The sequence below is a fragment of the Eubalaena glacialis genome, chromosome 9, assembly GCF_028564815.1.
Source record: "Eubalaena glacialis isolate mEubGla1 chromosome 9, mEubGla1.1.hap2.+ XY, whole genome shotgun sequence".
Classification (NCBI taxonomy): domain Eukaryota; kingdom Metazoa; phylum Chordata; class Mammalia; order Artiodactyla; family Balaenidae; genus Eubalaena; species Eubalaena glacialis.
This window is the reverse complement of record NC_083724.1, coordinates 83,732,290-84,682,726: the sequence shown is the minus strand read 5'-3', so window position 1 is coordinate 84,682,726 and position 950,437 is coordinate 83,732,290. Positions and strand designations below refer to the sequence as shown.

Here is a 950,437-nt window from a genome sequence, read left to right as displayed (position 1 = left end):
TCTGACTAGGTCTCATGGTAAACTCTAAGTTGTTTTCCTAGTCTATGTCAATAGTCTTATATCAATACCCATACCTGTCCCTGTGTTGTCCTATTTGATCAAGAGCTATCTTATCACACCATCAAAGAACTCTGTTTTTTACAAAGGAGTTTACTTATTCCTCAATAAACAGTTATGGTATGTCTTTTCTGTGCCACCCAGCCTAGATTTATTGGGGCAGTCAAGTTCCTGGCTCCAATTCAATTGGCAATTACAATCCATGCAAAGAACAGTGTTTAGAGCCATAAAACCCTTAAAGGTAAAAAGGTACAAGCATTCAATTATAACAGACCTCTACAGATACTTAACTAAAAGTTCCTCTAACTGAAGTAGCAACCCATTAATAAGTCAATTTAGTGGGTTGTGACGAGGACATTTCTAATGACATAGACTAGGCTATACTAGGATACAAAACATCAAAGTATATCACACATGTAAAGGTAATATTCTTTCATGAAGCTCTCTTTCATTATGGGGTGCACTGGATTGTGTTATGAAGGTATTTCTTATTGTGATTCACAAACAAGTTTGAGATCCACTGGCAAAGTACAATGTCTCAGTCATTTGCAGAAATCCTCTCTACAAGGGGATACAATTCTAAGTCGGCCTGAACACTTCCAGCAACCCTCCCTTATCAGCATGTTAGTAATAAGAACTTTACAAATTATATTAAAGTTAGTCATTAAACTGTCACCAACTCTTTGAGGGAAGTAATTCTCTTATTTGTCATGGTAACCTTGACATCTAACAGAATACCTTGCATGGAGCTCAATATATGTTGGTTGAATTAAAGTTAATCCATTTTGCACACCTCTAATTACTAGAAAGTTCCATTTTTATGGAAGTCTGTATCTGCATCCCTAATAATTTTCATCCATTGCTCCTTAGTTTTAACCTCTTAGCTGCAAAAGAAAAAACGATGAAATCCTTTCTCCATGTCACACCCCTTTCAGTATTCAAATGTAGTATTCATGTCCTTTTTAAACATCTCCAGGTTCTTTATCCATTTCTTATTACCTATTTCCAAGGGTTTCAACATCATGGTTGTGATCTTCAACGTCCATAGTTTATGACCAATATCCTTCTAGACCCATGCTGTCCAATATGGTAGCCAGTAGCCTGAGTGTTTGAGTACTTGAAATGTGGCCAGTCCAAAATGAAATGTGCTGTAAATGTAAAATACACACTTAAGAGTAAAGATTTAGTAAAAAAAAAAAAAAAGAAGAAGAAGAAAGAAAGAAAGAAAAGAAAAGAAAAAAAGGAAAAATATCTCATTAAAAAATTTTTATATTGATTGATTATATATTGAAATAATATTTTGAGGTTATTAGGTTACATAAAATATATCATTAATATATCTTTTATCTGTTTCTTTTTACTCTTTTGGTGTGGAAAATTTTATTTGCTTTTGTTTTTAAGTTATCAACTCAACATTTATCCTTCCTAAAAACCCCATTGCTGTTATCTTTGAATCAATGACCCAGATCATTGAGTTTTTTTGAGTCTTACAAAATCTTGAATCTTCCATCCAACAACCCCATTGTTCTTCCTATATTTTTTCACCTGCAGTTTTAATATATATGCTTTTCATGCATCCATTTAAATCACTGATAAAAATTATTCAACATGACAGGTCCAGACATTCAACTAGAGACATTATCTAGGCTGACATTCATTCCTTAACTAGTTAATTCATCTTTACACTGAGTGTGTCTATTTAACCAGCTAAGAATTCACCAAACTGAATTCCATGTGATGCCTCCCTTGACCCTTGGCCTGAGCCACCTATGTGCCACACACCCAATTGCATAAAGACCAAGCTAGTATTGCCCACTAGTAGTAGTTCTTTGTTTGGGGGATGAGGGTGGTGTTGTTTTGTTTGTGGTTTGGGGTTTTTTTTATTTTTCTTTTTTTTCAATCCCCTTGAACTCATCTCTCATGCCACCTCCAGATCTGTCCTCATTCTAACCTGATGTCAAACAAGTACTCATATGGCTTTTCGACCTATACCTCCATTTCTTCCTTTGGTTCCTTTTCATCCTTATACCCTATTTCTCCAATATTAAAATATCAGCTTCTTCAAATGAATTTGTCTTGACTGCCCTTTCAGTACTTGTGGCACTGGGTTGTCTTGGATAGTAATTCCTCCTTCATAGCTTAGGCTTGTGAAACCCAGCTATGGCACCTGGCCAGTTTTACAATCATTCCCTTTCCCCTGATGTGGAAAGACACATTTCTTCAAGAGAAGAAGAGTAGAGTAGACAAGGGAGGATTGGTCTGAGAAACAGAATGAACAGTAATTTAGGTACATTCTGGAACCCACTTTTGGTCCTTTTTGGATAACTGAGGCATTTTCTATTCTTTTCTTCAGTGTACCATCTCTCCCCAAGTATTATCATCTGTTGTTCCTTGATGACATAAATAAGCCCAGTAATGACCTTTATCATCTTTGCAGCTGTTTAAAATGTTACATTAAAAAATGTTATATCTCTTTCAGGTCTCACTTAGCTAAGATGTCAAATTCTTGTTAACCATATTACCTCTACCGTTTCCAATGCAGAGATCCTTTTTCTCACCAGAGGACACAGAATAAGAGGTGAATAATACTGTGTTGTTTCTATGATCTGTCTCACCATCTGCCCCAGCTCTGAGCTTGTCTCTTCGTTCTTCCTCTTCGTAGTCTAAGCCTGGTTCGGATAGTCCTTTTTTGTTGCTCTGTGTATTTTTTTACAACCTTAATGCATTCTGGGCTTCAAGTCCTTCTACTACTGTTCTCACAGATTTGTGAAGCTCTATTGTGTTCAAAACTTGGCTATATACCTCACCTTCCAATTTGTTTCACACCAAAATCCACAGCCTAGTTACCTAAGGTCTCATTTCTTCCTCATGGGGATCATTCATGCCTATGTGGTCAGACTTTTATATTTTAGGGCTTCCCTTCTCTCTCAAATTAATATTCTCTTATGGAGTCAGCTAGTCAAAGAATTTTATCTATTTTTCCTCAAAAAAAGAAAAGAAACAAAAAGAAAAATGTATTCTCTGAAGTCTAGGATACCTAACAGTCTTCTCAACAGCCCATACTTAGCCAGTATGATCTCTAGTGCTGCAACCAGGGCAATCTTGTGGGTTTCCATGGGCCTGTCATGAGTGTCCTTCCCTACCCATCCACTGAGTCCTGGGGACCCCTAGAATAGCCAAGCAACATTTCCTCAGGACCAGGACAATGGTATTATCCATGACTGAAGTAGAAGCATCCTAACAGAAAAGAGGAACAAGGGGGCAGAATCAGGCTGAACCAGGGTTGTCTGACACTCCTTTCCAATTAGAGATGCTCTTTGTGAGGCTCAAACTTTGTGCTGTGCTTTGTCTTAATAAGAGAGGCCCCTCATTCCTGTGCCCATGTCTTCTTTTCCAAAGTTGTAATTTCAAATAACAGAGATGGGAAACACCTGTGTTGAAAGCTTATATCCCTAAGGTTTTCCATTTCTGTAATAGGTAGGGTAGAAGTTAACCTGCTTTGATAAAGAGACCCCCGAATACAGTAGCTCAAACAAGTAGGAAATTTATTTCTTTCTCATGTCACAGTTCAGAAAGAATGCACATTCCAAGAAGGATTCGTGGACCTGTTCCATGGGGCTATCCACAGACTCAGGCTCCTTCTGTCTTGTTCCTCGGTCATTTTCCCAGGGTGTGTCCTCATATACTGATTCACCAGCCTGTAAGAAGGAAAGAGGACAGAAAATGGAGGGCAAATAACTTCCTTCTGAGGAAATGATGTGGAAGTTGTACATCACTTCCACTTACATTTCTCTGGTAAGAACTTAGCCAAATGGCCATTCTTTTACTGCAAAAGAGGTTGGGAAATATAGCCATTTAACTGCATCTGACCAAATGTTCTGAGAAATTTGAAGCAGGGGGTTCTATTACTCAGGAGAAGAAAAGGAGAATGGACACTGGGGGCCAATTAACAGCATTTACCATCATTTCCTAAACAGAACTTCAGTAAGATATTGTCTAGATTTTTCCTGACTACATAATCTTTAACTTAAAACAGAATTAAATGGATAATTTGAACTTCAGGTGACACCTTGACACATTCCCTTTCAGTCCCTGAAGAAAAACCATCTTTCTGCCACATTGCTCGCTCCAGCCAACTCTAAAAGTCAGCGTTTTACACAGGACTTCATTAATAAATATAAGCATAATACTGTGAGTGGCAAACACTACTGCCTTAATTTTCATTTCTGAGGATAGCTCTAAATTTTGACCATTATTTAAAAAAAAAAAAAATCTATAGGGAAAATAACTTGTTTGTGTCTGTTCTTTCCAGTAGCTTTAACAAAAGCTTTTTCCCCTTATCAAACAAACAAAAAAGAGTGAGCTGACATAGAAGAAGTCTATCCACAGCGTCTCACAATATTCTCACCTTTGCTATAGAAATCATTAGGCTTGAGTTTCGTTTCTCAACTCTGCCACGCAAGTAGCTTGCGTGGTGCTTTTGGGAAAATAATTTACCTATCCTAAGCCTCAAGTTTACCTATCTGTCAAATGAGTATGGCAGTTTGGAAGCTGGACTGTGGATTGTTTGATACCACTCCAGCTGAGAAGTACACTCCATATCCCCTCCCCTTGAATCTGGGCAGGCTTGTGACTGCCTCAACCAATATAAAGTAGGAAAGGAATCACTATGTGATTTCTGAGGCTAGGTAACCAAAGGAGATGCAGCTTCTGCTTCTTGCTATATAAGACTTGTTCTTGGAACCCCGAATCACCATGTAAGAAGCCCAACTACCCCGAGGCTACCTTGTTGGAAAGCATCTCAGTCGACAGTCCCAGCTACACTCAGCCTTCCAGACATACCTAGACCCCATCCAGACCCCATTCATAAAATCATAAAATGAACCCTCTTGGACACTCCAGACCAATCTGTCCACCAACTGAATGCCACTGAGTGAGTTATGTTGATGCCACTAGGAACAGAAGAATTAGCTGACTCTGCCTGAATTCCTGACCCACTGAACTGTGAAGCAGAGTAAAATGTTGTTGTTTTAAACCACTAAGTTTTGGGTAGTTTTGTTACACAGCAATGGATAACCGAAATCATAAGGAAGTAGATACCATCAATTGTCCCTTTCTGCACTGATATTCTAGGATTTTATAAGAAATGGAGGTATAGCTACCTTATTTTCACTGGGCACTAAATCTTCTCCATGTCTCTTATACTTCTCTTTGCAGATCCTTACCAGTATTTCGTAATTAATTAATTAGCCGTCCACCTGTAAAGTAACTGCTCTCCAGCAAACGGATAACTTCTGTAATGACACAAACAATAATATTTGGTTTTTGCTTGTGAAGGTGATATTTCCTATAACCTGGAACTTTTGAAGGCACTCTGAGACTTCCTTACAACCAGCAACATCTACAAGCCAGTGGAGAGCTACCCACATCAGTTCTCATACCCTGACTTCGAGGGAGATATTTGGGAATGGTGGTTCCTTAGCCATCAGAACTTCGATTCTCTTAATTGACAGACACTGCTTAGCACTGGAAATATAAAGAGAAATAAGACATAATCCCTGTCTTCTAAGCACTTTTAGTCCTATCGGAAGATGTACAAAGTAGATCTTTTCAATTTACATGATGTAAGACTGAAGGCATGTGCTGGGAGCTATAGGAAACAAAAGAGGAACAGAGATCTCCATCAGAGATGCAGGTAAGGTTTCAAGGAGGTGATGAAAAAATGACCCTTGAGCTGAGTCTTAAAGGATGCACTTGAATTCTCCAGGAGAAATGACCAGGAGGATGATGTGAGTAAGTGCAAGGAGGCCAGAAGCAGCATGGCCTGTGTGTGGAACCACAGGCTACTTGAGTGGTGGTCACTGCCTACACCTTTCCTCTACTCTACTCCCAAAATTAGCACCAACTGTCTATGCTGGCGTCTTGCCCCAAAATTAAACTCTAAGAGAACTTGGTGACTGCTTTCTTACCACTTCCTTTTGCTCTAATCAGAGTCTGTCCTATGACCGGTCCCCCCTCAGCAAAGCAGCAGCATCTCTGAAGGGTGTTTGGTGGTTCCTGCCAAGACCTGCATCGGACAGGCCCTGAAACTTTTGTTCTTCTTCTTTCCTTCTACTGAAAGACCCTAGCCCTTGGCTTTATAGGACCTTAGAACTATTCTATGCTAAGTCTGATGAATAGAAACCCTTACAGACACAAAGTCCGTATCATAATTGCACTTCTGAAGTCATCCCAGAAAAAAAAAAAAAAACAGATTTTTCTGTAGAACAAAATCCACCTCTTCTTGAGAGTCTGTTTTTCACTTATGTGGTAAAAGGACTTTCATATTGACTGACCTCATGCCTTATAATTACCTCTTTTCTGTCAGAAGTCTTGGAGATTCTGCAAGGCCCTTTATAGAAACTGCAGCTTTTGCCTTTCCTCTATTGCCCTTTGAAAGTTTCAGTATACCTTCTCTACTGTTGGAAGACTTCTCCTGTGCACAGGGTAAGATTTCTTGTGGATTAAGAGAGAGGGTCCTGGAGATGGGAGATGCTCTCCTGCCACCTATCTCTTCTTACCCTCACAAGTGAGCTGAGCAGAAGAGAAGATTCTGTCCCCAAAGGACAATTCAATTTCTGAGGGTAGATAAAGCTAATTCTGGGTTTTCTGTACTCCAGGATATTTCTAATGATCTTCACATAGTGTTATCAGATCCATAAAACACAACCAAAAACAAGCAATATTTTTTAACTTCAACTTGAAAAAATTTGTCACTTGGTACTTTTAGATTAAGAGGGGACATCTTGAGAGCCATCCCCAGTAATCTTACGACCCCAAAGATGTTATCGGCCACTGCCTTTTGTTGTTTCTACGGTGTCCTTTGAATTTTTTGTTCTCTAAATAACTGAAAAAGAATATTCAAAGAAAGATCACAAGATTATTTATAAAGCAAAAACATGTGCAGTTTTAAATTCTCAACTTGCCTTTCTGCACCTGCGACTCCACATTTAACAAACAGGGATAATGTTTTCACACATCTTCTATCTCACAGGACTCTTGGATGAGTAATTAGATATTGTATTTGAGTGTCTGAAACTTTAACTCTGAAACTTTCTTTATGTGATGGATATCACCTCCAAAAGTGATGGCATTGCTTTTATTAATCTCATTTTGTAAGTGAAGAAAGTCATACAATGGAGGCATCACATCACTTCATTGAAAGTTACTGAGGGGGTGAAAGTGTTGAGGTAGCCCACCCTTTGCAGGATGGAAGAAACAACAGTCATCAGAGAAGTTACCTCTCTGCCTCTAAGAGGGACTGCCCTGCAGCTGGCCATCATGAGAAGTGGCAAGGTACAGAATGATCTCGTCTCATCCCAGCAGCAGCAGCCTGTCAGCTTCCTTTGCTTTGGGGGTTTTGACACAGTTCTGGGCTGGCTGTAAGGACTGGGCTACCATACCACCTGGGCTATCTTGGCTGTCTCATTAGAGAATGCCAAAGAGCTTCTTGCTAAGATAGCCTTTCTTCCTTGTTCATCTTTTCATCCTGGGATATGATTTTCTTTGCAGAAAAGAGGGTGCCCCAGAGTAGTTAGTTTCCTCCTTCATTTTGGATTTCAGTGGCTACAGGAGAAAGAGAGGGTCTTTTACTCTTCTTTTTAATATTTGCCTATGAGTTTGCTAGATGTCTGCTTGCTAGAGTTTGACATAGCTCTTTGTATAAAGAAGATATTTCTCATTTTCTTATTTTCACAAGAACACTGAAAAGAGGTCATCATAGCCTAGCCCAAGACCCCCTCCATCCCAGAACCAGGGCTCTTTGCCTGCCACCCCCCAGCACATATGGTCTCTGCTTCCCCTACATCCCTTGACTTTATTAAGACCTTTGCTCTAGAACGGCCAAAACATGCACGTGGGACCCACGCCCACACGTATTTAGCAGAGACTCAAGACAAGGAATAGAGCCAAATTTTAAAACAAAGCAAAACACAGCACAGAAAACCTTGCATTTATTTCCATGTCTTTCCTTCCCTCATCATCCTTCTTGATTACTATTTATTTTTCAGTATTTCTCAGCAACACGAGCAGTTTTGTTTCTGCTCTGTTTCCTATCACTTTTCTCCAGACAGCCGCAGGAGTGAAGCAGACCTAAGACTGCCATCTTGTGCTCAAGACAGTTATCATTGTTTCTTTTGAAATCAAAAGTGATTTGTGGGATTTGAGAGAAAACCTTGGAGTCCAGGTCTGATGTTCTCTGACCTAAGTTTTCCCAGAAGCTTTTGAAATTTCCCATCCTTTGGCATTACTCTTTCTTGGCCTTCTCTCTCCAGGATGCCATGAGTCATCCTTTGGTTGAAAGCCTTTTTTTCCCAAATGACACCAAGTGTGCCTTAGAATAATTATAGCTGATATGCCACTACCTATGTTTTTATGACTGAGTTCAGTGGCTCAAGTTATGGGCCACTAAATGCTCAGGGGGCATTAAATAACTACAGCATGACAGGTAGTTTAAAACCAAAGACCTAGTGGGTATTCTCTATACCCTACCACCATCTCTACTTTGGAAACTGACCACACATAGGAAGTGTACTACATGTCTTGACCTTGGCAGGAGGTCCTGCAGGGCCAAGATCCCACAGGATCTAGGAACACCTAGATAGGCCACTCTCAGGTGACATTTTAGTGCCAATCACTGTAGAAAGTGGGCTTAAATCAATAAACTGGGAAAGACAGAGCAAAGGAGAGAGGTAGGGGAAATAGAACTAAAGGAAAGAACCGCAGGCCAAGAAGAGAAACCTAAAGTGATCACAAATGCAATGGGCTAAAGTGAGCGAAGAGAGCTCCGTACAGGAACAAGCACTGGACAGTTAAAACAATAATGCCAAGAAAAAAATAACTAGGGGAGGTGACACTGACAAGAGCTCACAGTGCCGGGGAGTCCACAGGGATTGTCATAAACTGGAAAGGGCATGTCCCAACCAAGGAACTCAACTCAAGGACACAGTTGTCAGGGAGTAATATGGCTCTACAATACTGAATCTTCTGATGTTTAAGGAGAATCCATAAATCTACATTTGCACATGAAATCTTCACAATTTTTTTAAGTTGGCTCAAATTTTTTTTAAAAACACCGATAGGACAAATATGTATGCAGGCCAGAATCGACCTGTGGCTGCTAGTTTAAGACCCTCCTCTATGCCTGACACAAAATTTTTATTGAAACATGGGTGCATAAATAGATATGATAGCTGTACCTCCATCCTGTCCCCCTGTCTCTCATTCAAGAAAGTTTGTGAAAACAGAAGTAAGGTAATATCATTGATGGTATGACTTACCTCATTTCTTTTCAAAAAACACTCACACAATTAAACATCTATAAAAAATAAAAATAAAAAAAAAAGTACCTTGACCTTAATGTCATTCCTTATACAAAAGTTTATTCAAAATGGATCATGGACTTAAATGTAAAACATAAAATTGTAAAACTGTTATTTAAAAAAGCATAGGAGAAAATGGTTGGGATCTAGGCCTAGGTGAAGAGTTCTTAGATTTGACATGAAAAATGTAATCCATAAGAAAAAAATTGATAAATTGGACTTAATCAAAATTAAAATTGTCTGTTCTGTCAAAGATCCTGTTAACAGGGTGAAAAGACAAATTACAGAGTGGAATATATATTTTCAAACCACATAGCTAACAAAAGGACTTATATCTAGATTACACAAAGAACTCTCAAAGCTCAGCATGAAAAAAGTATAGAATCCAATCAGAAAATCGGCCAAGACATGAACAGATATTTCACCAAAGAGGAAATAAAGATAGTAAATAAATACTCAGAAAAAGTTCAAAATCATTAACTATTAGGAAAATGCAAATTAAAACCACAATGGAAATATCATTACACACCTATCTGAATTGCTACAATAAAAAATAGTGATAACATTAAATACTGACAAGGTTCACTAATTAATTTTTGGTGGGAATATAAAATGGTACAACCATTCTGGAATATAGTTTGGCAGTTTGCTCTAAAACTAATAATGTACTTACCATATGACCCAGCAATTGCACTTTTGGGCATTTATCCCAGAGAAATTAAAACCTATGTTTACACAAAAACTTTTACATGAACATTAATAGCAGCTTTATTCATAATAGCCAAAAATCCCTTCAGTGAGTTAATTGTTGAAAAAACTGTGGTGTATGTACTCCATGGAATACTACTCAGCAATAAAAAAGAATAAACTATGGATACACACGACAACTTGGATGGACCTCAAGGGAATTTCACTGAGTGACAAAAAGTCAAACACTATATGATTCCATTTGTATAATATTCTCAAAATAACAAAATTGTAGAGATGGAGAACAGATTAGTGGTCGCCAAGTGTTAAAGATTGGCAGAGGGGAGAATGTTAAGGATTGGAGGGTGGGTGTAACTATAGGAGTGAGCATGAAGGATCCATGTGGTAATGGTACAGTTCTGCATCTTGATTATGAATGGCAGTTACACAGAGCTACGTGTGTGATATAATGCATGCAACAACAACACACACACACAACTGAGTACAGGTATAACTGGTGAAACCTGGCTCAGCTCTGTAGATTGTGCCAATGTCAGTGTCCTGGTTTTGATATAGTTCTATAGTTATACAAGATATAAACACTGGGCCGAGAGGAGGTAAGGAGGCTCATGGAACCTCCTTGTACATTTCTTTTCAATTTCCTCTGAGTCTGTAATTATTTCAAAATAAAAAGGTTTTAAAATTCACGAATTCTAGCACTTCAACTATAAATAATAATATATCATTTATGCTACACTCTGCAACAGAACATAGCACACTGTGCATCACTGCGCCTGAACTGAAAACCCAGGCCCTTCTCCTTCCCTCCAAAATGGATTGCACTTAGACGACCTCATACAGTGGCTTTCACAATTACTGACTAATCCAATGGCCTCAGAAGAAACTAAATCAAACATCCCAGGAACAAAAGTGTCTTTGTCATTCCCAAAAATCCCATCGATTCAGGGCTCTCCTTCATGTTAAGTGAACTGTGAGTCACCTGCCTTAGAGATTAGCTGATGAATAATGAATGCTCACAACGACAGCGGAGTGAGTGGCTCAGTGTATTAGCCAGGACAAGCTAAATGCTTTAAGAAACAACCCCCAATTCCAAGTGTTCTAACACAATGGAAGTTTATTTCTCACTATGCCAAGTCCAAAGCAGATATTCCTGATTGGATGAGTCTCCTCCCACAGTGACTCAGGGGATCCAGGCTCCTTCATGCTCATATACTCCATCTTCAATACCCACTTGCTCCGGCATCACCCAACTGCAGAGAGCAGGGCACAGGGAGTATACTAAGTGGACCAGGATGCTTTCTGTGTCACCCTGGAGCAGCAGGCATCACTTCCTCCAGCGCTACTCACATGACTCCATCTACAAGCAGGTGGGCTGGGGGATGCAGTTCAGCTGAGTGCCCAGGAAGAAGAAATGGGTTTGGTGAGCACACAGCAAGTCTCTGCTACACGAACCTTTGTAGAGGCCCTTTTCCTGAAAGTGGAAGTTAGCTGTTGAAGGACTAAAGAGGAGATGGCATAGGAGGCAACATGGGATTGAAGTAGCTGGAGTGTGGGACACAGAAGGTTCTATATGGAAGATCTATTTGCAGGGACTACCAGAAAACTATAACTTGTCAGCATTCGGAGGGATCCTGAAATTTCTACACGATTGAAAATTGCTCTCACAGCTGCGGTGGTGTGATCCCATATGTTTTGCCAGTTATTTTTCTTGTTACTTACACTGATAGTGTGCTGAAAATTATTCACTGCATGTAATAGTTATGCATTATAAATTATTCAGACCTCAATTCTCCCTTCCCATTTCTTAAAGGTGAAATAATTCACCAAATAGAGTCACAAAAAGAGGAAAACTTTCTCACTAAACTCCTCCCTTAAAAGAAGCTAAAGCTGAGTTAGAGCACGGAATGCCCATAGCTTACAGAAAATGCAATTTTCTAGACATCTTTCTTTGCTGTACAGGAAACTGCCAGAACTTACAAATAAGAAATTCAGTTACATCATGAGGAGAGTAGACCCAGTAACACATCTCTTCTTTGGCCACACCCCCCAACTGGACTAAATTTGGCCTCTCAATGGTACAGGTGGGTTATAAAAAGACTTAGTTATCATAACAATGCTCTGAATGTGAAGCAAACCCTCTAAATATTTATGAAATATCCATTTCTAGCCCAACATGGTTTATTTCTACCCAACATCCCCACTAAATACCCCACGGAAATGACCCTCTGGTTCTGAACTCCCCACAAAATCTTTGCACGCACCCACAGTGCAAATACTGCTCCCACCCGCTCCTGGCACAGGCTTCTGGAGTGGTCTCTTCTGCTAATGTTGTCACCATGAATCTGATTGTCTGAGGTAGAAATCTGAGTCATTCTTACATCCCTCTTTCTCTCTCACTAGCATAATGAGAAGATCAACAAGCTACTTGGAAGAAGATGCAAGTCACTTCTTTAAACCAAGCAGCCAAAACTTCATTGGAAGTGCTTTACCAAAGCCAAAACAACTACCATTTTTTGTATTCCCTTTACTAGGTGAAACAGAAAAATAATGAAAGCTAAGCTCCTACCAGATTTATTCACAAAATCAGCTGCCAGCATGGGTTGTTGGGTCACTTAGCCCTATCTTCGTTATCTACAGTAACCAACAGAGAATATGCAAGGAAGATTCATGTATGTTCCATTGGCTGTAAACTCTAGACCAGAGAGTGACTTCACGTACATTAGGAAGGTTTTGGTAACAGTGAATAAAATAACCAGGGCTCCAGTTAACTGGAATAATTCCTCTGATGTTACCATTCATGCAAGTTTTTACTGCATATTGGAGAATTTGGTCGTTTGGAGATTAGGAGCACAGTGGAAGGCATTTACCAAGGTGCCGTGGTACTAGAAACTCAAGTACAGAGGGAGGTTAGGTGCTCAGTGGTGATGGACACTCAAAAACAACTCTGGATGAAACTAGTAAAATAATGTAAAGAATTCAACTTGTGTGAGTTGAGCACCTCCTATATGTCAAGCATTTAGTCTTTACATAAAGCCTACCATATAGATATTTCTGTGTTCCTTTGACAGATAACGAAATGGAGGCTTTGATGTAACTTGACTAAAATCATACAGGCAATCGGGGTGGAACCAAAATTCACTTCTTAGATTCCAAAGCCCTTGCTCTCTTCTCTGAGCCGTACCACGTGTATACCCCTGTCATCAGCCCCATCTCATTTTTCATCCATGCTTTCTGAGGAAATGAGTTTCTCCATACGCTGGACCATCTTTTCATCTCAAACACACCTCATCCAATCTATCTTTCATCTCTAAGCTTTCTGTTAACCTCTCTCAGCAGAGCTTTTTCCATATGAACCCCACAGCTGCATGGTTTCACACCATTATTGAAACAGCTCCTAAAGTCACATTCACTGGACAACTCAAGCTCGTTTGAGCACAGAGTGCCTTTCACTACTCTTCTGACGTTCCCCCAAATCTCCAGCTCAATTTTAAAATCCATACTTTAAATATAAGCCCTTCTCTTAAAATACCACTTGTGTAAATAAGAGAAATTAATGTCACTCTCCCAAGGTGGGCAAAGAAAAACTTTCCAAAAAATGCCTAAGCACAGCATCAAAAGGTACTTACCTAGATGTAGCATTCTGGAAACAAGAGCAGGCAGACAGACAGAAGGTCAAAAATGACATGAAGTAAACAGAAATAAGATGGTTCTTTGCTAGGATATCACAGATAATGTGACACTCGGAAGACAGAAGTTAAAAAAGAGTAGCAGGCACTGAAAACAACAGCCAAAGCCACCAACTGGGAGGAGGATGGAGGTCTTGAAGTGTGGAGAGGTGGGGGTCATTCAATCGCCTCATTGGCTGTATCCTCCGTGCAGAAGGACCACAGTGCAGACATGCATTTTGGGGAGAGTGGATGAGTCAGTGGGCAGAGAGGACCTCTGAGAACCAAACTGAGATATGAAATGAATTTAACAAGGAACAGTAATAGAAAAAAGACTAATAAGATAGCACTGCAAGCAAAAGAAATAAGCTCCTGTCCTTCAGAAACTGAGAAACTGTTTTAAATATATGGCGTGGGGTGTAAACCAGATATCATTGATAGCTTCCACTGCAGGCAGCCAATATTCTCTGCTTGTAGCACAGTCTCCAGAAATTCGGGAAGTGAGTATACTCCCAAATTTGACTGTGTCCTCCTAAGAAGAGAAATAAGCACGCTGGTTGTGAGTGAGAAGCAAGGGTCTTACAAGAAGTAGATACTCAGGAGCTTTGCTTATTGTTTTCTCTGTGTGTTATATAGTCTTTCCCAGTCACTAAGCATTTGACCATGGTAAGAATACTTTCGATAGGAGTAAGATGCTGCCTCATGAAATTGAAGGAGTTTGTGAAAAATTATATCATGCATGTGCCAAGTCCAAACACATAGTCCTGACTTATTCCAAAAAGGCAGAGAAGGAATCTAGCTTGTAATAATTTGGCAGAAGCCAATAGAGGTTAGCACTGTGGTTGAAAATTGTTTAGATCCCTATTGCTCAAGAAAGCCATAAACAATTAGGTGATCACACAAGTCATGCTAAGTCAACAGGAGACAATCTCTTTGTCCTTTGTGAGTGCACATATGACATTCACCCAATGCACTTGGTCATTTCTAACATCTTATTGTGAGAGAGGTTGTCAGAATCACTGTTAACTTGCCACATGATTCACAGAACAAAAGTAAGACATCTGCCTGGGAAAGTCATATAGAAATCTGCTGAAAAGGTCTTCCCAATTATCTAAAATCAAATCTGGGGAATTCCTGTATAAAAACAGAAATAGAACTTCTCAAACTTCTCAGCTCAATGCTCAATAGTTGTGAGAATGTATGATTTTTTTTGTTTTGTTTTGGTTGTGGTTGTGTGTCCGTGTGTGTGTGTTCTTGGCATACTGACCTCAGCAGTGCAGTGCACATTAAAAAATAAAAATTCATCAATGTTATTGTGCAAAATCAATAATCGAAGTATCAATTCCAGTGGGTTTTCCAAACATATATGATGGGGTTAGACCAGGGGTGTGCAAACTTTTCCTGAAAGGGGCCAAGTAGTAAACACTTGAGGTTTTGAAGGCCATACAGCTTCTGTAGCACTCTTCTGCCACTGCAGTGTGAAAGCAGCCATAGACAATATATAAATGAATGAGGGTGGTTGTGTTCCCAAAAAAACTTTATTTGCTACAACAGGTGATGGGCAAGATTGGGTCCACAGACCCTAGTACACTGACCACTATGACAGATTAATCTCCTGTAAGAAGACACAGCTCTCTGCTGCTACTGCTGCTCAGGTTTTCCATTGGCTCACCCTCTGACAATTTCCTTGTTTAAGACACACACATAAAGTGTGACCTCTAGTTACCTCTATAAAGTATCTATCACATTTCATGCATTGCCAGGAGGGTTGATATTATGGTCAGCTCACTCAACCTCCATCCCGATGCTTTTCAGTATACCTTCCTTTACTGCAGGTGACCACAAGTAAACTCACTGACCAGACTCCCTTGCAGCTAGGGGACTGGAAGTGATTCTGTTGCTTCCTGACTATGGCAAATGTGGTAGCTCCCTTGGAAGCCTATGTCTGTGTGCGATTTGGGGAGTTGTTCCTGTAAGTTCAGGCCACAGCCTGTTCTCTGTAACTAATAGCTGTGACTAATACTAACACTATTACCAATACTATTCAATATTAGTGTTCATATTAAGAAGTTAATAGTAAGCCTTCTCCAAAAATTTTATTTATAAATATATATACAATGCTACTTATATAGTTATACATAAGATACACACACACACACACACAATTTCACTACATGTAACATGATCGGGACTTTAATGACAATAAATCTCCAAGATCAAAGGAAATGAAACAATGCACTTTGATATGTTGCTAAATTAAAACAACAATTTATAAATTTCTGAGATTATTTTTCAAATTGTGTATAATTTGAGAAGTGCTTCCCTGAAAAGGAATTTCTTTAAAATGAAAATGTCAGAAACAACAACATGTTAGCCATAAAATATCAGAAAGTTGCCATCACAGATAATAAAATGATAGGATGAATGAATAAAATGATTTTTAAACTGATTGTGAGTTTAAAAATCTCTAAGCAACTGGATGTTGTTGGGAGTGAGGCTGAATTTCTTAGTCTGATTGGTCCAGGGGATCCAGTATTTGTTAACATCTTCCTTTTAGGAAGATGTTAAAGACTAAAGGAATAGAGATTGTATCATGAAGAGCAATAGGTTTTTACTTTCCAATCTAATCAAAATGGTTCCAGAGACAAAAACAAGGCAATTTTACTCACCCAGACTGACTTATAACATTTACCAAAAGGAGGAAATTCTACCTACTTATTGATCATGAATTTTAATTTTCCTTTTATTAATATGGTTACATGATGCAATACCGAGCTCCACTCAATGGTGACCTTGTGCAGAATACACTGGAACATGCTAGAACCCTCTATTTGCCTCTATCAACTCTCCCCTTTGCTCCTGGGCACATTCCAGGCAAGGGAACATGATTCTGTGGCATGGGTGGTCTTTGCTTTTCTTTCTTTAATTAATCCTAAGCTTCACAGCCCAAAATATCTATTCCCAATGTGCCAGCCTCATCACCTCCTTTAACTCTTCATAACAGCCAGTTTCCTGTTTTCAGTAATTCCTAACAAAATGTCAGGAAAATTATTCCAGTGGATGTTAAAATGTTTACATTTTAATTTCCTGGTTTATAAAATATTTTAAATTGTAAGGGTGCAAACTCCAAGGAAACAAGAAATAATTAAATGGGGATCCTCTCTGAAGCCAAGCTACATATAATAACTAACCCTTATTGAGTACTTGCAAGGAGCCATTCACTGTCTCATTTAATCTTGACCCCAACTTAAAATAGAGACACTATTATTATCCCCATTTTACAAATAAGGAAACTGAGGCTCAGTGATATTAAATATCTTGGCAAAGCCACACACTTGGGAAGTGGCAGAGCCGGGACTCAACCCCTGGTCTGTCTGATTACAGTGACTGCTCTTAGTTACTGCCAGGGGCTCCTAACACCATTCTACAGCTGGGCCTGGCTGGTACAACGCTTTTGGCAGTCAGCAGTGCCAGAGCAAAATATATTCAATTTCTTGAAATCGTGAGATTATTTACTTCCTACATCTTTTGGTTTTGAAGTACCCCGTTTTTTATGTAATGGTGGTACCTTAGAGCATTAATGTTAGCTGTCCCCTCTCACATTACAGTCCATTGATTCGGGTTGTTCTAATGTCAGATCTCCTCCAAGCAGCAACTCAGGAATCCAGGTACTTCTATGGTGTGGATCCACCATCTTGGAATTCTTTACTTTAACCATGGGCATGAGAAATGGGAGAAAGAGTAGAAAAGGCATCCTGGCTCTTAATTGCCTTGTTCTGGAACTGAACCAAGTCACTTCTGCTTACATTCCATTGACCAGATCATAATCAAGTAGTTCTACCTAACTAGAGGAGAGACCGGGAAATAGTCTTCCTGTGTGCCCAGAAAGCAGAGGAGAATTGAACATTGGAGAACACTAGAAGCAGCTCCAAGAGATGGGAATAGTAGATAGTACATATTTTGTATCAATGTCTTTACTTAGCAAAGTCAACTGGTGGCAATTCTAGGTTGAAGTCCAAAATATTGTTATTATTCTTTTATTTCACTGGAATACAAATCTAAAGCTCTCTACTGTAACCCAACCTACATGGCAATGGTAGAAAAAAAAGTTCAGATTAATCATTTTTAAAATAACTAGACTTTAGCAAATTAGGAGGCAAATAATTTGACTGAAGCATAGCAAAAAAAAAAAAAAAAGCTTCTTTCTTACCCACAAATGAATTCTATAACAATATTATTAAAAGGACAGATTAGTACCAATTTCTACTAATATTTGTTTCTTTTTTTTTAACATCTTTATTGGAGTATAATTGCTTTACAATGGTGTGTTAGTTTCTGCTGCATAACAAAGTGAAACACCTATACATATACATACATCCCCATATCTCCTCCCTCTTGCATCTCCCTCCCACCCTCCCTATCCCACCCCTCTAGGCGGTCACAAAGCACCTAGTTGATCTCCCTGTGCTATGCAGCTGCTTCCCACTAGCTATCTATTTTACATTTGGTTGTGTATATATGTCCATGCCACTCTCTCACTTCGTCCCAGCTTACCATTCCCCCTCTCCGTGTCCTCAAGTCCATTCTCTATGCCTGCGTCTTTTTTCCTGTCCTGCCCCTAGGTTCTTCAGAACCTTTTTTTTTTTTTTTTTTAGATTCCATATATGTGTTAGCATACAGTATTTGTTTTTCTCCTTCTGACTTACTTCACTCTGTATGACAGTCTCTAGGTCCATCCACCTCACTACAAATAACTCAATTTCATTTCTTTTTATGGCTGAGTAATATTCCATTGTATATATGTGCCACATCTTCTTTATCCATTCATCTGTTGATGGACACTTAGGTTGCTTCCATGTCCTGGTTATTGTAAATAGAGTTGCAGTGAACATTGTGGTACATGACTCTTCTTCAATTATGGTTTTCTCAGGATATATGCCCAGTAGCGGGATTGCTGGGTCATATGGTAGCTCTATTTTTAGTTTTTTAAGGAACCTCCATATTGTTCTCCATAGTGGTTGTATCAATTTACATTCCCACAAACAGTGCAAGAGTGTTCCCTTTTCTCCATACCCTCTCCAGCATTTATTGTTTGTAGATTTTTTGATGATGGCCATTCTGACCAGTGTGAGGTGATACCTCATTGTGGTTTTGATTTGCATTTCTCTAATGATTAATGATGTTGAGCACCCTTTCATGTGTTTGTTGGCAATCTGTATGTCTTCTTTGGAGAAATGTCTATTTAGGTCTTCTGCCCATTTTTGGATTGGGTTGTTTGTTTTTTTGATACTGAGCTGCATGAGCTGCTTATATATTTTGGAGATTAATCCTTTGTCAGTTGCTTCATTTGCAAATATTTTCTCCCATTCTGAGGGTTGTCTTTTCATCTTGTATATGTTTTCCTTTGCTGTGCAAAAGTTTTTAAGTTTCATTAGGTCCCATTTTTTTATTTTTGTTTTTATTTCCATTTCTCTAGGAGGTGGGTCAAAAAGAATCTTGCTGTGATTTATGTCATACAGTGTTCTGCCTATGTTCTCCTCTAAAAGTTTTATAGTATCTGGCCTTACATTTAGGTCTTTAATCCATTTTGAGTTTATTTTTGTGTATGGTGTTAGGGAGTGTTCTAATTTCATTCTTTTACATGTAGCTATCCAGTTTTCCCAACACCACTTATTGAAGAGGCTGCCTTTTCTCCATTGTATATTCTTGCCTCCTTTATCAAAAATAAGGTGGTGTTCCATTGATCTATATTTCAGTTTCTGTGCCAGTACCATACTGTCTTGATTACTGTAGCTTTGTAGTATAGTCTGAAGTCCGGGAGCCTGATTCCTGCAGCTCCATTTTTCTTTCTCAAGGTTGCTTTGGCTATTTGGGGTCTTTTGTGTTCCCATACAAATTGTGAAATTTTTTGTTCTACTTCTGTGAAAAATGCCACTGGTACTTTGATAGGGATTGCATTGAATCTTTAGATTGCTTTGGGGAGTATAGTCATTTTCACAATGTTGATTCTTCCAATCCAAGAACATGGTATATCTCTCCATCTGTTTGTATCATCTTTAATTTCTTTCATCAGTGTCTTATAGTTTTCTGCATACAGGTCTTTTGTCTCCTTAGGTAGGTTTATTCCTAGGTATTTTATTCTTTTTGTTGCAGTGGTAAATGGGAGTGTTTCCTTAATTTCTCTTTCAGATTTTTCATCATTAGTGTATAGGAATGCAAGAGATTTCTGTGCATTAATTTTGTATTTCTGCTACTTTACCAAATTCACTGATTAGCTCTACTAGTTTTCTGGTAACATCTTTAGGATTCTCTGTGTATAGTATCATGTCATCTGCAAACAGTGACAGCTTTATTTCTTCTTTTCTGATTTGGATTCCTTTTATTTCTTTTTCTTCTCTTATTGCTGTGGCTAAAACTTCCAAAACTACGTTGAATAATAGTGGTGAGAGTGGACAACTTGGCTTGTTCCTGTTTCAGTTTCTCACCATTGAGAATGATGTTGGCTGTGGGTTTGTCATATATGGCCTTTATTATGTTGAGGTAACTTCCCTCTATGCCTACTTTCTGGAGGGTTTTTATCATAAATGGGTGTTGAATTTTGTCAAAAGCTTTTTCTGCATCTATTGAGGTGAACATATGGTTTTTCTCCTTCAATTTGTTAATATGGTTTATCACATTGATTGATTTGCATATTAATATTTGCTTCTTATCACACCTTCTGTACAACAGATTTCCAAATGTATCACAGACCCCATGTAAAGAATAGTAGGCAGTAATAAAAATAGTGGTTCAAATTATTAATAGCTTATTACGACTAATAAGTAAATTTCTGGATCTCCTGTTTAAAATAAAATACATCCATTAAGACCTTCAATGCAAGATTCAAAAATCTATATTTTTAAAACCTATATATTTAACTTACAGAATTAAAAGAATGGGTGTAATCATTTTCTTCGAAGAGATAATTCAGTCTTCCTTTTTAAAATATCTTAAGTAAATTGCATCATCGGCACACTAATTCAAGGTGATGCGAGGGAAACAAAATGTCCATAATCTGAAAGCAAAACAAACAAAAATTTAAATGCCTAAAATTGCAACGGCATTTTGAAAGCATTTTTTTTGGAGAGCAAGTCTTTGCTTTTGGATTAACCACTAATTACTGAATTTTAATGATGATTTCTGGAGCAAATTTTAAAATATTTATTGTGACTATTGAGAAAAAAAAGGGGGGGAAGCATCATGTTTCCTTGCTTCCTGGATATAAACACCAATTGATGTTTCTCAGCTCTGATGGCTGTGGAATTGCCCTCTGATCATGTACCACTTAAGTTCGGTACAAAAGTAGGCCAAGATGTAAATTATTGAATATTTTAAATAATCTTTCAGAGAAAGTGTTTGTTAAACTCAGAAACTCTGAGGGCTGAACACTTTGACAGTAATCTGCAAATCCACTAAACCCATCTGGTTTTGATTCCCTCATTCATTTGAGTCTACACTACAGTTTGAGATGATGTCATTTGTACCCAAAGTGATTTTTAAAACAATTGTCCTTAAGGGTTGATTCATTAAAATTCAGCAAACTTTACACACTGATGAAGTAAAATCACTAGAAAGGTTTGTATAACTTCTAAGGCAATGAATTTTAAACACATCTACTCTTGGGAGAAAATCTCCAGTTCCATGTTTACACACATAGATTTTTAAATAGCCCAATAAATAAAGACCCCAACTGAAACTCTTCTTAATTGCTCAGCTCCTTTTAAATCCTGCTTTGACATTCCATAAGTTAGATACTATAGGGCCATTTTGAAAAGGCACTGATAAGAGCCTCTAAGCTCCAGATTTCAACTTCCTAACCAACTATTTGGAACATGGGTCTCTCATCAGCACCTCATATTCAAGACAACAAAAACTGAACTCATCTTCTCCACAAAACCCACTCTGCCCAACTGTATCACTCAAGCCACCCAAGCTCAAAACTTTTAAGTCATTTTTGACACTTTTTTCTCTTCTCCCACCACATCTAAATAGTTGCCAATTCCTATTGATTGTTTCTTTGAAATAGCTCTTGAGATCTGCTTCTTTCTTTAGGGTCACTGTCATTACTCCAGTTCAAGTATTTATTACCTCAAACCTAAGATTACCAAAAGAACTACCTTACTATCATCACCTTCTCACCTATCTACTGACTCTGTTCTCATCTGTCACTCACCTATTTAAGAACGTTTCTTGGCTTCTCATTCCCAAACTCAACTTAGCCTCAAGATTCTCCATGATCTGATGCTAGCATCCTTCTACAGCTGTTTCCACCCTTCCTCTTCGAACACCCTCACGTAACCTCCAGCCAAAGTACCTTTCTTATTTCCCAAAAAGAGCCTCCAAGGTCCTTCCTCCTCAGCTTTGCTCATGCCAATCCTGACCATTTGGAGTACCCTTTCTTCTCCTTCATCTCCTCTCCTCCCTCTGCTATCAGTTATGAAACTTTGATCCTTAAAGATTCAACTCAGTGATGTTTCTGCATTAGGAACCACTGCAGGTTTTAACCTACTCGGTTTTAAATCTCCAATTCCTATTCGTCTTCTTATCCTCCACAACCCTTCCCCCAGTATGGAGGAACTCACTTCCTTGATGAGTAAATGCCCACTTAGCCTTCAAGTCCTACCTCAAATGTCACCTTCTCCTAGATGCCTTTCTTGACTCCCCAAAGAGTTACTTCCTGCACAATTTTCATGTCTCACTTGTGACTCTGATTCCCTACATTATCATTTTTTGCTTACATAGGTTTTATCCTACAGGAATGTAAGGACAACCATGTCTTATTCATTCTTTTTGATCTTTATGTGTTTCAAGCTTACCACAGGGCTTGCGTGACATGTAATACCCAGAAGCTGTAGTAGGTTTAGCTGTATTAGGACAGATTCCTGCAAGCTGGCCCATTAACCTGGTTTGACTGCTAGTAGTCTAATAGTCAGATAGGGTCCACCTAGGATCATAGTAAAAAACTGGCAACAATGGAAAGGTCCAAATCTGAGGATGGGTAAACAGACTATGCCATAACTACATGATACGTCGAATACAGCCTTTTAAAATTATGTTTATGAAAGTCTGAAATAACACAGAAAATTCTAATGTTGTGTTGGTCGGTCAGCAAATCTTTACTGTTAACCCAAAGTTTAAAATGTAGAATACAAATACATATATTATGACAAAAAATTATGTCAAACAAATATATGAGCTATTCTCAAGGAAAAAAATAAAATATCTCAAAATACAAATAACTGTGTATAAGTAGCACATAGTGTTTTTCCCCTCCTTCTACTCTTCCTTTTTTCCATGTCTTCTATAATGAATACATATTTTTTTTAATCTAAAAAGACAGTGTATTCTTAAAGCCTTTATAAACTATCATTTCTAATACTTCATAGTTTTTAGTTTACATTTTTGTACTTCAGGTTAAATTTTTATATTTCAGTTTTTGGTATAAAAGTTTTCCCTAAATTATTCCCTCCACCTCTCCCCTCAGGATCATATCAAAGATGTCTGAACGTAGCGAGCTGAGTCAGCCTTATTCGAAATGATTCATAGCTGTTCTGTCAGAGAAAGGATGTTTGTCAAAGGGTATGGAAGGGGCCAGCAACCTCTGCTGTTAGTATCCTTCCACTTCCATAGGACGAGCCAAGATTTATTACCTCAAACCTAAGATTACCAAAAGAACTACCTTACTATCACTACCTATCTTAAAGCAACATTCTTTGTTTTTTAACATTTTTTGGCCAAAAAAGAAAAAAAACTCAGATTCTTCCTCTTTCTTTCTCGCTGTTATTCTGTCCCTCCTTTTTCTTACTCTCTTTTCAAAAATAAACCTCGAAGCACCTAGAGTTTTTTCCGAGTTCAGCACAAGGTATAAATGACCGCTTTTCAGTTTTTCCAGACTAAAGAGAAAATCTTCACTCTTTGACTTCCAAATTTTTCTTTTGGGTACATTTTCCTATTTGAGATACCTGTTGGAGAGCATATCAAACCAATCCTCAAGGCATTCTCCTCCCTGGAGTTCATACTATAGAACTTGAATTCTGTGATTATAAAATTATTTTTCTTAGGGAAATGAATATCTTTGTTTCTGCCTTCCCATGTTTTTATTACTATTATTATTACCACATGTGTTAATTGTTTGGGGTTGAATCACATGCTGCTATTCAAGCACAAAGATGATACAGACTTACCGCTGAAATTACATTTCTAACAGAGTCAATCTTTCAGACTTGTGCTTATGACATGCTTTCTTCCCTGTCTTCTCTTTCGTATTAAAAATAAAACTCCAAACATGAATTTATAACTCCCTAATGATTTGACCAGCGAACCAACAGATTGTGTTGACAAACAGATTCACTAAGTCAATGAAATCCACAAGAATTAACTTTTAATTCATGGTCTTGGTTGTAAGTTGATACTAAACTATGAGAAGGAAAAATATTTTTTTGCTAGGGGCATAGTCAGACACTGCAAATCTACTTGTCTCTGAACCAAGTAAGCATTGCTGCAAAGACACCCTCACTCTTTAAATCTTCTAGAAAAGGTAGGGTCAGGAAAATGTTTTCTACTCCGGCAAAGTAGTTGATGGGCTCAGGAAAAGACTGGCTAGCATAGCATCAGGATTCAGGGGAAAATTCCAATCACTGGTCAAGAATGAGCAACATATTTTCCTGAACATTTTGCTGAAATTATTAAAGAAGAAGGTTGCTGTTCAAAACAGGTATTTATCTGCTAGAAGACAGGGAGCAAGGGGTCAGTGAGGATGAAGAGATAGCATCATGGAACCAGCCCTTACCTAACATCTGCCTTTAAGGACTTTTGAGGCTTTCATGTACACTGAATTCTTTTTAATAATTTCCCAGATAAGTGACCCTATTTTAACACTGTTCATAATTGGAGCAACAAAGAGTGCTGTGTGGAGTCTGAATTTCAATACCTGTAATTACTACTCTCAATAATTTTTTTCTTTGAAATAGAAGTTTTGCCCCAAGACTACTTAGGGATAGAGACAAAAGGCAAGTCTTTGAAAAAGTTTGTTTATCAGCCCAATTCTCATTTTCCCAGGGAAGAACAGCAAAGGGAAATGGTGAGAGGGGTGGAAACTGTATAGGATCTCACAGATTTTGTGGTAGGTCCAAGGGACTTCTCAGGACACACGAGCAGACAGAAAGAGGTGTTTCTCACTACATTCCAAGGTGAATGCCATCCATTTATAGTCCAAGGTGAGGCTGCTCCATTTGGAGGTGGCCAATTCAAGTTTCTCTTCATACTAACACACCAAAGGCTAATAGAGGCTAAAGCATTGGTCCCAGTGACAGCCTCGCCTACATTGGATCTGTCCCGTCCTCATTAGCAGTTGAGGCTTCCTTGCATAGCCTCTGGGACCCCTGTCTTGGTGGGTAGTTCTTACCTAATACCACAGATACTTCTTTTCCTGTGGACATGCTATATCTCCAACCAGCAGTAAACAAACCTAGTTCACTGAAGAGGCAGTTTATTGTTGTATTTACAAATATGGACTCTGAAACCAGACTCCCTGGGTTCAAATTCTGACTCTACTTCTTACTGAGTGACATGGGGAAGGTGGCTTAGCCACTCTGTGCCTTAGTTTTCTTATCTATGAAACGAGGATAATAATAATAACATCCTCAGAGGACTGTTGTAAGGATGCAAAGTGAATGAATGTAAAGTGTTTATGTATTTAAGTGTTTGCGATTGATATTTCCCAATACCTTCTCTGCAGTCATTTGGAGAAGTGCACAAAAGTAAACGAGTATATATTGTTAAAAATAAGTCAGCAGGCCCAAAATGGAGTCGCTTAGGCTAAGCCCCACATCACCAAACGGAGACTTAATTACAGTTTCAGTTCCCCCAGAAACAGAATCTTAAACCAGTCAATTGGGAATCACCTGATAAGCATTATTTTGTTGAAATATGCCTGATAAACCCCTGCCATCCCCTAAAAGGAAAGTAACCTTGCAGTAACTGAGCCGATTTTTTGCCTAATACAACTTCCTTTCTCTTGCTCCCCCTGCTTATGAAATTTCTTGCCTTGTACAGCCCTTCAGAGCTCATTCTATCTGCTAGATCAGATGCTGCCTGATTCATGAATCATTGTATTCAGACAATAAGATCTTTAAAATTTACTCAGCTGAATTTTGCTTTTTAACAATATCTATATATTCTAATATAAATAACTTTATTCTTTATGACTTTCACATGCAATAAGCCGCTTCTTAAACTAAATTTTCAAAATGTAGTTGAACCAGAGGCGAGATGGTTAGATGGAAAAGGTAAGTATTGCATGGAATACTTATGGAAAAGTATTGTAGCCCAGAGAAAGTTGAAGATTTCATCCAAACCACCTTTACCATAAATGCCTAAGCCTGCACATGACGAAGTGAAGGAGGCTCTGTGTAAGTGCAGGAATGCAGAGCTCAGACCCCCATTCAAGAAAGGACTGGCCCTGAGGCTTCCGGGAGCCCAAGCCTCCAAGTGTTAACTCTCGCAGGGCTCACCTCAGCTTTCCTGCCCAGGTCAGCCTCCTCCGGGGCAACCCCCAGACAATGACCACGCTGAACAGTGGTACAAGGGCTCAGTACAAGGCCCCAGTGAGGGACTTGTCTAAAGGGCATCCAGTTCTTCCCAGGGTGTTTTCATCGGGGTCTGATGGCTTCTTCCACCCAACCCTGCTTCCCCTCTTTTCCTTTCACAGATGTTACACCCCACAGACCGGCTGCAGTCCCAACTCTGTCCTGGCATCTGCTTTCCTGAGACCCAAACTCCCACGGTATTTTTTCTAAACTTCATTAGACCAATGGTATAAGAACCTCAACCAAGCTAGCGCCATGCAGAAAAATCTCCCCAAAGGAATTTTTTAGTGTTTCATTTTTTAGACATTTAAAATGTGCTCTAAGATTGACATATATACCCTAATTTGTATAAAATAGCTAACTAATAAGAACCTGCTGTATTTAAAAATAAAATAAAATAAAAATAAATAAATAAAATGTGCTCTAAGAAAGTAATTGTGTTCTTTATAAGAAACTTGAATATGACAGAAATTTATAATGTACAAAGCAAATATCTCCTGTAGCCCCAAATCTCTTAACCATCCTGTATTTTTACCTCCAGGCTTTCTTCATATGCACATGCTAATATGTCTGGTTGTTATTATATTGCAAAATAGAATCAGACTCTACTCTTTTGTAGTTTGCTTAAAAAAATACATGCTAGATACATCTATGTCTATACATATAGAGATACCTCACTTGATTACCATCTACATGAAATTCCATTATATGAATATTCTATATTTTTTTAAGCATTTCAACACAAATAGGCATTCGTGTTGTGTCCAGTTTTTCATGATTGCAACAGAGCTTTTGCACTGTTTAATTTGAGTTTATATATTGAAATGTCTGTGAAAGCATCTATATGAGTTTCATCTTCATTTATTTTTATCATCTATTTTGGAATCTTGGCTGCGGGGTAGTATAAAATGGGATTTCAGGGACTGAACGCACGTTTATAATTTTGGACCTTTATGTAGTAAAGGTCTGTGAATCATTTTCCACTAAGTGGGATTTTGCCCATAGTGGTGAGGGGTTCTCACTCCTGTCATATTTCTCTCACTTGCCTTGTGACCTTAAGAGCAGGAAAACGAGAGCTGGTGGGAGGGCGAGGGGTGGTAACTAGTAGGACAGACCCAGCCATTAGCCATGTCCATGGCTCCGCCCTTTTAGATTTTGAGGGCTTTGTGCTTACAAAGGGATCCTACAAATACCAGTGTGCAGTAACATTCTAGATTCTAATCTAGGTTCCAGATACTGTAACATTCTATACAGTGTCTACTGTAACATTCTAAAATGTACAATAAGTCCAAACATAGCCTACTCTTTTTCTAGAAAAGTACCCTTTTCTTGCCTTTAAGAACTTCTGTTGTATAGAAACCTCTTTTTGTCAAACTTTTAAAAAAGAAAACAATGACAAAAGATAAGGACGTTAAAGCTATAAGCCCAATCAATGTTTGCACCACTGCCAGCTGAGTCTGTTTGGCCGGTGGATCAAATGATTTTGCCAAGGTGAATTCACCCCGTCAGGCATTCCCCCATCTTTGAGACAGCTTACGAGCTGCTCTACAATTTCTGCCAGTGCTACCCTAGCAAAAATGTCGTTGGCTTACAAATGTCTGTGCATTTGTTTGGTTAAAAGACCCATATAACCTCTTGGAGGCAGCAGAAGAGGTCTCCCAGGTGAGCAAGAAGGGCTAAAAAGGCAAAACACATCATACAAATGCCAATAAACGGAGATCAGGATGTTGACAGAATATACGCATCAGCGACTCATAGACAGCCTAAATTTCCTTGAAAATAATGAGAAGCATTTAAATGTCTGCTTTTAAAAAATAAAATAAACCAGAATTTTTTTCTTTTAGTTTCTTTTTCCTACTTGAACCAGGAAAACAAGGATTGAGTTCCTAAATTTTTCAGTTTATATACCCATGAAGCCAAACAGTGAAGGTATAGATGAGGTGAAAAACTACACCTAAGGATTAGCTCTCAGCCCTTAATGTGCTAAGGGCTGTCTAAGGAGCTCACCAAAATGGCAAACTCTTTGATCCACTTGCCAGAATTCTGATTCAGTATATTGAAGGCAAGGCCCAGGAATCTGCATTTTAATAACTCCAGGTGATTCCCATACAGGCGACAGAGACACGACTCTTTGAACTGGCTGAACACTGGCCCAAAGCCTGCAAGACTTCTTTCTCTATTCATAGTCTGTTAGTGAGTTTCAACATAGCTTTGGACCAAGTCACATTCATCGTGTCCCAATTTCAGTCTATAAAGTGGGGATGGTCATATTTGCCACCTACCTCATTACCATCACATGTAAATTCATGAGATGATGCCTGTGAAGTCATTTAAATTCCTCAGTAGAAAGGCGCTATATTTCAAGTATTATCAAGTATTTATTTCCAGTATTACAGTGACACTTTGTTTTTTAGGGACCTACAAAAAGTGGTACCATTCCTGTTAAAATATGTTAATAAGACTACTACACTACAGGTTCAGTCAAATTACATAACTTGGACACGGAAGGGGAATGGGTTTCTGCCTCAACTTTGACTTAAAAACTCACTAACATCATGATCAATGTCATTTTTCAACTACAGACCATAATTTGACATTCCATGGTGTATCAGTCACAGTTCTACCAGAGAAACAGAACCAGTAGAAGATGCATCTCTATCTATATATACAAATACATATATACATATTCGTATATACCTATATGTATAATATGTATTTGTATATGTATATACGGCATATGTATATACAGATACATATGTTTATTTACACATACATTGGAGTTTGATTGAATATAATTAGGTGCTATAGTCTAGCCAAGCTGACACATAAAACTAGCCATCACACACAGCTTCATGGTATTTTTCAATGATTGCCAGTTGAGGAATTTACTGGGATGGAAATAAGTTCTATCTCTAGAACTTAATAATTGCACTGATGAAGTAAAAAACTTGCCTTCAATTAATTCTTTTTATTACAGTGTAGCTTGATAGGGCAAATAGGCTAATTATTAGATTTTTTCCTGTGCCTAAAAAGATCTTGTACCTATTTTCTAAGTTGTAACATGGCCTTTCTTAGTAAAGTCTTAATGTTTTATAAGAAAAGACATAAAGGTACCGAGCCTAGAGTAAATGACCGTTGTTTTTGCCTAGTTTGACCCCTTCTTCTGGTGCCAGCCCCTAGCTTTATCTATGGAATCATTTCTTCCCCATCTTTGATCCACCTCCTCTTCCAGGAGGAGGTCTGGCCATCAGATGACTGCCCACAGTGATGTGTTCAAGGATGAGCAGACGACTCAACCAGACTGATAGAGTCAGTCTTGGAATTCTTGCCGGTCCTGGTAGGAATGGGTTATGGTTATAAAGCTGGTAGAAACAGTCCCAGAACTGTTAGTGACTACCTTACCACAGTAGGAAGTAGCTGCCAGAGAAAGCAGAGCTGAAATGGAGAGAGAAAGATTCTGAAGTCGCTCAGATTTGGGGCTGTTTAGCCAATAATTCCCTCTCTATGCTTAAACCAATTTAAGTTATGTGCCTTGAACTTGTCACTAACAGCTTCTGACTACACTAGATACATTTCCCCCTCTTCACATTTAGGATGGTATTTGCCATGAGTTTGCTCTGCAGAGAACTAGATAGAGGAGCATTGCTTCCCCTCCCCACCCTTAGGCTTGTTGTTGGAGCCTGCAGTCTGATGTTCCCAGCACTGTGGCTCCTCAGGTGGCAGCCAAGGTCATCCCAGGTCATCTGCTAAACAAAGTGAGGGCACCACTGTCAAGGAGCACCGTCACTCCTGCTGGCATCTTCTCATGGGCAATCACTTCTGCTTGGAGCTCAAGGGAGGGCAGGCAACAATAATGTAGAAGGGTAATAACTTCCACAACTCGGATCAACCTCTGTTCACATCCGGGCCAGCACCAGCTGCCCCCAAAGTGGGGATAGAAGAGAAGGAAAGAGGAAGGTGGGAAGGAAAGGAGGAAGAGGGAGGAAGGGAAAGGAGGATGAAAATAAACTTTTGCCCAGCTCCCACTATGTGCCAGGCACTGTGCCAAATACTTTTCACATAACTCATCTCACTGGACCCTCACGATGATCTATGGAGTTCTGTGAAATAGTTCCATGAAGTGCTTATCACCATCTTCATTTTAATTGAGAAGAAAATAGATCCAGAGAGATTACCTGACTTGCCCAAGGCCACATACTTACACAGTCAGTGCAGAGCTGAAATTTAGACCTGTCTGATTCCAACATCTGTGTGTGTATGTGAGTATAACTTCCTGTCTTTGAGAACATCCTTATAAGGAACCCCAAAATATAAAAGAAGGGTGGTCCACCTGCTCATCCTTTTCTGCTTAGTTCCATGGAAGATCCTGTGGCCTCTCCTTGGAAAATGTGGGACTTCAAGAGCACAGACAGGTATGATGGAAAATCTTCTGGACCAGTCAGGACTCAGCTCAGACACCAGCTTTTCCTATGATGGAAGGGAGTAAGGAGGATGGAATAAACAAACAAAAAAAGGAGCTCCCAAGTCCCTGCAGTTCCAATACCTACACGGGTTAGACACACCATAGTGCTTAATAGATATTTGTTAAACAAATAAATGAATAACACCCAACTATTAATTAACTGATTATACTAAAGGTAAGGGGGAAATTTGGCTCCCTGGTTTTACTTCTCCTTGCAATAACAACTTCCCTCCCAATTCTTCACTGGATCATGTCTTCTAAGCTGAAGCTTTAGTGATGGTTTGTTGGCAGACTGCCTGAGAAGATAGGGTAGACACATTATCCACCACTTGATCTCTGGTCTTCGTATCAAAAGAAACGATGTGGAAGGTTTTTAGGATCACTGGCGGAATAAGAGGAGAGGGAGTGAAAGGAAACGTTGAATAAAAAGCAAGTTAAGAATGTACTTTTTTGCAATTCTAATGATGTCATCTATTATCCTGTTAAAAGAAAGTTCTCGAATGCTATTCAAGTTTATATAACCCCGAAAAAGATGTTTCAGAATGGCATCGTGTGCGTTCCAATACAAGAACAGGCCTGCTTTATGACAGCAAGATGGCCACCAACTGCCACAGGCTGACATCACGTCCCCTCCGGGCCCAACAGAAATAGAGCTTCTCTTCCCCAGAATTCCAGCACGAGGCCCATAGCAGCTTTAGTTGAAATACCAGTAATGTATAGAAAGATAGCAATAAAAGTAGAAGTAATCCAAGTATCTACTAAACAAGTGAATGAATACACTAGTTGTGGTATATCCATAAACTGAAACACTACTTAGCAATACATGAAATGACCTATTAAAATACACTACAACAAGGATGAATCTCAAAATAATCATTCTGAGTAAGAGAAAGCCAGACCAAAAAAGAAGAGTACATATTGTATGATTCCATTTATATAATATTACAGAAAATGTGTCTAATCCATAACAACAGAATACAGATCAAGGATTAGCTGGGGATGGGACTGGAAGGGGCTGGGGGTGTGTTGTGTGGGGAAAGTTGAGTGAGAAAGATTATAAAAGGCAGGAGAAACTTTTGCGGGTGGTGGATGTGTTCATTATCTTAATCATGATGATGGTTCCATAGCTGTATACATACGTGAAAACTTTTGATATTATATACTCTAAATATGTGCAGTTTACTGTATGTCAACTATCCCTCAAAAAAACTGTCTTCAAAAAACTAAAAGGTAAAACCAACCAAACAAACAAAAGAACAAGCCTGAACCTAGCATTTGTTGAGTTCCTCACGTGGGCCAGGCACTAAAGTGAAGAGCAGTTTCTTGTGCTCTGCATCCACTTACTATTATCTCCAGAAGGGTAAGCAACCTGATTTTGCTTCCAGGGAGACTCCACCCCTGACTCCAGCACACAGCTTATGCCTGGCCAATAAGAGCAAGCGTTTCTCCAGCCATGGTGATTGGTTGGAGCATGGGCATGTGACTCAGCCCAAGCCAATCAGAGCTAATCATAACTGATTCCCGTTAATCCCGAAGCCATTGCTTTCCAGTTGGGTTTGAATTTGAAAAGTTCTGGGGTGGGAACCATCTTGACCACACATGAAAGTGAGAATGAAAAGAAGAGAGAAAAACGGAACTGAAAAGTGGGGAAGCAACAACAAAATAAACAATACTGATCACTCCTTTTGGCTACGAATTCAGCCTGCGGTTTATCCTGTGGCTTTTCAGTTACAAAATCTCTCTTGCTTAAACCCAATTTAAGTTGGGTTTGCAGTCACTGACAGCTGAAAAAGTCCCAACTGGTACGGGCATTTTATATACTCCTCTTACTTGATGTCCCTAACAACTCAGTAAAGAAGGAATTATTATCCTGAATTCAAAATAAGAAAAACAAGGCTTAGAAAGATTAATTTCTTGTCCAAAGACACACAGAGAGTGTCAACTGTCATTTTGGAGAATGAGGATCATTTTTAATCTCTGTGACTATTTAAAATCATGCACAGGTTGCTGTCATAACCTAGAGTCTGTCATACGTAGTGAAGTAAGTCAGAAAGGGAAAAACAAATACCATATGCTAACACATATATATGGAAGCTAAAAAAAAAAAAAAAAGAAAAAATGGTTCTGATGAACCTAGGGGCAGGACAGGAATAAAGACGCAGATGTAGAGAATGGACTTGAGGACACGAGGTGGGGGAAGGGTAAGCTGGGACAAAGTGAGAGAGTGGCATGGACATATATACACTACCAAATGTAAAATAGATAGCTAGTGGGAAGCAGCTGCATAGCACAGGGAGATCAGCTCGGTGCTTTGTGACCACCTAGAGGGGTGGGATAGGGAGGGTGGGAGGGAGACGCAAGAGGGAGGGGATATGGGGATATATGTATATGTATAGCTGATTCACTTTGTTATACAGCAGAAACTAACACAACATTGTAAAGCAATTATACTCCAATAAAGGTGTTAAAAAAAGAAAAAATAACTATTAAAAAGAATAATCTGTTGAGAATCTGAGGATGGATAACTTGCCTTTTAGGTTTCTTCAACATCGTGTGCATGCACGTGCACACCAGCGAGCAAGCGTGTGTTTTTATTCAATGTCAAGAGATGGTCTGCATAACAGTTAAGAGCTTGGATTCTGGAGATAGAACTCCCCGGTTCAAATTTCAGCTCTTCCTATATTAACTGTGTGACCTTGGACAAATTAATCTCTCTGTGCCTCAGTTTCCTCATTTGAAAATTGGAATGAGGATAATGATAGCAATTGCCTTATGGGATTGTTGTATTAGGTGAGTTAACATATAAGAAGTGCTTAGAAGGTGTCAGGAAGGAGGAAATTTCCCCCACCCTTCTGGGTTCCTTTGGCTGATGTAATCATTAAATTGACACAAGAGAAATTAACAGGAAAAAAAAATTAATTCACACATACAGAGGTCTCATAGAAGTGGAACCCCCAAAGTGACCAAAGCAGGCTGTTTATATATCATTTTTAGACAAAGAAACAATTTTTCATGAATATTTAACAAAACAAAAGGGTTAGTGCTTGGGGTAGCAAACTAAGGAAGAAGTAACTAGATTTGTCTATTCAGCTTTCTTAGCCTTGAATTCCCTAACTCTGGTGAAAAAGATACTTTCTGTCTTCCTGATATAAGGAGGATACCTTCACATGGGAGATTTATTTCCTGCTTTCAGGGGAAAGAAGAGGGTGCCAGAATGAGTTTTTTTAAATATAATTTTTATTCCACTGGCCGTTTCTCAAGTAACTTTAATTCAAAGTAATCAATATGCCACTTTGGCATATTTTGGGGTGGCCTGTCCTGAGCCCAAAGTATCCAGCATATAGTCAGTGCTGCTATTACTATGGGTATAATTATATGTGATGTTACCCATATATCCCAAATTATAAAAATATGAATTACTTTTATTTCCTGTTTGTTTATGCTTCCCTAAAAATATATATTAAAGACAATCATATCTTCCCAAGCACAGTCTTTCAACAAAACCCTCATACAGCAAATACAGCAAGGCCAGAGCAGCAAAAAGTTGCCCAAGTTAGGAAAGACTCGCAGACTGTATTGTCATTATTCAAAAATTAGTAACCTTTTTACAAGTGCAGTATCAGCTTCCAAGCAGGAGTTGTTTCAGAGCCAAGTGACAAGAGATACCATTACATTCATGAGGAGGAAGTGGCCACTTCCTGGCCCAGAGGGGTAGCCGCAGTAAGATCCCTCACTATCAGCACAAGTAATTGCATAGCCTTCAGTGTAATTGCCATCTCATTGTATTTTGCAGTTTTCCTGTTCCTGACAGGTTCATGGACTTCAATTCCATTAACTCTTAGAATCCCCCTTAGTTTCTATCCTAGATACACTTAGCAGAGCTGGCTGGTCCAGAGAGGAGACCTGTTTGTTTTCAAAAAGCAAAGTGGGCTTTGTCCCAGAGCATCTATCTTGCCCCTACCATCTCGTTACCTTCACTCACTCTCCCTCCAGAGAAAAAGAAATGGAATCAGGCTTGCCAGCATCACCTAGACTCTTCTAGTATTCTGCTGTTACACAAGGGATAGGCCCCGCCAACCTCTTAATTTACACTATATGGGATGGAATAAGCAGGATGGAAACAGCAAAGGCACCTGGTAAAATGCAGACAGTGAGAAGTGGAAGTACCTTAGAAAAGTGCAAAGTCTTCCACTCTGCATCTCACAATGGGAAGGAGTCGACCAGGCAAAGAACACTGGGGAAAGTATCCAAGCAGGACGAGTGCTCCCACCATTGTCCAGACAGGATTTCTCTGGTTTGGTCTGCTAGCCCCCAAATGATCGAATCATGAAGTAGGCTTTGCTTTTCTCCACCTCACGCTATGTAAAGTCCGTTGAGAGTTATTTGGTATGGGACGGATCACTTGCAATTAGGTTTAGCTGCAAGTGATATAAAACCCACATTGACAATAGTTTGAATTAGCTAAAAGTACATTTTTCTTGTCTAAACCAAAGCAGTCCAGAACCAGTACTGCTCTCCATGAGGTCAAGGATCCAGGCTCACTCTCTTTGCTCCATCATGGTGCACCTCATGGTCCAAGATGGCTACTGGATTTCCAATCATTATTTAAATTTCAGTGACCTGAAAGGAGATAAGCCAGAAGAAGGGACAAAGATTGCATGCTAGCATTTTCACAAACCAATTTCCTGGAGCCTGTGCATGTCCTCTACCTAATCTTCCTTAATAACGTAGAGTTACCAGATACTGTAATGACTAGATATCAGGTCCAGTGGACCCTACACACAAACGCACGCATTATTACAGTCTAGATCCTGGTCCCCAGAGCAGGTAGAACCGGTGAGCATCATCTCTTACTGAGAGTGCTGCCTTAGCCAGACTTCCTGTCTGCAGTGCCAGACGTCTCACACACAGACCACCAGTTTCTCTAGAGCCTGTATTAAGGTTAGTATTTTCTGTTTCTCTCTCTCTCCCCGCTCCCCTCTTTCTCTCCCTCCCTCCCTCCCTCTCTATCTCCATCTCTATCTCTATTTCTATCTCTTTTTACTGTAAAATAGACTTGCTTTCACCTCAAAATTGATTTTGGATCATTGAAAAAACTTACTTTGAGTATTCTTTTGAGACTATTACCTTATCTTTCTAATATTAATATTAATATTTTAACATTACTGTCATTACATTCTTAAAATATAACCCTATCATCAAGAAACCAGGAGAAGAGTCCAAGATATTTAGACCATAAATCCATGACACAGACCTAAGCTTTCAGACTCAGACTTACCATAGATAACCTAACTGCTTTGGTTCCCTGTCTCCTTCCTGAATTTGCCAACCTGGAAGGTGATGAGGGGTCCAGCACTTTCTATCCCTCTATATCACTCTTGAATAAAAATATAAGGATCCCAACTATGTGGTTGGGCCTGGTGGACACTCCAGTGTGAAGTGGCTCTTCAGCAGATGAGTACTGTTTGCAGTGTGGTACAATGACTAGGAGAACAGGCTTTCTAGCCAGACGGCCTGAACTCCAAGCTCAGCTCTACAATTTATGGGGTGTGTGATCTGGGATAAATTACTGTCTGCCTCAGGTGAGTAGGATTCAACATATGTTTCATATCCCCCACCTCACAGGTGGTTTCTGAGATGATTCCATAGGTGTAAAATGCTTAGCAACAAGTACCAAACGGATAATGATGCTCTTAGTAAATGATTAGTTTACACATTAGAGGCTGCCTCTGTATTAAAAAGCAAGGTAGACAATACTTTTCCCTTTTAAGCATAATTAAAAGAATTCACTCATCAAATATTTATTGATAAAACATTGTAGCTTATCTCAGTTAAGCACTTTCACCTATAGTGGTAAAAAGGAGAGAGAAGAATAGAGAAAGGGAGGAAGGGAAAGAGGAAGAAAGAAGAAGGGAGGGAGTTAGGCAAGCGGAACATCTAACAGAAGTCCTCTGAACATGTACTTGGGGACCGAGACCATCACTGAGAACAAGGAGACAAGTCTCTTCCCAAATTTTTTTGTATTCCCACTCCCTCAGGTAGGCTATTCTCTGAAACTAAAGGCTGTGTGAGCATCCAGGCAGGGAGCAGGTGTTAATTTACACAGACTAATTAATAGCCATTAATAGGAGAGGGAGGGGCAAGATGGCGGAAGAGTAAGACGCGGAGATCACCTTCCTCCCCACAGATACATGAGAAATACATCTACACGTGGAACTGCTCCTACAGAACACCCACTGAACGCTGGCAGAAGACGTCAGACCTCCCAAAAGGCAAGAAAATCCCCACGTACTTGGGTAGGGCAAAAGAAAAAAGAAATAACAGAGACAAAAGAATAGGGACGGGACCTGCACCAGTGGGAGGGAGCTGTGAAGGAGGAAAGGTTTCCACACACTAGGAAGCCTCTTCGCGGGCAGAGACTGCGGGTGGCAGAGGGGGGAAGCTTCAGAGCCACGGAGGAGAGCGCAGCCACAGGGGTGCGGAGGGCAAAGCGGAGAGATTCCCGCACAGAGGATCGGCGCCGAGCAGCACTCACCAGCCCGAGAGGCTTGTCTGCTCAGCCGCTGGGGCGGGGGCTGGGAGCTGAGGCTCGGGCTTCGGTGCTAGCCGGGAGGGAGTCCGGGAAAAAGACTGCAGCTGCCGAAGAGGCAAGAGACTTTTTCTTGCCTCGTTGTTTTGCGGCGTGCAAGGAGGGGGGATTCAGAGCGCCGCCTAAACGAGCTCCAGAGACGGGCGCGAGCCGCGGCTATCAGCGCGGATCCCACAGCAACAGGGGCGCAGAGGGAAAAACGGAGAGATTCCCGCACAGAGGCTCGGCGCCGAGCAGCACTCACCAGCCCGAGAGGCTTGTCTGCTCACCCGCCGGGGCGGGCGGGGGCTGGGAGCTGAGGCTCGGGCTTCGGTCGGATCGCAGGGAGAGGACTGGGGTTGGCGGCGTGAACACAGCCTGAAGGGGCTAGCGCACCACAGCTAACAGGGAGGGAGCCCGAGAAAAAGTCTGCAGCTGCCGAAGAAGCAAGAGACTTTTTCTTGCCTCTTTGTTTCATGGCGTGCAAGGACAGGGGATTCAGAGCGCCGCTTAAACGAACTCCAGAGACGGGCGCGAGCCGCGGCTATCAGCGCGGACCCCAGAGACGGGCATGAGACGCTGAGGCTGCTGCTGCCGCCACCAAACAGCCTGTGGGCGAGCACAGGTCATTCTCCACACCGCCCCTCCCGGGAGCCTGTGCAGCCCGCCACGGCCAGGCTCCCGTAATCCGGGGACAACTTCCCCGGGAGAACGCACGGCGCGCGTCAGGCTGCTGCAACGTCACGCCGGCTTCTGCCGCCGCAGGCTCGCCCCGCCTCCTCCGTACCGCTCCCTCCCCCCGGCCTGACTGAGCCAGAGCCCCCGAATCAGCTGCTCCTTTAACCCCGTTCTGTCTGGGCGGGGAACAGACGCCCTCAGGGGACCTACATGCAGAGGCGGGTCCAAATCCAAAGCTGAACCCCGGGAGCTGTACGAACAAAGAAGAGAAAGGGAAATCTCTCCCAGCAGCCTCAGAAGCAGCGGATTAAAGCTCCACAAACAATTTGATGTGCCTGTATCTGTTGAATACCTGAATAGACAACGAATCATCCCAAATTTAGGAGGTGGACTTTGGGAGCAGGATATATTAACTTTTCCCCTTTTCCTTTTTTTTGTGAGTGTAGATGTGTATGCTTCTGGGTGAGATTTTGTCTGTATAGCTTTGCTCTCACCGTTAGTCCTAGGGTTAGGTCCGTCCGTTTTTTTTTTTTTTTTTTTTTTTTTTTGGCTTAAAAATTTTTTTTTCCCTAATAAATGTTTTCTTAATAATTTTTTCCTTATTTTCTATTTTTAAAAAAAATTTTTAATAAGTTTTTTCATATTTTTTATTTTAAAAAATTAAAAAATTTTTTTTCTTAATAAATTTTTTCTAAATAATTTTTTTCTTATTTTTAGTGTAAAAAATTAATAAATCTATTTTTAAAAATTAAAAAAATTTTTTTTCTTAATAAATTTACTCTTAATAATTTTTTTCTTATTTTTTATTATAATTGCTTTATTTTATTTTATTTTATCCTCTTTTTTTATTTCTTTCCATTTTTTCTCCCTTTTATTCTGAGCCGTGTGGATGAAAGGCTCTTGGTGCTCCAGCCAGGCATCAGGGCTGTGCCTCTGAGGTGGGAGAGCCAACTTCAGGACACTGGTCCACAAGAGACCTCCCAGCTCCACGTAATACCAAACGGTGAAAATCTCTCAGAGATCTCCATCTCAACATCAAGACCCAGCTTCACTCAACGACCAGCAAGCTACAGTGCTGGACACCCTATGCCACACAACTAGCAAGACAGGAACACAGCCCCATCCATTAACAGAGAGGCTGCCTAAAATCATAATAAGGCCACAGACACCCCAAAACACACCACCAGACGTGGACGAACCCACCAGAAAGACAACATCCAGCCTCATCCACCAGAACACAGGCACTAGTTCCCTCCACCAGGAAACCTACACAACCCACTGAACCAACCTTAGCCACTGGGGACGGATACCAAAAACAACGGGAACTACGAACCTGCAGCCTGTGAAAAGGAGACCCCAAACACAGTAAGATAAGCAAAATGAGAAGACAGAAAAACACACAGCAGATGAAGGAGCAGGGTCAAAACACACCAGACCTAACAAATGAAGAGGAAATAGGTAGTCTACCTGAAAAAGAATTCAGAATAATGATAGTAAGGATGATCCAAAGTCTTGGAAATAGAATAGACAAAATGCAAGAAACATTTAACAAGGACGTAGAAGAACTAAAGAGGAACCAAGAAACGATGACAAGCACAATAAATGAAATTAAAAATACTCTAGATGGGATCAATAGCAGAATAACTGAGGCAGAAGAACGGATAAGTGACCTAGAAGATAAAATGGTGGAAATAACTACTGCAGACCAGAATAAGAAAAAAGAATGAAAAGAACTGAGGACAGTCTCAGAGACCTCTGGGACAACATTAAACGCACCAACATTCGAATTATAGGGGTCCCAGAAGAAGAAGAGAAAAAGAAAGGGACTGAGAAAATATTTGAAGAGATTATAGTTGAAAACTTCCCTAATATGGGAAAGGAAATAGTTAATCAAGTCCTGGAAGCACAGAGAGTCCCATACAGGATAAATCCAAGGAGAAACACACCAAGACACATATTAATCAAACTATCAAAAATAAATATAAAGAAAACATATTAAAAGCAGCAAGGGAAAAACAACAGATAACACACAAGGGCATCCCCATAAGGTTAACAGCTGATCTTTCAGCAGAAACGCTGCAAGCCAGAAGGGAGTGGCAGGATATACTTAAAGTGATGAAGGAGAAAAACCTACAACCAAGATTACTCTACCCAGCAAGGATCTCATTCAGATTTGATGGAGAAATTAAAACCTTTACAGACAAGCAAAAGCTGAGAGAGTTCAGCACCACCAAACCAGCTTTACAACAAATGCTAAAGGAACTTCTCTAGGCAAGAAACACAAGAGAAGGAAAACACCTACAATAACAAACCCAAAACATTTCAGAAAATGGGAATAGGAACATACATATCGATAATTACCTTAAATGTAAATGGATTAAATGCTCCCACCAAAAGACACAGACTGGCTGAATGGATACAAAAACAAGACCCATATATATGCTGTCTACAAGAGACCCACTTCAGACCTAGAGACACATACAGACTGAAAGTGAGGGGATGGAAAAAGATATTCCATGCAAATGGAAATCAAAAGAAAGCTGGAGTAGCAATTCTCATATCAGACAAAATAGACTTTAAAATAAAGACAATTACAAGAGACAAAGACGGACACTATATAATGATCAAGGGATCGATCCAAGAGGAAGGTATAACAATTGTAAATATTTATGCACCCAACATAGGAGCACCTCAATACATAAGGCAAATACTAACAGCCATAAAAGGGGAAATCGACAGTAACACAGTCATAGTAGGGGACTTTAACACCCCACTTTCACCAATGGACAGATCATCCAAAATGAAAATAAATAAGGAAACACAAGCTTTAAATGATACATTAAACAAGATGGACTTAATTGATATTTATAGGACATTCCACCCAAAAACAACAGAATACACATTTTTCTCAAGTGCTCATGGAACATTCTCCAGGATAGATCATATCTTGGGTCACAAATCAAGCCTTGGTAAATTTAAAAAAATTGAAATCGTATCAAGTATCTTTTCCGACCACAACGCTATGAGACTAGATATCAATTACAGGAAAAGATCTGTAAAAAATACAAACACATGGAGGCTACACAATACACTACTTAATAACGAAGTGATCACTGAAGAAATCAAAGGGGAAATCAAAAAATACCTAGAAACAAATGACAATGGAGACACGACGATCCAAAACCTATGGGATGCAGCAAAAGCAGTTCTAAGAGGGAAGTTTATAGCAATACAAGCCTACATCAAGAAACAGGAAACATCTCGAATAAACAACCTAACCTTGCACCTAAAGCAATTAGAGAAAGAAGAACAAAAAAACCCCAAAGCTAGCAGAAGGAAAGAAATCATAAAGATCAGATCAGAAATAAATGAAAAAGAAATGAAGGAAACAATAGCAAAAATCAATGAAACTAAAAGCTGGTTCTTTGAGAAGATAAACAAAATTGATAAACCATTAGCCAGACTCATCAAGAGAAAAAAGGAGAAGACTCAAATTAATAGAATTAGAAATGAAAAAGGAGAAGTAACCACTGACACTGCAGAAATACAAACGATCATAAGAGATTACTACAAGCAACTCTATGCTAATAAAATGGACAACCTGGAAGAAATGGACAGATTCTTAGAAATGCACAACCTGCCGAGACTGAACCAGGAAGAAATAGAAAATATGAACAGACCAATCACAAGCACTGAAATTGAAACTGTGATTAAAAATCTTCCAACACACAAAAGCCCAGGACCAGATGGCTTCACAGGCGAATTCTATCAAACATTTAGAGAAGAGCTAACACCTATCCTTCTCAAACTCTTCCAAAATATTGCAGAGGGAGGAACACTCCCCAACTCATTCTACGAGGCCACCATCACCCTGATACCAAAACCAGGCAAAGATGTCACAAAGAAAGAAAACTACAGGCCAATATCACTGATGAACATAGATGCAAAAATCCTCAACAAAATACTAGCAAACAGAATCCAACAGCACATTAAAAGGATCATACACCATGATCAAGTGGGGTTTATTCCAGGAATGCAAGGATTCTTCAATATATGCAAATCAATCAACGTGATACATCATATTAACAAATTGAAGGAGAAAAACCATATGATCATCTCAATAGATGCAGAGAAAGCTTTCGACAAAATTCAACACCCATTTATGATAAAAGTCCTGCAGAAAGTAGGCATAGAGGGAACTTTCCTCAACATAATAAAGGCCGTATATGACAAACCCACAGCCAACATTGTCCTCAATGGTGAAAAACTGAAACCATTTCCACTAAGATCAGGAACAAGACAAGGTTGCCCACTCTCACCACTATTATTCAACATAGTTTTGGAAGTGTTAGCCACAGCAATCAGAGACGAAAAAGAAATAAAAGGAATCCAAATCGGAAAAGAAGAAGTAAAGCTGTCACTGTTTGCAGATGACATGATACTATACATAGATAATCCAAAAGATGCTACCAGAAAACTACTAGAGCTAATCAATGAATTTGGTAAAGTAGCAGGATACAAAATTAATGCACAGAAATCTCTTGCATTCCTGTATACTAATGATGAAAAATCTGAAAGTGAAATTAAGAAAACACTCCCGTTTACCATTGCAACAAAAAGAATAAAATACCTAGGAATAAACCTACCTAAGGAGACAAAAGACCTGTATGCAGAAAATTATAGGACACTGATGAAAGAAATTAAAGATGATACAAATAGATGGAGAGATATACCATGTTCTTGGATTGGAAGAATAAACATTGTGAAAATGACTCTGCTACCCAAAGCAATCTACAGATTCAATGCAATCCCTATCAAACTACCACTGACATTTTTCACAGAACTAGAACAAAAAATTTCACAATTTGTATGGAAACACAAAAGACCCCGAATAGCCAAAGCAATCTTGAGAACGAAAAATGGAGCTGGAGGAATCAGGCTCCCTGACTTCAGACTATATTACAAAGCTACAGTAATCAAGACAGTTTGGTACTGGCACAAAAACAGAAATATAGATCAATGGAACAGGATAGAAAGCCCAGAGATAAGCCCACGCACATATGGTCACCTTATCTTTGATAAAGGAGGCAAGCATATACAGTGGAGAAAAGACAGCCTCTTCAATAAGTGGTGCTGGGAAAATTAGACAGGTACATGTAAAAGTATGAAATTAGAACACTCCCTAACACCATACACAAAAATAAACTCAAAATGGATTAAAGACCTAAGTGTAAGGCCAGACACTATCAAACTCTTAGAGGAAAACATAGGCAGAACACTCTATGACATAAGTCACAGCAAGATCCTTTTTGACCCAGCTCCTAGAGAAATGGAAATAAAAACACAAATAAACAAATGGGACCTAATGAAACTTAAAAGCTTTTGCACAGCAAAGGAAACCATAAACAAGACCAAAAGACAACCCTCAGAATGGGAGAAAATATTTGCAAATGAAGCAACGGACAAAGGATTAATCTCCAAGATTTACAAGCAGCTCATGCAGCTCAATAACAAAAAAACAAACAACCCAATCCAAAAATGGGCAGAAGACCTAAATAGACATTTCTCCAAAGAAGAGATACAGATTGCCAACAGACACATGAAAGAATGCTCAACATCATTAATCATTAGAGAAATGCAAATCAAAACTACAATGAGGTATCATCTCACACCGGTCAGAATGGCCATCATCAAAAAATCTAGAAACAATAAATGCTGGAGAGGGTGTGGAGAAAAGGGAACACTCTTGCACTGTTGGTGGGAATGTAAATTGATACAGCCACTATGGAGAACAGTATGGAGGTTCCTTAAAAAAGTAAAAATAGAACTACCATATGACCCAGCAATCCCACTACTGGGCATATTCCCTGAGAAAACCATAATTCAGAAAGAGTCATGTACCAAAATATTCATTGCAGCTCTGTTTACAATAGCCAGGACATGGAAGCAACCTAGGTGTCCATCATCGGATGAATGGATAAAGAAGATGTGGCACATATATACAATGGAATATTACTCAGCCATAAAAAGAAATGAAATGGAGGTGTTTGTAATGAGGTGGATGGAGTTAGAGTCTGTCATACAGAGTGAAGTAAGTCAGAAAGAGAAAAACAAATACAGTATGCTAACACATATATATGGAATCTAAGGGAAAAAAAAAAAAAAGAGGTCATGAAGAACCTAGTGGCAAGATGGGAATAAAGACACAGACCTACTAGAGAATGGACTTGAGGATATGGGGAGGGGGAGGGGTGAGATGTGACAGGGTGAGAGAGTGTCATGGACATATATACACTACCAAATGTAAAATAGATAACTAGTGGGAAGCAGCCGCATAGCACAGGGAGATCAGCTCGGTGCTTTGTGACCACCTAGAGGGGTGGGATAGGGAGGGTGGGAGGGAGGGAGATGCAAGAGGGAAGAGATATGGCAACATATGTATATGTGTAACTGATTCACTTTGTTGTAAAGCAGAAGCTAGCACACCATTGTAAAGCAATTATACTTCAATAAAGATGTTTAAAAAAAAAAAATAGCCATTAATAGCACTTTAAAATCCAATAATCCAAGAAGGATGTTCTAACCATTCACACCAGAACCAGAATTCTGCATGAGGCTCTTCTTGTGTGGTAGCACACATCATCATCACCATCACCATCACCATCATCACCATCATCATTACCATCACCATCATCATCACCATCATCATCATCATCATCACCATCATCACCACAGCCATCAACATCATCGTCATCAAGTTTTCCTGTCTTATTACCAACACAAACATTTCCTGTCCAGCACTGGAGATTAAAAGATGAAATATCTGCTCTCTGGACCCAGAAGCCTATAGAATGGAAGGCAATGCTGTCTGGAACCGACCACAATGTAATGTGATGACAGCTATGTGAGGAAAATGAACTAAGCCCCATGAGAGAATGTGATTAATGGTCTGTTTTCTGCCTAAAATGGGCCCTTTTACCATCAAATATTGTTCAAGAGCAAAGGAAATTCACCAAACAAAACAGCAATGATGATACAAAACAAATGAAAACAACTAACCACAAAGGAATGTGCTTCCTAAAAAGTCTTGTAAAACTTCAGGAAAATGGCAGACTGAGGCTCTATAGAGTATATTCCCTTTCCTTGGTCTGGCTCCAAACACATAGTGGATAAAATATAACCATTAAAAAATTCTATTCTGATTTCAAATCAGGAACCAGGAAATAAAAGGAGAAATCAAAAGCTACAGAGCTAGATCCTACAGTTGATGCCATGGATGCCCAAAGAAGGGAGTTGCGGGTACTAGGGAAGATCCAGGAATTCTGAGGGGATAAGATATATGGCCTTGAGCCCTGGAAGGGCTATTTGCTTTGAGAAGAAGGGTCTAGAAAAAACCACTACAATTGTAGCAGGGAAGTGTTATCTCCACCCAAAGCTTTGGATGAATGGAACTAAAAATTACATGCCTGTGCCATGTGTGAGTTAGGGATCCTAAGTATATATCCTTTTCTGTATGGGCACCTTCATGGTGCCATGATGCCAGCTGCAGAGAAATGGTCCTAAGCAGGTAAAACCCATTGGACACCTGGTAGAAACAAACAAAAACCACTCTGTAGGGATGCTTCCACATTCCAGAAAGCAGAGACCCCTGTAGGAAAGAAAATAGCCCCCACTGAAGATGCACTCACAACCAGAAATGAAAAGCTTATAATAGGAAACTATCTCCCATGAGAGAGACCCCATAGATATAACACAAGAATACAATAAAATATTGGAAAGAGATTTTAAAAAGCAACAAAACAATACAAACAAAACTGTACACGCTAAGTTTATATGGCTGAATAAGCAAACGTATTTAATGTGACCGAATCTAAAAAGCCCTTCACCCAAGGACCACTCCCCCTCTAGGGTTTGAATTTCAACTTTTAGTAAATCATTCCTTCATATGAAATATTTTCTTCTTTCAGCCTGCCTTTTAAAAGATGCAAATACTCCTGGGAAAATTAATACAAGTTAGCGTTTCTCAAATTTCAGTGTTTATTGGAATCATCTGTGGAGTTCTTCCAAAATGAGCCCTACCCAGTGAAATTCTGGTTTAAGTGAATTTAGCATGGGACTTAGGAATCTGGATATTTAACTAGTGTCCCAAGTGATTGCCAGGGTACGGTGAGGATGGGTTTGAACTCCTGACCAAGTGGTCTACTGTAAAAACTGTTCAGGGGCTGGGAATCAGCTTGGTTGAGAACTTCTAGTTAAGAAATCTATATTTTGAATTAGAATAACTTTATGTATACAGAGCAATATATAGTCCATAGATATTCTTCTACATACACACCTTTTAAGTCATATTGACTTTATACTTTTAAGATTGGATTTTAGCATATGGTCATGGATATTGATAGTACAAGTGAAGAAGAAGGAAGAAGAGAGGAAGGGAGAGTTGCTAAGTCCAAAGCTAAGAATTAAGTAATAACAAGGAGGAATTGTTATCTCTATTATGTCTGCCTCAAATATAGCCTGGGGTGTCAGAGACATTTACTACTTGCCAGATATCCCTATGCTCTTCCTCATTTCCAAACCTCCCTGCAGGGGGTGTGGCCACGTGGCTAGCTCTGGCAGTGAGAAGCAGCGTATGTCACTTGCAGAATAAACCCATAAGAGTTGTGTGCAGCTCTCTGCCACTCCGTATCTCTCCCCCAAGCATAGAGGTCGACTGCCCAGGGAGGGTTGCCTGAACCCAATCAAGCTTGTGTGAGCCATAAATAAACCTTTTGGTGTTAAGTTTGCTGAAATTGAGGGGAGGGTGTGCTTGTTACCACAGCAAAGTCTAACCTAATGAGAAATGCCCAACCTAGTAGTTATAGATACAGTTCTTGTCTAGCACTCTGTTTTTCTATTTACTTTCTATCACTGATCCCAACATCTTTAAATTGCTAAAGATGAATAAAGATCTGAATAAACTCCAGGATATTACTTGTTCATCTTCTTTTCCTACTATCTAATCCTTTAGGCAGAGCTCCATGAAGCTATGCTGTGTGCGTGTGTGTATGTGTGTGTGTTAAGGTATTGTTTGTAGGAAACAAAAGATACTGATATTTCTGGTCCATGCCTGGGAAGAGTAATAACTGGCAATGCTCACATTTTACTGACCTCTTTAGAGCTAGTTTCCTTTTAGTGTAAAGAGAATAGCAGAACCAAGCAGATGTTCTGGCCACTCTGCAGCTGCTTGATTTACAATGTGACACCACATTTATGAAATCAGCTGGGGAACCCCATGGCATCCTAAGGTTTCAGGAAGGGAAATTCACGGTGTGAGTCAATCCAGGTTCCAATGTTGTCAAGTGCTCTGTGATGGGAAGTTGCTGTGAATTTCCCAAAGGACAGCCAAGGATGCTGGGGGAGGGCAAGAATGAACATAAAGCAGCCTGCTCCCTTCCTCGACAGGACCAGTGGGAGGGATAGCAGGAGGAGGAAGCATGGAGAGGGAATCCCAAGAAGAAAGGAAAGAAACCCCATTTTTCAAACTGATAACTTCCCCCAAGTTTGCTTCCCAACTCCTACTCCAGCATGAGGAGGATTAAGGAACCATCTCCACCACAGTGAGGGAACACCTGCCCGGGGTTCGTGAAGAAGTTTGCACCATTCTCTCCACACTCATCCTACTCTTGTTATGCTTAGAATAAAAAACGTGGTCTCTGTGGGCTGCAAAGAGGTCTGGTTTGGAGATTAGTGAGCCAAAGAGAACCAAATAAAGTTTGACAACATCAGGGTTGAGAAAGCTATCCTGAGGCAACACACTTAGTAATTTGCAATGATATTTCAGTGCAGGAACTTTCAAAGACACAATCTTAACAATCTATTGTTTTCCACTTCTAAGCGGAGTGCATAATAATTGCATTTTTTAAAATGTCTTTGAACTTCTCTCTTGCTTTTAAAAAAATTACAAAACCATGGGTCATGACTTTTGCCAGTCACCCTTGTGATAAAAACAAAACAAAATAAAACTCAATTGTCCCCTAGGCATTGCAACATTTGTTGAATAAATGAGTGGATGAATGGTCAAGAGGAGAAGGTAACTGTGGGAACAGTGGGAAATGCAGTTTTAGACATGTTGGGTTTAGGATGCTAATTGAAATATGTATGCTAGACTGCCAAATTTGACTACTTAAAAGTTTTAAATTCTGTATGACAAAGGACACCACAAATAAAATCGGAAGACAAGCAACACATTGGAGGAAAGTATGTACACGTACTAAATGAAAGATTACTATCCAAAATATATGTATTTCCTAAAAAAATCTATAAAAGGCCCATATCTCAATAGCTAAATGAGTGAAGGCTATGAACAGGCAATTTGCAGAAGAATTACAAATGTCAATAAACAGATGGTAAAATGTCAATAAAAAGATAGCAAACTGCATTAATAATAAAACAAATGCCCATGAACAACCAGATTTCAATTTTTGCCAATCAGTTTGGCAAAAAAAAAAAAAAAAAAAAAAATTGATGATTTCAAGTATTGAAGATGCTATAAAGAAACAAGCTTCTCATTCAATGTAGAAGTATACATTTTAAAGTCTTTTGTGTGTAGGGGGAAGCAATTTGGCAAGAGTTTCACAATTTTAAATATGTCTACACTTTCAGCAATTTCATTGCTATCAACCTATCCTAGAGAAAATGCACATGTGCCAAAGAGCATGAACTAAGATGTTTTTCGCTGCTTTGTTTATAATATTGAAAACTGGAAACAATCCAAACATCCATCAGCAGTGGAGTAATTACATATATTACGATATACCCATTTAAAGAAATTTCATACTGCTGTTTTAAAAAGAACGTAGTAGATTTTTACATGCTGATATGGGAAGATCTCCAAATCAAAAAGCAAGTCAATTGGTAAAGTATAGAACACATGAGTCCATTAAATTACATGGAAAGAGGACTGGAAATATATCCACCACGCTGTTCATGTTAGTTTCCTTTGGGGCGGGTGATGGTTATGGGAAAGGTGGAGGGGTTACTTTTACATTTTACTTCAACCGTTTCCATGTATTCTTTATCACAAGGAATTCTAGGAGACAGGAAATTGACGGAGTATAAGGCAAGACAATCCATTTGATTTTGTTGCTTAGGCAGAACAGTACAGTAGTTAAGATCATGGGCTCTAGAATCTTACTGCCCAGTTTCAAATCCTGTCCACCCTGCTCTACTTAATACTGTGTAAACTTTGGGCATGGTTCTTAATCCCTTGGACCTCTGCATCCTCATCTTTAAAGTGAGATTGGTAGATTTCACACAGGAGTGATACCGTACAGTATTTGTCCTTCTCTGTCTGACCTCTCACAAATACCGTAGGATATCACTTCTGTGTGGAATCTAAAAAGCTGAACTTGTGAAAACAGAGTAGAATGGTGGTCACCAGAGGCTAGGTAGGGGTGGGGAATTGAGGATATGCTGTTTAAAGGTACAAACTTGCAACTAGTAGATAAATAAGTCCTGGAGATCTAATGCACAGCATAGTGATTATAGTCAACAATACTGTATTATAAAGTTTACAGCTCCTAAGAGACTAGATCTTAATTGTTCCCACCACAAAAAAGAAATGAAAATTGTGTGATGTGATAGAGATGTTAGCTAAAGCTACAATGGAAATCATATTGCAATATATAAATGTATCAAATCAACACATCATACATCTTAAACTTACACAGTGTTATATGTCACTATCTCAATTAAAATAAATTTTAAAATTTATTTTTAAATTTATTTAAAATAAGTTATTTAAAATAATATTTATTTATTAAATTAAAAAAGTGAGATTGGTAGTGTTCCATATGTACTAGTGTTATTATTAATATTGCTTCTAGTGACAGCAGGTTAGGTTATATTTCGTTCTCTCAGTGTCCAATCACAATAATCAGTTAGCCAATAAATAACATTTACATAATAAAATATCATAAATTTTGATTATTTTTAATATTAAGAATGAACATGTGGGCAATGCACAGAACAATGAATCACATTTGTGGAGCAGAAAACAAATGTTATTAACATTAACACTATGAAAGTAATAGCTTTTAAAGTTGTATAAATAACAAAAAGAAGAATTAAAAGGTAAGAATAGCTTATTTTAAAAAACTGGAAAGGGAGGACTTAACATTTGTTAATTTGGGTTGATTTAGTTAAAATATTTCAAAATAGAGAATACTAGATCCTATCTAAAATTGGTAAGTGAAGAAACAGAGGTATATGCATTTTATTCAAAGTACGAAGCTAGACATCAGAAGCACTAAAAAATAAATGGTTCTAAGAATTTTCTTCAAGGAGAAGCATCAGGGGGCCTTTTATTTTGAAATTGATGTCTTCTCATGCAATTAGAATATTATAATGTAATGTATTGTTTTCATGATATTCAAACAATAGGAGGCTCTTACCATAACGAAGGCATGGTATGTGTGTTGATTGCGTAGAAATTCAATAGATGAGAGCGATACCCAAAATTCTGATGGCAGTTGTCACTAGGGAAGGAAAGTGATGGCTGAGGGACAGGAGTAAGGTGAGTACCTTTCACTGAATTCCTTTTGTAGCTTTTAAATTTTGTGCCATGTGCATGTATCACCTACCCCCAAAACAGTAATATAGTAAAATCTCTGCCTTTCCACAGCATGGCCCTGTCCAACCCTAAACTTCCATATAAAAGTATTACCAAGGCTTGTACCACTCTCCCAAGTTCCTGTGCTCGTACTCACTGCTCCTTCTCCATCAGCCTCACCTGAATCCTCACTCACAGCCACCTCCCGAATTCCAGGAAGAACAGGTGTACCACCCTATGGAGGGCTGTGAATTCACATTTAGACTGTCTAATTTTGCAAAAAAGTCACAAAACCATAAAAATAACTCACCTCCTACCATGTTTCGGCCATTCAACAACTGTGGATAGTAGAGAATAATGCAAAGCAATGTATGTGACTGGTGACAAGGTGAGAAAGCAGGATTTTGTGGGCTGGGGGCTGAACCATGGCTGGGGCCAGAGTTGCATGGATAACTCTCCAGCTTTGTCAAACATGTGTCTGTAGACAGGAAGACTGCAGTCACATGCAATCTAGCACGATTAATGACAACCATAATTTCCAAGTAATAATGAGCATAAATAGTATTTCAAGATAACTGTAACAAGTGTAATAATATTTGGAAGTATCATTGGTTTATTTTTTTGATGGCAAAGTCCCAGAGTCATAGGTTCTGCTAATATTAATGGAGTTTGTTGCTTACATTCATAATTGAAAAAATGCTGTGCTTCAGTTAGAGGTTAATGAAAATAAATATGTAATTGGTCCCATCTAAGATCACCTTGAATTTCATCTGTGGACCTGAGATGAAGACCCTGATCTAGGCCCATGCGTACTCAGAATTATGAATCCTGTTTAAGATGGACTGGTTTGTCTGCAGTAAGGCTTGAAGATTTAGACACATTTTGAGAGCAAACAGAATCCACATGTTAGGCTAGAGAGAATTCCATATTGACTCATAGTCAAGTACGTTAAAATCCAATAGAAGAAACCTGGACTTTTAAATGGATTACCTGGGATGTGTAGCATATCTCACAGTTTTGGGCAAATATAATTGTCCTCATTCACTTTACTTCCCCAGGCTGGTAAGAGATAATTACAGAAATCACAAGTTTTAGAGATATTTTGAGCTTTTGATGAAACTTTACTCCTTTAGCTGAATGGCCTGCTTTATGTTATGTGCACAGGAATGTCAATTAAAGTGCCAGTCTATATCAGTTTTAAAACACGGCCTTACATTTTTTGACATTCTTTCCATCAAGAACACCATCAAGTGGAGTTCTATGTCCCCTCCCCTTGAATCGAGATTGGCTTGTGACTGTTTTGACCAATAGTGTACTATAGAAGTGATGTCATGTGGCTTTCAAGGGTAAATCATAAAAAGTTATGGAACTTCTGCCTTGTTTGCTAAAAATACTCACTCTTGGAATCTTGACCCCCCACGTAAGAAGACTGAATATCCTGAGGCTGCCATGCTGTGTGGAAGCTCAAACCACATAAGGGGGAGACTTTCCTGGTGGTCCAGTGGTTAGGACTTCGCCTTCCAATGCAGGGGGTGTGGGTTCGATCCCTGATCAGGGAGCGAAGATCCCACATGCCTCGTGGCCAAAAAACCAAAACATAAAACAGAAGCAGTACTGTAACAAATTCAATAAAGACTTTAAAAATGGTCCCCATCCAAAAAATCTTAAAAAAGAAAAAACAAACACATAAGGAGGCTCTGGGTAGCACCCCAGTTGACAGTCCCAAATAGCCTAGGCTTCACATATGTGAGTGAAGGAACCATCAGATGATTCCATCTCCCAGCTATTTGAGTAGGTCCCCAGGTGTTCAAGCCTTCCCAGCTGAGTTCCCAGTCACAGAGAAGCAGAACCAAGTCATCCCTGCTACGCTTGCCTAAATTCCTGACCCATAGAACCCATGAGCATAATATCGATAAAATGATTGGGTGTTTTTATGTCATGAGGCTTCGAAGAATTCTGTTGCACAATCAAAGACAACAAAAAATAAAGTCCAGTATCTAACCAAGAGGAAGCTGGTGGAAAAGCTTAAGTGGTCAATATACAGATATAGTGACCAGATACAAATAGAAATTCAGCAGAGCCTCCCCAAACCAACCCTTTATATTCATTAAATTGTTGTTCTAAAGCAATGCATTAGCCACAGGCCAGGGGTCAAAAAACCAATTGGCACAAGCACTTATTATCGTATGTTACTTCTGAGCCAAGGCAGTGAAAAAGCTGACCCTTCTCCACCTTTTTTTTCCCACCCACCAGTTGCATACATAGGATTCCAAGGCTTAGATGGCTGAGCCATGAGATGGGTGGAGTCTGAATCCCTGAAAGATTGTGTGGAGGAAGGCTATCCACTCCCAGAGACACCCACATTGGATTGTTACATGGGTAAACTGATATATTTCTATATATCATTGCAGCACTGGAATGTCAGGGTTCATTTGTTACAGCATCTAGCATTTCCCTAACTGATACAGTAATGATAAATAGCAACTCATTCTTGACCTGCATGTCAAGAGAATGATAAGCAGTGGTAATGACTATAGAGAATCTAAAAACATCAGTCCCAACTCAACCCCAGCCAATTTCTGTCATGTGGAAATGTGAAATCTGTTACCAGATGTTCCTATCTATTTGAGAGAAGCTAGAAGGCATATTATTTACATGTAACCTTCTAATTTTTAGTGGTCTACTTCCTTTAAAAAAAAAACTCAGTGAAGCCAAGCAAAACACACCTTGAAGCCCATTTCATGACATTGTACCTCTCTGGGCTTTATACCGAGATTGGTGGGATCCCTTTATAATGTTGGTATTAGATGAATGGGCTAACTGTGTCATCAGACATTTAGCTCATCTGTCACATTGAAAATTAACTGTGTCATCAGACATTTAGCTCATCTGTCACATCTTCATCAGAGTTACAATCTCAGAACAGCTCATCTCTTCCTCAAAAAAGCCTTCCATTTCAACAGAATAAAGTTTTTTTTAGTTCAGCATTCAAGGCCCTCCACAATCTGGCTCTAGCCTAATCTCCCGCAGTATCTTTTTCCAGCTGCATCCTTTCCAGCTGCACCATTTTCATACTCTTTGCCCTTACCTGTAACTTCCGAACTCTGTGGTTTGCTCATGCTGTTCCATAGAACAATTCCACCTCACTGTTCAAGGATCAGCTACTGGACAACACAGGAAGGAGTAAGAAAGTTGTGAAATTAAAGAAACTTCAGCTAAAATCAGAGTCAGGACAGGCCTGTAGGGGGGGCTCTCACACCCCACTATGTATCTGTCAATTACTCCAAACAGGAAGAGACAAACGCCTACATCTCTGACAACAAGGTGCCCTTACTTTACTATCCAACAGGAAGAAGAAAACTCTCTGCCTCAGGACAGCCCAGCCAATCAGAGACTGTAGCAGCCCAACCAATGAGAAGTCTTTATACTTTGGATGCCAGCCTTCCTCCAATGGACCCTTTGGTTATCACAGCCCCTCCCAACTCCCCCCTTTTCCCTATAAAAGCAAGTTCTCCTTCCTGGTTCTCTGGATTTGCCTCTGATCCACCATAGTTTGCACATCTCAAGTTGCAATTCCTCTGCTATTCCCAAATAAACTCACTTTTGCTGGTAAAATACCTGGCTATCATGTTATTAAATTGACAAAACAAATCTGCCCTCAGAGTCTGTGACACTTGTTGAGTGGCCTTAGCCAAGTCACCTAAACCTCTCTAAGAGCCCATCAGAGAGGCTGAAAGTTCCAAGCTTCTTGTGGGCATACTTCATTTCCAACCTCATCTCTTTGCCATCCAAAGCTCCAGGGCATTTCCCACACAGCCATTTTGTTGAATGTTCTATACTAGAAAGATCATCCAGGACAGCTGGCACGCACGTAAACTGTAAAATCTGATGTGATCACTCAGTAAACTCCAAATATCTACACTACAGGGAAAACGATAATAAAGACGAATTTTGTGGCAACTCTTTCGTTCAGCTGTGCAGGTTTCCTGGCAGCAGGGCGTCACTAACGGAAACAAGGCTGAGCCATGGGGAGTCACACAGCTGGAGGACTCAATCGGGGAGTTTCACCTCTCTCTCTGAACCTAGTCTCAGAGCTCCTGGGCTTAGCATGAGCCACAGGCTCAAGTGGCCACTGCAGGGCATGAATCAGTCAAGCCTTGGACTGACCCAAACTTCAAGGGTGACTGTGACACATGTCTATTGCCCTGCCTTGGACTACTTGGGGCAAAGAGAATCATTAAAATAATGTTTAGCCCTCAGTCTCCCTGTGACATAATAAGAAATATATATACTTGGTCTCTGCCCCCAGTTCCAGAAACAGAGCTCCCAAATCTCTTGTAACTTCCTGAGTGATAAGGGTACTAGGAGCATCTTTTGTTCTAATAGTTAGTCTTCGACCCTGGTTTTTGACACAGAGCCCGTGTAATTTCCTGGGTGATAGGACCATCTTTTGTACTAGTGAGGTGACTCTTGGTGACTCCTGAATGGGGACTGATCACCAGAGAGACCAAGCATGAGCAGAAGCTTGGAACTTTCGGCCGCACCCTTCACATCCTCTTGGGAGGGGAGAAGGGCTGGAGATTGAGTTAATAATCAATCGTGCTTATGTGATGATGCCTCCATTAAAAAAATCTCTAAACTATAGGGTTCAGAGAGCTTCCGGGTTGGTGAACACATGGAGGTACTGAGAGGGTATGGAAGCTCTGTGCCCCTTCCCCATAAATTGCCCTATGTACTGTTTCATCTGGATGTTCTCCTGTATCCTTCGAAACATCCTTTATGATACAGGTAAATAAAGGTTCCCCTGAGTTTTGTGAGCAGTTCTAGCAAATTATTGTACCTGAGGGGAGGGTCGTGGGAACCCCCCGCTTTCGAACTGGTTGGTCAAAAGTACAAGTGACAACCTGGGACTTGCCATTGGCATCTGGAGCGGGGGCAGTCTTGTAGGGTCTGCACTAACTCTGGGCAGTTAGTGTCAGAATTGAGTTAAACTGTAGGACACCCAGTCAGAGTTCACAGAGAACTGGAGAGTTACTTGGTGTAGAAAAACCCACACATTTGGTGTCAGGAGTATTCACAGAGTAATAGAAAGTGTTTTTTTTTTCTTTTACTCCCCAAATCTACTTGCAAGGTTACCAACCCCTCCCATCCTGAGGAAAATGTCTGACATGGAAGGAGGAAAGGAAGGGAGGGAGGGAGAGTAACAGGGAGGGAAAAACGAAAGAGGGAATAGGGAGGAAGGACAGAATTTAGCTAACAGTGTGTACTTATAACCACCGCTGCTTGAATTGTAATCTGTTTTGTCCACCATTTGATGGGCTACAGCTAACTGCTACAGATTCTCACCCGGACTATAATATGCTTAATATATGCAGCCAAAAATGGCATTTTTAAAAATTTATTTTACTGAAGTATAGTTGATTTACAATGTTGTGTTAAATTCTACTGTGATTCAGTTCTACACACATATACGTTCTTTTTCATATTCTTTTCCATTGTGGTTTATCACAGTATATTGAATATAGTTCCCTGTGCTATACAGTAGGACTTTATTGTTTATCCATCCTATATATAATAGTTTGCATCTGCTAATCCCAAACTCCCAATTCACTAGTCCCCTACCACCCCACCCTCCAGCAACCACAGGTCTGTTCTTTATGTCTGCAAATCTGTTTCTGTTTTGTAGATAGGTTCATTTGTGTCATATTTTAGATTCCACAGATAAATGATATCATAAGGTATTTGTCTTTCTCTTTCTGACTTACTTCACTTAGTATGATAATCTCTAGGTCCATCCATGTTGCTGCAAATGGCATTATTTTATTCTTTTTTATGACTGAGTGGTATTCCACTGTGTGTGAGTATATATGTTATATAACATATATATATATATGTATGACATCTTCTTTATCCATTCATTTGTCAATGGACACTTAGGTTGTTTCCATGTCTTGGCTATTATAAATATTGCTGCAATGAACATTAGGGTGCATGTATATTTTCGAATTATGGTTCTCTCCAGATATATGCCCAGGAGTGGGATTGCAGGAACATATGGCAACTTTATTTTTAGTTTTTTGAGGAACCTCCATACTGTTTTCCATACTGGCTGCACCAATTTACATTCCCACCAACAGTATGTGAGGGTTCCCTTTTCTCCACACCATCTCCAGCATTTATTATTTGTAAACTTTTTTTTTTGATGGTGGCCATTCAGAGTCATGTGAGGTGGTACTTCATTGTAGTTTTGATTTGCATTTCTCTGATAATTAGTGATGTTGAGCATCTTTTCATGTGCCTGTTGGCCATCCGTATGTCTTCTTGGGAGAAATGTCTATGCAGGTCTTCTTCCCCCAAAATATGGCATTTTTAAAGTAGGGAAACTGACACCCTATGGTTATCAAGTTAAACACTCAACCCTAACATGTCTAAATGGCCTCATTAGAGTTCTGTAGGACCCTTATTTGAGGCCTGGCTTGGCTTTATAAAAATACATCTCTCCTAGCCGTAGCTCTGGTGGAGAGTAGAGAAATGCTCTTAGATGAAAGCCATGGTGTGAGCAGGTTGACCAGTGGGAGGAGGGTTTCACAAAGGCTTTAGAATTTTTTCTTAAATAGGGTTTTCAGTCTCTCAAACTTTGTCTAGTATGACATAGTATCTTCCCCTTCATTTAAACGCTTATTTTATTTTCAAAGGAAATTTAATTTAAACAATGTGTTATTATAATTAAATAAAGGACTCAACAATTCAGATACCAAAATTCTTGCTTGAAAATAAATCTTTCCTGGCTTCCAGGACTGCCAGGGAATTTTTAAAAGAACTGCAGCAGGTTCGAGCTAAGAGTTTTCACAGAGCCAGGGTAAGAAAATTAACCAGGATTTTATCATCTGAATATGTTGTGTGGAGCCTGAGGTGGATGAAACTCCTCTCCTTATCCTCATACATTCTTACTACTAGCATAGATGAAGCAGTGACATTCCGGAGAAAACTCAGAAGCCTCAGCAATCCTTGATTCATGGTGAGTCCACAGCACAGTGTATCACGTTTGTTAAAGAGCAGCCCACTGTTCTGTAAACCCCAACATGCAGTAAATGCCACATGAAAAATGTTGCGGGAGCTTCAGCTGTGTTAGTTTATTCACCAGCAATGCTTCCCAGTCACTCACAACCAAAATGATGGGTTGAGCGTTATTCTCCTGGAAAAATGTCAAGTTTTAAGTGGAAACACAGAACAGAATGAGGATGCTTACAGCAAATTGAAAAACAATGAAAACCATCTCAACAGCAAAGGATTGAATAACTTTTGGGGAGAAGACCAGACAAATTCCTTGACAGTGCACCAGGAAATTCCTGATTATTTTCTGGATTATGGCAACATTGCTCCCATGAATATGAGGCCATTTGCGATATGCTCAACCAAGGGCAAAGAATCCACACCAGTGTCTGATTCCAATTTGGTGTAAGAATCCAATGGGTCAGCCTCAGAGAAGGCCACCCCCCAAACACTGTCAAAGGTGAGGCAGATGGAGATATGGAGAGAGAGAAGGAAGCTAAGACCATAAGGGACTATGTTGAAAAACAAACCTAGTCCCCTTTCCTCCTTTGGATAACCACCTGGATGGCTAGGTGTCCTCTTCTGGATAAGGCCATGTCATTTCCCACCATGACACATAGTGCCACTCATTTTATTTCAGCTCAATACTAAAGATTTAGGAATTGATGAAAAGCTCGCTCGTAGGGCAAAGGACCAGGGTCCAACATCACCACTCCTCACTAATCAGGGAAGGTCTCATGTCCTGATGGCCCCAGAGGATGAGGGAGTGTGTGGAAGGGCAGTGAGTGTGGAGGGCAGGTAAGCTGTGATATAAAAAGTCATACCCCAGGAAGACCGTTCAAGGTCTTGGGCAAGAAAGCGAATCAAGCAAAGTTGTCAGTCTATAGCAGGGTGTGGAACCCAAATGAAAGTAAGGTAAACAACCTGTTCAGATGAGAGAGATGTGGGCAGACCAACAGGGACAGGTTATAATCTGAATGCTGTCTGCAAAAACATGGGTATTAATGGATGAAACAGGCTTAGTTAAAAGAGCTGTGTAGGAACAAAGATGCCCATATACTCAGCCTACAACTATAATCAGTAACATAAATTAAGCATTTACTGTGTGCCAGACACTTTTCTAAGGACTTTTTGTATATTATCTCATTTCATCCTCACAGCACATCTCCCTGAAGTAGGTACAATAATCATCATCCTCCTTTTTTACTGAGGAAATCAAGGCACAGAAGGGTTGAGTAATTTGCTAAGTCACTCTGCAAGCAAGTAGAAAAGCTGAGATTCAAACCCAGACAGTTTGGCTCCACTGTCTGTGAGCTGTAATAAACAAGCTGGTGGGGTCTTTAGGGTCTACTCCCCAGCAAGAGTCTGTATCCAGAACTCACTAGATATTCTGAGGCTCAAACAATACTCCCATGCATGGCAGGACTACTTTACAGGTGGGGTAACATTCAATCTTGAGAGTAGAACTCACCCTCTCTCCAGCACAGTAGACCCCAGAGCCCAAGAGACAAGCGGTGCCCAGGAACAGAGTCACCAGGAAGTTTCTATCCTGGAAGAATAGGAAGCTGCAACCATGGGTGGAAGGAACCCCATGTTCCCTCTTGGGCCCTACGGACCAAGATGTAAGCTCGTCATACTCATAATGTTTAGTAAAACCCAATTTTAGAGTCAGCATTAACTAGCAATTCTCAAAAGTTGAATGGAAGAGTTATTTAAGGCATTAAAAGATAAGTGGAAAAGTTGAGCATGAAAGTAAAGACATCTCATAAAATGGTTAATTAGAAAAGTATTTTAGGGGCTTCCCTGATGGTGCAGTGGTTAAGAATCTGCCTGCCAATGCAGGGGACACGGTTCGAGCCCTGGTCCGGGAAGATCCCACATGCTTGCAGAGTAACTAAGCCCATAAGTCACAACTACTGAGCTCGGTGCTCCAGAGCCCGCAAGCTACAACTACTGAGCTCGCGTGCTGCAACTACTGAAGCCTGCGTGCCTAGAGCCCGTGCTCCGCAACAAGAGAATCCACCGCAATGCGACGCCCACGTGCCGCAAGGAAGAGTAGCACCCGCTCGCAACAACTAGAGAAAGCCTATGCTCAACAACGAAGACCCAATGCAGCCAAAAATAAATAAGTAAATAAATAAATTTATCCAAAAAAAAAAGAAAAGTATTTTAAACACTGTGAATATTTACACTTTGAACATCCCAAATATTTGCATAACTTTATTCCAAGAGGAGCCTTAACAAGGGTTTTCAAATTTTCAGAGGCTATGAAAAGACTTGGATATTGTTTTCCATGTGCTTGTGTTTGAGCAGAGCTCAGGAATTGCCTGGCAAACCCAAAATGAGCCATATTTTCCCTCAGTAAATGTATCAGGATCTGCCCTCATTTCTGGACTAAATTCCCTACTCCTGCTTTTTTATCATACTCATTACCTCCTTTTCATCCCAGTGTGTACTGAGCCCCAAGTGGGCACTGCTTTAAGCGTCAAGGATACAAAGGACATCACACAAAACCCTCCACTCCTGAAGTTCGCATTCTAGTGGACAAGGCAGATATTAAACAAGTGAACATTTGGAAAATTTGCGGGTTGTGATTAACAGTGTGAGGGAAATACACAGGAGCATATGATGAACAATAAGAGAAGGAAAGCCTGCTTGAGGATGGATGACAAGGACAACTTCTCTGAGGGTGTGATATTTCAAACAAAACTAAGACCTGTTTTTTTTTAAGATAAACAAAATTGACAAAACTTTAGCTAGACTAACCAAGAAAAAAGAGTACTTAAATAAATAAAATCAGAAATGAAAGAGGAAACATTACAACTGATACCACAGAAATACAAAGGATCATAAGAAACTAGTATGAACCAGTTATATACTAAATTGGATAACGTAGGAGAAATATATAAAGCCCTAGAAATATACAACGAACCAAGACTGAATCAGGAAGAAATAGAAAATCTGAACAGACCAATAACAAGTAAGGAAACTGGATCAGTAATCAAAAACCTCTCAACAACAAAAAAGCTCAGGACCAGATGGTTGTTTTACTGGTGAATACTACCAAACATTTAAAGAATAATTAACAGCAATCCTTCTCAAACTCTTCCAAAAAATTGAAAAGGGGAACACTCTCAAATTCATTTTAGAAGGCCAGCATAACCCCGATACCAAAACCAGATAAAGACACCACAAGGTTAAAAAAACTACTGATTAATATCGCTGATGAATATAGATGCAAAAATTCTCAACAAAAGATATGCAAACTAAATTCAACAGCACAGCTAGAGTAATCAAAAGAGTATGGCACTGGCATAATAATAAGACACATAGACCCATGGAACAGAATTGAGAGCCCAGAAATAAGCCCTTGCATGTATGGTCAACTAATATTTGACAAGGGAGCCAAGAATACTCAATGGGAAAATCATAGTCTCCTCAATAAATGGTGTTGGAAAAACTGGATTCACATGCAGAAGAATAAAACTGGAACCGTATCTTACATTACTCACAAAATTACCTGGAAATTGATTAAAAACTTAAACATAAGAACTGAAACCATAAAACTCCTAGAAGAAAACATAGGGAAAAAGCTCCTTGACATAGACTTTGACAATGATTTTTTTGGATTTGACATCAAAAGCACAAGCCACAAAAGCAAAAATCAACAAGTAGGACTACATCAAACTAAAAACCTTCTGCACAGCAAAAGAAATGATCAACAAAATGAAAAGGCAACCTACAGAATGGGAGAAAATATTTGCAAATCATATACCTGATAAGGGATTAATTTTGAAAATATATAAGGAATCACAACTCAATAGCAAAAAATTAAATAATCTAATTTAAAAATGGGCGAAGAACCTAAACAGATATTTTTCCAAAGATGATATACAAATGGCCCACAGGTACATGAAAATGTATTCAACATGACTAATTATCAGGGACATCAGGGAAATGAAAATCAAAACCATATTGAGATATCATCTCACACTTGTTAGGCTGGCTAGAATCAAAAAGACAAGAAATAACAAGTGTTGGTGAGGATGTGAAGAAAAGGGAACCCTTGCGCAATGTTGGTGGAAATGTAAATTTGTACAGCCATTATGGAAAACAGCATAAAAGTTCCTCAAAAAATTAAAAATAGAACTACCAGAGGATCCAGCAATCCCATTTCTTGGTATGTATCCAAAGGAAATGAAAACAAGATCTTGAAGAGATATCTGCATTACCATGTTCATTGCAGCATTTTTCATAATAGCCAAGATACAGAAACAACCCAAGTGTCTGTCAGCAGATGAATGGATAAAGATGTGGTACATATCAATGAAATATTATTCAGCCCTGAGAAAGAAAGAAACCCTGCCATTTGTGACATGGATGGGCCTTAAAGGCATAATGCTAAGTGAAATAAGTCAGAGAAAGACAAATGCTGCATGATATCACTTATATGTGGAATCTAAAACAAAACCAAACTTATAGAAACAGAGAGTAGAACGGTAGTTGCCAGGGTTGGGAGGTGGGGTAAATGAGGAGACGTTGGTCAAAGGGTACAAACTGACAGTTATAAAATGAATAAGTTCTGAGATCTAATGTACAGCATTGTGACTATAGTTAATAATACTGTATTATGTATTTGAAAGTTGCTAAGAAAATAGATCTTAAATGTTCTCACCACAAGAAAGAAACGGTATGTGAGGAGATAGGGGTATCGGCTAACACTATGGTGGTAGTCATTTCTCAATAAGTAAGTGCATCAAATAGACACATTTTACACCTTAAACTTACGCAGTGCTGTATGTCAATTACATCTCAATAAAGCTGAGAGAAAAAAAGATTCTATTGTACAGAAAGTCAGAGAAGACCTAGAACTTGAGCTTTTCCTATTGCACCAGATTTAGAGCCTACTCATGATGATCCAGGTAAAACAATGTTTATGAATTTTTTATAGAAATTCTGCACCCCATTGCTGTCCCCTACCTACTCTTCAAAACTTATCACTTTTCCTCCAAATCTCCTATTTTGATACAAGTGGTCTATTTGGTACTCCCTATACATGTGACATCTATCCTTACTTCCTCCTCGCCTTCTCCCATGTGTTCTCGCCACCGGGATTGCTCTTCTCCCTTTCTTTGCCCAAGTCCAGCTGGTGTCATCTGTTGATGACATTTTCCCTGACTAGCTCTATCTACAAGTGACCTGTGAATACCTGCAACCCACAGTGCATGCATCACTCACTTGATGCCTGGTGTATATGGCCTTGACTGTGAGCTAACTTTTCAGTATTTATATCTATTCAAATAAGCCATGTACAACTTGAGGTCATGAGCTTCTTTGTACATGCCTTTGCTGACACCCAGTGACTAGCCAGGGGCCTCCATAGTCTCTTACAACATTTGGTCCACCATATTGCCTTTGGCAATTTACTTGACTTTCTCCTAAATAACTCTTGCATCCAATTAAGCATGAAGTCCTACTGTGTCAGATTTCTTTATATCTCTTTTATCTATACATCTCTTACTATCATCTCTTCCACCCCTACTTTAGTTCAACCGACCATTATTTCCCACTTCGATTAGTGGAATAACATCCCAACTGGTATGTCGGCCTCCATTATTGCCCCTACACACCACTCAACATGTAGGGCCAGAGTGGTCTCTCTAAACTGCATATTTGATTATGTCACTTCCCTGATGAAACTTCCTCTGTGCCTGTCCATTGCACTTAGCATGAAGACCAAAATTATCTCCTGGTTTCCAAGGCCCTGCCCGCTTCTCCCATTTTGGGCCACTCTTCTCCTGATACCAGCAAAAGTCTCTTCTGCTGCAAAACACTAATTTTGACCTGCACATGCCCTATCCATGTCTCCGTCACGTTTATTCCTGCTCACCCTTCAGAGCACAGCTAACAGGTCCTTCCTCAGAGAATGTGTTCCATCATATCCTCATCGCTTGTGGTCTTATCCTTTGTGCCTCTGACCTCAAGCATGAGTCTATAAATAATTATGCAATGTGTGATTTCATGTGAGTCTCCCTGACTACATCTATGTTCCGGAGAATAGAAACTTTTATTTTCTTGTTCACTCTTTTATCCTGAGCTCCTAGCTCAGTGCCTGGATTATAGTAAAACTTAAGAAATTCTTCTAAATGAACAAACAAATTCACAGTTTAAGTGTAAGCTCTTACAGGCATGAAGTATGTCTTATTTACTATTTTATCCCCTATACCTAGCATAAGGTCTTTCACATCACAGACCCCAAATACATATTTTTTGAATAAGTGGCTCTAACTCATAGTGTTAGCTTTGTATTTTACAAAAGTTGAACAATACGAAGAAAGTAGTAAGTACAGAGGTTTGAAAAAAGAAACTTAAATGATGGAATTTTTTTAAAAATTGACTTTCAGTGCTGATTTAGGTCAAGCACATAACGCATATTTACATATACTGCCTAGGGAGCTAAGGCCTGGATTTGCATGCGAAGCTATGATCTCCAGTTTACCAATCTTCAAATAAAATATGACTCTGACCTAAAGTTTAGACATCATCTATGAATACAAATAGGAGCAATTTCCTATGCTGAACATGGCTTAAAGGTCATTCACTGTTTGGTTGTTGAATTATGTGTTCTTACATTGTTGCACTTATAAAAATAAGCAGGACATTTGTTTTGAGTTATCAGAGAATTTGAATCTTGGCAGCTTCCACCTCTGCTGTATGCAGAGCCAGGGTCTCTCAGACATAAGCTACTCTCTTAGACATTTTCTAAAGCCGCATTAACTGCTTCAGGCAAGTCAGAAAATGTGCCAAGAACAAATGGAGATGCATCACTAAGGAACAGCCTGTGGCGGTGATAAACTTCCAAGACTAAACTCAAGCCTGCACCCCTCAAGAGGCGAAAGCTCTGGTGGGTACTGCTAACGTAGTAATGCTACTTTCCTTGTGAAACAAACCAACTGTGAGGCAGCAGTACAGACTGAAAGTTTCCAAAACTGCAGTTCTAATTTGCATGCTTAGCAATACAACATGTGTTGATAAAGAGACTGGTTTGCTAACGTTAAGTGTGAAAAAAAAAAAAAGGTCTTGTTGCCTGTTGCTTTAAAGTAGTGATTCATGAAATGTATTCCATGGAGCACTCACATAGGATGATAAAGAGGAAGGGTGTCCTCTAATCTCTCTTGGAGATTCACCATGCATGCAATCACATTAAAGGCCCTATAGTAAAGAAATCTGTTAAACCTGGCATTTCTCAAAATTAATTGGATATGGAGCCTTTTCCTATGTAACATCCTGTTATCATTTATCATTTTTTTGGCTGCCAGGCGTCTGAAGCACCTTCCTATGTTTCGGGAATTCCCAACTGTGTGAATCTTACTGGGAGGCAAGGCCCGTCTCTCACTACAGAAGGTGAAAAGGCAAACCCTCTCACCCTGCCTTACTTCGTGGAAACCAGGGCCAGCTGGCTGCTTTCCCTGGGAGTCTGACTCGGAGTAAGCGACAGAGGAGCAGGAGCAGTAATGACTCACTCTGGTGGCTCTGAGAGGCACAAGGTTCAAAGTTCAGAGCCACTGGTGAGGCAAGGAAAGTGTTACATCTGCAGGTGGCCGCAGTGTTGTCCCTGCCAGGCTGAACCGGTGGCATGATTTTGGTTGTGATTCTGGCCACCTACCCCTCCCTTGGCTCCTGACCATTTTCTCTACCTGCTCGTCAGTATTCCCATCATGACTGTGAATTCATGCAGTCATTCAATTCACCGTTCTTTTCTTATTTAAGTCGTCCAGGGTTAGCTTCTGTGACCTGTAAATGAGGATTTTGTTATTACTAGTCCTTTAACATCTGGCAGAGCGAGTATTTAGCAGAACTACTTTAGAACATGCTGCATTCATACGTGAGTTGGATGCTAAGACGAAAGTATAGTGAATCAGTGGGACTTTACTGCTTTGGTGACCAGACACACTAATACAGCTTCCAAAAGCAATTTACTACTAGGTATGCAGTTTATGAAAAATAAAAAGGTCTCAGAAATGATTTCATGTCTGAGCTCACTCCCAGATAATTTAAGAGGTCTCTAGTAGGCACCACCTAACTTCCTCTGATTTGACCATGACCCCTCCTCCCTGACCCTCCTCCACAACTCAGTTATCTGGTATTGACATTCCCTTTGTCCTTAAACATAGTCTACCCCCTCTATCTTGGTGCTAAGCAGTGTGAGTTTTGTTCTGATTATGTGGGTTGCAAAGCTAAAGAAATGATAATTGTGCAAGACAGAGATGTTTCAGCCAGCATAAGATTTTAAGCTGTTAAATCTTAAAAATGCGGAAATTTGAAAGAAAATATGTCAACGTTTTCTAGGAGCAAGAACCAAGTGCAAATGGGCCACCTGAGTAGCAATAGGAGTTGGCATCTCCAGTGTCTCTGGCAAGGGGCTGAGGGTTATAAGCATGCAGATAGCTACAAATGTTAGCACTGGAGAGGTATTTTTTCTCCTTTCCTGGTTGGCAAAAACAATCTCATATGTTTCTACCTAATAATGTCATATCATGAGGGTGGATATGACATATTTCTTCATAGTGTGGGTGACCTCAGGACCTCTGCTTAAAATACACCATCATCAAATCTGACGTTATGTTATTGTCTATTTTGTCACCTTGGTCTAGCATTTCACCTGTGATAATGGGCTGCTAATAGATGAAGTGGTATTTGATTTTCTGCTTGTAACTAAGGAAAACCTTGATTTCTGAGCGTAGCCTCTCTCGTAGGAACACACTGGGTAACTTCAGCTGATCCTACTTATCCCCCTACCCACACATCCTACTGGTTCTTATAAGAAAATAAGAAGTTCTATACTATGCCTTTTTAAAAGCTTTGACTAATACAAATGATTTCTAGTAAGTTCTTCATTTTTTACCTTGCACTCAAAATATATCCAGTCCAAGAATTTGGCGTATTTGGAGAGATGATACATTGAGACATTAACTAGGATGGTTTTTCCCTTTTCCCATCATCCATCCCTTGGGCTACAAACCTACACCTATCATTTTCCCAGGGAGCATGGGAGGAGAGTTTAGAGGGTCAGAAAGGAAATGGAGGGAGATGCAAGAGGGAAGAGATATGGGGACATATGTATATGTATAACTGATTCACTTTGTTATAAAGCAGAAACTAACACACCATTGTAAAGCAATTATACTCCAATAAAGATGTTAAGTAAATAAATAAATAAATAAATAAAAAAGAAAATAGATCAGAGGCATCCAATTCTTAAGTATAAACCTCAAAATCTAGGGGTTCAGGTATAAAAGAATAGAACTAAAAATGTGGTATGAGTGAGAACTGGAGTCTTCTCCCTTTCAACTACCCACCAAGGGTCTGACAAGCCCAAGGAAACAGCTCAGCAGGCCACTGGGCAGAAGTGGCCCATTCTAAGGAGCAGGTAACACAAGGTACATGTCAAGGGCTGGCAGCAGAGAACTTTACCAGATAGAGGCCAGGGAGTGACCTAATGACATTTGAGTAAACAGTCCCCTTCCTAAAGCTTGACACCAACCTGAGGAAAAATAAAGTTTATTTTTAAAAATGGGGGGAGGGGAATCCCAAAAGTAGCTAATTTTTTTAACCTGAAGTGATTGAGAAATTACAAAAGTTGACAGTTTACCTTCAAGTAATGAGATTCCATTTTTCTGTATCAGAAAAAATGGAAGCTCAAGAACACAAATTAAAATTTTATTACCAAGAAAAGACTCCATTATATACTGCTGAACTTGAGAATTGTGAAGTTTGTGTCCACTTCACTTAGATTTGCTTAAAGGACTCAGGTCTGAGTGCAATCCAATCGGAACTGGCCTTTCTTTTTTTTTTTTTTTTTTTTAAACATCTTTATTGGAGTATAATTGCTTTACAATGGTGTGTTAGTGTCTGCTTTATAACAAAGTGAATCAGTTATACATATACATATGTTCCCATATCTCTTCCCTCTTGCATCTCCCTCCCTCCCACCCTCCCTATCCCACCCCTCTAGGTGGTCACAAAGCACCGAGCTGATCTCCTTGTGCTATGTGGCTGCTTCCCACAAGCTATCTATTTTACATTTGGTAGTGTATATATGTCCATGCCACTCTCTCACCCTGTCACATCTTACCCCTCCCCCTCCCCATATCCTCAAGTCCATTCTCTAGTAGGTCTGTGTCTTTATTCCTGTCTTGCCACTAGGTTCTTCATGATCTTTTTTTTTTTTTTTCCTTAGATTCCATATATATGTGTTAGCACACTGTATTTGTTTTTCTCTTTCTGACTTACTTCACTCTGTATGACAGACTCTAACTTCATCCACCTCACTACAAATACCTCCATTTCATTTCTTTTTATGGCTGAGTAATATTCCATTGTATATATGTGCCACATCTTCTTTATCCATTCATCCGATGATGGACACCTAGGTTGCTTCCATGTCCTGGCTATTGTAAATAGAGCTGCAATGAACATTCTGGTACATGACTCTTTTTAAATTATGGTTTTCTCAGGGTATATGTCCAGTAGTGGGATTGCTGGGTCATATGGTAGTTCTATTTTTACTTTTTTAAGGAACCTCCATACTGTTCTCCATAGTGGCTGTATCAATTTACATTCCCACCAACAGTGCAAGAGTGTTCCCTTTTCTCCACACCCTCTCCAGCATTTATTGTTTCTAGATTTTTTGATGATGGCCATTCTGACCGGTGTGAGATGATATCTCATTGTAGTTTTGACTTGCATTTCTCTAATGATTAATGATGTTGAGCATTCTTTCATGTGTCTGTTGGCAATCTGTATATCTTCTTTGGAGAAATGTCTATTTAGGTGTTCTGCCCATTTTTGGACTGGGTTGTTTGTTTTTTTGTTATTGAGCTGCATGTGCTGCTTGTAAATCTTGGAGATTAATCCTTTGTCAGTTGCTTCATTTGCAAATATTTTCTCCCATTCTGAGGGTTGTCTTTTGGTCTTGTTTATGGTTTCCTTTGCTGTGCAAAAGCTTTTAAGTTTCATTAGGTCCCATTTGTTTATTTGTGTTTTTATTTCCATTTCTCTAGGAGCTGGGTCAAAAAGGATCTTGTTGTGATTTATGTCATAGAGTGTTCTGCCTATGTTTTCCTCTAAGAGTTTGATAGTGTCTGGCCTTACACTTAGGTCTTTAATCCATTTTGAGTTTATTTTTGTGTATGGTGTCAGGGAGTGTTCTAATTTCAAACTTTTACATGTACCTGTCCAGTTTTCCCAGCACCACTTATTGAAGAGGCTGTCTTTTCTCAACTGTATATGCTTGCCTCCTTTATCAAAGATAAGGTGACCATATGTGCATGGGTTTATCTCTGGGCTTTCTATCCTGTTCCATTGATCTATGTTTCTGTTTTTGTGCCAGTACCAAACTGTCTTGATTACTGTAGCTTTCTAATATAGTCTGAAGTCAGGGAGCCTGATTCCTCCAGCTCCGTTTTTCGTTCTCAAGATTGCTTTGGCTATTCGGGGTCTTTTGTGTTTCCATACAAATTGTGAAATTTTTTGTTCTAGTTCTGTGAAAAATGCCAGTGGTAGTTTGATAGGGATTGCATTGAATCTGTAGATTGCTTTGGGTAGTAGAGTCATTTTCACAATGTTGATTCTTCCAATTCAAGAACATGGTATATCTCTCCATCTATTTGTATCATCTTTTATTTCTTTCATCAGTGTCTTATAATTTTCTGCATACAGGTCTTTTGTCTCCTTAGGTAGTTTTATTCCTAGATATTTTATTCTTTTTGTTGCAGTGGTAAACGGGAGTGTTTTCTTAATTTCACTTTCAGATTTTTCATCATTACTATACAGGAATGCAAGAGATTTCTGTGCATTAATTTTGTATCCTGCTATTTTACCAAATTCATTGATTAGCTCTAGTAGTTTTGTGGTAGCATCTTTAGGATTCTCTATGTATAGTATCATGTCATCTGCAAACAGTGACAGCTTTACTTCTTCTTTTCCGATTTGGATTCCTTTTATTTCTTTTTCTTCTCTGATTGCTGTGGCTAACACTTCCAAAACTATGTTGAACAATAGTGGTGAGAGTGGTCAACCTTGTCTTGTTCCTGATCTTAGTGGAAATGGTTTCAGTTTTTCACCATTGAGGACAATGTTGGCTGTGGGTTTGTCATATATGGCCTTTATTATGTTGAGGAAAGTTCCCTCTATGCCTACTTTCTGCAGGGCTTTTATCATAAATGGGTGTTGAATTTTGTCGAAAGCTTTCTCTGCATCTATTGAGATGATCATATGGTTTTTCTCCTTCAATTTGTTAATATGACGTATCACGTTGATTGATTTGCGTATATTGAAGAATCCTTGCATTCCTGGAATAAACCCCACTTGATCATGGTGTATGATCCTTTTAATGTGCTGTTGGATTCTGTTTGCTAGTATTTTGTTGAGGATTTTTGCATCTATGTTCATCAGTGATATTGGCCTGTAGTTTTCTTTCTTTGTGACATCTTTGTCTGGTTTTGGTATCAGGGTGATGGTGGCCTCGTAGAATGAGCTTGGGAGTGTTCCTCCCTCTGCAATATTTTGGAAGAGTTTGAGAAGGATAGGTGTTAGCTCTTCTCTAAATGTTTGATAGAATTCGCCTGTGAAGCCATCTGGTCCTGGGCTTTTGTTTGTTGGAAAATTTTTAATCACAGTTTCAATTTCAGTGCTTGTGATTGGTCTGTTCATATTTTCTATTTCTTCCTGGTTCAGTCTCGGCAGGTTGTGCATTTCTAAGAATCTGTCCATTTCTTCCAGGTTGTCCATTTTATTGGCATAGAGTTGCTTGTAGTAATCTCTCATGATCGTTTGTATTTCTGCAGTGTCAGTGGTTACTTCTCCTTTTTCATTTCTAATTCTATTGATTTGAGTCTTCTCCCTTTTTCTCTTGATGAGTCTGGCTAATGGTTTATCAATTTTGTTTATCTTCTCAAAGAACCAGCTTTTAGTTTTATTGATCTTTGCTATTGTTTCCTTCATTTCTTTTTCATTTATTTCTGATCTGATCTTTATGATTTCTTTCCTTCTGCTAGCTTTGGTTTTTTTTTTGTTCTTCTTTCTCTAATTGCTTTAGGTGCAAGGTTAGGTTGTTTATTCGAGATGTTTCCTGTTTCTTGATGTAGGCTTGTATTGCTATAAACTTCCCTCTTAGCACTGCTTTTGCTGCATCCAATAGGTTTTGGGTCATCGTGTCTCCATTGTCATTTGTTTCTAGGTATTTTTTGATTTCCCCTTTGATTTCTTCAGTGATCACTTCGTTATTGAGTAGTGTATTGTGTAGCCTCCATGTGTTTGTATTTTTTACAGATCTTTTCCTGTAATTGATATCTAGTCTCATAGCGTTGTGGTCAGAAAAGATACTTGATACGATTTCAATTTTCTTAAATTTACCAAGGCTTGATTTGTGACCCAAGATAGGATCTATCCTGGAGAATGTTCCATGAGCACTTGAGAAGAATGTGTATTCTGTTGTTTTGGGTGGAATGTCCTGTAAATATCAATTAAGTCCATCTTGTTTAATGTATCATTTAAAGCTTGTGTTTCCTTATTTATTTTCATTTTGGATGATCTGTTCATTGGTGAAAGTGGGGTGTTAAAGTCCCCTACTATGATTGTGTTGCTGTCGATTTCCCCTTTTATGGCTGTTAGTATTTGCCTTATGTATTGAGGTGCTCCTATGTTGGGTGCATAAATATTTACAATTGTTATACCTTCCTCTTGGATCGATCCCTTGATCATTATATAGTGTCCTTCTTTGTCTCTTGTAATAGTCTTTATTTTAAAGTCTATTTTGTCTGATATGAGAATTGCTACTCCAGCTTTCTTTTGATTTCCATTTGCATGGAATATCTTTTTCCATCCCCTCACTTTCAGTCTGTATGTGTCTCTAGGTCTGAAGTGGGTCTCTTGTAGACAGCATATATATGGGTCTTGTTTTTGTATCCATTCAGCCAGTCTGTGTCTTTTGGTGGGAGCATTCAATCCATTTACATTTAAGGTAATTATTGATATGTATGTTCCTATTCCCATTTTCTTAAATGTTTTGGGTTTGTTATTGTAGGTGTTTTCCTTCTCTTGTGTTTCTTGCCTAGAGAAGTTCCTTTAGCATTTGTTGTAAAGCTGGTTTGGTGGTGCTGAACTCTCTCAGCTTTTGCTTGTCTGTAAAGGTTTTAATTTCTCCATCAAATCTGAATGAGATCCTTGCTGGGTAGAGTAATCTTGGTTGTAGGTTTTTCTCCTTCATCACTTTAAGTATATCCTGCCATTCCCTTCTGGCTTGCAGGGTTTCTGCTGAAAGATCAGCTGTTAACCTTATGGGGATTCCCTTGTGTGTTATTTGTTGTTTTTCCCTTGCTGCTTTTAATATGTTTTCTTTATATTTATTTTTGATAGTTTGATTAATATGTGTCTTGGCGTGTTTCTCCTTGGATGTATCCTGTATGGGACTCTCTGTGCTTCCAGGACTTGATTAACTATTTCCTTTCCCATATTAGGGAAGTTTTCAACTATAATCTCTTCAAATATTTTCTCAGTCCCTTTCTTTTTCTCTTCTTCTTCTGGGACCCCTATAATTCGAATGTTGGTGCGTTTAATGTTGTCCCAGAGGTCTCTGAGACTGTCCTCAGTTCTTTTCATTCTTTTTTCTTTATTCTGCTCTGCAGTAGTTATTTCCACCATTTTATCTTCCAGGTCACTTATCCGTTCTTCTGCCTCAGTTATTCTGCTATTGATCCCATCTAGAGTATTTTTAATTTCATTTATTGTGTTTTTCATCATTGCTTGGTTCCTCTTTAGTTCTTCTATGTCCTTGTTAAATGTTTCTTGCATTTTGTCTATTCTATTTCCAAGATTTTGGATCATCCTTACTATCATCATTCTGAATTCTTTTTCAGGTAGACTGCCTATTTCCTCTTCATTTGTTAGGTCTGGTGGGTTTTTATGTTGCTCCTTCATCTGCTGTGTGTTTTTCTGTCTTCTCATTTTGCTTATCTTACTGTGTTTGGGGTCTCCTTTTCACAGGCTGCAGGTTCGTAGTTCCCGTTGTTTTTGGTATCTGTCCCCAGTGGCTAAGGTTGGTTCAGTGGGTTGTGTAGGCTTCCTGGTGGAGGGGACTAGTGCCTGTGTTCTGGCGGATGAGACTGGATCTTGTCTTTCTGGTGGGCACGTCCATGTCTGGTGGTGTGTTTGGGGGTGTCTGTGGCCTTATTATGATTTTAGGCAGCCTCTCTGCTAATGGATGGGGCTGTGTTCCTGTCTTGCTAGTTGTTTGGCATAGGCTGTCCAGCACTGTAGCTTGCTGGTCGTTGAGTGAAGCTGGGTCTTGATGTTGAGATGGAGCTCTCTGAGAGATTTTCGCCGTTTGGTATTACGTGGAGCTGGGAGGTCTCTTGTGGACCAGTGTCCTGAAGTTGGCTCTCCCACCTCAGAGGCACAGCCCTGATGCCTGGCTGGAGCACCAAGAGCCTTTCATCCACACAGCTCAGAGTAAAAGGGAGAAAAAATAGAAAGAAAGAAAGAAAGAAAGAGGATAAAATAAAATAAAGCTATTATAAAGCAAAGCTATACAGACAAAATCTCACCCAGAAGCATACACATATACACTCAGAAAAAAAGGAAAAGGGGAAAAATTAATATATCCTGCTCCCAAAGTCCACCTCCTGAATTTGGGATGATTCGTTGTCTATTCAGGTATTCAACAGATGCAGGCACATCAAGTTGTTTGTGGAGTTTTAATCCGCTGCTTCTGAGGCTGCTGGGAGAGATGTCCCTTTCTCTTCTTTGTTCGCACAGCTCCCGGGGTTCAGCTTTGGATTTGGACCCGCCTCTGCGTGTAGGTCGCCTGAGGGCGTCTGTTCCCCGCCCAGACAGAACGGGGTTAAAGAAGCAGCTGCTTCGGGGGCTCTGGCTCACTCAGGCCGGGGGGAGGGAAGGATATGGATGCGGGGCGAGCCCGGTGGCAGAGGCCGGCGTGACGTTGCACCAGCCCGAGGCGTGCCGTGCGTTCTCCCGGGGAAGTTGTCCCCGGATCACGGGAGCCTGGCCGTGGCGGGCTGCACCGGCTCCCGGGAGGGGCGGTGTGGAGAGTGACCTGTGCTCGCACACAGGCTTCTCGGTGGCGGCAGCAGCAGCCTTAGTGTCTCATGCCCGTCTCTGGGGTCCGCGCTGATAGCCGCGGCTCGCGCCCCTCTCTGGAGCTTGTTTAGGCGGCGCTCTGAATCCCCTCTCCTCGCGCACCAGGAAACAAAGAGGCAAGAAAAAGTCTCTTGCCTCTTCGGCAGCTCCAGACCTTTTCCCGGACTCCCTCCCAGCTAGCTGTGGTGCGCCAGCCCCCTTTAGGCTGTGTTCACGCCGCCAACCCCAGTCCTGTCCCTGCGATCTGACCAAAGCCCGAGCCTCAGCTCCCAGCCCCCGCCCGCCCCGGCGGGTGAGCAGACAAGCCTCTCGGGCTGGTGAGTGCTGCTCGGCGCCGAGCCTCTGTGCGGGAATCTCTCCGCTTTGCCCTCCGCACCCCTGTGGCTGCGCTCTCCTCCGTGGCTCTGAAGCTTCCCCCCTCTGCCACCCGCAGTCTCCGCCCGCGAAGGGGCTTCCTAGTGTGTGAAAACCTTTCCTCCTTCACGGCTCCCTCCCACTGGTGCAGGTCCCATCCTTATTCTTTTGTTTCTTTTTTCTTTTGCCCTACCCAAGTACGTGGGGAGTTTCTTGCCTTTTGGGAGGTCTGACGTCTTCTGCCAGCGTTCAGTGGGTGTTCTGTAGGAGCAGTTCCACGTGTAGATGTATTTCTAATGTATCTGTGGGAAGGAAGGTGATCTCCGCGTCTTACTCTTCCGCCATCTTGCCCCGACCCTAGGTCTGTGTCTTTATTCCCGTCTTGCCACTAGGTTCTTCATGACCTTTTTTTTTTCCCTTAGAGTCCATATATATGTGTTAGCATACTGTATTTGTTTTTCTCTTTCTGACTTACTTCACTCTGTATGACAGACTCTAACTCCATCCACCTCACTACAAATACCTCCATTTCATTTCTTTTTATGGCTCAGTAATATTCCATTGTATATATGTGCCACATCTTCTTTATCCATTCATCTGATGATGGACACTTAGGTTGCTTCCATGTCCTGGCTATTGTAAATAGAGCTGCAATGAACATTTTGGTACATGACTCTTTTTGAATTATGGTTTTCTCAGGGTATATGCCCAGTAGTGGGATTGCTGGGTCATATGGTAGTTCTAATTTTAGTTTTTTAAGGAACCTCCTGAATTTCTCCAAGTCTTCAGAGATTGTTGAACTGGGAAGAGAAGGGAGATGGGAAAAGATGTGGAAGGAGGCAGCACCTGGAAAGGTTATGAGAAGTCCAAGTCAGAAATGAGGGAAGGAGGGAAAGGGGAAGGACGCAAAGAAAAATACTTCATCGTCTGTCTTCTCTGAAGTCCCGGCAGGGACAGATTCCCTTACTCATCATTTATGCAGGCTCAGGGCAGCGCAAGAAGGAAAGGTCAGGAGTTTGGGGCAAGTGGGAAGATGTCTGCAGATGATGTCGAAAAGATGGATTGGATGCAGGCTTGGCAGGAAACATCTAGCTTGGAAATAGTGATTTTTGAGAAATTCAAAAATAAAACACTTTCATGCATAATAGTATAAGAAATATATGCAGTGAAATGGGCAATGAAACCAACCTCCATACTCCTTTATACTTGAGCTGACAGAGTGATCTTATCACCTCCTTGCATCAGAAGTCTGATAGCTCATTCACTTCTGGTATTGTGGCCCAATTCCAGTACAGGTAATTATACTCTCTTACCTAACTCCTCCTGGAACATCTGTTAAGTATGTTTCCCATCCCTTCTGGCCCCTGGTTATCCCTTATTCCAAATCTCTGGTACCCAAGGGATGGTGAGCCATGGTAAGCAGTATTTGTCATATACCTTGAGATCTCTGAATGAGAAGTGCTGTAAAAGTGCAAACTGCAAGAACAGGCCAGCATTCCTCAAGCAGTCCAATTCATTTCCCCTTACATATATCTCTCCTCCTTATTTGCAAGTCTCTCACATTTATCTTGATCCTTTCCCACTTCCTTAACTGTAAGCATCTTGAGAAAAAGGAGAAGGTCTTCTCTTTCTTTGGTAGCTTCCAGCAAATTATAAATATACCACGAAGCTTGGTGACAGATTACTTAATCACTTGATCACAAAGCTGCAGCCGAGTCCTCTTAAGGCCTGTCAGAAACTCATACTCCAGAACCCCCCTCACCAAGTCTGCTTTACAACTTATCTAAACTAAAATAGCTGTTAAAAATCATTTTCCCTGTCTATCTGACATGAAAAAAAACTATACGGTAAAGAGGCAAATATGGAAAGGTGAATAAGGTGAGCAAGATATGGACGGGAGAGCCCATAAAAGGTGCCACTTAGTAGGTACTTATAAACATTCCTGAATGGGCATTTACACCCATGAATGAATGAAGCAATCAATCAATCGATTGAAGTTTAAACTTAGGGCCCTTTGTGGTTGCAGTGACAGATACTCAGTTAGATCAAGAGCATAGGAGAAAATGAGTTGGATCTCAGTTCAGAATCTAGGGAAAGTCATACCCCCACGCTACACTCAGGGCAGGTGTTTGCAGCTGGGCCTCAGGAGCGAAGGGAACCAAGCACACTCGGGCCATCTTTCAACTCTATTTGCCTCCACAGATCATTTTTTTTCTTTTGTTGACTCTCTAGACAAGGTCTCTAAGAGCTCCCAGATGTTATACCTACAGTTCACTCACGGTCTGGAGAGAGACAGATCCTAAAATGAGTCCCAAGTCCAAATGACCTAGGAAGGCCCTCCTTGGTCTGGCTAGGGTCAGGTGTCCACCCCAGGACCATAGGATGTCATCATCAGGAGAGTGTGAAGTGGGGAGATAGGCCGGGGGTGCTCTGGGGTGTGTAACCCCAAAGGTCAAGCAAAGAGCTAATAATGGACTAAATAGAGGCTATAAGACTATGTAGAATTGCGTGCAATCTAGCCTAAATATCGGGTCATGTCAGATGGAATAAAGAAATGTCAATGGCCTGACCTTGTCTCTGTCACCTCTAGAAAGCCACCCCTAATGCTAGATGGGGAGCACTGAGACCCCAGCCCACTCCCCAGCCACAGCCACCAGCAGCCTGTGTGGGATGCTGGAGGACCTCCAGCGCTCGCCTAAGGGCCTTCCCAGATGCTTGGGTTTGTGCTCATGCCTGGAAAATCCATCTGCCAGGCCTCATGCTTTTCAGCGTGAGATGAGGAGTGAAGGAGAGAAGAAAGGACAGACGCAGGGACATGGATGGGAGGACAGCGAAGGGGGGTGTGGTGTTGGCATGGAAGACAGAGAGGGTCAACTCGCTGCGGGCCCAGGAAAGATCACCTCTTTGGGTTCATTTTAGCCCTGTGGCTCCCAGACCTTCTTGGAACGTTGAAGCCCTGGTCCCAAGGCAGGCCACCCCGCCAGGAAGGAGGCAGTGAGATAACCAGGAAGGACCCGGCTTTTCACCCGGCTCTCAGCAAGTCACTTCCATCCTTAGCGTCAGCTCCCTGCTTTGTAAAACTGTGGGCTGGTCTGTGTGTTTACCGTGGTATCTTCTCTCTCCGCAGCTAGTGCTTTTATCCCTGTGATGACAGCCGACCTAGGCAGGGGGAAAGATCAATAAATTAACAGGTAGCATTGCAACAAGAGACAAGCAAGCTGGCAGGCAATCTTTTCAACATCTTTTGAAGTCCCATTAAAATCTACTCTGCTCCTGCCTCTGGCTAGCAAATTCTGACCCAATCTCACCATCATCCCATAACTGTGACTTTCTTACCTTGATAAGAGTCAAGAATTTTGAGGCCTTTACACAAACACTGCAATGATTTTGGTTTCATGAGCTGAAGTATAAAAGGCATTGGTCCCACGGTGATTAACTGGGGTTTTATAGGCAGTGTTTCAAACCAGTGCTGGGCAGCATGCCTTCAGTTACTGCAGTTATGATTTCATTAGCTTCTCTGATAAATAATGCAGTGACTTTAATGATGCATTTCCTCTTTAAAAAGAAAAGAACCCACAATGGAAACTCCATTTCATAAAGCAAGGAAGAACAATGACTTGTTTAATTTTTATTACTTTTAAATGAATCTGTAAGGGTTTAATAAGTGAAAACCACCTTCTGAGGAAAAAAAATTTAAAAAGGAAAGAAAAAGTTTAACCTGTTTAAAAGGTACAATCATTTCTGGGTGAGCGCAGGATGGATATAGGTCAAGAAGCAGAATGAAAGCCCCACCTTCCTCAACTGAGCACTTTCTAGATCACAAAAGGAAAATGGTCCTGCCAAATTAAAACCCTCCATAACAATAAAACCTGATTTAATGCAGTCATTATTTTTCCATTAAATCTGAATATCATCTAATACATGGATGTTATTTTAAACCTACCACACTAATGCAAATCCAGCATTACCTGTAAATCAGACCTAAAGTTTCCATCAGTTGTCATTATTGCTATTGACAATCTCAATACTTCATCCCCAAGGACACCATCCCCTCAACCCCTGACTCCAAAGATGGGGTAGGGAAAGAATAAAGGAGATGTATTTTAATTTCGAACAGGGAGCTGCTTACTGAAGTGTAGAGGTTGGGTCAGTAACACCCTGGAGGTCTCAGCTGAATTTGGTTCAACATGTAACCCTTGCTTCCCCAGACCACACTAGGCTGGCAAAAAATTCAAGGCTTGGGTTAGGAGCAACCAGGAAAAGAGGAAACTCTCTTAAGTTTTTAAAGCAGAGTGTATTGGTGACGCAGGGGATGGAAGAGAATGGAAGAGCTGAGAAGCCCAAGGGAGATGGTGGTGCGACCCAGAGATTGGGAAACACAGGGAGATGTTGCCACACCTTGGCTGGAGGGACCAGCTGAAGTGGTACCAGGACCCATGGGGAAGGGATGCTGAGAGCATTCTGGACCCACAGCAGGCCTAGAACGACACAGTGGGATTTGGAGCCATGGACTCAGAGGAGACATCACTGCTGCTGGATGCTGCCTGAGGCACACAGTGGGGGGAGATACGTTGGCTTCTCCCTTTTTTCTACCCTCCCATCTCCTGCCGGCACCTCCCATTGGCAAACCCAGCTAGAAGACAAGTGACCTCGGAGCCTGGGAAAGGCAGCCTCTGGACATCTGTCCTCTTGCGATGCAGAGCAATAGAAGGATGAGGAAAGAGTGGGAGGACAAACAGGCCCAGAGCTGGCAGAGGTTACAACTATATTAGTTTTTGAGGTCTGCCTCCCCGGGCTGGGCTGTTCCAACCCCTGCCTCCAACCCCACCACAGACCCCTGCTGAGAGCAGAAGTCTGAGGAGGGCTTTGCTCTGCAGTGTGATAGTTCTTTTAATCAATCTTAAATGACCAGAACTCCACGTGCAACAGTCCCTTCAACCCAGTCTGTGGGGTGGTGGGCATCACGGTCCACTCGCCAGCATCTAGCCCACCCTCTGTGGAGAAGACGTGAGGTCTGAGAGGGGTTATCTCCACCCCCAGCTCCATCACAGCGACTGGTTCAGAGATGGGCCCAGGCAGGTCAGAGCAAAGCATCACCCTCATCACAGAGACTGATCCAGAATGAACTGGTGTTCTAAGTGGACATTTATTTTGCAAATGGAGGAAAGAAAAGCTATGGATGAGGAAGCATGTGGCCCCAGGAACCAACCGATGTCAGAGACTTGGCTACCAGCCTGAGGACGACGCAGCCACCCCACCTCAGAACTTTACAATGACAGGAGACAACAAATTCTCTTATGGTTTAAACCATTTGAGTCTTCTGTTGCTTATAACAAGAGTCCTAACTGAGATAGGGAAACAGTCGTTTCTTCAAAGGTTTGGCACATGGTAGACGTGAATAAACCGGTGCTTGCTGTTGTTTTCTTATATAGCTATTGAGGATCATATACCAAGCTCCCTGGGAACTGGGGTGACGGCGGTCTGGCTCTCCCTGCACGACATCGTCTTACATGGGATTCCCAATACTTATGACCTGCACTAAACCTGTCTCCAACACAGGGCGCACATCCCACAAGTCCTCTCCACTGCAGGTGCGTTTCCTAACTTCCAACGGCCCCAGATTGCCACACCATGCCCGCTGCCTGCCACCTGAAGGATCTGAAGCCTCCACTCACCTTCTTTGTTCAAAGGGTTCTGAGCGTCTAATTGTTAACTGTTTCTCCTGGTGACAAGGGAGAAGTCATAAATCACAGCCTTTCTGGGTTAAAAAGATTGGGCTCACCCATGAATCTCCTCTTGTGGCATCCTTCCTATGAGTCAGGCACCCTGAAGGGTGCCAAGAATAAATTAGCCACAACCGGAAGTTGTAGGCAGAAGCTTTCCCATAACAGAAACTCATTTGCCTCGGCTTTCACAATCATAAGTAGAGGGCTCAGTGGCGGCCTTCAAGAGCATAAACTTGAGAAATAAACAGAAAATAGCTGAAAGAAAATTTTATTCGGATAGATGGCTTAAACGAGGCTGTGTTTCATTGAGTGTGAGAGATATAAGCAGGTGATAACCGATGACATCACGTGAATAAAATGTCTAGAGACAGGGTCTATTTGGATGTCATAGTGGATGCTTCTCTAGGGAAGTGGTTCCCAATTGGGGGGCAATTTGTTGGGGGACATTTGGCAATGTCTGGATACATTTATGGTTCTCACAACTGAGGCTGGGGGTATTACAGACATCTAGTGGGTAAAAGCCAGGAATGCCACTAAACATCCTACAACGCACAAGACAGAGAATTATGCACAACAAAGAATTATCCAGCTTACAATGTCCATAGTGTCAAGGTTAAGAAACCCTGCTCTATGGTTTAAAGCCATAAGTAAACACAGAAGAAAAACCAATCAGATTACCTTGTTCATTCCAATAGATTTTGGAGTACGCTTAATTTTGGCTTATTTTTGGTCGCAAGGTATAGGCAATCCTACAATTTTTTCCTTCCTTTCTATTTATTATACATTTAATTTCTTTATATTGCCATACTACTCTGGCTAGGTTATAGAGCACATTAGAGAAAAAAGTAACAATTGCTTACACCCTTTCTTCTTCCCTTCTTCACCGTTGAGTGTGAGATTTGTTGAAAGCTTTTTGTAGTTACCTATTATGAGGTAGAAAAGTTTCATTCTTTAGCTTGTTAAAGGTTTCTATCATGAATGGATGTTAAATTTTATCAAGTGTTTTTTTCTACATCCACAGAGATGATCAAATAGTTTTGCCCTTTCTGCTATTAATGTAGTGAATTACATTAATAAATTTTTAACATTAAACCAAACTTTCATGCCTATCATAGACTAAACTTGGTCATGAGATATTGTGTTTTTATGTATGTTGGATTCAGTTTGCTAGTATTTTGCAAAAGAATTTCAGTATCTGTATTCAGGAGTGAGAATAGCCTGTGCTTTTCCTTTCTTTTAATTACTTCTCTGATGTGGGATCAAAATTATGCTAGCCTCTTTAAATGAGTCGAGGAGTGCTCTCATTTCTATATTCTTTGGAAAAGTTCACATAAGATTGAAATTTTCCATTCCTCGAGTGTTAGGGAAAACTTCCCTGTATAATCATCTAGGCATGCTGCTTTCTTTAAAGTGAAGATTTTTAAACTCTCAGTTAATAGTTATAGGACTATTCCCATTTTCCATTCCTTCTTGAATTTTTTGCAATAAGTTACATATATGTTTTTAAGAATTTGTTCACGTCACCTAACTTTTTAACTTCTTTTGTCATAAAGTTGTCTCATAATAGTTTCTCATTATTTTTTAAATCTCTGACATACCTGTAATATCTTTTTTTTCATATTTTGTTGATTTAGCTTATTCCTTTCTTTCTTGTTCCTCTTGCTGAAGTTTTGTCAATCTTATTAGTATTTACAGAGAATCCTGTTTTGGCCTTCTTGATTCTGCCTGTCTGCCTGTGTTTTCAATTTATATTTCTACTGTCTTTGGGTTTATTCTATTATTCTTGTCCTAATTTCTTAAGCTGAATGCTTACCTCATTAATTTTTAGCCGTTTTTTCTTAAATGCAAATATATGGCTTTAAATTTACCTCCAAATCCTAGTTTAGCTGCATCTTATAAGCTTCAGTATTTTTACTAACGTTTTGTTCCATACACATTCTTACTTATATTATGATTCCTTTTTTACTCATGGGTTAATTAGTAATTTTTTTAATTCCACACTTATGAGTTTTCCTACCCATCTTTTTTGTGTATAAACAGATAACAAAAACATTTATTTTGTGGTCAGATAGCATGCTCTATATGTTGTCAGTCTTTTGAAATTTGTTAAGATGTGTTTTGTGGTCTATTAGGTGATTGTTTTTCACAGATTATTCATATGTGCATTTAAAAATGTGTGTTTGGGAGTTAATTATAAAATTTGATCAAGTTTAATTGTACTATTCAAACATTCTATATGTTTATTGACTTTTAAAAGATCCATTTTATTACTAACATTGGTGAGTGAAAATCTCCCACCATGATGATGAATTTATGTTTTACTCCTTGTACTTTTATCAGCTTTCACTTTAGATGTGTTGTGGCTATTTTACTAAAAGTATACAAGTTTTGAATTTTAAATCTCCTGTGAATTGAATCTTTTATATTTATGTAGTGACTCGTTTTATTCTGCTAAATATTGTTTTATTAATATAATTATGCCAGCTTTTTTCATTGCTACTTACTTGGTACATGTTTTTTCCATCTTTTTATTTTCAACATTCTTTGTCCCTATTTTTATGTTTTTATTTTTTATTTATTTTTTTTATTTTTAAAGTTAATTAATTAATTAATTAATTTTTTTAAAATATATATTTATTTTTGGCTGTGTTGGGTCTTCGTTTCTGTGCGAGGGCTTTCTCTAGTTGCGGCAAGTGGGGGCCACTCTTCATCGCGGTGCGCGGGCCTCTCACTATCGCGGCCTCCCTTGTTGCCGAGCACAGGCTCCAGACGCGCAGGCTCAGTAGTTGTGGCTCACGGGCCTAGTTGCTCCGCGGCATGTGGGATCTTCCCAGACCAGGGCTCGAACCCGTGTGCCCTGCATTGGCAGGCAGATTCTCAACCACTGCGCCACCAGGGAAGCCCTTTATGTTTTTATTAATAGCATAAAGATATTTAATTCAATCTGATAATCTTTATCTTTTATCAGATTGATTTTCCATTGACATTAACTGGATTACTAGTATTTGGATTTATTTCTATCATTTGGTTTTGTGCTGCCTGTTCTAATTTTTCTCTTTTTTTCCTCTGTTTCCTGTCTTGACCCTTTTTATATTGACTCCATTTTTATCTCATTTCAATTTTTTACTCTAGTAATTTGAAAATTATAAAAGATTTTTTTCTTTCTTTTCTGAGGGGAGGTGATTTCCCTAAAATTTTAACATGAAAATTTAACCTAAAAAATCCAAAATTGATCACTATGTTCACCTTTGTCACAAAGAATCCAAGAACTCCAGAATATCTTAACTTTAATCACCTTTACAATTGACTTATATGCCACTCTTAATCAGTGTTTATGTTCTATTATTTTAATCCACAAATCATCATGAGTGTTACCCAATCAATATGTGTTTATATTGACTTTTATATTTACCAGTTTATATGTTTTTCCTTCCTTCCTGCATCTCAGATCTTCTACCTGGGGTCATTTTCATTTTCCCTAAAATAGACATTTCCAAATTTTCTTTACAGACAGACATCTGTGGGTGGAAACTCAATTTTTGTTTATCTGAAACTAGCTTTCCTTAACTTTGAAAGACAGTTTCATTAGATATAGAATATAGAGAATAGACTGTCACTAGATATAGATTCAGCACTCACGAATATTATTTTATAGTCTATGACTTCTGTTTATGGAAGTCAGCTGTAAGTTGAATTGTCATTCTTTTGTAGCTGATTTTTCTTTTCTTTTCTTTGTCTTCTTTTGATTTTTTTCCTTGTTTCTGGTGTCCTTTCTGTTGTTTCTAGATATGGATTTTTCTTTATTTATCTGAATTCAGATTTACTGGGCTTCCTGAAACTGAGAATTGGTGCTTTCAATTCTCAAAGTACTGAGTATGGCTTTTTGGTTTTGAACGTTGAATCTATCTTATTCCCTCTCTTCTCTCCTTCTTGAATTCTCTTTAAACATAGCTTAGACCTGTTTCACGTTTTCCATTCCTTTCTCTTTTTTTTGCTGCATTCTATAGAATTCCTTCAGCTCTATTTCTGTTCACTTATTTTCTCTTCAGCTGTGTCTTATCTGATGTTTAAACCAGCCAATGCCTCTTACATATTAACTGTGCCTCTTACATATTAACTTACATATTTTTTTTCAGTCTTCGAAGTTTCAATTGGCTCATTTTATATCTGTTTACTGATATTAACAGTCTCTTTTTCCATAATATTTCTTTCTCTTTTTTAAACTTCTTTTCATTCGCTCTGACCTTATATTTTACTTCTCCCACTTGACTCTACCTCAGCCATCCTGACTCCCTTCTATTCCAAGTATACCCCCATCTCCAAATTTTTGATCTCTCTGTAGAATGTTTTCACTTGACTACAAGAAATATGCATGCCTTACCTCCTCACTTCCTTCAAGTTTTTATTTAAATGTCACCTTCCTTATACCCACTCCCTGCTTTATCTTCCTCTACAGCACCTCTTACCTTCAAAGACTATATAGTTGAGACATTTAACTTGAATGTGTATGATTAAAAGCAGAGATATTTTCTGGGTTTTTTCATTATTATATCTCCAGTACCTAAAATAGTACCTGACACTTAGTGGACGCAATAAGTATTTGTGAATAAATATTAAATACACTTACTTTTTCTGTTGTGTCTAATAATCTTGGTTCCTGCTTTTATTTATGATGTTTTGTTTCTTTGAACTCAAGTTCCTTGAATTTATATATGTGAATTCTTTGAGACCTGCTTTGAAGCTATGGTAGCCCAGAGATTTACATTTGCTTCTGCCAGGCATCTTGGATTACAATAAACTCATGGCTTTGCTTATATAATTTATTTGTTTGAAGTTTTTCAGACTGCATACAACATTGTTGCTAATTATATGTCAAAAACTATCAGAAATGCAAATAGTAGGGTACTTTAATGTACCTTTTCAGGGCACACCTTGAAAGCAAAAAATAAGTGAGTATATAGAGTAATTAGCACATACATAAGAACCCACATCCCTGAATAGAAAAAATATGCTTATTTGTATGCCCAAAATAAATCAAATACCTGACCATAAAGAAAATCTTCATAAATTTTAAAAAGTAAGAGTTATCGAGGTCACATGCACAATTGTAAGCTTGATAATAATAATAATAAGAAGAAGAAGAAGAAGAAGAAGAAGAATTTCAACTATTGTAAATTGAGAAACACTTGTATCCAATCCTTGTATCAAAGATGAATTAAAATTGATATTTAAAGCTATCTAGGAAGCCATTAAAATGAGACTACTTTAGAACAAAAATTTTGGGGACGCAGCAAAAGCTGTTCTTAGAAAAAGATTATAGCCTTAAATAGTTTCAGAGACTAAAATTAAAGATACTTAGGGTTCATCTTTTTTTTATATATATAAATTTATTTATTTATTTATTTATTTTTGACTGTGTTGGTTCTTCATTTCTGTGCGAGGGCTTTCTCCAGTTGTGGCGTGGGGGCCACTCTTCATCGCAGTGCGCGGGCCTCTCACTGTCGCGGCCTCTCGTTGCGGAGCACAGGCTCCAGACGCGCAGGCTCAGTAGTTGTGGTGCACGGGCTTAGTTGCTCCGCGGCATGTGGGATCTTCCCGGACCAGAGCTCGAACCCGCATCCCCTGCATTGGCAGGCAGACTCTCAGCCACTGCGCCACCAGGGAAGCCCCACTTAGGGTTCATCTTAATAAATTTTTTTTAAAAAGCAATACAATTAACTGGAACTAGAAAGAAAAAGAGAAAATATGAAAGTAAAGTGAAAAGAGAAATAAAACCACAATCTCATTTTTTGAAAAGACCAATAAAAAAGGTAAACCTTTCTCAGCCTGATTAGGGAAAGAGAGAAAAATTATTTAAAATTAGGGATGAGAAATGAGACATAACCACAGATACAGAAAAGACCAAAATAATCATAAGAGAATATTCTGTGAAAATTGATGGCAATGAGTTTGAAAAGTTAGATAAAACGGATAATTTCCTAGCAAAATTCCAATAAAAAAACTTGCTTAGAGCAATTACAATAGAGGAGCTGGAGCATGTGATTAAAGGTCTTCTTTCAGAATGCAACTTTCAACACAGGAAAACACAACAACTTCTAGGGCTGAAGAATGCATAGAGTCTTCTGGGCAATTCCAAAGTATACAGCTCCAGAAGAGTAGTGACCCCAACACTCTCCAGAAGAGTAGTGACCCCAACACTCTCCTCCTAAACACTGTGTAAATCCAATATTAGGATAATCGGGCCTAAGATTACAACATCACATTGAATCTTATTGGGAGCCCTGGATTCCAGAGGTAGCTTGGGGACAGGTTCAATGAAAGATGCTGAGAAGATAACAACCTATGAGGATGTTGAGTCCCTTTGGAATCAGTATGTTGGACAGGCTATAAATAAATTTCAGGTAAAAAGCTGTGCCCTCTTGGTTCCAATGCCTCAGTTGGAAATTCCAACAATTTCTCAAGACATGCAAATCATCAAATTCAGCTGTGTCAAAATCTGCAGGGCTTCCCTGGTGGCGCAGTGGTTGAGAATCTGCCTGCCAATGCAGGGGACACGGGTTTGAGCCCTGGTGTGGGAAGATCCCACATACCGCGGAGCAACTACGCCCGTGAGCCACAATTACTGAGCCTGCGCATCTGGAGCCTGTGCTCCGCAACAAGAGAGGCCGCGGTAGTGAGAGGCCCGCGCACCGCAATGAAGAGTGGTCCCCACTTGCCGCAACTAGAGAAAGCCCTCACACAGAAACGAAGACCCAACACAGCCATAAATTAATTAATTAATTAATTAATTAATTAATTAAAAAAAAAAAAAGATCTACTGCAAGTCGACTTGTCCACCATTAAAAAAAAAAAAATCTGCATTCCTGAGCTATTGTTGGTATTGGCCATTTCTTGGGAAAGTGTCAAAATCATGTTCATATGATTACTTCTCAGATGGAAACATTTTAAAACTTATGAAAAGGAGAAATTAATGAGAATGCAGTCTCCAAGGTCAGAGTCATGCACTTCAGTTGAAGTTTACCTCCTTCCAAAACACAAAAACTGATATTGAACCATAGTTTCTGGTGGGTGGCAGAGGCCATGAAAGGAGTAAATTAACCAGTATTTTATCAAAATGGGCTGCAGAGATTATATATGACAGGGTTTTGTTTTGTTTTTTTACCTATAGTCTCACCATTGAACCATGAAAGTTGCATGATTGTTTTTTGCAGCAGGGTGACAACCTGAAACAGAGAATCCAGCTAAGTGGTGCCTGGAGTCCTGACCCACAGAAACTGTGAGATAATAAATATATGGGTCAGTTTAAGCTACTAAATTTGTGGCAATTTGTTATGCAGCAATAGAAAACTAATACACACCCCTCTGACTCTCTCCTCACGCTCTTCTCACTGCCTATACAGCCTCCCACCTCTCCCATCCATCCTCCAGATAGATAATTCCTACTCATCTTTTCAGGCTCAATTTGAACATCCTCTCTTTCAAGAACACTTCTCTTCACTCACCCCTCCACCCCTGTTCTTAGGCTCCCTAATACCCATAGATACCTATTATTATACATTTATATTACATGTATATTTGAAGCTTCCTCATCTTATACGTCTGCCCGTTTGACTGGATGTGTGCACCTTTGAAGCAAAGGGGCATGTCTTCATCATTTTTAAATTCTCAGTGTCAAGCATGATGCCTGCCGCATAGTAAACACTCAATAAATGTTTGTGTGGTGGGTATGCACCTAAGTCCAAAAACTCCTTGTTTTACATGTCAGTGAAATTGTCAGCCTCAAGCCCCCTCTTCACCAGGCTGGCAGGAAACTTACCCTTAGTCCTTCTTTAGTTTACCTTCCCCCTTCCTGAAAGTCATCTAAAAATCCAAGATCTTACCCTGTGCCAAAGTATTATGGGTAGGAGTCTCCATCATCTGTCCACCCTGGTTGCTGCTGAGATATTCATTGTCTCTGTCTACAGTTCTTTTTTTTCTTTTTCCTTTTCTAAAGCTAATGCTGACTGGTTTAACTTCCACCCTCTGTGGGATACCTTTTATAAGCCCTCTTGATTTTAGAACACCTAAGGTGGACAGCTTTATGGGTGCTGCCAGCTTTGCATCTTGAGTCTCATCTCAAGGGCCTCCCTGCTTTTCTGCCTCCAGCCTTTCTCCTAAGCCCTGGAGGACCACTCAGCCTAGGCTCAGGCTCATCTCAGAAGTAGAGAGGAGTTAACACCCCCCTCGGAAACCCTCTGCCAATGGGTCACAGGAGTTGGTGGATAAATGTCCCAGCCTCCTGACATTCAGAAGGACAATTCCAAGGCACATTGTACACAGTTCCCCAGAGGCCCACAGGGGACTGAGCCTCGTTGCCCACAGTGGTGACCAACTTGACTGCACATTCTCTGTTGGCTTTCCCTCCTTCTCCATCTCACTCCTCACCCCCACACTTTGGCTTCTAGGAATCACTCCCAAATTAACTACCTTTCTTAGGCTCAGCTTTCAGGGGAAACTCAGACAACCCACTGCACCTTTTCTGCAGAAGGTTCTAATGAGGAGTGATAAACCCAAGAGGTAAGTTCTAGACTGAGCAGAATGGGGAGGTGAGGTAGGAATAGATGAACAAAATAAGAAAATTGGATGATCACCTACAGAGCTGCCCCAATGAAGGAGCTGAAACTGACCTGTAAAGTTTCATGTGTGCAATGTTTGGACCGAGTTCAAGAGGAGGAGCATGCTGTTTCCAGGATCAGGGTACTGACAGATCACTGCTCATGGGTGGATGGAAAGAGTGCTAGCTCAGGCTCTGACTGCTTAAGCAATGCAAATGCTGATGCACCAGCCACACTGTGACCTCATCCTCAGCCTCTCAAAGTGGGACAACAAGGGGAGAGGAGTGCTTAGACAGCTCTCTGGGAAGAGGAACGAAGCCAGCATAACCTGAGAGGTATAAGCAATGAGGCTGCTGGGAAAGATTAGAGCATCTAGAGCAAGTCAATGAGGTCACAGTCAAGGAAAGGGAGAGAAAGGAGCAATGAGGTCAGGCATTTCCAGAGCTCCTCTAAGGTGCTTGGCACTGGACTAAGAGCTAGACTTATATAACCAGGGTTTCCTTGGCCACACCAGTCCAGAATTAAATATGGGCATATATTGTTTCAAAATGTAGGTTTTATCATTATTCAGGTATGAGGAGGCCAAAATATTAGGAGACAACTGCTATTGAAAAGAGAGCTTGCTACTCACAGTTCCCAAGGGGAGGGGGCAGGCCATGCCATGCAGGGCCACATGGAGAAGCACCAGGATCAGTCAGGAGGGAGAAGGAGGGAGGGGAGATGGTGGGCAAGAGACTTTATTGTGCTTTCCATGGAAAGGAAAGGGAGAGGCAGGGTAAGCAGATTTAGATTAGCTAATCTGAAAAATTTCAGTGAGCTCTGGTATGGAGAGTCCATCCCAAGTTGTCTGGTATGATTAGGAATGATTAAGGCAGGGAGCTAGTTGCCTGAGTGTGACAGCCCTGTGAGAACCTGATGAAGGAGGTGCTTGGAGGATGGGCTTCAAATTGGCTAGTTTGCATATGAAAGGCACTCTTCCAGTGAGTTGTTTGCTCTCTCTGGGAATTAGATAATCCCAGGAGGGACAGTCTCTTCCAGTGTCAGCAAGCCCCAAGATGTCAAAGCATCAAAATAAAATGATATGCTCAATATACATATTAAGAGTAAGACTCTGCATTTCTAACCTGCTCTTGCCCCTACCTGCTACTGCAGGAGTTCCAGCCTCTACAAAGCCTTTCCCATTATTTTTGGCATGACCAGTGGGGATAAACCTGTGCTTGGCAAGAAGCCTGGGCATTCACTACATAGCAATTATTGTTTTCTTCTTCTCTTACTCTGAGACAATAAAAGTCTGTAAAGCTATGGGAAAGCAAGGGCACCACACTTGGCCATTGCTTCTGGAGTCTGTTGTCAAGCTGCCTCCCACCAGACGCTGTGGCTGGTCCTGCTGGGAACCAGTGCTTCTGTCTAGAGTTGCCATCTCTGGCATGCCTGCTAGGTATCACAGTTTTTACCAGAAACTACTTCTGCCTCCTCCATGGGTAGTAACACAACCCTTGGGAACACCAGGGACACCTCTGCTGGAGACAAGCCCCTACAACCCAGCACTGCTGCCGTTTCCACTGCCCCTGTGGTGGGTTGTCATCCTCAAGGCACCAAAGCCCAGCGGTGTTCAGATCAAAGGAGAAAGCACTCCTACCTCCATGTATTATTTTTACATTCAGTTGAGGTATAAGAAAAACAGGAGTGGCCAATATATATTAAGCATTCAACTTAAGTCAATGTGCTGGCCACATAATAATGGTCCCTCAAAGGTCATAATCTCCAGAACCTGTGAACATATTACCTTGCATAGCAAAAGAGACTTTGCAGATTTGATTAAATTAGGATCTTGAGATGGAGAGATTATGCAGGATTCTGTGGGTGGGCCCAATGTAATCAAAAGAGTGAAAGATGGAGGCAGGAGCATCAGAATCATAGATAGATCTGAAGATACTGCATTACTAGCTCTGAGGATAGAGGGAGGGACCACAAACCAAGGAATGAAGCCTGCTTTTAGAAGCTGGAAACGGCAGGGGAATGGATTCTCCCTCTGTCTCCAGAAGGAATGCAGCCCTGCTGATACCTTGATTTTAGATCAGTGAGACCCAGTTCAGACTTCTGACCTCCAGAATTGTAAGACACTAACTTTGTGTTGTTTTAAGCCATTAAGTTTGCAGGTGTTTGTTACAGCAACCATAGGAATCTAATACCGCCAAGTTCTGGGCCAAGTACTTTGCACGCGTTGTCTCAATCCTCCCAAGAACTCAATGAGGAGATAGCATGATTAGTACCACTCAATAAGTGTGGAAGCTAAGTCATGGGTATTTGGGTTAATTGCCCACAGTCTCACGCCTACTGAGTAGCAGGACCAGGCTCCACACCAAGGCCATCTTAATTCAGAGTCAGTGCACTTAACCAATTTGCAGCATGGCCTCCTGGACAGGCATGGCTTTGTGCTCAGTGTTTTGCAGCATTTTCAGTGAAATGGTAGTAGCTAGAGAATGACAGGGCCACACCTTTGCAGTCTCAAAGGATATGCCTTACCAAGACAGGGTAATAATCAGGGAATTCAGTCTTTCTCTGCTCCTCCTGGCCTGAGAATGTTCCGTTTCTAACCCTGTCCAGCCAGAACCCTCTAAAGAAAACTGGGCTGCCACTGCTATCCCTGGCCTTAGCCTTACCCGTCTGATCTTGACCAATCATGTGCAAGTATGTGGGATTCTTTACTAAGGAGTCTAATGGAGCTCAGTGTAGGAAAACAAACACTGAAGCTTTATTGAACTTGCCATTATTTTGGATCCCTCAGGGGAAGGTTTGGTAGCCTGAGACCTTCTAAAGGAACATGCCCAATGTTGGCACCTTCTTTCCTGATTTGTGCCAACCCCACATTCTTCTGTGAAGTCCCCTTTACCAAGTACCCCCAAGTCTGGGGTCCCACTTCCTTGGGATTCTCTGCCCCTCCTCATTTCTTCTTACTATCATCTTGCAAACTGCGTGTTGATGGGGTCTTTCTCTGCTCTGTCGCTCAATCTGGAGAGGACATCTGTGACCTCAGGCCATGGGGTGAGGACAAAAGTAGTGGATGCTGACTTTCAGTGTAGTTTCCCCACCAGTAAAGGCTGTATCTGATATCCTCATTCAGCTCACCAAGGGGAGCATAATTGTTCTCAGATTCAACACCATCTAGCCCAGTATGAGGAGAGCTCATTGTCCTAACAACAGGGCTGTGACTACTTGTGAATGAATGACCCTTTTCTCCTTGGCTGAGGATCATCTTGCTGTCTCAGGTCAGACTTAGAACCACCAGCCCAGCTGTCCTGGATCTCCCTTGGACAGCCTGGTGAAGCAACACTGGCTTTGATTCTATATGAAACGGGCAGGTGGGCTGCAGAAAGGAGGTTTTGCCATTCATCCTAACTCTTCCGTCCTCCAGCTTCCACTTCCAGGCTGGGCCAGGAGACAATTGGGCTGCAGATGCCATGCTGCTCTTAGGCCCGAAGTCCTGGGCCTAACTTGTCTGCCTGATTCTCCCTGACTTCAGGCTGCCTTCTCTCTAGGGATGCTCCTTATCTCCTCATGCAAAGAGATGACCAGAAGCCTTGAGCATATGAGTAAGTATCCAAAGTTTCTTGCAAAGGTCTTTGACACTTCTTGGAAGGTAGAAAAATGGACCTTTTGTTATGATTATTGCTGCTCTGGTGGCTGTTGTTTTTAACTGTGCTGATGGTTCTTTGGGGTTCTGTTCCTGGGGAGACTGAAGTTCATACACTAAGCAGCCCTGAGGGGTGTGAGTGTATGTATGGGTGTGACCTTCCTCCAAAGCCCCAAGAACTCTGTGAATCAGTCTTAACATTGACCGTTTGTCTAGACTGCCCAAATGGGGATCTGAAGCCCCATCAGGCCTCTCACCTGCCAAGCTTGCTCCTGAAGAAAGAGAAGCTGTTGTCCTAGCCAAGGCTCCCTCAAGTTCTGTGGAGACAACTTCAGAGCTCTTAAGGTGAGGAGGAGGAGGGCAGTAGATCTCTTTAGCTTACAGGCAATAGCCTGAGCTTGAGGCCACATGGGTTGACTGCATAGCCTTTTCCTCCACCATAGCTTCTTCCTCTCCCTGGGTCCTCAGACTCTCCTGAAGGGCTTCCTCCCTGAAAATTACCCAACCATCTCCCACTCACTCTGATCTGTACTCCCCAGCAGGGAAAGGGCAAACTGGGTGAAAGTCAGTTCCTGATCAGGGACATGGGATCCAAAAGGTGTGCCCCTCACCACCATCCCAGAACCTGAGTTCCAGTTGACATGAGTACCATGGCTGTGAACCAGGTGGGCAGGATGGAGACCAGGATGGTGGTAGAATAACAGGGGATGGTGGGCAGAAGCTATGCCAGACACTAAGTGCCAATACCAGGAGCAACTTCTTACACTCCAGCCTAAGCTGGGGAGAGTGAGTGGGTTTATTCTCACAGTTACTGGACTCAACCCCCAATGTCACCTCAGATACACCTAACTTACCTCAGATCCTACCCCCTAGCTTTGGACATGATTTTCTGGCTTTATTTGGCATCTGTCCTTGGCACGATTCTTATACACCACTGCCACAGTGGAAGACTGTATCAGTTTCCTGTGGCTGCTATAACAAATACCACGAACTTGGTGGCTTAAAACAGCACATGTTTATTCTCTTATAGCTCTGGAGGACAAAAGTCCAAAGCCAGTTTCACTGGGCAAGAGTCAAGGTGTCAGCAGGGTCATGCTTCCCCCAGAGGCTCTAGGGGAGAACCCATTTTTCTGCCTTTTCTAACTTCTGGTGGCTGCCAGCAGTCCTTGTGTTCCTTGGCTCATGGTCCCTTCCTCCGTCTTCAAAGCCAGTATGTAACATCCTCAAATCTGCTTCTGCCCTTATCACACTGCCCTCTTCCTCTTCTGTGTCAGATAGCCCTCTGCCTCCTTCTTATAAGAAGCCCATCCAGATAATCCAGGATAAGCTCCCCACCTCAGGATCCCTAACTTAATCATATCTGCACAGACCCTTTTTCCACATAAGGTAACATTCCCAGGATTCCAAGGCTTAGGATCTGGATATCTTTGGGGGCTTTACTCAGCCTACCACAGGGACATCCCAACCTCCTCTTCAGGCCTGGAGAGAATCAGACTCATGAGAGGACTGGCTAGTAAAGAAAAGGATTTAAATCGGGATCTTTTAGCCTCTGAAGCCCAGCTTTCCCCATGCCATCCTATTGCTCTCATGGAATACTTGTGAACTTCTGGATCTAGGAGTTTACAAATTTACCCTGGATCCCCCAGACACAAATAGATCCTGAGCTCCCGAGCCACTTAGAAGCAAGTGCCTGCGGCCTGAACTAAGGGTGACAGTGCCACTGCAATCCTTCCTGTGGCCGCAGCCCTCTGCCAGCTCCTGTGAAGCAAGCTAAGTCCTTCCAAACCTCAGACGGTCAGAGAACGGAGTGAAGTAGGGCGGAAGGAGGGTTTGCATGGTCAGCAGAGTTTTCTCATGGTTTTAAAAAACATCACTGGTGTCAGTTATCCTACGAGGAGTGGGTCAAGAGTATAGTTTTTATGGAGGCAAGAGAGCGTACTCATTATATTATAAAAATACCTGTGTTGGCTAAACGCTAAGTCAAATAATACCAAATAACACCGTAGCCATGGCTATGCCCCTTTTGTATGCCATCACATGTAAATCCTAATTTCATTAATCTCACATGCATTCTGTTTACCCCTTTAAGTTCTTCCCAGAGATGCAATCTCTCACCATCTGTGTGAACAAAGCAAATGCAAGTGACATCTCCCTCACAACCAGCTCTCAGCAAAGATAAATTTACATGTATTTCAGCAGCTTCTCCCTGCTGTAGTGGTTGTGCACAAAAGCAACACAGCTTGACTCATAAATGCCATCACCTAAGATGACTCTCCCAGCCAAGCAGAGAAATGTTGGCAATAAGATTCCACTCTGAGGGTTTTTTTTTTTTTTCATCAGACAGGTGTACTTTAGCATTCCTAAAAAACTGGCTATACTGTAAATTTTGTAAAGCAAATCTCATTTTAACATTGATTTCCATTATGTCAGAGACGTTCTCCCAAATCTTTTGCTCTTATTGCTTAGTTGTGATGACTGTGCAGCCAAGGAGAGAGGGGAGGAGAGAGCTTCTTAAGGGCCAGCTGTCTACCTGGAAAGGACGGTCTAACAAACAGGGAGCCTCAAGCTGCAGAATATTCCTGAATCTCTCCGGTGAAATGACCCAAGGCCCGTTCCAACTCACGCAACCTCCAGTTCCTCAGCTACCATGAATTTGATGGAGAGGCAAAAGGGGGCAGAGACATATCACAGAGAGATGCCAAATCAAGGCACATTTTTGCTTCAGCAGAGGTGCAGGAGCTGGGGGTGGCTCAGTGGGGCAGGAAGGGCACCCGTGGAGGTGACCTGGTTAGGTTGGGAAGGCAGAGGGGGTACAATGAAAGCTCTTAGACTCTGGTAACAGACTGGATAGAGGTCAAATGTAGGTTTCATTCAGGCCTGGCGTGCTCATCCTCAGGCAAGTCAGGTACAATTTCTGAGCCTGTCTCCCCATTGGTGAAAGAAGGATAGTAATACTTACCTGGCAGTCGGTGGTGAAAGTTAGACATAATCTGAAAAGGCCACATAATGAATGTTTTAAGCTTTGCAGGCCATATGGTCTCTGTCCCAGCAAATCAACTGTGCCCACATAGCGTGAAAACAGGCATAGACAATACATAATGTAGGTTGTGACTTGTGACTATGTTCCAATAAAACTTTATTTATAAAAATGGGAAGTGGGCTGGATTTGACCTGTGGACCATGGTGTGCCAGCCTCTCATCTAGAATGTGCCTGGTACACAGCCTGGTTGAGGTGCTGCTCCTGGGCCTGTTTGCTCTCAAATCCACTCACCATCCTTGTGTGCACCTCTTTGGACCACTCTGGGGAGTGACCTCTGCAAACTGTAATTCTTATCCTCCTTTGCCAGCTAGCTCCTGGATGGATTTGGCCAATGGGAGGAGTGGGTGGGAGTTTGGAGACGGGTTACTCTCTGTTTGGCCTGTGTGTCCGGCAGCATCTGTCCCACTAGACAGCTCGTCCCTCCACAGCCCTGGCTTCCAGCTCCTCAGCATCTGGGCAGCAGTGCCATGTCCTTGATTTTTCTTCCACCCACCTTGGCGTGGTCATGGCTAATCTCTAGTCTGCCTCACCATCCCCTGCTGGCTTTCTAGCTCTCCTGATCTTCTTGTAATTAGTTCAGTGACCTCTCCTGAACTATCTGGTTTGAACTCATTCGTTTTCCTGACCGGACTCTGACTAAAAGAGTTAGTTCTCCATAAATAGTTGATGTTCTTAATTTATTCATCTTAATACTTGGATATTTTTAATTTCACGAGGCAACATTTCTGCAGAATAAATTTCTGTAAATAGATTCTTACATAGTTCCTATAAGGAGAGATACAGAATTTTTGTCATTCAATCAACAAGCAACTGTGTGGCAGGCATGGTTCCAGGCCCTGGAAATATAACAGTGAACCCAAGGGTGTACAGCCTAATAAACTAGTTGATGACTTTTTCTGTCACTCAATCCAACTACTTCGTATTGCACACAAGGAAAAAAAGACCCCCAAAATAATCACAGCTAATGTGTATTGGGAATGTAATTTGTGGAAGGCTTTCATCTAAGCACTTTGCCTGAATTAACTTATTTAACACTCATGACAGCCCAGTGACATAGGCAGTATTGTTATTCCCATTTTAGGGATGCACAGAGAGGTAAAATAATTTATCCAAAAGCATTTAGCTAGCAAGTGATGGAGCTGGGATTTGAACCCAGGCAGTCTGGCTGCACATCTCAAGCTCCTAATCATATAATAGACTCCCTCCCTCCCAAGAGAGTGAAGGATGTGTTCAAGGCCATGGTTAGTGGCATAGTCAAGACTAGAACCAGGTACTTAATTTCTAAGTACATGTTCCAACCGTTAATGAATTGGCAGCCACTGCTATAATCATTAAGACAAGAGCCATCCCTCTAGAAGAAATAACAAAAAATCACTGTATGTCTCTTTATAGTCTTTAATATACTCCATAAAAGAATACAGAAGTCCATAAGGAATCTGCTGCACTGGCCATCAATAAACACTTTACAAAATGTCCAAAATCTAACAAACATTGGAAAACTCATAAAATCAGAATTTTGTATGTAAGAGATCATCTAGTTAAGTGGTTTTGAAATTGTTTAAACCTTGTAAGCCTTTCTTTAAATCAAAGCTTCTAGGGGATTCCAGTATGTAAAACAATTAACCCGTAAAAGTAGAACTGCCCCAGTTGGGATGGGTGAAAGATGCTAGAAGTTTCCTCTCCTTGCCTCTGTCTCCATTTTCCACAGCCCCTGAGCAGACTCCTAGGAGCCCAGTTCTAAACTAGTCAGTGCCAGTTCACCCCAGTCTCTCTAAACCCCTGAGTAGTGAGGGGACGTCCCCAAAATTATTTGGGGCAGTCACGACACAGTCAAGATCAGAGCCCAGGCTCTGAGTCCCTCACCAATGCTCTTTTCAACTTCACCACTCTATGCTCTTTTGTCTTGGTTTCTGGGAACCATGAGTATCTTTGCAGCAGGCAAATGTGTCTGTGTCTTTTGAGCTCATCCACGTGGGCAGCAATAAAAGAAGCCGGAATGGCCAGCAGGGGGAGGATAAACGAGCAAAGCCTCAGAGCAGGCCTAATTTCTGAGGCTGTAACCATCCCCAGCTACACTGTCAAGGCTGTACTGAGCCAAATGGAGAAGAAAACAGCTCTTTGATCTACTTGGGGGGAGCACTCGAAACCGCTCAGGAAGAAGCGTTTCCCAAGATATCAAAAGCCCGAGCTGCTGGGACTGCTGTGAGTTGGAGATGCGCATCTGCAGCCCCAGGCTTGCTGTTCCGCAGTTGTTTTTATGGCATAACAGTGGGTCTGCTGCAGCGCTGGAGCCCGGAATCAGAGAGGACCCTCGGGTTTCCATGCTGCAGTGGCTTTTACACATGATGTGTTTCTCTGAGTCTTTCCCTGATATAGCCAACAACCTCCAGCTGCCATTTAGACTTCATGGGGGTTCCCAGTTCTCAGCAGGGAGAAAGGAAAGCCCTGGAAACCCCCAGCTTTGAGACAGCTCTCTTAGCTTTGGAGACCAATGACCCAGAGACAAATCCTTGATGACTGAGCAGGGCGGGCTGGATAGAGGAATCAGGGTGGCAGACCGGGTCCCTACTGCCCCAGAGTTTTTGTTATCTGCCATACACGTTCCAGCCCAATGGCCAGAGCAAGGTCACTGAAGATCATTGTCATTGACCAAGGTGGTTTCACCTCCAAAATCACTGGCCAGGTTTCACATCTGCAGCTATGTATCAACTCTTTGTTCAGATTTCCCCTCCTTCTAAATAGACTATATTATCCAAATGTACTCTCTGCAGAACCAAACCTTTTCTCTGAATGATTTATGTTCTTTACCATTAAGGTCTGGTTGAAAACTCAGAAGTTTTGCTTGATTTACCATCAAACCAAGTCTTATAAAGACGTAAGGGACTGACAGTTTTCCATTTATGGATTAGATACTCATTCTCTCTGCCTTTTAACAGCTTTTCAATCTAACTTGTCATTCCAATGTTCTTCCCATTCCAAGATAACGCAAATTGGACACAGAGCGTGCACTTAGAGCTGCCCTTCCAGAAAGCCTGAGTACCTAATGGTTTGTGAGGTTATTGTTTGTTTTTTTTTTTTTCAAGTAAATTCTTTAAAAAATTCCAGTAAATTGGTTAAGTTCATGTCTTAAAGAAGAAAAAAAGGTCAATGTCTTTAATTGCTCTCTCTTCTCTTAGGGTGTCTTCCCATGGGAATGGGCTTCTTCAGACTTGGCTGAGGGTCCAACATGCTCTGCCTTCCTCTAATGTTCCAAGCTTTCCCTCTTCCTTTCTGTAGTCTCCAGCCTGACCTTGAAAACTTCATTCAGGAGCAATGACCAAGGCCCACAGTGCAGCAGGCTCTACCCTGCTCTGCTCTGGATGCATCAAGGTTCATCATTCAATTCCAGATTCTTCCCTTCTTAAAAAGGTGCAAAAATACTAGCAGTGGTCATCTCTAATTGGTAGGATTTGGGGAGATTTGAATTTTCTTCTCCTTTACCTATTTTTTCCTGTATCTCCCATGGAATAAAGGAATATTATCTTTACTTGTGTGATAATCATCTCCCTGCATACATCTCTAAGCAATAAATTTTTTAGTTTCAATTGTTTTCAAATTTCATATAAAAAGAATCATACATTTTTTACATTTGTAAGAGTTTATCAAATAAAGGACAAAATTGTGACGATGCAGAAGGAAGCTGTCTAGAACTATACTGTCCAATATAATAGCTGCCAACCACATGGGACTGTTGAATACTTGAAATGTGACCAGTCCAAATTGAGATGAACAGTAAGTGACAAATGCACACCAGATTTTGAAGACATACTTTAGTATGAGAAAAGGAATGTGAAACATCTCATTAATACTTTTATATTGATTACTTATTGAAATGTTAGTATTTTAAACATCTTGTTTTAAATAAAATATATTATCAAAATTAAGTTTACTTGTTTCTTTTTATTTTTTAAATGTAGCTACCAGAAGACTTTAAATTACACACGTGGCTTGCATTATATTTCTATTGGATGGCACCGGACTACAAGCTCTCTGAATGCCTGACATTCAAAATTCCCACAAAACAACAGTTCTAAACAGTTTTTGGTGCCTATTGGACACCTATCCCAAGCCACTCATTTTGTTGTTGTTGTTTTCTTTTTGACTTCTTCTTAGTCTAACTCCTTACAGTATAAAGCTCTTCCTGCACCCCCTGCCTTTCTCTCCTGCAGCTCCTCCACTCACCAACCAAAATGAACATTGTGCCAATTTCTCCATGCCCCGACAAGTGGTCAGTCAGTGCTGTCATCCTCCAATTCCTTTGACCTCCCCTTCTTTCTCCCAGCCACACCAGCCCTTCATTCCTACACTTGGGTCCTGCTCCCCACCCTCACCCCATCCTCTGATCCAAGACATCCCTTAGCTTTGGCTGACATGTGACTGATCATCATGGCCTAATTCCCAGCCACATCACCATTGCAAGATGACCTTCCTAGCTCCTAAAACTAAAAGGCTTTACATCTCTTTTTATATATATAATTGACATATAACATTATATTCGTTTCAGGTGTGTAACACAACAATTCGATATTTATTTATGTTGTGAAATGATCACTACTATAAATCGAGTTAACATCCATCACCACATTTTTTTCTTGTGATGAAAGCTTTGAAGATATACTCTCTTAGCAACTTGCAGATGTACAATACAGTATTTTTAACTATAGACACATCCCCAGGGCTCTTACAGCTGAAGTTTGTCCTTTTAACCCTCTTCACCCGTTTTACCCACCCCCACCTTTTTTAAGCCTTTTTTTAAGGCTTTACATTTTAAAACAAAACATCTCCTCATTATTTCTGCTCTACTGCAGGTTCTTTGAAGAGACAGGGCATCCATCGTGGTGATCCTGATGCCGTGATGTCATGATGTGATATACTGGAGAAGCACTGCATTTAGAACCCAAAGACCTCTCTCTGGTTATGCTTGTGCCTCTGAGCAACCTGCTTCTCCTCCTGGCAGCACAGATTCCTCCTCTGTGAAGGGAGACTTGTACGCAGTGGTTTCCAGGGTCCCCTCGGTGATAACATTCTACAGCAGGAAGTTCATCTTGGGGTTCCTCTTATCTAAGTCTCACTTTCCTTCTCTGCAAAAGCAGAACAATAGTGGTACTTACCTTGTCAATAATGCTAAGCACAGTGCTGGATACTTATTATTTCAGACAAGCATGCTGGTTTGTGCAAAGACCAGTAACAGCCCGTTGGGGAGTGTATTATGCTCATTTTAGTGTATACTTACACTCGGTAGTTATTACTTCAGAAAAGTGTGCTGAATTTATTTTTACTTCCTTGGATCAGGCCTCCTCTCAGTTTCCTCTCTTCCTGGCTGGTTCAGATCATTTTCCAACAGCAACGTGGATAGTGGAATCATCGCCCATGCACGACTCTTTTCAGCTCTCCTCCATCTCCCATTACTTCTCTGTCCAATATCCGTCCAGATGTTTTCTCATCAGACCCAACCTAAGTGAAAACAGAATCTTAAATCATCCTCTTGCTCACTTTGGAGACACTATCTCAACTTCTTCCTCCCTCAAGCTTGGAGTCCTATCATTGTTTGAGATCGTTTTTCACCTCATCAGAGACCCTATAACTGCACACGTGACTATTGAGCATTTTAAGTGTGGCTACTCCAAATTAAGATGTGCTGAAAGTTTAAAATATCCCCAGATTTTGAAGAGTGAGTGCAAAAATAAAAAAGGAATTAAAAACTTTTTATATTGATTACACATTGAACTGATAACATTTTAGATATATTAGGTTAGGTAAAAATATATTATGAAAATTAATTTCACCTGTTTATTTGACTTCTTTAATACAGCTATTGGAAAATTTTAAGTCACATGTACGATTTGCATTATATTTCTATTGGCTAGTTAGTGCTGCGTTTACAATGATCAGCTTCTACTGCTTACTGCTCTGGAGTAATAGCACAGAGCCGTCCTTGTAAACTACTGGACTGCAGTCAGTAAATGGAACAAATGGACATTTTGGGCGTAAGAATAAAGTGGCTTACTTTCTTCTTCCATTGTCTTTTTTTTGTTTGTTTGTTTGTTTGGCTGTGTTGGGTCTTCGTTTCTGTGCGAGGACTTTCTCTAGTTGCGGCAAGCGGGGGCCACTCTTCATGGCGGTGCGCGGGCCTCTCACCATCGCGGCCTCTCTTGTTGCGGAGCACAGGCTCCAGACGCGCAGGCTCAGTAGTTGTGGCTCACGGGCTTAGTTGCTCCGCGGCATGTGGGATCTTCCCGGACCAGGGCTCGAACCCGTGTCCCCTGCATTGGCAGGCAGATTCTCAACCACTGCGCCACCAGGGAAGCCCCTTCCATTGTCTTTTAACTCTCTCAGCAGGGTTAGGCTGGTTTTCCCCTGCCCCTCCATGAAAATCTGACTTCTGGTCACTCTTAAGTATTAGAAAATCTCAGAGTCATTTGAGTCATGAAACACATTCAATTCGTATTTAGAATTCCAAACTCACATACTAGCATCCAGCTTCATTTAAAGTTTGGAGGACTCACCCTTCCTTAGCTAGATCTGCTGTGGGGGGAAAAAAAAAAGCTGCAGTCAGTGAAAGAGGCAGGGCTGTCACATTCCTCTTTCTCTCCCAGTCACTCTTCCCCAGCTTGCTAACCCAGGCTTCCGATTCCTCCAGCAGTGGAGAGCAGGCAGGCAGGGAGGTGTGGTCCTGCTGAGAGCAGGCTGTGGGCTTTCCAGGCCCTGCTGGTGTTCCAAACTGGCTCTTCCTCTCACAGAGATTCCATGAGGTCTTTTGAAAGCTCCCTCGTTGCTGAGGACCATTCGCTCGAAATTCCCTTGGTGTGGTGGATGTGTTCTCCAACATTTTGCTTACTGTTTCCACAGCCTGGAGGACTCCAGCAATGCTTTGAAATTCTCTCTGATGAAGCTTCTTTACTCTTTTCTTTCAGTTTTTATTGAGTACAGTGTATGTATAAGTGGACCATGTGAAATGTCTCTTGGTGAGCAAACGTGTGTGACCATCACCTGAATCAACAGTCTTCACTTTTCTAATGGCTCCTCTAGACAAGGTCAACCCTTTCTGTGGTGTGGCCACATCAGGTCCTGGGGACGCTCATGCACCCTTTGCCTCCACAAATTCCGGGAGGACGTGCCCACAGCCAGAGCAGCCCCTCCTTCACTCCCACCACCAGAGCAGAAAGCAAGCTTTATGTTTTTTCAGGTGTGGATCATCCCCTTGTCCACCCAGCTGCTGGGACTGACGTCAAGCTCACTGAGTGGACTCAAAGCCCCTCCACTTGCTTTAGGGTGAAGGAGAGTCATCTTTACCCCTTGTCTTGGGGGGTGGGACTGGGACTTGTAGCACTCCCCAAAAATTTTCCTCCTTCATCATCACTCCAGGTGGGAGAGGGGGCGTTTGAACCGGTTCTCAGCTTCCTGCTTTGAATGTGTTCATCTTGATCTGGTGCCTCACTTGGTCTAAAAATCATATTCATTTTTGCATAGATCAGAGAGCTGTGAAGACCTTAAGATAACATGTCTCTGGTCTTGGCCCAGAGCATGAGACATGTCCAGATCAATCTTCTTGACTTTCCATGTCTTATGTGAATGAATATCACTGCTCCTAAAACTCAGGTCATCTTTTTCTTCACCAAATACGCGTTTTTCCAAGCAGATTCAGTTAAAACTCTACTGCCCCTAAAAGAACAGATACATGGGTATAGTTTATACAGTACTTTGAACTTGCAAGAAGTTTGGGTTTCTTTTTTACTGCTGAATCCCAATCATTGCAGTTTGATGTTTCTTTGCTTCTTACGCAAAATAAAAGGTCTCACAGTCATCTGCCTCTACCACTGACTTACATGTTTCTCTGAGGATGCCACCATCCTCAGCTTCTCAGGGCTGCTTCTCAGACAAGGCAATCCACAGATACAGCAGGATAGCTGAGAAAACAGTGAAAAGGCTGTTATGGGAGCAGACAGGATGTAGTGTTTGGCATCTGGTACAGGACAGAGAATGTGTTATGAGGCTGCTCAGCCTACTCAAGAATCCCACACATGTTTTCTGAAGTTCATCCCTGGATAATCCCACTGTAATAGGAAAAATGGTGGCCATCCTTGGTCTATTTCTACAGCTCAGTGCAAATGTCGACTGTGGAAAAGTCTACACAGGAGACTCTGTCCTCAGTCATGGACCCTGGCCAGAGAGCATGAAATGTGTGTGGTTAGTTCAAAAGGGACCAGAACAAAAAGTACTAAAGGGTCATATGACCCATTCTCTTGGTTGGGAAAACAATTCAGTAACAGTCCCACTGACAGTGGGGCATCTCGGGAGGGAACCATCCCATGCTGTGGGGAGGTGTCGCTGGTCCTACGTGGGACTTTTCAACCACGTTCACACACCTGGCTACTGGGTTTCATCAGATGCACCATCAGGAATATGAAAGGCCAGAAATATAATAGAAACCAAAGAGTTCCTGTAGTTGAGAGAGAGATGATGTCTGAAAAGCAGGGCAGAGTTGCTTCTTGTCTGGGTCAGTGGCTTACTATGTCGGACAGAAAAGGAAAATGTCTGTTACTATTTGTAGGACATAAAACAGGAGTAATAAAAGCTGTGTTCAGCACCAAAGGACCCATTGTTATAAAACACTACAAAATACCCGTGTTGGTTCTTAGAGTTTATAGAAGCTCCCCAGTGGAAGCTGTAGTTTTGCCCTTTATGTTTTTTTGACTCCAGATGCAGCTCCTAAACTCCTGCATGTTCGTCAGAGGAACAAGGAGAGGTCATTTTGCAGCATCTTGCCCTTTGAACCCAGATGGATAGCCTGTGTTTACCTTTGCACGCAGAAAACATCTTTGGAAATTTCTTCTTCCCACTCTGACTCTACTTGCCTAAATCAGTTTGTGTTCCATGAAGAGAAACTGGCAATGAATTCTTTAACAAAATAGGAGACCCTTCCAAAACACACACACACACACACACACACACACACACACGCACATGCACACACACACACTAGCCTTGCCCTAAAGCCCCCAGGGCAATATAGAACGTTGCCAAGCCCAACCAGCATCTGAGTAAGAGTCATTTTTTAATTAAAGAAACCCAATTTCATATTTCACACAATGATGTAATGGCAGATCCTTGTGGAAACTGTGTGACACACAGCAACACATGTGAAATGGAGGTAAAAGGAAAGATTAAATGAAAATACATATTTGAGCTGGTTATTAGGAACAGTAACATTTCCAGGAATGGGTCACTCGGGAAAGCAGTTGATTTGGCTGGGGATAAACAGTGCCTCCTAGGTGTGCCCTGAGAAGAAACGATCAGAACTTAATTTTAAATCTGAAGATTGTAATAAGAACTTGGTTATTTAAAGTCACTGCCAAAGAGAAGGGAGCAAGCATAAGCCAACCCCCAGAGGATGAATCGTGGAATGCTCATGCTGCCCTTGAGGTCAGAAGGAGGGGCAGAGATTAGTTCAATATGCTAAAGCTAATTTCTTCTGGTCTTTTCCCATGCTGTAGCAATAGGAACCCTCTGGTTACACAGTTCTCTGTCGCAACAATGAGTTTCTGAGATCGGCATTAATGTATGGGGCAGAGAGGAGAGAAAAGATTCATTCCATAGAGAGCTCTCTGCCAGATAAGGGTTTTGGTGAAATGTTTGTAATCCGATGCTTTTGGTCTTAATCTTCTCATTTATAGACTGATTTTACATTGCTGGACACTCACTATGTTCCTCCCAGACCAATGTTATTTTTGCAGAAGAATAAATACACGGTAGACATGACATGACAATTCTTTTTTTGCCCGGGCTGGAATCTAAAATTTGAAACAGCTGATATTCTCTTCCTTAAATAACTAAAACACAGATTTGGTAGTTTACCTTGGTGTTCTACCAAGAGTGTGCTCAAATGGGCATACTTGAACTGTGCAAAGGGGTAGGAATTGAATGGTTGGGTGGGCGGGGGGGAACAGCAGGATTGGGTGCAAGATGAGCCATTTCCTGAGGCTGTGCAGGGGAGGACAACTCAGGGCAGTGCTTGGAAATGAAGAATTTGCAGTTAACAGTCCCTCAGGTATAACCCTGAGATCAAGAGAAAGCTAATGAAAGAATGATTTTACTCTCTATGTCAGAATCAACCAAAATTAACTAGGCTCTTAATTTTACATATTAGCATAAAGTCTATAAATAGATTATGTCAGGTTTAAGCTTCCCAGAGATTAAAACTGACTGTATTAATCTTTCTTTAAAGCATCATTATGTTTCTCTGGAACACAAAAGCAAATGCTATGAGTCACAAAAGTATGCAATTTCAAGGTCAGTTGATAGTGTGTCACTCAAGGCTTCCCAGATACCAAATAAAAATTCCATTGCTTTGCGTGTGTGTCTTACTGTCTTGCTCCCCTTGCCTGACTACAACTCAATGACCTTCAAATGCAATATCTATTGTTGCAGTAACTTTCATCTTTACCTGAGTGAAGCAGAATCAATGCACTTGACCAGCAATTCCAATTAAGCCACTATAGACAATCCTGCTGAATCTGCAAGCTTTGGATTTATATTGAATTAATGAAAGCTGAAAGGGGTTCCCATATTACAGCCACACTTAATGCATCCTTGTCAAAAAGAAATGTAATTACAATATTACACACACATAGTAGGTTGATCAACTTATGCAAGGTGACAACTATGAATTGATCATGTTAGAGTGTCAATAAAAATCCCTGTAGCTATTACATAATGCGCCGCTTTTAGATTATTTAATTCCCTAGAGCCTGGATGGTTCAGATGATTAGTAAAGAGATACACATTTAGAGTCACTTATTTTCATGTCAATGGTTTGAATAGACTGGTAGGTAGTATCAAAGGCAACTGCTCCATATCAATTAGCTTTTATTGTTTAAACAAAACTCAGGTCTTAGTCTAACAATTTATTTCTATATGGGTAAATCCAAGAAAAAATATTTTTAAATATTTACAGTTAATCTTTGGAGTAAAAAAAAAAAATCCTGGGGGGAAAAAAAAAAAAGCAAGGGAATGGATAAGATGGCAAAGAAACATTTACATCTACTGTCTGGGGGCTCTGATTTAGGCATTAGACATGCCTTAAAGCATTAGCTTTGCCAATCACCTTTAATATTAGTTTTTGGCTTGCTAGATTAATTAGAAGAGAAAAAGAATCTAAGCTCTAAAATGTTTAAAAAAGAGAGAGAGAAAGGTGCATCTAGTTACCTAAGTACTATGATCAGTTAACCTCTGTAGTAATGTTGACATGATGGTTGGCAAACTTGACTATCTTTTTTCATCAACAATAGTATCAATAGTATTATGTTAATTTCTTATTTGAGATATTACAGAAAAGAAGTCCCTATTCCCCTTTGACCCCTACTAACAAAAAAAACCAAAAAACAAAAAACAAGGAAAAATAAGAAACACCACCACCCTGAACCAAAATTTATGACAAAGGGCTACTGAATGTACTGGAAATTGTGCCCAAGGAATGGAAGACTCCAAAAGAAAAAGTCTGAGCTCTGCAGACCTTGAGATAACATGTTCTCTAGACCAGATGGCCCACCAGAGGGGTCAACCCAGCTGCTTTGACTGGAGCAGCAAGGTCAGGGTGTGTGGGCTAGCCAGGTGAGCTTCCCACAGAGAGGCAGAGGACTTACTTTTGCAAGAAGTAGTCTGTCAGTGAGACTGGAACTCGAATAAACCTGGACAAAGCTTTGGTTACATGAAGATAAGTAAAATTTAAATTGCCAAAAAAGAACCTGTGTCCAAGGAGCCAGAGTGATTTCCCCCATCTGAAGGCAGAATCATACCAACCAGGCAGAGTGCTGTGACAAAGTAGTCAGAGGCAACGTAGTAATTGTTTCTGTTATCCCAGTTTATCTCTGCTTATCCCTACACTTTTGTTCTCCAAACAGCTAGTCCAGGTAAACTTCTACCATTCAATGATGGACACCAACATGGAATTTATACACATACTGCAAGAAACAAGGAAGAAAGAAACAAAACAAGTGAAGAATACACATCAGAAAATTATACACAAATCAGTTTGAGATTATAATCAAACATCTTCATGAAAATTAAAGAAAGCAAATGTGATATGACTTCAGAGGGAGAAAAAAAAACAGAAAGAAAAAAAATCAGGGCTCATAAGAGAAAAACATAAGAGAAAATGATTTGCTTTTTAAAGGACATGAAATGAAAGAAAATATAAACATAGCAAAAGTGAAAGTCCTATTAGAAATAGAAATTACTGGAAAAAAGTTAGAAACATATAGGAAATGCTTTAGAAAATTTGAGCATATTGAAAAGGAAAATAAATCATTTTTTTAAAAAAATGACTTAAGGGTAAATGTTAATTATGTAAGACAGTTAAAGGAGAGCAGCCACTGTATCTTGAAGAAGATAACCAAAAAGTAGCAGAAAAAAATTCAAACATAAAATAGAAGGCTCGTATAATTTAAATTAATTAATTAAACAGAATGAAGGACCATACTAAGTCCCAGGAAAATGATTTGATACAAATCAGTTCTGATAAACCTTTCTAGAAAAAAGTATATAACTTCAACCTCCTAAAAAAAGAACAAATAGTATCATTAGGAATGGTGGGGACTACTGAATCAATTTAAATATAAAAGTAAGTCTAAATATACTTGAAAATTATTGTTACATTTCACAATATTTAACATAATAAATTAACAAGAATGACAATGTAGAAATAATAATCTAATTAACAAAACAGGGAGAAAAGTTAGAAAAATGGTAGAAGGAAATATTCAAAGAAATAATGGTAGAAAATTTTCCAGGATTCAAGAAAAACATTCTCCCAAAATTGAAAGACCCTCTGAACCTCAAAGAGGATAAATAAACATAAAGTAGTCCTTACAGCAAAAGGGCAAGAATAGCCAAGACACTAGTAAAGAAAAATTAAGCTGGGGTGTTGGCCTTGCTAGATATAGTAATTTTTTAAAGTATGTTATTGACACTGAGATAGAAAAATAGCTAATGAAGCAGAAAAAAGAAACCATAAACAAATCAAGTATATATAGAAACTCGATATATGACAAACTGGTAAGCCATATCAATGGGAAAGTAGAGACTATTCAGTAAATGGTTTGGGGACAACTTTTTATTCATATGAAAAAAGTTAAAAATGGAGGCCTACCTCACATAATTTCCAACTATCAATCCCAGATGAGTAAATGTGAAAAGCAAAATTTTCAAACTTTCAAAAGTTGGTAAAGGACTTTGGCTTCAGCTCTGATGTGTCAAGACCTTAAAAGCCATCTCTCCTATCCTTACAACAAGAAAAAAGCTGAACAAAGTGAAAATCAACAACTTTTCTTGGAGCCATTAAAGAATTGAGATCACAGGTAAAACCACCACCTGAAATCAGGAGTGGCTGATGAACATAGAAAATCACAATTGAGATTAGTTTACCTGAAGCAGAAGTAGCTAGAGCCCTAAATTGATAGGAACACTGAAACAGTAACTTCGACAAATTGCTGGAGGCACAGTATAGAATAGCGTGAGAATGAGAAACTCCCAGGGGCTGCAGCCAGAGAGGGCACCACGCTTGCATGGGTTTTACCTCCAGAAACCCTTCCAGGGTTTCATAGTGAACAGCCAAGAAAAACCCTCCTTTCTGGCAGGGGGAGAGGACAGTAAGCATTTTGAAATATGCTCAAATATGCTCATTCTCCATTACAAAGGCTTATTCAAGAAATAAAAAGAGCCTAATCAGATGTGATAGAAGGGAAATTATTCAACTCTACCTCTTCTAGTCTTCCTGTCTCTCTTAAAAAGGAAAAAAACACAATGTTGAGAAACACTTGTGAAGGTCTTAACACAGGGACACAGGCCCACTAAAACACTGAGATATAGTCATAAGACTGTAGAACACTGCTCTTCATCCCACACCTGACCACCACATCAACAGGGCTCCAGTATAATAACAGTGGGTTACAGCTGAAAGAGCAACAAGACGCAAGCTCTATTTAAGAAGGAACTTTTAGGGAAACCCAAAGCCAACAGAGGAGATAAAAACAAAGACACCAAGGGAAATTGAAGCCTCCTAAAACCTACAGCTACAGCAAACATTAAATCCAGGACAACTTCTAGCCAGATTTACATAAAACCTCACACTAAAGGCCTATTTACCTCTGTTTCTATTACTCAGTTCATGACATCCAGCTTTCAACCAAAATTTACAAGGCACGCTAAAAGGCAAGAAAAAACACAGACTAAAGAAGCAAATCAAACATCAGAATGAGATTTAGATATGGCAGAGATTTTGGAATTATCAAACTAGGAATTTTTTAAAACTATGTTTAATATGTTAAGGGCTCTAATGGAAAAAGTTGACAATATGCAAAAACAGGTAATGTAAGCAGAGAGATGAAAACTCTAAGAAATAATTTTAAAGAAATGCTACAAATCAAAGCACTGAAACAGAAACGAAGGAAGTCTTTGATGGGCTCATTTGTAGACAGGACACAGCCCAAGGACAGAATCAGTGAGTCTGAAGATATGTCAATAGAAAATTCCCAAACTGAAATGCAAAGAAAAAGGAGAGCAAAAAAATAGAACAGACTATCCAAGAACTGTGGGACAATTTCAAAAGGAGAAACATATGTGATGGTGAACTATCAGAAGGAGAAAAAAGAGGTGACAGAACAGAAAAAAATATTTGAAATAATAATGGTTGAAAATTTTCCAAAATTAGTGAGACACAAAACCATAGATAAGAGAAACTCAAAAAACACCAAACAGGGGGTTTCCCTGGTGGCGCAGTGGTTGAGACTCTGCCTGCCAATGCAGGGGACATGGGTTCGAGCCCTCGTCTGGGAAGATCTCACATGCCACGGAGCGACTAGGCCCGTGAGCCACAATTGCTGAGCCTGCGCATCTGGAGCCTGTGCTCCGCAACAAGAGAAGGCCGCGATAGTGAGAGGCCCGCGCACCGCGATGAAGAGTGGCCCCCACTTGCCGCAACTAGAGAGAAAGCCCTCACACAGAAACGAAGACCCAACACAGCCATAAATAAATAAATAAATAAATAATTTTTAAAAAAAACACACAAAACAGGATAAATACCAAAAAAAAAACTACTACTGGGTATACTATATTTGAACTTCAGAAAATCAAAGACAAAGAGAAAATCTTGAAAGCAAACCAGAGAAAACACACACTGTACCTACAGAGGAACAAGAATAAAAATTATATCAGACTTCTCTTCAAAAACCATGCAAGCAAGAGAATAATGGAATAAAATATTTAGTGTTGAAAAAAACCCCACCAACATGAATTCTATATACAGTGAAAGTATCCTTCAAAAGTAAAGGAAAATGAAGAGTTTTTCAGCCAAATAAAAACAGGGACTCCATCACCAGCAAACCTGGTCTACAAGAAATGTTCCAAGTTCTTAAGGGAAAAGGAAAATTATATAGGTCAGAAACTCAGTTCTACATAAAGAAAGGAGAAGTGTCAAAAAAGAAATAAATGAAAGTAATAAAACGTTATATTTTTCATACTCTTAATTGATCTAATAGATGACAATTTGTTCAAAATAATAACAGCAATAGTATATTGGTTGATTATAGCTTATGGGTAAGTGAAATGAATGACAGAAATGTTATAAGGGATGAAAGAGGATAATTGGAGATACTCTGTTATAAGATATCTGTACCACCCATAAAGTGATATAGTGCTTTTTGAAAGTAGACTAAGATTAGTTGAAAATGTATATTAAAATTCTTGAAAAACTAATAACAAAAAATTTTAAGTATAATTCATATGCTAGAAAGGAGAGAAACTGGAATCATAAAATGTTCAATTAAAATCAGAGAAGGCAGAAAAAGAGTAAAATATTTAGAAAGAAAGAACATATACAATAAATAAAAAGTTATAAAACTTGAAGATATCAATCCATATATATATCAATAATCACTTTAAACATCAATGGTCTAGTGCCCTTCAGGTCTTGGAAGGTTTTTTTTTCATTTTTTTTTTTCAAATGAGGGACTCTGAACTTAAAGCTTTATTACCTTCATGGTAAATATACCTCTGTATTCTGTTTAAAAGCAAAACAAAAAGAAACTAATGCATAGAAAAAGACTGAAAGGAAATATCCTGAAAATATTGACAATGTGTTTAGGTGCCATAACTACGGGTAGATTTTATTTTTTTCTGTCTGCTTTTCTGTACTATCAAAATTTTCTTTAAATAATCATCTTTTGCTTTAGCATTATATTAGTTTAAGTGATATTTCTTCTGGCTTTAACTGTTCTATAGGCTGTAATCTTTTGATTTACTTTCTATCCAGCCCTTTGATAAGATGTTTCTAGGCTTGTGAATTGTTTCTTCACAAGTTATAACTGCTCAACCAAATCTTCTTTAAAACACTATGTAGATGCATATATAAAGTTGCAATGCTAACAACTTCATTGATAACAAATAACAAAGGAAAGAGTTAGCTGGCAGATAGCCATAATTCTTACAGATTATGAAACAAACATGTAGGCAAAACTTTCTCCTCTGGCATATAAGCAAAACGTTTTATAAGAGGCAAAAGTGCTCTCAATTTTTATTTAGTGAAACATAGTCATATTCATGTTAAACTACATTTGCCAAAGTGTTCATGGATAAACCCAAGAATAATTTTATTCAATCTTAGGATGAATTTCCTTGTGTGTTTTCCATTTAAGGAAGGCCTGTTGCTCAAACAGTGTAAAAATGCTGCACATTCCCATCATGAGTACAACAAAAAACCTAGAAGGGTCTGTATATGGTCACATTTTGTTGATGAATTTAGGGCAAATTTTCCAAACTGGAATTCCACAGAATATCCTTTCAAATGGTATTTAAAGATATGGGATGAAAAATGACTCTTCTAAAAATATTTGGTAACATTGGGTTAAGCAAATGCTGTGTGTGTGTGTGTGTGTGTGTGTGTGTGTGTGTCACTTTGTTAGTTGTTGCTTTTAACTACCATCCTACTGACTTTAATGGGTAATAAGTATTATAAATTGTCAAGAGAAAATAGAGTATGCTGCATTTTCCAAAACTTTTTTGATCATGGAGCACATTTTTCTTTCTTGAGCTATTAAAGTCACTAGATGAACATTTTGAGACCCATCATTTGGGAAAATGTTGACTTGGGTTCTGATGTTTGTTCCAATATGTGTGTCCTATGAAGTGTGATATATGGAATCAATGAAAATGGGAGTCATCTGTCAACATTGAAAACTAAACAAAAACATTGTTACTGGGGAAGTGGTTTACCTTTGCTTGAAGGTAAATTCCATATTTATATTTTTAGCATAATTCTATCTGGAACATTGCAACATAGGGGAAAAAATCACCCAGCCCCAGTATAGTCACTATGGAAACCTGTTTTTTTAAAAAGTGGGAGGAGGGAGAAGGAGAGAGATTGTGCAAAAGAATTATTAAAATATTCAAGATAAAATTGTACAACATGAGTTCACAAATGTATTCAGTTAAATGCATGTCTACCAGTTACCCACCTCTTTCAAGTAAAAGTGAAACATTCTAAAGGAAAGCAGGGGTGGGAAAAAGGATTTCACATCTACCTTTCTCCAAGTTTTTGCTAGAAATGTAAAATTCAATGAAGTAAATGATGTACTCCAAGTCTGCCACTTTAAGTAACACAAAATACTGTTGACAACAAAGCATTACACCAAATTACAAGACTGACTGTGTCACCAAATACATGAACCATAAGAATGGCACATACGTGGTTGACAGAGCAGTTCTGGAAAGGCAGATGAATACCAGGTGAAGGTAAGATAACCAAAATTCCCATGGAAAAAGGGTGCTGCACATAGGAAAGACGGAAAACATGCAAATACCCACAATAATCTCTTTGAAAACCACTTACAATTTTCTGAATTCAAGTTAGATATCCTCTTCAAGATAATATCCCTAGAGTAGGAACCGCTCATGGTTTTAGGCTGCAGATAAAAGAAATTGCAGTCAGGCTTTGTCATCTGCCCCTCAGATCTGCCCTCTGCTGCAGCTGTTGGCTGTCTGGGACAAGGCAATGCTCAGCACAGGACTTCCAAGTTTGGGGCCGTTGCCTGCTGGAAACTTTTTTGGACTGATTATTCTTTGAACTTTGAAAATCCAGTTTCAAAATTGTCACTAATAATTGGAATACAAATATCAATGTCCTATTTTATGTGCTATGCATACGATGTGACCCAGTGGTATGCTGGAGACAATTTTATATGTCTTTCTTCCCAACTTCATGTTCAGTGATATCAATACAGTGATAGCTTGAAACCTGCTGTAGTGGAAGTATCGACACTATAGACATTCGCAAATACTACATATCACGGCTTTTTCTTTTCAGAAAGTCAATTGTTTGACACTTGCCAGTACACCTCTGTTAATGCCTATTAGTGTTCTGCAATTCTCTTGATTATTGATTGTTACTATTAACCTTCATTAAAAGATGAGGCTTTTCTGATGCTTTTACCTAGATTCACATTTAGGGTATAAAAAGAGGGGGAAAAGTTGTGATAAAAGATCTGGGCTCCCCCCAACCGGTTTGCAAGGCAGAAATAAAGACACTGATGTAGAGAATAAACATATGGACACCAAGGAGGGAAAGCGTGGGGAGGGGTATGAACTGGGAGATTGGGATTGGCATATATACACTAATATGTATAAAATAGATAACTAATAAGAATCTGCTGTATAAAAAAAATAAATAAAATAAAATTCAAAAAAAGATCTGGGCTCCCTCCAGAGTCTTGCCTAAAACACAGAGTATAATCTACTGCAAGAAATATCAAACTAATCTGACCAGAGTCCAAATGCCAGGGGAATTCTGACTATCAGTACTCACACAGGAACAGGAAAAACTCTGCACTAATGTATAGCAACCAGGCTTTTTGGTAAGAATTCTGAAAGTACCATCCATAAGTTCTATCAACATGCTAATTGTAGTTTATAAGCACCAGCTATTAGTAACCCTTAATAATTCACTTGGCAAGTTTACTGTAAACAGAGCCATTGTATGGGGAGTTTTGGGTTCTACACTGCACAAAGGAATCTTTGCAGGGTTGAGCAGGGTCTGAAGTGCAGTCTGCCCTCCACCCTCAGGCTGCCGGGCTGCAGCCACCTGGGCACCTTGCAATTTTTACAAAGGTGTAGTATGTGCTAAGGACTACACTGATAGTAAATAACCCTTGGTCATACATAGGTAAAAATAAAGAACTAGAGAATTGGGAGTCTTTCACAGACAGGAAAAACAAACAACGAGATTTGCGCTTTTCAATCAGAAGGCTCCTCCTAAGACCAGGGCCTATTTAGGATACTTTAAAAATTATGCTAGAGAATTCCAGCCAGGACAACTCTGCAACTTCAAGTTCTGACCCACCCCTGCTACTCGGAATATATAACAGTGATAGATTTGTTTGTTAAGTAAGACAAAGAAGTCACAGCCAGACTCCAACACAAGACAAACATGTCTGTGGAGAAGAAACAGAAGACAAGTACAAACTGATGAGCAGAGATGGAGCCTTGGCAAAACAGTAAGCAAGATGGGGAGAGAGAAGTCCAAAGATTCATGGAGAGAGAGGTGAACCAAGGGTTGGACATCTGGATGGATGTGGGGATGGAGATGGTGCAAAAGGTAAAACCAAAACTCTAGAGAAAATAACAAGATGGGCCAACAGTCACTGAGTTGGTCCAGCACCCGGAGGTTCTGTGATCTCTGGCAGAGGGTAGAAACATGACAAGACTTGCCATAATGTTAGAAAGCTATATTGCTAAATATGTATGTTAAAATGTTAAGGGTGACCACTGAAAGGAGGGAAGTACAATCTTTAGCTTCCAAACCAGCAGATGAATGAAAAGGGAATACAGGAAAGTTTATCAGTCTGTCAGACATAGGGAAGGAACAAAGTAAAAGAATGTGAAAGGACATGAAATAAGGCAGCAAAAAGTAACTCCAGTTCAGCAGGGCTCACAATGCAACTCACTATTAAAAGACAGCATTTGCCTGAATGCGTTAAAAACAAAACTTCTGTGCTGGTTACAAAAGCATACCTGAAACAAAATTACAGAAAGGCATAAAATTAGGTGATAGACAGAAAAATATATATATCGTATAATATAAATGTAATACCTAAACATATATTTTATAATATAGGTATATGTTTTTTCTTTCTATCACCTCTTTTTATATCTATCTATAATGATAGGTAAGTGATAGATAATCAGGCAAATATCTAGCCAAAACAAAGCTGGTATATCAGTATTTGGATTAGATAAATAGAAGCTAAAGGAAAAATCATTAAGAGAGATCATTTGGAACCCTATATAATAGTGACTAGAACAATCTATCAGGAAAATACAAAAGTCATGAGTTTCTATACAACTAACAGCAGAGCCAAAATATATATATATGAAGCAAAACTAAGAGAATGGCAAAAAGAATTTGGCAAATAAATCATCACTGTGGGTGATTTGAACATCTTCTAACAGAAACTAATAGACCAAGCGGACCAAAGGTTAGTAAAGATATAGAAGATTTAAACAGCCAAGTTAACAAGCTTGATCTAATGGATATATGTAACCCAGAACCAGCAGAGAATATACAATCTCTTCAAGTAAACATGGAATATTTATAGAAACAGACCATGTGCTGGGTCACAGAGGAGGCCTCAACTAATCCAAAGAATAAGTATCACGTAGGCCATGTTCTCCAACAGTAAAGCAATTAAATTAGAGAGAAATAAAAAGATCCTTTTCAAAACGAGAAGAAACACTGCTAGAATAGGAAGAACAAATGGACCAAGAACCCAGAGAGATATGCATTTAAATCCCAGGTTCAACACGTGCCTGCTGACTGTCCTTGAAATAAGGCACAACCTCTCTGGGCCTTGGTTTCTGCACATGTCATATGGGTATAATAATACCTCTCTCACAAAATTCTTGTGCAGATTAAATGAGGAAGTATCTTAAAATCACCTAGCACAGTACCTGGCAGAAACTCAAATACTAGTTTTAGTCCTTTCACATAGTATGTGTTCAATAAAAATGGATTGAATTAATAGCTGCATAAATGAATACCAAGTAGAGATAAATACACATTCTTTTGCAAGTGGAATTTAGAATAAAATTTAATTAATCAACAAGGTCCTCTTTTAAACAGAGACAAGAAAAAATATGGCACATTCAATGTTTTTAATTATCCTCTGATTTGAAAAAGAAAGAAAAGATTTTGTCAGGACCTCTGGAAAATCTGATGCTGCATCCTGTTTGTCCCTCTCATGTTCATTTTTCTAATTGGTTCAGATCATGTGGTCACTTTATCCAAATAAAAAAAGGCTTTGCTTGTGAAAGAAGAGAAGCTTGGAGGACAACGTCTGATAGCTTACAGCCCACAGTTCAGAGAAAAGCAAGCCGCGGGCACCAGTTTTCAGAGGGAACCCAACTAAATTCAAAGAGCCTAAGTCAGCTAGATATAAGAGAGAGTTTCCTGACAAAAAGGGCTACCACTCCATCACATCAGGCAGGGATTTGTGTGATTTCCTTCCACGTTTGATGTTTCCAGATGTCCTGAACTTGGTACAGGCTGTGAGGCAAGCTGAGATCCACCCACCTTGTGGCCACGACAGTTAACGAGGTGGGTGCAGTGATGTGACACAGAGATACTCCCATCACTCTAATCCTCACATTGGCTGTCTCTCCTAGAAGGCTTTTCAACTTGTGTTGGGCCAGTTATTTGTTTGGTTGCTGCTTTTCTATGGGACTCAGAAAGAGAAAGCTTTTCTGCTCCTTTCATTTTTTCACTGGTGCCAAGAACTTGTCGATTTAGTTGTTAGATGGAGCATGATATTCCCAAGGCTTTGATCAAAGAAGAAAACTTTTCCAGATCTTAGATAAAGGTGGCATTGATGACAAAGCTGATAAGGCCATGATGGACAGTCCAAGAATTAAGCACTGCTACCAGGAAGACAGCTTGTGGTTCTTATGGAGCTTGACTTCAGTTTCACCTGAAAAGTATGTCTTGGTTTTTCTCTCCCCACTAAAAATACTAAACATTTCCAAAGCAAATATGGATTAATTAGTGAACAAATAATTTGACTAGCTAGGTCAGTTCTTTATGTCATATACCAAAATAATTTCCAGGTAGATTCAAAAATTTAAGGTAAAATTAATATAGGTGAATGCTTTTATAATCCTAATGTGGAAAATATCTTGAGATCAACTGTAGAAACTAAAGAGAAAAATTGACATATTCTAAATGTTTGTATGGTTAGAAACATCATAAATAAATTCAAAAGCAACACACAGGAAAAACAGCTTTATCATCTGTGATAAAGTTCATGTTCTTAATATATATATAAAAAACAGTTATAGCCAAAAAGAAAAGAAAAAGGGAAAATGGGCATGATCAGTCACTTCCCAAAGGAGAAAATACAAGTGACTAGTAAACAGACCTAAGAAAAGTGCAACTTTAGTAGTAAACAAGGAAATGCACATTAAAACAATGAAATACCATTTTATTGTTTTTACTTATTTTTTATTTTTTAGTTATTGCATTGGTAAAAATTCGAGTGAATACCCAATATTATTGAACCCATTGCTGCCAAGTATGTGGGGAAATAAACACTCTCTTACCAAAGCCAAGAATTAAAAAAAAAAAAAAAGTACAAATTTCGAGGGGTTGGGGGAGGGAGGGAAATGGAAATAGACATAATACATTAAAATCCTTAAAAATGGACACACTCTTTGATCAAAGAATTTTATTTCTAGGAATTTATTCTCAGGAAGTAATCAAAAAGAAGAAATTGATGTGCCTTTAATCATCCAGGCTTGTTTATTGTAGCAATAAAACAAATAATCAGTGTCATTCAATAGAGGAATGTTTAATTATGAAACATACACACAGTGAAGCAGTTTGTAATGATTAAAAATGAAGATGTGGAACTAGATCTATTGACATGCCAAAACGTCCACATTACATGAAGTGAAAAATGCAGGTAAACAAGATTGTATAGCCTGATCCATTTTCCCCCAACCTTTCATCTAGATATGTATATACGTATATAAAGACACAGGGAAAACTCCAAGAGGATAGAGAGTGAAATTTTCAAAGATGTTTCCTCTCATTGGTAGGATTTCAGGGAATTTTCACTTTCTTCTTTGGTTTTCTGTTATCTTTTTTTTTTTACAATAAACTTTTTTTTTTTTTTACTTTAGGGATCAGAAAACTCATAAGGTAATTCATACTGAGGAGAATAAAAAGAAGAAAGCCATAGTTTAATGAGGCAAAGAAATTCTAGTTTTGGAAACTTCCAGTTTTGCTACAGAATTTAAACAAATCATGAATTTTGTTTAACATCTCTTTGGGTGTCTCAGTGTAGCTCAAGAACTTTTTTCTCTTTTTCTTTTTCACTGAGCATCAACTCTGTGCAAACATCCAATAGACATCCTTTCATTCAGTCCCACTAACAACCATTAAAGCCGCTGTCAGCACTCCTGGTTCAACTCTAAGGAAGCACTCTGGGACCTGTACCCCGGCAGGTGGTGGAGGAATTCCAGAGAAGCATCATGATTTGGCTACCTTCTCTGGGAGAGATACCTGGTAGGAGGTTTATCAGACTTCTGTGTTCAAATCCAGCTCTGTCGCCATGGCTGCATCACCTCAGGCAAGTTATTTTGCCTCAGGTGGTTCCATTTCCTGACCTGTAAAATAAAGATGATGATTTGGGAGATTGGGATTGACACATATACACTAACATGTATAAAACAGATAACTAATAAGAACCTGCTGTATAAAAAAATAAACAATAAAATTCAAAAAAAATAGAAAAAAAATTTTTTTTAAATAAGAAAATAAAGATGATGAAAACAGTCCCTACCTTAAGAGCTTGTTGTCAAGGATGAGTATACGTAAGGCACTTAAAATAGTGCTTGGCTCTTGGAACTGTTCGGCGTTTGTTATTATTCAGCGCGTGGCTCACAGGTTCCCTGCTTCCAAAAGCAAGGATTGCATGAGGGCTTAGCAATGACTGTCTCCACCTACTAGTGTAGAATTATTGAAAAGACCTACTCTAAGGGAAAGTGCATGAGGGTGTGACTCGTGGGTCCCCACCTTTCCTCCTCTCAGCTAGTTGTGGGTTGTTGAGTCACATGCAGGGGACAAGGCTGATGCTCTAGTAGAGTCAGAACTCAGACCCACCTCCACCCAACTCCCCTACACCCACCGTTCGCTTTCTACTCTGGCTAATATCTAAAGGGGTAAACGTGTATTTATACTACTAGGCTTACCAGGTCAACGGAGATGAAAATGTACGTGCCCAGTGGCCTGTAGCATGCATCTGGTCCTGTGTGCATTTTTGTTCCTTGTGGCACCTTAATTTTTTATCTTGCAGAAGGCATCCTTGTGGAATTGCCAAACAAAAATATTTGCCTTCCAAAACGATGATAAAAGTGATAACGAGTGAATCTGCAAAAAGGGCCAAATTTTCTTTTAAAAATAAAAGCAACCCAGTATGTGCTGCCTGAAATTGCGAGAAACTTTAGGAACATGAAGCATGTAACGTCCTTTTAGAAACACTATCCCGAAATATTTTGCATATTCTGGCTTAGGCTTCAAAAGAGATTTTGATTCATGTTTCACGTTTTTAAAAAATTAGTACAACTTACTGATTGCCTGGGGTGCGGGGGGGGGTGGAATTCTAGTTTGCCTCAATTACACTGATGCCCAACAGTGTTTTTATGGACCTTGTTCTATCATCTAGTGACGGTAGCTTCTGAAACAACAACCGGGACATGCAGTTTGACAATCAGCAGTCTGTTTATGTGGGCAGAATAGTTAGCAAACCAGAAAATTCAGGACATATGCATGACATTAACTACATGTAATGAATGATTCGTGTGAATAATGTATGCATATATGGGATGGCTAGTGTCTTTCAACTGGTTAGTGTACATGAACAGTTTTTGAGAGGGTTAATTAATTCATGTCTTTCCAACTGCTTATTTAATTCATGTCAACTGTCTTCATTAGACCAGTTAACCTGACAAAATGATAGATTATCCTTACATTTGCTCTTCTCTAAGACAAATATAAAATTACTTTTTTTAAACCTTTTAAACCTGCTAAGAGACTTATGAGAACTATTATTAGAGGAAAATTGTATTAATTTGCTGTTGTTGATGGGAAAAATCACGATGACCCACAGACGTAGTTTGAAATCATACACACATTCTAACGCAAAATAAACATCATGGCTCATTTCTGTAAACAGGGGCGTATATTTGCAAAAGAGCAGGAAAACCCTGTCTAGATGTGAACTAGGATATAATACCTAAAAGTGCCTACAACATAGGGCTGTGGGTTCAATGAGTTTATGTTTGTGGTACGCTTAAAGCAGTGCCTGGCACATGGTAAATGCTGTATAAATGCCATTTACGGCACTGGCTTTTAAGATGGAATTAACTTTTCAAAAGTCTTTTGAAAAATCCCATCAGAGGTTTCAGCTAAAGTTTATTTTTTGATATGAGGTATTTTTTACTTTTTAATGTAAACTTTGTGGATTAATCATCATGAATTAAAACTCACAACCCATTTGTACTTATTTATGGTTGGTTTGGTTTTTTCCTGCAACCGTGTGGGTGATGGCCTGGAAACAAATCTTTGCCTAAACACGATCTGCTGTTCCCTCTTATTCTGGCCAATATGACCAGTCAGAACATGACAAATATGCATATACAGCTACACTGTGTTCCTAAATATGGACTCAGAGCAAACATGACAAACTATCTGAAACCTTGAATACGCAAAACATGTTAAATAAGTTTGGTTAATTACAATATAAACAGGCTCTCCATTGAACTGAATGAGTCATTGATTCTCCCAGAGGATCTGAATAAAGTTCAATGGAAATGAAGGGAAAACAAGGTATGTCTTTAGCTATTCAGGAAGCTGAGGTGGATGGGGCAACAGGGCAGGTAGAGTCAGCATATTTCGTGCTGAGAGAGAACTGTCTGAGCCTGCCTGATAAACACGCCTTCCAGAAAAGTCTATTCCATGAAGGCCTACAGAGTTTTATGGGAAAGGAATCCCATAAGACAACCTTGAGCTGGCAGAAAAGCCTAGCATTGTGTTACAAAGATGTGTCTCCAAACCTTAATCTGTGTCTGAATTTTATATGGGTGTGTGAGTGTGTGGGTGTGGAGCGAAAGTCAAAAAAAGTAAACTCCACAAATGCCATTCCACCAAGTGTGCCAAGACATTGAGACATGAGGCACACCACTTTGATACTCCCCTAACAAATTTAACCTAAGGAAGTCAGATCTTCTTTCCGTCCTCTCCACAGAATACCATTCAACTGAGTGTCTGTACCAGGAAGAGGGCTAGCTTCTGGGATAAGCAGGGGAGGAATCAGGTGGCAGCCTGGGATGTGCAGGGGCAGCACAGTTAGCAGGCCCAGACAAAGGGATCCAGAAGAAGTGGCTATAGCCAGCAAAGGGGCTCAGAAGACTGTGACCTGTGAAGACACAGGGGACATGGCCAGAAGCATCGTCAGGGGATGAAGATCCCGTGTCACCCAGAATAGCAATAGACAGTTGAGGGGTTCAGATGGCAGATCTGAGCAGGCAGAAGAAAGAAGCAGCCAACTTTAAGATAGGACAGTTGAAATTATTGAGTCTGAGGAGCAGAGAGAAAAAAGGATGAAGAAAAGTGAGCACTCATGTAATATACTAAATGCACAATATAACCTGCTCCTACATTTAAATATGTGCATATAAGTATTTTATGCAATAAATATGGCTTTGAAAATAAATAGAATTTTCAAAAATAAAATCATCAGTCTTTTTTTTTTTTTTTACAGAACATGTTGATAATGAATAACATTCTACAGATATATTTGTCCAGTGCCTACTATGTGTCAGATATTCTGCGTGCTTAGGGTGCAAAGGTGAACAGGTCAGGGAGACCAAATTCCAGTGAGTGGAGCCAGGGCAGCATCATGGGTGTATGAACTGGGCAGTCGCACACTGCACTCAGTTTATTGCCCTAGTGTTGCTGTACAGAAACTCTTATAATTTTTGAACAAGGGCCCTGCTTTCTTAATTTGCACTGACCCCTGTAAGTTATGTAGCCAGTTCTGAGGGGCACACAGATAACAGATGAAGAACGATGGTGCTGGCCTTCCCTGGTGGCACAGTGGTTAAGAATCCGCCTGCCAATGCAGGGGACACGGGTTCTATCCCTGGTCCAAGATGCCACATTCCGCGGAGCAACTAAGCCTGTGTGTCACAACTACTGAGCCTGCGCTCTAGAGCCCGCGAGCCACAACTAGAGAAAACCTGCGCGCAGCAGTGAAGACCCAATGCAGTCAAATATAAATATGTAAAAAAATTTTTTTTAATTAAAAGAGTGATGGTGCTAAGACAGACACTGGGAGCCCACCAGAGCAAGCAAGTGCCTGATCCAGCCTTAGGGACAGGGCTGGGCAGGGGGATAGGGTGAGACTCAGGATCAGAGATGATCTCCTGGAGCAAGTCACTGCTGAAGAGAAATAGAAATTAGCCCAAACTCTGTTCAGTTCTATTTATTGTGAAAATTAATACGTTTGGTAGTTTAGTTTTTTTAAGGTAAAACATACAACTATGCACATACGCATAATGCTGTTGAGAAAATTCCACACCTTTAAATTAAGGCTTCAGGGTCATTCTAGAGCATTTCCTATCAGGCCTATGAAAGGGTCATTGGCCTCAGTCTCTAGACCAGGGGTTGGAAACTTTCAATAAAGGGCCAAATAGTAAATGTTTTCAGCTTTGAAGACCATATGGTCTCTGTCACAACTATTCAATCTGCCACAGTAGTGCGAAAACAACCATAGGCTATGCTAAATGAAAAGGCATGGCTGTGACCCTAGGCTACAGAGAACAGCCTGCAGGCAGGGTGTTTGCTGCCTTGACTCCTGCTCTAGGACAGGTAACTTTGACTCTCATTTTCTATGATAAAGCCCCAGACTGGGTAAAGTTAGATGTTAACTTGTAGATCAGTCAATGATAATTGCTGTATGGCAGAGACCATAGTCTCACAATGTGCCACATATTGCCCTGCTGGACATCCTATCCCAGTGATCCTGTCCCACTCAGACATATGTACGATATGGAGATGAAAGAAAGAAAGAGAGAGAGAGAGAGGGAGGGAGGGAGGGAGGGAGGGAGGGAAGAGAGAAAGAAAGATCAAGATAGATATCAGTTTCTCATAGCTGTCTTTGTAGCTGCTTTGTTACCCTGCTGGTACCCTCATTGATTAGTTAAATCTTTTACATATGCTTACTATATATTTTTATAGCCACTGTGTTTTTAACTTTTTAATATTGTACTCTGTCAGCATATATGAAGAGAAGCATAGCCAGATACAGAATGAATGAAGAGTTTTTAACAGGCAACTTTGCAAATATGATTCCCGTAAAGTAACTGCAACTTGCCTCAGTAAGCCTGAATGAATCTACTCCAGTACAGAGACATCAGAATCTGCCTTATATTTCCATGCAAACCAGCTACAGGAAAGGGATCTGAAGAAGAATGCCTTTTTAACCAATATTAAGTGATCATCATTAAAATACCAACCAGGAGAGGAACCTTCATGTGAGGAAGGATCAGGACACTGGGTTCTCCCCATTACCGCCGCCCCCTCCCTGCAAAGTTCTGCTCCTTTGTCCGTCCCAACCCCCCTCCTCTAAGCCAGGAACATGGAAGGCCAAGGTCTCCCAGCCCGTGCACTGAATTCCTCCACATTCTCCTGACTTAGTAACCACAGAACCCTCCCTCCTTAATTCCATGAAGATGTAGTTAGAATTTTTCAAAGTAATGTTTACTTTAAAACCAAAGGAAAACAAAACATAAAAGGAGATCACCCACAGGGGATGCTGTCAGCCCAAACTCCTTAGACTATGGTCCACATCTTGTGGGTGACATAGCTCACATATAGCTACAAAGTGCCGGAAGCAAAAGAAGATCTCATGGTGTGAATGGCTACACTGGGTCAGTCTACTGGCTCATGTTTCTAATGACTTTCTACTATAAGAATAGAGTGAAGTGTGTGGATTTTAAAATCAGTATTCAGTTAAGCTAGGGGTATAAACTACTTTGGAAATGGAAGCAGAGCCAGGACTATAAAGGAGTTGGGAAGGGAACCCCTACTGACAACTTCCCAAATTCCTTTCCATTACTCTCCGACTATTAGCCAACAAAAATATACGTACTAGTTCACATTTGAACTCTATCAAAAAAGAGGAGTCTAATAGTAATTGAATTGGAAGGAAAGAATCTAAACAGTTGTTTGCAGCATATTCACTAATTACCTTCATTTTATATGTTTCCATAGCTTTCTGACATGATTGTTTTTAACCAATAAGTAAACAAAAATAAATGAAAACAGAAGAGATTTTGTAAAAGGGACAGAAGCACATTTGCATTTACTGTCACACATGGTACTTCCTGTGCGGATCTGTCTAAATCAGAAAAGGCATAACCATTGCTCTTTCCCTTTAAATCTCCCTCCTTCAAAGTCATCTCAACCATAAAGTGAGGCTGTCCATTCTTTCTTATTTTGCTCCAGATTTGTTACAACCCAGCTCACTTGCCCTACTTAAAATGCTTCTTGTCTGGGTGTTTTTACAAGCTTATCTTCTAGTTGTCCTCTTGAGCTGACAGCATGGTAATCAAGAATTTAGGATTAGTGACAAAAGACAGTTGAAAATGCAAAATTGCAGTATCCTAAGGGGAGAAAAGCTATATACACCTACCCTGATCGTTTGTTAAAATGCTATTTATCTTTGAAATAATTTCTTTTTTGAACAAGTTTATAATGTATTAGAAAGGTGTACATTTTAAAATGTATTTACATAGACATATGTTTACGTTACATATATATATATATATATATGTATATATATATATATATACACACACACATATATGAGTATGTATAATATAAAATTCAGTCCAGTACAGCACACCATTTGTTTCTCAATCTGAATGCTAACCATTGCTCTCAGCCAATGAAGTTACATGACACAGATCCTACTGAAGCTCTTGGCCAATGGTTGTTAGTGTCCCATACTGTGAGATCTCTCAGCCAGTGAGCACATGCTCTTGATATCCAGAGTTGTATGTGTTTTGTCCTATGTGCTGTTTACTTTCTTATCTCCCTTTCTTCCATTGATAAGTATTCTCCTGAGCAATTTCTATCCACTCTGGCTGATAGAAGTTATGCAAGTCATTCAAGATGTGAAAACTCAAATTTTATAGCAACTCAAAGAGTCTTCAAGAAAATGGTCAAGAAAACATTAGAAAACAGGGTTTCAAGACCCATCAAGGTCTTTTCAAGACTTACCTAGCCAAAACAAGGTTTAACTTTTCTTGTAAAAGCAAAGCCACAAAAGCCTGTAACAGATATGCCTTCCCAAGTCAGATATTCACAGTGCTGGATCAAAATAGGAACAAGTTTTTCCAGCTGGGGACTGCAAAAAAAGTAGCTGTGTAATTGCCTACTACAATTCTAATTTAAGAGACTGTGAGCGTGAAATCACAGAATTTTCCCTTGATCAGCTCAATCTGATTACCAAATCCTCCCGGCCATGCATGTTGTGCTCTGTGATCGCAACCACACCACTTATGCAGATGGCCCTGGGTAATATCTTTTTGACACGATGTGTGCACTGGGCTTGCTCACTGAGCTAATCAACAATTGTGTTTTCTTAATTTTTTGAATTTAATTAGACTTGGATTTCAGAGCACTGTTTCACTTTAGATATTTGCACATGCTAGCAGACCACCAAAACTAGAGAAGTAAATGTTACTTTTCCCCTTTCTGACATCTTATTTAGTGCCTTTTCCTTCTTGCCCTAAGTATAGTTAACACAGAAAAACATATATAAGTGTTAAAAATGCACCCCAAAAAATACTTAATAAAGAGCCAGTATTTGCCAAAGTTTTTTCTGTCCCCTTTTGATGAAGAAAACAAAACAATAAACACTTCTCATTTGCTTCTGGTTGGGAACAGGTCAGCCAGCTCAGCCTGGCTATTAAAAGATTAATTGAGTGGCCTGTTTGTTTAGACAGTCTCTCAAGGCCATTAACGACCTCACCTTTGAAAAATCCTTTTCTCTGACTTCACTGTGTGGGTCGCCTCTAAAGCACTGGACAGTCTTGAATCTCCTTTCTCACAGGCTTGCCTGACCCTGCAGTTTTCTGGTTCCCTTCCAACATCTCCGTCTGTTACTTCTGAGGTCTTCTTCATGAGATCCTCTTCTTCCACCACTAACTTAAATCTAAATACTCGCTGAAAGAGAATGTGTTAATGACCTGATCATTCACCACCCCCACCCTGTATTCATAGTCTTTGCCATGTGTCTTTGAAATTCTTCTCAGTGAAGAGGGAGGAGTACATTTCCCTTATCCTCAACATTGGATCCAGGCATGTGACTTGTTTGGATAAATTGAAGGTTAATGGACACGACATGGGACCCTTGGGTGATGGGCTTGCCTTCTGGTGCCTTGGCCTTTGCCATGAGAAGAACATGCCCAGGCCAACCCTGGTCCCAGAAGAGTCAACCTGCTGGTGCCAAGAGAAGGAGGAGAGACACTAGAAACAGAGCTCAGCCAGGGTCAGCTGCCCGCAGATCCATGGAAAACAAATGACTGCTGCCTTCGCCACTGGGTATTGAGATGGTTTGTTATGCAGCACTGTTGTGGGGATAGTCAACTGATAGACTCCATAAGATTCTTTTGTCCTCCATTACCAAACTTGGCTATTCCTGTTGGTCTAGGGGCTAAGCTGACCTATTAACTGATAATAGTAAATGATAATAATTAAATAATAAAATCCAATGATAATATAATTATTCAGCAAAAATAAATAATAATAAATGATTAGAGCTACCATTTGTAAAGCTCCTACTATGTTCAAAGGTCATGCTAAGAGCTTTCTAAGTGTTATGTGTGAAACTCATGAGTTTCCAGACATAGAAGATAGGATTATGCTTAATTATAAAAGCACAAACTGAGGCTCGGAGAGGTAAAGTGACTTGCCCAAGCCCTCAAAATGAGGACTGCTTCTCCCCTAGAGCTGTCAGAGAGAGTATGGCCCTGCCAACACCTTAATTTTGTACTTTAACCTCCAGAACTGAGACAATAAATTTCTGTTGCTTTAATTCACCTAGTTTATGATATTTTGTTACAGATTCTGCCAGGACCTCCTGATTCACCTATCAAACGCCCCCAGACTTGCCAACCTGAGCAATGGGCAGCTGAGGTATTTATTCCCTGGCCTCCTCTGCCGTTTAATTGAGGCCTGTGTATGGGAGCTCTGGTTTCTGAACACTTCAGGGCTGTGTTTTCATGTTGATTGGGCAAGCTGCCAAGACACCAGAGAAAGTCTGGGTTTGTGGTGGGACATTTCAAGCTTATCCAGAACTATCCACTGAAACTATGGATGAAATCAGAGATGGGCCAAGGGTATGTGATGCAGGACACAACATGTGAGTGCTTAATGCTGCTTGCTAAAAATCCACATACTATCCAACACACATACCCTGGCAATTGCTTGGAATTTGAGGTTCAGTTTTAAGTAACAACCCTAGCCTATTTTTAATCTGCTACCCCAAAACTATGTGTTTCTTGTTCAACAATTAGGCTCATAGAGTTGTTACCTAACATGACTATCTCATTGAAGGCTCAGGGCAAGGCTTGCCATGTAGCTAAGGGGAAAATTTGCTCTTAAGAGGATGGATATTACCAGCGTCAACCATTAAGCAGAAAACAGGGTATTCTGTGACCAGGAAAGGGTCACAGAGGCAGAAACTCTGGCTCTAGGCCACTGACAAATTGGAAGAAATTTGCCAGGTAGACCAGAAGGTCATTCTAAGTAAGGTTACATGGTGGTGAGAATTGCATTTCACTTCATAAAAAATCCTTTTTTATTGAAACTCTGTCAAAAATTTCAGTCTAAGAGAAGCCAAGATTTAAATCCATATTCCCTAATTACAAGTCCCATCCTCTTTTCCCTACTCCAGAATGAATTCCTCCACCTGTCAATGAGGGTTGAAAGAAGAATGTTTAGATTTCTCAAGGATAAATAGGCAGGGTTCAGCCCTCTGCTGTCTGCTATTGGCAGATGAAGGGCAGGGCAGGTTTCCAGCTGTACCAAAGGTTCTCCATGGAGGAGAAGGCACCTGAAGGAGAGGCAGGCTCCCAGTGACCAGGAGCAGAGCATGGACCAGATGAGTAGAAGTAGATGGACTTTTCTGGAGGCTCAATGTTGTCAGGTATCATGTCCTTGCCCCAGGTACCTTCTGATGGACTGTTCTTTCTCTGTTCTTCAAAGGAGGAATTTTACCTCTCTATCTCTCCTTCTCCCAGGTTTTGCAGCTCTCTGTGGATGTTTTTCCACTCAGAGGTTGTGATCCTTTTTTATCCCAACTCCACCCAACAAGATCCAGAGCTATTTATTTTTCTGGGTGTGTCCCGAACAGAAGCTTCTGAACTTTTGCTCACAGTTTGGATGTTTTGACAACCTTTCCTGCCAGTTAGTTTATCACAGAGGTTCTGTGTACTTTTCTCCTCCACATTGCCTGACACTTTCCCTCACCAAAACCTTGGGTGTTTTGAATGAGTCATGCAGCAAAATAGTTCAAATCAAGCACTGCAGCAACTTCCTTTGCTCAGCCATTCTCTGCTGAGTCCCCTGACTACTCTTTCAAAGATTTTCCTCCTTGTCATTTCCAGGAGAGCATTAACCAGTCTTTTGGAAGCCAGTCCAAATCTAAGGGTCCTAGGGTCCCGTGATGAGAAGGGCATTCTGTTTCATACAAAATTCTGGTTTATTGAAATTTTGTAACGGAATCTTCATCAATCTAAGAGCCATTGTGCACTGTCAATTTTCCTCCAGTCATGAGCACTTGTTCAGTCCTGTAGAAACAGATTGAAAGGAAATATCTTTCCCCAAGATTTTTGTATTTCTTAAGTGCAGCAGTAAATAGTTATTTTGGATCCCTCTGAAGCACTCTGTCTCAAGATCATCTCATGGTTGGCTCTTGTCATTCATCTCCCAATTCAGATACCACTTTCTCAGAGAGTTCGTCCCTGACCACCAATCAAATGGAGCCACCCCATCACTCTATCACATCACCTTGTTTTATTCTCTCCATAACATTTATCAAGTTCTGAAATTGATCCCATTTGTTATCTAGTAGGGCTTTGCTTCTATTTTTGTTTTGTCAGTCTCCATCTTCCATGGAACATAAACTCCATGAGAATAGGGACCAAGAACATAAACTCCATGAGAATAGGGACAAAGAACATACACTCCATGAGAATAGGGACCAAGAGAATAGGCTCTTTTCCCTTGTTGGAGGAGTCTCCAGGGCTGGTCCCCCATTATCAGTTTCCTTCCTTCTCCCTGTGTAGGAGTATATGTTCCCTCTCCAACTGAACTTTGGTGCAGCCATGTGATTGTTTTGGCCAGTGAAATGTGAAGCACGGTACTCTGTCTCTTTCTGGAGGAAGGTTTATGAACTACTTGCCGTGTAAAGATGAAGTGGTCATGGAAGCAAGCGTTGTGATGGTTCCTCCATCAGCCTAGGTTCCTGGCTGACAACAATGAACAGAGCCCCCATCTGGCCCTCACTGGACTAGTAGTGTAAATAAGAAATAAGCCTTTGCTGTGATAAGTCAATGAGATTTGGAAGTTGTTTGTTACCACATCGTACTCTAACAACTCTTCTGTGTTTGTTTCCTATTGTTGCTGTAACAAATTACCACACACTTAAGGGCATAAAATAACACAAATGTATCCTCTTGCAATACTGGAGGTCAGAAATCCAAAATGAATCTTGTGGGACTAAAATCAAGGTTAAGGCAGGATTGTGTTACTCTTAAAGTACTAAAGCAGAATCTGTTTCCTTGCTCTACCAGATTCTAGAGGCCACCTCCATTCCTTAGCTAGTGGACCCTCCCTTCATCTCCAAAGCACATCACTCCACCCTCTGCTTCCATCGTTACATCTCCCTTGTGGCTCTGACCCTCCTCCTTTCCTCTTATAAATACTCATGACTACATTGGGCCCACAAAGATAATCCAGAATAATCTCCCTATCTCAAGATCCTTAACTTAATCACACCTGAAAAGACACTTTTCCAAGTAAGGTAACATTTGTGTGTTGTGGGTTGAGGAGGGGATGTCATTATTCTATTTATCACACTGATTAATACAATAATGAATCCATCACACCTGGGATAGTACCCGCCCTACTAAGGTCACTCAGTTAATATTTGGGGAGTGAATAAATGAATGAACAGACCAGAATAGCATAGCATAGCATAGGAGAGCATAGCACAGCACACCATAACATAGAATACAATGTAAATAGATTTCTTTTTTAGTAAATAGTATTTGGAGTATAGCTACAGCTTTAAAAAGATGGGTCCTCATATGTCTTTTTATTTAAAGTTCACCATTTATTTGCCTAAAAATGTCATTGACAGAGTCTAACTTCAACTTTAAAAAGAAAATACTGGTTAAGATCAGCCAGGAACATTACTTTTCTAAGTTTTATTGTTGTTGTTCTGTGCAAGTTACTCAAACATTCTGTGCCTCAGTCCCCACAACTATAAAGAGAGGAGAGGTGTACATAGTACCTCATGCTGTTGCTGAGACAATTCCATAAATAATACATACAAAACCCTCTCATAAGGCTGAGCACAAAGCAGGCACTCTCTAAATGATAGCTTCCTTCTCCCCACCCCTCACCATCCACTTCCCACCCCCCTTACACCACAGAGAATTTTTGATACACTATTTGAAACTGCCCCTTCCCCAGCTGTCTACATCTGAGGAGCTATGGCTGTTCTCTGGAGGAATGAAACCTCTGTCCCTAACAAAAACTTGCATTCAAAAAGATACATGCACCCCAGTGTTCATAGCAGCACTGTTTACAATAGCCAAGACTGAAGCAACCTAAATGTCCATCAACAGATGAATGGATAAAGAAGATGCAGTACATATATACAATGGAATGTTACTCAGCCATAAAGAGAATGAAATAATGTCATTTGCAGCAACATGGATAAACCTAGAGATTATCACCCTAAGTGAAGTAAGTCAGACAGAGAAAAACAAATATCGTATGATATCACTTATATGTGTAATCTAAAAAATTGATACAAATGAACTTATTGACAAAACAGAAATAGACTCACAGACATAGAAAACAAACTTATGGTTACCAAAAGGGAAGGCAAGGAGGGATAAATTAGGAGCTGGGTACTAGCAGATACACACCACTGTACCTAAAATAGATAAACAACAAGGACCTACTGTATAGCACAGAAAACTATAGCTAATATGTTGTAATATTATATTATGTTGTAATTCTTTCCTATAATGGAAAGAATCTGAAAAAGAATTATATATATATATATATATATATATATATATATATATATATATGTATAACTGAACCACTTTGCTGTACACTTGAAACTAATACAACATTGTAGATCAACTATACTTCAATAAAAAGTTGTTTAAAAAAAAAATCTCTGGCCCTCTGTAAGCATGATTATCATCATCACAAATAATTCTTTTTTTGAGAATTTGTAGCAAGAACTGTTCTAAAGCACCCTATACCTAACTATTTTCTTAGTACTCACAACCCTGTGAAGTATGTATTATTATTATTTCCATTTTACAGATGAGAAGTTAAGGCTCAAAAGTCATACAGCAAAAGTTAGGTAGAAAGGTCAACTGACTTTGGAGTCTCCATTTCCAATGACCACGCTAAACCCAGTGTACCCACGACATTCTGGGGACCAGGGAAGATACCACCTTAGTAAGTCACAGAAGAATTAAAAGCCAGATTGAGTTAGTAGCCTGGGGCTGCTATGTCTGGCTTCTCCAGACAACTGGCCCTGCCAACTGGCCATGAACAAAGCAATGGGTGAAAGACCCACAAATAACATAGGGGTTGAAGTCAAATCAAGGGGGAAGAGTTTTCAGCATTAATGTGTCTTTTCCATTCATCCAGAGAACCTAATAAAGTAGCACTTAAGTACATTTCCTGAAAATCAGAAAAACAAGTTAGAAGAGAAACAAAACACCAAGTTGGAGCTTGAACCCAGCCTTCTGGGGCTAGACTAGTTATCCTGTGCTTTTGAACTTGGGTTCTGCTACATAAATCATATTTTCCAAGATGATTTCTTCTTGCTTTACCTCTTTTTTTTTTTTAATTTTTTGGCTGTGTTGGGTCTTCGTTGCTGAGCCTGCGCTTTCTCTAGTTGCGGTGAGCAGGGTCTACTCTTCGTTGTGGTGCACGGGCTTCTCATTGCAGTGGCTTCTCTTGTTGCAGAGCACGGGCTCTAGGTGCGTGGGCTTCAGTAGTTGTGGCTTGCAGGCTCTAGAGTGCAGGCTCAGTAGTTGTGGTGCACAGGCTTAGTTGCTCTGCGACATGTGGGATCTTCCTGGACCAGGGCTCGAATCCGTGTCCCTTGTGGTGGTGAGTGGATTCTCAACCACTGCACCACCAGGGAAACCTACCTTATATTCTTTAATAAAGTTATTTTAGATGATGTTTACCTGTCTTGGCTGACCTGAAGAATACAGAAGGAAAAGACAGGACCTATAAAGAGGGAATATGATTCATTGGAGGCTGAGTGTGGTGGTAGCAATAGGAATGGGAATGAGAGAAGTGAAGCTGGGGAGCAAATGCCAGCTTCCTGGAGCGACCACTTTCTGGGAGGTACCTTTCTGAAGCCCTTCTCAACAGAAACCATGGTCCAACTGGTGATGGTGGAAGATGGCTTGTTTGAACAAGGGCATGTCCCCTTATAACCTATTGTAGGCTACAGTTAATGGACACTCTCCTCTTGGTGGGTCTGTTCAGTAATAGTCTCCATAAGCCCATGTGGTTTCTGGCTAATGCTAGTGCCAGGAGCCTCTTAAATTTGTTGGTAACATAGGCATGGAAATAGTCACTGGCCAACTGCTCTAGCCAAGTAGCACTTAACACTGACAAGTAAAACAACAGCTGGTTTCATTTTGTGAGTTCCCAAAGTGCTTCCCAAGCATAATAGGCGATGAGTGTGGAAAATTGTAAATGCTCTATAATTATTTCAGCGCCATCCATTTGGGAGTGGCTCCATCATGAATTACAAACCCTTCAAAGACTAAGGACTGTACCCAGAAGCATAAAGACTCATAGATGCACTCTAACACACAGCCTGAGGAACAAGGACCTTTGGTGGCATCTTACTTGGATCACTCCTTGACTCCACATTCTGTCAGCACATTATGACCCTAAGCTGCCCTGCGGGCTCTTGCAAGTGTTTGCAGAAGTCATGCAAATGCTTTCTTGCTAATTGTTTCCAGTGATAAAGATGGCCACCCATTCTTTACTCTTCCTACCTTTGAGAGGTATCGTCCAATCCTCCTCCCCTTGAATCTTGGCTGACTTGCTTGACTAACAGGATGTGGTGGAAGTGATGCACTGGGAACTCTGAGACTAGATCACAAGAAGTTTTACAGTGTCCACCTGCATTTCTTGGAATACACTCTTGGGAGCCCCACCCCACCATGCCAATGGCCAACTACCCTGAGGCTGCCTTGCTGGAAAGACCACATGTAGGCACTCTGGTAGACAGTCCCAGTTGAATTCTACCTTCTAGATATGTCTGCCAGTGTGCCTGACTAGTGAGTGAAGCCTTCTTGGAGGCTCCAGACCAACCCATCACAAGCTGAATACCACAAAGTAACCTCACTGAATCACACATGGAGGTGGAAAATTACCCAGCCGTCCCCTGCCTTAATTCCTGACCCACAAAATCATGTGATATAATAAAATGGTTGCCCCTTAAGCTATTGAGTGTTAGGGTGGTTCACTACACAGCAATAAATAACCAGAACGACCATCTAATCAACTACAAATTCCTGGAAAATAATGGATTTTACTTTCTCTTAGTTTCATTTTAACTGTTCTTTCCCCACACTTAACTTCACTGTTATCCACCAAATACCTTGCTATGCATGAAAGATAAACCTAATCAAGTTTTCTGAACTAAGTGTATTTTAGTCTATCTCTTTCTGTTTTAATAAACATCTAGAAAGATCCCTCATTTTTACAGTGAACAGAATCATTTTTGGTATCAAAAAAACTCTGATTTAATTTGCCAATTCCCTGTGTATTTTAGAGATGATCAGTTTATGGGTTTAATATTTCCATTACCATCTTCATGATGACTTCCTGCAAAAAGGAAATGTGACTTTTATATATGCTCTACTTCGTTTACATTATTTGGGACCATGTGAAAGCCCAATCTGATAGCTGAACACAATACAATAATTGTAGAAATTAACAACAAAAAAATAGTGAATGTGGCCAAAGTAATGTCTGCTTTGGGGAATTTAATAAGATTTCCTTTGGGTCTAATATTTAGACCACTCCTCAGCATGTTGTAAGCACTCAATAAATGTTAGCAACTATTGATATTAAAGACATATATAATTTTCAAACCCAGCTTTAGCCCAGCAGGAGATAAGCTACTCTGCTGAGTTCAAAAACTCAGAGCCAAAATTCCAAGAAATGTGATGCTTTGCTAAGCCTGTGCGCCCTCATCAGAAAATAAGTAATGTTTCTGCTAGACTCTTTGAAATATTATAAATGATAGGAGTATCCACTTGTATGCCCCAACTAGGAATCACTAATATACTCTGTCCTTTACTTACAAATGAGGAAACCAAATTCCAAAGATAATATTGGAAATGCTTCCATGACTCTGTCTATTCATGCTGCCTCTCTTGAAACAAACCATAATGAACCGTTGTTTAGAACAAAGAAAGGGAAAGGGGGAAAAGTTCTCCTGAACTCGGCTGAACTCATCTGTCTTAGAGATGATGGCAGAACATTGGAATAGACTTTGTACTTGACTTTTACAATGTATCAGATTAAGAACTCAGAGTATATATATATATATTTTTTTTTTTTAAGATTTATTTATTATTTATTTATTTTTGGCCGCATCAGGTCTTAGTTGTGATACGCAGGATCTTCGTTGAGGCACGTGGGATCTTTCTTTGCAGCCTGCGGGCTTCTCTCTAGTTGTGACGTGCGGGTTTTCTCTTCTCTAGCTGTGGCGTGCAGGCTCCAGGGCGCTTGCGCCCCGTAGTTGTGGTGTGTGGGTTCCAGAGCGCGTGGGCTCTGTAGTTTGCGGCACACGGGCTCTGGTTGAGGCACGTGAGCTCAGTAGTTGTGGCACTCGGGCTTAGCTGTCCTGAGGCATGTGGGATCCCAGTTCCCCAACCAGGGATCGAACCTGCATCCCCTGCATTGTAAGGTGGATCCTTTACCACTGGACCACCAGGGAAGTTCCAGAGCATATTTTAGAAGCTATAGCAACCTTCTGTAAGATGTTTTTCCAGATGTGCCCTTAGACATCCAAAAACTACTTGAGACCTGGGTCTCCTATGAAAATCTTCTATTATAGGGAATGTAATTTATGAAAAGGAAATATTAACTGACATCTTGTACAGGTCATATCTTGGGCCCTAGATTTAGTCACCACACCAATCTATTTTTATCCTCTAACTACATTGTAGTATCCTAAAGCATTAAGATTTACAATCTTATTATTGTACACTCAAATGATATATTCCCAAATATGTAGGAGGTTTTTTCCCCAAATCATCCTAAGGGATGATTATAGTCCTTTTATTTTAGTCCTTATAAATTCTTTCATAGTGTGAGGGTACTCCTTTAGTTACCTTATTTTTTAGAGCCACATTAGCCTGAACAATTTCAATAAATGGTAGTTTAGCTGCTCAGAGAGATTACTTCATGAAACTTATTTTTTTTAAAAAAGGAGGGAAGGAAATATATTAATCAGTATAGGGTAGGCCATTCTGCTGTAACAAATTAATCCTGAAATCGCAGAGGCTTAAAACATAAAAATTTACTCATACAAAATTCAGTATGGGCCAGAGTTGACACTTCAAGAAGTTGTCTTTCAAGGGGTGGCTTACCTTTAATCTCTTAGTTCCACTCTCCAATACAAGACTTTCTTAGTTGCCAATACAGAGGACAGACAGAGTAGGAATGTCATGTAGGGGTTTCTCACTGCCCCAGGTAAAGTAATCCATGTGTTTCCACTCACATTTAACTGTCCAGACCTGCCCGACTACAAAGGGGTCAGTGAGGATGGTCTTGGTCTTCTATGTGCTCAGGGATATGAAAAGAAGATCTAGTGAATGCAATGCATTTTCTCTTTCACAGGAGGCAAAATCTTAATACATATTTAGTAATTATATGATCTCACAATCACAAGAGTTGAAGGGCATTATAAACAAGCTTTTTAAAAAAATCACCTTTAGGGCTTCCCTGGTGGCGCGGCGGTTGAGAATCTGCCTGCCAATGCAGGGGACACGGGTTCGAGCCATGATCTGGGAACATCCCACGTGCCGCGGAGCAGCTAAGCCCGTGAGCCACAATTACTGAGCCTGCGCGTCTGGAGCCTGTGCTCTGCAACAAGAGAGGCCGCGATAGTGAGAGGCCCGCGCACCGCGATGAAGAGTGGCCCCCGCTTGCCGCAACTAGAGAAAGCCCTCGCACAGAAACGAAGACCCAACACAGCCAAAAATAAATAAATAAATAAATAAATAAGCTCATTTGTATCACTAAAAAAAAAAAAAAATCACCTTTAAAAGCAATACTGGAGCAATACCCCAACTGGAACAACTGGATATTCATTTGAGAAAAAGAAATAATCTCAACCCTTTCCTTAAGACATACTTGGAAATTAATTTGATATGAGCCATAGATCTAAACTAAAAGCTAAAACTATAATAGTTCTAGAAGAAAACATAGGAGAAAATCTTCAAACTTAGGGTAGACAAAGATTTCTTGAATAATAAAAAGTATAAAACTTTTTTTTAAACTGGGTCACATTTAATTTATTTATTTTCTTTCTTTCTTTCTTTCTTTTTGGCCACATCATGCAGCTTGTGGCATCTTAGTACCCTGACCAGGGATTGAATCCAGGTCCATAGCAGTGAAAGCACAGAGTCCTAACCACTGGACCGCCAGGGAATTCCCCTCAAAGAGTAAAACTTTTGCTCTATGAGAGAAAATAAAAAGTCAAATCAGAGTCAAAGAAAATATTTACTATATCCATATTCAGTATATATATACAAATATTACAATTCATTAATAATAAGACACACAGTCTGATTTATTTTGATGGCAAAAGATTTGAACAAAAACTTTTAAAGAAGACATGACAATAGCCAATATAGGATGAAAAGATGTTCAACATCATTAGTCATGAGGGAAATGCAAATCAAAGCCCTCATGAAAACCTGAAACCATAAAACTCCTAAAAGAAAACAGGGGGAAGTGCTCCTTGACATTGGTCTTGGCAATAATATTTTTTAGATAGGACACCAAAATCACAGGCAACAAAAGCAAAAATAAACAAGTGAGACTACATCAAACTAAAAAACTCTACTCTGCAAAGGAAACAATCAATAAAATGAAAAGGCAACCTATAGAATAGGAGAAAATATTTGCAAATCATATATCTGATAAGGGGTTAATATCCAGAATATACCAATAACTCCTAAAACTCAAATAGCCAAAAAACAAATAACCTGATTTTTAAAATGAGCAAAAAATCTGAATAGACATTTTTCCAAAGAAGACATACAAATGGCCAACAGGCCAATGAAAAGGTGCTCAACATCACTAGTCATCAGGGAAACGCAAATCAAAACCAGAATGAAATATCACCTCACACCTGTTAGAATGACTATTATTAAAAAGACAACAGATAACAAACGTTGAGAAGGATGTGGAAAAAAAGAAACATTTGTACACTGTTGGTGGGAATGTAAATTGGTACAGTTATTATGGAAAACAGCATGGAGTTTTCTCAAAACATTAAAAATAGAATTACTGTATGACCCAGCAATCACACTTCTGGGCATATATACAAAAGAGATGAAAACAGGACCTTGAAGAGATATCTGAACTCCCATGTTCATTGCAGCATTATTCACACTACTGAAGATATGGAAACAACCAAAGTGTTGATTGACAGACGAATGGATAAAGAAAATGTGATACACACACACGCACACACACACACACAAATAGAATATTATCCAGCCATAAAAACAAAAAGAAATCCTGCCATTTGTGACAAAATGGATGAAACTGAAGGACATTATGCTGAGTGAAATAAGCCAGACACAAAATGACAAATATTGTTTGATCTCACTTGCATGTGGAATCTAATTGTGTCCAATTCACAGAAGCAGAAAGTAAAGTGGTAGTTTCCAGGGGCTCAGTGGTGGGGAAGGAAATGGAAAGATTTTGGTCAAAGGATACAAACTTTCAGTTATAAATATACAGCATGGTGACTATAGTTAATAATACAGTATTATATACTTGATATAGTTAATAATACAGTATTGCATACTTGAAATATGCTAAGAGAGAGATCTTAAGTGTTTTCACCATAAAGGAAACAAAAGGTAACCATGTGAGGTGGGGTGTGTTAATTAGCTTAACTATGATAATTATTTAATAATATACAGGTATATCAAATCATCACATTATACATCTTAAATATATACAATTTTGCCAGTTACACCACGAAAATTGGGAAAAATAAAAATTCATTCAAAAAAAGTCTAATGAGATACCACTGTACTCGGAAGGCTAAAATAAAAAACAATGATAATCCTAATTGCTGGTGAGGCTATGAAGCAACCAGATCTCTCATACATTGTTGATGGGAATGTAAAATGGTATAACTACTTTTAAAGGACAATTTGGCATGTTCTCATAAAGTTAAACATGTACTCCGTGTGACTCAACAACAAAACTCCTAGATATTTACTCAAGAAAAAAAATTTTTTCACAGAAATACTTGTATATGGATTGTTATAACAGCTTTCTTCATAACTCCCCAAACTGTAAACAACCCAAATTTCCATCTAAAGTAAATAGATAAATTTCACTTAATCCATACCAAGAAAAAAGAAAAGTACTGATACACAGCATGACTAGATTTAAAAATCATTGTGTTAAGAGAAAGAAGCCAGACACTAAGAAAACATACTCTATGATTCCATGTATATGTTATTCTAGAAAAGGAAATGCTAATTTGTAGTAACAGAAAGCAAACAGTGCCCTGGGATGGATGGAATGACCATAAAAGAGATTGAGGGAATTTCTGGGGATGATGAAAATTTTCTACTTCTTGATTGAGTCAGTGGTTACACAAGTGCTTGCATTTGTCAAAGCTCACCAAATTGTTTGTACACTTAAAGTGTCTGCATTCTATTTTGTATAAATTATACCTCAATACAGGTGATTTTTTAAAATACTATAAGTGATCGTATTTAGTGATCACAAATATATACTAGAAGGATGAATGGAAAAAAGTTTTAATATCATGAAAACTGCGCTTTGGCTTTAAGATAAAATTACCTGCGGCAACATTATAGATGATTTTCAAAAGTTCTTTCTCTAAACAACTTTAATAGAAATTAATATATCGTATTGCAAAAGCCATGTTAGTGGACCAAAATAAAATGGCTATTTTAAGGACAAAATCATTAATGTAATGACCTTGAATTAATGTAAATGGGGGAAATATTTCTAAATTAATATATAATTCTTAACACATGATGTGAAAATTTTATCAAATCGCTCAGAATCTCATCAGAAGACAGAAACTACTTGAATATTTAAAACAGAGAATATTTAATACTGGGATTGATTCACAGTGAAGGAAGCCCAGGACAAAAGGAGATGATGAGGCAAAAAGCAGACGAGAGGACGACAGGGAGTTGAGTTGTTTGCTTTTTCCCTGTCTTTGAATAACATTACAGAGCCCACAAAGAGGGCTCAGCCCTCGCTGACTTGGGGACAGAACAATTACTCAACTCGCCATGCTCACAGCACACACAACAGGAATCCAAAGGCAGAAACCAAAGATAAAGCTTGCGGACCATGAGGTGGTCCAGGCGGGAGTGAACAGCAGGTGTCAGCACCAGCAGGTCAGGCAGAATTCGAGTGAACGTGCCTCTGTGACAGCTGTCCTCCATCCTCAGGTTCTCCTGTGTGGACTCCTCATTATCAGGATAATCCTCTTAGAATGTTTCCCCTAGACCTTCGAGAAATAGTGCAGTCGGAATTATGTCACTGCTGTACCCAAAGATCTATGACAAAGTGAGCATTTCATTATTACAAGTCAAACACAGCATAGACACAAAAGCAGCCATAATTTTTTTTCAATTTTGCTGTTTATGCTAACATAGTTCATTATTCTATTTTTATTGTTCCAAACTGGCATAAAACAATGCAGATTACTCTTCGCTGAGCCCCAGCCCCACCTATAAAATAATGAGGTCTTCTTAGGCAACTTGGTAAAGTGGAAAGAGACTAGACCTATCAGAAGACTGGGGTTCTAGTTCTAATTCTGCCCCTAACAATCTTAGGCAAATCACTTAACCATCAGGGGTCAATTTTCTTATCTGCAAATGAGCTAGGTGGACTATTTCATCTTTCAGGGCCATTCCAGCTCTAACTGTCTGAAGTTTCTTCATCAGTGACCTTTGGTTTCTTTCACCACCACCCTCCGCTCTACGGGCATGTACTAGGTACTCGGGATGCGAGTGACCCAGACGAGTGGATGTGCTCTAGGAACCCCAGGTTGATGAGGGAGATAGAAATCCAGTGTGTGTGAGCCATATACATGTCTCATTGATAACAGAGGTGAATCCAGAGGGCCCCTGGTAGAAATTGACAGTTGGACATGATTTAGAAGAAAGTCAAGTGTTTATGGAAGCTTCAGGAATACATGTTGTCTTTTTATTGGTAGCCTTCAGAAGATTGCAGTTTTTAAGTGTAATTTTAGTGGAAGACACTTGAGGTGCTCAACATTATATACTTAATTAAATTTAGCTTCTATTGTAATTACTGGTTTTCAAGACTGCTAACTGGAAATCCACATCAGTAGTGGGTAAGTTAGGTTCTGACAGCCTAGAAACTCAAAATGTGTTAACAACGGGTAGTGATTTACAACCTTGACTGAACCTTAGAATTACCTGGGGAATTCTTTGACCATACCAAGGACTAGGCTCCACCCCCTGAGAGATTCTGATTTAAAAGATCTTGGGACCCAGGCACTGGTACTTTTTTAAAGCTCTCCATGTGATTCTAATGTACAGTCAAGATTGACTATCATTGAACTAGGAAAAGAACTGTTTTTTGATCAAAATTGTAGGTCAGTCATAGTGCAGGGTGAAGCAGGCTGTATTTTACCCATATTAGAAGCCTGAGTTGTTTGATTTCAAAGCTCTGATTCTCATAACACACAACTTTTAAACGAACCTAAGGCAGTAGATGGGAACCCAGCTGATTTCATGCAAGAGGTTGTTTTGCTGCCCAAACATATTCCCTGTGGGATTTCTTCAAGTAGGTAGCTCAAAGCTTTGCATTGAAATCACAATTCCATTTAGCCTAAACATTTATAATACATGCAATCTCAGCAAACTATTCTGTGAAGCTATTGGTACGCCTTTCATTTGTGTAGCACACTAAAAGAAAAATGGCTTGCTTTTGCAAATCACTCCCATATATGAGTTGAGGACAATTTCACCACCCCAGGGATGGATTAAATCCATCCTGTCCAGCTGGCAAGACTAGAAGGCCAACTGGGTAAGTAACTCAGCATCCCTAACACCAAGCACTAAACCAGCTAAAAGCGAGTGTGGCTAACACTTGCTAATGACCAAATCCAATTCATTTATCATGTGGACCATTGAAGTGCTGGGACCCCTCCAAACAACTCCCTTAAACCTTTCTAAGTTGTTAGGGGAAATTCTGCTTGTTAGAAATACAGAATGTCAACCCTTACTCCCAACCTACTAAATTATGTGAGATGAACTAAAATTGTCAGTGGATGAAAAACAGAAATGGATACAAGACAAATTAAGGAGGTAGAATTCACAAGATTTGGTTTTGATGGGATGTGGGAAAAGGTGACGTCAAAGATGATGCCTGGGTTACTGGCTTGGATGACCAGGTAATGGTCACTAAGACTGAGGACACTAGAGGGGGAACAGAGCTTCTCAAGAGTTCCTCTTCTGTCTCCACCTACTTTTTCCATCCCTTAAATGTGTTGATCCCTGGGATTCCTTTTTGACCTGCGTTGCTTCTCTTTTGACACACCTGCTCTCAAAGGCTTCATCCCTCCCCCACACACACATCAACAGCCTGCTCAAGGTCCCAAAGGCACATCAAACTCCGTTTATGATCTTTCTCTCAAAACCTACTCTACCTCAATTTTCCAGTTAATAGAATCCAACTTATCTACCTGTTGACTAAGAGGAATGACCAAAAAGTTTAGCCTCTCTCTTGAGACTCCACATGAAATCAATCACCAAGTCTTACTTTTCCATTGTCTAATATCTGCCCCCTTCTCCCACACCTCTCTGCTCTTATGTTAGTTCATTACTGCTCGCCTGAGCTGTCGACCTGAGTCCTTATGTTTTCCCCTATCACCACTCCTGTTAATCTACCTCTGACTGCCCCCACCATGCGCTACTACTACTACATTTAAAGAGCTATTTCTAAAACACAAATCTGGTCATGTCTTTCCCTGGTTTAATGTTCTTCAGTGGCTCCTTGGCATGCCAGGCAAGGCCTTCCATGGCGCCATCCCTGCCCACCTTTCCAACCTCATCTCCTGAGGTTTGCCCAACATATTTTGCATTCTTGTCTCATGCCAACTTTGCCACTCTGAATAAGAATATGGACTAAACAGTAATGTCAGGCATCCTATAATGCTTTTAATTCATTAGGGAGTGAATTTGTCTACAAATTCAAAGTCTCTTTTTGGGTCTCCAATGTATTCACCATTGAAGGGATGAAATTCTTCATCAGCAAAGGTTTGTTGAGTGCCTTTTCTTTGTACAGTGTTCTCTAGATGCTCTGGGCAGTTGACAAAATAAGATAAAGTTTTCTTATTTGAAGGCCCAGGAAGCACCCTTAACTTCTTATTCCTTAAACTCTCCTAGTCTACAGGTAGAAAGGACCATTGAATCTTATATTAGGAGCAATGTTTATCCATATGGTGTTAAGTAGTTCCTACTAAAGGCTCAGAAATAGCTACCATTTATTGAGTACCTGCCAGCTCATTTCCTCCTCACCTGGATCCCACAAGTTTGATATTATTATCCCTTTTTATCCAATAACATCTTTATTGGAGTATAATTGCTTTACATTGTTGTGTTAGTTTCTGCTGTAGAGCAAAGTGAATCAGCTATATGTATACTTATATCCCCATATCCCCTCCCTCTTGCATCTCCCTCCCACCTTCCCTATCCCACCCCTCTAGGTGGTCACAAAGCACCGAGCTGATCTCCCTGTGCTTTGCGACTGCTTCCCAATAGCTATCTATTTTACATTTGGTAGTGTATATATATCAATGCCACTCTCTCACTTTTTCCCAGCTTACCCTTCCCCGTTCCTGTGTCCTTAAGTCCATTCTCTACGTCTGCGTCTGTATTCTTGTCCTGCCCCTATGTTCTTCAGAGCCATTTTTTTTTAGATTCCATATATATGTGTTAGCATACAGTATTTGTTTTTCTCTTTCTGACTTACTTCACTCTGCATGACAGATTCTAGGTCCATCCACCTCACTACAAATAACTGAATTTCATTTCTTTTATGGCTGAGTAATATTCCATTGTATATGTGTACCACATCTTCTTTATCCATTCATCTGTTGATGGACACTTAGGTTGCTTCCATGTCCTGGCTATTGTAAATAGTGCTGCAACGAACATTGTGGTACATGACTCTTTTTGAGTTATGGTTTTCTCAGGGTATATGCCCAGTAGTGGGATTAAAGGAAACCATAAACAAGATGAAAAGACAACCCTCAGAATGGGAGAAAATATTTGCAAACAAAGTAACTGACAAAGGATTAATCTCCAAAATATACAAGCAGCTCATTCAGCTCAATTTTAAAAAAACAAACAACCCAATCCAAAAATGGGCAGAAGACCTAAATAGACATTTCTCCAAAGAAGATATACAGATTTCCAACAAACACATGAAAGGATGCTCAACATCACTAATCATTAGAGAAATGCAAATCAAAACTACAATGAGGTATCACTTCACACCGGTGAGAATGGCCATCATCAAAAAATCTACAATCAATAAATGCTGGAGAGGGTGTGGAGAAAAGGGAACCCTCCCACATTGTTGGTGGGAATGTAAATTGATACAGCCACCATGGAGAACAGTATGGAGGTTCCTTAAAAAACTAAAAATAGTATCCCTTTTGACAGATAAGGAACAGGGTTGCATTCATTTGATTTACACCCACTAGAGGCAATTGTAGACTCCACGAGGTCAATAAACATCATGCATTTAATTTATTCCTGGAACAAGGTGCTCAACCAAGTGTGTCTTAGATGAGCAAGTGAAGGAATGAAGCAAAGAGCTAGTGAGTGGTAGAGCTGGTATCAAGACCCAGATGATCTGACCACAGAGGGGCTGCTCTATCCTTGTAACAGTAAACCCAGCATAGGAGAACATCCAGCTGATGAGAGGCCTGACCAAGCTCCTTTAGATCCACTCTTTCTGGCCTTTCTGTATGTGGTTTGAAAAGAGTAGGGGAAAAAATACCTGACCAGTCTCATAATGGTGCTGAGAAGAGAATTTAAGAAACATTTTATGAAACCTTGTAACTAACACTATAAAATAATTAAATAAATATGATTCCTAATATCAGCATTTAAGGTTCATTGTTTCTTTATGGATGTTGAATATACATTCTTTTCTAGGATTAAGGGAACAAATGAGTGAAATCCCTTCTTCATTTTGCATCATTCTTACCGTCTCTTGTCGCCCTTACCATCAGGGTTGAAATGGAGATGTGAATGATTCTTATGTAACCTCCAGAGGGGTTTTTATGAGGTCACACAGATCCATACGTGTCTGATAGATTTACATCAAACACTCCTTGTAGGAAAAATACATTAACTAAAATGAGGTGTATTTGGTCCAGGTTTAGACATTGCCTATTAAACAAAATCTATTACACTGTCAAGGACACTAAATCATTTAATTCAACATTTTAAATGTGAGAAGTTAATGTTGGTGGGAGAGCTAAGCACATTATACATGTATCATCCTAAAGGCAGAGACATGAAAACGTCTAAACCATTAGCCACATAAAGTTTCACATGCTTTATTCTGGTAACCTTCAATCAGTTAAATTATGAGATGACAATTTAGAATAATTATCCCTGCAGTAGTCAAGTAGATGCAGAAACCCCAAGAAGTAGACAGCTTGACTCACTAATATTTCAGCTTACAGCCTGAGACTGTCTGAACAGTGACGGACTCACCAGTTTTACGTCCCTCTAATAACGTTTCATAAAATATCAAGGAAGACGGGACTTCCCTGGTGGCACAGTGGTTAAGAATCCACCTGCCAATGCAGGGGACACACGTTCGAGCCCTGGTCCAGGAAGATACCACGTGCCGCAGGGCAACTAAGCCCGTGCGCCACAACTACTGAGCCTGTGCTCTAGAGCCCGTGTGCCACAACTACTGAAGCCCGTGCGTCTAGAGCCCGTGCTCCGCAACAAGAGGAGCCACCGCAATGAGACGCCCGCGCACCGCAACGAAGAGTAGCCCCCGCTCGCCGCAACTAGAGAAAGCCCGCACGCAGCAACAGACCCAACGCAGCCAAAAATAAATAAATAAAAATTAAAAATAAATTTAAAATATATATATCAAAGACGAGTTTGTGGCAATGAGCAAAGAAAGATTTCAAGATCCTAATCCAAATCTATGCCCATCTAAAACAGGAAGTGAAAATACTCCAGAAATGATTTTTTTCTTGTTTAAATTCACACAGATGACATTAAATTCTTCATTTATTAAGTCATCCATTTACAAAACTATTCTGTAAACCCTAGCTTTAAAAAGACTTTGCAACTATTAAATATAGAACGGATAAACAAGGTCCTACCAAGTGGGGAAAGTGGGGCGGGGGGGCGGTGGTGGTGGGATGAATTGGGGGATTGGGACTGACATATATACACTAATATGTATAAAATAGATAACTAATAAGAACCTACTGTATAAAATATAATTTTAATTTAATTTAAAAATAAATAAATAAAAAATAAATTTTAAAAAAATGAAAGATCACTGCCAAAAATATTTATCTTACTAATGATTGCAGATAAACCATTATGGATTTTTTCATTAATTAAAAAAAAAACAAACAACAAGGTCCTACTGACAGCACAGGGAACTATATTCAATATCCTGTGATAAACCATAATGGAAAAGAATATGAAAAAGAATGTGTATATATATATATGTATAACTGAATCACTTTTCTGTACAGCAGAAATTAACACAACATTGTAAATCAACTATATTTCAATAAAATAAATTTTAAAAATAGAAAAAGACCTTGCATCTGTCAATTTCAAAAATATTTTTGAATTGCATTTTTAAGTATTTTTATGTTGATCAAAACTAGCTGATTCCTAACATATATGTCTTTGGATCATTACTTCCAAAGCTCTCCCTTCAAGGTCTGTCATGTTTATCCTTCTTTTTTTTCCATAATGACCACTACAGGTCATATCCAAATAGTGACCACTCAGTAAATATTTGTTGAATGAATGGATACATGAATGAACAAATGAAAGACTGGCAGGCCTCACAAAGATATCTGAACCAGACCACAGCAGTTTTACCAACTTTCCAGTCTTCCTCTGTTCTTGTTCATCGTATAGACTTGCCAAGTTAACCTTGTCCCAAACATCAATTTCTATGCATCAGCCTCTTGCCCAAGGACTACCACCTCTATGGTAATTGGTTTCATGATGAGACCCTGCCTCACTTAGTTCCAGCTGACTGGACTTGGCCCCTTTGCTCTCATTGGTCCCCTTCCTGGGAACGAGCTGTCTGCTCAGTTTCTGAGAGATCACAGGGCTTCCCAACATGTCAGAGCACAAATGCAGCCTTGGGGGCCCCCAATACACCAGGCCTCTCAGTCCAAAGGCCAACAGTGAGGTCCTGAAACAAACAGCTAGAAACATGCTGACACTGGATTAATGCAGCTGCGTTGAAGTGCTCAGGTTTTGTTAGTAATAAACATGAATCCAAGTTCTTCCCCAATTTTAATAAGCATAAGAATCACCTGGAGGTCTGAGAGCCTGCATTTCTAACAAACTCCCAGGTGACACTGATGCTGCTGGTCCGTGGACTACACTTTGAGTACCAGGGCTCCGGGGCAGGGGTCGTCAAACTTGGCAGCACACTGCAATTTTCTGGAGCGTCTTGCAAATGCTAATGCCTGAGCCAAGCCCAAAGATTCTGATTTGATTCGTCTGGGGTGCAGCCTAGACATCAAGACTTTTAAAGCCCCTCCAATTATTCTAGTGTGCAACCAAGGTCGAGAACTTTAGACCTTCTTCCTCAAACTGTTTTTTGCATTATTTCCCCCTGAAGGAGACTTTTTAGACATTTTTTCCCTAAATCTCCCTCATGAAAGTTTAATATCACAGGTATGTCATATACCAGTTTATGTATTCTCTGCATACCTGTGCTTTATACATAAGAAGAAGATTTTTCCATTCCCCAAGAAGCAATTTCATGCCTTTAGGGGTGAAATCACCCCCCATCAAGAAGGCAGGCTTTGGACTATGCCTAAAGACCTGGTTTTGTCCAAGCATCCGCATGTCAGTCTCCAAGACAAATCCCTCCAAACGGAAGCTCTCCATCTCAGGCACAAAGGGCCAGGCTGGAGAGAGACGACCGAAAGGCGATCAGATCAAGGTGCCCACACCCCTGCATCCTAGGCCATGGCGGGCTGCATGGCCTGAAACTCCCGTGTGCTTTCTACCACGTCTTTATCCTGCAGCCACAAAGGACAATATATGTCCTGCCCAGTTAAAATAAGTAAGCTACAGTGCTTGTCTATGTATCCCTACTCCTGTTCACAAGCCAAGCCTCCTTTTATATTGCCAAATAGCAACCAAAACATCTGCTTGGAAACGAACAGGCTCTCCATCACCACGTAAAGCAAAATGTCTTCAGCAGACTTTTTAATGAGTGTGCTAATTCCTAACACCAGCTCAAGTTACACCATAACTTGTCAAAATCATGTAGGAGGGGTGGGTCATAGCTATCAGGGGCAAACAGCAGTGCATTCTAAAGACAGAGGAAGCTAGACTCCAGTTCAGGTGTAAAGCCCTGGCTGTAGGGAAGGCAGATGGAAATGTGGTAACAGAAGGGGGAAGGGATGGGTTAAAAGAAAGGGAAGGAAAAGAAACTAACATTATTTCCTGCTTACTTTGTGCCAGGTGGTGGATGAACATTATTTCCTTGAATGTTCCCTCATGAGCCTAGGAGGTGGGTATCATCCTCCCATTCTACAGACAAGGGTCCAGGGATTGTGAAACTGCCCAAGGTCTACTCCTAGTAATTGGGGGAGCCAGCATTCAAATCCTTATCTGTCTGGCTCCAAATCCAGTGTTCTTTCTAGTCTACCATGCTGCTCTCCCAGCCCCATGACAATAACACAAAAATGAACCACTGTCACCACTAAAGACAGCCCTCCCTATTTTAAACCAGGAAGATCAGGATGACCTTGACATGACAGCAGGACTCTGAGTCCTGCAGCAGCTTCAGAGTATAAGTCCAAGGCTAAAATGGATATTCAAAATTGGCAAGGGCGCATCTGCAATCAGGACCCTCACAAAGCATGGATTCAAAGGTCTGAACCGCACTGAGGCACCTGAGGTCCTAAGGACCAGGCATAGAAGGAAGGGAAAAGCAGTGATAGGACAGGGCCAGTCTACAGCTAACCTTAAGTAGGGCGGAAAATAAGGGTCTTGAGTTTCCTAAGGACCCAAAGACACCAGAAACTATGGGGGAAAGAGGGGAGGGGTGGTGATGGTGGTAAGAATTCCAGGAAGTGGGGAAAGGACTAGAACATGGATGGCCCCAGAGCAGAACTAACTTACTTGCCCTGCAAAGACGAGGCCCTGAGCCGACAGCCCTCTGCTCTACCTGGGCTGTTCCAACCTCAATGCAGAGAAGATAGGAAGGAAAACAGAGTTGAGCAAACCCCCAGCAGTTTAAAAATGAGATCTGCTCCTCCAAGAAAGAAGAGTGATCTTCCCCATTCTCCACCCAGACCCAAATCATGGCCTCACATGCACACAAGGACACAGAACCAGTGATAAAGCTGACCATTAACATCTGCTTTCATCCAGGAGACAATCTCTTGCCCGCTCATTGGTTCCCTCTCTCTGTCTACACGGTGCAGCCTGAAACCCATCCAGTGCCATGACAGGCCACCCTTGAATTACAGGGCTGGCCCACACATCTCTCTACTGGAGTTACAGAGGAAATCCTGGGGGTGAACCATCTGTCTTACCATCACCAACTGTGCTACTGACCACAGCCCTCTCCCTTCCCAGCAACACCGAAGTATAAGGTCCGCTGTGAGGGAGACCACTTCCTGTGGACGTCCACATCAAGTTACTTTTCAGAATAACACATTTGTGGAAAAAGGGAAAACTCCTGAATAATATAATACATTGAAAGTCAAAAGTTCCCCAACAATTTCCACTCATAACCACCCAGAGCTAGAAATCACCAGGGATGTAAGAGCTGCTTCAGGCAGGGAAGAGACACAGGCCATAACATCTCACAGCCATAACAACCTTACCATGCCTGAAAGGCTAAGAATGCTTAGGAGGCCTATTGGAGGCCCTCACCATGGGACGAAAACTAAAGAACCAGCACATAAAAGTTATCTCCTCCAAGGAATTTGTTCAGATTATTGTCACAATATTTTTAAATGGCCGGACAGGCTAAGAGCAGATTTATCTCCAATGCCCCCCAGAGTCAGGTGTCTGGCACGTTCGTATCAGGTGAAACCTGTCCGTAGGGCAGAGAGAAGGGATCTGTCCCCATTTACAGGAATGAGGGAGAGAGCTTGTGCCCCCTTCCTCATCTTGTTACATGTTCCTAAATTTGTTTAGCTCCACAAACTAACCAGTTGGTTTCTACTCAACATGTTTATTAAAATATTGACTAAGAATTGGCAGTGTTGGGTAATGCTGGCCTGGCAGGAGATTCCCCACATGGTGTTTTGACAAGAGCAGTTCAAAGGGCCCCTCTGAACTGGCATCACAAAGCTTTGCATTCCCAGGAGTAGTGAAGCAGAAGTAGTTTATTTAACTCCCGGAGGCATACTTTACTTTGAATCTCTCACTAAATCTGACAAGAGGGTATCTGAACATTCTGATGGGAGACAGCCTGTCAGCAGAGACCCGTCTCTGTTTGGCATAAGCAGCGTTGTGCAGTGAGACCAAATTTGGGGGAGTTGCTCAGTGAGAGCCTTATGTCTTGGCAACAAAGATCAAGATCAACAACGTCTGGGCAGATCAAGAGAGTAGCAAATACCTGGAGTATGTACCGACTCCAAAATAAAAAAAAACAGGGAGGGAGGGAGAGAGAAAGAGGGAAAAAGGAAGGAAAGGAGGGAGGAAGAGAGAGAACGAGGAAAAAAATAAAAGAAAGAAGAAAGAAGTCCAATACATTCTTACTAGTCTGAACTCGTAGAGATTCCTCAGATTCACTGCTCAGTAAATTCACTGAGTAATTGTGCAAATTCCCTGGATAACTGTCAGATACTCTTCTTCTCCTTCTCCCAGCCCCCATGGAAAGGTTCATTAAATTAAAAGTGCAGTATTGGACACTATCATTTTTTGTAAAACAGCTGGACATAAGAATTTATAGTGTTTGCTTGTATTTTTATGGACACCGCCCCCCTTGCACCCAACCTGGAAATGCATACAAGTAACTGCAACAGTGGTTACCCTAGGGTGGGATGCAGGGCAACTGGGGTCGGGGTGGCGGTGAGACAAGGCTGGAAGGGAGATTCTTCCGCGGATACCTTTTTACGCTTTTTGATATTTGAACCATGTGAACGTGTTGCCCATATAAAAATTAAATGAAAGGATGGGAATATAAAAAAACAAATTATTTAAATAGCAGCCAGCAGAAGCCCCATGATAACATCAGATTAGGAAGAGGAGGAAAAGGGAATACTCAACGAGCATTCCCTCTTTCCTTCCACTCCCACCCCCTGCCTTTCCCCATCCCTCCCAGTCACACCTGGGGTTTGATCCTGCAAGCCACTGGGACATCTCAGGGCTCAGCAGAAGCTGAGACTGTGACAGCTGCCTGGTCCTTGGAGCAATAATAGGAAAGCCCCAAACTTGACCTGAAACCTAAAGCAAGCAAAGAAAGTCTGACTCAATCAAGACTAGGAATAGAAGCACGTGGCAGGGAGAGGTGCCTGAGGATCTGTGAAGAGCAGCAGTTAGAAGCGTGTGCTCTGTGGTCAGAAACCTCAGGGCGATGCTTCTCCTCGAGCCTCGGTTTCCTCCTCTGTGAAGCTGGCGTGGTGAAGAGCCAAAGACGGGATGCGTGCGCAGCCCCGCAGCCCTGGGCCCGGAGGAGCGCGGAGCTCAGGGTGTAGCAGTCACTGTTCCGCTCAACCACACCCTGAGACCGCTGCTCGTAGCAGCCTTCAGTCCTGAGCGTGGAGCAAAAGAGTGATCGGCGCAAGATCAGCAAACTCTCGAAGTGCTCACTGGACAATCGGAGATGATGAGTTTCTGCTCCTCAGAAGCAGCACAAGGGAGAGGCTTTGAAACCAGAAAGAAAGGCTTCCCTCCCAACCCCTTCTACGTAGTAACCATGAGCCTTCACACAAATTGCTTCATCCCTCCGCTCCCCAGTTTCTTCATCCGCTAAATAGGATGACCCCAGGATCTACCTTATGAGGACCGTACGTGTGTGATACAGCGCCTAGCACAGACTTGGCACCCTCAAAAAGGGAACTGTTCATTGAAGTGGGAAGGCGGGGGTGACAGGGACAGACCAGGATCCAAATGAATGAGTAACTTCTTCCACCCAAAATTGTGTGAGTGTTGCTGTTATTAATTTTGCATTTAGTTTTCTGCCTTAACACAGAAGCTAAGATTTCTTGTTTTCGTTGCTCTTACTTTTTGTTGTTCATTTGTTTGTTTTAGGCATAATATTTGGAATAATGCTGAAAAGAATGCCACAGGGCCAATGTTGAAGGAATCTTACTCACTTCGCCACGGCAAAAACACCGTTAACCATCAGCATTATTACTCCAAATCTGCAGGGACCTTAAGACACCTCGCACAGAGGGCCTATTATATTTGACACTTGGAGCAGACCACCTTTTCAACACCTGCTTCACCTCAACCAAATTATTTTCAGTTATACTCATGTTATATGAGTAATAACCATTTGTTCTTTAGCTATAAAACAATTTAAAAAGAAGAAGTTTCTATTTTAAGGATGTTATTCAAAATTTAGTAAAATATTTCATTTATGAACTAATATTTGCACTTACCAAATAAAAGTGTTACACTTTGCAATTACTGTTTTAAATTTTAAACACAAACTCTCCAGGTGGTCACACAGGTGACAGAATGAAAATAACTCAGGCCCTAGTCTTTGTCTTTATATTCACTGGGATATCATGGTTTATTTCAAATCTGCTATTTAAACACAGAATCTGCAGTATCATGGAGTTTGGAGGAGTGTACTCGGCCCAAAGCAAGGTTGAACAATTCTAGACCATTACACATTTTCTCTCAAAACTCAGAGGTCTGCTATATAACAGGGAGTTCACCAAGTTAACTTGCATGTAGAATACAGTCTTTATTAAGGAATAAGGAAATTTAATTTGAGGCTGACATATGTATTATTAAGTCTCAACAGCAATTTTAATAATTGTTTAGAATATAGGCAACAAAAAGATTTTTGGGCGTATGAGTATCTTATCACTGACATGGTTTAGAATTGCCCACACATGGTGATAATAAAAAGCAAACCAACTTTTAGTCGGTTTTATTGTTTTTAATCTCTTTACAGATATTGCTTCCACCCAGGGCAGGCCCCCCTGCATGGGGGCCTCTCATCAATCCAGCTGCCATGGTTCCAACTCCCAACCTTAGCACATTTAAAGTGGAGGTTCATGTTAATCAAAAAAACATCCGTTGACGTAGCTACTCCTGTAGTCCTCTTTTCATAATTCTTTTGTATGTCAGGCCATTTGGCCTTGAGATGGATTCATCTGTGGTCTAAGACATTTTTGTTGAAATTTGAAAACAAGAGGGTGTTACCAGGGGAAAGCTGGCTGGTTGGCTGGCAGCAGAGGCACTGGGAGGCAGGAGGCATTAGGTTGGTGAGTTTACCATGACTCAAGTTTGTTCCACAGCCTTGCCAGTCTGGAAACTGGGCTTTTCCACTATTCCCAGATGCTCCAGGCTTGAAAGCAATGAATAATACAGACTAGTTGTGTATTCATTGACAATGGGGAACACAGCATTCCCATGACTAGGGGCCTAACTCCTCCGTCTGGCTCATCCCTGTGGTGGACCTCTGTCACTGTTTCTGTTTTGGGGGACCTTGCCCCACATGAGTGGTGTCTCCCAAGGAAGAGTCAGAGAGCATGATTTCCTGACTCCCTCGACGCTAAGGGAAGCCATGTGACCTAGATTTTTCCAATCAGACACACCCACCTGAGATTTTGACCTAGCATTGGGCAAAATCAGAATTTTTTGAGGATGGTGTTGAAGGTGCTTTTAAGGCAGCAGTGGCCAATGAGTGGGTATCGGCTTTCCAGCACATCTTTGACCAGTGCTGGTGGCAGCAGTGAGATTGTCCCTGGAGCCATCCCACTGTGAGGTCTGCTTCAGGCCACAGAGCATCCAAGCATAACCCTCCAGCCCTCCTAGAGAGGATGTGAGCTGTCCAAAATCCTGTAATAAACTTCATTCCTGCTTCATTTAGCTGGAATGGGTTTTGTTATTTCCAGTATCCCAGGAAGCCACATTAGTAATTAGAAAGTTATATGGAGACCATGTAGTGTAGGTAGATATAACAAGGGATTTTTTTATGCAAGCCAATAACTTTATAGGAGAGCACATTTCCAGTATTTCACCCTGTCCCCCAAATAGGTATCCTACCCCTATAGTGATGGGCATGCATTGGCAGAATTTGCTTCTCTTAAATTCATTTTGTATGCTATAATAAATATGTTCTTTCTTGTACTGTATTAACATCACTGGTTAAATTACAAGTCTGAGAGCTATTCCCACAGGCTGACACAGCCTATTTCATTTTATTTAAGTGGTCTAATTTATTTCTACTTAATTTGGCAATCTTATTTCTAGACTCCCATGAGCTGGCTCCTCCCATTTAATTACATTTAATTAGTCTAATTTATTTCCATTTAATTAATCCACCTTATTTCTAGGTTATTGGTGGGCATCTCACTGATACCCTCATATCCACCTACAGTTGACATAGTTCTTAGAGTTTTTTTTTTTCTCAAGATTGTTAAAGATAAACTCATTGAACTCATTGCAGTGTGAATTAAGGACCCCATTCAAAGCAATCAAGTTCTTCATACTCACTTTCTACTGAACTTCACCACAAGCTGTTCAGTATTTTAGAAAATTCACTTTAAAGGCTGCCATTGTGTTTCAAAATAGCAGAACAAACCACAGATCAAATGTAAGGCTCAGTGACACCAGGTAAAAATTACTCATCCATTTCCAAAGTTGATGTGACATATACCTAAACATTAACTGATGAGAGGCTCTGCTGAGAAAAAAAAGCTCACAACTGGTCAATCAACTCCTATAACTCTTGGGTGATTTTCAGGCAGCCCCGGCAAAGGCAGAGGGATGAACAGTTGCCCCTTGATTTCCACAGATTCTAAAACTAGAATTCTATAAGATCAGACTCCTATGGGACCTCTAGAAGCCTGGATGTATTTAAATCATGTTTGCTATCTTATGACGAGTTATTGCCAGGCAAGGTAACTGTTGGCAATGTAGAATACTGATTTTCCAATATAGCTTTCCTGCCAATATTGTTTTGTTTGTTGTATTGTCTTTGTTCTATTTTAGCTTCATAAGGTGAACTAAAGTTTACCTAGAAAGATGCTTTTGATAAGTTCACTGCATTTAGAAGATTTGTCAGCTGTCAAAAGTTTTCCCTGGTCTTTCAAACATCCTGCTTTCCTTTTTTTTTTTTTTAGCTGATATGTGTATTTTACTTCAGGGTTTACAAGGTGCAAAGTGTTTTCACATTCTTTTTTTTTTTAACATCATTATTGGAGTGTAATTGCTTTACTTGCGTCTCCCTCCCACCTTCCCTACCCCACCCCTCTAGGTGGTCACAAAGCACTGAGCTGATCTCCCTGTGCTATGCAGCTGCCTCCCACTAGCTATCTATTTTACGTTTGGTAGTGTATATATGTCCATACCACTCTCTCACCCTGTCACATCTCACCCCTCCCCCTCCCCATATCCTCAAGTCCATTCTCTAGTAGGTCTGTGTCTTTATTCCCGTCTTGCCACTAGGTTCTTCATGACCTTTTTTTTTTTTTCCTTAGATTCCATATATATGTGTTAGCATACTGTATTTGTTTTTCTCTTTCTGACTTACTTCACTCTGTATGACAGACTCTAACTCCATCCACCTCACTACAAATATCTCGATTTCATTTCTTTTTATGGCTGAGTAATATTCCATTGTATATATGTGCCACATCTTCTTTATCTATTCATCCGATGATGGACACTTAGGTTGCTTCCATGTCCTGGCTATTGTAAATAGAGCTGCAATGAACATTTTGGTACATGACTCTTTTTGAATTATGGTTTTCTCAGCGTATATGCCCAGTAGTGGGATTGCTGGGTCATATGGTAGTTCTGCTTTACTTTTGACAAGAAAATATTCACTAAGCCATTTAAATCATACACCAAAAGTAAGCCAGAAGTTTTAAAGGGAATATTCTATACTGGGCCAGGATGAAACTTCCTTTAAAAAGAGAAAAATAATATACTTAGGCTGGAAATGAGTTTTTCTTTTACTCACTCCCAAGAAGGAAATTTTGAATGAAAATTAAATGTTCATTCAATTGTGACATGGCAGAATGTTAAAAAATGAAGTCCTCTAGACGTTATTTTTTCCTATCCTAGATCTCAAGAGATACTGATTTAAAATTTCAAACTCTTGAAATTGCAAACTAACGGCCCAGGAACCTTGCAGAAGACGGTGGTGTCCATCAGTTGATATCCTCATAGAAGCATGTTGTAGCCAAAAATGTCCCCAGGGCCGTTATCTTGTTCAGTGTCACACAAACTTCAGTTCTTCAGCTACCACTTCAGGACTTCTGTCATAGTGCGCACCATCTGCATTAGTATTTACTTTTTCTTTTACAATATCTTTCTTTAAACCAATGCTTTTTATATTAATGTAAACTTAACTTTGCTTTAAGCATTAATATCCATGAAGTCAAGGATTTGATGTGTGTGATAAAGTCTAGTTAGATGCTCACCAAGTTAATTTTCTCTTCTGGGTGACACGGGAAGACAACCCTTTCCAGCTGCCCTGCATTAGGTTGGCACCATGTAACTGGAGTCTGGCCAATGCAATCAGGGCGGAAGTAATACAAGTCTGGTCTCTAAAACATCCTGCAATTCTTCCTTGCCCTCATTCTGCCATCTGAATGACTAGAAACAATGAACTCTGAAATGGCAGCAACCAGTTCCCTAACTACTCAAAGGAGTGTTAGTCAGAAGATCATCCAGCTCTGCACCAGACTTTACACGAATAGCAAAAAAACTTTTGTGAAGCTGTCAAGATTTTGTAGTTGTGTTGAAGGGTCCTCAAGATCACCCTTGGATTCAGTGATTCTCTAGGACTCACAAAAGCTAGTACACTCACAATTACCATTTGTTACAGTGAAGGATAGAGATTTAAATCAGCAAGGGAAAAGGCACAAAGGGCAAGGTCCAGGAGAGACCAGGCACCAGCATCCACTTGTCCTCTCCCAGTGGAATCCTGTGAACAGTACTTAATTGTCCTGCAATGACATGTGACAACATGCATGAAGTATTGCCATCCAAGGAGTTCACCCAAATCTGGTATCCAGGGTTTTTATTGGGGGGAGAGGGGTCAATCACATAGGCATGGCTGAACTTAATTCCACACCCTGCAGAAATCAAACTTGTACTATGTGGCCCAAGACCCCCACCATGAATCACACTGTTAAACTTTCTGAAGTGACCCAAGGCCTCAGGTAAATAAAGACACTCTTAACAGGCAGATTGTTCCAAGGGCTTAGAGGTTATCTCCCAGGAGCTGGGCAAGGGCCAAACTTTTTTTGGAATGTTTAGGGTTTGGACCTCCCAGATTTGCTAAGTCAGTCTTTTACTGTGTAATATCCTACTTGTTACACAGCATGGCCTAAACTATCCTGACTAATATAATATATAAATTACAGATTTGTCTAATACATGTGAAAATACCCAAATGACAAAGAAATGTTGATCTATGTACTTTCTACATGTACTACACATACTATACTTTGAGAAACATTGATCTGGTCCAACCTCTCAGTTTAAAATGTGTGAAAAACCCCACTCTGCTGTTGCGCTTTCTTCAGAGGGAGGGACGTTGGTTGGGAGAGAGCATCGTTGGACAGAGTGGGGTCTGAGGCAGCAACTGTGTAAGGTAAGTTCTTCAGCAGCTTCTCTGGGCAGGACATCCAAAGACTACGATAGGATGTTTCCAGGAACTGTCCACTCCTTGCTCCCACCAATCCCTGGTCTCCAGATTGTTTAGATAAACTTGACGCACCCTTTCCCAAAAGATTTATTACAAAGGTTGTGATGGTTAATTTTATGTGTCAACTTGACTAGGCCTCGGGTGCCCAGATATTTGGCTAAACACTACTTATGGGTGTGTCTGGGAAGGTGTTTCTGAGATGAGATTAACATTTGAATCTGTAGGCTGAGTGATGCAGACTGCCCTCCCCAATGTGCATAGGCCTCATCCAATCTATTGAAGGCCTGAAGAGAATGAAAAGCTGAGTAAGAAAGTATTCTTTTTCTCCATGTAACTGTCTTTGAGCTGAGGCAGCCACCTTCTCCTGCCTTTGGACTCATCCTCCAAATGTAACTTACACCATCAGCTCTCTTAGTTCACAGGCCTTTGGACTCAGACTAGAGCTACAGCACTGGCTCGCCTGGGTGTCCAGCTCTCCAGTTTACTGACTGCAGATCTTGGACATTTCAGCCTCCATAATTAAATGAGCCAATTCCTTCTCGTTCATATATATATTATATTACATATTAAATATATATCTATCTCCTGTTGGTTCTTTTTTCTGGAGAACCCAGACTAACAGAAGGATATCTAGTAAACCAAGTCCTGACCAGGCCTCAACACTCAATCTTTCTCTCTTTTCCTCTATTTCTCTCACTCTCTCTCTTCCTCTCTCTCCCTCTCCACTTGTTTCTAGAATCTATTCAATACTTCATTACGATCTCTTTTATGAGGACCAGCTCACAGCATGACAGGGTGCAGAGAATGTGAGGGCAGGGTGCTGAGGCCATGACTCTGGCCTAACTCAAAGTGAGCTTACAAACACAGACTCCTTAACCTCCCAATTTACTCCATTTCTGTGTCTTATAATTAAAATCCAAGAGAGATGGCTTCCCTGGTGGCACAGTGGTTAAGAAACCGCCTGCCAGTGCAGGGGAAATGAGTTCGAGCCCTGGTCCGGGAAGATCCCACATACCGCGGAGCAACTAAGCCCGTGTGCCACAACTACTGAGCCTGCACTCTAGAGCCCGCGAGCCACACTACTGAAGTCTGTGCACCTAGAGCCCATGCTCCACAACAAGAGAAGACACCACAATGAGAAGCCCGCGCACCGCAACGAAGAGTAGCCCCAGCTCCCCACAACTAGAGAAAGCCCACACGCAGCAACGAAAACCCAACGCAGCCAAAAAAAATAAAATAAATTTTAAAAAAATAAAATAAAATAAATCCAAGAGAGATTGGTCCAGCTTGACCCAACTGGCTGTGACTACAGGATTGGCAGGGAAGGTGGTCAAATGACACTAACAAAGAGATGGAGCTCCTGGGAGAGGGGGGTGTGGAAAAGTGAATCCAGTACAATAGAGAACCATGAAATAATAGAACCAGTGATGAAACCCACCTTCCAAGAAAACTACAGATGTTCCTGGATGAGACTCTGGCCCTGCACTTGGAAATTTCATTTTATCTGAACTAACCTTTTCTTCAAAGTGTCAATCCAATTACTTGGGACAAATACCAGTAGCTCTCTGATACACCCATCAATCCTCAGAGGAGGTATCTGAAAGGGGGTCCAGGGGCTGAAAAGAGAAGCAGAGTCTGTTTCATGGGAGGTTCAGATGGCTGTTCTGTGTGGATCGCAGTTTAGAATTATAGTTCAATGGCTCCTGGATGAGATTAGTTCAAAAAGACTAGTGGGAGATCCCTGGTCTTCCCACTTTTCTGTGTTTGAGAGGCCTGTGAAGGACTATTATGGTTCTGCTACCAATTTTCCTTAAAGCCATTTTCATTTCTTAAATGCCAAGTGTGTATAAATTTAACAAGGACCAATAGCATCAGGCTTTTGTTTTTGTTTTATAATTCTAACTTGTTCCATTTCAAAGTTCCTGCGAAAGAGAACAAATTTGTGCAGACTCTCTCCTGGAAGCCAGTATGATACAGGTCCACAATTCCTTATCCAAAATTATGAAATCCCAAAGCTCTGTAAATCAGAAATTTCATAAGATAGGTACAAAATCATTTGGCAGCCAGAAAATGAGGCTATTTGTACTTTTATGTATCCTATTTAGTTTCAATGTTGATATGTTTCACTGCTAAAATATTACTGGGTTTGATGGGGTGCTACTCTAGACCCCACTGGGAGTATTAAGTGCTATAGGGGATGAGCATCTTATCCCCATTCTCTACCTTACTGAATTTCAAAACACATCTGGCTCCAAACCTTTTTGATAAGGAATGGTGGACTTGTTCAATAGAAAAATCAAGACTTTTGGCTCAGACAGACAGACCTGAATTTGAATCCCCTCTCTAGTTGTGTAGCAAGTGACTAAACTTCTCTGAACATCAGTTTCTTCCTCTGTAGAGTGCAGGTAACAATGGGAACTACCTCATGGAGGGTTGGGATGGGGGATACTTAGGATTCAATGAGACAAGTTGCATAAGGAGTTTGACACCCTCCTGGTACTGGTCCTTGCACAACAAAAGGTTCTTTTCTTCTCCTCATAAAACCCCCTCCCTTTCCTTAGAATCCAGGCACAATGCTATGAAAATCAAAACACAGAAAGTAGAGAAAAGAGATGTGACAAAGTGAGAGAGTGGCATGGACATATATACACTACCAAACGTAAAATAGATAGCTAGTGGGAAGCAGCCGAATAGCACAGGGAGATCAGCTCTGTGCTTTGTGACCAGCTAGAGGGGTGGGATAGGGAGGGTGGGAGGGAGGGACATGCAAGAGGGAAGAGCTATGGGAACATATGTATGTGTATAACTGATTCACTTTGTTATGAAGCAGAAACTAACACACCATTGTAAAGCAATTATACTCCAATAAAGATGTTAAAAAAAAAAAAGATACCAGATATCAAAGCCATAAAATAAAAAAAAAAATTTTTTTTAATTTAAAAAAAATTAAAAATCACTCTCAATACAAGGAGGATACAAAAGCGAAGACTGACAGGATAATTTGTCAGAAATGTCATCCTGCTAATAAAAAGTCAGGTGCTCAAATGGGGCTGTGAATGAACACCAATAATAACAAAGATCTCCCCTCGTATGTAGCTCTTTATGCTTCTCCGAGATTGATTTTTTTATGGCCTGTTAACTGATTCTAGCAATTGGTGCAATTATGTGGGCAGGTGGGTAATTTCCTTTCTCCATTGCTTCTGTCATCCCGGTAAGTGATTGGTTGTAAACAATGCCAGCGTTATTGACCATATCGACTTCCAGAATCCCACACTTTACTTATTATTTGCTCCCCTTTTGAGATGTATTCTTTATTTAAAGACTTCACCACTCTGCAGTCAACTGCAAAGACCATAAGGCATCAAGATATATTTTTCTTCATGTGAATGCAATGCGCATGAAAAGCACAGGAACATGTATATGGGTTCAAAGAACTTTGCTTAAACCTTAGAAGAAAGTCAGGAAGCAGTAGTATACAAAATTTTGACTTCTATTTTAACAATATTTTTAATAAATTGAAGTTGCAAGAAAGAGTATTTATGCTTTTAGTCCTCTCGAGTACAAACTATGATTGATTGCTACTTTCTTTTTTTTTTAATTTTATTTATTTATTTATGGCTGTGTTGGGTCTTTGTTTCTGTGCGAGGGCTTTCTCTAGTTGCGGCAAGTGGGGGCCACTCTTCATCGCAGTGCGCGGGCCTCTCACTATCGCGGCCTCTCTTGTTGCGGAGCACAGGCTCCAGATGCGCAGGCTCAGTAATTGTGGCTCACGGGCCTAGTTGCTCCGTGGCATGTGGGATCTTCCCAGACCAGGGCCCGAACCCGTGTCCCCTGCATTGGCAGGCAGAGTCTCAACCACTGCACCACCAGGGAAGCCCCTGATTGCTACTTTCTATTTGTAGTTCAAACACAGTGTGAGGGAGCCTCTCCAGCCCCCAGAAAGAGAGATAGGATCTGTTAGCCACACCTTCCATGGGCCCAGAATTGGGAAATGGCAACACATACGCACCAATTTTGCAAATCCCACTTCATATTTTCCAAGGTTTTCTCTCCATCCATCCACCCATGCCTTTTCTCTGTCAAGCAGTGAACTAACCTGTGGGTACACAGCTGAATAAGACAATCCCCAGTGGGTGAGACTGATGTGTTTATCCTTTAAGAGTTCATAATTAACTAAAATAATGTTTTCCTTTTATATTAAAAACCTCATCAGCATCACAGGAGCTCAAACCCTATCCTCTGAGCAGGGTGAGATCTGGTCCCTGGAGGTCTTTTTTTACTGAGAGAGTTAAGATAGGTGTGGTCTGCAGGGTTAGATGTAGAAGGTGGGACACAATGAACTCTGTGTAATAAAGAGATGGAAAGCATGAGGCTTCCCAGAGAAACTGGAGAATATGGAGACCAGCAAAACTGAGCTCTGAATGGAGGGAAATGCTGAGAACTGGAATAGCTAATGGCTGTGTGGGAAAGAGGAGTTTCCAGGGAGGGAGTCATGGCATCGAGAGTCAGAAAATGTCTCATGGGGAAAGTGGGCCTTTGACAATGGTTTGAAGAGGCTCCAGTTACTATTGTTGCATAATAAGGCACCCTAAAACTGAGTTGCTTAAAGCAACAATTGTTTTATTATTGCACACAGTTTGCGCGTGTCAGAAATACAGGAAGAACTTGGACAGAGGTTTTGGCTCAGGATCAGATGATGGTTGGAGCTGGAAGAATGTAGGTTGGGGGTGGGGGAGGGGCTGGGAGCAGCTGGAAAATGGCCCAGCATCTCTCTCTCTCTTCAGGTAGTCTTGGGGCTTCTGCATGTGGTCTCTCCACGTGGGCTAGTTTGAGCTTCCTCACAACGTGGCGGCTACAGGGCAGTTGGACTACTTATAAGGTAGTTCCAGGCTCCAGAGCAAGTCTACTGTTCCAGTGCACGATATGTAAGCAGCATTGCTTTTCATTACCTAACCTTGAAGTCATGCCACATCACTTTCACCATATTCCATTGTCATAAGCTTGCCTGGATTCAAGGGGAGTGGAATTAGACCTCACTGTGTGATGGGGGAGTAGCAGAGATCCAAAAAGCAAAAGGGATGGGAGCTATAGTTGTGGCCACCTTTGAAAAGTGCAATCTGTTCACAGTGATAGAGGTAGGGGGCTGAGAAATCTGTCCCCACCTGAATCCCTAAGTGTTAACTGCTACTACAACCAGCCAAAAAGTCCTCCTCTAATCCTACTGAATGAGAAATCGGAGAGAACCAATTAGCCACCACTTTCATTAGGTACCTGGTGCCACCTCAACAGACTGTCTCACCTTCCAGCACCTCTGAATCTTCACTGCCCACCTGTAGCCCAAGTTCTGCTCACCTTCCCCCTCTGCCCTGAGGCTAAAGTTGATGGCTCTTTGCTTACTGTCCTATTTTCCTAGGCTGCCATACCAAAACTGCAAATTGAGTGGCTTATAGCAATAAAAATTTATTCTCTCACGTGCCTGGAGGCCAGAGATCTGAAATCCAGGTGGTAGGCAGGGCCATACGCCCCCTGAAGCTTCCAGGGAAGAATCCCTCCATGCCTCTTCCTAGTTTCTGGTGGTTGTTGGAAATCCTTGACATTCTTGGCTTGTAGCAGCACCATTCCAGTCTCTGCCTCCGTCACTACATGTTCCTCTTCCCTCTTTTGTGTAAGGATATGAGTCACTAAATTAGAGGCCACATTCATCCAGTATGATCTCATCTTCACTTGATTCAACTGCAAAGACCCTATTTCTAAATAAGGTTACATTCACAGGTACCAGGGGTTAGGACTTGCACATAGCTTTTGGAGGGGACACCATTCGATCTACAGCACACCACTGTGCCATTAAAGTTCTCCAGTCACCTCAAGGCTTCAGGACTGTTCCTCCTTCCCAGCCTCAGCCCCCTCATGCCTTTGAAGCAAAGCCACCACATCCCCTCCCAGGGCACATCTTTTAGTCTTTTTAATGGAACTCTTAGTCACACAGTTTGGCAGGAATTCATCGATCTCTCTGCCGCTATCTCTACTCTATTCCAACCCCCTCTTGCAGCACTAGTGTGTGGCTTCACACATGGACACACACACGCAACAAAGCCACCTGATTCCTGACTGCAGAGAAGGGTGTTCACACACAGGGGATTATTGATTTTCTCTTCTCTCCGCTTTTCATTAGTGCCCACAATTTCTTTTGTCCTCACGGCTTCCTTTACCTCGTTTTCTTTAGAATGAGATTTGTTAGCAGAAGGATCTCACTGTTTTTCTTTGGTGCCCATGGAATACAACAGAGCTCTCTGGAACCCCAGATCGTCTTACATCTTCTTTAGGACTATCAGTCCAGAGGGCCCTATATGAGTCCAGAGATGTGCTATACAGACCTCTTCCTAACAGGCTTCTTCAATTTCAATAAGAGGTAGAACTCTGCAGCTGAAAGACTTAACCTGCATTTTTCAGGTTCCACCTGAGAAGGAAATGGGAACCCAGTGTGTGCAAGTCCTTGTGTGAATGAACGTGTGATTCACTACATTGTGAGAGACTAGGCTTTAAAGAGCCACATTCTGACCCTTTTATCTGGGGGACTCTGCCTGTCCCTTATCCTTTTCCCCTCTGAGACATGGATAAAATAAAAAAATCATCCACATGTCAACTTGTTCCCAATCATGATCAAACCACATGGTTCCATCAGAAGGGACTCAGCAATTCTTCTTAGACATATAGTGTGTTTTGTGTGTATGTGTGTGTTTATATTCATACACACATTATGGCTGATATCTTGAAATAAATCCATTACAGCACATTTTTTCTGCAAATGAAATGACTATATCATCCAAAATAGGTAAAAAGTAGTCTTCTTCGTGCGTGGAGAATTTTCTGCTTGCCTAGATATTCCTACACGGAGTAAAGAGTAAGGAGCCCTCCTTCCCTAACTTGGAAATTGAATTCAAATCATAATTGATCTAAATAGAAGTATATTAAAAAAAAAAAACCACTGTCAGAACAGAACACAGCCATAACAACAGGCCCCAACACCTCAGATTAAAAGAAAAGAGTGAGGCGGGAGAGGGGAGAGGGGGTTGGTCAGTAATGAAATCTTAGAACTAGGAGTGGTACTGTCACCCCGCCCACCGCAGTTCAGTTCTGTGCTGCGTTTTAGTTTACAGGTGGGCTGATCACTGTTACGAGCTCTGATGAAACCACAGGCCTCTGAGGCGTATTCCTGCTGGTTTGCCCTAGTCCATGTCCTCCCGTGACCTTCAGAGAGTCTGGCTTCTAAATTCACACAGAGGGAGAGAATAAGTGGGGCCTCCGAAAATAGATTTATCAGGCTTTTTTTTTTTTTTTTTTTTGGTTTGTGTATTTTGTTTTTAGGCAAAGCCACTGTGGCTTTCGAAATTCCTAAATGGGGATAGGTGGAATAAATATAATCCTACCCAAGTGGGAACTATTTCAAGCCCCCTTTCAAAGTCATCAAACCCAAATTACCTTCAAATGTGTTTTAATATTTAATTCATTGTATATGCTGTCAGGGAAAACAAGAGACCTACAATTCTGATCAGCTTCTCTCTAGGTTGCTGACATGTCACTTGATTTTTAAAAGAATTTCAATGGTTCTCCAGTTTTGAATGAGGCTATTGAAGGTCTTACGAGCATGTTTTTGCCCATATGTACTGTAACATACATATTCAATTACATACTGAGAAGTTGGACAAGCTTATGTTTAAGAGCTCAAGCCATGGAATCAGCCAGAATTGAATTCGAATTTCCATTCTGCCTCTTCATAGCTGTGTGAATTTTGGTGAATTTAACCTCTGTAAGATCAATTTCCTCAGTGGTAAGTAGGAATAAAAATGACTGCCTCCTATGGACAGTGTAAAAATTGAATGAGATAAAATGTGTCACTCGTATTAGTCAGCTGTGTAACAAACAACTCTAAAATCTTAGTGACCTACAGCCACGAAGGTGGAGTCCTGCTTCGTGCTCCATACCCAGCTCAGATTGGAGGGAGGGTGCCAGTCTACGCTGTCCTCACCCGAGTACCATGCTGACCAAGCTGCCATCGCCCAGAGCCTCACTCCTCAGCCCCGCTGGGAGAAGGGAGTTGTAAAATAGCACACTAGCTCTGAGAATCTTCCAGGAGGAAGTGACACACACAGCCCTTCTGTTCACATTTCACTGGCCAAGCCCGGGTCTGTGGCCACACCTATCTTCAGGGGAGAGAGGAAGTGCAATCCCACCGCGTTCAGGGAAGGAAGAAACTCAGAGTGGTACTGATGTCAGCCACACACAGAGCGCAGGTGGTGGTGATGCAGGATGTTTGCATCTTGTTGCTTTTCTCCTACAATTTTGACTCATCAGGTATCCTGACCCTGGAATCTCATCCAGGGAAAATGCTGGCTGGTGTTAATGACCGCAAACATGTTAATGCAGAATTTGTCTAAACCAATATGAGCCTCCTGCATGCCAAGCTCTCTTTGAAATACTGCAGACAAAGCCGTGAACCAAAGCCTTTGGAGCTGACATTCTGTTCAAGGAAGTAGACAAATAAATAGATATAATAATGTCAGGAAATAATAATTACTATGAGAAAACGGAAAGTAAGGTAAAGGGGTGGAGAGTGAGTGGAGTGACATTTGAGTAGCAGCCACCATGAAGTGACAGAGTGAGCTAGGTGATATCTGTGGGAAGAACATTTCAGGCAGAGGAAACACCAAGGCCCAAGGCCCGAGGAGCACATGCTTGGCACGTGGGAGGAGCGACAAGAAGGCCATTGTGGCTGGAACACACGGTGCTGGAGCTGGGCGGAGGAAATGAGGGCAGAGGGGCCAAGGGCCAGGCCACAGGGGTCAAGGCCAAGGCAAGGACTGGGGGCTCAAGCTGATGCCAGACACCACTGGAGCCTGCTGTACAGCAGGGAGGCCTGAATCACACCAACATTCATATCTTTTCATAAAGAGGTAGTTTCAGGAGTAAATTCCACTAAGTCAATTTAATTCCTTAATTAGTTAAATGATACCCAATCATTTTTTTTTTCCATTTTCATTTCTGTGTTAATAAACATATTTTCCAGGACTTCCCTGGTGGCACAGTGGTTAAGAATCCACCTGCCAATGCAGGGGACACAGGTCCAAGCCCTGGTCCGGGAAGATCCCACATGCCGCGGAGCAGCTAAGCCCGTGCGCCACAACTACTGAGCCTGTGCTCTAGAGCCCGTGAGCCACAACTACTGAGCCCATGTGCCACAACTACTGAAGCCCACGTGCCTAGAGCCAATGCTCCACAACAAGGGAAGCCACCGCAATGAGAAGCCTGCTGACCGCAATAAAGAGTAGCCCCCACTCGCCGCAACTAGAGAAAGCCCACGCACAGCAACAAAGACCCAACGCAGCCAAAAATAAATAAATAAGTAAATTTATTTAAAGAAATAAATAAGTAAATAAATATATTTTCCAGAAACAGACTCACAGACATAGAAAACAAAATTACGGTTACCAAAGGGGAGAGGCCTGGGGAGGGACAAATTAGGAGTATGAGATTAACAGGTACAAAAGACTATGCACAAAATAGATAAGCAGCAAGTATTTACTGTATAGCACAGAGAATTATACCCAATATCTTGTAATAAGCTATAATGATATGTAATCCACAAAAACACCTGAATTACTATGCTATACACCTGAAACTAACACAATATTTTAAATCAACCATACTTCAATCTTTACAAATAAATAAATAAATAAACTTGTTGCTATTGGGATTAATTCTTTTCCTTGTAAAATTTATAGCATAAATTGTTCATTGATTCATTTTATGGTTGTATCAAATTTTACAAAATCTAGCACCTGCCACTACCAGGTGTTTGTCATTGTTTTGTCTTATCTTTCTGAAAGCAATATTTTTGCCAAATCCAATTTTTCTAGCCCAGGCTTTTCAGATCTAAATTTTTTTCACAAATACTTGATTTTTCCATCGTAAATTTCAATCAAAAAATTCTGTGCAATTTTAACTATTGCCTTGTTTATTTTGTGTTGATTATTTCTAATTTCTACCCAGGCAAATTTTCCCCAGGTCCCTTTTTTGCAGTTTTCTATGTATCTACCGTGATGTAACTCTTCAGTCAGGGTTTTGTTAGGTGATTTGTTTTGTTTTGTTTTGCATTGCTTATATCTACCAGTAATATTATAAATTGGATAAAAAAGAAAGAAAAAAACAGTTTGTACTGGTTTCTGTTTAAATCTGCTCAGGTTGCTATGACAAAATACCACAGACAGGGTGTTTTATAAACAACAGAAATTTATACCTCACAGTTCTGGCTGGAAGTCCAAGATCAGGGTGGCAGCATGGTCAGGTTCTGGTGAGAGCCCTCTCCTGGGTTGCAGACTGCCAACTTCTCACTATGTCCTCACATGATGGAAGGGGCTAGGGAGCCCTCTGGAGCCTCTTTCATAAGGGCACTAAACCTATTCATGAGGGCTCCACCATCAGGACCTAATCACCTTCCAAACCCACCTCCAAATACCTTTGGGGGTTAGGATTTCAACATATGAATTTTAGAGGAAACAAACATTCAGACCATAGCAGTTTCTTAGAGCAGGGAGCGAAGTGTAAAATCTGGGTGCACCAAAAGATCAAAACAACAGAGCCAAAGCTTCCTGCTCTTACCACATACAAACTTCTCAAAAAGCAGTAGTCCTTATGTCCCCTGTTACAGATGAAGACTACATACTTGAATTCCCAGTTATGCACTCCCAAGTGAAGATTTATATTTACATTTTTATTGCAAAAGACAGGCATTATTAGCTCAAGTAGGATTCCATGCCTTCATTTTATACATCAATACAAAAAAAAGTATCTCTGAAAAGCAAGATGTAAATATCAAATTTACCTGTAGAACTTATTTGTACTCACAGATACAAATTATTTCACTTTTTGTTGATAGAAAACAGATAGCCTTATCAACCATAGCCCTAATTAAATTGCCCAGCATTCTTTCTTGATACAGAGTACAAGATTCTATCTTTATCCTGTGACCATCACATGGCTCTTCAGAGATGCCAAGAGATTTCTGAATCTATAGAGCTAGAAGCTGACTGACTGTGCTTCTTCTCCAGAAGTACAGGGGAGGAAAAACTAAAATTATTTAGCATTTGTCCAGGTGTTTTGTGTGTGTCAAATCTTCTACTCTTCAAAACATCCTTATAAGGCAAGAATTTCCTCCCCATTTTAAAGACAAAAAAACTGATGTTCTGAGAGATTAAATAACTTGCCCAAGGTCACACGACTGGTACATAAATGGCAGAGCCGAAAATAAAATCCAAAGGTCAACCTGCCTCTAGATTTTAATCTCATATAGCCCAGCTTCATAAAGATCTGTATTCCACAGCACCGGTGTTTTCAAGCACCAGAGGGTACCTTTTCCTCAGAGACTCTATAAGCATTTCCTCCTGCACGCTTTCGACCCCTACATCTCTCTCCCAACGTCAGGAAGAATTATTATGAAGAGACAATGCCCAGTTTTGAGCTAATGCAGGATACTCATGATCAACGATGGAAATCTGAGGTATGTCTCTCACAGTACTGTCCCAGGCAATGTAACCTTTACAAGCGTGTTCCACACACACTATTGTACTTTGCAGTGTGCAACTCTGAGTGTTGTATCCTGAGCCACCCTCTTCCGGCTTTGCATTTCAGGAAAATAAATCCTAATTTCTCTGGCTCTGTGACATATGTACCACATCACGCAAAGCCTCCTGTATCATCTGGCCTGTTATATACGTTACAACTCAAGTACACTCGCTTTGTCAAAGTAAGTCATTCCTTGGAAATGAACGGCAATAATTTTTAAAGTATATATAACAGGGAACCATTTTTTTTCATGACTCCTTATCCAACCAAAGATATCTATTTTAAACAGCCACTCAAAAACGTATTAATAATAAAGGCCGACAAATGTGCTTTCTCTGACTTTACCATCTGAAGAGCTCCCAGTTAATGGCAGTCACTGCTTTTCAGCCTTCCTCTCTGGTAGACAGTGCAACTGGCCTTAAAGGGCTGGACCTGACCTGTCTGATTTATTGTTATCATTGTATGCCGTCAGTTACTCATAAGCACTGCAAATGCTGAAACATTATGTGAATGGGAGCACTGTACTAAATTATAGATGGCCAGTGTGAATAAGTGTAATATATGAGGTCCCATCAGCACAATGTAGAGAGCAACCCTTCAAGTAAAAGTCTCTGCTTTAATGAGCACCAAAGGCCCATCCACATTAAGCATATGAACTCGAGAAAAATAAATCAGAGGATCACCATTTACGATCCAAAAGGGGTGCATCAAGTTCGGGAGGAGACTAATTGCTGAGTTAAGGAAGGAAAGTAGTTCAGCAAGTTAATAGCACAATACACCACGTAATACCTATCTAAACATCCTCAAGAAGGCTTTAGACCCATCTAAAAGCCCAATTCCAATAGAGTATATTAGGAATGAGTAAGCTAAAGAATAGTGTCTTGGGTGGATTCCCTAAGGCACAAAACTAAATTATTTCTCCAACCTGGAGTGGAATGAGGGAGGGGTGGGAAAGTGAAACGATTGGGAAAGCAATTCTGGGACCTCTTTGCACTGTGTGTATAAATCATTAAGCAGCAGACAAATGATTTAACACTAATACAAACAAGGGTTCCCAGAGAATTAAATTTCCCTTCCCACAAATGAGTCAGAATAAAAGTGAATTGGACACATCATCCTCTCACCAAATGCCAGGAAATATGGAGCCAGTATATAATACACCTTGTGGGGATTGATGTGATTGTATCTGAAACCGTCCATGGTCCCGTGAAGTTCCTCCATCCATGCAGGATCTATGCTAAGCAGATGAATGAAGTCAGTTCTCATCTAACACACACATGGAGTCCCCAAAGGCCAGTCCCACAACCTGGGGCTCACCATGAAGCTATTTAAAACATAGCAGAAGCAAAGGTGGAAGGTACCAACTGAGCTTTCTTAGGAAGGAGTGTTCTTTATTCTGAGATCATGCCCTTCCCGAAAACTGGCATAAAAATTCTTTTTCTTTTTAAAAAGATGACAATCATTTTGTAGTTATCAAGGTCCTTTTAGTCCAATGTTCTTAATTTGGCAAAGAAAAAAATTAACAACTCTATGTTGAACCCAGTTTCTTTTATTTACCAGTCCATAAAATCTAAAAATCATCATCTTATATTCTCAGGTAGCCCAACTTTATAAATCAACATATCCAGATAAAAGTCAAGGAATTCCTGGGACTTCCCTGGCAGTCCAGTGATTAAGACTCTGCACTTCCACTGCAGGGGAATGGGTTCGATCCCTGGTCAGGGAACTAAGATCCCACATGCTGCACGGTGCAGCCAAAAAAAAGTCAAGGAATTCCTGTTCTGCTTGTCTTGCTGCTTGAATGTGATTGGAGGGGAGAACCATAGAGTATAACCTAACTCAAGGGGCTGGTCCTGGCTTCCAGAACAATGAATCGTGTAAATGATTGTCTCTCAAGTGTTCACACTAAACCAAAGTTTGATCATCTGGAATTCTATGGTGGCCTATGCTTGGCTTCCACATGGCCTTGATGTCTCAGACAGCTGAGGATTCTTCCCATACTCTGGACTGACAGTTCCTTGACCTTCTTAAATTAATTTCTGTTCCACATCAGCTACCAATAATCAATGAACCTCATTTTCTCTTGTATGATGGAACTGCCCTTTCATTTGATCTTACAGCAGGGTGAGGGAAACCCAATAACTGAGAAGTGATGATTGAGCACAGCACCTCCCAAGGCTTGGTCAACAGAAGAGGCTTTGAAGTGAACCTCACATTCCAGAAGAATTTCTGATGGGTTTCTTGCATAATGTGGAGCCAGGGTTATGCTAGTAGGGGCCATGAGTCTCTCAAGCTCAGATCTACTGCATGGTGAGATAGCTGATTATTTTTAGAAACTTAAGGATGATCAAAGGAAAAAATTAAAAACAAACACAAAGATGAAAAAAAGTAATCTTCAAAACAGGAGCACAACCCATGCTAGGGGTCAAGGGGACTTCAAAGTCACAAGAGGAGCCTGCCATTGAGAATGTACCTGTCTTTACTCAGGTCATTCCTCTGCCTGGCTGCCCTCCTTACCCCACCCCATTGTCTAAGTTCAAATCCTCTCCATTCTCTAAGACTCAGTCAGGAATCTAACTGAGTTTCTTGCAATAAGCCTTGCTGCCCTTTGGTGATAAATTCTCTCTCCTTTCTCAGTGCAACCACAGCACTGAACTAGACCCCTCTTGCGAGAGTCATGCCTATCATTTCCTACTTTGTATTATTGGTTTTAAGCTAAGAGCACTATTTCTCTGACTATTTTGAAAGAATCTGAAGAGCAAATCCATGTTTGATTCATCTTTATATACAGTTAATATTTAATAATTACTTGCTGGATAGAAAAACAAACCAATGAATGAACATAAAATGGCATTTATTCACTTTAGATTTCCTGCAGTTCCACAGAGGCCTCTCTGCCACCCTAGATCAAATAAGTCAGTAAGACCTCAGGGAGCAGGGAAGCAGTCTGTAGACACGGTGAGGTGTTTGGCCATGAGTTTCAGCATTTTTAATTCTCTGCTGCTTTGTATTTCCTTACTTGGCACCGGTGGGTATCTGTGCCATGGCGGGGAAGACAAACACAACTCTCCAAGTTGTTGATGATGCTGGTAAGTGACAATTACAAGAATTCTACTTTTGGTTCCTATAGTTACTTCCGAGTTTTCGAAAAAAAAATCATCTCATTTGATTCTTACTAAGACTCTGTCGTGGGAGAGACAGAAGCAACACAGGAATACCTTCCTCATGGAGTTGATGGAAAAACTGAGATTCTCAGAGATGTGGTAACTCATCCAAAGTCACAGAGCTGCCCAGTGCCAAAGCAAGTTTCAAATTTGGTTCAGTCCTTTGGCAGAAAAAACACGCCTGGAGACACTCACCTGGTGGGGTCCACAAGATGAAGGAAACAATGTTGGAAAATGGCCTTTGAGAGAAGAAGTTAATCCACATGAAATAAACAAGAGCAGACAGTGTACATTCTCCCAAGGAAACACCAAAGCTCGCTAACAGGCCGATCACTGTAAGGAACCCAGGTGGTGCTTTTGAAGACTGTCAGCACGTCCTCACTGGTATTGATCCATAGGCTCAAGGCACTCGAAGTAGATGAAGCCAAACTTCAGTGTTACGGTTCATTCATTTATTCAACAAGCATGATTTGAGGGCTTATTCTACAAGGGGTTGAGATAAGTTTTGTTTCTGATTTCAAGGACTGCAAACTCTGGTAGAGAGACTTTAACGACTTATAAGAGAAGGAAACAGAGGTTTTGAAACTCAAACCTCTCAAGTCTACATAGTGGAGCCAGGATTGGAATATACATTTTCTGACCCTTAAGTCCTTGGTTTGCTCTCTGCTCTTACAGGAAGGGGGAACTGAGTCACGGTGAGGTTGACTTAAAATGCACTTTGGGTCACTGGAAGAGAAGAGCTAAGATTTGTAAGAGCTAAATCCCACATCTATGTTTTAGCCATTAGACAAGTCTCCCTCCGAGTGAAAGTGACAGCATTACTTCCCTTCCCTTTCCACCAAAAAGGCCAAAAGTTCAAAGTCTCGTCCTCTGGAGCCCCCTGTAACGGAGCAGCCCCCCTCGGCTCTCAGCAGGGCTCTCCTGGGGCTGGCCTATGCATTTGCATAGCAGATCACTCCAAACCAGAATCATACAAGTTCTTACCAACAGAGAGTTGCTTATTTGCCTCAAATTCAAATGACTAATTGTCTTTGGTCACATGCTTTGTGGTAGGAAAATGAATTTTGCCAGAGGTATGGTCATTAGCAAATAGCAAGACAAAAGGTGCCCAGTTCACAAATAATAACCTGTTTTTCACTCTGGGTCTGAAAGCTCTCCACCTGACTCTAGCTTGTAATGTACAATTTTTCTGCTCTCTGTGTTTCCCTGTAAGGGGGTGAGAATGGCATGTGTCTTGCTCACCATTGCGTCCCTCACATAGTGGCTGGCATGTAGCAGAAGCCCAATCAGTATTTGTTGGATATTTCATGTGCACACACGTGCATGAAAAAAAGGCTGCTATGTAACCTGCCACCCTTGCAATACTTACTCCTCATGGAAGGATTCGTCTGATTTCCAGGGAGATCCCCTAGGCTTGGGTTGGGGGGTGCAGAGGGTGGAGGCTGCTGGCTTCTCCATTCTCCCAGCAGTTCCAGTGATGATACACCTGGACGTTAGATACCTACGAGGACCTAAATATGCCCACCCACACGGATGAGGACATTTGTGTGCAACTGCTTCCTTTAAGAGACATTTGGGCAATTGAACCAATTGTAACAGCCACACACAGGCTGATCTTGGGCTACCTGGACACTGGGCAGCTTGCAGAAATCTGCTGCTTCAAGTCACCATGCTGGAAAAGTAGCAAATGGTTCTGCAAAGCCACCAAGACTGTCTGGCCCAGTGCTGTGACAGGGAACAGTGACAAGGAAGAAGGGGCACAGAGTCACCACCTATTGAGCATGTCACTGAGTGTTTTACATACATTGTCTCATCGTTATCCTCACATTAGAACTGAGAAAACAGCCTTCAAAGGTCAGGTAGCTTGCCCAAGCTTACTCAGCTCTCAAGGAGCAGAGCTGGGAGGCAAACTCAGGTTTGTTTGAAGCCAAACCCCATGTTCTCTCCACCCCTCCACTTGGTTTGCTGAAGGGCCCCTAGATTCCATACACAATTCTGTTCTTCCGTTTCTGAGAGCAGCATTTTGCCTGTACTTGAGCATGTGCACTCCTGTTCCAATGACAGCTCATTCGTCAGGTGAGTTTCTAGTAAAATAGGTCCCACGGAAGGCAGGCTCTCCCTTCAGTGTGAACATTTGCTCTCCCACTTTCTCCCTTCTTATTCTCTTTATCTTCCCTCTGACTTCCTGTCCTTTCTGCCTGTATCTTGGGCTTGCAATGACAGCCCTGTGACCCTCAAAGCTAAAACATATGCCAAGCCCTGGCGCTAAATAGTTTAATTTAATTAGGTCCTGGGATGGCCAAGTTCACTGCTGACATCATTTCTCAGAATCCAGCAGGGCCTAGCCCTTTTGCCTAAGGACACGGTGTTAGGGTCCAGAACCAGGAGCTGACCTTGCCCTCTAGAGGGCGAGGCTCCAGTGGGGCGGGCCCTCCACAGGTGCTAGAAGTCTTCTCCGGAAAGCTAAGTGTGCTATCTGGGTGCAGAGCTTCAGAGATGTGATAAAGCAGGAGGCATCATGTAGTTCTAGCCAAGGGAAAAGGTGTCCTATTGATGTGAACAGAGGACAATGGTTGGTTAGTGGGCAGAACTTAAAGACCAACCAGGAGGGGACTTCCCTGGTGGCGCAGTGGCTAAGAATCTGCCTGCCAATGCAGGGGACACGGGTTCAAGCCCTGGTCCCGGAAGATCCCACATGCCGCGGAGCAACTAAGCCCGTGTGCCACAACTACTAAGCCTGTGCTCTAGAGCCCACAAGCCACAACTACTGAAGCCCGTGCACTGCATCTACAGAAGCCTGCGTGCCGCAACAAGAGCTCTAGCCCATGCGCAGCAAGAGAAGGCACTGAAATGAGAAGCCCGCGCACCACAATGAAGAGTAGCCCCCGCTCGCCACAACTAGAGAAAGCCCGTGCACGGCAACGAAGACCCAACACAGCCAAAAATAAATTAATTAATTAATTAAAAAAAAAAAAAGAGACCAACCGGGAAGCTGCCTCAGGGACATCTGTCATTAAGCAGCAGGGACCCAGCCACTGGCCTGATGGTCAAAGCCAAGATCCCAGGTCCAAAAGGCTTGGCAGGAGCAAAGCAGAAGCCCAGGTGTGCAAGGGTTGGCATCTGGGCAAGTTAACAAAACCTGGACTTGGGCAAGAGGTTCAGGCATCAGAACTAGAGCTCAGGGTGGAGACCACATCTAGGGATAGAAGCTGATTGGGACACATCAACTAATTCTTCCAATTCTCTGACACCAACTCGGTGTCCTACAATTCAATTCAGTTGGAGTCAGCGTCAGACTCCACAGGTTAAGGGTTCAGTCCCACAAAACTGCCCTCGCGTTGAAAACCAGTCACAAGTATTGGGTCCCCAAGTAACCTGCACTTCTGTCTGACTTAGGTACAAAGTCAGGGGCTCCCACTATCTCCTCCCCCTCAGGTTTGATAATTTACTAGATGACTCACAGAACTCAAGAAAATGCTGTACTTACTATTACAGTTTATTACAAAACTACAAATGAACAGCCAGATAAAGAGGTACTAGGGTGAGGTCCAGAAGAGTCCGGAGCACAGGAGCCTCTGTCCCTGCAGAGGTGGGGAGCGCCACCCTCCCAGCAGATGGATATGTTCACCAACTCCAAAGTTCCTCGAACCCGATCATTAAAGGGTTTCTTGGAGGTTTCATTAGACAGCATTGCTGCTGCTGGTGACTAACTCAATCCCGGAGACTTGGAGATAAGGCTGAAAGTTTGAAGCTTCTAATCGCGGCTGGCTTCTCTGGCAATCAGCCCCCATCCTGAAGTGAGCAGCCCCTCAACCAAGAGTCATCTCGTTATCACTCTTATCACTCGGGAAGATTCCAAGGACTTTAGGAGTGGTGTGTCGGAAACAGGGAACAAAGACCAAACTTTTTAATTATACCACAGAGGCAAGTGTCCAGCTATCAGAATACAGGCCAGAGCCACACCGTTGGCAAGGATGACTTACAGCGAATCCCCCATAATGAGTAGAGCCTCAGAAATCCCTCCTGCTGAGAGTCAGAACCAGCTCTACGGAAAAGGACAGAGGTGAGCCTATAAATGTGAGACCCCAGACGATGTGGGAAAGAAAGATGCAGGAGCTTGACCAGCGATGAGAGACCAGGAAGAGGAATCTGGAAAAGTCCTCTGCTGCTTATATTATATTCTGAGCTCCTGCAAAGGCTTGATAGTCACCAAGGCTTCTCTGCTTTCCCCAGATACATTTTAAAAATCAACTGAAGAAAAAAGATTAACTCATAGAAACAGAGAGTAGAAAAGTGTTTGCCAAGGGCTGAGAGGGTGGGGAAAATAGAGAGAGGTTAGTAAAAGGGTACAAACTTTCAGCTATAAGATGAATTAGGTCTGAGGATCTAATGTATAACATAGTGACTATATTGATAACATGGTATTGTATAATTGAAATTTGCAAGAGAGTAGAACTTAAATGTTCCCACCAAGAGAGAAAGAAAGAGAGAGAGAGAGAGAAGGAAGGAAGGAAGGAAGGAAGGAGGGAGGGAGGGAGAAAGGGAGGAAAAGGAAGGAGGGGAGGGAGGAAGGAAGGAAGGAGGGAAGGAGGGAAGGAGTTGTGAGCCACAACTACTGAGCCTGTGCATCTGGAGCCTGTGCCCCGCGACAAGAGAGGCCGCGACAGTGAAAGGCCCGCGCACCGCAACTAGAGAAAGCCCTCGCACAGAAACGAAGACCCAACACAGACAAATAAAATTAATAAATAAAAATCCTTTAAAAAAAAAGAAGGTTATTTTTTTTCCTCCTCAAGTTTGGATTCCAGTTTACCAAGTGGTCAGCATTCTTCCCAGTCAGCCCTTTGAGTGCTTCATATTCTTTGTACTTGTTACAGAAAACCAGGACCTGTTGGGTCACTGCTGAGAACTTTCTGTCAATGGCGTTAGCACTCATATATAAAGAAATCCATTGCTTATGCATATTTTGATTCTCTTTTTTCCAAAAGTTAATTTTAAAAATGGTTTTAAAAACAGAAAGGTGAGTCCTTGAGTTTTCTTCTTCTCACAAGAGCCTCTAAGATTTTTTTTTTAATTATTTATTTATTTATTTATTTATGGCTGTGTTGGGTCTTCGTTTCTGTGTGAGGGCTTTCTCTAGTTGCAGCAAGTGGGGGCCACTCTTCATCGCGGTGCGCGGGCCTCTCACTATCGTGGCCTCTCTTGTTGCGGAGCACAGGCTCCAGACGCGCAGGCTCAGTAGTTGTGGCTCACGGGCCTAGTTGCTCCGCGGCATGTGGGATCTTCCCAGACCAGGGCTCGAACCCGTGTCCCCTGCATTGGCAGGCAGATTCTCAACCACTGTGCCACCAGGGAAGCCCCCCTCTAAGATTTTTTTTTTCTTTTTTTTTTTTTCACACACACTGTATTTTATTTTTACAAGAGATAAATAGACTGACACCAAGCATTGTACATGGATGACCACAACAAAAGCAACAATGATTGCAATTACCAAACATGAAACACACTCATACTATGTCATAATATTGACATTCAGTCCAGTAATCCTCCACTGCAACAGCTCCTTTACTTTGCAGTGAAAATTGATTTGTATATTCTTTGCCTCTGAGTTCTTGTGGGATTTTTTCTTTTTTTAAATTCAACCAGAAAGTCACAAAAATTATACTCATCCTCATCAGTTCACTCAGTCCCATGTAATTAATTTTTTTTTTTCATCTTGATCTTTTGTTAGCACTTTTATGAGCTCATCAGTTTTTCATTAGTGTTCTGAAAATGCTTATTCATTCAGTTCAGCAGTACAGTCAGGTACCAGAAACCTGTACTTGTCAGAGTCTTTTCCATGAATTTCCTGAAGATGAAACCCTTTTATAGGAACATATTTACAAAAGCATCAGAGTACACCCAGAACTGTCTGTAAATGACAAAAGACTTAAAAATGACCACAGTTAAAGATTGGATGAAAGTTCATAATAATGCAGTTGACAAGAAAATTAGTTATTTCTGAGATATACATTTTAAAGTAATAACTAGGATTATGACTTATAACATTATACCAGAACATATAAGATTTTTAGAAATTTCATGTAATGTCTGAAACATTTATATTAACATATTTCCATACAAATAACCCAATGAAAATTTAGTATTAGTTGTTTTGTTTGTTTGTTTATACTGCAGGTTCTTATTAGTCATCAATTTTATACACATCAGTGTATACATGTCAATCCCAATCGCCCAATTCAGCACACCACTATCCCCACCCCACCGCAGTTTTCCCCCCTTGGTGTCCATATGTCTGTTCTCTACATCTGTGTCTCAACTTCTGCCCTGCAAACCGGCTCATCTGTACCATTTTTCTAGGTTCCACATACATGCGTTAATATACGATATTTGTTTTTCTCTTTCTGACTTACTTCACTCTGTATGACAGTCTCTAGATTCATCCACGTCTCAACAAATGACTCAATTTCGTTCCTTTTTATGGCTGAGTAATATTCCATTGTATATATGTACCACAACTTATTTATCCATTCGTCTGTTGATGGGCATTTAGGTTGCTTCCATGACCTGGCTATTGTAAATAGTGCTGCAATGAACATTCGGGTGCATGTGTCTTTTTGAATTACAGTTTTCTCTGGGTATATGCCCAGTAGTGGGATTGCTGGGTCATATGGTAATTCTATTTTTAGTTTTTTAAGGAACCTCCATATTGTTCTCCATAGTGGCTGTATCAATTTACATTCCCACCAACAGTGCAAGAGGGTTCCCTTTTCTCCACACCCTCTCCAGCATTTGTTGTTTGTAGATTTTCTGATGATGCCCATTCTAACTGGTGTGAGGTGATACCTCATTGTAGTTTTGATTTGCATTTCTCTAATAATTAGTGATGTTGAGCATCTTTTCATGTGCTTCTTGGCCGTCTGTATGTCTTCTTTGGAGAAATGTCTATTTAGGTCTTCTGCCCATTTTTGGATTGGGGTGTTTGTTTCTTTAATATTGAGCTGAATGAGCTGTTTATATATTTTGGAGATTAATCCTTTGTCCGTTGATTCGTTTGCAAATATTTCCTCCCATTCTGAGGGTTGTCTTTTCGTCTTGTTTATGGTTTCCTTTGCTGTGCAAAAGCTTTGAAGTTTCATTAGGTCCCATTTGTTTCTTTTTGTTTTTATTTCCATTACTCTAGGAGGTGGATCAAAAAAGATCTTGCTGTGATTTATGTCAAAGAGTGTTCTTCCTATGTTTTCCTCTAAGAGTTTTATAGTGTCCAGTCTTACATTTAGGTCTGTAATCCATTTTGAGTTTATTTTTGTGTATGGTGTTAGGGAGTATTCTAATTTCATTCTTTTACATGTAGCTGTCCAGTTTTCCCAGCACCACTTATTGAAGAGACTGTCTTTTCTCCATCGTATATCTTTGCCTCCTTTGTCATAGATTAGTTGACCATAGGTGCGTGGGTTTATCTCTGGGCTTTCTATCTTGTTCCATTGATCTATGTTTCTGTTTTTGTGCCAGTACCATATTGTCTTGATTACTGTAGCTTTGTAGTATAGTCTGAAGTCAGGGAGTCTGATTCCTCCAGCTCCGTTTTTTTCCCTCAAGACTGCTTTGGCTATTCGGGGTCTTTTGTGTCTCCATACAAATTTTAAGATGATTTTTTCTAGCTCCGTAAAAAATGCCATTGGTAATTTGATAGGGATTGCATTGAATCTGTAGATTGCTTTGGGTAGTATAGTCGTTTTCACAATGGTGATTCTTCCAATCCAAGAACATGGTATATCTCTCCATCTGTTGGTATCATCTTTAATTTCTTTCATCAGTGTCTTATAGTTTTCTGCATACAGGTCTTTTGTCTCCCTAGGTAGGTTTATTCCTAGGTATTTTATTCTTTTTGTTGCAATGGTAAATGGGAGTGTTTCCATAATTTCTCTTTCAGATTTTTCATCATTAGTGTATAGGAATGCAAGAGATTTCTGTGCATTAATTTTGTATCCTGCAACTTTACCATATTCATTAATTAGCTCTAGCAGTTTTCTGGTGGCAGTTTTAGGATTCTCTATGTATAGTATCATGTCATCTGCAAACAGTGACAGTTTTACTTCTTCTTTTCCAATTTGTATTCCTTTTATTTCTTTTTCTTCTCTGATTGCCGTGGCTAGGACTTCCAGAACTATGTTGAATAATAGTGGTGAGAGTGGACATCCTTGTCTCGTTCCTGATCTTAGAGGAAATGCTTTCAGTTTTTCACCGTTGAGAATGATGTTTGCTGTGGGTTTGTCATATATGGCCTTTATTATGTTGAGGTAGGTTCCCTCTATGCCCACTTTCTGGAGAGTTTTTATCATAAATGGGTGTTGAATTTTGTCAAAAGCTTTCTCTGCATCTATTGAGATGATAATATGGTTTTTATTCTTCAATTTGTTAATATGGTGTATCACATTGATTGATTTGCGTATATTGAAGAATCCTTGCATCCCTGGGATAAATCCCTCTTGATCGTGGTGTATGATCCTTTTAATGTGTTGTTGGATTCTGTTTGCTAGTATTTTGTTGAGGATTTTTGCATCTATATTCATCAGTGATATTGGTCTGTAATTTTCTTTTTTTGTAGTGTCTTTGTCTGGTTTTGGTATCAGGGTGATGGTGGCCTCATAGAATGAGTTTGGGAGTGTTCCTTCCTCTGCAATTTTTTGGAAGAGTTTGAGAAGGATAGTTGTTAGCTCTTCTCTAAATGTTTGATAGAATTCACCTGTGAAGCCATCTGGTCCTGGACTTTTGTTTGTTGGAAGATTTTTAATCACAGTTTCAATTTCATTACTTGTGATTGGTCTGTTCATATTTTCTGCTTCTTCCTGGTTCAGTCTTGGAAGGTTATACCTTTCTAAGAATTTGTCCATTTCTTCCAGGTTGTCCATTTTATTGGCATAAAGTTGCTTGTAGTAGTCTCTTAGGATGCTTTGTATTTCTGCGGTGTCTGTTGTAACTTCTCCTTTTTCATTTCTGATTTTATTGATTTGAGTCCTCTCCCTCTTTTTCTTGATGAGTCTGGCTAATGGCTTATCAATTTTGTTTATCTTCTCAAAGAACCAGCTTTTAGTTTTATTGATCGTTGCTATTGTTTTCTTTGTTTCTATTTCATTTATTTCTGCTCTGATCTTTATGATTTCTTTCCTTCTGCTAACTTTGGGTTTTGTTTGTTCTTCTTTCTCTAGTTTCTTTAGGTGTAAGGTTAGATTGTTTACTTGAGATTTTTCTTGTTTCTTTAGGTAGGCTTGTATAGCTATAAACTTCCCTCTTAGAACTGCTTTTGCAGCATCCCATAGGTTTTGGGTTGTCGTGTTTTCATTGTCATTTGTCTCTAGGTATTTTTTGATTTCCTCTTTGATTTCTTCAGTAATCTCCTGGTTATTTAGTAACGTATTGTTTAGCCTCCATGTGTTTGTGTTTTTTATGCTTTTTCCCCTGTAATTCATTTCTAATCTCATAGCGTTGTGGTCAGAAAAGATGCTTGATATGATTTCAATTTTCTTAAATTTACTGAGGCTTGATTTGTGACCCAAGATGTGATCTATCCTGGAGAATGTTCCGTGCACACTTGAGAAGAACATGTAATCTGCTGTTTTTGGATGGAATGTCCTATAAATATCAATTAAATCTATCTGGTCTATTGTGTCATTTAAAGCTTCTGTTTCCTTATTTATTTTCATTTTGGATGATCTGTCCATTGGTGTAAGTGAGGTGTTAAAGTCCCCCACTCTTATTGTGTTACTATCAATTTCCTCTTTTATAGCTGTTAGCAATTGCCTTATGTAATGAGGTGCTCCTATGTTGGGTGCATATATATTTATAATTGTTATATCTTCTTCTTGGATTGATCCCTTGATCATTATGTAGTGTCCTTCCTTGTCTCTTGTAACATTCTTTATTTTAAAGTCTATTTTATCTGATATGAGTATAGCTACTCCAGCTTTCTTTTGATTTCCATTTGCATGGAATATCTTTTTCCATCCCCTCACTTTCAGTCTGTATGTGTCCCTAGGTCTAAAGTGGGTCTCTTGTAGACAGCATATATATGGGTCTTGTTTTTGTATCCATTCAGCAAGCCTGTGTCTTTTGGCTGGAGCATTTAATCCATTCACGTTTAAGGTAATTATCGATATGTATGTTCCTATTACCATTTTCTTAATTGTTTTGGGTTTGTTTTTGTAGGTCCTTTTCTTCTCTTGTGTTTCCCACTTAGAGAAGTTCCTTTAACATTTGTTGTAGAGCTGGTTTGGTGGTGCTGAATTCTCTTAGCTTTTGCTTGTCTGTAAAGCTTTTGATTTCTCCATCAAATCTAAATGAGATCCTTGCCGGGTAGAGTAATCTTGGTTGTAGGTTCTTCCTTTTCATCACTTGAAGTATATCATGCCACTCCCTTCTGGCTTGTAGAGTTTCTGCTGACAAATCAGCTGTTAACCTTATGGGAGTTCCCTTGTATGTTATTTGTCGTTTTTCCCTTGCTGCTTTCAATAATTTTTCTTTGTCTTTAATTTTTGCCACTTTGATTACTATGTGTCTCGGCGTGCTTCTCCTTGGGTTTATCCTGTATGGGACTCTCTGCGCTTCCTGGACTTGGGTGGCTATTTCCTTTCCCATGTTAGGGAAGTTTTCGACTATAATCTCTTCAAATATTTTCTCTGGTCCTTTCTCTCTCTCTTCTCCTTCTGGGACCCCTATAATGCGAATGTTGTTGCGTTTAATGTTGTCCCAGAGGTCTCTTAGGCTGTCTTCATTTCTTTTCATTCTTTTTTCTTTAGTCTGTTCCGCAGCAGTGAATTCCACCATTCTGTCTTCCAGGTCACTTATCCGTTCTTCTGCCTCAGTTATTCTACTATTGATTCCTTCTAGTGTAGTTTTCATTTCAGTTATTGTATTGGTCATCTCTGTTTGTTTGTTCTTTAATTCTTCTAGGTCTTTGTTAATCATTTCTTGCATCTTCTCAATCTTTGCCTCCATTCTTATTCCAAGGTCCTGGATCATCTTCACTATCATTATTCTGAATTCTTTTTCTGGAAGGTTGCCTATCTCCACTTCATTTAGTTGTTTTTCTGGGGTTTTTTCTTGTTCCTTCATCTGGTATATAGCCCTCTGCCTTTTCATCTTGTCTATCTTTCTGTAAATGTGGTTTCTGTTCCACAGGCTGCAGGACTGTAGTTTTTCTTGCTTCTGCTGTCTGCCCTCTGGTGGTTGAGGCTATCTAAGAGGCTTGATGGGAGGCTCTGGAGGTGGGTAGAGCTGACTGTTGCTGTGGCGGTCAGAGCGCCGTAAAACTTTAATCCACTTGACTGTTGCTGGGTGGGGCTGGGTTCCCTCCCTGTTGGTTGTTTTGCCTGAGGCAACCCAACACTGGAGCCTACCCGGGCTCTTTGGTGGGGCTAATGGCAGACTCTGGGAGGGCTCACGCCAAGGAGTACTTCCCAGAACCTCCGCTGCCAGTGTCCTTGTCCCCACGGTGAAACAGAGCCAGCCCCTGCCTCTGCAGGAGACCCCCCAACACCAGCAGTTATGTCTGGTTCAGTCTCCCCCAGGGTCACTGCTCCTTCCCCTGGGTCCCGATGCACACACTATTTTGTGTATGCCCTCCAAGAGTGGGTTCTCTGTTTCCCCCAGTCCTGTCGAAGTCCTGCAATCAATTCCCACTAGGCTTCAAAGTCTGATTCTCTATGAATTCCTCCTCCTGTTGCCGGACCCCCAGGTTGGGAAGCCTGACGTGGGGCTCAGAACTTTCACTCCAGTGGGTGAACTTCTGTGGTATAAGTGCTCGCCAGTCTGTGAGTCACCCACCCAGCAGTTATGGGATTTGATTTTACTCTGATTGCGCCCCTCCTACCGTCTCACTGTGGCTTCTCCTCTGTCCTTGGACGTGGGGTATCCTCCTTGGTGAAGTCCAGTGTCTTCCTGTCGATGATTGTTCAGCAGTTAGTTGTGATTCTGGTGCTCTCGCAAGAGGGAGTGAGAGCATGTCCTTCTACTCCGCCATCTTGGTTAATCCTCTACTCTAAGATTTTTTTTGAGGCCATCATTAGTATATTTTCAGTGGAGTCTCTAGTGATCTGCAATTTAATTCGGTTAAGGTAACATGGTTTTCCATGATCAATCACAATTCTGAGTTTGTTTAAAGATAGAATAAGAGGCTTCAATAATCATCATTATGAATACATATTTGGCCAAGGTGACTTTTTTCCATTGAACATAATTTTTAGAGGATGAAGTTCCCAGGAAAGAATGCATTTAAGACACTGACAACAAAATTTGTTCTTTATTCAGTGTTGCCTTTGCCTATTCAAAGAAAGAGATTCTTCCACCAACTACACTTTAAAAAAAAAGTGGCTAGAAAATTTAACATTGACGCAACATCCAAGCAAGTGACTTGTTTGTTTGAACAAGGTAGAGGTCAGCTTGAAAGTCCTCTCTCTCATGTGATCACGTGTGGTGAAGCCACAGAGTGGTCCTGGTCTATGGTGGATTAGAAATAGTAAAAATAACAATAGTAAAAGAAAGAAAGAAAAAGAAGAACTGATTCTTCACCATAGACAGTTTGAGAAGCACTGGCTTGCAAAGCTATTGGTTTGATGTCCGTACTCTGACACAGCTTGAGGCTTCCAGAATTTCAAACTACCTGAGTTAAACTTGCACAGAATTCCAAAAATAAAAAATAATTCAACGAAATATTTATTTCCAATGAAACTGAGAAGCTGAAATTTCTAAAACCGAAAGAGTAAAAAGAGATTCTGAGTTGCTCCAGTGTTTTCTTTATTTGTGGGAATTTTTAGAGAGTAAAGATACAGTTTTGTATTACACTGTATGTAAAATAAGGCAAAATAAGTTAAGTGTAGGGAAAAACAATGTATTTCCAAAGGAACTCATGGCAGCCTTGTTTATAATAGCGCAAGACTGGAAACAAACTAAATGCCATGAATGAGAGGCTAGTTAATTAGAGTGTGACACCATCATGCAACAAAATAGTTTATAGTTGTTAGAAAGATTGAGACATCTCTACATGTCCCAATATGTCAAGATTTTCAGGACATATTATCAAGTTAAAGAAAATAAAAAAGCAGGGGTGTAAAACAGCATACATGGTATGATACCTTTGTATAAAGGTAAGAACAATACATGCACACATGTACATTTAAATGCATGGATTACACTGGGAAGGAGAGAGGAGTTGCCTCCAGGGAAGTTAACTGGGAACCTGGTACAAAAGGAAAGAGAAGTTGTCTTTCTAACTTTTCACCTTTGCCCTTTTGTAACTCAAGTTTTGTTCTGTGTGCAAGAAATTTCTATTCCCAACAATATATTAAAATAATAATTAAAATATCAAAAACAGAAATTAGAAATAAATTACTCATGTTCAACCATCCCCAAAAACTGAAATGACATCTGCTCTTAAATCTCCCTGTGGGGTCTGGCACAGTGCCTTCCATTCATTATTTGTTAAATTGTTGAACTAAAAGTAATAGCTCATACAGAATTTAACATACCAAAAAAAAAAAAAATCATTCAATATTTATCCTTTAAACTTGATATGTTTTCAAATAACTAAATCATTTTAGCCAAAATGAACAAACTACATTATAGGAACAGATTAAACCTCTAAAGCTGCTAAAAGATTCTGGAATCAACTTTAGTATCAAAAGCTTCCTGCAGTGGGATAATTTACCCTGGTCAATTTAATCAGTAAGTTAAGAAAATCATGAATTTATAATTATATTGTAATTTGACTGGAGAAGATGGAAATTATATGTCATCCATGGGCTGCTCTCAATCTTTCATTAATTTACATGAATCCATAGATTCAGCAAGGCTATTCCATGTTTCTTTAGATTGAAGCTGAGAAAATAACATTGTTTTGAATGAAAATGAAGATAGCAGTAAGAAATAAAGGAAATAGTAGGGAATCAGGTATTAGGAGCTCTCTGAGGAAAGTGCAGGACTCTGCTATTCAGAATACAAGACAAAAAAGTAACATTGAAACTGTTATAGGCAACAAAATAAATATTAGCCTGAGCTTATTTCTCTATTATTTTCTTCCAGATATATAGCTTGGCACATCTGGTTACACGGTAACATCATGATCCCAGCTACATTTGTGTTTGTACTTTGGTGTTTATTCTAGTCAGTCTTCTCATATCCCTTAAAGAAGTTCATATCCTCTTTAGATATTCTCAAGATTCTCCTAAGACGTTCAATTTTTCTCCCAGCAAAATTGCTTACTTAACCAGTTGTTTCATTTAGGAAATAGTAGAAGTGTTCAGCAAAAGTCTTCATGCACTTCCCCACCTCCACTCCCAAATCCACATGTGTTGCCACGGGTCGTTCAATTCCCTTAACGAGGAAATGACATTGGGTCACTCTGAAAAGAATCAACTGAGGGTTCTGTTAATTTTTTAAAGTATTCCCCTTCACATAAAGAAAAGGTTTTAAAACAGACATAATAACCCTAAGCATGTAATGTCAACTCCACCACAAACACCTTAAGAGAAGCTCAACATTTTAATGGAGAAAAATTCACACTTGATTCAAGGAAACTCACTGTACTCCCTCACTGTCATCAGGAAAGCCCTTCCAACAGTAGAATCTTGCTCCAGGATCTCACTGATTATGTCATCTGCAATAGGAATATATACTAATCCCTCCAGGTCTCCCAATTCCCAGGGATCTAGGGAAGTGACAAAGATAAGGGGGAAAGAGCTCATTTCAAACATTAAAAAAAAAAATCCCTGAGGTTTATATGCATATAATCCATTCATAGCATCAATACCCTTGAGAACAAACCGACCCCAGGGGAAGGGTTTTTTACCCCCTTAACTTCTCACATGTACCTCCCATAGCTCAGGCTTTTGGATGCTCTTAATGATCATTTGAACTTGATTTCACTTACATAAAAATACCTGGTGTACCAGTTAGCTATTGCTGTGTAAAAAACTACCCTCAAAATTTAACAGCATCTGAGAAAGGAAAAATAAATACACAAGTGCTTCTTCAAGCCTCTACTTGTGTCACTTGTTTTGTACCATTGGCTAAAGTCATGTCACCAAAAACCCAGAGTCAGAGTAGAAGGCCACTACCAAAGGGCTTTGATATGGGGAGATGCAAAAAATTGGGTCCACCTATGCAATTAATCCACCATGCCTGGAGATAAGCAACGCAGGGTGGTATATTTAGAAAGCCCCCAAAATGACGCCAGCACTAAACCTTCTACTCCAATCACTTACCCTGACAGTGTGGGGTAAATTGCTGAGCTGACCAGGTGAGAACTAGGGTCAGCCTTGGCTTGTTTAGGTGCAGCATGACTGGCTGGGGTATAGAAGGGATGATTTCCTGCCACACCAAGGCTGGTAACTGGGCTCAAGGGGCAAGACTGTACCTCCCAGCAGTTGGAAAGAGATGTTCACTACTCAATCTAGGAAATAGTGAGGCAGATGAGAAGGAATGATATGCCCCAAGGGAGGACAGCCTGGGTGGTCAAGCTGGAAAGGGAGCCACAAGGACAGCTTTGAGTTCTGTATAATGTGGCGAAATTCAAATTCCTTCTAGTCCAGGGCCTAGGAAACCTGTCACGTTTCCCAAGCTGAGAGTGGCTGCAATGAATTGATTAAAGGCTTTATCTCTAGAAGCTGTACCACAGAAGGAACAGAGAAGTTGTACTTAATGAGCAAGTAACAGAGTCCCAAGGGTGGAAGAGCTTTTTACTGGTGATGATCGGACAGGGAAGAGGAGCTGCCTTGGCAAACAAAAGAGGAGATACAGGCACAATGATAGGCACATCCTGGCCAGGCAACAACAGCACAGAGCAGGGAAGGGATGGGATGAGGTGGACAAGAGGAGTGTGTGTGAGATGTCCCTATAGATTCCCTAAATAAGTTAGCTAGTGGGGAATGAGCTAGATAAAGGCCTCTCAAACAATTTGTATGGAAGAATGCTTTTCTTAAATTTCTAAACTGTTATGGACTCAGACTTTTATAAATAGTATAAAAAATAAATTCCTCCCCCAAAAAATTTTAAAAAGGCACAAATCCAAACAAAATGAAAGGTCAACTATTTTGTTACTAGATTCAACAAACATAAGATTGTTCTGTCAAATTATCAGAGTCTCTAAACACTCATTCTCAATTTCAGTGCTTGTGCCATCAGGGACTAGTAACAAACACCTCACCAACTGGCATAAGCCTGTGAACCACACTAAGGGTAGTGCTGAGCTAGACAGCTGTCAGCTTTTGTTTGATGATATAAAAACAAGAGCTACCAGGCTTGGAGCAACTACTATCCTCTAAGCTCTGCAGTCAGTACTTCACTTTTGCTATCTTCATTCTTTTGAAGTTATTCTCCCCATAAGGGAACCAAAGCCAGTGAGGCTACAGACTTGCTCTAGACTACAAAGAAAGTGTCCAAGGTGGGCTTTTGTTGATGGCCTGGTCCGTAGGGCTTGAATAAAGATGGCGAAGGATATAAGCACGTACAGTATTCTCCACTGTCTAAGACTCAAGGAGGTGCCAGGAAGGCTTCCAAAATACCTGAGTATGAATTGCCTTTGACATTGGCTCCTCTTTGTAGCTGCCATTTTTTCCTCCCTCTAAATGCATAGACTTGGAGTTTTGCCAGATTCATTACAATAATCATCTCGGCTCAGAAGCCATTCTGCTTTCTCTTTAATGTAGTTTCACCCAACAAATGCACACAAATCCCTCTGGTGCCCTCGAGTCTTAGGTCTTCCGGCTGGAATTGACTTTGTGACCTTCGAACCAGGTGCGGTTAGACATAAAGCCATCATATTAGGGCTTCATCCCAGCTGTGACAGGCTCCTGACACTAAGCTTTAAGTTTAGTGGAGGTATTTTTGCTGTGTTGGTTTTGTTTTCATTTGTCTCCTCAGCTGAATATGAGTGAGCTGGGTCTGATCAATTGCCTCACCCTGTCTACAGACTCGAGCTCTAGGATGCAGGGGAAGCATGCAGGCAAGGGCTGGGCCTTGGACTTCCCCAACCAGAACTGAGGACAGCAGAGCCCTCCCAGTCAGTCTGCCCTCTGGAGCAATCACAGCAGAAGGGGCTTGGCACCAAGCCACAGAGGAGAGTTTCCAGGGCTAGAGCCCAACACAAGATGAAGTAAAGGGAGGTTGGAATCACAGTTGGTGATTATATGGGTTGAGATGGACAAGAGCGGAGATGAGGCCATATCCTCTATGAGGCTTTCCATGACCCTCCATGCCAAGTGGACCCTCCTTCCTTTGTGTTACTACCAAAGCCTCAGAGTACGTTGCATATTCTTCTCATAGTGCAAGGCAATTATGTGTTTACATATTCAGCTCCCACATGAGGCTTTCACGTCCAGGGACTCTCACTCATTTGTGTATCCAGTACGATGCCTGGCAAGCTGTCGGCATTCAATAAGCTGGCTAAGGTGAACCAGTGCCAGTTGAGTCTCACAAACATTAACCAGGGAAGTCCTCTGGGCAAGATGAGCAAGAGTGCTGTGAAAATCCAAATTCCTTTTTAAGACCTGAAAGTAGAAATCAAGAGTTTAGAAAGCCTCTAAACTCTACACGTCAAAGCAATCTTGTCCCAGGAGTTCTTTTACAAGTTCAACAAAATAAACCAAAATCATGAATTTAAAAAAAAAAAAAAAAAAAAAGAGCCCCTGTCAATGTCATTGTCAAGGATCAAGCTTTCTTAGAAATGAAAAATGGGAGCTGGAAATTCCCAGGAGCACCAAGCCAGCCGGTCTAAATACAAATCAGGCTGCTTTCAAGAGCCATGTCATCCCTTTATTCAATTTAAAACACTTTTTTAAATTCTCGGCCCACAAAGACTGAATTCAGATATAAACACAAAATCTCACCACTCCTGGCAAGATTTAAAATTTAAGGAAGGAAAATTATTTTCAGATAAAGATAGCCACATAGGCAAGGAAAAACAAATGCTTTCAAAAATCTCAAGGGGTTTCAGCCTGGGACTGGCCATCTGCTTAGCCTATGACTTCCTGCCCAGTAACTCCACCATGCCTGAGCCAGAGCCTAGAGCTTCTGTGATGAAGAAACAAAGGAGAAATCTGGAAGCCCCAGCACCATCAGGAGCTGTGCCCAACGTCACTTCAACCAAATGTAAAATAGATAGCTAGTGGGAAGCAGCCGCATAGCACAGGGAGATCAGCTCGGTGCTTTGTGACCACCTAGAGGGGTGGGATAGGGAGGGTGGGAGGGAGGGAGACGCAAGAGGGAGGAGATATGGGGATATAAGTATACATATAGCTGATTCACTTTGTTATACAGCAGAAACTAACACAACAATGTAAAGCAATTATACTCCAATAAAGATGTTAAAAAAAAAAAGAAGAAGCAATAGGCCAATAGGTACACTGGTCGGCTTTATACTTGCTGTGGTGGGAGGGTGGATTGAGTGCATGGACAGCTCTTGTGAACCAGCGTGAACAACTCTGGGGGTATCTACTCAGCACTAGCCTATCTCTGCCCTGCTGAGAATTAACCCTCCCACGAGTGGACCCCATGACCACGTTAGGACTGTGTGACTCTACCACCCAGCCACAGTGAATGGGCTCAGGGCTGGGTACCTGGCCCAAGCTGGGTCTCTCCCAGGAATCTGGACCTGGAATCCAGTGCCGGTCAGTAAACACCTTTTTCTGCTTAAGTTGATGTGAAGGGGGTCTCTGTTACTTTCAACCAAAGGAAACTTGACCAAGTTCATCAATATATCTGCGGGGGTGTTCAATGGGCAAAAAGCAAACAGGCTCTCTGTGAGTGGAAGTGTCTTCAAATTGTTTTGGCAAAGGAAGCGATCCTAACATCTGGAATTTTTAGCAGAGACTTCTTTCCCCATTACTCCAAAAGGACTGAGTTAACAGAATTACAAAGACAACTCCCTCCAACAAGAGTCTTACAAGCAATAACAGCAATTAGTCTAGAAAAGTATAGGTTAAAATGCAAATTATATATATCTAAATGTATCTGAAGTGCCTAAAATAGGTATCAGATTTTTTTAACCTAACACTAAAGTCATATGAGCAATCATTAATTGGACTTACTGAAATGTATTGTCTGGCATTTTTTACACTCTTACCATTTCTTTTATTGTGATGCAGGAAACTTCACACCTACCTATAATTCTAGTTTATCTCATATATAATGAGAAAAGGCCAACATAACTTGAGCATCAGTATGTACTAATATTTCATTATCATTTTGCTTTAGTTTAGCTGGGGAAGAGATGGGTCTTGATAGTATCTATATATATGGTTGATTATGTAACCTGAAATTTATATCTTAGCATTTAAAAATGCTAAGTGTCTTTTTAGATCTCAATCTGCTTTTGGTTTTTGTTGTTGTGTCCTTTCCTGGACATTGGTCTTTCAGCTGGGATAGATTTGATTAGATGCTTCCTTCCATCTTTTGCTCACATGCTTTCCTCTGAGTAATGGCCACCCTGACCTCTTTAAAAGTCAAGATGAGCTCAATCTTTCTCAGGGGCCTCAGCTAAAAGTATGGATCTCTTATGTCAGCAAAAATTCACTCTCCCCCAAACGCCATATGGCTCTGCCCCATTTAAGCCATCATTAGGCCAACTAGATGTTGTATTCTTAACATCCTTAAGGAGAATGTACACGTGAAAAGTAAGGAGAGGGAATTGATATTGATATTGATTCTTGCTATTCTATTTTATAAAACATTCCTTGGGTTGCAAAAACACAGGCAGAAACTGGTTTCTATTCTAAAGATCACCAAATATACTCTTAATCCTAAAAATTTAACATTACACAGTAAGTATTATCTTTGTGTAGAGCTGCTACCGACCTGTGCTAAGTGCAAATTATTAGAAAAAGTGTCACTGTAGGCAGACACCACCCTTAGGTACTGAGCTTGGCCAGTAGCCCAGGGCCGGATTCCAGGCCCCGCACACCCTCTCAGCCACGTTATGGGGTAGATCAACAGTACAGTCACAGACACTCACCTGCCTTTGTGGTTGAGAAGCTGTCTTTACCTATTTTTCCAGCTATGCATTTGAGAGATGTGGTATAATAAAGGTGTACAATTTCTACTAACCTATGAACTTTTGAAAATGAAAAAGTTATGGAAAGTTATGGAAAACTTTGAGATCAACTTTAAAATTCTTTTCCAACAGACACCTGGGCATAAACATGGAAGAGAAATAAGCAAGAAGCTGTATTATTAGAAGTTCTATTTTCGGGGGGAAGCTGGATATACACACAGTGAAGTGAATAAAGTATATTAATCCTAAACCTATACCTTGATGATTTTCTACTGGTCCAGACACTCAATAACAATAGCTCAGTTCAAGATCTAGAACATTTCTAGCACCCCATAAGATTTCCTCTTGCCATTTCCCAGGAAATCGCTCCTGCCCACAGCAATCCCTTTCTGACCTCCATCACCTCCATTCACGTTTACCGTCCTTGGACTTGGTATAAATGGAATTACACAGTACCTACTATTTTATGTCTGGCCTCGTCCACTCAGCACCATGTCTGAGGGGTCCTTCCATGCAGTAGTGTGTATCAGTAGTGTGGTCTTTTTTGTTGCTGTGTAAAATTCCATCATATGACGGTGCCACAATTTATTAACTCTACTCTTGATGGATATTTGGGTTGTTTCTAATTTGGACCTATTATTAATATAAATTTAGTAGTTCCTTTGAATCTAAGGACTAGAAGTTCATATTTTTACTCAATGTTATCCCACAAAGAAACTTACGCAATGAAATAATAGTAAAATAGAGAAACGCAGAAAACTAAAATAAGGATAAAATATCAATGCCTTGGGCAGATAAGCCCAGTATGCAATCTGTCAGGTCTTTAGAGCTTCAGTAATTGCATTTCAAGTTAAACTCTGAGCTTCCTGGAAGCCTAAACAAAGAGGGAAATGTGGTGAATTACATAACATTTGTAATAGGAAAAAAGAATTAGTCAGGAGGAGCAAAACTTCTGTTGCCTCTAAGTTCCAAAGAAAGACCTTCACATGGAGCTTCGTGGTAGGAATTATTGAGACATGTAAAGACTAATGTCCTCAAGGTGACTCTATAAGAAATGTATGAACAGATTTTTAGATCACTATTTCTTTTTTTTTTATTAATTTTTATTGGAGTATAGTTGATTTACAATGTTGTTTTAGTTTCTGCTGTACAGCAAAGTGTCAGTTATACATATACATATAACAACTCTTTTTTAGATTCTTTTCCCATATAGGTCATTACAGAACATTGAGTAGCATTCCCTGTGCTATACAGTAGGTTCTTATTAGTAATCTATTTTATATATAGTAGTGTGTATATGTCAACCCCAATCTAGATCACTTTCTTTTAGTGCACATAAGACATGATCACAACTCAGCAGATTATTCAACAATATCATAGTACAGTGGCATTGTTCATGGGTGTGTATTTTTAAAGAGAGAAAAGTATATTAGAACATCATATATCCTAAGTCAGGGGTCAGCAAACACCAGCCCCCTGACCAAATGTGACTTGCCACTTGTCTTTGTAAATAGTTTTATTTATTCATTTACATACTCTCTGTGGCAATTTGCCTGAATAGTCAAATGGTTGCAACAAAGGCCATTTGACCTACGAAGCCTAAAATACTTACCATCTAACTCTTTACAGAAAATATTTGCCAACTCCTGCTGTGAATTAGCAATAGGATAGAATACCAGGTATTGTTTTCTTCTTGGTTATTGTTCATGCCTTTATATAGTCTCCTCCCCTTTGGTATGGGCAGGACCTGTGACTGGCTTCTAACCAATACAATATGGCAAAAATGAAGGAATTTTGCCAAATTGGTAGATTTTTATTTCATCAAAAGAAAGATTATCCTGGATGAGCCTGACTTAATCAAGTGAAAGTGCGAAAAAGAAGGACTGGTCTACCATCAGAGACTTCTCTTCCGTGATGGCTTGAAGAAGCAGCCTGCATGCTGCGAGGGGGCCTCTGGAGAGGGCCATGTGTCAGAGAGCTTTGGATGGCCTCTAGGAGCAGAGGGCCTCAGTCCTGCAACCCCAAGGAACTGAATTCTTCCAACAACCAGATGAGCTTAAAAGAGGACCCTGAGCACAGGGTAAGACCACAGCACTAGCCAACACCTTGACTAAAGCCTGGTGAGACCCTGAAGCAGAGGATCCATCTCAACCATGTCTGAATTCGACCTATGGAAATGGTGAGCTAACAAATACATGTTGTTTTAACCCACTAAGTTTGTAGTAAGTTGCTACACAGCAATAGAAAGCTAATACACTTACCTAGTCTCCCCAGTTTTTTCTACAGTACACATATGGTTTAAACTTGAGAGACAACCACAATTTTTATAAAGAGTTCTTATCATTTAGAAGTACACACTGAATTATCTAAGGATAAAATGATATGATGTCTGAGATTTGCTTAAAAAAATGGAGAGGGGACAACAGAATGATACAGATGAGATGAGATTGGCCATGTGTTCATAATTCTTGAAGCTAATTGATGGATTCATGGGGATTAATTACACTACTCCTTCCACTTTTGTGTATGTTTGAAATTTTCCATAATAAAAAAGTTTTTAAAAATTAGACTCATGCATACAGAATTAGCTTAAAGGATATTTATAGTTTCTGTTACAGGAAAACTAAACAATTTAAATGTCTACACAGGGAACTGGTTAAATTAATCACTATAGACATACAGTCTGTTTATATGTATCTTTAAAATTGATTGCATAGAATAATGATGCTGTTAACATTTTTCTGTGGTCTTAGAATTTGATATAAAATAAAATATTTGTAAGTAACAAAACAAAAACCACAAAGCTTATGTATTTTTTAAAAATCCATCTGAGAAAATTCTGCTCTGTCAGGCAGTGACTGAATTCAGTCTAAGTTCCCTGGTGGCTCCCCTTAGTGGAAGGATCATAGTGGGGGTGCCTGGAAGAAGGGGGAGCCTTGGAGCCACCCAGTGACCACCCCCTACCCATCACCAATCCCTCAGTCCTCTGCTGGATCACAGGCAACTTTAGGTGGCATGTTTGGCTGAGGGTCTCCAGTACCGCTATGAACAGACAGAGGCAAGGAAGAGGCTGGAGCCAAACAGCTAATTCAAAATTTCAGTACATCTTGAATAAACACAATCATGATTCTCAAGAAAGGTTTGAACTATGACCACTTTTAGGGACTTCCAATTTTTACTTCAGCCCATATGGCTTCTGATTCGTATTGTCACCAAGAGATTTCTCCATTTTCCTAAAAACCGTAAGTTCCTCAGTTCTGCCACGTCCTATTTCCCCCAGGTCCCTTGGTCAGTAAGATTAAGGGACAAGTTATACCCACACTACAATGACTCTTGGGTTCATTTTTTACAGTCACTATTCCAGATCACTTTAGGGCGAAATTTCAAAAGGCAATGAGAACATGGTAAACGTTCTGCCAAAATATGTGCAATCACAAAATGCCAGAGATGAAAGTGCCCTTATAAATCATTTAAAGTATCTTTATTTTACTAACCAAAAAAAAAAAAAGGAGAGAGAGAGACCCAAGACATAATGCAACAACAACCAAGGTCACAAGGACAGGCAGAATACCTGAAAGTTGATCCCAGATATGTGCTTTCCCACCAGTGCTGGGTTGCCCTCTTCGAGTCAGTCCTTTTCAATCTTAATGAGTAGCCCAAGTTCAGACTAATATGTAGACTTACAGAGCAGTAGCACAAGCCTGAAATATGGGTGGCCAGGGAGTATAGAAGGAAAGGAGACAGGGAAGAAGGGAGAGAGGAAGAACAGAAAAAGAGAGAAATCTAAATGGGCAATAGACAAATTAAAAGGTGTTCGAGGTTGTTAATCATCAGGTAACTGCAAATCAAAATCACAGTAAGTTACCACCACCCAACATATCAGGGAAGTTAAAATCAAAAAGACTGTACCAAATGTGGCAACTGGAACTCTCAGACATCACTTGTAGGGGTACAAGTGTGGTACATCATATGGTGAAACCACTTTGGAAAATGGTTTAGCAGTCTACTAAAATTAGATATACGCATACCTGGTGAGAAAGCAATTCCACTCCAAGGTGTTTTCCCAACAGAAACGCATATATATGTTCACCAAAAGAGATATACTAAAATGTTCATAGCAGCACTATTCTTAATAGGCAAAACTAGAAACTACCAAAATATCTAACAACAGCAGATGTATAAGTAATGTATTCTATCATTCATATGCAGAAATATGAATGAAGCACTGCCATAGGCAACAACATAGATGAGTCTCACAAAAAATGTTGAGTGAAAGAAGCCAGTCACAAAACAATATATTTCAATGTGTATAAGTTTCAGAAGGAGGCAAAGCTAATTAATGGGTGTGAGAAGTCAGGTTCATGATTATTTAGGGGGAGAAGAAAGTGGAAGTAATTGGAAGTGGTCATGAAGGCATTTTTGGAGGTGCTGGTAGAGATCTATATCTTTATCTTAGTGGTAATTTTATCAGAATTATTCACATTGTGATCATTTATTGTGCTATATACTTGTAGTTTGTGCACTTTCCTGAATATATACTAACTTTCAATAAAATAGTTTGTTTTATATACATTAAAATAAAGAAAGTGGAAGGAGCTGGTCTGGTAGAACTCTTCTAAGGATCTCAAGACTCTTGATCAATGCAACTTTCTTGAACTTCCTAACACCACTGAAGGACATTTTTTCATTGTGATCTCAAATGTCAGCTCCATTTCATAGCTATAAAAAGAGATGTCTAGTAGGTGGTAATACCAAGTAAAGATCATAGACATCATATTAGATCACTAATAATCTCAAAACAGCAGAAGGGAAAAAGGAACTGACATAATTAAACAACAGATATGTTACCAGTGATGTTCTCTATACTTGGTATGAGTTATCTCTAGAATTCTCTCAGTAACTCTTTGTTATAAGTATTATTATTAATTCCATTTTATAAAAGGAGGAACTAAGACTCAATGCACTTAAGCAATTTGCCCAAGGTTGCAAAGCTCCTAAAGAAGAGAACCTAGATTCAAATCCAGAATTTCTTGCTCCAAAATCCCAGAGTTGTTCCATCACAACCCACATGACCCTGAGCTATTAGTGCCTTTGACTTTTACCAATAAAACAACTTCATAAAACTTGTGTCCTTATAAATATCTCATATAAACAAAGTAGCCTGAGGTGATTTCCTAGGAATATTATTGCATTGTGGTTTGTTGCCATTTACAACCCAGAAAATGTCCCTTTACTCCTAATAAGAAAAAGAAAAAGGAGGTGCAGTTTCCCTGACTCCCAAATAATATTTAACTGCCCAGGACGTAGCCAGAGTACAGCCAAACCACTCCCACCACAGGGCCCCAGAAGCCCTTCTGCAAAAGGGTGGGAAGGGGGCTACCAAGACCAAGGTACTCTTTTAAAGCTTTTCTTATTGTAGCTGTTTTATCATTCATATACTTTTAATAGCATCTCAATGACTGTTTTACAGGCCTACTATAGCTTAAGGTAATGCTAAAGACATTACGAGTAGCTCCCTTTTAAATTTTTAACCAGAATAAAAGTTTACAAAAATCACATATGCTCCTGAAACCGTCAGATCCTGTATCCAAACAGAAACCTGGACAGTTTTACAAGGCAGCTTACGAATTTTATGAGGCCCCACCAGTACTTGATGTCCATTACAACTACAAAAACTAAAGTCTTGGTGACTATCTATAGCCAAGTATGTGATGTTTTCTGACTTAAAGGTCATTTTCAAGAAGGATTACAGAAGAAGATGAAGAAAGAAGACATTCTATTTTTCTCCTTTTCATTAGACAAGAAAACAAAACGTTTCCACACTTGGGGAGGGGAGACACTGAGAAGGAGGACACTAAAAGTTTCAACATTATGCAACCACTGAAGAATCAATTTAAACTACCCAACTTGATAATGCTTAGTTTAGAAGAGGTTAATGGTTGTCTTTTATTGAAGAGGAATGAGCTTTGTTAAATGTATCGATAGTGCAAATATTAATAATTGAAGCATAACTCTTTCCCACTGTCCCATTAGACTTACTGTATCATATACATGATGATGAATTTAATGCTTCTGCTTTTATATATAGGAGCCAATAGCAGAATCCCTCCCAAATCTAGATGGCTGGGTCCCTAAAAAGTCTTCCTGGCAGGAGAATTCCCAGCTGTAACAGTAACCTGACAAGAAAATCAGGGCTGAAGGAAAAGGTGGAGGGAATCTTTAATAAATATTTTTGTATTTACTAACAAACAATGATAAAGCCAGCACATTGCAGTCGATAATGACATTTTTACACACCTTAAATTAGTAATAGCCTCTATACAGTTACCCTTCATTGCCTTTCTCTTGATTCCATTAAGATATTCATTAAGATCTCCTTTCCTCAAGTTTCAAAGGGATGCTAGTGAATCCACTTTATCTTTACAGGTAAACTACAAGCTAAGAGGCGGCTTTTCTTGTCTTTCATTTTCCAGAGAAATGCCTTTCAACCATTCAGATTTCACAATTCAGAGCTGTGACTGCCGCCATCCCTCACCCCACCCAAATGACTTCCTGCCTTGGTCCCCCAGATGCAGGGATTCGTTTTCAGTAGAAAACATCTTATAATACCCGAATTGACTTGTGTGTCCCAGAATTATGGCCCTGATGTCAGTATACTCATTCCCCCTCCTGCCTCCTTGCTATACCAGAATAGTCCACCTTGAGACCTAGCTTTCCTTTCCCTCAGTCTCCTTCTGCCTCACTGCAAACACTCCGGCTTTACTTCCTGTGATGGTTAGTTTTACATGTCAACTTGGCTGGGCTATGGTACCCAGTTACTCATTTAAACACCAATCTAGGTGTTGCTGTGAAGGTGATTTTGTAGACATCTGTAATCAGTAGACTTAAGTAAAAAAGACCACCCACAATAATGTGGGTAGGCCTCATCCAATCAGTTGAAGGCCTTGAGAGTGAAAACTAAGGTTTCCCAGAGAAGAAGACATTACCATCAACTTCTGCCTGATCTTCCAGGCTGCTGGCCCGGACTGCAGATTTCAGATTTCAAACTTACCAGTCCTTACCCCACAACTGCATAAGCCAATTTGAGAAGGTTCCCAGGAAGAGAAATAGACAAAGACAGAGACAGAGAGACAGAGAAAGAGCAAACCGGTTCTATGTCTGGATAGCCCTGACTAATACACCGCCCTTCCTACCTTCTCTATTCCTACTACTGCTAATTATCTCAAAACAAAAGACTCACAACCACTCATCTTAGAAGTGGATCTCACAGTCATTCCATGGTAAATTTTACACACTGATATCTCATAGAAGTGGAACTTAAAGTTGTGTGAAGACAGCTATAATTTTCAAGGCAGCTTCTGAAAAAGATTCATCGCTTGGCCAAACTTTAGTCAGGCTCCTGAACCTTGTCCTGGGTCCATATGTGTACCTCCTTGTAAAAATCTAGTTTTAGAAAGAACCCTGCTAAAGAGTTTACCCAGGACCTCCCCCCACCCTCACTATCTGATCCCCCTCCACCATCCTCCAGGTGATGTCTGCTCACCCTGGCCTGTCTTCAGCAAAGAATACCGTTAGGTCAGTTTAGCCAGAATTCCCCTTACCCTTAATGTTTCCTCTTAGTATTCCATGCACTGACCTCCACCCTGCTCCTTAGCTATGAATTCCCACTTGTCCAGACTGTATTCAGAGTTGAGCCTAACGTCTCTCCCCGACTGTGAAATCCCATTGCAGTGGTCCCTGTACCTATTGCAATGGTCCTGAAGTAAGTCTGCCTTAACATCTTTAATAAGCATCATTATTTTTTTCTTTAATCGTTCCGGTTAGAAAAAAATTGCCCTGTCACTTGATTGTAAGCCAACATGGACTTGTGTTACTCAGTTTAGAAAGGGTGGCATTTCAGCCAGAAACTTGTTTTCTCCCTCCAAAGCCGAGCACATCTGGGGAACCCAAATCAGCTTCCTCAATCCAAAGAATCGTGGGAAACCCAGGCGCAGCTCCAGGACACACTGGGACAGGCCTGACTGCACCAGCACTAAGCTGGTGCTTCTGGATCTTCACCCCATACTCTTACATTTGCAACAGAACTAAGGACTCCTAAGGACCTTCTGCTAGGTGTCAGCCTAGGACCAGGTCAGACGTGTGGGGTTACTTCCCACGAGAATGACCAGTTGCCAAGCACATCTCCAACTTGCTCTCAGAAATCTGTATAACATGTGGCTGAATTTTCTCCCCTTTGAAGGGGAAAAAAAATTAAGATTTTTGAAATCTGAAACCCTACTCAGAAGTTAACATATATCCTGTAGGGAAGAAAGAAAATAACCCAGAAATCTCATACTGCTTGAGATTCAAGCATTTATCAAACAGTTATTTTTCTATTTCTAAGAAAGTCTTTTTTGAAAGAATTTTCAAAATTCTTAAGGCTGCTAATTGGAAGAAAAAGGACAACATAAAGCTTAGCTTATTTCCAACAGAAGAATGTCTACAAATAATCATTACTTCTGGGATGGGTGGTTATTGATTTGAAAACTCACCAATAAGAAATATAATGAGAGCACTCCACTTTCCACGTCACTTCTCAGGACTTATGACCAGAAATTGTCATTAGTGTCCTTCATGGGAAGAACCACTGGCCAACCCCAGTTGACTAAATGATCCTCTGTAGATCTGGACAAACTAAATCCTAGAGCCAGTGATCAATGAATAATGAAGGAAGATTTTTCTAAGTTCCTCAGGTCATTGGTGAGAACAAAATATCACAGAGAAACAGGGCAGAGGTATCCTGTAACCTCTCAGTCCCCTGAGGAAAAGACCATCTACACCAGTTACCAGCTGCCCCTTTACCAGGGTCCCGAAAGCACCCAAAACTCCAACACCATCCCACTTGAGGTCACTGACCTCTGCAGGCCTGGACAAATGGGGTTTCCTGCCCAGTGCTGATGTCATCCCTGGTGGGTGGGGAGGGCAGATCTTTACCCCACATCCTGTGACTACTGTGGTTCTATAGGAAAAGGAGACACAAGATTCCAACAGACACTGTCCTGCAGAGTGCTAAGCCTCAGGTCTCATGCTAAGCCTCAGGTCTCATGCTCCGTTTACCTCCTGATTCGTCAGCAACTGGAAGAATCTCAATTAGAAACAGCTGAAGAATCAAACTGTCTTGCATGAGGTTGAAGAAACCACCATGCAGGGATAAATGCAATCTCATGTTTGCAAAGCCCCGGGGTTTTGGCAACGCATGTAGAATGATTTATTTGAATAATTACTATGAGTGAAACATTATACTTTATTAGATAAACATGAATGAGTCAAGGTCCCCAACCTCAGGGGGCTTATATCTGATGGGGAAGGCTGGCAAGTTCAGAGGTAAAAAGTGGTGGGGGACATTTGCTTAATTGAGGAAGACAATCCTACAGAAACCCACAGGCGGAAACAATTAATTGCAACTAGGAAAATTGAAATAGGCTGTCTAATAAATTAACAGGAATTTGGGTGGTTTCCCCTAGAAGCTCAAAGGAAATTTAGGGGATACTTGGAATTAAGGGAAGAAAAAATATGGAGAGAAGTGACACAAAAGGGAGAATGACCCCCAGCAACATGGCAGCAGGCAGAGGCCCCTGGAAAAAGAAAAGACTTGTTCTGGGTTTATAGACTGAGCTGTCTTCCCCATCTATTTTTCTTAAGCCTTCAGTATAAGTCTGTAACACACAACAGTCCTCTATAGAGTGCTTGGGGACAAAAAAAAGAAAGTGACTGGGTCAATGCTTGGGATCAGCGAGACAAACAGAGCCCTTTCTCCTCCAAGATATATAAATGTTGGAAACTGTATTTGGAGGATTGTGCTTGAATATTAAAGAAACAGAGACCAGAGGACTTGGCAATATTTGGGTTTCACACATAAAAATGGTAAAGCAATAAATTTTAAAATGACAGCGGGAGTGTAAAGGAAGGAAATGACTATCACATTCTATGACCCTGAGCTAGTCCAATCGGTATTCACGTTTTCTCTCACTGTCCTGTTGTTAACTCATTCCGGTCCCTCGGACTAAAACATCTTCTTAAGGTGCATCCGAATGCTACCTCCTTCAGGAAGTCTCTCTGCCTCTTCCAGGCAGACTTAGGCACTCCTCCTAAGCTCTCATGCACTTACCTCAATTAATCCCATTCTCACTGGCTAAAAAATGCTTAGTCACTGGAAGGTCTCCCAATTAAACACAAAACTAGACTCAAGAATAGGAGCTGGGGTTTCCCTGGTGGCGCAGTGGTTAAGAATCCGCCTGCCAACGCAGGGGACACGGGTTCAAGCCCTGGTCCGGGAAGATCCCACATGCCGCGGAGCAACTAAGCCCGTGCACCACAACTACTGAGCCTGCGCTCTAGAGCCTGGGAGCCACAACTACTGAAGCCCGTGAGCCTAGAGCCCGTGCTCCGCAACAAGAGAAGCCACCGCAATGAGAAGCCCATGCACTACAACGAAGAGTAGCCCCCGCTCGCCACAAATAGACAAAGCCGGCGCACAGCAACGAAGACCCAACTCAGCCAAAAATAAATAAATAAAATAAATAACTAAAAATTTTTTTTTTATTTAAATTAAAAAAAAAGAATAGGCGCTGCATGTCTCTATCTGTGTGACCTCAATGTCCAACACAGCAGCTGGCCCATATTTGGTGCTTAATCAAAGTTTCCGAAAAAAGGAGACGAAAGAGGAAGATTTCAACTGGAATGTAAAGGATGGTTATGATGTGATTAAAAGGAAGGAGGGACATAAGAGAAATGGCCTGGTTAAACATGGTGGCCTGAATAAATGCATTTACCTCTGCTCTCTTCTGAAATGCCACTGAAATGCAAAAAATTTAAGGAATTCGAGGAATTTTTTTCACTATCAAGTCACAAGACCAATATTTTTGGGAAATGGGAAGTAGAGGAGGAGTTAATGTAGCTGTAAATGATGAAGACCAAGTGCCTAGAGAGGGAGACTCCTAAGAGCAGTAGAAATGCATGCCTGGGAGAGACTGGATACAGGCCCAACGAATCATGGGTCCGAAAACAGGGAAGTGGGTCAAACCTGAACACGAAGCTTCCAGAGCTACCATCCAATTCCGTCAGGGTACCACCATCTCCCACACTGGCAGGCCACTAGGGGATTGTTCTCTGGAGATTTTGAACGAGATTCTCTAGACCTTCAGTGGACGTGCTATATCCTTCTTTGATATACTGCATATTAAATATATGTGTACCGTATCCTTCCAGCTCCCTTATGCCAGGCCTGTCAACAACTCCGACCCCAGATCTTGAGGTTCCACCAGAGGAAAAGTCCAGTTTAGGGCCTGATAACCAGTATTGGTAAGTTGACTCTGCACACAGAACTTTTAATAAACTTTCTAGTGACTCATTATTAAATAAAAAGTTTTAAAAGCCGTTACTCTCACTTTATTTCCCCTTTAAATATAATCTAATTTATTTATACCCTGCAGGTGCCCAGTGTTAGTTTTAAAATGTAAAGACTATAGCCAAACAGAAAATGTCTAGAGGAAACCAGAGAAGCCAAATCCGAAACGATGTAGTGTGGGTCAAGCCCCCGCAGAGAGAAGCACAGAACTAGAGACCCAATTAGAGCAGAAGGGAGTCAGGTTTGCAATAGAGAGGCTATTGTAATTAAAAATCAGAGTTTACTTTCTAAAGAAGCTCAGATAACCCTTACAGATGTCAGAATGAGGCTGCATCAAAGATCTGTCCTCCTCTAATTCTTAATAAAATAAAATAGAAAAAATTAATAAAATAAAATAATTTTTTAATTAAAAATAAATTTTACCCAAATTCTAATCAAGGAAAGGTGATGTAACTTTTTGTCCTAAATTTCAAAAGTGGCAGCAAATGAAAGAAATGGGAGATTCTCAATAGACTTGGCAGTGGTGGGGGGGGGGGGGTCTCTTGGATAGATTGGGAAAAAAATTCCCAGTTCTCTACTTCCTCCCATTTATAGACTTTTCCATCCTTGTCCTTTGCCATGTGATGCTGCTGACTGCCCACTGGGGTTAGATTTGGCCAGAGGATATGTTAGCAGTCATGATGCAAACAGAGGCTTTAAATGTGCTTGTGTGACTCGACTTAGCTTTTTAGGCTGTGATCCCACCAGGTAGCAGCCCCCTTCCATCTTGCTCCCCAGAGTGAAGATACGGAGCATCTCTGAAGCAGACAGGGAGCATGGAGTCCAGTCAATGCAGCCAAACCCAGCCTAGATCAGACAAACCAGAGCTTACCGGCAGACTCCTGAGCGTGAAAATAAGCATTTGTTTTGTACGGCGCTGAGATGTTGCAGTTGTTTATTGCACAAGAAAAAACTATTATAGGCTCCTAACTTAATCCCCCTCTCTTAGAAACAATCCTAACGGATGAAGATGTGTAGACAAACTCCTCCAATGTGTACTGTATCCACGCTAATTTGGAGAGAAGCATATTGAGTAGATGTACAGGCAGCCCAGGAAAATGCAGGGAGGAAATCCTCCAGAGGAGAAACATTTACCTCCCATTACAAGAGGTCAGGATCTCAGAAGAGGCAAGAAAATCACCAGGGCTAAATTAAGGGAACTCTAAAGCCTGGGGCTTCCATGTTCCTTGGGAGTAGAATAGACGTAGGCAGAGTAGACCCTGGTGTAGGACAAGCCCAGGGCTCCAAGAAAGGACTCACTGCCCCAGCAGAACATTCCTCCACAGCCCCAGCCATACACCTGTGGACAAAGAATGCCACCTGCCACATCAGCAAACAACTGATGTTGCAGCCATCAAGTCATCAGCTACTACAGCTGCCCAGTTGGTGAGCCCTGAGGGAACTCAGGATGGAGACAAATAGGCTACTCACCACCAGGCCATCAGCCAATGTAGTTGCCCCCACGTGTGCACCCCAAGGGGATTCAGGATGGGAAAGCACAGGATACTGGCCTTAGACAGTTAAGGTGCATATCAAAGGAATGATGTCAATGAGCCCAGACTCTTTCATCTCCCCATACACAGAAAAGCACTAAATTCGTTAACTTGAGATGTCTGGTTTTCTTTAATTAACAGTAATCTTTTGATGTTCCGACTACCTGGGTTTTGTTGCAAAAACTCCTATGTATCCTGGTTCCTCCCTTACCTCCTCAGAGCATCCCTCAGAGCTGAGAGGCTGCCTGCCACCCACCTCCCCTCCCCAGGTTGAAGTCCTCGGAAAGTCCACAAATAAAACATAATTCTCAACTTTTAGGTTGCACATTTTTTTTCAGTTGACACACCTCCAACTTCACATGTCATGGTAATGTCAAAGTAACAAAAGTACATGGAAAACAATATTCAGTCTTCAGACTGCAAGTCAGAAAGACAAATAGGTCTTAGATAAATAGAGAGTTTGGGAGAAATCATGTATAATACATGATATGGACCAGAAAGTGGGCAGAGCTGTGCAAGCTGGATCAAGATCAAAAGAAATGGTGTGGCAGCCAAGCAAACACTAAAGCACAAGAAAAAACAAAGAAATTAAAAAAAGAGGGAGAAATAGAGAGAAGGAGGAAGGAAGAAAGGGAGAGGAGAGGCAAATAAAGGGTATAATCAGAAAGAAGGAAAGAGAATATAATCCACGGAAGACAAGACAAATTCCCTATGAGTGCTTCTTGCTACAAAAGAATATAAGAAAAACATGAATTCAGTAAAGCACTAATTCAAAGTGAAAATGAAGATGTAATGGAGTGAAATGAAAGGGAGATTGTGGAACTAAGGAAGCAAAGTAGGGATCAAAACAACATCATTATAGAAATAATAAGCAGAAACAGTGACTGACATGGAATTATTGGCATAGACTGACAAATTGCTGACATAGAATGAAGGCTTGGGTTAATCATAGTGTAGAAGGGTAGAAAGTTTTCCTCGACCCTCTTAGGTCCCTGGCTGGGTCTGAAAATTAAACTGACAAAGACAGATTAACAAGAGAAAAGCATACACGTTTTATTGAATTTTTACATGTACATGGGAGATTTCACAAGAGACCCAAAGAAATAGCCAAAGCCGGAAGCTTTTATACCTTCTAGACAAAGAAACAATACATTTGTGAAGAATTGACAAGAGAAAGGGATTTGAGCTAGGGGTAGTCTAACTAGGGCTAGTTAGTCCTTCTCTTGCTTAACTAGGAAGATAAAAGTTAGTTTACCAAGGTTTGTCTGCAGGATCCTCAGGTTGGTCTCTGGGCTAAGTGTCTGTCTCCAGTTAAAGGAGACTTTATTTCCCACCTTTAGGCAGAAAAGGGGAAGCTTCTTCTGCATTTACTACTTCTCGATTGCTCTCATCTCAAAATAATTTTTATGTCAAAGAGGCATATTTTGGGGTGACATATTCTGGTTTTCTTCAACACCAAATGAAAGCAAAAGTGTAAAAGCAATTGAGAGGATACACAGGAACAAAGACAATAATTGATGTCCATAAGATAAAGAACTCAATAAATGGAACAGAGAAGATAGTAAAAAACAAAATAGAATAAAATTTTCACAACACAAAAGAAGAACTAAACCTGAAGTTCAAAGGGGCACAAAACTGATAGGATACTGTGACATTCTCAAGAAGATATTAATGCCAACAGTAAAGAAGGATTCCTTCAGGCATGGGGAGGGAGAGACCCAAAGGGATGAGAACAAAGCTGTGCTCAGGCTTCCAAAGAACAATATTCAATGCCAGAAGCCAAGGAGCAATGCCTATAATATTCTCAGGCCTGGAGAGATTACCTCAAGTGTGACAGACACAGCCAAATAATCCTCCAGCATGAACACAGAGATATATGTTTTCCAACAGAAAATAACAGAAGAAATGTAGGACCCAAACAGCACTGCGGGGAGGAGAAAGTGGGATTCTGGACCACAAAATACAATCAGACAAAAGAGTGGAAAAGCTGTGATTTTAAAATTATACAACACTTGATAGAAAGTGTAACCCAGGAACTTTGCAACTAGACAATTTGCCCTTCAAGTATTATGCTAAGGGGTGAACTGGGGAATAAAATTCCTATAAGTTCTTCTTGAAAAATATTACTTATAGATAAATCCAACTCAATAAAAGAAGGAATAAAATTAAAAAAAAAAAAAAGACACAGACATGGAGAAACCTTGATCAAAAAAAAAAAATTACTGGTAAGCATTAGCCCATCTATTTAAACATCTAAGACTAAAGACCAAGGTAATTGTGGTTACAGAATAGGATGTAAATCATCAGCTATGACAATTGAAAACAATCAAATGAGTAATGAGAACTCAGAGGAGCAGGAGAAGTAGAAGAATGCACCTTTCCTCATGGGTCACAGTAGGGAGTCCACTGCTCCATCCAAAACGGAAAAATAAAATTTAAAAAAGCAAAAGGAGGGGGCTTCCCTGGTGGTGCAGTGGTTGAGAATCCACCTGCCGATGCAGGGGACACGGGTTCGAGCCCTGGTCTGGGAAGATCCCACATGCCGCGGAGCAGCTGGGCCCGTGAGCCACAACTACTGAGCCTGCGCGTCTGGAGCCTGTGCTCCGCAGCAAGAGAGGCCGCGATAGTGAGAGGCCCGCGCACCGCGATGAAGAGTGGCCCCCGATTGCCACAACTAGAGAAAGCCCTCGCACAGAAACGAAGACCCAACACAGCCAAAAATAAATAAATTAATTAATTAATTAAAAAAAAAAAAAGCAAAAGGATCCCCAACCTTTTCATCTTTTTTTTCCCCTTAATTTCAGAAGCACTATTTTAGGAACTATTATCGCATGTGGTGAAGAAACATGTGTCTGATGTTCAGCAGTTCCTGCAGTTTCCCTTCACTTCTTCTGTTAAATTCAAGTAAAATTGAACTGAATATGTTTTAAATATAGCTTTCATTTTTATGAAAGTGCTTTCATTTATATAAAATTAGTTCTCTCCCTTTTCCTCTATGGATATATTCACAAAGACACATGTGAGAAGGAAAAATTATATATATTTGGGAAGTGATGTGTACCTAATACAAATGAGGGTTATTCTAGATTAGGGATTAGCAAACCACAGCCTACAAGGCCAAATCTGGCCCTAAATAAAGTTTTATTGGAACATAGTCACACCTCTTCATTTACATGTTATCTATGGCTGCTTTTCTGCTACAAGGGCAGAATTCAGTTGTAATAACAGAGACCATTGGGCCTCCAAAAGTGAAAATATTTACCATCTAGACATCTGCAGAAAGTTTGGTGATCCCTGCATATAGATGGTGACATTTGGGGGTGTGAGGTGTCTTTTGGGTTTTTACCTTTTTTTTTTTTTAATAAATTTATTTATTTATTTTTGGCTGTGTTGGGTCTTCGTTTCTGTGCGAGGGCTCTCTCTAGTTGTGGCGAGCTGGGGCCACTCTTCACCGTGGTGCGCGGGCCTCTCACTGTCGCGGCCTCTCCCGTTGCAGAGCACAGGCTCCAGACGCGCAGGCTCAGTAGTTGTGGCTCACGGGCCCAGCTGCTCTGCGGCATGTGGGATCTTCCCAGACCAGGGCTTGAACCCGTGTCCCCTGCGTTGGCAGGTAGATTCTCAACCACTGCACCACCAGGGAAGCCCTACCTTTTTTGTTATTTGTTGTATTGCATAGAATTTTCAATAAGCATTGTAATTTTTAATAAACCAATGAAACTACTTTGTATTTAAAAAATAACACCCTTCACTTGTGAGGTTTAGGCTAAGTGACCTTCTGGCTCATCTGGAGCTCCATGCCCTTCTGTCTGAGAGGCTGGTGTTTCCACAGAGAAGACTGAACACACGGCTGGCTGTCAGCTATGGGAATCTGGGCCAGTCTGTCAGGTTCCCACCTGAAGAAGGCAGTTGTGAGACAGGAGGGGAGGGGGCAGGACACAACCTTTAAAAGAATGACATAGCCATTGAGGATATGACAAAAAGTGGTTAGAACTAACTAGATCCAAGATGGCAGAAGATTCAACCTCCAGTACACCTCATTATATGCTCGTTGTAATACATTAGCATATGCTAAATGACACACCCACAGGTATGATGACAGTTCCGAGGCCGACCATAAAAGGCCAAAATGTGGTCCAATTCCTGGAAATCCCCACCTCTCCTCCAAAATGGTTGGAATAATCCTCCCACTTGTTAGCCTATGAAATTACCCAGCCCATAAAAACTAACCACCCCATATTTCAGGGCCACTCTCGCCTTTTGAGATGGACTACATTCTGCCTATGAAATGTGTATCTCTCTAAATAAATCCACTTCTTACTTATCACTTTGTCTCTCACTGAATTCTTTCTGCGACGAGGCATAAAGAACTTGAGCTTCATTAAGTCCTGAGACCAGGTGGGCAATTTCAATTAAAAGACAGTGGGTTCAAGCCCCAGCCCATGGGTTCAAGTCCCAATCAGAGTTTTGTCTGGGTTCGAATCCCATCTGAGTTGTGCGGTTTCAGTTGTGTCACTGATTTTGGCAAACAATTTGAGAATACTGTCCAAATAATAAGAAGATGGATAGGGGAAGGCAGGGGAAGAGAAATTTTTTTTCTATTTAGCATTTGCCAAAATCACAGCCTTCAGCAAATATCACATAACTCATTAAAAAATTCCTCATTTACTGAAACTAAAATGGAAGTGGCCCAAGAACCAGAAGAAAAGCTAATCAATCCTTCTCATGTGTTTAAAATCTCTTTCTCAACTGCATGTTAAATTCCCCATGCCCAGATAAAGGCATTTTCTCAAGATTCAACTTATAAAATGTTTCAGAAGCCACACAATCCAAAGAAGGATGGTCAGAGTCTGTGAAATACCATCTGATTCACTTGTGAGGGAGAGAGGTTGTCAAACCAACAGCTGAGAGAAGAAAAAAGCTGCCCAGACGTGTCCATCACATTGAGCTTCGCCCTTCAGCCTCTGGGCCACCCTCTGCACAGAGCTTTTCCACCAGGAAAACCTCCCTGATGATTTAAGCAGCCAAAGCAATCCCAGTGCGGGACGTAGGCTTGTCCCCGTTCTGCATATCAGTTCACCCAGCATAAATTATTAATTAATTGCAGAGCATTCCAAGGGCATGGAGGCCTAATTCTGCAGGATGAGCTATCAACCACTGGAAACAAGGAGAAAAATTAAGACCTATGAATTACAGGTTTCATGATTCAAGATGTTTTCTGTCTTAAAATAATCAATAATGTTGATTTTATTCCCTCATTGAATAAATGTGCATATTCCCAGAACAGTAAATCTCCCCAACAGCAACCAGAATAAAAAGATCTCCAACAGAAACCTTCTGCTCCCTTGCTGATTAGAAAGCAACTTTATTTTTTTCAAGAAAAGAAAAAAATTTATATTAAGGATCATTTTTACTGGAAAGGGTAACTGATCAACTATATCTAAAAACAGAAACTGCAAAAATTTTTCCTCATACATCTTCAGGTTTCTTACACAACCAGAAAGTTTTAAAATCATTTTTTATAGGTAAAAATTGAATTAGTTGGATATGCAACACAAGTTGAAGTTGTCTAAGAAAAGTGCTTATAGGGCTTCCCTGGTGGCACAGTGGTTAAGAATCCACCTGTCAATGACATGAGTTCGAGCCCTGGTCCGGGAAGATCCCACATGCCGCTGAGCAACTAAGCCCATGCGCCACAACTACTGAGCCTGCACACTAGAGCCCGTGAGCCACAACTCCTGAAGCCCGTGCACCACAACTACTGAAGCTTGCGTGCCTAGAGCCCATGCTCCGCAAACAAGAGAAGCCACCACAATGAGAAGCCCGCGCACCGCAACAAAGAGTAGTCCCCGCTCACCACAACTAGAGAAAACCTGCAATGAAGATCCAACGCAGCCAAAAATAAATAAAATAAATAATTTTTTTTAAAGTGCTTATAAATTCTTGTCATGAAACAAAAAGCTAGAAGAGGGCTTCCCTGGTGGTGCAGTGGTTAAGAATCTGCCTTCCAATGCAAGGGACACAGGTTCGTGCCCTGGCCCAGGAAGATCCCACATGCCACGGAGCAACTAAGCCCGTGCACCACAACTACTGAGCATGAGCTCTAGAGCCCGCAAGCCACAACTACTGAGCCCACGTGCCACAACTACTGAAGCCTCTGCGCCTAGAGCCCATGCTCCGCAACAAGAGAAGCCACGACAATGAGAAGTCTGCGCACCTCAACGAAGAGTAGTCCCCACTCACCACAACTAGAGAAAGCCCGCACACAGCAATGAAGACCCAACACAGCCAAAAATAAATAAATAAATAAATAAATAAATTTATTAAAAAAAAAAAACTAGAAGATATTTCTTTTGGAGATTTTACAATTTTTTTCTCAAATTTTACAGTTCCTCCCTATCTTATTATCAGTCATCCAGATGCTCAATGAAATCTAGGATATTCTCCCAAATATGTAAAATTCTCCACCCTGTCTTGCCTCCACTAACCCATCCCCATTCCCCAAAGTCCCCTATCGAAAAAAATAAAAAGAAAAGACAAACATGACAATCTTTTTAAAGAAGAAAGAGAGGCAATGCAGATGTGTTTCAAAATGTCATCCTTCAACTGAACCACAAAAATGCTGAGGTCCAGTTGGGGATGCCAGCCTATCTACAGAGGTGTATTTCTCCATGAATACGCAGGACAATTGCTCTGCAAATCAGCCAAGACATTAAGAGCAATTCAAAAACAAACAGCTTGTTATTCTGGATCAGAAATCCAATCCTGGGGATGAGAAAAATGGGTGAAGGAGGTCAAAAGATATAAACTTCCAGTCATAAAGTAAATAAGTCCTAGAAATATAATGTACAGCATGGTGACTATAATTAACAATACTGTATTGCATATTAGAAAGTTGCTAAGAGAGTAGATTTTAAAAGTTATCATCACAAGAATAAAAATCTGTGACTACATAAGATGACAGATGTCAACTACACTTATTGTGGTGATCATTTCACAATGTATACAAATATGGAATCATTATGTTGTACACCTGAAACTAATATAATGTTATATGTCAATTATACCTCAATTTTAAAAAGAAAATAAAGAAATCTAATCACATTGCTAAAGCCCAGATATTCCATGGTCCACTCATCATTTAAGTCAAACTAAAACATTCCCAAAGGAAAAAAAACCAACTGAGAGAAAATGTTTGGGGTTTCAAGCCTAAGGAAGGAAGTTTTACATATCTAACTTTACTCTTTGCCTGTCTAGACATCTTCTTTTGTGTGCTGAACATTTTGAATGATATGTTGTAGAGACTCTGAATTTTGCTGTATTCCTCTAAGAAGTGTGACAATTTGTTCTCACAAGCAGTTAAATGCTAAGAGGTCATCTTGATCTTGTTCAGTCTTGGGTTTGGGCCTTTTTAAGGCAGGTCTATTTCATCTTTGCTGTCAATGCTATGGCATGCATGCCCCTTATTCCTAGGACACAGTCCTTTCTCCTGAGATGAGCCTTTCTGGGGACTCAAATAAGTGTTCAGCTCCACTTTAGCTGGATTAGAACTCCAACATCTCCCTAACACGTGCAACTTCTAAAATCACTGTTCACCTTTCAGTCCTCTAGAAGCTGTTCTCAATTGACTTTGTAGAGTCTCATTCAGTGCATATGTAGCTAAAGATTTGGCAAAGAACTTGAAGGGAGTCCCTAAACAGATTTCTGGGTCTGTTTCTCTTCAGCTGCCTCCTCTCTGGTACCCAAACCTGCAAGTTCCTCGGCCTTAGCAACTTTGACCTTCTGACTTTTCATCCTTCCCCCAGCCAGACTCCTTACAGTGTAGAAAATGCCTCAGGCGAAAAGTTGGCATGAAAGAGGAATTCACCTTGCATACTTCCCTTCTCTCAAGAGCTGCAGCCCTGTGACACTCACTGCCTGAGAATAGTTGCTCATATATTTTGCCCCATTTTATAGCTGTTAACAGTAAAAAAAATAAACCTATGACTCTGTCTTGGCAAGAACGGGAAGTTCGATGTATGTTAACATGCCAGTAATTTTCATTGTTCTAAGAATAACAAAGACCTCTAAGTTGAAGTCATCAACAATCAGGTTTTTGTTGTTGTTGTTGTTTTTAATTGAGGTATAGTTGATTTACAATGTTGTATTAATTTCAGTTGTAAAGTGATTCAGTTATACATACGTATATTTTTTTCCAGATTCTTTTCCCTTATTACATTCCCTAGTTGTCATTTAAGCTCCCTGAACCTCAGTTTTCAACTCAGTAAAATAAGCTAAGCTGCACGATCACTGATGTCTCTTCTGGCTCTAGCACTTTATGACCCTTCTACTTCCACTACGTACGCTGGCTTAATGAGATGCACTACTTCAGGGGATCAAACCAGCAGTTCTTTGCAAAGGAAAAGTCCTTTCTGAAGCTCTTAGCCCATAAGAAATTCGTTGGGCCTCCAAGCCCTCCAGCAGTCCTCTCCATGCTTGAACGATGGTGCAGAAGGGTCCAGGTCAGCACAGAGGGTGGGAATCTACAAGCACAGCGTGGTGGACCAAGTCAGACTTCAGAGCCCAACAGACCCAATTTCCAAGCTCCTATATAGAGAGGTCCTGTCACTTCACCTCTCTGAACCTGCTTCTTCATCTATGAAATGGCCAGAATAATGCTACCTTGCAGGGATATTTTGGAGATCAAATGAGCTAAGCTGCTGATGTATATGTTTGGGGGTAACCCAATGAAGACATTTTTCCTACTGATATTTAAAGATGCACAGAGACCTCTGAAAAATTGCAACTCATACATTAAGTTTTGAAATTCCTTCCCCACCAGCCCATCGGCACCATCTCCCTTGCATGACTGCCATTATCACTACCACTGCATGGAGGGGGCAGGAGCAGTAATCAGTGGTCAGTAGCACCCCCAAAGTGGTGTCTCATTGCCTATCCCCTTCCTTAGGAAGGAATCAGGTTTTTTTTTTTTCACTTTAAATGAAAAACAATTGGGAAGGCTTTGATCAATTAACATTATCTCAAGAAGGGAATGGAATACATTTTTTAGATTTTGAGAACTGCAAAGGAAAACCACCTCAACACCTGGTCTCCTCAATGTCTTTAACCACCTACCCAAAATATTCTCAGAACTACAGGGAGGCAGGGTTTCAGATCCTCGGGGGAGGTCCCATGAGCCATTCAGGGGTGTTCAGCCCTAGAGGAAAAGGACTGAGGACAGAGAACTGCTCCAGAGAAGCCACCAAGTGAGGCCCAGAGGGGGGAAAACCAGCCTTCCTCTGAAGGGCACCAACCTGCACTTGGCGATGGGGCAGGGGCCACACGGTCAAATGGATGGGGATAATCTGTGCTCAGCAGCGCCCCCAAGTGTCAAGAAATAGCCACTACAGAGAGCTGGCCAACACTAAGATTTTTTTCCCCCACTCGAAAATGGAAGTTTGTAGTAATTTCTTCTCAGACCACAAATGTTTCAAGAAGTTTATGGATGATCCAAAAAGGAGAGGAATCCCACGAATGTGATAATCAGCTTTCTGCCAATCTAGTGGCTGGACACCTGGGCCTATGTGTTCTGCATCAGCTCCCACCTACATATTACATGCATGCAGACCAGAAAAAGGGCTCATCACATGGTAGGTACTCAACAAATTCTTAATATCAACAAATGTGAGCTAAATTACATAAGGACAAAGGCATATATATATATATATATATATATATATATATATATATATATGATGGAGGCAGGACTTAGTCAAAATGATGTTCACTAAAATATAAGCTTCGTAAAGATAGAATGTTTCTCATTTTGTCCACTGCTGGATCCCCAGCATTTAGAACAGTGCCTGACATGTACAGATTAACAAATATTTATTGAATTTCATGTTAAACAAATGGAAGGGAAAGCAGGACTTCTTGTAAGTGTCAAACGACTATGTCCCAATCCCTTTACTGTCCGTTATATTTATCAGCAGCTTGAAAAAAGACTTAGAAAGCCCACTTACCAAATTAGCTGACATTAAGCTGGGAAAAATAGTTACTATGCTGAATAACTTGCATTAAAATACTGGGAAAAAAAGGACTCAAGCTAGAAAACTGGGCTGAAACCAACAAGATGAAATGTAATTCATACAGATTTCCACATACAGGCTGAAAAAGTCAAATGTACAATTTCAGGACAGAGAAGGCCTGGCTTCACAGAAGTCTCAGAGGAAAGGACTTAAGCAACAAGGCCTGTATTAGCAACATTTGACACTGTCACAACACTCATGCATGACAGATGGCCTCGTTGGAAGGGAGGGTCAAGAATAATGGTGAAGTGGTGGAGTAGTTCTATGGTGTCACGTATAGAATGTCACATTCATCTGGGGTATCACTTGGGTCCAGTGGGGTGGGCCCAGAGAGGAATGCATAAAATAGTGAGTGAGGAATCTTGAAAATGTATAATCTGAGGACAGTTAAAAATAAGAACAAGTGTTCGTTGCAGAAAAAAAAAGGCTCCTGGTGGGACAAGACTGTGTTTTCCAATACTGGTAGAACTGCCTTTGGTTCTGTGTATACCCAACAGACAAAACTAAGGCTAATAGATAGAAATTACAAGGCTTTAGAAGAGCTTCTCACAATCTAAAGCTGTTTGGAAATGGAATTAGCTGTCTTGGGAAGTTGTGGTTTCCAGTCATTGGAAGGAAAGAGAGGAGAATGAAGATTTGTATTTACTGAGCACGTGCTGCAAGTCAGGCACTGGACTAGAAGATTTGTGTGATCTCAGTTCTTCCCCACATTCATCCTGTGATATAAGCATTTATTATTGATATAGAATCCTTATATTCAAAACTACCCACCTGTAGATGGGTGGTTGATTGGAAAAAAAAAAAGCACAGAATCATAAAAGATGATACATACATAACTCAAATATTCAATTTCGACTTAATACATATGAATGTTCTTTCATTCCCCAGCTTTGGTGTTGACCCAAGGCCTTTCTCTGAAGATATATCTGCTGATTGGATCCACATGGTTTTCTCTCATATACTCCACCTATATGTAGTGATCATGATTTCCAGTTTCCATTTCTTTAAAGTGGAGCAAGAATTTAAACTCTCTTAAGAAGCAATCTAAATTGGAGACTTTTTCTAGGTTTTCCCCACACCTTGATACCTATCTCCCTTACACCTAATTCAAAAGCCAGTTTTTACTGCTGGAATCTAGCAATTCTACTCCTGGTTATACACCCAAAGGAAATAAAATCACTATCTTGAAGAGATCTGTGCACTCCCAAGTTCATTGCAGCATTATTTGCAATAGTCAAGACATGGAAACAACCTGTATCAATTGATAGATGAATAGGTAAAGAAAATGTGATATACATATCTTATGCTAAATGAAATAAGTCAGACAGAGGAAGAAATACTGTATGATATCACTTACCTGTGGAATCTAAAAAAGTCAAACTCACAGGCGCAGAGAGTATGTCAGTGGTTGCCAGAGGTTTGGGGCGGGGAAAATGGGGAGCTGTTGGTCTGAAGGGTACGAACTCCCAGTTATAAGATGAATACGTTCCAGGAATGTAATGCACAGCATGGTGACTATAGTTAACAATACTGTATTATATGTTTGAAAGTTAAGAGAGTAGACCTTAAAAGTTCTCACCATAAAAAAAAAATAAAAGTGTAACTATGTGAGGTGATATATGTTAACTAGATTTTGTGGTAATCATTTCACAACATATACATATATGAAATCATCACGTGTACCCCTTAAACTTACACAATGTTATTTGTCAATTCTATCTCAATAAAGCTAGGCGGGGGAAGCCAGTTTCTTATCAATTCACGCCAGAAAAGACAAAGCAATGGCAGGACCCCAGAAACTGGGTATTTAATTCATTTCCCCAGTGATCCAGGGGAAGCCATGAACTGAGGACCCTGGAACCTCAAAGGTGGACCAGCCCCGTAATCTCACCTAAGAGGAACTTGGCCTAGGAGGTTGCTGAAACTGCCCAAGGGCTTCAACGCTGCAGCTGCCCCTCACTTTTCACCACCTCGCCCTCTGCAAGTCTTGTGTGGAAGAAGTTCCCCCTTCCCCGCCCCGCCCCCGACCCCTCAGAAAGAAAGACCCTGGGGGCTCCAGCTGGTAAGTGAAAGAAAACGACAAGCTCTCCATCAAATCCAATCCCTTTCTTAGGTTCTGGGGTCTCGCCCCGTCCCCGGACACCCTTGCCTGATTGACACAACCTTGCTGTTTGCCTCTCCACCCTCACTCACATCCTGGTCTGCGTAAATCAACCCAGCTTCTCCCTCGGATTCTTTCGTGCAATACACCCCCTGCCTGTAGCTAAGGGGCTCTTAGCCAGGAGACGTTCTAATAGGAAAGAAGACAGGGAGGAGCCAGAGGATATCTGTTACAGCCATTATTTTCCACTCAGGATCTTATTTAGCATCTTCACTTGAGGGCCATAAATTGAACCTAGAGGGAGCTTCCCTGCCCCTCCCCCAGTGCGCAGTGGGGAGTTCATTAAAACGGAGACGGGTTACCTTGGGCCGATCCAAGGGAAACACTGTCACCACGTGGCCACTCCGGGTCATCACAGGCTGCCGCCGGCTGTCCCAGCGCCGCCTCCACCGGAGTGGGACCTAAACGGCAGGAAAAAACAGGTGGGCGCTCACATCACTTCCCTTCTTCTCTTTAAAAACTATTTCGTGTATAGTAATAGAAATACACTCACATGGCACAAAACTCATAAGGTACAAAAGCTCTACAATGTAAAGGCAATCCCCCCACCCTTGGACCCAGAGGCATTATTTAACTGAGCATTTCTTTGCGTAGCCGGCAGGAGGCGCTCTAAGCACACACGCAGGTACTCTCGTATCTGCACCAGTGCGAGGACGCTCGCCTATGGTGTTCGCTGCTGTATCCCTGGTGCGTGGCTGACACAACCAGTCTGTGCCTTGATCTTTTCACCTACTTTACCTCATGCACAGTCCCTTTCTCTTGTAAACTTCAAAATCCCATCTCTCACGAATACAGTAGGAGAAATCAGAGATAGTAGATAAGAGACATGATTTTAGCAGTGGTCTTGCCTGCCCACACAAAATCAACCCCGAACACTCACAGTGGAATAAGTCTTAGAAACCCCCAGTTCAACCTTCTCATTTTACAGATGAGAAGACAGAGAGGGGAAGGTGTCCTGGGCTCATGTAGATTGAGCTGAACGTTTAGTTAGAGGGTCTGTACCTTGTCTTTAACCCCATGCCTGCCAGCTCTCCAGCTTTGCCTCCTGCCCCCTGTCCTAAGGGGCCCTGCTCCCGAGTGCCCAGCGCTGACCTTCCTCCCAGCGTTTACCAGAAATCTGGGCTCATTCCACCTGAGACCTGCTGCTAAATTCGGCAACTCCAAGGACCCTCCCTGGTCCTGAACAGCCCTGAGCACCAGCCCATGGGGTAAGCCAAACAGAATGGGCCTCAGCTGCCCTCAGAGCCCAGGTGCAGAGTGAGAAATTTAGGCTGGACAGACCCAAAGAAGACTTTCTAATGGGCAAGATTGTTACAATCCAAAAATGAGTGGCCAAGGAAACTAACAGAATTTTTTCTGGAGATCTTTACAGTTGGATTAAGTTATTAAAAAATGGTGTGTATAATAATGAATCTATAATACCATAAAACACCAGATAAAACCTAATTAAAGAGCCAGAGGACTGCCTTGCATTTGAAATTCTCTTTCCAACATGCACTGACTGTATGCATTTTGCATAGTCAATATTTATCAATATTTAATTTTTTATTAATTCATATAAGGTGTGTATATTACACACCTACTTAGGTGAACTATATGTGCCACACTTTACACTGCCATTACCATGATGGTAACTTGAAGATTATCAGGCAAAATATTTGCATTTCTATTTCATGAGGAAAGGAACCCAAGTGTTGTTTTCCCCTTAATTGGTAGTTTCATAATTAATTGAGTGCATTGCAAGTTTTAACTTTTTGGCTCATTATATAATGGACCATTTTGAAATCGACCAAGGAATTATCCTTATTTTTAATAATCTGCAAATAGAAGTAATGCTAGTTGGCAGCATTTGATTTTAAGGACTCAGTCAATAATTGTGTTTTAGAATATGGAAAAGCCCAAACGTGTGCAGGAAGGATTCTAGGATCATGGAAGGTTAGAGCTGGTATCTGAGAGATGGAACCCTAGCAAGATGGGGGAACTGAGGCACAGTGACAGCCAGAGAGATTTGGGGGAAGTTCAACCTCTGCCTAGGCCAGTCTGGCTGTGACATGGGTACCTGGTAAGCTCCCAGTTCGAAACAGGGGCTTGTTTTACCAGCTTCCTGGCCTCCTATGTATAAGCAAACACCCCTAGGGCAACTCTGAGGGAGACCCTGTTCCTTCTCTGGGCATTTGAAGTGACCTTCCTCCCAGCTTCTCCCACCTCCCCCCACCCCACCTACCTCCCAGCTTTGACCACCAGCCCCCTCTCCTGGCAGTTTGTTTGCATCACTGTGAATAATTGGGAGCCTTAAATGCCAGCTGCTTCTAATCAGTGCCTGCATGACATGCATGGGTTTAGGGAAGCAACTGGCAAAGATGGGGCATGCTTTCTGTCACCAGAGCCAGAGTTAGCCAAGGCCCCCGCTTTCCCTGGAGGAACAGGTACTTAAAGGTACTAAGTCCTCCCCAAGGGCCCAGAATGGCAGCTGAGTGCACCTGAGACCCACTGATTTCAGGGAGCAGATCCCAGCTGCCCAAAGACTCTTGCCATGAGTGAGATGGCCAGCCGGGAGGTGGAAAACGGGAGAAAAGCAGAGAGAAAAGCGTACCGCTGAGCACGGGCCAGCACAGCATGAGGGTCTGCTCCGGGCCCTCCCTCTGGGAGATTGCGACTCTTCTCTGCACAAAAGTGACTTCTGCTCCAAAGTTGCGCATCCGAGGGCTGCAGTCTCCCTTTCTAAATTTGTCTACCAGGAAGAGACACTTTCTCCCAAAATTTACACACAGAGGCCAGCAGGGGCCCCACTCTGTCCTCCCTGAAGGCCCTGTGGGGAGCACGTTCCAGGACCAGCTGTGCAGGGTGAGAGGGTGGCTCCCCGACCTTCTTGCCAAGACAGGACAGGAGCCGAGTGGGAAACTGCACGGTGCACAGCCGTGACCTGGGGAAGCCCTACAGCATCCAGATGGACCATGTCATCACCTCGATCTGTGAGGTGAGCCAGGCAGGGCTGATTGCCCTGCTCTCAGGCTTCAACACCCAGGACTGAGCCCAGGAGAGGGTCAGCGAGCACCCCCAGGCCACAAATGCAGGTGGTTGGAGTGGGACTTGAACTCAAGGTTTTTACTTCCATACCTTCCATCCTCTGCTCCTCCAACAGGACTTCCTGACGTGGTGTGATGTCCCCAGGAGGGCTGTGAGATCTGCTTTGCAGACATGCTGTGGGTTGGAAATGCGAGAGAGGTGGAGGTCTCTGGCCTTGCTCCGCATTTTTACCCCATCCCCACAGTCTGTTGATGGTATCATCCACTGTCTGTGGATGGTATCTATCCACCTCCACTGCCATGGTCAAAGCTACCAACATCTCTTGCTTGAAAAACTGCAGCAACCTCTTCAGAAGTCAAATATGTATAAAAAATCACACGTGTTCTTGTTGCCTCACAGAGTCACAGTGAAGGTGAAATGAAATATTGGGCTGGCCAAAAAGTTCCTTCAGTTTTTAAGTAAAAATAAAAGACACGTTTTTCATTTTCACCAAGAACTTTATTGAACAACATATTCACCCTTTTGTTCCACTACCTTCGGCCATTTTTTAGGCAACTTCATAATTCCATCCTCCCAAAACTTTTTATCTTTTTGAGCAAAGAACTGTTCCAGGTGCCTTTTACAGTCTTCTAGGGAATTGAAACTTCTTCCATTAAGAGAATTTTGTAAAGACTAAAATAAATGGAAATCCGAAGGTGCAATGTCTGGTGAATACAGCGGATGAATCAGACCTTCCCAGCCAAGCTGTAACAGTTTTTGCCTGGTCATCAAAGAAACATGTGGTCTTGCGTTATCCTGATGGAAAATTATGCGTTTTCTGTCGACTAATTCTAGATGCTTTTCGTCAAGTGCTGCTTTCAGTTGGTCTAATAGGGAGCAGTATTTGTTGGAATTAATCGTTTGGTTTTCCGGAAGGAGCTCATAATAGAGATCTCCCTTCCAATCCCACCATATACACAACATCACCTTCTTTGGATGAAGACCGGCCTTTGGTGTGATTGGTGGTGGTTCATTTCGCTTGCCCCACGATCTCTTCCATTCCACATTGTTGTACAGTATCCACTTTTCATCGCCCATCACAATTCGTTTTAAAAACTGAACGTTTTCATTACATTTCAGTAGAGACTCATATGCAGAAATAGGGTCAAGAAGGTTTTTTTCACTTAAGTTATGTGGAACCCAAACATCAAAGTGATTCACATAACCAAGCTGGTGCAAATGATTTTCAGCACTTGATTTGGATATTTTGAGTATGTCGGCTCTCTCCCACATGGTATAACGTTGATTGTTCTCAATTAATGTCTCCATTTGATCGCTATCAACTTCAACTGGTCTACCTGACCGTGGGGCATCATCCAGCAAGAAATCTTCAGCACAAAACTTCGCAAACCACTTTTGAGGAGTTCAATCAATCACAGCACCTTCTCCATACACTGCACAAATCTTTTTTTTTTTTGCATTTCAGTTGCATTTTTACCTTTATTGAAATAATAAAGCATAGTATGCCGAAAATGTTGCTCTTTTTCTTCCATCTTCAATATTAAAATGGCTACACAAAAATTCACCAATTTTGATAAGTTTTTATTTTTTAATAAATTTATTGAGGGAGGGGCAAGATGGCGGAAGAGTAAGACGCGGAGATCACCTTCCTTCCCACAGATACATGAGAAATACATCTACACGTGGAACTGCTCCTACAGAACACCCACTGAACGCTGGCAGAAGACGTCAGACCTCCCAAAAGGCAAGAAAATCCCCACGTACTTGGGTAGGGCAAAAGAAAAAAGAAATAACAGAGACAAAAGAATAGGGACGGGACCTGCACCAGTGGGAGGGAGCTGTGAAGGAGGAAAGGTTTCCACACACTAGGAAGCCCCTTCGTGGGCAGAGACTGCGGGTAGCAGAGGGGGGAAGCTTCGGAGCCACGGAGGAGAGCGCAGCCACAGTGGTGCGGAGGGCAAAGCGGAGAGATTCCCGCACAGAGGAGCGGTGCCGACCAGCACTCACCAGCCCGAGAGGCTTGTCTGCTCAGCCACCGGGGCGGGGGGGGGGGGCTGGGAGCTGAGGCTCGGGCTTCGGTGCTAGCCGGGAGGGAGTCCGGGAAAAAGACTGCAGCTGCCGAAGAGGCAAGAGACTTTTTCTTGCCTCTTTGTTTCGCGGCGCGCAAGGAGAGGGGATTCAGAGCGCCGCCTAAACGAGCTCCAGAGACGGGCGCGAGCCGCGGCTATCAGCGCGGATCCCACAGCAACAGGGACGCAGAGGGAAAAACGGAGAGATTCCCGCACAGAGGCTCGGCGCCGAGCAGCACTCACCAGCCCGAGAGGCTTGTCTGCTCACCCGCCGGGGCGGGCGGGGGCTGGGAGCTGAGGCTCGGGCTTCGGTCGGATCGCAGGGAGAGGACTGGGGTTGGCGGCGTGAACACAGCCTGAAGGGGCTAGCCCACCACAGCTAACCGGAGGGAGCCCGAGAAAAAGTCTGCAGCTGCCGAAGAAGCAAGAGACTTTTTCTTGCCTCTTTGTTTCATGGCGCGCAAGGAGAGGGGATTCAGAGCGCCGCTTAAACAAACTCCAGAGACGGGCGTGAGCCGCGGCTATCAGCGCGGACCCCAGAGGCGGGCGCGAGCCGCGGCTATCAGCGCAGACCCCCAGAGACGGGTGCGAGCCGCAGCTATCAGCTCGGACCCCAGAGACAGGCGCGAGCCGCGGTTATCAGCGCGGACCCCAGAGACGGGCATGAGACGCTAAGGCTGCTGCTGCCGCCACCAAAAAGCCTGTGTGCGAGCACAGGTCACTCTCCACACCACCCCTCCCGGGAGCCAGTGCAGCCCGCCACGGCCAGGCTCCCGTGATCTGGGGACAACTTCCCCGGGAGAGCGCACGGCACGCCTCAGGCTGCTGCAACGTCACGCCAGCTTCTGCCGCCGCAGGCTCGCCCCGCCTCCTCCGTACCGCTCCCTCCCCCTCGCCTGACTGAGCCAGAGCCCCTGAATCAGCTGCTCCTTTAACCCCGTTCTGTCTGGGCGGGGAACAGACGCCCTCAGGCGACCTACATGCAGGGGCGGGTCCAAATCCAAAGCTGAACCCCGGGAGCTGTACGAACAAAGAAGAGAAAGGGAAATCTCTCCCAGCAGCCTCAGAAGCAGCGGATTAAAGCTCCACAAACAACTTGATGTGCCTGCATCTGTTGAATACCTGAATAGACAACGAATCATCCCAAATTTAGGAGGTGGACTTTGGGAGCAGGATATATTAATTTTTCCCCTTTTCCTTTTTTTGTGAGTGTATATGTGTATGCTTCTGGGTGAGATTTTGTCTGTATAGCTTTGCTCTCACCGTTAGTCCTAGGGTTAGGTCCGTCTGTTTTGTTTTTGTTTTTGTTTTTTACTTAAAAAAAATTTTTATTCCCGAATAAATGTTTTCTTAATAATTTTTTCCTTATTTTCTATTTTTAAAAAAAAAATTTTTTAATAAGTTTTTTCATATTTTTTATTTTAAAAAATTAAAAAATTTTTTTCTTAATAAATTTTTTTATTAATAATTTTTTTCTTATTTTTATTATAAAAAATAAATAAATCTATTTTGAAAAATTAAAAAAAATTCTTTTCTTAATAAATTTATTCTTAATAATTTTTTTCTTATTTTTTACTATAATAGCTTTATTTTATTTTATTTTATCCTCTTTCTTTCTTTCTTTCTATTTTTTCTCCCTTTTATTCTGAGCCGTGTGGATGAAAGGCTCTTGGTGCTCCAGCCAGGCATCAGGGCTGTGCCTCTGAGGTGGGAGAGCCAACTTCAGGACACTGGTCCACAAGAGACCTCCCAGCTCCACGTAATACCAAGCAGCGAAAATCTTTCAGAGATCTCCATCTCAACATCAAGACCCAGCTTCACTCAACGACCAGCAAGCTACAGTGCTGGACACCCTATGCCAAACAACTAGCAAGACAGGAACACAGCCCCATCCATTAACAGAGAGGCTGCCTAAAATCATAATAAGGCCACAGACACCCCAAAGTACACCACCAGACGTGGACGTGCCCACCAGAAAGACAAGATCCAACCTCATCCACCAGAACACAGGCACTAGTCCCCTCCACCAGGAAGCCTACACAACCCACGGAACCAACCTTAGCCACTGGGGACAGATACCAAAAACAACGGGAACTACGAACCTGCAGCCTGTGAAAAGGAGACCCCAAACACAGTAAGATAAGCAAAATGAGACGACAGAAAAACACACAGCAGATGAAGGAGCAGGGTCAAAACACACCAGACCTAACAAATGAAGAGGAAATAGGTAGTCTACCTGAAAAAGAATTCAGAATAATGATAGTAAGGATGATCCAAAATCTTGGAAATAGAATAGACAAAATGCAAGAAACATTTAACAAGGACGTAGAAGAACTAAAGAGGAACCAAGCAACGATGAAAAACACAATAAATGAAATTAAAAATACTCTAGATGGGATCAATAGCAGAATAACTGAGGCAGAAGAACAGATAAGTGACCTGGAAGATAAAATGGTGGAAATAACTACTGCAGACCAGAATAAAGAAAAAAGAATGAAAAGAACTGAGGACAGTCTCAGAGACCTCTGGGACAACATTAAACGCACCAACATTCAAATTATAGGGGTCCCAGAAGAAGAAGAGAAAAAGAAAGGGACTGAGAAAATATTTGAAGAGATTATAGTTGAAAACTTCCCTAATATGGGAAAGGAAATAGTTAATCAAGTCCTGGAAGCACAGAGAGTCCCATACAGGATAAATCCAAGGAGAAACACACCAAGACACATATTAATCAAACTATCCAAAATTAAATATAAAGAAAACATATTAAAAGCAGCAAGGGAAAAACAACAAATAACACACAAGGGAATCCCCATTAGGTTAACAGCTGACCTTTCAGCAGAAACTCTGCAAGCCAGAAGGGAATGGCAGGATATACTTAAAGTGATGAAGGAGAAAAACCTACAACCAAGGTTACTCTACCCAGCAAGGATCTCATTCAGATTTGATGGAGAAATTAAAACCTTTACAGACAAGCAAAAGCTGAGAGAGTTCAGCACCACCAAACCAGCTTTACAACAAATGCTAAAGGAACTTCTCTAGGCAAGAAACACAAGAGAAGGAAAACACCTACAATAACAAACCCAAAACATTTCAGAAAATGGGAATAGGAACATACATATCAATAATTACCTTAAATGTAAATGGATTAAATGCTCCCACCAAAAGACACAGACTGGCTGAATGGATACAAAAACAAGACCCATATATATGCTGTCTACAAGAGACCCACTTCAGACCTAGAGGCACATACAGACTGAAAGTGAGGGGATGGAAAAAGATATTCCATGCAAATGGAAATCAAAAGAAAGCTGGAGTAGCAATTCTCATATCAGACAAAATAGACTTTAAAATAAAGACTATTACAAGAGACAAAGAAGGACACTATATAATGATCAAGGGATCGATCCAAGAGGAAGGTATAACAATTGTAAATACTTATGCACCCAACATAGGAGCACCTCAATACATAAGGCAAATACTAACAGCCATAAAAGGGGAAATCGACAGCAACACAATCATAGTAGGGGACTTTAACACCCCACTTTCACCAATGGACAGATCATCCAAAATGAAAATAAATAAGGAAACACAAGCTTTAAATGATACATTAAACAAGAGGGACTTAATTGATATTTATAGGACATTCCACCCAAAAACAACAGAATACACATTTTTCTCAAGTGCTCATGGAACATTCTCCAGGATAGATCGTATCTTGGGTCACAAATCAAGCCTTGGTAAATTTAAGAAAATTGAAATCATATCAAGTATCTTTTCCGACCACAACGCTATGAGACTAGGTATCAATTACAGGAAAAGATCTGTAAAAAATACAAACACATGGAGGCTACACAATACACTACTTAATAACGAAGTGATCACTGAAGAAATCAAAGGGGAAATCAAAAAATACCTAGAAACAAATGACAATGGAGACACGACGACCCAAAACCTATGGGATGCAGCGAAAGCAGTGCTAAGAGGGAAGTTTATAGCAATACAAGCCTACCTAAAGAAACAGGAAACATCTCGAATAAACAACCTAACCTTGCACCTAAAGCAATTAGAGAAAGAAGAACAAAAAAACCCCAAGGCTAGCAGAAGGAAAGAAATCATAAAGATCAGATCAGAAATAAATGAAAAAGAAATGAAGGAAACAATAGCAAAAATCAATGAAACTAAAAGCTGGTTCTTTGAGAAGATAAACAAAATTGATAAACCATTAGCCAGACTCATCAAGAGAAAAAGGGAGAAGACTCAAATCAATAGAATCAGAAATGAAAAAGGAGAAGTAACCACTGACACTGCAGAAATATAAACGATCATGAGAGATTACTACAAGCAACTCTATGCCAATAAAATGGACAACCTGGAAGAAATGGACAGATTCTTAGAAATGCACAAACTGCCGAGACTGAACCAGGAAGAAATAGAAAATATGAACAGACCAATCACAAGCACTGAAATTGAAACTGTGATTAAAAATCTTCCAACACACAAAAGCCCAGGACCAGATGGCTTCACAGGCGAATTCTATCAAACATTTAGAGAAGAGCTAACACCTATCCTTCTCAAACTCTTCCAAAATATTGCAGAGGGAGGAACACTCCCCAACTCATTCTACGAGGCCACCATCACCCTGATACCAAAACCAGACAAAGATGTCACAAAGAAAGAAAACTACAGGCCAATATCACTGATGAACGTAGATGCAAAAATCCTCAACAAAATACTAGCAAACAGAATCCAACAGCACATTAAAAGGATCATACACCATGATCAAGTGGGGTTTATTCCAGGAATGCAAGGATTCTTCAATATACACAAATCAATCAACGTGATACATCATATTAACAAATTGAAGGAGAAAAACCATATGATCATCTCAATAGATGCAGAGAAAGCTTTCCACAAAATTCAACACCCATTTATGATAAAAGCCCTGCAGAAAGTAGGCATAGAGGGAACGTTCCTCAACATAATAAAGGCCATATATGACAAACCCAAGCCAACATTGTCCTCAATGGTGAAAAACTGAAACCATTTCCACTAAGATCAGGAACAAGACAAGGTTGCCCACTCTCACCACTATTATTCAACATAGTTTTGGAAGTGTTAGCCACAGCAATCAGAGAAGAAAAAGAAATAAAAGGAATCCAAATCGGAAAAGAAGAAGTAAAGCTGTCACTGTTTGCAGATGACATGATACTATACATAGAGAATCCTAAAGATGCTACCAGAAAACTACTAGAGCTGATCAACGAATTTGGTAAAGTAGCAGGATACAAAATTAATGCTAAGAAATCTCTTGCATTCCTATACACTAATGATGAAAAATCTGAAAGTGAAATTAAGAAAACACTCCTGTTTACCATTGCAACAAAAAGAATAAAATATCTAGGAATAAACCTACCTAAGGAGACAAAAGACCTGTATGCAGAAAATTATAAGACACTGATGAAAGAAATTAAAGATGATACAAATAGTTGGAGAGATATGCCATGTTCTTGGATTGGAAGAATCAACATTGTGAAAATGACTCTACTACCCAAAGCAATCTATAGATTCAATGCAATCCCTATCAAACTACCACTGGCATTTTTCACAGAACTAGAACAAAAAATTTCACAATTTGTATGGAAACACAAAAGACCCTGAATAGCCAAAACAATCTTGAGAACGAAAAATGGAGCTGGAGGGATCAGGCTCCCTGACTTCAGACTATATTACAAAGCTACAGTAATCAGAACAGTTTGGTACTGGCACTAAAACAGAAATATAGATCAATGGAACAGGATAGAAAGCCCAGAGATAAGCCCACGCACATATGGTCACCTTATCTTTGATAAAGGAGGCAAGCATATACAGTGGAGAAAAGACAGCCTCTTCAATAAGTGGTGCTGGGAAAACTGGACAGGTACATGTAAAAGTATGAACTTAGAATACTCCCTGACACCATACACAAAAATAAACTCAAAATGGATTAAAGACCTAACTGTAAGGCCAGACAGTATCAAATTCTTAGAGGAAAACATAGGCAGAACGCTCTATGACATAAATCACAGCAAGATCCTTTTTGACCCAGGTCCTAGAGAAATGGAAATAAAAACACAAATAAACAAATGGGACCTAATGAAACTTAAAAGCTTTTGCACAGCAAAGGAAACCATAAACAAGACCAAAAGACAACCCTCAGAATGGGAGAAAATATTTGCAAATGAAGCAACTGACAAAGGATTAATCTCCAAGATTTACAAGCAGCTCATGCAGCTCAATAACAAAAAAACAAACAACCCAATCCAAAAATGGGCAGAAGACCTAAATAGACATTTCTCCAAAGAAGATATACAGATTGCCAACAGACACATGAAAGAATGCTCAACATCATTAATCATTAGAGAAATGCAAATCAAAACCACAATGAGGTATCATCTCACACTGGTCAGAATGGCCATTATCAAAAAATCTAGAAACAATAAATGCTGGAGAGGGTGTGGAGAAAAGGGAACACTCTTGCACTGTTGGTGGGAATGTAAATTGATACAGCCACTATGGAGAACAGTAAGGAGGTTCCTTAAAAAACTAAAAATAGAACTACTATATGACCCAGCAATCCCACTACTGGGCATATACCCTGAGAAAACCATAATTCAAAAAGAGTCATGTACCAAAATGTTCATTGCAGCTCTGTTTACAATAGCCAGGACATGGAAGCAACCTAAGTGTCCATCATCGGATGAATGGATAAAGAAGATGTGGCACATATATACAATGGAATATTACTCAGCCATAAAAAGAACTGAAATGGAGGTATTTGTAATGAGGTGGATGGAGTTAGAGTCTGTCATACAGAGTGAAGTAAGTCAGAAAGAGAAAAACAAATACAGTATGCTAACACATATACATGGAATCTAAGGGGAAAAAAAAACGTCATGAAGAACCTAGTGGCAAGACGGGAATAAAGACACAGACCTACTAGAGAATGGACTTGAGGATATGGGGAGGGGGAGGGGTGAGATGTGACAGGGTGAGAGAGTGTCATGGACATATATACACTACCAAATGTAAAATAGATAGCTAGTGGGAAGCAGCCGCATAGCACAGGGAGATCAGCTCGGTGCTTTGTGACCACCTAGAGGGGTAGGATAGGGAGGGTGGGAGGGAGGGAGATGCAAGAGGGAAGAGATATGGGAACATATGTGTATGTATAACTGATTCACTTTGTTATAAAGCAGAAACTAACACACCATTGTAAAGCAATTATACTCCAATAAAGATGTTTAAAAAAAAAAAAAAAAGAACAGAGGGCACAAGTTTCAAACAGACCATGAATCAATCAATTATTCAACCAGAAAGGAGCAAGAGCGTGACTAGTGCAGCCAGCAGGGCGGATTGAATGACACTGAGGCACTTGGGAAAGGGTTTTTCCTTGAAGTTACAAGCTAACTCAAGGAATAGAAGACCAAGAAGGCAATCCCAGTTTCCTCAGACCAGCCCATTTGCTTTCTTACTACTTCTTTAGTCCTTCACACCCAGGCATCTTCCAAATGCTTTGTGTGTCCTCTACGAGATTCAATTTGAATCAGATCACTTGAATACATGGCATATGCTTGAGCATCTACTAAGCCCACCAGTTATGCATTTCCAGCACAAAATGGGAATTGAAACTGGATTTCCTACAATCAGTAGAAATGTTCTACAAGCAAAAGAAAATAGACAAGGGAAAAATTACAACTACTGCCTGGAGTCAAATGAAATAAAACCTTCCTGACGTCCTAGAAAGGAACATTTTCTAAGCCATCTAATGTAAAAAAGTAAAGTTATTCCTGCATGTTTATTATACTCACAACGATGCACCAAATTTGTCAGCACATTTTGTAAGCCTCCACCTACTGCCACTGAAAATGTATATTTTTCAGTTTAAGGCTCAGTACAGTCAATTCTTTTTATTTGGGATAGCTGTGTTTTATAAATTCATGGCAAAAACTGAATTAGCAAATACTGAACCACTGTTCCTAGGGGAGACCCGCAGGTCAGCTCCTGAGAAATTCTGATCACATTTTCATCAACCAACAATACACAACTTTGTTTTATATGTATTTCTGCTTAAAGACCCCTTATTTAATATATACTGTTGATTCGTTAATGCTGAATTTACAGCCAAAAGCACTATAACTCACGCCTGAAAGCAGCTTATCTAAGGCAGCACATCTTTTCTCTGTAAGACATGTCACAGCCTTCTTTGCCCTTGGGAACACTAGACAGCATTTCAGCACTATGCTTGAGGCCTATATTAAATAGCAAAGTCACCAACAAAGATGGGGAAAAAATGATTTTTGCATAAATATGCAAAAAAAGTGGCACTAAAAAGATTGGAAAAAGAACGCTTGCTCACAGTATGAGAGCTGTGTCATCTTGTCTGACACAAGAAGTGTCATCTTGTCTGACCTCAGCTGGGAACATGCAGTTGAAATTCTTCTCCAATTCACACACATCCACAAATGACTGCAAAAGCACAAAGAGTACTGATTTGGGGATTACAAGTAATTTTTTGCGAGTAGGTGAACTCGCAAATACAGAATCTGAGTAATGAGAATCAACTGTATTTCTGTCTTTAGCCCCTATTGCATAGATGATTATCAGAGCTGAGTTTGGGGAGTCCTCCAAATATATACAAACAGAACTTACACCAAATATGAGAACCTCTTCAATTCCATTCTGACTTTCTGCGTGCAGGAATCCAGTCCTCCTCTTGGCAGCCAGTCTTACCTACAATAAAAATCTTCCTCCTGGGACTTCCTTGGTGATGCAGTGGTTAAGAATCCACCTGCCGATGCAGGGGACACAGATTCGATCCCTGGTCTCGGATGATCCCAATGCCACGGAGCAACTAAGCCCGTGTGCCACAACTACTGAGCCTGCACTCTAGAGCCCACGGGCTGCAACTACTGAGCCCGCATGCTGCAACTACTGAAGCCCTCTCACCTGGAGCCCGTGCTCCGCAACAAGAGAAGCCACCGCAATGAGAAGCCCATGCACCGCAACGAAGAGTAGCCCTCGCTCGCCACAACTAGAGAAAGCCCGCACAGCAACAAAGACCCAATGCAGCTAAAAATAAATTAAAAAAAAAAAAAACTCCCTCACCTGGTAGGCCACTGAGCCTAGTGGTTAAAAAAAGTGGACTCTCAAGCCTGCCAACTGATTTTGTACCCCAGGCCCATCATTTATAAGGCTTGGCCTTTGGCAACTCAACCTCACTAATCCCTAATTTCCTTATCTTTAAAATGAGGATGGTAGGAGTATCTACCTATTGGGTTGCTGCAACACTTAAATGATACACTACATTTAAAGCGCTTAGCTCCATGCCTGGCATGTTCGATAGTCCTCAATGATCAGTGACTATTATATTGAGTTGAACAGAACACATTTCCCATCATAGTCACACAGAAGGCTATGAATGAAACACTACTTTCTTATATTTTTCAAAGCTGTGAGCTTCATTGCCAACACCGTGAGAGAGAAAATAAAAGTGTCCTTAAAAGAAGGATTCCCTCTTTAACTCTTCTAGTGGATTTAATCTCAGAAAAGGGAAAAAGCAAAAGTTCCATGGGGGGTCGCCAGTGTTTTTCCAGATCACAAGCTTTGCCTTGACAAATGATCTGCCTCCCTGTAAAGTGAAGTTTCCTCAGTTTCCTCATCTGTAAAGTGGAGGTTTAACCAATGATCTCCAAGGACCAATCCAGAACAGTAATGTTGCAGCCCAGCCTGACTTAGGACAACTTTTTTCCTTCTCTTACCCCAGTCTCTCTAAGATGCTCCAGCTAAAACAGTCTTCCCAATAACAAAATTAGAAACAAAATTTCATAAGATGATATTGTACCCTGAATTGCCCCTGATTTTCAGCCAGGAGCAATTCTGCCTCTGAGGAGACATACGGCAATGTCTGGAGACATTTCCGATTGTCACAAGGTGGGGACAGGGGAGGTGCAACTGGCATCTAGAAAGGAGAGGCCAGGGGGAATGCTGCCAACATTCTACAAGGCTCAGGACGGCCCTCACACCACAGAATTACCCAGCCCGAAACTCACTAGTGCTAAGGTTGAGAAAGTCTGGTTTCTCTTCAAGCACAATTCCCATGGATGATTTAATTGCCCTTGGCATTGAGATCCAGGGATGTGGGTGTAAAGGGATTACCTGCTTTGCATGGTGTTCTGGTCATGACCTGTGATTTCCTGCCAACACTGAGAGCATATGATCTGCAGCATTACTGGCTACTTGAAACCCCACACACTGCTTAATCCTGCCCTAAATCTATGTTCCAATGGCCTGACTTTTTCCTAATGTATTGATAAGATATGATTAAGCTATTTTTAAAACTTAACACTAGAAACACTTTGTGGATTTGGTTAAATTACAGACCTTTGACCACAGTGGAACTTTTCACATGGGATGACTTTTTCCTGATAAAGAATTAGCAGCTGCTGGGGGGGTGGGAATGTTGATGGCTGGAGAGGCTTTAAACTATGATTAACAGATTCTCACTCCATCGCACTTACTCTTTCTGACTTTGGAGAAAGCAGAACATACACACCTAATGATGCTTTCAGAATTCTTTTCAGCTGATTGCCTTTTTTCTACTCCCTAAGCCTGCTATTCTTCAGGACCTTACCAGAATCACGACGTGCTCTAAAACTATTTCCTGGATTGTTTTTGACCAGCTTCCAGGGAACACAGTCCGTTAACGCCCCACACAGAGCAACAACAAAAGACAGAGTTTGCTCTCAGACGTCACTCACGGCTTCAGCAAAGCACTTAAACCCATCAGGAAATCCCTCAAGGAGAAGAGACTTGACACCAAGGGGTGTGTGAAATAGTCTCTTCCGGTCCAGGCAGAGAGAATCTCGTGCAATTAGAAAAAAGGAGAGGTGATTCCAGTGTCCTTCCAGGTGGAATAACTCCATCAATTTCCCAGGAGGGTGTGACAACAGAGCACCTTAATTCCCTTCCTTAGACCTCGGCTAACAGCCCTGGTATCACAATTTTGGATCACGCTTTCCATTTTTTCATTTTGTACTGATCATCTCATCAGTAGCAGCTGCAGAGATTATTGCCCTTATCTCACAGAAAAGGAAAGTTGAAGTAAAAAGTTCAGTACCTTGCCCCAAGAGGTCACGTGATTAGTGGGGCACTAAAGCAAGGTCCCCCTCTCCTGGTTTGGAGATGTAAACTGAGAGGATCTCACAAACTTCCAAGAAAGAATTGTACCTCCTTTTCACTAACAAAAACATTTCTGATGGTATCTAATGGTAATGTCCTGTCTTCAGTGATAATATGGGCAAAGAAGAACTAATTCTTTTACAAGTTATTGAATTCTTAATCTTAAGATTTGCTAAACCTTACATGTAACCATGAGGGTAGAAGCTATAATACCCATTTTACAAGTGAGAAAACTGAGGTCTGGAGACAGGGTAGTGACCTGTCCAAGTCACATACCTGGGGATTCAGACCCAGATCTACCTGAGCCCAGAGCCCGGTCTCTTAACCTGTACACTGTACTGCCCGCCTCCCATTATTTTTGTAATTGAGTTATAACATCCATACAGTACACAAATTTTTACAGGTCACCACCACCCAGATCAAGGGACTGAATATTCCCATGACCCCAAAGCCCCCTTGGGCTTCCTCCCTGGATAGGTGCTCTCTTGACACTCTACTGTATTTTTTATCACACTTCAGGAGAGCTGGAAGGTGCCTGGGCAGACACAAAGTCTGCTTTAAGACCACATACTCCTTCAAGAAACCTCTACAGAAATGCCATGGCTGATCTTTTTGTCACAGCTATAGATGTGCCTGACTGTGGTCAAAACAACAAAAAATATACCCAGCATACGGTGCTTGAACACCTGAACATCCACATACAAAAAAAAAGGAATATAGTCTTCACAAAAATTAACTCAAAATAGATCACAGACGTAAATGTAAAACACAATACTATAAAACTCCTGCAAGATAACATAGGAGAAAATCTAGATGACCTTGGGTTTGGCAATGACTTTTTAGATACAACACCAAAGGCATGATCTATGAAAGAAAGAATTGATAAGTTGGACTTCATTAAAATTACATTTTTCTGCACTGTGACAGATTCTGTGAAAAGAATGAAAAGATAAGCCACAGACTGGAAGATAATATTTGCAAAAGACACATCTGATAAAGGACTATTATCTAAAATATTCAAAGAACTCAACAATAAGAAAACAACTGATTAAAAAATGGGCCAAAGACCTTAACTGATAAAGGACTATTATCTAAAATATTCAAAGAACTCAACAATAAGAAAAAACTGATTAAAAAATGGGCCAAAGACCTTAACAGACAACTCACCAAAGAGGACATATAGATGGCAAATAAGCATATGAAAAGATGCTCCACATCATAGGTCATCAGAGAAATGCATGTTAAAACAATGAGATACCACTAGACACCTATTAAAATGGTAAAAATTCAGAACACTGAAAACATCAAATATTGGTCAGACGTGGAGCAAGAGGAAATGCAAAATGATACAGCCACTTTGGCGATTTCTTACAAAACTAAACATATTCTTACCAAATGATCAAGTAATCATGCTCCTTGGTATTGATTCAATGGGGCTGCAAACTTATGTTGACATAAAAACCTGCACATGGATGTTTATAGCAGCTTTATTCTTTTTTTTTTTTTTCTTTTCTTTTGTTGGTTGCACCAGGTCTTGGTTGCGGCAGGCGGGCTCCTTAGTTGCGGCAGGCGGGCTCCTTAGTTGCAGCATGTGAACTCTTAGTTGCGGCATGCCTGTGGGATCTAGTTCCCTGACCAGGGATCGAACCAGGCCCCCTGCATTGGGAGGGCAGAGTCTTATCCACTGCGCCACCAGGGAAGTCCCTATAGCAACTTTATTGTTAACTTCCAAAACCTGGATACAGCCAAGATGTACTTTACTAGGTGAATGAACAAATAAATTTTAGTACATTCAGAAAATGGAATATTATTCAGCACTGAGAAGAAATGAGATATCAAGCCATGAAAAGACATGAAGGAACCTTAAATGCATATTACTAAGTGAAAGAAGCCAATCTGAGAAGACTATATACTGCATGAATACAATTATATGAACTCTAAAAGAGGCAAACTATGGAGCAGAAAAAGATCAGTGGTTGCCAGGGGCGAGTGGGGAGGAAGGAATGAACAGACAGAGCACAGAGGAATTTGAGGGCAGTGAAACTACTCTGTATGATACTATAATGACGGATGCATGTCAATATACATTTGTCCAAGCCCATAGAATGTACATCACCAAGAGTGAACCCTAATGTAAACTGTGGACTCTCGGTGATAATGCTGTGTCAGTGTGGGTTCATCAACTGTAATAAATGCACCACTCTGTTGGGGGATGTTGATAATGGGAGAGGCTGTGCATATGTCAAGGCAGGGGGCGTATGGGAAATCTCTGTTATTTTCCACTCAATTTTGCTATGAATGTAAAACTGCTCTAAAAAATAAAATCTATTTTTTTTTAAAAAGTCGCCTCCTCCCCAGGATATTCAGAAATTGTTGCCCTAGGGGTTCTCCCACCTCTCAACAAGGTCCCCTGTTACAGCCATGTTTGGAAACCACTGGTTTCTTGTGAACCGGCACCTGCCATTTAATGGCTCTGTGACCCTGTAATCTCAGGCAAATTCTTTCACCTCTGGTTTTAATGTATTACTCATAAATCACTACCTTATGGAATCCTGGGATGGATTAAATGAGGATTCAATGTAGAAAAAGTACTTAACCTATAATTCCTTTCCCTTTCCCTAAGGAGTTTGGGCTTTGGTCTCAGGACAATTTTAAGAATTTTAAGAAGGGGAGTGATGTGATTAGCTTAGTTTGGAAGTATCACTGATTTAAAAAAAAATCATTTAGTAGGCAATGTGGATATGGATGGATGGAGGAGGAGAGGGCAGGCTTGAGGGCCCGGGAAGTGGGCTGACAGTGTCTGATAGCTGCTCAGGGTGAGAGAAAGGATCTGAGAAAGCGGGGGACCGCTAGCCTTGACTCTTATCTTCCCTTCACAGCCAACATCTGCTCCAGCAGCAGGTCTTACCTTCGCCACCACAGAGTAACCAGACCCTCCAGCCTCTCTAACCTCTGCTGCTCCTGCTGCCATCCTACACTGCTCAGTCCCTAGTCCTGGACTTGTTATAATAGGCTCCCAGCATTTTTCCTGCTTCCAACTCCAATCCATTCTCTATAAAGCAGTCATCAATGTAAATCAAATCTCATCCACTCGCCACCTTAAAATCCTCTAGTAGGTTCCCATCGCACTGAATACAATAAAATTCTTTACCCTGGCTTTAGGATCTGGCCGATTTCCCCTCCCCCGCTGTGCTCCAGCCTTTCTATCTTCCATCAAGAGGGTCCGCACCTAGCTGTTTCCTCTTCCTGCAATGCTCTCCCTGCCCTGGCTAACCTCCACCTCATTCCTTCCCCCACCAGCCCACCCCACCCCCTCCACATTTGCCTGAGGACTCAATTCTGATCTGAGCCGCAATGTCACCTACTCAGAGAAGACGTCCCTTCCTATTTTAATTTTATACCTAAAAAGATCACCACCTGCTATTTTTCTTACTCATTTATTGGTTGATCATCGCATTTGCTATCTCTTCCTATTAAAATGTTGCCTCTCCAAGACCAGGAACTGCCTGTCTTATTCCTTACAGTACCTGGCCCATAATAGGTGTGAATGAATAAAAGATGGTTGAATGAATAAAATAAAATTATGTGAGGGTGGAGGAGGTGTTTGCAAAAATGTCTCTGATGATCCCACTCCAACAACTATTACTTTCATTGCACTGTTAACCATTGTTGTAGCATATAGTGTACTCTATTGGGTATCTCTTTTGTGTATCAGTCTTTCCCATTCTTTTTCAGCAAAGGAACCATTTTCTTATTTATCTTTGCATGCCCAACATCTTGCTCAGTATCTGACAGCCAGTAAGTGTTCAACAAGCATTTGTATAATGAATGAATGAATGAATACGTCTCAGCTGAGGTTTTACTTCTTATTGAGCCAACTTTTCATTCTCACAAAGTCACTTCCTGAATGATGCCTCCTGGCATTGATTTACATCCTCTCCCTTCTCAAACTTGTAATCAAGACATGCTCACGTTCGACATTCAACTGTCCTCATATTGGATGGGAAAGGAGATGCCCTTTAACCTCGGCTCCCCAAACTTCTCTCTTTTTCACCGCATAATTTCTCTGAAGTGGCTCACTTCCTCTCTCGTCCACTCTTGTCCAGTTTTACCTCCCCAGTTCTCCCCTATACACCCTCTGAGACAATACTAGGAATAGCCAGACCCAAGCTGATCAATTGTTAGAAATACACATTGCTGTGTCCACCTCAGATCTAATAGATTAGACTCTCTGGAGTTGAGGTCTGGAAATATGCATTTTTAACGTTCCAGATAATTCTGAAGGAAACCAGAATATGTCACCCTAAAATATCCCTCTTTGACATAAAAATTATTTTGAGCTGATAGCAATTAAGAAATAGTAAATGCAGAAAGGCTTCCCCTTTTCTGCCTAAAGGCAAGAAATAAATTCTCCTTTGACTGGAGACAAACACTTATCAGCCCAGAGACCAACCAGAAGGATCTGCAAACAAACCCTGTTAAACTAACTTTTATCTTCCTAGTTAAGCAAGAGAAGGACTAACTTACCCTAGCTGGACTACTCTCTTGTCCAAACTCCATTGTCAATTCTTCACAAATTTATTGTTTCCTGTCTAAAATGTATAAAAGCTTCCTGCTCTGATCACTTCTGTATGTCTTCATTCTTTTATGAACTTGTAAAAATTCAATAAAATTTGTATGCTTTTCTCCTGTTAATCTGTCTTTGTCGGTTTAATTTTCAGACCCAGCCAGGGACCCTAAGAGGCTTGAGGAAAACCTTTTCCTCCCCCACAATTCTCAAGCACACCAACATTTAAGACTGCTAGTAAGCTATTTTTGATTTTTTTAAATAGTTAATATTCTTGCAATGCACAAAAATCCAAAAATGCAATAGGATTTTGGCAGCTTGTTACAACTAACTGTAGAATTCCTACTAATTAATAAAATGACTAACAACCCAACAGAAAAAGGGGCAAGAGTCATGAACAGGCGTTTTTCAGAATTGCCAACAAGCATATGAAAAGATGCACTATCTTGACAAACTGAACACATATCAATCTCTTTCCTAAATATATATACCCTAACAGTTCATGAATCAGGCAGCACCTCATCTAGCAGATAGAAAGGAGCTTCAAAAAGCTCACAAAATGAAAGAGTTTTATAGGCAGAAGGGGGCAGGACAAGGAAGCTACTAGCAAAGAGTAGACTGTCTCAGGCAAGGTCACCTTCATTGAAGGTCATGTGTTTTTCCAGCACTGTGCACTAAATAAACAAAATTTTCCCCACTGATTTGATATGCCACCTTTTTGTGTAATAAATTCCTCTTTGTATCCGGGTCTGATGAATCCATTCATTCTCATCTGTGCTCAAAGGCAACCTGTAGCTTTGGAACGCAAAGCAAAAAAAATCTGCCCACTTTATTCTTCGTTAGCTCCTTCATGGCTTTGCTAAGACAACTAGTTACAACTAGCTAAGACAGCTAGTTTAGAAGTGTTTGTAACGTACATGTCCACCTAAAGATGGTCCATGAAGATCAGAAAGCCCTTTTCAGTTTGGGTTTCAATAATGTCCAGCACAGTGTTGGGGCTCAGGGTAGGCCACCCCAAAATATGTCTCAATGACATATTGATTATTTTGAATTAAAGTTACTTAAAAGATTGGTATAAATATACAATGGAATACTACTCAATCATAAAAAAGAGTGGAATTTTGCCATTTGCAGCAACATGGATGGACTTGGGGGGCATTATGCTAAGTGAAGTAAGTCAGACAAAGACAAATACTGTATGATATCACTTGTGTGTGGAATCTAAAAAATACAACAAACTAGTGGATATAACAAAAAAGAAGCAGACTCACAGATATAGAGAACAAACTAGTGGTTACCAGTGGGGAGGGGGAGAGAGGCAATACCGGGGTGGGTTGGGGGGTAGTGGGAGGTACAAACTATTGGGACAGGCTCAAGGATGTATTGTACTACACGGGGAATACAGCCAATATTTTGTAATAACTGTAAAAAAATAAAAATAAAATAACAAAAATAAAGTTACTTAAGAAACAGCTGATGCAAGAGAGACACTTTGACTCTCCTCTCTGCCCCCCTGAAAGCAGGAAATAAATCTCCATGTGAAAGGTGTCCTCCCTGCATCTGGAGGTAGAGGACACCCTTATCCCCAGAGATGGGAAATTCAGACTGGGAAGCTGCATAAACAAACCTGGCTACTTCTTTAATTTACTACCCCAAGCCCAAACTCTGTTTAGATTTTTCACTAATTAAGCACCCAAAGCCAAAGTGTCTTTGTCCTGTCAATTCCTCACAAATTTATTGCTTCTTTGTCTAAAAAGTACAAAAGCTGCCTGCTTTGGCCACTTCTTAGGTCCCATTTCCATGATACCTCCATGCAAATGAGTTAATATTTGTTTTCCTCCTGTTAATCTGTCTTGTGCCAATTTTATGATTAGTCCAGCCAGGAGATGACCAGAAGGGGGTAGAGGGGGAAATTTCCCCCTCCCCGACAGCAGCCTGATGTTGGATTAACAAAGCACATCATCTTCAGGCAGCCAATTTGCTGCAGTTTGCCAGCACGAGCAACATTTTCATCTGTAAATGGGGATTTTGATCTCAACTCCATGAGAACAGGACTTCAGGCAGCAAAGAACTTGGCTTTGAAGCCAATGTAAGAGGACCCTTTCCTAAGGCACCTCCACCCACGGCAGCGTTTCCTTCTTCCCTAACCTCAGAGCCAATCTGAAAACAATTTTCAGATTTTCTTGGCAAATTTTGCTTTCAATTCACTTCTCCCACAGTTCTAATTAAAATGTTCTTCTTCTCTCTCAGAGGATGTGAATAGCCTTGAGAATTCTAAGTGCGAAGGTTAGGCATTCTGAGTATCACTCCATCACCCAGTTAGTGCACCCCTGCTGTGTAAAAGGGGTTGAGCCAGGAATTATAAAGAATATAAAGACAAATGTGACCCTGTCCCATTCCTAAAGGAGACTACAGCCCACTGGGTAAACAAATAGCAATAGTACAGGTCATAACATGATCAGAACAATTCTTGCAAGGGTGAGGAGCTTGGCTGGTGAGTCTTTCTATATCAACTTGAGCATGCGACTTGGTCTTTCTGGGTCTCCCTTTTCTCATCAGAAAAACAGACTAAAACCCATATCGATCTCATATAAGTATGAGAGCACTTCTCTCAATGACAGAAATAAATGAAACATTCATGTAGAGAGTATGCTACAATGCCTGGTGCATGGTGGGCACTCGATACATGAACTGTTCTTATTTCCAAGAGCTATAGGAGTCCACTGAAGGGACCATTCATTACATCTTTGGCCTTTGAGAACAAATAGGTTTCACAAAATTGGAGGCTTAGCATTCAGGTAAAGGCTACCATCTGGAGACAGTACTGAGGCCAGTTAGGGGAATTCCAAGGTATCTAAACGGTGTGCACTGCTTTCTGAGATCAGTCTGCAAAGGCAGTAGAGGACAAGAGAAGACCAAGCAGAATGAAGTTAGTATTGAAAAAAAATGTTACTTGCCATTCCAGTTCTACAAGGATCAAGCCATTAGCCACCGCAGTCGCCCAGGACAGTGCGTTCTGAGGGGAATTCAGAATGAAAAAAAAAAAACAAAACAAAACAGGAAGAATTCTGTGCTTTAAATATACTGGTACCTAGATAGTTAAGATGCACATCTAAGGGAAAATTTCAAATGACCCCATTTTCTTGCATCTTCCCATACATAGAAAAGCACTAAAATGACTAACTTGAGATGTCTGGTTTTTGTAATAAGCAGTAATCTTTTGGTGCTTGACTACATGCTTTTGCTACACAGTAGCCTCTAGCCACCTGTGCCTTACTGACCCTTAAAATGTGGTTAACTTGCCCGAGGAAGTGAGTTTTTAATTGTATTTCACTTTCATTAATTTAAGTGTTTTTTAAAATGTTTATCTATTATTTATTTATTTATTTGTCTGTGCCGGGTCTTAGCTGTGGCACGCGGGATCTTTAGCTGTGACATGTGGGATCTAGTTCCCTAACCAGGGATCGAACCCAGGCTCCTGGCATTGGTAGCGCGGGGTCTTAACCACTGGACCACCAGGGAAGTCCCATCATTAATTTAAGTTTAAATCTAAATAGCCACATGTGACTAAAGGCTACCACATCGGACAGCACAGCTCTGGATTATTATCATACCTGCCTTGAGCACACCCTTCATGGAAGATGGTGGTCAGATCACCTAAAAGGAGAGAGCTGGGACTTCATCAAGATGCCAAAACAGGTTGTACGAACTGTGCTTATGGCAGCTTGCTAACAACTGCTCATTTTATAGATTGAGAGGAAGGGAGAAAAAACAAAAACAGAAAAACTTCAAATGGATCTGTTCAGAGCAGTTTTCTTTCACCTTTTTTAGAAATGGGCTTACTATTTGTTTTTTCTTTTTTTTAATGGTTGTCTTTTTTTTTTTTAATTTATTCGGCTGCTCCGGGTCTTAGTCGCAGCACGTGGGATCTTCGTTGCCGGGTGCAGGATCTTTAGTTGCGGCATGGGAACTCTTAGCTGTGGAATGTGGGATGTGGGATCTAGTTCCCCGACCAGGGGTCGAACCTGGGCCCCCGGCATTGGGAGCGCAGAGTCTTAGCCACTGAACCATCAAGGAAGTCCAGAAATGGGCTTACTATTTTAGCACTTGTTCGTCCACTCACTCCCCACACCATAATCAGAATTCTGCAGATTGTTTCTTACACACACACACAAAATGGAACAAAAGATGAACATAGACTTTTTTGAGATTTGTCAGACCTTTTACTTAGAGATGGACCTAAATCTTGTTTTATCTAGTCTTGCAAAAAGTCTGTGCTCCAAAGCAATGAAACTATGATCTAGCCTCTTACCTTTTATCAAAATAATCTTTCAGTAATATATTCAAATAATTGTGCCAGACAAACATAGGTATCAAAACAGTGTCTTTGATAAAGATTCTGACTCCTCCAGAGATAGAAACTGATGAATGGGTACATTTCCAGCAGTTGTCCTGGAACTTTGAAACAACAAATGGTTCTCAGGCAGAGAGGGAAGCAGGCCAATAGAACAATGAATCATGTCTAGGCAGGGATTATGACAATCCTCATAATGTAGATGAGACAAAATGAGGTCTAAAAAGGTTACACGACTTGTCCAGAACTGGAAAATCACATCTGTAAAATGGACTTGAACTGGGTCTTCTGACCCTAGACCCAGGGTTGTGGCTGCTTCTATTTTCAGGCATAGGATGGAAATAAGGGAATTTGTCTTTATGATTGGTTTTTTGGAATGTGTACTTTCCTGCATCCATGATAACTCAACTGAAATCACAGAAATCTAAAATGAGACATAACATCCAATTATGACATTTTATAAATGGGATTATGGTGACATACAAAGTATGAAAGGAGTACTGTGTTGATTCTATTACGATTAAACCATGAAAAAGTAATTTTTTAAAATCCTGGATGGTGCTAGTTTTCAAACTTTGATCTGTGCCAATCACTTGTGCCATTTATTTATCTATTTATTTATTTTTGCCCAAGCCACGCAGCTTGCGGGATCTTAGTTCCCTGACCCATGCCCTCAGCAGTGAAAACGTGGAGTCCTAACTACTGGACCGCCAGGGAATTCCCACTTGTGCCATTTATTTAAAACACGGTGGGGCATGGGTACCCTGACCACCCATTCTGACTCAGAATGTCTGGGGCAGGGCCCAGTCATCTTTTTTTTTTCTTCTTAACAAAACACACAATTCTAATGTAGCCCACAGTTTGAGAATTATTATTCATACACGGCATAGGGGACTGAGAAAGACTAGTAAGGTAGGAGGGAATCCAGGAGACTGACGAGTCACTGAAGCCAGAAGAAAGTGCTTCAGAAAGTGGAATGGAGGTTGGGAGGTGAAGAAGAGATACAGAGAAGTAGCCGCTGGCAACGTTCAGGTCGTGGGCATGCTGACAAGAGCAGCTTCAGATAAGTGAGGGCGTCAGAATGTGTTTGGCATGGGATGAGGAAGGAGAATGAGGGGAGATGGAGGAAGCAGAGTGACAACAGACAAATTTTGGGGGGAAGTTGAGCTGTGAAAGAGGCAGAGAAATAGGGCTGAAATAGAGATATCTGTACACACCCCCCATCCATATTCATTTCAGCATTATGCACAATAGCCAAGGCATGGAAACAACCTAAGTGTCATCTCTTCCTTTTGATAAGTTATTTAACCTCTCCTGCCTTGATGTCATCTACTGAGTAATAACTTTAAAGAAGTTGTTGTGAGAATTAAATTCGTGGTACTGAATGCCTGGCATAGAGTAAGTGGTCATTATTTCTGTATTCCCATACTTAGAAACCTTGCTTAGTATCTTGTTGGCGTTGAAAAAAATGAATGAATGAATGAACAAATGAACAGCAGGAATGGTCCAGTACAGTAGAGAGGAATCTAAACGTTGTACATAGCAAGTCCCTGGAGAGATGATAAGCAATGCAGATCCATGGGTCCTCCCCCAAAGACTTTTTCTTCTCTTGGTTTCTTGACTCCGCCCTCTCCGGGCTCCTCTCCTACCTCACTGCCTGCACCTTCTCAGTCTCTTGAGCAGTGGAGGCTTTGCTCAACCTCTTAAGCTCAGAATATCTCAGCAATTTGTCCTAGGAACCTTTTCTTCTTTGTCTTTATACTAGCTGATTTCACTGTGTTCTGCGGCTTTAAATACCATTCAAAGGATCCATGAACTTGGATGGGGGAAAATATCTTATTTTCACTAATCGCTAACTGAAATTGAGTATTTCATTCATGAATAAAGGGGTCTGAGTACAATAGTACTGCAGTACCTGTGGCTTTGTCACCAACAGAAATCAGAAACATTTTCATATTACATCACAATTTTTCCACATATCTAAAGATATCAATTCCTTTTTTATTACTTTGAGATTATGGTTGTTAATTTCTCAGATCTCAGATAATTAATTTAACAGATTTACCTTCTAGATCGGTTATTTAATGTATTAATACAGGAGCATATTATATTATGCTAGTGGTTTTACCAGACTGTCAAAGGGATGCACGGCATAAAAAGTTAATCACACCCGATTTAAATGAAGATAAGTCCTAAATTTCTACCTTCAACTTTGACTTTGCTCTAGCTCCAGCCTCATAGATTCAGTTCCACGTGGGTGTCAAGTAGGCCTCTCAATATGAACAATACAGAAACAGCTCTGTGGCTTCACACTTGCTCCTCTCCCAGTCTCCTCAGATCTCCTCCCACTTGTTAAAGCCCCAGTTTTCTTTCTTTTTTTTTTTTTTTGGCCTTGCAGGATCTCAGTTCCCGACCAGGAATGGAACCCGGGCCCCCGGCAATGAAAGCACCGAGTCCTAACCACTAGACAGCCAGGGAATTCCCCTAAAGCCCAAATTCTAACACCAAGTTACTGTACTCTACTTTCACTCACCTTCAGAACAGCATCTGAAATTCTCTAGTCAATAAGCTTTAGTAACACAAAAAACAGTAATAATCCGGATCTCCCCCAGAAAAAGGCAAATGGACTCTTTTTTTTTTTTTTTCAAATGGACTCTTATAATTGAAGAAAGGGGCATAATAGGATTGGAATGGCTAGCAAGAGCCTCTGCAGCAAATTTCCAAACCAGAAATTTCCCTTAGTAATTACAAGAGAGATTTTTTTCCCCCCCCCGAGCTGAAAATTTAGATGCTCCTATTGTCTATCCTTTTGAGGTCTACCCTAGGACCTAGGGTGGGACAGATCAGGGTGGGGCAGAGTGGAAGACAGAAACAGATCCTTTAAAATGGGTTTATCCTCGCCCAGCCAGCAGGACTCACAAGGCATTCTCCTTGGCGAGCTGGGGAGTGAAGCTGGCGTCTGGCCCTCCATCCGACACACCAGGGAAGAGACACCGGAGATCATTTGCGGTTCCCATGGTGGGTACAGAGAACAGAATTTCCTTTCCTGAAATGCTTTTATTTGTGTAACTCCAAAAGTGTGCAATGGCTAGTAATCTGAATTAGCCCTGTGACCCTACTTGCAGGTTTATTCTTTTTTTGTTTGTTTGTTTGCCCGTGCCTCGCGGCATGTGGGATCTTATTTCCTCAATCAGGGATCGAACCCGAGTCCCCTGCAGTGGAAGCGCAGAGTCCTAACCACTGGACCACCAGGGAATTCCCTGCAGGTTTATTCTTAAAGGTCAGTCTTGTTTGGGATTAGTTGTTGACAATCAGCTCATTTAACCAGTGTTTCTTGAGGGGAAGGAAACTAACATTTACTGAGTGTCTACTCTGTTCCAGGCACTGTGTCAGGGGTTTTAAGTGTGTCTTCCACTTAATCCTCATAATGATATGTCAGAGCTCTTGGGATTAACCTTGGACCATTTTCATCCTGTTCACTCTACATGTCTATACGTAGTCAACTCACATTTCTATCTCCAGCTTGACTTCTGAGGGCCACGATCTGAACTCACTCAAACTTCCTTCATCACTTCTCCACATCCACATGCTTAGATGCCCCATGAAAAATCTCAAATATTTCCAAGACTCTCCTGCCCATCCCAGCGCCCCCAAACCATTAAACTCTACGATTGTCTATCCCAGTAAATGACAGCGAAATCATCTTTAAGGCTCTATATTTTTTTTGAATTGCCACTACCCATACCTCCTCCTTTACTGAAAATCTCCCAGTGGCTTCCATAGCTCTTAGAATAGAATGCAGAGGCCTAAAGAGGACACCTCCAAGACTTTTGCTTTGTTTTCTGCCACTCTAGCCTCAAAGACCTTGCAGTTCTAGATTCCTTCCCAATCTAGGAACTTTATCTCCTCCCCCCCTAGAGATTTAACATGAGATTAGTCTTTAAGTTTTTTGCAATTTAATACATTAAAATGGGGCCTTTTTATTTATTCCTAGGCTCTATTATATGTTGTAGCTTTCAGCTTAGTCCCAAAGACATTTTAATTCAGGTACCCTGGTTTAAACCTTGAATACATGGTTTAAAACATGTATTCATATACATGCTTCCTCCCAAACACACCCCCAAATGGGATAATAGTACAAATATTGTTCTGCAACTCACTTTTTTTTTTTTTTTTTTTACATACTCTGCAGAATCTTTTATGTCAGTTCTTACAGACGTGGCTTATTCTAACTTCTATTTATTCTCTCACGGTATGAACGTACCATAATTCACCGTTTCCCCTATAAGCTGTTCTAATGTTTTTCTTTTATTAAGCCACCATGAATGTCTTTGACCATATGTCCCTGAGGATTTGTGTATTTCTGTAAGAAAGATTCTTACAAGTGGAATGTTGGATCATATGAAATGTGCCTTTTTAAATGTTTATCTGTTCTATCTGCCTGCCCCAAAGCAAAGTCTAGAGCTGGAAGAAGTATTAGAGGACATGTTGTCCATCATGCTTTGTAACAGGGAAGGAATCTTGAAACCAAAAGGTGACAAATGGAGATCAGAACAGGGTTAGGATGAGAGCACAGGCTAGGGATACTGATCTGGAAAGTGGCTCAAAAGGTGACGGGGGAGGTGGGGAGAGGTGGGGAGTGGGCTGGGAATCCAGAGAGAAAGGTGACATCTAGAGAAGCAGCCACCTCCACCCCGGGCGTGGGAGTGGGACAGGAGCACTTGGAATGAAGGCAATCAGGCTAGAGAGAGGGTCAAGGAAAGAGCGGCGTCATTAGCAGAGCCAGGGCCCAGAGAAATTAAGGAGAATGAGACCTAGGGATTTGGCCAGGAGGGTTTTTGGTAGAGGGGTCTGATCTGAATACTTATCAATGATGTGTTTGAGATTTTCAACATAGAAACAAGTACCGTTTATTGCCTGTGTACTCATAAAGCCCCCTAAGCCACCCGAGACAGAGGATGAGCGCCGCGGGTCACACAGCCGGCGAGGGCTTGAAGCCTGTTTCTACCCCGCAGGGTTCCCCTTGCCTCCTGCAACGCAGGAAACTGCCTGTCTCTTCTGAACCAGTTCCGATGATCTGAAGTCCAAACGGGTTGAGTCGGCAAGTCTTCCACCCCCCGCTTTGAGCCCCCAAAGCCCTATGGGGTGGCCTCACTTAACACCCAAGCCCCACCCACCCGGCCAGACCACGCCCAGCGGGACACGCCCACTCTGAACCACACCCGCAGCCTCCAACAGACCTGCGAGTCAGGCTCACCTAGAGCCCCTAACTGCTTCACTCGCTTGTGTCTAGTGCCTTGGTAGGCACTCTGCTTACTCAAAGGCGTGATGAATGACCTCTATAAGAATTATTAGAAAATGTCTTCTTTCTGGTTCATTATTTTTCACATTTATTCAAAAAACTCACTGAATTCTTAACAGCAAGAGACAGTACCACCTCCCACTGATGGAGAACTTACGGAGGTCTCTGCCTACTGCTAGGATCCTGAGGAGAAACATTTGAAAAGACAGCCTATGCGTCTAAGGATTTCAGAGACCGGCAGAGGAAATAAGGAAAGTAGATAATCACTACAAAGTGCATTTAGCTCTGGGTAAAATACCACTTTGCTAATCTTGTTTAATCCTCACAGCCACAAATAAATCTGAACATATAACAGAGGAATCCATGATACAAATGAAATTAAGTGGAGTGAACTCCACATGTGAGCTTTAAAATTCTCTATATAGCCCCTTCACTCCCCTTTAGCTTAGAATGATTTGGTTGCCCAGATCTCTGTGTCAAAACTTTCTTTTGCTCCTTCCATTGATCTTGCTTTGGTTCTCTATGCATGGAGTGAGTATGCTGCCTTGTGCAAATCATTTAAGGATGCAGAAACTCAATGCAGTATAAAATGAAAATGCAGTATAAGAGGGGTGTGAAAGTTGGAGGTGTGTACCTAGGTAGGTGTACCTGGGAGGTAGGTGGATCCCAGGAGCCTGGTCCATGTCACCTGGGGAAGCCAGGAAGGCATCACCAAGGAGGAGGCCCTTGAGGGGAGAGGCTTAAAGGGTGGGGTGAGCTTTGCTTGGTGGATTGTAAGTGGACAATAAAGGGGGACGTGAGGCTCTGGGGGTGATGTTCTATACAGAGAAATCACATGTGCAAAGCACTGTGGGAAAGTGTAGCCTGATCTCAAGGGATCTTTAGCGTGACCTCAAGGAGTTCAGCATGGCTGATCATATTGTTGTTGGTGGATGAAAGATAATGCCATCTGGTGGGTGAGGACCAAGACTTTACCTACCTGGCTTAGGTTTTTTGTTTTTTTCCATGAGCAATGGGGAACCACTGAAGAATAGTGAGCAGGGGAGTGACATGATGAAATGTCCACATGTGAAATACTTCTTGGGCAGTCACGTGAAGATAAACTAGAATAAGAACTATAGGTAAGAAGTTGGCAAGAAAACTATGGCTATGGTTTAAGTGAGAGGAGGTGAGTGTCTGAAGTGGGCAGGTATTGAAGGTGATTGAGTGTAAGATGTGAGAATAAATTAACAACCTAAACTCTCCCCCAAGTTTCCGACATGGGAAGCAGGGTGAATGGCAATGCCACATACAGATGAAAGAAAACAGGAATGGGAACCTGTTTGGGGGTTGATTTCAGGTTGGTCACACTGAGTTGGAAGTACCTGTGAGATAGCCAAGCGGAGATGTTTCCAAATATGGCTATGGAGCATCTGCTTTCTGCAAACTTGGACTTCATTGGCATCTTTTCCTCATATCCTCCTACTCTCTCTCCACTGGTTCTTATGGGGTCATGGATCTTTAAGAATAATGATGAAAGCTCAAGACGCTTTCTCCAGAAAAGTACATGTGCATAAGAAAAATCCTTCTGTGTTTCTCCTTGATTCTCACACTAGTACCACACTCATAAGAGTTCTGACACCAGATGTCAGATACCAGCTGTGTGTCCTACAATTTAACTCAATTCTGACACTATCTACCTGGAGACAGCATCAAATCCCACAGGTTAAGGGCTCAGTCCCACAAGACCGCCCCCCCCCTCCCATTTCAGATGCCAATCACAAGTCCAGGTTGTCACCTGTGCTTCTGACCAGCACAGGTTCCCACAGCACTTTCATCAGGTTGGATTAATTTGAAAATCCCAAGATTCTCCATGGCTTGGTCTTTCTTGTGACCAGCCTCCATCCAGAAGCCATCAAGGAGCCCACCCAGAGTTGCCTCAATAGAACAAAAGACTCTCTTCTTAGGAATTTACAAGAGTTTCAGGAGCTCTGTGCCAGGAAAGGGGAAGGAAGACCAAATACGTATGTCTTATTATAAATCATGATATCACAACATGCATGCAAAATGATTGGATGCCTTCGGGAGATTCCATTCATAGACCTTATCTGAGAAACTCTGTAAATCACATCCCTGTGTTAGAGTAGGAGGAAGCCCTAGGGACATTAACACCCCAAGGATGGGTGGAGGAAGCGGAGTGACAAAGGCAACTAAGAGGGAGTGACCGAGGGAAGAGGGGCACCAGGAAAGGGCAGCGGAAGTCCAGGGTAACTGCAACCAAGGAGGGCCGAGATTCAGCATCAGAATAAGGACTGCCCAGGATTTAGGGATTTGCAGCAAGGAGTCGCTGGTGACCTCAATGCATGAGGATCCTGTAATGTGATCAGGCACAAGATGAGGAGAAGTGACCTGCAGAGGAAGTGGATTTAGTGAGTGTAGCCCCTTCCCTCATTAAGGGTCTGTTCAGATCTGAGGTCATTATCCACAGATGGCACTGAGTGCCCTGCACACCTGAAATGCTTTCACCCGTGACAAATAACCAATATTTATTTAGGCAGTTCGAGTCTCTTGAGAAATGAAAGTCAGGTTTAAGAATAGAACACTTTGAAGAAAGAGTGAAGAGATCTGAGAAGGCAGTGAGTGGAGAAGAAAAATAAAATGTACGAAGAGACGTGAGTTACAAAGAGAATTGGTTGAGTTGGTCTATGTGGATTGTTGGAGGATGGAGGGCATGAAAAGTGCCCACCCAACTGGGAAGGTATCTTGAGATCATTTAATCAACAGATCAGTTTATTACAGTTTAACTTATTCCCAGGGTGGGATCGGGCAGACAATGATCCGGAAGCATTCACAGATGCACTCCACACCCCCAAGGGGCCGCTGGGACAATTTTATAGTTAACCCAGGTATGGGGGTACGTGCTTGGAAACAGGATGTGCATTCCTGAGTCAAGATGACTGATTGGGTAACTAGGCTCGTGGGCGCTGGGAATACGTCCGAGAAGGTCTTCATCATTGTCTGGGGACTAATAGAGCATAGAAGCCACCTGGTCCTGATAATTAGTAAACAATATCTATTATCTACCAAGCCACTGACGACAGAGAAGTGATTTACTGCACAGTACAGGCCTGGGTAGGGTCAGCAGAAGGACAGGAAGATCTGTATGGGCCCAAGATGGCGTCAGTTATGTTAACAGCCATACATGGGTTCACAAATTTTTTTCCTCTAAAGACTAAATTTTGAGTTATTTTTCTATTCTACATGTGAAGTCAGAAATTAATAAACTTGGGAAAAGTCATTTCACTTACAGGCAATACACAAATAAGATATAATTTTCTCTCAGCAAAGATAGCAGAAATGTGTTTGGTTTATAAACTAAAGGAGAAAAAACATCATTGCTCAACTTTAAAAATATACATGCATTTAAATAACCCACATCTGCAGTGAGGCTAATCCACTGCACATGTAGGTTATACCTGGAAAATGGATGAAAAGAACAGCAAGAAACAATTTTTTTTAAAAAAGAAAAAACCTTATTGTATAGAAGGGTGTGAAAACAGCCTTGTGCCTTGCTTCTTGGAATTAATGCTTCCTGTAGATAAATTACTAATTCTTCTTGGAACAGCATGGAAGGGTCCTTTTTTGCTGGATGTCACTGAGTGGACTCAAGCAAATGCTCTGAGCATCCATACTTCAGAGCTTCTCTCCACTTCTCGCTCATGATCTGGGTCCCCTGATGCACTCCAGATATCAGGCCCACTTCACGGAAGTCTACAGGCCTTAGCAGAACTTCCTGGATCAAGACTGCAAAGTTTCTCTGCATTTAGAAAATCCTATCCATCTTTTTTGTTGATTAATTTACAATTATTTATAACTACATTCTCAGTTATAATAACAGTAACAGCTAATGCTTCGGTAGTCCTGTGTGCCAACCATTAGCCGAAATGCTTTCCATACCAACTCACTCAATCTTATGAACATATGAAAAAAGAGAGGGTGGCTGAGTCGTTGCCCAGGATCGCACAGTTAATAAGTGACAGAGCTGGAAATGAGCCCAGGTAATCTGCTCTTAACCACTGCCACCTTGTGCTAATCAATATAGTCACCGCACAGGAAGCACAAGAGTAGAATAATAAACTACCATGTTCCCACCAGCCAGAATTGACAACTAACTTTCAATCCAATTTGCTCTACGACACTTCTTTGTTAAAGAATCCAAATAGTGCACACAGATAAACAATTCTGTCACCAAGGCCCCCGTTGGCCACTGAACCAGACTTCCTTGTCTTGCTCTGAAGAGGGAATCACTGTCACAAATTTAATTCCTATTCTTCCAGTCTGATCTGTAGTGATGCCACAGGAACTTTCAGGCAAACCAGTTCCCTCTATTATTACTTGATTGCTACCCATCTCCTGTTTAAGGAACTCTAGGCTGCAAAACCTCCCACCAAAAACATCCTGCACTTGTTTACTTTTGCTTGAATGACCATTCTTGCACCAGGGATTGAGACAAAGACTACACAGAAAGAACTACAAGGACCGATAAGGCTCCATCTGGAGAAGTTTTAATGCTGAGGCTGGGCTGTGTGCAGAATATTCAGATAGGACAGGAGAGAAGCAAAGGGTGCCTTTACAGAAATTTAAAGAGCTGGCCTTCTGTCTCTGCCCCCAAGGCAAAATTCTTGGCTTGGTCTCCAGGTCTTTCTCTTGCCTTCCAAGTCCCATAGAGCAAGACATGGATCTTTGTTTTGTTCACTGATGACTCCCAAGTGCCTAGAATAGTGCCTGGTTCATGACAGGCTCTCAGTAAATATTTGTTTGGGAGCTGAAGATGCCAAAAGCAGAAGGGGAACAGTGGGGAAAGCTCAAGTCTTCAAGGCAGACAGCCTAGATTGGGTCGTCTGGCTCCAGCAGGTTCCAGCTGTGTGACCCAGGGCACGGTGTTTAACTTCTGAGGCTCATCTGCTTTCATGGGTCTGGACAGGGAGGGCGCTCCATCGTGGTTCACTGGGGGGACAAAGCCTTTTACCAGGCAATTCTGCCTGGGGCACCCCTCGCCCTGTCTGTGCTGTCTGCCAAGGCTGTGCTAAGTCTCCACTCCCTGATCTCCTCCTCACCCCACTCCGGAAGACCAAGACCTCAGCATTGACAGGCTCCTTTGTGATCAGCTGCCCTCATTTAGGAGGAACAAAGAGAGGCAGGGCTTGGAATCTGAATTCCTACTCACTTCCCCTGACTACACAGCACAGGGAGAGTTATGGGGAAAACCCAGACTGCGACAGAGAGTGACACGCACTGCATGTACTTACGAAGCTCTTACTCAGCCTTGACGTTTCCCTGACTCAAAACAGTCTTGGATGGAGACAAATGAATATAGCCATTTTACAGGACCTGAGCCCCATATTTTATAAAAACAATCACTATACCAAGCTGATAACTTTGTAAGGATTCTTGAACAATTAAATCACTATTTGCCAAACATTAACGATGTGTGAGGCACTGTTGTAGGTGCTGGGAATGCATCAATGAACAAAACAAAGGTCTCTGCTGTCATGGAGCTTATGGTCTAACAGGCAAGCAGGCAATGTAGTCAATAAGTACATTGTACTGTTTTATTAGGGGACAGGGCTATGGAATTTTTATTCTGGACTAAGAATTATGATCATAACAAATTTAAAGGATTTAGTGAACAAGTATTTGGAAGGAGTAGAATCAGGGCAGCCCTCAGTTTTACTTTGGAAGATGTTAAGAAAAATAGGCCAGTGTCCTGCCCACTGACTGGGGGAAACATCACATTTTATCTTACATGCATTGTGTCCCAGGTTTTAGAACACAGTCATGCTGAATGATACCTTAATACCCTGTTTTGTATCATCTTTCTTCCCCATATGGCACACATTTAAGGTCCCCTCCACCATGCCCACCTCTCTTCCAGGCTCATGGTAAGGAAACTGAAGGTCAGAGCCCTTGAGTGACTGACTCACTCAGGTCCTGCAGGTGGCTTAACAATGGGAGAGTCTGGAACCTGGTTCCTGACACCTTGATGCGTTCTCATACTTAGCCTGCTGGAAGTCTAGAATCTCATGGGCTGGGCTGGGATGAGGACAGGAGAGGGGAGATTATATACAGCAATTACAGCTGTAGTATTTACTACTACAACAACAATAACAACAACAATAGCTAATTTATTGAGTCTTGAAAGTGCCAGGCCCTGGTCCAACAATTTCACAGATATTCTTATTTGGTCCTCACAAAACCCTAAGAGCTCTAGGAAACTGAGGCTCTGAGAGATTGCATACCCTGCTCAAGAGCCCAACATTGAAGAGGGGAAATACGGGTTAGAACAGGCAGTCTAACTTCAGAGCTCTTGAGAGAAAAGACACCAAGACTTCCATATGCAAAAACAGAAGTGATGTGTACTTCACATTGTCCCACGTCAGACGCTCATAATATCTGGTGGACCCACTGAAAACAAATTGCCCTTATGCATTGAAACTGGCCTGATCTCTTTATTCTGCTATTTCACTGTCCCCCATGCCAGTATGTCACCTGTGTGCCGTGACCTTGGTTCCATACGATATCCAGCACCCCACCAACTGTCCGCTCAGTTATTTAAGACCAGCTGATCATCTTTGCTCAAGAGGTCTCCAAATCATGCTTTTCAAATCCCGTCATTCCTTTTATATTTGCTGTTGGCATTATATAAAGCATAGCTTCTTATCAGCTGGAGCTATTTGGTTACCTTGAAATGCAGTTCCTGCTGGATGATGTAAATTTTCTCCTTAACTTTCACAGTAAGGGATTAAACCTGCTTAAGTGGTGATAAATATGAGGGGGTTTTTCTAGAGTTTTCTATTTTAAGAATGGTTATGGACGTATGAATTTTCCTAGACTCGATGTATTTCCGCTCTAAACATTGTTCTTTTTCATGTTAAAATCATCTTGACTTTGACTACTTTTGAAGCCCTTTTCAGATTATTCTTTTAGATACAACCTCCGGTTTAAAAATTTCCTTTTTGGAAGCAGTCATAGGTGCACCTATCTGGTTCCTTTCAGGGGGACGGTATTTAGAAGCCAAGAACCAGGCCTTTAGAGCCCCTGTATAGCTGTGCTGTCTCTGTGCTGCCTCCAGGCCAGGCCCTGTGCTGGCACAGGGGATTCTGTGGCACACAAGTCAGTCAGTGTCCTCAACTAGAGGAGGTCTGGCAAGAAGATCGGGTGGTCTGGGGCAGCAACCCTGAGAAGCTGAGAGCTGAACCATGAGAATGAACCAGTCCAGGGGCTACTCCAAGTTCAAGTGAAAATGCTCCGAGGCCAGAACAGAGTCCCGAGGTCCTGGAAGATTTGTGAGCAAGAGAGTAGAACAAAATGAGGGGAGGCCCAGGAGGTCTGCCTGGGTCCTCCTGTAACAGGACAATGACGAACAATATCTCAGTACGTGCAATCCTCACAAGAGGTCGCTGGGAATAGGATTTCTTTTTTTTGCTTTTAGTAACTAAAATTTGTACTGAGTGAATGAATGGAAGTTACCCAGAATGATTGGCTTTGATGAGTGTGAAATAATGCTAATGAACGCTAACAAAGCCAGTGATAAGTAACAAACCACATTGAACAGAAAAACTCAGAAACCAAGGTTTTCTTGCTTACTTTTACATAGTTTTGTGTGTTTGTGATTGTGATTGTTACATTGCATAAGTAGGACATAGTCCTTTCCTGCTCAGATTGTTTCCAGCACAGTAGATTGAGTAGAATTCAATATCAATATTATTTCCCAGCATTCACAAATAATACTGCAACTTCCAGGTGTTCCACCAACTGATGTAAGAGCCCTGACACTATCTCAAGCTTCTTCCAATACGTGAAATAACTAGATAGTGATGGGTGAGACTGAAAATGAGAGCTCAAGATGTGGTTTAAACATTTACTTTTAGACTTAGAGCAACTTTTAAGGACAACTTATAACTTTGGGGGTACATCCTTAAGTTTTTTAAATTCAGTGTCACTGACAATTACTTGGCATCTCTATAATTCTGAGTCACATAGCTTGACCTAGTAATGACAAATCTTACTGTTTTAGGGATATGTTATATAAGAGGAAACCCCTATACCAAAAACCTTAACCTTTTTAGGTAGCAGAATCTTTGTTGTTGTTATTAATAAATCCATCCCAACTCTGAACATAAATAATAAAATGTGTATGGAATCTGTATTTAACAACATGGGGGGAAATATATGGGATAATATATAGTTTCAGAGATGTAAAAAATATACATTAGGGTTTCTGGGGAATTCCCTGGCAGTCCAGTGGTTAGGACTCCGTGCTTTCACTGCCGAGGGTGCAGGTTCAATCCTGGTCAAGGAACTAAGATCCCGCAAGCCACTTGGCACAGCCAAATAAAGAAATAAAGAAATAAATTAGGGTTTCTGGGGCAGTGAGTGGGCAGGCTGGGGTTGGGGGGTGGGTGCTGAGTGCTCTGATGACACCTGGCTCTGTCTGCTGGCCGCAGCCCCACAGCTCTACTTCCTCAAAGGGGGATATGAGACCTTTTAATTGGAATATCCTGAGTGTTGCATGGACATAAAACCCATTTCACAAGAGAAGGTTGAAACTAAGAGTGCCCTCATTAGACCGAGTGAGAAACCAGTGCTCACCTCAGCTATAGACCAGATTCTGAGCAGGGCAGCCCTATTGCAATCCTTCTATTCCTCAACCTTGGTGACAGGAGATGCCAGGAGGAAAATGGTACCTACTGTGTATTCTGGGTCAGTGGCATTGAAAACGGTCATTTCCCCAGCTTGCTCTCCTATATGTGCCTGTCTCATCTCTTGTGACACTTGTTTTCTTCCCTGCCCCTGGGAGTAGTCTTCAAGATATTGACTTCTGAGGTTCGCAGATTTCACAATTTGATACTATTTTTTCTGTCTATAAGCCATTTCTCCTGGAGAAAAGACAATTTCTTAAAATCCATACGGATGTGAAGAAAAGCAGTACGTTATTGGTTGTTCTTTTTTACAGTGCGAAATAAAAAGAGAAAAAATATATATATATATATAAAAATTAACAATTTCCCTGCCCACACACATAACTGACAAGGAGGTTAAGTTTATAATTTGCATATATGAATAATTCACAAAACGTCTTTTTGTATCTTTCTACTTTGATATAATTTCAAACTTATAGAAAACTTTCAAGAATAACAAAAACTCTCATCATTTAATCAGATTCACCATTAACATAATGCCTCATTTGCTTTATTTATTCTCGCTCATCTCATATACATTTACATGCTGCTTTGTTTCTGAACCATTTGGGAATAAATACAGACATCATACTCCTTTATTCCTACATACTCCAGTGTCTATTTCATGAGGACATTCTCTTGCATAACAACAGTATCATTATCAAGATGAGGAAATTTAAGATTGATACATTACTATGACCAAAATTCAAATTTGGTCAATTGTCCCTACATTGTCCTATAAATTATAACAAACCTTTCCCTTGGTCCCGGATGATGTGTTGCATTTATCTGTCAAATATCTTTGGTATTCTGTAATCTGGAATGGTCCTCTGGCTTCTTTGTCTTTTATGAGCATAACAATTTTGAGGAATACAGGCCAGTTATTTTGTAAAACATCCCTCAGTTGGCCCTTACGTCTTTCTGATTAGACTCAGGTTATACATTTGGGACAATAATACCACAGAAATGATGTTGTGTCCTGCTCAGTGCATCTTATCAAGAGGCACAGAATGTCACTTTTCCCCATTTTTGCTGACCGTTTGGGTAAGGTGGTGTCTTCCAGTTTTCACCATTATAAAGTTCTCATATTCTTTTTCTTTGATTAATATGTAATTTGTGGCGAGACACTAAGAGACATGTAAATGTCCTTCTCATCAAATTCTGCCAGCCACTAGCTTTAGCATCCATTCATGATTCTTGCCATCATGGTAGCAAAATGGTGAAGAAAACATATTTGAGTTTTCTCTTTCTCATATTTCTCTCTTTCTCATATTTCTCTTTTCCAGAGATTGCAATATTCTTTTTCCAGTAGCAGCCTTATTTAGCTGACCATCCAAAACCACCCACCATTCCCTCACAAACTGTGTCTTGTTTTCTCACCTGTGAAAAGGGACAAAGAATGTTTCCCCTAGGTTGCCTTTTGGGGCAGCTGCTGGCAGGTTTGCCCTGGAATCTTGAGTGTATGTGTTCTTCCTACACAGCACCAGGCACTTACCATGTGGTACCGCATCAAACCCACCCAGCAGGCCTGTTATAAGGTAGGCACAACTATGAACCTCATTTTGCAGGTAACAACAGATGTTTAGAGAGGATACCTGTGAGTAACTTGCCTGAGGTTCCAGCTAGTTAGCTTTAGTAAGAGGCAGAGCCTGGGTTGGCAGCTAGACTGAGTCCAGAGCCTACATGCTTAACTGCTACCTTATACTCATCCAAAACAGACTCATGGCTTGCTCGTGGCAGGGCCAGGAGTAGGATGAGCTGGGCAAGGTGCCTGGGGTGCAAAATTTAAGAAGGCTCTCACTCTCAGGTCCTGACCCTGTGCCCGCGTGACACTGAGAGTGAGTGTCCCCTTAAAATGTGCACCCTAGGCTCACTTCGCCCTCCTCCCAGCCCTGGTTCTTGGGGAGGGCCGGCCAGTGGGAATTGGCCTCCCTCACAGTTCATTGTACAGCTCACACATATTCCTGGGATACCTGGGAAGGTAGGGATTTTCCAGTTTCTCCCTTTGGTCAATGGACAAGCTATTCAGCCTTGAGCCTGATCTGTTCTAAGCAATGCTAAGCACAGAGACCACGATGAGTACCATCCCTGCCCTCCTATAGCTTGCAGGTCCAAGCATTCACTTCCAGTGGAATCATTATGACGGATCAACACTTGGGCCTTCTTAAGAATCACCTCAATGTGCATTGGCACATTTTTTGAGGATTTCGAAGTACACAAATGGATTAAACTCTGCTGTCTTGACAACCTCATTGTTTTTCCATTTTATTAACCTTTTTGCATTTATCTTGGTTATGGTTTGCTTTCCGCACTGACGGAATGAATACTTTGGGGTATTAACTCAGTTGTGCTTCCCTTGGGCTTTATTTCCTTTCAGAACTTAGCTCTTGACAGGACCAGGTTTCAGAGGCATGGGCTCAAATTACAACGTTGCCACTTAGTAGCTATGTTCTTGGAAAAGTCAGTTTGTCCCCTGAGACTCAAGTGTTTCATTGGTCCACCAATGTGCCAAGATCATCTTTCCCAGGATTCTAAGTAAAGTGATACAGATGCCAAGTAATCTTAAATCACAGGTGCCATTACCCAGGCAGCAGATGCTGTGCCTGGCCTTTCCTAGTACCAACTGTATAGTGGGGGTGTTGAAAAGCAAAATCTAACTACAAAGGTGATTTTGTTGGAAAAACCTCCCTAAGTATTTTCTATTTCAAATACACATTATTACTTTTTTTCTTTATTGGATGATCTGAAAAATTCAGATTGGTTAATCAGATTAAGCTTTGCAGCCATCCCAGGATTACATTTTTGGTTTATTAAACTACTTCAAGATGTATTTAAAAAATGTTATTCTGTAGTACGTGAAATGTCCTTCCAGGGAGGACAGTGGGAGCAGAGAAAAATCATGAAACATATAATACATTGTTCTCAACATGGGACAATTTTTTAAAATTCATTTTACTCCTTTTGGAAACACTGTCACCAAAAGGAAAAGAATGACCTCACTATAGAACTACATGTATGAAGCAAGACCTACTGTCATGTATTTATAATTTTTTTACTTTCACGTTTTTAATAAATTTGAAGGGGGTGGGGAGGTTTTTTGTTTTTCATTAATGGGTTTGTATATATACAGCCCATGGGTTTTTGGTCTAAAAGTCAACTCTTAGGGAATGGAATAGGACATAGAAATCATTTGATTAAAAAGTCTAGTGATTTGGTTGCTACGCAATGGTTGCAAAGTTTAAAACTGAGTTTGAGGGACTCTGCAATGAAAATAGCTCAGACACACAGGAGTTAAGAGACAGTTTCTCAGGCCTTGGCTCAGTTACTCCTTACTAATAACGATTCTGCATGACTAGGGAATGATTTAATATGCAGTCTTGGAAAGTTGAAAGGTGATTTTCTGGTCACAATTTCTATTTCCAAATTGGGCAAAATGAGCCATCGCTTCTGCCAAGGTACCATCATTTCTAGTGATAGTCTCACGAACCAAGTTAGTTCCTGTGCTGCCAGGAAAGTCGGAATTTTCATTAGTTCTAAAAGCTCTTAACCATAGGTTTCAGATAGGTAGCATTTTAAGTTAAAACTTCTCTGGAAATGACCATCTTTTTTTGCATTTTAGTATCCAAGTTGTATGTGCAGTTTGCTCTAATTAGGTCTCAATTTTTCCTGTTAGCTGTTATTGCTGGAGAATGAAATGGGCAGGTCACTGTGTCTTTTAAGCAACGCTGTAGTGTGATCTTGCTTGCACCATGACCTGCTCTCAAACATGCTTGTATCTTTTCAAACATACTGTCTGTAGCCTAGGGGCAGAGAAAACATAGGATTGTTGCATTTTAAAAGGTTCATATAACAATATCTGCAAGAATGTCAGACATTTGAGTTACGTTTCTGCAATTACAACCATAAATACAAGAATGAAGGTTTTTCTTTTTCTCTGGAGAATAAGGATCCTCCTTAACCTTAAACTAGATTGAGTCCTAAGCAGCCATAGACAATACATAAATGAATGGGCATGTTTGTGTTCCCACAAAATTTCATTTATGGACACTGAAATTTGAATTTCATAGGGTTTACTTGTGTCATGAAGTATTCATCCTTTTGATTTTTTTCAACCATTTTAAAAGCTAGAAACCATTCTTAGCTCTGGGGCTGCATAAAAACAGGCAGCAGGCTGGGTTTAGCTCTTGAGCTGAGCTGTAGTTTGCTGTAGTAAGCGGCAGAGTCAGGATTTGAACCCAGGCAGTATGGGTCCAGTGAGCTCTTAACATATATATTATATATTATATTATATGTAATACATATATGTTAACATATATATATATTCAATATGATGATAATGATAGTAAATCACGTTCTTTATAGAAAATCTAGCAAAGGATGAAAGAGAAAATAGCAACCACCCATAAAACCACAACCCAGAAATAACCACTGGTAATATTTGATGTTTTCTTTCCATTCTTTTGTCTATTATACGCAGTATTCAGTTTATAAATTTTAGTTTTTCACTTATAAACATTTTTCACATTTCCACACAGGCCACACAATTATAATAATTAATGGATACGTGAGAGTTCATTTTAAATGTACTAGAGGAAATTGCTATTTTGAAAAAATCCTACAGCTAATAATTTCATAAAGCAAAGAATCTTTTGATTAAGTTGGTCACTTTTCATTTACCTGCCACATCTCTGCATTTCTAGGAGTTGGATTTTTTAAAAGCAACCTTGATTGCAGACAGTAGTAAAAAGGCTTTGGAATCCACCAGACCTGAATTTGACTTCTCACTGACCCTTTACTGGCCAAATAGCCCTGGGCAAACCGTCAGTTTCTGTTACTCTGAGGTGTTAATGGAGGTGATGTTCAGGGACACCTCAGTTTTCCCGTGTTCCGAAGAGAAACCGAGACCACTATATATAATGTCCCAAGCAGGGACCTAGCACAGAATCCTGGTCACTTGGTAGCAGCCAGTCCTTATGTTCTCTGCCACCAACCACTCCCAGTGCCCAGCACCAGCACAGGAAACAGATTCTTTCCCTCAAGACTGTAGAGAAAATGTCCTTTTCTGTTTTGAGCAGCACAGGAGTCTTCTTCCCGGAGTGAAAATGGGTCCGCAGGAATGAGGATTAATGAAGTAGGTGGACCTGATCTGGAAGTGCCCACCCCGCCCCTTGCCACTCCTGCCTCACCCCAACCAGGAGACTTTGATCGAAATTTCCAAACTGAAGCAGTGGCCAGGTTCCTACAATAGCAGGTGGCATCCTGACCTCAGCAGAGGCAGTGTTCTATTTCACAGGTACAGGGGATCTCCAGCCCAAACATCTGAAAAGAATTCGGAGCCCAGCCAAATCCATGAGCAGCAAAAACTCTCTGGAGCTGCAGAGGACGGCAGTCCTCACAGCCGAGGGCTGCAGCAACACTGGCTTTCAGGTGAGCAGACCTTTCATCTTGTTTAAGACCAAGTAAATGGAAGTAATGCTCTTTCCTTGCCTTTCTGGCAAGTTTCTTAACTACAGCAGAGGGATTATTGGAACACAATAAGATTTTTAATGGCACTCTTTAAGCCTTTTATTTTTCCTTCTTGGGTTCTTCTCAGGTTGACAAACCTGAAAAGTCTCTTAACCGAAACTGTTTTTGACTCTGCCACATAAAGACAATATTATCCTCTCCTACTTGTGTTTAGGGCTCATACGGCACAGATATAGTTTTTGTTTTTTTTTTTAATGTATTTATTTATTTATTTTTGGCTGCGTTGGGTCTTCATTGCGGTGCGCAGGCTTCTCCTTACGTTGGCTTCTCTTGTTGCAGAGCACGGGCTCTAGAGCGCAGGTTCAGTAGTTGTGGCGCACGGGCTTAGTTGCTCCATGGCATGTGGGATCTTCCCGGACTAGGGCTCGAACTCGTGTCCCCTGCATTGGCAAGCAGATTCTTAACCACTGCACCACCAGAGAAGTCCACAGATATAGTATTTACCTACAGACATTTTCCCAAAGAACTGGTGAGAGGGGAAGAATGGGGAAGAATCCAGATCCTGGATGTAGTTAGCACCTCAGGGTCCCTTTCTCTTAAACCAGGTCTCAGAGCCCCTGTCAGATGGTGGCCTGGGTACCTGCCCTGCTGCGGGGGGCAGTTACCCAAATCATCTCATGTCATCATCCAAAACTCACTGAGTGACTAACATTGCTTAGCCCAGGGCTAGGTGCCATAGAAGTCCTGTCACCATAAATCACCAGGCTTTTTTCTGACTGGGTCTGGGATGGGGATTTTTCAGGGCTGTACCCAAGTATACTTCTTTTCCTAACCTGACATTTAACATGGGAAGCTCACATGAGCAGGTGTCAGCAATCCCTTGGGCTTCAGCTTCAATAAACAGGCAAAACAAATGTTTAGGCACTAACAAAGAAAGGAACAAGGAAGGTAAAAAGGCTTTGACTCAAGTCCTGAGTCTTCTACTCACAAGTTATTGTAACTTCCTTGATCTTCGGTTTAGTTGTCTGTGCATGTGTCACAGTCATGCTCATCTCATAGATTATAAGTGTAGGGGAGGAAAAATCTTTCCCTCTACCTGCTAATGTTCAGTTCCTGAGGTCTGTGAATTAAACTGACAAATGGCAGATAAACAGGAGCAAAGGCATATTAATAAAAATATTAATTAATATTTTTAATTTTTTGTACACATAAAAGTCACAGAAAAGAAGGCTTCACAGAAAAGAAGGGAACATCCCAAAGAAGCAGTACGACTCAGAGGCTTATATACTATTTTAAAAAGGAGATAAATTGTGGAGAAGTGAGTAGACAAAGGAAAGAGTGGTTGGTCTCTTAGGGCCAATAAATTGTGGGAAAGTGATGAGGAAATATATGGAGGTAACTACTGGAAGATAAGGTTTGACCATGAGGTATCTCCTCGCCATCTCTGTCTCCAGTGACAATGGCTGTTCTCTGTCTGTTATGGGAGAGGGCAACACTCACACGAGGGAAAGTTATGCCCTGTTTTTAAGCAGATAGAGGAAGAGCAGAGATATCTTCTAAGAATTATTTTGAACTGAAGGCAAATGAGAAAAGTCAGACACAGAAAGAGCTCTCGGCTCTTCCTCTATCCGCTTAAATATGGCATATTTAAGCCAAAGTGGCATATTTGGGGTGGCATATCCTGATTGCCATCATAAGTGAGAAAAAAGCATAAAGCAGGGAGCCTTTTCTGATTCAAAAGAATGGAAGGGATGGAATGGGATAAAGGGTCAAAGTGAATATGGCAGCAAGAGAAAGGCATCTGCAATGGAGAAGGGTGCCTGTTGCCAGCAGCTGGCTGCCCGTGGTCAGTGAGCAAGACACAGAGCCCCCGAAAGCCGCCCTGTTTTCTATCCCTCACACTCTTCTCCCACAGCAGAGCATCTCCAGGCCTCAGGGTGCAGAGCCGTGCCTCTCAAACCCAGCAGAGTACCACACACCAGCACCAACAACCTCTGACCAGGTTATTCGTCCAGTGCTCCTCCTTCAACAAGAATTTCCAGAGACACGTATCTACTCAGCAAGATTGTTAACTGCCCCCTGGATGTGGCCACTGCTAGAGAGGGAGACAAGTTCAGGAAGGAATAATATGCTAATCTTGCATCACAGATGTTTGGAGAACATCAGTTAGGGCTTAAGGGTGGGCAGGGATTTCCCAGTTGAACAGGGAGGGGCGTCAGCAGAGCATCACAAATAAAGAGAACTGTCTGTACCCAGGCCCACGGGCCTGAAAGAGCCTGTGTGCTTGGGGTAGAGAAGATGCAGAGCTGGGGCTGGGGAGTAGGGAAAGGGGGCAGGCTGGCGTCAGATCACGTGGCCTAGGCATTTGAGAAGGAAGCAATCAAAATCTACACTCTTGGGAATTCCCTGGCGGTCCAGTGGTTAGGACTCCACACTTTCACTGCTGAGGGCCCAGCTTCAATCCCTGGTCGGGGAACTAAGATCCCACAAGCCACGCAGTGCAGCCAAAAAAAAAAAAAAAATCTACACTATCAAATCATTAAAGTACTCTACTAGCCCTGTTAAAGATGGACAAAAAATGGAAAGAGATTTGTGTGTGGTTGGGACACCAGTTAGGAGGTTAGCGTGATGATCAGAAGTAGGTTAGAGGCGGTGGAAACTGACGCTGGGAGAAAGTACTTGTGCTCATAAGAGGCCGCTGCAGTGGAACTGGGCAGAAGTCAGGGCGAGGAGTCAGAGCTGCGTTGCCTGCGAATATTTCCACGTCCTCCTCTGTAATATATGCGAAAAATATATGTAATACATGTTTTTTAAAATGCTGTCTTAGTTCACTCAGGCTGCTGTAACAAAATATCTCAGACTGGGTGGCTTATAAACAGAAACATATTTCTCACAGTTCTGGAGGCTGGGAGGTCCAAGATCACGGCATCAGCAAATTCTATGTCTGGTGAGGGCCCCGTCCTCACATGGCCAAAAATGCAAGGGAGCTCTCTGGGCTTCTGTTCGTTTGTTTGGTCACACTGCACAGCTTTGGATCTTAGTTCCCCGACCAGGAATTAAACCCGTGCCCTCAGCAGTGAAAGCATGGAGTCCTAACCACTGGACCACCAGGGAAGTCCCTCTGGGGTCTTTTTTATAAAGGCACTAAACCCATTCATGAAGGCCCTTCCCTCATGACTTAATCACTTCGCAAAGGCCCCACCTCCTAATACACCATGCGGGGCATGACATTTTCAAAACAGGAATTTGGCGGGGGGCGTGGTGTGTGGACACAAACATTCAGACCGTAGCAAGTGCCTAGCACAGTGTGAACATAGTAACAGTAGCTCTTGGTGCCAGGACAGGTTAAAGTCCACATTCCTAGCTTGAGATATCCACTTGGAAGTGATTCCCTTTACGTAGATAGGAAATCTAGGAATCGGGTTGGAGCAAGGAAAAGAATGACTTCATTTTGAGGCTGCCGGTTGAAATTAAGATGATGCCGAACATCCAGATACAGATGGAGATGGAGCAGGAAGCTTTAGGCACACAGTTTGGGGGCTGTTAGCACACAGGTGGCCAGGGTGTGGACAAGACCACGGGCAGGGAAACCTGGGAAGCACCAGTGTTTCAGGAGCAGCAAAGTCAGAGAAGTCAGAGGATGAAACAGAGAAGCCAGAGGGAGAGAGAGGATAGAACCAGAGGAGGGACGGTCTGGGGAAGCAGAGGGGAAAGAGAACCACAAGGTGAACAGCAAAGACCCCCCCTCCACAGAATGGAGGAGACACATTCATCTGATTCGCTAATTAGGATATTACTGGTGACCGGGGCTGAGGGCCGGGACAGTCTGTGTTATAAGTGGGAGTTAAGAGACTGGAGAAAATGAGGACAGAAAGGACATTCCTCTGGCAGAGAGGAGAGGAGAGAAGAGGGACCGGCTAGGGAGAGGCAAGATGGAAATTGTAGGCAGGGTTTTTCTTATCATTGTAAATTATCACATGCAGAAAAACACATAAAACCAAATAGACAACATATTATAAAGTGCCACCCAGGTCAAGAAATAGGACATTGCCATCCCTCAGCTCGGACACCCCTGCCCTGAACATTCTGTTCAACTGCCCCCCTCCCTCAGGGATAACGAGGTTCCCAACTTTGTGGTAATTACTTCCCCGTTTTGCCTTATGCCTTAACTTCTAATTATGAATCCTTAAACACTGCCTTTGCCTGTTTTTGAACTTTATATAAATAGAAAATTTCAAGAAAAATTATTTGCTTCTTTTAAAACATTTATATGGAATTAGGTAAGATGAATCATTTTGTATCTGGCTTCTTTTGCTCAGTTTTATATTACTAAGATTCAGCCATAGTATTGTGTGTAACCAGAGTTCATCCAATTTCCTTGATACACAGTATTCTCCGCCAACACTACACAATTTATCTATTTTACTTTCAGTGGACTTTGCCTCGTTAAGTTTGGAGCTTTGGGGAACTTCAAAATAACAAAGGCAGCTATGAATATCCTTGTACGTGTCTCCTGGTGAATAACACTTTTATTTTGGGGTTATACTTAGGAGTGGAATTACTAGGTCATTGGGAATACATATACACTTCCAACTTTGATAATAATGCCAGACTGGTTTCCTAAGTGGTTTTACTAGTTTATACTCCCATCCACAGAGTGTGAGTTCCTATTACTCCATAGCCTCACCAACATTTATCGGGTTTGTTAATTTCAGTGATTCTGTTCAATAGTCATATATTAGGGAGGTTTGATTTTAATTTTCCTGTGTTATTGGCCATTAGATGCCTACTTTATGAAATACTTGCTCAAGTCTCTTGTCTATTTTCTTTACTGGATTTTGTCTTTTCCCTATTGATTTGAAAGAGTTCTCTTTCAAAATGAAAGTCTTCTATCACTCTGAAGCTGTCTTTTGCTCTTTAACATTTTGATAAACAAAAGTTAATTATATTGCGGCCCCATTTATCAGGTGTTTGTTTTATATATTCTGTTTAAGAAATCACTTTCTACCCTGCAAGATCATGAAGATACCCTCTCATATTTTCTATAAGCTTGTTCTTGCTTTCTACATTGAGGCCTCTAGTCCCTCTGAAACTGATTTTTATGTATAGTGTAAGATGAGAGTTAAGTTTTCTGTGTTTCTACATGGACATTCAATTATTTCACCATCACTTTTAAAAAAAAAATCTTTTCTTCACTTGACAAATACCACAAATTCCAAGAGTCTATCTTTGGGGTAAGTTTTTTTAGAATAGGGCAACTGAAAGATTTTTTCTTCACACTCAAAGAAGGGGAAAGGTTCCAGAGAAAAGGAAGAGATGAAAATTGACAGCAGGAGAGGTGGGATAAAACTCAGAACTTCTAAGGGTGCAAATCCAGGCAAGTTTTTGAACGAACCCCTTTCCTGAAGGGTGTCCCTTAGAATCCCAGCACAAGTGTCCTCCTGCCCATGAGTAAACACTGATCTTGCCATGAGTGGCCATTAGAGGCACAGGGCCCATTCTTGCTCTGACATCAGTTGGGTAGGACCCACTTATGAACATCCTGAGACAGCCCTAGACTGGAATTGTGCCTCTACTCTACACATACACCGAGGAAGGCCGGCTCACTCCATGATTCACCTGGTGAGCCAGTCAGGTATGGAGAGATTGTTAAATGGAGTTCAAAATTTGGGAGGTCATATAAGTGTTGGAATGTTGGCATAGACTTTGAACCCAGATTCTTTGAATACATAAGTTCTGAGGTTGGAAGAGTACTGTTTCTTCAACACATTATCAGGGAGGTCAGCATGAATCACACTCAGATAACTGAGTATGTTTTCACATAGCTCAGGACAAGCTTGGCTAGAGCTATCTAGATGCTTTTTTTCCTCACAAGTAAATTAAGACACAGAAAATACATGACAATAGAGTTGCCATATGATCCTGCAATCCCACTCCTGGGTGTATATCTGGACATAAGTATAATTCAAAAAGATACATGTACCTCTATGTTCATAGCAGCACTATTTACAATAGCAAGACAGGGAAGCAGTCTAAATGTCCATCAACAGATGAATGGTAAAAAAGATGTGGTACATATATACAATGGAATATTACTCAGCCATAAAAAAGAAGGAAATAATGCCATTTGTAGCAACATAGATGGACCTAGAGATTATCATCCTAAGTGAAGTAAATCAGACAAAGACAAATATATGATATCACTTATATGTGGAATCTAAAACAAATGATACAAATGAACTTATTTACAAAACAGGAATAGACTCAGACATAAAAAACAAACTAATGAAGAAATGAAATTGAGTTATTTGTAATGAGGTGGATGGACCTAGAGTCTGTCATACAGGGTGAAGTAAGTCAGAAAGAGAAAAACAAATACCGTATACTAACACATATATATGGAATCTAAAAAAAAAAAAAAAAACACAAAGATTATGAAGAACCTAGGGGCAGGACAGGAATAAAAAGGCAGACGTAGAGAATGGACTTGAGGACATGGGGAGGGGGAAGGGTAAGCTGGGACAAAGTGAGAGAGTGGCATGGACATATACACTACCAAATGTAAAACAGATAGCTATTGGGAAGCAGCCGCATAGCACAGGGAGATCAGCTTGGTGCTTTGTGACCACCTAGAGGGGTGGGATAGGGAGGGTGGGAGGGAGATGCAAGAGGGAGGAGATATCGGGATATATGTATATGTATAGCTGATTCACTTTGTTATAAAGCAGAAACTAACAAACACACCATTGTAAAGCAATTATACTCCAATAAAGATGTTAAAAACAAAAAACAAAAAAAAACTTATGGTTACCAAAGGGGAAAAGGGCGGAGAGGGATGGATAAATTACGAGTTTGGGATTAACAGATACAGACTACTATATATAAAATAGATAAACGATAAGGACCTACTGTATAGCATGGGGAATTATATTCAATATCTTTTAATTATGTATAACAAAATAATCTGAAAAAGAATATATATACAGAACTGAATCACTTTGCTGTACACCTGAAACTAACAAAACGTTGTAAATCAACTATACTTTAATAAAAAAAACAAAAAATAATGTGGCAATTCTGGAAAACAGATACATCCCCGTTTCTCCAGGGTTTATTGTTGTTGCTGTTTGTTGCTGTTGTCATTATTGTTACTATTTGTTTCTTTAGTGAATTAACTGAAATAATTTTATGTAGTCTGCATTTATTGTCATGTGTGGCCACTAAAGTCTCTGCTCAGTTAGTTTAATGATTAGTTAAGGATCCGATATAAATTCCCAAGTGGCTGGAACCAATAAATCTCCCAGGCTTTGCTGAGGTCTCTGTGTGCCCGCTGGGGAGATTGCCTTCAGTGCTCAGGCAAGCTGGCTACAATTCTATGTTTACTTTACTCTCTGCTTCTGTTGAGTTTCAACACCAGCCAGAGATGAGAACTTTGATTTTTCTCAGGTCTTTCTCAAGCATGAACATGACTCTGGGCATGTCCCTGGGCTTCTAATTTCCCAGGAATATCAGAGCGTTTCAAAGTCCCTTATGGATATCTCATTCCCCAGCTTTTCCTTTACATTTTTGTTTATCTTGCTGTTTTCTCCAACTGTTATCACCACCTCAGGCAGCCACATGCCTTAAACGATTGCCCCCAGGGAAATAGCATCGGGTGAGCTCTAACTCAGATTAAATAAAGACACGCCTTGTGAGTGGTATCTTCTGAGGAACTGCAAAACAGGTCAAATAATGGCAGTTTTCTTGGAATTGGACTTTGGGAGAGTGACAACCCCACTTTGCCTCATTATTTACCCATTAATATGAGACAAGGCTCTCTGCACCATGAAAAAGTGTCACAGTCCAAAAGGGGCCAAGACAGGCATAACAGCTCCCCTTCTGGACCACCAAGTTACCTGATTTTGCTGACCTGCTCAGCTTTGGAAATGTACCAATCATTTTACCCTGTCAGTCATATCACTTTATAACTTTGCTAGCTTTTAAAGAGTTTTTGAAAGTATTTATTTATTTGGTTGCATCAGGTCTTAGTTGTGGCAGGCGGGCTCCTTAGTTGCGGCTCAAGAGCTCCTTAGTTGCAGTGCACCAGCTCCTTAGTTGCTGCTCGCCGGCTCCTAAGTTGTGGCATGTGAAATCTTAGTTGCGGCATGCATGCAGGATCTAGTTCCCGGACCAGGGATCAAACCCTGGTCCCCTGCATTGGGAGCGCAGAGTCTTAACAACTGCACAACCAGGGAAGCCCCAAGAATGTTTATTTTTCTAATTCTCATTACTGCATTCTGAGTTTCTCATCCACTCAAGTCCATTGGTTCTGGAACACTTACAAGGAGGAAGTTGGTTAGAGAGCACTGGTCTGACTTGTGCAGCCAGGGAGGTTTGAAACAAAGTAATTGCTTAATTACTTAATTGCTTAATTGAGGACTGGTCAGACCCAGACAGATGAAGCAGCTGGGGAGCAAAGGTCTAGGCACAGGGTATGTTGGAGCCAGCAAGGCAGGGCATAAAGTCAAGAAAAGATATTTCTAGGAGCCAGCAAATGTGAGGCTTTCTGTTGACCCACACAGCCGCTTCCTTGTTCCCCTGCAGAGCATGACGTCTTGAGGTCAGGGAAGAGGGAAGAAAGAAGTGCGAAAGGAAGAATTTAGAAAAGCACAGGTGGGAGGAAGAAGTAGTCTGCTGTGCTCCAAGCACTGACCACAGCGTATGTGGTTCCGACCTTGGCTGCAAATGGCAAGGGGCCTCTTGTTAAGGAGGAAGTGGGAGAGGGAGGAAAGGGGTGAGCTCCTGAAAAAAGCCAGACGGTTGGTGGGCGGGTGGGAAAGTGAGGGTGACAGCAGGGCACAGACACTGAGACTGAAAGCTACATACTAAGTCATTACGAGGAGGGCAAAACCCCTTGGGTTGAGGCTTCAGGCCAGGCTGCCAGGTCCGCCGTTTAGGCAAGTGACCTAACTTCTATACCTATTTCTTCATCCCAAAATAGGTACTAATACCCTGCATCATAAGACTTTTGGGAGATTAATGTAAAGCACTAGTACCTAGCAAGTGCTCAAGTATCAGCAACTATTATTTAAACCATTTACGTGGGGAGGCTATTTTGGTGCCCGCCAAACCAAATTTTGAACTCCAGGTGTGAAGTCTGTCTCTTCTCATAGCAAATACTGGACTCCACTGATAGAAAAACTGTGAGAGATGCCAACATGCAGATCTGAATTGTTACCATGTCAACTGAACATAAAACCTCATGTCCCTGAGGTCTCCAGCACACTGGAGAGCTCGGCCCTCAACATCTGTGTCTCTTCAAAGCACTGTAGAAAGTAATTTACAGATATTCTGGTTCATTTTGATTCATGTTCTATTTAATCAAATGAATTTCTTTTAAAATTTTTATACACTGTTAAGTTTATTCGATGTGTTTCTAGCACTTAATTACTTAATCAGCACTCCCTGGAAAGAAGTGCTTGATGACCAAGGTGACTTTAGAAATCACCAAAAAGCAAATTTTTTCCAACTGTGAGCAAATTCAAATGCCTATGACATAATGATGTGCAACTGACTGGTATAAAATACTCCAGTTCTAAGTAAGGATAATACTTAGAAAGAAATGACCGTAACTCCCCACAATAACATAAGAATCAGGTAGGCACTACTGACCCAGGCTTTATCCTGCAGGTGATTCAGGCTTTGGCATAAAACACACCTTTCTTCCCCACTCCCGCACCTCGTGGCTTGAGGGGTCTTAGTTCCCGGACCAGGGATCGAACCTGGGCCCCCTGTAGTGGAAGCTCAGAATCCTGGACCACCAGGGGATTCCCTAAAACACTCCTTTACATAAAGAGGGCTGGAGAGTGGCTGAAGCAGGAACCAAAAGTAGACTTGGAGTCAATTTCACTGAACTTGCAGGAAGGTCCCAAGTTGTAACACCCACTGTATAAACCAATGGTTGCAAACGCAAAGCAGGATTTTGACTAGCTCAGGGACTATTCAAGATAATACAAGATGAAGTTACAAGATGAAGGTGTCATTAATGATATCTGATGTCTCTTGACACCACCTGTATCTCTCCTTCCCTATTTCCCTTTTCTTCCTTCTTATTCTGTCTTACTCCAATAATAGACTTTAATAAAAGCTGAAGCCATGTTTTCTGCTCTTAATTTTAGAAATAAAATTAAGAAATAAATTTAAATATTAGAAATAAGTCTTTCAGTGACTATTCTGACTAAATTGCTTCACAGTCAAGTGTTATTACATCCTTCATAGCTTTTGTATATTATAAATATTAGAGTAAATTTCTTAATCTTTCGATCTTTGGCTGACAGTCAGGAGCCCTACAGAAAGAAGACCACCACCAGCCTTGTGGCCCATGGTGAAAGCATTTTTATAAACAAAACACAATCTACAGTCACCTCACCATCTGAATTTTGATCCCATCAGACAGACTGGAGATTTGCCTACTAAAACAAATCAGAGAAGGAAATGAGGGTAAGAAGAATCTTAATTTCAACTGAGAAATTCAAAGGGATTTTATCCTTGTTTATTAATTTTTTTCTCAACTGTAGGAAGATGTTTTGCTTATAAGAGCACCTCCGGTTCCCCTGTGACTAAATGGGTTGCATCTTTGGAATGTCAGACACAGCCAAGTTTACTCCAGTTAACACGTAGAAGTAGTACCTTGAACTTTTTAATAGTCCTTATACTGACTACAATTAATGATCAATTAAATAATTTATGGTTGACAGCTTTTCCCCTAAACTCCCTGAGAACAGGGACTGTAATGCAATGCCCTGTAACTAATACAGTTTCTACGCCATAGTAGGTGCACAGTAAGTATTTATTAAAGGAATGAATGAGAATGCTTGGGATGGAGCCCCAAGGAACTATATGTAACATTAAGGGTTGAGTGAAAAGGCTTATACGGTACAGGAAAAGGAGAAGGAGACATACAGATGGTAGGAAAGAACTAGCAAAATGTGATCACATGGTCCACTATGTATGATGAAAACTGGACTTAGGGGAATGGAAACCATCGATTACTTTAGCAAGGGTGATTTCCATAGTGTGGTAAGAATGAAAGCCATTTTGGCATGGGTTCAAGAGTGAATATGAGGCAAAAAATGGAACCAGTGTCTTGTCTGATCAGGCTGCTATAACAAAACACTACAGACTCAGTAGCTTAAAGACAACAGAAATTTATTTCTAGAGACCAGAAGTCTAAGATCAAGGTGTTAGCTCGGTCAGTGTTCTAGTGTGAGCCCTCTTCCTGGTTTAGAGCCAGCACCTTTGAAATCACCGTGTCCTCACATGGTAGAAGGGGCTAGGGATCTCTGTGGGCTCACTTTTATAAGGGCACTAATTATTCCCATTCATGAGTGCTTCACCCTCAAGACTTAAGCAACTCTCAAAGCCCCTACTTCCTAATACCATCATCTTTGGGGGTTAGAATTTCAACACAATGAATTTTGAGGGGACACAAACATTCAGACCGTAGCAACCAGTAAGTGCAGATAGAAAACTGTTTTTTGGGTTTTTTGTTTTTTGTTTTTTTTTTTAAATAAATACATATACTCAAGGATGCTTGCTCATTGCTTTGTTTCTTTTTTTTTTTTTAATTTTTGTTTATTTATTTATTTATTTTTGGCTGTGTTGGGTCTTCGTTTCTGTGCGAGGGCTTCCTCTAGCTGCGGCGAGCGGGGGCCACTCTTCATCGCGGTGCGCGGGCCTCTCACTATCGCGGCCTCTCTTGTTGCGGAGCACAGGCTCCAGACACGCAGGCTCAGTAGCTGTGGCTCACGGGCCTAGTTGCTCCGCGGCATGTGGGATCTTCCCAGACCAGGGCTCGAACCCGTGTCCCCTGCATTAGCAGGCAGATTCTCAACCACTGCGCCACCAGGGAAGCCCCTGTTTTTTGGGTTTTGTTTTAAATTTATTTTATTATTTTATTTTATTTATTTATTGTTTCTGGCTGTGTTGGGTCTTCGTTGCTGTGTGCGGGCTTTTCTCTGGTTGCGGTGAGCGGGGGCTACTCTTCATTGCGGTTCACCAGCTTCTCATTGCGGTGGCTTCTCTTGTTGCAGAGCATGGGCTCTAGGTGCACGGGCTTCAGTAGTTGTGGCTCGTGGGCTCAGTGGTTGTGGCTCACGGGCTCTAGAGCGCAGGCTCTGTAGTTGTGGCACACGGGCTTAGCTGCTCCGCGGCATGCGAGATCTTCCCGGACCAGGGATCAAACCCATATCCCCTGCACTGGCAGGCGGATTCTCAACCACTGCGCCACCAGGGAAGCCCAGAAAACTGGTTTTTAATGGGAGAAGAATTCTTGGCTTCACATATTAAAAAATTGATAAAGATGCAACTATTAGAAAATCAAGGGAAAAGAGGGTTGAGTAAGGTAGTGCATGGGAAAGCACAGAGCACTGTGCCTGGCCCAGAGAAAGAAGTCCAGATGTTGTCATATTATTGCTCTTAGGATTAGCTTCTCCATGCGTGTCTTGAGACCTCTCCCTCTCAAACGTATAGTAGAAGTTCTTGTGGGAGGGTCTTCAACTATTCAAACAACAGCCTAAGTCAAAGAAAAGCAAAAGAAACAATAACAGGAAATTGGAACCAGGCTGAAATAATCACGCATTATCAAGTGCAAATATGAAAAACTAAGATAAGAGTGAAAGACAACCCAGCAGGAGAAGGGCAGTGATGTCTTGGAGTGTACAATTCTACATTTATACGACTTTTAGCTAGTTCCAGGATCTGGAAACCACATGTGAAAAAAGGAAAACATATACATATGTGTTTTTGGAGAAATTTAACTCCACTATTGGTGATGACTTGGTTAGGGTGGTGACAGGTCGACCATCCCATTATAAAGTTACATTTCTCTCTTTCTAATTAGTAAGTGATCTGAGCAGTGATTCTTCAGGCTGTGTGAATATCCAGTTCCCCAGCACATTTCACCGCATGGTTTTTGCATCCATTGATGACCCTTTCCTGGATCAATTATTACTTTGGGAGTTGCAAAATGGTAACCTTCATTTCTTCAGTATTCCTTACCCCACATTGTTTTGAAAAGAATGCACTTCCCTTTTTTTGTCTTTCTCTCTTTTTGAGTATCGTTGTAGACTAACATTCCCTTTTATTCAATGTTTTATAATCAATTACCAACATTATTTGTTTCTTCCAAACTTTTTATGAAATTTTTCAAACATACAGAAAAGTTGAAAGAATTTCATAGTGAACGCATCACCCACATTCTACAATTTACATTTTACTATCCTTTATCACATATTTCTTCATTTATGCTGCCCTCTATCCATCCATCATTCCATCGTATTTTTTTTTTTTAATTTTATTTATTTATTTATTTATTTTGGGCTGTGTTGGGTCTTCGTTTCTGTGCGAGGGCTTTCTCTAGTTGTGGCGAGCGGGGGCCACTCTTCATCGCAGTGCGCGGGCCTCTCACTGTTGTGGCCTCTCTTGTTGCGGAGTACAGGCTCCAGACACGCAGGCTCAGTAGTTGTGGCTCACGGGCCTAGTTGCTCCGCGGCATGTGGGATCTTCCCAGACCAGGGCTCGAACCCGTGTCCCCTGCATTGGCAGGTGGATTCTTAACCACTGCGCCACCAGGGAAGCCCCCGTCGTATTTTTTGACATAAGTTGCAGTCATTATTCACATTTTTTACTTTTTGGTACTCTCAGTTTGTCCCAAATTTGGCCAGTGATCAGAGTATATTAAAATGAGGTCATGTTAATGGTTTTTACCAGGTTCCCACTTCCAGACTACCAGAATCAGAAGTGGGGCTGAGGGTTGGCCTTCATGGCACCTCTATCTTGCCGCATTAGTGGAATGGCCCAACCAAGTGGACATTGCATGCAACAACCAATCTCCAGCCTACCTGAGCTTGTCTGGTCTGGCACCAGAATTACATTGGAAGCTAATCTGCATTTCATCTTTTAAATATAACCCAGGACTCTGATCATTTCTGATAGAAAAAAAACAACCTCTTTTAGAAAAATAGTATGACATCAGCCTCGAACAATTAAGCAGGAAGCTTAACCATCACTCATTTTCTCTTTATTTCAAGAATCTATATGAACCAGATGCTAAGTCCTTTATTCTTGGGCATTATTTGACTTATCTGACTAGTAGATTTACTGGATGATAATATGGACAGAACCAGAAGTAAAACCAGGACCTCCAACGACAAATAAGAAAAAAAAAAAAAAGGTCCATATTCTCCTAGATGTATCCATTTATGGTGGCTTCATAAATAAGAGATACATCAGGTGGGGAGTGGGCAGGGAAACCTTTCCCATGGGCCTGAGGAGAAAGGGGCACATTCCACTCCACAGACCAAGAGGAGATTGAACTCCATGTTTGAAATGTATGTGACAGATGCAAAAGGACACTCACTACATTAAGCTATTAAGTACAAGTAGAAAAAAGAATTCGTATCTATTGCATAATTTACATCCATGGCATTGAAATTAAAGTGGTTATTTGAACTTGCCACTGGACCTTGCTGGGGGTTTTTTTCCTTGTTTTTTAAAGTGTTAATAAAGATGCATATATGTTATTCTATCAAAAATTAATTTTAATATTTTTTTAAATAAATTTATTTATTTATTTCTGGCTGTGTTGGGTCTTAGTTTCTGTGCGAGGGCTCTCTCCAGTTGCGGCAAGCAGGGGCCACTCTTCATCGCGGTGCGCGGGCCTCTCACTGTCGCGGCCTCTCTTGTTGCGGAGCACAGGCTCCAGACGTGCAGGCTCAGTAGTTGTGGCTCAGGGGCCCAGTTGCTCCGCGGCATGTGGGATCTTCCCCGACCAGGGCTCGAACCCGTGTCCCCTGCATTGGCAGGCAGATTCTCAACCACTGTGCCACCAGGGAAGCCCAATTTTAATATTTTAATAACTGTATTTCAATATAATTGGCTTCCTTTTAATCCTATATATTTAATTTTATGTATTTTAAAACACTCTGAAACGGGTGCATCAGCTCCACCAACTGCCCTGCTTCAGGACAGTTCCCAGAAGTTGCACATAGCTTCCATCACAGTGGCAGAACTTCATCATAACCACTGGGAGTTTAGGATATATGCCTTTTTCTGGGAAACCGTAGGCCCTGCTAAAATTCAGAGTTACATTTCTAAAGGAAATGGGGAAGAATAGATGTTGGGGACAACTAGCAGTCTTGGCCATAATATTATATTTTTTATTGGAGTCCAAGAGCTGTTAATTAGATTCCTATTTTTTGTTGTCATTTTGGTTTTCCTTTATCCTTACTTTCCCACTTGATTTGTCATAGACTGAAAGAGTTCTCTCAACCTCTTTCTAAATGTGTCTCTAGATTTTTCTCCCAGTTTCCCTTGTGAATCTATGCCACTTGTACATAGATAGCCATCCTTCAGAGAGTGAGATTGTACCCCGACCACTGGCTTCTTTTTGGACGTGGTAATGGAATTTTTTGTCCTCTCTTCAGCCTTGATTGATTAAGATGATGACCACTGCGTGTTTCACCTTTCTGAGTCATTTTCAGTATATGGTTGTGTTCTGTTATTCCATCTGATTCAATCAAATAGATTTGCTTGCCCTTAGCTTCTCTCATCATATTTGATGTGATTTTTTAAAAAAACTTTTCATTAGTTTGGTTATTTTTGTTTGGTTTCTTCTGAAGACATATTTTGTTTGTTTGTTTGTTTTAATGGCTCCTTTTATAACCAACTTAAGATTGTGAGTAATCACAAAATTTCTATATTTTCTACTTTCCATTATTTTATTTCCTTCTCTTCCATCACTTAATTTTAACTGACTGTATATCTTTTAGTGTTTACCTTTCTATCTTAAACACTGCTACTTACAATCTCTTCCAGCTCGCAGAAATTAAAAGTTGAGGAAACTGGCTTATTTATCCTACCATCAAAATTTTTGTTTCCTTCTCCTTCAAGTGGTGCTCTGATAATCTTTTCTACATTATCAGGGGTTGTAATGTTTATAATTTGTTCTGGAAATTTACTCCCTGGAGTTGTTTTGGATTTCGATTCATTAAAAAGATTCAAAACATGCTATCACTTCTTTTGCCAAAATTTCTCCATTTATCATTTGTTTGGCTGGTTCTTCCTCAAGGTGTTTCTTCAAGAAAGCTCACAGAAGTCATATTCCATGAGTACTTGCATGTTTAAATGTATTTTTTTCTAAATCCAACAAATAGAAACCTTCGTCTAATTTTTCTCCTTCAGGTACAGAATTCTTGACTCTTTCCACTTCTCCTTATGTCTCTATCCTTAGAGGTTCCTTTTGCCTCTGGCTCACGAAGATCACGAAGGAGAATGTCATCAGTGTTCTGTAGCCCTGACTCCTTGCAGCCAACTCAAAGCTCTGTTCACAGCATTCAGAGGTGACAGAGAATTGTGCCAGGGCAGTGTGACAATGAGTCCCAGCCTGGTCAGGTGGTTTCCTTGGCACCCGGTCTGTGAACCCACACAGGCTGGCAAGAAAAACAGGCATATTTCACGGAGGAGCAGTCCAGCCAGTGCCCATCACCCCACATTACGGATTACGTAAACCCAAGACTTGAGCCAGAGGTTACCTGCACCAAGAGGGTCAGAAGCAATAGGTAAAGATCGGAGGCTTCTGGAATACTGCCTTTGAAAATGCAACTGTTCCAAGGTAATGCTCATGCAACTTGAAAGAAAATTTTAGAAAGAAATGGCCTTAAAATATTTGACATTTGTAGAGTTTTAAAATAGATAGATAGATAGATGATAGTTAAGAGGGGGGAGGAATGATTGCAATTTGAAGAGATTAGATTCACAAAACAGATGTTGACTTTTACATGCCAACTTTCAACAAGAGGACGAAGTGGCAAAGAGGCGCCACCACCTTTGAGTGGCTGGGCCCCTGCCGCGGTAGGTGGGCCGCGTCACGCCACCTCCGGCTCGTAGCTTTGCCTCCCTCTCCTGTTCTGCCGCGGGCCCACGATACCGCAGTACCAGACACAGGAGGAATTCAGTCACGCAGCGGAGAAACTCTACCTCGCAGACCCTATGAAGGCACGTGTGGTTCTCAAATATAGGCATTCTGATGGGAGTTTGTGTATTAAAGTAACAGGTGATTTAGTTTGTTTGGTGTATAGAACAGACCAAGCTCAAGATGTAAGGAAGATTGAGAAATTCCACAGTCAACTAATGCGACTTATGGTGGCCAAGGAATCCCATCAGTGTTGCCATGGAAACGGACTGGTTTGAAATGAAGACTGTTTGTCATGTTCTTAGGAAGTAAATATCTTTTGAGTTTGAGAAAGTGTTGCGACAGAAAATACTTTATGTAACTAAGTGGGCTATTCAGAAGCCAAGAGATCATTTTTTGTACTTTGTTCTTTAATGTTTACTTTAGAGGGCTAGGAATGTAAATGCTTTCAGTTAGAAAGCCTTTATTTAGTTTTGGAAATGGAACAAGGAATGTCTCTATCTTGGAAACTTTTTGCAGATTGTTTGATGTTAGGCAAAATAAAAAATTACTCTCTGGTAAGTTTTTATCAGTAATTTGAAAATGAGATATCAAGAAAAGTCAATTCTTCCTTAAATTTAGTTAATCTGTCTTTAAAAGAAAATTAAATGTAACCGTTTTGCTGGATTGATATATTTCTTTTGGAGCATAAATTTTGTGCTGTTGATTACCAGCAAATACAAAATACGGTAACTGGAATTAACTGTGCACAGCAGTATAGCTGATTATATATGGTAGTGTAGTCTCAATTATATCTTAAAATAACTATGAAAACAAGTATGCTTTACCTTAAACTTTACAAATTTAAACTATATATTTTGTTTTGTTTTGTTTTATTTTTATAAATTTATTTATTTATTTTTGGCTGTGTTGGGTCTTCGTTGCTGCATGCGGGCTTTCTCTAGTTGCAGCGAGCAGGGGCTATTCTTCGTTGCCGTGAGAGGGCTTCTCATTGCAGGGGCTTCTCATTGAGGTTGCTTCTCTTGTAGCGGAGCCTGGGCTCTAGGCGTGCGGGCTTCAGTAGCTGTGGCACGCAGGCTCAGTAGTTATGGTGCGTGGGCTTAGTTGGTCCACGGCATGTGGGATCTTCCAGGACCAGGGCTCAAACCTGTGTCCCCTGCATTGGCAGGAGGATTCTTAACCACTGCGCCACCAGGGAAGTCCCTGGTTTTTTTTTTTTTAACATCTTTATTGGAGTATAATAGCTTTACAATGTTGTGTTAGTTTCTGCTGTATAAAAAAGTCAATTAGCTATACATAAACATATATCCTCATATCTCCTCCCTCTTGCATCTCCCTCCCACCCTCCCTATCCCACCCCTCTAGGTGGACACGAAGCACCGAGCTGATCTCCCTGTGCTATGTGGCTGCTTCCCACTAGCTATCTATTTTACATTTGGTAGTGTATATATATCCATGCCACTACATCTGCGTCTTTATTCCTGTCCTGCCCCTAGGTTCTTCAGAACCATTCTTTTTTTTTTTAGATTCCATAAACTCTATTTTTAAATATAAGGGATTCATCGTATCATTAACTTGTTGAGGAAAGTCTTACTTTGAATCTAATTTTCGGTGCTCAGAAACATCTGCCAATACTTTAAATGCATGAACAGAATGTTCACTAATGGATTGAAACAACTATATTACAGAAATATTTGCCACATATTTGCCATCTATATTTTCTCAGAAGGGCTAAGGATTATTTGAACTGTTAAATTTTTGCATACCTCTACGACACCCCAACACATTTCTCTCATTACTTAATCAAGGTGTTAAGCATGACTGACACAACTGTTCTCCATTAAACCAGAAATATGATATTATTTGATATTTATCTTATATTTATAACTTGAATTTTACCACCTAAATATAACGTTCACATGTTGATTCCTACATTAAAATATTTTTTGTTAGGAATTTGTGTGTTAACCAACGTTTTAACATGGAAAGTTCCGTTAGCCATATGAATTTTGGCATGTTTCAGAGAGATCAGTAAATAAAATATTACATGAATAAAAAAAAAAAAGAGGACAAATTGACTAAATGGCCCAGAGCAAGCAAGCAAGTAGCAAACTAAACCATAAAATTAACATAAAAGTCAATGAATACTTACTGTGTGTGGCACCAGACTGATCACACAGCCCCGCTAGGTAGGTAAAGAAAGCTGTGTTCCCATGTAATAGGGTATGAGGCCTCAAGAAAGTAAGGCTGGATTTGAACCCAGGTATGACCATGGAACCCAAGATTTTTATCATAATACAGCACCAATTCATACAGATAACTTACCAATATTCCAAGAAGCAGTCATCTAAGATTTATGTTAAGTCACTGCCTGTGATCTCTTTATATCGCATTTTGGAATTTTAAGTTATTATTTGAGGCCGTTGTTCTAGTCTAGTCCCATTCCATATTCAGAGAAATGGATACAGAAAGGTTAGATCACTTGAAGAAGCTCAGAAAAGCAACAGAAACTGGAGATGTATTACCAACACCTTCACTTAGACATTTAAGGCTTAGAATATTAAAACATAAGGTAACCTTCTTAAAGAAATAGAGAAAGTAGTTCCGTGCTAGTCCTGTACCACTTGTAGAGACACAGTTTTATCTGTTATTTTAAGTTTGAGAGCCCCTTTTCCATTCATTCAAAAACAGTCATTGAGCTCTTCTATGCCTGGCACTGTGCTGAGCACATAGTATTCAGCAGAGAACAGAGGACAAAGTATCTGCCTTCTCAACTTAGAGTCCAGGGGGTAAAATACAGATTTACACAGTCCCAAGTCCAAATGACATCACATTCCCATTCTTGTTGCTGGCCTTGGGACTTTGACATCCATGGCAACATTTAAGGCATGCCTTGGTCTCAGAACGCACCACACTGATTGCTTCTGTTACTGAATTAAACACAAGGCCTCCGTCTTGGGGTAGCCAAACCAAAGCCCCCTTGGCTCAGTCAGGGAGTTCTTTCCCACCTGGGCTCATGCTGCCAATAATGAAACTGAGTTTGGTGCAAGCCAGACGGGCTTTTATTCTATAGCCAGAGAATGGAGAAGGGGAACTCATGCTCTAAAGGCACCTTCTCCCCGGAGGGAGGGAGTAAGGGAATTCCAAGGGTTAGGAGGCAGACAGGTCATCAGGCTCTAGGAAAGGGTGGAGATGTCCAAGGGCAGCTGGGGCATGTGCAGTCTTCCACACTCCTTTGCACACGGCATGAATTGTGCCTTGCAGAGTACAAATCCCTGCTTCGGGCGGAGATCTTAGCATGGTAATGAAGCAAAGGTAACTCTTGATGCCTCCAGGTTTTATCTGTGCAGGCGCCTTCCTGTGGTCAAGTCAGAGCCAGCTCTGGGGGGTTGACCACTGCATATCTCTCAAAGCATGTATCTCTCACAGGACAGCTGCAAAGCATCTCTGCCAAACACCAGGTACTTTTGAAACAAACACAGAGATAGATCAGGCAAGTGTCCTTCAGCTCTCAGGAGATGGTATAGAAACACAGAGATAAATCAAGGCAAGAAAAGTGGTGACCTTTAGTCTACTTTGTCCACTATCTGGTTTTACTGTGGGCCTTTGTGGCAACCTGTTGATAAAACACAACTAGCCTGCATGGCTAAAAACCAGTTTCTATGCCTGGGGCCTGGGCTGCATAGCATGGATGACACTTCCAGGAAGTTTGCATTAAAAGTGCACAAAGATGTGAAAATAGATACACACACACATACATATGTAGAAAATTAAATAAACAACTTTTATCACCAATCTAATCTGTGCTGGCAGTATAAAGCCCTCCACCCAAGGTATATTATCCCCCTAGAACTCACCATGTAATGCCAAGCCCTAGAACGAATTAAAGAACTTCACAGCGACTTCTCGGGATCCTTGTCAACATCACTTTGCCACTGGGAAATGCCCATCCTTCATAAACCTATATGCTCCACATCCAACCAAAGGTTAGGATCAAAGTCTACTTGGGTGAAGGTTTCCGTTCTTGCCCCAGGTCTCAAAGCCCAGCTGTGCCCCCTCAACAAAGTCAGTCACCCAGTCAGAACACACGGGGCCAGAGCAGCTTCTATAAGGAAGGTGGAAAGAAAGGTCCCCCTGGCACAGTGATGCTGAGTCTCAGCAGAGAAACCGCGGCCGAGAAATGGAAGCCACGTTGTTCAATCAGGGCCACAATGGGAGGGAGAGACCAAGTGAGTGGAGCAGGCACAGTTAGAAGAAGAAAGAATGTCAAACTCATCATGGAGACATGACCTGCCCACAAATGCAGGAGTGCCCATTCATGTTATTTAAAGGGCACAGTTGACTTAGAACCAGTCTATGGGGTCAGAAGGCCACCGTGCTGGCGTGAGAAATGACCACCAGAACCTAAATAGAGTTTAAAAGTGGCCACAAGCCTTTCTGGAATCTTCAACACCTCTGTCATTTCTACTCTTGTCTAGAGTCCAAATCAGGCTTTCTTAATTGAAAAGGAATTCAATCTGTAGGTACACTACTATGTCTTTAGACATTCCCAAGGCCAAAGGGTCTTGGCCCAAGGGCCAAACTCTATGAGTACAATATGGCCTGCAGTTGGAAAGTCTGAGTTCAGATTCCATCTCATCTACTTCTGGTTGTGCAACCTGAGTCAAGTAATCTTCTTCTCTTTGCTTTAGTTTCCTCATCTATAAAAAGAGGGATCCTGGTACCCACCTCACAGGGCTCTTAGGATCAGATTTCTTTTTTTCTTTTTTTCTTTTTTGGCTGTGAGGGGTCTTCGTTGCTGCACGCGGGCTTTCCCTAGTTGCAGCAAGCAGGGGCTACTCTTTGTTGTGGTGCGCGGGCTTCTCATTGCGGTGGCTTCTCTTGTTGCGGAGCATGGGCTCTAGGCTCATGGGCTTCAGTAGTTGCAGCACTCGGGCCCTAGAGCACGTGGGCTTCAGTAGTTGTGGCATGTGGACTCAGTAGCTGCAGCGCACGGACTCTAGGGTGGGCGGGCTCAGTAGTTGTGGCGCACAGGCTTAGTTGCTCCACGGCATGTGGGATCTTCCCAGACCAGGGATCGAACCTGTGTCCCCCGCATTGGCAGGTGGATTCTTAACCACTGCACCACCAGGGAAGTCCGGGATCAAATACTGATACAAAACGTTGTAAAGGGTTTCATGATGTGTCTTGTACCTACTAAATATTATGTAAGTTTAGGTGCACATAAAAGCAAAAACCAAAAGTAATAAGGGAGAAGTTTGTTTCCTGCAGGTAAGTCAGGAGGTGGTAGTACAGAGCCAGAGTGGGAGCACAGTTCAAGGTTTTCAGGGGCCCAAACCCCCCGCCCCCTGGTTCACCATTTTGACATCACCAAGATGGGGCCCGTGTGTTCATGTCCCAGCTGGAACCATCCACACACCAGGCAGCAGGACAGAGGAGAAGATAGAAGGGACAAAGAGGACCTGCCAGCCATCTCTTAAGGAGCGACCCCAAGCTGCCCCACTAAGGGCTCCACTTCTATTTACATTTCATTGGCCAGAACCTAGTTAAAAGGGAAGCCTGGAATCATAGCCTTCATTCTGGGTGGCGATGTGTTCAGCTAGAATTCTATAGAAGGGGGCCCCCTCCACAAATAGATGGCAGGGGAGGGTGATTTCAGTTTTCAGAACTTCTATTTTCTAGAAGTTATATGGTTTAGAAACTGAATGAAAGGAAGAAATTAATTTAAAAGGCCTCTGTCCACCTGTACTCCCTGGAACAGCCACTGTAGATCTATAGTTGCTCGAACAGCATGGAAATGCAAGATCAGAAAGACAGGTAGGGGGCTTCCCTGGTGGCGCAGTGGTTAAGAATCCGCCTGCCAGTGCAGGGGACACGGGTTCAAGCCCTGGTCCGGGAAGATCCCACATGTCGCTGAACAACCAAGCCCGTGCACCACAACTACTGAGCCTGCGCTCTAGAGCCCGCGAGCCACAACTACTGAAACCCACGCACTTAGAGCCCCTGCTCCGCAACAAGAGAAGCCACCGCAATGAGAAGCCCGCGCACCGAAACGAAGAGTAGCCCCCGCTCGCCGCAACCAGAGAAAGCCCGCCCCCAGCAACGAAGACCCAACGCAGCCAAAAATAAATACATAAATAAATAAATTTATTTTTAAAAAAAAAGACAGGTAGGGAAAAAAACCCAGGCACCGTGTACTCCCGGCTCAAGGATCTGCCTCCAGAGGGAGCCCAGTCCAAGATTACCCGCTTAGGACACTCAGCCACTAACACTAAGTAGAGAAATTAAAAGTGGTGTGCTATAAATTGCTTAGAAATACTCATACACGACACCCACAATGTTGTTACCCATTCAGTGGACAGGTGTGCCCTCAGAATACAGTCATGGTTATAGGAGTCCAGTGTACTAAGGTATCTATTAATCTGACTTGCTAAATAGATGGAAAGAAACAATGGGCTAAGAAGTAATTATGGGCCACCTGTTATATAGCTCCCACGACTCCAGTTTAAAAAGAAGCAGAGATATAGGTGTTTTAAGGGTCATTTTTCAGGCACCAATTAACACCCACAAACACCCCAATTGTTTCTGTTGGAAATCCTCAGCCGGGAGATATAGTTCTTCTGAAAACACTAAAAAGCCCAAGCATGGGGGCTTCCCTGGTGGCGCAGTGGTTAAGAACCCGCCTGCCAATGCAGGGCACACGGGTTCAAGCCCTGGTCCAGGAAGATCCCACATGCCGCGGAGCAACTAAGCCCGTGCGCCACAACTACTGAGCCTGCGCTCTAGAGCCCCCGAGCCAGAACTACTGAGCCCACGAGCCGCAACTACTGAAGCCCACGTGCCTAGAACCCGTGCTCCACAACAAGAGAAGCCACCGCAGTGAGAAGCCCGCGCACAGCAACGAAGACCCAACGCAGCCGAAAATAAAAATAAATTAAATAAATAAATCAAAAAAAAAAAAAAAGCCAAGGCATGTAATCTAGCAGGGGTAAAACAATCCCATTAATGTTACAAATACATCCAGAAGTGCTCTTGTTGCCACTTATGCCCACTTTAACCCCAGCCCCACGCCAACCCCCCTCCCCTCCCCCTTCCTCTTTCATTAACTTTAAAAAGGACAGCTCCACCCTCTTGTTCCACAAGGAAGTTTCAGATTCTGCCACCAGGTGGCAGGAATAATCAGCACCAAGAAGCTGAAGCTCTTGGAACCAGAAAATGTCAGGATTCTGGAAGGGACCATGAGAACACGAAGTCGAAACTATGTTGTCTAGATGGGTGGACAGAGGGGTAGGAAGATATGACCTGCCCAGGGTCACATGTGTAATTAGGGACCTAAAGGACCAAGCCCCCTCCGTTACCTGTGTCCTGTTTTTCCACCAACTCTTGCTGGGTTTTATTTTTAACATTTTATTAAGCAAATTTTCAGCACCCATGAAAGTCGGAATAGTAAAAGGAGTCCCTAAGTGCCCATCAGCCAGCTTCAGCAATTAGCAACACTTTGTCATCTTTCCACACTATATATATTGTCCTCCACATACCGCTATATTTTGGTTTTTGGTTTTTTTTAAAATTTATATATTTACTTATTTATTTTTGGCTGCACTGGGTCTTCATTGCTGTGCACGGGCTTCCTCTAGTTGCGGCGAGCGGGGGCTACTCTTCTTTTCCGTGCACGGGCTTCTCATTGCGGTGGCTTCTCTTGTTCCAGAGCACAGGCTCTAGGCGCGCGGGCTTCAGTAGTTATGGCTCGTGGGCTTCAGTAGTTGTGGCTCACGGGCTCTAGAGCGCAGGCTCAGTAGTTGTGGCGCACGGGCTTAGCTGCTCCGTGGCATGTGGGATCTTCCCTGGACCAGGGCTCGAACCCGTACCCCCTGCATTGGCAGGCAGATTCTTAACCACTGTGCCACCAGGGAAACCCCATACCACTGTATTTTGATACCAAATATCCAGAGGTACTACACTGCACTAGATAATGCAACGTTAAAGTCACCTTGGTTCACTAATTCAACAAACAATCGTTAGTATCTGTCATATGCAAGGAACTGGGCTAAAGTAAGGTATGAGCACTTGTAACACAATAAAGCAGTTTGGCCACAAAACTTTTATGCATAAATCATATGTGTGCAGGAAGTTAGACTTTATTCACGTTTATACACTCTTGTGTTTCAGTAAATGGAACATGTAATACAAGTTGGAATTGCATTTTTTTCCCTAGATCTGTGGGGCCAGCCAGAGATCTAAATTTAAAATCAAACTCATACACTTGTTCCTTTTTCAAAGACATGGTTGCAGCCGACAGGGCTAGCAGGGAACATGTCCTGAAAAGATACAGGCACCTACCTGACACTGTTTATCTATCTGTTGCCTTACTTGGAATGAAGTACCATATAAAATGTCTCGTTGGGCTGAGATGGGAGAAAGATCGGACCCACCCAAAATAGGTAAAAGATAAATGAACCAGGTATTTGTCACATTTGGAAAAAGCGGTAGGGGGTCAGGATACCCATCCAAGAGCAAACCCTACTCAGTTTGTTAAAGTAAAATCAAAAAAAGTAAAAATAAAATTGGTCTCACAAAAGAAGCCATTTTTTTCTTATGCTCATTCCTACCAGAGAATGCTTTCAACGGAACAAAACACATTTTAACATCTCATAGATCCAACATCTAAGAATAAAATTATCCGGCCCATGGTTTACTATATTTTGTTTTGTTTTATAATATGAAAGTCTGTGTGATGTGTTGGAAAGGAGGTTGGAAACCAACATGCTTATCTCAGCTCTGCTTATTAGAAAGTTACATGGCCTAGACCCAGCAACTTTGTTCCGTTCTGTCTTCCTCAAGTTGGACCACACCAATCTTACCTATCACAACAACAAAAACCAAAATCATCCATGTTTCAAATATAAACAATGACCTTCAGTACAACACATGCATTTTTCAGGTCATCACAGTACTGGCTGAACCATGCTTTATCTTTAAATCTTGTCATATAAGGAACTGCTAATATTTTATAATTTTGCAGGCTAGCAGAGAGAATATGGCAAGCTCAGGGCAGGAGAACTTAGCCTGGGCTTGGAGAAAGTCACGTAGTTCTGTTTGGCTGGGTGTTCCTTCATGGTGCCTGCAAGGGGAGCAGAGTGAGGTAAATAAGCAGGATCGTGCAGCCCTGAACCATGCCAAGGAGTGTGCAACTGACTCTGCAGGCCAGGAGACTCATTTTATTACGGAGGAAGAGTAGCGAAGAAGGAATATAGACAGATCTGGGCGAAAGAAAGATCAGAAGCAGAAAACTGATCAAGAACATGTTTAATCAAAGAAGTGAAATAACGCAGAACATTTAGGCATTTGTTAGTCTTGTACTTAAAGCATTCATATCTTTAAGGAAAAAAATATAAGTGAAATATGTGATCCAAATTTTCAACTAAAACTTATTTTTGGTATCAGCCACCATATGTACTGTAAGATCATATTAGAAAACGGAAAGATTTAGGGATTTCCCTAGTGGTCTAGTGGTTAGGACTCCATGTTTCTGTTGCAAGGGGCACAGGTTAAATCCCTGGTCAGGGAACTAAGATCTCACAAGCCGCGCGGCCAAAAAAAAAGAAAACAAAAGGATTTACATTTCTAGATTGAGATAATTTTCTTCTTCCTTATGTGGCTTCTACAGACAGTAAATTGTCAAAAATTTTAAAAATCATCTGTGTTTCTTTACGTGCCAAGCTTCCCTGGTTCTTTCTTTAATCAGCTGACTCATCTAAACACCTCATCTTTGCCATCCCGTCCCTCAAAAGTCTTTGGGTATCATTCATTGAAAGAACATTTGTTTTGTGGCTCTGAAATGTTATTTTTGCAATCTGTATTTTTTCCTAGTATGATGACGACTGCTTTGAAAACCAGAACGCATCAGGAAATGACAACTCACTAAGGAGTAGAGTTGTACAAAACAGAGAGCAAGAAAATGGCAAACAGGTACGGCTGGAAAGCAGTGAGTTAATCTATCACCGTGTTAACTACTGTGCAACAGCTATGGGGACAGAAAGCATGGCACTCAACTGGCACTCAGAGGAATGAGTTAAATGGTAATTTGAGCGTGTAAGGCAGAGTCATGAGGAAAACACACATGCCCAAACAAAGATTTTGTGTTTATACAACTGTGCTCAGAGTTCTCTGATGGGGAGGGTACCCAGGCTTGCTCTGACACTTCACTATTACTATTAGATTCCAAACTCCATCCCAAGGCAGAAAGCACTGGCTTCAGCAGATAACATCTCAATTTTAAAGTAAATGAAGCAGAAAAGAGTAAGGTTCTAAGACATGGTTCTAAAACTGTGTGCATCACACCCTACGGTTCCTCAGCGACATCTAAGTGTACACAGCAAGCCGAGGTGCTCTGTGACAATGCCACCTCTTATTTCTTTTATTTATTGAATTCTGGTAGGATCTCATTTTTTTGTTTGTTTGCCTGAAAATATCTTTATTATGTGTTCCCTTTTGATGGATATTTTCACTGAGTATAGATTTATTTTTAATTAAAAAAAATTTTAATGAAGTAGAGTTGGTGTACAATATTACATAAGTTACAGGTGTAAGGATCTCATTTGAAGACAGCCTTCTGCTAAAAAGGGAGCAAATTGCCCACCTATATCACCCTTAAAAAAGTAATTTTGGGTGCATATTCTGGGGGGAGTTTGCTCATGATAAAAGAATAACTTATTTGAAGTAGAAAATTTGAAATATTATTGCAGCAAAATTTGGAAGACAAAAAATGACCTAATGACCTGTAGTTCCAGCAAAAAAAAAAAAATCAGTGCCTAACATATTAGAATATAGCTCACTTTAATACAAGTACATATACATCAATAGGCACATGTCACATATATTAGGATCATGCTTTCATATTATTGGGTCATTGTCTCTTTCATTTAATATATTGTAAAAAGTGTTCATATCACTAAGTAGTCTTCAACCAAAAAAAGAGAAAACAATACTTTTCACACAAAAACCTGCACATGGGTGCTTATAGCAGCTTGATTCATAATTGCCAAAACCTGGAAGCAACCAAGATGTCCTTCAGTAGGTGAATGGATAAATAAACTGTGGTCCATCCAGGCAATGAAATGTTATTCAGCACTAAAAACAAATGAGCTATCAAGACATGAAAAGACATGGGGGAGCATTACGTGTGTATTACTAAGTCACAGAAGCAATCTGAAAAGGCTGCATACTGTATGTATGGTCCCAGCTATATGACGTTCTGGAAAAGGCAAACTGTGGAGACAGTAAAAAGATCACTGGCTGCCAAGATGGGAGGGAGGGGTGAATAGGCACAGAGGAGTTTTAGGGCAGTGAAAACACTCTGTATGATACTATGACAGTTGATACATGTTATTAAATACTTGTCCAAACCCACAGAATATAGGACACCAAGAGTGAGCCTTAATGTAAACTACAAACTTTGTCAGTTCATCATTTGTAACAAACGTACCACTCTGGTGGGGAAGTCAATAATGGGGAAGGCTGCATGGGGTGAGGGGCGGGCGGAAAAGTATGGGAAATCTCTGTACCTTCCTCTCAATTTTGCTATGAACCTAAATAAAACCGCTCTTAAAAGTCTTTTTTTTAATTGTTCCACCAAAAAAAGTCAAAAACAAAAAATTAGGTATTATTGTAAACAGAAATATGAAGACTGAGGAGTAGCTACTAGATTTGACAACAATGGTCCTTAGGTGACCTTGGCAGGTGACCTTAGCAGAAGCCATCTCAGTAGACGCCTGGTCACAGTGGCTTGAAAAGTGAGCAGGATGTGAAGGAATGTCACCAAAAGTAAGGGCAATTCTTTCAAGTGGTTTGGCTGTGAAGGGAAGGAGGGAGGGTAGATGTCCCATGGTTGTAGGGTCAAGAAGGTTTTGTTGTTGTTTTGTTTTGTTTTAAAGATGGGAAAGGTTTAAAAACCAAAAAAGAAAACAATAGGAGTGCTAGACATTCCATATAGTAGGTAACTTGGGACAATTTCACTCTAAGAAAATAATAATTATGATCATTTAAATCAAAAATTTACCAAACTTTGACTATTGGCCAAGCTTGGTGTTAGGTGGGAAAAAATGAGAAAGGCAGACGCCTGACCTGTGCAGCTACAGCTTGGACTCAGCTGGTCTCTATTACAATCATCCCATCACCTTCCTTGTACCTGAGGCCCAGCCCACAACAGGAAGGCAGCCTAAGTCAGGAGTACAATGGGAGTTTGGTATCAAAGGACTATATGATCTTTGAGGATCCTTTCAGCTCTTTGGGGGGGTGGGGGGTGGGTTAAAGTAAAGAGAATTGAAGGTCTCATGGGATCTGACAAAAAACTAGAGCTGAGATTTGGCATTATACCTCTTAGAGCATGTTCAAAATTGCTCCACATCTGCCAGCTTCCTCCCAAGCTTCCCTTGCCTTTGCTTACAATAGCTGGACCAGTTTGAGACATTATTGCAAAATGATGAGACGCAGGAAATCCTCTCCACCATCACAAGAATAGGATGGGTCATGGATATTTCAAAGCTAAACAGTACCTGTAAAGATTGTCCATAAAAGATAGCCCAGGTATATACTTCACTCAGTCAGTTAGAGCAAGTGCTAGCTGAGTAAGGGAAATATTTCCCTTTAACCCAACTGATAGAAGAACCCTAGTTCCCAAGGGTAGTTTAACAGCTCTTGAAGATGCTGAGCTACTGTTCACATCTGCAGACCAAGCCTTGGGCTGCCAGGAAAATAAAACCAGCCTTGGTCTCAGTCCTTTGGAAAGTGGGGCTGGCAGAGTCTTACGGAAGATTTGTGCAGCCTCTGGTATTAACTTCATTTAGCACTTGCCTGAAAACAGAGCGGGAGTTGAATGTAGAGACAGGAACTAAACGCAGAGATATTAGCCCTCTCCTTGAAGAAATGGAGAAAATACCAATGGCTCCTTCTGAAGTAAAGGGAGAAATGTATGAACCTGGATTTTTTGTGACAAGGGGGAAAATGTCTGTGCATAGATAATTGGAGCCATCATCTTGCATAATAATTTAAAAGGACCTTCTGGGAAAATTTCCTTGCCAAAATTCTGAGCAAAAGAGATCAGAGTCCATTGTGCTCAGGATTCTCATCATTCCATCTCTGTTCCAATGTTTGATTTCGAGGGTGAAGAGCAAGTCACCATTGAGCAGGATTCTCCAAGAAATGATGAAGATGAGGAGGATGACCAAGAGACGCATCAAAAAGGGTACAGATTTAAACCATAGAAATAACCACACTTACCTCCTAAACACAGTGGTTTTGCCACTTTTTTAATTCTCATCTAATTTTTAACATTAATTATGATTTATCAGAGATGGTCACCACCAATCTCCCCTCCCTACTACCCACCCAACACCATTTTCAGAAAAATTAATGGAGCTCTAGAATAATCAACGTGGTAAATTCAAACTGCTAATGTCCTGGGAACCCAATATCCAGGACAATCTTCTAATTAAAGCTGTGAATCGCCAATTAATTGCTCCAGTCTATACAAAAGTAGTTAATTCATCTTCACAATGTTCAATCAATAAGCAATTGATTTCTAAAAATCCAATTCACTTTAAATCCCAACAAACTTGCTCTTACCTTGTCATATCATAATGTTCCGAGTCCTTATCACCCATTAGCAGGAGAGACAAATTATTATTTTTTTTTTTTTTGGATCAGAAAAATGAAGCTCAGAGAAGTGACTTAGTCAAGGTTAGTGGAACAAAGCTAATTTAAATTTCAGCTTCTGATTCCCAGTCCAAGATTGTCTGGTACTCTATCATAACACGAAAGTATTTGTAAATTTTCTAAATTCCTATTTAAATTTGGTGTAAATTCCTAAGTCTCTGAGGGACTTTATTTTTATGTATCAGAAGACAGAGTCAGTCAGAATTAGGATCAAAAACTCTTGTCACATATACATCATCAAGAATATTTGCCACCTTGGAAACCTGAACTTAGTTTCATCCCTTGTTTTACTTTATGAATCTCTGATCCTGGGGGCTGAGAGCTTCTCTTGGGTGGTCAGAGGTACTCAAGTTTCATCCATGTTAATGGATGGAAAACAACCACCAGGAGATTGGGAGTTGTTCAGCCTAGATAACCAAATGGCCAAAGCGACTATTTCTAGCTACAGTACTTCCTTTTATGAAGTGTCAAATTGCACTATACACATTCCTTGCAATTAAAAAATCTGATAAATTCAACTTAAAGTAGATGGATGTGCCCTATTACATGCTGCCCTCCAACGCTGCTACTTTATAACACTATATCCACAGCTGAGGATGATGCCTCAGCAGCCTTTCCTAAATTATACCATGAAAAATTTAGTCTTTACTATACTTATATTCCCTCAATATGTTCTAGAACAGTCTTTCTAATTCTCAGTACACATATTCACACACATACATAAGACAAAATTTTCATGAAATAATGCCTGTCGTCACTATGTATGATACCCTCTGAGATGTCCTATTCTTTTGTTTAAGGATGATCATCATGCACTGTGTGACTGACTTCGCAACCCACTAATGGGTCCCAACCCACAGCTATAAACTATTGTTCCAGAAAAGCAATACGCACTACCACTTCATTTAGCTAAGAATTTGACAAAGGCCTGTCAATCACAATGTCCAAGGTGCTGGTGTTGGGCTCACAGACACCTATTCTCCACGAAGTTACAGTCAGTTAAGGCTTCATAACAAAATACAATCAAAGGAGACAGTAGGAATAAGTCGCAGAGGAATGCCTCTGTTTGACGAAATGCAAGAAGGCTTTGTAGAAGCAAAGGGCTTGAGCTGTGCCCTGAAACGTGAAGGGGGCTGAGATTTGGACACAGGGGCATGACTGCTGGAGGGAAGGGAACTGGAGATGTTCACCAAGGGGACGGGAGCTCCCAGCGGGGGGCTGAGTCCTTTGAGATCCTGGGGATTGAGAATCTTCTATATAGGAGAAGGGGTTGTTTTAGAAATCCTGTCCAGTGGTCTGGAAGTGGTCATGATTAAATGTGTGAGTAAATTCCTTCCATTTGGTCTCAAGTGGGAGAATGAAGGCACATTGAGCAAAGAGACATGTGCAGGGAAGCCAGGTTTCAGAGCAAGTGGAGGGCCTAGGGGGGCAACCGGGAGCACCCAGGAGAAGGAAGGACAGTTGCTATGGATACAGGCCAGTGGCCTCTCCAGACTCCCTCACTGGTGGACACCATCCTCCCCAGAAGAAGTGATCAGATGCACACGTGGCTCACACACCACACACTGCCTTGTAACAAAGCTCTGGGCAGAAACAAAGACACCAACCATTCCAGAACGTTCTGAAAAAGCTATATGACAACCCATTGGTTAACAGCCCTCAAATCTCCGAAATTCTACTTTACATGTAAGCATCCTGTGAAGTCTGTCAGCCTCCCGCTAAACAGGGTGGTGACTGAGGACAGGGAATCTCCAGCTTGCTCACACTTTGGGAACCAGAAGGGAGAACCAGAAGGGATGAGAGTTCATTGGATTTTTCTGGGGGGCTGCGTTGGGTCTTCAATGCTGCGCGTGGGCTTTCTCTAGTTGCAGCGAACGGGGGCTACTCTTCGTTGAGGTGGCTTCTCTTGTTGCGGAGCATGGGCTCTACGCGCGAGGGCTTCAGTAGTTGTGGCATGCGGGCTCAGTAGTTGTGGCTCATGGGCTCTAGAGCGCAGGCTCAGTAGTTGTGGCGCATGGACTTAGTTGCTCCAAAGCATGTGGGATCTTCCCAGACTAGAGCTCGAACTCGTGTCCCCTGCATTGGCAGGTGGATTCTTAACCACTGCGCCACCAAGGAAGTCCCCACTGGATTTTTTTTTTTAAGTCAACATTTACATGACAGCTTACAAGCTAGTGGAGGCCCTCCTAGCACAGTGAGAAACACTCTCGTCCTATGGTTTATTCTTAGCTTCTGGTTAGTTAGCCTGTCCCCTGCTTTATTTCCAGGAGCATGTTTTCTGCATCTCTGTAATTCCTCAGGACTTTGGCACATCCATTCAGCAAAGGTTAGCAAGCCACGGCTGATTTTAGTCTAAAATGAAATGAGTTTCTTATTTCTATTTTGTAGGACACATACCTCATGAATGTGTTTGCCTGCTTGATTTACAAAGCCTTATCTAGCTTTAGCGTGCCAGGTTATGTCGTGTATGTGGTGTTTACCTCTGTCTGCCTTCTTGCTTTTGTGTTGTTACAGGTGCCTGGAAAGGAAGTGTGGTACAGTTTATGATTTTTGTAGGGAACACCAAAGAACCCTTAAGTCCATGACCTGGGGCATTTTAATAGCAGGTAAATAACAAAAGGGGATGGAATACCAATGTCTCTTTTCCAGGATCCCTCAAATATTAGTTTTCTGTAGAAAACAAATAAATCTTTCCCTTCCCCTTGACTTCCCTGAATCATCCAGAGAGGAGAGAATTTAACCAGGATGCCCTGAGTGGTGGGTCTCAGCTTGAGAAGCCCATGTAGATAGCTTCCCTGTCCTGTTTATGCAGCCAGCAGCTAATTTTTTAGGTCACCTACTCTCACTTTGTTATTGTGGTATAGATTTGAGGGTTGGATATTGCAAATTCAGGTAACTGGAAAACATGGTGATAATCACAAGGCAGAAACCTAATTGAAGGGGTGATATAAGTAATCAATCAGTGCTTTATATAAACACAACACGAGAAGGAGCCTAGGGTCATGTAGCCCACTCTTCTTACCTGAAAGCAGGACCAGACTGTCTTCACAAATGAGCAGGTGTCCTGTTTTGACTCCCTCCAAACAAAGGGCTCCAGGGCCCATTTCAAAGAACACTCCTGTCTATAAAATGTGAACCCTCCCACCCAAGTCCACAGACATTTATGCAAGACTGCTGCCCCCCCGGAGGTCCGTAGTTTCCCAGTGCTCACACAGCTAGAACAGGGAGCAAGCAGGATTGAAAACTTTCTTTGTACCGGCTCAGAGAGTATTTTGCAGACCATACTCAAAACCACACAGCTATGCCGTTGTAGCACAAAGTAAGCAGATGGTGTGGCTGTGTGCCAGGGCGACTTTATTTGTAGAATAAAAATACAAATATACAAATACAACTGTCCTTGCCACCTACAAAAACAAGTGGTAGGCCAAACTTAACCTGGAAACAAAGACTTGTTTGCTGACCTTTAATGGAAAACCGTGCTGTTCTTATCCTAGAATATCATCTTCAAAAGCCATCACCTTGGTCATCGCCCCACTTCTTTCCTTTAGAGATTATGTGGCACTTAGGGATTGTTGTTGTGACACACAGAGATTTTCCTACTCAAGCTTAGGCAAATCTGGGCTACAAACTAGAAGACTCAATACCTTTTTGCCAGTAGTTGCTTTAGTGCCTGGCCTTTCTCTGACGGAAGCTCACCTGCTGAGTCTGAATATCAGAAAAAGTAGTACTAAGCAAGAGCCCCAATGATCAAGCAACAAGATTCAAGAATTCAGAAGGTTCTTTGAGAAAAAAGACCTAGCACCCTGTCCTCCTAGCATTCTTGGTGAGACTGTTTAAAATTTTTTTTAAAACCCAAAATATAGTCCTTATAATCAGAGGCACCTATAGCTATATCAAGAGCACCCCTGCGTTCAATGGTTTCCTGATTGAACCTGCCCTTTGCTGAGCCAGATAAATGCTGGAGGCTGGTCTCCCGCTGATTTGGTGATGTTCACTGTCTGTATTTGCTTCCGACAGGTTACCTGGCTCTGGTGATTGCGGCCTGTGTGCTGAACTTTAACAGAGCCCTTCCTCTTTTCGTGATCACGGTGGTTGCCATCTTCTTTGTAATCTGGGATCACTTCATGGCCAAATATGACTCTCAAATCGCTCAGTTCCTCTCTCCTGGCCAAAGGCTTCTGGACAGCCACTGGTTCTGGCTGAAGTGGTAAATGCATTTAGTTCTCTTACTGAGGTTGAGAGTGACGTTAGTCTTTTCCAACACTGTTCCATAGATTTGTTCTGAAATTGCTTCCTCATTTATGGGATATTGAAGCTAGAAACAACCTAGGGAATAATCTGTTAAAAAAATGCCTTCATTTTACAAGCAGGACATCAAGGCCTAGATAAGGCAAGATGTGCTCAAATGTCCCTACAAACTGTCTTAATTTCAAGTGCCACTAAATGATAAAATGTTGTCCAAAAGTTGGGACGGTTCTGACTTGGAGAGGTGGCTTTCTGCTCTGGGCACGAATCTGGACTCTTTGGGAGGAAAGGTCTGTGAATTAGTAAAGCCAACTCTCTCTTATAGGACCCCCTGTCCTGCAAGTGACCATTCAGGGCTTTTCTTTCAGCCTCTCTCTGTGGGACCTCCTCTCTCTCCAGGTGGCCCTACAGGGTAGGACCCAGAACCCATTCTCCCCAGTGTGGCCCACATGGAATCTACCAGGAAAGTTCACACATTCTTGGCCTAATAAACCAGGGTTGTACAATCCCAACAGAGCAACCCTCTCTGGCTCTGCCATCCACTGATTCAGTGCTATCGTATGCCCACTAGATTCCCCAAGGAGTCAGAACCCAGGCTAAAGCCTGACTTAGCTCTCTGAGGCTTGGGTGAGGTCTCCAATGCAGAGGACACATTTCAAGCTCTCCCTTGAAGGGAAGAAGGTAACGCTTCCCCCGTCTCCCAAAATGAAGACGCCCAGCAGCTCTCGCAAAGAAATCATGGGACTTCCTCCCCAAGCATCGTTTCTCCTCTCTGACCCCTTTATATATCCTTGAACTGGCAAAGGGCCCAAGTGTTGTGGAGTAAAGGGACACATTGCTTCATTTTTTGACTATGTGCCTTTTTAGCTACACCCAAAAAGAGTCTCTTGCAATTTCTAGAAGCATAATTTCCTGGTACCAGGGTGTGTTACTCAATATTTTTTGTTTGTTAGTTGAAGCCTGTTTAAGATTTTAAAGTTAGCACAGCAAATGATGCCAAAGCCTCTTTCTTTGTTCTCTTAGGGTGATTTGGGGCTGCCTGATCCTGGGAGTTATTTTCTGGCTGGTCTTTGACACCGCCAAATTGGGCCAACAGCAGCTGGTGTCCTTCGGTGGACTCATAATGTACCTTATCCTGACATTTCTATTTTCCAAGCACCCAACCAAAGTAAGCATGAAATCGATCATTTCTTGGTCTTTTTCCCTCTTTTTTTTCCTCATGTGTAAATTGCTCAAAATAATGAGTATGAGAGAGTTGAACTGTTATTCAATATTTTTCTTACCTTGCTATGATATTTAAGTGGCTAAGGTGCCCTTTTCCTGAACGTTAATAGTACTGTTACTCTCTCATTTTTCATTCTCAGTAATTTTCCAGTTGCTCAACCAGTGAGATACTCTCTCCTGTCAAGTCCGATTTCTACTCATGTACCCCCTTCCCCCCCATCAAACACACATACAAAGAAAACTCATCCATTTTGATTCAGATTTCCCCAGACCAACAAATAATCTAATATTCTACCATTGGATTCTGCAGTTTATCAAATTTGTATTTGCCATTGAGGCTATTTTACTCCAAAAATTTGTCCTTAAGCAGTTTTGTTCACACAGAATTCAATGCTCACCCTTGTTCTGTCAGCCTGTAACCCAATAAATGGGCAAGAATTCTGAGATATCAAAACTTTCACATATGATTCATAATGGCAAACTCTGGAAGACTTTACTGGCTGAAAGGTTGATCCAAGAAAAGAGCATTAATCAAAAGCAAAGCCACCTGATACAATCCAAATTCTTTGCCCTGTGCAGGTGACCATCTCTGCTATTTTCTGTGCCTCCAATCCCATAGTTCTTTGCAGGCCACTCATCTCTACTCCAAAAATGAAAGCACTTGATTGTCCATTACCACTGCACTCCCTGGGTCTGCATTAGAGTTAATTGGTTCCTTTTACTGTGAAATGAGAGCCCCTCAACAGGGTGGAATTTCACTTACAAATTGTCAAATCAACAAACCTTGGACACACAGAGAAGTCATGTTCGGCCTTTCCATTTTCCAGATGGGGAAATAATTATATGTATCTAACATTTACAGCATGACCGGGAAGGCCAGATTCTTCCTCCTTTAATGGCCCTTCTAAGACTACTCTTTGTGTCTAAGTGATTTTATCGTGACAAAAGAGTTACATACGCTCCTGGGACTGAAGGCTTAATCTCAGGTTTATGAAGAGGGAACACAACCCTGCGATTTTTAGGTATGATTCTATGGAGGGATTCTCTGCTCACAACTGCTTTGGCCTCCGAAAGAAGGTGGATCACGGGCCACATCTGAGAAGCTTCCAAGGAAATAGTGATCCTCTGGGCATTTATGCTGAGTTCAGCATTCATTTTCTAATAACCTATATCTCTTCCTATTTCTGTATAGGTTTACTGGAGGCCTGTCTTTTGGGGTATTGGGTTACAGTTTCTTCTTGGGCTTTTGATACTAAGGACAGAACCTGGATTTATGGCTTTTGATTGGCTGGGGAAACAAGTTCAGGTAAGTTTGGTTCAAAAGAATGCCTTGCTTTTATAGTGCTTTTAACATTTGAATATAACCCTCAAGACATGTCAGAAATAGCTTTATTTGTCTGCATTAGTTGACCCAAATTTTAATTCCATAGCATGAATTAGACAAATAACTTTGTTTATGTTAATCCGTGTAGTTTATTAATATTCTGGTTGTCTCTTACCCATACCATCCACTACATCACTCCTCAATCCCATTTGACCCCTTCATCCTGCCTGAGGGGTGTCACTCTTCTAAGATGTTTCCCCCAACAGAGAAACAGGCTTCTTTGCATCTAGTGGTAACCAGTACCTCCCATGTACCATCTGTGGCTTCTGGAGCAAGTTACCACACCCAGCTTATTCTTTAGCACCCTAGAGTCAGAGTGAATGTCAGAAACACCAGGAAACCTGTATGAAGTTATAGTTCTAAGATATACTTCCAGGCCATCCACTGGAGGGGGAAAGTTGACAAAATCAACTCTCCAAGTCTATCCCACAAGTTTTCTGAGTCTCCACCCTCTGCAGAGCCGTAGGTCCTGTGGATGGTAACTACGTCTTTAGTGCTTGTAATGATCTGCTCTTTTCCTTTCTTTAACTCAGACGTTCCTGGAGTACACTAATGCTGGTGCTTCATTTGTCTTTGGTGAGAAATATGAAGACCACTTTTTTGCATTTAAGGTAAAGCCAAACACTTTTTTTCTATGTAGACACTTCCTTTTCAGTAACTTCTCAGTCTTTGTAGATGTTCAGATAGAACATAACTGATCAGAACCCAGGCATATACCTTCCAGGCATGTCATAGGGGCACAGCCCATCACTGGGTTTTCTCCTTTACCTGAAGTCAGTGGACTGAAAACATTTTATTTTTTTTACAGTAACATTAAGGGAAACATCTGGAGGAAGTCAGGAATACTGAAACACAGGCATACCTCAGAGATATTGCCAGTTCGGTTCCAGACCACCCCAATAAAATTAATACCGCAGTAAAGCCAGTCAAAAATTTTTTGGTTTCCCAGCTCATATAAGTTATGTTTATACTCTACTGTAGTCTAGTAAGTGTGCAATAGCAGTATGTCTGAAAAAAGTACATACGTTAATTAAAAAATACTTTACTGCTAAAAAAAATGCCAAAACAATTACAATAGTAACATCAAAGATCACTGATCACCATAACAAATATAATAATAATGAAGAAGTTTGAAATATTGTGAGAATTACCAAAATGTGACCCAGAGACACAAAGTGAGCAAACGCTGTTGGAAAAATGGCGCCTACAGACTTGCTCAATGAAGGTTTACCAAAATCCTTCAGTTTGTAAAAAACACAACCTCCGAGAAGAGCAATAAAGCAAAGCACAATAAAACAAGGTATGCCTGTACTTTTGGATGTCTTGTAGCATTTGCTGAGATAGTTATGAAAGATCATATGGGGGGGACTTGCCTGGTGGCACAGTGGTTAAGAATCCGCCTGCCAATGCAGGGGACACGGGTTCGAGCCCTGGTCCGGGAAGATCCCACATGCCATGGAGCAACTAAGCCTGTGTGCCACAACTACTGAGCCTGCGTGCCACAACTACTGAAGCCCGCACACCTGGAGCCCGTGCTCTGCAACAAGAGAAGCCACCGCAATGAGAAGCCCACACACCGCAACAAAGAGTAGCCCCCTCTCCCTGCAACTAGAGAAAGCCCGCGCACAGCAACAAGGACCCAACACAGCCAAAAATTAATTAATTAATTATTTAATTATTTAAAAAAAGATCATACAGGGTAATAGTATCTGAGATTTCAGGGAAAAGAACATTAGGTCCCTGGCAATGAATAGACATATGGCTGCTAATGCCTCCCCAGTCCAAGCTCAGTGACAGCCCTGCAGTCAGGAAACTCCTTAATCCCAGACAAACAGGGACAGCTGGTCACTCACATCAAGCTCTGTTCTTCCAGAGCCATCCCCTTGCTTAACCTTTCCCCTCTCTCCTTCAGCACAGCCTTCACCTCGGCAGGCCTGCAAGCTGGGCCTCCTCCCAACCAAAGGAGGGATGTTATTTTACAGGCGAAAGGCAACTTGGCAACTTGGCCCCATGCTCAGGCCTAATCGATTCTCTCCCAGGCCTCTCCCAGCCCCAGGAAGCTCACCTTCCTCTGGGAAGTCCCTGCAAATCCTTGTCGATGAGTCAGAAAGATGCATTTGGCTTTTCCTTCAGATTTCTTTTTTGTGGTGTGCTATTGTTCCTACACTTCTCCATTGTTTTCTCACTCGGGGACTCCAAATTTACCTCCAAATTACCTCGGCATCGGTTAGGCCAACTGCTATGCTGAATCTTTTTTTAAACTGCTGATTTGATACTTTGGTGCTGAGATAACTAAGCCATCTCTGAAAGGTCAAATGTTTACAAATTGAGATAGAAATATGCTCCTATCATGAATTGAATCCAGAATTACAAAAAATAATGTCACGGAGAAGGAGGAACTTGCTGCCCAGACTGCACCAGTGTCTTCAGACCTCCCCCCACCCTCTGCCCCCAGGGCAGTAGCCTCCATCCTTTCTGCCAAAGCAGATGCCTGTGGGAACACTGGGGAGATGAGCCTCTTTAACTCCCTGAAGCATTCAGGAAGGCTCTGCCTGCCCATTAAAGCCAATAAAATCACATAAGTGAGCGAGCTCTGAATAATGGCACAAAAAGTCTTTTAATATATATTATTAATAGATTTATCTAAATTAGATCCTGTACAAATTGTCCTTGGCCATTCTGTGTCTCTGGTGGCAGCTTGTCCCTGGCCATTTAGCTGGGAACAGAGGGGAAGGGGAACAATGGAGTAGGGGTGGGGAGGGACCCAGACCACAGCCCTGTGTGGTCTATGCAGGGTAGAAACTGTTCCCTGTAGACACACAGGCTGCATTGAAGGCATCCAAAGAGCATCAGGAAAATCGGATCTAGAAAAAGACAACCTTTGTTAACACAGAAGTAAACTAGTTTCCAGAGTTTAATCTTTGTATAGTGATTCAAAAATCTATAGGTAAAATAGTTATTATTCTAAAAGCTAAATCCATGAATGCTTGCTTTATACAAGGCATTGTTTAAGCACCTACTGTGTCACTACTGTGAATAAGGATCTGAGGTAGCTCACACTTAATCGTGACCCAGGTTACTTTCCTAATAAGTAGTGAAGCCCATGTCTGTTTAATATCAGAACAACAAGAATATCTGCCAGTGGCTTTCAGTTTCTTGATCTAATTATTACAAATTCCCCCCAAAACGTCATTCCTTCTCTTAGAAACTAAAGTAAGAAAAGCTCATCAAAGCAGGATTTTTTTTTTTTAAGTCAAGTTTCCTATGAAATAGACTCAAGCTTATCCAGCACAAATTAGAGTAAGAGACTGTAGATGGGGAAGTTGCCTGTTAAAAACATTGTTTAGTTCAAGAGGAGTTTCCAGTATTTTGATGACATTTCAGAGAGGGAAAAGGAGGCAGAAAGAAGGAGACTGATCTGAAAGCTACTAATACTGCTGGGGCCAATGTTAACCTGTGACCGCTCTTACCCACCACCACCCCCAGGTCCTGCCCATCGTGGTTTTCTTCAGCACTGTGATGTCCATGTTGTACTACCTTGGATTGATGCAGTGGATCATTAAAAAGGTACCAGGACTAGAAGGCCGTGGGTGACGGGTGTAGAGCTGATTATCGCAGGGACAAAGTCTTGAATGCCTTTTATCTGTGTTTTTCCAAAGTACCTTTCCCTTCGTACCAAGATCCATGCCCACCCCAAGTTATTAGATTTAAACCCAAAAATCCTACATGGGTCCGCAGAGGGAATTTTATCTCCAGGACTTCTAATAGGGCTGTGACTTGCAACACACTGAGCATCTTCAGGAAGCGGTTATTCCGTTAGCCAAAGAACTGACTCCAAGAGATGGGGACCTGATTGTCCCTTCATCTTGGCTATCTGCCCAAGGCTTACACAGAGTCACTGCTTATCCTCAGGTTATAACGAAAGTGGACCCTCCTGGTCTAGGAGTTGCTAGAGAATCAAAGCAAGAAGGGGAAGCTGATCTTTTCTCCTGAGGGATTTTTGTAAGCACACAAATTTTTTTTTTTTTAGGTCTGAAAAGTTAACCTCAGTTCTGCTGCCCCAGCAGCTGTCAGTCCTACATCATGTTAGATCACAAAACTCAGAAATTTGTAAGCTAGTTTGAATGCACATGAGAGCAAGGCAGTGTATACAGGGCTTGGGCACAGACACAGCCCTCTTTTGATCCCTGTAAATAAATAAAATGGAAAAAGAGAGAGAGAGCCAGAATACCAGCAGAATTAAAAGTTTCAGCAAGAGCACCAGGGCGCATAGTTTTCTGATTGTCAGTTTAAACATTCAGCATCCCTGTGTCCACATCGAAGCAGGAAGGAAGGAGAGAGGATGCAACAGGAAGTCCCCATTCTGAGGTGGGCACCACAGTCTCTGGTTGGAAGGACCACTACAGATTGGGACCATCAACCATGTTTGTTTGAGAGTTAAGTAGAAAAGGCCAAACCTCAACTACATCCCATTACTTATTAGCTGGGCAAACTTTGACAGAACAACTAAACTGTTCTGTGCCTTGGTTTCCTCTTCTGTAAAATGGGCCTAATTATAGGACCTCCCTCAAAGGCTTATTGTGAGGATTAAATGCATTACTCAGAACAATGGCTTAAAACAGTGCCTGGAATGCTGTGAAGACTGCCATGACTGTTAGCAATTATTACAACTTATTACTTGTATACAATAGATATTCAAAAAACTTTACTTGTATGAAATAGACATTTCAATAGACATTGTATAGTGTTCAAAGTATATACAATGACTCAGACTTACCACTCAAATAGGATTTGATCAGCCTGCACTATGGACTATATAAGGTATACTCAAGTTTAGTACAATTGTTGAAGGCCTCAGTATTTTCCTCCAGTTTAAAGATTTTTATCCCTACTTTGAAGTTCTGTGTATACAAATAGTTCTTTACTGACTTTATCCTTTTTTGCCTTTTAGGTTGGATGGGTAATGCTAGTGACTATGGGAACATCTCCTGTTGAATCTGTAGTTGCTTCTGGCAATATATTTGTTGGACAGGTAAGTTGTAATATCAAAAAACAAAACACTTGCTAAAATGGATACTCTTTCCAGAAAGAGAAATAAAAAAATATGACGGTGTTATTTCTTTTAGTGTAGAGGAAAGGGTGTCAAGATAATGAACGCTCAATATTGACAATGTCCAGATTCCAAGGAGACAGAACGGGAGAGAGAGAGCGAGAGAGCGCCCTTCTAAGAGTGTCAATGCACTAGTGTGGAATTTGGGTCCTTGAAAATTTATGGAGAGGAAGAAAGATTGAATCATTTTATCAAAGCATAGGGCTTCTCATGTATAGATTCTCAGTAAGTCCTTTCTGAATTAACTGAATTGTTGAGGTTTCTGGCCCACCCGTCAGAGGCTAGCAGCTCATCCACTCAAATGGAGTTCACCATTTATCTTGAAGCTGCAAACATGTAACAGGCAGCCTCACACTCTGTAGTATAATGCTTGTGGCAACGAAAGAGACCAAAAAGGTTTTCCACCAACACCATGCAGCCATATAAATACTTAAGCTCATTCTCAACTTATCTGAACAGTCTCTTTGCTGAACCTGAAGAAAAATGCTGTTGAGCAAAAGTATTTTCACCTTCCTTATCCATCACGTGGATAAATGCTCTTTTTTAAAAAAATTTTTATTTATTTACTTATTTATTTGGTTGCACCAGGTCTTAGTTGCTGCAGGAGGGCTCCTTAGTTGCGGCTCACCAGCTCCTTAGTTGTGACGCACGGGCTCCTTAGTTGTGACATGCAAACTCTTAGTTGCAGCATGCATGTGGGATCTAGTTCCCTGACCAGGGATCGAAACTGGGCCCCCTGCATTGAGAGTGTGGGGTCTTATCCACTGTGCCACCAGGGAAGTCCCGATAGATGCTCTTTTGCCCGAAGTCCATTTAAGCAAAGAAATATGTTGCCAAGTTCTGTCCCTCAAAATGGCAGCATTCCTAAGGGGTAGATAAGTAAGAAATGGTAATAATCATCCTCATCATTCAGGATATATGGCTTCAGGCAGAATGGAATCACACACCAAGGAAACCAAGTGTGAATACTTGCTAGCACGGCTGTGCAAAGAAATTGAACTCGAAGCAAAAATCAAGTCACCCAGAAAAACACATGGCTCCAGATCAGTAGGCTTATACAACTGCTCCAGGCAGGCTGAGCCTTACTGATTGGTAAGCCCAGCTTACTAGCCTGGAGCAAAGTCTTTAGAGTGGGGCCCATACTTCTTTCCCCAGGAGTTGAAATTGTTATAATTATAGCCATAAAATCTCTCAGGACTAATTAGGGCACCATCTTGAGTTGATTACTCCTACCTGCAGGGTAAGAGGGCTCATGTACTGAGTTTCTATTTGGTCCATAAATTGAAGCTCAACACACTCAATCTCATAGCACAATTAGAAATAATGAGGGGAAAATTGTAAAATTGCACACATGCTTCTGTGGTGCTCAACTTGATACTTAATATGCTAAAAGTACAGCTATTATTTATGGAGAGCCCATGCTGCAGGCCACCTGCCCTCCTTAATGGGACTCAAGCCTTTACAACTACACTCTAATTGATTCCTTTCCGTGCAAGGGGAAGAGGGGGGTCTCTGATTCTCAATTAGGAATGGGCCTGTGGGCACCGGTATACGTTATTGCTGGTATTTTTTCATACTTGTGTCTTGTTTCCCTATAGTATCAGCAAAGAGGTTTAGGGTCTGTTGAGATGAAGCTGGAAGATAGGAAGTCACAGAGGTTTGGGAATCACAGTTCCCAAGGCCAGGCCACTGGGCAGTTACTTGGCCCATGGTGCTCCAACCTTAGAAAACAGTACTAAGCCATCACAGTCCAATCCTAGGCTAGGTGAGAGCCTTATGTGAATTGGCCTTGCAAACTTCACACGTGACTCTGTATGCACACTGCCCTGGAGTCCAAAAGACCCAGACAATGATGGTGTGGGTTCTCAAACATGAGCACGCATCGGAACCACCAGGAAGCCTTGTTAAAACACTACTGCTGGACCCAGCCCCAGAGTTTCTGATTCAATAAATTTGAGAATTTGCATGTCAACCGAGTTCCTGAGTCAAGCTGATAGAGTTGGTCTGAAGTCCACTCTTAGAAATACTGCTGTAGAGAATGGAATTTTGAGTAAATTAGCATGTCCTCGTAAGGGAACGTTTAATCTGATCACTTTTTGTTTCCAGACAGAGTCTCCACTGCTGGTCCGACCATATTTACCATACGTCACCAAGTCTGAACTCCACGCAGTCATGGCCGCTGGGTTCTCTACCATTGCTGGAAGTGTCTTAGGCGCATACATTTCTTTTGGGGTAAGAATGTTTGGGGATTAATTTTTGGAAAAATTCAACCTCTTCTTCCTTTGCTATAGTTATTTCTGCTTTTTCCTTTACTATTGCTGCCAGATAAGAAGGGCAAAAGAGTGTTCTTTTTGCTGTCTAGTTGGTCACAGTTTCTTTGGCATTTGAATGGAGTGACCCCAAGGAGCCTTGGTGTTTCACTTTCATATCTCTGCCACCTAAATGTGAACTATATCCAACCATAGCAGAATGAAATCATATTATGAGGTTACTCTGGCTGAAAATTTTAATAAGTAAAAAAAAAAACTATTACTGACACTAGTTAAAGGCCATCTAGGTCAGTGGTCAGCAAACTATGGCCCATGGGCCAAATTTAGATCACTTCCTTTTTTTTGTAACTAAAGTTTGATTGGAAACCAGCTATCCTGTTCATTATCTAAGCAGCTTTTATGATACAGACTTGAGTAGTTGTGGCCCTAAAAGCCAAAACTATTCACCCTCTACAGAAAACATTTTCTGACTCCTGGCTTACAGCACTGATTCTCAAAACTTACTTCATGTTAGAATCACCTGGGAGCTTTTAAAAGCCCTAATACCCAGGCCCATACCCCAGAGTAATTCAACAGAATCTCTTGGGACGAGACCCAGGCATCAGTATTTCTTTTCAATCCTCAGGTTTCAATGTATAGCCCAGTTTGAGAGCAGGTGGTCTATGGGATGGCGCTGAAGAACGTTATGGTAACTGGTGCACATGCCCTGAGCACAGGGCTTATTTACAACCCCCAGTGGACAAATGGAATAACACAGCAGCTGTGTGGTCCAGGTGATGAGGAATTCTTACAAGATAGGCAAGTTTCATTCCAGGACTTCATCTGAGCCTCACAGAACGAATCAGTAGGAAGAGGGAAGAAAAAAAGGGTGAAGGAGGCCTCAGGAATACCAGTTTGACTGACTCCATAGATGGATTGCTGTAGGAATTCTACCTACAAAACTGTGCTGTGTGGAATGGGAGTGGGGAGGGAGGTGCAGATTCTATAATTCTGAAAATACAGGGAAGAGAATCCAGAAACAAGATAAGGATGTGGGAAGGGAAAGGGGAAGAGTTTAAGTAGACCTGCAAAGAGGAAAACAGAAATCGCTTACAGATTAAAGGGACTCTGGATAAACACATATTATGTAGGGGCACAAAGGACATCAGGAAAGCAAAAGGAAAATGGAGAGGGGTGTACCCATGCCTGCACCCCAGATACCCACCATCTAAACTGATGATGTAATGAAATAGCTTTAGAGACTATATGAACATTCAGAGGAACAACAGAGAGGTAGAGTTATCTTCTTTGAAAGTTTCTACAACACAGGATTAATTCTCTTCTGAAATGCTCAGATTGTGGTTTTGTGCTTCTCCCCGAGGATGTGGTCAACTGGTATAACTTCCTCCCTCCTCTCAAGGTGATACCCAGCGTGTGGCTCTTTGAGCTCTTCCAAGCCTCCAAAGAAACATTGATTTCTGGCATGTAATCAATGCCTGCCTTGTAAGGCATTTGAGCCATTCATTCGGAACACAACAGAAAAGCTAAATCTAAGTTGGTCTTCTTTCTCCTGAAATCACAGGTTTCGTCCTCTCACTTGTTAACTGCTTCAGTTATGTCTGCACCTGCGGCATTGGCTATTTCTAAGCTTTTTTGGCCTGAGACAGAAACACCTAAAATAACCCTCAAGAAAGCCATGAAAATGGAAAATGGGTAAGTGGGACACGTTCACCTAGTTATTAGTTATTGACTATACAAGCAGGAGGTTGGCAGGAGGGGAGGTTTTCTCCAGTCCAGATTCAAAGTACAGCAAGAATTTGATTATCAGAGAACACAGTGAATTAAAGTGAATTTAATTTCCCATGACTATGTAGACTTCACCCAAAATATCTTGTTTCAGTACTCGAGGAGATCTTTTCTAAATATCAATACCTAAATGTCAATACATTTCCTTGACTGTTCAGTGTAGATATTTCATTTAATTAATTTTTTTAGATTGAAGTAGAGTTGATTTTCAATATTATATTAGTTTTAGGTGAAGAGATATTTAATTTTAAATATAGCATAGGGTTCATTGGGCCATGATTTAAGACTGTTAGAAAGCCATAGGATCACCATTTCTGGAAGTTTCTTATATAATAGGGAAGATAAGTGTGATATCAGTATTCCTTTTTATTAAAAATTATTTATTTATTAAAATATTTCTTTCTTATTTATTTGGCTGCATTAAGTCTTAGTTGCGGTGCGAGAGCTCTTCGTTACAGCAGGCGGGCTTCTCTCTAGTTGTGGTGTGCGGGCTCAGTAGTTGAGGCACACGGGCTCTCTAGTTGTGGCACACAGTCTCTCTAGTTGTGATGCGTGGGCTCTAGAGCCTGCACGCTTAGTTGTCCCACGGCATGTGGGATCTTAGTTCCCCGACCAGAGATCGAACCCACGTCCCCTACATTGGAAGGCGGATTCTTAACCATTGGACCACCAGGGAAGTCCTGATATAGGTATTTCTAACCCCTCTTAGGTTCATTTACTTTTTGCCCTGTTCAAAAGAAAGAGAAGAGGGTGGAAAAAACTAAGGGATTTAGGGTATTCAAAAGTATGTCATTAAGTAACAGAATTCATCAACCAATATGTTTCTGAGATTCATCCCTTGTTTGTATGTAGAGAGAGTCATAACCATGAGTGAAAAAGCAAGTTGCCAAAGAACATATATGTAATATGTGGATTTCACTTATATAGTTAGCAAGTATGTAAACTGACACAATGTATTATGTAGGGATAAAGAAAATTGAAAAGAAAGGGAATCATAAGCAAATTCTAGTGGGCCAAGTACCTCTGAGATTAGAGAGAAGAAGATAAGATGAAGTTGGGGGCGCTCAAAGCTGATGTGACTCTCCATTTCTTAAATGAGGTGGTGGATACACAGGCCTTCCTTGAATTGCTAGTTCTTTTACTGTGAATATTTTATAAATATTCTCTGGAAGCTACTTTTAATTAAATATCATTGTTAAAACCTGTAATATTTTTATCCCAATTTTTTATTATAAACGCCTCCAAATTAAAAGAGTAGTATAACATTTAGACACTCGTATGCCCATCACCTACACTCAAAAATTATAAATCCCATCATGATTTCACGGAATTCAGGTGAGTATTTCAGCCAGGACATGGGTCTGAGAGTTTGTCTCTCCATTTGAATGCGCTCTGATTATGCCATTTCTACACCTGTGATGTCCATCCACTGATAATCCCTTCGTAATTCTGGAATTGCTATTTTTTGATAAAGTGATTCGAAGAATCTCCTAGAAGCCGCAACACAGGGAGCATCCTCATCCATTCCCCTGGTGGCAAACATCGCTGCGAATTTGATTGCCTTCCTGGCCCTGTTGTCTTTTGTGAATTCAGCCCTGTCCTGGTTTGGAAACATGTTTGACTACCCACAACTGAGTTTCGAGGTATGATTCTATCATGTTTTTCCTCCTTTTTGTTTCTGCCAATCTTTGTTTAAAAATAAAATAGGTTTGTGAACAGCCTTTCCTAACGCGTATAGTGCACTCTTATACAATGTACAAACTTATCATGAATCCCCCTATTGCCACCCTCCTTTTGCTGTCTCCTATCACCCTCCTTACCCCAACACAGAACCATTCTGTCCTGACCCCGTTCCCCAAAATCCAGGTTACTTCAAATGACCCAGTTTCAACCTTGACTCCTAATGGATATAGACAGGCTAGAGAATGCACAGGGATCTCTGTGCCTAAAGGACACACAGAGGGGGCGGGAACAATCTGGTCATGAGGGTGAGGCCGAAGAACCGGAAGCAAATCACTACTCTAATAAAGTATCCATTTTTGGTTTTTGTAGGTAATATGCTCCTACATCTTCATGCCCTTTTCCTTCATGATGGGAGTGGACTGGCAAGACAGCTTTATGGTTGCCAAACTCATAGGTTATAAGACATTCTTCAATGAATTTGTGGCTTATGAGAAACTCTCAAAATTGATCCATTTAAGGCAAGAGGGTGGACCCAAATTTGTGGATGGTGTGCAGCAATATATGTCGGTGAGTAAATTTTTTCCCCCAATATACTTCTTCGTCACACACATACATTCATCAAATAGCTGCTGGTGCCTCTGTGTGTCAGGCACCATGCCAGGCATTTGGGGTACATCAGAAGGAAACAGGCCAAAAATCTCTGACATCATAATGTACATAGTGACTGATAATTGTCAGTTGTGTTGAGTTAATCACAGTGTCTGTGTGCACACACGTGCGCGCGCGTGTGTGTGTGTGTGTACAGAAGGAAACGCAGCTAATCCTTACCACTGTGATCATTTACCTTTGAGCACTATCAATACAAACCCAGAGTCATATGAGCTGGGATTGGAATCAATCAACAGATATTTATGGAATGTCTTCTGTGAGCACTGTGCTATGTACGGAGGCCACGGTGTTGAATGAGTGATAAGGCCTCTGCTCTCATGGGGCTCATAGTCTAATGACCATGAAGGACTCTTCCTTCCTATTTAAGAAATTTTTTGAACTCTGAGAAACTGCCTAAGTGCCGCAAAGCGCCTGGACATCCAAAAGAAACAGTGAGACACAGTAACTACTCTCCAAGTGAATGAGGGAAGAGAAAAAGCTCAGGGCCTTTCAGACAACCACCCTATAATTATGTCAGGATTTCGGGTCCATAGCCTGCAAGGAGATGTGCATGTCTGCTTGGCCTTGAATGGGATGAGGGAACTTGGAGGAGGCCATTATTTAAGCCATATTTGCAGCTGAGTCTCTAACTTCTACTTTCCAGAAGAACAGAATTGTCACACATCGAAACTCTCAGGGAAATGGTGAACATTTCCGACCACCACCATGACTCATTAAAACAATCCATTTGGAATTAATGTCCTGGGCAAATATTTGGCTTTAAAAGGAACGGGGAGGGAAAGCATGCTGCCCTAGGTTCTAACTGAGACTGCCTGCCTCTGACCACCACCACCATCTCACCCAGCCTCCCAAACACCAAACATGCAAATTTTCCTCCCACGTGTCACACAAATATCACAGCAAACTCCAGGAGAGTACTGATTTGTATTTTATGGTCAGCGGCATTTTGACCCACACATCTGATATGAACAAGAGTTCTAGGTCAGTAGGTCTCCTGCGTCTCAAATGTTCATTCTTTAACTGACCACGCAATGGAACTTGGCCAAATGTCCTTATTGTTTGGGTGCCACCACAAACTAGCTTGCTTCCTTGCCAAAAGTAAAGAATAGGCTAAATTAAGTGAAATGTTTTCCATCCCCAACTGGCAGTTGCCTGGAGAACGTAGTTTTGCTAAAAGGAAGCTCTCAGTTCTGGTTGTGCTAAGCAGGTTTGTGAACAGGTTATTAAGAGGACAGAAATAGAACAGTAGAGCTGATTTAGGTTGGGAGTGAGCCCAACCAGAGGCAGACCCACAGAAGATATTTGGAGATATTAGCTCAATGGCTTCCGCTATTGTTGAGTCACAAAGGGGAAAACATTTTGTTTTTCCCAATTTGTTATTTCCAATCAACCAAATGGGGATGAGTTCCTACAATTTCTGTTCACCAACCAACAAGTGGTGGGAGTGTCCCACCATCTACTGGAAAAAGTACCACGTGACTAAAACATTTGATCTGGGTCCATGAGGCAAAAACCCAGTGTAATCCATTGCATTATGCCCACTGACAACCTCCATCTAAGCAGTCAGAATGTGTAGGTACAGATGGCCAACAGGCACATGGAAAGATGCTCAACATCACTAATTATTAGAGAAATGCAAATCAAAACTACAAGGTACCACCTCACACCAGTCAGAATGGCCATCATTAAAAAGTCTACAAATAATAAATGCTGGAGAGTGTGTGTAGAAAAGGTAACCCTCCTACACTCTTGGTGGGAATGTACTTTGGTGCAGCCACTATGGAAAACAGTATGGAGGTTCCTCAAAAAACTAAAAATAGAGTTTCCACATGATCCAGCAATCCCACTCCTGGGCATATATCTGGACAAAACTATAATATGAAAAGATACATGCACCCCAGTGTTCATAGCAGCACTATTTACAATAGCCAAGACATGGATGCAACCTAAATATCCATCGACAGATGAATGGATAAAGAAGATATGGTCTGTATACATAATGGAATACTACTCAGCCATAAAAAAGAATGAAATGATGCCATTTGCAGTGACATGGGTGGACCTAGAGATTATCATACTAAGTGAAGTAAGTCAGAAAGAGAAAGACAAATACCATATGATATCACTTATATTTAAGTGGAATCTAAAATATGACACAGATGAACTTATTTACGAAACAGAAACAGACTCACAGACATAGAAAACAAACTTATGGTTACCAACGGGGAAAGGAGGAGGGGGAAGGGATAAATTAGGAGTTTGGAATTAGCAGATACAAACTACTATATATAAAATTGATAAACAACAAGGTCCTACTGTATAGCACAGGGAACTATATTTAATACCCTGTAATAAACCATAATGGAAAAGTATATATATATATAACTGAATCACTTTGCTGTACAGCAGAAACTAACACAACGTTGTAAATCAACTATACTTCAATTAAAAGAATAAGAGAAAGGCGTATGTAGCATGTTGTCCCCAGAATGAGCTCTTTATCACTCCATCCTTTTCATCATTTTCTCCTTCTTAAAGATAATACTTTGCATGTTTGTTTGTTTACACATAAAACATACCATGGTACAGAATTCAAAAGGTACAAGAGGTGTGGAGGGAAAAGGAAGTCATCCTCCCTATTTCTCTGCCATTCAGCTCCTCTCCCCGTTCCACTTTATGCTCACTGTTGTCAGTGTTGCTCTTTGCTCTTGGTAACAGATCTTGGAGGCCATGCCGTATCAATGCCTGTGACACAGTATGAGCACATCATAACTTATTTTAACCAGTCCCTTGTTGATGAACACTGTTACCAATTTTTTGCTATTAGAAGTAATGCTACAATGACCATCCTTGTAGCACCTTTGCTCCTGTGCAAGGAGAGCTGGAAGATGTATTATGGATGGATTAGATTCCACTTAGATATAAGTGATATCATATGGTATTTGTCTTTCCATCACATAATCCTGCACATTTATGGGCAAGGGCAAAGTGGAATCATCCCAGCCTCCTTTTCCTCTTATCATAAAACCCTACATGGCCACATCTGTGTATCCCTTTCCCACAGATCCCCAGAAGGAGAAAGAGGAATCTCAAGCACTTTATGCCATCTCCCTCCTCACGGTCTCTTAATAAGCTTGCCTATTTTTGAAACCAACTGAACTAAATGAAAAGCACTAGACAGAGCAGGGGACAAAGATGATGAGCTTTTCCAGAAACAGCGGACTGCTCAAATACTTGAAATATTTTTTTCCTGCCCACTGTATGCACGCTGATTGAGAATATCAACAAAGGAGTTCTCAGAAATTATGAAAGAAAAGAGGAGACTTATAATCAACAAAAAAATTACCATGAAAAAAAAAAACTTACCATGAGCACTTGAGTCTTGAATGTGAGCTTTTAAAAATCCAGTTAGTGAAAGAAAAGAGAAAAGGTTTGTTCTGTGAACCAAATCATAGATTTTTCTCAGGATTTTGGCAAAGAAAATTATTGCCTCGGTTGTGTGGGTGCCTTTGCCAGATTGGCTCTGCCTCTGGTGAACAACCGAGCCTATTGAATCTTCCAAGCCTCCCATAATCAGCCCCTCAACCTGAGGAAGATTGTCTGGCCTGAGGAGCACCTCTTGCCTATTGGAATAGAGAAGGAGGGTCATGCTCACGCTTCCAAGAATTCACCTGCCATCTTCTTACTGCCCTGTGAAAGGACTATTCTCTCTCCCACTACCTAACATTCCTATGGTCTGGTCAGAGCTGAGGAACAAAGAAAGGCAAGCACACACCACAGTCAGCTGAAAGGATCCCCTCTGGTATCTGTGAGCTTCGTTTTTACTAAGATAATTCCTTTTCACTGAAGTATAATTTGCATACAAAAAAGGCCTATTTTTGGTGTACGTATGTTTTGATAAATCTGTCACCTGTGTAACCACGATCACAAACAATCAAGATATCACACATTTCCACTACACCTAGAAAACTTCCCTCATGGCCAGTTGTCAACACCACCCCATCCCACCCCAACCCAGTCCCAGGAAACCAGTGATCTTTCTCTTACTATAGATCACTTTTGCTTGTTCTAGAATTTCGTATAAATGGACTCACTTAGGATTCATGTTGTTGCATGTATTAGTTTTTTCCTTTCTACTGCAGAGTAGGATTCTTTTTTAATGCATATCCACACTTTATTTATCCATTCGCCAATTGAACGGCATTTGAGTTGTTTCCAGCTTGGGGCTATTGTGAATAAAGCTGTTATAAATATTCACGTACAGTCTTCTTGAAGACACATGTTTTTATTTCTCCTGGGAACATTCCTAGGAGTGGCATTACTGGGTCGTACAGGCTGTTATGTTAATTTGATAAGAAACTGCCAAGTATGTTTGTATTTTACAAACAGGCTGTGTCAGTTTACATTCCCACCAACAATGTACAAGAGTTCCAATTGCTCAACATCCTTGCCAACATTGGGTGTTGTCCATCTTTTTTAGCCATTTTAGTGGATGTGTAGTAAGCTCATTGTTTTAACTTAATTTGCATTTTCCTGGTGACTAATGATGTCAAACATCTTCTCATGTGCTTATTTTGGCCATTTGTGTATCTTTCATGAAATCTCTTTATGTTTTTTATTGGGTGCTTGTCTTCTTAATGAGTTATAACTGTTCTTTATACATTCTGAATAAGTCCTTTGTCAAATAAATGTAATGTGAGTATTTTCTGGGACCAATTTTGTATTGTCAGCAGCTAGTACTATGCCTGACACAATATAGCAAGTGGCCAGGTCATACTGAATATTAGAAGTTATCATCGAGCAGAAAATAGCATTTGTAGAGGCCAACACTACCAACTCCAAGAACTTCATGGAGAGTCTCTGAATCCACACAGCCCCTTTCCCTCCCAGAAAATTCAAGGGGAGGACTTCCCTTGTGGTGCAGTGGTTAAGAATCTGCCTGCCAATGCAGGGAACACGGGTTCAATCCCTGGTCCAGGAAGATCCCACATGCCACAGAACAACTAAGCCCGTGTGCCACAACTACTGAGCCTGCATGCCGCAACTACTGAAGCCCGCGCGCCTAGAGCCCATGCTCCACGACAAGAGACGCCACCACAATGAGAAGCCCACGCACCACAACGAAGAGTAGCCCCCACTTGCTACAACTAGAGAAAGCCCACAGGTAGCAACGAAGACCCCTCACAGCCAAAAAAAAAGAAAAAAAATTCAAGGGGAGATGGAAAAAAGAGACCAGGAAGCAACAGGTGTTTGACACCATACACTGTACATTTATTTGTCAATATTGATTCCATAGTCGGAATAGGAAGCTCAGTTAGGATATCAGATATACTCAGCTGGGTCACATCACGTATACATCTGTGTGTTTATGCTTATTTCTAGATGCGTGCTGAGACAATTGCCACTTATGCTCTCTGTGGCTTTGCCAATTTCGGTTCCCTAGGAATAGTGATCGGCGGACTCAGTAAGTGAAAAGAATACTCTCCAACAACAGATATGATATAAACATGCTTCCAATCTCCATGTTGCTCTGTAACATTATTTGTGTCTGAAAAAAAGAGCCTTGCAACAGCAGTAAGTTCTTTCGGGTCTATTTTTTACCCCTGCTCTGCAATGTAGTTTTTCCCATGTCTATTCAAGCTAATGTCGGGAAAAATTTGCTCAAATGTACAGGTGTTACTCCACTCAAAGATGACAAATAGATTACACTTTGTATGCCAATTCCAGTAGATTTATAATGACCAGCTGGAGAAGGATTCTGAGGGCCAGTGGAAATTCAATGGGAAAATGCCGTGATTAATTAATTCTATGCCACCATGGGGAAAGGAGATGGTGACAGATGAGTTGCAGATATTTGGAATCCTTCCTTGAAACCCATTTGCCTTGTCATGCCCTCATGAACATACTGTGAGTTCTCCTACACCAGAGAAACTTCTCTGGACGTGGAGCTCATCACTAAGCTCTTGAATCTTGAATTCTCCAGCTCAGTTTAAAAAAAGAAAAGTCAACGGACCTGAGACTCCAGCCCCAGAACAATTCTCAAAGGCTGGGAATTTGGAATTCTAATCAATAGGCTCAACATTAACCTGCCATGCTTGCTTCCACATTTCCCAGCATCCATAGCTCCTTCCAGAAAGCGTGACATCGCCGCAGGAGCAATGAGAGCTCTGATTGCGGGGACCATCGCCTGCTTCATGACAGCCTGCATCGCAGGTACTGCATTGCGTCCTCTGTGTCCGGTCTCCCTGTGCTCAGAGGATGGCAGCTTTGGGGGGACGGTGCCTCTGCAGAGAGCTGAGAGGCAGAGCTGCCGTTAAGCAGATTGTGAAGTGAAATGTGTGGAGCATGGTGGAGAAGCCAAGAATAGAAGGAGAGTTCAGTGACTTCATTAATTAAATAAACAGCACTCTGTTCCACTTCCAGGCATGCTTAGCAGCACTCCTGTGGACAACTGTCATCACATTTTGGAGAATGCCTTCAACTCCAGCTTGGTTAGAAACACAACCGATGTAGTATCTTGTTGCCAGAGTCTATTGAACAGGTATTGTATTCTTGATGATAACTTCTTTATATCCATCATTAATAATAAAAATAGACCAAAAGACCCCAACCACTTATTTTTGTAACTTCATAACTCTTAATATAAGAACTTGTCTGGCAGTTCTAACCACCTTTCATCTTGACTAACTAAGACTAGAAACCATAGCACTAACCAGTGCTGCTCCAACATTTTAATATGCCCCCAGCTGTGTATTAGGTGCTTTGTATGAATTAGCTCACTTAAACCTTGCAGCCGCTGTATAAGTTAGGCACTACCGCTTTTTTAAGCATTAGATAAAATCTGGGCTTGGGGAGGCAACGTCACTTACCCAAGCAAAATGAGTGCAAGCAAGATCAAGATAGAAAGACCCAAGAAAATTTGGGTCTTCCTGCCCATAGAGCCCATGCCCTAGTAGTTACTAGGTACTGCCTCCCTTTCAAGGGTATCAAGCAATGCAGGCTTCCCTGACAACACGATGATGGTGATGCTACAGTGGATGAGGGGCCATCAGTGACCCATGCCAGCCACCCCCACTCCGTACAGTCTCTATCTTCAAAAGCAGTATCACCACTCCATCTGCCCTTCTTAATGTGCACGTGTTTTTATAAGGATTGCTTCTATCCTTTATTCTTTTACTCTAGAGGAAATAAGGTGAGTCTTTCAGGCCAAACAGGATTTAAGAGTCAAAACTACTTCTCTGGTGCCTCTGTCCTTAACCCACCCTAACTGGAATGTGAGGCAGGATATCAGCTTCTCGCCCTATGCAATCTCTAATGTGTCATCTTCTCCTCATCTACTGTTTCTGTTTTCTAAGGCTCAACTAACTGTTTTATTCTACTTTTCACCAGCACTGTTGCCAACGGTCCCGGTGACGTCATCCCAGCAGGAAACCATAGCCTGTATTCTTTGAAACACTGCTGCAATTTGTTGAATCCACCAACACTAAACTGCAGTTGGATTCCTTTTTGAGTTCAGACACTTCTCCAACAGAAAAAATGTGAAGAAGGTTTTGGAATACCTTGAGTAATTTATTTGTGTTTTCATTTTTGTTCAGGCACAAGAGTAATTTTTTTTAATCCGTGTGTAAATAGTTGACTTGTGTTTGTGTGTGTGTGTGTGTGGTGATGGTGGTGATGATGAAGTAGGGACCTAAATGCCCAAAGGACTCTTTATCTCCAAAGTACAATATACTAGGATATTTCTAATTATTGATCATTTGTATCATATTTTTCTTGGAACTTACTGTGCCCTTTCAGTATTTAGACTTTATTTTAGAAAAAATATATTTACGTGTCTTTTCCCTCTGTTCTCTATGTTCTGGTGTCAGCCTTCATAAAAGCCTATGGAATAGTGTGTCAGGGATGCCAATTATTCATATGCTGGTTCTCCTTTGTTTGCTATGGCTATTATTTTTCTTTCTCACTCTTTTTTCTCTTTGTAACTGTTTGCACTTTTCTATTCTATTTTATTCCTGAGAGTTAATTAAATTTCTTCCTTTTCAAATTCAAAAATTAATATTCACTTCTAATAAAAGTGGCAATTTTACACACACACACACACAATTTTCTCTCCACCCTGTTCACCCCAGCTCTCTTTCCAGTACCACACCCTGAGATTATTGTTAATGGTCTAGTACATGCATCTTTCTCTAAACATATAAAAATGTGGCAGATTTGTTGTTTCTACACAAGTAGAATGAATCTATTTACATATCACCTTCATCTTCTTTTCACTTGGAGTGTGTGTGATTTTACATAAAAGAGATAATATACACTCTGGGGGAGGGAGGGAGTTAGAGGTTTTATTTTCTTTCTACTTGTTTCCTTCTTCCTCTCCCCTGCCCCATCACATCCAGGTAACCCAAGTTAAATAACCCGATGCATCATTTTCTGTACCTTTTTTATGTTCTGGTCATATTTTATAAACATATCCATCTACTGAGGATTGGAATGGTAGTTTTACAATACTGGTATTACTCACATTTTTATGTGGTTTACTTTTCTTCTATAACAATACTTTGTAGATATTCTAGTCCACTGGCAAACTTTAACTATTCTTTTCAAAGGCTTCATTATAGTCCATGACATATTATATATATGTATACTAGTCACTACTCTATGGACAAGCATTCACTTTGTTTTCAGTTTTTTGTTTTTGTTTTTGTTTGGTGTTTTTTGGTTTGGTTTGGTTTGGTTTTTTTGTTTTGTTTTGTTTTTGTTTGTTTGGCTACTTTGAACTGTGCTTGTCAGTTTATGTACCAGTGCTTTCATTTCCTATAGCAGTGTTATCTGATCAAAATATAATGCAAGTTGCATATAATTTGACATTTTTTAGTAACCACATTGAAAAAGTAAAAAGAAACTGGTAAAATTAACTTTAACAATATATTATTATTATTATTATATATTAGTAATACATTTTTTCAATGAGATATTTTATATTCTTTTTATTGTATTAAATCTTTAAAAAATCTAGTGTATATTTTATACTTAGAGCTTATCTTGAGAAACTAAATTTTCATTGGCAAGGCAATCTGTAATTAGATCTCATAAAATTTACAATTGAAAAATAAATTTGCATACCCAGGTTGTTCCAGATAATACCTAAAAGTTTTCCAATAACTGAAATTAGTATCAGTTTTAAAATTTTAGTTCCTCAGTTCCATATATGAAATAGCTCCATATTTCAAATATTCATGATTAACATAATGGACAATGAAATTTTACAGGATGATTTCCTACATGAATTGAAGTGTGTGTATATATTTGGTATTAATATATGTTGCCAGACTGCTTCTTAGAGAAATATGTTGTCTTAATTTTCATCTGCTTTGCAATATAAATTTTCTGATGTGTTTTATTCATCTACTTCTGTGAGTATGTGTGATATTTCCTTTTAAATACTATATGTTCAGATAAGTTGCATGCTGATTTCTATTTTAATGTTGTTTCTTTTTTAATGTTTGAGGGAGGGAGATACTATTCCTGAGCCATATTATGGGAAAGGATAGTAAGGGTAGGATCAGGCAAATCAGCTGGTGAGCACTTGAGGCTCGTTGCCTCCAGAAACCTTATCAATCCCCTGTGAACATTGTGAGTGGCTCTGGGCTGGCTGGAAGTTTCCCTTTTCCCAGTGAAGCCAGTCGATGGAGGGTTTTGGTGGACGGTGATGTCTTCACTCTTCTTTGGCAGACGTAGAAGTTGGAGGGCTCTTTGTTCCTCACAGTTTATCCTTCACCCAGCCATAGTCTTCTAAGATGTCAAAGATGGAGTGTCTGTGTGTTTCCTGTGTGTTTCCTCGGTTGTCACCTGAGGTCACTTAGTGCTGACAGCATGTTGCTATCAGTCTGTGCACCCTGACCTTGTTTCAAGCCAAGGCTGTGAAATCTACTTTGAAGAATTCTGTGATGTCTTGTCTGTCTATGAAATCTGAAGTCCCTAGCCGTCTTTCTGAGTCTATCTTTCACACTGACACAGTTTTCACTAATCTGAAAGTCCTTTTTTATTTTATTTTATTTTTTAAACATCTTTATTGCAGTATAATTGCTGTACAATGGTGTGTTAATTTCTGCTTTATAACAAAGTGAATCAGCTATACATATACATATATCCCCATATCCCCTCCCTCTTGCGTCTCCCTCCCACCCTCCCTATCCCACCCCTCTAGGTGGTCACAAAGCACCAAACTGATCTCCCTGTGCTATGCAGCTGCTTCCCACTAGCTATCTATTTTACATTTGGTAGTATATATTAGTCCATGCCACTCTCTCACTTCATCCCAGCTTACCCTTCCCCCTCCCCGTGTCCTCAAGTCCATTCTCTACATCTGCATCTTTATTCCTGTCCTGCCCCTAGGTTCTTCAGAACCATTTTTTGAAAGCCCTTTTTTTTTTTTTTTTTTTTTTTTAAATTTATTTATTTATTTATTTAGGCTGCGTTGGGTCTTCGTTGCTGCGCGCGGGCTTTCTCTAGTTGTGGCGAGCGGGGGCTACTCTTCGTTGCGGTGGCTTCTCGTTGCGGAGCACAGGCTCTAGACATGTGGGCTTCAGTAGTTGCAGCACGTGGGCTCAGTAGTTGTGGCTCACGGGTTCCAGAGCACAGGCTCAGTAGTTGTGGCACACGGGCTTAGTTGTTCCACGGCATGTGGGATCTTCCCGGACCAGGGCTCGAACCCGTGTCCCCTGCATTGGCAGGCGGATTCTTAACCACTGTGCCACCAGGGAAGTCCCTTGAAAGCCCTTTTTTAAATACAGTTATGAGTCCAGTTATGAATGTTTCCTAATTTCAATAAAGATGGAAGTTTGCTTTCCGGCTTTTTATCCTCCTTGTTATTTTCCATTGGTTTGCAAAAGGGGAGGGGGTCAGAAATGGCATTTCTCTCTCCAATCCAGAAGCTATAGTTATAAACAAATTCTCTGACCTTACAGAAGACTTAGGGTCTCAGCCAAAAATAGTTGGAGTCATGGAATATGGAAATTTTTCTTTGATTTTTCTTTCTACTGGTAAAATAGAACATCCAAGCAATTAGGTCTGAGTGAGAAGGTCTCTGTAACTACACAGATTACTAACATGCATCATTTTGAACATGCTCCCACCTAATTGCTTTCATGTTTCTGTGGTTTAGTTAGGCTGGTAGGCCATCGTGAAGAGCTTAAGATGTGCACCTGCCCAGTGAGGCTGACTTCCAATTACAGAACAATTCCAAAATCGGGCATGATTATAAAGAAGGTATTGAAGGACACAGTGTGCCAGGAAGGATTAAACTACTCTGAATGTACTGGAGCAGGGGAAGCGGAGGCGATCATTCACATTTTAAAGAGGCAGGAGCACAGGATTAAAGAAATCCTTGGTACATGTGCACCATATGGGGCTAATGAACCACATGGTCCTAAGAAAAGCTACCTTTTTACAACCTGTTACTTAATAAAAGCAACTTTGTTTTAAGCTGAAGCAGGAAGAAAAGTGTACACACTTGTCCATTCTTTTTCTGGATCACAAGCTTATGATGATGAGTGTATTTTCCTTTTTATTACAAAGGCAATGTGATTGCCCCTGGATGTAGAGGGAGTTCTTTCTACTCTGGTCTTTAGTAGACTACATGGCATTTCTATTTCAAGAGACTTTAGAAAGTAAATGATGGATCTGCACCAAGCCAGTTCCTCTACTCACTATGCCTTTTGCAAAATAGGAAGACAGTGACTGATACAAGGGGTACAGCCTATAGCCATGGAATAGAGAAAAGCACTCAAATGACAATCTTGAAATTTAGTCCTCTGGCGACTGAAGACCAACCACTTTATTTTTTCTTACTTTCTTTCTTTCTTTTTTCTTTTTTTCTTTTTTTTGGCTGCTTCTGGAGTCCTTACCACTGGATCGCCAAGGAATTCCCCAATCACTTTAGTATGAGAAACCAAGATTAGGAAAAAAACTGATGTCTTACAAGTCATGTTTACATGAAGAATCAGACCCGTATCTTCCATGTACTGGGCATGCTTCCAGTAACACTCATAAAATAAGAGGACTGTAGGGGTCTGGGCAAGATGGCGGAAGAGTAAGACGCGGAGATCACCTTCCTTCCCACAGATACAGTAGAAATACATCTACACGTGGAACTGCTCCTACAGAACACCCGCTGAACGCTGGCATAAGACGTCAGACCTCCCAAAAGGCAAGAAAATCCCCACGTACTTGGGTAGGGCAAAAGAAAAAAGAAATAACAGAGACAAAAGAATAGGGACGGGACCTGCACCAGTGGGAGGGAGCTGTGAAGGAGGAAAGGTTTCCACACACTAGGAAGCCTCTTCGGGGGCAGAGACTGCGGGTGGCAGAGGGGGGAAGCTTCAGAGCCACGGAGGAGAGCGCAGCCACAGGGGTGCGGAGGGCAAAGCGGAGAGATTCCCGCACAGAGGATCGGCGCGGAGCAGCACTCACCAGCCCGAGAGGCTTGTCTGCTCAGCCGCCGGGGCGGAGGCTGGGAGCTGAGGCTCGGGCTTCGGTGCTAGCCGGGAGGGAGTCCGGGAAAAAGACTGCAGCTGCCGAAGAGGCAAGAGACTTTTTCTTGCCTCGTTGTTTTGCGGCGCGCAAGGAGGGGGGATTCAGAGCGCCGCCTAAACGAGCTCCAGAGACGGGCGCGAGCCGCGGCTATCAGCGCGGATCCCACAGCAACAGGGGTGCGGAGGGCAAAGCGGAGAGATTCCCGCACAGAGGATCGGTGCCGACCAGCACTCACCAGCCCGAGAGGCTTGTCTGCTCACCCGCCAGGGCGGGCGGGGGCTGGGAGCTGAGGCTCGGGCTTCGGTCGGATCGCAGGGAGAGGACTGGGGTTGGCTGCGTGAACACAGCCTGAAGGGGCTAGCCCACCACAGCTAACCGGAGGGAGCCCGAGAAAAAGTCTGCAGCTGCCGAAGAAGCAAGAGACTTTTTCTTGCCTCTTTGTTTCATGGCGCGCAAGGAGAGGGGATTCAGAGCGCCGCTTAAACAAACTCCAGAGACGGGCGTGAGCCGCGGCTATCAGCGCGGACCCCAGAGGCGGGCGCGAGCCGCGGCTATCAGCGCAGACCCCCAGAGACGGGTGCGAGCCGCAGCTATCAGCTCGGACCCCAGAGACAGGCGCGAGCCGCGGTTATCAGCGCGGACCCCAGAGACGGGCATGAGACGCTAAGGCTGCTGCTGCCGCCACCAAAAAGCCTGTGTGCGAGCACAGGTCACTCTCCACACCACCCCTCCCGGGAGCCAGTGCAGCCCGCCATGGCCAGGCTCCCGTGGTCCGGGGACAACTTCCCTGGGAGAGCGCACGGCACGCCTCAGGCTGCTGCAACGTCACGCCAGCTTCTGCCGCCGCAGGCTCGCCCCGCCTCCTCCGTACCGCTCCCTCCCCCTCGCCTGACTGAGCCAGAGCCCCCGAATCAGCTGCTCCTTTAACCCCGTTCTGTCTGGGCGGGGAACAGACGCCCTCAGGCGACCTACATGCAGGGGCGGGTCCAAATCCAAAGCTGAACCCCGGGAGCTGTACGAACAAAGAAGAGAAAGGGAAATCTCTCCCAGCAGCCTCAGAAGCAGCGGATTAAAGCTCCACAAACAACTTGATGTGCCTGCATCTGTTGAATACCTGAATAGACAACGAATCATCCCAAATTTAGGAGGTGGACTTTGGGAGCAGGATATATTAATTTTTCCCCTTTTCCTTTTTTTGTGAGTGTATATGTGTATGCTTCTGGGTGAGATTTTGTCTGTATAGCTTTGCTCTCACCGTTAGTCCTAGGGTTAGGTCCGTCTGTTTTGTTTTTGTTTTTGTTTTTTACTTAAAAAAAATTTTTATTCCCAAATAAATGTTTTCTTAATAATTTTTTCCTTATTTTCTATTTTTAAAAAAAAATTTTTTTAATAAGTTTTTTCATATTTTTTATTTTAAAAAATTAAAAAATTTTTTTCTTAATAAATTTTTTTCTTAATAATTTTTTTCTTATTTTTTATTATAAAAAATAAATAAATCTATTTTGAAAAATTAAAAAAATTCTTTTCTTAATAAATTTATTCTTAATAATTTTTTTCTTATTTTTTACTATAATAGCTTTATTTTATTTTATTTTATCCTCTTTCTTTCTTTCTTTCTATTTTTTCTCCCTTTTATTCTGAGCCGTGTGGATGAAAGGCTCTTAGTGCTCCAGCCAGGCATCAGGGCTGTGCCTCTGAGGTGGGAGAGCCAACTTCAGGACACTGGTCCACAAGAGACCTCCCAGCTCCACGTAATACCAAGCAGCGAAAATCTTTCAGAGATCTCCATCTCAACATCAAGACCCAGCTTCACTCAACGACCAGCAAGCTACAGTGCTGGACACCCTATGCCAAACAACTAGCAAGACAGGAACACAGCCCCATCCATTAACAGAGAGGCTGCCTAAAATCATAATAAGGCCACAGACACCCCAAAGTACACCACCAGACGTGGACGTGCCCACCAGAAAGACAAGATCCAACCTCATCCACCAGAACACAGGCACTAGTTCCCTCCACCAGGAAGCCTACACAACCCACGGAACCAACCTTAGCCACTGGGGACAGATACCAAAAACAACGGGAACTACGAACCTGCAGCCTGTGAAAAGGAGACCCCAAACACAGTAAGATAAGCAAAATGAGAAGACAAAAAAACACACAGCAGGTGAAGGAGCAGGGTCAAAACACACCAGACCTAACAAATGAAGAGGAAATAGGTAGTCTACCTGAAAAATATTTCAGAATAATGATAGTAAAGATGATCCAAAATCTTGGAAATAGAATAGACAAAATGCAAGAAACATTTAACAAGGACCTAGAAGAACTAAAGAGGAACCAAGCAACGATGAAAAACACAATAAATGAAATTAAAAATACTCTAGACGGGATCAATAGCAGAATAACTGAGGCAGAAGAACGGATAAGTGACCTGGAAGATAAAATAGTGGAAATAACTACTGCAGACCAGAATAAAGAAAAAAGAATGAAAAGAACTGAGGACAGTCTCAGAGACCTCTGGGACAACATTAAACACACCAACATTCGAATTATAGGGGTCCCAGAAGAAGAAGGGAAAAAGAAAGGGACTGAGAAAATATTTGAAGAGATTATAGTTGAAAACTTCCCTAATATGGGAAAGGAAATAGTTAATCAAGTCCTGGAAGCACAGAGAGTCCCATACAGGATAAATCCAAGGAGAAACACACCAAGACACATATTAATCAAACTATTCAAAATCAAATATAAAGAAAACATATTAAAAGCAGCAAGGGAAAAACAACAAATAACACACAAGGGCATCCCCATAAGGTTAACAGCTGATCTTTCAGCAAAAACTCTGCAAGCCAGAAGGGAGTGGCAGGATATACATAAAGTGATGAAGGAGCAAAACCTACAACCAAGGTTACTCTACCCAGCAAGGATCTCATTCAGATTTGATGGAGAAATTAAAACCTTTACAGACAAGCAAAAGCTGAGAGAGTTCAGCACCACCAAACCAGCTTTACAACAAATGCTAAAGGAACTTCTCTAGGCAAGAAACACAAGAGAAGGAAAACACCTACAATAACAAACCCAAAACATTTAAGAAAATGGGAATAGGAACATACATATCGATAATTACCTTAAATGTAAATGGATTAAATGCTCCCACCAAAAGACACAGACTGGCTGAATGCATACAAAAACAAGACCCATATATACGCTGTCTACAAGAGACCCACTTCAGACCTAGAGACACATACAGACTGAAAGTGAGGGGATGGAAAAAGATATTCCATGCAAATGGAAATCAAAAGAAAGCTGGAGTAGCAATTCTCATATCAGACAAAATAGACTTTAAAATAAAGACAATTACAAGAGACAAAGACGGACACTATATAATGATCAAGGGATCGATCCAAGAGGAAGGTATAACAATTGTAAATATTTATGCACCCAACATAGGAGCACCTCAATACATAAGGCAAATACTAACAGCCATAAAAGGGGAAATCGACAGTAACACAATCATAGTAGGGGACTTTAACACCCCACTTTCACCAATGGACAGATCATCCAAAATGAAAATAAATAAGGAAACACAAGCTTTAAATGATACATTAAACAAGATGGACTTAATTGATATTTATAGGACATTCCACCCAAAAACAACAGAATACACATTTTTCTCAAGTGCTCATGGAACATTCTCCAGGATAGATCGTATCTTGGGTCACAAATCAAGCCTTGGTAAATTTTAAAAAACTGAAATCGTATCAAGTATCTTTTCTGACCACAACGTTATGAGACTAGATATCAATTACAGGAAAAGATCTGTAAAAAATACAAACACATGGAGGCTACACAATACACTACTTAATAACGAAGTGATCACTGAAGAAATCAAAGGGGAAATCAAAAAATACCTAGAAACAAATGACAATGGAGACACGACGACCCAAAACCTATGGGATGCAGCAAAAGCAGTTCTAAGAGGGAAGTTTATAGCAATACAAGCCTACATCAAGAAACAGGAAACATCTCGAATAAACAACCTAACCTTGCACCTAAAGCAATTAGAGAAAGAAGAACAAAAAAACCCCAAGGCTAGCAGAAGGAAAGAAATCATAAAGATCAGATCAGAAATAAATGAAAAAGAAATGAAGGAAACAATAGCAAAAATCAATGAAACTAAAAGCTGGTTCTTTGAGAAGATAAACAAAATTGATAAACCATTAGCCAGACTCATCAAGAGAAAAAGGGAGAAGACTCAAATCAATAGAATCAGAAATGAAAAAGGAGAAGTAACCACTGACACTGCAGAAATACAAACGATCGTGAGAGATTACTACAAGCAACACTATGCCAATAAAATGGACAACCTGGAAGAAATGGACAGATTCTTAGAAATGCACAACCTGCCGAGACTGAACCAGGAAGAAATAGAAAATATGAACAGACCAATCACAAGCACTGAAATTGAAACTGTGATTAAAAATCTTCCAACACACAAAAGCCCAGGACCAGATGGCTTCACAGGCGAATTCTATCAAACATTTAGAGAAGAGCTAACACCTATCCTTCTCAAACTCTTCCAAAATATTGCAGAGGGAGGAACACTCCCCAACTCATTCTATGAGGCCACCATCACCCTGATACCAAAACCAGACAAAGATGTCACAAAGAAAGAAAACTACAGGCCAATATCACTGATGAACATAGATGCAAAAATCCTCAACAAAATACTAGCAAACAGAATCCAACAGCACATTAAAAGGATCATACACCATGATCAAGTGGGGTTTATTCCAGGAATGCAAGGATTCTTCAATATACGCAAATCAATCAACGTGATACATCATATTAACAAATTGAAGGAGAAAAACCATATGATCATCTCAATAGATGCAGAGAAAGCTTTCGACAAAATTCAACACCCATTTATGATAAAAGCCCTGCAGAAAGTAGGCATAGAGGGAACTTTCCTCAACATAATAAAGGCCATATATGACAAACCCACAGCCAACATTGTCCTCAATGGTGAAAAACTGAAACCATTTCCACTAAGATCAGGAACAAGACAAGGTTGCCCACTCTCACCACTATTATTCAACATAGTTTTGGAAGTGTTAGCCACAGCAATCAGAGAAGAAAAAGAAATAAAAGGAATCCAAATCGGAAAAGAAGAAGTAAAGCTGTCACTCTTTGCAGATGACATGATACTATACATAGAGAATCCAAAAGATGCTACCAGAAAACTACTAGAGCTAATCAATGAATTTGGTAAAGTAGCAGGATACAAAATTAATGCACAGAAATCTCTTGCATTCCTGTATAGTAATGATGAAAAATCTGAAAGTGAAATTAAGAAAACACTCCCGTTTACCATTGCAACAAAAAGAATAAAATATCTAGGAATAAACCTACCTAAGGAGACAAAAGACCTCTATGCAGAAAATTATAGGACACTGATGAAAGAAATTAAAGATGATACAAATAGATGGAGAGATATACCATGTTCTTGGATAGGAAGAATCAACATTGTGAAAATGACTCTGCTACCCAAAGCAATCTACAGATTCAATGCAATCCCTATCAAACTACCACTGGCATTTTTCACAGAACTAGAACAAAAAATTTCACAATTTGTATGGAAACACAAAAGACCCCGAATAGCCAAAGCAATCTTGAGAACGAAAAATGGAGCTGGAGGAATCAGGCTCCCTGACTTCAGACTATATTACAAAGCTACAGTAATCAAGACAGTTTGGTACTGGCACAAAAACAGAAATATAGATCAATGGAACAGAATAGAAAGCCCAGAGATAAACCCACGCACATATGGTCACCTTATCTTTGATAAAGGAGGCAAGCATATACAGTGGAGAAAAGACAGCCTCTTCAATAAGTGGTGCTGGGAAAACTGGACAGGTACATGTAAAAGTATGAAATTAGAACACTCCCTGACACCATACACAAAAATAAACTCAAAATGGATTAAAGACCTAAGTGTAAGGCCAGACACTATCAAACTCTTAGAGGAAAACATAGGCAGAACACTCTATGACATAAATCACAGCAAGATCCTTTTTGACCCAGGTCCTAGAGAAATGGAAATAAAAACACAAATAAACAAATAGGACCTAATGAAACTTAAAAGCTTTTGCACAGCAAAGGAAACCATAAACAAGACCAAAAGACAACCCTCAGAATGGGAGAAAATATTTGCAAATGAAGCAACTGACAAAGGATTAATCTCCAAGATTTACAAGCAGCTCATGCAGCTCAATAACAAAAAAACAAACAACCCAATCCAAAAATGGGCAGAAGACCTAAATAGACATTTCTCCAAAGAAGATATACAGATTGCCAACAGACACATGAAAGAATGCTCAACATCATTAATCATTAGAGAAATGCAAATCAAAACTACAATGAGGTATCATCTCACACCGGTCAGAATGGCCATCATCAAAAAATCTAGAAACAATAAATGCTGGAGAGGGTGTGGAGAAAAGGGAACACTCTTGCACTGTTGGTGGGAATGTAAATTGATACAGCCACTATGGAGAACAGTATGGAGGTTCCTTAAAAAACTAAAAATAGAACTACCATATGACCCAGCAATCCCACTACTGGGCATATACCCTGAGAAAACCATAATTCAGAAAGAGTCATGTACCAAAATATTCATTGCAGCTCTGTTTACAATAGCCAGGACATGGAAGCAACCTAGGTGTCCATCATCGGATGAATGGATAAAGAAGATGTGGCACATATATACAATGGAATATTACTCAGCCATAAAAAGAAATGAAATGGAGGTATTTGTAATGAGGTGGATGGAGTTAGAGTCTGTCATACAGAGTGAAGTAAGTCAGAAAGAGAAAAAGAAATACAGTATGCTAACACATATATATGGAATCTAAGGGAAAAAAAAAAAAAAAGGTCATGAAGAACCTAGTGGCAAGACGGGAATAAAGACACAGACCTACTAGAGAATGGACTTGAGGATATGGGGAGGGGGAGGGGTGAGATGTGACAGGGTGAGAGAGTGTCATGGACATATATACACTACCAAATGTAAAATAGATAGCTAGTGGGAAGCAGCCGCATAGCACAGGGAGATCAGCTCGGTGCTTTGTGACCACCTAGAGGGGTGGGATAGGGAGGGTGGGAGGGAGGGAGACGCAAGAGGGAAGAGATATGGGAACATATGTATATGTATAACTGATTCACTTTGTTATAAAGCAGAAACTAACACCATTGTAAAGCAATTATACTTCAATAAAGATGTTTAAAAAAATAAAATTAAAAAAAAAATAAGAGGACTGTAGAATCCTAAGTCACTCAGAAATGCCTCATCTCCTTCCACTCTCCCCCCAACCCACTTTAAGTCATGTAAATCCACCAAATCTATAGATTACTATAGCTAAAAGGAGAATTAGGGCAATATTCCCTGGTCTAATCTGAGTTCCTTCAACTGCAGAGTACCTACCTCATTTCATAATTGTTAACCCATATGTCTGTCTGACCCACTAGACAGACTACTAATTCCTATGTATCTCCAGTACTAGTGCCTGACATCTAGTAGACATTCAGTAAATGTTTATTCAATGAATGAATGAATGAATATTGCAAAATGACTAACCTTCACATAAGCAAGAATAGTTAACTGGATCATTGTTAAAAACTTTTTAAAAATATCACCCAAAAATGCATACTCAGAATAAAAATTGCAAATGATATGCCAGTGTGTATAATGGAGAAATTGGAAATCTTCCTCCCACCTCAATCTCATTCCCCATAGTTAGCCACAGTGAACACTGGTATCACTGTTAATTTTTCTCAGTATATAATAAACTATACAGTAATTATAACTATCAAACTGGAGTGAATGAATCTTCTTTCAAGCCCAATGCCAGAATTACTTTCACCTTCTATTTCTTGGCAACATCATGCACACGATTTTGCTTGTCTTACAGCATTAACTGTCCTGAACAATGATTAGCAAATGAAGTTCAAGCAACTGGTCTTCCTGATAATCTCTGCAAGGCCAGTTGGCAATTCAGTAGTGTTATCTACCTTGAAGCTAAATGGAATCATTAAAAGCATCTCAATACCCAACATAAATAGGTGTACTTAAGTAACCAGATTCTTTCTGCTTATATGAGCAATTGTTCTGCTATCATATTTGGAAAAGCTCTTATAGGAAACAGGAAACCACAAGCTGGTTGCCACTGCTGGCAGGTATGGAATATGATTCAGCAGCTAAGCGTCCATCTCTGTACCTGAACTGTCAGTGTTCAAATCCTGGCCCCAGCCACTAGCTCCATTACCTTAGATATTTATGTAACTGCTCTGTGCCTCAGTTTCCCCATCTGTAAAGTGCAAACAAACACATCTCTTCCCTCATATTTTTGTGAGAATTAAGTAAGTTAAATCATGTAAAGCACTTAGAAAAATGTCTCACAGAGAAAGGCTATAAAAGACACTTTTTCTTCATTGAGGTATCATTTATATACAGTAAATGTACGATTTTAAGTGTACATTTTGATGAGTTTTGACAAATACATACATCCATGTGACCATCGCCCCAATCAAGATGGAGCACACTTCCATCATTTCAGAAAGCTCCCTGGTACCCCTCCCCAGTCAATCTCACCCCCACGCTCCCATACTCCCAGGCAAGCCTGATTGATTTTCTTTCCCCTAGAGATTAGTTCAAATAAACGATTCAGCTAGAACGTCATGTAAATGGATTCAGACAGCACATGCTTTTTTGTCTCTTGCTTTTCTCATTCAGCATAATGAATTTAAGTTTTATCCAGTAGGTCATTCTGTTTTTATTGCCGAGTATTATTCCATTGTATGACTACACCACCATTTATATATCACTTCTACTCTTGATTGACATTTAGGTTGTCTTTAGTTTTTGTGGAATATTTGCTTTTGAGAGAGATTTCTATTTGCCACACACTCTTTAGGAGTTTCGGAATATCTTAAGCTTCAGAAATATAAATTGGAATGTGGAGAAGGCATCGTTTACCACATGGGGGTTTGCTCCTTATCACCCTTCCTCTCCCTCATAATCTTGCTGAATCTTTTTACTATATGTTGTTCTTCACAGGGATTTTCAAGATGGTGGGCTTCAGGCCACAAACTGGAAGACCAGTGATGACTGAGTCTCAGTGGGGAATAACTGAGAGACTAGAGCACCATGAGGTCACTCTTGGTTGAATAGAATGTTGATTAGCCTTCTCCTACATACCGCATGATGGCACTTTCACTGTACTGCATTCTGAGAAAACTCACGGGGCTTTTCTAAGTCTCCAGTAAAAGTAAATTACCTTAACATTTGTAGTACAAGAACATGAGTTAAAAATAGACAAGAAATGTAAAAAACATTTTGTAGTTTGCAAGTATTGTAGGAAAGCCCAACACATATTTGAGGTGAGCTTTGATCATACCATGACAGATTTTGGCTCCAATAGCTTGCAAGGTACAGAAGCATCCATCAACTAAAAATTTTGTTACTTAGGAGCCATGATAAACTTAATCCCATTTGTGGGAAAGATTGGCCAGTTCTTAAAAGCACTTGTGCAAAACAAAGACTCAAATTCTCATTAGAATTCACCCATCAAAATTCAACATGCCCTTTCTGAGATGGACATCTCAAACAGTTGAGAATTATTTGCTCTCTTTGACCATCCATTCATCAATGTCTGGCCATGTAAAACAGGTTATCCAGAAAGTAAGGGTTTCTGTGTACACTTAAACCAAAAAGAACCAAACAGAAGGAAACGGTATGTTCTTGGGGACTCACGAGAGGTCCTCCTGTTGCAGTCTGACTTCAGTACTGTTTCCATAGCAACAGACTCCAGCGTTCTCAAACAAGGGTCAGGTGCTCACAGGAGGCTGCAGCTGGACACTGAAGAAAGTTTTCTTTCTCAAAAGTTACAGAAGTATTCAAAAAAAATTCAATCAAAATTCCATCTAAAATTGGCAGGAGGGTGGTCTTCTAGATGACCTGAAAATAAAATTAATTTCTTAAATACTCTCTCCTCCCTCTTCCCATTAATACCAGGAAAATGTTTGGGGAGAATTTTATTCAGGTTACAGTTTCTTACAAGTGCCTCTGGTCAGATAGGACAGACACTGTCCAGACATCAATAGCGAGGAACAGGTCAGAGATCCAGAGAATTTCCCCAGCAGCTGGCCAGAGCCTGGGGGTTCCTGAGAGGATAAGGCAGAGATTTGGGGCTCCAGAGGTGGCTCCCTATGTTGGCCTGCTACAACTGTATAGGGAGAGGTGCTCAGAGGTGTTTTTGTCTCTACCCCTTCTCATAATACCTTTTATAAGATGCTTTATTGCAAAAGTAATCAGCCTTATTTTTGTAGAAAAATATTCAAAATCTGAAGAAGAAAATAAAAACATTATCCATATCCCATCACAAAATATAACAAGTGCTAATAATCTGTGGTATATAGTCATTCAATGTGTGTGTTTGCTTAAGACTTTCAAAATGAGATCACTATTGTGATTTACTTTGAGGCCAGCTTTTCCCTCTTAATATATCATGAACACTTTTGCATGTTGTTAACTATTCTCCTACATCATCATTTGTAAATGGCTGCTGTGCATCCCACTGTATCACTGTACCAGAATTTACCTAATCTCTTATGGTTGGCTATTACAGATGTTTCCCATTTTTCATGATTATCAACACAACGACAATACATATTCTTGCAGTCAAAACTTTGCACAAATTCATGATTAGTTCCTTGTAAGACATACAAAAATGCTAGAGACACATAGAGATTTTATCTCCCAACATAACGTTTCTTATCTTATGCTAAGTCTCAGGGCAAAGCCAAATGATCTAACTTTGAATGGACAACATATTTACAGTATAAAGCCTGTCCACCTGCTAGATTCTGCTGGCAATCAAGAAGGTAAATGAAACATGACAGCAAGCTTGGGCTTGTGTGGGATTTTATACACTAAACAGTGACATCAGCTTTGTAAAAACCCTGGGCAAATGACACACCAGGTTATCTTCATCTGATGAATTTTCTAGTTCCATACTTGAAACTGAAAGTGATTTCTCTATGTCTTGAGTGGGCTTTTGTACTGCCAACACAGATTAACTGGGTACGGATAAAACAAAAGTAAGTTTGAATGCCAACTCCCAACCCCACTTAGACCCAGTCCAGCAAGAAAAAAGTCCTAGTCCATGGAGAATCAAAAAGTATGGTTCCTGCCAGTTCCGCTGGATATAGGGCAAGCTGACGGTAGGGGATGGGAGAGCACTGCATCGGTCCTTGGGCCTGGGTCTGTTCACCCAGTTAGGGGAGGGCCAGAAATTTCCAGCAAAAGCAGGATCCGGAATTGTGTGTCTTATCTCCTCAGGTTGCCCAGGAGAGCAGCCATGGGTTCTCTTTTGCAGGGAGACGGAGTAGAGTCAACTCCCTGTACCTACCGATGGTTCACAAATAGCCGCATACTATACACCTGTTCTGTACCTAGCTCTTTGTCACTTAATGATATATCCTAGGACTCCTTCTAAATCACTATATAAAAACTTCATTCGTTTGTACATATCATATGGATCTAGTATGATTTATTTACTGGTTTTCTATTTATGTTATATCCTACATTTTGCACCCCCAAAATGCTGCAGTAAATAGCCTCCACGTATGTCGCTTCACTTATGTGTGAGTATACTTGTAGGAGAAATTTCTAGAAGTGGAATTGCTGAAACTTAGGTCATGTACATTTGTAATTTTCAAAGACATTGACAAATTACCTTCCATAAAGATTTGACTGATAGATATTCTCACCAGCCAATCACAGTGCAGTGCTTTAGTAAACTTATTAATTTTTGCAAAATGCAAAGAAAATGGTATCTCAGTGTTTTTTAATGTATATTTCTCTTGCTTAATGAAGCTGAGAATCTTTCTGTATGTTTAGGAGCCATTTGCATTTCTTCTGTGAATACTTTATTCCTACCCTTCATTAGTTTCTCTATTGGGTAAGTTGTCTCTTCCTCAGACATTTGTAGGTGCTATTTATCTATGAGGGAGAATAAGCCTTTATCTGCAATAAGAACTGTAAATATTTTCCCCATATTGTCATTTGTATTTTTACTTTTTTATGGTGTTTTTTTGCCATGCATACATTTTTCCCCTCCATGTTTAAATGTATTGATTTCTTTAATTATGGCTTCTAGGTTTTGTGTCATAAAAAAATCCATCTTCATTTCAAAGTCAAAAAATAATTTCCTGGGAATTCCCTGGTAGTCCAGTGGTTAGGACTCAGTGCTTTCACTGCTGAGGGCCTGGGTTCAATCCCTGGTTGGAGAACTAAGATCCCACAAGCCACGCTGTGTGGTCAAAAAAAAAAAAAAGTAATTTCCTTGTAAAATTTTTATGGTTTCACTTTGCATATTTAAATCTTTGATCCATTTGAATTTTGTCCTGGTAAGTGGTGTGATATATGGCTCTAACTTCACTTTTGCTAGATGGTTGTCTCAACTTCATTTACTGAATACTGGTAGTTTCTATTTTCGCCATTTATTTAAGATATCACTTTTAACACATAATAACATTCCACGTATTGGGGTTTATATAGACTCCGTTCTATTCCCTTGATCTATCTCCAGTAAGGATCAATTGTTTGATTTTGAAGGGGATCAAGGTATGCTACCCTAAAAGATGCCACTTTTGTGTAAGGATTGTTTTGAGCTGAAAGCAATTAGCTCTCTGCCCTCCCCTTTTCTGTCTAAAAGCAAGGCACAAATTTCCATTTGTAAAAGTGTCTCCTCCTACACCAGGAAGATGATGACAACTCTTAATCACTGGAGACAACTCTTATCAATGGAGAAAACACCAACTTGAGTTTGCATAATAAATCCATAATTCTTCTCTTCCACTAGTTTCCCCTATATATTTACCTTCCCACAGTTAACTGCCCTGGGAAGCACAATTTATTGCTAATTTACTTCTTACAATTTACTCCACTTCCTTTGTCTAGTAACTTCACAATTTATCACTCTTTGTTAAGATGGTATACATGCCCCGGCTCTAACCACTTCTTTGGGTTTCTTCTTCTTCCTTTTGAAGCCCCCATATATATGCAAAGTAAATTTCTTCTTCTGTTAACCTGTCTTTTATGTGTTTAATTCATGGCCCCCAGGCACAGAACCCAAGAGGGTAGAAGAAAGGATCCTTTCCTTCCCCTACCATCTCTAAAATGGAGGTTATAATATCTACTCCAAAGAATTAGATTAGAGAATCAAATGAATGTGGGGTGTTTGGCCCATAGAGGAATTCAATAAATTTCAGCAATGATGATGAAGAGAAGGAAAATATTGCCTACCTCACTCCTGTGCAAAGAAATGCAGATACCCAGAGGGTTCACAGATAATCCTGGTTCCCAGATTAGCCTTTTCATTATACTCTGAACTAAAGACTTCTCTACATGCAAAAAGTGACATTAGCAATCATCTTGATAGTAATTTTAGTGAATTTCTCACTAACCCAGTTTGAAAGGGAATCTCTAGGACTGTTATTCTCCTGAAACTGGACTGCCAAGGCAAAAATGGCAGGTAAGACCAGGTTCGAATTCTAGTTTAGCCACTCATCTCTGAGAATCTGTTTCCTTATCATTAGAAGAGAGATAACTATACCTCCTTCTATTCTGACAAATGAGATAGTAAGATAAGAAAAGTGGCTAGCACTGTGTTTGTCATTTAGCATATGTTCAATCCCATGGTGGCTATTTTTGTTTTATCATCATCATGTTCTTTGTCATAACCATTAAAGATTATGGCTTTCGGTCAATGAGGACAAAAAAAAGGAGGGTAATAAACACCAGAATTGGAAGGAAAGAAAGGACATAATAATCAGAATATTTTTAAAAAATTTAAGTAGGATGTATTGATGGAGAATAGAGGGATATGTGTGAATAATATGTGATTAAACTAGGTAAAATAAAATGTTAACAGTAGGGCTTCCCTGGTGGCGCAGTGGTTGAGAATCTGCCTGCCAATGCAGGGGACACGGGGTCGAGCCCTGGTTTGGGAAGATCCCACATGCTGCGGAGCAGCTAGGCCGGTGAGCCACAATTACTGAGCCTGCGCGTCTGGAGCCTGTGCTCCGCAACATGAGAGGCCGCGATAATGAGAGGCCCGCGCACCACGATGAAGAGTGGCCCCCACTTGCCGCTAGAGAAAGCCCTCGCACAGAAACGAAGACCCAACATAGCCATAAATAAATAAATAAATAAATAAAATTAAAAAAAAAAATGTTAATAGTAGAATCTAAGTAGTGCAAAATCATTTCAAGTTTGCTGTATGTTTGAAAAAAAAATTTATAGTAAAATGTTTGGAAAAATTCAAGGCTACCATCCCTCTCTCCTCCCATCCTAATTTTACTGTAACCGCCCCCCGCCAAACACTCAAAGACAAGGATGATTGATTTTCCTTTTGTCTTGATATTTTACATAGAGTGAAGAACTTGTAATTCACTTCCTGGCCTAAATTACAAGCTGTTGTTATGTATGTGATTCCCTCCCTTCCCCTATAATTCATACGTTTTATTTCCTGCCGGTTCAGCTGACAGCTCCAATTTGACAGCTGTCCAATTTTGACAGCTCCACATCAGCAACCAATATCACTCACATCCCAGAATCCCCCCTCCCACCCTGTTGCTCTCAGTCCCCCAAGTCCCAGAGTCAAACAGTTTCTCACCAGGAAACTACAAAGAGGAAGAAGCTGGGACCTGGGATTGAAATGCTGTATATCCAGAGCATTTGAAACGCCAAAGTCAGCTGCAGCTTTCTCCTGTTGCTATGGCACAGGTGACCCTGTAGAGTCGCCAGCCTGGAAACTGACAGACATAGATCAGTGTGCACTGGTTGCCATGGTGAGGAAGAACCTAAGGATGCTTTCTCCATGCCCATTGGTGCCCGGCATGTCAGGTGTCCAGAGCTGCAAGAGAGTGCTAAAAGCCCTCATCAAATCATTAACTTTTAGGCAGGAATTCAATTGTGCTCAATTGGTCTGAGGGTCAAGCTTCACAAAAGAGATTGTCTTTTGTGGGACACAAACGACATTTTGTGGGAGGAGAAACGCTGGACCCTTCAGAAACCTGGAAAATAAAGTATTCAAAGCAAATTCTGTGGGTTTTTTAGTGACTTGTTCATGTTCTTTTTCAAAGGAATGTTTAATTAACTCCATTTAGAAATGTTTAACCTTGGGCAATTAACATCCTTTAGTCCAATATTTGTCAAAATGCTGTCCCCAAGGTAACAAGTCAGAATCTCTGGGGTAGGGGCCCAGGTACCAGCAGTTTTAACGACGTCCCTAAGGTCCTAGGCACACTGAAGTTTTAAAAATACTGCCCTAGTGTACCTATATAACTTTAAAGTCTCATGACAAAAACAATTCCGGTAAGCAGCACCAAAACATTTCACCATTCTGGTTCCTTTTTGTCATGTTCTTACATCACCATGGCTCCCTAAGAGCCGCACTCTTTGAAAGATATTTGTCTACCAAAACAAATTGCATGTACAGTCAGCCCTCCGTATCCTGGGATTCCGCATCCACGGATTCAACCAATGCCAGTCGCAGCCTGTTGAATCCGCGGACCCGGAACCCACGGATACGCTGGCGACAGTACTAGTCACCTTCTACAAGGGACTTGCGTATCTGCAGATGTGGGTATCCGCTGGGGGTCCTGGAACCAATCTCCGCGGATACCAAGGGATAACTATATTGAATAATGATTTTCCCCCTTTTAATCAAAGACGTATATAATCCCCCTCAGCTCAGGTGAAATGTATATAGCTCATTAGGCTTTCAGAGATTAAAAACAATAGCTCAAGTTCCCCAGTCCTACCTTTGCCAACCCTTAGTGATCTGAGCATCCCAAATTGGGATTACAGAAACTGTTGAAGAACTCCACGGCATCGAAGACCAGTTCTGAGATTGTGACTCATGTTAAACAGAAGCAATAACAAGATCCATCCTCCTTCCAAGGAATGTAAACTTATTTATTCCTTCATTACTTATAACTACCCCTGTCCCAGTATGGATAGAATTTAAAGTAATTCACAAAGATTCATAAAATAACGTAAATTAGCACAGCCTTCTACTTGTTTCCTAATAGCCCATCTCCCTTTCCTTTGCAGTATTAATAGTCCTCATTTTTAGCTAAAACACATGGCTACCCACATTTCCCAGCTGTCCTTATAGCTAGGTGTACCCATATGACTAAGGTCTGGTCAATGGGATGTACATGGAAGTTGTTTATGAAACTTCTAGGAAGTATCCTCAAAAGGGAGGATTGGTTGTGTCCCTTCCTGCTGACTGGCCACAGACATAATGGGGAGAGTAGCCATCTTGGACCATGAGTTGGAAGCTGTGTGTTGAGAATGACAGAGCAACACATTAGAAGTCTGGGCTCCTGATGATGGTGGAGCTGCCATTCCAAACTTGGACAACCTACCCAAACTTTTTCCTGAGAAAACTGAAGCTTCTTTCTTGTTTAAGTCACTGGTGTTTGGGGTTTTTCATTCCACACAGCCAAACCTAATCCTTACTACTAACATAAATGAGGGGAAAAAAGATAAAAACATACAATAAAGCCAGAAATAAACTTAGCACAAAAATAAATACCATATAGTCTTATATATTTGCTGTGAATAAGTTGCAACTTTAGCTTCACACTTTCTAATGGTCAGTGTGACAATAAGTCTTTTAAAGGACACATCTCAGTGTCATAACGTTTATTTTTTTAATTGCTCAGGAGAAACACAACTGTTTCTGATACTAAGAACAAATTAATTCATCCTAAGAGTCTCCATAAAGAGGGCATCCATCATGTAATATAATAACAACAACTGCCACAACTTCCTTACGGTAGAAACAATTGTTTCATGATGTTCTTCAATACAGGCCAGGAGAATCCAAGTGTAGGTAATTTGAAATTGCCCTGTCTACTCATTTATGTAGTATGCTAGATTGAATGCTCTCTTTCCCATCCCTCACAAACACTCTCTAGGTAGGACTTAGGGAGATAACAGGTGGGAGGATAAGAAGGTGGTTTAAAAAACCAAACTCTACCCATATCCAAGTTGTCTACCACCAGCATCACCATCACCTATGAGAAATGGGCAGGACTGATATGTCCTCCCTTCCATGTACCCCAACCTTTCTTGTTATGATATTTTCTCCTTAAAACACCCTTGAAGTTATTTTAACTTAAATTTTATAGATTATTTCAAATCTGTTAAAATTTTTGTGTGTCTGTCTGTCTGCGTGTCTCTGTGCACTGGAGGAGGAACTCAGTATGTGATTTTTCCATCTCTAGTCCCTACATATCTCTGAATTGCGTAATATAAGTAGATAATGAATAAAATACAACCAAGTAAAGCAGTCATTTACTAAAGAAAAACACAAGGACAAAAAATGTAAATATTTAACTTATGGGTCATGTGTCCCAACTGTGAATACAAAGTGGCGAATGTCAGCAGTTTGTATCCCATAAAGGAAACTAAAATGGTTTCCAACACAACATTCTTTTGCTAGGGGCAGCAGGGAAGACACCCCCAAAGTCACAGAGACACGTTTTCAAAATTTCTAGTGAGATGCTTCCTGATGGAGCCTCATGCCTGCTCCATTGATTCTACAGCATTTCAAGCAGGATCTTGCTCTCCAACCTGGGTTTCTTTCTGGCTCTATCCTGTTGAAGGAATGATTTGTGAGACAGTGTGGGAAATGAGTAGTGAACATGTGCTACCTGAACCAGATGGTTACATACTTCACATCCAATGTGGTACCTTTATACTTCCTGGCTAGGTTTTGTTAAGGTATGCTTTCCTATTACCCAACATTGGATTTGAGAATAGAAGGATACGTTGTTTTTTGTTTGGTGGTTTTTACCCTGAGCATTACTTGTTTTCATGATGCAAATACTGCACTTAAATTGGTAAAGTAGAGATATGAGAGTATATCTGCGGTCATTGCAAGTAACCCAAGTCCCACAGAAACAGAACACAAAATGAATTCCTCTTGATCCCTCAGAGAGGATGATGGAACTTCTATTTTCCCCGGTTTAATTAACTGTCCAACTCCCCTAGGCAGCTACAGGCAAACATCTCAAAACTTTATCACACCAGTCTAGTTGTTATCCTCCAGCGGCCCAAAGCCACCTTTTCACTTATATATGGAATTCACAAACAAATTCATTTCCCACAAACAGAATCTCTAATTAGGATCAACTTCATTTGAAACTGTGCAGCAAACAGGAAAATGAGAGCATTACAGAACATCATTAATAGCAACTGCAAATAAGTTTTTAATCGATCTAGGTATTCCTCTCCAAGAAGTCACTCTTCCCTTCCATTGAGGAAACAGACAATTTTTGCTTGCCATTAGCAACAATCTCAACATCATGCATAATAATAGTAATAATGATCATTTTTTAAAATGCCAGCCAACAACTGGATCTTTCTCATTTAAAAAAGCTTCCAGGAGACTTCCCTGGTGGTCCAGTGGTTGAGACTCCACGCTCCCAATGCAGGAGGCACGGGTTCGGTCCCCGGTCAGGGAGCTAGGATCCCGCATGCCGCACGTCACGGCCAAAATAAATAAATAAATAAAAATTAAAAAGCTTTCATTTGCATTAGCATCTCACTTGATCTTACATCTGCTTTGCATACACTAAAGTAGGTGTTTTTACTTCATTTCACAGGCATAAGGCTGAGGGGTTCACTGTGGGGACTCGTGTTACTGAGGTTTGTCTGATCGACCTTGGACAAGTTACTCAATGTCTCTGAACCTCAGTAAATCTATAAAATGAGGATAAAACTAGTACCTACCACAGACTGGTGCTGTCATGTGCGGTAACAGACATGCGGTAACCCTGGTAAAGCCTTGTAACTGTTGGTTGAGCACGGAGGGGTGAGTTGGTCTTCCCAAGGATGAACGGTTTTTAATTTGCAGAACCAGGAAGAACCTGGCCTGTCAACTCCAGACTTGGGGCTTCCTTGAAGCAAGAATCTATTTAGGGGCGAAACTAAGATCAGATCAGACATTTCCAACACTTAAACCTCTCTTTATTTCTGCCATCCCATCAGCTATGTGAGCTGATGTAAGCTTAAAGACTGAAAGGATTACTGACTCTCCTTTGGGGCTGGGATGAAACACAAACATTTGATGATCAATAGAAGAGTCTGTAAATAATGAACAGCACTCACAGATTTGTGCTTGTAATCCCAAAGGCTAGAAACACCTGTCACATATTGCTTCTCTGCCCTGGCACACTTTGGGGACAATGCACAATGCTGAAGTCCACTGCTGGCCACAAGGTGGCAGAATGTCACCAGCAAGGACGCTCAAGGCCAAACTTCATGCTGGAGCAAATCAGGGCAGGTCGCTGATTGATGTCTGACACCCAAGAAGACAAATGAAATAATCCAGTTAACATCAGCCCTAAACCTAAGTTAGTGACAAATATTCTGTAAATGCCATTCTTCTGCCTAAATGCTCAGCTCTTATTCCAGACAGTAAAATGGGCACCTCATCGATCTTCACCTACAAAAAGGAACCTCAAGGAGACCATGAACTTATTCCAACATATATGACTACTTCTATTTACATGAATCCCAATTTTCAAACATATAAAATAATTGAGAAACTTTAGGTGTTGGGAGCCATCCTCCAGAATCCTCAGAGCTCTCTTATATAATATTTTCTTATAAAGATGAAAATATCTTAAAAATTAAATTATTTCCATATTATGCAATTACCATAAACATTTTAAAACCTGGATTTTCCTACTAACCTACCTGTTTCTGAGCTATCTTCCCTTTTACTTTCTACAAAAGTGAATGTGTAAGGACTATGGAATAATTTAATAGCTTAACAATATACAAGGTTTTACACAGACTTGGATTGTTTTAGAGTTGGATGGTAACTGGGAGATTATTTACTTTAATGCCCCTATTCTCCCAGTGAAGAAAGTAGTACTGCCAGAAGTTAATTAACTTGCCTAAGATAACACAGAAAGTCAGTTCAGAACTGAGACCTGAACTTTTGTCATCTGACTTTCAGGATAGTTTGGACTAATTTAATCTTTCATTTAATTGTGTCAGGAAAGTCATGATTGTCCTTTACCCCATAGAATTGAAAAACTACTTGCAGGAGGAGAAAGTACCAGTCCAGTATCATGCTGTGTGATTCCAGCACTTCAGCTGGATCCGTATTAGAAATTCAGCAGCGGTTAAGACAAAAACTGAGAAGCATCATGATCACAATGGTAATCCCCTCACCCTCCAAAATGTAAAACCCTAACAGATGATCCAGGGGTGAGTCTTTCTAGAACTTGAAAAAGAACCTGCCAGGTCACAGCCACTCCACTGGGATATGAGATTACATAAAATTCAGGCAGAAGGAGCAAAATGCCTCTCCGGGGACTCCGGAGACCCTGAGCCTGTCTCAGGAGGTGTGACTATAAAGTAATGGGTCTGATCTTAAAAAAAGCACAACCAGCGCTTACACATCTAAGTGAGCAGTCACTTTGGGAAGCTGCATATTTGTGCCAGAGATGCTGCAGCGGCTCCAACGTTAACTCTTCTTTGGGACTTGCCTTCAGAGCTTCACCATGTTCTGCCAGATATCTACCATGGGCGTACATCTTGGTTGTGTGAGGGTGGACTTCTTTCTGGAAAACCTCCAGAGTCAGCTCTTGGGAGTAAGGTGGGTGGTCAAGGCAGATAGTAATATTTTGGGATAAAACTGAGTTGCATATAGTCATTGGGTCGATTTCCCCTGTGGCTTATAAATTCGACCAGATGGCTCATCTAGGAAAAGATTCACCTATTGGAGGCAGTCAGGAAAAACTTTAAGGTATTACTAATGTGTACGTTACTGATTTCAAAATAAAGCCTTCTTAATTCCAGTTCTTAATCATTTTGCATCCACTGGTAAGTTACTCTTCTGTCTCCCAACCCATGTCTCAGCTCCTCTAAGGGAAAAGGCCAATTATTAGATTAAATTACATGAAATTGCTGCCATTCAGACATATTTGACCTAAAAAATCATATAATTCAAGCTAATACATTTGAAGTCGTAATATTTAGCCCAGTGGCAAAAAGGAGTTCAACAGCATTAAGAGATGTCACCGTGCTGAGATGGGCGATCCTGAGTGTCAACAATGAATCGCCAGAAAACGATGCCGAACAAACCCACGAGAGGTAAACATCAGTTTTCTCCCTCCATAGTTCTACTTTTTATGCATTTAGGTTTCTTTTCATTATCTAATTTAAACTGCACATCTTGAGGGTGAAAAAGCCAGCCACACATACCAGCAAACAGCCTTTCACAAACAGGGCTATTCTGTAAGAAACATCAGTCTCACCCTAAGTCATAGCCTACACATAATGGCCATATTCCACACATTTGGAAGCAAATTTGCCAACTTGGTCCCTCTAGGTCCTGGGACTCCGCTAGATAGGCCAGATGATCCGATTTTAACTTAACTGATTTCACTAAGGAACGGAGTGTACACTTGGCCTTTCCACCTCCCTCCCTCAGGGCGGATGTGACCTTGCAAATTATGATTGAAGTCATTGTTCTGTGAGTTATCTTTCCCTTCTGGTTTGTTCTTTTTCTTTTTCTTTAAGGTAATTTATTGCAAGAGTTTTTGTTTTTTTGTTTTTTTTTAGGTATTTGGCTTCATTTTAAGACTAAATTTTTCGCCCCAGTTTTATTGAGATGTAACCCTCTGGTTCTTCTTCACTTCATTTTTAGTTTTGTTTTTCCTTGTCCCGTATTTACCATCAAAACAGGATTAGAGAAGCTGTTCCACCATCCCTTCATTTGAATATTCAGAAAGTGTCATTCAATATCACTAACCTGCCTGGGAGAAAAGACTCATTAGGTACAGCAGAGAACTTCTGGATGTTATGTCAGCTAATATATCATTTACTGTTTGTGTGGAAAACTGTGTCATCCATCTGCCTTCTACAGAATTCTCTCAGGAAAAGCTTTGACGAGGGAAAGTGTCACTGATAAAAGCTGGCCTTGAGGAATTAACCAGATGATACGCACAGCTATCAAGATTGCATGTTGAAGAGATGCTTCCCATCTAGATCAAGGCATGGCCAGAGCGGACACAGGCTGGCGTCACAGCCCAGCCCCTCCCATGAGGCTCCCGCCCTGCGCCTCTATCCCAACAGTCCCCAGCCCTCAAAAATCATTGTCGGTGGGAAGTCACTCGGCACATTCAATTATATTGTGACAAATTTTAAATTGTTCACCTGCGCCTCAAAATGGGAAAAGTGGGGCTACGTGACTGTAGAGTTATGATCTCTGCTGGGGACTTCCTGATAAGCTCCAGGTTGGCCAGGACGTATTCGCACATCCTTTGTGTTAGCCCACAAGCAGCTTGGCTGACCCGGCTTCCCCGACCCGACCCTTTTTATTATCGCTGCCCAGAAATGCAGTTCTTGGTTTGTTTTCTTTTTAACAACCTTTTGTGATTACAAAAGCAATATCTTTTCACTATTAAAAAATTAGATCATTTTGCAACATATATATGTATGAGTCATCACATTGTACATCTTAAACTTACACAATATTATGTGTCAATTATACCTCAATAAAGCTGGAAAAAATGGAAAATGTCAATAAGGAAAAAATGGGAAAATTAAAACATCATATTCGTATTCCCCAAGGTTACCACAATTAACACCTATATGTATATCGTGCCACACTTTCTTTCTATGCATATATATCACATATATATATAATAATTCATCTTTCCATGTTCATAAATTTTCTTCTAATCGAATACCTTTCAACCACCTCCCCCCACCACCACACTGTACCCAAAATGCATTCCTGCTAGTTTAGCTAACCAAGCATCCAATCCAGGACCATGCATTATATCAGAGTATTACGCTCTTTAATTTTCTTTTAATCTAGGACACTCATCTCTTGTTACACATCACTGAGTCCTTGAAGACAGCAGGCCAGTTATCTAGCTGAAGTCCTATCCTTTGGATTTATTTGCCTTGTTGCTTCCTTAGGCCATCTGCCATTAAGCTTGTTCTCCCATCTCCATATTCCCTGTAAACTGGAAATTAGATCCAAAGGATTAGGTACAAACACTTCCTGGCTAGAATCCATCAGAGGACCTGTGATGTATTGCGTATTGCACCACATCAGGGGACAGGTAACACTTAGTTGCCTACCATTAGTGTTGCTGGGATTGCCCTCTGGATTAAGGGAGACAAGAACTTAATTCATCCAACTGGGAAGTAATCAGTGGGGTATTACACTGGCAAATTATTTTTGAGACTCTAAACCTTTGTAGCTAATAACCTGATCCCAAAACCATACCATAAGCAAATAGGGAAGAACAGACTGCACAAGTCTGAGACTAACAGCAGGGTTACAGTGAGTGGGGAAGGTAATGCCAAGACTTTTGATTAGTGATCAAAGCTGGAAGAAGTGAATATTAGGGCATTCATAGTGCCCTCCACTTGCCAAAGTAATCGATGGACATTAATGCAGCCTGCTGTAAACCCACGAGCCCCAGGGACTTGGGTGAGACTAAACAACTGATAAAGTCAGCAGTGGTATTGTGTAATTTTTTTTCCAGAAGAGCTCTTACAGGAGATCGAGGACTCTGATTTCTCTTTTAACACTCATTAGTCAAAGTTACAACACCAGGCTCACATGTGCAAGTTCTTCAGAAACAAGAACTGGATTTAATCCTCCCCAGAGGAGCCTGATCTAAGTACCTGCTTCAGCTGCAATCCCGTGAGCTGGGTACCATCACAGCAACTAGGCAACGGCAGGATGGGATCCCATCTCCCCACCTACCCACTTTAGTCCCACTCTCCATCGTGGGGGCCATAATTTTGTGACAATGACCCCGTGCAGTGAGGTTGTTTGTTGATCCATGGTTACTGAGTTCACTGCTAGACAGGGGACATCAAATGGGGCCCTCTCAGGTACAGGCAGCGTCAGGCACCCACCCCCACCAGGAACAGGGATGACCTGGTACTCTTGTTAGCCACGTACGGTACAGGTTGTACTGCTTTGCTGCTTGCTTTTTCAAGATGAGAGTGGCACAATATTTAAGACAGCAGGAAAAACCAGAATTTGTCAATCCTTTAAGCAAGTACAACTGGAAAGCCTCAGAAGGAAGATGCCTCTGAATATGTTTACCTCTGTGCCCCTGAGCAAAACATTCACGTGATAACTCAGAGCTGAGGTGGCTCTGTCTGACTGCCAGCATGGCCTATTTCCAGAATAATAACAGAGATGTGCAATTAACCTGGATAAGGCAAATTAGCCCAGGATGTACGAGGGAGAGAAAATAAATACCACATACCACAACCCCCGCCCCCCGCAACACAGACTACCAGAATTTGGCCTCAAGCAAATATAATAGATTTAGACTAGTTCAAGTGAAACTCTTGGGGCAGCTCCAATAAGTCTTCCTGTCTCTCCTACTATGTAGAAAGAAAATCTGGAAGGGCTCCTGGGACCACTGCAGTGGTCTTCTGAGTGCTCAGAGTTAAAAGGGGGGTTCTTGCATGGCTGGTAGATACAGAGCCTTTGGCCAAGTGGAAGCTCAATAACTTCTGACTAAATGATCCAACCAGGTAAATTTCCTCCTAATGGACATCAAGTTGAAAATTAAAAGGAAAAAGAAGAACACAGTATTTAGAAAAATGGGTCCTAGAGGCTGTTCTACCAGCTGCTTCAACTCCAAGAAGGCGTCTCTGGTCTCTGATTTTAGTACAAGAAGCTTGTACAACCAGTTAAGCGGGAAGTGTGCCATCCGCCCTGCCAGCAGCCCCTCGTTAGCTACCTCTGACCTGTTGAAAAGCTGAAAATAGAACCTTGAGCCATTCTCTCTGCAGCTCAACTCCTATAATTCTCTTTCTAAATATTAGCAGCTGCCCCGTTACGCCATAGTTTTAAAAGTACTTGTCCCTTTTTGCCTTCTTTGACCACGTCAACCACCACACTACTTTTCTTCAGGAAAAAGCTTTTTATGTAAAGAGTGAATTGCCTTTTTATTTGCTTTTCTCCCTATGTAGCTAGGCGTGCTACATTTTTTCTCGATGGCTTTTATACTTGGTTAAAATCACCTGGAAAAAATCAGTAGGGAAGAGTAGAGTATTTCCTTAGTTACCCATTGGCCACAGTAACTGAAGTCCACAGAAATCCATTTCGCATTTCCTATTAAAATTTTATAAGCATTTAAAATATTCACTTGGGTGCATCGTGTTTTCTTTTGCATCCCAACTGAGTTTCTTTTCCAGCCTGAGGTCTAAAGTCTGGCTGATTTTCCTCAGTGGCTTTACTCACTTAAAATAATTTTTTTCCCAATAAGTAAACACCCAATTCTGTTCATTAAACCAGTGACCTTTGAGTTTTCTAACACAGTTCTCCAAAGCTGGAGCCAAATGTTGACAACGCTTTGGTTGATAGGCACACACAGATTAAACTGTCTGCCCCGAGATATATTTTTCTCCCCAACTTAGAAGGATTCCCTACTTTAGATGCTGGGCTCCCTACAAATCATAACCAAAAGTCACTGCAGCTTGCCTTTCCCAGGTTTAAAGCCAATACAGATGCCCTCTCTGGCACATGAGTGGAATAGAACTTTACTAGCCCCCCATTCCTCACTCTCTAGATCCTTATTTTAGGGAACCTAGACCCAACCAGGCTGAACATACCTTGTAACTCCCTAGAGGCTCTCAAAGATCAGACTTCTCAAAGAACTTACTTAAAACTCAGATTCCCAGGCATCACCTCCCACAGACTCTGATTCAGTAGGTCTTAGTGGGGTCCATGAATCTGCATTTTTCAACAAACTCCTGTCCCCACCTCAAGTAAATGGCCCTTGGAACTCACTTTGACAAACACTGCTCCAAGAGAGCTCATCTCAATGGCTTTTGATCAATGCTGTGTTCACTCATTTACCCAGCAAACAGTGGCCTGCTATGTGTAGGCTGTCACTCAAGGGGCAGATAAATTTCACTTGGGTCCTACCCTCAAGAAACTTATGGTCTAGCAGGAAAAAAATGAGACATGAACATAAGTATCTACTCAAAGGGAGTGAGAGATTTGTCATGAAAAAAGAACAGAGTTCAGAAGAGGAAGAGTAACTCTGAGCTGGAGAGGGATGGGGGACGGCTTTATGGAGAGGTGACATAGGCATTAAGTCTGAAAGAATGTGTAGTATTTGGGCACATGGAGGTAAAGAAGAGGAGGCATTCTGAAACACAATAGGCGGAAGCAACTGCACTGTGTGGGGAAGAGGGAGTCATTCAACGGGCTTGGAGCACAGGGTGCAGGAAGGGGCATAGAAGCAATCCAGTCGAGCTTATAGAAGAGAGTTGTGGCCAATCCTGAAGGGCTCTGAATGCCAAGTACAATGACTTGGTTACAAATAAGATCTTGAGGTATACCTGGCAAAGGAGTGAACTGCAAGCAGATTTGCAAGTAGTCCCAAGCTGCCCCAAGCATGTAGTAACATGGTGGCCCTGGGCATTTGCCCAAGGAGGTGGGAAGAAAGTCTACTAAGCTCTTCTCTGCGAGGATCCCTCAGCCCTGCAGTCCAGCCAGGAGCCTCATACACTATACCTCAGAATACGACATCCAGTGTCAGCTCAGGAACCCACTAATGTTAGAAAAGGATTAGAGCATTCAGCAGTGGATTTTACCACCATTGAACCTATAAATTCTCCTTGAGTTGGAAGGATGAGAAAAAATGTAGAGCTAGAGCGCTCCATGCTCTCACACTTTTATCCTCTTGAGAACACTGCTACATCTCTATCATCATGTTCCACCACACACACACACACACACACACGCGCACGCACGCACACACACTTAAAACTGAAGGGAGACTGAGCTATAATCTGTTGGCAGGTTAAAAATAAGAACACAGTGCTATTAAGACTAGACTTTCCCTGGCAAAATTTCCCATATCCAGTTTAATGAATAATTTTTATTTGTGTGTATAGCACTTTGTAGGCTTGCCGGGGGTTGCAACTTCCCTATCTAGACCATAACTATGAAATGACTCATTCTTTCTAGTCATAACAGTTCCATCCCCCACCACGCCACCACCCCCCTCAGATACAGGTTCCCCCAACTCAGGGGCTGACTGTCCATCCGCACATCACAGGATCCTGTGAAAATCCTTAATTAGAAGGTCAGTTCCTCTGCATGAACTTCAGAATCACCAACAGCACAGATTACATGAGCAAATTGTACCCATAAATTCAGCTCCCACCCTATTTTTCACCTTAGTCTAATCAAAAATACAAACAACATGTGCCAGAGAGAAATGAATTACAATCAGAAGCAGGGACCCAGAAGAAGCAGAGGGACGTTAGGATTATTTGCCCAGGTAATGGGTCATTTCTCCAGGAAATCTAATCAGAGGCGATAATAACATGTACTTTTTCAGGGAAGGAGGGTTTTTCCTGCTTGCTTTACGACCGCAGCACAAGCTTTAGCAAGTGCAATATGTCCCTCGTGACCTTTTTGCACATCTACTATTATAAAGAGCCATTCGATGGGGAGTTAGGAATACAGCGCCTACTGCTCTCTGCTGGTTTTACTGACAGGCTATGCCAACAAATTAAAGAGAGTAGCTGCCTAGTCCTGCAGCCAGGCTGGCCCATTCCTTGTGTGACCTGCTCACTGTGGATCATGCTTTAGAAGAGGCCAGGAAGAACGATCTGAACGCCCGTGCTCCCCTTTGCATGAATGTGCACTGACATATCTTCAATTAGAGCCTCCTGGCAACCATCTCTGTCTGCTCCAATGCAGGTGCACGTGAAAGCAGATCAAAATGGAATATGGGACTGGAGTTAACACTACTGTACAGTACGCTTGAAAAGTTGCTATGAGAGTAGAGCATTAATGTTCTCACCATAACAACAGCAACAACAATAAAACGGTGAGATGAAACATGTGGTAAGTAACCTTATTGTGGTAAACATTTCACAACATATGAGTCAATCAGATCATTGTGCGCCTTAAACTTACACAATGTTATAGGTCAATTATATCTCAACAAAGCTAGAATAAAAAATTTTTGATTAAAAATTATGGAATGCGTATATGTATACGTATAGGTGATTCACTTTGTTATACAGCAGAAACTAACACACCATTGTAAAGCAATTAGACTCCAACAAAGATGTTTAAAAAAAAAAAAGTATGGAATGCGGACCTTCCATGAGTCAACGCTGGCCTCTGTGGAGACCCGGCAGTAACTGCTGGCCAAGGCTGGCAGGGCTGGGAGCAGTGATAAAGGATCTTTAGCAGGAGATCAGTTTGCAAGCTGGTTCCTGCTGGGAGGACAACTAGGACCTGCAAAACCTGACAGGGTGAGAGAGTGGCATGGACATATATACACTACCAAATGTAAAATAGATAGCTAGTGGGAAGCAGCCGCATAGCACAGGGAGATCAGCTCGGTGCTTTGTGACCACCTAGAGGGGTGGGATAGGGAGGGTGGGAGGGAGGGAGACGCAAGAGGGAAGAGATATGGGAACATATGTATATGTATAACTGATTCACTTTGTTATAAAGCAGAAACTAACACACCATTGTAAAGCAATTATACTCCAATAAAGATGTTAAAAAAAAAAAAAAAAACCTGTCCCTTTTTTTCACCGGGGCATCTGGGATGTCTGCCAAGGCTGCTGGCCCTGCCCAGCTGCCCAAAGGCACAGCCTAAATGCTCACGGAGGTAACACACACACACACACACACACACATGCAAACTGCCACCGGTTGGAAATGGGGCTACCCTAGAAGGATGCTCGGCAGATGCTTCAAGCTGGGATAAATCAATGCTGCGAAACTTAGATTTCAGAATCCTGGAACTAAGGGTCTAGAACTGTGCTTTTCGGTATGGTAGCCACTAGTCATGTGTGGCCACTAGCGCTTGAAATGAGGAGAGCCTGAATTGAGATCTGAGCTGTGCTTTAAAGTATAAAATACACGTGAGACTTTGAAGACTTAGCATGAAATAAAGAATGCAAAATATCTTGTTACTTTCTATATGATCAAATTTTGAAATGAAAATAGGTTGGATTATACTAGATTCTTATTGCTAGTGTAACAAATTACTACCAAATTTCGTGGCTTAACACCGATTTTTTAGATTACAGTCATGGAGGTCAGAAATCCAAAATGGGTCTCACTGAACTAAAATGCAGGTGTGTTCCTCTGTAGGCTGTAGGAAAGAATCTGTTTCCTTGCTTTTTCCAGTTTCTGGAGGCTGCCCATAGTCCTTGACTCATGGCCCCCTTCCTCCATCTTCAAAGCTTGCACTATTCCATCTGTCTAACCGTTCTTCTCTGACCACAGCCAGAAAAGAATTTCAGCTTTTAACAATCCATGTGATTAGAACAGGCCCAGATAATCCAGCATAATCCAGATTTATCTCCTCTCAAGGCCCTTAACTTAATCACATCTGCTAAATCCCTTGTGTCCTATAGGGTAACATACCACAGGTGGCAAAATTAGAATGTGGACATCTTTGGAGGCCATTACTCTGCCTACCACATGGATATGTTGGATGAAATACAATATATTATTAAGATTAATTTTACCAGTTTCTTTTTTACTTTTTTAATGGGTCTACTAGAAAAAATTGTAATTGTGTATGTGGCTGTAGCATTACATTTCTATCAGACATTGCTAGTCTAGGGCTTTTTAATCACCAAGATTCACTACATGGACCACTTTAGGGTGCCCAGATCCTCTCTAGGGCACAGGGGTACAGCCCTGAGGTGACCTCCACTCCTAGAACACAGCCACGTGGCATATACCCTATGCTCAGGGTGACCATATGCCCCTGTTTGCCAGGGGCAGTCCTGGTTTACACTGAGGTCCCAGCAGAATTAGTATCAGTGTTCCCACTCACTCTCAAAATGCCCTGGTTTGGACGATACATTAAATGTTTGTCCTGCTCATGCGTACTGTGTGAATATGAAGCTGCTCACCCATCACCAACCAGAGCCTCCAATCGATTTGCTTGTGAAGGTAATGGGTTTGCACTGGTCTTCACGTCCCGCCCCGCTGGACTTTCCCAGTCTTCTTCATGAGCAACGGCTCTCACAGCAAGTACAGCTGACACATCAAACTAGTTGGCTGTAAGCTAATCAACTTTTGAGTTTTTTAATTATACTTTGCTGTCATTTTATAATTATAAAAATAGCACTATAATTATAAAAATAAATCATTATAATAATCCATAATGTAGAAAACGTTATGTGTCCTGTAATTCTCCACACACATCCCCATAAATAACCAGTGTCAACAGTTAGCTGAACATTCCTTCAGGTATTCTCTTCTATGTGCAACAAGTTTGGTTGTAGAGTCTCAGTTCAATGAAACAAGTGTGAAGCTGGTTTCACTGTTCTTTTACGGGCATCAGGAAGACTAAATCTAGCTCAATCTGTTAAACTTAATCATCCAGTAATGATTAAATCCAGTTTGAACTTAATCTCTTTCTCTGGTTAACACTCAGTGAAACTCAGGAAGTATAATTATTAGTGCTCAGTTCAAAGTCTCAGCCCAGAGGTTTGTTTGAAGATGCCTGAAGTAAAGAAGGGAATGCCAGACCCACCTTCTCACACCCTCTATTCTCTGTTCCAGCACAGCTTTTATTGGTGTGTGTGTGCATTTGAAGGGTACAGTCCCCTTTCCGCTGGCCATTGCCGGCTCTCTGTGCAGAGGTGGACATGGAAAGGTGGTGCTGCCTATTGGATGATTGGTCCCACAGTGAAGACTTCTGCCAAGCATGTCCTTATTTAGGCAATAAGGGCTACCAGGCACTCATAGCCAGGACATGGTAGCATTGCTTTTCCTCTCCTTTCTGTACAACCCCAAGTGGTAGGTGCTGTATCCCTTGAAGTGTGTACATCTTCCACTTGACCAGGTGCGTGTCCTTCACCCAACATCCTCAGTCCCTAGCTTCCGCAATGGAATCTCCCACCTGCTCTGCTGTGCTCCCATGGGTACTGGGTGGGTGAGCTGAGGGTCTACCCAGCACCTCCAACCGCACAATTCTTTAAGGGCTTTTCCTTCTTGAGAAAACTCCACAAATTCCAGGAGCAATCTGGGCCTGCTGGCCAGGTTCCAGGGTTACCCTCAAACCTCAGAAGCAATTTTTGCATGCCCTCTCAGAGGAGTTCAGGTCTTCTGAACATTAGCTGCCCATACTCTTTGCTTGGCCTTGCAATAAACACTGCACTTTTCTTCACCACAACCCAGTGTCAGTAGATTGACTTTACTGCACAAGGCGAGCTGACCCAAGTTTGATTCAGTAACAGGAATATTACTATCCCAAGAATCCTGCTGCCCCTGTCTGCCTCCCTCTCCAGCCATCTTTGTAAATGGAAGGGGTGGTAATATTAAGTTCTTCTGGAACCCACTTCAAAAAGCCTGTGTAGTTGCTAGATGATGAGCAGCCCTCATTGACAGCTGGGGCTGATTCCTCAGGTATCAGGTAAACCTAGAAGGAACAGAAAAGTTTCTCCACAGGTATTTACACCCTCCTACACATCCTAACAGATTTTGCTTCTAAGGTGTCCCTCAGGAGAAATTCTCCCAAGTCCTAGCATTGAAATGAATTCTACACAATTACTTCAACTGTTAAGTAAAACACACATATGATTTTCAATATTTATGTAATTGCAACTTAAAGGCAAAACAAAAGAATAGTGACAGAAGAAATGAAACTAGGCAAATCTTGCACAGATTATCCCCATCATAAACAAGCAAGTCATAAATAGTCTGAGGGGGAAGTGATGCCCCAGGCCACTCAATGGCTGCCTTTGCAACACTCAGCTGCTGGCAAGACCAAAACATAAAATAAAGCTCATCAGAAATGTTATAAGATCAAGTCACGAAAATTGACCAGAAAGAACCAGAAAGAAAAACAAAAAGATGAACTATAAGAGGGGAAAGATAAGCGTTCCAGAGAATCAGTCCAGGAAGTCCAAAATCCAATGAAGAGAAGTTCTAAAAGAGAATGAAAAAAGCGGAGAAGCAGAAATTATGAATAATCATGACAATAATGGTAATACATTTCAGCTTGAAAATTCTCTGCATAATGAATGAATAAAGAATCATGAAAATTGAATTTCCAAATGAACTTTAAGAGAAAAACAATGATTTGTACAAAGAATTGGCCATCAAATTAACATCAGCTTGAAGAAGGAAGGCACAATACCTTCAAAATTCTAAATGAAAGTTATTCTCAACCTATAACTCTATCCAGTCAAATGATCTATCAAAGAAAATGGAGTAAATACTATTTTTGTACAGGTTCCCAAAAATGTACTTCCCATGCACCCTTTTTAAGGAAGTTAATGGAGGAGATGTCCTAACAAAATAATAACTGATACATATCTGGCACTCTCTGTACCAGGTACTATTGGAGGTGCTTTACATATATTAATTGGTTTACTCCTCACCACACTCTTATGAGGTGTGTGCTATTATTATCTGCATTTTTTTCAAGGAGGAAATTAGGCTCAGAGAATTTAGGTGATTTGTTCAAAATCTCACAGCTCATAAGTACTAGAGAAAGAAGGAACTGAAATAAGAAAGAAGACAAGGGATCCAGGAAAAAGAAATTCAACCAAGAAAATGGCACAGAAAAACTCAGGATGATGCATAGTGTAGCCCCTAGATGCTCACTGGTCAGCAGATGTTGAGCATTGTCGTCCAATTTGGAGCTGAAGGACGGAGGACTCTGGAAGCAACATCTGCAAGGGGGAGGAATCGATTGATGAATTATCTGATATTTTTGACTATCCGGAAAATGAAATTGATCAGTGGGGGACAGATCTGGTGGGACGTAATTATAGCACACTATTTGGCTCTATAGCTAAGACATAATAATGTAAACACGGCTTATCGATTTTGTAAAAAAATGTTTTGATACAAAATAAAATAGGAAGAAGGGATAAACTGTGTGTGATGAGGAGCAGGGGAGTGAGATTGTGTAAGAAATTTAAATCCTCATTAGCCAAACAAAGAGACAATGTCTAAAATCAATAAATCCAGAAATGGCAGCACAAGCATATTCTTAAATGGCAGCAAATACCGAAATAAATGGTTGAAAACATTTTAAAGTATTTGCCTTTGGGAAGTGGGACACAGGGTAAAAAGGGATGGAAAATTTTAGTACTACCTAATCTTTTAATTAATCCTTTAAAATATACATTAGTTACCAAATTCTATTATTTTTTTCAATTATATAAAAAAGAATAAGGTGACTAACAAGAAGTATGAAAAAAGACTATTGACTCAAATATATGGGTCTGACCTGTTCTAGATTCCCAGTATTCAGATATGTTAATGTTTTTTGCATATATGGTATAATATGGAATATTAAATATGAGATGACATTTAGGAAGTTTAAAATATATACAGTCATTAAAACCATTTTATTTAATACAAATATATCATGCAAATCAATTGTTCAACTATAACCACGTAGCCTATGGCTTTGATGTTTCTTATGTTTAAAATTAGAGGTGAAGTTATCATTTGGATGTTATAAGAAGCACGTTAGGTTTACATTTTTTCCTTTAGACCTTTTTGCATTTTTCTAAATTTTCTTCAGTTAAAATACACTGCTTTTCTACAGAAAAAAAAGCTTAAAGGGGAGATTTTTAAAAAGACAATGTATTTGAATTTTAAAACTAGATTCATACGCTACTTTGATAAATCCAAAAATTTAATGAGAAAGAAAAGAATTTAAAAGAGGAAAACATTTTTTTTTTTAAAGAAAGAGAATGGAAAGGAAAAATGTCCCTGTATCATACAAGAACATTTGGTTTTTCTAAGTGACTCAAACCTAACATAACACATTCCAAAAGAATTTATTTCACGTTTTGTTGTATGAGACTCTCAACAATGTTACTCAAAATCCCAGGCCATGGGCTGAGGATTGGAAACCCTCCATTACCTAGAGACTGCTCAGTGTGACGGTAAATGCTGTAACATAAAATGGAAAGAAACACTGGGCTGCCCCCCTCCCTGATGTAGAATCCCAAGCAGGAGGGAAAGAGAAGAGAGTGAAATGACGACAAAATTCCCTTCCCTCTGAAACTGTTGCCCATGTATAGATGATAAATCTAAGAAAAGCTGCCAAGAGGCCCCACAAATGCACGGCTCTCCTTTGCTAAGCCTGAGGCATGGCTGTTACACAGAGGACTGCTGGGAGTTTCATGTCAAAAGGTGACTTGATGGAACCCTTTTCCCTCACTCGTAATTTATTTAAATGCCAAGAATCTTAATGCAGACTGTCAACAGCTCCATGTAACGTTTAACACGTGTGACCTCACTTGAGTCCCTATCTCTCTTTAAGTACTTTAAAAACACATTATCATCTCATCTCAGTTTACAGCAGGAGCTTAAAGAAATGCCATTTCTTGAAATGAAATGTCACATAAATCACAGCTGCAAAGGTCTGTGACAAAGCCAGCCTGATTGCCCAACACCCCACAGCACACACGAAGGCAGGAAATCTGCTCTGAAAACAAAGAGAAGACATGTCTGTCTGCTACAGAATTCCCAGCATCAAGGAATGCCCTCCAAGTGTTTCAAAAAATTCCTGTTCAAAAATAAAATGCAGATTTCTGGGGCATCCTGGTATGTTCTCTAAATCACCACACAACCACCTGGTCCAAGTATGGGGGAATTTTTGAGAATGGCCCTGGTATCTGGGGTGTCTTTAGGGCCTTGAGACTGCCTGGAATGGAGGGATGTGGCTTAACTGTCCCTAGAATGTCTGGTCCAATACCCAAGAGCACTGATGCCAGTGTACCTTGGATAAAGGTCTGAAAGATGGCTGAACTGAGCCTGAAGGAGATCCTCTAGTACCTTCAGGCAAAACTTTTCCCAGGGAGTCTTCAGTGATGACCTGCAGGCTCCCAAGAAGAGCGTAGGCTCTGAGGAACCCCCAAAATGCACTGAAAGTGCCAGAACAGAGCAGCATCAGCTCCCATGGCATAAAGCCACACGGGATGTTTTATGGCATAAATTATAATTACACACCCCTGAATAACCTGGTGCTTCCTGGAGGCCGTGCCCAGCTCCCTATTTATTTATCCCTAACCTGTTTTCCACAGCCTCCACATTCCCACAGGCATGAACCAGAACCTCTCCCTGAGTCCTGGACGAAACTCAAGTGTCTGCCCAAGGGCTTAACTTTCCCCCACCCCGCACTCTACCTCCATCCCTGTTGCCCATCATAGCCCCCAGGGGTGTCCGATGCTCCAACTCGCCACCAACCAGACTCCTCCACCACCTCTGAGATTGCTTTCCACGCTGTAGTTTGCCAAACTACAAGGCAGCTTCCAACTAGCCTCCCCTGATTAAGTAGGAAGTGGTCACCTGTCCCTCTGTGCCCATGCTCCAAACAGGAGGGATGTGAATGGTGTCACAAGCCTTTGACTGCCTCTTTCAAATGCCATCTTTCTCAGGTATCCACTCTCCTGACCTGGTGGGAAGGCCAATGTCAGTCCCTTTTCCAATCCAGCTGCGCTTCCTTTCCCTCCCATCATCAGGGGCTTACAGGATCCAGAGGCGGGCGGGGAATCTCTCAGCATCTGCTTCCCGGGCTGCCCTTGCTCCTTGCAGAGAGATAGTGGGTCTGCCGTGTGGCCACCCTCATTGTTCTTCCAGGGATGGGCTTCCCAAGCAGGCAGGCCTCGTGAAGCTTCCCGCAGGCTCCCCGGCCCAGCCCACTGCACGACACCGGCAGTGCCCCCAGACCCTGCCCCCTCAGGAGCCAGGCTTGGACTCTTTAGGCCTTGCCACTCAGGCTTGAGCTCTGGTCCTCTTTAGGCCCTGAAATCTAACCCCACCCTGGGGCCAGCCTGCTTTTCCAAACCAGAAAATACAAAGCCTTTATTCACTTGCTTTTCCTTAATAAATGGGCTTAATTGCCAGTGAGGAGTCATTTGATGGTCCCAAGGGCCAGATCCCAGATCCTAGAATAGGAAAAAGTTGTTTATATTTAAGGAAGGGAAGGAGACTAGAAAATAAGGTTGGTGTAGATGGTTTTTAGATACCACTTATATAAAACGGTACTGTTTTTTAATATATGTGTTTATTCATCAAACATTTAGGGAGTGGCTATGGGCCCATTAAAATGCTAGACAACGGGAGCCATGGAACCTGCTCTCAGGTAGGTATCTGGAAGCATCCTGTGAACAGCCATCAAAGAGACTCCTATCAACCACGAGGAAACACTATTTATTATCTCTTAAAACCACTCATTATTACTTGTCTGTAGGCGCAGAGCGTAAATTTCCATATCTTAAATTACCCATTGGTTACTTTGCTCTTTAGAGAGAGGGCTGTAGATTTGATTTCCTTAGGGTAGAGCCCTCTAGGACCTCAATACCAAAAATCACAGGAGTTTTCCTGGATTTGGGGCTATGAAACGTAAAACTCCTTCACTCACATCACTTGATCCCTCTTACAGAAGAATTACGGGTGGCAAGCCTGCAAGTCCTCTGATTACATTTATAAAGAAAGAAAGCAAAGCTCAGAGAAGTTAATTTCCAAAGAGGGGGCTAATCCACGGGGAAAGGGCCAGGTTTTAACCAATGACTCATCTACATAAGTAAGCAACTCATGAACCCCAATTCACAAAACCTTGTGTTCCTAACTGGAAGCGGAAAGAAAGCTGGAAGCATTGCACTCCTGAGGGAGGGGGTTTGAGAGGTGGGGATGCTGTGGTCATCAGAGTGGGATTTACCACAAAGCTGATAAAGCTTAAGTTTCAGGGTCCTGCACTTACATAAGCTCCTTTGGAGGCTCATAATATGAAAAGGTAACCCTTCATACACATTTCAACCAGGAGACTAATTTCTCACTTGTTTCAAGTTTGTAATTTGTTGGATTCTGTTTTCTCACTTTAAATAAATATTTGTTGTTCAAAAATAAAAATTCGCTGAAATTAAAAAAAAATTCTTTTCCTTAAATAGGCTCCCCCAAGATCGTATAAGTTCCCAGCAACCTGGTTCACCACTGTTCTACTTTTGTTTGGCAACACGAGGGTGGTCACAGGGTACTGAGGCATAGAGAAGGGAATTGCCAACCCCGACAGACACCATCCCTCACTTTACCAAACAGAGACACCCATATGTAAATAGCATGTAAAGTTAATTTTTAAAAAGCCTCCTTTTAATTGACTTCCTACATATCAAAGGAGAAAACAAAGATGATCAGTGCCTGGGGGAAAAGTTGCCAGGCAAGGAAATAACCACTAGCGAGTAAATTAACTGAGAACTCACAAAGGGGGAAAAGTGAGGAATTTTTAAGTGTAATGAAGGAGGTTTCATGGAGGTTATGCTAATTAAGGACTGAGAACTCTTCAAAGGAGGCCATAGGTCTGTACCGGGTTGGTTAAAACAGCCCCATCTTTTATTGGTCAGGAAAGTCTTCAGTTAGGCCCAGAGAGGGTCTGGTGTCCCCCAGGCCACTGAAGGCTCGTGGTCATTTATCAGCTTTCAGCACGTCAGAACCAGCTATGATGAAGCATGGCCTTCGGTTTTGATATCTCCTGGGCAAGCACTGCTGGAAGTGGAAAATTTTCTTTGAGCGTACAATAAGCCAGGAACAATAAGGTACTCAGCTTAGGGCTAATCAACCTGACAACCATGAATGATATATATTATTAAATGATTAAGTAAACTGAAAGTGCTCAGAACAGTGTCTGGCACATAGCAAGTGCTACATCATTATTTGCTAATATTATTATAAGCATGTATATACCCTTTCTAGTCTGAGAAACTGAGATCCAAAGTGGTCAAGTAACTTTCTCGAGACCACCCAACTAGTGGTGATGGAGCTGGATTCCCAATCCAGTACTCTCTGACTTCTTTCTTTAGCCAAAACTGCCCCTTTGCACAGAAATCCCTGGATAAATGTCCCAGTTTCCTGGATTCCTTTGAAAATTATACTAGAAAGAGAACTCTGAGCATGCACTTATTCACCCTCATAGGGCTCAGGATGCAGTTGTGGTCTTTGGATGAGAATTTGGAAGCAAGAGGACCTCAGTCCCATGGAACACAGCCCTTCTTCCTTCAGGTCTATGACTGGAGCAGGGCTGCAGGACAGGACAAATTCTGAGACTCTGTTCAGAGAATGGATGGCCTGGAACATAGAGGACCCCAGCGAGGAAGATTATGTTTTCCAAAAGTGGCCACGATATCTCCCACCCCGTTTACTCTTCTTACAATGCATGCGATATGATTTTTTAATAGACTTTTTTATTTTTTTATTTTTATTTTTTGGCTGCGCTGTGCAGCTTGTGGGATTTTAGTTCCCTGACCAGGGATTGAACCCGGGCCCTCGGCAGTGAGAGCGCGGAGTCCTAACCACTGGACCACCAGGGAATTCCCTAATAGACTTTACTTTTTCAGAGCAGTTTTAGGTTTACAGAAAAATCTCACAGAATTTTCTGGGGGCCCTCACACCCTCGACCCTTCCAAGGACCTGGCAAGAGCTCCAACAATGTGTTCACATGGTCATGTGTTATGTAAAGTTTGCAAAAATAAGATTTTTAACCTTAATTGGTCTATTCCACTGTTCTTTCCACTCTCTTTTCCTCTATCACACTTCCCTTCATGTAGGGTGGTTTTGGAGTGGCCACAGGTATTTCGGGATACAATTGAAGGAGAGTTGGTGATGCACGTAGCTTGAGTTTAGCTTGGGACGTGTTTACACATTTCACAGTCACATTTGTGTGTGGTTTAGCCATCCCTTTGTAGGGATGGCTTCCAGAAATACTCCTGCTGCCCACCGTGCCAACACCAAATATCATGGCATGAAGACCCCAGGCCAGAGACTGCATCAGGAAACAAAAGGGCCCCATGGCACTTGCTACTGCAAGGATGAGGATAATGGAGGAAAAACAAGGACTGAATTGTGTGCAGCCATAAGCCAGTCTATGGGAAATTCTTCCACTCGTCAGAGGTGTAATATTCTAAGCAGAGGACCCCTGGTCAAAATTCCTCTTATTAAGAATACTCAATACGGCTGATACAATAATAAACCTATCATACAATTTTTTCATTTTTGTTGGAAATTATGCAAAATGGAATGTATCAGAATTCCTGTGTATATAGGGTACAAACAGTAATACAAACAGTTGCTGTGTGATGTCCCATGTTTTATGCACCCCAAGGTGTCAGACTGGAGCTTAGCATATATGACGCATCCTTTCCTGACAAAGTCTAACAATGTCTGATGAGATGGCATGCGAAATTGCCACCAATGCTCAGAAATGGCCTGGAAGAAAAAGAAAACAGTGCTCCAGTGACAAAACTCCTATACATAGTCATCAATCGGTCAACAGGTGCAGTTATAAGTGTAATTTGATTACCCGACTATATAACACGATTCAACTTGGTGGGAATTTCAAAATGTATCTGAATTGCTCATATGGACCTTATTTTCATATTAATTTTATATATTGTCTTCAGAGTTACTGATCCTACCAAAATAAATATGACAGGAGGGAAATATCCTGGTGGAAGCCGATAATGTAAATCAAAAAGTAAAAATTAGCAGAGCTTTAAGGTGTCAAAAAAAAAAAAACTCTCTTGCTTTTAGAAGATAATGGAAACTAAAACCTTTGATGATCAAAATCATGAAGATAAGGGAAAAAGAATCACAACAGCCAATAAAAGGTAAATGAAAATGAAAATATTGGGTTGGCCAAAAAGTTACAGAAAACCCCGAACGAACTTTTGGGCCAACCCAATAGAAAAGATAAAGGTGATTAGGAGAATCAGGACACTAATACAGGAAACAAAAGGAAAGAAGCCGGATGGCATTGTAAAGGAAAATACAGTTGGTGCAGACAATGGAGCAAGCCTGAGACACACAGCTTCTTTATTTTAATAAATTTGGTGGCTTTGCTACATGTCCTTTACTTTGCTACATGTCCTCTCTTATCTAGCCAAGAACAGAGGGGGGAAAAGTATCTTAGAGATTTGTCAGGCACAAAATTGAGTCTATTATGTTGTTTTCTGCAGTTTGTGAAATTTCTGATATTTGTCTGCTTCTTAAAATGTGTAGTTTGTTTGACTTCTTTTCCAATTCTAAGCATTCCTTTTGATAACTAATTTTCTAATTGTGATTTTGTACTATTTTTCTTCAAGAAAGTCCCTGAATTATCTGAGCTTCAGGCCCTACTAACCACAGATCTGACTCCAGAGACTGGTTGTGCAGTTTGAACCCCTGCCAATCAATGTCAAACGATATTCAGACATTATTCTCTGCCCAAAGGAGAGGATCCGGAAGGGGAAGAGACAGATCCAGATGGCCCCACACGTTCGCTTTTCTCTCTGATTTGGAGAGTTTAGTGAAAGGTGCCAACCAGGGTTCTAGTTTTGGGAAGAAATAGAGTATGTTGGCAAGTGTTGGCTGCTTTTTGTACCTTTTAAGAAGACTCAACAAACAGTGGATTCAGGTGAGGTAACCAGTTTGAAAGCAGAGAGGGAGAGAAATAGCACTATGCCAAGGCAGAAAGGTCCTTTCTGCTGAGACCCTTAAATCTAAGTTGACTCTCAGAGTTGAAAAAGGCAACTGCTAAATAATTACCACTTGTAATATAAAAGAATGAATGAATAAATAAATGAGTAAATAATAAATAAATAAATAAAAATTTTAAAAGGCCACCTGCTCCTCTACATAGATTCTAGTGCCAATATCTGTAAAGTCATAGCCTTTATCCACCTTAATTAGCTTAAACACAAAGAGATTGTTAAGGATATAAAGAGCTCATAAAATTGCTGGAAAAGCTGAAGAAGCAGGCTGTAGCTGTAGGGCAGTTTCCCAAGTCAGCAGTTTCCATTTCTACAAATGGCAGCAGCTCCCCAGTGGCTCAGTCTGGTGGTGTGGTTTTGGAAGGCATCCTTGAATCTCAGTCTAGGGTCATTTTCTGCAGAACTCTGGCCAGTACATCTCATTTAAGAACAGTGATAATAATCCATAGGCCTTATCTCTTGCTGTGAGAATAAAAAAGATCTTTCCACAAGGGCTTAATTACCAAAATACACAAACAGCTCATACAACTCAACAACAACAACAACAAAAAATCCAATTGAAAAATGGGCAGAAGACCTAAATAGAGAAAACGGAATCCTCCTGCACTGTTGGTGGGAATGTAAGTTGGTGCAGCTGCTATGGAAAACAGTCTGGAGGTTCCTCAAAAAACTAAAAATAGAGTGGCCATATGATCCAGCAATTCTACTTTTGGGCATATATCCAGGCAAAACTTTAATTCAAAAAGATACATGCACCCCTATGTTCATAGCAGCACTATTTACAATAGCTAAGACATGGAAACAACCTAAATGTCCTTTGACAGATGAATGGATAAAGAAGATGTGGTACATATATACAATGGAATATTACTCAGCCATAAAAAAGAATGGAATAATGCCATTTGCAGCAACATGGATGGACCTAGAGATTATCATACTAAGTGAAGTAAGTCAGACAGAGACAAATACCATATGATATCACTTATATGTGGAATCTAAAAAAGTGATACAAATGAACTCATTGACAAAACAGAAATAGACTCACAGACATAGAGAACAGACTTGTGGTTGCCAAGGTGGGGGGGAGTGGGGGAGGGATGGAGTGGTAGTTTGGGATTAGCAGATGCAAACTATTATATAGAGAATGAATAAACAACAAGGTCCTACTCTATAGCACAGGGACCTATATTCAATATCCTATGATAAACATAATGGAAAAGAATATAAAAAACAATGTATATATATGGATAACAGAATCATTTTGCTGTACAGCAGAAATTAACACAACCTGTAAATCAACTATACTTCAATTTAAATAAAGATCTTTCCAGAGCTGTACCAATAATGTCTGACCCCTTTGGGGGATATTCTCAAGGACTCTCCATAATAACACACAGCACTATTGTGCAAAATGATGTTTGGAAAAACATCAAAGAATTAGGCAGTGGTATAAGTGGAAATATCTGTTTTTACTGATTCTAGAAGTATCAGTAAGTTAGTGGGAACTAACTTCTGTAATAAGAACAAGGATACAAAGATGGAGCTGTTTAAATTCCACCACCTATGTTATTCTGGAGCTGTCTTCTCCTCAATCCCTTCTATCACTTTACCTCTCACACTACCACCATTCAATAAAACGGGAAAAATCTATGCCATAGAATAAGATGATTTTTGAAAATTTTTGTTTACCACTGGAATTCTCTTCCAAAGCAGGAATATTTAGGAGTTGACAACAATTTTGAATTCTTTAATGCTGTAGAGGAGACTTTTTGTTGCCTATGTTTGGAACGTATGACAAACATCCTATGACAGCAATAAAATGCAGCAGGTTCTCTGAGTGGTAGAGGGGAACTGCTACTACAGACAAGTTTAACTTCTGTAACTGTATAAATTCTTCATGATACAACAGATTAGCAGCAACTCCATTATCAATGGATTCTATTATTGATAGGGGATATTTTTATATCCTTTATACAGACTCCATACATAGGTTAACACAGGTTACTTACTAAGTATGTTTCAGGGAAATGAAGCAAGCACATGGTGTTTCTATGCTTGGCTGTTCAATACCTCTGGCAACAGACCTGAGAATATATGGTTCGTAATTCCTTTAATGGACTCAAAAGTGTAAAATTTCTCTGCAGAGTTTTGTGCAGATATTGCAGTGTAGATATTGTTTTCACTTCTGGAAAATCTTTTATCTTACAGAAAAAACTATCGGCAAGATTCTTTTGACTTTGCTACCCTTCACCCCAGACTCACCAGAAGTCACTTGCGATTTTACTTTGTGCCAACTTAGCTAAGCTTGACCTATGCTTCCCAAAAGTCCTTTCCCCATACAGCTCCAAGCTAGGATTGTACCCAAGGGTAATTTGCATGAGATTTGGAAGCCGCAACGTATACAGCAGCCGTTATGCTTGGAAGTTGAGTGCAGGTCCCAGGGGCCAGTGCAGGTCCTACACATTGCTGACCTGCTGGCTCATCTTGTTAGCTTGTGGCAGCAGCAGGCTGTGCAGCTACTTCAGCTCCTGCCCCATCTCTTCAGTCAGGTCCTCCTAGTCCTTGGCCAGGCACATGGCTTCAAAGCAAAAGGCACTAACTTTTTCACAGGTCAGCGACATCGCCAGAGTTAGATGCAGTGAAAGACAGATACAGTTTGCCTTCACACATTCCAACCTGTTTATTTTCCTCTGCTTCACATCCAGCTTTTCTTCCCCACTGTCTGCCCTGCTTGCCTACAGCAACTTCAGGCCAAAGACCAAACAGTTCCCCTTCATGGGCTTTCAAAGTCACTAGCTGGTGACTTTTCTCTGATCCTCCAACCAGTGTCCTTCCTGAACTCGACTGCCTTAGCTCTGCCACAGTTGTGTAAAGTCTAATCCCTATAACAAATCCCATTTCCATACCACTCACGGTGGTTCTGCTCCCCTGGTTGAACTCTGACTGATGTGCTGCTGCTGACGATGCTTATGGAGAATAGAGTGACAGAAGGACCCAAGAAATGCAGCTCCACATCTCAGCTTGTTAATTACTGCAGTCAAACCAAGAGTCGCTCAGGACCACTGGCAGAAAGCAAATCAACGCACCTTACCCCTAATGGTCATCAAAAGTCTTCACATTCCACCCCTAAGAATTTATCTCAAGGAAATTGTTACAGATTGTATAATACTTTGATAAATCATTTGGTGAAACATTTTGGTTAAAACAGATGATCCATGAAACGCTGTCTCAAGATGGTTAGTTTTGCTGACTGACTGCAGAACTTTTTTGCTTTGCTGAGTGAGTGGGCAGAGATGAATAAGTCTGAATTCTGGACATCACGAGGATCGTTTGGAAACTGTGTCTGGGAAAGAGAAAGTAGAGAGAAGAGGCTACTGTCTGGAAAGAAGAAAGGAGGGTAGAAAACACAAATATCATATGGCTAAATAATCTTGAGTTTCCAGGATTGTGTTGTGTGCTGTGTGTTTCCCCATGAAACAGTCCCATCTGCTAATTCACAGTGGGACTGGTTCTATTTGGAGACAAGTCAAAGTGCTGAGTCAGTCTTCAAAACGAGCATATGGCAAAAATAGAAAAAAATAGGGAAATATTGGAAACTAAGCGTTAGAAATTGGGAATTATTTAAATGAATTATGTCATTTCTAGACAACAAAATACCAAGCCACCATCAAAAACTATATCGTAAAAGAATGTTTAATAATATGAAAAATCACCTAAGGTGAAGAAAGCACATTTCAAATAGAAATGTAGAATATTCGCAAAGAAAAGAGAGAGTAAACAACAAATGCTGACAGCTGTGGTAGGTTAGGCTGATTTTTATTTTCTTCCTTTTATTTATTTGTAATGTTTTAAATTTCTATAATGAACATACTTTTCTTTCATAACAAATCAAAAACAGTAGATATATGTAGATTTTTGTAAACTCTGTGAGTCTTATACCTAAAACAAGGGCTCAAAGGTAGGAAAGGAAATAGTAGGTAGACTTAGGCAAGTACTCATGTTCCGGAAATTGCTATTCTGATCTAGCTATATCCTATCATACTTCTGTCACCTTCAGGAGAAGAGACATTGATCAGCACATGTCCCCTCTCCTCCTCCTCACCCAGGACAGTCACACCTTGAAGGTGCTGACAGAGATAAGACTCATTGTCCTCAAAGTGAGGCAACCTGCGTTCTTACCTTGTCTCTGTTGAAGGCTGCCATTGATTCTGAGGAACGACTTGGCACTATCCAGTAGAGCTGAAGCTGCACTTCTAAATTTATACCCTGAAGAAACTCTCACATGTGCCTAAGGAGTTATACACTAGAAAGTTTATTTCAGTATGGCATTTTTTAATTAATTTTTTTCCTATGGAAAATTTCAAACATATACAAAAGCTAACAGAGAAGTTTAATAAACCCCCATATACCTGTTCCTCAGCTTCAATAATAATCAACTCATGGCCAATCTCAACTCATCTAAACCCCACCCACTCACCACCACTCCTGGATTATTATCTCAAGACACATCCCAGACATCATACCATCTCATCCATAAACATTTCAGTATAGCTATATCACACATACTGACTATATAGGAATATAATATATATAATAAAGACTCTTTAAAAATAACCAAAAATAATAATAACCACAATAGCTTATTATATCAAAGACAAAATAAGAATCATTTCTTAATATCCTTAATTATCAGGTCAAAGTTCAACTTTTTAATTTTTTCATAAATGTGATCATTCTTGAGACAATTAGGACTCTGAAAATGATGGGATATTTAAAACTATTGTTAAATTTTTTAGATGTGATAATGATTTTGTGTTTTTAAGTCTTATGCTGAAATACTTATGGATAAAATGATATGTTATCTGGGATTTGCTTCCAAATGGGGGTAATGAGGATAGTGATAAAGCAAGACTGGCTGTGAGTTCATCATTGTTGAAGTTGAGAGATGGGTACATGAGTGTTTATTATACCATTCCCTCTGCTTTTTTATATATTTAAATTTTTCCATAGTAAAAAGTAAAAAAAAAAAAGAAGATCCAAACAAGATATTGTTTATGCATAGAAAGAAAGATAGGAAGACAGAACAAAAGTGGGGAAAAAAAGAAAGGAAAAGATAAAGACAAAATTAAGAACATGGTTACCTGGGGAGGGAGAGGCAGAGGGTAGTCAAAATTATTGGAAATGTTCTCATTCTTGGTTGCAAGTGACCTTTATGTTATTTTAAATGTTATTTAAATGTTACATTTTAAATGTTATGTTGCTTTATTTTATTTTATTTAATAAATTTATTTATTTTATTTATTTATTTTTGGCTGCGTTAGGTCTTTGTTGCTGCACGTGGGCTTTCTCTAGTTGCAGCGAGTGGAGGCTACTCTTCGTTGCGGTGCGCAGGCTTCTTATTGCGGTGGCTTCTCTTGTTGCAGAGCACGGGCTCTAGGCACGCGGGCTTCAGTAGTTGTGGCTCGCGGCCTCTAGAGCGCAGGTTCAGTAGTTGCGGCGCACAGGCTTAGTTGCTCAGTGACATGTGGGATCTTCCCAGACCAGGGCTCGAACCCGTGTCCCCTGCATTAGCAGGCGGATTCTTAACCACTGTGCCACCAGGGAAGCCCTGTTATGTTGCTTTAAACTAAAATATTAAATGGTAGATAAAATAAGAGTGCTATTCAAGCACCAATGCTGATATGTGGTGTCACAAACCAAGGATTAGAATTAGTCCAATTCAGTGCAGTTGAGTACCAAACGAAAAGAGAAAAAAATTTACACGGTGATCTACACACACACACACACACACACACACACAAAACCGAAACAGTAGCTTCAGAAACAGTGCTTATCCTTACTACACGTGACACTCTGAGGTCTTCTATTATAGCTCACTTTCTAAAATATGCAGGTCAGGATGCAATAAACTGATTTCCTGACCCTCAATGATCCACACTGTGGAAAACACAGGACCATGTAATGATTAGGGTCTCTTCAGATTCTCAAACTTTAAAAGGTTAAAGTTGGTTGAATCTCTTCTATAGGCATTAGCCCTGATTACAAACACCAGCCATAAAAAGGGGCTACTATTGTATTTCTATTTAAGAAAACAGGGAATTCCTTGGTGGTCCAGTGGTTAAGGCTCTGTGCTTCCAATGCAGGGGGTGTGGGTACCCCTGGTTGGGGAACTAAGATCCCACAGGCTGTGTGGTGTGGCCAAAAGAAAAAAGAGAGAGAACATAGGTAACTGCTCTCTTTTGCTGGATCCTCCTCTTTCTGATCTCTAAATAGTAGATAGCACTGAGGCTCAGTCCTCAAACTCTTTCCCTCTCTCTAGACACCCAAGCCCAAATGATATCATCCAGTTCCTGTATTTTATATACCATTTCCTTGCCAGTTACTTCCAAAGCTGTATTTCCAGCCCTGACCTTCCCTCTGAATTCCAGATTCCCTTATCTAACTGCCTACATGACGTCTCTATCAGGCTATCCGATACTCCTCTTAAACCACACTCTGGATTCTACCCAACGTCTTCTCAGTCCCAGTAAATAACTATCATTGATCCAGACACACAGACCAAAAGCCGTGCCATCACCCTTGACTCCTCTCTTTCTTCCACAGCCCACATGCAATCCATCAGCAAATTCTCCTGTGACCTTCAAGGAAAATTCCAGACCTGTCCACTACTGATCCCTTCCTACTGACCACTTCCACCACCTCAGTCCACCCTGTCAATGCTCAGAGTTCCCGGAACGAACTTCTCTTCCTATGTCTTCCTTTCACAACTAGAATGTTTCCAGGCCTTCCTGACCTCATTTTGTGCCACTCACCACCCCAGAACAGTGGCATGTGCCTCTGTGCCCTCTCAGAGAACAAGTAGACACCCTCTAATTTTCCAGAAGCTTCTCTTTTCTCCCTACCTTTACTCCTCATCCTACCCCCACCCTAAGCCTGGTGGGAGCCCTGACTCTTATGACTCAGGCCAATGATATTTTCTGTCCTTCATTTTCTTAATTCTTTCTACTTATCAAAGAGCTAATTCCCTCCATTAACGGGCACTACATCCCTTATACCCATCCTCCTTCCCTCCTCCAACCCCTGGCTTGGTTTTCATGGTGGACAGGGTGCAGAGGGTTTACCAGTAAGAGGAGTACTTATCTGGATGGATGTCAAAAATATTTATGCCCACAGTACTACTCTTAATACTCCCACACCTGGTCATTTTCATCACAGATCAGATTTGTGAAGGGTGCGTGATTACCAGGTTTCTGTCAGAGGACTTCATTTTCCTGCTGAACTATCCTTAAATAAGAGAGACTGCATGTAAAATGTATAAAAAGGAGCCCACCAGACACTCCTCCTTTCATACTTCCAGAATCTTAAAAGAATGTTCATACAGCATTAGAAAAAGCTTTAGCCTCAGAAAAACCTTTCCTACCTCTCTTCCCCAAACCTCTACTATACCTTCCATCTCTCCTACTGCAGTGTCCCTCACCCCAAGGTACCAACACCCTCTCCCGGCCCTCTCTGCGAATGACTCTTGCCTGGAACATTGCATGCCCTGCAGCTCTCTGATGCCATAGCTGCCCTATAGCTCTCCTCAAAGGTCCACAAATCTCTCCCCGCAGGTCCACAGCACCCACATGCCCAACAGCTTCCTCTGCCCTCACCCCTGACCTTGCTTTCTGTAGAAGTCTCCGCCAGCTCTTTCAGAGGCAGCCGCCATCATGGTTTATGACATTCTAGTGATATTTTCTCCACTTTCGAATGGAGACCTGAAAAACAGGGCTGAAAAGACCACAAGGTCTGGGGCCACCTGGATTTCACACCCATACTTTCTGATTCACAGGCCATTCCTTTGCTCACCACCTTCCCTGCTGACTCAAGGCACATGTGTGTGGGCTCCTTAAACCCTGGCTACCACAAGCACTTGGACCTACACCAGGAACCCAAAGCAGATGCACTTCTCCATTAGTAGGAATCAGGTACTTCACATAAGCTGAGACACTTCAGGCAGTTTGATGAGACTGACTCAAAGGACGTGAGTCCTAGCCACAGGCCACCAGGGGATGCATTGATTAATCTTGACTTCTTATTTTATTTTACAAATGCATAGTATTTTCTATGTTCTAGGTACTATTCTAAGCACTTTGCAAATATTTACCCACTTAGTCCTCACAAGTACCCAAGAGGTACTACTATCCCCATTTTCCGAATGGTCAAACTGAGGCACAGATCAATTATGTAACTTATCCAAGGTTATACAGCTAACACGATTCAAATCCTAGCTAATAGAATTGAAAGTCATGCAATCCGTTATTTTACCCTAATTATCACTGCTTATCAACCTAATTATTATAGTCCTCTCAGGTGTGGTCCATGATGGAGACAATTTGTCATGGGTCTCTCATGTTTCTGCACCACTTTGAGTAGAGGTACAACTCTTTTTGTTCCTATCTATTATTTCTAAGATGTCCGCGTAGTAAAGAGCCTTTGGAAGACAGAGTTATTGTCTCCCTGTGGAGCAAAAGGCGGACATACTACCCATTATAAAAGATTCAAGCTCCCTGAGCTCAGGGCTCCTCTCCTGAAATGCAATCAACATCTGGCCTTCTTCAAATCTCCCGGTAGGAATTGGGGCTCAGGGAACAAATCTGGCACTCTGGCTCCTGCTATTACAAATGAAGACCTTTGTCTCTGATTCAAGAGTCTCCTGTCTTCTGCCAGGATCCATGCAACCATGCTAGGCTGTTAACTGGCAAGTAGTGTAAAATCTCAGACCCTTCACTTTCTTGACAACCTATGTCTCCATTGTGAAGATGGATCTGTTTCACAGATGACTTTCTGGAGGAGGCAGTGTTCGAGCCGGGATGTGATGGAGATGAAGGGCCTCCAGGTAGGAGAATGACATGTAAGGTCAGGCAATAGGAGTATGCATGATACTGCAGGCGGTATTGCAGTGGGCCTTGTGCCTCCAAGTTTCAGTCTCTCTTGAAGCTCTCCACTGGGAAATTGACTTATTTTTAGATAAGTCCCCTTTTGTATCTCCCAGCTTCTCTTTAGAAGCTGCAACATGATTTTCTTTTTCCACTTTGTCAAACTGGCCACGAACCAGCTGGGAAAACTACATGATGAAAGTTCCTTCTGCCTCAAACATTTCTGATTGCCTCGGCTTCTGGGAATCAAGCTTGCTGAAGGTAAGCATCCAGGTTCAGCCAGAGCTAATGAAGTCAGTGACAGCTTGGGTCCAGGGTGAAATCCTGTTCATCTGGAGCCCTAACTTTCTCTTCACATCACACATGTGCCTGCCATTGGACTGATGTTTATATCCTTTGTTAAAGTTTTACCCTAAACATTTGTTGCAACAAAACTTCTTAGGGCTTAACTGATGTCAATGCTTGATGATAATGCCTACATATAGAATATTATTTCCAACTCAAATGTATAAAAAAGCATCTTAAAGATTGAAATGGAAGACTTAGTTTACTCCAGCAATATGTGAATTTCTGACATTGGGTTGACCCCATAAGAGCCTGAGGCAAGGATTCAAATGTGAAGAGTTTGATCCTGCTAAGAAAAGCCTGGGCACCAGTGTAGTGTACATGCTTCAGAGTTCTCCCTCCTGGGAGTGAAGGAACTGGAGTACTTGTATACCAGCTCCCATCAATATTTGGTTGAAGTTTGTGGGTGGGGTGGGAGGACTTGGAGGGAGAGGACAGTCAATTCCCCAGCCCTGCTGCTCTCCAGGTAGCAGATGACGTGGACACTGGCAGGCTCATGTCAGCCAGCACCCATGGCAGTGTTGAGGCTTCAGGGATATGAGCAGGAAGCTGCTCTAGACTGGAAGGTCTCTGCTGCTGAGCAAAGGACACTGGCCCGCCTGTCCCTAGAAAACAAAGTTACAAGGGAAAAAAGAGCACTGTAAAACCTCATCCTCTCATGGAATGGCTGAAAAAAACAGGCCTCAAAATTGTACTATATATATATATATATATATATATATATATATATATATATATATATATATATATATAAAGTTTTCTGTAAGGATCTTTGCTGCATAAGCTGTGAAAAGGAAAGATGACCCTGGCCGGTCATTTGCCCCAAAGCAGCTGCTTGAGCATCACGTCCAGCTGTGGAGGGGGAGAAAGGGGGCTGGAGAGGTCCATGTCCTTGTTCTGCCCGGGCTGGCTCTCCAGCGCCTTTAACTTGTGTCTGAAGCAGGTGTGGCCACATGAGTGATTATCAGACAATTAACCAAGCCCTGAAAGACTGGGGACCAAAAATGTTGTGTCACCTGTAAGTGAGGTCACTCCTGGGGTCTGCGTCTCAGTCATGCCTCACTGGGAGAGCAGACCCTGGATGAGTAAGAGAGGACACACAGGTTGGCACTCAAGACCAGCTCCACGGGCTTCCCTGGTGGCGCAGTGGTTGAGAATCTGCCTGCCAATGCAGGGGACACGGGTTCGTTCCCTGGTCCGGGAAGATCCCACATGCCGCGGAGCAACTGGGCCCGTGAGCCATGACTACTGAGCCTGCGTGTCTGGAGCCTGTGCCCCGCAACAAGAGAGGCCACGACAGTGAAAGGCCCACGCATCGCAATGAAGAGTGGCCCCCGCTCGCCGCAACTAGAGAAAGCCCTCGCACAGAAACGGAGACCCAACACAGCCAAAAATAAATTAATTAATTAATTAAAAAAAAAACTTTATCAAAACATATACTTACAATTTGAGGGGAAGGAAAGTTATCTTCAATAAAAACTTTAAAAAAAAAAAAGACCAGCTCCAGAACTGGCTTAAAAGGATCTAGGTCGCAGATTTGTGGTGGCCACCTGGGGCAGGAGAAGTTTGTGCCTAAATTGGCATGATGTTTTCAGTGAAATGGTCCAGAGCATCTCTCACTTTCTCTGGTAAGTAAATAGAGCAGGCATAAGCCCAAGATGATTAGCAAGAAGCAGGAAACAAAGGGGAAACACAGAGACACTCTAGGGTCTTCAAAACGAACTCTGGGAGAAGAGGGTTCCATGGAAGAATCACTATCCTCTGCCTGCTGAAGGCTCTCAGCATCCAAGAAATGCAGACTTTATCTTTGTGGGCACAATAGCAGCAATCACCTCCCCCCAAGCTGCCCGGCTCCCTTCACCAGCTGTCCAGCTGCTCAGTTCTGGTCACATCTGCAGAGCCCCTCCTACAACCAGCTTCACGATCTGGGCCATGTACAGCACCACCACCTGAACAATTGATTATTAAATATCATTCTTCAAATTGAGTCGCTTGTTTTACACACATACATTTTTTAATAAAGGAAATTTGGTCTTATTACGATAAATGAAAATGCAGTATCACCGACCACCAATGAAAACAAAACAATGCTATCAAATTCTAGCCAGATCTTCTTGCCCACCATAGGCTGTGGTCCTGAGGACCTCTCTCTCTCAGAGGCAAGTTTTGCTCTTTGCTGTTTGATGAATCAAAAGGACTGAAATAGACACCTAGAAAATGTGCAGCAGAAGTAGGTCAGAACCCAGACCTGGAATTGGCAATGAAGTCTTCCCAAACCCCCAGTGAGGACATGCGGACACTGCACTCTCCACAGGACACTGAGGAGAAAGGTTTCCATTCTCCCTCCCCCAATGAGGAGAAGAGGAGAGAGCTACCAAAGAAAGGAAAGCAAAATGGAAGAGAAAGAAGGTAAAGAGAGGGACAGAGTGAACAAGACAGGATGGCGGAAAGGAAAGCACACAGCACTCACCACCACCGATCTGAGTCCGAAGCTACAGCAAGTATCATTCACTAGCAGGAACTTTCCTTTCATTAAAGCAAAAGGAACGTTCAACCCTATTCAGCCTTCCTGTGTGCTAATTACTGCAGGATTGACTGCAGCGGGATCCCTTCAACAAAGCCATTTGGATTCACAATTTAACCTGCAAAAAAGATTCACTCAATTAAAAACAATGCTGACCTTTTGGAAGGCTTTTTTCTGGAAGAAAAGAACTGACTTTTTAAGATTAATAAATCCTAACAAGTTCCATAACCACAAGGCCAATGGGTATGTGCACTTGAATATCTGATGGTGTTTATGATAAGGATGTCATACAAGCCCATGTCACGTCTTCCTGAGCCCCAAATGGAAGATGGACAGATGTTCCACAGAGGGCAACTCAATGAGCGCCCCTCAGAAATGGGACTAGCTCTTGGGGACAGGGAGTGGCAAATGGTTTTTGTCCCAAGAACCCACACGAAGGACTGTGCAATGCAAGATGTTGAAGTACAGTGGGGATGGGGCTAGCAGGGTAACCACAGAGTGAGCCTGAGAGTGGAGGGCTATCAAGAGCTCTTGGGATCTCTTCTCACACACATAGAGCTCTACTTGATGTATCTGTAAGAAAGCACAGAACTTCCAGAGAGAAAAGATGGTTTAAACTTGTGTAAATCTGAATCTCATCTTCACCTTTGAGATAGGACTGAAAAAAGGTGGGTGATAGGCAAAAATAGAAACAAATAGATCTTGGAGATACAAGTGGAATTAAGGGTTTCATGTGCAGTGTATCTGACCAGGGATCAGAAGGATTTGATTCTGCATCCTGCCCCTGAGGGTGGTTGCCAGTATCAATTAACCTCTGTGGATTCAAGTCTTTGCTTGAAAAGGAACAGTGCCCTCCCTCTGTAGATTGACTTATTAATTGTTTTCACACATTATATTCGATGCTCACAATAACTCAGTTGGCACAGATACCAGAGAGATATCATTGTCCTCATTTTAGCAATAAGCCCTCCCCAAGACTTGACTGGATATGGGGGTCACCATCCCAGTTCCACTGTTTGCTGGCTGTGTGACTTTGGACAGGTTAATTAACCTCCTCTGTGCCTCAGTTCCTCCATCTGTTAAGTAGGAATAAGACAGTACTTACTTCATAGGGTTGGTATAAGGATTAAATGAAGTAATACATACAAAATGCTTAGTAAAGTCCTGGCACTTAATAAAATAAGCTCTTGATAAATGTTAGTTCTTCTTGACTAAGGTGTCAAACCTGGAATTCTAATCCAGGTCTTCCAACACCAGGATAGCTCAATGATTGAGAACATGGGCTTTAAAGTCTAAGCTCTACATTTAGTAGTTGTTAGCCTCATCTTTGTCATTATTCGCTGCTCTCTACTCACTCACAAAGACACTGACAAAACAAACTGGATAGATAAGTATGCTGTAAAATTCTGAGGTAATATGATATAGTTAGCCTTCAGCAGGACAACTTTTTAAATAGATCATTTAGGAATTTCCTGCTAAAGATGGAAAATTAAACACACTCATCCACTTTTACTCCCTCCTGAAATCCCATTAAAATGACACTAGAGGATTTTTTTTTTTTAATTTTATAAACTCACAAGGATAAAGAGAAAGAAGAGGACACATCAGCAACTGAATTTTGGAAGCTAGGAACCAGAGGGACAAGAGTGACTGATACAAAAAATAAAGAATCCTAATGCTAATTAACACAGAGAAAACCAAGAAGCAACCCCAAAAGGCTCAGGAATTGGCAGCACCAGGCAATTCTAGACATGAGTGTGAAGGTGAGGCTGACAACAGGATGTTGAAGACTCATACCCTGAGATGCCATCCCCTGCTCAGCCCAACTGGGTGACTACTCTTCCCAACACTGGAGAAAGATGAAAGGGTTTCTTTTCCGAAAAGAACATCAGATAGAGTTGAAGATGGAAGTATTGTACTGAAAAGAGGGGAATTAAATGAATATTTACATGTAGTCCCGCTCAGAGAATATACTTGGAGAGCAGTACCACTAGCCACAAAATTAAATAAAATTTAAAATTCAATTTCTCAAGTGCACTAGCCACATTCAAAGTGCTCCATAGACATGTTGGACAGTACAGATCCAGAACATTTCCACCACCTCAGAACGTTCTGTTGGCCAGCTCTGGTCTAGTGTGAAGATTAGATCATTTTTCTGAAGCATCTGAACAGCCCAAGGGGAAAGACTCAAAGATACCAACAAAATGGTCAAAATTGTAAAATCCCTAAAATCACTAGCCTCCAGTCATCTTATTAAACCTCCCTCTTTGAAGTGACACCAAAGATCATCAGCAAGATGAAGTCTCTATCATGAAAGATAAGAGACCAAAAACAAACAGAAAAAAATAATTTGGAGAAACAGAAACAGAGCAGTGAGAAGGGAACTTCAAAAGAATCATCATTAATATCTTCGGAGAGTTAAGAGATGTTGCATCCACAAGAGTGGATTATCATAACAAAGAAATAATCAAATAAATGTTTAAAAAAGAGCTTAGAAATTTTCAAATGATAGAAGAAAAAAATTCAATAGAAGGATGGAAAGATAAGGTTGAGAGAGTGTCCCAGGAAGGGCACAAAATGATAACTAGATAGAAAAGATGAAAAGAAAGATGAGTAAACTGTCTTAGTCCTTGTGCTTCCTTTACCTTTTCACCAATTAAATGCCAGGAACATGAGGCCAGGTTCCAGGGGTCCTAGCTCCCCAGCCATACAGAGAAGCTACTCATGGGCCTCTGACAATGGATGCCTGATTCTGTGTGTGCTAAATTCATGTTCCGTCTTCTTTCTTTGGCGTCCTCATCTCCAATTTACCCCACCCCACACCTTGTTTCTTTGCTTAGTAGCCAAAGCCAAGGTTAGAATATCTTATTTTTCTATAAGTCAAAACAGAGAAGTGATGCTGTACACCTGAAACTAACACAACATTGTAAATCGACTATACTTCAAAAATAAAAAAAAAACCAGGGAAGTGATTTTCAAAAAACATAGGGGTGAAAGGGAAGTTTGTGGTCCAGTTGGGGTCCTTGTGTTTAGTACAACCTCCTCCTTTCTTCAATGGTGTGAACCCAGCCTTTCTTTCTTTTCACCAGACTTCTGCTCTTGGGTGCGTCTTCACCATGCCCTTGCCCTCCACCCTACACTGGCTACCTGGTACTGCCTCTCTGTAATCATAATTCTCACAGTGCAGCTATCAATCCTGCGAGCTTCTTAGTATAGAGAAAAGTGACCAGGAAATGTCACCGTCGATAAGTTGGGAGACAAAAGGAAAAAAAAAATGAAAGGAAACAGATTTTAAAAGAATTAAGGAAAGGAAAAACAAGGTTATATTAATAACATTTTTAACTTTTGTACAAAATTAAAAACATACACAAAATAATAGTTTAAGGAATACCCATGTTCATGTTATCCAGATTCAACAATATCAAGCCAGAGTTAATAGTTGGTTTGAAAAAATAATAATAATGCTTACCATGTGCTAAGTATGTTCTAAGTATTATGTACAGGTATGTGATAGATTAAAAATGGTTTTGGAGTGATAAAAATGTTCAAAAATCGATTGTGGTGACAGTTGCTCAACTCTGCGAATATATGAAAAACCACTGAATTGTACACTTTAAATAGGTGAATTATATGTTACATGAATTCTATCCCAATGAAGCTGTCACCAAAGGAAAACAAAAGAAATCATACCTAGGTCTGCTCTGCATCCAGCTGGGTGCCCAACAATGGGATGCAGATACACCACATGTTTCCCTGTTTCATGGTGTGGGGAGCGTGTTTGGACCAGGGTCACGGGGAGGGGAGCCTGCCCAGGAGACCCACAGTCAGTACCAGGCAGGCTGGGTTGTGCCGTCCCAACAGCAGACACCAGGCAGTGCCTGCTTACCCTGAGCTAAATAAATAAATAAAATTTTAAGCTAATACTAAAATTACCCAGCTGCAAACCTGTGTAACTTTTTGTGAAAAAGGATGGATGACTCCAAAGCTAGAGCTGTTAACCCAGAGAGTGGAGTCCCGAGCCTTGCAGCTTCCGTTTTCATGCTCTTTGAAGTCTACCACCAAGTAAAAATATCCAGTCACTCTGATATGCAGAGAGGCCTCAGGGAAAGAGAGGGCCTGGAGGCTGAGAGCAATAAAGGGAGAGAAACAGTGACTCAGCCAGTCCCCAGCCTTTGTAGCCAGCCTTTGAGGCACCAGACATGTGAGTAAAGCCATCCTGTATCCTTCAGTTCCAGTTCCAACACAGCCATACCATGTGTAGCAGAGATGAACTGTGCCCATGCCCAGATTGTGGAACCAAGCAAATAAACAGTTGATATTGTCGTAACCCACCAAGTTTTGGGGTGGTTTGGTATGTAGCAGTAAATAACTGAAACAGTATAAGGTTATTTAGTGCTCATCACTATCCTATGAAGTTGGGACCAATATCATTCCTACTCACAAATAAATAAACTAAGGCTTAGAGAGGTTAAACTAGTAACTTGTGCAAAGTCACAGTTAGTAAGGGAAGCCAGAATTTGATCCTAAGCAATAAGACTGCAGAACCTATGCTCTTAACTTGAAGGATTTAATACTATTAGTTGTCACCTTTAGTTTTAAACATCAGAAGTTATCTTGAACTACCTTATTTGATATTTAGTAGAAAGTTTTTTATAATTGCAGGAAAATCAAAGGAGCAAGACTTTGAAACTAACCCTCAACTGCTGTCAGAACTCTGTGTGAGTGTATGTGTAAGTGTGTGTGTGTGTATGCGTGTGTGTGTGTGTGTGTGGTGTGTTTTCTCTTGAAATGTTGGTTTCCTTCTGTCAGATGGGCTTTCTCCAAAGGTTTAAAAGTTTTAGGCAGGTCAAAAGTGGCTGAATTATCACAGGAAATATAGCTATAGCAGGTCTCAGTCTTATACCTTCCAACTTTGCCATCAAAGAAAACCTGAGACTCTCTCTGGCTCCAATAAAATGTTCTGGGAATAAATTCTAATTTGTCCATCATGGGCCAAGTGCTCACAGTTGGACCAAAAATCAGCTTAAGAGGATGAGATCTTTAAAGAGATGGAAGCTCCAATTTGCTGCTCATGGATTAAATTCTAGGATGGAGAACTTTCCAGAGGAAGGTGAGTAGTCATGTGCTGATCTAGTCAGGTAAACAGCAGAGAAGCAAAAACTATGTCAATGAGAGACATTTGGAAATTAGGGAGGGAAAGAGGAGTCAAAATTCAGAACTTCCCTCTGCAATGTAGGATATCTCATCTAAAGAAAGCATATTTTACATGAGTTCCATAGATTGAACTTGGATAAAATGCTTTGAGAAATTCTCCCTCTCATTGTATTTATAAAAGCCTTCCTAGTAATGTGGGATTAGTTAGCCAGAACCAAGATAATATAACAAGATTGACCTCAACTATGAATGTAGGGACTTCCCTTGTGGCGCAGTGGTTAAGAATCCGCCTGCCAATGCAGGGGACATGGCTTTGAGCCCTGGTCCGGGAAGATCCCACATGCCGCGGAGCAACTAAGCCCGTGCGCCACAACTACTGAGTCTGAGCTCTAGAGCTCGCGAGCCACAACTACTGAAGCCTGTGCACCTAGAGCCCGTGCTCTGCAACAAAAGAAGCCACCGCAATGAGAAGCCCGCGCACCGCAACGAAGAGTAGCCCCTGCTCACCGCAACTAGAGAAAGCCCACGCGTAGCAAAGAAGACAAAACGCAGCCAAAAATAAGTAAATAAATAATTTTTTAAAAAAACAAACAAACTATGAATGTAACATGAAATCCCCCTTGGCAGTCAGAAGGCTCCTGGGAGAAAATGGCCCAATGCAAGGGCAAACAGGGAAAATGGCTGATTAGCCATTTAATACCCAGAATTTCTAAGCCAGAAGGCACCCCCAGAGGTCACCTAATCTAACCCAGAGGCTTTGCCAACCACTGATTTGTGCATATACAGCATCAGTGTGGATATATAGAAACCTCTCTAACTGCTTCCCAAACTGGAAAATCTGGAAATAAACTTTCTCTACAACCAGCATCCTTCCTCCAGGCCCCAAAGGAGAACCTCATCTCTCTACTTTATATTATATTATCTGCAAAACCCAAAGACAAAATTTTAATCACTGACATGTGCACGTAATAAACACTAAGTGGCTAGACTTGGGGTAGCACTGCTCACTCTAATAGACCATTTTGCTATTAATAAAAATCCACACATTTAACTTATCTACTTATGTATTATATTCATAGAGACTATCAGCTCAAGTAAATTAAAAATCTCATTCCTCTCATACACCACCCTTAAAAATCCAATGATCAAATTCTTGAGCAAGCCTGTAGTTAAATACAGATTCCTGGAAGTTTAAACAGAATCTGTTTAAAATTTATTCATGTGACCCGTTGTTGATGGGCACTGAGAAGACTAAACGTGAAAGAAGCTGTCTTCTTTTAGGTAGAAAAGGTATATTTTTATCAGAGGGTGTGAAGGATGAGAAGACTTTCCAAGTTCTCTGCAGTGCTCTGAGCTGTAGCACGCATTTCCCAAGTGACACTCCCACGTTGATCAGAACGTGGTGATTATTTGCATCTGGTACTTTATTTGATGAGTCCTTCCTCTCTGCTCATGTTCAATCACTCTCCTCTTTTATCAAGATGTTCTCTCTCCATCTTTAACATTGCAAAATAAAATTTTGCTCTTGAAATCAAAGTGCTCTCTCCTCTAATATTGCATTAGCATTTCTTCTATGGTTTCACAGAATTCTTGTACATTATTCAACCATTTTTAGCCTGCCTAAAACTTTTTTTTAATTTATTTAATTAATTAATTTATTTTTGGCTGCATTGTGTCTTTGTTGCTGCACGGCCTTTCTCTAGTTGCAGCGAGCAGGGGCTACTCTTCCGTTGCAGTGTGCGGGCTTCTCATTGCGGTGGCTTCTCTTGTTGCGGAGCACAGGCTCTAGGCGCACGGGCTTCAGTAGTTGTGGCTCGCAGGCTCCGCGGCATGTGGGATCTTCCTGGACCAGGGCTCGAACCCATGTCCCCTGCACTGGCAGGAAGATTCTTAACCACTGTGCCACCAGGGAAGCCCTAACCTACCTAAAACTCTTAAAACTTTGATTAGTTATATAAATGAACGTCCCCAAATGCAAAAATATTCCTTAAGGAATAAATCTTCAAAAACCCATATAATTTTTATAAACACTTGAGAATACGTGATATCTGTTTAAGGATTCTTAATCTTAATTTTAAAATATTAAGCAAATGTTCAGCAATGCTTACAGTTATTTTGAATAGTCATCACCTATCTCTCATTTGTAATTTATAAATTAATAGGGGTGTTTCCGGGCTTCCCTGGTGGTGCAGTGGTTAAGAATCCACCTGCCAATGCAGGGGACATGGATTTGATCCCTGGCCCGGGAAGATCGCACATGCCGCAGAGCAACTAAGCCCGTGTGCCACAACTACTGAGCCTGTACTCAAGAGCTCATGCTCCGCAACGAGAAGCCACGACAATGAGAAGCCCATGCACTGCAACGAAGAGTAGCCCCCGCTTGCCTCAACTAGAGAAAGCCCATGCGCAGCAACGAAGACCCAACACAGCCAAAAATAAAAACAAATAAATAAATTTATTTTTAAAAAAAGGGGGTGTTTCCAAGTGATCATTGGATACATGTACGCACATTGATTGGTGTGATTACATGAAATGGAAGTCACCCAGCTAAATACTGGGGACTTTTTTTGTATATATGAGTTCACTGGGGACAGAAATGGGAAGTCATCCATGTGTAGGCCCTCTCACTAAGGTGAGAGAGGGGTGGAGAAAAAAAGGATAATGGATTCATGGTATTGCATGAGAGAGATTGGAGAGGTAAGAGGATGAGAGAGAGTTCGCCTGTAGGCAAGAAAAGAAAATGCAACACTAGAGGATGCTAGGAAATGCATTACTTTAGGAGCTGCCAAGTCAAACTCCTCCAGAGAGCACACTTGTAAGAGTCAAATGGAATAGGCATAAGTAGGGAAACTATAAGGTAAACTGATACAGCCAGGCTCACCCAAAGGCATTCAAGTTCAATTTTTAAAAAATTAATGAATGCCAAACAAAACAGATTTGTGAGAAAAATTCAGCCTGTGGACTGCCTGTTTGTGACTTCTGCTTTAAAGAATAGTTAATAATGTATCTTCGTTGTAGTGGCAAAAAGTATAGACTCAAGAGCCAGACTATTTGGATTCAAATCCTTCTCCTACCTGTGTGACCTAGGGGAAGTAACTTAACATTGACTGGATTCCCAAGAGGGAGTGTTCAAAGAAACCCAACAGCAGCTGCAAGGACTTAAATAGTGTCATTTCCTCCATATTCTATTGGTTAAGCGCAAGTCACAGGCCAGTTTGATTCAATAAGGTAGAGAAATAGGTTCCAGCTCTCAATGGGGAATGGCTTGTGCATGCAGGGAGGGAAAGGACTGATGGTCACCATCTTGGAAATAAGTCACCAAACTGTCCATCCATCTCTTTCAACAACAGGAAGATGGAACGGAAGACTAAGAAAGTTTTGTTTGACAAGAATTTCCTAAATGGACAGTCATAAATTTTCAAAAATTGTTATTATGTAAATAATATCTGTTCATTTTTTAAATTAGCAAATAGAAATGAGTAAATAAAAAATAAATTAATCACTACTATCATCCAGAGAAAAATCACTCAGTTTGGTTATGGGCAAAATTAATTGTTACCTCATTAGGAAGAATTCAGGCACAATTTTTCAGCTCTCCCCGCTTTGAATACCAACTTAGTCCAGGAAATTACTCAATGTTACTCAACTTTGTTGAATGGGCAAAAAGCCAGCCCCCAGATGTCAGGACAAATATAGGGGCTTAGAGACTGAATGGGTTAGAGGAGAGGAACGAAATGAGCAGATGCCTTGCTGAAGTTGTGAGAGGGAACATCTGCTGTCCTATTTGCAAAGGTATTTGGTAATCAAGAAGACGGTGTGAATGCACAAACCGAGCGACCGGTATTGAGATTCAGAGCATGAACACTGATGTCAGTGTTTTGTAGCTAATTAGATGGAGAGTGTTACATTGTGTATCTAATCTTACAGAATGAAAGCAGAATGTTCCTCTCCATCAGGGTTTACTCCCAATTTTCAAGCAGAGTGTGGCCTTGTTCCCATTCCTTGGACAACAGAATGAGCAAGAATAAACCAAGCCACAGTTCCTTACATTATACACCCGAAATGTTCAGGCTTCACCAGTTTTAAATGACATCATAAGGTCACATTTCTTTACGAGGTAAAAATGATGGGGCTTCAGGGTCCTATCCACTTGGCCCTGGAAGTCCAGTTCTTCTACCATCTTTCTCTTCACCAGCGTTTCTGGGACTCCCATGGATTATCTCATGCACCATGATGCTGTTTTCAGGGCTGACTGCAGCCTCGGCCACTGGTGAGGCTCTGGCTGCTGCTGCCAGCTCCCCTGTGGTCCCTGGACCTCCTTCTTTTCAGCTGCTACTGTTTTCTGCTGTCCCACGTGGAATTTCTCTCAGCGAATGCAGAAACCAAGCTATAATGTTTAAAAAGGGGGTTTATGGGGACTTAACAGAGAGGAGTTATAACAAAAAGAAACCCAAAGCTGGACAGCAGATACGGTTCTCCACAGTTCCCTGATAGTCTCAGTTGGGGTCTCCTGTTTGCCTGATCCTTTACATGCATCAAGTGGATAGTAACAGCTTACCTTTCCCCATGAGAGGAATCCTCAAATACCTTTTCTATTTAGAATCAAGGACATCAACATCCACAAGAGCACAAGAGAGGAGAGCTCTCCCTCCTCACCTTCCTCTAGCTCGAGATTTGTCTCCTGAGCCCTTTTTGTGCCCCCAGGTCCTGCTTCCTAACAAGGGTGGCTGACAATGGCCATGCCCAGTCCCACAAGGGGGAACTCTTCTCTATACCCTACTCCTTCTGGCCTTCAACAGAACAATATATTTCCAGAGAATTCGACTGAGTTTTCTATAAGACAGTTGCGAGATCTGGGTCTGGTGTGACCAAGCCCAGTGCAGTTCCTCTTCTCAGCCTTTCGTCCAGACAGAACCACCTTCTAGCCCTTGACACTCATAAGCAGGGTCTTTTTTTTTTTTTTAATTTTTGAATTTTGTTTTTTGTTTTTTTTTTTACAGCAGGTTCTTATTAGTCATCCATTTTATACACATCAGTGTATACATGTCAATCCCAATCGCCCAATTCATCACACCACCATCCCCCCCCCCCCCGCAGCTTTCCCTGCTTGGTGTCCACACGTTTGTTCTCTACATCTGTGTCTCAATTTCTGCCCTGCAAACCGGTTCACCTGTACCATTTTTCTAGGTTCCACATATATGTGTTAATATATGGTATTTGTTTTTCTCTTTCTGACTTACTTCACTCTGTATGACAGTCTCTAGATCCATCCACATCTCAACAAATGACCCAATTTCGTTCCTTTTTATGGCTGAGTAATATTCCATTGTATATATGTACCACATCTTCTTTATCCATTCGTGTCAATGGGCATTTAGGTTGCTTCCATGACCTGGCTATTGTAAATAGTGCTGCAATGAACATTGGGGTGCATGTGTCTTTTTGAATTATGGTTTTCTCTGGGTATATGCCCAGTAGCGGGATTGCTGGATCATATGGTAATTCTATTTTTAGTTTTTTAAGGAACCTCCATACTGTTCTCCATAGTGGCTGTATCAACATACATTCCCACCAACAGTGCAAGAGGGTTCCCTTCTCTCCACACCCTCTCCAGCATTTGCTGTTTGTAGATTTTCTGATGATGCCCATTCTAACTGGTGTGAGGTGACACCTCATTGTAGTTTTGATTTGCATTTCTCTAATAATTAGTGATGTTGAGCAGCTTGTCATGTGCTTCCTGGCCATCTGTATGTCTTCTTTGGAGAAATATCTATTTAGGTCTTCTGTCCATTTTTGGATTGGGTTGTTTGTTTTTTTAATATTGAGCTGCATGAGCTGTTTATGTATTTTGGAGATTAATCCTCTGTCCGTTGATTTATTTGCAAATATTTTCTCCCATTCTGAGGGTTGTCTTTTCGTCTGGTTTATGGTTTCCTTTGCTGTGCAAAAGCTTTGAAGTTTCATTAGGTCCCATTTGTTTATTTTTGTTTTTATTTCCATTACTCTAGGAGGTGGATCAAAAAAGATCTTGCTGTGGTTTATGTCAAAGAGTGTTCTTCCTATATTTTCCTCTAAGAGTTTTATAGTGTCCAGTCTTACATTTAGGTCTCTAATCCATTTTGAGTTTATTTTTTGTGTGGTGTTAGGGAGTGTTCTAATTTCATTCTTTTACATGTAGCTGTCCAGTTTTCCCAGCACCACTTATTGAAGAGACTGTCTTTTCTCCATTGTATATCCTTGCCTCCTTTGTCATAGATTAGCTGACCATAGGTGCGTGGGTTTATCTCTGGGCTTTCTATCTTGTTCTATTGATCTATATTTCTGTTTTTGTGTCAGTACCATATTGTCTTGATTACTGTAGCTTTGTAGTATAGTCTGAAGTCAGGGAGTCTGATTCCTCCAGTTCTGTTTTTTTCCCTCAAAACTGCTTTGGCTATTTGGGATCTTTTGTGTCTCCATACAAATTTTAAGATTTTTTGTTCTAGTTCCGTAAAAAATGCCATTGGTAATTTTTTTTTTTTTTTAAACATCTTTATTGAAGTATAATTGCTTTACAATGGTGTGCTAGCTTCTGCTTTACAACAAAGTGAATCAGTTACACATATACATATGTTGCCATATCTCTTCCCTCTTGCATCTCCCTCCCTCCCACCCTCCCTATCCCACCCCTCTAGGTGGTCACAAAGCACCGAGCTGATCTCCCTGTGCTATGCGGCTGCTTCCCACTAGTTATCTATTTTACATTTGGTAGTGTATATATGTCCATGACACTCTCTCACCCTGTCACATCTCACCCCTCCCCCTCCCCATATCCTCAAGTCCATTCTCTAGTAGGTCTGTGTCTTTATTCCCATCTTGCCACTAGGTTCTTCATGACCTCTTTTTTTTTTTTTTTTTTTTTCCCTTAGATTCCATATATATGTGTTAGCATACTGTATTTGTTTTTCTCTTTCTGACTTACTTCACTCTGTATGACAGACTCTAACTCCATCCACCTCATTACAAACACCTCCATTTCATTTCTTTTTATGGCTGAGTAATATTCCATTGTATATATGTGCCACATCTTCTTTATCCATTCATCCGATGATGGACACCTAGGTTGCTTCCATGTCCTGGCTATTGTAAACAGAGCTGCAATGAATATTTTGGTACATGACTCTTTCTGAATTATGGTTTTCTCAGGGTATATGCCCAGTAGTGGGATTGCTGGGTCATATGGTAGTTCTATTTTTAGTTTTTTAAGGAACCTCCATACTGTTCTCCATGGTGGCTGTATCAATTTACATTCCCACCAACAGTGCAAGAGTGTTCCCTTTTCTCCACACCCTCTCCAGCATTTATTGTTTCTAGATTTTTTGATGATGGCCATTCTGACCGGTGTGAGATGATACCTCATTGTAGTTTTGATTTGCATTTCTCTAATGATTAATGATGTTGAGCATTCTTTCATGTATCTGTTGGCAATCTGTATCTCTTCTTTGGAGAAATGTCTATTTAGGTCTTCTGCCCATTTTTGGATTGGGTTGTTTGTTTTTTTGTTATTGAGCTGCATGAGCTGCTTGTAAATCTTGGAGATTAATCCTTTGTCAGTTGCTTCATTTGCAAATATTTTCTCCCATTCTGAGGGTTGTCTTTTGGTCTTGTTTATGGTTTCCTTTGCTGTGCAAAAGCTTTTAAGTTTCATTAGGTCCCATTTGTTTATTTGTGTTTTTATTTCCATTTCTCTAGGACCTGGGTCAAAAAGGATCTTGCTGTGACTTATGTCATACAGTGTTCTGCCTATGTTTTCCTCTAAGAGTTTGATAGTGTCTGGCCTTACACTTAGGTCTTTAATCCATTTTGAGTTTATTTTTGTGTATGGTGTTAGGGAGTGTTCTAATTTCATACTTTTACATGTACCTGTCCAATTTTCCCAGCACCATTTATTGAAGAGGCTGTCTTTTCTCCACTGTATATGCTTGCCTCCTTTATCAAAGATAAGGTGACCATATGTGCGTGGGCTTATCTCTGGGCTTTCTATCCTGTTCCATTGATCTATATTTCTGTTTTTGTGCCAGTACCAAACTGTCTTGATTACTGTAGCTTTGTAATATAGTCTGAAGTCAGGGAGCCTGATTCCTCCAGGTCCATTTTTCGTTCTCAAGATTGCTTTGGCTATTCGGGGTCTTTTGTGTTTCCATACAAATTGTGAAATTTTTTGTTCTAGTTCTGTGAAAAATGCCATTGGTAATTTGATAGGGATTGCATTGAATCTGTAGATTGCTTTGGGTAGTAGAGTCATTTTCACAATATTGATTCTTCCAATCCAAGAACATGGTATATCTCTCCATCTGTTGGTATCATCTTTAATTTCTTTCATCACTGTCTTATAATTTTCTGCATACAGGTCTTTTGTCTCCCTAGGTAGGTTTATTCCTAGGTATTTTATTCTTTTTGTTGCAATGGTAAATGGGAGTGTTTCCTTAATTTCTCTTTCAGATTTTTCATCATTAGTATATAGGAATGCAAGAGATTTCTGTGCATTAATTTTGTACCCTGCAACTTTACCAAATTCATTGATTAGCTCTGGTAGTTTTCTGGTGGCATCTTTAGGATTCTCTGTCTATAGTATCATGTCATCTGCAAACAGTGACAGTTTTACTCTTCTTTTCCAATTTGTGTTCCTTTTATTTCTTTTTCTTGTCTGATTGCCATGGCTAGGACTTCCAAAACTATGTTGAATAATAGTGGTGAGAGTGGACATCCTTGTCTTGCTCCTGATCTTAGAGGAAATGATAAGCAGGGCCTTTAATATTCACATACACACCTCCCAAGAGCAAGCAAGAAGTATAGAGATGCTGACATTCTCACAACACTTCCTGACACCTACCACCCAAAAAAGCAACCAAATCTTCATGACACATTAAACATTTATGCCATCACCATTACCCAACAGACCACTCAGCTTCAGGGTTCCAGCCTTCAAGTAAATCACCAGTATGCACATCTTCCACAAAGACAAAGCAGGGGTTCTTGCTTTCTGACTAAAGACCCATTGTGGTGGTTTTCCCATACTATTGGGACAGACCACTTGAAAGGGACATTTAAGCCCTCATCACTTAGAGAAGGAAAATTGCACTCTGGAAGCTTCAAATGGTACAGCCGTTGTGTTCATCTCATACCCACGCCATGGAAGGAGACAAATGGCATTTCTCACTTCCAATTTTAGAATATAAACAAATGTATTCTAACCTGACACTATGTTGACTCAGGTGCTGATCCCAGAGCAGAGGAAAGTTCCCATAAACACGATTGAGAGGCACATTTTTGAAAGCTGTTTTTAGACCATCCAGCTAAGAAAGGTACCTTAATGACCAGCCATCTCTCCAACATAGGGCAGCTTTGGATTTTTTACTTCCCATTCACCTGACTCAACCCCATAATTCCCTCATTGGGTTGCTACTCTCTCTTTCTCTTCTCCACTCTCTCTTCCTTTTATTCATCCTTGCTCTCACTTCCTCTCCTTCTTTGTTTCCAGATAGTTCTCTTTACTAACTGGACAAATATTAACTAGGCAGCCAGTAAGGTAGGGAGGCCCCCTGCCTCACCATTAATTCCTGGGTCTCACCACAAATTCCTGGGCCACAAGCTACCTGGAGGTAGCAGTTAGGCTAGGACTGTGGGCATCTTAGAGGTAAGTGAATGATAAGGGGCTCATTCTTCAATACCTTTGCAGTATGTAAAACCTTAGCATATTTTTGACCCCAGGGGATAAATACTGGGAGCTCCAATAAAAACCAACATCAAATTTTCCACCAACCCAGGAGAAAAATTTAAGACAATTTTTTAAAATCTGAAAATAAAACTTTTCTTACACACTATATTCATAATCTGAGATGCATATGAGGCTACTTTTGCATCTCCTCTCTGCTCTGTAAGTTTTGAACCTAGGACTCCCCAGTCAAATTTACTCAACAATCCTAATGAATACCTGAGACCTGTATTAACAAATGATACCACTTTTGAAGTTCTCAGTGCTTATTTTGTGCATTCTGCAGGACAGCTTTTTTTTCGGCTACGTTGGGTCTTCGTTGCTGCGTGCGGGCTTTCTCTATTTGTGGCAAGCAGGGGCTACTCTTCGTTGCGGTGCACGGGCTTCTCACTGTGGTGGCTTCTCTTGTTGCAGAGCACGCGGGCTTCAGTAGTTTTGGCACGTGGGCTCAGGAGTTGTGGCTCACGAGCTCTAGAGTGCAGGCTCAGGAGTTGTGGCGCACAGGCTTAGTTGCTCCGCAGCATGTGGGATCTTCCCAGACCAGGGCTCGAACCCACGTCCCCTACCTTGGCAGGCGGATTCTTAACTACTGCACCACCAGGGAAGCCCAGGACAGCTTACTCTTTCTAGCTGCTTTTCCTCGATTGTTACAAATTAGGAGCAGTTACAGATAAAGAATGTGCATTCGCTTTTTTAAAAATAGACTTTATTTTTTAGAGCAGTTTCAGGTCCAGAGAAAAATTGAGTGGAAAGTACAGAGAGTTCTCATATGCCCCCTTCCCCTACACATTCACAACCTCCTCAACAATCAACATCCTGCACCAGAGTGTACATTTGTTACAATCTATAAACCTGCATTGATGCAACATCATCACCAGAAGTCCAGAGTTTACATTAGGGTTCACTCTTGGTATTGTACATTCTATAGTTTTGGACAAATGTATAATGACATTTATCCACTATTGTAGTATCATACAGAATAGATTCAGTGTCCTAAAAATCTTCTATGCTATGTATTTTCATCTCCTTCTCCCCCTAGCCCCTGGCAATCACTGATCTTTCTACTGTCTCCACAGTTTTGCCTTCTCCAGAATGTTATATAGTTGGAATTACATAGACTATAGCCTGAAAGATAGGCTTCTTTCACTTAGCAATATGCATTTAAGATTCCTCCATGTCTATTCATGGCTTGATAGCTCATTTCTTTTTAGTGCTGAATAATATTCCACTGTCTAGATGTGGCACAGTTTATTTATCCATTTACATACTGGAAGATGCATTGGTTGCTTCCAAGTTTGGGCAGTAATGAATAAACCTGCTATAAACATCCATGTGCAGATTTTTCTGTGGACATGTTTTCAACTTGTTTGGGTAAACACCAAGGAGTGCAACTACTGGGTCATATGTTAAGAATATGTATGGTTTTGTAAGAATCTGCCAAACTATCACCACCAACAAATGAGAGTTCCTGTTGCTTCATTCCTTCTCGCCAGAATTTGGTGTTGTCAGTGTTTTGAATTTTCATAATTCTAATAGGTATATAGTGGTGTCTCTTCGTTGTTTTAATTTGTAATTCCCTAATGACATATGAAGTTGAGCTTCTTTTCATATGCTTATTTGCTATCTGTATACCTTCTTTGGTGAGGTGTCTGCTCAGATTGTTTGCCTATTTTTTGATTGGGTTGTTCCTCTACTTATTGTTGAATTGCAAGAGTTCTTCATATATTTTGGATAACAGTCTATCAAATATGTCTTTTGCAAATATTTTCTCCCATTCTGTGCTTGTCTTCTCATTCTCTTCATAGTGTCATTTGCGCATGTTTTTAATTTTAATGAAATTCAGTTTATCAAGTATTTCTTTCATGGATCTTGTCTCTGGTGTTATATATAAAAAGCCATTGACATGCACAAAGTTATCTAGATTTTCCCCTATCTCATCTTCTACGAGTTTTTTTGTTTTGCATTTTATGTTTAGATTGATAATCAATTTTGAGTTAATTTTTGCTAAGAGTGTAATTTTTGTGTCTAAATTCATATTTTTGCATGTGGATGTCCAGTTGTTCCAGCACCATTTGTTGAAACAAATTATCTCTGCTCCATTGTATTGCCTTTGCTTCTTTGTCAAAGATCAGTTCACTATATTTATGTGAGTCTATTTCTGGGCTCTCTTGATCTTTTTCTATTGATCTTTGTTCCATTGATCTTTGTCAGTACCATACTGGCTTGATGACTGTAGCTTTGTAGTAAATCTTGAAGTTGGGTAGTATCAGTCCTCCAACTTTGTTCTTGTCCTTCAATTTTGAGTTGGTTATTCTGCATCTTTCACTCTCCATACCTACTTTAGAATTAGTTTATCTATATTCATAAAATAATTTGCTAGGATTGCATTGAATCTATAGATCAAGATGGGAGGAACTGACATTTTGACAATATTGAATCTTCTTATCTACATGAACATGGAATATCACTCCATTTATTTAGTTCTTTGATTTCCTTCATCAGAGTTTTCTAGTTTTCCTCATATAGATCATGTACATACTTTGTTAAATTTATACCTAAGTATTTCATCTTTGAGGGTGCTAATGGAAATGGTATTGTGTTTTTATTCAAATTCCATTTGTTCATCATTGGTATATAGGAAAGCAACTGACTTTTGTATATTAACCTTGTATCCTGCAACCTTGCTATAATGCTTACTAATGCCAATGGATTTTTTTTGTTGATTCTTTCAGATTTCTACATAGACAATCATGTCATCTGCAAACAAAGACAGTTTTATGCTTTCCTTCCCAATATCTATACCTTCTATTTCACATCTTATTACATTATCTAAAACTTCTAGTAAGATGTTGAAACACGTAGTGAGAGGGGACATCCTTGCCTTTTTCCTAGTCTTAGCAAGAAAGCTTCAAGTTTCTCACCATTAAGTATGATGTTAGTTGTAGGGTATTTGTTTTTTTAATAAAGTAGAGGAAGTTCCCCTCTATTTCTAGTTTAATGAGAGTTCTTTATCATGAATGAGTACTGGATTTTGTCACATACTTTTTCTGCATCTTTCGATATTATCATGTGATTTTTTTTTCATTTTTGGCCTGTTGATGTGATGGAATACATTAAATGATTTTTGAATGTTGCACCAGCCTTGCATACCTGAGATAAATTCCAGCTGGTCATGGTGTATAATTCTTTTTATGCATTGTTGAATTCAATTTGTTAATATTTTGTCAAGGATTTTTACATCTATGTTCATGAGAGATATTGGTCTGTAGTTTTGTTTTGTTTTCCCCTGTAATGTCTTTATCTGGTTTTAGTATTAGGGTAATGCCAGTCTCATAGAGTGAGTTAGGATGTATTCCATCAACTTCTATCTTCAGGAAAATATTGTAGAGATTTGCTATAACTTCTTAAATATTCAGTAGAATTCACCAGTAAATCTATCTGGACCTGGGTGCTTTCTGTTTGGGAAAAGTTATTAACTGTTAATTGAATTTCTTTAACAGATATGGGCTTGTTCAGATTGTCTATTATTCCTTGTGTGATTTTTGGTAGATCGTGTCTTTCAAGGAACTGGTCCATTTCATCTAGGTTATTGAATTTGTGGGCATAGTGTTGTTCATAGTATTCCTTTATTATCTTTTGAATGTCTATGGGATTTATAATAATAACCCGTTTTTAATTTCTGATATTAGTCATCTGTGTCCTCTCTCTTTTTTTCTTAGTTAGCTTGGTTAGAGGCTTATTGACATTATAGATCTTTTCGAAGAACCAGCTTTTGGTTTTGTTGATTTTTCTCTATTGATTTCCTATCTTAAATTTCATTGATTTCTGCTCTGATTTTTACTCCTTTCTTTCTGCTTACTTTGGATTTAATTTTCACTTCCTTTTCTAGTTTCCTAAGGTGGAAGCTTAGATTATTGATACTAGATATTTCTTTTCCTAATATATGCATTCGATGATATAAATTTCCCTCTAAGCACTATTTTTTGGTATATTCCACAAATTTTGATAAGTTCTCTTTCCATTTTCATTTAGTTCAAAGTATTTTAAAATTTCTCTCAAGATTTCTTCTTTGGCCCATGTGTAATTTAAAAATGAGTTGCTTAATTTCCAAGTATTTGGGGATTTTCCAGCTGTCTTTCTGTTATTGATTTCTAGTTTAATTCCATTGTGTTCTGAAAGCAAACTTTGTACGATTTCCTTTCTTTCTAACTTATTAAGGTATGTTTTAAGGCCCAGAATGTGGTCTGTCTTGGTGAACGTTACACGTAAGTTTGAGGAGAATGTGTAATCTGCTGTTGTTGAATGAAGTAGTCTATAGATATTCACTATATCCAGTTGATTGATGGTGATGTTGAGATCAACTATGTCCTTATTGATTTCCTGCCTGCTGGATCTGTCCATTTCTGATAGAGTGTTATTGAAGTCTCCAACTGTGATAGTGGATTTATCTATTTCTTCTTGCAGTTCTATCACTGCCTCATGTAGTCTGATGCTCAGTTGTTAGGCACATACATGTTAAAAATTATTATGTCTTCTTGGGGAATTGACCCCTTTATTATTATGTAATGCCCCTCTTTATCCCTGATAACTTTCCTTGCTATGAATTCTGCTTTGCCTGAAATTATCAGTAATATAGCTACTCTTATTTTCTTTTGATTAGGATTAGCATAGTATATCTTTTTACTGTTGATCTGTATGTGTCTTTACATTTAAAGTGGGTTGCTTTTAGACAACATATAGCTGGGTCTTGTTTTTTGATCCATTCTGACAATCATTGTCTTTTAATTTGCTTATTTACACCATTGACATTTAAAATTATTATTGATATAGTTGGATTAACATCTATCATATTTGTTACTATTTTCTACTTGTTACCCTTGTTCTTTGTGTCTATTTTTGTCTTCCACTCATTTTTCTGCCTCTTGTGGTTCTAACTGAGCATTTTATATGATTCACTATCTCTCCTTTCTTAGCATAGTTATTATATTTCTTTTTTTTAACTTTTTTTTATAGTAGTTGCCCTAGAGTTTGTATCCATGTCTACTTTCAAATACTACTTCACAGGTAATGCAAGTTCCTTATAATAAAAAAATATTCCTAATTTTTCCTCCTGTCCTTTGTATCATTGCTGTCGTTTATTTCACTTATACATAAATTAAAATCACCACATATTGTTGCTATAATTATTTTAAACATACCTTACCTGTTATAAAAATAACAGTTGTTATTTTACTTTCATTTATTCCTTCTCTAATGCTCTTTCTTTCTATATTGTAGTTCCATGTTTCTGACCTATATCACTTTCCTTCCCTCTGGAGAATATCTTTCAACATTTCTTGCAAGGTCTATTGGCAAAAAATTCCCTCAACTTTTGTCTGGGAAAGTTTTTATTTCTCCTTCACTTTTGAAGGATAATTTAACAAGGTATGGAGTTATATGTTAGTGGGGTTTTTTTCTCCCAACACTTTAAATATTTCATTCCACTCTTTTTTGCTTACATGATTTCTGAGCAGTTAGATGTAATTCTCATCTTTGTTCCTCTATAGGTAAGGTTTTGTTGTTGTTGTTGTTTTCATTTTTGTTTTTTCCTCTGGCTTCTTTCCAGTACTTTTTTCTTTATCTTTTATCTTCTGCAGTTTAAATATGCCTAGATTAGGACTTTATCCTCTCTGGTGTTCTCTGAGCTTCCTACATTTGTGGCTTGTGGGTTGCTGTCTGACATTAATTCATGGGAAATTTTCATTCATTATTATTTAAAATATTGCATCTGTTCCTTTATCTCTTAGTCCTCCTTCTGGTTTTCCCATTACAAATATGTTACACTTTTTGTAATTGTCCCACAGTCCTTGGATATTCTCTTCTTTTTCCCCCCAGTCCTTTTCCTCTTTGCTTTTCAGTATTGGAAGTTTCTGTTGATATATTGGCAAGCTCAGAGATTCTTTTCTCAGTCATGTCCAGTTTAATAATCCCATCAAAGGCACTCCTCATTTCTGTTACAATGTTTTTTATCTCTACCATTTCTTTTTGATTCTTTCTTAGAATTTCCATCTCTCTGCTTACATTATCCATCTGTTCCTGTGTGTTGTCTACTTTTTCCATTAGAGTCCTTACCATATTGGTAATAGTTCTTTTAAGTTCACAGTCTGAAAATTCCATCATCCCTGCCATATCTGAGTCTGGTTCTTATGCTTGCTCTGTCTTCAAACTGTGTTTTGGCTTTTAGTATGCCTTATAATTTTTTTTCTTGTAAGGCAGACATAATATATTGGGTAAAATGAGTTGTGGTAAATAGGCCTTTATAATGGGGGGGGGGCAGCAAAAGGGTTCTGTAGTCCTATGATTAGGTCTCAGTCTTTTAGTGAGCCTGTGCCCCCTGAACTTCACAAGTCCTTCTTAATTTTTTTCACCTTCTTAGGTGGTACAGGTGGCTCAAGGGGTTTGGAGTTGGATATTTCCTTTCTCCCACATGGAAAGCTAGAGGAAACTAAAATGGGGTATTTTTCTTCCCTGATATGAAAGGCTAGAGCATGCTGGAGTTCGGTATTTCCCTTCTCCCAGATTGGTTAGGCTCTGATAAAGTTTCAGTAGGTTAGGCTCTGTTAAATAGTTCACTTGAGGGCAGACCTTGTTAGGAAGAACAAAATGCTCTGGAGTATTTTAAAATAGCACTTTTCCCCTCCACTGCTAGAAGTCTGAGTGGATTTCCCTACAATCTTCACTGTGAGAACCTGGTAGAGGTCTTGGAGGTAAAACTCACAAAAGTGTGAGGGCTCCCCTGGATTTTCATCTCTCGCACTTGTCCACACTGAGCTTCCAGCAATTAATCAATGACAGTTCAGGTTTTCCTACCGTGGTACTGGTTCCCATGGAGGTGGAGTTCTACTTTGGTAAATTGCAATTCTCTGTATCTGCCTGCCTGTCTGTCTGTCCAATTTTGGGGGCAGCAGTTTGCCCCATGACCTCACTTCTCTGATGAACCTAAGAAGAATTGTTTGTTTTTCATTTTGTTCAGCTTTATGTTTGTTGTTGGATGGAGTGATGACTTCTAAGCTCCTTAAAATAATTCTTAGACTCCGCCTTTAGTCTATCCTCAGCAATAAATAAGTCTTAGGGAAGAGTTAAAGATATTTAAGTTCCAAGTGTGTAATTATAAAATTCCTCTAGTAATCCATGCAATTCAAGGCTTTCATTTTGACGTTCATTCATTCAATCATTCACTCACTCATATACTCACTCAATCAATTATTCACTCTTTGATTTAATCATACTCATCCAACTTCATTCATTCAATCAATTATCCATTCATTCCCTCAACCAATCATTTACCTATTATTTAATGAATCATTCACAAAAACACTCATTCGATCACATGCATTCATTCCATGGCAAACATTAATTCAATCATTCACAACATCAGTCAGTCACTAGTATCAATACTTCTTGCAACCCACAGTTTTGATTTGACAGTCATTCAATCATTCATTTATTCATTTACTCAATGATTCATTCAGTCATTCTTTCATTCAATCACATTTATTCATTCTACTGTGATCACTGATTTATCTATCTGGTCATTCATTCAATGTTTTCTAGATACCAGGCACTGGATAGGAACTGCAGATCCAGAGATAAAAGACTGGACCCCTGAAACCCAGGGCTTACAGTCTGGTGGAGAGACAGATGCAATCTAGTGTGCAGTGCTTTCTTCCTATGCCCCAGAGAATTTATGTTCCTGGGAATAAAATTGCCTGGTAGTAAAGAAAAAAAATCAACACTGACATGAGATATTCCCTTCTCTTCAGAAAAATGCCAGAGGGTGGTCCCACGCAGCCTCTAAGAACCTAACCTTGGAGGTTCGACTCTGGAGTCGAACTGATCTGGATTCAAGTCCCAACCCTGCCACAAACCAGGTGTATGACTCGGGGAAAGGCTCAGCTTTTCTAGGCCTTAGTTTCCTCCACTGTAATATAGGAAGAATAATAATATTACCTACCCCAATAATACATTTTCATCCATTCAAAAATACATTTTCATCCATTCAAAAATACATTTTCAGCGCCCGTGTGCACCCACAATTTCCTGGGCACCAGAGGTTCCATGATGAACTAAAAGCAGCTTCTGCTCATAAAAGAAACTTACTGACTGCCATATAATAGAGGATTGATTAATGTTTAGCTATGACTGTCATTATTTCTGAAGGAAGAGGATACACTGCATGGCCCGTGTTTCCCCTTTGCAGAAAGACAGCCACTTCTTCCCTTATTGTGACAAGGTGGGACTAAGTTTCTGAAAAAGATACTTGATACGATTTCAATTTTTTTAAATTTACCAAGGCTTGATTTGTGACCCAAGATATGATCTATCCTGGAGAATGTTCCATGAGCACTTGAGAAAAATGTGTATTCTGTTGTTTTTGGGTGGAATGTCCTATAAATATCAATTAAGTCCATCTTGTTTAATGTATCATTTAAAGCTTGTGTTTCCTTATTTATTTTCATTTTGGATGATCTGTCCATTGGTGAAAGTGGGGTGTTAAAGTCCCCTACTATGATTGTGTTACTGTCGATTTCCCCTTTTATGGCTGTTAGTATTTGCCTTATGTATTGAGGTGCTCCTATGTTGGGTGCATAAATATTTACAATTGTTATACCTTCCTCTTGGATCGATCCCTTGATCATTATATAGTGTCCGTCTTTGTCTCTTGTAATTGTCTTTATTTTAAAGTCTATTTTGTCTGATATGAGAATTGCTACTCCAGCTTTCTTTTGATTTCCATTTGCATGGAATATCTTTTTCCATCCCCTCACTTTCAGTCTGTATGTGTCTCTAGGTCTGAAGTGGGTCTCTTGTAGACAGCATATATATGGGTCTTGTTTTTGTATCCATTCAGCCAGTCTGTGTCTTTTGGTGGGAGCATTTAATCCATTTACATTTAAGGTAATTATCGATATGTATGTTCCTATTCCCATTTTCTTAAATGTTTTGGGTTTGTTATTGTAGGTGTTTTCCTTCTCTTGTGTTTCTTGCCTAGAGAAGTTCCTTTGGGACTAAGTTTCTGGAGGGCAGGTTAGGGCTTGGGTACACACCTTCACAGTCATAACAGCCTAACCTGGCATTTTCACCACTATCACAACCCAGTCAATCCACCTCTTGGGGTTCATAGCTCCTGGAGGATGCCAAGATGGAGTCAGGCTCTACCTGACTATCAGCACAGTCTAAAATGAAAGTTAACTTCAGCATCGGCAGTTCTCCCCAAAATGGATTTCTTGGCAAGTCCTTGATGATGCCAGCCTGCATGTCCAGAGCTTTAGCACAGTCCTCTGTCCCCATGAAACTGGGACTTCCTCTCAGTTACCTCTCCCTCTGCAAAGAGGCCATACACAGTCACCAGTCATCACAAAGAAAAATACAGTAGTCTGTGATACATTGGGATGAGGAAAAAAGCCTTGTTTGACTCCCACACAATGGGAGAGATTTCACTGGAAGGATTCTATAAACATTATATCTTATGACCACTAATGGTCTGTGATGTTATTCTACTTCCCTCCAGTCTAGTCAGAGCAGTGTCGACAAACACTGAAGCCCAGTTTGTAGAGAGGGGAGAGAATTTGTTTCTTTCATGCCTTGCTTGATGAGAACATCCATGAAGAGCAATGACTGCTCTGTAAAAGGCAGGAGTTACAGTCATGGTTGGGATCAATCTGAGAAGTCTTCAGTAGGGTAGGCATTGGTGGAATTGGTTTTTTTTTTCTCCCAATCCATATAATGGGAGATATTTTTCATTTATTTGTTCAAACATTTTTTGGGCACTGTGTTAGCCACTGGGGACAGGAAGAAGAACCAGATAGCTCCATCACTGCCTCAGGTAGCTCAAAGTCCAGTGAAGAAACAGATAGGTAGATAGTAAACCCATCAGAGAGGTGTCAGACCAAGTCTAGCAAACAGATACAAAGTGTGAGTGTATAGGAGATATATACTGGCTTCCCCTAATTTGGAAATCATATTTAGAGATTATCTATAGAGTCCTACCATCTACTGAGAACCTGTTATGTACCAAGCCCTGTACTAAGTGTCTACATCCCTATCTCATGTCATTCTTTCAACAATTGTGCAAGGTAATTAATACTACAATCGTTTTCATTTTCCATAGGAAGAAATTGGTGGAGCAATTTGTGCTAAAGAAGACTAGTTAGAAAGCTTCTGTAGTTATACAAGCAAAAAATATACAGTGGTCCACACTTTTTCCACTGATTCAACCTGCTTCCCCAGGCAGCGTATAGTGCTTGTGTCATCCAGATACTGCCTTAGCGCTGAAAGAATATGAAGGCTCATCTCTTCAAACTTACTTACCTTGACTCTAGAATGATCAATCTGAAAAAAATTTTTTAAACCTTCAAGCTCAGCAGCCCTTTAGAAAAAAATGTGCCTAATCCTCATTTTGGTTTTTCCATCAACTGATTGTTCAGTAAAGATACAACCATGCCCACAAGACATTAGCGAAATTGCTAATAAAAACATCCAGGACACAATGAGGTATCACCTCTCGCTGGTCAGAATGGCCGTCATCAAAAAAATCTACAAACAATAAATGCTGGAGAGGGTGTGGAGAAAAGGGAATCCTCTTACACTGTTAATGGGAATGAAAATTGATAAAACCACTATGGAGAACAGTATGGAGGTTTCCTTTAAAAACTAAAAATAGAACTACCATATGACCCAGCAATCCCACTACTGGGCATATACCCAGAGAAAACCGTAATTCAAAAAGACATATGCACCCCAATGTTCATTACAGCACTATTTGCAATAGCCAGGACATGGAAACAACCTAAATGTCCATCAACAGAGAAATGGATAAGAAGATGTGGTACATATATATATAATGGAATACTACTCAGCCATAAAAAGGAATGAAATTGGTCCATTTGTAGAGACGTGGATGGACCTAGAGGCAAAACTGTGGAGATATTAAAAAGATCAGTGGTCGCCAGGGGCTTGGGGGAGGGAGAGATGAATACGTGAAGCACATTTACAGGATTTTAGGATATTCAGGGCAGTGAAACTACAGGCGTACCTCATTTTATTGCACTTCACTTTACTGTGCTTAGTGGATACTGAGGTTTGTTTTGTTTTTTTTACAAATTGAAGGTTTGTGGCAACCCTGCCTCCAACTCTTTTAATCAGGGCTAAGTCTTCAGACTTCTCTTTTTTAATCTATCTTCACTCTCTGAGGTCCATTCAGTCTCATACATGTGTCCATAAGCTAATGACTCGCACATTTGTAACTACAGCTGGACACTTCCTGTCAATTCCTGATCATGTCTCCAACTACCTACTCAACATTTTCATCTGGATGTCTAGTAAACATCCCAAATTTACCATGTCCAGAATTGAGCTCTTGCTTTTTTTTTTAGCTTTTTTTGCTTTATTGAGACATAATTTACATAATACATAATTCACCCATGTAAAGTGTGCAATTCAATGTTTTGTTTTGTTTTGTTTTTACTTTTACTTTGCATTCATAACTTGGCTAAGTGTTTGGCACCAAAGCCCTAGCTTTCAGCCTATTGTGGCTTTAGACATGCCCTCCTCACTAGGTTTAATCATTTCTAGCTTTTGACTTAAAGTGAGAGAAGTGGGACTCTTCCTTTCACTTGAACACTTAGAGGCCATTATAGGGTTATTAACAAGCCTAATTTCAATATTGTTGTGTCTCAGGGAATAGGAAGGCCAGAGGAGAGGGAGAGAGATGGCGAACGACCAGTTGGTGGAGCAGTCAGAACACACACAACATTTATCAATTAAGTTCACCATCTTGTAAGGCCATGGTTCACAGTGTCCCAAAACAATAATAATAGTAACATCAAAGATCACTGATCACAGATCACTATAAACAATGTAAGAATAATGAAAAAGTTTGAAATATTCTGAGAATTACCACAATGTGACACAGAGACATGAAGTGAGCAAATGCTGTTGGAAAAATAGCGCCAATAGACTAGTTGGAGGCAGGGTTGCCACAAACCTCTTCCAGAATGTCATATAGTTGGAATCATACAGTATGTAGCCATTTCAGACTGACTTCTTTCACTTAGTAATATGCATTTAAGGTTCCTCCATGACTTTTCATGGCTTGATAGTTCATTTCTTTTTAGCACTGAATAATATTCTATTGTGTAGATGTACCACAGTTTATTTATCCATTCACCTCCTGAAGAACATCTTGATTGCTTCTAAGTTTTGACAATTATGAATAAAGCTTCTATAAACCTGCTATACAGGTTTTATGTAGACATAAATTTTCAACTCGTTTGGATAAATACCATGGAGTATAACTGTAGATCCTATGGGAAGAGTATGTTTACTTTTGCACAAAAAAACTGCCAAATTGCCACCAGCAATAATTAAGAGTTCCTGTTGCTCCACCTACTTGCCAGCATTTTCTGTTAGTGTTTTGGGTTTTCACCACTCAAGGTGTGTAGTGGTATCTCACTGTCATTTTAATTTACAATTCCCTAGTAATATATGATGTTGAGCATCTTTTCATATGCTTGTTTGCTATCTGCAAACTACTTTGGGGAGACGTCTGTTCAGATCTTTTGCCCATTTTTCTAATCGGGTTGTTCATTTTTTAATTGTTAAGTTGGAGCCTTTTCAAAAATGAAGTTAATAAGTGAAGGTTCAAATATTCTCATTTCAGAGACTTCCCTGGTGGCACAGTGGTTAAGAACCCGCCTGCCAATGCAGGGGACACGGGTTCGATCCCTGGTCCGGGAAGATCCCACATGCCGCGGAGCAACTAAGCCCGTGAGTCACAACTACTGAGCCTGCGCACCACAACTACTGAAGCCTGAGCACCTAGAGCCCGTGCTCCGCAACAAGAAAAGCCCCCGCTCGCTGCAACTAGAGAAAGCCCACAAGCAGTAATGAAGACCCAACGTAGCCAAAATATAAATAAATAAATAAATAAATACTCTGCATGAGCATTTATTTTAAAAAAACAAAAAGAAACACTGATTTGAAAAAAACAAAAACAAAAACAAATATTCTCATTTCAATGGACTCATTTAACCAGAATCATCTGACATACCAGTGCATCACAAACAGGGATTGTGAGTCACATAGGAATGGGGGATGAATGGAGAAAAGGGATTTCAACTCATTAAACTATTAATACTATGTCCTCCTTTGATTGTTTTTAAAAATACTGGGCACCTATTTGCAAAGCTGGAAGTAGCGACACAGTCTGGCATCTGTTGTCAAAACTAAGAGACCAGAGAGTCTGAATTTAAAGTGGGGCTCTGCTGGCTATGAAATCTGCCCCCAGGAAGGAAACCCAGCTTCCAATCTCAGCTCCTTGCCTGCCTTGCTAGGATTCATAAGGAGGTAAGAAAGACAGTGGATTTTCTTTGGATTCAGTAATACCAAGGTTAAACTCATCAGGACAAACGTTGCAAAATGCCTAGCTCTGTTGGTGTATGGCTGTTTATAAGGCATGTGGGCTGCATGTATGTGAAAAAAGGTCCTAGTGTTTGTCCAGTAAAACATTAGCAATCTACAAAGGAGTTCTGGTCTTTGTCCTATAAAACGGGAGAGATGTTATTTTGCTGGGATTTTTAAAATTTCTCTGATTTTTCATGGAGGCTCTTTGTTACAATGGGGTTGATATGTACTGAGTTCCTGTTGCAAAAAATGCCTTCATTTCAGGATGGAGCCTGCAGATACAGCCCTCTCTGAGACAACCCCACAACCCAAAAGAGCAATCTATCAAAACATACAGCCTACAGGGAAACAGGTACAAAGGCTCATTTCCTGGGGACACTTGCCTGAAATTTCTACAGCTCTTTTTTCTTAAAGCAAAAAAAGTTAATCAATTCCCACTATTTCTGATACCGCAAATCTCCTTAACAAAAACCAGATACTTCCCCAAATGAAAGTAAATCAAAGAACAGGATAGAGCTTCTCTTATCTTGGTCTATAGTCTCATAGTCTAATTCACCAGAGACCAAATTCAGTTTTCGATGTATCCATGGTTTTTTTCCCATCAAAAGCGAAAAAGTCACAGCCACTTTGGAGAATTCTATGGCAGTGTCTTCCAAAGTAAAACACACACCTACCACACAACCCAGCAATTGTACACTTATATATCTACCCCAGAGGAATGACAGCAAATGTCCACATAAAATCTTATGCATAAATGTTCAAATTAGCCCCAGGGACTTCCTTGGTGGTGCAGTGGTTAAGAATCCGCCCGCCAATGCACGGGACACGGGTTCGAGCCCTGGTCCGGGAAGATCCCACATGCCGCAGAGCAACTAAGCCCGCGAGCCACAACTATTGAGCCTGTGTGCCACAACTACTGAAGCCCGCGCGCCTAGAGCCCATGCTCTGCAGCAAGAAAAGCCACTGCGATGAGAAGCCTGCGCACTGCAGTGAAGAGTAGCCCCCGCTTGCCGCAACTAGAGAAAGCCCACACACAGCAACAAAGACCCAACGCAGCCATAAATAAATAAATAAATTTATTTTTTAAAAAATAGCCCCAAACTGGAAACAATCTACATATTACAAACAAAAGAATAGATAAATTGTAGTACATCCTTATAGTGGAGCACATCTCAGGAATAAAAAGGAACAAACTACTGAATTTCAAAAACATGCTGAGTGAAAAGAAGCCATACCTAATAGAATGCATACTGTATGATTCCACTTATATAAAGTATAAAAGCAGGCAAAAATAATCTATAGTGATAACAATCCAAACAGTGGTCGCTTTCTGGAGAGGGAGTGGATTGGGACAGAGAATGAAGAAGCTTTCTGGGGTAATGGATACGTTCTCTATCTCAGTTGGGCTGGTAGTTACATGGGAATATACATTTGTCAAAACTCAGCAAACCACACACTTAAAATCCACACATTCTATCGTATGCAAATTATACCTCAATTTTTTGAAAAAAGAATATTAGGGGAGAAAAAAAGAATCCCCACTAAGGTGAAAAGAAGGGCTGTGGTCCCTTCTGTTTCTGTGGTAATTGAAGCTCCATATTTGCTCTCTGTGTTCAAATGGGTTTTTATTACCCTGGGATTATTGAAAGTCATTATCGGCCAAGATGACAGCAAAAAGAAAGAGGAGACAAACCTTCCAGAAATCATTTTCCCCATGATTTTTTTAAAGCACATTTTTCAGTCATTATCTTGAGAGAAAACAAGCAGCTGGGTCTCTTAACAAAGAGGTTTAATAGGCTACTGGAAAAAAAGAGAGGGGAAATTGAGGCGAACAATGCCTGTTTCGGTGCCAGCCACACAAAACCAAGCCTAGTGAGGTGAAGCCAGTAGCTCCTCTCCGCCACTAACATCGTTAGAGGCATAACACTCAATAATGAAGGGTCCTCCAATTATTGGCGTGATTTGAGGCATATTGTTCAAAACATTCTAAAACCTGAAATTGCAGCAGCAAATGCATTGATGGCCCTCACCCTCATCTGTCAAAATAGATGTAAATGCAAAAGGAAAGATGGGAGGCTCTTTGGGACCCCAAGTGCATTGTCAACCCACTTCTCTTGCTTCTTTTTACCTTCCTTGCCCTTTCAAATCCATCTAGGTTTGAGCTGCTAGTTTCAAAGTTTACAACTGACCTCCAACCCAGTTTGTTCATTTCTTACCTCCTTTTCAGTTTTGCACAAAATTAGCAAAACACATGTAATGGATGATTTGTAAGGACATCACGCAACGTTCTGAAAAGCAAAAATAAGGGAGGCTTGCGTTTTGTTTAGCAGATTTCTCTCCTGCCTTGGACCACACACACGTATGCTGTCTAATTGCAAAATTCAGATGTTGGATGGTGGGGGGGAGCCCCGTAACAAAGGAACACTGAGATGCCTTCTAAATTCTACTTAGACCAAATTAACTACATGGGCAACAATACAGGTACTGCTTTTTTCCTTAAACATATATATTAGCAAAGATGCAGGCTAAATAAATACTGTTTAGTGGGATATGAATTATGTAAATGCAATTTATAGCATTAATTTGGGCTTGTAAATTTAATCCACTCAAACGTAGAAAGGTTTCCGTGCAATGAATATTTCTGAGGCTGTTTAATATGTTAAAATAAATATTGAGCAGCTGACAGAAACACATGTCCTCTGCATCACAAAAGCTATTCTGAAACAATAAGTGCCTGCTGAATATTTACAATCATGAGTTTTTAACTCTTAGGTATATTTTCTTCCTAAAATATTCAGTATGCCATCCATCCAAGCAGCAGGCAGATTCTGGTGGCAGCAGTTCAAAAATGTGCATGCCAAGAACATTTTAGGTAAATAAGTGGCACAGTATGAGATGGGAGGGGAGCGCTTTTTGTAAAATAGGTCTATTTAATGCCACCTGGAACGCTGCAAGAAACGTAAATATTTGGGGAGCTTTATGCTGCCCCAAAGGCCCCGCCACTCACCGTTCACCTGCTAAAGCATTTACAATGATGACTCAAATATTAAAGGGAAAAAGAAGTGAGTGATTTAGAAGCGCTTTATTTAAGAGTATAAAGTTGAGACTTTAAACAAGGTATTTTTTAAAATAATCAGATTTTAAGGGAAATTACTCCTTCCAAGCTTTCAGAATAAAAAGGGAACCTGAAGGTCATTTATAAAAGGTTACTAGCCGGGAGACTTGGGGGAGGTCAATGGTGTCTGCTGGGCACATGGTTGTCCTGCCTGCCTTCCCGGTAAGATCTTTGCTGTGACCATCAGGTGGGATTGCAGGCGTGGGAGCAGGTCACAAACTCTCCCATCTTTACTATGAAGGTTTGTCGCTTTTTATTTGGGAAGTGAGCATCATTTCCCAGAATGATAGTATCAGTCCAGAAAGTTCATTGAGGGAAAAAATGGAGACCCTGTAAATGGTTTCTATTGATACTCTTAATTTTCTTCTTCCTCTGGGTTTCTGCAGCAGTTTATACAGCCTTCTCCAGAGCACTGATTATACACTCCTCATAAAAAGCAGAAACTGGGTTTTGCTCCACATTCTTACAGCCAGCCAGCCCAGCTCCTGGCCAGCATTGCTGAGTTAACTTTAATCCATCCTCCCCGTTCCCAAGCTCAGGACTGGATTATCCCCATGGCATTGATTCTCAAATGCTTTTGATCTCTAGGACCTGACGAGAAGGGATGGGAGGGGAAGACCTACTGTCTGAGCTTTGGGCAGGTGTTCATTGGGAGTACAGAACTTTGAGCCCCCTCCTCTGGCCTTGCTTGCAAAAATGCAGCCGATGCAACAGATACAAGGATAGACACAGGGGCACGGCGTGGACTCCCAGGAGGAGGGCACTGGCAGGTTTTCATAGAGAAATACTTCTAACCGTACTCATCACAATTGGATAATCCATTTGATTAACCTTCCTTGGATGAATGTAAACTAGGAAAAGCAGGCATAAAAAGACAAGACATTGATAAAGATCAAAAGCGTCTTAAGGCAATTGTTAATATTCTCAAGTATCAAATCTATTACATGTTGAAATTAAAGATTTTTCAGAGGCAATGCCATCTTGAAATTGTAATAGGATTAAGTGGGAAAGCTTGATTTGATATAAAAATTCTCTCCAAATATAGAGCTTTTTAGGAACACATCATGCATAAAAATGAAGCAGTTTTATTGCCAAAGTCACATACTGCCCTTAAGTAGGGCCCCCTTGGGCTGTGACAGTATGATTTTAATAGGATTGGAAATCGTGGGTAGTACAGGGTCTAAGGGTGTGATGCACTGTTCTATATAGTAGCCAATAGCTATATATGGCTATTTAAATTTAAATTAATTAAAATTAAATAAAATTTAAAATTCAGTTCCTCAGTTGCATTAGCCACATTTCAGATGATCAACAGTCATGTGTGGCTAGTGTCTGCCTTACTAACCAGCACGGATAGAGAACATTTCCATCACTACAGAATGTTCTGTTGGTCCTTGCTGGCCTATAGTAAACACAAAATGTCAACTTTCTACATTGAAGAGAAAATAATTAGTACTTAGTATTCAGAGCTTAGAGAAAAACTTATTAGGCATCAAAGAGATTTCAGAGACAACATTGAATAAATTAAATATGAGCGATAAAGATTAGATTTACCTTAAGCTAGACAGGAGTTTTTAAATGGGTTACATGTATGGGTAATCGTAAGCTTTTTAAAACAGCTAACATAAAAATAATAATTTTTTAAAAGATGAAAAAAACAAAACTTAGCTAAGAGTTGACTTCCTCTAGTTTTAATTGGTTAACATCATAGCATTAGCAAAGTGTTTACAGTTTCATATGTAGTCTTTCACTGGTCCCTCAGGGTCTCTGTGTGTGGTTGCTCAGGTTGTGTACTGAATTCTAGGGGCATCATTCACATCAACTGCAATGTGAATTGCAGGGTATAAGCTGCACAGAAGCATACAGCAGCCTGGGTCCCCTCACTGCAATGCTAATTTACAATATTGCTTACTATCACACTTTTCTAAATCCAAAAATTCCTTTCAACCACATTATCCTAGTTTCTGAAATCGGTAATTTTGTTTTCAGAGTCGAGCTTTACCACAAGCCCAGTTGCTTTGCTGGAATTAGGCTGGAATTTGCTTTGCTGAGATACTGATGGCATCTGAGAGGACTTCCACATGTGAACTTCTTTTCAGACACACAGACACACATGTCCAGGAGGAAGAGAGCAACTTTCCATTAAACATTCTCCCTCAACCCAAAGTTGGGGTGGGAAACACTGTAAATCTGCCTTTGTCCTGTGTATCCAAGGAGAGATAATGTTCAGATGAAAATGCTTCCAGCCTTTTATACATGCACATTTTTGTGTGTTTAGAAAACAGCACTGCAAACAATCACATAAATAATAGAGCAGTACAATGTATGTCTCCCAGAGAACACAGGAAGCACGGAAGGCATTATCTCATTCAGGCTGACAGCTGCTCGCTGATGCAAAGGCGTAGTAACCTCCACTGAACTTTCCCGTGCTTTAGCTACCAGGAAGGGAAGGAATTTAAATTATCCACAGAGGCTGTCAGCCCTGTGGCTGAAATATGACACTGAGAGTTGAGGTGGCAAGCAGGACTCCTGCCCAGCCTTCTGAGGACAGTAGTTATGAGAGGGTAAGACCCATTTCTAGGAAGATCAGCCCCGAGCACTCAGAGACTGGGTAGAAACCACTGGGGCGGCTTCTTGGAGTCTGGGAGGCCTGGCCAGGAAAGGACAGGCAGAGTGGGGAGGGATGAACAAGCAGGGGAATGAATGCCCCAGGCAGTGGCCAGAGCCACGTGGCCACAGACCTCTCCTCTGGTCCCAGAGTGTCACTTAAGCCAGGGTCTTTGGGTTCTCAGCCCCATCTTCACTGCTCTCCCGTGACCAGCCTTGAGATGCCACAGAGCAGCTGGCACACACATGCTATGGGGCTCGGTCCCTCACCCAGTCCGTTGATGACTGTAGAGAGCCCGTCCGGGTCCCATCGTCTGGCCACTGCCCACACACAGGCCTGGCTTCCAACACCGGCACCTGTATTCATTTGCATTAGGGCTTTTGCTGGCTCTTGGAATCTGCCTTGCCAGCTAATAGCAGGCCAGAGGTACAATGGAATTAACACCCTTGGAGCAGCCCTCCACAATTATAAACCCCCCAGCTCTCTGGGCATGTAGTGTTTCCCCATTGCCTTCAGCTCCAGTTGCCCACAGTGGTGGCTTGCTTGAAAAGACACCATCTACTGGCTGCCTTCCCTTCCCTGTCTCACTTCCCCCCCATTCCCCTGCCTGTATTTCCTTGTATCAGGATCTGCTTCCGGGGAACCCCAATTAAGATAATGACCCAGGAAAGAAATTTTCAAAGCCGCAGGTGCCCCTGCCAGGATCTACCTGCCGCCCCTTCAGTCCACAGGGGCAGAGACCTACTAGTTGGCCCCTCTGGGCCCAGAGCTGCCCACAGCCTCCGACTGGACAGTAAGGGTGGGGTGTGGGATCAGGATCCAGGTGACCTCCTGCCCTGACCTCTACCCAGTCTCTGATTCTTCATACAGTGGAAGCTCTCCAGCCTACCTCAGTGCCAGGTCCACTGTGAAAGGCACCTGGGACCAAGGAAGAAACCCTGACCTGCCGCCAAATAACTTGACCTTGCGCCTTAGTTCCACATCTCTCAAATGAAAAGGTAATAGTAGCAGACGCCAAATCCTCTGTGAAGCCTTCCCTGATGGAGATAATAGAGAGAATGGCTTAGATTGAAGCTGTTGTGCCCTGTTTGTCCTACCGCTGCCAGCTGGGCCACCTTGAACAGGTACTTAACCCCTCTGGGCCTTGAGCTCCTCATCTGGAAAATGGGGAAATAATTGTAGCTAAGCCATAGGTTTATTGAGGAGAAATAAATTAAGTCACTTAGCACAGTGCCTGTAAAATAAGCTCTCAGTATATTTTAGCTAATATTAATATTGTTATTATTCTACTCCCTCGGATATGGTTAGTTGTGTCCTGTGAGCTTCCATGGCCTTTTGAACACACCACCACTCTAGAGCTAACTACTCAGTTGTAATTATTCATTTCCATCCTTCTCCTCCAGGTGGATGAGAGTAACATTCATCTAACCAGCGCCTGACCCAGTGCTTAACTCAGTACAATGTAATGGGATGTTTTAAAAACTATTAAGGCACTTTTCTCTTTTGCTTCTCCGAGTATCTGACATCTGCCCTAGCTGGCCTGAAGTGTCCATCTGCCAGGGGGAGGATTAGGATTTGTTACAGAAGTGAAAACAGAGTAATATGCAGCTTCTGGTAGGCAAATTAGGATTACGCAACAAGATAATAGTCGTACAAGCCGGGCTATCTCCTCTAGAGAGGATTTTCCAAATTCCTTTATGTCCCAGCTTTAATAAATCAAGTGCAGAGTATGGGGCACCCAGCTCAGAGAGCTTTCCTACGTGTAGAGAAGACAACCCTTCCACCTATGACAGCAAAGCCACAACCCTTATGGCTCTATGATAGAAGAGGTATGTGCCATAGGGTCAGGGATGGTCATCAAAATATTTAATACAGGCACAAACCAATCAGAACAGATGCTAGTGATAAATATCCACAGTGGCAGTGCTGGTTGTAGCAGGTGAGGGTAAGCCATGCACAGGAGCTACAGAAGAAAAGCCTGCCCTCTGGCCCAGGCATTAGAGGGAGGAGACCAGAGATTGGTAGACACATCAAGTGCTCACATGTGTTCTGCTTTTCCTCCCTCCAGAAAGGTACATTAATAAGTGATGCTAATTCCATGGCAGGAGGAGGCAAGGGAGAAAGAAGTCTCTCTTACACTCTGCAGAACATGACCACCTCTTGGGTTGTCCCCATAGCAGCCCAGCATTCGCCACACCAGCTGGGTGTGGCCAGGCAGAGGAAGACCACAGAGCTGTGTTGAATGGATACACGATGTCTAAGGCCATGCACAGATCTTACGTTCTAAGTTTTATTACACCTATTCCATCTTCTGACAACTCTTCAGCCCTTGGGATCTTGTGGTTACCATTCACAGCCTCAGTGCCTTGCAATAAACCCTGCCCCAAATCAACCCCTGGTCCCAAGTGGATGGCATCCTTAACTGCAGCCAGTTATCAAAATAAGCCTATAAAGTGTCAGGGGCCCTCAAGACCACCCTCTTGTTTGATGATTCACCAGAAGGATCTACAGGATTCAGCAGATAGTCATACTCACGGCTCTGATTTATTATAGTAAGAGGATACAAAGCAAAACCTGCAGATTTTGCACCCCAAAGGCAGCAAGGAGTTGTGACAACACTTCTGAAATGCTGTCTACCAGGGAAGGTCATCACAAGAGACTCAGTGCCAGGGTTTTATTAGGGCTGGTCACAGAGGTACCTTGTGTGTAGCTGACCCCCAAATCCCAGAGTCCCAGAAGGAAAGAGGTGTTCAGCATAAACCACATTGTTTGTACAGACAATTTAGGCTGAATGAGCCACTCTTATCAGTTTGGGGAATGATAGGAACCATCTCAAAATCCAAGTTCTCAGACACCAACCAAGAGCCAACCTTGCAAGCAGCACTTTGTAAGGAGAGTGGTCTCAGGCCTGCTGTGTTAAGTCTTTCCTGGACAAAAGATTAGCTGCTTTAAAAGTACATATGGGGGACCTCTCTGGTGGCTCAGTGGTTAAGAATCCGCCTCCAACGCAGGGGACACAGGTTCAATCCCTGGTCCGGGAAGATCCCACATGCCGCAGAGCAACTAAGCCTGTGCGCCACAACTACTGAGCCCGTGCTCTAGAGCCCACGAGCTGCAACTACTGAGCCCACGTGCCACAACTACTGAGCCTGCCCTCTAGAGCCCACAAGCTACAACTACTGAAGCCCGCACGCCTAGAGCCCGTACTCCGCAACAAGAGAAGCCACCACAATGAGAAGCCCGCGCACCACAACAAAGAGTAGGCCCCACTCGCTGCAACTAGAGAAAGCCCACGCGCAGCAATGAAGACCCAACACAGCCAAAAATAAATAAATTTTAAAAATAAATAAATTTTTTTTAAAAGTACATACGGTTCAACCGTGTCCTCTTTATCACTTTATTCTCCATTAAGCAGGCAAGAAGAAATCTGAGTTTTGATAACCCACAACACATCATTACTGACAATGCCGTCATCTCATAATAAAAATAAGTGGTGTTTTATTGGACTTCTCGCATGTTATATTCACTTGCCGTGTTGTAGCTGGGACAAGTGGAGGCAGGTGCAGTCAGCACCTGCACCGTGACCCCTGGCCTGCCCCAGACGTCACTTGAAACAATTCCTGAATGAGCCATCAGCTTTCTGGGTTTCTCCACCGCAAAACTGTGTGCACCTGCTCATAGATCAGAGGTACCTGAGAATCAGTGTTACAGGAGTGGTGCTCAGTTAGTGGGGGACAGGAATTGGTGGCTTAGTCCTCCAGGTTTCCCTTTTCTCAGCGGGACAATTCTGAGGTGTGCTCTACAGTCTGCCCTGGGTCCACCCAGAACCGAGCCCCAGTGTCCCACAGTGGTCATGCGCTGATGGATACACCTTTGTTGGTGTTCCTCCTGCCTTTGTGTCACCTCTTTCCTGAGATCATTCCCCCATTAACTGATTACACCCTCCATGTTTGGGACAGAATTGAGAAAAAAATCCAGAGTCTCTCAATGCCGGATCCAAGAACCTGTTCCATGTCATCAATTGGAAACATTTCACCTAAAAGATTTCCCCTAAATATGTTCAAATATATTCTGCCCATCCTTTCTTTCCAGACTTTACTCTCAGGTGCCAATATTTCAGCCTCTGTTGTGTGCTTATGAACGAGGTACACTGCCCAGGTGGTTAAGCATATGAGTTTTGGAATCAGAAATTCTAGGTTCAAATTCCATATCCTCCCTTCTAAGAATGGCTCTCAGAATTTAGAGGCATTGTCCGAGGAGCAATTAGCACAGTGGCTGCCACAGAGCAAGCACTGAATACTTGTGAGGCTCTATTACACTCCGGGTAAGAGGTTCCATCTCAAGCTAGGGGAAAGGGGGTCCTACTCAATCTTCCACCCAACTCAGTGACTTTCTCCTTTCAGCACTGTAGGATGAGAAGCCAAGGCAATGCTGTTCTGAAACCATCCTTGCTCTTTTAAAGTGTTTTGGAGAGAGAGCACTCTGTCTCATCTTTCACATGCCACCTGGGGCTGAAAGTCCTGGATGCCATTCTGTAAATATCAAGTGCCTCCGAAGTGCTGGCTAAGAACAACACTCAAAACCAGGGCGGGCAGAGAGCCCGCCAGGAGCTAGCTGCCTAGCACTCTCTGAACCTCTTCACTTTTGTTTATATCTTCAAGGTCTACTTTAGTCCCCGCCAATGTTAAAGTAAAAAATTGCCTCTCCAAGGACAATACGATGCTTTAAAAAAACCCTGGTGAGATGGAATCTGTGGATGGAGCAGTCAAAAGAGTATGGTTTGGGGGTCAGAGAGACCTTGACTAAAATCTTGGCTCTGCCCCTTAGTAAGTGGTTCTCTTGGCAAGTTTCTTCTGTTCTCCAAAGTGGGGGTGACGTCACCTCCTTCATAGAGCTGTAGCTACGGTTACAAATGGCAATGAAAAGGACCTTGCCCACGGCCTACACAGAAGGGACTGTTTTTATGACAGATAATCCCACAACCTGGTATTACTTATTTTCTACCTTTTCTATTTTGGCCCTTCTAGAAATGTTGCTAAGAAGGAGCAAAACCATATGATCTAGACTTCTTCTTTTTTACCCTTCTTTCTCTGTTTGAGACTATTACTAATGGGACAATGGCCAAAGATGTTGAACAGAAAGAATGAGGGAACGAAGAAGGGTCTCAAGAATTCACAAATTAGACACGCTATTCTAGGGGTGCTGAATTTTGTCCAGCAACAAGCAGACAACACTCCAAATGGAAAATATGCTTTATTTTTTAATGTCAGCAGAGATTTAATTAAAGGTAGCTTCAAAATTGGGTGATTAGGGCTTCCCTGGTGGCGCAGTGGTTGAGAATCTGCCTGCCAATGCAGGGGACACAGGTTCGAGCCCTAGTCTGGGAAGATTCCACATGCCGTGGAGCAACTGGGCCCGTGAGCCACAACTACTGAGCCTGCGTGTCTGGAGCCTGTGCTCCGCAACAAGAGAGGCCGCGATAGTGAGAGGCCCGCGCACCGCGATGAAGAGTGGCCCCCGCTCACCGCAACTAGAGAAAGCCCTCGCACAGAAACGAAGACCCAACACAGCCAAAAATTAATTAATTAATTAATTAATTTTTTAAAAAAATTGGGTGATTAGGGTCAAGCAATTTAATTAGTACATTAAATAAGACTTGTAGTTGAATATTATACCAAAGTTAACCATTTGGAGCTACCCATATGCAAAAAATCTTGGTGGCCAAGACTGCTGATATGACCTAGTATCTGTCCTCCCTTTCTTCCATAGCAATGGCTGGGTAGATGACCTACCCAGAATAAAGATTACATTTTTTATTTTCCCTTGCAGATAGGTATGGTCAAGTTATTAAGTCCTAAATAAACAAATGTAAGAGGGAGTGGTATATGAAGTATTCCAGAGTATTCTTAAAAGGAAGTTTCTCCTTTTACTCCTTTCTGCTGGCTGGAATGTAGCCTTGATGGCTTGAACAGGAGCAACCATATTGGACAATGAGGTAAACTTGAGACTAGAGAAAAACACAGAGAAGGAACACAATATTCCCTGGTGTTATGAACAATCACACCAATCCTGGACCCATAATTTCATATAAGAAAAATAAATTTCTATCTTTTTTCAGCCACTTGTTACTTTGGATTTTCAGTCTCTCACAGCTGATTCTAATCCTAACTAATTCAGTCTGGATGGCACAGATACATAATTTGCTATAAAATGCTCGATTTCTTGAATTTTTATATGCATCAAAATCAAACATTAAGATGCATTAGCTTGGTTTCCTGTATTTTTTGGTTCTGCTATTAACAGAAGCCCTACTTTAGGAAGCAACAGGAATTGTCTTGGTTATCGCTTGAATAAAATTTGCTTTGCATGTACAAAAATCTCATTTACTCCTGCTATTTGATACTTAAGAGATTTGGATGTTTAATGGATCTTTACCACTGAAGACTTTTTTTCCCCGAGTTGTACATAGATGCTGTTCTTGAGCTATAGCCCTCCTTCTCAACAAATAAAAAATCCTCTGAATATATTTTCAGTTCTTTTTTTGGGGGGGAAGGGGTTGGGTTGGGGTAGATATTTCATTTCTCTGAAGTCACCAAGTAACCCAATTTGATAAACATGGTTTTTTTTCTCCATTTGGATCAGGGTTTCATCTCCTCATTCCGTTCCTTTTTTGTTTCATTTTGGTTTTTTGTTTGTTCGTTTATTTGCAAGAGGAACAGAGATCTGAATTACATATCTAAAATACATACATAAAATAGAAAAATCAAGAGTGTTTGCTTGCTTTTCTTCCTTCTTTTTTTTTTTTTTTTCTGTTTTTTTCCCCTAAAGACTTCGAGACCATATACCCTTTTGAGAGAAAGAGAAAAGAATAAACTTCAGGGCAGAAGAGTATCCAAACACATAAAACTTTGCATAATCTGCAAGGGTTCAGGGACCCCTGGAGGCCTTTCTAGGAACCTCTCTAGGAATCTCACAATAACATTAAGAACCGACGTTACTTTGCAGAAGAGGACATTTTGGTCAGGTAGGGTAGGCATCTAGCTACATACTATAATGTAAGAATGTCAGAAAAACTCCCTCCATAAATAGATCTCCTTTTGAAACTTCTCCCCTTCTACTCTTACTTTCCTCTTGAGGTAAGTGCTAAAGTCTTTTGAGCTGCAAATGTTATCTGGGAAGGATAAAATAAGTCATTAACAGCCAATAGTTTAGATGTCATTAGCTTAACAGATGAGATAAAGCTGTTAGTCTCTAGCTAACATTTGTAATTATTTAAATCACATCTGCCTTCCCCCAAGAGTATAAATGCCACAGGGGCGGGAGCCAAGTCTGCTCTATTCACTGCTACAATCCCAGGGCTTAGCCCAGTGTCTGGCACAGAGCAGCACTTAGGCAACATTTATCAAATGGATGAATGGAATATAGAGAGAATGAGAGAGAGCAGGTTTTGATGGAAGAAAAAAAGCCGATGCCCCTCTCAAACTGGTAGGGATTATAGGTAGAAGGCAGGTGGGCCAAGTATGGGGACCAAAGAGCTGGCAGAAAGAAGTGTAAGCACTGCAGAAGTCTCTAAAAGAAACTCTGCCTATTTCAGGTCAAACACTGAAAAAAATTATTTGGGGAATAAAATTTTATATTTCACTAAGTCTATCTTCATGGCCCAGATCACTTCTAAATATCAGAAAGTTCTGTTGAATCGACTCAAAGACATTATTTGCACTGAATCACAATCTTGATGTTTTACATCGTTGTGAACTCAGGAAAATTTTTAGATGACCAAAGAGTGTGGTAAGTTACATTCCTCTACTGACTCAGTACATATACATTGAGTACTTAATGCAAATCATAACATGGAGGAGTTCCCAAGCCAGGCTTTGCAGCGGAAATCCTTCAAATGATAGCTGTTATTGTTGTTGTTGTTGTTTGGCCACACCACGTGGCTTGTGGGATCTTCGTTCCCCAACCAGAGACTGAACCCCGGGCCCTGGCCGGGAAATCTCGGAGTCCTAACCATTGGACCGCCAGGGAATTCCCCTTCAGATGGCAGTTCAAATACAGATTCCCTGGTCCTTCCTGGATCTCTGAATCAGACTCACCCAGGGTTGGACCTGGGAATCTGAATTAAGTTCCCTCTGTGAAATGGATGCAGGCAATCTGTGGTAGGTCAGTCAACCGACATTTGGAAACCCTTGCTTCTGAGGATATGAAGGTGATGCTGTCATTTTCATCAAGTAGTCTGCAATCTCAAGTGGAATTACAAGACGTGGCTATAAATAACAGAATATAAGTTAGATGACAGGTATGACTGTTGACACTCTCTTGGGAAAACTTCATGTGGAAGTCGCATTTAATCTAGACCCTGACAGATAAATATAACAAGGAGGCCAGGAGCAGGGGGTAAGTGGACTTAAGGAAGGAACCTGGTGAACATCTAAATCTCAACAATAAACTTACTTTAATTATCATAGGATCATAGACACTGGAAAGGACTTTAGAGATCCCTCTTTTGTCCCCCTTCTATATTCAAAAGGAATCCAGGGCTCAGAGGGATTAAGGGACCAGCAGAGAGTCCCCCAGCTAGTTACCATGAGGACATGTGCTAAAATGCACATCTCTAAACTCCCAAGCCAAGGCACTCTGCCCCACCTCCCTGACTCCTGCTGGTCTAGCCCGGGAGCTAGGAATGTGTTTCTGTTACTCCTATGGACTGCTTGGCTCATGTCCCTGAGAATGCACTGCCATATGGGACCAGGTGTCAAGAATGGCCTCCTGGGGACCAAACAGACCATAGAGCCAGCTGGCAGGCTCCCTGCCTCTCCACTCAACAGGCCCGTTTCATTTCACCCTGTTGCTCGCAGAATCTCTATGGAAAACAGCGTTAGCGAGGGTGAGAAGCACACACACACAGAGTGAATGAGTAATTCAGAGACACTGAGATGCCACCATTGCCCAGGCTGGAGTCACATTCTGTCACAGGCTTTGCACGCATGGGCCTGCGACAGACGGCACATGCTCATCCACCTTCACCAGTCAGAACCTAATGGGCCACCTGATGGGTGGTGCCAGGCCATCCAGACACACCAGCAGGGGCCCACAAACGAGTTTCCTGTGTCCCTGCCAACAAGGGCTATTCCTAGAGATGAAATAGTTGTTCACTGATGTGATGTTCCTGATTTAAGGGATCGCTGCTGCGGTGGCTGCACTTCTTTGAATTGTAAAGGTTCAGTAAAATTCTTAAAAAAAATTTGTACTGAAACATAACGTTCAAAAAAATGCACACATTATTGGGTTGGCCAAAAAGTTCATTTGGGTTTTTCTGTAAGATGGTATGGAAAAACTCGAACGAACTTTTTGGCCAGCCCAATATAAGTAAATCATGTAACTGGCCCCCAGAACAAGAAACAATATCATTAGAACCCCAGAAACACCGTTTCATGCCCCTTTCCAGTTCCTACCCCCACCAAGGGTAACCCGACTTTCAGCACACTTTATTAGTTTTCCCTGTTTCTGAAATTCATGTAAATGGAATAATTATCTCACATCTTCAATATTTAAGATACTTGGATGGTTAACAAGAAATTGCCTGCCATATATCTGGAAAGAACTCTAATTTGAAAAGATACATGCACCCCAATGTTCATAGCAGCACCATTTACAATTGCCAGGACATGGAAGCAACCTAAATGTCCATCAACAGATGAATGGAAAAGATGTGGTATATATACTCAATGGAATATGACTCATCCATAAAAAAAAGAATGAAATCATGCCATTTGCAGCAACATGGATGGACCTAGAGATTGTCATACTAAGAGAAGTGAGAAAGAGAAAGACAAATATATGATATCACTTATATGTGGAATCTAAAATATGTTACAAGTGAACTTATTTACAAAACAGAAACAGACTCACAGACATAGAAAACAAACTTACGGTTACTAAAGGGGAAAGGGGGTGGAGGGAGGATTAAATTAGGAGCTCGGGATTAGCAGATACAAACTACTATATACAAAATAGATAAACAAGTTCCTACTGTATAGCACAGGGAACTATATTCAATAGCCTGTGATAAACCATAATGGAAAAGAATAAGAATATATATATGTACATATATATATATACACGGAATCACTTTGCTATACACCAGAAACTAACACAACATTGTAAATCAACTATACTTCAATTTAAAAAAGAAAAGAAATTGCCTACAAAGTAATTTGCAAGTTTAAAGAACTAAAAGAGTAGACAGTATGCTTAAAAACGGGGTTTATTCCAGAACCAGCTAGGAGAGCTGTTTGACCTGGATCTCACTTTCAGAAAGAGCCTCAAATTTAGATCATCTCCAGATGACATTAACGTACATTCACAGAGATACACTGACAAGACTGGAAAAATCGTCTCATCATACAATTTTAAAGCTGTGTTCCATTTCTGGAACTACATTGCCTATCATGAATTAATATTGTAAAGAAACCTTATAATTCCTGATGAACTCAAAATTATATTACCTTGAATTTTTTTTTGCATTAAAAGCATTAAATCGTTAAATACAAATATTTTCTATATACTGCTATTTTGGTAACCCTGTGTTGGCCTTCTCCATTTTTCACATACTAAAGTCTCAAAAAATAAGAAGTGGCCCAGACCTGTGCATGGTATGTGCTGCCAACACAACCTTAAAGACTGGAGAAATAACAGAGAGTCTGTGAAGGAGGTGAAGCAATCACCTTCCTAACAACTTCCTGCCAGCAAGAAGTTTCTTTCTAGTCCTTCATTCTCATAGTTATTACAAAAATAAGTTCCTATGGTATTTGGGAAAATGAATCTCTGTACTTTTAATTCAATGTGTCATCACATGTTCGTATTTGCCAAGTTCCTTTTATGCCTTCAATTTTTATCCATGCTTCACTGGTGTCAAGATATTCAGCCTGTATAGGCTGAAGTGTTGTGCTGTGACACAGCAACCTCCAGGGTGGTGTGTTTCCGTGTGGGGTCTTTAGATCACCTGCATCACAGTGACCCCAGATGCTTGTTACTCATGCACATTTCTGGAGCCCGCCCCACCACACCTGAAGCAGAATTTCTAGAAGTGGAGCCCTGGAATACACTTCTTAGGTTGAAGACTTGCAGCTGCTGTGTCACCTTATGTTCCTCCTTTTAAGGAACTGCCTTTCTAAAAATATTGATGACCATATTTCAGTAGCATGCATACTCAGTTGACATGCAGGTCCACCATTGATAGGAAGTCCCATGCTGGAGCCAGTAATACTCAGAAAAACAATTACGTATGAAGGTTAAAAAGCTCGATCCCTGGTTTAAGATTCAGCTGCCATTTCTTGGCAGTGTTTTTGAGCAAATTCAACCCCTTTAAGCCTCAGTTTCTCACTTGAAAAATGGGAAAACTAACAATGCCTAACTCATAGAGTCATTGTGAGCATTAAATTTGTTAATGCTCTTAAGCGTTTGAAGCACCTGGCAAATAAAAAACATTCAATAAAAGGTAGCTATTCTTATCATTATGACTACTTGCAATTTCGATTTTTTAATTTTTTAAACTTAAAATTGGCAAGAAAACACCCGATATTCAAGAACTATAATCAGATTTTAAAGTTTTGTTCAAAAATGGAACGATAACATCCTATGCTAACACTTGCCTATACTGCTCCAGGGAATGTACCATGATACGACACTCCAGGAAAACAATCTGGCAGTAGGTTACAAGAGCCTTTCCGAGTTGTTTTGGGCGCAAGTCTTACACACATATTATTAAATTGATCCATATGAATGTCATATTTTTATGCTATTGTAAATTCAATTTCTGATTGTTCATTGCTAGTAAAGCAATACAACTGATTTTTATATGTTGATCTTGTATCCTGCAATCTCACTAAACTCACATATTAGGTCTAGTAGAATGGTGAGAGCCGACAGACATCCTTGTCCCGTTCCCGGCTTAGGCGGAAAGCATTCAGTCTTTCACTGTTAAGTATGATGTTAGCTGTAGGCTTTTTGTATATGCGCTTTATCAGGTTGAGGAAATTCCTTTGTATTCCTAATTTCTTGAAGTGTTTTCCATGAGTAGGTGTTGAATTTTGTCCAGATCTTTTCCTGCATCGATTGTAATATATGGCTTTAATTTTCTAGTCTGTTAATATGGTGAATTACTTTGTTTGAATTACAAAAGTTAAACCAACTTCGTGTTCCTGGAATAAGCCCACTTCATCATGAGGCACTATCCATTTTATATATTTCTGAATTAGCTTCTTGTTAAGGATTTTTTGCATCTATGTTCATGCAGGAGAAAAATATGTTTTTATTTCCAATGTTTTGCAGCTGGCATTTTCCTAGCCCTAAGGTATTACGGGATAGAGAGTAAATTGCCCAAGATGCAAATTGCATTTCTTAGCAGGGCCTAGGTCTCTGTCAATATTGTCACTTAATGGCAGTCAGCAATGCATAGGATCTTATTTATAAATGTTTTATTCATTGTAATAGTATGATAAATACACGTCTATCTGGTGGCTTTGCCAATGAGTATTTTTTATTTACAATTCATAAGTTTTCTCTATTTCAATTCCAAAGGCTAAATGCTAGCTTATGTCAATTTTTATGTCTTGATCAAAAGGGGTTTTTTTATTTAAAAAATTAATGTCCATGGTGCTTTATTCCCTAAGTGGATAACAGTTAAATATACTAAAGTAAATACAAATAATCAATGTTTATGTTAAATAACATTATATAATAATGGTCACGATAACACTCTGCAGCTTAGAAAGCAGTTTTACATGCATTATCTTATTTGACCCATGTTCAGCATTGTTAGCCCATTTCACAGGTGGAAAAAACTGAGGCTCAGAGAGCTTTCAGGTCTTTCTCATGCTCTCTCAGCTAGTAAGAATCAGTGTTTGAAAATAGAAAATATTTTTATACACACAGACAGAAACAATTAATTAACAAATTCACAAATCCTCTGTATTTTAATTCCAAAGGTTAAATGTTAGCTTAAAGCCATGTTTTGTGGCTTGAAATGCTTTCATGTTTTAAAAAATAAACATTCACTGCACTTTGCTCCCTGCTGTAAGATGATGACATGTTCAGAAACACTTAAGGAAATACAAATACAGCATTATTTACTAGCAGGTATTAATTGTTCTAATAAAGGCAGAAGAAATTAGTTCAAACAAATGACAGGAGAGTCAGCAGTACTCCTATAATTGTGAATATTGTAATTATTCTTCCTCAATATATTCATTAGCCCTAATTTTGTCTTTAGGGCATATCTCCACACAAACAGTTCTTTCCGGTTTTAAATTACATGCTCCTAATTCTATCAGCCACTTGACCTCCAGAGTAAACAGCTGCTTCTTCTTTCTTTAGATTCTTCTTGGAAGCTCCACTCAGACACCAACGGAGTAGCCCCCTTTGTGCATTTGGAACCAAACCACAGGCTGCAGAGCTCCTGAGCAGTCTGCCAGTCGCCGTTTCCAGATCCCACTCTAGAATTTCTCGAGGGGTGGAGCTTTTAGCGTGCACCAGAATCGCCTGGAAGACTTCTTAAAACACAGCTTGCTGGGCCCCACCCAGAGAGTTTCCGGGTCAAGAGGTCAGGGGAGGAGCCTGAGGATCTGCAGTTCTGACAAGTCCCCACGAGACTGATACTGCCGGTCCGGAACTGACTCTGAGCACCTCTCTACCAGATGAGTGGTTGGCATCTGATTTTCCAGCTTCCTTATTTTTTCCCCAGAAGAATAGAAAAGAAGTGGAAGTTTTTAGGAAAGACAGTAGATAAAAACTGGCCCTAGAAGAGCTTGTTTCTTTGCTCCGCAGACCTAATAGTTTAATAACTGCAGGTTTACAGCAGAGCCCAGGTCTCTACGATATTACATGCAATGAAATATATAACATTTTCATTTGATTATTTTTTAATGTGAGAGCTCTTTTTTTTTTTAGTAAATTTATTTATGAGAGCTCTTTTAAAGAGACTATCAGGAATATCTTTTTTTTTTTTCTCTTAGTTTGCCAACTAAAAGAATATATACAAAAATGTCAACAGTAGTTATCTTTTGGAGATAATAGAATTGCAAATAATATCTTTTTCTTGTGGCTTACCAGTATTTCTGGTCTTTACTCACCACAACAAATATAGTGACCTATGCAATACAAAAATGCAGCCAGTTAAAATCATATACGTAAATTTGCCAGGCATGTTATTAAAGGCATGAGGAATAACTGAAATTTCTTCTTGTGACTCTACAAGCTAAAACATTTAAGAATTTATCTATCTTTCAACCAGACCTAAGACCCACCTACTTCTGCCCCATCCTCTACATCACAGTTCAAGCTTGGAGCTTGTTCATAAGTCAGAGTAAAATGGCAAGTTCTGAGATTTGTGGTCTCCTCTCCGGTCCATACTCTCACTACCGTGGATGTGGTCTTCCCAGCTGATTACTTCCCAATAATGCTGGTCCCTTCCAGCTACCTTCACCCCTTCCTCTCAGACCTTCCCCTGAAGCTAGAAGTGAGGGGCCACAACTTGTGTGTGCAGTGTCCTCTGAATCTCCTTACGGACTGAGGAAGAGCATAACCCTCCATTGACCTCATTTTCATTCACAATCTCAAAGAATAGTTTATACCACCAACTCATACATTTCCCAAATTTACTATAAGAACAGATTAAGTCACTGAAAAAAATAACCAAAGTAACCTCAGCTGAGCGAGAAAATCAGAGTTTTGCCCACTTAAATTTTCATATGTATTCAGGTAATATTTCATAATATGAAAAACAACAAAAGCCGACTTTTGCCACATTCACTTCCTGGTCTATACAAAATAATATTGGTTTTTCTTTACTATACTTGCTAATTTTAAGAGCCTTCTTTTTAGTTCTGTCATGGATATTTTTAATTGCAAATGCCATATTAAGTTGAAAATTAAGGGAAGGTTTTAATATTTCACATGCCAATATTTTTTCCTCCTGTCTGATTCACTTTGAAAATCCAAATAGCAAGGATGTTTTTTCTGTGGTTTGAAAAACATACACAGACCTACTTAACTGTGTTACAGTGGAAAAGCCACATTTTCTTGATTGTTAATTCATTGCCAAATTAAAATGTATGCCGCCTCGTCCTCCTACCACACAAATTGTGCCCGAAACAAAATAATAATTCTGCTTTGTTGAACAAAAGACATCATCCAAATCAAGAGGAGGTTTTTCTTAATGACCTAAAATACGTGTTTTTGCTAAAGGAGGAAGAAATTTAAAAGGCAATGACAACACAGTGTTTTTCCAGGAGACAGTAATTAGAAATAAATTAGAGCTTCCGATAGAGTGAAAGCAAGAAGGCCCTGTTTACATCTCATGCTAACTACAGCCCAGGTTTATGAACCTTCATTATCCTAGAGTTATTTCTCAACCATATCCTACAAATGGATGTGATTTGTAGCTTTAGCTCAACTGGGATTTGAGACATGTGAGTGGGTTTTTGTTTTGCTTTTTTTTTTTTTAATTTTAAGAAGGACAGTTTTGTTATATCCAAACCAATTTCAACGTCAAAAAAGCAGCAGCTATACTGCATCCTCTTCTGTTATCCCCTTTAAAGATATGTCAGCATTATTCTAGGAACTCTCAAGCAAACTGAGACTCCAATGTAAACCTCTGTAATTTTGAACAGAACTCATTTCTAGTAGCTTTTTACTCTGGGCATGACAGTTCATCATTCATCCAAATGGGAAAAGTAATTTGCAGAAATAAACATGTGTATTAAAAGGCTGAGAGAATGAGAGCACAACCCTCTGGGAGGTCTTCCCTCGCTCATATCTAGCGGGCTTTGGTTCCCACTCCCTCCAATACTCCCACGTATTCATTTGTAACCAGCCGTCCAGCCAACCTCAGCCACCCAACCCCAAGGGAGCAGCATGAAAAGATGGGGAGAGTCAGATATTAGGAAATGTCAAAATCCAATTTGGCTAACCCAGTGGAGGAAAATGAAAAACAGCCACGCCTTATTGGCTCCAACACTGAAAACCTCAGCAGTGGCAGGAAAAATGAAAGAAGAAAAACATGTCAGCCACGTGAAAGAGACAGGGCACAGAAATGGCACAGAACTAAAGAAAATGACAATCAGAGAAGACTCTTAGGGGGAGGGCCAGAGGGCCAGAGGAAGGTAGGGAAACCCATGAGGGAGGAGGGAACACAGCTAGACCAGCAAGTCAGCTGGGGGACATCATGGGAAGGGCATGGTGCCCACCAAACGTTCCCAGTGGCACTCATGAATATCACACCAGATTATTGCATACTAAGGTGTCAGCTCATTAGCTTAGTGGGTGATATGTTTGTTTTACTGTTTTTTCTAAGACGTGATATATTATAGAAAGCCTTCCTTCAACAGTTAGTTTGGAATACTTCTAAGTATCCAACTATCTAGAAAATTCACTTTCCCATGATCTATTATTCCCCAATTCATCTTGATAACTAAAGTAATTTTATAATTTCACTGCTATAGACTGAATGTTTGTGTCCCCCACCCCCAAATTCATATGCTGAAGCCTAATCCCCAATACAATGAATGATATTTGGAGGTGGGACCTTTGGGAGGTGATTAGGTCATGAAGGTGGAGCCCTCACGAATGGGATCAGTGGCTTATAAAAGAGACCCCAGACAGCTCTCTCACCTCTTCTGCCCTGTGAGGACACAGCAAGAAGATGTTTGTGTACAAACCAGAAAGCTCTCACCAGACACCGAATCTGCTGGCACCTTGATCTTGGATTTCCCAGCCTCCAGAACTGTGAGAAATAAATTTCTGCTCTTTATAAGTTACCTAGTCCATAATATTCTGTTATAGAAGTCTGAATGGACTAAGACATTCACCTTTTCAGTATAAGTTCTCTTAATGTAGCTCCAAGTCTCTGAAAAAAGGAGGTTCTCTACTCTCTTAGTAAAATATTCTGACTGGTTCCCACAGCCCACTGAATCCAGACAGCTCCAACTAGTTGAATTTTATGGTTGTTTGTACCTATTTAATTCCAATACTATTGTAATGATGTAATTAAATTTTAAAAATATGTACACTGGTGGAAAATGAGAGCAAAAGAAAAAATTCTCATGTAAACAAAATTGAATCCTTTGAAAAAAATTAAGCAAATTGTTTTCTTTTTAACTGTTGATTTTAAAGATGAGAAAAAGAACTCATAAGAATCTAGAAAGATGCTGCATTGTTTTCTAAATGTCTTTTAAAAAACTCTCCATTTTAAAGAAACAAAAACAAGAAATTATAGAAAACGCAGAGAAATTTCAACTCACACAGATCCAAATTCAAAGCAAAGACCTTGGCCTTTACTCAAAAGACTGGTAAGGGCTTCCCTGGTGACGCAGTGGTTAAGAATCTGCCTGCCAATGCAGGGGCCACGGATTCGAGCCCTGGTCCAGGAAGATCCCACATGCTGTGGAGCAACTAAGCCCGTGCACCACAACTACTGAGCCTGAGCTCTAGAGCCCGCGAGCCACAGCCACTGAGCCCACGTGCCACAACTACTGAAGCCCGCGCACCTAGAGCTGGTGCTCCGAAACAAAGAGAAGCCACCGCAACGAGAAGCCCACACACCACAACGAAGAGCAGTCCCTGCTCGCCGCAACTAGAGAAAGCCCACGCGCAACAACGAAGACACAATGCAGCCAAAAATAAAATAAATAAATTAAAAAAAAAAAGACTGGTAAATTACCGTACATGCATGTACTTTAAGTTAAAGTGTTTAAAGCATGTATATATCATTCGATGACTGCATCCTGGAACCAGACTTTTTCAATGATTCTGTCAGCTATTAGGCCCAATGACTCAGAGAAGATAGCTTCCACCACATTTATTTTAAAACTCTGGGAATACATGCACCCTGCCACCAATTTTTAATCTTCAAAGTGCCCAATGATGCTGGTAAACTTCAGCATCTTTCATGTATAGAATGGAGTTTTAACTCATCTGGCCATCTACCAAGGGATCTTCTTGTCCTTATGGTAAAATTTGTTCTTTGGTTGGTTGACAGTCCTGAAAGCATGGCTGCTCTTCTGTCTTTTGCACAGGCAAGGTCTCACTTGAACAATGGTTTTGTGCCAGCTTATCTTAAGGTTGTCTCAGGGTGAAGATGGTGGTTTCTTTTAGCTCTTAGACTTTCTTCCAAAATATGTGAGGTAGAGGAAGGGAGGTGAGTGTGTGTCAAGTGCTAGGTCCCACTGCTACTCTATTCCCAGATCAATCTCTCCCCACAGCAGGGTCTCACCATCACTTTGCATTTGGAAAGGACATCCTTCATTTGGTTTTGTTTCTAAATTGAACTTACAAGTTCAGCGCAAACATTTCAAGCTCAATCCTGGTTTTAGCTTCATCCAAACCAGGCATGGAAATATTTCAAACAGTCCTTTTCCTGCCATGATATTCTTTTTGCCCTGGTCCATAAATGAGTAATTTAGTAAACTTGGGAAAGCATGTAAATTGCCATGGTGGGTGTTCTGCAGTAATCTTCATTCACTCAGAAGTGGGATTAAATAAAAGGCCTCCAAAATATAATTCATTCTGTTTATCTGGTGACACAGTACAAAAATATCTCAGACAGGAAGGACATAAAATAGAGAGAAACCTGTAGGCAATTATATAAGAGCCTTATTCTCTATTAGTTAGAAGGCTGACCACCAATGTATTGAATAAAACCACAGAGGCATATCTTGTGAACTTAATACCCAGTTGGATCATTTCTAACAGCCCCTTCCTCTATATAAAATTACTTTCTGCAATCATAATTATTTTCTTGATTTGGTTGTTTAGTTTTAATTTTAAAAATACCTTCTAATTTAAAGATATTCAAATTCCATTCAGTATTTCAAGTATGAAATAAAATTTGCATTTACCAAACAAAACATCATACCTCACAGTTCATCACTCTATTCCACTGTTTAAATTGTAAATACAAAAACTCTGTGATGTGTGAAATGAATTTCTGTAAAGGATGCCTTCGCCTACATTTTAATAGTAGTGAATATAAACCCGTTTGCTGTACTTGAAAGTGGAAAGCAAGCTTTCCCACCAAAAATGGGCCTTTTCCTGTACATACGGTTTTTTCTTAGAAGTCGTTAAAGTTGTAAATGTCTGCCCCACAGCGGAAAAGCATACGGCTACCTCAGTTAACGTCAACTGCAGCAATTGTTTAGAACTTAGCACAACGAATTTGTGTGGCAGGAGGCGGTATTTTATCTTTGACATTGTTTAGAATTGCCAGCATATGGTGATAATAAAAAGCAGACCAAATTCTAGTCAAATTGTTATTGCTTTTAAATTCTCTACAAACCATGTGCCCCCTTATTTTCTACACCCGAGGCAGAGCGCTCCCAGGGTTCTGCCCTTGGTATGTCACTACCACCAGGCAAGGGCACACCGTAATCTGAGGTCTAACAAGGAAGCTGCCTGGACAAAAGGGTTCTATATCCGGTTGCATCCAGATATAGAAATCAGAGGGCAGCTCAACTCCAGGATATCGGTGGGAACTTTATCAGGATAAAGTGCTGGGTGGATCTAAAAATTGAGGTACAAACAAGTCCAGGTACTGCTGGGGTGTGGGAATGTTTTAAAATGAGGTTCCAATTCTCACCTCTTGATTAATTGAAGAACGCTTTTTCCAGGTTTTTCACTTTTCATTCTGGATTGTAAATATTTGTTGAGTGAATGAAAGGACAGATGGTCAGGGTGAGTCCATGAGAGAGGAGCTACAATTTAGACATTGATTCGAACCCACATCTCTCAATTTTCTCAAAGAAATGGTGATGAGATTTTTTTACCCAGAGAAACAAATGAGCATGTCAATTGTACAGGCGACCAAAAGCTCAGCACCAACAAATTCCAAGTCCAGACCAGGAATTGATCTGTGAGATCTAGAGCACAGAAGGAAGCCCAAAGCCTAGGATGGCCAACTTAGCGATAAATGCCAGAGAATGTCAAACAGCTCTCTACCTTGTCCTGTAGCCCTCACTGCTGACATGAGGAAGAAGGTCAAGAAAATAAGCAAATAGAATATAATTGAATCTTCTACTTTGGAAGGCTCAGCAGCTCCAACCATGCTGGCCATGAAGACAATGCTTCAGATCATGTCATGTGTTCTTTCACTTGACCATAAATTCTAACCCTGCAGCATTTATAATCAGTGAGGGCAAGCACCTGAACTTAGGATCAGACAAAAGCACCCATTCCAAAAGGAGTTCCCCCGCAGAATACAGGGGGTTTCTCATTTTTAGACTAATCCTCCCACTAGCATAGAATAAAAGTTTCTCATTTCTAACTTTCTTTCTGTTGATTTTACTACAAGACCCTTTATAAAAGGGAGAAAATAGAGAAGAAACTTATTTCAGAAGGAAAATTGCTCTATAACAAAAAGAAAGACACATACACACACACAAATGGTAAACTCCAAGGTTTTTTGGTAATGCGTTTTTTCCTCTTTATTTTGGGTAATGGGTACTATTGAAGCCAAAAGAAAAACAATAAAAGCTATACACTTGAAGTATGTTTTTAAGGTTTTATAAAATCTCCAGCTCCAAAGGAGTAGAAATGAATTTTACCTAAATTTGATACTTTACACAAACTGCATTCAACATGTGACATAAAAACTAAACCTTCACACAAAATGTCCATGTAGTCAGATAGGCAATAATATGGGCCAATATCGCATCAATGATTTCCTCATAAGTTTATTAGAGTTCTATTATTTAAATAGGTAAGGTGTTATATCCAAGAGGGAAAGAAAAAAAGAGCTAGAAATTTCTCTTTTTTTACTCTGGAAGAGATATACTTTGCTTCAACACTTCCTACTCACTTAAATGACTCAAAATATTTATATGCCATTTTCTCATCCACATAATCATCAGAGATGTATATAAGAAAAAAATTTAACAGTATCCTATCCTCAGTAGTGATATGTCTACTCTTGAAGCTGATGTGGTATGGGAAGAGATTCATAAATCTGCCAAGAGGAATAAAGGAGACAGAGCAAACATTTCACTCACAACGTCTAAATATTCGAGATCAAACACATGAATGGAGCAAATCAGGTGTACCAATATCTGCATGTGTGTGCATAAATGAAAACATGTGAATATGCATACACACTTCACCAATTACCTCAAACCTTAAAGGTGAGATTCTATTCCCAGAGCGGCATATTGTTAACCTGAAAAAAACTGAATGAACATTCACCAGTAAGGAATTAGATATGGTCCCTTACCACACCTCCCACATCTCTGTAACTTCTTAAACTATTTCACAAACAGGTCTCCAAAATCTTCTGTTTGCTCTCATATGAGCCAGTGGTCATTGGGTCTGAGATATATATAGTTCCAAAGGTAAAAAGCTGAAGAACTGATTCTTACCAAGAAAGGAAGTATTGCCCAGCTTGAATTTCCTCCTCCTCCTCCTGCAAATTGAAATTCTTGCTCTGATCAGGCTATTTCCAAATGCATATGAAATGGACCACAAGGAAGAGGAAATTAAGCATCACAGGATCTGTTTTAGGCTCATGATGAGACCTACAAAGGTTTCTAGGACCCAGACAGTGATCACCTTGCTAGAATATACTTGCTCTTATTGAAACACATTTTCTTGTAACTAGTTGCAATAAAATTAATAGAACTAAAATGGTCATCTTTCTGTTTTCCTTTGCCCTCCTTTTTCCCCATCCTCTCTCCCTCCCTCTCTCTCTCTCTCTCTTAAGCTTGGAGAGTTATAGAAGATGGGGTTGCTTTGGCTACCATTAAATCAATCTCACCTCATATCCTTTCACAAGTATAAAATTAATTCTGAGTGATTCTGATTAGAGCAACTGTACCCTATCCCTGATCAAGCCTAATTACAACTGGATGCAGGGTCCCCGCCATTGTTGTGTGTAAGTAATGGAGCCTGAATTTCAGCCAGCAGTGTCTCGTTAATGAATAGGACTGATGAGAGGCCTGCACATTGTCTCCAGTGACCTCTTCTGCATCACAGAGAGCAAACTGCACTGATAAACACACTGAGGTGGTTATTATCCATTATTCAGTTTTACAATCAGCGAACACCTGGCACAGCGGCAGCCAGTCACTCTTTACTTCCCATCCGTATCTATGCGGGCCCCAAACTCTGACACAATATAGCATGCCAATTTCCCTTTATCAAAGGAAAGAAGTTACGAAGAAAGGGCTGGGGGACCCTGAGAAAGGTGCTCTTGCTCTTTTTACATCTCCTTGCTCTTTGCAAGGAACAGATATGGGCAGCAGTTCTGCAAATGTTAGAGATGGCTTTGAGAGAGGTTTTAAATGTTGTTCTTTTATGTTAAGAAGGACTTACAGACCAAAGAGCTACCCACCAGCTCCCGAAGCCTGGTATGCTTCCAGATTAACAAGGCAATGAGGCGTTCAAAGAACGAAGAAATGCACCATTGCCGTCTTTGAACCTATAGGAAAGGAAAATCCGTTGCATTTTGCTTAGTCCTGGCTACTCATGGACTTTCAATTACTCGAGTTCTCTTCTGATTTTATAAATCTTTATTTCAAGCCTTCAACTTACTTTAAGGAAGGAGACTGCCTGCCTTTGGTGGCAATATATTTCATATTTTTTTATCTTTGCATGATCATAGTGAATTTATGATCATTCTATTGCATGAAAAAGTTCCAGTAAAGATTTTTTTTCAGCAATGGTTAATAAGCTAGTTTTGAGTCTACAGGACAGAGAATCTCTATTTTCTGGACAGCACTAGGTACATTTTCTATATCCCAGCAACTTCAGAGGTTGGGGAGGACGCTGGGGCAATGAGAAAGAAAGGGATCACAGGGTATTGGGGTGTGTGGCCTCAGAGCCTTAGTGCACAGTTTTGCCAGTTTGAAGATTCTAAAGTCAGCTTAAACTGGGGGATCTCAGCAGTCTCTGGAAAAACTGGCTTGTGCCATCCAAACTCACCAAAGAATAAACTGGAATCAGAAAGGCAGTTTAGATAAACATCTGAAGATGATATTTTGGGTTCACAGTTTCTCAACTAGAAACAGGCCCACAAATTTGAAGGCAGTGGTGACGGGCCTCTGCACCCAGTGGCTGGTTTGAAAATGGCAGCACAGCCATATACAGCTCCCTCTCCAGCAAGGGCTCAAACCTTACACATGTTTTTCTCAACACCTCTTTCCAGCACCAAAAAAAAACAAAACAAAACAAAGCAAAACAACGCAAAACAGAAACAGATACTTTTTTTTCCAAGAAGTGGTCTAGGTACTTCAATTTTACAATTAAGAGGATAAAAGAAGACACATTTTGCCAAAGCTCAAGTTGGCACCTGTACATTTCCTCAAGTTTATACAAATGTGAGTGACTTAGTCAGGCAAGGTCAACGACTGTAGACTCCATGCCATTATACTGTCGTACTGTGGTTATTTTTCAAAAGCCCTAGAAGTTAAGAGGAAGCACATAATGCCAATGTGCTTAGTGTACCTCTAAGGGTCAGATCATGCTGACATCATGGAATCAAGCCCTTCTCAACACCGTTCTTTTGTCCCACCATCAGAAAGGGACCCATGAGAAGCATGAAAATATGAATCAAGAAGAATGTAACTTTCCTAAGGTAAAATGGCTACATTTTGTCCAGACAAATGCCATTTTCAAACACACTCGGATAGAATGACCACTTTGTCATTCTATGGTTGGTTTTGTTTTATTTTTTTTGGCTTGCAGTCCTATCACAGTTCTCACAGAAATGCTTGGCCAAAAGAAGATGCCTTATAAACTGAAATCAGATTGCCCAAAATCAAAACAATGAGAATTAAATCTCACACTTCTTTATTCTCAGGGCAGTCAGGTCAGGGCCCTTCAGAAAGGGGCCTTTTGTAGCAGATGAGATAAGAGGAGAAGGCAATGCTGGTCATCAGACTTACTTTACTCACATCTGTTTTTTACTCACTGACCAAAGACCTCCTGCCTTCATGGCCACTGGTATCTCTTGGAATAGGGTCCCCAACAAGAGAAAAGCAGGTCATGGAACCGCAGGTCAGAAACAGACCTTAAATCATGAAGCAAGATTACTGAGTAGGCCTGGCCTTGCTGCTTCCACCTGTGCGTTTGTGCACATGGGTGTGTGTGTGTGTGTGTGTGTGTGTGTGTGTGTGCGCTCATGGTAAAAGAGAAACACATATATAGATTTGACCTATTTATTAAGAAAAATATTTGTTGAGAGCCCGTTGTGTCTTTGGCACTATTATAGGTGCTGGGGATACAGCCATGAACAAATCAGCCAGAATCCTTGCACTATAGGAGTTTACATTTGTATGAAAATAAATGTGAGAGATGTAAATAAAATATGAGGAATACAAACATATCGATGCATTAAGAGAATAAAACACCATCAAGTATTTTCATAGAACTAGTTCTAAAATTATAAGACCACATAACTGTGGAAAAATCTGAAATTAACTGAACAAAAATAATTACAAGTTATTTGTAATATTAACAAATATTACATCCATTAAAAATTTCATGAAGCCACCATTTTTCATCCATCAAATTAACAAAGCTGTTTTTCAAGAGTCTGGTGAGTTGAGCGCCCTCATATGCTGCTTTTGGTATAAAGTGTACAAGGCTTTCAGAAAGCAATTTGGCACCTTGTGTTAAGAACCTAAACCTTAAATATGCATGGCCTTCTATTCAGTAATTCCTCTTAGAGCTATGGGTCTCAATCTTTAGTATGCCTAAAAATCTCTGGAACTTTATTTAAAAAGTGGATTCCTGGGCCCTGATCTCAAACATTCAGATTCTGCAGGTCCAGGATGGGACTCCTGACGTTTATATCTTATTCTGATGGAGGTGGTTAGGGTGTCACACTATAAGAAGAGGTCCTCTGGAAGGGTCTATTCCAAGGAAGCAATCAGAAATATGGAGAAAAATTTATATGTAAAGCTTCTGATCTCAGCTCTTATTTGTAATGTTGAGAAACTGTAAACAACCTAAATTGACACAAATAAGGAAATGGTAATAGTAATTATGATACATACTTACAGGAGATTATAGCCATTAAAAATGGGCTTTGGGGGATATTTAATAATGTGGGAAGATGCTAAATGAGAGAAATCAAGATGCAAAATTTTGCATACTATATTTATGAAAAAAATGTATTTTTCATATATATGAAAACAACTGCAAGGAAATACATCAAACTTTTAATAGTGGCTATGACTGGGTAGCAGGATTAGGAGAGATATTTATCTTCTATGTGTTGCTCTATATTTTCTGAATTGAAACAATGAGCAAATTACTTTCATAATCCAAAAACATATAAACTTAAAAAAAAATAAAGAAGTCATAAATCTCTTCTTTGCTTCTAGGCAGAAATACACCCAAATCATTCCACACATAGCTGCCTAGTCCAATGCTCCTTTTAGGCCCAGTTAAGGAAATCTTCCAGAATCAGACAGCTGTCATTTATGTCCAGCTTTTGTTGTCCCTGTTGAAATTTAAATTTGCTTTCTCTTACTCTTCCTTCATGGAGTCCGAGACCAGCTGTTTGCTTACTTCCTTAAAGGGCTGCTCATAATGCCACCCAAGCTGACTAGTGTCTATTTAAGTCCCAAAGTTCTGCTGGGAAGGAAATGTGTGAACTCTCACTGATCAGGAAGCGCTTGGGGAGAGGGCTAGTGAGTGTGAATGTGGTGAGTTCTGGTTTCTGGGAGAGGGTGACTGTAAGGGCTAAGGAAGGCATTTTCTAGATAAAGTTTTATTCAATAGACTCTTTGGGAAGCAATTAATCAATCAATGAGTAACCTTTGAAAATACCTGCCTAAAATTCTTCCACAAGCACAAATGGCATGGCAATCCTATAAATCTTACAAAGCAATTATAAAAGAATGTTTCTTTAAAAAAATAAAATGTAATGGCTAAGGCCTGACTTTCCTTGCAGGGAATATACAATAAAAGCTACTATTGTGGGGGAAGTATCTTTCATCCATCATTTCTTCTTCCTTCCCACGGCACAGGCCCTCTTCACCCCCTGTTGGGTAGGTCCAAACTAGTCTCCTGGGGCTCTGATTTTGGTTGTCTCATTCTTTAACAGGTGGTTACTACTCTTGAAAGAAAAACTCATTTTACTCATCTATAAAATGGACTTAAAGTTAGATTTTACAAAGCATGCAGGGATTCAAGGAGCCTCTCCCCGTTCCAGTAGCCAGCCTGTCTGTCCCTTCCCATTAAACACTTGTCTTAATCCCACTAATAATCTGTCTGTGTTTCTCTTCTTATGCAAGGCTTCAGTCCAGCATTTGGCACACAGAAGGCACCTAGCAAATTTTTATCAAAGGAATGGAAAAACTGGATGACTGGTTCCTTTGATGATGGTAAGCTCCCTTGTATACTACTCATCCCTGTTCTACAAACAGAAGGATCTTACTCTATATTAGTCAATTTAATTTTTCTGCCCTTGTATCCATTATTCACTCAATAACAACACATTTTTATTGGGCAAATCTGACATGTCAGGCACTGGGGAAAAAGCAGTGAGCAAAATAGACATAGTCCCTGTTTTCATAGAGCTTACACTGTAGTGGGAGGCAAAGGAACAACTGATCAATTAATTAATTGATTACTTCATTTTTAAAATGTGCTTTGGAGTATAGATAAGCACTATGAGGAAAATAAAAGTTATGTGATAGAGACTGAGAACAAGGGCAACCACAGCTGGTCAGGGCAGGTCTCTCTGAGGAGGTGATGTTTGAACTAAGACCTAAGTGATGAGGCCCAGGAAACACTAATCCATATAGCTTTTCTACATTGGCAATTTTTTAATTAAGGCAAAATGTATACAGAGTAAAATGCATGCGTGTACTTAAGTTTATAATTTAATGAGTTTTACTAAAGGTATACACCTATGCAATCATCACCATTAGGATACAGAACCTCTCCCTTACCCCAGAAAGTTCTTGTGCCCACTTCCCACTCATGGGAAGCATAGTCTCACCCCATGCTCAGAGGCATCCTCTGCTCTAATTTTCCTTATCATAGATTAGTTTTGCCTAAGATGGGCATCCTCAGGTACAGCTCCTTGGACACAGTTCCTCTGGATCAGAAGATCTGTTATCTAATGTGACAAGTTATCTGCTTCCCAAACTCCCAACATACAATGCCAGTGTAAGGATAAGATAAGCACAAGAGACACTAAAGTTCAGAAGGAAGAGAGATGAGAGGCCCGTAGCACAATCTCTGGTCCATAGAAATTTGACACGACTATAAGACCAAGCGTGACTCTATGTGCCCTCCTGCCATTTCCCATCACATACTGGCCGCAAATGTTCATGGCCATCCTAGAGCAGAGCTTTACAATGGGTGTGCCAAAGAGTGAGCCATGAATGGAGGACCATGAGCTGCTGGACCTCTCTGACTTGGAGCAGTCTGGTCTAGGGCTCCTCAAAGGACAGCCCCAGGGGAGTGGGCTCTGTTGGGGTGGGAACTATGAGGGACACAAGAGACACTCAAAGTCCTTGTTCCACCACAATAGGATGGGAGAGACCAAGAAGATGCCCTACCATCCAGCTGTCTGTTTCAGCGTCCCACTGAGGCACACCTCTGCCGTGATCAAGGGCTATTGCCACTGCTAGGGAAGGAGCAGGGCAAACATTCAGTAGGTCAAGGAAGGCAGAACTGAGGTGCTGGCACACCAGCTTTAGGTGTGGCCCCAATCTTTGTCTTCACATCTATCTTGTCCTTCTTCCCACTTGTGGCTTCCATGCCCTCTTAGTTGTGTCCAAGCACTAACAGAGCTTCATCATTATCTTGAAACACTTGCTATGATAAACTTCTATTGGACTTGAAACCCACTCACATAATCACAAGAATTTCCAACATCGCATTTGTCAATAAGAGCAAAAATGAGATGTTATATTCTTTAAACAGAGTTTCAACCATTATAAATTTTAGAATGGCTTTAAAAATAGATTAAACATTTTTAATCACTAGCTTGTACAAAGCTTTAATGGTGACTACCAATATTTTGAAAAGATAGCCATTTTTTTTAAAGTGTTGGGAATTCCCTAGCAATCCAGTGATTAAGACTCTCACTGCCGGGGCCGGGTTCAATCCCTGGTCGGGGAACTAAGATCCCACAAGCTGCGTAGTGCAGCCAAAAAAAAAAGTGTTGATCAGGGTTTTCTCACAGATATTTTAAGCTTATAACTTGATATTACAAAGTTATGTTCTTCTTCAGCAATAAAAAGGAATTAAGTACTGATACATGCTACAACATGGAAGAATCTTAAAAACGTTAAAGCTAAGTGAAAGAAGTCAGACACAAAAGACCACATACTGTGTGATTCCATTTATATGAAATGTCAAGAATAGGCAAATCTATAGAGACAGAAGGTAGGTTAGTAGTCACCTAAGGCTGAGGGGTGGAGGGGACAAGGGTGACTGCTAGTGGGCACGGGGCTTCTTTGTGGGGGTGATGAAATGTTCTAGAATTGATTGTGGTGATGGTTGTACAACCCAGTGAATATACTAGAAACAACTGAATTGTACACTTTAAATGCGTGGTTTGTATGGTATGTGTACTCGTTTTCCTGTGGCTGTCATAACAAATCCACACACTTCGTGGCTTAAAACAACAAAAATGTGTACTCTCACAGCTCTGGAGGCCAGAAATCCAAAGTCAGTATCATGGGCTGAAATCAAGGCGTTGGCAGTGCCGTGTTCCCCCCCGAGAGGATCCAAGAAGAGTTAATCCATCCCTTGCCTCCTCCAGCTTCACTCCAATTGTCCAACATCTTCAAATCTCTCTCTGCTCCGTCTTTACGTGGTCTACAGTGTGTCAAATCTCCCTCTTATAAAGGTACATGTGACTGCGTTTAGAGCCTACTCTGATAATCCGGGATAATCTCCCCATTTCTAGATCCTTAACTTTATTACATTTGTAAAAATTCTGTTTCCATATAAGGTAACACTTACAGGTTCCAGGGATTAGAACCTAATGTCTTGGCAGGGGGTAAAAGGGGTCATTTTTCAGCCTACCACAGTATGTGTATTATACCTCAATAAAGCAATTTTTAAAAATACACAGGGTGGGCTTCCCTGGTGGCGCAGTGGTTGAGAATCTGCCTGCCAATGCAGGGGACACGGGTTCGAGCCCTGGTCTGGGAAGATCCCACATGCTGCGGAGCAACTAGGCCCGTGAGCCACAACTACTGAGCCTGCACGTCTGGAGCCTGTGCTCCGCAACAAGAGAGGCTGCGATAGTGAGAGGCCCGTGCACCGCGATGAAGAGTGGCCCCCGCTTGCCGCAACTAGAGAAAGCCCTTGCACAGAAACGAAGACCCAACACAGCCAAAAATAAATAAATAAATAAATTTATAAAAACAAAAACCCTTCTATTAAAAAAAAATTACACAGGGTATAATTTATGAATAAATAAAATTTAGTATACAGAAGAAAAGCTATATCCATGTATAGATGCAAGGAGGCTTAAAAGACATATTAATCAATCGCAAATTTTGTTTTAATCTTGACTCAGACCAAAGGTAAAAAGACATTTTTCAGAAAAATGAAGAAAATCAAGCATGGACTGGGTATTAGATAATGCCGGGAAATTATTTTAACTTATTTAAGATCATAATGGTATCATGGTTGTTCTTTTAAGTCCTATCTGTTAGAGATTTATACTGAAGTAATTTCAGATGAAATAAAAAGATGCCTGGAATGTGCTTTTAAAGATTCTGGCAAAAAAGGGAGGATGGAATAGATGAAATCTGAAAGTGTTGATAACTGTTTAATCCAGGTCCTAGATATGTGATGGAGGGGAGTTGGTCATTATACTATTCTCTATTTATTTGTACGTTTGACATTTTTCCATAATAAAAGAAGTTACATTCATGGAAATAAGCTCAATTTTCTCATTTAAAAATTTGAACAGGTTTTATTTGGAAGTTTTAAACAAATACGATATATTCTCTAATACCATATACATACTTTTATCATAATTCTATAACATAAAAAAAGCTAATTTTTTAATAAGCCTGATAGAAATGCTCTCAAATTTCCTCTGGTTTTACCCCTAATGCTCTTCAAATAATGTCATCTTTTTGTGTGCCATGACGTAAAAAGATTGGGAAGCTCTGCCCAGAGGAACTGATTTTGCGCAAAGGGCAGATAAATACAGGCTTTCAAAGTCCTCCACTTCCAAAAGCTCTCAGGGCTCCCTCTTCAGCGCCTTTTTAAAGGGCTTTCAGAAAACAAAATGCTTGAAACTGAAACAGTCCCTGCAGCTGCAGCAACGGTTTCAAATGCCCACTATTTTGTAAGAGGATCCCTTTGTGCGGTTTTTTGTTTCCCAGAGGAAAAGCTAAACCCACCCCAGTGTTTTCATAAACTGAAAATGAATGGCTTGAGGGCCACCGTTGAGTGGGACGGAAAAGGACATTTGGCAGAGCTGGCCTCTGCGGGACTTTGGTCCCCCCCAGACCTCAGTCAGCAACCTGCAGGGACGTGGCCATGAGAGAGGACTTCAGAGGTGGAGCTCTGGTCCTCGTGGGGCCGCCCAGCCTGGGGAGCAAGGTGCAAGGTGTTCAGGGTGGGAGCATGGTGGCCACAGCCCCTTTGCCAGTATACAGTCAGGCCAGACAGGGTGCACCTCTTCTTGGAAGCCCCCAGGTGCGCCCCGCAGCAAAGCTGCACATTGCTCTTCCTCTGGTGGTTGAGTATATCCTTATCTCTGAATTTGGTTGGTTGGTTGTTTATTTAAATCTGTAATACACAGAGTAAAACATTCCAAAGAGAACAAAAAGATATTCAGCAGAAACAGTCAGTCTCTCAAGCTTATTTCTCCCAGAGGCAGCTAGCACTACCAGTTTCTTTTGCATCCTTCCAGAGATTTCTATACCTACACATGTGTGTATACCCATATACATGCCCCATCTCCCCGAATGCTTACCGTACACTCTATTCCTACCACCTCATGTTTCTTACTTTTTTACCTTTAACTGTGTATTTTGGAGATTGTCATAGCTGTATATAGAGATATGTCTTGGCTTTTGTTTATTCAGTACTTTTTAAGGCTGTATATTTCTTGGTATGGACGTGCCAAAATTTATCTAAGTAACTCCATAGTGGTGTGTATTCGGGTTGTTTCCAGGGTCCTGCTATTCCAAACAAAGCCACAATAAATTTTGCACTCCCTCCAAGCCTTTATGCAAGACTACCCTACTTGCCTTTCAAAGAAACACATATACGCAGTGCTGACATAAAAAGAGAAAGCAACGACAAAAGTCTCCCTTCCAACACACAAAATTACTGTTAGAATCTGACCTGTTTTAACAGAAGTAGCTGCTCCCCTAACAGAATCAAAACAATGTGGTAAGGGGTCTGGCTGCAGAGCTGACTCTCCCTTCTCGTAATTCCTACTCCCATCCCAACAGATAGCTTTGTAGACAAACCACTGAGGCCGCAAGGTATAAGGCTTTCCATCAAGGATATGTTTTCCCTTCACCTCTGACCCTCAGCCGGTCCATAGAAAAACCAGCTCCATTGTCTGCAGCATTTCCTTCCCTAAAAACACCAGGGCTCTGCCTCCATACCAGGCCAGCATTTCTCCTGCCAAACTGCTCCAACAGACTTTATACCTGCCTGGCAAAGGATGCAAATCAAGAAACTGCAAGCAAAGATCCTTTGACTGTAGAAACCAACTGGCAGAGGACAAAAGAACAGGAAAGAGCCTGCTTAAGGAGGGAAATAAGAGTTTGGGGCCAATAAAAAAAAAGGGATCAAAAGTTCCTCTCAACAAAACAACCAGAAGAAACCTCATCTAACAATCAGATAAACTCCTCCAACAGCAAGCAGGAATATCTCACGGCCAAAAAATGCTTAATTCATTGAGGGCAGACTTGAGAGAAAGTGGGCTTAAATTAGTAAAAAGCCAGGATGATAGACTATGAAAGGGATATAAAATGCAATCCTTGTGAACTGAACTAGAGAAAGTTGCACCATCACAGAGCTGGCCTTGAGAAAATATGCTTTATATGAAAACCGGCATGTCTGAAGTCTTTACGAACAGTTTATCCTATCAAGCAGATTAAACATTCCCATATGAAATCCTGTATATTAATTTGAGCCACCAGACATCTTTCCTGCCCATTTCACATTAATTAACTCATGTTTCATATCTGAAAATGCATGTGGTTTTATTTTAACTCTTTGATATGGTAGGAAATTTCGAATTCCCTAAAGACTGTGTCTTATTAGTTTTGGGGGATATTTTCTGTGTGAAAGAAAGGTAAGTACATATTGTGATCATTTGTAACTTACTGAGAGCCAAGGCACAGAGGCTGACCCAGCTGTTTTCCTAAAGGCTACTCAGGACAAGGGCTTTCTTATCGGACACTGCTATCAGACTGGAGGCACTTTCTCCAGACTGCTCGTAGTTTAATTCATAGGAGATTACGCACTGGGCGTAATCCCAGAAGTTCAGGAACATGGAATGAGGTCATGTCCTCAGCACATGGGGTTCACACCAGCCCGCAGGGGAGGACAGGGAGGCAGCAGAGGGAAGGAACATCAGGACCTCAGAGGCCTGGGGCTCACACCTCTCAGAAGCCTCCTGAAACGGCAGAGCAAGTCCAGACCTGCCAGGCTTTGACTCACAATTAAAGTACCCAGAGCTGGCAGGAAACTTGCAGGTCACTAATCCACCCCCAGCCCACCCTCGGAAGCCCAGTAAGGGTCACAGAGCTGGGCAGAGCAGAACTTGAGCTAAAACTCAGGTATCTTGGCCCCTGAGTTGTGCTTCTCAGACTTTAACGTGCATATCAATCACCTGGGGAGCTTGTTAAATGCTAACTGATTCAGCAGGCCTGGAGTAGAGTCTAAAATTTTGCATTTCTAATAAGCTTCCCTCTGATGCCATTGTTGCCAGTGGAGTACTATGCTGAGTAGCACATCCTCACACCTCTATTCTCAACATTCCTCAATTACAGAAAAATCCAGAAAATAGTCCCTCTTGCACTGCCTAGGAACTGATTAAAGAAAGTCCTTTTCTAAATCTCTTATTTACCAAACCTATCTCAAACAAAGAAGTCTCAGCTTCAACCTTCTTATCCACTGGAGACCCCCAAATTACTGCCCAGCCCTTAGTGGGAAGGGAAAAGGAAACCATAAGACCAATGATCCCATACTCTCTAGCAGGTGAATTTCGGATAAAGCAGTGGTTCTCAAAGTGTGGTCCCGGGCTTCCCTGGTGGCGCAGTGGTTGGGAGTCTGCCTGCCAATGCAGGGGACACGGGTTCGAGCCCTGGTCTGGGAAGATCCCACATGCCACGGAGCAAATGGGCCCGTGAGCCACAGCTACTGAGCCTGCGCGTCTGGAGCCTGTGCTCCGCAACAAGAGGCCGTGACAGTGAGAGGCCCGCGCACCGCGATGAAGAGTGGCCCCCGCTTGCCGCAACTAGAGAAAGCCCTCGCACAGAAACGAAGACCCAACACACCCAAAAATAAATAATAAATAAATTAATTAATTAAAAAAAAAAAAAAAAAAAAAAAGTGTGGTCCCCACACCAAGAGCATCAGTGTCATATGGTATCTTATTAGAAATGCAAATTCAAAAATTCTAGGAGTGAGCTCAGCAATCTCAGGGTTTTTTTAATTGAAGTATAGTTGATGTACAATATTATATGTTACAGGTGTACAATATAGTGATTCACAATTTTTAAAGGTTATATTCCATTTATAGTTATTACAAAATATTGGCTATATTCCCTGTATTGTACAATATATCCTTGTAGCTTATTTTATACCTGTTTGTACCTCTTAATCCCCCTACCTCTATCTTGCCCCTCCCTACTGGTAACCACTAGTTTGTTCTCTATATCTGTGAGTCTGTTTCTTTTTTGTTATATTCACTAGTTTGTTGTATTTTTTAGATTCCACATATAAGTGATATAATACAGTATTTGTCTTTCTCTATTTGACTTATTTCACCAAGCATAATACACTCCAGGTTCATCTATGTTGTTGCAAATGGCAAAATTTCATTCTTTTTTATAGCTGAGTAATATTCCATTGTGTGTGTGTGTGTGTGTGTGTGTGTGTGTATGTATATATGTATACCACGTCTTCCTTATCCATTCATCTGTTGATGGACACTTAGGTTCCTTCCACATCTTGGCAATTGTATATAGTGTTGCTATGAACATTGGGGTGCATGTATATTTTTGAATTAGTGTTTTTGGTTTTTCGGATATATACGCAGGAGTGGAAAGTAATCTGAGTTTTAACAAGCCCTCCAGGCAATTCTGATGCCGGCTTAAGTTTGAGAATCACTGAGATAAGACTCATGGCCAAGAGCAGTGTATCAGTCAGTACTCACAGCTTTGTATCCAAAATAAAATAAAATGCCCACAACACAATAATTCCACAGTCCTAGGACATGGCCTACTTGAAGCAACAGATGACATATCATCATATCCTACACCAATTAATTTAGAGTACATTAGTACATGATTGTAGGACCTGCACACGGCATCTCAAAGATCCCCAAAGAATCACAAAGACACTCAAATTTACTCCCTCAAGCAGGATCCCCCTCAAGCTTCCTGCCCTGCAGAAAAGCTCACCATAGTGCCCTGGAACCACATGCATGGTCAGTTCACTCTCTACCTCACACCCTGAAGGGAATGATTTATTTACCTGACTCTTTCAGGTAAGAAGACATTTTCTTGTCATGTTCCTCTCGTGTATGTGTGTGTGTATGTGTGTGTGTACTCCTCGACTACACGTTTGAAAGAGACCATCTCAACCCATGTCTTGTCGGAAAGGCTGGGACGCCAACATGTTAGGCTGAGGCAACAGGTCTGTGCCCTGATGCAATAATAATACGGAAATAAATATAATTCACAGCTTCTACCCTCCTGTGCACATCCCTCATTTTCTTTGAGAAAGTCTCATTAAAATGTTTGCTGTAATTTATAAAGCCAGCTCTAATAGGATAACATTTGCTTCTTTGTCTTGCATATGAAGTCGTGATTCATCTGCATGCAACTCCGCCTTGTTTGTAACAACGTTGCCATGGCGACATTTTTCCTTTCAAGTACCAAGTAAATTGTGGAAGAGCACATACAACAGCATGGGCCTATAGGTAAATACTTCATTACTATCTACACAAACATTTCATTCGTTGTACCCACTCTCTCCTCTCTCCGTAAACCCAGCTCCATTAAGATCCAATTTTTGAATTCTTTCCTCCCAAGGGCATATGAAGACCTTGCTCCACCAGAAGAGATCCAAATCAAAACAATTTCGGTTTGAATATTTTAAAATAATTTTCCTTTTTCCACGATTCTGTAGGGCTATATGTAACAGAAGTTCTAAAAATCAAACAAGAAGTTAATAACCAAAGTCTTCTGCATCCAAATAGCAGAAATTCCTGCCTTCCATCTCCACACAAATAGCACAACTCTTAGACACCACAGCTATACTTTGAGTCAATTTCATAGCAGTTTATACCTGATAAAGTTAATTCATATATAGGGACCCACAAAATGGAGGCCACCCCAGTGGTCCCGCCCATGTCACAAATCTATACCTAAGGCAGCCTCATCTACAGGAAACACCTATCAAACACCAATTATTGATACAATCCTCCCACTCAGCTAGCTCACCTTATCCTAAAAACTAGAACCTGCTCACCTTATAAGGAAATCCCCAACCTCCTAGCCAGTCATGCCCTGTTTCCTTTTGCTTCTTCTAACACTACAAAACTCATTTTTGCCCAAAACCCCTCTGGAAGAGCGCTCCACTGCTTGTGAGACGCTGTACTCCCCCAATCCATGGATTGTTTTCCCTTGAATAAAGAACATTGAACTTGTTACAAAATTGTATTAGTTTCGTCATTTGATATGGCTTTATTGGGTATTTATGCACTTGTTTAAAAGCCTCATTAGCTTCAAGCCCCTGACGGGCAGGGCGTCTCTTCTACCCGTCATCACCTCTCCTGTATCAACGGGCAAAATGGCTCCCGGACGCCCGACCATGGACAGATGCGTTGGAATTGCCCCGGAGCTATCAAAAGTACGGAGTCCTGGGTGCTGTGCCTGGGGATTTTTATCCTGCATAGGTCTATAAAATGGTGATAATAATAGTTTTAACTCAGAGGACGATCGTGAGAATTACATGAGCTCAAAAATGCACATGAAGCCCATAGCCCATGGCCTGGCCTTATAGGCAATTAAGGCTATACTTATTGGTAATAAAATATTATTGGTGATATTATGGAAGACTAGAATAGAGTCAGAATGAAGTCTGATGAATAGTTCCTGCTTGACATAAAGAACTCCTTGGAATGCATACCCTAAGACAGGACACTTCTAAGAGTGAAAGGGGTGCTATTAATAATTTTATCAGGACGATAAGCATAAACCAGAAGTTTCCTGGTAAAAAGGATGCACAGTGTTCTTACCAGTAATCCTCCTTTACACTAATAAAATACACTTGATTAGGTTCCCATGGATGGAGCTGGCTGCTTGATTAGGTGAACATCTGATTGTACCATTGCTTTGGATATGTTGCTGCAAACCTGATTTCCCACTCTGGGTTTCATACTCTGGAAAATGTATAGGCTGTCACCAGCATAAAGTGTTAAGACAAAACTGAGTTAATTGCCTGCTGAGGTAAGGGAGAACATCAGATCCGCACTACTTTTTGTCTAGGGTACAGGACGGCAAGGTTGGAAGTTACCAAATATTAGAAGTTTAAAGTTTAAGGAGGGACTTGATTAGGATTGAGTGAGAATCATGATACAATAGTCCAGCATTGGTGGGAACAGCAAGGTTAGCATTTTGAAGAAAAGATTCAAAGAATCTTAGGGTGCTTTCCGTTGAAGCGTTGGTGGGTCTTTCAGGAAGTTCCTGTAATGAACAATCAACTTATCTGTCTGGGCTAGAGTCTCTTTGAACAGTAAAATGTTAATGAGGACAGTGGAACAGTAAAGTCATGTGAATGTAGACAGTAAACTGTATGAGGGATAGTTAGTTCCAGTCCTCAGTGTCCTGTTTGCTAGAAACCAATCTGCAACATATGTATAAATAGTCTTAACATTCCCGTCTTTTATATGGTAATTCTATTCCCAAGAAGCTAAGGTAATAATGTGAACCTAGTACAAAGATTTATGTAATGAAGATGTTCATTATGAACTAAAATAATTTAATAGCCCTAAATTGGAAATAATCCAAATGTCCAATAGTAGGTAATAAATGTGGTATATAGAATTTCATGAAGCCATCAAAAGTTTATGAAAAAATGTAATAACAATGGAATATACATGTACTATATTTGCTAAGAGAAAATAAGCCAAATTATAGACTCAAATAAACAAGGGAAAAAATTACTGAAAGAAAATATACCAGACATAGCAAATACACCAAAATGATACTTCTGGTGGTTAGTTTATAGACAGTTTCAATGTTCTTTTCAGTGTTTTATATATATATTTACATGTATATTCTCTGTTGACATTTTTTTTAATAGAGAATATATATTTTTAACAGAGAATGTATTGCTTTTATATTCAGAATGTTTTTGCACAAGCTGTAATATTATGACAGAAAAAATAGAAAATACAGGCAAGCACAAAAGACAAAAATGTAAATTAAAATTATCTGTAATCTTATCTCGCAGAGATAATTGTATTTAACCTTGTGATGTGTATTCTTCCACACATTTTTCTGTGTGAGAAAGCAAAGTAGCATTTTGCCTACTGCTATTATGAGATTGGGCGAGGGGGGAAGCACTTTGACCTCTGAAACAAATAAAAATACAGAATCACTATCTAGCAATAGACCCCAAAATAGGTGAACCTTTTATCCCTTTCCTGTATGCTACTGTAGGGAAGAAAAAAGTTTTCCTCAACCTCCTTTGGGTCCCTGGCTAGGTCAGAAAATTAAACTGACAAAGACAGATTAACAGGAGAAAAGCATACAAATGTATTTAATATAAGTTGTACGTGACACAGGAGCCTTCATAAGGAAATGAAGACCAAAGAAACAGTTAGACCTGAGTATTTTCATGCTAGGTTTGATGAAAAGTGGACAGTCGTGGAAGAACATGATAGGTTAGAGAGTATGAGGTAAGTGTAGTAAGCTAGGGGAAATTTAGCAAGGCCTGTTGGTTAGGAGTCTTCTCAGCATCCCTTTGTCTTTTAAGATAAGGATGCTCCTTTCCTCTGCGTTAGGGAAGACACCTCTCTCAGGAGGGTTTTATGACCTGTCTCAGAAGAGAAGGGCAGGGAGGAAAGGTCAGAGTGACCTTCCTCCTTCTGTTAGTTTCTCAAACTCCCTCAGCTTAAAATATTCACTATGCTAAAGTGCCATATTTGGGGATAATGTGTCCTGAACCTCATTACTACTGATTTCTAACAAAAATAACTTTATTCCTGCCTTTTGCAATGCTGACATCTACAAATATATGATATTTCATGCAGATATGATAATTGTGTGAGAAAACTATCTTCCTACCGTGATTAGACTAACTGCAACCTTGGTAACCTTGTGGGGATTTTCTTCAAATATCTGTCCTATTTTTTTATTCCGCAGGCCAATTCTTCTAAGTCTAAATTCCTTTGCAAAAATTTTGCAAATAAAACTTACCTTTCTTTATGTTTTTTTCTCATTTTTCTTTCATGTACACCAAATAAATGTAAGTATTTAGGGAAAAAAAGGGCTATATCATAATCGGTTTTTTCAATTAACAATATACCATGAATATATTTATATGCCTATAAATATAAAATAAAAGTGCCTTTTTAATGACTATAGTATTCCAATATTTGGCTATATCATCATTTACATAACCAGTGCCCTACTGTTGGATTTTTATGTTTTGTGTTGTTGACAATATAATAAAATCTGAAAAAAACAGACATACATATATTTTGTGTCCTAATCTAGGATAAATTCCTTGAATCACACTTCTAACTATAAGGGTACATGTATTTTGATGTTTTTAATATATATTGCCAAGTTGCTCTTCAGAAAGATTGTACCCTTACAATACTACCACCAATGAGTGAACATTTACCCAGCCCTCTCCCCAATACTAGGTATTAGTGCTTGTTTTATTACTGACCAATAAGGGAAAATAAAATGGTGTTTCATTTAAATATTTACTTATTTATTAGAATGTTAACTATTCATTTCTTAACTATCCTTTGGTAATATTTTATCTTGTAAATTGAATAATTATAACTTTTTCCCATTTTCTTATTGAGAATTTATTCTTATTCTTATTTATTTGTAAGAGTTATTTATATTTTAAGGATATTTATTATGTGTTATATATTGTTACCACCCAGTTGTGTTTTTTCAAAATCTAATTTTAAATGTTTTGGGTAGGGGAATTCCCTGGTGATCCAGTGGTTAGGACTCCATGCTCCCACTGCAGGGGACATGGGTTTGATCCCTGGTCAGGGAACTAAGATCCTGCTTGACGTGCAGTGCAGCCGAAAAATAAATAAATAAAATAAAATAAATGTTTTGGGTAGGTGGTGTTTGTTGTTATTAAAAAGAAGTTTTAAATCTATCCATCATTTCCTTCATGGCTTTCTGCCACTGATGTCATACTTGAAAAGATTTTACACCCTAAATTACAGGAGTTTTCACTTACATATTTCCTCTATGAGTTTCAAGATTTGTGAACTTCTGTTTATCTAAATAACATATTAATACATAGCCTGCTTTTTCTTCAATATATCAGGCACAACTTTTATGTACTTCCTCAGTCTCTTGGCTGCCTCTTCACCTTGGCTACCACCACTGGTCAGTTCTACTTGTTGGAGCTAACTGGTCACTTGCCCTGGGAATGTCAGACTCTCCCCTATGACCACGGCTGCACAGGTACGCCAGAGTTTCCAGCTCCTCCCTTCACTTCAGGACTTAGATGAAACACCACACTGTAGAGTGTGGGATCTGGCATCTCTGGTAGCTTTCAAAGGGGCCAGATGATACAATCTGGACGTGCAGAGGGGTTAACTTCCATGGTGTGAACTTAGAGCAATGGGAAGAAGAGGTAGAAGGGATATGGGCAGAAAAATACCCTCTCCTTTCTCCTTCCCATAGATTGTTCCGATATATGGTTGCTCCTTGTAGCCCATCTGGAAACATCTTCCCTTGCTTCACATCCCTTTTGTACTCATTCTTGCTTCCCTAGGTTTATGACTCAAATATCACACCCATATTTCCATCTTGCCTCCAACCTTGTTTTCTTAGGAAGCCTCTCATTGCTTCTTTTCCTCCTCCTCCTCCTTGTTCTCTTCTTTGACCTTCTTCTTCTTCTCCTTCCCAGAAGACTCATTAGCTTTCTTTTCCAACTCTTTGATTTTTAAACTCATGTTGACATTTTTTATTTCTAAAAGCCCTTTCTTGGTCTCCAAATTTTCCTTTCTTATAGCATCCTGCCTTTATTTCACTAATGCTATCTTATCTCTGAGGATATTGATTATAGCCTTTTTGAAGTTTTATTCTACCTTCTGCCTTGTCTTTGTTTCCTTTGAGTTTCTTTTCCTGTTTTAACATCTGTCTCTCGTATTAAATATTTTCACTTTAAGATATTTCCTTAAATATGTGATGATTCTTAGTTACTCATTAATTTTTTACTCTAAAAAAGCTTTGTGCTTGTGTCTCTGTTTGTGGGTAAAGCTTACAGAATGATGGCTTTCAGCATAGAGTCATTGGCATGGACCCAGCCATGCCATTGGGGAACACAAATGTCTATTTTTATAGGTCTTTTCTCCTGGCCTGGTCATTTTTCCCTCATACACTATTCAGTGTTAATGTCATAACTTTCTGGTCTCTTTAATTTCTGTACCAAGAAAGAAAGAGTCCAAGAATGATCTCTAACAGCCACTAGGACTTTAAAAGAAAACCAAGGTCCCTTCCTACTGGAAAGGAATTTTCATTAGATGCCAAGAGAATAACACCTAGAAGAGGCTTCCAGCCACAGTCGTGTGTGTGTGTGTGTGTGTGTGTGTGTGTGTGTGTAAATAAGAACATTAAAAAGAAGTCCAGCAGCTGCCTGACAGAGAAATATGAGTGACAAAGGTGATAAATCATGTCACACACCCAAGGGACAACTAATTTCCTGCCCAAACTCTTCTGGCCTGTTGTGCTCACCTGTTCCCTGAATATGAAATCTTCCCAGCACAGTTTGATTTCTCCCCTGTCAGTACAGCCACTCATCTTTAACACTGCACCCCAGAAAGGGCCTCTTTGTGGAAACTGAAAATAGTCGTTCATCACTGGTTTTACAGAAGGGTGATAAATAAATTCAATAAATGGTATCGTGAATTTAATATACTTGATGTAGTTAAGAATTCACTTTGGTTAACTTCTAGTCTAGCGCTGTCCAGTAAAAGTACAAGGTGAGCCACACATGCAATTTAAAATTTGCTAGTAACCACATTTTAAAAGATATAAAGAAACAGGTGAAATTAACTTTAATAATATATTTTATTTAACCCAGCATCTCAAAAATATTATCATTTTAAAGTAGTTACTATGAAAGGTATTAATATAAAGTATATTAATGAGATAATATCTTACATTATTTTTGTGTTAAGTTTGAACCCCAGTGTGTATTGGCACCCACAGCACATCTCAATTCAGACTAGCCACATGTCCTTTTTTTTAAAATTTTTATTGGAGTATAGTTAATTGACAATGTTGTGTTAGTTTCAGGTATACAGCAAAGTGAATCAGGGATATAGATATAGATATAGATAGATATATGATTCTTTTTCAGATTCTTTTCCCATATAGGTTGTTACAGAATATTGAGTAGAGTTCCCTGTGCTATATAGTAAGTCCTTATTAGTTATCTACTTTATATATAGTAGTGTGTATATGTTAATCCCATCCTCCTAATTTATCACTTCCCCCCCACGTTTCCCCTCTGGTAACCATAAGTTTGATTTCGAGATCTGTGAGTCTCTTTCTGTTTGTAAATAATTTCATTTGTATCATTTTTTTATTAGATTCCACATAGAAGTGATATCATATGATATTTGTCTTTCTCTGTCTGACTTACTTCACTTAGTATGATAATCTCTAGGTCCATTCATGTTGCTGCAAATGGCATTATTTAGTTCTTTTTCACAGCTGAGTAATATTCCATTGTGTATATGTACCACATCTTCTTTATCCATTCCTCTGTCGATGGACATTTAGGTTGCTTCCATGTCTTGGTTATTGTAAACAGTGCTGCAGTGAACATTGGCGTGTATGTATCTTTTCGAATTATCATTTTCTCCAGCAGACTAGCCACGTTTCAAGTGTTCCATATCCCCCTGTGGCTCGCAGCTTCCATATTGAATAGCTCAGATCTAGCCTCAAAATTAAGAATAACTCAGGTGTGACATATAATACTAAAACTCATTTCTTGGGACTTCCATGGTGGTCCAGTGGTAAAGAATCCACCTTCAAATGCAGGGGATGCGGGTTCAATCCCTGGTCAGGGAACTAAGATCCCACATGCCGCGGGACAACTAAGCCCGTGCGCCACAACTACTGAGCTCGTGCACCTCAACTAGAGAGCCTACGTGCCGCAAACTACAGAGCCCACATGCCCTGGAGTCTGCGTGCCACAACTAGAGGGAAACCCGAGCAGACCGCATGCTGTAACGAAAAAAAAAAGATCCCACATGCCTCAACAAAGATTCTGTGTGCCACAACTAAGACCCGATGCAGCCAAAAAAAATAAATAAATAAAATAAATAAATATTAAAAATTTTTTTGAAACTCATTTCTCAAGTTTTAGAAGAAACTGAGGAGATGAAAGTCCATTTCCTGCTGACTATAGTAAAATTTGTATTGGTGGCAGTGTTCCAAATTCCTCAAATATCTAGAATGCATGAAATGTGATGAAAGTATTCTCTGATCCACATGTAGTAAACAACAAAAGCTTAAAAAAAAAAACCCAACTTTTTTCTGTGTTGAGGAAACGTCTCTGACTGTGGCCAGGGAACAATTTAACAAGGGCTGCGAGCTAAATGCATTTAGGAGACAGACGAGTCACATAAATTCGTGGGAACCAGCATGTTGTGTGTAAGACATCAGGGAGTGTCAGCAACTGTGCCAAATTGGAAAGTGCATACTTTGTCTAGACATGCTCAAGTTGAAAACCTGCATAAATACCATGTGTGTCCAACGAAACCCATCTGTGAACCAAATTTGGCCTGTTTGCAACACCTAACTCAGTGGGACCAAAAAAGGGAGCATCATAAAGGAAAGGCTTGTTTTATTCCCTGAGTGGAGGATTCTGTCTCCCTGGTTACACTGCCAAAAACAATATTTTCTCCTCCCAACGATAGAGGTTTTTGTGATGTAAACATGTATCTCACTTAAAGTTGCCTTTAGAAGTTCAGTCTTTGGGATTTTCAAGAAACAGGAAAACTATTAGACATAAATAAGTAAGATTCATAAGTAAGATTCCTTAGCATGACATGGCATGATGTGTACAAATATCCTTGCTTGCTCTCCAGACATGGACTGGAGTGTTATGAGGCCACTGTAAGAACACAAGCCTGACTTGGTCACAGCTATGAAGTCAAGAGCAGCGTGAGTGCTGGAGGCCTGGTTACTGGTATTCTGCTCCTGCTGACCAGCCAGGCAGCATTCACTGCATAGTTGTGCTATTCAAGGCAAGGCGTCCTTTGCCTACCTTCAACCTTGCTCTAACTAGAAGCACTCTTTTAAAGATAAGGAATATTCTAAAAGAGTAATTAAAAAGAAAAATCTTAAATCAGCTGTCTTAGAACAATGTTTTCAGTTCTGAAAAATCTTAGAATATGTGATACTATGTGCATTCCAACAGTTATATTTGCCTTTTGGAAGGATTACCTAGCAGGTAATTGAACACATTTCACCTAAGAGCACAAATGTGTGACAGAAGTATCCTCAATAAGAGAAAGTGATTCTCTTTTGAAAACTCACAGTACCCTTTTTCTGAGTGTTCATGAGATCACTCCTTTTGATGGAGTGACTAATCTGGATGTTGTCATCATAGCAAAAAGAGCAGCTTCCTAATTCTCTTCAATTAGGAGGAAATAGTTTGAACATTTTCAGGCTCATTCTTTTTAGGGAGTGTATTAGTTTACTTGGGCTGCATGGCTTTTTAGGGAGTGTATTAGTTTACTTGGGCTGCAGTTTACCACAGACTGCATGGCTTAAACAACAGAAATTAATTTTCTCATGGTCCTGGAGGCTAGAAGTCCAAGATCAAGGTGCTGGCAAGGTTGGATTATTCTAAGGCCTCTTATCCTTTGCTTGCAGATGGACACCTTCTTGATGCCTCTTCTCATGATTTGTCCTTCTGTGCTCGTATGCCCCTGGTGTCTCTCCCTCTTCTTATAAGGACACCAATCATATTTGATTAGGGTTCACCCTAACAGCCTCATTTTAACTTAGTCACCCTTTTACAGGCCCTATCTCCAAACACCATTACCTCCTGAGGTACTGAGGGTTAGGGCTTCGACATATGAATTTTGGAGGGACACAATTCAGTCCATAACTGGAAGTATCATTTCTTGCTAACAAAAATAGCTAACATTCATTCAGCAATTCTTACATGTTATTAGTCATAATAAGAACTTTACAAGTTTTAACTCATTTCATCCTCATAACAACCCCATGAGCTAGATACTTTTATAATCTCTATTCTGCAGATACAAAGACTGGGCAGAGAGAACATAAGTAACTTGCCCAAGGTCTCATATCTAGCAAGTGGCAGAGCAAGGGTATGAAGACAGATATGTTGGCTACAGAACCCAAGCACTTAGCCACTTTATAACAGATAGATAGAAATGTTTTTTGCAGCAGAAAAATCTGCTATTCCAAATTGGTTAACAATGGTTCAGTATTCTGTCATGGACTAAATCGTGTTTCCTAAAATTCATATGTTGAAGCCTGTACTCCTAATGTGACTATATTTGGGGAAAAGGCCTTTAAAGAGGTAATTAAGGTTAAAGGAGGTCAGAAGAATGGGGCCCTAATCCAACAGGACTAATGTCCTTACCAGAAGAGGAAGAGACACCAGGGATGCATGTGCACAGAGAAAGGCCATCTGAGGAAAGCAAGAAGGCAGCCTTCTGCAAGCCAAGGAGAGAGGCCTCAGGAGAAACCAAACCTGCCGACACCTTGATCTTGGACTTCCAGCCTCCAGACCGTGAGAAAATTAATTACTGTTGTCTAAGCCATTCAGTCTGTGGCATCTTGTTATGGCAGCCCGAGGTGACCAGGACACTATTTTAATCCCTTTGTCAAGAGCTAGTGTGGAAAGAGTCTATGATTAATACAGACAACCTATAAGATTTTGGTGACAAGAGATTGTCAAGTCAGTAAAATTTTTGGTGAAGTGGGCTTCTCACAACACTGGACCCTGGAGGTAGAAACATTTTACAGAGAGCCCTGGGTTCTGCTTTCCATACCCAGGTAAGATGTGGGCTTCTAGATTCTGTATTTGGATTAAGAGCTATGAGAACCTGATGTTTGTAAATATCATGAAAATCGAAGCACATCAATTGGGAGTGAAGGATAAAAGGAATATAAAAAAGAGATTGAGAATGTCGACAAAAAGGCAGTGGAAAAATAAGAATTGAGCTTTTCAGGCTTGGTGAGACCCTACCTCATAGGAACCAGATGCCTCAACCACCCCATCCTATTAGGGACTCTGGGGTCCAAGGTAAGCCATGATGAAGTCAATTGCATCTGTTTTCACCCAATGTGATGACCTCACTTCCAATAAGATCTATAATCCTTTGCTGGTTAAGTTGGACACTTACTCCAAAACTTCCAATGCTTGTGGATGTGCACGCCCCACAGAACTGAACTGAGAGTGTTTGTGTGTTTTAGACAGTTATTAGAAATCAAAAGATAAATATTTGAAAAATAAAAAACAAAGTTGTACAACCTGCTGTGAGATAAAAAAATGTGATATACATTATCATCTATAAACTTCTAATATCTTGGATTTGGGGGGCAAATTTTTATCAAGAGGATCTGGTATTTTTGTCTACACAGTTTAGTAATCTGACTCCCATTGAAAGAATAAATAAAAGAGAGAGAAAGACCCAGTGTAGACCATGCCAAAAGATGCGGCCTTAAGTAAGAGAGCATTCATTCAATGCATTTATTCAGTGACATTTGTTAGCAGCCTGTTATGTGCCTCTGTGCCAGATACTAGAGAGCCTGAGCTGAATAAGCCATGGGAAATAGAGCAAAAACAAACAGAAAAGAAAGAAAGTGAACTCCTAAGATATGGCAGTAAGGGCAGCAAATCCTAGGAGTAATAGAAATAGTTTGACATTGAGGTACTTGGAAAGGAAGTCCTTGCAAACTGTTTAATAGCACAAATTAACAGAGAGAGAGCAGACAGCTGGGCTTGCCAAACACAGAGGACAACATGAAATATTTAGGAAGAAAATCAACCCAGACAAAAAGAGAAAAATGGGCTGGGACACATCTAACCCTCCAGGCTTGAAAACTTTACCAATTTGGGGGCAAAAAAGGATTGGCATGCTTACTTTGTTATTCACACTTGAGTTAATTACCTAGAGATCTCTGTAGTGAGTTGTATAGGTTTCTTTCAGTTGCTTTGTAAATCTCTGTTGTGTTTTGAGCAAAGCAATAATTTGCTTTCATTTAAGATCGTGTGACCCCAAAGAACACTGTATTGCTTATTTCAGAAATAAGTAAATCCCAGGTATGTCTTACCAACTTGCACACCTCCAATGTGAGCGTGCATATAAGGGGTGGCAATTGACTGGGTGGTATTAGGTGTGCGTGCAAAGAAACCATGAACTGTAAGTGAGAGTGCATGTGTTGTGTCGTGTGGTCAGATATAATAATGTTTCGAATGGTGCTGACAAGTCATGAGTCACTGGGTACACCCGGGGAAGATAATAACTTTCTGGAGGCAAGAAATCACTTGGGGGAGAAAACTGCTTCTGCCTTTGCCTTGCTGATTAATTTGCTAGAAAGGCAGGCACATTACCCAGCCCAGAGGTCAGGCAGCTGTGCGTGCCCCACTCTACCTTTTGAGGAGATAGCAAATGACCACAAGGCTGCTTGACATCAGGGACTGGTCAAGAAAACAAGTTCCAGGGCCTCTGGGACCAGCACTCTGTTGCCTCATTCCCCAAAGCTCATGTCTGGCATGACAGCACAGCCCTGAAGTAAGTTATGGCTCTGGAGAAAGCCCTGATGTTGAAATAGTGGGGAAAGATTCTGACTGACCTGCAGAAAAAAAATGGAACAAACTAGAGATACAATAGGAGCCTGATATCTCTGCCTCTAGAAGAACAAGTTTATTATATCTGTAAAAAGACAAAAAGAGTAATTATTTAATCAACTGCCCCTATAACCAGTGTTTTGTTTGTTTGGTTTTATTTTTATATTTTTTTGGACCTAACAAAAGCTATATCATATTCACACCAATAACAGTAGTCATAAACTGGGCAGGGAAGACAAGTAGAGTGTGAAGGAGCTTTCCTGCCTGCATCCCCTCCCGTTCACCCCCTCCCCACCGCTGAGACTCACAGCTCTAAACGAAGCAGAGTTAAACTTTTCTTAAGGAACCTCTCCATCCAACAGAGTCTGACTCTTAACTGTCAGATACATTTAATTCTATGCATTTAACAGAGGGCTTGACACAGGTGCTGTGTGAGCTGAGGAAAGGCACTCTGGGGATGTGAGAAAACAGCCTGGGGGGGTGCCCTGAGAAAGGGAAGCTCAGAGTCTGAAAGAAGCTCAGGAAAGAGGGAGGCTTTCTGAAGCTTGGAAAGGAAGGAACAAACTCCTCAGTGCCACAGCACATTAGGAAGCCAATAGATGGAGTTTGACTGGACTAGCTAATATAAGACATGGCCAGAATTAGCTAAGACTTGAGAGCATGTACCACTTCAAGTGGAGGACTCCCCACAGAACAACCAAGGCGTCTTTCATCAAGAACTGTTTTACCATGATTTGCCTCCTCAGTTTAGAATTTTTTAATAGTTAAAATCAATGGTTGAAATTTAAAACTTCTGCTCTGTAAAAGACAAAGTCAAGAGAAGAAGAAAACAAGCTACAGACAGGGAGAAGATATTTGCAAAAGACACATCTGATAAAGGACTGCTATCCAAAATACACAAAGAATTCCTAAAACTCACTAATAAGAAAACAAACAGGCCAATTAAAAAATGAGCCAAAGGCCTTAACAGACACTTCATCAAAGAAGACATACAGATGGCAAATAAACATAGGAAAAGATGCTCCACATAATATGTCATCAGAGAAATGCAAATTTAAACAATGACATACCACTACACACCTGTTAGAATGGCCAAAATCCAGAACACTGACAACACCAAAAGCAGACAAGGATATGGAGCAACAGGAACTCGCATACAAAATTGGTGGGAATGCAAAATGATACAGCCACATTGAAAGACAGCTTGGTGGTTTCTTACAAAACTAAACATACTCTTTTTTTTTTAATATACTCTTAACATATGATACAGCAGTCACACTCCTTGGTATTTACCCGAAAAAGCTGAACACTCATGTCCACACAAGAAACTGCGCATGGATACTTATAGCAGCTTTATTCATAATTGCCGAAACTTGAAGGCCACTAAAATGTCCTTCAGTAGGTGAATGTACAAATAAACTGTGGCACATCCAAACAATGGTAGGTTATTCAGTGCTAAAAGAGAAATGAGCTATCAAGTCATGAAAAAATATGGAGGAAAGTTAAATGCATATTACTAAGTAACAGAAGCCAATCTGAAAAGGTTACATACTGTATGATTCCAACTATATGACACGTTGGAAAAGGCAAAACTATAGAGATAACAAAAAGATCAGTGTTTGCCAGGAGTTGGGGAGTAGAAGGGAGGGATGAATAGGTGGAACACAGAGTATTTTTAGAGCAGTGAAACTATTCTGTATGATACTATAATGATGGATACGTGTCATTATACGTTTGTCCGAACCCGTAGAATGTACAATACCAAGAGTGAACCCTAATGTAAACTATGGACTTTGGGTGATTCTGGTGTGTCAATGCAGTTTCATCAATTGTAACAATTGTACCACCTTGGTGAGAGATGTTGATAATGGGGGAGGTTAAGCATGTGTGGTGGCAGGGAAATCTCTGTATCTTCACCTCAATTATACTGTGAGCCCAAAAGTACTTTAAAAAATAAAGTCTTTTTTTCTTTAAAAAAAAAAAAAAAGGTAATAGTTGTATAAATGAAGTGTGGTTTCCTAGATTATAGCCTGGAACAGAAAAAGAGCATTAATGGAAAAACTGGTAAAAGTCTAGAGTTTAGTTAATAGTCATGTACCAACTTTGGTTTGTTATTTTTGACATATGTACCATGGTAATGTAAGATGTTAACACTAGTGGAGGCTGAGTAAAGGATATTCAGGAACTTTGCAACTTTACAAATCTAAAATTACTCCAAAATTAAAAGTTTATTTTAAAAAATTAATATTTGGCACTTCTGTGGTTAAATCCCAAAGTTATCTGAAAAACACTACAAGGAAAATTCACTCGTAACTCCCTAATTCTTACTTTGATTATTTTAAAGAATTCTGGAATATCTGTACTAGACATACAAAACCAACCATCTTATCATAAGGACCCCAACAATCTTCTAAAAATTTCTCACCTCTAATACTCCCACATAATTCTAGAATCATGTGGTAGACTGCAAAAATGCCCACAATTCTTCACCCCTCCCTGTATCCACAGCTTTTGGCAGGATGACATAGCAGCTCCTACCATCAAGAATCTATTTCTCCACTCTGTGAATCTCGGCTGGGATTTTATGACTTTCAGTGAATGGGATGTAAATGATGTGCAATTTCTGAGTCCAGGTCTCAAAAAGCCTTGATATCACTGTCACTGTCTGAACTCTCCTACCACCATGTAAACAAGCTCAAGCTCACCTACTGGAGGATTAGAGACTGCATGTAACATGGTTGAGCCACCTGGCTGGGCCTTCCCTCAACTAGCCAGCCTCCAACCAATCCAGCTTTTGACTACAGATGTGTGAATGAGCCCAGCCAAGACCAGAGAAACCCCCTAGCTGGCCCTAATCCAAGCTGCCATTTGCAGGTTCATAAGCAATAATACAAGATTGTTGTTTTAACATACTAAGTTTGTTTTGCAGATACAGCTTACTAATACAACTTTACACATATTAGCATGGCTATTATTAAGAAAGAGAAAGAAAGAAAAAAAAAGAAAGAAAGAAAGGAAGGAAGGAAGGAAGGAAGGAAAGAAGGAAGAAAGGGGGAAAGAAAGAAAGAACATAAGTGCACTATTGGTGGGAATGTAAAATGATGTGGCTACTGTGGAAAGCAGTATGGTAGTTCCTCAAAATACTGAAAATAGAATTAACATATGATCTAGCAATTCCACTTCTGGGTATATATGCAGAATAATTGAAAGCAGGGTTTAGAAGAGATGTTTGTACACTCATGCTCATTGTAGCATTGTTCACAATAACCAAAAAATGGAAGCAACCCAAGTGTCCAACAAGAGATAAATGGATAAACAAAATGTGGTGTACATACAATGAAATATTATTCAGCCTTAAAAAGGAAGGAAATTTTGACATATGCTACAGCATGAATGAACTTTGAGCACATTATGTTAAGTGAAATAAACCAATCACAAAAAGAGAAATACTGTATGATTCCACACATATGATGCACCTAGAGTAGTCAAATTCATAAAGACAGAAAAATAGAAGGGTGGTTGCCAGAGCCTGGAGAAAGGGGGCAATGGGTGTAGAATTTCAGCTGCTTAATGGGTATAGAATTTCAGTTTTGCAAAATGACAAGAGTTCTGAAGATTGGTTACACAACAGTGTGAATGTACTTAATGCTACTGAATTTTACACTTAAAAATGGTTAAGATGGTAAATTTTATATTATGTATATTTTACCATAACTGTTTTGAAAAGCTAATGATATAAATGCCATCCTCTCTGTTCAGTCCTCTCATCCCTTCTCACCCAAACTTGACCTCACAACATGAAGATTTTGTCCTCAATTCCTCAGAAGAAATCTCTACTCTGCTACCAACTTCTACTTTAAAGTAGGAAAAAATAGAACACATGAAATTGTCACCCATGCTGTGCGGCTCAGGCCCAGGCACGGAAACTTTTTTCTTTTTTTTTTAACCACACGGGCCAGTTGTGTTTTATCAACAGGATACCACAAAGGCCAGTGACAAAACCAGACTGAACCAGCTACCTCCAAGATGGCAGGCAAAGTGGACTAAGGGTCACCACTTTCCTTGCCTTGATTTATCTCTGTGTTTCCATACCAACTCCTGAGAGCTGAAGGACACTTGCCTGATCTACCTCTGTGTTTGTTTCAAAAGTACCTGGTGTTTGGCAGAGATGCTTTGCAGCTGTCCTGTGAGAGATACATGCTTTGAGAAATATGCAGTGGTCAACCCCCCAGAGCTGGCTCTGACTTGACCACAGGAAGGCGCCTGCACAGATGAAACCTGGAGGTATCAAGAGTTACCTTTGCTTCATTACCGTGCTAAGATCTCCGCCCGAAGTGGGGATTTGTACTCTGCTAGGCACAATTCGTGCCCTGTGCAAAGCAGTGTGGAAGACTGCGCATGCCCCAGCTGCCCTTGGAAATCTCCACCCTTTTGCTAGAGCCTGATGACCTGTCTGCCTCCTAACCCTTGGAATTCCCTTACTCCCTCCCTTCGGGGAGAAGGTGCCTTTAGAGCATGAGTTCCCCGTCTCCATTCTCTGGCCATAGAATAAAAGATTGTCTGGCTTGCACCAAACTCAGCTTCATTATTGGCAGCATGAACCCAGGCAGGAAATAACTCCCTGACCGAGACAGGGGGGGCTTCAGTTCAGCTAGGGCTCCAAGAGGGGGGCCTCACATCTAATTTGGTAACAAAATCATCCTCTATCATTTTATAGACTAACTTAATGCAAGAAATTAAAGTTATTCTAGAAGCTTCCCCCCCTCATTTACTTCACCACCCTCAGGAAAATATGCCCCCATAGAACCTTTACTACAAGCTCTTGGATTACGTCCTTTCCCCTTCTCTTTTGCCCAACCATCTCTTTTAAATCTTACCAGTGACCTTATGGTGAAAAGCAAAGGACACATTGAATTCTAAAAGACTGACAAATGCACGCTTTTTTGAAGCTCAAGTAAAATTATGCTTCTACAGCCCAACGACACTCCAGCTCCCTGTGGTTCAGTGCTTCATAGACACACATTCTCAGAAACACAGTCCGTTTTTAAAAAGCAATTTAAAATATTTTTAAAATTTGTTCTCCTCATTTCGGTCCTCCCCATCAAAAACTTTTTTAGAGCTTTTCTAATATAAATCTTGTCACCTCTCCCGCTGCTTCTGCTCTCTGTGCTCAGATTTATAAAAGAAGGCCCAGCATGGAAGGGAGGCAGAGGAAATCGTCTAGTGGCCAAGGCCCCAGTGTTCTTTTTTTGGGCAGATAGAGTGTCCCTATATAACCTGGCTGGCAGGTCTGAGTCTAAGAAAAGAGACACATATAGGGAAATGAATACAAAATATTTAAGTTACATAGTTCCCATGATATAACTTTTAGATGAGATTTATATTTAAACTGTACCAATTCTATTTCCCAGAAAGTGTGGCTTTTAAAATGAAAGCCCAGATGAATTTGATCAAAGGCGTTTTCAACGGAGCAAGGTTTGACATTTCTCATCCTGCACAGAGAAAATGAATAGTGGAGTCTTCGTTCGTGGAAACCACGATTTCCGGCACTCGCTCCTTTGGAGTCTTACCATCTCATTGCAACAGCGCACAGCCTCCCCTGTGGATCCGAGGAGAGGAGAAAACCTCTTTCCCTGACACACCCAAAGGGGCAAGAAAAAAGTACTTTCAACACCTCACCTGCTGGAGGAGAAGCCAGCTGCCTCCCCGTGCTCTGTAAGAAATACTGGCTAAAAAAAAAAATTTTTTTTAATAAATTTAATTTCCTTTGAAGTGGCTATTTGATCTCAATTCATACATTGAAATAATTCCTGAGAAGATGATGTCTGCCACCTCCCATTCCTAGCTCTCCAAACCTCCCTCTCAGCCTCTTCCTATACACTCTGGTTATTGTAAACAGCTTACACTCCCTAAACCAGGGAGTAGCAACCTGAGTGCCACAAATGTATTGCATTTGCCCCAGCGTGCCTTGCGAATGTTACATTTGTCTCAAGAGTCACCACTTGCTAAAAGTTGGGAAGTGCTGTCCTTTACATATTGTTTCTGGACTCAGCTGCCCTAGAAATGTGGAAAACCTTTTATCTGTGTAATTTATACCCATTTTTTCAGATTCAGCTCTGGGTATCTGACTTCTTCCTCCAGGAAGCCTTCCCTAATCTGACCTAACCCACCATTTGGTGTAGGTTAGGTACTTCTCTACACTCTGAAATACCCTCTGCACCTAGATTCCATATCCACAGTGTAGTGTTATACATAGCCACTAAGAAGTAGTTCCCCCACTATGTCCTGCTTTGAGGGCAAAGTCCTCATAACTGTTGTCATTCTACCCTTAATTGAAGTTAGTCCGAATTTTTCAGTAAGTTCTGTTACCCATCTCTATCTAGGGCAAGTCTCTTTACCCTTCAAGGCCCCACTAAGAATAGTTCCCCCACTATGTCCTGCTTTGAGGGCAAAGTCCTCATAACTGTTGTCATTCTACCCTTAATTGAAGTTAGTCCGAATTTTTCAGTAAGTTCTGTTACCCATCTCTATCTAGGGCAAGTCTCTTTACCCTTCAAGGCCCCACTAAGATTAACCTTGGTGATAACCTCCCTGCCTGATCTCAGCTCCAGCAAAAGTGCTTTGTGTGGACTTCCCTGGTGGCGCAGTGGTTAAGAATCCACCTGCCAATGCAGGGGACACAGGTTCGAGCCCTGGTCCGTGAAGTTTTCCCATGCCGCAGAGCAACTAAGCCCTAGTGCATCACAACTACTGAGCCTGCGCTCTAGAGCCCCCGAGCCACAACTACTGAAGCCTGGGCACCTAGAGCCCATGCTTCGGAATAAGGGAAGCCACCGCAATGAGAAGCCCGCGCAATGCAACAAAGAGTAGCCCCTGCTCGCCACAACTAGAGAAAGCCGGCGCGCAGCAACGAAGACCCAACACAGCCAAAAATTAATTAATTAATTTTCTTTTTAAAGAGTGCTTTGTGCATGCTCCATCATAGCCCTGCCTGCACCATGTTCTGGTCTGATGTACCCATCTTTTCCGTCTCACTAGACTGCAACCTTATGGGCACTAGGACTACGTCTGATTTGTGTATTTGTATGTCCAACACTAGTAGTGCCTGAACAGAGGCATTCTCTGTTCCCTCAATGAATACCCTGTCTCCCAAGAACAACCAAAATTCTAGCTAAAGTGTCAAAGAGTAAAGACATGTCAACATTTTTACTTCCTTTATAGACCCTAAAGAAAAAAAAAAAAAAGCTTTTGGCTCCATGTTGTAAACCAGTGGTTCTTGACCTTAGGATGCATCAATGTCACCTGCAGAACTTGTCAAAACAGATTGCTGGGCCCCATGCCCAGGGATTTTAGTTCATTGGTCTTGGATGGGGCCCAAGAATTTGCCTTTCTAACAAGCCTCCAGGTGATGTTGATTTTGCAAGTCCACGATTTAGATTTTGAGTAATCCTGTGCAAAAACCAAGCCATCAGATAACCCAAGCAGATCTCTGCCAGGTCTTACCTAACACACACCTCTGATCCTGGACTGAATGAATAATCTTAAAGAGAAATGTACCATGTAGTGCTTACCTGTTCTGGGCCAAAAGGAAAAAGCTCTCATTGTTTTGCATCTAGCATTTTTATCAGTTTTTGTTGCTGTCATTTTTATAAGATGGTCCAAAGGGAAGTAACAGTCAGTAAATACCTACCATGAGAGACAGCCGATATTGAGGTTAAGGACACAGTCCTGGAGCCAGACTCCCTGCTACCAAATCCTGGCTCAGCTTAATCTCTGTGCTTCAGCCTCCTCTTCTGTAGATTAGGAATAATGACCGCCCTCCCTTATGTGGTTGCTGTGAAGCTTCAATGAATTGACAGATGTAACGTGCTTAGCACAGTGTCTGGCATATAGTAAATTCTCCAAAAGCATTAGTTTTCATCACTATTAGTACTCTTAAACATTACTGTGTTTACACACAATATCAATTTAATCTTCACTACAGCTTGCCTAAGTTCATACAATTAAAAAGAGCTAAAACTGGGATAGAAATCAAGGTTTGATTCCAAAATTCATGTTTCTCTTTCTATTCATTCATATACTTGAAAGGTTATTAGAAGGCAATTTCCTGAGTCCCATCTGACTGCCCAGATTCTTATCCCAGTCTATGGTGGACCCAGAAATCTGCATTTTAAACTAGCATTTCAGTTTCTAAACTCTAAATCTGATGCTAGTGGTCTAGGGATCTTTTCCATATACTGCCTTGCAGTATGAACGTGAGGATTAGTGAGAACAAGTACAGGACTGGGCTTTAGAAACTAAGTGCTAAGCAAATGTCTTTGTTATTATGAAAATAAATTGTTTTTCTTCAAATGTTAAAGCTATATCAAAATAAGAAAAAACTGTGTTAGAACACAGTTGAATACTAAAAGCTGTTGCTCTAATTTGACCAGGTAAATGAAATCTAAAAATCCTCTGGAATAAAATGATGTAACGAAGATTGAAAACTCTGTTTCTGGAATCAGTTTGGTTCCCAGTTCTATTTCTTATTACCATGTGAGCTCAGGCAACTTATTTCACCTCTCTGAACTTCAATTTGCTCATTTGTAAATAAAAATACCTACCTCATAGGACTGTTGCAAATACTAAATGAAATAATGCGTGTAAAGTACTTAGCACTGTGTCTGGAATAGAATATATACTCAATAAGTTGTGCCATTATTATTCTTATTAATGTTGACAGTTACAGGAGTTGCACAGAAAAAGGAGTATTTGACACCACCACAGCTATAACCACTGGCATAAAATGGTTTTTTAAATAGGGAGCTTAACGGTATTTTACAAATTTTAAATAATATTTAGGAAATTTGAGTGCTCCCCATCATCCCTAACCTATGTGTGTAAATCTCAGAGTCACCATATCTTTATAATATTTGGAGAAATGTGAGAGTGTGTCCACTAAAGATTCCCTTCCCAAAAGAGTTCTTCGTGGTCCCCAGAGCCTGAGGAAGAAACGGACGCTGGCACTTGCTCAGCAATTGCAGAGAAATGAGAAATCTTCTCAGAAAGTTTTTCCGCTCACTGTTGAGTTCTCCTCATTAAACAGCCCCTTCCCAAGATCACCATCACAAACTCATACATTCTAAAATGCCTCATAGACCTTTGGAAAGAGCCTGCAGCCCACCCACCTCCAGTGTCTGTCTTGGGGTACAGGGAAAGAACAGGAATAAACAAGATAACTCATTGCACCTGTTTGGTTAACACTGCCCGTAAGCAAATTCTGAACCCGGGAGTGTGTGTGTGTATGTGTGTATGTTTCTTTGGAAAACAGAAATGTGGAGGTTAAAATTAATTCTAAATGCTTCAAAAGCATGAGTTGAAGTCACCTAAACACTATATTGCTGCTGGCATATCATCAACATGATTTGGCATGAAATAATTCTTAGAAAACACTCCACTGCAGAAAGAACAGAAATGCACTATCTCCAAAGAAAAGACAAGAAATTGCTTTGTGAGATCAGCCCATTTGTCAAGTGAGTGAGTTGGGCTGCTCACTGGGTACGAAGGCCACTGTCAGCCCTAGTCTAGAATTCTAAGATTCTATGTATTCATATAGATATATAGATGCACACATACATATGTATACATAGACATATGTAAAACATAAATTTTAATTGGTTCCAAGCATATGATAAATAGTGTAATACTATTTAAAACTCACCAGAACAGACGAACGGGTTTGCAAGGCAGAAATGGAGACAACAGATGTAGAGAACAAACGTATGGACCCCAAGGGGGGAAAGCGGGGGTGGGGGGATGAATTGGGAGATTGGGAGTAACATATATACACTAATATATATAAAATAAATAACTAATAAGAACCTGCTGTATATAAATAAATAAAATTCAAAATTAATTAATTAATTAAAATAAAACTCACCAGAATTCTCCATCCTTAGCATTAAGCTTATGATAAACACAGAAATTTCCTACCAAATGGAAAAAGGAATTTTTTTCAAAAGTAAAACCATGCCCAAGGAGCATCACAGGATTTTGTTAGGTTAAATGTTAGATTAAAATCCTGCAAGTAGGGACTTCCCCGCTGGCGCAGTGGTTAAGAATCCGCCTGCCAATGCAGAGGACACGGGTTCGAGCCCTGGTCCGGGCAGATCCCACATGCTGTGGAGGAACTAAGCCCATGCACCACAACTACTGAGCCTACACTCTAGAGCCCATGAGCCACAACTACTGAGCCTGAGTGCCACAACTACTGAAGCCCACGCACCTAGAGCCCGTGCTCTGCATCAAGAGAAGCCACCCAATGAGAAGCCCGGGAACCTCAAGGAAGAGTAGCCCCCGCTCGCCGCAACTAGAGAAAGCCCGTGCGCAGCAACAAAGACCCAAGGCGGCCAAAAATAAAAATAAATAAATAAAATTAAAAAAAAAAAAAATCCTACAAGTGCTGCCATAGTGAAACTTGGAAAATGTTACTCGATTTTCAATTAAATTTAATATGCCATGTGACTTATTTACTTAATTTTATATATAGATTTCGTTGGCGTTTTTTTTGCTGTTGTCGTTTGTTTTTAAGGAAATGTCCCTCATCTAAAATCACACACAGTGTAAAACTGGAAGCGTCAACGGAACAAAAAGAGGAGGAAGGCTCCAAGTCTGCTTTCCAAAAAGGCAAGGAAAAACCGTTAATCCTTCAATCTCAGGTTATCATAAATTCGTAAACAAGCCCTCTCTTCTTCCTCCTAGGCCGACAAACCCAGTCCCACTCTCTGTGTCCATTCGGTATGTAAAAGCATTTTTTCTTTTTAGCCAATGAAAGGGGCTGGGTAAGTGCCTGGGTGGGGGTCAGGTCTCTCCCGCACCGCTCAGCCTGAGGCCGGGAAGCTTCTCCCTCCTTCTTCCCCTCACTGATCAGTAACACCAGAAGAAGGGTCTGTCCAGAGTAACCTGCACCCGGGCGGAGCAGGCACGTTAAGGCTCCGAAAGGGCAGGAAAACAGAAGCGCTCTAACTGGACCACTGGAGACCCTGTTTTGCCCTCAAGAAGCCGAAACTGCAAGGCCTAATTCCAGTGATTTCCAGGTGTCGTGGGTTTCCAAGCTCACAGAACATCGCCCTCTTTCTAGTGGTTTGCAGACAGTCCCTGGCTGGTGCAGGTCAGTTTTCCGGTTCACAGCGCTTCCTGTCTAAGGAAAGGTTTAGGACCCGCACCAGCCAAGAGACTTCCAATTAGCCCCGTGAAGTTTCCGTGCTCTGTGGTCATCAACTGTGTCAACCGCTCCCCTGCCCAACCTAGCTCCCTCTTAATGGGGTGTGAGAGGAGGAACTAGACAATAATGTTACTAACTACTATTTTTATTTTTTAATTAACCCAGGAGAAATACAAAATAAAGTAAACCTTTTGCGGGTGGGGAGTGGAATGAATTCCCAAGGCAGGTATTATCGTGACCTTTTTTTCAGTGATCTGCACCGAGGTTCTGACCTCTACAGGTGCCTAAGCATTTGCTGCCAGAGATATTTTTTCTGCGAAAAAAAGGAAGGAAGGAAAGAAGGAAGAAAGGAACCTACAAAACAAATACAAGTTAGCTGTAGTCTCTCTTAGCAGATGAATAGCACAGATATCTTTGTTTATATTTTTGCACATTTTCCCATGAAACCTCTCATAGCCCTCTCTACCCCCCCCCCCACCCCCCAATTCTCAGCAAACAAAACATTTCAGCAAGGATGTGAGAAAGAACAGTCATTTCTTAATGTGGGAAGCCGGTTTTATTTACGAACATGCGCAGTTCATTGTTGCCCTGGGGGATGCTTGTGTCTGAACTGTTTAACCAGAGCTAACCAGGTCTTTGGGCAGGCCTGACTTGGAAGCAAATAAAACTTGAGCTCTGTGTGTACACAGGAGAGAATGTTAAAGAAAACATGTACTATTGTGTTCCACATGGATTTGGGACCTTCCTTTCAGTTCTGATTATCCACACCTTGTGTTTTCTGGAATGTTTGATACATTGGTGGTCTGCACTTGCAAGATTAAATGTTATTAAATGTTAGCACTGGAATGGACCCAAGAAGGTCATCCATTGAGTCAACATTCTCATCTTTGCAGGGAACAGAGACCCTGAGAGGTTGTGACTTGGAACTAAATTCAAAAGATATAAACAACCCCTGAACACAGGGGAAGCCTGGAAGGCAACATTCAGGTCTAACCAGCAAGTAGAAGGACCCCCATGTAAAATCCTCTAGGCAGCCATCCTTCCACAGGGATGAGGTTACCCAAGAGGCCTAAGTCTGCATAAAGCACTGCACTTGGGAGTCCTTCCCTCATCCTTTCTTCTTCCCTGCTTCCTGAACCCTAGCCCTTTGGTTTTCTAATGAGTCCTGTCTGGGTGGGAGTAGAGGACTAAAGGAACAGGATACAGGCTGTCTCATATGCACCAAATGCACAATGTCCACTTCGGCGAAACCCTCTTAACTTGCAAGAGGTAGCAAGCTTTATTTGAGTGTTAATAACATATGTGGCCCTGGTAAGAAGAGAGGATCTGAGAAAGAGGAATGGCGCTCAAATCAAAGCAGAAGCCAGCTGCTCCTTCCTTTCTCTCTGTAAGCATAAACCAGCACATAAGTAGTCCCTGTTTGGAGGCACGAGGGGAAGTCAGGGAGAAAACACAAAAGGGGAGGCCTCTCAGATGGAGTTCTATTTATTTTTTTTTTACAAGGGTTAAAGGGCTTCTTTTGAAAGGCAAGCCTAGAATTTAAACCACTACCCCAAATAAGACATGACATTATCTGCAGACATCGCCTAATCCTCCATTGTGAAATTAACATTCATCTAAAAGAAGGGAGTTTCCTCTGTAAAGACCCAATCTTTAAAAAAAATGTTTAAAATTTAGATGATTTTAGTTTCACCAATGAGAAAAATTAGAACTCGTTGGGGAAAAAAAAAATTGGTTTCAACAGATTTTTTGGTCTTCTCTGCTAAGATTTTTGGTTCAGAAGTTTGGACTCCTGCTGCATAGGAAATCTTTGGCTTTTGAGACGCCAAACAATGTTTACCAGATTTGGAGCTGGGAGTGAGGTTTCTTCTCAAATGAGGCTAAGGTTTCTCAGCCTACAACATCCCAGTTTCCAGCACAGGCTGCCTGATTCTTCGTGTTTTCCCAATGAAGCTGGCTGTGTAAGGCACAGTTTAAAGGACAATACTCTTATAGTTTGTACTACCTCAAACTGATGATTACATTTCATTTAGAAATGTAATTCATTTATTCACTTCTTAAAATCCTTGAGTGTGCTGATGGGCAAAGTAGAAATGAGTCAAATTTCCTTGTACCTCACATCAGTTCTCTATTAATTTACGCTCTGAAAAAATTAAGAATAATAAACTTTCATCTAAGCACCCTCAAATGTTACATCCTAGGGCAATTACAAAGCAGAGGGATTAATCAATCATGTGAATCAAATGCAAAGATTACAAAAAGTTCAAAATGAATAATGTTCTATTCTGGAGGAAAACCTGTCTCTTTTGAGCATCACAGCCACGAAGTGGTGCATTTCTGATTTAGTTAATAAGAGCCCAATTATATTTGAAATGTAGATTAATTCTCCTAAAAGCATTAATCAATTTGGCAAGGACACCTCAATAATAATGCGGTCTCTTTATTGCTTCCATGGTAAGATTGTGCCCCCATAACTGTAATCAGCTTATTGATACAAATACCTCTTTCCTTCAGTTGATTCAAATAGAACATTTTATAGGTACTTTCAGCTGATGCGATGGTAAATAATTTTTAGACTAAAAGTTGAAGTGGATTGATTAGAAGCAATTTTTTCTGTTTTGCACAATAAAAAGATGAACTACATGGTTCGCCAAGCCAATTTGTAGAGCAACCTCTCCTCTCTAATTGCTGCCACACTAATGTAGTAGAAGCCGAGTGCTAGGAAGTAGAGAAATCCATTTACCCAGCCATGACATTTAAGTAGCAAACACAAGTACTGGATTTTTCCATTACCCTTCATTTCAGCCCTGCTACGTTCCACCTGTGACCCTTATGCGATGAGGGCAATGTGCTTTCATACAATTTGGTAACCATAAGAAAGGTCCACTTCAAAATGTTTGAGAGCAGACTAAAATCATTTTTTAGAAAAGCATAATTAAGTCCATAACCAATCTCACTAATTTCTGATAATGTATTGCAAAACCAAATTATCTGATAAACACTCTAATAAATGTACATCATGCCTGAGGGGGAAAATTGCATATTTTCTCTGTCACAGATAACACAGTCTTTGTCACCAATAATCCCAAACTTGAATAGTGCTTTTATTTCATATAAGACTTTATTTCAACAACAGGAAGCAGGCAAGTTCTCCAAAAACACCCTGTGTTCCTTTGTTGTATATCTTACCACAGAGAAATGGGAACGCATCTTCAAATAGATTCCATGTTGAAATGCGTATAAAAGAAAAAACTCTGTATCTTTATTTTTCACAACTCTCCTAAGACATTTTAGTCTGAGCCAAAGTTTCTTTAGATAAGTTATCATTGAATGGGTACAGAGAAGCTCCCAGGGATGTGTCCTTCTGGAATATCATCTCCATACTTCCTGGCACGGGGACTAGTACTTGGAAAGCAGTAGATGGCCCATGAATGTTTGCTGAATGAAGGATGAATGTTTACAGGGCCCTTGGACTCTTAGGGTGGGGAAAAGACCAAAGCAATATTTTTAAACAAGGCAAAGTAAGTCAGTTTTATTTTGTTTTCTTTTTTTCCCCAAAGGAGTTATTCTTGTCCTCCAAAAAAGAAATAAAGAATATTTAGGATTTTTACCTCCAATTGAAATTTCTTCAGTAATTCATCAACACCACACTTGAAGCCAAAGCATTTGCTTCAGGGTTGAATTCAGAAGCTGATTCCACAAAAAATCAACCTCAAATATAGCATCTTCTGCTTCAAACAACTCTGTGCAATGCCACAAAAACAGAGGACAGTCCTTGGAGGATATGCTATCTGAAAGCTAAAAGCTTTACCCTTTTCTTTATTTCTGTTGTTTACTTAAATTGCTTGGTAAAAGATTTATCCACCAGTTCTTCCTGGTGTAAATTTAATAGCCCAGATATTAAAACCATCAAGTTCGAGGTTAGAGAGGAAAATGCCAACCTTGCTTCTTAATGACAGCAGCCCACCCAAAGATGCTTAAACACCATCAACAGTATCCTTGATGCTTTAACAAGGGTACTTAAAAAGCAATTAAGTATGCCAATCTCAGGCTGAAAACAATTTTAAAATAACACATGCATTAAGTCCCTGCTTCTTGACAAAGTAGTGATTTGCACTACATGATTTAGATACTGTGCATCGTTACAGCCATTTCCACAAGGCAGGGAAGTGCGTGCTAAGGAAGATTCATGCTATTGTAAGTTCGGTTCTTTCTCCCCCGTTAAAAAACAAAACTGCAAACAATCGACTCTTAACAGTTTTGAGTAACTACCAAAAACTTCACCACTATAGGAAACGTTGATATTAGCTAAGAGCTAAAACTTAATATTTATTGGCCTTTGACTATTAAGATACAGGAAATTGGAGGATAGAAGGCAGCAGGATGGAAAAAAGAGGTGCAGGTAAAGACTTTGCACTAAGGAACTTTCCTCCAAGAGGGTACATTTGAGTTGAAGTTGTGCCAAAGGTCACAGATGGTGTCAAACACTATTGCATCCTCAGCAACCGTAACTGGGGAGGACGGGTGGTAGCTAAGTTCAGGACGTTGAACTGGAGGACAATGACAAGTTGGCTACCACCTGGACAGCTGAGCCTACACAGTAGCGTGGATTGTAAGGCCCGCCAAGAGGTACTTCCCATCCTAGGGCTGAGGCGCAGCCCACGGCTGATTGAGGGAGATCCATTTAGCAGTGGATAGTACAAGGCAAGGAATGCGATGGCGAACAGGAAGGAGCAACTCTAGGTAAGGCGTTCCACAGCCAGGTCCTTTGGTCAAGCCAAGACCATGCGGATATAATGGTATCTGAAGACTTTACACTTTTCTGGAACCAGTGTGTCTGGGCAATCATCAAAGGTTTGGGGTTCCACTTGTTTTCTCAAAACTGTCCTGGTAAGATGATTACAACCCCTTTCTCAGATGGGAGAATTTGACATCAACAAAGCCTGCTTCTTTCCTGTTCAATGTAGACAGTGCTTCAGGCTCTGAGAGCCACTTTAAAAATGCCCAGATGTTTTTAATAGAAAGCAGTCATAGCTGCATAGCGTATCGTCAACAAAATCAGAGGCAATAGGGTGAAGGTGTTAGGAACACAGGCAGTGGGGCCACACAAACTGGGTTCTACCACGTACTAGCTGTGTGACTTTGGGCAAGGTAATTAATCTCTCTGAGCCTGATCTGTAAAATTAGGACAACAAGTAATTTGAGGATTAAATGAGGTAAACCATGTTAAGAATTTAGCACAGTCCTTGACACCATGGGCCATCCAGGAGTGGTTACTGTTGTTGTTATTATCAGACAGCAAAATGCTACACTGGACAAGAGCTAGAATCATATTTGGGCCTCAAAAGGCATAATCTTCCCAGTGTGAGCCACAGCTATTTTTCCACCTCAAAATCTGTTTTGGAATATAGCAAGGAAAAAATAAATAATTGACTAAATGTTGAATCTTCTGATTCTGAGCATTTTTCATTTTCCTGTGGCCTCTGCCCCATGTTCCAACTATTTCTAGATTGCTCTCCTTAGAAGCAGTTTGGTATGTACTCTAGAGAAGTATTTGTTTTAATACAAGTTCAAACCAAATGTAATTAGTAAAACAAGCTTCTGGGAGAAAAAAAATTGTATTGTGCATTCAATGCCAGTTTTCAAATTATTCATTTGGTTGATGCCTCTTATGCAGATAATTAAGAAATAACTGCACCCTGAGTGTAGACATTCAGAAATTAAAATGTGTATATTGTCCACTCTAATGAGACAATACCTACCCCGTGAGGAAAAAGTCACTCTACTTGGAATGCTCATAATTACTTTAACCTGAGTCATTCCCACTGGTAAGTTATTAAATTCCTAAGTGCTGGTTCTATCAAAATGTGTTTCTTCTCAAAGTAAGGTGATATACAACTGGGGCCTTGAAGGAAAGGTAAGTTTTGTATAGGAAAATAAATATAGAGAAGGAAAGAAGATCAGAGGCAGAAAGAAAAGGAAGAGTAGAAGATGGAGAGGGAGAAGGCTAGATGGTGGTCAGGCCTGACGGTGGCTATAGGTCCCAGAACCCCAACCAGGAAAGGTAGCAGGCTATTCATCATGCATCCTTTTACAAGTAGCTGTACCTGGTTCCTGAACAATGCTGAATAATATCTAGGGGCTGCACATCAAAATAAAATAAGTCCCAGACAACCAGATACCAGAAAGAGATTATTTCTTGAATGGCCCCTGAGATTCCAGGTTTAGGGACAGTTCTATGATAATTATCCAAGAAGCTGAATACAAGTTTCCCCACTCTCCGAAAGTAAAGATTTCCTATCAAAACTTTCATAAGCAGAAATGGTGTAAAGCAAGAATCAATTACCTTAAGACACATCTTGCTGACAGAGACGCACAAAATAAATGGAGATAAAGCACAGATACAGACACAAAGGGATGGCAGCTTGACGCTGAGATGCAGGGTGTAGTTCCTGGGGAAGGAGCTTGTGGTGCCACTCTCGCCGCTCGAGATGGGGTACATGCTGCCTCTATAATGGCTCACTGCAAAAAAACACTGATGCTATTTTCACTTTTCACCGTTTTTTGTAAAAGCACAAATACTCCTCAGATTTCTTTTAGTTAACAAAAACAGGTACTAATGTAGGTCTTTTGTAGAAGTGACGTGGCACAAAGGGAACTTCTGAAAAGCAAGGGATACCTGTATGTATTATTATTCTGGACCCTGAATACTTCATTCTCTTAGACTTTCTTTGATCTTGGGTCTTGGCTTTGTGTCCAACTGCCAAGGGGTTTAGGTAAAAGTGAAAGAGAGCTTCCTTACAGCTACTGAAGAGGTAGCTGGAGTAGTAGGTGGGCTAGGAGAGTGAGGAAAATGGGAATTTGAAGGCTGTCTAAGTTTCAGAGCTCAGGGACAAGGCTCTTTCCATTGCACATTATTTTAATAAGTTTAGAAAAATGGTTGTGTTTCAACAAAGCACTGTGGAAACATACAGTATTCTTTCTCAGTCATGGTACATACAGGTAGAGAGGACATTTGTTTTTAAATGTCCAGTCACATAAATTAACTGGAGCTCCAGACTTTAATTTTGAAGGAAAACTAGACTGGATCTAAATAATTGAAGACAAGCAGAGAAAACATCTTAATAAAACTTCATAATTTGACTCGCAGTTCCTTGAGCCATTAGTGCTTACTCTTATTAGGTACATGATTACCAAGTGATTGGTGAGTATCAGTTAATAACCTGAACATTTATAGGGCCTTTTTACCTAGCTGAAAGCTGATTGTTTATTAGAACTACTTTCATCCATTTTCCCCAACCTGAATTGCCCATTCATCCTCTGTTATTTTCTATCTTTTTAAAATATTATTTTTATATTACAATGCATGCCCCCAAAAATGCCATACGTTTGTATGGTGCACTTCACAGAGAACTTTCACAATAACTATTGAATCTATATTATTTAGCTTCAATTTTAAATTAAATCTGTCACTGTAAATCCCTAGAAGATAGTGGTCGAATTTATGTAAATTCTCTTGATACAGTTCATAATCAATAATACTTTTGATGATGATGCTTTTTTTTAGGTAAAGATATATCTGATTTTTAAAATGTACCATAAGCAAAGCCTTTTCAACTCTGTTCACAACATAAATTTAACCACAGAGGAAAGAGTGGTTAATATTAATGAGGAAGATGAATGAACCAGACCAAGGCAGCCAAGACTGTTCAATATTTGCAATTCTATACTTTACATTTGTTAAAAAGTTTAATTAATTTGGTGAATAAGTGAGCTGTGGGCAAGTCACTTACTAGTTCTCTGAAACCAGTTTGCCTTGAAATTATTAAGAGATGTTTAATTGATTTAACTTGAACTAAGAGGACAAGGCTGAAACACTTTGCATCAAAACAGAAGCTTCACTAAAATGATTTGATGTACCCTGAGCCCTATAAGCTGAAAAGAAGATGAACAAAAGCACATTAACCCTAACTGCCTGGTCCAGAAAGCCTCCTGAATGAGATGGGACCAACCAAGGAACTCTGATTTAGTTGCTGCTGCTGTCACCTTACATAACTTTACATGTTATTTCTGCAAACACTTAATAGCTATACCAAAGACCAATTCCCCCAAATGGGTACAAATCCAAAACAATTTTCATTTCTTTATTGTACGAACTAACAGACTGAGTGTATTTCTTACATGAAATATAATTGTTATCATCATTTATATTTTATATTTTATTTAATTTTAATGGCAATATATTCACAAGGTACAAGAATCAAATAATATATAAAAATATACAGTAAGAAGTATCATACTCACCCCACTTCCCATCACCACTCCAACAGGTAATCACTTTTATTAATTTCTTCTAATCATTTTAGAGTTTCTTTGGCTCTAGAAGCAAACATGAATATGTATTTTTATTTCCTTTTCTTTTTTCCACAAAAGGTTGCATGTTATATAGTCTGCTGTACACTTTTTTTTTTAACTTAACGATGTAGTTTATCCTGGAGATCTTTTCATATCAATTTTTCTTTGGTTTTGGTTTTTGTTTTTAACGGCTATATGCTATTCCATTGTATGAATATGCCATAGTTGGTTTTTTTTTTTAAACTATGTCCTTGTTGATTTACATTTGGGTTGTTTCCAATCTTTTGCTACTGCAAACAGTGCTTCAGTGAGTAACCTTGTTCATTCATTGCAATGTTTATTCTAAGGCCATGCTTGTGAATGTTTTAATCATCACAGCCATTTTATATATTACCATTTCATAACATTTAAGCATGGCTAAATAGATGCAGCCATGGGAACATAATAAGAACCAGAAGAAACAAGCACCTTTACGCTGTGACCTACATCTTATGTATCAGATGCTAGATGCAAACTACCAACCTCATTAAGGGCTAGAGTCCTCATATTCATTATTTCCTCTTTTGACAAAAAATTTTTTTTTAATTTTTAAGAATTCATGGGTCAGGCTCTGTTCTAAGCACTGGAGATACTGCAGTAAATAAAGGTGGCAAAGTCCTAATTTTATGGTACTTATACCCTAGTCGAGAGATGCAGAAAATTTATAAATAAATACATAGCAGCAGCCTTTCTCTCTCACAAAAACCAGAGGAGACCAGGTACAGGTTAAAATTTAGAAGGTCCTGGTGAGTAAATTGCCCTTCATGTCCATAGTTTAGAAAGAGACAAGCAGTTGCCATTAAACCTCTGGCTTCCCTAGAGCTGTGACTCATACATTTTTTAATTATTTGTGGACAAATTTTATCTTGCCTGTTTATGGTCACACTCCCAATTGAGAAAACTCCATATTATAGAAATGTTGATTCTCAAAATTAATCTATACAAATATATGCAATTCCACTCAAAACCTCAACAGGATTTTTCATAGAACTTGACCAACTGATTTTAAAGTTCACCTTGCCCTACCTGATATGAAATATACTATAAAGCTGTAATAATTAAAACAGTATGCTACTGGTGAAGAAACATTGATGGGCAAGGATAGAAAGTCTATAAACATTCTAATATGTACAAGAGAATTTAATACTAAATTGACTGAAACTGCTGTTTTTAGAGATCATAAATGGCTGAAAATTGCCAATTGTGTATGGTACAGTCAAAGGTACGATAACATTTTACATAGGGTAACATTTTACATAGATAAAAGACAAATTAGCCCCCAAAATCGACTGTCCATTTTGGGAGAGGGGAAATTTGGTTAGATCCTTATCTCATACCAAGCATAAAAATAAGTTATTTTATCAATTGTATTAACAATGTAAATATTAGAAGTATGTACAAAAATATATATTAGTTAAGGTATTTAGTGGCTGTAACAGATAAATCCCCAAATCTCAGCAGCTTAAAAGTCATGCAAAAGTCAAAACACATGTTTCTGATTGTGTAGCTCTTCTCCAAGAGGTGATTCCGATTCTAACACTTTCCATATTGTGGTTCCACCATCTTCAATATATAGCTCCCCATTTCTCCCTGGGGGTTATATTCCTTACACACAACCAAAAGGAAAAATAGTATAAAAGATCGCACAGGCAAGTCATGGAAAATGGCACACATTCCATTAGCCTCTGTCCACATTCTGTCAGCCAGAACTCAATAGCACAGCCACACCCAGTTGCAAGGAAGGTTGGAATATAAAGTCTGGCTATGTGCTCAGAAGGAAAAGGGAAAGAGTTGACTGAACAGCTAGCCTGTGTCCACTTCATCTATACATTTTTATGCGGAGGAAAACTAGGAGCATATGTTTGTGGGCTTGTGGTAAGGAAGATTTTCTTAGGCCAAAAGTGAAAAAATGAAAGATTGGCAGACTTGACTTCATAAAGCATAAAAACCTAACCATAAAAGACACCATAAGCAAAGTTTAAAGGACAAATGAGAAACAGGAAGAAAATATTTATAACATATAAAGCAAAAGATTAACATTGCAGAATACAAAAGTTACAAATGACCAATAAATATGTGAAAAAGTGCTCAATCTCACTAGAAATCAGTGAAATTCTACTTTAAAATGAGGAAAGGATATTTTTTACCCATCAGATTTGTAAAAAATCTCTAAATGTTTAAAATATCCAGCAATTCCTCTTCTAAATATCTATCTTAGAGAAATGCTTCCCAAAATGTTCAAAGTGAAATGAAGAATTTTGTTGTATCATTTACAATAATAAAAAATTGGAAACTACATAAATGTTCATAAAGAAAAGAATGGTTAAATAAACTTCACTACATCAATATAATGGAATATTATGCAGTAATTTTTTATGTAGATATAGACACACAACATGGAAAGTTCTCCAAATATACACTAAGTGAAAAAATAAGTCACAGAACAATATATACAACATGGTCCTAATTTTGCATATATATGTATATGATTCCTATATGAATATTTAACTGTAAATGTGTGGAAAATAAAATATTAAATATCCTGAAGGATACACACCAACCTGATAAGTGGTTTTTCCCCAAGGAGGGAAGCGAAATGACAAAACAGGAGGGAAGATTAAAGGGGATATTTTCCTTATATAATCTGTTTTCTTTGAATTTTATTAGAAGTATATAATGTATTACTTGTTTTTTTTAATTTCAAAATATTTTATTTTCTTTTATACTATAAAATACTATACACAAATACTATACACAAAAATTTTCTAAAACTAGAGCAATATAACTGAACACGCTTGCTTGTATTTTTATTGAGATATAATTGACATATAACATGAGTTTCCAATGTTTAACATAATAATTTGGTATTTTTATATATTGAAAAATAATCAAAATAAGTCTAGTTAATATCCATCACCATACTTAGTTAAAATTTTTTTCTTGTGATGAGACTTTTTAAAAAAACTTTTAATTGAAGTATAGTTGATTTACAATGTCATGTTAGTTTCAGGTATACAGCACAGTGATTCAGTTAGACCCATATATATATTTTTTTCAGTTTCTTTTCCCTTGTAGGCTATTATAAAATATTGACTATAGTTTCCTGTGCTCTACAATAGATCCTTGTTTGTTATCTATTTTATATATAATAGTGTGTATATGTTAATCCCATCCTCCTAATATATCCCTCCCCCATAACCATAAATTTCTCTGGATATATGCCCAGGAGTAGGATTGCAGGATCATATGGTAACTCTAATTTTAGTTTTTTAAGGAACCTCCACACCGTTATCCATAGTGGCTATACCAGTTTACATTCCCACCAATAGTGTAGGAGGGTTCCTTTTTCTCCATATCCTCTCCAGCATTTATTATTTGCAGACTTTTTGATGATGACCATTCTGACCAGAGTGAGGTGATACCTCATTGCAGTTTTGATTTGCATTTCTCTAATAATTAGTGCTGTTGAGCATTTTTTCATGTGCCTGTTGGCCATCTATATGTCTTCTTTGGAGAAATGTCTATTTAGGTCTTCTGCCCATTTTTTGACTGGGTTGTTTGTTTTTTTGATATTGAGCTGTACAACCCATTTGTACATTTGGAAATTAATCCCTTGTTGGTCGCATCATTTGCAAATATTTTCTCCCATTCTGTAGGTTCTCCTTTCATTTTGTTTATGGTTTCCTTTGCTATGCAAAACTTTTAAGTTTAATTTGGTTCCATTTGTTTGTTTGTTTGTTTTGAACTTTTATTTTTTTTATACAGCAGGTTTTATTAGTTATCTATTTTGTACATATTAGTGTATATACGTCAATCTCAAGCTCCCAGTTCATCCCACCACCACCACCCCCCTGCCCCCACTTTCCCCCCTTGGTGTCCCTACGTTTGTTCTCTACATCTGTGTCTCTATTCCTGCCTTGCAAACCAGTTCAGCTGTACCATTTTTCTAGATTCCACATATATGCGTTGATATACGATATTTGTTTTTCTCTTTCTGACTAACTTCACTCCCTATGACCGTCTCTAGGTCCATCCACGTCTCTACAAATGACCCAATTTCGTTCCTTTTTATGGCTGGGTAATATTGCATCGTATATATGTACCACATCTTCTTTATTCATTCGTCTGTTGGTGGGCATTTAGGTTGCTTCCATGACCTGGCTATTGTAAATAGTGCTGCAATGAACATTGGGGTGCATGTGTCTTTTTGAATTATGGTTTTCTCTGGGTATATGCCCAGTAGTGGGATTTCTGGGTCATATGGTAATTCTATTTTTAGTTTTTTAAGGAACCTCCATACTGTTCTCTATAGTGGCTGTATCAACTTACATTCCCACCAACAGTGCAAGAGGATTCCCTTTTCTCCACACCCTCTCCAGCATTTGTTGTTTGTAGATTTTCTGATGATGCCCATTCTGACTGGTGTGAGGTGATACCTCATTGTAGTTTTGATTTGCATTTCTCTAATAATTAATGATGTTGAGCAGCTTTTCATGTGTCTCTTGGCCATCTGTATGTCTTCTTTGGAGAAATGTCTATTTAGGTCTTCTGCCCATTTTTGGATTGGGTTGTTTGTTTTTTTAATATTGAGCTGCATGAGCTGTTTATATATTTTGGAGATTAATCCTTTGTCCATTGATTCGCTTGCAAATATTTTCTCCCATTCTGAGGGTTGTCTTTTCGTCTTGTTTATAGTTTTCTTTGCTGTGCAAAAGCTTTTAAGTTTGATTAGGTCCCATTTGTTTATTTTTGTTTGTATTTCCATTACTCTAGGAGACGGATCCAAAAACATATTGCTGCGATTTATGTCAAAGAGTGTTCTGTCTATGTCTTCCTCTAGGAGTTTTATAGTATCCAATCTTACATTGTGATGGAACATTTTAGGAAGTGCAAAATAATAATTTGACTCTGGTTTCTTATTCTACATGTAAGGAACTTGGAAGTTGCCACTCCCTTCTAACAAGTAAAAAGCAGAACATACTGAAACATAAATAACTCTTCTAGGATTTCTTAGAAAGATGAGGACACAGAGCAAATAGCTACCCACAAGACTGAAGACACAGACAGGTGAATACAGGGAGTCACTGCTTACTAGAGCAGACTCATAAGTGGAAACCTCCAAAGGAACAGTGCCAGGTAAGAAAATCTGAACTGTAATTGACAAGTTGCTATAGGCTAGGTATGGACAAGTCTGAGAGTAAAACATCAGGGGACCCAGTCACAGGGAGAATTTTGTAAGATTTACCCCAGGAGCTCTACCAGGTCCTCACAGTAAATTAAGAGGAAAATCCCCTCATGCTCTGGCAATGGGAAGGAAAAAGGAACCATATTGAAATATGCCAGGGACTTCCCTGGTGGTCCAGTGGTTAAGACTCCACACTCTCAATGCAGGGGGCCCGGGTTCGATCCCTGGTCAGGGAACTAGATCCCACATGCTGCCACTAAGAGCCCACATGCCGCAACTAAAAGATCCCACATGCCACACCTAAAGATCCCGCATGCCACAACAAAGATCCTGCACACAGCAACGAAGATCCTGCATGCCGCAACTAAGACCCAGTGCAGCCAAATAAATAAATATTTTTTAAAAAGAAAAAGGAAAAAGAAATATGCCAGAACATTTTGTTCTTCTTAACAAGGCCTGCCCTCAGGGGAAACTTAGTTAACCAGAATCTAACCTGCTGGAGTATTATCACCTCCTTCCTGAGTCAGCTCTAGCCTTCCACATGGGAGAAGAGAAATACCCAACTCCAGCCCAACTCAAACTACAGAAAATCAAAGCTAAAGGAAAAAATCCTGAAAGAAGCCAGAGGGGGGGGAAAAAAAACACCTTACTTACAGAGGGGAAATGATAAGAATTAAACTCGATTTCTCAGGAACCAGGCAAGCAAGAAGAGAGTGGAGTGAAATATTTAAAGTGTTGAGAGAGAAAAGTCACCAACCTAAAATTCTGTACCCTGCAAAATTATCCTTCAAACATGAAGGAGAAATAAAGACTTTCTTAGACAAACAAAAATTGAGAAAATGTGTTGCTAGTAGACCTGACTTGCAAGAAATGTTAAAAGTTTTTTAGAGAGAAAGAAAATATGTCAGAAACTCTGATCTACATAAAGTAAGGAAGAGCACTGAAGAAGGAATAGTGAAAGTAAAATAGAAACTATATTATTGAGGTATAATTGAACATTAGTTTCATGTATACAGTGTAATGATTTGTTATTTGTATATATTGCAAAATGATCACCACAGTAAGTCCAGTTAACATTCATCCCCATCATGATGAGAACTTTCAAGATCCACTCTCCCAGCTACTTTCAAATATGCAATATAGTACTATTAACTATAGTCAGCATTCTGTACATTACATCCCCATGACTTATTCATTTTATAACTGGAAATTTGTACCTTTTGATCCCCTTCACCCATTTTTATTATTCTTAATTGATCTAACGGATAAATTTTTTTGTTCCAAATAATAATAGCAAAAGTGTATTCAGTTATGTATATATATATATATGCTTGTATATGCCTATATATAGTCATATATATATGTATGTATGTATATATGTGTTGTGTATATATATATAGATATATATATATGAATGACAGCAATGATACTAGGGATAGGAGGAAAGAATTAATATTATTTTGTTATTATAAGGTACTCATCCTACCTATAAATGGGAATAGTGTTATCTGAAAGTGGACATGAATTCGTTGTAAGTGTATATTGCAAACTCTAGGGAAACCACTAAAGAAAAATAAAAAAAGAAGTATAACTGATACGCTAAGAAGGAAGAGGAAATGTAATCATATAAAATGCTCAATTAAAACCACAAAAAGCAGAAAAAAGAGTGGAAGAAAAAATGGGAACAAAGAACAAGGGGAACATATAAAAAACAGTAACAAATATGGTAGTCATTAATCCAAATATACCAATAATCACTTTGAATACCAATAGCCTAAATGCACCAATTAAAAAATAGGAATTGTCAGAGTGGATCAAACACACAACCCAACTATATGTTGTCTACAAGAAATCCACTCTAAATATAAAGACACATACAGATTAAAATTACTTCAATGGAGAAAAATATACCATGCTAACACTAATCAAAGTAAAGCAGAAGTGGTTATATTAATGTCAGACAGAGCAGACTTCAAAGTAGAGAGTTATCAGGGGACTTCCCTGGTGGTGCAGTGGTTAAGAATCCGCCTGCCAGAGGGAGGGGCAAGATGGCGGAAGAGTAAGACGCGGAGATCACCTTCCTCCCCACAGATACATGAGAAATACATCTACACGTGGAACTGCTCCTACAGAACACCCACTGAACGCTGGCAGAAGACGTCAGACCTCCCAAAAGTGTGGATGAAAGGCTCTTGGTGCTCCAGCCAGGCATCAGGGCTGTGCCTCTGAGGTGGGAGAGCCAACTTCAGGACACTGGTCCACAAGAGACCTCCCAGCTCCACGTAATACCAAACGGTGAAAATCTCTCAGAGATCTCCATCTCAACATCAAGACCCAGCTTCACTCAATGACCAGCAAGCTACAGTGCTGGACACCCTATGCCAAACAACTAGCAAGACAGGAACACAGCCCCATCCATTAACAGAGAGGCTGCCTAAAATCATAATAAGGCCACAGACACCCCAAAACACACCACCAGACGTGGACGAGCCCACCAGAAAGACAACATCCAGCCTCATCCACCAGAACACAGGCACTAGTTCCCTCCACCAGGAAACCTACACAACCCACTGAACCAACCTTAGCCACTGGGGACAGATACCAAAAACAACGGGAACTACGAACCTGCAGCCTGTGAAAAGGAGACCCCAAACACAGTAAGATAAGCAAAATGAGAAGACAGAAAAACACACAGCAGATGAAGGAGCAGGGTCAAAACACACCAGACCTAACAAATGAAGAGGAAATAGGTAGTCTACCTGAAAAAGAATTCAGAATAATGATAGTAAGGATGATCCAAAGTCTTGGAAATAGAATAGACAAAATGCAAGAAACATTTAACAAGGACGTAGAAGAACTAAAGAGGAACCAAGCAACGATGAAAAGCACAATAAATGAAATTAAAAATACTCTAGATGGGATCAATAGCAGAATAACTGAGGCAGAAGAACGGATAAGTGACCTGGAAGATAAAATGGTGGAAATAACTACTGCAGAGAAGAATAAAGAAAAAAGAATGAAAAGAACTGAGGACAGTCTCAGAGACCTCTGGGACAACATTAAACGCACCAACATTCGAATTATAGGGGTCCCAGAAGAAGAAGAGAAAAAGAAAGGGACTGAGAAAATATTTGAAGAGATTATAGTTGAAAACTTCCCTAATATGGGAAAGGAAATAGTTAATCAAGTCCTGGAAGCACAGAGAGTCCCATACAGGATAAATCCAAGGAGAAACACACCAAGACACATATTAATCAAACTATTCAAAATCAAATATAAAGAAAACATATTAAAAGCAGCAAGGGAAAAACAACAAATAACACACAAGGGCATCCCCATAAGGTTAACAGCTGATCTTTCAGCAGAAACTCTGCAAGCCAGAAGGGAGTGGCAGGATATACTTAAAGTGATGAAGGAGAAAAACCTGCAACCAAGATTACTCTACCCAGCAAGGATCTCATTCAGATTTGATGGAGAAATTAAAACCTTTACAGACAAGCAAAAGCTGAGAGAGTTCAGCACCACCAAACCAGCTTTACAACAAATGCTAAAGGAACTTCTCTAGGCAAGAAACACAAGAGAAGGAAAACACCTACAATAACAAACCCAAAACATTTAAGAAAATGGGAATAGGAACATACATATTGATAATTACCTTAAATGTAAATGGATTAAATGCTCCCACCAAAAGACACAGACTGGCTGAATGGATACAAAAACAAGACCCATATATATGCTGTCTACAAGAGACCCACTTCAGACCTAGAGGCACATACAGACTGAAAGTGAGGGGATGGAAAAAGATATTCCATGCAAATGGAAATCAAAAGAAAGCTGGAGTAGCAATTCTCATATCAGACAAAATAGACTTTAAAATAAAGACTATTACAAGAGACAAAGAAGGACACTATATAATGATCAAGGGATCGATCCAAGAGGAAGGTATAACAATTGTAAATATTTATGCACCCAACATAGGAGCACCTCAATACGTAAGGCAAATACTAACAGCCATAAAAGGGGAAATCGACAGTAACACAATCATAGTAGGGGACTTTAACACCCCACTTTCACCAATGGACAGATAATCCAAAATGAAAATAAATAAGGAAACACAAGCTTTAAATGATACATTAAACAAGATGGACTTAATTGATATTTATAGGACATTCCACCCAAAAACAACAGAATACACATTTTTCTCAAGTGCTCATGGAACATTCTCCAGGATAGATCATATCTTGGGTCACAAATCAAGCCTTGGTAAATTAAAAAAAATTGAAATCGTATCAAGTATCTTTTCCGACCACAACGCTATGAGACTAGATATCAATTACAGGAAAAGATCTGTAAAAAATACAAACACATGGAGGCTACACAATACACTACTTAATAACGAAGTGATCACTGAAGAAATCAAAGGGGAAATCAAAAAATACCTAGAAACAAATGACAATGGAGACACGACGATCCAAAACCTATGGGATGCAGCAAAAGCAGTTCTAAGAGGGAAGTTTATAGCAATACAAGCCTACATCAAGAAACAGGAAACATCTCGAATAAACAACCTAACCTTGCACCTAAAGCAATTAGAGAAAGAAGAACAAAAAAACCCCAAAGCTAGCAGAAGGAAAGAAATCATAAAGATCAGATCAGAAATAAATGAAAAAGAAATGAAGGAAACAATAGCAAAAATCAATGAAACTAAAAGCTGGTTCTTTGAGAAGATAAACAAAATTGATAAACCATTAGCCAGACTCATCAAGCGAAAAAGGGAGAAGACTCAAATTAATAGAATTAGAAATGAAAAAGGAGAAGTAACCACGGACACTGCAGAAATACAAACGATCCTGAGAGATTACTACAAGCAACTCTATGCTAATAAAATGGACAACCTGGAAGAAATGGACAGATTCTTAGAAATGCACAACCTGCCGAGACTGAACCAGGAAGAAATAGAAAATATGAACAGACCAATCACAAGCACTGAAATTGAAACTGTGATTAAAAATCTTCCAACACACAAAAGCCCAGGACCAGATGGCTTCACAGGCGAATTCTATCAAACATTTAGAGAAGAGCTAACACTTATCCTTCTCAAACTCTTCCAAAATATTGCAGAGGGAGGAACACTCCCAAACTCATTCTACGAGGCCACCATCACCCTGATACCAAAACCAGGCAAAGATGTCACAAAGAAAGAAAACTACAGGCCAATATCACTGATGAACATAGATGCAAAAATCCTCAACAAAATACTAGCAAACAGAATCCAACAGCACATTAAAAGGATCATACACCATGATCAAGTGGGGTTTATTCCAGGAATGCAAGGATTCTTCAATATACGCAAATCAATCAACGTGATACATCATATCAACAAATTGAAGGAGAAAAACCATATGATCATCTCAATAGATGCAGAGAAAGCTTTCAACAAAATTCAACACCCATTTATGATAAAAGTCCTGCAGAAAGTAGGCATAGAGGGAACTTTCCTCAACATAATAAAGGCCGTATATGACAAACCCACAGCCAACATTGTCCTCAATGGTGAAAAACTGAAACCATTTCCACTAAGATCAGGAACAAGACAAGGTTGCCCACTCTCACCACTATTATTCAACATAGTTTTGGAAGTGTTAGCCACAGCAATCAGAGAAGAAAAAGAAATAAAAGGAATCCAAATCGGAAAAGAAGAAGTAAAGCTGTCACTGTTTGCAGATGACATGATACTATACATAGAGAATCCAAAAGATGCTACCAGAAAACTACTAGAGCTAATCAATGAATTTGGTAAAGTAGCAGGATACAAAATTAATGCACAGAAATCTCTTGCATTCCTGTATACTAATGATGAAAAATCTGAAAGTGAAATTAAGAAAACACTCCCGTTTACCATTGCAACAAAAAGAATAAAATACCTAGGAATAAACCTACCTAAGGAGACAAAAGACCTGTATGCAGAAAATTATAGGACACTGATGAAAGAAATTAAAGATGATACAAACAGATGGAGAGATATACCATGTTCTTGGATTGGAAGAATCAACATTGTGAAAATGACTCTGCTACCCAAAGCAATCTACAGATTCAATGCAATCCCTATCAAACTACCACTGGCATTTTTCACAGAACTAGAACAAAAAATTTCACAATTTGTATGGAAACACAAAAGACCCCGAATAGCCAAAGCAATCTTGAGAACGAAAAATGGAGCTGGAGGAATCAGGCTCCCTGACTTCAGACTATATTACAAAGCTACAGTAATCAAGACAGTTTGGTACTGGCATAGAAACAGAAATATAGATCAATGGAACAGGATAGAAAGCCCAGAGATAAACCCACGCACATATGGTCACCTTATCTTTGATAAAGGAGGCAAGCATATACAGTGGAGAAAAGACAGCCTCTTCAATAAGTGGTGCTGGGAAAATTGGACAGGTACATGTAAAAGTATGAAATTAGAACACTCCCTGACACCATACACAAAAATAAACTCAAAATGGATTAAAGACCTAAGTGTAAGGCCAGACACTATCAAACTCTTAGAGGAAAACATAGGCAGAACACTCTATGACATAAATCACAGCAAGATCCTTTTTGACCCAGGTCCTAGAGAAATGGAAATAAAAACACAAATAAACAAATGGGACCTAATGAAACTTAAAAGCTTTTGCACAGCAAAGGAAACCATAAACAAGACCAAAAGACAACCCTCAGAATGGGAGAAAATATTTGCAAATGAAGCAACGGACAAAGGATTAATCTCCAAGATTTACAAGCAGCTCATGCAGCTCAATAACAAAAAAACGAACAACCCAATCCAAAAATGGGCAGAAGACCTAAATAGACATTTCTCCAAAGAAGAGATAAAGATTGCCAACAGACACATGAAAGAATGCTCAACATCATTAATCATTAGAGAAATGCAAATCAAAACTACAATGAGGTATCATCTCACACCGGTCAGAATGGCCATCATCAAAAAATCTAGAAACAATAAATGCTGGAGAGGGTGTGGAGAAAAGGGAACACTCTTGCACTGTTGGTGGGAATGTAAATTGATACAGCCACTATGGAGAACAGTATGGAGATTCCTTAAAAAACTAAAAATAGAACTACCATATGACCCAGCAATCCCACTACTGGGCATATACCCTGAGAAAACCATAATTCAGAAAGAGTCATGTACCAAAATATTCATTGCAGCTCTGTTTACAATAGCCAGGACATGGAAGCAACCTAGGTGTCCATCATCGGATGAATGGATAAAGAAGATGTGGCACATATATACAATGGAATATTACTCAGCCATAAAAAGAAATGAAATGGAGGTGTTTGTAATGAGGTGGATGGAGTTAGAGTCTGTCATACAGAGTGAAGTAAGTCAGAAAGAGAAAAACAAATACAGTATGCTAACACATATATATGGAATCTAAGGAAAAAAAAAAAAGAGGTCATGAAGAACCTAGTGGCAAGATGGGAATAAAGACACAGACCTACTAGAGAATGGACTTGAGGATATGGGGAGGGGGAGGGGTGAGATGTGACAGGGTGAGAGAGTGTCATGGACATACATACACTACCAAATGTAAAATAGCTAGCTAGTGGGAAGCAGCCGCATAGCACAGGGATATCAGCTCGGTGCTTTGTGACCACCTAGAGGGGTGGGATAGGGAGGGTGGGAGGGAGGGAGATGCAAGAGGGAAGAGATATGGGAACATATGTATATGTATAACTGATTCACTTTGTTATAAAGCAGAAGCTAACACACCATTGTAAAGCAATTATACTTCAATAAAGATGTTTAAAAAAAAAAAAAAAAAGAATCCGCCTGCCAATGCAGGGGACATGGGTTCAATCCCTGGTCTGGGAAGATCCCACATGCCATGGAGCAACTAAGCCCATGTGCTACAACTACTGAGCCTGCTGTCTAGAGCCCGCGAGCCACAACCGCTGAGCCCGCACGCCACAACTACTGAAGCCGTGTGCCCTAGAGCCCATACTCCGCAACAAGAGAAGCTGCCGCAGTGAGAAGCCCACACACCACAACGAAGAGTAGTCCCCACTTGCCGTACTAGAAAAAGCCTGCACGCAGCAACTAAGACCCAACGCAGCCAAAAAATAAAATTAAAAAAAAGTCATGAGGGATAAAGAAGGGCATTACATAACAAGATAGGAGTCAATTCTCCGAGAACACATAACAATTCTTAACATGTATGTACCTAAAACAGAGCTGAAACTCTATGAGGCAAAAACTGATAGAACTGCGAGGAGAAATAGATGAATCCACTATCATAGTTGGAGGCTTCAACACCCCTCTCTCAGAAATAGACAGATCCCGTAGGCAGAAAATCAGGAAGGACGTAGTTAAACTCAACCATACTGTTAATCAACTGTATATAATTGACCTTCATGCAACAACAGCAGGACACACACATTTTTCTCAAGCTCACATAGAGCATTCACCAAGATAGACCACATTCTGGGCCATAAAACACATCTTAACAAATTTAAAAGAACAGAAATCATATAATGTCTGTTCTCAGACCACACTGGAATTAAACTAGAAATTAATAACAGAAATATACCTGGAAAATCCCAAAATACATGGAGGTTAAACAACACTCTTCTAAGTAGTACATAGGTCAAGGAAGAAATCTCAAGAGAAATTTTAAAATATTTTGAACTACATGAAAAAGAAAACAAAAATAATCAAAATTTGTGGGATGCAGCAAAATCACTGCTTAGGGGGAAATTTATAGCATTGAATACACATATTAGAAAAAAAGAAACATCTAAAATCAGCAATCTAAGTTTCCAACTGTGAAAACTACAAAAAGAAGAGTAAATTAAATCCAGAGTAAGCACAAGAAAAAAAATAATAAAAATTAGAGTAAAAAATCAATGAAATTGAAAACAGGATATCAACAGAGAAAATCAACAAAACCAAAAGGTAGTAAAATTGAAAAGATCAGTAAAATTGATAAGCCTCTTGCCAGGTTAACTAAGAAAAAAAAAAGGGGGGGGGGATACAAATTACCAATATTTGAAATGAAAGAGGGGACATTACTACAGACGCCATGGAAAAAAATATTAAAGGAATAATATGAACAACTCTATGCCCACAACTTTGATAACTTAGCTGAAATGGATCAATTCCTTGAAAGACACAATTTGCTAAAGCTCACACAAGAAGAAATAGATGATCTGGTAGGCCTGTATCTATTAAAGAAGTTGAATCCATAATAAATAACCTTCCAAAAAAGAAAACACCAGGACCAGATGGATTCACTGATGAATTCTACCAAACATTTAAGGAAGAAATTATACCAACTCTCTATAATCTCTTTCAGATGATAAAAGCAGAAGGAATGCTTCCTAACTCATTCTATGAGGCCAACATTACCCTAAAACCAAAACCAGTCAAAGACATTACAAGAAAAGAAAACCACAAACCAATATCCCTCATGAAAATAAATGCAAAAATCTCCAACAAAATATTAGCAAATCAAATCCAAAAAAATATAAAAATAATTCTGTACCACAATACCAATTCTGATGTGCAGGTTTTACCCCTACACCAAGCTATTCTCTGATACCAGCAGGGAATCCTACAGTTCAACTCAATTCTAAGACAACTCAATTCTGACACTATCTACCCAGGGATAGCATCAGATTCCACAAGTTAAGAGTTCAGTCCCACAATACTGCCCCCACTTCAGATGACAATTGTGAGTCCAGATTGTTACCTGTGCTTCCAACAGACAGACTATAAATAAGTTTCCCATGACCCCTTTCTTGGATTTGATTAATTTGCTAAAGCAGCTCACAGACCTCAGGAAACCAGTTTACTAACTAGATTACCAGTTTATTACAAAGGATATAACTCAGGAACAGCCAGATGGAAGAGATACATAGGGCAAGGTATGGGGAAGGGGCAAAGAACTTCCATGCTCTCTGAGCACACCACTCTTCCTAATTCTCCACATGTTTACCAATTCAGAAGCTCTCCAAACCCCCTCCTTTTGGGTTTTATGGAGGCTTCGTTATACAAACATGGTTGATCAAATCATTGGTCATTGGTGATTGAACTCAATCTCCAGCCCCTCTCTCCTCCCCAGAGGTCTGAAGGGTGGGACTGAAAATTCCAACCCTCTGATCACTTGGTTGCTTTCCTCGGCAACAAACCCCCACCCATCCTTAGGTGCTTTCCAAAAGTGATCTCATTAACATAACAAAAGTCACGCTTATCACTCTCATCACCTAGGAAATTCTGAAGGTTTTAGGATTTCTGTGGCAGAATAGGGACTAAGACCAAATATATATTTCTTATAAATCATAATATCACAACAACCAAGTAGGACTTATCCCAGGTATGCAAGTCTGATGCAACACTTGAAAATCAGTTAATGTAATCCATCACATCAACAGACTAAAAAAAGAAAAGAAAAGAAAAGAAAAGAAAAACCGGGCTTCCCTGCTGGCGCAGTGGTTAAGAATCCGCCTGCTAATGCAAGGGACACGGGTTCAAGCCCTGGTCCGGGAAGATCCCACATGCCGCAGAGCAACTAAGCCCGTGCGCCACAACTACTGAGCCTGTGCTCTAGAGCCCGCGAGCCACAACTACTGAAGCCGGTGTGCCTAGAGCCTGTGCTCTGCAACAAGAGAAGCCACCACAATGAGAAGCCCGCGCACCGCAACGAAGAGTAGCCCCCACTCACTGCAACTAGAGAAAGCCCACGCGCAGCAACGAAGACCCAACGCAGCCAAAAATAATAAATAAATAAATAAATTTATTAAAAAAAAAAAAAGAAAGAAAAACCACATGATTAAATCAATAGATGTAGAAAATCATTTGATAAAATCTAAACCCATTCATGACAAAAACTCTCAGGAAGCTAGGAATAGATGGAAACTTCCTCAAGTGGATAAAGATTATCTGTTAAAAAAAAAAACTACACCTAATATTGTTAGGTAGCTAGTCACACATGAGCGGGTCCTGTCCCATTCTGGAAGGGCTCTCATCTTTCCCTCCCCTACCTGGACACTGATAATCAGAACATGCCCAGAGATCTTCCCTTTTCTAGTCAAGGACCACCACTTAATTTCCAGCCTTATCAGGACTAAGCAAGATAAAACCACCAACACAGGTTGGCACAGGTGCATTAAGACCTAAAAGGTGACTCAAGGTAACCCAGGGCCCATTATGCCATATTTACGGTAACCCCCCCCCCCACCCGCCCCTGTGGTTTTGCTTGGGTGCTTATGGGTAAGCACCTGCGCACTAACGGAAAGGTTATATTGATGAAACCCAAAACTGTCAACCAACTTGTCAGTCAAATGACGTAGGACGTGGGGAGGGACTGCCACCACTCTAAAAAACCCAACCTACCCTCACTGCAGGGCTTCTTCTGGTTTCCAGACAGTCCATTCTCATCCTTTCTCGAGCATGCTTTCGCTTTGCTCAATAAAACTCTTGCTGCTTAAAACTGCTCTACAAGTCTCTACTGAATTCTTTCCCTCGAGAGGACAAGAACCAAAGAATCGCCATTTCACTGGTAACAGTATCACGCTTAATGGTGAGAAACTCAAAGCTTTCCCACTAAGATCAAGACAAGACAAAAATATCCCCTCTCACCACTCCTTTTCAACATGGTACTGGAAGTCCTTGTTAATGCAGTAAGACAAGAAAAGGAAGTAAAAGGTATACAGATTGGAAAGAAAGATATAAAACTGTCTTTGTTTACAGATGACATGATCACCTATGTAGGAAATCTGAAGGAATCAACCAAAAACTCCTGGAACTGATGAGTAATTAGAGCAAGGTTGCAGGATACAAAATTAATAGATAAAAGCCAATCATTTTCCTATATACCAACAATGAGCAAGTATAACTTGAAATTAAAAACACAATACCATTAATATTAGCACCCCCAAAATGATATTCTTAGGTATAAATCTAACAAAATATGTATAAGATCTATATGAGAAAAAATACAGAATTCTCATGAACAAAATCAAAGAACTAAATAGAGAGAGAGATTCCACATTCATGGATTGGAAGACAATATTGTCAAGATGTCAGTTCTTCACAACCTGATTTATAGACTCAATGCAATCCTAATCAAAATCCCAGCAAGTTAGTTTATGGATATCAACAAACTGATTCTAAAGTTTACATGGAGAGGCAAAAGACCCAGAATAGCCAACACAATATTGAAGAAGAGCAAAATTGGAGGACTGATGTTACTCAACTTTAAGACTTACTGTAAAACTACAGTAATCAGGACAGTGTGGAATTGGCAAAAGAATATATAAATAGATCAATGGAACAGAATAGGGAGCCCAGAACTAGAACCACATAAAAAAAAAAAAAATTGAATCTAGACTTTACACCCTTCACAAAAATTAACTCAAAATGGATCATAGACCTAAATTTTAAATGCAAAACTCTAAAATTCTTAGATGATAATATAGGAGAAAACCTAAATGACCGTGGGTATGGTTGATGCCTTTTTGGATATAGCACCATTAGCATGATCCACAAAAGAAATCATTGATGAGGGACTTCATTCAAATTAAAAACTTCTGCAAAAGACAATGTCAAGAGAATGAGAAGACCAGCTAAAGGCTGAGAGAAAATATTTGCGAAAGACACATCCAATAAAGGACTACTATCCAAAATACACAAAGAACACTTAAAACTCCACAATAAGAAAACAGCTCAACTAAAAAATGGGCTAAAGAACTTAAACAGACACCTCATCAAAGAAGATATACAGATGAAAAATAAACATATGAAAAGCTGTTCCACATCATATGTAATTAGGGAATGCAAAGTAAACAACAAGGAGATACTACTATGTACCTGTTAGAATGGCCAAACTCTGGAACACTGAGAACACTAAATGCTGGTGAGTTTGTGGAGGAATAGGAACTGTCACAAATTGCTGGTGGGAACGCAAAATGGTAAGCCACTTCGGAAGACAGTTAGGTGGTTTTTTTTACAAAACTAAAAATACTTTTACCATATGATCCACAATCACACTCCTTGGTATTTACCTGCACAAAAACCTGCACATAGACATGTGTAGCAGCTTTATTCATAATTGCCGAAACTTGGAAGCAACCAAGATGTCCTTCAGTAAGTGATTGGATAAACTGTGTTACATCCAGACAATGGAATATTATTCAGCACTAAAAGAAATAAGCTATTGAGCCAAGAAAAGAAGTGGAGGAAAATTAAATACATATTACTAAGTGAAAGAAGCCAATATGAAAAGGCTACATACTGCATGATTCCAACTATATGACATTCTGAAAAAGGCAAAACTATGGAGATAGTGGAAAGATCAGTGGTTGCCAAGGGTTGGAGGAAGGGAGGGATGAATAGGCAGAGCACAGAGGATTTTAGAGCAGTGAAACTACTCTGTATGATATTATAATGGTGGATACAATTGTCTGAACCCATAGAGTGTACAACACCAATGAACCCTAATGTAAACTATGGATGTTGGGTGATAATGATGTGTCAGTGTAAGTTTATCAGTTGTAACAAATGTACCACTTTGGTAATGGGGAAGGCTATGCATATGTGGGAACAGGGAGTTTATAGAAAATCTCTGTATATGCCCCTCAATTTTGCTGTCAACCTAAACTGCTCAAAAAATAAAGGTTTAAAGAAAAATGAACAATTCAAAAAAATTATGTAACTTGCATACATATTTTTCAAAAGACAAAAGGCAGACTGGGAAAAATATTTGTAACATGTTAAATGCGATTAATATTGTTCATATGCAAAGAACACCTATACATCAATAAAGAAAGAAGCTCAATAGAAAAATCAGTAATAGATTAGAATAAAAACTCACAAGATGAGAAGTGTAAATGGAGGGACTCCCCTGGCAGTCCAGTGGTTAAGACTTCGCCTTCCAATGCAGGGGGTGCAGGTTCAATCTCTGGTCGGGGAGCTAAGACCCCACATGCCCCATGGCCAAAAAAACCAAAACATAAAACAGAAGCAATATTGTAACAAATTCAATAAAGACTTAAAAAACTGTCCACATCAAAAAAATCTTTAAAAAATGTATAAATGGAAAATAACTATAGTTTATGAAAAAATACTCAGCCCCATGAGTCATAAGAAAAGTGACTTCCCAAGTTAAGGCTTCCCACACCGTACTGTCCAACGGCCTGACTGAAATCCTGCCACCAAGGATCCCATAGGAGGAGATGGAAACTTGGGGCCATCAGAATATGTTTAAAGAAATGGTCTCCCAAGAAATTAGGATTTACGAAGAAGGAGGTGAGAGGAAGCAGCCAGAAGCAGCTTCAGGAGTAAGATGTCAAAGAGGGCAGGGGCTAACGAGACAAGCCCTTATGTATGTTAGCTAATATTTCTGGCTCCATTTTGTTGATTCTACCCTTGTTTTTCTTTCTTTTTTCACTCCCAGTTTGGTTTTCATAGGCTGCTTTGTTGTATCTTATTAATCTTGTAAACTGCCTTCCAAGCCTTGAATATTTTTTTGAATAGATAATCAAGTGAATGGATAATTTACTCATCAAATGGTGAAATGAATGAGTGGTTGAACAACTGAATGTGACTGTTTTCAAGAAGAGAAGTTTCCTCGAAGTGATTTGGTGGGATGGAAATGCCATATATTCTGAGAAAGAACTGCTTTAGCATCACTGGACAATAACCTAGACCTCAGATTCCCAGAGAAAAGGATGCATGAGGATTAAGAGTTATACCAGTTGTTTAAAGGAGTACTGGCCCTGTGTCAGCAGCACTCACAGCCCTGTTAAAATATATATTGTGACTGAAAGTGTAGAAAAAGAGTAAGTTATAGTTAGGATAAGTTAACTGCTATAGCAAATAAGCCCCCAAATGTATAATGGCTCAAACTCAATAGAAGTCTATTTCTTGCTCATGAAACAGGACTGAGCAAGTGAGCAGGTTGGCCAAATAGTCATTCAGGGAGCCCAAGCTGATGGAGGTGCTGCCGCGTTCAACAGGTGGCTTCTAAGTTTGCCCTGGGAGTCAACTCATTCTAACAAGCCAGAAGGAGAAAAGAGAAAGGAACTTGTGGGAGGTTTAGATGGACCAAGCCTGGAAGGAGGACATACCAGCTTCAGATAAAACTCAGGCACATGACCACGCCTAACTAAAAGGGAGGCAGGGAAACACAGTCTAGCTGTGTGCCCAGAATGAAGAGGAGAAGGTGGATTTGGGTGAGCCCCTAGTATTTCCTGTCACAGATCATTAGCAGACCTAAAGTCAGACTTGAATAAAGAACCTCAATAAATTCCAAGCTCTGCACTGTGGTTCCCCTTCTCAGGAGACTGGGAACATGTGCCAAACACTTGTTCAAGAGTTACTTTGGTAATAAATTGCAGATGAGAACTCTACTTCCTGAAATTCCACTACCAGAGGCTTTCTCAGGGAACTCTCCCATCCCAGTATAGAAAGGCAAAGAAAGCCCATCTCTGCAATGTATTTTAAGAGAGTCACTGTGGCATCAAGGAAAAATCAGAGATGGAAGGTTGACTCTACTTGTAAATAGGGGAGACTTTTTTGTGCAGCCTTGTGGATTCATGGAGAGAATGTCATGCTGATGTCAATCTTTGTTAAACCACCAATCAATCTCTTGCAGAAGCACATTTTTAAAAAAATATATTATTTCTATTGTTCACTTCTGCTTGCTCTGGTAAGGCTATTTCCGCACTGAGTGGGAGAAATAAAAGAACAGCTGTACCACATCTCTTAACCATGAACCCTAGTAGGCACCCATTTTGCTAAAAAGAAGAAATCAATTTTTAGTTTCACAAGAGAGAAATAAAGCCCATTTAAAAGGAAATATTAAGAATGCCTATTTAAATGCAAATTGAACTACAGCATTTATATGTGTTGATTAAAATCCCTCGAAGAATTTTCTTGAAATATTAGCATTTGCTTAGGTGAAATTTTTGTTTTAAAGAAAGAGACTCACAATTAAGAGTCGTTCTGAATTTCATGGCACTTTTTAAAAAAGTAAATCATTGTTAGTTCTGGTAACATTAGACTTAAGGAATTGATATAGTCTCAGCATGAAAAACGTGATGACTCCTTTGCCCATCCAAGAAAGGTCATACCCATGATTTTGCCCTTGCTTGCACCCTGTCAGAAGAACCAAGGTGAGCAGTGACTATTGATACCCATAACACAACCTAAGAATAATAAAAAGCTCACATTCACTGAGTATCTACTGCCTGTGCCAGGCATTTTTTATTTCACATTATGTCAGTTGGTCTCCAGCATCTCCCAGAGAGAGAAGTGGGTAAATGTTATTATCCTATTTTAACAGACGAGGAAACCAAGTATCAGAGAAGTAGCAACTTACCCTCAGTCTCACAACTAATAAGTCGTAAATCCACAATTCAAAGTCAAGTGTGTGTTATTCCAAAGCCCATACTTCTAATCACTCTTCTAAGCTGGTTCACATATGTCTAGCTCAGTCTCTTCCCAGTCAGATGCTTTTCCCATTCTGTATGGAGGTCAAGACTCCCTGGGCTGCTCTTGAAAGCTGTGGGTCTTTTTCAATGCAGTAATAGCAGCCACCAACCCTGTTAAGAAATTCTATGTAGTGGCTGGCACCATATCATTTGCCTGGCCTGCCATTTGAGTCTGTCAATCTCCTCTTCCAGTCAAGAAAGGCTCCCATGTTATTACACACAGGGACATGATTAGCCTTACTGGATGTACAAGGAGTCATGGCAGGATTCAAGGAAAGTCTGCCCACCAGCACCCACTACTTTCCTCTCCCCACAACTTTCCTACAACTGTTCACTGACCCAAGAAATGCCTTTAATAGATGATCAGGTCTTTAGTCCACAATTATAGAGTAGAATGATGGTAGAGCAGATGTGAGGTAAGGGAAACAAATTACCTTAAATTTATACCGAAAAAAAAAAAAACAACCTGACAATAGCAGATATTTTTGCAGATAAGATTTTTATGTGAGAAGAGGAGAAAGGTTGGCAAATAATACAACAGAATATTTGCTGCCACTGCCCTTTTCCCAGACCATGACAGACATCACTAATAGAACCCAGCACAATTTCCCTCTGAGCATAACAATCCTCTCAGCATTGCACTCTAATAATAGTTGATACATATGATTGGACCCACTTTATCCACCCCAGGTATAAAAGGATGCAGGAATCCTTCTGCATAAAAAAGTGAGTGTTCTAGGGCCACTGAAGTTGGCAAAGGCTGTGGAAAGGAGAGGCTGGGATCTCCATGACATATTTGACTGACTTCCCAATTTTGCCTTCAATCTATTAGTATCCCAAGAGTCCTAACACTGCTCATAAAGGCATCATTGAATAGAATACTAAACTATGTTCAAATAACCCAAAAAAAGGAAGGAAAGGGAAAAAGAGGAATAAAAATCAGAGGGGAAAAACAGAACACAAATAATAATATGGTATGTCCAAATCCAAATATATCAATAATTACATTAAATGTTCTAAATACATTGATTAAAAGACAGATTGCCAGATGGACGATGGATTTAGAAAGAATAAAAACATGAGATTATATGCTGTCTACAAGAAATTCACCTCAAATATAATGACATAGGTAGGTTAAAGTGAAAAAAAAGAAAACAATATACTTTATGAAAATTTTTGCAAAAATACAAAACAAAATATTAGCAAATGGAATCCAGCAGCATATATATATAAAAAACATGCACCTTAACCTGTTCAATATGCAAAAATTAACTGTAATCCATGATTATAACAGCTAAAGAAGAAAAACCACATGATCCTATCAATTTATGTCAAAAAAATCATTTGAAAAAATTCAGTATTCATTCATGACAAAAACTCTCAGCAACTGAAATAGAATGGAACTTCATCAACCTAATAAAAGGTACTGTTATAGGCTGAATTGTGTCCCTTGCAAAATTCATAATTTGAAGCCCTAACCCCCAGTACCTCAGAACGTGACTGCATTTGGAGATAGGCTTGCCGCCTCAAAGGTGGCAGGCTATGATCTTATAGTGGTTAGTACTCTGCGTTGTGGAGATAGGGCCTTTAAAGAGGTGATTATGTTAAAGTGAAGATTAGGGTAGGCCGTAATCCAATCTGGATGGTGTCTTTATAAAAGGAAATTTGGACACACAAAGAGACACCAGGGATGTGCACCCAGAGAAAAGACCATGTGAGGGCACAAAGAGAAGGCAGTCATGTTCAAGCCAAGGAGAGAGGCCACAGAAGAAACCAAATCTACTGACACCTTGATCTTAGGCTTCCAGCTTCCAGAACTGTGAGAAATGAATTTCTGTTGTTTAAGCCACCCAGTGGGTGGTACTCTGTTATGGCAGCCCTAGCAAACTAACACAAGATACCTACAAAATAATACAGGTACCTATAACTAACATCATATTTAAGGATGAAAGACTGAGTAGTCCCACAGCCCCCATCCCAAGATCAGGAACAAGGCAAGAATGTCTGCTCTCCTACTCTAGTGTGAACAAGCAAATGAAGAGGAGAGACCGTGATTTATCAAGATAATCTATTCCATAGATGTTATCTCATCCCCTCACCTCAATACCCCGCACCAGACCAACTCCAGCACCGACACACAAACACACACACAGACACAAATCACACCTATTATCTGAATGTCTTTGTTAAAACTAATTTTCAGCCAAATTATCAAAATAGTTGCCTCAATTTGCTTTGAGTGTACAGAGGCAGTCTTGGGCATGAGAAGAGGAAGCAGGGAATCAAATTAACAGCAAAATTATGAGATCGCAAAAAGGAAATTTTTTTAAAGAAAAACAAATTTTAATGTGCTCATATATGAAAATTGCCACGCACACACCCCTGCCATGTTGTGGAGGATCAGGGTACATTTCTAACAGCATTATGTTCTCTGGTCATAATGTAATTATCTGTACCACAATTAAAGAAAAATAAAATATGATAGTTTAAAAAGCATAAATCTTCTTAGAAACTTCAGTTTTTGACAGTTTATTTGGAGGTTTTTTTTCTCCCCACGTATAATGTATCTGAGCCATTTAGAACTATATCTACCAAGTCCCACTTCATACCTACTCTTGCAAGAAAACGATTTCACACAAAATGTGAAAATTCCAACTGGAGACATTACATGTAGGGTACTTAAGCTATGATAGAGGAGATCTACAGCTATATGTTGCCCTAGATGGACATGGGGAAGGTAGTTAAAAAGAAAATAAGGATTGTGTTCTGAGGTTGTGTTTTCCCCTGAGGCTCTTTAAATAATGCCTTTACCTGTTCCCCATTTTCCAATTGTCTTCTCCAGTGCTGTGGCCATAATTTAGCAGTATTATGTGCTGTCACTTCTGCATTAGTAAACACCAGGACTTGCTGAGTAATTACAGAATAACCTCATAATGAAATGCAGTGAAGAGTTCTAATTACATTTTAATGCTGCTTAACAACTATTCTACTTTAAAATGAGAATATTCCAGCCATGTATCCTAATGAGTTATCAGAATGCATTACCCCCCCCCAAAAAAATGTACAAATGAGAAGGTAAACATAGAATATTACCACCAGTGGGCATGTGTGTGGGAATATTTATATTCAAAGTTAATATACTACATTAAAAATTATTAAAATAAAAAAGCACATCAAAATGCTGCAACAACTACAGGGTAGGATTTTTTTTTTTTTTTGAAAGCTCATATTTCACTTTGAAGGAGGAAAAATGTTAAATTACTCTCCAATGCAGGAGAATACAGTTAAAGCTGTCTTCTTCTGAACGTAGGACAAATACAAGTTAAACTAAGAACGTCCACACCTTCTTATAAAAACACAGAGCTACAAGAACACTAACTATGTGATCTAGGAAACAAGGCTTTCCATTTACTTTATTCTTTAAAAATCTGCCAAGAAGAAGTACTCCTCCCATATTCTATTGTTCTACTGTCTTCGTCTGCCACAACATCCTTCTAAGCACTTACGTAAACCCCTTAGATGCTGACCTAGGTAGACATGGTGAAAACCTGTTACACATTTCTCTTTTCATACCACAGGAAGAACGTCACAATCCTCCCTCTTCCCTTACATTGCCATTATAAACAGGTCCAATCCATTTTGTTTTCAGAAAAGACCGATCCCCTGACTCTTCCATCATTACCTGCTGAAATCTTCTCTAGTTCTTCCTCACACTTCTGTCAAACCACTTAAATTGCTACTTCTACTCATAATGCCTAATTAATGCCCTTTCAGGTATAAAATTTTAAAATGCAATTACGTTGAGCCCAGTGAGGTCATTGCCTACAGAATTCTGCAAAATATGCTTCAGTTTTGCTCTTCCTATCAGCTTATGCAGAGCTAACACAAGTATTGCCATTGACAAATTTGAAGCCTTTATTTCCATTATCCAAGCTCTTGTGTTATTAGGGATAAGCAACCCTGAGGCTTGGATATCTCCTTCCATGCAAGCATCTACCCCACACTCACAGGAGAAGTTGTTGATGCTGCTATTAATGAAGGTATTTGTTTACAGGTGACTCTAACAAGATATGTTGGGACCTTTTCTTCCCTGCCTACGCCAAATAAGTAGAAGAGATGACATCTCTTAGCTTTTCTGGGATCCTCTTTGGTCAAGTCTATGAATGCAACAAGGCTAGAAGCTCTGAGAACTTGTACTAAGCAGCCTACACACCTGAGAGGAGAGGGAGGGAAGGAGAGGAGACACCTGGGGCCTCACTCAGAACATCTCATGTTCATTCCCATAACTTTGCAGTGCTACAGGGGCTGGACAGGGAACTTTCTATCTGTGTGCAGGGAACTGTCTGTGTCATACAAAACCAACATGGCAATGAACTTTGCTCAGTCATCATCACTAGGTAGTTTTCAGGGGCATAGTGCTTCAGGACACAAGCTTTGGAGTCAGACTTGAATTTGAATCTCAGTTCTGCTGCTTGCTAGTTGCATTACCTTGAGCAATTTGCTTAGTCTCTCTGAGCCTCCATTTCATCATTTATAAATTGAGACTAATAATGCTCACCTGACAAGATTATTGTAAGAAATAAATGAGCAATATATGATAAGTGCTTGGCATGGTGGCTGATTCAAATATTCAGCTAGTGGTAGCTGCTATCATCGCTACTACTGCCCCTATTAATGCTGCCCCACAAGTAGCAACATCTCCTGGCTTCTGTAATAACAATGACATTCTTCCCAAGAAAAGCTTTCAAGTGATCCTTGCCTCTTACCCCTCCCTCAGTCCCCACATTGAAGAAAATCACCAAATCTTATCAATTCATCCTCTCCTTTGCACTTCCATTGTCACTCCTCTGGTTCACACCTCAGTCCTTCTCACCTGGACCTTCACTCCATAAATGTTTATTAAAGCACCTACCATGTGCTGGGCGCAGTGGAAAATACAGATGTGTAATACCTCAAAATATACTTAAAATCTGGTGGTGGGGTGGGAAAACACAGACATTTAGACAGGTAACTAGAATGTGAGGCAAATGAAAAACAATACAGGACTTATCTGGTGGTGCAGTGGTTAAGAATCCACCTGCCAATGCAGAGGACATGGGTTCGAGCCCTGGTCAGGGAAGATCCCACATGCCGGGGGGCAACTAAGCCCGTGCACCACAACTACTGAGCCCGTGTGCCACAACTACTGAGCCTGAGCTCTAGAGCCCACGAGCCACAACTACTGAGCCCGTGTGCCACAACTACTGAAGCCCGCACGCCTAGAGCCCGTGCTCTGCAACAAGAGAAGCCACTGCAATGAGAAGCCCACGCACAGCAACAAAGAGTAGCCCCCGCTCGCCACAACAAGAAAAAGCCCATGCGCAGCAACGAAGACCCAACGCAGCCAAAATAATAATAATAATAATAATAATTAATTAATTAAAAAACAATAGAATATATAGGAAGGTTTCACACATACGTGAGTCAATTAAAAAAAATAAATAAATATATAGGAAGGTTTCATGGAAGCATTGCCCCTTGAGATGAAACTTGACCAATGAATAAAAAGGAAAAAAAAAAGACATTTCAGTCTAAGAAAACAGCATAAGCAAATGCAAGGCTGCAGGAAATACATCCTGTGGAGAGAATGCTGAGTTGTACAATGAGACTAGAGGATGGGGTGGGAAGGACAGAGCAGCAGCTGAGATGCAAGCACTCAGGGGGACCATTCAAAAGGCAAAAGCATAGGAGTCAGGCAGCTCTCCTTCAAATTCTGCCTCCACTCCTAAAGGCCATGTGGCCATGAACAAATTTTTTATCCTCCCTGAGACTCAGTTTCCTCATTTGTAAAATATAGTCAATAAAATACCTACTTTGTACAGTTCTTGTGAGGATTAAAGGAAATAATATATGTAGAGCACTCTGCACAGAACCTAAAATATAGCAGGGACTGGATGGTAGTTATGTTTCATAGGAGGCTGTTATGGATTGAATGTTTGTGAACCCCCAAAAATTCGTATGTTGAAACTCCAGCCCTCAATGTGGCTATATTGGGGATGGCCCTTTAAGGTTAAATGAGATTATAGGTGTGGGTTGCTGATCCCATAAGACTAGAGAGTCCTTTAAGAAGAGACATCAAACAGCTTGCTCTCTCTCCACTACCTCCCCACATGCAGGCACCAAGGAAACCACGTGAGGACATAGGCGGCTGTCTGCAAGCCAGAAAGAGAGTCCTCACCAGAAACTGAACCACCTAGAACCTTGATCTTGAACTTCTGGCCTACAGAACTATGAGAAAATAAATTTCTGTTGTTTAAGCCACCCAATCTACGGTATTTTGTTATGGGGCCTGAACTGACTAACATAGGGGCCCTGAATGCCATTTTAAGTGGTTGGTTCTTTATTCTGTGGGCAGTGGAGAAACATTAAACATTTCTGAGGAGACAAGAATCACACTGAGATCTGACTATCTGAGAGCTGAAGACTGATGGGAAGATGCTCTTCACTGACCTCCTGCATCCTGTGCGCCCTGTTCCATCCATTCATGACAACCACTAGATGACCAATAGCCCCAATATTGCTTGGACAAGCTACTCAAAAATTCGACCTAGGGAGGGAATTCCCTGGCAGTGCAGTGGTTAGGACTCCATGCTTTTGCTGTCAAGGGCATGGGTTCAATCCCTAGTCAGGGAACTAAGGTCCCATAAGCCACCGCCACCCGTGCTGAGCGGCCTAAAAAAAAAAAAAATTGACCTAGGGAATAAAGCCTATATTGTCTAGCTTGTTATTCAAGGCCCTCTGGGATTTGGATCAGCACCCCCACCCCTTTCACTAACCTACTACTTTCCTTAGCTGGGAAGATCAGACCCTGGGTTCTGCCATGTTTGTGCTTCTATTCAAGCTGTTCTTCCAGCACGAATACCCATTCCCACTGTTCTCAGTCAAAATCTAATTCATCCTTTAAGGTTACTCCCCTAGGATGTCTCCCCTCCTTTGAACTCCTGTTGTTTGTACCGCTGGTATATCACGGTAATCAACATCTTATATTCTAATTAATTAATTAATTAACAAATAAAATTTATTCATTATAAATTATAATTTATATCAGATCAATTTATATCTCCTCTACTAGACTATAAGGATTTCAGGCCAATTTTTGTGGCCTTCACATTACATGACACATTACATGTCTCCTAAGGCAGGAGACAGCAAAGCTAGGCTTGCATAAAGGAAGGGGAGAGAGAGACAGAGACAGAGAAAAGGGATTTGGGGGAGCAGACGTGTCCAAGGGGCAACAGGAGTCACTTGATGTGAGTGTGCATTGTGAGCTTGACTTCAATCCCTTCTCCCCACCAAATCCCTATAGAGTCTCCATCACTCATTACCCTCCCATGCAACAGAATTATGAGCAGTGCAGAGTGAGGCACTGGATTGGAAAGATGCTTATTAGATGGCAATAATCATAATCATAGCTAATATCTGTGGAAGGTGTACCTGATGTCAGGCACTGGGCTTTTCAGTACTGTATACTATGTTCTTTTTTGTTACCAAAACACGTCTTTCTGTCGGTATAATGTTGTAATTTGGGTGTTTTTTAGAAGTCTGAAATCTCATTCTGAGATTTATCCAGAGAATTACATGCTGCATTAAAATAAGGACTCTAGTCAAGGACCATTCATTTAGAAAGTTTTCTAACCGTATCCCTCCCCTATTTAAGACCCATAGTCAATGATCTAACTGTTGTTTTAATTCCCATTTTTTGGCTTATAATGAGGCCAAGCAACTTTTCTTATGTCATTAGTCATTTATACTTGTCCCACCAGTCTGTCAAAGTCACTGGCAATGACCAGCAGAGAGTGTGGGAGGGGGACTTGGGGAGACTGGTGCAAGGAGGGAGCTCCCAGGAACACCCGCAGCCCTTGGCTTGGAATCTGGCTCCTGTTTCTCCCAGGGCTTGATTCCAACCCCTCTCCTCTCTCTCCTCTCCTCTCCTCTCCTCTCCTCTCCTCTCCTCTCCTCTCCTCTCCTCTCCTCTCCTCCCCTCCCCTCCCCTCCCCTCCCCTCCCCTCCCCTCCCCTCCCTTCCCCTCCCTTCCCCTCCCCTCCCTTCTATTCCTCCAAGGCCAGCCCCCACCTCTCTTAGGACATTTTATTTTAACTAAAAACTTCCCACCAATTCAACCTGGAGATACTTAAGCCAGAGGACAAAAGATCCACAGTCGCAATCCTGGCCCACTCACATGTGAAACGCACCTGGGGACAAAGTTTATTTAACCAGAGATTTCTGGTTACATGAAATAAATATACAAATTACCAATATTATCAATTGGCTTTGATGTTTGCAGTTACCAGCCAGGCCCCTTGCTGAGAACTTTATCTGAATTATCTACTTTGGTCCTCATGGCACAGCAGGGGCAGGGTAGGGGAAGGAGGTACTGAATAATTACTATATCATTGAGCAATAGGAAAGGATAAGCAGGCACTTGTCTTTAGATGACCCAGGACACTGAGAGTTCTGTTTTAGTTTTGATAAAAGGAAAATAAATTTTGCTATTCACGCTCATCCAGCTTAAGAGAGAAAGGAGTCTCACTTCTTATTTTAATCAATATGTCACTGATTGAAAGGAGCCTCAAAGGCCTTTAGCACCAACAAAGCACAATTCCTGGGAACTTGGGAATGACAGTGAGGCTGGCACTGTGGGCCTGATGCAGGATGCCACGGGGCACTGAAAGCATATGTACCGTATGACATCTCACACCCTGCCTGGCGAAGGCAACTGTTCTTTCTAGGCCAAATTCCAGAGTCTGAATCTGGCATTCATTTTGTTATAGTGTTAAAGGTAAATAAAACTGCTGCCAGTAATACAATCAGTTTCCCATTTTTTTAAAGCTTCATTGTTCTTATTGCAAAAGCAAATAAACCACTTACTCACTATTGCACGCACACCTGTAGTTTCTTACTGCGAGCTCCTCTAGCCCTCTGCCCTCCAGCTTTCCCTGGTTGCAGGAGTGAGCTCACCACTGCGCAGGGTGAGACTGAGCTGGAGGACATAAGCCAACCACTCCCCCCAGACATATGGGAGATGGAGAGTGAATAACCCAGCCTGCTCAAGCCCCCAAGTGGGACAATCTGAGGTGTGTTCTGCATGGTCTTCGGAGGCCCACAGCAGGACTGGGCCCCGGTTGTCCCCGTCAGCTCTGGGTTGGTTTCCTTCCTTTCCCTCTCACGTTCCCTCGCTCTTTTGGAGCTTCCTGGGATCACTTCCCAGATAAACTATTGGTACATAAATACCCATATGCATCTGAGGAAGCCCAACTTAAGACAACACCCATGAATTAGTCAGCTCAGGCTGCCATAACAAAGTACCACAGACTGGGTGGTTTAAACAACAGAAATTTATTTTCTCACAATTCCAGAGGCTAGAAGTTCAAGATCAAAGTGTCAGCAGAGTTGGTTTCTTCTGAGGCCTCTTCTGAGGACATCTTCTCCCTTTGTCTTCACGTGGTCTTTCCTCTGTGTGTCTGTGTCCTAATCTCCTCTTCTTAAAGGACATCAGTCATACTGGACTAGGGCCCATCTCTATGACCTCATTAATTTAATTACCTCTTTAAAGGCCTATCTCCAAATACAGTCACATTTTGAGGTACTGAGTGTTAGGACTTCAAAATATGAATTTGGGGGGTGCAAAAGACACAATTCAGCCCATAACAGCACATTAAAACTAAAACAAAAATAAGTAAGTATATAAAGTTAAAACATGTGAGCCAGGGACTTCCCTGGTGATCCAGTGGTAAAGAATCCGCCTTACAATGCAGGGGATGCCGGTTCAATCCCTGGTCAGGGAACTAAGATCCCACATGCCACAGGACAACTAAGCCCAGGAGCCACAACTACTGAGCTTGCACGCCTCTACTAGAAAGCCCACGTGCCTCAACTAAGACCCAACACAGCCAAAAAATAAATAAACAAATATATATATATATATAAACTATTAAAAATAAACTATGTTTAAAAAAAAAAAAAAAAGTGAGCCAAAATCCAACCTCCAACCTCCTCCAAAGAAAAAAGAAGAGAAAGAAAAGAAAAAACCTATTCTGTTTATCCTCCAGGCTCTTTCTCTCTGTGTAGTTGGAATGACAGTATAATGACAAACTCAGGTGTAAAGACAACATCAATTTCCTTATTTTCTCTAATTCAATTTAAATGAGAACCCTGTACTAGAAAATTCAATCTCAACTGATCCTAGATTCCTTTCCTTTCTTTAAGTCACCCAAGAATCACAACATGAACAGTCCTCACCTTCAGTCCATTGTGGTCATTGTTTCTATCTCCAGGTCCAGCTTCTCAAAGACAGGCAGCTTCCATGCTAGGCTTGGGACACTAGATTCTCAGGGCCTCAGTATCCAGGATCTAGTCTTGCAGATGCATCCACTTCCGTTTGAGGTCCTGCTGAAACCGTGCAACTCAGATGATACTTGAACCCACAGGCTAGGACTTGAACCCAGCCAGAACCCAGACTGGGACTTGAACCCACAGGCTAGGACTTGAACCCAGCCAGAACCCAGACTGGGACTTGAACCCCATGGTCTTTTCATTGAGATCACACACCTGGTCTCAGGACTTAATGAAGCTCAGGTTCTTGATGTCTCGTCACGGAAAGAATTCAGTGAGAGACAAAGTGATAGGTAAGAAGTGGATTTATTTAGAGAGAGACACACTCCACAGACAGAATGTGGGCCATCTCAGAAGGAGAGAGGCCCTGAAATATGGGGTGGTTAGTTTTTATGCACTGGGTAATTTCATAGGCTAATGAGTGGGAGGATTATTCCAACTATTTCAGGGAAGGGGCAGGGATTTCCAGGAATTGGGCCACCGTCCACTTTTGGACTTTTTATGGTTGGTCTCAGAACTGTCATGGTGCTGGTGGGTGTGTCATTTAGCATGCTAATGTATTACAATGAGCGTATAATGAGGTTCAAGGTCCACTGGAAGTCAAATCTTCCAACCACCTTGGACCTAGTCGGTTCTAGCCAGTTTTTGTCATGTCCTATGGCTATGTCATTCTTTTAAAGGTTGCGACCTGCCCCCTCCCCTCTTGTCTCACTACCATCTCCCCAGGCCACAGGCCCCTCTGCCAGGAGGCAGTAGAGAAAGAGCAGCAATTAAGAGGACGGGCCAGGAGGTTGGGCCACTGGGGGCTCAGTCCTGATGGTTTGCTATGCTTTGCTAGTTATGTGACCTTGGGCAAGGCGCTTCCCTCTCATGGTTCAGTTTCCTCATTTGAAAAGTTTTGAATAAAAATAATCTCTGTTTACAAAGACAAATACTATATGATTTCACTTACATGTGGAATCTAAAAAAACAAATGAACAAACATAACAAAACAGAAACAGATATAGATACAGAGAACAAATAGGTGGTTGCCAGAGGGGAGAGGAGTGGGGAGAGGAAAGAAATAGGTGAGGGAGATTAAGAGGTCCAAATTTCCAGTTGCAAAATAAATGAGTCACGGGTATGAAACAGTACAGTGTGGGGAATACAGTCATAACTATGTAATATATTTTTATGGTAACTGATGTAACTAGACTTATTGTGGTGATCATTTTGAAATGTATAGAAATATTGAATCACTATGTTGTGTAACAGGAGCTAACATAGTGTTGTAGGTCAATTATACTTCAAAAACAAACAAACTCATTGAAAAAAAGATCAGATTTGTGGTTACCAGTGGCAGGGGTTTAGGGGAGAGGGAACTGGGTGAAGGCAGTCAAAAGGTACAAACTTCCAGATATAAGATAAATAAGTATTAGGGATATAATGTGCAACATGATAAATATAATTAACACTGCTGTATGTAATATACGAAAGTTGTTAAAAATGTAAATCCTAAGAGTTCTCATCACAAGGAAAAAAGTTTTTTCTATTTCTTTAATTTTGTATCTATATGAGATGATGGATGTTCACTAAACTTGTGAAATCATTTCATGATGTATGTAAGTCAAATCACTATGCTTACACAAACTTATGTCAATTATATTTCAGCAAAACTGGAAGGAAAAAATAGGCTCCGTTTCATGACTAACACTCATATTTACGCATTTAATCATTACAATGAAACTTGTATGTTCAGATGAGAAAAATTAAGCCCTTATTCAGAGTCACACAGCTAGTAAGTGGCAAAGCTAGGATTCATACCCAACGCTCAGACAACTGGAACCAGCCTCATCAAGCCAATAAAAATGAGGAAGTTGATCTAAAAGTTGTTAAATATATTCTATTTTTGCCTAATGCAATTTTATTACTAGACCATAAGAATCTGTGATAATGGGAAATTCTAAGAAAGTTATGTCAAATATTTACTGTGAGCATATGCTCATGTTGACTTGGCCCAGCCAGTGGACAAGACAAACCCAGTAGGCTATGGTGGAATGCTCGTTCTGAATTTGCACAGGCTGGGGGCTGCCTTGGATTCCAGACACACACTTCTGTCTGGTGGCATAAAGCAGCCATCAACATTAAGAGGTTTGCCCATAGTAAGAATTTAACCTAGCATTTAACCCAGGTCGATTAATTCCATATCTTTCTACTTCATCCTTGGGTGATCGACTCATCCCAGTTTGCCTGGGACTGTCCTGGTCTTAGCACTAGGACACCCCCCATTCCTGGGCACACCAGGATACTTGATCACCTTAGTCTCTCACATTCAGTGAATGAGGTTAGAAGACTGGGGTGGGTGGAACAAGAGAGAACAGATGACCACTTTGTTTATAAAGGCTGGGTCAGACGATGATTTCCGAGGTTGTTTCCAGTCTAATAAGTGCAAAGAAGCAAAGATGTTATCAACTCCTTAGATGTTAATTTTACAATTTAGTAGCTGGTAAGAAAGTGAGATTACACATGAGAAAAGTAATAACTCTAGCAGTACTGTGGAAGGTGAGACAGAAGATAACTTTGGGGAAGATAACTCGATTCTGTCCTCATATCTCCACACAGAATAGACCCTGCCCTCCTGCCCTGTTTCCCACACTGTACGCTATGGTCACACCTTAAATTATCTATTGAACTTGTTTGCATGCTTTTTTGTCTTACTGGACACCAAAGTTCCCTGAGAGACTGAGTCCTTCCATCATTAAATAACCTGGGACAGGGACGTCCCTGGTGGTTCAGTGGTTAAGAATCACCTGCCAATGCAGGGGACACGGGTTCGAGCCCTGGTCCGGGAAGATCCCACATGCTATGGAGCAACTAAGCCCGTGTGCCCCAACTACTGAGCCTGAGCCTGTGCCCTAAAGCCCTCATGCCTAGAGCCCGTGCTCCTCAGCAAGAGAAGCCACTGCAATGAGAAGCCCACACACCGCAACAGAGTATCCCCCGCTCGCCACAACTAGAGAAAACCCGCGCACAGCAATGAAGACCCAACACAGCCAAACATTAATTAATTAATTAATTTTTAAAAAAAGAAAAGAATCTGCCTGCCAATGCAGGGGACACAGGTTAGATCCCTAGTCTGGGAAGATCCCACATGCCGCGAAGCAACTAAGCCCGTGTGCCGCAACTACTGAGCCTGCGCTCTAGAGCCCGCGAGCCACAACTACTGAGCCCGCACATCACAACTACTGAAGCCCACGTGCCTAGAGCCCACGCTCTGCAACAAAGAGAAGCCACCGCAATGAGAAGCCCGCGCACTGCAACGAGGAGTAGCCCTCGCTCGCTGCAACTAGAGAAAGCCCGCACGCAGCAATGAAGACCCAACGCAGCTAAAAGTAAATAAAATAAAATAAATAAATTTATTAAATAAATAAATAAAGAGTGTTTGTTCCTTTTAAAAATAAATAAATAAATAAATGCCCTGGGACAGATCAGGTATTTTTTAATTATTGGTTGATTAATTGAACAAATGAATGATTAATTGAACACTTTTTTCTTCTACATTTAATTCACAATACATTTTGCTACTGAAAGCAGCTTACCTCCAGTGCGTATCATGAGTATCTTGAAAAAAAAACAGTATGTAATGACGGTAGCTTTCACAATAATCAAACTAATCCTATTAGTGATAGAATTACTGATTACTGATGCCCTTTCACCCCCTTGAAGTTTTGCATTTATGGCAAATCTACACTGCAGCTTTCCGTTTGAATCATGCAAGATCTAGCTGCACCATTATTACATTGTAGCCATTTCTCAGACAGGTGTGGCTCTGTTGCTCAAAAGTATATACCTAATCTGACAGAGGATTTCTTTACCCTGTGTCTTGTGTCTCTGAGGTTTTCCAATGTTTTTGTTGGATCTGGCCAACATTTATTAAGTACCCACTAAATATTTTGTATGAATGCCACTGATTCTTCAACATATGTTTTGTTGAATATTTAGGACTAATGAGAACATCAAAGTTGTATTATATAATCTCTGCCTTCAAGGAATTTCTGGTCTACTGGAAGAGCTAAGACTTGTGGACATGAAAAGATAACTAATACTGGATCTTACATAAAGCAGTACATTTAATAGGCCAAATGAGTGGCATAGAAAATAAATGACAATACCCTTGATTATCATTATCTTACTTGCCTTTCCCATTATACTGTGAGTGCTTTGAGGATATATTATTTGTAAACTCACCATCTGCTTTTCAAGAGACATCTGATTTTTAACAAGCTTCCCAGGTAATTCTAATGTACAATGAAGGTTAAGAATCAGTATTGTAGACAATAGGGAGGGATGGAGGGGTTTGAAGCAAGAAGATGTCATGATAGAAGTATCTGATGAAGATTCATCTAGCAGAGTGCAAGATGGAGCAGAGCACAGAGAAACTGGAGATCAAAGATACAGAACGAAAGCTGCTGCATTTCTCCACTCTTGAGATAAAAAAAACCAGAAACACTAGGAATAGCATAAAGGGAAAGGAAGGGATGGACATGGAAAGCACTAAGCAGGAGGAATCACCAAACTTGGTGACTGAGTGTTTGCTAGAGAAGAAGAAGAAGAATGAAAAATAACTTCAATATTTCTAACTTAAGGAACTTGAATAATAATAACAATAACAGCTAACATGTAATAATCACTGCGGCGGTCACTATGGCCAGGCTACCTCAACAACCACGCCCAACCCTCTTCTTTTGCGCTCATCTCTCATTACAGAGGCTAGAAACTAGATGGTCTCTTTCCTGGCCTCTTTCACAGACAAGGGTGGACCTCTGACTTATTCTTGGCAATCAGATGTAGGGATAAGTCCTTTGTGAGGCTCCTGGGAAAGCTGTTATTTTCCTGATGAAAGGGACAGTGGATGCTGACCCTGCCCTTCTCCCTTCTTCTTTCCTTGAATGCAGATGTGACACCTGGACTTGCAACACCTGGTGACCACAATGTGATAACCATGGAGATGAAAAGCCAGCATGCTAAAGATGGCAGAGGGGAAGGTAGGAAGAAGTGGGGTCTTTGGTGGCACCACTGAACTGCTGCACCAAACCTGGAACTACCCACCTCTAGAATTCTAGTTATGAAAGATAATTAAATATGTTTTTTTGCCTACCATACCATTAACTGCCATTCTGTTATTTGCAATGTAACACACCCAAACTGATACAAACACTGACTATGTGCCAGGCACTGGCCTAAGCACTTTAACCCAATGCTTCCAACAACTTGATGAGGAATGTGTTATTATTATCCCAATTATACAGATGAGGTAATTAAGGCATCAAAAAAGTCAAATAATTTGGCCAAGGCCACACACCTAGTAAGCAGCACAGCAGGGAATTGAACCCAGGCAGTCAGCCTCCCAAGCCCTCACTCTTAACCATTACATATCTAGTCTCTCAATATCGGTGAGAGCATAGATAGAAATAAGGATGTTGGGAATAGGTGTCAACAGCTGGAAATCCAAGTGGAAATGTCCATCAGGCAGTTAGAAATGCCAAGTCTGCAGCACAAGAATATAAAGGACCTTATTTAGAACAAGTAGCTATCTGCATTGAAATAAGAATTGATTTATTAACTACAAAAGTTCCAAATTCTCTCCTATCTACAAGGTGAGCTGAGCTGAACAGAACCATATATGTAGCAGCCCTAGCTTGGCCGGAATAATGATGCTTTTGACAAAGTGCCTTTGACTATCCAAAAGCTGGCTCCCTTGTTAGTGCAGCATTTAGGTTCTGGCTTATGAGTTCATTGTTTAAAGGAATGTTGTTAAGTGTTACTCTTGACTTCTTAATGCCAGAGAAGATTGTTGGCTGTGTGTAGCAATTTCCCAGTGCAGGCCAATGCAGAACATGACCCCAATCTTCCAGATAGTTGCCAGTTTGCAAGGCTGGCCTGACCCAGCAAAATTACCTGGAATCTGGAATAGGGCTTCCAGGGCTGCTGACTGTTCTATCACCTTCAACAACAGGACAGCCTGTTCTCAGCAAAGAGAATGAATGTTGTTTACCTTCATACCACTGAGGTTCAGAGTAAAAGATGTTTGTGAGAGTGGGAAAAAGAGGGGGAAATAGGTGACATTCATTCCAAATAATGGTAATAAGAGCTTGCACTTATTGAGTCCTGGCTCTGTGTTGAGTGAGTGCCTTTGGTGCATTATCTCACTCAAAACACGGTAATTTCTGGTCTGTTTCTATTTTAACAGAATCACAAAATGTCCAGAGAAAATTGTTGTTAATCACTGATAGTACCTTGGCACTTGCCAATCGTTTTTTGTTGTTGTTGTTTTCCATCTTTCCTCAAAGGCCTAATAAAGGTCAGCTGGAACACTCTATTGATGCCCATGACACAGCAATAATTCTCATACAAGGCTGACAACTAGGAAAATAGATCAGTCCTGTGGAAAACAAATTGGCCTGCCTGAGAGATCTGAGAGGCCACGTATATGAAAAAGATACATCTATGAACTTCCTATTGCCAACTTTGAAAGGTTGGTATTTACATGGTCCTAGAAATGGAGCCAACCTAATCCTTACTGATCCAACATAAGGTTATAAATGCTCTGCCGCATTGGAAAAGAACTAAAGAAGGGAAAGATGTCTATTACACAATCCAGGTATTGGTCAGAATGTGTTGTCCTTTCCTTGGTGATGAGCTTCAGTTCTGATCTAGATGTTCTGATCCTCATCACAAATCACAGAGGACACTGGAACAATTTTACTATCATTAAATGCTTAAACGATGTTACAATCACTTAAGCAACTAGAGTACGCATATTAAACATTTAATTTATAATCCTTTTGCCAAAGCACTTCTGTTAGAATTTAATATTTCTCTGGAATCACACTCCAAGCCCAATCATTACAATTAATTCCAATCTACCTAATCAAGGACGCATGTCTTTACTTATTCTCCCTAAAAGTAACAGAGATTACAAATGGATGGATTTCATTACTGTTCACGATTGTGGTCAGTTGTTCTCAGGTCCTCGGTCTGGAACCATTTCCCACCGGGATGCTATTTGGAAGCTAAATAACCATAGATTTAGCTGCTAACAACAATTACAAAAAGGAGACAGGAAAAAAATACACATCACGCTTATTACAGAGATAAGAATGAGACAGGCTGAATCACCATTGACGGGGTCAGTAGTCCAAGGCCACTCATGCCTCATGATTGGCAGCTGCAAAGGGTTCCCTTTGCCAAGCCCACTGTCCAGAGGGCAAAAGGTCAGAAAAGCAGGGGCAGTGCCTTGGAGAAGTGGCTCATCCAGCATTAGTGGCTAAATCCAGGAAGACTGGAAAAACACCTGCAGGTGGCATCTAATCTAGTATTTAAAAGCACACAGGGAAGTAACTAGCAAGTCCCCTCACAATTCTACAAAAGTTGATTTTTTTTGGTCCCAAAAGAGAATGAAGGAGAAATGAATTCCCCCCTAGACTTCAAACTCCTCCAAGATACACACCTAGTGGAGTACTAGGTGCACAGTAGGAGATTAATAAATGTTTGTTGGAACTGAAATTAACTGACATGTCCTATCACTGAATCTGCATAACTACCTGACAAAATAGGTACTGTTGTCCCCATTTTACTGTGAAGAAATTGAGAAAGAATAGTTTGGTAACTTGTTAAAAAGGAATAAAGCCAGGACACAAACTCAGGTCTGTGCGGCCCCAAAGCTAATGTTCTTTCCATTGTGTCATGATGCTGCAAACCACCTGCTTTGCTAAATTGAGAAAAGAACTCCTGCATCTCTTCTTTTTTTTTTAAATTAATAATTATTTATTTATTTTTGGCTGCATTGGGTCTTCGTTGCTGCACGCGCGCTTTCTCTAGTTGCAGCGAGCAGGGGCTACTCTTAGTTGCTGCGTGGGCTTCTCATTGCTGCGGCTTCTCGTTGCACAGCACAGGCTCTAGGTGCGCGGGCTTCAGTAGTTGTGGCACGTGGGCTCAGTAATTGTGGCTTGCAGGCTCTAGAGTGCAGGCTCAGTAGTTGTGGCGCATGAGCTTAGTTGCTCCACGGATCTTCCCGGACCAGGGCTCGAATCCGTGTCCCCTGCAGTGGCAGGCAAATTCTTAACCCCTGTGCCACCAGGGAAGTCCCCTGCATCTCTCCTAATTATAACTTTTATAAGACTGTTCTATATATGTAAAATCCCCTTTTATTCAGGTCTCCTTATTTCCTGCAGGTAATCTTGTTTATTTCTTTATTCAAAATGTGGACATGCTTCCACATTAGCATCACTTCTTTGTCTTTTCCCCCATCCTCCCTTCCTTCACTACTGTCACAGAGAAAGTGGTGGCCCTCCAGTTCTGGGTGAGATTTTTCTGTCATAGAACCATGGTCCTATTTGTTCATAACCTCACAGAGAAGGCTCAAGCCCTGGTCAGTGCTGCTGTGACTTACATGAAGCCTTGACTGGCCACATTTTGGCACTAGGTCAGTGTTGAGCTGGTTCCTCCAACTCTGCTGAGATCCTAACTCCTATTCAGAGGTTTTAAGAAATAGTCATTAGTGCTCAAACTAGTAGCTTCAAACAGCTCACAGTTGAGGAAGCTCTGCTGAATGGTTTGGTGGCCACTGAGATGTGAATGTGATTTTATGTTGGCAAGATCATAGGCAAGTGTGGCATTGTTGGCTATAGTGTTTGAAGACCAAACTTCAACATGTGATTATATTTGCTTTATTATTTGAGTGTCCTTGGACCATGTGTGACCAGACTGCTGTCTGATTAAAATGATGCCAATATCAGTGTTTTCTCTATCAAACGCTGCATGGACAGTCACAATATTTCTTGGTACTAAGTTGGGTTGTCTTTTGCTTTGATACATTAATACAGCTCTAAATGTATGTCTTTGCTTAGCCTGAAATTGGAAAGGATATGTGCAAACGTAACATTGTGGTACGTGTATATATGGGGATAACATTTTAATTTGATGGTTTGAAACATACATATATTTTTAAATATTTATTTATATATTTATTTGGCTGTGCTGGGTCTTCATTGCAGCACGCGGGATCTTTAGTTGTGACATGTGGGTTCTTTAGCTGCAGCATGTGGGCTCTTTTAGTTGCGGCATGTGGGCTCTTAATTGCTGCAGGTGGGATCCAGCTCCCTGACCAGGGATCAAACCCAGGTCCCCTGCACTGGGAGCATGGAGTCTTAACCGCTGGACCACCAGGGAACTCCTGGTTTGAAATATATTATGCTGTAGTATATGATGTAGTTAAGTCATCTCAGTAGTCATAAAGAATAAAATTTGGACTGTTTCTCCTTGTAAACATCACAGAAAGATCCTTTAGATAACAGCTATGTCTATAAATGTTAGAGTACTTCTTATCAACTTGAATATAGTCTCCTCAAGCGAGAATAGCAGGCTGGTCTTATAAATGTGTGTATTTGTAACATCTTTAGCAGTAGGACAGAGTGAATGAGAATCATGATCTACATTTTAAATCTAAGTTTGATACATATTATATCATTAATCTATTCAGTCTTATGATTTTTAGAACCTATCTCTGCAAAATAAAATATATAAACAGGATTAAAACTTAGTATCACCCATGGGTCTAAATAGCATATTATGTCCTGAAATAAATAGATATGATTGGTATTAAAAAAAAAAAAAAGTGGTCTTCCTCTATCTCAAAGTGAAAGCTCCCTCCGTGTCCCTCATTCTCATCCATTCTCTGGGGGCTTACTCCACCAATAATCCCCTCAACTTGACCACATTTCATTACATCTTCATTCTTTCTTCTGTGACTTCTTCCTGCCAATGTATAAATGTTTTGAAGTGCTCCCCATCTTAATACACACACACACACACACACACACACACACACATACATATATCACCTCCACTCACCAGGCTACCCCCCCTTGAACTAATACATTCCTGCTCCTCCCTCCTTCCCTTCATTACCAAGTTCCTTCATCAGGGCCTCCATTTCCTCACCATCTAACCATGTGCATCCTCATCATGTGCAAAAAATTCTCTCTTGATAACCACTGAAGGATCAAATCCAACAGCTTTTTCTCGGTTTTCATCCTCCTCAGACTCTCCGCAGCCAGCCACCATCAACAACTCTTACTTCTTCATATTATCTTCTCCCATGATTTTTCATAATGTGTTCACTCTAAGATCTTGTTCTCATTCTCTGATTCCTCTTTCTCCTTCTGACCCCAAAAGTAAGTACTCCCTTTGGTTATGCCCATGGTTCATTTCTCTTCTCTTTACGTTCCTCCTTTGGAAATTTTACTCAATCTTTTCTACCAATCTTAGGTCTTGACTAATGCTGGAGTCCACATTGCCAACTGCTTGTTGGCATCTGCCTATCCTCCTGACAACCCAAACTCATTATGCTCAAAATATAGTGAATTTTCTTTTTGTACATATCTATTAATTATACTGTAAATACTATCCTTCTCAATCACTGTGGAAAAAAATATTCACAAGTTAAGGTTGCAGATGTCTAATGCTACAGAAGCCAAATATTAATCATAGGAGGTCTAATATTCAAATAAGATTTTTTCTTTTGTTTAAAGAATGATTTTTCAAAATTAATGAATATTTTTCTAAAGTAATATGCATAGTAAAAAGAATAATTCAAAAATACAAAATAGTATATTATATACAGTAAAAGGTAGGTTGTCCTCTCATCCCTGACCACCATACCTCCAATTCTCCTTCTCAGCAACCTGTGTTAACAGCTTGCTATATATCCACCCAGATATAGTCTATGCAGGGGACACGGGTTCAAGCCCTGGTCTGGGAAGATCCCACATGCCACGGAGCGACTAGGCCCGTGAGCCACAACTACTGAGCCTGCGCGTCTGGAGCCTGTGCTCCGCAACAAGAGAGGTCGCGACAGTGAGAGGCCCGCGCACCGCGATGAAGAGTGGCCCCCGCTTGCCGCAACTAGAGAAAGCCCTTGCACAGAAACGAAGACCCAACACAGCCATAAATAAATAAATAAATAATTTTTTAAAAAACTTGTAAACTATAGCTACATGCATCAACATGGATGAATTTCAAGATTATAATATTGAGGGGAGAAAAATGAGAAACAGAAAGGTATATATCACATGATTCAAATTATATAATTAACTTTATATAAGTTAATGCTTTTAAACTAAAACATGTGACACTAAACAATATATTATTTAAGAATACATACAGAGTGGTAAAATTAAAAAGAAAAGCGAGAAAATGTTAAACAAAAAATTCAGGATAATGGTTCCTTCTGAAGGAGGGGAGTGGAATTGGGAAGGGGCATTCTAGGGAATTCTAAAGTACTGGGAATGTTCTAGTTCTAAAGCTGTGACACTGATAATTTGTTTTATCATCATTCTTTAAACCTTAAATGTATCTTACAAATGCAGTTAATCTCTTCATTATTCAATAAAAACAAATTATAGAAAAAATAGAACCGTAGATATTTTCATTAGTCTGAAAATCCCTTAGTTTTCTTTCACTTTCATAATCATGTGGAATGCATGTAAAGCAATTAGCACAGTACTTAACAAATGGGATCTATTTTCATGGACCTCCAACTCACCGCTTGTTTGTCCTGTGGGGATTTTAAAGAACTAATACAAGAGTAGCAAGAGCATCGATTTGCTGAGACAACAAGTACTCAGCAGCTTTACGTGGTCCCAGGCAGTGTCAGCACAACACCCAGTGGAAGTGGGAAGGCTGGAATTGTCACGCTACCCTTCCGATGCTGACTATCTGATTTGAATTATCTTCTCACTGAAGGGAATGTCTGTCCTTCCTCCACAACTATGTTCACCTTCACAACTTATCACCACCAGCCTGCAGCCTCCTGCTCCAGGACCCTCCGCAGTTAACGTTCAGCATGTCGGATCAGTAATGGCCATAACCCCATGTACAGAGTGCTACTCTGTGCCAGGCATTGCTATCTAGCCCCCCCAAACCCCCCAGGCATAATGAGTTTTAAGCCCATTTTACAGAAGAAAACAAGCTCAGGGAAGATAAACAATCTGTCTCAAGTCATAGTAGTATCAAGTACTGGAGGTAGAATTCAAGTCCAGGTCTCTCTGACTCCAAGTGCAAACCTCTCAACTGGCACCCAGCACTCTTCATCATGGGACTTCCCTTGTCTCTCCAATTTTCCAATGAACCCTCCTCTCCAGTGAGGCAGGCAAGTATCCTGAATGTTTCCTGGAAAAGTCAGGCTCAGTTTGTGTTCATGCCTTTCCTTATGTTATTTCTCCTGCTGCAAACATCCTCTCCTCCACTCATCCAAATACTACACTTCTTTCAAGCTTCTATTTGGGACTGTTCTTCTGAAGTCTTCCCCAACCAATCCAACTCCAGAGTGGTTTCACTTTATCAGAATCTTTTTTGTCTTCTAGTGTTTTTTTTTTTTTTTTTGATTACCTAGGCTAAGGTTCCATAAGAGACAAGATGCCATCTTCTTTTATATCATTTGGTTTTACTTTATTTGGGGTTCTCCACACCCAGTGACTGCAAAATAAATGAAGACAGTGATCCAGGTACTATACAGACATAATTATAATCCCTGTGGCAGTGGTTCCAAGGAGATTCCAAATTTCCCTCGGAGCTTGTTAAATCTGTAGATGCCAAGCTTCACTCCAGGAACCTAGTGAGTCAGAATCTCCTGGGGTTACAGGGTGGGAAGAACTATGTATCTGTATTTTTTACACATGATTTTAAGTGCACCCTCAGATGAGAACCTTATGCTTTGTTGCAGTTCAGCACCATGTCAATTCAGAGAAACACATAAGGAAAAGTGAGTCAAAATTCTAAGAAATATGTAATTATAAGACTTATAAATACATATTTCAAGAAATCTATTTCCTTATGGGCACGATTTGTTTAAGGGAAGAAGAAGGAGAAGGAGGAAGGGAAGGAAGGAAGCAAAGAGGGAGGAAAGGAAAAGAAAGGGGAGGGAAGGGGATGGGGCTGCAACCTTGTAAAACTTCATAGACTCTCCAAGCATCTTATTCTGCATTTGAGCAGTCCTGATTTTTTTATTTGAAACTTTCTTAATACCTTATTTTTTTAATTTTTATTTTACATTATAGTTGATTAACAATGTTGTGTTAGTTTCAGGTGTATAGCAAAGTGATTCAGTTAAACATATACATGTATCTATTCTTTTTCAAATTCTTTTCCCATTTAGGTTATTACAGAATATTGAGCAGAGCTTCCTGTGCTATACAGAAGGTTCTTGTGGTTATCTGTTTTAAATATAGCAGTGTGTACTGTTGGTGGGAATGTAAATTGGTACAGCCACTATGGAGAACAGTATGGAGGTTCCTTAAAAAACTAAAAATAGAGCTACCATATGATCCAGCAATCCCACTCCTAGGCATATATTTGGAAAAAAAGCATGGTTTGAAAGGATACATGCCCCCCAATGTTCATTGCAGCGCTGTTTACAATAGCCAAGACATGGAAGCAACGTAAATGTCCATCAACAGATGAATGGATAAAGAAGATGTGGTTCCATATATACAATGGCATATTACTCAGCCATTAAAAATAATGAAATAATGCCATTTGCAGCAACATGGATGGACCTGGAGATTATCATACTAAGTGAAGTAAGTCAGACAGAGGAAGACAAATATCATATGATATTGCTTATATGCACAATCTAAAAAAAAGATACAAATGAACTTATTTACAAAACAGAAACAGACAAACAGACTTAGAGAACAAATTTATGGTTATGGGGGGGAGGAGGGGAAGGATAGATTGGGAGTTTGAGATTAACATGTACACACTGCTATTTTTAAAACAAGGACCTACTGTATAGCACAGGGAACTCTGCTCTATAATACTCTGTATTAACCTAAATGGGAAAAGAATTTGAAAAAGAATAGATACATGTATCTGTATAACTGAATCACTTTGCTGTACACCTGAAACTAACACAACATTGTTAATCAACTATACTCCAATATAAAATTTTAAAAATTTGTTTAAATTTAAAATAAATAAATATAGCAAATCCTATTTTTTTAAATATAGGATTCCTATCCTATAATAATATTTTAATCGATTCTCCTTAAATTTTCTAACTTCTCCACTTGAAAAAAAATGGTTAAACTATATTAGTACTCAGAATTAAAAGTAAATGATTCTGACTTTTGCTTCTGATTCTAATAGTCAGCACTGTCCCTTTGTTCTTTTTGAAGTATTCCTTTTCCTGTCTTCACTAACTCTTTTTTTTTTTTTTTTGGCTGCATCGGGTCTTAGTTGTGGCACATGGGCTCCAGAGTGTGTGGGCTCAGTAGTTGCAGCACACGGGCTCTCTAGTTCTGCTGCACAGGCTCCAGAGTGCACAGTCTTAGTTGCCCCACAGCACATGGGATTCAATTCCCTGACCGGGGATTGAACCCATGTCCCCTGCATTGGAAGGCAGATTCTTAACCACTGGACCACCAGGGAAGTCCCTTCACTCTTTATAATGAAAATCAAAACAAAATAAAATATAATGAAAGCATAACCCAGAGCTGAGAATTATAAATTCAGTAAATAAGTTTTTTTGGCAATTAAAAGTGTCTTGCTCACAGAGACAAAGGGAACACACCACAGAGGCAGATGTTGGAGTGATACTTCCATAAACCGAGGAATGTCTGGGGCTACCAGAAGATGGAAGAGGCAAGGAAGGGTCCTCCCCTAAAGATTTTGGAAAGAGCATGGCCTAGCAAACACCTTGATTTCATATTTCTAGCCTCCAGAACTGCAAGAGAATATGCCAAAATAATAATAATAATAATAATAATATAATGTCTTGCTCAATGCAAGAACAATACTAGCTCCGTGTAGAAAAATTAGATAAAAGCTGCACAAAAAGAATAAATTTTAAAATATCCATAATCAGTGATGTGAACAAAAATGGCAAAGTAAGGCCTTGAAAATTCTCTGCTCTGTAAACACAAGGAAAACACCAACAAAAATTATCCGAATCAACTTCTTCAGAACTCTGGAAATTAACCAAAGGCTTGCAGTAATCCAGGGAGTGTTTATTCCAGAAAAATGGCTTGATCTCAGTAAGAACAGCAAGTTCTGTGGCATTTTAATTTACCCTGTCTCTATCCCCCTTTCCCCATCTCTGCAAGAAGCCTTGAAAACCAACATCCCGAGACTTCCCTGGTGGTCTGGTGGGTAAGACTCCACGATACCAATGGCCAGGGTTCAATCACTGGTCAGGGAACTAGATCCCTCATGCATGCCACAACTAAGAGTCCGTGTGCCGCAACTAAGAGTCCACATGCCGCAACTAAGAAGCCTGCATGCCACAAATAAGAAGTCTGCATGCTGCAACTAAAGATCCCACATGCCGCAACGAAGATCCCACGTGCCACAACTAAGACCCAGAGCAACCTAAATAAATAAATAAATAAATAATAAAAGTTTTTAAATATTAAGAAAAAGAAAGAAAACCAACATCCCACTAGTGAAAACCAACAGCCTGGCAGCCACTTGAAGGAGCAGAGTGGTTGGAGCACCTTCAAAGTCCCACTTACAGAGAATTGTCATTATTTGACCTGTCTGGTGGTTCCCTGGAAGACCCCACTCAGAAGGCTGTCTTTGTATGACCTAACTCAGAGGTCCTCTAGTGCTAACAACATTTTCCCTATGGGTGTTTGTCAAAAAAATCAGAGACAAAACAAAACAAGCAAAAAAATAAAACAGAAACAGACTCACAGATCCAGAGAACAAACTGTTGGTTACCACAGGGGAGAGGAGGAAGGAAAGGGGCAGAATAGGTAAAGGGGATTAAGAGGTACAAGATAGCAGTTATAAAATAAATGAGTCACAGGGACGTAACATACAGCAAAGGAAATATAGTCAATATTTTATAATAACTTCGTATGGTGTGTAATCTATGAAAATATCAAATTGCTATGTTGTACACCTGAAAACAATATAATATTGTAAGTCAAATATACTTCAATAAATAATTTTAAAAAAAGAAAAAACAGAGGTAACTTTTTAACAGTGTAGCTGCCTGAGGTGGTAGATAACAGTTATGTTAAAGTGAAAGAAACCAGACACAAAAGGCCACATGTTATATGATTCCATTTACATGAAATGTCCATAATAGGTAAATTCATAGAGATAGAAAGTAGATTACTGGTTCCCGGGGGCTGGGGAGAAGAGGGAAGTAGAAGTCACTGCTTAGGACAGGAATAAAGATGCAGACGTAGACAATGGACTTGAGGACACGGGGAGTGGGAAGGGTAAGCTGGGATGAAGTGAGAGAGTGGCATGGACATATATACACTACCAAACGTAAAACAGATAGCTAGTGGGAAGCAGCCACATAGCACAGGGAGATCAGCTCGGTGCTTTGTGACCACCTAGAGGGGTGGGATAGGGAGGGTGGGAGGAAGATGCAAGAGGGAGGAGATATGGGGATATATGTATGTGTATAGCTGATTCACATTGTTATAAAGCAGAAACTAACACACCATTGTAAAGCAATTATACTCCAATAAAGATGTTTAAACAAAAAAAAGAAGTGACTGCTTAATGGTTAAAGAATTTCTTTTGGGAATGATGAAAATGTTCTTGAATTAGTGATGATATTTATGCAACTTTGCGAATATATAAAAACCACTGAATTGTTCACTTTAAGTCAGAAAATTTTATGGTATGTGATTTTTATTTCAATTTAAAGATAGCAATTTTTAAAATTATATGTACCCACAATTATAATTTTTTAATTTAAATAAAAGGAAATTCATAAAAATATTATCATAATCCCATAATCCAAATATAATCACTATTAATATTTTGGTCTATTTCTAATCTTTCTCTACTGCATCAATGTTATTATGCATTGGTTAAGAGCACTCACTCTGGATCCTCAGTCTGAGTTAGAATCCTGCACTTACTAATTGTGCAATCATGGGCAAGCTCATTAACCTCTCTGGTCTGTTCCTCATCTATAAAATGGAGATAATAATATTGACTTCAAATGGTTGTTGTGAGAATTAAGGGAGTTTAAAAATGTAGAGCCCTTAAACATGTGGCCGGCACATAATAAGTGTTCAATATAGGCTGGCTATTTTTATTACTGAAAATAAATCTGTGTGAATATCCTTGAATATATATCTTTTCATTTGTCTAATTTTTAAAATTAATTCCACAAAGTGAAAATGCTGTTTCAAAATATATGCACATGAAACAGACAAAATGTTATTTTAAGGTTGCCTGAGAGTTTTCTATTACTGGAAATGGATATACTACTGAGTGTTCACAAATTTGGAAACATGTGAAAAAAAATCAAGATAAAGAAGAAAAATAGTCCTGGAAGAAATAATCAAGGGAGAAAAAAAAAAAAGAGCTTTTAAAAGTTATAATCATAATTCTCAGAGAGATTTAAGAAAATATGGGTCCATAAAATAAGAAAAGGATGCTGTGAGAAGAAAATAATTTGTGAGTAAGAACTAGCTTTTGGAAATTAAAAAATATAATTTCCTGAACTAAAATTTAGTAAGGAGCTAGAAGACAGAGTTGAGGACATCTCCCAGGATGAAAAACAAAAGGCAAAAATAGAAAAAATATAAGAGAGAGGTAATACACAGAGAGAGTCAATCTGAGAAGCCTCACATTTGACTGATAAGGCTCCAGCAAAAGAGAAGAGAAAAAATGGAGGATTATCAAAGACCCTGTACAAGAGTTTGTGCCAAAAAGAAGAATTTATCTTCACTTTGAAAAATCCACAGAACGAGTGAAAAAGACATAGACCTAGACATATCTCTATGAAATTTCAGAACTCCAAGATGAAGAAAAGATCTCAAAATCTCCTGGAAGGGGGAAAGGTATGCATTACCCTGCTTATCAGCAGCCCAAGGTTCTAGAAATCAATGGCACAAGCCCTTCAAATTTCCGAGGGAAAATGATTTTCACTTTAAAATTCTATACTCAAACTTTCAGTCAGTATGAGGAGAAAATAAGGACATCATCAAGCATTCAAGGACACAGAATTTTTACTTAATCCATATATAAAAGTAACTTCTTTGCAAGTTACTTGAGGATGTACTCCAGCAAGATGAGGGAGTAATAAAGCAAAGAGGAATATTAAAAGGAAAATCCTAATATGATAACCCTGTAGCAATTGTAGAAATTGACCAGTCCAGATTGGAGCAAGAATATGGAGGCTTCTGGGAATGGGTGAGTGGTTTGCTATTGCCAGCTCCTACCAGCTCACAAGAGCCCATTGTTAATTTTCAGGAATGTTGCAAGTCAGTTGTTTAAAACATTGTTATTAAAAATTAATGTCTATAAGGGGGAGACCTTCAAGATGGTGGAGGAGTTAAGATGTGGAGATCACCTTCCTCCTCTCAAATACATCAGAAATACATCTACATGTGGAACAACTCCTACAGAACACCTACTGAATGCGGGAAGAAGATCTCAGACTCCCCAAAAGGCAAGAAACTCCCCCACGTACCTGGGTAGGGCAAAAGAAAAAAGAAAAAACAGAGACAAAAGGATAGGGACAGGGCCTGCACCTCTGGGAGGGAGCTGTGAAGGAGGAAAAGGTTCCACACACTAGGAAGCCCCTTCACTGGTGGAGACGGGGGGTGGCCGGGGGAAAGCTTCGGAGCCACAGAGGAGAGCACAGCTATAGGGATGCAGAGGGCAAAGGGGAGAGATTCCCGCACAGAGGATCAGTGTCGACCAGCACTCACCAACCCGAGAGGCTTGTCTGCTCACCCGCCGGGGGCGGGTCAGGGCTGGGAGCTGAGTCTCAGGCTTCGGAGGTCAGATCCCAGGGAGAGGACTGGGGTTGGCTGCGTGAACACAGCCTGAAGGGGGCTAGTGCACCACAGCTAGCTGGGAGGGAGTCCAGGAAAAAGTCTGGACCTGCCTAAGAGGCAAGAGACCATTGTTTCGGGGTGCGCAAGGAGAGGGGATTCAGAGCACCGCCTAACCGAGCTCCAGAGACAGGCACGAGCCACGGCTATCAGCATAGACACCAGAGATGGGCATGAAACGCTAAGGCTGCCACTGCAGCCACCAAGAAGCCTGCGTGCAAGCACAGGTCACTATCCACACCTCCCCTCCCAGGAGCATGTGCAGCCTGCCACTGCCAGGGTCCCGTGATCCAGGGACAACTTCCCCGGGAGAACACATGGCACGCCTCAGGCTGTTGCAACATCATGCTGGCCTCTGCCGTCGTAGGCTCGCCCCGCATTCCATACCCCTCCCTCCCCCCGGCCTGACTGAGCCAGAGCCCCCTAATCAACTGCTACTTTAACCCAGTCCTGTCTGAGCAAAGAACAGACACCCTCAGGCGACCTACATGCAGAGGTGGGGCCAAACCAAAGCTGAACCCCAGGAGCTGAGCGAACAAAGAAGAGAAAGGGAAATCTCTCCCAGCAGCCTCAGGAACAGCAGATTAAATCTCCACAGTCAACTTGATGTACCCTGCATCTGTGGAACACCTGAATAGACAATGAATCATCCCAAAATTGAGGCGGTGGATTTTGGGAGCAACTGTAGACTTGGGGTTTGCTTTCTGTATCTAATTTGTTTCTGGTTTTATGTTTATCTTAGTTTAGTATTTAGAGTTTATTATCATTGGTAGATTTGTTAATCGATTTGGTCGCTCTCTTCCTTTTTTTTTTATATATAGATTTTTTTTTTTCCTTTTTCTCTTTTTGTGAGTGTGTATGTGTATGCTTCTTTGTGTGATTTTTGTCTGTATAGCTTTGCTTTTACCATTTGTCCTAGGGTTCTGTCTGTCCGTTTTTTTGTGGTATTTTTTAGTATAGTTTTTAGCGCTTGTTATCATTGGTGGATTTGTTTTTTGGTTTGGTTGCTCTCTTCTTTCTTTCTTTCTTTTTTTCTTTTTTAATTACTTTTTAATTTTTTTATTTTTAATAATTTTTTTAATTTTTTATTTTAATAACTTTATTTTATTTTTTTCTTTCTTTTTTTTGCCCTTTTCTTCTGAGCTGTGTGACTGACAGGGTCTTGGTGCTCTGGTGGGATGTCAACCTGAGCCTTTGAGGTAGGAGAGCCGAATTCAAGACACTGGTCCGCCAGAGACCTCCCAGCTCCACATAATACCAAATGGCAAAAGCTCTCCCAGAGATGTCCATCTCAGTGCTAAGAACCAGCTCCATTCAACGACCAGCAAGCTACAGTGCTGGACACCCTATGCCAAACAACTAGCAAGACAGGAACACAGCCCCACCCATTAGCAGAGAGGCTGCCTAAAATCATAATAAGGTCACAGACACCCCAAAACACACCACTGGACGCAGTCCTGCCCACCAGAAAGACAAGATCCAGCCTCATCCACCAGAACACAGGCACCAGTCCCCTCCACCAGGAAGGCTACACAACCCACTGAACCAACCTTAGCCACTGGGGGCAGACACCAAAAACAACAGGAATTATGAACCTGAAGCCTGCAAAAAGAAGACCCCAAACACAGTAAGTTAAGCAAAATGAGAAGACAGAGAAATATGCAGCAGATGAAGGAGCAAGGTAAAAACCCACCAGACCAAACAAATGAAGAGGAAATAGGCCGTCTACCTGAAAAAGAATTCAGAGTAATGATAGTAAACATGATCCAAACTCTTGGAAATAGAATGGAGAAAATACAAGAAACGTTTAACCAGGACCTAGAAGAATTAAAGAGCAAGCAAACCATGACAAACAACACAATAAATGAAATTAAAAATTCTCTGGAAGGAATCAATAGCAGAATAACTGAGGCAGAAGAACGGATAAATGACCTGGAAGATAAAATAGTGGAAATAACTATGGCAGAACAGAATAAAGAAAAAAGAATGAAAAGAATTGAGGACAGTCTTAGACACCTCTGGGGCAACACTAAACACACCAACATTAGAATAATAGGGGTCCCAGAAGAAGAGAAAAAGAAAGGGACTGATAAATATTTGAAGAGATTATAGTTGACAACTTCCCAAATATGGGAAAGGAAATAGTCAATCAAGTCCACGAAGCACAGAGAGTCCCATACAGGATAAAACCAAGGAGAAACACGCCAAGACACATATTAATCAAACTATCAAAAATTAAATACAAAGAAAAAATATTAAAAGGAGCAAGGGGAAAACAACAAATTACATACAAGGGAATCCCCATAAGGTTAACAGCCGATCTTTCAGCAGAAACTCTGCAAGCCAGAAGGGAGTGGCAAGACATATTGAAAGTGATGAAAGGGAAAAACCAACAACAAAGATTACTCTACCCAGCAAGGATCTAATTCAGATTTGACAGAGAAATTAAAACCTTTACAGACAAGCAAAAGCTAAGAGAGTTCAGCACCACCAAACCAGCTTTAAAACAAATGCTAAAGGAACTTCTCTAGGCAGGAAACACAAGACAAGGAAAAGACCTACAAAAACAAACCCAAAATAATTAAGAAAATGGTAATAAGAACATGCATATTGATAATTACCTTAAATGTAAATGGATTAAATACTCTAACCAAAAGACATTAGACTGGATGAATGGATACAAAAACAAGACCCATATATATGCTGTCTCCAAGAGACCCACTTCAGACCTAGGGACACATACAGACTGAAAGTGAGGGGATGGATAAAGATATTCCATGTAAATAGAGATCAGAAGAAGGCTGGAGTAGCAATTCTCATATCAGAAAAAATATATTTTAAAATAAAGACTATTACAAGAGACAAAGAAGGACACTACATAATGATCAAAGGATCAATCCAAGAAGATATAACAATTGCAAATATTTATGCACGCCACATAGGAGCACCTCAATACATAAGGCAAATGCTAAGAGCCATAAAAAAGGAAACTGGCAGTAACACAATCATAGTAGGGGACTTTAACACCCACTTTCACCAATGGACACATCATCCAAAATGAAAATAAGTAAGAAAACACAAGCTTTAAATGACACATTAAACAAGATGCATTTAATTGATATTTATAGGACATTCCATCCAAAAACAACAGAATACACTTTCTTCTCAAGTGCTCATGGAACATTCTCCAGGATAGATCCTATCTTGGGTCACAAATCAAGCCTTGGTAAATTTAAGAAAATTGAAATCATATCAAGTATCTTTTCCGACCACAATGCTATGAGACTAGATATCAATTACAGGAAAAAATCTGTAAAAAATACAAACACATGGAGGCTAAACAATACACTACTAAATAACGAAGAGATCACTGAAGAAATCAAAGAGGAAATCCAAAAATACCTAGAAACAAATGACAATGAAAACACGACCCAAAACCTAAGGGATGCAGCAAAAGCAGTTCTAAGAGGGAAGTTTATAGCAATACAATCCTACCTCAAGAAACAAGAAACATCTCAAATAAACAACTTAACCTTACACTTAAAGCAATTAGAGAAAGAAGAACAAAAAACCCCAAAGTGAGTAGAAGAAAAGAAATCATAAAGATCAGATCAGAAATAAATGAGAAAGAAATGGATAAACCATTAGCCAGCCTCATCAAGAAAAAAAGGGAGAAGACTCAAATCAATAGAAATAGAAATGACAAAGGAGAAGTAACAACTGACACTGCAGAAATACAAAGGATCATGAGAGACTACTGCAAGCAACTCTATGCCAATAAAATGACAACCTGGAAGAAATGGACAAATTCTTAGAAAAGCACAACCTTCCGAGACTGAACCAGGAAGAAAAAGAAAATATAAACAGACAAATCACAAACACTGAAATTGAGACTGTGATTAAAAATCTTCCAACAAACAAAAGCCCAGGACCAGATGGCTTCACAGGTGAATTCTATCAAACATTTAGAGAAGAGATAACACCTATCCTTCTGAAACTCTTCCAAAAAATTGCAGAGGAAGGAACACTCCCAAACTCATTCTACGAGGCCACCATCATCCTGATACCAAAACCAGACAAAGATGTCACAAAGAAAGAAAACTACAGACCACCATCACTGATGCACATGGATGCAAAAATCCTCAACAAAATATTAGCAAACAGAATCCAACAGCACATTAAAAGGATCATACACCATGATCAATTGGGGTTTATCCCAGGAATGCAAGGATTCTTCAATATATGCAAATCAATCAATGTGATACACCATATTAACAAATTGAAGAATAAAAACCATATGATCATCTCAATAGATGCAGAAAAAGCTTTTGACAAAATTCAACACCAATTTATGATAAAAACCCTCCAGAAAGTAGGCATAGAGTGAACTTACTTCAACATAATAAAGGCCATATATAACAAACCCACAGCCAACATCGTTGTCAATGGTGAAAAACTGAAATCATTTCCTCTGAGATCAGGGACAAGACAAGGTTGTCCACTCTCACCACTATTATTCAACATAGTTTTGGAAGTTTTAGCTACAGCAATCAGAGAAGAAAAAGAAACAAAAGGAATCCAAATCGGAAAAGAAGAAGTAAAACTGTCACTGTTTGCAGATGACATGGCACTGTACATAGAGAATACTAAAGATGCTACCAGGAAACTACTAGAGCTAATCAATGAATCTGGTAAAGTAGCAGGATACAAAATTAATGCACAGAAATCACGTGCATTCTTATACACTAATGATGAAAAATCTGAAGGAGAAATTAAGGAAACACTCCCATTTACCATTGCAACAAAAAGAATAAAATACGTAGGAATAAACCTACCTAAGGAGACAAAAGACCTGTATGTAGAAAACTATAAGACACTGATGAAAGAAATTAAAGCTGATACAAACAGATGGAGAGATATACGATGTTCTTGGATTGGAAGAATTAACATTGTGAAAATGACTCTACTACCCAAAGCAATCTACAGATTCAATGCCATACTTATCAAACTACCACTGGCATTTTTCACAGAACTAGAACAAAAAATTTCACAATTTGTATGGAAACACAAAAGACCCCGAATAGCCAAAGCAATCGTGAGAAAGAAAAACGGAGCTGGAAGAATCAGGCTCCCGGACTTCAGACTATACTACAAAGCTACAGTAATCAAGACAGTATGGTACTGGCACAAAAACAGAAATATAGATCAATGGTACAGGATAGAAAGCCCAGAGATAAACCCAAGCACATATGGTCACCTTATTTTTTATAAAGGAGGCAAGCATATACAATGGAGAAAAGAGAGCCTCTTCAATAAGTGGTGCTGGGAAAATTGGACAGCTACATGTAAAAGAATGAAATTGGAACACTCCCTAACACCATACACAAAAATAAACTCAAAATGGATTAAAGAGCTAAATGTAAGGCCAGACACTATCAAACTCTTAGAGGAAAACATAGGCAGAACACTCTATGACATAAATCACAGCAAGATCCTTTTTGACCCACCTCCTAGAGAAATGGAAATAAAAACAAAAATAAACAAATGGGACCTAATGAAACTTAAAAGCTTTTGCACAGTAAAGGAAACCATAAACAAGACCAAAAGACAACCCTCAGAATGGGAGAAAATATTTGCAAATGAAGCAACTGACAAAGGATTAATCTCCAAAATTTACAAGCAGCTCATGCAGCTCAATATCAAATAAACAAACAACCCAATCCAAAAATGGGCAGATATGTGTAACTGATTCACTTTGTTGTAAGGCAGAGGCTAGCACACCATTGTAAAGCAATTATACTTCAATAAAGATGTTTAAAAAAAAAAAAAAAAAATTGAATTACCTGTCAACAGAGAAGTACACTGACAAGTGTGAAACCATTTGACCATGTTATATTTTAATCTGCAGAGACAAAAATGACAAGCAATTTATTTACATAAAACTGTACAAAAGCAAATTAAATTATGTAAAGTATTTCATAAATAGTTGGACTGGACTAGTGTTTAATACATTTTGCCATGTTTAGCATAGTTGCGTGCATAGTGACTCATAATAAATGATGATAAATTGAAAAAAAAAAAAAAAAAAAAAAAAATGGGCAGAAGACCTAAGTAGACATTTCTCCAAAGAAGATATACAGACTGCCAACAAACACATGAAAGGATGCTCAACATCACTAATCATTAGAGAAATGCAAATCAAAACTACAATGAGGTATCACCTCACACCTGTCAGAATGGCCATCATCAAAAAATCTACAGACAGTAAATGCTGGAGAGGGTGTGGAGAAAAGGGAACCCTCTTGCACTGTTGGTGGGAATGTAAATTGATACAGCCACTATGGAGAACAGTATGGATGTTCCTTAAAAAACTAAAAGTAGAACTACCATATGACCCAGCAATCCCACTACTGGGCATATACCCTGAGTAAATCATAATTCAAAAAGAGTCATGTACCACAATGTTCATTGCAGCTCTATTTACAATAGCCAGGACATGGAAGCAACCTAAATGTCCATTGACAGATGAATAGATAAAGAAGATGTGGCACATATATACAATGTAATATTACTCAGCCATAAAAAGACACGAAATTGAGTTATTTGTAGTGAGGTGGATGGACCTAGAGTCTGTCATACAGAGTGAAGTAAGTCAGAAAGAGAAAAACAAATACCATATGCTAACACATATATATATGGAATCAAAAAAAAAAAAAAAAAAGCTTCTGAAGAACCTAGGGGCAGGACAGGAATAAAAACGCAGATGTAGAGAATGGACATGAGGACACGGGGAGTGGGAAGGGTAAGCTGGGACAAAGTGAGAGAGTGGCATGGACATATATACACTACCAAATGTAAAATAGATAGCTAGTGGGAAGCAGCTGCATAGCACAGGGAGACCAGCTCGGTGCTTTGTGACCACCTAGAGAGGTGAGATTGGGGGGTGGGAGGGAGATGCAAGAGGGAGGAGATATGGGGATAGAAGTATATGTATAGCTGATTCACTTTGTCATACAGCAGAAACTAACACACCATTGTAAAGCAATTATATACTCCAATAAAGATGTTAAAAAAATTAATGTCTATAAATTTATAGTTAAATAAGTTATATTTTTTATAAGGGTCATGTCCTTTTATTTATTTATTTATTTGTTTATTTATTTGGTTGCAGGATCTTTTCGTTGCAGTGCACAGGGTCTTCATTGTGGTGCACGGGCTTCTCAAGTTGCAGCGTGCAGGCTCTCTAGTTGTGGCACACAGGCTCTAGAGAGCACCTGCTCAGTAGTTGCCGCACATGGGCTTAGTTGCCTGTGGCATGTGGGATCTTAGTTCCCCGACCAGGGATCGAACCCACGTCCCCTGAAGTCCCTAAATAAGTTATATTAAAAATAAAGATAATAATCACGCAAAACTCTTCAATTCCTAATTATTCATTTTATTATCTATGCTTTTGAAGTTATTTACATCTATTTTATCTGCTTGGTGAAAATAATATGTAATAAATAAAAGAATATGGGCTACTATATATCCCTTTCCATTCAGTACCATCATGTTGGTAGCTTGAAATTGGCCATGGTGGGAATATTTACACCATGAAAATTGGTAAACGTTACAAATCAGGTCTTTATTTATTGTTTTCTTGTCTATCTAGACTTTAGAAAGTGTCAGATAAAATGTTAATAACAGACTAAACTTTAAAAGATGTCATATCTGTAACTATTACATTATAAATAGCACAAAAATTGTCATGCAATTGCAAAATCATGATTGATTTGCAACCATGGGTTGGCTACAGATACAAGAATTTGGCAAAAATCAGCATCCTGTGAGAATAAATTGGCTATATGGAATTTACAAAGAAGAGTATTTTATACTTTATTATAATTTGTAAATTGTGTGCTACACATCCTTCATATCAGGAAAATTCATAATAAACATATACGTACTGTATTTATATATATTATGTATATATACTATATAAAACCCAGTTGTTAAACAATTACTAGCACACCACTAGACACCAGAGAGTCTAGTGACAAAGTTTGAGGCTTCGATAAAGGGAATTAGAGATTCCATTTGAACCTGGCCCCAGGAATATTCTCTTTTGAGTGGCTCAAGTTTGGGGATGTAGAACTCATAGAAAAAGAAATATAACTCAATAGCATACATGGTTCTATGGGTTTCAACTTTAAACTTCAATCTGTTAAAATTCATCTTCTACCCTCTAAGAAGATTGTAACTAAGCAGGACCCTACAGGGCCTTCCCAGTGGCAAGCCATTGCCCCATATCCTCTGCTTTAGCTCCTCTCTGAAGTACCTAGATAACAGTATCTGGTGCACATTTCCTGAGTTGTTTTACAGATGTGAAAACCCCCCACCACATGGAAGTTGTTAACCACTTGATGACCATGAGCACATAGCCCCCAGGCCTCCTGGAGCCTGAGGATCGATAATGTTAACCCCTGTGACACCATCCTGTTACCTCACCATCAACCAATCAGAGAATTGGGCAGTAGCTGATCACATACCCTGCAACGCCACTCCCTCACCTGGCCTTCAAAAATACTTTGCTGAACCCTTTCAGGGAGTACACGGTTTTTTGGGCATGAGCCACCCGTCTCCTTCCATGGCCCTGCAATAAAGCTTTCCCTGCTCCAAACTCCAATGTTTCAGTTAGTTTGGCCTCACTGTGCGTCAGGCACACGAACTTATGTTCACTAGCAAGATGAGCTAGCCAAACATACATATGGAAAAATTGTAAGAGACATGCAAGTGGCCTGCAATCCTAATTTAGATTTATTACTTCTATGGGAGAATACACCAAAATTTGGTGCTAGTGATTATCGGTGCTAGTGGTAATAGTGATTATTAACTGTGCAAGATGTTTGCATACTTTGTCTCATTTAAGCCTCACAAGACTGTAGGCTATAAATCATCACTCTCACTCTACCAATGGGAAAACTGGGGCTCAAAGAAATTAGACAATTGCCAAGGACACATTCCCTAACACCACCACTTGGAAGCCCAAAGCCCTCCCTGGGACACTGGATCAGACTTGTCCTCTTCCAGGTGAACATTTGCTCTGAGAACTAAAATACTGCCTGCCATATCAGTAAACAAAGGATGTTGCAGCCATCAAGTCATCACATTACAGCCCCCCAGACGGTGAGCCCTGAGGGAACTCAGGATGGAGACAAACAGGCTGCCCACTGCCAACCCCATCTAGCAGTCAGCTGCTGCAGCCACCCCCATCCGTGCAGCCTGAGGAAACTCAGGATGAGAAAACACAGGATACTGGCTCCAGATAGCTGAGGTGCATGATAGCTGAGGAATGATTTCAGTGAGCCCACATGCTTGCATCTTCCCATACATAGAAAAGCAATAAATTCCTTGAGATATCTGGTTTTCTTTTATTAACAGTAATCTTTTGATATTCCAATTACTTGATCTTTTGTTGCAAAAACTCCTATATACTCTGGCTCCCCACCCTTGCCTCTTTGGAGCAGTCTCTCAGAGTTATTTGAGACACTGACTCCCAGGCTTGAAGTCCTAAGACTGTCCTCTGAATAAAGCGTAACTCTCAACTTTAAGTTATGCTTAAAGTTGACAGCTCCAATGGAGTTGACAGCTCCATTATTATTTATGGGTTATCAGTCAGTGAACAACCATAAAAGGAATTGAAAATTGTATGTCCAATCAATATAATTCACATTAAGAAGTAAAGGCATTTTAATAAATTAATTTCTTAAATCTCTAGAATGTTGGAGGGGAGGGAAAGATTTCATTTTGTTTTGTTTGGGACATATATATGATGATTTGGGAGGGAGAAGCTGGTCAGGCGGTACCTTCCTGTTGCCCCTTAGCTACACTTCCACTCCATCACGAAAGGCAGGAGTCGGGAATTTGTTCTCCCTTCTGAACATTTGTGAGTTCCAAGGACAAAGCCAAAACAGAAACACTTGAGACACTTCTCTTCCATTCTCCTTCCACCTTCTACTCCTTCTTCCCCTACCTCCACTCAGAGTTAAAAGTTAAAAATTTTTAAACTCTTGAGTAAATAGCTTGATAACATTTAGTGATGTTCATAATGTAAAATTACCAGGGACAATCTGTCAATCTGTATTTCCCGGAAATGTAACCTAACAAAAACATCTTAGCTCTCTGGTTCTTTTCCATAAAAAGAACATGGAGAAAAAAACAGATTAGATAAACTTGGGCTGATGCAGCTCTGTTTCATTTCATTAGCATTGAGGTCCCATAAAATTGACAAAAAAAACCAGGCAAACATGGAAAAGTAATAATGTCAAATACATATTTAAAGTTGATTTATATTGAATCTTTTAAACACACTCTGAGTCTGCTGCCCTGAATCTCAAAGCCACAATGAATACCAACAGCATGAATTCACAAATAAGACACCAAATTTATTGAATTTACTCATGGAATAATCACCTGTCTTTCACTCCTAATTGTTAGAGATTGTTCTAAAACGTTGGTGCCCTATTGTTCATTCCAATGTTTAAGAAATACTTAAGACCATAATTAAGGAAGACAATTCACAAAAGAAGAAATACAAATGATCAGATTGGCAATGAATTTTTAATGATAATAGCTTATAAGTATTTGAGATGTTGAGAAACCACAAACTCTTAAACTCTCCAGGTAGGAATATGAACTGGAAAAACTAAAAAAAAAAGGGTAAAGTAGCTATCACTGAGTACTCACCATGTGTTAGGCACTGTGCCAACTACTTTAAAACAATGTATTTTCACATTATCTCTGTTTTATGGATGAGGAAAATGATGCTCAAAAAGGGTTAAGTAACATATCCAAGAACACAAAGATAGTAGAAAACAACAACAGAGCTAGAATGCAATTTGGCAATGAATATTAAACATCTTTAAAATTTGTATATTTTTAGAGCCAGCAGTTCTTGGAGTTTATCATAAAGAAATAATTAGAGAAATATATAATTATATTTATACAGCAATGTCCACCTTAAAATTATTTATAAAAAGGAGAAGTGGCAACAACCTATAGGTCCAACAATAGCCAAATGGCTAGTTTCAGTGTATTGTGCATTGAAGCAATGGAATACTATATGGCTATTTTAAATGATGGTATAACTCTATACTTATTGAAATAGAAATCTAGTCCATGTTTAGTGGAAAAAGCAAAATACAGAGTAGTGTATATAGTACAACTTCATTAAAAATAGTGTAGGTATGGATGGTGACTAGACTTATTATAGTCACCACTTTGCAGTGTATAAAATATCAAATCATTGTTATATATCTGAAACTAATGTTATATATCAATTATATCTCCATTTTTTAAAAAGTCTATTAAACCATAAAAAATTAGCATAGGTATGAAAAAAACAAGAAGAATATACTCCAGTATGTTAACTCATTATGTCTTGTGGTGGCATTTTGAGTGATTAATTTTGTTTACTCACATATTTTTAAATACTTCTACAACAAAAATGAACTACCTATGTAAACATTTGTTTAAAAGGTCATAAGAGAACTCTAATACACTGCTCATGGGAATGTAAAACAATACTACCACTTTGGAAAACTGTTCAAGAGTTTCTTATAAAATTAAGCATACACCTGCAATATGACCCTGTCATTCTACTCCTAGGTGTGTACCTAAGAGAAATGAAAGTGTATATTTACACAAAGACTTGTGACAAATGTTCAAAATAGCTTTATTAACAATAGCCCCAAACTGAAGACAATTCAAATATCCATCAACAGGTGAATGAATAAACAAAATGTAGTACATCCATACAATGGAATACTACTCAGCAGCAAAATGAATGAAACACTGATATGCCTGTATACACAACACAGATAAACCTCACATTCATTATACTGAGTAAAAGAAGCCAGACACAAAAGAGCACACATTATATCATGTTATTTACATAAAATACACAAGAATGCAAACTAATTTATAGTGACAAAAAAAAAGATCAGTGATTGCCTGAGGCCAGGAGCAGGAGGAATAGACTACAAAGGGACATGAGAAAATTTTGGGGGGAGGGTGATGATGGAAATGTTCTGTATCTTGATTATGTTGTTTTAAAGGTATATATAGAATTCATCAAACTGTACCCTTTAAAAGAATGCAGCTTACTGTACATACATAATACTTCAATAAAGTTAAGTTTTTAAAAAGTTTACAGGAGCTTAATTCTTCAAAATATATATATAATTTTTTCCTAAACTCTGTATACAGGAATTTCAGGTCACCAGATTGGTTTTAAACTTAATAGTAATAACAACAACAATTGCAGGTAACATTTATAATATTCCAGAAACTATCCTATCAATATTTTAATTCTGTTTTCACAGAAAGACAGAAATCCACCCTAAAATTCACATGGAATCTCAAGGGACCCCCAAATAGCCAAAACAACCTTGAAAAAGAATAGCAAAGTCAGAGATTTCACACTTCCTGATTTCAAAACTTATTACGAAGTCAGTAACCAAAATGGTGTGGTACTGGCATAAAGATACACACGTAGAACAACGGAATAAAACAGAGAGTCCAGAAAAAAAAAAGCCTTGCATTTATGGCCAAATGAGTTTTGACAGGAGTGCGAACACCATTCAACACCATTGAAACAAATGGTGCTGGGAAAATTGAATATTCACATGCAAAAGAATGAAGTTGAACCTTTATACACCACACACACCATATGTAAAAATTAACTCAAAATAGATCAAAGAACTAAATATGAAACTCTTAGAAGAAAACACAGGTGAAAAGCTTCATGACATTGATTTGGAGTTCAAGAATGATATCTTGGATACGATACCAAAAGCACATGCAACAAAAGAAAAAATAAATTAGACTACATCAAAATATAAAACTTCTGTGCATCAAGGAACACAGTAAACAAAGTGAAAAAGCAACCCACACAATGAAAGAAAATACTTGTAAATCATGTATTTGATAACAGACTAATAGTCAGAATATATAAAGAATTCCAACAACTCAACAACAACAAAACCCAATTTCAAAATGGGCAAAGGACTTCAACAGACGTTTCTCCAAAGAAGATATGCAAATAGCCAAAATGCACATGAAAAGATGTTCAACATCACTAATCACCTTAAGTTAAAAGAAATAACCAACTGTTCCAATTTATTATTTTTATTTATTTATTTATTTATTTTTGGCTGTGTAGGGTCTTCGTTTCTGTGCAAGGGCTTTCTCTAGTTGCAGCAAGAGGGGGCCACCCTTCATTGCGGTGTGCGGGCCTCTCACTATCACGGCCTCTCTTGTTGCAGAGCACAGGCTCCAGACGCGCAGGCTCAGTAGTTGTGGCTCACAGGCCTAGTCGCTCCGTGGCATGTGGGATCTTCCCAGACCAGGGCTTGAACCCGTGTCCCCTGCATTGGCAGGCAGATTCTCAACCACTGTGCCACCAGGGAAGCCCTCCCATTTATTATTAGTTAGGTTCAAAACCTAATAGCAATACTTTGTGTGGTGTTCAACAGATTACACTGTGTCTCTTGAAAATGTAAGTTCCTATAAGTTCACTGGAATGCCTGGAGCACCTCAGCAAACAGTTTGGGAACCATGGATATAGATAATCACTAAGAATAGAGAAGAAATATATAGTGAGGTTAAATACAACAACTCAAACTAAATTACATTCAAGGTTTTAGACTTGTCTAAACACTGTGAGGTTTTTTAAAAGGTGTAGTCACCGTTTTAATAGTTCTATCATAATATGGGAAATGTTATCACTATAATATTAAACTGTGTTGCTCAGTCTTTGGGTTTGCCCTCCAAGTCATAAACTGAAGTATTCTATTTTCTTCTTCAAAATGTGCTTGATGCAGATTTCTATTCTACAAGACATAGTTTCAGAAAGAAGCCATTGATTGAGCTAGTATTAAATGCACTCAGATTTAAATTTAAATTTAGTTTACAATTTAGATTCAAAAGTCCCTGGGCTATAGTTGCAGCTGTGACCAGAAATGATATCTGTTACTTCTAGGCAAAGTCAATTAAGAAACAGGAATGCCTTCACCACCTTTTCTTAGCCTGCTGGCTGGATGCAGAGAACTCTGAACTCTTAAAGGATAGCAGAGACACAATATGGAAGAAGCCTGGGTCTCTGAATGAGCTCTGGAATAGACATCTGCTGATGAGGAACACCCACATTGTACTGCTATATTAGCAAGAAATGTACTTCTATTTTGTTAAGCCACTGAAACTTTGGAGTTGGTCTCTTACAGCAATTAATACACTCCAAACTAAGGCCCATTTCTAATATAATTGAGACTGCTTTTCAAGTATTACTATTAAGTATGACACATGCTAAACTTCCTTTGATACATCCTTTTCATCACCTTGAGTAAATTCCTCATATTCCTAGGTTGCTAAGAGATTTTGTAAGCAAGTGTATATGTTTATTGAATGTCATTTTGTCAAGAACTGTGAAGGGAGCAGAAGCAAGAAGAACTACAGTCCTGCAACCTGTGGAACGAAAACCACATTCACAGAAAGATAAACAAAATAAAAAGGCTGAGGACTATGTAACAGATGAAGGAACAAGATAAAACCCCAGAAAAACAACTAAATGAAGTGGAGATAGGGAACCTTCCAGAAAAAGAATTCAGAATAATGATAGTGAAGATGATACAGGACCTCAGAAAAAGAATGGAGGCAAAGATCACGAAGATGCAAGAAATGGTTAACAAAGACCTAGAAGAAATAAAGAACAAACAGAGATGAACAATACAAAAACTGAAATGAAAAATACACTAGAAGGAATCAATAGCAGAATAACTGAGGCAGAAGAACGGATAAGTGACCTGGAAGACAGAATGGTGGAAATCACTGCCACAGAACAGAATAAAGAAAAAAGAATGAAAACAAATGAAGACAACCAAGATTACGCTTCCCAGGAAGGATTTCATTCAGATTCCATGGAGAAATCAAAAGCTTTACAGACAAGCAACAGCTAAGAGAATTCAGCACCACAAAACTAGCTCTACAAGAAAGGCTAAAGGAACTTCTCTAAATGGGAAACACAAGACAAGGAAAGGACCTACAGGGCTTCCCTGGTGGCGCAGTGGTTAAGAATCTGCCTGCCAATGCAGGGGACATGGGATCGAGCCCTGGTCTGGGAAGATCCCACATGCTGCGGAGCAACTAAGCCCATGTCCCACAACTACTGAGCCTGTGCTCTAGAGCCCGTGAGCCACAACTACTGAGCCCACGTGCCACAACTACTGAAGCCCGTGCACCTAGAGCCCATGCTCCACAACAAGAGAAGCCACCACAATGAGAAGCCCATGCACCGCAATGAAGAGTAGACCCCATTCCCCGCAACTAGAGAAAAAAAAACCCACATGCAGCAACGAAGACCCAACACAGCCCAAAAAAAGATATATATATATACATACATATATATAAAAAAAAAAGGACCTACAAAAACAAGCCCAAAACAATTAAGAAAATGGTCATAGGAACATTCATTTACCTTAAATGTGAATGGATTAAATGCTCCAACCAAAAGACACAGGCTCACTAAATGGATACAAAAACAAGACCCATATATATGCTGTCTACAAGAGACCCACTTCAGACCTAGGGACACATACAGACTGAAAGTGAGGGGATGGAAAAAGATATTCCATGCAAATGGAAATCAAAAGAAAGCTGGAGTAGCAATACTCATATCAGATAAAATAGGCTTTAAAATAAAGAATGTTACAAGAGACAAGGAAGGACACTACATAATGATCAAGTGATCAAACCAAGAAGAAGATATATCAATTATAAATATTTATGCACCCAACATAGGAGAACCTCAATACATAAGGCAAATGCTAACAGCTATTAAAGAGGAAATCGACAGTAACGCAATAAGAGTGAGGGACTTTAGTACCTCACTTACACCAATGGACAGATCATCCAGACCGAAAATTAATAAGGAAACACAAGCTTTAAATGACATAATAGACCAGATAGATTTAATTGATATTTATAGGACATTCCATCTGAAAACAGCAGATTACACTTTCTTCTCAAGTGCACATGGAACATTCTCCAGGATAGATCACATCTTGGGTCACAAATCAAGCCTTGGTAAATTTAAGAAAACTGAAATCATTTCAAGCACCTTTTCTGACCACAGCGCTATGAGATTAGAAATAAATTACAGGGAATAAAACGTAAAAACCGCAAACACATGGAGGATAAACAATACATTCCTAAATAACCAAGAGATCACTGAAGAAATCAAAGAGGAAATCAGAAAATACCTAGAGACAAATGACAACGAAAACATGATGATCCAAAACCTATAGGATGCAGCAAGAGCAGTTCTAAGAGGGAAGTTTAAAGCAATACAATCCTACTTCAGGAAACAAGAAAAATCTCAAATAATCTAACCTTACACCTAAAGGAACTAGAGAAAGAAGAACAAACAAAACCCAAAGTTAGTGGAAGGAAAGAAATAAAGATAAGAGCAGAAATAAATGAAATAGAAAAAAAACAATAGGAAAGATCAATAAAACTAAAAGCTGGTTCTTTGAGAAGATAAACAAAATTGATAACCTTTAGCCAGACTCATCAAGAGAAAGAGGGAGAGGACTCAAATCAATAAAATTAGAAATGAAAAAGGAGAAGTTACAACGGACACCGCAGAAATACAAAGCATCATAAGAGACTACCACAAGCAACTCTATGCCAATAAAATGGACAACCTGGAAGAAATGGACAAATTCTTAGAAAGGTATACCCTTCCAAGACTGAACCAGGAAGAAATAGAAAATATGAACGGACCAATCACAAGTAATGAAATTGAAGCTGTGATTAAAAATCTTCCAACAAACAAAAGTCCAGGACCAGACGGCTTCACAGGTGAATTCGACCAAACATTTAGAGAAGACCTAAGACCCATCCTTCTCAAACTTTTCCAAAAAATTCCAGAGGAAGGAACACTCCCAAACTCATTCTACAAGGCCAAAATCACCCTGATACCAAAACCAGACGAAGATACTATGAAAAAAGAAAATTACAGACCAATACCACTGATGAATATAGATGTAAAAATCCTCAACAAAATACTAGCAAACAGAATCCACCAACACATTAAAAGGATCATACACCATGATCAAGTGGGATTTATCCCAGGGATGCAAGGATACTTCAATATTCGCAGATCAATCAATGTGATACACCATATTAACAAATTGAAGAATAAAAACCATATGATCATCTCAATAGATGCAGAAAAAGCTTTTGACAAAATTCAACACCCATTTATGATAAAAACTCTCCAGAAAGTGGGCATAGAGGGAAGCTACCTCAACATAATAAAGGCCATATACAACAAACCCACAGCCAACATCATTCTCAATGGTGAAAAACTGAAACCATTGCCTCTGAGATCAGGAACCAGACAAGGATGTCCACTCTTGCCACTATTATTCAACATAGTTTTGAAGTCCTAGCCATGGCAATCAGAGAAGAAAAAGAAATAAAAGGAATACAAATTGGAAAAGAAGAAGTAAAACTGTCACTGTTTACAGATGACACGATACTATACATAGATAATCCTAAAGATGCCACCAGAAAACTACTAGAGCTAATCAATGAATTTGGTAAAGTTGCAGGATACAAAATTAATGCACAGAAATCTCTTGCATTCCTATACACTAACAACGAAAGATCAGAAAGAGAAGTTAAGGAAACAATCCCAGTCACCATTGCAACAAAAAGAATAAAATACTTAGGAATAAACCTACCTAAGGAGGTAAAAGACCTGTACTCAGAAAACTATGACACGGATGAAAGAAATCAAAGATAACACAAACAGATGGAAAGATATACTGTATTCTTGGATTGGAAGAATCAGTATTGTGAAAATGACTATACTGCCCAAAGCCATCTACAGATTCAATGCAATCCCTATCAAATTACCAATGGCATTTTTTACAGAACTAGAACAAAAAAATCTTAAAATTTGTATGGAGACACAAAGACCCCAAATAGCCAAAACAATCTTGAGGGAAAAAAACGGAGCTGGAGGAATCAGACTCCCTGACTTCAGACTATTCTACAAAGCTACAGTAATCAAGACAGTATGGTACTGGCACAAAAACAGAAGTATAGATCAATGGTACAGGATAGAAAGCCCAGAGATAAACCCACACACCTACAGTCAACTAATCTATGACAAAGGAGGCAAGGATATACAATGGAGAAAAGACAGTCTCTTCAATAAGTGGTGTTGGGAAAACTGGACAGCTACATGTAAAAGAATGAAATTACAACACTCCCTAACACCATACACAAAAATAGACTAAAATGGATTAAAGACCTAAATGTAAGACCAGACACTATAAAACTCTTAGAGGAAAACATAGGAAGAACACTCTATGACATAAATCACAGCAAGGTCTTTTTTGACCCACCTCCTAGAGAAACAGAAAAAAAACCAAAAACAAATGGGACCTAATGAAACTTAAAAGTTTTTGCACAGCAAAGGAAACCATAAACAAGACAAAAAGACAACTCTCATAATGGGAGAATATCTTTGCAAACGAATCAGCAAAGGATTAATCTCCAAAATATACAAACAGCTCATGCAGCTCAATATTAAAAAAACAAACAACCCAATCCAAAAATGGGCAGAAGACCTAAATAGACATTTCTCCAAAGAAGACATACAGATGGCCAAGAGACACATGAAAAGCTGCTCAACATCTCTAATTATTAAAGAAATGCAAATCAAAACTACAATGAGGTATCACCTCACACCAGTCAGAATGGGCATCATCAGAAAATCTACAAACAATAAATTCTGGAGAGGGTGTGGAGAAAAGGGAATCCTCTTGCACTGTTGGTGGGAATGTAAATTGATACAGCCACTATGGAGAACAGTATGGAGGTTCCTTAAAAAACTAAAAATAGAATTACCATATGACCCAGCAATACCACTACTGAGCATATACCCAGAGAAAACCATAATTCAAAAAGACACATACAACCCAATGTTCATTGCAGCACTATTTACAATAGGCAGGTCACGGAAGCAACCTAAATGCCCATCGACAGACAAATGGATAAAGAAGATGTGGTATACATATGCAATGGAATATTACTCTGCCATAAAAAGGAACAAAATTGGGTCATTTGTAGAGACTTGGATGGACCTAAAGACTGTCATACAGAGTGAAGTAAGTCAGAAAGAGAAAAACAAATATCGTATATTAACGTATATATGTGGAATCTAGAAACATTGTACAGATGAACTGGTTTGCAAGGCAGAAATAGAGACACAGATGTAGAGAACAAACGTATGGACACCAAGGGGGGAAAGTGAGGGGTGGGGGTGGGATAAATTGGGAGATTGGGATTGACATATATACACTAATATGTATAAAATTGATAATCAGAAACTGCTGTATAAAAATAAATAAAATTTAAAAAAAAAAGAACTGTGAAGGATCTGAGATTTTATGCTACTTGCAATGGAATACTGCTCAGCAATAAAAAGGAATGAATTACTGATACACACAACAACAAAATCTCAAAATCATTACACTGAGTAAAAGAAGCCACACACTAAAGAGTGCATCAGTATTTCTTTCCTTTTTGTTGACAAATAGTATTCCATTTTATAGATATACTGTATGTTGTCTATCCATTCATCAGTTAATGGAGATTTGAGTGGCTTCCACTATTGGTTATTACGAATAACACTGCTATAACATTCATGTACTTTGATGTATAAATAAAACATACTGTCTGATTCCATTTATATAATGCTCAAGAACAGGCAAAACTGGGACTTCCCTGCTGGTCCAGTGGTTAAGAATCCCCCTATCAATGCAGGGGATGAAGGTTCAATCCCTGGTCAGGGAACTAAGATCTCACATGCCTCGGGGCAACTAAGCCCATGCACTGCAACTACTGAGCCTGAGCCACAACTAGAGAGAAGCCCACACTACAACTAGAGAAGCCCATGTGCCACAAGGAAGAGCCCACGCGCCGCGACAGATCCTGCATGCCACAACAAAAAGATCCCGTGTGCCGCAACTAAGACCCAATACAGCCAAATAAATATAATTAAAAAAAAAAAAAGAACAGGCAAAACTAATTTATGGTGGTAGAAGTCAGAAGAGTGGTTACCTAGGGGCAAGCAACTGGTGTTTACTGAGAAAAGGCACAAAAAAACTTTCGGGGCAATGAAAATTTCACATATCTTTATCTGGGTGGGGGGTCACAAAGGTGTAGATGTATAAAAAGTCATTGAACAATGAGATGCCACTTCACACATAATAGAATTGTTATAATAAAAGAGACTAATAAATGTTAGCAAAGATGTAATGAAGCAGAAACCCTCATACATTGCTGGTAGAAATGTAAAATATTACAACCACTTTGGAAAATAGTTTGGCAGTGCCTCAAAATGTTGAACATAAAGCTACCATATGACTTAGTAATTCTCCTAGGTCTCTACCCAAGAGAAATATATGTCCACACAAATGTTCACAGTGGCATGATTCACTGTAGCAAAAAAGTGGAAACAGCTTAAATGTCCATCATCTAATGAATGGATAAACAAAATGTGGTATATACATAAAATGGAACAGTATTTAGCAACAAAAAGGAATGAAGTACTGACACTTGCTACACATGAATGAACCTCAAAAACATTATGCAAAATGAAAGAAGCCAGTCACAAAAGACTGCATATTGTAAGAGTCCATTTATATGAAAGGTCCAGAATAGACAAATATAAAAAGATAGAAAGTAGACTAGTAATTGCCAAGGCCTGAGGGGGAAGAGGGACAAGGAGAATGGGCAATGACTGCTAATGTGTATGAGGTTTTTTGGGGGCGCAATGAAATTTTTCTAAACTTAAATTATGGTAATGATTGAAAAATCTGTAAACAGACTAGAAACCATTGAATTGTACACATTAAACAGTTGAATTTCATAATATATTAATTATAGCTCAGTAAATCTGGGGTTTTTCTGTCACCAAGCAATCTATTTTAAATTTATGTATTCAACCGTATGTAAATTATACATCAATAAAGTATTGATCAAAAGGTATATTAAGAACCACCAAAAACAAAATAAGAAGAGCTGAATAATAGAATCAGAATTCTGTGGGAGGATAAGATCTTTGAAATCATCTGGTCCAGCCTCTTCACTGTATACATGAGGAAACTGAGGTTCTGGGAAGCAAGACTTGCTCATTCTCAATGGCAAAACTGAATAGAAAATCAAGGAGTCAACTCAGTGATCAGTGCCAGGATATAAACTGAATATTTAAAACCAGGTTTCTGGCATTCGATATACAGATTACTATGTTTAAATATACAGGTCTCTTCTAGAGTTTATAAAGCAGTATTTGCTGGCAAGTGTTAACCAGATCTCAACATGGCCATCTGGTACATTTCTGTTTTATAGCCGTCCCTTAAGAATAAGCCTTCAGGGAAAAAGATATAGGAACAAACTTATGTTTTATGTATGCCACTTTAAGCCACCCCACTGCCCCTTTTCTGTTATTGTTCATTTCTCCAAATGATATCTATTCTTTTCCATTGCACTTCTCTGATTAAAAAAAATTTTTTTCAACAGACGAAACAGTTCTAAATAAATCAAATAATATGAAGCAACTAATGACTGATTAAGGAGATGCAAAGTGGAATAATACAGAACAAACATAAGTTGATACATTTTAGAATGTATCATCTGCCAAACATAATTAGGAATCACATACTTAACCAGGTGTATTCTGGGTTTTTGAAAATGAAATAGTCCAAGATATAATATGTCTGCTGTCTCCTAGGGTATTTCTAAATGTCTTAGAATTTCTTAGTAGTGAATTTAGAGAGAAAACAAGAATATGAAGCTCTGGAGTAGAGCTTTTGGGATTTAATTCCCACTACATCATCAAATAGCTTATTTGTGTTAGAAAAATCTATTTAACTTCCTTGTGCCAATGTTTCCAAATCTGTAAAATAGAATTGTATAGGGTTGTTCTGAGAATTAAATAATTTGTTCCTCTTCAAGATGATGAAGAGCCAAATGCTTTTTGTTAATCCCTCTGAAAACCTTATTTAAATAACCCTGAAAGTTATTTTCAGGGTATAAACCCACAACATTTAAGAGAAAGGAAGGAAAGCCATTAGAAAACACATTATTTTAACAAATTTTTGGGAAACAGAAAGAGGATGAAAGACCGATGACTAATAAAGCAGGGCAGGAGGAACCACTACTTAGAATATGAGTGGAAAAGAATGTAATGGAGGAGTGCACCAATATTACCTGAAGAAACCCAAAATGCTTAAGAGCCAGGAAATTCTGACTAGGATGGACAACAGGAGCTGGGTCTGAAAGCAGGGGAATTAATTAAAGCCTGTATATGGAAAGCACCCATTCTCCTGCCAAGAACCAGGAAGCAAAATAGCCATCAGACAGGTGATTATCTTTGCGGCAAAAAATAATAATAATGCGGGAAGTGGTAGACAGTAGAAAGCATGTTCTTAACCATGAATACTGCATATTTTGTTTTGTTTTGGTTAACTTTCACAACAAAGGAGGTGAAAGACCTGCAGAATGCAAACTATAAGACACTGATCAAAGAAATTGAAGAAGACACAAATTAATGGAAAGATATTCCATGCACATGGTTTGGAAGAATTAATATTGTTAAAATGTCCATTTTACCCAAAGCAATCTATAGATTCAGTGCAATCCCTATCAAAATTCCAATGGCATTTTTCACAGAAATAGAACAATCCTAAAATCTGTATGGAATCACAGAAGCCCCCATATAGCCAAAGCAATCTGGAGAAAGAACAAAGCTGGAGGCATCATGCTCCCTGATTTCAAGCAATACTACAAAGCTGTAATAATCAAAACAGTATTGGCATAATTACAGATCAATGAAACCGAATAGAGAGCCAAGAAATAAACCCATATATATAGTCAATTAATTTACAACAAAGGAGCCAAGAATATAAAATGGAGAAAGGACAATCTCTTCAATATATGGTGTTGAGAAAACTGAAAAGCCACATGAAAAAGAATGAAACTAGACCATTATTGTACACTATACAAAAAAATTAACTCAAAATGGATTAAAAACTTGAATGTTAAGACCAGAAACCATAAAACTCCGGGAAAAAAATATTGACAATAAGCTCCTTGACATCACTCTTGGCAATATTTTTTTTGGATCTGACTCCAAAGGCAATGGCAACTAAAGCAAAAATAAACAAATGGGCCGACATTAAACTAAAAAGCTTTTGCACTGCAAAGGAAACCATCAACAAAACAAAAAGACAACCTAGTGAATGGGAGAAGATATTTGCAAATCATATATCCAATAAGCATATCCAAATATATAAAGAACTCATATAGCTCAATAACAACAACAAAAAAATCCAATTTAAAAATGGGCAGAGGATCTGAATAGACATTTTCCCAAAGACATACAGATGGCCAGGGGACCGTATATATATTATATATACAAAACATGTTATGTATATATAATATATATACATATACAATCAACTATACTTCAATTAAAAAAAAAAAAAAAGTGTGTCTGGAATCACCCAGGGAATTAGGTTAGAGGGAGGTAAAGAGGAGAAAAATGAGGAATTTGGAAAGGGAGAATTCTCCAAAACTGGAAAGCAGATGGTGGAGTGTGGGACCTCCAATAATAAAACCCATTCCCCACCCCACCCCACCCCAGCCTGTCAGTGCCCTAATAGGTGACAGGCCTCAAAGGGGAATGGCTATTGGTGTACCTAGGAAAGTTGGGCTTAGCACCAGGGCTCAAGAACCTAAAGAAAGAGTCAAACAGCCTTATGGCCAATATATGGGGAAGCTGAAGAGAAGTAAATCTTTGCAAATTCTGATGAGACCAAAAAAACCTTACATTATCCCTCATCTTCCCCCATATATATATATATATATATATATATATTTTTTTTTTTTTTTTTTTGACTGTGTTGGGTCTTCGTTGCTACGTGGGCTTCTCATTGCCGTGGCTTCTCTTGTTGTGGAGCACGGTCTTTAGGCACGCAGGCTTCAGTAGTTGTGGTGCACAGGCTTAGTTGCTCCACGGTATGTGGGATCTTCCCAGACCAGGGATCAAACCCGTGTCCCTGCTTTGGCAGGTGGATTCTTAACCACTGAACCACCAGGGAAGTCCCCCTGCACATATATTTATATTCTCTAGGCTATTCTGGAGGTTCTGTCCTTGGCAAAGTTGAATGTACCCCACATGGCACAAAAGGAGTCATTTGGGCTTATACCATAAATATCAGCTGTAAACATCATGGACTAGGGATCAGTGGGGTCTCATCTAATGTTCAGCTGTTTCTAAAGCCCTCTGGAAACTTCACACGCATCTGAGTAATGGAACCCAACTATTATCTGTGGTTGAGCTTTCCACCAACCCAAGAAGGATTAAAGTCAAATTAAAGACGTAGGGGGAAATGTGTGCTACAATAGAAAACTACATCTTGTGTAGATAACTCTCCTCCAAGTTATCTAATTCTGATCCTAAGGGAGCTATTTTACAACTCTGTAAGTTGTAGATACCTGATAGCAATGCAAAACAATTGTCTATAGACATGCAAGTTGTCTTATCTGACAGAGGATCAGCTAAGTTCCTGTCCTCTCTGTGGAAAGACCAGTTTTGCCTCCATTTGTACATTAATTTCAACATCCCTTTACTTCATATAAATTTGTGTGTTTCCTATTCTGATTACATATATTGTAAGCGTTTATAGGAAATACTTGCTGAAGTATTTGGGGGTGACACAGCTTAAGTTTGCATTTTCATATAAATTTTAGAATCAGCTCGGTTTACACTAACATGTTCTACTGAAAATGTGATATTGCATTGAATCCATAGATCAATTTGGGGAGCACTGACATCTTTAAAATATTGAGTATTCTAATCTATGAACTGAATTTACTTAAATCTTTAATATTTTGTGGGTTTTAGTGTAGAAGTCTTATACATCTTTCATTACATTCATTGCAAAGTATCTGATGCTTATGCTAGTAAATTGCAGTTTCTCTTTTCATTTTATATTTGTTCCTGATACATGAAAACACAATCAAGTGTTTTTTTCTATTGTCCTATATACAGTAACATTGCCAAGTACAACGTACTACTAATAGTTTATAGATTTTGGATTTCCTACATACACAAGTCATTGGCAAAGAAATAAAGAAGTTTATTTCTTTCTCTCCAACACTTGTTTGGTTTTCTTTTTTCTAGCCTTATTACTCTGGCTAGGACCTCCAGAACAGAGTTGAACAGAAGTAGTAATAGCAGATATCCTGGTCTTAATCCCAATCCCAAGTATGATGTCTACTATAGGTTTTATGTAGATACCCTTCATTAGAATAAGACAACTACCTCTTACTAGTTTGCTTTTTTTTTTTTTTTTTTTAATTTTATTTATTTATTTATTTATGGCTGTGTTGGGTCTTCGTTTCTGTGCGAGGGCTTTCTCCAGTTGTGGCAAGTGGGGGCCACTCTTCATTGCAGTGCGCGGGCCTCTCACTATTGCGGCCTCTCTTGTTGCGGAGCACAGGCTCCAGATGCGCAGGCTCAGTAATTGTGGCTCACGGGCCCAGCCGCTCCGCGGCATGTGGGATCTTCCGGGACCAGGGCTCGAACCCATGTCCCCTGCATTGGCAGGCGGATTCTTAACCACTGCGCCACCAGGGAAGCCCCCTAGTTTGCTTTTATTATGAATACATAAATTTTATCAAATGTTTCTTCTGCATCTACTGGAATGGCCTTATAGTTTTTATCTCTTAATGTGAATTACATTGACTGGTTAAACTATCCTTGCATTCCTGAAATCACCCCACTTTGTCATGATGTATTCTTTTTATATTTTTAGGTTTAATTGCTAATATTATATTTAGGATGAATTTATATTTTGAAATTATATTCATGAGAGGATTAATCTGTAATTCTTTTTTTCAATCTCCTATGCACGTTCAAAGTTATGTCAGCCTAGTAAAAAGAATTGGGAAATATCCTCTTGCTGTCTAATCTCTGGAAGAATTTATGTAGAGTGGTGTTAATTTTTAATATTTGGAAGAACTCACTGGGGATGCCATCTAGGTCTGGATTTGTGAGCTTTCAAATAGTAGATCACCCTTTTAAAGTGTACAATTGACTGTGGTTCTTAGTATATTAATAAAGTTGTGCAACCATCACAACCATCTAATTTCAGAGCGTGTAAATCATCCCCCAAAAAAGCCCATATCCATTAGCAGTCATTCACTGATTATCCTCCCTCCTGCTCTGGGCAACCAAGAATCACTTTCTGTCTCTATGGATTTAACTATTATGGCTATTTCATATAAGTGGGATCATACACTGTGTGGTCTTTTGTGTTACTTTTTACACTTAGAATAATGCTTTTCAAGATTCATCCATGTTGTTCCATTTATCAATAATTCATTCCTTTTTATGGATGAATAGTATTCCATTGTACATATGTATGCATTTTGTTTCATCAGTTGATGAACATTTGGGTTGTTTCCACTTTTTGGTTATTATGAGTAATGCAGCTATGAATATTCATATATAAGTTTTTGTGTGAACATACACTTTCAATTTTCTTGGGTAAGAATGGAATTGCTAAGTCATATGGTAACTCTATATTTAGGAAATGTCAGACTGTTTTCCAAAGAGGCTGTACCATTTTACAGCCCCATCAACATATGCAGGTTCCAATTTCTCCACATCCTTGCCGAAACTATCATTGCCTTTTTGATTATAGCTATCCTAGTGAGTATATAGTACCTCACTGTGGTGTTCATTTGCATTTCCCTAGTGACTCATGATCTTGAGCATTTTATGTACTTATTGGCCATTCATAGATCTTCTTTGAAGAAATATCTATTCAAACACTTTGCCCATTTTTAAATTGGGTTATTTGTCTTTTTATTGTTGAGTTGTAGGATTTTAGATACTAATCTCTTATCAGATATATAACTTACAAATATATTCTCCCAGTCTGAGGGTTGTTTTTTCATTTTCTTGATAGCCTTTGGAAGCACAATTTTTTTTTAATTTTTATGAAGTCCAATTTATCTGTTTCTTCTTTGGTTGCCATGTATAAGAAACCATTGCCCCATCCAAGGTCACAAAAACTTACAACTATGTTTTCTTCCAAAGAGTTTTATAGTTACAGCTCTTACATTTGGGTATTCAATCCACTCTGAGTTAATTTTTGTATATGATGTGAGCTATAGGTTCAACTTCATGCTTTTGCATGTGGCTACGCAGTTGTACCAACACCATTAATTGAAAAGACTATTATTTCCCCTTGTCAAAAATAAATTCAACTACTTTAACAAATATGGAGCGATTTAGATTTTTCTCTTTCTTCTTCTATCTGTAGCTTTTCAGGTATTTGACCATTTCATCTAAATTGTTTAATGCCTCAGCATTAAGTTATTCATAATATCTTCTTAGATTTTTAATATATATAGAAACAATAAGTGATGTCTCCATTTCATTTGATATTTTTGTCTTCACACTTTTCCCTTCACTTTAATCTCAAAGAAGCAACTCTGAGCTTTAGTTTTATTATGTTTGATCCCTATTTCAATAAATTAAGCTCTTTTTCTTCCCCCTTTGTGCTTAATTTGCAGTTTTTATAACTTACTGGGATAAATGCTCCACTCATCGACTTTTAACCATCTTTTCTACTAAATTAAAGATATAAAGTCCCCTCTAAGCACAGCTTTACCTACACCTCATGAATTGATACTTTATTTTTTAAATGAAATACTTTCTAATTTTCATTGTGGATTCTTCCTTAACCCAAGGTTACTTTGGAGTATGTTTTGTAGTTTCTAAATATATGAGATTTTCTAAACCCCTGCTTTTTTTTTTTTTTTTTTTTTTTTGTATCTCATTTTCATTATGGTCAGAGAATATACTCTGGTTACAATTCTTTAAATCTTGTTTAGATTTGCTTCCTGGTATGGAAAATGGACAGTTTTTGTAAATGTCCCACATGTCCATGAAAAACTGTATTATCCATTTGTTGAGTACAATAGCCTACACATGGTTATTAGGTCAATTGTACTTTCTACATCCCTACTAACTTTTGATTACTGAGTGTGTGATCTTCCTCTATGATTGTAGATTTCTCTATTTCTCCTTGTAGTCCTCTGATAAACTTAGAAGCAATATATTGAATTCTATAAATTTAGAATTGCAAAATCTTCCTAATGAATTAGTCCTTTTATCATTATCAACTACTAGTAAGTCTTTACTAGTAGTAAGTCTCTTTACCACTAGTAAGTCTTTTTGCCTAAAATTCTGTTTGATATTAATATAATACAGCAGCTTTCTTTTGGTGTTTATATATTTTTTATATAAATTTTTCTGTATCATTACATTTTGTCTCTCCTGTATATACAAGCATACCTCGGAGATATTGTGTGTTCAGTTCCAGACCTCCACAATAAACCGATTATCACAATAAAGTGAATCACACAAATTTTTTTGGTTTCCCAGTGCATATAAAAGTTATGTTTACACTATACTGTAGACTACTAAGTGTGCACTAGCATTATGTCTAAAAAAACGTACATACCTTAATTTAAAAATAACACTGTTGGGAAAATGGTGCCAAAAGACTTGCTTGACACAGGGTTACCACAAACCTTCAATTTATAAAAATCACAATAAAGCAAAGCACAGTAAAGCAAAGCACAAGGTATGCCTGTCAATTGGATTGTGTTAACTGACAATGTTTGTCTTTTATTGGAAGAATTACCTTATTTACATTTAATGGAATTTCTGATCCATTTGGATTGTTTTTTTAACATCTTTATTGGAGTATAATCACTTTACAATGTTGTGTTAGTTTCTGCTGTATAACAAAGTGAATCAGCTACATGTATACATATATCCCCAAATCCCCTCCCTCTTGCATCTCCCTCCCACCCTCCCTTTCCTACCCCTCTAGGTGGTCACAAAGCATCGAGCTGATCCCCCTGTGCTATGCAGCTGCTTCCCACTATCTATTTTACATTTGGTAGTGTATATAAGTCAATGTTACTCTCTCACTTTGTCCCATCTTACCCTTCCCCCTCCCCATGTCCTCAAGTCCATTCTCTACATCTGCGTCTTTATTCCTGTCCTGCCCCTAGGTTCATCAGAACTTTTTTTTTTTTAAGATTCCATATATATGTGTTAGCATATGGTATTTGTTTTTCTGGCTTTCTTCACTCTGTATGACTCTAGGTCCATCCACCTCACTACAAATAACTCAATTTCATTTTTTATGGCTGAGTAATATTCCATTGTATATATGTGCCACATCTTCTTTAACCATTCATCTGTCAATGAACACTTAGGTTGCTTCCATGTCCTGGCTATTGTAAACAGGGCTGCAATGAACATTGTGGTACATGACTCCTTTTGAATTATGGTTTTCCCAGGGTATATGCCCCATAGAGGGATTGCTGGGTCATATGGTAGTTCTATTTTTAGTTTTTTAAGGAACCTCCATACTGCTCTCCATAGTAGCTGTATCAATTTACATTCCCACCAACAGTGCAAGAGGGTTCCCTTTTCTCCACACCCTCTCCAGCATTTGTTTTCTGTAGATTTTCTGATGATGCCCATTCTAACTGGTGTGAGGTGGTACCTCACTGTAGTTTTGATTTGCATTTCTCTAATGATTAGTGATGTTGAGCAGCTTTTCATGTGTCTCTTGGCCATCTGTATGTCTTCTTTGGAGAAATGCCTATTTACGTCTTCTGCCCATTTTGGGATTGGGTTGTTTGTTTTTTTAATATTGAGCTGCATGAGCTGCTTATATATTTTGGAGATTAATCCTTTGTCCGTTGATTCATTTGCAAATATTTTCTCCCATTCTGAGGGTTGTCTTTTCGTGTTTTTTATGGTTTCCTTTGCTGTGCAAAAGCTTTTAAGTTTCATTAGGTCGATTTGTTTATTTTTGCTTTTATTTCCATTTCTCTAGGAGATGGGTCAAAAAGGATCTTGCTATGATTTATGTCATAGAGTGTTCTGCCTATGTTTTCCTCTAAGAGTTTTATAGTGTCTGGCCTTATATTTAGGTCTTTACTCCATTTTGAGTTTATTTTTGTGTATGGTGTTAGGGAGTGTTGTAATTTCATTCTTTTACATGTAGCTGTCCAGTTTTCCCAGCACCACTTATTGAAGAGGCTGTCTTTTCCCCACTGTATATTCTCTCCTCTTTTATCAAAGCTAAGGTGACCATATGTGTGTGGGTTTATCTCTCGGTGATCCATTTGGATTTAAATTTACCACCTCACCCACTGTTTTTCCTATATACCATTTTTTCTTTGTTCTTTTCTCTTTCTTGCTTTCTTTTGGGTTGAGTACATTTTTTTGCTGTTGTTATTCTTTTTATTCCCATTAGTATATAGTGATAGACGACTTTTCAAATCTTTTAGTGTCTATACTCTAAATATTATAACATGTAACTTTGAATATTCAAGTCCAATATAAAACAGCAGCTTTAACCTTTTCTCTGACATAAGGACCTTAAAATACTTTTCTTTATCCCTCACTCAACTGCCATTGTTTTCATGTAGTTTAGTCCTTTGGTTTTTTTTAACCCTCAAGACATTATTTTCATTTCAAAATCACTATTCATTTAACCCATATATTTACCCTTTCAGTTGTTCATCATTCCTTCCTGCGTCTCCAAGCTTCCATCTGGTTATCATTTTTCTTCTGCTTAAAGACAACCTTGGGCTTCCCTGGTGGCGCAGTGGTTGAGAATCTGCCTGCTAATGCAGGGGACACGAGTTCGAGCCCTGGTCTGGGAAGATCCCACATGCCACGGAGCAACTAGGCCCATGAGCCACAACTACTGAGCCTGCGCATCTGGAGCCTGTGCTCCACAACGAGAGGCCACGATAGTGAGAGGCCCGCGCACAGCGAGGAAGAGTGGCCCCCGCTTGCCGCAACTAGAGAAAGCCCTAGCACAGAAACGAAGACCCAACATAGCAATCAATCAATCAATCAATCAATCTTCAAAAAAAAAAAAAAAAGACCACCTTTTTGTGTAGTTAGGGAAAAAATTATTTTTGTGTGTGAAATTTTCTTAATTTTACCAATTGCACCCTTACTGTTAAGGGCATTTTTGGTTTGTATAGAACTCTAGGTTGGTACTTATTTTTTCCATCACTTTGAAGATGCCATCCCATTGTCTTCTGATTCCCAAATTTTTAAATTGAGGTAAAATTGGCATATAAGTTTCAGGAGCACACCATCATGATTCCCACTGTCTTTATTTAGTCAGTTGCCATGTTTTCGGTCCTTTGAAATATGCCTTCTTTCACTGCTCTAGATTTTTTTTATTTTTTTAGCTTTCAATGGTATTGATAATATTTGCACAGGTATGATTTTCTCTGAATATATTTTGCTTGGGGTTTGTGGGACTTCTGAAACCTGTAGATTGATTTCCATAAACTTTATAAATTTCTTTAGCATTAACTCTAAGTGTTCTCTATTTCCTCTCTTCTGGGGACTACAGTTACATTAATGTTAGCCCTTCTTGGTGTTATACTGTTTTCTGGCTCTTTTCCATGCTTTTGTCTCTCTATACATTAATCTGAATTTTTTTCTTCTGACCAAATTTAATTCACTGTATCCTCAGCTGTGTTTCATCTGGAGTTAAACTCATTCACTGATTTTTTATTTTTAGCTATTATAGTCTTTTAGTTTTTTAAAATTCCCAATTCCCTATTGATATTTTCAAACTTTTTTCGTTTTCCTCTTGCGCATATTACACAGTTGTCCATGTTCGTCTGAGCATTTCTTGTAGTGCCTGCTAACTCCAGAACTGAGCAGATGTACCCACCCAGTCACAAGCAGTGGTGGACTAGGGCAGGGGCCAATACATGTAAGATATACAGAATGGAGGAGCAAAGAACATGTACTCTCTGAAAGCAGATTCACTTCTAAGAGGAACTCAAAGATGATCTGATTATGCCCATTTTTTCCCCTTCCCATTTGCTTCTGCCAGCCTCCCATAGCGTCATTCTTTGTTGAATTCTCAGTTGGAGATTATCATGCAGGTAACTTGAGTGTCTGCTTAGCCTCACATAAGAGCAGACCTATGGCTACAAATTCTCAGAGAAAACTTTTTACCCCTCTACTAGAATCTAGGCGAAGTCAACCAAGTTTTCTTATAGTCTCCCTTTGCTATTGGGCAGATTTTTCTAATTTACTCTTTCACTGAAGAAGATATTTGAGGTGCCACGTATGCAGAGGTTTCAGGGCTTTAAGTACCATGCTATTGAACAGATGATGAGAAGTCACTAAAAGATATTAAGCAAGGGAACACAGATGATCAGATATGTTGATTCATTTGTAATAACAATAAATACTTACTGAAGTTACAAAGGTAAATCACTTAGCCATACCCCCAAGCAGCTTATATTCCATTAAAGCAATGGTTCTCAACCAAGGGCAGTTTTGTCTCCCAGGGAATATTTTCTGGTTGTCACAACTGGAAGGAGTCTACTGACATCACATGGGTAGAGGCCAGCATGTTGCTAAAGGGAGCCCATGACAGCTCTCTACAACAAAGAATTATTCTGCCCAAAATATAGCAGTAAAGTAAGGGAAGCAAATAAGTACAATAAAACATATTAGTCTGTACAATGTATAGAGGGCATGAAAGTGGGCAGGGGAATTCATGAAACACTTCAGTGGGCATCCAAAGCTTAAGCTGAGTGGAAATACAAATGAATATGGGAGGTAGGGGTATTACTATGAGCCATGCATGAGGTATATTCCCCACATCTGGAGAACAACTATGACTAAAATTTAGTGGCAGACCAAGTAGGTGAAGAATAAGGAGGCAAGATGAGGCTGAAAAGGCAGGCAAGAGGCAGATTGCAAAAGGCCTTACATACTATACATGAAGAGTTTGGACTTCACCCTGTAGGTAAGCAGATAGGAGGAGGTTGATATTAAAGAGTAACAAAGAGAAAACAAGAAATTTATTCAATAAAGATCATTCAGGAAGAATTATGGGAAAAGGCTTAAGGGTAAAATAAGGCACAGGCCAATTAGTAAACCTACTGGAATACATAAGGCCAGAGAAGACTAGAGCCAGAATTAAAGCACCAATTAGAAGGATGGACTGATAATGGTAAAGTACTATACCCAGTCTTTAGTGATGGAATATGAAGAGAAAATAAGGTTTAATCCCAGCTTTCCAGCACTACTCAAAGAGACAGAGTACAGGAGAACATTTACAAGAAAGATAATGAAAGATAACGCCATCCATTTAGATCTCTTGCAGTAAAAGAGCTATGCAAGTATATAGAAGTGGTTATTATCAGAGGATATAGCAGCAAAATCTGGATTGTGCCTTGAACTCTCATTATCATCCTTCAACCAATAATGACAAAAGACTTCTAGAATATTTTTCTACTATATCCATATCATATTTTTATATATGTATTTATCTTACTTCCAGATATTTTCCTATTACATTATTTTAACTAAAAACACAATGTCTTCACTTTATTATTTATTTGTTTAATGTTTTAAAATTCAAGATACTTTAATTTAGATTTTTTTAAAGACAAAAGAATAATAAAAATAATTTTACCTTTCAAATGTGACTTTTTAACAGCAAAGTGGAAAAGTGGGAAACAGTCTTCCTTCTGGTTTTTTTTTTGGGGGGTGGGGGGCCGGGGGAACAATCTCCCTTAAAAAAGAACAGCACTTCCAACAAAACTAAAGGAAGAACTTACATGTACACCTAATTCAGAAAGGAGATAACTGGGACTTCCCTGGTGGTGCAGTGGTTAAGCATCCGCCTGCCAATGCAGGGGACATGGGTTCGAGCCCTGGGCCAGGAAGATCCCACATGCCGCGGAGCAACTAAGCCCATGCGCCACAACTACTGAGCCTGCGCTCTGGAGCCCACGAGCCACAACTACTGAGCCTACGTGCCACAACTACTGAAGCCCACGTGCCTAGAGCCCATGTTCCGCAACAAGAGAAGCCACCGCAATGAGAAGCCCGCGCACCACGACGAAGAGTAGCCCCCACTTGCTGCAACTAGAGAAAGCCCGCGCGCAGCAACAAAGGCCCAACGCAGCCAAAAATAAATAAATAAAACAAAATAAATTGAAAAAAAAAAAAAAAGAAAGGAGATAACTAAAGACATGCATAAATACCTTATTTTAATCCAGAAAAAAAAAAATGAAATACTTACTGGATCTTCTTAATAATAATAGATTATCGTTGAAAATAAGGTTTTTAACTATTCAATATAATCTCTGAAATGGTATCTAGTTAAGATAATATTTGCTTTAAATATACCAGACAAATATTTCCAATCAGCAAAACAAAAACCAGCAAAACAATTTGCATCTGAGAGTCTGACATTCTAATCCACTGGATTTACATTTTTTCCTAAGAAAAATAATATAAACAAATCTTTTGGGGTACTCTACATATTATAAGTACTCAACTACCTATTTGTAATTGTTAACTTTCAACAGTATGATTCATCAGTAAACACCAATACAGTACTTTAGCAGTCACCTTATGTGAAATAACAAGTGGAAAACAAAATTTCTCAACAACAGTGGGTCATCAAATTGCTTCAGCGGTTACTATAAAAAAATTTATTAAAAAAACTTACACACACAAACATAATTAAACATTTTAAAATTAGACTGAAATCAGTTATGAAACTTCCTTTTCCCCTTTTACAAAAAGAAAGTTGCAAAAGTAAAAGGACAAATTTAATTCTAAATATTTCCTTGTTTTTTTAAATTGCTTGCTAGTAAATTATTTCTTTACTCGCCTCTTTAGGTTCTCAAGGTGTTCCACATTAACATCTTGTAATGCCAGTACCGTTGCCTTAGACAAGGAGGGATTGAATGAAATAGTCATTAGACAGCACAAATCTATTAGATCTCTCTGACATTTCTGCAAACCTTCCAGGAACTTTTGGTATTTACAAGGATCCTTTTTTAACTGTTTCATTTCTAGCACTGAAAACCCTATCAGACCAGTAAGTATTTCATCTACAAAGTCTACATCTAGATATGCAGTACCATCAGAAATTTTTGCTGTTATACTCCAAATGCCACCAGAACTTGACAGATTTCCAGTTAAGGTTACAATAAATGCTTTGACTTTCACTGTTGTAACTTCCTTTGGTTTGCTGGCCATTAGAAGAGACAAATAGATAAAAGGTGGAGAATATAAATCCATGGTGATAGAAAGATTAGTGCTATTCTCTGATGATCTTGAAGAACAAGTCTGTAAGTGGTGCTCATTTTTATTAGAAATGTGTGAACAACTTTTTGGTACATAATTGACCAGCTCTCCGTTTAATATTTTATTATTTAAGGAATGTCCATCTGAACTGCTGGTTTGTTTTATTTTATTATATGTCTCTGAGTTCTTATCTTTATTTGTAAAATTATGGGGTAGGGGTACATTATGATTAACTGAAACAATACTACTGTTTTGGTCTCTAGCAGATGGACAACTAAAAGATTTGTCTTCATTAGTTATTTGCTCAGATAAATTTTTTTCATCCCAATTATTATTTCCATTTTTGCAAATCAAAGAAAAATTATTCAGAGTATTAGATCTATGTGAAAATCTCTCTATACTTTCATCTGTAGTTCTGTTCAAAGTCAGTGGCTGTAATTCTTTGGTCTCTGTTTGTTCTTTCTGGACAGCTTCTTCCAAAAGCAAGGCCTCCTCCAATGAAAAGTCATCTAATTCCTCATCAGTAAAAAGCATAGACTGGTTTCGTGGTTTCTCCTTTGGTCTTGGAGAAATAACAAGTCCTGGTTCAAAATCTGACTGTCTGATGGTATTTGAAGTATTTGAAGAACTACCTGTGCTGAAACAACTTCTTTCCAAAGAGGTGTTATTATTTGCTGCAAGCTCATCGTTTTCATCAAGACTTGCCAAGAGTTCTTCATCAGAAGGTCCTAACGCAGGATGTAGAACATCTGTAATTCTGGGGATGCTTTGGTTAGAATTATTTGGTATGACTGGAACTATAGGATCAGGTTCCCCAATTAATCTTGCAAGAACTTTTTCTTGGGCATATTCCTCTAAAAGAGCATCTACTTCTCCTCCCAACACCTTCACATTTTCTGGTTTCAATAAGAGAACACCAAGACGGAAAGAAATGTTTCCATAAATCAAAATTTTTGTACCTGGAGGAAGATCACTATGAAGAGCTGGAATAGACTGATATTCCATCCCCTGTATTTGTACAATTCCATCAGTTAGCTGTAGCATCAACATTCGTGAAGGCTTTGCTTCCCAAGGTTTTGGGGTTACTTGTGTTTCAGCTGTAATTAGGTCATTGGTTGTATTCTTTCCTCTCAACTTTTGTATCTGGGCATACGCAGGTTGACTTACATCAACCAATGAATTAATCTGCAGAGCAAAAAATCCATTCAGTTCTCCTTTTGGAACTTCTAAAACGCCATCAGGTAAAAGACGATGCTCCAAATCTCTCAGATCAGTAAGGAGCCATTGCTCAAACACTTGTTTATTCATTTGTGCCTGACTCAAATTAACATTATCATTTTCTTCTTGGATCCAGTTAATACAAGCTTCCAGCCACATTAAAGGCACTTTAACATGCCATGTAGCTAAAAGCCAGGTTTCAACTTTTAATGCAATACTAGCTATACTCATTTCTTTTATATAAAAGAAATATTAGGCATCTATTACCTGAAAACAAACAAAAAAAAATTATGGTAATTCAGTACATCTAAATATAGTTTCTATAATTCTCTACAATGCACAAACAGGAGTAATCAAACTTTTAGATTTTTCTCTCTTCAGCACCTTATATAATTCTTTGACTTTCTACATGGCAAAACTTCAAATGCCACAAGTAATCAGATGGTAAAATAAGAAAAGCAAAAGGTTTGAGACAAGATACACCTAGGTTTGAAGGCTAGCTCTTCAAATTATAAGTTTTGTGACCTAGTATAAATTTCTTAACTTCTCTAACCTAATTTTTTCATCTATAAAATGTCAGTACCACCTCCTATCTAACACAGTTGTTGTGAGGATTACATGATTAACATTTGTGAAGCATAATGTCAGACCTACGAAATACATGTAGTAATTAGTAGTTATTATGTTAATAATCAGATTCTAATAATTTAAAATTTAGCTAAGAAACAATATTTACTAAAGTTCTTTCTATATCTATAATTCATACTCTATTAAAACTTATACCATTGTATTCCATAAAATTATAACAAGTAACAATAGATTCTGAGCTGATGTAAAGCATCTTATTTGTTTGGCTAAATAATTCTCAACAGTCCTATCAGGTAAATATACTTCTGATTTTCTCAGTATGATAAAAAAAAGTAGCCAAACACTAAAGACTAACCTTTTTTCACAAAAGCATATTTTTTCCTTCTACAGATGAAGATATCTAAGAGTTCGAATTTATAAAAGTTTTAACATGCCCATAGGAAAACTTACCATTTGGAACAGGAGCACAGGATTTGAGGACGGGATTTGGAACTGGTTGTTCAGTGGAGTACTTGTAACCTCTATTGCTCAGAAATGGCCCTGAGAGCTAAGACAAGAAGCAGTAAGGGTTATAAGAGGAAGCTGCAGAAAGAATCACTGGCCTATTTTCATAAGTGCAAAGTTTGATGGTATGGTTTAAAGGTTCCTATTATCAATCAGGGTAGAGTAGAGGTAGTACAGAATAAAAACATGAGGTTTGGAATGAAATAAACAAAAGCAAGTTACCACGAGAAACTCACTCTACCTTAGCTTGTTTCCTTCCCTATATACTTACTACATAGGGCTACTGTGAAAATTAAAGGATAGGAGAAGATGGCGGGCAGAGCACCAGCATAGGCACAAATCAGCTGACCCAAGGTGGCAATCCAATCATTTAGGCTGCTCACTTAGGCCCCAGCAATGGTTGCAGGCCAGAAGCAGGCCACCCAAAAGGCGTCCGAGGCCCACAAGCAACCTGAGGCTGAAGCAGACCAAAGCAGCTGAAAGTGAAATTGAACAGTACCAACTGCAGAGGGAGAAAAGGTTCAAAGCCAGAGAAGCTGGAGCTCTGAGATTCCATGGCAGGGGCAGCACTGGGGTGGAAAAAGAGACCCAGGTGATGACCATTCTCCAGATCTACCTCTGGCAAAACAGGGATGAAGTGCTAGATAACCTCTTGGCCTTTGTCTGCTACATCTAGCCAGAGATCCATGAAAACTACTGCATAAATGCATAGGGGAAGAAGCTCTGTTCCACGGACTGGCATTTTAGATGACTTCATGGAAAATGAAATTTTAACAAAGCTCACGTTACATTCTTGTGAAAAGGCATTAAATTATCTCTGTATATTATATAGTAGGTTCTCTCTCTTTTTGGAAAATAGCAAATCTAGCTTCCTTGTAAAAACTTAAAGCTTATCCAAATATTTCATTTTTTTTAACCTTGCATTTCTTAGAAAATTTAATAGGCATATATTGTCTGGTTTCCCACATCTTTTAGCTAAAGCAACATATATATATATATCAATACTGACTTCTTCTTTTGTAGATGTAGTTTTGTTTTGTTTTTTTTAATTTTTAAGAAAAAAAGGGATTAATTTTTTCCCCCTAAAGCTTTGTGAAGGTCAGGGGATTTATCTATGAAAAAATAGTAAATAGTTATTTGTAACCTGTAGTAAGCAGCATCCAGCCTTAAAACAGTCTTTTCTGGCTAAAGGTTAGAACAATGAATACTAGTATAATTGTTTGGGCTGCTTTTAATATCTTTTAATCTAAATTACTAGAAGACAGAAATCAAGAATTTGTTACATGTTGTTATTTGGTGTACCGATAATCATTTAAAAGTAAAACCCCCTTATCGTGTAAAAAAAAAAAAAAAAAGAAATAAAAAAACAAAGGAGAGCCAGTATATAATCTAGCGGTTCAGAGTGCAAATGTGATGCCAAATTATCTTTCACTTACAAACTCTGTGACCCTAAACAAGTGGTCACATTATTAATTTAACAAATGGTTAAAATTTAAAGGAAGGGTTACAGTTATTGTGAGGAATACAAGAATAACATTTTAAAGGAGGAATTAAGAAGGTCATAAGTACCAAACTGATGAATCTTTACACTGAAGAAAATAATTTAGAGTACAGATATATAATTTTTAAATTACATGTGAAAAACAATGTAAAAATTCAAAGGTAGGAGAGGTCCCTGCCCATAGTGATAAAAATAAACCATGCAGAGTCAAATCGGCATGTCTCTTTAACAAAGAAACCAACAATCTCTACATGAGCCCTCTGATTTATCAAATGGAAATATTTTCTACCTTCTGGCTAAAGAAAAGCAAAACACAGTGTGTTAACTTTTGTGTACAAAAGAAAGGAAAATAAGCACATTCTTATTTACTTTATACATAAAGGACCTCTAGAAGGATATACAAGAAACTAGATAAAACTTTAAATACATAGCTACACTCAATAACAAAGAGTAAAATCTTGTGGGCCAGGGCTTCCCTGGTGGCACAGTGGTTAAGACTCTGCCTGCCAATGCAGGAGACACGGGTTTGAGCCCTGGTCCGGGAAGATCCTACATGCCACGGAGCAACTAAGCCCGTGGGCCACAACTGCTGAGCCTGTGCTCTAGAGCCTGCGAGCCACAACTACTGAGCCCGTGTGCCACAACTACTGAAGCCCACGTGCCTAGAGCCCGTGCTCCACAACAAGAGAAGCCACCGGAATGAGAAGCCCGTGGACCTCAGTGAAGAGTAGCCCCCGCTCGCCACAACTAGAGAAAAGCCCGCACACAGCAACGAAGAACCAATGCAGCCAAAAATAAAAAATAATTAATTAAAAAAAAAAAAAAAAAAAAGTCTTGTGGGCCAGGAACAGAGGAGAAACCTAGAGTTTTAGTGCTGATATAAAGCCGCCAGGAAAGGGGACTTCAGGCTAAAGCTCCAAGGCTTTAAGTTTAAGGGTCCAGTGTGCCAATTATAGGTCAGAAGACCAGAACAGACTACTTGCTAGAACTGGGCCAAAAAAATCTTCCACTCAATACCTACCTAGGCCTATGGAGGGAACAGGGATAACCTAAGAATGGAAATGGGGCCTACATAACTTCTATAGTACATATAGCATGGTCCAGAACTAGGCTATTCACATAAAAACCCAAGTCTCTAATGACACAGCTGATCTAGAGCTATGCCAGCCAGAGGGTCAGGTTGAAGCAACTCCAAAAACACACAAAAGGGAAAAACACACATGGGAAAAACCTCTATCCAACATGAGCTCTCAAACCAAAATTATAACATATTTAAGGAAAACCACCACCATAAGCCACATCAGCAGACACAACAAACAGGAGAATTTATACCTGGAGAAATCTGTTTTTAAATGAAGAATCTTAAATATTAAAAAAAAAAAAAAATGTCTTTAAGCATACTAAATACACTTTAAAAGTTGGACTAATCCTTACAGAAGAATAGAAGATAATTAAACAGTAACAGACATTTATGAAAAGTATGAATTGGACATCTTGGAAATGGGAAACAGCCTCAGAAATTTAAAACTCAGTAGATGGGATAAACAAAAGGCTAAAAACAAATGAAGAAAGAATTTACACTTTGGAAATTACATAGAACAGAGTATGAAGATTTAAGAAATTAAGCAAAGAAGGGGAAAAAAAGCTAAGTAGGGAAAATAGGCTCCTACACTGAAGTAATCACAGTTTCAGAAGAAAATAGAAGAGGTGAAGGAAACAGTTTTGTTTTTTTTTAAGATAATGGTTGAAGGTGGTCAAAAGGAACAAATTTCCAATTATAAGATAAACAAGTAATAGGGATGTAAGGCACAACATGATGACTGTAGTTAACACTGCTGTACGATATATACGAAAGTTGTTAAGAGAGTAGATCCTAAGAGTTCTCATCACAAGGAGAATTTTTTTTTTCTTTTTCTTTTTTTTTTTTGGCTGCGTTGGGTCTTTGTTGCTGCCTGCAGGCCTTCTCTAGTTGCAGTGAGCGGGGGCTACTCTTCCTTGCAGTGCGCGAGCTTCTCATCGCAGTGGCTTCTCTTGTTTCGGAGCACAGGCTCTGGGTGTGTGGGCTTCAGTAGTTGTGGCACGTGGGCTCAGTAGTTGTGGCTCGTGGGCTCTAGAGTGCAGGCTCAGTAGGTGTGGCACACGGGCTTAGTTGCTCCATGGCATGTGGGATCTCCCCGGACCAGGGCTCGAACCCATGTCCCCTGCATTGGCAGGTGGATTCTTAACCACTGCACCACCAGGGAAGCCCAATTATCTTTTTATCTATATGAGATGATGGATGTTAGCTTAATCTGTTGTGGTAATCATTTCACAGTATATGTAAATGCTATACACCTTAAACTTATATGGTGATGTATGCCAATTATTTCTCAATAAAACTAGAAAAAAATATATAAATAAAAGTGAAATCTTTTCATAATAAAAAAATAAAGAATAATGGTTGAAATTTTTCTAAAATTCAAGAAAGATATGATTCTGTAGGGTGTAAAAGCTCAATACTGCTAAGCAACACGTGTAAAAATCCACCTCTAAACATAGCATGGTAAACTGTAAAACATCAAGGACAAAGAAAAAAAATATCTTTTTTATTTTAAATCTTAAGATTCAACAAGCTGGATCTAAAATTTGAGGTAACAAAAATGTAGAAAATACAAAAAGAATTCAGAGGGAAGTTAAGGTATTATGTTTTGTCAAGGAGGATAATAGAGATTCTGATTATGTTTACTATTTTATAAGAAAAATATAAAAATTATGTGTTTAAGGGTAAAAATGAAAGATTGAAAAAACATTCTTATAATCCCCGCAAAACTCAGATAATAGATTTTTTAAAAGCCATAAAATTCTAAGAACAAAGAAAATGGGAGAAGAAACAATGGCAACAAATTTTGGAAACTGGAAAGCAAACAGATTAGTACATGATTTAGCAGACACTAGAAAGTTGAATTCTAAGGTGGTATTAAGAATGGCTGATATAAAAACCCGGAACCCACAAAAGGCAATACTAAGTATGCCTGGAAGTAAAGGGTACTCTAAAAACAAGATTGATTAGACGATTCTTTAAGACATTTAAGACTGTGGCATCCTTATCCCACATCAGGAAGATACATAATGTACACTTCAAAACTGTTAAGAGGGTAAATTTATGTTATATGTTTTTTACCATAATTTTTTAGGAAGAGAGAAAAATCAAGAGGGAAGTAGAGGAGGAAAAAAAGGAAAAAATAAAATTACCTCTCTTTGCAGATGACATGAATGTTTATGAAAAAATGCCAAAGAATGTACAAAGAAGCTATATCACCTGATAAATGAGTTAGCGAGGTGCGTCTTTTTTGTGCTCTATTTACTGCCACATTTTCACACTTTTGTGCTTTTTGTTGATGATTTCACTATTTAAAACAGCCCCATAGCATACTGCTGAAACGCTGTCTAGTGTTCCAAAGCATAAGAAAACTGTGTGTGATGTGTCATATGTAAAATCTGTGTGTTAGATTAAGCTTCATTCAGGCATTAGTTATAGTGCCACTGGTCATAAGTTCAGTTCATGAATCAACAACATATAGTGAATAAAGTGTCTTTAAACAGAAACACAAATAAAACAAGGTTATGTACTAATCAGTGGTGAAAATGTCATGACCAGAGGCTCACAGAAACCTAACCTTGTCTTTTCCCTAGGAACAATAGTTCAGTATTCCCTAACTCAGTGTTCACAGGGACTTTATACAGAACATAACTACCAGGAATAATGAGACTTGACTGTACGAGCAGTGAACAAAGAGTACAATTTACAGTAGCCCTCAAAACTTAAATCTAACAAAATATGTGCAGGATGTATATGCTGAAAACTACAAACTACTGGTGAAAGAAATCAAAGACAACCTAAACAAATGAACAGACATGCTGTGTTGAAGACTCTATGATCAAGTTTCAATTCTCCCCAAACAGATATATAGATTCAATGCAATTCCATTCAAAATCCCAGCATTCTTTTTTTTTTTTTTTAAAGAATGGCAAGCTGATTCTAAGATTTACATGGAAAGGCAAAGAAACTAGAATAGCCAAGGTAATTTCAAAAAAAAAAAAGTTGGAGACTCACACTGAGTTCAAGACTTAGTATAAACTACAGTAATCAAGACAGTGAAGTATTGGCAAAAGGATTAACATATCGGTCAATGGGAAGACAGCCTAGAAAATAGACCCATTCATATATAGTCAATTGATTTTCTACAAAGTTGCAAAGGCAATTCAAAGGAAACAGGATAGTCTTTTGAACAAATGATGCTAAAACAATTGGACATCCATATGCAAAACTATGAACCTCAACCAATATCTCACATCATATATAAAAATTAAATGGAACACAGACCTAAATGTGAAAACTAAAACTATAAAACATCTATAAGAAAAGTTAGGAGAAAAAAAAAAACCAAGCTCATAGATAAGAGAGAACAAATTGGTAGCTGCAAGAGGTAAGGGGTGGAGGTGGGCGAAATGGGTGCAGGGGGTCACAAGGTACAAACTTCCAGTTATAAAATCAGTAAGTCATGGAAATGTAATGTACAGCATGGTCACTGTAGTTAAAATACTATATTACATATCTAAAAGTTGCTAAGAGAGTAGATCTTAAAAGTTCTCATCACAAGAAAAAAAAATTTTTGTAACTGTGGTGATGGCTGTTAACTGGATTTATTGTGGTGATCATTTTGCAAGTATACAAATATCAAATTATTATGTTGTATACCTGAAACTAAAAGGTTATATGTCAATTATAACTCAATTTTTTTTAAAGGGGAAGAAAAGTTAGGAGAAAATTCTTTGTGATCTTGGTTTCTTAACAGTGTTCTTAGATACAACACCAGAAGCATAATCCATAAAAGAAAGAAATTAATAAACTGAGCTTCACCAAAATTTTAAAATTCTGCTCTATGAAAGACACTGTTAAGAGTATAAAGACAAGCCAAACACACACAAAGACAAGCCACAGACTGGGAGAAATACATAATTGACAAAAGACTTATATCCAGACTATACAAAGAATTCTAAAATTCAATAGGAAAACAAACTAATTTTAAAAGGAACAAAAGATTTGAATAGACATTTCACCAAAAGATATGCAGATAACGAGTAAGACATTAGGGAAATGCAAAATTGAAATCACAGTGTGATATTACACATCTATTAGCATAGCTAAAATAAAAAATAACTGACAATACCCACTACTGGAATTCTCATACATTGCTGGTGGGAAAGCAAAATGACACAGCCACTTTAAAAAACAGTTTAGCAGTTTCTTAGGAAGAAAAACAGTTTAGCATTTTCTTACAAAGTTAAACTCACCATACAACCCAGCATTACTAGGTATTTACTCAAGAGAAATGAAAACGTATACTCATTAAAAATCTCTATGTGAACATTTATAGCAGCTTTTTTCATAATCACCAAAAAACTAGAGACAACCCACATGTCCTTCAACTGGTGAATGAATTAACAAATTGTTGTACATCATTACAATGGAATACTATTCAGTAATAAAAAGGAATAAACTAATAGATGCAATAACATGGATGAATATTGCTACAGATGGTATCACTCAGAAAATTCGTATGTTGAAATCCTAATGCCCAATGTGATCGTATTAGGAGGTGGGGCCTTTGCGAAGTGCTTACATTATAAGAATGAAGCCCTCATGGGACTTCCCTGGCAGTCCAGTGGTTAAGACTCTGTGCTTCCACTGCAGGGAGCACGGGTTCGATCCCTGGTTGGGGAACTAAGATCCCACATGCCGTGCAGCATGGCCAAAATAAATCAATAAATCAATAAATAAAAATAAAGTCAGAATTCTGAAAAGATATTTAAAAAAAACCTTACAACCCAATAACAAAAAAATAAATAAACAGTAGAGACGTCTCCACACAGCTACTTACCCCTTCTGCCATGGGAGGTTACTGTAAAAAGACTGTCATCTAAGAACCAAGAAGCATGTCCTCATCAGACACCCACTAAATCTGCCATCACCTTGACCTTGGACTTCCCAGTCTCCAAAGAAATAAATCTCTGTTGTTTATCAACCACCCAGTTTATGCTATTTTGTCACAATAGCCCAAATAGACTAAGACAAATGTTAAATGCAGCGAGCTAAGTAAAAGAAGCCAGACAACCACTGTATAAGTCCATTTAGATGGCATTATGGAAAAGGCAACACTATAGAAACAGGTGGCAGCGATGATGTGACTAATGTTTGTCAAAACTCATAGAACTATATACAAAAAAGAAGATGAATTTTACTAAATGTAAATTATATCCTCAATAAAAATACTGAAGACAAACACCAAAAGGATAGATATTTAATAACTAATTTTCAAACTTGCTGAGGAAAACACAGAATAAAGAAAACAATCCAAAAGAAGGCACAAAAGGAACTGGCAAGCACTATAAATAGAAAGAATAAACAAGGTGGTAGAAATAAGTCTAAATATATCAGCAATCATAATGAACATAGATTAACTCACCTGTTAAAAGATACTCTCAAATTGAAAAAACCAAGTTCAGCTGCATGCTTAAAAGATGATCCTAAAACAAAATAACATCGAAGCATGAAATTAATTAAAATAAGGCATGTTAAAATCTCCAAGCATGATATTATGAGGCCACAGTTGAGAGACATCTTATTCTCAAGACAGAGATCTGTACCTGTATAACCTAAGATTCCCAAGTGCTACTTTATCGCATCTGTTGTCATTTTTTTAACCCCAAAAATTAAGCTAGATCCAAGGCTCTTAGGTGTGCTCATTCAATTATAAGTTACCTTATTTCCTCCACTAAAATTTAAACACCACAGCACTGGCAAATGGGCCTAGTCTAACTGGCAGAGGTGTTGTAGTAATGAGATGACAGTCATTAAATAAACTGAAATCAAGACAGTGTACTTTCAGTAGAGTTATAATTATTTAAATGAATTATCAAGTATAAATGCCACAATTAATTAAGTTGTTTGCAGAATGTTTTGTACTATAAATTACTCGGTGTATACAGTATATACCCCTAAATTATTATATGCAGCCATTTAACACAAGTGTTATTTTCTACCTGAACCTGTTAAATAGTAGGAGTTAATACTGTTAGTACTTCTAGGAGGAGGAAGGAACCAATAAAAAAGAAAGACTGATTGATTGTGAACTGAAAAGGTCAAGGCTGGATAGAAAATGAAAGAAAGGAATTTCAGTGGTGTTAATTCTATATCCCAGCAGTACAGCTGTTTAAACAGAGAACTGAAGAAAAAGGTTTAATAAAAATTAAAACCTCTTATTTGTAAGATTTTAAACTTTTTCAAAATACATACTTTTACATCTATAATATTATCTAAACCTCAAAATAGTCATTTATGATAGAAAGGGTAGGGATTGTCATCTATTTGGGTGAGAATAAAACAGGCATGAAGATTAAGACATACAGATCATACATAGTAGCAGACGCAGAACGAAATTCTGCTAACCTCCATTTCTATATCACTTTCTAGACCCTGTTTGACTTAAAAGAGAAAGTAAAACCAGTCCCTCATTTACATATACCCACTTGCATATAAACTATAAAACTCATTCATAAATGGCCATTCTATAAGAGCACTACACTATTACAATGAACAGACTTTTCTCAGATCTCATTTAAACGACAAGCTCACCCAGTATATTCTAAATTATTTCCTTTACAAAGTCAAATCAAAGAAACACAACATCACCTACTGCATCTATCTTTGTAACAGCTTCAAAACAGTGTTATCATTAAGTACTTTTCCTTTTGCTGTAACTCTACTAAAATGACATAAAAGTTTTTTTAGTTTTTAAATATTACAAACTGATATTTTAAAGCTTATGTATTCATTTATTTTATTTTTTTAATTTTGTAGTTATTTCAAACACGCACTTCCTTGTTTGTGTTGTTGAATACGGCAAGTGACAAAACTCCTTTCAGATGATAGTTGGGACAAATTCTGAGAAACAGTGCTCAATGAACCACAGTGAAATTGTTCTATTAACACGTGGCAGTTCTAATTAATAATTTTCTCCAAATACTACCTTCTAGGATTTAAATTTCCACTTCCAGAGCTACATGATATACTACAATTTTATAATAATGTTATAACTAAGTGCACATTTGCTACATAGAATTCTTCATTTAACAGCAAAGTAAGTAAAGTGGAGGGCATATTGATCTGAAACATGGTTTAACCCCCACAACTGCATGTTAAAACAATTTTAATAAGAAGATGTTTCTACATATAATAGGATTTTTTTTTCCTACAGGTAAAAAAGAAAAGCTTATTAAATTTTTTAATTAAATGGAAAAAGTATTATCATGTGGGATTATAAAGTCTAGACTGGGTTTCAATAACCGAGCCCCTTAATAATTTAGTAAGTTGTATTACTTGCATCTACTCCTTCAAGAGAATTCCTAAGGTTTTTGTTCCTCCCTTTCTTGAGAAACTGAGTAACCACAGTCACCGCAGGTAGAAGCAACCCAGAGGGGAGGTGTTAGCTAGAGCAGCACAACTTCTCATCTGCTCATACATAAAGAACAGCCCCTGATCCTCAAGAACATCACTGTCCAAGAAAAAAATATGAAAAAGTATACGTTGTTGAAATTGTACGTTAAGAAATGTTCACACCGTATGATTTCAAAACTTAATCTTAGGAAAATAATCAGAACTGAGGACAAAGATTTTATGTGCCAGAGTGTTTATCATTGTGCTTTTACAGTGTGGAAAAAAAACAGAAACAATCTAAATGTTCAACAACAGTAAAAAAAAAAAAAAAAAAAAATTAAATATATTACATTGGATCCATGAAATAGTCTTCTGAAAAAACATTTTTAAGTACTATTTAATGACATGAAAATATGTTCGTATTTTATTCTGTTAGGAGAAAAGGCCAGATGTAAAACTACATACATCTTAATCTCCATTAATTTTATAATCATGAAAAAAATGTTTTTTAAAAATTGATTTACATCTTGCACTTGCTAAACTTGGCTGACCACACTAATCTACATTCTAGATCTTGACTGCAGGAACTGAGAAGAGAATAGAGTAAGAAAATTCTATCATTTGCCACTAAGACTTAGGCAAATTTGATTTATAAGTTAATTTTCAGTCAGCCTCACATATTTCAATTTTTTAAAAAATAGAAAAAGAGGCAGAAGTACTGATGCCATCCTTTTGGACACTGTATGCGGCATTCAATCAATAGCTAAGACTTAAAAGCACTAACAAATACTCAAGTTATAACCAGTCCATGTTTCCACTGTCTTCATCTAAAAAATACAGGTGAGTCTGTGTTCTAACTCCTTGGGGATGACTTTAAGGTAATCCCAGAATTTTGAGAAGGCACTCTGAAAATTATGGGAAAAAAATTTATATTTAATGACTGAAATCAGAAAGAAGTAATTAGTGGAGCTGTTTGTGGATCCTCTATAACCTAATGTAAGGAAAAGACAGAGAATAGGTTTAGGAGTCTGAATCCCATTTCTGCTATGTGACCTTAGATGTGTTCCTTAACTTTGTCTTAACCACAATTTACTCGCAGAACTGTGATAAGCATTAAACTGCCAGCACAAGGTCTGGCACAAACTCAGAAAATGGTAGTATAAAATTTTAAGTAATCATCCAGCTCGCTAGTGTACAATCTCAATTATATTAGTTTATCAAAAGTAAATCCCACAGCTAAGTAATACTAGCTCTAAATTCATCAGGAGTCCAAATAATCATACAATTATTTACTCAAGACAGGAGCCACAATGTATCAACCAAGTTGGTAAGTCCTTGAATGAGCACAGATGTAACATAGTTTGGCTGAAAACAATAGAGAATGAAAGGATGGTGAAAAGAGACTTTCCTCAAGCTAGCAAGTCCCTGAATGAAGATGGTGGAAAAAACAGACTTCCTTGTTATTTAAAGAGTAAACCTATAAAGCAAATTAAAAGAGGTAAGGAAGTAAACAAGTAGAAAAAGAAAAAAGCAAAAAAAAAAAAAAAAAAAAAATCTGACAATGGCATCTAACAAAGAGGAATAAGACCTTTCAGCAGTTAGGGTCCAGTCAGAAGACAGTGAAACTGGGAATAAGTTCTTAAGATAAAGCTGCTTACTTTGCATTCCTGCCCATCAATCACCACTGTTTATCAAGGCAGAAAATAATGGTTGCAACAGAAATACTAGCTTGAAAGAAAACATCATTAGTACAGTACCCCTACATGTACCTATTTGTGTTAGTGAAGTGTCCCAGGTTTCAAATGACAGATTCAATTAAATGCTGCAAATCCTGACTGGCAGATTAAATCTCTATAATCCAAGTATCCCCAGCCCCTTCATACACTCAATTTTCTTGGCTGAACATTAAATAACAATCCAAACTATGTATCGTAAAACCAAATGCAAGTTAAGTTTTACCTCCCAACAAGACTACAATATTCTTTTAAAAACGCCACAATCCCAGACACTATGCTCTAACAGTATTTGTTAACTATTCTCCCAGCCAGTAAATGTTGGTGCTTCATGAAGTTCTCAGTTCCTCCTAAAGAGTTCTCTTCCTGATTAAGCAAGTAAAAGATAAAAGATGACGGAAATCAGACATTTTTTTTAAATGCTGGTTACATCTAATTTGCAAAGTATTCAAGAGGAAAATCAAGTTACAGGGGAATGAATCAGCACAAATTCATCATTACAAAAAAAAAAGTGTATTCTAACGGTGGGTTTAGCGTCCCATGTAAATTATAACATTTTTATGCTTCAACACAAGTTTGGGGTTGTGGGTGAGAGCTGGAGGGCTAAGAGTCAGGATGTGGATACTGGGTACTACTTACTGGCAATTTCCCAGGTTTGTCACCGATTCAGAGTGACCTTAAGTGCCTTAACAAAAGAAACCATCAAAGCCTGACACAGGGGCCTTAGAAGTAACCGCACACAAAGCAAGTATAAACTGAACACGCTAGAACGGTAACATATCTGAGGGTGAGGGTTTTAGTCTGTTTTAATCACTGCCGAATACCTTGACACACGGTGGGCGCTTTAAAGACGTGAACGAACGCAAAGCGGATGTCTACAACGCACTTTGCGATTTGCATTCATTGTAGGATATGAAAGCAATACTTCCAGAAATTTTTCACACGTAGCGGCAGCACCGACACTACAAAATACTCGTATCGCAGGTCCCATTAACAAAAAAGAAAGAAAGGAAAAACAAAAGGTTTCGTCAGAACGGAGAGCCCTGTAAAGACCCCGGGAGTACAGGCTCAGCGCCGGAAGCAAAGGGACTGAGCTCCCCCGGACTCCGAGGCTCGCCCGCCACAGCCCAGCGGGACGGCCAACATCTCCCGGAACCCCGAGCCCAGCGGACAGCGGGCCGCGACCCTCCGGCTGCGCCCCCGGCCCGGGCCACGCCTGACGGGCGCTGCGGCCCGTTACACACAGCTCGCCCCGCAGCCCGGGAGAGAGGGGAGCACGGGGGAAGAAAGAAGACGCGAATGCGGGCTGTGGAAACGGGGGCATTCGTCTGGGCCTAACACCGACCTGGGCGTCCCGCCTTCCCCTCGTGCAACACTGGTTCCTGGGCCTCGCGACTGTGAGAACAGGAACAGCCACGGCGCGCGCCCTAATCCTTTTTTGCTCCTTCCCGCCCGTTTTGCCGCGCACTCACGCCCCTCCTCCAAACCCTGAAGACTCCTCAAGGCCCCGAAGACGCCTCTTCACCCGCCCCCTCCCTGTGCGCGTGAACTGGACAGCCTTTAGTTCTCGCGAGAGGTTTTCCCCCTCCCCCCAGCTAGTGAGTGCGCGAACGAGAAAGGAGGAGGGCTCTCCAGGCGAAAGCACTGCAGGCGCCATTATCCTCTGTTTCTCTAGTGCACCAACCTCGACGTCTTGCGTACTTCCCGGTTATTTGCGGCCTATAGGTAATTAGGGTTATTGGGGCTTGGGTATTATGGATTCGGGCAGGGGTTTGGCCTCCCTAAAGGCTGCGCTGACTTTTTCCAAGTCTGGTTTTTCTCGGGCCCTTAGCGGCCTTACAGCCTGAAGGGAGGCGCCGGCGGGAGGCGGGGCTGTAGCCTCCTCCAACGCCTTGATTGACGCGGCCTTGGGCCAATCGCTTCGCCCTCGCGCCACCGCTGTAGCTGGGGCAGCCAATCGGGCCCGGCGGCGGGGTAGGAGAGCGCGGGGAGTGCGGTGGGGGCCTACGCTCGTTCTCTGTCTAGCTGTGATCGGCTGAGGCGGCTCGGCGGCATAGGGACGGTAGCCTTGCCCGGTGAGGAATGGGGCTGGGCGAACGGCGCGTGGGGGCGAGGGCCGGAGACCAGTTTCTCCACTTCAGGGAGGCGGTTGGGGCTGCTTGGTGGTTGGCCTGTTCTGGGAGGGAACGTTGCCGGGTTTCCCCTCCCCCCACCTCCGCCATTTTCCTGAGCGTATATCTGCAGTCTGCGCTGCGGTACTGGAAGCTTCGGGAAGTCGCGAGGCTTGTGACGGTGGGATGAGCTGCAGTTTTGTAGTGTTGGGAACTAGGTTTTGTGGGAAGGAGAGGGGGTCGGCGGGCGGGCCCCGAGGGCGGTAGAGAACGCCGCCGCTCTCTTTGTGTGGGGCCCGGCGCACTTCGGCGCTCCCGGCCTGGGCCCGACGCGGGAGCGGGCGAGCTGGAAGGGTCGGGGCTGCCACCGTTGCTTTGTCTCTCCTGCGGTGGGGGGAGGGCGCGGGGGACGAGGTCTCGGGACCGCGTGGTGGGTGGGGGAGGGGGGTCCGCGCTCGGCTCCGCCTAGTAGCACGTAGTCGCCATTACGCGGGCCGCCATTTCCTGTCGGATCCGGGTGAGGAGAGGAGCGGCGCTGGTGCTCTCGCCTCGGGAGCTTTTTCAACTCCTGTTGCTGGGCCGTTGCCGATCACGGTATCCTGGGCGTTGGAGAGAGAACGGCATGTTTGCGCTCGGCTGGACACGCATGTACTTAGCGATTTTCATGGTCTGAGAAACGGTGACTAAAGGACCTGAAGGATACTTGTTTATTTTCGTAAATAGAGCTTGCGGTCTTTAAACCACTTTACCTAAATCTTCCGCCACAACTCAGTGTTTAACTGAGTGATGGGCCACGTTAGCGTTTCAGTTGGTCATTGGAGGAGTGGAGGGCGTAAATATGGCCTTGATTTTTAGCTCTAAGCTGTTTAGCTCTTCCTGGGGGCCGCAGGTCGCCGCTTTTTGCCAGTCATGAGAGGCGAGCTAAAAGGCTGTTTGCAGTCCTATCGCTAGTGTGGTGTTGGAGGTATAATTAATTGTCAGGTTATATCGCTTTTAACGTAATGTAAAATATCTCGCTAGTGATGGTGTTGGTGTTCAGGGGTTCTGTTGGATACTAGTATTGGCAGTTTGGGTGTGCTCCTGTATCAGCTTTGCAGGTCTATCGCTCCAGTAGATTGACCTGACGGTTGGGTATGGCTTGAATTCGCTTTTGTATTTGTAAACTTTAAAGATTTCAGAAGGTAGTTTTTCAAGTCACCAATGGAAAGAACCCCAAAAGCGGTTTAAAATCCCAATGTAAAAATAATTTTGTGTGTCTTTTTATAAATTTATATTTTTCGGGAACAATAGTGAGACTCGTGGGTTTATCGATATGCCTTACATGTGTCTAGTTTTCTTTGTATTTATCATATAAGATACCTAATTGCTGTGGTGGGACTTGATCCAAAGGCTAAAAATGTGTTTTTCCTTTTATGAAAGCATCAGATACGGTCTTTTGGTTTGTGTTTTTGTGTTTGAAGGCAATCGTTTGGAAGTTTAAGACCCTAAAACAAAGAAGCAAGTTTTAGAAATAGGTCTTTTGTTCGTTGTGTTCAAATTGGTGTTGATTAGTATTCAGTAATAACTAAAAAAGCAAAACTGATTTGTGTTGGTTTTTATAGGCTACTGCAGCACTAGGGTGTCAGTTGGTCCCGCCCAGAACACTTCAGTTCTGCCCTGCAAGGATATATTTAATAACTGGTACGTTCTAGAAACAGTCATTACTTTCCCTTGTTTTTAACATTTAGCAAGATGCACAGCTTACTTTCCAATAAACCAATTGTACTAGCCTCTTTATTTTTCAACAGATTGGTGTGTCCCTTTAATACAAGAAAATGGAAACTGAACAGCCAGAGGAAACCTTTCCCAACACCGAAACCAATGGCGAATTTGGTGAGAAGACATTTTAACAATTTCATTTATTTTTTGTTCTGTTAATTTCATTATTACTTTGTATGTTTAATTTGAGATTCCTGTCAGTTACATCTGAGCATTTATTTATGAACCAGAAGTAACTTGTCATTTGCATAGGTAACTGTAAACTGATTAAAAGAAAGCCAGTAAATGTAAAACTAATTTTTTTCTTGCATTTTGAAGTTTCTTATCCTTTGAAGTGTTGTCAATATCTTGTGTTTGGAAAACCATTTGGAATGGAGTGCTTAAATTCATGCTTAAAAAGTCCAAGAACCAGTGCCTTTGGCCTTTTTAAAACATAAGATTAGCAACAAATCCCTTTAAACAGTGGAGTTAAAGTTTGTCTAATCTGTAGGTTAAAACTGAAATTAATTAAACATAACCTTTCTTGAAATGCTGGTGCTTTCTGAAATCTGAACTGTTAATTTTTAGGTAAACGCCCTGCTGAAGATATGGAAGAGGAGCAAGCTTTTAAAAGATCTAGAAACACTGATGAGATGGTTGAATTACGCATTCTGCTTCAGAGCAAGGTATAAATTTTATTCTTGAAACTTTGAAAGTGGTTCTTAAGTAGGAATTAAGAAAAGTTCTGATTGAGCCTTCTGGGAAGGTTGCAAAACCATACAGGCTGCAGAATATAAAAGATTTGTGTGGCTTTTCCTAAACAGACTTTTTAGGCTATGGTAATTGTGTTATTTTGCCAACAATTAAAAAGAAAGCCCTGAACATAGTGAGCCTACTACAGGGCTGAACTAGGAGATGGGTGTGGATGATCCTTAAAGCATTAACGGATTAAAGATTGTGTCTGATTACATTGTGAGTTCATTAGAAAACATCCTGGTTGGCAGCTTACCCGACTGATAATACACCTCACAATGTGAAAGTACCTACTAGCATTTAAATTATTTAATTGGCTTGCAGAAAGGCATTGTGAAGTTAGTGCTATTGCTTAAGTTTTAGACTCAGTATATTTCTGGCATTCTCAGTATTTCAAAGCTCTGCCTTGGTGTTTAGTCCCCAAAGCACATAGACTCTTTAAGTTTTGGTAACCTGATGGTCTTGATATCCCCAAATAGATTTTCATTTCTATAACCAAAAAAGAGGTTAGACCCGTGTGGTGTTTGTTTTTGGCTAAAAGCTTAAGAGCGTAGGAAGACACATTAATTCTAGGAAAAGACAAAATAAGTTTCTTTTTATTTTCTCCAGAATGCTGGGGCAGTGATTGGAAAAGGAGGCAAGAATATTAAGGCTCTCCGTACAGACGTAAGTATTAAAGAGTTTAAACTACTACACAGGAAGCTTCAGTTTATGTGTTTGTAGGATTAAAGAATTGCATCATAGAAATCATTTAATAGTCTAGATTCAAGCCTTTTATAATAATTGGTTACATAGATTTTCAAGGTTTGACATTCCTGATTTAACAAAGCCCAGATTGAGTTGGGGGGGTCTATATTAAACCACCTCACTTTCTAATAACTTTACACCAAATTATTCACTTCAAGCAAGATAACATCTTAATTAGAAATAACAATATAAAATTCCTTAATTGTACCATTTCCTGTGTATGAATCAAGTACAGTATTACTGAAAACCATTGCAGGTGGCTGATTAAACTCCAAAATTTTTATTCCCTTTTTTTTTTCCAATTTGCCCATCTGTTCTTTAACAGCTTGCACATGGAGCACAAAGAAATTAAGGTTGCATGATTAAGATACGGGTAAAGAATAGAGTAGGCACTTAATCTTACAACTGGGAAGCTGTCAATGCCAATGATTTGTTTGAGTCTTCATATTTTATAGTGGGTTGACTCTTGTGATTAGACACATTAAATGTTGGTATCACCAGAAGTGAGCATATTTATAGAACTTGGGTACACCAAATTTCCTAAATTTTTTTTCTCACGTACACACTCTTGATGTTTCCTTGCTAAAGTTGAGGCAAATAATAACTGTGTTGAATACTTATTTGGTATTTTTTCATTTCTCTCTTGGTCACAGATCTTTGTATGTTCCTCTTGATTACTGTAAACTGAACTTGAAAATTTGTTTAAATTTTACAAACTTGCCTGTTAGGATCTAGGAGTGCGTTTTTAAATCTCCGGGAAACCAAACAGTCTTTTAAGAGTTAGGGTTTTTGATGGTGTGGGAATTTTTGTTTTGTCTTTTATAAACCTCTTTCCTTTTAATCCAGATGTTCTGTATAATTATCTGGGTTAATAATTTCCCCATTTCCTCAAGAATTCGAGTCATGACAGGTTTTGTGTCTACCCTCATGAGCCAGCCTGCTACTGAAACATTGTTTGTTTAAAAAAAAAAAAAAGTACCATCATTAAAGGTCCTTAAATGTTAAGCCACAGTCAGATATAGAGAAGTCCATTATTGTGTTAGTCTTCAGAACAACTTAAGCTTGTTTCATTAATTGAGAGTATGAGTATAGTTTGTATTAAATTAAAATTTATTGCTTTTCCCCCTTTTCCCTCTCCTTGTTTTTTTGGCCATATATCTCCGTTGCCCATGTACTGGATCGACTTACCCCTGCGTTGCCCACCATGACGTTGGCCCATCCGCCCCTGAACGCCCATGTGAAAACCCTGGTTGGCTATGCCCAAAAATGTGCTCGTTGCCAAACGGGTACCATACTTGACAACTTCTGATTGAATGCCCATGCCCAATGCCAACATCCACGAACGCCAATGACCAATGCAGTACAATGCCAGTGTTTCAGTCCCAGACAGCAGTGGCCCCGAGCGGTATGTCCCAACAGTTTATGCCTCACTGCCTGATTAGAAAGAGAGAAATGTATTTTATTACCTGCCTTTTATATAATTAAATAGTATCCCCTTTAGACGGTGTATTGTTTTTCAAGTTTCTGTCTTATTTTCCCCATTAAGTCTTTTTGTCACTGAACTTTTACCGTGAGTTGCCCACCCAAACGATCCACTAATTTTATTTCGATGGAAGGAGCACAGCTTCAAGTGTTGCATATTTGCTGCATTGTAAATCAAATTGTTACCGAAATAGTCTCTCGCTCTGTCTTTGTGGCCCACCTTGCTTCCCAACATTGCCTGTTCATAATTTTTTCTGATGAAATGCTAACTCTGGTTCACTTTCCTTCACTTCTCATTTGTGTTGTCTTTGTTTTTGTCTCGCATTTGTATTTGTTTTCTTGCAGAGCCCATTAGTGATCTAATTTCTAACTGGTATCCATAACCTTACTCCAAATATAATGTTCACCACTTGCATATTCCCCCACTTTGCCTAAGAGAAGGTGTGCCAGTTTTACCAATGTAACAGCGAGGGTATCCTTAATTAACTTAGTGGTGGCGGGGAACATAAGTATTCAACTCTGCTTCAGTTCTGGTCAGTTTATTGCCCACTTAATCTGAGCCCTTCCAAGAGCCCATTCTCTGTCTCTCTGCAAGTCTCCTAATAATGTTACCATGTTTGTATTGGGCATAAAACAAAATGCATGTGAAAAATGTATAAATAGGCTACTTTAAATGGGGAGGATTAAATAATTGTATGTTCTTCTCTGTAAAAGTTGTTTGACTACTGGTGATGACCACAAAACTCATTTTTCTTTTCCACCTTTTTTTGTACTATCTGATATTTGTGATGTTTGACAGCATATTGAGTATCAGTGCTGACATTGAAACAATTGGAGAAATTCTGAAGAAAATCATCCCTACCTTGGAAGAGGTAGGCTCATTTTTAAAATGTATTTGGCAGTTGGGGGGTGCTTAAAGGATGTTTTAATGAGGCAAAATGGGGGAGGCGGAGAGACATTGGCTATAACAGTTTTGTAGCAGCAATGTGTTACATTCTGCCACTTAATGTGCAGGGTTATTATACCCACATTACTTGTTTGAAAATGTAGTCTAGCCACTGGAGTAGATAGGAACTACCTGTGGCCATGCACTTTCATGAGGTTTAGCATATATTTTATGGGCTTTAGTTTTAGAGGAGGTTTTGAGTTAGAATATTGATTGTGGGACTGTGTCAGAAAGGACTGTGTTTGATCTAGTTCAAGGATTTTTAAATTTTATGTAATCATTTAGTAGGTGTACAGAGAAAAGCAATGTATGTTGATTCTTAATGTAGATAAGCAGTTTCTTGTTATTTAACGATATAGATGTGAAATGTGTTGTAGTAGCTTTACCAATATATGCGACAATAGCCTGATCACACTAGACACTTAACCTATTACTCTTATTTTTCTACTTTCAGGGCCTGCAGTTGCCATCACCCACTGCAACCAGCCAGCTCCCGCTCGAATCTGATGCTGTGGAATGCTTAAATGTATGTCATAGTGCCATTGAACCCCACTGAAGTATGGAGCCTGGCCCATAGGATCAATTTTATTTTCAACATAGCGTACTTTTCCCGTCTCTATAGAAAAAGGCTTAAAAACATGATAAATGAATGGTCTTACAACTCACTGTTGACCCTGCTCCATGCTGCAGTGGGAATTAACTACATTTGCAAAGTGCTTTGCAGTCATTTTTATTATGGTGTTATTTGAATGTTAATAATTTTGTGGTAACAGCGACATGCTAAATGGCTGCAGTGTGGGTATGGTGTTGCAGGACCTGAAAATAAAATAGTTTTTTAAGGTGGTGCAGAATGTCCTTTTTGGGCCTGGCTATTGAGGATAATAAGCACATAACTGGTAAAGTTATTGAAATATAAATTCAGGTTGCTCACTGCAACAGTATATTGGTATGCTTATAGCAGATAAGTGTGTATTCTTGGGGAATCCTTGATTTGGGACTAAAATTTTATAACTCTCCCTCCGCAGTACCAACACTATAAAGGAAGCGACTTTGACTGCGAGTTGAGACTGTTGATTCATCAGAGTCTGGCAGGAGGAATTATTGGGGTCAAAGGTGCTAAAATCAAAGAACTTCGAGAGGTAAAGTGATAGTTTTGTTTTCTCCTCCTGCCGTATTACTAGAAAATAGCTTTAGAAAATAGCTTTTTATGTGGACTTGGTTCCGTGGGCTTCTCTCATTCCCCTTTTTGAGTTTCCTCCCTTAAGTTTATCTAGTTTGCTAATTAAAATAAAACAGAAAGGCCTGGCCATGCTAGACAAGTTATTTTGCCAAAAATTTATCATGCAAAGTCCTAGTGTTACTAACAAGCTTTTTATATGGGGGAAAATTTTACTGAAATACAAATTAAATCTGTCTAAACCTGGAAATTTTTTTGTACTGCATTTCCTTTTTTCTGATTGATTAATGCTTTTTTTGTAAACCTATTACAGAACACTCAGACAACAATCAAGCTTTTCCAGGAATGTTGTCCTCAATCCACTGACAGAGTCGTTCTTATTGGAGGAAAACCTGATAGGGTTGTAGAGTGCATAAAGATCATCCTTGATCTTATATCAGAGGTATCTTCAGAACTCTTTATTTTACTTGCGTTTAATTTTGTAAAACAGATGTCTTGTTCAAAAGTACTTTAAGAACGTTTAGACAAATGGCTTTTCCTTTTCCTTTTCCTTCACCTAACAATTTTCTATCACCCTGCTTTTAGCTATCACTTTAACTTAGAGATACTTTGGGAGAATCTGGAGAGTTGTCTTTACATTGTTGGTGAGGTTTTTAATAGCTTTTGGTCTTTCAAAAGAAGTTCCTATGGTTCCTCTATAGTACTACACTGCATACCCAGGATACTGATCCCCTCAGCCCTTGGGGTGGTCACTTCTTCATAATACCCATTGTGAAATGTGAAAGGGGTTTGTAGTCTGTTACTTAAGCTCTAAGGGTAAAATTAAGCTGTTAATCCTTACCTCGCAAGCAGTAAAACTCAATTTTTTTTTGTTTGAAACTCACCAGAAATGCGTTTTTTAAATCCTTCCTATCTTTGCATATATTCCTATCCCTATCTCAAGTACCTCCCAGGATAAATACAAAGGGCTTGAAATGTTCTGTTTGTTAAAAGAATGGTTGGTGTGAACTAAGGTTTTTTCCTCAGTCTATAAAGTTGCTATGTTTTTGTTTCAGTCTCCCATCAAAGGACGTGCTCAGCCTTATGATCCCAATTTTTACGATGAAACCTATGATTATGGTGGTTTTACAATGATGTTTGATGACCGCCGTGGACGTCCTGTGGGATTTCCCATGCGGGGAAGAGGTGGTTTTGACAGAATGCCTCCTGGTCGGGGTGGGCGTCCCATGCCTCCATCCAGAAGAGATTATGATGATATGAGCCCTCGTCGAGGACCTCCTCCACCACCTCCTGGACGAGGTGGCCGGGGCGGTAGCAGAGCTCGGAATCTTCCTCTTCCTCCACCACCACCACCTAGAGGGGGGTAAGTTTCTTTCATCCACACATTAACGTACAAGAAGCTGCACTTTATGGGTAGAGGGGGGGTAGGTTTTTATTTGATAGTGTGACCAGCTGAGATTACAACAAGTACTATGCTTGCAGAGATCTAATGGCCTATGACAGAAGAGGAAGACCTGGAGACCGTTATGATGGCATGGTAAGAATTTTGATATTTCATCAGTGTAGTTATGAGTGCTAAAAGGGGTCTTCAGATAGCTAACATTTTGTTCAAGATTATTAACAGGAGTTTTGTCTTACAAACGGGCTTTTGTAGATAGCCACTTAAATCATTGTTTCGGGTGTTTGCTGGGATATTTAAGACTTGTTCCATTTTTTTTTCCCCCAAAATACATGATTACTGCCAGTTTATATAGAGATGTGAAATAGTAATTGGTTATATAAAAATGGTGGCTCAGACAAATATAGTGTAGGTTCATATTAATAGTTTCATCTCTAACACAGGTTGGTTTCAGTGCTGATGAAACCTGGGACTCTGCCATAGATACATGGAGCCCATCAGAGTGGCAGATGGCTTATGAACCACAGGTTGAGTATCATGGGTGTTTAGTATTCACGTCACTGATAATTTTAAGATTCTCGTTTACTCATCGATAAGTGTTTTATTTCCCCCCATATAACATTTTTGTTTTTTGGAATGCTGTGTACCTGAATGGTTTCTTCCCCTGAGGATTGTCTTTGAAATTTACTTACTAGGGAAGATATGGGAGGACTTTGGTTTCCTAAACTCTGGGGGATTTAATGTTAAAATACCTGAAGTTTTGAAGGCGAAGTAATTTTCTATTTTTTTCTGTTCTGTTTTTAGGGTGGCTCTGGATATGGTAAGTTTTCTTCTTTGTGATATCAAATATTATTTCATGCTTTGTAAATGAACTTAATACTCATTATTTAAATCAGATTATTCCTACGCAGGGGGTCGTGGCTCATATGGTGATCTTGGTGGACCTATTATTACTACACAAGTAACTATTCCCAAAGATGTAAGTATCTTTAATATTATAAGGGACATTTAATGAGTCATTATAAGTTCCCTGGCTTTTAATAAAAGGTTTTAACAAAAATATTCCATTTTAGGATTAAAATTGTGTTTCAAGGACTTCAGCTGAGGTGTCATTCTCCAGTTTAAGCCTTGTCAAAAGATGTTCAGTACCATTAAAAAGCAGTTAGGAGGGTTCTGAGCCCCTGGTTCATTTATTAAAGGAAATGTCAATGGGTGATGTAACTACATTGTAATTCAAACCTTGACTAGTGGGGGGCATTAAATTAGCACAGCATAGTCAATAAGTTGTACAAAGTTAATACTCTTGATGGTCACTGGACATACAGGATAATACTTTGAAAGTATATAATAAACACTTGTTTTTAAAATTCTTTTCAGCTGGCTGGATCTATTATTGGCAAAGGTGGTCAGCGGATTAAACAAATCCGTCATGAGTCAGGAGCATCGATCAAAATTGATGAGCCTTTAGAAGGGTCTGAAGACCGGATCATTACCATTACAGGAACACAGGACCAGATACAGAATGCACAGTACTTGCTGCAGAACAGGTCAGTTTGTTTAGCTTTATGTTAGCCTAAACATACTAAAACCTTAAAAAGCTTCTCTTCTCAACTGATTTTTCTTTTTAGAAGCCATGGTGTCTCAACCTTTTGGGGACCTAACTTCTAAACATTCTAATAGCTTTGCTTTAATTTTTTTCTGCTTTCTTACTAAAAAAAGAAGACATTCAATACTAATCTTGCTGGAAGAAGCCTTAACCAAGCAAACTTCTCATTTCTCTGGTGAAAACTGCTGCCAAAACCACTTGTTATAAATTATACAGAGCCTGTAGAAAATATAGAAGATTCAATGGATGTTGGTCTAGTTCTGTGTGGAAGACTAGTGATTTTGTTGTTTTTAGATAACTAAATCGACAACAAATCACAGTCTGCCATATGGCACAGGCCATGCCTCTACAGGACAAATGATTGGTGCTGTAAAATGCAGCATTTCACACCTTAACTGACATTTCTTTGTCTTTTCTACCAAATATTAACAACTTTTGATTTTCTTAATTCTCTACTAATGTCTTATTTACTGTTAATCTTTTTTCTTGGGTTTTACATTGCTCTAATTTGTAATTGCTAATGTTTTAATTCTTATCTCTGTGTAATGGACATGTTTATCATTTTAATTTAGCATTGAAATTGTCTTAATGTTGATTAAGATGTTACGAACAAAAATTCTAATTCGTACTTTTTTTTCTTTTCTTTTATAGTGTGAAGCAGTATGCAGATGTTGAAGGATTCTAATGCAAGATATTTTTTCTTTTTTATAGTGTGAAGCAGTATTCTGGAAAGTTTTTCTAAGACTAGTGAAGAACTGAAGGAGTCCTGCATCTTTTTTTTTTTATCTGCTTCTGTTTAAAAAGCCAACATTCCTCTGCTTCATAGGTGTTCTGCATTTGAGGTGTAGTGAAATCTTTGCTGTTCACCAGATGTAATGTTTTAGTTCCTTACAAACGGGTGGGGGGTGGGGGAGGGTGTGCAAAAACTAACATTGAAATTTTGAAACAGCAGCAGAGTGAGTGAATTTTAATTTTTGTTCATTGTTGGTGGTTTAAAAAAAAAATCCCCCCATGTAATTATTGTGAACACTTTACTTTGTGATCACTGTAACATTTGGGGGGGTGGGACAGGGAGGAAAAGTAACAGTAGTCCATATGTCCCTGGCATCTATTCAGAGCAGTGTGCAGAATGTAATGCTCTTTTGTAAGAAACGTTTTATGATTTTTAAAATAAATTTAGTGAACCTATTTTTGGTGGTCATTTTTTTTTTAAGACGGTCATTTTTCAAATGGCTGAATTCCCCCCAACCTGCCCCCAAACTAAACACTAAGTTTAACTTTCAGTCCTCTGTTGGATATAAATAAATGCATCTCTTCTTGGACTTAGGCGAAATATCTTAACACATTCAGTTCTGGTGATTTCTTAAGTGATTTGAAAGTCCATTGCTTGGGAGGAAATTCCACCACACATTCATGCTTATAATAAGCTGGGGATTTTTGTTTGTTTTTGCAAATGCTTGCCCCTACTTTGCAACGATTTTCTGTTTGTAATTGTGAAGAACCAAGGTGGGGAGCAATACAACAGATGGAGTAGTTGGTATAAGTATATACCAGAAGCTTAATGGCAGCAAGTTTTATTAATCAGAATAATACTTGGTTATGGAAGTGACTGATGCTAAATAAATTCTGATTATTTTTTATTAGATAATTTCTCACCTATAGACTAAACTGTCAGCTTGGTAGTGTCTATTAGTTAAACTTTGTAAAATATATATATATATATTCTTGTTTTTCCATTGTATGCAAATTGAAAGAAAAAGATGTACCATTTCTCTGTTGTATGTTGGATTATGTAGGAAATGTTTGTGAACAATTCAAAAAAGATGAAAAAAGTTCCTGTGGATGTTTTGTGTAGTATCTTGGCATTTGTATTGATAGTTAAAAGTTCACTTCCAAATAAAACTCCCAAAATGCTAGATTTGATGTGTGCCCAATTCGAACAAAGGTTGATTGACACCTGTAAAATTTGTTAAAACATTCCTCTTCTAAGGAAATACAATAATCTTAAATTATATATTTTTCGTGTGAAGTGTTTTTCTAGCATTTATAAATCAGATATGATAGGGGTGTTAAGTTAAAAATTACAGTAGTTGGGCTCTTAGTTTTAAAGGGAAGTCCAGCATAGTGAGAGCTGAGTCATTCCAATTCTACAAGTCCTCGTATTCTCACATTACCTGTGAGCTGCTTTGAGTTTCTTAGGTTTAACTTAAAAATAGTTCCAGTTTGTTGTGAGAGTGTTTATAGATAAATGTAAACTATTTTTTTCTGGTTCTTGGCTCGTAAATCCTTAAAATGCTACCTGTTAACTTCCAACTGTCCAGAAAGCCTGAGAACTCAGCAATTACATGGAAGAGAAATCATGGATGCAGTTCTGTTTAAGTTTAGAAAAGAGACTTGTGTATGATAGAAGAACGTGAAGTGAACAGAATTTTCTGAACTATGTATGACTAGTGCACACAAAGGTGTTTAAAATTTCAGTGATACCCCTTTTAGTTTAGGGAAGGAGCTGGGGTGTTCTCTTGATAAGTGACAGTGATATCACAGCATTACTTAAAATGCTATCTGTGATAAGGTTTCCCCAAAGGTGAAATTAGTCTGAATTGCCACTTGGGTGTTAGTTTCCCTCTTGGGTATTTTAAGTATGGGTAAGTTTGGGTTGCATAGGGTCAGTATAGTGTACTCATGCTGAAATGTGCCCCTCCCCTAGAGAAAAACTGTTGGTAATGACATTTTAGTCAAATTGTTACTTCTGTTGGAGGAAAGTATCCCTGGAGAGAACACTGGCTTTCAAAGTTTTCGTTTGTCATTCAAAAATCAGTTGTGTACGGACTTCCCTGGGGGTCCAGTGGTTAAGACTCCCCCTTCCAATGCAGGAGGTGCGGGTTCCATCCCTGGTCGGGGAGCTGGGATCCCACATGCCCTGCAGCCAGAGAACCAAAAAGCAAAAGCATTATTGTAACAAGTTCAATAAAGACTTTTAAATGGTCCACATCAAAAAAAATCTTTAAAAAATTAGTTAACGTAAATAGACTCTTGGCTGAAAGTTTTTATTTTTCCCTTTTAAAAATCAGACCTTGAAACAACCTACTAAAAAAAAAACTATCTGATGTTGGTAAATTGGGGATACAACTTTGGAGGGAGGGGCCTTTTTCATTTCCACTCTTACCTGGTAAATGGTGTCTGAACATAGGCTGGCAATTTGAGAAAATTCCCTGAAGTAAGCTTAAAATTCACTGAACAAATGGAATTTTGAACCTATTTTGTAAAAAGTAAATACTAGGCTGATTTATTGAAGTTTTAAAAGTTTAAGTGTAGTTTCAAAAATGTTTTTAGCTTAACTTTTTGAAAATCAACTGATAGGCAAACAATGTTGGAAACCAGATTGCACCAAAGTTTTTTCAGGAGCGAGGAAAGGAATTTAAATCTTTTCCCTACTATTCAAATGTTAATAGTTTGCATAATGAAACTGATAATAAAGTACTTGAATTTTATTGAATGATCTGTCAGTTACTCCTAAATCTAATCACTGATAACACTGCAACACATAGAGACTGAATCTTTTAGGAAAATGGACAGCAATTTTTCTCTTAACCATATTAGTGGTTTTGTATTAAAATGCCTTATGTTGTTGGTACTCAAAATGGAATTACTGTTCCACAAACAAATGATAGGTTGTGGTTTGCTTAAGACTGCTGCTAGATAAAAGAGACCTGTATTTTGTCTCTTTAGACCAGTGGAAACTTTTCTGTCAGTAGGTGTTCAGTGCCATCAAAATGTTTATTGAAAAGGGACTCGATGATGGCTGAATGTAAAAGTAACCTTGAATGCTACATTTTACATCTCCCACTTACCAAGGTTTGCCCATTGTTGGCAAGTTTGAAATGAAACTGATCCAGCTTTTTTTTTTTTTTTGCCGCGCCTTGTGGCCTGCAGGATCACAGTTCCCCAAGAAGGAATCAAACCTGTGCCCCCTGCAGTGGAAGCGTGGAGTCTTAACTATTGGACAGCCAGGGAAGTCCCGACCCAGCTTCTTGATGGTGGCATTGAACTCTTGGGAAGCAATATTGCAGTGTTTCTCAAACTGTTTTTAGAACCACCTTCAAAATCAACAGTGGTGGTTAAAAATGAGAATTTCTGGACCATACTTCAGCTCTACTGAACCAGAATCTCTAGAGAGAGGTGCCAGGAATGTGCATGTTTAACAAATTCCTCGAGTTAAAATAGTTTTGAAGACCTGTAATATAGCAACATGTAGTTAAGAGAACCACAAGTTTCCATATTTTTTCATTCATCAAATACATATTTAGTTCCTAGGTGTACAGTGGTAGGCCCTGAAGAGGCAGTGGTTAGCAAAAAGTATTTGGAGAGACCAATAATTAAAAGAAGCTGATACTGAAAAACCTCATAGTACTGTGAGATGTGTTTAAGAAAGCAGAAACCAGCATACATGTGTGTACCTGTATGTAGAGTCATTCACAAGCATATTGCTTGAAACAAAACTGCACTAGGAAAATCCCAGTGTGTTGACTAAATTCTGCCTTCTGCTCCTCTTAGCAGATGAAAAAATAAAGACGGGCATATATACACAGATTAACATCATTTACCCAAGCCAGGCCTCAACACTTCCAGTCAGGGAAGAAATCTGACCTGAGGAAAAGGAGAGAAGGGAATACCTGAAAAATTAAAGCCCAAGCAGTTATCCATTTGTCTATATTAAAAATGGGGAGCTCATCTGCTGAGTCAAGGTGATTGAATGTGCAAATACACGTTGAAAAATGTAAAATGGCAAGTGTTTTGTGGGGTTGGGCTTCCCTGTTTGCCAACTGAGCAACAGGCACTAGCAACAGTGTTGGGGTAAAATGATATACCAGCTATCCTATGACCTCAAAGCTTTCTATCCACCTCACTCTGTCCAGAACCCGTAAGAATTTCCTATTCTCCCTCTCTACAGATCTCCCCCTATTTCTCCCTCCTCCCCCAAACTTAGACCTGTAACCCCCAAACCTGTAATTGTGAAGGAAATAAACATTTGGTCACCAAAACCTCACACTTTTCGAAATCTCAAACATTCTCCCCACTTCCCCTTTTTTTTTTGGCCACACCACACGGCTTGTGGGATATTAGCTCCCGGACCAGGGATCAAACCCATTCCCCTGGCATTGGAAACACAGTGTCCTAACCACTGGACTGCCAAGGAATTCCCCATTTTCCCGTTTTGGACATCTTATTCCCTTTGCCCCTTTTTTCCCTAAAGTCTTTCTGCCATTAAGGACAGGCTTCATTGGAAAGGAAGGGCCACCTTGTTCACCTAGTATGAAGAAAGTCTATAGAGTAGCAAGGGAAAGCATATGATACCTGCTTATCAGACCAAAAGTGGGAGAAGTGATTTTGGTAGTAATGAGACAGATTTGGCAGAAACAGTGTAGAAAGTGCCAGCTAAGTCCCTCAGAGACTGCCCTAGGGTTCAGCATGGGGCTGGGCAAGTGAGAGCAGAAATTCCAGGTAGGTTGAATAAGAAGCCAAAAACAGAAGCAAGGCTCAAGACACCTATTTGGAACACTGCAAAGTGTCCCTATGACCACATAAGCTAGTAAAGCACAGCAGAATTGAGACATATTACGTTTGGGCACAGAGAGAACCTGAGATTTCGCTCTTGTTCTCTCCTCAATTCCCTTTGATTCCTATATGGCATAAGAGGAACATTAGTTAAGTGCTAAGGGGCTTGCCATGGGGCCACTGTGATGAAGGGGGTGGTTACTGCATAACAGGAGCTATAAGGTAGACAGCCCACCCAGGGACTGAATGGAGACACAGCAGAATTTCAAAGGGTTGTCAATACCAGTGAAAGCCAAAGTGAGATCAAGTTGGTCAAGGAAGACCACTGGGCTGAGTGCTGAGAAACCAGACCAGCAGTTAACTCTAGCTTTGGTCATTCAGTGGTAACTATAGGGAGAGTAGATGCCAAAATTCAGACACCAGACAGACTACGCCTCAGGGGTCAGAGTTTACTGACAAAGGCCCTTTCCTTCCATTATCAGAACACCTAAACCCTTTGCACCCAGACCTTGGAAAGTGTTGGAAAGGTGGAAATGAAAGAGCTTACCCAGACCTTGGAAAGTCTTGGAAAGGTGGAAATGAAAGAGCTTTTAGCGAAAACAAACAGCCCTAATAATAGGTCTGACCTTTAGGTTAACTGAATAGTTATCTACCTTGAATTAGATCATTTTAAACTGGAAGAGATCAACTTACTTGGCAAGTTTATGTGTTTTTTCTAACCTCAATGGAAAATGGAAACTTAATGAGAAGGAGGGTATAAGGGAATTTGGGACCTCTAGAAGTTCCCATTTTAAAAGCAGGAGAGGGGCTTCCCTGGTGGTGCAGTGGTTAAGAATCTGCCTGCCAATGCAGGGAACACGGGTTCGAGCCCTGGTCTGGGAAGATCCCACATGCCACGGAGCAACTAGGCCTATGTGCCACAACTACTGAGCCTGCTGAGCCACAACTACTGAAGCCCATGTGCCTAGAGCCCATGCTCCGCAACAAGAGAAGCCACCACAATGAAGAGTAGCCCCTGCTCGCCACAACTAGAGAAAAACCCGCGCGCAGCAACGAAGACCCAATGCAGCCAAAAATAATAAATAAATAAATAAAATCAGGAGAGGTAAGGCTAATACTACCAAACTATATGTTCCAGGTGGAGGTGGCCCCAGTTGGGTTGGGGCCTTCATTTGGTAAATCACGTGGCCTTTTTAATCTAGATCATTTATTCATACCTGTGTTTCAAACTGGCACCAATTCTGTGTACCGTCCAGACTCCAGAATTCTGTGGGATCAGGCTGACACTAATCTTCAGCTGAGATCAAATCATGGCTTGACTGATTCCCTGCCCTATCCTGCTTCCCTCACTCCCTTTCACCTGAGAGCATTTCCCCAGCAAATCATTTGCACAAGAATCCCTGGGCTGGGCTCTGCTTCTAGGCACTTGATCTAAGACAGCTGAGCTGGAGCTAGAGCAGAAATTTATCTCACCTAGACACCCTTGACATAGACTTTGATGCAGTAAATAATGATACATTGAATTATCTCCTTCTGAGGAAGGAGTGAGAATTTTTTTACTTTATGAGGCATACCTGCATTCTGTTAGGCAGGAGTATTTTTGAAAGTATATATATGGGAATAAAATTGTTTGGATGCTGAACAGCCATAGGGGTGAATTTTGTTAAACAACACAGCATCAGTTTTTCCTTTCTAACAGAACCCAGTTTTCCTTTTAGAATTTTTCTCTCCCGGTTGTATGTAGACTTGATGAGATAGAAATCTTGGTCATTAGAGACTCCTTATCACCCAAAAGAGTGGGCATTTGACCCAGCCTTGCCCAACCAGACACTTTGTCCTGGGACTTTGAACCTTGAACAAAATAACGGAAGCAAGTTAAAATTATCATAGTTTTTTCAGCAGCACCAGTAGAAGAGAACTTTGGGTAGTTTTTGCTCTCAATACTCTAGAACTGCCTGAGAGCTTTTTCATAACTTTTTTTAAAATTCGTTTTCCTTAATTACCTAGCTAGTTGCTATTATATGCAGCCCATCAAATGAAGAGGCTTTTCTATTTATTTATTTATTTATTTATATTGAGGTATAGTTGATGTACAATATTACATAAGTTGCAGGTGTACAACATAGTGAGTCACAATTTTTAAAGGTTATACTTCATTTATAGTTATTATAAAATATTTGCTACATTCCCTGTGTGTACTATATATCCTTGTAGCTTATTTATCTTACACATAGTAGTTTGTACCTCTTAATCCCCTACCCCAATCTTGCCCCTCCGCCCTTCCCTCTTCCCACTGGTAACCACTAGTTTGTTCTCTATATCTGGTGAGTCTCCTTCTGTTTTGTTATATTCACTAGTTTGTTGTATTTTTTAGATTCCACATGAGTGATATCATACAGTATTTGTCTTTCGCTGCGCAGCTTATTTCACTAAGCATAATACCCTCCAAGTCCATCCATGTTGTTGCAAGAAGAGGCTTTTCTTGTACAGGCAGCATGGCTAATTTCAGGGAGGAGAGCCACAAAGTATGGGTGAGAGCTTCCTGCTCCACCTCAGCAGCCACTGCTGCAACCAATGTCAGTTGGGCCTTCACAGCTATGCCATCTGGGGCATAAATCAGTCATTTTATAGGAGAGTGCCAGGCCCTATCTCAAGGCTGCCACTGAACATCCAGAGCAACTAGCAATGTGCCCCGAGTTTCTGGCTTTTTCTTCCACTTTCAGACTGCGATAAAATGCCACACCTCACACGCAAGGAATCTGACTTCTCTAACAGCCACCAAAGGGGCTGGGTGATGCAATCTGGGATGATGGAGGAGTTAACTCCCAGTGGGGAAAACTCTGACTAAAGGGAAATAAGAGACAGGAGAGAGATGTGCACTGTCCCGTGATGGATCCTCTCCGGCCAGCTTCACCCATGCCGCTCGGGATGCACTGTGAACACTTGGAGGTAGGCAGTCAGTTATAGCTCAGGCCACCAAGCTGCCTAGCTCTGTGTTGTTAGAGATACAAAAAGAACTACTAGACCACAAAGGAGTTGGCATTAGTGTTCTTGAAATGAGCCACAGGCCATCAGCTTTAGCTGAGATTATTAACGACACATAGAATCTCATGCGGAAATTGTTAGCCATTCCAGATAATGATTTTTGTGCAAAGAGGAGGGTTGGTTGGGCCCGTTCAGTGCTATCCCCTTAAACCTGATTGACGTGAAAACCCCCAGAAGCCCAGAAGTTTGGGAACTGTGAATGTCATCCATTCTAAACTTAGAAGTTGTAGGAAAATTCTGGATCCAAGCCCCTGGAACTTCAATCAGGTCACTTCCTCTATGTATTACTGCACAAATGAGACCAGGTCCAGAGTAGAATTTTACTTTATCCCTGATGTCAGGGGAGCACTACTGGTTATTGACACGTCCTCAAATTTCCCATATAAACAAGTTTGGTGTGATTTTTGATGGTGCCCAGCAGAATGCTGGCTCTACAGGGGTCACAGTGGTGATCTTTCAAGATATCCTGCAAGGGTTCACCCTCAGAAAGTTCCCCTCCATCCTGGAATACAAAGTGCAAGCCAGAAACAGCTCTATTCAACACAGCTCCCTGTTTCGGCTTCTATGGCATTGGCTTGGTCTTGGAGTATATTAATAACAGTGGTGAAGGACTTCCCTGGTGGCCCAGTGGTTAAGACTCCATGCTTCCACTGCAGGGGGAGAGGGTTTGATCCCTGGTCGGGGTAGTTCTGCAAAAAAAAAAAAAAAAGACTAACAGTGGTGAAGCAACCATGAAGCTTAGCTCTGTCAAATTTCAAATGATTTATGATATTATTGATAATTCTCAAGGATCCTATGTATATCCAGTGAAGCCCAGAATAGAAGCAAGACGAATATTCCATTCTGCATTGGCAATGCCAAAGGGGATGATGCTTTAGACTAAAAGATTTCTCAATAAAGCTCTTGAAATCAATATAATCTCCTTGAAAGGGCGTGGGTCTGTGGCAGGCATCATGGCTTCTCTGTACAATGCCAACAGGAGATAAGATGTTCAGAAGCTGGCAGCCTTCCTGAAAAATTATTTGGAGATACATCTATGAACACATCCTAACCAATATGTACTCTGTCCTTGAACATCAGACAAAATTTAAAGTAACTTGGGAATGGCTACGAAAAAGTTAACAAACATGGCATTCTTCTCGAATGGACATATTTATTATAGACTCTTCTTTTTTTCAAGGAACAATAGCAAAACATCCACAGCTGGTGGGACTTAGACACCTTAATTCTGACTTGAACTGGAAGCATTTTAAAAATCTTCCTCTTGCTTTTCTAACAAAAACTAGCTTATGTTGCCTTTGCTGCTACTTTTTCTAGCTAGATCTCAGTATTCACACTTGATTGTGGACTTAATTATGCAAACTGCAGTTGTTTCTAGAGGCACACAAACACACAGTGAGGAGGGTGGATGGTGTCCTCTAGAAACTCGATTCTTGATCCTTTACAAAGTGACAGCAGTGGGGTCTCTGTGTTCCACAGCTGTTAATTCAGGTCTGCACTGACCGTGTGCTGAGTGTTCAGAAGTTCCAGACTAAAGGGCAAACTGGAGATCTTTCTTTATACTGTTATTCTCATAAAGAGATAAAAGTGACATACTGCATGTTTATATAGCAAGGTCTGTTTTTAGTACCAAATAGTTTATATCTCTATGCGCTTATATTTCCAATGATGTGGTTCTCAGTAATACACATAGAGACTTCTAGAATTTGTTAGAATCCTTCACTTCCTGCATTATAGCATTACATTAGCCACAGTTGCGCTCCCCACTTCCACCCTCCCTCCCTTTTAAAGCTGCTTTACAAAAAAGATTTAGAAGTTCTCAGGTTCACTTTTGCTTTCCTTTCAAAGAGTAGAAGAGAAAGTTGGTTGATTGGCTCTTTTTTGGTTATGCCGTTGAACTAAAAATTCTCTGTTAAACTCCCTTATCCTTTGTTCACTTGAATGTTCTCTTTATTGTGTTTGACCAGAGGGAAACTGTGAGTTCTGGAAGATCTTTGCTGAAGAGTCTTTTCCCTTATTGTTGATACATTGTCAGTATTTTATGTTGAATAGGTGAAGAACATTAAAATCCTAAAACATCTAAAAGAGAGAGACAGAGAGAGAGGAGGATTTCCTTTCTTTTCTCCCTCCACAGACTGCTCTGAGGCACAGTTTCTTCACACAGTTTGTCCAGGGTAGTGCAGGCTGTGCCAATGCTTCTACACAGTGATTAGCTGTGTCTCTTCCAGGCTCACCATGAAGCAGTAGCCAGCACACATACTATGTCCCCCGTGTTACTTGCCAACCGAACTTCCTCTTTTCCTCTCCCTCACTGTCAATGCCCTCAGATTGCACCTCACAGATAAAACATCAGCACTTAATCCCTGCCTCAGGTTCTGTCATGATAAATATTCCTTTGTGTCTGTTTATTTTTGCACTTTTAAAAAGTAGGGTTTTTACATATGTTACTGTGAATCCCCACTCCACCCACACCTTTTTTTTCACTACTAAGTGATCTACTGCCAACTGGCACCAATTCTGCAAATCAAAGTGTGTATTGCAAACATGATCATGTGATCCTCTTTACTAGAAGGTACACCAGGCAATCTGTCTACTTCTGTTCCCCAGAACCTCTCCCACATTTGTGTTTTTTTGGTTCGTTTGTTGTTTTCTTCCAGTTTTATTGAGATATAATTGACATACAGCACTGTATAAGTTTAAGATGTACAGCCTAATGATTTTTTTTTTTTTGGCTACTTTTTTTTGTTGTTTTTGGTCTTCATTGCTGTGCTCAGGTTTTCTCTAGTTGTGGCAAGCGGGGGCTCTTCGTTGCAGTGCACGGACTTCTCATTGTGGTGGCTTCTCTTGTTGTGGAGCACGGGCTCTAGGCGCATGGGCTTCAGTAGTTGTGGCACGTGGGCTCAGTAGTTGTGGTGCAGGGGCTTAGTTGCTCCACAGCATGTGGGATCTTCCTGGACCAGGGATGGAACCCATGTCCCCTGCATTGACAGGTGGATTCTTAACCACTGCACCACCAGGGAAGTCCCCAGAATAATGATTTGATTTACATACATCAATTTTATTATGAAGTGATTATCATAATAAGTTCAGTGAACATCCATAATCTCATATAGGTACAAAATTAAAGAAATAGGAAAAAAATTTATTTCTCTTGTGGTGAGAACTTTTAGGATTTACTCTCTTAACAACTTGCATATATAACATCCGGCAGTGTTAATTATATTTATCATGTGGTACATTACATCCCTAGTACTTATTTCTCTTATAACTGGAAGTTTGTATCTTTTGACTGCCTTCATCCAATTCCCCCTTCCCCTGCCTTGCTTCCACATATTTAAGTATCAGTTATGGAAATTTCTTTAGCTTGTCTTTGGGCAGTGCAACAACCCCTTGCTTGATGATTTCCAGAACCCATTCCACTGACAGCTCAGCTCCAGCTTGTAGCATCCTTGAGCTAAAGAAGGTGATTACCAGATCAATATTTTGTGTTATATCCTGAAATGAAGGGTGAGTTCAAAATTGTTCAAAGAGATCTCATGTGTAAAGCAGTGCATACACCAAGTTTGGATGGTGGTGAAGAGAATTTGGCAGGCAGGAACTGATGATGTCTAATATCATTCAAATCACTTCTTCAGTGACATTTAAGTCTTGTTTGTAATCTGCTAAAGGAACATCCCTGGCACTCAGCAAACCTCTCAAGGACTGTCTGTCTTGTTCCAGAACTTTGTTGTGTTTTTTAGACAGCAAGGAAAACAAATAGATTATCAGTTTACTGTAAAAGGATAAAACTCAGGAACAGCCAGATGAAAGAGACACATAGGGCAAGGTATGTGGGAAGGGGCGTGGAGTGTCCATGCTCTCCCAGCATGTTACTCTCCCCAAATCTCACCAATCTGGAAGCTCTGTACTGTTTTTTTAATAATACTTAGTTCTTCCTCCAAAGTAGGAAATGTTAATATTAATATTTCACTAGTTAAAAGCAAACTATGGTTCAAAAAAATTCAAATTTGTTTTGAACTGTAGTGAGAATGTTAATGATATATAATGGAAATGATATATTTATTCCATTATAGCTGCGTATTTTTAAATAGAAATTGAAGTATTTAAGAGTCAGAGTTTTCACTAAAAAGAGTCCATTCTGTCCCTAAGCCAAGCCTGTAGATGGGACATTTCACATACAATAAGAAGAGAGGAGGAAGAGAAGAAGCCTTCAATGGTACTAAGAAAACTAGGATAATATAATATAATGCCCTAGAAGCCAAGGGTGAATTTAAGGAAGTGATCAATTTTAAATGCTATACATGGATAAATCAAGGAGAAAATGAACAGAAAAATTACATAGTAGTGAACCATATCTCTTTTCTGTTAAGCCTTCTTGGTGCTTTAGTATATTGGTCACTTCGAGAGAGTCAGGAGAAATGAAAATAACAGATATCCTAGCTTCACAAAATCCATTTTACTTCTTTGATTTCTTCCTTCTGCATATATCAGAAACTACTGCTCTCTAGCAATGTCTATTGTCCATCCATTGCTCTAGCCAACTTTTGCAAATTTTGCTCAAGAATACATTTTAACCCACTTTCTTTAAGTACCTGCCGTAGTGGATCATGACAGAAAATAGCAGATGTAGCAATGATTGTTGCCAATGCTTGACATTTAATTTAGCTATTCAGAATGATGGCTCTCTTGATAACTGGAATAATCTAACTTGATTACTGTTTGGGGGGTGGAAAATGATAGGGACACAACATCATTGATCATGCCTCCCTCCCTTGATCTCTTCAAAAGCCTATGCCTATGTGGTAGAGCTTCTGGCAAAGGTTTTCAAAAGAAACATACTCAGTTGGCATGTTTCCTTGGCCCTTTGCCCCCTTTAATTTCCTCCTTCTTTTTGTGGACACAATGCCTTGTAAGGATAGAGCCATCTTACAACCATAAAGCCACATACTAGTGATAGTGAGACAGAAAGCGAGGAGCCTAGCTCCTTGCTGGCATTCTCAAATAGTTGCACCAGCCCTGGAGTGCCTACCTCTGGACTTCTTATTATATGAGAATAACAATCCCCTTTTTGTTTAGTCACTAGAATCTGGTTTTCTGTTGCTTGAAGCATAATTCTACCCAGACATTTGACTGTCTGCCTTCCCCACTAGATCATAAGATGTCAGGTAGCATGCCTGTATTTGCTACCTAAGATAGGAAGTTTTCATAGCAAATAATAGAAAACCCGACTCAAAACTGCTTTAACTATAAGGAAGTTTATTAACTCAGATAACTGGAATCCAAAAGTAAGACAAACTTAAGAGTTGATGTAATCCCATGACTCCAGTTCTGATACTGAGGAGCGCCCTGTGGGGCTCCTGAGCACAAAAGCCTGTCCCCCATTTCTTTGATTACAGGAAACAGACTTCATTCAGCTTCCATGACCTTCCCTGAGTTCCAACGGGGCAGATTCAAGAAGTTGTTAATTAGAGAAGTGAGGGGATGTGAGACAAGGGAGAAACAGTCAAGAGAAACAATAGTACAGCCTTGGGGCAAGGTCCTGGTTCCCCACCAATGGATACACATAACAATATCTTTGAGCTGTTTTGCAGCTCAAAACTACTGAAACCCTCACCAGGTGGGTATGGTGTGCTGCCCACAAGCACTGTAGACCCCAGACCAGCTGGCACCAGAAGGTTGATGATGCTGACTCCCACCTACCTCACCACCAACCAATCAGAAGAATGTCCAAGAGATGATCACGCCCTCTTTGAACCACTACGATAAAACTTCTCACTACCCTCTCCAAGCTGGGACACACAGTTTTGAGGGCATTAGCCCACTGTGGCCCTCTCTGCCTGGCAAAGCAACAAAGCTATTCTTTTCTACTTCATCCAAAACTCTGTCTCTGAGATTTAATGCAGTGTCAGGGTACAGAGGCCAGATTCAGCTTCAGTTCCATTTCTCTGCTATTCTTTTGGCTTCCCCCATGTGTAAACTTCATGCTCAGGTTGACATCAAAAGGACTGTAGCAATTTCAAGCCTCATATCCAAGAACAACCATGTCCAGAAGGAGCATGAATCACTTCTGGAAGTTCTCCTGGAAAAGCTTTTCTGGAAGCATCCTGCAAACCTATCCTTGCAACTCATTGAGGTGAACTGGGGAACATGCATGATCCTAATCCAATCCCTGGCAAGAGGGTAATATTACCCTTAGACCAGTCCAGACCACCTCTGGAGCTGAGGATGCTGTGCTACACCAACTATGGGTAAGAGAGAGGGATTCCTGAACATCAGAATTCTGCTGGACAGGGAGATCAGCTCCGTGCTTTGTGACCACCTAGAGGGGTGGGAGGGAGACGCAAGAGGGAGGAGATATGGGGACATATGTATATGTAGAGCCGATTCACTTTGTTATAAAGCAGAAACTAACACACCATTGTAAAGCAATTATACTCCAATAAAGATGTTAAAAAAAAAATTCTCCTGGGAAGGAAGAAAGAGGGAAAGGATGTTGAGTAGGTAAAGAACTCACTTTTTCTATTCCTAGCATCTTGCAAACATACTTAAAAAAAAAAAACTCCTCCTATACACGAAAAGTTTATGCTTTATCTTAAGTTCCTTGAGAGAAGGAAGCATGTTTTACTTTTGTTTATACTACTCTTATGTCTCACTCAATAGCCTGAACATAGTCAAATTTTGATTTTTTTTTTTGTCAACAAGCCTCAGTATAAGAAAATGGCCTAAATTATTTAACCTCTTGGATTCTTTTGTAGATTGCTAAATTTTCTTGCTAATCAATCAACTTCTTTTTTTCCTTTGGCCACATGTCTTGCGGTATGTTAGTTCCGGACCAGGGATTGAACCTGGGGCCGTGGCAGTGAAAGCACCAGGTCCTAACCACTGGACCGCCAGGGAACTCCCTACTAATCAACTTCTTTGACTCCCAAGACTTACAACTGCTGGGGTAGTCAACAGGTTGACATTTATTCAACAACCGTATTACTGTACTAGTGACTTTTTCTGGAAGAGCAAATCGTAGTGAAGCTCTTAAAGTTCCTTTTTCTTATCCAAATGAAGAAACTGCAGGGATGAAGGTGTTCTGCTTCTCTAAAGGCACAGTTGCAGACTTAAAGTTCCAAATACTCCCCAAATTCAATAACTAGAGATGACTACTGATGATTATTTTTAACAGGTGATTTTCAAAGATGTGAACGTTTTATATGATCCATGGAGATTTAAGTCACTGAAGGAGAAAAAAATACATGCCTCTATACTAAAATTTCACCACGAGGCAAACTTGGATCATCACTAAATTGACTCCTAAACCTCTCTCCTTATACTACTAGAAGGTTTGTGTGCGTTTGTTTTGTTTTGCTTTTTTAAGTTTGGGGCTGTAAGGTGATACTTATATTTTATAATAATGTCTCTTCAGTTGATTAGAGCCACTGACATAGTCCCTTACTTGACCAGGATGGTTGGCACTGATGAGCTTGGTTCGTAGAAAGTGCCTTTGACTTGGAGATGGAATCTCAGCCCAGACCACTGCTGTGACCAGGAAGTAAGAACTGAACCACTCAGCTTCTCTTGCACAAATGGGGATTACGATTGCTGCTTTTGACACGGCCGTAGACTAAACGGGATTCGGTATCTAAGCACAAATCCAGGCACATAATATTAATTTAACGATTTAATACACTTGTTTCCTCATCCATTTCTCCAAACATTCCAACTAATCCTAAACCTCCAAATGGGCCAGGATTCAGCAAAATGAAGAAGTGGCCTGCCTGGGACATGGGGGTGGGGGTGGCGGGACCACCAACCCGTGTCGTAGTCTAGGGGTGGCTCGGCCCCCCGCACCGAGACCCGCGGTCAGAAAGCTCGCGTTCCAGGAACCCGGATGCAGGGCCTCGCCAAGGGTATCTTGCCCAGACTTCGCCCTCCGTGGAGAGGGGAGGGGCGGGAGCCGAGTGAGGGCAACGCAGTACACCGGTTGGAATCATCGCAACTCGGGCCACGGCGGCGGACGCAGGCCCACGTGCCCGCGGGAGCGGGGGGGAGCACGGGCAAAACGGCCGAGCCCCACGTCTCGGAGTGGGCAACTCCCAGCAAGGGCGCGCCGGACGCTTCCAGGCGGTTTCCAGCCCTCCAAAAGCGGAAGCGGGTCCCGGGAGTGCGCCCCGGCACGAGTGGGCGGGGCCGCCCTCCCGGAAATGCCTGCGGCCTCCGGCCGGGGCGCGCGGCGCAGCGCAGCGGTCTGCACAGGTCCCCAGTGGTTCGGCTGCGGCTGTCGGGGCCGGGTCCAGTCGGTTTTGCTAGCCTCTCTGAGAGGGCGGGAGCCTTTTAGGGCAGCGATCCCGCGGTGGGAAGGGAGGGGGAGTCGTGGGGGACCCTGACCCTTGACCCAGCTAGAGAGGGAAGAGAGTTTGGCCGGCCCGCGGGCGAAAGCGTCGGTTCCCTTTCCGCAGGGGAGGGGCGGATGGACGGGCTTCTGACTCCCAGGGAGTCCGCAAAATTCATTGCCGAGAACAGTCGAGATGTGTTCATTGACGGCGGAGGCGTGCGGAGGGTGGCCGAGCTTCTGCTGGCCAAGGCCGCGGGGCCGGAGCTGCGCGTGGGGGCCTGGAAGGCCTTTCACGAGCTGAACCCCAAGGCGGCCGACGAGGCCGCCGTTAACTGGGTGTTCGTGACAGACACGCTCAACTTCTCCTTCTGGTCGGAGAGTGACGAGCACAAATGTCTGGTGGGGTACGGGGGGAAGATGTACAGTGGGTACTGGTCCCTGTGCGCCGCGGTCAACAGAGCCCTGGATGAAGGTTGGTGCCCCTTCTCCCGGTCAGACCCAGCAGCTTTGAGGTTTCAGTTTAGTGGGAGGGTCCCACAGAGGGGGTTGGGAGATGGAATAATGTGTTGATAAGGCGAAATTGAAGATCTTCACTGCCGGTACCTCTGCTTAAAAGTATGAGAAGAGGCTGGCATGAAATCTTTATTCAGTGGGAAATGATTCTAATATTTATCATTGTCACAGCTAAGTCAAAGTCAGTTTTCTAAGGAATGCCACTTTGATGGCATCTGAGGAACAAAGGGCAGAAATTATAACACATTTTACACGGTCAAAATACATCTGATGTAATATTACAATTGTTAGAAGTGGATGAATAAATACAGACAAGCAAATAGAGAATGAGGGATCTGCTTCTGATTTTTAATTACTCGTCCACTTTTACTGCATTCCTGTAACAATTATGCATTCCTTTAACAATTATGTGGTTTCATTTTAATTGTGTTGCAATAGCAAGAGCCTGATGAATATAAAAGTATGACATTGTTCCAATGCCTTTTCTTTTCTCCCCAAGGGATACCAATGACTAGTGCTTCGTACTATGCCACAGTGACCCTGGATGAGGTTCGGCATATACTCCGTTCTGACACAGACGTCCCCATGCCTTTGATAGAAGAGAGGCATCGGATTCTCAATGAAACTGGGAAAATTCTGCTTGAGAAATTTGAAGGCTCTTTTCTTAATTGTGTCCGAAAAAGTGATAAAAGTGCTCAGAAGTTATTGCACCTAGTAGTTGAAAGCTTTCCTTCTTATAGAGATGTGACTCAGTTTGAGGTGAGTTGCTTCTGTTGGCCATTTTATTTTTTTTAATTTTTATTTTTAAAAATATATTTATTTATTTTTTGGCTGCATTGGGTCTTTGTTGCTGTGCGCCGGCTTTCTCTAGTTGCGAGCGGGGGCTACTCTTTGTTGCGGTGCGCGGGCTTCTCATTGCAGTGGCTTCTCTTGTTGCGGAGCACTGGCTCTAGGCGCGCGGGCTTCAGTAGTTGTGGCACACGGGCTCAGTAGTTGTGGCTCACAGGCTCTAGAGCGCAGGCTCAGTAGTTGTGGCACACGGGCTTACTTGCTCTGTGGCATGTAGGATCTTCCCGGACCAGGGCTCGAACCCGTGTCCCCTGCATTGGCAGGCGGATTCTTAACCACTGTGCCACCAGGGAAGCCCCTGTTGGCCATTTTAGAGTTCTTTAATTATCTTATCATAGTTAACTCTTTTACTTCCAGAATTCCTTTTGAGAATAAAAATTTTAATTTTGGAATTTTTTTCCATGTGGAACGAAGGAACAATAACAAAATTATTAAGTAGTGTTTCAGAGATACTACTTTTCTTAATGTTTTCTAATCAGTGTATTTTCTTTATTCTTCTGTCCTTTAAAATGTTTCAAACCTGAATTAACACTAGACCTTCAGCATGATGTTGTCACTTAGGGATAGTGAGGTCCTTTTAGTACTTCAAAAAATTTACTTCATTGGATGAAAATCAGGATGTATACTAAATTCTCTCTAATAAAAAATATTTCTTGCAGAGTTCTAATGTATATATACTATGTGTTTTCTTTTTCATACGCAGGGTACTTTAACAGTATTATTTGCTTTATGGTACAAAGAAGTTTAAATAGGCGTTCTTTTAAAATGGTGAACATTTTGTGTACTCTCCCAGTGTACACCTGGATTTTACTTTTGTATAATTCTTTTAGAATTCGTTATCACTGTTTATTTTAACTGTGACGTAGAATTGAAAGCAACTTCAGGGGGATCATATAATGTAAATCTATTGACTGAGTTAATGAATACTTGTGTCAACTTAAAATTTTGAAGCTACCCTTTTGTAATCACAATTCAACAACTAAAATTACCAGTAATATTGTTCAAATCGTTCTTTATGATTTACAGGGTGTTTGCACAGACACTCTCATTTGATCCACAGAACAACTCTGTGGGGCCTAGGGACAAGGAACATTACAGTCCTGTTTGCAGACCAAGAACCAAAGTCTGAAAAAAAGAAAGGTTAACTAGTGTATCTTAGGTCATTTAGTCAAGAAATAGCTAGCTTTTCAATTCTGCTGTAAAGTGAGAGATGCCTGTTTATGTATGTTAAGATTCTTTTAATTGCAACTGACAGACACAAAACAAGAAAAAACTTAAGCAAAAAGAATTTGGGGATAGGTACTGGGGATAAACATCCAGGATCAGGGACTCAGTGCCATCAGGATTCAGTCTCTCTTCTTTGTTTCTGTTGACTCCATTTTTCCCTTACTGCAGACCAGCTTTCTCCATGAAGTAGAAAAGGTCCATGAATTTTGCATTTTATCGCTTCAGCCATCAGGGAGAGAGGGAGAAACTTCCTCTCGGTTCTGAAACTCCTGGGCGAGGACTGAAAGGACCGGACAGAGGCAGTTCTTAGAAAAGAGGCCCTAGGCCACTGTTGAACTTTATTCTCTTCTGAGGAACCATTTTACTAATGCAGAGGGTACTTTGAGATTTATCTTTGTCTTCAAAGTATGTCATTTCAACCTTGTTTTTCAGGAAATTTGGATCAAGTTCCTTGGTCCATCATTCCGACCATTTAAAAATATATTAAACAGTGTATAAAATAAATCAAACTGCCATTAATGTGGCTAAGAATCTGTGTATTCCAGAATTGACATGGTTGTTGTAGAAGGAGGGGTAAGATTAAATCTAACATGACTTCAGGATGGAATGAATTCAGGACACCATGTAGTTTATTTACTTTCAAGTTGTCCTGAATTTTTGTCTTTGTGAAAGAAAGCAGTGATTTTTTGGGTAGGTCATGATATTGATTTAGTAAGCATTTGTTGAATTTCTCTTTTATTTACAGCATAGTGCTTTCTTTTGATTTGTTATGTATGCTGAAAAGTTCAGTTAAAAACTGTACCAGGATATAGATTAATTTTAAGGCTGATACATTTTAAATGCAAATTAGTACCTGAACCATTTCCCATCAGTATTTATTTCTAAAATACATTCTTACAGAAATATCCCCAAAATGTAACAAAAATCAAACCTAAACCTTTTAACACTTTCCTAAAGGAGTATTATATTTTTTCATAAGTTTATCATTATTGTTACTCAAAAGCACTATATTTCTGAAAGCCATATGATTCCTAACATAACGTTGAGCATGTAGTGGGTGCTCACTTAACCCTTTGATTAGTTAATTTACAGTTACCTTTGCATATTCATTTAAAAGATATATAAATAGTTAAAGCACTTTGCTCAATTAATTCCAAGTCTAAAGGAATTCTAATGAAGTTTTGGCGCTGCTTCTGAATTCAGAAAGTGCTAAAATCAAATGTCTTTTAATCCATATTTTAAAATTTTCTAATTGCAGAAGTAAAACAAATTAATACAGAATTTGGAAGGTACAGAGGAGCAGTCTTTATTCTGCCAAGAGGTAACCACTGTTCACAATTTGGTCTTTTTCTCTGTGTGTGTGAACGTGTATACATATGAGCGGGGGAGAGTTATGCTATATAAACTGTTTTAAAATTTAACATATTATGAGCATCTATGTCAATAAAAATTCTTCACAGCACACTTTTTTTTCCATACTACTATTTTTAATGACTTCACATTAAAAGTCATTAATGGATGTATGGATGTACATTATGGATGTACATTACCATAATTATTTGCCCGAACTATTTTACCACAATAATTGTGATACACAGTTGTAGTTTTTAAATTGAATTTTGTATCTTATTGTTTTCAGTTTTATATAATAATAAGCAATACTGACAACAGTTCACACCCATAATATTTTCCTAGGATGGATTCCTAGTAATGGGATTACTGAGTCAGAGCATGGCCAGGATTTTCAGGCTTGTGATACGTAAAAATGGTAACTCTTCTCCAGAAAGATGATCAGCCGCAGCATATTGGAATGCCCTTTTCCCTGCTCCTTCGTAATATGGTCATGGTATTGGTTGCTGTATTTTTTAATCTTCAGCAAGTTACATAAAAATAGTTACAATTGTTTTTAATGTTTATTTAGTTACTGAGATTATCATTCATTTTTAGACATTATGAACAAATTAATGAAATTAGAAAATTTGTCTAAATGAGACAGTTTTAGATCAGTGACTTCCCAACCTGGCTGTGCCCCAGAATCAGTTAGGAAGCTTCAGAATTCAGATACATTTCCAAAGCAGCATCCTCAAAGATTCTGATCTATGGGTAAAAGAACTATTTTTTTTAAGCTCTTCAAGTGACTCTGATTTAGACTATTCAGTAGCTATATAAAAGTCCTAATTAATAGATTGGCTTCTTTACGCTGATGTACTTATAAATATACATGAAAAGCATGAGCTTTTCTGATATTTTAATTGATAACATTTTATGTTACTCTTAAGCATTTGTAATTTTTGACCTTTCTAATTTGTTCATAATAAGTTTGTTGCAGAAAATCAACTCATGGTTATAGAGTTTTACACTGGTAATTATTTTATAAAGGTACTATTTTGAAAATATTTTATTCACAAAGCAATATTATGGAACATATAGGGTAGTTGTTATTTGGGGATTTACTGGTATTTTCAGTGATATCAGTTAATATTTTAGAGATGTAGAATTTTATTACTAAAATTATTTCATTACTAAAAACCATATCAGCTTGTTAAGAAAATGTTTTATAGGTGATTTGAGTTTATTTTTAGATTCCTCACTTGAATGTGTTTTTGTTTTTGTTTTCATTTTAGGGTATTATAATCTAATCTTTGTGATACTAGTTGGCTACCATGGAAACAGTGCTCATGATGTGACAATTTGTGTTTTGTTAGATACTAGCACTGATTTTGTTATATAAGTCTGGTTCCTAGATTTTTCCAGTTTGCTCTATGAATCTTGTTAAAAATAGGAGACAATAGCTTCTATCATAGTAAATATTATGATGTAATAATTTTGTTTGAAACAGTTTTATTTTACAAATTAAGTTTTATGCCTTGCTGTTTAATAAAGTAGACGAATTAGAAACCTAGTTACCATATATAAGTCCAGCGTATATAGAGGAACAGCTGCCAGGTTGTCATATTTTGATAGGTTTGAGAATATAGATTATTCCCAAATGATATAGGGATATTTCTTAGTGGTGATTTGTTCCCCCAGCACTCAGTGTAATTTACAGTCTTTACACTATGTCAAAAAATGAGTGTATGTGTTTGCCCTAGAAAACAAGATACCCGCTTTTTTAGTGGTGGCCTTAGAAAATTTAGTTTAAAAAAAAAAAAAAGAAATTTAGTTTATTTAGTAAAAGTAAGTCTGGATTGATTGTAAGAGGTATACCTTAAGGTTAAGCAATATTAGGTTATTTCTCATTAGGACAGTGTAGAATTGGAGTTTTTTTAGTAAATATAGGAATCTATATTATCATCTTAAAGAATTTTTATATGGAGTCTTTCCTTGAAGAATTTAATTTCATTTTTAATTTACTTCTTTATGTCATTTACTTATTAAAACATTCTCCGAGGTGATCAGAATATATTTTGGGAGCCAGTGATACTGATTATTCACATTTAACAGACTAGCAGTTATAAAAGATGATTTGAGGTTATTAGCACTGGTGTTAGGACTAGGAGTAGACTGTAATTATCTTTGTTTTTCCATAGTGAAAGCTAATGAGCATTTGTAGTTTTATAGAGAGTTTTAAAATATATATATATTTATTTATTTATTTGGCTGCACCGGGGTCTTAGTTGCAGCACGTGGGATCTAGTTCCCTGACCAGGGATTGAACCCAGGCCCCCTGCATTGGGAGCATGGAGTCTTAACCACTGGACCACCAGGGAAGTCCCTATAGAGAATTTTTGAGTTAAATTATGACCCATTATCTTATAATGCCTGGTTAAATTTGTTTCTTCCATGTATAAATATAATTGGTAACTAATTTTGTTATATGGACTTACATATTAACTTGGACCATTTCCAAAAAGGGTAGACTTGATAAATTCTAGCTGTTGATCAGTTTTGTCTTTGTCTCTGAAATAAGTTAATCATTTTATATGAAAGGAAACAGTTAAAAAATGGATGTTGTAATTCTCTTCAGAGGTGAATTTAGGAATGATTATTTTCTTCTTTATACTCTTCCATATTTTATACAATTAATGTGAATTATGTTGCAATCAGAAAAACATATATATATATATTTTTTAAATTATTATTTATTTTATTTATTTATTTTTAGCTGTGTTGGGTCTTCGTTTCTGCGCTAGGGCCTTCTCCAGTTGTGGCAAGCGGGGGCCACTCCTCATCGCGGTGCGCGGGCCTCTCACTATCGCGGCCTCTCGTTGCGGAGCACAGGCTCCAGACGCGCAGGCTCAGTAGTTGTGGCTCACGGGCCTAGTTGCTCCGCGGCATGTGGGATCCTCCCAGACCAGGGCTCGAACCCGTGTCCCCTGCATCGGCAGGCAGATTCTCAACCACTGCGCCACCAGGGAAGCCCCAGAAAAACATATATTTTTTAACTTAAGAAACTTTCTAAAGAAATACTATCTAGCCCTTAACAATAGCAAGCAGGTGGATTATAGTGACACAGAAATATGTATATGAAGTAATGCCATTGAAAAAGAACACTAAATAGTGCCATGATTACATAAATTGTATTTTATGTGCTTTGAAAAATATAGGAAGTAAATTTGGAGTGATAGAGATAATTTAGTATTTATTAGACCCCTTCTTTTTTTCTGTAAAAGGTCTATAAATTCTTACCAAAGGGTAAGATTATTCTACCCTTGAAAAATGTTTTCTTTGTGTGCCTTTTTTTTAATAGCATACATAAAGCTTTCACATACCCAGGTAACATTTATATTCTCCTCATTCATCAGGGGAAAAGAATTTCTTTTTACAAACGGGCCCAAATCCTTGTGGCAGATACGTGGAGTGTATTAGAGGGAAAAGGAGACGGCTGCTTTAAGGACATCTCCAGAATCACCATGTTTGCTGACTATAGATTACCTCAGGTTCTTGTTTACCTGGGAGCCCTGAAATACTCTGACGAACTACTGGAGAAGCTTCTCAAAGGTTTGCCATCTTAATTAAGACATTCTTTGCTATACTATGAATTGTCGTTGGGTCTTTGTCTAGTTTCTTTTACAAAAGGTCTTCTTTCCTTAAAAAACAAAACAAAACACTATTATTGTTAAAAGCACATGTAAAGAAGAATGCAGGGGCAATTAAATTACAGAGAAAATTGCTTTTTGTTGTTTACAGTATGGAATATAGATATTGTTGGAAATCACACTATTTGGACATCATCATTTCAGAGTCTTATAATAAAATGAAACCTAAATTTATGTCACGTGAAGGTGTGCAACACTAAGTTCAGGTTTGTATTTAAAGAGTGTTAAGCTGAAGAGCACACTACACTGTGAAATTAAAGGTGGGCTGAGAGATAGGTAATATGTACTGGATTTTGAGTTAGGAGGCTCCAAGGTCTGTCACTGGCTTATCTTACACAAGTCACTCACTTTCGTAGGCTTATTTTTTACCATTATTGGGTTTGATTATTGATTCTCAAGAGTGGGAGCCTTATTATAATATATGAGTATAGATAATTGTGTTTGTATGAAAAGTAGCTTTTTGTTTTTTAAACATTTCTTTGTATAAGGAAAATAATTATATTGTACAATTTTCATGTTAATTTCTCTTTTAGGTGCAGTATTTTCAGCTACTTTTTTCTTTATTTTTAAAAGAAGTAGTTTTTATGATTGAAAAATTTTCTCTTGTGAAATAGATTTCAATCACCCAAAATAAGAATAGCACAGGATATAAAAGTAACATTATTCCTATGATTGCTTCTACCAGGTTTTTATGCAGCCTTGGGCAATCCGTTTTGCCCATTTCCTCATTTGGAAAATAACAAGCTATTTTATGTCATAATGCTCATGTCTGGGGTCATTAATTGTTGGATACCTTTAAAAGGGACAACATTTAGCAGTCAGGGCTTCTACATACAGCCATATTCAGCTGATCTTTTTTCTGGCCAACGTATAGAATGTTCATTCCTATCTCTAAACACACTGTTGCTTGGTTTCCCTCACCCATATTTTCTTTTTTTCAATTCAAATCCTACATATCCACAACGGCTTAGTTCAAATGTTACCTCTTCCACATAGCTTTTCCTGACTCTCCATGCTTTGTCCGTCTCCTTCTCCTGAGTTTTTAGAGCACCCAGTTGTCTCTGCTACTGTGAGAAAAACTCTGGTGAGAAGGGATCACCCAGCATAGTGGTACAGAGTTGTCTGAATTTTCTTCTACCATCCATTTCACCTCCAGAGGCTCTTTTCCAGATGTCCAGCTGCAGCTGTTACTGCCTCTTATTACATCCAGCTTCAAACTATCCTTCGCTAGTTTGTCATAGGGGGAACAAATTCCCTTGCCTCTTAGTTTATTTAAGCAAAGTTGGAATTTTTTTTTCCCCAAAAAGTACTTTACTAGCAAACTAGAGGAGAAATACTGATAGAACCTATAAATATAAAGGAGCACACGTAAGTCTAGGACACAGATTAAAAAAAATTTTTTTTTAATATTTATTTATTTGGCTGCGCCAGGTCTTAGTTGCAGCATGCGGGCTCTTAGTTGCAGCGTGTGGAATCTAGTTCCCTGACCAGGGATTGAACCCAGGCCCCCTGAATTGGGAGCATGGAGTCTTAACCACTGGACCACCAGGGAAGTCCCTAAAAATTATCTTAAGTGAAATCTAGAACCAGGTGGCTTGATTAGATGAGGTAGAAACTTCCTTAACTGGTCTCCAGTGATACTTTTTCCAAACTTGAGGATATGCTACGCGTATAATTCTTTTCTTCTCTTCTCTTCCGGGCAGGGCAGCCGTTGGAAGACCTACTTAGATTTCTGTTCATTTACCTACCTAGATTTCTGTTCATTTTATCTTTAGCCCATCTCTTCGCCAAAGGCATATTTTTTAGCCAGCTATAAAGACTGACAATGCAGTTTGGCTAAATTAGATTCTTCATTGTGATTCTAAGGCTGACTTTTAGGCCTAATATGTTGGCCAGGTTACCTTCCCTGACTCTAATCTATGTCAGTCCTCTCAAATGGTTTCATTCTTTTTCTGTTTCAAAGTCCATGTCCTATTCCATACTATAAGTTGCTGTATTAGTTACTTTGTTAGTTTCCTTATGGCTGACATAACAAATTATCACAAACTTGATGGCTTAAAACAACAGAAATATATCCTCTCATGTCTCTGGAGGCTAGAAGTCTGAAATCATGGTGTTTGCAGGGCCATGCTTGCTCCCTCTGAAGGGTATTGGGAAGAATCCTTCTTTGCCTCTTCCTAGCTTCCGGTGGCTGCCAGCAGTCCTTGGCATTCCTTAGCTTTGTAGCTGCATCACTCCAACCATGGCTTTCTTCCCTGTGTGTCTCCTCTGTCTCTTCGTATCGTCTCCTTTTTTTTATGAGGACAGCAGTCCTGGCATTGAAGGCCCATCTTAACACAGTTACGACCTCATCTTAACTTGATTACATCTGTAGAGGCTCTTTACGAGTAAGGCCACATCCACAGGTACCAGGAGTTAGGACTCGAATGTATTTTGAGGGGGGAGGGGAGGGGTGGGGAGGAACACAGTTCAACTCTACAGTTACTTGTTACTGTGTAACAAATTATGCTCATATTTAATGACTTAAAGTAACAAACATCTCACAGTTTCTATGGATCAGGAATTTGGGTGCTGCTTAACTGAGTGCATCTGGCTCAAGGTTGCAGTCAAGCTGTTAGCTGGGGCAGTGGGCTTATCTAATGGCTCCACTTGGGTGGTGGTATCTACCTCCAAATTCACTGTCATGGTTGATTTGGCAAATCTGGCAAGTTGATAGTCAAGTTTGAAGGAATTGGTTAGCAAGAGAACTGAAGAATGGATTTGTATGCTGGCACCTGGGGCAAAGTAAGGAAATGGAGGGACACAGCCAGTGTTTGTTCTTCCACCTGCCCCAGGGATCAGGGAGAGATGGATGGAGGGGACACTATTTAAGATCCTAGGTGACAGAGTAGAACTCAATGGGGCTAGAGTATTTCCCCTAGGTCTCAGTGGATCACAGGGCCTCTCAGATACTGTGAAGCTCTGTGCAAGGGTACAGATTGGTGGCCAAAGGCCAAATATAGCTTGCAGATGTGTTTTGTTTGGCTTGAACAGTGTTTTAAGGAATTTTTAATTAGTTATCAGCACTTGACAAGTAGGAGATTTCACATGAAAATCAACTTTCTGGCTTCTCTTGTAAGAGTAGAGAAATACAGGAACATTGGGTTTACCTTTACACGGGGCAGCACATGCTCTCTAGCTCACCACAGTTTGCCCCTGGCAGCTGCATCCACTTACTCTATCTGGCTTATCTTTATAGGCAGTTGAGTTGATGAGCCCAACTCTAGTCTCCCTGGCAAAGCACTGCCAGTGCCCACCCTGCAGGATCAGATATACCCTGGAGGTGGGTGCTGAATAGACTGCAGGTCCTATAGGAGCGCGCGGCTCCGTATTCAGGCAGAGCTGACTAAAGGATCCTGAATCCAGGATGTGAGGGCAATCTGGCTGCGACATCTGTCACCCCATTGATGGCCAGGGTTGATTCGGCTGATCTGGCTGGTTAGGCGGGTGTCCCCTTCCTCCCTCACCACTCCATGTGCGTCCCTCCCGAAGCTGCGCGCTCGGTGGAAGAGGACAACCTTCCCCGATAGAGGAGGACCGTTCTTCGGTCAAGGGTATACGAGTAGCTGCGCTCCCCTGCTAGAACCTCCAAACAAGCTCTCAAGGATCCTGAATCCGAAGAACGATCATGGTTTTCCTTGCTCAAGCTAAGAACTTTGATTTCCTAGGATTTCCTTGATGTACGTGGCGTGTCCCCAAGACAGTGTTAAGTGGGGAAGGGAGGTACTGTTTATTTGTCCCCCTAGGAGTCCTCCAGATTTTGCAATAATGTTTTTATTTTTCCTGACATTAAACCCAAATTTTAAATCCTCTCTAAAAGTAATTTAATAATCTTGCTGTCATATTTTAAAATGTATGGTTAGGGACTTCCCTGGTGGTGCAGTGGTTAAGAATCTGCCTGCCAATGCAGGGGACATGGGTTCGAGCCCTGGTCTGGGAAGATCCCACATGCCGCGGAGCAACTAAGCCCGTGCGCCGCAACTACTGAGCCTGCGCTCTAGAGCCCACGAGCCACAACTACTGAGCCCACGTGCCACAACTACTGCAGCCCGCGTGCCTAGAGCCTGTGCTCCGCAACAAAGAGAAGCTACCGCAACGAGAAGCCTGCGCACCGCAACAAAGAGTAACCCCTGCTCACCACAACTGGAGAAAGCCTGCGCACAGCAACGAAGACCCAACATAGCCAAAAAATAAATAAATAAATAAAAATTTTTAAATAAATAAATAAAAATAAAATGTATGGTTACCCCATACTCATTTAGCAAATATTTATTGGGGAGCTAGTATATGCAAGGTGCTAGGCTAGGTCCTAGGAATATTGAGACAACTAAGCCAGACATGGTCCTTGTCCTTATGAAACTTAACTTGCAATTTTGAATTCGTGCCTGAGTTTAGAAATGGTTTAAATTACCAAAAATAAATCTGAGATTTACAATTTTGAAATGAGTACTATTTAAATACTGTGTTTTGTCCTATAGTAAAGTTTTGAGTAGATTTCATTTCATTGACTATTAGTGCTTCTTGCTCTGTCTTTTTTCCCTTGCAGGAGAAATGCTTTCGTATGGGAATAGGCAAGAGGTGGAAATCAGAGGGTGTTCACTTTGGTGTGTTGAGCTGATCCGGGATTGTCTTCTGGAGCTTACTGAAAAAAAGGGTGAAAAAACTAGTGGAGAGATCAATTCCATTCTTCTGGATTATTTCTTATGGGACTATGCCCGTGATCACAGGGAAGATATGAAAGGAATTCCATTTCATCGCACACGTTGCATATATTATTGACCCACAATGTAAGCTGATCCTAAGAAAACTTGCATTTTTATATCACATAATTATTTATATAATTTTGCTTTGTTATTAGAGAAGGTGGTAGAGGTTACAGCAACAAGAAAATTGATTACCCAGGCTCTCTTAAAATATTTTTCCTGACATATCACTCTGTATTGCCAACTTTTTCCTTTGTTTGCTTATTTAGTTTTGACTGTATTTTCCTTTTCTATGGATACATGACAGAAATAGTAAAGGAAATTTAATGCTTTCTTTAAATCTCAGATTTCTTAAAATTAATAATGCCTTATAATGTGATTGATCTTTGGTAATAATATTTCATCCATTCAATTGGTATCTTTTTTCAAGGTGTCGTAATTTTCTATATACCTTAATCATTTGATATAAGAGAGAGAGAAAGTAGGGTCTTTGCTGTATGAATGCTGCTGCTCTTGTAGAAATCAATCTTGACAGATTTTTTAAAACTTCTTATTGATAAACATAATGATTTTCAATTTAGGATATCTGTACAGTTTTTTTTTTTCTTCAGAGTAACTACATTAGAATTTATTGAATAAAGGTTTTTTAAACTTCTCTTAAATCCGGAATGAATTATTTCATTAAAATAGAATTTACCACACATACTTTTAAAAGGTTTACAGTGAATCTGACTATTTACTTTATGTTGCAGGACTCTCATTACCTACCAAGCAAGCACTCGTCTCCCACCTTCATCCCCACCTCCGTTCTAACGTAATCTTGATTTTTGTTACCTACCTTATCACCTCACTGTGACTTTGTGTGAATCAGAAAAAGCCGTCCTTTCTCCAGGCACTTCACTGCCATCTGCTGGAAACTTGTCATAATAGCTTTACAAATGACAATGAGTGGGAATGTGAGCGGGGCCCCCTGGAGTCCTGTACTGCACAACTTGCCCCACCAGAAGTAGTGGTCCTGTATCTGTCTCTCCCCTATGTGACTAAGGGGAAGGTGATCTTGTCCCCAGTTCTGGAGATAGACCTGAGTTAATATGAATGGTGTATTATTCATGATAATCCTATTCTCTGCCTGTGATTGTTCTAGTAATAGATATATAATCTAGTTCTGGCCAGTGACACTGGAGGGCAAGTCTGCAGGGAGGCTTATGGGAAAAGGTTTCTTCACTTTGAAGAAAGGCCCATGGGAGGAGATCCCTCTTCTTCCTCTGAGCAATGTTCTGCCTTAAATGTGATACCTGAAGCTGTAGTAACGATTGTGTGGAGCCAGAGCCCTCCTGAACCTGCCCTGCCTCAGTCCAGCCTAGCTATGGCCTTCATTCCTGAGATAATGAACTCAGCACCTTATTATTGCCATAATTTTGAATTAGTTTTCTGTAGAAAGTATCATAGTTAATAGTTTCCAATTTAACCCGCTCTTACAAGGCTCCAGGAAGCGCAAGCAAAACAGTTGCTTAGACCTCAGGACTGGCCCAGCTCCTCCTCCTGTCGCCCTTTTGCTCCTCTCCCTGTCCTGCCCACCCCTGTACCCTTTCCCCTGCTTCCTGTCTTTTCCCTCTTCTCCCTCCTCCCCACCTCTCCCTCTCCTCCCCTCTCCTTCCCCCTCGAGGCTCAGCCAGCTCTGGGCTTCCTGCTTTCCCCATTTACTTCTCGATCATGTAAAAGACAGGGAAGGCAGTTTAGGGCTGTATGGTGCTCCTTGATGTCCAAGACGCAGCTGTCTTTTCTCTTGTTACTCTGAGCATAGCCTGGACTCGTGATCCAAGATGTCTGCGTTCTAATCTAGGCAGCAGGATTGAAGAAGCTACGAAGTTGAAGAGTGCAAGGGTTGACAGGAAGGCTCTAGCAGTTACCACGTGCAGTTTTGCTTTCATTTCACTGACTAGAACTTAGTCACATGACCACAACTTACTGCCAGGGAGGCCAGGGAACTATTCTCTATTCCAGGCATTGGGTACCAGCTAAACTAAGGAGTGTGGATGGATATTAAGAAACAGCAAGTTTTCATCACCATGCATGGATTTTATAGTTTTCATACCTGATACAGACTAAGAATTTAAATTAAATAACAATTCACCTAATGGTTTTAACAGCCAATGATGCTCACTTTCCACATCTGTTGTTTCATTAGGGATTGCAAAATAGTAATATTCTAATTCTAATATTCTTGGTTGTGTGAGCCTTGCACAGAGATAACTTCTCTCTTGATGGATTTCAGGATAGACTGAGGAGCATAATGAACTTGGAGCCAGCTCCTGAAGTTCCAGAAGATGAGAATGTAGAAATAGGATCTAGAAAGGTTTTTGGTTATGTTGATTTATTCTGCATGCTAATCTCAAAGACAATTAATGTAAATGTGCAGAGCTCCTGGAGCCCCTCCCTGCCCTCCCCATCACAGCCCTCCATTCAGTGAAGTCCTTTGTTTACTGTCGTTAAACCAGTTCCCTAGCAGAGATGAAACATTAGTTCTGATTCCTTGGTGACTGTTTCCTTTAATAGCTTTTGCTTTGTAACAAGCTCAAAAAACATTTTTTTAAAACATATTTCATTGATTTCTTTAGGATTATCTGGTGGTTTAGCCGTGGTACCATGTCGATGTCTTCCAGCCAAAGTAAACAGGTTGGGTTAATTACTTGTTGCAGCATGGGATGTCTCAGTAAGAGGATGCCTTGGGACAGGGTCTAAGGAAGCAAGGTTCTCTCTAAATTGGATGCCATCAGCCAAAGGCAATTCTACCTTTGGCCATCTCAAATCTTATCTATAAAGAGGGCAGGCTGAAGCAAGGAAAGACAGAAATTGGTAAAGAAGCAGCAGTCACTCATTTCAGCCAAGATAGCAGGATGTTTGGTTCTGTGTGTGTGGCACAGTAGCCTAGGCAAAATTATCAAGTGGCCTTATTTTGTCTCACTTTATCAGGGTCTCTGAGTAACCTTGTCTGAGATTATGTTCAACAGGAGAATACCATGGCATAGCTGTGAGTGCCAGGGCAGCTTTTGTCAGGGGCTGCTTTTGTTCCTTTCTCAACCTTTAACTTCTCCCTGATTAGCACTAAAGAAATTAATAGATTTCATTCAATTCAATCCAGAAATCAATTAATGAACTCCTTCACTGTTACTCTTCCCTGAAGCTGAATGGATAATGGTTTAATAATCCAGTTGAGGAGGTACAGGTTTAATGAGCCACAGTACGTGACTTGAGGCAACTACACCTTCCTTTTCCTTGTAGCTGTATGACTCATCTCTCTCTCAGTGTGCTTAGATCACTTTTTTCCTTTCTTCTTCTGTTTTTACTTTGGTTTTTTATTCTCAGCCCTTTGGTGGATGTTATTGCCAAAGACAATACCTGAACAAGTAAGGAAATTGACCTTATTCAGTTAATTGCAATATGAAGAGCACCCCAGATGCGAAGATCAGGGTTTCTTGGCAGGGTGGTGTTGCCCTAGTCTTTTATAGGGAGGAGTAGACAGGTTACAGGTGGGGGAATTCACAGGTGGGTTTGTTTTGCAATCAGGAGGCATCTCAGTCAGTTCGCTGAAGAGGAAATTTTTATCTTTGTGTCTAGCTAGTTTGAGGCAGACAGATAGTTCTAATCTCAGCTAATCATTCACAAAGACAAAGAATGAGGAATTGGAGAGTCTGTGGCTGGCCTCGCGTCAGCAGGTTTGGGTGAAAGGGAAAAGATCCGTGTTTGGTCTTGTCACAGTCACAAGTCAAGCAGGGAGACATGAGAAAGAGTCGAAAGTTAGTCTTATCTAAGTCACATGGAGAAGGGTCGTTCTTTTGGGTAAACCGTTTCCCAGAACATAAAAGGGTGGGGGATTTCAGAAAACAAAAGGTTAAAAGGTTGAAGGGATTTCTTTTTTCTTTTTTTAAATATTCATTTAGTCATTTGGCCGCGTCGGGTTTTAGTTACGGCATGCGTGATCTTCATTGTGGCACATGAGATCTTTTGTTGTGGCACGCAGGCTCTTTAGTTGTGGCTTGCAGGCCCAGAGTGAGCAGGCTCAGTAGTTGCGGCACATGGGCTCTGTAGTCGTGGCATGCGGACTAAGTAGTTGCGGCATGCGGGCTCAGTAGTTGCGGCACGCGGGCTCCTGAGTGAGGGCTCAGTAGCTGCGGTGTGCAGGCCTAGTTGCCTTGCGGCATGTGTGATCCTAGTTCCTTGACCAGGGATCTAACCTGCGTCCCCTGCATTGAAAGGCGTATTCCCAACCACTGGACCACCAAGGAAGTTCCTGGAGGGATTTCTTTTTTTCTAATTTTAAAAATTAATTAATTAATTAATTAATTTTATTTTTGGCTGCATTGGGTCTTCATTGCTGTCCGTGGGCTTTCTCTCGTTGTGGCAAGCGGGGGTTACTCTTTGTTGCGGTGTGCGGGCTTCTCATTGCAGTGGCTTCTCTTGTTGTGGAGCATGGGCTCTAGGCACACAGGCTTCAGTAGTTGTGGCTTGCGGGCTCTAGAGCACAGGCTCAGTAGTTGTGGCACACAGGCTTAGTTGCTCTGCAGCATGTGGGATCTTCCCGGACCAGGGTCTGAACCTGTGTCCTCTGCATTGGCAGGCAGGTTCTTAACCACCGCATCACGAGGGAAGCCCCTCTGGAGGGATTTCTTAATGTCACTGTTTTCTGAAAGTACAGAGCTCAGGTAAAGTTCAACGTTGTCACCATCAACCCTTTCTTGTGCTTGTGCGTTTGTTGGGAAAAGGATAAGCTGCCATGGCCTAGGCAACATTTTTATTTGCTCTCAAACCATGGGAGGTAATGATCCTCAAAGTAAGGAAGTCCAGAATTGTGAGTTCTCCATAGTATAAAGTATCCAGAGTTAAGATCCAAGGGTCTGGGCTGCCCTAAGGGGAATCACTGTATGCTCACTCCCTTGGTTCTGTCATCAGCTTTTGAACAAATCAGTTAAAATCTCTATGCCTATTTAATTTACATATGCAAGAGGATAATCTGAGTCTGATTTTCTAGTTCTGGTTCCAGTTTTCTTTTTGTATCATTTTGTAAAATATATGCATGTCTCATTTACAGGCTGTGGTAGGATGATATCGTGGTGGTTAATTTTGTGTCAGCTTGACTAGTCCAAGGTGCCCAGTTATTTGGTCAAACAAACACTAGTCTAGATGTTGCTGTGAAGATATTCTCCAGGTGTGATTAACATTTACAATCAATAGACTTGAGTAAAGCAGTTACACTCCATAACGTGGGGGCTTCAGCCAATCAGTTGAAGGCCTTAAGAGCAAAGACTGAGCTTTCCAGAAGAAGGAACAACTCTGCCTCAAGGCTAAAACATAGAAACCCTGCCTGAGTTTCCCACTTGCTGCCCTGTCCTGAAGATTTTAGACTCAAGACTGTAACATCAACTCTTATCTGAATTTCCAATTTGCTAGCCTGCCCTACAGATTTCAGACTTGACAGCTCCCACAATCACATGAGCCAATTCCTTAAAATAAATCTCTTTCTCTCTAGATAGATGAATCGATGGGTGGAGGGATAGATAGACATATATAGATTATATGTCTATAGTTAGATCTATATCTATATCTATCTCTCTATATATATTCTATTGGCTCTGTTTCTCTGGAGAACCCTAATACAGGTATGAATAAATAAAATGGCAAAATAATTTTTGTCTAACTCAGGGATATCGAATATAAAATAAGAAATTAATAAATGTATAATGGGACTAAGTAATTTTTAAGATTCCTTTCAGGTATAAAATTTGCTGACTAGGGCTTCCCTGGTGGTGCAGTGGTTAAGAATCCGCCTGCCAACTCAGGGGACACAGGTTCGATCCCTGGTCCGGGAAGATCCCACATGCCGTGGAGCAACTAAGCCTGTGCACCACAACTACTGAGCCTGCACTCTAGAGTCCGTGTGCCGCAACTACTGAGCCCCCGCACCACAGCTACTGAAGCCCGCATGCCTAGAGCCCATGCTCCGCAACAAGAGAAGCCACCACAATGAGAAGCCTGCACACCACAACAAAGAGTAGCCCCTGCTCGCCACAACTAGAGAAAGCCCACGTGCAGCAATGAAGACCCAATGCAGCCAAAAATAAATTTAAAAATTAAATCTTTAAAAGAGAAAGAAAAAATCAAGCATGGTTCCTGTACTAACTGTATTTCAGGATAACCTGATAGTGGGAAAGCTCTTCTTTATAGAACAATTCTAGCTAATAAATGCAAAAAGGAATATTAGAATTAGAACATTACCATTTTGGAATCCTTAATGAAATAATACATCTGTAAAATAATATCAATGGTTGTTAAAACCATTAGGTAAAATGCTGATGGGTAAATTTTAAAGGGATGGATTAGGCTGAAAGCACCTGAACTCACTAATAATCTTAACATCACCAGAAGTGAGATACTCAGACATCATGTACCTCCTGGTGTGTTGCAATAGGGAAGTACACAGCCCAGTATTCTTGCCAGAAAAATTGAGCCTGAATCTAATCAAGAATCTAGATCTACAAGTTTACAGGAAATGTAGGAAAAAAGAGGAACAAGTTAAATGGCAACACAAAGATGCCATCGCCAAATATAGAATGTGAGATGTTCTAAAGGACAAATGGCACAGTTTCTTCAACAAATAAGTGATTTAAAAAAAAATGGTGAACATTGGTGAGGATGTGGAGAAATTGGATCCCTTGTGTACTGTTGGTGGGATTGTAAAATGGTGAAGCTGCTATGGAAAACAGTACGGCAGTTCCTCAAAAAATTGAAGATAGGATTACCACAGAATCCAGCAATTCCATTCTGGGTATATACCCAAAAGAACTGAAAGCAGGATCTTGAAGAGATAGTTGTACACCTTTGTGCTTAGCAGCATTATTTTCAATAGCCAAAAGTTGGAAGCAACTCAAGTGTCCAACAAGAGATGAATGGATAAACAAAATGTTATATGCATACAGTGGAATATTAGCCTTAAGAAGGAAAGAAATTCTGACACACGCTACTGAGGCAAGAGACAGATGGGCCCTCAGGGCAAACGGTTTGAGTTCGTTCCTTGTGGACCGATACTCTGAGACGGGAATAACAGGACAACTGAGAGAGGAGGCTCGGCCCTGCCTAGATAGAAGATAAGAGACCTCATTCTCGAAGTCAGGAGACCTTCCCGACTACACATGTGCAGAAAGGCTCCTTGGAGGTCAAAAGGGGAGTCATGCCAAGTGACCAAACCTACACATAGGCCTCGTTGGTAGAATCCATCTTGGCTAAGAGATGCGTGCGCACACATGGGAAAAGCCTGAGATACGCCAAATATGGACTCTGAATCAGACAAATCAAAATGATTGGTCAAAGGAAACATGGAAGAAATGCCCCATATAAGTGATTTAAACTGCCACGAGGGCGCGACTCTCTCTCTGAGCCCGCCTGTGTGTCTATCCACACATACTGTACTCTTTTTTTCTCTTAATGAATACTTTACTTGTTTCACTACTTTCCGTCTTTGTGGGAATTCTTCTTCTGCAAAGACTTAGGGCCAGGGCCTTGTCACTGACCACTGGTCTAGTGGCTAGGATTCAGTGCTCTCACCGCCACGACCTGACCTCAGTCACTGGCCAGGAACCAAAACCTCGCTTCAAGTCGCTTCAGGCCAAGGCCACCCAAGATCACTACAACATGGGTGAAGCTTGAGGATATTATGCTAAGAGAATAAGTCAGTCACAAAAGGACAAATACCATATGAATCCACTTATATGAGGTACTTAGGGTAGTCAAATTCATAGAGACAGAAATTAGAATGGTGGTTTCCAGGGGGAAAGGGGTGAATGGGGAATTGTTGTTTACTGGGTATAGAGTTTCAGTTTTGCAAGACAGAAAGTTCTGGAAATTTGTTGAACAACAGTGTGAATGGACTTAACACTACTCAACTGCATACCTAAAAATGGTCAAGATGGTAAATTTTATGTTATGTGTATTTTACCACAGTTTTTAAAAAGGTGGAGGTAACTGTTACTAAAAGAGAATTAAGGGACCTGTCAACCAAATGCCACATGTGAACCATGTTTGGATCCTGATTTGAGTAAATACAGGGAGAGAGAAAGACCGAGAGGGGAACAGAGAGAGAGAGAGAGAGACGTACATTATGTAGAAAGCTATAGCTGAGCTCAATCTTTGAGGAGGCAGTGTTGACTTTGTCATCTGACACATATAGGCTTCAGTCTTGCCTCTGCCACTTACCAGCCATGTAGCCTTGAGCAAATTACTTGCTGTCTGTTTTTTAGTTTTTTATTTCCATAAATATTTGTTGCATCTCTGCGACGAGCTTAGTATTTACTATGTATTAAATGCTGCTCAACATTGGGGGCATAAAAATAAATAATATATGGTCTCTGCTGATGCTGGAGAATAAAATGTGAGGCAAGAAATAACAGGGATGAGTCTAGAAAGGTAGGCAAAAAGTAGATTAAGGAAGGCCTTTGTATACCATGTCAAGAAGACTGGACTTTATCATGAGAGCCGTTTTATCTTTTTCATAAAAGAGCCATGCAGTTTATACATTTTAAAATTTGTCCTCTATGTTTATAAAAATGTGTTATAAATTTTTAAAATTTAACTGCAATTCAATTTAAAAAATCTCAATGGAACTTTCTTCTGGAAAATGTCAAACTGATTCAAAAGTTCTTCTGGAAGAGAAATGCTAAGAATAGTCAAGAAAGTTACAATAATGAGGAAGGGCTTGCCCTATCAGCAAAATATACAGCAAAATGTGCAAATATACAGTCTGTCTCACTGAATGCTTGCCCGTATTACATTATGAAAAGATGTTACCAACTTTATAGGCGAAAATGGTTTATCATTTTAATTTTTAAAAATATTTATTTTATTTATTTAATTAAATTTTTCTTTTGGCTACATCAGGTCTTAGTTGCAGTATGCAGGGTCTTTGTTGAGGCGTGCGGGATCTTTCGTTGTGGTGCAGGCTCTTCATTGCGGCATGCAGGTTTCTCTCTAGTTGTGGTGTACGCCCTTCTCTCTAGTTGTGGCTCATGGGTTTCTCTCTAGTTGTGGCATGCAGGTTTTCTCTCTCTAGTTGTGGCACGCAGGCTCCGGGGCACATGGGCTCTGTAGTTGTGGTGTGTGGGTTCCAGAGTGCGTGGGCTCTGTAGTTTGCAGCATGCGGGCTGTCTAGTTGAGGCACACGAGCTCAGTAGTTGTGGCAAGTGGGCTTAGTTGCCCCGCAGCATGTGGGATCTTAGTACCCCGACCAGGGATCGAACGTGCGTCCCCTGCGTTGGAAGGCGGATTGTTTACCACTGGACCACCAGGGAAGTCCCTATCATTTTAATTTACATTGTTTTGGTTTATTAGTGAAGTAAAACATCACTGACACGTAAGCCAGACTTCAGCTTTCTTCTAATCCTCTGCCTTCTAGGTTCACGTGGTTTTGTCCAGCACCAGACTTGACTTAGGGGCTGGCAGATCTTTAAGTTGCTACAAACAATCCTCTGTCACAAATACCTCGGTTAGCAATGTAGACTTTACTGAAGATTTTGCAGGGGAGAGAGAGGAAGAGGTTCACCTTCCTCACAGCATGCAACCTAAAGATCTCCATTAGCCATTTCTGTTCTCCCTGGAATTCCTTTATCAGCTATCCTTTCCCTCTCTCTGATTCAGCTTCTTCTCAGCATCTGGGGCTTCCTCCATCTTTCTCATTCCTTCTCAAGAGCAGTCAAATAATTCTCCTGGTTCATATGCGCAACACCGTCTTCTTCTCTGAAGCCTGGGTACCTACCAAAGGTCAAACCCAGGAGACTTAACTTCCACCTGGGTGTAGGCTGGCAAAGCATCTTCTCAGCAAAAGAAGTCTCTCTCTCTACATGGATTTCTCATTCCAGCTGCTAAGTAGTAATATTCTCCACGACGTCACAGAAATGGTATAGGCAAAGGGCAGATTTGTGGTCAAGTTTGTGTCCTGCATAGATCACTATAGCAGGTGTGCAGGAAGGATTTGTGAGGGCAAGATGGGAAACAAAGGAAAATCACAGGTTCTTGCCCTGCCAAATGGTGGGAGTGCAGGCTGCTCCACTCCAGCGCCCTCCCTGCACTGCTATCCAATTGCTTTGCTTCGTATAGAGAGGCACATGCAGCCTCTTCCCCTAGCCCTGTCCAGCCAGAAGCCCAGTTTCCCCTTGGTGCCGCTCCCCCAGGCTCTCCAGGTCACTCTTAGAGCCTCCTTTGACTTAAGAGAGATGCCTCTTACTTGTGAACCCTCTATTCCCCACTCCACAAGGACCAAGACCCCATGACTCTCCTTCAACACCCCAAGTCCCTCTTTATAAGGGCTATAAAAGGAGATAGGATTGGAGTTGGAATGGAATTAGTTTTGTTCTGCTGTAAATCCTGGGGGTGAAGGGGGTGATAATGACTGGTGTCTACTTTACAATGTGGGGAACTTAAGTGACCCCTTCTCTTCAACTTTGGACTCAAGACACCAATTTGGGGGCAACAGGAAATGTCCCATTCCAATCCTGTTAGGCATTTGCTGACCTCGTCTGCAGACATGTGGCCTCCTGAAACCTGCTGCCTAGTCTTCCCGGGATTTCCCAAACCTAAATTGTTACTATTATTCATTGCAGTTTTGTCAGCAGACCAGGCATGATGGGCAACTTTTAAAAAAAAATTCTAAAAGTGCAACATAATTAACAAATTCACATCTTTGGATTTTAAAAATTCAAAATAATTCAATTTAATAATTTAAGCAGCTTTTTTTCCCACTTTCACTTTTAAGTTTTATGAGAGAAGGACTGCTTTTTGAAGATGCTTAGATGGTGCTATTAAAAATGGGAGGCATTGAGGCATTTAAAAGTAAATTGGAAAAGTTAAACATAGAATTACCATATGATCCAGCAATTTCATTCCTAGGTCTATACCCAGAAGAACTGAAAAAAACAAAACAAAACATTAAACAGATACTTGTACATGATGTTAATAGCAGGATTATTCATATTATCCCCAAAGTGGAAACAACCCACATATCCCTCAGCTGATGAATGGATAAATAAAATGTGGTATGTCCATATAACGTAATATTATTCATCCATAAAAAGGAATTAAAGTTCTGATACATGCTACAACGTGGGTGAACCTGGGAAACGCTTAGCAAAAGAAGCCAGACACAAGGCCACAAATTGTATGATTCTATGACTATGAAATGCCCAGAACAGGCAAATCCATAGAAACAGAAAGCAGATTAGTGGTCGCCAGTGGCTGGGGAAGAGAGGAATGGGAGTGACTGCTAACTGGTATGAGGCTTTCCTTTTGGGGTGATGAAAATGTTTTGGAAAAAGACAGAGGTGATGGTTGCACAACATTGTGAATGTCTAAAACGCCATTGAATTGTACACTTTAAAACGGTTCATGTTATGTTATGCGAACTTAACTTCAATAAAAATAAACGGAATTGGTAGCTAAAATATTGAAAGCAATGTGAATCTTTCTCATATTCATCTTACAAACTCCTGGAGAGTTCTCTGGCTCAGCACTATGAGAGGGGTCCCTGGATAGTATTTACTTTGGCACTAATATGGGAGGCGGGGCCTCCAGGTGGCCGGCTCTAGGCTCCTCCCTGACGGGGCGGGGGGCATGGGCGGGGCTTGGCGGGCTGGGGCGGGGTCTGGGGAGCTTCCGGCCGCCCTGAGGGGCGGAGGCGCGTCAGCGCGGATTTTGCTGGTTGCCGGGAGAACTCACGACAACAAAAGGCGCGGGCTGCGGCGGTAGCTGCGGCGCGGCGGTGCGAAGTGAAGGCGAAGAGTACTGCGCTGCGCTAGCCGCGGGAGACTGGGGTTTCTCGAACCGGTCAGTGAGTGGCAGGCGGGCCGGGCCGGGCTGGCGGGGTCGGGCCTGGTGCGGCGCTGGCCTGCTCTCTGAGCCGGTGTCCCCGGCCGGCCGTTGGGAGGAGAGGGGGCCGGCCGGGGGATTGGGAGCCGCCGCGGCTCGGCTGGCGGGGAGGGCGGTTGGGGCGCCCACAAGGCGGAGCAGTGCGCCCGAGGGGCCTGGGCCTATGCTGGGACTCCCAGGCGAGCGGCCGGGGAAGTTGGGTGCCCCTTGAGGTAGAAGGGCTTGGGGAAGACGGACGCGCGGGAACTCCGGGAACCCGGACCGAGCCTCACTGAATCGGATCCTGGGTATTTCTTGTTTTCATGCTTCCAGCTGCGGTATCTGAAGAGGGGTGGAAAGGCCCACCTTCCTTGGGGGTTTCGTTTTGTCACAGGCCTCCTTTTTCCATTGCGGATGTTGAAACTTCGGTGCATTCTAAGCTCTGCGGAAGTCTGAAAGACCCCTCCCTTAGAGCAGGCGATAACTGAGAAAGAAAGGGTGCCCGGATTCTTTCTTTGAAACACTTTTAAAATAAAACTTCGCCCACTCCAACTTTAAAAATCTTTGTTGTTTCCCCTGTTCGCTTCCTGTCTTCTCCATCTGTTCTTTATGCATTTGGGGCCTTTTCTGAGATCCTTATGAGATTCACTGTCCATTTGCCAGAAAGTTTCTTACGAAAATATTACTTACAAACTACAATTTTTAGACAATCACTACTTCTGAAAAGCCAAGGGCACGGGGTGGCAACGGTATTTGGAGACACTTTTCTGATCAACGACATGGCATCAGTGATCAAATATTCCTCCTTCCTTTGCTCAGATTTCAAAACTCCATTGAGTATGCCAGCCAGTGAGATTTCACCTTTCATTACATTGATTGGTGAGATTAATACGTACGCTTCTGATGGCTGTAATTGATCAGAATCTGAAGAAGTATAAGTGCTATGGGTTTTTTAAAAGACATGTAAATTCTTTTTAAAATTTTTAAAATTTACTTTTTATTTATTTTTTGGCCGTGCCGCAGGGCTTGTGGGATCTTAGTTCCCCCACAAGGGGTTGAATCCCCGCCCACAGCAGTGAAAGCCCAGAGTCCTAACCACTGGACCGCCAGAGAACTCCCTAAACGTAAATTCTTGTATATTAATTTTTTGCAAGCTATATGTTTATGGGCCCTTATCGGTTTTTTAGTGATTAGAGTAAGTGAATTTCTATTGCCTTTGTAGCCAGATTGTTTATAGATATTCCTATTAAAAAAAAAAAACAAGAAAGTGAAAACATCTCAATTACACTTGGCACCTTTTATTAACAATTTCATTGGAGGTAGTTAGGTTTAGCTTAACATAGACCATGACTTTTGTTTTAATGTGATGGTATAAAAAAAAAGAAATAGGGGCTTCCCTGGTGGCGCAGTGGTTAAGAATCTGCCTGCCAATGGGGACACGGGCTCGAGCCCTGGTCCGGGAAGATCCCACATGCCTGCAGATCAGCTAAGCCCTTGCGCCACAACTATTGAGCCTGCACTCTAGAGCCCGTGAGCTGCAACTGCTGAGCCTGTGTGCCACAACTACTGAAACCACGTGCCTAGAGCCGGTGCTCCACAGCAAGAGAAGCCACTGCGATGAGAAGCCCGTGTACCGCAACAAAGAGTAGCTCCCGCTCGCTGCAACTAGAGAAAGCCCACGTGCAGCAACAAAGACCCAATGCAGCCAAAAATAAATAAATAAATAAAATTTATATGTAAAAAAATAAACTAATCTGTATGATAAAAACTCCTAATATAGGTGTTCAGAGACATTTGGAAGAATCAAGTCATACTACATCCCTGTAGTTTCTTTGGAAAAGTTTGCAGTACCAAATTATTGTAGAGTCCTTTATTATCCAGGAAAAGATTTACCATATTTATGAATATTTATTTTTTCAGTGCAGAATTTCACTAGAATGATTAAAACTGCCAAGGTTAGGTGCATCTCTTTGGCCATTAAAGATAGTTTGTTGACTCTGTTTTGGGATTTTACAGCACAGGGGAGCTGATATTTTTTTACTCTCTTTGGACTCTTAGTAGAGTGATGTAAATGTTTTTCTGTTATTGTGATCTTTTTCAGACTGTCCACTCACAAAATTATAAATGCACAGTATTGCTGCAGAGTTTTTTTAAAAGGCTAGTGAGTATTAGATATGTCTTAATTAACATTCCATTGCATGTAGTGCTGAAAATGTTATTTTAGTCCATTAGTCTGCTAGGTTACTTAATGATAGTGTTCAAGACTCTTCTCCAAAGAGCCCAGTCCCATCCCAAACTGATTATTTTTCATCTGCATTTAGATGTAGATTACTTGTCACTTTTCAAAAAACTTTTATATGGTGTAAGCATAATGCTACCAAGACTGTGAGCATTCATGTACAAGTTTTTATGTGAACATATATTTTCATTTCTTTAGGGTATATACCTAAGAGCGGAGTTGCTGGGTCAAATGATAACTCTGTGTTTAACTTTTTGAGGAACTGCCAGACTGTTCCAAAGTGGCTGCATCATTTTACATTCCCATCAGGTTTCCATATTCTCTACCTTCTTGCCAACACTTATTATGATCTGTCTTTTTTATTATAGTTGTGTTAGTGGGAGTGAAGTGGTATCTCATTGTGGTTTTGATTGCATTTCCCCCATAGCTAATGATGTTGAGCGTCTTTGCATTTGCTTATTGATCATTTTTATATCATCTTTGAAGAACTGTCTTTTCCGATCCTTTGCCCACTTTTTTTTTTTTTAGTTTATTTATTTTATTTATTTATTTTTGGCTGCATTGGGTCTTCGTTGCGGTGCGTGGGCTTCTCATTGCGGTGGCTTCTCTTGTTGTGGAGCACGGGCTCTAGAGCACAGACTCAGTAGTTGTGGCACACGGGCTCAGTAGTTGTGGCACACGGGCTCAGTAGTTGTGGCGCACGGGCTTAGTTACTCCGCGGCATGCAGGATCTTCCTGGACCAGGGCTCAAACCCGTCTCCCCTGCATTGGTAGGCGGATTCTTAACCACTGCACCACGAGGGAAACCCACCTTTGCCCACTTTTAAATTTGGTTATCTTTTTACTATTTAGTTGTAATAGTTCTTTGTATATTCTGGATACAAATCCTTATTAGATATATGACTTGCAAATATTTTGTCCTATTCAGTGAATAATCTTCACTTTCTTTTTTTTTATGTTACAATATTGTATTTCTTTTTAAAAAATTTTTATTGGAGTATAGTTGATTTACAATGTTGTGTTAATTTCTGCTCTACAGCAAAGTGATTCAGTTATTTATATATATATATATATATATATATATATATATATATATACACACACACACATTCTTTTTTATATTCTTTTCCATTATGGTTTATCACAGGATATTAAATATAGTTCCCTGTGCTATACGGTAATACCTTGTTGTTTATCCATCCTATACATAATAGTTTGCATCTACTAACCCCACACTCCCACTCTGTCCCTCCCCCACCCTCCCTCCACCTTGGCAATCACAGGTCTGTTCTCTATGTCTCTGAGTCTGTTTCTGTTTCACAGATAAGTTCATTTGTGTCATATTTTAGATTCCACATATAAGTGATATCATATGGTATTTGTTTTTCTCTGTGTGACTTACTTAGTATGATAATCTGTAGGTCCATCCATGTTGCTGCAAATGGCCTTATTTCATTCTTTTTTATGGCTGAGTAGTATTCCATCGTATATATGTACCACATCTTCTTTATCCATTCATCTGTCGATGGACATTTAGGTTGTTTCCATGTCTTGGCTATTGTGAATAGTGCTGCTATTCACAGCACTAGCCTTTTCACTTTCTTGGTGGTATCCTTTGAGGCACAAAACTTTTAAATTCGATTAAGTTCATTTTATCTACTTTTCCTTTTACTGCTCATTGCTATTGCTTTTGCTTTTGGTGTCATAAATGAGAAACCATTGCCAAATACAAGATTACAAAGAGTTACCCCTGTGTTTTCTTTTAAGACTTTTATAGTTTCAACTCTTACATTTAGGTCTATGAACCATTTTTGTTTTGTTTTGTTTTTTTAAACATTTTTGAGTATCTTTTTTTTTTTAAGTTTTATTTATTTTTTGGCTGCATTGGGTCTTCATTGCTGTGCGCGGGCTTTCTTTAGTTGCGGCGAACGGGGGCTACTCTTCGTTGCAGTGAGAAGGCTTCTCATTGTGGTGGCTTCTCTTGTTGTGGAGCATGGGCTCTAGGTGAGTAGGCTTCAGTAGTTGCAGCACGCAGGCTCAGTAGTTGCGACATGTGGGCCCTAGAGCATGTGGGCTTCGGTAGTTGCGGTGCACGGGCTCTGTAGTTGTGGCTTGCAGGCTCAGTAGTTGTGGTGCACGGGCTTAGTTGCTCTGCAGTATATAGGATCTTCCCAGACCAGGGATCAAACCCGTGTCCCCTGCATTGGCAGGCGGATTCTTAACCACTGCGCCACCAGGGAAGTCCTATGAACCGTTCTGAATTAACTTTTGTATACGATGTGAGGTAGAAGTCCAACGTCATTCTTATGCATGTGGATATCCAGTTGTCCCATGACCACTTGTTGAAAAGACTATCTTTTCCCCATTGAATTGTGTTGACACTGTTGTTGAAAATCAGTTGCCCATAAATGTGAGGATTTATTTCTGTATTCTCAGTTCTTTTCCACTGATCTTTAAGTCTGTCGTATGCCAGTACCACACTGTCTTGTTTACTGTTGCCTGGTTTTAAAATTGGGGAAGTATGTCCTCTAACTTTGTTCTTTTTCATTATTGTATTGGCTATTCTATGTCCCTTGAATTTCCATATGAATTTTAGGATCAGCTTGTCAGTTTCTACAAAGAAGTCAGCTGGGATTTTGATAGGCATTCTGTTGACTCTTTAGATCAATTTGGGGAATATTGCCATTTTAATATGTTAAGTCTTCCAGTCCATGAACATATGTTTTTCCATTTATTTAAATCTTCTTTACTTTCAACAATATTTTGTAGTTTTCAGAATGTAAGTTTTACACATCTTTTGTTAAATTTATTCCTAAATTTATTTGATTCTTTGTAATGCTATTGTAAACGGAATTGTTTTCTTAATTTATTTTTCAGGTTGTTCATTGTAAGTATAGCTACCAATTTAATTTTTTTAAAACATTGTCCCTGCAATTTTTAAAAAATATTTATTTATTTTACTTTTGGCAGCATTGGTTCTTAGTTGTGGCACATGGCATTGTTCGTTGGGACGCACAGGTTCAGTAGTTGGGACGCGCAGGCTCTAGAGTGCATGGGCTCTGTAGTTGTGGTGCACGGGCTTAGTTGCCCGTGGTGTGTGGGATCTTAATTCCCCGACCAGGGATCGAACCCGCATCCCCTGCATTGGAAGGGGGATTCTTTTTTGTTTGTTTTTAAAAATAATTTATTTTATTTATTTATTTTTGGCTGTGCTGGGTCTTCATTGCTGCACGTGGGCTTTCTCTAGTTATGGTGAGTGGGGGCTACTCTTTGTTGCCGTGCGCGGGCTTCTCATTGCAGTGGCTTCTCGTGTTTCAGAGCACGGGCTCTAGGCTCACAGGCTCAGTAGTTGTGGCGCATGGGGTTAGTTACTCCACGGCATGTGGGATCTTCATGGACCAGGGCTCGAACCCGTGTCCCCTGCATTGGCAGGCAGATTCTTAACCACTGTGCCACCAGGGAAGCCCAGAAGGCGGATTCTTAACCACTGGACACCAGGGAAGTCCCCCAATATAATTTTTAATGTATTAATTCCACCAGAGATCTTCAGAAATAAATACCATGTAATTTAGGAGTGGAACAGCAGTTTTTCTGTTAGTTTTGGCTATTTTTGAATAGAAAATTTAGTTTTAAATTTACATTGACTTATAGAAATCCTTAAAACTATTTTCATGGATTGATTTCTAACATTTGCGACAAAGAGGAGATGTTATTTTTCAGTACATAGCTGTAAAAATCTAAGGGTTTGCTTTGCACTACTTGTGTACATGTTCAATTACCCAATTATTTCCTTGCCTTATGTTTCTTTTTAATTTATTTATGGCTGAGTTGGGTCTTCGTTGCTGCTTGGGCTTTCTCTAGTTGCTGAGAGCGGGGGCTACTCTTCGTTGCGGTGCGCAGGCTTCTCATTGTGGTGGCTTCTCTTGTTGCAGAGCACGGGCTCTAGGCACATGAGCTTCAGTAGTTGTGACACGTGAGCTTAATAGTTGTGGTGCACAGGCTTAGTTGCTCCGTGGCACGTGGAGTCTTCCCAGACCAGGGCTCGAACCCGTGTCCCCTGCATTGGCAGGCGGATTCTTAACCACTGCGCCACCAGGGAAGTCCTTGCCTTATGTTTCTAAGTCCCCAATTATTCAATATTTAGATTAATGAGCTGGGAAACATATTACCACTATAGAAAGAATGGCATAATGGAATCCCATGCACTTATCACTTTGCTTCATCATTTACCAACTCAAGGCTCCCATCCCCTAGATTATTTTGCAGCAAATCCAGACATCATATCATTTCATCTATAAATTATAGGTATACTTTTTCAAGACAGATTTACTCTTTGTAGCTATCTTATATTAGAACAAAACCTGCTTTAATTGACTTTGCTTTAGAAGTTGCTTAGTTTATTAGGATAGGGAAGTCAATAACTAAATTTTGTTTTTATTTTGATTCACAGGGGTCCAGATCTTAGGTAAAATGGATGTTTCTCACACTAGATACTGAATATTAAGTAGAAAATCTATTTAGTAAAATCTAAGCTGCCATGGAAGAACTACCAGTAAAAGTTGCTGTAAGAATTAGACCTCTGCTGTGCAAAGAAGTTCTTCATAATCATCAAGCTTGTGTGAGAGTTATTCCAAACACCCAACAAGTTATCATTGGGAGAGATAGAGTCTTTACTTTTGATTTTGTTTTTGGCAAAAATTCCACTCAAGATGAAGTTTATAATACCTGTATAAAGCCACTAGTGTTGTCACTCATTGAGGGCTATAACGCAACCGTTTTTGCCTATGGACAGACTGGATCTGGGAAGACATACACCATTGGAGGAGGCCATGTTGGTAAGATTCTCATACTCTTTGACTTTTATTTGAGATAGTAGAAAGAAGCCGAAATACCACAGTGCCTGACACATAGTAGGTGCTCAGCATATTAACTGAATGAAATAATCAATAGGATAACAGATGTGTTCATAAGATCATCATCTTTGAAAGATTTGTTTTAAATATTGAAGTTTCATTAAACAATTTATGATTATATTTGCTTGAGGAAAGACGTTTAAGACAATGTTCAGTATTCAGCCCTTTGCTGTTTTTCCCCAGTTTTGAGATATAATTGACATGTAACTTGTATTAGTCCAAAGTATATAGCATAATAGTTTGATATATCTATATATTGCAAAATGATTACCACAGTAAGTTCAGTTAACATCAATCACCTCAGTTACATTTTTCTTCTTGTGATGAGAACTTTTAAGTTCTACTCCCTTAACAATTTTCACAGCTTGGTCACATACTTACAGCTATATTGTTTTTTTTTAAGAGGCCATGAATACAATTTTAATTCCTTAAGGGAAAAGGTTATTAAAGTTATCTATTGTCCTAAAATATTTTAGCTGCTCTAAAATACTTCATACCAAAAGAAATAGATCACCATTAGGAAGAGTTTTTGATGTTTTTTTCTGCTAGTTTAAAAAAAATTAATGTTCATTGTAAAAAGAATTGCAAGTGATGCTTAAGAAATCTAATTAAACAAATGAAAGCTCCTCTCATTCCCAGGAAATAACAGTTTGATGTATATATTCAGAGTCCTCTAGACATTTTTCTAGGTATATTACAAGTACTCACACATGTAGTTTTTTGTTTTTTTTGTTGTTAGTTTATTTGTTTGATGAGGTATTTCATACCTGTGACTCTGTAACTTTCTTTTTGCATTTAACGATATAAAATATCATTTCATTTCTTTCCATTTGGGTCATAGAATTTCACCTCATTTTTTTGGGCTGAACATATAATGTTCCATAGTTTGAATGGATAATAGTTCATCCATTCCACTATTAATGGACAGGATTAATGGTTGGTTTTGATTTTTACTGTTATAAAAAGTTACAGTGTATATATCTTTATACATTTAACTTTGCATCCATTTGTTAGTATTTCTGTAGAATAGATTCCTAGAAGTAGATTTGTTGAGTAATGGGTATGCACATTTAAAATGTGGATAGATACTGACAAATTATCCAAAAGGGTATACCAGTTTATATCCTGCCACCAATATGTGAAAGCCATTTATTTGCTCATATCCTTGCCAGTTACTGGAAATCATAAATCTGAAATTTTTTTTTCACTATCTGATAAGTGAAAAATTGCACTTTGTTGTTTGAAGTTACATTTCTTGGTGTATTTGTGAAAATAGCATTTTTGATTTCCCAGGCTATCTGTAAGACACCAATTCTGGGTCAGTCATCTGCTGTTTGATTATTGACCATGCAAATAATGTAGTTTTTTTCTCCAATAAATAATTTATTGAGCTTTTGCAGTGGCTAGAGTACCATGCTAGGCACTGTGGTAGATGAAAATCTCTTATTTTTCAATATGATGCTTATTTAAACTACTATTCATTTCCCTGCTTTTCAGAACCTTGGATTTACCAACTTTTACCAGGCGTAATCTTCTCTAAAAACTTTCATTTGCATACTCTTTAAATAGTGTATAAGAGCTAAATGATGGCTATTAAAGTATAAAACTTTACAGTTTTTCTCTATGAAATAGTCTTTCAGGAATATAAGAGTGACAGTGAAAATGTGATCTTTAGGTTACCAGAATACATTTTGAAGCTTTATTTGTAAATATTATTTGTAATTCAGCTTTTTTTTTTTTAAGTCTTTTGAGTTACTGTGCTTTGTTATCTGTTGAAGTGGGAAATGAATGAGCTATTTCTGATCAGCCTCATATTCTGGCTAATCTAGAATGCATATATTCAATATATGCTGGAGTTTATAGATAGTACTATTGGCTAGTTCCTGGAAGCTCTCCAAAAGGAATTTTCACTTTCTCTTGTACTGGAAAAACCTGCAGCTTCCCATATTTGCTACATGATGGCAATCAAAGGCGGTCCAAGTTAGTAAGGTTCAGATTTTCAGGATGTTTGTTGCCAAAAATCTGAACATTGGTAATCTTCAACTTGGAAGCAAGTTGTTTTTAAGGTTCATTTGTAAGCCACCTTTTTGTAGCTTGGAATATATTTTCCATGGAACAATGCTAAAAATGGTGGGCAGGTTTCTGAATTGGCCTACAGAAACTTATTTAACTTTAAGTCCAATTTATTCTTTTACTTATTCTAAATTTTATCTTGTACATTTTTTTTACTATTTTAAAAATTGTTAAATAAATAAATGTAAAACAAAATTTACCATTTTAACCATTTTTAAGAGTACAGTTCTGTGACATTAAGTATATTCACAGTGTTTTGTAACCATCACTGCTCTTTCCAAAATTTTTCATCTCCCCAAATAGAAGCTTTGTACCCATTAAGCAATAACTGTCCTCCCCCAGCCATCCCCTGGTAACCTCGAATTTACTTTCTTTGACTGTAAGTTTACCTCTTCTAGATATTTCATAGAAGTGGAATCATACAGTATTTGTCCTCCTATGTCTGGCTTCTGTACTTAGCATAATGTATCTAAGGATATCCTACATGTTGTAGCATGTATTGGAACTTCATTCCTTTTTATGACTGAATGATTTTCCGTTGTATGTATAAGTCATCTTTTGTTTATCCATTCATCTGTTGATGGACACTTGAATTGTATTCCCCTTTAGGCTGTTGTGACTAATGCTGCTGTGAACATTGGTGTACAAATATCTGAGTCTCTTGTATGCATTTCTATTCATTCATGTTATTGTGTTAATCTGTGTTCTGCGTTGCGGAAGTGATGGAGGAGAAGAGGCAGTGATGGAGGAGAAGAGGTGTAGAGATGTACCCTCCCTCATTCCTGGATTGAGGTCTTCGCTTGGGCAGAACTGGTCTTTCTGTACCTCTCTTCTGCATACGTCCTTTGTTGCCATTAGACCCTGGCTTGCTCCCCTGTCCCTTTCTTATGCCTGTTTACCCTCAAACTACCTGTACCTTTCCATCCCAGAAATCTCAAAACATGCTTTTTGGCTACATGTGAAGAAATATGACACAAATAATTTTTTTAAAAGGGTTCTTGCTAACATAAATGAGTTGCATTCCAATGATTGGGATTCTCCCCAGACCATAATAAATGATCTAAATAGAGATATTTTAGATATTTTAGGTACTACCTGTACCTATTTTGAACTTCACTGGTGCCACTTATGCCTATTGCATTCCTGGGGTTTTCAATAAATATTTTCTTATTAAATCTTTTATTTTTGCCTTAAACTGTTATATAAATATCATTTAGTTTTTTTCATTGTCGTGTCATTTGATTGTAAGCTTTTTTTTGTGCTGCTTCCAATTCTATACAGTATATTTAGTTTATTTTTAAGTTATTTATATTTAAAACTTTTATTTTTAGACTATATATATTTATTTCTAAAGGTAAAAATTCAGATATTACAACCATAAGATAAAAGTAAAAGTTTTCCTTTCTTTTCTCTCCCTGTTCTAACTCCCCAGAGGTAACCGCCATTTTTTGTGAATTTTTTCAAAAATATTCTTTGCATAGATATGTATGTTTTCTTTTATGCAAATGAATTTGCTCTGCAGTTGCTTCTTTTAACTTTATGGATCTTAGACATCTGTTTAACAATAGGTGCATGGTATACCATTGTTAACCATTCTCCTACTAATGGATTTATTAGTGTTTGGAATTTTTTATCAATTACAAGAAATTTTTACTGATCCTTATACAACACCTTTGGGTATGTGTATATGTATTTCTTTAGGACTATATCTGAGTCAAAGGGTGATCACGTTTCAACTTTTGATACTATTGATACTAATGTTTCTCCAAAAAAGCTGTGCTGGTTAACATTGTCATAGTATTCTAGAGGACCAATTTGCTCACCTTGAGGAAATGGGGCATTATCAAATTTAAAAATCATTGCTCACATGACATTTTAAACAGTGAATAATCATAAACAGTGATCACAGTTTTTCATTAATTACATTGATATTCACAATTACATTGTGAATACAGTTTTTCATCAATTACAATGATGTGATTTTTAATAGTATTTTAGTGTTAATAATTGAGAGAATGCTGGGTAAATCAGTCTTTATTGTATCTTAAAATAATTAGTTACCTTTCTCACTTTCCCTCTGTTTTACCCACTCTCGCTGCCATCCACCACCCCACTTCTCTCTGCTCCTCTTTGCAGCAGAACCTTGAAGGTATTATCTGTGACTTGTGGTGTCAGTTCTCCTCTCGGTCTTTCTTACACTCACTCCGTTCAGACTTTCACCTCCACTACCACTGACACTGCAATTGTCAAGATATCACAAATGACCTTCACTTTACTAAATTTAGTGGTCAATTCTCATCAAACCGGCCTTTCAGCAAATTTGATGCATGCTCTTCACTTGGTTTCCAGGCCACCACATTCTTGGTTTCCTCCTACTTAACTGGTCACTCCACATGCTCTCTTGCTGGTTCCTGATAAGTGAACCAACAAATGATGAAGTGCCCAGGGCTCAATCTTTGGTAGTCTTCTCTTCTGACTCTCAACTTTTCCCCTTGGTCTCATCCAGCCCTATGACATTAAATACCATCTATATATAGCTTCCAGTTTTTTACCTCCAGTCCAGACGACTGTCTTGTACTCTAGTCTCATATATCCAACTGCCTATTCAACCTTCCCAATTGTATCCCTAATAGATACCTCAAACTTAATAGGTCAAAAAATGAACTTCTGCCATTTTCCCCTTAAACCAACTCAACACACACTCTTCCCTATATCAGTTGATGGCAACTCCACTGGCTCAAGACAAAATCTTGGAGTCATCCTTGACTCATCACTTTCTGTCACATTCCATATCCAATCTGTCAGGGAATCTTAATGGCTCTCCCTTCAACATAAATCCAGAATCTGGTCACTTCTCACCTTTCTCTGCTGCCAACCTTATGTCACCGTCATGTCCACCTCTCCCCCAAACCCTCTAGACTCCTGGATTAGTGCACTGGTCTCCTAAGTGGTCTCCCCACTTCTGCCCCTACCCTTCTATGATTGAGGCAAAACGCAGCAGACAGAGTGGTCTCTTTTAAATCCCAAGTTACTGCTCTGCTCCAGTGGCTCTCATCTCACCCAGAATAAGACCTAAAGTCTATCGTGGTCTCCAAGGCCCTACATGGTCTTGTTTCTGTCACCTCTCTGACCTCATGCCCTGCCACTCTCCCCTTGCTCCCTCTGCTCCAGTTACAATGGCCTCCTTGTTTATGGATCACACCATTTTAGCACCTTTGCGCTTGCTGTTCTGAGACATTCAGATACCTACATGGCTCCTCTGCCACCTCTTTCAAGTTTCTGCTCAAAGGTCAGCTTCTCCGTGATGCCCACGCATCGTGACTTTTCTATCTAAAGTTGCAAGCACCTCCCATCAAATACACTTACACTTCCAGTCCCCTTTACCTTGCCCTATTTTTTTCTCCAGGCATACTTAATGCCTTTTAATATACTATATAATTCACTTATTCTTTTTTGCTGTTGTCTGTCTCTCCTAGTACAGTTCCTTAAGGGCAGGGATCTTTTCCTTGTTTTGTTCACTGATGGTTCCCAGGGTCCTAGAATACTGCCTGGCACAGAGTAGGTACTATATAAATATTTAATGAATGCATGAATGAAGTTTGAGTAAGAGCATGCATGTGAAAACTTTCACTTCTGAACTTTATAGAAAAAAATGTTTTATTTTTCTATTTTAAAAATTTATAATAGAAATTTGAGAAAATAAATTTATTGATTGTAGCTTTTCTTATATCTTAAATTTCAGATGTGCTTTCTTTCTCTAAATTTTCAGCTTCAGTTGTGGAGGGTCAAAAAGGTATCATTCCTCATGCTATCCAAGAAATATTTCAAAACATCTCTGAAAATATTAGCATTGACTCTAAGGTAAAAGTGTCTTATATAGAAGTATACAAGGAAGACCTAAGAGATCTTCTAGAATTGGAGACATCTATGAAGGATCTTCACATCCGAGAAGATGAAAAGGGAAACACAGGTAAAGTAGCCTACTTAATTGATAGTCTTCATTAGCAAATGAATATGATTTAATTCAGTTTCTGGATATTTTCCAAGGATTCTTTAAAAACAAACATAGAAACAAAATGCATTTGTTTTTGCTTTTAAATTGAATAGCTTATTGATTACCAGTAGCAGTTAACGCACCCAGGTGAAAAGTAGAAGTTCAGGGTGGTTGGTAAGATGAAGTTATTAAGGTGTAATTCCAAATACAGATGACCCTTGAACAATGTGGCGGGGAGGGTGGCGATTAGGGGTGCCGACCCTCTGCGCAGTCAGAAACCCAAGTATAATTTACAGTCGTCCTTCTGTATCCACAGTACTGCCTCAGCGGATTCAACTAACCTCAGATTGCGTAGTACTGTAGTATTTACTATTGAAAAAAATCCACATGTAAGTGGACCTGCGCAGTTCAAACCCGTGTTGTTCAAGGATCAACTGTAATTATTTCCTATAATTGCCACCTCCCCCGCCCCTGGGCTGATCTTAAGAAAGTGTGACATAGGCTAAATTAATTTTTGTACTTTTTTTTCTCCCAGAGTTACCCTGAGGTTGGGGATGGCTTCTCCCTTTGGTGTTTTGGTGTTCATCCAAGTTGATCCAAGAACTCTCCTTTCTTCCTTTCTGATTTTTGTCCCAGCACTCCTATTGCTTCCTCTTTTTTTTTTATTTTTTAATTTAGAGTTTATGTGTTTGCTCCTTCATATTGACATTTACTCGTCCTTTGTTGTGCTTCTCAAGGTCTGACGTTCTGTGCTGCCAACCTGTTAATCTCATTAAATATCTATTTGTTTGGAAATGGGAGAACGTTAGAATGGGAAGGTCAAAATACAAGTATTTTAAAGAATAACACTTTCTGATTTTCTGACTTAAAAGGTAGTATGTTCAACGTAGAACATTTTGAAAACATAGTAAAGTATAAGGAAGAAAGTTAAAGATCATCTTTAATCTCAGAACTCAGAAATAGCAACTTCCAATTTTGGTGTGTTTCCTTCCAGATTTCTTTTTCTACACACATCTGATTAAAAAAAAATACACTCACAACCCCACATATTGTATTGCATCTTATTTTTTCACTTAATATTTATATTGTAAGAATTTTCATGTCATTAAATATTTTTCAAATTTATGACTTCATGTGGTCATGCAATTTTGTCTTCTGAATATGTTATAATAATCGATTTGACTAATAGTCCATTGTTGGACATTTTGGTTGTTTCTAGATTTTCATGATTATTAATAACAATGACTGTTCTTCGATGTCTTCTCCTAAAAAACACATTTAGTGGAACCTTCCTCCTTCCTGGAGATGAAGGATCCTGGCAAGGGAGTGATTCCCTGGGGGAATTTCCTGGCAGTTAGGAAAGTAAGATGGCTCGCTCCTTCAGCAGCAGCCTGCAGGGGGCAGTAAAGCTCGCCTCTGTAGGCCCTGTCCTGGCAGCTCTGGCACTGCTGGATGTTTGAAGAAATTGGTTATTGTTTTGTTTTTTAGAAAGAAAGCATACATAGCACTTTGTGACCTTATTAGATAATTTTGTATAGTTTATCTTTTCTGGACGAAATCCAGACTGATGTTTTGAGCTTCTGTAAAATGTAATTATTGAGTGTTTTTATCTTTTATTAAAAGTTACCAAAAAAATACATGTTTATTGTAAAATAGACAGTACGTGTATACTAAAATAGATAGTATACACTATCACTCCTCATAAACTTAGTGATGGAAATACTCCACACCTGATAGCAATCCTGCAAAAATTTTGGTAGGATGTTAACAGTCTTAAGACAAATTACCACATATCTTATAAAATGTCCCAATTACAACCAAAATGCATTTGTTTGACACATTTATTGAGTTTCTCTGTATCAGGTGGTAGTTGGTATCCAACCTGGATGCTGCACAATTAGCATCACCTTGGAAGCTTTTTAAGAAATACTGATTTCTGGGCCCCACTTTTCACAGATTCTGATGAATTAGTTAAAGGTGGGGCGTGGGTGTTGGTACTTTCCCTTTTATAAAGCTCCCAGGTGATTTTCAGCTGGGTTTGAGGACCATAGATAGTGCTAAGCTATAGCCTAACATTAGAAAACTTTTAGAAAAGTTATACTATGCTTTATGGTTACATTGTTATATTTTATAATCACTGATCGTTTAGCACTCCCTGTTGTAGTACAGGTACATTAGAACTTTAAATGAACTGGGCTATTAAAAAAGGTGTCATGATGGAAACAATGCAAGAAAAATGAATATTTTTTAAAGAAACAGTGACATGACAAGATCTGATTAAAGAGGAAGCTTGGTGCTGTAATTCAAGCACAGACTTGGGAGGTTTACTGCTGTGATTCAAATCCCAAATCCACCTACTCCTTTTTGAAATATTTTTGGATATAAACAAATAGCACATGTAGTAAGCTTAGGTTATTTTGGGTTCTATTCTGCCGTTAAAATGAAACTTTTTTGCCTTTTTTGAATTGCCTTGCACTCTTATATTACGTAGGGGAAACCTGTTTTTAAAATGAATAAGCAACTTTATTTATATTGAAATTTTCATTTATCATTGGTTATTTACCAAAAACTTTAAACCTTAGGATGGCTTGAATATTAACGAAACTCAAAAGAAACTAATTTAATTTTAATTAATCTACTACTGATTAATTCTTTTGAGTTATATATATAATTAATCTATTATCTTTCAATCAGTATATTAGACTCTACAAATCAAAATACTGGAATAAAGAATTTTTCTTTTGTCATGTGTTTTAAAGAATTGAATGTGATGTGTGAGTCCAAAAAAAACCCACAGATTGTTTAAAACATACATATATATATGACATCTTTTAGAATTTAAACATCAAAATGAATGCCATCTATTGAAATAGTCCTGTTAGAAGATTATCTAAAATTATTTAATGATGTTGCTGATGTTACTTTTATTTTGAAATGCTATGAATTTTTTTAAAGGGACTGTCTTAGCTGGGCAGTATAAGCAAATGATAATTGTTGTGTGGTTAATTTAACTCTACTGGATTTTTATTAAAACTTGCTGTTGCTATTTTAAGTGATTGTTGGGGCCAAGGAATGCCAGGTGGAAAGTGCAGATGAAGTGATGAGTCTCCTGGAGATGGGGAATGCAGCCAGGCATACGGGTACCACCCAAATGAACGAGCACTCCAGTAGGTCACACGCGATTTTCACAATCAACCTTCGTCAAGTGATGAAAAATAAAGAGGCAGCTGAAGATGGATCGTGGTATTCCCATCAGGATATTGTCTCAAAGTTCCACTTTGTGGATTTGGCTGGATCAGAAAGAGTAACCAAAACAGGGAATACTGGTGAACGGTTCAAAGAATCCATTCAAATCAACAGTGGCTTGCTGGCTTTAGGAAACGTAATAAGCGCTCTTGGGGACCCACGCAGGAAGAGTTCACATATTCCATACAGGGATGCTAAAATTACCCGGCTTCTGAAAGATTCCCTGGGAGGCAGTGCCAAGACTGTCATGATCACCTGTGTCAGCCCATCCTCCTCGGATTTTGACGAGTCCTTAAATTCTCTCAAATATGCCAACAGAGCACGCAACATTAGAAATAAACCCACCTTAAACTTCAGCCCCGAGTCAGACCGTATGGGCGAAATGGAATTTGAGATTAAGTTGCTTCGAGAAGCTTTGCAAAGCCAGCAGGCTAGTAGCAGCCAAACTAGCCAGATCCATCGGGAGGGGACTCCTGATAAAAATAGGATCCATTCTCTTGAGGAGCAAGTTGCTCAGCTACAAGGAGAATGTTTGGGTTACCAAAATTGTTTAGAGGAAGCCTTTACCTTCCTGGTGGACTTAAAAGATTCTGTCAGACTAAACCAAAATCAGCAACACAAACTGCAGGAGTGGTTTAACGTGACCCAGGAGGTCACCTCATTCAGAGGACACCAAGGCATTGGAAACCTGGAAGAAGGACCACAGCATATTACAGTTCTCCAGCTGAAGCGAGAGCTTAAGAAATGCCAGGTACTTAGACACTACCTCTGTAAGTAACTTGTTTAAAGACTAAATTTATCTGGGCAAGTAAGAGTCGTTTTGGAATTTCAGAAGTTTTTTTGGAAAGGATTATATATAAAATCTTATTTGCCTTTACTCTGTTTCTTTCTCCCTTTTCCTATTGCTTTCTCCTCATAATTCATCACTTTCTTGGCTCCTCCTCCTTTCTCCTTCAAATGTATTTTAATTTGTTGTATTAATTAAGTAGGCTCTTGTGGGACTGGTCATTAATTTAGAGGATGAAAAGAAACACAGTTTCAGAACAAAATTAGGTTAAATTTTATTGAGTTTTTAATCCCTCTTTAGGTCAGTGCTTCTTGAAAGAAAAAAAGTACTTCATCCCTTGAGTTTGGTGTTTTGATTTTTTAGACAAACAAATAAATCATCATATTTGATAATATTTAAGGAATGTAGCTATGTACATGTATACATATTGTATATATGTATATTGAGTTGAAAATTACATTTTCCCACTTTTCATTTGAAAAACATTTGTTATTTAAAGATTATGTGTCACTGGGGAAATAATGGAGAATAGACATACCTAGTTCTGCTTATGTGGAGTTTGCAGTCTGGTGGGCAAATGGATATTCCACCATTTTTTTAAAAATAGGAAAACATACGTAATGACGGCTTTCTAGTTAGAAATCTTTCCTCAATATCTATTTGTATGTATTAGAAAGAAACCTCTATTACAGCAATTCTCAAACTTTTTGCTCACAAGGTTTCTTTACTTTCTTCAAATTGAGGTTCCCTAAAGAGCTTTTGTTTATGTGGGTTGTTATGTATTGCTATTTACCATATTAGAATTAAAACAACAAATTTAAACTATTAATTCACTCAGAACTAACAATAATAACCCGATTACATGTTAATATAAAGAACATTTTTTCATTAAAAATAACTATTTTCCAAAACAAAAAAATTTAATAACAGTGGAATTGCTTTATATTTTTGCAAATCTCTTTTCATGTCTGATTTAATAGAAGACAGGTGGATTTTCATATCTGTCAGCATGCAATTTGTTGCAATATGTTGTTTTAGTTGAAGTATATGAAGAAAATCCAGCCTCATCTAGATTTGTAGTTGGAAGAGAGGAATATTTTAATGACTTTTTCAGATAATTGTCGATATTCTTTCACATTACATCAAAACTCAACAAGCGGAAATTTCCTAAAGTTTACCTGCAATGTGGGATTTGAAACCATTTTGTTACATTAACATTCACTGATTTTTATCTTGTACTTTGAATGGATCTTTTTTCCACACATGATTTTGAATCAACATGCATTGGACACTTGAAAAATATTTGTTTACTAAGTTATGCAGATCTTTCAATGCTGACACGTTTCACTATACAGTATCAAAAAAATCACATTCCTTAATATCACCACTGACCTCACCTGCAAAGTCTTTAATTACTGGAAGCTGTCAAGTTTACAGTAGCAGAAGTGTTTTCCAAAATTCTAATTTTTGCATGAAACTTGAATTTTATCATTTGCAACAAATACTATTAGTTGTTTTCCTTGAAATGATGGTTCTGTCACACATACAAGTGTGAATAGTTTGTCTGTTGTTCTTTAGAGTAAAAATAGCACCCTATGAAAAATGTGGCTAGTTCAGCTTGCAACTCAAACAATTGCACAAGATTTTTTGCCCCAGATAACTATCACCCTTCAGTATACAGCACAACTACTTTATGCATACCTCCCATTTGACACATAGAATACTAAAAAAGTGCTCATGTGTTGAGATTTAATAAAATCATGTTTATTTCTTCATCAAGATATTCTTAAGTGAAACTGACATTTGTTGGTTTGTTTGTATTGTTAGTGCACAGCAGTGAAGAATACAGTGACTACCACTACAGTTTGGTAACACTTTCTTTATTCATACTAGAAGCCAGCAGTTTTACATATCATTGTTTTTGCACCATCAGTACAAATGACAACATGGTGTAAAAGGCAAATATCATTTTAGTATAACTAGGAAAATGGTTTTAACCTCATGGATACCCTGAAAGGATCTAAGGTTAATGCTAAAAGAGTCACTACTGAATACACTATGAGAACTGCTGCTCTTTTACAAAGCTTTGATCTTTAAATATAAGCATATAAAGTACTACTTTTAAAATCATGGATTTTATTTTTTTTAAAGGCAGTAACTCTGCTCTGCCTTTTTCTTAAATAGAGCAGGCCTGGCCCTTCCTCTTTGGTATAAGAAACTGGCAGAACATTAAGTACAGGTAATAGGAAGCTTGAACTTTGTGGTACACTATAGGAGTTGGTGGTAGAAAGCATGCTTCTAAGATGACTGATTTTGGAAGCCCACAAAACCCAGCTGCTTGGGGGTGAGATGGGTAGTAACCTCCTCTCTCCATCTGTTGGAAACTCTAAATTTAAACTTGCTCTAGATTATGTACTCTAGATTATGATATCCCAAAGATATTAACAGTCTTGAAAAATGGTACCATGATCAGATTGTTTTGGGAAATGCTAGATTGCAAAAAACAAACAGGTTTCTTAATCCAAAGACTTCCCAGAACTTTGAAAAATACTGATGTATATTATGAGTCTCCAGGTGAGAGATATAGCATTCAGTGTTTCCCAATTTAAAAAAATGGATTCCCTTTTTTGGTCTGCAATCTTCTAGGCCTAGTAATCTATGGATACCACTGAACAGCAAATAGACAAATGATTGGTGTCATTCCTTACCCCATATGTCTCTTTAAAAAATTGTTTTTTAAACTTCATTTTCTGTTCTTTTTTTTTCTGTGAGAGAATATAGTAGTTAAGAACATGGGTAACAAACTTCCAAGGTTTGAATCCCAGCTCCTCTGTTTACTAGCTCTCTGACCTTGGACAAATACTTAACCTCTCTGTGCTTCAGTTTCCCTACCTGTAAAATGGAAACACTAATAATAAGCTCCATTTAGGGTTGCTTTGAAAGCTATTAGAGCATTATTAGTTCCCATAAAGTGATGAGAAAGATGCCTGAGCTATAGTAAGGCTCAATACACGTTAGCCTATTATGATCTCCTCTCATTTATTCTTCATCTGCCTGGGCCTAGGTTATACATCTGTGGCAGCTAAGGGATTGGACTCAGTAGTTGTAGGTAGGGCCACGTGCCAGGGGTTCTGTGAAGGCAGCTCATCCCCTCATAAATACCTCTTAAGCCTCTTTGTTACTTTTCTACTCCATAATTTGAACACAAGAACAGTATGTGAACATGAATATACTCAACAGATAAACACTTTTAAATAAATAATAAACAATAAAACTGTAGTTTATAAAGTATATGTAAAAATATTTAAATACGCAGCACTGGGAGAGCAGTTACATTTTAAGCTTCTCGGATGGGCAATTAATTGCCCATAGCAGAGGGTATTAACTAATGAGAATTATAGTTATATTTTATTTTAGAAAGAGAAAAGTCATAAAGGTCATATAAATATATAGGGTTATAAGGACCATCAGGGTCATGCGTCCCCTCCTTATTTGGTCATTCAAAGATCCCAAGCAGGAGGGAGGGGCAAGATGGCGGAAGAGTAAGACGCGGAGATCACCTTCCTCCCCACAGATACATGAGAAATACATCTACACGTGGAACTGCTCCTACAGAACACCCACTGAACGCTGGCAGAAGACGTCAGACCTCCCAAAAGGCAAGAAAATCCCCACGTACTTGGTCTGAGCCGTGTGGATGAAAGGCTCTTGGTGCTCCAGCCAGGCATCAGGGCTGTGCCTCTGAGGTGGGAGAGCCAACTTCAGGACACTGGTCCACAAGAGACCTCCCAGCTCCACGTAATACCAAACGGCGAAAATCTCTCACAGATCTCCATCTCAACATTAAGACCCAGCTTCACTCAACGACCAGCAAGCTACAGTGCTGGACACCCTATGCCAAACAACTAGCAAGAGAGGAACACAGCCCCATCCATTAACAGAGAGGCTGCCTAAAATCATAATAAGGCCACAGACACCCCAAAACACACCACCAGACGTGGACGAACCCACCAGAAAGACAACATCCAGCCTCATCCACCAGAACACAGGCACTAGTTCCCTCCACCAGGAAACCTACACAACCCACTGAACCAACCTTAGCCACTGGGGACAGATACCAAAAACAATGGGAACTACGAACCTGCAGCCTGTGAAAAGGAGACCCCAAACACAGTAAGATAAGCAAAATGAGAAGACAGAAAAACACACAGCAGATGAAGGAGCAGGGTCAAAACACACCAGACCTAACAAATGAAGAGGAAATAGGTAGTCTACCTGAAAAAGAATTCAGAATAATGATAGTAAGGATGATCCAAAGTCTTGGAAATAGAATAGACAAAATGCAAGAAACATTTAACAAGGACATAGAAGAACTAAAGAGGAACCAAGCAACGATGAAAAGCACAATAAATGAAATTAAAAATACTCTAGATGGGATCAATAGCAGAATAACTGAGGCAGAAGAACGGATAAGTGACCTGGAAGATAAAATGGTGGAAATAACTACTGCAGACCAGAATAAAGAAAAAAGAATGAAAAGAACTGAGGACAGTCTCAGAGACCTCTGGGACAACATTAAACGCACCAACATTCGAATTATAGGGGTCCCAGAAGAAGAAGAGAAAAAGAAAGGGACTGAGAAAATATTTGAAGAGATTATAGTTGAAAACTTCCCTAATATGGGAAAGGAAATAGTTAATCAAGTCCTGGAAGCACAGAGAGTCCCATACAGGATAAATCCAAGGAGAAACACACCAAGACACATATTAATCAAACTATCAAAAATTAAATATAAAGAAAACATATTAAAAGCAGCAAGGGAAAAACAACAGATAACACACAAGGGCATCCCCATAAGGTTAACAGCTGATCTTTCAGCAGAAACGCTGCAAGCCAGAAGGGAGTGGCAGGATATACTTAAAGTGATGAAGGAGAAAAACCTGCAACCAAGATTACTCTACCCAGCAAGGATCTCATTCAGATTTGATGGAGAAATTAAAACCTTTACAGACAAGCAAAAGCTGAGAGAGTTCAGCACCACCAAACCAGCTTTACAACAAATGCTAAAGGAACTTCTCTAGGCAAGAAACACAAGAGAAGGAAAACACCTACAATAACAAACCCAAAACATTTAAGAAAATGGGAATAGGAACATACATATCGATAATTACCTTAAATGTAAATGGATTAAATGCTCCCACCAAAAGACACAGACTGGCTGAATGGATACAAAAACAAGACCCATATATATGCTGTCTACAAGAGACCCACTTCAGACCTAGAGACACATACAGACTGAAAGTGAGGGGATGGAAAAAGATATTCCATGCAAATGGAAATCAAAAGAAAGCTGGAGTAGCAATTCTCATATCAGACAAAATAGACTTTAAAATAAAGACAATTACAAGAGACAAAGACGGACACTATATAATGATCAAGGGATCGATCCAAGAGGAAGGTATAACAATTGTAAATATTTATGCACCCAACATAGGAGCACCTCAATACATAAGGCAAATACTAACAGCCATAAAAGGGGAAATCGACAGTAACACAATCATAGTAGGGGACTTTAACACCCCACTTTCACCAATGGACAGATAATCCAAAATGAAAATAAATAAGGAAACACAAGCTTTAAATGATACATTAAACAAGATGGACTTAATTGATATTTATAGGACATTCCACCCAAAAACAACAGAATACACATTTTTCTCAAGTGCTCATGGAACATTCTCCAGGATAGATCATATCTTGGGTCACAAATCAAGCCTTGGTAAATTTAAAAAAATTGAAATCGTATCAAGTATCTTTTCCGACCACAACGCTATGAGACTAGATATCAATTACAGGAAAAGATCTGTAAAAAATACAAACACATGGAGGCTACACAATACACTACTTAATAACGAAGTGATCACTGAAGAAATCAAAGGGGAAATCAAAAAATACCTAGAAACAAATGACAATGGAGACACGACGATCCAAAACCTATGGGATGCAGCAAAAGCAGTTCTAAGAGGGAAGTTTATAGCAATACAAGCCTACATCAAGAAACAGGAAACATCTCGAATAAACAACCTAACCTTGCACCTAAAGCAATTAGAGAAAGAAGAACAAAAAAACCCCAAAGCTAGCAGAAGGAAAGAAATCATAAAGATCAGATCAGAAATAAATGAAAAAGAAATGAAGGAAACAATAGCAAAAATCAATGAAACTAAAAGCTGGTTCTTGAGAAGATAAACAAAATTGATAAACCATTAGCCAGACTCATCAAGAGAAAAAAGGAGAAGACTCAAATTAATAGAATTAGAAATGAAAAAGGAGAAGTAACCACTGACACTGCAGAAATACAAACGATCATAAGAGATTACTACAAGCAACTCTATGCTAATAAAATGGACAACCTGGAAGAAATGGACAGATTCTTAGAAATGCACAACCTGCCGAGACTGAACCAGGAAGAAATAGAAAATATGAACAGACCAATCACAAGCACTGAAATTGAAACTGTGATTAAAAATCTTCCAACACACAAAAGCCCAGGACCAGATGGCTTCACAGGCGAATTCTATCAAACATTTAGAGAAGAGCTAACACCTATCCTTCTCAAACTCTTCCAAAATATTGCAGAGGGAGGAACACTCCCCAACTCATTCTACGAGGCCACCATCACCCTGATACCAAAACCAGGCAAAGATGTCACAAAGAAAGAAAACTACAGGCCAATATCACTGATGAACATAGATGCAAAAATCCTCAACAAAATACTAGCAAACAGAATCCAACAGCACATTAAAAGGATCATACACCATGATCAAGTGGGGTTTATTCCAGGAATGCAAGGATTCTTCAATATACGCAAATCAATCAACGTGATACATCATATTAACAAATTGAAGGAGAAAAACCATATGATCATCTCAATAGATGCAGAGAAAGCTTTCGACAAAATTCAACACCCATTTATGATAAAAGTCCTGCAGAAAGTAGGCATAGAGGGAACTTTCCTCAACATAATAAAGGCCGTATATGACAAACCCACAGCCAACATTGTCCTCAATGGTGAAAAACTGAAACCATTTCCACTAAGATCAGGAACAAGACAAGGTTGCCCACTCTCACCACTATTATTCAACATAGTTTTGGAAGTGTTAGCCACAGCAATCAGAGACGAAAAAGAAATAAAAGGAATCCAAATCGGAAAAGAAGAAGTAAAGCTGTCGCTGTTTGCAGATGACATGATACTATACATAGAGAATCCAAAAGATGCTACCAGAAAACTACTAAAGCTAATCAATGAATTTGGTAAAGTAGCAGGATACAAAATTAATGCACAGAAATCTCTTGCATTCCTGTATACTAATGATGAAAAATCTGAAAGTGAAATTAAGAAAACACTCCCGTTTACCATTGCAACAAAAAGAATAAAATACCTAGGAATAAACCTACCTAAGGAGACAAAAGACCTGTATGCAGAAAATTATAGGACACTGATGAAAGAAATTAAAGATGATACAAATAGATGGAGAGATATACCATGTTCTTGGATTGGAAGAATAAACATTGTGAAAATGACTCTGCTACCCAAAGCAATCTACAGATTCAATGCAATCCCTATCAAACTACCACTGGCATTTTTCACAGAACTAGAACAAAAAATTTCACAATTTGTATGGAAACACAAAAGACCCCGAATAGCCAAAGCAATCTTGAGAACGAAAAATGGAGCTGGAGGAATCAGGCTCCCTGACTTCAGACTATATTACAAAGCTACAGTAATCAAGACAGTTTGGTACTGGCACAAAAACAGAAATATAGATCAATGGAACAGGATAGAAAGCCCAGAGATAAGCCCACGCACATATGGTCACCTTATCTTTGATAAAGGAGGCAAGCATATACAGTGGAGAAAAGACAGCCTCTTCAATAAGTGGTGCTGGGAAAATTGGACAGGTACATGTAAAAGTATGAAATTAGAACACTCCCTAACACCATACACAAAAATAAACTCAAAATGGATTAAAGACCTAAGTGTAAGGCCAGACACTATCAAACTCTTAGAGGAAAACATAGGCAGAACACTGTATGACATAAGTCACAGCAAGATCCTTTTTGACCCAGGTCCTAGAGAAATGGAAATAAAAACACAAATAAACAAATGGGACCTAATGAAACTTAAAAGCTTTTGCACAGCAAAGGAAACCATAAACAAGACCAAAAGACAACCCTCAGAATGGGAGAAAATATTTGCAAATGAAGCAACGGACAAAGGATTAATCTCCAAGATTTACAAGCAGCTCATGCAGCTCAATAACAAAAAAACGAACAACCCAATCCAAAAATGGGCAGAAGACCTAAATAGACATTTCTCCAAAGAAGAGATACAGATTGCCAACAGACACATGAAAGAATGCTCAACATCATTAATCATTAGAGAAATGCAAATCAAAACTACAATGAGGTATCATCTCACACCGGTCAGAATGGCCATCATCAAAAAATCTAGAAACAATAAATGCTGGAGAGGGTGTGGAGAAAAGGGAACACTCTTGCACTGTTGGTGGGAATGTAAATTGATACAGCCACTATGGAGAACAGTATGGAGGTTCCTTAAAAAACTAAAAATAGAACTACCATATGACCCAGCAATCCCACTACTGGGCATATACCCTGAGAAAACCATAATTCAGAAAGAGTCATGTACCAAAATATTCATTGCAGCTCTGTTTACAATAGCCAGGACATGGAAGCAACCTAGGTGTCCATCATCGGATGAATGGATAAAGAAGATGTGGCACATATATACAATGGAATATTACTCAGCCATAAAAAGAAATGAAATGGAGGTGTTTGTAATGAGGTGGATGGAGTTAGAGTCTGTCATACAGAGTGAAGTAAGTCAGAAAGAGAAAAACAAATACAGTATGCTAACACATATATATGGAATCTAAGGGAAAAAAAAAAAAAAAGAGGTCATGAAGAACCTAGTGGCAAGATGGGAATAAAGACACAGACCTACTAGAGAATGGACTTGAGGATATGGGGAGGGGGAGGGGTGAGATGTGACAGGGTGAGAGAGTGTCATGGACATATATACACTACCAAATGTAAAATAGATAGCTAGTGGGAAGCAGGCGCATAGCACAGGGAGATCAGCTCGGTGCTTTGTGACCACCTAGAGGGGTGGGATAGGGAGGGTGGGAGGGAGGGAGATGCAAGAGGGAAGAGATATGGCAACATATGTATATGTGTAACTGATTCACTTTGTTGTAAAGCAGAAGCTAGCACACCATTGTAAAGCAATTATACTTCAATAAAGATGTTTAAAAAAAAAAAAAAAAGATCCCAAGCAGAGAAAAGAGGGGACTTGCCCAAAGTCCCAAGGGAAGGCTGTGTAGCAAATTCAAGGCTGGCCTCAGTCTGTGGGTTCCCAGTTCAGAGGCCCATCCACCTCCACGCCACCACCTGAGGGGTCACGCACATGCTCTGGTTTTGTGAATTAAATCTTGTTTGTAAAGAGAGCACCATTTTGTAAATAGCTACTCATTCTTCTCTTTTCCTGTGGCTTAGCGGAAAGAGCGTAGGCTTCGGATCTAGAAAGGCCCTGGAGTTGACTGTCAGGAATTTGGTTTATCCAGTGTGTTGTCCTGGGAAGAGGTGTTAACTCACTGAGCTTTAGTTTCTTCATGAAAAAAGAATCATGTCTATTCAGTGAGATATTTTTAAAATGCCAAGTAGCCATGCCAATCTAGCATAAAGTAGACCCTTGACCAATGTTAATTTTCTGTTTATTTAGTTCAAAGTTTGTTTTAAAAGTATTATTTGCATATCCTGAGTTTATTTGGAGACAGGCAAACTAAGAAAACTATATGTTTAACCATATTTCCAGACATCTTCAAAATATATCTCTTTTTAGTGAAAGGGTACAAAATTAGCAAATGTTCTTTATTTAAACATCCAAATGCATTGTTATACTCTATAGGCCAGTTTGGGAAATGTGACCTCTCTGATTTTTAAAAACCCACATTAAAATCTCATGGCAATTCTAGAAAACTTATAAATATCTCATTGAATGTACTCTAGAACTTGAATAACTGGCTTCAATCTTAAAATGCAGGAAATAAAAATAAGGAAAATCTTCCTATCTTTGTGGTGATTAATTCTTACATTATAGCAGTAATAGGTCCTCTCAGCTGTTTCGGCCTTTCTTATAAAGAAACCAGAAACAAAGGATAAGACAATTTTAAGAGACATCTTCAAGGTGTCATTATCATTAAACCACAGTTTTTGTGGTATTATGTGGGCTCTCTCGAGTGTTTTCCACATTGAATCTCTCTTGTGCTTTCTTTCCCTCCTCCCAGTGTGCTCTTGCTGCTGATGAAGTAGTATTTAATCAGAAGGACCTGAAAGTGAAGGAACTAAAGAATCAAATGCAAATGATGATGCAGGAAAACAAAGGACATGTTATATCTTTGAAAGAAGCGCAGAAAGTGAATAGGTTGCAGGTAGAGTTTTTTAATGTACCTTGCTCTGTATATTTCATTGGAATAGTACATGACTAAATAAAATAGCACTGTAAATGATAAGTGGGAATGTTTGCAAAAATAGGTTTCAAATGAAGAGTTATGAACACAAGCACCTGAAAGAGTTATTACAGTTTTCCTCCTAAATTGGTGTGAAGGGAAAACATTTTTATTGTTAGCTTGACTTATATTTCAAAAATACAAAACCTTATACCCAGGAGCTTAATTTGCAAATCATGTTATGGTTATCCTTTCTTTATACTTTCCCTTCCGTTGTTTGCCAAAGTAATAGGCAATGTGATATTGTCAAGTGTTGGAAGGTAAACACATAATTTAAACTTTTTGATTTGTTAGATTATCATTTTATACTCCATCAGTGATTTGCTCTTTAATTTTGGCTAAATCTTTCAATTTCTCTATCTTAGCTTTTCTGTATTAACATGGATGTGCCTGCAGAGTAACATGGTATGTCCCTAAATATTATACTCCCTGGCTATGAACCCTACCACCCCCCAAACAGTTAATTTCATTTAAAGCCTTTAGCTTCCTATCAAGGAGTAACTACTGCCCTGAGTAATAATCTGATTCAGGACAAATTAGACTTTGATTTTGACATTATTTTTGTTTTCTTTTTTAACCCTTCTAATTCTGTAATAATTTAAAAACATAAAACATATATAAAATAAAATGTGTTGTTCAGTGATTTATCACAAAGAGAACAGCTGGGTAACCACCACCAGTTCAAGAAATAGCACACTGCCAGCCCCTCGGAAGCCCTTAGTCTCTCCTCCTCGGAGAGAGCTGCTCTCCTAATTTTCATAATGATAATTTCCTTGCTTTGCTTTGTGGTTTTACTATGTATCCTTGAACACTACAGTTTAGTTTTTGGAATTTTTATAAATTTAATCATTCAATATATATTCTTTAGTATCTGGTTGCTTTTATTGAACATTTTATCTGTTCTGATTCATCCACGTTGTTGTGTGTAGCTGTAGCTTGATTAGTTTATAGCTGTACAGGATTTCATTGTATGAATATACCACAATTTATTTTTCTGTTCTACTGTTGATAGACATTTTTTTTCTATGAATTTTCTTAAACATGTCTCCTGGTGCACACGCACACACATTTCTTTTGGATTTGTGCCTAGGAGTTGAATTGCTAGGTCATAGGGTAGGTGAATCTTCAACTTTAGTAAATGATACCAAACTTGTTTTCCGGTTTAAACTTGCACCAGCACTGTATGAGCAATCCTGCTGCTCCACTTGCTTGCCAGCATTCGTTATTGTAAATTTTTAAATCTTAGGCAATCTGGTAGGTATGTAATATTATTTTATTGTGGTTTTAATTTGCACTTCCCCGATGACTGGTGAAGTTGAGCACTTCTTCATGTTTTTTTGCTATTTGGATACCTTCTTTTGTGAAATGCTCATTGAAGTTTCTTGCTTGCTTTCCTATTGGACTGAGTCTTTCTATATTATCTTCTAGGAGCTTTATTGTTTTGCCTTTTACATTTTGCTGTACAGTTCTCCTGAAATTGATTTTTGTGTATGGGGTAAAGTAAAGGTCAAATTTCAATTTTTTTCCATATAGATATCCATTTGTTCCAGCGTCACTTTTTGAAAAGACCATCTTTTCACCACTGTTCTGAGTGCTGTCTTTGTCATAAGTCAAGGTTCATTCATGCGTGCATCTATTGTATATTTCTGGGACTTCTGTTGTATCCCATTGGTTTTTCTGTCTTTGGACCAATGTCACCTTTCTTATTTATTGCAGGTTCCTAATAAGTCTAGATATTCTGTAGAGCAAGGCCTCTGCTCTGTTTCCCTCCTCCCCAAGAATGTCTTGGTTGCTCCATATAAATTTTAGAATCAGCTTTTCAAGGACCACAAAAACAAAACAAAACAAAACAAAAAACTTTTTTGTGATTTTGGCTGGGATTGCATTAAATCTATAAGATACCTTTGGAAAGAGTTAACATCTTTTGATCATGAGTCTTTTCACTAACCCATGAACATGGTATATTCCTCCATTTACTCATGTTTTCTTTGGTTTTTCTCAATAATGACTCTTTTGTGTGTATGTAGAAGTATTGCACATCTTTTGTTAGGTTCATTCCCAGGTACTTAATTTTTTTATGTGATTATAAATGGAATCTTTTCAGATTTTCATTTTCTTAATTGTTTGTTGGTATGTGTAACTGTATTGATTTGTTTATGTTGATAGCTTATACCCAGCAACCTGATTAAATTCATTTTTTAATTCTGATATTTTATGTAAATTCTTTATGGTTTTCATTTATAATTATGTCATCTGCAAATGATGACATTTTTATTTCTTCCTTTATGATCCTTATACCTTTTTTTTTTTTAACTTTACTTCATTGACTGACATCTTTAATACAGTGTTGAATACAAGTGTTGATACCAAGCATCCTTGTCTTGTTTCCAACTGCAGAGGAAAAGCTTTCACTGTTTCACTATTAAGTATCATGTTTGCTGTAGATTTTTTTTTTTTTTTTTACTTTTTGGCTGCATTGTGCGGTATGCGGAACTTCCCCGACCAGGATCAACCTATGCCCCCTGCAGTGGAAGTGTGGAGTCTTAACTGCTGGACCACCAGGGAAGTCCCGATATATATATTTTTTAATTTATCCTTTATCAAACCAAGGAAAATTTCTTTGCTGAGAATTTTTATTATGAATGGATATTAAATTTTATCAAATAATTTTTCTTTATCATGATTTCCTCCCTTTATTCTGTTAATGTGGTGAATTATATTGATTTTTCTAATTTTTAAACCAATCTTATATTCCTGGAATAAACCTTTCTTTGGGTCATGATGTATTGTGTTGGGGGTCCCCAAGACCACCCTCAGGTTGGATGATGCACTAGGAGGACTCAGCATATAGTTGTGCTCATGGCTAAGATTTATTACTGTGAAAGGAGAGCAAAGGGAACGGGGACATAGAGTGAAGTCCCGGAGAAACCAGGCACAAGCTTCCAAGAGTTGTCTCCCGTTGGAGTCACCCACATGTACTTGATTCCCCCAGCAAAGACTGTGACAACTCACGTGAAATGTTGTCTACCAAGGAAACTCAGTAGAGACTCAGGTTTTATTGAGGGCTGGTAATGAAGGCATTCTCTGCCCAGCATGTACCAAAATTCCAGACTACCAGAAGGAAAGCAGGTGTTCAGCATAAACCACCTTGTCTGTACAAACACTTTGAGCACAGTGAGCCACTCTTACCAGTTAGGGTGTTGGGAACCCTCTTAAGATCCAAGCTCCCAGACACCAGCCAATGGACAACCTCTTAAGCAGGTCTTTCAAAGGATAGCAGTCAGGTCTGCTGTGTTAACTGTTTTCTACAAGTGTCCTTGATTTGGTTTGTGATTATTTTGTTTAGGATTTTAGCATCTCTATTCATGTGTGAGATTAGCCTATATTTTCCTTTCTCAAAATATTCTTGTTAGATATTGTAACAAATTAGGTTAGCCTAATAATGTAGGTTAGGTAGCATTCCTTCTCTTTCTATACTTTGGAAGAGTGTGTGAAAAATTAGTGTTATTTCTTCGTTAAGTGTTTGGTTGAATTCACCTGAAAAACATTTGGGACTGGAACATTTCTTTGTGGAATGTTTTATTATGAATTCAATCATATTTTCTTTTTGCCCCCCTTTTGATAAGGTTTATTTGTCTAAGAATCTGACAACTGTGTCTAAGTTTTCATATTTATTGGCATAAGTTTGTAATAGTCTCTTATATCTTTAATGTTTTTAGACATGTGATGATATCCCCCTTTTCATTCCTGGTTATTTGTGCCTTCTCTCTTTTTTTTTTTCCTTGATCAGCTTCACCAGGGGTTTATCAATTTTATTAGTCTCTTCAGAGAAGAAATTCTTGACTTTGTTGATCTTCTCTAGTATATGTTTATTTATTATTTAATTAATTTCTACCCTTATCTTTATTATTTAATTTTTTCTGCTTTTTTGGGGGATAGGATCCTATGCTATCTTTCTAAATTCTTTAGATGGATGCTTAGTTCCATTGATTTTTAGCCTTTCTATATATTTTTAGCCTTCTATAATATATGCATTTAAATTTATATGTTTCCTCCTAAGCTTATTTTTACCTGCATTCCACATTTGCCTCAAAATATTTCCTAATTTTTATTGTGACTTTTTTCTTTGACCTATGGGTTATATAGTTATTTTATTTCCAACACATGGAGGATTTCTTTTTATTAAGTTTTAGCTTAGTTGCATTTATTAATTTTTAGCTTAATTGTATGATTTCAGTTCTTTGTGTTGAAACTTGCTTTATGGCTTAGCATAAGGCCAGTTTTTGTAGATACTACAGAAGTGTTTGAAAAGAATGTGTATTCTGCAATCATTGGGTTCTCTTAATCCTGTTTATCCTGTTATTCAAATCTATATTTTTACTCACTTTTTTGGGGTCTTTTTGTCATATCAGTGATTTAGAGTGATGTTAAAATCTCCCACTATAATTTTGGATTTGTCTTGAGAATAGTGACCATTTTTGCATTATATATGTTTAAGCTCGGTTATTAAGTACATAGAAATGTAGAATTGTTACATCATCCTGGTGAATTGACCTTTTTTTTTTAATCACTTTTTACCTCATTTTATCTCTTCTAATGGTTTTTGCCTTAAAGTCTATTTTATATTAATATAGCTATACCAGCTTTCTTTTGATTAATATTTACATGGTATCTCTTTTTCCATCTTCTTTTTAATCTTTCTATGTCTATTTTAGTTGTGTTTCTTGTAATTAGCAGGTTAGATAATTTTACAATTCTTTCTGACAGTCCTTATCCTTTAATTGGATTACTTAGTTCATTTCTGAATTTAACATAATTACTATTACATTCTGGTTATAATCCCACCATTGTGATTTTTACTTATCCTATCTGCTCTATGTTCCTTTTTCTCTCCTTCTTACCTTCTTTTGGATTAATTGTGTATTTTTAAATTTACTTCATTACCTTAGAAGTTGTACTTTCACTTTTTTTAGTGGTTATTCTGGAGAGTATACCATGCACCCTTGACTTAATACAGACTAATATTAATTGGTATTTTTACCCTTTTCCTAGAGAGTATAAGGACTCCATTTAATATTCCCCATCAACTTATATGCTATTGATATTTTATATTTTAATTATCTGAATACATGACTTTTAAAATAAAGTTACATTTTATAGCTCAGCATTAACACAGTGAAAGTTTAGGTTTTTTTTTTTCTCCTATTTAAACATTTTAATACATGTGAAATATTAAGATGAATGACATTTCTTGTTTACATAATTTTGTGCTTATAAAACAAAGATTGATGTTAGAGCTTTCTAGATTGGATATACTTCAAAATTTTTCTTTAGAGGATATGTAAGAAGCTAAACCACACACGGTGTCTCTCTCCGCCCCCCCCATAATTTGTTCTGCCTTTGATTTCCAAGTTCTTTCTCCCACGACTCTCAATTGCCTATCTTCTATCTCTTTGTGTTTCTGGCTTTATTTTTCACTGAGTAAAGGCTTTCACTTCACTGCACCTGTTACCACTTTCTGTCCCCTTTGCTGTCACCTCAGCTATTTGCAATTTTCTACACTTTTCAACTTTCTAGTCTCTTGTTACTTCTTGGATTTCACTCTAAAGGTTCAAACTTTTATAAAGATCAGCTAATCATAGTGCTTCAGGTTGGCAAGCTAACCAGTCACAGTGTGTGGGGCACTGTCTTGCACACTCTTTAGGCTGTATTTATTGGTGCTTACTATTCAAAAGTTTTTACCACTCAGGACAATCCTAAATTCTTGTGAACACCAGAAGGCTAGTCTTTGTTTTTTTGTTTTTTGGGTTTTTTTTTTTTTTTAGAAAAAAAATTTTTTTTTTTTTTTGGCTGAGCCACGCACCCTACAGGATCTTAGTTCCCCGACCAGGGATGGAACCTGCGCCCCCTGCTGTGGAAGTGCGGAGTCTTAACCGCTGGACCGCCAGGGAAGTCCCAGAAGGCTAGTCTTTGGATAAATGAGGTTTTACTGTTTTGTTAAGGTAGTTGTAATTTTGGTCGATGTACAGTTATTTTTAATCATTACATACATACTGAGGTTCTGTGTTTTTAAAATTCTTATCTCTCTTCTACAAAGAATGAAAAAATAATAGAACAACAACTTCTTGTGGATCAACTGAGTGAAGAACTAACAAAACTTAACCTGTCAATGACTTCGTCAGTTAAGGAAACTTGTGGAGATGGGCCAGATGCCAGGATACCTGAAAAGAGACCATATACTGTACCATTTGATACCCGTTTGGGGCATTATATTTATATTCCAGCAAGATCAGATTCCAGGAAGGTAAAGTCTAAGCATTAATTTCTTTCTTATTATGAGATTTAAAAAATATTGTATATAATATAATGTCACAGTGTATTTGTATAGTCTTAGCAGGGTTTTTTTCCATTTGGTTTCACACACTTTTGTTTATACTCTTCTTTTTTGTTTGTTATGTATACTCTTTTTTAAATCATGCTTCTTTTTAATAAAAAAATTAATAGGTAGGAGAATGTATAGATATATTTGGAAGGAATAGTTGAAGATAATGCTTACATTTATCAAGGAGAAAAAAGCTACCCTTTGCCATTGTATTTTTAGACATGACTAAGTCTGATATCTTCATGAATTTCTTCTATCTTTAATTATACCAAGTTGATGAGGTTGGAGGTATTTATTTTGACTTATTTGGTCTGTCTAATTATTTTCAAAATGACATTTATGTGTTATTCAGTCTTGCCAAGTCTGACATAATCAAGACTATATAAAAGTGAGAATGAAGTTTCATCTTAATTTTTATTTATTTATAAAAATATGTGTGTGGGTGGTAAACATGTGCACACACTGATTTCTCTTGAAAAATCAAGGAATCTCCACCATGGAAAAGACTAATTAGCAGATTCATGAATTTTGGTTTCCATTTATTAATTTTAGGACTGGAAATGATTTGTTTGAGATCTATACATTGGTTACAGTCAAAGGGATAAGAAATATGAGAGGTGTCATAGACTTTGCAGTCAGGCTGGCTTGGGTGTGAATACCATCTCTACGGTGTAGGCCTGGATGGATGACTAAAACCGTGTGAACCCCAGGCTCCTTATCTGTCAGAATGGGGGACCTGTGGGGGTGTATGGAGGATTTACATGAGATGGTGACTCCAGAAGTGCCTGGCACACTGCATCCTAACACATGTTCACGGGGTGCCTCTACTATGTCCCAGGCTCCATGCCTCAGAGCGAGTAGGAGAGATGCTACTGTTACCTCTATAGTTTTCAATTTTGAGTGGTTGGATTTAAAATTTAAACCATCGTTACTATTAATTTCAGTTAAACTTTTTAGAGTTATTGACATTTTCTTCTTGGTTGAATACATGGTAAATTTTCATAGAACATTTGAGAAGAAAGATAAGATCTTTGTAGGATTCAAATTGGATATCTATTAATTCAACTTAATTATATATCAAGTCTTCTATATTAAAAAAACTTTTTTTTTACTATTGTCTAGTAATGTGAAAGAATTTCCTGTTTCTGTTCATTCTTTGTTTTTTTAAAAAAAATTTTTTTTGGCTACGTTGGGTCTTCATTGCTGCATGCGGGCTTTCTCTAGTTGTGGCGAGCGGGGGCTACTCTTCGTTGCAGTGCGCGGGCTTCTCATTGAAGTGGCTTCTCTTGTTATGGAGCATGGGCTCCAGGCGCACGGGCTTCAGTAGTTGTGGCACGTGGGCTCAGTAGTTGTGGCTCGCGGGCTCTAGAGTGCAGGCTCTATAGTTGTGGCACACGGGCTTAGTTGCTCCACAGCATGTGGGATCTTCCCTGACTAGGGCTCAAACCTGTGTTCCCTGCATTGGCAGGCAGATTCTTAACTACTGCGCCACCAGGGAAGTCCCTCTGTTCATTCTTTTATTTTATAATAATAACAACGTTTTTTTCTGATTATAAAAGTTAGACATATTTATTATCTCTCTCAGTCTCTGTTTCTTTCTCTTTTTACTAGACGTTCACACACACGCACACACACACATTCTTTGAGGAGACAGAGCTCCATGGTCTCTTGAGAAGGGGTTAGGCCCCTCTGTTCCTTTTTTTTTTCAAGATTTTTTAAAAAAAATAAATTTATTTATTTATTTATGGCTGTGTTGGGTCTTTGTTGCTGTGCATGGGCTTTCTCTAGTTGCAGTGAGCGGGGGCTACTGTTCGTTGCAGTGCACGGGCTTCTCATTGTGGTGGCTTCTCTTGTTGCGGAACACGGGCTCTAGGCGTGCAGGCTTTCGTAGCTGTGGCACGTGGGCTCAGTAGTTGTGGCTCCTGGGCTCTAGAGTGCAGGCTCAGCAGTTGTGGCACACGGGTTTAGTTGCTCCGCGGCATGTGAGATCTTCCTGGACCAGGGCTCAAACCCGTGTTCCCTGCACTGGCAGGTGGATTCTTAACCACTGTGCCACTAGGGAGGTCCCTAGGCCCCTCTGTTCTTATCTCTAGTTGTTTGATTAGACCTGAAACAGCCATGACTGGAATAAAGACGAACACAGTTATTGTTTCAAATTAGCAAATTATTATTTTTTTAATTTTAATTAGTTTCATTGCCCCCTTTCACTTTTAAGGGTTTTGGTTTGGAAGACATATTGTGTGGTTACCATAGCTTAGAAGAGGGCAGATACTCTATAAGACTTGTAGCTCCTCTGTGGTTACAGGTAATCTCAAAGTTCCCTTATGACCAAGTGGGATTAAGATGTAACAGAAAGAAAGAACCAGTGAGTTTGCCAAAAGATTGCTGTGACATGGAAGGAAAAGACCCAACCAGAGAGACTCTGCATTATGTTGAGGAATGGCAACACTTACTCCCAGTGCTGTTTCCTTCACCATGGATGGACATATATTCAAATTAGCAAATTCTTAGTTTTCTTTTTAAAATTTTCCTTCTACCCCAAAAGAACCCTTCTAGCCACTAAAAGAAGGGGAAAAGGGAGAAAATGCAAAGGTAATATGATCAGCAGTTTTGAGAGTTCTCTTGCTCCTATTGTGTGTCCAGGAATCCTGGCCCCCACTCTTGCTTGGACTGGTTACTGCAGCAGACATGAAGGCTTGCATGGAAAGACACAAAGCCTGCCAAGCCTTGTTCAAGTCCTGTTTCCTGTTCCATTGTTCTAGAGTGAGCGGAATGTTTCATATTAAATACCAAAACTAGTTAAATTAAGCTAAAGAAGACATCTGAAATGTCATTTCATTTTTTCACCACTTCATTTTTTCCTGGATTTCTGTCTCCTTGGCAGAAGTTGAGCTAATATTTTCCAGCTCTAATATTTTCTTTTAGAATTTAGCTCAAATATTTTCTTGAAGTAAAAATAGTCTGACAGGGAAATATTTCCTTGACTTAAAATACTTTCAAAGGAAAAGGGGAACAATGGCTTAATTAGTTTTTAAATTGATTGCGTAAAGAGTTTGATTTTATTTCTTATATGCTTGTTTATACATATTGGAGGGAAAGAGTGAAAAGATCCTATTTATTTTAAAAGTGTATTATATGTATATAAAACATATATATATACTTTTGTAGCTAGCTTTTCTCACTTAATGTATCACAAATGCTTGACAGTCATTAAATATTCTATATCATGATTTTGACAGGTAATAATATTTTATCCTACGGACATACCATTGTATACTTTTTCCTATTGTTGCACATTTAAGTTGTTTGCAACCATCTCTTAATCTAAAAAGTTTAATTCCAGAATGGAATTTTAGGATTTATCTACTTATGTAGAAATCCTAAAGAAATTGCCCCTCACAACTAAATAGTATAATTTACCAAATTATTAGGAAAAACGAGAAAGAAACTCATTTGTCTCAACAGATACCAGAAACTCATCTAATGTAAACTCATGTAAAACTGAATCTAGATTTAAATTTAAGGAAAAAAATGTAACAGAGGTTTCTATTTTCTTAACGTGGTAAATATGATATAATTAAAGCCAAACACCAGTGTTATATCAGTACATACCAAAAAGGCACTTTGGAAGGAAAAAATTACAAAGTGGTACCAGTCTTTACTTAGGTTTAAAATAATACCACACATGCTCATGATGCTACCATTTTTCATGGATTATAAGACTCACATTTTTTTTTCACTTTATCATCTTTGGTGGTAAGATATGTTTTACAATTGATGGTATGTCATAGATGATAGCTTTTTTCTTTCTTGCTGGTATAAAAATAATGGTGTGTCTTACAGTTGATGACATTTTAGATTTGATAAAATATTGTATTATGAAAAGGAAATTAAAGCAATAGGTAAATAATATCACTTTCAGTACTTGACATAATTGTATAGTAAGAAAACCAACAAAAATGTTCTTAAGGGATTTCTTTTTTCTTTCTTTCTTTCTTTTTTTTTCTTTTGGCTGCCTCGAGTCTTAGTTGCGGTGCGCGGGATCTTTTTTTTTCATTGCGGTGCGTGGGCTCCTCGTTGCAGCACACAGGCTTCTCTCTAGTTGTGGCATGAGGGTTTTTCTCTCTCTAGTTGTGGTGCACGGGCTCCAGGGTGCATGGGCTCTGTAGTTTGTGGCATGCGGGCTCTCTCACTGAGGTGCGAGAGCTCCGTAGTTGTGGCATGCGGGCTTAGTTGCCCTGTGGCATGTGGGATCTTAGTTCCCTGACCGGGGATCGAACCTGCGTCCCCTGCATTGGAAGGTGGATTCTTTACTACTGGATCACCGGGGAAGTCCCAAGGGATATATTTTTTTAAAACCTTCTGGAATCTCCAAACTCACAAAAGTGGAAATATCTGTAAAATCTTTTCTGTTTTTCCTGAATGAATTACATTTTTATTGAGTCACAAAATTCTTATGCATTAAATCCCATACACTGAAGTCAACAGCCTTTTCAGTTTTCATTAAGATTTTATCTTTCACACAAAGGCCATTTTTTTCCTCACAAAATAATTAATTAGTTTTGCTTTTTAATCACTTCTTTGCATAGATTGTTGCTCATGGTGAAGCAGAGCTGTGTGAGATGTGTCTGCTGAGCTTTGACCAGGTTCCCTTGCCAGCCCAGCACTCATTCCTGCAAAACATACCAACTTCACAGTAGCAAAATGACAAATTACATCAAATGAACCTTTATGGAACTCTCAAATTCAACTATAAAATTAAATATGTGAAAGCCACAATCTGTGGTAAATGAGTTGCAACACATCTCATGAAACAAAATCAAATGCATCACTAGTGAGAAGAGATTATCTTATTGTATGATGATTGAGAATATTACGCTCAGGTCTGGGTACAACACCTAAGTCAAATTAGATTATTTTTGGAGAACAACCAAGTTGCTGAAGGACCTTGGAGAAAATCTGAAGTAACTCTAGATTTAGTCTGATTCAGAGGAGACATGATAACTGCTTTCAAATATTTGAAGGCTTCATTACTGTTAGACTTTGTCTCTAGAACTAGGATCAATGAGAAGCAGTGCTAAGGCAATATAAAGAGGGATTTATTAGTGAGAACTGTCAAAGTAATATGAGAGGTCTCAGGGCTTGTGCAGGTCCCCACAGTGAATTTGTTTAAGCAGAGGTTAAATGATAATTTGCAGTATTACAAGGAGAGTCAAACATGGGATGAGTTGAACTCTAATCTTTAAAGTTCTGTCCAGTCCTGTTGCTATGTAATTCTTGGAAAAAATGGTTAGAATAAAAAAATTGCCTTCTAGTTGGATACACTTCAGTTATCTGAATTATTACTCAGCTTACTGAGTACTTACATTGTGATCCGTGTTGCTTGGGGTATGGTTGAAAATGCAAAAATATTCTTTGTTGGGAGCAGGGAGTGCAGAAGCAACTGAAAGAAGCAGGACCCAACACTTAGGTAGGAAGGGGCTAGATTATAGAAGGCTTGGTGAGCCAGAAGGGGCTAAGAACCATTCTTTTGGGTGGAATGACTGTTAAGGAATTAATTTACTGAATGTTACTCATTGTGGCAGAACCCATTTGGTGTTCATTATTAAGCTGTGTCATTTGCTTTTCTTTGTAAAAAGAAAATTTTAAAGCAAGTTACAATCCCAGAGAACAAAGTTTGATTCTGAACAAAAAGTTTTATTTGCTCCTGAAATAAAGCCCTCCTCCCAGCCCCCAACCCCACCCCCAACAAAGAGAAACCTTGAATCCTGTTGGTTATGGTGCAGATGACCATGCTAGGTACAATGTGCTTGTTAGATAAATACTTCTTGAGTTGATTCTTCTGTAAATAATCTCCATACCCCAGAATTGGGAGGCCACCTAGAAAACTTTACCCCCCATCCATCATGGTGCTGATGTAACGGATGGTCTTATTAGGTGACCAACAGTGGAGGCACAAAAATCAAGTATCAAGGAATATCCAGTATCAGGTTGGCTTTCCTGGGAGGCGGTGTGTAAAGGACCTACGTCAATTGAATCTTCACACCATGTGATATACACATTCTACTGTATGTAGTAATTTTAATAGGTTATAATGATTTATATTAATAAATTGAATGTCTCCTCTAAGATCTTATTATTTACCTTTTTTGAGGAATTACCCTGAGGTTTGGTTATAGAGAAGTGGTTAAAAAGGAAATATTTGGTAACAGAAACTAGAATAAAAGTATAAAGGCAGTATCTAATTCATTGTTTTCCAAGGTGGATTTTTGAGAACTTAAGGCCAATAGAATAATAATCTAGAAAGTTTCCAGGCTAGTCCATGAAAATCTATTTATCCCATGATACATATTAAATGTCACTTAGAGCATTAATTCAGCTCTCCCTGACTACTACATGTAAAGTCTGAATAGATACATTCAAATTTCCAAATCGGGAATATTTTGCCCTGGCAGAAGGAGTGGTAGTGGCTCTGGATTTCTTCATGTGGTGGGATTTGGATTAGAGGGGAATTGCAGATCCTTAGCAGCACTGCAATTCTCCAAGTGTTCAGAACTGGGAAGATTGCGGTGGGGTGGGTAACAGTTGTCTCCTGTTACACTGTGTATGGGCTTCACATTTGTTGGGGAGTGCCTGAGCTATGTTTAAGAGCTGTGGTGTTGGGACTTCCCTGGTGGTCCAGTGGTAAAGAATCCCCACATGCCGAGGGACAACTAAGCCTGCGTGCCACAACTATTGAGCTCACGTCTCAACTAGAGCCGGCGCGCCACAACTACAGAGCCCATGCACCCTGGAGCCTGCGCACCACAGCTAGAGAAGAGAAAACCCGCAGGCCACAACTAGAGAGAAGTACACACGCCACAATGAAAGATCCTGCGTGCCGCGACTAAGACCCGACGCAGCCAAAAATAAATAAATAATAAATCTTTAAAAAAAATATTAAAAAAAAAAAGAGCTGTGATGGTTTCACTCATGCCTCTTTTTGGTTTCATTTTTGAGTGCTATTTTCCCTGAAGCTATACGAGCTTTCTAGAAGAGGAAGAGCTGTGTATAGATTCTGAAAGAAGTGTGTGTCCATGAGGCACAATAGTATTGTGAAATGAATTTTGACTTTTTTTGTGGGCGGGGGGGGGGGAATGTATATTTTCAGTGATTGGCTATTTTAAGAGTACCTGTCTAACCTCTTTAAAAAACATTTTGAGTGATAGGATAAAAACAGACACTTTAAAAATCACGTTTTTTGTTGTTGGGTGGGGGAATCACTTGTAAGGTCTACACAAGTCCTTCTGTATACTCTCTGGATCGACTAGTTGCCGGATTTCGAACACGAAGTCAGATGCTGCTGGGTCACTTAGAAGAGCAGGATGAAGTCCTCCACTGCCAGTTTTCTGATAACAGTGATGATGAAGAGTCTGAAGGCCAAGAGAAATCTGAAATTAGGTATGTTAATATAGACTGATTTAATAAACATAATTACATGATGCAATTAGTATATACAGATGTAGGTTTTTTTCATTATATCTTTTTCCATTTAGTAGGAGAGTAAGTGGTTTTTGTTACATGCACTGTCAACTAATGTGTTATGAAACCAGTGTTTGAACACAAGTCGTCAGTCTAACAACTGTAAAAGAATTTTGCTTTAAAGCATTTATGGTGGTTGAATTTTAATTTTCAGAGAGAATGATTTTGGATTTCCTAATTCTGCTGCCACAGTGGCAACAAACATGATGAATTTTCCACTGGGTCCAACATGGTGGGGGATATCTTTTTATTTTGTGGAATATTAGTAAGTTCCATTTATTTTATATTAATCATAATTTAAAGAATAATTTTGGGGGAAACATTTGAGGGCAGATTAGAAACCACTAACAGACAAGTTACCTTTGATCCTGATATTTTTTTTTTTAGACGTAAAGGTTGCTCGTGGATTCAAAAGCCAGGCTCTGTTTGTTCTCTTGTTGAATTGAATGATATTCAGGATCAAACACAAAAGTCAAGATTGGAGAATGAAGGTACACAGACTTTCTCAAGTACTTTAGATCTAATATTTATGACACCTCTCTTTTTCTTCAGGCAATAATTTAAGAAGCATCTGGGAATTCTCCAAGACGGGAACTTGATTAGGAGTGCTTTCCTGGCTTTTCCTCTCTACCTCTGATTTTTTGTCCTTTTTTACTCCTTAATGAAAACAGTTTTTCCACCAATCAATTCAAGCTAGAGTTATAGGCTAAATCTCTCAGAATGGGGATTTTATATTCAAATGTGAGTTGATATACATTGTACTCTTGACTTCTTTAAGATGCATCTTAAGTAATTTACTAGCTGTCTACTGCTTCACTGGCACCCATGCCTACCATTAGTGATATATTTGGCATTAGAGCCAACTTAGTCTAGTGGGTGCTTGTAATGTTCACAATTGACGAGAATTTTTATGCATCAAAAAACAGCATAAAAGACATTCATGTTGCAGAAAGTATACGCGGAGATTTTAGCTCATTTCTCTTAGCCTATGTGTGGTCACAACACCAAGAGTGAAAGTACAGAGAATATAAATAACATGATAAGTCCTACACTGTGAAAATAGCATCTTTTTAAGAGCCTATGGGGGACTTCCCTGGTGGTGCAGTGGTTAAGAATCCACCTGCCAATGCAGGGGACACGGGTTCGAGCCCTGGTCTGGGAAGATCCCACATGCTGCAGAGCAAGTAAGCCACACACCACAACTACTGAGCCTGCGCTCTAGAGCCCGTGAGCCACAACTACTGAGCCCACCTGCCACAACTACTGAAGGCCGCACGCCTAGAGCCCGTGGTATTTGGGGTGACTGGGACAGTCACTGCCCAGGACAGTTGACTATTCACACACTGCTTGTGTGTCTGCCTTTTGTTTTTTTTTAACTTTTTTAACTCTACTTCTGTCAAATATTTCTGAGCAGATAGTTTTATTTCTCAGTTTTGTTTCTTTTATTTTAAAGATTTAAAGATTGAATGTCTCCAGGAGAGTCAAGAGTTGAATTTGCAAAAATTAAGGAATTCAGAACTCATACTTACTGAAGCCAAACAAAAAATGAGGGAACTTACTATCAACATCAAGATGAAGGAAGATCTGATTAAAGAATTAATTAAAACAGGTAATAGTATCCTGTGAACCAGCTTATATGAGAAAGAAAAGCTTCTAAAGTTGCTTCTGATGTTGTAACATTTACTTTAATTTTTGATGCTTAGGACTATCCACGTTAGCTTGGAATTCAGTCTAACAGGGTGTGCTCTAGAGCCAGTATGTGGAGGTTAATTATCAAAAGAACTTTGTTATATTTGATTTCATCTATGAATTTTTCTAACCAGTGTGAACTCTGTGTTGTGCTGAAACTCTATGGCACTTAATGTTTTTTGCCACTTTCTAGAAACATTATATTAGGCATCTGGGATAAGTCTGAGATGTTTTCCTAGTTCATTTTTAGTAAATACTTATTTTAAATTATTAGTCTTTATTTTCTTGGATAGTTCATTTTTAACCTTAATTATAAACTTTATATTTTAAATGTAGCTAATTTTTATTTTTCTGAAGATATAAGGATTTGTCCTTGAGAGCTGTCCTCTTGAGTGAGCCAGGCTTTCATCTCCTCCCCTTAATCTACCAGGTTGGGCATATGTACCACATCCTCTCCTCACCCTCCAACTCCATTAGGCTTGCCCTAAAATGCATATCTGAAGCTTTTTGGGTTATCCCCTCACTAATACACTCAAAGTGTAAGCCTTGACTACTCTGAAATTCAGTAGAGAACTGAAGGAATAAGACACACTAGCGTTTCTTTCCCCCAATTTCAATGCAAAACAACTCTGGTCACATTTGGGGAAACTGAAGGAAATACTATCCTCCTCTTCTTCAAGCCCAAGACTATAATCACACTCAAACTACACGAATTGTGGGTCCCAAATCCTCTGCCAGCAAGGAGAAACCTGCCTGGCCTCTCCCTCCTCTTTCCTGCAAGCTTGCTTTCTGGCTGTCGGTCCTCCTTTCTCAACTTCCTCTCCTCTAGCTGCTGTCCAAAGTGTTTTCCTTTCTCATTCCTAGTGGTGTATGGGCTATGCATCGTCCCAGCTCCAGTTATCCCAGATGTTTGATTTTGACCATTCTCCTTCCTCATAGGCAGGATCAATGCCAGTAAACCTCTCTTAGAAGTATCTAGGAAATGGTTTAGGGGTTTAAATAGCTTCTCCATCCCCATGATTTTAGGGTAGTGAGTGTAGAAATTGAGGATATTTACCACTCTGAAATAAATGATTTTCTTTCATATAGGTTATCCCACCATGGGATATCTAACTAAACAAGCACACTTTTGTAGCCTGGTATACCCATCCTGGTTGCCTTAAAATAGAGGATACCTGAACTTAAACAGAGAAGGTCCTCTTCTTGTTCATTAGAACGAAGGGCAGTTTGGAGCTTTCCTAAAGACCCTTAGAAATGGTGATTAGCAAAAGGGTCAATGTGTACTTACTTTTCAAAGTCCTCTCACTGAAGACTTTCCCAAACAGTAGCTACTTCAGCCAAAATTAATAACAATGACAATTATACTGTATTTCATCAATTTTAATACACACTTTTTTCACATTTTAATATCTCTGAAATCAGGATGCATCTTAAAAATCAGTGGCATTTTAGCATTTTGTCATGGTGTAATTGGTACTGTATTTTTTTTTCTTAGTGGTTCATAAAATATTGGCGTGTTAAACAATTTATGGGGTCATAGATTCATTAAAACATTGTTGTCATAGGTATTTTGAAGTTAGTTGAAATCATAGAATTGTAGAGCCAGAAGACAACTTACAGTGCATTTAGTTCAATAACTCCCTTTATTAAAAAATTAAGAGCTTTACAGTATACCAGTATAACAACCTGTCCTGGTGATTATTCACCCCATGACCTCTAGACTCTTACTTCCCACTGCCACTAGTTTGCCAGTCTGGTTCAGGACAGTTGACTATTCAGAATAAATCAGAACCAAATTTTTAGGGTCAGTAGCTGGGCTTAGAATGAAAAGAGATATAGAAATATCTATATTCTATTTTCCTCTATGTTCTAAATATTCATAAGAAAAGCATTTAAAAAAATTTATCTTTAACAAGTTCAAATGAAATGAAAAAGGAGAGGGGGCCAGCTCTATATTAAAGGATTCTTAAGAAACATAACAATAAGATGTACTGTGACCTTGTTTGGATTGTGATTAAAATAGACTAATTGTAAAAGACATTTTGAGACAGTTGGGGAAGTCTGAATAGGAACTGGTGGGTATTAGCATTGTTAGGTGTGATAATGACTTTTTGGTTATTTCCATATTCTGTTTAGATGCTTATTGAAGTATACATAGGTGATGACATTATATCTGGGATTGCTTTAAAGTTTTTAAGTAAATTAAAGAAGAAAAAAGGTATAGATGAAGTAGCTGTGGCAAAATCTTGATAACTCTTGAATCTGGTTGATGGACTTTCATTATATTATTTCTCTACTTTTGATATGTTGAAAAATTTTCATAATAGTAAAAGAAAAGAATTCGGAGACAGATTATGGGTGGTAGGAAGACGAAGTGTAGTAAGCAAGAGGCCAGTGAGTCACCCCAAATACCTTTTAACTGAAGTTTGATGCCAGCAAAGGTAAACTGCAAATTCAGAACAAAAGATGAACCAGGGAGAAGATAGAATGGCACCAGATGGGGACAGTCATTAAGGAACTAATTATTAAAAGGACAGGTGGCAAGTTGTGTTTGATGGGGATGGGAGGGGCAGCTGGATTTTTAATGCTATGCCTTAAATAGTTACTGCCCAGCTTTTTAAGAGTAGGGAAATTTTATGTTTTTGGTGTTTTACTTAGTTTTTAAACATAATTTATAATTGTTATTACTATTATTATTATTATGAAGGTAATGATGTCAAGTCCGTAAGCAAACAGTATTCTCTGAAAGTAACAAAACTTGAACATGAAGCAGAACAGGCGAAAGTGGAATTAACTGAAACGCAAAAGCAGCTAGAGGAACTGGAAAACAAAGATCTTTCTGATGTTGCTTTGAAGGTAAAATTACAGAAGGAATTTCGTAAGAAGATGGATGCTGCGAAGCTAAGAGTCCAGGTAATTTAAAAAATATAATTGAGAAAACTTATTTAAGGCTTCCTGATTTTGAGGATTCTTGTACCTAGTTAGGAAAGAAGGAGGATTCAGTTTTTACTAGCGGGAGGAAGTGGATGGCAAGTTTTCTTTTCCAGTATGCTGGTGGGTTTACATAATTTTAGTCTGGGTAGTATATTTCTTCATTCAGGAAGTGTATTATTTTAATCTTTTTATCAAAAACCACATGGTGAGAAATAAAGATAACCACAGAAATAGTGTCCTTTTCTGACGGATAAAAGATTAACTAATGATTAAATAATATATATAAAACATCTGGTATGTATATAGCACTTTCTTGACACTTAACAAATATGATAACTGTTTCAGACAGTTTTCTGAAATCATAACTGATTGGTTTAAGAAAAGTTAATAACTTTGAGTACTACATCTTATTCTTAATTTCCTAATGCTGGACTTTGCTATAACCTCAAATATAGCTACAGTTAAAAAATTCTATTCTTTGAGAAATATTCCATTATAGAGAGATTTTGTGTATGAAGCTGTTCCCAGATGCTTTTGGTATAGTCAGAGTGCTTTGTTAGTTTGCTTATAATGAATTTACTAAAATGCCTTTTCCAGTTCTTTTGATTCATAATCTATTTTTCAAAATATTTTATTTATTTATTTATTTATTTTTTTCGCTGTGTCGGGTCTTAGTTGCGGCACGCGAGATCTTTTGTTGTGGCATGCGGGCTCTTCACTGTGGTGCGCAGGCTTCTCTCCAGCGCACGGGCTCATTAGTTGCGGTATGCAGCCTCTCTAGTTGTGGCGTGTGGGCTCCAGAATGTGCAGGCTCAGTAGTTGTGGTGTGAGGGCTCCAGAGTGCATGGGTTCTGTAGTTGTGGCATGCAGGGTTAGTTGCCCCACGGCATGTGGGTTCTTAGTTCCCTGACCAGGGATCGAACCAGCGTCCCCTGCATTGCAATATGGATTCTCAACCACTGGACCACCAGGGAAGTCCCTGATTCATAATCTATTGCTTTCATATTGTTTCCACTGTACATAGAATGGAATTGTAGTTAACCTAGTTAGAGCATTAGTTATCTATTTTTGAAACTGCCACAGTTATTTTCTTTCAACAAGATAAGTGTTCACCGCACACCTCCTGTGTGCCAGGTCCTATTCTAGGTGGGGATGCAGAAGTGAACAGAGCAAAAAAGTCCCTTCTTCTAGGGTTTTTAATGCCATCTCAAACATCTGCACATCGCCATTAAAATTTTTTTTTACTTAAGTAGCTTCTCAAGTCAACACCAAGTTAAAATAACGTGACTTGACACTTTGCACTTTCCTTCAGAATACATATTTTCCCTTAGCAATTCACCTCAGAGAGTCTTGCGATCAATTTTTTTTAATTTCTTGACCGTTAAATTAAGGCTGCGACGTCTAACAAAGTACTCATTTTAACAAAACGTTAGTAGAACAAAACAAGAGCTTTCCTTTATGATTATTTTGAAATTTATTTATAATTTCATAGGTTTATATCCTACCTTCAGTTCTTTTTTTTTTTTTAAAGACATTTATTCAGCGTCATGATCAGACTATTACATTTAGCAATCAACAGCATGAGTGCAAAAAAAAAAATCTACATTAAAACGCTTTGTTGGAATGCTTTACACTTTCTGCAGAACAGAAACTAAAATAACCAGTTAGTCACAAATACAGCCCTTGAGGTTTTTTTGCCCATACACATGAGTATTGTCTAAAACATGTCTTCTTTGTAGCAGCTAGGCCCTGCCACCACTGTGCTTAGCCGAGTTCACAAATCTGTTGTAACCTGTAGCTTCCCTGTCACTTCCCTGGCTCTCCTCTCCTGCTAAGCTTTGTTTCCTGGCAGTAATTAAAACCTTCTGCCACTGCCATAGCTACTGCTGCTGCTGGGACTACCATAGCCACCTTGGTTTCACAGTTTGGCAAAGTATTGGCCTCCACCACCATAGGGGCCAGAACTTCTGCCTCCAAAGTTTCCTCCTTTCATGGGTCCAAAATTTGAAGATTGATTGTTGTAATTGCCAAAATCATCGTAGCTTCCGCCACCTCCAGAATTGCTTCCGCCATTACCAAATCCATTACTGCCATCCCCACTGCCACCATATCCCCCACAACCACGGCTGCCACCAAAGGCATCTCGACCACTGAAATTTCCTCCGCGACCAGAGTTGTCATTCCCACCAAAACCACCTCCACGACCACCACCAAAGTTTCCAGAACCACTTCGACCTCTTTGGCTGGATGAAGCACTAGCCATCTGTTGCTTAGGTAGGGCATTCCTTACTTCACAGTTGTGGCCATTCACAGTGTGGTATTTCTGAATGACAGTCTTGTCTGCGGAGTCATGGTCATCAAAGGTTACGGAAGCAAAGCCTCTGTTTTTGCCACTGCCTCAGTCATGATTTCGATCACTTCAATTTTCCCATACTGTTCAAAATAATCTCTTAGGTGATGTTCTTCAGTGTCTTCTTTAATGCCACCAACAAAAATCTTTTTCACAGTTAAGTGGGTAACAGATCTTTGAGAATCTTCTCTTGAGACGGCCCTCTTTGGTTCCCCATTTCTTCCATCCACCTCGTGTGGCCCTGCATCCATGGCCGCATCCACCTCCTCCACAGTGGCATACGTGACAAACCTGAAACCTCTGGAGCGCCTGGTGTTTGGATTCCTCGTTACCATACAGTCTGTGAGTGTTCCCCATTGCTCAGAATGGCTCCTCAGGCTCTCACCAATTGTTTCAAAGTTCAAACATCTGATGAAGAGCTTCCACAGCTGTTCGGGCTCTTTGGGAGACTGACTTAGACATGACAGCAGTAGAGGGGGGAGACTTCAATGATGCTTACTCGGCGACGTCCACGGGCAGAAAGGTTATCCTACCTTCAGTTCTGATTGTAATTCTTATACTCAATATTAATAAGTAAGAACCGATCTTGTACTGGTAATCTGTCTATTCAGATTTTCTATTTCTTCATGATTCAGTCTTGGAAGACTGTGTGTATCTAGGAATTTATCCATTTCTTCTAGGTTATCCAATTTTTTGGTATATAATTGTTGATCATACTCTTTTTTTTTTTTTTTTGGCTGCGTTGGGTCTTCATTGCTGCACACGGGCTTTCTCTAGTTGCGGTGAGTGGGGGCTACTCTTCGTTGTGGTGCACAGGTTTCTCATTGCGGTGGCTTCTCTTGTTGCGGAGCACGGGCTCTAGGCACGCGGGCTTCAGTAGGTGTGGCACGTGGGCTCAGTAGTTGTAGCTCGCAGGCTAGAGCTCAGGCTCAGTAGTTGTGGCACATGGGTTTAGTTGCTCCGCAGCATGTGGGATCTTCCCAGACCAGGGCTCGAATCTGTGTCCCCTGCATTGGCAGGCGGATTCTTAACCACTGTGCCACCAGGGAAGCCCCTGATCATACTCTTTTATGATCCTTTGTATTTCTGTGGTATCAGTAGTGACTTCTCTTTCATTTCTGATTTTATTCATTTGAGCCCTCTTTTTTTCTTGCTGAGTCTGGCTAAATTGTCAATTTTATTTATCTTTTCAAAAAACCAGCTCTTAGTATCACTGATCTTTTCTATTGTTTTTTTAGTCTCTATTTCATTTATTTCTTCTCTGATCTTTTTTATTTCCTTTCTTCTACCAACTTTGGGCTTTGCTTGTTCTTCTTTTTCTAGTTCCTTTAGGTGTAATGTTAGATTGTTTATTTGAGATTTTTCTTGTTTCTTGAGGAAGGCCTGTATCACTGTACACTTCCCTCTTAAAACTGCTTTTTTTGTGTCCCATAGATTTTGGACAGTTGTGGTTCTGTTTTCATTTGTCTCAAGGTATTTTTTGATTCCCCTTTGATTTCTTTGTTGACCCATTGGCTGTTTAGTAGCACATTGTTTAATCTTCACGTGTTTGTGTTTTTTCCAGTTTTCTTGAAATAGCCAAAATTATTATTTTTCTAAGGAGGTTATTATATTTACCATATAAATCTATAGCTTAAGCCTTGTGTGCGGATTTAGCAAAGATTATTTTTATGGTTGTGATTAAAAGATTAAATGAAAGATTATTAATAGGGTTTGAATTATCATGTTCTTTTTGTTTTCCATGTTTCTTGTTGTGTATCTTTTTCTGCTGAGGGTACTGATGAGGAAAGGAAAGAACTTAATTAAATTCAAAAGAAACGTCTCATAGACGGAGGACTGAAAGAAGTGTCCCACATAGTTTTAGAGATTTCTGTGCCTTTGCCGTATGCATGCATGACTGATAGGGATGGGGATGCTAAAGATGATAAGGTGGTGGGGATGAGAAGAAGTGTGATAGTTAAGTATCTACCAAGTGCTATATACATACTAGATGTTTTATATGTATTATTTAATCATTATTTAATCCTTTGAAGTGGGTATTTTTACACTCTTACAAATGAGGAAGCTAAGGTTTACAAAGGTAAAATAACTCACTCAGAGTCACATAATTGTGATGATAATAATGGTTTTCAGTACTCTAACATTTCATACCATTTTACCATATTGAAATACTAGTGGTTTTATTGGTATAATGAAGTTATTTTAGTTTTTAAAATTTTAAAAATTTGTTTTAATTAAAAAAATCTAAAATCTGTATTCTTTGTCTTTAGATATATATAGCATTATATGCTGCATTATATGCTCTGTTTAATGCTAACAGAGGTGCACGTTTGAGCATCTGTGGAATAAGTGCAAATGACAACCTATCTCACTTTTAAATAAGATTATCAGTACTTATACTGATATTTTCAATATCATGTGGAAAAGACACTAAAATTCTAGTATTAACATTTTTTGCTCCAGTATTGCAATACTGTCAAAAATAAGTGACAAAGCCAGGGTCCAAATCCAGGCAATGGAAACTGCAGAGTCCTGTGGCCTCCAAGCTAGTAGTACTCAAAGTAGTCCATCTGCAGAATGTTCATTATTGGTCTGCAGTGAGATAAATGTAAATGGGAGCACAGCTTCTCTCATCAACCAAGTCTTGCATGAAAACATCATCAGCTGAATCTAATAATGTGCTTCATGGTGCAGGCTGACAACAGTCTGTGAGTGGTACTGGTCCACAGACCACATTTTGAGTAGCGCTGCTCTAAGCTACAATGCCTCTGTGAATACTTAGTTTAATTAAAAGAAAATGTGTTTATGTCAACAATTTATCACCAAGATAAAGGAAATAATTAATTGTAGTCTGCATAACTTACAAATGACTTCACCTTAACTTTTTTATGTCACGTAAGAGGTACTTACTTAGTGCAATGCTAAAGTACAGCATACAAATCTAATATATGTTTGCTTGTTTGATCAGGATTAAATTGAAACACTCTGGTATTTTATATTAGTAAACTCTTCAAAAAATTTTAATGCTGTCTATGGATAACTTTACCTAGAGAGGAAAAGCGTTATTTAGGGTAATTAAAATAGTAATTACAATGGTTGGTCACTCTCAGGGAAAATGGTATCATTTCTGATCATCTTAACTCAGGGATTAATGATTTAGGCTGCAGCTGGATATTAAAGATGAGCACAGTGGAATACTATGCAGTCATATAGAAAGAACAAATCTATGAGAAAACACCTCTAAGATACGTTAAACAGAAAAAAAAGGGAGGTGGAGAATAGTCTACCTAGAATATAAAGTTACTTATGTGCATATAAATTATTTCGCAAGGAATATTTAAGAAATTGGTAATTTTGTTTCAGGAAACAGGACAGGTAGATTAGGCGTCTGAGAGAAGAGTCTTTAATTATAAGTTTAGTTTTGTATTGTTTTAATTTTTATTATGTACATAAAATATTTTAAAATTAAAACAATAAAAAAAGCAACAATGTCAATTTTGTTCTGTTTGGCTGTCAGCACCAGGAAGTCTCATTATTCTTTATATCTGGTGAAAATTATGATATTTGCCCGACTGTAAAAGTAGAAATGTAGAAAACAGTTGTGAAACTATCAAGAATAAATTAAAATCTAGGCAAAAATGCCCACCTGCGTCATTAAATGAAAAGTTTAAGTTTACTGGAGGGATATGAGAGGTGCAGTTTTTCATTTTGAAATATTCCATATGATCCCAGGTCTTACAGAAGAAGCAACAAAATAGTAAGAAATTGGCATCACTGTCGATCCAAAATGAGAAACGTGCTAATGAACTAGAGCAGAATGTAGATCACATGAAACATCAAAAGGTACAGCTGCAAAAAAGACTTCAAGAAGAAAATGAGAAAAGGAAGCAACTGGATGCAGAAATTAAGCGGGATCAACGAAAAATCAAAGTAATATTGTCATACTTTCCTGCTAAGCATAATATGAAATGTTCAATGTCTCAGAGCTAATGTAACCAAGGTCTTGATTCAGTTGGCTTGTGAGGTATCTCACCTTGGCCTGTCCTTGGCTGCTGTCCTCATTCACTTTAAAACTTTGTTGATCTACATAGTAAAAGCTATTTATTGAATTCTGAGTACTGTCTTGAAGGCTTTGACTTCCCAAAAGAAAGTGCCGTGATAATTTCTCTAACTAGGATCTTAACTTCAGTTGAGGCTGTCAAAAACACAAATTTGTAAAGCTGACTTTCTAAAAAAATATCTAACATTTGAATAGGATTTGCCATTTTCAAAGTGCTTTGACATGCATTGTCCATGCGGCAGCATAGAAAAAAGTACAAGGTAAAATGGTACCATTTCATTCATAGTGTGCAGAAAAGTGATCAGACCTGTATGCCCAGCTGTTCTGTAGAATGGATTGGGCTGGGGAGGAACTAGTGGTGTCAGCCTGGGCTCTGGAGCCAGGCTTGCATGTATTCAATCCCAACTCTCTCTGTTCCTGGCTAGATCATTTACTGAGAAAATCACCTACCCTCTCTGTGTCTGTTTATTCTTATCTAAGATCGCCTTATCATACTTGCCTCAGTAGGGCTCTTTTGAAGAAGAGAAGGATGATAATGATCATAATAACAACAAACACTTATCTAGCACTGTGTACCAGGCTCTGTTCTGTTCAAATGTTAAGCCAGACCCAAGGTTTGGAACATAATTGGAGATTTTCTAGATTTTAAACTTTGGAAAATAATATATTCTCAGACCTTAAAAAAAAAAAATGACAGAATTTAGTGATGGAAGGGAACTTAAAAGAGCATTTAAGCCAAATTACTGATTCTTTTTTTTTTTTTTAATCAGCTTTATTGAGATATACTTCACATATCATACAGTTCACCCATGTAAAGCATACAGTGAGTTTTGGTATATTACATTATTGATTTTTATAAAATAATATAACATGAAATTGACCATTTTAACTTTGTTTAAGCGTATAGCTCAGTGCCATTAATTACATTCAGTGTTGTGCAACCATCACCACTGTCTTTTTCCAAAACTTTTTCATCACCCTTAATAGACACTTGGTAGGGGGCTTCCCTTCCCTGGTGACGCAGTGGTTGAGAATCTGCCTGCTAATGCAGGGGACACGAGTTCGAACCCTGGTCTGGGAAGATCCCACATGCCGCGGAGCAACTAGGCCCGTGAGCCACAACTACTGAACCTGCGCGTCTGGAGCCTGTGCTCCGCAACAAGAGAGGCCACGATGGTGAGAGGCCCGCGCACCACGATGAAGAGTGGCCCCCGCTCGCCGCAACTAGAGAAAGCCTTCGCACAGAAACGAAGACCCAACACAGCCAAAAATAAATAAATAAAAATAGACACTTGGTAACCATTAAGCAATAATTCCCTTTCCCCTCTTCCCCCCCAAGCCCCTGGTAACCCTAATCTACTTCTCTCTTTATGAATTTGCCTATTCTAGATATTTCATAAAAGTGAAATCATACAATATTTGTCCTGTATCTGGCTTTCTTCCTTTAGCATCATGTTTTCAAGGTTCAGCCATGTTGTAGTATATATCAGAACTTCATTCCTTCTTATGGCTGGGTAATATTCCATTGCATGCGTACACAACATTTTGTTTCTGCATTTATCTGATAGACACTTGGGTTGTTTCCACGTTTTGGCTATTGAATAATGCTGTGATAAACATTGGCATAGAAGTAACTGTTCAAGTGCCTGTTTTCAATTTGGAATTGAAATACCTAGGTGTGGAATTGCTGGGTCATATGCTAATTCTATGCTTAGCTTTTTGAGGAACCACCAACTGTTTCTGATAGTGGCAGCACCATTTTACATTCCCACCAGTAATGTATGAGGGGTCTGATTTCTCTGCATCTTCATCAACACTTGTCATTTTCTGTTTCTTTTTTATTATAGTCATCCAAGTACATGTGAAGTGGAATCTCATTGTGGTTTTGATTTTCATTTCCATAATGACTAATGGTATTGAACATCTTTTCATGTGCTTATTGCCCATTTGTATATCTTCTTTGGAGAAATGTCTTTTCAAGTTTTTGTCTACTTTTTAATTGGGTTGTCTCTTTGTTGTTGAGTTGTGGGAATTCATTATGTATTCTGAACATTAAACTTTATCAGATACATGACTTCCAAATATTTTTTTCCATTCTGTAGATTATCTTTACATTTTCTGTTCTTTTTTAAAATTTTTATTTATTTATTTATTTTTGGCTGTGTTAGGTCTTCGTGTCTGTGCGAGGGCTTTCTCTAGTTGCGGCGAGCGGGGGCCACTCTTCATCGTGGTGCGCGGGCCTCTCACTATCGTGGCCTCTCTTGTTGCGGAGCACAGGCTCCAGACACGCAGGCTCAGTAGTTGTGGCTCACGGGCCCAGTTGCTCCACGGCATGTGGGATCTTCCCAGACCAGGGCTCGAACCCGTGTCCCCTGCATTGGCAGGCAGATTCTCAACCACTGCGCCACCAGGGAAGCCCTTTACATTTTCTTGATAATATTCTTTTTTTTTTTTTTTAATTAATTAATTAATTTATTTATTTTTGGCTGTGTTGGGTCTTCGTTTCTATACGAGGGCTTTCTCTAGTTGTGGCAAGCAGGGGCCACTCTTCATCGCGGTGCGCGGGCCTCTCACTATCGCAGCCTCTCTTGTTGCGGAGCACGGGCTCCAGACGCACAGGCTCAGTAGTTGTGGCTCACAGGCCCAGTTGCTCCGCGGCATGTGGGATCCTCCCAGACCAGGGCTCGAACCCGTGTCCCCTGCATTGGCAGGCAGATTCTCAACCACTGCGCCACCAGGGAAGCCCGATAATATTCTTTGATGCACCAAAGTTTTACATTTTTTATGAAGTTCCAATTTATCTATTTTTCCTTTTGTTGCTTGTGCTTTTAGCATCATATCTAAGAATCCGTTGCCAAATCTAAGGTCATAAGGATTTACCCCTATGTTTTCTTCTGGAGTTTTATGGTTTTAGCTCTTATATTTAGGTTCCTGGTCCATTTTGAGTTAATTTTTGTATATGGTGTGAGGTAGGGGTCCATCTTCATTCTTTTGCATGTGGAAATCCAGTTGTTCCAGCACCATCTATTGAAAAGACTGTTCTTTCCCTGTTGAAGGGACTTGGTACCCTTGTCAAAAACCAATTGGCTGTAGATTTATGGATTTATTTCTAAACTTTCAGTTCTATTCCATTTGTCTATATGTCTATCCTTGTGCAAGTACACACTGTTTTGATTATAGTAGCTTTGCAGTAGATTTTGGGAAGTAAGTCCTCCAACTTTGTACTTTTTCAGGATTGTTTTGGCTATTTGAGGACTCTTGAAATTCCACATGAATTTAAGGGTCAGCTTTTCCGTTTCTGCAATAAAGGCCATTGGAATTTCTTTTTTAATGCTTTAATTGTGTTTAATGCATGGTTCTTTTTTTTTTTTTTTTTTACAGCAGCACTCAACAAATTTTTATTTTCAAATTATTCCTTTTACGACGATCCGTTCTTGGCTTTTTCTCTGTAGATCCACTTTTTAAAATTTTATTTATTTTCTTTATTTTTTTGGCTGCATCTGGTCTTAGTTGAGGCATGCAGGATCTTTCATTGTGGTGCAGGCTCTTTGTTGTGGCACAATGGCTTCTCTCTAGTTGTGGTATGTGGGCTTCTCTCTAGTTGTGGCATGCAGGTTTTCTCTCTCTAGTTGTGGCGAGTGGGCTCCAGGGTGCGTGGACTCTGTAGTATGCAGCACACAGACTCTCTCATTGAGGCGCGCAAGCTCAGTAGTTGTGGCACGTGGGCTTAGTTGCCCTGTGGCATGTGGGATCTTAGTTCCCTGACCAGGGATTGAACGCAAGTCCCCTGCATTGGAAGGCGGATTCTTTACCACTGGACCACCAGGGAAGTCCCGGCCATTGGAATTTTGATATGGATTGTGTTGACTATGTAGATCTCTTAGTGTAGTATTGGCATCATGACAATATTAAGTTTTCCTATCCATGAGCATGGGGCGTCTTTTCATTTATTTAAATCTTCTTTAATTTCTTTCAGAATGTTTTATAATTTTTAGTGTACTAGTCTTTTACCTCCTTGGTTAAATTTATTCCCAGATATTTTATTATTTTAGATGTTATTATAAATGGAATTGCTTTCTTAATTTCCTTGAGTTACTCATTCTTAATAATAATGGTAATAATCATTATTATAGCAGTAAATAACATTTATTATTTGTCTTCAGTCAGTACTGTGCTAAGCACTTATGTGCTTTATCTCATTTGTCTTTTTCTCTTCCTGTATTTTCAGCTTTTCCTCTTCTCCTAGATTCTTTCTTTAAACATCTTAGACTTTTCTTATCCTAAAATTATTCTCCTTCAACTTTATACTTCTCTCTCTCACTTCTCCCCTTTATAACCAAACTTCTTGGAAAAGTTTACTGTATTTGATTCTGTTTCCTTTCCTTTCATTTGTTCTCTTCTCCTCTCCAGTCTGGTTTCTGGGTCTTGGCTGTACCGTTCACTTCAAAGCTCTTGAGAAGTTCACTAGTGCTCTCTCTGTCACACCTCAGCTGCATCCACCATAGTTCACCACTCCCTCCATCTTGAAATATTTCCCCCTTTGCCTTTGTGAAATTATACTCACCTTGTTTTTTCTTCTCTGATTGCTTGTTCTTTGTCTTTGCTAGCTTATCCTACACTATCGTTTCCTTACCTATGGGAATTACTCAGGGCTCTAGCCTATGCCCTCTTATCTTCCATACTCTGTCCTGGGTGACCTCTCACCTTGTCTTTTTCCATGACTGCAGTTTAACTCTGACAACTCCCAGATTTAATCCTTAATACCAGATTTGCCATTTGAGCTCTGGATTCATATATCCAACCATTGACATCTTTATTAGGTTGTCTTATAGATGAATTCCCTTACTTATCTCCCCACTATTCCTCCTCCCTGCTCCCTTCATGGGGGAGAAAATATAGTTTTCCAGTGTACTTTACATGACATTTCAATGCATTCAGTTGGGTAAACTAGAAATTTAGCAGTCATCCTTGACTCTGTCTTCTTCCTCATTACCCATATCCAATGAACCACAAAGTCCTATAAATTGAGTCTTCTAAATATCTTGAATCTGTTCAATTCTCATTTCACTGCCAACAGCCTAGTCTGTTCATTGCTGTCCTTCCTCCAGTGTGAGGATCAGGCCTGCCTGTCAGTCCTGTGGTCTTTGGGTCTCAGCTTCTCATCTCTCATGAACCCTGGCTTAAACCAACAAGACATAGCACTCTCTAAATCTATGTTTAGGGAAAAGAAAAAAACTTTTGAGCAGAATGCATAGTCTGCTGAACTGCAACTCTGCCTGTAACTTAAACTTTTTACATTCTTATCTAGGGTAATTTTTTTCCTTCTCTCATTCTAGGGAAATATGACCCATTTAAGGGGGAGAATGAGTATTCCAGAAAAAGGAACAGTCTGCCCCAAAGATATATTGAAGTTTCTACTACTTCATGCAAAAACAAAACCTGCTCAGAGTCCTAAGGGATATCTTGTCTTCTGTTTGGAGCTAACTCTCTAACATTCCATTTTTCACTTGACTAAACCATTTCCAGAGAATACTATGACTTCTGCATAGGTTCTCCGTAGAGCAGCAGTTCTTAACTGAAGACTATGGATGAGCTATAAAGGAAAGGTATGGGAACCCCTGAAATGTGACCTGGGCTTTTTACTTCTCTAAGCACCAATTTCCTCATCTATAAAATGGGATTTATAATGGTATCTGTTTCACAGGATTATTGTGAGGATTAAATGGGATAATTAAATAGATGTAAAAAGCGTAGCACAGTACCTGGTAGACAGTTATTTTACTATTATAATAGAGATTACAATATAAGGTAAAGGTAATAATGTCTAGAGCAACATGCAAAAGAGGGGATTAGACTACCTGCAGTACACTTTTAAAGCATTTGTAGAAGAATAAGAATAGTAGGTAGTCAGCTCCAGTATAAGGTGACTTTATTTCAGCATCCTGAAGTTGCTGTGACTGTGACAGGGGCTAAATTATAACTGTGAACTAGAGCTAGGGAAGCATGAAAAATTAATGGGTAGTAAATATAACAGGGTCCAAATGCACTCATAATTCAACTCAAGTGGGCATAGAAAATTATTTAGTCTATAGCAGACCTGTGTTCCTTATGACACCCCTCCCACCCTGCCCTGCCCAAACCATGTCACGAGAATTTCTGGAAATATCATGGGAACTAACCAAATAACCAGTTTGTTCAAACCTTATTCTGATAGTTTAAACATTTCCTTCAAATAATTCTCAGTTCTCTTGAATAAGAATATTCAGTCTCTTGGCCTCTTCCTCCCCATGATTCTCAAAGATAGAGTCTGGTGTATGTGGTGTTCGGGTGTGTAGCTTTATTGCATCACATGGTGTTGAGGGGGAAGGGACTTTCTGAGTTTCATTTGGTCCTTGGATGTGACTGGCTGGAATCTGCTCTCTCTTGTTCACCTTTCCCTGCTGGCACTTGATGTGAAGCCAGTATAGTTCATAGATTGGTCTCACTTTCAGCTTAGAGCCTGGAGGTGCTTTGGCTTCATCTCATCTCCTAATGGCATTATAAATCCCTGTTGAGACTATTAGATCTTCCATCTAGCTTGCTAGCCCAGTGGCCTGTCCTCACCTTCAGTTTTGGGGTCAATTCCCCACAATAACTGACCCCTATTTGTTCTCAACTCAGGATCCTCATCATCTGAGGCCAAGGAGTCCAGTTAGTCTCTGTTTCCTGATCGTACGTCTCTGTTCTTTCAGCAAGACTGGGCAGATCCATGTGGGTGTGAGGCCTCTGCGCTGCAGTCCTCATTTTCTCCGTCTGCTCTCAGTGATACCTTTATTTATCATCCCCTTTCTGGGCCAAAACTCAGAGAAAAGAAAATTGGGACACACATCTTTTTTACTGTCTCTTTTCTCCTTTCTTCCATTTCCAGGGCTGGAAAATGGTAGACTTCCCTTTTACTTCCTTTTTATCAGTACTTCTGAAATTACCTATGGAAAAGATACAATTTTCATTTTATTATTAATTTGTCACAGCCCAATACCTTTGTAAACAAGAACTAGTAGAAAAATGAAATAAAAACTAAAATATACAAGTCTATCTTTTAATTATTAGATTCAACAGACAAAATTATTCTGTTAAATTGTTGTAAAAGGTTCTAAACACTTACTTTTAATTTCTGTACTTATCCATCATGGACCAGTAAGAAATAGCAGTGCGGACCACTTCACTTTGAGTTCATGGCCTCCTTCCTGATTCCTGCTAAGCTTTGGTGGTGGATGGCAACATCGTCTCTAAACCCCAGTAGAACACAAAGGCCCTCTTGACTTGACTCTTAAGAGGTGAATGGAAACTAAAGGAATTTGGAAAATACTCTTCAGAGGACCATGATCAGTCTTGAAAGACTATTTTCATGCTGCAAAATCTGATTTTTGAATGCTGGAAACTGAATATAACTTTTCTTTTTACATTTCTCCTGTGATAAATTCTAATATCCCCATTGCAGACGGGTGCGTTGGGTGGACTAACTGAAGGTAGTGAACTCAGAAAGGCAGAAGAGAAGAGCAGATTTATAATTTTCGTACTCTTATCCCTGTTATGCAAATTTGTAACACTGGCAAAGAATGAAAAAAAATACCTAGTTTTTCTAGTAAATCCTGATTTTTACTGTGAGATTTTATTGCTTGAATGAGGGGCTAACATTATTTTCTTCTTAAATGGCCCCAAGCTTCATCTACTCGTTTTCTTTCTTTTTGCAACTAAGAAAGTAAATGTTAAAATGATTATCTGCATAAATATTTAATGATGACCATGTAGTAAAAGCAATGAGGTATTTTCAATTCCTGTTTTCTATAGGAACTACAGTTAAAAACAGAACAGGAAGAAGGTCTAAAACTGAAAGCTGAGGACCTTGATGCATTTAAGATGAAAAGGAGAAAAGGTTCGTTTGGAAGTATAGACCAACTCCAGGTTTGTCGATTCTATTTAGTGTTTCCTGGTTTCTCTGCAATTTGATGATTGTCTAAGTAGGGGTAAAAAGTGGTGGACTCTGAATAAAATCTTCAAACACTAGACTTTGCCACTCGAGTACAAAATTTCTAATATTTCTTGTGAATTTTTTGTGTTATTAAAAAATTAATTTCCCATCCGGAAATGTGCTGTATTCTTATTTCAGTAGAAATGGGTTTATTTGAATGTTGTGGAATGTAAACATGAAAACTAGATTGTATTTATTTCCATGTCAAGACTGGTTTATTCACCTGGAAACATATATTTCTAAAGATAAGAGCTCTCTACTCAAGCACAACCAAATTGTATATGCACCATATATAATATATTAAAAAGCTATTGTTTTAGTGCCACATTTAAAAAATGAAATCCATAGATTAATATCAAAGTTCAAAGAAACAAAATTTTAATTTTATGTAAATTAGAAATGGCAGTTCTAAAAGTCTTAAAGAAGATTACTGTGCTTAAAACTGTAATTACCCTCAAATGCAAATACATCACCTTAATTCTGAAAAATTTATTTGCTCTCTCTTCTTAAATCTTATATATTTTAATAGTAAAATTTAGGACATGAATTTATTCTCAGTTATTTTACTAGTGTATTTTAGAAATTAGTTGAAGAGCTCTCTCTCTGACGTACTTGGTAATATTTCTGGGTGGAAGGGTATGTGGGGGAGTAGGTGAGGTAGGAGTGCATAGAATAGTTAGACCTGCTTTTCAAAATGTTAAGGATCTAAATTTTAAATGAATACAATAATAGATTCCCACAGCTTGCACTGATTATGTTGGGTTAAAAATAATAAACAAACAAACAAACAAAAAACCTTCATGCTTTTTAACGTTGTAAAACAACATTTTCCAGAATTTGACTCTAAATAAGAACAAGATTATAAATTAATCAGTATGACTATCCAAAGAGCTTTTAATAGGACATTGCTTTGATATGAAGCTCTCTTATAAGAAGAGAGTATTTAAAATTGGAACTGTGTGGTAGGAATATTTATTATAAGAAAAGACAAAATAAGAAATTTTCAGAAAAGTTACTAAGATACAGTGAATTGCACAAATCATAACCTTTATTATATCAAATGCAGAAAAATCCATTCATTTATTATTATTTCCCTAAAAAAACCTGTATTATGTTAGCAGACTCCTACCCATTCTTCAAAGCACAGCTAAAATATTGCCTACTCTGTGAGGCTGGCACTGACATTTCTTCCATTTCTCAGACAGAACCGATCCCTCCTTCCATTTTTGCAACATAGTACCTAGGAGTTAGCTGTATACAACATTTATTATCAACCGTCATAATTTTTTGGTTTCTTTCCTGTTGGAATGAAGCTTACAGAATATCTGTTATTCATCTTTCAAACCCCACTCACAGTCAAGAAATGTTTGTAGAATATGTTTTAAGTTAATTGCTAGTCTTCACAGGGTCTCATATATGGAGTTTCTAAGGTATAGCTGGATATAACAAAACTAAAGTATTTCTGTAGTTGCTCTGGGATATGCTTCCTGTTCCTAATAATTGTAGAGCTGCTATTTTAGGCCTCAATATTATTTGGATGTGCTGTTGCTTATAGGACCATACTCTCTAGGTCTGGATGGAAAACTACATAGCTCTGGACCTGCTTTGCCTTGGCCACTTTGCTCTCTTTTTCTCATGCATATTCACTGTCTTATTGTCTTAATATAGATTTCTAGGGACAGTTTTTATCAAGTTTGAGAAGAACTGGAAAATAGTACTATATTGATTTGTTTTCTTATTATTTGTTATTTAGGTGGCATTGCTTCATTACTATGTCCCAGTGCAGATGGGCACTTGGTAGAGTTCATCTTGGACAGTCATTCCATTCACATTTTTTTGGTACTTATTTCTGGGTATCCTTAACTCAAGAGAATACTGAGATGTTTGTTTTGGAAATCTTTACAGCTCAATTTATTTTATTTTGTAATTATTTGATGTTGACAGGCTACAATGCAGAGTGGATTTCCATGCTCCATCATCTATGTCTTCCACAATGTATATTCATTTATTCACCTCATTAGTTGATTGATTGAATCAAGAATTCATTTAACATTTTATTGAAAGCCAATCATGGGCCAGGCAGTAGAGTAGGCACTGGGGCTAGAGAGGCAAAAAGCACTGTCCTTGCAATCAGTCAAGGAGCTCAAGTAGGGGAGAAAGACCGTAGAACAATCAGTAGTATTAGTGCTGTGATAGAGGTGTGCACCTCTGTAACAGAGAAGATTTCCAGCATGTTCTCAGAACTAACTCTCAATATAAAGAAAACTGTCAGCCTGAAAAATCTCAGACTCAAACATATTTGTGGAATAAATTTTAATTCCTTATAAAACAACGCAGAAAGATGTTAACTTAGAACCACTTATTTCTTGACAGTTTTGGACAGACACTATTTTTTTATTCTCACTGTTCATTTAAGGTATTCCAGATAGTTTTTAAATGTTCATTTAAGGTGTTTTAGTCAATCTGAAGTTATATTATTACCATATAAATTTTATGGTGAAGAATAACAAATTATAACATTTCTTTGGAATTTTAATGTAGAAATTGGATGAGCAAAAGAAATGGTTAGATGAAGAAGTAGAGAAAGTTCTGAACCAACGCCAAGAATTAGAGGAGCTGGAAGAAGACTTAAAGAAACGGGAGGCCATAGTTTGTAAGAAGGAGGCCCTGTTACAGGAGAAGAGCCATCTGGAAAATAAGAAGTTACGATCTAGTCAGGTATTCTATCTAATATGCTCTTTGATTCTGGTTGTAAGCCATATAAACTAGGATTTATTTTTCTCTATGAAGTAAATCATACCACTGTAAAGTTAGAAACCAAAAGAAAACTTTTCTGGTTTTCAGTGTATTTCGCTTATTGGTGCTTATTTAATGACCATCACTAAAATCTATTTTGAAGTAAAATGTTCAGTGTTCTACCAAGTATGATTTACTTATTATTAACTTTTTTGGGGTATTTAAAAAATTGTAGTATATTATACATAACATAAAATTTACCATTTTGACCATTTTAAAGTGTACAATTCAGCGGCATTAATTACATTTACAGTGTGGTACAACCATCACTGTTGTCTATTTCCAAACTTTTTATTGCCTCAAACAGAAGCTCTGTAACCATTAAGCAATAATTCACCATTTCCCCTGGCAGCCTCTATTATTAACCTTAGTGTATATTTTAAAAATAAATTGTACCATTTGATGCTGTAGAGTGAACATTGATAATTTGGAAGAATAGACGTGAAAACGATCTATCACTACTCACAGTTAGGGGTTTGCAGGTTTCCTATAAAAGAAAGAAGATTTTGTATAATGAAGATTTGTTTATTTTTCTAATTATAAAGACAAGGGGGACTTCCCTGGTGGCACAGTGGTTAAGAATCCGCCTGCCAATGCAGGGGACATGGGTTCAATCCCTGGTCTGGGAAGATCCCACATGCCTGGAGCAGCTAAGCCCGTGCACCACAACTACTGAAGCCCGCGCATCTAGAGCCCGTGCTCCGCAACAAGAGAAGCCACCGCAATGAGAAGCCCGCGCACCGCAACGAAGAGTAGCCTCCACTCTCTGCAACTAAAGAAAGCCCATGCGCAGCAATGAAGACCCAATGCAGCCAAAAAAAAATATTTTTAATAAATAAATAAATAAAGTTAAAAAAAAAAAGACAAGGGTATCTTTACAAAAATTTTTGTTGTAGGACTTGGGTTCTCTGAGCCAGTCAAAGAAGTGGTTTTATGAAGGACTTCACCTCAATTTCAGGTTTTGAAAAAGGAATGATTGTGGAGGGAGTAGAAGGACCAGAAGAAGCTTTTTTAGATATATGTATATATATATTAGATATATACATACTTTCAATAATAGCAGTAGCAACAATAGCATCTAAAAATGAAGCTAGCTTGCCCCAGACTTGACAAAGACTGTCTGCACAAACCTTTGCCTCCAGCTGGCCTTGAGTCTGGGGTCAGTCTATAATATTGAGTCATGGAACAGAGAGATCAGAGACCTGCCCTTTATTAAACCTGCCTGTCATCCAGCATCTAGACCACTGGGATCTGAGGTGATGGTGACATGTTCTTAACTTCTCCACCTCAGTATAACAGGTGGACAGGCATGGGGACCTGCACTTAACCTCTGCTCTGTCCTCTGTTCCCCAAACATGTTGAAATAGCTTTTAGCAGCAGGCTGTTGGACATTGGGGTAGGGGCAGCCCCTCCAACCAGCCTAGTTGCTGGTGCTACATCCAGGTAGCTTGTTTACATTGGCTGTCAGGGTCAGGTTTTAAAAGCTGCGACCCCCGAAAAGGACCCATGTAAATGACAGCAAAGGAGGTTAACAAATTAACGTATCAAGTGAATAAATAGAAGAAAATACCTGGGACCTTTATGATATGTTCTGTATCACAAAAGAAGAAAGAGGAAAAAATAAAAAAGGAATAAGAAGGAGACTCTTATTTCTGAAATACATTTACTTCATGATACAGGGGAAAAAAAGAAAAGAAAATAGCGGTTTTCTAGTTTCAACAAGATGTAATATTTAGGAAGTCAGAACATACTGAGGTAAGCAGAGAGTGCAAATAAAGGAAACCCACAGGAAATCATAGCAAAATTGATTCTTTGAAGATTGTTTTAATAAAACAGAAGAGAAACTTGAGACATATTTCTGGGTTCTTTTTAAAACAAAAGTCATAAGAATAATATTACATATTTTTTCAGTATTTAAGAAATACCGTAAGATGCGATCATATGCATTTCAGACAAGAAACATGATATAAAAAGCCTATATTCATAACATATACAGATTTAACTCAAAATGAATCAAAGATGTAAGTGCTAAAACTATAAAAGTCTTAGAAGAAAACATAGGTATAACTCTTTGTGACCTTGGGTTAAGCAATGGTTTCTTGGATATTACACCTAAAGTACAAGCAACAAAAGAAACATTAGATAAATTGGACTTCATCAAAATTAAAAATGTTTGTGATGCAAAGGACGTTATCCAGAAAGTGAAAAGATAACCCACAGAATGGGAGAAGATATTTGCAAATCATGTGTCTGATAAAGAACTTGTATCTAGAATAGATAAAGAACTCTAACAACTCAATAATTAAAAGACAACCCAATTAAAAAATGGGCAAAAGATATAATAGAAATTTCTTCAAAGAAGATATACAAATGGCCAATAAGCACATGAAAAGATGCTCAACATCATTAGCCGGCAGGTAAATGCAAACCAAAATTTAAATGAGATACTGCTTCACACCCACTAAGATGGCTATAATCAGAAAAATAGATAATAAGTGTTAGTGAGAATATGAAGGAATTGGAACTCTCATACACTGCTGGTGGGATTGTAAAATGGTGCAGTTGCTTTGGATAACTATCTTGTAGTTCCTCCAAAGGTTAAACATAGAATTACCAAATGACCTAGCAATTCCACTCCTAGGTGTATATCCAAGACAAGTGAAGACATACGTGCACAGAAAAACTTGTACATGAATGTTCATAACAGCATTATTCATAATAGTCAAAAAATGAAAACAACCCAAATGTCCTTCAACTGATAATATATAAATGAAATAATGGGATATTATTCAGCAATAGAAAGGAATGAAGCACTGATACATTCTACAACATGGATGAACCCTGAAAACGTTATGTTAAGTGAAAGAAGCCAGTCACAGTAGGCAGTTCCATAGAGACAGAAAGTAGAATACTGGTTACTTAGGACTGGGTGGGGGCTTGGTGAGGAAATGGAATGACTGCTAGTGGGCATGGGGTTTCTTTTTTGGGGCTGATGAAATGTTCTAATATTGATTCTGGTGATGGTTGCACAACTTTGCGAATATACTAAAAACCATCTAATTATACACTTTAAATAGGTGAATTGTATGGTATGTGAACTATATTTTAGTAAAGCTATTACTCAAAAAAACTATAAACCCATAAAGGGAAAAAACAGTAGGGGAGACAACAGAGGACAAAAGGTTACCAAAAAATGTAAGATGGAAAGCAGATAGTAAGTGGTTACTGACTTAGCAGAACAGAAGAAGCTGAAATCCAAATGTCTAGAAGAGGGACATCAATGAGAGCCAAGCCTTTAACTTTAGCTTTTTTTTTTTTTTTATAACAGCTTTATGAGATATAATTCACATAAACATGAAAAAGGCTCAGAAATGAAGGGACCATGATTTTTAGATGGCAGGAGTGAGGCCTAAGGATGAAAACAGGGCATAGTCAGGAAAGCATCCTTTTCTGATTCTGGGACTAGATGATTTATTTTCTGAAGATTGAACCAGGTACAGCAGAGGGCTGGGGTAAGTCAAAATAAACAGGGAATGAATGAAAGTCTGAATCCTGAGATATCCATTTCCTAACCCCTACTTGGATCCCAAAATGCTGGCAGCCAGACTTATACTTCCCAGCAGGAGATTGGTGGATTTTTCTGAAACAGTCCCAGAAAAAAAGACCTTAAAAAATTTACATTTGGGAGCCCCCAACTAAGTGGCCATATCCCAGATATATCCTATTGTGACACATCTTACCCACCACAGTTTATCAGGATTTTAATACCTGACTCTTAAGTATGATGGATATTTCAGGAATGCTACTAACATTAAAGACAGAGGCCAAAACAAAAGGAAAAAAAAAAAAGAAGCTCAGATAAATTAGAGATAGAGCAAGGAGCTGAAAAAACTTCTTAAAAAACCTTAATATCTTCAAGTGGTAAAAGATGATACTCTATCCATAAAACAAGAATTGCAGGCTATAAAAAAACATGAAAGAACTTTTGGAAATTAAAAGGATTGGAGGATAATGATAAGGAAGTATCTCAGAGAGTAAATAAAAAGATAAATAGAAATTAGGAGGAATAAAATTTAATCGGCAGGTAAACCCACAAAGTCCATCATCCAAGTAACAGGAATTCCAGAAAGATACAACAGAGAAAACAGGAGAAGAGGAAATTATCAAAGACATAATACAAAAAATTTGCCAGCACTGAAGATATAAGACTCTGGGTTGAAATAGCTTATCAAAGGCACAGCAAAGAGTACTAAAAGCATATCATTGTGAAGTTTTGAGTACACTAGGGCAAAAAATATATCCTGAAAGCTTCCAGATAGAAGACTAGTCACTTGAAAATCTTGAGAGTCAGAATGGCATTAGACTTCTCAACCTTCTTCATTAGAAGTTAAAAGACCTGAAGCAGTCTTAAAACTCATAAGGAAAATGGTTTCCAAACAAGGATTCTCTTTTTAGCCTAACTATCAATCAAATGGGAAGGTAGAATAAGGACATTTTCTGGTGAAAAAATTATCTACTACCTAGCCTGTCTCAGGAAACTACTAGAGGATGTGCTCCTTAAAAATGAGGGTGCAAGCTATGATAAAGGAAGACTCAGGATCCTGCAAATGTGATCTAACTGGAAATTTTCGGGATAATACCAAAGGAAGTCCAGGAACAACTAGTCCAGTTTGGAGCAGGAGGATGGCGGCTCCAGGCAAAACGTTCATGTATTCACAAAATCATGTAAACTGACCATTGGTTTATCTAAAAACTGTAATACAACTTATGTTGGGAGAATAGAGGGAGGGGAAGTACAGAAGAGGAGGCATAGGAGTGCTAAATCCTTGTCTTCTGTAATAGATAATCAGCAGACAGTATCTAAAATTGGTAATGTTATTTAGAAACATGGACATAAACACCAGAAGAAATAGCTTAAAAGGTTAAAGATGGTTGTTTCTAGGGAGCAAGACTCAGGGGAAAGGGTTGGGTAGGGGACTGCTTTTTAAAAAAATTATTAAACCTTATGGCAGTATATACATATAATTACTTTGACGAAAAACTCTTTTTAAGATTATCTTAAATTGGTCATAATGAAGATCACCGTAAATCTAACTGGCCATAATTTTGACCGGAATGAAATAAAAGTAGAAACAAATTGTATGTTTAAATAACAGCAAACCAAATGTCAACCTCTAGGAAATGTTAGCATAATTAATTCTACTATGTAACAGGCCAAGAAAGAAAAGTTTGATTTGGAAAATAATACAAAAGAAAAATACTGCCTCTCAAACCTGTGTTGTATAGTCTGGTTTGGCCAAGCAATACTTAGTAATAAATCCATTGTTTGAAAAATCTCCACTTTTTAAAAAAAGGCATTCAACTTAAGATTTTAGAAAATGAAGCTCCCCAGCCCCCCAAAAAAATCCATGGGAGAAAACAATAATATAAAAGCTAAAAATATGTTCACTTAGTAATTTTCTCTATGTTTTTCCTAATTTATTTACAGTCTGGATTTCTAATAACTGATCTTGGGGTGTCTGGTTGATTGTCTTTTTAGGCTTTAAACACAGATAGTTTGAAAATATCAACTCGCCTGAGCTTGTTGGACCAAGAGTTGTCTGAAAAGAATGTGCAGCTCCAGAGCAGCACAGCTGAGGAGAAAATAAAGATTTCAGAACAAGTTCAAGCCCTCCAGAAAGAAAAGGATCAGCTACAGAGACGAAGAAACAGCGTGGATGAGAAACTTAAAAATGGTAGTGTGTTATCACCTGAAGTAAGTCAGTGTGCTTTGGAACTAGAAGTGCTGTATGATGGATCACTTGGATGATTTCCTCCATCTTTGTTACTTAAACATAAAAATGATAAATCTGGTCAACTTTGTTTCCTTGAGACTTTTGTCAGATGTAATGAGTCTACCTGTCACCTGTTTGGTGCCATGAGGCATGCTTGACTAGAGACTGTGATGTCCTCTCATAGAGGTCCATGAACGTGGCCCCTTCCAGGCGTTGCCAGGGACTGGGAGACTAACGTTTCTTTTGAGTATGGTCTTTCTCAGCTGGGGTTTCTCATCTGAAATCACAGAACACAGAAAAAGATTTGAGGGACACTTTTTTTCATTTCTTCCAAAGAGGGCACCTGTCTTCTCTCTATGTATCTTTCTTGAATGATACTTGGTAATTCATCACATATAACAGATGTCTAGGGCATTATGGGTTAATTCTTTCAGAAAGTATGGGAGCATGTTCCACTCTAAGTCCTACCCAAGTAGATGCATAAAACTCAAACCCCAATAAAAATACCTTTTAGGATTTTTCATTTAGGGGAGGATATGGCTTCTCTCACCTTTATTTTTTTTAACTGTGTAAAAGATGTTTCATTTGTTGGCTAGCAAACTGTCCCAGACTTTGTCTTTTCAAAATTTTACTTCAGTTGGCAGTGGTATCCATACCTTATTACTTTATCAGACAAAGATGAACTTTTTTTTTCTTTTTAAAATTTATTTTATTTATTTATTTTTGGCTGCATTGGGTCTTTGTTGCTGTGTGCGGGCTTTCTCTAGTTGCAGCGAGCGGGGGCTCCTCTTCATTGCAGTGCTTGGGCTTCTCATTGCAGTGGCTTCTCTTGTTGCGGAGCACGGGCTCTAGGTTCACGGGCTCAGTAGTTGTGGTGCACGGGCTCAGCTGCTCCGCGGCGTGTGGGATCTTCCTGGACCAGGGCTCAAACCCGTGTCCCCTGCATTGGCAGGCGGATTCTTAACCACTGCGCCACCAGGGAAGTCCCAAAGATGAACTTTTGAGCCTGGATTTTCTCTGCAAATATTTATAGTTGATGTCCAAAGTAAGGGAAAGCTGCTAAGAGAAAGTAAGTGGCTGGGAATCATGTATCTTGTAGTGTTTTAGATTGGAGCAAGTGTGACAAGAAGCGAAAGGGGCTGGTTAAGAAGGAACAGGGGAAAGGATTTCATGACATTATTGTTCATTGAGTTGATGAAAGAAATTGAAGACAACCTTGATTGGGGGCTATGTGACATTATAAGCTTCTACTGCCCTATTTTATAACTTAATTGGGGTAGCTTTGCCAAGGATCACAGAATGAGGTTGTCCTCCTGAGGCTGTTAAATTGGAGCCCCAAGCCTACAGATTTGAAGGTCTGAGAGCCTTAGATTCAGCAAAACGCGTGAGGATTTAAGGAATTCTTGCCTGCCCAGGACAGTTACTGGGCCCTATGGGAGAAAAAAAAAGGAGAAAACATTATGCTTCTCTTGAGGAATTCATACTACATCTGAGGAGACAGACAGAAAGATGAGAAAACTCTAAACCCTGAAGAACATAAAAAAGCAAGTTATAGATAATATAATAAAGCTATACTTATTGCATTATTTATACAAAACAATGCAGTGATCATTTGGGGGAAGATTCAATTAAGACAGCCTTGGTGGATCAGAATCTTGAGCTGGATTATGAAAAACATGGTATATATTGATAGATATAAGAAAGAAGGCCATTTTAGATAGAACACTTAAATAAGGCGTAGAGACGGGAATGAGCAAATTATGTTTGCAGAGGGGTAGAGTGTCCATTCTTTTTTTAATTTTTATTTTTTTGTACAATTTTTAAGGTTACATTCCATTTATAATTATTACAAAATATTGTCTATATTCCCTGTGGTGTACAATACATCCTTGTAGCCTATCTTACTCCCAATAGTTTGTACCTCCCATACTCCCACCCCTATAATGCCCCTCCCCCCACACTGGTAACCACTATTTTGTTCTCTATATCTGTGAGTCTGCTTCTTTTTTGTTATATTCACTAGTTTGTTGTAATTTTTAGATTCTGCCTATAAGTGATATAGCATTTGTCTTTCTCTGACTTATTTCACTTAGCATAATGCCCTCCAAGTCCATCCGTGTTGCTGCAAATGGCAAAATTTTGTTCTTTTTTATGGCTGAGTAGTATTCCATTGTATATATATATACCAATTCTTCTTTATCCATTCGTCTGTTGATGGACACTTAGGTTGCTTCTATGTCTTGGCAGTTGTAAATAATGCTGCTGTGAACAATGGGGTGCATGTGTCTTTTCTAATTAGTGGGTTTTTTTTTTCTGGATATGTACCCAGGAGTGGAATTGCTGGGTCATATAGTAGTTCTATTTTTAGTTTTTTGAGAAACCTCCATACTGTTTTCCACTGTGCACCAATTTACATTCCAACCAACAGTGTATGAGGGTTCCCTTTTCTCCACATCCTCACCAACATTTGTTATTTGTGTTCTTTTTGATGATAGCCATTCTGACAGGTGTGAGGTGGTATCACATTGTGGTTTTGATTTGCATTTCCCTGATGATCAGCAATGTTGAGTATCTTCTTATTTGCCTGTTGGCCATCTGCATTTCTAGAGGGTCAATTCTTATCTTCAAGAAACATTTAAGTTTCTATTTCATGAGGAATTCTGTAACTAAAAACATTATGTAGTGTTTTGTGGTGAAAATGCAGCACAATGCATGATACCTGTTTGGCAGCCACCCTGGATTTGTTTGAGGGAAGGGTGAGCCTCCTACAATTGGTGGGGTTCCATTTAGTCCTGTGAGCGTCTGTGCACCCTGCTTCCACATGGTTGGTTCTTCTTAGTGTAGCTTTGAAATGGGCTCTGCTCTCACCACTGTTTTCACGCCAAGATTGATAGTACTAAATAGATCTCCAGTAGCAGATGATCGGGAACATGAGATTCTGCTGTGACACAAGACATCAGTAAAATCTAGGTGGAATGGTTTGCTGTTTTGATGTCTTTAAACTTGCTCAGAATTATTTTTTCTTTCCACAATAAATCAGAATATTTTTTCTAATTGTATTACTTCATGGGAAATGATATAAAGATTTTAGATCACTATACTAGTACAGGATTACCCAACAATTTAATATAGACAAATCACCTCCTTTTTTGGGGGGTAAAATCCAGAAACTAAAACTTAGAAAAAATAAAATATTTGAACTCTATTTTTCTAATAATGCAGAGCAGTTACCTAATAAGTGGAGTATAGGAAGAATACATATGAATATCTATGTTTATTTCATCTTTTACATTTTCAATTTCATGTTTTGTCGTTAGAAAATGCATATAATTTATAGAGAAATACATGCAGTGCTTGCTCAAAAGGTTTCGTTTGTCGTGTTTGTTTTTTACTAATGGGAAATGTGTGATCTAAAATGTTTGGAGACCACTGCTTTAGATCCTTGTTACTCTCAGTGTGATCTCTGTACCAGCAACAATAGTATCACCTGGGAGCCTGTTAGAAACGCAGAGCTTCAGGCACCACCGAGACCTGCTGAATTAGAAGTCTGCATTTTTACAAGCTCCCTGGTGCACGTTTGGAAAGCAGTGCTCTGTGACAAAGCATAGTCAACTCTTGATAATCTAAGGTTTGAGTTGTGGCAAATTCTTCATCCTGGGACAGCTTCCCATTGCCCCTCTTCTTCTCAACCTACAACCTTTTGCTGGGTTAGATGGAACCACAAATATTTATATGCTGGAGCCTCACTAGAGCGGGCTATCCTCAGGGTTCTATAGATATGCTGCCTTACATTATCTCAGTGCTTCCCTAACTTAGATCCAAAACTATAGAAACTAAATTTGTACCAAATTGTTCTCAGCCATTACATAAAGGCAAACTCTTTCCACATTTTTTTTTTTTTTGGTTTTTTTTTGTGACCTTTCTAAACTGTTTTAACTTACAGGTCTTATAAAATGTCAGTTTTATGGCAATAAATATTAGCTCCTGTGCTTGCAGAAAACATGAACTTACTACTTTGCAGGAGAAAGAGTTATCAGCAGAACTACGTCTTTTTCACAAATAATGGGGCTCACTGTGCTCAGGTGTACTAGGTAATCCTTTTTTTTTTTGGAATTTTTGAATTTTATTTAATTTATTTTTTTATGCAGCAGGTTCTTATTAGTTATCCATTTTATACATGTTAGTGTATATATATCAATCCCAATCTCCCAATTCATCACACCACCACCACCCCCCGCCGCTTCCCCCCCTTGGTGTCCATACATTTGTTCTCTGCATCTGTGTCTCAATTTCTGCCCTGCAAACTGGTTCATCTGTACCATTTTTCTAGGTTCCACATATATGCGTTAATATACAATATTTGCTTTTCTCTTTCTGACTTACTTCACTCTGTGTAACAAACTCTAGATTCATCCACGTCTCTACAAATAACCCAATTTTGTTCCTTTTTATGGCTGAGTAATATTCCATTGTATATATGTACCACAACTTCTTTATCCATTCGTCTGTTGATGGGCATTTAGGTTGCTTCCATGACCTGGCTATTGTAAATAGTGCTGCAATGAACATTGGGGTGCATGTGTCTTTTTGAATTATGGTTTTCTCTGGGTATATGCCCAGTAGTGGGATTGCTGGGTCATATGGTAATTCTATTTTTAGTTTTTTAAGGAACCTCCACACCGTTATCCATAGTGGCTGTATCAATTTACATTCCCACCAACAGTGCAAGAGGGTTCCCTTTTCTCCACACCCTCTCCAGCATTTGTTGTTTGTAGATTTTCTGATGATGCCCATTCTAACCAGTGTGAGGTGATACCTCACTGTAGTTTTGATTTACATTTCTCTAATAATTAGTGATGTTGAGCAGCTTTTCATGTGCTTCTTGGCCATCTGTATGTCTTCTTTGGAGAAATGTCTATTTAGGTCTTCTGCCCATTTTTGGATTGGGTTGTTTGTTTTTTTTGATATTGAGTTGCATGAGCTGCTTGTAAATTTTGGAGGTTGATCCTTTGTCAGTTGCTCCATTAGCAAATATTTTCTCCCATTCTGAGGGTTGTCTTTTCGGCTTGTTTGTAGTTTCCTTTGCTTTGCAAAAGCTTTTAAGTTTCATTAGGTCCCATTTGTTTATTTTGTTTTTATTTCCATTACTCTAGGAAGTGGATCAAAAAAGATCCTGCTGTGATTTATGTCAAAGAGTGTTCTTCCTATGTTTTCCTCTAAGAGTTTTATAGTGTCCGGTCTTACATTTAGGTCTCTAATCCATTTTGAGTTTATTTTTGTGTACGGTGTTAGGGAGTGTTCTAATTTCATTCTTTTACATGTAGCTGTCCAGTTTTCCCAGCACCACTTATTGAAGAGACTGTCTTTTCTCCATTGTATATCCTTGCCTCCTTTGTCAGAGATTAGTTGACCATAGGTGCGTGGGTTTATCTCTGGGCTTTCTATCCTGTTCCATTGATCTATATTTCTGTTTTTGTGCCAGTACCATATGGTCTTGATTACTGTAGCTTTGTAGTATAGTCTGAAGTCAGGGAGTCTGATTCCTCCAGCTCTGTTTTTTTCCCTCAAGACTGCTTTGGCTATTCGGGGTCTTCTGTGTCTCCATACAAGTTTTAAGATTTTTTTTTTTTAAATTTATTTATTTAATTTATTTTTGGCTGCGTTGGGTCTTCGTTGCTGCGCGCAGACTTTCTCTAGTTGTGGCGAGCGGGGGGCTGCATGGGCTTCTCATTGCGGTGGCTTCTCTTGTTGCAGAGCACGGGCTCTTAGGCGCGCGGGCTTCAGTAGTTGTGGCACATGGGCTCTAGAGCGCAGGCTCAGTAGTTGTGGCGCAGGGGCTTAGTTGCTCTGCGGCATGTGGGATCTTCCCGGACCAGGGCTCGAACCCGTGTCGCCTGCATTGGCAGGCGGATTCTTAACCACTGCACCACCAGGGAAGTCCCTAAGATTTTTTTTTGTTATAGTTCTGTAAAAAGTGCCATTGGTAATTTGATAGGGATTGCATTGAATCTGTAGATTGCTTTGGGTAGTATAGTCATTTTCACAATGTTGATTCTTCCAATCCAAGAACATGGTATATCTCTCCATCTGTTTGTATCATCTTTAATTTCTGTCATCAGTGTCTTATAGTTTTCTGCATATTAACAAATTGAAGAATAAAAACCATATGATCATCTCAATAGATGCAGAAAAAGCTTTTGACAAAATTCAACACCCATTTATGATAAAAACTCTCCAGAAAGTGGGCATAGAGAGAACCTACCTCAACATAATAAAGGCCATATACGACAAACCCACAGCAAACATCATTCTCAATGGTGAGAAACTGAAACCGTTTCCTCTAAGATCAGGAACAAGACAAGGATGTCCACTCTCACCACTGTTATTCAACACAGTTTTGGAAGTCCTAGCCACGGCAATCAGAGAAGAAAAAGAAATAAAAGGAATACAAATTGGAAAAGAAGAAATAAAACTGTCACTGTTTGCAGATGACATGATACTATACATAGAGAATCCTAAAGATGCCACCAGAAAACTACTAGAGCTAATCAATGAATTTGGTAAAGTTGCAGGATACAAAATTAATGCACAGAAATCTCTTGCATTCCTATACACTAATGATGAAAAATCTGAAAGAGAAATTAAGGAAACACTCCCATTTACCACTGCAACAAAAAGAATAAAATATCTAGGAATAAACCTACCTAGGGAGACAAAAGAACTGTATGCAGAAAACTATCCACATTTGTTTTTGGTAGAATATAACCATAGTATGCATTCAAAAGTCAAATATTTTCTTGGGTTATTCACTTTTATTTTCTGGTTCTTCTTATTCACCTAAGTACCTTTCAGGATTTAAGTTTGTTTTTCTTAAAAAGGTGAATATTATTTTCTTCCTTATGGAGTGATTATCAAATCTTCAAATTCTTGATGGTTAGTAATTGCACAAAGAAATAAAATGGCTGCTGAACATTTTTTTTTTCCAAAATGGCTCTTTCAGGAGATTTTATAAAATGGCTTTAAAAAAATAAGTATTATTCAACCTCCCATTGGAATAGGTTATTACCTACCTTTTCCCTGAATTCCAGAAAACGAGTTCCAGAAGTCATTCTAACTATTCTTTGGGGAGATCAGAAATAGTAACATTATTTTTCTTTGAAATGCTGTGGGGAGGAGTGGAGAGAAATACTTGGGTCATGTACCCAAGACATATGAAAATGTTTTTTTCTCCTCTCCCTTCATTAAGTTGTTCAGCAGATACTTACTGAGTTTAAACTATGTAATATGTACTGTGCTAGGCAATAAGGATGTGAGTATGGACAAGACCATCTGCCCTCAGGGAACGTAAAGTGGAGGTGGCCTCCACCACAAGTACGGGAATACAAAAATATATATCCAAGTCTTACCACGTCCAAAATAATTTCTTACCAGAGATTTAGATCCCCCAAATAAGATGTTATTTGGATAATTCAGAGAACTGCTAGGTTTTCTGACAGGAATTCATCAGATTTTTTTTTTCCTACAGAGGAAATCTTCTTTGGCACATGAAAAAAAGGTTTTGCTGCCACCATTTTTAGTGCCTACACTTTCCCTCTAATGACATCTCCTAGGAATCTTATGAAATATTTCACGTCCTTAAATCCTCTACTTTTTCTTATGCTATACTGTGTTTTTTCCCTAGAGACTCTCCTCTGATTACTAGTTCTTAATAACTTATTTTAGTATATTTCTTCTTTCCTTCCTAGCAATATATTGTTTTGATAGATCCTTGAAGGGACCCCCGAGGTCTCCAGATCTCAGTGACACATAATATGCACTTTAGGAGCCATGGAGGGAGATAACATGATAACACTGTCAAACCTGTGGGCTGAGGCTTTGTTCAAGTGTATTCCTTCGTGATCAGCATTTGCTTATGACCTTGGGATGTTTCATAACTCACCTAACCTTCTTCCTCTTCCATTTTACTACCCAAGGTTTACTACGAGGATTCAATGATTATTTATTATATATATGTGTGTGTGTTTGTGTGTGTGTGTGTACACACAGTGCATTGTGTAGCATAGCAAGCACTCAATAAACATTTTTTTTAATTTAGTAGAAGAATGGTACTGTCCATTAGACTCAAATAGCATAATAAGATCTTAGTATATGACAAAGTCCAAGTTATACTGTTTCATTTAAAATGAGTGATTTCTATTGTATTATATCTAGGAAGAACATGTTCTTTTCGAACTTGAAGAAGGGATTGAAGCTTTGGAAGCTGCAATTGAATACAAGAACGAACGTATCCAGAGTCGCCAGAACTCACTCAGAGCTTCATTTCAAAATCTCTCTCATAGTGAAGCAAATGTCTTAGAAAAACTAATCTGCCTGAGTCCTGTTGAGATTAGAGCTATTCTTTTCAGATATTTCAATAAGGTTTGTTTTTCAGGGACAGAGGATTTTCTTATAAAGAGGGGTCGAGATGCTTATACAGCTCACATTTATGTAGAATTTACAGTACTGAATGTTGTCATCTGAAATCTTTGCACTTATCCAAGTATGTAGGCCTAACTTTGTGAAGTTCTTAAAGTTGAAGGGCCTTTTGAAAGAAGGGCTTTTGGGAATAGTTTTAAAAACCAAAGAATTTAAGTTATATTCCTCAGTCACTATTTCTTGGTTGTATGTTTTCTAGATTTGATTGTTCCTCCTCAGCATTTGTGAAAAATCAAGGGCCCTCCAGGTTTGGGTTCCCTTTTCTTCATTGCTGTAGGGTAGGGGTAACCTGTGCTTTCTCATTATACCCTATGAATTGAAATGGAGGTGAAATGGTGCATCAGTGACAAAGATAGTAATAGATTTTGCATTAACCTGGATGGGCTTAATATAAATTAAAATATTTTATACAGATTTGACAGCTTACTGATAGAGATGTTTCACAGCATTGAAAACTATATCTGTCTTTTCTCTAATGTTTTCTCTTAAGATATATATTATGAAGTGTTAAACAAGTAGATAACTCTTTCCTCTGAAAAATATATTCAGTTTAAGGGAATAGCAGACAGTTAATGAAGAATGAAACACAGAAGTTTAAAAATAAAGTTCTAATTCTGTTAGACAATTGAAATAAAGATGACTAAATTAATGGAAATGTGATACACATCCCTCCTCTTGGATAATTACCATCAGTAGTAAGCGTCTATTATTGATGCAAGTGCATCCCATCACTGGGTGTGTGGAGGGCAGAAATATGGTGCATATTGTCTGAGGCTTTGATACAGATAACTCTTCTGTGGTGTTCTTAGAGCAAGGGTTCTTAACCCAAAGCACCCAGGTGAAGGTCAGTGGATTTTCTGGTCTTAAGAACTCTTTGTAGAAATGAGTAATTTTCTGGAGAGAATGTCATTACATTATTAACAAGTTCTGTGACACAGATATTGTCTGAAGTGTTTTTACTTTATATCAGTGCAGAGAGGAACCCACTGGACTAAATGTACAATCTGAGACCGAACTCTATAGCTTAAAAATTCTGTCACTTATTTATAACATTCATTTTGGAGTTAAAAATGAGAATTATCTAGATGTTACAGAAGTCTTTAGATTCTTGATATCTTTTTAGACTGGAGAAATAAAGTTGTAGGATTATAAATGTAAACTACAAATATCATGTCTAAGAAATGATGGAGGGGTGATTGTTAGAGTAGAGCAACATTATATTTAAAATGAAGTTGTTACCAATTCAGAATCTCAACAAATAAAAAAGGCTGTTAGGTTATCTTGTGGGTATATTTCAAAGCATTTGCCTAGTTATACCATGGGGATTAAGGGAGTTCATCTTTATGAAGTCTAAGAGAAATAAATTAGTCTATTATATTAGGCTGTCTAAAACACACTTAAAAGATCAAAAAAATGTCTTTGCTAGGTGGTTAATTTGCGAGAAGCTGAACGGAAACTACAGTTACAGAATGAAGAAATTAAAATGAAAGTTCTGGAACAGGATAATGTGGTTCGTGAGTTGGAATCTACACTGGAACATCTGAAATTGCAGTGTGACCGGAGACTGACCCTTCAGCAAAAGGAACACGAGCAAAAAATGCAGCTTCTGTTACATCATTTCAAAGGTAACTGCCCCTTCTCATCAGTTGTGTAAAGGTGACGTGTAGGAGGGGGATTGGGAAAGGAAGGTAGGACAGAATTGAATCACTTAAAGCCCAACGTACATAAATAGTTACTACTTATATGTGTTTTGTGCTTTACATGTTTTGGTCCACATGTTGGGATAGTTGACTTTGATGTAGGGCTATTCATGCTTGAAATGCCATCTCCTCTGCCTGTCCCCAGTGCCACACAGAGAACTGCTGCAATCCTGTTACTTTGTTGTGGTCTACTTTTTATGTAGGAATGTGGGATGACTTCTGGCTTGGTGGTGTACAATTGAAAAGTTCCCCATCTCTAGGATATAGAACCTTGATATTTAAATCACTTTCCCTTCATAAAATTAAAGTGATAGATTCTGTCAGATTTCTGGTTATATTGTTACAGTTTTCAGTAAATTATAAATTTTATGCATTAAGGTTATAGCTTAGGTCAAAATTAGTCTACCATTGATGGGCACATAGTGTTATCAGTGCACAGTAGTTCAACCGGCAACTGTGGTATGGAGTTGTCATAGCAATTGGTCTTCACAATACCTGGGCTTATGGCTGGTACACACAGTTGCTATGGCAACAAAATCACTGCCTGGAGATACTTCAACGCCTGGAATGCTTCAATCCAGGTGGCTTGGCTGCTTAGTCTTGATTCTCATGAATCTATAGCTGGAAATGTGCTAAAAACGATCTAGAAGAAGCAACCTGAGTAAGCAGAAAATTGGAAAATATATGCATTTGAGCGTTGAGGCAGTTTGCCTCTAAGTTAATTCTATAACGAGTTAATTAGCAACCAGTTGCCTGATGACAGGATTTCCTTGACTGGATTCCATATGTTATTTCATTCAAACATGCTTTCCTTACCTTATGTTAATTCTGTCCTAAGTCTCTAAAAGTGATATTTTAATAGAATTTTTAATATGTTTTTCAAGTGGTTGGCATTTTACCACAAAAGTTCATGCTTTAGCCAAATGAGAACATTTTAAAAATCATTCGTTTCTATAGCTGGGACAAGTTTTTCATAACAAAGTTATAACTGAAAATGTTAACAACTTATGAATTTTCTAATTTCAACTGAATATAGGCCATAAAATTAAGTTCATTTTTATGATATTCTTCATGGGGATTATGATTTGTGATGTTATTAATTTAAAATGTTTTTTAAACAAGATGATGGGTTAATATAAAATATACAGATATACTTAGATCAATTTTTACAAAACAACCAATTATAACAAAAGAAAATTACAAACCAGTAGGACCATTTTATAGATTTACCAATAGGAAAGAGTAGGTCTGAAAGTGTGTATTTCTGAAGGTCAGTAAACTGCGTTTTACTGGTTCTAGAACCTAACCCAAAGCGGACAGTTTTAGACATTCCTAAATGTTAATTAGAAGCTTTAAAATTATATTGTGTCATAAACTAGAACTTTACTTATGCTTTCCCCCCCCCTTCTCCTTTTTTGGTGGTGTTTTCCTTTGTAATTTAATCTTTCTAGACTCTTTTGACAGGTTTCTGGTTTTTGAGGGGTTTTTTGGTTATATATTTCTTGGGCGTATAAACTTTAGGCTTATGACTTTCCATATATCCATGGTTCCTGATAAAAACTTTAAGGCATTGATGCAGCTGGACAGAGTTCCAAATGTGAACCTTACTTCTGCTCTTCTGAGGATAGATTTAGTTAGTAGCTACTCAAAAAGTGCTTATGAATCACGAAAAATGCGGTAGTTGGTAGGGATTAGGGTGGAGAAGGGCTCATCTTAGTTTGAAAAATTTTACAGGCAGAAGACTCCAAATTGTAGCTGAAAACAAATCCAGCCAAGTAATAGATACATGTAACATACTTCTGACCCTACAATAGAGTCTGGGAGCTCTGTTAGAATTTTCAATCATTTACTTTAAACTGATTTTAAATGTAAATTTCTGTTTTATAGAGCAAGACGGGGAAGGCATTGTGGAAACTTTAAAAAATTATGGAGATAAAATCCAGCAGCTGGAAAGAGAGCTTTATTTCTATAAGAAAACCAGCAGAGATCTTAAGAAGAAACTTAAGGACTTGGTAGGGGAAGCAATTCGACGACAACTAGTACCATCAGAAAGTAAGAGATTTAGTGTTACTTGTCACTCCAACACTGTAGCATGGTTTGTAGTGGAGCCTTTCCCAATTGATTGGATTATTTAGGATTAGATATTTAACTTCTCTTTGTCTCTGTAAACAAAAATAGTTGTCTAGTCTATGTGTAGGACAGAACCACTGGAGAAAAGAATAAATGAACAAATGTATATGTGTGAAGGAAATGATCATTCATTGGATTGCCTGCCATGTACCAGGGGCTCTTGTATTCTCTAACTCACTTAATTCTTAAAATAACCCTAAATATAGGATAGCTGTTGTTTTCCTGTTTTATAGTAAATTAAGCCTTCTGATTATCATAAAAAAGTAAAATAGAGAATAATAAAAGTAAAGGTAAAATAATATTTATGTATTTCTAAGATCAGTCAGGTTTTTTCATATCATGACCTCTAGAAATTCAAACATATAATAAAACCCATCATTGAGACAAGGATGTTTTCTTGCATAATTATATGTAGATATGTAGAAATACCATCTTCCTCAATGAAATGATAAAACATGACAAAGAACTTTGCAAAAGCAAGAAGTGCCATGAAGGTGATATACTGTTATGATTAAAACATATTGTCTTACTACCATGTGTAAAATAGATAGCTAGTGGGAAGTTGCTGTATAGGACAGGGAGCTCAGCTCAGTGCTCTGTGATGACCTAGAGGGGTGGGATGGGGGTGGGGTGGCAGGGAGGCTCAAGAGGGAGGGGATACAGGTATACGTATAGCTGATTCACTTTGTTCTACAGCAGAAACTAACACACCATTGTAAAGCAGTTGTACTCCAATAAAAAGAAAAAAGAAAAAAACATATTGGACTTCCCTGGTGGTGCAGTGGTTAAGAATCCGCCTGCCAATGCAGGAGACACGGGTTCAAGCCCTGGTCCAGGAAGATCCCACATGCCGCAGAGCAACTAAGCCTGTGCGCCACAACTACTGAGCCTGTGCTCTAGAGCCTGCGGGCCACAACTACTGAAGCCCACGTGCCACAACTACTGAAGCCCGTGTGCCTAGAGCCTAGAGCCCAGAGCCCGTGCTCCACAACAAGAGAAGCCAGCAAGATGAGAAGCCCGCGCATCGCAACGAAGAGTAGCCCCCGCTCGCCGCAACTAGAGGAAGCCTGCGCGAAGCAACAAAGACTCAACGCAGCCAAAAGTAAATAAATAAATTTAAAAAAAAACAAAAAACATATTGTCTTTAAGCCACCAATAGAGAGGAATCAATATCTCTAAAATAATGTATACTCATTTTATAAAAGAATTAGCCTTCCTTTAGAGAAAGTATTCTTCTAATAAGTTAAGAATGGCTTTTGAAAGTTGACTTTACAGCTCTTTTTAGGAACACAACTATTTTGTACCTGTAAAGGAAACTAAAGATGGGTACAACAAGATATAAAGAGTATACCTGAAACTAATATAATGTTATATATCAATTATATCTCAACTTAAAAATATAATTATAAAAATGAAACCATAAAAAATATAGAAACCAGTGGAAAATGATATATATGCACAATGAAAAGATATATACTGAATATATAATATAAGCAGAATTAACATAGTTTTAAATCTTAAAACTTAGTAATATTTTAGAAAAGTAGTTCTAATACTACCTTATATTTATTGTATTTATCATTTACAGGCATTTTCCCAAATAGTCCAATTTAGCCCTCAAACTCAGGGTGGGCCGGTATATGCTAACCTCATTTTTAGGTGAGGAAATTAAAGCTTAGAGCAGTCCAATGACTCATGAACCGACCAGTAATTAGAGCATGGTCTAAGGTCCCTGGTCTTCTGATTCCTGGTTCTGTGTTCTAGTATAAAAGTCGCTTTAGGATAGAGATGTGATACAAACGTACGAATTCTGCCAAAGAGACTAACCTTTCTGATTTTCAATGTAGTAATGCAGAGGTATTTACTCATATAATTAAAACATTTACTTGAAATACTGCCTGCAACATATAGCTGAACCTTTTACTTGAAACGCTATCTGCAAAAAATTAAAATGTAAACAGGTATTAAGTAGGAAACAGAGCAATTAGCACAAAACCATTTTTGCTTTAAAAAATTCACTTTCAAATTTGAGATATCTGAAATTAGATGTTTACTGTTCAAATGGCCCATGTTTATACTGCTGAGACATCTCTTAAAATGACAGTGTGGTATATGGCGGTAAACAGGTTTAAGAAACCTGGATCTGGGACTTCCCTGGTGGTCCAATGGATAAGACTCCACGTTCCCAATGCAGGGGGCCAGGGTTCAACTAGATCCAGCATGCCGCAACTAAAGATCCCACACACAGCAACGAAGATCCCACGTGCCACAACTAAGACCCGGCGCGGCCAAGATTAAATAAATAAATATTATAAAAAAAAAAAAAAAAGAAAGAAACCTGGATCCTAATCATGCTCCTTAATGAAACAAATACAAAAAGCTTTAAAAAAGCTAAATAATCTTGGAGATGTGTAAAGTGAGGATAACTCCTGTTTTACCAACTCACCTGGGAAGTCTAGTCTTTTTTTTTCTTTTTTCGGCTGCACCACGTGACTTGCGGGATCCTAGTTCCCCGACCAGGGATCAAACCCCGGCCCCCAGCATTGGAAGCTCAGAGTCCTAACCACTGGACCACCAGGGAATTCCTGGAAGTCTAGTCTTAATAATAATAATGTTGAAGATGTTATCTCAGCTAATTTGCTATATCCCCTAGAACCATCTTAAATATCTTTATTTTTTGGCTAAAAAAGTAATACATAGTCATTATAGAAAACTTTGAAAATATAGAAAAAAATCAGAAAAAAAAACACCCATAATCCTACCCACAACTATTAACATTTCAGCATAATAATTCTTTTCAGTGTTTTCCTCATGCTTTAAAAAAAATTCATTTGGAATCATACTGGTGATATAGCTTGTACTATATCCTACCTCAAAATGCAGCTCCAATAAAATGACATTAAATAAGACTTGTTTGAATTATAAAATATAGCAGTTTAAATATATCAAATTTTGAGTTCCCTAAACTGTATTATATGCTTAATAATCAGTATCCTAATTAATATATAACTGTCTTGGTATTCAGTTGATTGGGTTTTGTTAGTAGTCTTTTCATTGTCTGCCTACCAGACTTTATCTGCTTTGAATATTTTTAGCATTTTCAAATAGCAAAAGAATTAATCTTTTGACTAAAATATCTTGGTCACTTCTAAAAAGTGACCAAAAAGACTAAAAGCACTTGGTCATGCTTCTGTTACAGTGCATCTATTTTCTAACATTTTCTGAAGATAAAATCAGTATGTATGGACATGCAGTCTATGTACTTGTTTAAGTATTTAAAACTTTATACTTTTATTTTTATTGAATAATATTTTATTTTATCCCAAAACAAAATATAAAAGTCTTGAAAGATACACAATTTAAGACATAAATTCTTATTTGGTTAAATCCAAGCAACTCTTTAAATTCAGCTTTAGCCATAATTAGAAGAATTTAATTATTGTTTCTTTTCTTTGGAGAGGATTGTTGTTTGAATATAAAAATACTTATATATCATTCATTTCAGAGCTTACACTGAATTTCACTGAGAAAGGAAATTCTTTTTTAGCAAAAGTTATGACCTTAATTATAAAATATATAATATTTTGAAGACATTACACTGGAGGTACAAGTTTATGACACAATAAAAATTTGATGAATGTATATGATACTAAATGCATTAATTAGATTTGTGTGTTATACCATACATTTGTAAATATATAATTTACAATGTGGTCAATTACATTAGTAAAACCATTCATTTTTTTTTTTTTTAACTTTTTATTTTAACATCCTTATTGGAGTGTAATTGCTTTACAATGGTGTGTTAGTTTCTGCTTTATACAAAGTGAATCAGCTATACTTATACATATATCCCGATGTCTCCTCCCTCTGGATTCTCCCTCCCACCCTCCATATCCCACCTCTCTAGGTGGTCGCAAAGCATCAAGCTGATCCAGCTGTGCCATACAGCTGCTTTGCACTATCTGTTTTACATTTGGTAGGGTATATATGTCCATGCCACTATCTCACTTTGTCCCAGCTTACCCTTCCCCCTCCCCATGTCCTCAAGTCCATTCTCTACATCTGCGTCTTTATTCCTGTCCTACTCCTAAGTTCTTCAGAACCTTTTTTTTTTGGATTCCACATATATGTGTTAGCATAGGGTATTTGTTTTTCTCTTTCTCACTTCCTTCACTCTGTATCACAGTCTCTAGATCCATCTACCTTGCTACAAATAACTCAATTTCGTTTCTTTTTATGGCTGAGTAATATTCCATTGCATATATGTGCCACATCTTCTTTATCCATTCATCTGTCGATGGACACTTAGGTTGCTTCCGTGTCCTGGCTATTGTAAATACAGCTGCAGTGAACATTGTGGTACATGACTCTTTTTTCTTTTCTTTTTTTTTTTTTTTAAAGACACCAATTGTACTTGAACATTTGTTACTTTTTTTTTTTTTTTTTTTGGCTGTGTTGGGTCTTCGTTTCTGTGCGAGGGCTTTCTCCAGTTGCGGCAAGCGGGGGCCACTCTTCATCACGGCGCGCGGGCCTCTCACTATCGCGGCCTCTCTTGTTGCGGAGCACAGGCTCCAGACGCGCAGGCTCAGTAGTTGTAGCTCACAGGCCCAGTTGCTCCGCGGCATGTGGGATCTTCCCAGACCAGGGCTCGAACCCGTGTGCCCTGCATTAGCAGGCAGATTCTCAACCACTGCACCACCAGGGAAGCCCCATGACTCTTTTTGAATTATGGTTTTCTCAGGGTATATGCCCAGTAGTGGGATTGCTGGGTCGTATGGTAGTTCTATTTTTAGTTTTTTAAGGAAACTCCATACTGTTCTCTGTAGTGACTGTATCAATTTACATTCCAACCAACAGTGCAAGAGGGTTCCCTTTTCTCCACACCCTCTCCAGCATTTATTGTTTGTAGATTTTTCGATGATGGCCATTCTGACTGGTGTGAGGTGATACCTCATTGTAGTTTTGATTTGCCTTTCTCTAATGATTAGTGATGTTGAGCATTCTTTCATGTGTTTGTTGGCAATCTGTATATCTTCTTTGGAGAAATGTCTATTTAGGTCTTCTGCCCATTTTTGGATTGGGTTGTTTGTTTTTTTTGATATTGAGTTGCATGAGCTGCTTGTAAATTTTGGAGGTTGATCCTTTGTCAGTTGCTCCATTAGCAAATAATTTCTCCCATTCTGAGGGTTGTCGTTTCGTCTTGTTTATGTTTTCCTTTGCTGTGCAAAAGCTTTTAATTCATTAGGTCCCATTTGTTTATTTTTGTTTTTATTTTCATTTCTCTAGGAGGTGGGTCAAAAAGGATCTTGCTGTGATTTATGTCGTAGAGTGTTCTGCCTATGTTTTCCTCTAAGAGTTTTATAATGTCTGGCTTTACATTTAGGTCTTTAATCCATTTTGAGTTTATTTTTGTGTATGGTGTTAGGGAGTATTCTAATTTCATTCTTTCACATGTAGCTGTCCAGTTTTCCCAGCACCACTTATTGAAGAGGCTGTGTTTTCTCCATTGTATCTTCTTGCCTCCTTGATCAAAAATAAGGTGACCATATGTGCGTGGGTTTATCTCTGGGCCTTCTGTCCTGTACCATTGATCTATATTTCTGTTTTTGTGCCAGTACCATACTGTCTTGATTACTGTAGCTTTGTAGTATAGTCTGAAGTCCGGGAGCCTGATTCCTCAACCTCCGTTTTTCTTTCTCAAGATGGCTTTGGCTATTCGGGGTCTTTTGTGTTTCCATACAAATTGTGAAATTTTTTGTTCTAGTTCTGTGAAAAATGCCAGTGGTAGTTTGATAGGGATTGCATTGAATCTGTAGATTGCTTTGGGTAGTATAGTCATTTTCACAATGTTGATTCTTCCAATCCAAGAACATGGTCTATCTCTCCATCTGTTTGTATCATCTTTAATTTCTTTCATCAGTGTCTTATAGTTTTCTGCATACAGGTCTTTTGTCTCCTTAAGTAGGTTTATTCCTAGATATTTTATTCTTTTTGTTGCAGTGATAAATGGGAGTGTTTCCTTAATTTCTCTTTCAGATTTTTCATCATGAGTGTATAGGAATGCAAGAGATTTCTTAGCATTAATTTTGTATCCTGCTACTTTACCAAATTCGTTGATTAGCTCTAGTAGTTTTCTGGTAGCATCTTTAGGATTCTCTATGTATAGTATCATGTCATCTGCAAACAGTGACAGCTTTACTTCTTCTTTTCCGATTTGGATTCCTTTTATTTCTTCTTCTTCTCTGATTGCTGTGGCTAAAACTTCCAAAACTACGTTGAATAATAGTGGTGAGAGTGGACAACCTTGTCTTGTTCCTGATCTTAGTGGAAAGGGTTTCAGTTTTTCACCATTGAGAACGATGTTGGCTGTGGGTTTGTCATATATGGCCTTTATTATGTTGAGGTAAGTGCCCTGTATGCCTACTTGCTGGAGGGTTTTTATCATAAATGGATGTTGAATTGTGTCGAAAGCTTTTTCTGCATCTATTGAGATGATCATATGGTTTTTCTCCTTCAATTTGTTAATATGGTTTATCACATTGATTGATTTACATATACTGTAGAATACTTGCAGTTTTGGGATAAACCCCAGTTGGTCATGGTGTATGATCCTTTTAATGTGCTGTTGGATTCTATTTGCTAGTATTTTGTTGAGGATTTTTGCATCTATGTTCATCAGTGATATTGGCCTGTAGTTTTCTTTCTTTGTGACATCTTTGTCTGGTTTTGGTATCAGGGTGATGGTGGCCTCATAGAATGAGTTTGTGAGTGTTCCTCCCTCTTCTATATTTTGGAAGAAGGATAAGTGTTAGCTCTTCTTTAAATGTTTGAGAGAATTCGCCTGTGAAGGCATCTGGTCCTGGGCTTCTGTTTGTTGGAAGAGTTTTAATCACAGTTTCAATTTCAGTGCTTGTGATTGGTCCGTTTATATTTTCTTTTTCTTCCTGGTTCAGTCTCAGAAGTTTGTGCTTTTCTAAGAATTTGTCCATTTCTTCCAGGTTGTCCATTTTATTGGCATAGAGTTGCTTTTAGTAATCTCTCATGATCCTTTGTATTTCTGCAGTGTCAGTTGTTACTTCTCCTTTTCCATTTCTAATTCTATTGATTTGAGTCTTCTCCCTTTTTTTCTTGATGAATCTGGCTAATGGTTTATCAATTTTGTTTATTTTCTCAAAGAACCAGCTTTTATTTTTATTGATCTTTGCTACTGTTTCCTTCATTTCTTTTTCATTTATTTCTGATCTGATCTTTATGATTTCTTTCCTTCTGCTCCCTTCGGGGTTTTTTTGTTCTTCTTTCTCTAATTGCTTTAGGTGTAAGGTTATGTTGTTTATTTGAGATATTTCTTGTTTCTTGTGGTAGAATTGTATTGCTATAAACTTCCCTCTTAGAAGTGCTTTTGCTGCATCCTGTAGGTTTTGGGTCGTCGTGTTTTCATTGTCATTTGTTTCTAGGTATTTTTTGATTTCCTCTTTGATTTCTTCTGTGATCTCTTGGTTGTTAAGTAGTATATTGTTTAGCCTCCATGTGTTTGTATTTTTTTACAGATTTTTTCCTGTAATTGATATCTAGTCTCATGGCATTGTGGTCGGAAAACATACTAGATACGATTTCAATTTTCTTAAATTTACCAAGGCTTGATTTGTGGCCCAAGGTATGACCTATCCTGGAGAATGTTCCATGAGCACTTGAGAAGAAAGTGTATTCTGTTGTTTTTGGATGGAATGTCCTATAAATATCAATTAAGTCCATCTTGTTTAATGTATCATTTAAAGCTTGTGTTTTCTTATTTATTTTCATTTTGGACGACCTGTCCATTGGTGAAAGTGGGGTGTTGAAGTTCCGTACTATGATTGTGTTCCTGTCGATTTCCCCTTTTATGGCTCTTAGCATTTGCCTTATGTATTGAGGTGCTCCTATGTTGGGTGCATAGATATTTACAATTGTTATATCTTCTTCTTGGATCGATCCCTTTATCATTATGTAGTGTCCTTCTTTGTCTCTTGTAATAGTCTTTATTTTAAAGTCTATTTTTTCTGATATGAGAATTGCTACTCCAGCTTTCTTCTGATCTCCATTTACATGCAATATCTTTATCCATCCCCTCACTTTCAGTCTGTATGTGTCCCTAGGTATGAAGTGGGTCTCTTGTAGACAGCATATATATGGGTCTTGTTTTTGTATCCATTCATCCAGTCTATGTCTTTTGGTTAGAGTATTTAATCCATTTACATTTAAGGTAATTATCGATATGTATGTTCTTATTACCATTTTCTTAATTATTTTGCATTTGTTTTTGTAGGTCTTTTCCTTGTCTGTGTTTCCTGCCTAGAGAAGTTCCTTTAGTATTTGTTGTAAAGCTGGTTTGGGGGTGCTGAATTCTCTTAGCTTTTGCTTGTCTGTAAAGGTTTTAATTTCTCCGTCAAATCTGAATAAGATCCTTGCTGGGTAGAGTAATCTTGGTTGTAGTTTTTTCCCTTTCATCACTTTCAATATGTCCTGCCACTCCCTTCTGGCTTGCAGAGTTTCTGCTGAAAGATCAGCTGTTAACCTTATGGGGATTCCCTTGTATGTAATTTGTTGTTTTTCCCTTGCTCCTTTTAATATTTTTTCTTTTTATTTAATTTTTGATAGTTTGATTAATATGTGTCTTGGCATGTTTCTCCTTGGTTTTATCCTGTATGGGACTCTCTGTGCTTCCTGGACTTGATTGACTATTTCCTTTCCCATATTAGGGAAGTTTTCAACTGTAATCTCTTCAAATATTTTATCAGTCCCTTTCTTTTTCTCTTCTTCTTCTGGGACCCCTATAATTCAAATGTTTGTGCATTTAATGTTGCCCCAGAGGTCTCCAAGACTGTCCTAAATTCTTTTCATTCTTTTTTCTTTATTCTTCTCTGCAGTAGTTATTTCCACTATTTTATTTTCCAGGTCACTTATCCGTTCTTCTGCCTCAGTTATTCTGCTATTGATTCCTTCTAGAGAATTTTAAATTTCATTTATTGTGTTGTTCTTCATTGTTTGTTTGCTCTTTAATTCTTCTGGGTCCTTGTTAAACGTGTCTTGTATTTTCTCCATTCTGTTTCCAAGATATTGGATCATGTTTACTATCATTACTCTGAATTCTTTTTCAGGTAGACTGCCTATTTCCTCTTCATTTGTTTGGTCTCCTGGGTTTTTACCTTGGTCCTTCATCTGCTGTGTGTTTCTCTGTCTTCTCATTTTGCTTAACTTACTGTATTTGGGGTCTCCTTTTCGCAGGCTGCAGGTTTGTAGTTCCTCTTGTTTTTGGTGTCTGCCCCTAGTGTCTAAGGTTGGTTCAGTGGGTTGTGTAGGCTTCTTGGTGGAGGGGATTAGTGCCTGTGTTCTGGTGGATGAGGCTGGATCTTGTCTTTCTGGTGGGCAGGACTGCATCTGGTGGTGTGTTTTGGGGTGTCTGTGACCTTATTATGATTTTAGGCAGCCTCTCTGCTAATGGGTGGGGTTGTGTTCCTGTCTTGCTAGTTGTTTGGCATAGGGTGTCCAGCACTGTAGCTTGCTGGTCGTTGAATGAAGCTGGGTCTTAGCGTTGAGATGGAGATCTCTGGGAGAGCTTTCGCCGTTTGATATTACGTGGAGCTGGGAGGTCTCTGGTGGACCAATATCCTGAACTCAGCTCTCCCACCTCAGAGACACCGGCCTGACACCCGGCCAGAGCACCAAGACCCTGTGAGCCACACGACTCAGAAGAAAAGGGAGAAGAAAAGAAAGAAAGAAAGAAAAATAAAATAAAGTTATTAAAATAAAAAATAATTAGTAAAAATTAAAAAATTAAAAAGTAATAAAAAAAAAGAAAGAAACAAAGAAGAGAGCAACCAAACCAAAAAACAAATTCACCAATGATAACAAGTACTAAAAACTATAGTAAAAAAAAAAACCAGACAGACAGAACCCTAGGACAAATGGTAAAAGCAAAGCTATATAGACAAAATCACACAAAGAAGCATACACATACACACTCACAAAAAGAGAAAGAGGAAAAATATATACATATCTATATGTTAAAAAAAAAGGAAGAGAGCAACCAAATCAATAAACAAATCTACCAATGATAATAAACTCTAAATACTAAACTAAGATAATCATAAAGCCAGGAACAAATTAGATGCAGAAAGCAACCCCAAGTCTACAGTTTCTCCCAAAGTCCACTGCCTCAATTTTGGGATGATTCGTTGTCTATTCAGGCATTCCACAGATGCAGGGTACATCAAGTTGATTGTGGAGATTTAATCCGCTGCTCCTGAGGCTGCTGGGAGAGATTTCCCTTCCTCTTCTTTGTTCGCACAGCTCCCGGGGTTCAGCTTTGGATTTGGACCCGCCTCTGCGTGTAGGTCACCTGAGGGCATCTGTTCCCACCCAGACAGGATGGGGTTAAAGTAGCAGCTGATTAGGGGGCTCTGGCTCACTCAGGCAGGGGGGAGGGAGGAGTACGGATATGGGGCGAGCCTGCGGCGGCAGAGGCCGGCGTGACGTTGCACCAGCCTGAAGCGCGCCGCGCGTTCTCCCTGGGAAGTTGTCCCTGGATCACGGGACCCTGGCAGTGGCGGGCTGCACAGGCTCCCGGGAGGGGAGGTGTGGATAGTGCCCTGTGCTTGCACACAGGCTTCTTGGTGGCTGCAGCAGCAGTCTTAGCGTTTCATGCCTGTCTCTGGGGTTCGCGCTGATAGCCGCGGCTCTTGCCCATCTCAGGAGCTCGTTTAGGCGGTGCTCTGAATCCCCTCTCCTCGCGCACCCCAAAACAATGGTCTCTTGCCTCTTAGGCAGTTCCAGACTTTTTCCCGGACCCCCTCCTGGCTACCTGTGGCGCACTAGCCCCCTTCAGGCTGTGTTCACGCCGCCAACCCCAGTCCTCTCCCTGGGATCCGACCGAAGCCGGAGCCTCGGCTCCCAGCCCCAGCCTTCCCTGGCGGGTGAGCAGACAAGTCTCTCAGGCTGGTGAGTGCTGGTCAGCACCGATCCTCCGTGCGGAAATCTCTCCGCTTTGCCCTCTGCACCCCAGTTGCTGCGTTCTCCTCTGTGGCTCCGAAGCTTCCCCCCCACCCACCCCCCCGTCTCTGCCAGTGAAGGGGCTTCCTAGTGTGTGGAAACTTTTCCTCCTTCACAGCTCCCTCCCCAAGGTGCAGGTCCCGTCCCTATTCTTTTGTCTCTTTTTTCTTTTTTCTTTTGCCCTACCCAGGTACGTGGGGAGTTTCTTGCCTTTTGGGAGGTCTGAGGTCTTCTGCCAGCGTTCAGTAGGTGTTCTGTAGGAGTTATTCCACATGTAGATGTATTTCTGATGTATTTGTGGGGAGGAAGGTGATCTCCATGTCTTACTCCTCTACCATCTTGAAGGTCTCCCCCAAAACTCTATTCTTGTATCAATTTAAACCACTATAAAACTCTACATGTCAGGATACTAGAGTCAGAAAATCTAGTTGGGATCCTAATTTCTTTTACTGGCTGTGTGACTATGGGTGAATAAATCTTTCTTTAGTTTGTTCCTTCAGTGTTGAAATTCTGGAAGAGGGAAACTTTATATTGTGAGGAATCTCAGTGGGCTTGGGAGTGACCCTTTCCAATGAGCCCATCTCTGCTCTTTCTCATATGATCTTTAAAAATTAAGATGGCTGGCTCCCTCCCCCAGACACTGTGACCTGGGAATCAGGATTGTTTGTTTTTTCATTGAAATATAGTTGATTTACAATATTCTGTTAGTTTCAGGTGTACAGCAAAGTGATTCAGATATATATATACACACACACACTCTTTTTCAGATTCTTTTCCATTATAGGTTATTAGGCCAAAGGGTTTTTAAAAGCTTCCAGGTGACACTAATGGGCAGCAAAGTTTGGGAGCCACTGTGATCACTATGATCAACTTTGTACCTGCTAATTCCACATGAGGATCTATGTCATTTGCTAGTTCAAGTTTTTTGTTTGTGAGAAGAATTTTAAAAACTAGAAAATCAATCCTTTTTTTTCTTTTTTTTATTGAGTAGAGTTGATGTATGATATTATATAAGTTTCAGGTGTACAACAGAGTTATTCACAATTTTTAAAGGTTATATAGAAAATCAATTATGTTTTAAACCAGGGTCACAAACTAAAATGCCTGCAGGAGCCAGGAAGCCAAAGTGAGTGGTGGGACTGCAGCAGTTGTCTAAATTGGCAGGGGCAGCTCTGCTCCAGCTGCTGTTGCCAGGCAGAAATTGTCAGTTTTTCTCATTTTTCTATAAAATCTGGAAATCTATATTTTTATATGAAACTTTCCACTTTTTAAATTTTGCATCACATATTATTTTATAGGCTAAGTAAAACATGTCTGTGGGCAGATTTGGCTTGGGAGCTGCCAGTGTGCAACTTCTGTTTTTAAACTTGGTTCTCGCAGGACCAGAAGTGTACTAATTGCATCATCAACATATGTTAAAGTTGGCATTTTTTCTTTGCATTAGGTCTAGTAGGTATATGGACTTCCCTTAAGTAAGTTTTGTCTTTGATATTAGATTATTCTATGATTTGAGGGCCTCAAGCTTTGATAACTTCACTCACTCCTATCACTCATTCCAGCAGGGTGGTCCCCACTGAGGGGTATGCTGTCATTTCCATTTTGATGGTGAAAGCAGTGGCATGTACCCCAGAGTACATTCAGATGGAAGAACCCTGCTCTCATGCTTGGCGTGCCAATCAAGACTAGATTTTCACACATATAATGCCAAGTTCCAGAAGATTCCCTGGAGATATGACCAGGATTTGAAATGTGATTCACCAGTGGCAAGCCGAGCAGAGGCAGGTGTGGAAGGGCACCAGAGAGGCCTAAAGCACCTCTGTGTTTCCAAGGGTACCAAAATCTCTAGAAGACTACTTCTCAGTTTTGTTCTATTAATTGAAAGTTCTCAGTTATTCACATGCAAGATGCCTCTAAGTGAAATAAGTATAATTCATGTTCACACTTCTGTTCATCTCAAAGAAGTCACTTAACAAAAAAAGCTGGAAGACATCATTTATATTGCATGATAATAATGTAGTTATGTTAGGATATCATGATTAAAATACCTGTTTTGGAGGAAACTTCTAATTTTTTTTCTGCTTTTTGGATTATTTTTAGATAATGATGCTGGAAATGGAGTACAGAACCCAGAAGAAGCAGGCATGGTTTCAGAAGAATTCAAATGGGCATCCAGAACTGAAAGTATAAAATTAAGTGGAAGGGAAAGACAATTAGACAGTTCCACAAGCAGTTTAAGAACACAACCAAATCCTCAGCTCTGGGAAGAAGGCCCAGAATTACCACCAATTTATAGCTCTTTAGCACCCACTAGTGGGCATTTGTTAAGCAATGAGGACAAAACGGAAAGGGATGACAATCAGTTTACAAAATCTCACAGTCGACCAACACCCCAAATTCAGCCAGTAGGAAATGTGGCACAGTTGCAAAGTGTCACGCCTGTAAAGTTGTGTCGTAAAGAGTTACGTCAGATTTCCGCCTTGGAACTGTCGTTACGAAGTTCCAGTCTTGGAGTTGGGATTGGATCTATGACTGCTGATTCCATTGAAGTAGCTAGGAAAACGAGTGACTTAAAAACTTAGGCATTTAATAAGAAAAATTTTAATTTAGTAGGTGGGTAAGATTCCTTTTTCTAATCTGTTAAAAATTAAAGCTTAAGCTCACTAGCTGTTCCCTCAGGATAAAAGAAGGGGAGGAAGTAATCCCTAATCCTTTTGTATATGTATATCTTCTATAGTATATTTGAGGGCTTTTAATTTGTATTTCCATAATAACCAAGCACATGCTTTATCAAGTAATGGAACATTTAAATGTTTCCACTTCTAAATTTGCTTAAAATTTTTTCCAGGCATATTTGAAGAACAAAACTAAGAGTAGAATAATAAATTAAAATATCCATCAAATGTATATTATTATATAATATAAAAGTATATTATTAAGTATATTATTATATTATAAAAGTATGTTATAATACAATAATTATAATATAAATTTATATTGTTATTCTCAAATACAAGGATATTTTGTTATTTTTTTAAAAAACAGTTAAATATTGCTTATATCAGAGATAGAGTCACCTGCTGTGTATGTTTTGGCTGAAGCAGCTGAAAATTTGTGCCAGAATGCACTCTATGGGCTAAGGCAACTGGCTAGGTTTAGGGATTAAGGTTAATTTAGGGTCCTCAGAGGCTGAGTGATCATTCTTGACTTTTTAAACATGGTCTCTGCTCTTTTTTCTGGAATTGCTTTTAGAGTATTATATTATTGGTTTGCTAATATTATGGAATATAGGTTTATCATCTCTCTCCTGCCCTATCTATTCAGCATATCTCTCATTATGCTACTAAAATTGGGAGAAATGAATACAGTTCCATGGAATAGGGAAACAAGGATAGAATAACACTAAAGTATTCTAACATATCAAGGAAAAGGTATCTGGTCATATGGAGTACACCTGTAAAGCTTGACATCTAGCCAGAGGATCTTTAGCTAATAAGTTGATGGGCTTAATCTGAGATTTTTTTCCTCTACAACCTGGTTAGTCAGGCCTGTACACAGGCCGCCCAGATTGCACGGGGGTTGTAAATATGTAAATGAAGTTTTTTCTTCAAGATATTTTTGGTCTAAATCTTATTATATAATGTAAACCTCAGTTTGAAATTAAGAACTCAACATTGCTTTGCCCAACAAATTTTTCATCATATTTTTCAATCACAGAAAACATTTCATTATAATGACCAGAGGTATGATTTTGTTACTTATGTTGTTATTTTTGTTACTTTTCCAAACTTTTGCTTGTAAAATAAAGTTTTTTCTTAAACCAATTAATGTTTGGCGTGGGCAGTAGCAAAATCACCCTGATTTATGGAAGCTTACTCCATGAGAGTAACCCACTTTATTACTGACTCCAACTTTTCCTACCTGATGCTAAGTTTTTTCTTTTGTTCTTTCCTTTATTGCTATTGACCCTGACCATCTTACCTAAGACCCAGACTGTTGCCCTGTGCTCAAAGACTGTTTTCCTTTTCTAGTTTCTAGCCCCTAGGAAGTAGGGTTCCTTGGTCTTACTGGTAAAAAAAAGTTTCCTATAGGAGAAGAAAACCAAACCAAAACAAACTTCTAAGTTGGTGAATAGTTTCTAGATCTCTTAAGTATGGTATTAAAACTCATTTGAATTATGGGTTAAATAGACTTCCGTGGACTTAACCTGGAAACGGAACCACAAGTTATAACTTCGGCCCAATGAGAAACTGTTTCAACCAACAAATTTACAAACCACCTTAGAGATTTTATTTTTAACAGGGACTATTTGAAGTCAGATTCCTGTTTTCAGCTAGTTTTCTCTTTTTGCCTTTGGTTTGTATGATATGTATTTAATATATATCGTATATAATGTGTGTTTTAGATAGATAGATAGACAATGGCAAAAGGCCAGTGCCTTAGCAAAGCACAGCAATCATATATTTATTAATATGTACATATTTATTAATGAAGCCCCTAATTTTAAGTTCCTTATAAAATTAAGTAATAATTTAGAAATAATTCATATAAGAATGTATTTTGACATTGGAATTCTGCTTGCCCAAGAAATGGACACATATTTGCTTTACCTGTGGAAAATATAAACACATTTTCTAAAAGCCAGCTCACTAACAAAGCAAAAAAATTTATATTAAACCAACAATGAGTAGATTTGATAATGCAAATGTGAACTGACATCTAAATAACAAAGGTACAATTTTTTTCTTCCTTTTGGTTAAACATACATCCTTTATATGCTATGATAGATTTCAGATAAATACTCAAACAAACACGTATAAATAATGTCCTGGATAATATATTCTGGGAGTGAACCTCTTGTCTTTCTAGTTTAGTCAGTGCACTCACAAAGGAAAGAAAAATTGTCATCTCCCCCAAGGCAAGTTCAATTTTTTTTACATTAACTAATAATAAATTTACCCTCTGTTTCACATGCTCTCCTTAGTCTAAACATTTTGTCATTGTTTGCCTTTTTGCGTGTATATGAAATACGTTTGTGGGGTTTTTTTTGTTCATTATTATTTTTCCACCTATAACAGAGCATTTGGAAAGAAACATATTTGCCTCCATAAAGTACTAGTTCTTTCCCTAACTCCAGAGTGTTGTAGATAACAGAGTTGGAGAATTCTATGAGTATGGGAACTATGGGTGGCAAGAACATCAGTGAAGGTGCTTTTGTGCTTTAATGTTTGCTTTCTTTTGCTAATGTTTCCCCCCTCCTTAGTTCTTCATATCTTCATGAACTCAGTGTCCAAGGAGTCAGCAAAAATATACATATGATCTTCAGTAATGTGGACTTTATTGCCATTGGCTTGTTTGTAATAATCCAGGTCAATAAAGTGATAAATGCTTATTTAAGAATGGGCGTCTTATATCTTAAAACAAAGTGTCATACTAAGTCTTAGAATGAATTGCTAAGAAGTCAAGTCCTTAGTGGGAGTTTGGTTCTATAGTCAACACAAATTCTCATGCATTAAATGCAAGTGTGACATGTTTTGCTCTTTCATTTATTTCCTTAGGCACATACTTGTGATTTTATAAAACACTGGAGTATGAATAATGAAAGCTCAGTGTCCACTCATGTCTACAATTCCTCTCTCAACTTCACTGGAATTTTTTAAAGTATTCATTATGTATATTTTACATTTAAAGATATAACAGGCTGCAGGCTGCCTTGATTAGTATTGATAACATATTTCTTCTATGTTTATATTTTCAAAAATTGAAAATAAAGTTGAGACTGAGATCTTGTCACAATAAATATCTCAAATGCATTGGGTATGTAGTATTTTGAGCTCATCTGGGCAGTAGTGTTCAAAGGGCGGTTATGGGAGCATCTTTCTAATGGGGAGGAGTATTTTATCACTGTCATTGTTTACCTTGATGCTGATAATAAGAAGTAGACTGACTTTTCATAAGTTTCATTGTTTTAAAATTCTCTACAAACAATGCACCCCTTAATGCCTGCATCAGAGGTGACTGCTTCCATTCCTTGCTTTTGGAATGCAGTGCATACGTGGCACCGAATACTAGAGTGGTGTTTGATTTTTATAATGGCCTTCATGTTGACACCAACAATACCTCAATGTGGTGGTAGTTAGAACAAGAGAAATTATAAAAAGAAAGCTCAGAAAAACTTGATGTTATAATGTTGGCTTTTGATATTTTGCATAGTTCTTATTTGTCCCTTTTTATATCTTTTTTCCTAGGAATGTCCACAATGAATCAACAGAATTGTCACTATTGTAATTTAACTGAACCCAAATATATAGACTTAGATTTAGGTATTAGGTTCTACTGGTAAATTATTACACAAAACTCTACTGAGTTATCTCTACAGCACTCAAAGAGAAAAATAGAACAATCTCACAGACTTTGTTATAATGAGCAAGATCCTTATATGCCCAAGGAACAGAACCATTCACAACAGAAGAGTAGAAAACTAAACATCTAAAAACTTGTATACTCACGATTTTTGGAAATTTAAAACTCCATTTATTAGTAAATACTTGTGTAATTAAAGTAGAACAAAAGAAATGCATCTTGAAACAATATTTGCATACTGTATTGTGTTTTCAAGCTTATTACAGTATATACAAAGCAAGGTATGATTTTTCAAGTCCAAAGTGGTAAATATTGTTAGAATTTATTTGATCTGAGGGGTCTCTTAAAAGAACCACTTCTTGAACCCTGCCCCAAGTAACAACAACAAATTATAGGCAGATTATAGCTTACTTACCCCTCACTCCCCACAGTGTTCCAGGATTCAAATAGCTCTGATAAAAACAGAAGAAAAAGAGGTTTATTTTAAAGCATTCCATAGGCCAGCAAGGAATTTTCAAAAATATTTTGAGAGAATATATTTTATTTCTCTTGAAACAACATAAATTTAACTTCGCTCTTTGGCTATCTCTATACCCTAAAGAATACCCCTAGTTAGTATTGAATTTGCCATTTGAAAATATACATCCCAGTTTTTAATACTGATCTCTCTTCCTATGATTACTATTAATTCAGGATTGTATGAAAAAAAGCCACCCTAGACAGAATTTGAATGGAAATTGTGGAGCCATTCAATAGAGAATTACAAGAAACATTAGTTTTAAATAAATTTCATCAGTTGTAACATAAACTGAAGAATTTAAGTGATTTTACCGTTGAAGAACCATGAAGAGTATGCAAAAACAAACACTGTAGGCAGAACTGACAGGATTTATCTTTATAAAACAATACTTAACCATTTTGTTTAATTTTTCTCTCTGCTAAAATATCCCTGAATTTTTCTCCTGAAAAATCTTTGGCTAAAAGACTTCCATTCATAATTACAAACCAGCAGCTCTTAGACTGCCTTGAGAGGCTGAACTGATGTTATTCATTTTTGTTTGTGGCCTGCGGTGGTATTTCATTGTTCGCCATGAAAACGAGTAAGGAGTTAATCTGAATTGAACTGATTTATAATTTTGATAATTTATAAGTATTATCAAAGTTTTGTTGTTACTTTCTAGCGTGATTATTTTTTTCTAGATCGGGAAAAGGGCAAGGTATTTGTATACTGAGGTGCCAGTCTTCTTTTGAAATTCATACCCATCACCTGGGGGTTGGGCCGCATTTAAATTGTTCCATTGGAGCCTGGAAGTAAGCCTGTCTGTTTCACTGGACATTTTCCCTAGGTGTCACTGGCTGTAAGACAACCAGAACATGATCAGAATGACCCAGGTTATAATCTTATTAATGGAGTACCTTAAATAATTATATTTTCTAAAACAGCAAACAGCCATTTTTAAAAAAAAAAAAATTTATGAATCACTCCCTTGCATTTAAAATCAAAATCTTATTTTTCAAATGCAACTCTAATTATTTAATAAATTATTTGGTAGTGAAACTACTGTTTTTACTACATGTAAATAGTTTGTTGCTTTATCAAATAAATATATAAAAGTACTTTGAAAACTAAAGCATCATACATGTTTATGATAGAATTACAAGTAGGTTTTCCATAGGGTTGGTTGTCAAAATGTGATAACTTTTTAGCACAAATGTGGTTGCTTACTTTATATATATCAAAAAACATTTTAAAACAAATTCTCAGAGTTTTAATTATATATGTTAGCAACAGTAGAAATAACTAGTCTCTGGAAAGTTTCATGTGAATTCAATTCTCACAAGAAAATATTTTAAAGACTTGGCTGAGTCTATTTTTATAGGCCTCAGAAGTGCTTCATGACTATTTCTTTGATTTACAAACAAAAAATATGTTTTTACTGGGTTTTTAACCACCAGTTTTTGGCCATTTGTTACTTATTTCTTTAGTAACAATTATATTTTTTTGTTATTGATGAATTCTGGCTAGAAAATAACTTTTCTGGGACTTCCCTGGTGGTGCAGTGGTTAAGAATCTGCCTGCCAATGCAGGGGACACGGGTTCAAGCCCTGGTCCGGAAAGATCCCACATGCCGCAGAGCGACTGAGCCTGTGCGCCACAACTACTGAGCCCGTGCGGCACAACTGCTGAGCCCATGCACCGCAACTACTGAAGCTGGCACGCCTAGAGCCCGTGCTCCGCAACAAGAGAAGCCACCGCAATGAGAAGCCTGCGCACCACAATGAAGAGTGGCCCCCGCTCGCCACAACTAGAGAAGCCCTGAGCGCAGCAACAAAGACCCAACACAGCCAAAAATTAAAAAGAAAATAACTTTTCTTAAAAGTGAAAAGTCTAGTTTCTATTTGGTAAATATTTTAAGCTCAATTTTTCCCTCAGGGAAACTGTAAAAGTTAATTTTTTGGTACATGTATAGGTATGTGATCAAATTAACAGCAAAGTCAGTCTTTGGCCTTTCATACTCTTAGCTACTATATACAAGAAGTATATTAGAATTAAATCTAACATTACCACGGCAGTCTCCTTTGTAAGTATTTGAGGGAAGCTCATTTCCCTTAGTTTGCAAGTGTCTGCCAATGTTAAGGAATATTTTGTCTCTATTTAGATCAAAGCATCCATGACCTGTGCAGCCAAGTAATCAAAGAGAAGGCCAAGACTTTAAGTGTAATGGAACCTATAATCAGAAGTATTCTACTGGATTGTGAACAAATAGAGAGGAAGAATACTAACATACACTTTTCCTGGGAGAGTTACTTTCATTGGTCCTCTTATAAGGTTTATTACAAAGTTCACTATCTCACTAATCACTGAGAAGGGAAACTAGATGTAAGGACCTGATTATGTGAGTTTAATTGGCCAGGCTACAGCAAACCAAAACACCCTTCAGAACCAGGCCAGTACCCCGGGGTTTAGTTCTTGTATGGGGAAAAATCTGTGCCTCTTTCAAAGGGTGAGCTGATAATTAAAGTTACTTGTATTCTGAAGACATCACAAAAATGGCATCTATAGACAACTGATGGAAATTTTCTTTAGATATTTAATTTATAGGCATTTTTCTGCTTTATGTTTTCTATTAACCTTTTATCATTGAGGCTAGAGCTGAGAACTAAAAGCCCTATCACTCAAGGAACTTACATTGATTGCAGTGATGAGTACTATGGAGAAAATAAAGCAGGGTAAGGGAATAGAGAATCAAGGATGCTTTTTTTTTAGTTAGAAATTGTTTCTGAGTTAGGCAAACACACAAAGCTGTAAAAACCAGATGTAAGCTCACCAACTTAAAAATTGCTTTTCAATTGACCCAGTGCATGCATGCTCAAAAGGGGCAATTATCATAAATTGCATGTGAACACAGAAATCACATCCAGCCAGTTTTTATGGGAGGGGAAGAGCACTGACTAATTTTGCTGAGCCATTGGAAACTGCTCTAGATCTACTGTTTTGATCTATACATTTGCTTAGGACTTATTTCAAGTTTAGGGTCACATTTCACTTAAAAATTTTTTGAGATATAATTCACATAACAAAAAATTTACCATCTTAAAGTGCACAATTCAATAGTTTTTAGTATATTCACTGTGTTGTGCAATCTTACTAATTCCAGAACATTTTCATCATGCCAAAAAAACCTCTGTTCTTATTAGTAATCAGTCCCAATTTTCGTTTTCTCCCATCCCCTGGCAACCACTAATCTCTGTCTCTGTGGAATTGCCTATTTTTGCCATTTCATACATCCTTTAGTGTATGGCTTCTTTTCCTTAGGATAATGTTTCCAAGATTCATTCATGTAGCCTGTAAGAGTATTTCATTCCTTTTTATGACTGAATAATAATCCATTATGTGGATATACCACACTTTGTTTATCCATTCATGAGTTGATGGACATTTGGATTATTTCTATTTTTTGGCTCTTATGAATAACCATGCTATGGAATGCTATAAACATCTGTGTACAAGCTTTTGTGTGAATATGTTTTCAGTTATCTTGGGTATACGCCTAAGAGTGGAATTTCTGATTCATATGGTAAATCTACATTTAACTTTTGGAGAGATTGCCGAACTGTTTTCCATAGCAGCTGCACCATTTTACATTCCCACCAGCAGTATATGAGGGTTCCAATTACTTTACATCCTTGCCAACACTTGTTATTGTCTGTCTTTTTTATTATACCCATCCTAGTGGATGTGAAGTGGTATCTCATTGTGGTTTTGAGTTACATTTTCCTAATGACTAATGATACTGAATATTTTTTTCATGTGTTTATTGGCCGTTTGTTTATCTTCTCTGGAGAAATGTCTGTTCAAATCCTTTGCCCCTTTAAAATTGAGTTATTTGTGTTTTCAATGTTGAATTGTAAGAGTTCTTTATATTTGCTAGATACAAGTCCCTTATCAGATATGATTTGCAAATATTTTCTCCCATTCTGTGTTGTCTTTTTACATTTTTGTTGGTGTCCTTTGCATTGCAGAAGTTTTTGCTTTTGATGAAATCCAGTTTATCTTTTTTTCTTTCGGTTGTTTGTGCTTTAGTTGTCATATCTAAGAAACCATTGCCTACTCCAATATCATACAGATTTACACCTGTCTTTCCTTCTAAGAGTTTTATTGTTGGGACTTCCCTGGTGGCGCAGTGGTTAAGAATCCACCTGCCAATGCAGGGGACACGGGTTCGAGCCCTGGTCCGGGAAGATCCTACATGCCACGGAGCAACTATGCCCATGCGCCAGAACTACTGAGCCTGCACTCTAGAGCCTGTGAGCCACAACTACTGGGCCCGCGTGCTGCAACTACTGAAGCCCATGTGCCTAGAGCCCGTGCTCCGCAACAAGAGAAGCCACCACAGTGAGAAGCCCGCGCACCACAACGAAGAGTAGCCCCCGCTTGCCGCAACTAAAGAAAGCCTGCGCGTAGCAACGAAGACCCAAGCAGCCAAAAATAAATAAATAAATAAAAAGAGTTTTATTATTTTAGTTCTTACATTTATGTCTAGGGTCCATTTTGAATTAATTTTTGTATATGGTGTGAGGTAGAGGTTCAACTTCATTCTTTTGCATGTGGATATCAAGTTGTCTCAGCACCATTTATTGAAAAAAACTATCTTTTCCTTATTGAGTTGTCTTGGCACCCTTGTTGAAAGCTAATTGACCATAGATGTTTGAGTTTGTTTATGGACTCTTGATTCTATTCCATTGGCTTATATCTTATGCTAGTGCCACACTTGATTACTGTAGCTATGTAGTAAATTTTGAAGTTGGGAAGTGTCAGTTTACCAGCTTTATCCTTTTTCAATATTGTTTTGGCTATTTGGGGTCCCTTGAGTTTGAATATGAATGTTAGGAACAGCTTATCCATTTCTGCAAAAAAGTCTGTTGGAATTTTGATAGGAATTACATTGAATATGTAACTATATTTGGGGAGTATTGCCATCTTAACAATATTAAGTTTTCCAGTCCATAAACATGGGCTGTCTTTTATTTATTTATATCTTTAATTTCTTTTAACCATCTTTTGTAGTTTTCAGTGTACAAGTCTTATGCTTCTTTGGCTAAATTTATTCCTGAATATTTCTTTTCTTTGGATGCTATTGTAAATGGACTTGTTCTATTAATTTCATTTTCAGATTGTTCATTGCTAGTGTATAGAAATACAACTAATTTTTGTATATTGATCACAATTTGTGGTGGATAGTAAATTTGGGTTAGAAACACACCACACCATGAATCAAGGAACTTAGGTAATGTTTACCCATACAAACTGACTGAACGAGCAGAAATCCACCTTTTTTTTTTTTTTTAATTGGCCGCGCTGCACGGCTTGCAGGATCTTAGTTTGAAGATGTTAACCAGGGATTGAACCCATGCCCCCCTGCAGTGGAAGCTCGGAGTTCTAACCACTGGACTGCTAAGGAATTCCCAGAAATCCAACTTTTTGTTGTTGATGATGATGATAACTTTTTAGCTGATTATTTTAAGATTATTCCTTCAAGAATTATTTCTGTTTTTCTTATTGCTAGGTGAAGGATGGTAAGAGCATAGAGCACCGCTAGGTAATTTGGCTTTTGTAGTCTATAGTCTCAGGTCTTTCACATGTATTTTTCCTATTTAAGTAAAACACAAAAGGAACAATCCTCAGCACCCTGTCTCTCTGTATCATGAGGATACTTTCTGCATATTCCTCAATGCTATATATTTTAAAGATTAATGGTGATGCAGAGAAAGCTAATTTATTCAACCAATTTCTATGTGCTAGGTGTTATGCTAAATGCTAAATGCTAAAAAAAACAGTTTAATAAATCACAGACCCATCCACCAAGAAGCACTGTCTGTTGAATAAAGAAAGACAGTAACATTTTGACCATTTGAATGCATACAAGGAGCCTGGCACTCTAGTGACATACAAGTGAGTAAAAGGCCAGGTTTCTGTTTTAATGGGACTCACAATATAAAGGAGAATATAATGGCTCTGGTAAAAATATAGAGGGCACTATGGGAATATGGAGGAATGGCTTTTAACGTTCAAGGGTAAGGGAAGGCTTCCCTAAGAAGGTGCCCCTTGTGTCTTTTTTTTTTTTTTAAAGATTTATTGATTGATTGATTGCTATATTGGGTCTTCGTTTCTGTGCTAGGGCTTTCTCTAGTTGCGGCAAGCGGGGGCCACTCTTCATCGCGGTGCGCGGGCCTCTCACTATCGCGGCCTCTCTTGTTGCGGAGCACAGGCTCCAGACGCGCAGGCTCAGTAGTTGTGGCGCACGGGCCCAGTTGCTCTGTGGCATGTGGGATCTTCCCAGACCGGGCTCGAACCCGTGTCCCCTGCATTAGCAGGCAGATTCTCAACCACTGCGCCACCAGGGAAGCCCGCCCCTTGTGTCTTAATGGACAAGTTGGGTTTTAGAAGGTATAAGAATAAGAGGAATAGCATTTTAGATCAGGAAACCCCATTACAAAGGCTAAGAAAGGGGAGACAACACCATATACTCAGGGAACTGCGAGCAGTTTAGTAATGGTCCTAGTACACTGGGGACTCCAAATAAGGATCTGCTGAGTGACTGAATTAGTGCTGGGTGTAAGGGATGGCTGAAGCTGAGGATAGGAAGGTAGCTTAGATCACAAAAGGACCACACTAAAGAATCGAAAGGCTATGGAAAACCTGCTGCATTTATTCTGTACAATTTACACAGCAATTGGACTGGTTTACTTTTGCTGCCCGAAATCCTTTTTCTTTAGACATACTACAGATGATGTACAAAATACCAGAAGAGAATTTAAAACCCATTAGGTAGAACTAATTATTTACAAATAATTTATAGGTGATATCTATGTCTATATCTATGCATAACATCGATTTTATTCACTGCAAGGCTCCTGAGGAAAATCCTTTTTTTTTTTTTTTTGGTCTAGTGTGAGAGGGTATTTTAAAAATTAATTATTTTTGAAAGTATAAAATAGCCTTTCATAAAACAATTCCATATTCATGTAGGTCATTTTTCAAATTCAAGTTAGTGACGTTTGACTTCATATAAATAGTACACTATAAAGAACACCATAGTAAGGGCAAGGGAAGGAGGTAGCTGAGTCAAAATACTAGCAAAGCCATATTGACATTTCTATTTTGTAGTGGGCAGTGTGAAGGTAGAATGAAAAAGTTTAGCTTATTTGATTTATCCAATTCTCTTGAAAAAGATATTTTAAAATTAATTATTAATCAGGAATAGTTCTACTTACAATCTTAATATTACTGTGGGATGATTAATGATCAGTCTATTAAGTTGACTGAATTAAAAACAATAATACTACAACATTTCCCTCTTCTCACTTGGCATTAATTTTTTCTTAAGTGTAAGAAAAAATTTTTTTCTTACATTTTTTCTTGTCATTTCTTTCAAAGTGACAGCATATATGGTTTGAGTCAAATAATTACAAGGCTCGTAACAATAAACAGAAGGCCCTGCTCCATTGGTCGTCACTCTGATGCCTGCTTCTCAAAGGAAAACTGCTGTTCTACTATTTGACTCCACGTTTCTAAAGAGCACATTTCTACTGCCATGGCTTAGTTAGTCCGTTTTAGCCATTTTATGCCATTTACTAATTTCCCAATATGCTTATATCCCATTGTTCAGTGTTTATATATTTTAATCCCTATTTTATATATTGTCCACAGCATCCCATGTTATATCAGTCAGGAGAGGTTAATTATGCTGCATTAACAAATTACCACAAAAACCTCAGTGGCCTACAACAATAAAGGGTTACTTCTCATTTACACAGCATGTCGGTGGCAGGTCAGCTGCAGTTCGCTCTACGGTGTCTGCATTCAGGACTCAGATGGCCAGAGGCAGCCTCTAACAAGTGCCCACCTTGTGGCAGGGCCAGAGACATGGCTCTAAAGCTTCTGCCTGTGCCTCTATTTCCCTGGCCACTGTAATTCACCCTGCCAGGTCTGACATCAATGGGGCAGGGAAGTATAATTCTCCTCCAGGAAAGTAACATCAAGTATTAAACAATCATATAGTCCACCACAATTATTTTGTTTTCCCTGGAATTTATAGCCCCCTCTTTCTTGGGTTGCTTAGTTTTCTCTATACCCTATCACCATTTCATCTCTATATGTTCCACCAGAGCTGTGAAATTTCTCTCATAAGGTTCAAACACAGTAGGTAATCGATTAATTCTGTGGTTTTTATAGTTGTTGTTGTTTTGTTTTTTCCTTGGAGACATCCCTTCTGGAGCCCTCCATCCTCCTGTGTCAGAGTAGACTGCTCTCCAGGCCTGCCACACAGTCGTCATCCTGGAACTTCCCTTCACCTTTATCTCAGGAATTCTATTTTCTCCTTTGTTGGAGCTCCTGTTTACCAGGTAGGTCCTATGTGTTTCTGTTTCTTGGTTTACACCCTTATTTTGATGAGGCATCTCCCTCTAGTAGATTCCTGAGCATATGTGAGTTAAAATTTTTTACTTTGACATCTTTTTCTGTTCCCTCCATTGTCTCTGTTTCCTTTCTTTTTTTCTTCTTCTTCTTCTTTCTTTCCTTCCTTCCTTCTTTCCCTCCCTCTCTGCCTTTTTCTTTTCTTCTTTCTTTCTCCTGTTTGTTCATTTCAGGCTCTTTCATGTAAGGAGGTTTCTTCAAATATCTGGAGATCCTGGACTATTCACTATTGACTAACAGTGGATGAGAGCTTCTGTTGGTAGGAACAGGACTTGTCTACTGTTGGGCTTCACTGTAAAGAGATAGGTGACAAGCCACATTCTCCATTACAGAACCCCCAATTGTCAATGTTTGTAGGCCTTTACTCTTGGACCAGCTGGTCTTCCACCCAGAGGAAGCTTCTAATTCCCTGACAGGATCCCAGCATTCTAGAATCTGAATTCGGGAATGAAGCTGGGGTGGGGGGGATATGTCTCATAACTCAACATGCACAACTTCATTTAATTCTGCTTTTCTACGAAGTGAGTCATCCCTGTCCTCAGCTCTGCCTGGGGTCCAGAGGAGCTCTGAGTCAAACTCTCCAGAAAGTAAACTTCCTATCTGCTGAGTTAAGGCAGCAGGGAATGGGTTAGGGACTGGGGGAAGGAAGGATCCCACTGTTCATCATAAAACCTTCATAATAAATTCTCATTCTCAGTTCCACTCTACTTCTGCTTTCAGAGGTGCGGCAGCTCTAGCTTCAGACCCTTTCCAGGGTCTGGGATGTGAAACGGTTCACTCTGGCTGGCTCAACCTCCTCCCAGAAGCTTAGATATTAAATTTCCTAGTTTGGGTAAGTTAGTTGTCACTCATCCATCTCCTTCCATGTTCCTAAGTTTGTTGACATCCTTCTTCAGCAGGGATCTTTTTTCCTGTTTGCATTGTCTTTATGGGTTTATACCTTTTTTATCCCTTCACTCTCATTTTAATGAGGTATCTGGAGTGAGTAGAGAAAAACATGTGATCAATGCACCGTGTTTAACCAGAAGTCTCCTTACCATTAACATGAATAGATGTAACGAACATGTTTTCTAAGTGGGAAAAGTCCAAGTATAGTTATAGGCAATTCTATAAGAATTAGATATAGATTAGTACAATAATATACCTAAATTTTACTGAGTGCTTATATGTGCTAAAAAGTCTTTTAAATGCTTATATGTATTATATATATTAATATTTTATCCTCACAATAACCCCATGAGATGGATGCTGTGATTCAACACCTAGCAGTCTGACTCCAGACCACCTATGCTATATAATGGGGTACTTCATGTTTTAAACTACAGGTAATCTTGTTATTTTCAACTTGTCAGGCCTCTAATCAATCCCTATTTATTGTTAGCTTAAGCTATAGCTGAGGTTTTTCACATAGAATTTTAACATTTACAGCACATTATTTGATGTGGCAAGGCTAGCGTCACTTTTGATGTGTCTATTTGAAGATACATGTTGGAGGTAGGAGTAGTTTATGACAAATTTTAAAGCATAGTCATTTAAACTGGGAACCCTGGCATGTGTTTGTTTTATAATACAGACAGATGGGCATTTCCTCTTAAAGAAAGCAGTCACCATCTGTAATCTGAGAGGTCAAAGAGAAGCAATTAGAAATCTCACATTAGTAACAAAACTTTAAAGTGCCTGAAACATGCAAGAGTTTAACATCTTAAATCACTGATGGCCTTGAACACCTTAATTCAGAGCATTCAGCCCCTCATTCTTTGAAGATTTTAGGACCAGGCTCATTATCACTCTCTTCAAGGCTACTCACTACTCCAACACCACTGTCAGGTCTGCAGAAAATTCTTTGCAAGATATAGATATAGATATAGATATAGATATAGATATCTTTCAAATCCTTACTGCCTCTCAGTTCCTTGACCATCTCTCTTGGAACGATCTTTGCCCTCTGCTATCTCAGCTACCCACTCTTATGGTCATTCCCTACACCTTGACATTACTGACATTACTTCTAATTTTAATTTCAAGCCTACTACTCTCCAACCCAACTCTTCTCTTTTCAGGTCATTCTCTGTGGTACCTAAACTCCAACAGTTCTTCAACCTGATCAGAAACACCATTCCATTCACTCTCCCATCTTATCACAGTTCCCCACCCCTCTCAAAGCCTTATTTCTTACCACATCTGAAATTATAACGCCTCCTTTGCATCTACCCTCAACTACCCTTTGCCGATCTCTCCCCATCCTACTTGCCCAGCCAAATCTCAGTCCTGGGTAATCCAAAACTGCCTACTCAGTGCTTGCACATCGCATGAGCAACTAAATCTGTCTGGAGAAAAATGCACAACCATACTGACTGGTCTCACTATAAATTCATGGCCACTCACTCAGGTGCGCCCTTATTAGTGCCTGGAAACCTTACCATGTTCCCCTCATCAATTCCCTCTCCCACACTGACAGACCAGTATTTCATCTCTCTTCCCCTCTCCCTCCCCCGCTAACTCCCCCCTTATTACTTTCAGTTAATAACTACATGAGCCACAGTAGGCTAAACTGCTATAACAAACAAAAATGTTATGGCTCCCACTCAATAGAAATTTATACCTTGCTCACAGAATAATCCAGAGTGTGTGTTCCAGGTCAATGGGCAGCTCTCCTTCATCCCTGCACATTCTTTCTTGTGGTTCTGCCAACCCCAGGGACTTGTAGTCATCTGCATAATCCAGCTGGCAGGAAGGAAAAACCGCATGAAGGAGGCACACTGGCCTGGCAGTGGCCGACATCATCTCTGCTCACATTCCAGTAGCAATAACTTCACATTTGACCATACCCAACTGAAAGAAAGGCTGAGAAAAATAGTCTCTGTGGTCAGAAAGAAAGAGACAATACATTGTGATGGACAATTAGCAGTCTCCCAAAATGATCTTGTTTCTTATTTCACTGAGAAAATAGAAGCAACTAGAAAAGAACTTCTACTTTGTCCCACTATCAAATCCACAAGCCTACTTTGATATGTCCCATATATGTGGGGACTGGAGGGATTATATTTCTAGGCTGTCCCCAATCACAAACGGGCAGTTTCCAAGCTTTCAGTTAGAACAACATGGTCATAATGACCACACCACCTAATCACAAAGTTCAAACATACCTTCTTTCCTTGCACTTTTCGACCTCTGTGGTTTTGGATATTGTGATCAACCCTCCTTCCTGCCCCTGTCTTTGTGAAACTCCAATGTATCTTGCTTTGGTGATTCTGCGTTTCTCTGGTTCTCCTCCCACTTCCTCCTCTCTTTCTTTGCTGGCTTCTCTATCTAGAGTAGATCCCTTTTTTATTTGTTGGCTTTTCTCATCTAGGTCTGAGCTTCTTAAACTTTAATATGATACAAATCACTTGGGGTTCTTGTTAAACTGAAGACCTGATTCAGCAGGTCTGGGGTGGGGAGGGCTGAGATTCCACCTTTCCAACAAACCCTCTGGTGATGCTGGGCCAGTGCGGCTGGGCCATTGACCATGCTTTGAGTAGCAAGGTTCTAAAGAAGATGTTCTCCAAGATTCTGCCCTTTGTTTTCTTCTTTTCTCTCACAGTGATATCACTGCTAGGCTGATAACTTCCCAATCTATCTTCTAGTTCAACCCTCTTACCCTTACTTCAAAACCTTTACATCTAACTTCTCAGTGTCCACCTCTATCTGGCTGTCTCAACAATCTTTCAAACCCTTAAAATGTCCAAGTCTAAATTGATATCTCAAGAAGCAGTTCCTATTCCTATCTCTAACTGTCTTTTTTCTATCTTCTTTAGTTATCTCCAAACTCAAAACAACCATTACCTTTTATTTTTCTCTTCCTCCTTCATGTATGTTCTCAAGCAATCCCCTCTTACTGGAAAACCAATTAATCAAATGCCAAATTCTGTAGATTCTGCTTCCACATCATCTTTTAGCCAAGCTCTTTTAAATTCCTCCTGCCTTACCTTTATCAGATTTATCATTACCTTTTACCTGGCCTATCGCAAGTCTATCTGACCATTTTCCCACCTCTGATTTCTGTATCCATTCACAGAGAGATCAAAGAAAAGCAAGGTTTTTAAACCCCCAAACTTTTAAACCACAAAAACTAAGTAATGATTTGAATACAAATTCTTCCACTTGGCATCCCAGGCCCCATTCTCCTCTGTGTCTGCCACTTCTCAACATGCCCTAGAGCCTTACCATTTTCTTTTCCTGAACACAACTTCCATTGATTCACCTTCATATATGTTCTCATGCTGTCTCTTCTTGCTGTAAAGCCATCCTCGTCTCCTTCAAGGTCAATCCCAAATGCCTTCTCCTCCTTACTGCCTTTCTTTCCTGATTCCCCAGACAGGTCTGAGCAGTTCCCTGATATTCTGCAGTACTCTGTATTTTTCACATGGCATTTGTCATGGTTTGTCTTTTAACTGTTTTATCCTTGTTTTATTTCTTATTTTGAAGGCAAGGATAACAGCTTTAACTCCCCTCTGTAACCCTGCAGCGTCTTACCTATGGGGGCGTCTACTATTAGCTGAAACAAAGTGATTCAGGAAAATAATGTGACGCAACGGTAAGCAGCACAGAATTTGAAGTCAGGACAGCTGTGTTGCGGCTGTGCCGTTTATTAGATGTGAGGCTTTGGGTAAGTCACTTAACTTGGCTTGTAAAATGAGAATCCTACTACCTGATGGAGCACCAAGGGAGGTAACGTGAAAGTGCTGTAACTCTACAGAGAACTGGGCAATGTTCATTATTTTCCTTACTGAGAACTGATGCAGTCTTTCTATTCAAATCTTGTTTGCAGGACCAACCCTACTTAACTAACTGGAGGTCGAGCCCGGAGGGGCTGGGAATTCGGGCCCCCACGTTCCACACTGGCCCTTTTCCACTGCAGGGCTAACTGCTCTCCGCGATGCAGGTGAAGCCGCCGAACTGCAGGGGAATAGCCTGGAGTCCTACTAGTCTCTCGGGAGGCCTCCGTCCTTCCACCTACTCCGGGAAAGCCTTTCTCTTCCCGGTAACCCCGAAGACCGCGGCGCCGCCGCCTACGTGAGACGTTTGGACCCTGCCCGGCCCCCGTAGCTCCCCTTCTCCAGCAGGTGGGTCTGGTCCTTTCCCCCAACTCCGGACGCTCACGTCACCCGCGAACCCCTACCCACGCGACAGCGCCGCAACCAACCTGGAAAATAAACAAACCCCCGCGCGCGCGGCGGCGGGCGCGCCAGGCCCCTCCCCCGCTCCGCCCCGCGGCTCTCACGCCGCCTCCTCCGCCGGGACTTCCCTCCCGCCCTCGGCTCGCGGCCGCGTTTTCCCCGCCCCTCACCGCAGCCCGCAGCCGCGCTCCCTACAGCGGTCCGCCCGGCCCGGTGCCCCGGGGCCCGTTAGTGCTCCGCGCCCGCTTGCGGGGCCGCCGTGCGACCCGCGCCCGGCGCGAGCCCGCCCCTGCCCCCCGACACTTGACCCAGCGCAGTCCCAACGCCCAGTGCGGCCGCCCCAGGAGCCGCGGAGCGGCGGCAGCGGGGGGAGGAGGGAGAGGAGGGCCGTGCCGGCGGCCGGGGAGGCCCGGTGAGTACGCGGAGGGCGGGCCGCCTCGCGGGGGTCCGCTCCGGGGCCCCTGAGGCGGTGGTGGCGGCTCGGCCGCGCCGCTCCATGCGCCCCGGTCTCGGCAGTTGGGGACTCGGCCTGAGGCGATGGGCCCCGCTGTCCGGAGCCGCTGGGCAGAGTGCGCGGGAGGGCCGCTCCTTGGGAAGGGCCGCGGCCCCGACGCTCGGCGCTGGTCTCGGGGGCGGCGGAGAGAGACCCGCGCCGACCTCAGGCCCAGGCGCCCGGGCGGTGCCTGCGGCTCCCGAGGCCCCGCGGGGGCCGGGGCCGGGGGCGACCGCGGTCGGGGGGCCGTCGAGTGACAGGTGCCGCCGCCCCCTCCCCGCCGCGGGCATCGCGCTCCCGCCCGGGGAGCCAGGCGCTCGGAAATTTCTGGAGCTTCGAACTGACTCGCTGTTTTCTCCCTTTCAGGTTTTGAAGCCGCTTCTCTGCCCGAGTTAGGTCTCGCCCAGCTCTGTTTCCTTCTCTATGTACTTTGCGCGAATAAGTTTTGGAGCCTCGGTTAACAGCCTGTGGGTGAAATTTGGCTTTCATTCGTGAATGAGGTATAGTGAATTACTCTTTGAGTAAAGTGCTTCTCCTTCTCTCCGCTAACTATTGAAAAGTAAAAGGGAGAAGGGTTTTGAATTTTGTTTGTTTTTTGTAGTTATTGTTTGGAACAAGCAGTCTTCCAGAATTTTTGTCATCTCTAGCACTTAGGGTGCTTGGTAGATATTGAACAATGATAAAAAATGACTTATTAAATTGGCTTTTCTCTCCGCCTTGTTTTAGATTTTTCATTCTTACCTTAGCTAGATTCTACAGTTGAGTAGGTGCTATGGCTTTTATTAGAAGCACTAATGAAAGATCGTCTTTCCTCTACTGAAAAGCCAGTGAAATTTTCTCTGCACCGTTCAGTACTATTTCTTTACGTAGTAAACGTGCTTGTGATTGTAATCTGAATCATCAGTTTAATAAATTTGACTTGCAGCCATAAGACTATTGAACTTTGTGGTAATTAAAACTTTTTTAAATCTTTAATCTGTGGAAACGTAGATTTTTTTTTTCTCAACAGGTTCATAACACATAAGTTCTCATCAGTCAAATCCTAATTAATGGAAGATATTGTCATAAATGGTTACAACAAACTTATCTATAAGATAATCAGTCAGGTGGCTTCACTCTTTAAGAGTGAAGAACCCAGAAGTTGACCAAGAGATCACTGGGGCAAATGAAAATACATGTGCTTTATTCATGGGCGAATCCCTTAGGTCCTCAACCGGTACCTGCTTGTATTTTTGCTTAGGTTTTTCAACCCACAGAAAGTAGGTGATGCAGATTGGAGAGGGGAGGCAGTATTTAACTATGAAGGAAAAAAAATGGAATTTAGGATATACCCATTAAGTTTATATGGTTTGTTTGCATTAAGTTTGTTGCGAGCAAAGTTTTGGTATGCTCTTGGCACTTACTGGTTGTGAACCTTACTTTATAAGAAGCCAAAGTGAAAGATATTGTGTAGTTGTGTTATTTGAGGAACAAAACGTGAAATAATACGATAAAAAAATTTCACCAGGTATTAAGTCACTCATACTCAATGCCATTTCATTTTATGGTTTTTGGTTTTTTTTAATCTAAGCTACATTTCAGTGAGACCACGCTAGTTGGTATCTACATGGTATTCACTTCTTTTTTCATTAGGCTTACTGGTCGATAGTGTTAATGGAAGATGACTATCATTCCATTTTATAAAAGGGATATATTTGGTCTTGATTGAGGAGCTTATACATATACCAGTTTTGAAGTGCCCTAATTGTGATTCCCTGGACTGAGGTATGGCTACTCCTACCATCTTTCTTGACCTTAGAGAGATCATAGTCTAAAGGGATTACATCATAGTGGCACTGGTCCTCAGAACCTTAGTAGAGGAGCCCAAGAGGATCAGCTGTTTATAAATCCTTCTGCTTGTAGTTTAGGCTATTCATTTTAAAAAGTAGTTTACTTAAGCTCCTCATGTATCCTAGTTCTTTTTAATCAATACTTTGAAACCAGTTGTGTTTCCTAAACAAATATGTTTCCTAAACAAAATTAGTTGTGGTGATAATCAGTTAGTAGAATGGCCCTTACAATGAAGAACTTTGAACTGCTAATAATCACTGTTAACTCACATTTGCATTCTGGGAATTGGGGATTATCTCTAGCGCACTTTGCATTTTCTTTTGCTCCATTCTATTTTAGAGCATGTCTTTGAATGCATAGATAGCTGTGTACTTGGGGAATGTAAATATTTTTTAAAAAACCGAATTCAATAAATGTATCTTCTGTGTGCCAGGTCCTGTGGTTTTGTTAGGGGTGGAAAGAAGAAGCTCTTGCCTTTCAGGATGTTGAAATCAGGATTATAAGGGGCTAGGCACAACAGTAAACAGATAATTTTAATTAAATCTATTCAGTAATAAAAGTAAATATAAACTACAGAAATATTACAAAGGAGGGAATGATTAAACAGGCAGGTCAGAGAAAGCTTTATAGAGATCCTAGCATCTGAGCAGGATTTTAAGGAACAAATACAAGTTGTAAGTGGAAGAGATGGAGGGCATTTTAGGCAAAAGGCACAGCAAAAAGATTTGAACAAGTAAAACTAAATGTGTGGTCAGGAAATTTTAAGTAGTTTGTTTTGCTGGAGTACAAAATCTGAGGAAGGACAGTTGCTATAGAAAGCCCTAACATATGCTCTAATATTTAATAAGTAATTGGCTTTTCTAGTATTGAGTATATATAAAGTGGAGACTTCACTATAATTTGATTCTGCTGCGATTTTAAGTATAGAGGAATTAATAGTTTTTACTAATGGATTCATTAAGAAATTATAGAATGTTGCACTTATATGTGATGAGCTGCCTGCATATTTATATTTGTAAACTTACTTGTTTCTTGTGCATTTGACCTGAAACATTTGTTTTCAAATTATCTTTCAAATTTTCTTTCGTCTTCCTTCAACTACTTAAATTAACCTTTAAATTATTTTTTAAAAGGAGACTCAGGATTTCCCTGGTGGTCCAGTGGTTAAGACTCTGCAGGTTTGATCCCTGGTCGGGGAACTAAGATCCCATATGCTGCGGGGTGTGGCAAAAAAATAAATAAATAAATAAATAAAAGGAGACTCAAAGGAAAGAGGGAGAAACATAGGAAATAATCATTAAATTTCTGGACTAAAAACCTAATTTGTGTAGTATTTTAGTAATTTGTAACTATTTAACATAGAGCACTAGCCACTGACTGCATTCATAGACTGACCAATGTAGGTAGCTTAGTGGATGTCCACTGTATTTTTGTTTTGTGTACCTTAATTATGTCCTTGTTATTTAAGTGTATGTTTATAAATGAGCATTTATATGTACTCAAGTATCTGGATTTTAAAGACCATGTGATGGAGAAAGAAAGGGAAAATAACAGGGGGAGGGAGAAGAACTCTGAATCTGTTTATCCAAGTATCTCTTAGATATGACCACAGGTGGAGATGCAGAAGTTTAGGACACAAGACCTCTAACCCTAGCCTCACAAGAATACTAACCCTAGCCTTTCCCTGAAATAGTATCTTTAAAAGTCTAATGTTTTTGTGGTCTGCTTATTTATCTCTTTTTCTCTTCAAGGTTTTAAAGCAGTTTCAAATGAATTCCTGGATTGTATAACATGATTATCTTTTTGCAAATTCTGAAAAATTTGTTAATGAAGGCAATGTTCTCTTAAAAACATGAACCATAATCAGTCTTTGACAATTGCTTTGTGTCATTTATCTTCTCAATCACTAACATAAAAGGACCTGAGGCATGTCATTGTTAATTCTGACCTGTAGTTGCCCTTTTTAAGTTTTGACACAGGGCAGAAAAATCAATATTGCATTGATTACATTATGTTTTTCTTTTTTGAATTTGGGTATAGATGACCATTTTTCCTTTTCACGATGAGAGTTTTTTCTTATAGAAGGAATATGGTCGTTACAGAATATTTGGGGAAATAGTGAAAACTATAGAAAGGAAAAGGAGTAGTCCCATGCATTTCCTTCTTTTGGTATGTAAATAAATAATACACATATTTACACAAATTGGGGATTATTTTTATATTTTTATTCCCTTCTTTCATTTAAAATTTACATTTCCCCCCTCTTCCACCTCTGAAGTACTGGTTAGTGTATGGTATATAGATTTTTGACATAGTATACAGATTTCTCTCATGGCTAATGAGGTAGTTGATGTGTTGGCTGTTTATCACTTTTTTTTTTTTTAAGTACAGCATGAGTACAGATGATGAGCCCTTCCAGTTGTCCCATCTCCTTACTCCCTCAGCTGCTGAGTAGAGCTATTTTTGGCCTTTAATATTTACTATTATGTAGAGTATAGTGCAGGTGGCTACCACTTTCCTATTCTCCCACCTGTACCCCTTACTGAACAAGGGATCATTGGAGGTGAGCATTTCCCCTTTCCATTTCCCCTTTCATTAGTTAGAGAAAGTATTTTAACACATGGGTTGCTAAGATGTAGCATAGGTAGCTGCCTCAGAAAAATAATTATTTTGAGTGTTTATCACTGATTCTTTTCTCAGTTAACAGTATTTGTTCTAATGCTTTCTTTTCACTTTGTCTTTCTTTTATTCTTTTCATTCATTCAGGAAACATTTATTGCTTGTTGTGTGTGTCCACTGTATAAGACATAGTCTCTACTGTGATTCTTGGGTTTCAGATAGATTGGTGTTTTCCTTATGCATTATGTTAGGTATAATCTTTAGGTCTCTGACTCTTCAGTGGCCGACTGCTCAACCACAAATTCTCAATGCCTAAAAACTTTTTTCTTTTCATTTCAAAGAAAAAAAATTTCTGTGAGCTTTGGCGAGATATTTAGAACACCTGTGAACATTTCACTCATGCAGAACAATCCAAATATGAAATTCACAGTTTTGATATCAGTCCTGAAATGGAGAGGAAATGTATTTGTGTAAGCTATCAGTGATGATAAGGTTAGATTATATTGCAGTAACAACCTGAAAACCTCAGCAGCTTAAAGCAGCAAAGTTGCTTTCTTGCTCAAGCTACATATCCATTACAGGTTAGTAAGGAGATTTTGTTCATTGTAGTTTTAGACTCCATCAGACTTGACTGCAGGAGGCTTCATCTCAGCATACACTTCCACAATAACAGAAGCAGAGTAAAGAGAACACGGTGAACCATGTTCTGGCTTTTAAAGCTTTTTAAAGCTTATATTTCACTGGTAGTCACATGGCCAGCCTGCATTCAACATGAGAGTGATACGTAATTCTCTTTCAGGGTGGGGCAGTGAATATTTGTGAACAGCTATCATATGCAATTTATAGTTGCGACAGTTAAAATTAAATACAGTAGTTGTAGAACAACTGTGTAGGATTAGTGTACCTAAAGTGGTCAAAGCTACTAAAACTTACAGGATTTTAACATGGCATGTTGAAGTTGAAGCAGAATTAATGTTTTCCATAATATTTTTGAGTCTGGAATTTCCTTTTCATTTTGTAATATTTTCTTCCTTATAGTAACTTACAAAGCCTTAATTCTCATGTCTGTGGGAAAGATTTAAGCCTAAAAATACGTCATAATTTTAATGGTGTGATGTCATCTCTGTATGTTGTGGTATTTTATCTTAATCCGTATGCTTCTGAGCATAGGAGCAATAGGTATTAACATGGTATTGTAATAAAAATACTTTGATTTCATAACTATTAGATGACATCTTCAAATCTCAGTTCTTTTGATTTTTTTTCATTGTTTAACAAAAAATTGAAAGATTTCCAAATAATTTTCTAGATTCTTAGGTTAAGATGGAAGATTGAACGTATGCTTCTCATTTTTGTTCCCTCCTGAAAACATGCAAACTGTAGTGTGTGGTTAGCTTTCAAAATGGACCTCAGTGATCCTCACCTCTTAGTATTCACACTTTTACACAGTCCCTTCCCACAATGAATAGGGTGGACCTGTGTAAACAGTAGGATATTGTGGAAATAACAGTAGCTAGTTCAGATATGAGCACTGTGGCTCGAGACAGACATGATAAAACTATAAAGAAAAACAAAGGAATAAGTAACACAAATCAGGATAATAATTATCTCTGGACAGAGTGGGAGTTGGGGGGTTGCTATTGGGGAGAGGCATGGGGTGGGTTAACATTTTGTTAATCTTAGTGCTAGGTACTTGGAGTGTTCCTTTTTTTAAAAAAACTTAATAGTTTATTCAGTTATGTACTCAATACATTTCAAAATAAAAATAAACAAATTTCTCAGTTTCACAATTTATTAAGAGAATCTGTTTCTTTTGAATTGAGAGAGTACTTGGTCTTCTAGTAGTTACAAGGCTTCTTACTTAGAAATTGCAGAGTAAGGTTCAGCAAATCTAGTTTTAGGTCCTGACTTTGCCAGTAACTTGCAGAATGACCTAACCAGTCTAAGTACCAGTTGCCTCATCTGTAAAAAAGGATTTGGGTTAGATATTACTAGAGGACCTTTTTTGTAAAAAAAATTTATTTAATTGGTGTATAGTTGATTTACAGTGTTGTGTTAGTTTCTGGTGTACAGCAAAGTGATTCAGTTTTTTATATACATATGTTTTACTAGAGGACCTTTGCTATCCTGTCTTAAGTTTAAAAGGCTCTTAAAAAGCTGAAAGGTACCAACAAGGGATTAATTTCCAAAATATACAAACAGCTCATATAGCTTAACATCAAAAAAAACCCAATCAAAAAATAGGCAGAAGACCTAAATAGACATTTCTTCAAAGAAGACATACAGATGGCCAACAGGCGCATGAAGGATGCTCAATATTGCTAACTATTAGTGGAATGCAAATCTAAACTACAGTGAGGTATCACCTCACACCAGTCAGTATGGTCATCATTAAAAAGTACAAATGATAAATGCTGGAGAGGCTGTGGAGAAAAGGGAACCCTCCTGCACTGTTGGTGGGAATGTAAATTGGGGCAGCCGCTATGGAGAACAGTATGGAGGCTCCTGCAAAAACTAAAAATAGAGTTGCCATATGATTCAGCAATCCCACTCCTAGGCATATATCTGGAGAAAACTCTAATTCAAAAAGATACATGCAACCCAATGTTCATAGCAGCACTATTTACAATAGCCAAAACATGGAAGCAACTTAAATGTCCATCGACAGATGAATGGTTAAAGAAGATGTATATACATACAATGGAATATTACTTAGCCATAAAAAGAATGAAATAGTGCCATTTGCAGCAACATGGATGGACCTACATATGATCATATTAAGTGAAGTAAATCAGAGAAACTCAAATATATGATATCTCTTATATGTGGAATCTAAAAAAATGATACAAATAAACTTATTTACAAAACAGAAATAGATTCACAGACGTAGAAAACAAACTTACACTTACCAAGGGGGGATAGTGGGGGGAGATAAATTAGGAGTTTGGGATTAACATATACACACTACTATATATAAAATAGGTAAACAACAAGCACCTGCTGTATAGCAGAGGGAACTATAGTCACTGTCTTGTAATAACCTATGATGGAAAAGAATCTGAAAAAGAATATATATGTATATATATGTATATAAATAACTGAATCACTTTGCTGTACACTTGAAACTAACACAACATTGTAAATTAACTATATTTCAATAAAAGAAAAAAAAGCTAAGAGAGGTAGGGGGCACTGCGACTAGTGAACTAAAAGATAATGGTGGAAGGTGATTTTGAAAAGTTTCCTTTGGTTGAGAGAATTTAAGTTCTCTATTTTGCTGTCACTTCTCTAGAATCAAACTTAAGGCAGAATTTGTATACGGTAAGAATGTTCTTTGTTTCCTACTCCTTTTTTCCTGTCTTGGAAGTTGGGGATAAGCATGTAGTTGGACCAGTGGTCTCTGTGTGCGGTGAAAAATGATATTCTTACTCTTCCATTGTAAACCATATTGATTTAGGATGTTCTCCATAAATACGTATATATTAATCAGATTTAGGATGTTTTTCATAAATAAGTATGTATTAGGATATTCTCCATAAATATGTAAATAAATATACAGCAGTGTATTTAAAAGAAAGAGGAGAAACATTAATTTTTGGAAATTGTATATGGAAAAATGAATACATTGTATTGGTGGTATTCTTGTAATAATTGTGAAATCTCAGTATATCATTTTTCTGTTTTATATTATACAGTCTTATGTTGTTTACTTAAGTTTAAAAAGTATGTTATTGCCAATAGAACTGTGTGTATGAATCCAACTGTTACTAAATTCAGTGTCAGGAGAAGTGTATGTGTGTGTGTGTATATATATATATATATATATATTTGTTCTAAAATCTGAAACAAATTTTACTGTGTTTAGTCATCTGCCTCCTTTCTCCCTTCTCACAGGAATTATTCTTGACAGAAGTATTTTAAAAGAAAAATCTTTACAATGGCCTCAGCAGTACTTAGTTCTGTTCCCACTACTGCTTCTCGTTTTGCCTTGTTGCAAGTGGATAGTGGCAGTGGTTCTGATTCTGAGCCTGGAAAAGGCAAAGGTCAGAATACTGGAAAGTCTCAAACAAATAAATCAACTACAAATGAGAAAAAAAGAGAGAAAAGAAGAAAAAAGAAGGAACAGCAACAGAGTGAAGCAAATGAGGTAGCAATTATAATTATTCATGTCTGCTTTCCCAGTAGGTTGTATGCGTCATGAGGGCAGATACTATCTTGTTGACCTATGTATCCACAGTTCCTGGTCCATAGGTACTTGGTAAATATGACTTGAATGAATGGATATAAATTTGTGTGTATTTGAAGTCAGATGTAATGAACATATTTTAAATTGCCTTTTTTTTCTTTTGTCTGTGGAAGCTTATGTGCTCATTTCAAAAAGTTTCTGAAAAACAAGAAAGTCTTAAAAGGAAACAAAGGTCATTTGTAAATATAACTAGAGATATAACAAATTTATATTTTGGTGTGTGTTTTCTGTATACATATATAAGTTTACTTGAATATATAGATACATTCATATATATATTCATATTTTACTTAAATGAAAATGAGACTCTATAATAGACTTTCATAACTGGCTTTTTTAAAATTAGCATGAGCAGTTTTCCATATGAGTAAATAAAGATCTACATTATTTTAAATGACTCCACATTATTTAAAATTATGTGGCTTTGTCATAGTTTACTTAATCAGATTGTTGTGATAAACATTTAGGTTGTTTCCCCTTTTTTCTTTTTTTTTTTTTTTTTTTACTGTTATAGACAATAAGCCTATGACTAGACAATAAGCCTATGACTAGCCTTGAACATACATTTTTATGCATTTGATGGTCATCTGTTTCTTAAGGGTAGTAAACAGGCCCTTCTCCCCTAGACATGCCTAGCATGAGTTACATGACCAACATTTAATGTGCCCATTTATTTTTAAAAGAAACGTTGAAAAACAACTCTAGCCTGTGTTTGTTTGTCTTTTAACAGAAGCAGCAGTCAGGTATTAAGGACTTTTCTCAATATCACTTAATGAGAGAAGTAGTAAAAGTGTTTTTTTTCCCCCTATATTCATTTTATAATATCCCAAGACTTAGAAAAAGCCTTTTCAATTTGTTTATTTCCATCACCATTGCTTTCTAAGTATCTCTTTAAAATGCTGCCACACAGAGAGTCACTTTAAAAGACATTTTTCTCACCATACAACCTTTCAGAAGTCCAGTCTTACAGAACTTTTGATTGCCCACCATTTTCTTTTTGGTATTAGATGTGGGGAACAGAAAATAAGGTAATAGTGGGGTTTACATTACATTACTGAGAATGAGCCTGAGGATCCTCCCTTCCCACTTCCACAGCTATAGTTCTGTCAGTCTACTTTCTGTAATAAATCAGTAGTGTACCTGCCATGGCTTTGTCTCTAGCAGCATCCCCTCTACTCTGTCTTTTCCACAGCAGAAAGCAGCTGCTTAAAGCGATGTTTGTATCTCATCACTCCCTCTTGCAGAACAGTCTATTGATTATCAGTTAAATTGTTGATCCTTGATTTAAAGCCTCTTCATTGGTTTCCTAGGGCTGCTGTAACAAAGTACCACAAACCAGGTGGCTTAAAACAACAGAAATTTATTCTCTTAATAGTTCTAGAGGCTGGAAGTTCTAACCATGGCGTCAGCAGGGCCAGGCGCTCTCTGAGACTGAGTAGAATCCCTCCTTGCCTCTTCCTAGTTTCTTATGGTAGCTGTCAGTCCTTGACATTTCTTGGCTAGTGGCTGCATCTTTCCAGTCTGCCTCTTTTGTTACATGGTGTTCTCTTTGTGTATCTTTGTCTATACCCTTCATTGGATTAGGGCCCACCCTAATTCAGTATAACCTTAATCTTAACTTGATTATATTTGCAAATATCCTATTTCCAAATAAGGTCACATTCACAGACAGCAAGGGTTAGGCCTACAACATATTTTTTGAGAGAATACAATTTAATCCATAGTAGCCTCTCAGTATTTTTCTCCCTGTTTCAACCTCTGTGACTAAGATTTTTCTTATTGTTGGGAGTGGCTTGGCCAGTACAGTTTTAGTTCATTATGTTACTTTGTGGACTAGGCCTTGTATTTTTCAGGACTAGCAAAGTAGTTGTTAGAGTTCCTTAAGCTATCGTCTCTCACTATTTAAACTTCTAAATTTATAAGCTATTAAACTTTAATCTTATTGAACCCTATTGTTTTGTATTTTAAAAGCATACTTGTTATCCTGTTCTCTATTCCTATAAACTTCCCTTTAGTAAAGCAGACTCATTAAAATGGTGGTATAATAGAGTATAATCCATTCTCACTTATTAATCATTTCATCTAGAAATCCACCAAAATTATCTCAAATGCTGGTGAAATTAGCATTCTACAAAAGACTACAAAAAATTCAAATAGTGACTTTGTAAGTTAGCATAATGAGTATTTAGAAGTATAAAAATATTGATTTCTTAACTTCCAAAAAAATCATTTGTATCCCAGGATTGGTAAACTGAATTTAATTTTTTGTTTGTTTGTTTCATAGCTCAGGAATCTTGCTTTTAAGAAAATTCCCCAGAAATCCTCCCATGCCATTTGTAATGCTCAGCATGAGCTATCATTACCAAACCCGGTACAGAAGGATTCACGGGAAGAAAATTGGCAAGAGTGGAGACAAAGAGATGAGCAGGTACAGCTAAGTAAATCAAATTGTTTTGCTTTGGTTTTCAGTGAATTTTTGCATTTTTAAGATAGCAGTGCATCTGACCACTGTTCTGAGGAGCATTTTATATTGGATTAACTCACATGTGTTTGCTACTTTTTATAAGAGGTTCTGGTTTTTATCTACTAGGAAAGCAGATTGACACATTTATTATATTTGTTAGTTTTGGCAATTTCAAGCAGTTATTTCCTGAGTTTTCAATTCATCTGCCTTTTTACAAATGAGGGAGCTATAGGGAAGGGAGAAAAACAGGATTAAATTATTTCAAGTAAAAAAATCACATTTGTAAGACCAGAGGTCTCTTATTAAAAATACTCAGTGAAATCATTAGAGAAGTGCAAATCAAAACTACAATGAGGTATCACCTCACACCAGTCAGAATGGTCATCATCAAAAAATCTACAAACAATAAATGCTGGAGAGGGTGTGGAGAAAAGGGAACCCTCTTGCAGTGTTGGTGGGAATGTAAATTGATACAGCCACTATGGAGAACAGTATGGAGGTTCCTTAGAAACTAAAAATAGAACTACCATACGACCCAGTAATCCCACTACTGGGCATATACTCTGAGAAAACCATAATTCAAAAGGAGTCATGTACCACAATGTTCATTGCAGCTCTATTTCCAATAGCCAGGACGTGGAAGCAACCTAAGTGTCCATTGACTGATGAATGGACAGAGAAGATGTGGCACATATATACAATGGAATATTACTCAGCCATAAAAAAACTTGAGTTATTTGTAGTGAGGTGAATGTACCTAGAGACTCACACAGAGTGAAGTAAGTCAGAAAGAGAAAAACAAATACCGTATGCTCACACATATATATGGAATCTAAAAAAAAAAAAAAAATGGTTCTGAAGAACCTAGGGGCAGGACAGGAATAAAGATGCCGACGTAGAGAATAGACTTGAGGACACGGGAAGGGGGAAGGGTAAGCTGGGACGAAGTGAGAGAGTGGCATGGACAGATATACACTACCAAATGTAAAATAGATAGCTAGTGGGAAGCAGTGCATAGCACAGAGAGATCAGCTTGGTGCTTTGTGTCCACCTAGAGGGGTGGGATAGGGAGGGTGGGAGGGAGGAGATATGGGGATATATGTATATGTATAGCTGATTCACTTTGTTATAAAGCAGAAACACAGCATTGTAAAGCAATTATACTCCAATAAAGATGTTAAAAAAAAAATACTCAGTGACAGTTTTACTTAAAGAAAGACTTTGAGGGGAAACTTTTCCTTTTCAACCTTGTTGTAAAATAGTTTATGACATCTGTTTGTTTTTTTTAACCTATTTACACGATGTTTTGTTCTTTTATGCCTCTATTAAATAAATGTCATTAATAACCAAATCAAAGAGATAATTTAATAAAACCAATCAATTTCTTTTTGTGTGTGTGGTATCCAGGAAAATAACACACTAAGCCTGGAATGTACTCTAGGAGGTGCTGTATGTATGGGAAGTTAATAGTTATTTTCTTATCTGTTAAACTGCCATTTGATCTGTTGGGAATAGGTGTTGTTTTAGCAGATGTTTGGCTTAATGGAGTGGCTATACCTATCATGCTTGGGTTACCAGTTTTAAAAGAATTAGACTAGGGACTTCCCTGGTGGTGCAGTGGTTAAGACTGCCTGCCAATGCAGGGGACACGGGTTCGATCCCTGGTCCAGGAAGATCCCACATGCCGTGGAGCAACTAAGCCCGTGTGCCACAACTACTGAGCCTGTGCTCTAGAGCCCATGAGCCACAACTACTGAGTCTGCGTGCCACAACTACTGAAGCCCACGCGCCTAGAGCCCGTGCTCCACAACAAGAGGAGCCACCGCAATGAGAAGCCCGCACACTGCAATGAAGAGTAGCCCCTGCTCGCCACAACTAGAGAAAGTCCGTGTGCAGCAACAGAGACCCAACGCAGCCAATAAATAAATAAATAAATAAATAAATAAATAAATAAATAAATAAATGTTCCTGAAAAAAAAAAAAAAAGAATTAGACTATACTAAACTATGCTCTTAACATAAACTATGTTAATTATAACATTTTCTATAGAATTTTGTAGTGCCTCAGGCTCATCTTTACGAGCATCAGTTATTACACTAGGGCTGTGCAAAAATGATATTTCCGAGCATTGGTAAACTGGATAAATCATCTTGTATTTTTCTAGAGAGGTTATTTGATTCTTTTTGCCTTCTACAGCATTCATTATGACAAATTTTTTCTGGTTTACAAGTATTATTAACGTAATGATCTACTTGTTTAGACAGTAATAGAATTTGCTAGTGTCTTCACCAGAGAGAATTTCTCCCAGTGGCCCAAGAGGCACTGGAAAATTAATAAAGGAAAACTACTCAATTTTGCACCACAATAAATGCCACGTAATAGGGGAACTTAAGCACATATTTGATTGCCCGTCTTCCTGCCGCCATTGATTGCTGCCAAAATGACCAGGTAATTATGAGAAGGAAATAGTCAACTTGGCCCCAACCCTATATAAAAATATCATCCAAGGCTGAGGAACTTTGAGGAATTTCTGCTGGATATACTATTGATGGGTCACTTAGGAAAACCTGGTACCTTATTTGGAAGTCTCACTTGTAGGAAAATAATCAAGGTCATGAGAAGTAAAGTAGTTCTTGGGATAATTACAGTGACAAGTGAAGAAGAGATAAGGGCAAGCTTTGGGACTGATGGACAGTATACCACCTGGAATCTATTTTACTGTGTGGAATAATAGATTTTAAAAGTAGGGACCAGACAGTGACTGTACTAGGCAGAAGGTATACAGTTGTGGTGGGTGTTCTCCCTCACACAGGGAAACAGCACTATGAGAAACTCCACATGTTGAGGGCTGAGCCAGTCAAAAAGCTGGATATAGAAATCCTGTCTGTTATGTGGCTGCTTATTTTAAACACAAAAGAGAAATGCTAAGACAAAGTTTACTACTCCTAAATTATCAAAGCGATAATGTAAATTTACATTGGCTAAGCCTCAGCATAAAATCTGAGAGCTGGCATTAAACAGCAACAAGATAGACAGTAAAGAAACATCCACTCCACTTACTTAGAAGCAAACACTGGATCTTAGTTGATCTCATGTCAGCTGAAGAAAAGTTTCTGCCACATAAAAGGAGAAGAACATTGTACTTAATGTCCAAAGTGAAAGTGTACTTTGAAAAAGATTTGCTACAGGGAACAGAGAAATTGATTTTAGACAGCACCTATTCTTTGCATTAATAAAAACCAAGGAGCTAGAACATTTTGTAAAAGTCAAGGTGACAGTAATGTTATATAAAAAGGTGAAATAATAGACTGAGATGAAAAATCGGGTAAGAGAAATTGAAAGGGAGATGAGCAGAATACAAAATTTCTTTGCAGAGATGTATACATCAAAGGAGGTATATGTTTCACACTTGAAGTGGGTAGATTTTATGTGATATGTGATACATAAAATATGTGAATTACATCTCAGTAAAGCTGTTTAAAAAAAAGAATAGGCCATGACTTTGATTTGATTGTATTCAGAATTTTTACCATTTCTTTTTAATATTGAATCAAGATCAAGAGCCATATTGTTCACCATCACTTGTTGCCTGGGAATAAATCTCAGTGTAGATGTTGTTCAGGTATAACCTCTTATATTTGTGGTAGTGCGTTGATAATACTGATTCCAGTATTACCTTTTAAAAATTTTACATCATGGCTCAAAAATAATGAATGAATAGAAAAATCTCTTCTCATGGATATTCAGTGATAAATAGATCAAATTTTATTGTGTATTTCTTACTATTGTTGTATTGATTCAGACTCCACATATCACTGGTTTTGTCCAACTCTGAAGTTGAATATCTGCTAGCATGTGCATAGTTAATTGTTTTTTCACATTGTAGCCTCTAGTACATCTATCTGATAAAGGCATTTTGCCAATAGTTTTTTGTTTTTTGTTTCTTTGTGAGTGTGATATTTCTCATTAACCTTGTGGCTGGTATAATAAGTCTATTGTTGATAGTTTGACTTGCACCTGGTTTTACTATAAGCAGTGCTCTTTGTTTTTTTGGCTTTTTCTTTAGCAACAAAATTCATCACTTTTGTTCTGGAAAGCATTACTTAGTACTTGTTCTGTTCTGGAAAGACTCATACAGGTCATTGTGCTTTGGAAGTGAAACAAAAACTATAGTGTCTTTAGGGCACTGGTCTGACCATGTTTCATAGCAGGAAGCTAGGAACAAATAGATTGATGACTCAATAAATTGAAATTTCAAATATTTACTATGTTAATTTTCTATTTATAATTTTCCTTTTCATTTGCTTATGTGACAATCACTCTTGTGCTAACACATACAGATTTATATTCTGTATTCACTGTATTAGAGTCCTGTTCATTTTAAAATTTATGTTCTTTATAAGTTGCATTATTTACTATTTTCATTACTACTTTTAATCCTTCAGTGAATCGTTGAACCATTTTTATTACTTTGAGATATAATTAAAGCATACCACTTAATAAATGTAAACAGCACTCAAAAGATATGAAGATGCATTAATTGAGATGAACCGAACCTGATCATTAGTATGAACACGTAGATACAGTTTTTGTAGAATATTTACAACCTTCAAAATCATAATGTTCAATAAGACTACTGGAAGATTTCTGGGAAATGATTCTGCTTTCCAAATTAGTGAAGGTATATGTTCCACACTTTGAAAATCACTGAGTTAGAGGACCAGAAGGCACTACTGCTACTGTGGCTAAACACTTGGCTGCAAGTGTTAGATGTCCTCAGAATGTTGTTGTGTGTTGTGTTACAATAACCCTGTTCCCCTGAGAAATGAAGATTAATTCTTCATTTGGGATTTGTTTTGCTTGGATTTAAAGTGGGTAAAATTTTTATGGTACTTCAATTTACAAAGTTTTAAAAATCTAGTTACAAAATATTTACTGTCCTCATTTTTCATTGGTTCTTCATACTCTTTAACTGATCATAAACCCTTGAGCTATAGGTTTATTTATTTAAATAGAAAAAAAATGTTTTACTACTAGATGGGGATAGGAGGCAATGAAGGAAGCCAGGAGGAAGGGGATCTGAAGTACTCCATCTTGGGCACATGTAAGTATCTTCTCCAATCCTGTAGGCATTTTAGTGCCTACTATTTCCTCTTTTTCTTCCTTTCCTCCTCCTCCCATAAGTACAAAGAAAATGATGAGGAATTCTCAATTTGCAAACTTAACATATAAGATACTTTTTAAAAATCATGGTTTTATTTGTATTTTCATGTCCAGTGCCTGTCTTTCAGGCCCAGACTTTTTTTTTCCTTCCCAGTTCTACCTCTACATGTACTGATTAATTACATTGACATCAGTCTTATGATTAACTAATTCTCTAATTAAGGCATGTTTAGGGAATTTGGAATCATGTTTTCTTTCTCTTTCCTGGTATTGTAGTCTTGTGTTACCTTTCTCCCTGTTATCTGGAGTAAAAAATCTTATCTTTGAATCATTCTTCTTTCATTCTTCATATTTAATCAGTGTTCCGAAACTTGGTCATTCTTTGCTGAGAAATAGCCTTCTTTGTTTCTTGCATTGCTATTTTCAGGTCCAGGTTCCTGTATGCTGAGACTACAGTGGTTTAGCCAGACCCATTGATTCTAAGTTCTCATTCTTCTAATATGACAGTTTATTTCTTTAAAATTACTCTTATCAGTGTTCCTCTTTCATCTATCCTGAATCCATAATTTTTAGGGAGTGTCTGGAACCTAATTTTACCCTACCTAAGCAATCGTATTTTCTACTGTTCTCCAACATAGAGAAGGGGAATTCTAATTTATTGTGTGTAACTCTTGTGCCAGGTAGGCACTGTGCTAGGTACTTTACATATATTATAGCTTTAAATTTTCAAAACTACACTGCAAGGTTGATATTTCTATTTCCTTTTTATTTATGAAGAAACTGAGATTCACAGAAGTTACATAACTTGCCCCAGATCACAGCTAGAATGGGTGGAATAGAAATTTAAATTATCCACCTGTGTGATATCCCAAAGCGTGGGTTTTTTCCACATCTCTCTTGTATTGCATAGAATTTATCTTTTATCATGTATCCCATAATATATATATTCTTAATATCATACTTTTTGTTCACGTGACTCTTTCCTCCTAAAATTCTTCCATTCATTTTGCTACCTATCCAAATTATATCTCTCCTTTAAGGACCAACTTAGTTTCTTTTCTGTATGCTTCTTTGAATTCTATTTCTTGTTTACCTTTTTTTGTCAACTTTTGTAGCACTTTTAATATCTTATTCTATTTTCTGTATGTCATGTGTGTTAGTTTTTTATTCCCAACTGGAGTAGAAATTCTTTGAGGGCAAAAGCCAAATTTTTGCTGCTACTTTAAAGGACTAGAGACAAAGCACATAGAGGGTTCTCTGTGAATCCTTATAGGCTGAACGATCGTACAGTGACATTTGGGAAGTTTTTCCTAGTTTTCAAAGAGTTAAACTGAAATTTAAATCATTTTTGCGTAATTGTATTTCCTTGTATACTGGTTTTTGTTAATAATTAAAAGGTAAATGTAAGCTTTAAACTGCTATATTTAGAATCAAATGCTGGGGAGAGCCATATTTTTCACTTTTAAAAGTTCCATTTCATTCAGTTTTTATGCTTTTCTTAGAATCAGCTGTCTTAATATCTAAGTTACTTGAGATAGTTTGAAAAAAAAATAATGACATCTTGCAAGACTCCCAAATTCGTCTCCTCTTCTCCTGCCCACTAATTTATTTTTGGAATATCAGTCAGAATATGTGACATATTGGAAATAATCTTAAATGTGTTTTCTGTAAATGTTAAATGTCATTAATATGGATTAAAAGCTTAGTGGTAAATTTAACCAACTTTTCTCAGAATAAACTTAAGTAGTTTTATTACTTTTTCTATGTTTGGATGACTGCTATGCTCTAATTATATTGAATTATTTTGTACTCAGTTTGCTTTGAGTTTAGGTGGAGAAATTGATGTAAACTTCCTTTTTTGTGTAACACTAACATGAATCCACTTCCTTTTTACCTTTTAACTGTATATTGTTTTTTAATATACATTTATATAATAAAGTATTTAAAAGGTAAACCTTTTTAAAAAGGTTACTTTTTCCTGATTATTATTAATTTGGATTGAATTAATTCTTCAGTTCTTTTCAGTTACTCCGTAGAAAAAGTATGTACAGTTTACTTGGGGCTTAACCAGAATTTCTAGTGCTGTATGCTCTTATTTACCATTTTAATTCTAACTATTTTTCTCTGAGTTAGATTAATTTTTTTCTGTGATAAACCTATTTTTTCCCCCTCTTTTTGTTGTCTTAGTATAGGATTGGATGAAATGCTTTGATTAGAAGTAAAAGATTTATTAGTTCATGGTGTCCAGTGTTAACATTTTTCTACTTTTTAAGGTGTCCCTTTGAAACAGATGACTTCTTTTTGGAATTGGTTTCTGTTTTAGTTTAGTGTTTTTTTTTAATCGTTAAACAACAGAAACAATTCTGAATAACTTTGGCAAAAAATAATTTGACAAAAGGATACTGAGTGATTCACAGATTTGAATTAAAAACTAAACAATGAGACCTTGGGAAAGATGGAAATTAAGGAATTCTGGGGTGCTCAGAGGCATGAACTAGTACACTCACTTTTAGAGGCTGTCATCAGCTGATTGAACCCCACTTATTTGTGTTTATTCTCAAATTTTAGTTCCTAGGAGAAGAAAAAAGAATTAGGTCCTTTGCTCCCATCCTGTTGTTGGTGATACCATACACATATTTGTGTGGGTATGGTAGTGGGTGGTATATAGAATTAGGTGATTGGCTGTCTTGCTGGAATCCTAGGACACTGGATTGAATTGTAGTTATTCAAAGGAATAAAGGAAGGGATTATGGACAGACAAAAACAAGCAATGTCCACTAAATTTATGCTTTTATTATACAGTATGCATAGGTCGACACATACATGTAAACAAATCCAGGATGTTTACATGTGGCAGCTATCCTATTCAGCTGCAGATATACCTTATTCCCAAAGGTAGACAACCCAAAGTCCCATCCAGCCACTGTACCAATTCTGTTTGGCAATTAGGAAAAGTAATTCTTAGAGAGTAATTTGATTGGAGGGTGGCAGAAGCTAGATTATAAGAAGTTAAGGTGAGATTGAGTGGTGAGAAAGAGGAACCAAAAGATACAGATCACAAAGAATCATTTTATTATAGTGTTAGAGGAGTTTAAAGGTAGGGAAGTCATACAAAAGGAATAAAAAGATAGCAGTAAAAAGATGCACTACAATTTTTCTGTAACATCAGGCATATACCAGGACAATTGTTCCCTTATTTAAAGGTTCTATACCTGTGAATTAGTCTGTATTAAGTAGATGGTATGTTTTATAATGCTTATTGAGTTTTCAGTATTCTTATATTTTTGAGTAATAATCACTGTTATATTTTCTGTGTCCAAAACTAGATACCATCTTTAACATCTATTACAGTGTCAATTCCTTTGTGAGATTTTTTTTTATTACAGTAAAAAGATTATTATACAACAGATAATTGACAATGAGGAAATAAAAATATCAAAATAGTAAGTTTTTGCTTTGGTATCTTCTATAAAACACAGAGTTCTCTACTTTGGCATGGATAGATAACTTTGGAGAACCTAGACGGTTTATTAAAGTATTTGTTTTCTTATCCTGTATATATTGTCGTGTTGTATAATGCTATTATCTGTTTATCGTTAAACTTTCTTTTTATTTTTAGCTGACATCTGAAATGTTTGAAGCAGATCTTGAGAAGGCATTGTTGCTAAGTAAATTAGAATATGAAGAACACAAAAAGGTATTTACACATTTATGGATTTAGATATTTTAGGTTTAAGTGGTCAAAAGTTAGAACCACCCTTCCTGAATTTTGTATAAAAGTTCTTTAAAGTTTGACCTAAAAATTTATCGTTGTAACAAAGTAATTAACATAAAGTTTTCATGAGATTTCTCCTCAAGTTCTGAGAGATAACAGAAACACGAGCACTAAGCTTTGTCTGGTGATTTGGAATGTTCAGTTAAGAAATTTCTCCAACCAAGATGCAGGGGAGAGAGGAAATGAGGCTAATAGCAGATGATTTATTTTAACTTATTTTACGGAGTGAAGTAAGTCAGAAAGAGAAAAAGAAATACAGTATGCTAACACATATATATGGAATCTAAGGGGAAAAAAAAAAAAAAAAAGGTCATGAAGAACCTAGTGGCAAGACGGGAATAAAGACACAGACCTACTAGAGAATGGACTTGAGGATATGGGGAGGGGGAGGGGTGAGATGTGACAGGGTGAGAGAGTGTCATGGACATATATACACTACCAAATGTAAAATAGATAGCTAGTGGGAAGCAGCCGCATAGCACAGGGAGATCAGCTCGGTGCTTTGTGACCACCTAGAGGGGTGGGATAGGGAGGGTGGGAGGGAGGGAGATGCAAGAGGGAAGAGATATGGGAACATATGTATATGTATAACTGATTCACTTTGTTATAAAGCAGAAGCTAACACACCATTGTAAAGCAATTATACTTCAATAAAGATGTTTAAAAAAAAATTTAACTTATTTTAAATGAACATAGAAAATAGTTAAATTTTAAAAATTTAAGTAACTGTGAGTACAGGGGCATCCATTAAGAGACCCTCTGCTAGAGATACACTACTAATTAACTGAATTAAATAGAAGGACATTTCTGATAATTTGGCCTTGTGAATTCAGCATTTATCACTAAGCTTTGATATTGGGCTGTGTGTTGAAATGCATTCTACAGCTTGTAACTGTAGGGACATTTACGCAAAAAGTGGTGTTTGTTTCCCTTTTCTATGTTTAAATTGAGCATTTATATCATCTCCATATTATTTAACATTGTAGTCCTTTACATATATTGGGAATTTTTTTTGGTCTGTAAAGTTTATTCAACTTGTGATTACTCAGTGGTTGATCATAAATGGCCTCTGGTCATGCTTAAGGGCCTTTATACTATGTCATTGTACACTAGCTTCTTCACTCAAGAGGAAGGGAGGAGAGGAATTAACATTTACAGTAGATGATTTTGCTATTTATTTATAGCTCAAGGGAAGAGGATGAAGGTTGCTGTTAGACTGGACTTGGTACACTATATGTGTTAGTTTCATTTTCCATGTCCCTATTCCTGTTATCCAGAATAATCAAGAATAACTATAATCCTTGTTGTTACTTGTCCGTTTAGACACAAAGCTGGCAATTACAAAAGTGGATACAGCTAGCTTTACTATGATTTAATCATTTAAATGGACTTTCACATTACACTGGAAAAATCCTTCTGACTTGCCCAGTTTGAAGATAAAATTTATCAAAAAGAGTATTATCATACAATGATGATTTGTTGTTGTTAGATATATGTCTACATTCTAAAGCTAAAAGGATTAGCTGTACCTATAGAGAAGGAGTAGAGTAGATGGTGTTGGTAAAATATGCTCCCAGCCAGTTTTCTTGGCGCATAGGCCTGGTACCTAAAAGCATAGGTTTTATCAGGCTATAATGACTCTCAGAGAATGGAGAAACTCCTTTTGTATGTGATGGCTAGTTTGATGTGATTACATTGATGTAGCCATTGAGTTTTAAGTCAATATTCCAATAAAATAACTATAATTATTTTAGCCTAAGGATTTTTATAATAGCTAAGGTGTGGGATGGCATTTTCTATCCTGTCACTCATTCACCAGTTATTTTTTTGACTAGCTAAAATTTGCTAGGCATACAGTCCAAAGATAAAGACATGGTCCAAGCTATTGAGTTCAGTGGAAGGAGACACACCCATAATTGTAGTGTATAGTATTGAGAGATTTTATGTTTTCAGTGCAGTGGGAATTCAGGAAGATAGAAGAATTTTCTGTGCTTTTGATGGGGGTGGGTTTTAGGAAAGGATTCTTTTTTTTTATTTGATAAATTTGAATGTTACAATTTGTAAATTTAAGGTGTACAGTGTGTTACTTTGATACACTTATATATTGTAATATGATTGCCAGTGAAGCAATATTTATCATATTACAGCATTGTAGTATAGTATTATTGACTATATTCATTATATTTTGCATTGCATCTCTATGGTTTATTTATTACTCATTATAAGTTTGTATACTTAAACACCATACCCCCATCCCCATCCCCATCCCCATCCCCTGGTAACCACCATTTTACTCATTTTATTTTAACAGGTTTGACTTTTTTTTTTTTAAAGATTCCACATATAAGTGATATCATGCAGTACTTGTCTTCCTCTGTCTAACTTATCTCGCTTAGCATAATGTGCTCAAGGTCTATCCATGTTGTCACAAATGGCAGGATATCTTAGGAAAGCGTTCTTAAAGAGGAGTCTTACTCAATGTATTAGAAGTTCAGCAGTAGGCAAGAGAAAGTAGGCATTCTCAGGGAAGGAGTGACAAGTATATAAGACATGTACACATGAAAGAGTAGCATTTTGAAAAACTATAATTTACGGACCTAGAGTTGCTGGAGATACTGCCACCAGAATAGAATATAAAGAACCTCATGTACAGGCTAAGGAGATTGAGTTTTATACATTTGTTGGCAGAGAGCTATTGAATATTTTTAACTTTCAGATTGATTACAGGTTTTCATTTTAGAAACTTATGCCGTAACAGTGTAGAAGATGAATGGAGGGGCTAAAATTAGAGAGTGTTGCAGTGTCAAGCTAGAGAAGACAGGGGAAGTGACAGAAGGTATGAATAAATGAGAATAGATTTAAGAGATCTTTAGGAGATAAACTCAACAAGACCTAGGGACTAATTTGCATATGAAGTGTACAGGAAGAATAAGCAAGGATGACTGAAGTTTCTAGCCTAGACAGTTGTGTAGATGATGGTGGCATTAAGCGAGGTACTTACTAGAAGATCAAGTAGGGAAGGCAGGGTGAACATATTTAGTTTGCAGATGTTTATTGAACATTCTGTTTGAGTACATACACAAGTCATCAGGTAGAACTTTATTTTGAGTTTGAGGAACAACAGCTAATAAAGCATAAGAAGAATAGGTTAAGAATGGAATAATGGTAAACAGCGGCTGCATTTTTAAGAATATAGTTGGGGAAAGAAAAACCAGTGAAGGAGACTTAAGAATAGTGAGAAGTGTATTGAGAAAACCAAGAGATGCTTGAAAAAATAATGTCTTTGGGTTTGGCATTGAGGAGGTTGACTTTAATTTTAGTGTCAGAGACTAGCAGAATCCAGATTTCAGTGTGGTTAAGAAAGGAAATTGACTGTAGATTATTGTGTTAAGTTTGGTCCTGAAATGAAGAAGAAGAGGGTGGCAACTAGGAGTTACAGACCAAGGAATAGCTTTTTATTTTTATTTTAGTGTTTAAGAGGGAAGAGATTGAGTGTATAAATAAACAGGTGTCTTTTTATACGGTTTGGCTAGCCTATGTTTTGATTTTCTTATTTGCCTCTTATCTTTAAAAAATAAAACTTTAAGAAACATATTGCCCATTGGTTAGTTGATTTTACTAGTGTTAAACCGAGCTTAATTATTGTTGGTAATTTTTTTTAGGAATATGAAAATGCTGAAAATGCATCAACTCAGTCAAGGGTTATGAATAAAAAAGACAAAAGAAAGACTCATCAGGGAAAAGACAAACCTCTCACAATATCACTAAAAGAGTTTCAATCTGAAGGTAATATAGGTATGAAATCTATTATACTAGAGAAGCTATTCTTAGTCCTTGTATAATTTCATTTTAAGTACCTCTCTAATTTTTAAAATACGTAAAGATTGTTTTATTAATATGTTACTTAGAATGTAAAAAATGTAAACCTGCTTGAAAATAAACTATTTGGGGGTTAAAGTAATTTAAAATCAGTCATTAAAATCTCATAAAATTTCAATAAGAATTTATCTTTATGTATTTCTGAACTTGTTCCTTTTCTAAAACTCACTGAAAATAAAAATTGGTATTTGTAGTTTTTGAGTCATCTTGAAACATATTATTGTCCTTATACATAAATTGATTTGGCTTACACTAGACCAGGAATAGTATTTTCAGATTTCATCCATTATTGGTCAACCTCTTCAAGTTATCTGGAACTATATCTTAGAAAATTAAAATGTAAATTTTTAGAATGAGACTTATTACCAGAAATCTCTTTATAACATCATTTGTATTGGTTTTATTGAACAAAGAAGACAGAAGGAAATTATACCATCCACTGAACTTTTGAAGACAGAGCACAAAGCACATTATTTTTGAATTGGGAAATGGTGAAAACTCTTAAGTCTGTGCTGTATAATATGGTAATTACTATTCATGTGTGGCAATTTAAAGATAAGTTAATTAAAATGAACTAAAATTTAAAATTCCTTAGTTGCATTAGCCACCTTTGGTGCTCAGTAGCCACATGTAACTAGTAACTTCAATGTTAGACAGCACAGGTATAGAACATTACTGTCATCACAGAAAATTTTGATGAAGAGTGCTGTGCTATACCAATCAGAATAGTTGCTAACCGGATAAACAACAAGGTCCTACTGTATAGCACAAGGAACTGTATTCAAAAAGAAAAAAGAATAGTTGCTGACCAAATGAACAGCTGTTTCTTCATTGACCAAGAAGTCAGTTTGACTCATATGAATTTAAGCTTAATACATTGGGCATTTGTTCCATGAGAATAAGACCATAGCAATAATCTAAAAAAACCCAAAACCCCAAAATACTTTACTGTTTTCAGAAACAAGCCTACCTGTGAAGTTAGGAATAAATTTAGAGGATCGTATTGTTTTCATTTAAGGATGAGAAAACTTTTCCCTATAGTCTGCTTCTCTAAGTTGTTTTGTTTCGGGGTTAAAAAGAACAGATACATGTTAAATTTCCAACTTTAGTAAGAAAGATTTTAATATAAGAATTATGTCATTAAAAACTAGGCAGAGACATGAAAAGAATGCTTTTTAAAACTTCTTTATTTTTCATATGTTTAAGTACTATGTAAATTTATTAGATGCATTGAGAAAGACATTAGTGTGATACTGTTAAAGGGAAGCTGTACAACTATTTCAAAACATGATTAGCACAGTCATAGTTCTCCCTTGGGTTTCTGGCATCACATTGTATACTAGGTAGAACATGCTAGAAGAATGACTGGATAACCCACCAGGATTTGGTAGTTTGACCTGAAACATGTGATTTTGACATTTACTGGGTTAATGGACTCTATTCTGATCAACAGATGCTTTAGAGAACTGGACCAGCTTTTAGATTCTCAAATAGATTTCTCGTAAGAAGCTATGCTATTAAATTATTTTTAGTCCTTGAGAATGGAAAATTTCTGCTGTGCACGAAAAGCATTGTTAAATATTAGATATCCTGATCATCTCCAATTTAAGAACAGTTGCTACCTATTTGTACTTTAGTTCAACCTTGTATCTGTGTGGATTCCCTATGTCTTCCTTGTAATCACTTCCCAGAAATACTGTGTTGTTACTAAGTCAATGATTTGTTTAATTTGGATATAGTTATACCATCTTTTTTGTATTCATTTATAAACATACATTAATTTTTAGGATTTTTTTCACAGTATTATCAAATCACTATGATATGTATTTTTAAAATTTAAAAAAACTAGGTAATAGTTTTGAAGGACACAAATTACTATTCTACCTTTTATTTTATTCCACAAAGGCAGTGATCTGTACAATTTTTACAGTAACAGTACCCTGTGATTGATTTTAGACATACTTACACCCCTACAAGTTCTCCCACCGCAAAATTATGTGAAACCACAAATCTAAAATATATGGGATTCAAATGTTTAAAATTTAATAATACCCCTTGGTATGGGTGGCATTTACTGGGATATAAGTCTTTTAAGCTGAGCAAATTAGTAATTATATGGTAAATTTTAACATCATATCTCTAGAAAAGTGAATTCTGATGTGAGTCCCAGACAACCCCCAAATGTCTTCTGTAACTCTTATTATAATTTTGAAATTCTTTTCAATAACTTTGTTTAAATATTTTTTACATACTGAAATATTTTATATGTTTATGTCCTTCAGTGAAGTCTCACCATTTTTTTTTTTTCATTTACAGATCACATTAGTAAAAAGACTGAGGTAAGTATTATTATAACCATCTTTATTCTAGAAAACACTTGATGGTTTTTTTTTTGTTTTTTATTTATTTATTTATTTATTTATTTATTTATTTTTGGCTGCGTTGGGTCTTCGCTGCTGCACGCGGGCTTTCTCTAGTTGCAATGAGCGGAGGCTACTCTTCGTTGCAGTGTGCGGGCTTCTCATTGTGGTGGCTTATCTTGTTGCAGAGCGTGGGCTGTAGGCACACGGGCTTCAGTAGTTGTGGCTCGTGGGCTCTAGAGCGCAGGCTCAGTAGTTGTGGCGCACGGGCTTAGTTGCTCCGCGGCATGTGGGATCTTCCCAGACCAGGGCTCAAACCCGTGTCCCCTGCGTTGGCAGGAGGATTCTTAACCACTGTGCCACCAGGGAAACCCACTTGATGGTTTTAAGAATGATACTTTAGTGTTTAGCAGTAAGTCTGTTTTGAGACATAGCTATTTAACCCATTAGCTTGTCATGAATGAACTCAATCCTGTCTCTGGCAGTTAAAAGGATATAAAGTACATTACAGTAGAATAAAAATATTATTTGCATGCAGTATAATATCGTTTGACTTTAGCATCCTAATTGTTGTGTGTCTGAAGGTTACCACATGTAAGCTTAAAATTTTAGGGAAAAGTGGTGTAACGCTTCAGTCTTTACTAAAAAACATCCTGAAACCATGACTCAGGATATTTTGGAATTATGGAAGTTGTGAGGTAAGCTGTGATTTTATAGTTTATATCTGTGGGTAAGATAACCTGATCATATACTTCTCTTACCATTCACCATTAGAGGGTAGTGCAGCCTACACATAATTTCCTAGTGTTATTGATTACTTTTTTTCTTTTAAGACTCTAATACAGCTTCTATAAACCTTTTAGAATTGGAAGATACTACTATAAAATCTCTTCTAATATTGAGGAAGTTACTAATAAAATGTTAGAGTTCTTTTGACTTCTTTAGGTAATAATTGAAAGTTTCATTATTCTTCTGTTACATATTATTCTTGTTAGTAATTCCATTAATTGATTTTTTTTAATGGTCAGATGTTCCTTGATTTCACTTTAGAATGCATACATGGTTTTGAGCATTTTTTGTTGTTGTTGTTTTAGGTGTTTTCTTGACAGGTCAGGGAAATGAAATCCATCTCTGAGAAAACCACATCTAAATAACTCTTTGACTATATTAATAATATAGTCCTCAACTATGCATACAAGCACAAAATTGATTTGTTGTTAGACAGATGATAGAAATTCTTTTAAAGTTATTTACAAACCACTGTCACTGTTTTTAGATTAAAATTTAAATGACTGCAAATATAGACTGAGTATTAATTATATGTTTGAAAGTGGAAAACATGTACTTTTGGACTGATTTCAATTTTTTTTTACCCATTGATTTATTTGGAGGATAGTTTTATGCAAATGAGAAAGCAGGTACAAATGGTACACCCTGTTCTTAAGATACTACCAGCAACTGGTAGTGGAGGGAAAAATAATTTTTATAAACTATTCATGCTTGCTTTTTCTTCTTCACTGATTTGAAAGAAAAAAATGCAGACTGACAGGATCTCATCTATTTAATATATTTAACCCAAGTTGTATTTAAACAAACATAGGTATGTGACATAGCATATGTTTTGTCTCTCATTATAGTTTTAGAGCTGTTTTCTATTATTAAATAATTTGATGTGTAATAAAATTCACTTTGAGTAATCCTGATGATTAAGACATTTTAAACATTTGTAAATGCATTCTAATTATAATTTATTTCCTACATAACTATTTTAAGAAATTGGTCAAAAGAATATGTAATTCACATTATCCTATGACACTTGTTAAAAATATACCAAAGTATGTTGTATTTCTGTTAGTATTATTACTCATTTTCTCGGGACTTGGATATTTAAATGTGCAGTGGTTATGCCATTGTTCTAGGAATTTAGAAAAACTTTTTTCTGGAGAGTTAAAAAAATAAGTCTGAAAAAAATTCTCATTTCAACTCTAAAATGAGATATGTTTTCTACTCCTAAAAATGTACTAATTTTTGTTACCTTGTATGCTCAATAATTGACTTAATTCTTTCCATATTTAATATGTCACTTATGCCAAGAGATCTTTTCCCATGGGTACTCTAAAATTCCCAACCTCTGTCGAGAGCAATATGCATGGTATCTTAGCCATCCCCTTTTAAGTCAGGAGTTTACTGGGTAAAATTCAAAAAAGAAGAGATGTTTACTTTATTGCTTGGTGAGGATGAGTACTTGAACTGCCTGTATATTTCTGTAGCTGCTAGCTAAACGTGTTCTCAGGTTAATTTCGTCATTCCCTCTTTTCTTTCTCCATCCATCTTGGTTATGTGTTATTAATCTCAGTGTTTTCTTTTCAGTCCCAGTTCTTTTTCATCTCTCTCACCCTGAAACAATTGGAATAAAAATGACACTTGTAGGAGTAGAAGGTGGGAACAATTAAATTTTCTTCTTTGGATGTCCAGGAGATGTTACACTGTTAAATCAGTACCCTCCCCATTATTCGCTGCAATAGTCAAGAAGATCCCAAGAGAATTCTAGACAAGCAGAGTGAATAATAGACTAGGTGCTCTTAAAAACCTCAACTAATCATGCCTTTAAGGAACATTACTTGATCCTTAAAGTTTTTTTGTTTTTAATTTTAACTTGTTGCCTTTTTAAGTGTCAGTGCTTCTGGATAGAGTATCACATAGCTACTCCTTTCTCTTTAGTCCCACTTTTATCAGGCCTTCCCAACTCCAGTCCTTCTAATGCCACTGAATAACTTTAAAAATTTTAGTGATCATCATATGTCTTGCAGTCTAAAAGGTCAAGTCTTCAATAAGCCTAAATAGACTACCTCTAGAAGAGAATGCAAGAAGTTGTAACAGTGGTTGCCAAAGGGTGGGGAAGAAGGGGTTCCTGGGACAGGGATAGGAGAAAGGCTTACTTTTCACAATATAAGCTGTTGAATTTTCTATCTAGTCTGTGTACTACCTATTAAAATTTTATGTTAAAAAGAAAAAGCACTGGGTGAGAGAAAGAACCGGGGAAAAAACCCAGTCCTATGTGGCTCCACAGCCTATTTCTTTTTTATTGGACTGTGCTTTCAGCATGTCTGCCTTGGATATATGAGCTTGTATAAATAATTTATTCATTTTAGATCCTAATTATATTAGCTAAAAAGTAAGATGTGGGATCTGTTGATTTCTAAAATTATGATAAATGGTCAGTGTGTGATTGAAATAAATATTATATGCTAAAAAATGAACCCTGTAGTTAATACTACCAAAACACAGGAGAATAGCAATAATAGATCATTAAATTCTAAAAACAAATTCTCCCTAGCTTTAAAAAATCTCACCTAAAATCTGACTTTACCTAAGCAATTCAGCCTATATCCTACCCCTCTCAATGTCCTGAATCCATTTTTCTTCCCATACCTTTCCTTATTCATGTTTATTATATTTGTTAGCTCTCTTGGTTATAAGTAACAGAAGCTGAACTCAATTGAGCATAAGCAAGAAAGGAGACACTTACTTGGTTCATATAGCCAAACCATGGAAGAATAGGGAAAGAACTGGCCTCATAGTTACTGGAGCCATGGATTTTATATAGCCTTAGAATAGTTCATTTTTCTCCCAAGCCTCAGTTGCCATTTATGGCCTCACCTCATGGCAGTTCACATGGTTACTGGGGGACCTCAGGGTTACATCATTATAGGATTTCCTATAAACTATTAATTAGCTCTTGAGGCTTGATAGAGTGAAGTTCAGGTGTTTTTTGTTGTTGTTTGTTTTTTGGAGAAGAAGGGAGCAAAAGTATTTCCTGGGTGGTGCGTCACACTTCCTGTCATCTCAGCATCAGGGGGCATATAATGTCTGGTTATTGTTATGTTAAAATTGATCAGTGGTTCTATCATTCTCCAGTAAAAGGAACCACAATTTCTTGGAGAAATGGCTCTGCTTCTAGGGCTGCAACAGGGTGTATATAAGATGAGCCCGGAGCATCTTGTAGTGCCAGAAAATAAGGAAGTGCTCAAAAAACAAAAGGATAGGCTTGGGGCATATCAGAGGGACATAGGAACCAACCTGAAATACTTTGCAATGGCCAGAGCTGGGACAATATGAGAAACAAAATAAAATCCCTGAGTTGATACTAATATAAATAAGTTATTTGAATAAATGAGAGACAAGAGACATATCTCCCATACAGAAAATTTGCAGTAACTTATATGATTTATTCCCCCTCCAGGAGAGGGAGCTTAACTCCCTCCACTCCCCTTGAGTGTGGCCTGTATTTAGTAACTTGCTTCCAAAGATAGAGTACAGAAAGGGAGGGAAAATAACTACACTGGAGAAACCTGGCAAACACAGCCTTGACCAGGTGATCAATGTTATTAGTGATAAATCATGTTGATAGCATGTACCCTTGATACGATGTGAAGAGAATGGCCTATTCCTCTGTGGGTTTCCCCCTAAAAACACATGTCTAATCATGAGAAAAACATCAAACAAACCCGTATCAAGGGATGTTCTACAAAATACCTGACCAGTATACCAGTATGACTTGAAAATATCAAGGTCATCTAAAACAAAGTCTGAGAAAATGTCATGGGTCAGAGAAGGCTAAGGAGACAGGGTAACTAAATGTAGTATATCCTGGATGGGATCTTGGAACAGAAAAAAGGCATTAGGGAAGAACTGCTTCTAGGGAAATCCAGATAAAGTGTGGAGTCTAATTATAGTAATATACCAATGTTGGTTCCTTAGTTGTAACAAATGTACCATAATAATGTAAGAAGTTATCAACAGGGGAAACTGGGTGAGAGATATATGGAAACTTTGTACTATGTGAAACTTCTCTGTAAATCTAAGACTATTCTGCAATTAAAAGTTTATTTTAAAAATTGATTAGTGGGTTCAGGTTTGTGAGCCAATATAAAGTTTCCCATCAGACTTTCACGTGATGTTTTTAGTAGCTATTAATGATTATTTGCTTGATCCGCTATTTCTTTAGAGCTTGTTCTTCATTAAATTTAAATTTGTTACTTCAGGAATACATGCATACAGTAATAATTGAATGATAAAGTTTATGAAACCAGTAGTATCCCAGCTATTGTCATTCCCTTACTACATTTTAAAGTCCTTCTCATATTTCAAGATTGACTCTGTGTCAAGCCATGCAAGAGTATTTAGAGTTCTTCTGAACGTGCTGTAGTTTTTCATACTACCTTGTCTCCCATGTATTCTTCCCTTCCATCTTTCTCAGTGGTGTCTTGTCCGTGGATAGTTGTTAGTTCTTGTGAGGGGGAGTGAAATTAGGAACAACCTATGTCACCATCTTGATGATGTCACACCCTTTCCATCTTTCTTTATTTGGCTAACTATGCATCAGAACTTGGCCAAAGAGTCACTTTTTCCTGGAAGGGTTCACTAATCATGGTCTTATTTAGATGCCCAAACATCCTGTGTATTCTTAATATCACTCAACACCCTGTTTTATCATTGTTTTGTTTCTTCACTAGAATTCGAGTTCTTGGAAGTCTACGACCATATCTTACTGCTTTAATTTCTTTGGTAGTCCTAACTCCTTTCACATAGTAGGTAATGTAAATGAATGTTGGTTGATGAGTGAATGTTCTGCTTTTCTTCTAAAACTTTCTCTAGCCTTTTTTGGTCTGCTTCTTCTGTGTATTTTTATCACACTATAACAGAAGCATATAGGTTTTAATTCCTCTGCCAGTTCAAGCACATTGTTAGGGCCTTCATGGAGTTCTGCATTAAGAAGAATTTTAAGACTGCATCCTTGCTCAGCAAGAAAAAGTGCCACACTATCAGTTAATTATGTTTGCCATTTATAAAAGAGGAAGAAGTGGCTGCATGCTTTACAGGTATTTGCCATCCCTGACATGTATAGAAGAGTGCTTAATTATTGTGTTTATTATTATATCATGTGTTGGTTTTTGTCTTTTGCAGTAAATTGTGAGTTCCATGAGAGTAGCTGATATGTGGCATAGTACTAATTGCATAGTAAGGGTTTAACAAATAATTATTTCAAGTCAAATTCAAGACTTGAGTTCATCAGGGTCTGTTCTAGGGGAAAGAAGAAAGTAGACTTATCCTATATATACTGTCATCTTTAATACTATGCTTATATAAAGAACACCATTATTTTGATTTCCTCTTGGAATAAATTCAAAGCAGTCAAGTGTGGCAAAAGAGGAATAACATACAGATGGAACATTTTGAGGTTTACATGTTACTGTATATTAAGGTATCTTAAAACTATTTTGGGGGGTTTTTTCTTTTAACTGTAAAGATGGGAGGCTATTCTTCTAAGAGTTGGCTTGGAGCCCTTAGAAATATGAAAAGAATTGTTAATCAGTGCATTTATACTTGTCAGTTTACTATATAAATGATGTGTTCTTCAGATAGGAAACAGGTACTCAGTGGGAAGCTAGGTTTGTTTATTAATTGAAGTATAATTTGCACACAATAGAATGTACCAGTCTTAAGTGTGCAGTTTGATGAGGTTTGACACATACATAAAGTTACATGACGTACATTTCTATCAAGATAAAGAACATTTTCATTACATTACAAAAAATTCCCTTCGGCCCCATCGCAGTCATTCTCTCATGCCCTCCCCTGCCCCCCACAGGCAACCACTTTTGTGATTTCTACCATCATAGATTAGTCTTGCCTCTTTATTTAAAATAAAGCATACAGTATGTTAGTCTTTGGTCTGGCTCTTACCCTCAGCAAAATGTTTGAAGATTCATCCTTGTTGTTGTGTAGGAGTGGCTTTTTCCTTTTCATTGTTAAATTATATTCTGTGGTGTAAATGTATCACAATGTGTTTGTTTATTCATCCTGTTGATGAACATTTGGTTTGTTTCCATTTTTTGACAGTTACGAATAAGGCTGCTGTGACATTTTAAAAAACAGCTTTATCAAGGTATAATTTATGGATACTATAAAAGCTATCCATTTTAAGTGTACTATTCAATGTATTTTAGTATATTTACAGAGTTGTACAGCCATTACCATAATCTAATTTTGGATTATTTCCATCATCCCCAAAAGAAACCTCGTGCCCATTACCTATACCCCTTTTGCCCTATCCTCCCCTCTCCCCTGGCCTAGGCAACCACTAATCTATGTTCTGTTTCTATATATTTGCCTATTCTGGACATTTTGTATGAATGGAGTCATAAAATATGTAGTCTTTTGTGACTTCTTACACTTAGCATGATGGTTTTTAAGTTCATCCATGTTGTAGCATGTATCAAGACATGCTACAGTTCCTTTTTATTGTTAGTAGCATTCCATTGTATTTAATTTTATTTCTGTATTCATCAGTTGGACATCTGGGTTGTTTCCACCTTTTTGGTTATTGTGAATAATGCTGCTATGAACATTTGTGTACAGGTTCTTTTATGAACATGTGTTCAGTTCCTCTTAGGTAAAAACCTAAGAATGAAATTGCTGTGTCATGGGGTAGATGTAACTATAAGAAACTACTAAAGAGTTTTCCAAAATGGCTGTGCCATTTTACACTTGTGGAAGTATAGGTGGGAGTTTGTGAAATAAAGAAAGTTATTTTTGCATTTCTTGCAGGGAGGCTGACAAAAGGTTTTTTATGATACTAGTCTTAGTTCCTTGCACTAAACTTTTAATGAAAAAACATTTTCAATAATTATTTGTATTCCTCTATGCCAGTAACAGCAGAAAGTGTAATTTAAAAGCAAAATGCGGGACTTCCCTGGTGGTACAGTGGTTAAGACTTTGCACACCCACTGCAGGGGGCCCGGGGTCAATCCCTGGTCAGGGAACTAGATCCTGCATGCTGCAACTAAAGAGCCCGCATGCCACAACTAAGATCCTGCACGGGGCAACGAAGATCCCATGTGCCGCAACTAAGACCCAGTGCAGCAAAATAAATAAATAAATAAATAAATACTTTTTCAAAAAGCAAAATGCTTTTTACAATAATAGATTATAATAATACTTAGACATAAATCTAATAAATGATCTGTGAGACCTATATTGGGAAAATTATAAAACTTTATTGAAAGATAGTAAAGACTTAAATGGAGACACATACCATGTTCATGGATTGGCAGACTTATTATAAAGAGGTCACTTTTCCTGAAGTTAATCTATAAAATCAGTGTAATCCCAATCAAAATCACAATTTAGTTTTTAAAATAAAAATGAAATCACTTCTAAAAATTAATGTGAAAGTGCAAAGGACCAAAAATAGCCAAAATGCTCTTGAGGAAGAAAAAGATAGGAGGACTTGAGCAATCACATATCCAAGACTTTTTTTTATAAAACTAATAATTAATACTGTAAGGATTTGGCACAGTGATAGACAAATAGACCATTAGGACAAAATGGCCATAAACAGACCAACCATTTGTGTACCCTTGATTTATAACAGAATGATGTGGAGTATTACTGGGAAAAGGATGTACTTTTTAGAATAAGTGGGTTTTGGGGGGCCAGCTGAATATATTTATGGAAAAAAGGGATTGGATTATTACTTCACATCATACACAAAAATTCATCCACAGTGGATCAAAGACCTAAAAGTCAAAGGCAGTGTTCTAATTCTTTTAGGTGCAAATATAAGAAGAATATGATTTTAGGGTAAGGAAGACACAAAACCCACTAGATTTAAATTTATACATTGAATCAAGGACTTCTTTTCATCAAAGTATATTAGAAAAGTGAAAGGATGATCTCCAGAGTAGGAAAAGATTTTTTTCCAAAGAAGAACTCAATTGAAGAATGGGTGGAAAAACAAGTACTCACAAAAGAGGATATTTACATGTCCTTAAAAACATACAAAAAGATGTTCACCCTCTCTTGTGATCAGGGAAATGCAAATTAAAACCACAGTGAGACTATTATTTATCCTCCATGTTGGCAAAAATCAGAGTCTGATGATTTGAAGTGTTGCTGAGGATACAGCATAATGAATAGTATGCTGCTTATGAAGAGGTAACCTGTTATAAACAGTTTGGTCCAACATAGTATTGGATGTCCTAGTCAGGGCAATTAGTCAAGAAGAAGAAATAAAAGGCATCCAAATTGGAAAGGAATTCATAAAACTGTCATTGTTTGCAGATGACATGATATTACAGTTGACCCTTGACCAATGCAGGGGTCAGGGGTGACAATCCTCCGCTTAGTCAAAAATCCATGTATAATTTATAGTTGGCCCTCTGTATACACAGTTCCTCCATATTAGAGGTTCCTCTGTGTTTGGAGTTCCGCATTCACAGATTCAGCCAACAGTAAATCATGTAGTACTATAGTATCTACTATTGAAAAAAAATTCACGTATAAGTGGACCCATGTGATTCAAACTCGGATTGTTCAAGGGTCAACTGTAATATAGAAAACCATAAAAACTTCACCAAAAAACTGTTAGAACTAATAAATGAACTTTGCAGGGTACAAAAGCAAGATACAGAAATGTCTTTCATTTCTATGCCCTAATAACGAGCTATCAGAAAAATTAAGAAAACAATCCCATTTGCAATTGTATCAGAAAAATAAAATACCGAGGAATAAATTTAACCAAGGAGGTGAAAGACCTGTACACTGAAAACTACAGGAGTACCCTAGGAGATACTGCTGGTTTGGTTCCAGACCACCACAATAAAGCAAATGCTGCAGTAAAATGAGTCACACGAATTTTTGGTTTCCCAGTGCATATAAATTATGTTTACACTATACTGTAGTCTGTTAAGTGTGCAATAGCTTTATGTCTTTTAAAATGTTCATACATTAATTAAAAAATATTTTACTGATAGAAAATGCTAACCATCATCTGACAATACAGGATTGCTATAAACTTTCAGTTTGTCAAAAACGCAGTATCTGTGAAGCGCAATAAAGCAAAGCACAATAAAATGAGGTATACCTGTATTCTATTACACGGGTCCGTTTATTCCTGTGCTAATATTGCAATGTGCTCATCACATCATAATGTCTTATATATGAAAGAGCAAGGGACAGTTGTTAGTCATTAGAAAAATCAAATTGGATCTCTACCTTCCATCATACATTAAAATCTGTTCCACACAGATTAAATACTTGTATATGAAATACAAATTATACCACCCTTAGAACTGTAAAATATAGGGGAATATGTTTCTGACCTGGGGGTAGGGGAAAACTTAACAAAAACACTATAAAATGAAAGATTGTTAAATTGGATGCTGTTCAAAATAAGTAACTTATTTTCCACAAAAATACTAAAAAGAATTTAAAAGACAAGGCACAAATTGAGAGAAGCTATTTTCGAAACACGGAACTGATCTCTATCTCTGTTAGTGTTCAGATACATAACAACTGTCACATGGTTAAAAAAGAGATTGTTGTCTTGTTTTCTTACTGTCTCATAGGATAAAAATTTTTTAAAATAGGTAAGAGACATCAGGCATTTTACAAAACAGGGAAAAATTAATAGCAAAAAACATGAAAAAAATGTCCAACTTTGCTACTGTTGGAGAAATGCACATTAAGACCACACTGAGATACCATTTTTTTCCCCACTCAACAGGTAGGCAAAAATTACGAAGTTTGGAAATACCGAAATTCAGAGGTTATAAATCAAGGGAGTTATGGATCAGTTTACATTGGTGGAAGTGTAAATTAGTACAAATATTTTGTATAAGTTTGGTGTTCTTGGAAATTTGGATATACATTATAACCCCGGAGTCAATAAACTTCTGTAAAGGGACAGGTAGCAAATATTTTAGGCTTTGGGGCATATCAAATCTTTTTCACAACTACTGAACTCTGCTACTGTAGTGTAAAAGCAGCCATAGGCAATACATAAATGCGCATGGATGTGTTCCAATAAAATTTTATTTACAGAAAACTACAACAGGCCCCTTTTGGGCCATAGTTTGCTGACCACTGATAAGACTTACCAGTTCTCATATAGGTATACATGCCCTAGAGAAACTTTCCCATGTGTCCTGGGAACTGTACTTGAATGTTTATAAATGTGTAATAGCCCAGCCAAAAAAAAAAAAAAAAAAAAAAACATAGAAAGATCCAAATGTTAATCTTCAGTAGAATGAATAAATTTTAAATATAATCACACAATGGTTTATGCAGTAGTGAAAATTAATGTATAGCTGTAGGCAACAAAATGGATGAATCCAAAAGAGAATGTTAAGTGAAAATGTCTTAGAACTATGTCAAAGTGATACCAATTTTATAAAATGTAAAATCAAGCAAAACTAAACACTCTTGCCAAAAATGTTTAAGCTATGTATAAATCAAGCCTGAAGATCTGACTTCCATTTTACAGGAAATATAGGTATTAGATGTACAAGTTAACTGATACCTAATGGAAGCAATCAGGCAAATCTAGAAGATGGACATTTTGTAGGACAACTGGCCTGGTCTCTTCAGCAAGAAAGTATTATGGAGAAGAAAAGGTGGACTGTGGAGAGGAGAGGTTCTGGATTAAAGGAGATTTAAGAATGACCAATGTAATGTTTAGACCCAAATTAGATTAGCAATAGAAGACATTTTTATACAATTGAATAAATTTAAATATGAAGTAGGTATTAAGGAGTATTTTTGTTAGGTGTGATGACATTATGGTTAAATTAGAAAATTTATTTTTTTGTAGCTAGCTGCATGTGAATTTTAAGATGAAATGTCGTGATGTCAATACTTTACTGTAAAATACCTAAGCAAAAAAGGGGGTGGGATAAATTGTTAAGGAAGATCTTAACAATTGTTAAAACTAGGTGTAGAGTATATGGGTGAAAAATTTCATGATAAAAAGTAAAACAAGCAAAATGAAAATATATTCTTTCCTGTTACATCTATAAGACAACACTAAAAGATGGAAATGATAAACACTAAATTTGTTACTCTTTTGGAGGGCACATGGTATGGATAATAGTCTAGTTTTTAAGTAAAATAGTGGAATCATGGGTGTCCTTTTTTTAAAAAAAAAAGCTTTACTGAGTTATAATTTATATACTATAAGATTCACCCATTGTTAAGTATATAATTCAATAATTTATAATAAATTTAAAGAACTGTGCAACCATAACTGTAGTCTAAATTTAGAACATTTCTATCATCCCCCAAAATTCCCTTATATCCATTTGTAGTCAATTTCTACTCCACCTTCAGCCCCTGGCAACTGCTGATCTACTTTGTGTCCCTATAGATTTGCCTATTCTGGTATCTAATGTGAATGGACTCATACAACACGTATTCTTTCATATCTGGCTTTCACTTAGCGTAATGTTTTTGAGGTTTGTCTGTGTTATGTGTCAGTAATTCATCTCACTTTATTGTTGAATAGCATTCCATTGTATACATGTTATTTATTCCCCAGTTGATGGACATATGCTATCAACATTTGATACATGTCTTTGTGTGGAGATGTTTTCATTTCTCTTAGGTGGATACTTAGGAGTGAAATTGCTGGGTTGTAGGTAATTTATGTTTAACTTTTATTTAAGTGTCTTTTCAAGCTGTTTTCCAAAGTGGCTGTACTATTTATCATTCCCAACAATATATATGAGGGTTCTTCCAGTTTCTCCACATCCTTCTCAACACTTGATACTGTCTCTTGTTTTGATTATAGCCACACTAGTGGCTATGTGAGTGGCTGTCTCATTTTAACTTGCAATTCCGTAATGCCTAGAGATTTTGAACATCTTTTTATTTACTCATCAGCTATTCTTACATCTTATTTGGGGAAATGTCTGTTCATACCTTCTGCCCATTTTTATGTGTGTTGTCTTATTATTATTTTGTAAAATTCTGGATACAGGACCTCTATCAAATATATGACTTGCAAATATTCTCTCCCAGACTGTGACTTGCCTTCTTACTTTCTTAATGGTGTCTTTTGAAACAGAAAAATTTTTAATGTTGATGAAGTCTAGTTTATCAATTTTTTCTTTTATGGGTCATGATTTTGGTGTTCATTTAATAACTCTTTGTCTAACCCAAGGCCACAATGATTTATTCCAGAAGTTTTATGGTTTTAATTCTTCCTTTAAAGTCTATGATTCATTTTTTTCTTTTTTTCATTGTGGTAAAATGCACATAAAATTTACCATTTTAACCATTTTTAAGTGTACAGTTCAGCGGTATTAAGTACATTCACATTGTGCTGCCATCACCACCGTTCATCCCAATAACTCTTTTCATCTTGTAAAAGTGAAAATCTGTACCTATTAAACAATAACTCATTCTCCCCTCCGCCCCAACCCCTGGAAACCACCATTCTACTTTCTATGCCTTTGAGTACTTTTAAGTACCTAATATAAGTGGAATCATACATAAATATTTGTCTTATTGCGACTGACTTATTTCACTTACCATAATGTCCTTAAGTTTCATCTGTGTTATAGCATATTGCAGAATTTCCTTTGTTTTTAAGGCTAATAGTCCATTTTTTGTATATACCACATTTTGCTTATTCATTCATCCATTGTTGGTCACTTGGGTTGCTTCCATGTTTTAACTGTTGGGAATAATGCTGTGAACGTGGGTGTACAAATACCTCTTTGATACCCTGCTTTCAGTTCCTTTGGGAATATACCCAGAAGTAGAATTGCTGGATCATATGGTAATTCTATTTAAAATTTTTGAGGTACCCCATACTATTTTATACAGCAGCTATACCATTTTACATTCCCACCAACAGTGTGCAAGGGTTCCAGTTTTTCCACATCCTTGCAAACACTTGTTCTATTTTTTTTTTTTTTACAGTACCCATCCTAAAGGGTCTGAGGTAGCATCTCATTGTAATTTGATTTGCATTTCCCTAATGATTAGTGATGTTGATCATCTTTTCATGTGCTTATTGGCCATTCGTATATCTTCTTTGGAGAACTGTCTCTTCAAGTCCTTTGTCCATTTTTTAATTTGGTTGTTTGGTTGTTGTTGTTACTGAGTTTTAGAAGTCTCTGTATATTCTGGATATTAATCCCTTATCAGATATGTGATTCAAAGATATTTTTTTCCCATTCTGTGGGTTGACTTGGTCAAGTGTGTAATTTTTTCAGTATGCTGCTGAATCCTGTTTCCTAGTATTTTGTTGAGGATTTTTGCATTGATGTTCATAAGGGATATTAGTCCGTAGTTTTCTTGTAGTGTCTTTGTCTAGCTTGGATATCAGGGTTATGCTGGCCTCATAAAGTGAGTTAGGAAGTGTTTCTCCTCTCCAGTTTTTTAGAAGAGTTTGAGAAGGATTGATTTTAGTTCTTTAAATGTTTGGTAGGATTCACCAGTGACACCATCAGGTCCAGGGCTTTTCTTTGCTGTGAGATTTTTCATTACTGATTCAATCTCCGTACTAGTTTTAGGTCTATTTAGATTTTCTGTTATTTGTGATTTAGTCTTGGTAGGTTTTGTGTTTCTAGGAACTTGTCTATTTCATCTAGGTTATCCAATTTATTTGGTGTATACCTGTTTATAATACTCTCTTATAATGCTCACTTCTGTAGAATCAGTAGTAATGTCCCCATTTTCATTTCTGATTTTAGTAATTCGAGTCTTCTTTTTTTCATAGCTCATCTGGATGAAGATTTGTCAATTTTTAAAAATCTTTTTGAAGAACCAACTTTTGGTTTCATTGATTTTTCTCTATTATTTTTCTGTTCTCTGCTTTATCTCTATCATTTCCTTCCTTCTGCTAGCTTTGAATTTCGTTTGTTCTTTTCTAGTTCCTTAAGTTGTAAAGTTAAGTTCTTGATTTGAGATCTTTCTTGTTTTTTAAGGTAAGCATTTATAGCTATAAATTTCTCCTCTAGCACCATTTTCACTGTGTCCCGTAAGTTTTGGTATGTTGTGTTTTGGTTTTCACTTGTCTCTACATGATTGTCCTTGTGGTTTCTTCCTTGATCCTTTGGTTGGATAAAATTGTGTTGTTTAATTTCCACATTTTGTGAACTTTCCACTTTTCTCTACATTGTTGATTTCTAACTTCATCCGACTGTGGTCAGAGAAAATACTTTGTATGATATCTGTCTTTTAAAATCTATGGAGACTTAATTTGTGACCTAATGTGGGCTATCCTGGAAAATCTGTGTGCACTTAGAATGTGTATATTGTTGTTGCTTAGAGTGTTCTGCATGTATCTGTCAGATCGAATTGGTTTATTGTGTTAACTCCTCTATTTCCTTACCTGTGTCTGGTTGTTCTGTTCATTATTGTGAGTGGTTTATTGAAATCCCAAACTGTTATTGGAGAACTGTCTATTTCTCCCTTCAAACCTGTCAGTTTTTGCTTAATATATTTTTATGGTCTGTAGTTAGGTGTGTAAATGTTTATAATTATATTTTCTTGCTGTATTAAGCCTTTTATTAGTATATCCTGTCCTTCTTTATCTCTTGAAACTTTTTTTGATGTAAAGTCTGTTTTGTCTGATACTAGTATAGCCACTCTTGCTCTCTTTTGGTTATTATTTTCACATAGTGTATTTTTTCATCCCTCACTTTCAACCTGTTTGTGTCTTTGGATCTCAAGTGAGTCCCTTGGAGAGAGCATATACTTGGATCATGTATCTTTATACATTCTACCAATCTCTGTCTTTTGATTGGAGAGCTTAATCAGTTTCATTTGATGTAATTACTGATAAGGAGGTACTTCTTTTTTTTTTAGTTATAATTAACATAAAATATGTTAAGTTTCTCAGATTTAACATAGTGATTTGATATTTTTATGCATTGTGAAATGATCACTGCAATAAAACCAGTTACCTCCATTATCACACAAAGTTGTTTTTACAGTATTTTTTAAAATTTTATTTATTTATTTATTTTTGGCTGTGTTGGGTCTTCGTTGCTGCGCACGGGCTTTCTCTAATTGCAGCGAGTGGGGGCTACTCTTCGTTGCGGTGTGTGGGCTTCTTGTTGCAGTGGCTTCTCTTGTTGCGGAGCACAGGCTCTAGGCATGTGGGCTTCAGTAGTTGTGGCACGTGGGCTCAGTAGTTGTGGCTCGCGGGCTCTAGAGCGCAGGCTCAGAAATTGTGGGGCATGGGCTTAGTTGCTCTGTGGCATGTGGGATCTTCCCGGACCAACGCTCGAACCCATGTACCCTGCATTGGGAGGTGGATTCTTAACTGCTGTGCCACCAGGGAAGTCCCCTGTTTTTACAGCATTATTGACTACATTCCCCATGTGTACGTTACATCCCTGTGACTTATTTATCTTACAGTTAGAAGTTTGTACATCTTAATTCATTTAGCCTATTTCATCCGTCCCCCTCCCCTAATCTGGCACCTGCCACTTTGTTCTCTGTATCTATAAGTATGTTTGTTTTGTTTTTTAGATTCCACTTATAAGTGAAATCATATGGCACTTGTTTCCCTCTGTCGGACTCATTTCACTTAGCATGATACAAGGAGGAACTTCTGTCATTGTGCTATTTATTTTTTATATGCCTTATAGGTTTTTTGTCTCTCATTTCCTGCATTACTGTTTTCTTTTGTGTTTAGTTGATTTTTTGTAGTGAAATATTTTAAATTCCTTTCCTGTTTCCTTTTGTGTATATTCTCTAGCTATGTTCTTTGTGATTACCTTGGGGATTACATTTAACATTCTAAAGTTATAACACTAATTTGAATTTATAGCAGCTTAACTTCAGTAACATACAAAAATTATTCCTTTACACTGCTGTCCCCACCCCTTTCAGTTTCTTTTAATTGAAGTATAGTTGATTTACAATGTTTCAGGTGTATAGCAAACTGATTCAGTTATATGTGTATATACATACACACACATATATTTCAGATTCTTTTCCATTATAGGTTATTACAAGATACTGAATATAGTTCCCTGTGCTATACAGTAGGTCCTTACTGTTTTTTCTGTTTTATGTATAGTAGTGTGTATCTGTTAATCCCAAATCCCTAATTTATCCCTTTCCCCCTTTCCCCTTTGGTAGCCTTACGTTTGTTTTCTATGTGAGTCTATGTCTGTTTTGTAACTTCCTTTATATAATTTTTTTAAGATTCCACATATAAGTGATATCATTTGTCTTTCTCTGTCTGACTTACTTCACTTAGTATGATAATCTCTGGGTCCATCCATGTTGCTGCAAATGGCATTATCTCATTGTTCTTTTATGGCTGAGTAATTTTCCTGTGTATGTGTGTATGTGTGTATCTTCTTTATCCATTCATCCGAAGATGGACATTTAGGTTGCTTCCATGTCTTGGCTATTGTAAATAGTATTGCTCTGAACATTGGGGTGCATGTATGTATTCAAACTAGAGTTTTCGTCTTTTCTGGATATATGCCTAGGAATGGGCTTGCTGGATCATATGATAACTCTATTTTTTGTTTTTTAAGGAACCTCCATACTGTTCTCCATAGTGGCTGCACCAGTTTACATTCCCACCATCAGTGTAGGAGGGTTCCCTTTTCTCCATACCCTCTCCAGCATTTCTTTGTAGACTTTTTGATGATGGCCATTCTGAACAGCGTGAGGTGATAACTTATTGTAGTTTTGACTTGCATTTCTCTAATAATTAGTGGTGTTCAGCATCTTTTCGTGTGCCTGTTGGCCATCTCTATGTCTTCTTTGGAGAAATGTTTATTTAGGTCTTCTGCCCAATTTTTGATTTTTTTTTTAATTGAGCTGTTTTTATATTTTGGAAATTAATACCTTTGTTGGTTACATCGTTTGCAAATATTTTTACCCAGTCCATAGGTTGTCTTTTTGTTTTGTTTATGGTTTCCTTTGCTGTGCAAAGCTTATAAGTTTAATTGGGTTCCATTTGTTTATTTTTGTTTTTATTTCCATTACTGTAAGAGGCGGATCCAAAAAGATATTGCTGTGATCTACGTCAAAGAGTGTTCTGCCTATGTTTTCCTCTAGGAGTTTTATAGTATCTGGTCTTTAATCATTTTGAGTTTATTTTTGTGTATTGTGTTAGAGAATGTTCTGATTTCATTCTTTTATATGTAGGTGTCCAGCTTTTCCAGCATGACTTATTGAAGAGACTGTCTTTTCTCCATTGTATATTCTTGCCTTCTTTGTCATAGATTAATTGACCATAGCTGTGTGGGTTTATTTCTGGTCTTTCTATCCTGTTCCATTGATCTATATTTCTGTTTCTGTGCTAGTACTATACTGTTTTGATTACAGTAGCTTTGTAATATAGTTTGAAGTCAGGGAGCCTGATTCCTCCCCATCTCCATTTTTCTTTCTCAAGATTGCTTTAATTATCCTGGGTCTTTCATGTTTCCATAAAAAGTAAAAAAATTTTTGTTCCAGTTCTGTGAAAAATGTCATTGGTAATTTGATAGGAATTGAATTGAATCTGTAGGTTGCCTTGGGTAGTATAGTCATTTTGACAATATTGATTCTTCCAATCCAAAAACACAGTATATCTTTCCATTTGTTTGTGTCATCTTTGATTTCTTTCATCAGCGTCTTATAGTTTCTGGAGTACAGGTCTTTTGCCTCCATAAGTAGGTTTATTTCTAGGTATTTTATTCTTTTTGATAGTGGTAAATGAGATTGTTTCCTTAATTTCTGTTTCTCACCTCTTGTTGTTAGTGTATAGAAATACAACAGATTTCTGTGTATTAATTTTGCATCCTGAAACTTTACTGAATTCATTGATGAGTTCTGGTCATATTTTGGTGGCATCTTTAGGATTTTCTATGTATAGTATCATGTCATCTGCAAACAATGACAGTTTAACTTCTTCTTTTCCCATTTGGATACCTTTTATTTATTTTTTTCCTCTGATTGTTGTGGCTAGGACTTCCAAAACTATGTTGAATAAAAGTGGTGAGAGTGGACATCTTTGTCTTGTTTCTGATCTTAGAGGAAATGCTTTCAGCTTTTCACTGTTGAGTATGATGTTAGCTGTGTGTTCGTCATATATGGCCTTTATTATGTTGAAGTGTGTTCCCATTGTGCCTACTTTCTGGAGAGTTTTTAATCATAAATGGATGTTGAATTTTATCAGAAGCTTTTTCTGCATCTATTGAGATGATCATATGGTTTTTATTCTTCAAGTTGTTAATGTGGTGCATCAAACTGATTGATTTGTGGATATTGAAAAATCATTGCATCCCTGTGATAAATCCCACTTGATCATGGTGTATGACCCTTTAATGTGTTGTTGGATTCAGTTTACTAGTATTTTGTTGAGGATTTTTGTGTCTACGTTCATCAGTGATATTGGTCTGTAATTTTCTTTTTTTGTGATATCTTTGTCTGATTTTGGTATCAGGGTGATGGTGACCTCATAGAATGAGTTTGAAAGTGTTCCTTCCTCTGCAGTTTTTTGGAATAGTTTCAGAAGAATAGGTTTTAACTCTTCTCTAAATGTTTCATAGAATTCGTCTGTGAAGCCATCTGGTCCTGGACTTTTTTTGTTGAGGGTTTTAAAATCAGTTTCCATTTCAGTACTTGTGACTGGTCTGTTCATATTTTCTATTTCTTCCTGTTTCAGTCTTGAAGATTGTATAACACCTTTCTAAGAATTTGTCCATTTCTTCTAGGGTGTCCATTTTTATTGGCATATAGTTGCTTGTAGTAGTCTGTCATGGTCCTTCCTATTTCTGTGGTGTCGGTTGTAACTTCTCCTTTTTCATTTCTGGTTTTATTGATTTGGGCCTTCTCCCTTTTTTGCTTGATGAGTCTAGCTAAAGGTTTATCAATTTCATTTATCTTTTCAAAGAACCAGTTTTAGTTTTGTTGATCTTTTCTACTGTTTTTTCAGTCTCTGTTTCATTTATTTCTGCTCTGATTTTTATGATTCCTTTCCTTCTATTTACTTTGGGCTTTCTTTGTTCTTCTTTCTGAAGTTGCTTTAGATGTAATGTTAGGTTATTTATTTGAGATTTTTCTTGTTTTCTGAGATAAGCTTGTATAGCTATAAATTTCCCTCTTAGAACTGCTTTTGCTGCATCCCGTAGGTTTTGGATCGTGTGTTTTTGTATGTGTGTGGTTTTTTAAAAAAATTTATTTTAATTAATTAATTTAGGCTGTGTTGGGTCTTCATTGCTGTGCTCAGGCTTTCTCTAGTTGCGGAGAGCAGGGGCTGCTCTTTGTTGCGGAGCGTGGGCTTCTCATTGCGGTGGCTTCTCTTGTTGCAGAGCACGGGATCTAGGCACGCGGGCTTCAGTAGTTGTGGCTCATGGGCTCTAGAGCACAGGGTCAGTAGTTGTGGCGCACAGACTTAGTTGCTCCGCAGCATGTAGGATCTTCCCGAACCAGGGCTCGAACCCGTGTCCCCTGCATTGGCAGGCGGATTCTTAACCACTGCACCACCAGGGAAGTCCCTGGATCGTTGTGTTTTCATTGTCATTTGTCTCTAGGTATTTTTTGATTTCCTCTGTGACTTCTGTGATCCATTGGTTGTTTAGTATCATATTGTTTAGCCTCCAAGTGTTTGTGTTTTTTGCAGTTTTTTGTTATAGTTGATTTCTAATCTCATAGCATTGTGGTTAGAAAACACGCTTGATGCTATTTCAGTTTTCTTAAAGGCTTGCTTTGTGGCCCAGCATGCGATCTATTCTGGAGAATGTTCCATGTGCACTTGAAAAGAATGTGTTTTCTGCTGCTTTTGGATGGAATGCTCTATAAATATCAATTAAGTCCATTTGGTCTAAGGTATCATTTTAGGCCTCTGTATTGTCATTGATTTTCTCTCTGGGTGATCTATTGATGTAAGTGAGGTGTTAAAGCCCCCCACTATTATTGTGTTACTGTTAATTTCTTCTTTTATTACTGTTAACATTTGCCTTGTATATTGAGGTGCTCCTATGTTGGATGCATATATTTACAATTGTTGTATCTTCTTCTTGGATTGATCCCTCGATCATTATGTATCGTCCTTCTTTGTCTCTTGTAACAGTCTTTATTTTATTTTATTTATTTTTTAACATGTTGATTGGAGTATAATTGCTTTACAATGTTGTGTTAGTTTCTGCTGTATAACAAAGTGAATCAGCTATCCATGTACACATATCCCCATATCTCTTCCCTTTTGCATCTCCTTCCCACCCTCCCTATCCCACCCCTCTAGGTGGTCACAAAGCACCAAGCTGGTCTCCCTGTGCTATGCAGCTGCTTCCCACTAGCTATCTGTTTTACATTTGGTAGTGTATATATGTCAGTGCCACTCTCTCACTTCGTCCCAGCTTACCTTTCCCCACCCCTGTGTCCTCAAGTCCATTCTCTACATCTGTGTCTTTATTCCTGTCCTGCCCCTAGGTTCATTAGAACCATTTTTCTTTTTAGATTCCATATATATGTGTTAGCTTATGGTATTCGTTTTTCTCTTTCTGATTTACTTCACTCTGTATGACAGACTCTAGGTCCATCCACCTCAGTACAAATACCTCAATTTCGTTTCTTTTTATGGCTGAGTAATATTCCACTATATACGTGCCACATCTTCTTTATCCATTCTTCCATCGATGGACACTTAGGTTACTTCCATGTCCTGGCTATTGTAAATAGTGCTGCAGTGAACATTGTGGTACATGACTCTTTTTGAATTATAGTTTTCTCAGGGTGTATGCCCAGTAGTGGGATTGTTGGGTCATATGGTAGTTCTATTTTAAGTTTTTTAAGGAACCTCCATACTGTTCTCCATAGTGGCTGTATTAATTTACATTGCCACCAACAGTGCAAGAGGGTTCCCTTTTCTCCACACCCTCTCTAGCATTTATTGTTTGTAGATATTTTGATGATGGCCATTCTGACTGGTGTGAGGTGATACCTCATTGTAGTTTTGATTTGCATTTCTCTAATGATGAGTGATGTTGAGCATCCTTTCGTGCGTTTGTTGGAAATCTGTATATCTTCTTTAGAGAAATGTCTATTTAGGTCTTCCACCCATTTTTGGATTGGGTTGTTTGTTTTTTTGATGTTGAACTGCATGAGCTGCTTGTATATTTTGGAGATATACAAGCAACTTTGTCAGTTGCTTTGTTTGCAAGTATTTTCTGCCATCCTGAGGGTTGTCTTTTCGTCTGTTTATGGTTTCCTTTACTGTGCAAAAGCTTTTAAGTTTCATTAGGTCCCATTTGTTTATTTTTGTTTTTATTTCCATTTCTCTAGGAGGTGGATCAAAAAGGATCTTGCTGTGATTTATGTCGTAGAGTGTTCTGCCTATGTTTTCCTCTAAGAGTTTTATAGTGTCTGGACTTACGTTTAGCTCTTTAATCCATTTTGAGTTTATTTTTGTCTATGGTGTTAAGAAGTGTTCTAATTTCATTCTTTTACATGTAGGTGTCCAGTTCTCCCAGCACCACTTATTGAAGAGGCTGTCTTTTCTCCATTGTATATTCTTGCCGCCTTTATCAAAGATAAGGTGACCATATGTGTGTGAGTTTATCTCTGGGCTTTCTATCCTGTTCCATTGATCTATATTTCTGTTTTTGTGCCAGTACCATACTGTCTTGATTACTGTAGCTTTGTAGTATAGTCTGAAGTCCAGGGGCCTGATTCCTCCAGGTCCGTTTTTCTTTCTCAAGATTGCTTTGGCTATTCGGGGTCTTTTGTGTTTCCGTACAAATTGTGAAATTTTTTGTTCTAGTTCTGTGAAAAATGCCATTGGTCGTTTGATAGGGATTGCATTGAATCTGTAGATTGCTTTGGGTAGTATAGTCATTTTCACAATGTTGATTCTTCCAATCTAAGAACATGGTCTATCTCTCCATCTGTTTCCGTCATCTTTAATTTCTTTCATCAGTGTCTTATAGTTTTCTGCATACAAGTCTTTTGTCTCCTTAGGTAGGTTTATTCCTAGGTGTTTTATTCTTCTTGTTGCAATAGTAAATGGGAATGTTTCCTTATTTTCTCTCTCAGATTTTTCATCATTAGTGTATAGGAATGCAAGAGATTTCTGTGCATTAATGTTCTATCCTGCTGCTTCATTAAATTAATTGATTAGCTCTAGTAGTTTTCTGGTAAAGTCTTTAGGATTCTCTATGTATAGTATGTCATCGGCAAACAGTGACAGTTTTACTTCTTCTTTTCTGATTTAGATTCCATTTATTTCTTTTTCTTCTGTGATTGCTGTGGCTAAAACTTCCAAAACTATGTTGAATAATAGTGGTGAGAGTGGGCAGCCTTCTCTTGTTCTTGATCTTAGCGGAAAGGGTTTCAGTTTTTCACCATTGAAAACGAAGTTGGCTGTGGGTTTGTCATATATGGCCTTTATTATGTTGAGGTAGGTTCCCTCTATGCCTACCTTCTGGAGAGTCTTTCTCATAAATGGGTGTTGAATTTTGTCAAAAGCTTTTTCTGCATCTGTTGAGATTTTCATATGGTTTTTATACTTCAATTTGTTAATATGGTGTATCACATTGATTGATTTGCGTATATTGAAGAATCCTTGCAGTCCTGGGATGAACCCCAGTTGCTCATGGTGTATGACCCTTTTAATGTGCTGTTGGATTCTGTTTGCTAGTATCTTGTTGAGGATTTTTGCATCTGTGTTCATCAGTGATATTGGCCTGTAGTTTTCTTTTTTTGTGACATCTTTGTCTGGTTTTAGTGTCAGGGTGATGGTGGCCTTGTAGAATGAGTTTGGGAGTGTTTCTCCCTCTGCTATATTCTGGAAGAGTTTGAGAAGGATAGGTGTTAGCTGTTCTCTAAATGTTTGGTAGAATTCACCTGTGAAGCCATCTGGTCCTGGACTTTTGTTTGTTGGGAGAGTTTTAATCACAGTTTCAGTTTCAGTGCTTGTGATTGGTCTGTTCATATTTTCTATTTCTTCCTGGTTCAGTCTTGGAAGGTTGTGCTTTTCTAAGAATTTGTCCATTTCTTCCAGGTTGTCCATTTTATTGGCATAGAGTTGCTTGTAGTAATCTCATGATCCTTTGTATTTCTGCAGTGTCAGTTGTTACTTCTCCTTTTTCATTTCTAATTCTGTTGATTTGAGTCTTCTCCCTTTTTTTTTTCTTGATGATTCTGGCTAATGGTTTATCAATTTTGTTTATCTTCTCAAAGAACCAGCTTTTATTTTTATTGATCTTTGCTATTGTTACCTTCATTTCTTTTTCATTTATTTCTGACCTGATCTTTATGATTTCTTTTCTTCTGCTAACTTTGGGGTTTTTTTTTTCTTCTTTCTCTAATTGCTTCAGGTGTAAGGTTAGGTTGTTTATTTGAGATGTTTCTTGTTTCTTGCAGTAGGATTGTATTGCTGTAAACTTCCCTCTTAGAACTGCTGTGCTGCATCCCATAGGTTTTGGGTCATTATGTTTTCATTGTCATTTGTTTCTAGGTATTTTTGGATTTCCTCTTTGATTTCTTCAGTGATCTCTTGGTTATTTAGTAGTCTGTTGTTTAGCCTCCACGTGTTGGTATTTTTTACAGTTTTTTTCCTGTAATTGAAATCTAGTCTCATAGTGTTGTGGTCGGAAAAGATTCTTGATACGATTTCAATTTTCTTAAATTTACAAAGGCTTGATTTGTGACCGAAGATATAATCTATCCTGGAGAATGTTCCATGAGCGCTGGAGAAGTAAGTGTATTCTGTTGTTTTTGGATGGAATGTCCTATAAATATCAATTAAGTCTTTCTTGCCTAATGTATCATTTAAAGCTTGTGTTTCCTTATTTATTTTAATTTTGGATGATCTGTCCATTGGTGAAAGTGGGGTGTTATAAAGTCCCCTACTATGATTGTGTTACTGTCGATTTCCCCTTTTATGGCTGTTAGCATTTGCCTTATGTATTGAGGTCCTCCTATGTTAGGTGAATAAATGTTTACAATTGTTATATCTTCTCTTGGATTGATGCCTTGATCATTATGTGGTGTCCTTCTTTGTCTCTTGTAACAGTCTTTACTTTAAAGTCTATTTTGTCTGATGTATTGTTATTCCAACTTTCTTTTGATTTGCATTAGCATGGAGTACCTTTTTCCATTCCCTCACTTTCAGTCTGTATGTGTCTCGAGATCTGAAGTGGGTCTCTTATAGACAACATATATATGGGTCTTGTTTTTGTATCTATTCAGGAAGTCTATGTCTTTTGGTTGGAACATTTTATCCGTTTACATTTAAGGTAATTATCAATATGTATGTTCTTATTGCCATTTTGTTAATTGTTTTGGATTTGTTTTTGTAGATATTTCCCCCCTTTCTTCTTTTGTTCTCTTCTCTTGTGATTTGATGACTTTATATTTAGTATTGTATTTGTATTCCTTTTTCTTATTTGTGTGTATATCTGTTATAGATTTTTGGTTGGTGTTTACCAGAAGGTTTTTGTATAGCAGTGTATGTATATACGTGATTGTTTCAAGTAGCTTAACCCTTAATTTCAAATGCCTTTTAAATACCTTGCATTTGTATTCTCCTCCCCTCATGATTACTGTTTTTTATATCATATTTTATGTCTAATTGTTTTGTGCATTCCTTAACTGCTTATTGTGGATACAGATGATTTTACTACTTTTGTCTTTAAATCTCCCTACAGGCTTGGTGTGTGGATGATTTCTTACCTTTACCATATGTTTGCCTTTACCAGTGAGCCTTTTCATTCTGTAATTTTCTTGTTTCTAGTTGTGGCCTTTTCATTTTTGCCTAGATAAGTTCCTTTAACGTTTGTTGTAAAGCTGGTTTGGTGGTGCGGAATTCCTTCAGTTTTTGTTTGTCTGTAAAGCCTTTGACTTCTCTGTCAAATCTGAATGAGAGCCTTGCTGGGTAGAGTATTTTGGTTGTAGGTTTTTCCTTTTCATCACCTTAAATATATCATTGCTACTCCCTTCTGTCCTGCAGAGTTTCTGCTGAAAAATCAGCTGATAACCGTATGGGAATTCACTTGTATGTTATTTTTTGCTTTTCCCTTGCTGCTGTTAGTATACTCTCTTTATCTTTAATTTTTGTCATTTTAATTACAGTTTATCTTGGTGTATTCCTCTTTGGGTTAATCTTGTATGAGACTCTCTGTGCTTCCTGGACTTGGGTGACTGTTTACTTTTCAAGGGAGTTTTTTAGCCATTATCTCTTCAAATATTTTCTCGTGCCCTTTCTCTCTTCTTCTGGGACCCCTGTAATGTGAATATTAGTGCTTTTGATGTTGTCCAGGAGGTCTCTTAAACTGTCTTCACTTCTTTTCATTCTTTTTTCTTTTTTACTGTTCAGTGGCAGTGATTTCACTGATCCATTCTTCTGAAGTATTTAGTTTACTATTGAGTCCTTCTAGTGTATTTTTCATTTCAGTTATTGTATTCTTCATCTCTGTTTGGTTTTTCTTTATGGTTTTGTAGCTGTTTGTTAAAAACTTCTGACTTCTTGCTCTGTGCATCCATTCTCCTCCCGAGTTCTTGGATCTTCTTTATGATCATTACTTTGAACTCTTTCTCGGGTAGATTACCTATCTCCAGTTCACTTAGTTCTTCTTCTGGGGTTTTATTTTGTTCCTTTGTCTGGAACATATTCCTCTGCTGCCTCATTTTGTCTACGTTGCTATTCATATCTCTATGTATGTGATAGGTCAGCTCTGATTCTTGACCTAGGAGAAGTGGCCTTCTGTAGGAAGCATCCTGTGTGTCCCCACTGTGCACTCCCCTCTTGGCACCCAAGCTGTGTGCTCTAGGGCTTCCCACTAAGAGAGCTGTGTGGTCCTTCTTTTGCAGCAGGCTCACTATGTGAGCAGTCTGGTAGCCTTCATTGGCCCCTAGTCTGCTTAGTTGCTAGGCCCTGCCTTGTGCAGATGCTGTTGGCTGCTGTTTAGCAGGGCCTGGTCATAAAGTGGCTGGATTGGATGTAGAGTCCTAGGGAGCCCTGGGGCTAATACTGGCTTACTGGTGGGCAGAGTCAGGGTCCTAAAGACTCTGTGGCTGTTGCCAGTCCACCGTTGCCAGATCCTGTGGTTAGTGCTGGAATACTGGCAGGCAGAGCTTGTCCTAGAGTCTGGCTGTAGGGCCCAGGGATCTCAGAGCTCATTTCAGATTGTTTGGGGGAGGCAATTCCTGATACAGTTTTTGGGTCCAGGGTGTCCCAGAGGTTGCTTTGGCCAGCTAGTAGGCAGGGTCAGGGCCTGGCTGGTCCCAGGGTTGGGTCTGGCCTGCATTGCAGGATCGTAGTTTTCTTACTTCTGGTGTTTGCCCTCTGGTGAGGCTAATCTAGAGCTTGTGCAGGCTTGCTGGTGGGAGGGGCCGATGCCTGGCCATTGGTGAGTGGAGCTGGGTCTCGGCCCTCTGGTGGGCAGGGCCATATCTAGGGGCATGTTTAGAGGCAGCTGTGGGCTCAGGAAGTCTTCAGGCAGCCTGTTTGTTGATGCCTGGGGCTGTGTCCCTGCCCAGTTAGTTGTTTGGCCTGAGGTGTCCTAGCACTGTAGCCTGCAGGCTGTTGGGTGGTGCCAGGTCTTGGAGCTAATGAGCCCAGATGTCAGCCCCCGTAGCAGCAGTGTTCACACAGCTGAATGTTCCCCAGTATGTCTGTCACCAGTGTCTGTGTCCCCAGGGTGAACCGCATCCACCCCCACCTTTCCAGGAGACTCTCCAAGACCAGCAGGTAGATGTACTCCTGTCAAATTACTGCTTTTGCCCTGGGCCCCGGTGTGCATGAGATTTTGTATGTAACCTTTAAGAGTGAAGTCTCTATCACCCCCAGTCCTGTGGGGCTCCTGCAGTTAAGCCCCACTGACCTTCAAAGCCGAATGCTCTGGGGGCTTGTCTTCACAATGCTGGACCCCTGGGCTGGGGGGCCTGACTTGGGGCTCAGAATTCTCATTCCTGTGGGAGAACCTTTGCAGTATAGTTATTCTCCAGTTTTTGGGTTGCCCACCTTGGGGGGGTATGGGATTTGACTATGTCACGAGTCCACCCCTCCCACCCATCTCATTATGTCTTTAGTTGTAGAAGATCTTTCCTGGTAGGTTCTAGTCTTCTTCATCAGTGGTTGTTCTGCAGATAGTTGTGAAGTTGGTGTGCTTGTGAGAGGAGGTGAGCTCTTGGTCTCTGTACTCTGCCGTCTTGATCACTCTTCCCTTTCAGTTGCTGATGTCACAAAATTACATCTTTATGCATTGCATGCCCCAAAACATAAACTGATAATTATTTTAAGTGCATTAGTCTTTCAAGTTATGTAGAAAACAAGATTTGGAGTTACAAATCAAAGTTACGTTAATGTTAGCATTTACACTAATAATTGTTTTTGTTCCTTTAAACATATTAGTCTCTTAAATCATGTAGAAAACAAAAAGTACAGTCACATGCCATTGTTACAATAATACTTGCTTTTATAATTACCCTTTATTGAGATGTTTATTTCCCCATGTGGCTTTGAGTTACTGTCTAATGTTCTTTCTTTTTACCTTCCCAGCACTACCGTGAGTATTTCTTGCAGGGCAGGTCTAGTGGTCACAAACTCCCTCAGATTTTGTTTTTCTGGGAATGTCTTGATTTCTCACTCACTTTTGAAGGAGTGTTTTGCCACATATAACATTCTTGGTTGAAAGGTTTTTTTCTTTTAGTATTTTTAATATTTCAGCCCATTGTCTTCTGGCCTTCAAAGTTTCTGATGAGAAAACTGCTTATGATCTTATTGAGGATCCCTTGTATATGATGATTTGCTTCCTTTTGCTGCTTTTATGATTTTATTTTGTCATTGTCTTTTTTTTTTTTTTAATTGGCTGCGTCAGGTCTTCGTTGCAGTGCGCGGGCTTCTCTCTAGTTGTGGCATGCGGGTTTTTTCTCTCTAGTTGTGGCGCATGGGCTCCAGAGCACGTTGGCTCTGTAGTTGTGGTGTGCGGGCTCCAGAGCATGTGGGCTCTATATTTTGTGGCACGTGGACTCTCTCTAGTTGAGGTGCGTGGGCTCAGTAGTTGTGGCGCGTGGGCTTAGTTGCCCCACGGCGTGTGGTATCTTAGTTCCCCCAACCAGGGATTGAACCTGTGTCCCCTGCAGTGGAAGGGGGATTCTTTACCACTGGACCACCAGGGAAGTCCCTTGTCATTGTCTTTTGAAAATTTATTATAATGTGACTTGCTGTGGGTCTTTTTTTGAGTCCATCTTACTTGGAGTTCTTTAAGCTTCTTGAATGTTTATAGTCATGTCTTTCATCAGAGTTGGGAAGTTTTTAGCCATTATTTCTTCAGATATTCTCTCTGCCCCTTTCTATCTCTTTTCTTCTTCTAAGCCTCCCACAATTTGTATGTTGGCCTGCTTGATGGTGTCCCACAGGTCCCTTAGGCTCGGTTTGCTTTTCTTCAATCTTTTTTCTTTCTGTTCCTCAGCCTAGATAATTTCTGTTGTCCTATCTTTAAGTTTACTGATTCTTTCTTCTGCCTGCTCAACTATGCCTTTCAGTCACTCTAGTGAATGTGTTGTTTCAGTTATTGTACTTTTTAGCTCCAGAATTTCCTTTTGGCATCTCTTTAGGTTTCTTTTTTTAATCCCTAATTATATTTCCATTTTGTCCACACATTGTTTTCTTGATTTTCTCCACATCTTCCTTTAAATCTTTGAGCATCTTTAAGACAGTTGAGTTGTTTTAAAGTCTTTGTCTAATACAACTGCCATAAATACGTCTTTTTCAGGAACAGTTTCTATAGATTTCTTTTTACTTTCAATGGGTTATACTTTCCTGTTTCTTTGTATGCCTTGTGATTTTTTGTTGAATATGAGACATTTGAGTCTAGTAATATGGTAACTCTGGAAATCAGATTCTCCTCCTTCCTCAAGGATTGGTGTTTTTATTACTGTTTTGGGGTTTTTTGTTTTTTGTTTTTTTTTTGATTGTTGTAAACTTAATGTCTTAGGTCTTTTCATAGCCTTTCGTTGGGCATTCATAGTCACTTTCTAATTTTCCCCTTACAGGCAGTTGTTTTTGAATGGCCTATTTTTTTTTTTATATATATATATTTTTTTTTTTTTCACACACACTGTATTTTATTTTTACAAGAGATAGACTGACACCAAGCATTGTACATGGATGACCACAACAAAAGCAACAATGATTGCAATTACCAAACATGAAACACACTCATACTATGTCATAATATTGACATTCAGTCCAGTAATCCTCCACTGCAACAGCTCCTTTACTTTGCAGTGAAAATTGATTTGTATATTCTTTGCCTCTGAGTTCTTGTGGGATTTTTTCTTTTTTTAAATTCAACCAGAAAGTCACAAAAATTATACTCATCCTCATCAGTTCACTCAGTCCCATGTAATTAATTTTTTTTTTTTCATCTTGATCTTTTGTTAGCACTTTTATGAGTTCATCAGTTTTTCATTAGAGTTCTGAAAATGCTTATTCATTCAGTTCAGCAGTACAGTCAGGTACCAGAAACCTGTACTTGTCAGAGTCTTTTCCATGAATTTCCTGAAGATGAAACCCTTTTATAGGAACATATTAACAAAAGCATCACAGTACACCCAGAACTGTCTGTAAATGACAAAAGACTTAAAAATGACCACGGTTAAAGATTTGATGAAAGTTCATAATAATGCAGTTGACAAGAAAATTAGTTATTTCTGAGATATACATTTTAAAGTAATAACTAGGATTATGACTTATAACATTATACCAGAACATTTTAGAAATTTCATGTAATGTCTGAAACATTTATATTAACATATTTCCATACAAATAACCCAATGAAAGTTTAGTATTAGTTGTTTTGTTTGTTTGTTTATACTGCAGGTTCTTATTAGTCATCAACCTTATACACATCAGTGTATACATGTCAATCCCAATCGCCCAATTCAGCACACCACTATCCCCACCCCACCGCAGTTTTCCCCCCTTGGTGTCCACATGTCTGTTCTCTACATCTGTGTCTCAACTTCTGCCCTGCAAACCGGCTCATCTGCACCACTTTTCTAGGTTCCACATACATGCGTTAATATACAATATTTGTTTTTCTCTTTCTGACTTACTTCACTCTGTATGACAGTCTCTAGATTCATCCACGTCTCAACAAATGACTCAATTTCGTTCCTTTTTATGGCTGAGTAATATTCCATTGTATATATGTACCACAACTTCTTTATCCATTCGTCTGTTGATGGGCATTTAGGTTGCTTCCATGACCTGGCTATTGTAAATAGTGCTGCAATGAACATTCGGGTGCATGTGTCTTTTTGAATTACGGTTTTCTCTGGGTATATGCCCAGTAGTGGGATTGCTGGGTCATATGGTAATTCTATTTTTAGTTTTTTAAGGAACCTCCATATTGTTCTCCATAGTGGCTGTATCAATTTATATTCCCACCAACAGTGCAAGAGGGTTCCCTTTTCTCCACACCCTCTCCAGCATTTGTTGTTTGTAGATTTTCTGATGATGCCCATTCTAACTGGTGTGAGGTGATACCTCATTGTAGTTTTGATTTGCATTTCTCTAATAATTAGGGATGTTGAGCATCTTTTCATGTGCTTCTTGGCCGTCTGTATGTCTTCTTTGGAGAAATGTCTATTTAGGTCTTCTGCCCATTTTTGGATTGGCTTGTTTGTTTCTTTAATATTGAGCTGAATGAGCTGTTTATATATTTTGGAGATTAATCTTTTGTCCGTTGATTCGTTTGCAAATATTTTCTCCCATTCTGAGGGTTGTCTTTTCGTCTTGTTTATGGTTTCCTTTGCTGTGCAAAAGCTTTGAAGTTTCATTAGGTCCCATTTGTTTATTTTTGTTTTTATTTCCATTACTCTAGGAGGTGGATCAAAAAAGATCTTGCTGTGATTTATGTCAAAGAGTGTTCTTCCTATGTTTTCCTCTAAGAGTTTTATAGTGTCCAGTCTTACATTTAGGTCTGTAATCCATTTTGAGTTTATTTTTGTGTATGGTGTTAGGGAGTATTCTAATTTCATTCTTTTACATGTAGCTGTCCAGTTTTCCCAGCACCACTTATTGAAGAGACTGTCTTTTCTCCATCGTATATCTTTGCCTCCTTTGTCATAGATTAGTTGACCATAGGTGCGTGGGTTTATCTCTGGGCTTTCTATCTTGTTCCATTGATCTATGTTTCTGTTTTTGTGCCAGTACCATATTGTCTTGATTACTGTAGCTTTGTAGTATAGTCTGAAGTCAGGGAGTCTGATTCCTCCAGCTCCGTTTTTTTCCCTCAAGACTGCTTTGGCTATTCGGGGTCTTTTGTGTCTCCATACAAATTTTAAGATGATTTTTTCTAGCTCCGTAAAAAATGCCATTGGTAATTTGATAGGGATTGCATTGAATCTGTAGATTGCTTTGGGTAGTATAGTCATTTTCACAATGTTGATTCTTCCAATCCAAGAACATGGTATATCTCTCCATCTGTTGGTATCATCTTTAATTTCTTTCATCAGTGTCTTATAGTTTTCTGCATACAGGTCTTTTGTCTCCCTAGGTAGGTTTATTCCTAGGTATTTTATTCTTTTTGTTGCAATGGTAAATGGGAGTGTTTCCATAATTTCTCTTTCAGATTTTTCATCATTAATGTATAGGAATGCAAGAGATTTCTGTGCATTAATTTTGTATCCTGCAACTTTACCATATTCATTAATTAGCTCTAGCAGTTTTCTGGTGGCAGTTTTAGGATTCTCTATGTATAGTATCATGTCATCTGCAAACAGTGACAGTTTTACTTCTTCTTTTCCAATTTGTATTCCTTTTATTTCTTTTTCTTCTCTGATTGCCATGGCTAGGACTTCCAGAACTATGTTGAATAATAGTGGTGAGAGTGGACATCCTTGTCTCGTTCCTGATCTTAGAGGAAATGCTTTCAGTTTTTCACCGTTGAGAATGATGTTTGCTGTGGGTTTGTCATATATGGCCTTTATTATGTTGAGGTAGGTTCCCTCTATGCCTACTTTCTGGAGAGTTTTTATCATAAATGGGTGTTGAATTTTGTCAAAAGCTTTTTCTGCATCTATTGAGATGATCATATGGTTTTTATTCTTCAATTTGTTAATATGGTGTATCACATTGATTGATTTGTGTATATTGAAGAATCCTTGCATCCCTGGGATAAATCCCACTTGATCATGGTGTATGATCCTTTTAATGTGTTGTTGGATTCTGTTTGCTAGTATTTTGTTGAGGATTTTTGCATCTATATTCATCAGTGATATTGGTCTGTAATTTTCTTTTTTTGTAGTGTCTTTGTCTGGTTTTGGTATCAGGGTGATGGTGGCCTCATAGAATGAGTTTGGGAGTGTTCCTTCCTCTGCAATTTTTTGGAAGAGTTTGAGAAGGATAGGTGTTAGCTCTTCTCTAAATGTTTGATAGAATTCACCTGTGAAGCCATCTGGTCCTGGACTTTTGTTTGTTGGAAGATTTTTAATCACAGTTTCAATTTCATTACTTGTGATTGGTCTGTTCATATTTTCTGCTTCTTCCTGGTTCAGTCTTGGAAGGTTATACCTTTCTAAGAATTTGTCCATTTCTTCCAGGTTGTCCATTTTATTGGCATAAAGTTGCTTGTAGTAGTCTCTTAGGATGCTTTGTATTTCTGCGGTGTCTGTTGTAACTTCTCCTTTTTCATTTCTGATTTTATTGATTTGAGTCCTCTCCCTCTTTTTCTTGATGAGTCTGGCTAATGGCTTATCAATTTTGTTTATCTTCTCAAAGAACCAGCTTTTAGTTTTAGTGATCTTTGCTATTGTTTTCTTTGTTTCTATTTCATTTATTTCTGCTCTGATCTTTATGATTTCTTTCCTTCTGCTAACTTTGGGTTTTGTTTGTTCTTCTTTCTCTAGTTTCTTTAGGTGTAAGGTTAGATTGTTTACTTGAGATTTTTCTTGTTTCTTTAGGTAGGCTTGTATAGCTATAAACTTCCCTCTTAGAACTGCTTTTGCAGCATCCCATAGGTTTTGGGTTGTCGTGTTTTCATTGTCATTTGTCTCTAGGTATTTTTTGATTTCCTCTTTGATTTCTTCAGTAATCTCTTGGTTATTTAGTAACGTATTGTTTAGCCTCCATGTGTTTGTGTATTTTATGCTTTTTCCCCTGTAATTCATTTCTAATCTCATAGCGTTGTGGTCAGAAAAGATGCTTGATATGATTTCAATTTTCTTAAATTTACTGAGGCTTGATTTGTGACCCAAGATGTGATCTATCCTGGAGAATGTTCCGTGCGCACTTGAGAAGAACGTGTAATCTGCTGTTTTTGGATGGAATGTCTATAAATATCAATTAAATCTATCTGGTCTATTGTGTCATTTAAAGCTTCTGTTTCCTTATTTATTTTCATTTTGGATGATCTGTCCATTGGTGTAAGTGAGGTGTTAAAGTCCCCCACTATTATTGTGTTACTATCAATTTCCTCTTTTATAGCTGTTAGCAATTGCCTTATGTAATGAGGTGCTCCTATGTTGGGTGCATATATATTTATAATTGTTATATCTTCTTCTTGGATTGATCCCTTGATCATTATGTAGTGTCCTTCCTTGTCTCTTGTAACATTCTTTATTTTAAAGTCTATTTTATCTGATATGAGTATAGCTACTCCAGCTTTCTTTTGATTTCCATTTGCATGGAATATCTTTTTCCATCCCCTCACTTTCAGTCTGTATGTGTCCCTAGGTCTAAAGTGGGTCTCTTGTAGACAGCATATATATGGGTCTTGTTTTTGTATCCATTCAGCAAGCCTGTGTCTTTTGGCTGGAGCATTTAATCCATTCACGTTTAAGGTAATTATCGATATGTATGTTCCTATGACCATTTTCTTAATTGTTTTGGGTTTGTTTTTGTAGGTCCTTTTCTTCTCTTGTGTTTCCCACTTAGAGAAGTTCCTTTAACATTTGTTGTAGAGCTGGTTTGGTGGTGCTGAATTCTCTTAGCTTTTGCTTGTCTGTAAAGCTTTTGATTTCTCCATCAAATCTAAATGAGATCCTTGCAGGGTAGAGTAATCTTGGTTGTAGGTTCTTCCCTTTCATCACTTGAAGTATATCATGCCACTCCCTTCTGGCTTGTAGAGTTTCTGCTGACAGATCAGCTGTTAACCTTATGGGAGTTCCCTTGTATGTTATTTGTCGTTTTTCCCTTGCTGCTTTCAATAATTTTTCTTTGTCTTTAATTTTTGCCACTTTGATTACTATGTGTCTCGGAGTGTTTCTCCTTGGGTTTATCCTGTATGGGACTCTCTGCGCTTCCTGGACTTGGGTGGCTATTTCCTTTCCCATGTTAGGGAAGTTTTCGACTATAATCTCTTCAAATATTTTCTCTGGTCCTTTCTCTCTCTCTTCTCCTTCTGGGACCCCTATAATGCAAATGTTATTGCGTTTAATGTTGTCCCAGAGGTCTCTTAGGCTGTCTTCATTTCTTTTCATTCTTTTTTCTTTAGTCTGTTCCGCAGCAGTGAATTCCACCATTCTGTCTTCCAGGTCACTTATCCGTTCTTCTGCCTCAGTTATTCTACTATTGATTCCTTCTAGTGTAGTTTTCATTTCAGTTATTGTATTGGTCATCTCTGTTTGTTTGTTCTTTAATTCTTCTAGGTCTTTGTTAATCATTTCTTGCATCTTCTCAATCTTTGCCTCCATTCTTATTCCAAGGTCCTGGATCATCTTCACTATCATTATTCTGAATTCTTTTTCTGGAAGGTTGCCTATCTCCACTTCATTTAGTTGTTTTTCTGGGGTTTTTTCTTGTTCCTTCATCTGGTATATAGCCCTCTGCCTTTTCATCTTGTCTATCTTTCTGTAAATGTGGTTTCTGTTCCACAGGCTGCAGGACTGTAGTTTTTCTTGCTTCTGCTGTCTGCCCTCTGGTGGTTCTGGCCTATTTTTTTTATTAAGCTGGTCTTTATTGTATTTTTTCAAACATTAATATATATTTTTAATTTGTTTGTTATTTATTTTATTTTTGGCTGCGTTGGGTCTTTGTTGCCGCGTGCAGGCTTTCTCTAGTTATGGCAAGCGGGGCTACTCTTTGTTGAGGTATACAGGCTTCTCAATGCAGTGGCTTCTCTTGTTGCGGAGCATGGGCTCTAGATGTGTGGGCTTCAGTAGTTGTGGCCTGCAGGCTCGGTAGTTGTGGCTCGCAGGCTCTAGAGCGCAGGCTCAGTAGTTGTGGCTTACAGGCTTAGTTGCTCCATGGCATGTGGGATCTTCCCGGACCAGGGCTCAAACCTGTGTCTCCTGCATTGGCAGGCGGATTCTTAACCACTGTGCCACCAGGGAAGCCCATGAATGGCCTATTTTTTAAAGTCTGGCTCTCAAAAGTGGAAAAGCTAAATATGAGGGGGGAGGGGAAGGGCACTAGCTCTTTAAATCCACTGGAAGTCACTTCAGCTAGAGGGGGAGGGGCTTGCAACAATGAGGGGAGGTGCAGCAACAACGGCTGTCTGCCTCTTTGTCTCTTGGTCTGCACCTCTGTAATCAGAAGCGGCGATTAGTGACCAGAACACAGATCCCCATTATTTGGAGGAGAGGCTCCTTGCTGCCCACCCTGGCTCCCATAAGCTGTGTACAAGCTGCTCCAGGAACATGTACACAGCTGCCTGCCACATTACTGAGGGTGGTGGATGGGTAGTTGCTACTGTGCCAAGAGCTGAAATTGACCAAAATTTACTGCAGTTTACCATCCAAGAGTTCCCCTGGAAGTTGCAAGCCTTCAACAGACTTCAGAATTCCAAAATAGTTGTTCCAAAATCAGACAGATTCTGCCAGTGCAGTTATTGTCTGTGTGAGGACACAGGTTCCTGGTGCTCGCTACTCTACCATCTTCACAGAATCTTCTCCATGATCTAATTTTGAGTTAATTTTTGTGCGTAGTGTGAAGAAAGAGTTCAAATACACTTTTGGCATGTTTATATCCAGTTCTCCCAGCACCATTTGTTGAAAACAATATTGTTTCTTTAATGAAGTAACTTGACACCTTCATAAAAAATAAATTGACCATAAATGTGAAGGCTTATGTCCAGTCTCCTAATTATGTTCCAGTGATCTATAAGGCTATACTTACACAAACACCATACTGTCTTTTTCATTATATTCTTGGCACATAATAGGTGCTCAGAATTTTAGTTAAGTTGAAATTGAATTGGCTAGACTTATTAAAGAATCTGTGTTCTTAACACTTGCTTCATTTTTGTCTTTTTTCTGTTGAGGTGTGTGTGTTGGGGGAGGGGGGCGTTGTTGGTTCATTTTTGTTTCATTTCTCTGTAGTTTCCTGTCAAGGTATCTTTTGAAAACTTCTGTCCTTAGGCTGAAAAGAAATTTTATGCCTCGCTAAAGAAAAAATATCAAGGACAGAGTACCCTTTGGGATAGGCATGCTGGTAATGGTAGCAGCTATCAAAAAACAGAGGACATTAGTTGGAACTGCACTAAAGTATTTAAGTATTTAAAGTAGTGAAATCCAGAGGCTGATTAGTTGCCATCATCATGCTATACCTTCCATAGAAGCTCAGCAGTGTTTAAGCATTGTTGTATTCATTGCTTTAAAATGAAGTCTTACCAGAATGGAATTATTTTATGCAGCAGTAGACTTTGAGTTATAGCTGTACCACTTGGCAGTAGAATCACTCATGAGCAAGTTATTTAACTTTCCTGTGACTATGATTACTTTGTGGGGAAATTATTCTTGCTCTATCAGTTTCTTACAGTGTTAATGAGATTCAACTAAAGGGATGTTTCTGGAAGTGCTTTGCAAAATATAAAGTGCTCTACAAATATTTTAAATATTATTTGTATATTAAGCACTGATACACACTTTTTTTTTCTTTCAAACACTTTCTAAGATAAGGTGAAAGGAAAAGGATGAACAGTCATTGAACTGTTGGGTCATTTGCTGACAAATACAGTTGAAATGGGTAAAATTGGGAATATTAAAGCTCAAGAATGTGGGACATAGGGAAAACCTATGAGAGTGAGAGGAACATTTTCCTCAGTCTCTGTCTTGCAACAGGAAGTTGGAAAGGAAATGATACTTTTCTTGGAGAACATATAAAATCTCTAACTTTAATAATTGAGTAGATTGTGATACAGTCTTAGCTCCTTATCATTTGTGTGTAGAATTTATGTAAAAATTGTTTTTAAATATACTGTAAAAGTTTGAGCAATATAAGGCTAGAGTAGTTAAGGCAGTGTGGTATGGCATAAGGGTAGACATATAGGTTGAAAGAATAAAATTAAGAGTCCAGAAAGAAGCCTTTATATTTATGTTCAATTGATTTTGGACAAGGGTGCCAAGACAATTCAGTGGGAAAAGAATAATCTTTTAACAAAGGATGCTGGATAGCCACATGCAAAAGAATGAATTTGGACCCCTTCTCACACCATACGCAAAAAATAACTCAAAATGGATTATAAACTTAAATGTAAGAACTAAAACTATAAAGCTCTTAGAAGAAAATATAGGAGTAAATCTTGATGACCCTGAGTTAGGCAGTGATTTCTTGGATAAATTGGACTTTGTCAAGATTAAAACTTTTGTGATACTAAGGATACTGTCAAGAATGTGAAAAGACAACCCACAGAATGGGAGAAAATATTTGCAAATCATGTATTTGATAAGAGACTTGTTTCTAGAATTTATAAAGAACTCCTACAACTCAAAAATAAAAAGTAACCTAATTAAAAATTGGGCAAAGTGGACTTCCCTGGCGGTCCAGTGGTTAAGACTCCACGCTTCCAATGCAGGGGGTACAGGTTCGATCCCTGGTTGGGGAACTAAGATTGCATGTGCTGTGTGGTGCAGCCCCCCAAAATTTTTTTTAATAATAAATTCACATGTAGTTTAAAAAACAAAAAAACAACAAAAAAATTGGGCAAGCTTTCTGAATAAACGTTTTTTCACAAAGATATACAAATGTCCAATAAGCACATGAAAAGATGCTTAGCACCATTAGCCATCAGGTAAATGCAATTCAAAAGCACAATGAATCTCATTCACACCCACTTCACACCCACTAGGGTGTTTATAATTTGAAAAGATGTATAATAACAAGTGTTGGTGAGAATGTGGAGAAATTAGAAGCCTCATACACTGAATACATTGACAGGTTGTAAAATAGTATGGTCATTTTGGAAAACTGCTTGGCAATTTTTCAAAAGGTTACACATAGAGTTACCATATGTCCCAGCAATTCTACTTCCAGGTATATACCCAAGAGAACTGAGAACATGTCCACACAAAAACTTGTTGCATGAATGTTTACCGGAGCATTATTCATAATAACCAAAAGGTAGAAACAGCTCAAATGTCCATCAACTGATGAATTGAGAAATAAAATATGGTATATCCATCAGTGGGATATTATTTGGCAATAAGGAATGAAGTGCTGATAGATGCTATAATATGGATGAATCTTGAAAACATTTTGCAAAGTGAAAGAAGCCAGTCACAAAAGACCTTATACAGTATGATTCCATTTATATCAGATGTCCAGAATAGCCAAATCTATACAGACAGAAAGTAGATTAGTGTTGCCTAGGGAACAGCTGAGGGGAGGGATTAGGAGGGAATGGGAAATGATGCTAATAAGTTCTGGGTTTCTTTTTGGGCTGATGTAACTTTATAAATGGGTTATGGTTGTACAGCTCTGTGAATATATTAAAAACCATTTAAATGTGCAAATTAAATGGGTAAATTGTATGGTATATGGATAAAATCAATACCCAACTCAAAAAATATGAAGTAAAGGACATTTGCAAATGTATCTCTACTGGTTATCTTCTGGAGATAGAGAAGAATCAGATGGTTGATTGTCTCTATGTTATTTTTTTTTCATTCTCTATCCTTCTAGTGGCTGGCCAGGTTTATTAAATGCATGCACTTTTATGTTGATTGATAGTAAATCTTAATTCATTTTTGACAGGAATTGAGTTCTTCTCAGACTTTATCACATGATGGAGGATTCTTCAATAGACTGGAAGATGATGTTCATAAAATTCTTATTAGAGAAAAAAGAAGAGAACAGCTTACAGAATATAATGGAACAGATAATTGCACAGCTCATGAACACAACCAGGCATGTAAAATAGAAAATTCTCTTAAAATCACAGTGAAATTATTTTTCTTTTTTAAAAAACCTAAGCAGTGGAACCCAATTATGATTGTATAAAGTTACAGTTTTAGGATATTATCTTAGTCATTATTACACATAGATACTTATATTAAAAAGTATGAAGTACTTCTTTAGTTGATGAATATTTATTGAGCATGTGCTATAATGCTAGGTATTGTTAGGCACCAATGTAAGGGAGTGGGAATATCAAGATGGATAAGACCATCCATGCCTTAGACAGAGTAGTGGGGATAGGAGGAGGGAGACTGTAAGAATATCATTCAGCATGATAAAGGCTTTAAGAGAGATATGAACAATAAAAAAGAGGTTTTTGAATAGAAAAGGTAATAGATCACTCCTTGGGTGAATTGGGAAAGGTATATAAAGAAGTGACATTCGGGATGGATTTTGAATGGTGAATAACTGTATAAACTGAGAAATGGAGAAAACCTAAGGGAGCTGCAAGAGCAATGGCCCAGAGCTATGAAAAGCCTTAGACTGAATATTCAGGAAACTGAAAAATTCTGCATCTAAGAAGTATAGACTTAAGTGAGTGTGGGATAACATGACTAGAGAAATATATTGGATTTAGATTATAAAGGTCTTTTTATGTGAAACTAAGAAGTTAGAATTTTATCCTGCAGACCAGGGGTTGCAAACTATGGCTGGTCAGCAGTCTGTTTTTGTAAGGCTCACAAGCTAAGAATGGTATTCACATTTTAAAATATTGTTTGGAGAAATACAGAAAGAAAGAAAAGATCTTATCCTATAGAGACCTCTAAGTCTGCATTTATTTTTCTCACCACAACCACCAGTCTTCTCTTTTACTTCCTCTTAAACTGTGAATCTGTTCTTTACCTTATATTGACCTCCAATACTTAATGGTCAGTCATTCAACAAATTAAACACTTGCTGTGTTGTGTTATATAGGACACAAAAGAAGCCAGACTCTTTAAGAACTTGTCACTCCAATGCAGCAATAATATTGCTTTATAAAAACAGTATACCACATGAAAATCTATTTTCAACTTAGTACGGGAAATCCTTGCCTGCCCTGAGGTACTTGTGAGCTTCTTCCTTTCTGGCATTGAATTAAATTTTGTGTTTTCCTGTCTTGTCTTGACTGTCAAATTTTATGTACAGTGCAAGCAACTGTGTTAACATTTATAGTTAGCATATTTGTTTCCTCTTTTTACATTGATTATGATTTTCCCCATTGTGGATTGTATCTTCTTATTTTTCTAAGCCATCTCAGATCATTATTGGATAGTAAGAATGATATTAATATACTTGAGCAAATAATTAGATGTTTCATATCTTCTGTAGGGCAAAGTTGGGTACACATAAGTTTAATTAAATTATTAAGTCATGTTAATGATATTTTAAAACCAAAGTGACAGTGCAGTATAGTAGAAAGAGAACGGTCTTTGAAATCAAACCTAATAACACAAAATATAGCACTGCAGCTTATCAGCTGTGTTACATTGGAATGAAATTACCTGCCTTTCATGCACTGTTATTATGGAAATTAGCGATTATGATGTAAAATGTTTAGCAGAGCATGTTGTACACAGCATGCACTTGATAATTGTTTTTGTACAAGGCGGAAAGTGGTAGATCCAAAAAAGGTAATTTATAGGAATGGAGATGAGAGATGACTTTCTCAGGAGAAAATAGCTTTTGGTTTTTGTGGGGTTTTTAAAAAATATTTATTTATTTATTTGGCTGTGCCAGGTCTTAGTTGTGGCATGTGGGATCTTTAGTTGCAGCATGCAGGATCTATTTCCCTGACCAGGGGTCGAACCTGGGCCCCCCTGCATTGGGAGCGTGGAGTCTTAACCACTGGACCACCAGGGAAGTCGGAAAATAGCTTTTGAATTGGAATTTAAGGGACAGTAGAATTTGAACATGAAGAAGTGAGGGAGAAGAAACTGGAATGTCAGAGTAAAAGAATGGAGGCAGTGAAGAATAAACCAGTTTAAGACAAAATTCTAAGAGGAGCATAGTATAAATTTGGCACAGTGGGTTTGGAGGGATTGTGGAGGACTTAAAAGCCTGATTTATGATTTAGTCAGGAGATAATAAAGAATTTTTTAAAGTTTTTGAGCAGAGGACAAAGTTCTATATGGTAATACTAATTTCACTGCAGTGCCTAGGAAAAACTGAAGGAAGGTGAAGACTAGTGATAGGAATCAGACAATATGCCGTATGGTAAGGTTGTAGAACAACAGTAACAAATTACTAGTGGTAATGTAATTTGGTATGACCATTTTGGAGAACAATTTGGCATTAACTTTTAAAGTTGAAGATGATGGGGAGACTATGTTTTAGAAATTCTACGTTAGATTAAACCCTGAAGACATCTTCAACAAGAATGATTCAAACTCAGTTGTTTGTGACAACAAAATCAGTAGGAGAAATGAATGAGCTACAGCAATACATAACAACATGGATGAATATCAAAAACATAATCTTGGGCTTCCCTGATGGCGCAGTGGTTGAGAATCTGCCTGCCAATGCAGGGGACACGGGTTCGAGCCCTGGTCTGGGAAGATCCCACATGCCGCGGAGCAACTAGGCCCGTGAGCCACAACTACTGAGCCTGCGCGTCTGGAGCCTGTGCTCCGCAACAAAAGAGGCCGCGATAGTGAGAGGCCCACGCACCGCGATGAAGAGTGGCCCCCGCTTGCTGCAACTAGAGAAAGCCCTTGCACAGAAACGAAGACCCAACACCGCCAAAAATAAAATAAAATAAATAATTAATTAATTTAAAAAAAAAACAAAAAAAACCCCAACATAATCTTTAATGAAAAAAGCAAGTCACCAAATAGTAATAGTTTGATGCCATTTATATAAATTTCAAAATATAGAAAATTTAATATATTACTCAGGGATATTGTTCTAAAAGACTAACAAAGGAAGAGAATAACAAACACAAAATTTGTAATAGTGGATATTTTCGGGGGGGGGGAAGGGATGTATTGGGGAGAGGCACATGGGGGATGCCAAAATACTGGTAATGTTCACACAATCTGCATACTGTTTTATTTTTCTTTTTACCTTGTGTCATTCCTTTATATATTATTTTGTACGTGCAAAACTTTTCATCATTAAAAATATTAGGATTTTTGTCATGTCATTGAGTATAGTGGGGAAAAAAGAAAGATTGAGGCCATTAAAAATAATCTTTTTATCTACCTCCTTCCTCTCCCCCTTGCACTCCTTTTTCAGAGAAAGAAAGCCCTTCTTTTTGCAAAGGTTAAAATTCTTTTAAACTGTACATTAATATACCAGAAATTTTTAAAGGTGAAAAATAAATCCATCCTAGTTCAACCAGTCTTAACGTTTGGTTTCATTTTTGAATAGTACTTTTCTAGGAAAATGCCACATGTATAGGTATTTAAAAAATAGCTAATGATAAGGACTATAGTTTTTGGTAGCCCCTTATGTAAACCATGGTTATAGTCTGTCAAATCAACATGCTGTAATTTGTTTAAGGTCATTACCGTAATATTGAACATTTAGGTTGTTTAGAATTGGTCACTTGATATTCATTGATTATATTCATATATTTAATTTTTTGCTGAATTTCTCCTTGGAATACATTCTTAAAAATAGTAATTGCATAAAGCATGTAAACATCTGTGTTGCTCTTGATGTGTTACCAACATTGTCTTCTAGCATCAGGATATGAGTTTACTAACTTTTCCACAACTTCACTGGCATTCCCTCTAATGGCCTTCGGGGCTCTGTTTTATCAATTGTCTTTGTGGCATATTTCACTCTCTTGTTCTGTGAATACCTTATACTCACTATGTCCAAACTCGAGGTCATCATTTACTCTCCAAACCAAACATTTGGCTTGACTTCATCATTTCTGTTTTTGGTTTTATCATTTTATCCAGATATTCAGACTCTGAACCTCCTGTTTCACTTTTCTGTTTTTCAAGGTTTGGGAGTTTTTAATCTTTGAAATAGTTCTCAGATCTATCTTCTCTTCTATTCTTATTAACATTTCTCTAGTTTAGGCTCTCATTATCTTTTACTGGTATTATTTCAGTAACCTAATAAGTCTTTCTGCATCCTGCCTTCTAATTCTAGGTAATTTATCTTATACATTGCTAACAGATGACTTTTTAAAAAAATTTTTTGGCCGCACCACACGGCACGTGGGATCTTAGTTCCCTGACCAGGGATCGAACCTGTGCCCCCTGCAGTGGAAGTGTGGAGTCTTAACCACTGGACCGCCAGGGAAGTCCCAACAGATGACTTTTGGAAAAACAAGACTTCCATCCTGCCACACCATGTCCCTAAGCTTCAGTGTGTGTTGAATCAAGTGGAAATGTCCTTGACCTGACATTTAAAGCCCTCAAGCTTTTCAAACTGAGAGTCCCAACCCATTTAACCAGTCCTGAAATCAATTTAGTAGATTGCTACCAGCACTAATCAAAAAAAAAAAGTTGTCAGCATATGTCAGCGTATATGTCAGCGTATCTGTTCGTATTTTATGAAATTTGTTTCTGTGTATATGTGTATATATATATATAACATACAAATATACACACATACACTGACATGTATGTGCATTCTGGGTCATGATATAAAACTTTCCTTAACATGGGTCACTGTCAAGTAAGTTTGAAAGCATTGTTCTACAGTGTAGCTTCGGCCTAAGTAACTTCAGCTGTACTCTTTCCAGTTTTTTCTCCTAGCTAGAGCAGAGCACTCCTATCACAGCGCTGGATCCTTCCCAGCTTTGCTCAAGGTTCATTTCACATGCCATCTCCTCCCTGAAGCTCTCTCATTGCCCTATCCCAATCCCAAACACAGAAAACCTGGATATGATCTTTCCTTCTTTTTCTATACCCCATAGCATTTTGTTTTTCTTATGGCACATTTCACACAGCACACTTTTATTTGTTACTATTCTTAATAGATTACAAATCCCTTGTGGACATAGACTTATACACCCTTTTATCTTCATTTTAGTATAATGTCTTCTACTTAGAAGATAAGTTTAAAATTTATTTAATGAAATATAGGACTTCATAAAAATGGGTATGCATTAAAACAATATGATTTTCTGTTTTAAAAAGTGATGTTTGTTGTAGAAATTCTGGAAATAACTGATAAGTGAAGAAATTTTAATGATGGCAAAAATATTTGAGGGCTTAGTATATATTTGCCAGATATTCTATTAAGTACTTAAAATGATTATTTCATTCCGTTCTCACAGTTAACTGTGAAGTTGATAGGCATCTTTATGATCCCCAATTTGCAGATGCAGTGGAAAAAAATTGACCCTAATCTCATTCACTTGGAGAAAACTACCATTGATACTTTGTTGTGGTCCTACTTTTCTGTGGATTTACACTTTTTCCCCAATAATGTAGAAACTTACATGGACCACTTTTCAGTTAAATACAGAGATGGTGAGCAATTCAGATCATTAAGTAATACATTGACCCTTGAACAACACAGGTTTGAACTGCTTGGGTTTACTTATGCATGGATTTTTTTCAGTCGAGGTTGGTTGAATCTGCGGATGCAGAGGAACCGCATATACAGAAAGCTGACTATATACGACTATGAGTATTTTTGATTTCTCAGAGGGTTGGCGTCCCTAACCCCAACATTGTCCAAGGGTCAACTGTAATGTTTTTACATTAAATAATAATGTTTATAGCTAAATTGCTTTCAGTTACCCACACTGAGGAAAAAATTTAAATATACCAGTTTGATATAACATTGCTTACTACTGAGGTTGTACACTTTTTGATTTTTTATTGGTCATATGCCTGCATATAGGTGCAACTGTTTTTTCTAGTTTTTTTCATTTACTTTTTGATTTTGTTTCAGTGTTTCTGGAGATTTTTCATCAAGTTAAATCTATCAATCTTTTCCTTTTTGTTTTCTCCCTTTCATACTATGTTCAGAAGAGCTTTCCTATTCAAAGATGTTAGCTAGTAATATTATAAAGAGTTTATTTTAATACTTAAGTGGTTTTATTTTTTTTAATTAAAATACTATTTTATATTATTCAATGATTATATACTCAGTATAAAACAATTTTGATGAAAGGAAATTTTTAAACAATAAAGTGAAATCTTCCATAATAATTCTAAGAGAGTTATTAAAATGTTGGTGTATGTCCTTCCAGGATTTTTTCTTTGTATATAGTATTACAGTTTTGGGATCATACAGATGTGTTTTATGGTTCTGTATCATCATTTTTAGTGATTTCAGAGTTTTCAGTTTTGTAAATTTGTCATATATTTAGCCTATATCCTTATTGTTGGGCATTTAAATTGATGTCCAATTTTTTGTTGTAACTGCAGTGAACACTTTCATAGATACTCCCCCCTCACTTATCTATTTAAGATAAATTCCTGGAAATGAGATTTTGGGGCCATTATAATAGTATGTATATTTTTAATTTTGATCCAAATTTTTTCTTCCAAAATCATCTTATACTATCATCTTCTTCACTAAGCTCCAACCATGCTTGCCTCTTTACTATCCTTCAAATTCTCTAGGCTCTTTCCTGCCTCAGGGCCTTTATACATACTGTTCTTTCTACCTGGAAAGCTCTTATCTCCCTCCACTTTTTACTTAGCCAATTCTTACCCAGTCACTCAAGGTTCATCTTAAGGGTCATGGCCTCAGAGCTTCCCTGATCCACCAGGGAATAATCCACATTATTCCCTTTATAGCACTGTGTTTCTTTTCGTCACTGCTTAAACCTTGGTTTCTAATTGCAGCATTTCTTTATGTAATATCTGCCTCCTCCACCAGACAAGTCCCATGAGGGCAAGAATCTTTTCAGTTCTGTTCACCATTGTACACCCAGCACCCAGCATAGGTGCTCAGTGAGTATTTTTGGAATAAAATTGTTGCCACATTACTCATTAGATAAAGAGAACCAATATATATTCTTATGAAAAGTATGACTTTGGGTTGATTTTTTTGCATTTAAATTTATTTATTTTGGTGTATGTTACAAGATGGCAGACATTTAACTTGATTTTTCCAGTTAGCCATTTGTCCCATATACTACCATTATTCTGTAATTCAGCCTTTTCTCACTTCTTTAAAATACCATAGTTATATTATAATAAATTCTTGTGTCTTAAATCTCTTTCTGGACTTTCTTTTCTGTTACATTGCTGTGTCAACATAGGTGCCATGACATGCTGTTTTAATTATTTTTGCTGTATAATATATAATTATCTGGTAGGCAAATTCTACTGCATTAACTTTTTGTTTCTATCCTGTATTCTCTCAGGTGAAGTTTTGACTATCTCGCTAAGTTCCAAAGAACAAAACTCTATTGAAATTTCTATTGAAATCTTATTGAATGTACAAATTAATATTTAGTAATACTTAGTTTTCCTATCTAAAAACATGCTTTGTTCTGTCCTTTTCAATATTTTATCATTTATTGATCCTGAAAATTACTGAATTTTATTCTTAGGGATATTTTTTATTGCTGTCTGGAGAAAATGTTTTTTCTAGTTATATCTTCTATGTGTTAATTGCTAATATAGAGAAAAATTATTTTTGGTTTTTTGTATTATTTATTTTGTATTTTTCTCATAAGTTTTCAATTCTTTTAGGTTTTTAAGATAGACTAATAACAACTTGTCAGAGACCACTTTAGTATGTTTATTCCAGGATGGAAATATCATTTCAAAGCCCTGATATTGTTCTAGGTTATGTTTGTAGTTTGAGATTAGGCATAAATATCTTATTTGCTTGTACTGTACATAATTACATTTATAAAATTGAGTACAAGTGGAAATGTAGTCAACAGTTAAGGTTGCTTTAGAAAATGAATTAAAATTGGGACTTTTTTTCCTCTTAAACCTTTCAAAAAGGATATTGTAAATCAGAATTGGCAGAACTGTCTTAGTTCTAAAATGGTGTTTTCCCCCTTTAGGAAGTAGTTCTAAAAGATGGAAGAATTGAAAGACTAAAGTTGGAACTTGAAAGAAAAGATGCTGAAATCCAGAAGCTGAAAAATGTGATCACTCAGTGGGAGGTTTGTATATATTTACCGTTGTAAACTAAAATAATTCTATAAATTTGTACATTTTCTGTTTTTATTATATTGAAATATGTTTAATATTTGATTGATAGAAATAATATTTCTGCTATTTAGGTTTTTTTAACTCATTAATTATATATAATCTGAATGATAGTGTATTTTTATTATAGTAAAATACATATAACATTAAATTTGCCATTTTAACCATTTTTAAGTGTACAATTCAGTGGCATTAAGTACTTTCTCAGTATTGTGTAACCATCACCACTGTCTATTTCCAGAACTTTTTCATCATCCCAAACAGAAACTCTGTACCCATTAAACTCCCTATTTCCCCTTTTACTGCAATCCTTGATAACCTCTAATCTCTGTGAATTTGCCTATTCTAGGTACTTCCTATAAGTGGAATCATATGATATTTGTCCTTTTGTGTCTGCCTTATTTCACTTGGCATGTTTTCAGCATGCATATCCACGTTGTAGCACGTATCAGAACTTAATTCCTTTTTATGGCTGAATAATACTCCACTGTATGTATATACCATATTTTTTGTTTATTCGTCTGTTGATGGACACGTGCACTGTTTCCACCTTTTGGCTATTGTGAATAATACAGCTATGAACAGTGGTGTAAAAGTATCTGAGTCCCTGCTTTCAATTCTTTTGGTATATACCTAAGAGTGGAATTTCTGGATCATATGGTAATTCTATGTTTAACTTTTTAAGGAACCATCAAACTGTTTTCCATAGCAGCTGCAGCATGTTACATTTCCACCAGCAATGAACAAGGGTACCAATTTCTTCACATCCTTGCCAACACTTGTCATTTATACAATTTTTTTTAAGCCACAAACCTATTACTCTCCTCCTTTCTTAGGCTTTTAAAAAAATCTCTTATTCATCTCAAGTATCATTCTCTTTTTGAACTAATATTTATTCACTCAACAATTATTTGTTGAATGCCTGTAATAGGCCAGGTGCTTTTCTGGACCCTGTGTATGTAATAGTGAAAAAAAGTCAAGTTCCAGCCCTGCTGGTTCTTATATTTCCCTTCCTCGTCTACTCATGCCTTTAAGAATTATCCCTGTTAAAACCTTTTTGAACTGCACCCAATTCTGCCTTAGCTTTTTCTTTGTCATTTATATTTTCTTTTGCTTTTTTTGAGCACTTACCATGTGTTAGGCACAGTGAATACAAAGATGAGTTAGTAAGAAACTCATAGTCTAATGGAGAAGATAATCATGTAAGTAATTGCAGTACAATGTAGAATTTGTGATTGAGATCTGACAGAGTGCTCCAGAAGCCCAGAAACAGGAATGAATCCGTTGCTGCTATTGAAAATTGGTAAAGTTTTCACCAAAAAAAAGATAGTTTTTCCAGATAGAACAGTGCATACAAGGCATGAGAATGGTAGGAAATGCATTGTTACTGACGTTTAGAGAAATGCGAACTTGTAGAAGGTGAGATTGGGGGTGTTAGTCGAGGTCACTATTTGAAGGCATTTGCATTTTAGACAAGGAGAGGGCAGTGAAGGTTTTAGAAGGGAAGTGACATGAGAATTGTTTTGTGGAAGATAATGCACATAGCTGAGGCCTGGAGTGAAGACTGTCTGGTAACAAAATTAGCAGGTACTGAGTGTAAGAGGAAGAACACATTTTGAACTGGTTTGGGGAAACGGAACTAATAGATCTCGTTTTGGACATGTTGAGTTTGAAATGGCTGTGGATGCAGGCATAGATGTTCAGGATGTTGAACATCTGTGTTGGACACATTGGAGTCACACCATATGTGCGTTTAACTTTGTGTTCTCTTTTTCATGAAGTTAAAAATATTAATGAGGACACTGTATATTTCATATGTTCTTTATTATAAATTGCACAGTACTAGGATTTTATACTCTTATGTTTTCATAGATACATTTACTGTTCAGTATTGTAAATGAAAAACTATATATGTTATTTTTATCGCAGTATAAAGAATATTCAGGGGTAATTTTGTTCATTTGCAATTTTTGCCTTATGAGCTGGCTTTAGGTCTTGAAGACTAACTAAAGACATGCTTCCATATACACTGATCTGAACCTTGGAGAAAAGGCTTGAGCTAAAGATAGAGTTTGATGAGATATTAACATTGACTGAAACCCTGAGAGTGAGAATTTCATAGTGGATACAGTTTTATATTCCCAGTAGATATATTTCTATATTCATAGTGAGTATAGTTGTAGTTGACTGTATTTGTTTTTCCCCTTCATATTTTTATGTTTCCATCTGACTTATCTCCCTCTTTCATTACTTAGCTTCTCAAAAGTCCTACTCCCTTTTATGTTTACTTCTTCCATTCAGTGTATTGTCTGCAGTATTACTCAGTAACATTATTGATTTATCCTCAGCAATTTACTGGACAGAGTATTTAGTAAAAGTCATCTATTGGACTTAATTTAAAATACATCAAATTTGTTTTACAAGAAAGATTTTTGAATCTGGTAACTTCTGTATATATCTGTGTACATGTTGAGAGAAGAAATGACAAGTTTCTTATACTGATCTGTTTTCTTTCCCTGACCTCTTGTATTTCTATAGTTACTAAATATATTGTTTTCTCTAATGTACTAATGTATTAAATATTTATAAATACTTCAGTGTGTGCTATAAGACACGTTGAATAAGAGTAGTGTAGGGGAAAAATTCCCTGGAATATGGATGTTAATGTGGGAACACAATTCCAAAATTGTTTATAATGTATAATTGTGTCATTCATGTAGTTTGAAAAGAAGCTAAGCCATTTTTTTAAAGTTGAAAAATAATTGAAAGATATTTCAGTAAATTACTAATTCATTTCAGCCAAAATGTAAGTAAAGTAATTCAAAAATTACTTTAAAAATATTTAGTTAATGAAATAACAAAAGATTAGTAAAGCCTTAACTGAGCAAATATAAAACTGTGCTGTACAGTAACTACTACATGTGGTGTAAAATTAATACACTACATGGGTTTTAAATACATAAAAGTAAAATTCTTAATTTTTATATATAAAAATTAAATAAAATAAAAATTGTAATTAAATAAAACTAAAGACAGTTGAAAGTCATTTTCTCAGTAACACTGACCACGTTTCCAGTAGTTAGTAGCCACATATTGGACAGTGGCAGATGAAGAACAGATACAGAGAGTTCTAGTATAGTACTGGTATAGAACTATGAATCATTTTTCTTTTTGTTTTCATATAATTATTTTGAATTGTATAAGGATTTTATTTGAGGAAGAAAAGAGAAAGACTTCAGGAAAATTTAGTTTTATTCTGCGTTTTCTCCACTTTTATTCTACTCTTCTTAAATACAGTCACCTGTAATATTGATTTGTATTATTATACGAGGGATTTAATTAAGTAGTAGACAGTTGTGAATACATTTTCCTCCATCTTTTTTCTTTCAGAAGTAATTTATGTCTTTGAGCAAGCCTAGAATTCATAGCTCCATAAATTGGTAGTAAATCATTAATTATATCATTTACTTTTTAAAAATTAAATCTTTTTTCCTTGATTATTAGGCAAAGTATAAAGAAGTAAAGGCAAGAAATGCACAGTTATTGAAAATGCTTCAGGAAGGTGAAAGTAAGTGATTTCTGTGTTTTTAGAATTAAAAGTTAATCTTAAAAATATTTGAAGATAACTTTTCAAGATACATGATTTATTAATTCAACAAAATAAAAAGGTTTCCCAAAAGGATACAAACTGGATTATTGTTGATAATTTTATTATTACAAGTCTCTTTTGCAGCACCTTAGTATTATACAAGTTTACAACTATTCAGCTAAGAAACTCTTGAAATTTCAATTCTTATAAATTATTAGAGTATATTTAGAGGGAAAACAAGAAAACATTTGCTTAAGATTCTGTTTATTAATTATTAGAGGAGAAGGCCTGTCATGATTTTAGGTTTTCCTTCTACCCCTCCCACCTCCAACCCCCCGCCCCGACTCTTCATACTTTTGCTGCCACTCTAAACTTTTGGCAGTAGATTACCAGCAGGAAGCCAAGGAAATCAATCAAAAAAGATTAGAGATAATAACATTAGTAAAGTTGATGTTATATGAAACCCCCCCAAATCAGTTGCATTCCTGAATGTGAATACCTAGTGACACAAACCTTGAAAGCTCTCTGAAAATTTTCCATTAATAACAGAAAGGGAAGCGTGTATTAAATTTGCAAAAGAAAATGAACCATAAAAGAGACATAGAGAAAGACATGAATAGATGAGAAAGTCTTCTGAATAGACAAAATTAAGTGTAATAAACAATTTCCCTTGTTAACAAATGTTAATGAAATCCCAAATATAGCTCCTGTGAGTACTGTACAGCACTTGAGAAATTATGAAGCTCACCTTAAAGGATAAGTAAACAAGATACCCCAAATTGTTTCAAATATGAAGATACTGGGAGCGGAATTGTCCAACCAAATATTTAAACTATTAAATAACAGTTATCAAAAACCAGAAATCATGTCCAGCTGAACAGAATATATAGTCTTGAAGTAGAGTCAAACATTTTTTATAATTTTACGATTTTTATAATATAACTTAACTGTTACAAGCTTAACTGTGATAAAATAGAAGTTAAATAATAATGGGAAAAGGCATTATTTGAACAATTAGATATCAATATCCTGAGGTTAATTTAGATATGCATGTCACTGAGCTCCATGTGGATCATTTAATGAATAAAATTATGAAAATAATTGTTTACAAGATACATTTCTAATTGAAGAAAGTAAGGGTATCATTGAACATTGGATGTATGATTTTTAAATACCTAAAAATAAAGTAATATTCCTTAAGGAAACATTTGTGAAAAGTGAGAAAATTAACTGATAAAAACTTACTCTCAAAAATAGATTAAAAGGGCTTACCTGGTGGCACAGTGGTTAAGAATCCGCCTGCCAATGCAGGGGACACAGGTTCGATCCCTGGTCCAGGAAAATCCCACATGCCACGGAGCAACTAATCCCGTGTGCCACAATTACTGAGCCTGTGGTCTAGAGCCCACGAGCCACAACTGCTGAGCCCAGGTGCCATAACTACTGAAGCCCGTGTGCCTAGAGCCCGTGCTCTGCAACAGAGAAGCCACTGCAGTGAGAAGCCCGCGCACCGCAACGAAGACCCAACACAGCCAAAAATAAATAAATAAAATAAATAAATTTTAAAAAATAGATTAAAAATGGCTACCAGTAAATAATATCAGTGTCCATACTCCGTACTATAAGTAGTCCAAGTAGAACAATTTTATACAGGACCATGACATGAAAAACACAGTACATTAGAGTTTACAAACTCTAGCATTTATAATATAAATGCAAATACAGTCAGTTATGTTCCAGTACAACATGTGTTCCTAAAAATCACTAATCTCTATAAAATCATACAGTTAAAACCACAAAGTTTATGGGGAAAATGGAGTTAGGAGCATACAATACTCAAAAATTTCATCAGTGACACATTAAAAAAAAAAGGAACCTAATAAAAACAGTAACAGTTTTATACATGTTAAAATGGTTGAACACATAAATACTATAATAAATATGGCACTTTACTTTTTACTAAAGTTTGCTGTAGAAGTAGGTTTCAGAAGGGTTGCAGCTTGTGTGTGTTACTGTTAAGTGATGGAAGGATGGAAAGTTGGTGTGGTTCTTGACACAGTGCGCTGAAATAGCTGGTAGATATTTGAGGTGTGTGCGTGGGTGCAGTTTTATTTGTTCATGAAAATTGTGCTTAAGCATTAAGTACACAATTCATGTTATGTTCATGTTGTTCCCCGATGTATCAATCTCTTTGAAACACAAAACAGCATTATAGGAAAATTGACTGTAGTTAAAATATTACATAATTGTTAAAAATCACTAGTTCTCAGTGAGTGCGTTTAATTCTGAGGATGGAGGAGTAGAAAGTATAATTTGTAAAAGTTCCCAAGTTGATTCTTAAGGGACTGTGATTTGTTTCTTGACACAGCATCTCACCTTAGTGCATATCATATTAAACTATGAAAAATAAATTTGAATGACAGAGTTATATTGGTGGAGCTGTGGTGATATCAGTACTCGTATATTTGAACATTTCCTCCTTTACTCATTTTATTAGTTTTACCTCTTCAGTCTCTCCTAGCTTTTCAAAGTTGAAGAATTAGTTTTTCATGTATTAGCCTTTACCAGAGGTTAAGTAAATTGTCAGCCATGTGGAAATTTTTCTTTTTCTTTCTTTTTTTTTTTTTTTTTAAGAATTTCACTTATTTATTTATTTATTTTTGGCTGTGTTGGGTCTTCGTTTCTGTGCGAGGGCTTTCTCTAGTTGCGGCGAGCGGGGGCCACTCTTCATCGCGGTGCGCGGGCCTCTCACTGTCGCGGCCTCTCTTGTTGCGGAGCACAGGCTCCAGACGCACAGGCTCAGTAGTTGTGGCACACGGGCTTAGTTGCTCCGCGGCATGTGGGATCTTCCCAGACCAGGGCTCGAACCCGTGTTCCCTGCATTGGCAGGCAGATTCCCAACCACTGCGCCACCAGGGAAGCCCCACATGTGGAAATTTTTAAAGCTTAGGGAACACAGAGGCCAAAGAATAGATCTCTTACTTCCCCAAAGAGGGAAAAACCTCTAGACAAATGAACAGTTCTGAGACCACAGATGTTATATGATTAACTGTGCTCATATGAGCTAACACTTATTTGATAGTGCTTTAATGGTATGAAAAGTCATAAAAATAATTCTTGTGGGCCTTATGATATGCACACCTTGACAATTTAACAAAACAAAACAAACAAAAACACTCTACATTGTTTTTAAAATCTTGCTTTAAGATTAGTCGAGGCATTTTAAAGTTTTTTTCCCTATGTGAAATATTTTATTTTCTCTGTCCTTGTCCTTTTTAGTATAAATGGAAAAAATCTTTTGTCATATCTGTACAATTAATATTTTAACACCACAGAAATGTAGAATTTCCAATAAAAGCTGCTGTGGTGATAATGATGATCAGAATTTACCAATGAAAATTAAGAGGTATATATAGGCTCAAGGAATACATTAAGTATGAGGATAATTCATCTTTGCCTGACTGCATTGCTGTCTTGGTTCACTAAAAGTATTGTTAAAGTATTTGAGTGATTGAAAAGATTATACTGCTGTTTTTCCTTTTTGTCAGTGAAAGATAAAGCAGAAATACTTCTGCAAGTTGATGAATCACAAAGTATCAAGAATGAGCTAACGATACAGGTAAGAAAAACTATATATAGGACTGGTTATATTAAGCTGTTCTTTAGTCCTGAATTATGAAACTTGACTAAACAAAAACACAGCCCATCAATACTGCAAACCATACTTCATTATTATTATGTAATAGCAAATGATTGAAAATTCTGTTTACTGAACTGAGGGAGGTATGTATGTCCTAAAGAATAGGGGAAGATAAGGTTGTATTTTAGTTGATGTGGGCTGAATATAGAGATAGAAAGGACACACAGAACTTATCCTGTTCATGGACTTGATTTTCTCCCCTTCCCATCCTTATTGTTTGGTCTTGTCTTAGAACAGTGAGCTTGCCCTACGTATCTTTAATAAACAGCTGAATAAAATGCCTAATTGAAATTGTTTGTGAGGATAGAGGTTCTCTTCTAATGCTCATTAATCTCATAGTCAAAAATCATCATTGTGAATAACAATTAAGAATATTTACCAAAAAAGACCAAAAAAAGTCTTTTTTTATTGAATATTTGGTTATAGGTAACTTCACTTCATGCTGCGTTAGAACAAGAAAGATCTAAAGTGAAAGTATTACAAGCAGAATTAGCCAAATATCAGGTATGCTTTTATAATTATGAAAGTGTTTTCATCACAAATAATACATTTGGAATAGGTATATACATGTGAGAATAAATGTACTATTTTATTCTTAGTCCAAAATTTATTCACCAAACATATTGATAATTTTGTTATTATTGGTCATATAATTTACATCGTAGAAAATGTTAAGTTTATTCTAGATATTGATATATAAAGCAATAACTAAAGTAACTCAAAAAGACCTTTGGTACTACATAGATGATGTGAGATATGTGCCAGTGAATCATATCGAGGGAAGGTACATAATGACATTTATCCCATTATATAATAAGTTTGATCACTTGGGTACAGCAATCTCTCCTAGATATCTTCATTGTAGAGATATCTTTCCCCCTTTGTAATTAATAAATAATATGTGAAGTTATAGTTTGAGATTGTGTGAATATCCTTTTTACCCAATGATTTTAGCATCCAGATTAATGATATTTGTATCAGTTATTATTTTGTTAGTTGCAAAATAGTGATTTTTCTAATTCTATCATTTCTTCTGCATTTACAAGATGGCATTCAGCATTTTTTTCTGGGTGAAGCAGTAAACAATATCAAGGCTTTGTTTCAATATATGTGTATATGTATATGTGTGAATATACACAAACACACATATATTTGTATATGCATATGTATGTGTGTCTATGTCATGATATAAAATGAGTTAATTGATGTGGGGTCATAGTTTAAAAAGTTTGAAAGCCACCACTGGTGGCCTAGAGAACATAAAAGTTGTTTAGCTCCAGCTTTGACATGTCATCAATCCAGGAAGGAAGATTCCCTTTGCCTGGGAAGCTTTGAAAAGGACCTTTGACTTATTATTTTTTTAAAACTCTTGTTTAGAAGAAAAGTAAGAGTTTTAAGCTATATAACATTGGTACCTCTGTCTAGTGGGTATCTACCTTGTAGAAAGTTTTTTAGTAAATTTTTTATTTCCCTGCTATCAGGAAATAAATCTTATTTTTTAACACCTGTCATTATACATCTCAAGTTTCATATAACCTCTTCATACTTTTTTTTCTCTGAATGAATCTTTGAAAAACTTTTATTTGGTCAGGACTGAATAACAGCATTCTCATACTTGATTTTTTTTTTTTTAAAGAAGGTTGGTTGTGGACATGTTTTTGAACACCAAGAAGGAGGTTATGGGCAGAAAAAGGGTGAAACAAACAAAGAGAAGCTGCCAACATTATTAAATGGGTCTGGGTCCCATGTGCCCTTGATATAACCACCACTCTAAAAAATGTGCTTTCACAGACAAGTAGTTCCCAAACTTGGCTGATCATCAGAATTTCTTGTGAACTGTTTGATTGTTCAGCCCACTACTAATTATCATAAGTAAATAGGCTGGGACAAAGTCTAGACATCAGAATTTTTAAAATATTACTACATAGATGATTCTAGTAATTAACCAAGTTTGAGTATCATTGCCATAGTTTATAAAAATGTAGAAAAATTATAAAATTATTATAAATACATCAAACCATTATTTATGGTTAAAATGGAGGGTAGAATAGTTATGGATGATTAAATTTTTTTGTACCTTTGTGCTTTCCATATTTTTTAAATGATTATTTGCTTTTTGAATCAGAGTAAGGTAGAAAATGTTGTTAAAAGTAATTAATGAAAAATACTTCCTGTCTTTTAAGCCACCTTTCTCTTTCTTTGGCTCAAGTCAAATACCATTGATTGCATTTCATTTGGAGGAAATTAAATACAGATTTATATATGTCACTGAGCAAATATGAAAAGTATAATCTTCTTTTCAACCCACTGATGAACAAAATCAGATTTCTAATGCTATCTTATATGAACAAAACTATACAGAACTTGAATTAGAAATTGAATTACCCAAAAGGGTAATGAAGTGAATCACCAAATTTGCTGATCATATGGAGCAAATTGTCTATTTTGATCAAATTTTTTTTTTTTTTTTTTTGGCTGCATTGGGTCTTCGTTGCTCTGCGTGGGCTTTCTCTAGCTGCAGCGAGCAGGGGCTACTCTTCATTGTGGTGCACAGACTTCTCATTGCAGTGGCTTCTCTTGTTGTGGAGCATGGGTTCTAGTCGCGCGGGCTTCAGTAGTTGCAGCACGAAGGCTCAGTAGTTGTGGCACACAGGCCCTTGAGCACGCGGGCTTCAGTAGTTGCGGCGTGTGGGCTCAGTAGTTGCGGCGCGCGGGCTCTAGGGCACGCAGGCTTCAGTAGTTGTGGTGTGCCGGCTCAGTGGTGTGGCTCGCAGGCTCTAGAGCACAGGTTCAGAAGTTGTGGCTCACGGGCTTAGTTGCTCTGCAGCACGTGGGATCTTCCCAGACCAGGGATCGAACCCTGCATTGGCAGGCGGATTCTTAACCACTGCGCCACCAGGGAAGTCCTGATCAAAATTTTTATTTAAAAAAAAAATCTGGGACAGTGCAAATGAGCTCTAAAAAATAAGATACTGGTGATCAGACTAAGTCCAGACTAGTTCAAATAGATAACTGTTTTCTACAACCTACTTTAACCGTTTGTAAAAATAACAACGGTTATTGCTATTTAAAATACGTATAAATAATTCAGTGGTATGTTCATTCAAATTTGCAACAAACTCAGAAAAGAAGTTCCTTCCTTTTCATAGTCAAAAATGCCTTTGATCTCATTTATTCTTGAAAAGAAAATGCCCCCAAAATGTTATTTCCTAAATAATTGACCCTATTTTTCTTTACAGGGTGGCAGAAAAGGGAAAAGAAACTCTGAATCCGACCAGTGTAGGTGATTCCATTAGCCTTTGAGGTCAACACAAAAATTAAAACTTTCAGGGTTTTGCAAAAATGTATATATTTAATGCTGTGCAACTGCTGAACTATGCAGTTTTTGTTGAAGAAACTTAAAATGATTAGCTCACTAATGGTTTATAATTTTATGTCCTTTTGGCTTAAAGTGAACAGAAGAAAAATAGAATTCCAGCACAACTCAATGATTATTGTTTACTATTCGTACTTCTTATCACTTTAGTTTTTCATCAGTCAATAAAATTAATTTACTCTTCCATTAATGTTTGATTTTTTTTAAATTTCAGAAACAGTGTGAAAGTATTGTTTTTGCTTATAGCACAATCAATTTAATTGGATTTAAGCTCAGTGAATATTTACACAGCACTTTGTGCATGCTAAACCCTATAGAACATACAAGATATCCTCAAATGGCTTATGCTCAGGGGAAATAGAAGGTGGGGGTGGGTAATGACAACAGCAACAAAAAATTACCATACATATTAGAGTGTGATATCACATTGTTTGGAAATTGAGAAAACTTGCATGAGATATTGGGTTGGCCAAAAAGTGCCTTCGGTTTTTAAGTAAAAATAAAAGACACATTTTTCATTTTCACCAAGAACTTTATTGAACAATGTATTCACCCTTTTGTTCCACTACCTTCTGCCATTTTTCAGGCAACTTCATAATTCCGTCTTCCCAAAACTTTTCTATCTTTTTGAGCAAAGAACTGTTCCAGGTGCCTTTTACAGTCTTCCAGGGAATTGAAATTTTTTCCATTAAGAATTTTGTAAAGACCTAAATAAATGGAAATCCAAAGGTGCAATGTCTGGTGAATACGGCGGATGAATCAGAACTTCCCAGCTAAGCTGTAACAGTTTTTGCCTGGTCATCAAAGAAACATGCGGTCTTGCGTTATCCTAATGGAAGATTATGCATTTTCTTTTGCCTAATTCTGGATGCTTTTTGTCGAGTGCTGCTTTCATTTGGTCTAATTGGGAGCAGTACTTGTTGGAATTAATCGCTGGGTTTTCCGGAAGGAGCTTATAATAGAGGACTATTATGAGTCCCTTCCAATCCCACCATATACACAACATCACCTTCTTTGGATTGAAGACGGGCCTTTGGTGTGGTTGGTGGTGGTTCATTTCACTTGCCCCATGATGTCTTCTGTGCCACATTATTGTACAGTATCCACTTTTCATCACGCATCACAATTTGTTTTAAAAACGGAACGTTTTCATTACGTTTAAGTAGAGAATCACATGCGGAAATAAGGTCGGGAAGGTTTTTTTCGCTAAACTTACGTAGAACCCAAACATCAAAGCGATTAACATAACCAAGCTGGTGCAAATGATTTTCAGCGCTTGATTTGGATATTTTTGAGTATGTCGGCTATCTCCTGCGTGGCATAAAGTTGCTTGTTCTCAGTTAATGTCTCGATTTGAGCACTATCAACTTCAACTGGTCTGCCCAGCCATGGAGCATTGTCCAGCGAGAAATCTCAGGCACGAAACTTTGCAAACCACTTTTGACACGTTCAGTCAGTCACAGCACCTTCTCCGTACACTACACAAATCTTTTTTTGCATTTCGGTTGCGTTTTTACCTTTCTTGAAATAATACAGCATAATATGCTGAAAAAGTTGCTTTTTTCTTCTGTCTTCAATATTAAAATGGCTACACAAAAATCCACCAATTTTGATGTCTTTTTTAAAATGCACACTGATATGACAGCTGTCACATACAATCTAACAAAATTGTTTTGAATGAAGTTAAAGACAACTAAGTGCTACTAGAGCCATCTTACGGAAAAAACCGAATGAACCTTTTGGCCAACCCTGTAGTTGTTTGGAGGGTGGATATCTTTTCTGTAAATTTTTTGAGAAGCATCCTAGGCAGAAGGAGCAAACTCTGGGCTGAAATATTTATTTAAAGGACAGTCTGGCTTGAGGACAGAAGTGTGACACACTGAGAATAGGAAGAGTGTTGATGTGGGGAAGGAATGAAGATAGATTTTTTTTTATTCATATAATCAATTAGCAGTTTATGGGATTGATTTTTTTTTTTAGTGTTGTCAGTGAAATACAAATATGATTCATTAAAATACAGAGAGTTTTTTTGTTTTATAACAAAGGTAAACACATAAATACTGGTTTTGGCCTCCAAAACCAGCATTATATGAAAGACTCCACTTCATGACAATCTTTAATAAGAAAAACTACTTAATGTCATCATTGTTTATATGTCTGGCTTCTTCCGTGCGGTTACATGAACCTTGCAAAGAATTGTGGCTTATTATTCTCAACACTTAGTTCTCTATGTAGCACAGAGTAGATGTTAAATAATTATTTGTTTAATTAATTGATAAAGTGGTAAAGCTTTTTAAGATAGTTTTCCCCTAATTTTACCTTTGATTAAGAATAGGTACCATCAGAACCTAGTTAATTACTTAAATATATTTGGTAATCCATGGTACCATATTTTTCAATCCAGTGATGAACAAAATCAAATTTCTAACGTTGTCTTATAGGAACAAGCCAGACAGAACTTGAATAGTTTCAATTATAATTGAATTACCCAGGTAGTTAATGAACTGAATTACCAACGCCTATCACATTATCATCTGCTTTTGATTATTTACCTATACACTATCCATTTGGTACATTATCTAACATCTAACACAGTGCCTGGCACATGGTAGACACTCAACAGATATGCCATTTTCTACTAGTGTATATATGGTTTAAAATCACCTGAGCACATAGAAAACTTCATTGATTATCCTGTTTTGTGTTGGGTATTCTCTGGAGTACTGCACTCATGACTTTGTTTTTCCCGCTGATTTTTTTTCATTGATTGATGTATCCAGTTCTGTGGGCTTAATCTATCACTTCTAGGTCAATGTCTCAATTTCAACAGAGAAAGCTTTATCTAGTAAGAGATAGAAAAGACAATCAATGATAAGTTGATTTCTTCTGTTAGATTGATTTCTCAGGCATCCCCTTTTAATAAATATCATTACTCAGATTCTTTTCTGCTTCCTGAATGTGCAATGAAATTATTGATAGCTTATTATGTGCTAGGCATTGTGCTAAGTACTAGAGATGCAAATATCCACAATCAATTGGAAGAACATAGAAATGTAAAGAAATATTCATAAAATATTCCAATAAATAATAATACTGATGTATTCAAATTGCTATTGGGGTACAGAAGAAAATACATCTTACTATTTTAAACATTTTAGACATCTTCTTTGGGAATTTTGACATTTTCTATAGTGTGTTAGTAAAGCCAACACTCTTGAACTAGAGCTTTGTTCAAGTTCTATTACTTATTAGTTGTATGGCCTTGGCTCATAATAAATATTCAATAAATGATTGAACAGCATGAAATTTGGTATCTAATGAGAATAGTCCGTGAAAGTACTGGGTAAAAATTACGTAAGATGCCATTTTTACCTGCAAATTATTTTCAGTCTAATATGAATAAACAAGCATAGCACATAAGAAAATGAAATTCAAGAGAGAATACAGTGGATTCCGTAACAATTTTATGGAAGGAAGAGAGTATATTTGTTCAGGGAAGTCCAGTGTTACTTATTAAAAAGCTGATGTTTTAATTGATAAGTAGCTTTCCCCAAAAGTTTTAAAGGGCAGAGGTTGTTTGACAAGAAAGGAAAATTTAAAAAGAGGGGTGAAGAAAAAGCAACGTATGTGTTCAGGGAATAGAAAGATAACAAGGCATGTGTTGAGGAGCATATCAAGCTAATATAATAATACTTAATTTTTGAGTTTTTGAAAAAAAAGTTTATGGACAAAGAAGTGATGCAGTCAAAGTTGTCCTTTAAGAAGATTGAAATGGTAATGATGTAATAGAAAATTATAAAAGAATCAATTTGGAAATATCAAGGAAGCTTTTATAATAGTAGAAACAGGATGTAAAAAGGATCTGAACTAGGGAGGTGGCAGTGGGATTCAGAATACAGAATAAAAAAATTCCCAGGGTGGAATTTAACAAACTTATGTAGAGTGAGGAAAAGAACAAGGGCATTAGACATGAAAAGCAAGATCTCTAGCCTAAATGAGAGTGACGATGATAGTGCCATTAGTAAGGTACACTGATGGAGGAATTGATGTGGGGGAGATGGACAGAATTAACTTCTGACTTTTTAAACTGGATTTGCCTACAGAGCATCTGAAAATAGTCCAAGAAGTTGGAAATATAGATCTGGTCCTTTCAGGGAAGGATGGATTTGGGATCCATCTACAGTTAAGTTGTATAAATAGTTGACATACCCAAAGGAAAAAGGTTTTGAAGAGGAATACTGCTGAGGACAGACTTTGGAAATGGTAGGAAACAAGAGAGATTGGTGAGAAAGGCGGCAGGCATGGTTATGAATGTTGCATAGAGGTCTCAAGTTATGAGCCTGAGGAAAAACTACTGGTTTTAACAGAGAAAGAACACATTGATGACTTTCAAAATAGCTCTTTCAATGGCACAGAGCAAGGCACTGAGGAAAAAGTTAAACTTTGTAACACTTTTGGCAGTTATAAGAAAGGGCCCCCAAGGTGCTTTGAAGGGACTGCATGGTTGAGTGAGGGTTGGTCTGTTTAAATTTAGGACTCAGTAGACCTTTACTATGTTAATGAACAAAAAGGAGCCAGTTAAGAAAACAATGAGACATTTTTAGCAGAGGGGGCGGAGTCAAGATGGTGGAGTAAGAGGATGCAGAGTCCGTGTCTCCTCACAACTAGGGCACCTACTAGACACTGGTGGGGGACCTTGACACCCAAGGGGACAGGAGGAACCCCTGAATGACTGGGTAGGACATGGGGGAGAGCAAGGGGGTAGGATAAGTGGAGGTGGGATGGGAGCAGCGCCCCTGAGGGGCGGCTGGGGCAGGGGAGAGGTGCCGACGCCTGGAGAGGCCCACTCACTGCAAGGGGATCAACAGGGATGGGGAGAGACCCTTGGGGGGATTGGAGGGGAATGTGGCTGGCATTTCCCCTGCCCATTTGGGCCCCAGGGATCCTGCTGCGGTCCCCAGGCCTGGTCCTCTGCCTTCTGAGGCCCCCTCTGGCCACGTGGATCCTGGGGACATAAGAGGGAGGGTAAAGGAAGAGTAGAGGCCAACGGGGAGGGACCCTTGGGAATTGGAGGATCAGAGGAGGGGAATGTGGCTAGTGTTTCCCCTGCCCACTCGGTCCCTGGCGAGCCTGCTGAGGTCTCAGGCCTCATCCACCACACTCCGGCCAAAGGCACTCCAGGGACCCGTCCCACCACGCTGAGCCTAAGCCCTGCTCCCAACCCCCCCAGGGCCTTTACTGGCCGCGTGATTCTGGAGCCTAGACCCTGCTCCCCACCTAAACCCTGGCCCCCTAAGCCCCACCCCCATCTAAGCTCCTCCCCCCCACAGCCAAGGCCTTTTCTGGCCCTTTATTTTTTTGTGGGGGGGCTATTGTGGTTCTGTTTTACTTTCTGATTGTTTCATTTATATTTTTATTTTTTCTAATGTATCTGTTTTCTAATTTTGTTTTTTACTTTTTGTTATTGTTCTGCTTTTTTTTTTTTTCTTTTTGCCACACTGTGCGGCTTGCGGGATCTTGGTTCATGGGTCGGGGGGCTGGCCTGAACTCCTGTGGTGGGAGCACTGAGTCCGAACCACTGGACTAACAGAGAACCTCAAACCCCAGGGAACATTAATCAGAGTAAGGTCTCCTAGAGGTACTCATCTTGGTACCAAGATCCGGATCTACCCAACTGCCTGCAAACTCCAGTGCTGGAAGCTTCAGGCCAAACAACCAGTAAGACAGGAAACAGTCCCACCCATCAAAAAAAAGTGAGATGACGAAAAAATATGTTAAACATGAAGAAGCAAGGTAAAAACCTACAAGACCAAATACATGAAGAGGAAATAGGCAACCTACAGAAAAAGAATTCAGAGTAATGATAGTAAAGATGATCCAAAATCTTGGAAATAGAGTAGAGGCACAGATCAAGAAAATATAACAAATGTTTAACAAAGTCCTAGAAGAACTAAAGAACAAACAAAGAGATGAACAACACAATAACGGAAATGAAAAATACATCAGTAGCAGAATAACTGAGGCAGAAGAACGAATAAGTGAGCTGGAACTTAGAATGGTGGAAATAACTGCTGAGGAGCAGAATGAAGAAAAAAGAATGACAAGAATTGAGGACAGTCTCAGAGACTTCTGGGACAACACTAAGTGCACCAACATTCGAATTATAGGGGTCCCAGAAGAAGAAGAGAAAAAGAAAGGTTCTGAGGAAATATTCAAACAGATTATAGTCGAAAGCTTCCCTAACGTGGGAAAGGAAATAGCCACCCAAGTCCAGGAAGCACAGAGAGTCCCATACAGGATAATCCCTAGGAGAAACACACCAAGACACATATTAATCAAACTAACAAAAATTAAATTCAAAGAAAAAATACTAAAAGCAGCAAGGGAAAAGCAAAAAATAACATACAAGAGAATCTCCCCATAAGGTTATCAGCTGATTTTTCAGCAGAAAATCTGCAGGACAGAACGGAGTGGCAGGATACATTTAAAGTGATGAAAGGGAAAAACCTACAACCAAGATTACTCAGCAAGGATCTCATTCATGTTTGATGGAGAAATCAAAAGCTTTACAGACAAACAAAAGCTAAGAGAATTCAGCAACACCACACCAGCTTTACAACAAATGCTAAAGGAACATCTCTAGGTGGGAAATGCAAGAGAAGAAAAAGACCCACAAAAACAAACTGAAAACAATTAAGAAAATACATATCAATAATTACCTTAAATGTAAATGGATTAAATGCTCCAACCAAAAGACACAGACTGGCTGAATGGATACAAAAACAAGACCCATATATATGCTGTCTACAAGAGACCCACTTTAGACTTAGGGATACATACAGACTGAAAGTGAGGGGATGGAAAAAGATATTCCATGCAAATAGAAATCAAAAGAAAGCTGGAGTAGCAATACTCATATCAGATAAAATAGACTTTAAAATAAAGGCTGTTACAAGAGATAAGGAGGGACACTACATAATGATCAAAGGGATCAATCCAAGAAGAAGATATAACAGTGGGGGACTGTTAACTTCTCACTTACATCAATGGACAGATCATCCAAACAGAAAATTACTAAGGAAACACAAGCTTTAAATGACACAATAGACCAGATAGATTTAATTGATATTTATAGGACATTCCACCCAGAAACAGCAGATTACACTTTCTTCTCAAGTGCTCACAGAACATTTTCCAGGATAGATCACATCTTGGGTCACAAAGCAAGCCTCAGTAAATTTAAGAAAATTGAAATCATATCAAGCATCTTTTCTGACCACAACGCTATGAGATTAGAAATAAATTACAGGTAAAAAAACGTAAAAAACACAAACACATGGAGGCTAAACAATACACTACTAAATAACCAAGAGATCACTGAAGAAATCAAAGAGGAAATCAAAAAATACCTAGAGACAAATGAGAATGAAAACACGACAATCCAAAACCTATGGGATGCAGCAAAAGCAGTTCTAAGAGGGAAGTTTATAGCAATACAATCCTACCTCAAGAAACAAGAAAAATCTCAAATAAAAAATGTAACTCTACCGCTAAAGGAAATAGAGCAAGAAGGACAAACCAAACCCAAAGTTAGTAGAAGGAAAGAAATCATAAAGATCAGAGCAGAAATAAATGAAATAGAAACAAAGAAAACAATAGCAAAGATCAATAAAACTAAAAGCTGGTTCTTTGAGAAGATAAACAAAATTGATAAACCTTTAACCACTCTCACCAAGAAAAAGAGGGAGAGGACTCAAATCAATAAAATTAGAATTGGAAAAGCAGAAGTTCCAACGGAAACTGAAAAATACAAAACATCATAAGAGACTACTACAAGCAACTCTATTCCAATAAAATGGACAACCTGGAAGAAATGGACAAACTCTTAGAAAGGTATAACCTTCCAATACTGAACCAGGAAGAAATAGAAAATATGAACAGACCAACACAAGCACTTAAATTGAAACTGTGATTAAAAATCTTCCAACAAACAAAAGTCCAGGACCAGATGGCTTCACAGGTGAATTCTATCAAACATTTAGAGAAGAGCTAACACCTATCCTTCTCAAACTTGCAAAAACTTGCAGAGGAAGGAACACTCCCAAACTCATTCTATGAGGCCACCATCACCCTGATACCAAAACCAGACAAAGATACTACAAAAAAAGAAAATTACAGACCAATATCACTGATGAATATAGATGCAAAAATCCTCAACAAAATACTAGCAAACAGAATCCAACAATACATTAAAAGGATCATACACCATGATCAAGTGGCATTTATCCCAGGGATGCAAGGATTCTTCAATATACGCAAATCAATCAATGTGATACACCATATTAACAAATTGAAGAATAAAAACCATATGATCATCTCAGTAGATGCAGAAAAAGCTTTTGACAAAATTCAACACCCATTTATGATAAAAACTCTCCAGAAAGTAGGCATAGAGGGAACCTACCTCAACATAATAAAGGCCATACACGACAAACCCACAGCAAACATCATTCTCAATAGTGAAAAAATGAAAGCATTCCCTCTAAGATTAGGAACAAGACAAGGGTGTCCACTCTCATCACTATTATTCAACATAGTTTTGGAAGTCCTAGCCACGGCAATCAGAGAAGGAAAAGAAATAAAAAGAATACAAATTGGAAAAGAAAAGTAAAACTGTCACTGTTTGCAGATGACATGATACTATACATAGAGAATCCTAAAGATGCCACCAGAAAACCACTAGAGCTAATCAATGAATTTGATAAGGTTGCAGGATACAAAATTAATGCACAGAAATCTCTAGCATTCCTATACACTAATGATGAAAAATCTGAAAGAGAAATTAAGGAAACACTCCCATTTACCACTGCAACAAAATGAATAAAATACCTAGGAATAAACCTACCTAGGGAGACAAAAGACCTGTATGCAGAAAACTATAAGACACTGATGACAGAAATTAAAGATGATACCAACAGATGGAGAGATATACCATGTTCTTGGATTAGAAGAATCAATATTGTGAAAATGACTATACTACCCAAAGCAATCTACAAATTCAGTACAATCCCTATCAAATTACCAATGGCATTTTTTTACAGAACTAGAACAAAAAATCTTAAAATTTGTATGGAGACACAAAAGACCCCGAATAGCCAAAGCAGTCTTTAGGGAAAAAAACGGAGCTGGAAGAATCAGACTCCCTGACTTCAAGCTATACTACAAAGCTACAGTAATCAAGACAGTATGGTACTGGCACAAAAACAGAAACATAGATCAATGGAACAGGATAGAAAGCCCAGAGATAAACTCACGCACCTATGGTCAACTAATCTCTGACAAAGGAGGCAAGGATATACAATGGAGAAAAGACAGTCTCTTCAATAAGTGGTGCTGGGAAAACTGGATAGCTACATGTAAAAGAATGAAATTAGAACACTCCCTAACACCATACACAAAAATAAACTCAAAATGGATTAGAGACCTAAATGTAAGACTGGACACTATAAAACTCTTAGAGGAAAACATAGGAAGAACACTCTTTGACATAAATCACAGCAAGATATTTTTTGATCCGCCTCCTAGAGTAATGGAAATAAAAACAAAAATAAACAAATGGGACCTAATGAAACTTAAAAGCTTTTGCAAAGCAAAGGAAACTACAAACCAGAGAAAAAGACAACCCTCAGAATGGGAGAAAATATTTGCAAACGAATCAACGGACAAAGGATGAATCTCCAAAATATATAAACAGCTCATGCAGCTCAATATTAAAAAAACAAACAACCCAATCCAAAAATGGGCAGAAGACCTAAATAGACATTTCTCCAAAGAAGACATATGGATGGCCAAGAAGCACATGAAAAGCTGCTCAACATCACTAATTATTAGAGAAATGCAAATCAAAACTACAGTGAGGTATCACCTCACACCAGTTAGAATGGGCATCATCAGAAAATCTACAAACAACAAATGCTGGAGAGGGTGTGGAGAAAAGGGAACCCTCTTGCACTGTTGGTGGTAGTGTAAATTGATACAGCCACTATGGAGAACAGTATGGAGGTTCCTTAAAAACTAAAAATAGAATTCCCATATGACCCAGCAATCCCACTACTGGGCATATTCCCAGAGAAAACCATAATTCAAAAAGACACATGCACCCCAATATTCATTGCAGCACTATTTACAATAACCAGGTCATGGAAGCAACCTAAATGCCTATCGACAGACGAATGGATCAAGAAGATGTGGTACATATATACAATGAAATATTACTCAGCCATAAAAAGGAACGAAATTGGGTCATTTGTAGAGACGTGGATGGATCTAGAGACTGTCATACACAGTGAAGTACGTCAGAAGGAGAAGAACAAATATCGTATATTAACGCATATATGTGGAACCTAGAAAAATGGTACAGATGAACTGGTTTGCAGGGCAGAAATAGAGACACAGATGTAGAGAATGGACATGTGGACATGGAGGGGAAGGAGAGGGTGGGACGAATTGGGAGATTAGGATTGACATATAGACACTACCATTGTAAAATAGATAGCTAATGCGTACTTGCTATAAAGCACAGGAAGCTCAGCTCAGCTCAGGGCTCTGTGATGACCTAGATGGGTGGGATGCCGGGGCATGGGAGGTCCAAGAGGGAGGGGATATATGTACACGTATTATCTGATTCTCTTCATTGTACAGCAGAAACTAACACAACATTGTAAAGCAATTATACCCCAATTAAAGAAAAAACAATGAGATTGGGGGAATGGGGGTGAGGAATTGACTTCAGAGCCCACCAATTAGGTATTTACTTGCCATTATGTAATTTGGTTTCCATGTCAACCCTCTCCCATTCATAGTTCAATTCTAAGTTAAGCTGCTCTCTGTTAATGGAATTATGTACTTTCCTTATAACGGTTTAAGAATGTTTAAGCAGAACTTAAGGATTTAAAAAAGAAATATAAAATGATTTCATAATCAGACATTAGTAAACTTCCATGAAGGAATAATTCCTGAAGCAACAGACAAGATGGTAAGTGAAAGATCCTCCAAAGTGTGTAAATCATTGATGGATTGTCCTGGGGTAAATTTTTAATTGAATTTAAAATGTTATTTACTTAAAGTTAACACCCCCTGCTAGTATGGTTGTTTTGAAGTGGATACCCATATGTACTATTAGCAATCTTGTACTTTGATTTCTGCCTTTTGGAAAAGCACTATGGTAATATATTTCAAGAGCCAGAAAAATGTTTATACCCACTCATTCCCAATATTGGATAATTTATCCTAAGGAAACAGTTTGAGAGAAGAATAAACTTTAAAAGATCTATACAGGTATAACAGTAAGTGTAACAGGGAACCATGGAGTAACCCAAACGTTTAGCTTCAGTGTCTAACACAAATACCCGACTCGAATGACTAATTAACACATCAGTGGGAATTAGTATTTATGCAGCCTTTAAGAAAATTATAATTAGAACAACTCTGTAAATACTTGGAATATATTGAACAAAGTTTAAATATAAAAACTTGTACACTCATTACAGGTAAAGTGAAAATCTATACGCATATGGACAAACTGGAAAGTAGTAATTCCAAAATAACACTACTTGTGTTGGGATGGGGGATAATGGAGAATTATGGGTTGTTTTTCCCCCCAAATTTTATCTAATACACCATTTTTTGTCATTGAAAAAAAAAAGAACAAGTACTACTGCTTGGATTTGTGTTAAGTAATTTCCTGTTACAGAAGTAGGTTGTAGTAACTTATTTATTGACATGTTCAACTGAATTGTGTTAATTAATATAGAACATCTCCTGGACATGGAAGTTTTGCTTTTTAATCCAGAACCCTTCACTATAATAGAACTGAACCAGGGAAGGTAGCTTTGTGAATCAAAATGACTGTGTGGCTGCAAGAAAACTTGTAAAATTGTAGTCAACCAGCTTGATGTTTCCCTTGTTTTATTTCTCATTCAAAAATATTTCAGAACTTTAGAAGTTTTACTATCATTAACCATATTATACTGTTCTGGTGACATCTATTCAAAAATTAGTTTTTTGATTTTCATATTACAAACTAAAATGTGAATTATTTTATTGTATAACATATAGTATGCTCCCCATTCTGAATTTGTTAAGGAAGAGAGAATTTTCTTTTTGATACCTCAATATACATAATGGGTACTGACTGTACCATTTTATATAAAATTAATTTTTTATAACACAACTTTATTGAGATATAATTGGCATACAACTGCACATGTTATATGGGATAAGTAAACATATTCTGTGATTTCAGTACTTTGAAATTTGTTAAGATTTGCTTCATGCACCAATATGTGATCTAACTAGTATATGTTATGTGTGGGCTTAAAAGAATATGTGTTATGCAGTTGTTGGATGCAGTATTCAGTATTCTATACATGTCCGATTAGATTGAGTTTCTTCAAATCTAATATATCCTTAATTATTCTTTGTCCTCTTTTCTATCAGTTACTGAGCAAGAGAGAGAGATGTTCAAATCTGACAGTGATTGTGGATTTGTCTACTTTTTAAAAATGTGTGTGTGTGTATATATATTTTTTATATATATAAAATGGAATATTAGCCATAAAGAATGAAATCTTGCCATTTGGACAACATAGATGGACCTAGAGGGTATTATGATAAGTGAAATAAGTCAGACAAAGACAAATATTGTATAATTTCACTTATATGTGGAATCCAAAAGATGAGTCATACTGGATTAGAGCGGGCCCTTAATCCAATGACTGATACTTTTATGAGAGAAAAGAGAGGAAGGGCTTCCCTGGTGGCGCAGTGGTTGAGAGTCTGCCTGCTAATGCAGGGGACACGGGTTCGAGCCCTGGTCTGGGAAGATCCCACATGCCGCGGAGCGACAGGGCCCTGTGAGCCACAGCTACTGAGCCTGCGCGTCTGGAGCCTGTGCTCCGCCACAAGAGAGGCCGCGACAGTGAGAGGCCCGCGCACCGCGATGAAGAGTGGCCCCCGCTCGCCGCAACTAGAGGAAGCCCTCGCATAGAAAAAAACGAAGACCCAAACACAGCCAAAAATAATAAATAAATTAATTAATTAAATAAATAAATTAATTTAAAAAAAAAAAAAAAGAGAGGAAAACTTGTACATACAAACATAGGGAAGAAGGCCACGTGGCAATAGAGTCAGAGATTGGAATGATGGCAGGTATATAAGCCAAGGAACACTAAGGATTGCCAGGAACAAACCAGAAGCTGAGAGAGGCAAAGAAGGATTCTTCCCAAGAGCCTTCAGTGGAAGCATGACTCGGCCAACACTTTGATTTCTGACTTCTAGCCTCCAGAACTGTGAGAGAATATATTTATGTTTTATTAAGCCACCAATTTATAGCGATTTGTTATAACAGCATTTCTGACCTCTAAATATTGTGGTGCTCCATGACTTAGTTCTGGGATGTCTGTTTTTCTCACTCTACTCTATCACCCTAGGTGAGTTCATCCATTACCATGCTTTAAATACTAGCAATATGTTGATATCTCTCAAATTTATATTTCCATACCTGATTTCCCCCTTAAAGACAGGCTGGATATAAATAGATAACATATCCAACTACTTTATCCTCACTTGGATATTTAAGAGACATATCAAACTTATTTTATTCCCTCCCCTCCCAACTTTTCCTCTCTCAATAAATGATACTAATATCCATGCAGATACTTAAGTCAAAAATCTATCATCATTGATCTCTCCCTCTCCATCATCCCATCTCTTAGCAAGTCCTCTCAAGTTTTCCTCCATATATATCTCAAATTTGCGCATATCTCTCCAGCTCCATTGCCAACACCCTATTCCAAGTCATTGTTATCTCTACGTTGGACTAGTGCTAGCCTTCTAATTGGTCTTCCTGCCTTTGCTCACGCACCCACACCATTCACATACAATCATGTCAATTTTTTAAAAAATGTAAATCAGGCCATGCCACTCTTTGCAGAAAGTCACTAACTGGCTTTGCATTGCATGGAAAATAAAATTCAAACCTACCTCTGTGGCACACAAGACCCTGTAAGCATGGGCTGCCCTCTACTTCTCCCATCTTCTTGGACTATAATGCTCCAGACACACTGGACTCCTTTTTGATCCTTGAACACACTAAGTTCTTCCCTACTTCAGGCAGGCCTTTGCACTTTACCATGGACTGAATATTTGTGTCCCCCACTCCCTAAATTCATATACTGAAACCTAATCCCCAGTGTGATGGTATTTGGAGGTGGGACTTTTGGACAGTGATTAGGTCATGAGGTTGGCGCCCTCATGAATAGAATTAGTGCCCTTATAAGAGTCATAAGAGAGTTTGCTTCTCCTCTGTGCTGCTGTGTAGGACACAGTGTGAAAGCCATCTATGAACCAGAAAGTGGGTCTTCACCAGACGCTGAATCTACCAGCACCTTAATCTTGGACTTCTTAGTCTCCAGTACTATAAGAAATAAATTTCTGTTGTTTAAGCCACGCAGGCTATGGTGTTTTTCTTATAGCAGCCAGAACGGACTAAAACACACTTGATACTCTCTCTCCTTACGGTGCTCTTTTCTCAATTCTCAATATCTAGCTCCTTCTCATACTTCAGGTTTCAGTTCAAATGTCATCTCAGAGAGGCCTTTCCTGACTATTCTGTTTGAAGTAACTCTTACTAGTTACTCTCTGTTACATCTTAACACTAAAAAAATTTTGGCACTTAATATCTAAAATTATCTTATTTTTATAGTTTTGTTTTTTTGTTTTTGTTTTTACTAGAATGTAAGTTCTATGAGAGCTAGGGTCATGTCTTTTGGTAATACTGTATCCACAGTACTTTGTGTGTGGTGTGTCATGGATTCTTAATACAAATATCTTAATGAATGATGAATGAATCCAACAAGTCTTCAGGTCATGAAACATTCTAGATATTTACAATGAGATATGAGTAATTATTTAAGGCTAATTTAAAATCTTTGTCATATAAAAAAGAAACCACCATAGCCAAGTCTTCATAATCTAGCAACCACTAGAACCAGAGACTACTAAAGGTTGAATAAATCTTAAGAACATATGCAACCTACTCAATTTACAGATGAGGAAACTGAGACCCAGAGTTACGGCATGTGTATTGGTAGAAATATACAGAATATTCCCCCTTTGGAGAACCTCTTTCTGCACAAACAAATGCCACTTTTAACAAAGACTATCTCTCCCTTTGCTCACTATGTTAGCCCATAAAAGGCTATAAGCTTTAGTAATTTAATAAGCAAGATGATACAAATTGCTTACATTACAGTGGTTTGAATTCAGAAAAACATGCTGTTAGATACATAAAAGTTTGAGTGGCTTAACTGCACAGGGAGAGTCAAGCCCATAAATATAGTGGCTCTCACTATGAGCTACTAGTACATCCAGTTAGCCTGAAATAGAGGGTTCTATGGCCCTCTTCTGGGCAATTTGAATGAACAAAGCCACATACCTTGGTATGTATTAAACATGCTCTAACTCAGTGATTAAATGTCTCTCCCTGACTTCCTTAGATGCTCCTCCCTCACCTCTAGGTTGATGGTATGATACCTTTCCTCCAGCTCTTCCCACCATCCAAGTATACTGTATCTGCCTGGAGTGGTGAGAGCTTTCCTTCCCTTTACCCTGAGCTAGAGATCTTCATCTTGACTCCCCACTGAGAAGACAGAAGACAAGATTATGGATAAGTTTATATTCTCTATGAAATGGCTCACTAGAAGAATGAAAAGGATCTGCTCTCACCTGTGGAACCAGGATATTACTAGTTTTTAATTAGAATAAACAGTGATTTACATAAGATCTCTTAGTGACTAAATAATGGAGCCAGGTACTAGAATTCTGGATGCAGTTCCATTCTACTATATCTGTTTCTCAAACTGGTTTGCAGATCAAATGCATTAGACTTAACTGGTGGCACTTGTTAAAAAACATGTAATTTTGGAGGTGGGTCTGGGTGTCTAAAGTTTTAATGAACTTCCCAAGAAATGCTTATGCATGTTAAAATCTAATAATCACTATACTACCCCTGCTTTTTCTGATATGTATATTAAAGTAGTCATTTCCATTTGAGCTTTCAAAGTACTTCTTAAGTATCATTAAGTTCACAAAACTTCAATTTCACCTATAAAATTTGATTTCTTTATCTGTAAATTAAAAGTTTTATTAGATAATCTCTAAAATCCTTTTAAGGTATAAAAGTAAATTTTCTTCACAGAACTCTTGAAACTACAGAATGCACATTTAGTATTTAAACAGTGACTATCAAGATATACTGATACCAAATGATTGAAAATTACCATCATCAAGTGATGGAAAAGCACTTCAAAGTTTAAAGAATAAGTTATTTACAAAAGTTACCAGCTGTCTACAGATGTATCAGATGTATAACACTCTTTTGGATGAAGCAAATAGTACTGTTTGTTATAACATCTCTTAAGTAATGAACTTTATGTACAATAGAAGCCTATTTTAAAGAAGTCTCATTTGAGCTAGAACTGCTTTCAGTGGGGCATTGTGAATAAGGTGAACTCCAACTGAAGAACCACATTCCTGATATACAAAGGGGAAGAAAGATTTAAAACTATAGAAAGAAAATATTTAAAAAATAAGTTACCACAAATACTTTCTTGTAAAAACTGACTTTTTTTTTTGCTTTCAGCAACTGACCTATTGTACCGTGTGTAAAAAATGTCAAGTATCTCTAGTGTGACTTTTAAAAAAAATTTGACCTATTATTTTAAATTTTATTCATTTATTTTTCTTTTTGGCCACACTGTGCAGCATGCAGGATCTTAGTACCCCAACCAGGGATCGAACCCACACCCCCACCATGGAAGCCTGGAGTCTTAACCACTGGACCACCAGGATAGTCCCTAGTCTGAAATTTTTTTTTGGTTGCGCTGGGTCTTAGTTGCGTCACATGGGTTCCTTAGTTGTGGCAGGCGGGCTCCTTAGTTGCGGTTCAAGGGCTCCTTAGTTGCGGCTCACCAGCTCCTTAGTTGCCACACGTGGGCTCCTTAGTTGTGGCATGCGAACTCTTAGTTGTGGCATGCATGTGGGATCTAGTTCCCTGATCAGGAATCGAACCCAGGCCCCCTGCATTGGGAGCGCAGAGTCTTAACCACTGCGCCACCAGGGAAGTCCCTAGTCTGACTTCTTAAATGTGATATTTATCACCTAAAAATGAAGCACTTTACTAATGTCACCAAGATTTATCTGAGAGAACATCAGGTACCAAATTTGCAGCAGTCAAGGCAACTCAAAACAGAAAAGTGTGGTTGATCCAGATCAAAAGAGCAAAATGAAATCCAAGTGCAGGAGTAATCATACTAATTTTCAAGCAATTTTAACCTCCTATAGCAAGGAGAACAAGGCTGGATATAACGTGTCAGTTCTTCTAAATGTCCTACGAATCTGTCAGTTTATAGACTAGGAAAATTTTTTCTTCTCACTTCTAAGTAATAGTTGGAATTCAAAACTTATCTGAACTAATCAGCATTAACAATATCCAACATCCAATAAAAAAATCACTAGTCATGTTTAGGAAGCAGCAAAATGTTACACATAATTAAAAGGAAAATCAGTCAATAGAAACAGATTCAGAATGGCAGAGATAATGGAACTGGCAACAAGGATGTTAAAACAGCTATGATAAATATGTTTATTCAAAGAAAAACATGAACATAAGGAGAGAAATAGAAAACATAAAAAAAAGAACCAAATAGAATTTCTAGAGATGAAAAGTATAATATCTGAAAAAAATTTTTAATTGACTGTATGGGATTAATGCAGATTAGACACTGCTAAAGAAAGTATTAGGATTTCTCTGATGGCACAGTTGTTAAGAATCCACCTGCCAATGCAGGGGACACAGGTTCGGTCCCTAGTCCGGGAAGATCCCACATGCCGCGGAGTAACTAAGCCCGTGCACCACAACTACTGAGCCTGCACTCTAGAACCCCCCGAGCCACAACTACTGAGCCCTCGTGCCACCACTACTGAAGCCCACGTGCCTAGAGCCTGTGCTCCGCAACAAGAGAAGCCACCACAATGAGAAGCCTGTGCAATGTGACGAAGAGTAGCCCTCACTCACCACAACTAGAGAAAGCCCACGTGCAGCAATGAAAACCCAAAGCAGCCATAAATAAATAAACAAACAGGGACATCCCTGGTGGCGCAATGATTAAGAATCTGCCTGCCAATTCAGGGGACTTGGGTTTGAGCCCTGGTCTGGAAGATCCCACATGTCACGGAGCAACTAAGCCCATGTGCCACAACTACTGAGCCTGCGCTCTAGAGCCCACAAGCCACAACTGCTGAGCCCACATGCAACAACCACTGAAGCCCACGCACTCTAGAGCCTGTGCTTTGCAACAAGAGAAGCCACTGCAATGAGAAGTACGCGCACTGCAATGAAGAGTAGCCCCAGCTCGCCGCAACTAGAGAAAGCCCGCATGCAGCAATGAAGACCCAATGCAGTCAAAAATAAATGAATAAAATAAATTTATAAAAAATAAAAATAAACAAGTCTATAAAATAAAAAAAAAGAATTTATACAGACTTCTTGTCAGAAATATACAAGCCAGAAGACAATAGAATGCCATCTTTGAAATGTGAAAGGAAAAAGGAAACTGTCAATCCAGAATTCTATAACCAGTGAAAATATTATTCAAAAATAGATGAAACACATGAACAAAAGCTCAGGTAATTCATTGCCAGCAGGTGTGCACTACAAAGAAATGTGAAAGAAATCCTCTCTGCAGAAAGATAATACTACCAGATAGAAACCTAGAGCTACACAAAGGAATGAAGAGCAGCAGCAAAATGGAAATTTTGGGTAAATATAAAAAATATTTTTCCTCATGTTCTGATTTCTTAAAAAGATAACTAAGTATAGATCTAAGAAAGCATTGTAGGGCTTATTACATATATAATATAGAACAACATTATCTTGCACAAAGGACAGGAGAGGGGAATGAAGTATACACTCCAAGATTCCTACGTTATATGTGAAGTGGCATATTATTATTTGAAGTTAAACTGTGTTGAATTCAAATTCAGGGTTTCTTAATCTCAGCACTACTGACTTTTGGGACTGGATAATTCGTTGTTGTTGGGGGAGGGGCACTATCCTGTGCATGATAGGTGGTTTAGCAGCATCCCTGGTCTCTACCTATTAGATGCTAACAGCAGCCCTACCCCCACCCCAGTTGTAACAACCAAAAATATCTTTGGACATTGCCCAAATGTCCCCTGAGGGGCAAACTCACCCCAGGTTGAGAAACAATGCCTTAGAGCAATCACAAAAAGGGGGGAAAAATTATACATATATGAAGCCCGTGGTGGAGATCAAATAGATACTCAAAAATTCTCTAAAAGAGGGCAGGAAAAGAGGATAAAAGCAACAAAGAACAGATGAAACAAACAGAAAACAATAATAAGATGTCAGATTTAAAACCTAACTATATTGACAAGTGCATTAAATGCAAGTGATTAAACAAACACTCCAACTGACTGGTGGAGACTGTCAGACTAGATTTTAAAAAAGTAATAGCCAATGAATGACATGCTAGCTACAAGAAATCTCACATATAAATTGAAAGGATAGAGTAAGATATACTATGTTAAAAACACTCATCCTAATAAAGCTTCATCACCTAATAGCAAAATATACTTACTATATGATCCAGTCACATCCATTCATTCCATCTACTCCTAGGTAGAAAAACATATGCCCACACAAAGATGTGTACACGAGTTCATAGCAGTTTTATTCAGAATAGCCCCAAACTGGAAACTACATAAATGTCCATCAAGAGGTGAATGGAAACACAAACTGAGGTATATCCATACAATGGAATACTAAAAGAACCACTGATTTACACAATATGGATGACTCATAAAATAATTTTCCTGAATAAAACAAACCAGACACAAAAGATTACATACTGATTCAATTTATATGAACTCTAGAGAAGGCTAATCTTATAATGACAGTCAAGACTTCAGTATTTTCCTGGAGCCATGGTTGAGGGTAAGGATTGACTGGGAAAGGACAAAAGGGAATTTTTCCCAAAAAAAAGGTCACAAAGAACCTAGGGGCAAGACGGGAATAAAGACGCAGACCTACTAGAAAATGGACTTGAGGACACGGGGAGGGGGAAGGGTAAGCTGGGACAAAGTGAGAGAGTGTAGTGTATATATGGACATATATACACTACCAAATGTAAAATAGATAGCTAGTGGGAAGCAGTCGCATAGCACAGGGAGATCAGCTCGGTGCTTTGTGACCAGCTAGAAGGGTGGGATAGGGAGGGTGGGAGGGAGGGAGACGCAAGAGGGAAGAGATATGGAGATATATGTATATGTATAACTGATTCACTTCGTTATAAAGCAGAAACTAACACACCATTGTAAAGCAATTATACTCCAATAAAAACGTTTAAAAAAAAAAGGAATTTTTCAGACTGATAGAAATGTTTTATATCTTGATTGTGGTAGTGGTTACATAGATGAATACTTTATTAAGGTTCATGGAACCATGCACTTAAAATTGAGTGTGCTTTATGTGTGTAAATTATATCTCCAAAAAGTAGATTTTAAAAATTCTTGCCATACATGTTCCATGTTAAAAAAAGATCAAGACAAGCAAAGAAAACAACAAAAAGTCATCTTTAGTCAAACACACACAAAACTATTTGTATATTATTCCTATATATCCCATTAAATAATTAAAAATTAAAAAATTTTAAAGATATCATTTAAGATAACATAAAAATGTATAGCACTAATCCCAAAACAGGTGTGCAATACTGTTAACAGAAAAGTATAAAAGTTTATTGAGAGACAATAACAATCTAAATAAATAGATATACAATGTTCCTGGATTAGAAGGTCTAATGTTTTAAAGATTTTAATTCTCTCCAAATGGATTTATAGATTTAAAGCAACCTCAATCATTCTCAACAGAATATTTGCTTTGTTTTGTGGTACTTGACTAGCTGAAGGAAAGGGCCAAGAAAAGCCAAGACACTCTTGAAGATGAAAAATCATTTTGGAGGATTTGTTCTACCAGCTACCAAGAATTCTTACAACATTACATTAACTACGCCTATGACATTGCCTCAGAAGTAGACAAATAAACTGGTGGAATAGAGAGCTTATTTAGAGGACATTTGTATCAATACTTGGTTGAGGAGAAGAGTGTCACTGCAGACCAGTTGGGAAAGGACTGTCTTTTCAATATGTTGTCCTGGTACAACTGGACAAAAAATGTTTACCTCATACCATACCAAAAAATTAATTATGGATAGATTGAAGAGCTATTTGTGAATGGCAAAACCCTAAAGCTTTTAGGAGATAACTGTCATGGGTTGCATAGTGGCCCCTCCTTAAAAGATATGTTCATCTGGAACCCCACAATGTAAACTTATTTTGAAAAAGAGTCTTTGCAGATGCTTTTAAAATAAGGATCTCGAGACGTGATTATCTTGGATTAGGGTGGGCCCTAAATCCAGTAATGAGTGTCTTTATAACAGAAAGAAAATAAGACACACAGGAGAAACACAAGGGAAAAGGCCACGTGAATAGAGGCAGAGATTGGAATTATGCAGCTACAAGGCAAAGAAGGTGAGGAGTTGCTGGCAGCCAGCAGAACTCTCACCAGGAGAGAGGCATAGAACAGGTTCTCTCTTCAGAGCCTCCAGAAGGAACCAACACTACTGATACCTCTATTTCAGACTTCTGGCCTCCAGAACTGTACCAGAATAAATTTGTTGTTTTAAGCCACCAGGTTTGTGGTAATTTGTTATGGCAGCTCTAGGAACTAATAAAATAACAGGCGAATATCTTCATGACCTTTGGGTATTGAAAGTACAAAAAAAGCGCTAACTATAAAGGAAAAGATTAACTATCTTAAATTAAAACTAAAAAAACCTCTTTTCATGAACAGATACGATGAAAGAATAAAAAGGCAATCAACAGAGTGGGGAAAGCTATTTGCAGTATATATAACTGGCAAAATAACAGAGTCACAAAATGGGCAAAAACCTTGAACAGACACTTCGCAAAAGAGGAAATCCAAATGGCTAGTAAACATATAAAAAGGTGATCAGCTTTATTAATAAAGGAAATAAAAATTAAAACCAAAGTGAAATACCATTACATACCCAGCAGACTGTTAAAACCAAACAGAAAAAAATGTGCCCCCTGTATCAGGCTCTTTACATAAAGAGAAATCCAAATGGTCAATAAAAATAGGAAAATGTGTTCAGCCTCATTTAAATTCAAACCACAGTGAGAAACTATTTATACCTCTAACCAAAATGACAAAAATTTAAAGGTCTGATAATACCAAAAGTTTGTAAAATTTGGGGTTAATCAAAATTCTCATACAGAGCTGATGGGGTATAAATTGTTACAACTGTTTTGGAAAATATTTTGGCATTATCTTGAAAAGCTGAAGACCCACAGACCCCATAACCCAGCAATTCCACTCATAAGTATATATACTCTTATGCTTTATGTGTATAAGAATATTCATAAAAGCGTTGTTTGTAAAAGGGAAAAACTGAGGGAAAAAATCCATCTGAAATGGATTAAGCCCCACTCATACAAAACACCATGATGGATGGATATCCCAAATGTAATACTAAGTGAAAGAAGGAAGACAGAAAAGGATACAAATAGTGTGATTTTATACATATGAAATTTGAAAACAGACAAAATTAACTTAATTGCATTGATTATCCTGGAAGTCATTTTATTGTTTATCTCTAGCAGATCATAGAGGATTATGACAGGAAGAGACACAGTTAGGGGGTCTACTGGGATGCTGGGAATGTTCTATTTCTTGACCCTGGATATAGTTATATCTATACATAAAAATGTTTTAAAAATGTATATATAATGCACTTTCTATATGTAACTGTGTATTACATATCACAAAATTAACTAGTATAAAAGGGGAACTGTTTGCAAGTATCTCTTGTTTTAATATTTCCCACAGGGCGATTCCATGCTACGTTAGAAAATGAAAAGGATCCTAGGATACCAGCCACTTAAATAAAAATAACTATTTAGGGCTTCCCTGGTGGCACAGTGGTTAAGAATCCGCCTGCCAATGCAGGGGACACGGGTTCGAGCCCTGGTCCGGGAAGAGCCCACATGCCGTGGAGCAACTAAGCCCGTGCGCCACAACTACTGAACCCGCGTGCCTAGAGCCCGTGCTCCACAACAAGAGAAGCCACTGCAATGGGAAGCCCGCACACCACAACGAAGAGTAGCCCCCGCTCACTGCAGCTAGAGAAAGCCCGCGTGCAGCAATGAAGACCCAACGCAGCCAAAAATAAATAAATTAAAAAATAATAATAAGTATTTAAATTCTTCTAGGGGGACTTCCCTGGTGCTCCAGTGGTTAAGACTCCACGCTCCCAATGCAGGGGGCCCGGGTTCCATCCCTGGTCAGGGAAATAGATCCCCCATGCCACAACTAAAGATCCTGCGTGTGGCAACAAAGATCCTGTGTGCTGCAACTAAGACCTGGCACAGCCAAATAAATAAATAAATAAATATTTTAAAAATAAATAAATTCTTCTAGGAAGAAACTAGGCACTTTCCTCTTAATGACTTATGTATATGTCAAGGATTCTAGAAGATTCTAAATGTCCATTTTGCATTTTTGTGATTTTAAAAATATTATCAGGGAATTTTTTAACACCATGTAAGTTTTAAAGGTGCACTTTAAAAAATATAGATACCAAAAACAAGAATACTATATGTTGGGTAGTAATCTATGACTTAAGATCTCAGTGATGTGTTGGTCATGACTTTTACTGGTTCCTGAGAGTTGACTGTGTGCATCTCTTCCAACTCCGCAATCAATGATATCACTTCACATTGATAGCCTAAAATTGGTTATATTAGTGGGAATATTTACACCTTGGAAATTGGCAACAGATAAATGCTACAAATCAGCACCCCTACCTTCACCCCAACCAGTTTATCAGCACACTGCTGCTTAAAGACTAAGAGTTCTGAATATACATTTAAACTTTTCTTCATTAGCTTTCTTATCTTTAGAGAGGCTTAACATGTTTAACAAACAATTCTATCAAGACAGTGAGGTACTTCCTAAGCCTTAAATAAGAAAGCTGCTCAAACAAGAGAACTTAACTGATATAAAACTTAGAAAATAAAAAATTGAAGAGTAGAAAAAAATGGAAGAATAGACAAAACTTGGCATGCATTAGACCGAGAACTTGACATTTTCTAATAGTGTTGTTAACAGGAAAAAGAAAAATCATTGACACAGTCCCCTGCTGTTTAGGTACTTTGCTCAACAGTTGTTGTCTACTTCCAACTGCTCCATTCAGGAGAGAATAAAACTGTTCTGTTTCTTGGAAAACATGGATGCAATTTTCCTGTTTGGTATATCATTATATTTGGGGCTAATGTCTTCAGTATTTAATGTAAATCATTTCTCTTTGTCCTGGTTCCCTCAAGCTGTTTAATAAAGCCCCCTACAGTTTATTGCTCTTGTATTAATCAGAGATTGAGAAGTATCAATTATTCAGTCTTTCCACTAGATGGAAAACATAGTAACTTTTCTGAGGTGAGATGTAGATACTGGTGAAATGCAGTACCCTTTAGTTAGCAAGGCACACTTGAGAACTCAGAAAACCCAAACTGTGCATTTCGTCTGTGTTGACCATTTACCTGATAATAGTTATTTAGATGTTCATTGCCTTAGTCTCTCCTTTCTAAGTCTTAGGTTTTAAATACTGATCATATAATTCATAAGGGTTTGCATTTATCCTTTAGAGCATTTTGGAATAAAGGCAATGTTGAGGAATAAAGTGGTAAAATAGATTTAATCCTCCAACTGTAAACAAAAAAAATACCTTTTGCATTTCAGTGAAGCCTATATTCTCTTCCCATTTACTGCAATGTGACCTGTTTCTTTTCTTATGTGTGGTTAATACACTGAATCCAATAGATTCAGTTACTACTTTGAGGAGAAGCTACTCCTTTTGAAATACTTGGTTTTTCCCCAAGTGACCAGCAGCCTACAAAGCATGATTCCCCTTCGCATCCCCCATCTCTCTTTCTCCTTCCATCTCCATCTCTTCCTCTCTTTCTCTCACTTTACCTCTCATTCTTCCTCTTCCTCTCGCTCTCTGTAATCCTTCCTGCTTCCTTGTACTTGCTTGTTTTAAAGGTGATTTTACTTTATTTTTCATTCTTTCACATTTTAATTTTTTTAACATCTTCATTGGGTATAACTGCTTTACAATATTGTGTGAGTTTCTGCTGTATAACAAAGTGAATCAGCTATATGTATACATATATCCCCATATCCCCTCCCTCTTGCATCTCCCTCCCACCCTCCCTATCCCACCCCTCTAGGTGGTCACAAAGCACCAAACTGATCTCCCTGTGCTATTCAGCTGCTTCCCACTAGCTATCTATTTTACATTTGGTAGTGTATATATGTCAATGCTACTCTCTCACTTTGTCCCATCTGACCCTTCCCCCTCCCCGTGTCCTCAAGTCCATTCTTTATGTCTGCGTCTTTATTCCTGTCCCACTCCTAGGTTCACCAGAACCATTTTTTTTTGGATTCCATATATATGTGTTAGCATACGGTATTTATTATTCTCTTTCCGACCTACTGCATTCTGTTTGACAGATTCTAGGTCCATCCACCTCACTACAAATAACTCAGTTTCGTTTTTTTTATGGCTAATATTCCACTGTATATATGTGCCACATCTTCTTTATCTATTCATCTGTCGATGGACACTTAGGTTGCTTCCATATCCTGGCTATTGTAAATAGTGCTGCAATGAACATTGTGGTACATGACTCTTTTTGAATTATGGTTTTCTCAGGGTATATGCCCAGTAGTGGGATTGCTGGGTCATATGGTAGTTCTATTTTTAGTTTTTTAAGGAACCTCCATACTGTTCTCCATAGTGGCTCTATCAGTTTACATTCCCACCAACAGTGCAAGAGGGTTCCATTTTCTCCACACCCTCTCCAGCATTTATTGCTTGTAGATTTTTTGATGATGGCCATTCTGACTGATATGAAGTGATACCTCATTATACTTTTGATTTGCAGTTCTCTAATGATTAGTGATGTTGAGGATCCTTTCATGAGTTTGTTGGAAATCTGTATACCTTCTTTGGAGATATGTCTATTTAGGTCTTCTGCCCATTTTTGGATTGGGTTGTTTGTTTTTTTGATATTGAGCTGCATGAGCTGCTTGTATATTTTGGAGATTAATCCTTTGTCAGCTGCTTCTTTGCAAATATTTTCTCCCATTCTGAGGGTTGTCTTTTCATCTTGTTTATGGTTTCCTTTACTGTGCAAAACCTTTTAAGTTTCATTAGGTGCCATTTGTTTATTTTTGTTTTTATTTCCATTTCTCTAGGAGGTGGATCAAAAAGGATCTTGTGATCTTGTGATTTATGTCAGAGTGTTCTTCCTATGTTTTCCTCTAAGAGTTTTATAGTGTCTGGCCTTACATTTAGGTCTTTAATCCATTTTGAGTTTAGTTTTGTGTATGGTGTTAGGAATTGTTCTAATTTCATTCTTTTACATGTAGCTGTCCAGTTTTCCCAGCACCACTTATTGAAGAGGCTGTCTTTTCTCCATTGTATATTCTTGCTGCCTTTATCAAAGATAAGGTGACCATATGTATGTGGGTTTATCTCTGGGCTTTCTATCCTGTTCCATTGATCTATATTTCTGTTTTTGTGCCAGTACCATACTGCCTTGATTACTATAGCTTTGTAGTATAGTCTGAAGTCAGGGAGCCTGATTCCTCCAGCTCCGTTTTTCGTTCTCAAGATTGCTTTGGCTATTCAGGGTCTTTTGTGTTTCCATACAAATTGTGAAATTTTTTGTTCTAGTTCTGTGAAAAATGCCACTGGTAGTTTGATAGGGATTGCACTGAATCTGTGGATTGTTTTGGGTAATAAAGTCATTTTCACAATGTTGATTCTTCCAATCCAAGAACATGGTATATCTTTCCATCTGTTTGTATCATCTTTAATATCTTTCATTAGTGTCTTATAGTTTTCTGCATACAGTTCTTTTGTCTCCTTAAGTAGGTTTATTCCTAGTTATTTTATTCTTTTTGTTGCAGTGGTAAATGGGAGTGTTTCCTTAATTTCTTTCAGATTTTTCATTAGTGTATAGGAATGCAAGAGATTTCTGTGCATTAATTTTATATCCTGCTACTCTATGAAATTCATTGATTAGCTCTAGTAGTTTTCTGGTAGAGTCTTTAGGATTCTCTATGTGTAGTATCATGTCATCTGCATAGTATTATGGCATCTTCAAACAGTGACAGTTTTACCTCTTCTTTTCCGATTTGGATTCCTTTTATTTCTTTTTCTTCTCTGATTGCTATGGCTAAAACTTCCAAAACTATGTTGAATAATAGCGGTGAGAGTGGGCAACCTTGTCTTGTTCCTGATCTTATAGGAAATGGTTTCAGTTTTTCACCATTGAGAACGATGTTGGCTGTGGGTTTGTCATATATGGCCCTTATTATGTTGAGGTAGGTTCCCTCTATGCCTACTTTCTGGAGGGTTTTTATCATAAATGGGTGTTGAATTTTGTCAAAAGCTTTTTCTGCATCTGTTGAGATTTTCATATGGTTTTTATACTTCAATTTGTTAATATGGTGTGTCACATTGATTGATTCACATATATTGAAGAATCCTTGCAGTCCTGGGATAAACCCCACTTGATCATGGTGTATGATCCTTTTTATGTGCTGTTGAATTCTGTTTGCTAGTATTTTGTTGAGGATTTTTGCATCTATGTTCATCAGTGACATTGGTCTGTAATATTCTTTTTTTGTAGTATCTCTGTCTGGTTTTGGTATTAGGGTAATGATGGCCTCGTAGAATGAGTTTGGGAGTGTTCCTCCTCTGCAATTTTTGGAAGAGTTTGAGAAGGATGGGTGTTAGCTCTTCTCTAAATGTTTGATAGAATTCACCTGTGAAGCCCATCTGGTCCTGGGCTTTTGTTTGTTGGAAGAGTTTTAATCACAGTTTCAATTTAAGTGCTTGTGATTGGTCTGTTTATATTTTCTATTTCTTCCTGGTTCAGTCTTGGAATGTTGTGCTTTTTGCTTGTAGTAATTTTATTGGCATATAGTTGCTTATAGTAATCTCTCATGATCCTTTATATTTCTGCAGTGTCAGCTGTTACTTCTCCTTTTTCATTTCTAATTCTGTTGATTTGAGTCTTCTCTTTTTCTTTTGATGAGTCTGGCTAAAGGTTTATCAATTTTATCTTCTCAAAGAACAAGCTATTAGTTTTATTGATCTTTGCTATTGTTTCCTTCATTTCTTTTTCATTTATTTCTGATCTGATCTTTATGATTTCTTTCCTTCTGCTAACTTTGGGGTTTTTTTTTGTTCTTCTTTCCCCAGTTGCTTTCGCTGTAAGGTTAGGTTGTTTATTTGAGATTTTTCTTGTTTCTTGAGGTAGGATTGTATTGCTATAAACTTCCCTCTTAGAACTGCTTTTGCTGCATCCCATAGGTTTTGGGTCATCATGTTTTCATTGTCATTTGTTTCTAGGTATTTTTGGATTTCCTCTTTGATTTCTTCAGTAATCTCTTGGTTATTTAGTAGTGTATTGTTTAGCCTCCAAGTGTTTGTAATTTTTACAGTTTTTTTCCTGTAATTGATATCTACTCTCATAGTGTTGTGGTTGGAAAAGATACTTGATACGATTTCAATTTTCTTAAATTTACGAAGGCTTGATTTGTGACCCAAGATATGATGTATCCTGGAGAATTCCATGAGCACTTGAGAAGAAAGTGTATTCTGTTGTTTTTGGATGGAATGTCCTATAAATATCAATTATGTCCATCTTGTTTAATGTGTCATTTAAAGCTTGTGTTTCCTTATTTATTTTCATTTTGGATGATCTGTCCATTGGTGAAAGTGGGTTGTTAAAGTCCCCTACTATTATTGTGTTACTGTCAATTTCCCCTCTTATGGCTGTTAGCATTTGCCTTATGTATTGAGGTGCTCCTATGTTGGGTACATAAATATTTACAATTGCTTTATCTTCTTGGATTGATCCCTTGATCATTATGTAGTGTCCTTCTTTGTCTCTTTTAGTAGTCTTTATTTTAAAGTCTATTTTGTCTGATATGAGAATTGCTACTTCAGCTTTCTTTTGATTTCCATTTGCATGGAATATCTTTTTCCACCCCCTCACTTTCAGTCTGTATTTGTCCCTAGGTCTGAAGTGGGTCTCTTGTAGACAGCATATGTATGGGTCTTTCTTTGTATCCATTCAGCCAGTCTATGTCTTTTGGTTGGAGCATTTAATCCATTTACATTTAAGGTAATTATCGATATGTATGTTCCTATTACCATTTTCTTAATTTTGGGGGGTTTGTTATTGTAGGTCTTTTCTTTCTCTTGTGTTTCCTGCCTAGACAAGTTCCTTTAGCATTTGTTGTAAAGCTGGTTTCGTGGTGCTGAATTCTCTTAGCTTTTGCTTGTCTGTAAAGGTTTTAATTTCTCCATCAAATATGAATAAGTTCCTTCTAGAGAATTTTTAATTTCATTTATTGTGTTGTTCATCATTGTTTGTTTGCTCTTTAGTTCTTCTACGTCCTTGTTAAACGTTTCTTGTATTTTCTCCATTCTCTTTCCAAGATTTTGGAGCATCTTAACTATCATTACTCTGAATTCTTTTTTGGGTAGACTGCCTATTTCCTCTTCATTTGTTTGGTCTGGTGGGTTTTTACCTTGCTCCTTCATCTGCTGCATATTTCTCTGTCTTCTCATTTTGTTTAACTTACTGTGTTTGTGGTCTCCTTTTCGCAGGCTGCAGGTTTATAGTTCCCATTGTTTTTGGTGTCTGCCCACAGTGGGTAAGGTTGATTCAGTGGGTTGTGTAGGCTTCCTGGTTGAGCGGACTGGTGCCTGTGTTCTGGTGGGTGGGGCTGAATCTTGTCTTTCTGGTGGGCAGGGCCACATCCAGTGGTGTGTTTTGGGGTGTTGTGAACTTAGTATGATTTTAGGCAGCCTCTCTGTTAATGGGTGGGGTTGTGTTCCTGTCTTGCTAGTTGTTTGGCATGGGGCATCCAGCACTGGAGCTTGTGGCCATTGGGTGGAGCTGGGTCTTAGCGCTGAGACAGAGGTTTCTGGGAGAGCTCTCACCGATTGATATTACGTGGGGCTGCGATGTCTCTGGTGGCCCAATGTCCTGAACTCAGCTCTCCCACCTCAGAGGCTCAGGCCTGACTCCAGGCCGGAGCACCAAGACCCTGTCAGCCACACAGCTCAGAAGAAAAGGGAGAAAAAAAAGAAAGGAAAAAATAATAATAAATTAAAAAAAAATTTTTTTTAATTATTAAAATAAAAAAATTAAAAAATAATAATAAAAAAAAGAGAGCAAGCAAACCAATAAACAAATCCACCAATGAGAACAAGTGCTAACAACTATACTAAGATAAACATAAAAATCAGAAACAAGTCAGTCGCAGACAGCAAACCCCAAGTCTACAGTTGCTCCCAAATTCCACCACCTCAATTTTGGTATGATTCGTTGTCTATTCAGGTATTCCACAGATGCAGGGTACATCAAGTTCATTGTGGGGATTTAATCCGCTGCTCCTGAGGCTGCACGGAGAAATTTTCCCTTTCTCTTCTTTGTTCGCACAGCTCCTGGGGTTCAGCTTTGGTTTTGGCCCCACCTCTGCGTGTAGGTCACCCTCAGGCCTCTGTTTCTGCCCAGACAGGAAGGGGTTAAAGCAGCGGCTGATTAGGGGGCTCTGGCTGACTCATGCTGGGAGGAGGGAGGGGAACGCTAGTTATAACTGGAATGCGGGTGAAGCCTGCGGGCGGCAGAGGCCAGCATGACATTGCAACAGCCTGAGGTGCACCATGTGTTCTCCCGGGGAAGTTGTCCCAGGATCATGGGACTCTGGCAGTGGCGGGCTGCACAGGCTCCTGGGGGGTGGGAGGGGGTTGGGGGGGAGGTGTGGATAGTGCCCTGTGCTTGCACACAGGATTGTTGGTTGCTGCAGTAGCAGCGTTAGCATTTCATACCTGTCTCTGGGGTCTGAGCTGATAGCCGCGGCTCATGCCCGTCTCTGGAGTTTGTTTAGGTGGTGCTCTGCCTGTTGTAGGCAGACGGGGAAGGAATCCCCTGTCCTTGCGCACCCTGAAACAATGGTCTCTTGCCTCTTAGGCAGTTCCAGACTTTATCCCGGACTCCCTCCTGGCTAGATGTGGTGCACTAGCCCCCTTCAGGCTGTGTTCGTGAAGCCAACCCCAGTCCTCTCCCTGGGATCTGACCTCCGAAGCCGGAGCCTCAGCTCCCAGACCCCGCCCGTCCCAGCGGGTGAGCAGACAAGCCTCTCGGGCTGGTGAGTGCTGGTCGGCACTGATCCTCTGTGCGGGAATCTCTCTGCTTTGCCCTCTGCACCCCTGTGGCTGCGCTCTCCTCCATGGCTCCGAAGCTTCCCCCCCACCCACCCCCTGTCTCTGCCAGTGAAGGGGCTTCCTAGTGTGTGGAAACATTTCTTCCTTCACAGCTCCCTCCCAGAGGTGCAGGTCCCATCCCTATTCTTTTGTCTCTGTTTTTTCTTTTTTCTTTTGCCCTACCCAGGTACGTGGGGCGTTTCTTGCCTTTTTGGGAAGCCTGAGGTCTTCTGCCAGCGTTCAGTAGGTGTTCTGTAGGAGTTTTCCACATGTAGTTGTATTTCTAATGTATTTGTGGGGAGGAAGGTGATCTCCACGTCTTACTCCTCCGCCATCTTGAAGGCCCCTCGCCCCGCCCCATTTAGGTGATTTTAAAGTTATACCATTCTAGGCCATCATTACAAAATCTACAAATAACAAATGCTGGAGAGGGTGTGGAGAAAAGGGAAACCTCCAACATTGTTGGTGGGAATGTAAATTGCTGCAGCCACTATGGAAAACAGTATGGAGGCTCCTCAAAAAACTAAAAATAGAGTTGCCATATGATCCAGGAATCCCACTCCTGGGCATATATCTGGACAAAACTTTAATTCAAAAAGATACATACACCCCTATGTTCATAACAGCACTACTCACAATAGCCAAGACATGGAGACAACCTAAGTGTCCATCAACAGATGAATGGATAAAATGATGTGGCATATATATACAATGGAATACTAATCAGCCATAAAAAAGAATGAAATAATGCCATTTGCAGCAATATGGATGGACCTAGAGATTATCATACTAAGTGGAGTAAGTCAGAAAGAGAAAGACAAATACCACTTGATATCACTTATATGTAGAATCTAAAATATGACACAAATGAACTTATCTACAAAACAGAAACAGACTCACAGAGAACTGACCTGTGGTTGCCAGTGGGGAGGTGGGTGTGGGAAAGAAGGATTGGGAGTTTGGGATTAGCAGATGCAAACTATTATATATAGGATGAATAAACAACAAGGTTCTACTGTACAGCACAGGGAACTATATTCAATATCCTGTGATAAACCATAATGGAAAAGAATATGAAAAAGAATGTACATATATGTATAACTGACTCACTTTGCTATACAGCAGAAATTAACACATTGTAAATCAACTATACTTCAATAAAATAAATTAAAAAATAAAGTTACAGCATTCTAAAAAACAGCTAGTTGTTACATAAGATATTTCATAGAATCTAAACTCCTACAAAAATAGGTCTAGACTCAATCTACCTATCCTGTATAGTTTTCATTTAATTATCAGTTCAGCTTGTAATTAGATAAAAATCTAATTAACCTGTTCCCTTATATGCATTTTTTAAAATAAATTTATTTATTTTATTTTATTTATTTATTTTTGGCTGCATTGGGTCTTCCTTGCTGCGTGGGCTTTTCTCTGGTTGTGGCGAGTGGGGCCTTCTCTTGTTGCAGAGCACGGGCTCTAGGTGCACGGGCTTCAGTAGTTGTGGCTCGCTGGCTCTAGAGCGCAGGCTCAGTAGTTGTGGCACACCAGCTTAGTTGCTCTGCAGCATGTGGGATCTTCCCAGACCAGGGCTTGAACCCCTGTCCCCTGCATTGGCAGGCGGATTCTTAACCACTGTGCCACCAGGGAAGCCCTATATGCTTTTTTTTATACTGTCTTTCTTTTTTTTTAATTCACAAATACTTCCAGATACTAGGAATAGATACTACACAGATACAAGGGCACATCTCAGCATCTTTAGAAGTTGAAAAACAATATTTGGGCTGAAAATTCCTAGTTGTTTTTACCTCCAGTGAATATTAAAGCAAGAAGTATATTGGTGATTACCCGGCCCAGCCAATGCAAGAATCCTTCTGTAACATCTATGGTACCAGATTTTCATTTGGCTTCTACGTGAACATTCACAAGTCAATTTTGGTCAATTGTAAGCACCTCTAATCATTAAAGACTCTTCTTTTAGAATGTACTGAATCCGCCTCCTTTTCATTTCCCCTCACTGGTCTTAATTCTGTTCTCAGGGACCACATCACTACTTAACATCTATTTGAAAACAACTACCATGTTCACAATGAAACTGTTTTCTCATCTAAGTGGAACTTTCCTACTACTTTTTCAAGGTAGTGCAGTAGAGTGGTTAAAAACACAGGCTTTAAAATCAGAACAGTTCTGGGGCTTCCCTGGTGGTGCAGTGGTTGAGAATCTGCCTGCCAATGCAGGGGACACAGGTTCGAGCCCTGGTCTGGGAAGATCCCACATGCCGCGGAGCAACTGGGCCCGTGAGCCACAACTACTGAGCCTGCGTGTCTGGAGCCTGTGCTCCGCAACAAGAGAGGCCGCGATAGTGAGAGGCCCGCGCACCGCGATGAAGTGGCCCCCACTTGCCACAACTAGAGAAAGCCCTCGCACAGAAACGAAGACCCAACACAGCCATAAATAAATAAATAAATTAAAAAAAAATCAGAACAGTTCTGGCTCATATCCTACATCCACCATTTACCAGCCATGTGACTTGACAAAAGATACCTAACCTCTTTAAGCCTCAATTTTCTTACCTGTAAAATAGGCGTAACAAAGCCCTCATAGAGTAAGCACTGAAAAACTAGCTATTTATACTCATCTGTCTTTCATGTGATTTACAGATCTTTCACTGAAATCACTTTCCTCTGGGTACACTCTGGTTGTCATTGTCCCTTTCAATAAGTAGCTCCCAGAACTTAATGTGGTCCTTTTAATGTGGTCTGAATAAGTTCATAGTACAAAAAACTCTCGTTATAGACAATAAACCTCTTTTAATGCAGCCTAAGCTTAAATTATTTTTTGGCAGTGAGGCTACTTAAGTTTGTGGTCATCTGAAACTTACAGGTGTTTTTTCATTTGAACTATTATTAAGCCAGGTCTTCCTTGGATTGTGTTTGTTAGTTTTATATACCTAAGTGAAGGGTTTTTATACACGTATCTATTATACATTTTAAAACTTTCTTCAGCCTGTCATTGCAGAGATTTTTTAATGATTCTGCCATCCAGTATATTAGCTAGTCTCCTAAGTATTACCTTCTGTACATTTGATAAAGATGACTCATATCTTCCATGTTGACAAAAGTGTTGACCAGAATAGGACCAAGTACAAAGTCCTGTGGCATGCTGCTGGAAACTTTCTTTCAGGCTGACATTTTTTTTAAAAAGAGGCATTATGTTGGTATAAATATTGAACCAGCTTTGAAGCTGCCTAACTTTCCTATTTTCCATCACACATTTCCCCCTTTTATTTACAGAGACATTGTATAAGGTTTTTGCCAAATACCTTGCTGAAATCAGGGTTACTATGCCTGATTATCAGCCCAGTAGAGCTATCAAAACCTATCAATAAAGTTACTCTGGCACAATATTCTCACCAAACCCATTCTGTCTTCTAGTGCACATTACTTAATTTTGTTTAATGTTAATGATTAAAAAAATTTTGGAGGGAAAAATTACAACCTTACAGAAAATCTATACGTACAAAAAACTTTCTTTTCCCCTGATCATTTGAGAATAAGTTGCCAACCTGATAGTCCAGAATACTTTCTCTGTTTTGTAAAAACAAGGACAGTCTCTTACGTAACTGCAGTATAACCATCAAAATAAGGATATTAACACTGTTAAGATTATAACAGCTCAATTCTTAGCCCCCATTCAAGTTTCTCAAACTGATGGAACAATGTCCTTTACAGCAAAAGCACCCAGCTCAGAACCACATGTTGCATTTGGTTGGCCTGTCTTCTTCCTTGTCTCCAGTGTGGAACAGTTTCACAGTTTTCCTTGATTTTCATAATTTTGACACATTTGAGGATTACAACCCATTTATTTAATAAAATATCTCTCAGTTTGGTTTGTATATTTCCTCATGATTAAATTATGCATTTTAGGCTGGAAAATCACAGAAGTGATGCTGTGTTCCTCTCATGGTATCCTATTAAGTGATGCATGATACAGGTCTGTCCCATTCCTGAGGCTGTTTGCTTTGATTGCTTGATTGATATAGTCTAGCAGCTTTCCCCGGTATAAAGTTACTCTTCTCCCCTCTGTAATTAATAATTTGTGTGTGTGTGCTTTAAATTATGTAAATGTACTAATCTTCATCAAATTTTCAATTTATTTATTCATTCATTTATATCTTATGGACTTGTGGCTTCCTATTCTATTCAATGAGTTGTAATCCATTATTTTGTTCTCAAATTGTCCCCAATTTGGTCATTGGGAGCCTCCTCAAGCTGACTTTTGTGTACTTTTGACACGTCCCATTGTTCTCTTAGCACGTTTTTTTGCTTTCTGGGACAAAAAAGATGTACTTTTCCTACTGCAGCCCTGTGAGTCAGGTATTTTCCAGGGAACTCTGGGTCCTTTTGTAAGCGGGGAAAGAGCCAAGATCTGTGTGCTTGGTGTGCTTATTGCTCCTAGGCCTCTCAGTGGACAGAGTCAGGAATACACACATGCACACACACACTCATGGATACACATATTTCCATTCATAGTCATATCTATATTGAAAACTACGAGTTCAACAGATTCCAATCCCAACATTATAAAATTCATTCTAGTTTTCTCCTTACCACATTTGTAATTCCCTTCTCTGACAGGAAGAAACCTGGCTTCCATTATCCTTAATATATTTACAGTTGAATCTCATGATTTGAGGTAGTTTGTTCTATAATGTCACTGCAAACACTGAATCATTGCTGCTAGGGGAAATACAGAGTTAGGTCCCTGTGAGCCTCTCATTAACATTTTTATCAACTGATCAGTATATAACCTTGTTTTATGTGTTTCTGTTTAAGGACATTTTATTAATATATATTATTGATTCATTAACATTGAACTTATGGTTAACAGCAATATAACTCATGCTGGAACAAACCTCATTTAACACACGTATTTTCTCTGTAAGGCACATCACAGGGTTCTTGCCCTTAGGAGCACTAGACTGCACTTCAGCACTACGATCGGGGCCATTTTAAATAGTGAAATCACCAACAAAAAGCCCCAAATGTTAAAAAACAAAAAAATTAGACTGTGGAAAGGACACTTGTTTATAATGTGGAAGCTGAAACAAAGGCAGAGTGTCACTTGTCTGACCTCAGCTGGGAACGTGTGCATCAAGTAACTCAAATTTTTTGCCACTCTGTGCATGTCTACAAATGATTGTGAAAGCATCACAAGTACTGATTTTGAGGTTACAAATGAATTTTTGCAAGTAAGTGAATTCGCAAATAATGAGGATCTGTATTCATTTGATCAATTTCCCTGTTTATAACCAATCTCCCATGGGTACTGCCATCCCCTCCACGTGGGAATGCCCTTGTCACCTTGCTCAGGCTCTGATGCCCAGCTCCAGGCTATAATGCCTACCTACCACCTAGCCTCTTCTCCCCTATTCTCGCACTCACCTAATGATTTTAGGACTCTTTCAGGAAGAGAAAGAGGAAGGAGACTACTTCGTTTTGAAGGGTTTGAAAAGAATCTCTCCAAATTAATGAGATATTTCAGAGGTACAAAAGATTAGATAAAGATGCAACAAACATTTGTGTATCGATGTGCTTAAAGAATAAAACAATACAGATAAAACAAAGCACCCACACACACACACATATCCTTCCCCAATTATCATTCCTTTCCCTCCGTCCCAGAGGTAATTACTATCCTGATGTTTTTGTTGTCATGCCTATGCACATTTTTACACTTTAATATAACATTGTTTTGCATGTTTTAAAACTTGATATAAATGATAAACTATAGATCATGATATGCAACTTGCAGCTTTTGCTCAATGTTTTTGAGATTTTACTCAATTGATACTTTATACATTCTGGATACTAATTCTTTGTTGGTTATAAGTTTCCCACATTTATTTTTCAGCATATAGCTTGTCTTTTCATTTTGTTTTGAAGTTTTTGATGCACAGAAATTTTTAATTTTAATGTAATTAACTACATCAGTGTTTTCTTTATGATTTGTGCTTTTTGTGTTTTATTTAAGAAATCCTTTTCTAGCTGCTAAAAGCTATTAAGTTTTGCTTTTCACATTTAGATTACCAATTCCACACTGCTCCCTCCCTACCCCACTCAGGCTATGATACAATCTGCTGACATGTATATTAATACAGTCATACTCTTTAGGGATTATACCTTGGTTATCCACAATTGAAATTGAGTGTTTAATCTTCCAAGAAAGCTAAAACTTTATCTTGTAAACAACTAAGCATTTCCCCTTAAACTTAGTTGAAGAATATTAGGAAGGCCTTATGTATTAACTAATTAAGATAGTCATATTAATACATGGTCAAGTCTGTTTTCCAGAGCAATGAATATAAATATAAATAAACAAATATATATATTATGTATATATATATGTATATACATAATATATATATATATAAAATCAGCTCATGCAATTACAGAGGCTGAGAAGTTCCACAATCCGCCATCTGCAAGCTGGGAACCCAGGAAAGCCATTGGTGTAGTTCTGAGAACTAGAGTGCCAATAGTGTAAGTCCTAGTCGAGAACAGTCTACCTGACTGTTTGAGCTGATGTCTCAATTTGAAGTCAGGCAGGGAGAGAGAATTCAAACTTCTTCTGCCCTTCCATTCTATTCAGACCCTCAAAGGATTGGATGATGCCTATCCACATTGGGGAAGGCCATCTGCTTTATTTATTTATTTTTTAAAATTTATTTATTTATTTATTTTATTTTAAAAATTTTTGGCTGCGTTGGTCTTCATTGCTGCGCGCGTGGGCTTTCTCTAGTTGCGGCGAGCGGGGGCTACTCTTTGTTGCGGTGCGCGGGCCTCTCATTGAGGTGGCTTCTCTTGTTGCAGAGCACGGGCTCTAGGCGCACGGGCTTCAGTAGGTGCAGCACATGGGCTCAGTAGTTGTGGCTCGCAGGCTCTAGAGCACAGGCTCAGAAGCTGTGGCACACGGGCTCAGTTGCTCCGCGGCATGTGGGATCTTCCCGGACCAGGGATCGAACCCGTGTCCCCCTGCATTGGCAGGCGGATTCTTAACCACTGTGCCATCAGGGAAGTCCCCATCTGGGGACTTGAGTCTACTGATTCAAATGCTAATCTCATCCAGAAACATCCTCATAGATACACCCAGAAATAATGTTTAATCTGGGCACCATATGTCTCAGTCAAGTTGACACAGAAATTTAACCATCACATCACAATTAGTATTTAATTTAAATGCATCACAATTAGCATTTTTGTAAGCCTCGGTACTTAAGTGGTTTTATTTTTCTGCAACTGTAAATTCTCCCAACTTGGGGAATAGGTACTTAGAAAGAAACAGATGAAAAATGTTGCCATCTCCTAATTGAATTCATGCCAATTTATGAGAATCTTATTCTTTAAAGCAGTATGGACCAAATCTGGCCTGCTGCTCATTTTTCTACCTATTTTTCTACAGCCTGAGAGTTAATAACTGTTTTTACATTTTTAATGGTTAAAAATCAAAAGGGGAATAATATTTCATGACCCATAAAATTACATAAAATTAAAATTTCAATGTCTGTAAGTGAAGTTGTAACACTTGATTGACTGATTATTGTCTATGGCTGCTTAGTGCTACAACAGCAGTGTAGTTGCAATAGAGATTCCATGGCATGCAAAGTTTATAATCTTTACTACCTGGCCCTTTATAGAAAAAGTTTTTTGACCTCTGTCTGATAGTCTTTTCTCAGATATGTCTCTAAGGATGGGGAGGGCTAGAATAAATATAGTCTCAAGAACTTTCCAACGCTAGAGAGTTTCAGGCAAATATAAGTTGTTATGAGACTATGTTGGAAGACAATTCCCCATTGGTCTGTTGCATTTCTGCATGTCTGGTGAGAAAAGGCACTGACCCCTTTTAGCTTTTCAATGATGCTTATACAGTGAACAGCAGCCTTGGAAGATATTGTGTCTGGCTCCTTTTGGAGCAAAGGGCAGATGTGCTTACAGCCTTGGACCATAGTGTTCCCCTCCAGGGCAAAGAGCAGCCCAGTTTACTGCCTATTACGAAAGATTTGGGTTCTCTAAGCTCAGAGAACCCTCGCTTGTAACAGAAGAGCAAGTACAGATGACACTGGTCCTCTTTGCCTTGCCCTGTGGGAACTGGGCCCTGGGGAAATGGTGCATGACAATGCTGCCGCTCTGCCTACTGTTGTTGCTGCAAGTAATAAAGTCCTTTGTCTATGACATAGGAGCCTTGTGTCTTCTGTCCACATCCACAAAACTGTGGCAGACTAATCCAATAGCTTGCAAGTAGGGCAAGTAGAGGCTGATACTAGATCAGCCTCAGGTCTACCCCACTGTAACAACTAGTACTAAGTTTTGCCCTCTTTCAGACAACAGTGACAGAGACATGCACTACATTGAACGTGAGAGGGAAATTTGCAACTGCTATGGCAGAAACCAGGCAAATTTTTAGAACTCTGGCTGGTTGGCTAGGGAGTGGGCATACAATGCTTGTAAACTGTTCTTTAGCTCATCCCTTCCTTGAAGTCTATCACGCTAATCTTAGATCTATCCAGAGATGACAGTAAAGGTTTTTTTTGTTTTTGTTTTTGTTTTAACAGCACATCCAAACTGCTAAAAGAAGCTTTGGCCCTCTCAGAGAGATTTTCCTCAGGCAGACTAATTCCTGTGGGAAATCATAAATGAGGCATTTAGATTAAGGCTCTTACTGCCCCAGATTGGTTTACAATGCTGGTGAAGTAACCCAATGAAGATTGAGAAACAGACCCAAAGAAGTATAGATAACTTCTTGCAATCAGCCCTGATATCATGGAAAACTCCCCCTAGCACTTACATTTAATTTAAGATATCTTATTTTGATAATGGGGCAACAGATGGCTCAGATTAAGGTGGACTCCTCTAAGAAGGTTGTCAGCTGAAGGACACAAACTCTTGCCATAGCCGGAAAACGTGGCTGCAGCTGCCACAGAGCCTAAGGCTGAAATAATGTGGGCAAATAATGACTTTGGGTGGACTGAAACGTTGGAATTTTGTTTGGTTAAGCTGAGGTCAGCCACTGCACTGCTTAAAACAAAGTCAATGCACCTTGTTTTCCACACACGGTCACTCTCTCCTTCCATGCCTCTTACTCCCTCCCTTCTCCTCTACCCCAATCTCAGCTACTTTAAGGGAAAGATGATTAGGGGAGGGGCCAAGGTTTCTGTGTCAACATGGGGGACCGGAGGTCTATGCACCTGGCAAGTATGCTGGGAAACTTCGGGGAGGGGAAGAAGTCGAACTTGTATGGCTCTGCTGGATACAGGTGCCCAAGTCACCATTCTACCAGACCCACAGGGGAACTGGCTCCTGGATTCAGCTTAATGGGGTTCAGGCAGGGTTCACCTGGGGAAGGAGAGCTGACATGACCTTGTGGGTGGGGCCCTCCAAGCCAATTCAACGTACTGTTGCTGTTACTTTTACATCTAAATGTACAGTAGGAATCAATGCGTTATATACTTGTGTTTCCTCATACCATAAATGCCAGAGGAGATTCTCCTGATTGGGAAGAGCTGCACGTAGAGAAATGTTAGTACTTTTTTTTTTTTTTAAGTAAGAAAACAATTTTATTTACAATAGCATCAAAAAGCATAAAATACTTAGGAATAAATTTAATCAAGGAGGCGAAAGACATACACTGAAAACTACACAATGTTGTTGAAGGATATTAAAGAAGACACAAACGGAAAGACATCTTGTGTTCACAAATTGGAAGACTCAATATTGTCAAGATGTCAACACCACTGAAAGCAATCCACAGATTCAATGCAACACCCACCAAAAGTCCAGGGGCACTTTTTGCAGAAATATACAAATTTATCCCACAATGTATTATGGAATTTCAAAGAACCCCGAATAGCCAAAACAATCCTGAAAAAGAAAAGCAAAGTTGGAGGTCTCGCACTTCCTGAGAAATGTTAGTACTTTTGAGGCTCCACGATTTCAGCTACAAGTCTACAGGACTGATGATTTTGCCCACTGGAGCCTCTGACAATGGCAACCTCCATTTGTGGGTGCTCCTGTGGTTTTCACGCATAGCTTTCCTAATAAACAGGGCTGCCACATATACCCCTTTTGAAAAGCAGCTATTAGCTTGCTACTGAGCTCTTGTTGAAACTGAACGCCTGACTGATAAAGGCTTTGCAACTCAGCCTAATACTCCCATTTTGGGGTGGGTCAACTTGGACTGAAAGACACCAAGGTGAGAAGGGATCAGTAAGTCTCGCTTGTCAATGGAAATATGTTCAAGAATACCACTGTTCTGGCCCCAGTGGCATCTTGGTTTTATATGAAAAAGTGGTAGCTATCCCCCAGGAGAAAAGTTATCCTTCACCTTCTCCTCCCTCTGGCTTTTCTGCTTGAAGCAAAGCCACCGGCTCAATGGGATCCTCAATTCACAGTTTCCCCTAAATGCCTGGGTCTGATTCACTGATGGTTTGGCTACACTGAGACCTGATAGGAGTTCTTGGACCTGTTGCAGCCGTTCAATCCCAGTGTTAACATGTAGAACCTAAAGTGGACAAGGTCACTATACTCAGTGGGCAGAATTCAAGGCCACTCTCTTATCTCTTACCAACAGTCCTCTTGATGAACCTTGTTATATTTGTACTGACTCTTAGGCTGTTGCCAATGGCCTAGCTCTTTGGTCTGTACTTTGAAAACTACAGACTGGCAGATTAAAAACACTCGTCTTCTGTGGAGATGTGAACTGTGGAAACAAACCACAGCTGCTGACCCAACCACTTGGGTCTCTCATATAGATATCTATGGTAGGAGCCGTTCTGATGAGACTAACTGGAGTCAAGCTGCTGACAGAGCTTTGCACTGCCTTTATTGCCACTGCTGCTGCCTGTGTCCATCATTGTACTGGACATGATCCACACCTATCAGAGTAGAGGAGTCTATGTTTCTGATGCAAAGGCTACCGCTGCATGTCAGACCTGGACTGCTGACAAAAGGTGATGCGTTTGTCTCAGAGAGAATAAGGCCACGTTGCATGAGTGTGGCCCCCACCCACTCCTGGCATTTTGAATACATTGGACTTTAGACCCTTGTCTCAGGGCTACTGGTGATACCTCACTGCTCTTGACCTTTTTCAGCTTGGGTGTTATTGGTCTAGTCCAATCAACTGACTGTAACCACACCATTGTGGCCCTTGAAACTAATGTGTCATGTTTTTGGCTTTCTGGACCATTTACAGTCTGACAATGGTATACTCTTTATTGCAAAAGCCACTCAACAATGGGCTACTGGCCAAGGTACTTAGAGGACTTTCCATGCTCTCTATTATCCACAGACATCTGGTATAGTTGAGTGTTGGAACAGTCACCTCAAAAATCGACTCAAAAAGATCTCTTACTCTATATCCCTCATCCCCTCCTAGTTCACATGCTTCAGTACTAGGTATTTTGGTCACTGAATGGGGCTGTCTCCAGATAGGGATCATCTCCTCTTGCCCACTTCCTAGGTAATGATAAGGACAAAAGGGGTAGGGTAGGGGTGTATAAACCTACTTTGAAAATCCAGAATTCTACCCTGGGCATGACACTTCTTTCTTTCCCCTACTGACAACTGCAGGCTGGCCTGGTTGGTACACCCTCTTGGTGGCAGCCCAGCCAAATGGAGCCTATGGGATTTAAACATAAATCTGTTTCAGCTACTTGAATTCTACTGTTGGATGGATATGGTCCTAGCTTATAAGGATAATGACTACATAGTTGAATACCTTGCTCCTTGAGTCCCCCTAACGTGTTCCATAAGGGCCAAAATGGGAGACATAATGGGTCCCTATATGTTTTATAAAAATGTTTTTATGCCTTTTGCACCTACCCTTCTGGATAAAAGGTCTGGGTGTGAGTAGGGGGTGACTGAGAAAAGGTGAAGTTATAGTTACTGGAATGGGACACTCTGATTTTTGGTGGGGGAGGTAAACAATCCCAGCACTAGGAGAAGGAACATCTTGGACCTTGGGAGGCACAGGAAAAGGAGAGACATCAATGATCTTCCGTCTTTCAGAGCTATCCCTGGGTCTTTCCTCATGAAGAAAAACACTTAGGTGAGGCTCTCCTAAACTAGCAAACACTAAACTTAACTCACTGCTGGGTCTGCCATAGCTCACAGGATAGCTCTGACCGCAATTGCCATTCTCCTTAACCTTAGTAAGAAGCCAATTGAAAATGACAGGGAATGGCCTGGCCCCTGCACCTCCCATGCAAAACATGTGTCAGTACCTCTGGATATCTTTCCCACTCCCATTCCTGTAGCCTTCACTAGTCATTCTGTGGGGTGGATGAATGCCACCTGGCGGGCAGCAAGGATAAACAGGACAGTTTGGACTGCCTGCCTATAGGCAGTCCCTCCATAAACAAGGACTAGACTCAATTATTCAAACTGAACTAGGAACCCTAAGGCCTACCAACCAGCTGCTGATCACATTTAGGTGGTTCCAATAATTATAAACATTTTCTTTCCAGGTACACCATGTGCACCCCCAGGACTGTATGTCTTATGCGGAAGTTAGGCATTAACTTGCCTCCTCTTAAAAACACAGTGGCTTGTGCTTTAGGGGAGGTCATATGAGACCTTTAAGAAACACAGTCAGTAGATCACAGAGCCCTCAGATTACTGGGAGGACTATCCGAAATGAAGCTGCTCTTGATAACTTGGGGGAGTTTCTCAGAGGGATTACTTACTTACTTGCTATCTATATGCAACGAGTGGGCAGTTATTCCTACAATGAGAACCATTGAATTAGAAGAGGTAGGACAAAATTTGTCCTGACTTCAGCTGAAGATGGATGACATCACATTGGCCCTAGAAGGCATTCAAGCCAGCCTCAGTTCACTGCTCAGAGCTGTTACGATTGATATAATTGCCCTAGATTTCTTCCTTGCAGGCCATGGCAAAATACGTGCAATTGCTAAGACATCCTGCTGTAACTAGATTAATACTTTGGGCCAAGGGGAAAAGTCAATACAGAAACAATACCTAGGAAGCAGCCAAAGTAGATTCTGATGGTTTATGGGATTTGTTCAGCTGATTGGGTCTGAACCCCTGGGGAGCACAGTAATTAATACTGCAGGTTGGCCTCATCCTACTATTTGGAGTCTATTGATGGTACCCTTATTAAATGTTATATGAAACAAATTTAATGGATTTGGTCCCAGCCTCTGATGGTAAGATTAATCAGAAAGACAAACAGAGTGGCATACTGATGGGAAAGTTTGCCAGAAGCCAAGAAACTGTAGAAACAAGGAGTGGATATTATTGAGAGAAAATTCTTTATGGGTCTCTCATAATTCTGCACATCTTATAAATACAGGCACTGACTGCCTCTGGTGGGCGGAATAATGGCTCCCCAAAGATGTCCATATCCTAATCCCCAGAAACTATGAATCTGTCACCTTACATGCCAAAGGGACTCTGCAGATGTGATTAAGGATCCTAAAATGGAGAGATTATCCTGGATTATCTGGGAGGGCCCAACATCATCTCTATGAGGTCTTTACAAGGGAAAGAGGGAGGCAGGAAAGTCAGGGGAAATCGACAATGAAGCAGATGTTCAAGTGATCTGGCCACAAGCCAAGGAATGAGGACAGTCTTCAGAAGCTGGAAAAAGCAAGGAATGGATTCTCCACTAGAGTCTCCAGAAAGAACACAACCTTTCATTTTTAGCCCTTTAAGATCCATTTTGGATTTCTGACCTCCAGAGTTGTAAGAAAAATCTGTGCTGATTTAAGCGACTAAATCTATGGTTGTTATAGCAGCAATAGGAAATTAACACACTGCCTTTGTTCTGGACTATTTTTTCAAGGATATTTGTACAGTGGTTTTTGAAAACATAATATCTCCCTCCAGAGCAAAGGGCTGGAGGCTTACTGCACATTTAAAAGACATGGGCTCAGGAATTCCCTGGTGGCGCAGTGGTTAAGAATCCACCTGCCAATGCAGGGGACACGGGTTCGAGCCCTGGTCCGGGGAGATCCCACATGCTGCAGAGCAACTAAGCCCATGCACCACAACTACTGAGCCTGCGCACCACAACTACTGAAGCCGGTGCGCCTAAAGCCCGCGCTCTGCAACAAGAGAAGCCACCACAATGAGAAGCCCGCGCACCGCAACGAAGAGTAGCCCCCGCTCGCCGCAACTGGAGAAAGCCTGTGCACAGCAAATGAGACCTAACGCAGCCAAAAATAAATAAATGAAATAAATATATTAAAAAATAAATAAATAAAAGACATGGGCTCCCCACGCTCTTATAATGCAACCCATTGCATGTACAGGTGTCACCTGGCCCCCTTTGCATCATTCTGCAGAAGTTAGGGATTGGGGAACCAGTGAAAGAAGATGCTGATTCACTGCCCACTGCTACTGCTGTAACAAAGTCCTTTGTTTCTAACGTAAGAGTCATGTGCCTTCTGCCAGTATTCCATGAAACTGTTAGCTTATAAGTAGGAAAAAATCTCAAACCCTTCACAATTCTTGTTAGATTATAGAACAACTCAGATAAGCTATGATGTTGTCTTCACCTTTCAACTCATTTGAGAACCAAGATTTTAAGAATTATTTGGATGAAATGAAAGGATTGGATGACTAAATTTTTTTAACTCTTTTCATCTTCCTTTGTAAAATATCTCAATAAGTTGCCTTTTTTTTTTTTTTTTTTTTTTTTGACTGTGCTGTGCAGCTTGTGGGATCTTAGTTCCCCAACCAGGGATTGAACCCAGGCCCTCAGCATTGAGAGCGTGGAGTCCTAACCACCGGACTGCCAGGGAATTCCCTTTAAGTTGCCTTCTTGAGTGCTACAAAACTCCCCAGCATCCGGAAGCATTCTTTTTTTTTTTTCCAGAAGCATTATTATTCTCTGAAATTCCTAGATGATTTGCTTCATAGATTTTGTACTCTTTAACTTACTTCTCTCTGCCTTCAGAGAACACCTAAAATTTCTCCATGGCTCATTTGGTTAGTTTATACAACAAGGTGGCAGACTCTTCATATAAGGTAACCTCCTAAGGTCAGGAAACACATTCCAAATACATGTGTTTGAATAAATTTGTCCTCTGAAAAGAAATCATAAGGCTTGGAGTTTTACACAGAATAAAACCAAGCTTGAGTCTAATTACAAAAATATTTATCCTTGTATTTGTATGTTTCCAGGAGAACCAGTCTTACCACTTCTGTAAGATATTCAAGGCTTGCCCTAGGAACTGTGTCTCAGGTTATCAGTAGTATCCTATTTATAAGAGAGGTCAAAAGAGAATAGTCTATGAATATTTTGAGGCATTTTCATAAGGCCTGAATAAATTCAGACTCCTAATAAGAGATGAGTAGGTGAAATGTAATAACATTAAAAGCAAGTTTATAATGGAATCCTGGCAATACTTACCAATACTGGAGAAAATCCAAAGTAAGGTTTATCATGAGTAATATAATCAACTCAGAATTAAAGAGACTGTAGTGAAATATGATTTTTTGATATTTGATAACATTTGCTATTCTACTTTGTGACAGAGGAAGAGGAAAAATGTAGATAGTAGGGATGATCCCACCAGCTCTCTGTACAGCTTGCTTCCCAAGGGACATTTGGCAATGCATAGAAACAGTTTTGATTGTCATAATAGTGGTGGGGTGGTAGTACTACTGGCATCTACTGAGTAAAGGTCAGGGATGCTGCTAAACATCTTACAATGCACAGGACCACACCCCACCCCCTGCAAACAAAGAATGATCTGGTCTCAAATGTCAGTAGTGTCAAGGTTGAGAAACCCTGCTGTATAGGAACGATAAAAAACAGTGAGACTGGTGATGGAATAGTTCTGTATCCTGGCACCTAGTTATGGTTACATGCATCTATACATAGGATAAAATTGCATAGAACCACATACACACATGCACAAATCAATGAAGATTTAAAAATATGGTGAAAACTGAATATGGTCTGTAGTCTAGTTAACATATCAATTTCCTAGTTTGATATTATGCAGCAAAAATTTAAGATGTCACCATTGGGGGAAGCTGGATGAAGGGTACAAGGGACTCTTTGTAGTACTATTTTTGCTACTTCCATCTGAGTCTATAATTATTTCAAAATAAAAATTAAAAAGAAATGGTGAGGGGGCTTCCCTGGTGGTGCAGTGGTTGAGAATCTGCCTGCCAATGCAGGGGACACGGGTTCGAGCCCTGGTCTGGGAAGATCCCACATGCCGTGGAGCAACTGGGCCCGTGAGCCACAACTACTGAGCCTGCGTGTCTGGAGCCTGTGCTCCGCAACAAGAGAGGCCGCGATAGTGAGCGGCCTGCACACCGCGATGAAGAGTGGCCCCCACTTGCCACAACTAGAGAAAGCCCTCGCACAGAAACGAAGACCCAACACAGCCAAAAATAAATAAATAAATAAACAAATTAATTAATTAATTAAAAAAAAGAAATGGTGAGGGACTTCCCTGGTGGGCCAGTGGGTAAGACTCCATGCTCCCAATGCAGGGGGCCCAGGTTTGATCCCTGGTCAGGGAACTAGATCCTGTATGCCGCAACTAAGAGTCCTCATGCTGCAACTAAGAGTCCGCATGCCACAACTAAGAAGCCCGCATGCTGCAACTATGAGCCTGCATGCCACAACTAAAAAAAAAAGATCCGCATGCTGCAATGAAGATTCTGCGTGCTACAACTAAGACCCAGCACAGCCAAAATAAATAAATAAATAAATTAAAAAAAAAAGAAATGGTGATACTGGAGCAAAATAAGAACCACAGGTGTGTTCTTCAGAGAGGTTTCTCTTCCCTTGTGCCTCTGTTGGCCCCCTCGTTGCTTCTGTATGTTATGCAGTGGCTGGCACAGCTGTGAGAGCCTACTTAGCAGCTTGTATTCAAAGCTTGTGGTGGCTGTAGATGTATTTGTACATTCTACCCAGTGGTCTAAAGCTTTAGTTGACAAATTAATAAACAACCGTCCTCACCACCTCTTCCCCAGTCCTAAGGCTCAGAAACTTACTGAACATTTTACCCTATTCCCTGTGATTTGGAAGTAGCCCTAGAGATATTTGTGGACTGTTCCTAGGCTGTGGACCACAGCTTAAGATCAGTGTCCTAGCAGTGTTTCTAATTCTCACCACTTTATCTTTCTCATGAAGTTGCCCCTTTCAACACACTTAACCAAATCATATCCATTCCTCAAGGTCTGGCTCAAATCATTTCCTTTAAAATCCTTCTCCGACTCTCTCTCCTTCCCTGGCACCAAGCAGGGAGTGAATAATGTTTCCTTCCTCTGAAACTATTGCAAAGCAAATAAGGCTCAGGTTATGTATGGTATGTATTATCTATCTATCATCTACCTATCTATCACTGCACTATAAACCTTGGAGGAGACAAAGGAGTATAAAATATGATTTACTGATCTAAATGAATTTCTTCTCTAGTGGTAAAAATGACAGTTCGACAATTCATATTAGCAGTGAATGCTCTCATGCCAAGAAATTAGCTTAAGCATTGTGTGGTACTAATGATGATTAAGACTTGATCCCTGTATTCAAGGACCTTGTCTAATAAAAGAAATATGCACATAATTAAGTGTAACACAAGGCAGAATGTGATAAGTGACAGCAGAAAGGTAATAAAGTCATATGGGAATATATTTAGAGAATATGTCTGATCAAAAAATGTGATCAGGGAAAAATTGTTAGGGAACATCACATTTCAGGTAAGTCTTGAAGGATGGGTAAAACAAGTCAAAATGAGAGGGAAGAATTTCTACTTGCAGTGAAAATGTTGTGTTGAAACCTACAGGCAGGAAAGCACGAGGCAAGCTTGGAATGCTTAGTGGACTCACTTGGTTGAGGGTAAGATATGAATGAGGAGCAAGGTTTTTTGGTCACAGAGGGCCCTGGACGCCATGCCACAAGTTTAGATGTTATTCTGAAAGTTTGGTGAGACTTAATGACAATTTTCTGGGTGTCATAATGGAAGCTTAGTTCTGGAAGGATAACATATGGCACCAATAGAAAATAGTTTTGAGGATGGTGACTTTTGACTGAGGCAAAGGAATCTGTAGGAGGTTATTGTTGCAATCTAGGCCAGAATTAATGAGGGTGTGAACTAGACTGGTAGCAGGAGAAATAGTTTTAGATAATAGAAGGTATGTTACAAGTGATGAATTGTCAGGTGAAGTGTACAAATAATTATGATGGTCAGAGGAAAAAATTATTCTGCTTGGGTGATTTCTAAGAGAGAAAGCAGCAATAATGGACACAAACTCGGGGGGTGTAGTGACTTGAAGGAATGATCATAGGTGAGAAAACTACAATGTACATGTGCTTCTAGAGATGAGAGTAAATATGTTTGACTGCAGCAGATTGTATCTATAAAGTAATGGAAGTGAAGCTTGAAAGACCAGGAGTTAGTTGTAGAAGGCCTTGCATCTAGTTAAGAAGCTTGGTTGGGCTTCAGTTTTGAGACAATGGGAGTTTACGATGGATCTCGAGTAGGGGAGTAACATGATGAAGGCGTGTTATTTACACCACTTATTTGACATGACATATGTACCACCTTGTGTTATTATGTAAGTTTAATCCTGGACACAGGATTAAAGTTTGCTCAATAAATTCTTGTTGATTGACTGAATCGATTGACTAATTTTGTCAAGGAAGAATTCTTCTACCATGTGAATAATAATCTCATTAATATACTTGAATTTTGAATATTGAGACTTATAAAAAGGGATCTATCCAGTTAGAGCTGGCTCATATTGGCTTGTGAAAACTGAATGATAAATTTCAGGAATTTTGTGAGCAAGGACCACAAGTTGGTAGCTTGAGATTGGCCATTTTGCAAGTATTTACATCAAGGAGATTGGGAAATGCTAAAAAATCAAAGCTTGTTTTCTGGAGAGTTGGTTATTAAACATATATCACCATGGCACTGCTTATCTCTGCCTCCCTCCATTCTTCTACCCGCCCCCCCAAGGTTTTTGAGGGCAGAGACTGAATCTTATTTGTCTCTGTATCCTCAACACAGTATTTGGACATTAACGTGCTCAATTAATGTTTATAGAATGAATGAAATATGCTCTTGTAATTTTTTTCCAGACTATTTAATAAACAAAAATCATTCAAAAGAAACTCAAATAGAAATCTAGACCTTGTGGGCCAAATCAGATCCTATGCCTGTTTTTGTAAGTAGTTTTACTCAGACACGGCCAGGCTTAGTCATGTATGTATTGTCTATGGTTGCTTTGTGCTACAAGGGCAGAGCTGAGTATTTGAGACAGGAAATGTATGGCCCACAAAGCCCAACATATCTACTATCTAGTCCTCTCTGAAAGTTTGCTGATCCCTGATCTAGACCCACACGTCCAACAGTTTCTTAAAAGGTAGGATTGTTTCTAAAAAGGGCCATAATGAATTACTATACTGTATATTCTTATAGATAAATTATATTACTTCATAAATTGTGCATAGACATCAGAATTTTGTAGAAATTAATGTAGACACAGATCATTATAGAGCAATTTCATAAGCGTAGGGTTAGATATAAATGGTTTTCCAGTGGTGGAACTTTCTACCTTGAGAAGTAATGATTACCTTACATGTAAACATAAGCAAATAGTCATCCTTTAGCAGAAAACCTTGTGTAATTTCTTCATGTTATTGAACAATGCTGCCAGAAACACAGCTGATATGAAATGATGTCTATACTGCAATTTATACTTTAAGAACTTCTCTTAGACCCAGATTCCAAAATGGCTCTGCTAAAAAGTGGTCTTCATGCAAGAGTACTTATAACCAGAACACAGTTGGATGGTTTAAGAACAGAAATACACAGTGTATCTTTGCATATTTGGGTCATGGCGTGGTGTCAAGAGTTTACATTTGCAATACTGGTTAATAACGTTCAGGTCCAGTGTTGTATATTCCTTGCAAGTCATCTTTAAAGGCAAATGACGAGGTCATTTAAAATTTAGAATTCTCTACGGGAAAATTAACTTCCTGTTTCTTATTTATACCCATACTACATCGATAATAATTTTTGAACAACTACCTTTAATGCCACCTAAAGTCTGAAATGGAGCAGTAACTTAATTTGATAGAATATAAAATGAACACCTCAGCTACATTAAACTGTCCCAGTTGGGTGGGCACTCCTTGGGTACCCTTGTTTCTGCCCCAAACATCCTGCGGGACAGTATTCACAGAGAATTCAGGGGTGGGCTAGCAGGGCTGTCAGCGCGGGAGCGGAGGCCATTGTCAACACAGGTGGCCTGATCACCTGACCAAACCGGGCTGACGCGAGGGTGGGAAGCTCTGGTCGTGGAGAAATGACTCCGCGGAATTGCGCAGGGTAGCTACAGGCGCGTACACCATTTTCCTTTCGTTATGATGAGGATTTTTTTTCATCCATTAACCTTTCACCTCCGGCGCACCGGACTGTAAGAGCAAGCGTTTAAAATTTTTCAAGTATGCAAAACTTAAGCACATTTAAAAATGAACCACAAAAAACCTCGCGGGCATTTGTTTCAGACCCTCTTCCCACTGGGGTATGCGAAGGCAGCACAGGCGCTGAGTCGGCGCGCACCGTAACCGCGGGGTGTGAGATGACTGGGTGGAAGAAACTACCTAGCCCGCCAGCGCGCAGGCGCATTTCCGGCCGCAGCGCCCAGTGGTCGAGCCCCCTTTCCAGTAATTTCGCTAGCCGTGACGTCATCCCCGTGCGCCCTTACGGTGCCTCCCAGAAGCCGCAAATTCATTTACTGGTAAAGGGGTAAAAAGGAACGAATTGACCTCTTCCGCCCCACTTTGTTTTTAGTCCTTCTCTCTGAACGCGCCTACGCTTTGAGCAATGGAGCGGGAGAGGGAAAGAAAAGCGGCCAGAGCTCCAAGCGGCGGCGGCCAGGCATGACTCGGCGACGTCGCCAGCCACGTTACCCGGCGTGCCCCGCGCGGCGCCGGCGGAGGGACGTGGGGGGAGGGGCGGGGAGGAGGAAGCGGCGGCGGCTGCGGATGTCGCTGCGACCGAGTGGCGTCTGAGCACAGGGCGGCTGCTGAGCGCCCGACCCGGGCCTGCGCCGGAGCCCACGCCAAGCTCCGCGGCCCCTCGCCCGCTAGGGCGGCCTTGCGCCCGTTGTCACTGAGGCGACGTGCCCCACATTCTCCGCTTCTCGGGCTGGCCGGCTCTGGCGTCCCCTGGCTCCCCCTCGCTCGCCCGCTCCCTCCTGCGCGCCTGAGTCACCGCCGCCGCCATGGCCGAGAATGGTGAAAGCGGCGGCCCTCCGAGCTCCCAGGACAGCGCCGCCGCTGCCGAAGGTGCCGGCGCCCCCGCCGCCGCTGCTGCTTCCACGGAACCCAAGATCATGAAAGTCACCGTGAAGACCCCGAAGGAGAAGGAGGAGTTCGCAGTGCCCGAGAATAGCTCCGTCCAGCAGGTGAGGGCCGCCCGAGGCTCGGGGCGGGGTGGGGATGGCGGCAGGACCTCCTCCCGTGGCGGAGAAGGTTTTGCAAGGGCCTGGGAGAAGGGGGTCGTCCCCGGAGGTGCCCTCGGCTTTTCTCCCGGGTCTCCTCCAAAATTAGATCACACCCAGGTTCGTGGGTTTGCACCTGGGGACACCGCAGAGGTTTGTGGCGGGGCCGCGCGGCCTGTTTGCGGGACGTGCCGACGCCGCTTCCCTCAGCGCCTTCCTCCTGCTCGGGCGTCCGCAGACCCCCAGCCGCCTCCCCCAGCTCCCCGCCCCCAGCCGCCTCCCTCCGGCTCCTCACAAAGGAAAGGGACCCGCCGCCTGGCTCCAGGCGGGGTGGAGGCTGGGCGAGGGTTTGCCTTAGCCTAGTCCGCGGTTTTGTCTCATGAAGGAAAAAAAAGAGGGGGTGCTCATTGTTTTACCTGTCTGCGGGTTAAGGTGGATTTTGGGGGGTGAGGATCACGTGTACATTTAGTTCTGCTGAAATTTTTCCCACCTTCCAGTCTTTAAAGAAAAAATTAACTATGATACAGAAATTGCTTTCAGTCGCATCTTAATAGTACAAGGCTTAAGGAGAATGGTGGATGACTCTCAGTGACGACTTGCTGGATTTCTTTTTAAAGTATATTTGTTATCCTTAGATGCTAATCGTTGGGGAGGATTTTGTTTCATTTTAGAGGGGTAGCTATGTTCTTCAGATACTGGCGCTTGCAATCGGATAAAAGAAAACGAAATTGGAGTAACTGGAGAAAAATAAAAAATAATTTACGGCTTAAAATCTGTTCAGGAATACAAATTTTGTAGTTAATAATCTTGAGGAATTTAACAAATCGTTTTAGTTTGTTGTTGAATATACGTCCCAGGATATTGCCCTAATTATTGAATTGATTTCAGGCAATGTGAACAGTTTATGAAGAAGCAAAAATTCCTGAAATGTACCTACAAATTTCTCTAGGAATAATAAATGATTGGGGTATTTTTTTATGTAATTCTGAAAGGTGGTGTGTAGTGAGAAACTTTGACCACCTATTGAATCACTTCTTTTGGTCTCTCAATTCTCCTATAAAAATTTTCCTTAACATTTTAATATTTTGCGGCATACAGGAAAATTGAAATAATTGTGCAGTGAACACCCATGTGTCTATCACCTACAATTAGCATTTTGCTTTATTTGCTGTATCGCACAATTAATCATTTATCAGTCAATTTTATTTTTTGGGTGCATTTCAAAGTAAGTCGCAAGTATTAGTACATGTTACCCTTAAAAGGCACTTCAGCAATGTGCATATCGTTAACCTGAGTTCAATTTTTAACTTAAAATTTTTTTTACGTAAGTTTGACTTGCAGTGAAATGCGCACGGTTGCCATTCCATGAGTTTACACAAATACATACACCTGTTTAATCCGAAGCCTAATGGAGTTGTAGAGCTTCGTAATTAACTAGAAAGTTCCCTCTTGCCCTTTTCCAGTCAGTTCAGTCCAGTCACTCTCCTCTGTCAACCAGTGTTTTGATTTTTTTCCTCCCATGGACTCGTTTTGCTTATTCTAGAATTTCACATAAGTGGGATTATGTGGTATGTACTCTTGGGAAAAGCTTTTTCATTCAGCTTAGTGTTTTTAAGACTCGTGTATCCTCAGTAGTTCTTTCCTTTTCATTGCTGTGTTGTCTTCCGTTGTGTGAATATACCACCATAATCTATCCATTTTCCTGTTGAGGGTCACCTGGGCTCTTTCCAGTTAGTTGCTATGAGTACTCTTATACAGATCTGTATTGTTGGACAAATGCGTTTATCTCTCCTGTTAGAAGTGCTTAGAAGTGGAATGACTGGGTCATAGCGTAGCTGTAGGTTTAGTTTCATAAGGAACTATGTTTTTTAAAAGTGCTTGTACCATTTTACGGTCACACTGACAGTGCATGGGAATTCCCGTTGCTCCACATTCCTACTAACATTTGATAGTATCAGTCTTTTTTTAGTGGGTGTGTAGCCATATTAACTTTTGAAGCCCATAGTTCTTTCTAAGATTCCTGGTTCAGGTCTTCACCATCCTGGCTGCTTTCAGCATTTTACTGTAAAAGATTAGAAATAAAGTTAATATTTTGTAAATGGAAGAATTCATTTAGTTTAGTGTATTATGCTTTTATCTGTGAGGATTTTTTAACTTTTTGTGATGGTGAAACTAGAATTTCAAATTCTGTGGAAGTTTTAGCTTTACTCCTCTGTAACCAAAGTAAAATTTTAATAGATAAAATTAAAGTCTCTCTGTAGCAACTTTTTCTCATGGCAGTTGAATTTTTGTTTTGATGAATACTTTCTGTTGAAGCAGAAAACGTGATAAAAATTGAAGCTCATCACTGCATCAAGAACCAGAAGACTAATTGAACTACCTATGGGCTCTGTTAGGGGAAGTACATACAGAAAAATGTACAAGAATAAGAAAAGTAGTTTTCACATGGTTTGTAAAATTCTACTTGAAGCACAAAGATCTGTCATTTTATAATTTTAAATTTTTTCTAAGGGTTTCACAGATTTAAACTATTTGCTGCAGATTAAAATTTGTCATTAAGATAAACTTAATGACATTGAGATTTCACTAAAAATGTTTAGTAAAAAATTGGGAAGTATTTGGTCCAGAAAATTCTTATCTAATCTTAGAGGTAAAGAGGGTAAGCAAAAGACCGACAAAAGGATAATATTGAAAGCTTAGGCTTTCTATCAGGCAAATCCCATTTTCTGCAATTTAAAATTTCTTTCACTGTTTCTATATAATATAAATTTTCAATACATTATGCTGAAATAGTATTTATATGAACATGCTCTAATAATTGGATGAAATTATATTAAATCTCTTAGGTATAAAAAAAGTTGTAAGGTGGTTATTAATTTTCTTATTTTTCCCTCAATTTCTGTTTGTATATAATAGGCAGAAAAAAGATACTTTAATACAGTTTGTATTTAACATTTTTAACTTGTTCGATTGATAATAAAGCTTATACTTTTCTAAAATTAAAGTGAAATTTATTTTTCATTGCGTACGCAGAATCAGTTGAGTAATGCTTAAATTTCTAACTAAAGGTGGTTAGAATGTAAACTTCACTATGTATGTTCCAAGGTGGTTTCATTAATAAGGGTTTTCATAATATAGGTAGATAGATTTTTAAAAATGTGTAATGGCAAAAAGTCCCTGTGTATGAGATTATGTTTTCTATTAATTATTCATTATTTTCTGTTGGAAACAGTTTGAGGATTTCTAAGTGTCAACAAACAAGATGAAGTCCAGAGGAATGTTGTCTGTGTGTGAGTGGTTAAAATTAGTGCAGAGAATGGAAGGGCACTTCTGTATACTAGCTCCTAACTAGCTTGTTCTGGGATTTTGTGGCTCTCTAGATTATAGTGTAAGATTTTGAAATGCAGTCACCTGAAATATTCAGGCAGTGTATATTCTAGTGTTAGAAAATACCTTTGTCACTTGAATCTTTTAGAAAAACATTTACATACTTAGACATAACGTAAATATTATGTATTGAATAGAAGTGAACCTTTCCTTGATAAGGGAAATTACATTGCGTCAGTGTCATCATCACAAACATCATTTAAAATTATACTTTATAGGGTAGATCTAGAACTCTTGTCCCCAGTGGTGCCACCAGCCACATCTGACTGTTGAACACTTAAAATGTGGCTAGACTGATTTGAAATGTGCTGTAGGGGTAAAATACACACCAGATTTTGCAAACTTGTGGCTTGTTTCTTTGCATAATGTTTTCAACATTTATCCATGTTGTAGCATGTATCAGTACTTCCTTTTTATTGCTGAATAATATTCCCATGTATGGATACATATGTTACATTTTATTTTTCCATTCATCAGTTGAGGGACATTTGGGTTGTTTCTACTTCTTTTTTTTTTTTTTTCTACTTCTTGACCATTATGAATAACGCCTATGTGAATACTTATACAAGTTTTTTGTGGCCATATGTTTTCATATTTCTTGAGCGTATGCCTGTGAGTTGAATTACTGGGTCATGTGATAGCTCTCTGTTTACCTTTTTGAGGGACTGCGAAACTATTTTCCAAGGTGGCTGTACCAATTTTTATTCCCACCAGCAGTGCATGAGGATTCCAATCACTTTCCATTGTGTATAACACTTGTTATTGGTCTGTCTTTGATTGTAGCCTTCCTAATTGCTGCGAAGTACCTTACTGTGATTGCTTGGCTTTCTGTTGCTCAAGCAGCAGTTCTTAATATGGTCTGGGGGGTCCCCAGGGCCCTTCTAGGAGAATCATAAGATCAAAACTAGTTTCATGATAGTTCTGAGAGATTATTTGTGTTTTTCACTCTAATTTTCTCACAAACAAGCAGCGTATTTTTCAGAATCTGTTAGATGTGAAACGTGGAAATCCAATTGTCTTCTGAGACTAAAGTGATTTGCAAAAATTTAAAACAGTGCTATTCTTCAGACTAGGAAAATAGTTATTTTTCATAAAAAAGGTATTTAATGTAATGAGTTTGTTATCTTGAATGAATTTTTCAAAGATTTCTCAGTTTTAATTTCTAGTGTATCAATAGATATAACCTACATAAACAAAAACTCTGGGGTTTCAAATTTGTAAGAGTTGTGTCCTGAAGCCAAAAATTGCTGCAATGGAGTATTTAATAGATTACATAGGTACTTGTAAGATTGAGGATTGGGCTTCCCTGATGGCACAGTGGTTGTTGGGAGTCCGCCTGCCAATGTAGGGGACGCGGGTTCGAGCCCTGGTCCAGGAAGGTCCCACATGCCACCGAGCAACTAAGCCCGTGTGCCACAACTACTGAGCCTGCGCTCTAGAGCCCGTGAGCCACAACTGCTGAGACCGGCATGCCACAACTACTGAAGCCCGCACGCCTAGAGCTGTGCTCCACAACAAGAGGAGCGACTGCAATGAGAAGCCCGCATACCGCAACGAAGAGTAGCCCCTGCTTGCTGCAACTAGAGAAAGCCCATGTGCAGCAATGAAGACCAAGGCAGCCAAAAATAAATACATAAATTAATTAATTTTAAAAAAAATGATTGAGGATTGACTTCAATAAGTTCCTATTATTTCTTGTCTAGAAATTATGGTAGCCTACTGGTCAGTCTCCCCCATTAATGCCTAGAGCTCTCTGAAAAATATTGATCAGATCATTTTATTCTCTACATAAAACTAACAGCTCCCCATTGATCTTGGACTTATATAATGTGACCATATATAATGTGGCCATGAGGCCATGTGTGATAAGATTCCATCCTATGTCTCCATTCTGACACCATCTTTCCTCCTTGGCTCTTGCTTTATTGACTTCTTAGTTCCTTGATCTGTTAATCACATTTTTTTTCCTGCCTCAGGAGTTTTGTGCAGTTTGTTCTTGCTACCTGGAATGCCTCCCACTCTTTGCCCATTCTCACTCAGTGCAAAGGTCACTTTCTCAAAGAAGTATCCCTGATTTTCCAGAGTTGGTTGGGATTCCCCATTGTACTTTCTCACAGCACCCTGTTTTTGGTCATAATTTATTACAATTTAAAGTATATTTATGTGATTATTTGATTAATGCTTATTTTTTTGCTAGAGAGGATCTGTGATTGTTCACTATTGTGTCACCAGAGCTTAGCACATAGTATGGGTTCAGTAAATATTTGTTTACAAATGAATCGGTCATATGCATGATAATGTGTAATTAATAATTACTACCAGTTGTTCAGTCTTTACTGAGTTCAGTACAGTTGTCCCTCGCTATCTGCCGGGGATTGGTTCCAGGACCCTCTGTGGATACCAAAACCCACAAATGCTCAAGTTCCACAGTCGCCCTCTGCATTTGTGGATTTGGACGGCTGAGTGTGTACATAATCTCATTGGTTTCTTGCCCTCCTCTCACGGCTTCGTTTTAAACTGCTCTCCCCTTAGCTCACTACTCTTGACTGCCACAGGGTGTTCACTCTTGCTTCTGGTTACTGGCATAATTCTTCTAGAATAGCCTTTCTTAACTGAGGATCTTCATCTGAACCACAGAGCACAGCAGGGATTTGAATGACTGTCAGTTTTTCCAGCTAATATACTTTTAAATGCATAGGAGAGAAGTTAATTCTTTACATAAAGTAGGGTGTGCTGGTAAATGTTTATCAACTAGTTTTTTGGGAAAAAACAGCACTGATTTGTAGTGTTTGCTGATTTCCATTTGTAAATACCTCTCATCGTGGAAGATTTTAGGCTACTGATACTAAACTGGCTTACACAATTCCTGAAAATTCAGCAGTCTGAGCCGGTAGGAGCCATTGCTTGCAGTGGTGTCTTAAGGCAGGTGTCAGCCAACTAGAGTGGGCCAAATCCACCATGCCCATGCACGTCTCTATTATCTATGCTTTAAGGACAGACCATGTGGCTCACAGAGCTGAAAACATTTACTGTCTGTCCCTTTACAGAAAGTTTGCTGACCCCTGCCTTTAGGGCATTAGGGCTTACTGGATCTCGATCTTGTCACACTTCCTCAAAACCCTTCTCATTGGAAAATTTTGCCATGACTTAAGTTTAACAGTGTGACCAATAGAGATAAAATGCAAGCTACATATGTAATTTAAGTTTTCTCAGCCACTTCAAAAATAAAATTAATTTTTTATTAGAATATTTAGAACATAAAATTTACCATCTTAACCATTTTTGAGTGTATAGTTCAGTGACATTAAATACATTCATATTCTTGTGCAACCATCACCACCATCCATCTCCAGAACTCTGTTCATCTTGAAAAACTGAAACCCTGTACCTGTTAAAACAATAGTTCCCCATTATCTCCTCCTGCCAGCCTCTGGCAACAACCATTCTACTTTTGGTCTCTATGAATTTGACTACTATAGGTTTCTCATAAGAGTGGAATCATAGTATTTGTCCTTTTGTGACTGACTTATTTCACTTAGCATAGTGTTCTCAAGTTTCACCCATGTTGTAGCATGTGACAGAATATCCTTCCTCTTTAAGGTTGAATGATGCTCCATTGTATGTGTATACCATTGTATGTATATACCCACTTTGTGTATCCATTCAGTTGTCAGTGTCACTGGGTTGTTTCTATCATTTGGGTATTGTAATGTTAAATATGTTTTATTTAGCCAAGTATATCTTAAGTATCATTTCAACATGTAATTGATATTTTAAAAATTGAGATATTTTACTCTTTTTTTCATACTAGGTATTCAAGATCTGGTGTGTATTTTACACACACAGCACATCTCAATTTGGACTAGCCACATTTCAAGTGCTCAATAACCACATTTGGTTAGAGACTTCCGAATTAGATAGCATAGCTAATAAAGTTTTCATGCTTCGTTCCCTACTTACCTCTCCCCCTTTATTCACTGCATTTCAGCCGTTTTTAAGTCTTTCCCTCCAACTATCACTAGCTCTTTCCCTTTTTGAGCTTTTACCAATGCTGCTAATGACAGTAACATAACAGTACTTATTCCAGGCTTATCAAAGCATACTGCATTATTGTTATTTTTTTAAGTTTCACAACTTTATGATGAAAGTACTGTTGTTACCTCTTTTTTAAAGTGAAGAAACCAAAACTCAGATTAGTAATGTGATTAAATTTATATGCCTGTTAAATAGTGGAGCCTAGATTGAAATCCAGTGACTAACTTTGGAGCCCACACCTAACCACTGCTCCAAGCTGCCTTGACTTTCCTCTGGTTGGCTTTTCAGCCTTTGGGTTTATTTAAATGTCAGTTCATTAAAGGTTGATTGGACTCACCAATCTAAATTAGATCAATGACTATAATCTCTTGATACCATTTTGTGATTATATGGACTTTTTCCTCCCCACGCCATACTGTAAGAATTTACAAAGGTAGGGGTGTTTTGCTTACCTCTTAATCTCATTGTACCAGCCTAGTATTGCACTTGGCACACATTGAGTAATGCAAATATTTATTGAGTGAATGAACAAATAGTGTTTTAAAGATTTATTTGCAGTATTTTGTACTTAGTTGGGACTATTTTAACAATGTGATTTACTTAGAAAAATGTGACGTTTATTCTTAGTTTAATCAAATGTCTAAAGGCATTATTTTAGTTGTTTTTGTATCTGAGCAGCTTAAAAAGAAAATCCCATTAAAATTAGGATTGGGAATTTTTTAAGAGACTAAAGTTGCGGTGTCCAAATCTGTTTGATGCAAATATTACTGAGTTAACATACTGAACAAATTCCATTTATTATAGGCATAAATAAAATGTATATATATGCGCCTCTATTTTGCAAATACTTTCATTATAAGAAGATGTGAACTGTGGTTTGTTCCAGGTAAATTCATGCCAGTCTGAGTTAGTTTGATGTTCTGTAGATATGACAACACAGACTGCTTGGTTTATTGATTAAGCAGCTTCTATACAGATTTCTAGACTAGTAAAATGTTTTTTGATAAATTTTTTATAGCCTTTAAAGCTCTCTCCAGTTTTTATAAAGGATATGGCTTTATTCGTTTTTAAAATACAGACTGCAAAGAAAATGAAATACATTATGCATGCTGTTACTTTAGGAAATTCGAATGATACAGAAAAGTATGAAATAAGGGGACCCGTTCAAAAAAAGTTACTCAAAGTGTTTATCTATCTATCTGATTCTGTCAGGAAAAGTGTTTCTCTATTTACCCATATATAATTTTCTATTTATTCCTGTTAAGCAGATGGATTATTACCCACACTTTTACCTTACTCTTTTTATTTGTATCTTTGCAGTCTTTCCATATTGGCATGTGTAGAGCTAACTCATTCCACTATTTATGATTATTTGTGTTTATATATTTATTAATATTTTGAGAAATGGGGAAAGGGTGTTGTCATTATTAATACTGAAATGTGGTCTGCATTTTGGAGAGAGCATGAACCTTGGAATTTGAGAGATCTGACTTTGGGCAAGGCGCTTTACACCTCTGAGCCTCACAGGCCACATTTTTAACATGTGATATAATATCTGCTTCACTAGATTGTTTGGAGGATTTCATGAGATAATATGTAAAAGTACCTGGCTCAGAGTTTATATACTTTACTTGTATTGGTTTGTTTCCTCCTGTACTCTTTTGTTTGCCAGTGAATTGAGTCTTAATTTTTTTGTAGTAGAAGGAAGAATGTGGGCATGTGTAAGTGAAACATTTAGTTTGTGGATGTTAGATTTAGGTCATAGAAACTCCTAAAAATTACATTTTTATTGATAATGCACTATAACATTTTTGACTGAGTGTTCAGTTTTATATTTATAAGAAGGTGTCCTTTTCTCGTATAGCTGCTTATGTTTCTAGTTTATTTTATACCCAACATCTTCGTGTAAGATTTATGCAATGGTTTTTTTTTTAATATATAATTTTAAAATTTATTTTTGGCTGCGTTGGGTCTTTGTTGCCGTGTGCAGGCCTTTCTTTAGTTGTGGTGAGCAGAGGCTACTCTTCATTGCGGTGCGCGGGTTTCTCATTGCGGTGGCTTCTTTTGTTGCGGAGCACGGGCTCTAGGCATATGGGCTTCAGTAGTTGTGGCTCACGGGCTGTAGAGCACAGACTGAGTAGTTGTGGCACACAGGCTTAGTTGCTCCGCGGCATGTAGGGTCTTCTCTGACCAGGGCTCAAATACGTGTCCCCTGCATTGGCAGGCGGATTCTTAACCAAACCACTGCGCCACCAGGGAAGCCCCTGTACAATGTTTTTTAATGAGGGTACTTTAAGGTTACTCAGACTCAGGCATTTGTTGCAATAAGTTTTATGTTTCTGCAGAGGAATAGTGTTTGTGGACTGCCTCTGTCTAAAGCTGCTTTGAGAATTTTTAAGATTGCTAATTGTTTTTTTTCCTAAGTCAGTACTACTTAGTTTCTGATTTTTTGTTGTAGTGTTCAGTAAAAGTGTAGTAGTTAAAACAAACATAGCAGTAAAGTTCAAATGTTAGAGATCAAATTTTGGAAAATTTGAAGCCACTGTAAACTATTTTCTCTGCCTTTTTTTAGAGTGCAGAATAGAAGTTTAAGGATATATGAAGTATGTGCAGGATTTTTGGCTCTTCTACAAACACATAACATTGTTTAAATTGATCATATCTGGATTAAAATTTTATAAAATGCAGCTTATTTGGAAAAGTATAGCATATCTCTGATATGGTACAGTTAAAAACTAAGGTTTATTCATTTTTTTTTTGAACAAACAACATTGTAATCAAATGTGCTGTGATAAAAAATAAAAATTAAGTTAAAAATACGAACAAGAAGTAACGAGACATAAACTTAAAGGGCTTTTTTCCTAGCACATTCCATTCTTTTTTTTTTTTTTTAATTATGAAACATATAAAGTACATACAAAAAGGGAACACATCAAAAGTGCACAGTTCTATCAATTTTGCACAAATGAAACACACCCCTGCAACCAGCCCCTAGATCAAGGGACAAGCATTACCACCTCTCAGAAGGCCACTCCTGTTTCCTTCCAGCCACCGCCTACAAAGTCAAAGTGTCATAACTTCCTTCATCCTCGTGACATCTAGCAGCCTAAATTCATTTTGTTGGTTCTGCAACTTTATATAATCACACACATACATTTTCCAGTCTGGCTTCATTTGGTGACCATTGTATTTATGAGCTTCACCAACACTGTTCCAATGTAGTTGTATTTGTAATTTGTCTTTTTTTTTTTTTTTTAATCAGTCATCAGTTTTATACACATCACTGTATACATGTCAATCCCAATCGCCCAATTCAGCACACCACCATCCCCACCCCACCACAGTTTTCCCCCCTTGGTGTCCATACGTTTGTTCTCTACATCTGTGTCTCAACTTCTGCCCTGCAACCCGGTTCAACTGTACCATTTTTCTAGGTTCCACATACATGCGTTAATATACGATATTTGTTTTTCTCTTTCTGACTTACTTCACTCTGTATGACAGTCTCTAGATCCATCTACGTCTCAACAAATGACTCAATTTCGTTCCTTTTTATGGCTGAGTAATATTCCATTGTATATATGTACCACAACTTCTTTATTCATTCGTCTGTTGATGGGCATTTAGGTTGCTTCCATGACCTGGCTATTGTAAATAGTGCTGCAATGAACATTGGGGTGCATGTGTCTTTTTGAATTATGGTTTTCTCTGGGTATATGCCCAGTAGTGGGATTGCTGGGTCATATGGTAATTCTATTTTTAGTTTTTTAAGGAACCTCCATACTGTTCTCCATAGTGGCTGTATCAATTTACATTCCCACCAACAGTGCAAGAGGGTTCCTTTTTCTCCACACCCTCTCCAGCATTTGTTGTTTGTAGATTTTCTGATGATGCCCATTCTAACTGGTGTGAGGTGATACCTCATTGTAGTTTTGATTTGCATTTCTTTAATAATTAGGGATGTTGAGCATCTTTTCATGTGCTTCGTGGCCGCCTGTATGTCTTCTTTGGAGAAATGTCTATTTAGGTCTTCTGCCCATTTTTGGATTGGGTTGTTTGTTTCTTTAATACTGAGCTGAATGAACTGTTTATATATTTTGGAGATGAATCCTTTGTCCGTTGATTCGATTGCAAATATTTTCTCCCATTCTGAGGGTTGTCTTTTCGTCTTGTTTATTTATCATTTCCTTTGCTGTGCAAAAGCTTTTAAGTTTCATTAGGTCCATTTGTTTATTTTCGTTTTTATTTCCATTACTCTAGGAGGTGGATCAAAAAAGATCTTGCTGTGATTTATGTCAAAGAGTGTTCTTCCTATGTTTTCCTCCAAGAGTTTTATAGTGTCCAGTCTTACATTTAGGTCTCTAATCCATTTTGAGTTTATTTTTGTGTATGGTGTTAGGGAATATTCTAATTTCATTCTTTTACATGTAGCTGTCCAGTTTTCCCAGCACCACTTATTGAAGAGACTGTCTTTTCTCCATTGTATATTCTTGCCTCCTTTGTCATAGATTAGTTGACCATATGTGCGTGGGTTTATCTCTGGGCTTTCTGTCTTGTTCCATTGATCTATGTTTCTGTTTTTGTGCCAGTACCATATTGTCTTGAGTACTGTAGCTTTGTAGTATAGTCTGAAGTCAGGGAGTCTGATTCCTCCAGCTCCATTTTTTTCCCTCAAGACTGCTTTGGCTATTCGGGGTCTTTTGTGTCTCCATACAAATTTTAAGATGATTTGTTCTAGTTCTGTAAAAAATGCCCTTGGTAATTTGATAGAGATTGCATTGAATCTGTAGATTGCTTTGGGTAGTATAGTCATTTTCACAATATTGATTCTTCCAATCCAAGAACATGGTATATCTTTCCATCTGTTGGTATCATCTTTAATTTCTTTCATCAGTGTCTTACAGTTTTCTGCATACAGGTCTTTTGTCTCCCTAGGTAGGTTTATTCCTAGGTATTTTATTCTTTTTGTTGCAATGGTAAATGGGAGTGTTTCCATAATTTCTCTTTCAGATTTTCCATCATTAGTGTATAGGAATGCAAGAGATTTCTGTGCATTAATTTTGTATTCTGCAACTTTACCAAATTCATTAATTAGCTCTAGTAGTTTTCTGGTGGCAGTTTTAGGATTCTCTATGTATAGTATCATGTCATCTGCAAACAGTGACAGTTTTACTTTTCTTTTCCAATTTGTATTCCTTTTATTTCTTTTTCTTCTCTGATTGCCGTGGCTAGGACTTCCAAAACTATGTTAAATAATAGTGGTGAGAGTGGACATCCTTGTCTCGTTCCTGATCTTAGAGGAAATGCTTTCAGTTTTTCACCGTTGAGAATGATGTTTGCTGTGGGTTTGTCGTATATGGCCTTTATTATGTTGAGGTAGGTTCCCTCTATGCCCACTTTCTGGAGAGTCTTTATCATAAATGGGTGTTGAATTTTGTCAAAAGCTTTTTCTGCATCTGCTGAGATGATCATATGGTTTTTATTCTTCAATTTGTTAATATGGTGTATCACATTGATTGATTTGTGTATATTGAAGAATCCTTGCATCCCTGGGATAAATGCCACTTGATCATGGTGTATGATCCTTTTAATGTGTTGTTGGATTCTGTTTGCTAGTATTTTGCTGAGGATTTTTGCATCTATATTCATCAGTGATATTGGTCTGTAATTTTCTTTTTTTGTAGTATCTTTGTCTGGTTTTGGTATCAGGGTGATGGTGGCCTCATAGAATGAGTTTGGGAGTGTTCCTTCCTCTGCAATTTTTTGGAAGAGTTTGAGAAGGATGGGTGTTAGCTCTTCCCTAAATGTTTGATAGAATTCACCTGTGAAGCCATCTGGTCCTGGACTTTTGTTTGTTGGAAGATTTTTAATCACAGTTTCAATTTCATTACTCGTGATTGGTCTGTTCATATTTTCTGTTTCTTCCTGGTTCAGTCTTGGAAGGTTATACCTTTCTAAGAATTTGTCCATTTCTTCCAGGTTGTCCATTTTATTGGCATAGAGTTGCTTGTAGTAGTCTCTTAAGATGCTTTGTATTTCTGCGGTGTCTGTTGTAACTTCTCTTTTTTCATTTCTGATTTTATTGATTTGAGTCCTCTTCTTCTTTTTCTTGATGAGTCTGGCTAATGGCTTATCAATTTTATTTATCTTCTCAAAGAACCAGCTTTTAGTTTTATTGATCTTTGCTATTGTTTTCTTTGTTTCTCTTTCATTTATTTCCACTCTGATCTTTATGATTTCTTTCCTTCTGCTAACTTTGGGTTTTGTTTGTTCTTCTTTTTCTAGTTTCTTTAGGTGTAAGGTTAGATTGTTTACTTGAGATTTTTCTTGTTTCTTTAGGTAGGCTTGTATAGCTATAAACTTCCCTCTTAGAACTGCTTTTGCTGCATCCCATAGGTTTTGGGTCGTGGTGTTTTCGTTGTCATTTGTCTCTAGGTATTTTTTGATTTCCTCTTTGATTTCTTCAGTGATCTCTTGGTTATTTAGTAACGTATTGTTTAGCATCCATGTGTTTGTGTTTTTTACGTTTTTTTCCCTGTAATTCATTTCTAATCTCATAGCGTTGTGGTCAGAAAAGATGCTTGATATGATTTCAATTTTCTTAAATTTACTGAGGCTTGATTTGTGACCCAAGATGTGATCTATCCTGGAGAATGTTCCGTGTGCACTTGAGAAGAAAGTGTAATCTGCTGTTTTTGGATGGAATGTCCTATAAATATCAATTAAATCTATCTGGTCTATTGTGTCATTTAAAGCTTGTGTTTCCTTATTTATTTTCATTTTGGATGATCTGTCCATTGGTGTGAGGTGTTAAAGTCCCCCACTATTATTGTGTTACTGTCGATTTCCTCTTTTATAGCTGTTAGCAGTTGCCTTATGTATTGAGGTGCTCCTATGTTGGGTGCATATATATTTATAATTGTTATATGTTTTTCTTGGATTGATTTTTTGATCATTATGTAGTGTCCTTCCTTGTCTCTTGTAACATTCTTTATTTTAAAGTCTATTTTATCTGATATGAGTATAGCTACTCCAGCTTTCTTTTGATTTCCATTTGCATGGAATATCTTTTTCCATCCCATCACTTTCAGTCTGTATGTGTCCCTAGGTCTAAAGTGGGTCTCTTGTAGACAACATATATATGGGTCTTGTTTTTGTATCCATTCAGCAAGCCTGTGTCTTTTGGTTGGAGCATTTAATCCATTCACGTTTAAGGTAATTATCGATATGTATGTTCCTATGACCATTTTCTTAACTGTTTTGGGTTTGTTTTTGTAGGTCCTTTTCTTCTCTTGTGTTTCCCACTCAGAGAAGTTCCTTTAGCATTTGTTGTAGAGCTGGTTTGGTGGTGCTGAATTCTCTTAGCTTTTGCTTGTCTGTAAAGCTTTTGATTTCTCCATCAAATCTAAATGAGATCCTTGCAGGGTAGAGTAATCTTGGTTGTAGGTTCTTCCCTTTCATCACTTTAAGTATATCATGTCACTCCCTTCTGGCTTGTAGAGTTTTTGCTGAGAAATCAGCTGTTAACCTTATGGGAGTTCCCTTGTATGTTATTTGTCATTTTTCCCTTGCTGCTTTCAATAATTTTTCTTTGTCTTTAATTTTTGCCACTTTGATTACTATGTGTCTCGGAGTGTTTCTCCTTGGGTTTATCCTGTGTGGGACTCTCTGCGCTTCCTGGACTTGGGTGGCTATTTCCTTTCCCATGTTAGGGAAGTTTTCGACTATAATCTCTTCAGATATTTTCTCTGGTCCTTTCTCTCTCTCTTCTCCTTCTGGGACCCCTATAATGTGAATGTTGTTGCGTTTAATGTTGTCCCAGAGGTCTCTTAGGCTGTCTTCATTTCTTTTCATTCTTTTTTCTTTATTCTGTTCCGCAGCAGTGAATTCCACCATTTTGTCTTCCAGGTCACTTATCCGTTCTTCTGCCTCAGTTATTCTGCTATTGATTCCTTCTAGTGTAGTTTTCATTTCAGTTATTGTATTGGTCATCTCTGTTTGTTTGTTCTTTAATTCTTCTAGGTCTTTGTTAATCATTTCTTGCATCTTCTCAGTCTTTGCCTCCATTCTTATTCCGAGGTCCTGGATCATCTTCACTATCATTATTCTGAATTCTTTTTCTGGAAGGTTGCCTATCTCCACTTCATTTAGTTGTTTTTCTGGGGTTTTTTCTTGTTCCTTCAACTGGTATATAGCCCTCTGCCTTTTCATCTTGTCTATCTTTCTGTGAATGTGGTTTTTGTTCCACAGGCTGCAGGATTGTAGTTTTTCTTGCTTCTGCTGTCTGCCCTCTGGTGGTTGAGGCTATCTAAGAGGCTTGATGGGAGGCTCTGGTGGTGGGTAGAGCTGACTGTTGCTTTGGCAGTCAGAGCTCAGTAAAAGTTTAATCCACTTGACTGTTGATGGGTGGGGCTGGGTTCCCTCCCTGTTGGTTGTTTTTCCTGAGGCAACCCAAACCTGGAGCCTACCTGGGCCCCTTTGTGGGGCTAATGACAGACTCTGGGAGGGCTCACGCCAAGGAATACTTCCCAGAACTTCAGCTGCCAGTGTCCTTGTCCCCACGGTGAAACAGAGCCACCCCCTGCCTCTGCAGGAGACCTTCCAACACTAGCAGGTAGGTCTGGTTCAGTCTCCCCCAGGGTCACTGCTCCTTCCCCTGGGTCCCGATGCGCACACTATTTTGTGTGCGGCCTCCACGAGTTGGGTCTCTGCTTCTCCCAGTCCTCTCGAAGTCCTGCAGTCAGTTCCCACTAGGCTTCAAAGTCTGATTCTCTATGAATTCCTCCTCCCGTTGCCGGACCCCCAGGTTGGGAAGCCTGACGTGGGGCTCAGAACCTTCACTCCAGTTGGTGGACTTCTGTGGTATAAGTGTTCGCCAGTCTGTGAGTCACCCACCCACCAGTTGTGGGATTTGATTTTACTCTGATTGCGCTCCTCCTACCGTCTCATTGTGGCTTCTCCTTTGTCTTTGGATGTGGGGTATCTTTTTTGGTGAGTTCCAGTGTCTTACTGTCGATGATTGTTTAGCAGCTAGTTGTGATTCTGGTGTTCTCGCAAGAGGGAGTGAGAGCACGTCCTTCTACTCTGCCATCTTGGTTTGTCTCCTCCCCACCGGTTTATTCATTTTTGTTTCCAGTGGAGTGGCAGGCAGCTGAGCGTCGTAATCCTTGGTTTTTGTAAGTTTGTTTCAAGCTTTGGGTAATTTACTCAGAGTAAATGAATATTACATTAGTCTATTTGGGAGTAGTTCTAATACCTAAATTGTTTGACATTGGTTGTTTGAAATGTAAAATTTATTTGTATAAGAATTAGATTATAATAGGTAGTCAGATTATACAGTTTCTCTTTGTATGGTACTAGAAGTATAGCTGTACCCTATCTCTGTCATAATGCTTTCCAACTTTCACCATGAAGTGCTATAAACTCATACTTTTGAATTGCCTTAGGTGCCCCTCAGAACCAAGAGTTCCATGAGGCTAGAGGATCCTAGTATCAGTGATGTTAATTTTCAACAATGCTGTAATTCTGTAGGAGGAAGTTATTTCTTATGGGTCTTATTAAGGACTTTGGTTTCTTGAGATTTTGTTGTGAGGATTGAATGAGATGATGTGGGGGTGTGGTTCCAGGCACAGTGTAGCTGCTAAATTAGCAATGAATGTAAATGCTTTTTGAACTGTGTGCCATAGGATTTTACTCTTTTGCATCTAGGATACCATAGAGAAGCCCCTAGTCTGTCCAGAAAGCCCACCTATCCTTCCTAACACTGACAACTCATGGCTAGTAGGATTCCAGCCCTTAAATATTACTAAGGGCTCAAATAAACTGTTCACAACTGTTCTATAAGCATTTGATACTAGATAATGATGTTCATTGATGACCATCTCTTATTCTTGGGTGATCATCCCTGTTGTGATTTACATGTCTTATAGCCACTCTGGTCTGCTACCTAAAACTAAGGTATCTTTTTTTTTTCTTCCAAGACAAATTTTATTTATTTATTTTTAAATTTTTATTGGAGTATAGTTGATTTCCAATGTTGTGTGTCAGGTGTACAGCAAAGTGAATCAGTTATACATATGTATATATCCCCTCTTTTTTTACATTCTTTTCCCATGTAGGTCATTACAGAGTATTGAGTAGAGTTACCTGTGCTATACAGTAGGTTCCTATTGGCTATCTATTTTACGTATAGTACTGTGTATATGTCAATCCCAATGTCTCAATTTATCCCTCCCCCTTTACCCCCTGGAAACCATAAATTTGTTTTCTACATCCGTGACTCTTAAAACTAGGGTATCTTCATCCCAATTTGTTTCTGATGACCTACCCAAGACAAGGTATATGATAGCTTTCTGGCTAGTTGAGTCACTTGAAATTGGATGCTCAGAAAAGTTGGTCATTTATGTTTTGACTTCCTGCTGTTTCTTATGTGTAGGGCATTCACAATCAACTTTTAAACCTATTTTAAGTATAGTACAGAAGAATGCACACATAAATGTACAGCTTCATTTATTAGCACAAACGTTAGAAGCAGAATATTATCAACTTCCCAGATGTCACTTGTGATCCCTTACAATCACCACCTCCTCTTAACTACAACTTTTCTCACTTTTGACACTATGGTTTTTTCCCCTTTCCTCTCTTTTAACTTATGATAATGATAACTTATGTTAATGATAACTTATGTTAATGATAACTTATGTTAATGAAATAACATAGTTTATTGTCATTTGTGATTGGCTGCTTTTGCTCTACATTGATCCATGGTGACATGTGGCTGTAGATCATGTGTCGTCATCATGTGTAACAGTCTATTGAATATATCACAATTTGTTCTACAGTTGAGGGTTTGGGTTGTTTTAAGTTTTGGGGTAATCAAGTTTGAACTTCCTTGAACGTGTCTTTTGGTGTACCTGTGTGAACACATAATTTGTTAGATAAAATCCCAGAAGTAGAATTGTTGAGTCATACAATAAGCATACATTCAGCTTCTACTGTGAAATGTTTTTCTGAAATATGTGAATTTATACTTCTGTTTGCAATATATGTGGATTCCAGTTGCTCCAAATCCTCTGCAGCAGTCTGTAACAGTCTTTTTTAATAGTACGACCACTTTATTTATTTATTTAGGCTGCATCGGGTCTTCGTTGCAGCACATGGGCTCTTTTGTTGCGGCACCCAGGCTTCTCTAGTTGTGGCCAACGGGCTCCAGAGCGTGTGGGCTTTGTAGTTGTGGCGTGCGGGCTTAGTTGCCCTGCGGCATGTGGGATCTTAGTTCCCCCACCAGGGATCGAACCCGCGTCCCCTGCATTGGAAGGTGGATTTTTAACCACTGGACCACCAGGGAAGTCCCTGTAACAGTCTTTATACTGGACTGTTGGGTGGGTGTGTCACTGGTTTTAAAGTTACCTGATGTTGTTAATTAGGATGAGTCCCCTTCCTTTGTATTATTGGCCATTTAGATTTCATTTTTGTGAAATTCCTATTTTAGTCTATTGACTAGTTTTCAGTTGGGTTGTGTCTTGCTGATTTTCATGCTTTATGTATAAAATCTGGATTCAAGCTCTCTGTTGGTTTTTGGTATTGTAGATATTTTTTCTTTGTTGTTTATCTTTTTACTCTATTAATGATAGTTTAATTTACTGTGCCTTTTTTATGGCTAAATCTTTTTGTGTTCTGTTCAGGAAATCTTTTCCAGTTGAACTAATATTTTATTGATTCATCTTTTTGGTAGTTTAATTGCAAGGTACTGTTTAATTTGCATGTAGTTAGAGTACATACTCCATATGATTTAAAATTTTTGAAATATGTCAACTTGCTTTATGGCCCAGTATGTAAGTTTGTAAATGTATTTAAAAAGAATACTTATTCTGTAGTCGTTGAGTACAGTGTTCTATACATGCCAGTTGGGTCATCAGTTAATTTTGTTGTTCAAAGCTTTTATATCTTTTTTTTTTTTTTTTGTCCTATTTTATTCTATCAGTTACTGAGGTAAATATGCTAAAATATCTTACTGTACTTTTGGATTAGTCTGTTTTTCTCTGTAGTTCAATTTAATTTTTGCTTTATGTATTCTGAAGCTGTATTATGTACATATACATTTAAAGTTTTATCTTCTTGTGAGTTGAACACTTTATAATGTTGAAATGTCCTAGTTGTTTTTGTATTAAAGTTTGCTTTTTCCAGGGAACAATATCATGTGATAAACCATAATGGAAAAGAATGTGAAAAAGAATGTATATATATGTATAACTGAGTCATTTTGTTGTACAGCAGTAATTAACACAACACTGTAAATAAACTACACTTCAGTTTAAGGAAAAAGTTTGCTTTGTCAATTAGAGTAGCCTCACTAACTTTATTTGGTTAATTTTTGCATGGACTATCTTTATTCATTCTTTTTATTTTCAGTCTTTCTTTTCCTTAGTAGTTTATGTGTATATCTTTTTTAAGCAGCATGAAGTTGGGTTTTTAAATCCAGTCCGGCAATTTTATCTTTTTAACACATAGTCTGTTATGTAATTACTGATACATTTGGTTTACGTTTACCATTATACTATTTGATTTCTGTTTTTCCTGTCTCTTCTATGTTGCTTTTTTCTCTTTCTTTTGGATTGTTTTGTATTATTCCAATTGTCCCCCCCCCCCTTTTTCCCAGTTGCCCCTTTTATTAGGTTGGTAGATGCATGCTGCTTAAACTATTCTTTTAGTATTTATCCTAGAGATTACTATATGCGTCTTATAAAATGTCTAAATCAGTAAGTACTTGTACTTTCCAGTTAATTCAAGAACCTTAGAACAGTTGAACACTGTTTACCTGCCTGTGGACTACACTTGATCTTCTTTTCTTCATTCCAACACAAGACATTGTTACTAATGCTTTATAAAGTCAGTTTTTATTTCGATTTATTCTTCCCATTTTTTTATTCCTTCATCTAGAAGAGGATCATTTTCTTCTGTCTGAGGAACATTTCCTGTAGTCTGTATATGCTGGGTAACAAATTCTCTGTTTTTGTGCATCTGAAAATGTCTATTTTGATTTCATTTTGAGGGATTTTGCACTGGATATAAAATTTTAGTTTGCCAGTTACTCTTCCCCCTTTATAATTTTTTTCTTAATTTTTAAATCATGGATAATTTCAAATATACAGAAGTAGAGATAATCGTAAGTTAGCCCTGCCATGAATCCTTCACCCAGCTTTGACAATTAATTTTGGAGCCAGTCTTGTTTCAGGTGTACTTTCCCTTAAGGCCCCTTTCCATACCCCATTATTTTGATGCATCTCTCATGCCTTATATCACTTCATCCTTTAATATTTCAGCATGTATCTCTAAAAGCTAAGGATCCCTTTAAAAAACGCAGTATATTATCCTGCTTTACCAGTTAATAATGTCTTAATTTCACCAGTCCAGAATTTCTCCATTGTTTCAAAATGATTTTTTAAGTGTAACGTTAGCATGAATTTATTATGTAGTTTTAACTTTTAAAAAATCGACTTTACTTTTTCGAGCAGTTTTAGATTTACAGCAAATAGAGCACAAAGTACAGAGTTCCCATACTCCCTGCTCCCCCTACTTTAACCTCCCCCACCATCGACATCCCGTCGCAAGGTGGTACATTTGTTACAATTGATGGACCTCTATTGACACATCATTATCACTCAAAGTTCATAGTTTAAGATTCACTCTTGGTGTTTTGACAAATGTATAGTGTATGTGCTCTACCTCTACCCTAACTCCTGGCAACCACTGATCCATTTACTGTCTCCATAGTTTTGTTCTTTCCAGAATGTCGTCTAGTTGGAATTATACAGTACATAACCTTTTAGATTGGCTTATTTGACTTAGTAGTATGCATTTAAGGTTCCTCTGTGGTTCTTTTCATGGTTTGATAGCTCATTTCTTTTTATTGCTGAATAATATCCCATTGTCTGTCTTGGATAATGTCCAAGGTTTATTTATCCATTCACCTGTAGAAGAATTTCTTGGTTGCTTCAAAGTTTTAACATGAATGAATAAAGCTGCTATATACATCTGTGTGCAGGTTTTGTCTGGACATAAGTTCTCAATTCCTTTGGGTAAATACCAAGGAGAGGGTGATTGCTGGATCGAATGGTAAGAGTATGTTTAGTTTTGTAAGAAATTGCTAAACTGTCTTCCAAAGTGGCTATACCATTTTGTATTCCCATTAGCAGTGAATGAGAGTTTCTATTGTTCCATATCCTTGCCAGAATTTGGTAGTGTTATCTGTTTTGGTTTGGCCATCCTAGTAGTTGTATAGCGCAGTCTCCTTATTTTAATTGGCAATTCCTCTAATGGCCTATGATGCAGAGCATCTTTACAGATATGCTTATTTGCCATTTGTATATCTTCTTTGATGAGATGTCTGTTAAAATTTTTTGCCCATTTTTTAATTGGGTTGTTCACTTTCTTGTTGAGTTTTAAGAGTTCTTCGTATACTTTGGGTAACAGTCCTTTATCAGATGTGTCATTTCCAAATATTTTCTCCCAGTCTGGCTTGTCTTCACATTCTCTTGTAAAATATTTTTTTTTTCAAGTGGGATCCAAATAAAGCTCATACATTGCAAGGGACTGATAAGTTTCCTATTTTTTCTTTTCTGGCAAGTATGCTTTTATTTCTTTTTCCTGCCTTGTTGCATTGGCTGACATTTTTAATATGTTGTTGAATAGAGTGAATAGAGAGCAGACATCCTTGCTTTGTTACTGATCTTAGAGGGAAAGCATTCAGTTGTTCACCATTATTACTACACCAAATTGTAGATATTTTGTAGATGCGCTTTATCAGATCTGGGTAGTTCCCTTTTATTCCTGATTCCCTGGGACTTTTGTCATGAATGAATGCTTTCAAATGCTTTTTTACTATCGATTGATAAGACGGTGTGGATTTTCTTTTTCTTTTGTCAGTGTAGTGAATTATTGATTTTTCAAATGTTGACTTACTTAGCCTCACATTTCTAGGATAAACCTAACTTGGTAATGAAGAATTACTCTTGTTCTATATTGCTGGATTTGTTTGCTAGTATTTTACAGAGGATTTCTGCATCTGTGTTCATGAGGGATATTGGTCCCTAGTTTTCTTTTCTGGTTTTGGTATCAGGGTAATATTGGCCTCACAAAGTAAATTGAGAAGTGTTTCCTCTTCTGTTTTCAGAAGAGAGTGAATGAGTTCTGGCAGCTTGAATCTTTCAAGAAATTGGTTCATTTCATCCAAGTTGTCAAATACTTGCATGTAGTTTTCCTTATTCTATTAATAAAATTTGTGAGGTCTGTATTCATTTCCTTCTGTTGTTCTTGATATTGCTAGTCTATGTCTTCTCTGTTTTTTTCTTGGCCATTCTATCTAGAGGTTAATCAGTTTTACTAATATTTTAAAAGATTTTTCTCTTACTTTTTTGTTTTTATTTTGATTTCTGCTCTTATTTGTATTTTTTGTTGGGTTTCATTTGCTCTTTGTCTAGTTTCTAAAGGTTGAAACTTAGATTACTGATTTGTGATCTTTCTTAAATTTAAGCCTTTAATACTGTAAATTTTCCTAGGCATTGCTTTAGCTGCATCTCAGAAATTTTGACATATTGTAACTTCATTTTTGTTCAGTTGAAAATATTTTCTAATTGCTCCTCAAGACTTTCTTTTTGACCCATGAATTCTTTAGAAATATTTTGTTTAATTTGGGAGTTTTCCAGATATCTTTCTGTTATTGATTTCTAGTGTAATTCCATTATTGTCAAGGAATATACTTATATGGTTCAATTATTTAAAATTTACAAGGTTTGTTTTTATGACCCAGTTTATGGTCTTACCTTGGTTGAGTGTCCCTTGTGTACTTAAAAGTATCGTTTCATCTATAGGTTCCTCTCTGCTTTTTCCCCGTAGCAATTTATTTGTTAAGGACACCTTTTTTGTTGATTTTAGTAGCTGGATCCTTTTAATGTCACTTAATGTATTCCTTTATTGCCTACAAATCTGGGGGAAATTTATTAGACCTAGAGCAGGCAGTGGTTCTTAGTAGTGTCCATCAGAATCACCTGGGAAGCTTGTTAAGCCATAGATTACTGGGCCCCATCCTCAGAGTTTCTGATTTGGTTGGGGCCTGAGAATTTGCATTTCTACGAAGTTAACCTGAGAATGGTGAATGTTGCTTATCTGGGGACAGCACTTTGAGAAGTACAGCAGTTTCTCAATCTTGTTATTGATTACATTTTTTTTTTTAAAGTATTTGTTTTATTTATTTATTTGGGTCTTCGTTGGGTCTTCGTTTCTGTGCGAGGGCTTTCTCCAGTCGCGGCAAGCGGGGGCCACTCTTCATCGTGGTGCGCGGGCCTCTCACTATCGCGGCCTCTCTTGTCGCGGAGCACAGGCTCCAGACGAGCAGGCTCAGCAATTGTGGCCCACGGGCCCAGCCGCTCCGCGGCACGTGGGATCCTCCCAGACCAGGGCTTGAACCCGTGTCCCCTGCATTGGCAGGCAGACTCTCAACCACTGCGCCACCAGGGAAGCCCTGATTACATTTTGAGTTGGAAAATTCTTTGTCGTTGGGGCTGTCCTGTGCATTGTAGGATGTTCACCATCTTCGGTCTCTACCCACCAGTGGTACTTAAGCCCTGTTGTGACAACCAGAAATGTCCTTAGACATTGCCAAATGCTTCCCAGGGCAGATAGAGGCCTCCATTCACTTTAGGAACCGCTGCTTTAGGGTGACTAACTGGGGAAAACTCTTAGGTCTTTATCTCTAAGTTCTTTTATTTTAGCCTGGTTAGATCCTCCTTGGAGACACAATATATTATAATCTTTCTGCTTGGATGTTGAAGGTCCAGATGCCAGCATTCTGTTTGATAGGTGTGAGGTGAAGGGGGAAAGGCTCAGCATCTGGTATGTCTCTGTTTACTTAATCTTCTGTTTTTAGTGTTGTATGTCTGTTCTCATTGTGTCTGGTGTGTTCTTTAGTTCAGAGACCCTCTGTTCCCCTTCCAGAGAGAAAAAAAAATCTTCTAGTCTTTTGTTGGGTTTGGGAAGGGACAGTTGCTTGCTTAGTGTGCAGTGAAGATGTGTCTGCTTCTTAGACTTTCAAATCCCCTTATTTTAGCCCTTAGGCACCTCTCACCTTATACCTTATCCTCAGCCTCTGGTGGTACCATGTCGAGTCTTCCAGGAATTCTGTAGATTGTGGGGATTGAATTAGCTTTTAGCTTGGTTTTCTGTATTGCCAGTTCAGGATTCAGTTCTCTTGGGTCCACTGGATGTCTGGGTTCAAAACTTTGTTCCAGTTAAGACCGAAAGGTCTCAATTTGTTCTGTTGTCTGAGTTTCTGCTTTAAAAATTTCTTTGTGCAGATCGTATGTCTGATGAGACTTTTATGTAGAATATATAAGGAATTTTTATATCTCAGTAATAGGAAGGCAAATAACCCAATTAAAAAATGGCAAAGGATGTTAATAAAGTTGTCCAAAGAAGATATATAAATAAGCACATGAAAAGATGCTCAACATTGTTAGCCATCAGGGGAATGCAAATCAAAACTACTGCACATCTACTAGGATGGCTATTAAAAAAACCAGTCAGGTAATAAATATTGGTGAAGGCATGGGGAGATTAGAACCCTTATACATTGCTGGTAGGATTGTACAACGGTATAGCCATTAGCCACTTCGGATAACACTTTGGTGGTTCCTCAAATGATTAAATCAAGAGTTACCATATGACCCAGTAATTTAATTCCACATCTAGGTGTATACCCAAGAGAAATGAAAACATATGTCCACAGGAAAACTTGTACATGAATGTTTATAGCAACATTATTCATAATAGCCCAAAGGTGGAAACAGCCCCAATGCCCATCAATTGATGAATGAATAAACAAAATGTTGTGTATTCATACAGTAGAATGTTGTTTGGCCATAAAAAGGAAGTATTGATATATACCATGACATGGATGCACCTCGCAAACATTGCATATTATATGATTTCATTTATTGTGAAATGTCCAGAATAGGCAAATCTATTTGACAGAAAGTAGATCAGTGAGTGGTTTCTTTTTTCTTTTTTTTAAAAATTGGTATCTGTGGAGTCACTGACTTTTTTTTTGGCCGTGCCACGCGGATTGCAGAATCTTAGTTCCCCAACCAGGGATTGAACCTGGGGCCCTGGCAGTGAAAGTGCCTAGCCCTAACCACTGGACCACCAGGGAACTCCCCGATTAGTGGTTTCTTATGGTTTGGAGTGATGGGAGAATAGGGAGGTGATAGCTAAAGGGTACTGGTTTCTTTTTGAGAAGATGAAAATTTCATAATTGTGGTGATGGTAGCACGTATCTGTGAATATACTAAAAACCATTGTACACCTTAAATGGGTGAATTGTATATGTGAGTTATATCTCCATAAAGCATGAAGAAATCTTTCATTGTTGTTTCAGTGGGGATTTGAAAGGGGGTAAGAGATGTGTGTCATCAATCTAGCATCTTACCTTCAAGTCCTAAAATGTGCTAAAATGCTATATAATTGTATGTTAAACAATTAAATTATATATTTTGCAATGACATGAGGTGTATCAAGGATTCTGAAAAGGATTTCTTAGTTTAAGGTTAAGAAACACAAACTTAGATTAACCTCATTTTACATATGAAAATGTTTTGATGTTCTTGAAGTCAGACCTAGATTTCAAGCTTAACCTAGCAGTTTATTAGCTGTGTCACTGTGAGAGGAGGGGGACATATTGAACCTCTCTGTTTCTATATCTGAAATAGGATTAAAAGTCATCTTCTTCAGTTACTGAGGATTAAAAGAGCTGGCATTGTAGTAGCTACTATTTATTGACCACCACATATGTGACTGATGCTTGAATTTTACATACATTCTCATTCAATCCTTATAAAAACATGTGTTCTGCTCGTTACCTTATTATTTCTAATAGCTGCCAAAGGGAGAATGAGATGTTTAATAATAGAATGGTTAAATCATGGTTTGACTTACTTCTTTATATAGAATATTGTGCTAATGGTACTTTAAAAAGATTTTTCTTGTTGGAAATTATCTTAGGTAAAAGGGTTATATATCATTTATTTCCTTTTTTTTTTAATTAGTTTTTATTGGAGTATGGTTGCTTTATAATGTGTTAGCCTCCACTGCACAACAAATGAATCAGCCATACACATACAGATATCCCCTCCCTTTTGGACTTCCCTCCCATTTAGGTTACCACAGTGCATTAGGTAGAGTTCCCTGTGCTATACAGTATGTTCCTATCAATTGTCTATTTTGTACATAGTATCAATAATGTATATGTGTCAATCCCAGTCTCCCAATTCCTCCCACCCCACCCCTTTCCCCCATACATTTGTTCTCTATGTCTGTGTCTCTATTTCTGCTTTGCAAATAAGATCATCTATACCATTTTTCTAGATTCCACATATATGTGTCATTATAAGATATTTGCTTTTCTTTTTCTGACTTACTTCACTCTGTATGATGCTTTCTAGGTCCGTCCACGTCTCTATAAATGACCCAATTTCATTCCTTTTTATGGTTGAGTAATATTTCGTTGTATATATGTACCAGATCTTCTTTATCCATTCCTCTGTTGATGGACATTTAGGTTGCTTCCGTGTCCTGGCTATTGTAAATAGTGCTGCTGTGAACATTGGGGTGCATGTGTTTTTTTGAATTATGGTTTTCTATCATATATTTTAAAATGAAGGAAAGTTCAGATGGAAAAGGTCCAGAACATTTACTGCAGTATAATTTCACACTATATGATTTTTTAAAAAACCAGTTGGTTACATTGAATGTTGTACTTTGATTATGGAAGATTTCATTTATACACAAAGGTATAATGTGATGAACTTTTGTGTACCTCTCATTTTCAACAGTGATTGACATATGGCCTATCTTGCTTTATATTTGTATTCCTCTTCATCTCCCCTCCTGCCCCTGCAAGAAAATGTTAGATATCATTTACTGTGTCTTTCCACTTACTGTGACAACCAAAAATATCCCTTTTATTTCCAAAACATTGCTTTGGCGATAATGCTATCATCTATTGAGAGCCACTTCTGTAGGGCATTGGTGTCTGTACGGCATTGGGGTAAGATGTGATTCTTTGAATTTCTTTACCACCCTGAGGTTTCCTGACTTTGACAGTGGAGTAAAAAAAACCTAAGTATACAGGTGATTTTGATGAAGGTTTGAGAAACTGACCTAGTGTAGAATAAGTAAGCTTTTCTTATAGCATGACACTCTTTTCTATTCTCTGTTTTTGCATTTTATTCTTGTCCCTGGGAAGCCTTTCTTCAGGTTTTCCTGGCTACTTTCTAATTAGTTTTCACTGGAAAACTTTCTCTAACTACCCTTTGTGCTTCCTCTGTACTTTGTGGTTTACTGACTGCTCGCCTTCAGGGAAAGATTTTTGCTTTCTATCTTTGCATCTGCATGATACTGCTTGTTAATAAATGTTTAATGAAAGAGGTGGGGCGTAAAGTCAGTATAATTGGCTTTCTTTATATTGAACTAGAAAGGAGCAGGATTCGAGATGGAAATCTGAGGAAAAGATTACTGTAAACTTGGTAAGAGCTATGTGTGGCTTGAACTACGTTTAGCACCATTGATATAAAAAGAATAAGGCTATGACAAAGAAGTGAATTATTGGATCTTAGCAGAAGATTGAATATAGGATATGTACACCTGTAATAAAATGTTTGCATTAGAGATGAGTGAAGTGGTAACACTCATTTCCGACTATGATCAAGATATGGACACAGAAATACTATGTCTTTATATTTGAATTGTTGCAGTATCTGTAGTGGGGGCTTCTTTTGAGGTACTTCTTCTAGAAACTAGACTAGATGATGTTATGCACACATCTGTAATACATATTTATTTTATCTTATTTAGTTCAAGGAAGAAATCTCTAAACGTTTTAAATCCCATACCGACCAACTTGTGTTAATATTTGCTGGAAAAATTTTAAAAGATCAAGATACTTTGAGTCAGCATGGAATTCACGATGGACTTACTGTTCACCTTGTCATCAAAACACAAAACAGGTATGTTTTTAGAAGACATTTAACTTTAAACCATGAATAAATGTTTACATTTCTCTCTTAAAAATAACCAGTCTTGGCTTTAAATGGCTTTCTGTCATTAATATGTAAATGGTTAAAATTCATTTATTTGCTGCTCATGTAGATAGCAAATGTTTTAATGATTCAGTAATGCTAGTGCTTACACATCTGATATTTTATAAGGTTTATCATTGAGTTATTATAGTATTTGAATTACAAAACAAGCAAATTAATGTTTTTAGCTATGTTTTTTGTTTAGAGAGATTTTTGGACAGAGATCAGGGGTGACTCAACTTCTTGGCAAACCACAAATTAGTAACCATGTTTCATTAAATCTAAGGCACCATTCAGTTTTTAAGAGATACCTTTATTTGTGTACCACTAAGTAAAAATATCGCCAATCAAATTGGTATATTTTCTTTTCACTTAAAATTATTATACTTAGTGAAAGAGCTCCTAGAGCTCCCTTAGACTTATTCAGATATGGTATTTTATCATCATTCAGATGAAATGAGATTCAGAACTCTTAACTGATGTCACATGGAAGGGGTTTCCAATAAACTCTCCTTATTTTTTACTTAAGGATATTAAGTAATAATCAGTTATTACTTGTATTGATTTCTTAGCCTTCTTTTGGTGAAGTCTCTCTTTATTTTTTACTTTTAACTTTTTTAGGTTCTGAGTAAAGGTGCCCCCCCAACCCTTAAGAACTTAGAAAGGGGTAAATAAAAAATAGCTTATATAGTCAAGCTTTGTGATTGTGACCAGTCATTGGATTCTCTTCTGTGAGGTGACCTATCTCCCTCTCTTACATAATCAGTATGATTGAAAGTAATAAAATATTTATGACAGTATACTTGAGGAAGGGCAGTTGAAATATAGTTTGGATTTTGTGGTATTTCACTATGTTTCTTTATATTTGTGTTCCTAGTGCTTAGTTATTTCAGGGTGTTTACTCTATGATAATTTGAGTTCTGAAAACTTAAACTTTATTTCTGTGTATTGGAGTTCCAGAGGTTCTTTTGAAATAATTAGCTCCAGTGTTTATACCATGATATAATTATTTTTCCTAGGCCTCAGGATCATTCAGCTCAGCAAACCAACACCAGTGGAAGCAATGCTACCGCATCATCAGCTCCTAATAGTAACTCCACATCTGGTTCTGCCACTAGCAACCCTTTTGGTTTAGGTAAGTATCTTTAGTCATTTTTTATAAGGATTTTTAAAAAACTTCCTTCCCCCCAGGGTAGTTTTAAATAAAATGATAGAATTAAACATTAAGTCACTTTAGCAATGAAAACAAAAACTTGTATAGCTTATTTCTGTAGTTGTAGGTATTAAGGGAGTAGTAGTTGGGAATACAGATGTACTTGCTTAGACTACATTTACATATAATAAGTGGTCAGTAAGTGACACATTTCTTTTCAATAATGAAAGAAATGTACTGTATGTATACCTGATCCGACCACCACATAATTGACTCTGGAGAGGATTAGCTAGTTGTTGATCATAAGCTAACCCCCTGAATATAATCTTCTTGTTTGTAAAATGAAGGGATCAGATTGCATTAGTGATTTTCTAACTGTTGTAAATGCACACAAAGAGGCCTGGGCCTGGGAACAAGCCCAGTGGTTAAGAATCTTCTGCATCAGCCAAAACTATCAATAGTTTTCTTATATGAGTTTTTACACTGATGTTCTTTGGGAGGTTTTTTTGGGGAAAAGAGTAGTCTGAAGCTAACAGAAGTTGAACTAGGTAGATAAATGGCTTAATGCTTCTTTCAGTTCCGAAGTTGTATGACAAGTATAGCACCTTGAAATGACATTTTAAAAAATATGTACAATTTTCACATATCGAGGATCATACCTTCCACCTCTTCCAGAAAAAGTTTTTTTGTAATGGCATGGATTCACATTTGCCTTTTTTTTCATGTTTGATGCTCTTATTTTTTAAAATGATCTTGGGTTAAATGTGTCTCTTTTGGTTGAAGCAGATGAGTTTTAGATGGCAAAATTATTAACATGAACAATCTAGAGAGATTAGGATGAAATTATTTAGTGTTCAGACTCATGAAAGGTATTTTTGAGGTAAATCTCTCCCCTCTTCCCTCATTTTATAGGCAAAGAAATTGAAGCCCACGGAGGCTTTTAGTTAATTTGTCTGAGGCCATACATCTCCCTAGTCCCTTCATTTCTTATCTCATTCCCACCCCCTCCTATCTTAGTTACTTTTCTCCATCAGTTATTCCATTTACCCTATATATTCAGCTTTTCTTTTGCTGTCTCTTTTCGTTAAGGTCTATTCCATGTTTAAAAGCCACAGAATCCCACTACCACCTTTCTTTTGCTTCCTTTGTCAGCTCTTTGGAAAAGGCATTTTCTGTTTTCTGTCTATATTTCTCTTTCACTAAGTTTGCTGTGCTCCATTTCTTGTCCCCATCACTTTACTGAAAATTCCCTTGATAAAGTCACCATTGACCTCTTAGCTTGCCAAATATAGTGGACACTTTTTTAGATTTTTAGATACTTAGATTAAAAGAAAGTGATTTAAAATCTAATTCACTCTCTTCCAATGCATACCAGTCTTTCCTTGAAATTTTTTTTCTTTAACTCCTGATACTCTTTTTCCCTGGTTAATTTTCTGACCAGTTTTTTTCTCTCTCATTTGTGGGTCTCTTCTTCCTATTCCTTATATTAGTATTGTTCCCCAGAGTTCTGCCTTGTTTTTCTTCTCTTCTTTTACTCTATTTTCCCCAAGTGACATTATCCTAACTATAACTTGCTGACTCTCAGATCTTTACCTCAGCCCACATCACTTCTGAACTCCATGCCTTGTATTCAGCTCTCTTTGATATTGCCTGATGTTCTCTGAGTCCGTTAGCCTGTATGTGCCTCCTTAGAAAGCAAAGAAGAACAAAACAAATATAAAAACTCATCATCTTGTCTCAAACTACTACCTCTCCCCAACCAAATCTCTTGGTCCATAAAATCTTCTCTATCCCACCCCATGCAATTATTCTATTCTGTTGTTACTTCCTTGATGTAGCTCCTCAACTTTTAAAAATGTTTGCTCTGTGTCATTTCCACACTGTTATTAGAATATCTTAAGTGACTGTCTTGCTTTTAAAATCTTTTAAGACTTTGTGATGTAGTCCCCATCTACCTCTCCATCCCCATTTCTTACCATATCTCAACAGTTATACTCGTTAGGATAGGCTATCCTGTGGTAATAGATAACCCCAAACTCAGTGGCTTATTAACACAAAGCTTAATTTCTTGCTCTAAAGCTTTTCTTCATTCTTCATTTTTTAAAAAAATTTATTTAATTGAAGTGGAGTTGATTTACAGTGCTGTGCCAGTCTCTGCTGTACAGCAAAGTGACTCAGTTATACACAGAGACATTCTTTTTTTATATTCTTTTCCATTACGGTTTATCACAGGATATTCAGTATGGTTCCCTGTGCTATACAGTAGGACCTTGTTGTTTATCCATTCTAAATGTAATAGTTTGCTCGTGCTTCATGTTCTTCACTGGTCAGTGAGGCCTCCATCTACATAGTCCTCAGGGACTCAAGCTAATGGAATTCTGCCATCTTGAAGCTGCACCATTTGGAATGTGGCAGAATAGACAGCTAAAGTGCCTCAAGCTGGACCTTGTATTCTGTACTTGGGCCAGAAGTGACTCACATCATTTCTTGCAATCCTTTGGCCATAACTAGTCACATGGGCCTGTCCAACTGCAAAAGAAATAGAAGGCTGTACATGAGATGTTTGGTGAGCACTGCTGTCTGCCCTTTTGGCCATACTGAATTGTTTGTGGTTTCAAGAATACATCAATTCTCACATTTATATCTGTGCTTTTGTATATAATGTTTGTTGTGCCTAGTATTAAATCTTCCTCCCAGCACTCCCTACTTCTTGCCAACTTACTCATTTTCCAAGTTCATTAAATGTCATCTTGTGGGAAAGCAGCCATTTCACTTAGGTACTATATTACCGTGATATCCTGTGAATGTCTCTTTTGAAGTACTTATTCTGCATTTGTTTTCTTTGTCAGTCTTTCCCACCAGATTGAGTTCTGAGGGTATACTTGTGTCTTTCTTGTCACCTTATTCCCAACATGTAGCACAGTGCTCAGTAAGTGAGGAATGAATGCATTTGGCTGGTTATATAATTTTACAAAGTTTTACAGTAAGCACTTAATCATCCTCTTGGATCTATTAGGTTTCGCCATGATTTAATTCCTCCAGAGAGACATCTATTTTCATGATTGGCAGCAGCTCTGTTCCAACCAGTCATAGGTGAATTCTACTTGCTAAACTTAAAGTAGTCTTCTGGAAAGAGATTATTAGAAGTATAATCTACTGTATATTTTTCATTTCTTCCTTTGCGGACATATTCCGGGGTGTTTTTCTGACACCAGCCAGTTCTCCAACACTGCCTGGGTGGGTATCCAGTAGTTCAATTCTGACACTACCTACTTGGAGTTAGTGTCAGATGCCACAAGTTAAAGGACTTAGTCCCCCATGACTGCTGCTACTTCAGATACCAGTCCAAGTCTCAGGCTACCAGTACTTCTGACTGGCAGGCTGTAAATCGGGTGTTCCCACAACCCCCTTATCAGGTTTGGTAATTTGCTAGAATGGCTTACAGAACTTAGGAAAACACTTTACTTAAATTTACCAGTTTATTATAAAGGATACATCTCAGAAATAGACAAGTGGAAGAGAAGCATAGGGCAAGGCATGGGGGGTGGGGGAAGAGTGCAGAGCTTCTGTACCCTCTCTGGGCATGTCCTCCTAATAGCACCTAGATGTGTTCACCAACCCAGAAGCTTCTGAACCTCATTGCACAAGAGTTTCACAGAACTCCATCTCTATATCCTCTTCTAGTCCTGGAGGTTGGTGGATGGGGCTGAAAGTTCCAACTGTTAAATCACTTGGTCTTTGTGGTGACCACCCCATCCTGAGGCTGTCTAGGGTCTCCACCCTAAGAAACATCATTAGCATAAATGAAGTATGATCCAAAGGGGCTTGTTACAAATAACAAAAGACATTCCCTTCAGTCTGGAAATTCTAAGGGTTTTAGGAGCTCTGTGCCTAGAACCAGGGACAAAAACCAAATATATTTTTGTATTATACTACACATAGGAAATATATATTTATTTGGTTTTATTGCTTATACTTAAATATCAAAGTGAATGCATTTTTTACAAGTCTGAATTATAGAAATTAAACATGTACTTACGAAAGTAATAGGAATTCTATTTTTGCTTTAAACTGAATGGTTTTCTGTTAATAGGCTATTGATTCAGTTAATATTTTTGCATCTTCATATTTTAGCCTAGTCGTATTAATGATAAAATTTCTGAATTTCATTTATGTGTGTTTTTCCCTTTATCTTCTTAGGTGGGCTTGGAGGACTTGCAGGTCTGAGTAGCTTGGGTTTGAATACTACCAACTTCTCTGAACTACAGAGCCAGATGCAGCGGCAACTTATGTCCAATCCTGAAATGATGGTCCAGATCATGGAGAATCCCTTTGTCCAGAGCATGCTTTCAAATCCTGACCTGATGAGGCAGTTAATTATGGCCAATCCACAAATGCAGCAGTTGATACAGAGAAATCCAGAAATTAGTCATATGCTGAATAATCCAGATATTATGAGACAAGTATGTGAAAAGTTTCATTTAGCTGAGAAATTATATACTTATTTCTTCCTATTTAATTTTCTGTATTTAAAGAGCTTGCCATATTTATAAGCTAAAAAAAAAAATTCCTAATTCTTGTTCAGGAAAACTCAACAAAGCTGTAATTCGAACTATTTGAACTTTGAATTTTATGCTGTAATTTAAAGATTTTTGTAAATAGTTATTTTGCAGATTTAAGAAACAAAAAGAGTCCAATTCAAGAGATGGACAGTCATGCATAACAAAGTGCTTCTCTTTTGATGTTATTTGAATGTTAGCTTGCTTTTTGAGGTGATTTCCAACAGGAATTATTCAGAATAATTTTCTGATTTAAATATTGAAGATTGCTAATTCATAGAATTAGAAAACTTATAAAATTAACTGTGGCAGTTAATAGCTAAAATAGTTCATGTGTATTTCAGCGCCTTTTTTTTTCCTCTCCGGAAATCTTTTTCTTAGACATTGGAACTTGCTAGGAATCCAGCAATGATGCAGGAAATGATGAGAAACCAGGACCGAGCTTTGAGCAACCTGGAAAGCATCCCGGGGGGATATAATGCTTTACGGCGCATGTACACAGATATTCAGGAACCAATGCTGAGTGCTGCGCAAGAACAGGTAATAACACTGGCTCTGAGGCTCAGGCCAAGGCTCCTGTTTTAACATAAATATGTGCGTGGTTGAGGGTTGCCTTTATATGCAGAAATGCAATTTTCATTAACAAAGAGTTCCATATCTGTTATTTAAGACAAAAGCTTATTCTTTATGATTTTTGTGTCTTTTATTACAGTTTGGTGGCAATCCGTTTGCTTCCTTAGTGAGCAATACATCCTCAGGTGAAGGTAGTCAACCTTCCCGTACAGAAAATAGAGATCCATTACCCAATCCATGGGCTCCACAGGCTTCTCAGAGTTCATCAGCTTCCAGTGGCACCACCAGCGCCGTGGGGGGCACTAGTAGTGGTGCTGCCAGTGGCACTGCCGGGCAGAGTTCTACTGTGCCAAATTTGGGGCCTGGAGCAGGAGGTATGCTCATAACAACTGATATTTTTTCCCTTTGTTCTCACTTATTCGGACAATGAAAACATTTCTTTTTTTTTTTAAATTAATTAATTTATTTATTTTTGGCTGTGTTGGGTCCTCGTTTCTGTGTGAGGGCTCTCTCCAGTTGCGGCAAGCGGGGGCCACTCTTCATCGTGGTGCGCGGGCCTCTCACTCTCGCAGCCTCTCTTGTTGCGGAGCACAGGCTCCAGACGCGCAGGCTCAGTAGTTGTGGTTCACGGGCCCAGTTGCTCCGCGGCATGTGGGATCTTCCCAGACCAGGGCTCGAACCCGTGTCCCCTGCATTGGCAGGCAGACTCTCAACCACTGCGCCACCAGGGAAGCCCAAAAACATTTCTTACACTGTTATACTTTGTGCTTTTGTGTGCGTATGAGGAACAACTTTTGTGAGCTATCTTTTCATGTTGCAAGGTGCTTTTTTTGTTTTTTAAGGATGCTTTAAATACGTAATAATTAGTATTAATCACTTGTGTGCATTTTAGTGCAAAAGGTTACTGAAGGTTTCCAGAGGCAGTTTTGTGGTTTTCTCTTCTTGTAAGATGGTTTGGGAGAAGTGGCTTGTCTTCTCCTTTCAACAGCATAGGAAAACTGAAGTGTAGGGGTAACACAGTTACCTGTGTACTTAATCACTGGGACACATATTCCTTGGCTTTAGTCCAGTTTTGTGTTCTTTTCTAGAAATCAATGGGTATCCACTCCTGACACCAGGACCTAAACTAGCTGCATCAGAGTACCTGCCAGATTTGTTTAAAAATCAGATTTCTAAGTCTTAACCTCAGACCTTATGGATCAGAATCTGCCACAGTGGGGTTTAAGATCTGTGTTTGTGTAAAGTTGCTAGAGATTCTGATGTGTGAGCAGGTTAGGAATTTACTTTTGGTCATTTTTCTGTAGACTAGACCCAGTAAGTGGATATCCTTTTCAACTGTTCAGATGTTTAACATGCTAAGAATTAGGTCCAAAATCAGTAGCCAGAATGATGATTTTAGTCCTAATAGTTAGCATTTAAATGAGAAGAAATGAAAGCATGGAGCCATGTCCCTAAGGTGAGAGTGATTAGGTATGTTTTAAAAGATACCTATGTTTTGGCAGAGGAAGTAGAAAAATGAGATGCTGGATGAGGAATTTTTAAAAATTCATTACTGAGAGGAAATAATCAGAATGGTCACTGTAGTATATATTCTTTTATAGAATACAGTGGATATCATCAGGTTTTTGGATAAAATACAAAATGGTTTTATAAAAATTTAATACCATTTAAAAAAATTAAGGTATGATTGACATACAACGTATTAGCTTCAGGTGTCAGGTGTAAAATGTAATGATACAGTATTTGTATAGATTACAAAATGATCACTGCGATAAGTCTAAACATCCAGACAACACCATGTTTAAAACAAGGAAAAGAATTATCTTGTTCTGATTTTACTTAATGCTTATTTGATTCTTACTGACAGACTTTTGAGAGAGATGCTTTATTCACATTTTAGAGGTCTAAGAGCAGAGACAACAAAGGTTTAATCAGGTTTCCCCACTGATAGGCGAATTGTTTGTTTACTGTAGCATGGTGTCTGTAGTAACAACTTTGTCTTACAAACAAAAAGTGGTTTTGCAACTTCTTACTCAGATTTTTTATTTAATGGCTTGATACAGTATTTAAGATTTCATGTTAATATTTCCATCAAAGGAAAATAAGAAACAACAAAAACGAATGTACCCTGATGGCTTAACATTAGTATATTTTTTTACTATTATAATGTTTACTCAACTCTTCGAAGTTAGTTAGGTATGCATATATATTCATAAGTACAGCCCATATACCTGAAAGGTGAAATTCGTGACTCTTCTTTTGCCCTGTAAGCGCTCACTCTGGAAGGTGAGGAAATCTTAGAGCAGGGGTCAGCAAATTTTTTCTGCAAAGGGATAATAATACTTTAGGCTTTGCAGGCCAAGAGGCAAAATCAAGAATATCACATTATGAAGGGAATTCCCCAGTGGTCCAGTGGTTAGGACTCCATGTTTTCACTGCCTAGAGCATGGGTTAGATCCCTGGTCAGGGAACTAGGATCCTGCAAGCCACGCGGCGTGGCCAAAAAAAAAAAAAAAAAAAAGAAGAATATTACATTATGAGAGAAAACAAAGTTCCACAAGTTCTTTTATTGATGGAATTAAAAATGTAATAATAATTGGGTATAACATTTTCTTACACATATCCACTAATGATAGGAATGGAATTCTTTTTAGGGATGACATTTTGCTTAATTGATGTTCACAGTGTTTCCTTTTGTCAATTGCAAATCATTTGCAAATGTTCATCTGTTAATACTGATAGGTAATGAGATTTTACTTATTTCATTCAAATGTGTATTCATTCCCCAAATATATTATTATAGTAGCATATTCATCAGTTGGAAAGCATTTATAGGATTCTGTTAGATTCTTTTTGGCTTTTAGCATGTCATGACAGATTAATCACTTCCAGTTGAAGATTAGGTGGTAGTGCCTCAATTATACAATTAAATGAATTTTAAAATGTGGAAATTTCTTTGCACTTGCACTGAGGTCCAAAAAATGCTGTTGGAACAATACTGTGAGCTCAAAACTATCTTTACTGCACATTTGTGGGAATGGAGAACTTGCTGCTTGTTTTAACTTGACAGCACGAGAATGTATAATGCAGCCTGACATTGCCTGTGATTCAAACAATTTCATTTGTTGTCAAAATGACTTAACCACAGTATGAGTTTGGCGTATAAATGCTGTTTTGTCTTGTAATTTTGGGAATTCATTGAGAAACATTACCAAGTCTCTAGCAAAAGATAATTTCCAAAGTCATTTATTGTTTGATAATGGTGGTCGAGTGGTTCAGAAGAGTTTCAGTCTTAGCTCTGAGCTAAAAAAATTGCAGTAAAACTTTACCTGTTTAAACACAAACAAACAAAACCAGAAAACTTGACCTCTGTCAAGCCGTCAAACTGCTGTGTGTTTGGGCAAGTCAGCATATTTCTGACAAAAGTTCATGAAATTGACTATGGCTGAGTTCACAAGAGTGAAGTGAAGTTCATCATTGATACTCTTACCAGTTGAATAACGTGAAAGTTCAAAATATGTTCCAGAGTACCTGCTGATGAATAAGACAGTGATTAACTATAGTCTTTATATGCCTTATAAGCATTTAAATACTTATAAGCATTAAAAATACTTTATAAGCATTATATCTTTGTCCAAGTAATTCTTTTCATACTCCACATGTGTTTTTATCATCATCAGATGTAGCACATCTTAGCAGATTCTACCTCAGGCTGTACCAAACGAGTGTTCTCTCAACTTTGAAAATAGTTTTGCCTGTAGTTAGTCCATGCAGACTGTTTATAAAAACTAATTTTTCAGTTACTTCAAACTTGACATTGACTCCTCAAATACAAGAACTGAGCAGTATCAGTAACATTTGTCAAGAAGCAAGGAATACTACTCAAAATAATTTGCATTTAAAAAAAATTATGTAGTTTCATATTCTGTATAATTTAAAACAATATATTTATTTATTTGGCTGCGCCGGGTCTTAGTTGTGGCACGTGGGATCTTCATTGCCACGTGTGGGATCTTTGTTGCGGCATGTGGGATCTAGTTCCCTGACCAGGGATCGAACCCAGGCCCCCTGCATTGGGAGCACAGAGTCTTAACCACTGGACCACCAGGGAAGTCCCTGCATTGTTTTTTAATTGATTATCGATGTAGAGCCCAATGTCCTTTAACTCTTGAGAAACTGTTTTCCTTGAAAGGCTAATGGTCTTAAGTTTATTTTCTCTGGACACATTTATTTGGCTGCTGCAGTCAAGATTTAAATAACCATGCTAATTAATCACCACTAGTATACTGCTTTCCTTGCTTGGCTAACAAAAGAACCATTTGGGAACGTAACTTTGGTTGCAGCCTTATTTTCATTTTTTATTTTTGTGAAGCAGTTTGGCTATGATGAGATAATTGTATTTTAGATTTTGTATTTTTCTGACTTTACTGTGAGTTGGGAATACTGTGATAAGTGTTGTAGCAGTGTTGAAGTGTATTGTATTTTAGTGTCATTGCATAGTAAATACGGTTTTGCCATCTCATTTGATAAAATAATCCATATTCTTCTGTGCCTTAAAAGCAGGGCATTCATAGTCCAATTCTCCCCTTTTTCTTCTTGTTCTGACATAATTGGTATGCAGTGGTAATGAAAAAAGAAATAACAGCATGCTACAGTGATTTGTATGGCATGAGGTATAACTGACTCACTGTGATTTGTGGTATGCTGAACAGCAGTATAGAGCAGTATGATGGTGCCACGTGGAGCCTCTGTCGAAACTACTCTGCCTTTGTAGTGCAGAGGCAGCTATAGATAATAAATGAGGGAGCATGACTATGTTCCAATAAAATGTTACTTACGGATCTTGCAGTTTGAATTCCATACAGTTTTCAGATTTTATTATTATTTTCAACCATTTAAAGATGTAAAAACCATTTTTAGCTCATGGGCTGTACAAAAACAGGTCATGGGCCATATTTGCCCTGCAGGCTATGTTTATCAGCTATCTTTGAATATCCTTGGACTCTAGGATGTGGGGGGAAGAAACCTAAACTGAAATAACATGAGAGAATAGGAAAAGCAAAAATTATTACAGAAAAAGAGCAGAATTATAATAAACTAGAAAGGTAAGCTGGAAGAGTCAAATGTTTTGAGCCCATTAAACTACACTGGGTGGAATAAGAACAGAAGGGAAATGAAAAAGCTAATCAGTTGTAAGTTTACTTGAGTTTGAGTATATCTAGCCAGCAAGTGAAAATCTGGATATATGTTGAACAAATTAATTAGTTTTCAAAGAATGTTGAATTCACATAAATTTAGCTATAGCTCTCTACAAAAAAAAAAGAATAATAGTAACAAGCATCTACACATTAATTTAATTGTCAAAACCACTCTATCAAGTAGATACTGTTTACCCCATTTTACAGATGGGGAAACTGAAGTATGAAGAAGCTCCCTTAATTTGGGGTTGAATTCATTGAGTGCCAGGATTCAGTGAAAATGGGGTGGAGGCCTGGGCGAGAAGGCTTCCTTCTTTCTTAAGTGGGAACATATATTGAGTGCTGAATATGATTCTAATTAAGCGATCCTGGAGGAAAAGTTGGCTCAGACTTCTTCACTTAATGAGATTTTTTCAATAGTAATTTTTTACCATATCAAATTTTTGCCTTAAATTGATTTTTTAGAACCTAGCCTTTCCATAAGATGTGATCTTCCTGTAAATGCAACCAGAATGTTTAAAGTCCATAAACCCTCCTTTATTGGTATATGTTGGGCATGTAGTTTTGGAGATCTTAGTTTTAAAATTCTTTCTTAGTTCAATTGATAAGTAATATGTGTATTTATCTGCAGTTGCTAAAATTATGCACAGTATATATTGTATTTTAAAACTTTATGTATCTTTTCCTTGATAAAATGTCTTTTTTTTTTTAAACAAACTTTCAGCTAGTATGTTCAACACACCAGGAATGCAGAGCTTGTTGCAACAAATAACTGAAAACCCACAACTTATGCAAAACATGTTGTCTGCCCCCTACATGAGAAGCATGATGCAGTCACTAAGCCAGAACCCTGACCTTGCTGCACAGGTGAGTTTATAATTGTATTATAAAGGACTGAGCACTGTGTATTGAAGTGGCCTAATCAAATAATTGTGATTTTGGCACATTTGTGTGTGCTGCCTTAACACACTAGAAAAGTAGGCAAACTGCATCTCCAATTTTTTGGACAGTTTCTTTACAGTAAATTAATACTTCATAATATAATTAAAACAGCTTCATTTCCGCTGTTCACTCCCTTCAGAAAGAAGTGCAGGTTTAGTTTGTATCTACATATGTTGATATAGGAGATGAATACAAAAGTTTTGAATTGCTCTCCCTTTTGAAGCCTATTATTTAGTGTAAGGTAAATCTTGAAAGTGATTTAGAAGTGTTAATACATTTGATACTTTTATTTATTAGATCACACAGATTCTGAATAATAGTCATGTTCAAAATGGCAGTTATAAAATAGCCTGAAATTGTTTACTGTTGGTGGAGAGAGATTTGTGGGAACAGTATTCTCATTCTTTCCCTTACAGATCTCCGCCCAAAGTTAGTATACTGGTCCTTTATTAAATAATTCATTTTCTAACTTGTTTCTGAACAGACCATAACTAAAAAAAATGAGTGGATCTCAACCCTAGCTTAACATTTAGAATGACTTTGGGAACTTTAAAATTAAAAAAAAAGAAAAATAATATTCTTAGTCCTGTCCTGAGAGATTTTGATATAACTGTATTGAATTTTTTTTTTCCAAGTTCCAAGTTTTTTTTTCCAATCACCAAGTTCCCTAGGTGATTCTGATATACCCATAGGGTTAAGAACCATTGGGCTTGAAAAACCTTGGAGAGTGTGAACTAAACCTTGATCATCTGTGATTTATATTTGCTATTTATTAAAAATGGCTTCCCTTCTGTGGAATGTTGGGAATTTGAAATAGTTTCCTTTATAGTCACTTTCCATTTCCAAAATTTTAAAAGCTTTTAAAGTTAATCACTTTCTTCATTATGTCAAATGAAACAGTTTTTATACTTCTAAAATTTGGAACCATGTTGATTCAAGTATATAGCAGATATCTTTGAGTTGCAATCCTCAGCAACAGCTTCTGTCCTCTTAAAATTTGTAAAATTGGAAATAAAGATATTTTTAGATAAATTTTTTGTATACTTTAAATTTTGTATATTGTAGGTAACGTTTTATGAATATTGTTTTATTCATAAGAAAATTATTAGACTGAGTTATTAGTATTAAATGCTTCAATTTACTGTGATAGTACTTTTGTTTAAAATAAATGGAAAATATGTATGCAGAGTGATCCTATTTGTATGGTTTTAAATGTATATTTAGCTAATTAATAATAAGCATTAAATGTGCGTCTTACTTTAAAATTTTGACTTTAACAAGCACATTCCCGGCCATTAAACTACCAATTTTACATTTATAAAGTGACTTGAGCACTTTTGTATGCTGCTTTTTTACTCTAAAACAAAATGTTGACAAAAGAAAGCTAGATATGAATCGTCCTTTATTATAGACAATTGTTAGAAATGTTTACAATGTACTTTGGTTACCAGCAGATTAAAGTTTGTAGTTTCTCTATTCTGATTTTGATTTTTAGGTATTCAGAAAAGTCTGATTGTAAAAACTGTTGTTATATACAGTCAGGTACGTTAGGAGAAATATCCTAATCAAATGAGATACAATTTTCTGAGAAGGACGCTTGTTCAAATAACATGAATCCTGAAAGATAAATGTGATAACTTTATTGATACATGTTCATAATAAAAAATATTATTTGACTGGAGCCGTTAAAGAAGCAGGTTTGTTGGTCTCAAGTAGGTTTTACTTTATTTACTGTGAACTTATTGGTCACTTTGAAATAAATGCTGTATATCCATAAAACATTGTCTGACTTCTTCCTACTTTAGTTATTTTGTTGAAATTAACTTAATCTACTTTGCAACAATTGATAAACTAAAGGAGGGAGGGAAGAATTCTCTCTACTTCTAGTAGTTAACATATAATTACTCTCAAATATGGTTAATTACTTGAGGGCAAGGATCATCCCCTACCCCCCCAGACTTTGGATGTGGACTGGTAAATAGGCTATCAGTAAATCATTGTTAGTTGACTTTTCATTCCATCTGGGAAAACTGATATAAAAATTTGTCTTTTTTGAAGCTATGAGAATTTACTAGTTTCTGGTTATGTTGATCATGTATTGTAATCTTATTTTCAGGTATACAACATCATGTTAATATTGACCCTGACTTTTTAACTCTTAAGACCCATTTGAAGGTTAGGAGGCATGCCATTTTTCTCATCTGTGGTGGTAGTGAGGTGAAATCCAGAGGCTAATCTTCGTGTTCTCAAATGGATTTACATCTTTTAAGGTCTTTTTAAAGCATTTTAATACTTTATCCCCAGGGATCTATCAGTGCTAGTCCTAGGCTTATATTCACCTAGCAGCTCCATTTCTCTGGCAAGTTGGTTGCTGTTCTGCGGTGTTATTTTTCTGGACCTAATATTACCTGTTTTTCAGGAGGCAGGTAGATACAGCAGTTCCAGATCTGGATTTTCTCTGTGCTTGCCACTTGTGTGTTGAGATGTCTGTGCAAGCCATGTATAGTTTCATGTACTGATGCTTATGTTTATTCTGTCAGTGTAGCAGAAAATATATCTTCATGAATGCCAGTTACTCCCATTTTTCTTTCAAGGGCAAATATTCACCTTTACTCAAGGAAAAGTCAAAGAAATGTTTGCTTTTGTTTTTTAGGATATTGCATGTCATTATCATAATCACCATTCCCATTGAGAGAGAAGATGTCTCGTTTTTGTTTTGTTTTGGCAATCCCTTTTGTGGACAGTATCTTCCCTTTTTTATTCATGTTCTACCTTCCTCCCTATTAAGTGCCAGATTAGGCACTTGGGGGAAGATAGACTAGTAAACAAGGTACATTACTTGTTTCAGATATTTCCAGTTAAAATTGTTTGAACACTTGCCCCATAGATGATGCTGAATAATCCCCTATTTGCTGGAAATCCTCAGCTTCAAGAACAAATGAGACAACAGCTCCCAACTTTCCTCCAACAAGTGAGTAAGAAAAGATGCTAGCTATCTTCGGTAATGATTTGCTTGAAAAAGTTTGGTGATAAACATTTTCCTTGCTTTTCTCTGGCTGATAGCAAAACCTAGAATACAGTCTGCTGTCAATTTGCAGAGAATTCAGCTTGATCTTAATTGAGCCCCATTTCACTGCTGACCTTTTGCTTATATTTTTTAAATACAAATTCTGAGGAAAGGACCATTTGGTTTTTGCTTTTGAGGATTTAGGATTTTGAATGCTTCGTTAATACCATAAACCATTTCCTTTCACTTTACTAACTTTGAAGTGCTTCATTGTCATGTTACACTTTATGGTTTAACTAATCTCGAGTAACAGGAAAGAGCTACCCTATCCTATTTTACATGTTTGATTTCTTTGTAATGTTTCAGGTACTCCAAATTAATAGAATGCCTGTTTTCCAAGGGGTAGATCTCATTCCTCAAACTCGAATTAGCAAGATTAAAATTGTCGGTGTTGTCCTATAAAGAAGGTTTTATTATTAGAAAAGTACTTGAGATGGCCATGGTAATTTTATTATTTAAAAAGAAGAGAAGTCAGTCTTGGCATTTTGAAACTGGTAGTTCTAGGGAGGGCTTTTAAATATTATGCAAATGATCCTCAGGCCTGTAAACCATAATCCAAGGTTAGTGTCCTTGATCTATTTGTAATGATGGAAGCCTATCTTTTTTGGTTAGTCAGGTGGTGTATATTTGGAAGTAGGGAAGCTGAACCGGACACATGTATTAACTTCACCTTTGGAACTATTGTTTTAGAGTGTATCTGACTGGTAAAATTGTTACATCAGCAACAGATAACACCTGGTCAGGAGGAATATGTGGCCTTCACCATTATTACCATGTTATATAAACTGTGCATTTGGAGGTTGTCTCTCAGAAATAATACTTGTATCTGTTGGAAAATGGGGAACAGCTGCGGCTTCCAGAGGAGCTCCTGATTGTCTTTCATTATGAAAAATGGCTTTCATAATGGACTTGGGAGGAGGTCAAGTAACGATTTGCACACTAGATTGCTGTGAAAGAGGAGGTGCTTGTGTTTATTTTGGGAAAGAAATTATGGATTCACAGTGTCTAGGAGTAAGGTGTTAGATTTTCTCAAGAAGCGTAGCAAAGAAAACATTTAAACTTTACCTTCACTGACTTTAATTCCCTCATAACCACTGGTTTTCTTTCTTCCTTAGATGCAGAATCCTGATACGTTATCAGCAATGTCAAACCCTAGAGCAATGCAGGCCTTGTTACAGATTCAGCAGGGTTTACAGACCTTAGCGACTGAAGCCCCCGGCCTCATCCCAGGGTAGGTTTGTTTGGGGAAGATTATGAAAGTGCACAATGGTTTTTTTCTCTGAGAATTTGACTTAATGCCATCCTGCCTTTTTTTGGTTGAGATTGTTTTATTTAAGACAGTATTCAAAGTTAAAAATGGTTATTTTAAGAAGATAACTTGGCTAATACTGTGTTGAAATGTAACTGATTTACCATCAGCTGGCCTGGTCTGGCCTCTTGTTTTGCAGGAGTTTAGGTTTACTAACAATTTACACTTTCTCTAGGTTTACTCCTGGCCTGGGGGCATTAGGAAGCACTGGAGGCTCTTCAGGAACCAGTGGCTCTAATTCTGCATCTGGTGAAAACCCAAGTCCCACAGCAGGAACCACCGAATCTGGACACCAGCAGTTTATCCAACAAATGCTACAGGCTCTTGCTGGAGTGAATCCTCAGGTAATAATTCTTTTCTGCTCTTCTTAATGTTAGAAATTTAGAAATTTCAAGAAAAGAAAAGAAAAGGTGGCCATCTTTTTGGTTTAGCCTGTAATGAAAAGTGCATTCTTAATTATATTGATTCTAAAAAACAGGCATTACAAAAATGGTTAACTTTGGTACTATATTGGAAACGTTACAGTTGAAGGGAAGAAATGCTTTGCCTTAATTTTTGAAAGTTGCCTTTAAAAATGCATTCTTTTTTGCAGTCCCTGTTTGAAAATTATTTGAAGTAGGTTATATTTTATAAAAGTTTGTCAGGGAGGAATAGAAACTTGATTATTCTTAGTATCTCCTGAATTCTATCTAGTCTTTGTACTTTGACGTAAAAGAAATCCTAACTACCTCACCCCACCCACTACTGCCTCCTGTGGTAACTTTTGTTACATATATACACCTCACAGATATGGCTGAAAAATGTGAATGCCTAATATTCTTGCATCTGGAATCATTTATTTACTAAGAATATGCCATTATGATTCCCAGTTCAAACCTATTACAGTAGATTGTCCTTAAACTTCTATGTGGTGAAAATACAGCATAGTTTTCTTATTTTAAGCCTTATTAAATACAATAAAAACAGGTCAGAGTTTTATCTTATAAAGAATTTGTATTCCCGATACCTAGCATAACTTCTGGCTCAGTAAATATTCTTGGAATTAATAAGAAAAAACGATTTCAGGTATTAGGCCAAGTTGTTATCTAAGTTGAACAATCTACAGGCCTCGCCATTATCAGGTTGCCCAGAATTGAGTGATCATTTATGTATTTTTGTCTTATTATCATTTCTGAAAAGGAGGTGCAGCTGAACAGTCAGAAGTGTAGTCTGTGCATGTGAAACTGGAACTCTTTTCTGAAGACTTGATTGGCTGATACAGAAATTAATTCTACATTCTAAGCCTCATTAGAACTTTAGAATTTTATACATGAGGACACTGGCTTTTATAACTACCCAATTGGTCAGTAGCTACAAAATAAATAATCTAATTCTAAACTATTTGCATACATACTTTTTAAAGTTTGCCTATACGTTCATGAGCTTCTTAAGTAATGGTTGAAGTCTATTAAGCTCTTTTTTTTTTTTTTTAAAGCAGAGTTATGTGATCTTTGACATCACTGTTTAGGTATAAATTAGATTGTTTAAAATAAAGTGCTAATTGAACTTTTAAATATGTTGACTATGTTTCTAGAGAGGCCAGTGCTTTTATAGCTCAGTAGTCTAGCATATGTGATTTTAAAAAGCAATTAAAATTTTTAAGATTATTTAGGTGTGACATGGACTGATTTTCCTTAGAGTTTTTGTTTGTTTGTTTTTCTTTAACAGCTACAGAATCCAGAAGTCAGATTTCAGCAGCAACTAGAACAGCTCAGTGCAATGGGATTTTTGAACCGTGAAGCAAACTTGCAAGCGCTAATAGCCACAGGAGGTGATATCAATGCGGCTATTGAAAGGTTACTGGGCTCTCAACCATCATAGCAGCATTTCTGTATCTTGAAAAAATGTAATTTATTTTTGATAACGGCTCTTAAATCTTTAAAATACCCGCTTTATTTCATTTTGACTCTTGGAATTCTGTGCTGTTATAAACAAACCCAATATGATGCATTTTAAGGTGGAGTGCAGTAAGATGTGTGGGTTTCTCTGTGTTTTTGTTTGTTTTTTGTTTTTTCCTGGAACAGTGGGGAATCAATGCTTTTTCATTTAAGGCTACTGCATGCATCAACCACATCTGCATTTATTGTAATTTTTAAAAAACATATCACCTTTTATAGTTGGGTGAACAGATTTTTGTCCTGCATCTGTCCAGTTTATTTGCTTTTTAAACATTAGCCTATGGTAGTAATTTATGTAGAATAAAAGCATTAAAAAGAAGCAAATCATTTGCGCTTTGTAATTTGTGGTACAATATTGCTTATTGTGACTTTGGCATGTATTTTTGCAAACAAAAATGCTGTAAGATTTATACTACTGACAGTTTTTGCTTTATTTGTATACAGACTGTGTATGCACATTTGGGACTGCATTTCTAGAAACATATTGCAATAGATCATCTGAGCAAAAACATCTGTAACCAAAAAAGTGAAGATAAGGAAATACTTTAAAGCTGAGTATTTCCTAATTGTGTAGAATCTTACAGCATCTTTGATACACATCTCAGCAGAAGTACCGGTTAGTCAGGTTTGTTGAAAATATAGTAGAAAAGCTGATTCTGGTTATCTCTTTAAGGACATTTAGTTGTACAGACAAGATGATGTAACATTGTCTCAACATTCACAGATTGACTGTAAATTACCTTAATCTTTGTGCATACTGAAGGAGCACTGTAGTATAACCCAAAAGTGCATTTGCCTAGGACTTCTCAGCTTCTCCCATAGGTAGTTTAACAGGCATTACAATTTGTAATTGAAATGTTGCTTTCACTGAAAGTGTCTTGATGTTTCAGTTATTTTTAATTGCCATATAAAAATAGAACTGTCTTCTGGGTTTATCATTTTTCTTATGCACAGGCAATACATGGATTTAAAATGATTTGTGAGCCACTTGTTTCTGAAGTGTTTTGGTAGTTCTATTAAGAAATAGTTAAATATTGTGCTTTTCAGAGCCTGAGAGAGGGGAATTTTGGGGGTGGGGTGGGGATCTATCCTGGATTGGGCCAGCCTAAATAATACTGGCAACCAAGATTCTGTTAGGATTTCTGTGCATATAGTGTAGTAAAGAAGTATCTTTCAGGGGTGAAAACAAAGAGCCGTTTTAACAATGTTGAGTACATTTGGCTGTTCCACAGCTTTTTTCTTCCCTCCCCAAAGAAATTCTGTTTGCCTAACTCTCAAACTATTGGGGTGGTACATTCCTTTAGGACCAATTAAAACATAACTTTGGGGTCAGTAATATATTTGGCTGACTCTGGTTCAGTATTCTCTTAGGTCATTATATTCTCTCATGTACAGTTAAAGGATGTTAAAGTAACCTAAAGTGAATTCAGACCAGTAAAATCAAGGGAAATACAAGTTGAATTCCATTACTTCTGTAAGTTGCTTGCTATTAAAAAAGGTAAAGAGGCAGGTTGCCCACCATTTCGTGCACTGTTCTGACACTTTCCCCTGGAAAAAAACATGTACAAAGGTCAAGATGGAGGCATGACTAAGAGGAAGTTGTTAAGGATGATATTCATGTGTCTGCTCTCTGCCTTATGCCTCAGTATGGTTTAAAAACTTTTGTACTGGCGAATGGTGGTATACAGTGTGGGATAGTGTCATAACCAATTTGACAATTTATTAATCACAAAATAACAATAAATCTCTAGCTTTTACACTTGTTTGTCTTGCCTTTTTTGTAGAAAGAAAAAGGTGTCTTCAATTTACTTTCTCTAACCATGTCTTTTAAAGACTATTGGAGTTGGTTTACCTGATTTTATTACACTTGAGATTATTTTTCATTAACTTTTTGTTTCCTCAGTTAAAATATGTGCATATATACTATATTGTGTGTTAAAAAGAGAGCCAGCTGGAAAGTCAGGTGGCCTGGGCTTTGCTAGGTCTTTTTGGTACTTGACTAATTTGATTTTTGAGTCAGGGCATCATGATTTCTTCATTGAAAGTGGTGGTAAGGCCTGTGCGGCACACCCAACTGGGTGATCTCTTAAGCACCTTTTAGTTGTTGCCCTGGTGTGATTTTTGTTGTTGTTTGTTTGTTTCTAATATGTTCATCTTAGTTCAGGAGTTCAAAATACTTAAAATTCTCAAAAGCATTAAAAAAAACTCTTGAAATAATATAGACTTAAATTGTTCTCATATTGGGTTATTACAAAATGAATAAAGAATAGAGTGGTGAAAATAACATTTCAGGATTTTATTCCCCAAGCGGAATATTTGTGATCCTAAACAAAGTGCAGCAAATCAGATAAATGACAGCTGGCCTCTGTGTATTCAGAATTGGAGTTTCAGACTTGGCTTAAATATAGTAATGAAAGGAGTTTTTTGTTTGGGGAGACATTATTACTATGTTAATTTAATAGGCAAGTTACAACAAATTAGGACAGATAAGAATGTCACTAACATTAGTGATAAAAGTGAAGCTAGGGTGCATGTCTTTGTCCTTGTGCAAAACAAAAAAGGTTATGTTGTTAAGGCAGGGAAATACTGCATACTCTATTAACATTAAACATGTTAAGTCAATAAGAAGTCCTGCATTAAAGAAACCTGTTTAATACAGCTTTGTCCTATCCTCTGCTGTCCTTTTTACTTAACTATTCTTTAAGGTAATGCTATATCCAGTGAACACACTTGGGGAAAACTATACTTAGTAAATGCACATGGTATTCTCTTCTCTGGAATTTCATCTGTCTTCTTTGGCTTATATAAAGTCTACTGTGCCCTCTGGGATCAGTTTTGTAGTCTTCCTAAACTTTGCTAACCAGTTGATATACTCTGAACTGTCAACTGCTGCATTCTGTCCCTCTCATTCATTTACAGTTTGGGGGATTTTTGTTTGGTTTTCTGATCTGAAATTTTCTTGGCAGTTACTTAGGTAACAGTAAGTGTTTCTCTTCAACTTCTTTGTATCTTTCCTCTCATCAACCATAGGCAACCATTGACTCAGAAAGTGAACATTTATTGAACATCTGTTGAGTAACAGGTTCTTTTCTAGTTGCTCAAAGTGTATAGCAGTAAATAAAGTCTGTCCATATGGGGTTTAGATAGTAGAATGTAGGGAGACAGTAAACAAAACACATACATGGCCCTGTTAGGTAGTGGCAAGTGCCTTGGTGAAAAATTAAGTGGAGTATTAGTTCAGGACGCAGGGATTTTATTTTGTATAGGGTAGTCAGAGAAGGCCTCATTGAGAAGGTGACATTTAAGTAGAGACTTGAGGAATATGTGGGAGGGTGAACAGCTTTTCAGGAAGAGGGGCAACTAATGAGAATACCCTGTAATGTGAATGTTCTGAGTGTGTTTGTAGAACACAGGGAGTTTGGTGTGACTGGCAAGGTGAGCTAGGGAGAAAGTGGTGAAGGGACTGTGGCGAGATGGGGACAGGTAAGTGGTGCAGGTGTTTGATGTGGAGGGCTTAATACTCCAATTTTTGTGTCCCATCCCCAGAGTTTCTGATTTACTAGTCCTAGGGTTGGAGGAGAATTTGCATTTCTAACAAGTTCCCAGGTGAAAACCATTGGACTAGGGGAACCAGGGTGGAAGCTAAGAGACTGTTAAGAGGTAATATCTCAGAGATAATACCAGCTTGGGCTGGATTGGTAGCAATGGAGGTAGTAAGAAGTAGTAGTCAGATTTGGGGTATGTTTTGAAGGCAGAACCAGTAGGTTTTACTGATGGATAAAAGTGTGAGGTTAAGAACAAGAGAGATGTCAAGCAAGGTGAGCAAGGTACATACGGGGAGGAGTGTAAGTCTAGTTTTGATGTGTTAAGTGAGATGTACTTGATTAGATATATAATTGGAGATAATGAGAAGGCAGTTGGAGGAGAGGTTCAGGCTACAGACAAGTTATACAGCTGCCAGTGTGTATATAGATAGTATTTAAAGCCAAGGAACTAGGTCAGTGGTTCTCAACCAGAAGGGACTTTGCCCCCTAGGGGGGCTTTTGGCAATGTCTGGAGACACCTTTTTGACATCATGATTGAGGCTGCTATTGGCTCTAGTGAGTAGAGGTCAGGGATGCCACTGAACATTCTCTGATGCACAGAGCAGCCTCCCACAACAAAGATATATATCTGGTCCAAAAATGTTAACAGTGCCAAGGCTGAGAAATCCTGACTAGATGAATTTTAGAGATTGTTTATAAACATACTTTGGGAAGATTTGAGTCCTGGTTTACTCTAACTTCCAGTTCAGAGAGATGATAGGAAACCAGAAAAGGACATGAACAGGCAGGTAGGCTGAAAGCAAGTGGAGAAACTTTTTCACGAGGAGAAAGATGGTAAATGAAGTGTGTTAAATGCTGTTGCTTCAAGTACTCATCATGGATTGAATATTAACCTATGGATTTAGTAAAGGGAAGGACCTTTATGACTATGACAGGGGTTTTAAGGGTGATTAGCGTAAAATTCTGGTTAGAGTGAACCTAGAAAATATCAGGACACACAGAATTTTGAAGTAAAGAGAATCAGAGAAATGGGGGCAGTAGCTGTGGTGAGGCGAGTGGTGGCGGTATAGAGGAAGTTTGCCCTTTGTGTTCTTTTAAGATGGGAAGTACTACTGTGTGTGTGTGTGTGTGTGTGTGTGTGTGTGTGTGTGTGTGTGGGGTGGGGGCTTGTTTTTGGAGGAGAGTATGGAATAATTGTTTTCTACCAAAAACTACAAACAGAGAGGAGTTACCACCACCTTTGATCCCCAGAATAGGTTTGATAGATCCAGATAAGCAGGCAGACACATTTGTTATATGGGCTAAAGTGTGAGGGAGAGGGTTTCTTTGTCTTTCAAGCCATCATTTTCCTCAGCTAGGTAGCCAGCTGCCTTTCCTTGTCAGTAGGAGTGGTACCTTCCAGGCCCATCTGAACTTTTTGTGGTCAAGGAAATGGAGGAAAAGCAGCCCCCTCCCAACATCTTTGCTTTGGTGAGACTGAATAGAAATAAGGTTGAGGTTTTTTCCAGAGCTGAGATGGTGATGAAGCACATTCTCAGTTTGTAATTCCAGTTTATACATGTTACCATTTGTGCCTCAGACTCCTTAATTATAATGTAACCTGTCCCAGATCCACAACCCAGTCTCTTGCTCACCACTCTATGCTTAGAACAGAACTAGGCACATATAGGAGCTCCCAGTATAGTTTCCCTCAAAAGACCGAAGCTGAATGTGGGGTCTGATTCTTTAGTGGGATGTATAGTAGTTGCTGTATATTCAAGCTAGATTTTTTAAAAGCTATTCATAGACCCATTCTCCACTCCTTATACTTTCTAGAGAGGGCAGGAAATTTCCACTGTGTTGTGGTTATCTAATGCTTCATAAAAAACTACCCCACAGCTTAGGGGCTTAGAACAAAAATCAGTCACTAATTCTATTCATGAATGAGCAGTTTGGCAAGGATTGGTGAATACTGCTGGAGCAACTTGACTGGGTCTGGAGAATTTACTTTCAAGAAGGCTTATTCACATAGTTGTTTAATTACTACTACTTACATCTGGGAGTACAGTTGGGGTCTCAGTTCCTCTCCACCTGGGCCTTACTACAAGGGCTACTTGTGCTTCCTCACAACATGGTGGATAGGTTTCAAGAGCAAGTATTTCAAGAAAAATGAAAGTTGTCAGTTTTTTAAGGTCTGGCCCCCAAACTGGCCCAATGTCATTTCTCCTGTATTCTACTGGCCAAGCAGTCTTAACTTGCCCTTATTTAAGGTTCATAGGCCCAACTTCTTGATGGGTAGAATGTCACAGAATTTGTGATCATCTTAATCTACCATACAGTGTGATCCCAGAAGGGGAAAACTGTTGGAGGAACACATTTTTGTTCTTCAGTATTCACTCTTTTCCAAGGGAGAAGTAGTGACTTAACTGCTTATTGAATACTGTAGAAGGAACGAGGTACACTTGACCGAGCCCCTGTTCTTCGGGAAAGTCGGTCCAAAGGAAGCATGCATTCTAGTCGGCTATCTTAGCACATATGGTAATAAAGCTAGTGAGAAAGCTCTTCCTGTGGGGGAAGACCTGTGGTTTTCATTTTTGCCAAAAAATACAACAAAATTTACTATTGTAACTGTTTAAAAATGTATAGTTCAGTGGTATTTAAATACATTCACAGTGTTGTGCAACTATCACAATCATCCAGCACTTCTTCATCACCCCAAGAGGAAACCCTATAGCCATTAAGCAGTCACTCACCATTCCCCCCTTGCCCCAGCCCCGGGCAACCACTAGTCTGCTTTCTGTCGTCTGTGTGTTTACCTATTTTGGATGTTTCATATAAATGTAATTATATAATACAGGCATACTTGGAGATAGTGTGGGTTCAGTTCCAGACCACTTTAATAAAGCTAATATCACAATAAAGCGAGTCACACAGTGTTTGGTTTTCCAGTGCATATAAAAGTCATGCTTACACTATACTGTAGTCTATTAATTAGTGTGCACTAGTATTATGTCTAAAAAACAATGTATATACCTTAATTAAAATATTGCTAAAAAATGCTAACCATCATCTGCACCTTCAGTGAGTCGTAATCTTTTTTTATGGTGGAGGGTCTTGTCTCGATGTTTGTGGCTGCTGACTGATTAGGGTGGTGGCTGCTGAAGGTTGTGGGGTGGCTGTGGAAGTTTCTTAAAATAAGACAACAATAAAGTTTGCCCCATTGATTGACTCTTCCTTTCACAAGTGCTTTTTTGGTAGCATGCAGTGCTGTTTGGTAGCATTTTACCCACAGTCGAACTTCTTTCAAAATTGGAATCAGTCCTCTCAAACCCTGCCACTGCTTTATATTAGTTAATATAATATGTGATATTCTAAACCCTTTATTGTCATTTCAACAATCTTCACAGCTTCTTCACCAGGACTACATAGATTTCATCTCAAGAAATCACTTTCTTTGCTCATCCATAAAAAGCAACTACTTATTCGTTAAAGTTTTATCAGGAGTTTGTAGCCATTCAGTCACATCTTCAGGCTCCACTTCTAATTCTAGTACTCTTGCTATTTCCACCACATCTGCAGTTATAAGAGTAACATCAAAGACCACTGATCACAGATAACCATACAAATATAGTAATACTGAAAAAATTTGAAATATTTCAAGAATTAACCAAAATGTGACACAGAGATATGAAGTGAACAAATGCTTTTTGAAAAATGGCCCTGGAAGACTTGCTCAACACAGGGTTGCCACAAATCTTCATTTTGTAAAAAAATGTATTTTCGAAGTGCAGTAATGCACGATAAAACGAGGTGTCCCTCTATGTGGCCTTTTGTGTCAGGCTTCTTACCATGTTTTCAGGGTTCATTTCATGTTGTAGCATGTATCAACACTTCGTTCCCTTTCATGGCTGAATAATATTCTATTGTATGGACATACCACATTTTATTCACTCACGTGTTGATGGACACTTAACATCAATTAGATACTATGAATAATGCTATAACATTAGTATTTGTTTGAGTCTGTTTTTAATTCATTTGGATATATACCTAGAGTGGAATTGTTGGGTCATATGGTAATTATAAATATTTTTAACTTTTTGATGAACTGCCTGTTTTCCACAACAGCTGAACCATTTTACATTCCCATCAGCAAGGTATGGGTTCCAATTTTCTCTGTCTCCTTGGCAGCACTTCTCATTTTCTGCTTTTCTTGGTTTTAAATTTCAGCCATCCTACTAAGTGTTGGATGGTTATCCCATTGTGGTTTTGATTTGCATTTCCTTAATGACTTGATGATGAGCATCTTTTCTTGTGCCTTATTGGTTTGTATGTCTTCTTTGGAGAAAGGTCTTCTCAAGTCCTTGGCCTTTTGAAAATATTGTTGGGTTGTAGGAGTTCTTTATATATGCTAGATATTAAACCCTTTCAGTTGCAGGTTGTTTTTTCACTTTCTTTGCACAAAAATGTCCTTTGCACAAAAGTTTTACATTTTGATGAAGTCAAGTTTGTCTGTTTTTTTTCTTTTGTTGCTTGTGGTTTTGGTGCCATATTTAAGAATTCATTGCCAAATCCAAGGTCATAAAGATTTTTCCCCTGTTTTCTTCCAAGAATTTTATGGATTTAGCTCTTATGTACAGGTCATTGATCCATTTGAATTGGTCCTGTGGTTCTGGATTTGCAAAGAGAATATAGGAGTGGTTTTTTTACTCATTTTCATCCTGATCTTTCAAGAAAAAAAAAGGATGAATAATGCCTCAAAGAGAACATGATGGCTAGATGTTAAAATGTAGCCGGCTGTAGACCATACTCTTGGCCAGTCTTGGTTTTCCCAAAACAGTCTTAGAGGTTCTTCATTTCCTCTTCTCATCCCTGTTTCCACTATCACCCAATATGACCTCCATCTTGTAGTCTCTTGATCTAAGTGTGATATGTGTCATATTCAGGCACTAAACTTAGTCTCATGTACAAACTGTGAACACTGATCCCAGTCTTCATGTGGCACTGTTGTAGGCCCCAGCATCAGATGTAAAGCAGGCAGTGGGTGCAAACCAGCCTGGCAGTGGCATGTGGGTGAAATCTATACAGAAAGTATGTGTTCATTAAGGATTTCTTTTCAAGTGAGAAAGACACGAAACATTGATTAGCTAGGCATGTGGATGGAGATAGCTTAGTGGACATCCTCAAGAAATTGAGGAGATAGTTGAGGGATGCAGAAGATGTTAATCTGCAAAGAGGAGGTGGTAGTTCTCAACCTTGGCTTCACATCAGAGTCAACTAAAAAGATTAAGAAATAAGCCCACCCCAGACTAAGTGGAATTGTTATATCTGTAAGGCTCAGGCATTTTTAAAAGCTTCTGAAGTGATTGTAAGGCCAGGGTTGGAACCAGTGATTTAAAGGAAATAAGAATTTATTAGGTGGGGGTGGTGGTGTGATGAATTGGGTGATTGGGATTGACATGTATACACTGATGTGTATAAAACTGATGACTAGTAAGAACCTGCTGTATAAAAAAATTTAAAAATTCAAAAAAAAATTAAAAAAACTACCATATGCTCCAGCAAAAAAAAAAAAAAAAAGGAATTTATTAGTAATTTAAAGCAATGCTTCTCACCTTCATTGTGCATAGAGATCACCTGGGATCTTATTATATTGCATATTCTGATTGAAAAACTAACCAACTCTGAATGTATCTAAGACATAAAAGTTAGCTAAAACTGTAAAACTCTTAGAAGCTAGAAGAAAACATAGTGTGAATCTTTGTGACCTTGGTCTAGGCAGTGGTTTCTTAGATATGACACCAAAAGTACAAGCAGCCAATGATAAATACGTTGGACTTGATCAAACTTAAAAATTTTTGTGCTTAAAAGTTGATCAAGTCAGCTCTCTACCCACATTAACAGCCATCCCTTGGATTTGAGCCCACCTGTTGCTCTGGGTCTGAAATGGTCAGCTTTCTTACGTCCTCACTTCTGATCACCACCTTTCAGTTCTCACAGTCGCCTCCTCTGACTATCTCTTGTCTTCCAGTCCCCTCCCTGTTAAGCATCTCTTCCTAAACAGACTGGATGCTGTTATCTATCACGTTCCCATACTTTTCTCACATCCTTCATCTCCTCTGACCCACACAACCAAACCTCAGCCTCCACTCAGACCTTCTGTGTTCCCACGCCCGTCTGCTGATGATGCTGAAGGAAGTTTCCCAGCCTCGCTGTGTGGGGCCCCATCCTGCCTGTGGTCCCCAACCTCGCTGGGCTCCCACAGGGCGTTGGTGATCATCCTTCTCAACATGTCCCACTCCTTCCCACACAAACACTCCTTCAAAGCTTGCCCATTCCCTTCAGATTCCTTTCTCACCAGCCTCTTCTCCATTCTCAGTAGAAGATCTTCACTGGAAAAATCGAAGGCAGGCAGTAAAGTAAGCCTTCCCCAACTTCCCACACGCCACAGACAATCTACATTCAGCCTTCAGTCATCCTCCATTGACAGCGGAAAAGACCTTTCCATCCATCCCTCTACCTCCTCTTTCCCCTCTTGAAACAAATCCACGCACCAACTTTCTCGTGCCTTCGGGCTCTCTCCTCCCAGGCTCCCTTGGAGATCACACACTTCTTACAATCTTCTGTGCTTAACTCCTTCCTTTCACTGTAAGGTTCCCAGACAGAGCATCTCTATTCCCCACTTCACCTTCCTGACGTGCCAATCAATTCCTGACCACTGCTCCTGTCCCTCAACTGAAACGGCTCTTTCCAAGGTTGCCTGGCTTCACTACAGCGATGGCAATATTCTCACCTTAATGTCTTAGTATCAATATTTTATTTATAACATTGTTTACAAACTTGGCATGGGATGAGGCAGACTAAGAGCCAGTAGAGAGAAAGGGATAAAGAGTATAGGGAAAAAAGATATTTGGGCATACCTAGGCACACAGTAGGGGATTAATACATGGCAGCTATGTAAGTGTGAAGGGCATCTAGAAGCTTTTTATAAGGTGAAACTCAAACACTTCTCATTGGACTTGCCTAAAATGCACATTTGATCACATCGCTTCCCTAAGGACGATCTTTCACTCACTTCCCATTGTCTGCCGGATGAAATCCAGACTTCTTGACCTGATGTCCAAGCACTTCGTTAATCCGGCCCCAGCTCCCTCATTTCCCAGAAGCCGCCGCATACACGCTGTGTCGCAGGCTCATTAAACTACTTACAGGCCACTTCTTGGACACATCACGACTCTTTGTTTCCACTTGACTCTTTTGTGTCTGGCAAACTCTGACTCATTCTTTAAGAATCAGCTTCAGGGTCAGCGTCTCTGGGCAACCTTCCCTGGTAGCCTCTCATCTCCTTGTGAGGTGTCCCCCGCTCGGGTCCCACTGCATGTTCTGTCCCTTGAGTCAGCGCCTACATCCTATATAGCAGCCCTATGCCACCTCCCCCAAGGGACTTGAGGGCAAGGGATGAGCACTGTCCCCACTTGGAGCTCCACTGCCTGCCACATGGTTCACGGTTGCTGTCCAGTGCAGGCAGACCTCGCTTTTTTTTAACAAATTGAAGGTTTGTGGCAACCCTGCGTCAAGTCCATCAAGGTCGTTTTTCCAACAGCATTTGCTCCCTTCATGTCTCTGTGTCACATTTTGCTAATCCTCACAATATCTCAAAATTTTCATCATTATTATACATGTTCTGGTGATCAGTGATCTGTGATGTTACTACTGCAAAAAGATTACAGCTCGCTGAGGGCTCAGATGATGGTTAGCATTTTTAGCAATAAAGTTTTTTTTTTAATTAAGGTTAGAAAAAGTTGATCAAGTGAAAAAGACAACCCATGGAATGGGTGAAAATATTTGCAGATCGTATATTTGATAAGAATCTAGTATCCAGGTTATAGAAAGAACTCTTAAAACTCAATAAAAAAGACAATCCAATTAAAAAATGGACAAAGGATTAGAATAGACACTTCTGCAAAGAAGATAAGCAAATGGCCAATAAGCACATGAAAAGATTAGTGACATGCAAATCAAAACTTTAATGAGATGCCACTTCATAGCCCATTAGGATGGCTATAATCATGAAGACAGAGAATAACATGTGTTGACTAGGATTGCTGGTGAGAATGTAAAATGGTGCAGCTACTACTTGGAAAAGAGTTCCATTTCTTAAAAGGTTAAACCATGGAGTTAGTTAGCATTTGACCCAAATATCTATGAACTGATGAATGGATAAATAAAATGTGGTATATACATACAATGAGAATACTATTTAGCAATAGAAAGCAATGAAATATTGATACATGCTAAATCGGGGACAGACATTTTTAGAGGCCCTGGGTGTTCCTTGGACAAATGTGTCTGCTAGGTGGGATGAGAGAACTTCTCAAGGTCTTCCAGCTCTGCATACCCTAACCACGGGAGCCCTAGTTACGGAAGGGGAAGGTATGTGTCCTGGGAGATTAATCCACTAGCTCCCTGTCATTCAACCCTCTGACCTCAGGGTATAACCAACTACCACAATCTTGCCCTTACTGAAGGTGGAAAGCCTACCAAATTCTCATTTCTTGAGGGGAAGTTCAAGTTAAACCCTCTTAGCTCTTTGCTTATTGTAAAGATAAATGTTATAAATGATATGTCCTCAACTATTTCAAATCAAGGCCTAAAAAACCTTAATGACTAGGATCTCTGATGATGAAGGAAAAGCAGTGCCTGTCATCCAGGAGCTGGCCTAGTACTAAAAGGTAGGCCTCTCTGTCCTGCTAAAAATAGAGAATTTCACAGAACACCTACAGTACTGCTCCGTGACCATGGTCAAGACAAAAGACCATTCTGTAATTCTGCCTGAACGCAGAGAAAAACATGAACATTGTCCAAACCACAAAAATGACCAAATACTGGGAATTCCTTGGTGGTCCAGTGGTTAGCACTCCACGCTTTTCACTGCCAAGGGCCTGGGTTCAATCCCTGGCCGGGGAACTAAGATCCCACAAGCCGCATGGCACGGCCCAGAAAAAAAAAGACTAAATATTCTGTCTCCCTGTCCTGGCTAATGTACTTCTTTAAGAATGATAGTTTTAGCCTCACTTCATGCCTCTCACATTACTGAGATAGCCAATCATCCTGCACTTCCTCACAGCATCCATTTAGAGAGAGCCCTGCTTCTTTGAACCCTCCCCCAAATCACCTAACTTGTCCACATCACAAGTCCTTTGTAGCATCCTACAGAGATTTCCCCTCACGATTCTGAAGGTGTGTGTTCTCCCTTATGCAGTGAGCAATAAACCCAACTTGTTTAATGCAGGGTGTTCCTCATCATCTGGCAATGAGTAGTGGCTGCCCTTTTTAGATAAGGTATGGATTTTCCATTTTCCATGGTTTTGGCCTCAGCACTTTGCATGTGTTATATCACATGTGTTATATCAGTTCCTACAACCTTATGAGGCAGGTGGTGACCCCGTTTTATAGGAGAGGAAAATGTTTAACCTGAACTTCCTCCAGTGGTGGGGAATGGAGAGAGGCAAAGTGGAGGGAGTGCTGCCAGAGGGGGTGGTAAGTGGTATTTGCAGGATTGAGGAACTCTTTGGTTGGCTTCTGTTTTTGAACCACTGCAAACATTTTCCCGCCTGCACCTTCTTCCCAGGTCATAGTGGCTGGGCAGGGGTGTGGTCAGGGCTGGGTGAGCAGCATTCCACCACCCCTGACCCAGGAACTGACCCTCAGTGACAGAGGGATTCTCAGGGGTGGGAGAGCAGTTTGTGCTTGCTATGTCCCCCAGGGCCACCAGAGGGCAGTACTGGTCCACACCTCGGCCTCCCTGCGGCCATTCTTGGGAAGATTAGAGCCCTGATTCTCAGCCCCACCAGACTCCTTTTCTTGTTTGTTTTTTAAATAACTATTTTCTAATGCCCCCTTTACCATCATGAAGTGAAAGTAACTCCGAATAAAACTTACCTAAGCAAATAATATGATACTTTAACTCTGAAAGGAGAAAAAAAGGAAAGTAACATGTAATAAACTGATGGGTTTCAATATGTGATGCTTGGACATGGCTACACTAGATGAGCACAATAGAGTTAGTTTGATGCTTTGCCATCGGATCACTGAGAAAGAAAAATTACAAATGCAGGTGGATGTAGGTTGTTGTATTTGACAGAAGTTCACTGTGATTTTCTGAAATGGTAAACAATTCTTGGTAAAGTTAAAAATAAAATAGAATCCAATTGTCCCTTTATTGCATTCTTGGAAATTCCAGTGTATATTAAAACTGCAAAAAAACCCACAAAGCTTTAATTTATGTATAAAATAGAGTTCGATTCAATGCTCCTATAATTATAAACACTCTTTTTCATTTGGTCCTACATGAAAGTCCAGCAGGATATTTGAAAATTAATTCTTGTGAAGAACTGCCTTCACTGAGAACTCTGGCTGGTACCAGAGGATATGAGATGCCCTATCTTTCCACCCCAACTTAGGCCCCCTGAGAGCCAGAGCTTTGTGTTGCGGGTCCTCAAGCCCTCCAGAGTGCCCATCACAGTACCCAGTACTTACTCACTGAGTACACTGAAATGACTGAGTCCTTTCTCTACACCTGGGGGTGACTCTCGTCCAGCCAGAGTATATTACCTGGATAACTTAAGGGCCTAGATCCTGAATATGAATGTTGATGTAAACCAAAGCCAGGCAGGAGGTGCCCCAAGTAGCCTGGCAGTGACGAAAATCCAGGGCTCCACATTTTTTTTTTTTTTGAAAGCTACTTCATTGATTTTTTTTTTTTTTTAATTTTTATTTATTTATTTATTTATTTTTGGCTGTGTTGGGTCTTCGTTTCTGCGCGAGGGCTTTCTCTAGTTGGCGGCGAGCGGGGGCCACTCTTCATCGCGGTGCGCGGGCCTCTCACTATCGCGGCCTCTCTTGTTGTGGAGCACAGGCTCCAGACGCGCAGGCTCAGTAGTTGTGGCGCACGGGCTTAGTTGCTCCGTGGCATGTGGGATCTTCCCAGACCACGGCTCGAACCCGTGTCCCCTGCATTGGCAGGTGGACCCTCAACCACTGCGCCACCAGGGAAGCCCCACATTTTTTTTTTAATTGGGTATAGTTGCTTTACAATGTTGTGTTTCTGCTGTACAGTGAAGTGAATCAGCTGTATGTATACTTATATCCCCTCTTTTTCTGGATTTCCTTCCCATTTAGGTCACCACAGAGCATTAAGTAGAGTTCCCTATGATATACAGCAGGTTCTCATTAGTTATCTATTTTACACATATTAGCGTATATATGTCAATCCCAATCTCCCAATTCATCCCACCCCTCCCTTCCCCCCATTGGTGTCCATACGTTTGTTCTCTACGTCTGTGCCTCTATTTCTGTCTTGCAAACTGGTTCATCTGTACCATTTTTCTAGATTTCACATATATGCATTAATATACAATATGTTTTTCTCTTTCTGACTTACTTCACTCTGTATGACAGTCTCTAGGTCCATCCACGTCTCTACAAATGACCCAATTTCGTTCCTTTTTATGGCTGAGTAATATTCCATTGTACATATGTACCACATCTTCTTTATCCATTCATCTGTTGATGGACATTTAGGTTGCTTCCATGACCTGGCTATTGTAAATAGTGCTGCAGTGAACACTGGGGTGCATGTGTCTTTTTGAATTATGGTTTTCTCGGGTATATGCCCAGTAGTGGGATTGCTGGGTCATATGGTAAGTCTACTTTTAGTTTTTTAAGGACCCTCCATACTGTTCTCAGTAGTGGCTGTATCAGTTTACATCCCCACCAACAGTGCAAGAGGGTTCCCTTTTCTTCACACCCACTCCTGCATTTATTGTTTGTAGATTTTTTGAAGATGGCCATTCTGACCGGTGTGAGGTGATACCTCACTGTAGTTTTGATTTGCATTTCTCTAATAATTAGTGATGTTGAGCAGCTTTTCATGTGTTTGTTGGCCATCTGTATGTCTTCTTTGGAGAAATGTCTATTTAGGTCTTTGGCCCATTTTTTGACTGGGTTGTTTGTTTTTTTGATACTGAGCTCTGTGAGCTGTTTGTATATTTTGGAGATTAATCCCTTGTCCATTGCTTTGTTTGCAAATATTTTCTTCCATTCTGAGGGTTGACTTTTTGTCTTATGGTTTCCTTTGCTGTGCAAAAGCTTTTAAGTTTCATTAGGTCCCATTTGTTTATTTTTATTTTCATTACTCTATAAGGTGGGTCAAGATCTTGCTGTGATTTACATCAAAGAGTGTTTTTCCTGTGTTTTCCTCTAAGAGTTTTATAGTGTCCAGTCTTACATTTATGTCTTTAATCCATTTTGAGTTTATTTTTGTGTATGGTGTTAGGGAGTGTTCTAATTTCATTCTTTTACATGTAGCTGTCCAGTTTTCCCAGCAACACTTATTGAAGAGGCTGTCTTTGTATATTCTTTCCTCCTTTATCAAAGATAAGGTGACCATAGATGTGTGGGTTTAACTCTGGGCCTTCTATCCTGTACCATTGATCTGTATTTCTGTTTTTGTGCCAGTACCATATTGTCTTGATTACTGTAGCTTTGTGGTATAGTGTGAAGTCAGGGAGCCTGACTTCTTCCAGCTCCATTTTTCTTTTTCAAGATTGCTTTGGCTATTTGGGGTCTTTTGTGTCTCCATACAAATTTTAAGATTTTTGTTCTAGTTCTGTGAAAAATGCCAATGGTAATTTGATAGGGATTGCACTGAATCTGTAGATTGCTTTAGGTAGTATAGTCATTTTCACAATATTGATTCTTCCAATCTAAGAACATGGTATATCTCTTCATCTTTTTGTGTCATCTTTGATTTCTTTCATCAGTGTCTTATAGATTTCTGAGTACAGGTCTTTTACCTCCTTAGGTAAGTTTATTCCTAGGTATTTTATTCTTTTTGTTGCAATGGTGACTGGGATTGTTTCCTTAATTTCTCTTTCAGTTTTTTCATTGTTAGTGTATAGGAATGCAAGAGATTTCTGTGCATTAATTTTGTACCTTGAAACTTTACCAAATTCATTGATTTAGCTCTAGTAGTTTTCTGGTGGCATCCTTAGGATTTTTTATGTATGGTATGATGTCGTCTACAAACAGTGACAGTTTTACTTATTTTCCAATTTGTATTCTTTTTATTTCTTTTTCTTCTCTGATTGCTGTGGCTAGGACTTCCAAAACTATGTTGAATAATAGTGGTGAGAGTGGACATCCTTGTCTTCTTCCTGATCTTAGAGGAATTGCTTTCAGTTTTTCACCATTGAGAGTGAAATGTTTGCTGTGGGTTTTTCATATATGGCCACAGCAAACCCAAATGTTTGCTGTGGGTTTTTCATATATGGCCTTTATTATGTTGAGTTAGGTTCCTCTATGCCCATTTTCTGGAGAGCTTTTCTCATAAATGGGTGTTGAATTTTCTCAAAAGCTTTTTCTGCATCTATTGAGATGATCATATGGTTTTTTTATTCTTTAATTTGTTAACATGGTATATCACACTGATTGATTTGTGTATATTAAAGAATCCTTGCATCCCTGGGATAAATCCCACTTGATAGTGCTGTATGATCCTTCTAATGCGTTTTTGGATTCTGTTTGCTAGTATTTTGTTGAGGATTTTTGCATCTATGTTCATCAGTGATATTGGTCTGTAGTTTTGTTTTTTTTGTGATATCTTTGTCTGGTTTTGGTATCAGGGTGATGGTGGCCTTGTGGAATGAGCTTGGGAGTGTTCCTTCCTCTGCAATTTTTTGGAAGAGTTTGAGAAGGATGGGTGTTAGCTCTTCTGTAAATGTTTGATAGAATTTGCCTGTGAAGCCATCTGGTCCTGGACTTTTGTTTGTTGGAAGATTTTAAATTACAGTTTCAATTTCATTACATGTGATTGGTAATTATATTTTCTATTTCTTCCTGGTTCAGTCTTGGAAGGTTATACATTTCTAAGAATTTGTCCATTTCTTCCAGGTTGTCCAATTTATTGGCATATAGTTGCTTGTAGCAGTCTCTTATGATCCTTTGTATTTCTGCAGTGTCCACTGTAACTTCTCCTTTTTCATTTCTAATTTTGTTGATTTGAGCCCTCTCCCTCTTTTTCTTGATGAGTCTGGCTAAAGGTTTATCAATTTTGTTTAGCTTTTAGTTTTATTGATCTTTGCTATTGTTTTCTTTGTTTTTATTTCATTTATTTCTGCTCTGATCTTTATGATTTCTTTCCTTCTGCTAACTTTGGGTTTTGTTTGTTCTTCTTTCTCTAGTTCCTTTAGGTGTAAGGTTAGATTGTTTATTTGAGATTTTTCTTGTTTCTTGAGGTAGGCTTGTATAGCTATAAACTTCCCTCTTAGAACTGCTTTTGCTGCATCCCATAGGTTTTGGATCGTCGTGTTTTCATTGTCATTTGTCTCTAGTTATTTTTTGATTTCCTCTTTGATTTCTTCAGTGATCTCTTGGTTACCTAATAGTGTATTGTTTATCCTCCATGTGTTTGTATTTTTTAGTTTTTTTCCCTGTAATTGATTTCTAATCTCATAGCCTTGTGGTCGGAAAAGATGCTTGAAATGATTTCAATTTTCTTAAATTTATCGAGGCTTGATTTGTGACCCAAGATGTGATCTGTCCTGGAGAATGTCCCATGTGCACTTGAGAAGAAAGTGTATTCTGCCACTTTTGGGTGGAATGTCCTATAAATATCAATTAAATCTATCTGGTCTACTGTGTCATTCCAAGCTGTGTTTCCGTGTTAACTTTCTGTCTGGATGATCTGTCCATTGGTGTAAGTGAGGTGTTAAAGTCCCCCACTATTATTGTGTTACTGTCGATTTCCCCTTTTATGGCTGTTAGCATTTGCCTTATGTATTGATGAGGTGCTCCTATGTTGGGTGCATATTTATAATTGTTATATCTTCCTCTTTTATTGATCCCTTGATCATTATGTAGTGTCCTTCCCTGTCTCTCTCTTTTTTTTTTTTAAAGACTGGGAGCATTTTATTTCTATTATTTATTTATTTATTTATTTATGGCTGAGTTGGGTCTTCGTTGCTGTGCACAGGCTTTTCTCTAGTTGTGGCGAGTGGGGGCTACTCTTCATTGCAGTGTGTGGGCTTCTCACTGCGGTGGCTTCTCTTGTTGCGGAGCACAGGCTCTAGGCCCACAGGCTTCAGTAGTTGTGGCACGTGGGCTCAGTAGTTGTGGCTCACGGGCTCTAGAGCGCAGGCTCAGTAGTTGTGGCACACGAGCTTAGTTGCTCCGCGGCATGTGGAATCCTCCTGGACCGGGGCTTGAACCTGTGTTGCCTGCATTGGCAGGCAGATTCTTAACCACTGCGCCACCAGGGGAGTCCCCTTCCTTGTCTCTTGTAACAGTCTTTATTTTAAAGTCTATTTTATCTGATACGAGTATTGCTACTCCAGCTTTCCATTTGCATGGAATATCTTTTTCCATCCCCTCACTTTCAGTCTGTATGTGTTCCTAAGTCTGAAGTGGGTCTCTTGTAGACAGCATATATACGGGTCTTGTTTTTATATCCATTCAGCCAGTCTGTGTCTTTTGGTTGGAGCATTTAATCCATTTATATTTAAGGTAATTATCGATATGTATGTACCTATTACCATTTTCTTAATTGTTTTGGGTTTGTTTTTGTAGGTCCTTTTCTTCTCTTGTGTTTCCCACTTAGAAAACTTCCTTTAGCGTTTGTTGTAGAGCTGGTTTTGTGGTGCTGAATACTCTTAGCTTTTGCTTGTCTGTAAAGCTTTTGATTTCTCCATCAAATCTGAATGAGATCCTTGCTGGGTAGAGTAATCTTGGTTGTAGGTTTTTCCCTTTCATCAATTTAAATATATCCTTCCACTGCCTTCTGGCCTGCAGAGTTTCTGTTGAATAATCAGCTGATAACCTTATGGGGATTCCCTTGTATGTTATTTGTTGTTGCTTTTAATATTTTTTTCTTTGAATTTAATTCCTGTTAGTATGATTAATATGTGTCTCGGTGTGTTTCTCCTGTATGGGACTCTCTGTGCTTCCTGGACTTGATTGACTATTTCCTTTCCCATGTTAGGGAAGTTTTGACTATAATCTCTTCAAATATTTTCTCAGACCCTTTCTCTTTCTCTTCTTCTTCTGAGACCCCTATAATTCGAATGTTGGTGCATTTAATGTTGTCCCAGAGGTCTCTGAGACTGTCCTCAATTCTTTTCATTCTTTTTTCTTAATTCTGCTCTGTGGCAGTTATTTCCACCATTCTGTCTATCTTGCAGCTCACTTATCTGTTCTTCTGCCTCAGTTTTTCTGCTATTGATTCCTTCTAGAGTATTTTTAATTTCAGTTATTGTGTTGTTCATTACTGTTTGTTTTTTAGTCCTTCTAGGTCCTTGTTAAACGTTTTTTTTTTTTTTTTTGTATTTTCTTCATTCTATTTCCAAGATTTTGGATCATCTTTACTATCATTAGTCTGAATTCTTTTTCAGGTAGATTGCCTATTTCCTCTTCATTTATTTGGTCTTGTGGGTTTTTACCTTGCTCCTTCATCTGCAGCATATTTCTCTGTCTTCTCATTTTGTTTAACTTACTTTTTGGGGGTCTCCTTGCCGCAGGCTGCAGGGTCATAGTTCCTCTTGCTTCTGGTAAGTCCACTCACAGTGGGTGAGGTTGGTCCAGTGGCTTGTGTAGGCTTCCTTGTGGAGGGGAGTTGTGCTTGCGTTCTGGTGGGTGGAGTTGGATCTTGTCCCTCTGATGGGCAAGGCCGCATCAGTTGGTGTGTTTTGGGGTGTCTGTGAACTTAGTATGATTTTAGGCAGCCTCTCTGCTAATGGGTGGGGTTGTGTTCCTGTCTTGCTAGTTGTTT

At 39.2% G+C, this 950,437-nt stretch overlaps 7 protein-coding genes, 1 long non-coding RNA gene and 3 pseudogenes across 26 annotated transcripts; 8 read left to right on the top strand and 3 right to left on the bottom strand.

The window, feature by feature from the left end:
- Positions 1-190,240: 190,240 nt before the first annotated feature.
- Positions 190,241-579,520, bottom strand: RMI1 (RecQ mediated genome instability 1). 4 transcript variants are annotated; one of them, XM_061200541.1, is made up of 6 exons: positions 579,319-579,520; positions 574,271-574,331; positions 477,643-477,717; positions 475,685-475,860; positions 218,374-218,472; positions 190,241-190,427 (listed from the first exon to the last, which is right to left on the bottom strand). In XM_061200541.1, the coding sequence occupies exons 4-6, from the start codon at positions 475,838-475,840 to the stop codon at positions 190,266-190,268; spliced, it is 417 nt and encodes a 138-aa protein (XP_061056524.1). In that variant the 5' UTR covers positions 475,841-475,860; positions 477,643-477,717; positions 574,271-574,331; positions 579,319-579,520; the 3' UTR covers positions 190,241-190,265. The 4 variants fall into 4 exon arrangements, with proteins under 4 accessions (XP_061056524.1, XP_061056525.1, XP_061056526.1 ...); XM_061200542.1 differs by lacking the exons at positions 574,271-574,331; positions 579,319-579,520 and adding an exon at positions 534,483-534,528; XM_061200543.1 differs by lacking the exons at positions 574,271-574,331; positions 579,319-579,520 and adding an exon at positions 509,693-509,778.
- SLC28A3 (solute carrier family 28 member 3) lies at positions 262,680-319,340 on the top strand. The gene is made up of 18 exons (XM_061200544.1): positions 262,680-262,757; positions 289,618-289,716; positions 292,908-292,990; positions 295,975-296,066; positions 297,478-297,667; positions 298,729-298,873; positions 300,122-300,235; positions 300,847-300,924; positions 303,800-303,880; positions 305,265-305,345; positions 307,530-307,655; positions 309,255-309,385; positions 310,953-311,121; positions 311,531-311,728; positions 317,213-317,294; positions 317,945-318,043; positions 318,254-318,371; positions 319,220-319,340. The coding sequence occupies exons 1-18, from the start codon at positions 262,680-262,682 to the stop codon at positions 319,338-319,340; spliced, it is 2,085 nt and encodes a 694-aa protein (XP_061056527.1).
- Positions 518,151-518,461, top strand: LOC133097436 (ATP synthase subunit g, mitochondrial-like; annotated as a pseudogene).
- A 46-nt stretch (positions 579,521-579,566) lies between the features above and the next one.
- Positions 579,567-591,119, top strand: HNRNPK (heterogeneous nuclear ribonucleoprotein K). Of its 9 annotated transcripts, none has more exons than XM_061200552.1 (17): positions 579,567-579,698; positions 581,686-581,764; positions 581,872-581,956; positions 582,410-582,507; positions 583,184-583,240; positions 584,683-584,726; positions 585,603-585,675; positions 586,204-586,275; positions 586,775-586,888; positions 587,240-587,368; positions 587,982-588,289; positions 588,409-588,463; positions 588,769-588,852; positions 589,130-589,145; positions 589,237-589,304; positions 589,703-589,872; positions 590,583-591,119. In XM_061200552.1, exons 3-17 carry the CDS (start codon positions 581,899-581,901, stop codon positions 590,614-590,616), a joined length of 1,380 nt encoding a protein of 459 aa, XP_061056535.1. In that variant the 5' UTR covers positions 579,567-579,698; positions 581,686-581,764; positions 581,872-581,898; the 3' UTR covers positions 590,617-591,119. The 9 variants fall into 9 exon arrangements, with proteins under 9 accessions (XP_061056535.1, XP_061056534.1, XP_061056528.1 ...); XM_061200551.1 differs by having other exon boundaries at positions 589,222-589,304; positions 590,643-591,119; XM_061200545.1 differs by having other exon boundaries at positions 589,222-589,304.
- A 4,614-nt stretch (positions 591,120-595,733) lies between these two features.
- LOC133097358 (phosphoserine aminotransferase-like) lies at positions 595,734-599,572 on the top strand (annotated as a pseudogene).
- A 7,068-nt stretch (positions 599,573-606,640) lies between these two features.
- On the top strand, positions 606,641-619,930 carry QNG1 (Q-nucleotide N-glycosylase 1). The gene is made up of 4 exons (XM_061199295.1): positions 606,641-607,327; positions 607,868-608,127; positions 614,190-614,385; positions 619,069-619,930. Exons 1-4 carry the CDS (start codon positions 606,991-606,993, stop codon positions 619,299-619,301), a joined length of 1,026 nt encoding a protein of 341 aa, XP_061055278.1. The 5' UTR covers positions 606,641-606,990; the 3' UTR covers positions 619,302-619,930.
- Positions 619,931-630,977: 11,047 nt separating this feature from the next.
- Positions 630,978-726,576, top strand: KIF27 (kinesin family member 27). Of its 6 annotated transcripts, none has more exons than XM_061199290.1 (18): positions 630,978-631,090; positions 637,801-638,185; positions 644,106-644,306; positions 647,384-648,327; positions 658,731-658,874; positions 665,050-665,256; positions 672,605-672,774; positions 673,243-673,346; positions 674,309-674,464; positions 677,252-677,457; positions 683,561-683,758; positions 691,719-691,832; positions 694,441-694,617; positions 700,235-700,450; positions 708,681-708,887; positions 710,371-710,569; positions 712,532-712,696; positions 725,900-726,576. In XM_061199290.1, the coding sequence occupies exons 2-18, from the start codon at positions 637,888-637,890 to the stop codon at positions 726,379-726,381; spliced, it is 4,188 nt and encodes a 1,395-aa protein (XP_061055273.1). In that variant the 5' UTR covers positions 630,978-631,090; positions 637,801-637,887; the 3' UTR covers positions 726,382-726,576. The 6 variants fall into 6 exon arrangements, with proteins under 6 accessions (XP_061055273.1, XP_061055272.1, XP_061055274.1 ...); XM_061199289.1 differs by having other exon boundaries at positions 644,079-644,306; XM_061199291.1 differs by lacking the exon at positions 658,731-658,874.
- On the bottom strand, positions 679,152-681,990 carry LOC133098107 (heterogeneous nuclear ribonucleoprotein A1-like; annotated as a pseudogene).
- Positions 725,941-741,944, bottom strand: LOC133097981 (uncharacterized). The gene is made up of 3 exons (XR_009702094.1): positions 741,742-741,944; positions 730,578-730,614; positions 725,941-725,977 (listed from the first exon to the last, which is right to left on the bottom strand). It is a non-coding gene; the product is annotated as an uncharacterized LOC133097981 (long non-coding RNA).
- A 2,490-nt stretch (positions 741,945-744,434) lies between these two features.
- GKAP1 (G kinase anchoring protein 1) lies at positions 744,435-829,911 on the top strand. 2 transcript variants are annotated; one of them, XM_061199287.1, is made up of 13 exons: positions 744,435-744,710; positions 745,158-745,291; positions 753,135-753,387; positions 755,771-755,914; positions 764,733-764,810; positions 768,551-768,674; positions 771,084-771,106; positions 810,855-811,007; positions 818,983-819,084; positions 822,635-822,698; positions 826,268-826,338; positions 826,846-826,923; positions 829,659-829,911. In XM_061199287.1, the coding sequence occupies exons 3-13, from the start codon at positions 753,178-753,180 to the stop codon at positions 829,704-829,706; spliced, it is 1,095 nt and encodes a 364-aa protein (XP_061055270.1). In that variant the 5' UTR covers positions 744,435-744,710; positions 745,158-745,291; positions 753,135-753,177; the 3' UTR covers positions 829,707-829,911. The 2 variants fall into 2 exon arrangements, with proteins under 2 accessions (XP_061055270.1, XP_061055271.1); XM_061199288.1 differs by lacking the exon at positions 826,846-826,923.
- A 52,390-nt stretch (positions 829,912-882,301) lies between these two features.
- Positions 882,302-931,845, top strand: UBQLN1 (ubiquilin 1). 2 transcript variants are annotated; one of them, XM_061200529.1, is made up of 11 exons: positions 882,302-882,764; positions 911,127-911,278; positions 912,370-912,485; positions 916,704-916,966; positions 917,444-917,602; positions 917,775-918,009; positions 923,558-923,700; positions 926,663-926,746; positions 927,958-928,073; positions 928,327-928,495; positions 929,859-931,845. In XM_061200529.1, exons 1-11 carry the CDS (start codon positions 882,582-882,584, stop codon positions 930,009-930,011), a joined length of 1,773 nt encoding a protein of 590 aa, XP_061056512.1. In that variant the 5' UTR covers positions 882,302-882,581; the 3' UTR covers positions 930,012-931,845. The 2 variants fall into 2 exon arrangements, with proteins under 2 accessions (XP_061056512.1, XP_061056513.1); XM_061200530.1 differs by lacking the exon at positions 926,663-926,746.
- Positions 931,846-950,437: the final 18,592 nt, after the last annotated feature.

Excerpts from the sequence above, each read along its gene's own strand:
- QNG1 (XM_061199295.1), top strand. The coding sequence starts at position 606,991 with ATGGACGGGCTTCTGACTCCCAGGGAGTCCGCAAAATTCATTGCCGAG. Across the intron at positions 608,128-614,189 it reads GAGATGTGACTCAGTTTGAG|GGGAAAAGAATTTCTTTTTA; the intron begins GTGAGTTGCTTC and ends CTCATTCATCAG. Across the intron at positions 614,386-619,068 it reads ACTGGAGAAGCTTCTCAAAG|GAGAAATGCTTTCGTATGGG; the intron begins GTTTGCCATCTT and ends TTTCCCTTGCAG.
- GKAP1 (XM_061199287.1), top strand. The coding sequence starts at position 753,178 with ATGGCCTCAGCAGTACTTAGTTCTGTTCCCACTACTGCTTCTCGTTTT. Across the intron at positions 811,008-818,982 it reads CAGCTCATGAACACAACCAG|GAAGTAGTTCTAAAAGATGG; the intron begins GCATGTAAAATA and ends TTCCCCCTTTAG. Across the intron at positions 826,339-826,845 it reads AGAATGAGCTAACGATACAG|GTAACTTCACTTCATGCTGC; the intron begins GTAAGAAAAACT and ends ATTTGGTTATAG.
- SLC28A3 (XM_061200544.1), top strand. The coding sequence starts at position 262,680 with ATGAGCAGCAAAAACTCTCTGGAGCTGCAGAGGACGGCAGTCCTCACA. Across the intron at positions 300,236-300,846 it reads GGCTGGGGAAACAAGTTCAG|ACGTTCCTGGAGTACACTAA; the intron begins GTAAGTTTGGTT and ends TCTTTAACTCAG. Across the intron at positions 317,295-317,944 it reads AATAGTGATCGGCGGACTCA|CATCCATAGCTCCTTCCAGA; the intron begins GTAAGTGAAAAG and ends CACATTTCCCAG.
- UBQLN1 (XM_061200529.1), top strand. The coding sequence starts at position 882,582 with ATGGCCGAGAATGGTGAAAGCGGCGGCCCTCCGAGCTCCCAGGACAGC. Across the intron at positions 916,967-917,443 it reads ATCCAGATATTATGAGACAA|ACATTGGAACTTGCTAGGAA; the intron begins GTATGTGAAAAG and ends TCTTTTTCTTAG. Across the intron at positions 928,496-929,858 it reads TTGCTGGAGTGAATCCTCAG|CTACAGAATCCAGAAGTCAG; the intron begins GTAATAATTCTT and ends TTTCTTTAACAG.
- HNRNPK (XM_061200548.1), top strand. The coding sequence starts at position 581,899 with ATGGAAACTGAACAGCCAGAGGAAACCTTTCCCAACACCGAAACCAAT. Across the intron at positions 584,727-585,602 it reads GACAGCAGTGGCCCCGAGCG|CATATTGAGTATCAGTGCTG; the intron begins GTATGTCCCAAC and ends GATGTTTGACAG. Across the intron at positions 588,290-588,408 it reads CCACCACCACCTAGAGGGGG|AGATCTAATGGCCTATGACA; the intron begins GTAAGTTTCTTT and ends CTATGCTTGCAG.
- RMI1 (XM_061200540.1), bottom strand. The coding sequence starts at position 565,402 with ATGAGTATAGCTAGTATTGCATTAAAAGTTGAAACCTGGCTTTTAGCT.
- KIF27 (XM_061199289.1), top strand. The coding sequence starts at position 637,888 with ATGGAAGAACTACCAGTAAAAGTTGCTGTAAGAATTAGACCTCTGCTG. Across the intron at positions 674,465-677,251 it reads TAAAGAATTAATTAAAACAG|GTAATGATGTCAAGTCCGTA; the intron begins GTAATAGTATCC and ends ATTATTATGAAG. Across the intron at positions 691,833-694,440 it reads GAAGTATAGACCAACTCCAG|AAATTGGATGAGCAAAAGAA; the intron begins GTTTGTCGATTC and ends ATTTTAATGTAG.